The 1,153,433-nt window shown below is 44.6% G+C and overlaps 8 protein-coding genes, 3 long non-coding RNA genes, 1 other non-coding gene and 2 pseudogenes across 40 annotated transcripts; 9 read left to right on the forward strand and 5 right to left on the reverse strand.

Moving 5' to 3' along the window:
- Positions 1–1,630: 1,630 nt before the first annotated feature.
- On the reverse strand, positions 1,631–11,822 carry RPUSD4 (RNA pseudouridine synthase D4). Of its 3 annotated transcripts, none has more exons than XM_012470166.2 (7): positions 11,622–11,822; positions 11,067–11,232; positions 9,699–9,900; positions 5,441–5,534; positions 5,219–5,363; positions 3,992–4,089; positions 1,631–3,141 (listed from the first exon to the last, which is right to left on the reverse strand). In XM_012470166.2, the coding sequence occupies exons 1-7, from the start codon at positions 11,808–11,810 to the stop codon at positions 2,917–2,919; spliced, it is 1,119 nt and encodes a 372-aa protein (XP_012325589.2). In that variant the 5' UTR covers positions 11,811–11,822; the 3' UTR covers positions 1,631–2,916. The 3 variants fall into 3 exon arrangements, with proteins under 3 accessions (XP_012325589.2, XP_012325591.2, XP_012325590.2); XM_012470168.2 differs by lacking the exon at positions 11,622–11,822 and adding an exon at positions 11,477–11,551; XM_012470167.2 differs by lacking the exon at positions 11,622–11,822 and adding an exon at positions 11,467–11,537.
- Positions 11,823–11,895: 73 nt separating this feature from the next.
- On the forward strand, positions 11,896–63,308 carry FAM118B (family with sequence similarity 118 member B). 8 transcript variants are annotated; one of them, XM_012470164.2, is made up of 9 exons: positions 11,896–12,017; positions 29,528–29,597; positions 35,741–35,833; positions 40,546–40,798; positions 50,477–50,704; positions 54,231–54,359; positions 57,107–57,392; positions 62,082–62,138; positions 62,777–63,308. In XM_012470164.2, the coding sequence occupies exons 3-9, from the start codon at positions 35,748–35,750 to the stop codon at positions 62,788–62,790; spliced, it is 1,053 nt and encodes a 350-aa protein (XP_012325587.1). In that variant the 5' UTR covers positions 11,896–12,017; positions 29,528–29,597; positions 35,741–35,747; the 3' UTR covers positions 62,791–63,308. The 8 variants fall into 8 exon arrangements, with proteins under 8 accessions (XP_012325587.1, XP_012325585.1, XP_012325583.1 ...); XM_012470160.3 differs by having other exon boundaries at positions 11,968–12,017; positions 62,079–62,138; XM_064375557.1 differs by lacking the exon at positions 62,082–62,138 and adding an exon at positions 28,655–28,776 and having other exon boundaries at positions 12,003–12,017.
- On the reverse strand, positions 61,207–69,535 carry SRPRA (SRP receptor subunit alpha). The gene is made up of 14 exons (XM_012470159.2): positions 69,328–69,535; positions 68,646–68,729; positions 68,190–68,353; positions 67,816–67,976; positions 67,399–67,558; positions 67,114–67,267; positions 66,819–66,910; positions 66,596–66,714; positions 66,372–66,458; positions 65,907–66,079; positions 65,598–65,811; positions 65,029–65,192; positions 64,839–64,937; positions 61,207–64,692 (listed from the first exon to the last, which is right to left on the reverse strand). The coding sequence occupies exons 1-14, from the start codon at positions 69,442–69,444 to the stop codon at positions 64,564–64,566; spliced, it is 1,917 nt and encodes a 638-aa protein (XP_012325582.1). The 5' UTR covers positions 69,445–69,535; the 3' UTR covers positions 61,207–64,563.
- Positions 69,536–69,779: 244 nt separating this feature from the next.
- Positions 69,780–79,253, forward strand: FOXRED1 (FAD dependent oxidoreductase domain containing 1). Of its 4 annotated transcripts, none has more exons than XM_021671236.2 (11): positions 69,780–69,931; positions 72,319–72,539; positions 73,823–73,933; positions 74,191–74,309; positions 75,759–75,853; positions 76,158–76,259; positions 76,628–76,704; positions 76,881–77,041; positions 77,544–77,673; positions 78,206–78,310; positions 78,564–79,253. In XM_021671236.2, exons 1-11 carry the CDS (start codon positions 69,847–69,849, stop codon positions 78,816–78,818), a joined length of 1,461 nt encoding a protein of 486 aa, XP_021526911.2. In that variant the 5' UTR covers positions 69,780–69,846; the 3' UTR covers positions 78,819–79,253. The 4 variants fall into 4 exon arrangements, with proteins under 4 accessions (XP_021526911.2, XP_064231630.1, XP_064231629.1 ...); XM_064375560.1 differs by having other exon boundaries at positions 69,799–69,931; positions 75,763–75,853; XM_064375559.1 differs by lacking the exon at positions 72,319–72,539 and having other exon boundaries at positions 69,799–69,931.
- Positions 79,254–82,162: 2,909 nt separating this feature from the next.
- LOC135274696 (small nucleolar RNA U13) lies at positions 82,163–82,262 on the forward strand. The gene has a single exon (XR_010342477.1). It is a non-coding gene; the product is annotated as a small nucleolar RNA U13 (small nucleolar RNA).
- A 4,193-nt stretch (positions 82,263–86,455) lies between these two features.
- On the forward strand, positions 86,456–105,055 carry TIRAP (TIR domain containing adaptor protein). Of its 7 annotated transcripts, XR_010342416.1 has the most exons (6): positions 90,821–91,177; positions 92,356–92,934; positions 93,565–94,521; positions 100,152–100,268; positions 104,550–104,733; positions 104,904–105,055. XR_010342416.1 is itself a non-coding variant. In XM_064375566.1 (4 exons), the coding sequence occupies exons 3-4, from the start codon at positions 92,394–92,396 to the stop codon at positions 93,582–93,584; spliced, it is 561 nt and encodes a 186-aa protein (XP_064231636.1). In that variant the 5' UTR covers positions 86,456–90,046; positions 90,677–90,800; positions 92,356–92,393; the 3' UTR covers positions 93,585–95,722. The 7 variants fall into 7 exon arrangements, 5 of the variants coding, with proteins under 5 accessions (XP_064231636.1, XP_064231635.1, XP_064231637.1 ...); XR_010342415.1 differs by lacking the exon at positions 104,904–105,055 and having other exon boundaries at positions 104,550–104,897; XM_064375566.1 differs by lacking the exons at positions 90,821–91,177; positions 100,152–100,268; positions 104,550–104,733; positions 104,904–105,055 and adding exons at positions 86,456–90,046; positions 90,677–90,800 and having other exon boundaries at positions 93,565–95,722.
- On the reverse strand, positions 98,402–105,398 carry LOC105729430 (ubiquitin-like; annotated as a pseudogene).
- On the forward strand, positions 105,142–152,055 carry DCPS (decapping enzyme, scavenger). 2 transcript variants are annotated; one of them, XM_064375562.1, is made up of 6 exons: positions 105,142–105,343; positions 107,543–107,717; positions 137,600–137,745; positions 144,586–144,699; positions 149,588–149,698; positions 151,654–152,055. In XM_064375562.1, exons 1-6 carry the CDS (start codon positions 105,143–105,145, stop codon positions 151,918–151,920), a joined length of 1,014 nt encoding a protein of 337 aa, XP_064231632.1. In that variant the 5' UTR covers position 105,142; the 3' UTR covers positions 151,921–152,055. The 2 variants fall into 2 exon arrangements, with proteins under 2 accessions (XP_064231632.1, XP_064231633.1); XM_064375563.1 differs by lacking the exon at positions 105,142–105,343 and adding an exon at positions 105,443–106,055.
- On the reverse strand, positions 141,860–144,182 carry LOC135274626 (uncharacterized). The gene is made up of 2 exons (XR_010342417.1): positions 143,774–144,182; positions 141,860–143,681 (listed from the first exon to the last, which is right to left on the reverse strand). It is a non-coding gene; the product is annotated as an uncharacterized LOC135274626 (long non-coding RNA).
- Positions 152,056–161,186: 9,131 nt separating the features above from the next.
- On the forward strand, positions 161,187–219,259 carry ST3GAL4 (ST3 beta-galactoside alpha-2,3-sialyltransferase 4). Of its 9 annotated transcripts, none has more exons than XM_064375570.1 (11): positions 161,187–161,264; positions 210,440–210,515; positions 210,788–210,896; positions 211,288–211,368; positions 211,595–211,692; positions 211,918–211,978; positions 212,415–212,510; positions 212,619–212,808; positions 213,580–213,723; positions 218,107–218,250; positions 218,568–219,258. In XM_064375570.1, exons 1-11 carry the CDS (start codon positions 161,262–161,264, stop codon positions 218,652–218,654), a joined length of 1,089 nt encoding a protein of 362 aa, XP_064231640.1. In that variant the 5' UTR covers positions 161,187–161,261; the 3' UTR covers positions 218,655–219,258. The 9 variants fall into 9 exon arrangements, with proteins under 9 accessions (XP_064231640.1, XP_064231642.1, XP_064231643.1 ...); XM_064375572.1 differs by lacking the exon at positions 161,187–161,264 and adding an exon at positions 162,153–162,309 and having other exon boundaries at positions 210,812–210,896; XM_064375573.1 differs by lacking the exon at positions 161,187–161,264 and adding an exon at positions 162,153–162,309 and having other exon boundaries at positions 210,812–210,884.
- Positions 219,260–228,159: 8,900 nt separating this feature from the next.
- Positions 228,160–793,276, reverse strand: KIRREL3 (kirre like nephrin family adhesion molecule 3). Of its 2 annotated transcripts, XM_012470130.3 has the most exons (18): positions 793,222–793,276; positions 790,439–790,856; positions 356,366–356,443; positions 329,887–330,036; positions 324,788–324,937; positions 275,767–275,924; positions 266,860–267,010; positions 260,015–260,120; positions 253,694–253,842; positions 251,808–251,935; positions 249,873–249,999; positions 245,458–245,558; positions 241,764–241,962; positions 240,201–240,236; positions 236,395–236,502; positions 234,209–234,318; positions 230,286–230,372; positions 228,160–229,682 (listed from the first exon to the last, which is right to left on the reverse strand). In XM_012470130.3, exons 2-18 carry the CDS (start codon positions 790,491–790,493, stop codon positions 229,239–229,241), a joined length of 2,337 nt encoding a protein of 778 aa, XP_012325553.1. In that variant the 5' UTR covers positions 790,494–790,856; positions 793,222–793,276; the 3' UTR covers positions 228,160–229,238. The 2 variants fall into 2 exon arrangements, with proteins under 2 accessions (XP_012325553.1, XP_012325555.1); XM_012470132.3 differs by lacking the exon at positions 240,201–240,236.
- Positions 448,425–472,683, forward strand: LOC105729426 (uncharacterized). Its single transcript, XR_001110251.2, has 2 exons — positions 448,425–448,508; positions 472,364–472,683. It is a non-coding gene; the product is annotated as an uncharacterized LOC105729426 (long non-coding RNA).
- Positions 793,277–793,413: 137 nt separating the features above from the next.
- On the forward strand, positions 793,414–794,118 carry LOC105729425 (putative uncharacterized protein KIRREL3-AS3; annotated as a pseudogene).
- A 66,005-nt stretch (positions 794,119–860,123) lies between these two features.
- On the forward strand, positions 860,124–900,155 carry LOC105729738 (uncharacterized). Its single transcript, XR_001110292.2, has 3 exons — positions 860,124–860,239; positions 897,298–897,472; positions 898,142–900,155. It is a non-coding gene; the product is annotated as an uncharacterized LOC105729738 (long non-coding RNA).
- Positions 900,156–1,153,433: the final 253,278 nt, after the last annotated feature.

Here is a 1,153,433-nt window from a genome sequence, read left to right on the forward strand (position 1 = left end):
AATAATTACAAGCAGATGACATGACCTAATATTTGATGTTTCTTACAGTGTGCTTAAATGGTCTCTTAATTTTTAAAAGGCTATTCCATATTTACAAATAAAAGTTATTTCAAACACAAATCCATTTTTAAAATTTCATACTTTTATGGTTGATGAATCAACATACAAGAGCATTTCAGCTTACTCTGCCTAACTATAATCACATGGCCTGCCCACTTCCTGCACCCTTAAAGCTGCAGATCAACTAGGTTGTCTGAGGCTGTTGTCCTGGTCCTTAAGCGCCCCATGAGTCAGACAGGAAAGACAACAGTCCTTTTGTGGGGGATGGAGCCACTGACATCGGCTTCAGAGAGGTCTGGGAAGGTGCAGCAGGGCAGACATCTGCCCCAGTCTCCAATGTGGTAACCCTGTACCCCAGGGCAGCTTAGGAATTCTCAAAAAGTCAACAGCACTAGCTTGGTAGCTCCCAGTTCAGTAACCAACACGAAACCCAGCACTGAAGCGCTAAAGACTCACGAAGAACCACAGAGCAGCATTTGTAGCAAAGCCGGGCAGAAAGAACGGCGCAGCAGTTTCCCAGTCCAGCTCCAGCGTGCCCGCCTAGGGAACAACAGTCCTGCCTCACACTCACTTGTTAGTAAACCACACAGCTAACTTAATTTTCCAGCTAATGAGAGCTCCTTGAGATAAGTGAACATCCCCAGATAACTTCAACCTGGTAAATATTCAGTTTGCCAAATTAAAGACTAGCTTCACATCCTAGAGGAGACCATATTTATATGTAAATGAGAATATGAGAATATAAATCATCTGTCACTTCTCCAAATGTTTCCTGCCTAGCTCCTACTTTTATTCTGCTCTTCTAAGATTATTTTTTTTTGAGATGGAGTCTCCCTCTGTTGCCAGGCTGAAGTGCAGTGACGTGATCTCAGTTCACCGCAACCTCCAACTCCCTGGTTCAAGCAATTCTCCTGCCTCAGCCTCTCAAGTAGCTGGGACTACAGGCACGTGCCACCATGCCCAGCTGATTTTTTTTTTTTTTTGCATTTTTAGTAGAGATGGGATTTCACCATGTTGGCCAGGATGGTCTCGATCTCATCATGATCTGCCTGCCTCAGCCTCCCAAAGTGCTGGGATTACAGGTGTGAGCCACCATGCCTGGCCCTGTTTTTTTTTTGAGGCAGAGTCTCACTCTGTCACTCAGGCTGGAGTGCAGCGGCACAATCATGGCTCACTACAGCCTCAACCTCCTGGGCTCAGGTGATCCTCCTGCCTCAGCCTCCTGGGTAGCTGGGACCACAGGCATGCATGTGCCACCCCGCCTGGCTAATTCTTGTATTTTCTGTAGCAACAGGGCTTCACCATGTTGCCTAAGCTGGTCTTGACTCCTGGGCTCAAGTGATCTGCCCACCTCGGTCTCTCAAAGTACTGGGATTACAGGCATGAGCCACTGCACCCAGCCTTTTCTTCATTCTTGTGGGTATTCCTGTTCATCTGTTTCCCTGAATAAAGTGAATTATCAATATTTCCTAAGTGTCACATTCTTCTTCCTTTTTTTGACTAGCATGGTTTACTAGAAAAAGAAACAGCAGCAAAAATATTTAGTTCTTATATAAACAAAGTCATCTCATCTGTGCTTTCAAAGTTAAATTTATTATGCACAATAACAGGTACCATAGAGACAGGGAAGGGTTAGAAAGTGGCATCATCTACACAGAGGGAACATAAAGGCTGTGCTGGGGTGTACCCCCTAACTGTGCCATCACTCCACCTTTCTTTGTCAGCCTAAAGTAGTGTGAGGTGTATTCGTCTGCAAGAAACAAGGTGGGAGCTAGATGGACCAACTGAGCAGGGAGGCCAAGGTCATTTCCATCTATCCCTAATGGTGTTCAGTACAGCCCTCTCCTTTCTGAGACCCAAGAACAGGAGGTATGCTTCCACAACAGAGATTTTTTTTTTTAATGGCAGCACTCTCCTAACTACACATTTATGGACCAACCAAAGCCATCTCCAAGTCTAGAAAGCATACATACTACATGCAGCTAAAATGCCAACCACGGATCCAGAATTTTCAAGACGGCACCTTTCCTCTAACTTCTGTACCATTCATTAAACATAGATTGTAAACTGCTAGCCTGTAGACCAAATTCAACCTGCAAGTATTACGTGCTTGACTGCCTAAGCGTCTTTAAAAATTCTATTTAGTTGGCAATACACTGGGAGGTTTCACATAAGTATCCAGGTTTGTAGCTTCTCTGAAGAAATAAATGAGAAAATCCATTCCCACATGGCAAGAACAAGCTGGAGCTAACAACTGTTAGTGTGCCACTCCCCATGACTACCTTACACCCAGCCAGCCTCATGTATGCATGTTACCTGCCTGCCATTTACACCTGCTCTCCTTGCTTAGCAAATGTCCCACCTCAACCTCACACTCAACACCCCTTCACAGGTTCCATAATTGGAGTGTAGTAGGGTACCCATGCTATAGCTGGACAATTCCTGGATGCCATATTTGTTAACCACGGGAACCTTCCGGAGAGCTCCAGCGCTTCGCTGCTGGATAAAACAGTTCCTGACCCTAGATTCTGTCAGTTAGTTTTCCTTTCCAGTCACTGCCCCAATTTGCCTGGCCCTGGGCTCTGTTCCATATTGGCAATGAGAGCCTATGGCAGGGAGACGTTCCACAGTGTAGCTAAACTATCAGTGAACAGGCTTTGTTCTCCATTAAAAGCCCTGTAGCAGCTGAGATGCTCCACCTTATCCCACCTGGCTCTTCTGGAGTCTGTTCCAAGTGAGAAGTTAGCAGAGTCTCGTAAACAAAGAACAGATCAGGGTCCAATATATGCTCCCAGATGCCAGGGTGCTCTCACGATCTTCACAGTGCTCCCAGATGCCGGGGTGCTCCCATGGTCTTCACTGTGCTTCACTGTTCTTACTTTGATCCTGATCTGGCATCTCTAAACCCAGGCGGCGTAGGGAACGTACAAAGAAGTGAGGAAGTTTGCAGACCAAGTTAAGTTCCTCCTTCCTGGACCCCAGGGCAGGCAGGATCAGCTGCCGGGCATGCAAGTGAAGGGGGATGTAGCGGGCCTTCGACTGTTCCAGCCCCAGCTTCTTCAGGGTGCCCACAGACAGCTTCTACACAAAGAAAGGACAGACCCTTGACGAACACGCAAGTCAGGAGACTTTCACTTACAGAGAACCAACACTAAGCCCCTGGAAGGCACAGTAATGGAGAGCCTGCTTCAGGGGCATGTCTAAGAAAGGCTCAGAACCTAGGTAAGGCAAAAATGACCACACCAAAGATGTTCGTTTTAGCCAGTGGTTTTTGGCCTACCAGGAGAATGGGCTGTGACTTAAGGATGAAAAGCTTTTCTCCATGGTTCTTTTTCGAGATGAAGTTTCGCTCTGGTTGCCCAGGCTGGAGTGTAATGGCAGGATCTTGGCTCACAGCAACCTCTGCCTCCCAGGTTCAAGTGATTCTCCTGCCTCAGCCTCCCCAGTAGCTGGGATTACAGGCATGCGTCACCACCACGCCCGGCTAATTTTTTCTGTTTTTAGTAGAGACAGGATTTCTCCATGTTGGTCAGGCTGGTCTCGAAAGCCCAGCCTCAGGTAATCCGCCCACCTTGGCCTTCGGAAGTGCTGGGATTTCAGGTGTGAGCCACCACACCAGGCCCCCCATGGTTCTTTAGCAGTAGCAGGAAAGGCTGCATTCAGCCTTCAGAAACACTCCTCCCCTTGCACACAGCCTCCCAACAAAATCAGACTAAACAAATGAAACAGTAAGGTTTTCACTAACAAACCTGCAGTTCCAAGAAGACAGTCACTGACTGCTTCTAAATTTCTCTAAAAGCGAGATAAAGAGCTTGGTACCATGTCTGAAGACGATCAATAGGTTTTGCTGTAACTCATTTCAGATTTTTAGGAAAAGGAAGGCGTAAGTTCTCTCCCGTATCTGTTGCACATTGTGTCAAATTAGTATTACCTGAGGGGCCAACCTGTTCCAGTCTGAGTACTTGTGATCCCCAAGGACTGGACAATCCAATCCAAACGACAAGTGAACTCGAAGCTGATGTTTTATTCCTTAAAAGAGAAAGGGAAAGAAAACTTGTGAGGAGCTACAGAAATAATACCAGTATTGGCAACTGCTTCAAATCGTATTAAATCAAAGTGCAGTAAATTGGCCAAGGCCCGACTATAATAAAGTATAAAGAATAATATAACAAACTATAAGCTACATAGCACCAGACAGCTTAGGAAGTAAACACTGTAAATACTCCAAGTACCCCTCCATACCACAGTTCCCTCTTTCCACCATAGATAACCATTATCACATACCTGGTGTCTACCATTACCCCAACTTTTTAGTAATTTTACTACACAATGACAAGTAGTATCCATTTGCACATTATTTGAATTGTAGTAAAACATACATAAAATGTCCTGTTTTAACCACTGGTATTATAGTAAATGCTAAGTCAGTGGCATTAGGTGTATTCACACTGGTTTTGCAATTCCCACCGTCCGTCTCTAGAACTTTCTCATCTTCCCAAACTGAAACTCTGGACTCATTAAACAATTCCCCATTCATCTCCCCTCCTTTATCCTATCCTAAGATTTTGGCAACCACCATCTACTTTCTGCCTGTATACATCTGACTCTTCTAGGTACCTCACATGCGTGGAGTCACATAAAATATGCCCTTTTGTGCCTGGCTTATTTCACTTAGCATAATGTTTTCAAGGTGCTTCCATGTTGTAGCATATGTCAGAATTTCCCTTTCTTTAGTTCTTTTAAAGCTGAAAATAATATTCTACTGTACATATATGCTACGTTTTGTTTCTCCATTCATCTACCAATGGTCACTGGGATTATCTTCACCTTTTGGTACTGTGAATAATGCTGCTATGAATATGTGTGCAAATATGTGATTATTTTGGGTATATACCCAGAAGTGGAACTGCTGGATCTTCTGGTAATTCTATGCAGAATCATTTTGAGGAAACACTCTGCACAGTTTTAAATAGAGGTATTCAAACTGTTTGTATTCTTTTGTGAGCCACAATCATCCCTGTGGGAGCCCCCAGCCTCAGATTAGCACCAGAAGCACATTCTCACACAAGTCAGCCACTAGCTGCTCAGAACGAGGCCCTGGACAAAAGCTGGTGGCACAGGGTTTTGTGATCGCACTGCGGAAAAGTGACACCCTCACCAGTGATGGGATGGAGCTCCATGAGGGCGGAGGAGAGAGTGCTGCTGAGCACCCGGTACTGAGTTACAGCAACTTGTGCATTCCGGCTGCTCCGCATTTTCACCGTTTTCCCATCTTCCATGCGGTAGCTCGGAGACAATGTCATCTGAAGCCAAAGAAATCAAGATATGATTCCCAAGGAAGAGCAGCAACCCCCATGCCTCAGAGAGGCTGCTCGCCCACCTTGTGGTGTTGCTGCTGGCCTTGGGCCTCCTTCTCCACGATGGGGATGTCCACGACTCCTGCTGAGGGCATGGGGACGCGCACAGTGATGGCCCTGGGGGTGACACAGATCACTGCTTTAGCCAACCAAGCCAGAAAGGAGTTCCTAGATTTGGCTGCTTGGAGGATTTCACACTGGACCTTCTGCACTAATGTGTGATTTCTTTCCACCATAGAAAGCATTGTCGAAGTAACCACTGAGCTAAAGCCAGCCCGATGTGTGACTTCTTATAGTCGAAGGGGCCTGCAAGATTCTCTTGGCGTAATGCTTAGCCTGAGAGCTGATACATTTTACAAGCTTATCTTTTTTACTACTAAAGTCATACATGCGAACTATAGAATATTTGGGGTTAAAAAAAAAAACTATAATAACATGGTCTTTCTAGACTTTAAAAATGGGTATGTACAGTTAAAATTATGATAATATGGTTTTGTATTGTTTTTCTTTTTCAAATGATAAAAGATTGTAGAGTCTGACTGCATGTTAAATGAACAAATGAATAATTGGATAAATGAACCTAATAAAAAATTCAGAGAACTGTTCCTGGCTTATTTGTCACATAGCTAAAACAGGAGGAAACTGTACCCAAAGAAGTTATAGGGGCCGGGTGCAGTGGCTCTCGTCTGTAATCCCAGTACTTTGGAAGGTCGAGGTGGATGGATCACTTGAGGTCAGGAGTTAAGAGACTAACCTGGCCAACGTGGTGAAACCCCAGCTCTACTAAAAATACAAAAAAAAAATTAGCCAGGCGTGATGGTTTACGCCTGTAATCCCAGCTACTTAGAAGGCTGAGGCACAAGAAATGCTTTAACCCAGCAGGTGGAGGTTACAGTGAGCCAAGATCATGCCACTGCACTCCAGCCCTGGGGGCTGGGGCAAGAAAGTCATAGGAACCACAACCACAACTCAGTGACTCATTCCAAATCACTTCTGTTGGTGTTCTCCCTCTCATGATCTCACAGACAGGTAGAAAACTATTTAATCTGTCTGTAAATTTATGCCTCTTTCAGGTCAGTGATGGAAGAGTCCATCTGGGTACCTGGTGGCCTGTTGTATAATCACTAACCAAGGGGTCAAAATCCCACTGAGACACACCGTTTCACAATGTAGACACTCCACTTCAGGTTGGTGGAAGTCTGAGCTACTATCTGGTACATTTTATCATATTTTACAGATTTCGTAGATCCTCTGTGATAAGATTGCCCTTCCTAATGATATGACACTACAATTCAAGTATGTTCAATCAGTAAATATTCGCTGAATATTTACAGTGACAGGACAAAAATCCCCACTCTTGAGGAACTCAGAGTTTAGTAAGAAGATTCAAACAAATAAGCCAGGCTTGGTGGCAGGAGCATGCAGGCCCAGCTACTTGGGAGACTAAGGCAGGAGGACTGCTTGAGGCCAGAAATTTCAGGCTGCAGTGGGCTATGATCACACTTGGGAATGGCCACTGCACTCCAGCCTGGGCCATATAACAAGATCCCGTCTCAAAAAAACAAAAAAAATTGAAACAAATAACTATAATAATTAAGTCTGCTACGAAATTAAGTTAGCAAATGCTAATCAGTTGCCTACCATGTTCTAATTCCACTAATTCCAACTTCTACTTCCTGTATCCAGTATTTACGACTGTCATTAACTGGGCTGCAGCCCACCTTTCCAGCATCATCTCCCACCATCATCCACTCCAAACCGCATGCAAGCCCTCCTCCTTTGTGCATACCACCCCATGATGTAGAACATATTTCCACCTTCCCTATCAAATCCTATTCATTCAGCAAGACCCAACTGATTGATTTCAATTCCTCCATGAACCTGATACTGAGAATGGTTACCAATTTTGAACCTTGGTGTACAATTTTCACAAATAAAATAACATGTATTTTGTAGTCTTAATATTTTGATTGCTTGACTAGATATAATAATATTCTATTTTTTTATTTTTTCAACTTTTACTATGAACTAGGTACTGTGTTAAATATTTCACGTGAATCAATCTCATTTAACTATGTCATAAATCCTATTTTTCCATTTTTCATATGAAAAAAACAAAGCTTACAGAAGTTTAATAACTTGCCCAAGGCCCCATAGTTGGTAAATGACACTGCTGAGATTGAACACAAATCTTTTTGAGGTCTTCGCTGCTGTCCTAAATTTCTCCATTCTCCATAATCTCTTATTATAGTTGTTCTTAAATCTGATTGCACATCAAGTTTTAAAAGACAGGTGCCAATCCCCACAACCACCAGACTTATGAATGAGAACCTCTGTAGGTAGGTCTTAAGCATATAGACTTTTAAAGGGCTCCTTAGATCACAAAGTATCTGCAAAATCTGTAATATAAAAAAGGACTAACATTCAAAATATAAATGAATACTTACAAATCAAATAGAAAATAATAACCCAGGCCAGGCATGGTGGCTCATGCCTATAATCCTAGCACTTTGGGAGGCTGAGGTGGGCAGATCACTTTAGGTCAGGGGTTCAAAACCAGCCTGGACAATAAAGATACAAAAATTGGCTTGGCATGGCATGCACCTGTAATCCCAACTAACCAGGAGGCTGAAACATGAGAATCATTTGAACCCAGGAAGAGGCTGCAGTAAGCTGAGACTGTGCCACTGCCCACCAGCCTGGGTGACAGAGAGAAACTCCATCTCAAAAAAAAAAAAAAAAAAAAAAAAAAAAGAAAAAGAAAAAAATTTATGAACAACCAAATAGAAAAACAGGCAAAAGAAATAGTCTATTCCCAGAAAGGGAAACTCAAATAGCCAATAAACATGTAAATTGACAACCAACATCACTATTATACAGGGAAGTAGAAAATATCTTTTTATTTTAACTTATCACAGTGGCAAACCCTTTAAAAATGCTTTGGCTGATAAGGGGAGGTGGATACTCACCACTGCTGGTGGGAATGTAAACTGATAAAATCTTTGTGGAGAACAATGTGAATACATTAAAATTTTAAATATACACACCATTCAGCCCAGCGATTCAATTTTTAGAAATTTATCCTAAAAATACATTCACATATTCTTTGCAATAGGCTCTGAAAAATGAGAAATTACCTAAATATCCATCCATACAGTCTTATTTCACAGAGCAATTAAAAAGGAGACAGTTCTAAATGTACAACACAAAATGCTCTAAAATATATGACCTGAGTGAAAACTGCAGGGTACAAAACAGTGTGTAAAATACACTGCCATACACTAATATGCTTGTATATGCTCGATAACTCTGGACAAGACGCCAGTCACAGCGATTGCCCCTGGGGAACGGAACTGCACAGATGGGGAGTAGAGGATTTCCTTTTGGCTCATGTATCTTTTTTCTACTAAAAACACTGAGGTAAACCTCTATGTGCTAACATGGAAAGATCCCCAAGACATAGAGTTGAGCAGGGGAAAAAAGTATAATGTAAATGCTACAATGGGATATATATAGAAATATGTATGTACATATCTACACACACACACATACTGTATACACTAGACATGTATGTAAACGCATTGAGTAAGAACCAGAGGAATAAAAACGAAACTGATTACATGGGTTGATACCTCAAGGAAAAAGACTAGAATGGCAGAGTGGGTGGATTCTCCAGGAGTTTTTCACATTATCTTTGTTGTTTGATTATTTTTAGCACAGGAATAAAATCATCTATTACTTGTATAATTAATTGTTTACTTTTTCTTTAGAAACAGGGTCTTACTCTGTCATCCAGGCTGGAGTGCAGTGGTGCGATCATAGCTCATCTTAACCTCAAACTCCTGGGCTCAAATGATCCTCCCCTCTGAGCCTCCCAAGTGGCTGGGACTACAGGTATGTACTACTATACTGGGCTAAGTTTTTACTTTTTATAGAGAAAAGGTGTCACTATGATGCCCAGGCTGATCTCCAACTCCTGGCCTAAAGCGATCCTCCTACCTCTGCCTCTCAAAGTGCTGTGATTATAGGCATGAGCCGCCATGCCCAGCCCATGCTTGTATAATTAATTTTTGATAGTTTTGATGTACACCAGAATTAAGAACCACTGTTCTATCAGACTTAATATTCTAAGCACCAAAGCTGTTTCACATACTTTTTATAAATCTCACAGGTCCTAGAGCATGCCTTCTATTAATGGGAGTTTCTGCTCTTTAATGAATAAATAGATGAAAGAAATGCCTCCACTTATACCACCTCTACTGCCATCAGCAGGCCTCATACCAGTACTTCTTCACCACCTGACGGGTTCTAAACAACTCTTGGACTTGATGTGCCATGTCCTTGTCCCAAGCCAACACCATCACGCCTGTGGTTTCCTTGTCCAGCCGGTGACACAGATGCAAGGGCTCTGCCTTGTGGCCATGAAGCATCTTTGCCAGGATAGGTAGTACATCACTGATGCAGAGCTGGACCCCAGGGCCACCTAAGAAGGAGAAAGCCAGAGGTTTGAGTGGCCAGAAAAAGATCTCACCAAAGAACTACTGGGGAGAAAAGTCCTTAATGGATAAACTGTCAATATTTTCTAGAGCTTTACTACTTAAGTGAGGTCCAGAGACTAGCAACAATGGCATGTCCAGGGAGCTAATTAGAAATGAATATCCAGCTCCCAACCTAGACTACTCAATCAGAATCTGCATTTTACAAGCTGCCCAAGTGATTCATAAGCAAATTAAAGTTTGAGAAGCACCATTCTAGAGCATGTGGCTTTCTTCTCAGACATCCTTTGCAAGACCATGAGGCCCCTGAGAAGGATTAAGTAAGAGTGATTAAGATGATGGGCTTTGGGGTTAGACATTCCTGGGGTTCTACTCTACTCTTCTTACTAACCATTTGACCTTGGACACATTACTTCTCTTTCCCACTTTGCTTTCGTGTTATAAAATGTAAATATCTGGAAAACAACTTCATTGTGGAATGGGAAGGCAAAAGGCTGTTGTAAAAATCAAGGGAGAAAAAATTATAGAAACACTGGGCAATGTCTGATTCAATTCCTTGTCTTTATGAACGACTATCTCCGTATCTCCCCAAAAAGCATTACCTTCTTCTAACTAAAATGGGCCTTCTCCCTCTGCAAAATTCTTTCACAAACGCATTTTTTAAATCAATCTTTCCTGACTCACCTCAGCTGTTCCTGACAACTACATGCGACATTTGTTGAAACATTTGAGTATCCACTAAATTCCAGTCACTCTAGGGTTGTATGTTACAGATACTCCAAAACAAACACACGCGCGCGCCCGCGCGCGCACACACACACACACCCCCTTATTTCTTATGTATCATTTTCTCATTCCCAGTTTTGATGTAAGATAACCTTTAGCCTAGAACCATGTAGCCTTTTCATGTCTCTACAGTGGTCCCTGTGGTCTGCACACAGCGTATTCCACGAATTGCTGTTTATTGTCAGATATTTGGAAGGTGAGGACTCTTATTTATTTATTTCTGTGTCCTGGGTGGCTCCTTATATTGGATAGTAGTCTACAAAGGTTTAATTAATTTGAACGCAAGGCTTCAGAGTGCACCACAAGTTACGTCTGTTTTCCTCGATTGTAGCAGAAAGCAGCTTCCCCTTTCCCACGTGATCCTTACCATGCACAGGGAGACCGTAGGGCTTATTGATGACCACAAGGTTCTTGTCCTGGTGAAGAATTCCTCGGGTTAGTGCCTTAGCAAGCACGTTGGGGTGGACTCGCTGTAGCTGCCGTGTGTACCGCACTAATTCCTGCACTCTCCGATGAACAGGGTTTGTGGACACCTAGGGAGAAAGAAGGAGCGGTGGGGAATATCTGGTGCGGAAGCGGGGAGAAGACCTTCCATAAAGGTCTGGGTGAGAATCTCAGTAGGGAATGACTATCTTTGCATCAGACCCGCGCCTTCCTCGAGCAATTTGAGAGCAGGGGTACGCGTCTGGCTAACCCGCGTACCCACGCAGTGGTTAGGACTGAGCCTGACAGTAACCAAAGACCCAGCTCACGGGAAAACACCGTACCCTTACTGACCCCTCCACTCCGCCTTCTCCCCACTTTCCCATCTTGCGTCCGGGGTATTGACTTACACGCAGTCAGAGGACCCTTCTACCTACTCCCCGTCTGGGAAACCAATGAGCGCACTGCCTTTTGGGAGTTGTGGTCCCTTCGCACTCACCGGCTCCTTCTTTGTGACTTGTTCCTGTTTCTGGGCTCTGAGCTTCTGCGCTAATCTCTGAGCATTTAAGGGCTCAGAGGCAGTGGCAGCGGAACAAAATGGCTTTGAAACGAGAGTGAAGAGACTCCCTAAACTCTGGCCGTTTCCCCGGATCCAGAAGCCCAACACCCTCCCCCTGGGAGCCGCCATCTTGCCAGGAAGGGCGGGGCGAGCCAAGACCACGCGGAGAAGGGATACAGGAGGGAGGCGGGAGTGGGTGGGCTCTGCGGGTCACGTGCGGGGTGGAGCCTGGGCGAGTCACGTGGGGCGGTGCGCGCTCAGTGGGGCGGTGCGCGCTCAGTGCGGCTGCGCCGGCCGGTAGCTGCAGCTGGAGCGGTGGCGTTTGGAGGAGACGCGGTGAGTCTGTAGGGAAGCCGGGCTGGGGCTGGGACATTCCGGTGCCTCAACGCTTTAACGTTTTCCGCTTCCCTGGGAAGCACTGGTCTGAGAAACGCTTCTCCTTTTGGTACACGATCCCACCCAAAAGCTCCTCCCCGTCCCCGCGCCCCTTTAGAAGCGATGTCCCATAAACGCTCTTCCCAGAGCCCTCTTAGGCACCGACGCCGTCCCTCTTAGCCACTCAGTCTCCGGTTATCCGCCAGTCCCCTGCGGGACGCGTCGGGTACCCTCTTGATCGGATGCACGGGTCTCTGTAGCCTCTCCACCCTTCGTCTTCCAACTCCCAGCCTGTTTCACGTTGTAACCTGTCCCCCTCTCCTAAGGATTACGGTCCCTTCGCTTATCTAGGGCCCCCAGCCCCTATTTCCTACTTAGGGAGCAATGTGTTTTTTTCTGTCCTTCCTCAATAATTCATTTCTTGGGGTCTCCTCCCTACCTTCCCTACTCCTCCTAAAAAAAAGGCTGAAAGTATACAGAGCACAGACCTTCACTTTTCCTGTTTCCTTTATTTTTCCTCTCCATAGTTGCAACCAAACCCTTTCTCACGAGATGCGATGTTGGGATTCCCTTGCCCAAACTGCACGCGACTCCCTTTAATTTCACTCAGGGGTGGCTGGGAAGATAAACATCTGTTTAGGATGGTAGCGTTAAAAATAACTTGGGCTACACCTGCCATTTGTTGAGAGGAAGGCTTATGCTGAGTTCAGAAAGAATGTCCTGAAAACTAATGGATCTGTGACGATAGAGGAAACAATTTTTTAAGACTGCTTAGAACGAGGGCTGCCTGAGGAGTTATTAGAGAATAGGTAGTTGAATTAGATTTGGGTTCTACACATCCGAAGGGGATTGGCAGAAGGGAGCCATACCAACAGGAAACTAAAATTGATCAGGTGGAGCTACCCGTAGAAGATTCAAGTTGAAGAAGAGTTTTAACTAGAGGTGATAAGTAGTGGGGAGGCTTTGAAGCTTCTTGTGTAGACAGAGACTCCTTGAAAGTGGAATTCTGAATCTGGCAGTTGAATGCTGGACAGATGGAAAAGGAAAGGATTCATTGATAGTGTGAAAACTAGCTACAATCCGGGTGGTCAGTGATGAGGTCATACTTCATTCAGTGGTCTTTTTCCCCTAACCTGTAACTGTCCTTTAAGTTTGAATGGATTATGAGTTATGCAGGTCAAGGCATACTCTTGGCAGCTACTGTTGATCTGTGAGTCCTTGGAAGACTCTTTTTTTTTTTTTTTTTGAGACGGAGTCTTGCTCTGTCGCCAGGCTGGAGTGCAGTGGCGCAGTCCTGGCTCACTGCAACCTCCGCCTCCTGGGTTCAAGCGATTCTTCCTCCTCAGCCTCCCGAGTAGCTGGGACCACAGGCGCGTGCCACCACGCCCGGCTAATTTTTGTATTTTTAGTGGAGATTGGGTTTCACCATGTTGGCCAGGATGGTCTCGATCTCTTGACCTCGTGATCCACCCGCCTGGGCCTTCCAAAGTGCTGGGATTACAGGCGTGAGCCACCGCGCCCGGCCAGGACTCTTTTTTTAAAATCCACTCACCTGGCACATAGTAAACTCATATCTGTTAGATGGCTGAAGTGCATCATAAATGTGCGCTAGGTGTGTCTGAACATTTTGAATTGTCTTATTTCTGTCATTGTTTAACCTGAATGAAGGTAGAGGCAGATATATTTGTAAAGTGAGAAAGAAGCAAGGCTTGTGTATGTTTCTTGTTATAAGGCAGGTGTAAATGCAGATCAGATATAAATGCAAAGAATTACAGAGGAAGTGGGAAACAACATATGTTTCTCCTGTCATCCCCCCTCCGCCCCCTTCCACACAAATTTACCAGTAGGACAGAGATCTATAAAAGCTGAGAAATTCCACCCTAAAAGAATTATTACTTTCCATGCTCCAGACCTAGGTTCTAATTTCACTAAACAGTTGAACATCACGTGTCGCTTAGATACTTGAAGCTCCCTTTTTCAAGAACCCTGAAATGTTGACATCAAGACTTAAATTCATATCATTACATTAATTAAAAACTTGTTTTGGGTACAGCACATTTATGGTTTTGTGTGGGGGGTAGGAGAACCTGTTTCTACCCTAACCTTATGGCATTCAAGAAACTACACCTGTTCTCGCGGAATTGGCCTTCTGTGGCAGGAAACAAAATGAACCAACTCATATGTCATTGTTAGTGACACAGAGCTTGTGCGCCTGGGTTTCAAGTGAACTCAAAGCACACACTTAGTGACTAAGAATAAAAACGTTGGTCCCTTTCCCCTGGAGAAGGAACTTTTAGGTTTGTCTTGTTGAAATTTTGTAGAGAAATTTAAAGAATTCAAAGTTTTTGTTTGGTTTGACAGTACAGCTTTAGCCAGTGTGGGTACATAAGTTACCACTTCCTTAATGTTTCTCCTGTGAGTTCAGGCACTTGGTGATTTAAAATAGAGTTGTTCTCAGTATAAAGAATTTATGCAATTTCATGTCTTTTTTTTTTTTTTTCTTCAATTTTCAGAGCAATAATCACCCCTCAGATTAACCTCATTGGCTGCCATACTGCCACTGCAAAAAACTCTTTTTTTTTTTTTTAATCTCTATGTTGCCTCCTCCCACTTCCTCATTCAGCTGGTCCTTTTTTAGTCAGTTCACTTTTCCACTTCAGCGCCAATGTCATAGTCCGTTTGTTGAGAACTCCTCTTGTCTAAACTGTTTTCTTAGAACAAGGAAGAAAATTCTATTAGTGATTTCTTCATTCCTGCAGAGTACAGCTCTGTTCAAACATGGCTTATTTACATTGATTTTAATATATCATAATATGTGCCCCCAAAATAACCATATAAAGAAGAACTTGATAATTTCTTTTTAAAGATATTTCCCAGTCTATGCAGGAACAAAAAGGCTGCCTTTGTATTTCACAGGTTTAAACAAGGACTGACTAATAAAGGAACTTATGTTTATCACAAATTTAAGATTAATTAGTGGCATAAAGTTAAGTTACACCTCCTCAAACTATGATTTGCTAGTTGCAGATTAACCAGTGATCCCGTTTCCTTGAAGAGCAGGAAGTACTTCGTTGTTTTATGGTTTTAGAGAGATTAAAGGAGGTAATTAGCAGGAACTCTCAGGAGGTGTCCTGGAAAGTGCAGTCATTGGGAGCCAGGAGGTGTGGACTAGTCCCAGTTCAGCCGCTGTGAACTTGAACAAATAATTTGGGCTTCAGTTTTTTGTCATTTGAAAGATCTTTGCAACTCTAAGTTTCTAGTCTACGAAGATTTTCCACTGATACTTAATTACTTCTCTTTCAGCCCTGATTTGTGGATTTATTTCAGATTTATCTTGAATACATTTAGTATTGACACTAAGAAACTGGATTCTTCTCTTGTCCCCAGAATTTAACTTTATGCTACAGAGCTAATGTTTATATTTGGAGGTTACTTCCTTGAGTGGTGTTGGAATATACCTTAAGATTTCCTAAATGGGGTGGGGCACATGGCTCACACCTTAATCCTACCACTTTGGAAGGCCTAGGTGGGAGGATCTTTTGAGCCCAGGAGTTTGAGATCTCCTGGACAACACAGCAAGACCTCTTCTCTACAGAAAATCACAAAATTAGCTGGGCATGGTGGCGCACCTGTGATCCTAGCTGCCCCTGAGGCTGAGGTGGGAGGATCACTTAAGCCCAGGAAGTCGAGGCTGCAGCTGCAGTGAAACAGTTTCTCAGGCCAGGTGTGATAGCTCACACCTGTAATCCCAGCACTTTGGGAGGCCGGGGTGGGTGGATTGCCTGAGGTCAGGAGTTTGAGACCAGCCTGGCCAACATGGTGAAACCCTGTCTCTACTAAAAATACAAAAATTAGCCGGGCTTGGTGGCACATGCCTGTCATCCCAGCTGTTTGGGAGGCTGAGGTAGGAGAATCTCTTGAACAAGGGAGCTGGAGGTTGCAGTAAGCCGAGATCACGCCATTGCACTCCAGCCTGGGTAGCAGAGTGAGACTCCGTCTCAAAAAACCAAAACAAAACAAAAACCATTTCTCTGCCCTTCCTACCTCATAGTCCCATTTTTTAGAGGCAAGCACTCAATTATTTTCCTCTTTTCCTGTCTTTACATAAGTTGTCAACATCATCAGTATTCTTAAAACACCATATAACAAAACCAGTTTTACCATATAGTTTCTATGCCATTTTTCTGGTCACAAAAACATACCCAACTTCTAAATAAAGACCAAAACATTTCTAATATGAAACACTGAAACAAGTAAAATATTCACCCACTTTTTGGTGAGTCAGTAAGTTGCTGCAGTCATAGTCGTGGTGGGTTAAATCAAGGAATAAATGTGTGCAAAGTGACGATTGTCAGAAGCATCTCCTACCACCATGCTCAGTTCCAAAACAATCACCCATAGGGCAGGCTCACTGAGAGCTTTTGTGCCGCATCAGTTATTGTTGTGCATTTGGATGATTACCATAGACTTTGCAGATTTTTATTGATGGTAATTTATAGTCATTCATGCATTTTCCAGCTCAAGCTCACAGGTGGCTAGAACCTATGCCGGCAGATTAGAGCACAAGGCAGGAGCCAGCCCTAGACAGGACACCATATATCATAAGGTGTGCATACATGCACACACAAACACAGGGACTATATAGACGCAGTAGGTAACCTAATAGACACATCTCTCTGGGACATGGGAGGAAAACAGCATACCTGGAGAAAACCCACACAGACGGTGACCTCAGCCAGGAATCACTTATTTTCTCGTTAATGTTATGAAAAAACGAGGTTGAACAAACAATGTTTTTTGAGGGTCTGCTGTATCTTCTTGTTGCTAAATAGTTGGTTTGTTATTCTTTCTTGGTTTTCCCCTCATGTTTGGTCTGTTGATTTCTTGTTGCGATAGATTAGTATTTAGCTCTTGCATCCCACCACTTTCCTATTTTTCCATGCCCTCTACCACCTAGTATAATTCTATTGTAATTTTTTTGCTAAAACAGGGAGCTTTTATGTACTTGCACCTTTGTCAAATACTGTTCACTGTTGAGCTAGATGATCTATTACAGTGTGTTCCTCCTGGTGTGTAGGTTGGCCTTCACCTGTGTTTTTCAAGTACCTACTGTTAATTTTTCCCCAAATGCTCCAATATATTTGTCACATTCTTACCAGTAACATTTTCTGTGAGCTCAAATGTATAACCTCTGTCTGTTTATTAGAGCCCTGCCTCCTCCTCCTCCTGCCTTTACCGTTGCTCTCAAGAGCAGCTGAGATACTCCTGGAACTGCCCTTTCCTGTACAGGAACTGTATCTTCCTATTTCTGGGCTTATGTCATTTTTTTTTCAAAGCACATACTCCAGTTATTTCTGAGAAGTATTTGAATGACTTTGTTTTGCCCACACACTTGTTTGATAGTTTGGCAGTTATGTAATTCTAAATTGGAAATCATGTTCTCACAGAATGTTGAAGGATTGCTGTACTGTGTTCTGGTGTCTGTAATTGCTCTAGAGACATGGTGATTCAAATCCTTCTTATGTGACTGTATTTGGTTTGTTTTCTCCTCTTCTGGAAGCTTTGAGGATATTCTCTATCCCTGGTGTTCTGCAGTTGTATGATGTTTATTAACACCATGGTGTGGGTTTGTACTCAGCTGTTTTGCTGAGTTCTCATGGACGGTTTGATTCTGGAAATTCATGTCCTCTCATTACGGGATGTTTTCTTATACTATTTCTGTGATTTTTCGCTCAATCTTTAATTTTTCCTTGATACCTTTTTGTAATATCCATTCTTGTTATGTGGATATGGTGGGCTCTGAGGGCCCATTGTAGTGTTTTGGTTTTCTTCCTCTCTGCATGGGCTTCATTTCCTGCTGGTGATATGGGCCTTTGCACCTGTGCCTGTCTGGGTATGTCTTCCCTCAGATATCCAGTGACTTGCTCCCTCACCTCACTTTGGATGAATCCACAGATCTTTGTTTAAATGTCACCTCAGTGAGGAGAGCGCTGGATTGAGAAGTGCAGATCCCCATCTCACTTCCCTGCTTTGTTCTCTCCAGGAGCATCTCCCACCATCTAGCATCCCACATATTTATTTACTTGTCTCCCTCACCACTAAAATAAAAATGCCGTAAGGGCAGGGCTTTTGTTTGTTTTGTTAAGGGCAGGGCTTTTGTTTGTTTTGTTTACCTCTTTAACACCAGCTTCTAAAACAGTTCCCGGCAACGAACAGATGCTTAATAATTTCTTTGAAGAATAAATTAATTCTTTTATCGTAGCATTTCTTCAAATGTCTAATAATTGTGACTGTTCATTTTTGTTTCGTTTTTTGTTATTTTAAGTTCCCAGGATGGGTCTCGTTGGGTGGTAGGCATTACTATAGGGTGATGGGTATATATGGGTTTTGTGTATATGTTTGTACAAATGTATATGTTTGCCAGTATTTCTTTAGCTGACAATGCATTGGTTGCTGGGACAACGATAGGGGCTTGGAGAACCTTTTAGTATGCATCTTTTGACATAATCTGTATTTTCAGTTCTTCTTTGCTCCTGTTGATGTATTTTACTCTAGACCCATTTCAGATTTCAGTTCATTTTTCTCTAAACCTCTGGATTTGGAGGTGGAAAAAATAGATGAAAATAGATAGTGCTCTGGCTTAGCAGGGGGTCAGGAAGAGAATTTGTGCATTAGTTAATAGACTATGCCAATCCACATTTTAGGGTCTGCATTTAAAGCTTGCTTTCCATCTACAAAAATTCATTGAAAAATTGAATGCTTCTCTCCTGCACCTCACATTCTTTGGTTTTATACCTTGAAAAAAGAAAAACTCCTCTGTTGCCATTTTAATAGGGTACTTGGAAAAAGATTGAGAGGTAAACACTTAAGAACAGAAGTTATCATGTTTTATATTTTTAGTGTCACGGAATGCAGCACAGTAATATCACATAAGGAGAAGCACACATTTCTTGTTTTCTTCATTTATTTTTAGAAGCTTATCCTCCAGCTCTCGTTTATTTATCTTTTTTATGTTTTTTGTTTTTTTTTTTTTGAGAGAGAAAGAGAGAGGATCTCTCTTTTTTGCTCAGACTGGAGTGGGCATGATCATGACTCATTACAGCCTCGACCTCCTGGGTTCAAGCAATCCTCTCACCTCAGCCTCCCAAGTAGCTGGAACCACAGGCATGTGCCACCACACCTGGCTAATTTTTTAATTTTTGTAGAGGCAGGGTCTCCCTATTGTTTATATGCCTTAAAAGTCACATTAACAGAGTGTGTAAGAAATGTTGTCTTTTTAGCTCTCTTGCTAAGGAACAGGTTTGAGATCTGTTGCCGGAACTTAGTACTTCACTGCAGTTTTACAGACTCCACAGAAGTCTCGTCCATGGGGCTGGGGTGTGTCTGCCCTCCGTTAACTCTTCCTAGATTCCTGCTCATTCCCAGTGCCTTCCTACCCCCAGACACTAGAAATAGACTGCTTCTTTCTTTGTTGTACTGCAGAAAACAGGCACTACTGTACTTATTAAAATTAACTTTAAAAAAAAAAAAAAAAACCTCAGCCAGGTACAGTGGCTCACGCCTGTAATCCCAGCACTTTGGGAGGCCGAGGAGGGTGGATCATCTGAGGTCAGGCATTTGAGACCAGCCTGACCAACATGGAGAAATCCTGTCACTACAACAAATACAAAATTAGCCCAGTGTGGAGGTGCACGCCTGTAGTCTCAGTTACTCGGGAGGCTGAGATAGGAGAATCGCTTGAACCCGGGAGGCGGAGATTGCAATGAGCCGAGATCATGCTGCACTCCAGCCTGGGCAACAAGAACGAAACTCTGTCAAAAAAAAAAAAACAAAAAACCTCAAGCAGTGCTCAAGCTGCTTGAGTTTTTTTTTTTTTTTTTAAGTTAATTTTAATAAGACATTGAATGAAAGAAGAATTTTTTTTAAAAAAGGAGGAGCTTGCCAGGTGCGGTGGGTCATGCCTGTAATCCTAGCACTTTGAAAGGCCGAGGCAGGCAGATCATGAGGTCAAGAGATGGAGACCATCCTGGCCAATATGGTGAAACCCCTTCTTTACTAAAAGTACAAAAATTAGCTGGGCTGGGCGTGGTGGTACATGCCTGTAGTCCCAGCTACTTGGGAGGTTGAGACAGGAGGAACGCTTGAACCCAGGAAGCAGAGGTTGCAATGACCTGAGATCGTGCCACTGCACTCTAGCCTGGTAATAGAGCGAGACTCTGTCCCTCAAAAAAAGTGGGGGGGACGGTGCTTACATATAAGATTTATGGTTTAAAAGCAGGGGCAGGTGGATCACGAGGTGAAGAGATCGAGACCATCCTGGCCGACATGGTGAAACCCCGTCTCTACTAAAAATACAAAAAAATTAGCTGAGTTTGGTGGCGCACGCCTGTAGTCCCAGCTACTTGGGAAGCTGAGGCAGGAGAATTGCTTGAACCCGGGAGGCGGAGGTTGCAGTGAGCCGAGGTCGTGCCACTGCACTCCAGCCTGGTGCCTGGTGACGGAGTAAGACTCTGTCTCAAAAAATAAATAAATAAATAAATAAATAAGAAAAGCAGGGGCAAACTCTAATGAATGAGGTTTTTAGAATTGATATGAACATGAATCCAGAATGCTCAGACTTATTCCCACAGTTCCTCTTAAAAACTGCTTTTCTCCACTTAAACCCTAATGTCAGCAGTGGTTAGCTCCACGTTGGATGAAGGAGGGCTTCATTTTGCTCTTTCTGCATAATTGTTCTTTACATGTTTCCTGCAGTGATTTGCTACTTTCAAATCTGGGGGAAAGGTGCTCTCTTTTTCTTGAATGAAGTGTCCACCTGCCTCCCCTGGGCCCAGGCTGACAGCTTTCTGGCTGTTCCCTGAAAGTCCTCTTTGGTCTTCCACTGACCTCTTTCACTTCCTTATGAAAGTATGTTTTTAGTCTCCCTAACCCGTTTTCTCTCTCTCTTTTTTAAATACCCTCAATTGTTTTCTCTGGCCACTTTTTTTTTTTTTAAGATTGATGCTTGGCTGGGCTTGGTGGCCCATGCCTGTAATCCCAACACTTTGGGAGGCCAGGGCAAGAGGTTTGCTTGAGGCCTGGAGTTCAAGACCAGCCTGGACAACATAGCAAGACCCCATCTCTACAAAAAAATTTAAAAATTAGCCAGGTGTGGTGGTGCTTGCCTGTAGTCCCAGCTACTCAGGAGGCTGAGATAGGAGGATCCCTTGAGCCCCAGAGTTTGATTCCGCAGTGAACCATGATTGTGCCACCACACTCCATCCTGGGCAACAGAAGAACACTATCTCAAACAAAAAAGACTGATGCTACCTGCTAGGCAAAACAATGTTTTTAGAGCTATTTCTCCTAAGTAGCCTGGGCTTTCTAGTTGTTCTGATGCCTTGTTGTTGTTGTTGTTGTTGTTGTCGTTGTCGTTTTAAGAGCTTTCAGATTCTTATTTCAGATCTAAACAGTGCTTTCAGCTCTCACTTCACCTTCAGATCAAAGAGAATAGTAGGCCGGGTGCAGTGGCTCACACCTGTAATCCTACCACTTTGAGAGGCCGAGGCAGGCTAACATGGTGAAACCCCATCTCTACTAAAAATACAAAAATTAGCCAGACATGGTGGCGTGGTCCTGTAATCCCAGCTACTCAGGAGGCTGAGACTGGAGAATCATTTGAACCTGGGAGGTAGAGGCTGCAGTGAGCTGAGATCAAGCCACTGCACTCCAGCCTGTATGGCAGAATGAGACTGAAAAAGAGAAAAAACAGAGAATATTAATTTTCGGCTAATTTTCATTAGGAAAAAAAGAATATCCTGAAAAGAATATCAGGCTTTTGTTTTTTTTTTTTTTTTTTTTGAGACAGGAGCCTTACACTGTTGCCAGGCTGGAATGCAATGGTGCAATCTCGGCTCACTGCAACCTTCACCTCCCGGGTTCAAGCAATTCTCCTGCCTTAGGCTCTCAAACAGCTGGGATTTCAGGTGCCCACCACCACGCCCGGCTCATTTTTTTGTATTTTTAGTAGAGACAGGGTTTCACTATCTTGGCCAGGCTGATCTTGAACTCCTGACCTCATGATCCACCCTCCTTGGCCTCCCAAAGTGTTGGGATTACAGGCGTGAGCCACCGCTCCTGGCTAAATATCATGCTATTTTATTTTAAGGTTACAGATTTACTTTCTTCCCTTTAGTTCATATTCTCTTGTTTGGGAATGATCCAAATACATTATTCTAAAGTATATGATAGTTTTTTCAAACTCAGTAAATACATATGTTGGTGCTTAAAACAGAGAGAAATAATGGCCTATAAATATTACCACGTAGCTTATTTCTACTATTCAGAGACCTGTATAACCTAGGATAAGGAGCAGGTTGTTGAACTGTTTTTTGGCTTTTAAGTTTGAAACACAGTCTGAAAGTACCCTTCAGTATTGAAGGGTTGCCTGACTGAAACTTAAATGGGTATCTCCTGGGCCAGAAGCACAACTGAGATCTGAACTGCAGGTAGCATTTTGGGAGTCCTTAGCATTTAGTTGGTATTTTAAGGTCTAGGGATGAATAGGGTGGGAAGGGAAGTGAATAGAGGATAGAGCCCTGTGGATCCTTAACATTCAGGAAACAGGGAAGACCTCCCACTGGCAGGGAGGGAAACCAGGAAAAGACGAGAGGGATTTCAGTGTCCAGTGTTTCCAGGAGGCAGAGGAGGATAAACACCAACAATTTCATTGACTTTTGCCATAAGGGTATTTATCTCCCATAAAGCTTTCCTTGATCTTCCTCAAGCACAAGTGCTCATCCCCTTGGTACCTCATCCAGGCATATTAAACTTGGCACAAACGTGTTATAAAGATTTGTTTATAGTTCTGTTTCTCCTAAGGTGTAGACTTCTTAAGGGTGTGGCCCACGGCTTATTCGTTTTTGTGAGACAGCATTGTTTTGGGTCTTAAAAACATGGACACTGACTCTGTGTCTAGCATGTAATAGTCGTGTGACCTTTAACAAGCTGCTTAACATCTGTGTGCTTCTGTTCCATTATTTATGCTGTTTATGAATTTATGATAATTCACAGAAGGGTAAATGTTTGTGAAGCGTAGAAAACAGCGTCTGGCTTACTGTCACTGCTGTGTAGTGTTTGGTGTAGGAGAACTGGATGCAGTAATAAGAATATTCTTACCACAGTGCCTGATGTTTAACAGATATTTGGACATGAAAATTGTAGAATTTTAAAATTCTACAAGCATGTAGAGAGTATAATCATGGCCAGGCCATAGGAAAGCTACAAACGCAAGTGGACTGAGAGTGAAGTGCATGTAGCTTTGTTTTATAAAACAAAGCTATAGACTTTCAACAAAAGTCCTATGTGATCCTGATTTCTCGTTGTTGGAAAGGATAAAACTAAATAAAAGATAAAGACACTCCTCCAAAGCAGGTGAAAATCTTTCCATTTAGGGATAGACAGCTTTAAACAGGTGAGTGGTGGCTGTTAGCCACAGAAGGTTTTTGTTTGGATAAGAAAATACTACAACTTTACCCATTCATCCTCATTTTTGCAGCTCAGAAAATTAGAAATATCAATTGATCCCTGGCTGGGCGCAGAATCCCAGCACTTTGGGAGGCCAAGGCAGGCGGATCCCCTGAGGTCAGGAGTTTGAGACCAGCTTGACCAAAATGGTGAAACCCTATCTCTTTTAAAAATACCAAAAATTAGCCAGCAAAGTTGTGGATGCCTGTAATCCCAGAGATCATACCGCTGCACTCCAGCCTGAGTGACAAGAGCGAAACTCCATCTCAATCAATCAATCAGTCAATATCAGTTGATCCCTTAGACTTTAATTAATGGTAGATACACACTCATTCAATCAGCAAATATTTGAACATTTTCTACACCATATAAATACTTACTGTATAACAGGAACTATGTTACAGGATAGGAATAGGATGATAAATAAATTAGACACTGTACTCATTCTAGAAGGGCTTCTATTCGGGTGGTAGAGGCCAATAATTGCAAGTACTGAGATATACAAACTAGGAACCGAAGTATAAATGAAGAACTTGTAGTAAAGTAAGTGGAAAGTCAGGCTACAGATGGTAACATTTAAATTGAGATGCCAAGGAGGAGGGTGTGGGGAGGCCCTTACAGAATATTGCTCTGAGGAAAGGCTGCAAGCCGTGAACTTGGGGGTGGGGGGGTAGGGCGGTGTTCAAGCTGCTAAAAGAGCCCTGTGAGCCTCAAGAGCCCAGCAAGTAAGGGAGAGGCTGGATGGATGTCCTGTGGATGGTCATGCCAGGTCTTGTAGCCACGATGAGGAGTATATTATTAAACACAGTGAGAAGCCATGGAATGGTTTTAAAACATGACTTAACCCAATTTGTGTTTTGAAATCTCTGTTGCTGCTACATAAGTTTGTCTTTTTTCTCTAATTGTAAAGTATTTTAGATAGATTTAATGTGTAAAATAAGAGAAACTCATTTCTTAGCTCGAAATACTGATGCCTTTGAATCATTTGCCAGAAATAGTTCTTCCCCTAAGAATCAACCCTTAAAAATCAGTTTACAATGTAGACATCAGAGACTTGAGTTATAAAGTGATTTATATATAAAATGTTATGGTGCCAGACAGTGGTCTGGGAACCTTAAGTTGCAATTTTCTTCTGCCTTCTAGAATCAGATTACATTCACTGTTGGGACCACTGGCATATCTGAAAAATGATAGCCTCAGTATTGATTTATTTGTGTATAGTTTTCCCATTTGTTCCATTTAAAAACTATAACGGCTTTTTATGGTCCTTATTAAAAGCAGTTACAGGGTGTTCTTTCATTTGAGTTAGTTCGTTAAATAAATATCTGAATGCCTACTATGTACCAGGCACTGTTCTGTACTCTTGGACTACATCCATAAACTAAACAGACAAAGAATCCCTGTCTTTGCATGCCTTGCATTCCAATGGAGAAGGCAGATAACAAATAATAAATGTAATTAGGGCCGGGTCCAGTGACTCACACCTCTTAATCCCAGCACTTTGGGAGACTGAGGCAGGTGGATTTCTTGGGCCCAGGTGTTAAAGACCAGCCTGAGCAACATGACGAAACCCCATCTCTACAAAATACAAAAAAATTAGCCCGGTATGGCGGCATGCACTTGTAGCACTGGGAGGCTAAGATAGGAGGATTGCTTGAGCCCCGTGGAGGTGAGGGCTGCAGTCAGCCATGATCATGCCACCATGCTCCAGCCTAGGTGACACAGCACGATCCTGTTTCAAAAAAATAAAAATAAAAAAATTAGAGTCATACTACTAATAAACATAATTCATATGTTTTGCTGTGTGCTGTGAAATAAAAAGTAGAACAGCTAACAGGGTGGGGGTATAATTTTAAATAGGACGGTCAGAGTAGCATCATTGCGAAGGTACGATCTGAGTAAAGGCATGGAAACCTGTGCAGATACATAGAGAGAGAACATTCCAGGCAGAAGGAACCATCGGCCCCAAGGTCGGGATGTACCAGGCCTGTTTGAGGAACAGTGTAGAGGCCAGTGTGGCTGGAGGGAGGGAAGGTGAGAATATCTTGGCTTTCTAGGAATGTGTTTCTCCAAGTTCATAAGTCAAAACAAATGAATAATTAGGCAGAGAACTTCCATCTCATGAATGTTCTGCAGATGGTAACCTATAAACACCCAGACTCATGTCTTAACTCAAATTAGGTAATTCCGAAATTAATGCAGATGTTCCTTAAATGCAGTTTATAGGGCAGCTGAACAAACAGAGTCTCTTTTATGTAAATAAGAAACTGAAGACTTTTGCTATTCCAATTTCTAGATCTCTAGATTAGAAGCCAAAAGGCTCTACTTTGCAGCAGAGGATGGCAAAGATGCCAAGTGCACTTGTCTCTAAGAGAGGCAGGGACTGGGTGAAGATCAGGTTTAGGGAGAACTGCCCTTTAAGGGCAGCTTTTCTCAGGTCCCTTGTTTCTTTGGAGCTGAGTAGCACCAAATCCTTTTCAGTTTTTTGTTTGGCGATCCACATTTTCTGTTCTTTGATGCAGATGGAACAAATGCATCAAAGAAATTTTCCATTTGTTCCCTAAGTTTCCAATCTTAAATTTGGCACACTACATTCATAAGGTCCTAATCAATGCCCACTGTAGTAGAATATTGCCAAAGCTGTGTGTATATCACATGTATTTCATGGGTGTAGATCATCAGCATTGTCTTTGTTTCAGATGCACAATACTATTTATAAAGGGCCACACCCAGTTTCTTCAGTGAGATCACCAGAGCTGGTTCCAGTCATACTTACCCATAGCTAATTCTTTTCCATGTTGTTTCTGAATTTTATTTTTTTATAGGTATCCTTTTTAAAAGTATCCTTTTGTAGTTTCTTAAGCTTCCTATTGATTCCTTCCCCAATTTGTCATAGTTGATCAGTTTGAATCCTGTTCTGTGAGTAGCTGTTCATTGTTTCCAGCTTAGTTTTCCATGAGGTTGGCATGAAGTATGATTACTAAAGACCTGTAATCCCAGTGCTTTTTGAGGCCAAGGTGGGCAGGTCATTTGAGGTCAGGTGTTCGAGACCAGCCTGGCCTACATCGTGAAACCCCATCTCTGCTAAAAATACAAAAATTAGCTGGATGGTACATGCCTGTAATCCCAGCTACTCTGGAGGCTGAGGCAGGAGAATTGCTTGAACCCAGGAGATGGAGATTGTAGTGAGCCAAGATTGCACCTCTGCACGCCAGCCTGGGCAACAGAGGTGAGACACTGTCTCAAAAAAAAAGTTGCTAAAGAAAATGTTCAGAAGCATGGATCTTTGACTTTCTGAGGCAAAAAATAATCCACATTCTTCTCACAGCCAAAAAGGAAAATGGTATGAGTTGGTATCACTGTGAGTTAGAGAAGCCCTTGAGAAATTTAGCAGGCCCTTTCTCTCCTTCCTTCAGACAGGACTGCATATATCACCCCCAGATCTACTAGTCTGCTCTCTTCTTCTTTAAAAGGAAATGCAGCTACCTCTTCCAACCTCCAATTCTGTTGCCATTCTAAATAGGAAGGTCAAGAGCCTAGCATTGGCCAGGTGCAGTGGCTCACACCTGTAACCGCAGCACTTTGGGAGATTGAGGTGGGTGGATCACTTGAGCCCGAGAGTTCAAGACCAACCTGGACAACATAGTGAAACCCTGTGTCTACAAAAAAAAAAAAAAAAAAAATACAAGAAATTAGCTGAGCGTGGTGGTATGCACCTGTAGTCCCAGCTACCCAAGAGGCGGAGGTGGGAGGATCACCAAGCCTGGTAGTCGAGGCTGCAGTGAGCCATGATTATGCCTGGGTGATCATGTGAGACCTTGTCCAAGAAAAAAACAAAAGAAAACAAAAAAACCTAGCATTTAGTAGACTTGCATTTATTAACTGTTGAATGACAAATTAAAAGAGAGAAATTGAATGCTCTCAAACCAAGCTTATTCTTAAATCCCTCTTTTGTTTGTACCCTGATAACTGGGTTTTATATATAATTAAGAACCTATGATGGGTGTTTATTCAATTATTTTTAATCCATTATATCTGTGTAAAATATTATACACTTAAATGTAAACTCAAAAGTAATTGTGTAATGATTAATAAAGTGAACTTGAGTGACTTTTTTTGTATCTCTTAATGTTGTAAAACATTTATTTTCCTTTTAATTCTAAAAATAACTGTGGGCCGGGCGCGGTGGCTCATGCCTGTAATCCCAGCACTTTGGGAGGCCGAGGCAGGTGGATCACGAGGTCAAGAGATCGAGACCATCCTGGTCAACATGGTGAAACCCCATCTCTACTAAAAAAAAAAAATACAAAAATTGGCTGGGTGTGGTGGCATGCACCTTTAGTCTCAGCTACTCGGGAGGCTGAGGCAGGAGAATTGCTTGAACCCAGGAGGCTGAGATTGCAGTGAGCGGAGATTGCGCCACTGTACTCCGGCCTGGCGCCTGGCGACAGAGCAAGACTCCGTCTCAAAAAAAAAAAAAAAAACTGTGACACAGGTCTACTTCGTATCTTTCGTATCCTTCTGTTCTTGGTTTTGTTATTGATGGGTTGTGGATTCCATTCTCACAGCCTGGGGACCTCCAAGACATTTCACCTGGTATAGCCAAGTGAATTCACTTAATCACTATGGACATTCAGTTACACTTGAGGGTTTTGAATCGTAAAATTTTTAATTTTCAAAATTCGTTATTTATTTATTTATGAGATGGCTTCTCACCTTGTCACCAGGCTGGAGTGCAGTGGCATGATCATGGCTCACTGCAGCCTTGACTTCCCAGGCTCCAGTGATCCTCCCAACTCAGCCTCCTGAGTAGCTGGAACCACAGGCATGCACTGCCACACCTGGCTAATTTTTGTATTTTTGGTACAGACAGGGTTTTGCCATGTTGCTCAAGCTGGTCTTGAACTCCTCAGCTCAAGCAGTCTACCCACCTGGGCCACCCAAAGTGCTGGGATCATAGGCCTGAACCACTGTGCCCAGCCAAAAAACTTGTTGATTTTCAGTGTTATTTAAGTTAGAAATCCTCAAAGAAGTGAAAAGGGGTGAAAATTAAGTGGGATATACTTACTAAGCATTTTGGTTTTTTTTTTTAGACAGAGTCTCGCTTTGTCGCCCAGGATGGAGTGCAGTGGCGCAATCTCAGATCACTGCAACCTCTGCCTCCCCGGTTCAAGCAGTTCTCCTGCCTCAGCCTCCCGAGTAGCTGGGATTGCAGGTGTGTGCCACGATGCCTGGCTAATTTTTGTGTTTTTGGTAGAGACAGTGTTTTGCCATGTTGGCCAGGCTGATCTTGAACTCCTGAGCTCCAGTGATCCTCCTGCCTCGGCCTTCCAAGGTGCTGTGATTATAGGTGTGAGCCACTGCACCCAGCCCATTTTGATTTATTTATTTATTTTATTATTATTTTTTTGAAACAAGAGTCTTGCTCTGTTACCCAGGCTGGAGTGCAGTGGTACAGTCTCAGCTCACTGCAACTTCCGCCTCCCAGGTTCAAGCAATTCTCCTGCCTTGGCCTCCTGAGTAGCTGGGATTATGGGCGCATGCCACCATGTCCCAGCCTGTTTTGATTTTTATGACAGAAAAGTCTTCCCTTCATTAAGACTTGTCAAATTTGAACTCATAGAGAATATCCTTTATAATGGTGGCATCTTCTGGAATGCTTCAGACTTGGAAAAATCTGCATTTGTACACAGTGTATTGTGTTTACTCTGTTGGTATAAAAGTAAGTTGAGGGTATTTCCCATAGGTAACCCACACTATTTTCATAGTAGAAATTGAATTGTTAAGTACTCCCTAGAGTCCTTAAAGAGTTATCTTGCCTTTAAAGAGTTACTTGATTTCATTTTTAATGAATAACTTCTGCCATTTGTGATGGAATTGTTTGTATGATCATACTACTTGATCTCTGGGAAATATTTGGTATTTTTAAAGTCTCCTTCCTTAGCAACATGTGTCATTATTTTCAGGGTATACCTTCTCAGAAGCTGCACAGGAGGAAAAGCAGTGACAAAGAAAGAAGTTATCATTCTTTGCACGGTAAAATCATCACCTCCAGTCACCAACTTCTAATTCAAATTAGGTTTTTTTTTTTTTGAGACGGAGTTTCACTCTTGTTACCCAGGCTGGAGTGCAATGGTGCGATCTCAGCTCACCGCAACCTCCGCCTCCTGGGTTCAGGCAATTCTCCTGCCTCAGCCTCCTGAGTAGCTGGGATTACAGGCACGCGCCACCATGCCCAGCTAATTTTTTGTATTTTTAGTAGAGACGGGGTTTCACCATGTTGACCAGGATGGTCTCGATCTCTTGACCTCATGATCCACCCGCCTCGGCCCCCCAAAGTGCTGGGATTACAGGCGTGAGCCACCATGCCCAGCCTAAATTGGGTTTTAATTCGTTCATTGTTTCTTCTTGAAACACTTTTGTTCCCTATCTATACACATGCATTACTTTAGCTTTATAATAGAAAATAACCAGCATCTGAGCTCTTGAACCTGGATTACCAGTATGGTTTATTTGGGGGCTTAAGTTAAAGGGCATTCTAGAATTTCGAGTTATTCTTCTCAATCCTTAAGGTCTTTCAGAAACCTTTCCTCTGGTGAGGTCCTTCTCCTTACATTATTCAGATAGGGGTCATTGTTTGCTTGTAAAATGTCAAGAATAAGTGGCATCGGTCTGGCATTTCATCCCTGACTCTGTTAGAGCACATGTTCAGGAAATGAATGTGATATAGATCTTATCTGACAGAAGGGAGAGGGTGTCAGGCATGCTAAGGGATAAAAGTAGGAGCTGATTAAGTTCACCATAGATAAAGGAAATGTTTCAAGACTGGGATCCACAGAGGAATCAGATATTGGCACAGCTAGACATGATTCCTGTCTCTCTCTATGCTGAGATGGAGGAAACAGTGAGCTTGTTTGCTTTATCCACTGATGGGAAAGTCTGCAGTGTACATATGGAACTGAATTCATCAACCACCCAATCAAAGTATTTACTATTTTATTTAATTTGTTAATTATCTAAAAGCTTGTTGAATAGTACTCTTTTGTGGTACTTTACACTGGGTATCTTTTCTTTCCTTCCAAACCTGATAGTTGCTAAAAATTCAGATATGTTGGAATTAGTCCAAGAGCCACAATTAGAAAGGTTTGGTTTCTTCTCAAGTCAGAGGATGATTATTTTGCCTTAAGAAATGAAGTTAACCCTTTTCGTGTTTGTGCTAGATAAATAATCCATTCTTTATTCCAGTCACTGTTTTATTTAAAAGGGGGTGGAGAAAACTTGCTTTGAATACAGCTGATCGTTTTACAGCAATAAACGTACCACTTTCTCGAGCTGGTAATTGTAGATCTTTTATTTCCAGGCAAAATTCTTTTAAATTAGAAATTTTCCTTCCATTTGATTAATTCCATCTGTAAATATACCCACGTGTATTACTCTGAGCTCCTTCTGGCATGTCACTTGTTTGAGTTGAGGACTGTGCACTGGAGACACAGGAGAAACTTAGCTCAGAATGAGGAAGGTGGGCTGGGAGGCCTCACTCTGATTCTCCAGTGAAGGAAAGCCCAGCGCTTGCTATCTTTTTAGCACCAAGATGCTATGAAAACAAGAGCTGCTGGGATTCTTTGATGTTTCCAAGTCCACAGGTCTTCTGCTGTGTACAAACTTAATTTCATTTGGATAACCAGTTCTTTTTCTTGTCCTTTTATCATGTTTTTTCAGGATTTTTTTTCTAGAACATTCACTTTTTTTCTTTTTCCATCCACCAGAGATATAAGCATTTTATTTCCTGCCAAGCTGACAGATTTCGAAGTACAAGTGTTCTATCTCATATGAAGACTTCAGCCTTAGCATTTCTGTTCATGAGATCACTGTTACTTTTCTCAACTTTTACCAAGTATCTGACTTTTATTTTGCTGTACTCTATTGGCCTTGAAGGATTTATCAGTGGCTTAGCAGTAATTGAAGTAATGAAGACACTGCCACAGGTAACTGACTTTGTTTTCTTGTGGCAGAAAAACATTTTCCACTTCTGCTATACATAGCAAGTCCCACAAAAATGAAAACTCGGCTGGGAGTGGTGGCTCACGCCTGTAATCCCAACGCTTTGGGAGGCCGAGGAGGCGGAGGTGGTCAGATCACCGGAGGTCAGCAGTTTGAGACCAGCCTGGCCCAACATGGTGAAACCCTATCTCTATTAAAAATACAAAAATTAGCCAGGCATGCTGGCAGATGCCTGTAATTCCAGCTCCTCAGGACGCTGAGGCAGGAGAATCACTTGAACCCAGGAGGCGGAGGTTGCAGTGAGCCAAGATTGTGTTGTTGCACTCCCGCCTGGTGGACAAGAGTGAGGCTTAGTCTTTAAAAAAAAAAGAAAACCGTGATTACTTAAAAAAAATTAAAATGTGAACTAGTTGATGCGTGTTAAGAAGTTAACTGTGAAGCTCTTTAGCAATAATTGCATATTGTTTAGGGTTAAATTGATTTTTTTTTCTGAAAACAGTACTCTAGAAGGAACAAAACATAGTTTATGCTTATGTGCCACTGGGGTATACATGTGAGATTGTATCACGTGAGGCAGCCTTTAGGCTGAAGAAAAGATGTTTCTCTGTTAGAAAACAGGATGAGTATATGATTGGATATAATGTAGGCATATTCAGGTACTTCTCATTCAGTACCTGAATAAGAAGACCCTAAACATTCTCAGTCAGAAGCAATTGGCTATATTTAATTTTTTAAAGTAATAGGAGATGGAATGGGCCTTCAGAAAAGTTGATTGTAGGTCAGAAAGCTTAATATTCAGGTCTAGACATCATGAATTGACCATCTGGCAGAAATAGAAATCAGCAAAAATGATCTTACATAATTTCCAGGAGAAAATGGTACGACAAATCTAGGCTCTGGTGCATAGGTGATGGTGAGAAGTACATAACAAATAGTGCTTGTCACTGGAGAGAATTTTCCCAGCTTCTCAATATAGTTGACTGCCAAGATTGCATCAGTGGAGTGCCTAGTTAAGAAGCAACTATTAAGGATTACTTCGGACTATTTCAGGTAAATCTGCTTTCTAGAATGCAGGCACTTCCTTTGTTGATAGTTTTGGACTTTAAGTTTTTTTTTTTTTAAAGTCTGAAAAGTTAATACAGGTTTATTATTCCTTATCTGAAATGCTTGTGACCAGAAGGATTTTGGATTTATGGTTTCTTTGGAATATTTGCATTATACTTATTGGTTGAGCATCCATAATCTAAAAATCTGAAATCTGAAATGTTCCAATAAGCAATTCCTGTTTAGCAATAGTGTAGTTAAGAACTTGAACTTGGGAGGCAGAGTTGCCATGTTTTGAATACCAGTACTACTAAGTACCCAATCTTTCTGTGCCTCGGTTTTCTCATCTGTAAAATAAGGTAATAATAGTGCCTCATAAGGTTATGCAGATTAATGAGTTAATATTTATAAATAGTCCATGGCATGTAGTTAAGAGTTTGTAAACTGGTTCAGTAGATGAATTGAGCATTGAATTCTGAAGTCGTCCATTTTCAAAACTCAATAAGCATTAATTTCCCTCTACATTTTATTTTCATCTCTCTCAATACAGTGTTTTTCCTTGGGTGTAATCTGTTTAGATGATGGATTCATAGAACCATGTTTAAGAAAAGAACTTATCCACCTAAGTTTTTTCCTGTGTACTTAAAAATATATATACCCCCAAACTGATGGGTTGTCCTGTGTGTGGCAGAAGTAAGCACATTCTATCAGTAGTTCACCAATCTGGAGCATTGACTTTAGAATAGGAAATGACTTTGCATAAATGAAAACATTATAAAAATATTTTAAAGACAGTTAAAACCTGGCGATTGGTAAGCAAACTGGGAAGTTGCTAGATTGTAATAAGTTATTCAATTAAGGGAAGATGGCTTAATGGTATACCTCATGTGCATCCTACATTTAACAAAATTGTTGCATTGTAGAAAAATTAAGTTTGCATCTTATTTAGGTGTTTCCTATTTGAAGGAAGATTCTGGAGATTCTGATTCTGTAGTTTTGGAGTAGAGCCTGGAAACAAACTTTTTTTTTTTTTTTTAATTAATTGACTTTATTTTCAAGAATATATGTACTTTTAACAGACATCCCAGCCGGGCGCAGTGGCTCACACCTGTAATCCCAGCACTTTGGGAGGCCGAGATGGGCAGATCACGTGAGGTCAAGAGTTTGAGACCAGCCTAACCAATATGGAGAAACCCCATCTCTACTAAAGATACAAATTAGTTGGGCATGGTGGCACATTCCTGTAATCCCAGCTACTCGGGAGGCTGAGGCAGGAGAATCACTTAAACCCAGGAGGCGGAGGTTGTGGTGAGCTGAGATCGCACCATTGCGCTTGAGCCTGGGCAGCAAGAGTGAAACTCTGTCTCAAAAAAAAGTCCCACATGATTGAATTAAGGCAAGATTTACTGAGATAAGTGACTCATCAATCTTCTGAGCCCCAACTTTCTCACCAACAGAATCAAAGATTTGACTAGAAAGATGATCTACTTCCTAACTCACTACTGTGATTTTATTATTTCTATTTCCCTTATGATTATGATATTAAAGAAGAATTCCACTATGTGTGATGGACTGTGGCGTGAGGAAGTGAGCCTTCTGTTTACCACAAAAAATAACTTAATGTTCTAATAAAGGAAAAGGCTTTTTTTGGGCCGGGTGCAGTGGCTTATGCCTGTAATCCAAACATTTTGGGAGGCCAAGGCTGGAGGATTACTTGAGCTCAGGAGTTTGAGACCAGCTGGGCAACATGGCAAAAGCCCCTCTCTACAAAAAATACAAAATTTCACCAGATGTGGTAGTGCGTGCCTGTAGTCCCAGGCACTGGAGAGGCTGAGGTGGGTTAATCGCTTCAGCCTGGGAGGCCGAGGCTGCAGTGAGCCAAGAAGGTGCCATTGTACTTGAGCGTGGACAACAGAGCAAGACCCGGTATCAAAAAAAAAAAAAGGAAAGGGCTTTCTAATAAGACAGTAAACTTCCAATAATTATTAGTAATTCAGTTCTGTATGCTGGCAATGGAATGTACTAAAACACCCCAGATGGTGGTAGTATGTCTTGTCTTCTATATTGTGTGTGTGCTTAAAATATTATTGCTATTTTTAAATTCAGTTTTTAGATTTAGCAAGTTTGCTAAAGTTTTGAGCAATTAAAACTTTATAGGCCGGGCTCGGTGGCTCAAGCCTGTAATCCCAGCACTTTGGGAGGCCGAGGCGGGTGGATCACAAGGTTAAGAGATCGAGACCATCCTGGTCAACATGGTGAAACCCTGTCTCTACTAATACAAAAAGTTAGCTGGGCATGGTGGCGCGTGCCTGTAATCCCAGCTGCTCAGGAGGCTGAGGCAGGAGAATTGGCTGAACCCAGGAGGCGGAGGTTGCGGTGAGCCGAGATCGCGCCATTGCACTCCAGCCTGGGTAACGAGCGAAACTCCGTCTCAAAAAAAAAAAAAAACTTTATAGTATTCATTCTAATCCATGGTAATTATTTACTTTTGCCAGTTATTCCAGCACCCGAACATAATTGACCATTTTTCATACATCTTTGCTGGATAATAGCTTTACCAGTTATCACAGTGGCTTCATTTAAAGTCCACTTCATGTTTAGAGAGACATGCCCCACTGGCTGTGAGGTCACCATTGTCCAACTACAGGGAATGTCTATTATTCAGCAAATTAGTATTGATTGTTCTAGTCTTAACTCAATAATTTCTTCAGCTGAGAGTAAGTGGATAATTGGGGACTATTAACACACTTATCTGTGGGTGGTTTTTATCCCTGAGCCTTCCACAAACTCATCTTATGGGAGAATAGCTGGTATTTCTTAAGTTCTGCAAAGTGATGGCCAGTAATTGACTTGAGTTGACACTGTTTGGTGGGAACCTGGGGGCAGGCCTTCAAAACCAGAAGCAAGATAGTAGTATGGAGCACCAAAGTCCTGTGACTTCTAGGTTACTTCTTTTAGACTAATTTAATTCCTTGTTTGGACTGTTTATTAATTAACAAATTTCTGCTAAGTAGGGGCACCTCCAAAACACCTTTAAGGCTATACAACATTTTTAAATTGTTTAATGTATGTGTTATTTTGAATGGTATACTTTACAGATCTAATTGTGGTCCGTGGTGTTTAATCTATTTTAGAAACTGGATGGCTTCTACAGGGAGCCAGGCCTCTGATATAGACGAGATTTTTGGATTCTTCAATGATGGCGCACCCCCCACCAAAAAGCCCAGGTAAATAAGAGAAAGGAATCAGAGAACAGAGTAAATTACCATTAGTGGGAGAGAAAGAAAAATAGCCAATTTACCCTCTATATCAGTTGTTTTCACTAATCAGTATTGATCTTCATATAAAAAATTAAATTATTTTTATTTTGGATTTCATTTTTATTTTTTATCAAGGTAATACAGGTACATAGTTTTTAAAAATCAGTATTTCAAAGTCCACCCCTCCTCAGAGATAATCACTTTCAACTTTATCTGTTTCTTCTAATGTTGACATCCATGTTTTAAAATAATATATATGTATATATCTTGCTGCTTTTTAGTTTTTCTGTTTTATTGATTTTCGAATATGGAATATAAGGACCGCTTTGCTCTCCTGACTCCTCCCCCTGTGTTGCCACTCCACACACTCTCCCCATGTCCTTGTATGTTTATATAACAGTGTTTGGTTCAATCCACTTTTAATATTTACATTATTATGACTGTATAAATAGTATTCATAGCTGAGCCTAATGAGTAATGGTTATATTTCCTTTGTTGCCCATTTTTTTCACTTGTGATGTTAAAGGTTGTCTTTTTATTTGTTTAATTGCTTGCTTTCAGTGTATTCTCAAATGCTCTGTCAGAAGAATAAATCTCCTAGCTATACTGAAACATACCAGTAACCTGCTAGTTTGTGCCATGGATTCTTGCCTCTGGACACTAGTCTACTCTGGATGCTTGTTCTCCAGGCCTGTTGCATTGCTGATATTTGGTATTTCCCTTTCCCATCATCCTGATAATTTCCTTTACATCTCTCTTGTATCCATCTTCTGTTTGCTGGATCTCATGTCTACTTTTTTGGTGCACTCCTTCATTTTTCTGAAGCATATCCTTGCATAGCCTAAGTAAAGATCCATAGGAGAAAACTTTTTGGACATATTTGAAAATGTCTTTATCATGCACTTACATTTATTTGATGGTTTGATTGAGTATATAATTTTTGGTATCTCATTCATTCTCTGCTAACTTGTAAATATCCCTGCCAAAATAGCCGCTCTGTTGTGATTCCCAATTCTTTGTATTATATGACCTTTTTTCCCTTTTTTTTTTTATTTGGTCCATTAGAAACTTTTAAAGATCATTATTTTATTCACAGTAACACTGGACAGCTCTTTAAAGCTGGCAACTGGTACCTTCACTTTGGAGAAATTGACTTGTATTACTTATTTGATATTTTCCATTACAATATTTTCTTTATTCCATATTTTAAAAAAATACTTGTTACTCAGATGTTAGATTTCTTGGATTAAGTCTTACATGTTTCTTGATTTTTCTCTCCCTTCTCATTTTTTAAAATTTTGCTTTCTCTAGGGTTTTCTCTGTTTTATCTTATGGATTAAGAAATTTCTGTTGTTATATTTTTAATTTATGAAGTCTTTTTGTTTGCCTGTTTGTTTTTCATAGCACTCTTTTTATGTTTCACAGATGCAATTTTTTTTTTTTTTGAGATGGAGTCTTGCTCTGTCACCAGGGTGGAGTGCAATGGTGCCATCTCAGCTGACTGCAACCTCTGCCTCCTGGGTTCAAGTGATTCTTCTGCCTCAGCCTCCTGAGTAGCTGGGATTACAAGGGTATGCCTCCACGCCTGGCTAATTTTTGTATTTTTTTTTTTTTTTTTAAGTAGAGACAGAGTTTCACCATGTTGGCCAGGCTGGTCTCAAACTCCTGACCTCAAGTGATCTTCCTGCCTTGGGCTCCCAAAGTGCTGGGATTACAGGCATGAGCCACCCGACCTGGCTGGCCAATTTTTCAAAATCTATGTGAGGATATCATTGTTTCCTTTTAATTTTTTTTCTCTTTCCCATACTGTCTCTTATTTCCTTTAAATTCCTCTCTACCTGCTAGTTTGTTTGATGTAACTGTTAGTTGGGACCTTTCCTCAAATGTGAGGTGACCCTCATCTGTCTGCCCATTTTTAAGAGAAAACACTAAAAAGCCAGTTGAAGAGGCCAGGCATGGTGGCTCACACCTGTAATCCCACCACGTTGGGAGGCCGAGGCAGGTGGATCAGTTGAGGTCAGAAGTTTGAGACCAGCCTGGCCACCATGGTGAAACCCTGTCCCTACTAAAAATACAAAAATTAGCCGGGCGTGGTGGCACATGCCTGTAGTACCAGCTACTTGGGTTGCTGAGGCAAGAGAATCACTTGAATCCTGGAGTTGGTGGTTGCAGTGAGCCACGATTGCGCCACTGCACTCCAGCCTGGGTGACAAAGCGAGATTCCGTCTCAAAAAAAAAGCTAATTGGAGAATCTGCATGTACATAAATAAGGGGCTTAGTCAGACTCTATGTAGAGTTAAGGAATTCCCACTGAACAGAATCTACAGGTTTTTCATCTCATACTTGCCATTTCCTGAAAGAGAAATCCTCCTCATTTCATGACTGGATGGGGTGTGGTGTACAGGTACAAAGTTGATTCCTAGTGTCTGAAAAGCTTCCTATGGGGAGAGTTGGGGGAAATCTTATATTTTATGTACAGACTTTAACTGAATCCTCACCCTCAGCTGTGTGCAGTGTTCTCAAATACAGTCCTCTGGTCAACCTCTGCAGAAGGGAAACCTCCAGTCTGCTTCAAATTGCAACTCTTAAAGGCTTGTAACTGATTCTCCTGTTTTAGCCCCACCAGCCCCTCTACCTTCAGATGTACCTGAACATTCCCAAAATTCTACCAAGAGAATCGGCTTTTTCATTACAACTTGTAAAATTTTGTTGCCCTTTGACCTCTGTTGTCTGCTGTTATCTTTACCTAGCCTACTTTTTAGGTATGTATACCTACTAAAAAAAAGCAACTGTTATTTATTGTTATAAATAATAACAATAATAAAACACAATTGTTAAATTTTTTTGTTTTTAACTGGAAGTCTTTTTTTTTTTTTTTGGAGACAGGGTCTTGTTCTGTCACCCAAGCTGGAATGCAGTGGCACAAACACAGCTCACTGCAACCTCAGCCTCCTGGGCTCAATCGATTCTCCCATGAACTTAGCCTCCCAAGTAGCTGGGACTACAGACGTGCCTAATGTTCTTTTTCTTTTCTTTTCCCTTTTTCTTTTTTTGTTTTGGTAGAGATGGGGTCTCACTAAGTTGCCTAGGCTGGTCTTGAATTCCTGGGCTCAAGCTCAGCCTCCTAAAGTGCTGAGATTACAGGTGTGAACCACTGTACCTTGCCAAACTGGAGGTCTTAATTACGAAGAATTATAGCTCAAATCTATATGTTATGTAAAAAAATCAGATAGTACAACAGTATAAAATGAAAACTAAAAAAGTCCTTATTCTCCCCATCCCATTTAACTACTATTTATAGATCTTGTGACTCCTAGAAATTTTCTGTGTGCATGTATATTTGTGTATGTGTATTTGTGTATGCTTGACTATCTTGATTGCTCTGAACTGAAACTCATTTTTCATCATTTGCTTCTAATATCTATGTCTTTTCTAGTGGACTGACTTTTCAAGATCAGGGACTCCATTTTGTTCATAGATACGTCACTAGTGACTGCCGTAGTGTCTGTTACATACTGGTTTTTCTTTCCTGCCTCAGCCTCCCAAGTAGCTGGGACTACAGGCACGTGCCACCATGCCCAGCTAATTTTTGTATTTTTAGTAGACATGGGGTTTCACCACATTAGCCAGCCTAGTCTCGAACCCCTGACCTCAAGTGTTCCATCCGCCTTGGCCTCCCAAAGTGCTAGGATTACAGGCACCTGGCCTCGGTTTTTCGTATTTGTTGAGAATGAATGAATGCAGAAGCTTGGAATAGAGAAAGTAATTTTAGAGGCCGTGTCCCCAAAACTAGGTTTCCCAAGTCTTGAAAGTACTATTCCTTTCTTGGGTTATGCCAAAATGCTGATCCTCTCCATTTTATTATTTGGACAAAAAGATTGAGGAAAAGCAGTTTTCGGGAGAGGGGAACATGCATGCCATCAGCAAAAATTAAAGTAAAGGAACATTTGAGCAGGGATAGTCTCCTGAATGAAAAAGAAGGGAACGAAAGCAAAAACTTGCACCCATGCTATCTCACATATGGGCCTCAGAACAGAGAAATCTCTCAATGCTTATCATGGTAAGAAAGGAATGTTTTTCACTTTTTGTCGTGTCTGTTGAATAGTTAACGTCTTTATTTAGGTATTTGGGGCTCCTGTGTTTTCAGAATTCTATTGGCCACTTTTCCTTTTCTCTCTTTTTTTTTTTTTTTTTTTTGCCTGAGGATAGTGTTTACAAAATTTGGAGTTAAATTTTTTATTGTCTTTCTTTCATCTGTTTGACATTTCTCAGTAATAGGAATTTAATTTGTCCTGAGGTTCTTTTCTCTTTTTCTTAGAGTACAAATCAAATGTGTTCTTTTGAAATTTAACATTGGTTTAAAGCATAATTTAGTTGGCAGAACTCAGCTGAGCTGTAATATATTTGGATCTTTTCCTAATATTAGTGGAATTTCTTAGGTTGAGAGAGGGACCATGAAGCAGGAAACTGATTTTAAGATTGGTTTAGAATTCCTAAAATAGATTTATTACTCATTTTTCAGCAAGCACTGACAATATTCTTGTCGTTTTCTTTAGACTGCTTTGGAAAAGTATCAAAAACTGGTATTGGTCATCCCTGCAATTATAAAAGTTAGCTAAAAACTATAACTTTAGTCAGACAGTCTTTCTGTGCGCCTCATGTTTGTTTTGGTTTTTTAGGAAGCTGCTTCCAAGCCTAAAAACTAAGAAGCCTCGAGAACTTGTGCTAGTGATTGGAACAGGCATAAGTGCTGCAGTTGCACCTCAAGTTCCAGCCCTCAAATCCTGGAAGGGGTTAATTCAGGCCTTACTGGATGCTGCCATTGATTTTGATCTTTTAGAAGATGAAGAGAGTAAAAAGTTTCAGAAATGTCTCCATGAAGACAAGAACCTTGTCCATGTTGCCCATGACCTTATCCAGAAACTCTCTCCTGTGAGTACCCTCATATGTGCCATGGTATTTGAGATTTCCTAAAATTTGACTGTCATACCTAGCATGATTTGGCTGTCACAACTAGCATGCCAAATATAACATGGATATTCATTTACAGCTTGTAAGTTTGCATAAGATTTGGCTCTTCTGCACCATGTCTATTTATGGACTCCATTCAGGGTAATTGTCTTAACCCCATTTCACTGTGTATCTATGAGAGGGTACAAATTACCACTGTGTTGAATTTATTTTTTCTACACTCACTACTATAAAAGCTGTGTTCTGTGGCATCCATGCCTTATATGGAACCCCACAAAGATTGGGGATAATATTATTATCTTATGGATGAAACAAAACCAGTTCTTAATGTTCTTTTTAGAGGCAGTAACTCAAAATATTTATAAGGAATTGTACCTTATTTTACCAAACTGAGTTGGATAAAAGGACTCCTTGTCTTGCTTTGTCTTAATTTTTTTTTTTTTTTGAGACAGAGTCTCCCTCTGTTGCCCAGGCTAGAGTTCAATAGCTCAATCTCGTCTCACTGCAACCTCCGTCTCCTGGGTTCAAGCGATTCTCCTGTCTCAGCCTCCTGAGTAGCTGGGATTACAGGTGTGTATCCACCATGCCCAGCTAATTTTTGTATTTTTGTAGAGACAGGCTTTCACCATGTTGGCCAGGTTGGTCTCGAACTCCTGACCTCAAGTGATCTGCCCACCTCAGCCTCACAAAGTGCTGGGATTACAGGCATGAGCCACTTGGCCCAGCCTGTCTTAAAAATTTCTTAAAAATCAGGATTCTGGGCTGGGCATGGTGTGGTGGTGGGCATCTGTAATCCCAGCTGCTTGGGAGGCTGAGGCAGGAGAGTGGCTTGAACCCAGGAGGTGGAGGTTGCAGTGAGCCGAGATCGTGCCACTGCATTGCAGCCTGGGCAATACAGCAAGACTCCATCCTAAAAAAAAAATGAATTAATGGGATTTTAAAGAGTTCATGGAATCTCTACTTCATACCCTTTACAAATATTAAAAATGGATCAAAGACCTAAATATGATATCTAAAACTGTAAAACTCTTAGAAGAAAAAACAGGTTTAAAATTTTATGACTGGATCTGGCAGTGGTTTTTTAGACATGACACCAAAAACGCAAAAAAACTAAAAAAAAAATGTATATAGATAAACTGGACTTATCTAAAGTTAAAAACTGTTAGGCTCAAAGGACACTGTCAAGAAAGTGAACTAGGCATGGTGACTCATGCCTGTAATCCCAGCACTTTGGGAGGCCAAGACAGGACAATTGCTGGAGGCCATGAGTTCTAGACCAGCCTAGACAACATAGTGAGACCCTGTCTCTACCAAAAAAAAAAACGTGAAAGATAGTTCCCAGAATGAGAAAATGTTAGCAAATCACATATCTGATGGGGTATAATATCCAGAATACATAAAGCACTATTGTAACTTAATAAAAAGGTAAATTAATTCGGTTTTTAAATAACAATGTAGTTGAGTAGACATTTCTCCGAAGAAGATACACAAATGGCCAATAAGCGCACCTGTATTTTCTTTTAAGAGTTTTACAGTTTTAGGTATCATATTTAGGTCCATTTTTAATATCTGTAAAGGGTATGAAGTGGAGATTCTATGAACTCTTTAAAACCATTTCACACCCACTAGGATGACTAGAATCAAGAAGACAATAATAAGTGTTCTAAGGATATGGAGAAATTGGAACCCTTGTGGGGATGTAGAGTGATGCAGTTGCTTTGGAAAACAGATTGGCAGATTGGCAGTTCCTCAGAAAGTTAAACAGTGATTATATGACCTAGCAATTGCACTTACAAGTATATACCCAAAAGAATGGAAAGCATATTCATGCAAGAATTGTACACTCATGTTCATAGCACCATTATTCATAGTAGCCAAAAGAGTGAAAACAACTCAAATGTCTAGCTCATGAACGGATAAACAAAATGTCTATCCATACAATGTTAATTGGCCGTAAAAAGGAATGAAGTACTGATCCGTACTACAACATGGATGAACCTTGAAAACATTAAGTGAAAGAAGCCAGACACAAAAGGACATATATGGCATGATTCCATGTATATAAAATGTCCAGAATAGGCAAATCCGTAGAGCAGAAAGTAGATTATTGCTTGACAGGGCTAGAAGAAATTCTTCCCAAACTACTCTAAAAAGTAGAGTAGGAGGGAGTACTTCCACCTCATTGCATGAGGCCAGTTATTATCCTGGTAACAAAACCAAACAAAAGACATCAGAAAAAATGAAAATGACTAAATGCAGTGGTTCACACCTGTAAGCCCAACACTTTGGAAGGATGAGGCACAAGGATTGCTTGAGCCCTGGAGTTTGATACTGAACTGAGCTATAATCATGCTACTGCATTCCAGTCTCGGTGACAGAGCAAGACCCTGTCTCTCTCTAAAAAAAAAAAAAGAAGAAGGCCGGGCGTGGTGGCTCACGCCTGTAATCCCAACACTTTGGGAGGCCGAGGCGGATGGATCATGAGGTCAGACATTCAAGACCAGCCTGGCCAACATAGTGAAACCCTGTCTCTACTAAAAATAAAAATCAGCCAGGAGTGATGGCAGGCACCTGTAATCCTAGCTACTTGAGAGGCTGAGGCAAGGAGAATCACTTGAACCTAGGAGGTGGAGGTTGCAGTAAGCCAAGATTGCACCACTGCACTCCAGCCCAGGCGACAGTATGAGACTCCGTCTCCAAAAAAAAAAGAAAAGAAAACTACATAGCAACCCAGATCTCTTAGGAGCATGGACACAAAAATCCTCAACAAAATACAACCAGACTGAATGCAGTACCCATGAGGAAATCAGAGGCTTCTGGGGAATGACAGGTTGATTTGACATTAGGCCAGGCGCAGTGGCTCACGCCTGTAATCCTAGCACTTTGGGAGGCTGAGGCGGGTGGATCACCCGAGGTCAGGAGTTCGAAACCAGCCTGGCTAACATGGCAAAACCTCATCTCTATCAAAAATACAAAAATTAGACGGGCATGGTGGCACGTGCCTGTAATCCCAGATACCTGAGAAGCTAAGGCAGGAGAATTGCTGGAACCCATGAGGCAGAGACTGCAGTGAGCCAAGATTGCACCACTGCACTCCAGCCTAGACAATAAAGTGAGACTCCATCTCAAAAAAAAAAACTGCTTATCATTATAATACATCGTATCAATAGAATAAAAAGACAAAACCGCGTGATTTTCTCAATAGGTGCAGAAAAAGCATGTTAGTAAAATTCAACACTCTTTTGTAATTAAAAACAAAACACACTCTACAGATGAAGGAATGATAGCAAATAGTAGAAGGAAACTACCTCAACACAATATATATATGAAACTCACAGATAGCATACTTAATGCCGAAAGACTGCATTTTTCCACTAAGATCAGCAACAAAACAAGGCTGTTTGCCCACTCCACTCCTGTTCAACATTGTGCTGGATGTTCCAGACTGGGCAATTAGGCAAGAAGAAAAAGAAATCAAAGGAATCCATATTGGAAACTGCCTCTGTTTGCAGACGAGATGATCTCTTGTCTATGGGAAATCCTAGGTTATCCTCTGTTAGAACTAACAAGTTCAGCAAGGTTGGAGGATCCAGGATCAATACATAAAAATAGTATTTTTATATACTTGCAATGAACAATACTAAAATGAAATATTAAAAATTTTTCCACTTAGCATCAAAAACAATAAAATAGGAATAAATTTAACAAAAGAAGTGCAGAGGCCAGGCGTGGTGGCTCATGCCTATAATCCCAGCACTTTTGAGAGCCTGAGGCAGGCGGATCACCTGAAGTCAGGAGTTTGAGACCAGCCTGGCCAACGTGGTGAAACCCAGTTTCTACTAAAAATACAAAAATTAGCTGGGCGTGTTGGTGGTGGGCGCCTGTAATCTCAGCTACTCTGGAGGCTGAGGCAGGAGAATCACTTGAACCTGGGAGGCAGAGGTTACAGTGAGTCAAGATTGCACCGTTGCACTCCAGCCTGGGCAACAAGAGCAAAACTCTATCTCAAAAAAAAAAAAAAGTGCAGAACTTAAACAGTTTGAAAACTAGGAAACATTTAAAGAAATGAAAGAAAATCTAAATAAATGGAAAGACATGCCGTGTTCATGGATCAGAACTCTTAATATTATTAAGATGGAATACTCTGCAAATTAGTCTACAGATTAAGCACAGTCCCTGGTAGGATCCCAGCTGCTGATTTTGTAGAAATTGACAAACCGATTTAAAATTCATATGGAGCCAGGCACCATGGCATGCACCTGTAGTCCCAGCTACTTGGGAGGCTAAGGCAAGAGGATTGCTGGAGTGTTTGAGGCAAGGAGTTCTGGGCTCCTAGGAGCAGGAGACCACCAGGTTGCTTAAGGAGGGGTGAACCAACCCAGGTTGGAAATGGAGCCAGTCAAAACTTCCATGCTGATCAGTAGTGGGATTGCATCTGTGAATAGCCACTGCACTCCAGCCTGGGCAATGTAGCAAGACCCTGTCTCTAAAAAAAAAAATTAAAACTTCATATGGAATTACAAGGGACCTAGAGAAGCCAAAACAGTCTTGAAAAAGAACAAAGTAGGGAGACACACATTTTTTTGATTTCAAAGCTTACTACAGAGCCACAGTAATTAAGGCAGCATGGCAAAGGATTTTTAGATCTGACACTGAAAGCACAACCAACAGAAGAAAACTAGATAAACTGGACATGATCGGAGTTTGAAACTTAAGTGCTGTAATGGTTGTCATCAAGAAAGTGAAAAGAGAGCCAGGCACAGTGGCTTGCACCTGTAATCTCAACTGCTCGGGTGGCTAAGGTAGGAGGATCACTTGATCCCAGGAGTTTGAGGCTGCAGTCAACTATGATCATGTCATTGTACCTCAGCCCGGGCAACATAGTGAGACCCACATCTCTAGAAAAGAAAAAAGAATGAAATGACAACCCACTGAATGGAAGGAAATAGTTGCAGATCATATCTTACAAAAATCTAGTGCCCAGAATATATAAAAAACTATTACAACTTAATAATAAAAGTGATATATTTGGGAGAATCTTGAACACTAATATTAAGGAATTAATATTTTTTAAGTGAGAAGTGTTGGAGTTATATTTTGTTTTATATGCACTCTTCTAACTTTTGTGTATGTTTGGAAATGTCCATGTTAAAAAATAAAACAATCAAATCTAATAGTATAAACTCATCAGTACTATGGTAGGGTTAACAGGTCCATCTACTGAGCCAGTTTAATATATACCAGGGAAGTGAGATTATAGATTCACTGCAATGAGCTTGGGTTTCAGAATCAGAATCTGTCACTTAAATGCACTGGAACCCTGCACAAATTTTTTAACTTCTTAACATTTGTTTTTGCACCTGTGAAACTGGAATATTACTTCCTTGTGTCACTTTGTGAAGGATGGGTGAGATAATGTATATAAAATGTCTGGCACATAGTAGATGCACTAGAAATGTTAATAATCCTGGGGGGAGGAAACGGAGTTTTTTTCTTTTTTCTTTTTTTAAATAGTGATGTGGTCTCCCTGTGTTGTCCAGGCTGGTGTGGAACTCCTGGGCGCAAGTGATCTTCCTGCCTCAGCTTCCCAAAAACAGATTATAAGCTTGAGCCACCACACTAGTTTTTTGTTTCTTGTTTTTACTAAGTTTCAGGGCAGAAGGAAATGAAAGTCACTGTTTTGGATGAATGGGGAAAGTTCCTTAGTAGCTGTGTGGGAGTTTGGCATTTCCTTTTGACTACTGAACCTCCCTGTTTATGTTTTCATTCCTTTGTCTTTGCTTATAAAGGCTACTGGTGGGAAATTTAGTTCTCGGGTCATCTGCTTTAAGAGAAAAAGACTTTCCAGCCTGTGCAACAAAGTGAGACCCCGTACATCTACAAAAATTTTAAAATTAGCCAAATGTGGTGGTGCAAGCCTGTGGTCCCACCTACATAGGAGGCTGAGGCAGGAGGATCGCTTGAGGCCAGAAGTTTGAGAACAGCCTGGGCAACATAGTGAGACCCTGTCTCTACAAAAAATTTAAAAAGTAGCATGCGTGGTGGTATGCACCTGTAGTCCTAGCCACTGAGGAGACTGAGGCAGGAGATTGCTTGAGCCCAGCAGGTCAAGGCTGCAGTGAGCCATGTTCATGCCACTGTACTCCAGCTTGGTGACAGAGCCAGACCTTGTCTCAAAAAAACAGAAAAACTTTTATTTCTAATCTGAGGACGTCAATACAGTTACATAAGCATATTTCCTTCCTATGTTGATATGTAGGATTTAGTAACATAAATAGGACTAAAAGATATTTAGCTAAAATAATGACTTGGATTTTTTTCCCCCAGGTTTTAACTTTTTGTATTTCTTTTTCTTAGAAGCAAGAAAATGTGTTCCACACCCATGATTATGGAATTGTATACCGAGACCTTTTTAACTGTGTGTGTAATAATTAAACTGGTGTTAAAATATAGTATGTATTGATTGTGTGTGTGAGTCAAAGTACAAAAGAAGTTATAAAGCACAAAAAGGTTTGTAATAAAACCAAGGAAGTTACTGTATTCTTTATTTAATTTTCAACTTAATTTTGCTTTTTTGAATAGGTATTGTTTATACACGTTGCAGAAGTCCAAACACTATTAAAAAGGTGTCTTATATGGAGACCTCCAACTCCCACATAGGTCTTTTATCTTTCTCTTCTCCCAAAACCCACCTTTCATAGGTTACTACTCTTACGAGTTTTGTTTATATAGCCTTCCAGTGTTTCTTTTTGCAGATACATGCAAGGAGGACTATATTTATTCTTATCTTACAACCTCTATCCCCTAGCTCAAAAGATGGCATTCTAGACATACTATTCTGCAATTTGTTTTACTTCACAGTATAGCTTGAAGATTTTTCCATCTCATTCTCCAGTATATGGGTACTCAGCCATACTGGTCTCTTATATATGGATACTTGGCTTGTTTCCAGTCTTCTACTATTATAAATAATAATGCAATGATAACTTTGTATGTGCCATTTCATTTGTTTGAAATTGTATTTGTAGGATACATGGGACTGCTAGATCATAGGGCAAATGGGTTTGTGATTTGGGTAGACATGAAAGGAGCACCATATTTTTTATAACAAATCTAAAGAAGTTCTGGCCTTCAATAGTAGTTATCTTTTTTTTTTTTTTTTTTTTTTTTTTTTTGAGACAGGGTCTTGCTCTGTTGCCCAGGCTGGAGTACAGTGGCACGATCATGGCTCACTGCAGCCTCGACCTCCTGGGCTTAAGCAATCCTCCTACCTCAACCGTCGGAATAACTGGGCCCACAGGCTTGTGTCACAACACTTGGCAGATTTTTAAATTTTTTGGTGTTTTAATTTTTTTTGCAGAGATGGGGTCTTGCTGTGTTACCCAGGCTGGTCTCAAACTCCTGGGCTCAAAAGATCCTCTAGCCTTGGCCTCCCAAAGTGTTGAGATTACAGGCGTGGGCCACCTTGCCCAGAAGTTGACTCTTGAATGTAGTAAAAGTCAGTAACTGGAGTTACAGATTCTTCACTGTTTGCTTCTGATCAGATTGTTCATCCAGTTAAATTGCATTGTCCCTAGTTTGCCTGTACCTAATTAATATGTCATATAATTATTTATAGTTATGATGTAATGAAAATGGACAAAAGCTGAAACCATGACCCATATCCTTAGCCACGTAAACTATAGGGTGTTCCATCTATTTAGCACTTCAAGAGAATCTGTGAACCCACTCACAATAGGGGTACATGGAAAAGCCTGTCTAGTGGTAGATGCAGGAGGAAGGGTGATCGACAAGAGCCCAGAGAAACTATGAGCACGTCCTCACCAGGCAGAAGGACTCTTTTACTTCTGTGCTCATGGTGAAAATACTTTCCATTTATTTATTATTTACTTGATAGGTATGATTAAAGACTTGATAATTTTATAAAATACTTGGACAAATTAGGAAAAGAATTTGGCAAATTGAAACGTTTTCTGAATCTGCTTAGGTGGTTCCATGGAAACAGATCCTTATCTGAACATTTCACTGTTAGAAACATACACAATGGAAGTTTATTTGGCTCAGTTCTGGGAGGTGAGAAGTTCAAGAGAGAGGAGCCACATCTAGCAAAGGCCTTCCTGCTAGGATATAACATGGCAGAAGGTAGTACATGGAGAGAGGGAGGACAGCAAGAGAGGGCCAGACTCACTTTTTTTATTTTTATTTTTTGAGATGGATTCTCGCTCTGTTGCCAGGCTGAAGTGTAGTGGCACAATCTCGACTCACTGCAACCTCTGCCTCCCAGGTTCGAGTGATTGACCTGCCTCAGCCTCCCGAGTAGCTGGGACTACAGGCGCATGCCACCATGCCCAGCTAATTTTTGTAATTTTAGTAGAGACAGAGTTTCACCATGTTGGTCAGGATGGTCTCGATCTCTTGACCCAAAGTGTTGGGATTACAGGTGTGAGCCACTGCGCCCGGCCCAGACTCGCATTTATAACCGATGCACTTAGGATAACAAATCCACTCCCTCAATAATGACAATCAGTTCATGAAGGCACGGCCCTCGTGACCTGATCACCTCTTATTAGGCCCCACCTCCCAACACAGTTCCATTGGGGTTAAGTTTCCAACACATGAACTTGAGGGGACCAATTCAAATCCTCGCAAATGGTATTTCACGGACAGGCTAGGGATCAGATATTTTGAATTCTCTTCATCCCAAGGGCCACTTGTTTTTTTCACTCATAAAGCCAGCTTCCCACCTGAAGTTGGTATTATAGTTCCTCATTAGTACTCAGGGATATTTACATGTATTTAAAATGAATCTGAAAAGCAGTTATTTAAGTAAACCATACATTAGGCAATAGGAGGTCTGGAAAAGTGACTCATACCTATAAATCCAACACTTGGGGAGACTGAGGTGGGAGGATCACTTGAGACCCCAGGAATTCAAGATTCACCTGGGCCACATAGCCAGACCTCACATCTGCAAAACAAACAAGACATGTAGATTCTTAGAACTGATTGGTGTTTGATGCGTTTTAACAGTTGCAAAATACAAATTTTTAATTTAAAAATTGGATTAAATTGTTTATGTTAACCTTTTTTGTATACTGGATAGTCTTTATGATAAACCTGTGAACAAACTGCTGAATTACGGCATGTAGAAGTTAAGCGGTTTTTCCTAAATTCTTAACAGCTGTACAAACCGCCTGGGATTAGAAAAGGAGATGCTGTGTTTCAGTGGCGCTTTCCTAAATAAGGAAAGATGAACAGAAGTGTTGCCTTCTTACCTGGTGCCTAATGAGAGGGTCGTTGTTGCTCTGTTTTATACTCCAGCTTCCCTTGAATACCAACAGTAAATTCACATCCCTTGGCCATGTTTGTTTTCTTCATTCTATAAAAGTGCGCACTTTAGGACGCTTAGGCTTGTTTGCATAAGTGTAGTAGTGTTTGTTGATCACTTGCTCCATGCTAAGCATTGCGCTAAGCAGTTGGCATGTATCATCTCATCTTCCTTGTTACATTCTTATGAGATAGATGATATTTTATCTGTTTTGAATACAAAATATTCTTTAAAAATTTACTACTGTAACTAAAACAAGTGACTTACCAAAGCACTTTGGACTAATTTTCTTTTTTCATATCCCTCCTCAGCGTACCAGTAATGTTCGATCCACATTTTTCAAGGACTGTTTATATGAAGTATTTGATGACTTGGAGTCAAAAATGGAAGATTCTGGAAAACAGCTACTTCAGTCAGTTCTCCACCTGATGGAAAATGGAGCCCTTGTATTAACTACAAATTTTGATAATCTCCTGGAACTGTATGCAGCAGATCAGGGGAAACAACTTGAATCCCTTGACCTTACTGATGAGAAAAAGGTAAAAAGTAAAGCATTGGTCCCTTCTTAAGGCTCGTGGATTATATCTTCATCAGAAAAGCTGTTTTCTAGTTGGTATATTGGTATTTATATAGAGCTAGAAAGGAAAATTTTTTTCCCTGGTTGGATTTTTGGTTTTCTTTTTTCTTTCTTTTTAAAGATCAAATCAATACACAGTAAAATGCATAGAACTTAAAAGTGTTCAGATCTATGACATCTGATAATTTCACCCAGTTTTAAAGCAAGATTAGGGGAAATCATTTGAACTGTAAGATCTCTTCAGCACTTGACAATATTGAGTAGTGTAATATTGATAATACTGATTTAGAGTTCTTAGGATACATTTTTTTTATGGCATCTATTGGAAATGTCTGAAAACTACTTTATACTGATTGGAAGATTAACTTCCAAGCCAAGCGATGGCTGAATTGAGGTTAATGTTTAGTGGAAACCTCTGAAGACTTGTTTTAGCGTAGCCCATACTGTACCTACCATAATAATCGAATTATAGATGTTGATGTGTGTCAGCTAATGAGATGAGTTCTTAAAGTCTTATTTGTCCTATTCTGTGATTTTTGTAATTTTCGTTCTATAATTTGTTTTCCTCAGGAATCTGCCTTTATGTCTGATTTAGAGCCCAGCTAAGTAGAGTTGAAAAGATAAGTGATTTGACCACTGGCATTCAATACCACAGTATTGCCTCTGCCAGAGTGGTAGTTGTAATACGACTCTTGTGGTTTTGCTGACCTTGAAGGCAGTATTTAAAGCAAATTGAATTTAGAGAAAAGTTGCCCCAGGAAGACTAGTTTTCTCTGGCCCAAATGTCTTCTACCTACTCCCTCATGTTCTGTATGGTCAGCTCCTTCTTCATTTATAACTCTCAACTTAGGGATCACCTCCGGAGAGACTTTCTCTGACCATCCTATTTAAATTGGTTGCTTATTTTTTGATCCAGTCTCTTGTCCATTTCCTTTGTAGCACTTAGTATAACTTGCAGTTTTGGGGAGTGTTTTTGCTTTTTTTTCTTCTTTTTTTTTTTGAGACAGAGTCTCACTCTTGTCTCCCAGGCTGGAGTTCAATGATGCGATCTCAGCTCACTGCAACCTCCTCCTCCCGGGTTCAAGCAATTCTCCTACCTCAGCCTCCTGAGTAGATGGGATTACAGGTGCCCGCCACCATGCCTGCCTAATTTTTGTATTTTTAGTAGAGACAGTGTTTCAGCATGTTGGCCAGGTTGGTCTCAAACTTCTGACCTCAAGTGATCAGTCCGCCTCAGCCTCCCAAAGTGCTAGGATTACACCCTGTGCAGTTTTTATCTTAGCTGTTTATCTGTTTTCTGACTGCCTTACCCCATAGGAATAATAACTTCACTTGGACAGGTATCACGTTGGTCTTCCTTACCCTCATAGCTCAAATACAACCCTCATGTCTCAAATATGGTGGATTTAGGTGCTTGGTAAATATTTTTTTTGATTAATAAATGACTGGGCTGAGCACAGCAGCTCAGGCCTCTAATCCCAGCACTTTGGGAAACTGAGATGGCAGGATCACTTGAGCGTAGTTCGAGACCAGCCTGGGCAACATAGCAAGACCCTGTCTCTACAAAAAATTTAAAAATTAGTTGGGCATGGTGGTGTGTGCCTGTAGTCCCAGCTATTCCCAGCTACTTGGGAGGCCGAAGCAGGAGGATCAATTGAGCTGAGGAAGTCAAGGCTACAATGAGCTATGATCATGCTGTTGTACGTCAGCCTGGGTGACAGAGTAAGATCCTGTCTCAAAAATAAATAAATAGGCTGGGCACGGTGGCTTATGCCTGTAATCCCAGCATTTTGGGTGGCTGAGGCAGGTGGATCACTTGAGGTTGAAACCAGCCTGGCCAACATGGTGAAACCCAGTCTCTACTAAAAACACAAAATCTCGCTGGGTGTGGTGGTGCACGCCTGTAGTCCCAGTTACTCGTTACTCGGGAGGCTGAGGCAGGAGAATCACTTGAACCCGGGAGGCAGAGGTTGCAGTGAGCCAAGATTATGCCACTGCACTCCAGCGTGGGTGACAGAGCGAGACTCTATCTAAAAATAAATAAACAAACAAAGAGATAAATGATTGAAATTTTAAAACTAGCAGCTCAAGTAGCTTCTACGCTGTTTGTAATAAAATTTCCAGAGATTATGACCTAGTGTGTTCATGGATATCAGAAGCATAAGGGCCTTTTAAAAGCTGAGGATATCTGTCAGATTTGATGTTTTCCTTCTCATTTCATCCTTGGGCCTCCAGATTTACATTGTATTTTCAGCCCACATTAGGGGCAGTATTGCAGTCTATTGGTTAAAGACATTGACTGGTAGTTAGAATGGGGCCTAGTAACATTCAAATTCTAAATCTCTATGCCCCTTGGCTACTTTCCTAATCCATAGCCTATTTCTTTAAAATGTGATAAGAATAAATGTATGCTCTCTCCAGTCCTTGGGAAAACGGAGCCATGGAATCAGGTGGCTATTGCATTCACTGTCATCTAAATGATTGTTCTTCACTGGCAGCCTTTTAGGTTCCTCAGAGGTGACTGAAATGATTTTTCTGTCACTTATCTATTGCTGTACAAGTAATGGCCCTGAAACTTTGTGGCTTATAATAATAAATATCTTATCTCACCATGATAAAGTACATTAGCAGTTTGAACTGGGCTCAGTGACTCAGCTGGCATTTCTTCTGCTGATTTTTGCAGCCTGTTCACATACCTGCAGACATCTGATGGCCGCACTAGGGCTGAGTGATGTAAGAGGACCATACTTCCATGTCTGTCAGTGCAAGCAGTTGGCCAGGCCATATATGTCCTAGCAGACTAGCCCAGGCTTCTTCAATTTCTTCACATGGCACCTGGATTCTAAAAGTAACACAAGAGAAGTAAGACTTCTTGTGCCAACACTTACCAAGCTTCTGCTTGTGTGTGTTTGCTAGTACCCTATTGGCTAAAAGCAAGCCATGTGGTTAGCCTGGAGTCACTGCAGTGAGGGGCCACACAAGGGCCTGGATGCAGAGGCTTGATTTCCTGAGGCCAACACTGAAGCAGTTGTCCATAGCTCTCATGCATGTCACCAGTGGAAACGGTCCCTGTTGTTTCTGCAAATTATGACAAATTCTAATTTTTGATTGTTACTTTCAAAGAGAAATCACCAAATTTGCTGCTGTCTTTTTTTTTTTTTTTTTTTTTTTTTTTTGTAGAAACAGGGTTTCTCCATGTTGGTCAGGCTGGTCTTGAACTCCCGACCTCAGGTGATCCGCTCACCTCAGCCTCCCAAAGTGCTGGGATTACAGGCATGAGCCACCGCGCCCGGCTGCTACCGTCATTCTTGACAGTCATTCCTGAAGTGGAAACTTAGACTACATCAGGTTTTGCATTCTTGTCCTATATCATGAAGCTGGAGAGTTATATCAGAAGTCTAGTCTTCAAAACAGCCTCTTGCCCATTGTGACCTTTAAACAAGTGATCAGCCCTGCCAAGCTGGTTGGGCTATATGTGTGTTGTGCAGGTCCTAGAGTGGGCTCAGGAGAAGCGGAAGCTGAGCGTGTTGCATATTCATGGAGTCTACACCAACCCTAGTGGCATTGTCCTTCATCCAGCGGGATATCAGAATGTGCTCAGGAACACTGAAGTCATGGTGAGTGGGGCTGATCTTGCTGGTCTCAGGACCTCCTTCCTGGGAAGTCTCTCTAAATATGCCATAGGTCTTAAAGGGGAACATCTTCTTTTCATTAAGTGAAAACAGAAGATCAGGGGCTAGGAGCAATGGCTCATGCCTATAATCCCAGTACTTTTTGGGAGGCCAAGGAGAGAGGATCGCTTGAGGCCAGGAGTTCGAGACCAGCCTGGGCAACATAGCAAGGCTCTGTCTTTACAAAAAATAAAATTAGCTAGGCATCATGGTGTACACTGTCCCAGCTACTTGGGAGGCTGAGGCAGGAGGATCACTTTAGACTAGGAATTTAAGGCTGTAGTGAGCTGTGACGGGAGCCACTGCACTCCAGCTTGGGTGACAGCAAGACCCTGTCTCTGAAAAGGAAAGAAACTGGAAAGTCAGACATTCTTCCTGTGCTTAACTTGTGGGTGCGCATGATGTAGAAGTTCTCTTAAGGTGTTAAACCCTACGATCCTTGTTTGTACTTAATTGACAACCAGCAGATGGCCTGCCATCATTGGCATCATCTTCACATACAAAGGATACATTAGTACCCTTCATTGTCATTTGGATCATTTGGTTTATTTATTTTGTTTTATTTTTCAAAATGGAGTCTTGCTCTGTTGCCCAGGATGGAGTGCAATGGCACAATCTCGGCTTACTGCAAACTCCGCCTCCCAGGTTCAAGCAATTCTCCTGCCTCAGCCTCCCAAGTAGTTGGGATTACAGGCGGGCACCACCATGCCTGGCTAATTTTTGTATTTTTAGTAGACACAAGGTTTAACCATGTTGGCCAGGATGGTCTCTATCTCTTGACCTTGTAATCCGCCCACCTTGGCCTCCCAAAGTGCTGGGATTACAGGTGTGAGCCACCACACCCTGTCCATTTGGTTTATTAATAGCTCTCTCTATGCCAGAAATAATTGAGGCAGCTTCTTACAAACCAACCACTACTAGAGCATACATTCTATTTATTTTTATTTTTAGAGATGGAGTCTCACTCTGTCTCAGCTCACTGCAACCTCTGCCTCCCGGGTTCAAGCAGTTGTCCTGCCTCAGCCTCCTGAGTAGCTGGGACTACAGGCGCATGCCACCATGCCCAGCTAATTTTTTGTTTTTTTAGTAGAGACAGGGTTTCACTGTGTTAGGCAGGATGGTCTCGATCTCCTGATCTTTTGATCTGCCCACCCTGGCCTCCCAAAGTGCTGGGATTACAGGTGTGAACCACCACACCCAGCCTAGAGTATACATTCTAAAGAGATTTTGTATAAATGGCAATGGGCTTATATTGAATTAACCACACTTACTCACATTTATTTTTTGTGATAAGCTTATTGATCTTTTGGGGTGCACATTTTTGACTTGTTCAGATAAACATTTTCAAACCAGAAGTATTCACTAGCCGCCAGTTCTGAGAATCTTGTATGCTATTTTCAGGACTGGGTCACATAGAATAATAGCATCTTTACATGATGAGGCAAAACATAGACCAAGAAAATGTATTATCTAAAGCACAAGGGACTTTTTTTTTTACCCATTCTTCCCAGCATCTGCTGTAACTGCATCCATCTCTGACATTGATACCTTAGGCAAAGTCATTTCTGTGGTGTGTGTGTGTGTGTGTGTGTACACACACACACACACACACATATATACTGATGTTCTAAGTATCAGACACCTTTGCTTGAGCAAATCTGATGATGGAATTATCTTCTCCAGTGATTCATGGTTCAGTTTTTAAGACAAAAAAGGCAAATATGGCCCAGAAATGGAAGGAGTAAGATATATGAAGACCTGCTCTTTGCCTAATGACTTCTGAACACATAAATCTAAAAAACGTAGTCCAGGTGTGATGGCTTATGCCTGTAATCCTAGCACTTTGGGAGGCCAAGGAGGGTGGGTCACTTGAGGTCAGGAGTTCAAGACCAGCCTGGCCAACATGGTGAAACTCCATCTCTACTAAAAATTCAAAAATTAGCTGGGTGTTGTGGCAGGTGCCTGTAATCCCAAGCTACTTGGGAGGCTGAGGCAGGAGAATCACTTGAACCCAGGAGGTGGAGGTTGCAGTGAGCCAAGACCATGGCACTGCACTCCAGCCTGGGTGACAGAGCGAGACTCTGTCTCAAAAATAAAATAAAATAAGTAAACTACTGGTTGGGTGCAGTGACTCACACCTGTAATCCCAGCACTTTGGGAGGCTGAGGCAGATGGATCACTTGAGGTCAGGAGTTCCAGACCAGCCTGGCCGACATGGCGAAACCCCAACTCTACTAAACATACAAAAATTAGCTGGGTATGGTGGTGTATGCCTGTAATCCCAGCTACTCAGGAGGCTGTGGCATGAGAACTGCTTGAACTGGGGAGGTGGAGGTGGAGGTGTAGGTTGCAGTAAGCCAAGATCGCACCACTACACTCCAGCCTAGATGACAGTGAGATTCCATCTCAAAAAATATATAAAAAGCAAAAAATAAACCAGTGGACCAGTACACCAATACCAGTTCTATGAAACCCTGATTAGAGAGCCTACAGAAGAATGGCAGGTAAAGATTAAATTTTAGACCAATCATCATGTTATAGCAATAAGTAAGAGATCACAGATGGGACCTATCAACCCACTTAAGTCTTGGTGAATTGGTCATCACAGTCTGCTCAGTGTAGCACTGACCTTGTTTCAGACCTGCCTTATGTGTATCTTCACAATGTCAATATGTTTTATCTTTTCTTTCAAGAGAGAGATTCAGAAACTCTACGAAAACAAGTCATTTCTTTTCCTGGGCTGTGGCTGGACTGTGGATGACACCACTTTCCAGGCCCTTTTCCTGGAGGCTGTCAAGCATAAATCTGACCTAGAACATTTCATGCTGGTTCGGAGAGGAGATGTAGATGAGTTCAAAAAGCTTCGAGAAAACATGCTGGACAAGGGGATTAAAGTCATCTCCTATGGAAATGACTATGCTGATCTACCAGAATATTTCAAACGACTGACATGTGAGATCTCCACAAGGGGTAGATCAGGTAAGATGCATTTTGAAGCTGAGGGGAATCAGAGAGCAACAGCTCTTCAGCCTTTTGTGTATTTGTAATGGGCAAAAAAGTTCTTGCCAAGATGAGAAATGTAATGACTGATCAACTTGTAAAGGAGGTCACAGTCTTCAGGTTAGACTAAAGTGCCATTTGGATTATCGGAAAAAAAGACAAAAAAGAATGCTCGAGCAGTTCAATATAGACAGGAAGAATGAAGAAAATATAAAGATGTTCAGCCTCACTAGTTATCAATGAAATGCAGTTCAAATTTAGATTAAAAATTGAAAAGAAAGATCACCCAGTTTTGGCTAAGGCTGTGAGAAAATTAATTTATTCTTGGAGTATTTGTGGGATGGTAAAGTGAATACAACTTTTATGACTATAAATTTGGAGTATGTAGCAAAAATTTTCAAATCTTTGACCTAGAAATCCTATCAATACAATTTATCCTAGAAGAAATTTCTTAGAACAAGATAAGTGGATGATTGCACAGTCACACAGTTGTACAAAGATGCATGTGTGGGAATGTAATCTCCATTGAATGTAGTGGCAAAAAATTGGAAGGAACCTAAAGTTAGTAGAGAGATTCTACAGATGTGCCAATATGTATTTAATTGATGAAATACAATGAAGCCATAAAGGGGAAAATGTTTTCATTGCCATTAAAAAATGTCAGAGTCTTATGAGTAAAGGAAGAAAAAGGAAGTTGTAAACACTGTGGTCAGCTACATTCATATAGAATTATAGGTTTATTTTGTTTGGTGCATGTAGAAATATATCTGGAATGCTAAATTAACTGGCTGTCTTTATGTATTAGGAGTTAAGTGTTGATTTGTTTGTTTCTGTGTTGGCATCTTCTATAATGATTATATCTTTATAAATAGAAAACTAACTTTTAGAAATGCTCTCTGGAAATGGGTAATGGTGGTATTCATGTCAGAGGATAGGGGTATCATTCACTTGGTATTTTACCTCCACGTTCTAACAATAAAGAGCAAAATGGTGATTAAAGATTCAGCTGGGCTGGGCGCAGTGGCTCATGCCTGTAATCCCAGCACTTTGGGAGGCTTAGGTGGGCAGATTGCCTGAGCTCAGGAATTCAAGACCAGCCTGGGCAACACTGTGAAACCCCGTCTGTACTAAAATACAAAAAATTGACCAGGTGAGGTGGCTCACGCCTGTAATCTCAGCACTTTGGGAAGCCAAAGTGGGCGGATCACCTGAGGTCAAGATGAGACCAGCCTGGCCAACATGGTGAAACCCCATCTCTACTAAAAATACAAAAAATTAGCAAGGCATGGTGGCACGTGCCTCTAGTCCCAACTACTTTGGAGGCTGAGGCAGGATAATTGCTTGAGCTCAGGAGGCGGAGATTGCAGTGAGCCAAGATCATGCCATTGTACTCCAGCCTCAGCAACGGAGGGAGACTCCGTGTCCTCCCCACCCCCCTCAAAAAAAACAAGATGATCAGTACCTGCAGGCAAATCCCCAGTAACTCCACAAAACACAGACATTTTTGGTATCGGCTAAACTGAAGAATTCTTTTTCAAAACCTCACATTGAATAAAGCCAGGCTCCAGGCTCCAGAGTATGGTTAGTCTGAATCATCCATCCAATTCTGAAAAAACTGCTGTCGTACACAGAATATTTCCTGAAAACTTATGTAAGTATTTTCATTGTCAACCTGAATGCATCTTAGGAGGGCAGAAGTACAGATACTTTGGCCTGGTGTGGTGCCTATTCCCAACACTTTGGGAGCCCCAGATGGGAGGATCACTTGAGGTCAGAAGTTCAAGACCAGTGTCAGCAACATAACGAGACCCTGTCTCCGCAAAAAGTTAGCACACACCTGTAGTCCAGTTGCTTGGGAGGCTAAGGCAGGAGGATCACTTGAGCCTGGGAGTTGGAGTCTGCAGTGAGCTATGATTCCATCACTGCACTACAGTGTGGGCAATAAAGCAAGACCCTGTTTCTAAAATAAATAGCATACAGGTAATTTAATAAACATAAAGTTTTCCTGTCATCCCCAGGAGAAGTGCAAATCAAATCATCCCCAGATTCTTAATCAGATTACTTCAAGTAGAATTCTCCTGCAATGAAAAATTACACAGCTTCTTCCATGGCTATGCTTTGATGGAACAAGATTTTTAAAAGCCATCACTGTGTGAAGAAGCCTCTTTTGTGAAAACTGTTTACTATTCTTTGTTGGAAATGAGTTTTTCTGGCGTCCTGCAGTGTTCTAGACTCTTCTGCTGTTGTTTGCCCACACTTGAGACTTTGAGTAGGCTTTTCTGTTGCACATGTTCTGTTTTCGTTAACAAGAGACACATATCCAAGTTCTGCATATTTCCTTTGATTCTATATTCTGAGGAAAGATGCTAAAATTTAAAACAGCAAAATCTCTCTGGATAACTGTTTCTGTTGCACTAAATCTTAGCAAAACATGTCTTTAGACTGTTGCATTACCTAACAAAGAAGCAGTAAGGTTCCTTCGTGCACTAAGATTGCTCTGAGGAACCTTAACTGCTATTGTGGAATGGCACAGATTCTGTTATTAGCTATGTAGGCTTCCTACCAGAGTAGGAAGGTTTCCCCAGAGTATCTGTCATTAAGGTGTTCTCTGTCTTTAAAAAAAAACCAAGGATTTTCAACATGGCCAGAGTGCTTTATGAGAATGGTCAGGTGAGTTTGTCATGTGAAATGTAGTAGAACAGTTTCAAGTTAAAACCTAATTTCATTTTGAAACAAGTCAAGCTTACCTTTCACCCTTACATAATGTTTTCAGTCTCTGTAGATATAGACTAATAAGAGGTTACAGGTCTGTTTGGCTGTTGTTTTGTTTTGTACACTGAGTGTTTGCTATGTGCCTGGCATCATGCTGTGTACTCACTTTTGCATAGTGGAAATTGTCTTCAAAGGATTCTATAGTATGTAGTTACACATATTTTGGAAAAATTAAGCCATGGAAACAAAGAAAAATAATTATTATAATCCATTACCATACAAGCAGTCGTTTTGCTACCTTTTTTTTTTTTTTTTTAGGCAGTCTGGCTCTGTCACCCAGGCTGGAGTGCAGTGGCACGATCTTGGCTCACTGCAACCTCCGCCTCCTGGGTTCAAGTGATTCTCCCACCTCAGCTTCCCAAATAGCTGGGATTACAGGTGCCAGCCACCACACCTGGCTAATTTTTTATATTTTTAGTAGAGATGGGATTTTGCCACGTTGGCCAGGCTGGTCTTGAACTTCTGACCTCAGGTGATCTGCCTGCCTCGACCTCCCAAAGTGCTGGGATTACAGGCATAAGCCACCCCGCCCAGCCTTTCTTTTTTTTTGAGACAAGGTCTTGCTCTTTCACCCAGGCTGCAGTGCAATGGCACAGTCATGGCTTATCACAGCTTTGACCTCCCCAGGGTCAAGAGATCCTCCCACTTCAGCCTCCCGACTAGCTGAGATTAAAGGCACATAAAATGCCCAGCTAATTTTTGTATTTTTTGTAGAGATGGGGTTTTACCATGTTGCCCAGGCTGGTCTGTCTCCTAAGCTCAAACAACCCTCCTGCCTCAGCCTCCCAAGGTTCTGGGAGTACAGGTGTGAGCCACGGTCCCTGGCCTTGGTACATTTCTGATGTTTTCCCCATGTATTTTCTCATAGTTGTAAACAAAGTATACGGTTTTGGTCCTTTTAACTCAGTAATGGATAGTACATTTTCCACATTTCTATCTTCATAACCACTATTTTAATTTACTTTTATATTCCAGTATGGGTGTTAGTTTATCTAATTATTCCTGTTAGGCCATTTCTGATTTTATTTATTTTTTTTTTTTACCAGTTTTTGTATTGTAAGTAGTGTTGTGAGAATACCATCTGTATCCCTTCAGTTTTTCCAGTAATTTCCTTGGGATGTGTTCTCAGTGTAATCAGGTCAAACATCATGAACATTTCAGTGATTGATAAATATTGCTAAATTGGTTTCTACAAGGGTAATACCAATTTGTATATTTGAGTACCATGCATGTTCATACTCTAATTGACCATATGTCTAGTGATTATTTTCTTTCATGTGTTGTTTTTTTACTTTTTCTGAACTATTATCTATGCCAGTGTTATCCAATAGAATTTTCTACAGTCGTAAGAGTATTGTATAATCTTCACTGTCCAGTGTCATAGCCAGGAGCCACATGAGGCTGTTGCACACTTGAAATGTGGCTAGTGTGACTGAGGAATGGAATTTTTAATTTAATTTGAAACTAAGTAGCTGCATATAGCTAGTGCTACCATGTTTTATACTGTGGGAGTATTCTGCTCCTTTTCACTCTTCTGTTTGAATTTGCTGATTCACATGCCATTTGCCCATCTCTGTTGAGACTGAATTTTTACCTAAACTTGGCTCTCTAGACTGCTTAGGGACAGCAGACACATGTTGCCTATATGGAAAATGTTTTGTCTACACGCAATTGTGTGCACTAAGGAAACTCACTGCTTCCCTGTTAGGTAATGCAAGTCTACAGACTACTCCAGTTTATCCTCTGCCTCCTTATCTTCCCAATGACTGTTTCATTTCTAAATGCCGTCCTTTTCAGTCATACCATACATCCTCATCTCCCTTTAGTTTTCTTTTTGCTATCAATAGTTTTAGCTTTTCAGTCTAATGTCTGATGTTGATGTCCTCTGTTTAGCAGGGATGGTGAGAGAAGGTCAGCTAAATGGCTCATCTGCAGCACACAGTGAAATAAGAGGTATACTGTTTCCTATTCTACTATTTATCACTCTGTAGCAGAGTCTTTCTAGGACTTGGCTAAGACTGTAGAGAATGTTACTTTGGACCTCACATTGCCAAATTTAAAAAAACACCATAGAGAATAATTTTCCTCTCCTACGCATTAAGGATTCTATCTTTTCCTATCTAGTCTATTACAATCTAGTGAAATGATCAGTTAATTTCTTTAAAAAGTGCTGCTGGGTATAGTGGCTCAGGCCTGTAACCCCTGCACTTTGGGAGGCCAAGGTGAGAGGACTGCTTGAGCCCAGGAGTTTGAAACCAGCCTGAGCAACATAGCGAGACACCATTTCGACAAAAAAAATTTTTTTAACTGCCAGGTGTGATGGTGTGTGTCTGTAGTCCCGGCTACTCAGGAGGCTGAGGCAAGAGGATTGCTTGAGCCCAGGAGTTCAAGGCTACAGTGAGCTATGATTGTGCTACTGCACTTCAGCCTAGGTGACAAAAAACAAATAAAATTTTAAATATATTACAAGATTCCTAGAATCTCCTGTCTTGCCTTCTGAAGGGTTAGGATTGACTTAAATATCTGAAGCTTCCGATACATAAACCTGTTTTGTGAAACTTCATTTTGTTCTCTTTTCTTTCTCCCCACAGGCTGTAGTACATGAGCAAGCTAGAGAAATCACCACCGTTAGACCAAGCTGTTAGGCCCTACCATGGACGGTGTTTAACAAGTAAACTTACAAGAAGCCAACACAGCTCCCAGAAAGTACCAACAGCCAGAGGTTGAAGGGTAGGGTAGAAGAGCGGGGGAATGTTCCAGTGTAATCCTTCATGCCACCTGGTTTTTGATATTCTGCTGCCTGTTCAAGAATACAAGTGACAGCAGGACCCAAATGCAGCTCCCGACCCACTCCCCGGGCTGGACATGCTTGTGTCCACACAGCACACTAATGTGATACCTCCACTGACTGGCTACAGCTCTGCATGAAGGACTTGGGGTCTACATGCCATGGAATCACCATGGCTCTTGTTGCAGTTTTGTACTCTATAATTGGTTTTTCAATTAAGCTTAATGGCTTTTTTAAAAACATGACTTGAAGCTCTAGTTTTCTAGATCTTTTACAGTGTACAGTATTTTACGTAACTGAGCTGTATTAAAAGCTTGTTCATTTACTTGCCAGGACCCTAGCTCTGCTTTTAGAGTCATTGTAGAAAACTCTCTTGCATCAGGGTACTAACAAGCTTAATTTTAATAACTCAAATTTTAAAAGTTCCAATCTTTCACCTTGGGGTGGACTGATCTCGTTCTCAGGACAACTGTTTACTTACCTGATTCCCTAGAACATTACTAACTTCCGCTCTATTGTCCTTCTGACCATAAATAAGCCCTGGAACTATAGTTAGTGTGTTGTGGAATTTTAGTTTTGAATCCTGTATAAAAGAACTCCAAGACCTAAAAGGGAATTTATTTATGAAATTTATTTTCTTATATAAATTATGTATTTCTCTGGGCAGACAGCCGTCACCTTATTGCACTAATAGCACATCTGTAATACCAAGCTACAGGACAAGTCTTAACAAGAGGTTTGTATTCTTCAATGTAGCACTTGTCTACCAGGCACTGTAGAGGAGAGTGATGAGGAAAAGCCAGGACTGCTTAGGAAGTGAAGGATGGGAGGGGGAGGGGGGCAACATATACCCTTCTGACAATTGGTTTCCTCCCAGGAAGGGGAACATGCAAAGCTTACTTCTGGATTTTGGGAGTGGGAAGAGTTTGAAGGCCGAGAAACCCAATGCAACCCTGCAGCTCAGCTCCTTTATTTCTGAGGGAAGCAGGGACTCACCTTTTGCTCATTTATAACAAATCACTCCAGCCTAGCAGATGCTTTGGGGTAAACAATAGAATAGCAGTCATCATCAGAATTAGAATTAGCAGCAATTAACAGGCAATACACTGCCACAGTGAGGCGGGTGTCATCCAGGTCCCAGGGACCTGCAGACTGTGTATCCTAGGGAGAGGTGCCATTCAAGACCTGGCACTGGCTCTAGAAGAGTCTCTTAACCTAATGCAGCTGGGACTCATTAGGCTCAGATGGCTCTTGACCACACTATTAGCAAAGCTCTGGTGTTGGGTTCCAACCATTGGTCAAAGCTGTAATGAGACTGAGTCTGTAGGCAGAGTGAAGGGGGTGCCTGAGTAGGAAGGGGGAGACCCACTGGGTGAGGGTCAGTGGGCAATGATTGTAACATGATTAGGCCCTCCTTGCAGATGGCAGCTGTGCTGAATGGGGAGTAGAATGAGAAGGAGCCACAAGCCCCTTCACTCTGCCTTTGCACTACACTGAAGACAAGTTGCTCACGTACTCTAAAGCACATTCTTGATACAGGAAGAAAGGCTTGTGGGGAAAGCGGCGATTTGGTATTGGGCAAGAGCCACGTTAAGCCTTCATGAGGGCAGCCACCACAGCCTTGGCATTGAGACTGCGTAGGTCACAGTAGGTCTGGCCGGTGCCCACAAAGACGATGGGTTTGCTTGTGATGTACGTCATAGAAATAGCAGCTCCCACCTAAGTGGAGAAGGAGGACAGCCAATCAACACGAGCCCACTTTTCACTCACCCTCTTAGGAACAGGAAGCGCTGCAGCCAAGGTTTCCTTGCAGCCTCAGCTCCTTTGTGGAGGATGCCCATTCCACCCTCTAGTCTCATGTTTACCTTGTCATCAATGGTATCAAATTTGGTAAGAACAATGCCATCAATGAGCCGAGGTGTTTGGGCCATAGAATGGTCAGCCAAGGCTCTGTTGAACTTGACCTGGAAAGAAGAAAGGTGATAGAAGTATACGAACCATCTAAATTGACCAAAGCTTATTAGGTTGTAAAGGGAACTTGGCCCACATTCTCACCAGCTGGTCCACGGCTTCATTGCCGACTAAGGCTTCTCCTACAAACAGCACCAAGTCAGGTGTATTGACAGTAATGAGTTTGGCCAGGGCAGTCATCAGAGGGGCATTGTCTTGCATGCGGCCCGCCGTGTCCACCAGCACCACATCAAAGCCTTGGTTACGTGCTAGAGAAAGAAAGTGGTCAACTCTGAACACCTGGACTGCCCCTCTCAAAAAGTCCTAGTTTGGCTCTATTAAGTCTACCTGTTCACGGTCTTGGGCTCTGGATTTGGTTCCAAGGTAATGTGAGAAAAACTTGATTGTATGCTTGGCCATCACCAATCATATTCAGGAAAAGGAAGGCAACAGGATAAAGGTGACCAAATTCAGGTTTCTTTTGTTAGGGCATATTAGCTTTGCCTGCAACTACACATACTACCCAAAAGCAGAGCATGGCAAGTAACTGATCTTTTTCCTGTAATTGAGAAACGAATCTGTAGGAGCACAAGCCTGATCCTCTCCAAGTTCCAAGAGAACCCAAGGAGGAAAAGGGACCCCAAATAAGCCCCCAAACTTCCCGTGCACTGTACCAAAGGCAATGGCTTCCATGGCAATGCCAGCAGCATCCTTGCCATAGCCCTTCTCAAACAACTGCACCATGGTGCGGCCAGCATGCTTCTCAGGAGGGTGTAGGGCACTCAAACGCCGGGTGTGTGTACGCAGCTGCTCCACAGCCCCGGCACGAAATGTGTCACAGGCAGCAATGAGAACACTGAAGCCATTCTCTAACAACCAGAAGGAAATCTGTGAAAAAGAAGTGAGAAAAGTCACCTTAAGCCAGGATTCTGAGACATGAGAAATACAGAAATATCAGTGACAGGCTGGGGAGCTGCACTGACCTTGGCAAGATTAGTAGATTTCCCCACTCCATTAACGCCGCAGAAGGTGACAACATAAGGGCGCTGGCGACGCTGGGCATCCATGATGTCCCGGAGCATGTCTACACGACGCTGTGGCTGCAGAATCTGCACCAGGGACTCCTGTAGGGCTTGCTTTACTGTGGAAGTCACCGCTGAAAGGGGAGGTGGAGAAGGTTGCAGCTGTGAAACCCAAGGAAGGCTCTCAAAAATGCCTAACACCTTTCTGAGCTAAGGGGACTAGGATAATATTAGAATCTTGTCCCAGAAATCCAGAACAGATGCACGTTACAAGGACTAACTCATTTAATCCTCTCAATAACCCTTAAAATCTAGGTTATAGAAGTTAAGGAATTTGCCAAAAGTCACATACCTAGTAAGAATGGAACTCTATGCATTTAACCTCTTGGTACCCATAAGCACTTTCTCGCTTAGGGAGGTACTTACTGCTGAATGTCCCCATCACCTTCCCTTCCAACTTGTTGGCAACAGATTCACAGAGCTGGACAGCAATGTCTGCAGCCACGTTCTTAGCTGAGGAGAGGGGGACAGGTATGTCAGTTCTATGTCAGCAATAACCAATCTTTATGGTACAGGTGAGAAACACTAGGTGTTTCTGCTCTCAACTACCCCATCTGTGAACATGAGTCAGCCCTGTCCTCAGAACTTACCAATGAGATGATCGCGCATCTTGTCCAGCACAGATTCCATGTCTTCCCGACTCAAGCTCTTTGAACCCACAAGGCCCTTCAGCATTCCAAACATGCCACCCAGTGTTCCCTTAGTAGCACTGCAGGGATAGGAGATCATAAATACACATCAAGCCAGTAGGCAGGAGTTGTATCTTACCAGTTCTGCAGATGCATATACCACCCCCACCTGAAATTTCCCTACCTAGGTTTGGTGGAGTTTTGAGCAGCCCCTTCATCATCAGAGCTGCTGCAGTCCAGATCCTGAAGCTGCCCCCCAGGCCCAGTCCCTCGAATCTGGAAGATAGGGGGAAAGGAGATGGGGTCAGCAACACTAAGGTCCCTGAGGAAGAAGTCCACACATTGCTCTATCTCTCACTTGGGGAATCTCCAAGTATAACTTACGCCTCACTCAAACCCAGGTATCACCTCTCCGCTCTTTACTTCCTCCCAATTTCTTATTAAAGATAACCTTCATTTTGACCCCTGTTGCCTCTTACCAAGTTGATGTCCTCAGACAAGGCAGCCTCAGGGGTTCCATTGGTGGTGGGAGTACTGTAATCCAAGACTTCTTTGTTAGCAGAGCCACCCAGTTCCCACACCCGGGGTGCTTTTTTGCCCTTCTCCTTTGGAGCATCTGACTTGGTGGACTTGCTGCAACAGGTTATAAGACAAAGGGTTATGGTGGAGAAGTAGGAAAGGAAACATGAGCCAGAGATCAGAACTCCCTCGCACCCATCGTGTCTAGATAAGGGTATTTTGAGAGTACTGGAGAGAGTGCTCACTTGGACTTCTCCATACCCCTCCCATGCTTCTGAATGAACTCCTCTCGCTTCCTGCGGATCAGCTCCTCTTTGGAAAGTTCTACTCCGTTCTCAGGACCCACTGGAAGACCTGACTTTTCTGCAGGGACTGCTTTGCTGGTAGCCAAAGGACCATCAGAACCTGTTGGAAAAAAACTTACTGAAGAAAAAAAAAGACCAATCCCGACCAATCCCAACCACTAGACAATGGCTATAAGTCTTCCAAATTGTTCAAAGGAGATTTGGACCAAACATCTTAGGGTTCACAAGGCCTGGGGATTATAGGATGGTGATCAGAGTGAGAAGGAGGCAAGCAATGACAGAAGGAAGACCACCTGAGTCCTTAGCACGGTGTTAATGCCCTTCATGCCCCAGTATGTCCAAAGAACTCAAACTCACCTTCCTTCTTGGCTCCCTTTTTTTTGCTATTCTTTGCTTTTTCCTTGGGCTTTTCCCCCCGTGTCTCAATCATGGATCTTGCAGGTTTCTTGGCCTTTTCAGAATCTTCAAATTTCTTCATGGTAGTGGGAGCACGGATCTTACTGCTCTCCTCTGCTTCACTAAACAACAAAACAGAATGGTTTGCCTTTCTACCTCGTGCAGGAGGAAAAATAACAGTCCAGAGAAAGGACTTTCATACCCAAGAGGACAATGAGAACTGGGTAGCAAATTAGGAATGTCTTTTAACACACCCATTTACCACCCTTGAGCAACCTTCAGAAAGTTCATCAAATCATGGAAATAAACTGATTTAGAGAAGGCAGGCCTCTCACCGAAGGAGCTGCAGGAAGTCATTTCGGAAATCAAAAGTGCCATTCAATAAACTTAAAGCACTTTGCTGTTGGATCTCTGTGCGGTACTTGTCCCGAAACAGCCGGTGCACATCATCTATCAATTTGTCTACGTACGTCAGTGTCAGGATCTTTTGAAAACCAACCTGTTTAGGAGAAGAAACAAAGCCAACAGATCTGCTTACATGCCAGCCTAAAATGGAAGGAAGCCAACTCAACCCTGGCTTTCAGAGATAGGTTCAGCCACCTGGCTGGTTTCCCTGTCGTGAGAGGCAGCCAAGCTCCCTGCCTGGGCCCAGTAGCTGCTGTTTCTCCCCATCTACCTTTCTAGTTTACTGAGTTACATCATCATATACACTGGCTGCAATTAATCCGAGTTCTCTTAATCAGGACTATGCTAAGAATGTAATCATTGTCCCTCTACAACACCCCACTTACCACAAACACCAGCTCAAACTGGTTGTCCAGTTTATACTTGAGTGTGAGTGCCTCATGGGTGAAGGAGTTGTTACCTCCCCGCTCCTGGAGAAAGAGTATGTCTCAGTGTTCAGACCATCCCCAGAAAACCCAGGTTTGGGCCCTGGGTTTGGATTACCTTTGGGAAAGAACCATACATTTCCCCCAAATTCAAGTCTGTCCCCAGGACAAGAGGATGCTGGGACACTTCTCTCTGACATTCCACCAGAAAGAAAAGAAGATACCAAGTTGGGGGAAAGAGATGAGAGAGAGGAAGACACATGGAAGCCAAAAGGGCAACAGTCATATAAACAGATTACTAGCGGCTATACACCATTTAGTTTTGTAAAGGTGTTTTCACATCTGTTATTTCACCTAGCCTCGAAACAACAAAAACAAGCTGCTGGGGGTAAACAGAGGGAGAGGAGGGAAATCCCAAAGGCGCCGGAATTCGGCTAGAGTCCAGACACCAGAGGTGGGGGCCGTCACTAAGTTGCAAAGTAGTCTGAAGGGGGCAGGAAAACGAAGTGGAGTCCGGGTTACGCTTGAGTGACCAGTTTGAGGTGGGCGGGGAGGATGGGAAGAGGCGCGGAATAGAGTCCAAGGGACCATGGACCGGGTCAGGGAAGAAGAGCCTGGAGTTCTGATCCCGCGGGGGCGGTACCTGCAGCAGCACAGAACGAATCAACGCGTTAACGGGCCCGGTGCATGAGTCGCTCACGCCCTGGAAGCACCAGAGCACAAGCCCGCCCTTGGAGAAAATGGTGAAGAAGTCGAGCATGGCGGCAGCGGCAGAGGAGCTGGAGCCGGCGCCGGGAACTCAGGCCGCGATCGCCGCCGCTTCCTGCTGCGCCAAGAGCGGGACACGTCACACCAGCGGCCCCGGAAACCGGCTCAACCGCACTTCCGCTCAGAACGCCGGGTGCCCTCCCCATCTCCGCCCGAGGGCGCTCAGGACTGACGTATCACAAAGCCCGCCAATGGTGGGTGGGAGCGGGCCTGGGTGGGGCTCCCGGAGAGGTCACGGGGAGATAGCCACCTATAGCGTTGGGGTGGCGGAGCCCGGAGGCGCCGCTGGCCAATTGGCGCGCTCGTCTGAATGGCGTTTGGCGCGCAGCAGTGACGGCTGGGTTGGTAGCGAGACAGCTGTGCAGCTCTCAGACGGTCCGCGCCTAGAAGGGCCATGCTTCCGAGGGTTTTGTCGTTCGGCGTGCGCCGGGGCCCCTTGACCCGGAGGCCAGGCACGCTCAGAGGAGGCTTTTCTCTGGGTAAAGTTGAGGACGACAGAGGGTATTGTGGATCTGGGGTGCCCCCAACCTCCGGTCGTGTGCCCTTCAGGACACGGAACCGTGCCCCACACTGGCAGTACAGTGGGTCGGCTTGGGGAAGAGGATATAAATGTAGGTTTCAGAGCCTGTAGGGGCTGGGCAGGTGTATGGCTCCCAAGGCGATCCTTCTCAGGTGGCGTGTCCCACATTATTCTACTGCTCGGCTTACAGTCAGACTGATTCATAGGTGGCACAGATGTGCATTAAGTCTTGCCTGCGATGGTGTACTTAGTGCTGTGGCGGTGAAGGAGTGAAGAGAAGACGGGATTCAGTGAATATCCTGGAAGATGGCTAGAGTTTATCTAGAGAGGGAAAATTTCAATAGACAATAGACCAGTTCAAGACTGGATAGAGGCTGGGCACGGTGGCTCACACCTGTAATCCCAGCCCTTTGGGAGATCGAGGCGGGTGGATCACCTGAGGTCAGGAGTTCGCGACCAGCATGGCCAACAGGGTGGAACACCGTCTCTACTAAAAATACAAAAATTAGCTGGGTGTGGTGGTGGGCTCCTGTAATCCCAACTACTCGGGAGGCTGAGGCAGGAGAATCGCTTGAAGCCGGAAGGCGAAGATTACCGTGAGCCAAGATCGCACCATTGCATTCCAGTCTGGGTAACAGCGAAATTCTTGCACTGCTAGCTAGTATAACTGTAGAAGTACATGGAGCAGGTGGGAACTGAGATCAGCTTTGAAGGATGTTTACTGGCTTAAGAAAGGTATGTGTTCCAGTCTATGAAGAACTGAGTGCAGATTAAGAGAAAAATATTGTTCTTATGCAAGGAACTAGCAAAAGCCATCTAAATAGATAGTGTGAGTAGTAACATGAAATGTACTGTGGACAGGTAAGCTAAGGCCAGACCAAAGAAGGATTCCAATGCTGCTGAGGAGAGTTTAAATGAGATATGAAATGGCAAAGGGATTCATTTTTTTTAAGGTACTTACTGAGCGCTTAGAATATGCTAGGTGTTGAGAGAGGCTGGAGATTCAGTGAAGGTAAGCACAGCCTCCCCACTCATGGATTTTAGAGTATGTAGTAACCACAAACTCAAAGTTGCAATTGTGTCCAAGAGATCATGTAGAGTTTGACCTGGTCTAGGGGGTCAAGAAAGGCTTTCTTGAGCAAGGAATTAACTAGGCAAGGAAGTGGACACAGTTTCAAAGCAGAGAGGGCACATGTAGTTTCCCTGTGGTGGGAGGAAATAAGGTGCCATCAAGGAACTCAAGGGGCTAGAGTGCAGGGGAGGACAAGAGGAACAGGAGCCAGATTGTGCAGTACCTTACAGGCCCTGTTTAAGGCTTTGGACTTTGGTCTTTAGAGTAATGGAAACCTGTTGGAGGATTTTAAGCGAGAGCATTTGTGATTAAATTTGTGTTTTGAAAAGAAATTTCTGGCCAGGCGCAGTGGCTCACGCTTGTAATCCCAGCACTTTGGGAGGCTGAGGCGGGCGGATCACAAGGTCAAGAGATCAAGACCATCCTGGCCAACGTGGTGAAACCCTGTCTCTACTAAAAATACAAAAATTAGCCGGGCGTGGTGGTGCGCACCTGTAATCCCAGCTCCTGGAGTGGCTGAGGCAGGAGAATCGCTTGAACCTGGGAGGTGGAGGTTGCAGTGAGCCAAGATTGCACCAGTGCACTCCAGCGTGGCGACAGAGCAAGACTCCGTCCCGAAAAGAAAAGATATTTCTAGCTATATTGTAAAAATGTTTGCAGCAGGGGGTGGGGTCAGTGGGAACAGTTAGGATGCTTTTGCATTTGTCCAGTTGAGAGGTGATAGTGGCTTGGCCTAGGATGATGGTGGCAGAGAAAGAAAGGGGACAGATTGAGGAGTTATTTGGAAGCCAGTCCTCAGGACTTGATTATAGATAGGTTATAAATGTAGGTTGGTGGTGGTGATGGATATTCAGGATAAGGTGCCTCTTAGAGGTGCCATGCTTCAGAGGATACTGTGACTTGGAGTGTGCCAGGGCCTCTTGGTCCAGAGGCCTGGAAGACCCAAGTGGGGATGACAGTGCAGTTGAGTATGTGAGTCGGAATCAGGAGAGGTCTATGCAGGAGGTAAATGTAGAAAATTAATTTTAGGAAGTTGAATCTTGCAGTGCTTGGCACAGTACGTGGAAAGGGAGACTGATGGCATGTGGACCATTCAGAAAACTGGCAACACTATTGGGTGCAAGGTGACCTTATGAGACAGGATGACAATGGGGACTGCCAACTCATATCTGTTTAGCCCACTTTTTCCTATGCCCATCCTCCAACCCCCTCCCCCCGCCCCCACCATGTGAGAAGGAAACATATGGCCCTCTGACCCTAACTACATCCCACAGACTGGGAGGAGAAGTTGTCTGAGATTAAGAAGAAGATCCAGTCAGTGCTTCCTGGAACGCCCTTGCATCCACTGTATGACAGCAGCTACCTGCCCCCTGACCACTCGGATGTGGTGATTGTAGGAGGTGGGGTACTTGGCCTGTCTGTGGCCTATTGGCTGAAGAAGCTGGAGAAGCAGCGAGGCGCTCTTCGGGTGCTGGTGGTGGAACGGGACCTCACGGTGAGGTCTGGGGTAGGGCAGAGTCAGGAGTGGGGCAAAAAAGATAACTCACATTCTATTAAGGACTCTAGGGACAGGGGAAGGAGAGGAGGGGAAAGACCTCAATCTCGGGGGATCCAAAGGGCAGAGATTATGCTTTGGACCTTGTTAAGAAATTGTCCCAGGATCTTCCTCGGTGAAACCAGGAAGCTTGGCAATAAGGTTTGTGCTTTTGAAAGCAGATATCACAATACTGGATTTTTCGAGATCTCACAGCTCTAGTCACGAGAGCCTACACTCAAGCTATAATTGTCTAAATTTTTTTTTTTTTTTTTGAGACAGTCTTGCTCTGTCACCCAGGCTGGAGTGCAGTGGCACGATCTCAACTCACTTCAACTTCCGCCTCTTGCCTCAGCCTCCCAAGTAGCTGAGATTACAGGCACACACCATGATGCCCAGCTATTTTTTGTATTTTTAGTAGAGACAGGGTTTCACCATGTTGCCTAGGCTGGTGTTGAACTCCTGACCTCAAGTGATCTGCCCGCCTCAGCTTCCCAAAGTGCTGGGATAACAGGCATGAGCCACCATGCCCGGCCCTCAAGTTGCTTCTGTTAGGCCCCATTACTTCTGAGGTTTTTGCATTTTATTTTATTTATTTATTTTGAGACAGGGTCTCGCTCTGTTGCCCAGGCTGGAGTGCAGTGCAACCTCCACCTCCCAGGCTCAAGTGGTCCTCCTCTCAAGTAGCTGGGACCACAGGCATGCACCACCATACCTGGATGATTTCGGTATTTTTTGTAGTGATGGGTTTTCGCCATGTTGCCCAGGCTGGTCTCAGATTCCTGAGCTCAAGCAGTCCACCCACCTGGGCCTCCCAAAGTGCTGGGATTACAGGCATGAGCCACCACCTGGCTGGTTTTTGTACTTAGATGTTCCTGTTTGCATTGCCGGCTAGCCACAAGCCTTGCTACTCTACTTCAATCATAACCTTTCATTTTCCAAATGGTAGATCAAATGTTAGTCCCCTGCCCTTGGACTTCCTTCCAGACCATTACCATTTTGTACCACTGTGTCAGCTCTTTCCAGATGACTGACCCTCTCTGCTCTGCACATCTGATTTTAAACACTGTTGTCTTCAAGTTGACTTACACATGGGTCTGTGCACCTCAACTCCTCTTAGATTACAGACTTGCAAATAGGACTCCCCTTAAACTTTAGGTGTGTAGCTCGAATCTTTCATTGCAGTGCTCTATTCACATGTAATAGGGTACTGGTCTACCTCAACTTTTCTTGTTTTTCCACAGTATTCACAGGCCTCCAGTGCACTCTCACTGGGTGGGATTCATCAGCAGTTCTCATTGCCTGAGAACATCCATCTCTCCCTCTTTTCAGCCAGCTTTCTACGGAACATCAATGTAGGTGCAGTGATATTTGGGATGTTGGGGTAATAACCCCTCCTTTAGCCCAGAGGGAGGAGCAGCCCAGCTAGCAAGGTAGCCAGAGAGCCGGAATGGGTCAGGCAATTAGGAATGGGGGCCCTGGCCTTTCTTCCTAGTGGTGGTGCCTCACGGTCTGGGGCACTGAGCCCCAGGAGCTGTGGGAGAAGGAGGCAGGAAAACTCTCCCTGGCATCCTTAAGTCAGCCTCTTTTAAGAGCTTCTCTCTGCACACAGGAGCACCTGGCTGTAGTCGATGCCCCTCCCCTGGACCTCCAGTTCAACCCCTTAGGCTACCTCTGGCTGGCTTCAGAAAAGGATGCTGCAGCCATGGAGAACAACGTGAAAGTGCAGAGGTGGGTGCCTGGAACAGCCTCTCAGCTGCTTTGTGGCCAAAGGTGTTTGGTGACTCCTGTACCAGGTTAGGAACTGAGAAGGTGGAGTTGATAAGACAGATCCCTGCAGTCTAGGAGCTCAGTGTGTCAGGAAGGAAATACACACACACACCTGCAATACCCCGTGGGAGTGCCATACCACGGATGTGGACAAAACACCGCCAGGTGCTTCCTAGTTTATCAGATCATGAAAACCACCTGGAATATATCCCAGACCTAATAAGCCAGAATCTCTAGGGAAGGACCCCACAAGTCTGGGTTTTTAACAAGAACCTTAAGTCAGGAGTTAGCAAACTTTCTGTAAAGGGCCAGATAGTAAATATTTTAGGTTTTGCTGGCCGTACAGTCTTCATTGCAACCACTCTGCTATCACAGAATGAAAGCAGCCATAGACAAAAGTAGAAATGAAAGAGTGTTGCTCATTTACGAAAACAGGCAGCAGGTCAGATTTGGCAACCCCTGCTCTAAATGATTCTCATAATCAAGTGAGGGTGGGCATCTTTGAGATGCAATGTGGCCAGAGGCTTTATTTTTATGTTTATTTAACAAACACCCAAGTCTCACGGTGACATCAATTAATATCCTAAATGCTGTACAGATATTGACTCGTTTAATCATCAGAACATCCCCTCTATACATATGAGGAAACATGAGGCACTAGTTAGTGGTGGCAGCGGGATTTTATTCGAAGCCAGTAGTCTGGCTATGCTGCCTTTGAGGGACAGTGTCCCAGGGGAGATACCTGTGGTCATGAACAGGATTGTGCAAGGAGTGGAGAGGAAGTGGATCTAGGCAGGAGTGGAGGGAACAAGTTACCACCTTGTCATGAAAGTTCATGGAATAGGCTGGGTGCAATGTCTCACGCCTATAATCCCAGCACTTTGGGAGGTCGAGGCAGGTGGATCACCTGAGGTCAGGAGTTCGAGACCAGCCTGGCCAACATGGTGAAACCCCGTCTCTACTAAAAATGCTAAAATTAGCTGGGTGTGGTGGCATGTGCCTGTAATCCCAGCTACTCAGGAAGCTGAGGTAGGAGAATCACTTGAACCTGGGAGGAGGAGGTTGCAGTGAGCCAAGATGGCACCACTGCACACCAGCCTGGGCAACAGAGCCAGACTCAATTAAAAAAAAAAAAGTCATGGAATAGACCAGGATAGGAGGGAGCTCTGTGTGCTGAAGGGAGACAGGGAGATGAAGAGGGTGTAGGGAAGGAAAGATAATCATAAGCTAAAGAGCCTGACTAGGAGGCTTGGTCTTCAGCCAGTCAGCAATGAGGAAAAATAGGACATTTGGGTTAGAGAAGTGGCATGAGTGAGCTGGACTCCCCACTTGTGGAGTTGGGGTTCATACTTCACCCCTCTGCACACTCCACTCTCTACACACATACACCAACCCACACATTTATCTCAGGCAGGAGGGAGCCAAAGTTTGTCTGATGTCTCCTGATCAGCTTCGGAACAAGTTTCCCTGGATAAACACAGAGGGAGTGGCTTTGGCGTCTTATGGTGAGACTTGCTTGCAGAGGGGACAGCTTTTTTCCTGAAGATGGAGACTAAGGGGTGCTACAGGTTGGGAGTCTCACTGTCCCACAGCCAAGCTGAAGGACGAACACTTCCCTCCTGTGTCACGGAGACTGCCCTGGGCCGTGCTAGTTCTCTGTCCTTCAGCAGGCTTTGTCTCTGTGGTTCAGTTGGTCAAGATGACCTTCCCCAGCTTACAAGCCCTAGAGAGGGGTTGGGGGCACAGGAAATACAATCAGAGAGCAGGAGTATTCATCCCTCTTTGTGAGTTCTCTTTTTCTTATCACAGGAATGGAGGACGAAGGTTGGTTTGACCCCTGGTGTCTGCTCCAGGGGCTTCGGCGAAAGGTCCAGTCCATGGGAGTCCTTTTCTGCCAGGGAGAGGTGACACGTGAGTCTGAGCTTGTTTCCTCTAGCGACCGGGGCATAGGCCTCGACTAGGTCTTCCCTTCTCACTCACAGGCTAAGCAAGAGCTGGAGAGGGAAAGGGGTCTCCCCTGAGGGCAGGTCCTAGGCATCCTGACCCAAGCTTCTCACTGAGCGGTCTTATGACTTGTGATCTGCTTGATGATTTCACCTCAGCACTGTCCTATCAGAGTATGGCCAAGCTCATGCCAGTTCCTTCATCTCTGTTCGCTTCAGTATCTGTGGGAAAGCTCCCATCCTTCCAGCTTTCTTTCCTTAAGAAACCAGTGAAATCCCCATTTCCTTCATCCTCGGGGGGCCTCCAAGGCCTATTTTTCATTTTCTTCTCTGCAGGTTTTGTCTCTTCAACTGACCGCATGTTGACCAAAAATCACAAAGAGGTGAAATTGAAAAGGATCTATGAAGTCCACGTAAGTCTCTAGTCTGGAGATGTCCTTACCAAAATGGAGGGATGGGAAAGGTAGTGACTCTCCTTGTTTTGGTCTTCTTTGACCCACTTTCCAGTCTGAGTGAACTAAGGCTCAGGAAGCAGTGCGTCTCTCAGGGTGCCTGGTATGTGGTCCAGGACTTCCTCTGGTGCCTGCAGGTGAAGATGGACAACAGCCTGGAATACCAGCCTGTGGAATGCGCCATAGTGATCAATGCAGCTGGAGCCTGGTCTGCGCAAATCGCAGCGCTGGCTGGTATTGGGAAGGGGCCACCTGACACCCTGCAGGGCACCAAGCTACCTGTGGAGCCGAGGAAAAGGTAACTGCCCTCTGGGCAGCTGAGGAGTTTGGTGAGATAAAGAAAAATGACATCAAAGTTAGATAAGTGCATGTGCGTGCACGCGTGCGCGTGTGTGTGTACGTACGTGTACATACAGGGTTGGGGAGGGTTGCCGGCTGTGTGTGTGTGTGTGTGTGTGTGTGTGTGCGCGTGCATACAGAGTTGGGGAGGGTTGCCGGCCGTGTGTGTGTGTGTGTGTGTGTGTGTGTGTGTGCGCGCGTGCATACAGAGTTGGGGAGGGTTGCCGGCCGTGTGTGTGTGTGTGTGTGTGTGTGTGTGCGTGCATACAGAGTTGGGGAGGGTTGCCGGCCGTGTGTGTGTGTGTGTGTGTGTGTGCGCGCGTGCATACAGAGTTGGGGAGGGTTGCCGGCCGTGTGTGTGTGTGTGTGTGTGTGTGTGTGTGTGTGTGTGTGTATACAAGGTTGGGGAGGGTTGCCAGCCATGCTGTTTTTGCAGTTCATAACCACACCGGTTGTGGCAGGTATGTGTATGTGTGGCACTGCCCCCAGGGACCAGGCCTGGAGAGTCCGCTCGTTGCAGACACTAGTGGAGCCTATTTCCGCCGGGAAGGATTAGGTAGCAACTACCTAGGTGGCCGTAGCCCCACTGAGGTAAGCTAAGTGGGGCGGGACATGCTGGCAAGTAGACATCAAATAATTCACAAAAGACTCAGGCTTTTGGCCAGATGCGGTGGCTCATGCCCGTAATCTCAGCACTTTGGGAGGCCAAGGCGGGTGGATCACCTGAGGTCAGGAGTTTGAGACCAGCCTGGCCAACATGGCAAAACCCTGTCTCCTAAAAATACAAAAATTAGCTGGGCCTGGTGGCAGTGCCAGTGCGTGCCTGTAATCCCAGCTACCCAGAAGGCTGAGGCAGGAGAATCGCCTGAACCCAGGAAACGGCGGTTGCAGTGAGCCGAGATCACACCATTGTACTCCAGCCTGGGCGACGAGTGAAACACCATCTCAAAAACAAATCAGGCTTTTTTGGGGGCTGTATGCTATGTTAACTGATGTTGCAGCCCCCTCCAGATTTGAACTGGGACCATTTCTCCCCATCCCCTACCTACACAGGGATTGTTAAACAAGTCTGGGTCTGTCATGTCTTAGGCAATGTAAGCCTTGTCTCCACCTCTCACCCCAGGAGGAAGAACCGGACCCAGGAAACCTGGAAGTGGACCATGATTTCTTCCAGGACAAGGTGTGGCCCCATTTGGCTCAGAGGGTCCCAGCTTTTGAGACTCTGAAGGTAACTGGCAGGGGCTGGTTTTCCTTTTATTTTTGGACATTGGATGGGACAGGTGACAGTGGAGCATGTTGGTCCCCTTGGACCTGTCCACTGCCTTAATCCCTCCACGTCACAGTTGCTAAAGAATCTGTGGGATCCATATCATCCCATGGACCCCTCAGCAGCGGGTAGAGGGTACTTTGTGCTGACCCCTGATGAGCGGATGAGCATGGCTGCAGCCTTCCTGAGAACCCAGCATTTTCTGCACGTACAGGTTCAGAACGCCTGGGCCGGCTATTACGACTACAACACCTTTGACCAGAATGGTGTGGTGGGCCCCCATCCACTAGTTGTCAACATGTTCTTTGCTACTGGCTTCAGTGGTCATGGGCTCCAGCAGGCCCCTGGTGTGGGACGCGCTGTGGCAGAGATGATACTGGAAGGCCGCTTCCAGACCATCAACCTGGACTCCTTCCTCTTCAGCCGCTTTTACTTAGGAGAGAAGATCCAGGAGGACAACATCATCTGAGCACGTGCGCTCTGCACTGGCCCCACTGGCTTGCATCCTGGCCGTGTTCACAGCCTCCTTTCTTCTTTTTCTGTTCCAGTCTTCCCCAGCACTGTGCCGGGCCTTCTCCCTTTCTCCACTCTCCTCTCAGGCAGGCCATTACACCTACATGGCTGGGCAGGCACAGGCACTGAGGCCCAGGCCAACAGCAAGTGGTGAGCAGGATCCTAGGACTGATCTGTAGCCCATGCTGGTGTCATCCACCAGGGACATCCAGCTGGAGGCCTGGGCACCCTGGCCCAGGACTGACTCCATCCTGGCACTGACCAGAAAACACTGCCTCTGACCCTCAGCAGACAGAGCCCTGGCAGGGGAGTGTTCCGGGGCAGCCTGGTTCAGGTTTATTGGTTGTCTGTTTACCCTATCCATCAATCAATACATGTGATTAACTCCTTCCCTCCAGTCTGCTGTCTCTTCTTTTCATCATACAGCAGGAGCTTTTGAAGTACCCCACTAGCCTTACACCAGATGAGGAGCTTTTTTTTTTTCTGAGAACTCTTGAAAAAAAGCTTTTAAAAAAAAAGCACAAGTCCACCTTTCATTAGTTCAAATTCTTGATGGGTACAGTATCACACAGATTCTGTGTCTGTGGTCTCAGCAGGAAGATTGGGAATTTGACATAAACCATGCCACTGTTTCCATAAACCCAAGTTACTTTTCCCCAGATTACTCTGGTTTTGTTTGGTGTGCCACCAGGAGTCGCTGTGTGGTTCTTTGCTTTGAATACATGAGCACATCTCTTGCCCAAATAGAATTCAGTTTCATCCCAGGCATAAACACTCAATTGTAAGAAGAGCTGTGTGCCCACTTTGGTTCTGGAAACCCCACTTACAGCCACAAAACTGGCCTTGGACCACAGCCTTCTTGTTCCCAGCAAGCCTCCACAGGCTCCAAGATGGTGGACAGAGTCTAGGAGCTTTCTTAGATCCCAGGTGGTAGGTATCTTGCTCTTGTAAGCAAGTGACCCCCATTCCTGAGGTCCTGCAGGGAGTTTGGTTGTAAAGAAGAGGGATGGTTTTGTCCATCTATTCTACCAACATTTATTCAGCCCAACTGTTGGCCAGGCTAAGGGTCTACATGTTGAGATACACCAGCAAGCAAAACATAGTTGTGTCTTTGCTGGAACTTTCACAGCTATGTCCTGCCCCTCCCAGCCCCTCACCCCTAGATCAGATACAGCGTAACCCCCACAGTGCTGACATAAGCACACAACACAGACACCTCACCCAGGGTGGGAGTAGGAGGGCGGCAAGGGTGTTTCTCCATGAAGCTCCTCCATGGAAATTGACCTCAGCTGAACCTAAAGGATGGGCGTTTAGTGAAGTGAATGCAAGGTGGCCAAGGAAGGATCCAGGCTGAGGGCACACCATATGTAAAGGCCCAGAAGCAAGATTAACATTTATACACAATAGGAATACACTGCTCACAGTTCTAGAAGCTGGGAAGTCTAAGATCAAGTCACCAGCAGATTCAATATCTAGTAAAAGCCTGATGTTTGCTTCAAAGATGGTGCTTTCTCACTGCATCCTCACATGGCAGAAAGGGTAAGGCAGCTTCTTTCAACCTCTTCCAAGGACATTTACTTTCAGGAGGGCAGAGTTTTCATGACTTAATCATTTCCCCAAAAGCCCCACCTCTTAACACTATCACATTGGGTGTTAGGGAGGACACAGACATTCAGACCGCAACAGGATTCAATGTGACTTTCTGCCTGGATCATGGAGTACAAGAGGAACCAGAGCCTGGTGAGCCACACGAAGGAGCTTGGACTTTTTTAATTTATTTTTTATTTTTAAAGACGGGGTTTTACCATGTTGATCAGGCTGATCTTGAACTCCTGACCTCAGGTGATCTGCCCGCCTTGGCCTCCAAAGTGCTTGGATTACAGGCGTGAGCCACCACGCCCGGCCAGGAGCTTGGATTTTTATCCTATGGGCAGGGGGCCACTGAGGGGTTTTAAACAGGGGAGCAACACTATCAGATTTTCCTTTTAGAAGAGTTACCAGGATGACCTTGTAGAGAGCAGATGAGGTTGTCAGGGCAGGTGGCAAGCAGGCCACATGGAGGCTGTGGTTGCAGTCCACAAGGCAGAGACACTGGGTACCTGAACCATCATGGCAAGAATCAGATGGATCCCAGAGGGATGCCAGTAACAAGAAGTGGGGCAAGTCAGATGGCCAGATTTCTGGATGGAGGTACTGCCCCTCCCAGAGATGAGGAGCACCAGGGAGGAGCAGAGTGAGGAACAGTGAGTGGTGCAGTCTGGGACGCGGTGAATGAGGGGTTCCTGTAAGGGCATCCCTCCAACAGGGGGTTGGGCTGATTGGCATGGTCCTTTGGAGATGATGTGTGCTGTAGATAGAGATGTGGACATCATGGAACAGATGGCATCACCCCAGAGGTTGGAGTAGGGGGCCAAGGAGGGAAGCTGAAGGGACCCCACTGACATTTAAGAGACAAACCAAAGAAGAGAACGCTGAAGAGATGCCCACAGAGACAGGAGAAAAGCCAGGAGAGTGTGGTGTCATGGAAGCTAAGGAGGCCTTTGTGGGGAAGGATGAAAGGGAGGGAAGAAATGTTGGAGGTGGGCCTTACTAATGACCGGGGAGGAGATGTGGCCCTGGGGTTGGGGTGAGGGGCCAGGCCTAAGGCAGAAGGCAGAAGAGGAAGAAGGCAGTGATGAAAGACAGGAAGGAACTAGCCAGGGATGTGGGGGAGGGACAAGCCAACATCCGGGTTGATCCTGTGAGGTTCCCCTAGGTGCCAGGCAGTAGCTGCCCCTGCCTTCAGCACAGACATCCCAGTCTCAGGGAGAAAAAGAAAAGGCCTTCAAGTGTTCCTTGCCCAGAAGCTGCTTCCTTCCAGACAGCAAGTACTATGTTTACTAACAAGTGCTGAGGACTCCCCTGTCCTCCCACAGGGCTCTACTTCAAGCTGTGGGCAAGCCGTCACCACTGCCTCCGTGCATCTGTCTTCCCCACTGAACTGTGCAGAGCCGGGACCAAGCCTTCTTCATCCCTGTCTGATACCCACCTGTCCCAACGCTTGGCCCATACTTGGTGCAGTCAAGGCCTGTTTATCCGAGTGTCCCTCAAGGGTCCCTCTGTTCCGGCTAGAGCCTGAAGAACCATCTGTGGCCTTGAGGAATTTTTAGCCTAAAGTGGGAGCTAAGCAGCCAGAGCACAGGCTATTTACAATGAAAAGCACTGTGGCCTTTGAGGGAAGGAGGTGGGCAGGGCTGGGGGAGGCAAAGCTTTCCTGAATAAGAGAAAGGCAAAAATGGGCCTTGATCCCTTTGGGCCTTGATCCCTTTGTAGTTCATAAGCATGATGACTGGGTGCTCACGTACATGTGTGAAATGTGCCTCCCTTAAACTTTGTTATGCGTTGGCCTACCAGTGTGATGTGAAAAAAAAGAAAAAGGACACAAACAACAACAACAACAACAACAAAATAGGCCTTGCTAGAAGGAGGGCGCTTTGCAGAGCAGAGTTGGGCAAATGGAAGGCCCTGGGTGGAGGTGCACTTGGTAGAGTCAAAGCAAACTGGACACTTGGGTGTAGGGCCAGGTATCCGATCTACCTTATGTAGACTCATCTAATCTTTGCAAGAGCACCAGCAATCAGAAACCATAATTTGATGAGGAAAGCAAGCCTAGAAAGGTCTGGTGACTTCACCAAGGCCACACAGCTAGTAAGTGATGAGCGCTGGTTGTGAACCCAGGCAGTTGACTCCTGAGCCCTCCCAGGACGGGCAGCTCATCCGCTTTGGCGGGCTGGTGAGAAAAGGAGGAAATCAGATTGGAGGGGAGATCATGAATCTTAGATGACCTAATTTAACTACCTCCACCCTCCAGCATTTCAAACGCGTTTTAGGATAGTGTTTTCCAAACTGGCATGCCCGAGGAGCAAAAAGCCCAGGAAGACATTCACATTCTCGTAGAGTGAAACAATCGTGGGGAATGCTCCCTGTTCGCTTCTCCGGTAGGTGCTTCACAGCGCTCACCAACATCTGAAGAGCTCTAAGAAGTGGGAGGCGAACGCATCTCCCTCTCTTCCACCCAGGACTTCCCAGCATCTTGCCTACACCACGCTGTCTGCAGCGGCTCTGCAGCGTCCCGCAGCGCTGTTCATAACGCCCATGTGGGCTCACTGCCTAGAGGAGCAAAGAAAGCACTTTGGCCTGAGACGGGGCTTCCATCCTCATCCGCATCAACCAGTGTCCGGGCCAGGAGCTGGCGGCCGCAGCGGCCTGGCTTCCCAGCTGCCGCCCCGGGTCTGCCCCTCCTGCATTGCAGCCCCGTGCACCCCTCGCTGTGTGTGACCTCTGGAAAAGTCATTTCAACTCTTCAAGCTTCATGTTTCTCAATTGTATAAAAGAAAAAAGGTATAAGCACCCCCCCCCCCCCGGCAGGGTGTTAGGATAATTAAATGGTTGGAATAGAGTTGTTTTTTTTTTTCCTTCTCCCGCGCTTAAAACAAAACCCAGGCTTCAGGTTGTCACGGTGGGCGCCGGGAAACCCTGGGCACAGGCTCCTCCCGGAGTTGCTGCGGACCGCCCTCACGCAGCTCGCAGAGAGGACGGGCTCCCGGAATCACGCAGAAGCCAGGCTGGCCGGGGCTCGGGCTGCGGGGGACACCGGGGCCGCCCCGTCCCGCGTCTCCCGCAACCGGATAGTGCCCGAGCACCTCCCGAGTCAGGACTGGGCCGGGCGGCGTGGGAGGGGCGGCGCGGCGGGCGGTGCGCGGCGCTTCCGGGGAGCGGGGCCTGCTCGCCGCTCTTCCCCGCGGAGCCCGCGCAGCCCGCATCGCGAAGGGGCCCGCGCGCAGGTGAGCCCGGGCGGGGTCTCGGGGGGACCGGGAGGCGCGGCGGGGCTCTGTGGGGCGGGCAGGGCGGCGCGCGGCCGGCGTAGGCCCGGGAGTCCCGGCCCCACCGAGAACCGCAGGGGTCCGCGCCGCCTCCAGCCCGGCCTTGCCCGGCCGGCGGCACGTCCGCTTCCCTTCTCCTTCACCTTTGTGGAACCCGCAACACGCAAGCGGCGTGAAAGGGCCCTCCGAGGAGGCTGTCACCTTTTCTGTCGCAAAGAAGCTCGCGCGGGCGGCTCCCCTTTGGCTTGCCTCGCCTGGCGGTCAGTGCATGGTGGATATTGTTTCTGCTCACATTCTTCTCTGCTCCGGTCACAGCCTCTGCCTCTACTCTTCCGCTTGTCATTGTGGCAGTGATTCAGCAAGTGCCTACTTTAGTTGGGGTTAGGGACCTATCGAGGCATTACACCACAGTCATTTAACAAGCAGCTACCACAGGCTGGGCAGCCACTGTGCCAAAGACTAGGGTGACTGCGGTGGACCAGAAGGAGCCAGTCCTCTGGTCCCCAGGGAGACAGGTCCGTTAGAATCACAGCACATCCTAGAAGTGCGACCGAGAGGGGGAATCCGGGGAAGTCCCGTTGAAACACAAAACCTAGGGGACACCAGGTCAGGAATGACTCAGAGGGAACCACGTCTAGTTATTTTTTAGACTTAAAGGAGGTGATATGTAAGCACATAAATCGTAAGTGTACAGCTCAACCATTTTCCATAACATGAACATTTCCTGATTCAGAGCAATAAATAAAACATGACTACATCCCTGGCTTCCAACACCATAAAATAGGTTTGCCTGTTTTGGATTTTCCATGAATCATACATCATATACTCTTATGTGTCTGACATCTTACACTAAATATGTTTTGTGATATTCACTCATGTTTTGTTAGCAGTAATTTATTCTTGTTGGTGTGTTAACATTCCACTGTATGGCTAGATCACAATTTGTTTATCCATTCTACTGGACACGGGTTGATGGACAGTTCCTACCATGGGGTCATTTTGTATCTTGCTGCTACAGACAGGCTCCTGTACGTATTTTGGTAAGCCGGCCGGACGCGCGGACGCGGTGGCTCACGCCTGTAATCCCAACACTTTGGGAGGCTGGGGTGGGCAGACCAGCCTGGCCAACATGGTGAAACCCCATCTCTACTAAAAATACAAAATTTAGCTGGGCATGGTGGTGGGCACCAATAGTCCCAGCTACTTGAGAGGCTGAGGCCGGAGAATCGCTTGAACCTGGGAGTTGGAGGTTGCAGTGAGCTGAGATTCCATTGCACTCCAACTTGGGCAACAGACTGAGACTACATTAAAAAAAATATCATCTGTAAGCACTGCTGTTTGAGTATATTCCTAGGACTGAAATTGCTGATGTATGTTCATTTTTAGTCTATGGTGCCAAACAGTTCTCTGAAGTAGTTGTACAGTTTACATGCCCACCAGCAGTGTGCAAGTTCCCATTCCTGCATATTCTTCCCACTACTTCATAGTCTTTTTCACTGTAGCCATTTGGCTGAGTGCCCAGCAGTGATGCACTGAGGTTTTAGTTTGCATTTCTCTGATGACTAATGAACTGTTTTTATATCTGTTGCTCATTTGAATATTATTTTTGTGAAGTGCCTGCTCAATTCTTCTATTCATTTTTCTAATTGTCTTTTTCTTTTACTAGTTCCATTGAGTCCTTGAAATACTTGTGATATAAGACATTTATTGGATGTATATTTTTAAACATTTTCTCCCTCGGGAGATTGCCTTTTCACTCTCCTATTTATGTCTTTTGATGAACAGAAGTTCTTCATTTTAATGTTTTTTATTTTATCATTTTTCCCCTTATAGTTGTATTATTTGAGTCTGGTTTTTTAAAAAAATCTTCCCTAGCAAGAAGACTCAGATAAAAGTAAAATTAAAGTCAGGCACAGTGGCTCACGCCTGTAATCTCAGCACTTTGGGAGGCTGAGATGGGCGGATCACTTGAGGCCAGCAGTTAGAGACCAGCCTGGCCAACAAAGCAAGATCCTGTCTCTACCAACAACAACAACAAAATTAGGTGTGGTGGCTCACGTCTGTAGTCCCAGCTACTCGAGGTTGAGATGGAAGGACTGCTTGAGCCCAGGAGGTCGAGGCTGCAGTGAGCTGTAATCACACCACTGCACTCCAACCTGGTGACAGAGCAAGACGCTGTTTCAAAAAAAAAAAAAAAAAGGTCGGGTGCGGTGGCTCATGCCTGTATGTAATCCCAGCACTTTGGGAGGTTGAGGCAGGCCAATCACTTGAGATCATGAGTTCTAGAGCAGCCTGGCCAACATGGTGAAACCCCTTCTCTACTAAAAATACAAAAATTAGCTGGGTGTGGTGGCAAGCACCTGTAGTCCCAGCTACTCAGGAGGCTGAGGCAGGAGAATCACTTGAACCCGGGAGGCAGAGGTTGCAGTGAGCTGAGATCATGCCACTGCACTCCTGCCTGGGTAATGGAGTGAGAGTCTGTCTGAAAAAAAAAAGAATGTCATGGGTCCTTCCCACAGTCCCAGGTGTGAACACAGCAGCCACCCTAGGTCTGCACCATAGTCTACAAACCTTTTTGAGAACGCTGTATTGTGTCTATCAAGCTATCAATGAATTATATTCAGCAATGAATTATATTATATGTTGGTTTAAGTAACATTGTCCTGCAAACCGTAATGTATCCTACCCAAATGTTTTAGCAAGTGTTTGAGAACAAAACAGGCTTTGAAACCAAAATTCTTTTAAATATAAAGTCAAAGTCAGGTGAACTGTAGTTGGTAATTTATTTAAAGATGTAAAACTGTTTCAAACAATTTAAACCTTTAAATGGACCAGTATTTAGCACTCAACTGAAATCCAGTATCTTCTCCATTCCCTGGCCTGATCTGACCAGAGATAGCGTAGTAGTTTCCTACTCCTGCTGTAACAAATTGCCACAAACTTAATGGCCTCAAACAACACACATGGATTATCCTACCGTTCTCAGATGGATCAGCGAGGCCGTGTTCCTTCTGGAGGCTCCAGGGAAGAACCCATGGATGTACTTTTTCCAGCTTCCTTAGGCCACCTGCACCCCACTGACCCCTGCTTCCCTTGGCACAGCTCCTTCGTCTGCCTCAGATCTTCCTGCCTCCCTCTTGAAAGGAGCTTCTTGGTTACATTTGGCTCACCTGGGTAATCCAGGAATACCTCTTCATCTCAAGGTCCTTAACTTAATCAATGCTACAAAATCCCCTTTTGTCATGGAAGTAACATATTCTCAGTTCCAGGAATTAGGATGTGGGCCTCTTTGGGGGCCACTGTTCTGTCTATCACAGATAATGATTCCTGCTTAACAGAAATCAAATAGGAACTCTAAGAGATACGTATTCTAATCATATGACTTCACGGGCTTCAGTACATTCCCTATATAATAGAAATTGGAGACTAGTTTGATATTGGATATTATATACACTTTGGACTTTTTTTTTTTTTTAGACTGTGTCTTGCCCTGTCTTCCAGGCTGGAGTGCAATGGCACGATCTAGGCTCACTGCAAGCTCCATCTCTTGGATTCAAGCGATTCTCCTGCCTCAGCCTCCCGAGGAGCTGGGATTACACATGTGCACCACAAAACCTAGCTAATTTTTGTTATTTTTAGTACAGACAGGGTTTCACCATGTTGGCCAGGCAGGTCTCAAACTCCTGACCTTGTGATCCACCCACCTCAGCCTCCCAAAGTGCTGGGATTATAGGTGTGAGCCATTGCACCAGGCCCACTTTGGATTTTATACAGCAAAACTCCATAATATTTCCTTTACATGAATTTCTGCATATAATATTGGAAAAGCATTCTAGAAAGCACTAAAGGTATTGTGCTACTGCTTTTCTGAAGAAATTCTTTACTAATTTTATTTTTTTGAAACCAAGTCTCACTCTGTCACCCAGGCTGGCGTGCAGTGGCATGATGTCCCAGGTTCAAGGGATTCTCCTGCCTCAGCCACCTGAGTAGCTAGGATTACAGGTGTGCAACACCACGCCCAGCTAATTTTTGTATTTTTAGTAGAGATGGGGTTTCAACGTGTCAGCCAGGCTGGTCTTAAACTCCTAACCTCAAGTGATCTGCCTGCCTCAGCCTCCCACAGTGCTGGGATTATACCACGCCTGGCTAATTTTCGTATTTTTAGTAGAAACAAGGTTTCAACATATTGGCCAGACTGCTCTGGAACTCCTGAGCTCAAGTGATCTACCCACCTCGGCCTCCCAAAGTACTGAGATTACAGGCATGAGTCACCGCACCCAGCCTCTTTACTAATTTTCTTTCAAGTCTTTGTTCTTACAAAGTGGGTATTTTTGTTATGATTCTACTTTATGAATCTTTTCAAAGCACAAAAAAAGTGACCACACAGCAAATCAGAGAATAGGCAGAGCTAGTGCGTAGAGCTTCCAGTTGAAGACTTGGGTTCATTACCTTACCTGCTTGTCAACCACATCTCAGGATATGATGACAGTTGCCAACTCTTGGAACGATTAACACATGTTTGAATGTGTGACAGTTCCACAGCCCCAGCTATAAAAGAGCTGAAAAGGAACATGGAAGGTGCATGGCGTCTTGGATTCCAGGAAGTATGCAGTGTGTATGGTTACTGGAATTTACCTGCCATCTTGCTCAATTATCCTGTCAAAGGTGCTGTTATTTTTCTCTTTAAATGTTTCCATAATGTTTCTCATGAGGGCTTATACCACCCCACTTCTAGTGGCATATACTGCTGGACAACTGTTCTTCTTAACCAAGCAATGGAAAAGCAAGTTCCCCAAATCAGCATGTGTTGCCAAAGGGGCAAGTCATTTCATAAAATGAGAAACTAAAACTTTTAAATCTACATATATTAAGTATATTAACATATTATGTTAATTTTTAACCTTTAGAATATTCAAGAATCAAAATATGCTCTAGTTTATAAGTGCACCAAGACCAAATAATGAATATTAAAATTACAACAAAATTGAAAAAATATTTAAATAATTCAAAACCAAGTGACATTATGTTTACTATTAGGGGGCAAAAAGGCATCTTTTTTTTTTTTTTTTTTTAAGATGGAGTCTTGCTCTGTCACCCAGGCTGGGGTACAACCTCCGCCTCCCGGGTTCAAGCGATTCTCCTGCCTCAGCCTACTGAGTAGCTGGGATTACAGGTGCATACCACTACACTCAGCAAATTTTTGTATTTTTCATAGAGACAGGATTTCACCATGTTGGTCAGGCTGGTCTCGAACTCATGATCCGCTCGCCTTGGCCTCCCATAGTGCTGGGATTACAGGTGTGAGCCACCGCGCCCAGCCCAAAAGGGCATCTTGAATGGCTTAAATGAATATGTAGGGAGACAGCAACGTCTGACCAGGAAGAGGATTTCAAACACAACACTGTAGAAAGCCCTGTTCCTGTTCTAGCTGCAGCTTCCCACTTAGCCTGTCTGAAATCCCAAGCATATTAGCAAAGAAAAGAAACTCATATACATACTCAGAGTCAACTTCCCACGTCTTTTTGGTGGCTTCGCATTTAGTTGTGTTGCTTTTTCAAATGTCTTCTCTGGTTCCTGTGCCCATTCCAACTCTTTGTTCTGACTCCTTTGCTGCTATGGGTTAGGTTCTACTTCTTTTTTGAACTTTGATACCTGTTCACAAATCCTTAGCATCCCTGGTCTTCTACTCATCAGCTTGGCATACTGGTGTTTAGCATCAGTGAACAAAGCATTAATGTGCAGCATAGAATGGCATTCTTTACATTTTTTTTTTTTTTGAGACGGAGTTTTGTTCTTGTTGCCCAGGCTGGAGTGCAGTGGTGCAATCCCAGCTCACTGCATCCTCTGCCTCCAGGTTCAAGAGATTCTCCTGCTGCAGCCTCCTGAGTAGCTGGGATTATAGGCACCCACCACCAGGCACAGCTAATGTTTGTGTTTTTAGTAGAGACAGCATTATGCCATATTGGCCAGGCTGGGCTTGAACTCCTGACCTCAGGTGATCCACCGCCTCAGCCTCCCAAAGTGCTGGGATTACAGGCATGAGCCACTGTGCCCACCCACATTCTTTAAATTTTGAAACGCTTTATTTCAGTGTGTCTGATAATACTTGTTTCCGTGAGTTCTCAGGTTTGTTTTGATCTCACAGGTCCACCAAGGAGTGAGAAAGCAGCCCTGTGCCAGTTGCTCTGCCAGCCTTTCCCAAGAGAAGTGTCACTAGAATACTACAGCCCCCACAGGCTCTGCTTCATAGAAGCTCGAGGCTGAAAGCGTGTCCACCATCAGAGACATCCTCTGTCACTATGGTGGGAAGAGAACATGGCAGGTTGCCTTTCTAAGGGATTCTTGGGCCTTTGTATGTCCATATAAATTTAGAAGCAGTCTGACAACCTCCCTACCAAAAAACCTAAAAAACAAAAATCTTCTAGACTTTGGAACAGCACTGAACGATTAGTTTGGGGAACATTAACGTTACAATATTAAGTCTTATAAACCATGAACATAATATATCCCTCCAATATCTAGATTATTTTATACACATAGTAGCCCACATTTTCTGAGCATTTATTACATGCCAGGCACCATTAGGACTTTACATAAATTATTTCATTCAATCTTCACAATAATGCTGAGAAGGAGGCTCTAGTATTTCCATTTCATGGATGGAGAAACTGTAGCTTTGCAAGATGGCCAGAGGCCACGGTTAAGAAGAGGTGAGGATCAGGCACTCTGCCTGCAGAGTCTGCAGTCTTCACCACCTTGTGACACGACCTTCCTGAGCTGAGGGCTGCAGGAGCAATAGGTCTATGGATGGAGTTATTCGGGGGGAGGCAGACTTGGAGGAAAAGTCTCCCAAGATTTCCTGCATGTTCTCTCTCTCTACTGTTCAGCTTTTGTCTATCTGGATACATAATTATTTGTCCAAATAGCAACTGTCCTTCTTCTGCCATTTCAGGCCTTACACAGGAAGCCCTTCTAAAGAGTTGCATGCCAGCTGCCCTTCCCCAGATCCCAAATATCCTCCTGGCCAGGTGGAGCAGAGAACAGTCCCTCAGCTGGTCATGCTGAGCTCATACCCTGTAAGTCTGACCACACTACATGGCTCTGGCTTTATCTAGAACCCAGCTCCAATCACAGTCGTGTCTGTCCCTCATCTCATGAGGAATGAAGGACCCATTTAGAGAGGAAGCCTCTATTCAGGCATTGGGAGAGAAACAGAACTTCCCAGAGCTCAACCACAGGGAATGAGAGCAGGGTAAGTGCAGCCTTTGTGATTCTTTCTCTCTGCCCTCTGTAGGATGGCAGCTCCATGAGGTCAAGACTGGGTTTCCTCCCTCCTCGCCCTTTACCAATGCCCGGTCTCAGGGGGCTAGTTGTGAGCCCCACGCTATGGCATCATCGCCCTCCCTCCCAACTCCTGGCTCGCGGCCTAAGAAGCCTCTAGGCAAGATGGCTGGTGAGTGGAACCGGACTCGTGACTGCTGTGTTCCTGAGTGGAGCGCTCAGTCTCCATAGGCGAGGTGGGAGGCCTGCCTGGTCCAAACTCAGAGAGACGCAGGAAGGCTGAGGAGATCTCCTGACTTGACTTCAGGGCCTGGACGCTTTGTGGAGAGTGAGGAGGGGAGGCCTGCGTCAGCTCAGCCAGATCTTTGTCCTTTTGGCTCAGAGGTTTTCCAGACCTGCTCAGCTAACTCTCCTAGCCTGGAAGCCATTGTGCTGAGTGCTTAACACTGTGTCTCTCATTGTCTAAATCTTTGTCCCAGAACCATTTAGAGGAAGAAGCCAAGCAGAGAGAGAAAATGAATCAATCCCCACAACTATCTGTCCTTATCAGAGGCTGGGGAAGCTGAGTTTTCATCTCCTTATGGAGTCCCTACAACATACCCAACACTGCATTATCTCAGTTAACTTTCAGTAACTAAGACAAACCCATTATACAGATGAGCAAATGAAGACATAGACTAATTTGCTGAAGGCCATACAGAAAGTGAGCCACAGGTCCACAGTCAAAGCCATGTCCCTGACTCCAGAGTGTGGGTTCTGAATCGCAAAGCTCTGTGCTCCTCAGCAGTTCTGAGCAGTAGCCTCTTCCCCGTTTAGCAAGAATCTAGGATTTCTTGGGGCCAAACAGATGCCAATCCTTCGTACCCTTTCCTTATCCAGGTAGCCCTTCCTAATCTAAATTCACCTCCCCTCAGTGCTGGAAGTGGGCTTTGGGACTGATGATATCTTTGCTAGCATAACATAGCTGTAACTGTAGACTCCCAGGTGGTTGACTAGTCAGCTCTAGTGGGAAGTTCTGCTTAAGGCGGGCTGGGAGTACCAGATATCAAAGGGCCTGGGAGCAGTACAAAGCCAATTCTCTTAACCAGGCTGGTGGAACACTCCCACACAAGGATTCCAAAGTTCTGACGTGCGTCCAAAACCTTTACCTTTAGAGGGCACTTTTAGGCAAGTCCCAAAGGGTATACAAAAATAGCAGAGCAACAGGTATCTGAGAATAAGATGCTTCCCAGTGCAGGGAGGTGAGCTGCAGTCTGTCCATCCTCCCTCCGAGGTGGGGCTCCTCCTTGTGTGGGCAGTGAGAGGGCACCTGGTAAGAAGACACAGGCCTGAGCAGTGTTTCTCCCCCAGACTGGTTCAGGCAGACCCTGCTGAAGAAGCCCAAGAAGATGCCCGACTCCTCAGAAAGCACGCCCAGCGATGCTTCACAGCCTACCTCACAGGACAGCCCCGTACCCGCAAGCCACAGCTCAGTCACACCTCCCAGCCTGCCACCCTCGCAAGTGAGTGACAGCGGCAGTATTCGCTGGAGCAAAGACTATGACGTCTGCGTGTGCCACAGTGAAGAAGACCTGGTGGCCGCCCAGGACCTGGTCTCCTACCTGGAAGGCAGCACTGCCAGCCTGCGCTGCTTCCTGCAGCTCCGGGATGCAACCCCAGGCGGTGCCATAGTGTCCGAACTGTGCCAGGCACTGAGCAGTAGTCACTGCCGCGTGCTGCTCATCACCCCAGGCTTCCTTCAGGACCCCTGGTGCAAGTACCAGATGCTGCAGGCCCTGACCGATGCCCCAGGGGCCGAGGGCCGAACCATCCCTCTGCTGTTGGGCCTCAGCAGAGCTGCCTACCCACCTGAGCTCCGATTCATGTACTACGTGGATGGCAGGGGCCCTGATGGTGGCTTTCACCAAGTCAAAGAAGCTGTCATGCGTTGTAAGCTACTACAGGAGGGAGAAGGGGAATGGGATTCGGCTAAAGTATCCGATCTACTTTGGCTTTTAGGAGACAGCCCTGTAGCCTAGTAGTTCAGAGTGCAGCCTCTGGAAAAGGCTGTCTGGGTTTGTATCCTGGGCCCTGCACTTATTATTAACCCATAAAAAGTAACCTGGGCAAGTTACTTACCCCCCTGTGCCTTGGTTTCCTCACTGACCACCAGGTTTCCATTGCTATGAAATGAGAACAGTATATAAACTAAGGGTTCAGAACATGGCCTAGCATATGTATTCATAACAGGCAGAGCCTAGCACATATGAGGTCCTCAGTAAGTATTAGCTAGTAGTAGTAACAATAATAGCATTAGGTTTCTCTGAGATCAGGTTTGAGATGTCCACCAAGAGCTGGGAAGGTGCCAGGAGGGGCACTGGTTTAGTAAGTCAAAATGATGCAGAATAATAGGAAAGAAGTGCATTCAAGTGTTTCCAGGGGGTGGGGGGGCGGGTATGCTATTGCAGTAGATTTGGAAGTCTGCTAATGGATAAAAAGTTACAAGAGGCAGGACCTAATGGGAAAAACAGAGATGCTGGGTTTGGGAAGGGTGACAACCCTGTGATTGGTCTCTTTCAGATCTGCAGACACTCAGTTGACACTTTTATATCATGGGACCCCGGAAATTGGAGTAAAGTTGGAAATAGAAAACCCATACAGGGCCTCGGATTCCCATAGATGTGACAAGATGTGTAGGGAGCGAGTCTGCAGCACTCTGCCTGTGACCCTGGGATCAGAGCACCCATCAGGCTTCCATTACTGTGGGCTCCCTAAGAAGACCAGAGAGAGGTTGGGGACTCCCCCAGGAAGGCCGTGAAGCTGGGGACTCCCCCTAGGAAAGCCATGAGGAAGCTGTGGATTCCCCAAGAAGGCCATGAGGAAGCCAGAAATTGAAGGTGGTAGGAGGTGGTGCTGACCAATGATGGCCAGCAGGGCTTGTCTCCTGCCTAACTGGACAGGAAGCCTGGCACACTCTTGATATCCAGTGCCCTGGAACTGGGCACTGGCGTACACTGGTATCGCTCCAAAAGAGGTGACTCACCTGACTGATCAGCAAGAAACCTAGATTTTAGGCCTCACCATGGATGATCTTCCCAGTTGCCTGGGGAAACCCTGGCATGGGCGTCAGGAGAAATAACAGGAATCTAGTCCTTCATACTCACACTACTCTTCCTCGTCCCAGAGACAGCGATTCACTTCAGAAAGCTGTGGGAAAGATGCAGTAAGCACTGCACTGTACTTTTTATTTATTGCCTAAGTGCCTTTAAAGACACAAATCTAGAAGCCATTTTGAATATGGGGATGGCGGGGTAGAGGGAACAAGTGAAGAGATGGGAAGCCAGGGCTCAACACCTTCACCTGAGATCACAAGGCCGTGGATGCTGTGACATCTGGGAGCTTCATCAGGGGTCTGGCTAAAGCTGATATTTTCACAGTCACCATCTTCACCTTTGGACTGGGAGGAATCAACATTTTTCTTCTGACAGATGACTGTGTTCCTTATAGGATGGGCAAGGTTTCATTCATCCGTTCTCAGTAAGTTTGTTGTTGAACTGAAATGAATTTCATTATTTCCCTCATTGTGTACTTTTGTGCCCTCTCTCTCACTTCTCCCTATCATGACCCCTCTTTCGCTGAAAAAAGTTTATTTTTTTATCTCTAGTTCTAGAAAAATTATTTTTTAAATTATATTTTATTATTCACAAAAGGACTAACAAATAATATGTCCACTCATGTGCCTACCACCCAGTTTAAGAAGCAAAACCTTATTATCCCTATAGTGGTCCCTTTGTGCCCTGAATTGCAGTCCCCCCTTCCCCCACCAGACATAACCGGTATTTTGAATCTTGAACTTCTTGCTTTTAGCTTTTCTCTATGCATTTACTACATATGTATGCACCCCGACCAGCATATCGTTTAGTTTTACATGGTTTTATACTTTATGTAAACAGCATTACAATATTTGTATTCTGCAGATTCCTTTCCTTATTCACCAAATGTTTGTGAGATTTATCCATGCGGATGCATAACACACCAGTTATTAATAATCCACTTTCATCCCACTATGTAAATATGCCACCATTTAGTCACACATTCTTCTTCAAATGCCTATTTGTTGTTCCTAGGTTTTTGCTATTAAAAACAATGAGCCTCTGAACTTTTTTGGACATTTCCACGTGCAAGATTTCCAGGATTTAGCCTAGAAAATCCTGCTGGGACCAGGTGTGATGGCTCATGCCTGTAATCCCAGCACTTTGGGAGGCCAAGACGGGTGGATCACTTGAGGTCAGGAGTTCGAGACCAGCCTGGCCAACATGGTGAAACCCTCTACTAAAAATATAAAAATTAGCCAGGCCTGATGGTGCACGCCTGTAATCCCAGCTACTTGGGAGGCTGAGGCAGGAGAATTACTTGAACCTGGGAGGCAGAGGTTGCAGTGAGCTGAAATACCAAACAAGACTCCAACTAAAAAAAAAAAAAAAAAAATCCTGCTGTGTAATAAATATACTGCTGGCTAGTAAAGAATATACATACGTTTTTCTAGAAGATGCCAAAGTTTCTTCCAAATTGGCTGTACCAATTTATGTTCCTACCATTTGTGTTTAAGAGTTCCCACTTTTCATGTTCTTGCTAACACTTAGAATTATCAGATTTTTAAATGTTTGCTAATCTGGTGGGTGAAAACTGGTAACCTATTGTCATTTTTTTTCCTTTACATCATTTTTATGAAAAAAAATATATATATATCTATCAAGCATATACTGAAAGGAAAGTTTGATGAATCCCTATGTGCCCATCAGGTAGCTTCAGCAATGACCAACTGTCAGCTAATATTTTATCAACAATACTCTACCCATATCCCTCATTCCCCCAGATCATTTGAAGCAAATCTCAGAAATTATTTTATTGCTAAATATTTAATTATGCATCTCCAAATTGTAGTTTTTTTTTTTGTTGTTGTTGTTTCGTTGTTTTTTTGAGACGAATTTTTGCTCTTGTTGCCCCGGGTGGAGTACAAGGATGCAATCTTGGCTCATTGCAACCTCTGCCTCCTGGGTTCAAGTGATTTTCCTACCTCAGCCTCCCAAGTAGCTGGGATTATAGGCACCCACCACCATGCTTGGCTAATTTTTTGTATTTTATTTTTTATTTTTTAATTTTTGAGACGGAGTTTTGCTCTTGTTACCCAGGCTGGAGTGCAATGGCACAATCTCGGCTCACCGCAACTTCCGCCTCCTGGGTTCAGGCAATTCTGCTTCAGCCTCCTGAGTGGCTGGGACTACAGGCACGCACCACCATGCCCAAATAATTTTTTGTATTTTTAGTAGAGACGGGGTTTCACCATGTTGACCAGGATGGTCTTGATCTCTTGACCTCGTGATCCACCCGCCTCGGCCTCCCAAAGTGCTGGGATTACAGGCGTGAGCCACCGCGCCCGGCCCAATTTTTTGTATTTTTAGTGGAGACCGGGTTTCACCATGTTGGTCAGGCTGGCTTTGAACTCGTGACCTTGGGTGATCCACCCGCCTCGGCCTCCCAAAGTGCTGGGATTACAGATGTAAATCACCTTGCCTGGCCAATTATTAAGTTTTTAAAAAGTATAACAATAGGCCAGGCATGGTGGTCACACCTGAAATCCCAGCACTTGGGGAGGCCAAGACAGGAGGAACACGAGACCAGGAGTTCAAGACCAATGTAGTAAAACTCCACCTCTACAAAATTATTTATTTTTATGATTTTTTTTTTTTTTTTTTGAGATGGAGTCTCGCTCTGTTGCCCAGGCTGGAGTGCAGTGGTGCCATCTTGGCTCAATGCAACCTCCACCTGCTGGGTTCCAGCAATTCTCCTGCCTCAGCCTCCTGAGTAGCTGGGATTACAGGTGCCTGCCACCATGCCCAGCTAGGTTTTTTTGTATTTTTAGTAGAGATGGGGTTTTGCCATGTTGGCTGGGCTGGTCTTGAACTCCTGACCTCAAGTGATCCATCGCCTTGGCCTCCCAAAGTGCTGGGATTACAGGCATGAGCCACTGCACCCAGCCCAAAAATTTTTTAAAAAATAAGCCATGTGCCTGTAATCCAGGCTACTTGGAAGGCTGAGGTAGGAAACCTGCTTGAGCCCAGAATGTCAGGGCTGCAGTGAGTGTTGTGATTGCACCACTGCACTCTCCACCCTGGATGACACAGCAAGACTGTCTTAGGAAAAAAAAAAGTATGACACAGGAGGCTGAAGCAGGAGAATTTCTTCAACCCAGGAGGCAGAGATTGCAGTGAGCCGAGATTGCGCCACTGCACTCCAGCCTGGCGCCTGGTGACAGAGCAAGACTCTGTCTCAAAAAAAAAAAAAAAAAAAAGTATGACAATTGTATCTATTGAAGAAGTTGTGTTTTTTTCACTTAAAAAAACTTTTTTTTGAGACAGAATCTTGCTCTGTTTCTTGACCAGGCTGGAGTGCAGTGGCAGGATCTTAGCTCACTGCAACCTCTGCCTCCCAGGTTCAAGTGATTTTCCTGCCTAAGCCTCCCAAGTAGCTGGGATTACAGCCGTGTGCCACCACATCCAGCTAATTTTTGCATTTTTAGTAGAGACGGGATTTTACCATGTTGGCCAGGCTGGTCTTGAACTCTTGAACTCAGGTGCTCCACTTGCCTCAGCCTCCCAAAGTGCTGGAATTACAGGTATAAACCACCATCCTTGGCCTAAAATAGTATTTTACCTGTTACTTTGTAGTCTGTGTTTTTCGTGTTTTACTCAGGAATTCCTCTCCTACATCTGTATTTTCTTCTATATTTCTTTTCATAGTTAGGTCTTTAATCCACCTAGATTTCTTGTTTGAGAATAACCATCATTTACGAGTCCCTCCTTACCCTCCCCCCACCGATTACGATGTCACTGCTGTCATATATTGTCAAATGTGGGGGGCTGTTACTGGGTTCTCCAGTCTCCTATCCTTATCTGTTTGTATATCCCTGTGCTGGTGCCACACTGGCTTGCTTACTGATGTTTCTAATAAGCCTTGACCATTTGTAGGACAATTCTTCCTGCTGTCTTATCCATGAAAATCATTTTGACTTTTCTTCTTCTTTTACTCTTCCATATTCCATATAAATTGTTTTTTTTTTTTTTTTTTTTTTAGATGTAGTTTTGCTCTTGTTGCCCAGGCTGGAATGCAATGGCGCCATCTCAGCTCACTGCAACCTCTGCCTCCTGGGTTCAAGCGATTCTCCTGCCTCAGGCACCCGCCACCACGCCCAGCTAATTTTTCATATTTTTAGTAGAGACAGGGTTTTACTATGTTGGTCAGGCTGGTCTCGAACTCCCGGCCTCAGGTGATCCACCCCCTTCGGCCTCCCAAAGTGCTAGGATTACAGGTGTGAACAACGTCGCTAGGCATATAAATTGTTTATTCAACCATCAGGTTCCAGGAAAAAGCCTGATTGTATTTTTATTGGACTTATATAGAATTTATAGATTTTGAAAGAACAGATATTTTTATGAGTCTTCCTATTCATAAAAATAGTATATCTCCATTTATTTATGTATTTAAGTGTATTTCAATAAAGCTTTCTATATTTTCCACATTGGTCAGTTTCATATTTTCTGTTGGTGGTGTAAAAGCTAATTTTACATTCTTATCTATTACTGATATGAAGAATTATAATTTATTGCACATATTGATCTAGTATTAAGCAGCATGCTGAATTATTATTATTATTATTATTTTTGAGACAGAGTCTCGCTGTGTTGTCAAGGCTGGAGTGCAATGGTGCAATACTGGCATACTGCAACCTCCGCCTCCTGGGTTCAAGCGATTCTCCTGCCTCAGCTTCCCAAGTAGCTGGGATTACAGGCATCTGCCACAATGTCTGGCAAAGTTTTGTATTTTTAGTAGAGACGGGGTTTCACCATGCTGGCCAGGCTAGTCTCAAACTCCCAACCTCATGGTCTACCCGCCTTGGCCTCCCAAAGTGCTGGGATTACCGGTGGGAACCACCACGCCCGGCCCTGAATTACTTTTGTTTGCTGCTCCAGTCAACAAAAGGGACACTTTATTGAGGCTCCAGGGGCCTGGGCAGGAGGCTGCCCTTCGAGGAAGGAAGGGCCTCATTTGACCTTCATCTTGGGCGAAGGTTATTGGTGTGGCCACACTTCTTCTTGTGGCAGTTGACAGCACAGGGGTGCAGGTGAGCATAGCACTTGTGGCAGATCATCTTGTCCCAGTTGTATTTCTGGGAGAGCTGGCAGAGAGAAGGCTCAATAATGCCACCTCACAGGCGCAGCACCAGGTGCAGGGTGGACTCTTTCTGGATGTTGTAGTCTGAGACTGCGGCCATCCTCCAGCTGTTTGCTAGCAAATATCAGATGCTGCTGGTCAGGTGGGATACCTTCCTTGTCTTGAATTTTGGCTTTGACATTCTCAATGGTGTCACTGGGCTCAACCTCAAGGGTGATGGTCTTGCCCGTGAGGGTCTTCACAAACACCTGCATATCTGTGTCTGCCGCACGACCACCGCCACCAACCAACTCGGCCGCCTTGCTCTGAATTACTTAATTCTTAATTACTATAAACTTTGCAGGGTCTTGCTCTGCTGCCCAGGCTGGAGTGCAGTGGTGTGATCATGGCTCACCACTGCCTCGACCTCCTGGGCCCAAATGATGATTCTTCTACCTTAACCCCGAGTAGCTGGGACCACAGGTATGTGCCACCACTCCTAATTTTTTTGTACTTTTTATAGAGATGGGGTTTCGCCATGTTGCCCAGGCTGGTCTAATTTTTTTATATTTTTTGCTGAGATGGGGTTTTACCATGTTGCCCACGCTGGTCTAATTTTTTTGTACTTTTCGTTGAGTTGGGGTTTTGGCATGTTGCCCAGGCTGGTCTTGAACTCCTGGGCTCATGCTATCTGCCCACCTGGGCTTCCCAAAGTGCTGGGATTATAGGCGTGAGCCACCACACCTGGCCTGTTGGATTTTCTATAAACAGTGATACAATTTGCAAAACAAAACAAAAACTTTAATTCCTTCTGTGCTTCCTAAGGTATCCAATAAAACAAAGCGACAATAGCAGCCACCCTTGTCTCACTCTTTCCTTAAAAGGTATTGCTTCACACATTTCTCCATTAAATGTGTGTTGTAGGTTTTCTGATACGTAATTTTTTTCTTTTTAAGGGACAAGGTCTCATTCTCCTGCCCAGGCTGGAGTGCAATGGTGCAATCATAGCTCACTGTAATTCCTGCGCTCCAGCGATCCTCCTACCTCAGCCTTCCAAGTGGCTAGGACAACAGGTACATGTACTATGGCTGGCTTTTTTTTTTTTTTTTTTTTTGTAGAGAACAGATTTTGCTACATTGACCAGGCTCAAACTCCTGGCCTCAAGTGGTCCTCCTGCCCTGGCCAAATTGCTGGGATTACAGGCATGAGTTACCATGCTCTGGCTTGGTACATAATTTTAACAGGTTAGAAGTTTCCTGCTTTTTCAGTTGGCCAAGAGTTACTTATCTTGAATAGTTTTAAATTTAATCAAAATAGTTGACATCTATTTGAGAGATAGCATTTTCCCCTTTTTAAAATGGTTAATGTAGTGAATAACATTAGATTTTCTAGCATTAAGCCAGCTTAATGTTCCTTGTAAACTCAACTTGACCGTGATGTATGACTTTTTAAAAAAAAATCACAGGATTCCAGTTTGCTAACATTTTCTTTAGGAATTTCACATCTTCGTTCATACACAGGATTGGCCCTTAATTATCTTATCTTGTATTACCCCTTTCTGGTTATGTTACCAGGGTTATACCAGCTTCATAAAATATTTGAGGAGTGTTTTTTTTTTTTTTTTTTTCCCAAGACAGAGTCTTGATGTGTCGACCAGGCTGAAGTGCAGTGGTGTGATCTTGGCTCACTGCAACCTCCCACGTTCAAGCAATTCTGCCTCAGCCTCCTGTGTAGCTGGTATTATAGGCTCATAGCACCAAGCCTGGCTAATTTTTTTTGTATTTTTAGTTGAGACGGGGTTTTATCATGTTGACCAGGCTGGTCTTGAACTCCTGACCTCAAGTGATCCACCTGCCTCAGCCTCCCAAAGTGCTGGGCAACAGAGCAAGACTCCGTCTCAGAAAAAAAATATAAATTTGTTGGCCCTTTATTGAGCTAGTGGACCTTCAGGGATCCTAGCTCTATGGAAAGTTCTGTATCCTAATTCCATTTTACATAAGCTCAGGTCTTGTCTCTTGAATCGTGTCCTAGATGTCTAGAGATCAGCAATGGCACTTAAAATAGCTTCCATCTTAAAAATCCCTTTACCACTCTATGGATTCAAACTCCCACATCATTTTTGGTTCCTAAAAATTTTACTTTTTTGAGAGCTCAGCAACGTAAGTAAAAGAATGTTTTAAATTTTGCATCCAGAATGTTCAGGTGTTTTGTAGCTGACTTGTATTCAGTTTAGTCTGTCATAATCCCTGAAATGGAAGTGGGAAGTATCCAGTCCTTCTTTAGACTAATAAAGGAAAGATTTAGGAGAATTTTTTTGCGACATGAGTCTCGCGCTGTTATTCAGGCTGAAGTGCAGTGGCGCGATCTTGGCTCACTGCAACCTCCACCTCCCAGGTTCAAGCCATTCTCCTCCCGAGTAGCTGGAATTACAGATGCCTGCCACCATACTCAGCTAATTTTTGTATTTTTAATAGAGATGGGATTTTACCATGATAGCCAGGCTGGTATCAAACTCTTGAACTCAAGTTATCCACTCGCCTAGGCCTCCCAAAGTGCTGGGATTACAGGTGTGAGCCACTGCACCTTGCTTGGGAGAAGTTTTAAGATTTCTAAAAAACTAAATAATTTGAACAGGGCTTTATAATATTGCGTACCCTAATACAGCATTGTCTAGGAGAACTTCCTTTGATAATGAAATGTTCTGCATCTGTGCTAATATGGTAGCCACTAGTCACAAGCGGCTATCAAACACTTGCAAAGTGGCTAGTGTAACTGAGGAACTGAATTTTAAATGTAATTAGTTTTAACTGTGCTGCCATAAAGATTCCTTAAACTCTGAGGTTTAGTATTTAATAGGAACTCTAGTAGCTGAGGCTTCCTATGAGCTCATCTTTTCCTTGAACCAGGCTTTTTTTTTTTTTTTTTTTTTTTGAGATGGAGTTTCACTCTTGTTGCCAAGGCTGGAGTGCAATGGTGCGATCTCGGCTCACCACAAACTCTGCCTCCCAGGTTCAAGCGATTCTCCTGCCTCAGCTCCCAAGTAGCTGGGATTACAGGTATGTGCCACCATGCCCGACTACTATTTGTATTTTTAGTAGAGATGGGGTTTCTACATGTTGCTAAGGCTGGTCTGGAACTCCCAACCTCAGGTGATCTGCCTTCCTCAACCTCCCAAAGTGCTGGGATTACAGGCGTGAGCCACCATGCCTGGCGCATTCTTTTTTTTTTTTTTTTTTTAAGAGACAAGGCCTTGCTGTGTTGCCCAGGCTGGAGTGGAATGGTGTGATTATAGCTCACTGCAGCCTCAAACTCCTGGGCTCAAGTGATCCTCCCACCTCAGCCTCCGGAGTAGCTGGGACTACAAGTGTGAGCGGCCAGGTGGGGCTTGAGCCCGACTTTTTGAAGAGTAGAATTCTGGTTTTATATTTTAATCAAAAATATACCCATATTGATGAATTTTTGCCAATAATGAACACATTTCTCTACAATTTCATTTCAAATGCTTCTTGTTTGTTCATTATATTTTAGCTAAACAGGTCATTCTTATTTTTTTTGAGACTGAGTCTTGCTCCCTGTCACCCAGGGTGAAGTGCAGTAGTGCGATCTTGGCTTATTGCAACCTGCACCTCCTGAGTTCAAGTGATTCTCCTGCCTCAGACTCCCAGGTAGCTGGGATTACAGGTGTTCACCATCACACCCAGCTAATTTTTATTTTTTTAGTAGAGATGGGGTTTCACCATGTTGGTCAGGCTGGTCTTGAACTCCTGACCTCGTGATCCACCCACCTCAGCCTCCCAAAGTGCTGGGATTACAGGTGTGAGCCACCATGCCTGGTCAAGCACATAACTGCTCTAGGGTCTCTGACATCTAATATTTACTCTGCCTGGGCTCTTCATATGGCTGGTTCCTTCTCATCATTCAAGTCTCAGCTTAAATGTCAGTCACCTTTTGAGAGGTCCAAGATCATCTTATCTAAAAGGCTTGACCAGGCATGGTGGCTCACACCTGTAATCCCAGCACTTTGGGAGGTGGGCAGGTCACTTGAGGTCAGGAGTTTGAGAACAGTCTGGCCAACATGGCAAAACCCTGTCTCTAATAAAAATTCAAAAATTAGCCAGGCATGCTAGTGCATGCCTGTAATCCCTGCTACTCAGGAGGTTGAAGCAGGAGAGTCGCTTGAACGAAGCAGGCAAAGGTTGCAGTGAGCCAAGATCGCACCACTGTACTCCAGCCTGGGTGACAGAGTGAGACTCCGTCTCAAAAAGAAAAACAAAAGGGAGGGCTCCTATCCCAGGCTCTTCACACTGTCCAGTTTTGTTCTATTAACAGCACTTAATCATTGTCTTGCTTGTGTCACATACCCCATTTGAATATACATTTTGTGAAAGGAGAGGCTTTCTCTGTCTTGCTCAGAACTGATAGTGACTGGCACATGGAAAATGGAGACCTGGAGAGGTTAAGTGACTTCTTCAAAGTTGCACAGCTAGTCAGTGTTGGGGCCTGACTTCATGGCTCTCAATTCTGGGCTCTTTGCGAAAACATAGCTACTCTACTGAAATTCCCTTCCTAATGGCAAAAAAAGTCCAAAAAAAAAAAAAAAGCCAGGAAATTTTCATAAAATCAGGGTCTTGGAGTCAAGCAGGTTTTGTCATTGCCATTTGTCCTCCAGGATTTTTTTTTAACTAGTCTTGAATACAGTTTATAACCTCTTTTTGTATATTCTCAGGAGGTGAGGAATGGATCCCGGAAACCTGTGGACAGATGACAAATTTTTTTGTTGTTGTTGAAGATAATTATTCCAGATCCTAAGTCTCCCCTAATAATGCTTTCTGCACCACACAAAAAAAGTCTTTCATCCAACTCCTAATCTATATTTCTGGTAGAAAAAATCCAAAAATCAAACTAACACATGGTACACTTTGTTACCGAACAAAAACTGACTGTAAATTGCATCTTGTTGCTAATGTTGAAAATGGCAAAAACTGTCCCACATCCGTTAGATCTGTCGAAAACCTAAACTCAAATCACTGGCAAAAACGTTTCACTGACTGAAACGATGTAAGTACCAACTCGACAAAATTTAGATCTGTCAACACCAGGGAAAAAAGGGCTAACTAGAAACAATGGCCACCAAGCAAACTCTCAACAGCGGAAGTTACCAGTAATAATGTTACATGGCAAAAAAAAAAAAAGAAATGAAACCCTGGGAGACGAATCATACCGCAAATCTTATCCCCAGGGAAGACAGGCAGAAATACAGGCAAACTAGATAGAGAGGAGGGGAATGCCTCCAGCCTGGAAATAAGTGGGTGATGGAAATGGTTCGGGCCCTGTTCGTTTTCCTTTCTTTTCAGCAGAAAAGTGCTAAGTCTACAAAGAAAAAAACCGATCAGGATGAAAATTTATGTAAAGCAATGAAAACGGGGGGAAAATGGAAATGGCTTAAATACTCGGTATAAAAAAAGCGAACAAATTATAAAGTGGGCTCACGGATTTGCGTCAGAAACGTTACTTCCCCAACAACTGGTCAACATTGGTGTAAGTATGATTAAAATGTCAGTATTAAAACAAGGCCTCCAACACTCCCGTGGCCCAAGGGAGTCTTCGGCTACCGCTCCCGAGCGTGGGCCTGGGGGTCCCTATTCCCTGCGCTCGCACCTCTAGCCCGCCGCTTTCGGGACTCTCAGCCTTCTTTTCACTTCCCTCAGGGCCGGGCGGCACCGCCACCAGGCCAAAGGCAGTAACTTGATTGAAAGGAGCGCCCTGAGACAGGTCAGAGGGCTCCGCCATACGCGGCCCGCAGCCACAGGAGCAGGTCCCCAAGCCGGGTATGCCGAGAGTTAACGTCTCAGCCCAGCCAGGAAGCCAGGCTCGGGCGAAGGGCGGGGCTGGGGCGAAGGGCGGGGCTGGCGCGAAGCGCGCAGGCGCACACCGCCTCCTGGGCAGCATGGCGAACGCAGAGCCTCAACCCAGCAAGAGAAAGCGCGAGCTGGACTTGGAGGAGACGCATGCCGCCAGCACAGAGGAAAAGAAGGCAGACGTTGGAAATGGTACCTGTGCTCCTGTCCGCTTACCGTTCTCTGGCTTCAGACTGCAGAAAGTGCTGAGGGAGTCTGCGCGGGACAAAATCATTTTCCTACACGGAAAGGTACCAGGAGGCATCCCTGGGGTGGGACGCGGGAACCAGTGAACCAATCGTCACTTCGGAGGCGGATTTTTTTTTTTTTTTTTTTTTTTTTTTTTTTTTTTTTCGGATCTCGACCGGAAAATACCAATCATCACTCGGGGGAGGCGGAATGCGCCACTAGAATGGCGGTAAAAGGCGGCAAGATTGCCCTTGAAATTAAGGCAATGAACACATCCAGCTCTAATTTTTCTAAGTGTCTCCTTGACTAGAAATATCTACTAGGAGATATTTCAGATTAAAGATTAAAGATCTGTATTGCAGATTAAAGATCACGTGTTACATTTCCCAAGCCATTCATCGTCATCCACTTATGTATACAGGGACTGAGGATCCAGTAAACGTTAGATGTCTTACTCATCCCTGTCCCTGGAAACGACATGAGACTGTACGAGATGTGATCTCTGCCTTACACGACTTCAGCCCTAACAGGAGACAATATATTATAATTGTAATTCAGTTCTACACACGCATTTTCATGCATGCCAGACGCTGAGCTAGGTACTGGGGATGTGGAGATGAAAGTTACCATCCCCGATCTTCAGGACTACGGAATATTTCTGGCGAGACAGATACACACTGCTTGCTCCAACACCAACGTGCTCAGCCGTCTGGCAGGGGCTGAGGAGAGATGGGGACCATTCCAGGAACTAATAAGGAGGCCCAGCCAGGGCAGGTATGGGGGTTCTCCAAAACTACTAGCAGGAACTCTCACCTTTGGGAGGATCAGGGAACCTTGGTCTAGGCTTCCATGCCTCTCTGTGTGTCTTTTATTTTTTTTTTTTTTTTTTTTTTTTTTTTTTGAGACAGAGTCTCTCCTCTTTGTCACCCAGGCTGGAGTGCAGTGGTGCGATCTCAGCTCACTGCAACCTCTGTCTCCTGCGTTCTAGCTATTCTCCCTGGCTCATCCTCCCGAGTAGCTGAGATTACAGGCACCTGCCACCAAGCCCGGCTAATTTTTTATTTTTAGTAGAGACAGAGTTTCGCCATGTCGTCCAATCTGGTCTTGAACTGCTGACTTCAGGTGATTCTAACCCGGCCTTGGCCTTCCTAAGTGCTTGGATTATAGGTGTGAGACACCATGCTGGGGCTTTTTTTTTTTTTTTTTTTTAATTAATGAGAGGTTTTTACATTGCCCAGTCTGGCCTCGAACACGTAGCCTTGCTTCCTCAAGCATCAGGACAATAGGCCTGAGCCACTGAGGCTCCCATTTTTTTTTTTTTTTTTTTTTTTGTTAATATGAGGTTCTGTCTGGTTTTCTCAGCCTAGCTATCTTCAGTGTGCAGCACCTGCTGAAGGTGTTAGCCATGAGAGCCTTCGAGCTAGGAGTCACTTGGGAGACCCAGGTTCTAGTTTCTGTTTCAATGCTGACTCTTCGTGTGACCTTGGGCAAATCACTCAAGATCTCAGTTTTTCATCTTTTCTTCTGAAATGGGGAGAACTTGACAGCGATCTTGTAAGCCTAAAATGGAAGACAATTGAGAAGCCTTGCATTTTGGGGAAGAAAAGTGTGAGAGCCACCACAAGGGTTTGGGTTGATATGCCTTCTCTGGTTGGGCACAGTGGCTCATGTCTGTAATCCCAGCACTTTAGGAGGCGGAGGCGTGCAGATCATTTGAGGTTGGGAGTTCAAGACCAGCCTGGCCAACATGGTGAAACCCCATCTCTACTAAAAATACAAAAATTAGCTGGGTGTGGTGGCTCACACCTGTAATCCCAGTACTTTGGGAGGCTGAAGTGAGTGGACCACCTGAGGTCGGGAGTTTGAGACCAGCCTGACCAACATGGAGAAACCCCGTCTCTACTAAAAATGCAAAATTAGCTGGATCTGGTGGTGCTTTCCTGTAATCCCAGCTCCTTGGGAGGCTGTGGCAGCACAATTGCTTGAATCCAGGGGGCGGAGGTTGCAGTGAGCTGAGATTGCACCATTGCACTTCAGCCTGGGTGACAGAGCAAGACTCCATCTCAAAAAAAAAAAAGAGAGATGCCTTCTATGAGAAAAGAAATGTGAGTGCCATTGGCTAGACTTCCCCAGAGGGAAGACTTCAGAGATGGAAATCCCAAGTACTAGGATTTCAAAGGCCCTGGGAGCTTCTGTTTCTGCTCTCCAGAGTCTCATCATGGCTCTGCCCTTGAGCCCACTGATGATACCTCTGCTCACAGGTGAATGAAGCCTCTGGGGATGGGGCTGGAGAGGATGCTGTTGTGATCCTGGAGAAGACTCCATTTCAGGTGGAACAGGTGGCTCAGCTCCTGACAGGCAGCCCTGAGCTCCAGCTGCAGTTCTCCAACGATATCTACAGCACGTATCACTTGTTCCCTCCAAGACAACTGAATGGTGAGCAAGAGGTGGCCAAGGTGTCTGTATGGAGTGAGAATGGGATGGCGGGAAATTAGGTGGTATGGTGACCAGACTCTCTATCCCCGATTTGCATATTCTAGTACAATAGGGAGATTTCCTCGCTAGGGGACATTTTTGGTTGTCAGAATGTGGGGTGGTGGTGGGGTGTTGCTTCTGGCATCTAGTGGGTAGAGACCAAGAATGCTGCTAAACACCTTCCCATGCACAGGACAGGCTCCCACAGCAAAGTAATGTCAGTAGTGCTGAAATTGAGAAACCTGGCCAGGCGTGGTAGCCCACGCCTGTAATCCCAGCACTTTGGGAGGCCAAGGCGAGCAGATCACCTGAAGTCGGGAGTTTGAGACCAGCCTCTTGACAAACATGGTGAAACCTCATCTCTACTAAAAATACAAAAATTAGCCAGGCGCGGTGGCATGCGCCCATAATCCTAACTACTTGGGAGGCTGAGGCAGGAGAATCGCTTGAACCCAGGAGGTGGAGGTTGCAGTGAGCCAAGACCATGGCACTGTATTCCAGCCTGGGTGACAGAGCATGAAACCCTGTCTCAAAAACAACAACAAAAAAAGAGAAACGTTGTTCTAATGTAGTATGTTTCAGGGAGAGTGTGATTCATGGGATAGAATAATAATTTACTACTTGAATGATAAAAATTGTCAACACTTAAGAAATCCTTACTATTGTGCTAGTCAGCCTTCCAAGTAATCTACATGTATTAACATGGTTAATCCTCAAACAGCCCTCTAGTAAGAGGGCTTTACGGGTGAGGAAACTGGTTTTGAAAGGTTAAGTAACTTGTCCCAAATCACGAAGCCAGTAGGTGGCAGGAAAGCTACGGTTTTTCAATAGACTGGGGTCTCGCTCACCATACTAATTCTGTGGGCCGGCCAGCATGTTGGGTGCTGCAAAAATCAGTCACTTCCCTAAAGGAACCTACTTTGAGGTGGGAGAGACAACTACCGTGATCAAGGGGGATGGGAGAGAAGGGCAGGAACTGGTGGGTTAGAAGGCAGAGATTTGTTTTTCATTGCCAGCATTTCTTAATTTATTAAAAAGAATATTTGATGCCAAAAGCCAGGCATGACATGTGCGTTTTTTCCTCAAGATGGTTAGATTTTGTAGGCAGCTTTGCTAGAAGCATGAAGGAGACTGGTTGACCTTAAAGATTCCTTCCAACTAGCAAATTCTGGACTCTGTTTTACAGCACATGGTGACTTTGTCACATCCTTCTGTCTTCTTGTTTGCCCTCCAGCGTTTAAGAGCAGTCTGGCTTTGCAGATATCCTGGCCCACAGTCTTTTGATAGATATTCTTTTCTGCCCTCCATGAAAGGGTGCTATTGTTGTCCTTTGGAAATATATGTGAACACTTGATGGTGAGACAAGCAAACCTTTCATGACTTAATGCAAAACAGCCTTGTCTTTCGTTGAGCGAAAGCCAGATTAATTGCTGCAAGTTGATGGAAATGGACAGCTGTATTTACTTTCTCAGGCATTGACATTTAAGCAAATGTATTCCTCAGCACAGGGCGGCAGAAGCATGACAGAAGGCACTGTGGCCAAACACAACTTGGCCCCCGCATTACAGGCTCTGGGGCTATTGTTTTACTGCCACACCCTTTCCCTCTCCTTCTGAAATCCCTCTACCCACCCTCCCGACTCTTGGCCAAAATTCAGAAGGTACTGCCTGCAGATCAACCCTGTAGAATTCACAGGCTCTCTTTTTTATTTTCCCAGTACTTCTGTGGCGCTGCACGCAAGTGGAGGTGGTCCCTGCCCGCTCTTTCTATTTCTATTGTTTTGTTCCAAGATAAGCTCTGAAAGAGGCAGTGGGGGTTATGGGCTCACCACAAGTCCTCATTCCCACTTCGAACCCCAGGTGTTTCCACAACCCTTTCCCTAGGGCCACCCCCACCCATGTGGGAGCTTCAGATGTTCATCTTTTCCTGACTTACTCTTTTTATTGTTCACTCTTGTTGCCTAGGCTGAAGTGCAGTGGCATGTTCTCGGCTCACTGCAACCTCCGCCTCATGGGTTCAAGTGATTCTCCTGCCTCAGCCTCCCAAGTAGCTGGGATTACAGGTGCCTGCCACCATGCCCAGCTATTTTTTTTTTTTAGACAGAGTTTCGCTCTTGTTGACCAGGCTGGAGTACAGTGGCGTGTTCTCAGCTCACCATAACCTCTGTCTCCCAGGTTCAAGCGATTCTCCTGCTTCAGCCCCCTGAGTAGCTGGGATTATAGGCACCCACCACCATTCCTGGCTAATTTTATATTTTTGGTAGAGATGGGGTTTCTCCATGTTGATCAGGCTGGTCTTGAACTCCTGACCTCAGGTGATCCACCCACCTAGGCCTTCCAAAGTGCTGGGATTACAGGTGTGAGCCATCACACCTGGCCATGCCCAGCTCATTTTTGTATTTTTAGTAGAGACAGGGTTTCACCATGTTGGCAAGTCTGGTCTCAAACTCCTGACCTCAGGTGATCCACCCACCTCAGCCTCCCAAAGGGCTGGGATTACAGGCGTGAGCCACTGTGCCTGGCCTTCCTGCCCTCTTGGCATATAATTCATCCCTCAGTATCCACTGGGGATTGGTTCCAGGACCCTCCTCAGATACTAAAATCTATGGATTCTCAAGTCCCTGATATAAAATATGCAGTGTTTGCATGTACCCTAAGCACATCCTTCCATATACTTTAAATCATCTCTAGGTTATTTTTATTACCTGCTACAATGTAATGCTATGTAAATAGTCGTTATACCATGTTTTTTAGGTAATAATGACAGGAAAAGTCTGTTTCTGTTCAGTATAGACACAATGTCCTTCTTTTTAAAAATAGTTCTGATCTGCAGTTGGTTGAATCCACAGTTATGGAACCTACAATATGGAAGGCCGACTGTACATGTGGTGCCTTGCGCTCTTGCTTTTCCTACCAGAACTAGGGATGGGGATTTGGAAGTTACAGCAGTTTGCTTCAGGGCCCAGTCGCTCCCTCGTTTAGCTACACACCGTGTCCCTGGGTGATATCCAAGGTCAGGGCTGGCAAACTTTTTCCGTCAAAAACCAAAGAGTAAATATTTTAGGCCTTGTGAAGCACAAATGGTCTCTGTCTCCTTTTCTTCTTTTCTTCCCATCTTCCTCCCTACCCCCCTTTTCTGTCTTTTCTGCCTTCTCCTTCTTTTTCTCAACTCCTGTGAAAATGAAAATATCACTCTTAGTTTGCTGATTGTACAAACCAGAGGCCCTGAGCCATACTTGACCAGCCATAGTTTGTTCACCTCTGTTCCAGATTTTTACCACTCCAAATGTGGTTTGTGAACCAGCAGTATTGGCCCCACCTGGGAGTCTGGTAGAAACAGAATCTCCACGCCATTTCAGACTACAGAATCACTGGAGTCTGCATTTTAGCATAGTTCCCTGGTGAGCCATATGCACGTAAAACTTTGAGAGGCGCTGGCCTTTAAAAAAACACCATCTGTGTTTGTGCCGGTGATGCCCACCTTTATTTCTCCATCTCTGACCTCTCCGAGAACTCCAGGCTCGTGTTGAAATAAACCCTGCCTTGACATCTCCATTTGGAAGTCTCATAGGTGCATTTCAAGAATCCAATGTGCTAATGTACTTAAAAGCACTTAGCACATATTAACTAGTGGCTGCTGTTATTCGTCTCTTGTGCCAGGCCCTGTGCTGTGTACCATAGCTTTAGAGGTGAGGACATCCTTGTCACAGTCCTGTTTGGAGTTGGGGGTGGGGACACAAGTTATGAAAAGAGGGAGGTGAAAAAGAGGAGAGGTTGGTCACTTCCTGGATATAAGGGGCTGAGGTCCTTGAAGTTTGGACCCATGTAACTCACATTAGGCACTTTCAATAAATTAAGAATGAATCCACAAACTGACCTATGTGTACATTTTTTTCCCGTGAGCTGGGCATTCTACGGCCACAAGGTGGCAGCATTGCCAAAATAGTCCTGTGGCCTGCTCCAGCTGTCCCCTTTGTGTGATGGTCAGCCAAGTCAGAGCCTGGGACCTCCCTCTCCAGTCCCAGCCTCAGAATCAACTCAATGCTGCCCACCCCAAGGGCCCTGAATGTGCAGCTCTGCAGCCTCAGCCGTCTGGCCCCCTGCATGGTTGCTCCTTTGGCTGCTGTCTCTGGCTGCTTCTCCAGACCTCCATCCCAGAATACTGTTTGCCTAGGGACGCCCCCACCCCTCGTTTCTGAGCTGGCCGCTCTCCTGGGCACAGTAGAAATCCTGGGCTCAGCTGATTTTTTCTGGTATTTCTCTGGTCACTGGCAACTTTCTTTTTCTCTTCGAGTCTGGAGTTTTTGCAGTCTCCTTATTCATTTATCCCCTCCACATTCTCAGCTGACTGCAAGAGGCTGCTCCTGTGAGCCACTCATCCTGCCAGCCGCAACGCCCACCCAGTGACATAATGGAGAGAGCATGAGCTTTAGGAGTTAGTCATGCTAGGGGCACCCACATTTTCTGGTGGCCTGCACTGGGGCAGCAATGTGCTGTTTCTGAGTTTTAGCACAACCACAGCGCTGAGAACAAGCCTCAGGTCAGACAGACCTGGGTGCGAATCCAGACTTTGCCATTTGCTAACCATGAGGACTTGGGACATTTCTTTTTTTTTTTTTTTTTTTTTTTTTTTGAGACAGACTTTTGCTCTTGTTGCCCAGTCTGGAGTGCAATGGTGCGATCTCGGCTCACCACAACCTCCACCTCCCAGGTTCAAGCAATTCTCATGCCTCAGCCTCCCGAGTAGTTGGGATTACAGGCATGCGTCACCATGCCCAGCTAATTTTGTATTTTTAGTAGAGACAGGGTTTCTCCATGTTGGTCAGTCTGGTCTCAAACTCCCGACCTCAGGTGATCCACCCACTTCAGCCTCCCAAAGTATTGGGATTACAGGCGTGAACCACCGCACACGGCTGGACTTGGGACATTTATTTATTCACTTAACAAATGTGAAGTGTCTGCTATGTGCCAGCTACTCTAGTAGAAGCAAGGTCTGTGTGGGTGAAGATGACAGATGTCTCCCTGTCTTTGCAGTTCTAGTGGGGAAGGCACATAGCAAACAAGAAAGCAGATGTCTGCGTGGCCATGAGCAGGAGAGAGCCTACTGAGAACAGGGCTCCAGGAGGGCTCTCTGCAGTGGAGATCACACCCAGGCTGAGACCTGAAGGATGGGAAGGAGATAGCCATGCAAAGAAGGGAGAATGCTCTGTGCTGAGGAACAGCATGTGTTCTGGGGACGGAAAGAGGAACAGAAATGAGGCTGTTATTTCAGGAGTGATGGGGTGGGATGGTGGATGGGGCGTGTACTACAGATGAAGTTGGGGAAGTAGCTTCAGTTCTTTTCTCTGTTAAATTAGGTTAGAAACTGAACTTACCTCAGTGGGATGGTTATGAAACAGATAAGGAAGTTTTCACAACTGCCTTTAGCCACAGTGAGAGGTAGGTTTCACATTATGATCTATTACACATGGACTAATGGACACTAACAGAAGTGAGACTTTGAACAATACTTGCCCATCCTCTATGGGATGCTTTAGTATTTTCTATCTAGTTTCAGTCTTATTGGTTTATTTTTAAATTTTTAAAAATTATTTATTTACTGATTTTTGAGACAGAATCTCTCTCTGTCACCCAGGCTGGAGTGTAGTGGCGCGATTTCGGCTCACTGCAACCTTTGCCTCCCAGGTTCAAGCGATTCTCCTGCCTCGGCTCTCGAGTAGCTGGGATTATAGGCACCTGCCACCACGCCTGGCTAATTTTTTGTATTTTTAATAGAGACAGGGTTTCACCATGTTGGCCAGGCTGGTCTCAAACTCTTGATCTCAGGTGATCTGCCCGCCTCAGCCTCTCAGAGTGCTGGAGTTACAGGAGTGAGCCACCATGTCCAGCTGCTTTTGTTTTTAAAAATGCTGGTCTTGGTTGGGCGCGGTGGCTCAAGCCTGTAATCCCAGCACTTTGGGAGGCCGAGGCGGGCGGATCACAAGGTCAAGAGATCAAGACCAGCCTGGCCAACATGGTAAAACCCCATCTCTACTAAAAATACAAAAATTAGCTGGACTTGGTGGTGTGCGCCTCTAGTCCCAGCTACTCAGGAGGCTGAGGCAGGAGAATTGCTTGAACCCGGGAGACGGAGGTGCAGTGAGCGGAGATTGTGCCACTGCACTCTAGCCTGGCGCCTGGTGACAGAGTGAGACTCTGTCTCAAAAAAAAAGAAAAAATTGCTGGTCTTAATCCCCTGAATTGACTTCATGGCCACTGTAGTGGGTTAGGACCCATTGAGAAAGGTGTATAGAGCACATGGCACAGTAGCTGGCGTATAGTCTGTATCCACTAAGTGTAATTATGGTGTTGCCTGTTTTTCCACCTTTCAAATTATGTGAGCTTTAAATGGAATAATATATATAATATGGAAAAGTGACTGGCTCTGCCCATGGGTAGGTTTCCCTTCTTCTTCCTATTGCTGTATGGCACATGTGAGGAGCTAGTGGCCTGAAGGCTGGCATCTGAGAGCTTCCTTTGACCCTCCAGGCCAGGCAGGGGTTGCATCTCCTTTCTGCCATAGTTGTCACCCTGCAGCCTGTCAATGGAGCCCTTTCATTGTGGTCTGTTCTCTTTTACCTGGGGAAAAATAGCAGGGAGAGGGGTGTGACTCAGAAATCCAGGCTGCCTCTTAAAAGGCCAGTTGTTTTATCCATGTAAAGCAGGAGGTGGAATCTCAAGTTCAGAAGAGGAGACAGGCGTCTGTGAGTGAGGCCGGGGCGGGGAGCAGAGGAATGGGATCCTGGGAATCGTGTCTCTGGTTGCAGAGAACTCCCAGTACTTTAGCCACAGGCCAGGGTTTTCCGCCCTGTGCTATTTGCAGAGGCAAAACCCAGACCTCCTGAGGGAGGGAGGGAGGGTGGATGAGGACTGGTTTGGAAGGAGCATTTTAAAAGACTAGCCATTCTCAGAAGAGTTTCCTTGGCAGCATTGTTAATGATAGAAAAAACTAGAAACAATCAAATAACAGTAGAGTAGGTAGATAAACCGAGGTATATTCCTATAGTGCCTCTCTACTGCAGTGAAAATGAACTCCAGCTGTCTGCATCAATGAAGGATAAATCTCACCATGTACTGCAAGAAAAGCAAGACAGAGCACACATATGGTGTGATTCCAATGATACGAAGTTGAAAAACAAGCAGAACTAACAGTATACTGCTTAGGGATGCACGCATGTGTAATGAGACTATGAGGACAAAAGGAAATGCTTAACCCCTGAATCAGGGAGGCGATTATCCTTGGTGGGGGAGGGGCAGGACAGAGAGAATGTTAACAGTTCTGGTTATAATCTGTTTCTTAGATTGTGTATTCTGTGCATATGTATTCTTTATCTTTTACTTAGGTCTTCAAGTGGTACATATTTTAGATACACGCACACCCTTGTTTCATATGTACAATGTATTTCCCAGTTGAAAGTTAAGACAAATGGGCAGGTCCTTAGATGGACTAGGAAGATCGTCCCCTGAATTTCAAGGGCTCCATCCTCATTCTGAAGTTTCATTTTCAGTCACTGTTGTGAAAGTGAAAGTTATTTGGTTTCAGCCTCCTACTTCTGGGTTTTGGGCATTAGTGGACTGTTTCTGAAAGCTTCCTTTTCTCTGGGGCATGGGGATGGCTGGGCCAGCCCCTTTTCTCCCCAGAGGATGAGGGAGTCCTATGCTGTGCTAGAAGGTACTCCAGGTTGATTCCAGCCCTGCCAGAATAGGGCAGTACAGGCAGGTCCACGGGACCTGGAGGGGAAGCCCACGCGTACCAGGCCCTGTGGATGTCCTCGGCAGCCCTCCGACAGGAAAGAGTTCTCTGAGTAGTGGCTAACAGGAAATGCCTTGCCAGACAGATCATATCCAGGACACCACCAAAGTGACTTGATCATCTGATACGAGAAATACTGCAGACTTAGGGCATGGGCAAAACCAGAGAAGGTCACTGAATTGCTAAGACTCAGTTTCCCTGAATGAAAAATGAGGAATCAAAAGTAAAAAATAATTAGCCCGGCATGGTAGTGTGCACAACAAAGGAAATAATCAGCAGAATTAACAGACAATCCACAGAATGGGAGGAAATCTTCACAATCTGTACATCTGACAAAGGACTGATACCCAGAATCTACAAAGAACTCAAGTCAGCAAGAAAACAAACAATTCCATCAAAAAGTGGGCTAAGGACATGAATAGACAAGTCTCAAGAGAAGATACACAAATGGCCAGCAAGCATGTGGAAGATGCTCAGCATCACTAATTATCGGGAAATGCAAATCAAAACTGCAATGCAGTACCACCTCACTCCTGCAAGAATGACCATAATCAAAAAATCACAAAATAATGGATGTTGGTGTGGGTGCAGTGAAATGGGAACACTTCTACACTGTTGGTGGGAATGGAAACTAGTTCAACCATTATGGGAAACAGTGTAGAGATTCCTTAAAGAACTAAAAATAGATCTGCCGTTTGATCTAGCAATCCCACTACTAGGTTATCTACCCAGAGTAAAAGAAGTCATTATATGAAAAAGATACTTGGAAATGCATGTCTATAGCAGCACAACTTGCAATTGTAAAAATATAGAGCCAGCCCAAATGTCTGTCAATCAACAAGTGGATAAAGAAAATGTGGTATATATAATACCATGGACTACTACTCAGTCATAAAAAGGAATGAAATAATGGCATTTGCAGCAACCGGGATGGAATTGGAGAATATTATTCCAAGTAAAATAACCCAGGAGTGGGAAACCAAACATTGTATGTTCTCATTCATATGTGGGAGCTAAGTATCAGGACGCTAAGGAGTAAGAATGATACACTGGACTTTGGGGACTTGGGGGGAAAGGGTGGGGGGGTGGCAAGGGATGAAAGACTACACTTGGGTACAGTGCACACTGCTCAGGTGCTGAGTGCATCAGAATCTCAGAAATCACCACTAAGAACTTATTCATGTAAGTTTCTACCTATTCTCCAAAAACCTACTGAAATAAAAAAAATTTAAAAATTGTTCTACCGTGAAGACACATGCACACATATGTTCATTGTAGCACTATTCATGATAACAAAGACATGGAATCAACCTAAATACCCATCAACGGTAGACTGGATAAATAAATGTGGTACATATACACCATGGAATACTATGCAGCCATAAAAAAGAGTGAAATCGTGTCTGCTGCAACTTGGATGGAGCTGGAGGTCATTATCCTTAGCCAACTAAGGCAGGAACAGAACACCAAATATGTGTGTTCTTACTTATAAATGGGTGCTAAACGTTGAGTACATATGGACACAAAGAAGAGAAAATAGCCATTGGGGCCTACTTGTGGGTGAAGGGTGGGAGAAGGGAGAGGATCAAAAAACTACCTACCTGTCCGGTATTATGGTTATTACCTGGGTGATGAAATAGTCTCTACGCCAAACCCCTGTGAGACACAATTTACCTGTATAACAAAGCTGCACATGTACCCCTTAACCTAAAATAAAAGTTAAAAAAATAAGAATATTTCTGAGCCAGATATGGCAGCTCATGCCTGTAATTCTAGTACTTTGGGAGGCCAAGGCAGGCAGATCATTTGAGGTCAGGAGTTTGAGACCAGCCTGGCCAACATGGTGAAACCCTTTCTCTACTAAAAATACAAAAAATTAGCTGGGTGTAGTGGTGCATGCCTGTGGTCCCAGCTACTCAGGAGACTGAAGTTGGAGGATTACTTGAGTTCAGAAGGTCAGCGCTGCAGTGAACCATGACTGTGTCACTACACTCCAACCTGGGTGACAGAGCAAGACTCTGTCTCTCAAAAAAAAAAAAAAAAAGAAAGAAAAGAAAACCAGTAAAACCAGTAAGCAGTGTTTACATGATCGAGGCCATGTTAATATGAATGTTCACCCAGAGTGCTAAGATTTGACTTTTTTCTCCACCTGCCCAGTGTATAATCTCCATGCCACTCAAAGGAGAGTGCTTTGTTTTTTCTTTGTGACAGAATCTCACTCTGTTGTACAGTCTAGGGTACAGTGGCACATCTCGGCTCACTGCAACCTCCACCTCCTGGGTTCAAGAGATCCTCCTGCCTCAGCCTCCCAAGTAGCTGCAATTACAGGCACCTACCACCATCACACCAGACCAATTTTTGTATTTTTAGTAGAGATAGGGTTTCACCATGTTAGCCAGGCTGGTCTCAAACTCCTGACCTCAAGTGATCTGCCCTCTTCAGCCTCTCAAAGTGCTGGGGTGTAGATGTGACTCATGTGCCTGGCTGGAGAGTGCTTTTGATGTCCAGGTCAAGTGGATTCTTTTCTTGCATTCCAACAATTCTTCAACTCATGCTTTTTAGTTTGTTTCATATTTTGAACCACTATTTTATCAGCTTTTACTTTTTCATGGAGTTTTTATTTGCCTCGTTTTTCATTGTGGTTAAAAGAATAATGTACCTTTACTCTGCTCTTGAAATTATCCAGTTTGATAAACATCAAGCTTGTCCATCCCACAGTCGAGGACAGCTGTGAATGTGGCCCAACACAAATTTATAAACTTTCTTAAAACATGAGATTTTTTTGTGATTTCTTTTTTTTGTTTTTTTTTTTTTTTTTTTTAGCTCATCAGTTATTATTAGTGTTAGTATATTTCATGTAAGACATTTGTTCTTCCAGCGTGGCCCATGGAAGCCAAAAGATTGGCCACCCCTACATTACATCACATCTCCTTCCTTGCTGGTAACATTGTTTCCAGAAAGCTCTTTCTTGCTTCTCCAATCTGGACAGGTTATTCTTTAAGCAAGTTATTTAGGTCTCAACCTGAGACTTCCTTTTGCAGCTTTTGTGGGTTAGATGTTTTGTGTATTCTACGTCTTTTTCTTTCTTGTTTTACTCTCTTGATTTGCTGAAGTACATTCCTTTTTTTTCTTGTTTTTTTGAGACAAAGTCTCACTCTGTCGCCTAGGCTGGAGTGCAGTGGCATGATCTCAGCTCACTGCAACTTCCACCTCCCGGGTTCCAGTGATTCTCCTGTCTCAGCCTCCCAAGTAGCTGGGATTACAGGTGTGTGCCACTATGCCCAGCTAATTTTTGTATTTTTAGCAGAGACGGGGTTTCACCGTGATGGCCAGGCTGGTCTCAAACTCCTGACCTCAAATGATCTGTCTACCTTCCAAAAGTGGTGGGATTACAGGCATGAACCACCGCACCTGGCCTCTTTCTTATACTCTGGTAAATTGTCTGCATTTTGTCTTCTAGACCTTCTAGTGAAGGTGTTAATTTGATGGTCGTATTTAAAATTCTCCCCTCTCTGGTTCTCTGATTATTTCATTCTCATACCACTTTGCTTTTGTTTTATATATTGAATCTCTCTGGCACACTAATTAGAATTGCTTCAGAATTATCTCCTGACCCTCAAATTATTTTACTTCCTCTAAGAGCTGGTTGTTTATCTTGGTCATCCTTATTCAGGCTGCTGGTTTCTTTCCATGTCTGGTGATTCACATGAGCTCACTCATATTTTACAGTGAAGCACCAAGCCGATTTCCTAGTGAGCTGATGAAGGTTTCAGTCACTGTCACATTCATAAGTCTGTTTCCACAATAGGCCTCTCTCCTAAATGGGTTGTACTCTGATGCTGTGTGGATGGAGGCAGGACTCATTGCCTGGGAGGCTTTTTGTAAGGTGTGCAGTTTGACTGGCACTTTGGGGGCATCAAGCCTTCCTTTCCCAAAATGAAGAACATGAGATAGATATCCTGTGTGGCCTGCAAAGCCTAAAACAGTTACTGTTGGCCAGGTGCAGTGGCTCACACCTATAAGCCCAGCACTTTAGGAGGCCAAGACAGGCAGATCACCTGAGGTCAGGAGTTTGAGACCAGCCTGGCCATCATGGTGAAACCCCGTCTCTGCTAAAAATACAAAAAATTAGCCAGGTATGCTGGCATGCACCTGTAATCACAGTTACTTGGAGACTGAGGCAAGAGAATTACTTGAACCCAGGAGGCAGGGGTCGCAGTGAGCTGAGATTGCGCCATTGCACTCCAGCCTGCGCAACAAGAGCAGAACTCCATCTCAAAAAAAGTTACTGTCCAGCTTTTTGCAGAAAAGTTTGCCAACCCCTGCTCTAGTCCATTGGCTTAATATTTTTGGAAGCCACGCTTCTGTTTTCACCTGGCGCTATGTGCCTGTCCCTGGGAAGAAGGCATGACAGTGGTGGAGCCGGTCAGTGCAGCTGTTCTGCCGACAGCCCTTTAGTTGATCCCAGTTTTCAGCTTTGTTTCTCCCGCTGTCCTCAGTACATTTTAGTTGTAGCCAGGCTTCCCTCCTTGGTTTCTTTGGTGAGTGTGGTGATCACCTCCCTGGAGGCCATCAAATGCCCCAGGCTGAAGCCTTCTCCAGCATTGTCTCATTCACTTACACGCTGCCTTCTGCTTCCTGATTTAGAGAAACAAATTGCAGTCTCTTGCTAAGTGCTGCCTCCCCACTCTTGTTTTTGTCATTGTTACGGCTTTGTTCCCTTTTGTACTTCATTACTGTCATTGTGGCAGGTTTTTGAAATAGTCTGGGAGCCACCATTAAATAGGAGTTGGGCACCTTCCACATAAGTCTAGATGTGCTGGGTAAGGGCTCCACAGGTGGAGGTACCTTAGACCACAGAGAAGTTGCTGCACTGAGAAGCCACATCTAGAGCGGGTGTTTGTGAGCTGAGACAAAGACTGCAGTTTCTCCCAAACTCTTGTGCACAGAGATTTCTGGATGTTCATGCACAGTGGGTGCAAGTGTAAATTAGACATGGCCACATCCACCAGATTGTAAAACATGGCATCTCCATTTCTAGAATTGTTTCTACTTCTAGGTGCCTGGCTTAGACAAATGCTCATAAACATGCATAAAATGTTCATTACACTGGCTAATTTTTAAATTTTTGTTAGAGACAGGGTCTTGCTATGTTGCTCAGGTATAGTGGCACACGCCTATAGTCCCAGCTACTTGTGAGGCTGAGGCAGGAGGATCGCTTGAGTTCCAGAGGTTGAGGCTGCAGTGAACTGTGATCAGGCCACTACACTCCAGCCTGGGTGACAGAGCAAGACCCTGTCTCCAAAAAAACCCAAAAAAGTAAGAAGTAATACTAGTTGCAAGGTGATTTTTACAGGGAAGAGGATGGGTTAGTAGTTCGTTCACCTTTCCTTTCTCTTTCTCTCCTTCCCTTGGTTCCATCTTAAGAAGTTAAGTTACAAGCCAGGCTGGGGGGTGGAGTTGGGGACTAAAGAAGGAGCCCAGCTGGCCCTCCTAATTAAAAACCCTAAAGCTCTCTTGACAGATCTGCCTGGTTGTGGGATTGACTCCCTTAGCCCAGCACAGGCTGCACCTGGAGGTCTCTGCTCACGCCCTCTAGACAGACTCAGTTCATGGTTGTTGTCTAACAGTGGTTAAAACTTGGTAACTTTGGTGGGCACAGTGGCTCACTCCTGTAATCCCAGCAGTTCAGGAGGCTGAGGCAAGAGGATCACTTGAGGCCAAGAGTTTGATACCAGCCGGGGTAAGATAGTAAGACTCCATCAATGAAAAGGATTAGGGGGTGGATTAGTTGTTTGAATTATTTGACAACATATGCATGTGCTGCTTGAATAAATTTTGAAAAAAAAATTTTTTTTCCTTAATTTTTCTTAATTTTACCTTTAAAAAAATTTTTTAAAAAATGCAATAGAGATGGGGCCTATGTTTCGGCCTCCCAAAGTGCTGGGATTATAGGCATAAGCCACTGCACCTGGCCATAGATGGACTTTTTGTTAGGATAGGAGCTCTTTGAACAGAAAACAAAACAGCAGATCAAAAGAAGAGCCTGGGTTGGGGCTTTTATTGCTTCCTTACCTCATGGCCTAAGGAAGGAATTGATGGGCTCCTTGAGTGGAGCCCATCAATTCATCAAGTACCGTGTAGCCTCAAGCCACGCCTACCCTGACTCTGAATTACCCTGCCTGTCAGGGGCACCCGGTGAGATTCGAGTTAAGAGCGGTGCCTGTGGAGGAGGCACACAGAGCTGGAGGCTGGAATGTACAGAGGATGCTGCTTCCTCCAGGAGAGGCACTGGCCTCCAGGGTGGGGGATGCGGAGAGCGGGAGAGGTGGGCAAGGCCATAGAACGGGTGCACATTGGCAAGGCGTGGCAGTGGGGCTTTGTAAATGGGACAGGTTGTCGGGAGAGTCAGTGAGGCCATGGGAGTCTGTCTTCACTCCTTTGGTGTCCTCCCTTGAGGCAACCTAAAAATGGCAGATGTCTCTTCTTCTCCCCCTGGGTCCTTGAGAACTCCTGACACCAGCGAGCCTAGGGCCCCTTCCAGAGCTTGGAAGGACAGTAGCATAACAGCAAGCAGAAATATTTTGAGATGGAAGGGCCATGCCACCCAAGTCCGATTCTCAAACTAGAAAAATCTGGGCTCTGTACCTTTCTCTTCGCTGTCTGGCTTGCAGCTCCTTCCCTCCCCCACCTCAGCCCGGAGAGCCCGTGGGTGCTTCCTTCCCCGTGCCAACACCTTCTCCCTTCCACCCACCAAGAGCAGAGACCTATTCAAGCCTCCACTCAGACCCGTGGCTTCCTTGAGGGAGGCTGGGAGAAGCCCATTTAGAAATAAATGGATCTCACCAGGGGCGGCTTACACCTGTAATCCCAGCACTTTGGGAGGCTGAGGTGGGTGGGTCACCTGAGGTCAGGAGTTTGAGACCAGCCTAGCCAACATGGCGAAACCCCGTATCTCTACTAATAATAAAAAAATTAGGCGGGTGTGGTGGTACACATCTGTAATCCCAGCTACTCAGGAGGCTGAGGCAGGAGAAGCGCTTGAATCCAGGAGGCGGAGGTTGCAGTGAGCCGAGAGCATGCCATTGCACTCTAGCCTGGGCAACCAGAGCAAAATTCGGTCTCAAAAAAAAAAAGTAATGAATAGATCCTCTCCTGAGGTGAGGAGTTCAAGACCAGCCTGGCCAACACGGTAAAACCCCGTCTCTACTAAAAAAAAAAATACAAAAATTAGCCAGGTGTGGTGGTGGGCGCCTGTAATCCCAGCTACTTGGGAGGCTGAGGCAGGAGAATTTCTCGAACCCCAGAGGTGGAGGTTGCAGTGAGCTGAGATTGCACCACTGCACTCCATCCTGGCCTGGGTGACAGAGTGAGACTCTGTCTCAAAAATAAAAAAAGAAATGAATAGATCCTGGGCTACTAAGATGTAGCCACTACATGAGACTAGTGTTCTCCCTCTGTCTGTCTCTCTCAGATGAGGCAAGCCGCCAAGACTCTGTGGCAATCTTAAGCCTTGAGTCAGCAGGGAAGTCAGTATGCAAAGGCGAATCCCCCACAGGATGGCCGGCTCCACTTTGTCGCTTAACCCGGCTGCAGGCGACAGCCTGGGGCAGCCTGGTTCTGTTGTCTGCTCCTGAGCCTCGCTTCTTGGTGAGTGATAACCCAGAATTCCCCAGTTCTGGACTCCTCTCAGTAGGGATTTGTCCTGTGCTCCTGGCCTTCTGTCGTACCACATGCAGAGTATGGCATGTCCAGTGACATTGATTGAGACTTGGTACCCATGCCCCTTTCAGAGTGAACTAAGGACATGTCTTCAGGCAGGAAGTCGAGAGAGGCCTATTTTAGAGTGTTCGGCCTACAGCTCCTGTTGTGGTCTGGTCTCCTCAACCCCAACATCGTTATTTTGTGTGGAGAAGTCGGGGGCTCGCAGCTCTGGTCAGGCCTGTCATTTCACAGCTCCACAATCTCATTGCATATCAGCTCTTGCTCTTCCTGTTCACGTGGAGCTTTGCGGAGTGCCATTGGCCCCAGAGCCATCCTGAAGTAGCATTTCCCACTCTCTAGCCTTGCATCCAAGGGCCTCTCCTGCCACCCCAGGGCTACATTTGGAGTTACCAAATTTGCTTGTGGGCCAGGAGACCCTGGGGTGTTGCCATCAGCTCCTGTTGCCTCCCTACTCCCTCTGCTTTCTGGACTTCAGAGGACTAGTGAGAGGGAGGAAAAGGGCTGAGAGTTTGTACAAGAAGCCTGTCAGATCCAGGGTCTCGCTAAAGTCAGCGTCTGCCTCTCCTGTGTCTCTAATAGCAACTCTGTGCTTTCCTAGAGACAGGTAATTAGTGGTTAGAGGCCTGCTGTGGAGAGGTTGAAGTTTCCAGTAGGATCCTGACCACACCCTTCAGCGGTGTTTATCCTTGACGTGGAGGTCTCTTCGGGCTTCACTTGAGTACTTCCAGTATCTCTGTAGTGTAGGGCAGAGAACACCCTGCCCTGCTGGGCCTGGGACCAGACGATGACTTAAGATCTGCGGCAGCCAGCCTTCCCTCCACCCTCTGGCGTGGTCTCCCCATGACCATGCAGCTAGGGCTGAGGAGAGTATCGCCCATCCAGGGGACATCCCACAGAGGAGGAAAGAGAAGGCAGATCCAGGACAGCCTCGCACCAGCCTCTCGTTCTTGCAGGCCTTCTCTGGGAGTGCTTTGATTGCACACCTCACCAAGCCCAGTTATCTGACCCATCACTGGCTGGCATGGCGGGTGTGCTTCAGCTCAGAGCATGCATTGCTGTTTCTTCTTCTCAGTGCTCCTGGGCCTGCACATCTGGGTCAAATAAGTTAAGCTGGCTCATCTGAGTGAAGGGGAAGCAAAAGCCGCAGACCGAGCCATAGAAATGACCTCATCCTGTAGAAGCCATCAGCAACGGCTGGAAAGCAGTCTTGTTTGAACATGTGTATGGGAAGGAGAGCAGACTGTCTGTGGTTTGCGTTTTCATGTTTCATGTGCAGCAGCATTTTCCTGGGGATTTGGCTAAGCTAGCTTTGGCAGGGAGCAGAGAGGCAGCTGCTCTTAACTTTCCTCTAGATAGCCCTGCCTCCCACCTCTGAGAGTAGTTGGGTTTTTGTGTCTAGATAGGGGACAAAGGGTGGCTTTATTTATTGGAGAAGGGCTTGCAGCAGATCCTCAGGGTCGTGACGGACAGGTCAGAGCTGTGTTAGTCCGGGGCACACCAGCCTGCTCGTCTGAGCTGCAGTGAGAAGGAACATATGTCTAGAGGGGCACTTTTCAGCTGGAGGCATCACTATTATCATTCTCGCTGCTACAACATCCTGTAGTTGAAGAGCTGCTGCCCTGAACCCCAAACACCTCTACCAGGCCCCTCTTCTGGGACTTCCCCCCTCTTACCTCCCACCTCACAATCTAACACTGCCATACTTGGTGGGGGAGGTGGCAGGGGACAGGATGGTACCACAAATGTGGGTCAAAACAGCTATTGTTTCTAGTTGTGAAGGTCCTCTTCTGTCCCTCTGTGTTCCCCCAGAACCTGCTGTCCCACAGCATTTGGCCACAGTATCCCCTGGTGAGGCTGTCCTCACACAGCTCTCCAGAGCTCAGGGGAGTGGACTCTCCTTCCCTGAGCGCCCCAGGAAGCATCGTGGAGAACACAAGCAGAGCATGAGCAGGATCGTCTCTGCAGGCTCTGGCCACACCCCTCTATCTGTACCTCACTTGCTCTGGCACCTCATTTTGCCCTCTGGTTTCGCTGACAGCTGTTTATGTGTCTCTAGGAAGAATTGGAACTAGTCATCTTTTTCCTATCTGATAGGGCTGCTTTTGGAAAACATGGCCCCAGCACAGGTGTCTTAGGAACAGCCCAAAAGAGGATGGTCCTTTGCGATACAGGAGTATTGCATAGAGGAGCCAGACTGCCTGGGTTCAGATCTCAGCTTTGCCACTATTAATAGCTGTGTGTCCTTGGGCAAACTAATTAACATCTCTGGGCCTCAGTTTTAAGGGGTAGCTTTCTTTTAACATATTTGTTACACAGGCGATCTGTAAATATATATAACTTGATCATCCAGGATTAGTCTCTCTTAACATCTCAGAGTATGTCCTTGCAGACTTTTTTTTTTTTAACCCCAGGTGGAATCTTGCTCTGTTGCCCAGGAGAGTGCAGTGAGGCAGTTTTGACTCAGTACAACCTCTGCCTCCCGATTTCAAACAATTCTCTTGCCTCAGCCTCCCGAGTAGCTGGGACTACAGGCATTCCCACGATGCTCAGCTAATTTTCATATTTTCAGTAGAGTCAGGGTTTCACCATGTTGCCCAGGCTGGTCTCTAACCTGCTGTCCTCTAGTGATCCACCCACCTCGGCCTCCCAAAGTGCTGGAATTACAGGTGTGAGCCACCGCACCCAGCCTGTCCTTTCAGACTTTTCTGCGTGTGCATATGTGTATGCAGTTGCATGTGTACCTACTCTCTTAAAAATAAAATGGGGCCAGGTGCTCACTTGAACCCGGGAGGCGGAGGTTGCAGTGAGCCATGATTGTGCCACTGCACTCCAGCCTAGGCAGCAGAGCGAGACTCAGTCTCCAAATAAAATAAAATAAAATGGAATTATATTATTGTTATTATTATTAGTTTGAGACTGAGTCTCCCTCTGTCATGCAGGCTGGAATGCAGTGGCATGATCTCCACTCACTGCAACCTCTACCTCCTGGGTTCAAGCAATTCTCCTGCCTCAACCTCCTGAGTAGCTGGGATTACAGGTGCACTCAGCCACACCTGGCTAATTTCTGTATTTTTAGTAAAGACGGGGTTTCACCATGTTGGCCAGGCTGGCCTCAAACTCCTGACCTCAGGTTATCCACCCACCTCGGCCCGTCAATGTCCTGGGATTACAGGCATGAGCCACCATGCCTGGCCATAATATATTCTGTTCTACAGACTGTACTGTGAGGTCTAATCAGTGTCAGGTGTTATCTTAGGCATGGCACACACAGTGTACGAAACAGAGTCCGTGCTCTCATGGACCTGATGTTCCATTGGAGTTTATCTTAAAGAACAAGCTAGTATGTCACGTGGCAATAAACAGCAAAGATGGAAAGTAAAGCATCATAAGGATGGAAAGGATGGAAAGTAAAGCATCACGATCAGTGAGATGTTAAGAGAGTATGTACACAAGCAACTGTATACACATACACACTCCTTTTCATAAGGAGACAGGAGGACAGGGACATGGGCTTCTACTTCAGAGGGGACCGTTTCCCCACCTACTTCCTTTTTAGCCTCTGACAATGATATTAAAGGAATATTCTTTGAGAAAAAATCAACCAATTAAGACTACAAAGGCTGGGTGCAGTGGCTCACGCCCATAATCCCAACACATTGGGAGGCCGAGGTGGGTGGATTGCTTGAGTCCAGGAGTTCAAGACCAGTCTGGGTAATGTGGCAAAACCCCATCTCTACAAAAAATACAAAAATTAGCCAGGTGTAGTGGTATGTGCCTACAGTCCCAGCTACCTGGGAGGTTGAGGTGGGAAAATCACTTCAGTCCAGGATGTAGAGACTGCACTCCAGCCTGGGAGACAGAGCCAGATCCTGTCTCCCCAAAAAAAGGGCGGGTGGGGAACAACAAAATTTTGAAACCTAGGACACATAGGGAGGAGCGTAACTGGATCTGAGAGGACACCTGGGCCAGCATTTGCTCAAGTCTCCTTTCCTCTTTCGTATTGAACTTGCTCCTTCTTTGCCCCAGCAGGAGAGTAGAGCCGAAATGTCTGGAGAGGGTGACACACCAGGTGGCCAGGCAAAGTGGCTCACTCATGTAATCCTAACACTTTGGGAGGTGGAGGTGGGCAGATCCCTTGAGTCCAGGAGTTGGAGATCAGCTTGGGCATCAAGGGGACACCCTGTTTCTACAAAAAATACAAAAATTAGCCAGGCATGGTGGTGCGTGCCTGCGGGGTCTCACTTGAGTCTGTGTGGCAGAGGTTGCAGTGAGCCAAGATCACGCCACTGCACGCTAGCCTGGGTGAGAGTGGGACCCTGTCTCGAAAAAAAAAATCACACAGAGGTGACACACCAGGTCTGGAAGAGATTCAGGGTACTGCTGAGAGTGGGGTCAGGGCACTGAGGTGTGGAAGGATGAGTGGATGTTTACACATTCAGCAATTTTCAGTGCTGCCATGATTCCCCCACCCTCATCCAGCTGCTGCCCTTTCTCATCCCCAGAATACTGCCAGCCAGGCTTATAACTCCACACGTGTAATCAGAAGTCACCCATAGAGAATCTGCCCAGCCTGAGAAAAAACCTACAGTTTTGGGGTTCCCTAATGCAAAAGAACAGCCTGACCACCCTAACACGGAGCTCCAGGTGACCACGCCGACACCCACAGAGCTGCCCTTCAGGAGTGAGTGGACAGGCAAAGGTGACCAGACTCTGAGTAAAGCCTCAGCTGGAAAAGAGAAGACAAGAAAAAGAAGGGAAGGAAAATAAACTTGGAGGAGACAGAAACTATGTGGGGAGAAGAAATTCCAAGAACTATAATTAATCTCAGAGAAATTACGCTGCAATATTGAATGTATAAGAACAAGATACTATCAACACGGAATTGTATTAAAGCTCTTAGAAATTAAAAATACAGGAGAAATGGAAATTAAAAAATAGAAGACTAGAAGATGAAGTTGTGAAGAAAACTTCCTTAAAAGTGGAGCAAAAAGACAAAGAGATGGAAATGGAGAAAAGATAGTCAGATGATGAATCCAAGAAGTTAGATATTCAAACAGGTGTTGCAGAAAGAAAAGGCAGAGGAAATGAAGAAAGGTCTTCAAAGGAATCATTCGACAGTTTCCGAGGTCTGAAGAACACTATTTTTGAGGTTGAAAGGGCCCAGCAATTACCTAGCACAATGGATGAAAATAAACCCACTTCGAGATACATCCACACCATCAGGGCATTGGAGGCAGAATAAAACAGGTCACAAAGAACTGGGCATCATGACCTCAGACTCCACAACAACAGCATTCAGATTTTCTTTTTTTTTCGAGACAGAGTCTCACACTGTTGCCCCGGGCCAGAGTGCAGTGGCACCATCTCAGCTCACTGCAACCTCCGCCTCCCGGGTTTAAGTGATTCTCCTGCCTCAGCATCCAAAGTAGCTGGGACTACAGGTGTGTGCCACCACCACACCCAGCCACCAAATTAGTTTTTCTATTCTTCTTAGAGATGAGGTTTAATAGAGGCATGAGCCACCCCCTCCCCAGCCACCCAGCTAATTTTTGTGTTTTTAGTAGAGACAGGGTTTCACCATGTTGGCCAGGATGGTCTCAATTTCTTGACCTCATGAGCCACTGAGCCCGGCCCAGATTTTCTTATTTATTTTTATTTTTTCTAAGCAGAATCTCACTCTGTCACCCGAGCTGGAGTGCAGTGGTGCCATCTTGGCTCACTGCAACCTCTGTCTCCTGGGTTCAAGAGATTCTCCTGCCTCAGACTCCCTAGTAGCTGGGATTACAGTTGCACACCACCACACTCAGCTAATTTTTGTATTTTTGTTAGAGACGGGGTTTCGCCATGTTGGCCAAGCTAGTCTCAAACCCTTGACCTCAGGTGATCGCCCGCCTGGGCCTCTGAAAGTGCTGGGATTATAGGCATTAGCCACCGTGCCCCGCCAGCATTCAGATTTTCTTTCTACCCTAAAATTATTTAACAACAAAAAAATTTTTTTTAGACAGGGTCTCACTTTGTTGCCAGGTTGGAGTCCAATGGTACAATCATAGCTCACTGCAGCCTCAAACTCCCGAGTTCAAGTGATCCTCCCACCTCAGCTTCCGGAGTAGCAGCAACCGGAGGCAGGTGCCACCACATGGGGCTAATCTATTATTTTCTGTAGAGACAGGGACTTGCCACGTAGCCCAGACTGGTCTAAAACTCCTGGGCTCAAGAGATTCTCCCGTTTCAGCCTCCCAAAGAGTTGTGATTATAGGCATGAGCCACCACGCCCAGCCACCAAATTCCTAAGTGTGACAGTAGAATAAATATATTTTCAGATGTTTCAGGTCTCCAAATGTATCTTGCTTGCTCCACGTCTCTGGAAGCAACTTGAGTTTGTGCTTTAGCTCGGTGGTTCTTGATGTGTGGTTCCCGGGCCAGCCACATCAGCATCACCTGGGAACTTCTTAGAAGTGCAAATTCTCTGGCACTACCCCACACCTCCTCAATCAGGTGGTTTTGATGCACGCTGAAGTTTTGTGAGGATTTTCGCTGATAAATGTTCTTTAATTACATTTAACATGTTGAATAAAATGTACTTTTTCATATATATGGAAATATAAGATTCACGGTTTACAAATTTGATGATTCTGTACTTACCAATAGTTACAAGAGACCTTTTTAATCCTCTTATCTGGGAAACAATTTTCAAAATACAATTTGTGTTTTACCTTGAGTGGTAGAAAGTTCAGCTTTAGAAACATAGTGTGTATTTCCATTGTAATGTTATATATGCAAGCTGATGCATGTGTTTTTCAAAGCAAGTATACTTTAATGATTTTAAAAAAATACACATGATGCAAAAAGTTCTTTGACCAAGGAAGGCATTCAAACAATGCTAAATGTATTAAAGTTGCATTTGCTTCTTTTTTTTTTTTTTTTTTTTTTGAGACAGGATCTTGCTCTGTTACCCTGGCTAGAGTGCAGTGGCACGATCACGATCACAGCTCACTGTAGTCTTGAGCTCCCAGGCTCAAGCAATCCTCCCACCACCTCAGCCTCTGGAGTAGCTGGGATTACAGGCATTGTGTTATCATGCCCAGCTACTTTTTGTATTTTTTGTAGAGATAGGGTTTCACCATGTTGCCTAAGCCGGTCTCAAACTCCTGGGCTCAGGCGATCCAAAGTGCTAGTGCTATGATTATAGGCATGAGCCACTGTGCTTGGCCCTAAAGTTGTATCTTTTCTTTTCTTTTTTTTTTTTCGAGGTGGTGTCTCGCTCTGTCACCCAGGCTGGAGTGCAATGGTGTGATCTTGGTTCATTGCAACTTCGACCTCGTGGGTTCAAGCGATTCTTCTGCTTCAACCTCCAGAGTAGCTGGGATTACAGGCACCTGCCACCACACCTAGCTAATTTTTTTGTATTTTTGTAGAGACAGGGTTTCACCATGTTGGCCAGGCTGGTCTTGAACTCCTGACCTCAGGTGATTTGCCTGCCTTGGCCTCCCAAAGTGCTGGGATTACAGGTGTGAGCCACCATGCCCTGCCCTAAAGTCATATTTCTACAGTCATTTATTGTATTCGCATAGCAGATTATAGTAGCAAAATTATTATTTTTTTAGTATAACTTTTAAAATTTATTTTTAACTGACAAATAATAATTGTATATACTGATTTCTGTTTTATGCTGTGGTGGAACTTTGAATACCTATCTGCTGATCTACTTGGTAAATTATTTCAGAGAATTGAAAATATTTTCACAGTTTTCCTAATGAAAATTCTGAGAATTTAATTTATAATAAGAATAATGGCACACTAAAGTTGGAGAATTACTTCTGGGCAGCCAGAAGTTCTGGAAAGACTCATTGTTCATTTGCCTGATGAGTTTTTTTTTTTTTTTTTTAGACAGGGTTTTTCACTCTGTCCCCCAGGCTGGGGAGCAGGGATGAGATCTCTGCTCATCACAACCTCTGCTTCCCAGGCTCAAGGGATCCTCCCACTTCAGCCTCCTGGGTAGCTGGGACTACAGGCATGCACCACCATGCCCAGCTAGTTTTTCTGCATTTTTTTTGTAGAGGTGGGAATCTCACTATGTTGCTCAGACTGGTCACAAACTCATGGTCTCAAGCGATCTGCCTGCCCCGGCCTCCCAAAGGGCTGGAACTATAGACGTGAGCCACTGTGCCTGGCCTGCCTGATAAGTTTAACATATCAAGAGAAGATTTATGTAAACAGGGAAGTGGGTTTGGGGATGAATTAGTGACATGTTTATGGAAAATTAAACAAGTGGCTGGGTGCAGTGGCTTACGCCTGTAATCCCAGCATTTTGGGAGGCTGAGGCAGGCAGATCACTTGAGGTCAGGAGTTCAAGACCAGCCTGGCCAAGATGGCGAAATCCCATCTCTACTAAAAATATAAAAATCAGCGGGGCGTGATGATGGCCACCTGTAATCCCAGCTACTCAGGTTGTTGAGGCATGAGAATCACTGGAACCCAGGAGGCGGAGATTGCAGTAAGCCAAGATCGTGCCATTACACTCCAGCCCAGGGAATAGAGCAAGACTCAGTTTCAAAAAAAAAAAAAAAAGAGAGAGAGAGAAAATTAAACAAATAAAAATGTAATTACTTACTTCATACACCAAAAATTATACTGAAAAGAAAAGATAATCACAGTAAATTTGGCAGCGAGCAGCATTTACATCATCATTGTAGCATCAATGTTGAACACTGATTTATCTAAAATTGTGGTAAAGTTGTACTGGGAGGTTGAGTGTTAGGAAGCATCTGTGTACATGTGTGTGTTTGTGCCTATGTGTACATTTGGTAGAGGGCTGGTAAAAGAGGTAAATCCTCCTCTTCCTTAATGAATAGTCAGTAAGTAATAGTAGAAATGAAAGGTCAAGTAGGAACAAGATATAAAAATATAAGTTAGAGGCCAGGCGCAGTGGCTCACGAAATCTCAGCATTTTGGGAGGCCGAGGTGGGTGGATCACAAGGTCAAGAGATTGAGACCATCCTGGCCAACATGGTGAAACCCTGTTTCTACTAAAAATACAAAAATTAAAGCTGGGCGCAGTAGCATGTGCCTGTAATCCCAGCTACTCGGGAGGTGGAGGAGAATTGCTTGAACCCAGGAGGCGGTGAGTTCGTGCCACTGTACTCCAGCCTGGTGTCAGAGCAAGACTCCATGTCAATAAAGAAAAAAAAAAAAAAAATTTATATATATGTATACACACACACACACACACACACACATAGATACACACACACACATATATAAATAATTTAGAATTCTGGAAGTATATAACCTAAGAGGTGGCCAGAAGAGTTGACAGTGGTACCTTTGAAGGAACTGGAAATCGGGAGCAGGGAGGAACAGAAAATTGTTTTTGAAAACAAGCTTCATTTGACTCTTTGACATATGTGCAAGTATAATTTGAATTAAAAAAAGACAAAAAGACACAATGTTAAAAATCATGACAGGGAGCTCTGTAAGGAGTGTTGGAGGTGCCCTTAATATACTGTGGACATTTTCCAGGGATAGGTTTTTGAGGGTTTACGGTTATCCCAGGCTGTCTTTTGAGAATGCCAGCAGGAGGGTGGGACTGGGGAGTTGGTCAGTTTTCTGGCCACCAGGAAGAGCTCTGGGCAGGGGTGTTGCCTAGTATCGGTATCGTTCATCCTGAGCAGGTGGTGTCCTCAGTCCACTTGCCAGACAGCATGGGGCAGGGAGAGCCTGGCAAGACCACTGGGCCTCATCTGCTGACCTGCAGTGGGCAGATGGGGCTGCTGCTGTGGGGCCCGGCCCTGAGCACCACACGGGGCTGTGGGCCCTTGGGGGCCACTCCAGGCCCTGTACCTCAGTTTCCTCATATGTAAAGTGCAATCGTAATAATACACATTCATGTTGGTCATGAGGAGTAAATGAGTTCATATGCATGGTACGCTTAGAATAGTGTGAAGTGCTGAGGTTCCAAAAGGTATTGACACCTTAAAAAAATTTTCCTACTAAAAAAAATTCTAATCCTGCAGAAAAGTTGTAAGAATAGTACACAGAACTCCCTTATAAAAGCACTTCACCTAACATTTGCTGCATTTGCTTTTTCTCCCTCCACATATGCATAGAATAATGATAACAATGGATATAAAAAAGGGTAAAATGATCAATTTTGGGAAATCTCCCATTCGTATGAGAGTTCTGTGACACAGAGTCCATTATTAAGTTGTGCCACTTGCTTCAGTGGAGGCGCTCCCCGGATCCCAACCCGGGAACTAATCCAACCCCTTTAGTCCTGTCTCTTTAGTGTCCCTTGATCTGGAGCAATTCCTCAGCCTTTCTTTGTCTTTTCTAACTTGGACATTTTTGTAGTGTTATAAAGCCACTTGTTTTGTTGAATGCCCCTGGATTTTGGTTTGCTGATATTTCCTCGTGACTAGACTCAGGTTATGCTTTTTTGGCCAGAATTCCACATGATCAGGAGGCACGTGATGTCAGTGTGCCCAGCAGGGGTGACGGTGACTCCCATGGCCTGGTTGAGGCAGTAGCCAGTAGCCTCTTGCTGCTGTAAAGTGACTTGTGTTCTCTCTGTAATTAATAAGTAATCTATGGGTGATATTTTTGAGACTGTGTATGTGTATCCTGTTTCCCAACATGTTTTCACCTGATGGGATTGTTTATTGAGCGTTGACTCTTGACCAAACTCCTCCTGAAGTTCAGCTGCAGGTCAGCATCTCCGCGGGCATGGAGGTAAATACCAGGGTTCGTGTTTTTGGCTGCCAACGTAAACTTAGCATTGGGAAATATATTGATTTTTATCAAGGAGGTTTTGCTCCATTTGGGACAAAAATGCTCTTCCTGGGTTTAAAGTCTAAAAGGCCAGATTCCTTTATTCATTTGTTCAGTAAGTATTTATTGAGTGCTTACTCTGTGCCAGGCACTATTCTAGGTGCTGGGGACAAAGTTTGTTGTTGTTTTTTTTTTTAACCAGACCAAATCCCTGTTGTGAAGCTGCATACTAGTGGAGGAGTCAGACAGTCAATCCACATGCTGCTGTGGGAGAGTGAGAAGCGAAGAGGAAGCAGGCCAGCAGAGGAGACAGGGCCATGAGGTTAAGGCTGCTGTTTTACCAGGGCTGACCGAGCCTTAGGAGCCAGCCTCAGAGCAGAGGCCTGGATGAAGGAGGCTCGCCTCTACGCATTTCCCAGTGTGATACTGGATGACTCTTTTGAGTCCCAACCCACCCTCTTCACTGACGTATGAAAGTGGGGTTAAAACCACCTATGACCTCAGACCAAACGTGAAAGTCTAGGTTGGTAGTTCTTAGCTGGGTTTTGCGATGTATGAGTGAGTATGAGGACTTCATGGTGGTAAAATGTCCCCGGATGAAGCAAGGAGCAGTGTGGCTCCTTGGGTAGGCGACTGCCTGGCAGTGGGAACAGCCAGTGCCGGCCCAGAGAGGAGCTGGTGGCTGATGTGAGTTAGTGGGTCAGGGAGGAGCCGGCACGGCTGGAGCAGAGGCCCCAGATGGGAGAGAGGGCCAGGGCAAGGTGACCAGCAGCCTTGTGGACCACAGCAGGAAGCACGGGAGCTGTGGAGCAGGGGACGGTTTGAGGGTGGCAGCCCTCACCTCAGTGTGACCCTGACTGGGGCTTCTGGTGGCGATCTGAGGGAAGTCGGGTCTCTAGGGAAAGTGGGGAGCTCGGAGAGTGCTGCAATGGGGTTCCCATCTGGGCAGGCGCACCGCAGGAAAGGCAGGAGGATGGCAGGAAGTGAGCGGTTGGAAAATAAGCGCCTTCTGGGTGCTCTTGTTGCTGAGGGGAGATGGGAGGGGCTGGCTCGGTGAGACGCTGGTTTCCCTGCACCCTGGATGGCTGGGCAGGTCTCACACAGGCCTTGGCAGACCAGGACATGCTCACAGGCCCAGTAGCTTTCTGATCTGGAGCAGCCAGGAGCCCCAGGCTGGGAGCCCGGCTGGGTGACCCTGCCCGCAGAGCCAGGCCACTCTCCAGCACCCACTCTGCCTCTGTGCCCCACCCATCTCGCCCCCACTCTTAGGGAGCTCTACTGCCCAACCCAGGCAACTGAGGCAACAGTGGAGAGAATTAAACTAGGCTTGGTGGAGCGCTCTTCTCTGTGTGAGGCACTTCCTGAATCTTTCCTTCTACTGACTCATTTAATTCTCCCAACACCTGCAAGATAGATGCTGTTATTACCCCAGATTGTAGAGGTCAGGAGACTGAAGCCACGAGGTCAGTCACTTGCCTGAGGTTATGCAGAGCTCATATAGAGCCAGGACTTGCACCCAGGCTGACTGGCTCCAAAATCCCTGGTCAGCAGGCTCCCCTGCAGATGTAGGGATTTCCCTCAGGTCCACTGCAAGGGTCAAGGTGGTACCATTCAATCTACTTCAAGCAGTCTCCTGCCTCTTGAGATCTTGGTGTGCCTGACCGCTAGCCTCTGGCCTATGACCCTGAGCTGTTAGAGAACAGAGTGAGAAGCAAGGAACAGTTTTTTGCTGCTCCTGAGGGTCGTGAGGAGGCCTTCATGCCTCCTTTTCAAGGTCAGGTCCAGGGATTCCCGGGATTGGGTGACATTTATTTAGCACCTCTGGTGATCTAGGTGACATGTTTTATTTAATGTGAACAACTCTGTGAGGCAGATTTGATGGAGCACCCTTTAACAGGTGAGGAAGCCAAGGCTCTAAGACGTTAAGCGCCATGCCCAAGGGTACACAGCCAGTATGGAGAGTCATGTGGCCAGCCCAGGGCCAGCGTCCATGTTTTCCCACTGTGCTGCTGTGCCTCCTGGAGCTGATGGACTGAGACGTTTGATGGGACCGAAGTCCTGTGCCTGGTTTGTCATCTTTGTACATCCCCAGTGGGCTTTGGGAGTACAACTGGGCCCATTAGGCGGCCTATGGTGTCCAGAGCGCTGGCTTTAGGGTAAGAAGGCCTCCGTTCCAGGCTCACCTCTGCTGCATTTCACGGTGTGATACTGGATGACTCTTTTGGTCCCAGCCCACCCTCGTCACTGATGTATGAAAGTGAGGTTAAAACCACCTATGACCTCAGACCAAATGTGAAAGTATAGGTTGGTAGTTCTTAGCTGGGTTTTGCGATGTATGAGTGTGAGGACTTCATGGTGGTAAAATATCCCTGCTGGGTTTTAGCTCTCTTGGGTTTCCCTGGGACAGCCTATCTAAACCTCAGATAAGAAAGTCAGAGGGGAACCATGGGTCTTTTGAGAAAGAGCCAAACTGATTTTGAAATACCATTTTCTTTCCCTACCCCTAAGATCTATGTTTAAACACTATGTGTAAATGTTGGAGTAATGACAAGGATTGTACCAAATGGTATTAAAAATAAGGGAAAGAGTTTAACTAAAACCAGGTGGTATTGGACGCGGACACTAGCATAGAGTTTATTTAGGAAAACTGCAAGATGTCCTTCTAGTTAAAACTGGTTGTCACCTGGGGACAGTTTTTCCTTCCAGGAAAATTTGACAATGTCTGGAGACATTTTGAGTTGTCACAACTTGGGGAGAGTGCTACTAACATCCCAACAGAGGCCAGGGATGCAGCTGAACATCCTTCAATGCATAGGACAGCCCCCGCAACAGAGAATTATCCAGGCCAAAATGTCAGTGCTGCTGAGGTTGAGAAACCCTGGATTAAATATCACGGCACTTATGTGTTTACTGTGTACCAGACATTGTTCAAAGAACTTCACAGGTAATTGACTTGCCTAATCCTCCCAGTCTTATGACACAAGAGCTTTTACTATCCTCATTTGGCAGATGAGGAAGTCGGGGCACCAAGAGGTTAAACAACTGAACCATGCTCCGGGTGAGGCCAAGGTCCCATTCAGAGTAAGGAGCAGGCAGAGCCGGGACTTGAACTCAGACAGTCTGGCTCCAGAGTCTGTGCCTGTAACCACTGCACTGTGCTGCACTGCCTGTTGTTAAGGGGACTACTGGGCTTTAAAACACATTTTCAACTTTGGGTCCAGAAAGCCACATACCTAGAAATTTGGCATGTGAGAAGAGTTAGGGACCTCTCATTCCTGTGCCTGGAAGATGGAGAGGAAGAGCTGGGGTTCGTCTGATGAGGGGCCCAGTGACCCACAAGTGAGACCCTTGTGTTTTCCAGGTTCCAAGTGTGGCTCAGCTCATGAATGCAGTGGCATGAGGCACCCCGTGGGAGTGGATCTGGGGTGCAGAGAACCTCTTGGATTTTGGCTTCCCTCAGGGAATCAGAGCCAGGGCGGGAGTTCTCTCCTTACCATGGTGCCTGTAGCATAGAGAGTGGGAACTGCTTCCCCATCACGGACTGTGCTGTGTCGTTGCAGATGTAAAGACGACCGTGGTTTACCCCGCCACAGAGAAACATCTGCAGAAGTACCTGCGCCAGGACCTCCGCCTGATCCGAGAGACGGGAGATGACTACAGGAACATTACTTTACCCCACCTGGAGTCCCAGAGCCTCAGCATCCAGGTGACTGGCCACGTGTCTCAGGCGTAAAGCACCGCTCCCGTGGCTGGTGTCTCCTCTTACAAGTGTCTATTGGAGTTTTATTAGGGGCCAGGCACTGTGCTAGGCGAGGGGGTGGGGGTATAGTAGAGAGCATGGCAAACAGAATCCCCATCTCGTGAGGCTTACATCCGTGCACAGTCACACAGCGTGTGACCTTACATAGATATCTTAGGATCTATATGCTCTGTGAGATGTTGAGTGCTGTGGAGAGAAATGGACAGGGTAAGTGGGACCAAAAGGCCTGGGGTGGGCAGTTGCTGTTTTATATGGCATGGTCAGAGAAGGCTGGTGGTGAGGGAACCGATGCTGATCTTGGTCCCACCTGATGTGCTTGGGCATGTCATGGAGGCTTTCTGAGGACCTCAAAGTAATCCAGTCCATTGGAAGAATGTGTGTCTGCTCTGCAGTAGCCCTGATCCAGCCTCAGGATGACTGTGCCCTTGCTTCGAGTCCGTGAATGGGTAAAAGACTGATGTTGAGTTAGTCCCACCCAGTCCAGACTCTTACTCTTGGTTTCACTTGCGGCAAACCGGCCTGCAGGAGCTGAGTCTTGGAGTAGAAAGCTCTTCCCTCACCCACTCCCCCCTTGCATTCGTCCAACAGAAGGCAGGACCCCATTGGCCCTGGGAGTTTGGAGCAGGGCCTCCATTCACAAGCTGGCAGTTGTCTGGCCAGGCCAGATGAAAGGCCATTTAGCTCTGAGATCCTGACTCCTCCCTGGGCCTAGGCTCAGCGCCAACTCGAGCCTCTGCCTGAAACTGGCCCCATGTGAGTACTCAGAGTTAAATATGATTGATGCTTATCGATGAGTCAGTTTCTTGCCCACTCACTGACTCTCACACGGTTCCTTCTCTTTATCACTCACTGTTGTTCTCTTTGAGCATTTCTCACTTATTCTCCCTAAGATTCAGGTCACTGTGGTGGAGGGTGTTGTGATGTGGGGAACTCACAGCTACTCCTCCCTGGCCCAGAAGAAGGCAGCGTGTGCTGCGTGTGGGCACTGAGAGGTGAACTGCACTTGAGAGGAGTAGGGAAAGGGAGGCTGGCAGGGCCTGCGGGAACAGCATTTCTTTGGGAGGCTGTGTGCCCCCAGCCCCCTTCCCCAGCCCGGTTCAGCCATGGTCTCCCTGGGCAGCAGTTTGCCTGGGGTGCATGTGGCTCAAGCTGCCTTTTTTTGTTGTTGGCGGTGGTGGTTTTTAAAGTCTCTGCACTTGTTCTGTTTTTCAAGTGGAAAGGAACCATGTCTCCACCTTCTTAGAGTTTCTGCTGTTCAGGATCCTAGGGGAATCTCCTAGAACAGTTGTTCTGTTGTGCTTGTTGTGCAAACTTGAGATCCAAATAAGGAAGCCCTGATATGGTTGGTGTAAGTAGCTGGGATTTCAGGTGCATGCCACCATGCCTGGCTAATTTTTTGTCTTTTTAGTAGAGATAGGGTTTTGCCATGTTGCCCAGGCTGACCTCAAACTCCTGAGCTCAGGGAATCCGCCTGCCTCAGCCTCCCAAAGTGCTAGGATTACAGGTGTGAGCCACCACGCCCGGCTGTGCATCTTCCTTATTGTATACCATTATGCAGTTCCACTCAGAGAAGGGCACAATGAAAACTCCACTACTCTTCCAACTCCTGACTGACAGGTACGTTCATGTATTCCTTCTTGGCTATTTCTAGTTGACAAGCACTCAGCTTAACTGGCAACAGTCATTATGTTTACTGGGCACCGACTGTGGACCTGGTCCTATGCCAGGCTCTGGAGGGTCACCAAGATGATGAAATCTAGACACTGTCTTCACAGTCTAGCAGGGAAAATAGACTTGTAGACAGGCAATTGTGACAATGGGATAAGCACTCTGGTGCCTAGACGAGCTACCGTGGTAATGCAGAGGGACAGTGACCAGCTCAGACAGTTGGGGCTTCACAGGGGGAGGATCCTCCTGTTGGGTCTTGCAGGACAAATAGAAATTTCCCAGGTGCACAAGGGGAGGGAGAGCAAGTCCAGAGGCTCACGGAGCTGGAATCATCTGATGCTGTGGGGGAGCCACAAGGAGTTTGGTGTGACTGGGGCTTGGGCTGCTGAAGGGTCAGAGAAGACAGCACTGAGATGGTAGGCAATGGCCAGGTGGAGGCACATGGACTTGGTCCAGGGGGCCCAGAGTTCCTGAACCTTGCTTATCATCAGGATTGCCTGGGGATTCTTATAAATACCCAGCATGGAGCACTATTCCACATCTGCTGAATCTCACCCTTCAGGGAGTGGAGCTGGGAAATGTTCATTAAAAATATATATATATCTCTAAGATACTTCTAACAAACAACCATCAGATGTGAGAACAGTTGCCATAGGCAGTGAGGGTGCCCGAAATGGTTTTAAGCACGTGGGTAATACGGTCCGATTTGCAGATTAGTTGGTGGAGTGGGGGTGAACATAGAACAGGAAGACTGGAAAAACCAGTATGGGTCTGAACCAAGGAAGGGACAGTGGGAAAGGACTCTGGAGCAATTTAAGAGGTAGGTCTTCACACGGCTGGATGGGGCATCGCAACTGGTTGATATGGAGAGGGGAGGGAAGAGCTTGGGTGATGAGTAGATAGAAGGGTAATTCATGACCCAGTATAGGGGACAGAGACAGAAGAGTAGGTTTGCATGGAAGACAGTGAATTCAGTTTGGAATTTATTGAGCACTTCCTATGCATAGTACCAAAAACTGCTCTAAGCATTTATGTGCATCACACCTCATTTATGTATTTATTTACATATATATATATATATATATATATATTTTTTTTTTTTTTTCTTTGAGACAGAGTTTCGCTCTTGTTACCCAGGCTGGAGTGCAATGGCGCGATCTCGGCTCACCGCAACCTCCGCCTCCTGGGTTCAGGCAATTCTCCTGCCTCAGCCTCCTGAGTAGCTGGGATTACAGGCACGCACCACCATGCCCAGCTAATTTTTTGTATTTTTAGTAGAGACGGGGTTTCACCATATTGACCAGGATGGTCTCGATCTCTTGACCTCGTGATCCACCCGCCTCGGCCTCCCAAAGTGCTGGGATTACAGGTGTGAGCCACCGTGCCCGGCTATATTTTTGAGATGGAGTTTCACTCTTGTCCAAGCTGGAGTGCAATGGTGCGATCTTGACTCACTGAAACCTTCTCCCAGGTTCAAATGATTCTCCTGCCTCCCTCCCGAGTAGCTGGGATTACAGGCACCCGCCACTACATTGGGCTAATTTTTGCATTTTTAGTAGAGACAGGGTTTCACCATGTTGGCCAGGCTGGTCTCGAACTCCTAACCTCAAATGATGTGCCCTCCTCAGCCTCCTCAAGTGCTGGGATTACAGGTGTGAGCCACCGCTCCCGGCCTCACATCTCATTTATTCTTCACAGCAGCCCTTTTGGAGACAGGTATCAAAGCCAGGCAGTCTGGTCTCAGCATCTACGCCCTAAGCTAGAGATACTATCTGGATCTTTACATGTGAGGTAGTTATGACTTCCCAGTGAAAACTGTAGTGGGATGTCTGGATCTGGAGCCTTCGAAATCATCTAGTTACAAATGTCTATTTGTGAGTCACCCAGCTAGACTTCAACCTCAGCCTGGTATCTGGATTCTTAGTCTGTCATCTTAGAATGACGAGACATTGTTTTTAATTTCAGACTCCTGGTTTCCTTGTCTGAAGAATGTAACTAATGGCCCCTCCCTCCTGGGTGTTGTGGAAATTGAGAGAGGGGCTATGTATCATGTGCTTGCTATTATTTCCAGCAGAGAATGGTGCCAGGAGGGTAGCCACCATTCTCTACTCCAGGTAATGGTTCAGAGGAACAGGCAGGGAAGTGTGCAGAGCTGAGACACCCTGGGAGACGTGGCCAGGCCATGAATGGCTGGAGGGGAAGTGCAAGGCAGCAGGCAGAAGCAGAGAGCAGGAGGTGATGAGGAAGGAGCAAGATGTCTCATGGGAGGTCAAAGCGGGAGAGAGGGTACGGAGGGAGCCGCCAGTGTCACCTACTGCAAAGAAGTACAGCCAGGTGAGTTGCAGAATGGTGATGGCATCACCCACTGCCCACCAGTTTATCAGCAGGGATGGCCAAGTCTCTTGGGCATGCTTTCAGATGGTGACACTCCCCATTACATAGCCCTCTGTGTTTGTGTGAATTTTGTTCTTTCAGTTTCATCCCTTTCTTTTCTGAGCCTCTGGCCTTGAGACTTCCTGCGGATGGAGCTCCCTGCCACTCTGTCAGAGGCCTCTCCCAGGAGGCAGGATGTACCCTGGCCCAGGGCACAGGCTCAGGAGCCAGACTCTCAGGGTTGGAAATGGCTGACCCAGCATGAACTTCCTTGCCCTTGCATTCTCCTCACCTGCAAAATGCGGACAATGTCCAGGTGCAGTGTCTCATGCCTGTAATTCCAACACTTTGGGAGGCCAAGGCGGGCAGATCATTTGAGGTCAGAAGTTTGAGACCAGCCTGGCCAACGTGGCAAAAACCCCATCTCTACTAAAAATACAAAAATTGGCTGGGTGCGGTGGCACGTACCTATAATCCCAGCTCCTCAGGAGGCTGAGGCAGGAGAATCGCTTGAACCTGCCAGGTGGAGCTTGCAGTGAGCTGAGATTGCACCACTGCACTCCAGCCTGGGCAATAGAGCAAGACTCTGTCTCAAATAAAAAAGTGGGGGCAATGATAGCAGCCATCTCTTAGGGTTGCCTCGACACTTAGAGCAGTGCCAGGCAGAGTGCAGCTGCTCCCACGGTCATCAGTCCTTCTTGCAGTCACTCGTCCTCGAGCCTCGCTCTTATTTCCTCTCTCACCACCTCCTTTGCTCTCACCGCCTTTCCTTCTTTTCCTGTCCCCAGTCGGTCTCGTAGCCCCTAGCATATCATCCCACCATGTTTGCCACTCACTGGGGCCTCCCTTATGCTGGCTGTGCTGGGCACTTTCATGTGCATGTCCTCTCTGAAAACCTTCACCACGCTTATGTAGGTATCATCAGCCCCATTTTACAAAGGAGGCATCAGTCGCTTACCCAGTAACAGCTGGGAGGTGAAACCAGGTCTCCTTGGGCTCAGAACCCGCTCACTTTCTCTCTCATAACAGTCAGAGGTAGACACACCTTTTCTGTGAGTCAGGGATGGGTTCTGGGGAGGCCTACTTATGGGTACGCTGGGGCTCTCTGTAGGGAATGCCATCTCCCTCCCTCCCCTCCCTTTTTTTCTGCTGGCTTTTTCCTCTGGCAGCACATTCCCGGGAGCTTTCAGGTCAGAGAGGAAACACTTCTGTGCATGTGCTCGTCATGCATTGCTCTGGCCCAGGCACTGCCTGAGGAAGTGACTACCGGGTGTCCTCCAGACCCCTCCCAGGAAGGGGCCCCACTCAGCTTCTGGGAAACAGCCTGTGTTTTGTTGTGAATGGACCACATTGTGACCAGCCTGTGGGTCTTGTCAGAGGTTTGGGGCCCTCCGAGCTGAAATGCCTCCCACAGGTAGGGAGTTGCAGGAGACCTCAAGGCCCAGCTGCCCTCTGCTCCCTCCACGTCCATCCCAGCTGAGAAGCGAGGATGCAGTGCGGTGTGTTCAGCCCTCCAGGCTCAAGGTGTGAGGCTGTGCAGACCCCAAGCCAGTCCCCGTGCCCCTGGCCTTTGGTGACGCTGCCCGTCCAGCACTTCTGGGAGTGGAAAGAGGACTGTGGCTGCCTGGTAGTGTCGGTTCGCTGGCCTCCCCATCCCACTTTGTGTCCGCGGCTTCTTCTCCCACGTCAGTGAGCTGGGAGACTGTTCTGACTGTGAGGAGGAAGGGGCAGTAGTGTGTCCTCAGCCACTCCCCTCTCTGGTTTCCTGGCAGTTTTCTTCCTCGGATGTAGGGCACCGTTCACTGTCCTATGTAAGTTCATGTCCGCAAAGGGCCTGAGAGCTGGGAGGAAGTAGAGAAGAGCTGGGGGTACTGGGGTTTGAGGTTTGTGAGCCCAGGGGCCTTCTCAGCCCAACCTCCTGCAGTCTCCTAACCTCAGGCAGGCCTCCAGGACCGTCTCTGTAAAGTGATGTCTGTAAAGTGATGTCCACACAGGCCTGGGAAGGGTCCTCTGCAGACTACTGACAGCAGCTGATCCAAGGGTGACACAAGGGTCAGGAGCCCTGGGTAGCCCTGAAAGGTTGTGGCGAGGTCGCGGCCTCCATGTCTCCGCATAGCTTTCATTTCTGCTTTGCCATGCGGGGCCTTGTCAGCAGAGACTGCTGATATACTGGCATCTGCACCGGCTCCAGGCGGGCGGAGGTGCTGAGCCCACCGCTGATGAGAATCCCAGCACGGCAGGAAACCCACACACATGGGCTTCTAGAGGCAAAGGCTCTCACTGCCCCGGTGGGTAGCCAGCCCTTCCATAAAAGGAAACCTCAGTGCCCTTAGCCTCCTACCTCTCTTTGCTCCATAGTCCTGAATAGTGAAATAGGATCTGCGGAGGCAGCTCTTCCCCTGAGTCCTGTGGGCAGTGGAGGGGGTCACTGCTATAGAGGGTAGACGCAGCTGGGGCCTGTGAGAGGAAGAGCCTGGCCCCGTCTGAGCTGCAGAGACCCTTGTGATGACTCATGGCTGAGTGCCAGCTGGGGTGGGAAAGGGGGAAATCCCTTCTGGACCCCTAAGAACAGATGCTTGGGGACAGGACAGCCTGGATGTAGATCCTCTGAGCTTAGCGGCCTTTTATGGTTTGGTCCTGTCTCCTGGAGAGGGCAGGGAGTGTACCTAGTGCAGTTTGGGGTATCTCTCAAGGGGTGATGAGTGGAGTGGGTTTTGTGAACCATCTCTCTCCCCATTGTTTCAGTGGGTGTATAACATTCTCGACAAGAAGGCTGAAGTGGACCGGATTGTTTTTGAGAACCCAGATCCCTCTGACGGGTTTGTCCTCATCCCTGACCTCAAGTGGAACCAACAGCAGGTAAAGGTTTCTGGCTGGAATGCCCTGGTCTCTGGCCACCCTGATCCAAGTGCTGGTCCTTCTGATTGCCCTCTTTCTCACGCTGGCCTGAGCTCTCTGTGGGGACCGGGTGCATACCTGTCATACATAAGTGCTTTTGCTTTAATGGGTCGGCTTAAAGCCCTTTCTGGCTCTCCTCCCACCCAAGAGGTAACACAGCGTGACGTTTGCGCCCATGACTACATAGGCCATTCCTTACCAGCGAAGTGGTCTGTGCAGCCACCTGTGCTTCCAGCTGCACCTGGATCCCTCAGGTGGGGTGTTTACATTTTCTCCGTTCTTGACACCAGCAGATCCAGGCAGGCCCATGTTCTGAAGCACTGGCAGGCAGGAACCATGGTGACCAACCCAAGGCATCTCCTCCTCAGCCCGAGCTGTGGAGTAGCTTAGTCCAGACTTCCACTCAGCTCCTCGGTCCCATGCCCTGGCCTCCAAGCACCTCTGCTTCTCCCATCCTTCTAAGGAGCAGGTTTGAGAGGATCCGTCCTCCCTCACAGGTATCCCTTTCAAGTTCCCTATGGCCTTCCTGTCTCTCCCAGACCAGCCCACCACCAGAGTTATCACCTACCACCACCTCTTTTATACCCTGAGAGTATCAGAAACTTTTATACCCTGACAGTGTCAGAAACAAGCAGAGCCACTGTGTTGCAGAGAGTGCTGTTCATACCACAGTCTGGAACCGGGCCGTACGCAGCCTGCAACAGGAGAGGGGCAGTGGCTCATGCCTGTAATCCCAGCACTTTGGGAGCCCAAGGCATGTGGATCACCTGAGGTCGGGAGTTCAAGACCAGCCTGACCAACATGGAGAAACCCCATCTCTATTAAAAATACAAAAATACAAAATTAGCCGGGTGTGATGGTGCATGCCTGTAATCCCAGCTACTCGGGAGGCTGAGGCAGGAGAATTGCTTGAACCTGGGAGGTGGAGGTTGCAGTGAGCTGAGTTCGCACCATTGCACTCCAGCCTGGGCAACAAGAGTGAAACTTCGTCTCAAAAAAAAAACGAAAAAACAAGAGAGGGGCCTGGATAAGCCAAGGCAGGCAGGCAGGCTTGGGCACTGGGAGCAGACACACATCCCCTCTCCTCCACTTTCACCTGGGGTGTACTCCAGGCTCAGATGTGCCGTTCTGCTCTCGGTGGGCCCGTCTGGTTTCTGCATCCCTCACAGGGTGGAGAGACTCTCGTAGAGAAGGTGGCTTGTGGTGGAGCCCGTCTGTCCCTCCGAGGGCTCGCTCCCTCTGCCTCCTCAGTTGTGGCTGCCCATGAGGACTTCGGTTTTGACTTGGGGTAAAGGGGTGGGAGTTTGGCTCAGAGTTACACAGGCATGTGAGCACCACTCATCTCTTGACAGGAGGCTTGTGGGAATTCCCAAATGTGGCCCAAGGGGTGGGAGAGAATTTGAAGGGAATTTCCGAAGTTGCAGCATTGATTGATGATTTCCTAGAGCCAAGTAAGTTCAAATAAGAGGGCTCTCCTCATGTGGGGTGCTGCAGTGAGAGGCTAAGGGGACACCCACATCCCCTCTCCCCTTCCCTGCAGCTTCTCTCTGCCTGTGCCACCTTCAGGCCTTGAGGGAGGGAGCCAGGACTGGCTCTGTAGGCGTCTGAAGAGGTAGGACCTGAAGGCCTACTGACTCAAACTGAGTGGTAGCTCTGCAAACCCCCATCTGTCCTCTGGGGCCGCCCTGCACCTGGAGATCCGGGGGCAAAGCCTGGGTCATAGGAAGTGGGGCCCACCACTAATGAGAATCCCAGCGGGGCTGTGGAGGCGTAGGGTAGGAGGACCTTCTACTGCATGAGACTCTCAAAGACTGAAGAGCTTGCCAGGGGATCACAGTCTTAAGGCCTTGGAAGGACAACAAAAGATAGACTTGTTCATCTCTATCCCCGAAGCCCCGAATGCATTTGAGCCCATGGCAGAGAGCAGAAATCCGTTCTCCTTCTGACTCCAGTGCTGGCAGGCCATGCTTCACCTGCCAGTGAAACCTCCCTCCCTCTGTCCCCTTTAAAACAGGAAAGGCTTTAGGAGCTGCACTCTGGCTGCCAGCCACAGGGCTGGAATTACTTGTCCTCAGTGGTCATGAAAGGGCAAGCTTAAATGTCAGGCTTTGCTTCATAGTGATGCAGGTGTGGTCCTTCTTAACTTTTGCTTAATTCTTTTTTTTTTTTTTGAGACCAAGTCTCACTCCGTTGCCCAGATCGGAGTGCAGTGGCGTGATCTCAGCTCACTGCAACCTCCGCCTCCCGGATTCAAGCGATTCTCATGCCTCAGCAACCTGAATAGCTGGGACTACAGGCGTGAGCCACCACGCCCAGCTTTAATTCTTACTTGACTTTTGATGATGACGTATTTTACTTTGTCAGATCTTTGACTTGTGACAGCACTGAATTTGATAGCTCTCTTGGAATTAGGCAATGCATCCAGGAGAAAGACAGGCCATGTCTGGGCTTCTATTCTTTGTCTTTGGGCCAGGGAAGGGCTGGGGATAGGGAGACACCCTGGTGTTTGCTTTCAGGATCTTTCCTAATCACCTTGAATCTCCTCCTGCCACCGGTCCTGGAAGTTACTGTCTCTAAACTGATGGCCCTGGATTCAAGAGATTATCCATTTCTCCATCCATTCAACAAATATTTATCAGGTGCCTGTTTGCTAGAGACGGTGCCTCTTTAGGAGATTATAACATCCCGTCTTCTGTTCTCTTAAAGGTCACCTGTGTGTTCTTTTGTTTATTTTCTTTTAGGTTTAGTTCATACACGTGGCAAAAATGCACACAGAACAGAGGATGTGCAGTGAAAGTATGTTCCCCCACCCCACAGTCCTTCCTTTCCCTTCCCTAAAACCACTGTCGTTGCTATTTGTCTCTGGTAACCTTTCTATACTGGGTTTATAAACATATGTACATGTGTATATAGATACACATACATTTTCAGTTCATATGATTTAAGTTCTTTGATCTAAAGTTCTCAGACCAGGGAATTCTTCCTTTGAGTCACACTAGAGGTTAAAAGATGGCTCTCCAATGTTCCAGCAATTCTCTTTCTTCCTGGCAGGAAACTATTAGTTTGATTTTACGGTCTTGACTTGTAAAAAGAGACTGATGGTGTCTGTCTGTCTTCCCAGAGTGACGGATGGGCCACCTTCTGGGGTGCCAGCCTGAGGCCCTCTCTTGCCGCTGGTCTAGCTTTTTTCAGATCACTTCCTGAGCCAGGAGGCCCTTTGGCTGCCAGCAGGAAATTTGGGGTCATGTCTAATGAATGGATTATTTTCCCTCCCTTACACAGCCTGTGAACTGACACCTAACACCACGGTCTGACACCCAGCACCAGGCTCCATGCACCTTTCTATGCCAGTGGAGCAGAGAGTTGAGAGTTAGTGTCATGTTTGTGATTTGTCAGCAGACATCACCCAAAACAAATGTTACTATTATTTGGGAGTCCCATGACAATGACACATAGAACAGCTGAAAACACACACACTCAGACATTCATCAGCATGTGCATGTGCGCGTGCACGTGCGCGCGCACACACACACACACACACAAAACCCAAGTTCAAGCACTTTTGTTTCTGAGCTTCTCTTTGGATTCCTAAGTCCAAAGTGAGAGAGTACACAGGAGCAAATTGAGGCCTGGTACATACAGCTCAGCTACACGTGGGAGCTTCCTGTGGGCTCATCTGCAGAAATTCTGAGGCAGAGAACCCAGATTCCTAGAACTCTGGCAGGAAAAATGTTCATGGCATGTAAAGACCATGGCATATTCGGATATCAGGAAGTAATGTAGAAAAGCCCATCCTGAATTTTCAATTTGGGGCCCCAGGGAATTTGGTTGGGTGAGTCATGGTCCTGAAATTATCTCCACAAGGAATCTGGTAGCTGAAACTGCAGGGCAGGGCGCTGCTGGGTTCTCCCTGCACCTGGCCCCTCAGAGCCTTGGTGTCTGGGGCCTGCCTGCGCATGGATGTAATTACCAGGCAAGGCCAGGGTTTAAGTAAGCAGGGGTTTTCTGGGCAAGAGGAAGAGTTCATTTGCCCTCTGGCACAAGATCTTGACTTTGATTCTTTGTACTGTTGTGACCTTCAGGTTTTCATCAGCCAGGCTGTGCTCAGGAAGGACAGCAGGAAGGCGTCCTGTGAGATAGGGGAAGAGAGAAACAGGCTAACTGCCCTGGTGTGTGTGCTGCCGAGCTGGCCCTAGGCTCCCTTCTCAGCCGTCGCACCCCACTCCACCCCTTCACGTGCCTTGACTCCAGACAAATCAAGTTGCTTCCTGTCCCCTTACGTATACATTCTATGCCCTCTGCATTCGTACCCTATACATTGTTGCCGCCAGGCCTTTGCTCTGTTTCCTCTGCCTGAATATCCTTTCTCCAAATTCTACCACTTTTTCTAGACTGATCCTCTGCCTTCTCTTCCAGAAGGCCTTCCTGTGTTGCTCCAGGTAGCTAGAGTCTTTCCTTCCTCCTGTGCTGGGATTATTTTGTGTCTTACAGTAGAGCTACTTACATACATGCGATAAGACTGTAAACTCTTAGAGGGAGAGAGTTGCCCTTGCTCTTCCTTGAATCTCTCGGCTCCCTGCCCCTGGTAGCTCTGGGGAGTGAGTATGTGGAACTCTCACAGGGTATTTCTCTAGCAAGAAGCAGACACAGAAGGCCTGCTCCTCAGACCATCCCACATGCCTGGGATTGCGGCTGCCTGCATTGCCTGGGGGTCAGTCCTGCTGCAGGGTTTCTCCTGGTGCTGCAGGCTTCACGTGGATGCGTCTTGGCTTACGTGAGAACTCCAGGGTTGGCAGCCTCCCCAGGTCTGTTCCCTGCTGAGCCTGGTCTCCCCTCACTCTCTATGCAGCTCGATGACCTCTACTTGATTGCCATCTGCCATCGCCGGGGCATCAGGTCCCTACGTGACCTCACTCCAGAGCACCTGCCGCTGCTCAGGAACATTCTCCACCAGGGGCAGGTGAGTGGCTTCACCATACCACATGGAAGCCCAGAGAAATTAGACTCAGATTCCAGTGTGTTCCTGGGCCCCTTTCCTCACCCTTCCCAGAATCCATCTTGTAGAGACTTCTCTCAGGGACCCCATTAGGCTCTTCAGGTTGAAGAGCAGGGCCCTACATCCCTGGTCCTGCCTGGCACGCCAGCTCTGCTTTCAGCCACATTTCCTCACCCTCACACTCGCCTTCCTCAGCCTTTCTCCACAGGTCCCATCTAGGATGCACTTTCACCCCTCACCCCATAGACTCTGGTCCTTAAGTCCTGGCCCCTCCCACTCAAGGATCACCTGTCTCTCATGACAACCATGACAACCACATCGTGCCAGAGCTGCTTGGAAATATGGGCGCATGACTTCCATATGTGTGCATGCATGTGTCTCCCTGTCTAGACTCAGGACAGACTGAATTCTGTAGCACCTGGTGTTCTGGGATACTTTCTCTCTGGGATATTTGTTGAATTGAATGAAATTATAGGGGCTCTACATAGAGCCCAGGAGCAGGGGAAGATGGGGGAAGAGTGTCTAGAATCTTGGGTGTAGTCCTGGCCTGACATTTGGACCCTAACCAGCTGAGTGGCCTGGGGCAGGTTACTTCACCTCCCTGGACCCCATTATCTAGATGGATCCCTTCTAAATCCACCCTCCTTTGGGGCCAGGTCTCAGTCTTTTTCCCACTCTGAGATGTGATGATCTGCCTGACATGCCAGAGCTAGCAGTCATAACGATGCCCAGCCAGGAGAGAGGTTTGCCCCTCTTTGACCAGTGCCGCTTCGAGGTGTTAATGCAGACCTGGAGGAAAGGCTCTGCCCAGACCCAGCCTCCCCCTGCTGCTGGGCTCCAGTCGATCTTCCCTCTTGCCCATCCATGGCACCACCCCTCTGGCTGCCTTTATCTTTTTGGGGTGGCTTATTCATATCCTGAAGCAGTCTCTGGATATTACAAATGGCACACAATGGTGTCTTTCTCTTAGGGAGATGCTGGGCCAACACTTTGACCTGCCCTAGCAGCTCAGACAGCTCCACCCTGGCAGGCCGGCCCCACTTATTCCAGGAAGCCTTCAGGTGCCTTGGCCCTGGTCTCACCCTGCTGCAGAGGTTCCTGGGGCGAGCTCCAAATGCAGAACACAATTCTGGGGTGTATACTGAGCCCACTGAGGCCCTAGTCTTTTTCTCTTCACCTCTGACCACCTCAGGGATTTGCCCACAATGGAGATGAGAGTCTCCAGTTAATTCTATGCCTTGCAGGCTCCTGAAGGTGGAGGTTGGTAGAAAAAGACCCACCCCTGAGCAAGGTGGAAGAGGGCAAAGGAAGCCAGGGCCGAAGTCAATGCTTTCTTCTTCTGCAGGGAGCCCACTGACACTTGCCTAGGTCTGTGTGGGAGCAGCCCCTCCCACACCCCTTCCCCAGTCCTTGCTCTTTCACCAAGTCCTCAGCATAGCTCCCTCCCTATCTTCATTGTTTCCAACCTCCACGCTGTTCTATGCTAAAAGGGAGAATGAGGCTTCCTCCCACCCACTTCATGATTGATTAAATGCTTCTAAATCATGAAAGATTGTTCCCATAGTCTTGGGAGTCTGGGGCCTGTCTGTAGACACTGGGCCTTCCAAGATTCCCAGCAGCAACTGTTTGAGGAAGTCAGTGTTTTATCCACGTTAGGGTGGGGACGCTGATCGAGGCCGCTCCCCGCTTCTCGTGGGAGAGAGTCTCAGCTTTGCCGCTGTCACCTGTACTTGTGGATTTCCTAGACTAGGAGACAGAGGGAACTGAAGCAGACAGCAGGCAGAGAACTATTTGGAGGGTCTTTATGAGCTGTCCCAGGGCAGCCCGGGATTCATATGGGAGGAGGGTCTAGATGGGGCCATGGTGCCTGCCCCTAGGTAGCACGGTGACTCTTGACCTGCCTGCTCCTATCTCATCAGGAAGTCATCCTGCAGCGCTACCAGATGATGGGAGACCGTCTGCGAGTATACCTGCACTACCTGCCCTCCTACTACCACCTGCACGTGCACTTCACCGCCCTGGGCTTCGAGGCCCCCGGCTCAAGCGTGGAGCGCGCCCACCTGCTGGCCGAAGTCATCGAGAACCTGGAGTGTGACCCCAAGCACTACCAGCGGCGCACGCTCACCTTCGCCCTCAGGACTGATGACCCCCTGCTCAAGCTCTTGCAGGAGGCTCGGCAAAGCTGAATTAACTCGAGAAGAAGAGCACACGTGTGGGACTGGGGGAGGAGTGGGGACAAGATTTTTTATCTCCAAGTGAATTTTCTAAAAATGTGTTTTGTACCGGCTTATTCCTAGTAGTGAATAAAGTAGTGGGCTCACTCAGTGTGGACAGCGTGGCCTGGGAGGCAGACAGATGGTGAGGGAGAGTGGGTGGGCAGAACTGGTGGGAACGCCTTGAGAAAGGTGGAAAGGCTCCAGGTGGTGGTTTCAACCGACGGGTGGGAGCTGACCTGGTTGGGTGCCAAGGGCCTTCTCAAGCCCCTGGGCTCACAGTCCATGGTAGCTTCCTCGTCCCCACTCTGTGCCTCTCCTGTTGGCACTCCTTCCTGTTCTGCTCCTCCCCCTCTCCCCTCCTCCTTCCCCTACCATCCAACTCTTCTTTGAGGAGTCCCCCAAAAAACCAAACTTGAAACCTTTCAGGAAATTATCAATAGAGGTTTCTGATGGCACTTCCTTCCAGCACTGAGGTCACACCTCCTTGTGAGTCAGTTAACCCTGTTGATAAACTTCTTGTTGATGAGGATGGGGGTGTGGTGCCTGGAAGTGGGTGGGTTTTAATAGGAATCAGATGATGCAAGCCTGAAAAGGCTGCCTTGCTCTGTTATTTGGTCAGCGAGTCCCCGGCCTTGAGTTTTTTATCTCAGCAGGAAGACAAAACAGATTCACACGGAGCAGCCAGAAGATCAAGTGCAAAACAGTGAATCAGCAAGGGCAAAGTGATACAGTTGCAGTTGAATACAAAGGCTCGGAGGCGGCTCGGGTTCAAGGCATAATAGAGGCAGATGTTCAGAGGATCTTGAGACCAGGAAGGGACCTCAAAGTGTCAGAGGCTGATGACCAATTAAGGAGCCATTGGGGCTTATCTGGGAAGGGTGACACCTGCAACCACTCAAGCAGAGCAGGAACATGGCTTGTACGTGCAGGCTCACGAGTAAACACATAAGACTCTCTCCAGCACACAGGACCAAGGCGTCCTGCTGCCGGAGGGGCTGGTGTTGGCCACTTTGTCAGAGTAGGGCTGTGGATTTTGTGCCTTGCTTGGGAAGCTCTCAGGTGTGGCAGAATTGCAGGCTCTTAAGTGAAAGCAGGTGGGAAGCATGAGGCACAGTGAGTGGTCCTTACTCCATCCCTTGCCTGAGAACCAGGAAAACTCATTCAGAGTCCAACCCCTTTACTTGCAGGTGGTGGTTTGGGTGCAGCCAACCTGCTTCAGGATCTCAGGGCCTGTTGTGGACCACTGTGGCCCTGGGAAAGACCCCTTAGAAACAGCAGGGGAGTGGAGGGTGTGGTCAGAAAACCTCAGGGACCTGCTGCAGCCTTCAGGGAGTTCAGATGAGGCACAACGAAGCGACTGGCCTCCACTCAGCCACTCTTCCTTGCAGCTCTTTTTTTTTTTTTTTTTTTGAGTCGGAGTCTCGCCCTGTTGCCCAGGCTGGAGTGCAGTGGCGCAGTCTCAGCTCACTGCAACCTCCACCTCCCGGATTCAAGCTATTCTCCTGCCTCAGCCTCCTGAGTAGCTGGGACTACAGGCGTGTGCCATCACGCCTGGCTAATTTTTTGTATTTTTAGTAGAGACAGGGTTTCATTGTGTTAGCCAGAATGGTCTCGATCTCTTGATGTCGTGATCCGCCCGCCTCAGCCTCCCAAAGTGCTGGGATTACAGGCATAAGCCACCGCGCCCAGCTTTTATTTTTATTTTTTTGAGAGAGTCTCACTCCATCACCCCGACTGGAAGTGCATGCAGTGGCTTGATCTTGGTTCACTGCAACCTCTGCCTCCCAGGTTCAGGCAATTCTCCTGCATCAGCCTCCCGAGTAGCTGGGACTACAGGTGCATGCCACCACACCCTGCTAATTTTTGTGTTTTTAGGATGGTCACCAACTCCTGGCCTCAGGTGATCCACCCACCTCGGCCTCCCAAAGTGCTGGGATTCCAGGTGTGAGCCACTGCGCCTGGCCCCCTGCAGCATTTCAACAGTCCCTGGGTTCAGGCGGCGTGCAGTTGCAGCCAAGGAACTTTGAGGTGGTGACCAATGCAGGGAGGTCTGACAGAGAGCCAGCAACATCCATTTCATGACCACCACACATCTGACCGACTCTTTCCCGGGCTAAGCAAATACTTTTGTGGGCAGTGACACTGGCAACTGCTGGGGTCTTGGGGTCAGGAGGCTGGATGGAGGTCTTCTCCCAGAGCAGTGTCCAGCTTGCAGGAATGCTCCCTGGGTCTCAGTTATGCCCATTCCAGGTCCAGGGGAAAGAAGTGACCCGCTTCCCATCTAAAAGCAGATGTGGTCCCGGCAAGCAAACACGGGGCTCCATTTCCAGCACCACAACTGCCTCGGAGCGGAGGGACGCCTCCCTGTGCAGCAGCCCTTCCCTGCGGCCTCAGCGCACACTCTCCTGCCTAGCCCTCAACGGTGCTGCTAGAGGGCCTGGCTCCACAGGCTCCCACTGACCTTGCCGTTCCTTCCCCTCATCCTGTAGTGCCTGGCCCCCTGGAGGAAGGTGCGTAGGAACTTGACACTGGATGAATAAATGTTTGAGGGGCAGGAGATATGGAACAGAGTTCACGTAACGGGACCGATGAGGCTGGAGTCACAGCAGAGGGCAGGCACTCAGGTCTGGAAAGGCAGGGCATGGAGACAGGGACCCGCACTCAGGAAGGCTTCTCGACTCCCCTGAGGGGCTGGCCATTCTGTCTTCTTCCCACTCTGCAGGGAGGGGGCCCTCTGGGATAGCATCCCCTGAATTGTCTCCCTAAGCCTCTCCTTATTTTCACTGTAGTACAGAAGGGGTCTCCTCCCAAAGTCTCACCTCTTAACTTTTCCTGTACATGGAAAGACAAGCCTCTGCTAGGGGCCTGGCAATGGTTTCCCTTCAGAGCCAGCTAGTGTTCTGCTGCTGTAATCGCCAGAAAACCTGTCAGCCACTGCCCTCATGAAGGTCCCTCCCTCTCTCCCTCAATCCAGCCCTCTTTGGGCTTGTCAGCCTCAAGGGCTAGAGTGCCCCAGGTTGGCTGCTTTGCCAAGTCCTCTTAAGACTCCAAAAGCATAGTCTTTTTTTATTTTTTTGAGATGGAGTTTCACTCTTGTTGCCTAGGCTGAAGTGCAATGGTGCAATCTCAGCTCACTGCAACTTCCACCTCCCAGGTTTCAGTGATTCTACTCTATCAGCCTCCTGAGTAGCTGGGATTACAGGCGCCCGCCACTACTCCTGGCTAATTTTTTTTGATATTTTTGGTAGAGATGGGGTTTCACTATATTGGCCAGGCTGGTCTCGAACTCTTGACCTTAGGTGATCCGCCCGCCTTGGCATCTCAAAGTGCTGAGATTACAGGCGTGAGTCACTGCGCCTGGCCATCTCTCTGTCTTTATAGGGTGAACTTTATATCAGACTCCTGGATAACTCAACATGGTAGTTTCGCATATAGTGCCTCTTTTTATTCCTACTTGTGAGTTTGTCTGCTTTGTTTTAGTTATCTCTGTATCCCTGGCCCCTATGATACTACCTAGTTCAGCAAACCAACCTTTTACACAAAGCAACGTTATAACACTACATTCATATAGCAGATCATTTCATGATCCGCATTCTCGCTCCATTTTACAAAGAAATGGGCTCAGGATGTCTTGTCCAGCATTATGGAGTTAAGTTAGTCAGCTCTAGGAAGCAGAGACTTCTGGCCCTTTGTTCACTATTTCCCCAGAACCTCCGGCGGTGACTCACCTATAAGTGCTCCATAAACGTGGCAAATGGAGGACCAGAGCTAGGCTCTGAATGAGGCCTCCTGGATCTCAGGCAGAGGATGGAGAGTAAGGACCACCCCCTCTGCCTCATGCTTCCCTCCTGCTAACACTTAAGAGCCCACCATCCTTCCGTCCTGAGCAAGCCACAATTGCAGCCCTGCCTTGGCAAAATGGCAAATGCCAGCCCCTTGGGCAGCACCACACCTTGGTCCTGTGTGCTGGAGAGAGTGCCTCATGTGTTTAACTGTGTGCCCTCAGAAGCATGCTGTGCCCGGGCTCTGCTGGAGCAGTGCAGATGTCACCCTTCCTAGATAAATCCTGGAGGGCTCCATGACTGGCTTTTAGCCCCAACGCTTGGCCTACATTCTTTCTACCTCGGTTGGAAAAGGAAAGCAGCAGTTGGAGGCATGACTGCTGTTGTTTCTTGGCTTCTCCCCGTTTGCCTCAAAGTTTCCTAATAGAGCAAAATTGCTGAGTGGTCTCTATTTATCAACATGAAACAGAAAAATACCATCTCAGGCTCCACATTCCATGTCCCTGTCGAATACAGATCCCCGAATTGAGAAATAAGAAACAATTACATACAAAGTAATACTTGAACATGTTTCTCTTGTAATACTTCCATATCCAAAACATTTGAATATATTTATTTTATTGATGTAGGTCTGCCAACTCTTCCTTCTCAGAAAAGACTATTTTTATTCCAAACATGTATACATAGGTTAAAATGTACTTTTAAAAATAAGATGGTGATAATTATCAGTAGTTGTTTTTAAAGTAGCCTCGCTTAGCAAAATAAATGTTACCAACCCTAAGTTTGTTCTATTATAACATTGAAATTACATTGAATTCTGAAATCCATGTCAACTTGAAGTTACCAAGTTTTAACCGCCATTAGGAAATAAACAGGAATGGAATCTGTTTCAAGTGTTTCAGTTTCAATTCAATTTAATAAACAGGTTTTGAACATCTACCCAACCCTCTTTTGGGTGTTTTGCAAGCACCTGGAGGCAGAGCTCAAGTGGAGCTTACAATTTAGTGAGGAACACAGGCATTAATTACAACGTAATTACAATGTTAATGAGTGCCTTGAAGTGGAGGGGGCTATGGGGCTTCAGCCCCAAAAAGCTAAACCTGCAGGCTAAAACTTTTCGGTTTTTTAATTATTTCTTTTAATTGGCAAATAGAAATTGTACATATTTACGGTGTACAACGTAATGTTTTGTTATATGTATACACTGTGGAATCACGATATCAGGCTAATTAACATATGCATCACCTCACATATTTATCATTTTGTAATGGTGAGAACATTTAAAATCTCTGTGAGCAATTTTCAAGTATACAGTACATTTTTTTCTTTTCTTTTTTTCTTTTTTTTTTTTGTTTTTTTGAGACGGAGTCTTGCTCCGCTGCTCAGGCTGGAGTGGAATAGTGCGATCTCAACTCACTGCAACCTCCGCCTCCCGGGTTCAAGCCTTGTGCCTCAGTCTCCCGAGTAGCTGGGACTACAGGCACACATCACTACGCCTGGCTAATTTTGTAGTTTTAGTAGAGACAGGGTTTTACCATGTTGTCTAGGCTGGTCTCAAACTCCTGACCTCAAGTGATCTGCCTGCCTCTGCCTCCCAAAGTGCTGGGATTATAGGCGTGAGCCACCTGCCTGGCCCCGTACATCGTTATTAACTATTATTACCATGTTGCACAATACATCTCTGGAACTTCTTCCTCCAGTCCAATTGAAAGTTTGTATCCTTTGACCATTTCCCCATTCCCGCTGGCAACCACTGTTCTACTCTCTGCTTCTGTGAGTTTCACTTTGTTAGGTTTGATACGTCAGATTGGGCAGTGTTTGTCTTCTCATGCTCTATACTGGACCTTGCTCATCATCAGTCCAGTGACAAGCAGAACATAGGCCCAGAAGGGAGACCAGGGCTCAGTGTGGCTGGCACCAAGAGCTGAGCTTCTAGCATGGGCCCACACATACATTTAGGACTCTAGCGGATCTTCCCTTCAGAACCGTGATAAAGAAATGAAAGCCAAGGCCAAAAAAATCTCAGAATGTTTTTTCCTCCTCTGCTTGGGAAGCAGAGTGGTCTGATGGCTCCATAGAATCTGTGCCATAACCAAGTCTGATCTGGGGCAAGTTACATAAATTTTGCTCATGAAATAGGAGTGATAATAAGGCTTCCCCCAGAGAGTTTTTGTGAGGATTAAATGAGAATTTTGTGGGACATAGTAATCACTCAGTAAGTGTTCTGGTCTGAGAGTGACCAAAAGGATGGTACTAGAGATATTTGGGCAAGATATTTGCTATGGCCTGAATGTCTGTGTTACCCTAAAATTCCTATGTGGAAATCCTAATCCCCAAGGCAATGGTAGGACCTTTGGGAGGTGATTAGGCCATGAGGATGGGGAGCCCCAATTAATGGGATTAGTGTCTCATTAAAGAGATCCTAGAGTCACCCCTGGACCCTTCCTCTCACTGTGAGGTGACAGTGAGAAGATGACCTTCTATGAACCAGGAAGCAGGCTGCTGGTGTCTGAATCCTAGGCTTCCTAGCCTACAGAGCTGCCAGAGATTGCAGTAGTTTATAAGCCACCCAGTCTACACTTTGTATAACAGACCAAACAAACTTAAGACAATGTTAAAAATAACTTCCTGATTAAAAGCGCTATGAAATGCTAGACTGTGCATGGCAACCAAGAGGTTTTATTTATTTATTTAGTGACAGAGTTTCACTTTGTCACCCAGGCTGGAGTGCAATGGCTTGATTTCGGCTCACTGCAGCCTCCACCTCCCAGGTTCAAGTGATTCTCCTGCCTCAGCCTCCCAAGTAGTTGGGATTACAGGCGCCCGCTACCACACCTGGCTAATTTTTGTGTTTTTAGTGGAGATAGGGTTTCACCATGTTGGCTAGGCTGGTCTTAAACTCCTGACCTCAGGTGATCCACCCACCTCGGCCTCCCAGAGTGCTGGGATTACAGCTGTGAACCACTGTGCTCTGCCAACCAAGAGGTTTTAAGGAAAAAAGCAAACTATAAACTTCCTGTGGTTAACTGACTGTGGTCCTAAACAGAGGCAGGGGCTGCATACAATGACTTCTCAGGATCTCTTTCAGCCTGCAGGTTCCTGGAATGCATTTCAGCTAACACTATAACAGTGATGTCCCTTGCTACTGAGAACGCTGGGAGCAGCGCAGCTCCATGGTCCAGCCATATAAATCTGATAAAAATAGGAGCTGAAATACCATCCTGGAGCTGCTATTTTAAAAAGCATATGAGATGCTGGATGGGGTATATTTCTTCCTCATACAGCATCTTGCTGTTCCCTCCTCTTGGTGGGCAGGATGCTAATGTGGCACATAGAGAGACATGCTCCTGCTCACACCCACCCCTGCCAGAGAGGATCCGCAGGGCCAGGGCTTCCCAGGTCTGGATGCACCTGCTCCTCCCTCTGCTCCTGAGGCCCCTCTGGTTGCCCCAGCACAGAGGTGTCCTGCCACTTCCACCAAGAAGAAATACAGGAGAGGTAAAGGGAGGCAAAGGAAATAGGAATGGAGGCAGCACTGATGGCTTGGAAGAGGACTCAGACCTGTTGTTCCTCAGGTTACCTTGGCCCCACTTTGGCACAGCTAACATCCAGAAGAAATAGTCCCCACGGGCCAAAGCCCTGCTCACCCCACCTTATTGCCTCTTGTTGAGCCGCTCATAATGTCTTTTAGCTGCACTAAAGGGGTGCCTGGGGTTAAAGAAGCACAAGAAAAGAAAAGAGAAAGGAAAGATGGAAAGAAAAAGAAAAAGAAAGGAAGAGAAAAAGAAGGAAGGAAGGAAGGAGAAGAAAATAAAAGAAAAGAGGAAAAGAAAGGCACCATAATTGCTTCCCTCCTGCCCTCAAAGATGATATGGCTTCTAGGCAGTGAGCTAAGCTTCTGGCTGTGCTGTTAAGAAACTGGAGGGAAAAGATCATGAGTAAGCACATTGTGGCCTAACTGGAGGGGAGCAGAATTACAGTTAGCTTCTGGGCACCTAGTAACCAGGCTTGGGATAAGCTGGGGGAAGGAGCAGGGAGAGGCCTGAATACAGCTTATAGGTTAGAAGAGGCGTGTCACCTGCATAGTGACAACACACACTTGGCTGGGCATGGTGGCTCACACCTATAATCCCAGTACTGTGGGAGGCCGAGGTGGGTGGATCACCTGAGGTCAGGAGTTCAAAATCAGCCTGGCTAACATGGTGAAACCCTGTTTCTACTAAAAATACAAAAATTAGCCAGGCATGGTGGCATGTGCCTGTAGTCCCAGCTACTTGGGAGGCTGAGGCAGGAGAATCTCTTGAACCTGGGAGGTGGAGGTTGCAGTGAGCCAAGATGGCGCCACTGCACTCCCGCCTGGACAACAAGAAGGAAACTCTGTCTCAAAAAGAAAAAAAAAAAAAGCCAGCACACACTTATATATAGCAGGTTATGCTTTCAGAGCAAATTTGAATCCATTGCCTGATTTAATGCCAACAATAGCCCTTTGAATAAGCACAGTTATTTCCATTTTTTTGTTCTAGTAAGAAAACTAAAGCTATTTAGTGGCAGAGGCAGAGTTGGAACTCAAGTGTCCAGGAGCAAATGCTGGTTCTTAGGTTCCATTTTTCTGGTACAGTGACATTTACGTGATTCACAGCAAGAACTGCAAACTATGTTTAGATCTAGTTCATTAAATGGCCAAGTTTAGAGGCTGTGCTGATGTTTGGATCAGTTCTGCCAGATTCACCTAGCTTAATTAAGCTGCTTATTCTCTTTGGGCCAGTTTTCTTATCTGTAGAACAAAGAGGTGATTCCCTCTACCTTCAGTTGCCCAGGGCAGGGAGTTAGTCATTGTGTTCTTTTTTTTTTTTTTTTTTGAGATGGAGATTTGCTCGTTGCCGAGGCTGGAGTACAATGGCACGATCTTGGTTTACTGCAATCTCTGCCTCCCAGGTTTAAGAGATTCTCCTGCCTCAGTCTCCTGAGTAGCTGGGATTACAGGCATGCATCACCATGCCCAGCTCATTTTTGTATTTTTAGTAGAGACAGGGTTTCTCCATGTTAGTCAGGCTGGTCTCCAACTACCGACCTCAGGTCATTTGCCCGCCTCGGCCTCCCAAAGTGCTGGGATTACAGGCGTGAGTCACCACGCCCGGCCCATTATGTTCTTTATATCCGCTTAATTCCAGACCTGGAGATGGCAAGCAACAAATAGTTGCTGAATGAATGTTTGACTGATTAAGCCAAAGGCACCATATTGAAACAAAATTAAATTAGACACGGTGAAATGCCAAACAGCCTCTGCCCATGCAAGGAATGATTGAGGATGGAGCACAGTCACCCGCAGAGGGACAACTGGGAGGCAGACTCTCCTCACTCAGTTTATTTGGAGCAGAACTTCCCGCGTTACCGCTTCTTGACAGATAAGCCCTCCCGCCCGAAGCGGGCTTTGAGCTGGCACTTCTCTGAACCACCTTGCACTTAGTCACATCCTGTCCTGCCTCGTTCTTGAATGGAGTCCATGGTGAGCCTTCTCTATGTCGCTGGATGGTAAGCTTCCTGGGGACAGGGAATGGGTCTGACGCTTTCCTTGGAGCCCCTGGCGTTCCCAACACAGGGCTGTTTATACGTGGGGCTCTGGAAACACTGTGTCGACCTATGAAAGGGACTGGCTTAGGGGGCTGTGGATTGTCCTGCAGGGTGACTTCTGAACTGTTCTTCAGCCTGGGCAGTTCCCAGGTTTATTTAGGGGGATGCCTGGGTCCAAGGAACCAGAGTCAGGGGCCCAGGGGTTTCTTCCTGTAGACAGGATGCCTGGAGCCTTCAATAACAGGAAACGGAGAAGCTTTCTGAGGCCAAGATAGAGTCTGCAAGTGAGGGGTGCAGAGCGAGCAGTTTGGGGGCGGCAGGCCCCGACCAAAGCAGAGGAAGGGCCCAAGTCTGGGCCCAGGGGACTGGCTGCCTTGCGTGCATGGGGGATAAGAAGCATGGGCTCCGGAACAAGGCCCTACCCCCCCGCCTCAGTTTCCCCAGTAAGGGAAGGACACGGTTCTCTTTTCGGGAAAGCACTGAACCCTTTCTTGATTCTCATTGTTCCCAGGAGGGTGCGCGTTGGCTGCGCTGGGCATACCCACCCTCGCGCCACTCACAGGCAGCGCCCGCCCTGGCCCTGCGCTCACCCCATCCGGCCTCCTCTTCCGCTACTAAGTGCCTCTCGCACCCCCGGCGCCCCTGCCTGCCTCCGTCCGGGCCTCGGAGGCGTGCACACCATCCCAAGCCGGCGATCGCGCGGCATCGCCCCCGCCCTTCCCCCTCCTCCACCCCGCCCTTTCTCCCCCTCCCGGTCGCTCCCGGGAGTCGGCTCCGGGGCCGCCGTGTGCGCAAGCGTGTCCAGCCCCTTCCCCGCCCCCCGCCCGGGCCCGGGCCCCCGCCTCCCCTGCAAGCGGACTCGTCCGCTCGCAGGCCGGCCCCGCGCCCGGTACAGGGACCGGGCCGAAAGGAGCCGTCGCGCCAGCGCTGCGCTGCGGGTCGGTGCGCCTAGCGGATCGGAGCTGCGCGCGGAACTGTGCTGCCCCGCCCCGCTCCACCCGCGAGGGTGAGTACGCGGCGGCCGGGCGCGGGGGCCCGCGGGGGAGGCGGGGAGCCGCGGGGTCCTCGGCCGCCTGGCCTCAGCCGGCGCGGCGACTCCGGGAGGGGGTCGGGCCCGGCACGTGGGCGCAGCGCGCGTTGGGGTGGGGCGGCCACAGCCCTGCGGAGCTGCTTTCCGGGGTCCCTTTCCCTGCACCAGATTTTCGCGGGAAGCCGGATCCTCTCCGCTCCTTGGGAGTGAGCAAGCGGGACAGTCCTGCGGAAAGTTTCCGCCCCTACTCCCCAAGCCCTGCGCCGGGGCTGAAGAGGCGGCCTTCACCTCCAGCATCCTCGAGCGATGGTTTCTCCCACAACTACCCCGGTCAGGTCCAGCACATGGGAGCTCGCTGTGCTGGAGGTGACAGGCTTCGCGGTGTCTGCCTGTGTGCAGGAGTCGCAAGGTTGCTGAGCAGAACCCAAAGGTGGAGTTGTCAGTGGGAGGCCGGCCGTGCCCAGGGCCCCAGGGCCACGTTATGGGGGTCATCAGGCCTAGGCCACTGTGCCTCAGAGCTGCACGGGTGGTGAGCAGTGGGGAGGGATGAGTTGCGAGGAGTGGGCTCAGCTGTCTGCTGTGGGTGTCTCCTCGGGGTCCTGGCTGGCAGGGACCTCCCGGGCATCCCAGAACCGCCAACATGTCTGCCAGCACTGACCCTCCATTCCCAGTCTTGGGGGGAGGCTCTGTCTGGGCAGCGTGGGGCCTGACCTACTGTGGCTGCTTCCTCTGTTCCCCAGCCTGGGTCCCGAGGGCCTGGCTTAGGGAACTGCTGCCAGAAGGCTGGGAGTGTAGGCAGTGTTCGGGTGCCCAGCTGTGCCCTGTCTGACCTCATGGCCACCCACAGGCTGGCACCCCCCACAGGCTTCTTGGGGATGCCTGTACTTTCCACCGCCGGAGGGAGGCACCGCGTGGAAGCCAAGCTCAGTCGGACTCATTCTTTGTGAACCTTGGAACAGGCCTGGCACAGGCTGAGTTCTCACAAGAGACACACACCCGTGTCACTCTCTCCTGAGCTGTGCTGGACCTGTCCTGCAGACCCCACCTCCTCTAGGTCCTGGCCCTGGCATCTGCTGGGAGATTTTAAATGAGTTGATATGTACTAAGTGCTTTGAAAGGCGCCTGCACATAGGAAGAGCTGTATAAATGTTCACTAGTAGTCATATTTTCCCCATGCTCTTACTCTCCAAAGCTGCCTGATAATTCTAGAGTGGGTTCCGGGGATGTGCCAGCTATTTGGGGCCTAGAAATGAACTCGGGAGGCTGTTTTGCTTGCTGAGAGCAGGTCTGGGAATGCCCCTTGACCAAGCTGAGGCATCCCAAGTCCTGGGACCATTCCCCACCCTGCTCCTGGCCCATTTCCAGACTGCTCCTGTGCCTGGCCCCATTGCACTGGGTGGGTGATCTTAGGCTGCCCCGTGGGCCCTGGGCTCCTCCAAGACATGGAGAGCTTGCCAGGAGTTGAGGCCCGACCCCCACAGACTCCAAGATGGCAACAGAGGTTGTAACGGTGCAGCTGGAAGGAGAAGTTGGAAAACTGAATTTGAAGTTGCCAGCTTGGACTCTGGGCAGAGTGGGTATCTTTAGCTTGGGAGTGGGTTGCTGTTCAGGGGCTACAGGGCTGCCTTCCCTGTGAATTGATGCCCAGGCTGAGGAGACTCTGGACTGTCTTCCCTTTGGACGCAGTGACTTGCCCCCTGCTTCTCAGGAACAGAGTACTGTGCCTTCTTCTCTGGGTCTCTCTTCAGAGAGACTGCTCTAGGGGTTGTCCCAATGGAGTTGGGAATTCTTCCTCTTGGAATGGCTCAAAGGTTTGCACCATCCATTGCAGGGAAGGGATCCCTCTATCTCGGACTAATACAAATGTTTGCATGCCTGCTGGGTTCCAGACCCTGGGCCTATAGGGAAAGGAGCTGGCTGAGGGCCCTACAGGGGATGAAGAGGGAGCTTGGGCCTCAAGTGGGGTCTGAAGTCCAAGCCTGCAGATTGCCATCAAGGCAGCTACCAGAGCCTAGCCAAGCTCCTGGCCCCTCGGAGATGGACCTTGGATGCTGGAGAGCGGGGCAGTCCGGCAGAGCAGGGTGCGGCACCCCAAGCACACAGCCCCTGTTTCCTACCCCCTCGGCTCAGTCACACTGGGCCGACTGGACACTTCCCTGCAGCCAGCTTCTGTGAGTGGTTTAGCTCCCGCTCTGTGTTCCCCTCGCTCTGGGATCCTCCTTCCTTCTCAAGACCCACGACCTTGACCTGAAGCTTTTGGTTGCTGGGAGGAAATGGTGAGGGCAGGCAGATTTGGGTGACTGTTGTCATTAAACCCCTCTTCTTTGTTGCCGCCTTCCCAGATGTGTTCAGTGCTTCTGTATGAGTGTCCTGAGTGGCCCTGGATGGGCTACTGGCTGACCCTGGCCTCAGAATCACCTCTAACCCCTGCCACATTTGGAGGAGGGAGGTGTCTGAATGAAGTCCTTTATTCTACAGATGGAGGAAGTAGTCAGTGTAGCCTCACGTGGGAGCAGCAGCATGTGATGCCCAGGCCCCAGCCAAGTGCCCATCGGCTTCCAACTGGAGCCCCTGAGCCCTGCAGGGGCTGAACTCCCCCAAAGCATTGCTTGGGTTGTTGCTTTTCGGGGTTAGAGTGAGTGTGAGTGTCCCGAGCTGCGGGTTATCTTTTAGTGTTGGCTGAACCATAACCTGGGACCTATAGGCAGGCCACAGCCCCATCTCTGTCCCCCTGCACCCCACCCTGCCCTGCAGAAAGATGATGTGATCGCCATAGACCGAAGCTCTGGGCTCCACTGCTGGCCCAGCCGGGAGGAGGTTCCTGCTCCTCTGATTGAAGTGAGGTGTGGGTCTGGCTGGGCCTTCAGTTTCCCACCTGGGCCTGGAGAGTGAGGAAGTCCTGGCCGCAGAAACCCAGAAGTGCCTGAGTTGGAGAGTCCTTCTGTCCCACCTGCAGCTCATTCAAGCCTGTGCCTAGGGGTTGCGGTCCTCGGGATCTTTCCTGTTTAGGGGAGGCAGCCTTGAAGAGTGCAGGGGCCAGTTTGGAGAGTGCTAGGGAATGCTGGTCTGCCCCGACGCTACTTATGCTCTGTGTCCTCTGCCAGCTGCAGCATGAACATCTGTCCCGATAATCAAAAGGGCCTCAGCAAATAACAAAAAGATTGCCATTTAGCAGTCAGGCATTTATTAAAAACCTGACCCAATAAACTTAAAAAAAAAAGATGTGCTAGACACTCTACATCACTTCATGTGAGCCTCACACAACCCTGTAATTAAGCCCATTTATAAATGAAGAAATGGAGGATTGAAGGATTAAGTTACTTGGCCAAGGTCACACAGCTCGTAAGCAGCTGAGCTAGAACTCAAATCCAGGCCTGTTTCCAAAACCTTCACTTTTCAGCCCAGTTCTCAACTGCCCTCTGGAGTCTGCCCATTCTGCCCAATGAAGAAAGAGATCCCGGCTTAAAGGTTTTTGTAAAGGGGTTTGCTGAAGGCCATAGTGTATTAGTATCAAAGGTGGAACACAAATCCAGGCCTCTGAGTGCTGTCCTGAACCCCACATTCTGGCCGGGCCCTTTGCCTGAGCTCAGGCTTGCCGCTTTCTCGGTTGGGCAGGGCAGGGCAGGACAGTGTTCTCCTCCCTCCTTCCTTCCTCCTTCCCTCCTTCCCTGCCGGCCCTCCCAGCCCTCCCAACCCCCACCTCTGCTGCTTTCCCTTGGCAATTGCTTCCATCTGGCCTGCCTGCAGCTCCTATTCCTTTGGAAATGCGGCTGCCGCCCACATGGCTGCAAGGCAACCATGGCCACACGTGGGGAAGGGGAGGGGCCTTACGGGGTCTAAGCGCAGGGACTTCGGCCAAGGTGGCTGCTCCCGGCGTCTGGCATCCTGAATCCTGCCAGGCAGAAGCACCTTGGCTGCCTGACCCTCCTTGACGCCTGTCCTGGGCTGACTGAAGGCCAGAGAAGTTCCCAAAGACCCAATTCTCCTTCCAACATGGTGAACTGTTTCGCTCGAAGGGAAGCTCAGCACCAGCAATCCTCCCTATCCCTTACAGGTTGCTCAGGTTGCAAAGAGGGATTCCTGGCAGGAGAGAATTAGGGGCCAGCCGGGGTATATCCTGGGTTCCCACCGGGTTCTAATCATTTGGAGGGAAGTCATACAAGGGACTAGTGAGGGCAGAGGCTGAGGGATCCGCGGAGTTCTGGGCAGGTGAGAGGCAGGTGAGGAGGCAGCTGACTTGGTTCATGACTGTAGGCATGCGCCACCTCACTAGGCTAATTTTTCTATTTTTTGTAGAGATGGGGTTTTGCCATGATGCCCGGGCTGGTCTTGAACTTCTGGGCTCAAGACATCCACCTGCCTTGGCCTCCCAAAGTGCTGGGATTATAGGCGTCAGCCACTGTGCCTGGCCAAGCGTGTCTGCCTTGTTCACTGCTATATATCCTTAATGCCTAGAACGATGCCTAGCAAATAATAAGCACTCGGTAGATTCTTGTGTGATGAGTGATGGAAATGCAGCTCAGGCATGCCGACTTTGGCTTTGCTGCATCTTTACTTTGCTTCCTCCTTCTTCCAGGGCAAAGGGAAAAAGTTTCCTTTTTGCCAGGTGAGCTGTTTGCCAGAGAAGGGTCTGGCCCCAGCTGTGTGCTGCCACCTGGGTGGTCTCTGGTTGGATGCCAGAGAGGCAGGCAGGAGCCCAGGTAGGAGCCCAGGTGGGGTTGGGCAGGAGTTTGTCCCCTGAGGAGGGCGTGCCCCATTCCACCCATCCCAGGGTCAGCTGGCCACATTTCTGTACCTGTCACCTTTCCCTAGTAGCCTTCAAGTCCCTGCAGAGAGGTCCTGACCTCATCTCCAATCCCTATGTTAGTCCTCTCCTTATTTAAGGCCCAAGAAAGGTACCCCTAGGGTGGAACCCTCACTTGGGTGGTGTCTCAGGAGTGACAGCTTTGGAGGAGTGAGGGGTTCACCCACATTTGCCTCCTCCCGAATAGCTCCACTTTTATTCCTTGTACATACTGCGTTTCCACTTACATTTTTTTTTTTTTTGAAACTGGAACAGAGGGTTTCTTGGCTTTAATTTTTTTTTTTTTTTTTGAAAATCCCCATTGAGCTCCAATTGTGACCCTCACGGTTCTCATTTCCTGGTAGCATGCCATGTGTGATCCCACCTCCTCACCTTGGCTCCCGCTGCCACTCGCATGGCTTGGCCATTGTTGGTAATGACCTTGCTAGACTGCAAATGTCCTTCAGCATCAACTGAAGCCCCAGTCCCGGGAAACCTCCCTGACCACCCAGCACCGGCACTTTCTCCCCCTGCATTCTCCACTCCCTGCAGGTCCCACACCTGTGATAGGGAGGGAACACCATGCTGGTGTGAGCCCAGCATGGATCTCAGTAGGGCTCAAGCTGAACCAGAGGCAGGTGGTCCTGGGGGCAGTGCCCCAGGTGGTGGTGTGGAGCTGTGAGATTTGTTTTCGGGGAAGCAGGTTGGAGGCTCTCAGTCCTTCCCTCCATGCATAGCCTTGGGCAGAGCTCGCAGCCTGCCTTTGTAGCCTCCATTTCCTTCTCTGAAAAATTAACATTTCTTTTTTTTGAGACGTTGTCTGGCTCTGTCGCCCAGGCTGGAGTGCAGTGGCTTGATCTTGGCTCACTGCAACCTCCATCTCCTGGGTTCCAGCAATTCTCTGCCTCAGCCTCCCAAGTAGCTGGGATTACAGGTGCCCAACAGCACACCCGGCCAATTTTTGTATTTTTGGTAGAGATGGGGTCTCACCATGTTGGCCAAGCTGGTCTCGAACTCCTGACCTCAAATGATCCACCTGCCTTGGCCTCCCAAAGCGCTGGGATTACAGGTGTGAGCCACAGCGCCCAGCCCAGCCAAGCCAACACTACTTAATGAGGTAACATTTCAGATAACGTCCAGTACCCAGAATCTAACACTCTATAAATGCTGGCTGGTGTGGTTTTCTGGGATTACAGGGTGGGGTCCAGAGACTGAAGAGGGTCTACTTTCTGGCCCAGGGAAGAGGGGCAGGTGACCCACTAGGAGCTGTTCCTGGCATCCTTTGTCCCTGTCCATTTACCAGTTATGTGACCCCAGGCAGGTCTTGCACTCTGGTTCTCAATTAACATCTGTGTTAATTGGGGTAAGAGTATCTGCCACACCTCACAGCCTGGTGATCAGCAAACAAGACAAACATTTTTCAGGCTGGGAGAGGCCTCAGAGATTGGCTGTCATTTTGCAAACGAGGGAACAGAGACTCAGGAAAGTAACTTGCTTGTTCAGGGTCACAGAGCATCTCTCTCCCCACAGGCAGGGAGCAGGTAATTGTGCTGAGCCTCAGGAGTGACCCTTCTCTCTCTTTCTCCAGCCCCTGCCTCGTGCCTGGCCTGTTCAGCTGGTCTGTTCTCCAGGCCCCTAGGACTGGGTGGGCTAAGATGAGTGGTCTAGAAATCCCTCCCCAGCTGGGCTGGACGGAATGAGACGCTGGCTGAGGAGGGGGCGTTGATGGAGTGCAGGAGATTGTCCTCACAGGCAGTGTGGTCCATTCCTCTAGACCTCCTGCCCCCATCTCCTTCGTGTCCCTGTTTGAGCCGTGTTCTTCTTTTTCAGTCCCCTCTGCCTGCCTTCTCTTTCCACCTCTAGATCCCCACCTTCTTCGGTGATCTCTCTGCCTTCGTTTCTGCCTCCCCTGCATTCTCTCCTTGCCCTTGTTTCTCTGTTCTGCCTTTTCACTCCAGTCTCAGCATTCAGGTTGTCCTCACAGTGACACCTAGACTCTGGGGGTGGCTGGGTTGGCTTGCCTGGAGACCGGGGATGTTCGGGAGAACCTTCATTGGGAGCCCATGGGAGCAGGAGTCAGCTCTTCCTGCTGGCAGCTCCAGCATTTTAGAATGAAAATGCCTCTTCCAGGAGTTGAGTTTGGCAAAGAGACAGTGCCTGCCCAAAGTATGCAATACTTTTTATCTTTAGCTCAGCTCCTGAGCCCTCATGCACCTCTTTGGACATCTTCCTGCAAAGGATGGTAGGATCTCATCTTTCTGGGGCCTGAGGCTCTCCAAAGATGGGCTGACTGAGCCTCCCTAGCCTGTGACCTGAACCGTCCACCCTCTCCTCTCTTGAGCTCTTTCCCCAGCGGAACCTGCTCGAATGAGGGGAGTGGGCCAACACAGAGAGATTTCTACTCTCAGACCCCATTGAGGTGAGCACACAGCAGCGTGCTGTGCTTGGGTCTGGATACACTCCCCAGCCTCCCAGGCCCGGCGTGGTGCTGCCCTGTCCCGAGCCCAGAGCTTGCCTCTACTGGCTTTGTGACCCTGGCTTTGCACTGCGGCTTTGTTCTGCCTTAGGGACCAGCTGGTCCCCTTCTGTGCTTCCACACAGTGGAGACTGATCCCTGACCACCCATTCAGCTGCCTGGCGGCCCTGGGGCAAGTGTTTGTCCTCCATCTCCCAAAATGGAGGCGTGTAGGGGCTTCCTGCCCAGAGTCCCAACCCTGCCAAGGCAGAGGGAATGGGGAACAGCTGCGTTGGCTGATTCCGGCTCCATATGGATTTGGTTTGACAACAAAGCTCCCTCTGTGTGTTCCCAAGCCCCTTACATAACCGGGGGCTCTGGGCAGAGGAGGAAAGAAGGAGGAGGTGGAGATGGGGACCAGGGGACACCAGAATGGGATGGCTGGAAAGGACACAGGCACCAGGAGGAGAAGGCAGGAGATGAAGCCAGAGAGGAAGAGAGAGTGGGAACAGGAGGGGGAAGTGCTGGTCTTGATGTCTTAGTTCTGTCTCCTGCCTCCGCTGGTGGCGGGGGTGGGGGGAGGTGGTGGAGTCCAGGCCACGGACCTCTGCATGTGGATGCTTTGTCTTGTTCTCCTTGGACCTTTCCCACCAGTTCTGAATGGGCTGAGGAGGGCTGTGGGACCTGTCTGGGGTGAGGTGAGGTCGGGTGTTGGGCTGGACTTGGGAGGCTGTTCCTTGGCTCCACCCACCCGGTAACTGAATAAATGCCATTAAAAGAAAAATCTGTTTCCTCTCTCACTCCCGGCTTCCATTGCCTTCCCCCAGGCCCCATCCCTGGTTCCAGAACCCCCCTGACCGCTCCTCTTGCGGTGCTCAGGAGGGCAGAATAACTGTAGCCTTTCCCTGTGCCCTGCCACGCTGGTCCCAGGCCCCCTCCCGGCCCACTCATCCAGGGACACAGCCCAGGCCTTGGCCCACCCCCATTAGAGGGTGTGTGGCCCTGAAACGCACTCCCTGCTCCGTGATCAGACACTGTCTTCTGAGCATCACTGACCCTGCAGCTGTCCAAATAGAGCAAGAAGCAAATGTTCTCCTTGGGGCACAGCTGGACTGACAGCCCTGCAGGGCCAGGTGAGCTGCCAGGCCTGGGTGTGCTCTCGGGAGTGGGTGTGGGTATGGGGCACCACGTCCTGAGCCTCGATCCCTTCAGCTCCTCCTGGGCAGAGGGAACAGCCACTCAGGGGTGGCCAGGAGGATAGGGGGTGGGGAGGCCTCTCGGCTCTCCCAGCTTCAGCTGGGGCTGGGACCTTGGGGGACTTGCTCTCTTGGTTGTTCCCAGGCTGTCTCTGGTCTGTGCCTCAGTGTCTGGGTTTCTGGCACCAGGCTTCCTTGGGAAGAGCCTCTGGGTGTGCACCAGCCCTGAGGGTGAGGCTCGTCCCAGGCTGCAGGGGACCGAGGGCCCAGCTCTTCCACCTTGAGAACAAGGATGGTCCCTCAAGGCTGGGAAGAGGAGAAGGTGCTGGCCAGGACCTTAGATTACCCAGGGCATGGGGCTGGGGCATCACAGATGTTGGAGAAGCCAGGGTTCAGGCACTTGGCAGGACCCCTGGCACCACCTTCAGTTAACTTAGTGTCTCTGCCCTAGGGTATCGAATGGGACCCTGGGCTGGCTGATGTGTGCAGAGGTGGGTGCGGGCCATAGCCCAGACTGGCTGAACAAGTTGTAGGCTCTGGAATCCTCTGTCCCCAAGCAGTGACCAGGCCCTGACAGGCCTGAGTGTGGCCCTCCCATCACTCTCCGAGGTATGAGTGCAGATGACCCTGAAATTGCTAAAGCCTCGGGTCTTGAGCCCAGAAAGTGTGAGCAGGATGACAGGGCACCCGGATTTGGGTGCTGGGTGGGCTGAGAGAACAGTCCCTGTCACTGGGACTAGGCACAGGTGCAGAGAGGCTGGGCCAGGCCCAGAGGTTAGTGAGAGTGTGTTGTGTGGGTGCCCAGCCAGGGAGTGTCCTTCAGGGGCAGCAGGCTCTGAAGTACCCTTGGGCATGGCAACAGGCTGCCCCGGGACACTCCCCAGACCTTCTGGGGACATACCTGTGGGGCTCGTAGGTGTGGCTGCGTCTCCTGTTAGAAACGGGACTCTTCCTGGGAGTTGAGTTTGCTGGACAGAGGGTGAGGAGCCAGAGTTTCCCTTTCTTTGGCTTTGGAGGAAGGAGGTCCCTGAGGGCTGGCACAGCCGCTCCCTGCCCCTTGGAGGCTCCAGGCTGCCTGGTGATAGCTCCAGGGACCTGTAGGTTGACAAACAAAGTCTACAGGAGCCAGAGCTGGGGTGGGAGGAACACAGTGGGCCTGAGGGAGGTAGAGCAGCAGCAGCAGCTGAGCCCCTGGCCAGCCCTGAGGAATGGGGGAAGAGAGCGCCCTGGCTGGGGGAGCCCCTCAGACCCCGGAAGCTGTATGTGGGCACTGGGGGTGGGGGATGGGCAGAGCTGGGTTTGTGTGTGTGTGTGTGTGTGTGTGTGTGTGTGGTGTAAGGCCAGGCTTGCGGGTGCCTGAGTACGGACTAGTGTGTTTGTGCTGGAGAAGCCTGTGTAGGTTACTGACATGGGAGGGCCAGTGTGAGCTGTAGGGACTGGAGAGCTGGCACAGGAAGGGGCTATCTGTCCCTCCTGGCTCTGGGTGTGGATGCAACTGTGTCTGTTCCACATTTCCCCACCAGAGCTGGCCCTGGGTTATCTCAGCCACCCAGAGCTTCGACCAGCCCTGCCCCACATTCACACCAGCTCCCTCAGAGGGGCCACTGCGCAGAGACTTAGCTCTGGGCACCTAGAACGGCCCCTTCTCCCCTCATCGTCCCTCCCTCATGGCCCACCTTTACTCTGAGGGGGTGGACTCCCTGCTGGGGACAAGCTGGAGAGGGAGTCTCTTGCAGCCTTCTTTGTTGGTGGGGAAGGGCTGCTGCAGGATGGAGGGCTTGCTTTTCCTGCCCGCCCCTCCCCAACCCTTCACTGAGTCCTCATCGGGGGGCCCTGCCCCACTCTCCCTCCCACGTGCAGGGGCTTCCCCTCTGGCGAGCCTGCCTCACTTCTCCCCTGCTGAGCCCTTTTACCCTGCTGGCTCCTAATGGGACTTCAGGTGTGGACCCTCAGCTGCACAGGTCCAAAAACTTCCTTGTTCATCAAGCACCAGGCTGACCCTGGTGTCCGTCTCAGTGCCCAGCAGATGTTCTGGTGAGGGGAGGCGGGGGTGCAGGGTCTGCTGAGTGAGGGTTCCTACTCGGAGGAGACAGAGGAAAGGGGTTTCTGAGCCCAGATCTTTGCTGCTCTGAGACACTCAGAACCAGAGCGGAGAGGCTGAATTCAGAGGCCGTAGTGTGGGGCAGGGCTGGAATTAGTGGCACCTGTGTGGGGACTCCAGGGCTGAACATTGGCCTGTGCTGTCCTGCTTGGGGATTTGGGGGACTGGGTTTAGATAGAGTCCATCATCTGCATGGGGAGCACTGTTCTGGAAGTGGACTCTTCTCAGGTGTGGGGGGCCTGCCTATGGGGGGCACTGTGGTGGAGATGGAGCGCCGCTCATGACAGGAGGCTGGTGTCTGATCAGGCTGAGGGATCTGTGTGCCAGCCCTTCTGGGAAGGCAGAAAGAGGCGGAACTGGTCAGGGCCTGGGCGCCAACTCCAGGAGGTGCCACACCCAGAAAGAGAGTGGCCTCCTCCCCTCCCCTTCTGCATGCCACCCATCCCAGCAGCACCCCCTGAGGCTGGGCCATGGATGGTTCTGAGTTGAGGGCAGGGCAGAGTGGGAGTGGCAGTGCCTCTGCCTGTCTCCCTGGCCGCGGCAGAGCCTGGGTCACATCTGGACCAGGAGAGGTGAGTGTGATTGTGGTAGTGGTGGGGGCAGTGGCTGAGGACCCCTCTCTTTGCTGGGCTGGGGCAGAGCTTGAATGGAGAGGGGCTGCCTTGTGCCTGAGAGGGGAGGGGCAGGTGTTGCTGGCACCTTCCGGGTCCTGAGTGCCTGCTCTGTTGTGCCCAGCCCCTGCTGAGGCTGTGGACGTTCAAAACCAGGACATGTTTTGAGGCTCAGGACACCTCTGAGGACTTGCTGCTCTTACCCCCACTTAAAAGATGAGGACTCAGAGGCTCTGAGAGGTTAAGTATCTGTTCTGGGTCACCTGGTCAGTTTCTGAGCTCCAGATAGCTCATTCCAAATTTCATGGCTGCACAAAGTGTAGGGATTAAAAGTAGTTCCAGCTGAATTTTAAATCCTGGTTCCACAATTTTTGAGCTGTATTATCTTGGGACACTTAATGTATTCTCTCTGTGCCTCAGTTTCCCTATCTGTAAATGAGAATTAAAGAGTACTCCCCATCAATTGGTTGAAAACATTACTATTATGCATAGGAGGCCAGGCACGGTGGCTCCCGCCTGTAATCCCAGCACTTTGGGAGACCAAGGCGGGTGGATCACTTGAGGTCAGGAGTTGGAGACCAGCCTGGCCAACATGGTGAAACCCTGTCTCTACTAAAAATACAAAAATCAGCTGGACATTATGGCATGCGCCTCTAATCCCAGCTACTTGGGAGGCTGAGCAGGAGAATGGTTTGAACCCAGAAAGTGGAGGTTGCAGTCAGCTGAGATTGCACCACTGTACTCCAACTTGGACCACAGAGTGAGACTCCATCTCAAAAAAAAAAAAGTTTATGTTCAGCAGCTACAGCACAGCCCCAGGGATGATTTAAAAGTGAATCCAGGGCCAGGATGGCTCATGCCTGGAGGCCGAGGTGGGCGGATCACCTGAGGTCAGGAGTTCGTGACTAGCCTGGCCAACATGGCAAAACCCTGTCTCTACTAAAAGAAAACCCCTGTTTCTGCCGTGCCATTGTGCCCGAGTCAGTGCCCTGCTTGCAGTCGGCCTGCAGGCCCTGTGGCTTCTGTTTCTGCTGACCTGTCCAGCCTCACTGTGTCTGGGAAGGCCTTGGGGTCCCCAGTGGGCACTGGGACAGGGGTATTATTCCACTAGGCCTTCTGTGGAACAAGTAGGGAAGGAGTGATGTGCCCCCTGAGGCTCTCCTGGGACCACACAGGTTAGTCCTGTGGGTGACCTCACTTTAGAGAGGGCTGACCAGCTGTCCCAGAATTAGGACGTGGGTGCAGCTGGACCAAAGGTGGCGGGAGCCAGCTCTGCAGAAACCATACCTGCTCATGAGAAGGATATCCTTGTGAGTACAGAGGAAATGGCACAGAGAAAGACACACACCCGAGGTGGCTCTGCCAGCTTCCCCTGGGGTGCTTCTGGCGAAGCCCGGGTCTGTGCACACCCAGGTCTTTGCACTGTGCTGTTTTAACTTGGGAGGAGAGGAGGAAGTCAGCTGCTCTGAATGGTGTTGCTGTTAATCTGTACAGCACTTTTCCTGTAAATTAGGAAAGGGACTGCCCCACTCCCTTTCCCCCACCCCCATCCCCCACCCCATTGGAGAAGCCCTGCACCAGAGCATATGGTTTGGCAAGCAGGGGGAGGGCTGGAGCCCAGCCTCACTTGCCGCCCTGGCCGGGCGGTGATTGCCCAGGGTGCATACTGTGTCTGGTGCTCTGCCCTGCTGTTTCTGTCCTCAGGGTAGGACACATGGAAGGCAAGGAGGGCCGGTCAATGGGAGGCGCAGGTGCTGCGTGTTCTAGGGTCTGAGATCAGCTGCTTCCATTCAGTAATGGTCTTTGGAGCTATGTTGTCTGCTCATGCGACCTCCCTTCCAGATAGTGCCTTTTTCTTTTTCTTCTTCTTTTTTTTTTGGAGACAGAGTTTCACTCTTGTTGCCCAGGCTGGAGTGCAGTAGTGGGATCTCAGCTCACTGCAACCTCTGCCTCCTGTGTTACGCGATTCTCATGCCTCATCCTCTGGAGTAGCTGGGATTATAGTGCGTGCCACAATGCCCAGCTAATTTTTTGTATTTTTAGTAAAGATGGGATTTCCCCATGTTGCCCAGGCTGGTTTTGAACTCCTGACATCAGGTGATCTGCCTTCCTCAGCCTCCCAAGTGAATTGAAGAATAGTGATTGAAGAATAGTGCTGGGATTACAGGTACGAGCTACCACACCAGGCCGATAGTGCCATTTTTTAAAATCTCTGTTTACCCAGTGGAAAACCTAAGACCCAGAAAGGTCGTTCACATTTACAGAAATGATGGTTGGTCCAGAGTTCACGTCCAAGTGTGAGACTTCAACATTTACATTCCTTATTTTTTCTTCTTCCTTTTTTTTTCTTTTAATCAAATTATTAGTTGAAAACGTATCATACTCATCAGTTTAAAAAAGTTACGCAGCACAAACGGAGCATAAGAGAAAGTCACTCTCAGTTTAGCCCTTCCGTCTTAGAGGCAGAAGCTTTGTTTTGTATCCTTCTGAGTATCTTAATATGCATGTAATTCTTTTCTGAAAGTGCATTTGGAGATAAGATCACTGTTTTACACCTGTCTTTTACATTTTAATACTATGCTTTGGAGATCCGTTGATATCAGCATGCCTTGATGTGCATCCTATTTTTCACAGCTGTGTAGTGTTTCATTGTCTGTGTCCTGATTTTTTTAAACAGGTGCCTGTGCATAGATTTCAAGTTTCCGGTTTACGCTGTTAGAAAAAGTGCTGCAGCAAAGATCCTAATAGACAAGTCTCTGTGCAAATATAGGAAACTTTCCTGTGGAATAAACTTCTGGCCATGGAATCCCTGGCATACAGGGTATTTTGATAAATAATGTGACATGTCCTCCCGGAAGGTGGCCTGGTTTTCACTTCCAGCATACATCTGTGAGAGGTCCTGCTTCCCACACTCCCCTAGCATTGTGTTGCTCAGGACCCTTGTTTTTTGCTGTTACTATTTATGAAAAATAGTGTCTCAACCACACTGGAATTTTTAAATGTAGATGACTGTCTTATGTGCCATTTATATTTCTCCACAGTAAAGTATGTATTCATAGCCTTAGCTTATTTTTAAATTATGCTCCTTCATTGTTGGGGTGGGGGGTGGATTTGCATGAGTATGTTATAGGCTACGGGAATTAACTGATATGTTATATATGTACACATTGCAAATGCACTTCTTTTTCATTTTTCTTGTAAGTATGAGCTTGCTCTCTTGCTCTCTGTATCTCATTTAAACTTTATGCGAATGTATTCATCTTTCATTATTTAGCTTCTGAATTTATATTTCTTCGATCACTATTCATTCTTTTTAAATTAATTAATTAATTTTTTTTGAGATGGAGACTTGCTCTGTCACCCAGGCTGGAGTGCAGTGGTGCAATCTTAGCTCACTGCAATCTTTGCCTCCCAGGTTCAAGCAGTTCTCCTGCCTCAGCCTCCCAAGTAGCTGGGACTACAGGTGTGTGTGCACCACCACGCCTGGCTAACTTTTGTATTTTTTTAGTAGAGACCATGTTCGTCTGGCTGGTCTCGAACTCCTGAACTCAAGTGATCCGCCTGCCATGGCTTCCCAAAGAACTGGGATTACAGGTGTGAGGCACTGCACTGGGCCCTCATTCTTTTTTTAAATGAAAATATTTCAAATACATAAAAATTAATATAACAGACCTCCATGTGATAGTCAGATTTATCAAATGGGAACCTTATCCCATATGTTTATTTTTTTTTTTTAAGAGATAAAACATTACACGTATAGAACTAAAGACGTGCCACTATGACCTATTCTTCCCCATGTTCCCAGAATAGAATTCTTGCTTCAAGTTGGATGCACAATGTACTTTATTCTTTCTTCATACACATAAGCACACACTGTTTACAAATATACACACACTTAGCATTGCTTTTGGATTCCTCCTTTATCTTTTTGCAACACTTTAAAAAGTTAATGTTTTCACATTTATCCCAATTGACCCATGTGGTTTGATTTCTTCAGTTGACATGGCTACATGGTATTCAGTTCCATGAAGGTAGCACAGCTTATGTAGCCACCCTCTCCTCACGATAGTTGTTTCCATTTTATATATTATATATATATAACATTATTATATATACTGGAAAAAAATGGAAACACTGCTTAATAAACATTATGTCCTATACAAGGGAGGGTTACTCCGGGCTATGCCTGGAAATGTAATCACCGGATTGTAAGGTATGCACATCTTCAGCATGACTACATATTATGAAGTGCTCTTCTAAACCTTTGTGTCAATTGGTACTCCCACCAGCAATGTGTGAGAAACTATATTTGGTTTTGATCCATATTCCCTGGTTACTAGTGGGCCTGAGCATCTTTTCATATGTCTATTAAGTGCGTTGATTCTGTGAATTGCCTTTTTATGTTCTTTTTTATTCCTTTGATTGTTTTGATGGTTGTTGTGGTAAAATATACAAGCACAATGTTTTTTGACCATCTTAACCTTTTTTATGTGTGTAGTTCTGTGGCATTAAGTACATTTAGAATGTGCTTCCATCCCACCATCCATCTTCAGAATTCATCTTGTCAAACTGAAACATCCTACCCACTAGTCAATAACTCCTCATTTCCATCTCCCCCCGGCCCTTGGCAGCCACCATTCTGCTTTCTGTGTCTCTGAGTTTGATTGCTTTTGAGCACCTCCTGTAAGTGGAATGATACAGTATTTGTCTTTTTGTGACTGGCTTATTTCACTTTGCATAGCGTCTTCAAGGTTAATCCATGTTGCATTGTGTGTCAGAATTTCCTTTCTTTTTCAGGCTGAATAATATTCCGTTGTATGCATAGATCACATTTTGTTCATTCATCCATTGATGGACACTTGGGTTGCTTCCCCATTAGCTGTTGTGAATAATGCTGCTGTGAACATGGCTGTACAAATATCTCTTTGATATCCTGCTTTCAGTTCTTTGGGGTATATACCCAGAAGCAGAGTTGCGGGATCCTATCTTGTCTCTTGTTTTCTCTTTGATTCCATGTTTTTTTCTTTTTGTTTCATAGGACTGTTGATATTATATATTCAAGTATTTGTTGATGTCATGCACTGTGTCTGGCTTGTTCAAAGCCTGAGGTCTTGAGCACCCTGTGCCTGCTGAGTAGTAAAGTAGCTTTGAAAGGGTCTGTTCTGTAGAGGGGACACTGCTTTGGAGATGGCTTAATCAGAAACTTGGGTACTGATTGTAGGAGGTACTGCATGTAGAAAGATGGGAGGTGGGGAGTGCAACTTCCCCAATTTTGCCTTTAACTTCAGATCCTTGGGGTGGGTGCATTGCTTCTCCTGGAATGGAGGGTGCTGGGGAGCAGGACCTGGGTCAGGTCCATGCAGGCACTGGATTTGTCCTTCACTTTGGGCCTGGACTGCTCTCTTGACTCTCTCCTTGTCACACTGGCTTCAGCTTTCTCACCCTGAGAATGGAATTCAAAGCCTCTGCCCCTCCCAGGCAGACACCAGGATATGATTTTCAAATGGTTGGTGTCTTGTGACTGGCAGCTGATAAACGGGTGATACAATGTTTCTATACAGGAGTCTGCAGTGCCAGGAATCTGCAGGGCAGATTGGGGGGTGGGGGTAGCCTGTGGAGCCCAAGGGTGGGAACAGAGAGCCTTCTTTTGCTGTAGGTGGAAGCCTGTCTAGCTCCTTTACCTCTAAGGTAAGACAGCTTGAGAGATGTTTTCACCCTCCCATGCGTGGCCCTGAGGCAGTTAGCCCATCAGTTACTCACTGTGCTCTCTGCCAACTCTAATGAGCCAGGAAGCCTCCCTGTGCCCAGGTGTGCTGTGATCACAGTGTTCAGTGATGAGGTGAGGCTGCAGTGTCCAGCCAGGGACCTCGCCACAGGGGCCGGAGGGCATCTGACCTGCTGTTACTGCTTCTTCCACTCTTGTTCTGGCTATACTGGGGCAATGCCATCTGATGAACAGATCCATTTATTAATTCAACACATTTGTATTGAGAGAGCCTACAGGGTGGTGGGCACTATTGTAGACACAGGTGACACAGCAGCAAGCAAAACAGGAGAAACATCTTTGCAAGCAGGGGAGGGGATCTGCAGTGTTGGGTGTGTGGAGTTGTTGCTGGGAAGTAGAGAAGCTGAGTAAGAGCTGGACAGAGAGGTCAGACACGGTGGCTTACCCCTGTAATCCCAGCACTTTGGGAGGCTGAGGCTAACAGATCACTTGAGGTCACGAGTTCAAGACCAGCCTGGACAATATGGGGGAACCTCGTCCCTACTAAAAATACAGAACTTAGGTGGGTATGGTGGCGCATGACTGAAATCCCAGCTACTTGGGAGGCTGAGGCACAAGAATTGCTTGAACCTGGGAGGTGGAGGTTACAGTGAGCCAAGATCACACCACTGCACCCCAGCCTGAATGACAAAGCAAGACAATGTCTCAAAAAAAAAAAAAAAAAAGCTGGATGAAGAGAGATAGCCAAGCCCCATGTCTAGGGAAAAGTGTTCTGGACTGAGTGAACAGAAAGTAGAAAGCCTCAGAGGAGAGAGCATGCCTAGTTGGCCCTCCATACCTGGCGAGGCTGGTATGTGGGGCAGCCTTCATGGAGAGGAATTAGGCAGGGAGGGAGGAGGTGCTGGCCAGTAGAGTAAATGTGTCTCTGTGGGTCAGAGCAAGGGCCCAGGTTCTCCCTGTGAGTAAGAAGAGGAGCCCATGGAGGTTTTGGAGCTGAGAAGGAGTTTTACAGATGGCTGGTCTGTTCTGGAGACTTGTAATTAGTGGAACATCTGAATCCAAGAGTGTTGCTCAGGTGGATTCCAACCCTGTGGGAGAACTCCCTGGCCTGTAGCCTGCTCTTGCCATACCTAGCGGTTGTATTAATGATGTTAAATGCACAGTCCAGCTTGAGTCCCCTCTAGAACGTGGGCAGCAAACACTAAACTGAGAGGAAACGCTGTGGGTTGGCAGATACCGTGGAGACTCACTCCTGGACAGGCTGTGGAATGTGTGGAAGCAGGTACAGCCCAGGCCTACGCTGAGGTTCAGCAGGGAAGCCAGAGGAGTCCGGGGCCCTGGAGACCTGGCTTACAGTGGAGAGAGTCAGTCCGTGCCAGTGGTGGGATGTGGCTGCAAGAAATGGTCAGATTCACGGAAGTCTGGTGTCCAGCTGGCAGGCGTTAGTGATCCCACGAATACAGCTGTGTGCCTTGAACGTGCACTCCAGAGCTTCCAGAGAGCGCCAGGGCTATGGGGGCTAGAGACTGTGTCTGGTGCGGAAGCGTGGCTGAGAAGGGGCTGGACAGGCTCTTGGTCACTGTGTGGAGCCTTCAAAGGACTTGGACGTGCTGGAGGCTCCCTTCCCCTAATTGCTGTATAGGGCAGGGTGGACATCCAGGGATCTTGGAGTCTAGGGAGCCAGTCTGCACAGGATGGTTTTAGAAGAAGCTGTAGGGTGTGGGGGTTCGGGGTGGACTCTGGACGAAGGAGCCAGAATTCCAGTCCCAGCTCCACTCCTCAGGAGCTGTGCAACTGACCCCTTCCCCACTTTAGTTCCCTGGCTCTACAATGGAAGTAATTATCATGTTGAACTCACCGGGTTGAGATAATATTTAATACTTGCACAACCCTTAAAAGTGTCTAGCACAGTGGTCCTCAACTTTTGGAAATGTCTGGAAACATTTTTTCACACCTGAGGAGTGGGATTTCCTACTGGCGTCTGGTGGGTGGAGGCCAGAGATGCTGCTAAACATTCCATAATACACAAGACAGACCCCGCAACAATGAACTGCCTGGCCCCTAAAGTCAGTGGGGCAGAGACTGCAAGATCCTGATTCCTTTTTCTTTTACTTTTTTTTTTTTTTGGCCACCTGGCTGTCGGTAAGAGATCCTGGTTTTGCGCAAAGTCAGCGTGCAGTATGTTTCATTTGTCAATAGGCCATGCAATACATTGTTATTCATATATTTCTTTTTTTTTGAGATGGAGTTTCACTCTTACTGCCCAGGCTGGAGTGCAATGGTGTGATCTCAGCTCAATGCAACCTCTGCCTCCCAGGTTCAAGTGATTCTCCTGTCTCAGTCTCAGAGTAGCTGGGATTACAGGTGCCCACCACCATGCCCAGCTAATTTTGTGTTTGTTTTTAATAGAGAGGGGTTTTCGCCATATTGGTCAGGCTGATCTCGAACTCCTGACCTCAGGTAATCCACCCACCTTCGCCTCCAAAGTGCTGGGATTACAGGCATGAGCCACTGCGTCTGACCTCGTTATTCACATATTATGACTTGTTTGTCAAATGTATATAGAATATCTGCCACATTCTTGGCAGTTTAATAGAATCCGGAGATATAAAGAAGTTCCTGACCACAGAGGTCATACTCTCATAGGCAAGACAGGAAAACACAGAATTGTATAACACAAAATTACATTATATCATAAAGCATACTCTGTAGTAAGTTGCTCAGATTGGCTCTTGGTAGGAAAACGTCTTCAGTTTCAGAGGTCACAGGATAGTGGCCAATACTTGAAAGCCAGTCACGATAAAAATTGTTACCTGTGTGAAAGAAAATTTTTGAGGCACAATAATATTTTAAAGAATTTATTTGGGTAAGAAGTAACTCATGAATTGGGAAACAGAAAACCAAAAGAGGCTTAGTGGCCCAATGATAAAGTTTCAGAGGCAGGTGTTTGGAGGGTGAATATTAGAAGCAAAAAAAGAATGCATTTGATTTGGTTGCAATTACAAAATTGCTTTGTTTGGTTTACCTTGTTTGAAGTTTCCTAGTCACATAACGCATGTTAGTTGGCTGCTTACGATTGGCTGAAGTTTTTTTTTTTTTTTTTTTTTTTTGAGACGGAGTTTCGCTCTTGTTACCCAGGCTGGAGTGCAATGGCGCGATCTCGGCTCACCGCAACCTCCGCCTCCTGGGTTCAGGCAATTCTCCTGCCTCAGCCTCCTGAGTGGCTGAAGTTTTATCTGTGTCAAACAGAAGCATTTACCAGAAATAACCCCAGTTAAGTTTTGATTATGCTGTCTTTGAAGCAAGGTTAAGGCTGTTGTTAAGGCCTCTTGGTTTTGTTTGCTAAGGAATTTTTTCAGGCCTGGTCTCCAAATCTTGCTTTAATAATTCCTTGCTTTTGGTTATTCTGTTAGCAAGCTGATAGTGTGACTAGATGACACGGCATTACTCTCTGTTACCACCACTGATGTAATCACTGGGACAAAGAATCAGGTAGATGTTGTCATCATCAGTAGGTCGGCTGGGAATCAGAATTCCATGGCCACAGTTAGCAATTACATAGTCAATGTTGCTTTCCTCAAGTTGAATGATCCTCATGGTAATCATTTGATATTTGAGCAGCTGTTGGAAATCATTTAGAACCCTTGAGAGAATACAAGGCACCCGGCGGGGAGGGGGTAAACACAATAATTATCAGGAGAATAATAGCCAAGATTGAAAAATGCCTCTGAGCAAAGATTCCCAGGAGCCAAGACTTAACCAACTGAATGAATCAATGGAGAAGGCAGTGCCTCATGAAAAACTCATGTGTGTCTTTAATGTCTTTTAAATTTTTGGTAAAAATACCTGATTTGTTGACGTAAAAACAACACTTTTTTTTTGAGATCGAGTCTCACTCTGTTGCACAGGCTGGAGTACAGTGGCGTGATCTTGGCTCACTGTAACCTCCACCTCCCAGGTTCAAGTGATTCTCCTGTCTCAACCTCCTGGTAGCTGGGACTACAGGTGTGCACCACCACGCCTGGCTACTTTTTGTATTTTTAGTAGAGATGAGGTTTTACCATGTTGGCCAGGCTGGTCTCAAACTCCTGACCTCAGGTGATCATGCAACTCAGCTTTCCAAAGTGCTGAGATCACAGGTATGAGCCACTGTGCCTGGCCAACAACACCACCGCCCCCTCCCTTTTTTTTTTTTTTGAGACAGAGTCTTGCTCTGTCTTGCCCAGGCTGGAGTGCAGTGGTGTTATCTTGGCTCACTGTAGCCTCCGCCTCCTGGGTGCAAGCGATTCTCCTGTCTCAGCCTCCTGAGAAGCTGGGAATACAGTCATGTGCCATCACACCCGACTAATTTTGTGCTTTTCGTAGAGACGGAGTTTCATCATGTTGGCCAGGCTGGTCTTGGATTCCTGGCCTCAGGTGATCCACCCACCTCAGCCTCCTGAAGTGCTGAGATTATAGGCGTGAGCCACCACACCTGGCCAACACCACCTTTTTACCAGTTAGGGAACAAGCTCTCCCCTTTTGAGCAGTTAAAGTATCAGAACTCTTCTATTGTTCAATACTCCTGAGACCAATTTATTCATCCCAGATTGTACTGCTTAAGATAATTCAAAGTATCATTTAAACTTTTTTCAGAAGTTGGTAAAATGTTAATTGATTTTTATCAATTCAGACACTCTCAACTGAGGGAAAAGGGCCCTTACAGAACTATGAACTCCAGAACCCCTTTATAAGATTGGGTTTGGGATAGGATGATTCTCTTTTGTGAAGGATCACTTAATGTACAAATGACTCTAAGGATTTGTATGGCAATTGAAGAGTCATATCTAATCATTTTAGGTAGAAGATAACCCAAACCACAGATCCAGACTGGCTAGGTGGAACACCTTTCTATATTGTGTTGCTGCATAAGATGAATAATTCAGTGTTATCTATAGAAAGGGTCAAAGTGGATCCTCTTACCCGCCAATTAGGGGTGATATGAATGTTATGGTTTTCTTGGTCACATCTGCATCTGCACAGTGCCATGTTGAATGGTTATGGTTTCAATTGGAGTAGGAACAAAAAACGTTTCTATGAATTTGATAAAATGACTGTATGCCATCATTAAGGATGATTGGTATCTTTCCAAATATGACCTAAGCGTTGATCTGTCCAATAAACAAGTCTATTATTTACTTTACATAGTGGATCTATTGAGGCATACAGTTTGCCTTTAGAGTTTCCATTGAACCAATGTCTAGTTCTAGGAAGTTCTCTGATGATATGGTTGAGGCTTTCACGGTCATGTTCTGATTTTATATATGTGTCATCATATACAGGAGTCTAGTCTTCATAATCTGTGTCAAACCAAAGAATTTGATTACAGAGGGATTCTGGAACACTGCCTAAATTAGGCCCAGTTCCATTAATGTTTTCTATGCATAGAGATAAGTTACCATTAATGATATTAATCGTAGTTGTATATCCCGTCTCCTCTATTGCTTCCTCCCAGTGCTACACTGATTGATCATAAACATCAGTCAGCCTGCCAAGGGAAGGATACTAAACCTTTTCATAATGCCAGTTTCCTGAATTGCTCACTCAAGTGTGTATGGGAGCAGGTTCTAATATTAGTTGTGATTCTTTCCATTTATCTAGAGGATTATGTAGCCAGCAATTTCTTAATAGCGAGAATGGCTTCATGTTGAGCAGGAGGTCTTAGAGGATATTCAGTTTGAGTAATGAAATTCCCTAACAAAAATAAAAGTGTGAACATTTTGTGCTAAAACAAAACAAAAACAAGTCTGAGTCAATGGAAGGGAGTCACATGGATTCTTGTTTCATTGTCTTGGGAAAGCTATTTCATGATACCGTCTACTTTTAAGGAAGGATTTCTCTTGGGCATCCTTAACTTTACTTATATTTTATTGTTACTTTATTTATTTATTTTTTTGAGAGGGAGTTTCACTCTTGTTGCCCAGGCTGGAGTGCAGTGGTGTGATCTCGGCTAACTGCAACCTCCACCTCCCGGGTTCAAGTGATTCTCCTGCCTCAGCCTCCTGAGTAACTGGGATTACAGGCATATGCCACCACGCTTGGCTAATTTTTTGTATGTTTAGTAGAGATGGGGTTTCACCATGTTGGCCAGACTGGTCTCAAACTCCTGACCTCAGGTGATCCACCCACCTCAGCCTCCCCAAGTGCTGAGATTACAGACATGAGCCACCACACCCAGCCAAGTATCCTTAATTTTAAATCACATGTAGGTTGACAAGTCCAAAAGTATAAGAGAGTTTTATTAGTTATGAAACAGGTACCCAAGGTCAAGATCCTGAAGTTTTGCTACAGTGAGAATATTAAGAAGAAACTGGTAAGTCTCTTTTTCAACAGGGCTTAAGGGCAGTAGTTCTCTGTTGTCTTTTACCAAAGACCTAGTCTCTGCTGGGAGCAGTGGCTCCTGCCTGTAATCCTAGCACTTTGGGGGGCCGAAGCAGGCAGATCACCTGAGGTCAGGGATTCCAGACCAGCCTGGCCAACACGGTGAAACTCCGTCTCTACTAAAAATACAAAAATTAACCAGGCATGTTGGCGCATGCTTGTAATCCCAGCTACTTGGGAGGCTGAGGCAGGAGAATCGTTTGAACCAGTGAGGTAGAGGTTGTAGTGTGCCGAAATTGTGCCATTGCACTCCAGCCTGAGCAACAGAGGGAGACTCTGTCCAAAAAAAAAAAAATGGAATCCAGTCTCCAGATTCCAGGTCATGGAAGGCAGGATCATCATCAGTAGGCAGATCACAGAAAGCCTCCTTCACTTGGTGGAATATACTTTGGCATAATACATCAAGGCCTTGCAGTATTGAGTCATATCAGAGCCAACAGTATAGCAGATAAATGAAGTTCTATTATGAAAGACACAAGTTGTTCAGTATTTATTTCATAGTCAGTTTGTGTTTTCCCATAGGGGTTGATGTTATTGCCATAAAGGCCAGCGGTAATTCTTTTGGCCAAGATAATTCAGTTGACTGTGTTAATTTAGCTAATTTTAGTTCTGTGGTACCATTTCTCCATTCAGCCTTTCCAGAAGACTGAGAGTGAAAAGGGCAATGATAGTGCCATTAGGTCTGTAAACTCTTATTTGGTTGATAACCTGTCAAAGTGAATTACCCTAGCACTGGAGATCTCCTCGGCAGGCAGGTGGGATTTCATCTTTCTGGAGCCCGAGGGTCTTCAAAAAAGAGCTGCCCAATGGAGCTTCCCTTGCTGGTGAACTCCACCCTCTTTTCTCCAGAGCTCTTTGCCCCGCAGGTACCTGTAGGGATGGAGGGAGTTGGCCAGAGCAAAGAGGAGATTTTTACTGAGACCTTATCCAGGTGAGCACACAACATCCTTTTGTGCTTGGGCTGATGTGTGCATTTCTCTCTGTTAATGCATACCTGGGAGTGTGCAGATGAGGGTGTGAGAGAGTATATGGCTGTGCATCCTTGCATAGACAAGAACATGGGGTGTACTTGTGAAGGTGCACAACCCCTCCCCAATGCGGGCCTGCCGTGGTGCCTCCCTGCCCCTGGCCCAGAGCATGCCTCTGTTGGCTTTGAGAGCCTGGCTTTGCACTGTGGCTTTATTCTGCCTTGGAGACCAGCTGGTCCCCTGCTGTGGTCTCTCATAGTGGAGAATGATCCCTGCCCACCCATTCAGTTGTCTGGCAGCCCTGGGGCAAGTGTTTGTCCCCCATCTTCCAAACTAGATGTGTGTAGGGGTTCCCTGCCTGGAGTCCGAACCCAGCCAGGGCGGAGGAAATGGGCACCAGTTACCGTTACCCATTCCGGCTCCATATGGATTTGGTTTGACAATAAATCTCCCTCTGTGTGTTCCCAAGCACCTTACATAACCGGGGGCTCTGGGCAGAGGAGGAAAGAAGGAAGAGGTGGAGATGGGGACCACAAGATACTAGGATGGGATGGCTGGAAAGGACACAGGGACCAGGAGGAGAAGGCAGGAGATGAAGGCCAGAGAGGAAGAGAGTGGGAGCTGGTTTTCACCTCCCAGTTCTGCCTCCCACCTCCTGGGGAGGGGAGGGTGGAGTCCAGGCCATGGACCTCTGCGTGTGGATGCTTTGTCTTGTTCTCCTTGGACCTTTCCCACCAGTTCTGAATGGGCTGAGGAGGGCTGTGGGACCTGTCTGGGGTGAGGTGAGGTCGGGTGTTGGTCTGGACTTGGGAGGCTGTTCCTTGGCTCCACCCACCCGGTAACTGAATAAATACCATTAAAAGAAAAATCTGTTTCCTCTCTCACTCCCGGCTTCCATTGCCTTCCCCCAGGCCCCATCCCTGGTTCCAGAACCCCCCTGACCGCTCCTCTTGCGGTGCTCAGGAGGGCAGAATAACTGTAGCCTTTCCCTGTGCCCTGCCACGCTGGTCCCAGGCCCCCTCCCGGCCCACTCATCCAGGGACACAGCCCAGGCCTTGGCCCACCCCCATTAGAGGGTGTGTGGCGCTGAAACGCACTCCCGGCTCCATGATCAGACACTCTCTTCTGAGCATCACTGACCCTGCAGCTGTCCAAATAGAGCAAGAAGCAAATGTTCTCCTTGGGGCACAGCTGGACTGACAGCCCTGCAGGGCCAGGTGAGCTGCCAGGCCTGGGTGTGCTCTCAGGTGTAGGTGTAGGTGAAGGTGAAGGTCTCGATTCCTTCAGCTCCTCCTGGGCAGAGGGAACAGCCTCTCAGGAGCAGCCAGGAGGATTGGGGACCTCTCGGCTCTCCCAGCTTCAGCTGAGGCTGGGACCTTGGGGGACTTGCTCTCTTGGTTGTTCCCAGGCTGTCTCTGGTCTGTGCCTCAGTGTCTGGGTTTCTGGCACCAGGCTTCCTTGGGAAGAGCCTCTGGGTGTGCACCAGCCCTGAGGGTGAGGCTCGTCCCAGGCTGCAGGGGACTGAGGGCTCAGCTCTTCCACCTTGAGAACAGGGATGGTCCCTCAAGGCTGGGAAGAGGAGGAGGTGCTGGCCAGGACCTTAGATTACCCAGGGCATGGGGCTGGGGCATCACAGATGTTGGAGAAGCCAGGGTTCAGGCACTTGGCAGGACCCCTAGCACCACCTTCAGTTAACTTAGTGTCTCTGCCCTAGGGTATCGAATGGGACCCTGGGCTGGCTGATATGTGCAGAGGTGGGTGCGGGCCATTGCCCAGACTGGCTGAACAAGTTGTAGGCTCTGGAATCCTCTGTCCCCAGGCAGTGACCAGGCCCTGAGAGGCCTGAGTGTGGCCCTCCCATCACTTCCCCAGGTATGAGTGCAGATGACCCTGAAATTGCTAAAGCCTTGGGTCTTGAGCCCAGAAAGTGTGAGCAGACTGGCAGGGCACCCGGATTTGGGTGCTGGGTGGGCTGAGAGAACAGTCCCTGTCACTGGGACTAGGCACAGGTGCAGAGAGGCTGGGCCAGGCCCAGAGGTTAGTGAGAGTGTGTTGTGTGGATGCCCAGCCAGGGAGTCTCCTTCAGGGGCAGCAGGCTCTGCAGTACCCTCGGTCACAGCCACAGGCTGCCCTGGGACAATCCCTGGTCCTTCTGGGAACATACCTGTGGGACTCATAGGTGTGGCTGGGTCTCCTGGCAGGAGCTGGTCTCTTCCTGGGAGTTGAGTTTGCTGGACAGAGGGTGAGGAGCCCAGGGTTCCCCTTTCCCTGGCTTTGGAGGAAGGAGGTCCCTGAGGGCTGGCACAGCCACTCCCTGCCCCTTGGAGGCTCCAGGCTGCCTGATGATAGCTCCGGGACCTGTAGGCTGACAAACAAAGTCTACAGGAGCCAGAGCTGGGGTGGGAGGAACACAGTGGGCCTGAGGGAGGTAGAGCAGCAGCAGCAGCTGAGCCCCTGGCCAGCCCTGAGGAATGGGGGAAGAGAGCGCCCTGGCTGGGGGAGCCCCTCAGACCCCGGAAGCTGTATGTGGGCACTGGGGGTGGGGGATGGGCAGAGCTGTGTGTGTGTGTGTGTGTGTGTGTGTGTGTGTGTGTGTGAGGCCAGGCTTGCGGATGCCTGAGTACGGACTAGTGTGTTTGTGCTGGAGAAGCCTGTGTAGGTTACTGACATGGGAGGGCCAGTGTGAGCTGTAGGGACTGGAGAGCTGGCACAGGAAGGGGCTATCTGTCCCTCCTGGCTCTGGGTGTGGATGCAGCTCTGTCTGTTCCACATTTCCCCACCAGAGCTGGCCCTGGGTTATCTCAACCACCTAGAGCTTCGACCAGCCCCGCCCCACATTCACACCAGCTCCCTCAGAGGGGCCACTGCACAGAGACTTAGCTCTGGGCACCTAGAACGGCTCCTTCTCCCCTCATCGTCCTTCCCTCATGGCCCACCTTTACTCTGAGGGGGTGGACTCCCTGCTGGGGACAAGCTGGAGAGGGAGTCTCTTGCAGCCTTCTTTGTTGGTGGGGAAGGGCTGCTGCAGGATGGAGGGCTTGCTTTTCCTGCCCACCCCTCCCCGACCCTTCACTGAGTCCTCATCTGGGGGCCCTGCCCCACTCTCCCTCCCACGTGCAGGGGCTTCCCCTCTGGCGAGCCTGCCTCACTTCTCCCCGGCTGAGCCCTTTTACCCTGCTGGCTCCTAATGGGACTTCAGGTGTGGACCCTCAGCTGCACAGGTCCAAAAACTTCCTTGTTCATCAAGCACCAGGCTGACCCTGGTGTCCGTCTCAGTGCCCAGCAGATGTTCTGGTGAGGGGAGGCGGGGGTGCAGGGTCTGCCGAATGAGGGTTCCTACTCGGAGGAGACAGAGGAAAGGGGTTTCTGAGCCCAGATCTTTGCTGCTCTGAGACACTCAGAACCAGAGCGGAGAGGCTGAATTCAGAGGCCGTAGTGTGGGGCAGGGCTGGAATTAGTGGCACCTGTGTGGGACTCCAGGGCTGAACATTGGCCTGTGCTGTCCTGCTCGGGGATTTGGGGGACCGGGTTTAGATAGAGTCCATCATCTGCATGGGGAGCACTGTTCTGGAAGTGGACTCTGCTCAGGTGTGGGGGGCCTGCCTATGGGGGGCACCATGGTGGAGATGGAGCGCCGCTCATGACAGGAGGCTGGTGTCTGATCAGGCTGAAGGATCCGTGTGCCAGCCCTTCTGGGAAGGCGGAAAGAGGCGGAACTGGTCAGGGCCTGGGCGCCAACTCCAGGAGGTGCCACACCCAGAAAGAGAGTGGCCTCCTCCCCTCCCCTTCTGCATGCCACCCATCCCAGCAGCACCCCCTGAGGCTGGGCCATGGATGGTTCTGAGTTGAGGGCAGGGCAGGGTGGGAGTGGCAGTGCCTCTGCCTGTCTCCCTGGCTGCGGCAGAGCCTGGGTCACATCTGGAGCAGGAGAGGTGAGTGTGATTGTGGTAGTGGTGGGGGCAGTGGCTGAGGACCCCTCTCTTTGCTGGGCTGGGGCAGAGCTTGAATGGAGAGGGGCTGCCTTGTGCCTGAGAAGGGAGGGGCAGGTGTTGCTGGCACCTTCCGGGTCCTGAGTGCCTGCTCTGTTGTGCCCAGCCCCTGCTGAGGCTGTGGACGTTCAAAACCAGTACATGTTTTGAGGCTCAGGACACCTCTGAGGACTTGCTCCTGTTACCCCCACTTAAAAGACGAGGACTCTGAGGCTCTGAGAGGTTAAGTATCTGTTCTGGGTCACCTGGTCAGTTTCTGAGCTCCACACAGCTCATTCCAAATTTCATGGCTGCACAAAGTGTAGGGAATAAAAGTAGTTCCTGCTGCTTGTACTTTAAATCCTGGTTCCACCATTTTTCAGCTGTCTGATCTTAGGACCCTTAATGTATTCTCTTTGTGCCTCAGTGTTCTCTGTAAATGAGAACGAAAGAGTACTGTCTCATCAATTGGTTGAAAACTTCAGTGACATTTTGCACAGCAGCTGCCGCACAGCCGCAGGGATGATTTAAAAGTGAATCCAGGACGGGACGTGGTGGCTCACACCTGTAATTTCAGCACCATGGGAGGTAAGGCAGGAGGATCACTTGAGCCCGGAGTTTGAAGCCACCCCGGGCAACATAGTGAGACCTCGTCTTAAAAAAAAAAGGTGAATCCAGGGGTGTCATGCTTTGTTTCTAATGTCCTCCAGTGACATTCATGACACTCAAACTTAGAATCTTAGCTCTTGGCCTGTCATGTCTACACCATGTGTCCCCATGGCCTCCCTGGCACCCCCTCGCCTTCCTGGCTGTCTGCATCGCATAAAATTTTCTGTGCCTTGCACCCAACAAGCCCAGGGTCTTGGGCACTTCTTTCAGTCTGGAACCTTGTCACCTCCCTGATCTTCCCATGCCCGCCTTTCATGTAGGCCTCAGGTTCACAGCCAGCTCCTCAGAGGCATGGTTCTTACCCTCCAGTGGCCAAGGTGCTGGCTCTCACTCTCTGCCCTCGTGCTCCGTGTTAGCGGTCCTGTGGTTTGTGCCATTGTCCCATTGTCTCCATCATTTCCTGTGTGCCATGTGTCTGTGCCCCCCGAGGATGAACGCCATGAGTCCAGGCTTGTCACCCTGTTTCTGCCGTGCCATAGTGCCTGAGTCAGTGCCCTGCTTGCAATCGGCCTGCAGGCCCTGTGGCTTCTGTTTCTGCTGACCTGTCCAGCCTCACTGTGTCTGGGGAGGCCTTGGGGTCCCCAGCGAGTGCTGGGACAGGAGTATTATTCCACTAGGACTTCTGTGGAACAAGTAGGGAAGGAGTGATGTGCCCCCTGAGGCTCTCCTGGGACCACACAGGTTAGTCCTGTGGGTGACCTCACTTTAGAGAGGGCTGACTAACTGTCCCAGAATTAGGACGTGGGTGCAGCTGGACCAAAGGTGGCGGGAGCCAGCTCTGCAGAAACCATACCTGCTCATGAGAAGGATATCCTTGTGAGTACAGAGGAAATGGCACGGAGAAAGACACACACCCGGGGTGGCTCTGCCAGCTTCCCCTGGGGTGCTTCTGGCGAAGCCCGGGTCTGTGCACACCCAGGTCTTTGCACTGTGCTGTTTTAACTTGGGAGGAGAGGAGGAAGTCAGCTGCTCTGAATGGTGTTGCTGCTAATCTGTACAGCACTTTTCCTGTAAATTAGGAAAGGGACTGCCCCACTCCCTTTCCCCCACCCCCATCCCCCACCCCATTGGAGAAGCCCTGCACCAGAGCATACAGTTTGGCAAGCAGGGGGAGGGCTGGAGCCCAGCCTCACTTGCCGCCCTGGCCGGGCGGTGATTGCCCAGGGTGCATACTGTGTCTGGTGCTCTGCCCTGCTGTTTCTGTCCTCAGGGTAGGACACGTGGAAGGCAAGGAGGGCCGGTCAGTGGGAGGCGCAGGTGCTGCGTGTTCTAGGGTCTGAGATCAGCTGCTTCCATTCAGTAATGGTCTTTGGAGCTATGTTGTCTGCTCATGCGACCTCCCTTCCAGATAGTGCCATCTTTTCCCCATTTACCCAACAGAAAACCTGAGACCTAGAAAGGTAGTTAACACTCAGAAGTTATAGTTGGTCCAAAATTCACATCCAAGTGTGAGACTTCAATATTTATTTCTTATTTTTTTTTCTTCCTCTCTTTTTTAAATCAAATTTTATTTGAAAGGGTACCAGAGTCACCAGCTTTATAAAGATAAGCAAGCCAGATGTGCTGGTTCACGCCGTTAATCTCCGCATTTTGGAAGGCAAAGGCAGGTGTGTCAGTTGAGGCCGGGAGTTTGAATCATCCTGTGCAACATGGTGAGACCCCATCTCTCCAAAATTTCCAAAACTAGCTGGTTGTGGTGGTTTATGCCTGTGGTCCCAGCCCCTGGGGCGGTGCTGGGTAGAAGGGTTGCTTTAGCCTGGGAGATGGCTGCAGTGAGCCGAGATCAGGCCTCTGATCTTCAGTCTGGGCTAGAGAGCAAGATTCTGTCTCAAAAAAAAAAAAAAAAATTAATCAAGGTAAACAGTACAAACGGGAATATGAGCATAAGTCACTCTCATTCCAGACCCCTGGCCCACAGGAATAGCCTTTGTTTTGAGTCCTTTGAGGAATCTATTCATGTACAGACATGTCTGGGTATGCAGGTCACTCTTTTGTGAAAGTGCATTTGGAGATATGGATATCATTGTTTTGTACAAGTCTTTTCAGTTTGGATACTATGGATGTTATGTTTTAGAGACTAGTTGAAATCAGCATGCATAGGTTTGCACCCTCTTTTTCACAGCTGTATGGTGTTTCCTTGTCTGTGCGTAGATTTCATGTTCTTTCCATCTTAAGCTCTTAGAAAAAGTGCTGGTGAAGATCTTGATAGACAAGTCTCTGTGTAAACATAGTAAACTTTGTAGAATAAAGTTCTGGCCATGGGCCAAATTCCCTCCCAGAGGTGACCCTAGTTTTCATTTCCTTGTACATCTGCGAGAACTCAGGCCCCTTGTGTTTTGCTGTTACGATGAGTGAAATACGCTGTCTCCACTACCCTGGAATATATAAATGTAGATGAGCATAGTTTCTTATTTGCTATTCATTTTTCTACATTAAAGTAAATATTCATGTCCTTTGCCTATTTTTGTTTTATTTATTTTCTTTTTCTTTTTTGAGACAGAGTCTGTCTCTGTCTCCCAGGCTGAAGTGAAGTGGTGCAATCCCAGCTTGCTGCAACCTCCACCTCCTGGATCCAGGCGATTCTCCTGCCTTAGCCTCCCAAGTAGCTGGGACTACAGGCACCCACCATCACGCCTGGCTAATTTTTGTATTTTTAGTAGAGGCAGGGGTTTTACCATGTTTGCCAGGCTGGTCTTGAACTCCGGACCTCATATGATCCACTCACTTTGGCCTTCCAGAGTGCTGGGATAACAGGTGTGAGCCACTGCGCCTGGCTCTTTGCCTATTTTTAAATTAGGTTTCTTTTTTTTTTTTTCCTTTCTGATTTGCGTGAACACGTTATAGGCTCAGGGAATTTACTGATATGTTATGTATAGGTTGCAAATGCACTTTAGTTTTCAGTTGTCTTTTTTTTTTTTTCTGAGATGGAGTTTTGCCCTTGTCACCCAGGCTGGAATTCAATAGTGTGATCCTTGCTCACTGCAACCTCCACCTCCCAGGTTCAAGCGATTATTCAGCCTCAGCCTCCCAAGCACCTGGGATTACAGGCGCCTGCCACCACACCCGGCTAATTTTTGCGTTTTTAGTAGAGATGGGGTTTCACCATGTTGGCTAGGCTGGTCTCGAACTCCTGACCTCAGGCAATCTACCTGCCTGGGCCTCCCAAAGTGTTGCGATGACAGGCATGAGCCACCACACCCGGCCTCAGTTGTCTTTTAAGTGTTTAATTTGTCTTCTCTCCACTCCTCCTCTCTCTTGCACTTGCTGTCTGTCTCACTTAAATTTTATGTAGGTGAATATGTTCATCTTTCTTTGTTTAGCTTCTCAATTTATATTTCTACACTATCTCTGTTCATTCCTTTTTTTTAATATGAAAATATTTCTGTAATAGACTTGCATGTGATAATCTACCAGGTTGAACAAATGGGAATATTATCTCTCATGACATTAGATATTTTTTTTCCTTTACGAAATGTAATATTACAAGTATAGAACCAAAGACATGCCCCTGTGACCTCTTTTATTCTTCCTCATCTCCCTGGAATATAATTCTCACTTAAAGTTGGGTATATACCTATGTTTTATTCTTTCATCACATACACAAGCACACACTGTTTATATGCATAAATAGTGTTGTTTTTGGACTCCTACTTTACGTTTGTTTTTGCAACACTTTTTTTAATATGTTTTTATTTTTATTATTTTATTTAATACAGGCCCTTGCTCCGTCACCCAGGCTGGAGTACAGTGGCACTGTCATAGCTCACTGCAACCTCCATCTCCTGAGCCCAGGTGATCCTCCTACCTCAGCCTCCTGAGGAACTGGGATGATGACAGTCCTAAGCCACCAAGTCTGGCTAAGTTGTTTATTTTATTTTTTATTTTAAAAATAAAGATGAGGCCGGGCGCGGTGGCTCAAGCCTGTAATCCCAGCACTTTGGGAGGCCGAGGCGGGTGGATCACAAGGTCAAGAGATTGAGACCATCCTGGTCAACATGGTGAAACCCCGTCTCTACTAACACAAAAAATTAGCTGGGCATGGTGGCGCGTGCCTGTAATCCCAGCTACTCAGGAGGCTGAGGCAGGAGAATTGCCTGAACCCAGGAGGCGGAGGTTGCGGTGAGCTGAGATCGTGCCATTGCACTCCAGCCTGGGTAACAAGAGCGAAACTCCGTCTCAAAAAAATAAATAAATAAAATAAAGATGAAGTCTTACTATGTTGCCCAGGCTGGTTTCAAACTCTTGGGCTCAAGTGATCCTCCTGCCTTGGCCTCCCAAAATGCTGGGATTACAGGCATGGCTTAAAAAGTTAACATTATGCGTTCAAGTTTAACCCAATTAGCCCGTATGGATTGATGTCTTCAGTTCACATGGCTATATAGTATTCAGCTGCATGAATGTAGCACAGTGTATGTAGTCATGGCTGTACTGATGATAGTTGTTTCCAGTTTTACTGCTATTGCAGCACTGCCTAATACATATCCTGGAATGGGTTGTACTTATATACTTTCAAATGGAATTACCAGATTGTAAAATATGCACATCTTCAGCCTTACTAGATATTATGAAGTACTCGTCTAAGCCTTTTTGTCAATTCGTACTTCTACCAGCAATGTGGAAATGATATTTGGTTTTAATCTGTATTCCCTGGTCACCAGTGAGCCTCAGCATCTTTTCCTATGCCCACTAAGTGTTTGGGTTTAATCTGTGAATTGCCTTTTTGTGTTCTTTGCTTTTTTTTATTTTGTATTCCTTTGATTGTTTTGGTCGTTACCATAAAATGTACAAACACAAGGTTATATTGGCCACCTTAACCCTTTTTATGTGTATAGTTCTGTGGCATTAAGTACATTTAGAATGTGCTTCCATCCCACCATCCATCTCCGGAACTCTTTTCATCTTGTCAAACTGAAACAACCTACCTACTAGTCAGCAGCTCATTTCCATCTCCTGCTAGTCCTTGGCAGCCACCGTTCTGCTTTCTGTGTCTATGAGTGAGACTGCTTTGAGTACCTCCCATAAGTGGAATGATATTGGATTGGTCTTTTCAGGACTGGCTTATTTCACTTCGCATAGTACCTTCAAGGTTGATCTATATTGGTAGCAGAATTTCCTCTGTTTTTCAGGCTGAATAATATTCCATTGTATGCAAAGACCACATTTTATTGATCAGTTCATCCACTGATGGACACTTGGGGGGTTGCTTCCACGTTAGCTGTTGTGAAGTGAATGATGCTGCTATGAACATGGGTGTACAGATATCTCTTTGACATCCTGATTTCAGTTCTTTGGGGGACCTACCCAGAAGTGCAGTTGCTTGATCCCATCTTGTCCCTTTGCTTTCTTGTTTTTTTTTTCTTTCTGTTTAATGGGAGTATTGATATATTCAAGTATTTGTTGATTACATGCATTATGCCTGACTCGTTCAAAGTCTGATGTCTTGAGCACTTTGCAACCCTGTGCCTGCTGAGTGATGGAACAGCTCTGAAAAGGTCTGTTCTGGAGTAGGGGTGCTGTTTTGGAGAGCAATTCGTCAGGGGCTTGGGTGCTGACTCTAGGAGGTGCTGTACTTGGAAAGACAGAAATAGAGTGTGACTTCCCCAATGTGGTCTCCTTTCTTTTCCTCACCCCTTCTCTCCCCCTCACCCCAGCAGTGAGCCCTTGAGTCTGGCTCTGTAGGTGGATCTGCATTCAGTGCAGGGCGGAGCCTGGGTGCCAGTGTTCCTCCTTGAGTCCCTGGCTGCTGCAAGGTCCTGTGTAGCATGTGGTATGGACTCAGCAGCCAGCAGGAGAGCTGAGTGTGGTTGGGGTCTTGGTGGGGCCAGTGGCAGTGGATCTCTCTCTTTGTTGGGCTGGGCCAGCGCTTGAATGGAGATGGGCTGCCTCGTGCCTGGGGAGGACAGAACCCAGTGTCACTGACACCTTCTGGGTGCAGAGTTCTTGCTCTGTGTTTGGCCCATACCTAATGTTGTGAACTTGAAATACAGGGATATGTTTTGAGGCTCAGAACACCTGTGATAACTTGGTCATGTTATTCCGTGTGTGTGTGTGTGTGTGTGTGTGTGTGTATTTATTATTATTTTTTAACATCACTGACCTGAAGACATTTACCCATAATTTACAGATGAGGAATCTGAGGCTTTGAGATTGTCAAGGTCACCTTGCCAGTGACTGCAGAGGCTGGATTGGCCCATGGGTCCGATTCCGTACCCCTCTCCACTGGCTCCTGGAGGCCACATGTACCTTGTGCTTCCTGGGGCTTGGTCCTGGGGTTTCATCTCAGGTTGACCTTCTTTAGGAGGAAGTAAGTAAGGAGGAAGGAGAGTTCCTCCGTATTCGGATGTCCTCGAGCCTGCGGCTCTCCTGGAGTTTATTATCTGAGATCAGTCAGGCATGACAACCACTGGTTCCGCAGAAACCACATTTGCCTGGGGATAAAGGGGGTCCTTATGAACTCATCGACAGGCATTTGGCAGAAAGTGTGCTGGCTCTGCCAGCTTCCAGTGTGAGCTTCTAGCAAGCCCCTGGTGCCTTAGATGCCCAGGTCTTTTCAAAATAAGCCTGGCGTGTTTTAACTTGTTGAAACTTTCTGCTCACAGTCATCTTGTTTGCTGATTAATTCAGACCTCCATTCATTTAAATATTTGTCAGTTACTCACCATGTGTCAGGCATTAAATTTAGTGCTGGAGATACTACGACACATAAGTCCCTGCTTACTGAGTGTTCAGTGTAGCTGATACTTACGACAGTGTGGTTTAAGTGCCACAAAGGAAATAAAGCAGCATGATGTGACAGAACTGGATGTGGTGGAGTGAGGAGGCTTCTCTGGACTAAGTGGTCTGAACCCCATGCAGGGAGAAAACCATGGCCGGGAGGAGAGGAGGTCGGAAGAGAGGTCTGGGCTTCGGTCCCAATGACTGATTCCAGATCCCTCAACATTTATAACGTGACTAACTCTTGTTCTTTTTTTTTTTTTGAGAAAGGATTTCCCTCTGTCACCCAGGCTGGAGTGCAGGGGTGTAATCATAGCTCACTGCAGCCTCAATCTCCTGGACTCAGATGGTCCTCCTGTCTCAGCCTCCCAAGTATCTAGGACTACAGGCGTGTGCCACCACACCCGGCTAATGTTATTTTTGTAGAGACGGGCAGGGTCTTCAGTTACATGCCTTGCAAGTAGCAGAGACAGGGTTTAGTCTCAGTAATCAGTGCCTAGGGCACAGGTATTTGGCCAGAGGAGAGAAGGCTCAGGGGAGCCAGTTCCATCTGACCTGCTTGCTAATTCAAACATGGCTGCCCACCTGCGTGGGACCTGGCAAGGTGTGTGAGGGGTAGCTGGGTGGCCCACATGCTTTGCAGGCACTGGGGCAAGATGCTGGGGGTCAGGGAGAGGTTGGGTTTGGGCAGAGTAGAGGTGATCGAGTGGCTGGGGAGGCAATGTCACCTTGAATGTGTTTCCATACCCAGGGGCCAGATGGCCCAGGAGGAGGGGGATGGAGGCACGGGGAGAGAGTGAGGTCTTTTTGACTTGGGTGTGCTTTGACTGGGAGTCAGAATGAGCAGGGCCCCTCCACAGCAGGGCTGAGACATCTCAGCCCTCCTAATTTAGCCTTTCTGAAGTAGAGCCTTGGGAGCTGATCAAGTTTAATAAACTCTCCTGGTGCTTCCAGCAGGCGCTTGAGGGTGGACCCCACTGCCTTCTGGTCATAGGAAGTGTGAACTAGCAGGAATCCTGGAGATTTTCTCGCCAAACAGTGTCCAGTCAAAATAGAATGGGAGCCAGAAATACAAGCCACATGTAATTTTAAATTAATTTTCAAACATTTAAATTTAGCCACAGTTTTAAAAAGTAAAAATCAATAGGTGAAATTTATTTTAATATTTTAACCCAATATAGCCAAAATCTTGGCATTTCAGTGTGGGATGAGTATAATATAATGAAGGAGCTGTTTTATTCTTTTTTTTCTTTTGTAGTAAATCTTTGAACTCCAGTGTGTATTTTCCACTTAAAGCACATGTCATTGTGGACTGGCCCCACTGCAAGTACTCAGTGGCCACCTGGAGCTTCGGTCACCAAGTGGGATGTGGTGGGGCTGGTGCAGTCCACCGTTCTCAAAACAGGCATCTGGGGTCGGGGATGCAGGGCACTGTCTGTGCTGGAGGCAGGAGACTGACTGTGCTGGTGGGAAGCCAGATTCCAGCCCCAGACCCCAGTACCTTTAGCTTCAGATCCTTGGGGTGGGTACATTGCTTCTGCTGGGAGGGAGAAGTGCTCGGGAGCCCCTGATAGGACCTGGGGCAGGCCCACACAGGCGCTGCATTTCTCTTCTATCCTGGGCCTGGCGCTGCTGTCTTGACTCCCACCTCATCACACTGGCTTCAGCTTTCTCACCCTGAGAAGGGAATTCAAAGCCTCTGCCCCTCCCAGGCAGACACCAGGATATGATTTTCTTTTTTCTTTCCTTTTTATTTGAGACAGGATCTTACTCAGGCAGGAGTGTAGTGGCCTGATCTCAGCTCACTGCAGCCTCCACCTCCCAGGCTCAAGTGATCCTCCCACCTCAGCCTCTGAAGTAGTTGGGATGACAGGCGCATGCCACCACACCCGGCTAAATTTTGTATTTTATGTAGAGATGGATTTTCACCATGTTGCCCAGGTTGGTCTTGAACTTCTGAGCTCAAGCAATCTGGTCTCCTTGGTCTCCCAAAGTGCTAGGATTACTGGTGTGAGCCACGGGGCCCTGCCCTGGGTATGATTTTCAAGTGGTTGGTGTCTTGTGACTGGCAGCTATTAATGGGTGATACAGTGTTTCTATACAGGAGTCTGCAGTGCCAGGAATCTGCAGGGGCGGATTGGGGGGTGGGGGAAGCCTGTGGAGCCCGAGGGTGGGAACAGAGAGCCTTCTTTTGCTGTAGGTGGAAGCCTGTCCGGCTCCTTTCCCTCTAAGGTAAGACAGCTTGAGAGATGTTTTCATCTTCCCATGCGTGGCCCTGAGGCAGTTAGCCGATCAGTTACTCACTGTGCTCTCTGCCGACTCTAATGAGCCAAGAAGCCTCCCTGTGCCCAGGCGTGCTGTGATCACAGTGTTCAGTGATGAGGTGAGGCTGCAGTGTCCAGCCAGGGGCCACGCCATAGGGGCCGGAGGGCATCTGACCTGCTGTTACTGCTTCTTCCACTCTTGTTCCGGCTATACTGGGGCAATGCCATCCGACTAACAGATCCATTTATTAATTCAACACATTTGTATTGAGAGCCTACAGGGTGGTGGGCACTATTGTAGGCACAGGTGACACAGCAGCAAGCAAAACAGGAGAAACATCTTTGCAAGCAGGGGAGGGAATCTGCAGTGTTGGGTGTGTGGAGTTGTTGCTGGGAAGTAGAGAAGCTGAGTAAGAGCTGGACAGAGAGAGATAGTCAAGCCCATGTCTAGGGAAAAGCATTCTAGACTGAGTGAACAGAAATCAGACACAAAGCTGAGAGGAAATGCTGTGGGTTGGCAGATACCGTGGAGACTCACTCCTGGACAGGCTGTGGAATGTGTGGAAGCAGGTACAGCCCAGGCCCACGCTGGGGTTCAGCAGGGAAGCCAGAGGAGTTCGGGGCCCTGGAGACCTGGCTTACAGTGGAGCGAGTCAGTCCGTGCCAGTGGTGGGATGTGGCTGCAAGAAATGGTCAGATTCACGGAAGTCTGGTGTCCAGCTGGCAGGCGTTAGTGATCCCACGAATACAGCTGTGTGCTTTGAACTTGCACTCCAGAGCTTCCAGAGAGCGCCAGGGCTGTGGGGGCTAGAGACTGTGTCTGGTGCAGAAGCGTGGCTGAGAAGGGGCTGGACAGGCTCTTGGTCACTGTGTGGAGCCTTCAAAGGACTTGGACGTGCTTGAGACCCCCTTCCCCTAATTGCTGTATAGGGCAGGGTGGACATCCAGGGATCTTGGAGTCTAGGGAGCCAGTCTGCACAGGATGGTTTTAGAAGAAGCTATAGGGTGTGGGGGTTTGGGGTGGGCTCTGGACAAAGGAGCAAGAATTCCAGTCCCAGCTCCACTCCTCAGGAGCTGTGCAACTGACCCCTTCCCCACCTTAGTTCCCTGGCTGTACAATGGAGGTAATTATCATGTTGAACTCACCGGGTTGAGATAATATTTAATATTTGCACAACCCTTAAAAGCGTCTAGCACAGTGGTCCTCAACTTTTGGAAATGTCTGGAAACATTTTTTCACACCTGAGGAGTGGGATTTCCTACTGGTGTCTAGTGGGTGGAGGCCAGAGATGCTGCTAAACATTCCATAATACACACGACAGACCCCGTAGCAATGAACTGTCTGGTCCCCAAAGTCAGTGGGGCAGAGATTGAGGTCAGGTTTCATGTAAAGTAAGCGTGTAGTACATTTCAGTTGTTAATGGGACACGCAACACATCTTTATTCACATGTTATTACTTATTTGTCAGATGTTTATAAAACATCTGCTACATTCTTGGCAGTTTAATAGAATCTGGAGATACAAAGAAGTTCCTGACCACAGAGGTCACTGCCTCACAGGCAAGATATGAAAGCACAGAATTATATAAGACAAAATTACATTATACCATAAAGCATATTGTATAGTACACTTACCCTGGTGGGCTCTTGGTATAAAAAAGTCTCCAGTCTCAGAGGTCACGGGATAGTGGGCAAGACATGAAAACCTCGTATAATATAAAGTGGTGTTACCTTTAAGTGCTGAAATTAAGGCATAACCAGTGTTTCATGGGAACCAAAACATCAGTCATTTAGAAGTATAGGTCAAGCCTGCACACAAGAGGAACCATTTGAGCCAGATGTTGCCAGAATGGGATTGTCCAAGCGAGCAAGATGTGGAGGGTTAAGACGTTATCTTAGTCTGTTTGGTGCTGTTATTACTACCAAGCAGGTAATTTACAAGGAGCAGAAGTTTATTTGACTCACAGTTCTGGAGGCTGGGATGTCCAAGATCTAGAGACCACATCTGATGAGTGCCTTCTTACTGTGGCATCTTAATGGTAGACCGAAGAAGGGCAAGGTGGAGAGAGAGAGCAGGAAGGGGCCTAATTGTCCTTTTATAAGGAACTCACTCCCATAATAATGGCGTTAACCCATGCATGAGAACAGAGCTTCGGGGCTTGCTCTCTCTTAAGAGGCCCCACCTCACAACATTGTTACATTTGGAATCAAGTTCCCAGCACAGGAACTTTGAGGGACACATTCAAACCACAGCATTCTGCCCCAGTTCCCAAAATTTATGTCCTTGTCACATGAAGAATACGTTTGCTTCATACCTATAATCCCAAATTCTTAATTTGTTTCAGCACCATATTAAAAGTCCGAAGTCCACAGTCTCATCTAAGTCAGCTATGGGTAAAACTCAAGGCATGATTCATCCTGAAGCAAATTCCCCTCCGGTCATGGGCTGTGACATCAAGCAAATTGTCTACTTCCAAAGTACGATGGTGGGACAGGCAGAGGACAGACATTCCATTTCCAAAAGGGAGAGATCAGCAAGAAGAAAGGGGCGACTGGTTCAAACAACTCCAAAACCCAGCAGGGGGACAATACTAAATCTCAAGTCTTGACGACAATCGTCTTTGACTCCATGTTCTGCCTTCCAGACACACTCCAGTAGGGACCTGGGCCCCCCAGGCCTCTGGCAGCCCTGTTCCCTGGCTTTGCTGGGCTCAGTCCATGCAGCAGCTCTCACGGATTGGAGTCTCGTGCCTGCAGCTCTCCCAGGTTGCTGTTGCACACTGGTAGCTCTGCAGTTCTGGGTTGTCAGGATGGCCTTACTCCTACAGCTCCACTAGGCTTCCTGGGGACTCTGAGCAGCTCTGACCCCAAGTTCTGCTGGGCATTGCCCTAGGAGGGGCTCCCTGGTGGTGGCTCTGCCCCTGCAACAAGTCTCTGCCTGGGTCCCCTCAGGCTGTCCACAATATCCTTGGGAATCTAGTTGGAGAGAGCCAGGCCCACAGCTCCTGCGTTCTGTACTCCTGTGGCATTAAGACCACGTGGATGCCACCAAGACTCACCACTGGCACCTTCCAGAGTGGTAGGTCACGCTGCACCTGGGTCCATTTGAGCTGTGGCTGGGGAGGCTGAGTAACACTGGGCCCAAATGTGGGAGCAGTGACTTGAGGTGGCCCTGGAGAGTGAGCCACAGGTCCTGAGGGCTCCCAAGACCTGGGTTTTGAAATAGTTCCTTCCCTCAGGTTTTGGCACTCTAGGGCTGTGGTCACAGGGACCTCTGCAGTGCCTTTGGGATCATTCGCATTGTCTTGAATACAGCCTCCAGCTTCATTCTTATTGTACTAATCTCCCTATCAAACTGTGGCTCTGGCCAATATTAATCTCCTTCTCAAGTGTTTCATACTGTTATTCTTAACAAACTGTCAAATGGTAACTCGCCTGCACCCTTGCTTTCCTCTCCTGAAAATTCTTTCATTCTCGACTACAGGGCCAGTCTGAGTCCTTCCCATCTAAGTTCTATTTCACTTTTCGTTATAAATTTATTTTTCTTTTCTTTTCTTTTTTTTTTTTTTGAGATGGAGTCTCACTCTGTTGCCCAGGCTGGAGTTCAATCTCAGTTTACTGCAACCTCTGTCTCCCAGGTTCAAGCCATTCTCCTGCCTCAGCCTCTGTAATAGCTGGGATTACAGGCATATGCCACCATGCCCAGCTAATTTTTTTGTATTTTTAGTAGAGATGAGGTTTCATCATGTCAGCCAGGCTGGTCTCGAACTCCTGACCTCAAATGATCCGCCCGCCTCAGCCTCCCAAAGTGCTAAGATTACAGATGGGAGCCACTGAGTCTTGCGATGCTTTTCATTATGAATTTCATCTTTAAATCATTTCTTTCTTCTCAAGTTTTACTGTATACTGTTAAAAGAGGTCATACAGCACCCCAAATGCTTTGCTGCTTAGATATTTCCTCTATAAATAGCCTAGTTTATCACTCTTAAGTTCTGCCTTCTATACAGTTTTAGGACCTGGACACAATGTAGCCACATTCTTTGCTGCTTTATAACAAAGACGACTGTTATGCCAGTTTCTAGTACCAGGTTCCTCAGTTATGTCTGAGACTTCATCAGAATGGCCTTTACCATCCATATTCCCACCACCATTCTGATCACAACCACTTAGGTAATCTCTAAGAAGTTTCAGACTTTCCCTGTAACTCTTCTAATCCCTCTCTCTCCTTCCCTCCCTCTGTCCCTCCCTGCTCTCTCTTTTCTTCCTTTCCCTCTCCTCTCCTCCTTTCCCCTCCCCTCTCTATTTCTTGGCACCAATTTTCTGTCTTAGTTCGTTTTGTTCTGCTGTAACAGAATACTACAGATTGAGTACATTATAATGAATAGAAGTTTTTTTGGCTCATGGTTCTGGAGGCTGGGAAGTCCAAGATCAAGGAGTTGCTCTGGCAAGGGCCTTCTTGCTGCATCATCCCATTGTGGAAAGTGGAGTGGCAAGACCGAGAGATCAAGAGGGGACCTAACTGGCCTTCTATAAGGAATCCAGTCCCACAATAATGGCATTAACTCATCCATGAGCTCGGAGTCCCATGATCTGAACACCTTTGATTAGGCGACACTGTTGCACTGGGGACCAAGTTGCAGCATGTGAACTTGGGGACACATTCAAACCACAACGGGCACCTTAATAAAGGTGGAAAAGGGATGTGGCAGCTGCAGTGTGGGAGGGAAAAGGTGGCTCCCTTAGTATGCTTGGGAGGAGGGTAAGAGATGCATCTGCAGTTCTTGTGGCCCCAGACTGAAGGGCCCTGGTCTCCTGCTAAGGAGCCTTGGCTTCATGTAAGGGATGCGGAGCTACTGAAGCAACAGGGTGGTTTGATCCATATCATTTCTTAGAAAGATGCCATGTTGGCAGTTTCGAAGAAGGGACGTGAGTGAGGAAACACTTGTGGTGAAGAGACCAGTTAGGAAGCCTGTAACTTGGGGTGGGATCTGGAACCAGGCTGTGGCTCCAGAAGGGGAGCTGGGGGGCTGCACTCTGAAGGATTTCTGAGGGTTTAGACAATGTGACCTTCACACTGTGGCTGAGTTTTGTAAGATCTGACATCCACAGTGCTACCTATGATGCCAGGCCTGGGGTAAGGAGCTTAGCAAGTATTTGCTAGAATGAGCAAATGGGGGTAGAATTGAAAATATTTAGTAACCATGGAGTGGGGGTGAAAGAGGGAGGCGTTGGGAGACTGTGTTGATAATATGGGGATTGGGAGCGAGGAGAGTCCAGCTTTGAACGTCTTCTTCCACTTGAGGAATTTAAGATCATCCAGCTAGAAAATTGGAAATGTTAGGATGGGATGTGGAAGAGAAATTAGCACTGAAAATAAAGAGCTTGAACCATCAGTGTATGAATAGTAGTTAAACCTCTGAAAACGAGTCAACATGTCTGGTGAAAATGTGTGGCGGGGAGAGGCAGAGGTTCAAGGACAGCTTCCCGGAGAATACCAGCATTTAAAGGGTGGGCCCTTGGTGGCTTACACCTGTAATCCCAGCACTTTGGGAGGCTGAGGTGGGCAGATCACTTGAGGTCAGGAGTTCAAGACTAGCTTGGCCAACATGGTGAAACCCTCTACTAAAATATCTACTAAAAACACAAAAATTAGCCAGGCAGGGTGGTGGGTACCTGTATTTCAGCTACTTGGGAGGCACAAGAATCGCTTGCAAGGTGGAGGTTGCAGTGGGATCGTGCCACTGCACTCCAGCCTGGGTGACAGAGGCGGACTGCCTCTCAAAAAAAAAAAGGGTAGGTCCCAGCAGCAGAGCCTCCTGTTTCAGAGGCAGAAGGAACCTGAAGGGTTATAAAGCAGCAAAGAATGTGCCTACATTGTGTCCAGGTCCTTCTTGACCTTGACCTAGAAGCCAAGGAGGAGGCAGGGCCAGCAGCATCAAAGGCCTCCTAGCACAGTAAAGACTGACAATAGACCTTTCTTAGGTTTGGCAGTTAGACAGTCACTGGCCTCAGCAACAGCAATTTCAGAATAAAAATAAGGGTGGAGGGAGTGGCGTAGCGGCGGGGGATAGAGTGGGAAGTGAGGGTGTAGTACAGGTGAAGAAGTTTGATCACTGGAGGGGAATGAGGGAGATGCAGGGAGAGCTTGAGGAGGAGACTGAACAGAGAGAGGCTTGTTGTTTCTTTAGGAAGAGGGAGACTTGAGTATGTTTATAAGTCAGAGAATAGAGAAGGAAGAGGTGGGAGACACAGGGCAAAGAGGGTCATTGATTGCCAACTATTCTGGGGAGGTGAGGAGGTTTTGGTGTCTTGGTGAAGGATTTGGGGGAAGAGAGGAGGTAGGAGAGTCTAGAGGTAGCAAACAGCAGGCAGACAGGGGGCTTCAGGTTTCCCTATGTAACTGAGGACAGTGATGGCCAGGTGTGGTGGCCCATGCCCATAATCCCAGCACTTTAGGATGCCAAGGTGGGTGTATTGCTTGAGGCCAAGAGCTTGAGACCAGCCTGGGCAACATGGAGAAACCCCATCTCTACTAAAAATACAAAACTTAGCCTGGTGTTGTGATGCATGCCTGTAGTCCCAGGTACTCAGAAGGCTGAGGCGTAAGAATCGCTTGAACCTGGGAGGCAGAGGTTGCTGTGAGCTGATGGCACCACTGCACTCCAGCCTGGGCAACAGAGCAAGACTGTCTGGAAAAAAAAAAGAACTGAGGACAGTGAGAGTAAGTGATCGCTTAAGATCACAGAACAAGCAAGTAAACTCCAAGCTTCTGCCCCTCTGGTCTTCCCCATCCCTTCCCTGAATATTAAGCCATATCATTTTTATGGGTCCAGGGGCTCTGAGGGGCTGGGTACCATACTGTGCCCCTGGGGGCATATCTGGCTCTGCCCTTCTTGGTTTGGCAGGTACCTGCTGAGTACTCACCGTGTGTTAGGCTGGGAATGCTGGGGCAGCAGGAGGCATGGTTTCTGCCTCCACTGGGCCTTATTTCTTCACCTTGTCCCCAAGTTCTGCCCTTGGGCAAGTTCTGTGGTAGAAGTGACCAGCTCCCTTAGGTCAGGGACACCTTGGTTCCTAGCAGAGCACCAAGAGAGCAGATGGTCTTCCTCCCTGGGGGCAGCTTTGCCCAGCAGATTGGGTGAGCCGCCCTCCTGGTGAGAGGCTGGTCCCCTTGGACGTGAACGGATTCGATGCCTGCTTTCCCACCCAGGTACTCTACTGTGGCTTTTCTCCTGCCCTTTATGCCCAGAGCTAGACCAGCGATGTGGGGTAGCTGCTGGGAGAAGGCGCCACGTTGTCTTGAGGCAGCCTGGGGCCACTGAGCAATCCTCTTGCTTGGACCCACAGGGGAGGGGGTTAAACCCCTGATTGGGTATAGCGGAACAAGCCCTAAGACTCGCCCAGTCTGCTTAGTGCAGTTTTGGAATGAAGACAAGACAATGTAGAACTTTATTGGGGAAGAGGTAAAAGAAGCGCTAATTGTCTTGCTGTTCCAGACTGGTTAGTGCTGCTCACCATGGAGCCAAAGGTCTTTTTCCTGGAGGACAGGCCTGGAGGGTACCTGAGTATTTGTCTTTCACTTGAGGTGAAATGAGCTCTGTGTAGTGTCGTGTTTCCCACCCAGCCTGCGTTTTAGAATCACAGAGGAGGTGGGTTCTTGGTTTGTTTTACTATTCGCTATTCATGCCTGCGCCCCAGCCCTAACCAATTAAATAAACGTCTTGGAGAGTGGGGCCTAGACTGGCTGAATGTTTTTAAGCTCCTCAGGTCATTTCATTGTGCAGCCAACGCTGTGACCTATGAATAGAAAGGAGGATGAAACTTAAGTGAGATGGAGAGAGGAAGCAGGGAGGGCGAGAGAGGCTGCAGTTCCTAAGATCCTGAAATGTTAGAGCTGAAGGCATCCTGGTTCTGAGCTCTGCAACTCAGAGTAGTCCCAGCCATGCAGCAGGCCCCATGCTAACCACGCAGCTGGTTAGAATGCAGATCCCCACCCGCTCTCTGGCACCCTCTGAGTCACAATGTGCACATCAAGGTTTGAGAAGTGTGCTTCACATCACCCACAGATCATCCAGACCAGTGGTTTTCAACCTTGGCTGTACATTATAATCACCCAGGGGACTTCAGCGAATTCCAGTGCTGGGCTAGATGAATCAGCCCAGAATTCGTGTGTGTGGGACCCAGATACTCATTAAAAAAAAATTTTTTTTTTAAGTACTTTGGGTGAGTCTCCTCTTCAGCCATAATCAAGAACATCAGCCTTGACCAGTGCTTCTCAAACTTGAATGTATATATGAATCTCCAGGGTATCGTGTTCAAATGCAGATGCTGATTTTAAGGGTCTGGAAGGGAGCCAAAGAATCCACTTGTCTGAGAAGGGCTCTGGGATGCCCATGGGACTGATCTGACCTTTTTTGAGCAGTGAGAATATGCTGATTTCTCACTTTGACAGCAAGGAAACTGCAGATCAGAGAGGGAGGGATGATCGTCCACCGTAACCAGCATGCTATGCATTCAGTACTTTCTGATGTACTCTACCGTGTGCCAGGCAGTGTGCTCGATGTGGGATTAGACCTGCAAACAGGACAGATCCAATTCCAACCCTCACAGAGCTTAGATCCCAGTTGAGGAGACAGACAGAAAGCAAACAAGTAAGTAACTAAGCTGATTACAGATGGGAAAAGCTATGAAGCCAAGGAGGGCCATGTGGTAGGGAATGACTCAGAGTTTGCTATGGGATGAAGGGTAGCGAAGGCATTGCCCCTTTCAGAAGAGCTGTTGGGGAAGTTTCTAGGATAACACCTTTAACTGCGGACTTCTGATTACTTTTCTTTCCCGGACAGGGCCAGGCTTCATCCCCTCTGGGGTCTGGGGATGGTGTTTCTGACTCTACTGAGGGAGTCTGACCCTGGTCCCTGCCTGGCTGTCTCCTCTGACTCAAGACTGATTCTTCAGTGCTTATGAGCTCAGAGTGGAGGCTGGGAATGAGCCTGCTGGGGAGCAGGACATTGACTCCATCATGGGACAGGGCTCAGGATCACTGGTTAATGGTTTGTAAAATGGACCAGGCTTCATCCAGATGCTGTCCCCAGCCCCTATGAAAAAAATGGAAGGTTTCCATTGGTGTGCAAATGCTAGTGCTTACCTCTGTTTCCTGACTGACCGTCAAAATCCCCTGGACCGTTTCTGAAAATGCCTGTTCCAGGCCATACTCAGGCTGACCAAGGCGGTCTCCAGGGAAGGGCCCTGGAATGTTTTTAGGAAGTGATCCAAGTGACTCTTCCAATCCAGACCATCAGGAAGCATGGTGTGGATGGAAGAAACTGGCACTTGGCATCTGGTGCCTCTTTGTGTGACTGTGGAAGCCACTGAAATTTCTTCCGCAAGTATTCTGCGGCGTGGCCCTGGCTGAGCTGTTGCCTGTGAGGAAGCCTCTGCTTGTGTGCGGGGGCGAACAGCAGCTCACCCCTTCCCATGCACAGTCGTCACTTTGCTGCCTTCGTTGGAAGCATCTCCCGACTCCTCTTCGACCACCTCTCTTGCCACTCCCAGCTCCCCATGCTCCCCATTCAAGCACCTTCTCTCCCTGCGCTTACCCCATGGCTGGGTGGGGAGGTTTGAGCACCGTTTGCATTTGGTCAGGGTCTAGAAGGGATCAAGGAGGCCTCATGAGGACATGTCGTAGCCCCACCCTCATTCCCAGCCTCTGGCCTGAGCAGACCTGTTTGGCTGCAGATTGATGACGGAGAGGCAGCAGTGGCCAGACCACGGGATGCCTCGGATCGCGGAGAATTGGTGACCTCAGCTGGGTAAAATAGGACTCAAGCCCTCGCACAGTTAGTTGGCTTAACTTTCATGACAGCAGCGGGTTGGGTAGCTATCTGCCTCTTGGAGCTGGCCCTTCGTGGGTCAAAATGCAGACGGGGACGGTGAGAAGAACCACACTAGAGAGTCAGGAGTAGGCCAGCCTGGCTTGGCACCGAGTCTGTGAGGGCTGGACCCTCGGTTTTCCCTTCCATGGCAGGACTCACCTGGATCCCTGATGCTGCCCTTGGAGGAGTTAGGAGGAATCCTGGGAGAGAAAGGTCACTTTCAGGATGACTGCCCCAGGCAGCAGCTTCGTGCTTTCTGGAGGAAGGGAGGGGCGGACAGTGGGTGTGTCCTGCTCTGGTGTCTAGGCAGGAGAGTTTGTGAAGCCGACCAGACAGACACCTGTGACTCCTATCTCCTAGGTGGCCCGAGGCAGCCGGGATGACAGCTCTCCCCAGGAACCCTGCTGCCTGCTGAGAAACATGATCAGCAAGTCCCGTGAGTGTCATCTGAGGGCTCCTCCACCCCAGGAGACAGGCCTCCAGAACCCGTCTGCAGCAGCATCCTGGGACCTCTGGGGGGTTTTGGGGGGACAGACAGCCAGGGGCCCCTCTCTTCATCTTCAAGGACAGTGGGCACAATTAGGGTCAAGCTCTCAGCCAGGGTCAGGAGAAGGCCAGAGAATGCTCCTGGGTTAGGGGTCAGAGGGGCTCAGAAGGTGGCAGGTGAGAAGGTGGACTGGGGCTGTACCTGCCCGTTTCTGCCTCTAGCTCCTCTGTGCATGTGTCCTGCAGGCTGGAAGCTCCTGGCCATGTTGGCTCTGGTCCTGGTTGTCATGGTGTGGTATTCCATCTCCCGGGAAGACAGGTACATTGAGCTGTGAGTTCACTTTCCATGTCCTTCCATTGGTTCTTGTGAGGGACAGGGCTTAGGGATGGAGCATGGAGCATTATGGAGCGGGGGACCTAGTAGGACAGGAAGGTTCCAAGAGCCAGTGCATGACCTCATCCCTTCAGTTGCTGGTACGGAGTGTTTCCATGAGGGTGGATGGGGGTAGGGCATGGGATGACTCACTGGGCCCTCACTCAGGGAGTGCAGGGGCAGGAAGACCTGGATCCTCAAGGACTTGGGTTCCAAGTGGAGCTTAACTTGAGATGATTCCTCCCTGGCACCTTGGGACCTTCATGCCATGGGAGAAAGCTTAGGCTGCCTGGAACATGGGCCCCTGGGTCTGACTGCGGTTCCCGCCTCCTGTTCTTTTTCTCTCCAGTTTTTATTTTCCCACCCCAGAGAAGAAGGAGCCATGCCTCCAGGGTGAGGCAGAGAGGAAGGCCTCTAAGCTCTTTGGCAAGTAAGTACTCAAGGATGAGGCGGGTAGAGCAGGGCATGGAGCGAGCTGGGATTGAGGGGTTCACAGCGTGGGGAGTAGATGGAAGGAGCAGCCGTGTTGGTGGACATGGTTAGGTGAAGCCAGGGAGGGAAGAGAAGGCCATATAATATTAGTCATGGGCCTGACCCTGCTTCTGGCATCAAGATTAATTCCGTTCCATCCCCACCCTGCTTTCACTTCTGCGCAGCTACTCCCGGGATCAGCCCATCTTCCTGCAGCTTAAGGATTATTTCTGGGTCAAGACACCATCTGCCTATGAGCTGCCCTATGGGACCAAGGGGAGTGGTAAGTTCCCACCTGGCTCTGTGGGAACCATGGGCTCGCCCTGGCCACGGGGCTTCCTGTTCTCTGCTGTCCATGGCACCAGTGCCCAAGTTCTGAGCCCGGCTCGGCTACCAGGGCCAGGGGAAGAAGAAGGCAGCCAGAGCTCTGAGGAGCAGTGAAGGGAGGGCAGGCAGCCTTCAGAATGCTAGCTGTCGCCTCAGTCCCTCCACCCGGCTCTTTTTGTAGAGGACCTGCTCCTCCGGGTGCTAGCCATCACCAGCTATTCCGTCCCTGAGAGCATCCAGAGGTAAGGCGGCACTCCCCAGCTCCAGCCTGGGCACCTTCCCCTCTTTCCTGCCCCCGTGTGAAACAGTCATGGCCTGGCACCATCCCAGCCAATTCCCATGGTAGCCTAGCCTGGGCATCTGGGTGCAGAGCAGACAGAGGCTGCTTGAGGGTATTCCAATGGCGAAGCTGGAGTTTTTCACTGATACACCCCCATGCCTTCCCTCCACTATTCTGCCCTCTCCTGTGCTCTGTGCAGTCTCCTCTTCTTTTAAAGCCCAGGACTGTAGAGTCAGCACGACTGTAAGCGGGACCACGCGGTGATGCCTGCTCCACGGGGACCAGGGGCTGAGGGGGCCTAGGAAGTGGTCCTGAGACGGGCCCAGGCAGATCCAGAGCAGTGAGTGTGGGGTGGAGCAGGGTGACTTCTGGGCTTGACACTCCTCTTCTTACGGCAGCCTCAGGTGCCGCCGCTGCGTGGTCGTGGGGAACGGGCACCGGCTGCGGAACAGCTCGCTGGGAGATGCCATCAACAAGTACGATGTGGTCATCAGGTGTGTGTGACTGTCTCTTCCTACTTCTGTTTGGGAACTGGATGTCCAAGCCAGGGACTGTAGACAGGCCCAGGGGCCTCTAGTGATGAATCCTTCCCCAACCCCCAGATTGAACAATGCCCCAGTGGCTGGCTATGAGGGTGACGTGGGCTCCAAGACCACCATGCGTCTCTTCTACCCTGAATCTGCCCACTTCGACCCCAAAGTAGAAAACAACCCCGACACACTCCTCGTCCTGGTAGCTTTCAAGGCAATGGACTTCCACTGGATCGAGACCATCCTCAGCGATAAGAAGCGGGTAAGTGGGAGGACAGGGTGGGGGCTGAGGCTCAGGGCTGGGGACACTGCCTGAGTCAGGACCTCATGCTCTTTGATGTCTACCTGGCAGTTCTAAAGAGCCAGTGTGGGGACAGCATGAACTGGGTTCCCGGCAGTCAGCGCCTTAGGCCACCCTCCAAGGGCAGTGTTCCGATAAGCCGCCCCAGCAACTGGGCACAAAAGCCTGCAGGCGTCAGGTGGCAGCAGCCAAAGGCACCCACACTCCAGGGCTGTCTGCAACAGGAAAGCTGCCCGAGGAGGTGTTTGCCTGTGAGGAACTTGAGAGCTGAGGAACCCTCCAGCAGCCATCTCCAGGCGGGGGGCAGGTTAGAGCAGGGTGGTCTGTGTCCGAACAGATGATCCCCAGAAAGAGTTTACTACATCACTTTGCCATCCGGTCACAGGCTGAACTGTCCCATCTGGCATTTTTGTCAAGTGTTTAGACAGCCTAAAACTTTAGGTCCTTCTACCTGTGTAGATGTTCTTGGAAGTGCCCCAGAGTTTAGACCCTCTGCTCTGTAGACCTGGTTACCTGGCCTCCCGAGGGGGTGCCTTTCCTCTTCTCTTTTCCTGGTCCTCTCCTGGTCTCCCATCTCTGGCACAGACTTCACCTCCCTTTCCTCTCACCTTGTGCACCTGAAGACCTCTGCCATCACTTGGATCCCCTCGCCTGGCTGAGGACCACTGGGTTGGATCTGAGAATTAGGGCTTCACCCGCCTCTGTCTTTCCCTTCTCACCCGATCGTCCTAGGTGCGAAAGGGTTTCTGGAAACAGCCTCCCCTCATCTGGGATGTCAACCCTAAACAGATTCGGATTCTCAACCCCTTCTTCATGGAGATTGCAGCTGACAAACTGCTGAGCCTGCCAATGCAACAGCCACGCAAGATTAAGCAGGTGATGATGGGAAGCCAGGGCTGAGGGCTAGGGTCCTGGGCGGGAAGTGGGAGGGACGCTCCTATGGGCTTAGGAAGCTGTGGAAGGACGGCATAACAGAGACAGCAGTATGCATTTTCCCTCCAGGAATACACCTGTCATTAAAGTCGCTGCCACAAAGGGGAGTGTACACTGTGGAGAAGCAAGGGGAATCTACTAAGTAGGGAGGGATGGGGACGGTCCGAATTGGGTTTAGGGACCGGAGTGAGAGCATGGTTTTGGCAGGCGCTGGTCAGAATTTGTCAGCTGGGGAGTTGCCAGACATCACTGGTCTGATCTGTGGAAAAATTTGAGCCGTGCAGAGTTACTGTTAGATACTTCATCTGTGATCTTATCTTGAAACACTGGTCTGAACGCATTAAACGGTTGGAACTTCAGCCTCTTCTTGCATGTCACGGTTTGGTACGGTGTGTCAATTCAGAAAGCCAATGCAGTTTGCAAGTTAGGGGTTTTTGTTTTGTTTTAGAGATAAGGTCTCACTGTGTCACCCAGGGTGGGGTGCAGTGGTGCAATCATAGCTCACCATAACCTCGAACTTGCAGGCTCAGGTGATCCTTCTGCAGCCTCCTGAGTAGCTGAGACTACAGGTATGCACCATCACACCTGCTAATTTTTAAATTTTTTGTAGCAATGGGGGTCTCCCTGTGTTGGCCAGGCTGGTCCTGAACTACTGGCCTCAAGTGATCCTCCTGTCTCGGCCTCCCAAAATGCTGGGATTACAGGTGTAAGCCACTGTGTCTGACCACAAGTTAGGTGTTTCTTCTTTTTAACCTGAAGTCCTTGAGCCATAGCAAGTTATGGTTTTGCTTGCAGTGCCCTGGCAGTCTTCAGCTGGTAGGCTTTAACCCACTTTGTAGCTTCCCAAGTACTTCCACCCATTTCTTGGAGCCCCTCGGGGAGGCCGTGTGGGATGGTGAGAGACAGGTACCAGCAGACACAGGTAGGGTGCGCTTGGCTGCATTGTGTAGTGTGGGTCTTGGCAGATCACCTGCTCAGAGCCTTGGTTTTCTTACCTGTATGATGGGATAATATCCATAATGACCTTTTAAGGCCATTGTAGGATTTTTAAAAATAATAATGGTGTAAAATACCTATTCTGGAGACCGGTACACAGTGCCTGCTTTTTAAATATTTGCCAGAGTTGAATAAGTGATTTTATTGTTTACCGAACATCTCCTGTTTGAATAACAGGAGGGTACTTTTGTGACTGCTCAATGCCAGGCCCCAAGTCTCCATGCTTGGCGAGGAAGTTGTGCTCCTTCCCCTAAGGGACCTCAGTCTAGCGGAGTAAGAATGCAGGTTGTACTGTGGGGTGATAAAATTCCACAATAGAGAGTTGTTCCCAATGCCGTGGAATCTCAGAGGAAGGGCGGACGCCTGCTGAGAGATGTCTGGGAGGCTCCTCAGAGGAGGTGGTGCTGGAGCCCAGCCTGGGAGGATCAGCAGAGAGCTCGGGAAAGGCATTCCATTTGGCCAGAGCAGGCGGCTCCTCCAGCACTGGACTGTTCCAGTGCAAGTGGAGTTGAAGGGCAACAAGGAGGCGTTTCGTGCCATGTATAGGGTTACAGATGGAAAGGAGGCTGGAGAGGGAGGCAAGAAAGGGCGAGGATCTGAACCCAGCTCCCAGCGGTGGGAAGGGAAAAGGAGGAGATGGACTCAACATTGTATTGAATTGTTTTCTTTTCTTTTTTTGAGACCAAGTCTCACTCTGTCGCCCAGGCTGGAGTGCAGTGGGGTGATCTTGGCTTACTGCAACCTCCGCCTCCCAGGTTCAAGCAATTCTCCTGCCTCAGCCTCCCAAGTAGCTGGAATGACAGGCATGCACCACCACACCTGGCTAAATTTTGTATTTTTAGTAGAGATGGGGTTTTGCCATGTTGGCCAGGCTGGTCTCAAACTCCTGACCTCAGGTGATCCGCCCTCCTCAGCCTCCCAAAGTGCTGGGATTACAGGCGTCAGCCACCGCGCTCAGCCTGTATTAGTTTTCTATTGCTCCCTAACTAATACCAAAAGCTTAGCTGCCTAAAACTATACCCATGTGCTGGCTCATAGTCCTGTAGATCACAACAGCACGGTGTGGCTGGTTCTCTGTTTAGGGTGTCACAAGGCTGAACTCAGTTTGTCAACCAGACAGTTCTCATCTGGAAGCTTGGGGGAAATTTTTTCTTCCTGGCGCATTCTTGTTGTTGAAATAATTTGGTTCCTGTGATTGTAGACCTGAAGCCTCATTTCCTTGCTGGCTGTGAGCTGGAGGTCGGGGGCCACGCTGAGCTCTTGGAGGTGGCCCACATTTCCTGCTGTACAGCCTCCATGTTCAAGCCAGCGATGGCATGATAGATCCTTTTTGTGCTTCAAATCTCTGACTGCCTCCGTTTCTGATCTTGACACCCGGATTTAAAGGTTCAGGTAATTAGGTCAAGCCCAGCAGGACAGCCTCTCCTCTTCTGTTCAACTGTGCCATATAAAGTAATGTAACGTAACTGCATCATATTCACAGGTTCCCCACACATGCGCAAGGGATGAGATTACATGAGGGGCAGGGTCATTGGGGTTCTCTTACAATTCTTCCTTATATATTTTACAAGTGGAATTGAGAGATTTCTGACCAATTCTAGGTTTCCAGCTTGGACAGCTGAGGGGGGATGGTAACATTTAATGCAAGGCTGGGTGCAGTAGCTCACGGCTGTAATCCCAGCATTTTGGGAGGCTGAGGCGGGCGGGTCACCTGAGGTTGGGAGTTCAAGACCAGCCTGACCAACATGGAGAAACCCCGTCTCTACTAAAAAAATACAAAATTAACTGGGCGTGGTGATACATGCCTGTAATCCCAGCTGCTCAGGAGGCTAAGGCAGGAGAATCACTTGAACCCAGGAGGCAGAGGTTATGGTGAGCCAAGATTGTGCCGCTGCACTCCAGCCTGGGCAACAAGAGCAAAACTCTGTCTCCAAAAAACAAAACAAAACAAAAAACAACCATATTTAATACAGAGAGTATGAGGAAGAGGAAGAATTTGGTGAGTGTAAGGAGCCTGTGTCCAGGCAGAGCTGGCTCGAAGGCCATGGAAGTGTGGCTCAGCCCAACCGAATGAGAGAACACACTGGTGGTGAAAACAACAAGGATGAAAAAGAAGGCCCAGGCAGGGAGTGGAAGATGAGAATACAGGAGAGCTTAGAGAGGGAGGAAGCTGGCATGTCGACAGGCCTGATGAGGTCCAGGAATGGCTCCTAAATGGGTGTGGGCAGCTGAAGTTGTGTGCAAAGCACGTTGCTGGAACTGAGGAAGGCGAAGTGGGAGAAGTGAGACTATCAGGCTGCCCATCACTGCAGATGAATTAGGGAGCAAGTGAGGTCCTCAGAGCAGCCAGTAAGGTAGATGGGAAAGGTACTGCTGTCCTGCTTTAAAGAGGAGAGGCCAGGTGCAGTGGCTCATGCTGTAATCCCAGCACTTTGGTAGGCCGAGGTGGGCAGATTGCTTGAACCTAGGAGTTTGAGATCAGCCTGGGCAGCATGGTAAAAACCCATCTTTATAAAAAAATACAGAGAGCACCACCCCCATAAAGGGTCGCACAGCTAGTGCATGTCAAGCCCGCAGGTCTTCTGAACAAGGTCAGGTTCTCCAAGGAGGAGAACTGAACACTTCCCTTCCTTTGAAGGAGTTGCTTAATGCTTTTTTAGGGCTCAGTTTTCTCATCTGTAAAATGGGGCTAATAATAATATCTACCTCCAGGTGTTTTTGCCAGACTGGATGAGATAATGTTTTATAGTAGGTAGGTAAAATACTAAACAGTGTCTGGCACATGTAAGCCTTTAAAAAGTAACTGATGTAATGATAATTGGCATTCTGATTGTTGTTCTTATCTCTAGAGGCCCCAGAAGCATAGAGCTGTACCGTCCAGAATGGCAGCCACTAGCCACATGTGGCTATTTATTGATTTACTTATTTATATTTGATTTTTAGAGATCGGGTCTCACTATGTTGCCCAAGCTGGAGTGCAGCAGCTCTTCACAGATGCATTCCTAGTGCATGACAGCCCAGAACTCCTGGGCTCAAGCAGTCCTCCAACCTCAGCCTCCTGCGTGGCTGGAACACATGCACCACTGCACCCAGCACATGTGGCGACTTAAATTTACAATGTAATAAATTAAAATTTAAGAAAATAAAAAATTAATTTCCTCCGCTGCACTGGCCCCCTTTGCGTGCTCGTTAGCTCGTGGCTTGTCTTGTTGGACAGCGCAGATGGAAAACGTTTCCATGACTGCAGAAAGTTCCACTGCAGAGCGCTGGCAGAGATGATGGTGGGAGGAGCAGGGCGTCCTCTAACACCCTCCCGCCCCTGTTCCTCAGAAGCCCACCACAGGCCTGTTGGCCATCACGCTGGCCCTCCACCTCTGTGACTTGGTGCACATTGCTGGCTTCGGCTACCCAGATGCCTACAACAAGAAGCAGACCATTCACTACTATGAGCAGATCACGCTCAAGTCCATGGCGGTAAGTGCCTGGCTTGTGAGCATGGTGGGGCAGGGGGTGGATGGGTCTAGGGACCAGACAGAGGGATGCTGGGTGAGTGGGAGCAGTGCCGAGACCCAGCAGTGGCTCCTGGAGTCAGAACTAGAACCGAGGCATCTGGACTCCCCGGCCAGCGTCCTCCACGTTCAGCCACACACGTTTTGTCTTCCTTCCAAGAGCCAGCATGGGGAGGGGAGCTCCCAAGGAGTGTGGGGCCATGGGGAGGGGCAGGGAGACTTTCCTGGAAACAGAGAGGTCCCTGGGAGTCCCTCAGTTGAATTCCTTGGCTGTCTCCACAGGGGTCAGGCCATAATGTCTCCCAAGAGGCGCTGGCCATTAAGCGGATGCTGGAGATGGGAGCCGTCAAGAACCTCACGTCCTTCTGACCTGGGCGAGAGCTGTAGCCTGTCGGTTGCCTACTCTGCTGTCTGGGTGACCCCCATCTGTGGCTATGGGGATGCCTGGTGCCAGTATGACCCACTTGGACTCACCCCCTCTTGGGGAGAGAGTCCCGGACCTGGCCAGGTCTGAGATGAGGCCATGCCCCTGGCTGTTCTTACGGAGCCGAGATCCAGTCAGGGTGGGGGAGCTGGGGCCATGGGAGCCCCGCCAGGGCAGGGGGCTTGTTGCTGTGGAACCCCCTCTCTGCCAGCAGCAAGAGATTATTTAATGGGCTATTTAATTAAGGGGTAGGAAGGTGCCGTGGGCTGGTCCCATGCATCCAGGAAAGAGGCCAGTAGAGTATTCTGCCCACTTTTTGTAAAAATCTACAGCTGATGGCCCCATCAAGGCCTAGACCCAGCACCTGCCTCCCAGGAGGGCAGGGGCATCGGGAATGGGTGGGTGCCCTCCAGAGAGGGGCTGCTACCTCCCAGCAGGCATGGGAAGAGCAGTGGTGTGGGGGTTCCACCGAGAATGGAACCTCATCTAGAAAAGAGGTTACAAACCTACCATTAAACTATTTTTCCTAAAACGGAAGCAGTTGTGATTTCCAGTGTCCTTTCAGGTTGGGGAAGGCATGGGGCAGAGTGTGGTAGTGGGCAGGTTTGTTAAACCAGAGCAGGGCATGGTCACTCAGGGAATAATTACTTATTGAGTCCAGTGTTGGGTGCCCAGTCATGCATTACCACCCTGGCATAGTGGGAGAGTGAGGTGGTGCTCACAGCAGCCCTGTCTGCAGACACCCAGCCTGGCACCCTGCATCCTGGTTTACTGCCCTGGGGAGGGAGGGGCTGGAGAATGCCAGATGGGAGTGGCAGAGCCCTCTCCCACCTTCCTTCCTCTCTCCCACACCATTCTTCAGTTACCCAAATCTCATGCTTGAGGGGTATGTGTTTTAAGGACAGGGGTGGGGTCAGACAAAGAAAGCCAAGTTTCCCTTCTCAGATTAACTGGGAACCAGAAAATGGAGTTTATGGGAGGTCTTGCCAGCAGCCCAGGCTGCCAGGATGGGGTGGGCAGTCCTGGAGGGCAGTGTCGAAGGGATTTGGCAAGGCCTATCAGCCAGTTGTCAGGCCAGGAGATGAAACGGTTTCTTTCCTAGGTCTTTAGAATCATAACAATCCTGCCGTTTTCCTGTCTCTCCTGCCTTCGTTCTCCATCTTCCCAGATCCTGCTTAGCTGCCAACTGGGCTTCCTGCCACCCCACAGCTGTTCCTTTACATCTGGAGCCAGGAGGGAGAGTTGGAACTCCCCCCTTGGGGAATGGAACTGGCAGCTGTGTTCCTGGCTTTCTCGGAAAGAGTTGCAGCCTTGAGGTTTTGAGACAAGCCAGGCTGGGATGGGACAGATAAAGAGAGGCAGCAATTTGGGAGGAACAGAGGAAAATGACACTGTTCTCCACAGAGTGTTGGACTGGCCTTGAGGACACCCACCTCATCCCCCAGAACGGGCCCAAGGACCCTCCCAGGGAACAGAAGTCCTGCTCTCTCAGCCTGGCTGCTTCGCTAGGGAAGAGGGGGCTTCTGAAAGCGAGTAGAACCCCAGCATCTGCAGCCCCAAGCCCGCTCCCCTCGACAAGGGCAAGCTTTATCTTGAAGGCTTTGTGCTGGGGAGGGATCTTGCAGACAGCAGGGTTGTGAGTGTGTGGGGCTCTCAACTCTGCTCATCCCTGATGTGTCCCCAGCTGCTGCTCATGCAGAGATGCAAGGGAGTGTCGGTTTCCCCACCCAGGGCCATTGAGAATGGCTGTCTGCACATATGATCCAGCTGGCCTGGACTGAGGTCACCGCTTTTTACTGAACGTGCCTAAACTCAAGCCAGACTCCGGCACACAGGGGTGGGTCAGACCCCTCCAAACTCCACACACACACACACGTAGACATGGGAGCATTTTATATTCTTGGTGGGTTGTGATTCTGTGTGCAGACGGTTCTTCCTGCTCACGTACTGAGAAGACTGTGAGTGTGGGGTGTGTGTACACCCAAATAGGCCATTGTTTTGCTTGAGGGGTTGGGATAGCTTTCTCCAGGGTGTCCCACATCCCACGCAGATTGAGGCAATACTGGCCAAGGGTCTGAGCTGAGAGTGAAGCTTTGATGTGGGGCTGCTGGATGGGGTTCTTTAGTGTTCTGGGAAAGGGACTTTCAGTCTTCAATTAGCCCAACCAATGGGAATGAACTGTCTGCCAGCTGCCTGGGACTGATTAAATCATGCCCTGGAAATGAGGAGGGGAGAGAACAGAGGGCAAGTGTTGGAGGGCAAGTCGGGAGATCGGGGTTCTTCTCCAGCTCCGTCGCCTTATTCTGTAAGCCCGTGGGCCGGTCATTTCTCTGCAACAAGAGGGTGGGTCCAGCCAAGGAGGGCTGCTTATCTCAGAATTACCTAGGGAGACTTGGGAATGCAGATTCCTGGGTCTCACCCAGGCTGCTGGGGACAGGACCTACGAATCTGGAATTTCTCCAAGCACCCAGAACCACTGCTCTAGGAATCTAGACTCAAGGATCATCGCACGCGCCTCTAGACTCTACGGTCTGCGTGTAAAGCCTGCGCTAATCCCCAGTGTCCTTGAGCGGCGTGAATCAGGCGCTCGCGCAGTTTCCTCCCGGGGCGGGCGGGAGAGGGAGGAGCTACTGATCTGGGGCGCCCCGCCCCGGGCAGCGCATGCGCTGTCCGCACAGGCGCCGCGCTGACCTCTGCGGCCGTGGGAACTCGATTGGAATGTCGCAGGGCAGGCAGTTCTTCGCCCAGGTTGCCGGCCTCCGCCCTGGGCCTTTCGGAACGCTGGCTCCGGCGCCTCACCTCTGGCGAGCGCGGCTTATCCCTGGCAAGCTGCCCAAAGCCTTAGCGACGACTCTGGGGAGGCCGGGCGGGCTGGGGGGCCGCGCCCCTGCGAACGCTCGCTGGGCATCGGTCATGCGACCTGCTTTGGATTCACCGCAGAGGCAGGGGGTGTGGTGGGGGTGGGCGTGGGGGCGGAACCGCCTGTGGCTGCAAGGGAGTGGAAAAGCTCTGCCCCATCGAATTTAGACTCTGGAAGTCCACAGAGGGCAAATTGAGGCCCGGAGGGAGAAGGGACTCCCAGCTCCACCACCTTGCTGGGCAGGATAAGGGTCAAGGTCTGTAGCGCAGGAACACATTTAAATGTTACTCTATGTTCACATCACATGGTGTGCCTTAATTTTGGACACTAAAGATTTTATTTACATTTTCAAGGACTTAAATACATTCCGTTGCTTTCCTCCAGAGGCTGCCTAGCCTACGAGGAGTTTGAGCTTGGAAGCAGGTTTTTGTGGGAGGCAGTGAGGTGCGTTCCACACCAAACAGGGACGGTTGGGCCGTGAGTTCAACTCCCTGCTCTGTCGTTTAATTAGGTGAGTCAACCTCTGCTTCTCCAGCTGGAAAATAGTGATTAGGCATGTCTCTCTTTCACAATGAGGTTTTAAGGACCTAATGGGAATATGATCATAAAAACATTTTGTAGACTGTAAAGTATGATATCAGTATTAATTAGAAAACTGCCTTGCATCATGGAAAATGCCAGAGGGTATGAAACAGGTGAGGTATATTTGTAGTGCCAAATACTTGCCCAGGTAGTGAGTAACATGGCTGGTTACAGAAAAGCCTTTGTCTTCAAATCACCCACAAGCTAGGTAGGGGAAAGTAAGACATCCATGAAATGACTCCAACACAGGCTTTGCATAATCAAACCATGAACAGTGTTTAAACTGCTTCTATCAGTGGTTTTCTTTTTTTTTTTTTTTTAGAGTTTTGCTCTTGTCACTCAGGCTAGAATACAATGGCATGATCTCGGCTCAGTACAGCCCCACCACCACCGGTTCAATCGATTCTCCTGCCTGAGTCTCCCGGGTAGCTGTGATTACAGGTGCTCACCATCACACCGAGCTAATTTTTGTATTTTTAGTAGAGATGGGGTTTCACCATGTTGACCAGGCTGGTCTCAAATTGCTGGGATTATAGGTGTGAGCCACTGTGCTCAGCTATTGCTGGTATTCAAGTTGAAGTCGGACACCTTTAGGGATGGAGGTTTCTTGGGAGACACTATCCATTTCAGTTGTACCTAGCATGCCACAGTAGCTTCCTAAACAAAGGTTGAGAAGTGTAACCTGAGTTTGTAAGCGCTATTCTAAACTCTCCAACCTTTTTGAAGTCTTCATTATAGTTTCAGAAAACTGTTAGTTTCCAACATTCCTGTGATTCTGTACCAGATGTGTTTCCAAGAAATCAGACCTTCTTTCTGACTTAAAAGTTTAAGGAGGAGTATGCAGGTGGTGTGGGTGTAGGTGTGTGTCTGTAGTTATAGCCGATTTTCCTGTCCAGTTCTTTCTCATTGAGTCCGTCTCTCTTGTTAGAGATTTTTGGGATCCTGCACCCAATAAATAAGACGAGGAGATGAACTTTAAGTCTCATTAGATGACAGATTTTGGAGAAGCTCAAATGTACGGGAAGGCTCTACTTCCTCACTTAAAGGGACAGAAGATGGTGTGAAGCAGCTGAAGGAGACCACAGTGCTTAGAGGGTTATTACAAAAGGGCTTGGCAAAAATTTTTTAGAGAAAAATGAACTTTGAGAGGCAGGTGCTGTTTTTTTGCCCCATTTTGGGCTCCCAGGGAAGGCTCACAGTTTAAACACCCACCCCCTGAACAGAGACATAGCTTCCTCTCAAGAACCTTGGAAGGTTGGGAGGGTGGAGTTGGGTGGAGAGAATGAGAGCAGCATCAGATGTTGAAACAACCCTAGGGGATTGGAGTTGGAATTGCTGAACTGAGCTAGTCCAGAACCATCTATCATTCTGAGTCTTCCCTAGACTATTTACACACATCACCAACTTTCACACTTAAGGAGTGTCTCCCCGTTTCTTTTCTTACTAAGCATAGAGCTGGTGGAATCTGGTTGGAAATATCCTTCAGGTCTGTGCTGTTTTTCTCAGTGAATCTCTGTTGCACTGATGAAGCCCTTGCATGGCAGGAGAGCTAGAGAAACTTTTTTTTTTTAAATTTTTTAATTTTTGAGACAGAGTCTCGCCCTGTTGCCCAGGCTGGAGTACAGTGCTGAGACCTCAGCTAACTGCAAACTCCACCTCTCGGGTTCAGGCGATTCTCCTGCCTCAGCCTCCGGAGTAACTGGGATTACAGGTGCCTGCCACCACACCCAGCTAATTTTTGTATCTTTAGTAGAGACAGGGTTTCACCATGTTGGCCAGGCTGGTCTGAAATCCCTGACCTCGTGATCCGCCTGCTTCGGCCTCCCAAAGTGCTGGGATTACAGGTATGAGCCACCATACCAGGCCTGAAACTTTTATATTTATATTAAAAGTCAAATAGGACACCATTATCTGAAAATTCTGCCTAAATTCTTGTCTATGTCACTTTATCTCTACTTGCCTACTTTTAGTATTTTTCTGAAGTGCAGTGCCTGTTAATGTCACATATGTACTTCCTAGTCCTTAGGCAGCAGAGAGCCCTTTAATTTCCTTGCAAAGCTGGTGAAGGTGATAACTTTTAGTCCACCTGAACTTTGTCTAATTAAGAGTGTGATCTTCAGGGGGATGAATATCTTCCTATATTCAGCTTCTATCCAGAATAGTACTTTTTCTCTTGCATAATTGGGAATAAATTTCAGATAAGCTCCATTTAATTAAACTCTTTCCAGGAACATCTGGACTTCCTGAGACCTCACTAACCTTCTTTTTGAACATTAGTTGTTTAGATTCACCATAAAGAAGGCAGTTACAAAGAACCATTCTTTGAATGTTCTCAGCATTCCAAAATATTGCCAGGGGCCACAAGGTTAAGGAACAGCAGAAGGAAATGCTATTTCTTGTCTGGTATTCTCCAATCAGGAAACTCAAGGAAGCTCTCTACTCAGGGGTTGAGAATGTCTCAACCCTGTGGGTGGGCTGAGTGGACTGTTTCCGAGAAAAGCACTGGGAACGTGGAGTGGCAGGCAGATATTGGCAAAGGCATACATATAACCAGGGAGGTAGATGACAACTTGATGACGTATCTTGTGAATGGTGTATATTCACAGAAGGCCTTTTAAAGAGAGGCGGGGTGGGGGGAGTAGGAAAACTATAAAGCTTGTAGTAATGAAAGCTTTCAGTGTATGTCAAAGAACTTGCTGTTAGGGAGGATGGGAGGAGGGCCAAGGAAGAATGGCGGTTAGAGAGGGAAAGAATTAATGGTCTTGCAGCAATCATGGACTTGGCCAGGAAAATAATTCCTTATTTCTAGAAAGTAGAGTAGCTTTTATATTTTTTTCATTTTTCTCAGTTTGTGACCTGGTTAGGAACATTGAAACATAAGGAGTTGGGGAAAAGAGAGTTAGAGGCTCACTGGAAATGAGAGGCAGCTATCAGTGAGCCAGTACTTTATCAGTGACTTCCAGAGACTGCTGCTAATTTTGATTTGAAAGCTGCAAATCACTGGTATGTGATTACACTTCCTAAAAACAACTTAGATAAGAGGCTTTCAAAAGACCGCTTGAAAGGGGAAGTAAAATTTAAGATTTAGTTGTCATCGATCTACATCTGAATGTTTGTTTCTTTAGACATGCACAGCAAGGAGCATTTAGAATAAAAATCTATTTGCAAATTAAGATAATCTTTATTTACATACTTATATTTTTATTTTAATAAAAAGTGTGTTTTATAAGGAAAGCTCCCAGAGAAGAAACTAATTTCAGGATTCCCTTTTGTCTTTTTTTTTTTCTTCTGGTGCAAGGACACACCACACACACGATACCTGGGAAGAACTAATCAAACTGTGTGTGTGTGTGTGTGTGTGTGTGTACCATGTGTGTTTATACCTTGTGTGTGTGTATACCATGTGTGTATACCTTGTGTTGTGTGTATACCTTGTGTGTGTATACCGTGTGTGTGTATGTGTGGTATACTGTGTGTGTGTATACCTTGTGTGTATGTGTATGTGTGTGTATGCCTTGTGTATGTGTATACCGTGTGTGTGTATACCTTGTGTGTGCGTATGTGTGTATATGTGTGTGTATACATTGTGTGTGCGTGTATGTGTGTATACGTGTGTGTGTGTATACCTTGTGTGTGTATGTGTGTGTGTATACACCTTGTGGCCCCAAGCAGCATGTACTCCTCTCCAACCAGGAAGTGAGAAACAGAATTTTGGTTGGCTTCTTTCTCCTGTTCTAAGAAGTATCCCAAGGACTGCACCATGTTTATTTCCTTTCCCTGGGTCCTTTCCATTCTGGAAACTTAAAGTTGGTTTCATGGCCTCTTGTTTTATATACTTTGTTTAAAAAGGTTTCACCAGAAATGGATTCGATGTGAGATTTTTGCTCTTCACGTGAAAGTACTTCCTATTCCGTGAAAGTTGAAGAGGTGGTGGAAATAGCCCTGGCCTTTGCAGACTGATCTTGAACCTGAGCATTAGAGACTGGGCTCCCATCCAGGGACTCTGAGCCAATAATGAAGTCTAAAGCTATTGGAAGACTGGATGCTGGCCTTGGTAGACGTGGGGGTGATTCGATACACAGAACAGCTTTGTTTCCCAGGGCGTTGTGGTCTTTCCAGGTCATTTGGGGACTTACGGCAGAGCATGCCAGTCTCACCTTCCTGATGGAGCTGTGCTTGTCCTCGGCTGGCCTGCCCCAGAGTGTATATAGCAGATGGCCTTTACCATCAGCTACTTCCATCCACATTCTAGGATGAATGTGGCCTGGAGTTTTCACTGTAGGGCGGAAACATCGTCATGTGTTTAAATCCCGTTTGTCACTGTTAGCGCTTGACCCTGGGCAAGTTTTTTGGCTTCTTTAAGCCTCAACCCACATCTGTAAAATGGTGATACTTTGTAGAATTGTGAGGCTTAAATAAAATTACAAATGTAGAGCACTCATTGTATTTAATGTGAAATCACCTGTAGGGGAATTCGGGACTTCCCACTGCCTTTGTTTTTTAGCACCTCCCTTCACCAGCTTTTCTGCACCCCCACTCCTTTGTGAGAAGTAAGAAGTGCTGGAGACAGCTGAGGGATGCACACAGCTCAGTCCGGGCTTCTTCTCAATGCCCCAGAGCCCCCACATCCCTCTCATGTTCCCCTCCATGCTCTTGTCTCTCACAAAGATCATCCTTGTGACTTCCTATCCCTTGGGCAATTCTTTGCTGCATTGTGCACTGGAGGGCACTCAGATGGTTGGGCACCAGGCAGCCCAGTGTTTGCGGCTTCCCCATGCGCTCTGCTCAGTCCACATTCTTACCCTGGGAGTGCCGAAGGCACAGGAAGAAGGGCTCATTTTTTACAGAACTCGTTCCTTCCCCATTCTTTTTTCTTCTGTCATAACACTGGCTTCCAGGAAAGAATGGAAGAATGGCACCTCCACCCTATTAGTGCGTGCTCTCTCTCTCTCTGTGTGCGTGCATGTGTGTGTGTGTGTGTGCATGTGTGTGTAGCAGGAACAAGGGGCAGGGTCAGCTGTGTTGAGGACTAAAGGTAGATGGCCTACCCATCTCCAAGATCTTCAAGGTGGGAAGACTTGGATTAATAAGAGAAGTAAATGGACAGATCCTCTAAAGTCATCTTTTCCTTATTCCAGCACACCAAGACATTTTGCATATGGTCTTGGATCCTTGTTCTCTGTCAGCCAAGGGAAAACATATATGGAAAGAAAGAAAACTTGCTGAGATTAGCCTAGAAAGGGCAGGGGCCAGCATCCTGATGTCTGTGCCAGGCCAGCATGGTGCCAGTAGCAGAATGTGGGTTGTGGACGTGCACTTATATTTCTGATCAGTTTTTACTCCCTCGGGATTGGGGGCTGCAAAGGAAGATAACCAGGTCTGGGAAATATGGCAAGGACTGCCAGGGAAGTTTGGAGAAGAAACGTTTAAAAGTGATGAGGAACCCCAACCCACCTTAGGGACAGTCTGGGTTCTTTAAAGTTCCATTTGAATCCCACTCTCTCAATGAGCACTGTAACTTGCCCCTGTTTACCTATCCCATCTGCCATGACCACATCAAGCTTCGCCCAAGTGAGGCCCTTCTTAGAACATTATATGAGTTGTATATTGAAGTGTCAGGGTGCCTGGTGGTCTAGACTCTTTCAAGGGGACCTTGTTCTCTGAACGTCTAGAGAAGGGAACTTTCCCTGAAGAATATTGCTGAGAGGGAAGGTCCAGAACAGCCTGGACAGTGTCTAGTGTGACCACTCTGCCTTTGAGCGATATTAGGCTGAGTCAGGTGCTTGATGAGTCCCCCCACATCCTCTGGATTGGGTCCATCCACAGAGGAGAGGAATAGGCCTGTAGGTTTTATTGCCACCACCACCAGAGCTATCAACTGCCTTCATTGTCTAGGAAGATTGAATCAAAGGAGGGCAGAGAACCTTGGGTTCCCAATGCATTCTGTGAGGTCTTGGGTTCTTCCTGTCGCTCTGTAGGAACGAAAGAACAGAACACACTTGTTGGAGTAGTGGCCCTAACATTTATTCTCAGGTGGTGGCTAGGAGGGGTGAGGTGCAGATATACTTCCTCTTTTCTCGTGGAGCCTTACTGAAGACAAGATCACCATTCCTTGTGTTTATCAGCTGAGAAGGCCAGTCTCGCCATCTTAAAGACCTACCCTCCAGCCCCTTCAAACGTCACACCTCCCAGGAAGCACTCTCTCTATACCTGTTCAGAGAACCCTGACCAGAGAAGCTCACACACTTCTTATCTTAACTCTGATTGTGCTGAGGGGGAGGGAGGAGTACACAAAGCAGGTGGTGGGTGGGGAGGCTGGGGTCGCACAGCCCAGGAGGGGCACGCCGGGCGAGGTGGTCTGTCAGCACAGGCTCCCGCCTCCCTCCCTCCCCCCAGTTTACCAGGCTCTGACGGGGCCAGTCCCACCCCAGAGTTCAGAGGCATCAAGTCCAAGGACAGAACTGCAAGAGTATGGACACAAAACACCAAACAGATTGGGGATGGGCTGCTGGCCAGCCTGGTAAGACAGGGGCTCCTTTAGTGAAGGCCATTTCTGGCTTCTCAGCCTTCAGGGCATGGGCTATGAGCAGCTGTGGGGAGCCGGGGTTTCTGGGGCAGCTCAGTGCTGGGAAGACGTCATCCCCTTCTCCACAGGGCTGTATGGGAGCACAGGCACAGGGATAGGTAGGGCTTGTGGTCACGAGGGGTAGAGCCCACAGAGAGACCAGAGAGTGGATCGCAGTTTCATGAAAGCGAAGTTATAGCTGCCACTTGTGCCTGTGGGCAGAGCAGGTGGTGGAGGGGTCTCCAGGAAAGGGCTGGGGACACGGGCGTCCAGCACTGAGCACAGCACAGTTGGCCCCAGCCTCTGTCCATCTCCCCATCCTCCCGCCTCTGGCACACCGCACCTGTGAACCCAGATTTGTGCTTGATCAGAGCTTGGAAGGAAGGTGGTGGCAGAGGTGCTGGGAGGCTGTCCTGGAGGTGGCCAGTTCTGGGGTCCTCTGCAAAGTACCCCTAGTCCCTGGACAACTGGAACGTGCCCCGCCTTCTTCCCTGGCTTGTCCCCACCCTCGATGTGTGATCCTTAGACGTGAGTCTGCATCCGCCGCTGCAGGGGTCGACTGGGGTCAGAGTTCTGGGACGAGGACTGGGAGTGGTGGGAAGAGGAGGCAGAAGCCTTGCTGGCCTTGTCGAACTGCACGTAGCCGTCCTGCTTGCCGCTGCTGCTGACACTGCTGTCACACTGCGTGTCCAGGAAGGAGCTGCTGTCGCTGAGGGAGCCTCTCTGGAACTCCCGCTCACAAAGCTCGATGGACGAGCTGCCCATGCCGAGTACAAACCGCTGCCCGTAGTCGTAGAGGCGGCCCTGGCCGCTCAGGGTGCTGTAGATGTTGGTGAAGGACATGCCTGTGGGCACACGCTGCTTGCCCGCAGGACGCAGGTCGGGCTGGCAGCTGGAGAGGGAGATGGTCGGGGTCGAGTGGTGCTCTTTGAAGGTGTTGACACTGTAGTAGCCATTGGTGGGGTCCTGGGTGGGCAAGAGGAAGAGGAGCATCACTGGTGGAGCCTCCACTGAGCGTGGCGGGGGTTCCCAGGTTGAGTCTGTCCCCTTGTGCGGGGAGGGAAGCGGGAAAACAGGAGGAAGGGAGCAACCCGGTGGGGAGCAAACTCGGGGGCTGAACAGCTGTGGGGAGGGGCAGGGGCAGAAGGACACTGAACAGGAGATGGTGGAAGGGGAACTGAGGACCCCAGGAGGGGAGGGTCAGCAGGGGTGAGGCCTGAGGGCCGAAGGAGGGAAGCAGAGGCTCTTGACTGGGTTTATGTCAGGGAAATGCAAGGTCATTTGAAAGTCAGACTTTGTTTTTATCCAGAACATGGATGGTTCATTTTGAATCTACATGTGAGGAGGCTGTGGAAGAGAACTGGGGGGACTCAGTTTTAGCTCTCTCAGCCTCCTCAGCATTGGGGTGGGGAGAGCAGGTGCCTTAGGCAGCACGGGCATCTGCCACCAAGCTGGCCTCCTGCCTTCTCTCCTACTTGCTGTTATTTGTTGTATAGATTTGGGGCTTGGGCCATCAGAGCTAAAGACCAGATTCCATGGCTGTGTCTTATAACCCAGGGCCCTTCTTACCTTTAGGTTCTGAAACTCCTTCTCCTCTTCTTTGAGAACCTCCAGCTGTTTCAGGACTGAATCTTGCTGGAATTCACCCCGGTCCATCTGCAACCCAAAAAAGGCTTCTCAGTGGATAGGAGGTGGCTAAACCTTCACTTCCCCCAAGGAAAAGGTGGGATCGTAAACTCACAAGATTGCCCTATATGACCCCCACCACCCCTCACTGCCTGGACCGTTTGAAAGAGTCAGGATGAGATCCTGGACCCCCATCCTAGGAGACAGAGAAGCGGTTGAGGTGGGTGGGTAGGTGAGGTGAGGGGCGGGTAGGTGAGGTGAGGGGCAGGTAGGGGAGGTGAGGGGCACGTATCTGAGGCCACACTTTCCTCGCTTGGGCGAGGGCATCACCAGAGATCTCACATGGCCGATTTAATTCCATTCACTGAATGTTTACTGTAAAATCCCAGCCAGGCACTCTGCTAAGAACCAGGGATCCACAGACTAAGGTATGTTAAGATACAGCTCTGCTCATCAGGGGATGAACTCGTAGATAAATAATTTCAGAATATCAACCACTAGGCATGGCTGGGCTCCTTAGGACAGTGTGCAGGCCTAGTGCAGGCCTTAGGGAGTCACAAGGAATAACCACCTGTGAGATGCTGGCGACATGGGCCACACCTGTTATTCTCTTGAGACGTTCTCTTCCTTAGGGATGCCAAACAGCCTGAGGGCAAGGCTCGATTCCCGCTTGTCTTTGGGCCCCCCTCGTCCGGTTCAGTGCCTCGCATGTTGTGATCACTGACTTTGCATGCTTTTGGGATGGAGTCTCTTAATTGTTTGATTTGCCAATGGCTAGCACAGTGCCTGATGTACAATAGAGCTGTTTCAAATGGTACGTATGTTGAATCAATGGGCAAAGTGGCTTAGCTCTAAATTACTGAAAACATAATTATTAGACTTAAGATGAAAAAGTGAGCCAGGCGTGGTGGCTCACGCCTGTAATCCTAGCACTTTGGGAGGCCGAGGTGGGTGGATCACCTGAGGTCAGGAGTTCCAGACCAGCCTGGTCATCATAGTGAAACACCATCTTTAAAAAAAAGAAAAGAAAAAAGAAAAAGTATACTCCACACACAGTGGACTTATGAATTAATCTGAATAACCACAGTGATGGTTAACCTGTAATACACGAGAGGCTCGCCATGTGTCTCTCTGCTAGTTGCACGGTATGGGGCAGGTTCCCTCCGACTCACTGGGCCGGGATGTTTCTTTTCCCTTGCAGCCTGCTTTCCTCGTTTCTTTTTGGAGCCTCATGGAATCAGCCAAAGTGCTGCCACTCTGCTGCTTCCTCACTAAGGAGGCTGCTTGGTTCATTTTTCCAGTAAATACTCTGGCGCTATCTGGATTGGAGACCTTCTTTCCCATCAGATTCAACTTCTCGGTCTGCCTCTCCTTGCTGATGGGGCTGTCTTGGGGCCAGGAGGTGAAGGGAATGGGAGAATGATGATCTCCTCAAGGAGTGGCTTAGCCCAGAGCCCTCAGCAAGTCCCTTCTGCTCCTACCTGATTACTGAGCCGCCCCCACTCCTGCCTGTGGGTTTGGATTAGGGGATGCGGAGACAGTCTGAGGCAAACAGAATGTCCCAGTGAGAGAGAATTCAAGGTCCCATTCGGGATGAAGGACACACCTGATGAAGCTTAAGTATAGACACGTCATCCCTCCTCAGATGTAGGCTGTGGTTTTCTCCCTCGTAAAATGAAACACTCTACTGTGTTGACAAGGCCGTGTGTTAGACCCCAGGGGAAACAGATGAGTGTGACTCAGAAACACAACCTTTAGCCCTTGAGGCTCTCTGGGATAACTGGGGAAGCTGACATGGAATTGGGGGAATGCGCCATAAAGGAGGCACATACAGTGTGTTTTGGGAGAGCAGAAGGTACACAGCACTGCCAGGGGTGGGGAGGACAAGCCTGGAACATCTTGGAGTTGATTGTTACAGGAGAACGTGAAATTCAACAGACAAAATTAGCAGGTAGAGGGAACAGGCGGTGCACAGGCCTTTGAAGTGTAAAAGACTCGAAGGCCAGGAATCAAGCTCTTTGGCATGTCTGGAAGGCCAGATGCGCTTGGCCAGAAGATGGAGCTGGAGAGGTTTGCAGCTGCCTGGCATGGAAGAGCCCTGCTGACATGCCAGGCAGATGGACTTTGTCCAGCAGACATGAGGAGCCACTGAGGGATTTTACGTGGGCAAGTAATGGGACCAGATTTGCATTTTAGAAGGACTCCTTTTTCAAGGCTCTCAATGGTGAATTGAGAAAAGAGGCAAAGACTAGAAGGCTGAGACCAACGGGGAGGCTGCTAGAATCATCCAGGGGAGCAATGATGAGGCCAGGTGCGGTGGCTCATGCCTGTAATCCCAGCACTTTGGGAGGCAGAGACCGGCGGATCACCTGAGGTCAGGAGTTTGAGACCAGCCTGACCAACATGGAGAAACCCCGTCTCTACTAAAAATACAAAATTAGCCAGGCGTGGTGGCACATGCCTGTAATCCCAGCTACTTGGGAGGCTGAGGCAGGAGAATCGCTTGAACCCAGGAGGCGGAGGTTGCAGTGAGCAGAGATCATGCCATTGTACTCCAGCCTGGGTGACAGAGTGAAATTCCATCTCAAAAAAAAAAAAAAGTGACAGTGGAGGACAGGTGAGGCACACATGTGAGACGCTTTTTGAAACAGAATTGACAGGACCTGGAAATCAGTTGGAGAGAGAAAGCATAGCTGAGGGAAAAGAGAGTTTGATTCAGTAAACATCTGTGAGCCTCTGCCAGGGCCTGTGTAAGGCTCCAAAGACCCCGGGATTAATTCAGCAGCAGCTGCTCAGCCTCTAGCAACATAAACAGCTAATATTTCTTGAGCACTTATCATGTTCCATGGGCTTCAAGCCCTTCTGGGTTTTGCCCACTTCACCCTCACCACAGCCCTGCACACTGTGGCTTTCAGACCCATTTCGTGGATGAGGACACAGGCACCGAGAAGCCCATCTTCTTTATTCCTTGCTCTGCTGCCTCCACTCCGACATGTTACAACCAAGGCAACCAGAAACTTCTAGCATGGTTGCTTAGGTTTCTGCTTGGACGCCTGGGTAGATGATGGCCCGTAAATGGGGATTTGGAAGAGGAGGCGCAGGCTTGATGTTGCTGGAGAAGTGATGAGTGCACTTGCAATCCAGTCCCCAAGGAGGAACCTGTGTTTCTTGCAGACTTTGTTTTGGTGGGGTCGGGGGATGAGGGAGAGGGACATGTATTGAATATAATAGCTATGTGAGTGTGTGTGTGGGATTATATGTTATATAAAAACATATTGTGGCAATTTATGCATATTTCTTTTCTCCTTACTGCAGAGCCAAGCTCTCTGAAGGTTAGACTTTTTTGTTTTGTTTTGAGACAGAGTCTCGCTCTCGACCAGGCTGGAGTGCAATGGCACGACCTCAGCTCACTGCAACCTCCGCTTCTTGGGTTTAAGCAATTCTCCTGCCTCAGCTTCCTGAGTAGCTGGGATTATAGGCACCTGCCACCACACCCAGCTAATTTTTGTATTTTTAGTAGAGATGGGATTTCACCACGTTGGCCAGGCTGGTCTCGAACTCCTGACCTCAGGTGATCCACCCACCTTGGTCTCCCAAAGTGCTGGGATTACAGGCGTGAGCCACTGCACCCGGCCTGGACTGCATCTTAGATGTCTTGGAGTCTCCCAGAACACACGCACAGTATACAGGCACACAATCACATTTGTTGGCTGAGAGTGTGTGCCTCCCCTATTGTGGGATGGGCGGGGGGCATCTTGACTGGTGCTAGGCTTTTTGGAAGCATCTAGGTCATCGAGAAGCCTCTAGTTCCAGGACCTTCTGGGAATGGGGTCACGGGATGGGATGGGGCGTAGCTGCATTCTTACCATCAGCTGCTTAATGGTGGAGTGCTCCTCAGCCTCCCGACCAGAGGCCGGTTCCTTGTGGACAATTTCCACTCGGATATCATTTTTGGCTGATACAACACCTTTGAGATCTGGACATAAAACAGTAAAGTGTGGATGACAGCTTTAGTTGTTACCTTTGAGATATCAAGCTCCCTTGCAGCCCCCTGCCCCCACCCTGCCACCCACTGCGTTTCCCCTCCAGCCCCTGAACTCAGCAGCTTCACCAGCCCCCCACCAGTAGAACCTCTGTATGGAGATGCTGTGGGCGTTTGGGCCTCAGAGGAGGCTGACCTCATGGGCGGCTTGGCTCTGGTCACGTGCACCGTCTTCAGCCATTTGTCCACTTTACTGAGCTGGGTCCTTTCATCCTACTGAATTCTCACCTCCTTCTAGAAGTCTTCTTTCACCTACTCTACCAGGCAGGCTCCCATCCCCCCATTCATAGAACCACAAATCTCAGTGTTGGAAAGGACCTTAAGTTGCCCATGGCCAACCCCCACCCAAAGAGAAACACCCCTGAGGCGGTGGGCAGCTTCTCTGTCCATTCCTCCGTGATGGAAGCTTTACTGCTACTTTTGCAGGAGGCAGCCTGTTTCTAGTTGGAGAGCTCTGTTAGAAAATTCCTGGCCAGGTGCCTTTAATCCCAGCACTTTGGGAGGCCAAGGTGAGCAGATCACGAGGTCAGGAGTTTGAGATCAGCCTGGCCAACATGGTGAAACCCCGTCGATACTAAAAACACAAAAATTAGCTGGGCATGGTGGCGCGTGCCTATAATGCCAGCTACTTGGGAGGCTAAGGCACGAGAATCGCTTGAACCCAGGAGGTAGAGGTTGCAGTGAGCTGAGATTGTGCCACTGCAATCCAGCCTGGGTGACAGGGTGAGTGTCTGTCTCAAAAAAAAAGAAATTCTTGAGGAGCCAGGCACAGTGGCTCACACCTGTAATCCCAGCATTTTGGGAGGCTGAGGTGAGCAGACCACTTGAGGCCAGGAGTTCAAGAGCAGCCTGGACAACATGGTGAAATCCTGTCTCTGCAAAAGATTTGAAAAAACAGCCAGGCATGGTGGCACATGCCTGTAATCCCAGCTACTCAGGAGACTGAGGCTCGAGAATCGCTTGAATCTGGGAGGTGGAGGTTGCAGTGAGCTGAGATAGCGCCACTGCACTCCACCCTTGGCCAAAAGAGAGAGACCCTATCTCAAAAAACAATTCTGTATATAATATATATGCACTCCTATAATTTCCACTGAGAGGGTGGTGATGGAGGTCCTGAGACCACATCATTGTGAGACTGGTCATGAGAGCCAAGGCTGCTTAGCTTGGACTGCAGAAAACGCAGGGGGAAAAGCTTTCTTCAAACGTGAGCAGGCTGCCGAGTGGCAGAGGAGCAGACCCATTCCGGTGATTCATTTCGTGCATTACACTTATATAATGTCAGGGCCGGATGGGGTCATCAGAGTCATATCCTCATTACAAACGAGGAAACAGAGGCCTGGAATCGCTGCGGCTTGCCCAGGGCCATGTGGCAGAAGAAGTGGGACCGGGAGACTGTGTCTCCATTGTCGTCACCTCTTTTCTGCCATCCAGTCTCTCGCACATAACTCCTGGGTACACACAATTATTCAAGCGTGCACAAACACTAGAATTTTATTGCTAATCACTGAAGCCTCTTAAAAGTTTGCTCGAAGCAATTTATTTAATGCTTCCCCCCCACACCGCCCCCCCAACCCCGCAGCTGCATGAGTGACCTGCTTTTCTGGTTAGACTAGCAGTTCTTTAATTTTTATTTATTTATGTTTTGTAGAGACAGGGACTAGCAGCTCTCATAGAGTAAGGATCAAACCACAAACCACTTTTCCCCCTATCTTTCTATACAGTTCCTGATGGAGAGAGCTATGTGTTCAATCCAAAATGCTGGCTGACCGCCCTGCAGATGGAGTTCAGTCTAGTTCAGGCCAACCTCAGCCGAGTGCCCACTCTGCCAGACGCCATGCCAGGCACGGCCTCATATACCCCGATGCATCAGACCCACTCCCTGCCCCAGGAGCTCACAGCACTGTTAGGACCCCTGTTCATTGCACTCCTGCTTACTTGCTCTCCGGGGCAGCCTAAGCCTGGCCTTTTTCTCTGTCCCCCTCCCTGAGATCCCGGATCTCCCTCCCGTACTTCTCTGGGAACGGGCACAGCAGAAGGCCACGATGGTTGCCATAAGGACGAGAAAGGCCACGCCAGCTCCTACGGCCACCCCGATGATGACGGCCATCGGCACAGACTCTGTGGGAGAGAAGTGGACACAGCTGATGAGGGATGGGGAATGGCCCATGGTCCCCTCAGGATCTCACCCTGTTCCTGCGGGCACAGCCCCTGCCACAGAGGCCCCTCCTGGGAAATGCCTCCGTGGGGCCTGGGCAGGCATAGGCCGAGTCCAACAGGGGTCAGCTCTAGCTGGGGCTGCAAAGACCAGGGTGGAAGACACGGGGGCTTGGTGGGTAGAGGAGAGGGCAGAGGGAACTAGGGTAAGGGGCAGAGGAAGGAGAGTGAGGCAGGTAGACACAGAGAAGGGAGGGCCAGGGGACAGGAAGACCGGAGATGAGGGGTGAGGCTGGCACGGTGAGCTCTCTCTGGCATTAAGCAGGAATGCTCTATCACACAGTGGCCGGTGAGTCATCGGCCCTGGCTTTTTTTGAAAAATGACTATGATCACTGCCCTTGTTTATTCGGTATGTTCTCTCCTTCCCTTCCCTTTCTCAGGTGAATAGAGAGGACACCTGGCTCTTAGCATTTCCAGGTCTAAGTGGCTTCCCTGCAGGCCTGCTGGGCATCAGTAGTTGTGGCCCTCAGGTGTCCAGGGGCCAGGGAGCAGGGCTACAGCTCCTCCACTGCCGGCTATCTAAGGAGAGAGGCCCCTTTCCCGCCATCTCCAGGTCTGCAGCTTCTCCTTTGAGGCCAGCCCTCTGAGCAACCTTGCACCCCTCCCGGCAAGAGAGGCCCACACACCAGGCAGTCAAGCCCTCACCCCTGCTGAGACTCTGCAGCCTGTCTCCTGCCCAAGCCGAGTAGGGTAGGGACAGGGAGGGTAAGGAAGGAGTCAGGGGTGATCTTCCAGACAGCCCTGGCCCTTCTACAGCTGCAAGTGGGGCCTGAGCACATGATTTGGGGCCATGAGGGGTCCATTAGGAATAGAACTAGAGAATGCTGGGGCAGGGAGAGCTTGGGGCTCTCACTGAGGTCCAGAGGAGTCAAGTGATTTGGCCAAGGACACACAGCAGCTGCAGAGCCAGGGTCAATCCAGGTCTCCTCTCACTGCCCCCCTGCCCACTCACCCCACTTCCACCCCATCCAGCTCCACTGACTGCACGACACGTGAGAGCCTCCAAATCTCACGTGCTTGGTACAGCCCAGACTGCTGCTGATCTGAGTCCTGGCTCCATCTCTTCTTTTGAGCAACTGACTGCCTCTATTCTATCTGTAGAATGGGGATAGTGGTACCAGCCCCTCTGAGGGCTGTTACAGGCTTGAGCTGGGTGAATGTGGGCAGAGGCCTTGGAGCAGAGCCTGGCACCCAGCCCTGTTGGGTGCTTGCTGCTGTTGTTACCTGGGAAGGGGGTCACTAGCCGTTCACAATCCTTTTTGTTGAGACAGAGTCTTGCTGTGACGCCCAGGTTGGAGTGCAGTGGCACAATCTCGGTTCACTCCCTCCACCTCCTGGGTTCAAGTGATTCTCCTCCCTCAGCCTCCCAAGTAGCTGGGATTACAGGTGCATGCCACCATGCCCGGCTAATTTTTGTACTTTTAGTAGATATGGGGTTTCACCATGTTGGCCAGGCTGGTCTCGAACTCCTGGCCTCAGGTGATCTGTCCACCTCAGCCTCCCAAAGTGCTGGGTTTGCAGGCATGAACCACCGCATCCGACCAGCAGTTCAGTCTTAAAGGCCAGGAAAGTTCCTTCTAAAGACTGAGCCCCTCCCCAGACTACTCTGCATTCATCAGTGGTGGGAGGGGGGCGACTGGGGACAACTAGGTATCAGTTCTGCGCTGTAAGCCTCTTGTGTATTTCTTTAAAGAGAGGAGAAAGGCCTCAAACCCTGGCCTCTGAAGATGCTGCTGGGAGGAGGTTTTGAGGGGTGTGGGAGGGGGCAGCCATTTGCCCTCTGGCCAACCTGGCACCCTGGCTGGCAGTGTTGCTGGTTAAGCTGGTGCACCCCTTTGCCACCCAGGACTTGCACACAAAGCCACTCGTTACCTACCAATTAGTGGCCAGGACAACTGCAGGGGTGACAGGGAGGGGACCAAGAAGATGTGGAGTGGTGGACACTTAGGGATTGAAACGCAAGGTGTCTGGGTTGGTTTGACAGTCAGACTGAGAAAAGGGACTGGGCCTCAGCTGAGCTTGCTTTGACTTGGATGACTCTGTCTGTAGGTTTCAGTTCCATTAAGAAAGGGAAGCTGCTTTGGCAGCTCATTGGCTCTCTACTTTTGAATTTTATTAATTTGGGTCAGTTTCTCCACAGATTCCTAGTTAAGTTTCCTTGGAAAAACACGGGGCTTGTCTCAGTGGAACTCAGAGCCAAAGCATGCCCATGGAAGGCTCCTTAACACCTCTGGGCCTCCGTGCCTCGTCTGCACCCTGGAGAGCCGGGCAGCGGTATCCAAGGTGCCTTCTGATCCTGGCACCCCCAGCCCACGTTTCCATGCACTGCGACGGCTGGAGGAGGGGCGCCATCTTAGCTGGACAGCGGTTCCCAGGCAGGTGGCAGGGGCAGAGCAGGGGGTCCTGTGGGTGTGGGGACAAGTGCCTCAGGGTGGCATCCCTTCCCAGTCCCTGGCCTGCCTGTGTGTATTTCCTCCTTGCCTGGTTTCCTGAGTTCTGGCCTAGGGCGCTGTGCAGGCCCCTCCTCTCTGCACATAGCCTCCCCTGCACGGCCCCTGGAGAGGGACTGGGGGGAGGGGCTGTCCCCGCTCAGCCTCCCCTCCATCCAAGGTGGTGTGCCAGGCACCAGGAGTCAGCCACGGAGGGGAGAAGGTGTCAGGGAGCTCTGGATGAGTGTGAGCAGACACACGTGACATGGGATGGGAGACACCACCCTCAGCCCTAGCATGAACCCGGGGAGAAGGCAGCAGGAGGCTGGCAGCTTTCTGGGTTCCCAGTGTGGGCCTCTGCAAGCAACCTGTGCCCTGGCTTGATGCCAGGAGGGGCAGAGGCAGGGGCATGAGGATTCCACGTGGAGGTCGTTGAGGAGGTGGCACAGGCCAGGGGCCAGCATGGCAGGAGACCCAGGACGGAGGACCACTCATCTTCAGCAGGGTCACAGCCTCGCCTGCTTGTCCCGATTCTCTTTTCTGGTTTTCTGCTTGGGGGTGGGGTCGAGAGCGACTCCACCCAGGGGGCCTGATGACTGCTTTGCTGCCTGCTTTGCTGCGAGTGCCTGGGGAGGGAGGCCTCAGCCTGGGGTGAGATGACACTTCCACCTTCCATGGGGACTGCAGGAGTGAGGGGGGCAGCAAACAGCGAGCATGGATGGCACAGGCCCAGCAGGGGCTGGGGCCTCCAGCATCCTGGGAAGCAGTGGCCAAGCTGGTGATGATGTGGAGAAGCGGGAAAAGTTGGGGAGATACCGGAGGCAGAAGGCAGTCAGGACGGGGTGAATTGACCCCAGAGGCCAGGAACCAGGGCTCCCGAAGAGAAAGGATGGAAGGAATGAAGCAGGGAGGAGTGAGAGCTGGTGTCCTGGAGAGGAAGGAGCTGTGGGCTCCAGTGGCAGGCAGGAGACAGGTCTCTGGGGTCCCTAGGCCCAAGCTGGCTGGGACCCCCTCTCCCCACTGCTCTGACTACACTAAACCCGCACAACGGGGGAGGGCAGAGACGTTAGCGGCCAGTACAGGCCTCCCTACCCCCTGCTGGGTTCCCACCCCAGCTAGCCAAGAAGTCCCTTCCCACCTCCCAGGGCCATTCTCATGGTCTCCTTCCATACCTGCTTCCAGCCCGGCTCCCGACTTCATTTCCGAACCTGTTTGGAAATAAAGCAAGCGTCTACAGCCAGGGCCTGGCTGGCCAGGGTGGGGTGGGACTGGGGATTAGCTGCTTGAGGGGGGCTGGGCCAGGGGCTCCTTTCCCAGTCATGTCTCTGGGACCCCCAATAGATCCAGGCTAGCCCAGCTGAACTTGGAGTTCATACAGACTGACTTAGAGACTCCGGAGGGGCTAGGAACCAGAGAGAGAAGTCACGTCTCAGAGGGGCCTGGGGAGGTTGGGGTGAGAACACTTGGGGGAGGGCTTAGGGGTGGGGGCACCAAGGGGAAGACATGGAGGGTAGGCAGCAGGGGACCAGGAAGGTTTGGGATGATGTGTGGATGATATTATGCAAATTATGTGCAAAGCGTTATGCAAAGCAGCACCTATTAGGGAAGAGGTGTTGGGAGGCACTGTGTGATTTGACCCATAGCTGTGATCCCAGTGTGGTCCACTGAGGTCTGGGGGCCCGGCTGAGGCCACCTGCTTAGCCCAGAATCTCTTGCTGGACCTGACAGCCTGAGGGTGGGTCTTTACCTAAAAGGGTGTCAGAGACTGCCAGGACTGAGGTCTCCTAGGCCCCCGAGGTCCATCCAGACGCCCAGGCCCAGCTGAGCACAAATTCCTGGTCCACCATGGCTTAGCCCCTGCTGACAAATGGGCAAGATCTGCCGCCCCTCTCAGAACCCAGCTGGCTGCTGGCTGTGGTGGAGCTTCCGGAACCACCCCTCTGTGCCCCTCCCAGGCTCCCCATCCTGCTGTCTGTGCCTGAGAGCCCTGAGCAGACGCTGGAGATCTGAGCATCTGTGACCAGGAGCTGGGACATCAGTGCATGGGGGCACAGTGGGGTGAGGCTTCTTCCTCCTCCCTCCTCTCTCTCACCCACCTGGCTGCTCTGCCCAGTGCTGCCCTTGGGGCGCAGGGGTCCATGTGCCTCCTGGGTCTGCAGGTGGTCTGAGCCCAGCCCCCGGCCCTAGGGATCTGGACAAGCGAGTGCAACCCCTTAGCTTTAGCCTGGGTGCGCTCTGGGGGACTTCTGTCTGAGTGACTGGGTGGACTTCTCGTCTTAACTACCTGTGGCCAGGTTCCCAGCACACCCATGCCAGTGTGTCCCATGTTCCACCCAGGCATGACACCTCCCAAAGGGCACTTTGGTGTCAGACCAGGGCCCACGGTGGAGGGCAGGGCACAGAAGCCAGGGCCTCTGGAGGCTGCTGGGCGGCTTGTCACTGTCACCAGCCTGCTCACTGCTGTGGTCACCTCCCACTGAAGCTTTGCCCTCAGGGGCTGCCACTCTGAGCTGTGTTCTTCCCCTTCTTGCTTCCCGGTAGAGGCTGGTGCCCTTTGCTTCAGCGGGGAGCCTGGCCGAGGAGGCTGCTGGCTGGCTAGGCTGTGTGGCCGGCCAGGAAGAGCACCGTGGCTTGTCCTTGGGCCCTGACCCATTTGTAGCCACCAGGGTCCTGCCCTAGGCCAGGAGAGGGCCCCGCTGGCCCTGTCGTTCCCTCACAGCCCTGGCAGCCCTCACCTTGCTCCTTGAGCCGGATGATCTCGGTGTCGGAGCCGAAGCTGTTCCAGGCCGTGCAGTTGTAGATGGTCTGGAAGTCGGCCCGCACGATGTTGCTGATGGTCAGGGTGGAGATGACGCCCTCCTCCGTGCTGACGGTCTCCACTGTGTAGCGCCCGGATGTCCCCGACTCCAGGACATTTTCCTTCCAGGACCAGGCCTGCCCGGGGGGCGCAGAATCAGGAGGAGACCCCACCAGAGGGGCCCAGGACAGGCCCACACCAGAGTCAGTGCCACTGCCCTGCTCATGTTCATGCTCACTGCCACACACGAACGATGTGCACACGGGTATGTATGCATGCACACACACTACGCACCACAGATATGCACTATGCACACATGCCTGTGCACACACGACACACATCACCACACATGTCATGGGTATGTATGCATGCACGCACACCACACACCACAGATATGCACACATGCATGTGCACACACAACACATGTCACTACAGTCATGCACAGCATCCCACACACTGCAAACATGCATGCACACACATGCACACACAACACACAACACACATCACATGTCTATGTCCAGCACCCCACGCATGGCCAACACGTTTACATATACCACACCACACACGCCACAAATGTGTACACACAGCTCTGCATACACACCACAAACGTGCACCCACTACAACACACACACATCACAACATACATATATGACCAACGGGTATACACACAGGTATGTGCACACACACCACACCACAAACATGCATACACAAGTACATGTACCACAACACACATAAACATGCATCACAACACATGCACACACCAGATCACACATTGCAGACATTCTGGCACACATGTGCACATGCCACAACACACATACACACATCACAATACGTACACAGCACACTCCACACTAAAAACATGATACAGACATGTATGTACACATGGCAGACATAACACCACATGTACACACAACACTCATGCCCCCAAACACACATACACAAGCACACACACACCATGATGCACACACCATACACAATACAACACACATTACAAGCATGCTTACACACATGTACATACTACACACACTGCAACACATGAGCACATTTGTCGTACACACACCACCGTGTGTACATACAGGTACTCATATGACATACACGTGCTCACACACAAGTACACACACACACATCAACAGATATACATGTTCACATATGCCATGACACATATACATGGCAACACATTCACAACCACATGTATACACAATCCACAAACACATGTACACACATATACTCTGGGGCATCCTCAGAGGGTCTTTCCATCCCAGAAGAGGGCCTGGGGAGCATCTTTCTGGGCGAAGTAGGTGCCCTGCTGGCCCACGCCCTGTGCCTCCACAAAAGTGTCCCTGGGACTGCGGCTGCCTGGGCGGGTGTGAGTTAGGACAGCAGCCACATGAGTGCGTCTATCTGTGGGACGTTGTATGAGTGTGTGTGAAGTGTCTACAGAGCTGTGTTTGCAATCACCTTTGTCTACCTTAGTTTACAGGGCCTCTGGTTAAGAGTTTTCAGAGTCAGCCACATACACTGTCTGCATCTCATCATGTGAGTGCCTCACACCCCTGGTTCGGTGCTGATGAGAGGGTCTGGGTTTCTCAAGCTTGGTGCTGTGATCATGCTGGACTGACCCGTTCCTGGCTGTGGGGCTGTCCCAGGAACCGCAGGATGTCAGCAGCACCCTGGGCTCTACACACCCCGTGCCAGGAGCATCCTCCAAGTGGTGACAACCAAAATGTCTCCAGGCACTGCCAGATGTCCCCTGGGGCCAGTGAGACCGCTGGCCTAGAATCAGATATTTCTGGAGAGAAGGTGTGAAAATGTCCAAGAGTGAATGGAATATTTCACAATGAGCATGTGTTACATTTATAATTAAAACAATTAGAGAGTAAAGTCAGTGGGGAGGTGTAGGTATTAGTTTCATTTGTGAGTACTTGCAATTTTTTTGTGTGAATCTTTCAGACAGTGAATGAACTGAATGCTTGAGAAAGTGTGTAGCAGCAATAATACTCTAACAGTATCTTAGTTTACAGGATGACAGTTTCAGCTGGTGCAGCCTGGGTGTCTCAGCCCCTGCACGCTGACCTCAGCTGCTCCATGTCTGGGCCAGCCCCACCTCCTTGCACAGCTGCCCTGTGAAAAGGTACAACTGCCCTGTGCACTGGACCCCTGGCAGCCATCTAGCAGGATTTTACCAGACACTGGAAATTACTACAAATATTTTCAGCCCAATAGTGCTATAAAATGCTTAGTTTTCTTTGTTTTTATGCCTGAGATCCCTCCAGTTTCAGATGGATTTGGGTACAAGACTCTGCCCCTGGATCACCTGAGGTCAGGAGTTCAAGACCAGCCTGGCCAACATGGTGAAACCCTGTCTCTACTAAAAATACAAAACAATTAGCTGGGCGTGTTGGTGGGCTCCTGTAATCCCAGTTACTTGGGAGGCTGGGGCAGGAGAATTGCTTGAACCCCGGGGGTGGAGGTTGCAGTAAGCCGATTTGCGCCATTGCACTCCAGCCTGGGCGACAAGAGCGAAACTCCATCTCAAAAAAAAAAAAAAAAAAAAAAAAAAAAAGACTCTGACTCCACCTTAAAACGTTTTTGGTGGGGGGTGGAGACAGGGTCTCACTATGTTGCCCAGGCTGGTCTCAGAGTCCTGGGCTCAACTGACTCACTTATCTCAGCCTTCCAAAGACCTGGAATTACAGATGTGAGGCACTGTGCTCAGCAAGACCCTCTCTTTAAAAAAATGCAAATACTGGCTGGGTGCAGTGGCTCATGCTTGTAATCTCAGCACTTTGGGAGGCTGAGGTGGGACAGTTGATTAAGTCCAGGAGTTTGAGATCAGCCTGACTAACATGGTGAGACCCCGTCTCTACCGAAAATACAAAAATTAGCTGGATGTCGTGGCAAGTGCCTGTAGTCCCAGCTACTCAGGAGGCTGAGGCATGAGAATTGCTTGAACCCGGGAGGTGGAGGTTGCGAGTGGAGATCTCGCCACTGCATTCTAGCCTGGGTGATAGAGCGAGACTCTGTCTCAAAAACAAAACAAAACAAAACAAAAAAACCAAAGATCTGGTAGGGGTGCTGAGGGTGGACTCCTCAGCTGCCTTAGCTGCACTGCAGGGATAAGTGCTTTGAAGCAGGGAGGGAGAACGGAATGGTCACTTTAGAGGGGACAATTGATAGATACCAGGGCAGGTTACCATGGACGGTAAAGGCCATGGAGAGCTGGCAAGGAGGACTCCGGGGGCGCAGAAAGGAATCGCTGTTAACTGTGCTCTAAGATTTCGCTAAAGACTGGCCTGGAGCTCAGGAAAGGGAAGAAGTCGTTTGTCTTTTCTCTCCACTACCCTTGTGTGCCCCGCTCCCCTTAGGATTCGGAATTTGGTCAGAACCTTTCACATCAGAGCTGAGCAGAATGGCAGATGAACCCTGGGAGCACTGCCTATTCCAAGAAGGGAGTCTGCCTGTAATTTCGTCTTCACGATGCTTTTCCGAGGCAGCCAAGGCAGGTATAATTTTTCTCAGCAAGGAAAAGGAGCCTTGGAGGTGTGCACCGCCTGCCTGGCCACCCAGCTATTGGCAGAAGTGACCACCGGGCTGCTGGCCCGGCCCCCGCCCGCCCTCCCAGGAGCACTCACAATGCGATCCGGCGGCGGTGTGCTCCGGATGAAGCATTTGATCTGGCCCTTCTCGCCGTGGAGGGCGTGCTGGGTCTGGGTGCTGGAGATGATGGGGGGTCCTGTTGAGAGACAGCGTCCCATTAGGCACCTGGGAAGGGCAGGTCCCTGCTGGCACCCTCGTGGGTGGGTTCAGAAGTGTATTCATTACTCCAAGTGTTCAGCAAACATTTGCTGAAGGCCTGTATGTGCAAGGTAGAGTGCAAGGTAGAGGACTCAGAGATAAATTAGGCATTCAGTCATAAACCTCTCAAGGGATCATGAGCGAATGCTTCTAAGTCAGAATCCCCAGAAGATATAAATAACTGTAATAAAAGGTGGTGAGTGTTAGTACCACAGGAGCGGTGCAGATAAAGTGCTAACCGACTTCAGAGGAGAGAATAATTCTATCTGGCGGACAGGGAGAGCTTTAGGGAGGAGGTGGTAAGCCTGGAAAGGGGGTGGGGAGGTGTCTGGATAAAGGAAGACTCCCCCGCCTTTGCCAGCTGTACCTCTGCACCAGCTGCAAGCCATTCTTCAGATACCCAGTAGAGGGCGCCCTTGCCTAACAAACGGGAGGTTTTCGGCCGGCCGGGCCAACGGGAAGAAGTGGTTGCTGTCCCTCTCTTAAGAGCGGGAATCACCCTGGAAGGGTGGAATGCATGCACTGGCCTTGTTCACAGCCTTCCTCCCACCTGTGCCTCAGGAGGTCCTACAGTTCATCGCCTTGTCTGCCTCCACGTCCATACCCAGACTGCCCAGGTGAGGCCATGGCTCCCAAACAGACCCCAATATTATATCACGGAGAGTGGCTCATGTTTGTGGGTATCAGGTTGAGGCGCCTGTCTCATTCACCACATTGCACAGCCAAGAGAGTCCACCCGGTGGAGGGGAGCCTGTTCCCCGGCGCCTCCTGTCCGGTTCTGCCTGTAATCTAACCCAAGTCTTTCCTGTGTGATGCCCGCCTGGCTGTGAAAGACGAAAGAAGGAGCAGCTAGTTCCGCCTTTGCTCTGCTGGCTTCCTGGCTGCGCTGGGTGGTTGACGGATGGGGGTAGGGACGGAAGCCGTCATGCTCCCTTTCTAATCCCCGGGGTAACAGTTGAGCCTTAGATGGCAGATACCAGAGGAAAGAGAGCTGGGAGTTACGAATCTGGAGAACAGGCAGAATTATGCTGGGTACAAAACAAAAATTGCTGCAAACATAATTGCTGTTTATTAGCCACCTTAATTAAAGCAGATTTTCTCAGCCAAGCGAGAAAAGGTACTGGAGACACTCTGGTGACTTCTGTTGAGTTTGATAAGGCAAAGGGTTTGGGGCAGCGTGAGGTGGGTGTGGGGGACCCTCCATGCCTTTAAAGGTGGGCTGAGCGCTGCCCTCCTTCCTAAAAATCCCTTAGCTCCAAGAGGCCTAGGACCCAAAGAGATGAGGAGATTGATGGTCTAGGAACTGGATGGTGCTTTGTTTTACTGCTGGACTAAAATGTGATGATACCATAAAACCTTTTCCTTGAGCTTCCCAGGAGCTAGGAATTCCCTGAGGGGTTTTCAGGATTCTAAGAGCCATCATCAAATGCATCTGCTTCTTAGAAGAAAACAAAAAGTAGGATAAAGGGAAATAAGGTGAGGGTTAGTAAGATTTCTCTCCCCTATTTGAGCCAGATCACTGGAGGTTTGTGTCAATTTCTTTCCCAGAGGACTGCTGAGCTGGCCAGAAGTTGTCCAAGGCTGGGACTTGTCTCAATAACAACCTGATCTCATTTGAATGCTTTCATACTGCTAGCTCCCTCTAGCCCATGCCCAGGTCCCATCCACTGGGCTTCACCTTCCCTCCGCCTGCTCTGCAGAAGCAGGGACAGACAGTTTGCCCCCTAGCGAGTCTGGCAGGCTCGTCTCCCAGCTCCTGAACTCATCCCCCAGTCTCCAGGTGTGCGAAGCCACCCTAATCCAGCAGAAATAGACGAGCAGGTTCTTTACTTCCCTCTAAGCCCTCCAGCTTTTCTCTGCCTGGAAACCTCAGGGAGCTTGTGCTGGCAGGGGTGGAGGCGGCGGGGTGGGGACGGATAGAAAGACCTGGAGAGTGCAGATTCAACCTGGGTTAGCGCCAGTGCCCTCCTCGTCCAAGAGAAATGTCCCTCCAGGCCTGTGTTCCCCAGGGGACTTTCTCTCCTCAAGAAATCTCTTTAACTCTCCCTTGGAAATGCCTGAACATCTAAAGTGACAACAGATGTCAGCTCCTCCTTTATCCACCTGCTTTTCCCCAGAAACGCCGATGCTCATTTAACAGCTCCAGGCTTGAGGGCCCTGGAGTGTGCATGTGAGTGTGAGCATCCTGGGCCGGCTGGTCATGGGGCCAGCAGAGCTGAGCCGGCTGCAGGCACGGACAGCCCGACTTCCCAGCGCCCTGGCTGGTGCGGGCTGTGTGGAAGGCCGCTGATTTCACTGGGGCCTGGAGCTCTGAGCCGAGTGTCAGACACCTGCGCTGAAAAGAACAGGCTGTAGCCTGTGTTGCCATGGATATATGGAGGCGCGATCAGATGCTGTTATTTTTAGCCCTGCAGTGCCAATTTATTGGTGGCGTCCTGGGGACATGCAGGAAAGGCAGGAGGGCTCCAAGTTAGGGTTCTGCCAGGACAGGTGGCTGTGAAAGTGCTGGGGTCTGGATAGACTCACCCTCTCTCTGGGGCTGCCACGACTCTGGGGTTAGGTGGGGGGCAGTGTGGGGTGGGGAGCTGGCTAATGGGGACAGCAGAGGGGGACGGCTGAGGAGACACCAAGCTGGTTTTGGTTTTCTAGGGAAGGGGAGAATAGATGGGGTCATCAGCAGGTGGCTTTCTGGGTGGAGAGGAAGCTGAAGCCCACTGGGATAATTTGGAGACCTCAGTGGGCCCCTCCCTAGGGCCCTGCTCTGGGACCAGGGCCCAGAAGCCCTGCAAATGTTGGTGGCTCATTTCCCACAGGGGCCCAGAGCTTCGGGGTTTTGATCTGAGGCAGACTATGGTGGGAACAGGGGCCTCCCAAAGGGCGGTGGGCATGACAGAGGTGAGGGGAGGCTTCGGAAGCAGCAGAGGATTCAGACTGGCAGCTTTGCTTTCTGCCAGTGGCCCAAGCACCTGATAGGCAGGGACGTCAGCATTTGCATCCTCATGCCACGGCCTTCGTGGATCTGGCTTCAGCCAGGTTCCAGCTTCTGCAGGACTATCTCCAGCCATCATCCAGGTCTGATCTGATGCCTTTGTCTCTATGCATTTCATGTGACAGTCATTCATCTACTAACTCCCATTGTGAAAACACTCCCCTGCTGCAATTATTTATTTTACTTTATTTTATTATTTTTTCTGAAATGGAGTCTTACTCTGTTGCCGAGGAGTGCAGTGGTGTGATCTTGGCCCACTGCAACCTCTACTGCCCGGATTCAAGCGATTCTTCTCCCTCAGCCTCCCGAGTAGCTGGGATTACAGGTGCTTGCCACCGTGCCCAGCTAATTTTTGCAGTTTTTCATAGAGACAGGGTTTCACCATGTTGGCCAGGCTGGTCTTGAACTCCTGACCTCATGATCCACCTACCTCAGCCTCCCAAAGTGCTGGGATTACAGGCACTCGCCAGTGGCCAGTTATTTTTATTATCTATAATAAGACATGCTCCCTGTCCTCAAGGGGGCCCCTGAACACATGGCCTTGTGGAGATGGTGACGGGGCTTCCTGTCTGGGTGTCTCACACGCAACAGGAAGAGGCTGATCAGGAGCCGCAGAGATGCGCTCTTAAATTCCCACGAGGCCAGGAGAGGTGGCCCATGCCTATAATCCCAGCACTTTGGGAGGCCGAGGCGGTTGGATGACTTGAGGTCAGGAGTTGGAGACCAGCCTGGCCAACAATGGTGAAACCCTGTCTCTACTAAAAATACAAAAATTAACTGGGCATAGTGGCATGTGCCTGTAGTCCCAGCTACTCAGGAGGGTGAGGTTGCAGTAGCTGAGATCGTGCCTCTGTGTTCCAGTCTGGGCAACAGAGCGAGACTCCATCTCAAAAAAGAAAAAAATTCTCTTGGGCCCAGGTCATGGTGAGTGGATGAAAGGGTAGATACGCTGGCCACCCAGAGACCTCTGATGCTCTTTTTCCTGGCCAGAATAAAATTTATCACCCACCACTCTGAGGGCTGAGACGCCTTTGAAGGTAACAAACAAGGAGAGAGGTGACCAGAAATACCCAGGCCCTTCCTCCCTCTGCCTGGGGCTGACAGGGATTCCAGGAGGTGGACCTAATCGCTGTCTACCCATAGTTGGAGGTGACAGCAAGGCCCAGAGCCAGTGACAGCTCCTTTGGGGCAATGCCTGGTGCTAAGATGGCTAGGGTCCTTCTTCCCTCCCTCAGGCCTGGCTCATCCCAGTGAGGGTCTTACCGTTGACGGTCAGGGTCACCTCTCGCTCCCCGGCTCCCACACGGGGCACCACAGCCCGGCACACGTACTTGCCCGCATCCTCCTGGCGCACGGATTTGAGGGTCAGGGTCTTCTCGTTGCTCAGGACCTAGGAGAATTGGCAGGTTCAGACACGAAGAGCAGGTGGAGGCTGTGCTCCATCTCTGGGAAAGTGGCAGCTGAGAGGCAGACCTGGGGTAACTGACGCGGTCTCCGGCATCTCAGTAGGACACAGGTGGGGAGGAAAGAAGCCAAAAGTTTCCTGGTACAGACAATGCCCGCTGCACAGAGGAGACTCCACCAGCAGAGGGGCCGCCCCGCGTGGCTGAGGATGCTGCATCCCAGGTGCTGCCCTGTGGGCTGGGGGAACGCGGGGCCCGTGTGCGGGAGGAGGGAGATCCCCAGCTGGGGACTTCCAGGCTTTCTCCTATAGAAAGCTCCCTGTACCTGCGGTGGCATCTCCTCTCCCAAGCTAGCCATGGGTGACATGATTCTGTGAGGGCCCCTGAACCTGTTTTTTCAGAGTCATTTTCAGGATCCCTTTGGGACATAGCCTGGAGCGATGGAAATAGGCTCTGGCATGAGCTCGCCTGCTTTTGAATCCCAGCTCCAGCAGGGAACCTGTGTCAGCTCCTTGTCTTCTCGGATGCTCAGTTTCTATGTATGGGGTGTGGTAGGATAATGCAGTGGCTGCCACACAACAGGCCACATAAAGCTCGGTTTCCTTCTGGTCCCCCTGCTTCCCTACCCAAGGCTTTCACTGTCCCTTACTATGTGAGGACATCTGACAATCTTTCCTGCACTAAAGAATACATAGGTCTTTTTTTTTTTTTTTTTTTTTTTTTTTTTTTTTTGAGACGGAGTTTCGCTCTTGTTACCCAGGCTGGAGTGCAATGGCATGATCTCGGCTCACCGCAACCTCCGCCTCCTGGGTTCAGGCAATTCTCCGGCCTCAGCCTCCTGAGTAGCTGGGATTACAGGCACGCGCCACCATGCCCAGCTAATTTTTTTGTATTAGTAGAGACGGGGTTTCACCATGTTGACCGGGATGGTCTCGATCTCTTGACCTCGTGATCCACCCGCCTCGGCCTCCCAAAGTGCTGGGATTACAGGCGTGAGCCACCGCGCCCGGCCTTTTTTTTTTTTTTTTGAGACAGGGTCTTGCTCTGTTGCCCAGGCTGAGTGCAGTGGTGTGATCTCTGCTCACTGCAACCTCCGCCTCCCAGATTCAGGCGATTCTCCTGCCTCAACCTCCGCGTGCCACCACGCCCAGCTATTTTTTGTATTTTAGTAGAGATGGGGTTTCACCATGTTGGTCAGGCTGGTCTGGAACTCCTGACCTCGTGATCTGCCCGCCTCGGCCTCTGAAAGTGCTGGGATTACAGGTGTGAACCACTGCGCCCGGCTGACTACATATGCCTTATAAGCCTAAGTCCAAGGCTGAAAGGTGGCTTTATTTTAGGGAGGTTAAAACAGCCTTTTTTTCTTTTCTTTTTCCTTTTTTTTTTTGAGACAGGGTCTTGTTGCTATGTTGCCCAGGCTGGACTTAAACTCCTGAGCTCATGTGATCCTCCCACTTCAGCATCCCGAGTAGCTGGGACCACAGGTGTGTACCGTTGTGCCTGGTGGCAAAGCAGTTCCAGGGACTTCCCTCCCAGTGCACTGCTGACCACCTACTTTTCTTAAAAGGTTTAGAAGAGGACAAGACTGCAACGGTTGAATGTGCTCAGGGTGAGATGGCCACATGAGGGTGCCTGGGTTTCCCCTCTTCTTTCTGGGGTCTTTCTCTCTGTGGCTCACACTGGAGGCTGACTCCCCCAGTCTAATAGTGAGAGGGGCCTGGACAGCAGTTCCCACATGCCCCACTGTCCCCCACCCCCTGCCAGCGGTGCCCCAAGGTCTGAGCTGCAGACTCACCACGCCGGAGCCCCGCTTCATCCAGACAATGGTCAGGGATGGGTTGCCGGTCCAGGCGCAGCTGAAGATGGCATCAGAGCCCAGATCCACGAGCAAGGATTGGGGTTCTGTGGTCATCCGGGGCCCAACTGCGATGTGAGGAAGAAGGAGACAGGATCAGGTGGGTGGGGAGCTCTGGGACCCTCCTTTTCCCCCCAGACCTCGAGTGGGGAAAGGGAGGCAGCGGGGTACTTGTGCCACCTCAGTCACTTCCATTTTAGTCCTCTGCTTGGGTGGGGTCTGGGATCTGGGAGTGGGACTCAGGAAGTAAGGAGGAGACCCCTCTCCCAAGGCTTAGCCTCTCTCAGACCCATGGAGGTGGTCAGCAGCATGGGGGCTGGGAAGAAGGTGCTGGGGACGAGGTTCTGCCTGGATTCAGCCTCATGGTTCTCTTCCCTTCCCTTTCCCTCTGTCTGGATCCCAGCTGGTGCCAGAAAGTTGGGGAAGCCCTCCATCCCAGTGGCAGGCAGGGGCCCTCCCCCTTCTCTGGAAATCTGGGCCTTTGGGACCTTCATGCCTCTGCCTTCAAGCTAGCTCCCATCTCCTCCAGCCTCAGCCTTCATGACCTGGAATCGAGTGACTGGTGCACCTCTGGGGTGGGATGGGGGCTCTGAGATGCAGGTGATGGAGGCAGGGGTCTCGTGACCCACGCCTCCTCCCCGCGTTTCCACCTGATGCTCTCAGGCCACCCTCCTATTCCAGCCGTCCCAGCCTCTGTGTCACCTCCACTGCGGTAGAGCGGCCCTTGCTTCCACTTCCCACTAAGCATTAAAGTGTGAACACAGGCTCCTCTCCACCTTCCTCAGCAGTCCGGAGCCTCCTGTAGACCAAGCTTGGTCTACACAGTGGGAGCCGTGGGGGGATTCCAGGCCCAGGGTCCGACTGTGGCCAGGCAGGCCTCAGAGTGCTCCTTCCAGGGAGCAGACGGAGCCTGGAACCTGGTGCCAGGAGACCAGGATTAGTTCCTTGATGTAAAAAGCACTTTCTTCGGAGGCTTCCAGGGAGAGGGGGAGGGTCAGATTTGTAGAAGTTTGTAAAAGTGAGTTTAAAACTGTCAGGGGCAGTGCATGAGCTAAGGATGCTTATTGTGAACACATCCAGCCAGCTAGTCCATGGCAATGGGCTGCCTCGCTGCGGGTCCCTGCTGGGCCTCCAGTGAAAAAGAGGGGATGTCCACGAGTCCCCTCAGTGGAAGGCAGTGGAGTGTGTGTGTGGGTGACGGATTTGGTCATTGCCCAGGTTCAGTTCTCATTCGGCCACTTACTGTGTGACCTCAGGCCTCCATCTCCTTATTCAGATGATGGGAATAATAGTATTTACCCATAATGGCCCGCATGCTTGTGTCCCCTCCCCACCAATTCATAAGCTGAGATCCTTGCCTCAGTGGGATGGTGTCAGGAGGAGGTGCTTGGGGGAAGGGTTAGATCATGAGAGTGGAGCCCTCATGATGGGATTAGTGTGCCTGGAAAAAAGGCCCCAAGAGCTTGCTTCTCTCTTTCTGTCTGCTATGGGAGGCCACAGCAAGAAGGCAGCCATCTGCCAGCCAGGAAGAGTGTCCCAACCAGAAACCACTATGCTGGCACGCTGATTTCTGCCATTGAAGCCACCGAGTCTATGGTAGTGTCATAGCAGCCCCAGCCAAGACCTTTACTAACGAGGTCATTACGGGGATCAAAATGAACATGAAACACCACACAAACTAGCTTTTCGCCAAGTGCAAAACATCCTGCACTCATGACACATGAAGCTTATGTTTCGTGCAATGAATCCAGCCCTGGTTTCTCCAGCCCTAAGCTGAAGCTGCCGGGTGCCTGCTCGCCCAGGAAAGCCCGCACCCCTGCACTCACAGTAGACGTCGACCGTGCGGCTGAGGTTGGTGCTGCCCAGGGCGTTGGTCACCTCGCAGGAGACGGGCTCTGAGAAGTATGTGTAGTCCACTGTGGTCCTGTACACCTCTCCGGAGGCCTCCTTGATGATCTGGCCTCGCTTGGCCCACCTGCAACCAAGGCCAGGGGCCGAAGTGGGCCTTAAGTGGCAAGGCCAACCCTCTGGGAGCTGGACGCACCCATCTCATGGGAAAATGAGGCCTGGGGTGGGTGGCAAGGGGGCAGTCCCTTGGGAGTCCCTCAAGGGGAATCTTCACAGAGGGGCTACTTCAAGGTCTCAGGGGGTGTTGGTCTTGCTCCCACCCACGAGGTTGTGAAGGTGGTGGACTTTGGTTTGGGGTGTCACCAGGCAGTCAGTGGCACTCAACAAGTGGGTTATTCCAGAGGGGGTGAGTTGATTACTCGGCTGGTCAGCCCATCTGCTGGCTAGATGATAGAAAATCCAACTATCAGTGGGCACTGGCTGTCCTGATCTGAGCTGGATCATGCGCCCCATTGGAAAAGAAGGAGGTCAAGTCCATGACCTCAGAGGCCAGGGTCAAATGGTGCATGCTCTTACATGTGCACGAGCGTGCGTGCGTGCATGCACACACACACACACATTCTGACAAGGCGAGAAGCTGTAGGAGAGGTAAGACACAGGGGCTCCATCTCCCATCCAGACAGGGTAATACTAATACCCATCAGGAAGAGTGGCATGAGCGAGTGGCCCCGCTGCCCCCTCTTTCCTCTGGGCCAGCTGGCAGCTCTCCTGTCCTGTTCTGCCTCCTGCCTCCATGGGGTACTGCATGGTGCCTCCTCACCCCACAAAGTCCTCCCCGTTTCCCCGGATGGCACATGCTCTTCTTCCTGCCTGAACTCTACCCTTGCAGCCTGGCTTTGCTCCTCTGAGGCAGTGGCTCCATCAGCACTGGCTTGGTGAGGGGAGCTGAGTCAGAAGGTTCTTTTGTCAGCCAATCGGTACCACACCACAGGAGGGCAAGAGGCCTCTGGCTTGGTTTAGATCTGGTTCTGGGACAGTGACACCTGTGTTGGACCAGTGACCCAGCAGCCTGCTGTGTGCAGGCAGCACCAGAGCCCCACAGGGGTGTATGTGTAGACACATGTATGTGCATGCATGTGAATTCATGGCAATGTGTGCATGTGTGCATGTGAGTGTGCATGTGTGGATGTGCGTGTGCATGTATGCATATGTGTGCATGTGTATGTCCATGTGCATGTGTGTGTCCATGTGCATGTGTGCATGTGTGTGCATGTGCATGTGTGTGTCCATATGTGACTGTGTCCACATTTGTGTGTGCATGTATGTGTCCATGTGTGTGTGAATGTGTGCGTGTGAGCGTGTGCATGTGCGAGCATGTTGATGTGTGTGCATGTGTGTGGATGTGTGAGCGTGTGCATGCACGAGAGTGTGCATGTGCGAGAGTGTGCACGTGTATGGATGTGTTAGCGTGTGCATGCGTGACCATGTGGATGTGTGTGTGCACGTGTGAGTGTGTGGATGTGTGTGTGCATCCGTGACTGTGTGGATGTGTGAGCATCTGCACATATGAGTGTGTGCACGTGAGCGTGTGGATGCGTGAGCATGTGCGTGTGAATGTGTGCATGCATGAGCATATGCACGTGTGAGCATGTGCATGTGTGAGCATGTGGATATGTGTGTGGATGTGTGAATGTGGATATGTGAGTGGATGGACGTGTGAGCGTGTACATATATGGATGTGTGTGTGGATGTGTGTGTGGATGTGTGTGCATGTGTGAGTGTGTGGATGTGTGAATGTGTGGATGTGTATGTGTGGATGTGTGAGAGTGTGGACATGTGAGCATGTGGACGTGTGAGCGTGTGGACATGTGAGCGTGTGGACATGTGAGCGTGTGGATGTGTGTGTGCATGTGTGAGCATATAGATGTGTGTTTGTGGACGTGTATGTGTGTGGATGTGTGAGCGTGTGGACGTGTGAGTGTGCGGATGTGTGAGCGTGTGGACGTGTGAGTGTGTGGATTTGTGAGCATGTGGACATGTGAGTGTGTGGATGTGTATGTGTATGTGTGTGCATGTGTGAGCGTGTACATGCGCATAAGCATGTGCAGTTGGGGGCTTCCTTAAGGATCTCTAGGGAGTGAGAGAGCTCCGTCTCCCTGGCTTAATCCTATTCTGGAAAACACTCTTTTTTTGAAACCACGGGAACATTTCTTCAGGCTCCTCCCACTGCAGTTGAAGCGTCTTTCGGGAGTTTGTCTTTCCAGAGCTGCAGAGGCTCCTTGCCTCCAGAGCGTCACACCACAGTCACTGCTCCCTGGACCTGCAGTGTCTCTGCTCCCCTGCCTTCCCTCCCCTTTCTCTCATTCCTGGAGCCTTTCCTGGCACCACAGACGCTGTATCTTGCCCTTCCCTCCATTAGCTTCTTGCCTCCGTCTAGCCCATCCAGCCCCAAGAGACAGCTGCTTCCTGGCATCACACAGAACACCTAGGCTGGCACCACGCAGTTGTTATTGCAAATTAATATTGGGTAATTATTAAGAACACGATTAATAATAACAATTATAGTTTAACAACAGAGCAAACCATAGCTCCCTGAGAGCTTAAGGAGCTTCCCAACAAACCATTATGAGTTATTCATGAGTCGTTTCAATTTCTAACTTTAATTTAATGACCAGACTTAATAGTCAGGCCGGCCCCTGCCTGCGGCAAGTGAATTCAGTTCCAGAAGTGTGTCCAGTCCCCCAGTTCCTTCCACCCTGCTGAGGCGAGGGGGCCAGGTGGTGGGCGCAGCGGGAGGCCAGGTGGAGAGCTGGCTGGGCTGGGAGGGCAGGGAGCCCTGGCTGCTCACAGTTCTGGGTGCCGGGCTGGGGTCGGAGGGTTTGGTCCCAGGTGACCAGGCCAAGCATGCTTCTTCCTCAGGTCTTCCTAGAGAAGATGCAGCTCCCTCCTCTTCTTCCAGGGCCCCTCACCAGGAGCGCCACAGAGGGTGGAAGCCCCACCTGCTTGGTGCCGATTTATCAGCAGAACTGCTGCTGGCTCTGGGTACCGAGTTTCCCCTCACACCCTGTCCTCTCCTCTCAGGGTGAGCGAGTGGGAGAAGAAAGGCTTGGGACACTGTGGGGGCTGGGTCCGCAGGAGCCCAGGCCAGGCCTTTTGGGGAGGTGCCTCTGGACCCCACAGAGCCCCTGGCTCACATGTCTCCCAGCTGGTCTTTCTTCCCATCCTGCGCTGAAAAACACTCGAGGGGTCCCTGCCAAAAACACAGAGGCTCAAACCACTGCATCTAAGCAGCTGCCGAAGGATCGAGGCCAAGAGCCAAAGAGCGAGTCCCTCCGCGCCCTCTTCGCGCCTCTCCTGATTTTGGTGCGGTTTCTTCTTCCCTGTCCTTCCTCTTTGTCTCCTTCCCTCTCCCCACCCACCTCCCACTGACGCACTGTTGCTTCCCCACCTCTCCCAACCCCTCTGAAAATGCAGTCAGCTTAAGCCTCTCCCAATCAATGTCTAATTTGGTCTGAACAAATGTAAGAGGATTAATTATTTATATCACAGAATCAGGGGCCCAGCATGTCACAGCCACCAGGTTGTCCTCAAATAGCCCAAGTTTCATCTCGGGTGGGGGTGCCATGGCCTGCTATCTGCTGGGAACACAGAGAGACCCTCAGAGGAAAGGGCACCAAAGCACTTTGGGCTGCTGGTCCCTAAGATCACCTGCAGTGACACCCCCATGCCACCCAGGCCTCCTTTCCAGGCGCTGGGATGGAGGAGGGCGTTATTGCTAGTTTCAAAGATGACAGCCTTTTAGCGAGAGCAGAGAGGAAGCTATCAAGATGAATGGAAGTAAAGAAACAAAGATTCCTGTAATCTTGTCAGTTAGTTGGGAAAAATCAATGTACTTATGTGATGAGATTTGCTTACGGCTTTTCTTCTTGGATTCCAACATTGCATCTGAACACCTGGCTGCTTGGTGAGACCCCGCTGGAGTGAAGGGGCTGAGTGAGTGTGGGTGGGTGCAGGCGCACACTGCCTCCCATCTCCGTGGCCCCTCTGCCTCCTCCTTTCTCAGGCCACCCCAGCTCTCTCGCATTAACCTGGGGGCTGGAAGCGCTCCCTGAAAGCCTCTGGAGTCCTGGAGGGAGACGACCCTGCAGTGAGGTGTTTTCAGGGCCTTTTGCTAATCAGAAGGCCATGAGGGAAGGTGACCAGTAAGAACCAGTGAGTCTCTGCAGGGCACCCTGCCCTCCCAGCTCCTGCTCGGCACAGGAGGGGCTGACTGTGATACTGTGAACTCCAGGAGAGGATGAAAGGGAGGACCCACAGGCTACCTGTAGCCTAGGGAAGCCTGCATGTTCTCTGCGTGTTTATTTATGAACTTTTTAGCTTGCAAAAACCAACTTCGGAATTACAGAAAAGTTGCAAAATAGTCCCATGAATTGCCACCCTTCTGTCGCCTGGATTTACCCGTTGTTAACATTTTCTCACATGTGCTTTGCGGTGACCTCTCCTCTCCTCACACCTTCTTCTCCCTCCTATCACTGCTGTTCTGCTTTTTTGAGGTTGGTGACCCTGGGAATCAGGCCCAGTACTTGGTTTCCTGGGTGTTTGCTCAACCTGTCCAGGTCAGTAGGCTGGTGTGGGTGGGGGAGACAGGCCTGGTGGTGGAGGGGCCAGGTCCCGGGGCATGCAGCCCTCTGTCTGCCCAGCCCACCTATCACTAGGTCCCCAGGTGACTGGAGCCTGGCAGTGAGGGGAAATGAAAGGTGAAAGTTGAGTGCCCGGGTCTCTGGGGTCCAACAGGCATTCTAAGGACATCTGTGAGGGCGAATAGGGGTGCTTGCCGGGTGGTCTGTGGGTGTGAAGGGCTGCTCTGGGAAACCAGCATGGCAGGTATTTTTGGGTATGTTGTACCTGGTGTTTAGGGACCAGGATCAGAGACCTGGGAGCAGACAGAGAGAAGCTGAGCTTGTACGGAGAAACCCAGGCCTGACAGGTGCAACGTGGAGGCCCAGGCACAGGGAGTCTCATCAGGTTCCTCTCCTGCATCTTCAGTGGCTTCTGAATAGATGCCAGACCCCAGCCAAACCAGACTTCCTCCTGGACCTGGCTGGACCCCATGATTCCGAAGGCACCCTGGAGGTCCTCTGATCTTTCTTCTGACTCTAGTCCAGCAAATGGTTCAACTGGACAGGACCGATAGGTTCATCCTATTTTAATATATCCTTGGGGATAGGGCCTCTGTGCTCTGTCTGGGTTTCTGACTCCAGTGCTGCTTAACTATGCACTCTGCAGGGAGCTCCTCCTCATGCCCAGCCTGAATTGCTGGCTGTCACTGTGGCCCATTTCCTTCCATTCTGCCCACCGGGGGCCACACCGCCTCTTGTCTTCCCTGTTCTCCACTCCCCCAGGCCGGCTTATTTCCTAGGCTGGGGCCATTAGCATCCTTGGCCCCTGCAGATGCTGTAGCTTCATGACCCAGATCAGTGGCAGAGATGACACCCTGGGCTCCACCTCCAAGCCTGGGCTGGTGGAAAGAGGCCGGGCTGAGTCAGGGCCACGGTGAGTTCCATGAGGCATCTAAAAGGAGGTGAGTCTGCCCTTGAGTGCCTCCAAGGTGGCTTAGTCTCCTGGAGTCTTGTGCAGTGACTGTGCCTAGGCAGAAAAGTGCCCAGAGGAGCAGCCCTGTGTATTTATTGGATCAGTCAGACACATTTAAGGAGTATCTGGTTTATGCCATGTGCTGTGCTGCATGCTGAGAGCCATCAACGACTAAATTGTGGTTCCTGCCTTTAAGAAGCTCTGTCACGAGGCAGAAACAAGTGAAAAAAACAGTGATGCTTTTATCCATGTGGTGAGCAAGGGACACGCAGGGCCCATGAGTGTGTGTGACCTTGGATGCTCACTGGACCGGCCCGGGGCCCAGACGTCGTGACCTACCAGCTGAACCTGTGTGATGGGCACGAGGCTGGGATGCAGGTTCTGATCTTGCTGCTTCTCCTGGTTGTTCTGACTGCTTTTCCTGAGCCTTTTTTTCCCGTGTTTGACGTGTGGGATAAGCAGGCTATTAAAGCAGAAGGCGTGAGTCCTGCTGCCTCCAGTGGAAGAGGGCGCGTGCACACACAAGAGGGGAAGGGCCCATCTGGCCAGCAGGCAGTGGGTGCGAGGGGAAGGGGAGAAGGCTACTGGACACCCGCTGTGGACCAGGCACACGCTGCGGCCGTGCTGAGGACCCTAAGTGACATATGTGAGAGGCATGGGGGTGGGGGCCACTGGCCAGGCCAGGCCTCCTCAGCAGTGACTCTCACCTGTACTGGGTGACAGCTGGGTTGGCCTTTGCAGAGCAGTGGAAAGTGACGACGTTGTCCTCCAACACTGGCTGTGGCTCCACGGAGAGGTTGACCAGTGGGGGGTCTGCAGAGAGAGGAGAGTCACTTGTGGACCCGAGAAAGAATGCAGACAGGGAGACCCCGGGTGACATGGAGGGCAGAGCCAGAGACTCCACCACCCAGGGACCCTCAGAGCAGCCACTGCCCTGGTGGTCTCCAGGAAGTCGGGGGCGCCATGGGAGGTGCCTGCTTCAGACAGTCCTGGAGGTGGGATCAGGACACCCCCCCCCACCCCCACCACGGCCACTGTGGACTTGGGGCCTGGCGTTGACACAAACCCAGAGCCAGGAAGCCTCAGGCTTGGGCCCAGGGGTTGCCCATCCTCCAACTTTTGGGCAGAACAAAATACTGCAGGAAGGAGAGGTGGGAAGAGAAGTGCGGGGCAGAGATGGGCATGTGGACACTCAGCCTCACTTCAGTGCGGACTTTGTCTTTGAAATGTCCGTTTATTATCTCTTTTCAGTAAAGGTTCTGGGCATTTGTTAACTTGAAAGCGGCATTTACACCCTTTCATCAGCCTAATCATCTCGGCTCAGTCTTGGCTGGTGGTGCTGGGCCTCAGCTCCCCAGGCCAGGGCTGGCTTTCTCATTTGACAGGATAAGAAGCCAGGCTCTGAAGTGCTAAATGGCGGGAGGGGGAGGAGGCAGAAAGTCAGAGAGAGGAAGAGTCAGGGAGATAGGAACCAGAGACACGGAGACACACAGAGAGACCTGTACAGAAGAGATCGGAGGCCGACAGCAAGACAAGTACCCAAAGACATGGAGACCACAGAGGAAGAGAGATTTTAGGGGTGTGTGTGCATGCATGTGTGTATGTATGCATGTGTGCATGCATGTGTGCATGTGTGCATGTATGTGTGCATGCATGTGTGTATGTGCATATGTATGTGCATGTGTGTATGTAGGGGTGTGTGTGCATATGTGGTGTGTGTATGCGTGTACATGTATATGTGTGCATGTGTGTGAATGCGTGTGTGTATGTGTGTGCATGCATGTGCATGTTCATGTGTGCATGTGAGTGTGTGTGTGCATATGTATGTGCATGTGTGTATGTAGGTGTGTATGTGATATGTGTGCATGTGTGTATGTGTGTGCATGCATGTGTGTACGTGTGTATGTGTGTGTATGTGTGCGTGTGTAGAGAGACAGAGATAAAGAAGTGACAGGGACAGAGCGAGACACAGGCAGAGAGACAGAAAGACACACACATAGACACTGAGAGTGCAGAGAAAGAGTGAGAAAAAGACACCTAGACAAGCAGAGGGCAGAGTGACAGCGTGATGGAGAGACTGACCTGTTCACAGAGACTCAGAATCAGACAAGGATTTCAGAGCAAAAGCAGGAAAGACCGTGAAGACCCAGCACGCAGGGCCTGACAATGACAGGGTGTTGGAGAGAAAGACCGAGTCAAAGAACGAGGAAAAGAGACACGAAGGAGGAGCAGCCTGCAGGATGGAAAGAGGGAAACAGCTCGAGGGGCTGCCGCAGAGAGACAGAGGTGCGAATGGCTTCCATCGCCTGGCCTTGCCTAGCTCAGGGGCAGCTGGCTCGGACTGTCTCCAGAGGCTGCTGTCACCCCCCTGCTGCTGGGCTCCCGGTGGCCCCCAGCCTCCGCACCCCCGGGACATCCACACTTGGAGGGAGGGGAGATGATGAGCCAGTTCTCATCCTTCTTCCCTTTGATGGCCCAGAGGTCTGGCTGAGTTGAGTGGGCAGCCAGGGACCTGGTCCCCATGGACAGGCTGGGCCCTGGGCCACATCTTCTGGGTCAATCCCCACCGACAAGCAGAGCAAATTGCTGGAAAGTCACAGGGACTTTGAGAGGTCCCAGCCCATTTTCAGAAAAAGAATTAAAGAAGCCAGTGTCTCCGAGGCAATGAGGAAAAATGCTGGTCTCTCTGGGTCCCCATGGGGGCACCATAAAGGGAGCAAAGCCCCACCCGGCCCAGTTGGTCTGGGCGCTGGCTGGGACTATGGTGGGGTCCTGAGACGCTCAGAGAGTCATCATACCCTCAGCCTCTCAGCTGCAGACCGAGTCGGCCCTACCCTGGAGTTGGAATCATATAACTGCTCAGCTGCCCTGTGCCTGCTGGTGCCTAAGAGGACCCTACCTTCCCGCCTAGTGCCAGGTACAGGAGCTGGCCTGGGAGATGGCCCCGGGGGCTGTGCTGGTATCTGCAGGCACTAAGGAGAGAACTCCATTTCCTGAGTAGCAGGTGGCTGACTGCCGGGGAGCCTGTTCTCCCACATTTTCCCTGGTTTTGGACGGGGGACCAAAAATCCGGGAAACATCTGCTCCTGGTGCAGCCGGCCTGCCTGCCTTCCGTGGAGAATTACAAGGGAAGTGGTGGGTATTTCGTGATCTCAATCTCAGTTTTAAGGCATAATTCAGGTGGTCACAAAGATGGGGTGACAAGGAATAGCCATGAGAACTCTTCTCCCACCCCCAGAGCCCCACAGCCTCTCCTCGAAGCTGTACCCTAGCTTCCAGGGCAAGGCTGAACCAGGAGTCCCAGCCCTCTTTCCATGCTGGGCTGGCTGGCTGAGCTGGGCATCTGTGGGACCCTATCTAGAGAAGATGGGCACCCAGAAAGGAGCTTGCATCTCGCTGTGGGCTGGAGAAGCAGTGCTGAGGCAGAGGAACTCAGGAATTGCCACCTGGATCCAAACACACGGCCGGCCCATGCCCTCGCATTGTGAAGGCCAACGCTGGGAGGTGGAGTACCCACACCATGTCTGGTTTGGGGAGGTGAGTGCCAGTCCCATAGACTTGAGGGACCCGCCACAGAACTTGGGGGGCTGTTCCAGGAGGCCCTTCCCTCACCTGGGGGTCCTCTCTAAAGTGATGAGATCTGAGAGGCAGGGAGGCAGGTCACACACCTGCTTAGGACCTTCTTGCTGCCGGATGCCCTGTCACACCCCTGCCATGATCGGTTCACCCGTGAGGCCTCCCTCTCTCCTGTACTCCTCCAGCCCCCACAGCATCGTCCTTGGTGATCACCTGCCCTGAAGCCACTCACAAGGTTTCCACACTCACTGGCCTTATCTGCGCCTCCACCCCCAGACCAGAGGTGCCCAAGCTTCTCTCTCCACTTCTCCTGGTGCACAGAATATAAATTTTCAGGAGTCTGCCAAGCTCCAGAGGTATAAATAGTTTATGCCATATCCAACTATTAAACATGATTTTAATCCCACTTGTGATGTCGGCAGCGTAACTTGCGGGAGGGCAGCTTTGATGTAGCTGGTGGAACTGAGATCACATTGAACAGATGTTACAGCTGAGAGTCTGTTAGTGTTTCCATCCGCCCGTGTGCGTGTGCGTGTGTGTGTGTGTGTTTTCAGGGGAAGTATTACATAGAGGAGAGGGTGGGAAAAGAGAGAAACTTCATGACTCAGTGATTTCATAGCACATTCATTTGAAACTTGGCAGCTGGACACAGAGTCCAGATGTGGTGAGGCTTTGGGGGTGTTAAGCTTTCTCTCCCATTACTCAATCTGAGGGCTTTGTCTTCCGTTGGGTAACATACGAAGACCAAGACAAACAAACAACAAATGTGCTTTTGCTGAGTTTGGATGCTTCTTGGTTGACTGAGAAAATGAGCAGGTTCGCAAAGGCAGCTCTGAGGCAGCCCGTGGTGTTCTTAGTAAACAGTTGGAGGCTGACCAAATGAACAAATGAGTAAATGGAGGAGGAGCAGGAGCAGGAGGAGGGGGAAGGAGGGAGGGAGGGGTGGAGAATGTGTGCTTTGCTTAAGCACGTATAAGCACCTTCAGGTTAGGGGAGGTGGGTGCTGGGACAAACAGATGACGATCCCTTGTCTGTTAGGACTGTGGGGACACCTGAGGAGGGTGCCACTCACCTATGGGTGGGTCTGCATCCTGACAGCAGGTGACGGGTGTGGGGCACTCACAACGTGACAGATACCACGCTAGGAGCTTGACAGGAAGGATTTCATTTAATCCTCACTGCAGCCTTAGGAGGTGCATGACTACCTCCACGTACAGACGAGGAAACCAGGCACAAGGAGGTTAACTAACCAGGTCAGTGCCACTCAGTAAGTCGCAGAACCAGAGTTCAAAGCAGGAAGAATGCTGTGGCCTTCATCACTACCCAGTACTGCCTTGGATGAGGCTGATCTGGGAAACTGGGCCGCTGGGCTCCAAGTTTCTCTCTAACCTCATTCTGATGCCTCCTAAGGTGGCTGAGATGTCTTTGGAAAGGAAGCCAGAAAGGGCCCAGAGACCTGGCAAGGCCCAGTGTCCTCCCCAGATGCAGACAGCAGCCTGGTAAACGATCCTCTATGGGCATGAGTGCAGAAGGGCTGTGGTTAGGATGGTGACTTTCCCATTGCCTGGAGAGGTTCTCCTGGGGCGATGGATGGTGGCCTGGAGCAGGAAACACGGCTTCTTCCCACCTCTCCTTGCCAGGACCTACGCAGCTGTCATAGGGGGCCAGCTAGATTGTCACTTTTGTCCAAGTATAGCCTTTTGTATAGGTCTTCTGACCAGGTTGGGGACCAGCTGGGGAAGGAGGGCAGGGGGCTGTGGTGGCCGAAAATCAAATGGCAGCCTGGGAGTAGGAGGCTTGGATGCTCTGTGTCTCTCGACCTCTCCCTTTCCTGATTTGGATTGAGTCTGGACAGAGAGCTCTGATCTGTGGCCTGTCCTAGGGAAAGAAGGGGCCTTGGATGTCATTTGGTTAAATCAGACAGGGAACCAGAGTCCCCAGAGGTGATGTGACAGGTGTGGGCCCAGCCTGCTCATGGATGGTGGAACCATCCTGGACGCTGGACTGCCTGGCCTCGCAGCATCTCACCTCTTCCAGCAGCGGGGCTTACTGCTCAGTGTGGGCTGCTCACCATGCAGGAGGAGGTGGTGCTCAGAGCCAGGACCCAGGCCAGGGTCAGGGGAGGGAAGAGCCCAGGGTCAAAGGTTAAGGAGGCCTTGCCTCACTTTCAGGGCTGGTCTCAGAGGGAGGCCTCCTTGCATTTTGTGTCCTGGGGCCTCCCTCCATCACCCTAGCTCTAAGCTTGGCTGGAGCTCTGCTGCTCTGGCTCCTTGTGAATGAGGACTGCAAGAAGACTCCTTGGGGAGGGGTGTGTTGGGGGTGGTGGTCGGGGGGACAGAGACATTTGTTAATAGCTGATGGCAAGAGAGTGAAGATAAAGTCCCCCTCCCTACCCTACACCTCCCCGCTCGAAGAACTCGGCCTTTGTGTCTGGGTGTCTTGAGCCTGCCTGAGGTTGTTAACCATTTCTTCTGCCCTCTGGAATCTGAATGGTGTCTATCAGGATTCTAGACACTGGGTGGGAACTTCTGCTCTCTGGCTGCAGAGATGAGCTCTCAGCATCCTAAGACCCCATCTCTGGACTCCAGGTCCCTGGAGAGCCACGTGGAGGCCAGAATCCAGAAGCCTTAGATGAATCAGGGCTGGTAGGAAGTGTTTTTAAATGCGCTTGCTTTAAAATGAATAAAAGGCTAAGGAGGACTTGAATGCCAGTCTGCAGCTCCAGCCTTGTAACCCAGAGCCCAGGACAGAAGCAGCCACCAGCTTGCGGTGGCGTTATTCTGGGTGGCAGGAAGGGAATCTCAGAGGAGAGAAGTCCGCTTTTGAGTCCTGACCCTTGAAACCGAACTAATCCGGGACTAATCCAGGAAGGCCACTGGAACAACTTGCTGAGCTCTTCTTGGTTCTGGGGCTGACAGGCACCTTAGGGAGACTTTAGGAGTCTTTGTTAGGTGGTTTTGGGATGCGACGCTGGTGAAGCCTTGAAGCGTCATGCTTGCCAACATTAATCCCAACACAGTCCATTGAAGGCTGGCTGTGCGGGAGCGTGGAGAGGACGTTACCAGGGTGGGCTCCGGAAAGCTATGCTGCCTGCATTTGAAACCTAAGTGGCCTTGGACAAGTTAATCACCCTTTTGGTTCCTCAGTTTCCCACGGTAGGGGCCACAGTCACACCTTCTCCAAACAGTTGTTGTAAAAATTAAATAAGGCTGGGCACAGTGGCTCACGCCTGTAATCCCAGCACTTTGGGAAGCCAAGGTGGGCGGATCACTTGAGGTCAGGAGTTCGAGACTAGCCTGGCCAACATGGTGAAACCCCATCTCTACTAAAAATGTAAAAATTAGCTGGCTATAGTGGTGCACGCCTGTAATCCCAGCTACTCAGGAGGCTGAGGCAGGAGAATCGCTTGACCCTGGACAGCGGAGGTTTCAGTGAGCTGAGATTGCACACTGCATGCCAGCCTGGGCAACAGAGCGAGACTCTGTCTCAAAAGAAAAACCAAAAGATTAAATGAGATAATGGATGTAGATTTCCTTCCTCTTGCATTCTCAATCGACCCTTCCATGAGAGTGGCTGGTGCACCCTCCCCAGAGCACAGCACTGCTTACCCATTCTGGAGCCTGAGGACCCTTCAAATCCTCGCATCTGACCCTCGGCTCTCCACTCAGACTTCCTCCCCAACAGAGGGGCCAGCAGGGGCAGCAGCTGACCGTATTTACTGGTGTGAAAGTTCCACCTTGTATAGATGTTGAAATGTGGCCTGAAGATGTCCTTTGCAAAAGACCCTCATCTGTGAGGTTGCATCCCATGACAATAAGGAAGACAAGATGGTCCTTCCTGCCTGTACCTACAAGCGGGCCGATCCACAGAGCTGCCTGACCCATTTCCTGCCATCAGATGGACTGGGCTATGGGCAGGGTTGCTGGGTGTTTCACCCTGGGCCTGGCAGGGCTGGGTTGAGGGGGTGGGTACTCACGCTGGATGTCAATGGTGACGGAGGTCTCCTTTCCTCCAGGGATGGCTTTGTTGGTGGCACGACACACGATGCTCTGGCCATTCTCCACGTCGCCAGGGGAGATGAAGAGCGTGCTGACGATGCTCTCCCGCTTGCCGTCCCGAAGCAGAGTCTTGGGAGAAGGGGAGAGAGGAGAGAAAGCTCCGTGTCACTTGGCTGCGGTGGCCAGCCTGGGTTGGGGGTGAACAAGCACCAGCGTAGACAGAAGGGGGAGCTGTGGATGGAAGGGTTCAGCTCGGGAGGCCTGGGCTGCCAGTGTCTATGCAGAGCTCAGTTACCCTTGGCTCCCTGGCCTGGCTAAGTGCCGGGCTATAGAAGGAAAAAGGAACTAGACAGTTTTCCATCATGTGTGAAAATTAGCCTGGATTCCTATGCTAAAAGCACAAAAGAAACCAGGCTAGGCTTCATGGAAACCAGGTTTTAGAGAGGTCCCTTGTCGAAATGAACTCACACGTGTTCTGCCTCTGGTGCCTGAGTGAGTCCAGGGTCTGTAGGAAGCAAGGAGATGGTTTGCGAGCAGCAGAGACTGTGGCCCCTGAGGAGGGACAGTCTGCAGGGGGGCGCAGTTTGGGAATGAGAGTTAGGGCAGGAGTGGGTGGGGACATGGGTAGCATCAGTGCCCATCAACCTTTAGATCATTTGCCTATATCATCCCTTCAACTTTTCAAAGCGTTTCACTCCCCGGTCTCCCTAGTCCCTCAATCAGACCACAGATGAGACAGATACCGTTGTCTCCCATTTGATAGGGGAGGAAATAGGTGAGCTAGACAGAGGCCGTGGAGCTTGACCAAATTCACACTACAAGTTGGTCCTGAAATAAGTACTAGGCTCCTACAGGAGGTTGAATAATGTCGTCCCCAAATTCTTGTCTACCTGGAACCTCAGGATATGACCTTACTTGGGAATAGGGTCTTTTTATTTCAGTTAAACAATTAGTAATTAGTTAAGGCTCTTGAGATGAGGTCATACTGGATTCAGAGTGAGACTTAAACCCAGTGACTGGTGTCCTTGGAAGAAGAGAAGACAGTCTGCTGGGCGTGGGGGCTCACGCCTGTAATCCCAGCACTTTGGGAGGCCAAGGTGGGAGGATTGCTTGAGCCTAGGACTTGGAGACCAGCCTGGGCAACATAGGAAGACCCTGTCTTTACAAATAATAATAATAATAATAATAATAATTTAAAAAAAAAGCCAGGTATAGTGGCTTGTGCCTGTAGTCCCAGCTACTTGGGAGGCTGAGGTGAGAGGATCACTTGAGCCCAGCAGGTTGAGACTGCAGTGAGCTGAGGTGGTGCCACTGTACTCCAGCCAGGGCCACAGAGTAAGACCCTGCCAAAGAAGAATAAGAAGAAGGAGAAGGAGAAAGAGGAGAAGGAGAAGAGGAAGAGGAGAAAAGGAGGAGGAGGAGAAGACAGACACAGAGAAGGCCAGGTGAAGGTGAAGGCAGAGACTGGAGGGATGCTGCCACAAGCCAAGGAATGCCAGGAACTGCCAGGAGCTGCCCAGAGCTGGAAGAGGCAAGGAAGGATTTCCCCCAGCAGCCTTTGGAGGGGGCACAGCCCTGCGGGCACCTTGATTTCAGACTTGTTAGCTTTTACAACTGTGAGATAATTGATTTGTGTTGTTTTAAGCACCGAATTGTGGTGCTTTGTAATGGCAGCCCTAGGAAGCAAACCCATCTTAACCTCTGGTCTCCCATTTTCCCAGGTCATTTTTTTTCACTGGGCCACAATGTCATTCCGAAGTTGGTTCCCCATTGTGGCTGCTACCCTCTTCCATCTCCTGTCCCTCTTTGCAGCTACTTCCCCATCACTTTGGGGCCCACTAAGTTAGGTGCACCCTGGGGAGGGTGTGCTGGGTGTGTGGGGTGCGCTTCCACATTGGGATTGGAGTCTTGTCAGTATGCAAAGGCTTCTGGTACTAGGAGGTACTAGGAAAGGACTTCACTACGGGCGCAGTCCTGTTTCTCCCTGACTGGAGCCAGGGAATAGATGAACAGAGCACTTCTCCCTCAAAACCTCCCATAAAGTGACAATGGCAATGTTTCTAATTCTTATGAGGACCCTGGAAGGGAGGCAGCCAAAAGATGGGTGGCTTTGAATAGCCAAAGAGAAACCTGAGTTCCAAGTGAGCCAGGAACTTGCTGGGTGGAGCTAGGATTTGCCCTTAAGGGTGGGTGAACCCTGAGCCATAGCCTCTGCCAGCCCCAGGAGGGGCTGGAGGGTGGGTACTGTGCTCTTGGCAGGACAGGTGGGAACGGTTAGGGCCACAGGAAGATGCCTGTAGGCACCTGGGACCCCACATTCTCTGTCGTTAATTCAGTGTGATTTTTCTCAACTTGGGGCAAACCTCACGGTCTCAGGAGCACAGGGCCAGGGCCTCCATCTAGAACAGCAGGAGGCAAAGCCAGACTGTGACATTCTAGAGAGCCACACGGTGCTGGGACTCTGGGTGCTGGGCCCGGCCCTGGGCAGAGGGGCAGAGGAGAGTGACATGGCCAGACCCAGCAAGCAGAGGGCAGGACCAGTGACACACTGGGTGAGAACCTTCACAGCCTTTGATCCGCCCCGGGGGCCAGCGAAAAAGCAGGTGGAGGAGTGAAGGTGAACCTCAAGCCAAAGCCTGGGCGGGGAGGGAGCAGCAGCCGGCCCCACATGACCACCCTGGCTTGCGCTCTTCCGCAGACCTCACCGTCTATAAATAGCCAAGTGATAACAAGGACAATTTCCTGGATGAAACTAAGACTTTGGGTAGGGTGAGCAGAGGCGGGGAGTTAGTGAGGAGAGGGTCGGTATTGTTCTTCTCTTCTCTACTTTTCTGTTGTGCTAACAAGGGACATTTACATAAGCTTGAATTCTGCCAGGAACCCCTCCAACGGATGGGCTCTGGGCTGTGGGTGCGGTGCAGCGGGAGGGGAGCTAGGGGCCCCAGCTCTAATTAGGCCCTCTGACTGCTCCCCCTCCTCCCTGCACCCAGCGTGCTCCTCTGCCTCGGAATGATGATTAATGACATATTTACTGGGTCTGGGCATGTGCTTTTCCAGGAAATAAAAATTCTGGTTCAAGTAGTTTGTTCCACCTAATTAGAGAAAAAAAGAGATGTGTTCATTAAACAAAAGGAGGGTGAAGGGAAGGCGTGCGCCCCAGCACCACCGCCCCTTCCGGCCTTGGCACCTCCTGGGCTCCTCCCTCTCCGGGACCACAGACCTGGGGCCACGGGTGTCCCAGGGAGGAAAGTTGGGTCTGCCAGCTCCCATACAGGATGATTGCAGGGAGGAAGGCGAGAGGAGCTGAGGGGACCAAGGGGGAAGGCTGGAGGGAGCCCCGCATCGGTGGGGTGCGGGAGGAATCGGAGAGTGGGCAGTCTGGGTCTGCACCCTTGGGTTTCTCTTCTCATTCTTTTCTGATCTCTCCTCTCCTTTCTCATTTATTTTGCTTCATTCCTTTTTAAAAATGAATCTCCCTTAGTCGTCACTTTTCTCATATGCAAATGGAGCCTCTGGACTTTCTGCTTCCTTTTGATAGCTGCTTGGGCTTATGGCCACCAGGATTGAATAAGGGTGCACCAGATAGGTGGAGGATGCACAGGGCTGTTTGCCCCAGATCCTGCATCCAGCCTTGAGACCAGATGCCAGAGGGGTGCCCTTCACAGAGAAGGCCAGGATGAACCTCGGCCACACCCATTAGATACTCTAGGCACCTAAGCTGGGCAGATAGGTGCAGGGTGTGGGGTGAGTGATCAGGGAGGGGTGCCCAGTGGAGGGTGAGGGTCCTGTGCACGTTGGCACTTATCCCTTTCCTGAGTGGGGTCTCCAGAGCTCCTGTTAGCAAGGGCGGTGAAAGGCGAGGCCAGTGGTCCTGGTGGTAGGACTAGAAGGCAAGGGGCTCCAAGTAGACATGGGGCCACTGTGTGTGCTAAGACCACGCAGCCCTCCTGCCTGGCAGGGAGTTGCTCTGAGGAAGGGTTCTCTCTGGTCTCAGCCTGTCCTCTCGCCCCTCCTCTTCCATAATCCATCCTTCCTCCCCTGCTGTGTGGACTTGTGGGCTTTCCAGAAGAAAGAATGTGGTCTCCACTCTGGTGCCAGGCCCTCAGAAGTGCGAGGAATAGAGGAGGAGCGCCTGTCCCCAGATGGCCCAGGACTGGGTCTCCAGTAAGAGACTTGGAAAGACCTTTCCCTGCTCGGTTCCTCTGTAGCCAACACTCCCTGGGAGCCTGCAGTGGGCACCGCCCAAGGCCCCGTCCAGCAGTGTGGCTCGCCCCACACCCTGGGGGCTGTGACAGCGGCGTGCTAAGGTGAAGCATGGCCAGCCTGTGCTGGGGAGGGGCTGCGTGCTTCCTCTCCTGCTCTTCCTGCTGGGGAAGGAGCCTGGTGCCCTCCAGGGATAAGGCTTATCCCTCCCCTACTGGCCCCATGGTGGAGTCGCAGAGAGAATGGTCAACAAGCAACCCAAAAACTTGTAGAGCAGGCCTGGTATTTTATGAAATAGTTGCGTGACTCCTGGGGCAGGGAACTGGGGTTCCTGCCGTGGGACAGGAGCCAATAATAGTAGCTCACATTTATCCAGCCTTTACTCCTGCCCTTGACAGGGTGCTTCCGATGCATAATTCCTTGTAAGTCACTCTGCAACCCTAACAGACTTCCGTGATCATTATCATTGCATTTTGCAGCTGGGGAAACGGAGGCAGAGGTGACATCACTGTGCTATGTTACGGATCCCAGATTTGAATCAGGTCTTCAGGACCATGTGGCCTGCTCAGCTGTGACACTGATGTCTGCACATGGGAAACGGAGATGGCGGGGTGGACCCTGCAGCCGTGTGGATCCAGGGAGGGGGCGACAATCCCAACAGCCGTAACTGTTGCAAGCTTGCTCTGTGCCAGGCATGCTTCTCATTCAAGCCTCACAACCACCCCTTGAAGCGGGTGCTGCTGCTGTTCCCATTGTATGGGAAGGACAGGGAGGCATAGCAAGGTTGGGTCACACAGCCAGAAGGTGGCAGAGCCCAGACCCAAATTCAGGCTGCCAGCTCCTGAGTCCACGGGTGTAACCAGCCATGATGCGACAGCCACTGAAGGTGTCAGACCCGACGGCAGCCAGGGCTGCCCTGTGGGATCTTTTCTGGGGTCCTTGGAGACTGTTTGATTTTGTGTCTGCTCCCAGCTTCTCTCTCTCTCTGCTGCCAATGCCCTGGCCCCTCCTCATATGTAGCCTGTCTGGGGAAGTCAGGAGTGCTGCTGGTCTATGGCAGGACTCCCTGCAGCCCTGGGGGAGGAGGGGGCGGGCTGGGCCCCTGGGAGGGGAAACAGAGGGGTTGGCTCCGACAGCCCCTAGAACCTGCTCTATAGGAACCCCAGATTGTGCACGTTGCTGGGGGCACCCCATGCCATAGGCTTATAGCTTCTCCATGCCCAGCACAGAGTCCTGTGCCTGGGGAAGTTCCACTGACATGTGCTGGCTCCGCTGGTCACCCCTTTAGTCTCTGTGAGGACCACCGGCCGTAATGTGGACAGTTAGGATGGTGGATGACTGTGGTTTAGAGGAGGGGCGCAGGAAATGAAGCCTTGTCTCGGAACACAGGGCCTCTTCCCATGCTCATGTCCAGGGACACATCGAGGGTCTCAGGCCTCTGCTGCTCCCTGGACAAGCTGCAGAGGGGCAGGAGACCATCTGAGATGACTGTCCCCTGAGAAGTCTGTTTCCCTTCCAGAGCGTCTGACCCAACACCTTCATTTTGTGGATGAGGAAACAGAGGCCCAGGGAGTGAGTTGCCTGAGGTTATGCAGTGGAACCTGGAACCCAGGCCTGGAGCTACCCGGTGCTGCCGTTCCCATCACAGGTCAAGGAGCATGGACAGGGGTCCCCACCCTGCTGTGCAGTAGCACAGTGCCGGGCTCTCTGAGGGGCCTTCACGACGTAGACAAGGACAACAGGCTGAGCTCCAGGTGATCCGGGACAGGTCCAGCAGGGTGACCCTGACCTCTCTCTCCAGCTGATGGGGCGTGTCCTCTGCAGCACACTGACCCTGCTGTCAGAGGCCTGGCACTGCCCACTCCACCACTGAGAAGGGCAGTCACTTCCCTATCAGGCCACCGGGTGCTGGGTGCTTTAATCAGCAGCCTTGCAGTGACTTCTTGGCAGGGTGGTCAGTTTGGGACAGAAAGGACACAATTGATATGGGAGCCAGTTCAGGGTGCTTCCAGTCCCTGATATCGAGTGTGAACTGGACACAAGCGCCCCTGTTGGTAGACACAGCCGAGCAAGGGCTGTTGGGTAAGGGATTCTGGGCTGGATTTCAGCCCTCCCTGGCCCCTGAGCCAGGCACCTTGGAGATGGTGGAGCCGGGCTGGCCCAGCTTCAGGGAGGGATGGGACAGGTGCTCAGACGGGAAGGAATGCCCTGTCCTTGGCTTTCACTCTCCTCTGGGCAACCCTCTCCCTGTGTCATAGCTTTGTATTATATAACACGGCAGGGTGGCTCCAGCCCAGGATATAAGCGAGGGCTTTGTCTTCCAAGAGGCAGCCACTCCTCCCTCCCCTGGACTTGTGCCTGAGGGAAAGGGTTTGCCCTGGGTTCTGGCACCAGGTGCTGGGTGCTTTGATCGGCAGGCCTGGAGTGACTTCTTGGCAGGGTGGTCAGTCTGGGACAGGAAGGACACATCCTCAGAGCAGGGACGGGCTTGCCTCACATCCTCCTCGGATTCCCAAGGCCCTGCTTATCTGTCCAGGGCCACTTAGAGGACTGGTGGTGGGTGGGGAGCGGGTCGTGTACTTCACCAAGTCTCTGAGGCCAAGGAGAACCCTCACAGCTGAGGAGAGTGGGTGTTCTGGAGGCTGTACCCCCAGCTGCAGAGCTTGGGGGGCCAGCTTGCCCTGGGAGGAGTTTGGGCAAGAGCAGAGGCCGGGGCTTCAGGAGGCTGTGGTTCCAGGCCTGGCACTGCCCACTCTACTGCTAAGAAGGGCAGTCACTTCCCTATCAGGTCTCAATTTTCTAGCTGCAGACAAAAAAGTTGGCCCAGCTGTCCTGTAAAGCCTGGTTCATCTTAAAGGCTCTGCGGTACGTCAGCCTCACCTGGGACTCTATGCACAGTTTGTTGAGTGGAGTTTGGTGGGCGTTGTTTAAAAATGTACTCGGAATTTTGCTTTTATTCAGGCATAGGGAGGCCAACAGATCAGGAGACAACTGCCAGTGAAAAGACAGTTTGCTACTTATAGTTCCCAGAGGAAGGGGCCTGCCACGTTAGGTAGTGCCCACGTGGAGGTCCCAGAGGCAGTTGGGGCCGGGGTGGGAGGTGTGGGGAGCCTCTGCTGTGGATTGCTTTCATAGGAAGGAATAGGGAGGCAGGGTTAGGATTGGATAGCTTGGATCATTTCCCTGGGCCCTGGGCTGCAGGGCCCTGATGTGTGGCCTGGGGAGATTTAGGGTAGGGGCAGAGTGTCCTGGACTATAGCAGCCTGATAAAAAAAAGGCCGTGGGGCCTGGGCTTGGGGTTGGTTGGTCTGCTTTGATACAAAGCATGCTCGCTATCTCCAGGAATTAGCTTACCCTGCTCCTTGCCTGGGTCTCTGAGGTCCCAGGATGTCAAAGCATCATAAAGCACAGAACATTTTAAAGACACAATTAACACGGAGGCCAGTTCAGGGTGCTTCCAGCCCTTGGGATCGTGTGTGAATTCGAGACACGGCCGGGCAAGGGCTGTTGGGTAAGGGATTCGGGGCTGGATTTCAGCCCTCCCTGGCCCCTGAGCCAGGCACCTTGGAGATGGTGGAGCCTAAACAGTTTCACCCAAAAGCCCTGGAAAGTGGCCAGATTTAGCAAATAAAATACGGATGCTCAGTTAAATTTGAATTTCACATATAGAATGACTTTTTTTTTTTTTGTATAAGTGTGGCCTGCAAATATGTCCCATGCAGTATTTGGAAGGTATTTCTACTAAAAAGTTATTATTTTCCTGAAACTCAAATTTAACTGGGTATCTGTCTTAACCCATTTGGGCTGCTATAACCAGGCACCATAAACTGGGAGGCTTAGAAACCACAGACATTTATTTCTCACTGTTCTGGAGGCTGGGAACCAAGATCCAGGCAGATTTGTTGTCTGTTGAGGGACAGACTCTGGTTCATAGATGCCCTCTTCTCACTGTGTCCTCACGATGTGGAAAGGCAAGGGTCTCCCTCAGGCCTCCTTTCCTAAGGGCACTGATCCCATTTATGAGGCGCCACCCTCATGACCTAGTCACCTCCTAACACTGTCACCTTGGGGGTGAGGATTTCCACATAGGAATGTGGGAGCCGCAAACATCCAGACTGTGCTTGCATCCTGTGTCTTATTTGCACCCCTAGACCCTGGCCACTGTTGTCCCTGAGCCTCCTCAAAGAAAGATGCAGGGAGACAAAGAGTGAGAGAAACAAAAAGGGACAGGGAGACACTCAGGAGAGAGGGACAGTTGCAGAGAGACAGGGGAGCTGGTTCCTTCCCCATCCAGCCCTCACCATCCCCCTCTCAACCTAATCCACCAGGCCTTCCCCACGAGCCTCCACCATCCTCCCTCTACCTAACTCCCAGCCCCCTCCCCATTCAGCCCCCACCATCCCCCTCTCTACCTAACCCCCTCCCTTCCTGGTCCCCTCCCGCCTACCCCTCTGCGCTTAACCCCCTCGCCATCCAGCCCCCCCAGCCCCCTCTCTACTTAACCTCTAACCCTCCTAGTCTCCTCCTCATTCAGCCCCTACTCCTTTTAGCTCCCTCCCTACCTAGCCTCCTCCCCATCAACTCCCTGTCCGCCTAGCCCCCTCCCCACCCACTTTCCTTCAAACCCATCCACAACAACCCGCTGCCCTCCAACCCTCCCCTAGGACCTCACCAGGCCTCACCTTGGAGTAGGTGGCTCCATTGATGACCTCTCCCTTTCGCAACCAGATGATGGAGGCTGCAGGCTTGGCATTGTCTGCATGACAGGTGAGGTTGAGGGGGTCCCCCGCACGCAGGCTGATCACAGGGCCCCCCAGAATGACAGGGTCATCAGGCGGTACTGCGGAGAGAGAAGCACCCAGGTCAGGCCGAGGCCGCCCCCTTAGGCGGGATGGCAGGCCGGGCTGGGAGGATTTTGTGGAGAGATGATGACAAACAATAATTATCATATTTGAATAAAACACATCATCCCCTCGTGTGGTAAGGATGAGAGCAGCCCCGAGCAGTGATCCTGACAGGTCAGTGCGTGCTTGCTGCAGAGGATACTCCCACCCATCTTCGCATCCCTGCTCAGGGCCAGCCGAGAGGGGACGGGGCAAGCAGCCGCAGCCTGCACTCCCAGACCGGGAAGCAGAGCTCTGTGGCCCAGGTCATGTCTGTGGCTTCTTTCTTTTTTAACTTCTTTTTATTATTATTATTTTTTATTTTTTTGAGAAGAAGTCTCTCTCTGTCACCCAAGCTGAAGTGCAGTGGTGCAACCTCAGCTCACTGCAACCTCTATTTCAAGTGAGTCTCCTGCCTCAGCCTCCCGAGTACCTGGGACTATAGGTGCATGCCACCACTCACGGCTGATTTTTGTTTTGTATTTTTAGTAGAGACGGGGTTTCACCATACTGGCCAGGCTAGTCTTCAACTTTTGACCTCCGGTGATCTGCCCACCTCAGCCTCTCAAAGTGCTGGGATCACAGGCCTGAGCCACCATGCCTGGCCAATACTTGGCTAATTTTTGTATTTTTAGTAGAGATGGGGTTTCACCATGTTGGCCAGGCTGGTCTCGAACTCCTGACCTCAGGTGATCCACCCACCTAGGCCTGCCAAAGTGCTGGGTTTACAGGCGAGAGCCAGGGCACCGGGCTCTGTTTTCTTTAAATGAAGCACCGTCACACCTGCTGTCTGAGTTAGTCCTCACAACAGCCTGGCAAGGTCAACATCATGATCACCCCAATGACACAGATCCAAAAGCCGAGTTCCAGCAGGATGAGTGGCTGGCTCAAGATCACACGGTGGCAGAGCCAGGGCTGGAGGCCAGGCCCAGGGAACCCGGGAGCACTAGACCGGCCCCTTCCCTGGCAGGGGGCAGGGGACAGGGCAGCCCTTCAGGGTGGAGCCAGCCCTTGAGAGGGCTGTGCAGATGCTGGCATCTGCTGAGCTCTTCACTCCAGCCCCTTCATCTCCAGAGGCAGCCTGATTCTTTCCTAGCCCAGCCTTCCCCCCGCATTTTGTAGTGTGGTCAGAGACAGATGGCTCGTGTCAAGGGATCCTGAGTGCCAGGGGGAGGGAACATCCACGTCGAAGCGTGGCCTCTGCAGTGCCCAGCACAGAGCCCTGTGCCTGAGGGAAGCCCCACTGACATTTGCTGGCCCCACGGGAGTCACCGCTTTGATTCCCATGAGGACCACAGGCCGAAGGATGGTGGATGATCAGTTTGGAGGGAAGGCCCAGAGAAGTGAAGTGCCTTGCCTTAGGACACAAAGCCTCGTCCCATGCTTGTGCTTGGGGACACGTTGAGGGTCTCAGGCCTCTGCTGCTCCCTGGACAAGCCACAGGAGGGACAGGAGATGAGGCAACTGTCCTCTGAAGAATCCGTTTCCTTTCCCCCAGGAGGGGCTGGGCCCACTGGCTCTGGAGGCTGAGAGAGGCTCAGGGTCTCCGGGCACATCAAGACATGAGTCATGTGGGTACACAGCAAACAGAGAAGGGGTAGTTGGGTGATGGGGGCCTGGGGACCTAACACAAAGGGTCCTCTCTGCCTGCTGGCCAGAGAAAGCCCGCCCTTCTAAGCGGGCTCTGTGCTCGGGGCTCTGGGCTGGAGAAGCTCCGAGCTGGACAGTCACAGCTCCGGGCCTGTCCTGACTCCGCTGGCTCAGCCTTCCAGCCTCGGCCTGTAGAGAGGCTTCCTTCCCCGTCCCAGGGAATCGCCCCATCAGCCCCACTCCTGGTCCACTTTGGCTTCTCCGGAAGCTCCAGGAGGGACGGGAGGCCCCCACGTGGGCCAGGTAAGAAGCCAAGAAGCAAACCTTCAGACCAGCCGCCTTGCCCTCCCTGCCCGGCCTTGGGGGCCTGCGCCTACACTCATAGCCCAGCAGTGCCATTTCCTGAGGGAAAAACAACCTCCCGGGGCTTCTGAGATGTGATCACTGACCCCAGGGGCAGCAAGCCCTGGACTCCACCGAGATCCTGGCTCAGGAACAGAGTTGGCCTCATGCAACCCCGCCTGGCTCTGGGCTCTCGAGCCAGGCCTCCCCAGGAGGCCCAGAGGAAGCAGGCGGGAATGCTCTGAACAGAGAAGATGACCCCCCAGCCATCCACCCACACCCTTTCATTAGTGCCCACTGGCTTCCTTGGGGTGGGCCTGGCCACAGAGCAAAAGGAAGGCGGATTAGGGCTTTCCACTAAGCGGGGGTGGGTGTAACCGCTTGGGAGGAGGGAACTGCGTCTCCACGAGGTGGGTGGGCGCCTTCCAGCGGGAAGAGCCGGCCCCGGAGGTGGCCAGCCTTCCTCCTTCTTTCTTCGAGGCAGCCTCCCCAGCCAGGATGGAGGAGCTCAGGCTCCATGAGCTAGCTGGGGCCCGGAAAAAGAGCGCTGGGGCCAGCCTGGATACCTGGGGCCTCAGCCTTCACAGTGCCTGTGCAAAGTGCCTGCGAGCAGAGGGTGGAGCAGGAAGCTCCTTCTCTCCGGGTGGCTTCAGGTGTCAGCCTGAGAGTGTGAGAGTGCGGAGGATCTGGGAGCTGGCTGCCCTCCAGCACTGACATTTGCTAGGCCTTAAACAGGGGTTTGGAGCCTTGACTGCGTGCTCCTCTGCAGAGGTTTGAAAATCTTACGGCAGGCCACACCCTGACCAGCCAAGTCTCAGTCCCTGGAGGGCACCCCAGGCATTGGGAATCTGGGGAGCTTCCCAGGGGGCCCCATGGCAGGACCAGCTTTCTGGGGTCTAGGCTGAAATGCATGGAGCCTCTGCTTGCTCTGAGTACAGTGCAGCTGCCGCAGAGACCTTCCTGAAAATCCAACACCCAGAGGACAGGCCCTTCCTCCTGGCGGCTGGAGTGTTGTGTTATTGGAATATCGGATTAGAGGGAGTGAGGACGAGGGAGGAGGGAGTGGGGCGTGTTGTGGGAGTGCTCGGGCGCACACACAGCCACACACATACATCCACCCTCAGAATGGGGCCTGATTACATCTTCCCAAATAAGTGGTTATCACTCTGGGTATTCACGTAGCCATGCATTATTGATTGGTCTTCGCCTCACTGCACACCAGATGGGGGTGGGGGCTGGGGTGGGGTGGGGGTTGGTGAGGAGGAAGGATGTTTGGGGGCCAGCAGGCTGAAGAGAAATCAGCAGTCGTTCTTGGCAGCTGTGTCTGATGTGGAAGGGGGCTCCTCATTACCTCCCCATTCAGACTGGCTGGGCCGGGCAGCGGGGAGGGGAGGAAGTTTCGGATCGGCCCTGGCCTGGAGATGCATTATTCATCACCTTCTCGCAGGATTGGTTATTATCCTCAACCACTATAGAGTTTGGGCTTCTAATTTTTAATCACAAGGAAGTTGGAAGCGTTAGCCTTTTGGTGATTAATCCGGAGATAAAAATAGTTGACTGTTTTGCGTTGGGCTTGTTGACAATCAGGAGAAAACGGCATAAACGGTTGGGGCACTGAGGCCTGGGGAGGCCCTGAGCGAACCCCAGGCAGAGTTGGTCCCCAGAGCTGGAAGCTGGCCTGAGAGGCCATAGCGCGGCCTTAGCTGGGGGTGGCTGAGCAACACTCTTGAACCCAGCTAGCTCCTGGGGCTTTGATTATGAAGGAAACACATCATCACGGGCTGCTGCGCTCTTTACACTGTATTCTCCTGTTGGCCAGGACTGGAGCAGGCAATTTCAGTCTCCCTTCCTGCTCTGCCCCTCCCTGCCCAGGCCAGCGGACTTTGCCATGTGTGGGTGGGCAGTGGGGGCACGCGACCCTTTCCCTGTGTGTGGGAGGGAGCCCCCAAGAGCTTTCTCCAACTTCTGCTGCCAAGGACAATGGGGTCTTGGGTGGAGAGGTGGCATGGGGAGAGGGAAACCGAGGCCAGACAGCACAAGAGGCTGACCCAAAGTTACCAGTGAGGGAGGGCAAAGAAGCGTGAGACTGGGCTTGGGACGCACATCCTGGCTCCAGCTGGAGAGGTAAAGCTTTCATCTGTTTTGTGCACTAAGGTTCTCTTTCACCTCTCTAACCTTTTTTTTAAGAGACAGTTTGCCAGGTTGTCCAGCCTAGCCTGAGCAGGCTGGAAAAACTCTTGGTGCCAGGACAAGGACAGCACTGAGGGAGTTTCCTCCAATGTTGACGTGGCCACCCAATTGGGACCCAGGAGTTCTTCAGGTGTTCCATCAGCCTGGATGGTTGGTCTCTGGGCACGGCTGCTCAGTGGCAGCTGGAGGGGTGGGGGACCAGCAGGGCCGCCCTCCTGCTCCCATACTGCGCATAGTGGAGAAGCTCATAGATGCCCAGCCCTTCGGAGAGCAAGACTGGTTCTCATTTAACTCAATGAGCAGCGCGTTCCCCACGAAGCTGGCAGAGTGATCTATCACAAACACGAAGCCCTCCACGGCCTTCCCGCTGAATGAGAGTGGGCCTTGCCTACAAGCACCAGCACCCACGGCCCTTGCTGCCCCGGACCTCAGCCTGTTCCAGCCACTCCTGATTCAGCAGGCCCTGGGCCCACTGCCTCTCTGCTGCTCAGCAAACCCAGCTCCTTCCGGGCCGGACTTGCCCTGCTCCTCTCTGTCTGGACTTCTTTTTTCTGTTCCTTGCCCTGCTGGCTCTTCCTGTCAATGAGGGTGCAGCTTCAGGAGCCCCTCAGTGACTCTCCATTACCCACCCCTGCACTTTCTAGATCACTGGGTTCATTTATTCTCTGTCATCGTCCTAGAAAGGACAACAAAGACCTTATCTGTCTTGGTCGTTGTGATGTTGCTGTACCACATGGTAGGCGCTAAAGAAGTGTTTGTTGAACATTATTTGTTAAATAAAAGACCCTCAGAAGGGGCGTGGAGATGGGGGTAGGGGTGGTTGTCATGGGCATTGGCCTCTGAGGTCAGCATTTTTAATCTTCTGTGTGTGTATATATGTGTGTACATGTGTGTATGTGTATAGATGTTATACATGTGTGCATGTGTATGTGTATATATGTATGTGTGTATATATATGTGTGTATATATGTATGCATGTATATATATGTGTATACACGTGTGTATATACGTTTGTGTGTATATATGTGTATACACGTGTGTATATATGTGTATATGTATGTGCATGTGTGCATGTGTGTTTATGTGTATGTATGTGTACATACACGTTTATATGTATAGGTGTATACACATGTGTATATATGTATATGTGTACATGCATGTATATATATGCATACACATGTGTATCTATGTGTGTGTACGTGTGTATATGTGTATGTGTGTATATATGTGTATACATGGGCATATATATGCATATGTATATACATATATGCATACACGTATACACACATGTATATGTGTGTGTATATGTGTGTGCATGTGTATATATGTATGTATGTGTGTACATATGTGTATGTATATGTGTATGTGTGTATATGTGTATGTATGTGTATGTGTGTATATCTGTATATATACATGTGTATATATGTATATGTGTACACACATGTATAGATGTGTATGTGTACATGTATGTTTATATGTATATACACGTGTATATATGTGTATGTGTGTGTGTATTGGGTAGAGTTGGGAGTGGGCTGGGTGAGTAGTGGAAGGGAGGAGGGCAAAGTGGGGGCCGCTCTGAGGCTGGCTGGGACAGCTGTGTAGGAACTCTGTGTTGCTGTGGCATCAGGGTTGGTGCTCCCTGCCTCTCCTGGTGAGAGGGAAGCATGGCTGAGGAGGGCTTGGCGATGGGAGCTGGTTCTCAGCCTGTTTCTCCATGGCTGCTGTCCTCTGATTTGTCTGGAACGTAGGATGGGGAGAGGGTGGCAGGCGGAGCATGGCAGCCAAGAGCAGTGACTCTTGGCTAAGTGGGGAGGAGGACATTTGTGGGTTCTTTGCTTTTCTTCTGCCAAGGGCCCTCAGTCTGTTCCAGCCACTCTTTACTTAGCAGGCCCTAGCCCCACCTGACAGAGTGTGTGCTAGGAGTTTCAGCACAGACTACAGTGGAGGGAGGATGCCAGGGCTTTGGGGTGCATCTTCCAAAACTTCAGCATCTTCTCCATCTCCACATTCCCCACTGCAGCCCTGCGGTCAGCCTGCCGTGCGCCCTGCCCTCCTGCCTCCCTCCGTCCTGACCTTTCTCTCATCAGCCTCCTCCATGTCACAAGCTGAGGCTGTGATGGCTGAGGGAAGCCAGACACAGCCTGCCATCTTAGAGCTGATGGGAAGACCCTTGTCACTCCAGGCTAGTGCCCAAGATGGACGTGTGTGCAGCCTCGGCACCTCCTGGGAGCTTGTTAGAAAAGCAGACTCTTGTGTTCCACCTCAAACGTCCTGAGTCAGAATGTGCCTTTCAAAAGACCCCAGACAATCCATACACACGTTCAAGCTGGAGGATCGCTGCCCTAAGGGCTCCTAGGTAGAATCATGACAAACTGACAAGTTCTATGAAGGGAAGCCTCGCCGGACAAAAACGTTCGTATGGGGGCCTTTGATCCCTTCGCCGGCTCCCTGCTCCCTCCACCCACCTGGGACAGACCAGAGAAAGGGGAGACTGCTCCCTGCTACTGGCTTTGGTGTTGCACCATCTTGTTTCAGAACAGGTTCCTTTGCGTATGTCATTTCTTTAGCTTGAAATGCTGGTGTTCTCCTGGACCACTGGTCTCCTGGGCCACTCTTATACACCTTTGACACTTAGTTCAGAGGGCACCCTCTCTGAGAAGCCTTTCTAGAATCTCCCAGTTGGGCCAAGTATATAGGGCTTCTGTCTGATCCCTGATCCCATAGCATCTAAGCATCCCTGCCTCACTTGCTGCCACATCCTATGGAAATCTGTGTATGTGTCTCTTCCCTGAACCGTGACTTCCATCTGGATCCCCATCTCCCAGCAGAGTGCCTGCCTGCCGCACAGGGGACAGGGTGGCATATACGTTTTCTGAGATGAACTTGACTTGAGACGATCACTTTACGGGCCATATGTAAAGTTGTGGACAAGTTATATAATCTGACAACCTTGGCCCTCTTATCTGGGAAGTGAGGTAATAAAAATACCTATCTCGCAGGGTTATCAGGAGAATTACTTTATGATATGAAAGATACACAGAGAATGTTGTAAAGGTCTATGCAAATGTTGGTTATTATGTGTAACTTTTAGGAGCAATATTTAGCTTTGTGGCTGTGTGCAAAGTGCTGTGCCAAGGCCCTTTCATTTTATTCTCTATATCCTTTGAGGTGGGGACTATTAAGGTCTTCATTTTATAGGTTAGGAAGCTGAGATTCAGAGAGGGCAAATTACTTGTCAAAGATCACACAGCCATAAGTGGTGAAGTTGGAATTTAGACTCGGGTTTTTTTTTTTTGAGCCTGTAATATGTTCTGTTGGAGTGAGAGCAGCTCCCAGACTGTCTGCAGCTGCAGCAGCCCTCACATTAACTCCTGGCCCTGCAGTTCTGCAAAGCTGGCTCTGCCGGTCCCAGGGGGCATTCAGACCTGGCAGACACTCTCCTCCCTTCCCTCCCCGCAATCTGAGTTTCAGAGGGCCCCAGGAAGCATGAGCCTGGCTCGCAGTTGGTGCCTTAGCGATGTCTGCTAAGGGAAAGGACAAATGATGTCTTCAGCCTTCCTAACTCCTTGCTCCCTTTTTGTGGCTTTTCCTGGTTCTCTGGTTCTGGGCGGCGTGTAATCCCAGTCTCCCATTTCCTCACTTACACACATACGCCATCTAATGGCCACAACGCAGAACTGCAGGATGTAGACACCCTGGGGAGGTGACCTTTTTTTTTTTTTTTTTTTTTTTTAAACCTGGTTTTAGGGGTCAGCTTCCCAGTGCTTGCTGAAAATTCTTTGACAAAATTCGTATTGAGCACATACTATGTGTCAGGCCCTCTCTGAGCACTAGGGACATGAAGCTTCTGCCCTAGTGGAGTTTACCTTCTAGTGGGAGAGACAGACAATAAATGAATAAACAAATACATAATATAAGGTTAGGTGTTGATAAGTACTAAGAAGAAAGTTACACTGTTTGGGGAATAGATACATCCTAAATTGGCCTCCGGGGTTCCCTCCTGGCTTTTCCCTTCCTCTCTGGTTGTTACTTTTTGTTTTCTTCCCACTCCTTAAATGTTGATCTTTGGTAGTTAGCTCTTGCTGGCCATATCTCATTTGACACACTATCAAATGGAAAACCTTCACTTTTCTGTGACCTCAACTCACATCTTTATGCTGATAAATTCCAAAGAAGCATCTTGGGCCAGATCTCTCTCTTGAGCTCGGGACTCATGATCCATCTGTCCACGGGCCTTGGAGGCTCGGCATGTGTGACACTAAACTCACCATCTCTCCCGTGACACCCATCCCTCCCCATATTCCATATTATGGTGAATGGCCCCACTGTCCAGCGACCAAGTCAGAAATGTGGGAGTCAATCTGGACTCCACTCTCCTTTACCCTGCCTTGCTAACCAGCCTGGTTAACCCTATGAGTATCGCTCAGATTTGTCTCTTTCCATTCCCACAGGCTTCCTGGATCAGCCATCATCATTGCATGCTTGGATTATAATACTGCATCTCCCCTCTACGCCCAAGTCCTCTGCGCTTTTCCAGAGTGACTGTTACAAAAGTCTGATTATTCACCCATCCAGTCAACCAGTCACTCACCCACCACGTGCTGAATATCTAGCATTCCTTTGTTTCAAATCCTCTGAAAGTCCCTCATTGCCACCTGAATAGTCTGAACTTTTGGGCCACTGCTGACTCTTCAGCCTCGCTTTTCATCACTTCTTACCTCAATTCCTCTTTGTGGGTAAGAGCCACCTGCAGTTATTGGAGTAAATCGCTCCTCCCCAATTGCCCCTTTCCTTATTATTATTATTTTTTTGAGACTGAGTTTCGCTCTTGTCACTCAGGCTGGAATGCAATGGCGTGATCTCGGCTCACTGCAACCTCTGCCTTACGGGTTCAAGTGATTCCCCTGCCTCAGCCTCCCTGGGATTACAGGGGCCTACCATCATGCCTGGCTAATTTTTTGTATTTTTAGTAGAGACAGGTTTTCGTCATGTTGGTCAGGCTGGTCTTAAACTCCTGACCTCGGGTGATCCACCAGCCTCAGCCTCCCAAAGTGCTGGGATTACAGATGTGAGGCACCACGTCCGGCCTGCCCCTTTCCTTTTGCTTTGCTAACTTGAAGGTTGGGCAGCTTGGGCTCAAATCCTGGGTGCTAGGTTTACTGGCTTGTGGCTATGGGAAAATTGCTTAGCCTCTCTGTGTCTCAGTGTCCTCATTAGTAAAATATGAAATAAAATAACAAAACCAGATTCACTGTATAGTTGTCAGGGTCAAGGAAGATGTAATATGGGAAGACGCTTTATAAAGGGTCTGAGTATGATGTGGCATGTTATTTGTTCTCTAAGCAGACTGGGCTCATTCCTTTGAAAGGTGATAGATGGGCAGGGGAGCTGGGACTTAGAAGTCTGGTGCTCAGTCCCCTTGGAAAAGCAAAGGTCTATGTCTTTTTCCCTGCTCTGCCCTGCTGGGAGCTGGGTGAAGACCCTGTTGCTCCCATGGGTGATTCCATACTGTTCTGCCTGGCTTGGGGTCCCCTCCCTCTGGGCCCCCCACATTCTGTGCCTACTGAGGCACACACGGCTTATGGGCTGCAAAGGCATGTGTGAGCCCCATGTGGAGCAGAGATGAGCTGTCTCAGCTGAGCTCAGCCCAGACTGCTGACTCATAGTCTTGGGGTATATTTTTTTTTATGCAGTATCAAGGCTCAGAACACAATACTCCAAGATCTTGCATCTTAGAAGTTGAGGAAACAGCAGAAGCAAAAAGTTACTCTCTAGGCCGGGCGCGATGGCTCACACCTGTAATTCCAGAACTTTGGGAGGCCAAGGCGGGTGGATCACTTGAGGTCAGAAGTTCAAAACCAGCCTGGCTAAAGCGGTGATACCCCGTTTCTACTAAAAATACAAAAAATTAGCTTGGCGTGATGGCACGTGCCTGTAATCCCAGCTACTTGGGAAGCTGAGGCAGGAGAATCGCTTAAACCCAGGAGGTGGAGGTTGCAGTGAACTGAGATTGTGCCATTGCACTCCAGCTTGAGCAAAAAAAAAAAAAAAAAAAAAAAAAAAAAAGATTACTTTCTAATCCCCTGCCTTCCTGGATGAGGGCTAGCCGTAAAAAATTCTTTGACCCATCTCTCCTGCAACTGGGTCATCAGACCCTCAGAGGGATCCTGCCGTATACCCAGAGGAAAGAAATGGGGCACAAGAACTCCAAGAAGAATGTACAAAGCTTTGTTAAGTTCTTCCAGTTTATTACCATGAGGTCTTACCCCCTTTTTGCCCAATCACATTTCTGCACAACTGCCCATTCTTTATTGAACATAAGCCCACAAATACACAATTTTCCCATGGCGTTGGGGCCTTCATTTCTGAAAGCTCACATAAAACTTTGGTTAAATAAATTTGTTGCACTTTTCTCTTGTTAATCTATCTTTTGTTACAGGGGTGTCAGCTGCAAACCTTGTAATGAATGAGGAAAATATATTACTTTTTCTCCCCTGCAGCAGCAGAAGCTAACTGATGTAACCCAGTAGTCCCCTGCTGTTTGATTCAGAACTGGGCCCACGGCATCAACTCTCTCTCCACTTCCCTCCCATCTGCCTCCCTCCACTATGGCCAGGTGACTATTCCGGAGGCTCAGGCTGCTGCTCACAGTGTTCAATGGCTCCCACTGCTCCAGCACAAAAATCAATTCCTCATCACGGGGGCCTTCCCCAGTTCTCTCCAGTGAGGCCTCATCTCTGCAGCTTTCTTCTGCATGACCGTTCACTCTGCTGCGAGGATAGCCCGCCCTTTTACAACTACGCGCTTTGGCTTGCGAAGTTCCCTCTGCTGGGAATCTCCTTGCCCGAGTCTCAGCTGGCTGGAATCCCAGCCTCTTTCCTATCAGCTGAAAGACCTATCATGTCTTGTTAACTCTTGGTTATTCTTTTTTTATTTTTTATTTCTGAGATGAAGTCTCCCTCTTGTCACCCAGGCTGGAGCGCAGTGGCGCAATCTCGGCTCACTGCAACCTCCGCCTCCCGGGTTCAAGTGATTCTCCTGCCTCAGCCTCCCGAGTGACTGGGACTACAGGCACTTGCCACCACGCCTGGCTAATTTTTTTGTATTTTTGGTAGAGACAGGGTTTCACCATGTTAGTCAGGATGGTCTCGATCTCCTGATCTCGTGCTCTGCCTGCCTCAGCCTCCCAAAGTTCTGGGATTACAGGCGTGAGCCACCATGCCTGGCAACTCTTGGTTATTCTTTAAGACTCAGGCTATTGTCACCTCCTCCAGAAAGTCTTCTCTCAATCTTGGCCCCTGCCTCTCTCGCCTCCAGTCTCTGCACTGCCATAAGACCAAGTGCCCACCTCTGCAGGTACCTGTGGTGATTGGTGCCATTACCGTCTGCTGTTCCCCTGAGGCTGTGAGCTTCTTGAGGGCTGGTCCTTGGCAGATTCTCTCTCTAGTACTTAGTGTCTGGTTCATAGTCAGCACTTAATAAATACTTGTTGCCTGGTGCCTTGCCTGATCTCACTGAATTAGAAGCCCCCCTTCCCACCTGAGCACCTCTTACACTGGCCCTCACAACATCTATATTGCATTGACTTGTGGACCTTTTTCAGGTTCCCTGAAGTTGCAGGGTGGGAGTCTTGACGCCTCTTTGCCTGCCTCTCACCACCTAGTATATTACCTTGGATGCAGTCATAAAGAACCGGCACCAATAATATGCATAATAGTTAACATTGGTATAGGGCTTACCATACAGCAAGAACTCTTCTGGGTCCTTTACAAATATTCTTTAATCCTCACAACTCTATATAAGGTAGATACAATTATGATGCACGTTTTAGAGGTAAGGAACCAGGCACAAAGTAGTTAAGTTAGTTGCCCACCATCACATAGCTAGTAAGCAGCAGAGCTGGGATATGTGTAGCGTTTCCAGACTTAGCAAATCAAAGAACAGGATGCTCTGTTAAATGTAAATTTCAGGTAAATTAAAAAATGGTAGTGTAAGTATGTTTATCTGAAATTCACATTTAACAGGGCATCCTATATTGTATCTGACAATCCTATAGATGTGTTAATTACATATATGTGATGTATTTAATGTAGGTGTGTTTCCTCCTCTTCAGACTCTCCCCACCTCCACTTAGGTCTACATTAAGAAGATGTAGGACAAGGTGTAAATGGGATTTCTTAAGGATATGGCATCCTATATATTTGGTGGCACAATACCACAGACGTGTCTTCTTGGAGGCTGGGGACAGAGGGAAAAGAGGAACAAGCAGCAAGGTGCAGGTTTAGGATGATGGCACGTGGATGGGAGGATGATACGCTGGAGGTAGTTTCAGCTCTGCCCCTTACCTGGGGGTGGAGGGGACCCTGGACTAGCTGCCTTCAGAGGTCCCCTGCAAAGGTTTGCGATACTGGGAAGCCCACTCCTCAGCTGGAGCTCATATTGTTTAGGGGATAAGGGAGGACCTGAAGTCAGAGTGCCTGGCTGGGCTCCTGGCTCCATCACTCACTGGCCACGTGACCATGTGCAAATTACTTCTCTGGGCTGGATGATATTAATGTCATAGATATTATAGTAGCCTTTTTTACAGGGCTGGTGTGCTGTTTAAATGAGTTAATGTAGGAGCTATACAGTGTTTTGTCCCAGGCTTTGGCACTGTAGTAAGAACCCACTATATTTTAGCTCTTAGTGTTATCATTGTTTATTCAATAAGGAACTCCACATGGGAGCAGAGAGCAGCGTACTGCATGTGAAATGGGCTTGCTTCCACCTCTTGTTCTGCTGTGACCTTGTTCCATGCCCAGCTCTGGACTCCCGAGATGGAACGGTCAGTACCTTGCCTCAAAATACCTTCAAACCACTAGAGCGATGACAAGGAGGTCACAGAGCCAAAGATCCCACAGCTGTGCAGGTGTGATGGGTAACCCCACTGCCTTTAGGCAGGAACCCCCAAGGGAGGGAGGGCTGGGCTAGTGGGCCAGGGGCAGGGAGCCATGTGCTGTCAGAGTCAAAGTCAGCAGTGGCTTGGTTCCCTCCTCAAATTAGGAAGGGTGAGTGTCCCGCTGACTTTTGGTTAACCCTGAAAGAGGGTATGAGCATCTCAGGGTGGAGCTGCTTGTGAGGAGATGGACTTTTAATACTGAGCAGGCAGTAAGTCCCAGGCTGTATGAGGAGTGGAGGAAGGGAAGCAGGTGGAGAAGGGAGCCTCTGTGATTTGCATGCAAGCAGACCAGCATGCTGTGCCGGCACCAGGTGATGGAGGGCACTGCAGGCCGCTGTGTGCACAGCAGGGGTGAGAGGGCCTGGGAGACACCAGCAGGGAAGGGACAGTGGGGTGTGGGTGTGCATCAAACTGGAGAGAGGAAGGGGTGAGTAGGGCAGGGGCAGGGAGGCCTGGGTGTGTGTTGGGTGGCTTCCACTCACCCTCTCAGTCCTGCTGTGCAAGAGATTTTCTCCTTTCTCCAGCCCAGCTCCTATGCTGATGGCTGCAGGTCAGGTGAGAGCGCTTCTTAGGTGTGTTTGCAGGAATAACCGGCATGTGCCCCCTTGCAGCGGCTCACAAAGCTCTCCAGCTGGTTTCGACCTTAACCTGATTTGGGGGTTCTTTTGCTCAACACAGCTGGGTTGGTGGGAAAAGCCCATCATGGTCGCCGCCATGGACTTGTATAAATCCATGCTTCATGGTATGGTGGGCCCTTGTAGTAGCCTTATTTTATAGATGGGTAAACTGAGGTACGGACTGGCCAAAACATTTGGGGCAAGTCACACAACTGGCAAGGACTCTGGCTCAGATCCTGCCATCCCAACCACCCGGTCCTAACTGCGGCGCCATAGTCTGCGCTAGCAAGGGGCTCCGTGTTGGTTCACTTCGGTAGCTTTAACAGCATCAAGGCGGCCATCCTGACCCAGCAAAGGGCCAGGCAGGGACTTGCAGTGTCCCCGCTGGTCGCATAAATAGAAAGCAGAACTGATATGGTTGCTTTTGCTATGGGCTCCCCATCCGGCAAATCCACCTCCTCAAGGCGCCTCACGGTTTCAGTTACGACGAAAACGAGGCCAGCTAGAAACCCTGCCTACCGACACCCTGGAGCCTCAGAAGTCTTTACAGAAACAGGGAGGTGCAGGAAGAGGGTCAAAGTCAGCTCATTAAGGGGTTTAACAAACAAGTGTAAGGCATTCCAGTAGCTTTCCTTTGAGATGGCAGATAGGAACGCTGTGTTTTGCAGGATAAAAGCATGCATTGGTTCCACATCTTGGTTACATAGGCCAGCAGGGCAGACAGGAGGAGGCAGTAGAGAGGTGACAGTGAGAGAGAAGGGCACAAATAGGACCAGACAGGCAGAGAGGCAAAGACACAGAGGGGCGAGGGGCGTGGGGTGCAAGTCACCTGCTCAGGAAGATGGATGTGGGGAGAGACACGCACAGTCCTTTGGGACGGAGGACCGTAAAACCGAGTGGCAGCATTCCGAGGAAGGAAACAAGCAGAACACTTGCCCAGGCCTCTTGCCGCAAACACTCATTTCGGGGAATCCCAGAAAATCCCTCAAATATGCCTTTCAACTTTATGCGCATTTACCGGACCCACTGTTTGCCAGAATGCTGAGAGGAAAAAGTCAAAATCTTTTTCCGACTTGAGCCTTTTTTTCCCCCAAAGTATAAGCTTCTACATTTGAAAAAGGGCAATTATTTTTAGAATTCATTAGAAGAAAGTGCTTTAATTCTCATCTACAGTTTGGCCTTATAGTTATTTTTTGAAATCTCTCTTCCTCATTTTTCACATTTGCCCCATTCTGGGGAGGAGGGCCTTGCCTTTATACCCTGTGGGGACAGTCACTGGATGTGAGCTTCCTGTCTTAGTCACAGGCGACTCCAGAGTGGTACTCAGCAGGGAGCTGGCTGCCCCCTCAACCCCGCACTCCGGCACGAGTCCTTCTGTCCTATCCTCAAATGGGTCAAGAGAAACTTGGTGGCACCACAGCTTTCACCATGGGATGGCGCTCACAGGAAGCAGGGTCGGAGGGAAGGAATGACCTCTTCTCCCAGGGTGTCTTCTTTTCACTCCGTCACCATCGAGGTGGGATGGGGCCGGTTTTGGCATTAGAGTGCTCTGTATCAGAGTAAGCCCCTTACTAGAAGAATCTGGTTACTGGGTCGACTGTGTGTGAGCCTCTACTCACTGGGGCAGAGAGGGACTTCTCATCTGGCTCTGATCATCCTACAATTATGTTTGCTAGTGTTGGAGGGGCTGGCTTTGGGGCCACCCAGGCCCCTGCATCTCCAGTCCAAGGTGGGTGATGTCAGGCCGGTGAAGAAAGGGCACAGCCTTTGCTCTCAGATAGAGCTGGGAATGACCCCACAGGGTGACCCTGAACAAGTTTCTCAACCTTCTTGAGCCTCAGTTTCCTCATCTGTAAAGCAGAGCTAATGCGTGCCTCGAATGATGCAGGATTAAAGGAGAAAATGTACTAGGCCCTGGGTCGTGGAGGCAGCCAGTTGGTGAGCACAAAGACAGGCCACTGCTGAAGACCCACTGCCTGCTCTTGTGTTAAGATGAGCTGCTCCCTGGGTTAAGTCAGAGTGTCAAGGAAGCTCAGACCAAATGCCTTTGTGCAGTGGAAGAGAAGCAGCATGGTAGGAGCCACGGCTCCCAGTGACCTGACCTGTGGCCCAGGGAGCTGCAGGGGAGGCTCTGTGTGCTGGAGCCCACAGCCTCCCCCACCCCTGAGCCACACAGGGAGGATTGCTAGGCCCTTCTCTCCTCTGGCCTCTCCTGCTCCCACCTGTTCCCCACAGGGGTCCCCCCGAAATGACAATCTTAATAATCTTAATCATGCTGTCCCTCTGCTTATGGTGTCCCAGACTCCACAGCACCCAGGCCCGACTGCCCTTGCAGCTTCACCCCATCACCCCATCACCCCATGCCTGTCTCCAGCCACAGAGCTCCTCCCCGCAGCCCACAGCCACACAGCCACGGGCCTCGGACCCCAGCTTGGCGGCTCTCTCCTCTGAGACTGCGCTTCCTTCCCTTTCCCGACTTGTGGGCACCTACACGACGTTCAGGCTTTGCTCAAATGTTCCCTCTGACCTCCACTAGACTGTGCTAAAGCATCTGGAGTGCAGCGGCCAGTCTCATCCTGGTGTGCGTCCCAGGGCTCAGCCTGGCACCTTGGCATGGGGCTGAGCTGGATGGAAGCTGTAAATGGATGCCCTGCGTTTGCTGTGCAGAGCCAGCTGCATCGGAATTACTTCTGGCTGGACCCGGGTGCCTGGCTTGATGGGAGCTTCCCAAGGGAAGCAACCCAGTCATGTTCCTCTGTCTCTCCTGTCCCAGCTCAGCCTGCACGGAGCAGGTGATCAAAAGATGAGCACCCATCAATGATGGAAGGGTCAGAAGAGATACCTGCATGAAAGGGGAGTTAGGTGGGCAAAACAAAGCTTCCAGAGGGGATACTTTGGGAAGGGCAGATCTAGAATATATTGATATGCATTGAGTGTCAACTATGTTCTAGAAGCTTCCTGTTGGCCCTGTTGTCACCCTATCTTGGATTCCTGGGCCAATTTTGGGAGATGCTGAGATTTGCAGTCCATAAGGGCATTGCTGGATGCAGATGTTTGAATCACCATGAGTTTGGGCTCAGGACAGCTGGTGTCCACTGGTTTTCCTGAGACCCTGGGCTTGTCCCTTTCCCTCTGCATTCTCCACTCTCCACCTCCCACTGCCCCTCTCCCAGAGACCCATCAGCTAGGCCTAGTGACCCTTGGATCCTTAATCGCCTCTGTTCTTTTGCTGTCTCGCTCTGAGGCTCCCCTTTCCCTTTGATGAGCAACTCACTTGGCATGGAAAGTGTGTTGTTCAGGTGGATCCTTTATTAAGAGACAGGATGGTGTCGGGTTGCAGTGGGTGTGCCTGGATCAGTCCGGGCTAAAATACATGGGTCTCAGCTCTGATCTCCATCCCGGCACTGCACTGGAATCTGGGTGTGTTAGTGCCGCAAACGTCGGGGAAAATGAGACGTGTTGCTCGGGAGCAGCCCATGAGCTGCTCTGAGTGGATGGCGTGAGGTGTCCAGTGTTGATTTGAAGTGAAATGCATGGATGTGTCTTAAAGTCACAGTTGCTCCCATGATGGACACTCATGTTTGTGGCCAGAGGCATAGATAATTCAAATCTGATCTATAATTGAAAATATCATTTGCATGTGGCTTTGGAATACGTGTGTGTGTGTGTGTGTGGTGGGGGTTGGGGAGGCAAGGCAGCTTTACTTTCTGAGTATGTTTATTTTAGACTCCCATTAGCATTAATTTGCATTCACTGGACACCACCACTCGCTCGGGAGAGGTGAGCAGGGCGTTCTCCCCATGAAGCATTCTTTAGCCCGGCCCTGTCTAGGAGGCAGGTTATTGGAAATGGACCATGTAGGTCTGTATTCCGTGGGTGCTCAGAATTCCTGGGGGCTGAGATACGACCTCAGCGAACACGCCACTGGGCCAGGGATACAGAGTTGTGTTTGCAGTGAGACCTGGGATTGACTCCTGGCCTCCCCAGTTCCGGGCGGTGTGGACTTGGATACGTTAATTAGCTCTTTGAGCCTGTGACTTCATCATAAAATAAGAGGGAGAATAATACTGTGAAGGTTAGCGGATGTTCCATGGGATGGCATTTGTGAAGTCCCCAGGACACGGCTCAGTGAATGCACATTCCTGCTCATTTGCTCTTAAAGGTGTAGGGGTACACCAATGCTGGAGGATTCATAGCCCACCTGCCTGGGGGTGGGGGGCGGTTTGGAGGGTGGAGGAGAGTGGACAGCCTGCCGTCCCTTTGGAGAACAAGGTGGGGCTCTGTCTGGATTTTGGGTCTATCCCATAGTGGAAAGGGTCCTGTGTGAAAAGAAGGGAGGGCTTCAGATAATCCTGAAACTGGAATCCCAAAGGAAGCCCTGAGTCTCCAGGCTAGAAAGTGTTCTAGCTGTGCGGGCTCGGGCAAGTTGCACGTCCCGGCGTCAGTGTCTGCATCTGAGAGTGGGCATGGCAGTGAAACCCCCGAGTCAGGAAGGCCGAGGGAAGGCCAGAAGCCTGTTAGCCCGGAACTCTGCTCAGGTGTCCCAATGCAATGTGAGCCCAAGGAGGGTGGGCACGTGCTGGCTCTGAGTGGCTGCTTCCCTGTGTGAAGGTGGAGGGGGACACTTGCTGTCAGAGGAAAGAAAGAGCCTTCTCTTCCTGCAGAGCTGCCTGAGAACTAATTCAAGGCCATGCGACTTTGGCTAACATCTGCATCCTGGATCTCTGCTCCCCTCTGAGTCAGACTGTTGGACTCCTGTGTTGTCTGTCCCCTGAGTCCAGGTCTGGAGCAGGTAAGGAGGCCATATCAGGAGCGCCTGCCCATGTCTGTCCCCAGAGAGAAGACTCAGGAGTTCCAGCATGGCACAGAGCAGTTGAGCAACATGCCCAAAGCAACTAAGGTTACCATTTCTTTGGGTTTCCCACAGCACAGATTTGGAGGTTTTTTAATTTTAATTTTTTATTTTTTTTGACACAGAGCCTTGCTCTGTTGCCCAGGCTGGAGTGCAGTAGCATGATCTCGGCTCACTGCAAACTCCACCTCCAAGGTTCAAGCGATTCTCTTGCCTCAGCCTCCCGAGTAGCTGGGATTACAGGTGCGTGCCACCATGCCTGGCTAATGTTTGTATTTTTAGTGGGGATGGGGTTTTACCATGTTGACCAGGCTGGTCTTGAACTCCTGACCTCAAGTGATCCTCTTGCATTGGCCTCCCAGAGTGCTGGGAATACAGGTGCGAGCCACCACGGCAGGCAGATTTGGAGTATAGATAGAGTGATTTCAGAATCCAAACTTTCATTTTCTCACCTGCCTTTAGTGAGCCAAGGGCCCCATGCTTGCTTGCCTCAGCTTCCTTTGGGTTTATAAAATGGACAAACGGATAACTTTCAGAGGCCACCGAGGGACTGAGAGGATAATCTATATATAGTCTCCACTGAAAGGGGAAGATGGGTTCAGATTGCAGCATGAGGGCGTGAGGTTAGACATCTGGAAGAACTGTTGGTGGAGACACAGCTGGGGAAGAGAGGACAGGCCTCTTTCTCCAGAGCCTGCTCCCCTACCTCCCATCAGGGCCAAGTTGGATGTGAGAAGGTGACATGATTCTAAGGCAGGGGGATGGACCTGGTGGCTTCGCAAAGCCCTGCTCAGCCCCTGTCCACTCAAGCACTTCCTCATTAGTTTTGCTGAAGTTACATCCCTGCTCCCAATTAGCTTCTGTCTGTCCTGTTCTCTGAGAGGTGTTTCTATCTGTAGGGGCCTAGGGGCTAGGGAAGCATGGGCTGGAGTGGGAAGGAGGAGGACGAGGGGATGAGGCTGCTAATTGCCACTGTCAGACAGCATGCCTCGGCTCAGCTGTTGGATGGGAACAGCCACCAGGCCATTTTTATGACTTCCTATCAAACTTTGATAAATTGACTCTGAAAGGGATTTTTCTTCCAAGCAGTTCATGCCTCAGTGGCTGTCAATGGTGAAATATCAAGATGCTGAGGGGCTCTGAGCTGGGCTGTGCAGGGAGCCCTGGCTTCTCACCTGCCCTGACATCCTGCTCTTTCCTCCTCTCAGATGCTCTGGAGAGGGAGAGGGCAGGACTAGATAGAGGCCTCCAGGCAGATGGCAAGGCTGGTCTCCAGAAAAGACAGACCAGGGGAAGAGGGTGGCGGGATTAAGTTAGACACACAGCAGAACTTCCTGGCCCTGGGCTGAGTGACCCAAGAGGCCAGGAACAGCCTCGGTGCTGCAGCTAACCGGCAGGGGGCGAGCGTCAGCACTGTGTGTTGCAGAGCAATTTCCCTGCAGGTATTGACCTGGAGCCTCATAAAGACGCAGTGAGGTAGGTAGGGTCGCAGTCTCCCTCTGTCTCATGGCCTCTCAGGGCAGGCAGCAGCTCTGCTGGACTCCAGAGGAAAAGGCTTGGTGGGGACCAGGGACTCAGTGGGATCAGGAGGAAAGGGCTTGATGAGGACCACGGCATTGAGCCCGATACCTCTCAGGCAGCACGCAGTGAGAGTTGGAACTGAACCTGAACTTGAAATCCAGAGAGGTTTCCCTACAGCCCTCCCCCAACCTACAGCAAGCGGCCCCACCTGGACAAATGCATAGTAACAGGGCAGTTGCTGGCCCCAGAGCTGGCTTATTCCTACTTCTTCCTTCCTTCAAGGATTGTTCTGGGTCCTGGAACCTTTCCTAATTCAGGCTGGGGGCAGGCAGCCCAGCACCACCTCTCTGACCCAAGGCAGGGATTAGGGGGAGGTGAGTGAGGCTCTTGTCTCGGGCACAAACTTTCAGAGTATATCCAAAACCCCAGTAATGGAAATAAATAATATCTTAATGCAAATTTAAAAGTCAAAACAAATGTAAAAATATCCACAATGAGCAAAAGATCACAATTTTAAGTAAAGACAGGATCAGAGAGCTGCAGTTAATTAAGAATTATTTAAGATGGTTGCTTGGCCAAGGGAAATGGTCAAAGATGCTAATTTTCTCAATGGAAAATGAGATAAGCAAAGATGATTACTATTACTGGTGAGTTAGCTTCCATTAAAGCTAGAAAAGTTACATGAAATACACTCTGTTTTTGCTGTAAATAAAATAGTTAAGCTTAACATAATGTTGTGGGTTTTAATACACCTGTTTTTAAATGTTTCAGTATTTTTCCAACTACTTCAATGCTTTGGAAAAAATTTACCACTTAAAAATTACATTATAGAAGTAAATAGGGGAGCGCACGTTTTTCCTTTTGCCACAGGGTCTGAGGCGGCTTGGCTCGGCACTGTTGCTGATCCTATCTTGCCTAATATTTTGATATTTTGTTTATTACAGATTTTTTCACATTCATTTGGATTTTTAAAACTATTGCGTTAAAATGTTATTTATGTAGATTATTGAGTTTTTTGGTACCCTTTACATTTTGTGCCTGAGAACGATGCCTCACTCTGAACTTAGTTTTACTGTGTTCCCAGGGAGGGAAGCTGCCTCTTTCTTGTCCTTGTTGGGAATAAAATGTAGAGGAACCCCTCGGGCCCTGGGACCCACCTGGGGCATGTTCAGGCCTGGAACTGTTTCGGGAAGGTGAGTGCTGGGGAAGGCACGGGCTGCCAAGGAAAGATGGATGGGCTCCCGAGGCCCCACAGATAGAGACGGGCAGCCACTCCTGAGCTCATCCATCAACACCCCTGGGAACGACACTCACCTTTATCAGGCCACAAGGGCCCGGGCCTGAGGGATGCGCATGGCACCGGACGGGGAGAAGCCAGGGGAGCAGAGGCTCCTGCAGTCTCTGACGTGGTGTCTGCAGGGGAGTGAGAGGTTCAGCCAGGGCGGCTAGGGGGCACTGAGTACTTAGCTGGCCCCTCGTAGGCCCTGACCTCCAGGCAAGCCCCAGGGCCTGTTTCTCGGACCCTGGGCTGTGCTGCGGGTTGCGGGGGACTGCAGGAAGTGGGAGAGCAAGCGGAGGCAGATGGAAGAGGACGCTTAGGGCAGGGCCTACAAACTGGCTCTTTCTTGCCTTTCAGGAAGTCCCAGCGGCTTTCCCTTGTTTGCAGAGTGAAGTGTGACTGTCAGCTTGACTTCTGGGCCCTCTGTCACCTGGCCCAGCCTCTCTTGCCTTCTGAGCCCACAGAGGTCCTCCACACGAACCCTCCTCTCTGCGCCCCACCTCCAGGGCCGTCCAGCCTCCCTGCCTGACCCCGGGGTGGTTCTGCTTTCTCCCAGAAGCCTCCCTGCGCTGTGTTCCTCTTCACTGCTCATCCTTGCTGGCCGGGTTTCTGAATGTGGCTGTTGTATGTGTGGACACATTGCTTGGAATGCAGGCCTGAGTTACTCCTTATACGTGGCCTTCCTCCTCTGTCTAGCGCCGCCCCGGCGGCAAATGCCTCAGGAAGGAAGAGACCCTGCTGTGTCCTCCCTGCTGTGACGCCAGGTGTAAGCAGTAACTTGTGGTCACAGTCAGGACCATGGAGGAGGAGGGGCACTCAGAGATTCACCTGCCATCTCTGAGCCCCTGTGGGTGCTCCCTGCCCTCCTCACCGCTCTCCTTGTCAAAGGCAGTGCTATGCACCAGCCTGAGGCACAGGACAGCCGGGCTATAGTCCTGGCACTCAGCAAATGGCAAGTGCATGCTGCCAGGAGCTCAGGCTAAACACCGTGGGGCCGTCCTTGACTTGCCCTTTCTCTCAGGTCCTGATGGCTGTGGGTTCCGCCTTTGAAACATGCACAGATCTCATCCCTTCTCAATATTTGCACTGCTACTATGCAGCACTCCAGCCCCTGGCTGCTTGCATCTGTGCAGCCCAGGCACCAGATGAGTAACCCCAGCCCCTCCTATGTCTGACTGCAGAGAGAACCATCCAGCTAAGCCGGGCTCAGCTTCTTGACCTGCAGACACTGTGAGAACTGAGGCATGATTCTGGTTGTTTTAAGCCGCTGAGCTTGGAGGTGATTTGTTATGCAGAAATAGACAACCAGACATTTTGCAGAACTAGCCAGGCAACTTTCAAAGGTACATTGAGAGGCTCTGTGCTGTTTGCAAAATGCTTTCCTATACACACTCATCTTTCTCTTTACCATAACCCCGAACATTGGTAAGGCGGGCATTCTTAATCCTCACTTTATAGTTGAAGAAACTGAGGGTCAGAGAGGCTAAGTGATTTGGACAAGGGTACACAGCTGAAAAATGAAAGGGCCAGTTTTAGGGCCTAGGAATTCCGATGCTAAGTTCAGTGCCTTCCCCACCACCCCATGGCTGCCATTTCTTCTCTCTCCCTTCACACCCAAGGTGTTAGCCAAGTTTGGAGGGCGGGGTGGGTGTGATGGAGGCAAGGGGAAGGAAGACCACATCCGCAGAGTCTTGGGCGGTAGGGTGGAGGGGCATTCCTGGGAAGGAGGCTAAGTCTGGGGTAGGTCAAGAGACTGAGGGCTACTCTTGGCTTTTTGTATCTGACAAAACCCAAACAGAAGCCCACGGAAAAGCTGGAGGGTCGGCGTGTGGACTCAAGGCCCGGGGCTGTAGGCAGGGAGTCAGTGCTGGGGAAGCCGGGCTCGGCCAGGAGACTGAGACGTCACAAATCAGGAAACTTCTTTCTGGGGCCTCTGGAAGCTGGGGCCAGTTCTTCAGTGCCACAACAGCCCAGAACTGCTTCTTGGAGGCTGATGAGGGTGGGCGGAACCGAGCAATGGAGGAGGAGGCCCACCTTGCTATAAGAAAACGGCCTCCCAGCCTGGGAATCCTGTCAGGTAGTGTGGCCCAGTGCGGAGCCAGAGCGGCTGCAAACGGGACCACACGGGACACAGGGCAGGCAGGACTCTGAATGTGCCTGGGCTTACAGCCTGCTCGACTGTGCATGTGTGTGTGAGAGAGGGAGAGAGTGTGAGAGTGTGTGTGTGACAGAGTGAGTGTATGAGGGTGTGTGTGTGAGGGGTGTGTGTATGCGTGTGTGTGTGTGAGAGGGAGGGAGTGTATGTGTGTGTGAGAGGTGTGTGTATGTGTGTAAGGGTGTGTGTGAGGGGTGTGTGTGAGGTGTGTGGATGTGTGTGTGAATGTGTGAGGGGGTGTATATGTATATATGTGTATGAGTATGGGTGAGAGATGTGTGTTGTGTAAGGGGTGTGTAAGAGGTGTGTGTATGTGTGGGGGTGTGAGTGTGAGAGAGGTGTGTGTATGTGAGAGGGGTGTGTGTGTGTGAGAGGTATGTATGTGTGAATGTGAGGGTGTGTGTATGTATATGAGTGAGGTGTATGTGTGAGAGGAGTGTATGTGTGTGTGAGAGGGATGTGTGTGCATGTATGTGTGTGTGAGAGGCAGGGGTGTGTGTGAGTGTGTGTGAGAGGCAGAGGTGTGTGCATGTATGTGTGTGAGGCAGGGGTGTGTGTATGTATGAGGTGTGTGTGTGAATGTGTGAGGGGGTTGTGTATGTGTATGAGTGTGAGAGAAGTGTATGTGTGTGTGAGGGTGTGTATATATGTGTGAGGGATGTGTGTATGTGTGTGTGAGGGGTGTGTGTGAGAGGCAGGGGTGTGTGCATGTGTGTGTGTGAGGGATGTGTATGTATGTGTGTGTGAGAGGCAGGGGAGTATGTGTGTGTGTGAGGGATGTGTATGTATGTATGTGTGAGAGGCAGGGATGTATGTGTGTGTGTGAGGGATGTGTATGTATGTGTGTGTGAGAAGCAGGTGTGTGTATGTATGTGTGTGTGAGAGGCAGGGGTGTGTGTACATGTGTGTGTGTGAGGGATGTGTATGTATGTGTGTGTGAGAGGCAGGGGTGTGTGTGTGTGAGGGATGTGTGTGTATGTATGTTTGAGAGGCAGGGGTGTGTGTATGTGTGTGTGTGAGAGAGATGGGTCTATGTGTGAGTGTGTGTGAGTGACGGTGTATGAGTGTGAGAGGGTATGAGAGCAAGATGGTGTGTGTGAGAGTGTGTGTGCGTGTGTGTGAGAGAGAGAGAGAGAAAGAGAGTCTCCCTTTTCACCAAAACGTCACCAAGGGGGGTCATTTTCTGTATGCCTAGCATCTCTGTTCTCAGTCACTGGCACACTGCAAGTCAAAGGGAGGCCTTTCTGGTAATTTGAGCATTTCCAGCAAATAACTCTGGTCTCCCAGCACACCAGCCCTCAGTGACCCCAGGACCACATAAGGGCCACGATGTACTCTTCTCAGAGCTGCTAGAGTTCACCTCTGCTCTTCAGCTCAGATTCTAGTTGGGATCTGTTATCACAGGGAACTCTCTCTGGATGGAGATGCTCAGGCCCAGAGAAGTGAGCAGACTCTTCTGATTGCACAGTGGGCTCCTGGCCTTCCCACTTCTGGTAGGCTGCTTGAACTGAGAAGTCGCTGGTTTTACTCACCAGATGAGGAAGCCACACCAGTGCACATGGAAGCATGCCTACTGATGTTTAGCCCCACCACCCAGCATTGGTCCTGAGTGGGAGTTTAGTGTGGTTCTTCCTTCAATTACGAAGCACTTTCTCTGTGCCAAGCCCTAGCCTGAGCTTAATCATTCCAAGATGATTAAGCCATGGTCTCTGATCCCCAGAGAGTTTGCTGGCCCCTGTTGAATACACACAGCCCCTTCCTAACATTCCCAGAGGTCCCGCAGATAAGTGAGTCAGGCATCTGGCTCAGTAAAAAGTGTTCTTCTCCATTTTATGTACAAGGAAGCAGAGGCTCAGAGAGGGCAAGTGACTTGCCCAAATCACACAGCTAGTAAGCCTGCTTATAAGTCTACTGCATCACACTTATCTGGACCAAGCTGGTTGAGTCAAAGGGGGCAGAGTTGGGGTGTGCGTCAAACCCCTAAAGCCGAGGAGGGGAAGAGAAGGGGAGCACAAAGGAGAATTTACCTTCTTCCCCAAAATGATGTCATCAACTGAGACAAAAAGAAAAAAAAAAAAGCCCGTTTTCTCCCTCCAAGTTTCCCTGTCATTAATTTAAATCTAATTTGCTCACAACATTCCTCGGTAAACAGCAGCCTCTTTAATAAGCCAGGCTCTTCCCCCCGACTCTGCAATTGTGTTCCTAATCAGCCAGTGTATCAGGAAAGACCCCTGCTAATTGTTGCAAGGCATCACACTATCCTGTGTGTCAGGTGAGGGATGGCAGCGAGAGATAATTATAATCAGATCTAATTAGTAATTATAACGGATCCTGACTAGAAATTGTTTTCAGTTAAATATTCCCAGAGAGGTGCTAATGGTCTCCGGGGCATGCCGAGTGCCACAGCCAAGAGGGGAAGGACCCCGTGCGGATGAGCAGAGGAGACTCAGAGATGAGAGGAACGATGTGTTCATGTGTCCGTGGGGACAGAGCTGGCCGGGTGTCCCAGTATCCTGCCTTCCCTTGTGCAGCTAAAGTTGAGTCCCCCTCTCACAGGGCCACCTGCGTGGGCCCTCGGTCAAGGCCAGTTCTTCATAGGCTCAGGACCTTGAGGCATGGAAACTTTTGGATCATTAAAGAAGCTGTGTGGGCCAGGTGCAGTGGCTCCGCCTGAAGTCCCAGCACTTTGGGAGGCCGAGGCAGGTGGATCACCTGAGGTCAGGAGTTCGAGACCAGCCTGGCCAATGTGGTGAAACCCAGTCTGTACTAAAAATACAAAAATCAGCCAGGCGTGGTGGCACACGCCTGTAATCCCAGTTACTCAGGAGGCTGAGGCATGAGAATTGCCTGAACCTAGGAGGCAGGGGCTGCAGTGAGCCGAGATTGCGCCACTGCACTACAGCCTGGGCAACAGAGCAAGACTCAGTCTCAAAAAAACAAAACAAAACAAAACAAAACAGCTGTGCCTTGCTCAGGCAGCATGGGATATTTCTGCTGGAATCATCGTTGAATTGAATGGGATTAAAGGCTTTACCTTGGAGTCCCCTGGCTAACAAAAATCAATCAGGTGATCTCCGCCCCACTTTAGCGCCTCCTGCCTCGGGTCTTTCCTTTCTTTTTCATCTCTAGTAAGCGTCTGCAAACTCCCAGTTGCCCTACTTACTTTCTGTTAACCAGGACCTGACTACCCGACACTTCCCTGCCTTCAGATTCATGCCCCATACCCTGCAAGGCTCTGTTCCTGGGACCCTCGAATCAGGTGATGAGCTCTCTTAAACACCCAGGATGGCTCCACACTGCCCACAGCCAAATTCAAACGCTCCAGCATGGCTCAGACCCCTCTCGGTTGTGCTCCATCCTCTTGACTGGGTTGACCTCCAGCTACACTTGCTCAAGGATTGCACGCCAAACATCCCAAACACTCACGTTAGGGGCAGGGTGGGCTTCTATCTCTCTGCGCCTTTGATTTTGTTGTTATGATTATGTTTTCATTTTCCAGCTGCGAAAATCCTATCCAGTCTGTAAGGCCAGTTGCCTTGCTGGGAGCTCGGATGCACACCCCCCCCACCTTTATTCCGAAAGCTCGGACATGCTCAGGCATGTTCCCTTCTCCCCTTCTCACACTGCCTGGCCTTCCCTTAAAGAACCCAGTATGCAAGTGGGGTCTTGTGATTCTAGCCAATAGCAGCCAAGTCTTTCTAGCCAATAGCAGCTGAGTCTTTCTAGCCAATAGCAGCCGAGTAATTCTAACCAATAGCAGCCAAGTCCTGTATGCAAACAAAGGCTTGTAACCTTACCCAGTGGTAGTCCTGCTCTCCCACAACCAATCGAGCTCTTCCACTCCCTACAAAACCCCCCATCTGAGAAGAGTCCACGCGACTTCTCCAGCCTCTCCTGTCGGACTGTAGAACCTCGCCTGGGAGCCTGAATAAATTCCTTAATATTGGATCTTCTTGTGTTGGCCTCAGTTTCTTCCTTTTAAACTCGGCAAGAACAAACCTTACACAGTCTACCAAGGGAGAGTTCAGCAGTTACTTCCCTTGTGAAGTCTTCCCAGATTTTCTGAGTTGAAACACTTTCTCAGTATTGTGCTTATATATCTGAGGGCTTCTATTATCCTGCCTCGGATGGTAGCGAGTTGTTTATATGTCTTCTCTCTCCTTCGGCTGTAAACTCCTCGAGGGCACAGAGGGCATTTTGCTATTTCTGCATCTTCCCAGTGGGTCTGATACAATGCTTTTGCACATCGTAAGCATTTAATAAAGATTTGAAGGGTAAACGAGTGAATGTGTTAATGGGAAGCTTCTACCCACTGACCGCACTATGATTTCAATGTAAACACTTCTGGGAAGCCAACCTCCACTTCCCCAGGTCCAGGCCTTGAACCTGTCTTTATTATTAGATGCTGTTGGGTTGTTGGAGTATGATTAGGTGGAATTTGGCCAGAAGATCCAGGAATCCCAGCCTCCCCAAAGCCACCTGATGTGAGGCTAGTGTGACTGAGGAGTTGTATTTTTAGTCTTATTTAATTTGAATTAATTTAAATAGCCACTGTGGCTAGCGGCTTGGTGCATCTCAGCTGAGAGTCCTTGGAGACACCACTATGTAGGGCAGCTGTAAGGCTTAGACTCAAAGGCTTCTTGGTGTCAGGTGAGCCTGGCCACACGTGACTCACATTAATTTAGTTGAAAAACAGGATATGGCCGGGCGCAGTGGCTCACGCCTGTAATCCCGGCACTTTGGGAGACTAAGGGGAGCGGATCACTTGAGGTCAGGAGTTCGAGACCAGCCTCGCCAATATGGTGAAACCCTATCTCTACAAAAAATACAAAAATTGGCTGGGCATGGTGGTGGGCACTTATAATCCCAGTTACTCGGGAAGCTGAGGCAGGAGAATTGCCTGAACCCAGGAGGCAGAGGTTGCAGTGAGCTGAGATCGCACCACTGCATTCCAGCCTGGACAACAGTATGAGACTCTATCTCAAAAAGGAAAAAAAAAAAAACAGGATATATTTTTACCAAATTCTTATTTTTTTCAGTGCTGATATGAGTATGCTGATCTGGTAACTCTCTGCTAACCAGGGTGGGAGACTTGGGGAAGCTGACCAAGGGAGTGTAATTGACTTCATTCACAGCCTCTTGAATGGCTGCTGCTGATCTGTTGCATTTGTACACCTGTTGCATCTGCATGCGGATCCCAAATGTCAGCCTTTCCCCTTCTGGCGCCCTCTACCCGCTGCCGAGACATCTCCATGCAGCTTTCCTGGCTCTGCCTCTCCCAGCCTCCTCCTCTGGGTTTCATTTCCTTGCTGCAAGTCTTGTGCCGGGCAGGGTTTCTCCAGCTCAAGGACACTACTGGTGGACAACTGGGCCGTCCCACACTTTTCTCTGGAGGTCTGAAGGGTCCAGGAGGACTCGGGGAGGACTGGCTGAGGCTGCAGGCAGGAAGCTGAGTTGAGCAAACCCAGGCAAGCCCGGGAGGTAGCCTGGCTCTGGACCCAGCTTGGATGCCTCAGTTTTAGGTCTAAAGCCTATTCCTTTCATCCATGTTCACATCTTTAAGAGGGAAAGACAGGGCTGCATCGGGAGAGGAGCCAGCGTGGGGCCTGGGGTACAATCTAAGGAGGCTCATCTGGGGAACGAGGGTGCCCAGGAGAGGAAGGCAGAGTGCAGGTCCAGCAGAATCCACCGCAGCCCGTCCTGGGTCCTGTTGATGTGTCACGCATTGTAGGGAGCATTTTCATCCCAGGCGGCGCACAGCATGGCTAGGATTTAAACCCAAGCTGTTCAGCTCCAAGTTCTGGGCTCTTTATGATAGGACACCTATTAGCAGGGAAGGAATACACTGCCCATTCATCTGTGACAAATCAATTAATTTGTCCAAATTCCACTCATGCTTTCAAACTCACCTAAACCCTCCTTAAAGCCTGTGCTCGCTGACTTGCCTGGCACTAGGCACTGCTTGCCTTTGCCTGCCTTTGTCTCCTTTTCCTGATTCTGTTCCTAGTTCAACCCCCACCCACATGGTGAGCTCCCCGAAGGCAGGTCTGTGTCTGGAGCTGGCCAGGTGAGGGGTGGAAAATGTAAATGTCAGTAACACAGATGCATCCAGGCGCCAAGATAAGCACTGGCGAGTGGGGACGGGTGGGCCACATCCTGCCCAAGTGAGCCGCCGTTACGCAATTGTTGGCAAGCAGGCAAACAGGCATAAGCTTACCAGGTCTTTGTAAGAGAAGCCAGAAATCAGAATCTTTTATACAAAAACCTCCAGGATCTTAAATGTGGATGAATGAATGTAATGAATGTAAAAAACTCTACAGATGCTCCGGAAGCTAACTGGATCCACCCGTGAACCTGCCCTGGCCTGCTGGTTGTCAGCTGCTGCGTGTGAATCTGGGTTCAGCCATTCAAATGTTCTCTGCCTACTTGAAAAGAGTCTCACCTTGGGCAGACCTCACGATGCCTAGCACAGGGGATGCGTCCACCCACTGCACTGGACCAGCACACCTGCTAGGGAAGCACAGTTTGAGATGCTCCTGGGACCTGTCCTGGGTGTGCTGCCTACAGCCCCCTCCTCCTCTCCTCCTGGCAAGAGGAGACGGGGCATCTCCTCCTCCTGCCCTGTGCAGTCAGAAGAAGCTGTCCCTTCTGGGCGGGCACACCCCAGAGGGAAAGCAATTCAATTAAGCCCTGGTTCACAGCGAGTGCTAAAAACCTCCCTCCAGAGAACCATTTTCTGCTATAGATTTTTAAGACCAGCAGCTGGAGAATCACTCTTCCTTTTTCTCTTTTGGTGCTGTGTCTCTAGTCAATAAATAAGTGGGAAATAAAGGATTTGCAAGAAAATAGAATGCAGTCAAAAGGTAAATTGTGGGCTTAAAAGCCCCTAAGAGACTGGCACAGACTTGGAAATGTTTTCTAGTTTGACGCCTTTTGCTTCTCTAAGCCCAGCTTCTGGCCCTCGATTTGCATCTCTGAAAGGTGATCTTTAAAACTGATTTCCTTCAGTTGCATTTCATTGGTGTAGAAACTAAGCAGGCTGTTACGTTACAGTAATGACATCAACATTTCACCTACCTTCACCTTAATTATTTTTCTGTCTTGCTGATGGAATCCATTTAATAAGATTTATAGGTGGCAAGGAGGTGGGGTGAGCTGGTGTGCGGCTCAGATAATCAGCCAAGCTGATTTCTCCCTCATTGGGTGTCACTGATATAAAAACATGAACTAAAAGCTTTGCAGCACTTAAGTAATAATAATGTCAGCATTTCACCTGCCTCCCCTTAATTATTTTTCCTCCCTCACTCTTGCCACCTGAACCTGTTTAGATAAGATTGCCACACAGATAGAACCAAGGGCTCTCATTCTCTTAGATAAGCTGCTGTTTTTCTGTGGTTTGGTGTGAAAAGGGAGTGTGGCTGGCAGAAAGGCTCTTTCTCAGATATTCCGGGAGGTGGGGGGATGTCAGAGCCTGTAGATCCTGGGTGGACCAAAGGCAGCAATGGAGTAGGAACAGTGGCTGTTACGGGTGGATGTGGGCGCTCGAGTGGGTACCCTGGCCTGGGAGCAGAGGAGGGACCCTCTCTATACACCTGCTCACTCCCCTGTACGCCCCTAGGGGATCTAGGCAGGGGTGAATGGGTTTCATTTGTTGAGGGGAAGGGGTTCTGATTATGCAGCACTAGGCAAGTCCCCAGTGTGGTATAAAAAACATTTGGGTAGCCCTAGCTTTACAACTAGTTAGCTGGGTGGCCATGGGGAAGGAACCCAACCCTTCTGAGCCATAGTTTCCTAAAAACAAAGAGGTGGGTTGCTATGGACTGAATATTTGTGATGGCCCCCAACTGCGGTTAGTACCTTGAAACCCTAACCTCCATTGTGATGATGTGGGAGGTAATTAGGGTCAGATAGTGGGAGGTAATTAAGTTCATCAGGGCGGAACCCTTCTGATGGAATTAGTGCCCTTAAAAGAGGAAGAGAGGATCTCTCTCTCTGTCTCCTTCTCCCTCTCCCTCTTTCTCTCTTTTTCTCTCACGCTGGCACCTTGAACTCAAACTTCCAGCCTCCAGACACAGTCTGGAGAAATAAACGTGTGTTGTTTAAGCCACCCAGTCTATAGTATTTGTTATAGCAGCCTGAGCTAAGACATCCATCTAGATTATCTTCAATTTTAAACTTAAAACTTTCGGGGCTTTACTGAATGACTCCTTGAGAATGTGATACCTCTCCCCAGAAATGTACACATATATTCTGAATATTGCATCCAACTTTGTAGGTATAAAATGCCCCACACCAAAAAACCTTGGCATCATCTGTGACCCCTCTCTTTCTCTCACACTAGCTGTCCACTATCTCTGCTGCTACTATTCCAGCCTGAGTCCCTCATCTCTTCTCTGTATTACTGCAAGAGTCTCTTAACAGAGGCTCTTGTGTTCCCGTGTCCTCTCACAGTCTCTTCTCAACCTAGCAGCCAGGGTGAGTCTTTTAAAATATCAGTTAGATCCCATCACTCCTCTATTTAGAACGCTTCAGTGAGTGATTTTCTCTTCAAATGGAAATGTGGCTCTAAGATCCATAGCTGACTCCTTCACTTCTATGAGTCTTTGTTTAAAAGTCACCTTCTAGAGGGATAATCTGAATTGACCTATGTCAAATAAAGAGATTGAATTCTTCCTGTAAAAATTTTCCCATAAAGAAAACCCTAGGCCCAGATGGCATCATTGATGAATGCTTTGAAATAATATCAATCCTTTATGAAATCTTCCAGAAAATAGAGGAGGAATAAACACTTCCCCACTCATCCTACGAAACCAGTATTACCTGATACTGAAGTCAGTCAGACATTATAAGAAAAGAGAACTATAGACCATTATTCATCATGACTTTAGGTGAAAATCCTTTAAGATATTAACAAACTGAATCCAGCAACATATTAAAAAAGTATTATATGCCATGACCAAATGGGATTTTTATCTCAGGAATTCAAGGTTGGCTTAACATCTGAAAATCAATTACTGTAATACACTATATTAATAGAATAATAAAACTACATTACCATCTCAATAGATGCAGAAAAAGTATCTTTCTTCACAGACAAAACACTCCTGTATGGAGAAAATCTTAAATTTACAAAGAACTATTAGGTTTGAAAAATGAATTTATCAGCCAGGTGTGGTGAGTGGCTCACACTTGTAATCCCAGCACTTTAGGAGGCCAAGGTGGGTGGATAACTTGAGTTCGAGACCAGCCTGGCCAATGTGATGAAACCCTGTCTCTACTAAAAATACAAAAAATTAGCCAGGTGTGGTGGCAGATACCTGTAATCTCAGCTACTCGGGAGGCAGAGGCAGAAGAATTGCTTGAACCCAGGAGACGGAGGTTACAGTGAGCTGAATCGCACTCCAGCCTGGGCAACAAGAGTAAAACTTCATCTCAAAAAAAAAAAAAAAAAAAAAGAGTTTAGGAAGATCCAAGAGTCATACACAAAAATAAATTGTGTGTGTGTGTGTGTGTGTGTGTGTGTGTGTATAATCTTAGCAATGAACAATCTGACAATGAAATTAAGAAAATTTCATTCATAGTAGCATCAAAAAGAATAAAATACTTAGGGATAAATTTATCAAAGGAAGGACAAGATGTACACTGAAAACTAGAAAACACGGCTGAGAAAAATTGAAGACCTAAAAAAATAAAGAGGCATTCCATATTCGTGGATGGGAATACTCAATATTGTTAAAGTGTCAATTAACCCTAAACTGGTCTATAGCTTTCATACAATTCCTATGAAAATTCCAGCAGCCATTTTTTTGGCAGACGTTGACAGACTAATTTTAAAATTCATTTGAAAATGCAAAGGACCTAAAATAGCTGGAACCATTTTGAAATTTACTGTGGGAAATGATAATCTTTTTAAACGAGTGATGTTGTGACAGTTGGATATCTGTATGCAAAAATGATGAATTTAGGGCCTTCACAAATCACAAAAACTTAAAATAAATTGAGATTAAATATAGAAGCTAAATTTGTGAAACTTTTAGAAAAAAATACAGTAGTAAATCTTTGTGACCTTTGATTAGGCAGAGTTCTTAGAGACAATATAAAAAACACAATCTATAAGGAAAAAATTAACCAATTGCACTTGATTAAAATTAAAAGCTTTTGTGCCTCATAAGACACCATTAAGTAAAGAAAAAACAAGCTATCAACTGAGAGAAAATATTTGCAAAAGTGTATCTTGTAAAGGCCTTATATTTAGGCTATAAAGATCCCTTATAACACAGTAAGACAAGTGATCCAATTTAAAAATGGGCAAAATATTTGAATAGACATTTCACTAAAGAAGATATACAAATGGATAATTATCACACGAAAAGATGCTCAACATCATTATTCATCAGGGGAACACAAATTAAAACCATAATAGAATACCACTTCGAACCTGTAACAGTGTTGGCAAGGATGTAGAGAAACTGGAATGCTCATTTATTGCTGGTGGGAATGGATACAGCACTTTGGAAAACAGTATGGCAGTTTCTTAAAAAGTTGAGCTTAACTTTCCATATTATGTAGCCATTCCACTGCTAGGAATCTACTCATGAAAAATGAAAACATATACTCACACACAGACTTGTTTGTGAATGTTCATAGCAACATATTTTTTTTTTTTGGTGTTTTTAATAGAGAGGGGATTTTGCCATGTTGGCCAAGCTGGTCTTGAACTCCTGGCCTCAAGTGATCCACCCGTCTCGGCCTCCCAAAGTGCTGGGATTACAGGTGTGAGCCACCACGCCTGGCCAGCGACATTCTTTATGATATCCCCAAACTGGAAACAATCTGACTGTCTACCAACTGGCGAATGGATAAGCAGAATGTAGTATATCCATAGGATGGAATACTATTCAGCAGTAAAAAAAATGAACTACAGATACATGCTACAACACAGACAAATCTTAAAGACATTATTCTAAGAGAAAGGGGTTAGACACACAAGGCCACATATGATATGATTCTACTCATACCACATATCCAGAAAAGGCAAATCCAAGAGAGAAGTACTGCACTAGTTACCTGAGACTGGGTGGGAGTGACGATTGTTAAGGGATCGTTTCAGGGTGATGTAAATGTTCTAATACTGGATTGTGGGGGTGGTTTCACAACTCTATAAATATATTAACAATAATAGAGTTGTACACTTAAAATGGATGAATTTAATGATATGTAATGTTTACCTAAATAAAGCTCTTAAAAAATAAGGGGAAAGGAAAAGGCCACTTCCCCATGAGGCCGATTCCAAACTCTCAACTCCACCCTTCCCCCACATAACCCAACCCCTCATATTCTGCTCTACTGTTTTGAATAATATTGATGACATTCTAATATACTATACAATTTTTTTTTTTTTTTTGAGACGGAGTTTCGCTCTTGGTACCCAGGCTGGAGTGCAATGGCGCGATCTTGGCTCACCGCAACCTCCGCCTCCCAGGCTCAGGCAATTCTCCTGCCTCAGCCTCCTGAGTAGCTGGGACTACAGGCACGTGCCACCACGCCCAGCTAATTTTTTGTATTTTTAGTAGAGACGGGGTTTGACCATGTTGGTCAGGCTGGTCTTGATCTCTTGACCTCGTGATCCACCCGCCTCGGCCTCCCAAAGTGCTGGGATTACAGGCGTGAGCCACTGCGCCCGGCTATACAATTTTCTTATTATGTTTGTTGTCCAACTCCCTCTGCTAGAATATGTTTCACGAAGGTAGGAGTTTTAAGTCTGTTTTCACTGCTACTGTATATTCCCAGGGTCTAGAACAGTACCTGGCATGTGGACGGTACATATTTAGATGCTGAAAAATGAAATGAATGGAGAATGCTTGATTAAAGGGCTCCTTCATCTCTAAAATTCTCTAATCAAAGGTTTTCTGAGGGTCTTTCCAGCATCTTCTTGTGTTTCTTAGCAGAACTGTGGCCCAGGCCAAGTCGGTATTGCAAGCTGAGCCCGGACGTGAGACGGGGAAGTCCCAGGGAACCCTGGCTCAACTCAGCGTTGTCTGGAAGAGTAAGAGGACCAGCTCTTCCTTGCCCATGCTTCATGCAGCCTCTAGCTATTTCCTTTCTTTGTTGACCTCAGTTGACCCATCTGTAAAATGAGTCATCTCCAGCAGCCTAGCGACTGCATATGTGTCTGTCTGTGCAACAGAGGTGAAGGGGGCAGTGTGTTTGAGGGTAGGGCAGAGCCTGTCCTTCCTCGGGGTGGCTGTGTGGCCACCAGCCTTCTCCTCCCTTTCTTGCCTGCACCACCGAAGCTGCTGGGTGATATCTCAGCTGCTAACACAGTTTCTGACTTATTTTCATACGAAAACCTCCTCCTTTATATAAACATTTATAAACACCTTGATCGACTTGTGAAAGTGTGAGACTTCTTTTGGAAGCCAGTGTTTTTGGGTTGTGGTATTCAGCTATTTATTTTTGCGAAATGGAGGTTCCTGGGTGACTATGAACCTCACCCTTGGAAAAACCTCCTTCACACAGACGGACAGAACAATTTAGAGGCCCGGAGCAATGGAGAAAGACGCAGCAGGTGCCCCCCCAGAGGACGCGACATTGAATGGGATGGCAAGTGAATGCTGCAGCTCTCGGGGCTCCCCAGGTTCACCTGAGGAGGAGGGGCCAGGAAAGGTTTTTGGAAGCCCTGGGTTTGCTCTTCAAGCCAACTCCCCAGTTCCGTGGGCCCTGGGACAGTGGCACGTTCAAGCAGGGCTCCTGGAGTTCCCAGGGGCTAGAAAGAAACCTGTATGGTAGTCCATGATTTTAGGGGGAGTCAGGCAGCAGAGAGAGTGGAGTTTGCAAAAGAGGAGGGGCATAACTGAGCATAAAGGGCAAAGGTTTCAGAGCCAGAAGTGCCTGCGTTCAGATTCTGCTTCTTTACCTTTCTTGTGTGTGACCTTGGGCAAGTTAATGAGATTCTGTGTCTTCACTTCCTGGTTCATAAAAGGGGACATGGGACCTGACTGGCAGAGGGCAGATGAAGGCAGCAAGTGGGTTCCCCAGCACAGTGCCTGCCATAGAGTGGCAGCTCACCAGCGTCTCACTCGCCCTTCTCTCTTCTCTCCATTCAGAAGCATCTCACGTGCTGTCCTTTCTGGGCATAGAAAGTGTGGCTGAGCTTAGATCTCCTCATTCCTGCCTAGCAGGGCACATGCAGGGTGCAGCTCCTGGAGCTTGGGACCATCAGGACCTCTGAATGGGGGATTTGAAGCTGTGTCTGGTTCCTGTCTTTCCTAGTACCCTGTTCAACTGATCAGAGCTTCTCGTGAGTGAAAGCCAGTCTCCCAGGCATGGGCATCTCACCCCGATGAAGCCCCCAGCATTTTGATCTGACATCATGCCTCCGTTTCTCATCATTTCATGGCACATACCTTCTGCTCCTGCTGGGGGCCCTCACTCACAAGCCCTGCTCTGCCTGGACTGATTCTCACCTTGCTCTTTCACCCGGGTGAACTCGGGCTTGGAATGCCCTCACCCCTCCTTCATATGAAATCACGTCTCTACCGCCCTCCCAGCTTGGCTTCAAGTGGAGTTCCTCCAGGAAGGTAGCTGTGTGGAACACCCACTGCCTGACCTCTCATGTTCTGTCCAAACTCTGAGACATTATTTTAGCTGGTACGTAGGTCATGGGGTTGACTTTAGAAAGGATGCATCAGGTTCTCCATCCTCTTTTTCCCTTTCTTTCCCCTGCCATTCTGTGTGTGTTTGTAAATGTGACATTCTCATGATGGACCCAAATTTTGCCAGCAGTTTGCAGAACGGTAAGGTTTTGAATTAAAGTCAACAGCTTCCAACTATCTGTTAGTTTCCCGCCTTGTGGCATCCGGCCACCACAGAGGCACCAACATGTCTCAACCCTCAAATTGGGCTGGGCGCAGTGGCTCACGCCTGTAACCCCAATACTTTGGGATGCCAAGGTGGGGGGTGGTCACCTGAGGTCAGGAGTTCAAGACCAGCCTAGCCAACATGGTGAAACCCTGTCTCTACTAAAAATACAAAAAATTAGCTGGGTGTGGTGGTGCACGGCTGTAATCTCAGCTACTAGGGAAGCTGAGGCAGGAGAATCACTTGAACCCAGGAGGTAGAAGGTGCAGTGAGCTGAGACTGTACCACTGCACTCCAGCCTGGACTGAATGACAGAGCAAGACTTCATCTCAAAAAAACAAAAACAAAACCAAAAACAAAACAAAAACAAAAACAAAACACCCTCCAAATTAAGAACTTTGGATCTGGGCTAATATTTCACCAGGGGCTGAAACTATCTCTGCAAAGCCTTTGAAAAACTGTGCTCTGGGGACAGCTGGATAGGAAGGGAACATCCTTAAAAGGCTCTGGTTCTCTTCTCTCTGCATCTTCCCCTCTCTTGGGCCAGCCCATGAGCTCACTCAGCTCCAGAACTGGCAAACTTGCTGCCATCATCTCATCTCTGGGGATGAATATATTTCCTCCCTATAGAAACAGGTATGCAAGAAAATTCAGCTTCTGCTTGAATATTCCCAGAGACAGGAAGCTTATTACTTCACTGAACTCTGTTAGTTTTAATTGTTGAGATAAGAAATGTCCTCCCTGGCATTGTTTCTTCCCTCCCTCCTCCCTCCCTCCCTCCCTCCCTCCCTTCCTCCCTCCCTCCCTTCCTTCCTTCCTTCTTTCCTTTCCCTCCCTCCCTCCTTCCTTCCCTTCCTTCCTTTCTTCCTTTCCCTCCCTTTCTCCCTCTCTCCCTCCCTCCCTCCCTCCTTCCTTCTCTTTTTCTTTTTTCTTTTTTTTTTTTTTTGAGATGGAGTCTTGCTCTGTCTCTCCGGCTGGAGTGCAGTGATGTGATCTGGGCTCATTGCTACCTCTGCCTCCCTGATCAAGTGATTCTCCTGCCTCAGCCTCTCGAGTAGCTAGGATTACAGGCGCTGGCCACCATGCCAGGCTAATTTTTGTATCTTTAGTAGAAATGGGGTTTCACCATCTTGGCCAGGCTGGTCTTGAACTCCTGATCTCGTGATCCACATGACTTGGCCTCCCCACAAAGTGCTGGGATTACAGGTGTGAGCCACTGTGCCCAGGTAACCTGGCTCTGTTTCTACCCTCTGGAGCTCTAGAGTAAATCTACCGTGCTTCTTTAGATATTTGGGAGGGACCCTATTCCCTTACATCTTCTCTTTAGTGAGCTGAACCTTCTCATTTTTAAAGTGCTCTGTGTGTGTGTGTGCGCGCGCGCATGTGTTGGAGCAGAACAGGGTTGTGGTTATGCCTCCGTCTCTAGAGCCTGCAGGGATGTTGCCAGATGTGCCATGATGAGAAGAATGGTTTCAAGAGCTACACAGGCCAGACGTGGTGGCTCACGCCTGTAATCCCAGCTACTCGGGAGGCTGAGGCAGGAGAATTGCTTGAACCCTGGAGGCAGAGGTTGCAGTGAGCTGAGATTGTGTCACTGCACTCCAGCCTGGGTGACAGAGCAAGACTCTGTCTCAAAGAAAAAAAAGAGCTACACAAAGAGTGGAGCCCCCAGGCTGACCAGAGAGGCAGTGGACCATCGGTCCCCAAATGCCTCTCTCCACTGGACCTACAACACAGCTTTCATCACAGTAGCAAGATAACAAAGCTGTGGCCATTCCCACTGCTAAGGCAGCACTGCGTCTTTCCTCTGCAGAACACAGACCACAGCTGTCATTCCTGGCTAGTGGGCATTGCGTCCTCTGCTTCTGTGGTGTCTTATCCTGTCCCAAGGCAGTGCGGGCTCCCTTAGGCTCTGGCCCCTGCCCGTCTTCCAGGACCTTTCTTTCTCTCCAGCTTTGGCCTCTGTGAATCTGCATTGGGTTGTTTGACTTCATCTGAAAACTCCCTCTGAGGATGACACCCCTCCCTCACCCCACTGGCTGCCGGGGAAGGCTTCCCTTTCGTGGCCTTTTCCTTTCTCATTTCATGCTGTAATGGAGATTCATTGCCAGTTTTAAATCCATAATTTGCCATGAAACCCTTGTTTTGAGCCCGGGCTGAGGTCAGAACGGAGAAGTAGTGAGTTATTTTTAGCTTTCTGAGGGCTCCCTGAGCAGCTCCAGCTCCAGCTCTGGGCTTCCCCTAGGGTGGACCTCAGACAGCGTCCTGGGCCTGACACCCAGGAGGCCGGGGAAGCTGGAGCCAGGACAGGCGTGAACACTCACGTGGGACTGGCTGGCCTGCCCCTCTCTCAGCTGGCTCTGGCTCTCTTCCCCCTCCATTTCATGAGATGAGAGGGAATCAGTAGAGAAACGGCCTCACGCCGATGAGTCTGTGCTTCCACTATCCCCCTCTGTCCTGGGCCTGACAAGGAGTGAGGGTCAGTACTTCAGGCCTCCAAGAATGTGTGCATTTCCTAACAGTGACTGATTCCCCTGACCGAACATTCTTGTGTCTTTCTATTGTGACGACTCTGATGATTTGGCCATGCTCTGAATCGTGTGTGTAAGTACCCGAGTGCACCAGTGCATTCGTCCTTGAGGTGAAGCTGTCTATGTGTGCATCCATATGATTGGCGCATAAACAGGGAATCTTGTCAATGGCCAGTGGCCAGTGGGGCTTCCTGACTGAGGACCCCAGTAGGGCACCAGGACAGAGGTGGGCTCTTGTCTGTGCTTTTGCAGTGTTGCAGGGATGTTGGAGGAGACACCCAGGCTGGAGGAGCAGCCGTATGAGGGGTAAGTGGGTGAGGGCTTCCTCCAGGCAGCTGCCCCCTGCGTGTTACAGGAAGGTGGCTTAGATTTCACTTGCAGTCCTGGAGCTGATGATTCCATGTTGAATGGCAGACACCCGAGGATCAAGGTCCTGACTTTTGCAAATCTCCACAGTCTGAGCTCACTCTTTGCTGGGCAGTTGAGCTTGCTCAGCATCTCCCAGGGTCACGCTTGGTTACAGCAGTTGGAGGGTATATTCTTGCTCTCAGGAGGAAGGGAAGAGGAACCCAGGGAACAATGCCCTTTGTGCCAGACCCTCAAACCATGAGCAAGTGAGAGAGGGTCACTGGCAACCCATGGCATGGGTTTACACTTCATCTTTCCTGCTACTGGTTCATCAGGGAAAGAGCGAGCCCTGAGAGATTAAGCATCATCAGCCCACATCTCACGTCTGGATGGGGCAGAACTAGGCAGGAGTGAATGTGTCCCAATGCCCCAGTGAGGGCCCTTTGTCCTGCCTGGGCCTGGAGAATTGCCAATGCCTGGGGATGGTGGTGGCACACTCTAGGACTGCCCAGGGCTGCCCCGGAGAGACTGTCTCTTGGTGATGGAGGTGGGGACATGGGGGCCGGGCAAGAGCAGGAGGCTGAGCCCCTTCCATGAGCAGCAGACCCCACGTGGGCTCCTACGAATCTCCCTGCCTTCCCTTGTCCTGGTTTTGAGGGCAAAAGATGCTGGGGGATGTGAGTGGCTGGCCCTGAGGATGGTCATTTGGGATGCCACCCCCCAGCTTTCAGTGGTTAAGTGAGCACTGGATAGGCAGTGTTGGGTTAGGCCCATGGGCCCCTCCAGAAATCGGCCATGGTGGCACCAGCGGGGGTAGGGTGGGGCTGTGCATGCCTTGCATCAGGTCTTCCCCTTCTTGGAGAGGCCCCTGCCTGCCCCTCTCCACAGCCAAGAGGGAAGGGAAAAGATGCGCTGGGTGTGCCTCCCTCCATGAGGGATCCTCACTCCCTCTGGCCTTGGAAGTCATTTAGTGTCTTGAGTCTCCTGCCTCCACCTCATTTCCCACCATGAGAGATGGCCCCAGGCTTGGGGGGAATCTTGACATCCAACCAGGCTGTGATGAGGATGGGAGAGGGGGTGGTGAAAGAGACAGAGGCTATGACTGCTTCTGGCAACATGCAGATTATGGGGGCAGGGCCGGGGCGACCCACACACCTCAACCCAATGGCTGCAAGACCTCCAGGAAGACCCTCTATCTCATCTGGCCCCCAACAGCAACTATTCAGCCTGGCATATGGCATTGAACCCACAGGGCAGACCTCAGGGAGCTGTAATATAGAGGAGAGAGGCTCTATGTCAGCCTCAGACACCCCTGATGGCCCCAGCTCTGCTCACTTTATCACCTGCCCAGCAGGTGAGCCCCAAGTTAAACGGGAGGCTAAGGGGGTGTCAGTGGCCAAAGGGAGAAGGAGGAGGGGAATCTGCTTCTGGCCCAGGAGACATGGGGATGGTCTGGGCTACCAGGAAGGGAGCTGGGAGCGAGTTGTTGGCAGGGTTGGGATGCGTGTAGGGGAGTGAGATGTACAGTAGCTCCAGCGCAGCGCCCATGTGGAACCTCAGGAGATAAGGACGTTTTCTGCTCCTCTCTTCCGTCTCTGGCTTGTTTGCTACCCTTATTCAGGGGTGATTGCAGGGTAATGAATGTGGCAGGAAACAGCCACACAGCACAAATGAGATACAGCACCTAAGACCAGGCCAGGGCCCAGGCAGAACAAGCTTAATAAGCAGATAAGGAAATCAATTCTGCCTCTCTTCCCAGGTGTGCCGCCGGGAGGGGCCTGCAGGAATCTCGTCTTCCTGCCTTGCTTGATGCATGGAAAAGCTTCTCTAGGACACAGAGTCTGATCCCCCGAGAAGCAGGGGTCACTTGCTGGTGTCTCATAACCTTGTGCAATAATGGCAATAATGAAAACAATTATAATACTAGCAGCCAATGCTGCTATGCCTTGCTGCGTAACAGGCCCTATTCTGAGACATGCTTCTCATATATTATCTCATTAAATCCTCTCTACAACCCTGTGAAGGCAGTTATGATTATTTCCTTCATTTTACACACAAAGAAATAGGCGCAGAGTGGTTAAATAACTTGCTCAAGGCCACACCACTGGTAAAGTGACACAGCTAGGTTCCAAGTGCAGGCAATCTGGCTTCTGGAGCCTGGGCGCTTAGCCACAAAACCACATCGTCTCTCTGACACAACACAACACAACACAACACACCACAATACAGCACACAATTGTCACCCGTGTTTGGGGCTTACTATCTGCCAGGCTCTGTTCTCTGTGGTGAGGTTCAGTGTAAACTCCCCCTCAGCGTCTCCCAAGCCTTGCTGTTTCAATTGCCATGAGGAACATTTGCTGAGCGCCCAGTATGTGATTCTAGGCTGTGCTAGGCATGAGGGATCAAAGATGCTCCCAAGAGACCCAGTGGGGGAAACAGACATGAAAATAGTTACTCTCAGCATGGCTTGTTGAGACCTGTGATCAAGGTGCTTACGGAGGCTGAGAGCAATGGCTCACACCTGGAGTCTCAGCACTTTAGGAGGCTGAGACGGGTGGATCGCTTGAGTCCAGGAGTCCAAGACCAGCCTGGGCATCACAGCAAAACCCTGTCTCTAAAAAAAAACAAAAACAAAAACAAAAAACAAAATTTAGCTGTGTGGGGTGGTGCATGCCTGTGGTCTCAGCTACTTGGGAGGCTGAGGTGGGAGGATCACTTGAGCCGGGAAGGTCGAGGCTGCAGTGAGCTGTAATTGTGCCACTGCACTTCAGTCTGGGTGACAGAGCCAGACCCTGTCTCCAAAAAAAAGTGCCTAAGGAAGGCAAAAGTACCACAAGGGGGACAGTCAGGCCATGTGGGCTCCAGAGAAGGCTTCCTGGAGGAGGAGATGTCTAAGCGGAGCACAAGTTAGTCCAGGGAAGGCAGGTAGGTAGGAAGGGCACTCCAGGAAGAAACACAGTGTGAACGAAGGCCCAGAGGCTTGGTGAGTGGAGGGAGATGGCAGCTGCTTGTTAGTGCAGGAGCAGGTTGGTGGTGGGTCTGAGGCTGGAGACACGGCCAGGGGCGGGCCTCGGGGGGACTTGTGTGCCCTGGCAGGGAGCTTGGGCTTCGATCTGTGTGGACACTTTCTCACCCCTGAAGAACCCCTCAGACTGTCCCCTACTGATTTGCCTTTTTATGTCAGGGTGACTATGGATGGGTTTCTCGCAACCAGTTTCTGGAAGAATGGTTTAGAAGGCATCAGCCTCGGGGTCTGTTTCAGCTCTGCCCTCCCTTGCTGGCAGACTCTGAATTATTCACCAGTCTTCTCTGGACCCGTCTCTCCAAAAGATTCCCAGATGGGGAACAGGGGGAGGCTGCCAGTGCGGTGGGCCGAGGAGGCCCTGCAGCTCCCCTGGTAGAGCTGTGGCAAACGGAGCTTGTGGTTTTGGAAATGAACTAGTTAAGGACGCGTCACGGATTGGACCTTATCTGTTTTCCTCTCTCAGTATTTGGGACTTGACATCATTTAAAAAGATTCCCTCTTTATTTGAATTGACTTAGTCTCCCTTTTAAATAATTCATGTTGATTTAGGAAGCTTTATTTCTAACGGGAGCCACGAGACAGTAGAGTTAATATTAGAACAGGCCAGGAGGAAGAGGGAAATGAGGAGGGAGATGGGGAAAAATGCCCCTTTTAATAATTAATCTGATACCAGCGCCCCTCCTCCCACCTCTGATCCCCCCATCCTGCTCTGCTTTTTCCTTTCGTAGCATTTATTACCACCTCACATCCTGCACAGCAACGCAATTTGCTTGTTTAATCTGTGCATCACTTATCAACTCCCCACTCCTGGCTAGAATGCAAACTCCACCAGGGCAAGGATGATTTTCTCTTTAATTTCCTGATGAATCCCACGTGTCTAGACCAGTGCTTGGCATGTAACAGGTGCCGAGTAAACATTTGTTGATCAAATCCTTGGTACTCATTTCCTCCCTGCCCTGGACCTTCCAACACCTTGCTTCCCAAGTTTCCAGGTGGTTGACGAGATCAAGTGTAATGCTACCCTTACAACCCTGACCCTGGGACAGTTTAGATAGTTTTTAACCCTGGGGTTCCTGCAGGTGGAAAAAGGAGCAGTCTGTACGTATATGTGTTCATACACAACTTTAAAATACGGGAGCGGTGGCTCATGCTTGTAATCCCAGCATATTGGGAGGCCAAGACAAGTGAATCGCTTGAGGTCAGGAGTTCGAGACCAGCCTGGGCAACAAGGCTAAAAATATAAAAATTACCCAGGTGTGGTGGCACATGCCTGTAATCCCAGCTACTCCGGAGGCGGAGGCAGGAGAACCCAGGAGGTGGAGGTTGTGGTGAGCTGAGATCGTGCCACTGCAGTCCAGCCTGGTGACAGAGCGCATCCCCCCCAAAAAAAATTGTATGACACTTCACTGTTAGAGATTCAGAGAGAGAGAGAGAGAGAGAGAGAGAGAGTGAGAGAGAGAGACTGTTTGATGTTTACAACAATTCTATGAAACTGATATTTTTAACCCTCTATTTTATAGATGAAGAACCAGGAACTCCATTCATTCAAAAACCCTGCTCTGTACTAAGTACTGGTTATAGAGGCTTGAGCCAAAGAGGCCCGGTTCTAGCCCTAAGGACTTTGCCCAAGGTCACACAATTAGTGAGCAGCAGGAGCGTATTCTACTTTCTGGCCCAGGGTTCTTTCTATTCCATCACAATTCTCTCTGCACAAATGCATGGGGTCCTTTGATGCTCAGACAAGTTGAGTCTTTGGAGAGGGCTGGGTCTATGTGGAAGCTGGCTACAGAGGGGTGGTGCAGGGGTGGGGGTGTCCGTTGCAGGGAGGACTGGAGTTAAAGTCCACAGTCAAGGCCAGGACACCAGCGCTGAACAGGACTTGGAGAGGTCCTATCTCCCAGCCTCAAAGTGGGATGCTGTTTAAACCACCTGAATCAGTTCCCGTCTATGCCTCAGTCACCACGCCAATCTTGGTTCCAGGGAGGGATGGCCCAATTTCCTAAAATAGTTGGTGCAACATGTTGGACTCCTTTCAGTGGAAGTCATGGCCTTTTGAGAGTGAGACAGTTCTCAGCGATCATCTTATTTATCCCCACCTCTCATTTTACAGATGAGGAAACTGAGACCCAGGTTGAGAAAAAGGGCCACCTTCACACAACTGGATCCTGGTAGGATCAAGACCACTGCCTCTAAGTCTAATCTCTGTGAGGCCGTGATTCTCCAGATGTTCTGCGGGCGAAAATATGCCTGTCTTGACCTGGACTGAATCAAGGCATGATCCTTGGCAGCTGGCTGGGCCACAGACAGCACGTGGCCTGCCCAATGATTGACCTGACCTAAAATCCCCAGTCTTTGCCTCTCTCAGCTTTGCAAACTCAATGCCTTCCCCCACCCTTCCCTCCTCATTTCCTAGCTCCCTCCCTCTGCCTCCCGAGGTAGCAAATGCTCAGCTCTGAAGTTGCTCCTTGCCTGATTGCATCTGAGAGCTGGAAACACAACGCTAATTAATGTGTCTGTGACTCTAGGCCTGGCAGCCAGGCCGAGTCCCCATGCCCTCCCCAGGGCCCGGCAGGCTCTGCGAGCTGGCCCTCTGGCTTCATCGGAGCACGCTGCCGGCAGATGCATATTTTAACAATGCACATCTGCTGGCTATATAATCTCTCGTGTTTGCCCTCCTCACTTGGTACTTTGTTGGAAGACCCCCGGGGGCCTCCCTCTGTTCTAGCCAAAGTGTTTGCTTTGCAATTTTGCTGGAATACCATCTGATTCTGCTCTTGAATCTTCCGCAGGTTCTAATCAGGCTCTTACTTTATTTAATTAAAAATCTATCTTAGGCAAATACAGACTAAATTAGGAAGCTCTCTCATTCCTGGAACACAGGGAAGGCAGCCCCCCTTGGGGAAATGGCTGGGACATTTTCCTGGGCTGAGATGTCACAGCAAAGCAGATGGGGTCTTGGTAGGGAAGGCGGCTGGGACAAGGGGCAGAAACACCTCTCACCCATCTGCGGGAACAGCCGCTCTATCTATCCACCTTCCCTAGACCAGGGCTCCCCTTCCAGCTGGCTGGGTCGGCTGCCGCATTGGGGGCCTCCTTGCAGAGCAGTAGGAGCCAGGTGGAGCCCTACAAGACCAGCTGGGGTGGGGACCTGGGAATGTCCCAGGGAGGCAGGGAGGACTGCAGGCAGAGCCCTGGGGAGCACTGAGTTTTAGTTCGCTCAGGATGAATGGTTTTTGTGGAGCTGCCTGAAAGACTGATGGACAAGATGCTGGCTCAGGCTCCCTTTCTGGCTCTCAGGAATTTCACGGAGGGGACCCTACTGGAGTGCCCTGGAAATTTCCTCTGTCCTCCTTCCGCCGATCTTCAGACCTGAATAAAACATCTCCCCCACACAAACCCAGCTCTGTGCCCAGAGGGCGGTGTCAGGCCATGCCACTGGAGAGGAAGGGGGAGCAAATGCCTTTTAGACATGACCTAAGACAAAATTGGGTCTGTTCCGATTGGATCCTGAGGCCCTGCTCTGAGAAGCCTGGCCCCTCACCAGCCGGACAGATGCGATGCTGCTGCTGGCATCTGGGAGCAGGAGACTGGGCAAAGAGCTCGGAGCTGAAAAATCTGGAGTGATTTTGAAGGTTAATTAAGCTGTGTCACCTTCTGTGAGTGCCTCTGCCTCTCTGAGTTTCCATTCTCTCATCTGTAAAACGTTTGAAATAATTTGGACTTTTGATACGCTGGACTCTGCTACCTAATTTAGAGGAGAGAGGAAAGGAAGTGTAATGTCACGTCAGGACTGGGGAAGCCAATACTGCCTTAGGGACGAGTTGTGGCTCCGTTTGTTTTTGGTCCCTGTGAAGTCAGAGGAGGGACAAAGCTCAGGTCCTGTGGTTCCTGCATCCCCCGGCCCCTCTAGAAGGGGTGTGAGTTGGTGGAGGCAGATTCTTTTGAAGATGGAGGGGCTGAGCCATCTCTGAAGATGAAGAACCTACAACTTCGCAAATCGGATCTGGCATTTTGCAATCCTCAAAATCAGAAAAAATATGAGGCCTTAATTCCTCCTCCTCTCCTCCCACAACCCCCACACCACACGGCAGACTCATTCTCGTTTTAGTCACCATCTTGGGAGAAATGGGAACGGCGCTACTGCCTTTAATGCCCCGATTGCTCCTCGGAAGGCCCGCTTCCCGGCCACGGAATCCCAACTTATTTACCCCCCGGAACAGGTTTATTTTCTCATTCCTTTCATCTCAGGCCAGAGGAGCCTCAAAGGTTGAAGGAAGTTTCTGAGGCTGGCCCTGAGTTCCTCCCCCGCATCTCAAGAAGCCAAGCTCTGAGCTTGGTAAGTGGTCCTCCGGGGCCTGTCTGCTGCACTGCTTGGAATAATCTTCCCTGGTGTCTTTGGCCGTGTAGATCTGAAGATAACCTGACACGCTTTTAAATATTTTATCTCTGAGCAGCCGTGTTCCTTAGCGGCCAGGCGAGGAGGCAGCATGCCAGCTGCTGACCCTGTTGTCTAACCTGCACGATAGCTGCTAAGGGATGGGCCCGGGCCTTCCCACCTCTCTCCTGCACATGTGCCTGGCACAGAGTCACGGGTCAAGGGGACAGCGAGGTGGGGCAGGGAGCCATGGCCAACAGCCCATGGGCCAAGCCCTTTGCATCTGTGGGCCTTAGTTTCTCATCTGGGCTAACAGTCCCTGTTCCACCGAGTAATGTCAGGAACCTCGGAGGTCATGTGCAGGAAAGAGCCTGGAGAGCTACCGTGAACTGCTTGACAAATGTGAGCTCTCACGACTTATGTGCAAGGCCTAGATCTCAGCAACCTTGATTCTCAGTAACATTTGGTCAGAGGAGGGAGACTCCAGGACTGAACCCTAAATCAGAACTAGGTGGTTTAAGAGGTCACCGAGCCCATTCCCCTGTCTGCAGGCAGGATGTCCCAGGAACGCTGAGCTCCTGGGAACACAAGATGAAGAAAGACCAAGGGGAAAGGTATGATTTGGAATAAGAACCTGAAATGAAGTTTCCTAGGAAGGACCTGTTAGCCAGGATTCCCAGGGAGCAGCGAGGGGGGGAGAAGACACAGGGGTCATTGGTGTCCACATGTACACTGGAATCATGGGGAGAATTGGGCTGATTCTGCAGGGGAGGTGGACAGACAGGGCTTTGTAAGCACCAGAGTGGGGGTCAGTTCAGAAAGAAGGGACCCACAGCCTGTGCCGCATTCTTCCTGGCACGGAGCCTGGCCTAGATAACGTGTGCAGAGCATGCTTTCTGATGGAACAAATTAGCATGTAGGAGCCCTCATTAGCTGCCTAAGGTGCCATGAAACACGCTGGGGTTGGACTGAGTCCTCTGGTACTGGCTTTCTGCTTTCCTGGGGCAGGAGTCTTCGCTTGTCCCATTTGGTTGGGAAGTGGGGCATGGACATTGTGGAAGCAGCAGAGGCTGGAGCCACTTAGGATGATCCCCAGAGGGGAGTCTCCCCGTGTGTGACCAGAAAGTACCCTCTTAGAGCTGAGCCCTTGGTGCTTCACGTAGTGCCCCTGCCCTGTGTGCAGATGGTTCTTACCCAGGACTGTGAGGCGGGCGGGGCGGGAGCGGATGGCGGCCTGGATGGCCTGGCACTCGTACACTGCGTCGTCTTGCAGCTCTGCCCGCAGAATCTTCAGGTGGTGCTCCCCTGACAGGTGGTTCCCCACCACCAGGTACTGTGGGTAACCTGTGGAGACGACAGGCAGGTCAGGGAGCTGGGGCGGGGTGGAGGGGACACTCATGACAAAGAGGCACAGAGTGAGGGACCCAAGGAGGAGCCTTGGTATAAGTCTGGCAGAACAGGTGATTTCAGTGCAAGGAGCACAAAAGTAAGAGCTTTCCCAGGGCGTTGGCTCTGTGTGTGTGTGTGTGTGTGTGTGTGTGTAAGGGTATTTTGTTTGTTTATTTGTTTTTGAGACAGGGTCTTGCTCTGTCACTTAGGTTGGAGTAGAGTGGCAGCATTATAGTTCACTGCAGCCTCTACCTCCCAGGCTCAAGTGATCCTCCCACCTCAGCCTCCCAAGTAGCTGGGACTACAGGCATGTGCCACTATGTCAGCTAATTTTTTATTTTTTGTAGAGATGGGATCTCATGATGTCACCCTGGTTGATCTTGAATTCCTGGACTTAGGCAGTCCTCCCTCCTCAACCAAAGTTCTGGGATTATAGACATGAGCCACCACACCCGGCTGTGTAAGGGTCTTGTTGATTTCAAGTTTAAGAAAATCAGAGGAGCCACTGTTAGAGAGGAAAGAGGGAGAAGAGATAGAAATGCTGTGTGGACAGGCACCGCTGGGCTATTACTCTGGGAAGTGGTGTGCTCAGCACTGTGGTCTACCAGGAAGACATGCATTTTGATAAGATAGGAGAGAGAGAGTGACAGAGAGACCCAGGCTGAGAATCACAGAGAGAAGGCTTCTGGAGGTGGGGCAGGCCTCCCTCGAGGTGGGCTGGGGACTTGTTCCTGCTCAGAGAGGGATGGAAGGAAAAAGGGAAATATTTAGAAAAGGATCGAGAGTGACTTTACAGAAAGTTTTGTTTCAGGATAGACAGGAGGTAGAAATCTAGGCCCACCCTCCCACTGTCTGGGAACCTCGGGTCACTTTGAGCCACTGTGGCCCCTGTCTAGTCATTCTTCCTGTCCCACCACAAAAACCCCAGGGCCTGGTGAAGCACTTATGAAGCACTCAGGACACTTAAGAATTGGGGGGCCCTTGAACCATGGTTAATGAATAGTAGATAAATAAAAGTTTAAGAATATAAATCATTAATCAGCCTTCCTGCTGCTGTGTAGGGTTGAATATAAATGCCGATTGAAGTCGTGGCTGGCCAGGTTGGACAGATCCTCTCTTTCCAGGGTCTCAGGCCCTAAACCTCCTACTTTCTCCCAATAGGGTCCCCTTTCCATCCACCTCCTCACTGAGCTCTGCCCTGCCCCCAGGCCCTCACTGTGTGGATTTACAACTGGACCCCTATTTCCCGAGCCCTTCATCTCTATCCTGGTCCCCTTCTCTCCTCAGAGGCTGCCCTCAGCTTCTGCTTCCCTCTGGCAGCCTCAGGCTGCTCAGACGGGTGCTGTAGGAGGATGAGACGGGACACATTTGGCCTTTTAAAGAGAAGATGAGGGCTTAAGCAAACGAGAGAGACAGAAACAAAGGCAGGCAGGGAGGCCTGCAAGAGCTCGCCTCAAGTGTTTCAAACAGTCTCTCGGTGTGGGTTAGATGTGTTCCTGAGCTCCCAAGGGCAGCTCTGGCACCAACAGGCAGAATTAACATGGGGGAGGTACTTTAGAATATTCTCAACTATTTGAGGTATCCAACAAGGATCTGGGCTGCTAAAGGTGGTAGTGAGGTTCCCATCACTGGCTGTATTCAAGCAGAGTTTGGATAATCACCTCTCAGGGGTGTTGCAGAGGTGATTTCTACACAGGGTGAAAGATCAGACTAGATCAGCTTGTAGGCCCATCTCACCACCCTAAGTGAAGGGTCTTCTGGAGGTGGGGCAGGTCTCCCTGGAGGTGGGCTGGGGACTTGTTCCTGGTCAGGGGAGGTAGCTGTGATGATCCTCTGCCAGCCTTCCCGGCATGCTCTGGGGTGCTTCCTGTGCAGCTGGGCCTTTCAGACGTGTGTCTTCGTGGTCACCATCCTCATCATGCAATAAAATGGCCCTGTCCTCCCCAGCTGTGCAGGCCTGGCCAGAAAAGCTCACAAGGCCATCAGCTGTACCCTGAGAGCACTGCCTCTCCTCCTGCCCACTCTTCCTGTCTTCTGCTGGGAAGAAGGAGCCCAGGTAAGTTAAGCTGTCTCCCCGCCAGGGCCAGGAGAGGCGCTGGAAATGAGTTCTAGTCCAATCCTCTTCCTGCTGCTGCTGTTTTTGTTGTAGCTGGCTGGGCACCCGCAGCCCCTCCAGCCCAGCCTCTGGATCCTGCTATCCTGTGATTAGTCCCTGGTCTCCTGCAGGCATCTTGGCTGGAGCCTCTGTTTTTGTTGTCTTGCAAGCTATCAGCAGCAGGATTTTGCTCTCATGAGCTGCTGAAAACATCGGTGATGGGTTTGTTTGTATTTGCCTAATTAGGCAGCGAGCTGTGATACTATCCCAAGGACCGGCAGCATCTTTGAAACACAGACTCAGAAGCATGGATTCTGAGAGAGTTCTAGCTCCTTCCACAGTATCATTTCTCCCTCTTGCTACTCCCAAGGGAGGCAAAATTATTTGGAGTCTGGGTTCTACAGTCGAATTGCTAGCTCTGTTGTCTTTGGTGAGTTACTTTAACTTCTTTGTGCCTCATAAACTACTTACTATGTGCCAGTCCCCGTTACATAGGGACTATACTAGTACCTCATAAGGTTGTGGTGAAGGTTAAATAGGATAATCTGGCACACTGTAAGTGGTCTATGAGTGCTCATTTAAACAAAGACAAAGGTAAGTCATAAGGTCAGGTGGCCAAAGAGGTCTTCATCTTTAGAAGGGAGAGCGGACAGTATCTGGGCCCTTTGAGATTAACAGGCAGGCCTCATGCACTGGGATTGGTTACATAGTTGAGTCAATTTCTTTCTCGGTTATGACTTTGTTTACCTGACAAACAAAGGGGAAAATCCTTCTTTTTTCCCTCCAGATCACTTAGATTAATGAGATGATGTCTGAGAAGTATTTGAGCTTCTTAGAAGAAAAATGTTCTATCAATATGAACAAGTGCATTTATAAATCATTTTCTTTGACTGGTTTTTCCGGCTTTGGTGACTAGAAAAACATTTAGGTCTTCAGGGAGGGTATCATTCCTGGTAGATTCAGTGGAGCCACACAGTTACAGTGGGAGAGGGCAGGGGTGCAGCAGGCTGAAATCCCATAACACCAGGCCTCAGTTTCCCTGTAGGAGAGCTTTTGCAGTGTTAAGTGCTCTACAAGTCCTTGCTGAATTGAGTTGAGGGCTGTCATGCCTGCTTCTACATCAGGCAAGCGAGCAGGGTTAACTGAGCATGTAAGTCTCTCTCATGATTGCCATGATGCTATTTTTGGGACAAGTGACAAAATACAGGGCAAGTATTTCATCAGGAGTTTGAGGTCATTGGCTCTGTTTGCAGAGGCCAACTGAGTCAAGCTGGAGAGGACACAGGCCCCGTTTGTCAGAGGCCATTGTCTTGCAGCCCTGAGCAGGCCCCGGTTCTGGATCCCAGAAAGCCATCAATGGCACTGGATGCCAGAGGGTCAGTTATCTGTGCTGGGATGACCACCCTATGCACCTTCCCTGCTGACCTGAGCCTCCTCTTGGCCACGGACCCAACAAGCCCCCAGTCCCCGATGGAAGGCAGACACCCACTGACCAGGACCCCAGACAACCTCCTTAACTAGCGGCAGCGCTCCTCCCAGCTCGGAGCCATCCAGTGCATGAACTATTCTAGTTTGGGAAGGTTATATTCCCCCAGTTTCTCTGGGGTAAAGGCGGTCGGAGTCTCTGAAATTGGCTGGTTCCCGTAACAGTTAAACTTTATGGCAGCACAGTATATTTTGGAGATACTTTTGTGTATTTTATCCATGCTCAGCTGGGCTGCAGTATTCAAATATGTGCCTGCTATTGACCATTGCTATAATGTTTCAATAGACATTTTTGGCAAGACATAACTCACATTTTAAAATATTAATTTCCCAGCCATCATGTTCCTGAGTGCACTTCGATTTTTATTTTCCTACAGCTGTACACCATGCGAGAGGCAAAGTAACTTCTCAGTTGAATAATATTTTTCTCTCCTCCTCCACCCTCAACTTTTCGCAAATCACAGGGGAATGACACCCAAGGGTCCCTCCTTCTGAATTTTACTGTTTATGCCAAGCCTAGCAAACAACCACTGCCTACCCGCAGGAGGGAATAATGATGGCTGAGGGGTGTGTGATCAAGGGGATGAGTCATTCCTTTTTTTTTTCCTCCAGGGAAGACGATGGATTGGAAAAGCTTCTGTTTGGTCTTACCGGGTTGCTATTCACAATAGTTAACAAATGATCTGTGGTCGGCACTGGCCGGTGAGTTCATGTGTCAGCCATCAACAACCACGGGAACCCTCACTGCCCGCCCCAGGGTAACTTTGCTGAACACCAGCCTGCCCATGCTGAACATAGTTTGAAATTTATTTTTAATACTTGCTGTCTTGTCTTCCCATCTCATCATGGCCCCTAAGATCAACCAGGTGTCTTGGTGAGTTTTCAGTTTACTTGGTTCCCTTTAATGGGTGAGAAGCCTAGAAGAACCAGGTTGTGACTTGTATTTCCTTAACAATCATGCCTTAATAAATGGGGGCTACATCTCGGGCCAAGACACAAGAACACTTGATTTCTGAAGACTGGACTTTATGTGAATCATGTTTTGACTTTGGAGTAGATGCTCGAGAGCAATGTTGAGTTAGGCTAGGACCTGCCGAGAGGCGGAGGGTTTGCTTATGGTTCATTATGCACACCAGGGGCCCTCAAAGTCTAGGGATGCTGGGGGGCAGTGCTTGCCTAGCCTGACCTTGCCTGGGGAGTTGCAGTGAAAGCTGGAGATTCGATTCCCAGGCATCTGTGAAGCTGGGTGCTCCCTAGGAGGGTGGATGGGTGAGTAAGGAAGTGACAGCTTCAGACCTGCCCCGGGAGGTCTGGAGGTACTCACTTGAGAGGTCCCTGCCCACACCCAGAGCCAAGCCATCCTTGATCCACAGAACGAAGCCATCGTATTCCGGGATGGCACACAGCAGCGTCACTGGCTGTCCTGACACCACCACCTGGTCCTGGGGCTGCTGGCTGAAGGAATAGACTTGCCCTGGAAAGGAGACAAACACAACAGTCAGTTACCTGCCATACGAGGGCAAGAAGGCTCCCCTCCAGCTATGGAAGCAGAGCAGGCTGGCCCAGGAGACTGAGACTCCCGAAGTACGTGGCTTCTTGCTGTGGGTCCGGTAGAGTTTCCCAATTGGTCTCAGCCCCAGCTCTATTCCTTCCTGTGTGGGGCTGGCTCCCAACTCCAGCCCCTCCACCCGCCAGTCCCTAACACACGGACTGGTCTAGCCACACCCCAGCTCCCCATGGGCCATCTCCCTCCACCTTTGGGACATGCCACTTCCCGTGCATTGGTGAGCTCCTACTTAATGCCACATGCTGGGCACGAGCTTCCACACCGGGGCAGAAACAGGACAGAGACCTCCAGTAAGAAGCGTTCTGTGGTGGCTGCGTGTTAAGAAGGGGGGTGATGGAAAGAGGTGTGCCTTTGGTTAAACCTGAGAATTCAGGAAATCATTTTGCTGTTTCAGTGGCTCCTGGGGTGGGCTGAGGGCCAAGTTCAGAGGGGTGGGTGGTGGTGCAGTGTGGCAGGAGGCGTACTAGAGGGAGCAGGCAGTCCTGTCTCACCATGTCCTCCCTGTCCTTTTCTTTTCTGCAGCAGACCTTACTCCAGCCTCACAATCACTTGGGAAAAAATCATTGTGGACCCCATGTGACCTCAAAATGAGATGGCACAGAACCATCGAAGCAAGTCAATTGACAGTATTTTATTAAGCAAACCCACTCACAATGCTTACAAGATGCCACACTCTGTTTTGAGATTTTAAAATATCAGTTCGTTAATATTCTCATCCTCATAACAACCTAAAAATAGTAGGCACTATTTTTATCCCCATTTTCCAGATGGGGAAATGAGGCACAGGGAGGTGAACAATAGTAACGGGAGCTGTGCTTGTGAATTACTCACCAAGTATTGCGCATGCCCTGACTCTAGTTATCACCGTGGCAACACTGTTAACCCCATTTTACAGGGCCGTGGGAAACGGAGGCTCAGGATTAACTAAACTGCCCAGAGAACTGTCCAGCGAGAGTTAGGGCGGGGGGTGCTGTGAATCCAAGTCTTTCTGGCTCTGAAGACCATGCTCTCCTCTACTAAGCTATGCTATGTGCAGGTCCCCAAGCCTGGTCCTGCAGGGAGTTGCTGATGAGGAGGGGCAACATGATCTGTGTCTCCTGGGAGACCACAGTTGAATGGACAACGGGACATTGACATTCACTGAGCATCTGACCCTCAGGATGAGCAGTGCTTCATACAACCTCTTCTCCTGTAATCCATTTAGTTATACTTCAGGGCAGAAATAGCCCCATTTTACAACAAAGAAACCAGGATCAGAGAGGCACAGTAACCTGCCCAAGGTCACGCAGCCAGTGAGTGGTAGAGCTAGGGTTTGTGCAGGGGTCCATCTGCATTCCAAGCCCACCATTTTTCCCACCCCCTGCTTTACAGATCCAGGCCTAACTGAGACAGAACTGGACCTGGCGTGTCAGCTGCTGCTGCTGTGGCCTCTCCTCCCCAACCTGGGAAAGTCAGGGGCAGCCACAGAGGTCCTGGAGACTGGCTGCTGCCCATTTTGGGGACAAAAAGCTCCAGGCTTGGGTCACACCTAGGACTGAGCTCTCAGCAACAGAGGACCCCAAGAGGGGGACACTTGGTGTATATTAACCCGGGGAGCTGGGATAGCAGCAGAGCTTGGGGTGGAGGCTACCCAGAAGGAGGGGTACAGATTCACAGCAGAGAGATGAAGGCAGGCAGGAAGGTGGCTGAGTTCAGGACCTGACGAGATCTTGGCAGGGTCTCTGAGGAGTCTCATTAAAAATCAAATTGGCCTTGAATTGTGGGAGTAACACTTTTTATTCTGATTTGAGCTTTACAAATTGGATTTCATAGGACATTTTAATCAGCTATATATGGTAGGGTTTTTTTTTTCCCTCTCTGTCTCTTCAAGTTCTCTGTTGTAATTAGACTGTTTCTGGCACCCAAACAGGATAGAAAACGAGGGAAGAGATGAGAGAGGAGAAGGGGAGAGGATGGAGGGACTGGAGAGAGAGTGGAGGAGTGAAGTGAGGAAGTGGGAGAGAAAAGGAGAGGGGGAGGAAGAGGAGGAAGCAGGGGAGGAGGGTGGGGGGAAGCATGAAGCGGGAGGGGGTGGGCAGAAAGGACTCCTTCTCTAGGCTCCTTTCTCTGTACTCTAATGATGATTTCACAGCTCATCCTTTTATCTTGAAGTCTTTCTTGCAAGAAGGACAGAGTCAAGGCAGCTGCAGTAACTGCCAAAGATTGTGCTATCAGAGAGAATTATCAGGTTGTCATCTGGACGTGGAGGGGGTTATAATGAGAATACCTTAAATGGAGCAGTGCCTGAGCCCTCTGAGATGTCCATGGTTAGGAAGCACCCACAGTGGGTAACGGTCCCGGGCTCTCCCCATCTTGCATCCTCCTGGAGGAAGATGCGGGAGGTACTGGGTGAGGGCCCCTGGGAAGGTGGGGCTCAGGAAGCATCTGAGGGCCCAGAGTAAGTTGTGGACTGGTTGGAGCCCCCAGGGGGAGGAGGGGGCTATCACCATGGAAACCGGGCTCTGGAGGAAGGCAGCGCTGGGAGGGGGGCCCACTTGAAGCAGGCCATGGAGAGGGACTCTGAGTGGCCACAGGCTCTGTTGGTGGGTGTCTCAGAGCCAGGGGTGGCAGCAGGCACGAGATCCCCGGAATAACACCTGGGGTTTGCAGGAAAGGAGCCTGATGGGATGGAGCCGAGCAGCAGAGGGCCTTTTGAGGAGGAGGAGCATCTCCCAATGCCATTGGAGCAGGCTTGGAGGTACAGAATCCCATAGGTTGCAGTGAGCCAAGATCCCCACTGCACTTCAGCCTGGGTGACAGAGTGAGACTTGGGCTAAAAAAAAAAAAAAGAAAAGAAAAGACCTTCCTAGAGGGCTCTCCCATTCTGTCTGCTTGGATCTACTTGGCTTTCCTATGGAAAGACTGTTTCTCGGGGAGATGAGTACATAGGATAGTCTCAAAAAACAAATCCACCCAAAGGACATGATTTACAAATTATTATTTTTGGGGATGGGAGACAGTACTCTAATTGACAATTTCCCTTTTCAGTCTAGTTTTAATTTTTGCACATTATATTTAAGTCACTAAAATTACTTTTCTCTTTTAAACCAATGGGTGTTTTTTTTTTTTCCAAATGGATCTTAAACTGAATATCTAGGGTGGATAAAAGTTGAGGTGCTGTGGATGAAGGTGGAGATGGAGGGATGGAACCCACTTTTTTTTTCATCCCTCTGACAGATCTTGAGGCCCCTCCTTCGGGTTCAAGAGCCCCTCAGAGCACAGCTTTTGAGCCATGAATGTAAGTTATTGCCAGAAGAATGCTCCTCACCCATCCCCTCTTTCTTTCTTTCTTTTTTTTTTTTTTTGAGACTGAGTCTCACTCTGTTGCCCAGGCTAGAGTTCAGTGGGGCGATGATGAAGGGTAAAGGCTGCAGTTCCTGGCTTGCAGGACCGGGGTGAATGGATGATGGAGGAGCCATTTGCTGCTCAGGAGGAGAAGCAGGCTTGGGGTGAGGCAGTGAGTTCAGTTATAAATGTGTTGATGGAGAGGGGTCCAGACCCCTCAGGTGGTGCTGTCCCAGACGTAGCTGAGCCCGTGGGTCTGGAGCTGGGAAAGTGGTGTGAGTAACTCACACGGACTGAGAAATCCCTATGGGGTGGGCAGGAGGAAAAGTATTTTCAGGTGTTCTTTTACTTGGTGTTGACCTGAGAATTCACCTCCAAAATGGAAAGTTACAGATGTGACTATCTAAGAGGGACAAGCTTACTCCAGTCTGGGAGAGTTGAGAGGAGCTGTCTTGGGTGAAACATCTAACTCTTGTTGAGGTTTGCACAGATTTTGAACCCTATTGAGATGGCAAGAGATCACCTAGCCTAAGCTCCCTGTAGACTGGAATTGGAAATATAAACAGAGAAGCCAGAAGAATCAGGCGCGGGGTGGGGCGGGGGGAGCAGGGTCTTTTCTCTATTGCCTGTTTCTCCTAGATTTCTACTGGGAGACAGACAAAGAAACACTTTCTATCTCAGCATCGCCATTTGCAGCCATTGGTATCTTGATTTTGATACACACATGAGGAGAAGCTTGCTAGTCTCATGAACATTCTAGAAATTGCACTAGAATTTTACTTGGACTTATAAAAAAGAGGCTGACTACTCTTCCCAGGGCTGGATGAAGGGGTGGAAAGTCCGACACTATGTTCCTCTATGCTCGTTCCTCACCCAGGCTGGGCCAGTGTGGGCAGCCTGTGATTCTCCCCGCCTCACACTTTGTCCCCAGGACACAAAATCCACCAAGGTTGTCCTGGACAGTGAGGATCTTTAATGAAGAGCAATTGGGCTGGCCGAGGCAGGGTGAGTCCAAAGTCGCTATAAATCCTTTGCCTACTGATGATCAGGCTCGTGGCCCCTGCCAGAGCCTGCACTGTGCTCATTAGTGGCAGGGAGAGGGATTCTTCCATCGATCCAGCCAAGGCCTGGATGCCAAGAAGACACCGATAAGTGCTGCTGGAAATACAGGCTCTTCAGTGCCCGTGACGGAGCCCATCCATCCCTGCCTGAGGTCACCTGGAGGTCTAAATGAGACTGGGAAGGGCAGAGCAGAGTGGGTTTGTGGTGGGGGAGTGGAGATGGGAGACACTTGACAGCACGTGAAACAGAAACCCTGGCTGTGGTCTCAAGCCTGTTGCTGGCCAGCCATGAGACCCTGGAGTCCCTTTTCTGAGTCTTTTCTGAGTCTCAGGCTCTTGTGTCTCCTGATTGGAATATGCTCTCACTGAGCCAGCACCTGGGGATGTGTCGGAGCAGCATGGAAGAGAGTGGCACTAAGGGACAAGGATGGAACTATGTCATTAGCCCAAGAGGGAACTGCAGGCTTGGCTATGGGCAGAGATAGTGCCCATCAACCCCTCTTGGGGAGCATCAGCGTGGGCACCACGGGGAAAGTCTGGAGACCAGGCCATGGATTGGCTGACTCCAAGACACCCAGCACCTCTTGCTCCCGTGTCTACAGGGTACTGTATGGACACATGAAGCTTTGTCCTTGCCCTGAGCTCCAGAGCCCAGAAGGTGCCAGTTAATGCTGCCTCTGCTACCTCTTAGCTGTGTGCCCTTGGGCCTGACTCTTTTTTTGTCCAAGGGTCAGATGCCTCATCTGTAAAATGCAGGATTTAAGCCCCTTCCTCCCAGCCCTAATGCTTGATGTTCTAATTTATCCGAAGTCTTATTTCAGGGGCATCCAAAGGTTAAAAATAATAAAACCAAGGTGCAAGGAAGTCAAAGCAAGTCTCTCAAGGACACTTGGACTTTTGGGGGTCAGATCTTTATCCTAAACATTAAAAAAAGTAAACAAAATCATGATTTATGCTGCTGTAGCCTTGTCAGGCAGACATGGTTCTAAAACTTCCACGTGCGTGAGGATCACCTGGGGAACTGGCTAAAAATAGTAGTTTCCTGGGCTCCAACTCAGAGATTCTGGGATAGTGGGTCTGAGCTGGGCCAAGGAATCTGCATTTTAATAGCTTCTGGGTCAACCTTCTGCAAGCAGTTTCTGGGCCACATCTGAAGGGCACTGTTGTGTGCCCACAGCACGGGCTTGTGGGTCTGGGTTATTTCTAGTTCTGACTCGGTCACTGGGTAGCCTTGATCAAGCAGCTCTTTCTCTCAGGGCGCGCATTGGTGTTCCCATTGCACAGTGAAGGCATTTTCACACCTTTTTAAAGTCCATGCAACCCTTTTTGTCAGTAACTTATCACAGGGAACCCCAATGTATAAAATGGTGGAGTCAGAGCTGAGGGAGCACTGGAGAGACTGAGTTTGTGCGATGCTGAAGGATGCCAAAGGCCCTGTGCAGTTTTGATGCTCTTCAGGTGTCCTACAAAGGGCAATGTGGCTATGTCCCACTGACAGTGTGAAAGCAGGCCCACCTGGTGTGCACTGCATGGCTGAAGCATGAGGCACCTTGGTCTTGCTCACTGAGCCTGCGTGGAGAGTCACAGCTCAGACCTGGTGCTCATGGAGGAGTCTTCTCATGGCTGCTGGAGTAATTCCCAACTGGACGCAGCCATCTTGGTGCAATGTCCTGGTTTTCTACCCTCTTGGAGACCGAATACAATCAACTCTTAATTATCTTTATTAATGAAGAGGATCAAGGGTGTGAATAATCTAAAATGATGAACAATCTAAAATAATGAATAATCCTAAGTAACATTCATTTTCGACTTTGGAATGCATTTTGATATTCATATTTGAATATGGATATGTTTGATGTTCTAGGAATTTTTAATGCTTAAAAAACAACCTCAGCCCAAGAATGGGGCTCCCTCTCTGCCTCCTACTGAGCTGGGTGGAGAACTTCACCTCTGGGACCGGCCCAAAGCTAGAGTCAGGTGTACCCCCGCCTTCCCCATCTCCTATCTTTATGGCTTGCACCTTATCTAGGAGGGGATGGGGATATTAACAGATTTTGCTTTTAAAGGACTTTTATTCCCTTTGGACCTCATGCAAATAAGAGCAAAATAAGAAGCTGTGAAATGTTAGCAGAGGACTTCATTAAGCAGACTTGGTGATAGCATTTGCCAAGAATGGGGACAATTTGCCAACAGATAATTGAGCACTGACTATATATGTGTACTAATTAAAAAAGTGATTCTTCTTCTCACTGCCCTGGGATTGTGGGCTGTCTTCTGGTGGGTTTGGGATATTAACCACAACTAACTCCATACAAAGCATTTCATATTCATTATCACGCCTAATCCACCCTCATAGCACCCTGTGGAGTAGGTCCCGTCATCAGCCCCCATGTAGAGACTCGAATATCATGGCTCCAAGCCTGATGTCCCCTGTGAATGTGCCCTCCCAATTCCACCCTCTTCTGCCCTGCCCTGCCTCTCCTGTCACCCATCAAACAGGGGCCCTGTAAGGCCTCAGCTGATCTGCATCAACCAAACAGAACAAAGCAAAACTAACTTGCCATCACTGCCCCAGTCTCCCTGATTGTTGGAGGTGGAGATATTTGTCAAGAAGAGGTTTTGTTCTGGAAGCCCCTCGAGAGGAGGGAGAGGCAGTGTGAGGGCCACCGGGGCACCCAGCCTGGGAGGGGGGATTTTCCACTTTTCCAGCAGGACAGAGCTCCTTAGAAGCAGGTGTAGCCTCGACTCACATCCACCATCCTGAGAGATAGAGAATCTTCCCCATTTTATGGACAAAGACACTCAGAGAGGTTAAGTAACTCATCCAGGGTCACAGGGTGTGGTAGAGCTAGGGTTGGAGCCATTTGAGTCCAGGACTGCCTCTTGCTTTCCCAACAGTAGCGGGTCAGCAGACGGTGTTTGATCTGTGTGCCTTCCTTTTCTGAAAGTAGAGACTGACTGCTGTGCCCCCTACCTGCCCCTGGCTGAGCTCCAAAAACAGCTTTAAAGCTGATGGGAAGCCGATAGGACAGCCCCTGCCTTACCTGAAGACCAGGGAAACCTCTCCCATGGTGCCCTTGGGGCTGAGATCAGCTCTGTCAACAATACTTCAGGGCACAAGTTGTCCTACACCACTTTTAACCCTAACCTTCCGTGGCCCTATTCAGAAGCCCTTTGCAAAGGCCAACCCCTGGCCATAGCTCTCTCTGCTCAGCCCTGGGCTGGGTCAATAATGACTTCCATTCGTTGCCCTGCTGGAGCCTTGGGCCTTTGCCACTGCCACCATGGTGCTGAGCCACTTATTTGTTGTGGATGACCCAAGGAGGACCAGGCGGTGCCTGCTAGTCCCTTCTGCTGGGGCACAGGGTCGGGGGCAGTACATGGCCACAGGATCAGGGGCAGCACATGGGCACGTGGTCCCATTCCTGTCTGCTCCCCAGGACAGCTCTATTTTCCAGCCTGGAGTGCCCCTGGAGATGGCGACAGTGCCTCTAATAAGAGAGTTACTCATAGCTTCACTGGAGAGAAGACAGCAGCCTTCAAACCCCCTCCCCTAAACGCAACAATATTCGGTAGCACTTGGCATCTTGGGGAGAGAATTCATGTCTGTAATTAGTTACTGTATATCACTGTTAGTACTCTGCTCAGAATTTACGGGGCAAATACCATTTAACTGCACAATAACTACAGGTCCTTGCTGCTTATTGGGTAAATTTACTAAGGCTGGAAGAACGGGGCAGGAGGGATTCTGAATGGGAGGTATTGTAACCCCTTGAATCAAACTTTATGAGTTTGGGTTTGGCAGGGAGGCAGCTGCTTGCAGCCAGCTCTCTGCTTTGTTTTGCAGAGTTGGCGGGTAGACTGCTTCCTTCCCTTGATTTATTGCAGGATGATAGGTCTGGGACTGGGGGTGAGACTGCCCGGGGCTACCTGGGGCTATGGAAGGGACTTTCCATAGAGAGTCTTTGGCTGAGAGTCTGCAGCAGGAACCCAGGCTTGTGTCCTGGGGGCTCCATCCAGGACGGTAAATGGGCCCTGTCATTTACTCCCTCCATGGGGCTGCTTTTTGTATCTGGGCCAGTGGGTGGGGAGTGCAGGGAGCTGTCCTTGGTTGGCAGCAGCAAGATAATCACCTAAGCCCTTTCTTCTCTTGCAAGTCCGGTGCTGCTTGGGAAGCAGCCATTCCTGGACACTTGGCCGACATTCCTGGCCTTAATCTGCTTGAGCAGAGTCTGTCTTTGGCCGTGCACTGTCTAAACTCCTCTAACCTATTTAGGCCACGGAGAGGGGAAAAGACACAATAATGAAAAACTCAACGTGCAACATTGCCTTAACGCAATCTAATAAATTACTCGGTACCCGGCTGCCAGCTCAGACTAAGCCCAATATTGCCTGCAGTAATTATTTGGATCAAATGCAGTTTATCTGCTTCATATTTGTGCTTCTGTGCTCGGTGGTAACTTATAAATGTCATCGTGGTGTTTATTTGTTATAATGAAACTTAATGGCATTGGAAGCCAGGAGCAGAGCTGGTGGGGCGGCAGGTTTAAAACAATCTCTTCATCTCAGGAGAAGGAATGAGCCAAGATAACATGAAACTGCCCTATAGGGAAGAGATTTGCAGAGATGGTGTGTCCTCGTGCTGTGTGGTGGACGGGAGTGAGCCAGGAGCTTCGAGCTGGCACCAAGTGGAGCTGTCTTTGCCTCCAGAGACATCTATCTGGAGTGGGGAGACATGGCTGAGCTTCACCCTGCACAGCCCCATCTGTCCTTGCTGCTTTTAGGGGTGGGAGGTGTTCAATCTTTACACAACCTGATGCCTGCCTGGCATAAGAGATGAATAGGGATGGAAATTAGAGCCCCCAGGTGGGGTATGATGGCTCACACCTATAATCCCAGCATTTTGGGAGACGATTGAGGGAAGATTGCTTGAACCCAGGAGTTCGAGATCAGCCTGGACAACATGGTGAGACCCCATCTCAATTTTAAAAAAATAAAATAAAGAACTCCTGGATGACTGCATTATGGAGAACAGACCTTCAGGGAGAGGCTTGGAAGACAGCAGGGTTGGAGAATAAAGGAGGGTATCCTCAGGGCCCAGAGAGAAGGTGGCAGGGCTTTCTTTCCTGGTTCTGGAGGGGCACTGGTGGTAGGAAGCATAGAGCATGAGCAGAACAGGGAAGAGCTGTCAAGGGTTGCAGGGCAGGGCCCCCACTGGCTCTGCAGAAGTCCCTGGGATAAAAATGGGCTGTTTAACATAGAACCCAGGATTTTGGCTTCATACAGTCCTGGACTCTGCCATTTCCTAGCTGTGTGGCTTTGGGCAAGTTATTTCTCTTTCCTAAGTTTTATTTCTTTATGTGGAAAATGGGAGTGATAATAGATACATCTCAAGATTCTGGTGGTGATTAAATGAAGTGATGTGTATAAAGTGATGACCGTGGTGTTTGGCACACAGGATATATGATAAATAAGTGGCTGTGGCAGTGATTGGCACATAGTAGATGTTCAATAAATGCCAAATGTATAAATAAATAAATAATAATGCTTCCCACTTGCGTGCATAACAAAGTCCTCTTCCAAACAGCTGAGCTTGGATTTAGACCTCACAATTGTTCAGGGTTGATCTCCTCATTTTATAGTGTGGAAATGGAGGCCCAGTGAGGTTATGGTAACTTGCCCAAGGCTGCCCAGCTGGTAGATGGAGTGGGTCTTAGTTCTCCCACCTCCCAGGGCAAGGTTGCTGCCACCAGTCAACACTGGACAGCTCCCAATCTGTGCTGGGAGGCTGAGCTCATCCTTCTGATGAGCTGCCTTGCTCCTTGGAGACTAGGCACAGAGCCTGTGATGACCACCCCAGCACAACCTGGAGGCAGAGGCAAGCGGGCCACTTTCTGTCCATTTCATCTTAATACAACATTCAGCATTCACTCATAAAATATTCATTTTCTCTCCTCAGTGACATGCTCATACAAGGCTCCTAACATCATAAATATGGATGAAGATTATTAGTCATTTTTATTTGTTCCACTAACCCCTCCCCTCCTCAACACACCTTTTGTCTTGCTCTCAGCACAAATGGGACAAAATTGGGGGTATTAACCTGTATCTCTGATAATAATGCCTTGTATCTTGTGGTACTTTGAACTTTTTCTTTCAAAGCATCACACAATTGTAATATATACTTTCTCCTTACACTAAATGCATGGAGGAAAGAGGGCTAGCATCATGAGTATGCCCATTTTGCAGATGAGAGAATATAGGTCAAGAGAGATCAAGGTCAAAGCCATATTCTGAGACAGGAACAGAACTAATTTTTAAAAAATGTTATTATTATTTATTTGTTTGACCTCCAGTGAAATGTTCTCTGGGACACAGTGTGTTTGCTTCACACAAATAAATAATCTGTATATCATTTTATAAGTTTATAAAGAGTGTTCATCCATGATACTTTGCAGGTCCTCACAAAGCAGGTATGATTTACTCTTGTTTGACAAAGCTCACACAACCAGTAACTGGCGGATCTGGGCTCTAAAACAGTATTTCCCAAAGTGGATTCCAGGGAGCACTAGTCCTGACACACGCTACAGGTAAAATGTTTTGTGGTCAGATGAGTTTGCGAACTCTGTGAACCATATCTGCTTTGGGCGGCTCACCATGGTCTTTGGTGTATTAGCGTCTCTGGGAAGTTCTGCAGGAGAGATTCTCATTTTGTTAGGTCTCATGTAGCTTCTCCCCACTGTGTCTAATCACGAAGGCTGCATTTGACGGAAGACCTGTTAACATGCTACAGAAATGCCGCCTGTGTGTGTGTGGGATCCCTCCTCCCCTGTGTTTTTGGAGGCAGTGAGGCTTAGAGCGCAGCTGAGAGAGGAGCCTGCAGGGGCGAGGACGGGGTAGGGGGCCCACTGCTGGGTACTACCAGAGCTGAAGCTCCCCCACTCAGGCTGTGTCCTCTCTTTCCCTCTGGGTAGTGCAGAAAATTCACTCAATATTAGGCACAGTCAGCCCAGCCCATATCTGGGGCAGGATCAGAGGGGCCGCCTGAGTGGCCGAGTGGAGGTCTGTGGTCAGTGCATGGTGGGAGATTGGGAGATTCAGGGACAGCAGTCTTTGGACGTGGGGAAAAATCAACAGGGACACACAATGGGGGCTCAGACATGTCTGCCCTGGATGATGATGGGGAAGTCACTCCATCCTCATTGCCCGGACATAAAGCTCCCGAAGCAGGGTGGAAGTAAGAAGGCCGGGCTTTGGTGCTCAGCCGGTTTACTCTAACAACTGTGTGCCTTTAGGTTATGGGTCAATCTGCCTGAGCTTCAGTTTCTTCCTCCTGAGAATGAGGATGACACTGGCCACCTTGTGGCGTGGTGAGGATGAGATGGAGCAAGTGTGAGAAAGTGCCCCCTCGGCCCTTGTCTTTGTGTGTCAGCTCCGTCTCTCTTCTCCTGATATTTTGGAGCGCCTCAGTCAGAACAAATAGCTTTCCGCCTCCGGTGCTCCACGAGCCTGTCATCTGTACCTCCCTTTAGTTCTGCCACCGCCTTGCCTTCTGCCATTTTATTATATGCCTAGCTGCCCATTGGACCTGAAGTTCTCTGCAGGCTGTCACCGACTCTGTCAGTGCCAACTTGACCATCTCGAGTCTTCAGGCCAACCTCCCATTCCCGACATCTGCACCCCTTCTTTTGAGGACTTTCTCTTTAACTGCAAAGGCCACTGTGCCCTCACACAGAGTAGGCCAGACCTGCCGGGAGGCAACACTGCCACCCAGCAACCTTCCACCCATGATGCCCCACAGGAGCTGGTACATAAATAGCCCACCCCTTGGGTGCCCTAGCTCCGAGGTGGTGTTCAATAGCACTTCTCAGAGTTTCTCACTGGGACTGGGCTCTGGCTGCCCACAGTGGTAGCAGGCTTGGGGTCCCCCCTTGCCAGATGCCTCCTTCCCTGTGTCAATTCCCAGCCCTCCTGCTGGCACCTCTGCACCTTCATGAGGAATGACTACACTCAAGCTCCTGCTTAGGGTCTGCTTCCAGGGGAACCTGAACCAAGATAAGGGCATCCTCCACGTATCATTCATCTCTGTGTACACAGTGGGTGCTGATGAATCTCTGAATCCAGCAGAAACAAGCTGTAAGAACAGCACAGGAGTGACTATCAATCAAGGCAATGACGTCAGTGGACTCACCAAGTGGGTGGGCCCTGGGAGCCACGATATAGAATACCTGCTCCCTTCCACATCTGGAAGCATCCACAGCCACACTCTCAGCTCTGTACCTTCCCCCACTGATGTTTGGTCAAACCTTGGCAGGCACAGAGGAGCTGAGGTCTAGGGTCCTTCCTCCATGAGCTGAGAGCCGGTTGGTGTCGTGTTTCGAGATCCTTTCATGAATAATGGTTGAGAAGTGCTGCTCTTTAGTACTAAGAATAGTGGTTATTCCTAGTGCATTTGACTCAGAGGTGGGGACTATTCCATTGCTCTATTTATCCCACACTCAGTACACAGTTACTGAAACTGTCACTGTGTCCTATATTCCATAGGCCATTATGTGTATTTCAAACCATTATATAAATGGACTTGATTTGGCACTTCTGAATGTCATTAAACTCCTCCCATATCAGTAACAACACAGTTTCCATAGAAACAAATACATTTCAGAAGGGAAGGCAAGGGGAAGAAAGCAGATGGAGTTGGGGGGAAAACGCGGCCCCCCGGTTCCTACTTCCAGAGCGCTGGGCCCAGCACTGTGACGTGAGCGCTCCGTGGAGGTGGGGCAAGCTCCTTCAGGTCTTTATTGACTCCTTTGATAAAAGCCCTGGATGATTCATCTCAGCCTGAACCATATTATTCCAGCATACAGCTCTAAAAACTTTATGGCACCGCAAGCCATTAAGCAGTTTCATTTATTCCAACTCCTCTGGGCCTTCCTTCAGACCTTGGGGAGAGGGCTGGGGGAGGGTCTCAGCACTCAAAGAATTCTGTGATGAAGCCTTTGAGGCTGACTGGGGATGGAAGGAAGAAGCAGAGAGAAGAAAGGAGGCCTCCCTGGTGCAGTTGGCATAGTGGAGACTCCAGGATCTTGCCAATGGCTGCCATCCAAGTCACCGGGTCCCCTTGTCATCAATAAAGCTAGAATATGAAAACTGCTGCCTCTTGCGGTGGAAGGGGTGTGGTGTTTGGAGAGCCTGGCTGAGGAGCTGCCCACGGTCTCGGCAGGTTGCAAGTTCCTTGTCTTTGGAGGGATTCAAGCATAGGTTGCAACAGCCTCTTATAATAAAGCATCTCACAGGGCTGAGGCATACCACTTTCTCCAGAATCCATGCTGGACACTCCTCTCCTGGCCTGCAGTGTGATTGGATTCTCCTCTGTTTCCATAGCTACTTATTCATACCCGGTTACTGCAACTGCAGCATTGTATTGTAGTTGCTGACGTGTTTGTCTCTCCCCTGAGGACTGTGGTATCCTTGGGGGCAGGGAATGTGGTTTTACATGCACAGCACCAGGCACAGAGCGGGCACTGGATGCATGGTTGGTGAATAAATGAGCACTCAATACAGCCGTATTCACAGTCTTTACACACATTGGTACTTGATGGGGATATGGAACCATCAGGGGAGGTGTGGACCAGATGACCTTTGGTCCCTTCTGGCTTGGAGAATCTGTAATGACAGGGGTCTAAGCCTGCCTTGACTACACCTGGGATTGGAATCTAGATTTCTCCTACTCCTAAGCCACAGGGTGTACATTAAGAATATTAGTTGGGGCTGGGTGCAGTGGCTCATGCCTATAATCCCAGCACCTTGGGAGGTCAAGGAGGGCTGATCACGAGGTCAGGAGATCGAGACCATCCTGGCCAACATGATGAAACCCCATCTCTACTAAAAGTACCAAAATTAGCCGGGTGTGGTGGCACATGCCTGTAGTCCCAGCTACTTGGGAGGTTGAGGTGGGAGAATCGCTTGAACACAGGAGGCAGAGTTGCAGTGAGCTAAGATCGCGCTACTACACTCCAGCCTGGCAGCAGAGCGAGACTCCGTCTCAATGAAAAGAATATTAGTCACGATGCTAAAAGGAAAACCAGAACCAAAACAGCCACAAAAACAACAGGGTGAAATGTCGGGAAAAATTCACCTCAACTGCATTTTTCCTCAGCACTCACACAACAGTCAGCACAGGAGACTTCTGTGAGCAAACAGGTGGGAGGCTTTCCACACACACTGCATGGCAGACACCAGCTGGGTGTCTTCCAATTCAATTCTGACACTGTCTACCTGGAGATAGCATCAGATCCCACAGGCTGGGGGCTCAGTCCCCAGGACTTCCCATGCACCCCGGCACCTGTTGCAAGTTCAGGATTCCGGAACTTCTGACAGACCAGCTTCAAGTTGGGGGTTCCCATGACCTCCTGTTTGGGTTCGATTAATTTGCTAGAGTGGTTCAGAGAGCTCAGGGAAACATTTATGTTTACAGTTTATTCTAAAGGATATTACAAAGAATACAGATAAGAGGTTGGGGGGAAGGGGCGTGGAGCTTTCGTGCCCTCCCTGGGTATGTCACTCTCCAGGAACCTTCACATGTTTAGCTCAGAAGCTCCAGAAACTCAGTCTTCTTGGGTTTTTATGGAAGCATTCCTTCCCCCAGGGTATGAGGCGGGACTCTCTCAGAGGAGGGTCTTAAGACCCACAATCAGAAAGGTGGTGAAAGATGAGTCCTGCATTGGGGCAGGGGAAAGGAGGGCCTGAGAGAGAACCTGTTTCCCAAGGCCTGCCCTTGAAGCCTAACACACCCAACATTATGACAAAAGACTGTAGCAAGAGCTATGGGAGTAATGAGCCAGGTACCATGGAAATCCCCCCAGCCCGTGCCGCTCTATATAGAAACATGTCTAGATACTTTATAACACTGCAGGCCATGCCCTGGTTTTTGACCACTGATCCCTTACATCAAAAGAATACACATGATCATTTAACAATTAGTCCAGTGCACCATATGGCATGAATGTCTCACAGAGTGAGGCCAGTCAGGTTTGCAGGGTTTCATTTTTGTTTGTTTGTTTGTTTGAGACAGAGTCTCATTCTGTCGCCCAGGATGGAGTGCAGTGGCGCGACCTTGGCTCACTGCAAACTCCGCCTCCTGGGTTCAAGTGATTCTCCTGCCTCGGCCTCTCAAATAGCTGGAACTACAGGTGTGCACCACCACACCTGGCTAATTTTTGTATTTTTAGTAGAGATGGGGTTTCCCCATGTTGGCCAGACTGGTCTCGAACTCCTGACCTCAGGTGATCCACCCGCCTTGGCCTCCCAAACTGCTTGGATTATAGGCATGAGCCACTGTGCCTGGCCTGCAGGATTTCTTTAGATTTGAAGAAAAGGTTCCAAAACAAGGAGTGGTCCCAGGAAATACAGCTTCCCTCTTCCAGGCATTTGGGGATACTGAGCCAAGAGACAATGTCCTCTTTCGGTTTGAGACTCTTTCCAATTGTTAATGTAATATTGAATTTCCTTCATTTTATAACCCATTATTCAATTCTTTACCCTCAGGTATGTTTCCTCATTTTCTCCACTAGCCGTTTATTTTTACCTGCACTTTTCCACCTTTGGAAGGGACATCGGGTTTGGCCACTGTGTGGTCCAGATGGCTGCTGGCAGCACTAGTCCAGCTGGTGGCCCCCCCCCAGTCCATTCCCATTCATATCTGGAAAGGTTACGTAGGTTCCAAACTAGTGGACTATTTTACCACCAGACACCCTAGTTATGTTTATTCTTAGACCCAATTTTGCTAGACGGGGTGAAGGCACCTCCCACCCCCATTAGGGCCCTAGGAATTCTGACATAAGGTTTAAAAACGTAGTGAGAGTTTTTTGCTTAGAAATTATTTCTGCTTCCAGCACTTGTAGTTGCAGCCCTGGTCCCAGGATCACTGCATCAGGTAGGGGAGGAAGAAAAGGTTTTTCTTTAGATGAGTTGGGAAAGAAAGAAAAAAAGTCATTATACCAGTGTACTCCTTCCTTAGCAAGAATTGCATAGTTACCTTGCATCCCTCCCACCTCCGCCTCCCCAGATCAGCCAGAAAAACAGAGGAAAAATCTAGTGGGGACGTTAGTACCACTCACAGTGAGTGTGAGCACACACTCGTGAAGGTACGCAAGCCAGCCCTTCATGCTTTTATCTCCCCATTTTAGACAGACAATGTTTCAATTGCCTGTTCTATTTCTCTATCAAATGCTTACTCTAAGGAGAAGATCTTTTTCCCGATTGCTGGACATTATGGGCTTACAGTGTGTCCCTTGGTCTGGAGAAATGATGGTCACCTGTCCAAATGCATACAATGTCTTCTTTTCTGTTTTTTTTTTTTTTAAATGGCACTCTGAGCACTTCTATCTTCTACTGACTAAGAAAAGCTGACTCCAGAGTCAGTGTCTATTCTAGTCAAGACCCATTTGTAGACCCCCAGCATCAGTCTCACTTGCCAGCTGTGTCTAGAGCCTTCCCACCAAGGAATCTCCCTCATAGTCACTGGTAGTCTCTGTCTTTCTTGCTGGCAGACAGAATAGCTCTCACTGGTGTTATGTGCCCAAGAGGGTACAAAGGGAACATGTCTATTTTCAGCCCATCTCTACACTGCTGCGGTGCCCCCATATCTACCCATTTCATGAGCCCAGGTGGCCACCTCAAGGGAGCGCATGGGGCTATCTCTGTGTCAATTCCAGTCACCTTCTGAACATGGAAGGGAGTTCTTCTGATGGGGACTGACTTGTTCTGCTTTATTGCACCCCTCAAATTTCCATAGGGCTGTGCTCCACGTGGGCATCTCCTTAATATGCCATGTTTCCATTGCCCTTTTGCCTGGCCATATGGCCAGGCCATTGGTCACTGCCCATGAGTCAGTAAAACCCAAACACGAGGTCTTCTACCATTGTTAACTTCTTCCATCACAATTAGAAAAACAACATGCAATTCAGCCTATGTGCAGACCTGGTTTTACCTTCTTTGATCAAAGTAGTAGCCTTCGAAACAGGTTGGTGTCCATTCACACCGGAACTGCTGTCTGTTAACCAAACAGCTCCTCGGCCAATCAAGAGCTGTTCCTAATGCACTGCCCAAGTGTCGATGAAATCCAGCAGCACCTCTCACAGCTCCAGAGTCAGTTCTAGGGGAATAGAAACTCCCTGCTTCACAGTGTCTTGTCCTTGCATTCTGCAGGCAGTATGATCCTCTATAAATCATTTCCATTTTATGAACTCTTCTGAGCACTGCTGTTCCCATTAGAATGTTTCTCTGACATCACTGAAGACAGCACAGGTATTTCAGGTGGGTCCTGCGCACCCACCTCCCAAGACAGGTAACATTGCATAGCAAGGCAGTGAATGCCAAGTGGAAATTCTCTAGTCTGAAGTCCTAGCAGTTGTTGCTGGGAGGTGCTCAGAGGCTTTTGCCATAAGCCCCAGGAAATGCTCCACAGAAATATATTGAACCTCCCCAAGTGTAGGTAAATCTTCTGGGGGCCAAGACAATTGCACATTTCCTGTGTTACTCTGAATGAATCATATCCCTTTCCTGATTCTTGATTTCCTCCTCTCCAGGTGACTTCCAATGTTTCTCTTAAAAGTCAATGATTATCAAATTATCCAGTCTCAGCATCGTGGAGCTACTGACTAGGGGTAGAGAAGGTCACTATCCTCACTTTGCTGTCAATGTCTACTCTATGCAAACACTGTGCTGGGCTCCTGGGATCTAATGGAGACCAAACAGAACCAGCTGACCAGTAGGGGAGACAGATGTCACTAATACAGAACAACTGGGCTCCCAGCTAAACCCCACCCTTAAGCCTGGAACTGCGGCCCTAAGTAAAAACAGGTGACCCTATTTTTCTCCTAAATGTTGCTTTTTTGGCCTGCCACATCCCTATCCTGTGCCCATAAAAAGACTTCAGCAGGCAGAATAACACAAGTGACTGAGCATCGGGGATTCAAGAGGCTTAGTGGTGAGCAGAGCAGCAATTGAGCATCAGAGACTATGGATAGACGAGGCTAACTTCAGACTGTGCGGCTTCAGGGAAAGATAACCATCTTCCTGCACCATCCCCTTTCCATCTCCTCATTCCATCGAGAGCCATTTCCATCGCCCAGTAAAATCCTTCGTATGCACTACCCTTAATCTGTTCATGTGACCTGATTCTTCCTGGACACTGGACAAGAACCTGGGTGCCGAGAGGGCAGGGGCTTAGACATTGCTGTGTGTCACACAGAGCCTGCCACAGAGGAGCGACTGGCCAGTTCCGGCATTCATTCACTCTGGTAACTACACTCGCTTGCTGACATGCTCCCTTTCTCAAGGAGTGACCAGCAAAGCAGCAGGCTGAGTGAAAGGAGTTCCCACCCACAAAGGGGGCCAAGGTCAAGGGAATTAGTAAATAATTGCAATATGAATGTATCTGTACAAACTGAACTCAGAACTCTGAAAGAAAGGATCTGGTTCCACAGGAGCATGTAACACACGGACTGGATCCAGACTGAGGAGGGTGGGGGTCAGAAGAGACTTCACTGGAGCAGAGGCTTGAGCTGTGATTTGAAGGATGAGCAGGCATTACCATGTAAAGGGTTCGGGGATGAGGTGAGTGTGGCAAGCACCCCACGAGGAGGGAGCAGGGTCGACGCAGGCCCTGTGACAAGGGCATTGCTTGAGGAGCAGCAGGAAGGCCCATGTGACAAGAGTGCAGGGTGATCAGGGGGTAGAACGAGGTCAAAGGTAGGTGGGAACCAGATCACATGGCACCTTGTAGAACATGCTAACAATTTGAGTATTTTTTTAAAAACCATTGAAATATTTTCAAGAGGAATGTGACATAGTCAAATTTGCATTTTGAAACACCACTCTGGCTGAAGTGTGGAAAATGACCTGGGCGTGGGGATTGGGCATGATGGACACAGGGAACCTGTCAGGAGAGCCCTGCCGCAATATGGTGAGACAGGCTGGGACAGGGACGAGGGTGGTGGCATGAGACGGAGAGAGGAGGGTGGGCACAGGAGGCGCTCAGGAGATAACATTCCTAGGGCATAGTGAAGATTGGATAAGTGTGAGGGAAAAGGAAGTTTAAAAAGGAACTTTGGCTGGGTGCCGGGGCTAACATCTGTAATCCCAGCACTTTGGGAGGCCCAGGTGGGAGGATCGCTTGAGGCCAGGAGTTTCAGACCAGTCTTGGTAACATAGCGAGACACCGTCTCTATAGAAATTTAAAAAATTAACTGGGCATGGTGGTGCATGCTTGTTCTTCTAGCTACTTGGGAGGCTGGGGTGGAGGATTGTTTGAGCCCAGGAATTTGAGGCTATAGTGAGTCATAATCGTACCACTGCACTCTAGCAGAATGAAACCTTGTTTCAATAAAAACAAAATAGGAACTTGGCAGGGCCTGCAGTATAGGGGTCCACAGTCTAACAGAGGCAGGGATGCTGGTAGGAAAGGTGGCTGGGGGAATGGGCTGAGAAAAAGCTTTGGAATGTTCCCTCAGATCCCGGCTGGAGAATGGAAACGGCAGGTCTCTTGTTCTAAGACTCTGAGAGAATTAAATAACAATCATAAAGTGCCCTGGAAATCTGAGTCTTGCCATAAATAATAAACAGGAACATTATACAAATAATGGGCTTTGCAGCCCCAGTGGAAGAAAACATATCAGTAAGAAAAATGAAGTTAGAAAAACGCACCCCAAAGCCCCAACTAGCAAAATGACGGTATTAGCTAACATCCTGGGGGCTTGGCAGGCAGTGGAGGAATGGGCTCAGGAAAATGACTGTGACCCTTAGCGTGAGCCAGACTGTGCAGCTGCAACAGAGTGAGAGGTGCTGCTGGCAGCAGGGAGACCCGCTCATCCCTGCATCAGGTCCCCAGGCCAAGCACCCTGGCTCCCTGCTTCCCCTCTGCCCTGAAAAAGCACAGCTCATCCTGCAGGCCTGCCGGACTCTTTCCCTGCCACCCCGCATACAGCTGATATGGCCTGAGTTCACCCTTAAGGAGAGATGGGAGAAAGAAACACGGATCCACCTTCAGAGGCTGCCAAGAAAAGCCAGTCCATTGACTTTTTTGTATTGGTTCCTTTGGTGACCAAGACATTTAAAATTATGGGATGGGCTGTGAGAACAGGGTGTAGGCTGGGTGTTGAGAGCCAAGATAGATTTTTGAATCATCACATTTTAGAGACATACAGGTCATCTTATGCAACATGATTCCATTTTGTACATGAGAAGGTTGAGATCTGGGTGTCACACAGCTGGCTCCTCACTCTTAGGTGCCCCTCCCACTACGCATCCTAGCTGTGGGACACCTCTCTTTCTTATCAACTCTGTTAGGGGATAAAGCAGATGCTTCAGACGCACTTTTAAAATTAGTGTGCAAGGGTGTAGAAAGAACAGGCTCTCACGCCATTGTAAAGAACTTTAGCGCTGTCGAAGAAGCCAGATTCCCAACCACTCAAGACTGTGACTCCCCTGTAAGAGGGAGGTGAGGACAGGTGCTGCAGGAAAGGTGCATTGGCACACAGAGCCTGGACTGGGACCATGGTGCTGTTCAGGGGCTGTGGGCCATGCAAGAGGCTGCTAGCTATCTATGGAACCAGCTTTCCCCTTCCTGGGATCTCCAGCTCTTCCCATGGAGAGCTAGAGGTCTCTAGCCAGCAGAAGCTGACTTTATTAATCACTCACAAGTGTTTTGTACTGAAAGATGAAACGGACAGTGTCCAGAGGCATTTCTGCTCTCCCTTGCTCTCTCAAAGCAGTTATCACTGCAATGCTGAAACTCCAGGGAAACCAACACCCACCCTGATGGGCAGCTGGAGAGGGCACCAGTGTGAGGGAGGAGTACCTGCCTGTGCTGGTCCCCCTCAGCCCCAAGGGGATGGCTGAAGGGGAGGTCAGAGCTTGGGTGCCTCTGCTTCTTCCCTTCTTTAAACATCCTCTCCCTCATTTCCCCTTCTTGAGAGTCCTGTGGCCTGCCAGCTTTTCTGATTCCCTAGGAATGGTCTTCTCTGGTCTGTGTCCCTCACTCCAGGTCTTCCCTGATTTTCTCCATATCAACTTGAGTTTTCCCTGTGTTCTGCCCTCTCTTCTCCCTGCCTTGCCACTTCCTCTGTCTTTCCAGCCACCCTGAAAAACAAAATCAAGCTAAAGTGTTAGAGGCTTCCCCTCTGCTCATCTGCTCATGGTCTCAGCCTCCTCTTCCAGAATTCCAAGGGCCCTGGGTGTCTGGAGCCCTGGGCTGTGGTCCTGGCTCTTCCAGCCACTTCCCATGGGCCCCACGCAAGTTGTTGCATACTCCTGGGCCATGCTGAGTTACTGGGTTGCACTATAATCTCTACGGTTGTTGACAGGTGTAACATAGAGGAGGCCTGAGCTCTCTGAGGCAGGCAGTGCCCCTCCCCTGATACATGTGACAGCTTTCTCCTCTGCCTGGGAATAGGATCAGGTCTGGGGAAGCCATATGCTTTGAGAAGGTGAGTGATTTTGGATCTCCAGGAGAGAGAGTTCATAAAGTGAGAGGGCTGGGAAAGGGAGGTGGAAGGCATGTGTGTGTGTGCACACACGTGGGTGTATGAGTGCATGTGTATACATGTGTGCATGTGTGTACATGTATGCATGTGCATGGAGGTATATGTGTGTGTGTGCATGCTCATGTGTGTGTTAGAGATGTGGCTCAGGAACCAGTGAGAGCAGACTGGATCTGCTTAAAGATGTCTTGAGAGCATGGTCTGGCAGTAGGTGGGGTGAGGAAGGACAGCTGGCATGGAAAGAAGGGAAACTAGCCCTGGGGAAGGCCTCCCTCCCCAGCCCTCCTTCCTCTGCTTGCCTGGACCCTGCCTCCCAGGAAGGGGCTGTAGCACTGGAACTGGAAGAAAGCCCAAGAGTCAGCACAAAGGAGACTCCAGGAATCACCCAGAGCAGGGAGACCGTTTTGTGGACCCTTCCACATCCGTCTGCTCTGACCGAGGAGCTCCTTTTTAAGACCCACCTGACACCTGCAGGGGACTTTGTATAGTCCTCCATTGTCACGCAGGAGCCTAGTCAATTACCTAAATGAAAGTTGAGTGACTACTCCCTATGTGCAAGACACTGGGCAAAAGCCCAGGGAGAGGAGAGGAAGGAACAGGAGTCTTTGCCTTCCTGCAGCTGATTCTCTAGGTGGGACTAACAGCACATGAGGAAGCAGTCCAATAAATAATCACACATCATTATAGGTGCCACTCAATACACACACCAGCTACCATCATGAGCACAGGGGCAGGGACAGGGATGTCTGTGTAGTTTAGGTAGGTGGTGAGGCAGGATTTCTTTGTGGAGGTGACACATACACAGAGATGTGCCTATGTATTTTTACTGTGAGCTCATTGAGGGCAGGGAATGTGTCTTATTGTCCTTTTTTTTTTTTTAGATGGAGTCTCACTCTGTCACCCAGGCTGGGGTGCAGTGGCAGGATCTCAGCTCACTGCAACCTCTGCCTCCTGTGTTCAAGTGATTCTCCTCCCTCAACTTCCTGAGTAGCTGGGACTATAGGTGCATGCCACCACTCACGGCTGATTTTTGTTTTGTATTTTTAGTAGAGACGGGGTTCCGCCATGTTGGCCAGGCTGGTCTTGAACTCCTGACTTCAAGTGATCTGCCCGCCTCAGCCTCCCAAAGTGCTGGGATTACAGGCATGAGCCATCGCGCCTGGCTGGTGTCTTACTTTTTAACTCCAGTGCTTAGAACAATGTCTGGCGCTTGTGAGAAATTGGTATTATTTTCATGGTATTCAATGAATGTTTGATGAATAACTGAATGATTGCTCATCAGCAGTTCCTATGTAAAGCACATGTACTTAATCACATGAAGACAATGAGCTCGAAAAAACGTGATATTTTTATGGCTAGTCTGTCTTTACTTCCTCCTTTCTTGCCTGCCCTTTGTTGATTTTTGCTTGTATCTCCTTTTGATGGCTCAGTTGTGTTGAGCCCGCACAGGAGAGAACATACACGCTCACACACATACACTCTCCATATATTACCAACCACCTCCATTCCCGCAAAGACTGCAGATTCTATCCATGAAGCTATTAAGCACTCCCAAATAGAGCAAACCTCTCATTGACTATCATATGCCTCCTTAAATGATCTTTGAATAGCATTTTCTTTTTATCGCTTTGTGTAGTTTAACAGTACCAATTGCGATTACTCTAAGTTATGATAAACCCCAGATCTATAAAGCTCCTGTTCATTCATTATTTTCCTCTTGCTCCTTCTCAAGCTGTTATTTTTTGGAATGTAGTGAGGAGGGAGGAGTGGAGAGAGAAGAAAATAAAAGAACACCAAATTAACAAGAAAACAAATAAAATAGGGAAGCACTTCTCCCTGACAGGCACCCTATTAGATACTGTTAAACAGAACAAATATGCTTTAATACAGCACAAGTAGGTCTTTTATATTTATTCTAATTGGGAAATATAATGATCACCAACTTATCTTTAAGGGAAGAAGCAGATAATTGTTCTAATATCTCACTAATCCCAGCAACTGGGAGAAAAATAATTATTTTTCACTATTTTACCAATTGTTCAATTAATACCAAGGTGTGTTGTGTAGCATGGACAGAGATTTCTATTTTTTTTTTTTTTACATCATACTTTAAGTTCTGGGGTACATGTGCAGATCTTGCAGGACGGTTGCATAGGTGCACACATGCCATGGTGGTTTGCTGCCTCCATCCCCTCCATCCCCTTCATCAGGCATTTCTCCCAATGTCATCCCTCTCCTAGCCCCCCACCCCCTAACAGACCCCAGTGTGTGATGCCCCCCTCCCTGTGTCCATGTGTTCTCATTGTTCAACACCCACTTATGAGTGAGAACATGTGGTGTTTGGTTTTCTGTTCTTGAGATTTCTATTTCTTGATCTGTGTCATGGCTGCTATTCCATTTTAATTATGACTATGTGGGAATTATAATTATTTTGAGAATTGGCATGAGGTAATTATAAATAAAGAACAGCTCCACATGCTTGCTGATGCCCTTTCTTATCTGCAGATGTGTTGGAGTTTGGGCGCATGAGCTTTAGAGAGAGAGAAATGTATAATGTGGTACTTAGGGCAGCAAAGCAGGCTGGAGTGTAAGCAGAGGAGCCTCCTCTCTCCAGGGCCCTCCCTCTCCTTCACCTCTGTCTTCCAGCCCTCCAGAGCCAAAACTGACCCACCTGTGTGTCTTTCTTCTGCCTCACTGACTCACCCTCCTCCTACCCTGTCTCTGAGTTGTTAGTTGAGATTTCTAACTCATCACACATGTTGGCTCAGCTTGTATCCCATCCCCTCATCTCCTCAGCCCACCCAGAAGCTGAGGCCAGACACCTGGAGCTTTGGGTTTCAAATCCAGCCCAGCTCCTGACTTTTTGGCTTCCCCAGTCCCTACAAACCTCTTTCGAGCCTCTCTAATGAGCATTGCCAGCAAGAGAACATGTCTATCCAGCACCACGGACAGAGGCACGCTGTCAGTTCCCACAAATTAGAAGTTACTGCCTAGCAATCTTGTCAAGGCGGTGGTGTTGGGGAGGGAAAGGGAAGCTGAAAAAGAGAAAAGTCAGTAAAGGCAACTGACTGGCAGGACACAGAAAACGCAGCCCCCAACTCTGGCTGTACTCAGCCATGGGGTTCCTACAAATGGGAAGTAGCTTCTTGATGCTGTTGGCTTCTTTCAGACAGGCGGCAAATGGGGGAGGTGATCACTTCCTGTGCTTAATCGTGCTGGCCTAACTCTTGTCAGATTGTCACCATGATGGCTGCTGGCAACAGGCCCACAGCTTGCAAAACCTCAGGCATGGGGAGCACGTGGGGATGTGGGTGTTGTGGTAGGGGTTGGGAGGAGAGCCAGCTGGGGACCTTGGGAAGAGGGCACTGAGACCATGCTATGGTCACACTGTGGGGATAGAGATGGTAGAAGGTGGGAGCTGCCTCCTTGCTGGAATGGGAATGAGGCAAAATGGGCCCTGGGCCCTGGAAGGGGAGGGGTCCAGCTAGTGGCAAGAGTGTCTGGTGTGAGCCAAGCCTTCATTTGTCTGACTTTAATGAATAAATGACATCCCCAGCCATTGTTTATCTACTTTTGAATCCTGACAAACAGTCTGTGGCATCTGATGGAGAGGGTTATTAGCTGCATGGAGACAGATGGCTAGGGATGGAGAGGACTGGTTCTTTATTACAGCAGACCCATAAGTGACAGCACTCCTTCTCCCAGCCTCCATGCCAATGTCAATACACTTCTCAAGCCTTCAGTGGCCCAGTGAAGCCAGTGCAAGAGGAAGGCACAAGGGCCTGTGAGTAGGAGGGAGAGGTAGGGTCAGTGGAGTTAGGAAAGGGGGCAGGTTTCCAAGGGTAAATTCTTTGGGAATAAAGACATTGCCTTATTCTTCTTTAGTATTCTCCTAAGTCCCTGTACAGTGCTGTTTATTCAACAGGCATTCAAGAAACATGAGTGATGAAGGAGGCAGGTAGAGAGGTCTGGATTAGAAATGAGAAGAGGAGCAGATTTAATTGGGCTGGCTGTGGGGTGGGGTGGGGAAGAAATGGTAGGGAAGAGAGAGGAAGAGAAGTGGGGGACACAAAGGGAGAAGGGAAGATTGCATATAAAAAATGCTCCTGTATCAGCACCCTGTGTTTCAGGCATTCACTACACTTCCCCACATTATTGCGCAAATGGCTTCATGAAAACCAAAATAGTCTTCCCACTGTCCCCTTCTGAGAGGTCCCAGGTTCTTATTCCTGGTTCCTCTGTCTTGTGGCTGTAAGTCATAGCTTCCTCCCTTCAGATTACCACTGAGATGATGGAGAAGTTCTCACTCACCTTCATTCATTCTCCGAAACTTGTCCTTGGCCATGTAGCCCAGCACCAGACAGCATCCTCTCTTCTGGAGGCCCAGCTCTGGAAGAAAAGCACGGGTGGGTGAGTTGGGAATGGGAACAGGTCAGGCATCAGGGGAGGCGGCCCCTCTGCAGGGGGTTGTGGAACTTCTTGCTCTTATGAACAGAGATACATTTTGTTTAGCCAACATTTATGCGGAGCTTATTATATTCCAGGCATAATTTTAAGCCCGTAATCCTTCATTTTGATTCTCGTAACAATCCTGTGAAGGATATTTTCCCCATTTTCTATTACCCCTATTTACAGATGTATTAAGTTAGTGGCTTTGGATGAAAGAGCTAGCAGGTGGTGAAGCCAGAGTTTTGAACCTAGACAGTCTGGCTCTGGAGTCCATACTCATAACCATACTTCTGGGTTATTGAGGCCTTTTGTATCTCAGGCTTGGGGACTATGCTCAGATCAACTTGGGACCATGGCCAGACCTGCCAGGGAAATGCAGAATTTATCCAGTGGTGTCTAGGATGGAACAGTGCAACCAGACACAGTGGGCGACCCAAAAGGATGAAGAAGTGATTGTGTGAGTTTAGGACAGCGGGGTGACACAGAACTTAAGATATAAGCAGAAGAACTCTCTCTACCTTTTGGAGAGGGTGCATTTCTGGTGCTAGAGATTCCTGTACCTTTCTATATCAAGGCCCAATTTAGCACCATCATCAAGCACTTACGAAGTGTGGACTTAGAGCACAGGGGTTGAGATGGGTGAGAGACACAGACTCCACAGGGCTTTGCCCCAACTGGAAAAACAAGATGGAATAACACTTCCAGGTAGCAAGTGCAAGAGACAACTTTTTTTTTTTTTTCACAGCATTTTGTAAATCAGTGCCCATTGTATGTGAGCATAAATTGGAGTCCATCTGCCTCACAAGAAGGCAAGCTTTCCTCTGTGGTATTTGTGCTTTAATCCTGATTCGTCTTAAGCACTTTATGGGTTCTGAAGCAATGCCACGCTAAACTTTTTGACCTCCTCTACCCCCAAACAACCCCCTGAGGTGGGCAGAAGAGCCACTGCAACTGATATTATGCAGATGGAAAAACTGAGTTTCGGCCATGTTAAATGACTTCCCATGATTGTTTTAGACCCCCACCCCACCTTGTTGCATAGAAGTCATATAAATGTGACAGCTGCCGTAAACCTGTTAAATAGGTAAGGAGTTCGATTTCTGGAAGAGGGAATGTGACTGCAGCTCCTCCCAGCCCTTGCCAGGATTTCTGGGCTCCTGGCTGCTCCTTCCCTTCGTTTCTCAGAGAAAGAGAATCCCACTGAGTGAGGCTCACAGCACCTTCGCCACGACACCAAATGTCTCTCTGAACCCAGCCAGTCAGTGCCCAGGCTTGAGAGGATAGACAGAGAGGGTCGTTCCTTTCTCCCTCTCCTTCCACTGTCTGCAGCCCAGGTCCACCTGCCAAGCATAGCAGGATGAAAGGGAGCACAGGGCCCACGAGACACAGATAAGTCAAGCTCTGGGGCTCTCGCCCTAGAGAAAAACAAGGCATGGCAGGCGGTGGCAGAATGCCATGACCCAGGGAGGCCGTTGGCTTTGATCTCCTGATTCTTTAAAGGGGTTTATTGACTATCAGTAAAGAGCAGAGAAGCAGATCTGAGGGCGCCGTTTCCAAAGGCACTCACTTCTCTTCCTTCCCCTCCACACTGGTGTCTGAAGGCTCAGCCAAACCGCCCTCACTTCAAACGGCCTTACATCTCGGGCACCCAAATTGACGATGTTAAGTTCCCTCATTCAAGGCCTTGGCCCTTTCTTCAGGGGCTCCTGCTCTGTCGAGGGCCTCGTGGATCAAAGCCCCTTTGATGTTTACTTACTATATTTGTGGATTCTTTCTAACAACCACCTTCAAGAGGCAGGAATGCAGCCTGCCAGGAGGGGGCCAGCGGAAGTACAAGCTGCTAGGAGGTGCTGAGCTCCCTGGAATAATAGCCTCTCGAGGAGGACTGTATTGAAACCTCAACACGCTGACGACAGGCAGAGTTAGCCAGCCCATGACAATTGCAAATGCATTGTTCACCATCAGAATGATACAATTGCTGACGATTCCTATGATATTTGCCATTGACTTCTTTTGCCCATCTAAAGCACATCAGCAGTGGCTTCTAATGAGAAAGGGAGTTTGGGCTCCTGGACTGAGCCTAAACTCAATCCAGGAGCCTGGGAGGGAGCCAGGGGAACACTGAGTAGGAAGGGCAGAAGATGCTGGATGGATTTAGGCCAACGTTCCAGCTGGGCTTCTGGACAGTCACTGAACGCTCAGGCAAACGGAAAGGCAAACAATTCTCCCACAGATTTAGAGAGTGTGAACAATCTGTTGAATCTGGATTATCTTAGTTGGGTACAAAACTCAAGCGACTCAACCTCTCCTATGCCACATACTAGGACAGCCCCCAGGGCGATGGCTTGAGGAGAGGCTGTGTGGCACACGGTTATGATATAATAACTAGGAGTCTCACTGACCATGTTTGATTTTTGCAAATGAGCAGGAAAAGAAGTTTTAAAAAACCTGATTAATAGAAGAAATTGAGAATGAGGCAATTTCTCAATGTATTTGGCTCATTTAATTTGACACGTGTGGGTTAGTCTTAATTATTTAGGCGGCTACATTACAAGGCGCTAATAAGTACACTGCAGAAATTTATTAAGTGCGAGGGTTCTCTGACTGAGCCTTTGCAGAGAAGTGGGGAGGAGCTACTGGGATCTCCACAAGAATGAGCGGGTTAGAGGATGAGTGAAGTGAGAATTAGCTGGCTGTCCATATATGAAAATTTGGGATGTTCTGTGGAGAGATTTGCAGAGCTAAATTAGAGGTCCTTGGGTCCACATGACAAAGCATGCCAGCAGGGAGTGAAGTGGGGGAAGGGAGGAGAGAGGCTGGAAACCCAAGTTGGGAGATGAATATTGACAGAGGTGCTGACCATAGAGAGAACCAGGAGGAAGCAGAAGGCAATCGCTTTGGCTTGGGAGACTCCACCAAGCCAGACTAACTGGGTTATTAGGAGAGAGATGATAGCACATGACAGAAAGAACAGGAATCTGTCTCCTTGTGAGGTAGACCAGCTACCACCAGACTGTCACCTTCCTTGTCCCATAGCACAGAGATGAATGGCAGAGTCAGACCACAGATGCCCATTTTGGAACAGCAAGATGATGGGGTCTTCTCCAAGTAGGCTTTGGGGGTGCTGTCTTTGGCTTTATCAGTAGCAGAACCAATCAGATACTCTAAAGGTGGCCGTGGAAAAATAATTACCATGAAAGGAGTTAGTCCTGGCTTAAGAGGAAAGTTCATAGCAAACAAGTCCAGGGTCACCTGCAGATGCAGCAGAGGAGGGCACTGTCCCTGAACAAGGAAGGTTTAGGAATACTGCCTATGCAAGGAAAAATGGATTGGAGCAGGGTATGTTTTTTTGGGAGAAGAGAAGGTTGTACCCTAGGGAACTCTTGGGCTCCGGACTTTGAACAACAGAAGTGTCAGGACTGTGCCTTCTCCTGCTCTGAGCCCGTAAGACCAAGCACAGTGCCTGACACATGGCAAGTGCTCAGGAAAAGTCTTCTGACTTAATGAAAGAGTGGCTAAAAATATGGGGCAGTGAAGGGTTCCCTCTGACTCAGGTCAGAAGGCAAATAAGCAGGTTTCACTGTAGCACAATGGGTTTAGGTTAGCAGAGGATGGTTGTAGAGTGAATGAAACTTATAACTTGTTGAAATAGAAGGCTAGAGAACATAGTGGGATTTCCTCCTGGGAGAAATAAAAGAGATGGCTTTATAAATGGGATGGGTTTTCTTCCATTTCAGAGGGTGCAGATGCGATGTTTTCTAGCCTTAGCATTCCTTCATTCTTACTAGTGACGTAGTGATTCAGTGGTATTATTTCACATCTGTGGGATATGTATTTTTTAATGATGCTGTCATATTCCCTCTCTCATTAGATGCTCACAGTAAGTAGCTCTGTGACACAGACAAGTCAGAAATTATTTCCTCCATTTTGGCTTCAGAAACCGAGGCTCAGAAGTAAAGTGACAAGTCAAGGCCAACACACTAGCTGGCGATAGTGCCCACGCTGGGATCCAGGGCTGATTTCTGACTTGGCTCTTAGGATAAAGTACGTGGTTGCAGGGCTGCAGATGCTGCAAATCAAGACAGACCAGAGACTAGAGCAGAGATCAGTGGTGTGGGCTGGGATGGTGCTGTGGGTCGAATTGTGTTCCCCTCCCACACCAAATTCATACACTGAAGTTCTAATCCTGGTCCCTCAGGGTGTGACCTTATTTGTGGATAAGAACTTTGCAGAGGTGATCATGTTATAATGAAGTCATTAGGATAGACCTTTATCCAATATGTCTGGTGTCCTTATGAAGAGGGGAATCTTGGGATAGACAAACATACAGGGAGAAGCTGTATAAATCTGAAGACAGACATCTACAAGCCAAAGAGGGTGCCTGGGACTGAGCCTTCCCTCCCAACCCTCAGAAGGAACTAACTCTACTGACTTTGGACCTCCAGCCTCCAGAACTGTGTGACGATATTTTTCTGTTGTTTAAGCCCTGCAGCTGGTAGTGCTCTATAACAGCGGCCCTAGCAAATGAATACACACAGGACAGGGAGAAGTGGATCTTCTCTGAGGCCTGGCAATTTCCACTGGTCATGGTTCTCTGGAACCCACCCCCCAGGGCACAGAGCTGCCTGCAGGGAGCAGCATCATACCTTCCTAAGGAGACCCCAGGTGACTGGGGAGTGGATACTGGAGTGGCTAAGATATGATGGGAGTGGTGGCCACAAGAGACAGTGGGAAAGAGGGAAGGTGGGGAGAGAAGGCTGGTCACATGTCTGCATGCCCAGCACCCAGTGGCAAGCTGGAATGTTGTTAGCATTCCTGCTTTCAGGGTGAGGGCTGTGTTGGCCAGGATAGCACTTGCTAGTTGCCCGGTTGCCCTTTTTAGACACTAATGTGCCCTCAAGTAACTGCAGATAGAGCTGTTGACAATGGACAGGCATCGGCCTCTACTACGTCACCATTTCTGAGGCCATCAAGTGCATCTGGATGGCTGCTTGTAGGAGGCCTTCCTGTCCTGTCCCCAAGTCACAACAGTTCAGTTGTGACTTGGGGACAGGACAGGAAGGCCTCCTACAAGTCACAACTGTTGCCCCGTCACAACAGTTCAGGTGTGCTTGCTGAAGACTAACCTCTTCCTACCTGAAGCTAGAAGTAGACTCAAGCACGTCCCTGGAAGCCTATCAAACAAGAAACAGAATATTACTGGCAGGCAGTTTGGTGTGGCTGTAGCAGAAGAAGAAAGATAAGGCAGGAGAGGTAGCTAGGGACCAGATCCTGGAGCAGCCCTGAGCCTCACCCAGGAGTCTGGGCTCTCTCTGAAAGGAGGTGGCAAGCCACGCAGAATGCTAGGCAGGGGAAAGACAGACCAGACTTACATTTCATAAAGATCCCTTCAGCACTGGTGCAGATGATGGACGGGGGGAGGTGAGCTCAGAGGAGGGAAGCCAGCTGGGAGACCGCTGCCACTCTCCAGGTGGGAGACGGTGGGCTTGCATCTGCGGCTTCCTCCTGCTCTCTGAATACGCCCGGAGATCAGAAAGCAAGGGAATGACCCTGAGTTTTATCCTGACATTCATCTCTGCCACCTTGACATCGAGAGCAGGGGAGGGGCTGAGAAAACAGCTTCCATTCCCCAGTCAGTGCCTGAGACCATCTAGAGGAGACACCAGCTTGACCTGGTTGGAGTCACAGGGAGGCCACGTGGGGCAGGGGAGGCTTCAGAACTAACAGAGCTGGCAGGAGCTGCGCTCCAGCACTTACCAGTGAGCAACTCTCAGGCTTCTCTGAGCTTTAGTTTCCTCATTTATAAACCGTGGATTCTAATAGTAAGACCCTTCTCACACAATTCATATGAAAAGCAAATGAGCTGACACATGTGCAAAAGTGCCCAGAATGAGGTACATTATAAGGGCAAGTTCAATGAAGAGAAACAAAATACCAAAGTGCGGTTTAGAGATCATCAAATTCCACCCCCTCCTTTTTTTTCTTTTTCAGATATGAAGGTGGAGATGCACAGAGGTGGAGTGAGTTTTCCAGGGTGATATAATGAACTATTAGGTAGCATACTTCCCAGGTTAGCATGTGGCCACCAGTAACATGGACTGGAAATGTGAGGCCAGCCAGGAAGACCAGCCAGGTGGCTGCTGTGGGAGAGGCCAAGGGACTAGAGGGCTTGGGAATGGAGAGGAAATGATGTATCAGAGACATTCCAGGAAGAGACAGTGGTGCTAAGTGACGGAGTGGGTCAAGCAGAGGAAGAGGGCAAGGATGACCCCCGTGACTTTTGTTGGACATATTGGACAAAGAGTGATGCCTGTGTCAGAGTGGGGTGATGACAAAGGAAGCTCATTAAGTCACAGGTGATAATTGTACATTTCTGGACTTCCTGTGTTTGAGGTGACGAGGTTCTAAAGTAAAAAGGTCTTGGATGATCATGTGAGAAGGAGTTCCAGGCTGAAGAAATATTTTTAACCAGCTGCATTGACCTCAGAGGGCAAACATTTTCTTGGGGAAACAGCAGTTGGATCCTATGGGAAGACTCTGCTACAAGCATTAACCCTACCCCTTTGCAACCAGGACATATTAATAAATGTGACTGGTATAAAGTCCAATGCACAGACACTCATAGAGAGGCCACTAAGTGCTAGGCACTATGTGCAAGAGAAAAAAAACTGTAGACCAACTTCCTAGCCCAAATACATTATAATCCAGTTGGCTATACAAGGCACATACTTATGAAAAGGTAACTAAAAGTCAGAGACAGGTAATGGTTCAGTAAAGAGAGTCTTGAGGCAGCATGCAGTCATTTCTGCATGCATGGCAATTCTTATTGCAGGAGTCCCAAGGAGGAAAAGAGAGCTACAGGCTGTGGGGTGGTGAGGGAGGCCCTTGCGAACGGCCTTGAAGGCTGGAGAAAATTGTCCCCAGTTTCATCTTTGTTGAGTGTCTGTACCAATGGTCTCTCTCATCGGATACTGTCTATCAAGAGCCACCAGTGGCCATTCTGCCTCGTGATGCCACGCTGATTGCAGAATGCTGGGGTCTCCTATTTGGAAAGTTTTCACCTTGATTCTGCTAAATTGCTTTCTGCACTGGTCCTGCCTACTCCTATTTTCAGCATAATTACTCATATCCCAGGCAATAATGATGTCCATAAATCATGAAAAGATCACAATTGTCTGATCAACTTCTATCATAACGAGGCCTGAAGAGTGGAGTAGCAAAGGTATATTAATCCTGACTAGTGCCTGGCTCTGGCCCTCTAGGACAAGTGATAAATGTTTAATAGCCCAATAATACCTGTTTTATAATTTTTGGATCTCATTGCTTTCTAATTCGAAGTTTATTAAATAACTATAAACTTTACGTTGTTGTAAAGACATAATTGCTATTTCATTGCTTATTTAATATGAGTTAATTATGCTAGAACTAAGTTTTTCCCCATTCATATTAAGTATCAATTAGTTATTTTAAACTATTGATTTGTATTTAATTAACTATGCTATTACATACCAATTAAATTCTTATAAGAGAAATGTGAAACAGCTGTGGTCTTAAATTAAGTTTTTGAAATAATGAATTCCATAACATTTTATGTCAAGTTATTGTCAGTCAGGAAGAGTTGACAATCATTTGTGATAATTCCAAAAAGTTTTTGTGACCCTCCAGCCCATCTCACTAGCTCCTATAGGCAGCAAGGCCCCTCACACACCTGCTGATCACCTGCCGATTAGCAACTTACAGCTTGGTAAGCAGTGGTGCTGCCTAACACTGGGGTAACTCTTTACCAGTCCTGCCTCCTCCAGCCTGCTCCAGCCATGCCATTATTTGGCTGGCATAGCTCTATCCCCCATGCGGCCAAGGCAGGCATTATCAGCAACTCCTTGCCACCAGCTGTGGGGTCTAGAATTATCTGTGCTGCTGTGTCTCAGATCCCGTGTGCCTGCAGGAAATCTACGTGACCACGTGGCCATCTATCCTGTGGCTTCTCCAAATCTCTGCTCACTGGCTTAAGTCTGTACATCTCAGGTGGGAAAAAAAGACAGCAGACATTTGCTGAGCTGCAATGGGAATTTAACTTTTCTCATCTTGTTTCACCCTCACAACACCCTTGTGATCACAGGTGTTATTCTCCTTTTTGTTATTTAGAGAGAGACTGACATTTTCGAGGGGTGAGGAGTTTGTCCTGAGTCCCGCAGCTGGGGAGTGCTGAGGCTTGCCGTACACGTGTCCCCACGTTGGTGCTCGTTGGTGCATTGTGCCGTGCTCCGTCTCCATTCTCTGTGAGATTCAACTCCTTAACAATGAGTCTCAGTCCTTTGGGCTGGCTTTCCGACACCTTGCTAGCTCTTGTCATCTTTTTCTCCTTGGAGGGCTGGGTTCCTCCTCTACCCTTAGACACTGCCTGGGATCTTTCTCTCAACTGATGAACCGCCTGGATTTCTGACGCAGTCACTAGCTTGCTCTGGGGGTACCTGGCCGTCAACATGGAACCCTAAGTTGGCAGAGCTCACCCCACTCCTCAGTACACTGAAACTGGGACAATGGTTACTCCCTTTTGGGGCTGCGTGCAGCCCAGCTTTGCCCTTCTCCCTTGGCCAGTGTCACCCAGGGTCTGCCCACCTGGGAAAAGTTCACGTAGTTGACCATCACAATTAAAATTGCTGTGTCCCGAATGCTTATGCTTCATCAGTCTCCAGGCTAAGCACTTTGCATGCCTCACCTTCTATATTCCTTATCAAAACTCTATAGGGTAAGCGCTGCTATTATTCCTATTTGACAGAAGGGAACCAAGGATCCAAAAGGTTACATAACTTCCTCAAGGTTATACAGCTAGTAAGTGCCGAGATTAGTAAAGCTAATCATGAATGAGATTCTTTGGACTTCCAGTATAATCCCTTTGTGAGAGGGGTCAGGTAGGGGGGAAGTTAAATAATGTTAGTTGAAGAATTTTATGGAAAACAGTTTTATCCCATGTACAAGGATGCCTCAACCCATCTCTGATTTAGGGTGTCTATGCCCATTGAGTTACTTGCTTGGTGGGAGAACAGAGAAACACAGGGTTATGAAGACCATTCCTGTCCCCCCGCCTGCCTTCCACTCACCCTGTGAGGAACAGGGGCTGCCAAAGGCCATATGCCTGAGGGCTGTTAGACTTTTCCTAAGATAAAGTTGGAGGTGGTGACTACTGTTTGAATGGGCCAGATGCTCGACAGCTGTGTGTCCTGTCCCTGGGAAGGCTCAGCCTGGTCCATTCAGTCTGTCATGGCTGGGAGGCCAGGCAGGAAAAGGCATCTCTTTTTTCCTTGTTTCTAGAAGGACCAAGAGTCCCCAAAAGACTAAGACTGAAGGTAATAAGGAGGCAGGCAAAATCCCAGCCTGCCTCCAAGTATCCGTTTCCCCAGCCACTACAGTTCTCTTGAAGCCAAAATCTTTGCAAAGTCAGAGGCCCAAAAAGAGGTTATGCATACAAGATTGATTTGTGTAATTAGTCTTTGCACAGATTAGTGAATGTATGGCTTTGCTGTACAGGTGAGGCTCTGGGAAGTTGAGTGATTTTCCTAAAGTCACACAACCGGGAAATGGAAGACCCAGGCTTAGAACTCAGGCCCATTTGGTGCCAGAGCCCAGGCCTGCTGTGCCCTTCTTCTAGGATGCAGTCCCAGTGTTGTGTACACAGCCCAGCTGACCAGCAGGGACCCCAGTGGGAAGAGGGGATCCCCTCCCAGTAGGTGCTGCGATTGAGTCATGGGAATCACTGCCAGGTGGTCAGGAGTACTGAGAAGCCCTTGTGGGAGTGAGGCTCCTGGAGAGCCCATTTCTCGTGGGCTGGAGAGGCAGGGAGGCGGGGTGAGCTAGGGAAGCGTGGAGAATGCCTGCCTGCTCAGGGTGTGTGGGCAGCAGGGCGGGTCTGCTATTTAGTGATGTACTTACAAATGTTCTTGTCACCTATTTATGGCCCACATAAAACTTGGACCACTGAGGATTAACTGAGAGGGTCCCATAGGGCCACATGCTGACTTTAAAAAATTGATCACTGGAGTCAGGCAGGAATGTCCAGCCCTTTCCCTCAAGCCCCTTACATCCTGCTGAATGAGTAGGGGTGGGGGGAGATGTCTGCTCTCACCTGGCACAAGTGAAGAGGGCAGAGAGAAGGCCAGAGAGAAGGCCAAAATCTCCTGCAGTGGGGACTGTGGGTTTTTAGGAGTGGAGGGGGTGGGCTAAGGTCCAGTGGGCTGGAAAAGCAGTACAGGAGGGAGGCCAGGGGACAGCATGTCCTTGCCCCCAGCTAAGACACAGTCACAGCTGCCTGGTTCACACTCCAGCGGGCATGCCTTGCCTCGAAGGGTGGGTCCTGTTCATCCAGGAATGCTGCGTACCTTTACTGAGTGGAAGGAGGGAGGGTTCTCTGGCTCTCCCTGCTGTCTCTCCTCCCTCACACGTTTCCGGAGCGAGGACTGTCCTCCAGGGCATTGGGAGCTGAGGCCAGTGAGGAGCAGAGGGCCAGGAACTGGTGAGATCTCCTTCCCCTCAGCAGAGTCAAGCCCAGGCAGCTGCCTGCTTCCCCGACCCACCCTAGCCCACACAGCAAGGAGGGAAAGTAGGCGGTGGGTTTAGGAGAGGACCCAGCAGAAAAGGCAGGGAACCCCGCTGTCCTCCCATTACTGAAATCCTGCTTAAGCCTCACACACCCCATTACGACGCTGTATCTTATAATTAAATTGAATCTGCCAGTTACCTCTCAGCACGGCAGCAATTCAAGCCCATTGGAGTCTTTCTTTGTTTATTTTCATTTATTTATTTATTTAGTAATTATTTATCTAGCTACCCAGACAGCTGGATGGAGGCCCTAGCCTACTGTTTCTTTTATCTTCAAAAACAAGAAATCTCAAATATAGTCTCTGCCACTTTCGGTGGAGAGAGGAGAGGAATACGGGGACCACAGGTGACAGTGGATCCCCCCTCTTGCTGGGGAGATATCTCTGGGACACGGTTAAGGTCAAGATTGCAGGGGAAGCTTTGTCTGCTTGGCCTGGGTCCTGCTCCGGATTCTACCCATTCTGTTCTTGTCAAAGATACTTTGTGGAAGGTCCCCACGTTCCAGAAAGCTCCATGGAAGCCTTTTACAGGCCCCAGACAAGGGGCCTCATTCTGAGGGATTAGAACATGGATCACAGAATGTGGAAACCAGGTTAACTGAGTATTATCCGCAACTACCACACCTGCAGAGCTTTGCAGGTGAAGAAGCAAATACATGTACTTCTTTAACCCTCCACATTCACGGAGGACATTGAGGATCAGAGAGGTTCCACAGTCTCTCTTGCTCAAAATCACCCCGCTGCTAATGGCAGAGCTGGGATTTGACCACAACGCTTGGGGTAAAACCAAACTCCCCCACCTCCCTCAGAGCCCCAGATCCAAGCTGGTAGCCCAGCAACAAAAATCAAAGCTCCTTTCTTCTCTTTAATGATAACCTTTCAGCAGCGAGGGGGCAAAGGAGAGCATGATGGCTTTGAGTACGGAATCAACCTCAAACAGATCCAGGGGAGCGGTTCTGAGCCATCAGCCATCACTCAATAAGAACATGAAAGTTTATTTATCACAAGGCCAGCCCAGTGGGAATCTGATTGCTAATAGGAACACCAGGGACTGCACAGACCCCACACATCAATAGCTGAGCCCCAGAGAGGTGACCCCATTTGGGGTTATCTAACCTAGTAGCCCCATCAGAACAAAGGACAAGGGTGGGTGGGATAGTGTGTGCTTACATGTGTGCATGCATTCGGAGAAATGGGAAGGAATTCCAGGAGATGGTTCCTTAGACAGAAATCTCCCTTGAAGAGAAAATGCTGTTTCTGTACCACTTTCACCCTTGCCTACCTACTCCCGCCAACCCATTCATTTGGTTATTCATGAGCTGCTTAATACTTCTTGGAATAGGAATGAGTGGTATCAGAAAATACCTGGGTCCACGCTGGCAATTCCTGGGTCTATTCAGGAACAGTCATGCTTATGAAGTTTTCAGTGTACAGGGGAGGTGTGGATCAGTGTGCCTCTGGGACCTGTTTACCCACATGAACCACTGGGGTTCTTGACTTAGGCTCTGTCAGTCTCTGGAGGGTGGTCATGGCAATGCGGAGGAGGCTGGTGGCCCAGGGCCTGAACTGCAGGAGAATTTATACTTTTTGTGCATCTGGAGAAAGTTCCCTGGCCAGAGGACATAGTGAGGGAGCCTGGTTTAAGAGAAAGAGGACTCTTCAAGCTGAGAAGCCCAGGGAGTAGAAAGCTTTGGACAGTAGGGGCAGCTTCTCTCCTGGCTCCTAAGGCCAAGAGAAGTCAGCCTAGGAAGGTTGGACCATTGACCCCACAGCCCTGGGGCCTTCTCACACAGTAGTGTGGGCGTCCTAACTGCCTCTTGGCTCTTGATCAGAGATGCCCACCTTCAGTTTCCTCAGTGTGTACAATAGAGGGGTCTCGGGCTGCAATGAGGACTGGAGATAATGTATGTAAAATACTTGGATATAAGAGTAAAGAAAGGTGTGTTCCTAAGCCCTGTCTAAATGTACGGAACCAAGGCTGGACACACTGTAAGTCACTATAAATGGTACTTAGTTGTAAAAATAACATAATATATCATTAGAAAGTACAGGGGTATGCCAAGGTCAGGAAAATAATAAAATACTCTAAGATTAGTCTGAGGATTCCAGTTCTGTAGCTTGAACAGAGACTGCTATGATGTTGGCGTTAATACCCACAGCAGCTCAGGGAACAGCTGTGCTCAGCTCTCAGGGAAAGGGGCTGCCTGGCGGCTGTCCAACTGGGGTCGCTGTTCCTTCTATCAGGGATTCTCACACCCCTCTCATGCATCACATTCCATTCAAATTTCAAGAGCCCCCAAGAAACTCCCTCTGTGTGTGGCCTTCTCTATCCCTAGATGGGCACCCCCTCCTCTGGGCAGCCCCCAATCGCCTCATTCATACCGCTTCATTCATTCATACCTTTGCTATGAGACTCCCTATAGATGTGACCATCGTTTCTTCCAGACTGTGAGGTGGAAACCATCTCTGTTAATCTAGTACCTGGCACAGAGCCTGGCACATAGTAGGCACTCAGTGCATATGTATATGTGATGAGTGACTCCACGGACAGGAATGATCTACTTTAATATTCAACAGATTAATATTTGATTTAGCACTGTGTGTCCCTTCCAAATTCTGGGGGCCAAGGTGAAGACTGAGGTCTGAGATATTCTTTACTGGTTTGAGAACAGGACTCTGAGTGGGGCTCCAGCTTGGCCCCTTCCTCCATTTGTTCTTCCTCTAACAGAACCATAAGTCAGCCTCAGGTATGTAGCTAACGTATGTCAGCCTTATGTAGCTAATCTTCCAGTCATTCAGCTTTTCATCTTTGAGTTTGTCCTAATTTCATTCATTCATTCACTCACTCATTCATTCATTCAAGGAGATCTCACTCTGTGTCAGTTCTGGTTGCTACGAATATTGTGATGAACAAGGTAGACAAGAATTTTTCCCTTCCTGAGCTTCCATTTTAGACAGCATCTATTTAGTTTCTTTCCCTTACACATAACTTAGTGGTAGGAAGTCTCCTGTGAGCTTGGGCAAATTATTAAATGTCCCAGGACCTCAGCATCCTCATCTTCAAAATGCTTTCACCAAACCCTATCTCAAGCTGGCAGCGTGCCACCCACCACAGCTTGGCCTTGCATGTGGCTGGTGCTCAGTACTGCCAGTTGGTTTGAATGTGGGCACACATGCATGTATGAGTTCATTCATTTGCTTCCTTCCTTCTCTGGAACTTAGATTTTTGCTGCACACTGAGAGGGTCCTTTATAATCAGCTGAGGAGCAAGGGATTCCTGAGCTGCAAATGAAGCTCTCCCTACTGGAATGCAAAAGGAAGGACAGGGGATGAGCCTTTACTGAGATGCTGCTATCTGCTGGGCACTTTAGACACACACAGTACGCTGTTTAGTCCACACTGTAACTGAGGAGGGAGTTGCTGCTTCCTGTACTTCTCAGATGAGAAGACTGAGGCTCAGAGAGGTTCAAAGGCTCCCGTAGCTGAGGACCTGAGCCTTTCCTGCTGATGGCCACTCAACCTCTGGGGGGGCTCAGTCCACGTGGAAGGAAGAGGGAAATAGAATGTCACAGAGCCCTCTTTCAATAAAGGGCTCAGCAAAATGTTTGTCTTGGCAGTGTTTCATATCGACCCGGTGTGTGGCACATGGATTAAGTATGCAGTTTGGTGGTCTTTAAAGGATGAACATTTTCTCTAGGATCAATAAGCTGAGTGAGTTTGGGTCTGAATTCATCAAAGTATCACCTGAAACAAATTTAGTATCAGGACTTCTGCGCTCAGGTCAGGTTGATGGCAGGGGCAGGGACAAAACCCAGGGAAAAAAGCCAGGTCTCTGGGAATAAGGTCCAGGGCAGCTGTTAGACAAATTTGGGTCTGATAACTCAGAGTAGAGAGGGGGTCCTAGCTGGCAACCAGCACCCTAGAAACTAACTGGGTGCAGTGGTTTACGCTTATAATCTCAACACTCTAGGAGGCCGAGGCAGGTGGATCACCTGAGGTCAGGAGATCGAGACCAGCCTGGCTAATGTGGCGAAACCCCGTCTCTACTAAAAATACAAAAATAAAAAAAAATTAGCTGGGCGTGGTGACAGGTGCCTGTAATCTCAGCTACTCAGGAGGCTGAGGCAGAAGAATGACTTGAACCTGGGAAGCAGAGGTCATAGTGAGCTGCGATTGTGTTACTGCACTCCAGCCTAGGAGACAGAGGAAGACTTCGTTTCAATAAAAAAAGAAAGAAAGAAACTAACTGTCCTTCCTCTGTTCTAGATATCATCCTTGCCTTCAGGGAGAATAGCTGAGTGAGAAGATGAGTGATGACCGTCCAGTTCTAGATTCTTTGAACAAAAAGGCCCTTTGAGTTTAGTCAGTGCCACTCTCACACCCAGTGCTAAAGGATTCTCTCTTTACTTCTTCTACTTGGAGAAGTAGTCACACAGCTTTCCCTTGGATGGTTCTAAAGACAGGGAGTGCATTACTCTGCAAGCTGTGCTTTTCATTTTTGGAGAGTTTAAATAATCTTAGAGTTCTATGTTGAGCTTAAATATTCCCTACTGCCTTGCAACTTTGTCTCATTAGTTCCAAATCTGCACTGTGAGGCAACACAGAATGAAACTAATCCCTCTTTCACTCAACTACTGAGAAGTTTAACAGACAATCTTTTCTTTTCCAAAAGAAACAACCCTTAGGACATTTGGGTCCTGGGATGCTTGCAGCCCAGGAAATGCTCCCTCCCTGCCCCCACCCCGCTTTTCTGCAAATTCAAGACTCAGGCTTAATTCCCTGGTCCTTCCTTGGTATCTTGCAAAGAAAGAGGAGGGCAAAATGGAATTTCACTGGAAGAGAGCCTCGGATCACATGCTAGGAAAGAAAAGGGATGATCCTGGTCTTGGTGTGAACTTCCACATGAGGGTGATTCGGTGCCTATCTGCTAATATGAGCAGGTGTGTGTATGTGCACGCAGGTGGGGATGGGGTGAGAATTTGGGGTGTGGCATGTCCCTGTGGGTGGACACATTGTGAATAGTGAGTATCATGAATGTGTGAGAGCATGTGGAGCACACGGGTAAGTGTGTATGAATGTATACATGCTGCCTGCTTACGTCCAGAGGGATGGATTCAGAATCTGCCTCATACCCATGGAGAGTTCTCCCAGTGGGTATGGAAAACTATTCCTGACCAACAGGCTTCTGGACTTCTGACTCAACACTAGTCCTGCTCCTTCTGTCTCAACAACTGTCCCCTGTCCCTGGAGATGCAAAAGTTCCAGGTTCTCCTATCACACCTAGTCTGGACTTGCTGATTCCAAGATGGAAACGAGACACCACATATTGACCATCTGTGAGAAAGTATCTACCCTGCGAAATGCTTTTCACACACTCTCTCGCTTATCCTCACCATCAAGGTGAGACATCTGTCTGAGGCCACACAGCAGCAGAACCAGATCTGGATCAAACCCAAAGCCCATGCTCTGTTCATGTCTTGCCTCCAAGAAGCCATGACCAAGAAAAGCCTTTGTACCAGAGTTCACCAATGTCTTGGAGAGGCCCTCCCTTCCCGCCAGCCATTGATGGTCCTGGAGGACGAACAGGATCATCTAGAACAAATGACAGTGGTACAGGCCCCAGGGAGTTCCACCAAGTGCCCTTAGGATTTATCCTGTGGGAGGGTGGTTAGCTCTCAAACGCAGGTGAGTATAAAATCCAATTTCTTAAATTGCATCCAGGGCCAGGGGGTGCAAGCTGCTCTGTCAGTTATGACTTCCTTGGGTACCTGAGACTGCAGCTCCTCATTTCTTAAATCCTCCTGCTTATTGTCTGAGCTTTTATCCCTCTGATTTACTTATTAGATTTCTACTGCGTCTTTCCTCTGCAGAGCGCTCAGTGTCCCTGGGAACCACTCTCTAATTTAACCAATAACTTCTCTCATGAATAAGCGGGGTCAGGTTCATGCAGGAAGCCAGTGGAAGAGGAGAACTGGGGAGACAGTGAGAAGAGGGGCAGAAAAAACAGGACGGGGTATAAAGGAGGCAAATGAGCCTGTGGCTTTAGAGTGGGGAGCGCTGAGGGGAATGATGGCATCTGTATCTGGAGTTGCACCTGAATCTGGACAATGCTTACAGGTTACCACTGCTGGTAAGCAACAAGCCCAAATGCCTTCTCTGCTCTTACGACCCGCTGCCTCTCTCCACCTCTGTGCGACGTTTATCTGTTCACATGTCTGCCTGTCTCCTTGAATTGCGAAGTCCTTTAAAGAGGGAGCCATGTTATCTTTTAACACCTGGCACTTGTTACTGTGTCAGGTCCATGGTAGGAATTTAATACATACTTGCTGGAGGGCCCAGTTATGGAGCACAGCTGAAAGCATAAAGATGCACTGGACTCAATTTCAGCCCCCAGAGGACAGCAGTGGGAGAGACAGGGTGTGTATGCAAAGGACAGCCAAAGCCACCATGGCTGGGCTGGCCAGGAAGGTCTTCGTGGAGGAGGCAGGACTAGACTGGGCCACCTAGAATGCTGGGGACTGGTCAGCCAGAGAGCAGGAGGATGTTCTCGGAGGAGGAATGGCTTGAGTCAAGGGTTCAGGCAGCAATGGGCAAGGAGGGCCCTGAGTGTGTCAGGAAGGCAGGATCTGTGCAGGGAAGTCTAGAAAGGTCGGTGGAGGCGTACTGTGGAGGACTTTGAGTGCAGGGGGTAGGGCCTGGAATTGCTTCTCCTGCGATGGAGCCTCTAGCTTGCCCTGGCCCAGCCCCACGTGCTGTCAGGTACATTTATTCACTGCCCTCCTGCAGGAGGGGGCCTGGCAGTTTCTGTGTACCCTGGACAAGCAGGGCCACGTGTGGTCCAGGACTGCTCCGCTCTGCCTTCCCCTCTGATTCAGGAAGGAAGAACTTGCCCTGGACTCTTCATGTCTAAGGCAGCCTCCCCTTCCCACCCCTACCTGGCCCTACCTGTTCCAGGAGTTTCCTGTCTTTTGTTTTTTTTCTCCTACTTCCTTGACATTACAGTCTTCGAGTTGCACTGGAACCTCAATGGCATCCCCTTCCAGTCTCTGCATGTGCTTCATAAATAAGTGAATCTTCTGTGCAGATCCATGGCCTATGGTGAAGTAGGTGCTCATGTGAATGCCAGGTTGTAGCTCTGGAAGGGTTAGACAGCCCTTCTCAGACCATGCCCGCAATGCCAGTTTACAGAACATGGAGGCAGGACAGCAGCTGAGGAATGAAGGGTGGCGGATAAAGTCAGGGCTCCAGGGCTTCGGGGCCTCCCCTCATTGATTAGATTATCAAATATAATTTTGCTACAGTTTGGGGGTTTACAGCTGGTCACATTATATTCATTCTTTTTTTTTGAGACAGAGTCTTGCTCTGTCACCCAGCTGGAGTGCAATGGCACAATCTCAGCTCACTGCAACTTCCGCCTCCCAGGTTCAGGTGATTCTCCCGTCTCAGCCTCCCAAGTACCTGGGATCACAGGCACCTGCCATCATACCTGGCTAATTTTTGTGTTTTTATAGAGACAAGGTTTCACCATGTTGACCAGGCTGGTCTTGAACTCCTGACCTCAGGTGATGTGCCCTTGACAGCTCCCAAAGTGCTGGGATTACAGGCATGAGTCACTGTGCCCGGCCTATATTCAATTTTAAAACTTTCATTGATTTTTAAAATTGAAACTAAAAGTTATAGATCTATTTATGGTATATAAGATGACGTTTTGATAAAAGCATACATTGTGGAATGAATACATCAATTAATTAACATATCCATTACCATACATATGTATCATTTTTTTTGTAGATATGGTGAGAACATTTAAAACCTACTCTCTGAGCAATTTCCAATTATACGATACATTGTTATTAACTATAATCACCATGTCCTTCAATAGATAGGAGTCTCCTCTTGAACCAGGGTCATGTCTCAGAACCAGAGTAGGAGGCGAAGCACCTCACACAAGAGGCTTTGCTGTCCTGACGCGGCAGGGAAGGGAAGGGAAGGCACAAGGGGACGGTGCTGGAAAGGGGCTGGCTATGAACTGAGCACAGGAAAGAGACCATACCCCGCCTCATGGATCCCTGGTTACACAAGGGTAGGTATTCATCGTTCCATTCCACAGATGGGAAAACAGAGACTCCTGGGGCTTAAGCAACCTGTGCAAGGTCACATGGCTATGTGACAGAAGGACTGGAACCTAGATTGTCCCACCGCAAAGCCAGGCTCCTCCCTGCCATCTGGCCCTGGTTTTGTCTGTGTGATTCCTCTGGCCTTACTGGGTGATATTGAGCCAGTCGTGGAGGCTCTCAGGGCTTCTGTCTTCTCATCTCTCAAGCGAGGGTCGTACTCTCAACTAAGCATCCTCTGCGTGGCCTGCCCTCCCCCTCAGGCCAGACCAGGACTGGCCCCTGCCACTGTGCGCTGCAAGGTCGCGCTGCTTGCTAGCGGCCTGAGTTTCACCAGCAGCAACACAGTGGCGCCTTCACCAGCCTTGCTAAGCCCTTGTCTGTGTTTCTGCCTCTGGTGTTTGGCATCAGAACGCATTCCCCTGATGCTGCTGGAAGCAATAATCCAGACACGGTTCGGGGGTTTAGCGGAAATCCTCCGCTACAGAAGAAAGTGAAACCCAGTGAAGCAAGGATTTCAGCAGACGCAAAATCTGCCCATTTACCTTCCCAATCTGGACTACACGGCAGGGACAGCTAAGAAGCAGGCAGATGGTTGGCCTTAGCTACAGGTCAGGTAGGGAAGGGGTGAGGACTGAATGCAGAAGACTGGGGCATCTGCAGGTCTGAAGACCCATGAGGATGGGAGGGGAAGGTCACCAAGTATTTGCAAAAATGTTGAAAGATCAGGATTGACCTTAATTGAGTGCTGACTATTGAAGGCCAGTGTTTCATGCAGCCACACATTTTTCTTCAAGCCTTTGCAACACTGACATACTGAAGAAGTATTATCCTTAATTTTGGTATGAGGCTTAGACAGCCTAAGTGACTTGCCCAAAGCCACACAGTCAGTAAATGGCAGAGCACGGCAGAGCTGCTCATTGCTAACAGAGTGGCACTGCTATCTGTTCTTAATACTCAGATGCTTCCATCTCTCCCCACACCAGTTACCCAACATCATGGAAAAATGTGGACCTGGACATGGGCAGCTGGCTCGCCGGGCCCCATACCTTGCGTGTGCTCCTGGAGTCTCCTCCGTCTACACACCATGGCAGATGTGGTCCTGGACCTTCCTGCTAGCCTCAGCTCACTGTGGGTGGACTCTTTCTGAGCCAAGGGTACTGTGTGGTTACCAGGGAAAGTATGCCCCCCCTCTAGGCCTGCCAGCAGCTCTAGGGCAATAAGCCGTCTTTCTAAAATGAGATTTCCTATTTCAGGGACTCTGAAATCTCCAGTTCTGTCAAACTGCAGGTCTTATCGCCAGCTTGGGTTAGCTGGGATCATGACCGAGGTTGAGCTGGTCACAGACCGCCCCCACTGAACCAGTGATAACACCCTGTTAGGGCCCTCAGCACGTGCACCCAGAGCTTCTCTCTTCATATATTTACATATCAAGATAGAAAATGAATACACAAAGGAGGCTAGCATGAGGAGGACAGGATGCGCTGTGGAGTTAGAGAGACCTGGGTTCAAATCCCACCGTCATCACTTATTAATTGCGCAACCTGGGCAAGTCATTTAACTCCTCTGTGAGCCTGCTCCCGACTTTGTAAAATGCGAAGAATGATCCCACCACTTCAAGGAGCTGCTATGGGGATAAACAAGAACAAGCCTCAGTACAGTGCCTGGCACCCAGCGAGGGCTCCCTAAATGGAGGCTCTGGCTGTCAAGACCCTGGCCCGGGGAAATGCCCGTCTTCTCCATTCAGAAACTGACAGCTGATGGCGGGCCCACGGTGGCCAGGTAGGGACGCTGCCTGTGTGCAGTCCGCTGCTGAGGCTGCTGGTGGCTGCAGGCTTTCAGAAGGCATTACAGGCCATTGTTTTAATCAATACTATATTATTTCCTACGTGGCAACTATCCCCATGTTTATTATGTGTAAATAGGGTTTTTCAATGATGTGAATGTGTTAGCTTAATGTAGCTGACATTCAGCATGCACAATCTGGCGGCTGCCTCTCAGGACTTCCAGGAAAACGAGATGATGTATCCGTCACTAAGCCATCCTTGTGAGCAAAATTTGAGCAGTGGCGGCAGCCAGGTCACCCGACAAATTCTGCAGGCTTGAGCTATGTGCTTGAGCAAGGAAAACAGACAATCAACATAGCTGGGAGCATGCTCTGTAGGCAGTGTGGACTGTTGGCACCCTGGAATTGGGGCATTGGCATTCCCATCTCTTTTCTGCCAGATCTAGATGCTATACAGCTTATTCCAACCCCTCTACACTGTCTGGCCAGCGCCTGTGGATACACTCTTCTGCCTGCCCCTGGAACTTCTCAAGGTTCACCCTCTCTGATTGCAGATCCTCATTCTCCTGGACTCTAGGATGGGCCCCTTCCTTCCCCATACAAAGCCCCAAGTAGTCTGAAAACTCATTTTGTCCACGCTCCTCAGCTCGGCCCAGGCCTGTGGGTATGGCTGAGCCTGGCTGAGAGGCAGGCAGAGGGGAGCAAAGGTGGCCTTTCTGTGTCCCATGTAGGCTTAACTCTCCTCCTCCTGTACCAGGGTGCTCAGAATAACACCACCGATGACACTACCAGCTCTTCTCCAGCGTGTAACTGGACTGAAGCTGAAGCAGGAGGGATGTCATTTAGATCTGGGGCAGAGCTTCCCCACTGTGACACCCTTGAAGTTGCAGGCCAGACACCACTACCACACATGGGTCATTGTCAACAGGCCACAACCCCAGTAATGGGCATTTAACTCAGTAATACCAGGTATCAGACCACAGTGGTTTCATCTGTAGTGCTCTCTGGAGTGCATCATAAAGGAAGTAACCTTTTTTTCTTTTCTTTTCTTTTCTTTTTTTTTTTTTTGAGATGCAGTCTCGCTCTGTTAGCCAGGCTGGAGTGCAATGGTGCGAACTCGGCTCACTGCAATCTCCGCCTCCCAGATTCAAGTGATTATTCTACCTCAGCCTCCCCAGTAGCTGGGATTGCAGGCATCTGCCACCACACCTGGCTAATTTTTGTATTTTTAGTAGAGACGGATTTTCAACACGTCGGCCAGGGTGCTCTCAAACTCCTGAGCTCAAGTGATCTGCCCGCCTCAGCCTCCTAAAGTGCTGGAATTACAGGCCAGGAACTAACCTTTATCAAGATACTTTGTGACGTTTAATCAACGAGATGCGCTCCCATCCCCTGCTTTCTTAACAGAGTTTGGAAGAAGCGGACTGGATAGGAAAACTGCTTAGAGTTTTGGCTTGAGGGTGGCCTCAAGCCAAGTGGCAAAGAGACCCCGAGGGAAGCACCTCTGCGGAACGTGGGAACGAAAGGATGCAGTGCTTAGCACTCCACGCCTTTCTGTTCCTCTGTCCAGAATGCTTGTCACACTCTGGGGGGGCATCTAGCTAAAAGGTACTCTATCAATGTAAATGACTGTTGCTCTCGTTAAGTTCCATCTGTGTGTCTTAAACCTACAGCACGGAACTTGATGGGAGTTGGCCTTCAGCTTCCCTGTGCTGCCTGAGAGATAGGAGGGAGATGTTTTTCTTGGCAAATAAATATGATATCATAAGCCCTGGCACGATTCCAGCCTGAGTAATGGCCGTCTGCCTTCCTAATTCCCTCAGCAGCTTGGAACGGGAACATTATTCTTTACTTCCTTTCTTTAAAAACAAACTCTCTATTGGAGAGCATTACTCAGCCACAGGATCCTTCCCTGGACGCGGCGGCGTTCAGATGATGGGAGGTGAGAGATGAGCTCAGATTACAGCGCACATTAGGGAAAACACAGCAAGACGTTTGGCCCAGAAAAGGCACCTGAGGACCTTGAATTAGAGCGGCCACTCTTTATGTGTCCTTGTTCATGAGGAACATGGAGCTAAAATCAATAAAAGTGACATTGTTTAGCGCTGCATTTCCCTGGTTTAAATCACCGTGGAGTAAGTAGGTAACTAGGTAATCCAACTCGGACTGGATAGTTACCGTCAAGTACAAAGCTGTCTTGCTGAGACCCTCTCACTGAACATGAGCTGACGGAAGGGTCCTGAGGCCTCTCACAGGAGCGCTGCTGCCTCTAAGCACATAACCCTGCCCTGTTTCTGCTTGTCATTAGTTGCTGAATAACAACACTTAGAGGTCTCAGGTATTGTTACTTTCCATTTTTTTAACCTGAGGCTCAGTGAGATTAATTAGGTAACTCACTCAGGACCATAAATTATACCTAGCAGAAGTCAGAGTTGAACTTGGGTCTTTCGGCTTCAAATTCAATGTTTACAATGCCACATCAAGCCTCATCACTTTCTCTGGCCTGTGAGGACTTGGCAGCTGCCACTTGTCCCTGTTGAAGTAGTGGATACAAGGTGGCATCGTGAAGGCACTGGGTCAGGAGCTGGGACGTGGCTTCACATCACTTGGGCACTGGTCTGCTGGGGCTCCTTGGTAGCTAACCATCCAGATGAGGATAACACCTGGCCCAGCTGGCAGGGAGATCTTGAGGCAGGCCTGCGGCAAGGGGCCAGAAAGTACCTGGAGAAGGGCAAGTCACTGTTGGAAGGCTTGGGATGGTGGATTCAGCCAATACACGTCTAAGCATGGGGCACAACTGTACAACTGTAACCCAGCCGGAGTCCCTGCCTCAGGGAGCTGGGAGTCAGTGGGAAAGATGAATCAACAGACAACGACGATGCAGTGTGATGGACGCTCCAGTGGAAAAGTCCAGAGCCCTGTGATGATGTGTAGGGAGAGCCACTCCCCAGATACGCCAGTTCTTGGAAAATGTCCCTTGGGGGCATAACATCCAAGCTGAAACTGGAAGGACAAATAAGAGACAGGGAGATGAAGACCAGGGCTGCAGAGTGTTCCAGGCTGTGGAGGCAGCACGTGCAAAGGCTGGGAGGTCAGAAGGAACACGCTCTGCTCTGGTGATGGCATGTTTGGTCTGGCCTGGAGCAGAGCTGTGAGGCATGAGGCAGGGAGGTAAGCCAGGAGCGCTTTGCGGACCCTGGCTGGGCAGCTTTCCAATCAGGAGCAGTGAGTCATGTAGCCATCACGTCCCAAACCCACGGCCCTCCCCTCGCCCCATCCCTGTAGCCTGCAGTCCTCATAGCGCTCTCCACTCCCTCAGCCTTCCATTGCGTGTGGGAGAGGAGCCAGAAATGCACCTAGACCAAACGAGGAGCGGGCAGCACCAATCCCGGAATCAAAACAATCTGGCTGCGCTGTATCTCGCTGAAGGACTGTAATCGGGGAGATGTTCATTTAACATATTTCTGCCTCTGAATGGCTTTTACTTTTCACTAAATTGAAACAGCAGTACAATATATGAGAATGATTAGGTTGTGTAATACATTCCAGCAAATTTAGATTAGGAATGATTATGACTTAAGTAAAATAGTTGAACACAATTCTTATTGCCATCTATCTTTTCTCTTCTTTTTAGTTTTTGTGGGAGTGATTGAATGCAAGGAATGAATGACTCCAAGGAGAGCTGGGCCCTGGTTCAGGGAGGGCCGGAGGTCTGTCTTTGGAGGGCTTTAGGAAGAAGGGAGAGGTGGATTAGAAGACTCAGATCTAGGGCTCATGGGGAAAGCATTGGGCCATGAGGTAGATTGGGGACAAGTCCCATATTTGCCTGTTTGCTAGCTGTGTGACCTTGGGCAAGTTACTTAAACTCTTTAGTCTTAGTTTCCCATCAGCAAAATGGGCTTTATTGTTCATGTTTATTGCTCATGGAATCATTGTGGGATGCAATGAGATCAGGGATGTGAGAGCAACACTAGCCAAGAGCTCAGCTGGGGAGTCAAAGTTCTGATCGGGGTCTGGCTCAGAGGGGGAGCTAAGGTCCTGATCAAGGTCTGGCTCAGAGGGGGAGTTAAGGTCCTGATCAAGGTCTGGCTCAGATAGGGGGTGAAGGTCCAGATTAAGGTCTGGCTCTACCACTTATTAGAGCTGTGTGGCCTTGCCTTTTGCTACTCAGCTTCTTAAAGCCCCAGTTTCCTAATCCACAAAATGGAAATAAGTGCCCTTGGCCATGAGTATCCTTGAAGAGAGGCTTAAATGGGATTTTTTGCATGTTAAAAGTGCTTTGCAAAATGCAAGTTACCTGGGAGGGCCATGCTGACTGGTAGAGGCGGGAATAGAAATTGGAGACTCCAGCCCAGAATCTGGGGACTCCCCTTCCCTAGAATAGCAACCTGGAGGGGCTTGGGTGGAGCCTTGCTGGGGGCCCTGAGGCAGGGAGGGGAACAAGAGGAGGAATCCTTGCCGAAATTTCCCCTTTGATTCCTAAGGCTTGCAACTGCCTCGGGTACTCCAATCCTCCTCAACCCCTGCTCTATTTCCCCCATAGCATTGAACATGCTGTAACATTCTATATAATTCACCAATTTATTATGCTTTGTTTAGAGTCTGTCTCTCTGGTTCAAAGGTAAGGCCTACAAGGGCAGGGAGCTATTTTATTCCCTGATAAATCCCAAGAACCTAGAGCACAGCTTGACAATTAACACGTGTGCTCAGGAAATATACATCAAATGAATGAATTTATGAGTGGGGCTGGAATTCTGTCTCCTGAGAACAAGTGAGCTCAGGTTGGGAAGAAGGTGGTGGTGGTGGTGGGGCGGCCAGGGGAGACCGAGGGCATCAGTCACTCCAGCAGGGAGCTTGCTGCAGGGAGAAAGAGAGAATAGCAATTTGGGCCATGGAGCCTTGCGCTCATTCTTCAAGGGAGCTGCAAGCCCCCAGGATTTTCCTGGAACCCAGGGCACCCACACACTAGCTGCCTCTCCCAGTCCCTTCCAGCAACCTGAGGAAATGCCTTCCAATCAGAGCAATTACTGCTGCCCTGGAACCGCCGCCTCTCGAGGTGTCTGCCTCCTGCGGCTCTGGCTGAAGACAATATTTCTCTTCTGTTCATCACGACAACAGGGACAACAAATAACACAATGGCAGATGAAGGGCTCTCCAAGCCCTCCAGAGCTGAAGGAGTCCGGGCTGTCGGCAGTGTCTGTGTGCAGGGAAACAGAAGCTGCAGCCTGCGTGGGGTGTGGGGATGCCGTCTGACTCCTCCTGGATGGGGGCACTATGGCTATCTTTGTCCAGGAACTGTGCTGCTCCTGGTCAAGGCAGGGTGGGCTGTGACAGCCGTCCTTTGTCTGCCCACCAGCAGGCAGGAACTCAAGTTCCCATGGGCTTGGGAAACTGAGAGAGAGCTATGCATGTCAGTTGTCTTGTTCAGTTTTTTTCCCTTGGTCTTAACCCAGTAGGTACTCTTGTGTTCAAAGGAGGAAATGGAAACTCAGAGAGGTTGAGTCACTAGTGCACAGTTCACCACACAGCAGTGCTGGGATAAGCCCTCCCATGTTTCTGCACCCAAAGCACATCCTGTTTCTCTGCACTGAGTCATCCGTGTCACAGACACTCCCTATAGGGCATGAGTTCAGCCCCTTACCTCCCAGCCTCAGTTTCCCCACTAGTGCACCAGTCATTGAAGCTTGAGAGGGGTGCCAGTGACTCAACCCACTTTATCCTGCCACCTCACCTGAGCTTGCTGGCCTTTCATCCCTGCCTCCTGGAGCTGGGGCTGGACCTTTCCTAGTGCCCCAGCTGCTGGCTGAGGCTCTGCTCGGCTACTCCTGAACACTCTTCTTTCTCCTGTGCCTCATCCTTAGGAGCAGGGACTCCCTCTGAATACCGGCCAGGGCTACTGCAGCAGAGCATGCCACAGTCCTTTGGAAGCTGATCTCAACATGAGTGTGGATACTCACTCTGGCTTGCATTGTTGAGCATTTGTTGAGCTCAAATGTAAACCCAGGAGCTGGACTCTGAGGTCTGCATACTTAACCATCACACAGGCCTGCCTCTTTCTCATTTGACATGGTCTTTTGACCTTAACTATCTCGGTTATTCTGTTTTGTTAATATCCCCTTTCAAACTGATTTCTAGAACTGAACCCAAAATTCCAGATGTAGCCTGACCAAGCAAAGTCCAGAAGAACATTACCTCCCTCTGTTTTAAAAATTGCTTTGCATTAATGCAGCCTAAGATTATACCCACTTTCCTGGGTCCCCAGCTCCCAGAGTCAACTCCTATGGGGCTCTTCAGCCAGCCCTGTCTGCCGGGCTCGGCCTTAAATCCCTAAGTCTTCCAGAAATTAGCTGCTGTGGGAAACCTTTTGTGTGGCTGAGGTCTGCAACATCCCAGCTGTCCCCACCTCAAGGGCTGTGTCTGCCATGGCTGCACTTGGCCCTGCTGTGGCTTATTGTGGATGCAGCAGACGAAAGAGATCATGGTCTCAGGTAAGTGAGGGGCTGGAAGGAGGAGAAATGGTCTGTGAAGGTCATTGCCACTGCACGGTGAGTGACTGTCCCCATTTCAGCCTCAGTGGGAAAGTGATGGAGGGTGTAATTAGGGCCTGAGCTGTGCCTGTTGGGGCTGCTGCACCAGGCTCAAGGAGGCTGGGGACACAGCCCGTAGTCTCTGTCCTTCTACATACCTTGGTGGCGGGGGCCACCCTTCTCGGGACCACTCCCTCACCGGCCACCCTACCCAGGTCTTCCATCCCTGTTCTCCCCACTCCTCCTCTCATCAGATTTGTCCTAATATGTCTCATTTCACCCATTCTCTTGAGGATTTGCCTTATTAGAAAGTTATTGGGCTGGGTGCAGTGGCTCACACCTGTAATCCCAGCACTTAGGAAGGCTGCCGAGGTGGGTGGAGCACTTGAGCCCAGGAGTTCAAGACCAGCTTGAGTTGCATAGTGAAATTCCATCTCTACTAAAAATACAAAAATTAGCTGGACACGGTGGTGTGCGCCTGTAGTCCCAGCTACTTGGGAGTCTGAGGGAGGAGGATCGCTTGAGCCTGGGAGGCAGAGATTGCAGTGAGTTGTTATTGCACCACTGCACTCCAGCCTGGGTGACAGAGGGAGATCCTGTCTCCCCTACACTGCCACCCCAAAAGTGATCTGATTTGAATGCTATATTAAGGTGTTAACATCTAACAATTGGCTGGATGCTTCTAACCAGCTGTATTCCATGGGTAACAGTTCTTCGCCAGGAGAATCACTTAACTTAAAGGCATACATCACTTAGGGTGAAATCCTGTGTGTTCTGGTGGGAAGTTTTTGCAGGGTTGGCCTCAGCTGGTTATAACAGCGAAGGCGTGACTGCACATGTAACCGGCGCTTCCCAGTGAAGAGGAAATGGCAGCTCAGAGGGCTTTACATCTTGCCCAAGATCTCAGACGTGCTCTTGCTGTCCAGCCTTATGCATCCCAGCCACCTCTGCCTTGCACCTGGACCTCAGGTCAGCTCTGGGGGCCCCATCAGGGTGGTAGTGCTTCTAGAAGGATCTGGCAGTTCAGAGAAAGCGCTCTGTCCTGCAAGCCTGAAGTGGCTGAGGGGCAGGAGAACTCTAAACATCGCTACAATTTCTTCATCACTTGCTATGTCCTAGATAGTAAGTCAGGCTCTTTATGGCTCATATCGAGTTGTTATATATACGAACATGCTCTGCTTTACCAGTGAGGAAACTGAGGCTCAAAAGTTTAAGTGACTTACACTTGGCCACTAGGTAGGAAGTCCTGGCAGGGGAAAAGGTAGCTCTGAGTCAGCAGCTGGGCCCCCTCACCAGCCCTGGAGCCCAAGCAGCACAGGCCTCTCGTGGGGCCAACAGTGCCCACCCCCATCACATCCTTCAGGGTGCAGTGCCAGGGCTGGGGCCGCTTGTCTTTGGACTCTCTAGAGAGGAGTCCCTGGGACAGCTGAGGGCTTGCTCACAGCCCTACGTGGAACATGACATAAAATTCCAGGACCTTTTTTCGAGCCCCTGGGATGGGGGGACTTGTATGTATTGGGTGCCTACGATGTCTCAGGCCTTGTTCTAGATATTTTCCAAAAAGTTACTGTCTTAATCCTCCTAACAGCACTATAACTTAATCCTTATAACAGCACAATACTATAAAGGTAGCATCATTCCCTTTATAAGGATGAGAAATACTGTGTCTGAATCCTTATGATACTACGTCTTACTATACAACACTGTGTCTTAATCCTTATAACAACACAGTCCTATCAAGGTATCATTGCTCCCTTTATATGGATGAGAAAAACAAGGGCAAGGGAAATCTAAAGTCACATAGCTAAGAAGGTGGAAGGAGCTGAGATTTGACAGTTTCCAGGGATTCCAAACTCATGCTCTTTCTCCTACACCCTGTAGCTTCTCCAAGAAGATTGGGGTCTAAAGGGGCAGAGTTTTCTTGAGGAGCTTCTGGTCCAGTGAGGGAGACAGAATACATCAGGATGGAAAGGACCATGGCAAAAAGAACCACACGGTACACCCTGCATGGCTGCTGTGCAGGGAGCAGTGCACCTGGGGCCAGAGGAAAGGGTGGAGGGAGCCAGGGTGGGGAGCCCAGGAGGGATGTCAGGGGAGGTCTTGGGGAAGACGTGAGTTTGGCACCAGTCCCAGGTAAGGCCTTTTTCTGTGTGCTCTAGGAAGAGAAAGCCGCGGTATTGAGCTGGGTGTGGTCAGAGCAGGGAAGGGCTGGGAGCAAGACACTCTCAGCTCAGGCAGAAAAGACCTGTTGAGAGAACAGATGCAGGCTGCCACTCACAGCAGAGGGCTGGGCCTGGCATGCCTTTCTTTCCTGTGAGGGGACTAGGAGCTAGCTGGGGTGGGAGGGCTGAGGGGAGCAAGCCCATGGCCCAGCCATGTTAGGAGGCTTGCACAAAGGGCTTCTCAGCCTGAAGCCTCCAGCTCCCATCCCTTCAGCAGACTTGCAGCTTATCTGAATGGTTCTCCAGTAGGAAAAATGCCAGGGCTTTGGAGTAACAAATGCTGTGGACTTGGCTTCCCATGGAGCCAGGATGCTGTCTTCTGCAGGTCACCCTTTTGTGGACACAGACCATGGGCCAGGAGGCTCTTCAGAGCAGTTCCCCCACGGCTTGTCCGGTAATTGACTGACTCATCGGTCACTGCTTGCATGCTTGGTCATTGTTAACTGGTGACTTAAAATTACCTTTATTTAGCACCGTTACCGGGAGGCTTCAGGGGCACCAGCATTTCCATGCCACCAGCTCTCTCAGGCTGACGGCAGCAAGCAGCCTCGTCACACTGTCCCCAGCTACAAGCCACAGCCCCTTCTTGCTCACTGTGGGGACCAGGGAGGAGGCCTTGTGCTAAGTGGATGCAGTAGGCAGGCCAGTACCTCTCAACCTCTGGGTACAGACAGGCAATGAACACCCCACTGGCCCTGTGGCCTTCTGTCTTGCCTGCTGGTCATTTCTCCATAGCCACGTTGCCCTGTCTGCACAAGACAATCTGGAACGGGGGTCACCCATGAGGGTCTGGCCTGCACCGAGTGGAATGATTTGCAGAACTTGTGTAATTCCTTACTTTTGAGTGAATGTGCATATAAGCCTTAGGGAGAGTGAACATTCATAGCTTTTAGGAGATTCTCAAGAGGATTTGAGAGCCTTAGGAAGCTGGGAAGCCAGATTCTGAGTCATGGTTCTCAGATCACCTCTCCAGGAAGCTGCTCAGATTAGCCCATCCGTTGCCATCACTGCGAGACTCAGGGGATCCGGTGGTACAATACAACTGTCCCCCTCCCCGCACAGGGCAAGGCCAGGTCTGTTCTCTGCTCAGTGGTGGATGCAAGTGAATGCTTACAGACTGACAAATCATAAAGAGAGAACAAAGAGACGACAATTGCAGAAACTCCTGCCTTTCACTTTCTGCTTTACTGCAGAAAAGAAACCACATTCCCAGGATCCCTTCCGTCTGCGCATTGGCACAGTGCATCCTCCTCCCATCTTCCCCCCTCCCTCCCGGTCACAGGTCCTGCCCTGAGATCTGAAGTAAGCTGTGGGACTCATCTACCTGGAGAAGGAGGTGGGCAGAAGAGGATGGCAGGGAAGGATGGAGGAGTTGGCGAAACTAAGAATAAGGTGAAGGGTAGGGCTGGGGCTGGGTGGGAACCACAGGATTCATGGCGTACTGTGTTTTTTTATTTTTATCACGGTCCTTTCCATCCAGATGCATTCCATCTCCCTCATTGGACCAGAAGCTCCTCGAGAAAACTCTACCCTCTTTAGACTCCAATATTCTTGGAGAAGCTACAGGGTGTAAGATAAAGAGCGTGAGCTTGGAATCCCTGGAAACTGTCAAATCTCAGCTCCTCCCACTTTTTTAGCTGTGTAACTTTAGAATTCCCTTGGCCTCATTTTTCTTTCTTTCTTTCCACACAGCATGAGGTCTTCAACTGCTGGAGGGTCTGGGCGGTCATTTATCCTCGCCGGGCCTCAGAGGCCTCATGAGTGGTGTCTTTAAGTGTGCAATGAAGCCACAGCAGAAGCTATGTCTAAGGCCAGCTCTTAAATTCTCTAAGCCATGCTCCTGGCCAACTCTCCTCTGTCCAGCCACAGGTCCGTGTAGAAAAGCAGAGACTCTGAGTAGAACATAGAAGGGGTCATTGTCCTAAAGCTCATATAAAATCCTGAAGCCTCAGTGACAGAACCTGCATTTGGGATCTGCTCGATGTTTTCTGCTAGCGTTTCTGCCACATGCTTCTCAGAGCTTTGCCCCAGTGGGTCTTCGGCCCCTAAGAGGGGGAGTGGGGTCTTTTGGTGAAAGTCACCTTGCAGCTGCCCAGGGCCCTCGGATCCTCAGGGGCCTTCTGGGTTATGAAGTGTGGGGCACCCCTTCCTAAGCATGCCCTGAAGATGGGCACAGAACTGCCCCAGCTGCCATGGCACTGTTTCCATGCAGCTGTGGGATGGTGACAAGGCCTGTGGGCTGTCAGCCCAGCTGAGAGCACTCGAGAGCCACTTCATCGACCTTCTCTTCTCTTTCCAAGGCTCTTAACCCACTTGTGGAGGGGGTGGGGGATGGGGGGCTCAAGAGGGTGAATGTCCACTTTGGGCAGACAAAGGAGCTGCAGTCAGCCTCCTCTCTAGCCTGGCTCCGGAAATCCGGAACTTGGGGCAGTGTGGGAGCTGCCAGGCCCTCAGCAAAGAGCCCAGCAGGCTGCTTGTCTCAGGAGGTTTGTCGCCCAGAACTGGGGGGCCCTGTGTGGCCCCTGTCTTAGCTAATGACTCAGGTCTTGGCCTATTTCTCCCTTCTCAAGTTCTTCCTCATCCATTTGAGCCTCTTTAGTTTACCAAGTGTTTACCTGAGTCATCTCATTTAATTTCACCACAACCAGTAAGGGCTGCATTGTGAGCACCATCTTACTGAGGACTCAGCTGCTGGGACTCAGAGACTGTGTCCTTTGCCTGAGGCCACTCAGCTAGTCAGTGGCAGAGACAGGACTAGAATGAGGTTCTTTTCTCCCAGGGAGACCCGGTGGACACTGGGCATCTGCAGCTGGGCCACACCGCCCCCTTAGGAGTGATGAGGAACAGCAAGAACTGACAAGCCCTGATGGCATACAAAGTCTCCAGGTGATCTACGATGACAGAAGCCAGCCAGGACATCCTTTCCAGAACCTCCTCTAGTTCTGCTGGCATAAGCAGCATCTGATTTTCAAAGGCTTTCTTTGGTGTGTCTGTGGTCATAAATAATTGTAATAAATGATGATTAAGGGTCAGAATTATAGGCTGTGTTTCCTCCTTTAGGAGCAGAGGAAAGCAGTTGAGGTCTCCCAGCAGGTGGGGAGCCCTTGGCCCCTAGGAAGCAGAAAAGTCTCCCAGAATAAAACTATCTGTTCTAGGCTCTGGCGAACCTCACCAAAAGCCCTATAAGCCTGACTGGTGGCTGAGCTCCCTTCTCCATAGGCTGTTCACCAATCTTGAGAGTCACCTGCCATGAAGTCCTAGGAGGTCTGACATCTGGTGTTCATGCCCATGGAGCAACCAACAAGAATGCTCTGCTTACTGACTCGTCCTCAGACGTAATGCAGCACCTGGCATATGGTAGATGCTGAGTACGTTGTCAAACAAACGTAACTGAAAGGAAACCTACAAGATCATCATCTGCAGATAAGCCACAAATTATTAGCTCTATTTTTAGAGGTGGCAGTGAGGCCCAGAGAGGTAAAGTAACATGCCCAATGTCACACAGCCAGTTAGTGGGGGAAGTGCCAGACTCTGGGTCTCCTTTCACTATACCCTCTCCCTTCTGAAGGGGGGAAGGTAGGAATGTGATGACCTTGGCCTCAGGGCCAAGATCTGTTCTTGCCATGTTTCTTAGCTGCATCGAGCTGACAGTGATCTGATGTGGCTGGGTAAAGAAGAGATTGTTTTTCTCTGGGAAGTGACTCTGCTCCCTGACTTCTGTCAGGCACGCAGGAGTGGGTAGGAGTGTCTCTGGGTGGAGCTCTACATTCTGTCTTAGGAGCACAAAGCTCGTCACAGCTCACCTACTCAACTTAGCCCAGCTTTCTTCTTCCAGGAAGGGGGAATGAAAGCCACTATAAATAAGGTGATAAGAACAGAATCAACCATCCATTCTGGTCTTCCAGATGAATTTGATGGTCTCTGGTCCCGGGCAAGAGAGTCAGAACCCGGGCTGCAGTTTCCTGGCCTAGAGGATGAGTGTCTGCACATCCATCTGCCTGTTCCTAGAATCTTTAAAGCAGCAGGAGGAAGCAGGATAGACATTATATGGGTTCTAGTCTCTTTACAAAGTCACTCAGAGGAAAGCAGGGACCTAGGAGAATTCCGGGGCATGGTAGCCAGATAGAGCCCTGAGAAATTCCCTTTATCTACACCAGCCATCACCAAAACCCCTGTGCCTCCGTTCTCTCCCTTTTGAGGGCCGTTCCTGGCACGAGTGACCAAGAACTACCCGCCCAGTCAGAGCCCTTGGCTCTCTGTGGCAGGGGGCCCTCTCTCGCCACGAGCAACCTTGCTGGTCCTGAAGCCTGGGCCAGAGCCCGCCTGTCACTCTGCAGCTCCACCATGTCGGGACACCAAAGGGCAGTGCCAGCAGCCCGCTGCAAGCTGACAAGGCTGAGTTCACATCAGTGTGAGGAGTCGGCAGGACCATCTGAATTAAGTGGCCAAGTTTAGTTTTTAATTAAGTCCCTGTGGTCTTTTAAAAAGGTCACTGACGACACCATCTTCTTTAAGGCCAATATGAACAGACATTCAAAGTCAAAGTTCTGAGATGGGAGCCTTGTAACTTGAAATGTCACAGGAAGAAATTTGGAAATGGGGGAAGAGGAAGCTGGTGGGAAGGACAGCCCTGTCACATTGTTTTGCCGTCAGCTTCACAGTTCCCACTCAGAGCTCCAAACTATTTCAGTCTCAAAGGGCAAGTGGTCCCAAGGTCCTCTCGAGTGCCTTCCCCAGCAGAGGATTGTGGAGCCTCTTGTTTGCTGTGCCAGTGAAAAATGGGGCCCTCGTGGTCCCTGACATGGAATACAAGTTGATAGCAATGGGGCAGAAAGTGGCAACTTACCCTGATTGCTGGGGAGTTAACAAAAATGTATGCAATTAGTCACAATCCTTCTACATCTGTTCCTGTGTTCACTTTTCTACCTACCTTGACCAACACTGTATCGTTTGGAAATACAGTTCTATCTAAAGCAGAGCACAGAAGCCACTTAAGTAGCCCACAACATCCTATGAGAGCAAAGACCTGTGCCTGGTCTACATCCCTAAGAGAAGTAGAGACTTGAGGCAATTTGAGCAGAGTAGGCTCTCCAGAGGAGAAATTTGGACCAGCCAATAGCTAATGAGCAGGTGTAAGAGTATTTTCCTGGAGTTCTTGGTTTATGCCAGTGCCTGGGCAGCAGGACTTTCTGAATGGTGAACCATTCAGTGACTTTGCTACGATCAGAGGGTTTGGAAGTCATCAGTATCTGTGTCACATTTTGTTCATGGTTGCAATAGGCCATATAGGAAGTAGAAAGAATTTTGGATTTAGATTCAGGAAATTTGGGTCTTGGGGCAAAGAGTGCATTTGCCTACCTAATAAACATTCTCCAATTTATTTACCATTACAATACTTTCATTGCTGGTGTGGCAAGTTACCCAAGTTAACCAAATACGGATTTGCTAGCCTCTCTTAAGAAGCTAGAGGTGGTTAATGAGAAATAATCAGAAATCACTGGTGGGCTTCTTTAAAGATGGCTGATTCACCTGGGAGGTACACTTCTTTTGTCCTTTCCTCTTGTTTCTTCTTCCTGCCTGAAATGTGGAGCTGATGACTGGAGCTTCAGCAGCCATTTTATGACCATGAGGTATGACCCAAGAATGGAAGCCAGTGCCTGCACATCCATCTACCCTTTCCTAGAATCTTTAAAGCAGCAGGAGAAGCAGGATAGGGCACCATATGGTTCTAGTCTCTATGTGAGAGAAAAGCAAATCCCTAATTTGCTTTTGCTTACGCCACTGCTACTTTGGATCTCTGCTACATGCAGTTGAATGCCAAACTCATACTCGTGGATTGCCCACTCTGTCATTTACTCCTGGGGGACTTTGGGCAAGTCACTTAATTTGTCTGAACTTTAGTTTCCTTACCTCTGCAGCGGGAATAATAATTCTGGCTTTGCCTTGCAAGCATTAGACCTCTAGGGCTCGCTCTTTGACTTCCTAAAACGTTCTCAACTCCAGTCTGAAGATCACGTGGTTTTTGTGCCTGAGGAGTGGCTGCCTCCTTCCCATTGTTTGGCCAGATAATTTTTCCCCAACTAAGGAATGTGCCTGCCTTCCCACTTCAATGGCTATTATAAAGTCCCCTTGTGGGTTCCCATTTTCTGGAGACACAATAGCTTTTCCCCGTCTTGCCCAGGCCTCACCCCTCCTTGCTGGGCACAGAGACATCTGCTATTTCAAGCCGCTAAAAGGGAAGCTTCAAAGAGCCCCACACTGGCCCCTCTTAGGGCTCTGACTCATATATAAATGTTTCTGGAAATCCTCAAAAGCCTTATTAATCTGTTAAGACATCCCAGAAGCGGGAGTCTGCGCACCCAATTTCCAGGGCTTTTCAGCTGCTTCCATTGTCTCAGCCGCATTGTCCCGGTTCCGTGTCTTGGCCCCTAACGGACTCTCTCTGAGGCAGGCACGCTTTCGGCTGCACCTGCTATTCCATTGCCTGACTCTTTTCTTCTTTTTCTCTGTTCTTTTTAACTCTTAAAATGAAAAGGTGACCAGCTCTTCCTGGGCTGTTTATTCCTCTAGCTCCCCTGTGTGGCAACTTCACCCCCTTTCTCTTTCGGCGTGTGGTTGGATCTGAGTCAGAGACCTAGAGACCTGCATGGAAAATAGGGTCCCACTTACCTTTTCCATCAAATGGAAGCCTCTAGGGGTCTGTCATGCCTCATGCCTAGCCAAGATACCGAGTATCCCCACAAGCCTCTGAAAGGAACCTGCTTACAGCTCCTGCATATAGAAACTCTGAGCATGCTTCTCCAGGAACCCCCATGTCTCTGGTCTATACACTAATGACCCTCTGATGTGTCACCTTCACTGTTGCTGAAGGGCCCTGGAGAAAGAGCCAGAAGGCCAGGGCTCTGTTCCTGGCTTTACCCCAGCCGGTTTCCATTTTCTTAGGGGAATTCCATTTCATCAGGGGACTTGACTTGACAGCTAAGGTCCTGTGGTGGGCAGCTTGCCAATGACTCCTGCCTTCTGGTTTTCAGACCCCTGTGTGCTGCCTTCCCTTGAGTATGGGCTGGACCTGGTGACTTGCTTCTAACCAATAGAACACAGCGAGAGTGATGGGCTATCACCTCAGTGGTTAAGTTATAAAAGATTCGTTTGCGTGTTCTGTCCTGTTGGCTCTCTTTTTCTCTCTGTCTCTTTCTCAGCTGCTTGCTTTGATGAAGAAAGCTGCTATATTGGAGAGGCCTACATGGCAAGAACTGAGTGTGGTCTTTAGCCAATATCCAGTGGGCAACTGAGGCTTTCAATCCAATAGCCTACAGGGAACTGAATCCAACTGACAAGTGTGTGAGTGAGCGTGGAAGCAAACCCTGACCCCGGGTAAGCCTTGAGATGGTAAAGCCCTGGCTTACACCGTGATCGCAGCCTTGAGAGAGACCTTGAAGCAGAGACCCATCTAAGCTGTGCCCAGATTCTTGACCCACATATATTTAGAGATAATATGTCTATTGTCTTAAACTGCTAATTTTAATACAGCAAGAGATAACTAACATAGGTCCTTATTAGCTAAGAAGAAATGTGTTTCCTTGCCTTGTTCCTCTGTATTTAAACTCTAGGTCCTTAAGCCTTTCATAACCACGAGCTAGCCACTTGGGTGGTGATGTGCCCCCCCCCCCCAACTCCAGCACTCAAATCTATGGGCTGTGCAAGTCCCTTCACCCCTACTCCAAACATACACGATCAGAAAAATCTGAAGAAAGGCATAGCTGAAATAGAGCTCCAGTGAGATCATTCCTGGTTTCCACTAGGAATATAAGTAAAATGTAAATTTTTGCCAGAATCCAAGGTATGCAAGGAAGGGCTCCTTATACACCTCTGATAATTCGCTTCCACGACTCATCTTTCAAAGCTTGGCTTAAACTTTCCTCCTCTGGGAAAAAAGCCCCTGACTTCTCCAGTTAGGGTTACTGTTCCCTCTCCCAGTCACCCATCAGTTTTGTCATATCAGAGCCTTCTATTTTAATTATTTGCACGTTCCCTTCTCTTTCCCATGGATCCCTTACCCCAGGAAGGTCAGCATCCAGTGACCTCTTCAGGAAATTACCCAGGATTTCACACCCTTAGTCAGAAGTGAAATTTAAAACCCTTTATCCCCTCTCCTCCCCAGCCCCCCGATGTTCCAGGAAGCCAAAGCGCAGAGCAATCTTTCCAATCTAGGAAGCAATAAAGAAATGTATTTATGAACCAGCCTCTATCTAAGGGAGAGAATTTATGTCTCTTCATGCTCTTGTTGACAATAATAACTGATTGCTGCATCAATGTGATGCAATATAATTTTAAAACCCTCCAGAACAAGGATCAGAAAACAACTGGCAGAGAGACCGAGCGGCAGCCGTGGGCACCTTCGGGTTTGCAGCTCAGCCCTGGGCCTGCTAATGCCCCGAAGCGATGGGAACACAGCTCTGGGAGCACCTGCAATCTCATCTTGTTTCTTTCCAAGCACCGGGGAAGAAAAGCAATTTGTTTGCTCTCATACTCTAAAGATGAACTTCCCATGCTCAATCAAACGTTATTATCCCAATGTAAGTCAATTTACCTTTGAATTTGAAGGTTATTTTCTTCCTAAATGGCTAATTATGGGAGATAGATGGCTGTAAACAGAAGCCTTTTACCTCAGCACTCAGCCAGGTTTTCTCCTTTACAGCACCTGAGAGAACAAGAGAAAGGAAGCCTCCCAGTGTCCCGGCCCCCTCTGCCCTCTGTGCCGCCCCCGCCCATTCTTCTAGAGCATCCTGCGATGCCATCGCCCTCCCCACCTACATTCCTGGACACCTATTTGGAGTTTCATTCCCCTGAATTCCGTCCCCGGCCATGCCCATTTTCTAGGAGTTCCGTTCCCTCGTGCCATCCCCCCTCTTTAAGGACTGGACTAAAGGCGGAGGTCTTGGCCTGAGAGCGGTGCATATGGGATAGCATGAGTTTTAGGAGACAAGGGATCCTGTGTGTGTTTCAGATGAAACAAGGTCACCTGAGGCGGCCTCTTTGATTTCCCTGGCAGTCACAGAAGCGGAAGGCTGCGAGGCAGGGGCTGCGGCCTTTTCCCGTGGCATGATCAACACCTCGCAGGAGCTAATTGAATGGCTGAGTTTGTTTACTGAGAGGAGGAACAGCCCCCTCCTTCCTCACAAAACAAAGTCTTTCCCCAGGAGCAGTGGCAAAGAGGTCAGCCCCGGCAGCATTTCTGTTTGCCTTTTGATGAATGCCTATTCTGGCTGCTCTGAAGAAGGGAGCTCATTGTGTGCTCACTGTCAGAGGTGGCTCCAGCAGGGAGGCCACAGCCCTTGGAGCTTTCAGGGTCTTGGGGTTATGGAGCCTGTGGTGTGTGGGGTTATCTACAGGGACTGAGCTTTCCAGCTCTTCTCCCAGAGGTTTGGCCTCTGGCCTCTGGCCTTCTGCCCTTTCCACCTGGGCCCCAGAAGCTATGGTAATAGCAGCCTGCCTTTGTCCGGTGCCTCGTGGTTGATGCAAGTCTACATACTTTATCTCACTTGGTCCCCACAACCATTCCGTGGTGTTATCCTCACCTGACAGATGAGGGAGAGGCCCAGAGAGGTCAAGTGCTCTGCCTGAGGTTGCACAGCTTAGAAGTGACATAATTGGGACCCTTTGATTGAATGCCCCGATCTCTTCCGTCCGTCATAGTCCGATCACAGAAAAGCAGGCATGTAGCCCCGTGGTTGGAGCCCTGCCCAGCTGTGGACCCGTGTCACTTGAGCCAGGCTTCCAATTTGTGATCCTCACTGGGACCTTGGAACCACGGCCTAGATAAACCCTTCTGCCCCAAGCTTGAGTTTGCTGTTCTGTCGGGGTCGGGAGGACAGGTAAGAGGGGAGGAGTTTTTCATAAACTGCTCTGGCAAAGTTTAAGGCCATGGTAAGGTCAGCTCAGGAGAGCATAGCAGGGCAAGAGGCAGGTAGGCCTGTCCTGCTCAGCCATGGCTATAGAGGTTTTAAGTAATGATATGAGGCCTGACTGAGGCATAGAGACCAATAGGAGACACTCTTTCTCTTAGCTCAGACCAAAGAACCTTGGAACATGCTCCTCCATGTCCACCGACCGTTACCCTTCAGGACGGGGTTCTGCCACACTCCAAAAGAGAATCCACTGGGCATGATGTGGACTGTTATTTAGATGTTCCCCTACAGATTCCCAGAGCTGCCGAGCCCCACACCAGGGCGAGGATGCCAGGACTCCCTGTTTAGCTTAGTACTTTGATTAAAACAATAAATTCCCATTGAATACCGATGAGCAGGCAAGTGGGGGCTCATGCCAGCCTCGGCTCCCTCCTGGCATCATCTCGCAGCAACTGGTTTGGGAGAAATACCTCCCTCCCCTGTGAGGAGAGCCCTCCTTCCCAATGAACGAGGGGGCAGAGACTGTCAGGGAGCCTCAGGAATGAGGGCATCATGGGCAGGACAGGGTCGGACTGGGGCAGCTGCAGATGGCACCGAGGATATGGGGGCCTTGACTCAGCGGGGAGGGCCACAGAAGGGGAGAGAGGGAGTACACAGAGACCTCAGTGGCTGGCCCCAGTCTGGTCCTCACCTCCTGACCCTGACTCTGCAGACACGCTGAACTGGGAGGAACATGCTAGCGTCTCGGCCCCCTGAGCAGCTGTGCTGGTGCCATGCAGCAGTGCCCAGTGCTGCTACATCTGCTCTCTGGCAGCACACGGCTGCATATGTCTCTGGGCCCTGCCTGGTGAGCAGCAGCCACATCCTGGGCAGGTGTGCTGGGGCTGTCCCTTCGCCTGGCCCCGGGATGCTGGCAGCTCTGGGTTGACCAGGGTTTCTGATGGAAAGTGACATATGGGAGAGGCCAGGGAGTGAAGGGAGAACTCACGCTCCCTGATACAAGGCTTTTGCCCATGTCTCCCCAAATAGGCCCCCCTCCTCCCACTGGCCCCGAGACTGGAGATCAACATCACAGTCCCAACTTTTTTTTTTTTTTTTTTTTTTTTGAGACAGAGTCTTGCTTTGTCACCAGGCGCCAGGCTGGACTGCAGTGGTGCAATCTTGGATCACTGCAACCTCCGCCTCCCAGATTCAAGCAATTCTCCTGCCTCAGTCTCCTTAGTAGCTGGGACTACAGGCACGCACCACCACACCCAGCTAATTTTTGTATTTTTTAGTAGAGACAGGGTTTCACCATGTTGGCCAGGATGGTCTTGATCTCTTGACCTTCTGATCTGCCTGTCTAGGCCTCCCAAAGTGCTGGGATTACAGGCGTGAGCCACCGCGCCCGGTCTGCAGTCCCATCTTTAAGGGAACAGAGATCTGTTTTGAGATGGCCAGTCAGCCAAAAAATGTCATGATTCGCATTATCCATTCACTATTTAGTTGACTTCCTTCTTTCCTGCTTTCCTCTCTCCCTATCTTTTTTCCTTCCTCGCTTCTATCCATCCAGTAATATATACTGGTAATCCTTCACATGAGGCCGGATGCTAGGCTGTGGAAATCAAAAGATGAATAAGCAACAGCCCCTGTCCTTGTGCTGTCTCCTGTGGGTGTCTGGTATTATGACCACTGTATTTCTGAACCGAAAACAAGGACACGGAGCTCACAGGGGTGAGTGTACACATGGGAAGGGCCATGGCGACCACCCTGAAGGTCTGAGGCATTCTGTTCCTAAGCCAGGATGAAACCAAGTATTCCATAAATCCTGGCTGCATGGCATTCTTGTCCAGCATCCTTTAGTAAGAACGGTAAGAGCTGCCATTTGTGGAACATGTATCCTGTGCCAGGCTTGCACAAGACAACGTGTATACCGTATCTCATTTAATCTTCACCACAGCCCTACAGAGAAATTCACTGTCCAGACAGGGAAACTGAGGACCAGGCCGTTCACAGTCAGTGGTAGCACAGGCCTTGTTGGCCCGCTCCAATGCCTCTGTTGCCTCTGCGGCTGGAGGGTTCTGATCTGTTGCCTTACAGGTGTGTCCTGTGGGCCACGTGGGGCGGGTGGGTGTCCACAGCACATTGCCTGGAGCCACCGTGCACACAGCACAGGGTTTGAGGCTGCGCAAAACGGTCCACTTCTAAACAAGCGTGTCGGGGCTTTGCCAGGTGTCCGTGTTTTTGGAACATACTAAAAGAGGAGGTCTTCGAAAGAAGGTGACTTAGAGAAGCAATGCTAGACTCACCCTGGAGCTGCAACCTGCTAAGTTCACAGCCCCTCACAGCGGAATTATTTAACCCCCAGAGCCTCCTCTCCTCATGGGGGCAAAAGAGAAATCAGGCTGATGCTATCTCCTTCACAGCAGGACTCAGGAGGAGCAAATGAAACGGCATATGTAAAAGTGCACTGTAAATTGCAAAGTGGCAGATGAGATTATTATTACTGCTTCCTGAACCTCAGCAAAGACCCATAATCACAGGTGATGCATCGAGCATGGCGAGGGGGTGGCCTTTCTTGGTCCTGCCCTTTCTCCTTGGTTCCTCCCACCCTCCTGGCTTTTCTCTTGTACTCCCTGCTCTTCTATCTGCAGCGGGTTGGGGCCCCATGGATAACTATATCGAGGGACCAACTCCTGGGATCCTGCCGAGGTTCATCAGCAGTTGGTGGCTCCTTAGTCTGCCGTGATTCCAGGCAGGTGGAAGGTGCTGCACTTAATGATCAGGGGCCCAGTGGGCAGCTTCATCTTCAGGCGCAGGGAGTGGGAGCACTGGAGCACCCATGGTCTCCAGGTCTCAGGCCACCCAGGTCTGGGATTTGAGGCTCACAGGGAGGAGTCCTGTGGTGACTGCTGTGAGGGAGTGGTGTGGGGGCTCAGGATGGGAGCTGCTTCATGAGACATGATGGATGAGACTCAGGATGCCAGGAGAGGCACAGCCCGCACTCAGCAGCTTAGCGCATGCAAGTAGGAGCTCTGCTCACAGCCTGCGCTGGGCACTTCATTTCCCAGAGACAACCGGCGTGTTTTAATAATGTCTACTTGGGTTAATGAAAGTTGTCGGTTTCACTTAATAAATACATCGCCATTCTTGGCCGTACATATCCGTCATGCTCGGCCTGGAGCCGTGTGTCCCGCCTGAGTTGAGCAGGGATGCTGGGAGAGGGAATGGGATGGGGAAAGCAGGGGGCACATGGCTAGAGAGTGAGATCTGGAGGGCAGGGGACACCGGTCCTCTTGGGAGTGCAGCAGAGGGAGTCCTCTCATTGCGTCTTTTCTCTGGAATTAAATCAGAGGCACAAGGGGCAGAAGGGAACCTCAGAGGTTCCTCCTGTTCATTCTCTGGCTCAGAGAAGGGACACATAGACTGGCCCCTTCGGAAGGGAGGAGTGAGCCATAGTGTGGCCCAGAGGGACGCAGGCTCCGGACGCAGGCCATCTCGGGAAGGAATCCCAGTTGACCACTCATTATCTCTGTGACTAAGTCAGTTATTCAGTCTCCCTGAGCCTCTGTTTTTTCATCTGTAAAATGGAGCTAATAATCACATTTGCTTCATAGAGCCTGTTTGGAGCATTCCAACATAAGCCACGGGAAGTTCCTAGCATAGGCCCAGCATCTAAAGCACTCAAATCAGAGTAAGTAGTATTACTAATTTTAAAATACTGTTTTTATGAAGACACAGTTTAGTATGGTGTTTATGAGTGCAGATCTGGAGCCAGACTTCCTGGGTTTGGATTTTGGGTGTATCACTTACTAGTTATATCATATTGGACAAGTTAATCTTTCTGCGTTTCAGTTTCCAAGTCTGTAAAATACGGGGAAATAATACCTATCTCATGGAGTCGTGAGGACTGAGCAAATTAAGACATGTACATCCTTTGGAACACAGACCCAATAAATGTTAAGAATTATTAAGTTGTTGATTTCACAGGGCCATGGAGGGAAGTCCAGGCTTCCTGGGAACTGCTTTCCACATTCCCCCACCTTAGGGTGGTCACCAGACCATATCCCAGAAGATCCTACACACCCCAGGGGCTGATGCCAGGCCGACACCCTAGGCCTTCCAGGGAGGGAACTGAAGGACTCCACTCAGAGTTTCCAAGCTGCATAACTTGCTTGAAGGTTGGCAGTGAGGGGAGGGACCCAGGGGAGGAAGCATGTTTAACATTCTGGGGCGATTCTCCTTGAACTCTGCAGAGGACTTAAAACGTCCCCAAGTGCCATACATCTACATGCTGGCCTCCTGCACTCTTTTTTTCTTTCTTTAAAAGCTTAGACTGATCAAAGGTGGGAAGGGATTTGCGGGGGTCAAGGGAGGACGCTGGATGGGAAGGGGCTGGTGTGGCCAGGCGGTGCTTCCTGGCTGAAGTAAGCAACTTCTAACCTGCCTATCACATGGCCTGGTATTCCAGGGTTTTTAAATTGCATGCCACATGTTTACCTTATTAAGCAGTTGTTCTATTCCAAGGGGCTCTCTCTGGCAGCCAAGAACCAACCACAGGTCTTGTTGTGGGGCTTAAGAGTAGCCAGGGCTCCCCAGGAGGTCATCAGAGTGGGTGGGGGGGCTTCCACTCCCTAAAGCCAGGGAAATGATGGAGTAGCTGAGCCGATATTGGCCCACCTCCTCCTTGTACAGGAAGAAAAACTGTGGCCAGAGGGGCAAGGCGAGGAAGTCGCCATAATGCATTTGGTGTGGTTTGGGGCAGACAGAACGGGTTTTTATGGCTGGGGCTGCTTTCTAAGGTGAATATGAGAACTCTCGGCTGGGAGAGGATGGGCTGGAGGAGTGGCCAGGAAAGAGATCCACACCTGGCTCAGAGCTGGCTGTTGGTGACCATGACCACCTCCTTCCACTGGAGGGAGCAGCCTCTCCGCAGGTGGGACCGTCCCTCAGGAGCAGGAACTCCGCTCCCGCTGGAGAGAATCAGCGCTCCATGTTCAAAGACCATTATTGCCATTATTAATTGCTCGCTGTTATTATCATGTAAGCATTAAGTGGCTTCCTCTGCCCTTTGAGTTGTAACACTTAGTGCGGCTTCTAGCAAGGACAAAACAAAGCTTTGCTACTGCAAGAGCTTAATCTGGGTCCCTGCTGCTTTGTGGCCTTGTGCAATTAGCCATTTTACAGATGGAGAAACTTAGTCCTCAATGATTTGCTGGAGGGCTGAGTTAACTTAGCCCTGCAGGGTACACAGATGAATAGAGAGGGTTGCTGAGCACCTGCAACCAAGACAGAGTTGTCACCCACTGCAAAGACAAGCATCACCACTGGGTCAGCTCTGCAGCTGCAAGGCTGGGGAAAAGGGACCCACCCAGGCACCAGGGTCACCGCTCAGCTCCATCCCAGCAGGGCCCCGAGGAACCAGCACTTCAGCTCTCTCCAGAGCCTTTCTCACCATCTCAGTGCCTGCCGTGCTGTCTCTTACCAACCCAGGAGGGAGGGCTGGTGGCTGCTGCTCCACCTTCACCCTTTGGACCACCCCACGGGGCGGGACAGGGTGGGTCCAGGTGGAGTCTGAGCTGGGTGCCAATTCCAGGAACACAGCTGGGGCTGGGGGTGGGCGGTGCTGGGCCAGGACAGGTGGGAGAGAAAGGCAGGAGGCAACTGAAGGGGGCGGTCTCAGAAGCCCCCACTGGGAGCCTCCTATCCACCTGGCAGGCGTTTGGAATGACATGCTGAATAACAGCGGCATTTGTGAAATCTAATTAGTGCAGGCCCAACTTCTGACTTCCTGCGCAGGGGCTCCTCCTCCAGCCCCAGGCTATCGAGCTGAATTAAGCTGCCTAAGATCACCTCATTAAATTCACTAACCTTGCTTTTCCACCACGTTTAGCCCCTGGTGCCCTTCCTCTGACTGTGGGAGGTGCGCGTCTGGCATTCCTCCAGTGCGTTCCCAGGCAGGTGTTTTGAGAAATCCCCCTCCTCTTCCCTCCTCTCTCCTCCCCGAACGACTCCCTCAATCACAAACTGCTTTCTTTTGAACTCAATAATCACCCTGGTCTAATCTATCCACAAAATCCTGTGGCTGCTGTAGGAACCCCCTTCCCAGTCCTCCCTGGCTAAGGGATGGTGGTCCCGGAGGCGCTGAAGATTCCTCCTGGAGGCAGAGCGTTGGGCCCGCTGGCAAACTGGTAACTGGCACATGTGACTTGCATTTCCTGGGGCCTAACTGCTGGGCGTGCATTTCTGGAGTGAAGATGGGCAATAGGGATGCCTGGTGAGAGCAATGTTCAGGAGAGGAGGGGAGGGGCTGGGGGAGCAGCTCTGGAGCCCAGCTTGCCGTTAGCCCTGATAAACAAATGACTCCCTATGGATCAGGGCACAGGGTAGGTAGCAGAAACAATCAGGCCAGAGGGGTATTAGTTGCGGAAGAGAAATGTGATGCAATTAGTATGCTAGGAGAATGGAAAACTCGAACCTGGAGACAGGGCTAAAGTTACTGCCCACTCAACTCTGCATGGAATTGTGCTGAACTGAGGAGTGCTGCAGTGCGGGCTGACCACCGCCCAGCCCGGCTTGGGTGTGTGTCCCCGGCTCTGAGGCCGAACCCCAGGAAGAGGGCTGGGGGAAGTTTGGAGGAAGGAGAGGCTCTCCAGCCACACCTGTGCAGCTCCAGGCAGCTTCCCTAATACCTCAGCTTAGCCTCTTGCAGAGAGGGCTAATGCATGTCTTCCCCCCGGGGCTGGTGTCTGGGTTAATTGGACATTGTTTATGTAGCATCTATTATTTATGATTTCCTCTTGTCTCTCCTGAGTGTGACAACCATTGCTAAATGACCAGACTTATTCCTGCTTTGGGACATGTAAGAGGAAGGTCTCCTTCCCAGCCTACCTGAAGTGAGGCTGAAGGCTTCGTGAAAGGTTAAGTGTGTGGGGTGCCTGCTGGGAGAGAGGAGCAGGAGAATGTGCCTGAAGCCAGACCGATTCACACTAAGCTCTGCTCCTTTCTAGGGGGACCTCTGATGCATGCTCACTTGTATAACATCCAGCTGGAACTGGGATCTTGGGTCATCCGGTTCTGGGGGTTCCGAACTTTGGCTGCATATTGGAATTATCTGAGAGCTTGAAGCTGCCTCAGTGGTCTCCCAGGATCATGCAGGTAGAGGCAGAAGCTTCTCACTCAGAGAACTGAGAATGTCATTTTTCACAGAAAAAAATTGACAACCAGAGTTTCCAATTTAATTGTTATGTGGCTGTGGTTACAAGGGTTTGGAGCTCCCCAGATATTCTAATGTGCAGCAAAGGTTGGGGACCACTCGCACTTCCAGCACATTCTTAATGTGTCAGTTTTTTTTCTGTTAATTGTGAACAATAGCAGCTAACATTAATAGAATACTGATGATGTGATAGGCACAGAGATAAGAATTTTATGTAGGTGGCTTCAAGGAATCCTGAGAACAGCCCGATATTGTTGGAAGGGGCAATGATCACCTTCCTTTTACAGATGAAGAAACTGAGGCTCAGTGAGGTTAAGTAAATGAGGCCAAAGTCACACATTGATTCACTTACAAAGTTAGGCCTGACCTGACTGGAAAACCTGTGCTGTTAACTGTTACACAACACTGGATCCCCCTTCAACAGAATGTGAGAATGGTGCTGAGAGGGTGGGGGGCATTTTAATGTCCTATCTGTAAGAGGATTTTTTTTTTTTTGAGACAATTTTTCCCTGTCATCCAGGCTGGAGTGCAGGGACATGACCTTGGCTGATTGCAACCTTCACCTCCCAGGTTCAAGCAATTCTCATGCCTCAGCCTCCCAAGTAGCTGGGATTACAAGTGTGCACCACCACACCTGGCTAATTTTTGTACTTTTAGTGGAGATGGGGTTTCACCATGTTGGCCAGGCTGGTCTTAAACTCCTGGCCTCAAACGATCTGCCCACCTCGGCCTCCCAAAGTGCTGGGATTATAGGCGTGAGCCTCCTTGTCCAGCCTGTAAGAGGATTTTAACAGTCTCCCAAGCAATGCTTCATATTCACAAATGAATATGTTAGGCTCAAGGACAGAAGGGACATACTTAGGATGATAGACTAACATGGCCCAGCCTGCGACCTCAAGGGAATGTGGGATAATGAGAGAGAATGTTTGCATTGAAGGTCTGTGGGCAGAGAGCACTCTACAAATGCCAGGCACTGGTGCTAAATAATTGAATGGCAGAAGGAGCCACCTGTGGATGTCTGAAGTGGGTATTCTCTTCCCTGCAGGTTCCAGGACTGCAGACAGGGTGAGGGAGAGCAGGGGCTTGCTGGAGAGATCCATCCTTTCCTGGGATCTCTTGGAGGGCTTTCCGTCTCTCTTAGAGCAATTTTTTTGTAGACAGTTGAAGCTGCCTCAGTGGTTTCCCAAGATCATTCAGGTAGGGGCAGAAGCTTCTCACTCCGAGAACTGAGTATATCATTTTTCACAGAAGGCTAAGGTGGAGCTTAGACCAAGATGCTCCTGGCCTTAGCAGTTTGACATAGGGGGTTTTGGAAGCTGGAACTTTTCAACATATATCACCGAACTTCAGGAGGAAGCTAGACACAGCTGAAAGCCTCTGAACAACCTGTGCTGATGATTCTTGAAAAAAAGAAACCATTCGCCTTAGGGGCTAAGACTACAGGTGCAAGAGACAGACTGCCCACGTTAAAATCTGGCTCCACTCCTGAGCTGTGTGACTTTGGGAAAGTTCCTTAACTGAAGTCACGAAGACTTCATCTGGGAGATGGGAATAGTCATAGCAAAGGGTCGTGGGGAAAATGAAATGAGATGATACATGTAACGTTCTTGGCTCATAGCGCTTGGTGAATATTAGCTGCTATTACTGCTGTTCCTACCACCGCACCCTCTCCCATCCCTTTCCTTCTCGATTCTATTGACATTTTCAGTGTCTAACTCTTTTTGAAGGATCATGTCTTTTGTAGAATTGGGCTGCTTTCAAACTCCAAGGGTGGTCTTCTTGATTTATCCATCAGTCTGCATTCTCCTTGTTGTCCTTGGTGTGCACACACATACATGGAAGCTATATTCCTCCTTCATATCAGACCTGGAGGACAACAGCCCATCTTCACATTTTCCACTTGCTCAGTTTCCTACCTTTCCCTTTATCCTGAGGTGTCATGAGGGGAATGGCCTGCAGAATCCAAAGGCGGCTATCATGTCGTTTGTCCATGTTTGCGTTCCTGCGCCCTCCCTACAGTTGGCTGCTCTCTGGGCTGCAGGCATGTTGGGTTCAGTGACGCAGACCCTTTTTCTGGCTGCCAAGACCACAGGATCCTTCCAGAGGTTGTCTGCATGTGGGCGCTGCCTCTGCGAGCCACAGCCCCACCAGGCTGATGTTTCCAGAAGAGATTGCACCTAGGCTGTACCCATCAGGCTGGAACACCGGATTTGTAACCAACCATAGGTGCTGCTGTGGCTCTAGGACCTGACGACGCCCTCTGTCCTTCCCTGGTGCCTTTGTCCACATGGATCTTCAGTTCCTTCAACATGCGTGCTTGTTGCCCCTTGGAGCCCACCTCCTCAAGCAAGCCTCCCAGCCCCATCAGCCCCCGTACACTTTCATGTTGCCCATGTGTCTCCTCCACAACTCACGTCACTGATGGACTTACACAGTTGGGTGTGTATTTGGTGGCCTGTCTTCCTCCAACTGGAATATCAGCTCCAAGAGGGCAAGGAGCGTGCCTATTTGTTCACTACAGTATTATATGGACATCCCTGGCATATAATAAATGCTCCCTCAGAATTTCAGTATTATATGGACACCCCTGGCATATAATAAATGCTCCCTCAGAATTTCAGTATTGATGGACACCCCTGGCATAGAATAAATGCTCCCTCAGTATTTGAGTGAATAAATAAATGTGGTGTCAATTTGGATTAATTTTCTTGATCTCATACTTGTGTTCACTACACCTATCATCTGGCTCTGCTACTAACTGCCTCATGAACTTGAAAGTTTTAGGGGCTAGTCTTTTTTAGTACATTCGTTAAAAAAGAGATATTGCTCATATAACATAAAATTTGCCCTTTTAAAATATACGGTTGAGTCGTTTTTAAGTCTATTTACAGCATTTTGTAGGCATGGCCATGACCTAATTTTGGAACATTTTCATCACTCCCAAAATCCACCCCATACCCGTCGGTAGCCAGCCCCCACTTCTGTCCCCCTGTCGGTAACCATGAACCCACTTTCTGTCTCATGGATTTGCCTGTACTGGACACTTGAAATAATTGGAGTCATACAACATGGGGCCTTTTGGGTCTGTCTCCTTTCACTTAATGTTCTCAAGCTTCCATCCGTGTGGCCACATGCGTCAGTGCTTGATTCCTTTGCATGGGTGGATCATGTTCCATGGCGTGGCTATAAGCACATTTTGTCCATCCAGTCGTCATCTGCTAGACATTTGGGTTGTTTCCACTTTTTGGCTATTGTGAATAATGCTGCTATGAACATCTGTGTAAAGTTTTTGTGTGAACATATGTTTTCAGTTCTCTTGGGTAGATACTTAGAAGTAGAATCACTGGGTCATATGGTAACTCTATGTTTAATTTTTGCAGAACTGCCAAACTGCTTTCTGAGGAGTTTTTATTTGATATTTTAAATGAAAGGAGTGGACCAGTTTAGTGCTCACCCCCTTATATTTTAATTTTTGATAAAGAACTCCTTTAGAAACATATTAAAAACCATAGACTCTCCTTCCAGATAAATGCATATGTGTGAATATACATCATTTCAGGGGTCTCAGAGCCATCAGAAACTGGTTATGGATCCCAGTGTTCTGTGATTACAGGCTCACACATGGCAGCATTTGAAGGTTAGATGATTTTCTCAAACACAGAACTCCAGCAACAGTTTTGGCTTTTTCACGTGGATATTGGAAATGGATAATTTGGCTAATGAGTTCTGATCCATGTTCTGATTTGCATCTGGGATCAGAACATTCAGCAGCCATTCAGTTGCCTTAATTTTTTCCACCCACTCTGCAATCATTTGATTGATGTGCAATTACCTCCCCCTGCTTGGACACGCACTTTCCCCTTCTCATGTTTGTCATCCAATGCCTGATAACCTTCATTTTTTCCCATTTGTTTTGTGTGTGTTGGCCACTGTTTGATATAATTATTTTTGTAATCATCTTCTATTAGGTGAAAGAATATTGCAGTAGAGAAAGAAGGAAAAAGAAAATAAATGCCTTCCTGACAAGTTCTAATATTTTATGTTCACAAATAATCTCCCAATATCAGAGCAATAATATTATTTTCTCGATGTGCATTTATTAAAATGTAAAGTAGCTCCATCACATTGGGAACGAAAACCCTTGCATTACCTTGACCAGAAAATATTGCTTATTTATTTCAGATTGCATTTCTGGAATGTTAATACTGTTGCTTCTTTTTTTTCTTTTTCACCCATAGCCTTTATCTAGCAGGGGAGTAAACCTGAAGGTCTGATTTCTAAAAAGGCCTTGCTGAATGCACAGGACCTTAATTTGGTTTTAAGAATTGCTTTTGGCTCTTGATTTACGATGAGGTTCTTTTCTATGTAATTCTTTTGGCTGAAAACTGAATAGAGTTCTCCCTTTGTGGATGGCATTTTGACACCACATTTTAAGACAGGGTACAGATGTACGTGGGGAGTGGGGAAGATTTAGAAAAGAGAAAGGATTAACACGTGGGCTTTAAGGGTTAGAAAAATTCGATCTATTATGGATTTCTCTATGGCATCAATAACACACCCCTTAGATCCCATTTCCTAAGTCAGAATGTTAATTTCCAGGCAGCCCAGTAAAAGAGATACTAGATTGGAAGTCGGAAGCCAGGAGTTCTAATCCTGTTTTTCCCTCTAATTAGCTTTGTGACCGTAGACAATTCACTTCCATTCTTTGGGCTGTTTTCTCAAGTGCAACAGGAAGTGTTGAGTTAAGATGGATTGGTTTTAATCTTAGCTGTGTATTAGAATGCCCAGGAGAGCTTTGAAAACTGCAGTGATACTCAGGCCCTTAGAACAATTAAATCAGAATTTCTCGTGAGGGTGAATGGACCTGGGGATTGGTGTCTTTACTAAAAACTCCCTAGTGGTTCTAGCAACAAGCCAGAGGTGAGGACCCCTGGTGCAGGTGATCTCAGGTGTTTCTCCAGATTTCTGGTTCTCCAGTGTTATGAGCTGGGCAGTGACGTCAGTCCATCCTAGGTTGGTGAGACGTATTTGTAGACAAATGGGCCACAATCGTGGGATTGTGATTCTGTGCTGGGGTTTGAGGTGTTTCTGTTGGGAGACTCTGGGGAGATCCTGAATGGAATTGAATTTCTCTTGGTGTCAGGCCTGGATTGGGGCAGGGAAATCTTCCTTTCTTTGTGGGCCCATGGTGCTGAGAAGATGGATGAGCTGGGGCTGGTAAAATAGCTTTGTTCCTTGGAGAAAGGCATGTAGAGAGATAAAGCAGGCATATTATTTTTAGAGTGGAACTGGGACTGTTTAGCCTAGAAAAGAGGGGACTTGGGGAAGGGCATGATTTGCAGTCTTCAAGAGGCTGAAAGGCTGTCATGTGGAAGAGGGATTGGAGTGATTTGAGATGCTCTGGGGGGCTGAACTCAGGCCAGTGGGTAGAGAGTCAGGGAAAGACATTTTGGTGCATTATGAGGAAGAATTGTAAGGTAGAGCTGTGCACCATATTTCCTGTGCATACTTCTGCCTTAGCACCTGCTTTTGTGACTGTCTTCTTTACACTGAGACAACGTCTTCCTCATCTCTGTATTCTCAGCACCTAATCCAGTTCCTGACACAGTCCTCAATAAGTGCTTATTATCATTTCTCTCATTATTAATTGCTGTCATAAATGACCACTATGCGAAGCACTTTTCTTGCTTAATCTTGTTTAACCCTTCTAATGCTTTAGGAAGTAAGTATATTCATTACCCCACTCTACAGTTAAGGAAACCAGAGCTTTGGGAGGTTAAGGAATGGGCAAAATCACAGCCAGTATGTATGTAGCAGAAGTTGGATGTGAACTCAGATCTGTCTGACTCAAAAACCTGTGTTCCTAACCGTTAGGCGACCCTGCCCACCAGGACCCTGGAGGTATTCAAGCTGAAGATAGACAACCACTTGGGGGACCTAGTTATGCCATGGCAGTCAGTATGGATTGAGTTAGGACAGTCCCAGATGATGATGGAGCCAATAGCTGAGTAGATTTTTAAAGTCTGAGGTCACCCAGTTACTGCTGTATCAGCCTCCTACCCCATGTTCCACCAGTGAGGCGCTGGCCTGGTCTGGAGACAGAGCCTTACTACCTTTGGCTACACGGGCTCTGGGACAGCACTGCTCTCTCAGCAGTTATGATCATTTCCAGGTAATAGGTATTGTGGCCTCCTCTGCTACCTGCCTGCATTTCTCATTAAGCCTTTTGGTCACATGTCTGGGGAGCAGACTTCTTTGTATGCCCTGGGGGACAGGACAGGATGGAGGGAGGAGTCCTGGGTGTGTGTGTGGGGTGTGTGGGCAGGGAGATACATGACTACTTTGGCCATGAAACACTGTGTTAGTGTGTCCATTTGTTTCACACAGACACAATGATTGCATTACCACACGGCTGAGCATACATGGCAGAGGGTGGAAGCAGCTGAGGAAGGAGCGAGTGCTCCAAGGAAATCTTTCATCAAAGTGATGGCATAGCTAAAGGCACAGAAATAACATTACTGAGATGGCCTTGCCCATTAGTGGACGGCTTCAAGGAACGCTGAAATGGTGGCTTGGGAGAACAAATGGGAGAGGAGCTGGAATTGGCAGGAAAAACATGATAAGGAAAGGGTGGGGGAGAAAAATGGTGGGAATGGTGATGCTTTTAAAATGGAGTGCACTGCCTGACGAGTTGTGCATTCTTCTTAAACATAGCCCAAATCAAGTCTTAATATGAAAGAAAATTAAGTCAGATGCAGTCATGACCCTCCTGTTAGCCTGGTTGGGCATAGGCACTTTCCAGAAAACTCTTTCTGGAGGGGTTGGGTGGTGGTTGTAGCATTGGTAAGCACAAAAAAAGGGAGCCAACATTTGAGAATCAAGTGCTTAAAATACATTATCCCATTGGTTTCTGATAATGAACACATAGAGTGGGTGATAGGATTTTTCTTTTACAGATGAGAAGACTGAGGCTCACAGGGTTTTTGTTGTTGTTGTTTTAGAGATAAAGTCTTGCTCTGTCACCCAGGTTGAAGTTTCGTGGTATGATCATGGCACACTGCAGCCTCAAACTTCTGGGCTCAAGTGATCCTCGAGCCTTAGCCTTCCAAGTAGCTGAGACTACAGGTGTGTACCACCATGCTTGGTTATTTTTAATTGTTTTGTAGAGGCAAGGTCTCACTATTTTGCCCAGGCTGGTCTTGAACGCCTGGGCTCAAGTGATCCTCTCGCCTTGGCCTCCCAAAGTGTTGGGATTACAGGTGTGAGCCACTTTGTCTGGCCTCATAGATGTTTTAAAGATTAAATTATAAATGAAAGTGAGCAAATCTTACTTAAACATGACTTAAAAAATTGTGTTTATTTCACCACATCATGTGATCTTCCAGTTTTTCATCAGGATAGGCAGGTCTGAGGTTGGGGACTTATGAATTTGCTTTTGCAACCAGCTTTGTTGAGTCATAAATGAATTTTGGGGGCAGGCCACAGATTCCGGTGGGCTTCTTAGCCTGACTAGGCTGAGGTTTGAGACATGACCCACAGAACAGGAGAAGATGAGTTATTTGCAAGTTGGAAAAGTGCTGTCATCATGAAACAAAATGGATTTGGTTGGTGGGCTTGCCCACACAGTTAGATGGCAGGCCATGAAGAAACATGGTCTCTTCTCTCTTACAACTTTGAGGGGCAGGAGGAGAGAGCTGGGAATTGCTAGATTCACTGCAGAGAAGTTTGGGGCTGTATCTAGGTCATGGGTAAACTGGTAATTGGAAGAGAAAGTCAAGGTTGGACATTCATTTTGATTTTTGTTTTTCAAAATTTACACTCATCTATTTTCAAAAATAATTTGAAGAGACATACTATTTTCTCAGGAAAAGAAAAAGATGCCCTCTAAATAGTTTTCTCGCTTGAATATTACCAGCAAATCGGCCATCAACATTCGATGGAATATTGATGGTTGTAGAGCAAATCATGAATGCTTAATTAGAGCTGCCATTTGCTGAGTTCCAACTAGGCATTTGACTCTGTGTTAGGTACATGCACATATTAGCTTCAGGTAGGTATTTTTATCCCCACTTTTCAGATGAGGAAACTGAGGTTCAGGGAGGTTATCTGATTTGCCCAAAGTCTTACTGTATATAAGTAGCAAAACTAAGATTTGAACTCAGATCTGTGTGACTTCAAAATCAGGTGCTCTTTCTACTCCGTGACCTGCGGCTATGAATATGTGACTCTCAGAGGTAAAAAGTAGAGTTTGGCTCACTAATATGGTTTGGATCTGCATCCCCATCCAAGTCTTATGTTCAGTTGTAATTCTCGATGTTGGAGGTGGGGCCTGGTGGGAGGTGATTGGATCATGTGGTTAGTGTTCTTATGAATGGGTTGGCACCATCCCTTCAGTGCTGTTCTCATGATATTGAGTATGTGAGTTATTGTGCGATCTGGTTGTTTAAAAGTGTGTAGCACCTCCTTCCTCCCCTCTCCTTCTCTGGCTATGTGAGACATCTTGCTCCTCCTATGCTTGCTGCTGTGAGTGTAAGTTTCCTGAGGTCTCAGCTTTGCTAAGGCAGATTTCTAGTTAGGCATTGGTCAGGGTGGTGCTAACCCATCCATTAGAACTCCACCCACTTGGTCCAAACTATGTTAGTGAGCCAAATTCTACTTTTTAGCTCTGAGATTCACGGGTACAGAAACCACCATGTTTCTTGTATTGCCTGTGGAATCAGAAGCCAATGAAACTTCTTTTCTTTATAAAGTACTCAATCTCTTTTTTTTCTTTAGGCCAGGTTGGGGTGCAGTGGCATGATTTTGGCTCACTGCAACCTCTACCTCTTGGGTTCAAGCGATTCTCCTGGCTCAGCCTCCTGAAGTAGCTGAGATTACAGGTATGCACCACCATAGCTGGCTAATTTTTATGTCTTTAGTAGAGACAGGGTTGCATCATGTTGGCCAGGCTGGTCTCGAACTCTTGACTTCAGGTGATCCACCCACCTTGGTCTCCCAAAATGCTAGGATTACAAGCATGAGACACTGTGCCTGGCCTAGTCTCAGGTATTTATTTAAAGCAATGTGCATGAGAACAACCTAATACATTCACCTTACCTCTTCAACACAAAGAGCCTTCCCAGAGCATCTCTGGTAAGGACTGTGACTTGACTCACCCTCTTCTACTGATGGAAGACTTGTTAATTACTCCATGAGGCAGCAGGTCCACTGTTTGATCCTGTATTTGTTCACCAAAGGAATATTTAATACATGTCCTGCTGTGTGTCAGGTACTATTCTAGAACCTGGCAAGTCAGACAAGGGCCTGGTTCTCATGGATCTTGACTTCTAGTTGGAGAAGCAAGCACTTGAAAACAAAGTAAATAAATAAAGAGTTTCAGGTGCTGGCAAATGCATTGGAGATAATGAGACAGTGGTCTAGAGGGTGCCTGGCCATGGGGACCACTTTTGATGGAATGGTCAGTGAAGAATTTGCTAAAGAGATGGCAACTGAGTTGAGATCTGAATGACAAGAATATGCCTTCCAAAGATCTGGGGAAAGGGGATTTAAGGCAGAGGAAATAGGAGACGCCAAAGCGTTGAGGCCAGACTGAGTTTGGCATGTTAAGTGAGCCCAACAGCCTGGAGAGGACAATCAACTGTGGGAGAATGGGAGGAGATGAGCCCAGAGAGGAAGGCGGAAGCCAGATGGTGTGGGGCCCACCTGCCATAGCGAGGGCTTTGGACTTTATCCTAAGTGTGGTGGGATGCCATCGGATGGGTTTGAATGGGAAAATGACATAATCCGATTCACATTTTAAAAAAGATCTTATGTGGAGATTGGATTGCAGGAGGCACTTCTAATTGTTGGAAGGACTGTTCTCTCTCCTATTGATCAAACTTGGTTCTTCAAGTAATGACCCTTGTGAAACTGTCCTCACAGCATTAATGAGAATTACAAACCAGGCTTCAGGAGGATTTGTAGTTAGGCATTGGCCAGGGTGCACTGGTGCACTTTGACCCACTTCCCGGCAGCTGCTGACTGACCAAGAGTCACGCAGCATGCTGACCACCTGCTCCACCATTGTTCCCATGGATAGAATCTCTGACACTGGACTGTTACCCAAGAATTACTTAAGGTATTTTTCGGGTCCTGAATTCTAGTAGAGTGGCTTTTGCCCAACAGTCTGAAGACCCCCCACCCTAGTCAAGAAACTGACACAGTACAGGCAAGAGGTTTCTTCATCTCCCTGTCCCATGACTTCATTCCTCACTGCTTGACCAATCAGTGATCCCCACACTTTAGCCTATCCCCTTAAAAAAATCAAACTCCTTAAAAAACCCACCCTAAATTTCTCGGGGAGGCGGATTTAAGGTTTCCTCTTGTTTGGCTGACATGTGATTATTAAACTCTCTCTCTGCTGCAACTTCCACTGTTTTGCTGTTTGCCCACACAATGGACAATCGAATATGGTGGTCTTATAACACTTGATCAGAAACCAAACAACAAAAACAAGGCGACTTTCTTCCTTCTTCAGATTTTTCCAGTGAGCTATTCTGGTTTCCTTTAGTTCTTTCTAAACTTCCCATGTTCTTTGAATTGATTTTTGGTTTCTAGACCCAAGGTGGATTCTAGACCCACTATGTTGATCATTCTTTTTCAGCGGATCTCTTGCTTGTCCATGTCCTTTATTAAAATGTGGCATCCAGTAACAAACACACTTCCACAGCCAAGGACTCTGAGGGGCTGTGAATTTCAAGGACATCCATTAATGAAGAGTATTAAACTAAGTTTTTGTTGAGTAGGAGTTCTTAATGTGAGGCTCTGGGTCCGTGGAAGGGCCCACATACACCACACACCATTGTCTATGGGGTGTGTGTGCATGTGTGTGCTGTGTATGCATTTCTAGGAAGAGAGTCCATAGCTCTCATTAAAGTCTCAAAGAGAGACCCTCCTTAAAAACCATTGCCCTAGGAAGTTAAATCAAAGGATTTCTCTACTAAGCAGATGTTACAATTAGTCCCTTCCTGATCCTATATTCATTCCCTTGCTTCCTGCTTCAAATGCTTTTATAGGTCTCTTGATCTCTTCTTCCTGCCTCATACCCCACCATAAATTCCTTCTTAGCTTCTTCTCCAAACCCAGAGAAGATAACTTCTGCTTTCTTCTTGGAGCAGAGACTCGTGAGGAAGACTGTACCCAACTGGCTGGATGAGAACATACTGACAAATAGGCCTAGGACCAGAGGCTTGTTTTTTTTCCCCTCTCTTCTCTGGACTCAAGTCTTCAGAACTGACTTGTGTGCCTGACTTGCAGACTTCTTAAGAGCAGGGCACAGAGAGCCTGGAAATGGCTTGAGTGTAAACGAATGCAAAGGGCAAAGTCATCTTAAAAGAATTATTATTCATTTCCCATTGCAGTTAATTTTGGCACCTTCATCAGGGTTTAAATTCTAGTACCATATCATATCAAAGGAAAAAAGTATTTGATGTACGTGTTAATTACTGCTAAGATGTAGCTACTTAAATCAAGGGTTTAATCTTCATTTGACTATTCAGAACAGCTCTGAGTGGGGGTGGGGAGAGCCCCTTTTGATTTGGGTTATTTAAATAGGTGATGAGAACTTCAAGCAAAATGTCTTCCTAATTTCAGTATTTGGATGTCTTGCAATTAGTACCCAGCTAAAGGAGAAATGGGAAAATCAGGTTCCTCTAGGAATTCCCAAGTTCCTGCTTGTTCTGTGAAGTGGAAAAGGTTCTGAATAATATAAATTCATGTGCTCAAAGGCTTAAGAATCTGTAGAGTGATAGCCTAATGGTAAATGATATCTTAAAAGCATGCGAGAGGCTTAAAAAGTAGATCCATGTATAAAATAATATACCGTTATTTAAAAGCACAGATTGTCAGAATGATACTACTCTTAGATATACTCTTGATAAGAACCATCTTGGTTAAATCCCTAATGTGCATTTTTTTATACCACAAAACTATAAAACCCATTGAAACACCACATTATTTACCAAGTGATTAAATCATAGTCATCTATTATAGTTTTACTAGAACATTGTTTTCTTGGAATTCCAAGGCTTTATTGCCTCAGATATGACACTTTACTCCTAATAATACCTATTGATTTTATTATATTACCATATATTTTTAGATTTGTTTTACCGCTTTGCATTAAATTTTAGCCTTAATGTGCTATATAAAATGAGATAGATCATTACGTTTCTCAAACTTTCTGAAGGTAATTATCTTACCTAACATGGATGAAAAATGCTCATTTTTGGCTGCTGACAGCGGTGGGAGTCTTGGGTTAGGGAAGGTACGTCGTGATCTCTGAGACTGCTGGTTGCATTTCTGGACAGTTGAGGTGATAACCCATGGGCTGGGTGAATGCTGGTGGGTGTGGTAATGGGGCATTGCCACAGATTAGAGGAGGTATCTGGTATCTCATTTGTGTCGTTATTTTGCTATCCTTGCTAATCTCTCTTGGGATTTGCGGCTCACACTGGATTTACAAGGTGTTTTGCATACAGTAATTGTTCACTTGCTAAACCAGCCAGTAGAGAACTTGGTGTTCTTAGAGAAAGTTATTGCACCTTTGGGTGCTGTATTAATTATAAAAGGTGTCTTTTAAATGCTAAAAATGGTGACACATTTTATCTAAAGTTGAACTTTGCATCCCCATTCTCTGGATTTGGGGTCATTCTCTTGCCTTGCAGTTTGGAGGGAGGAGAGGAGTTTGTTCTGGCTTGTGAGCCATGGTGCTACCGTTCCTTCTGGAGGAAGGGTAGCTACTGATGAGCCTTCCCTGCAGTAATTGTGTCCCAGCAAGGTCTGACAGGCTGTTATCAAGGCCCTGACAAATAACTCAGCACCTTCATTACAAAAATTAGGCAGGTGTGGTGGTGCACGCCTGTAATCCCAGCTACTTGGGAAGCTGAGGCAGGAGAATCGCTTGAACCCAGGAGGTGGAGGTTGCAATAAGCCGAGGTCATGCCAATGCACTCCAGCTTTGGCAACAAGAGAGAAACTCCGTCTCAAAAAAACTAACAAAAAAACCTCCCAAATTAGATTCTTGACTACTAGAGCTCAAATTTTAAAAGGAGAAAATAATCACACCAGTTACCCTGTTTATAGCTCTAACTATATTTTTTGTAGTGCTAACTATATGCAGAGTTTAATTTGCTTTATCTGTATTAATACTATCATTAGCTATTATGCTAATGATTATTATTGCTAATACTGTCATCAGCTCTATTTTACAATGAAGAAATGGAAGTACCTAGAGGTTAAGTATTTTGCCCAAGGTCACACAGCTAGAGAATGGTAGACCCAGAATTCAAACCCAGGCAATCTGATGCTCAGAATCTAGACTTTTAATCACGCAAATATCATATTTATAATGTACAAAGCATTATCCACTAGTTATTACCTTGATTTTCCCAAGGCACTTTGGATCCACTTTAGACATAAGAAAACAGAAATAGATCATCATTTATCTAAGGTGACAGAGCCCAAACCCGCTAACAGGACAATTTTCTTCCTTGTCAACTCATCTCCATGGGTGGAAGAACCTACCTACATGCATGAGGTTGGGAGGCCAAGGTGTCTCTGCACGTAAACATACTGCCTCCCTGGAAACCATGGCTGTCCCTGGTGGTGTATGAGCAGGACCCTGGAATAGACACATGGATGAAGGAAGCCCCTGAATTCTCCCACATCTCTGAATACCCCTCTAATGTGCTCTTCTCAGCTTGTTGCTCCTTCACTGTAAGTCCCAGTTCTTTAAAGGAAGGGACTATGTTGGTATTCTGTGATGTAGGTGGCTCTGTGTGCTGGTGAGATTTTGTATCCACTGGAATGATCAGAAAACATCTGTGTGAATCTTGTATGATGGAAGAGGAAACCAGGTTAAGAGTGAGCAAGCAGGAAGGTAAAAGGGGCAATAGCTGATGGGCCAGCAAGGATGTGGGGAGGATACCTGTGGTCAGGACCAGGCCGGGTGCAGAGCAGCCCATCTTGCTTTCTTAACAGAAAGCACAAGACCAGTTAAAGCCGGCGAGGAGAGCTAGAAAACAAAGGCATACATTGAAATTCTAGGTTCTCAGGAAAATGAACAACCCACAGAAAAGTCCCTTTCTCTGTGTTGGGGCCCTCTGTTGGATCTGGCAATAAAAGTTATGCCTCTCCCTAACCCTACTCCAGAAGGGGCTGGGAGGTACCTCTTTTTATCCATTGAGAAAGTAACAGTGAGCAGTTCTCTGAATTCAGTGATTTACACGTGAACTGGTCAGAAAGATCCAGCACTCAGACAAGGAGAAAGAAAGAGCTAATCTCCTCTTCCCCTGTGATGACTGTTTTTCCACCTGTGGCTTGGGAAGGACCATCTTTGCTGGTGATGGATGTTGATTTAGTGCTTTGAGATCCCTGGAGGACAGGTCAGGCAACTAACAAGGAAAATGGCATTTTGGGTCAAATCAATAGGAATGAAGAACTAGAACATAGGGAGCCGGGGCCAGGGGGAGGCCAGAATGAAAGATAGGAGGATCAGAGAATGGTGATAAGTTGGTACAGCTGGGATCATCAGTTATTCTCCCCAAACAGATCATTCTTTCCTTCTCTTTTGATTTCCACTAGGAAAAATCAAAACAAAACCTGAGGTCTTTCTTAGAACACAAGGCATGAATCACTCACACCAGAGATGAGAAAAGCACCATCAGGTGCTTAAAATACAATTATAATTGGAAAGACCAAGAATTCGTGGTGCATTTCTAGCAGGTAAGCAAATGTGTGTTTATAATGGTGTGAAAACCCTGGTTTCCCTTTCCCATTCCAGGTGCCTTCCCAATGGGCTTGGAACACTATTCACCTGACGAATTAAGCTCAGCAGAGGCAGGCTGCCTAGGCATGTCGTGTAACTCAGCATTAAGTATCCTATTGATTCACTGAAGTGCTGCCATGGATGTTAATGGAGACAAATATTGTGGCTGTGATTTTTCAAAGGGCTGAGTAATTCCCCAGCATCAATAATGTCTGTCATGATGTAATTCAGGGCGACCTCCAGATGCTTGACTTGAGGCCATCTAAGGAGGGCAGGGCTGATGGAAAGGGCCCTTGGATACTGACCCAGCACTTGGGGAGATAGCCTGCATTTTCTCCAGATCTACCATCAGTAAGGATGGTGGAAATTGGGGTGGGGCAGGGACTGCTGGCAGCATGTCCTAGTCACTCATCACAAGGTCACTGATCATTGGGTGGCATGGGCACCCTTCCTATTATGGAAGCTTGCTGGGCCCTATGAGGTCATACCCTACCGTGTTTCGGGGAATAGGGTGGGTTTTCTCCCCTCTTCAGTGGGAAACACTACATATCCCTGATGATAATGCAGTGAAACAACTCTAATCTTAACAACATCTACCCTCTGTCCTACTTGATCTGAGCATGTGACCACTTCAGTGCATGATTCCAGTGACTGCTTTCAGAGAGGTTACATGCCTTCCTCAAGGTCATTCAGCTGCCTCAAGGTCATGGACATGGATCCAGGTCTCAGGATTTCTTCCCCTGGTCTACTCTCAGTCACTTTTAGGTAAGATCTCTGGAAGCCATTTGAACATATGGCCTGAAGCAAGCGATACTTTCTTCCAAAAGTCTCTGTAAAAATCTCAGGGTTGGTAATTGTAAGGAATCAATTATTCCCAAACAAATCTCATTTCAGTCAAATTCTGCAGGCCACCCAATCTTTCCTATACTCCAATTCATTCTCCATTCTGCTACTTACATTATCTCGAAACAAGACAAATCCAATCTTGTCACTTCCTAGCATGAAGACCTCCATCATCCCTTCTCTGCTGACAGGATAAACTCCTTGCACGATATTCACAATCTCTCCCCCAGCCTGCAGCGTGTGTCCTGCCCCTCCTGTTCCCAGCACTTGAAGCATTGCTGACCACTTTGTGCCCTTTGCCCTCTGAATATTTTATACATGGGATTCATTCCTAGCTGTATTTCAATATAAGCATAAGGGGTGGAGGTGAGAGAATTTCAGGCTGAGGAACTGAAAGAGCCAGGGCACAGAGTATGAAAGGGACCTGTTTGGGAGAGGTGGCTGTAGGACACTGGGGATTCCTGGGGGAGATGAGGAAGGAGTCAGAGGCTGGAGCAGGTAGCCAAGGGCCTTGAAAACCACGTTGAAGCATGGTGACCTGGTCTGTGTTCCCACAGGCAGCCCTTTAGGTCAACCTTATTGCTCAGGCCAGCTTTTGGGTGGTCCTTGCTGGAACAGCCAGTGGCGCCACCTTCACCAAGTCTAGGGTTGTCACCTGGTGATGGGAACAAGCTTCTCCTTAATTAAGAATGTCATGGCAGCCTCCCCGACTCCATGGTGACTGACGCTGCCAGTCCGGCTGCCACGCGGCCGATGTGTCCTATCATGGTACATCATCTCCTAATTAACACGTCTTGTCAGGTCCAGTGGTTGGCTTCAGTAAATATGCCTCAAGCAGCTGTCACTGGGACCCTGCGTGGGGCCTGCAGCCTCATTAGCTCCAGAGAAGGGAGATGTCACTGGCGGCAGGAGGGAGGCAGAGGAATGTTCTTAATAGGGGGTGTTGGCAGGATTAGAGGGATGTCAGATGCTCAGAGAGAACTCACAGACCCCAGCGGAGGGCTTGGATCTGAGCGCCATGGTCCTCTCTCTCTTCCTGGTGTAGTGAGAGGATAGGTGGGTAGCAGTGTGGGCAGGAAAACAGCCCAGGAGTTGGGAGCTCCACATCCTCATTCCATCTCTCCCACCACCTAGCAAGGCTCTGTCTCCTGGTTTGAGAAACAGGAATGATCCCAGCTCTACCAACCCTGAAGCTTGTTGAGTGGTTTTCATGAGCAAATGACCTATACTATTCTGAGGGATTAAAAACCCTAAATATTGCAGAAATCGAGCCAGGGCATGGTTGTAATTTGGGGCTATCAGAGAAAAGTCTTTGCTCAGACAAGACTGGTCCCTCTGAACACACATTGCCCACCCCTCCAAGGCTTCCAGCCTGCTTCTCACCACATTGTCTGAGCACTCATCTTATTAAGACCTCTCACCACCCACCAATCCTGCCAGAGGCTCTCTCTCCAGCCTGGCCTTGCGTTCTCCATGAGAAGGAAAATGAGAACATTCCAGAAGGAGTACTCTCCTTTCTCTCGTTGCTGGAGTACCTCCCAGGCTGTTGGGGCAGGCAGCAGGCTTCACAGTGACTGAGGAGACATACCTTAGCACCTGCCTAAACTTTGTACCTGTGAGAGCACATAGTAGGTGGTTAATGAATGTTTGCTGAGCAGGAAGAACAGTATAGCCTGTTCTCCTAGCTCTCAAAACAATGGTGGGGGACCTCACAGTTTCTTTCAGCAACTTGTTCTATTACCAGCCTTCCTATAGGCCACCTTCTGAGATCCAGCCTGGTCTCCCTGGGCTGTGTGTATCTGCTTCCTGTTTGTCCCCAGCAGAGAAAAGAAACTGTCATTCTCTCTGCCTCTCCCGCAAGACTGATACTGAGCACTCTTATCTCACCCCTTCCCATCTTCCCTATTCATCAGATTTCCTGGATCCCAGCCTGCTACCTGGTGCCAGGGCCTTGCCTCTGCTGCCCGCTCCGCTTGTTCCTCCCGTGCAGGGTCCATCCTGAGGAGAGTCTGAGCAACTGAGGATGTTGTGAAAGCATCTGACAGCAGCAGGGAGGCAGGCTTCCCCAGCCCAGCAGAGGCACCAAACCCACACAATTTGTAAATCTTTGATAATGAGCATTTAAAGGACACGTCCTAGTGAAGGGAGCCAGGAATGACTGGCCATGGAATGCAGGCTGAAGATTTTAATTAAAATGCTTCTGCATTTTTAGTTTTCCTCTTCTCTTGTCTCTTCCAACCACTACCTCGCACCAGCCCCTGCCAGTGATGCACATGTCTTGCTTCTGGACCAGGCCTGTGCAAAAAGTGTGTGTCTTGTATTTCCCTTATTAAGTTGATCTCTTGGGGACTGGGTGCTCTTCTTCAGCTGGGCACACTGTGTGGGTTTGACAGGGGACGTGCGCATGTGGAGAGGCGGACCAGGACTGTGCTGCCTGCAGCCAAGCAGATGTCCTCACCGCAGGAAGCACAGTGGGGCTCTAAGAGGGCTCATGAATGAGTGGCAGCTGCCAGCCTTGTAAGCTTCCTGTAGTGAAGCTCTGGGGGGAGCACTGGGGAGCCAGCTGGGAGACTTCTGGGCCAAAGGGGTGTTTTCTGGGGCCTCTCATGATACTTTTCTCTCCAAATGGCTAAATGGAGTGTGGAGGCAGAGCAGCTGTGAGGGGCTTTGCACTTCTCTCTCTGGGGGTGGAGGGACCGTTGGCTGGATGCCTTTCACGTGCTCCTCCAGATCCATGTCCACTCTGCCCTGTGCCCTGGGAATGTAAGCTGTGTGGATTCCAGCAGCAGACTTCCTTGCCATAGGCTTCAGATTGGGTCTGACTAATGAGGAGGCTTTGGCAGGACATGGGCGGAAGTAGGAAAAGGAGGTTGGACTTCATTTTCGGTGCTTTCTCTGTGGGATCATCTCAGGACTGGTTGTGTCTTTTGACTGAAGTTGTCACAGTGCATTGTCAAGGTGACTTCTCTAAAAGACACTGTCCTTCCTGGTTCTATGAGTCACTCTCTCCCCTCACTGCTGCCACTCTTTCTAACCCCAAGGTACTGTACTATTCCTTCTGTTACTCCCAGAGTACAACCTTGTAAACAAGTCCCCTTATTAAACTCTCCAGGTTCCCCAGTTTGAGTGTTTGTCTGCTTCCTGCCAGGATTTTGACAGAATCACTTGTTCTTTTCCAGTCTGGTTCCTTCACACCAGACACATGGTCAGAGGGATCCTCTTGGCTTCAGGTTATTCCACGGATCCTAGCTCTGATGTGGAAAGCAATATAGTCTAGTGGATGATAAAGGCCCCTACTTCTACATAGATGGACTGGGTTTGGAAAAGTGCTTGTGAATTTGTTTCCCAGGAATGAACCATAGTCTTCGGACCTCTGGCTTTTTAGTTTTCCTCTTCTCTTCTCTCTTCCAACCACCACCTCGCCTCAGCCCCTGCCAGTGATGCACATATCTTGCTTCTGGACCAGGCCTGTGCAAAAAGTGTATGTCTTGTATTTCCCTTGATTAAGTTGCTCTCTCAGGTACTGGGTGCTCTTTTTCAGCTGGGCATGCTGTGTGGGTTTGACAGGGGATGTGTCGAATGGAATAGAAGCCCCCTCGCTGTGTGGGATGAAGTGGGAGTGGGGATTTATTCCTCCCCAACCTGTTTTCATCTGGGCCATGATGTCATTCTCATTTTATAGTTAAGACCACTGTGATTGGGTGACTTGCCCAGAATCTAAGAGGCCTGCTCTCTTCAGCTAATATTTAGCAAAGAATTAAAGCAGGTATTCTGCCAATTGATGGAGATCTCTCCCCCTTTTGTTCCTTGCCCCTTTTGTTATTTGTTCACTATAAAGACCTGGCTTCAAGGGTCTTGTGGGGAAGTGAGTAGGGCCTTGACCTTGGACTGGGAAAACTCAGACACACTGTCTGTCAGTCAAGTTCTTAGGCTTTTTCTTATCCAGCAATGACTTACCTCTTACCTCTGCCTGGAGCTGGCCCCTGAGTAGGGTTTCTGATCTTGGCTTAGCAAACTAATTACCTCCTGTGCCTTAGGGCCCTAAGGTTTTAGAAGAAGCCTCCATTCTCAGCCTAAGAGCGTGTCTTTGACTCCTGATTGACCCTTTTGCCTGATGTGTGGGTTGGTGTTCTGGACCCCAGAGGGTACTGAACTCCAGTTAGAACTGCTACCCATGGCGACTCCACAAGGTGAGCCTGCCCTTCGGACTTGACACTCTGTGCCTGATCACTCCTTCACAGACTTCTTCCTTCTTTCCCACTCCACCTGAGTCAAGGGTCTCGACCAACTGGGAGACAGAGTTCCTTCCTCCTTGACATGTCCTGCCTAAAGTGTCAGCTTCCATTCCTGCCTGGTGTTCCCCACACCAAAATAGGAAACCAACCTTTCTTCTCGTACACAGTGACACAGTAGCTACTTCATGTTTCCTCTTCATTCAGTTGTCTGTGCATTCAGTCCACGTGCATTCATTTGTTCATTTATTCATTCTGCTATGTATTCAGCAACCTCTAGGTGCCACAGTTTGCAAATATCACCTGAATTCATCCTCACAAATCTCTAGCGGATCTCTAGTGTTCGTTGTTATTGCCATTTTACACATGAGGAAACTGAGTCAAAGAGTAACTAAGTGGCTTGAGGAGGGCCACACAGCTGGCAAATATTGGAGCCAGAGTTTGAAGCAGAAAGTATGGCACTTGCCCTTGAACTCTCAAAGCCCAGCACAAGGCGCCTATTCACAGACAGTTGGAATTTGCTCATATGCAGAATCGGAAGATCCTGAGCATATTCCAACTCTCCTCCCCATAAGCCACACTTCCACTAGCTCTGCTCAGGGCAGGGAGGCCCCTGTGTGTGGGAAACAGAGAGCTGGAGAGAGATGAGGAGAGAGCACCCTGAGGGAGAAGTTGGGGCTGGTGGTGCAGGCAGGACCAATTCACCCTGAGGTGATTTGCATCTTTAGCAGGAGTACATGTCACGCTGTCACAGCCTTTTCCTGTATTGACATAATAACAATCCCTTACTTTTGTTAGCACTTTGTAGCTTTCAAAGCACTTTCAAATCCATTAGCTCGTTTTATTCCTACAACAATCTTGCAAAAGGCAGGAATTATTATCCTTATTTTGCAGATGAATAAGCTCTGTGAGGCTATATAACTTCTCCAGCGTCAGGGAGTTTGGATGGGGGCCCAGATCCCTGACTCCTGGTCTTGTGGCTTATGCACCTTGCCTCACTTTTTCCTCATCGTTACTTTTTGATCTTGAGCCATTTGGGGGAAAGGATGGCTTCCCAGACTCTCAGAAAACTCTCATTCCTGGGTTCCAGGCCACCTAAAGTGTGTAAAGCAGTGGTTCTCAAATTTTATTTGGCACCAGGACCACTCAGAAGGCTATCACACAGGCTGCGAGGCCCCACCGCCAGAGTTGCTGATTCAGGAGGTCTGGGAGGGGCCCAGGAACCTGCACTTCCAGTAAGGCTGATGCTGCCAGTGTGCTCTTAGACTTTGAGGACCACAGATATAAGGTGATGCCTATGAGTCTTTAGCTGAATTTCTCTAACCAGGGCTCTTCTTCTGGGCTGCAGAAACCTCAGACACCGAAAGAATTGCCCCTGTGGGTCTCTCCCTGGGGTGAGAAATTTGTATATGTCTTGCTTCACTGACTGTAGTATGATCCAGAGAATGGGAAGAAAACCTCAGGTTTTTTGGTTCATACACACACACAAAAGGAAAATGTCCACACATGAGATTATTAATTCATTGTTCAATTAAGTTATGATCTCTAAAATTATCACAATATTTGGCTTGGAGGAAGGCAGCACTGAATAGCTTGTTACACATAATGTGTGAATAATGTAACTTTATTACTTTTCCCACTCATAAGTAATTGTGACTGACACATTGGCAATAACACAGATTGCCTTCTTACCCTCCCCTCTCCCCATTCTCAGTGCGAGCATTTACTTTCTCGTCTCTATTCTTTTCTTGCTCACTCTTTTCCCTGCCACAAGCCTCCTTTCCTGTGCAGTTTCTTTTCTGTCCTGCCCAAGAGTAGCCCTGGGGAGGGGGCAGTTGAGTGAGGGACTGTGAATACCAGAAAACATGGGTGAGCAGCGTGTCTGTGTCTCCCACTCAACCTGGTGGGAGTCCGGTAGAGCCTGCCTGAACTCTTGTTCACATCATTGCTGCATACTCTCCCTCGCCTCCATTACTTCCAAGTCCTCATATGTCTGCTCAGGCAGGCCAGCTACAGCTCAGATGTCCACTTCACGACAGGTATGAGCTGACCTGGGCATCCATTCTCTGCAGGGAGGCAATTTCTATTGTCGTGTGTGACAGGGTTGATACATCCTGCTGAAGGTAGGGGTCTCTGTGTTTCATTATTTTGTAATCCTTTTCAAGCCTCTGAATCCAGCCTCTGTCTCTAGCTGTTCAGTTCTGGACAAGAGGGCTACTCAGTAGAACCTCTCATTTCTGCCCGTGGTGGTCTGGGCACTGAGGCTACAGAGGGCTGTTGTCAGCACCTTGGACAGCTCCCACTTTTCCCTCCCCTCCCTTCCCCTCCTCTCCCTTCCCCTCCCCTCCTTCCCTTCCGTTACCTTCCCTTTCCCCCTTCTCTTTCTCTCCACGGAACTCCTCCACTATATATTGGCCACTGCTGTAAAAAGTATACTAATGTCTCCTCATCAATTTTTATCTCCCAATGCTCAGATACTTGGAGTCTAAACTTAAAAAATAATGACTGGGTGCAGTGGCTCATGCCTGTAATCCCAGCACTTTGGGAGACCGAGGTGGGCATATCACTTGAGGTCAGGAGTTTGAGACCAACCTGGCCAATATGGTGAAACCCTGTCTCTATTAAAAACACAAAAATTATCTGGGCATGGTAGTGTATGCCTGTAGTCCCAGCTTACTCGGGAGGCTCAGGCAGGAGAATTACTTGAACCTGAGAGGTGAAGGTTGCTCTATCACCACTGCATTTCAGCCTGGACAATAGAGCAAGACCCTTAAAAATAAATAAATACACTGGAAAAAACCCTTCTCTATTAAAATCCAGTTTAAGCACTGCCATGGTTTGGCCATGCCAAGTCTCATGTTAAAATCTGATTCCCCAACACACACCAGCACCTGTTGCGAGGTGAGGACGAGGGGAGGGAACTTAGAGGATGGGTCAATAAGTGCAGCAAACCACTACAGCACATGTATACCTGTGTAACAAACCTGCACGTTCTGCACATGTATTTGTTTGTTTGTTTGTTTGTTTTTAAAGAAGAAATAAAAACAAAAAAAATTGATTCCCAGCGTTAGAGGTGGGGCCTGGTGGGAGGTGTCTGGGTTGTGGGTGTGGATCTGTTATGAATGGCTTGGTGCCATTCTCTGGGAGTGAGTGAGTTCTCACTTTTAGTTCCCACAAGAACTGGTTGTTGAAAAGAGCCTGGCGCCTCCTCTCCCCTTTCCCTCTTGCTTCCTCTCTTGCTCTGCGATCTGCACATGCCAGCTCCATTTCCCCTTTTGCCATGAGTAGAAGGTTCCTGAAGCCCTCACCAAAAGAAAATGCTGGCACAATGCTTCTTGCACACCCTATATAACTGTGAGTCAAATAGATATCTTTTCTTTGCAAATTACCCAGCCTCCAGTATTCCTTTATAACAACGCAAAGGCACTAAGAAAAACACTATCTTGTCTTCCTTTTCCATTATCCATCAGTGTATGTTTTTGTACCAGCAAATATGTTTATTTAGGCTGAACCACAGGTACTGGCAACGTATCTACAGTGTAGACATGAAAAGAAAAGGAAGAACATAACTAATAGAGATTTTGTTCACATGGTTTAGTTATGTTCCCACTGCAATGCTGCAATGTCCCTCTTCATACACCGTTTCTTACCTCCTTCTACCTCTTCAGAAAGTACAGCCTAGTCCACATGAGTGAGACCTGAGTGCACTGGGGCATCATTACCTCCTGCTCTGGGGGTCAGGTTTGGTAATCTTGCTTAGCTTCCTCCAAAGCTCTGGTTGGAAGGGAACATGTTCTCTTTTTCTGAGGTGATCTAGCGTCAAAGGCCAATTTGCATGCAGACCAAGTGTGTTGTCTGTATTGCTCTGTTCACCGGTACTGAAGGCTCTGAGTCGGGTGGAATCAGATGGTACTCTACTTTTCCAGTGAGAGCAGCAAGAGCTACCAGCTGAGCATCTGCCTTGTGCCAGACCCTGTAATCTGTAATTATTTCCATGAATTATTTCATGCAGGCTTTACAATAATTGAATGTGGAAGGTGCCATTGTTCCTCGCATCATACAGCTGGCCAGTGACAGAGCCAGGAGCCTGTGCTTATCATAGTACCATAGTTTGCAGCCTCCAGGCTAACATCTACCCTCTTTCCTGGTACCTAGGACCCTTCTGGACCTGATCAAGGTGTAGCAGCTAGTAGGCTCAGAACAAGTCTCGGTAGAGTTGAGTGGAGGCACCACTTGGGTTGGAGAAGCTGGGAGGGCTTTGCAGAGGAAATGAGGCTTGACTCTTGGGTTCTCAGGGTTTAAGGTTTGCCTTTTTTTCTCAAAAAAGTCTTAAAGGCAATCAGGTCCCCTGTACCTGCTGGGTGCACCTGGCAAAGAGTGCGTTGGGTGGGACACAGTCCTCTCTGACCAAGCCCTCTTTGCACTCCATTTTCCCCTAGCCCAGAATACTTGCTCCCTGCTCAGTAAAGAATTAGATTCCCCCAAATATCCACCCTTGGTCCTAGGCTACAGGTCTGGGCCCTCTTGGAGGCCCTTACTGTTGCTCTTTCCACTAAGCCTTGCTGTCTCTCCTGTCTCCAAGGGGGGGTGGTTGCATTAGGGAAGTATGGGGGGAGGGTATATGCACCCAGGGAAGAAAGCAGCACAGCACCTCTCACAGCCTTGATCTACAGTTGCTCCACTCAGCAAGTGGGGACATTTCCAAGTTCTGGGCTCTTCTTGCCCCTAAACTTCTCCTCAATCAGGAGTAATGCTAGTCTGAGAATGAGCACAAAGAACACTTTTTCTTTTAAGGATTGACCTTTTGCTCAATGAGCAAAATTGAACCTTGAACCCAACAAAAGGATCTGTAGTGAGACAGGGCTGAACAGCTCCACTTCTAGGCAAGCATAGCAAATGTGGGCATTACTTCCTGCAGAAAGGCTTCCCTTCTAAATCCACTCATGGGGCATGTCAGGTGCTTCCCTCAAATGCAGAAGGTAGCCCCTCCTAGTCCAGAGCAAATCACAGTCTCCATGTTTTTCCTCCCTGGTCGCACATAGGTGAGTGATATATAGAGAGGTTAGACCTGAGGGTTATGTCATAGATTAGAGGGAGCAGAGATGCTTCCTCATTAAAAGGGCTGGGCTGGTTGGATGGCTCCAAGGCCCTCAGTGCCTCTGGGCTTCTGAGCCATGGGAGAGTTGAGCAGAAGGCTGAATAGTGGCTGATAGCTTGGAGGAGGAGATATGTAGGGAAGAGAAGGCTGGATGCTGGGATCCCATTGTACACCCCAGCGACGAGCGCCGCTGCCAGCCCAGAGTAACCAGAGATCTTGGGCCAGGTGTCAGACAGGCCTAATCTAAGATGTGGCTTTGACCCCAACTGGATATCTGCTCAAATCATCAAAGCTCTTGGGGCCTCAGCTTCCTCATTTGTAAAATAGGGCTGGGAATACCTGTTCTACCTATCTCAAGAATTGTGTGAATCTGAAGAGGCGATGGGTATAAAAATAGCAGGTAAAGGGCAGAGTGTGTCCCAGGAGTGAGACGCCCTGCCCTTCTCCCTCAAGACATCTTTTGTTTTTCATTCCCAATGTGAAAATAGCAAACCAATCTAAAGAACAACTTGGTTATTTTTAGGTCACAGGAAGGGCCAGCAGGCCTACAGGTAGTGAGAGGGATCAGTGGAGGAAGCGGGGTGATTCCTGTAAGACTTGAATGCCCCTAAGTCAAAATGTGCTGTGAAGACCAGACTCCTTAGAGTGACAGACGTGCGGCTACATCACAACTCTGCCACTTACCAGTTTTAGGATCTTGGGGAAGTCATATATAATTCTGAATTTTAGTTCCTTCATTTATAAAAATGGGAAGGGTAATAGCACTATCCTTAGAATTATAAGATAATGAATACTTATGGCATACCCAGGGCATGGCATGTGCTAAGCATTCTGTAAATGTGGACTGTTATTGTTATTTTCTTCTTGAGCTAGTTGTCTTTGCTTACTATGGAGGAAATACCCATTTCAAAGAATTGTGGGGATAAAATTAAGAGACTTGTAAGCAGCATCTGCTTTTAACAGATGCCCTATAAGTGAGCACCTTCTTCTTTCTCCTTCTGGCACTTGTTCCGTTGAGAGTCTCTCATGCTCAAACCTTGGAATTAGCTCTGTTGAGAAAAGGGCATAAAGCCATTGGGTATATGGCAGCTCTGTGTTGGGCTCATGTTACAGAGATTTGAGTGTCTGCCCCTCATCCTGCCTCCCAGATCTCACTGCTCTCTGAGTCTTACCTTAGCCTCCTGTCTTTCCTGCTGCCCTCCTAGACCCAGCTTACTGCCTGCTCTGCTGCCAGCACCCTTTCCTGTGTCTTGGTATCTACCTGAGACCTGGCCTGATGGGCTAAGCTAGGTCCTTGGCACGACCTCAGAACAGCAGGGGATGCAGCATTAATGCCAAATAGGAGTCCAGATGAGCTGGACTCAAATTTGAACCCTGTTTTAACAACTTACTGTGTAGCCTTAGGCAAGGCATTTAATGCCATTGCATGTCATTGTCACATCATTATGATGAAAGTAACACCTACATCATGGCATTACTGGAGAATAAAAAGAGACAAGTGAGGGATAAAAAGGAGATGTGAAAGTCCCTAGGAGGGTAGGCACCTAATAATCCCAGGCTACCTCCCTTACTCCTCACTCCTCTCATCTCAAAGCCTGCTTGGCGGAGGGATAGAGATCAGGGTGGTGAGTTGCCTCCTCTACAGGATGACTCAGCCCCTACTCCCCTACTCTGCTACTGCCATTGCCTCATCATACTCTGGAAAACCTAGACTAAAGAAGGTTTTTTAGCTGGACCTATTTTTGGAGGTGGAGAATGGAACTTCCTCACTGGTATGCTGAGTTTTGATTTCCATATGGGCTGATTTCAGAGTAACTGGGAAAATTCAGTAATTAGCAGGAGCAGCATTAGTGAATCATGTTGTAATCATCCTCTTCTCACTTCTTCCCTCTTCTGCATGTTCCAAATGCCACTGCCGGCACTGTGTTGCCTTCCGCTGGCCCTTAGCCTCATGTTCCCGCTGCAGACGTCATGCTTCCGGCTTAGCACTATGGGGCAGCCTCTGGGCGCTCTCCTCCTGCCCAAGCCTCTTGCCTATTTGTCCAGAACACTGGCGGGCACACTTAGCTAGCTTTTCCTCTTGCAAATTCAACCTACAGGTTTATTTCAATTCAGAGAAAAAATGACTCATCTAAATCCTGATAAAAACATGGCTAATGCTATCTGGGCTGATGAAATCCTACTTGGAGAATGGAGAACCGAAGAGAAACTTCTGTCTCTAAGCCTGGCTACCTCTGCAGGTTGGTCACTTAAAAAAGGATAAAAATGCAGAGGAGGATTTTTCTTAGTAAAAACTAATCAGTGGCTCCATCCATTTATCCATCTATCCATCTAGTCAACACTTACATAATGTGTACAAGGTGCCGCGCCTAGCACGGGGCTTTGAGGACATACACACCACAGCTGAGAAGACTAGCAAGCAAGCCGGTGACCACTGTTCAGTGGAAAACATGCCAAGAGCACAGTCGGAGCATGAGTCAGTGAGCAGAAGGGGCGGCTTCTCTGAGAAGGACACACTTAAAGATTGAGGAATGGAGAGAATTTAGCTTTGCAGAGTTTGCTTTCATTGGTTCGTATGTGGAACTAAGGATCAACAAACTGAAACCTGTACAGCCTATACTTAAATTTTTATAGAGCACTGTAATGTGCTGGGAATGGGAAGCTCAGAAGAGGAATAATAATGGGCTTTGCTTTGGGGTTTAGCATTGACTTCTCAGAATTTGAGAATTTAGAACATTTAGATAATCCCATTTCCTCTTGACAGAATTTTCCAAAAACATGCCAGAGAGATAGGAATAGAAACACCTTGCTTGTTCTTAAAGAATCTAAAGCTCCACAGTGTTCCTGTTTCATTCCATCACCTCCTGTTGTTGGAAAAATGTACTTCTGTGTCCTCTGGCTGCAACCAAAGTTAGTCCTCTCCTTAGGGTACCCAGAAACTCTTGATGTTTCACCAGCCCTCTTGCTGAACTAAACCCAAGAGTTGTTCTATATTCTACGCTGAGTCCTGCCTAGTCTCACAGAGTCTGCACGAGACATAGAAATCATTACTGCATAAATGTGGAGCTGTATTAACAAAAAGCTGAAGCACTCAGATTAAGGGGCAGCTGTTTTGCCTTAGGCTGTCTAGCATGGATAGCCTTATAGTACATGGATAATTCTTTCTCCTTATCTTCCCCTCACTTATCCTATATGTTCACATCACTGCAGTTATTTGGTGGGCAGTTGTAGTCTTAGATCAGCTTTAGTGAATGGGAGCCCAGCCTGAGGGCTCGAAATTCATTTAGTCATAGGAACCTTGGTGAGAAGGTTGCTGCTATGGGGGGATCACTATATGAAAGGACTTCAGTCTTCAAGAGCAAGCTAATGACCCCAAGTATCACCCTGTCTCCCCATGGCCTCAGTGACAGCAGGCACAAAAATGTCTGGATATTGATTAATTACCTATCTCCTTCTCTAGACTATGTAAGCTCTGTTTTGCCTACCACTGCATCCCCAGGAGCTGGACAGTTCAGTTTAATGATTTTTTTAAATTGAATGAATTAAGATTCACAAGTAATTTGAAAGGAATCTCTCTTTGTTCCACTGGTGTTTCTCAGTCCTGGGATGCATTGCCAAAGTTTCCGTTTCTTCATGACTTGGCCAGCCCTCAGTCATCTCAAAGCCCAGTTAAGAGAAACACTTCAGTGCTAATAGATCTGGAGACTTAAGCTCTGGAGGGCCACCTGTCAGATGAGATTTGCCTTCAAAGGCCACTGGCTCTGACCTTTTGATAACATTAAAAAAAAGAAACCTTACATATTGACTGAATCAGTCCTGTCTCCAGTGAAGATCTAGGCAGCTATTTGTATTTCTGTTTGGATTTTTGGGTCCTTTTCTTTTTCTACTTCTGGGTAAGCATAAAGGGAAAAAGTTCCTTTGCTTGCCCAAACCTCATTTAAAAGTTGTTTGTATTTTTTTTAATGGAACCCAATCCCTTAAGCCTTTAAAAGTAACCTCTACTGAGCTCAATAAACCATTTCCAGAGTGGCAGCTTTTAATCCAGGACAGTTCAGAAGGCAGATGCTAACCAACCACCAATTGCATCCCAGGACAGTTGCTGAAAGTCTCAGGGCTCTGCAAACTGGAGATGTGATCAGCTAATCCTGACCCTATTCTTTTGTCTGCTCTGCTAGCTGGCCTGACTTGTACAATTAGTATTCTCCCTGGTGTTGATTTTGTTCAAATATATTGGGCCCATCAATCACCCAGTTTCCAACTCATCTGTCTGGATCAGTCAATTACAAAGTTATTTTTGAGCCACTAGGATTCTTGTGAAATAGACACAAGAAGGAGCTAAACTCATTTCAGGTTTGACCTCTGCGGCTGAGATCTGAGAAGGCTTAGTTTGCTTACACTTCATGGCCATCCAATCCAATCTGGCTTGTAGAATAGAAAGGCCACTTGCTTAATTGGGAACACTTTAATATAGATATCCATTAACTTATGCTAAATTACAGTAAAACATCTATGGAGGAACTTGATGTGACATCTGCATGAATACTAAATAACTTCATTACGATCAGTACTGTGACAATGAATATGAAATGAACGTGCCCAGAGAAGACAATTAATCTCCCACCTTCCCAAGCCATTACTGTTTTATTTTACCCTGCATTGTACTAAAAAAATATAAGGCATAGAAGCTCTATGATTTTCTATTACTTCCCTTCAGCTGATGAGTGGTCCCTGAGAGTGCCTGTCATTTTTAGAGTGAAGACTGACCCACCCTGAGGAATAGCCATGGGCAGTGGGTATGTGGGGCTCCTGGGGTCCCACTTTGGCTTGGGAAAGGAAGCTGGCTGTCAAGACTAACTGAACACAGCACACACAGATGCGCGCGCATGCACACACACACACATATGCACACTCACACACACACAGAATTAAAAGGCGTCCTCATCCGGAACTAACAAACAGACTGTCAGTTCAGATTAGCAACATCAAAAGCATTCCAATCTGTTCCCTGCATACATTACATGCATAGATCTGAGAGAAGAATTTGGCCTCTGAATTAAGTCAGTTTTTTCCTTCTGGGCTGCTTGTACCTGAAATGTGTGGCGAAGAGGGTCCAGCAGTCAGATTAATATACCTCATAGCACTTAGTCTGAACCTTACAGTGTGGTCTTAAAGAGACACTCTCTCCTATTACTTGCTGCTATTTCATATGGGTTCTTTCTGAATCCAAGATGAACCATGAGACCCTTGGGTTGAAGACTATGCTTAACTCTGTATGAGGGGTTGTTCAGAATGGAGCCATGCATGAAAGGATATTCCAGGGTTCTCCATTCAAGTCGTTTTCCTCCTGTGTCACTGACTTATTGCTGGCTTCTCCTTTCCTTGACCTTCATATGAGAGTCCCTGGATCTCTTCTTAATCTTATGGCTTTCAACACCGATGACTCTGATGTCTCTCAATTTTGTATCCACAGCCTAGACTACCCCCTTAACTCTGGACTCATCTATTCAATTGCCTAGTCCTCCCCTCCACTTGCATGTCTAACAGGTACCTCAAATTTCACATGCTTGGAAAAGAACTCCCGATCTCCTCCCACAAGCCTGCCCCTCTCACGGTCTTCTTCATCTTGGAACAAGATGATAAAATTGTCAGTGGCAATTTTATCCTTCCAGTTACTCAGGCCAGGAAACTTGGAGTGAGTGATCCTAGACTCTTCCCTTCCTTTCACACCCACATCCAATCTGTGAATGTAGCCTGTTGTCTCAAAATATATCATAAACCAACCACCTCTCACCACTTCCTCTGCTACCTTCTTGGCCCAAGCCCCATCACTTGTTGCTCAGATAGTTGCTACAGTCATGGTTCTGGGTTTAGCAGGGTCTCTACTCCAGGCCAAGAGGCTCTCTGAGGAGCCTCTCGGTGGTCACAAAGCTACTTGCCACTCTCGCCAGATCAGGGTGCAGGGTGTCATGAGGAGTTCTGCAGATTCTGGCTACAAAGACCTGAGGTAAAGGGTACCTTTGACATTAGTAACAACAGGAAGGGAGAAAACAGCTATTAACACCTAGACTGTGAGTGAATAACATTCTGGCCCATGGGGTATGTCTCACCAAGACATTTACAGGTCACAGACATTTACAGCACCAGCCTCTTGGCTTCTTATGGGGATACTGACTGCCTCATGTTCCACTGCACCCTTGCAGCTGACTCTATTTCCCTATTACATAGCACAAGTCTTTCTCCCTCTCTGTCTTTATATCCAGAGGCACCAGCATATTTACATAGCATAATAAATGCTATGTAAATATACCATTATATATGAATTTATAGCATGTTTGAGAACTCGGAGTAAATCTAATTCCATCTAGAACCATGTAGTACTCATTGAGGTCCCCATCACAGTCCCCTTGCTTACATGTACACATATTCCATTTCCACTCTTTCTTAGGTCAGGAGAGTGTCAATTCTGCAGCTTCAAGTAGCTGTTAGGGAAGGATCCTCTCTCCATTATATGAAAAGTAGGTGTCTAGTGGAGAAAAGCCTCCTTCTGAAATGCTCAGAAATGTACAGATGTCCTTGGATGCTGCAGATGGAGCCCAGATTCCAGTGGGCCACTGCTGGGTTGTTCACGGAGAGCCAGAGGCTCCTTCGGAAAGGGTGAATCTCCATAACCCATGGGAGGGGAGGAAGCGCCAACAATCTTGTTAGTATATCAAGCAATAGATTTTTGAAAGATGCTTTCCTGCCTTCTGGTCCCAACTTCAAAATCCTTCCTGCACTGGTCTCATTGGGGTTGGTGATTAGTTCTCACTTTACCCTCTTCTGAGACCAGCAAGAGGTTCTGTTTGTGCCAAGTCTCCCTGTAAACACTGTGGTTATGCCCACACTAGGCAATGTCTTCCTGGGAGATAACATTGCATTTACCCCAGGACTCCTACAGGGAACAGGAGGGGAAGAAAATTGCCTCTCTGTGAAAGCACATTACTATGTGGCCTAGCCCAAGCTAGACTCACCAGAAATGTTAACTCTGCCCTGCTCTTTCCATTCCCCACCCCTTTTCCTCTGCCTTTCCCAAACAAACTCATAGTCTATGAAATACAGGTTTGATTTTCTTAGATGACCACCATCTCCAAAAGAACATCTTAGGAGTAGGCCAAGGAGCAAAGAAGAAGCCCCAGAAAGATCAAGAGCATGTTATAGGAAAGGAAAATTGGTTATGGCAGATTGCAGCTATAGGAGGTAATGACACAAAACGGGTAGGCTAGAACCAGAAAGTCACATAGAAAGAGTCTACTGGAGGCAGAGGGGTGGATGAAATAATGTCTTTATGTCCCTTCCAAGGTGATAATTTTGTACGTGCAAAATTCTGAACTGTACATCCAGTTGAACAAAGTATACATTTATCAAGCATCTCCTTTGTATCAGGCTTGAAGTGAGGAATGAAAAGGTGAACAAGCATGGTTTCAGAGTGTAAGGATCCTACAAGGTGAAAGAGTAAAAAAGGCACTTGGGCCTCCCTTCTCCCTCTCTCCCATCCATCCATCTAGTGCAAGGCATATCGTAATAAAAAAGACACACTCTAGGCAGATGTGATGAGCACTAGAATCAGATTGGAAATCTGACTCTACCACTTACTACCTCTGTAATATTGGGCAGAAAATGTAAACATGCATAGCTTCAATTTTCCTGTTTCTATAACGAGAATATTAATGATGTCTATTTCATAGGGTTAACATGGGAATTAAAGAAGATAATGCATATTAAAGTTCTTGGTGCATAGCAGATGCTCAATAAATTAATATTTATTAAACTAATGAATTACAAATAAAGAAAATGTTAGGAAAACACAGAAGGGAGCTCATCAATAGTTGAAGAGATTGGGCTAAAATTTACAGGGAGGATGGTATTTGAGATGGTCTTGAAAGGTGAAGAGGATTTTGACATGTACAGATGGAAGCTATTTCAGACAGAGGGAAAAACATGAGTATTGAAGTGGAAAAGAGGAGGTCATGGTTCAGGGAAGGGTGAGTAGTGGGAAATAGGACTGACGATGTAGGTTGGTGCAGTATCATGGCAAACTTTTATTGCTGCACTGAGGATATGGACTTGATCCTTGGGCAAAAGTACGTTAGTAGGGATTCTTGAGCAAGTCATAACTGTGGTTTAGGAAGATCAATGTGGCAACACAGTGAGTAGGATTGTACTGAAGGTGAATTGGAGATAGGGAGTTTGGAGGCAACAGTAATCTCGGTGAGATTACATGAGGATTTTAACAAAGCTGGTGACAGTAGAAATGGAGGAAACAGTTATTAGGAAGTGGTGACCAACAGGATGCAGACAATGAGGGGAGGCAGAGCAAAGCTGATCCAGAGCATCTGGGGCGAGAGAACTGAGAAGGCCGTGATGTCGACTATAGCTCATGGAACACAGAGAAAAGGCAAGAGTCTTTGGAGGAAGGTAAGCTATGTGCTAGATGGAGAGTAAGGGACCTTGCAGGAAACCATGTGCAGATGCTCAGTCAAGCTGGAGCTATGTGCTTGCAGTCCAGGCCATAGCCCAGAACTGGAGATAAGGAAGTGGCATTAGCCTTATAGGGGTAATAGCTGAAAGTGTGGGGAAGGATGTCACTGAGAAGTGGCTAAAATAACTGTTGGTTTATGGTACTAGCATGGTAGATTGAAGTAGGTCCAGTGAATAGTGGGCTCTGAGAATTGGGGGCTGGAAAATCAAATAGGCAGAAGGACAAAAAGGTGAGTGTTAGCAATAGTAGAGGTAAAATGTGAGGTCAAAGGGTTCAGGTGGACTGGAGCCAGCAAGAGAAGTGGGAAAATCAGAAAGGATGAAAAGACTGAAGACCAAGGGAAAGTCAAAAAGTAGGTCAACAGGGAGTGAGAAAACGAGTGAGGACAGAGAAGAACTTTGACAATTGCAGTTGAATGTTCAGTAGTTCTGAGTTGTGCGTTTTCAGATGCAGATGGGGTGGATGCAGGTCACTTGGGGGAAGACAGCTGGCACCTGAGGAGGCAGATCAGAGGCTTGGGAGGGACTGAAGTCACCAAGGATGAAGCTGGTGATGACATGGGTTGGGGTGGGGGCTGAGAGACTGGTACTAAAATCCTAGAGGAAGATGGAGTCACATCCAGAAAACCTGCAGATGAGTTGAGAAGAATAAAGAGATGTTACAATGGATGGAATTATTGGGGCAAATTGCTGAAATTGAAGTGGGTCTGGGGAAAGCAATGTGCAGCATGAATTTATTGATTTCCTATTGAATGCCTTAAAGAGTTAAAGTTTTACATTAAAGGGTCAAAGAACATCTATGAAATAAATAATAATCTCTAGATGTATAAAGCTAGCGAATATTTTTATTGTTAAAATGTGTGGTGCTGGTCCAATATAGCGTGAGCCTGGTGCCTTTGACCAGCCTTCCGGACAAACAGCAAACATGCCAAGTCCTATAAGGCACCATTGCAGCCCAGGAGAGCTAAGATATATGCCCTGGAAGAGGTGGACTTGGGATGAACCTTGAGGGAGAAGGTGGGACTGAAGGGAGCATTTCAATCAATGGGAGAGTGGATAAGTGAGCAGAGGTGAAGTAAACACAGCATATTCTGAAGCTATTGCAGTAGGGGTGGAAGCTGGGCGTTATGAAGGAAAAAGCTGGAGGAAGATAGAGTGGGACCAGAAAGTGAAGGGTGGCAGACTGACATCGTAACAATTTTAAAGCCAATGAAATATCCCCAATTTGATTTCCCTGCAGTTATGGTCATGGACCAATTATAGTATTTAGTTTTTATGTGGACCTCCAGCGTCTTCCTGTGTGGTCCTCAAATCCTGAATACTTCGCTCCCAGAGCATTTACCACACAGTGCTACTGGTACGACAGCCTTTCTGCCTCCACTGTGAGCCATTTGAGGGCAGAGACCAGACCATCTCAGCAGCCTCTCAGGCTACAGCATACCCTGCACTGTGCAGACTGAGAGCTCTAGAAATATTTATGGCATGAATGAAGCAATTCACGAGTAACAGTTGGGCATAAATCAGAATACGCACTTGAACTGGGCTACAGTGTTCCACCAGAAGACTTCCAGGTCTAAATGGAAGCATCATGGCACAGGTGAAATTCTAGGTTTCTGAAGATAAAAAGGTAAGAAGGACTCTCAAAGCCCTTGTTAATTAAAAACACACATGGCTCTTCAGGGAACATTTCCCTGCCTCCCATTCTCCCTCACTGCACTGAATGGCAGATAAGGTGGTGTCTTCACCTGTGCTTTGGACCACATTTAATTAAATGCCTACATCGCTGCTTCCTCATACACCTTGTTTTATTTCCTTTCCTTCCTTCCATGCTAAAGAGGGCCAGGGCTAATACTAATGCATATGCTGTTAAACCTTTTTAATTAACTTCAACTTCTCCCAGAGATTTATGTTTAAACAGTAAATTTTTTGTTGATACTCAAATACATAGGCGGCACTCGGAATGATGTACGAGTACTCTTGTCCTCAAAATGATTCTTCATGAGTTACCACCAGAGACATTTTCATGAGCCTCTTTTATTAAAATAATAATACTCAGCAAGGCAATAATGCTTTACAGCCGGCAGCTAATTAACCCACCCCACCCCCCAAACAGGTCAGCATTAGCATCTGCAGGTTTGTGATATGATCGCCCGGCGGGTCCCACTTGTACCTTCGAGTCAGCACTGAATCAGTCTGGGTCTGTGCTCCGGCATCTGTGAGTAATGATTTTCATTTAAAACACATCTTTGTTCTTAGACTGTAGCTCAATCTATTATTATCGTTACTTATTTTGTTCTTGCTTAGTGCCTTCCCTGTACTGGGTATCAGTATTTCTGATCTGCACTTGACCTCTTGAAACAGAATTTAACCATGCCTTGAAAAATCCAGTGGATTTAAAACTCTTGTCTAATTGCAAAATCCAATTATTTTTCTGCAAGTCTAAATTTGTGCCCCAAGTATTTTATTTTTTATTTTTATTTTTGAGACAGTCTTTTTCTGTAACCCAGGCTGGAGTGCAGTGGCACACCTCGGCTCACTGGAACATTTATCTCCCAGGGTCAAGTGATTCTCCTGCCTCAGCCTCCCAAGTAGCTGGGATTACAGGCATGCACCACTACACCCAGCTAATTTTTGTATTTTTAGTAGAAACGGGGTTTCACCATGTTGGCCAGACTGGCCTAGAACTTCTGACCTCAAGTTCTACCTGCCTTGGCTTCCCAAAGTGCTGGGATTACAGGCCTGAGCCACCATACAGGGCCACCCTAAATATTTTTAATCATGATCTATGCTGTCAATTGTAATCACAATGTAGCAATTCTTTGCCAACAAAACCAATCTACCTACCGAAGTTCCTGTTCTATTCTTCATGTTGAGAGAATGTTTTCCCCCACAAGCCGATGTAGTTATATTCCATGTTGCACCACGGATGAGCCAATTATTTCAATTTTGGCATCAGATTCAGAAGAGACTTTAATGATCCTCAATGGTATAAACTGAATTTTTATTCCTACAGCAATTTAGTAATGATGATGACAGTTAAGCACTTAGAAAGTATTACTCATCTTCCAACCACTGACAAACAGGAGGCTGGGCACTTTTTATTTTAGGCACTTTTCTAGGCAAGTCCGACGGGGACTTCAGCATGGACAGCATTTCACAATATTTAGGAAGCCCAGGCTCACCCCTGCTACATTGCCAGGGGCTATAGAAAGAAAATCCCCCAGCCCCAGTACCTGTCTGCTGGGGTTTCTAGTTGGAAGTCGGAATAAGCTCCCAAGACTTGCACACCCATTTTAATTAACTCATCTATTCACGCATCCAACAAATATTTAATGAGTTTCTGCTAGGTAAGGAAACCCAGCCCCAGGAGGGGGACTGAAATATATGAGGTATGCCCCTTTCCCTCTAATCAAATTCAACCTCACCCCCCTCACTGGGGTCCAAGTTATTTGAATACTTCATTTATGCATATGTTTACTCCTTTCATTCAGCAAACGTTTATCAGGCACCTTTTAGTGTAAGGTACTCTGCTGGGAGCCCAAAAGTTTACAGAGAAGATCAAGTCTGTCAGCAAATCCCTTTGGTTCTTCCTTAAAAGTAAATTTGGAATCTGGTCTTGCCCCTCCACAGCTACCCCCTGGGCTGAGTCACTTGGACCCTGCACCAGGATGGTGGCCAGAGCCTCCTAATTGGTCTCGCAGCTTCCATCCTTGCCTTCTGCTGTCTAGTTTCAATGGAGCAGTCTAAGTAGTACTTTTAAAAACCTAAGTCAGAGGGAGCCATTCCTCTGTTCAGAACAATGCAGAGCATCCCATCTCACTAACAGTGAAAGCCAAAACCCGCTCTGTGACTCACGATGCCCTCCAGGGTCTGGCCTCCTTGTTATGCTTTGACTTAATCTTCACTCTTCCTTTAGCTCTCTGATACAGGTTTGGATTCATGTCCCCACCCAAATCTCATGTTGAATTGTCATCCCCAGTGTTGGAGGAGAGGCCTGGTGGGAAGTGATTGGACCACGGAGATGGATTTCCCCCTTGCTGTTCTTGTGATGGTGAGTGAGTTCTCATGAGAGCCGGTTGTTTGAAAGTGTGTAGCACCTCCTCCTTCATTCTCTTCTTCCTGTTCTGGCCATATAATACGGACCTACTTCCCCTCTGCCTTCTACCACGATTGTAAGTTTCCTGAGGCCTCCCCAGCTGTGTTTCCTACCTCCGGAGCCGTTAGTCAATTAAATCTCTTTCCTTTTTCCCCTTCTCAGGTAATTCTTTTTAGCAATGCAAGAATGAATAAGTGTGCTTGTCCTGGCCTCTTTGCTGTTCTTGAAATTCACCAGGTGTGCTCCTGCCTTAAGGCCTTTACACAGAGGGAATTGTGTAGTTCCCTCTGCCTGGGATGTCCTGTCCTCTGTCCCTCCCCTACTTCAAGACATTGCTCAGTGGCCACCTTCTTGGGGACCGATCACTTTATTTAAAATGTGCACTCCACCCCTGTAGTACTCCATATCCCTCTCCCTGTTTTGCCTGTCTGTAGAGTGCTTATCTCCAGCTGATATGGTTCATCTTTATTTGTTCATTTCATGTCTCCATCACTAGAATGTCAGCTCCATGAAGGTTTAGATATTTATTTTATTGACTGATGTATCAATGCCTAGCACACAGATATTTAATATTTGTTGAACATGTTATGTATGTAATGAGTGCATGTAATGATTACTACTGTCATAATCTTCAAGAAGCACATGATCAAATAGGAGCTATATCTAAAAATAATGAGCTATATTTTAAGAAAGCTAGAAATAAATATGGTAGCTCAAAGGGTAGAAAATTCATTTTGCCTGGTCGAAGGAGGGGCTAAAATCGGAGTCCTACAACTTCAGGTGTGTCATGTTGGAAAATGTATTAGTCCGTTTTCACTCTGCTGATAAAGACGTACCTGAGACTGGGAAGAAAAAGAGATTTAATTGGATTTACAGTTCCACATGGCGGGGAGGCCTGAGAATCATGATGGGAGGTGAAAGGCAGTTCTTACTGGGTGGTGGCAAGAGAAAAATGAGGAAGATGCAAAAGCAGAAACCGCTGGTAAAACCATCAGATCTTGTGAGACTTATTCACTACCACAAGAACAGTATGGTGGAACCACCCTCGTGATCAAATTATCTCCCACCGGGTCCCTCCCACAACACGTGGGAATTATGGGAGTATAAGTCAAGATGGGAGTTGGTAAGGACAGAGCCAAAACATATCATTCTGCCCCGGACCCTCCAAATCTCATGTTCTCACATTTCAAAACCAATCATGCCTTCCCAACAGTCTCCCAAAGTCTTAACTCATTTCAGCATTAATGCAAAAGTCCACAGTCCAAAGTCTCATCTGAGACAAGGCAAGTCCCTTCCACCTATGAGCCTGTAAAATCAAAAGCAAGCTAGTTACTCCCTAGATACAATGGGGGTACAAGTATTGGATAAATACAGCTGTTCCAAATGGGAGAAATTGGCCAAAACAAAGAGGTAACAGGGCCCATACAAGTCTGAAATCCAGTGGGACAGTCAAATGTTAAAGCTGCAAAATGATCTCCAGGTCTCACATCCGGGTCACACTGATGGAAGAGGTGGGTTCCCATGGTCCTGGGCAGCTCCATTCCTGTGACTTTGCAGGGTGCACCCTCCCTCCCAGCTGCTTTCACAGGCTGGCATTGAGTGTCTGCAGCTTTTCCAGGTGAACGCTGCAAGCTGTTGGTGGATCTACCGTTCTGGGATCTAGAGGTCAATGGCCCTCTTCTCACAGCTCCACTGGGCAGTACCCCAGTAGGGACTCTGTGTGGGGGCTCTGACCCCACATTTATCTTCTGCACTGCCCTAGCAGAGGTCCTCCATGAGCATCCTGCCCTTGCAGCAAACATCTGCCCGGGCATCCAGGCATTTCCATACATCTTCTGAAAGCTAGGTAGAGATTCCCAAACCCCAGTTGTTGACTTCTGTGCAATCTCAGGCTCAACACCACATGGAAGCTGCCAAGGCTTGGGGCTTGCACCCTCTGAAGCTATGTCCCGAGCTCTACATTGGCCCCTTTCAGCCATGGCTGGAGCAGCTGGAATGCAGGGCACCAAGTGCACACAGCACGGGGATCCCGGGCCTGCCCAAGAAACCATTTTCTCCCAGGCCTCAGGCCTGTGATAGGAAGGGCTGCCGTGAAGACCTCTGACATGCCCTAGAGGCATCTTCCCCATTGTTTTGGGGGTTAACATTGGCCTCCTCTTTACTTATGCAAATTTCTGCAGCTGGCTTGCTTGGATTTTTCTTCAGAAAATGGGTTTTTCTTTTCTATCACATTGTCAGGGCTGCAAATTTTTGGAACTTTTATACTTGGCTTCCCTTATAAAATTGATTGCCTTTAGCAGCACTCAAGTCACCTCTGGAATGCTTAGCTGCTTTAAAATGTCTTCTACTGGATACCCTAAATCATCTCTTTCAAGTTCAAAGTTCCACAAATCTCTAGGGCAGGGGCAAAATGCCACCAGTCTCTTTGCTAAAACACAACGAGTCTCCCTTGCTCCAGTTCCCAACAAGTTCGTCGTCTCCATCTGAGACCACCTCAGCCTGGACCTTATTGTCCATATCACTATCAGGTCAAAGCCATTCAACAGATTTCTAGGACGTTCCAAACTTTCCCAAATTTTCCTGTCTTCCTCTGAATCCTCCAAACTGTTCCCACCTCTGCCTGTTAACAAGTTCCAAAGTCACTTCCACATTTTTGGGTATCTTTTCCACAGTGCCCCACTCTACTGGTACCAATTTACTGTGTTAGTCTGTTTTCATACTGCTAATAAAGACATACCCAAGACTGGGAAGAAGAAGAGATTTAATTGGACTTGCAGTTCCACATGGCTGGGAGGCCTCAGAATCATGGCAGGAGGTGAAAGGCACTTCTTACATAGTAGTGGCAAGAGAAAAATGAGGAAGATACAAAAGTGAAAATCCCTGATAAAACCATCAGATCTCATGAGATGTATTAACTACCATGAGAAAAGTATGGGGGAAACCACCCCCATGATTCAAATTATCTCCCACTGGGTCCCTTCCATAACACATAGGAATTACAGGAGTACAATTCAAGATGAGATGTGGGTGGGAACACAGCCAAACTGTATCAGAAAAGAACTGTAATCCATGTTGAAATGAGAAAAGGGTGCCTTGCTATAGGATTCCTCAAATAGACTAAGAAAGTCTTTTGGGAATTAGTGATGGTGCACAGTTTGTGTGTTTCTTTGAAACTTGATACTTATTCCAACTGGGAATCCCTCTCCATCTTCCCAAAATCTCACAAACAAATTCTAGTGATAAACTTCACTCCATATCTCAAACAGGGATTACTTTTGAGAACCATGCATGCCCTTTCCAGATGTCAGTGGAAGGCATCCAGGGGGCAGAGTCAGTACAATTTCTCATGGCTGATTTTGACAGTAGATGTCAGGTTAGTGTTAACCTGGAGCCTAACTGGATCTTGGGGATGAATCTCTTATTTTGGTAGCACTTTAAAATAAGTGGCAGCAGTTCATGCATAATTACTTCTGAATTATCTAGGGGATTTACCAGGTTTGATTATAGATGCGTAATGACTTTACCAAATTTGTGGGTATTAGGGAGATATTAATTCATATGAAACCTCACAATTCATTCATGTGCCATTCGTTTTCATTCCTCTTTTATAATAAGCTAATTAGTTTAAATTATTTGTACTTGTACAAGGTCTTGAAACACATATAAGGAATTATTATACCAGAGAACTCAATAGATGAGGAGTTTTGGAGACAGCATTAATTGTGATGAAGGGTTCATAAAGCAGGGGATGTTCAATTTTCCCATTTGGGGTGGCAGTAACAGGTCTAATCATGACACCTCCATGAAGTCGTGGGAAGTCCCTAATTAATGTTTCTGAATTCCAATATTTAAATGAAGGTGGGGTAAGTAATTATGCCAGCTGGAGAATGGGGCAAAAAGGCGGGTTCAGCCTTGTGCTAACCAAAGAAAAGATGAAATGGTGAGGGCTTGTCAATTCTGGGCTGGGAGGAAGACAGGGACCAGTGTGTCTGATCTGTCTGGAGGATTCCTTTAAAAGAACCCAAGGTTCTGGAGGTCACAGGCAGGCTGGAATTTCAGCCCCTTGGAGTGAAGGGATGGGCTTCTTTGGGTTTAGTTCCAGCATCTGTTAACTCCCCAACCCTTGTTTTTTTGTGTGAAACCAGCACCCTCTGGCCAATGAGCCCAGACTGGGGTCTCTGTGGATTGATGGATATAAATCATCTTCTTTCCTTAGGGAACAAAGAACCAGGACAGGAGAGGAAGCCTGGGCGAAGCCCTCCCAGGGAGCCTACGGTGGTAGGAACAAGAGCTACCATTCCTTGAGCCCATTCTCAATGGTAGGCAAGTGCTAGACACTTTGCTCACACATTTCATCCTCATAACAGACCTATGGTGTAGACAGTATCATTATCTCCACTTCGCAGGTCAGGGGACTGTGGACAAGAGGTCAGGACATTTGCCAAAGCCCTCCACTCAGTCTGTAGGCAGCAGGGCTGGGTCCCTGAGGATGTCTGGTTCTGAAGCCTGGTCCTTGATCTCTGTGCTCCATGGCCTTCTGTAATCCCCGCTGTCTCCCAAACATCAGTGCTGTCATAACACCATCATTCTTACCCTTATCCTTACCAGCCCAAATGGGGAACATGAAGAGTTACTCTTTTTTGAAATCTGAATATCAGATTTTCACTTTCCAGGCAATTCACCAGGACAGAGGCCTTTTAATTTTCCTCCCTGAGATCTTCCTCCATGGACCAATAATGAAGGACCAGCCACCTCACTGGTCCCCTATTGCTAGTAGACAAAACCCTACAAGGATTAATGCAAGAAGAAGTTGCCTTAATGGATTAGACATCAGTTTAATTTACATTTGATTTAAAAAGTCATTCATTCATGCATTCAGCAGACGGTATTTGTTAAATGTCTCCTATACTCTTCATTGGGTTTTGTTGGGTTGCGAGGGTGGGGGAAGGGAAAAAGAGAGCAGGTATAATAAAGCTTATGCCAGACAACTTGTTTATAATTTTCTTGTGAGGAATAGATGTACACACCTGAAAAGTTAAGTAAACAAGAGGATGATGGAATAACTAGGCAAGCGAGGGAGGCAGACAGTGCACGGTCTACAGGGTCCAACAAAGGAGATGATACTGGGGCCGCAGTGGCCGAGGATGATGGCTTTGGAGGGGCGAAGGAGTGACTGACTGGCTCCGTGAAGGATGAGCAGGGTTGGGGTGGCAGAAGAGGCACCAGCTGGACCTGCCCAGAAAACCAAGCCCCTGTGCTACCTCGGTCTGTAAGTAAGCGTTTGACCTTGGGGGGAATCACTCTCTAGCGCCTCACTGTCTTTGCTGTAAGATGTAGATAATGATACCTCATGGGGTTGTCATGAAATTCAAATCGGAAAATGGATAGGAAATGGCTCTGAAAGATGTAAAGAGCAATATAAACGCCAGATACGGAACGAGAAGAAAGCAACGCCAGTAGTGGCATTTTGCAGACTCCAATCACCCAGTACCACATGTGGAGGAGCTCTTTTCAAGGTCACACGGACACTTTGGCAAGACTCTATCTTGGCAGCATTCAGTGTGACATGCCAGGGCAACGAGAAATGGGAGGGGCTGCATGAGACATGGCAAGGCCAAGGTAAAGCCCCAAGGTTCACACACAGTCCGTGGAAAGTGCACGGGGGGACCTGAGAAGGGGGAGAAGGGCAGGGATGCCCCTGACATTTTTTTCATCTCTGGTGCTATCAAACAGAAGATGTCGTCTTTGTTCCTTTATAGCCATTTTTAGTTGCACCAAAAGGGGGTGTTGAAAAATAGAACTTGTAACTGCCTCCATGCAATTCAGGGGAAGATGACACCACTTCTGCCTAGAGGGTGACCCTGGAGCCCAGCACATATCTTACCCTCAGTCACAAACAGCAAGGTCACAGTCCTCCATTCTAGAATCTCATGTCCTTGAATCTTCCTATCATGGGCTTTCAGTTTCAAGGGGAATTTCTACACAGGACACAGGAATTTCTACTTTAAGAATCAGTTTGACTGTCTTTCAGTGTCTACATTCAGTTTCAAAAGGCTGGTGAGCCAGGGCTCATGGTTAGGACACCTGACAGGTGGCAGGAAAGACCTCTCTTGTGGACACTGATTTTATTGCTAAAAGTTGCTAAAGGATGAGCAACTTAGCAGCTAGGACTTTTACCACTTCAGTGATAAAATGAAAAGTCAACCACTAGAAGATGGATCTAGGATACCTAAACTGAAAGAATTTTTTTTTTCCACAGCATATTGCAATGCAATGGTGAAAGGAATTTTAAATAGGCACTTTCTCTTTTTTTCCTACCTCCAGGCATCTGTCTCTGAAATATTGAAGGTGAGGGAGATAACACTGGACTTTCTGGGAAGACCTCTAAGAAAGGGGTTTCCATTGAGAAGAAACCACGGTAACAGTTAGAGGAAGAGCATGTGTAATGTAGGAAATTCTTTTGCTTCAGATAGATGCCCTTTCCTCACCCCAGGGCACAGTAAGCTTAAAGCCATGTCCTGAATCTCTCTGGAGAGGTGTCTAGCCTGGCTCACATCCTGAGCCCTCTCCACCTGGGTAACCATGCAGCTGACATCATGAGAGGTCTGAGTCCCTCAGACTCCTGAAGGTCAATGGATATTGCATATCTTTTTTCGACACTGCTTCAATACTTTTCAATTTTTGTTTTGTTTTCTTTTGTTTTTTTTTTTACAACCTTAAGTGTTTTAAGAATTTGTTTGCTCCTTTAAAGGCTTTGCTTCCCCCTGAATATTATGACTAGCCTAGTAGGTCAGAGGCCAGGAATCTGCAAAGGGCCATTCATTCACCCTAGCTTTTATCCTGGCTTCAACATGATAGCTCAAACCAGATTTTATGTAGGAGGAAGGAAGACACTGAGAGATGTTCCTAGCTGGCACAGGTTGTATTGAACACCGGTCTCACCCCACCGTGGGCAGGCGGTGGTGGAGCGCATCTGTCTGTCTCTGTGTTGGTGGCTGTGATTTGGCAGCTCTGCCAAAGATTTGTAAGATGGAGAAGCAAGTGCAGGGTTGGGGTATGGGGAAAGGGGTAAGAAAGGAGATTAGTCGCTTGAGTCTGGATAATTTTTCTTGATGTCAAAGCCTCACCCAGGAGAGCTCTTGCTGTTGCCTGCTTTTATCTGGAAAACAATGCGAGCAGTATCTCTCAAAATTAGGTCAGGGTTTGCAGAGGCAGGGGCTTGCCAAGGTGCTAACTGCCTGAATCCTCGGTGGGTTTACACAGCTCTCTGCTCTGACAAATGCCTCCTTTGTCTCTCTGTAAAGTCTGCCTCTTTTCTCCTTCACCCCTTCACTCCCCCAAAACAACTGAATTTGGAAGGTTAAAAATCACTTCACTTGTCAACTTGAAAGCTCTCCCTCCCCACTCAAGTTGTTTCTCTTCCTGCCCAGGGAAGGCAGCTACTGTGTGTCACCCTGGGGACTAGAACCACTTTTCAAAGAGCACAGATCTGCTCACAGATCTGCTGTTCTCACAACGCAGTTGTCATCTCGGGAGCAGTGTGTGCCCGTCCACCCTGGGAGAGGCTTATTAAGGCTGTGTCTCAACCATTTCAGAGGGCTGGAGAATTAGGGGGACAGTCCTCGTGGTTTGGTCTCCTTAGGCTTGTCTTGGCTCAGGTTTCTGTGGGGCAACAGTATGAGAAAAATTCTGTCCACTCTACCAAAACGGAAGAAGCAATAGCAGGATAGTGGGGCAGTGACAGTCAGTTCTTCTTTGGTTTTCCAGGACAACGTGGCTTTCTCTTATTTTTCGTTCCTGACACTGTTTTCACTGACTAAGATATCATGGCAATGAAACACTGTTGTCTCTAAATGCGGGGTGGGGCTGAAGAAGGGGAGAGGGGAGGCCTTAGAAGCTAAGTAGAATCCTCTAGAAGTATTTGGAAATGAGGAACTGAGCCAGGAAAGTCCTGTGGATTCTCTAGATTCTGGGACTGTCCGTTATCTATGCTGTGCAAAGGAATAAGAAACTAGAGCTGTCTCGGGAACCAGCCACATCAGATGTTCCCAGGAGCAAGTCTGCAGGTGAGTGAGGTCAGGGAGGCCTTCAGAGTGATGACTCTGAAGTCTGAAAGATGCCTGTTGGTGCTGCCATTCATATCTGTGAGATATAGGGCCGGTTTCTTAACCATGGCCTCCATGATTCAGTTTCTTCATTTGCAAGATGATTTAAATAAGATAATATATTGAAAACCCTTAGTGCCCAATAAGCCTTCAAATATTATAATTGTTTTGTATGTTTTGGCAAGAAAATAGAATATTATTATCATTGGAGTCTCTGGAAAACCTAGGTTTCCAAACCTTTTATCTTAAGTAGATTTTTATAAAATGAGACTTTACATGGAATCTCAACATACAAAATTGGCATAAATGAGGGATAAGGAAGCGGGTGACAGTGGTTGCTGGGTCCTGGGCACTGCCTGCTCAGTCTCTGCACTGATTGTCTTACCCACAGGGGCGGTTTAAATCTTCATGCTTTTACCATCTTATACTGAGGAGGAAGATGAATTTGCACAGATTTCTCCCTGCATAATTTCTCAATATCTTTAGCACAGTTTGGTGATGACTTTTAAGCTTTTACATCATGCACTCATAACCTATCTCTTATGAAAATAAATGAAACTGACCGGGCATGGGGGCTCACGCCTGTGGTTCCAGCACTTTGGGATGCCAAGGTGGGTGCATCACTTGGGGTCAGGAGTTTGAGACTAGCCTGGCTGTTGTGGTGGGACCCCCTCTCTACTAGGAATACAGGGGTTGGTTGGGCATGGTGGTGTGCAGTTGTGGTCCTGGCTACTTGGGAGACTGAGGCATGAGAGTTGCTTAAACCCGGGAGGCTAGGGTTGCAGTGAGCCAAGATCATGCCACTGCATTCCAATCCAGCCTGGGTGATGAGCGAGACTGTATCTCAAAAACAAAAACAAAAACAAAAAAAAATGAAACGATGATTTTCCCTCACACTGAATCATGTTGAATTTTCATTTGTTTATTCCATAAACATGGCAGGCTTTTGAACTTTGTGTTACCTGTATGTTTAATAATGGATCATGCATAATTTCTCAGTAGAATAAAATGAGAATTCTAAACTAAAAAATACATCTCCATGGAATCTCAAGGCTCTGAGGGGCCTAGTTAGAAAACTGCTGGTTTAAAATGTTAGGGAAACAGTGGGCCAGTTCCAAAAAGGTAGAGCCCTGGTGACATCCAGCCAGCTAACATGTTTTAGTAAACAAGCAAACCAACCCGGAAAGACACAGATCAGGAGAAACCTCCACATGTGGCAGGGCACAGGTCTGAGAGGCGAGTGCTGGAGGAACTGATGCCAGAGAGGGATGTGCTCTTTGGAAAAGAAGGGCAGTGTCATTTCTCTTTTCACCCAGAGTGGGGCTGGGACTTAGAAGAACCCAGGGCCTGTAGATGGGTTGGGGGTTAGGTGGAGCAGGGAGACGGAGACAATGACACGGTGACGGTGTGTCCCTAGCCCGAAGAGGACTGAGGTGGCTTGGGAGAGAATGAGACTCAGTTGGCATTTCTGCACAGGGGTTGCGTGGATCTGTGCACTCTGATTGTGTCCATGAAGAAACCTGTGCTGTGTTTAGTCACTGCAATGTTTTTGTAATTCTATGGCTTCCCTCTCTTGTTTCCCCTTAGTTTTCAGGAAAATTCCAATCAGGCTTTACCACTATCTACTGAAAGAGATGAGAAGGTAATTCAACCAGATCAAGACCATCCAGGCTGGCAGAGCACAATTCATGACCAGTCCACAGAGCTCTCCTCTCGGATCCCATCAGTTTCACAGAGAAGATGGTGTTGCCAAAGCCTGAGGCTCACCCCGTCCCTTTGTGTCTGTCACAGCTCTCCCATTTCTGGAGGAATCTAGTTAGCCCCCTCCTCCTCCTTTGAATCCCTTCTCTTTAAGACTCACAGCTTCAATACCCAAATGCCCTCATGTCTGTAATGGTGATGCACAGAATAACAAGGAGTTATTGTCATATAAGAAGAATACGGAAGCTTTAGATGATCCTGAACAATGTGGATATCTACATCGTTTTTGCATGTCAATGGGTATACCCAGCTTTGAGGACAGGTATATTTTTATACCCTTCAAGACTTGGTGTATTTAATTATCTAGGGAAACTCATTACCCCAACTTCCTAAGCCACGTCTAAAGAAAAAGCACAGATGCAGTGACTAAAGGCTTTCTGGCCTCCTTATACTTCATCTCAGGGCTGGAGGTGACTCAGATGTACCTTGCCGTTTTCATGATCCATTGGTGTCTCAGTAATGAATGTTCACCACTGCAGTGCCCTCATTTAGCCTAATAACCTCCGTAAGGTAATATTTGATTTGTGCTAATTATCTGATTAAACAACATAAAGTATTTAACCTATTGATCTTTTATACTTTGCCAGCCCTACCTTGCTGGATATACTTTAATTACTGACTTGGAGAGCTTTCCCAAATGGGATTTGCATCTTGTTAAGACCTTTTCTTTGTCTTTAAGATGCCATGTCAACAGCTTCTCCTGCTTGTTGCCTCTAGACTTTTCTTCTACTTCCTGCTTCTCCAGGAGACCCTGCTTGATTCTGTAAGACTGACATTTGGTTAATCTACTGGAAGTAGAGTCCTTTATGTAACCATGACTCTTACTGCTTATTTTAGAAAGTCAATGACCACATAAACAATCGGACTTGTTACTTTGTCCACCCTGATCTTTGGAGCATGGGAAGTTGTCCAAAGTGACAACCCCATTTTAGGCAGTTGGTCACAGCTGTTGGATGGACCGAACCCTTCTGTCTCACAAGGAGAAGAGGCCAGTGGGCGTCCATCAAGAGAAATCACAGGAAACCATTTAGACTGGCCAATTAGTTAGCTAATTGCTCTAGTCTGAACCACTTCTTAGAAAACTATAGAAAATCATACATTTTTCCTCTTGCCTGCAAGGATATAGTCATGAATGCTAATAATAATTAGCTGCTTTACATGCTGTCTTTTCTTCAAGAATCTCAGACATGCTGAGTTTATTTATTTTTTCTCTTATTTTAAAACTAGATCTACAAAGGCTGAGATAGGTTCTCCATGGGTCCTCACAAAATGAACGTAACAGCTCATATGACTAAGAGAATTCAATGAGAAAGTTCATGTGGAACACTTATCATAATGCCACTGAGTAAGCACTCAAAATATAGGAGTTACTATTAATTATATCATCTAAGAAGCCTGTGACTTGTGGGTTGCCCATGAATTTCTGAATAGCGTCAGACTGGGAGGAAGGCACACTGGTCCAAGTGTCTAGTTACTTTGCCCAGCCCACCTGGTAAAGACTGTCCCACCCTGTGTACCAATGCCCTTTGGTCCCTACTGGCCCATCACACATAGGTCTTGGACAAAAAAGAGTGGTTTGTGGAGGATTAAAGGCCATGAGAAGGTGAACGTTCACCTTCACTCAAGATGCTGCCTGAAGTCAGATCAGAAGCAGAGTCAGAATGGCTCTCTAAACAGTTTCTCAAAGGATGCCTTCTATGGGGTGATGTGCTTGACAACAATGCAAATTCAAGACACATGCCCTAGACAACTGAACTGGAATTTCTATGAGTATAGCCCAGGAGTCTGCAATTAAATCAAGCTCATGGCGTGGTGGCACGTGCCTGTGGTCCCAGCTACTTGGAAGGCTGAGGCGGAAGAATTGCTTGAACCCAGGAGGCGGAGGTTGCAGTGAGCTGAGATTGCACCACTGCACTCCAGCCTGGTGACAGAGCAAGACTCCGTCTCAAAAAAAAAAAAAATCAAGCTCATGGGTGATTCTTATGTTCAATAAAGTTTGAGAACCATGCTACTAAGTGGTGCCTTTAACGGCAACTCAAAAACTTGCAGAAAACATCCAAAGATGGCTGGAGGTGGCCTGGGACTTACTTTATAAGAGCATCTGACAAGCTCCACCCTCCAGGCGGCATTCTGGTGCTGAAAAACACAATAAAAATTTGGGGTTGCTATCAAGCAGGGACAACTGTGCAGCTTGTCGAGTGGCTTGGAGACCTCCTGATAGTCTTGCTAGGATCTGGAGCAGACGGTGGGCACCAGCCAACACCAGGGGATGTGAAGGGCAAAGGGGGCTGTTGGGGGAAGAGAACTGTGAGGCCAGTGGTGCCCGCAGGACTGTTGAAACAGAGCTCCATGCCCTTCTCCATTGCCTCTGTAAATACCCTGGGGAGTCCTTTTACTCCATTCCGGCTTCCTTGTCACTTGTGATGCAGTTGGGATGCTTACTTTCACTTCCAAATGATGTTACCTCAGAGAATGCAAATTCTAATACACATGAGACAGAGACAATCCATGGAAAACATGATGCTTGCTGGGATGTATGCACATGTACACACTGATGTGCATTGCATCATTGCATTTGTTCCAAAGCCAGTAAAAATGATTTTCAGATAATCTGCTGTTTTGGATCATCTGCACCGCTGCTTGCTTCCATTAGCGTGGCTAATTGAGAACTGACTGTGTGTCTTGGACCACTTCCAGGAAGGGAACCCATTGCCTCTATAACACAGGCTCCCCAAGAGAGGCAAGTAAATGGCTGGAAATGTCAGGTTGAATGCCCATTGGATGAGCAAACTTTTAAGGATGACCTGACCATTCTCAGGCCAGAGAAGCAATTTTGTTCAGCATGTCACATTGATTGCCAAGTCAGTAAACCATAAAACTGTCCCACAGCTAGAACACGCACTGACTCTGAGAAAGATGAGGCTTGGTTAGCAAAGGATGAAGCCATTTGAAGACCAATAAAAAATGCAATATGGTTTTCCCTGGGCTGTATATTAACACCATCCTGGAAGCTATAGGGGATAGAGGCTTGGCAAACAGCTATGTTTTGCTTTGACTTTTTGCAAAGTGAGGATGAGATAGAGGCCAATGGGGAGATCATCTGAGGCCAGATGAAAGGCTTGGAAAGAGTAAGTCTTTACAGAAACCTAGTCTCTGAAGAAACCACTGATGTTTATGATGTCTTGGCCAGTGTCTTCTGTCATATAACATCTTGGTGAAATACCCCAAATGGATCTTAAAGCCAAAACATACTAAGAAAAAAGGAAAATAGAAAACACAATGTTGTAACTGCCTTCTGGGTAGCCATGTTTCGGATGGTGTCATTTTTTTCTTGTGACATCCGCTCCCAGATGGCACAGACACTGTCTCTCAGAAAAAATAGCAGCTAGCAGAGGGTCATGCCTCGTGTGGGTTTCTGATAAGTATTGTTTGGTTGTATGTTGTTTATCACAAAGAGAACAGATACTATTGTCAGACAATCTCACCAGCTGTGTTTTGCAAGAAGAATGGGAGAAGTCCTCTACAACTTTTACAATTCTGTGTTCTGTCCTGAATGATGATGAGAGATGAATCACCTGGGCTGAAGGATAATTGAAGGAGGAGGCACAGTCCTCAAGAGGGTCAGAAAGCCTATGTCTAGGGTTAATCTGTGCTCATGGAGTCCTTTCTGTGTGTAACTAATAGCTAGAGGGTCTGCTGATTTCATTTGTGCCCAGTCAACTCCCTGGGCCCACCCCTAATCAAAACCAGAGGACGTAAACTGGGAAGAATTTCCAGGTTGGGTTTCTGAGGACAGCTGTCTATAGCTTCAGATATGCCACTAGGCAAAGTGGTGCTCATCATTGGCTGCACATTAGAATCACCTGGGGGAGCTAGAAAACTATGGCTGTCCAAAGATTCTGATTTAATTGGTTAGGGGTGGGTCCTCAGTATGAATAATTTTAAAAATCACCTAGGAGAGTTTACTTGCAAGCGGGGTTGAGACAGCCTGAGCCAAAGCCTCTTCAGTGGTATGAGGGAAAACAGGAGTTCACAAAGTTGAAGATCAACCTCAGTCTTTGCAACAGTGTTCTTCCTCTTTATAGGATGCCAGGAAATAAATGACTCTGGGAGATGGGGTGTGGGTAGAAAGGAAAGAAGAGAAGGAAGAAAAAAGGAAAGAGCCAAAAAACCCATTGAGAGGAGAGAAATGAGATAAATTTTCCCCTAATAGTTTTTATTCAACCAGGGTCTGAAATGCGCTCAGTCTACCTCATGAAAAGCATGTCACCCAGGCCACACTGGGGTTTCTATTGCCAATCACAGAGGAGTTGGGCAACTATGCAACAGCAGCATTAGAGACCTCCCCAAAAAGGATTACAGGCAGTGGCTCACACCTGTAATCCCAGCACTTTGGGAGGCCAAGGTAGGTGGATCACCTGAGGTCAGGAGTTTGAGACCAGCCTGACCAACATGGAGAAAACTCTGTCTCTATGAAAAATACAAAACTCACCAGGCGTGGTGGCGCACATCTGGAATCCCAGCTACTTGGGAGGCTGAGGCAGGAGAATTGCTTGAACCCGGGAGGGGGCCGTTATGGTGAGCCGAGATTGCGCCATCACACTCTAGTGTGGACAACAAGAACAAAACTCCATCTCAAAAAAAAAAAAAAAAAAGGAAAATGCATTGCTATGACTAAGAGCCCATTACCATAAGAACAGTAAATGACTTTAGGGAGTCTGCCCACTGACCATCAAAGAAACCAGAAAATGGGGCCAGGCCCCTTGGAGAGCACTAGAGGCTTAGGAAAGCTGTGCACTGGTAATGTTAGTGTCTTAGACCCTTCGTGCTGCTGTCACAGAGTACCTGAGAGTAGTCTGCTTATAAAGAACAGAATTTTATTTCTCACAGTTGTAGAGGCTGGGAAGTCCAAGATCAAGGCACTAGCATGTGGTCTGGTGAGGGCTTTTTTACTGTATCCTCATACACAGAAGGTGGAAGGCAAGCTAGAATAAGTTAGTCAAACACTGCATGAAACCTCTTGCATAAGGGCATTAATCCCATTAAAGAGGAAGGAGGTCTCATAGACTCTTAGAGGCTGATTACCTCTTAGAGGCCCCACCTCTCAATAATGGCACATTGGCAACAGCTGAATTTTGGAGGCAATTAGGTTTCAACATGAATTTTGGAGGAGTCAAAAACACTCAATTCCTAGCAATAGGAGATAGCAAAGCACATTGTGTGATATGTCAAGAAAGTCACATGGGGGGCAGAAAAAGAAGAAGAGACCCAGTGGGTCACCCCAGCTTCAAATGGGTTCTCAACATTAGATTTCTAGAGTGTAGGATTTTACTTTTTCTAAAGTCCTTTCTTTCTTTTTTCTTTGCTACATCTCTCTTCTTCTTACTCATATATTTCTACTCAGAACTGGAGCCAGGAATCCGTACTCCCTGTTCACTGTCCCTTCTGGCAGGAATACTGTGGAAGAGCAGATGTCAGTGATACTGCCCATTCTTGGCAAGGGAAGAACCGGCAAGAACAGTGCAGGGCATCTCCACACATGGGATTGATGAGCACGGGGAGTGTGGAGTGTGAGAGGCAGGAGGGGGATGTGGGGGAAGTTTTGATATCATCTCTGGCTTTAACAAGACAAAGCTTTCAATGGTTTATCTCCTACAATTCCTGGTTTTCTCTAAGGTAGTGCTGGTTTCTACTACACAGGGAGAGGGATCCGCTTGTCATAATTAAAACATCTCATGGGGCATATGCTTCTGTGCTCTCCTGGAAAATGTACAAAAGCTGAGGTTGGTAGGTCCTCAGGGAAGTGGCATGTGACATGGCAGGGAGGCCAGCAAGGGGGAGGCACAGCCCCTAGGTCCTTAGATTTCTAGCCTCTGAACACATTGAACCCTGGAGTCAGCTCTAGATTTCATTTGAGTCACACAAGGAGAGTGAGAGACTTGGAGCCTCCCTTTGGAGCTCTCTGGCATTTCATGATCTCTGAGCAAGAAAGGGAATGAGGAATTAGTTTTCACTGAAGTGCCACAGGGCTTGCTTTGACTATAATCATGGGAGAGCCGCCCCAGTCCTGTAAAGCCCTAGAGTTGGGCTAGCAGGGGAAAGCACGAGGTCTGGAGATCGGAAGGAATTTTCCTGAGAATGTGTGTGTCTGTGCTTTTGAGCCTGTATCCCTGGCACAAGGGAAATTTACCAGACTCTGCATGTCATGGGAATTCTGCATGGCAACCTAATAGAGGTTTAGTTTTTCATTAAAATTTCCATTAATACTGGAGCTGTTTAGAGCAAGTTGAGTGGGAATATCCATAATGCACCTCCCATTCTCTATTACCATTCTGAGGATCAGAGTGAGGTTGTAGGCTTTTGCTGGGGCCATTAGCATTTTTTTTTACCTTCATTATGATCATCATCTCAGCACCTATTAAGTAGAGGTACAAAGAGGATCACACAGAACCTATCCTTGTCCTATGTGACAGGCAGGGCAAGAGTAAGAGAGGAGGCATGCCGAGGCAGAGAGTGAAGTCTGGTGAGACCTCATGGACATGGACTTTATTTTTTCCGTATTGAGAAGCACCTCCCTCCTCCCACCTGCCTGCTCTAAATGAGACAGCTCTGTCGTATTGGGCTAGAGCTATCTCAGGGGCAAGGTAGGCATGGATCTTCTGGAGATACTGAAAGGGATGAAGATGTTCAGGCCTCACCTCTTGGGGTCATTTCTATAGCAGAGCTGCCCAGAGGTTCTCCATCCTTACCAGCTCCAATGTGCCCTTCCTGCATGCCAAAGCCAGTTCCCTCTTGGAGATGGCCACTGTTGTTCTCTGGGCTGTGGGGCATCTAGAAAGCTGGTGTCTTTGTTTCAGGGTCCTGGGAGGCTGGTTCAATGACACCTCATAGAGCCACTTTCCTTTCTATCCCTGGCTGCAGCCTGATGGCACTACTTCCTCATTCATGAACCTTTTGTGCCCTTAGACAGTGGTGAGTTCCTTGCACCCACAGGTAGCTGGAGCTCATTCTACAGTGTCCAGAGTGAAAGTCACCAACCTGTCCCCTCCAGGCAGAATGAACTGCACTCTGACTTTGCAGCCTTCGACATATTATTCATGATATGATAATTTTGGAGTGTATTCTTTCACCCCTCACAATGTGCAGACATTCTACTTTATCCAGCTTGTATCCTGTATGCTAAGTACAGGGCAGATCACATAGTAGTTTTATACATTTTTAAAGAAGTTGTAGATTTCTTTCCACCTGCCTGAGGTGAGCTTCAACATGGTTGCTGATGAAACAGCCCATGTATCGAAAAATAGACCTCATTGAAAAGAAAACCCAAACATAGCAAATAGTCTGGGAATGGTGTCTGCAGGATGATGCAGTTGACACATTCTGTTTGTGCCACACATGTGTTTTGTCACTAGACTGCCAGCTCTGAGGGAAAAATTCTACTATAAGAATATTTAAAATGAGATAGAGTACAGTGGCTCTTAGCCAGGTATGTGTTTCACGAGGCATTTCAATGGAACATACTGTCACAGTCTGAATGTTTGTGTTTCTCCAAAATTCACATGTTGAACTCCTCACCCCCAAGGTGATGGTATTAGGAGGTGGGGCATCTGGGAGGTGATTAGGGCATGAGGGTGGAACTCTCATAAACGAAATTAGTGCCCTTGTAAAAAAGGCCCCAGGGAGTTGCCCTCTTCTACCATGTGAAGACAGAGCAAGAAGGTGCCGTCTATGAACCAGGAGGCAGGCCTGGACCAGACATCAGATCTGCCAGCACCTTGATCTTGGACTTCTCCACCTCCAGAATGGTGAGAAATACATTTCTGTTGTTCAGTCTAGGATAGTTTGTTACGGCAGCTGAAATGGACTGAAGCCCACACTGCAGCCCCAGTGGTGAAGAGCATAGACTTTGGAAACATGCCATGTGGGTTTAAGGTCTGCCTGCAACACTTAGCTGTGTGACCTTGGGAAGGTTTCTTAACCTCTGTGTGCATTCATTTTTCATTTGTAAAATGGGAATCATAATAGACCTATCACCTTGTGCCATTGTGAGGATGACATGAGGTAAAAATATGTACAAAGTTTAGAGTAGTTGATACTTACACTGTGTCAGTCTAAAGCATTGTTGCTATTACTGAATCAGAATGCCTGGAGCTATGATCTGGACCTTTTTATTTTGAAAGCGCTGCACAGGAGATTCTGATTTGCATCCATGCTTCAGAACCACTTGCCTACTGGATTGTCTATGTCCCAGAAGTTGAGGAACCATTAAGCAATAATAAATCAGTGCAGCAGGATCTTGGTTCAGCAGGAAGAGCATGGATTCTTGGAATGCAGTTCTCATGTGGCAAGTTATTTCAGGTTTTCTTATCCTCCTCCTCCTTGTATCTCTAACGGACAGCCTTGGGTTTTACCTTCTGTCCAGGCACCAGTTTCTCTTCCTGCAGGGAAGTGAGTGAGCAAGGAAGTGCTTAAGCACCAAGGAAAGGGGAGAAAGAAAAAGTGGGGAAATCCACCAACTGTCTAACCAGTTCCTGAAAAATAGAGGGCCAACTACCATTACAGCTCTTACAGGATTGCTGAGCCTTCTAAGGGTTTACCAAGAATGGACAAATCTAATGATAAGAAAGTTACAGCAAAGTTTATTGAACAATAACCCATTTTCTTCACATAGAAACAATGAAGAAACATTTGTCTCATTTTCGTGGCACGAGGAAAACAGTATCAGTGATTTGTGCTGCCTAGTTGTCAAGTTTTACCAACTTGGCTTATTTTCTTACTGCACGATATGAACACTTAGGGTTAAACACAGCTCTCTTTTTCTCTCTGGTGAGGTTTTTGCTTTTCCAATTTTTATTTGTATTGACTAGCAGGTCCTTTATCAGAAGAATAAAAGACCATGCTCTTGAGGAGCCAGTCACTGAGTTTCTGTGTTGATCAATCAGCATTGCTGGTACAGGTACATTCATTTTGAGTTTGTGATGGATACAGGTTTGCTGAAAGATCCCTGGGGAATGAGAGGGCTTAGCCAACAGTCTCAGGGTCAGCATTTCTTAGTCCTACAAGATTCGAATCCCTGATGTGGATCCAAGGAAAGGCTTGAGTGACTAGGGAGCTTTTTGAACAAGGCACTTTAATTTGCCAAGAACTCTGTATCATTTTGTACAATTTGTTTCAGGGAGAGATATCACTTTAGGTTAAAAAGCAAAGGAAAAAAGCTCCAGACTACTCCGTGATGGAGGACAAAGCATCTCAGTAAATAACTTTGAAAGTCAAGAGTTACAGGAAATAAAAAAAAGAAAACAATCAGAGGATGTGCCACTAATGAATTCAATCGCAGCAAAAGTCCATTTCCATTCGCTTGAATTCTACACAATTTCCAGTTGCAAATATCTTTCAGAAGTACTGTACACACACAGCTGGATATTGAGTTGCTTGACAAACATTTCTGATCAAAACTGCCTGCCTAGAAATGGCTGCTGGAACAACAATAATGTGGTTTTAGAACGAGCTGGGCTGTTTGCACATAGGTGTAGTCTATAAGTTTAATGGAGTTTTGCAGAAGGGAATTGCCTAGAAAATAGTGGGTTTTTAAGGATGAACTTTTGACTCCCAATGCGAGGTGGAGGGAAGATGGGAGAATAGTGAGAGAAGGGCGGTCTCTTCTGTTTTCTCTGGAGCACCATGGCTATAATAACTTCTACTTTGCTGCGGTGGACTCAGCAATCAATGTATTCTACGCTCTGCTCCCAGACATGCTCTCAACTCATGTGGGCTGAGGTGAACGGTCACCCTACCTGGATTCTGAGAGTCTTCTTGGGGCCTCGTTTGGGATAGTTACAGCTTCCATTTTTGAGAAGTGTGTAGGGGGGCACTAATTTAAGAACCAGAAAAGGCCAGTGACATTTAGGGAAATGTCTTCACTTTGGGCAGGAGTGGGATGAGCCTCTGAACGCTGCACATGAGGTCACAGTTCTGGCTGATCTGGGGAGGTTGGTGTTTTCTGATCTTGGGACAAAACAGTTAAAATCCTGGAGCTCTTGCATCCTGGAGAAAAATTTTGTAGCTTCTTTCTCTGGGGCAAGGGGCAAGGCTGTTTGGTCACATTCTTTAGTGATTCACAGCTGGGAATCTTCTGTCTCTGAACAATTTCAGCACCTCATTAGGGGTTGATAGCCGAGCCCGTGTCTTAGTCAGTTTGGGCTATAACAAAACACCATAAACTGGGTGGTTTACAAACAACAGAAATTTAGATCAGGATCAAGGTGATGGAAGGTTTGGTGACTGGTGAGGGCTGGCTTCTTATAGGCAGTACTTTCCCTCTATGTCCTCACACTGTGGAAGGGACAAGGGGTCTTTCTTGGGTATCTTTCATAAAGTCACTAATCCCATTCATGAGCTCCGTTCTCATGACCTAATCACTTCCCAAAGGCCCCACCTCTTAATACCGTTGCCTTGGAGGTGAGGATTTTAGCACATGAATTTGGGGGAACATAACCATTCAGAATGTAACACCCTGGTTATAGAAGAGAGGCGGCCTTTCCTCTCCCCAGATGGCTTCCTTTTCCCCACAGTCCCACTTGCTGTCTAAGCTTAGGGAGCTGCCCCTGGGGATGAGGAGCCCTGTCAACTGCACCCAGAATGATGGCCTTTCCTCCTGTTCTTCCTCATTAGTTTCTTCTTGCTTCTCTAGGATGACAGAGAGGCCCCCCTCTCGGTTTTCACTGTAGCTGAGAGCCAGTGGATAGCGTCCCATTTGCCGTCTCAAATCTATAAAGAGCTGTTGGCAGGCCATTTTTTTCCCCCAAAAAGTTCAATTCCCCTAGGTGGCTCACCTGGGCTTTTAATAAAGTTTGGCTCCATTTTAAACCCGTAGCTCTGAGTGTGCAGCTAACAATCTATTCCTACAGGCATTTGGTTATTGCAGAGTTAAGAAAATTTGAACCGTTCCTTTCCTGCCATGTTGGGGTGCTGTGTACTGAGAGTAAGAGTGTCCAGGATGAGGGACTGCATGTTTCCAATGACACCTGAAGTTTTATTTTCCTGTTATGGCTTTCCATTTCAATTTCAATCCCTTTTTGCCAATTCTTGGTAAAAGCTTTGCAAGTATGGAGCTAATCAAAAGATTTCTACCTTCCAACTTGTCTGCTCTTGTTTTTTTGTTTTGTTTTTTTACTTCTCTGGGATGTGGATCTTTATCTTGTTTGTTTTGGCAGGAATTCCCCTGAGTGACTAGTGTTGGGAGTTGTTAGACCCATTGAACAGATGACAGTAAAAGGGGTCTGTAGATCTGGGATCCTGGCACTGAGCCAAGCTTTCCTTCAGGGTATTTCAAATGCTTGCAAGGTCTTCCCCTTCCCTGAGACATATACCTCTCCTTTGGTTCTCAGGTCTTGGATCATGCCCTCTAGAAAACTTTTTCCCATTTAATCGCATGTATTTTTAACCCAACAACATATTCCCCAATCTTTTGTTAATTCTTGTAGTATCTGTGTATTTAAGGGCTTGATTGTGGGCGGTTAAATTTTTAACTCCTGGTTTGGACTAATGCATCTTTTCCAGTGCATGACTACAGATCTCAGTAGCACACATGGAACACTTGCTAACTCGGTGGTTGACTCATTCAAGCCCTCCCACGAGTCAGATTATCCACTCGCCAGCGAATGTTGGAGGACTCCTGAGCTTAGTTGTGAGCTTTTCTCTCTTCTCCATTTACGTTTTTCTCCCAAGGTATTGCATGAAATTCCAAGGATTTAAATACCATTGCGATACAGATGATTTTTAAAATTATAAATCCAGTCTTGACCTATCCCTTGGGCTAAATATTTGTAGATTCCACTGTCCTCCCAAATCTTTTTTTGGAAGTCTAATAGTTAACCGAAAACCCTAACATGTTCAAAATGGACTTGTAGCCCCCACCCTGCGCATCTGTCTCTCTCCCAGTCTTCAGCATGTCAGTGCATTGCAGCACCATCTACCCCATTGCTCAAGTTCATGCCTCAGTCTCCCCTGACTCTTCCCATTCCTTCTCCCAGCACATTCCACACAACAGCACATCCTGTTGGCTCTTATTTCAAGATGCATCCAGAATCTGTTCACTTCTCTCCACTGCCACCATTCCAGTCCAAGCCTCCATCAACTCTTGTCTGGGCTTCTGTATTAGTCTTCCCAACTAGTCTCCTGCTTCTCTTCTTGCCCCCTAAAATCCACACTCCACATAGAAGGCATAATGATTTAAAAAAATCAGCATTTGACCAAATCTAATGCCTGCTCATAATAAAAACTATCAAATAACTAGTATTAGAAGAGAACTTCATTAACTTAATATAAAGAATGTAAGAAAAACCTAGATTTGGTTGGGTGTGGTGGCTCATGCCTGTAATCCCGGCACTTTGGGAAGCTGAGGCGGGTGGATCACCTGAGGTCAGGAGTTCGAAATCAACCTGGCCAATATGGTAAAACCTCATCTCTACTAAAAATACAAAAATTAGCTGGGCATGCTGGTGTGCACCTGTAATCCCAGCTACTCTGGAGCCTGAGACAGGAGAATTGCTTCAACCCAGGAGGCGTAGGTTGCAGTGAGCAGAGATTGCACCACTGCACTCTAGTCTGGGCAACAGAGTGAGACTCCATCTAAAAAAAAATGGGCAAAAGATCTGAACAGACACTTCACCAAAGAAGATATACAGATAGCAAAGAAACATATCAAAAGATGCTCCATATCATTTGTCATTAGGGAAATGCAAATTAAAACTACGACATACCTCTACACACCTCTTAGAATGGCTAAAATCCAGAAAAGCTGATGATACTGGCAAGGATATGGTGCAACAAAGCTCTCATTCTTTGCTGCTGGGAATGCAAAGTGGTACAGCTACTTTGGAAGATAGTATGAGAGTTTCTTTTTTTCTTTTCTTTCTTTCTTTTTTTGTGAGACGTAGTCTTTCTCTGTCGCCCTGGCTGGAGAACAGTCATGCGATCTCAGCTCACTGCAGCCTCTGCCTCCAGATTCCAGCCACTCTCCTGTCTCAGCCTCCTGGGTAGCTGACATTACAGACACATGCCACCATGCCTGGCTAATTTTTGTATTTTTAGTAGAGACGGGGTTTCACCATGTTGGCCAGGCTGGTCTTGAACTCCTGAACTCAGGTGATCTACCACCTTGGCCTCCTAAAGTGCTGGGATTATAGGCGTGAGCCACTGCACCCGGCTTGAGAGTTTCTTACAATACTAAACATAGTTTTACCACGTGATCAAGTAATTGCACTCCTAGGTATTTACCCAGCTGATTTGAAAACTTATGTGTACACGAAAACCTCCATGAGAAGCTTTATAATATCTTTATTTGCAATCATCAAAACTGGAAGCAACCAAGATGTTCTCCAGTAGGTGAATGGATTAATAAACTTGGGTTTTTAAGTCACAATTAATATTATGCCCTGTGCATAATCACAGAGAAAAACAAGAAAGGTCCAGCCCATTAGGTCAAACATGCTGAGTGCTATGGAATAGCAAAAATCTGTTTCTAAAGACTTGAACAGTAGCTGGACACAAAATATCAGACCATTGGTTTAGTTGAACTTGATTATATGAGACTAGCCTGTAGATAAAGGCCCTAAAGTTGGGAGGTATGTTTAAGAGATAAATGAAACCAGCAGGACAAGGTGGTACTGATGTCAGTTTACTACAAATAAAGTTGTTATAAATCCATATAGTGGGATACTATTTGGCAATAAAAAGAAATGAGCTATCAGGCCACAACACAGATGAATCTTAGATACATATTGCTAAGTGAAAGAAGCCAGTTTGAAAAAAACATACTGTATGATTCCATTTATATGACACTCGAAAAGGCAAAACTATAGAGAGGGTAAAAGAGCAGTAGTCACCAGGGGATTGGGCTGAGAAGACGGTTGAACAGATGAAGCACAGGGGATTTTTATAAGGCCATGAAACTATTCTGTACAATACTGTAATGGTGGTGATGTATAGTAAAAAATATATATTTGGTCTTTGTCCTCAGTTCCCAGCATGGAGCTAGGAGGATACAAAGAATAATAACAACAGTTTTAAGATTACATAGGGAATTTGCTCTCTGGTCAGATACCTGTTAGAGTGTTTCATTTCTTCTATGTCCAGTCAGTTTCTCCCTTACTTGTTAACTACCTAAACTAACAATCTAGTTAATTAACCAACTAGTTCCCTCACTCATATTTGAACTAGTGTTTTAATTGCTTTGCATTAACCTTTTCTTAAGTTTCAAAGTTTTGTAAGCCAGTTTTCAGTAATCTGTCCTTCATCAAATTACAGAAAGTAGCATAACAAATAGGCTTGAGTTTCTTCATCTCCTGGCCCTCCTCCATCTCTGGGGAAAATATTAAAGACAGAAATGGTCCCCTGGTGTACAGCTGGAGCCAGAAAGGAGGAACACAGTTGAGGGCTAGGATAACCAAATGAAAAGCAGAGCTGGGTGTTGGGGAATTGGTTGTATTCCACGAATGCAGACAGCCATACCTGCCAAGACGCAGGGACACAGATGACCAGATAAACTAAGTTCAAGGAAATGAGGCCACACTTGGCTCAGAAGGGCGGCGAGGCTGGTGCGTCAGTGAGAGAGCTGTGCTGTGTGTGCGGAATCTGAGCCGGTTCCATCTGTTATCTGGTCAAGACAGGTGGCTTGCAGGCAGAGTTTGGGCTCAGGCAGGTGGCACCAAGAGGAAAATTTATGGACAGACCTTTAACTCTGGTCACTTTGAAGCCCAGCAGCTCTGGAAATTGGATCCAGATGGATAGTATTTTGATAGCTTCTCCTGACCAAGGAATTTATGCTGATTTTCAGCACTCAAGGGAAGAAGGGAGCACCTAAAGGCAAGGAATTAATAATTGCTTCTTACCACGTTTCCAAAATTCATCTGTGTTTCCACTCACCACCACAGTTGTGGCTGGCACAGGGACTGGGGAAGGAAAAATAAGTGGGAGCTCAGGGCCTCACTCATCACACCTGCGCCTTCTGTGGGATGTCCTAGAGCAGAACAGTGAGGAGCGTGGGGAACAGTCTCCCAATCCAAGAAAAAGTCGGGGTTGGGTCTGTAAGATCTTCCGCCTCTGAGAAATATATCAATCCTTTCCCTGCTCATAGAAGCACTGAAAGAAGCTCTAAACACCACGACAGATTTTCCTCCCTCCACATTTAGGTTTTTCCGTGAGTTAAACTACTGAAAGGGTGGAGGGTTCTCCCTCTGTACAGAGCTCAGTACAGGCCAGGAGGGCCCATCTATGTGAAACCTTCTCTGAAAATGAAGCCACTTCTGGTCATAGCTCTGCTGCTAACTGTGTAATGTGAGTGAACCCCTTAACTTCCTCTGGACCATGATATCTTTACCGGATGTTGGCATGAGACCCAGAGGAAGGCAGGACCCTTTCAAGTTCTCATCTTCAATGCTCCTAGAATCTCAGTTGGAAACCATTTGGCTCTGCTGGAATGCTACAGAAAGAAGGCAAGGGCAATTCTTCTTTTCTGATGAATGTTTTGGGAATTCTGTTGCTTGGAAAATACTTCAAAGACTGTATCTTCTGCCTTTCTGTGAGATTCATCTCTAATTTATGTCACAAGGCGATGGGATTTTGAAGGCATACTAGGTGATCTCCATCCAGGTTTTCATAGCTTTTGCAAGCACTTACTGAGCACCTGCTATGTGCCATACCTTGTGCTAGTAAGTCCCGCTTTCACACTAAGATATCCAGACAAAGGGGTGGCGTAAACAAAGGGCTTGAGCCAGCAAAGATGATCAACAGGATGAAGAATACTGTTGCTCAGTCCCCAGTCAGACAGAGCATCCAGCAACAGCCTGTCCAGCTACTGTCAGAATCCTGACACTGTGGCCCAGAGCCCATCTCCTTTCCTAATTCCAAACAAGAAATCATCCCCTAATACTGACATTCACCAACACCGCTTGCACTTCTTGGGGACCTACAAAAGGAGATTCTTTCCATTTCTCTTCCAAATTTCACAGAAAGGGCATTTGGAGGAGTTAGGTGAGAAGGATGGCAGGGGCTTTGAGTTGTCATCTTTTCTTGAGGGCTAAGAATTTTAACTTCTACTTAAGAGCTGCCCACAGTCAATGGATTCTAAGAATACGATGTGCTTACCCTGCACACTCCCAACAGTCCCTTAGCCTGGGCCAGCCATAAAAACACACTACTGGTGTCTGTGCCATGTGGATGGCTGGAGATGGCATAGTGAGTTTTATTTTTACCTGAAAAGTGGGGAGCCAGCTGTCGTGGTGCAGCTCATGTTAACCAATAAGGACCTGATGGCATCTACCTCTCCTCAAGAGGAGGAAGGGGCACCTGGGTCTACCAGGCCACATCCCAGTTTAGGGTTTATGGAAGACCTTCACCTTGGAGCTTGCTGTTCGCCAGGGCTCACTCCTAGGGCCTCTTAGATCCTGCTGGTTTCATTTATCTTTAAAACATACCATTCCAACATTGGAGCGTTTATATACTAGTCTCGTATAATTAAGTCCAACGGAGCCAATGATCCGACCTTCTATGTTTCCAGCTACTATTCATGTATTTAGAAATGGTTTTCTACATTCCACAGCACTCAGCATGTTTGACCTAATGGGCTGGGTCTTTCTTGCTTTGCTCTGTGATTATGCACCAGGCATGTTATTAATTATGGCTCAATTCTATATTTTAAAAGCCACAACTTTGGACTGAGGTTACAACGAACAACATTTAGCATTGGCTTACCTCTGCTTTCACATGGGAGTGAGAGATGGAGTCGGATAGTAGGGAGTGAAGTTTGCTATGATAGGATTGAAACTTGCAGGCAGCAGTATTAGATAATTTTTCTCTAGTTGGGGATCTGGGGGTAGTGGAGACCAAGAGGTCAATCACCAGCATGCAATGTGGGGACATCCCAGTGCCTACTGTTTTTGCCACTCCCAAGAACAAAGAGCCTGCTTCCTAAATAACTGGGAGCCAACCATGGAGGAAGTAGGGAGTAAAAAGGGATGAACTAACAGGGTCAGCTCATGAAAGATTTTGCAAGCCAAGCATAGGAATTTGAACTTTATTCTGTAGGCAACGGGAAGTCATTTGAAGCAGGGAAATGATCACTTCAGCAGCTGTATGGGTAATGGATTAATGAGGAGAGACTGGAAGCTTGGAGACCACTTAGGAGGCCACAGCAGTAATCCAAGCAGAGAAAAGGAAGCTGTTTAATAGGCAGAATTGAATGAACGTGTTGACTGAAAGACAGAAGGAGAGGGAAGTGTTGATGACTCTGCACTTTTAGTTTGAGAAACTGGAGGGACGATGATGTTAACACCAAGAATAAGAAATCCAGTAGAAGGAAGAAGTTTGAGAAGGGAGAAGGGTGCCAGGTCCTGTTTGGGACATACTGAAATTCAGATGGTTTGGGGACATCCAGGTAGGGTTGTTTGGCCATGTAGGTCTGGAGCTCTGGAGAGAGACCTCATTAGAGATTACAAGCAGGGCTGTCATCAGCATCAGGGTGCTAGTGAATATCACAGACAAATATGAAATCAGCTAGGAAAGAAAGCACAGAACCATCAGCAGTGAAACACTCAGGACCAGGCCGAGGCAGAGAGGTTTCTGGAGGGCAGAGACCGAGAAGATGCTTTCATAGCCTGGAGTGAAGTCTGTCCCATCCGTCCTGTCTCAGTCCGGGCTAGAATTCTCTACTACCCTGGGGCCTCTCAGTCTCCCAGGGCCACTAGGCTGGCTCTGCAGATGGCCATACTGAGGCTGCTCTTACACCAGTGTTTCTCAGACTTGCACCTGTAGATGTTGTATTGTTTGTTTGAGTTGCCGGGAGATGCTGAGAGTCCTCTAAAGAGCCTCCCATCAAAGTCTGTGAATATGTATTCTGAAGGGCCTTTGAGTTCTCAGGTTCAGGAAACTCAGACGTGGCCCTGGACTCCTCTTGCCTGGACTCGAGGTAACTGCCTTGTCCTGCCTAAGCCGAAGATGCATCTGGGCGCCATATGCGACCCAGGGCTTCCCATGGCAGCATGTGGTGCTCTTTTTACTACTGACTGAAACTTTTGATTTTTATTTAGAGCTGATTTTTTTTTTCTTTTGAGAGAGTCTCCCTCTGTCATCTGAGCTGGTGTACAGTGGCTTGACCACAGGTCACTGCAGCCTCCATCTCCCAGGCTCAAGCAATCGTCCTGCTTCAGCCTCCAGGTGTGCACCACCACACCACGCTAAGTTTTCAAAATTTTTTTTTAGAGACAGGGTCTTGCTATGTTGCCAGGGCTGATCTTGAACTCCTGGGCTCAAGTGATCTTCCTGCCTTGGCCTCCATGAGGCAGAGGAAGTGGTAGTGGTCTGAGCTCTCAGATACCTGGTGCTCTGGGAATGTGCCAGATAATTATGGCTATTGTCACTACCAAGCCCTGTCTTGTCATTGGCTTCAGTGGCAGGCCCTGGGACCCAGAGACACATCCCATCTCCAAGCTCCAGCTTCATGGAGCTTCAGAATCAGGCTCTGTTACATCCACTGCAGGGAACTTATCATCTCATTATAAAGGATAAGGCATATTTTTTCAGTATGGTTATATGCGGTAATGAAGCATGCAGAAAACCACACAAGATAGATGGCAGCTTTCACTAGTGAAGCTGAAAACTTGGTTAACTTAATACTCTATTTATTACATTCACTCTCTGAACTTACAGCACCTGATTAATATCTCCCATCTTCTCCCTTGCTATACAATTAAAACTAGTAATATGTGATTGCACATGCTGACTCCAGCACAGATGGGTGTGTGGAGTTGGAGGCTGACATAAGAAGTGGAGAAGAACTGTTCTTCCTGGGTCACGATGGTGGAGTCAGATCCCTTGCAGGTTCGATAAGAGCTGCGCTAAGGGAGGGATCTTACAGAATTAGTTACACTTGAGGAGAAAAGGACCCTTTGTGCATTGCCCAGTCTTACCCTTTGCCATCCCTTCTGGCAAGAGAGTGGTGAAGCCTGCACAGAGAGAGGATATCAGTGGAAGGTGGCCATACATCCTTTAATCAGCAAAAGGAAAGATGGCTGGACTTTACCTCAGTTGCTCGGACGAGAACGTTTGAGGTTGAATTGGATTACAATGATGTAGCTACTCAAAAGCCACTCCCAACTTCCTGCTCCCCTGCCCACCTAGTCCTGAAGAGCTGAGCATTTGGCCAGGTTCTGACCAATGAGATGTAAGGAGAGCTCTGCTGAGGGGTTTCTGGAAAGGATGCTTTGCTTTTTGACAAAATGGCAAGGCACACTATGATGACTTGCTGATGCTGCCCTCTTCCCCTTCTTCCTGAATGTGGATGTGATGCCTGAGTTTTGGCTGCCGTCTTGTGAGCATGAGGATGAAAATGGAACATGCTATGGATGGTGGAGAATCACCAGGGAGATCCTGGATTCATGATTACATCACTCAGCTGGCAGCCCAACCCTGGGTTCATCTACTTCTGGACCTTTTGTTAAACAAACAATATATAGCCTTATGGTTTAAGCCAGTTAGAAGGGTGTTACGTTCTTGCAGCTGAGAAATATGCCTAAATAATCTAAATGGCTCAATTTATTGAGCAGCATGTGCATGTCCTTTGCTAAGTGCTCTGTGTTCATTTTGATCGTTCAAGACATGTTCCCTTTAAAGGAGCTACTATGACCTCCATTTTATAAAGAAGGACATGAGTTTAAGTGTATAAGGTCACGCACCTGTTCCAGGAAATAGCAGAGCTAAGATTTGAATCCAAGTCTTTCCGACTAGAGAGTTATTATTATTAATCATAATATTGTGACTTTATAGACAGTTCACCTCAACATTGAACTCTGGAAATGCATGTTACTTAAAGTCTGGTTGACATAATAGTACTCAATATAAATCAAGAAGATTTTTCCACATGACCCACTAAAATAAGGTGAAATTCAGTCTTGCTGGTGATTGGAAATTGCATACTTTTACCTGCCTCAATCCACTAGAAATAGCCCAGACAAGACTCAGTTATTTACAGCTTGAAATGAGATAAGCTAACCGAACCTGCCCCAGACAACTGAATGGCCAAAGAGTGAAATGTATGTGAAGGGAAAAGGTCCCAGAGAAAGAATTTGAGTTAAAAGACAACCAACCTGAGCCTGTGTGCAGCCAATCTCATTGCTTTTGGGTACAAAGCAGGAAGCCTCCCCTTCTGCGGCATTTGAAGACTAAGAGCAAGGTTAAGATGGCTTTGAAACCTGAGTCTGGTTCTCCCAGAAACCCTTCTGTTGCTTCTCCTCATTAATTAACAATCCAAGTGTACAATTGTTCTCTGAGATGAATTTATCAAAACACATGTGAGCTACTTGAGACTATTCCAATTCCTGGAGGTGCCTAGTCAGTGCTGGCCATGTAACAGATGCTTAGTAAAGATCGGTTGCCTTCGTGACCAGTGAGGGAAATAGAAAAAAAAAGATCTCAAAAAAAAAAAAAAAAAAAGATCTCTTAATGAATATGATTCATCCTTCTAGCCTCAGTGAAGAGGCAAAAAATAGGCTGCTTTCTTGGTAATATGCCAGCCAGTGGTACTAAGTATGCAAGGGACCACTTATTGATCCACTCCCATTAGCCCAATGCTCATCAACTCTTCTACTGGAGATATATATATTTATATATCTAGCCAGCAGCCAACAGAGGGACTTGGCCACATGCTGATTGCTGATTCTCTCTCCCCTCCCATCCTATCGGACCATTATTCAGCAGGAGGTAGAAGAGTCTTCCCTTCCCTCTTACGCCCTTTGGGGCAGGAACTATCTAGAGAGGAGAAAAAAGTCAGGATAAACATATGCAAGGACTGGGGTTTAAACATCCCATGAAGATTAACTTATCTGCAGTAATTGCCTTAACTAGGGGATTTTTAATGCTTTTCAAAGTTTCTTAGAGGAAGAAAAATATGCAGAATAAGTCGTATAGCAGCCAACAGAGGAGATACTCAGAGCAAAAAAAAGGTATCAACCATAAGAAGCCCATAGCTAGGAAATTTTAAGGCACTGATTCTAGGGGATTTAATAAGAATGTAATTTGTATAATTAACCATTCATCAATGTCAATTTCATTAAATGAATGCCAGAAATATTACCTTCAGCAGCACGACCTAACAGGATTGGAATATATTATATGAAAAATGAACACTTAGTGGTTTCCCCCACTGCTCTGTCTGTCACAGCAAGATTTGCAAGGCTGAAAAATAATTTAAAGGGTAGCAAATGAAACTGGCTAAGGCAAATGTGTGCATTTTGGTAACTAACCTCCATCATGATGTATGAGGGTTCATGTCAAAACGTTTTCCTGCAGCAATGACTAAAGGGACTTGTAGCTCCCTCCCAGGTGGCAAAATGTGAGAAATAATGCCAGGAGCTTCCCAAGGGTGCCCCTTGTCACCTGCCTGGATACAGCTTACTCTTTTCCTAGATAGCCTGCCTAGGGTTTAAGACCAAAAGCCGTGGGTTTTCGTGGCCAGAATTTGTAGACCTTCCCTTCACGCCTCCAGAGTAGCCTTACATCCAATCACTTGCCTATCTGTCGAGGAAAAGTGATGATTGATGTGCAGGAGAAAGAAATCATTCTGAGTTTTATTTATGTTATTTCCTACAGTCATCAGGGGAGCACGAAGCTAGAGGTAGGTGGGCTGATGAAATATTTGTAAATAGGACTTATTTCCAAGGTTACTCATGAGGGAGGCAGTTTATGGGGATTTATCCATTTCAGTTCATCATAGGAAAAGTGGAGGACTGGGGGGAGCTATAATAACTTGTCCATGTGTGTGCTCCTGGGAATGTATATACAGACAGACAGACAGACACACACACACAAACACACACATACACACACACACACACACACATACACACACACCAGATCAAGCACACACTGGAGGTCAGTGCTAAAGACTTGCAAATTGTCACCGGAGTTGGCCTGTTGCTTTGTGCATAGTAGGTGATCTATAAATATTTGTTTAATTGAATTTCTCTTAGTGTTAACTCCACTCCCAGTCTCTTCTGGTTCAGGGTTCTATGAGGCTGATAATATTGGATTAGTATTCCTGAGGAATCTGCCTTTCAGAATCCCACGCCTTGAGGGACAAGAAATACTTTGCAAACAAATCAAATGTACATTTAGAAAAATGAAATCATGCAACAGAAAGATTTTTCAGAATTTTTTATCATCAGATTTTACACACAATCCAGAAGGAAGAAAGAACATATTAGTCTGGGAATCAGGAGACCAGATGTCAAGACTGGACTACATCTTTATATTCATTTCCAGATTTAAAGTTTTATGTCATATTTCATTTGATGCAAAGCAATAAGATATTCCTCCCTCATGTAACCATTGGAAAGGTCATATTTAGGACCTGGGTGAAGGAAGAGTGGGCCTCACAGAGCTGCTGTGGAGTGTGTGCCCCGATTCTGTGTAGTGGGTCTGTGGGCTCTGCAGGTCACAAAATCAGTTGCTGACATGCTTCTTAAATGTGTTCCCTCCTATGCATCCCCATAGTCACTCTCTCTTCCTTCTAGGTTAGAGTGGGTGACACTGCACATTACCTATCCTCTCTGAATCACAGTTTCCTCGTCTGCCAAATGAGGATGGTAATATCCTCCTCCCAGGGTTGCTGGGAGGATGGAGTGAGATGAACCTAGTGATACCGAGTAGGTGTGGAATCAATATTTGTTTTCTCCTCCCGCTCCTCTCTTCCAGGTCTTTTTTCCCTCAAATGAGTGATGATCTCTGAGTGCTGAGCTCTTTTGTCCATTTTTTAAGACAGTGGTCCCCAACCTCTTTGGCACCAGGGACAGGTTTCATGGAGGGCAATTTTTCCATGGAACTGGGTAGGGGGTGGTTTCCAGATGAAACTGTTCCACCTCAGATCATCAGGCATTAGCTAGATTCTCATAAGAAGCACACAGTCTAGATCCCTTGCATGCGCAGTTCACACAGGGCTGGCACTCCTAGGAGAATCTAACGCCTCTGCTGATCTGACAGGAGGCAGAGTTCAGCAGCATGCTCACTCACGCACCTCCTGCTGTGCGGCCTGGTTCCTAACAGGCTGTGGACTGGTACTCCAGGGTTGGGGACCCCTGTTCTATGAGGACAGGAAATCTGGTAAAGTAATTCGCCATAAGATGCCATTAAATTACTATGACCTTCTGGGCTCAAGCGATCCTCCCACCTCAGGCTCCCAAGTAGCTAGGACTTCAGGCATGCACCACCATGCCTAGCTAATGTTTTTGATTTTTAGTAGAGATAGGTCTAACCATGTTGCCTAGGCTGGTCTGCACCTCCTGAACTCAAGTGATCCTACCTACAGCCTCAGCCTCTCAAAGTGTTGCAATTACAAGTGTGAGCCACATCACCAGGTTACTTAGTTACTCTTTAGGGGTATTAGTGACATTAAGAAAATACAGCAGGGAGAGATTAATGTTTAAGATTTAAAAAGAAAAAGAATAGAACTCATGATAGAATTTCAGATAGCTTTCCTTTTTAGAGATAAGACTTAATGTCAAGACCTTTGATCCATATTACATGAATACCATGACCTACATTTTCTCACCCCAAAACTGGGACATATGGGGTGATAAGAGTTCTGGGAGCTACTTCCAAGGGCATGAACCAAATCTGGAAGGTACAGTTGAGGTTGTGAAGTACTAGAATGTGTGGATAGTATGATGGTTTGCAAGTAAGTGGGATAGAACATGGGGTCTCTGGACAGCTCCCCAGATGGCTGTGGCCCACAGAGGGAAACACTGTCCCATCCGACTCTGAGAAGTGGGTCTGGGCATCCACTGCTTTCACCGAGGGTCTCTGGGTGACTTTAGGAAAGTCACTAGACCTCTCTAACCCTCTGTTTCTTATCTGCAAAATGGGAAGAGTAAGGGCACCCATTGTGGAGAGCTGCAGGAGGATAAAGGAGATTTGGTACATTGCCTGACATATAGTGAGCGTTCCATCAATGCTCATGATTGGCCAGGGCATTGGTGGCAGAACCATAGGGATCACAGAGACCTCAGGAACATGGGTCTGAAGGTCAGAAGCTGAAAATCAGTGTGCTGATATTATCCTTTTTGTCTATGAGGAGTGAATGTCTCCAATTAGGCTTCATTCAGCAGGCCTGGGAGCCTCCTCTCTCTTCGGATGCAAACTGCTTATAGAGTAGAATCAGGAAGCCGTCTTGAAACCTTGGCCAGGACCCAGACACATGTGGGTCCGCCTGCCGTCCATCTACCAGGGTCACCGAGTCACTCCTGCCCAGGTCCCCTTTCAGGGACTGTCATGGGCTGTAGCCTCAGAGGTCCTTTGCAGGGTGGTGGGACCCAGGGCTCAGGGTTTGGCTGCAGGCTTTTGGGCACCTCCACCTTCATTCTGAAGGCAGCTTAGCGTGGCACTGCCTCTTCTGCTGACAGCTGTGAACCTGCTGCCTGCTCAGTGGGATGGCATCTTGGGAGAGCACCTTGGGCAGGGCTCTCCCTGTGCGGGGCCGATGGGAAGGAGGTGTGTGCAATATGGTGGGAGGAGCGGGCTGGAGGAGGCTGCAAACACAGGTCTGTGCCCCTTCTGGGAAAGCCCCTGAGCTTGCTGGACCCATTTCTGCCCTTCTGAAAGAGGGAGTTGGACTAGATTGGGGCTTTCAACATTGCTGATACTTTGAACAGCTGAATCCTTATCATAGATTAGATGGAAACAAAGAAATGATACATAAAAATACATCGAAGCAAAACTTCCTGGTTAAACTGGCTTCCCTGCATGCCCAAAGTACTCCCAAGGTGCCTCCACAAAGCCTCAGGGCTCTGAGAGTGTTAGGGAAACCATAGGTGTCCACGGTGCCTGCCATGCTATGATTTCATCTGGCTGAAGTGTCACTTCAGGGTTCTGATGAATTTTCCCTACCAGGGCTAGTCAGAATTGACTCACTGATGATCAGAAAAGAGAGAGGACACTCAGAATTAAATTGATTTCTTTGGTCTCCTCCTTTGTCTGCACTTTCTGAGAAGGCATTTATGATGCCAGTGTGACTTATAGTTATCCTGGTAGGTACTGAAGCTTGTAAAGGCCACCTAATCGCTTTGCTTTGGTATTCATTAGTCATTTTACACCTCTAAAGAAGGGAAAGATACAGCAGGTTGCCTGTCTGTGCGGGAGGGGAGGGGTAGTGTTGGCTTGGACCACAGGGTCGGGGGGATGCGAGGATTTGAGGGGCACTTGGGAAGAGGAAGTTGATGGTCTGGTCACTAATGGTCCTCAGCAGGACAGGCTTCTTTGTTCTTGTCTCCCCCTCTCTTTTGTCTTCTTCTCTCTTCCCGTCTTCCTCATTTCTGGCTTCCCTGTTTTGTTCCTTCCTCTTCTCCTCCTCTAATATGGAAGTGACATTAGACACACATTCCTGTAGATGTTGGAATGTGGAAAGGCAGGTTGGAGGAAATACAAAGATGAAGGACATAGTCAATCTTATCAAGGAGCTCATGACCAAGCGTGCAAGGGGACCTCGAAGAAGCCCAGTGTGACGAGGATTGAGAGGTGCGCCCAGGATGTGCCCAGAGCAGAGGAAAGTCCCTCCTCTGCACCGGGGAGTCAAGGGGAGGGTGGCAGGTGCTTGGGGTCACGTGAACACACAATTAAGCAGCAAAACATACACACACAGGGCCTCTCTCACACCCAGCACTGGGCGGATTTTGTGAAGGAGACCTGAGGATAGAAATTCTCTGGGAAGGAGATGGATTAGCTGCCTTACCAGAGGGAGCGGGATTTCTCAGGCACCGCTAACTTCCCACCTCCACGCAAGCTGATGAGACTGGTTCAGAAAAGGGGTCTGCCCCCCGTGCATAATAATAGCAGTGATCATGAATAATCTATAGCTAATGAGATTAAATTAATAATTATTTTAATTATGACATGTTTTCCTCCTCTCTTCCCCTACCAGGGCAGGCTTGGCGCTTCCGAGGATTACAGTCATAATGGTAACAGATAAACCTTAATTAAAACATTCCAAAATACCATGGCTGAGTTAAAGTGCTGTGACACGTTGTTTCCATCTCATTTTGAGCTCTTGCCTGTGACGGCAAATGTCTCCCCACCGTCAGCAGCATCTTGGCCCTTCAGAGCTGTTGCCCACACAGCATTCAGTGATGTTTCCCAGGGTGGCTCCATGCCCCCTGGGGCAGATGGCAGACCCACGGGATCGGGGCCACTCGGGCCTTTTCCTTCGTGCTGGGCTCTTCACATGGCATCCTGCGCCCACTTGATGCTGCATCTGCTTCCCATGTGCACAGCTCACTCCTTTGTTCCACCGGCTCTGTCTCTGTTCCCTTCACCTGCTTCTTCTCAGGCCATGGTAGACCTGAGGAAAGGATTCTCCACTCTGGCTCTGCTGGCTCAGGTGGCCTCTGAGTCCATCAGCAGCTCCTTCCCTCTGGTCCGAGTTACTGGCCGAGGTCTCTGCTTTCTGCCTTCACATTGAGTTTCTCCTCCATAGCCCATCCGCCTGCAGGGGCTTTCTTACGTGTGGCGCAGGTGTGGAGGCAGGTCTCCATGGATTGCATGGCTCTCCCTAGGTCTGCTCCAGACTGGCGGCCTTTTTATGGTGGCTAGCATTCTTTCGTTAATCTAGTCACATATTTTCACTCATTACTAAACATTTATGAACCATTCTAGGCACTGTGCTTGGTGATGAGCTGCAGAGACAGAGGACACCACCCTATTTTATAAGCCTTGTGGGCCCACGGAAGAGAATGGAAGATACACAGACAAAGAGAGTCCTGAGCTGAGTGTTCTGATAGAGTCAGTGCTGGCTGGTGGGTGGGGAGGACGGGGAGGGACTGTGTGTTCCTGTGTATGTGACCCTACACTGAATTATTTTATTTTATTTTATTTTATTTATTTTGAGGCAGAGTCTCATTCTGTGGCACAGGCTGGAGTGCAGTGGCACGATCTTGGCTAACCGCAGCCTCCACCTCCCGGGTTCAAGCAGTTCTCCTGCCTCAGCCTCCTGAGTAGCTGGGATCATAGGTGCCCACCACCACCCCCGGCTAATTTCTGTATTTTTAGTAGATACAGGGTTTCACATGTTGGCCAGGATGGTCTTGAACTCTTGACCTCAAGTGATCCATCTGCCTTGGCCTCCCAAAGTGCTAGGATTACAGCTGTGAGTCACTGTGCCCAGCCCCCACACTGAATTTTGAAACATTAGGAGTTATCCAGATGATAACAGGGGAAGGTCACACTGAGAAGAGACACATTCCGAAGGCCTAACAGAGATGACATCCCTGGAACTGCAATAGAGGAGTGTGGCTGGAAGGCAGGACCATGAGGATGAGAGGCCAGAGGTGAGGCTGCAAGTGTGGTTGTGACCAAGACCACAATACATGTTCAAGGCTCAAGTTCATGAATGGGTGCATCAAAGAGCCACACCCCAGAAAGCAGCTAAGTAATATCTACAACACTGTCAGTAAATGTGCTGAGCCCTGAGCCCTGCCGTATACCAGGCAGGGAGCTAGCTAGTCCTTATTTTTACACCTGGCTTTCTCACCTAAGCAAATTCAGAATCGCCCTAACTTTAATTTGGGTTATTTGCATCACAAAGTCACCTTCAAACTGGCACAGAGAGGGAAAAATTAACACATACCTCCCCAACATAACATCCCCAAATTTACCTAGCCCAGGGTTTTTTTTTTTTAAATTTATATATTTTTAACCATTATACCCAAGAAAGCAGGCAATCTCACCCAGCTGGAAGCTCTCCTGTAAAGTATTCACAAAAATACACACCAAAGCCTCTAATATTCCCATGGCCCTTTGGAGCTGCTAGTTCTGGAGACACTGTGAGGGAAACTGCAGGATTTTCTGAGTTTGGAGGAGGTTTTACTATTTCTGGAGACATTCTTCTGCTACCATCTCTTGCATGCTCAGTTAATAGATTGATAGATTAATTCGTGGATATTTTTCCCCATTGCTTCATTCAACAAATTTACATTACACTCTCCTACGTGCCAGGCATTGTTTTGGATGTTGGGGATACAAAGATCAATGCTCTGAGGCCCCATTCTCAGAGCGCTCAGTCCAATGAGAAACTAGAAAAGTCTGCAGCTAACCACAGGCAAAGAGAGATGGTGAAATGGCCATGGGAGCACACCTTGGAAGAGATGCCCTTGTGAGACGCCGGCTCCATTGCCAGCGAGGGAGAAAGCCCTCCTAGGCCCCCAGCAGCAGAAGAAAGCATCTAGAAAAAGAAAATAAAGGGCTGTAGGCCTATAAAAGATATCCCAGTGCTAGTTAAATTTGAGAGAGAAATCATTTTATTTATGAAAACGTCAAGGGGAAGAAGATGCATAACTTCTTTAAGAATAACTCCTGCCTCTGATAGTATGTCAATATACTGAGAAGTCTAAAATAATTTGGGCTTGAAGACGGATGTAGGTGGAGAGCTTGGCCTTATTGCCAACACCATAAATTAGCAGCACCAAGAGCAGCTTTCTCCCGCCTGTCCCAGTTCTGGTCTCTGGCTACCTCTTCACCCAGCTCTGGCCACAGTGAGATGATCTCTGATGAGTGCATTCAATCACCTGCCTTTTCCATTTGGAACATGATTGCGTGCATGCTGTACATAAGAGATATTGATTGCAAATCAGTTTTTGACTGCAAGACATGACTCTGTGGACGTGTTTGAGAGGGGAAGTAGGGGAAATAAAATTAAAAAGAGAGTAAGAAAACACCTACGGCCCCCAGTTGGAAACTTCTCAAATATTTGAAGCTAACAATGGTTTGGTTGCCTATTTCTTTTTTCTTTTTTTTCTCTAGGAGCTAAATGTCAATATTGCATTTATTGCTGAACAAACTAAAATTATAACAAATGTAATAAAAGGAGAAAGTTAGCTTCAGCTTTCTGCAGAGAATGATTGGCACTTTTGAGCCCTGGACTGGTTGGGCCTTTATCTTAGCTGCGTCAGCTCATAATTAAACAATAAAAGAAGGAATTGTTACTTGCTTTGAATATATAGAGTCAGTTATCTGTAAGGAGGGGGCAGTGTGTATTTTATAAGCTCTGTTGCTGTCCCAGTTCTCTGTAAGGAGGGAAATGTGGATATTTTATAAACTCTCTTGTCTCTGTTAGTGCTGAAAGACTCAGAGATGACATGATAGCTGTCACAAGAAATTTTTGTTTAATAACAATGAACACTAACCACTCAGAGCTCTTTAGGCCCTGAAGAGGAATGGGAAGATGCTGAGGGAGGAGGAAATAAAAGCAAGAAAATGGTAGGACAGGACAATTTTTTTTCTGCTCTCAATCTTGTTTTCGTTTGGCTGACTATAGAGAAGCTATGTAGAAATGTGTGTGTGTGCGCGCGTGCGTGTGTGTGTGTAAGGGGGAGAGGAGAGAGAGAGAAACAGTATTGTAATGATGTGTTGAGCATGAGCTGCCTGATCTTCACCAGGTCATAAACTGGCCGACTGTGATCTTGCAGGAAACGCCAACAATCTAATTGTTGTTTCAGGGACTGGAAAGAATCCTGAAAATAGTTAAGAAAGATGATTTTCCAGTGAGCCAATATTTTCTCCCAGTGACTTCTGTGATTAAGATGTGCTATAGGAATTTGCCCCATCTAGACTTGGAAGAATGAGTCACTTTGGAAGATGAGGCTGACCAGGCCATGGAGGTGCACAGACCCTCTGGGAGCCCAGAGTCCCCAGCCTTGCATCTCATGATCTATCATTTAACATCCCCTTCCAAAGTGCATCCTGGAGATCACAGGGCTAGGCCACTTCTGCTCCTTGCAAGCTCCAAAGAGGAGGTCTCCTATGTGCCAGAGGAGGATGAGTCTTCAGAGTTTCCAGCTGCCTTCCTGTCTCCTGGCTAGATCTTACCTTGACACTCTCAAGTGTAGACATGCCTGATTATTCTATCCAAACCCAGCTGGGAGATGGGAAGAGACATCTTGTTAGCCAATTGCTCTGGTCGCCTGCATTGCAAGGGTCTGGCTTTTACATAGCTTCGCTTCAAGTCAGTGCAACTAGCTACCTGTCTTCCTGTCACTTTTCTCTGGCCACCTGGGTCTCGGCAGAGGCCCTCCTAAGACTGACAGGTTAGCACTGAAGGTATAATCTGCTAGTCAGATTTCACACGGCTGCACAGGGAATAGGTGCCCTTGACAGGTAAGTGAATAAATGTGGGAAGACATTTGCTATTAACTGCAGATGGCAAGCAGCACCTTAGAAAGCTAGTTAGTGAAACAGGGACCCGAGTGTGAAAGCTGATGCTTATTTTAGCCCCCATTTATCTCCCAGCCTCACACGGCCTTCCTCTTGCTCGGACATTCCCTCTTGCGACATCTCCCAAGCCATTGGAGGAGGCCCGAGAAGAAAGCCATGACCCCCATTTGTGTGACTAAGATGTTTTCCCAGCATCAGTCTCTCAATCTCCCCAGTTTCAGCTGACCTGCTTCAGAATGGGAACTTTCCTGGCTTTATCTATAGTACAGACTATGTGTGAGATCACTGGCAGCGAGTGTTCACGTGCCTTAATTCATGTATTTGCTGATAGCTTATACCCCGTCCCTGTATTCTCCATCAGAAACCCATGGCCCAGCAGGGAAATTCTTTGAAGCCCAAATACTTAACCATTTCTTTGGCTCCAGGGAATGCTTGAAAGAAATTAGTTTTAAGTAGGTTTTTGTTTTTATATTTTTATTTTTCATTAGTTTCAAAGCAGTTTTAGGGCAAGCAGAATAATCTCCCTTTCCTCAGTGGATGGATAATGATGGGAAGTCACCCCCCCGCCACCCCGGGATTACTCTGGAAAGGCTCTGGTTGGGAAAATGTTACCTGGTTCTTTGGGGAAGGATGATGGTTTTATGCCTTATGTTTTGGGGTTTTCTGAGTGTCCCCAGGCAACCATCTGTGAGAGCACCTTGGCTTGGAGTTTTTGTCACTGAGAACACTTTCTCTGGACTCAGGTGAATTCTCCAGTTGGCAAGGGAGGAAGTGCAGGTAACTCTGACTAATCCCTGAACCAGCTAAGGACAAGGCCTTAGAAAGTTTCATCTACATGAAGGAAGCTTTTATCCGATGTTGAGGAATCTTTACCACCAGCTGCCGTGGTGAATACAAGTGCAGCTTTATGGTCAACAGGAAGCACTGGGGGATTTTCTATGAAATCCTTGTCATTTCTTTTACGCATTTTCCTAGTAGGTGAGTTGTGCTCTTGCATATGCTCTTCACACTGTGCGAAGTCAGCTCTGTGTGTGGCAAAGAACTTGACTTGGTTTCTAACTTGTTTTTCACTTTCTTTGCTGTGTCTTGATGAACAGAAGTTCTTAACTGGATTAAAGAAACACATATGGTCGCTAAACATATGGTGGGATGTCCAGCCTCATTAATGATCAGGGAAATGCATATCGAGGGCACAAGAGATACCAACCTCATCCACTTGGCTGTTAAGAGTATGGAAGTGTGACAGTCTCAGGTGTTGGAGGGAGTGTGGCTCTGCAGAAGGTTTTGTACAGTGCTGGTGGGAGGGTGAAATTGTACAGCCACTTTGTCATGATCTCATAAAATTGGACATTTAAATGCTCCATCATCCATCAATCCCACTCTTACGAAGTCAGGCAAGAGCAACTCTTGCTCACGTATACCAGAAGACACGTATGAGAACGATCATATCAACACTGTTCATATAAAGCAAAACTTGGGGGCAATACACATGTTCTCTGACAGGAGACTGGGCCAATATGTTGTGGCATGCCTACATAATGGAAACCTCAGTCAAAATGAATGAACAGTAGTCCCACACAACAATATGAATTAGTTTTAGTAATAGAATTCAAGTGAAAAAAAGTCTCAGAAGAATACATATTGCATCATACCGTGTATACAGTTAAAATAAACCCAAACTGAAAATTAGTTTTCTTTCTCTTTTTAAAAACTATATGTAGCAGTAATAAAACTTTATTTGAAAAAAGGGAAAGCAAGTCAACGATGAACATAAGATTCAAGAAAGCGCTTAGTTACTTTGGGCAGAGGAAGAGACAGGAAGCATCACAGATGGATTTTGCTGCTCGAGTTTTCTTGTTTGTTTGGTAATTTAAAGAATATTTATTATAGTATTAAAGAGAAATACATAAATGCAACAATAAAAAATCAGATGACCAGATTTTAAAAAATGGGCAAAGGACTTGAATAGACGGTTCTTCAAAGACGATTTACAAATGGCCAAGAAGCATATGAAAAACTGTTCAACATCACTAATCATCAGAGAAATATCAATCAAAATGATAGTGAGGTATCACCTAACACCCATTAGGATGGCCACTATAGAGAAAAGCCAGAAAATAGCAAATGTTGGTAAGAACGTGGAGAAATTGAAAGCCTTGTGCACTGTTGGTGATGCTGTAACATGGTACAACTGTTGCGAACAACAGAATGAAGGTTTCTTTAAAAATTAAAAATAGAACTACCATACAATGTAGCGATTCTACTTCTGAGTATGCATCCAGAGACATTAAAAGCAGGGTGTGTACACCCATGTTCACAGCCGCACTATTCACAATAAATAGTTAAGAGGTGGAAACAGGCCGGGCGTGGTGGCTCACGCCTGTAATCCCAGCACTTTGGGAGGCCGAGGCAGTGGATCACTGGAGGTCAGGAGTTTGAGACCAGTCTGGCCAACATGGTGAAAACCTACATCTATTAAAAATACATAAATTAGCTGGGTGTGTTGGCGCACACCTGTAGTCCCAGCTACTCAGAAGGCTGAAGCAGGAGGATCACTTGAACCCAGGAGGCAGTGGTTGCAGTGAGTTGAGATCGTGCCATTGCACTCCAGCTTGGGTGACAGAGCGAGACTCTGTCCCAAAAAAAAACAAAAAACAAACCACATACATACAAAACAGGTGGAAACAGCCCAAGTGTTCATCAATGATGAATGGATACACAAAATGCAGTATACACATACGATAGAATATTATTCAGCTTTAAAAAGGAAGGAAATCCTTCCACAGGCTACAACAAAGATGAACCCTGAGAACATTATGCTAAGTGAAATAAGCCCAGCACAAAAGGACAAATATTGTATAACTTCACCTCTATGAGGATCTAAGGTAGTCAGATTCATAAAAAAACCAGAAGGTAGGATGTTGATTACCAGGAACAGGTGACGCCTCCCTTGGTCTACCCCTTTGCAATGTGACTCTGCAGCTCTTCCCACCAAGGGGTAGAGACTGTTTTCCCAGCCCTCGGATCTGAGCTGGCCTGGTGACTTGCTTTGGACAATAGCCTCTGGTGGAAGTGAGGCTATGCTGGTTCTGAGCCAAGGCCTCAAGAAGCTTGCGTGCTCCTGCTTGTGCCCTTGGAAACCTGCTGCTACTGTGTGAACGACCCTGCACTCAGGTGGTGACAGACACATGGCCCAGCCACCTCTGTCACCATGGACAATAGCTGGACAGGCACTACACATGTGAGGCCATCCTAGATCAGCCACCTGCTAGGTGACCCTCCAGGTGACTGCAGATGAAGGAGTGAGTGTAGTTAATTTCAGCTGTACCTGGCCCAGGTTAGCAAAACTGCACAGATCATAGAGACATAATTAATAAGTAATGCTTATGGCTTTTAAGTCATCAAATTTGCCATTGTTTATCATACAGAGATAGCTAACTGATACCCTGAGTATAACTGAGAAAAACCTGTACACAAGTGTGTAGTTGTCTTCAGGGAGCTTACCAGACTAACACACACAAAACAATTTGAGAACAATAAGAGACAGTGTAAAATCAAATGTAAAATTGTGTGACCCACTGTAATGCGGGCCTGCAGCATGGCCACTGAAGAGAACCTCACTGCATGGCAACTCCGCTGGGGTTCCACACCCACTAAATCGTCCTAAGAAGGGCAGCCAGTTTAGGGAAATGGGAAGATTGGCTTGATACTAGTAGAAAAATCAGATCTTTGCTGCAGTTGATGTTTTTGGTTTTGAGTGTGATTGGAACTCAAGGTGAAGAGCAAAGTCATAGGGCCATGAGAGAAGACTGTTTGCAGGCTATGGTCAGAAGACGGGGTGACCGTGGTGTATTACAGAAAGCCATACATGAAAAACTGCCTATCAGGAGATAAAGAATGCATTTGAAAGTCAACAAGGAGAGGAAGAGGCTCTGCCGGCATGTCATAAAGGCATGCAAGTCATGGCAGGGGAACACGTAAGTGTGTTACATCCGTATGCACATGCATGTGAGCACACATGCACGCACAGTCAGAGGAGGCCTTAAATCAGGCTGTTTCTGAAGGGAAAATCTCATTTGTCCACCAGTGATAGCCTATGTAGCTATCATCATTAATGTAAATTGAGGTAGGATTTCCTTCTAGTGATAAAGTCATATCTGGCAGCAGAGAAAAAGTGAGTGGAAATGGACACATTTCCAACTATGCTCTGGCCTGGGCTGCAGCCCTACTCCACTGAACACCTAGATTCACCTTTATAAAACCCAGGATTCTTCGGGCTCAACCTCCTAGTCCTTGCCCCTTCCCCAGATCCCAGCCCTGTCTGCCCACCTTGTCTTCTCCCACCTTCGAAACTTAAGCCGGAAGTCTGGGCAGGCTAGTAGAGGAAGGAGCTGGGGCGAAGGCAGCCACAGGTCGAAGAGGTGGAGGGAGGCGGCACAGTTCACAGTCACATCAGGACAACTTGGAAGTTGAATTGGCAAGTTGCAGAAGGAAATGGGAGCATGGGCTCCATCTCTAAGGGAGCCACATTCATTTTTTTTTCCTTTCAAAGTCCTCAGGCAGTAAAAGAAAATTGCAGGGATGGGGAAATAATGAAAAAGGCTCTTTGTTTTCCCCCCAGTCCGAACTCCTAGCTCATCAAACCTTGGAAACGCTCACTGCAAATGGCTGTTCTTGTTTTATTGCTTATTTATGGGAATCTATTTAAAGTGAATTGCACTTTTCCATTGTATCCTAGTGAGCGTGTGCCGGAGTTGTGTCTCCCCTGGCTGTGGGGCTGTCTGGACTGGGGATTCTGTCTGATTGTGTCAGCATCACGCTCCATGACATTTAAAAGTGGGGAAGGAAAATACTGCAGAGGAAGCAGGGCAAGCGTGGAGAATGATTGCTCAGGCCTCCGTCAGCTCCGGGGGGGTGCAGGGAATGCTGTTCTAGGGCAGGTTTGGGGGTGCTGACCAGGCCTTCACACAAAGAGGAATCTGCGCTTGTGGATGAATGAATGGCGGTGACAAATCAAGCTTTAATCTGGCTCTGCTGTAAGCATTGTGACCTTAGGGCAATTACTGACTTCTATAAATCACCTTTATTTTTACAAAAACTCTACAGAGAGGTGAATACTGTGCTGTTGTTAATAATAATGATGGAATTTATTATATATATGAGAGTGCTTACTTTGTATTGGATAGATGTTCACCAAATGTAAAACTCCCTTATAAGGGCGGCTGGAATGCGGGCTACAGGAGACAGGGAAGTCTCCAGCCTATCCTCATTTTCTTAATCCATGCCTTTTGACTCAAAAAGGACAAAGTCTCCCCACTCCTTTGCTTTGACTGGGAGATGAGATGCAAGGCTTACTTCCTAGAATGCTCTACAGCAAGGGTTAGCAAACTGGCGGAGTCGGGCTGCTGTTCCGGTAACTAAAGCATTGTGAGAACCCATCCCCCACCCCCGTCTGTCTACGAGCCATCTATCCCTGTCTGTCTGCGAGCTGTCTATGACAGCTTTCCTGCTACAGCGGCAGGGCAGGGTAGGTGTGAAAGAGATCGTGGGGCCCACAAAGCCCAAAGTATTTACTTTTTGGCCCTTTACAGAAAAAGTTTGCCAATCCCGGTTCTAATTCATTGGTATTTCGAGGTTCTCTTGTCTGCGTGATCAGAAGGTATGAGCCTCAGAGAAAGGAAGCAGCAACTTGTCCAAAATCACAAAGTTAGTGTCTGAGTTAGAACTGCCGTCAGGTTTCCTGATTCCTGGCCCAGCGCTTTTCCACTGTTTAACCGTACAATTTCACAGAGATCCCCGAGGCCATTAAGATTAGCTTTACAAAAAAAAAAAAAAAAAAGGCTCTAAGTTACGTGGTCCCAGAGCTCCATTTGGTCGGTAAATTTGGCACTACCCCTCCCACACTTCCCAAGGCCCCACCTTCTATACCCCTGCTCACCTCACTGCTGTCTCTCCAGGCTCAGCAAATACTTCTAGAGACACCAATGTGTCCTTGCCCTGAAATCTTTGTGAGTCAGCTGCGTTAACTCCTATACTCTGGGATGACAAGGGCCAATTCCTTGGTGAAGGGCCATCTGCCTGTGTCTGGCTGCCGGCCTGTGAGCTTTCGTGTCTCGGGGGCTCTGCTGTATTGCAAGAGGGAGCTGGGACTGAACTCTTGAGGGGGAGGAGGCAAGGAGAGGGAATTTGATTCCTGGAGAATCTTCCTTTTCCTATGAAGACAAGCAAGCCGATGGCTGGTGTAGAGTCACAGCCCTGGAAAACTTTATTTTTAAATTTATTTTTGGTGGGGAAGGAGTGGGATTAGCTCTCACTCATGGCAACCTTCCCAATTCCCTGGCAATGCTGCCTAAGAAAGCCTGGATGGGCCAAGGGAGGTGGCCCTCACACCTGTAGTCCCAGCACTTTGGGAGGTCGAGGCAGGTGGATCACCTGAGGTCAGGAGTTCCAGACCAGCCTGGTCAACATGGTGAAACCCCATCTCTACTAAAAATACAAAAAAATTAATTGGGTGTGGTGGCGTGTGCCTGTAGTCCCAGGTACTCCAGGGGCTGAGGCATGAGAATCACTTGAACCTGGGTGATGGAGGTCACAGTGAGCCAAGATCATGCTACTACACTCCAGCCTGGGTGACAGAGTGAGACTCTGTCTCAATCAAAAAAAAAAAAAAAAAAAAAAAAAAGAAAGAAAAAAAAAGAAAGCCTGGATGGCCTAATGCTTTCTTCTTGATTAATTTACCCTTCTCCCTTTCTCCGAACCTTCTCTTCCTTCTTGATTCCCTAGCGTGGTAATGGTGACATCATCCATCCAATTTCTTACGCTGTAACTTCTGAGTTGCCCTTAACTCCTGCCTTGCCCCTATCCCCAGCATCTGATCAGATACCACATGCAGCCTGCAAACTCCCACAGCTTTACTCAAGCAAGTGGCCTCTTGCTTCAACTTCTGGCTCCACCATCCAACCCCATCTCCCAGCCTCCAGGCAGGTCCTCACCCCCGCCATTCTCCACATGATCCCCAAACATTGCTGATCAACACACCACAACTGAAATCCAAAGAGGGGCCACAGTACTGACAGGGTGACTCAAGCCATGTCGCATGGCTCATAAGGCCCTTGGCGAGTTGACGTCAGGCTTCCTCTCCCCTGAAGTCACACCGTCTTCCTGCAGGCACCGCCAGTGGACACACACAACACCCTCATTGTCCAAACACACTGGGGCTCTCTGTGGACAAAAGGTGGGAGCTAGACTTTGGAATGAAATTGACCAGCGCTTAGATACAGACACTACTGTACCACTTGCTTTCCGGGCAGATTATCTTCCCTTTCTGAGCCTCAGTTTCTTCATCTGTATTAATGGATACTCCCTAAGAACTGCCCTGAGGATTAAGTGGTATAATGTACTTAAACGGGACAAAAATTGCATTAAATAAGTGCCATCTCCTTCCTTTCCAGCCTTTGCCTGCACAAACCCGCTGTTCCCTTTGCCCAGGATGCTCTGCCCTGTGTCTCTGCCTCCTCTGGGCTGGGGCTTAGCGTGTTCCCCTCAGCCTCTTTGCAAATGAGGCTTAGTCGCTTCCTCTTCCGGTCTCCCAGACCTGTGTTCACCTGGCTCACAGCCCTCCTTAATTACAATTGTAATTGTTTATGTTCTTGTTTATGCAGAAGATGACAGGACTACAAGAAGGCAGGACTTCCTCTATTGCGCTAGGCCCTAGGGCAAATGGCAGCGCAGGGTGGGCACGTAGTCTCTGACTTGGGCAAGCCACTCAACCTCTAGGAACCTGTTTTCTTATCTAGAACACGAGGGTAATAGTTCCCATTTGCCAAAGCTCTTCCCACGGACCCTGACTCAGAGGAGACATTCAGTGAATGCTGGTTCTACTCCACTTTTCTGGTGCTAAATCCTGCGACTATGACACAATTGATGCTCAGTGGCTCTTTGTTGACTGAATGAATACATGAATAGTGATTAGAGATGAGGCCTTTAGGTCCAAAAGAGGTCAGAAGATTTAGACCAACCCTAATAAGCTGAACTCAGGTATAAGTGGCTCTTTCCTTCCAGTCCAAACCACAGATCCTAAATGCTCATCCAGCCTCACTTGCTGGGGACTCAGCTTCTCCTGGGGCCTCCGGGTGGGTCCCGTGATTGCTCTGTTCCCCTCCCTCTTATTGGATATGAATCAATTCCGACACAAGCTACAAACAAGCAGCCCTGCTCTTGACAGGCGTTTGAGGATGTTTGTCGGGGATGAGGGGAGTGGGAGGAAGGGAGAGTGAAGGAAGAAGAGAGGGGAAGTGATGAGCAGCGAGTGCGCGGGGAGGCTCAGAGACTGAGCAAGTGCCAAGAAGGGAAGATGGCAGTGCTGGCGAAGTCTGAACAAATGCAAAGTCAAGCACAATAATAATTTGGGCAAAATGGCAAATGGCACAGCTGAGGAGGAAATAGCATTGTGAATGTAAAAACTCCTAAATGGAGCGCAGATGGGAGGGAAAAGTGTAATCTTCTGGAAAAGCCTCTAATTGTCTGCCCACACTAATAATTTCAGCAAACGCTCCCTCTCTCCCTCCTGCGTATAATTACACCATTCCATCTGTCTATCAGCAGGTTTTTTACTGTGCCTTACTGCTACCACGTTCTCATGCTCACGGAGAGATGAGGGGTTTTTGGAGATTTAAGAATCCTTCTGACACATATCCTGAAGAAAAGACACTCAGGAGAGACAAATCCCTTTCCCAGGCCTGCTAAGACTCTATTTTAAAAAGTCTTATAATCTCTCCAAATGCTATTATGGAGTCCAAAGGAGGCAGGGCCGCGTGGTCCCTCTATCTTGGGTGTTCTCATCTGGCGGCTTGTCTTAGTAGGTCAGCTCTGGAGAGACCACAGGTCAGGGGCTGCAGGGAGAAAGGGGCTGGTGGAGACACTGGCCCGTGTGTCCTGCAGGTAGCAGGCCATGAGAGCATCTGCTCAAGGCTATCCCTTTAGAGTGTCTTAGGTGTCAAGGCCAGGGTTCTGCTGCGTGAGGAAGAGAAGGAATGCAAATGGAAGAGGAAAAGCGAGCGGGAGTGGCGGGGGAGTGTCAGTGGCCATGCATTAGCTCAGCTCAGCTGGCCTGGGGAGCACTGCCCAGAGCTCATGTCCAGGGCTCCGAGTGACTCCAACTGCCATTGGCTTCTCTCCCTGCTCTGGCAGCGAGTCCCAGAGAAGACAGGTGGCCTCGTGTACAGAGCCCAGTAGGAAAGGCGCCAGGCTTCCCGCCCAAGTCACTGTCCTTCATGCAGGAGGTATAGAGCTTCCCATTTGCTTGCTCCATGGGCGGGAGCTGTGATTTTAGAGGGCTGGGAGGTGCTTGCAGGTTCTGCATCAGGAAGTTTTCTTTGCATGTGAAAAATCACACCCCAGCTCTTTTCCCTTTCCTTTCCAATAAGTGGGTCCTAACTAGCTTCTGGGAGGGGTGCCGGGAGAGAGCAGGACAGGTCAAAAAGGGGAATGAAGTCCAATGCCCCTGAGGCTCTTGAAAGCTGAGAGGTGTAGTGGTGACACTGGGTGCCACAAGGTGTGACCTATTCACTAGATGTGGGCCAAGGAAACGTCACACAAAGGCGATTATGACAGAGCCAGAGCCCCTCCACCCAGCTTGTCCTCACACAGCCTGGTATCACAACTGCATCTTCCCCAGCATTGCCGAGTGGATGGGGAGAAGAGTTGATTCACATCACAATTCATTCGACAAATATTGATAGTGTTCCCACAAGGTGCAGAGAAAGCAGTATACAGCACGTTTCCAATTCTCCAGGGCAGCAACCTCTAATAGAAATATAATGTGAGCTGGAGCTGCAATTTTAAATTTTCTGGTAGCCACATTCAACAAGTAAAAAGAAATGTGAAACTTATTTGGATAGTATGTTTTATTTTGACTAATATTTTCAAAGTATTATTAATTCAATATATTATCATAATATTATTTGTTATCTATTTTTACCTTTTTTATGTAATAAGTCTTCAAAATCTGGTATATATTTATATTTCCAGCATACCTTAGTTTGAGCTGGCCATCCTTCAAGTGCTCAGCGCCACATGTGGCTAGTGATGAGTGTATTAGATGGTATAGATATAGCGCTTATTAAGGAGAAAAAAATTGCATGTATAATTATAATATGTGCATTATTATTATTATAGTTCAAGCCTGGAAAGTAATTTGCTAAACACTTTCATATACATTATCTGTGATCTCAGCAATTTTGTGAGATGATTAGTTGTTGATATTTTTTACCAGATAAATAAAAATGAGGCCAGGCATGGTGGCTCATGTGTGTAATCTCAGCACTTCTGGAGGCTAAGGCAGAAGGATGGCTTGAGTTCAGGGGTTTGAGACCAACCTGAGCAACAAAGTGAGACCCCTGTCTTTACAAAAAATAAAAAAATTAATTGAGTGTAGTGGCTCATGTCTGTGGTCCCAGCTACACGGGAGGCTGAGGCAGGAGGATGGCTTGATCTCAGGAGGTGGAGGCTGCAGTGAACTGTTTGTGCTGCTGCACACCACTTAGGTGACAGAGTGAGACCCTGTCCCCCCGCAAAAAAAAGAGGTTCAGAGAACTGAAGTGACTTGTGATTTCAGAGAAGTAACTTGACATCCTGATTTCCTACATTCTGAAACACATACAGGCACACACACATTTTTCTGCGTGATTCAATATGGCGCATTGGAAGAGGCAGCATACCACCTTATTTTCCCCTTCATTACAGCTGCTTTCTTCTTGAGAATCCTTTGAAGAATAGGACTGGAAAACTGTGAGGTCAGCACACTGTGTTCCACATACAATTAGGTTGGTGCAAAAGTAATTGAGGTTTTTGCAATTACTTTTAATGGCAAAGCTGCAATTACTTTTGCATTAGCCTAATATCTCCCTTTACGAACCTCTGATGCTGTTCCCAGATCAGCTGAGGCCCCACCTTTGGCTGATCCTCTGCCTCCTAGCCTTTCTGGTGGACCCCATTCTCAGAAGCCTGGGGAGCGCATCTCAGGAAGCAGCCAGGGCTCTGTCTTTTCTGTGAGACTCATCCTGCTATTCAGCAGGTGAAACCTCTCCTACTGTCATGCCCTCCCAGCCCCACAATGTGCAACAGACCTGACTTCGAAGTGGGCAAATCTCTCTCTGAGATCTTTTTTATAGGCGTGGCATTCACCCCCCCACACTCTCCTCAGCAGTCTTGGGCTAATGAGCTCAGTTCCTTTAAGCTCAGTGCCTTTAAACCCAGCTCCTGCCTGAGCCCTTCTCAGAAACTTATATCCGGCCATGTAGACAAAGCCAGAATTAAGGCCTCCAGATTTATTTCACTTAACGAGAACCCACAAAGCCAGCCCAGCAGCCCATTCATCCCAAAATAGCTTCTGAAAGCCTGAACATACGTCAGTGTCTCTTTGCAGAAACCACACTGCATTGTCATGAAAGGGCCATTTGAACAAGGTAGCTACAATGAAATTATCTCAATGCATTTCAATCGCTTTGCAACATCAAGGTTCATTTCTCACTAACAGTCTCTTTGACAATCAATGAATTGCACGGTTGGTGTGTGTATGTGTGTGTGCATGTATGTGACACCCTTTCATGATGAATTCCTAGATACACCAATGTTACAAGGGATTGGTCTTTGCATCCATCTCTCAGCATAAATCCCCAGCATCAGCGTGACATGTTGAGAAGCACTGAGCCCCCTGGATTCTCTCAGTCTTGGTGGGAGACGGAGTGGGGACTGTGTTCACTATCTTACAAAAGGACATCTAAGAGGAACAGCAGGGAGGAAACTGGGCAGAAACACTCTGAATCAATGGCTCTTTCTTCTTGGTGGCTTGGAGCTTGCAATCTGTCAGCCTGTGTCCCATCATCAAGAAACTGAAGAATCCTTGGAAAGTCATTGGGATGGGTACTTTACAAAGTAGATTCTTTTCTGTTCTGCTTAGAACCTCTCATGGCATGCGACAGAGAAAAGAGGAGCAGAGACCCACAGAACTCCTTTCACCGGAGAAGGGAGCGAGGAAGTCAGGTGGAGGAGTCGGGCTGGGACTTCCCAGGGGAGCACCTGGGCAGATTCCTGGAGCCGTTCTCAGCCTGGGGAGAAACCCTGCCCCTCCTGTTTGCTGGAAGAGTTTGGACAAATCGTTCTCTGCCCTATACCTTAGGTTTTCCATCTATAACGTGGGAAGGCAAACATCCTATGGAAGTGCCATGAGAGATTCTTAGGGGGTTCCTAAAAGGTTCTTTAGGTGCTAGCCAAGACCTGGGGTCTAGATTTGTCATTAACTTGCTGTACAGTCTTGGACAAGTTATTCAACATTTGTTAGGTCTCCTTTCTTTCTTTATAACAGGGTAATAACCTACTTCCCTATTTAACTTGTAAGTAAAGCAGAATGGTTGTGATAGTGGCCCTGGAGCCAAAGATACTTGACTGTCAACCTGAGCTCTGCTCCATCATCTTGGGAAGTCTGCTAAGGTCTCTGTCTCCCATCCAAATCTTTATCTGCAAACAGGGGCAAATCATCTCTACCTTGTAGACTTGTGAGGATTTAATGACAATGCACTTAAAACGCCAAGCAGGGACCTGTCACACAGAATGTACCCTATTGATGGTAGCTGCAGGTATATTATAAGGTTGTACTGAAAAACAAATGAAAGAAAGCAATCTTTCCTTGAAACATGCACAGAACTCCACAAATCTATGACATCATGATGATTACGATTATTGTCACAAATGTCACATCTTCATGTGAAGTTGAGATGAGCATTAGCCACACTGTTCCCATTACTCAATCCCTGGGGCCTCCAATGACAGAGCCTCCCCTGAGAGGCTGATGTCAGGGAGATGTGGAGGAGAGCAGATCTCCACACTCTTGGCTTTCACCAGCTTCCTCTCACCGTGGAGCCCTAAAGCCTCAGCAGACTCGCTGACTTCTTTTCAGAGTAAAGCACAGCAAAACAAAACACGCAGCAGAATGGAGAATACTTGCGTTCTAGAAAGGCCGACAGATTCCCTGTCTCGTCCCACCCTGCACGGACATGGCCCTCTCTGCCCAGTCACCTCCTGATGCACCCCACCGTATCTCTGATCACACTTTAAATGTGCACACTGGGAGGTTGATGCTCAGCAGAGACAGTGTGTGTCTGATCTCACAAGGAGGCCTCTGGTCCCCTGAGGGAAGACCAATGGGACTGGGTGTCATCCTATGCCCAAGTTGTTCCCAGGAGGAGAAAGCCTCTAGGAGGGGAACAAGCCCCCATTCTGCCTCCATTCATTGCAAGGTCAGCCAGCTGCAGACTTCCTTTTGGCTGGGCCCCTGAGGGCAACTGTTGCTTTTTCCTCTTGAGGAGTCTTTTTGTTTTCAGAGTGGCCGGTAGGACGGTTTATGGTGAGTGTGGACCTAAATGAGAAGGGTAAGTAGTAGACGGGGTATTCTCTGGGTTGTGAATTCTGGTCTGGTTGGGGGTGGCTTGGTTGGGGTAGGAGGCACTGTACAGAGCTAGGAGGCCTGGATTCCTTCCAGCTGTGCTGCTTCCTGCCATTTGCTCCATCTGACCTACTTCACAGGCTGGGCTGCCATGGGCGGCTGCTACAGGCTGTGCACAGCACAAGGCCAAGGCTTGCCATTTGCATGGTCTGTGGATGAATGGTGCTCCTGAGAGCTGTTCTCTGCAGCAGCTTTGCTCATGGGGCCCTTGTGAGCAGCAAACAGAATCATGATCATCTTCATCACCATTGGCAGGGCAGCAACTTTACCAATGATTGATCAGGTGTTAGGTGCCAGGCTCTGTGCTAAGTGCTTTACATTTTATGCTCCCCTGCACCCTATAGCAGGTAAGTACTGTTCTTATCTGACCCCCATTTTATAAGTGAGAAGACTGAGGCCAGAGGGATTAAGCAATCGGTCAGAGGTTGGTCAGATTGGGAGTGATGGGGCTGCAGTCCCCATCAGGTCAGCTGGGCTGGCTGACTCTCAAGTTCACACTTAGTCTTCATTCATGATAGAAAAGAGATGTCTGTTTTCCTGAGGCCACGGGCAGGGGAGGCAGGACTCCTAAGCCTGAGCCCTCTGACTGACTGAGTCAGTGCTTCCGTGCCAGAAACCCTGTCTCAGAGGGCAGGAAAGAGAATGAGGAGCCCTTGCAGAATGTGGCTGGATCCTTCTCTCTTGGCTCTGTCATCCTTGTCTTGGGACTTCCTCCCAACACAGGCTGTGAGTCTCACTCAGCGGCCAGTGCTGGCAGAGGTAATGCTGGGGACATCTGCATTCCTTAAGTCCTTCCCCTTTCTCAGAAAGAAAGAAGAAATGGAATTGTCTGTCAGATTGCTTGAACTCACTCTCTGGAATCACTGAGCCCGTCTTTTCAGAGATGTTCCCCGCTCTCTCTTACTTATATACACTCACACAATTAGATTATAACTATATTCACACATAGACACACATGACAATTTGAACTTAGCACCTGCTCTGGCTATGCATGCCCAGAAGGCTGTCACACAGTCCTGCACACATCCACACATTTGCACATGCCCATACAGCTGAGCAACATGGATTTACACAGCACACACATTTGCAGACATATCTGTTCATGTGCATGCATGTGCACAGTTGTTCCACTTAACTGCAGAATCAAGTGTGCACAGCAGCACAGAATGACAGCTGGTAGGGGGAGTGTTTGTCGGGGTGTGGTAGTGCGGGACAGGGGAGGTGGGGTGGGGCCGGGAAGAATTGAGTACTAGCAAAACAGAGGCTTGCAAAGGACTGCAGCAACCAGCCCCAGCTGACTGTAGGGGCTCACAGTCTTGTCACTTAGAAGGTCTGTCTGAGAGACCTTGGTGGAGTGCAGCTTCAGCTTTGGAGGCACAGCTCTGCAGGATTTTTCTCTAGGAGGCTGTCCTATTTGTGTTGTGTGTCCCTGCACACCTGCATATCTGGCTCAGTCTGACTATCCATACACAGACAGGGCTCTATTTTTGGATGTCTTGGTTCTCATGAGTTGCGGCTAAGTGGGGAAGTCTGAGTCTCTCCTGATGCCCAGGCTTCCAGATGCTCCTGGCTGTCTGCGTTAGCTGGTCACTTTTGGCCTCGCTACCTACACCAGTCCAAGGGCTTGATGCAGGAACCACATCAGAATTGGTGACAGAACAAGCTAGGGGGCTCCTAAAGGAAGATACGGGATTCTCAATAGGCCATCACCCAAAAGGAAGAAGTATTCTCCTCCTCCGACCATGCCATGGGATGAAAGCCTCTACCTTTTATGTCTGGCCAGTTTGCTAAAAACTATCAGTCAGCTCTAGGCAGCTCCAGAGCTGTATAATTGGAGTGGGAGGACTCTTGGGTCAAAACTGTATTTGTGGGTGGTAAATTTATAACTTACCCACTGAATATAGCTTTTTATGGCTCAATACATACGTTTGGTTTTCTTAAAAAAAGGTTTTCTTAATTCTAAAGATGTACACATTTATAGTAAGAATACAAACAGTACAAAGATGTCAGTCTTTTTCTACTGGTGCCAAAATTATAAACAGCTTATTTGCATCATTCTGCGATTTTTATATATATCTTTGCGATATGGTATAGATACTGGTTCATTTCAAATCTCATGTTGAAATGTGATCCCTGGTCTTGGAGGTGGGGCCTGGTAGGGGGTGACTGGATCATGAGGGTGGATCCCTTAGGAATGGTTTGGCACTAACCCCTTGGTGATAAGTGAGTTCTTGCTCAGTTAGTTCAGGTAAGATCTGTTTGTTTAAAAGTCTGGGACCTCTCCTTCCCGCTCTCTTGCACCTTTTCTTCCCATGTGATGTGCCTGCTCCTGCTTTACCTTCTGCCATGATTGGAAGCTTCCTGAGGCCTCACCAGAAGCTGAGAAGATACTGACACTATGCTTCCTGTATAGCCTGCAGAACTGTGAGCCAATTAAACCTCTTTTCTTTATAAATTACCAGCCTCAGGTATTTCTTATTGGAATGCAAGGATGGTCTAACACTATGTATGTGCAAGTGCATCTGCATCTGTAATGTATAGCCATGTGTATGTGCATAAATGGAAAATGCACTGTGGTAAATTACAGATGGCCACAAACACTTAGCCACTCCTCTCATAAAGAGGTGGAGTCTACCTCCCCTATTTTAGAACTGCCACGGCATTATGACTTGCCTTGACTACTAAAATGTGGAGGAAGTGATGCTGTGGAACTTCTGGGAAAAACTTTAAGAGATTTGCTGTTTCTGCTTGTAGGCACTTAGAATGCTCCTTTTCAGAATGTGCCTACTATGTTGTGAGAAGCCTACCCCACATGGAGGAAATCGGAGGCAGTGGCCAAAAACATAAGCCGAGCTCCTAGTCAACAGCCAGTGCTGATGACCAGCCACGTGAGTGAACCACTAGGGCCTTCTAGCCCAGTCAAGCCTTCAGATGACTGCAGGCCCCGATGTCACCATATGGAGCAGGTGAACCACTGAACTGAACATCACCATGCCACAGAACCATGAAAGATAGTACATGTTGGGTTTTATTTTCAGTGGCTGTATTTTGGGATGGTTTGTTACATAGAAATAGAGAACTGAAATATGAATATTTATTTGATTCATTTAAATAAATATCTAGCAATTTGCTGATTGGCTATATCGTTTTCTTTTTAATTAATACCATGCTTAATATGCATAGGTAAATGTACAGATATGTGTATAATGAAAAGTGTACTGGGACATGCAAATATCCTTTAAGTACATTTAGGTTTATATCTAGTTATTTGCAAAAATGCAGCAATAGACATCCCGTGCGTGGATATTTGTTCACATGCATAAATATATATCTCTAGGTTAAATTTTTGATAGATATTGCCAAATTATCTTCCAAAGGGACCATGCCACCAATGGTGTGAATGCGGCTGATTCCCTACCTCCTTGTACACAGGGCATGGATATATGATCACACTTTTCATCTTCCCTTGTCTAATACATTTAAAAAATATCATTTATTTTGCTTTTCTTCGATGACAATTGAAGTGGTCCGTCTTTTGATATGTTTATAAGCTATATTTTTCTTTTTCTGTAAATGTCTTTTGCCCATTTTTCTACTGGTTCATAAGAGCTTTTTACTTCATTGGATTTTAATAATTCTTTTTCCTTTTTGAATTGTAAGAACTCTCAGATGACAAGTGAGATAAATTAGCTCTTTATCAGTTATTTCTGCTCTCAATTTTTTTTCCACAGATTATTTTTTGACTTTTTTTTTTTTTTAAGAGACAGGTTCTCACTCTGTCACTCAGGCTGGAGTGCAACGGTGTGATCATATCTCTCTGTAATCTCAACTGCCTAGCCTCAAGCAATCCCCTTGGCTCAGCCTCTCCAGCAGCTGGGACTACAGGTGCATGCCACCATACTTGACTAATTTTTAAATTTTTTGTGGAGATGGGGGCCTTGCCCAGGCTGGCCTTGAACTCCTGGCCTCAGGTGATCCTCCTGCCTCAGACTCTCAAAGTGTTTGGATTGCAGACATGAGACATCTCACTATCTCACTGATGGCTTTTTTTTTTTTTTTTTTTTTGCTTTTGACTTTGCATATACTCACACAGGTATACATGTGACACATTTATTTTTGTCTGATTTTATGGTTTTGTCTTTCATCCAGGTGGAATCTATCTTGCTACAAGGGATGAGGAAGGAATCCTGTCTAATTTTTTCTCCACAAAAGTCTAGCCAGTTGCCCACAGCCTTCATTGAGACTCGATCTATCCCCACCTGCTTCAAGACACTACTTGGTCATATACTATCTGCCTGGATATATATTTGAGCCTTTGTCTATACTCTATATCAGTCCATTGCTTTCTTTGTTCATATGCCATTACTGAAGGCTGCTTCTTAGCCTTCCAGCCTGCGTTTCCTCTGAGACTGCAGTTTGCTCTTGGAGCCAGGGGCTAAGGTACTCAGCTTGTATTGCCAGTCCCGATAGAATGCTTCCATTTAAATTCTAATCTAACTCATTCTTTTCCCCCTGTGGATTCTTCTCAGCACTTTTTTTAGAAGGTCTCCTTTCCCTGGGTCATTTCTCCCAGACAAGAAAAATTTCTTCCCATAATGACTCTTAAGTGCTTCCTCTTAGTCATTGTGATGAGCTTTTTTGGCTTTCCTAGGAACCCTTCCTCTGGGCCAAAACTTCACCCTTCTTGCCTCCTCTGAGAAAGCAGTTCTCTTTTTGTGTGCCATCCCCATGCAGTCATTCTCTTGCCTGTTCGCTGGCTTGCAGTATTACATGGGGTAGTAGGGTCAAGTCAGTGGAGGGTGAAGTAGGCAATTGACGATACTCTCTTCCCCATCCCTGAACCAGGTGACAATCTCCATAGGTCCCAGAGTATCCATGCGCCATTTGATCAGAAAGAAACACACTGAAGAACACCGAATCTTCCTCTTCCACTGACTTTTCCCAAATGAAGGACTCCCTGTCAGGGAGTCAGAAATATTCATGCCGCCTGAAAACTCATCTGCCTGAGCCGCTGCTTTTTCTTGGCAGTTTACAATGTTATATTGCTACCAAAATGGGCAAAATGAGGATGTGAAGTCAAGCATATGAGAAGGCTCAGAAAGTCTGAATAAGCAATACCGGAATAACAATGTCCTCCTTACCAAGGGCGTTTAGCCAGAAAAGTGTTCCTGCTTAGGAATTCTATTTGTTTTTCTCTTGGAAAATGGGGGAGTAGATATATAATTCAGCTGTGAACACCCTATTTTCTTTGTTAAAGGAAACAACTGGAGGGGAAGACTGGAAATAGAGTCCTTTATCTCAGATCTTAAACCCTGGCCCAGGGCACACAAGACCAGGAGTCATCACCATCAGTAACAACAGCTTAATTAACAAGCTGCCATTCCCACGTGGGCTCCAGCAGTGTGGAAGGAAGGAGGTGTGCGGCTCAATGTCCAGGAGAGGCACCAGTGAACTCAAGAGTCAAGAGTGGCGCTCCCAGCTGGGCACGCCTTGCTGATGGACCCAGAGCTCTTCTCCCAATTCTCTGGGGTCTTCAGGGCCCTCACCGCACCTTCAGCGTGACCTCTGCAGAGTTCACCAACCTTCCTCCCTCCGCTCTCCAGCTCCCGTTTCTGTCAAATGCACCAGTCACCACTAAGCCAGGCCTAAGGTCATGGGATCAGCTATGATCTCTCCCTTCCTTTTTCATTATCCTCTCCTCATATCCAAACTGTCATTAGACTTAGTGTTTCCTCCTTCAGGGTGTTTCTTGAATTAGTTTCTTCTCTATCCCACTGTTAACTGTCCTGATCTGTGCTAATCCCACAGTTTCTGCTCCCACACCAGTACAGTCTGTGTTTCCATGGCCAGGTGGATCTTTCTAGAACACCAAGCTCAGCGTATCCCTTCTGATCAACACAGGACAGTAGAGCCTACACTGTGCTGTGCCACTGTGTTATGTTCTGTGCTTGGTTCAGTTAATACTGTCAATGGCCATATAAAGTGCATTTGATTATCCTTAAGCAAAAAGTTTAAGAAATTATTAGATCAATTTCAAGTCCTCTTCCTGGCATTCAAAACTCTCCCCAAAATATGGCTCTGCCTTGACTAGTTGACTTTATCATCTCCTCTATCCCAAGATGACCTCTGGGGTTCCAATCAGTCCTATCTCTTCCCTGGGAGGAGGAGTGGAGGGGCAGCATCCCTGGGCAGAAGATGCAGCAAACGGGAGAGACAGAGTTCACACCCAACTGGCTAAAGTCCAGCCAAACATCAGCTAATGAGCGGTGGTGGCAGTGGTAGGGAGTATGTTGAGCTGTGTCCCAACATTCATATGCCCCAATACTTCAGAATGTGTCTGTATTTGGAGATAGGATCTTTCAAGAGGCAATTAAGTTAAAATAGGTCATTAGGGTGGGTCCTAATCCTGCATGACTGGTGTTCTTATAAAAAGAGAAAATTTGGACACAAACAGGTGCAGAGGGCAGACCATGTGAAGATGAGGGAAGGCAGCCATCTACAAGCAAGGAGAGGCCTCGGGAGACACCAGCTCTACAGACACCCCCATCTCAGACCTCCAGCCTCCAGAACTGTGAGAAAGTTTCTGTTGTTTAAGCCACAAGATAGTGGTATTTTGTTTCAGCGGCCCAGGGAAATAGTTGTCCGAGGGAGCTGGAGAGGTTGGGCACTGGCACACGAGGGTAGGTAATGATGTAAGCTACCTTTATCGAGCATCTTCTGTAGAGCAGGCCCCAGGCTACCCTGCGAACATTCCACATTCATTATCTCTAGTCCTTACACATGCCCTGCCAGGAAGTTACTGTCACAGCCATTTTAGAGATATAAGATTCAAAGCTCGGAGTGGTAGGAAATGTCCCTAGGAGACACACATAATGAGTATCAAGTCTGGCATTGGAATCCCAATTTCCTCCTCACTAAGCCCATGCTCACTCTAGTATTCTGTCCTGCGCCCATCAGCAGATGGGCGTGTCGGTGGACCCCAGACCTGTCCACAGGCAGCAGGGCCCTGACCACCAGGTGGCTTCTCTGAGCGGTGCCTTGTCTTAAGGGGGCGTGTTCACCAAACTCGAGGTCAGAACACAGGACTTCACAAAGCTGAGGAGAGGAGGAAGACAGCTAGCTCAGTGTGGCAGCCCATTCTTCCCGTTGAGCCCTCTCCTCTTCCTGTTTAAGTTCAGCATGGTCCTGGAAGTACCTGAGTGGGAAGTAGCTTTAGCTTCCTGAGACCATGCAATAGTATTCAAGTAACCCTTCAGGGTATGCTGATATTCCTAATGAAATGAGAATGCAGTCTTTAAAGCTTCAGTTAAACGTGTATGCAGATGGGAGCTTGCAGGACCATTTTGCTAAATGATGCACCATGTAAATAACCATCAACCACCATATCTACTAGGGCAGGCGCTCCTGTGTTCTCAGCTGGGGTCTCCCCCTCATCCCACTTGGACTCAGAGTCCCTGGTGCCCCGAGGGAAAGCAAGCAAATCGGCCTCACTTATAACTGAGTGTCTCAAATAAAGGTTTGTTTTAGGTTAAATAAGAAAAGTGATTCCAAGTCAAACAGATCACAACTGATTATTAAGAACAGAACTACTGCAGTTTGACAACTGCTACAAAAACGAATCTTATTTGGGAGTTGCTAAACCTCAATAAATACCACCTTAATAATTAATTAAACTTTAATTAATACATGACAGTCATCTCAACCTGATAGGTCTTTTCAGTGTGCAGGGTGTGATGGGGATGGTGGCTGCTGGGATGGCCAAGGGAAGCTAGGTTTCAGGCATCCCCTCTTTGGGGCAAGGAGAACTAAGTTCACTTTCCCCCAAGAAAAATCTGTGGTCTACACGAATCAACCTAAGCACTGAATCATCAAACACTCTGAGTATTCAGGTTACCAACAGTGACTGCAGGGGAATCTAAAGTGCTTTTGGATCCTTAGCAAAAAGTCTTTGCTCCATTTTTTTATGGATCTAGTGGGTGGAAGAAGGAATGGAGTTACTGCAACATGACAATCTCCGTCCTGTCTGATGTGCGAGCACATAACCGCTCAAGTTTAAGGAGAATTCTGGATATAATTTATTATATGAACCTGTAATCCCAGCACTTTAGGAGGCCGAGGCAAATGGATCATCTGAGGTCAGGAGTTCGAGACCAGCTTTGCCAACACGGTGAAACCCCCCGCCTCTACTAAAAATACAAAAATTAGCCGGGGTGAGAGGTGGGTGGCTCACACCTGCAATCCCAGCTACTTGGGAAGCTGAGGCCTGAGAATCACTTGAACTCAGGAGGCGGAGGTTGCAGTGAGCTGAGATCTAGCCACTGCACTCCAGCCTGGGCAACAGTGAGACTCCATCTCAAAACAAAAACAAAAACAAAAAAACACCAAAACCCAAAAAATAAATTATTTTATGAGTAGTTTCCAAATAGTCAACAGAATTAGTACCATGTTAGCTGTAAAATGAAACAAAAAAGACTTCTGTCCAGTTCTCTAGAAATTCTAGTTTAGTAGGAATGAGCTAAAAGGTCTGATTTAGTAAGGCGAGAATTTAGTAGGCTCAGGAATCTGTATTTTTAATCAGTCACCACTGTGCGAGGATGCTGTGCCAGCAAAGGGCTTCTTCAAGCCATGAAGCGTCTCTCCAGCGATCCTGATGCATGGCCGGCGGTGGAAGCCACTTCATTATAAAAAGCAGAACATCCTTAAGAACAGGATATTCCAGGGACACAAAAGAGCCCACACTCCTTTGGAAACACCTCCTCTGGAGTCCAGGAGGGCCACTCCACAGTGCTGACCTACTGTTTCTTAGCACGGTGGTCCCGGCCTTCTGCCGTCAGCCAGCCACGCCCCACTCCCATTGGTCCTCTTCCGACATGAAAGATGCCAGGAAAGGGACGAGCAAAGCAGCGCTGCGGCTTTTCTACTCTAGTAGCATTTTCTTTCTGTGTCTCTGGTGAGTCAGAGTTTGTTTGAATGTGAATTATCTGCAATCACGAAAGTGACGATACAGCTGGCTGCCGGGCCTGGAGGAAATGTGTGCTGCAGATAAGGGTGAGAGTGTGTGTGTGTGTGTGTGTGTGTGTGTGTGTGCGCGCGCGCGCATGTACATTGGGGACCTGGGGTTGTCACTTATCAGAGCAATTCCTAAGGCGTCCTCTCTGAGTGAGGCACGGTCTGGGAGGGCTGAGCCCCTCGAGCCCTCTGCGGGGACGGTGCTGTGCTGGAGAAAGGCCATGCCTCTCCAGTCTGCGGCACCCCTGCTGCCTGCTCCACCTCGCCAGCCTTTGGGTTCTGGTCAATCTTGGCTTGGCCCCTTTTCCTAATGTGGGAGAAAAGAAAATGGAGGTCTATGTTGCCACCTCACTCTCCGGGTGCGGACACCTTTCCCTCAGAGCCAGGGCGCAGGCAGGTGAGGGTCACGTGCTGCGGCTTCTGACCACTCATTGTGTGAGTCTCAAGCGGAGGGAAAGGGGGTAAGGACCTTTATGTTTGGGACTGTGGACTTCTGAGGTTGGCGACAACCTGAAAGCTCCCAGTAGAGAAAAGTGTGTAGAGACAGTGTTTTTGGCCATGACCCATTTTTGTCATCTTTGTTCTTCCTACAAAATGAAAAATAGTCCAGAGGCCATTCAAATCCCCACACCAGTCACTCAAGGGAAGCCACAGTTTGGGTTTCTCAAGGGTTTTTGGTCATTTACTAGACATTTATTGAGTGCCTTTTAAGCTCTGGCATGGTGCTAGGTATTAGGTGCTAGGTGCTAGGTGCTGGGTGCTGGGTGCTAGGTTCCTGGTCTCAGGGAGCTCATTCTCTCATGGGAGTGTGGCAGACAGGTAAACAGCTATAACAAAGTGTGAGAAACCTGAAATTGAGGAAGCCTAGGGGCTGTGGAAGCCCATGTTGCTGATTTCTGACCAAGACGGGAGGAGTGGGGGCTGTGAGGACAAATGGTCTGAGAAAGCCGTTTAGGGGAGCTGAGGTCTGGACTGATGCTGGGATGTGCAGAAAGGGAGAAAGGACGCTCCATGCAGAGGTCACAGCCCGTGCAAAGGCTTGGAAGCCACAAAGAGCCTCGTGCATTTAGGAAGTAGGAGACAATGGGCAGGGCAGCATCACTGAAGCAAAGTGGGTGGGCCAAGTTGGGGAGAGGATGAGGGCACGACTAGCGGCAGGGCCCCAGATGTGAAGCGCCTCTTATGCCATTCTTAGAAATTTGGAAGTCCTCATGAAGGTAAAGGGGAGCTCCAGGATATAGGAAATCAGGCAGGAGGCCGTGGCAGAGACCTAGGTAAGAAACGATGAAGGCCTGGGCCAGGGCTGTGCTGGCTGGGGTGGTGAGGAGGGAAAGATTCCAGGCTTATTAGGAAGTAGATGCAACAGGCCCTGGTAACTGATGGGAACATACATTCTGCAGAGGGTGACAGACATTCAACAACTAATAACACAATGAACTATGCAATTACCATGGTGATAAGTGTGCTGAGGGAGAGTGGAGGGTGTGGGATTCTGTACGGGAATCTGACCTGGCCAGGAGTGGGCGAGAACTCCTTGAAGAGGTGATGTTTGGCCTGAGGCTGAAGGGTGAGTAGGAAATATCCAGGTGAGGTGACGAGGAGGGAGCAGGGAACAGCATCTGAAAATAGGGTGCAGGAGGAGCATGGTGCTTGGAGCACCTAAAAGACCAATCTGGCTAGACGGGCTGGGTCAACTAAGGACTGCAGACCAAATCTGGTTCCCTGCCTGTTTTTGTAAAGGAAGTTTTATTGGAACACAGCCACGCCTTCTGCATTCGTATTGGGTATGGAAGCTTTTGTGTCACATAGGGCCAGGACTGGGGAGGGGAAAGGAAGGTGCCCAGGGTGCAACACTGAAGGAGACCCTCCCTCCCAGGCTGGTGCACAAGCCGCAGCCCTAACAGTCAGTGCCTCCTTCAATTTTGTACCTGGGGCACTTTACCTGCCTTACATGGCTCTGGCTTCTCTGCCACACTACGATGACAGAATCAATTGAGGAGTTGCAGCAGAGACCTTCTGGTAGCAAAGCTTAAGACATTTACTCTCTGGTTCTTAGTTGAAGTTTGTAGACCCCTGGGCTAGAGCTGCATAAAGAGGGGAGCACGTGGCCCAGGCCAAACCCTGATGCTGTTGCAGCTCTGGCCACAGCCCATTAGCATTCAACTAGACATGAAGAAGGCACCCGTGTTAACGCCTGCGATTCTCTGTGGGAGAGCAGGTGTGATGGAGTCGGGGAGATGTGATGGGGGCATTTGGGAACATGCTCATTCTGTGTCTTGGGTGAATGGCATGTGCTGGAGAGTTTCCACTCTGGGAGGCAGCCCTCAACACATGATGGGTGTGGCGCTGGTGGGGATAAATGCCCCCATTTCCTCTCTTCTCCACGGGGAGAATGCCATGTCCCAGAGTTGCACGGTGGGCTGCCTGCCGGTCCCACACAGTGGTATCTACATGATGATGAATGCTTTATTGGCATCTTTCCTTCCTTTCCCACTCACTTCCTCCCTCTCCTACCAGTGTTTCCTGGGATCACCTCCTGAAACGAACGACTTGCATTTGAATCCTTGTCTCTGGGTCTACTTTGAGGGAAGACATGGGATATCCCTGAGCTGCCTGATTTGGGGGCACATGTACCAACTCCCACTATAGAGAAGGAGGTCCCTTCTGGGTGATCAGCAGAGTTTTACTTACATGAACTTTCCTCCTGCTTCCCCCACTCCAGGCACCCCAGGCTTCAGGCCAAAGGGTGAAGACTTGAGCTTCATCTTTTTCTCAGATTCTAAACTCACACTCCACCTTTCTGTGTGGCTGCACGGTTGGGGGCTCCACACTCCTAATGATTAGGTTCTTGTGCAAGCCTATGACACTTTCACCCCGTGACAACGTCCAGACAACTGATAGAGTCTCTGTTTTGTCATCTGATAATTGTTTCTTTCCTTTTCAAGGAAACTGTAGAGTAAGAAATCGGTTGAGAAAAATGGTCTTGAGCTACTCACCCTATCCCCATCTGTTTTGTGGGGTGGGGAAAGCTATTCAGCATTTTCAGGTTCCTTCCTTTCAGATTTTCCCAAAGATCTCAGTGCACAACCAGGGCCAGTCTGGGCCAGTTGATGTGCTTCCGCTCTGCCCTAGCCAGCCTCTGAGGGGGTCTCCAAATTAAAATGCAAGTTTTAAGTCAGTGCTCTCCTTTCCTGGGGATTGTTGACAGCTCAAGACCACATGGGCTCATCACTGTGATCTTAAGGAAAGAAATGATCAGGGCAAATGGCTCCAAATGGAGATGAAAAAGCTTTTACAGTGACAGGGAAGAAATATTGCAGGCTGCTTGAGAAAATGCAGTTTGGGAATATAGGGGAACACAGGCCATTTTGCAAATCAAAAACAAGAGGAAAAGGGACTACAGCACGTGAAACATACAAAAGAGAAGAGCAAAATGAGATCAGAAATAAGGAGAGGGCAGGCAAAAGGAGGAAAGAGAACTCGGGGGAGGCAAACATCAGAGAGAACACACAAGAGCGAGAGGGAAGACAGAGCATGTTTAAACACCATCCACGATGAACATGGTGGCGGAGGGGCCAGTGTTCCAGCGTCAAGTGTGCAGAAAAGCCCTTGGTGCTCCTCTGAAGAATACAAGAGCAATCTGCAGTGTTATTGACTAGTAGAAAAATGGCTCCTCTCTGACTCAGCACAGGACGCAATTTATCTTCGGAGAGTACCCTCCATCCACCCGATGTTAGTTCTTAGGCACCAGGTTGGGCAGGAGAAGGGCAGAGGAAGAGGTGTGGGGAAAAGAGGCAGATAGGGAGGTGAGGGGGAATGTGGGAGGTGATGAGAAAGAAGAAAGGAGATGGAGAGAGGGAGAGTGAGACAGGAGGGGAGAAGGAGGAACAGACAGGAGGGAGCTATGAAAGAAAGAGAAAGGTTAGGATGAAGATGTGGGAGGGAGAGCGAGGGGAAGGAAAAAGGGGAAGGGAGGGAGCTGGAGAGCAAGATTTTGAAACTCTTAAACTAAGAAAAGCAAAGCAGCTAATATGTATGGAGCACCTGCTAGGTGTCATGCATTGAGCTAGGTGTCATTTCATTATCTTATTTGATCTCACGCTAACACCACGTTGGTGTTATCTCCCTCATTTTTATAGGTGAGGAATGGGGACTCTGAGAATTTCAACAGCTTTGCCCAGAACCACAGCACTGAGGTGGTAGGGAGGTTAGGATTGGAGCTCTGAACCAAAGGCAGTTTCAGATGACACAGGTCAGCCACATCCCAGGGAAACAGGCAGGGACTGACTTTTATGGATGTCTAACTCCCATCTGTGTGATACTGATTGAGCACAGAAGATTCTTGGGACATTCACTGTGGCCTGTGAAAACCTGGGCCTCCAAACACTAGGGGGAGCTACCTCTCCAGAAGAAACAGCCAAATTCATCTAAAAACCGGCCATATCAGTCAAAGAAGATATTTGCTAGTCTGAGCGTGAGTCTGAGTATGTGTGTGGGGTGTGGTGAGGGAGGAGGACAACAGCTGATTCATACCAGCTGATTTCCATTTTATTGTGGACCTCATCTAGATGGGATCCACCCATTATTTGCAGTGGGTGCCTGTTTTGCTTCCTTTTCCTGGCTTGTGGCTGCGGACTTGTTTGCTCTGATTACCTGGGAAGGCAGGGATGACCCTAGGGCAGGCATAGAGCCCAGCACATCACAGATGGTTGGACGCATTTTTGACAGACGAATGACCAGTGGGAGGAAGAACAGGTGCCTGAATCGGAAGGGATCTGGAAGAAGCATTCGATTCTTCCTCACCCAGTTCAGATCACTATTTCAAACGTTGCTTTAAAACAAAGAACGCTTGGAAGGCGGATCACGTGATCCCTCGTGGGCGGATCACGAGGTCAAGAGATCAAGATCATCCTGGTCCACATGGTGAAACCCCGTCTGTACTAAAAAATACAAAAATTAGGTGAGCGTGGTGGAGCGCGCCTGTAGTCCCAGTTACTCAGGAGGCTGAGGCAGGAGAATTGCTTGAACTCAGGAGGCGGAGGTTGTAGTACGCCGAGATTGTACCACTGCACTCCAGCCTGGTGCCTGGCACAGAGCAACACTGTGTCTCAAAAAAAAAAAAAAAAAAAAAAAAAGGAACTTTCTTTGCTTTTCTTAGACCTTCATGCTGGCCCTCACCTTCAGGGCTGTCCTCCCTGGAAGTCAGCTGTTGAACCCACTGGTATCCTTTTGGGAGGGTGAGGTTGGGAGTTAGGAGGGAAGCTAATTATTCTATGGTTTCCTGGATGTGCTAACAATAAAGGCTCCCTTCCAAGGCTGTCATGTCATTTAGTGAAATAGTGGATATGTGGTTATAGTTTATAAGCTGAAGTACTTTGACAGTGGTCACTGCTCTGAAGGTCCCACTGTTAAAAGTGGCTGTGTGAACCAGCAGTGATAGAATGTTCCAGCAGTTGGCTATACCTTATCCTAGATCTATCGACTTAGATGCTCTGGAAGTCCTCACGGGGAACTGCTCTACGTGGACTCTGCTCAGGCAGGTTGGTGTGGTCAGGCTTGGGAACGGCTGTCCCCACACACCTTCTCCTCCGTCCTGACTCGTCTTTGTCCTCCTGCTGGCCAGTCACCCCCACCTAGTGGTTCTCCTCTGTTTTAGCGAGTTCAGGGTCATTGCCAAACTAAGAAGTCAGTTTTCATCAATGCTATTCTTCATGTTCAGCCACAACATAAAACACTTTATTGCAATTACGAATAGCAAAGTTATTTTCTGCCGAGCCTCAGCATCTGAACTTAATGGCATGCTGTAATGCCACCCTGAGCTGATGTGTGGCATATTTAATATCCATCTTTCTTAGAAATAACAGTGTTCAGAAATTAGAAGGGACTTTAGCAGTGAAATAATTAATGTGGATAACCATCATAAACGGCACAAATGGAACAAATACAGATGGTAGTGAGCCGTGATTGCTAATATGCTAACCTGTTGTGACAGAACTTTACATTTTTTCATTGGGAGGTTCATGGATAGAAGTTAAAATGTCCCTTTCTTCATGACAAGAGCCTTGTCCTTCTGGGTCAGAGATTCAGTGATCTCCTACCTGGGCAAGGTAGCATTACAGCAGTTTGGGCTGAGAGCCAGGCTAGCATCCCGGCTCTGGGCTCTCTCACACCTTTCCATCTCCTGTAGCCACGTTTCTGCCGTCTGCCTCAGGATCAGGCAGGCGGGGCCCACCCAGAACTGCAGCCAGACACCCACCTCTTCTGTGCTGTGGCTCTGAGGGAGGGGCAGTGGCTCCCTGGCTGGGCTCACTCATTGGGAAGTAGCTCTTTGAAGATCCTAGCTGCATGCAGGTGCAAGTTGCAGAACCCAACTCCAAGAGGCTTCACGGAAATGAAAAATTGCCATAGAAAGATGACTCACCAAATCACAGACACTAAGCTATTGAGACAAATATAAGGAGGGGGTGTTTAGGGGCTCTGGAAGCACTTGGCTGTGCCTGCTTTTGGCCCTGCTGGCCTTTAAGATTGGTAACGGAAGGGCCATCCAAGCTTCTCTAGATGAGTCAGAGGTTCTCAGAGAAACGCTGAATGGTGAACTGGGGAAGGAAGGTGGATGGGATCTAGCCTTAACTTGTTAAGGATAAGTGCTGTGCTTTACATATATTTTTTTTACTCTTAATAACTATCATCTGCCATGGGCATGGTTAAGCTAATGTTTAAGATGAGGAACCTGAGAATTAGACAGTAAGTGATTTGTCAACTTCACCAGGGGCAGGGAAGCTATAGGCAGAGCTGCTGGGGATTGGGGGCACACCACCCCTGCCGGGAGCCCCACTGATATGATACCAGGGGGCTTCACTGAGTCTTTCTGCCCCTGGGAAGCCAAGTCCTCCTCTGTGATGCTGAATCACAGCCCCCTTCTCCCACTCAAGGGTATCGATCCAAACGTTTGTCCCCTTTCCCTCCAGGGTCATCATTCCTCCTTCATTTAATCCTCTTACAAGTATGCTGTAATATCTCAACTTTTTAAAATGGAGAACGCTTTCTCGTGTTTGTTTTCCTCCTGCTATAGCTCCTTTGCTGGGTTCTCTTTTACAGAACTTAAAAAAGCTGTCTCTCACTGTCTCTTTCATCTAGACGGATGCATTTCCCTTCCTTCATTCTGACGCTCTGTAACCCACTTATTCTGGGTTTGTCTCAAATCTAAAAGTATGGGACTAAAACAGCTTCTTCCTAAATTGCCATTGACTCCATGTTGCCGAATCCAGTGATCAACCCCTTGTTGACACAATTGGCCAGCTCTTCTGTTTGAATACCTTCTTCTCTTAGCCTCTGGGAGAGCAATCTCTTATAGGTCTACTCTTATAGCTATTCCTTCTCCATCTCCTTTGCTAGTTCCTCCCCATCTCTATGATTCCCAAATGGAGGATCTCAGGGCTCCTCTGGGCTGTCTACATTCACTGCATAGGTGATCTCACTTATTCCCATGGCTTTCATTCCACCTGCATGCTGAAGTCTACCTCCTTGTCAGACATTTCCATTTGAACATCTGGGTTTCTAAAATGTAACTTATCCACAGCCAACTCATGCCCTCACCACCCAGCCCCTCCCACCTGATCCTGCCAAAATCATCCCTATCTCAGCCAATGGCAACTTTATCCTTCCTTTTGTGACTTCTAAGGCCACAACTTTAGAAATCATCCCTGATGCCTCTCTCTGTCTAACGCTTCTCATTCAATCTTTTGTCCAGAAAATGACCACTTCTCACAACCTCTGCTGCCCCCACCCTGGTCCAAGCCAACATCATCTTGTACCTGATGAGTCTCCTGAGAGATATTCTGCTTCCCTGCTTCAGCCTCTTCTCAACCCAGTGGCCAGAGCCATCTTTATACAACATTGCAATGTAAGTTGGATCTGATGGCTCCTCTGTCCAAATTTTTGATGGCTCAGGGTCAGGGTCTGGTCCCTCTGCTTTTCTGATCTCAGTTCCTACCCATACCCACTTGACTCATCTGCTTCAGCTGAACTGACCTCCTTCCCATTTCTCAAGCCAACCTGCAGGCTCCCTCTTCAGCATCTTGGTCCTTACCATTTTCCCCGCCTGCTATCCCTCTTAACTTTGTCTTATGTTTCTTCACTGAACTTATTGCCTGACACAGCATATATTTATTTACAAATTGTCTGAGCTCCCACTTGAATGTAAACTCTTTGAGGGCAGGGACTTAATCTGTTTTGTCCACTACTGTATCTCCAGTGCTCAGAATAGTAGATGCCAAATAAATATTTGCTGAGGGGATGAATTTAGACCTGGTGAGACTCTGCAGTCCTTGCCTTTCCAACCAGCCCTCATGGCAGTGTTTGCATGCAGAAGGTGCCGTGTTTCCATGGTGGGGCTGTATCTGCCTGGCTCCCTTGTGATATGAAGTTCTAAATCCCAGTGAGATCCCAGATCCCTCAAAGAAGGATTTTACCACTCTAGTTAAAAATCAGGCCTGGAGGAAATACGCCGGATTGCAGGATGCATCTAAGGAAACAAAAGCATTAGGTGGGTGAAAAATTGCAAAAAACAGAATTATTTTCAACTTAGATCTGAGGGGTTTAAATTAGTGTTCACTCCTATGTCCAGTGTAGGTAAAGACATTCACTGCCCAAACACAGACACTCTTGAGAGCGAATTATAATAGTTATGTTAGGACCGCAGGCACAAGCCAAGACTGTCCTGGGCAAACCAGTTATGATCACCCTCATGAGAGAGGAAGGAATTGGCTTGTGGCTGGAACAGGGAACACACAGATGACGCTGCAGGGCTGCAGTTGAAGAGGATGCCTGGGAGAAGGTGGGAGAAGATAGAGAGGGGACCTGAAGGAGATGAGCGGCCAGGAAAGAACAGAAGAGAGTGGGAAGATCTGGAGTCATATGTGAAAGGGCGGGGGCATGGGGGAGGAACAGTCTGAGAGAAAGGTCTATTTCATGTGCCTGAGAGAAGAGAGAGAGAAACTGGGATTCCTAGGGAAGAAGCTAATTGGGCACCAGCTGAGCTGGCAAGGGAGGGGGCCCTGAAATGAGAACAATTTTGGCTGGGAGCCAAAGTGCTTTCTGAGACAGATTGAATGAGAAACAACATGGCGATTTGGAAAGAATTAGAGACTAGATTGACTTAGTCCCAAATTCTGGCGTTCGTTCACTCTGGCTGTGGGGATGACACTGATTGTGCTTAGCCTGAGTTTCCACAAGACAACACCTTCCTTAAAGAATCATGAGGAAGAAATAAGATAACACATGCAAGACATCTAGCACAGTATGTGGCACAGAGTAGGTGCTTCCCTGGTAATAGCAAAGAACCCTGCTCAAGAGGACAGAGATTGAAGGCCAAGGCTTTATTTTGGATTTGCAGAAAAGTCAGGTGATGAGCTTGAGAGCCCATAAGTGCACTCTCCCCCGGGGTCTGGCAAGGAGCCTTGACACTGAAGGACAGACGATAACAGGGTGTGCTGGGGGGACAGCTGCAGCCATGGTTTCCACTTCCATCCTTGTCTTCTGTCTGTAACTCTACCTCATATGCCTCATGCTCCTGCCAAATGGTTCCTCAAGCACCTGCTGTCACTTCTTTCCTCCATCTCAATCTATCTGCCTAAAAATATTCTCTTTCCAGTCTTCAGCCCTTGGCTGACACTTGAATATGGCAGACTCATTCCAGCCCCCAGGGGTCTGGACTAGCTGTTCCCTCTGCCCAAAAGGCTCTTCTCTGGGCCATCTACATGATTCACTCCCTCACTTCCTACAGGAAGTCTCATTCACCTTTTGGAGATTATTTTCCCTACTGAAATTTCAAGGCTTTTTTCCAACATTTCTTATATTTATTTATTTATTCCTGATTTATGTTTTCTCTTTAGCTCTTCTGACTATCTAACTCACACTCTATCAGGGGTTGGCAAACGATGGCCCTTGGGGCAAAATTCAGTCCACTCTCTGTTTTTGTAAATAAAGTTTTATTAGAACACAGACATGCTTATTCATTTATGTATTGTCTATGACTGCTTTCATGCCACAGTGGCAAAGTTGAGTAGTTGCAAAAGAGACCACAAGATCTATAAAGACTAGAATATTTACTGATTAGTGACTAGCCTTTTCCAGGAAAAAATTGCTAAGCTATGCTCTATCTCATGTATATCATGTTCCTTTTGTCTTCCCCACTAGAATGTAAGCTCCGTGTGGGCAAGGATTTTTGTCTGTCTTCTAAATGATTACATTCTCCCTTATCTGGGAAAACATGAACTACTCAGTACATATCTGTTGGATAAATGAATGGATGTTGAAAATTCTATTCATTGGCAAAGTCCAACTCAAATATCACCTTTTCAGGAAGCACTCCTTTGCATCATAGTGATTTCTGCACAAAATCTCATTTCTCTTACTAGAAGGTAAGCCTCAAGCATCACCCCTATCATGAAACCATCCTTTGTCTCCCATGATGGAATTGACCTTTCTCCATCTATTCTTACCGTCTTCTGTGGCTGCACATAGTGTACAGTAGGTATTGTGGTATTTGACACATGTTGGACTCTCCATTTGACTGAGATTAAGTGGGCAGGGACTGTGGTTTATTCGTCTCTGTCCCAGGCATCTTTCTCAGAGCCTGCAGCCCTGGCACATTGCAGGTACTTAGCAAACAGAGCTGGATTTCCCCATTGAAACCTCCACAACCCTCCTAGCAGAGACAGACACACATTTAGTAGGGGCTAAATTATGTTTGTGGAGTAGAATGAAAGGCAAAGGGAACAGTGCTGAGCCAGAGAACACAGCATTGGTGGGAGCTGTGGAGAGGAAGCCAGAAATAGGCAAAGAAGGGAGGAGACAGGCTCTGTTTCATTTCACTCTGGCATAAAGAGGTAACAATTTAAAAAAATCAACTCTCCTCGGCCCCCAGACACACATGCTCTGTGGCATCATTAAGCAGCTGGTGCCAACATTTACCTCACACCTCCCTTAGTCGGCAAAAAACCATTTCTTAAACTCTTCTCCTCCTGCTTTTAAAATAAAGACCTTAGAGGATCTCAACTTCAGAAAATATAACATTTTCTACTCCTCCTCTATACTGTAAGATTTTTGAGAGCAGTGACTGTGTCATTTCTTTATATTTCTAGTATCTAGACCATGATTACATAATAATAGATGCACAATTAATTTTCATTGAATTACATAAATATGATATGATACAATATGAAAAGAGAAGGGAAAAAGGAAAGATGGAAGAAAAAGACTTGCACAGATGCTTGTTGTGACTCAGAACTTGGGAAGAAGTCCAACAATCAACAAAATACTCAAAATACTTTAAATGAAGGTAAAAACCATCATTGTTTTCTCTCCGCCTAGGGATTTTAGGAATTTTCTTTTATTCAAGAACATAATTGCAGAAAACTAGACCAATAATCTGATTGCTTTCAGAAGCTCCGTGGTGATTAAAGAGGTGTAGGCTGCTCCAAGTCCACACTTGAAAAGAGAAATGCTGAGGCTGTTCCATTTGAGCCTTTGTGTCTTGCTTGGCTCTTTGTCAAAACCAAGTCTCCTTCTGGAGATAGAGATGCACATCACCACCTTCCCCAGTGTTTCCACTTGACCTAAGATACAATGTGGGGAAGAACATCACCCCTGTTTCACCCTTCAGAGGCAGGTCGCTTCTGTCATGGCAAGGAGAAGACTGGTTTCTATGTGAGATTTCTTATTCCTGTCTCCTGGAGGTTGGTTCATTTTCTTTGAAACACCTGTGCTGTAACATGCTACCCTGATCCTAAGGCAGGCCCCAAGTAGTACACACACAGATCCATGCACACCCACACACATGCACAAGCAGACTTATTGTCATAGCTCATATCTCTTATGGACAAGATGCAGAGTGAGTGAGCCAGCAGATGGACACCCTGGAGGTTCTGAGCCATGTCACTCCCTATCAGCCCTCTCCAAATAGCCAGGCAGGATCTGGGAGGGGCTGCCCTTGAGGTGGGTGGGCTCCATGAATTTCCAGCTGGAGCAACACCTTTCTGTCCCCGAGGGATGAAGAAGTTTCTTCTGCTGCTCTGTAGATATGTCATGTTGAGATTGAATCCAGATGTAGTTTTAACTGTCTTCCTTCTTGAATCTTCCCTCTCCCCTTTTGAATTCAATGAGGCATCTTTTGAATGCTGAGATTGGGAAGCAAGACTGAGACCTGCTTATGGACCAAGGGTTCTTACTATTAGATAAGGGTTAGAGTTATTAGACTTGGTTATGGGCCAAGGGTTCTTACTAATAGATTTTGAATAACCATAAAAACAACTTTCCTGCATTCCTCTTTATCATAGATCAACTGGTCAATTCACTTAATAAGTATTTATTGTACCTTGACTTCATGTCAGGTAATGTGCTAGGTGCAGAAGTAGATATTTTTCTTTCTGTTTTTCAGATGAAGAGACTGAGGTTCAGAGAGGTGAGGGGCTTAGGTGGAAAGTGGCCAAGTCAGGAATCAAAGGTCTGTCTTCTGGTGCCTGGTCAATGGAGTTTTAACCAATGTGGGTATTAGGTGAGAGGAGGCTGGGAGAGGGCAGGACATTAGGGGTTATTTCCTAAGCCTGTGGGTAACCACTGAGGCAGCAGGCCAGAAAGGCACGTGACCCAGTGTGATGTATGGGAGAGGACAGCGTGGGGCCTTGTATGCCATGAAGAATTAATCTCAAGGAGATACTAGTGAGCTCCAGAGACTTAGCATCAGTGCCAAGAGATCAAAGATATGATATCTCTGGCTGAGTGCGCTACGAGGAACCATCAAAGCAAAACAAAAGGGTTCATTTCAGTGTCCTGTGCATTAGTGGCCTGACTTGCTGACTCTGGGCACAAAGGAATCCATCATGGTTTGGAAACGATGCTAACACCCGGCTGGGCATTTTTTTCTTGACATCTCCGTACATCTCATTGTTGCCTGTCCATAAACAAAAACGTTATCGTGCCCATGGGTTTTCCCCTGCTCATCCCTAGGCTGGCTGTCCCCATTTTCTTCTGAGTGTGTGTGTGTGCTCGGTAGCTTTCCTGCCTTCCTCAGATGATGGCTGTGGAGGCTGTTCTTGTCTGGAGGGAGGCCTGCCAGGATATGCTGCTGCAGGCTGGACCCTGAGACCACCCTGCCCTCACTGCTGGAGTGGATATGCAGGGCTGGTGGCGCTCTGTGCCCTGGGTCCAACCTGCACAAATGCAGGACCAGGGACTGCAGAGAGCATGGTGGGGGGCATCAGGATTGGCCACCAACTCACTGAGGAACTTTGGTCAAGTTGCTTCACCTTGAGGAGTCCCAGTTTCCTTGTCTGTAAATCAGGCAGCTGGTCTGTGTCAGGAACTTTCGCCCCAGCTTCTCTGATGATGAAAGTTTTCTAATCAAATCATAAGAACCCAAACAGAGGAGATGCCCTATAAATACTTCTTGAATGAATCAAAGCAAATCTATAAAGATAAGCATGGAAATGTTTGGACTGCAATGAATAGGGCTCTGGAGAATGCCCCTCGGAGTGCCCTCCCTCCATTCTAAGCCCTGGCACCCCAGTGTGGGTCTCTAAGTCCCTTCTGTGGAACCCTAAGGCTCCATTGAACCTAGTGTGACAACCACAAATATGGACTTTCTTGCTTCTTAAAGCTCTGACATTCAGTGATTCTAGGGGAGCCATTAAGTCTCAAATCCCTCACAAATCAATGAAACATCTCTGACATATTTTCCAGAATGTTTTCTCAGAAATTTCCCTATGATTCCCTGGACTTCTCTGGGGCTATCCTGCTGGCTTTATGAAGCAGTCTGAACTGCTCAGGATGCCTCTTTTTTCATCTTTTTAGATGGAGTCCCTCTGTTGTCCAGGTTAGACTGCGGTGGCATGACCTCAGTTCACTGCAACCTCCACCTCCCAGGTTCAAGCAATTCTCCTGCTTCAGCCTCCTGAGTAGCTGGGATTATATGCATGCACCACTACGCCTGGCTGAATTTTGTATTTTTAGTAGAGACGGGGTTTCACCATGTTGGCCAGGCTGATCTTGAACTCCTGACCCCAAGTGATCCGACCGCCTCAGCCTCCCAAAGTGCTGGGATTGCAGGTGTAAGCCACCGTGCCCAGCCACAGGATGCCTCTATGAGAGGCTCCAGCCTACCTTTCTAGCTGTTTCTATCCCTTCCTATCATTTCCCTTCTCCTAGCGAAACTCCGTATTGGACCACACACCACTGTGAGCATGCCATGCGTTCTTGTGTCCTGCGTCTGTGGTTTTGCCATTCCCTACTTTTCCTCCAAAACTCCTATTCATCCTTTAAGACTTGGCTGTGATGTCCCGGCTCTTGAATGGTTCTACCCGTCACTTGCTCACACAGGGAGGTCAGCTGCTTCTTTCTCTGAGCCACTGTACCCTCTGGGACACGTCTCCAACACAGATCTCTGCATGGCCTGCATTGGCTCATTTAGATATGTTCATCTTCCCTGGCAGGTGGAGTGCCCCTGAAAGGCGGAGACTTTGCTCTGAATTCCCAGTGATTAGCACACAGCCTGATCCATAAAAACCACTCTATCTGTGTTTGTGAAATTACAGCAAGGGCTATTGTGCATTTGGATGTGGCCCCACAAGAGGCAGCTTCTGTGGCTGCTCTCTGTGGAGGCTGGCTGGCCACTCTCCCTGCATGCAGTAGGCTGGTGTCACCACCACAGGCCCCTTCTCAGAAGCTCAGCTGCCTCTCCTTCCTCACCTCCCAGCCCCCTCGGCAAGTGTTCCCCACCAGAAACATCTTTTTGGTGGCCTCAACCTGAGAAGGAAGTCTACAGAGCTTACAGATCTTAAACTTAAATGAATAAACAATTCACAGTGGTCCCCTGGCTTAGGCTGAGTCTCAACTTGAAGGACTTGGCATCCACGGTAAGTCTGGAGACCTGAAGGTGGGAGGCTCTCAGCCGTCTCCCGCAGCCACACCCTGCACCCTGCCCTGCTGGCTGGCATTTCCCCGCAACATGGCTCTCATCCCCCCGACCCTCAGGGGGTCTGGCCCTCCCTCCCTGGGTGAGCTGCGTTTTTATGGTCCTCCTCCTTCTAATCTCTCTGCCTGCCTCACAAAGTGGAGAATTCGATTTTCTTCCCAAAGAAAATCAGATTTGACTTAGCTCCATCCATTTTCACAATTGCTACTGAAACGCTAACAGTCTCTGTGAGAACAAAAGAACCAAACGAGGGACTTTCAGTGGGGGAATGAGCATGCGGACACAACTGTGCCGGAGCAAGACTCCCTTCTAGACCTGGCAGAGACCTCTGCAGGTGGCAGCATGGGGATGGGAAGCCCTGGGTCCCCAGAGTCCAGCGATGAAGAGATCTGGAGGGAAGGAATTCACTTGAAGTAGGGCTGCCCTGGGGGGGTGGAGGGGTGAGCATTTCTCCTGCAGCCCCACCCCAGCCACTCTGAGAGAAGCAGGACAACACTGCCCGGGAGCCTCCTGACACACCTGGCCCGACACTGGGACAAAGACAATCCATTATGTGACTGGGATATGAGAGTCACAGAGGGGCTGGGTGTAGCCAGGTAAAGAGGCTGGAAGACCACAAATGGACAAGGTGTGGCTGTCACAACTGGGGTGGCTGGCCCCGTGAAATAATTGGGACAACATGAGGGGCAGGGTCAGAGGTCAGGACCTCTAACTAGCTCTGTAGTCTTGAATGAGTCACTTGAAGCCCCCGAGCCTCAGCTTTCCCATCTGCAGACCAGGGAGAACTATCATCTGCCTGGTGGTGTGTCCTGGGGCTCAGTGTTCTCCTGTGGCACGCTCCACATACCTCTACTGCACATGAGAGTGCGTGTCCCACCTCCCACCGTGTTAAAGCGCGTTGAGCACGGGTGTGCTTTCCCATGGGATTGTAGGCTTCCAGAGCAGGAAGGGGTGCATCTTACTCACTGCTTTATTCCCAGGGCCAAGCACCCTGCCTGGCCCCTGTGGAGCTCAGGGTGCCCGGTCGCCTGAGTGAGATGATGTAGGTTAGACTGCTTGCCACTGGCTACACACAGGAATCAGCTTCCAGGCTGAAGTGGGGCCAGTGTAGGGCCCACTTTGGCTCTTTGTATAGGGAGGGGAAAGGAGTCAGGAGAAGCCCCGAGGACTTGTCAGTGGAGTGAAGCCTGTTAAGCTTCAAGCGGGAGGATCCTGTTCGGTAAGTAACTTGGTCCCCTGCGACAAGATTCTGGCCTCCCTTCTGTGTTGACTTCATGGCCTCTCTTCTTTCCTGCATTAATTCAAGTGGGGTAGGCCTGAGCGTGCTTCCCTGAATTCACTGCATCCCGCAGAGGCTGCCCCATTCTCGAGGTGCCATCTGTAATCGGAAAGCAGAGGCTAGCTCCAAAGCTTTCAGGACGGAGGGAGGAGAGTGGTGGCTGAGCAGCGGGCTGTCCTGTTGCTGCAGAGACCTTGAGGAGGAGGCTTTTGGGGCAGGCATGCCTGCTGCAGGCTCAGGGTGGACGCTGGGGAGGGGCAGGAAACACAACTGGGCCTTCTTCCCTCATCTCTAGCAGAATGGCTGCCTCCTTAGTCCAGGCTGAGCCCCATGGAATGTGTGGGAAGAGCAAAAAGATGAAGAGTGAATCTATGAGGTCATGAAGGAGGACAGACGCAGTGGAATGTGGCTCAGCCTTTCTTGGGAAGTAGACGTCTAAGAACCAAGAGCACTGGTTTAACAACAAATCTAATTCTTCGAGGGAAAAGAGGTAGTGCATGGATAAAACATGGAAAGATGTAAAAGCAGAAGTGGAAGTGGAGCCTGGTGAGGAACAAAAGGTGTCACAAGGGTCATTTTAGTGACATATTGCAGGAGAGACAGGAAGTCAAAATTGGGGCCATTCTTGTAGATGGCCCAGATCCCTCCAGAACCACAGGGGGAGTCAAAGGGTCAATAGGTGCTTCTCCTTTGCAGCCTCAGGGAGTGATTACCTGCAATATGACATGGGATTGTCCCTGTAAAAAACAAGGCTGGCGGGCAAGACAGGGGCCAGGTTCCTGGCATTCTGCTGCTGGAGCACGGAGGAAGTGCTGGCCAGGAGCTTGCAGGTTTGTGTGAACCTGGGGGGTCCTCCGTGGACATTCATGGGGCCCAGGGCACTCCCTTGGACAGGAGAAAAGCCCATAATCCCGGCTCCTGCTATTTTATGAGCTTGGGAGGTTCCTGTGGCCGGCCAGAAGCACAAGGGAGGGAACCCTAATCACAGTCACTAAGAGCGTGCTGTGTTTGCTGCTTTTAACTGTTTCCAAATCCTTCACGTTCATAGGCTCATCTGCTCCTGAACCAATCCTTTGAGGCATCTGGCAGACACTTTTCTGCCCTCCCCTTCCTTGACATTTCTGTGACATTTGGCTCTGTGACAACTTCCTTCTTCTGGAAATGCTCTTTTGTTGTCTTCTTCCTGGGACACCCTCCTCCGGAGTTTCCATTCCTTCTCAGTCCCCGTCCTGACTCTCCTTCCTGTCCCCAGCCACTTAAATGTCAATGTCTCTAGGTTCTATCCTCAGTTGTGTTCTCACTCAGAATTCCCCCGCTCAGAGTAGACTCATGACTCGCAGAGACATTTCCATCTTGTCTCCACCTAGCCCTTGGCCCTGGTCCTAGCCCCGCAGAGCCTGCTGCCCACTACACCTGTCCACATGGGGGCAGTGTCGAGTGTAACACATCCAAACCAATCACTTGTCTTCTCCTCCCTCTTCTCATCATCTCTGCACCACCAACATCCCCTAATTGTCCACCAGAAATCAGGGAGCCATTCTGGCCTCTCCCCTCTCCCCACTCTACACATCCGGTCAGTCATGCATTCCTCTAAACCTGACTTCTGCAGATATCTTCAGTCTGTGCCCATCCTCACAGCTTTGAGCTCTTTCCATACTTCATAAGTTTGCTTAGACTGGTAGGTCTCAACCATGGGTGATTTTTGTCTTCCCCACATAGGGGATATTTGGTAATGTCCAGAGATAATTTCTGATGGTCACAACCAAGTGGTTGCTACTAGCGTCAAGTGGGGAGAGCCCAGGGATGCAGCTGAACACAGCACAATGCACCAGGAGGCCCTCGCAACCAAGAACCAAAATGGTGACAGTCCCCAGGTAAAGAAAACCTGCGGTACTTTTCTACCTGGTGTCTCTGACAATCAGGTTCCCCTTCAAGCCACTCTCTTTGCTGCCTCCTGTGAGAATTCTTAGCTTACAGATGAATCTGTCTGCATTTCTCCATTTCCCAACTTCTCAACGTAGTTTACAAAGCCCCCTAAGATCTGACCCTGCCCACCTCTCCAGACCCACTTTCCATTTCTCCTCTAACTTCACGATCCAGATCCAGCAGTACTAGATAATCTGTGTTAAATCATGCTCTTTCACGCCTCTGGACCTCTGCCTATGTATCTAATGACCCTATCCCAGGGTCCGCTCTGCTGTGTCCACTGTTTGCATATGGTCAGAGCTTACTTAGTCCTTCTAGACTCAGCCCAAATATCACTTCCTGGACAAAGCCTTCTCTTGGCTGTGCTTCTACCACAACTTGTATGTATTCGCATGTCTACCTCTCACGTTGAAGTTTCTGCAATCTTCTTGAGGTCACAGATGTGATTTTATTTATCTTTTCAGACCCAATGCCTAGTACCATGTCTGCTGAGTGAATGCACATAGGAAGAAAGCTTTGCCAAAATTTGCACACCTTGTTGCTGGAACACTAGGACTGGCATTTAGGTCTTCGGACTTCCAAGCTACGCTCACCTCATCAGACCTGTTGCCTCTAAGTAGGCCAGTTGTAGGTCCTGAGCTACTTGATCCATCTAGCTCTCAGAAAAGAACAAGAAACTAATCACACGTGGCGGCTGCTGCCTCCCTAAGTGCTTCCATTTATTCACAAGCTGAAAGACAAGAGCATGGCCCCCCCAGCATATGCTGGATCAAAAGCAAGGAACAAAAAGGATTGCAAAAGAAAGATGCTGGAAACAGTAGCTACTTTGATGCAGGCAGCTCTTTGAGAAAGCAACTGAGGACTGTGCCCCCAGCAGCGAGGAGTGAGCCAAGTCACTGCCAGAGGGTGAGAAAATCACTGCAGGAAGGGTGGGGCCTCACTAGCTTCTCTGCCCATTTCCAGTGAGTGCCAGGAATGGGGGAGGGGTGTCTCATTAATCTCACCTCCTTGCTGCCCTGCCTGGGGTCTTTACAATCTGCTCCATTTGGAGACTAAGGATTCCTACAGGAATGGCAATCTGAGCCAGAGATTTAAGGAGGTTTATAAGTAATGGCTAAAGCGATAGAGTAATTAATAGGAAACTATTATTAACAATACAATGATTTCATAATGATGCCATGGTTTACAATATAAATGTATACATAATTTGATAAATTATTGTATTGAGCCCAGGGATGCAGGAAGGCCCAAATCCTGTCCTTGAAATAGCCACCCCTTCTCATGAGGACCCCTGAGAAAATATAAGCACACAAAGAAAGGAAAGCAAAGCAATCCTTCATTGTTAGCTGGGCTTGTGATCAAAACCCTAGAGCTCTCTGGTCAGCTGGACTAGATGACGTTTTCTACTAAGCAAGTTATGACTAACAGCTTCATAGCCACAGCTGATCTAATACGCCTGCTAGCCTTAGGGACCATCTCTGAGTTGGTGGCCATCTAAGGAAACATGGAGAGAAGACACTTTGAGGAAAGTGACCTTGTAATGCTGAGACGAAGCTTGTGCCCAAAAAGACTCCGAGGGAGAATGTGAGATCTATCCCCACAGCACTGTAGAATGGAAAAGGCCAGTGGGAACCCCTTATCTTACCAGAAAACTAAGCAAAAGAGAGAATAGCAAGAGGCTGGACTGAAGTTAAAGAATAACGCTTAAGTGTTTTGTTTGGGACCCAAGGGCTTGCCCTCCCATTGTATTCACAGGTACCGCAAAAGACTGGTGAAATGCATTGTGGAAGAAGGAAGATTGGTTTTCATTGTGAATATTGAAGAAATGAGTCCTGGGGTTCTGAAGGCAGCTTGAGATATTTTGAGCATTTCACCTCTGAAGTAAGAGTGCAGTCCTCCAATTCAAAAGTGTAATTTCTAGTCCCTTTGTTGAAAAGTCAGTTAGGAAACTTTACAGTTTCACTTTTGGCTTTGGGCTGAACTTTTCAGAGCCTTTAAGGCAAGGTGGGAAAGTATTTTTAGAGATGGTAATGAGGCCTGGGGGCTATGCACACAGCTGGAGCTCAGCAGGCATCTCAGAGGAGAAAGAAGGATAAGGACCTGAGTCACGGCCAAGGCCCCTCTCCGAATGGCTTCTCATCCCGCAGATCCACAAGAGAGGTGCATGGTAAGCTCAGGACACCTGAGACACCTTCGATCTCTTCCCCAGCCCTCTCTCTGTCCCTTGAAGGTATGCAATGTGCTGGGCAGATGAAGCCAGTTTGCATCTTAGGAAGGGTCTGGATTGTTTTTCTTCTTTCTCTGAGCTGTCACTGGCTATAAAAGTGATCATTGATATTCAGCCATTATACTTGTATAATCATTAATATTCTTAAAAGGCTCTTGGAAACACATTTATACAAGGCTACATGATCAGTTCCTACATTTACTTTCAATTTAAATAACAGTTTTAGCCAGGATTTTGATGTGCCTGCTTACTTTAATTACTGTTCTGCCCCTTTCTGTGTCTTGACACAGTGTCATTTAATATTTTATGAATTTTCCTTAGCCCTTTTTCCCCCTTATATGTGTGATTCTAAGGGGTTACTGCTTTTTTTTTTTTTTAAACTTGTAGTTTTAACTTTTCTGAGACTCGCTGTAAACAAGATGTGGCATGCCTATGGATTCTCTTCCCCCGGTGATAATGGGAGGGAATAGATAAACCAGCAGACAGCTGCTTTACCCAGATGGCACCAGGATGCCAGGGGGTTCTGGCCCTGCTGCAGGTGCAGAGTGACAGGCCAGCAGCTTCAGGTGAGGTGGGATGCAGCCCAGAAGAGATCAGTGTCTGCTTCTCAAGGTGTGGTCCGCCAGCATGAGGATCACCTGGGAGCCCCACCCCAGAATTACTGAGGCAGAAGCTGCGTTAGAACAAGATCCCCAGGTGGTCTGTTTGAACACTGGAGTTTGGGAAGCACTGCACTAATGGAAATCAATCAGTGGATTTGAAGAAAATTGGTTTCGCTGAGAAAATCGGTTTCTCAGTGGTTGTCTCCCAAGTCCCAGGCTTTCAACTGAAAAAAATCTTGACTTTTGGGATCTATGGCAGGTTGTTGGGGTCATTCATAAATAAGTGCTATACTTTAAATACTGTGTTCATTATCTGCCCCCAAGATTTCCCCCTCTGTTTTTTTTTCAGTAATCCATTTGTTTACTTAAGAAATATTTATTTAGTATTCTATATGATAGGAATTACAGAAAGTGATAAATGAGACCGTGTGATATGGGCAGTAACAGAGTGTGTCAAAGTGCTCAGGAATCACAGTGGTGGCGACTGATGAGCAGGTCGGAGAAGTTTTCAATGGAGGGGTACTTTCGGAACGATTCTTGAAGGATGCATAGGAGTTAGGGCTGGTTGGGAAGGACAGTGTCGATTGTGGCAGGATGGGGTTTGCGGTTGGAATGGTGCTGTCTTCTGGTCCAACTGTGCGTGGCTCTGGCCAAGGGCAGGGCCCACGTGCACTGCCTGCAGCAAGCATAGCAGTTTGGCAGGGAGGCTCATAACGAGGCATTTACTCACCCTCAGAAAGCAAGGGCTTTTCTATGGGACCGTGGTTGGCTGCTGCCCGACAGAGGAACATGCACTGGAATTTGGGGCTGGGAGGTTGCACGCAAACTCAGTTCTACCAATTTTTAATTGGGGCCTTTGATGACACCTTTTACGTGTCTGTAAAAGTTGTAAAATGTGCTTCTGTAAGGATCAGATGAGATAAAACCCATGACAGAAACTGGCAGTCAGTAGTGACATGAGCTGGGTCTGAACGTGAATCTAAGGTTGATGAGTACGGGAAGGAATAATAGCAAAGACAAGGAGAAGAACAAGCCCAGGTGAGCATCTCTGGGATCCTAGAACAACAGAGACCGATGCAGGACCAACTGGGGAGAGAACGAGAGCTTCCACTGGCCTCATTTCCCGCCTCCTCCACCTACTCTTTGTCGACACTTAATATAGAAACTAGGCCTGTAACTGGCGACAGATCAATACTTCCACTAAAGAATAAAACCTCTCATGGGGCAGGCCAGACCAGGGATATGATCTCAGTAATGTGCATCGGGGAATTGGGGCTTATTGGAGAAGGTGGCTTTGGAGGTAACAGGCAGCTGTCAGGCCCCTGACAGGGAAAGAAGTGGATATCAAAACCTGTAACTCAGGTTTAAGGACAGATATTATTTCCTCGTCTCTTTCTGTAGGAACTGAAGTAAATTGCCCTTTAGGCAGAACCAAACCAAAGAGGAGACATAAACTCATTTTGAGTGAACAAATCCATCTAAAAATTACTTTCCCATTGCTTTTTTTTTTCCTCAGATATGGCATTTATCATGGGTAATAGATGAATGGATAATCTTAATTTAATGGCAAAAATGGCAGGGGGGAAATCCATCCTGATACTGAAGGTACAAAATAAACACCCCAGCATTTACAGACCCCCACCTTCCAGGCATTGGCAATCAGCGAGGGTCTGGGTTTATTCTCCAGCCATCACTGCATTTATTAATCCTCAGTTAGCCCTGCCTTAGCTTGAGAGTTTTCATGAAACTGCCTAGCATAGTGCCTAGCAGCGTACATGTTGAATACATTTATTGGTTTCTTTCTTTCTATAGCTATTGCTGCTGGCTACCTTGTATTTGTGTGGATTTGGTCACAAGAGGGATTGTCTAGGGAGAGCAGATGGTCTGGTTTACTTTCAATTGTAGTCACAGCAATAATAGCACCATTTATGGGGCAATATACTATGTGCCAGAGATTTTATACACCTTTCCTCATTTAGTACTCCAGTGAATCTTATGAAATGGGCACGATCATCTCCATTTAGCAGATAAGCAAACCGAGGCTCTGAGAAGTGATATTATTTGACAAATCATAAAAGCTAAAATACAGATGCCAGAGCTGGGATTTGACGAGAGGTTCCCTGCGACGTTGTCAACCTAAGCTGTTTTTTGGTGTTCATATCACTTTCTAAACAGAACTGGAGAACCGGAAGGACCCTCAGAGATCATCTGGGCCAGTGGTTCTCACCTGGGGGCGATTTTCATCCCCAGGGGACGTTTGAGAACATCTGAAGATATTTTTGGTTGTTACAACTAAGTAGAGGAGTAGGGGCACCTGCTCCTGTCCTCTAGTGAGGAGGCCGGGATGCTGCTAACCACTCTACAATGCACAGGCCAGCCCCCATGACAAGGATTATCCTACCCAAAATGCCAGTTAGGCTGAGGTTGAGAAACCCTGGTCTAGACCAATCTCCTGATTTTACAGGTAAGAAAACCGGGATGTGTTAAAGCTCATGCTAATTTCCTTGAGACAGAGGCTGCTGGGAATCACCATACAGCCCCCACAGTCCTTCCTGACCCTGTGCTGCCCAGGAAAAAGAGCTCAAAGGGAGTGCCCCAGGCTGGCTGTCGCAAGCATGATGTGGAAAGGTCCTACCTAGTTTTTCAGAGAGCCAACAATTGGTGACATCAGAAAACTTTATTCTCAGGAGCAGTACCCTTATTTAGATTTAGAGGGAAAAACAAACAGCTAAAGTTTTCTCAAATAGTAAGTTTCCCAATTTGCTCTAGTTGGCGATTTTCTAATGCAGATTCAGTGGAATCTGGGTGAGAGGGTGCTGAGTGGGGATGTGCTTGCCAAGGGGAAAATGAATGTGTCCCCTGATTGGAGGCTGGCTTGCTAGAAGGGGGTGGGGAGGAGCAGGGATGGGGCCTGGGGCTCAGGAAGGAGGCAGGGAGGAGCAGGTATGCACCTTCAGGGCAGAGAGGGTGCTGGCAGATCCCAGCTCCAAAGCACAGAGAGGTCTCCGGCCACAGTGGGCAGGGAGAGGGCAGAGCAGGGAGTGAACTGCCCCCCACGCCCGTCTCACCTGCATCACTGCCCAGGCAGTCTCCACTGTCTCCTCCGGGGGCCTAAGGAAGGAGTGGAGGGGAGAGACAAAGGTCTCCTGGGTCACACTGTCCCGTGGATTCTGGGGAAGAATCTGGGCAAATCTGCATTAGCTCCGAGTCTCAGTTTCTTTCCCTGCTGGTACGATGATGGCAGTAACACCCATGGTGGATAAAGTGAGAAACTCTCAGGACACACAGCACATGCCTGCTTCTTCCCCAGCTTGGAATCCTCCAGTGGAGGGGGGCACTTTTAGATACAATGAGCTGGAGGAGGCTCTTTTCGGTTTCTTAATTCTAAATGTTTAATTATTATAGAGTACCTGTGATGTTTTGATAGAGGTATACAATGTGTAATGGTCAAATCAGGAGAACTGGTATCCATCAACTCTATAATTTATTATTTCTTTGTGTTAGAAACATTCTAATTCCACTCTTTTAGTTATTTAAAAATATACAATACAATACTGTTAACTGCAGTCACCCTGTGGTACTACTGAATACTAGATCTTATTCTTCTATTTAACTGTATTTTTGTTCTCATTAACCATCTCACTTTATCTCCCCCTTCCCACCACCTTTGCCAGCGTCTGGTCACCATCATTCTCCTTAGTGAGGGTTGCTGTTTGCAGAATGTTGGTCAGGGCAGGAGAATGTAAATACATGGGTATGCCTAGACCTTCTGGATGTGCCAGCTGCCAAGCATGTGCCACTAGCATCTAAGCCCAGTAACAAAATCCAACACATTTTCATTCTTAGGGGAGAAGCCTCCAACAGCCCCTGTTGCCCCCTCCACCCCTGTCTTGCCTTATCTGGTCCTTTGCTTTTCCTTTGAGCAGGTGAACTCTCTCTTGCTTCCTTACCCCCAGAGTCCCGCTGGAAGTAGGTTTCACAGAAGGTCCCGGGCTGGCCTCACCTGACATTCTTTGTGTGTACCTCCCTTGGGTTCTCAGTGTCAAAGGCAGGACTGTATCTGACGCGGGGTTTGCACAGAGCACTAATGGAGTCCTTTAGTATTCAGACCTAGTTTTCTACTTTTTTTCCCCCTAAGAGTGCAGCATTGTGGTTCAATATTTGCTGGGTGCTAATTAATAGCACTTAATCTGTAAATCTGGAGCTGGTTTCTCATCTGCTGAGAAATGGGGTTACCATAGCCACCCCATGTTTGTCTCCTTCTCTCCTTTTCCCTTCCCAGAAATGTCCTTTTGTGTTTTCCTCAACCCTAGCAGGGCTCAGGACAAGAAGGCTAAAAGCACCCAGAGAGATTCGCTGCTGCATTAGCAGGCAGCTACCTGAAAGAACAGTTTATGAAGAAAGAGAAGAAATGGACTTCCACCCACCTCGGAGACCTGATCTTGTGTCAGACAAGACAATCCTCACAGGCAGATGGGTCTCTTATTCTTCCACACAGGGTCCTAAACAAAGCACCTTCAGTGATCAAACTATGGTTTTCTGACTGCCTACTATGTGCCAGGTGCTCAGATACATGTTTTATCTAATTCTCATAAACTATAACAATCTTGAAAGGCAGGTATATATGATCTCTATGGCACGAATGAAGAAACTGGCATTCAGAGAGACCAAGTAACTCGCTCAAGGCTACACAGCTAGAAATGAGCAGAATGGAAACTCCAATCCAGACTGATCTGGCTCCAAAGCCAAACTCTTTCCCCCATTTCCATGCTATTGTTGAAGACGTGAATTCCACTGATGTGAATTTCTAGCCTTCTGCATATGGCTTGCCCACAGAGCATTAGGTGATACTTACAGTATTAATTTGACCACATTTTGGCATGGCTGGGGGCTTCTCTGTAAATCGTTTCATCTTCCTCTGCATAACGCACTTGTGTAGGAGGCTGGGTAGACATGACTAAATTACTTTCATTTTACAGATGGAGACACTGAGGCCCTGAGACATGAAGGGATCTGGGTAAAGTGAAACAGCTGTTGAGTAGCATTTGCTCCATTGGTCAGTGGGCTGGGTGCAGGTAGCACCACGTGCCCCACCTGAGTCTTAAGGAATGATAATATCCGGGTAGCTGGTGCTGACAGTGGCCTATTCATACTCTTCCTGAAGGTATCCCACCTGGCTTTGTATGACAGCATGTTAGCAACGTCTGTAATTTGGGCAGGAGTGAGAAGAAAGAAACCACAGTTAAGGTGTGTGTGTGGGTGCTCTGCAGGCAAACCAGCCCACAAGGGATGCTCTGGTCACCAGTGCAGATGATGGCAAACACCTACAGGAGAATCATAGACAACACTGCAAATCAGGCAGCATGTATTGGATTTTAAAAACCTCAGGGAGTTTTGGGTCAGCAAATAAAATGTGCTCCATTTTGCCAGAGCTGAGGGGATCGGGCAAGAAGAAGCACTTAGAATTTTGACACTGCACTTTGATCAGTTTGAAGGGTTTAATATTATAGAAATATTTCATTGTTTCAGCAGAGACAAGGAAATCTAATCATCCATCCAGCTACACTCTGAATTTGTCTTGACTCGCTGGAGGGGGTGTGTGTGGGGAGGGAGGGGACAGAGAAAGAAAGGAAGAAAGAAGGAAGCAGTTGATTTAAAATGCGGTTTAACCTGAGGTAATTTGGGCCATTAGTTCAAATTGTGTTTTTTCTTACCTCCGTTTTTTATTTAAGTCATTGCTCTGTTTTCAAGATATTGTTTTTTAAAGGTGGCATCTAATTATGTTTTCTCTCCACATTCATTTTGAGCAGGTAATAAAGGCTATTGTGATTAATGGAAGAAAATGCAGATGGGGCTGAATTGAAGCAACAGTATAAAATATGATTTTATAAATAGAATTGAAAGAAATTAAAGTGCTCCATTGCTAAACTCAGTGGAGATGGTATTCATTCCATGTTTGGTGCTGCAGTGGTGGTCTGGAACTTGTCTGGAGAAAAGTCTTTCTGAATATACCAAACCAGGCTTCAGTGGTCGCTAGGTCCTCTGACTTGGGGGTGACACAAAGCCCCCACCCACAGATCCCTCTCCTACCCAGGGGACATGTTGCTTATATTTGTGATGTATTCCTATGGGGAAAGCATTGCACTATTCCAGCATCCCCTTTTATTTTGGGAGGGAAGGCTAATAAGACACTAATCCCTTAGCTGGACTGTGGTTCCAAGGAGGAGGGGCCAGTAGACACCCTACTAGGGCATCCCATGAAGAAACTGGTGTTCAGAGAGACCAAGTAACTTGCTCAAGGCCACACAGCTAGAAATGAGCAGAATGGAAACTCCAGTCTAGACTGGTCTGGCTCCAAAGCCAAACTCTTCCCCTGGTTCCACGGTGTTGTTGAAGATGTGAATTCCACTGATGTGAATTTCTAGCCTCCTGCATATGGTTTGCCCACAGAGAATTAGGTGATACTGATAGTATTAATTCGACCACATTTTGACATGGTTGGGGGGCTTCTCTGTAAATCATTTCATCTTCCTCTGCATAACACCCTTGTGTAGGGACACAGGGGATAGGGCTAGGCACAGGGAACACAAGCATTGCTGGGCTAAAATATATCCTTTTCTTGTTGGGAGCAGAGAGGGTAATCCTTGTTAGATTTACATTAAAATGAGGTCATGCTTCTTGGAAAAAGCTACTCACTGAGAGAGAAGATATCCATTGTTCCATGAGAGTTCCCCATGGTGGAATGAGTGACACGGTTCTTGGAAATATCAGATACTGCTTACTTTGGGACTGAGTGAGAGTAGGAAGGTGGCAGAACAGGGAAAAGATTTCACCACAAGGAGCTCATTCCTGCAGACCCTGAATGGAAAACCAACTCCTGGCATTATATAACACAGGCCAACTCTCTCTCCTTAACAACAGAAAGAGGCAATTCAGGTCAAAGACAGACTCTCCTTTCCCATGCAGAGGGCTCTTTTCACTTCGCTAATTTCTTTGTGCTTTACCTTCTGTTCTCCATTTCCGCTTTCCCCACCCCATTGGAGGACAGATCCAAGTTTTCATACAGATGCCCATAATGCTGCTCACCCATCACCTACCTGTGCAATGGATATTAATATGCATATAATTTGAATGATACAGTCTTTATGGTCTTTCAGTTCCCTCACTTAATATTTTTGTGTTTTTTTATAGTCTGTTGCTCCCGTGAGGCCAGCACAATGACTCTTGCAGGACTCTGTAATCTATAAGGAGCCAGATACTGAACTCGACACTTCAGAATCCCATGCTCATATGTTGAGGGTGACAAGGAACCATTTCTTTCATCTAACCAGAGTGCAACAAATCCATCATGATCTTCAAAGAAAATACCCGAGAGTCCACAACAGGGGCCATAGGATGAATGAGAACTTTTAGTACACAGGAGAGTTTAAAAGGCAGATAGGGAAATATGAGTTGAAAAGGGATACTTGGTAACAAATCAGACTCTTGTGCATAGAAAGGAGAGACCCCTAAGGGGAGAGCATGTGAAAATTTCAGATTGTGGGGCTTTGCTCTTGGAGATTGTAATTCAGTAGGTCCGGGTTAGAAGTCCAGAATCTGCTCCTTAGGCAATTCTAATGCAGCTGACATTTGGGAACCACTGAGGTCTTGGATGGCTCCCAAATGAAGAAACTGAAGCCTAGGAAAATTCAATGGCTCATCCAATGCTATACAGCTGGGTAAGAGGGGGAGAATGAGACCACCATTCCATTGCCCTTTCCATTAACCTTAATTCCACCACTTAGCATTGCACTAGTAGAGGACCTCTGTTGTTCTGGGGGTACCAGGAGGTTGAATGGAGGACGCTAGTGCTAAGAAGGGAGAACTATTTAGAACACATGTGAAACTCTATTTACACCAAGCTTTAAATTGAACTTCCCATTTCCCAGTTTCAGCTTCCAGAATGCAACCTTAATCTAGTTCATTTGCATAAGCTTTAAAATAAGCCTTTAGAACAAATGTAAATGGATCTTCAAAGAACAATATTATGATGGGTTCAGTGTAAATGACTCAAAAACATATGGATGGCATTTCCTGAGGATTTCCCAGAGAGTCTTGCTGTCTGTCTGTATGCAAGGGAAGTTTATTATCAAAGCAAAATGGGGGGTTGGGAGAAGTGTGGTATTCTGGGAAGGATAGTGTATCCTAACCTGTCTGTGGTTCTAATTTATTTTCATGCCTCAGTGAGCTGGACTGATAACATGGAATGGCCAACACGAAGCAGAATTCAGTCTCTTCATCAGGGTGATCTTGACTCACAGAAGCAGCTCACACCCCAGGTCACAGGACACAGAACATAGATCTCAGAACTGGAAAGAACAAAAGATTTTTTCATAAAGCTCCCCTCACCATGGGGATGAGGAAATCAAGGTTCAGAGAGGACAAGTAACTTGTCCAGGTCACATAGCCAGTTCATGGTTGAATTGGGACTTCAGCCTAGGTATGTCTAACTCCAAATTTTATTTTCTCTCTAATATATCACCTAGCAGCTAAGAAATCAGCAGAGAGTGGGTTTTAGAACCAGGCAAGCAAACACAGCTTCAGGGTGAGGTCAGGCAGCTAGAACTTTATTGATCAACAACTTTGCCACATCAGTGGCACATTGGTTGCTGGGCAACATGGCTCCTCTCTGAAGAGGCAAGAAGGAGATTCTGAAGATGATGGATCTGCATTAAGTAAAACCCAATAACCAGGCACTTTCAGGTCAAAAACTTGGTTTGCTGTGGTTTGGAGTTTCTAGGTCAGCCGCCCAGAGGCTGTCCTTATAAGCTAATGCTCAGCTTATCTGAGATGAGGCCATCAGTAAGGACCTCCTCAGAGAGAAGAGACAGGAAAACCAATTTAAGATCCCCTTAGACAAGGCAGATGGAGATATGGGCTTGTTTTCTGCCCAATGCTAGTATTGTATCTTATCTTACAGCTAGGCTAAAATCAGAGGAGTTGGCTAAAAAAAAAAAAAAAACAAAAACCCAGCACGAAGAGATGACTTGGGGATGGGAGGTGGGTGCTGCTAAACTGGGCAAGTCATTTAGTACCATGGGCCTCAGTTTCCCTATTCAGAGAATGGAGAGCCTCAACTAGCTTCATGTTAATCTATTGACATTCTGGCTGGCTGTAATAATCACCTGCAATGTTTGTTAACTCAGAGACTCTGAGTCTCCAATTTCAGCTATTCTGATTTAGGAGGTTTGACATGATACTCAACAATCATTTCATCCATGCTATCAGAGATATTTACTGCATGTCCAGGAGATGTTCTGGGCTCTGTGTTAGGTACTGGGAATATAATTGTGAATGCATAATGAATGCAAAGCGCTATAAAAGGCAAATGGGTTATTTAAATCTTTAAAGAAGAATTCTTGTCGGATGAATGGCCGTGTAATATTACATACATGGGATTTAGTCAGAATCGGATTTGAATCTTTACTTTTCTACTTACTAGCTATGTGACCTTATTTATGCAATTTACTTAACCTCTTTGATCTTGTCTATAATATGGGGATATGATCATGATGCCCACTTCATAAGATGGTTGATGACTGCATGAGATAATCTGGCTGAACTGCTCAGCACAGTTCCTGGAACATAGCCAAGGCTCACCAATGGCGAATACACACAGATTCCTGGGGTTGTAGGAGCTTGTAGGAGTGTGCGTGGTATGTATATGAGTGTGTGTGAGACCCACAGCGTGCATGCATGTACAGTGTATACGTTTCTCAGAATAAATTTAGTGATGAGGGAGACTACTTCTGTATTTCTGCTTGGCTTCATCAGGATGGCCTCATGGGAGAGGTGACATTAGATTTGGGCCTTAGCAATGGGCAGAATTTTGATAAGCAGAAATGAAGAGGAGCAGAAAGTGTTCCAGAAAGTGGGGTACTAGCCAAGGGGCAGAGGGCCCCTGAAGGCAGAGCTGTGCTTGGGAAAGTGGTGGACAGGCCATTTGTGGGAGGCTGGTCAATGGCATAAGGGCCTTGGGTGCCAGTCAAGGGACAAAATGGACATTGGTTTGTCTTTGAAACACACAACCTGTTGTTTTTCTGGGTGACAAGACTTTGATAAGCATTTGTTGAATTAATGACTGAGGTGTTGAGCAGGGGAACAGCCTTTTCTGGGAAGTTCACCTGGAGGAGGTGTGCCGACTAGAGAGGATGAAAGGGAGGCTGGAGGCATGGAGGTCAGGACAGCCGTACTGTCCCAGACATGCAGAATGGGCTGCTGGACTAGAGGGGGATGAGGAAATGGAGAGACAGGGCAGGTGCAAAATATATCTTGATGGAAGCAGCACCAAGTCATGGAGACTGATCAGGAAGCAGGTTTGGAAAGAAGCAGCAGAGACCTCAATTTTCAAAGTGTGTATCTGAAAGAATATTGGAACAGACAGGGCCACTAAATGAGGCTGAGGAGAAGCACTCAGAGCCTTTCCAGGCTAAGCCAGGGCTCCCTGTTCTGTGCCCCAAGGTGCTGGCAATAGTATCTCGTGGAAACTAGTATGTGACGAACAGTACTCGTGTTACCATCCTTTATAATGCTCATGCCAATGTCAATGTTTTGAACGTTGCCTTCCCTGCTAGAATATAGGTTTCATGAGGCAGGTGCTGTGTCTGCCCTGTTGCCTGCTCTGTCCCTGACACATAAAATTGTGTCTGCCACGTAGTAAGTGCTAAAAAATTTAAAAGGTGGGAAAGTAGCTGAGAACTGGTTTACTGAGGACAGAAGTTGACTCACTTTGAGACACATCAGGTTGGAGGTGATGGGAACTGTCTTGGGGTAAATGTCCACTGGGTAGTTGCATATTCTGGACAGAGGTCCAGTTTTAAGAGGGAGACCCTGGTCACCAGCGGGCACGTCCTTCCATGCCAGATATCACCTCCCTGTGGCCCTTCCCTTGACAGGATCTCATGGGACTTCCCTCCAAATCCACCTCTACTCTCCCGGCCACACATACTGGTTTCTCCACCAAAGGCTCTGAATTTGAGCTGTGATGATGTCTCTGTGATACAGGATAGCCTCTTTTGCCTAAATAAAACCACTCTGAAATTGCAGGCTTTCAAATGAATCTTTGTAGTACACCCTATGGCAATTCAAAAGGGTGGAGGGAGGGGGAGAAGTCTGAACAATTGCTTAGCTCATTAAAAACAGCATTTGGTTCACATTTCAACATCTGAAAAAAAGACAAAATGGAATTTTACAATGTGGTCACATGAGCTAAGACTTGTGAAGCAAGATCAAGACAGAAAAAAAAAAAAGAAACAAAACCCATACAAAACCCCTAGATAAGTGGTTGCATTACTGTGAGTGCTTGGTACACCCACTTCCGGTGGCTCTTTGTTTCCCCTGTAAATTCAAAGATACTGGTGTGAAAGCCAAAACAGGAGATCCAGGAGAAAAGAAAAAAGGTATCCAGGTAGTCTCAAGTGGTCTAACCCCTGAGCTCCATCCACTCCCTCGATACCCTAGAGTGAGAGCTTAGCCTGCAGTGGCTCTCTGGATTCTTCTGGTCATTCCTTGCTTGAAATGTGGGTTTCCATAACTTCACAGTTACCTCCAAGATACAGACTGCATGTGTTCCAAGGAAAAGAACATCGGAAAGTTTCAGAGGCCGGGCTTGGTGTTGGGCATTTATCATGGTACAAGTCCCTCCCTGCCTTACTCCTGAAAGGGACATACCAGTGGTCGCTGTGACTAGCTGGAGCCTGCTTAGCCTCTTTGTAGCAGCTGAAGCTGTTGGCCACTCTGCCATTCCTGAAGGGTTTCTATCTCTCTTTCCTCTGTCACGTCACTGTTTTCTTTTGCTTTCTCTCTTGCCACTCCATCCACTTTTTGTTAGCTTTCTTTGTAGACTTCTATCCACCCTTCAAATGGTCGTGGTCCCTGAGGGTCCGTAGAGATTTTCTTAATTTTGCCTACATAGCTTCTTCTCTTTCACCTATCCAGCAATTTTTAAAAGAAATTTCTATGTGCCAGACACTGTCCTGGGCATTTGGGGATATGAACATGAATGATGGGCCCTTGCCTTTAATCAACCTGAGGTTTATGAAAGAAGAAAGTATGTAAAACAAATACAACAAAGTGTGATATGTATTGTGCAAGGTGTCACGGAAGTGCAGAGGAGAGTGGGATTAACTGCCGAGGATTTCAGCATCAGCTTTCAACAGGAGGTGGCAAGAAATCAAGACTCCCTAATTCATCTCTCTGGCCATGACCTCCCCTGTCTTCTAAGTGCCACACTTAAGTTTCTGATGACTTGACAGACATCTCTACTAGCATATCCTGCACATACATCAGACTCACAATTTTCAAAATGAAAACCCCAACCTCCTTGCACTGACATTGCCAGCCACCCAAGTCACCCAAGCCAGAAACCAGAGCCTGATCCTGAACCCCGCTCTCCCTCTCTCACCTAACCACACCCTGATGATTGTATGTCTATGAACGTTCTGACCTGCCTCCTTCTACATGACCCTGAAGTCTGCTCAAGTTCAGGCCCCTGTTATCTTTAACCTGGAGTATTACAAGTATTACAACTGTTTGATCCCAAACCCCATTGTGCTTTGGAGTAACCCAGGGAGCTTATCTCACACACACATCCTGCAGTCCCGCGCTAGAGATTCTGGTTCAGGAGGTCCAGAGGAACAGCCTCAGGTGGCCCCAAGGGGAGAGACTTGTGGAGCACACTGAGGATAGACAGTGCCTCTCTGCCTTTAGCATGCTCTGTTCTCATTAGTGCTGGCTGCTTCCAGGGTATATTTTGAAGCACAGACATGCTCCTGCCATGCCTTGGCTTAAAAACCTCCGGTGGTTCTGAACATCTTAACAAGACATCGAAGACCTTTCCTAAAATGACTGGAATCCCCTCAGCTATGTAGTTAACTTGTTTTCCTTCTTCATCAAATGAGCAAGTTGGCCTCATAACATCGAGCTGGGTGCTTAGTTTCACCCCAGGCCAGCAGGCTCATACCTCTAGTCTGCCCTGACAAGTTGTCACCTTCAGTAAACAACACAATCAGAGTATACTTCCAAAGGTTGTTGTGTGAGGATTACACAACATCCTGGGAATAGAGCTCTTTGCTCAGCATCCAGCATAGCGTAAGGTCTCCAGACTGAAAGCTAGTATTGTCGTCTCATGCTCTTCCCCATTATGTCCTCGACACCTCAATTATCTCAGACCATTTACCATTCCCTGATGAAGTCAGGCAATCTCATTGCCACTATCTGGGACTGTCTTTCCTTAATTGGAAAACTCTTATGTTACCTCTGCAAAGCAGTGCTCTCTGTGGTTGTGGCTCTGCCCACAGAAAAGGCTCTGTATATCCCTCTTTTGCGGTGTAAGGGACCTGGTATAACTGGGAGTGCATCTCCCTTGAGTTCCTTGAGACTAGAAACTGTTTTATTTATTTTGGAATCTCCAAACCTAGCAAAGTGCCTGCCACAGAGTGGGCACTCAGTGCCCGTGAATGAAGGAATGGGGCGAGGGAATGACTATGTGCAGAGAGTCGTGACAGAACCCCTGTTCCCTTCTTCTGCTTTGCAAAGCTGTCCTTTGTAGAGGGACAAAGGACAGTGGCCCTTGTCGCTAACAGACCTTGCTCCTTACGGGTCAATGGGATGACTCCCCCCTAGAAAGGCATTGCGGTCTTTCTTTTCCTATCCCAGAAGTCCTAGATGTGGCCTCCCCAAGTGACTTTCTGCTCTACTCTTTCTCAGTCTCCAGTTGACCCGTGCCTAGCACTGTGGCTCCTGTAAAGGGCTGCTCCTTGAATAACTGCCTCCCTAGTGACTGATTTATCTGCTCCTTGAATGTGAAGAGGTTGACCTTTTGAGGTGAAAAGGGCCAGTCACTGAAAAGCTGAATTACTTTTATGTTATTCTCATTCCAGTGACTTCAGAGGTGGCCCAGGGCCCATCATTTGGGGGCAAGATGCTTGCCCCAAACAGAGACAATCTCACTGTTTCAGCGGCCACTTCCTTTTACTCCCTTGCCCAGGCTTCAGCGGCAGAAGACAGTGTAAGCCCCAGGAAGCTGTGAAAGCAATAAAAGAACTAAATGTTTTCTAGGTCACCGCCTGATCAAGTCCCCGCTTAAACAATAATCTTGCCATTGCATCTGCAAAACCCCAGACTCAGGCCCCAAAGGTTATTTCATCAATAATTCTTGAGCTTGCCTACAGCAAGAATTATTCCCAGCAGGCGTTTCAGGCCATCTCTAAACAGGCTCTGTGGAGGGGAGGCCTGGCTCCATTCAAGGGCTTAGGCAGGGACCATTAATATTGTTGAAGGGCAAGTGTGGGGCAGGAAGGGAGGGATCTGTGTGCTATGGCAGGAAAGAAGAGGCCTCTTTGGGAAGGGGGCAGGGGCAGGAAGGCCAAGGCTGATTTGGCCTTGGTCTGGCAAGGGAAGCTGCGTTTCGTGTTAACAAATAAGGGTTAAACCAGGCCAAGTGTGCCATCGAGCGCTGTGATAAAAGCCTCTCTGACCACCAAAACTGTGCAGGGGATCCTTTTGTCATCTGTAGGCTTCAGTCTACCCAGTCCCTAGCTACTGTGTTGTTGGAACGGGTTTCTTTGATTTACTCCGTGTATTTACCAAGCAATTTGCAAGACCAAGTAATTACTTCTCAGTTCCTTGACTCATAGGTGGGAGAGCCGCTTAGGTCCTCTTTTGTGACCTCCATCCAGCCTTCCTGGGCCTTCTCAGACTCCTGTTCTATCAGCTTTTCATCTCCTTTCCGCCAGTCCCCAGGTGGCAGGGGTTGCAACCACCTCCTCCAGAGAGCCTGGGCCTCTGCCCAGTCACTTCTCTGAGCCATGAACTTTTTGCTATTGGGCTTTCCATCTCACACTCCAAGCTGATGGCTACGGCACCTTGTCCTCCCTGCTTTGGAGTCCGTGATTAATTCCCTCCCTTCCTTTCTACTGTTTTCATGGAGGTATTTATAGACCGTGATTGTGTTCCCTCTGAGTCGGATCCTTTCTCAACTATATAAATTTGACTCTCTCGCTATCTCCTGATATGACATATCTGCTAATCCCTAGAACACTTGTTGGTATTTGTGTATTGCTTGGATTTTCTACACCTTTTCTAAATTGCTCTGACTTACATGGTTCAAGTTATCCCATTCCTCAGTGCTCAATAAAAAGAGCCTCATCTCCCCATCCTTGCCAGTTTGCTCCTGGGGACATCAGCTGCTGAGAACCAGAAAGATCGTATGAGCGGAGAAGAGGTTAACAGATGGCTCATAATTATATTACAAGAACATCTCCAAAGGAAATAGGATCATTTTTCAAGTGACTTCTTTACCAAACTCTCCTGTTTCAATTCGTTCTCCCCACCCCAGTGAAAAGTCCCTCTTTTTTTTTTTAAAGTCAACAATTCTTCCTAAAAGAAAATTAAAAAGTCCACCCAGTCTTTACAGGAGAAAGGAGACACATATTCAGGGGTGGAGGTGAGGGAGGTGAAAGTGACTGTGGTGATCATTTTCATAACTCAACCCTCAACTTGTTCCGGCTGCCTGCTGAAGCTGGGAAGTCCAGAATTAGATTCATCAGCTCTGAGGACCACAAAAGACCTTAGAGATTGTGGTCTAACCTCATTTTTCTATGTGAAGAAACTGAGTCAGGGCTGTGTAGAGAAACAAGTGCATGTTTTGATGTCACTCATTCTGGCTTTTGAGGTCTGCTCATCTGTTTACTAGAAATGAGTGGTTCTTGAAGTTTCCTGACTTTACTGAACCTCAGTTTAGTTTCCTCATCTGTAAAATGTAGGCTGTGCTACTTTTCTGGAGGCTTTTCGTAGATATTGAAAATAATGGATGGAATAAATAAGTACCTTGCACATAGTAGGCACAGAATACACAATCATTGCTACTGAGTCACAGAACAATGAAGCCACCTGCCCAAAGCCATTTTGTCAAAGTTGGGGCCAGAACTTGATGCCTTTATTTCTCAGTTCAGGACTCCTACTATGGTACCTCCTCCTCAGTATCCACTCCATTGAACACGTTCCTGCTCCTTGAAGGTGGCATGAGAACGTTCTCAACCATGGCACTCTGGCTGTAAATATGCTCAATGCTCCTACATGTGAAGGAGGAGCTCAATGCTCAAAGCCCACAGTGAAGCTTCAAGTGAGGTTAGCCAGAGAGGAACATTCTTACCTTCTTTAGAACAGAAGGGACTGGAGAGATTTGGCTGAGAAACTTAAGAATGTTGTATGGGAACGTTCTTAAGTCTCAGGCTAGAATGGAAAAGCTTCTATAGAACTTTTCACTGGGAAATAATCAGTCTGTGTTGCTAGTCATTCTGCTGGGTGATTTACAAATGCTGTCTAATTTACTGCTTCTCCAGGCCCTGGTTCCCTGATACCAGAAAGTAGGTGCAATGTTTTTTATTTTATAGGTGAGGAAGCTGAGACCTAGCTATATTACATGGGTTGTTCAAGCTAACAAATGGTAGTGCAAGCATTTGAACTCAGGTCCTCAGTGACTGATGCTCATATATCCTTTCCATTTTCATGAGTGCTAATAAAACACATGATGGTTATCACTCTAGAGATGGCTTTGATTTACAGGGCACCTCTCCCTAAGGTGCTAAACACATTTATAGATTTTTATAAATCCAATTAAGTTTATTATCTTAATATGATCTTGTCTAATTTTTCCATATGGATGTGTACACATGTGATTTGGACAGAAAAATCAATTTAGATAATTTGGACCAAATGTATTTTATCTTATGTCAATGCTGTGGACTTTACCACAGAATTGATGAAACTTCATGTCAACAGTATAGACACACTGTTGGAATGCATCTCATATCGCCATAGGACTCAGGCTGGGTGAACTTCCCTCTCAGCTCATTCAATCTGCTTCCCTAGGTCTAAAAGGAAGCAAACTGTCTTATTCTGAAAGGTCTTCAAGGACAACCTTCATGGATGCACCATCTCCTTGTCTCATAATTCTTCACAGCCAGAAAGTTCTTATGCCTAAGCAGAATGTCTATTGCTTTGAGTGAACCACTTCTCCTTCTGTTTCATTCTTGCTTGCTATGGAGAACAGCTGGAAAGGTTTCAACATCTCTGTTATGAACTTGAAAGCTGTTTTAAAAACACTGCGCAAGTTTCTCTTCTGCTAGTCAAATAAACTTGCTTCTTTTAGCATTCATCACAGGGAGAGACAATTTTCTACACATCCAACCATTTGTTAAGAGAGCTACAATACTTTTGGAATGTGAGATCTTAGGGAGTGAGAGTGACCACTGGTTAAAAAGCTGTACAAAGTAATTATCACAATATTTGCTGCAAGTGAATCCTCACTAAATATTCTTTCTGAGCAAAAAAAGAAAAGAAAAAAAAAGAAAAGAAAACAGTGAGAACAATTGCTAGATCCTGGAGTCTATCTGAATACAAGAAGGAAAAACCAAAGAGAAGGAAAAATGAGAGTCAAATGAAAGAGGCTAAATAGGGAAAAAAGTCCATGCTCCGAAATTTATATTTATCTGTAAGCCAAGGTAGCAGAATATTATAGTAAGAATGTGGAGTTTATTTTTTTATTTTTTATTTTTATATTTTTAGAGATGGGGTCTTGCTATTATGACCAGGCTGGTCTCAAACTCCTGGCCTCAAGCGATCCTCCCATCTTGGCCTCCCAAAGTGCTGGGATTACAGGCGTGAGCCACCATGCCAAGCCTAGAATGTGGAGTTTAGAGTAAGAAAGAACTGGCTTCAAATTCCAGCTCTGCCTCTGTGTGTGACTTTGATGGAGTTACTTCATTTCCTTGTGTCTCAGTTTTTTCTTTGCAAAATAGGAACAATGATGATACCTATTACTGAGTTATGAAGACCGGGTAAGCTAATGTATTTAAAAGATTTCTCAGGCTCAGTGGAGGAAGGATGGCAGGGGTGGTGTTGCTTGAAAGATAGTGGCTTCTGTTATTCTCTTAAACCAGTAGTTGTCTGTGGGTCTTGGCTTTTGAAACTATCTTTAGGAACTTCCTCACTCTTTGGATTTTGCAGATTCCTTTCCTGAGAGTTGAAATGATGGCTTTAAAAAATGTCAGGATTAGTTAGGCATTTTTGAGTTCAAGGGATCCTAGATGCTAACTGGATGATGAGTTAATTATGTAGCTCTGGAATTAACGTTATCATTACAGTGCTAATAATAATAATTGCATAATAGCATTATTCTTACAGCAGAATAAGACCACTGAGTGTTGTTCTTGAAAACTGATGCAGCACTAGAGAATACTTAACTCTCTCAAGTTTCGGTACAATTTCTAAGGATCTATAGTGTATCATTGGCATTCTAATGGCTACTCTTCCCCTACCACCCACTGCCTCCCAGGATTCACAACGGAAAGAATGCAAATTCAATTTCTCCTGACAAAGAAATCTAAATTCATGGATTTTCCTAGCTGTACCCTTGAAGGAGAACTTTCCTAAAGTGAAGAGCATGGAAAAAAAAAAAATAGGTTCTGCATGTTTCCTTGGGAATTTCAGGAGGAAATGGAGTTGGAAAGATGGTGTTGGAGGCGCTGAGATGTTGATGGAGAAAAGCTCTCTTCTTTCTGTAAGCCATGTGCCCTTTGTTGAAAGAAGTGGTAGCAAGCTGCCATGAACCCAGTTTTCTGAGCTCTTCTAGAATATTTGTGACAATAGTGCTTTGTTTTAGCTGAGAAACCTTGGAGTTTTCATGTGACCCATGGGTACAAAGGTGATGACGGAGACATGAGCCTTTACAAATAGTCTACCTTCCTCAAGTCACCATTTAGGGACATGGGGTGAATGAACTTGAGGACCAGCACCCATCCAACAAAACCTGCTCTAGGAAAGACAGGAGAATCAAATAGCCAAAAAGTTTCCCAGGGCGTGAAGTCTTAGTAGATGTTTGTTTGCCCATTCCCCACACCAGAAGGGACCTGACTCAGAGCAGCCAGAGCATCTGGGGCTGCCTCAGAGGGGCTCCATGATGTTCTCTCCAATCCACAACCAGCCAGACCTCCCAGAACCAGACAGGAGGGTGCTTTAGTTACTCTGAGGAGCCACGAGGTAGACGGCACCCTTCCCTAGATTACTGAGGAAAAACAACAAGCAAAAAACACAATTGAAAAAGAGCCTGTTACATTGCATGGTGACTTTTAAAATAAGATGAAATAAAAGACAATTGTGGGGGACAAGAGTCTTCTCTCCAATCTCCAACTGTCCAGATGGAATGTGTGTGTTGATTCGTTGACTCAATAACAACTCAGTGTTCTAATTTCTTGGACAGTGAAGACCTAGTTCAGATTATATTAAGATCTAGGGAAGGGTGACAAATGGAGTATTGCTCTATAAAGCAGAGAACTGAGAACATGAGCACTGGATCTGAGCTCCTGCCTCCCATCCCCAGTTCTCCGTATGATGCTGGGTAAATCTCATCACCACCTGTCTCCTTATCTAGAAAATGGGAATCATCACATCTGTTCCCTCATGAGGCTCCATGCCTCTTCATCACATGCTTAGAGATGATTAGATAGAAGGGTCCACAGATAGTATTAGTCTTAACTATAATGGTCTTAATAAATATGAATGCTGCCCAAGAAGGGAGTGTGTGGTGTTGGAAGGGTTTATGTGTCTTCTGTTTCAGACTGAGACTGGGAAATGAGGGCGAAGAGCTTACTTTGTCACTATTTATCATTCTTAGTTAACAATGTAAGATATATGATGGCTGCTAAACAATTTGGTGGCAGAACATCATAAATGAAGCCTGTTTTCCCTGGAAACTGCATAACCATTTGAATTAATTTAATTTGAAATATCAAATTAAATTAAACTGTAGAATAATCCCCAAGGGAGAGCATATTTCATTTGCAATGTCTTTTGATAGAGTAGTTCCTGCCAAAAGTTTTGCTTTGCATCTGGCTACAGATCTAAATTTATTGCATTAGCTTTGAGAAGACTTTTAATAGAAAGTGAGATTAAAAGAAAACTTGATGGAAAATAAAGATGTTCACTGCTGAGAACAGCATTCCTCAGAATGTACCTCTCTAACTTTATGCTCTCTATATCTCTGTCTCTGGTCTTCAATTCAGACCATGTAATTAGGCTGGATGCCTGGTTGAAGGGCTTTCTTTTGATAATGCTAATTAACATGCACAGAAAATATCAGAACAAAATGGGCAAAGTCTACTTGGTTTAAGGCCTACAAACTGCATGTCTTTGCCAGATACTGGTGAAGGGGATGGTCTGCAAAGCAAAGAATAGAGAAAAGAGATAAATAAAAGAGATCACTTTTAAAGTCACCAGAGGTTTCGTGTACGCTCAGTGGTGTTAGGTGGCTGTGCTGTCTTCTTTCTGAATTGTCTTCTCCCTTCTCCTTCTTAATAATCTCTTTTCCAAGTGCAGGTCTTGATGAAAGCTTTGGGTCTACAGGTTGGAAGGACAGAAGCTGATGGTTAATCCAACAGTTTCCTAAAATATAGGTCACCCCAAATCTCATCGCTTAGGAAATGACTGGTCTCTTTTTCCATGGCTAGACATTGACGAAAATTGTACTTAGCAGCTGCCTGAAAGCTGATGCAGTGGGAATAATTTATTTCTTCTTCCTGGTGAGCAAATACACAGCAGGAGAGGCGGATGTAAAGGAAAGGTGTTTGCTTGAAACAAACAAGGCTGGCCCTTTAAGAAAGGGTTGTATGAGTTTAAATTGGGCCCAAAGAACCCAGATAAGAGTATCTTAATCAAATAAAAAAAGCATTAGGCTTTAATCTCCAGCACTTTAGTCACCTCCTAGTTTGTTTTAAATCTTGATTGGAAGAATTATCCTGACAAGAAAATTAGTCGTAAGTCAATAAGTCTGTGGCCCAAAGACAGGGCATTAAGTAACCAGAGGGGAAAAAATTTATTCCTGTCCAAGACCGTTGCCTGCCCTCCTGTAGCCACAGACACAGGCCTGCAGGCAGTTGCCTCTTGATCCCTTGCACCAGGCTGGGTGGAGAAGTTCATTATGATTTTAGCCATGAAGCCCTGAAGTACAGGTAATCATATTTAAAAAGATAAGGAACAAGACAGAAAAAGAACTCAGCTTCATGAAGAAATTCTAATTTTCAGCAGTCATGGGTGAAAAATCAATACTACTCTCTGATACAAAATGAGAACTGAACTTGATAAAGCTACCTCTTCCTCCTGCTCTGTTTAAAAAAGACACACATCAAAAAGTTAAAAAAAAAAAAAAAGAAAAAGAAAAAAACAAGAAGAGAATGACTTGCAATAGGGAAAGGTCTGCATGCTGGCAGTCTCAACTTCCCTGAATGCCTGTGCAACCCCGCCCCCATTCTTGTTGCCAGAGAGCCCTCCCCTGGCAGCAATCTAATTGCATCTCTCCTTGTCAGAATGTGCCTTCCTGCCAGCTTTAAGCAACTCTTTCCATGCCCCTTCTTTGCACTTTTTCCACCCCCTCACCACTACCCTGAATGCGTGCTCGCCATCTGCCATTCAGGCAGAGAGCGAGAGAGAGGGAGAGAGAAAAGAGACAGAGAGAGAGGGAGAGAGAAAAGAGAGAGAGAGAGAGAAGACTGAGCCGAGCACCCAGCACCTAATTTTGGAACCTCACTCAGGAATTTTAGTCACATCTAGGTATTTTCTTGATATAAGAAAAGGTATCATTAATTGACTAGCAATGGAATAGGAGCTCTTTTATACTTTATTATCCATTTAGAGTGGCAGCTTTAGACATATTGGGAGATTTCTGTTTTAATCACCGATTATGTATTTGGCCAATAAAGCTCATATTGTTAACATTAATATCTACATATTTATAACTCGATGAAGCCAGACATAATTAAGTAGAAATGTTCAAATTAACAATGATGATAATCACTCAAAATTAGATTCTCGTGATGTCTTCCAGCAGATGACTCCACCCCCAACACTGCCATGAGAATCGTATGTGCTGAGATGTTATTATGCCCACTCTTCAAAATGGTCTGTCAAATTTAACAAATTGTAAACAGAATAATAATGGATGTCTTCATTGTGTTGTATTGAATGTCAGCTGTATTCTAGAAACTCCAGTGTTGGAGGAATTCTTGCAGAGAAAGGGGCTTTCAGGAGGGCTTGAGGACAAGGCCCATGCCAGTATGGCAGGTCCCTTGGAAGCGTGTCTTCTGGACGATCAGGCCAACAGTTGACCAAGATCAGGACAGATGCATTGTCGGTCTAGTCTCCTGGAATGCCAGTGGCATTATCTCACATCCCCGGAAGAGAGTGGAGCCATCTGCTCATCTTGGCTTCAGTAGTTACATGCAACAGGTTCCCCAAGGAGGAGACATGTGGCTCTGAAGTCAGCAGGGGAGACAGGGAAGGAGTAAAGCCTTTCTGTTTGGTCAAGCTGACATCTGCCCTCCATTCCACCTCCACTCCCAACGTGCCAGCATAGTTTTCCCCCTTCCTTTGCTTTGAGCAGTGTATACTCTGAATTCCATTTGGAGTATATCCCTGTGTCCCTGCCAAATTCACTGGTGGGGAAAATTGGTCGTATTGTGGGTAAGCTGACTTGGGACTGAAGTCCATTTCTAGAAGGCGCCACCTGCATTCAAGACATTGGTTTCTTTGAATGCCTGGCCAGACATATCCACTGAGACTCAGGGGTCTGTCTTCCAACAAATGCAGCTCCAATTCTCACATTTTTATATGCCATGTTACACACATCATTTCTGAACCTCTCAGAAGCCCATGCATTTCTGAGCATTGGCAATCAAGCATAAAGTTCTGGGGCAAGCTGTGAAATCTCTGAAATGAAAATCAATTCCATCTCCATTTCATGGAGACTAATGTGGCATTTACAACATAAACAATCACTTCTGTTAGGGAGGAAAATTAAAAGCTGTGCTACATAAAGGCACAATGTTTAAAGTTCTGGTGGAAATGAGCACTTGGCTTTGAGATGATTACAAAGGGAATTGGAAAAAGAAAATAAAAAGAAAAAGAAAAAGAGAAGAGAAGAAAAGAAAAACCCAGCCCCAACAATTCAGAAGTGCAGAGGTTTCATAACACAAATTTGCTATGAATGAAGTCACTGGCCTCAGCTCAGACCTCTGGGAGAAAAAGAAAAACTTTGGGCAGTTCCTAAGCCATATGGGAAAGGTGTTTCAAGAGCCCATAAAAGTCACATCTATTTCCTTTCCTGATGCTGTTAGGAGACACAGACAAACTTCTATGGGAAAGGGTGTGAGACCTAAAGGATAGGCATGGGGCTCAGCTGTTTAGGGTCCCCTCAAAGTACAGGTCTTTTGAGTCCTTGATCTGGTGACATTTTTCATTATATCAACCTGAATTTCCTGTTGCTCACAAGTGTCTATGTGCAGAATAACAAGATTTACAGATTGAAATAAAAATTAAAGGCAAGAAAAAAAAAGAGTCTACTGTTTTTATAAAAGCCTGGAAATTAGCTCACATTTACCATTAGCTAACTAAAGAACTCTAGTCAAGGATCTCAACCTCTGAAGACTTAGTTTCCCCATCTGTAAACTGAGATGCTAGACCATGTGATTTCCAAAGGGGGCTGTCCCTAAAATTTTATCCTTCTCTTATTCTGTATGGGATGACAACCAACCATTCAACTGGTATCATTTGCAAGGGCGGTGGGGAAAAGCATAAGTTGTGGCCAATCCGGAGGTGCTCATTTGCATAGTGACTGATTCCCTAATTAGCCAGAAAGACTTCCAGTGTCGCCATACAGGATCACACCAGGGTTCCTGCTGTGATCTTGCTTAGTTGAGCTCTCCGATTTGGCTACTAAGACTCTCAAAGTACTAGCCAGCCACTAACTGACTTTTTGATAAAGCTGCCCAGGCAATTAAGAGCAGTAACATAAAGGAATCTTTCTCAATTAGCTATTTTTAGAGTGGGCTAGAAATGTTATCTTGCAGCCTTTTAGAATTTTTTATAACAGTACTATGTTGGTTGTATTACCAGTGTCACATGTGTATTTTTCATTCTATTTTTGTTCTACGCTGAATAATGTGTAGTAATACTATTTTGAGGGGTAGTTATTTGCAAACCATTTGAAGAGAAGTCAGATGAATTTCTGATAAAGGCAGTCCTCATTAATTCCAATCTGAACACGGGACAGCCCAAGGAAGGTAAGGCTTGTATACAACTATGTCAGCCAATCATCTCATCAGACATCTTAATTTGCCTTGATCAAAGAAGCAATTTGTGAGACAGTCCCTCCCCTCTCCCCACCAAAGTGCTAATCACCTTTTCAAGGTAGAAGATAGATGGGAAACACTGCACAAATTGCTTGCCATCACCCCAAAATGCTAATCACTTACGAACGTCTAAATTATGACTTGAGACCTTGCATGATAAGGTAAAAGAAAAACGGTGTCAGTGCATACAGAACTATTATTTACCAGTGTCAAAAATAACTATCACATTTGCATAACTGTGGTGCTAGATGACAATTTCTCTCTCAAAACTGCTTCTGTAGCAAAAAAAGCTTTGACCGATAAGAAGTGTGGCACGCTGTTATTTTTTTAACCCTTACCAAATGGAATGAGACCTCTTGGAATTACATGTTTGAGCACTGATTGGGAAACAGGAGCTACCCAGGAAAAACAATCTGAAATGCTTTCTTTGATTATATTTCCTCTGGGTGCATCGGGTGCTGTCTTGTGTAAGCCAATGGCCTCTAAAGTGGGTCATGTACACCCCAGGGAGTTACTTGACCCTTCTGCATGCAGGAAGAAACTATTTTATTTCTTAATTCTGTAATGTCTATTTTGTGAGTATGTTCTTTTTTTAATGCATGTCATATATTAGAACTAGTGCACATGTATATAATTTACAGAGAAATGCATACATTCTAGAGGTATGCTCACAGTTTTTACTGATGGATGTTAGTGATGAAAGAAAAATCTGTGGAGATCATTAGACAATACATAGCATGGTGTTGGCCAGGAAGACGGCCCGCTTCTAAGGAGAGGTTTCTACAGGGATGAGCTCATTAGCTGTATCTACAATTACATTGTTAGAGAAGGTACTTCCGTGACATAAATAAGCCTGCTTATGAGCACTGGACATAAGTATATCTAACATCTTGTACCCCTTTCTATTCAGACAATAATGAAATTTACTTTCCTACAGTTACAAATATAGTCTCTCAAAGTGAAGAATCACAGATTCAATTCTTTTTGGGGTAGGAAAATACACTGGAATAAGAGATACATCAGAGAAGAAGGGCCAAGATGGAGAAGCAGCAGGAAATAATACTAGTTTAACAAGCCTGAGTACCTAGACTTCCTGTGTTAACAGAGGCATCCCATGCCAACCCCCCAATTCAACCCCAGGACTCGCTACATAAACAGAAAGACTCTGAGATTGCCCAGGCAACTGGTTTTGATCTAGCACAGTTTTCTTCTTATCCCCACTGGCCTTCTGCTCTTGTCTCCCATTCATTCAGTCACAAATATTTACTGGGTGTTTAGGATGTGCCAGACATAGTTCTGGCAATCTTGAGATTTTCTTTTCCTCCCTCTTTGTCTGGGGGTCATCCATAGGTCTCCATGCAGGAATTTTGAAAGACTGCAAACTCATGATTCCTATTCTTCATTGCTGCCCTACTGAGAAACCTAGATCATCAAATGTGTTTCAAACAGAACTCTAGCAGTGGGAGTAGAGATGAGAAATCACAGAGAGAGAAGCCTTCTATGTGGAGCCTAACTGCTGTCTCACTCCAGAGTGTTTCACCTAGCTTGCTCTTTCAGTTTGCATTTCTAGGGAACATCAAGAAGTACCCCATTCATTTCTGAGAAGCTCCTTCATGGCCGATCTTGAGCTTGTTGCTGGAGCGATCCAGAGAAGCACCGAAGAGTCAGTTCCCATTCTCACTGGGCTTGCACAAGAGTTAGAGGAATTAAATACACACCTAAGACTATACAGAAGCACTATCGCAGAGCAGAATGTGGGTAAGTGGGAGAGTTCTATTCAGATCTGTAGGAGTTGAGAGGCTGTTGTGATAACTGGAAGCAGTCTAGATTTTGAAGTCAGACTGTTATGATTCCAGTCTTAGCTCCATCACATATCAGCTATGTGACCTTGGACAAACCGCTTCTCTATCTGAGTCTGTTCACTTATTGATAGAATGGGAATAATAATACCTATTGATAAGATTATTTTAAGGATTCAGTGAAACAACAGATGTAGAAAAACACTTTGTAGGCTGGAAAGTGCCATGCACATTTTAGGAATTTTCATGAATGGAGGGAAATCTTTCTGGTCTGGAGTGATTAGGGGAGGCTTTATTCTGTTATCCACTGACACCTTCCAGGAGAGATACCGTTAAACATAAATGAAAGAGGGACGCTGAAGCCCAGTTGCTCCGTGCATTCCTTGCTGCTGGAGCATGGAGGATATATGGAAAGGGTGTGGAGGTGGCCTACTTCCTCCTACCCACTTCTTCTCAAGAATCTACTAGGACTTGGAATATCTGTCTTGACCATTCGGAGAAGAATGGAAACACTGGGCAGATATGGGGTTGGAAGGGACTTGGGACCCTGTAATACCCAATGGGAGAGGAATGGTGGTCAGGTTTTCAGGAGCCTGCACTCTGCCCAAGCAAAGGGATTCACAGACCTCCCTGGGGGCTCACCAGAGGGGACTGTGATGAATTGGCTTCTCAGGAGTTTCCTACTCACTGGGGCCTGTGATGCACGGCAACTTGCCTGCTGGTCCCCAGCAAAGGGCAGTGTCCAGAATCCGTTCCTCCTGCCTCATCCCTGAGGAGGAGCAAGACAATCCCAGTCCCAGTCCTGCTCCTTTCTCCTTCAATGCACAGTTGACAGTTGACAGTGCAATGTAAATGCTGGGAAGTGTCAAGATTAGTAAACAGGAAGAGGATTTAGAAAGTAAATGCTTGCCTAACTCATAGGGCAGATTATATGGTTACATTGGTATTACTTTGAGACATAGATACTCTTTCTTCTGAGGAATCTTGTAGAAATGTGATTACAGTGTAGTTTCTGTATATCACCAGATCTTCTGAAGTAGACCAGTGGACCCCACTCAGCCCCTGGAGGCTAGAGGAGAGTTATGAGCTGTACTTGTTTGTCTTGGTTTTATCTTCATTCCTATGAACTCTCTCAGGGAGAAGTCTCCCTGGGAAGCAGCTCCCTGCTTTAATCTCATTTTCTGGTATCTAGTTGTGAATTTCCTATAACTAAATATAGTCTGGGTTGGACGTGGTGGCTCACGCCTGTAATCCCAGCACTTTGGGAGGCTGAGACGGGTATATCACCTGAGGTCAGGAGTTCGAGACTAGCCTGGCCAACATGGCAAAAACTCGTCTCTACTAAAAATACAAAAATTAGCTGGGCATGGTGGTGTGCAACTGTAATCTCAGCTACTTGGGAGGTTGAGGCATGAGAATCACTGAACCTGGGAGGCAGAGGTTGCAGCGAGCTGAGATTATGCCACTGCACGCCAGCCTGGGTAACAAAGTGAGATGTCATAAGTAAAGAAATAAATAAATGAAGTCTGGTTTCCTGGTTGTTCACCTTGGCTTACTCATCTTTTCTTTTTCAGATGCCCCAGTGAGTTTCCTGGCAGCTCTCACTGAGCCAATAACAACTGGATCTCAATCTCCAAAACAATTCTACCAGGTCAGGTTAGGTACCCAAAACAGATGTGCAGCATTCAATAGAACTAGTGCCCATGGAGACAAAAATTCCTACCTAGGTCTTCTTTAAAATGCATTCTTCTACTCTTCTTTAGCTACTGTCAAATATTAGTAAAAAATATAACTGCTCAGAAAAGGCACTTCATTCCCCAGCTTCCCTTGCAGCTAGGTGATCAAGTCTTGGCCAATGAGATGTGAGCAGAAGGGCTGTGTAAAACCTCTGGATGAAGCCTTTCCCTCGTTTCTCCCCCACGCTGTTGACCAGAATCTGGTCACAACAATGGGAGCTGGAGCAACCCTTGTGGACTCAGAGATGGAAGTCAGGCTCTTCTGTCTACCTCCTGAATGCTTGTGACAAAGCAATAAGCTGTTTTCTGGTTTCAACACTGTTAAGGTGAGCCTTTGTCACATGGCCCTCAATGGAGACCTTTGCTCTGGAGATCTTCTTCGGTGGGAGACCTGAGAGTGTAGACTCATGTCGCAGACTCTTTTGTTAACCTGCCTGGCAGGCTATCTGTGGCGAAATGCCAAGTGGGATCTCGAGCTAAACTCTATGGAATTTGGGTCTGTCTTTTGCGACAGCCTCTCCAACTCACACTTGGCCCTGAATTTCTCCTTTGTTTCATTTCCCTTTGGTTTTGGCTGACCGCTGTGGGACTGTACTCTCATGGGTCACCCATACTCAGGGTTCCTGGGATTCAGCTTTGAGAGCTCAACTAGGTAGGTGGAGAGCAGCTATGTCCAGGAGTATTGCTCCAATTTCCAAACACATTCCTGTCCTAGTCTGGCATAGAGGGAAGAGTGCAGGGCTGGGTTTGAGAGCTGATTCTGGCTCTGTCCTCAACTGGCTATGTGATTTTGAACAACTCCTCTTCTCCCTGGACAAAATGAGGGGACTAGATGAGATGATTCCTGGAACATCTCCCAAAGTTAGCATTCTGTGATGTGACAGTTCCATGACCAGCCTCATGGCTGAGGTGCCACCTTCGACACATGAAGCAAGGGTCCACATCTGTGCCAAGGGCTGGGTAGGGCAGTGCCCCTCACTTTCACCATCTGCTCAGCACCCAACAGTGCTCTGGTCCAGAAGGAGAGGAGCAGGGGGAGGGCATGAGGGTGCAGTGGGTGGGAGGTGTTACAAAGGTGACAGATGTTGGGGTCGTTCTTTTGAGAAGTCTAGTCTTTCTGGGGCCACAGGACACCCAAACACATAGAATCTGTGGGAACAAGTTACCCATGAAATATGCCTAGGCTGAGGGACCAAGGCCTGGTGAGAGTAGGCGGGAGGTGGGCAATGGCCAGTGAGGCCAACGTGGGTTTGAAGCCTGTCCTCCCTATACTTGCTGTATGACCTTCAATGAGGTCCCACACTTTTGAGCCTTCCTTTTCTCACTTGTGAAACAGGGACGATAGAACACAGCCCCCTCAAATGTAGGGAAAAGCTTGTCTGCAAAGCACCTGACACACAGTAGTTACTGAGTAAATTCTAGCTTTCTAGCTGCCCTGGTGCCCTCTCTCCTTTCCTACTTTGAAAACAGCAGCCTGTCTGATTAAGTGTCCTGCTTAGTTTTCAGATGACATTCCCACTCTCTTACCTTCTGCCCCTGAATTTTTCCTGTCTTTTCCTGTATCTTTTTTCCCCTACAACTCTGCGTCCCCCTCCCCATCCACAGCAAAGTTCTCCCATCATTCCTTCTTTGTAGAGGGCAAGGAAAGGTGGGGTTATACAGATGCCCAGTGATATTTCAGAAGCGCTAATTAAGGGAAAGATTATACATGCCGTTTGAGTTTTAAAAGAGATTCAGATCAGAATGAATGAAATGCGAACTTTTCCCCTGTCTAACCCACTCACCCACATACCCTGGGGCAAAATGAAACATAACTCAGTTTTTCCCTGAAAGGCATAAGACAGCAGGTCACTCTGGTCAACGGGCCCACGGCAGCACCCACTGTCTTGGCAAATGTCCTTTCCATCAGGCGCCCTGCCTCTCACCACCTCTTTCTTAGCTAGATATAGATGGGAAAAAATGACAGCATTGTGCTGACTCCTGCGTCAAATGGAAGCTACACATTTCTGTCCTACAGATAGGTGGCAGTGTGGATTCGGGGCTGTGTGGTTCACAATCGACTCTGCAGAGAAACACTGTTTCCTGCAGCAGTGAGGATCTTTTGTCACGCGTGTCTCTGATGCGCATCCTCCTTCTTTGCTGCACCCACCGCTGCCTCCTGAGGTTCCTGGCAGCTCTCACTGCACCAATAACAGCTGGATCTCAATTCCCAAAACAATTCCCTGCTCATTCTATGAGTTACAGTTTAGTTAATCTTTGGTTAGCACATGGACATGTGGGCACGCACAAACTCTCTCTCGGTGTAGGCTCTGAATGCTGGTTTTATGTTATTGCACACGCGAGTGGAATATACTGCCCAGCTTCACAGGGCCTGTGTTGTCAGCCTCTGGGGCCCTATAAACATGGCTGTTTTCACAGTCTAACTTCTGAACTCAAAGGGCAGCTCTCCTTTGGACTAGGGTTTGGCAGGAGTCCTCTACTCTCGGCCTGGATCCTCTTCAATGAACCATCTATGTGTCACTTATGTCACTGTCTCAGCTCTTTTTTTTCAAGTGCAAGGGTTATTTGCTAATTTGCTATATTTTGGAGACTTCTGAGGGTACAAATAGTATACAGGTGAAAAAGTAAACAATACCAGCTTAGAGAATATAAAGCAAGCAATCATGACCTTCCTAGAGATGGACAGGAGACCATTTACTGGAGATCAGAGAGTAACAAAGAGTTTCTGGAATCTTTAAGCCATCTGTGGCTGCAGAATGGTAACTGAGAAGCCCCTGATCGTCACTGAATACCCTGGCCCAACTATACCCCATGGCTCTGCCGGTTCTTTTTATTGACTAAATAAATAAATCCTTATCTGCCAAATGGAGACCATGACAATGAACAACCTTCTTGGGTTGAAATAAGAAGAATCTTGTCAAAATTGTTTTCAAATTTATCTACAGATGAGAGTCAAACCCTCACCCAGATCCCACAGAGCTAAGCCTCTGCATTATTTTTTCACTCACTAGCCAGTATCATTCCTGGCCACAGGCACTGCAGAGGTTAATGAGACAGCAATGAAGAGTCCTCTGCCAATGCTTGCACCTGGCCGATCCTCCTGAGGATTGAAGTGTGTGTGTGGGGAGGCATCTAAAACAAAACCGGCAACCCACTGCCATGGCTGCTCAACCAACCCTCCCAGAGCATATGGCTTTTAATCTTCCTTATTATAGGTGTTCATAATGCTTTATCTCAACGGGGCTGTGGCTCCTGCATTTAGCTGTGGAATAAACAATGTTCTGATAATTGCTGGGTCACCATTATTTACTACTACAGTTATTTTTATTTAAGAAAGTCCCTTTCCTTTGGGCTCCAGTAAGAAGGCAATACTATAATTTTCTTCACTGTCTCCCTTTAATGAGGTTGAAGGCCAGGCAAAGGGAGTCAGGCAGTTTTCGAAGAAGCATCCCAGCAACAAAGCTGACCTCAGCCAGGAGAGTTAAACATAACTCACTCCTTAGGCGGATTAATTGTTCCTAGCTCCTGCAGCCTAGCTGAAAGGTGAGGAAATGATTACAGCCAGGCACTCTAACTAGGTTCAAGCTCATCATTTCTTTTTCTAGTTAAATCCTTCCCCCTCACCCGCAATTTGTTACCTGGGCAAGGAGGCCCCTCCCTTCCCCTCCAGCCCCGTAAAGCAGTGCTCTATAATTTCCACTGTTACAGAATCCATCATCAGCAACCTGAACTTGGCCGTGCAGGGAGAATGATCTTAGTTGAGGAAATTCACCTCCTTCCTTTACTGTTTACTTCCAAATTCCCATAACTTACTGCTTTTGTCAGCCCTCCTGGGATGGCATCTAGAGTCGTTTCATTTCTAATGTTGTGAGTGGGCTGAAACAATTCTCTTAGGATGCCCACACTAACAGGAGTCTGCCTCTCTTTCCTCTTCCCTTCTCTTCCTCTAGTCCTCCTGGCCCTCAGTTGGCTGAGAACAGCAGGAGCCCATAACAGACAGCATGTCATCCATTCCTGACAGCCTTGGTGCTGTAATACAGGCCTGCCAAACCCATTACGGTAATGACAGCGTTGCAGAATTAGAACGCTCACTCCTACATGGAGAAGAAAAAAACTTGGGGAGAGAGGGGCAGAGTTGGAATCTTCTGCTATTTTGCTTTTTGTCTCTTTTCTCCTCCCTCGATGTGGCATTGCCCCTTTTCCTTCTTTTTTATTCTATTAAAAAGGTAAGTGAGCTCACAACCATATGTTGCTAACTCAGCGAACAAGTTATCAGGGCAGGTGATGGTATCGCCTGGGTCTTGGTGAACCATCCAAAAGAAGTTATTGTGCCTCAGGCTGGCACCAGTAGTGTCATTCCGTTACCATTTCCCCAAATGGGGTGTGTACATATGGAAGTTCTTTTCTGGGGCTTTGATAATCTCAATAGGCACTTATAGAATTGACTTTCTGCCTTGGGCTGGGTGAGGGCGGTGTTGCAAAACTTTATGATCATCTTTCTAACTGGGGATCATAAAGTGCTGTTGATAATTGTGATAGTTAAAGTGATTTGCTTACAGTAATTAGTTCCTAGGGCTCCCTTGTGGAAGTAAGAGGAAGAGATTGCTCTGTCTTGCATTTGGGCAAAGTGAGGCACAGAAAGCCGGAGTCTATTATAAAGTGCTAGTCTTGTTTGACCACAGGAGCCTGGTCTAGGCACATAGATTGGAGGTTCTGCATTGAGGAGGGGGTACTTGTAGCTCTTCGTGGGCAAGAGGGCATTCAACATGAGAAGTACAGGGCTGATTTAATGCAACAAAGAGCTATGCCTAGCCCAGAGAGCCCCAGAGCTCCTGCTGAGTGTGAAAGCATATCAGTGAAAAGGCTGGGAGACAAAAGGACCAGCAGTTTACACTAAGACACAAGAAGAGAGCAAGCCTGGAAATCAGCCTCCCACCCAGTGCTTTTCCTACCAGACATTCAACCCAAGGGTCAGACGAGCTGTTGGAAAGGCGGAGGGCATTTTCTACCAAACCCAACAGGAGGGAGCTGGTAGCACGCTTGGGATAAGAGGCAGAACTCACGTCAGTGGTAATCAAGCTATAGACACCCGAGGGAGACCCTCCACCCCAAGCTCTTGCCTTAGTTGTGGTTATCGAGTTGGCTTCTGGGACAGACACTCGCAGGGACTCCTAAAGCCAGGAAGGTGACTGATTCCAGGGCAGCAGGGAACAGCGGAAAGAGCCCTGAGCCTTAGTTTTGAACCCTGGCCCTGTTGCTTGTTGGCTTTTAAAATGACATACACTGTATAGGCCACTGTGGGGACTGAATATGTAAAACACTTTGCCCAGAGCTCAGGCCATTGTAGTGCTGATACATGTTAGTTTCCTTCCTTTTACTCTTTTAAGAAACTCCCTTAGACATTTGATCAGTCAGAAGATATCTATTGAGAATCTACCATATGTTCAGCCTGGTGCTAGAGAAGGCTGAAAGAGGAAACTTGCCAAAAGAACCTAGTGAAATAATGGACATTGAAACACTGCATAGAATTCTCTGCAAGAATTTGTTGATGCTATGTGGCTGACAATTTGATTGGTGAGATAAGGTTCAGGCATAAGAAATTGCCAGAAGCCAGTGCAAGGCAAGAGATAATCAAATGCTAAACTGTCTGGTAGGAACGATAATTTCTCTAATGTCCCCATCAGCTACAATAGGGTGAAGTCCAAATAATATTCATGACATCCAAAGCCCTATGTTCTGTTTCTCAAATGTCTCTCAATCCTCAAAATTTTATTATTCCTCTTATCAGCCTTTATTGGCAACTGTCATTCATTCATTTCATCTATCTAGCCATCCATCCATCCATCCATCCATCCATCCATCCATCCATCCACTTATCCCACAAATACTGAGTGCTCATTATATGTAGGCACTGCATGTCCCACATCTGGAAATGCCTGTGAATCAGGCAGGCAGGCCAAGGATCTCATGAACTTGGTTTATGAGATCCTTAGTTTAGTGTGTGTAGAAGAGATAGACAATATAAAGACTAGACATACACAAGACAGATTCAAACAGTCAGACGTGCAAGGGAGAAAGAAAAACAGGGGCATGAGCTAGAGAGGGACTAGTAGCGGGTTAGAGGACTCCTTTGGTTGGAGTAGTCAGGATGGGACTCTTGGAGGATGTGACCTTTGGGCTAAGACCTGCAGAGGAGAGCCTATCCCTCAAAATGAGAAAGAGAGTTCCAAACAGCTGAAACAGCAAGTGCAAAGGCCCTAAGGTGAGAATGAGCCAAGTGCCTTCAGGAACAGAAGGAAGGTTGCAGTGGCTGAGCTTCATGGTCCTGGAGGAAGGTGGTATGGCAGGATGTCTGCACAGAGGGTAGAGACCAGACATAGAGCTCCATGGAGCACGAGAGCCATGGTAAGGAGGTGAGTTTGCTTCCCACGTGCGTGGGAGCCAGTGCGGTGTTTTAAGCAGAGAAGTAACATGATCTGCTTTGTGTCTCAACATCTTTTTACATGATCACGACTTGTAGTTTCCCAAATGCACATTTCCGCAGCGCATCCGTGCCTCTGCATAGGCTGTCCCCTGGGGTATCCTTTCCACATCTTGTTTACCTGTCAGACTCCTCAGGGCCTTTGAGCTCTAACTCAGGTATCTTTTCCTCTGTGAGTCTTCCCCTCTTTCCACAGGTCTCATCTCTGCCAGTCACTGCTTTCCCTTGCTCATATGCTTCCGACACATCTCTAATATGGCATGCGGCATAATACATTGCCATTACCTGCTTATGTGTCCTCTCTAGCGAGAAGCCTGCAACATGGTAGGGGCTAATAGATTTGATAAGGGCCGGTAGTCAGGGTAGGCTCTATGGAAGCAAATCTTGAAGGATGGATAGAATTTTGATGATAAAGAGAGGCCAGAGTCTCACAAATCCTGCAATATCTATACAAGTCACCATGAGACATTATTGGATAGATATTGCCATCAAGAAGAGGAGCCCACCCCCTGTGAAAACCATGCACCCCTCTCTTCTCTCTCACAGTTAATGAGAATGATAGGTATTGATTTGCATATGATATTCATGCATTTTGCATATTTTCATTTACCACTGAATGCATGGACAGATTTCTCAATCTTCTCTTTCAAGCCTTCCTTCCTTCATTTAGCAACTTTTAATTAAATGACTCTTGAATATCCTGCACAATGCTAGGCCCTGTGAAGGACAAGCAAGCAGACATTTGTCCTTGGTGAGCTCACTCCTTACAGCTTCCAGGGGCAAGGCAGAGGGTGCAGCTGGGGTTCTGGAATCAGGTAATATGGATATGGGTCTGAATATTGGCTCTGATGAGGTGTAGAATTTTGAGCAACCTGCTCAACCTCTCTGAGCCTTGATTTCCTCATTTATAAGATGGAAGTAATAATATATACCCAGTGGGGTTGGCTTGGCCGAGTGTTGGGCACGTTGCTAGAGCTCTGTGGATATTAGCTATCGATTATGATTGTTTTTCCCAGATCCCTGTATGGGAGGGTATGCAGATCCCATTAAAATATCCTGGTTGGACTCTGTGTAGGTGTGTGAAGCCTCTTTTCTTCCCCAATTCCAAGTCTTCTGAGTCCAGCTAAACTACAGCTCAACTTGGAACAGGCACTGATCAGGCCAGTGGGAAGCCTGAGTTGGGTGGGGGGACTGAGGGAGCCTCCCTGCCTCGTGCTTGTCAAGGCCCCACCTTCCCTTGCTTCTTCAGTTGTAAGCAGAATCTACCCGTTCCCCTCCTTTCTCTTGTCTTGCCTTAAATATGCCCCAGAGAGATCATAAATTGATTCTCCCCCTGACCTACAGATACCCGCAAAAGTCTTCTGGTTGGCCCCCAAGGCTTCTGCCCTGTCCCTGCCAGTCAGTCACTGTTCCTGTCTCTGCAGTCGCAGCAGCACTGAGGGTCAGTGAGTGGGTTGAGAGAGCTCAGACAGGATGTATGGTGTGATTCATTTGCACCAGGGGATTCTGAATAGATAATAATTGTCTGCAAATGGCAATTAACAGAATCTTTTTAAAAATGCCTTGATGGCTATAAAACGGAAGGCGAAGCACATCATGCCTCTCGTTGCAAGTAATTATGGAGGCAGCCTGTTATGCATAGGTTTTGAGTGACTTGATATTTCCACTCAGACACTCGGCACAGAGACACTCCCTCAACTTTCAGTCTGTGACCCTCAGACTTCATCCTCAAAGACGGCATTTGAAGAAGACTCACTTTGACTTATTCCTGAAGCCCTTTCCTTGACTTCATATGGAGCCCAGAACAGGGAAGGGAATTGAAAACCAGCACCCTCTGAAGATGAAAGGTGCAGAAAGAGGAACGAGCATTTACTTATTTATTTTCTTTTGAGATAGAGTCTTGCTCTGTCACCCAGGCTGGAGTGCAGAGGCGCGATCTTGGCTCACTGCAACCTCTGCCTTCCAGGTTCAAGTGATTTTCCTGCCTCAGCCTCCTGAGTAGCTGGGATTACAGGTATGCACCACCACACCCAGCTAATTTTTGTATTTTTAGTAGAGATGGAGTTTTGCCACGTTGACCAGGCTGGTCTTGAACTCCTGACCTCAGGGTGAGGCTTGCCTTGGCATCCCAAAGTGCTGGGATTACAGGCATGAACCACCGCGCCAGGCCAGAATGAGCATTTATTAAAGAGTGTTGTATACCAAGTTTTGTGTTAGCTGCTTTTACAATCATTGTCTCAGTCCATCCCTAAATAGCTAGGCAAGGAAGGGAATTTCATTCCCTTACTTTTTTTTTTTTTTAAACAGATGAGGTAACTGAGGCTTAGCATGGTTAAATGACCTGCTTGAGGCCAGTTAACAGACATGAGATTTGAACTTTGAAGTACCTACTTACAGATCCTATATTCCTTTCCACTCTACGATGCTCCCTGCACTGTTCCCTGTCTGGGATCTCCTTCATAATACTTAAAGCTGTGATAATCCATTTATCTAATAATTTATTTGCATTTTTTCCCTCTGTCATATAGATTGGTGCAAAAATAATCACAATTTGTGCATTAAAAGTAACAGTAAAACCTGCAATTACTTTTACACTAACCGAAATAGATTTATCAGGGCAGGGAGGCACTGTCTTTCACACTCAGCACTTTATTACCAGTGCTTCTCCCAATCACTATCCATGGGCAGTTAATAAATATTTGCTGAATGAATGATCGCCTTCCTCTGGTGGTAATGAATCGTTGCAAGTGTCTAATACAAGGTTATCTGATGATCAGCCAACATCTTTATTAAAAAACGTTTCCATGGCTGGGTGCAGTGGTTCATACCTGTAATCCCAGCACTTTGGGAGGCTGAGGGAGGCAGATCATGAGGTCAGGCGATCGAGACCATCCTGGCTAACATGGTGAAATCTTGTCTCTACTAAAAATAAAAAAAATAACCTGTGCATGGTGGCACATGCCTGTAATCCCAGCTACTCGGGAGACTGAGGCAGGAGAATCACTTGAACTCAGGAGGCGGAGGTTGCAGTGAGCTGAGATCGCACCAACTGGGTGACAGAGTGAGACTTTCTCTCAAAATAAATAAATAAATAAAAAGAACGTTTTCATGTGAAGCCATAGATTCGACGCGGGCTAATTCAGGTAGGCATGGATGGTATCTATGGCAGAAATCTACCTTGAAGTAGAGATCGGAAGCTCATCTCTGCAATTCCTTTGTTGACAGGCTGAGCATGAGCAATAGAAGACGGCATCCTCTTGCACTGGTTAGATCCTCATGCCCTCATGCAGTCCAGCTTTCCTAAATGCCTCCTCTCCTCCTGCTTTCTGTCCAGGGTAGAGGGGAGGAGGCACTCTCGGGAAACCATGACCTTTCCACCTGTCACAGCACTAGAACACTAAGAGATGCCAGCCGATTCTGGGGGCGGAAGAACCAGTGAGGCTCTCATTGATGGCTTAGCTCTGGTCGGTTCTAGATTCCTAAACCTGAGCAGGTTTACATGGTTTTGCTGAATTCTCCAGGTGTTAGTTGGGAGGGAGGATGCACCACAAATCAGAAACAACAAACAGTGCTAAGATTTGGGCAGGGGAATTGAGGAAGAATGTCAATTTTTTTCTGGTCACTGTAAGAGCAGATCCTTAAGCTCCAGGCTGCTAAGACCGATTCTGGGACAGAGAACAGCAAGCAACATGCATGCAGGTGAAACGCCAGGCTCAGCGGCACCACACCATGAGGGATGGCTTACAATTTGAGGAGGAGGTTTGGGAGGAGGATGCTTCAGCTGCTTGGCTTCTAACAGCTTTTGACAACTCTGGTATTCTGACAACCTGAAATGGCATGTGTGTGACTTGTGTGTTTCACCTCTGGAGTCAGTCAATGTGGCTCACAGAGTGGGAAGGGCAGGTGAGCAGAATCAAGGTGGGTAGGAAAGAGCAAAGGCAAGTGACAGGTTGCTAACTCATGTTTGTCAAAAAGCATCTCTCCTGTTACTCATGCCCACCCCCTCACTGCCTCAGCCTTGGAAGCTCTGGAGAGGCCACAGACCACCAGGGAAGTCACTACAGCCTCTGGAGGTGCAGTCCTGATGCCTTCTGCTTCCTCCTGCCCTGAGGGGTTTCTTCCTCTGCTTCCTTGGTTTAGAACCTTTTCCTCTAATGCCGGCACCATGCCTACTGTATCTGGATCTTCATAATTTGGCCAGAAACCTGCTTGGCCAACAAGCTCCCCAGTGATCCTTACAGACATCAGGACTCAGGTCTTGGGGTTCTGCCATCTGGACTAAGGTAGGGGTAAGCAAGCTATGGAAACATTTAGTGACATCAGCGATCTTGTGAAAGCCACTAAAGGTACCATCGTTCTCCAAAGAGTTTCTAAAGGAAAATACTGTGTGTTATTGACCAGAGCCATTAGCTCCTAAAATGCTGGGAATGAGGGAATCTTCAAAATCAATGCACTTTACTCCCTTGATTTTGTAGGTCTGTGATGATGGATTGTTTGTGTCGACTTGACTGGGACATGGTGCCCAGATATTTGGTCAAACATTCTGGACGTTTCTGTGAAGGTGTTTTTGTGATGACGCTAACAATCTTGAATCAGGGGACTGAGTGAAGCAATACAGTGTGAGTGGGCCTTGTCCCATCACTTCAGGGCCAGCGTGGAATGAAAGGCTGACCTCGCCCGAGCAAGAAGGAACTCCCCCTCAGACAACGTCTTGACTTGAATTGCAATGTGGACTCCTTCCTGGGCCTCAGGTCTGACAGCCCACCCTGTGGATTTTGGATTTACCAGTCTCCATCATTGAGTGAGCCAGTCCCTTAAAAGAAATCTTTCTTTCTCTATATATCACTTCCTGTTGGTTCTGTTTCTCTGGAGAATCCTGATTAATTCAAAGCAGAAGAGTGCTAGAACTAGGTCTAGATCCTAGATCACAGCAATGTGGGAATAAAGAATAATTCACAGTTTTCCTTATGGGAAGCACACCAGCTTCTGCCATAAGAAGGACATCAAGCTGTGTATGTGTGTGTGTGTGTGTGTTTTCCTGTGAGCTCCTTGGAAGCTAGGGCCCATATATCTTATTTATGTCTATTATCCCAGCCCCAACTACTGAATCTGGCAGATAGTGTTTAGTAAGTGACGCACAGATGAAAAGTAAAACAACAACACAACAACAACGTGATTCCAAATTATTTGAATGCTTCTGGGACTTCTAAAGGTGCAAGTAGCAGAACTCACCCCAAGGAGGTGAGGAGGTTGTCCAGTTGTTCACTCTCTGCTCTTTTTTACTGTTGAAAATCTTATCAGATAGGAACAAGGCCAGAGAGAGTTAGTGTCTCTCGCTGGAGAAAAGAAGTGATGGGGTCCCTGGGGTAAAGTGAGTGAACATCAAGGGTTGAAGAAAAGCGGGGAGGAGAAACACCTTTGGGTGGCTGCCACTCTGTTGGATACTTGCATGTAAGGGCTTGTATTTAATCTTGATGTCAACATAAAGAAGTAGATTGTAAAGCTTTTTGTTTTTTAAATAAATGAATTGGGATAGGAAGTAGAGAAGAGGGTTAGGGACAAGGGCTCTAAAGCCTAACTCTAACCCTGCAAGAAAATAGGCCCTAGGAAGAAAGCCCTCATTGCAGAAGAAGGAAGAAAGAACTCTGAGTCCATGCTGGAGGCCACCTCAGCCCCCTCTAGCAGGTGCCTAGAGCTTGTACACTGCTTCCCCGTGGCAGGAAAGTGGGGCCTCCTTGGCCTTTGACTTTGTTCTCAGATACACAAACAGCTATGGGTGAGGTCTGGTTTGACTTCAGTGGAGTTTTGCTTTGGTCATCAGTGCCCTGGGCTCCCTGGACCCAGGGCAGCATGCCTGCCTTCACGCAGGCCTAGAGCAGTGTGCATGTGCAGTGTGTGAACTGCAGGTTTGGGCTGCGTACTCTGTACCCCAACACTGCATTTATATGACCTATGCCTTCCCCAGGGCAGAGGAGGAAAGGGGCACCCATCAAGTTCTCTCGGATCCAGCTGAAAAAACTCTCCTTTGGACAACCGAGCTTGTGGGCTGGGTTGGTTTCTCCAGGGTAGGGCTCTCTTGGAGACAGAGACAGAGATGCTGACCCATCTTCCGAACCAGTTGTATCTGCATCCTAAATGGAAACCAAGCTGACAGCCTGGCTCCTGCTGAGCCCAGCTTCATATTCCCTCAAGCTTCTATTTTTAAAGTTGCTGCTCCTGCTTCTGTCTGCTCTATAATAAGCCTTGGACATTGCCTATAAGCTGCTCCACCCCACAGCACTCCAGGATGAACCCCTGCTGTACCTGAGAACTCCTAGATGCAGTCTGTCTTAATAAAATAATAACAGACGTTCCCAATATGCAACTGGCAGGCAGTTGTCTGCTAGGCTTTAGTTTTCCTGAGCATTGGGGCAAATACCCAACAAATACCGAACTCTCCAGGTCCCAGAACAGTTCCCCCTTCTTAGACTTCATTGCCTTTCACCTCCTGGTTTATCTGTAAAAGAATATGCAAGCCATGGGAGGCAAGCATGAGGAGCTGTGTGCCAGATGTGCTCACTTAAGGAGCTGATCGATTTAAAAAATTCAGATAGATGTGTTGGAAGCTGGTTCCCGACAGCAAAAAGAAATTCTCCCCAGTCCCACTGAGTTAAACAACAAGCTGTGTATTTTTCCTGCCAGGATGGACACTTCCAATAAAGCAAACTGTGTGGATGCGATGCAGGCTGGTAAATCCTTGAAGGGCCCATCTTGAATCCGCATGAGACAAATATAAGTCTCAGGACAGTAACACTCTCCTTTCATCCCTGTGACGACAGGTTTGGCTTTATTTGTGCCCCTCTTTTCCAGCTCCCTCAATTCATCTTTCTAAATGAGTCTGAACTCTCTTCCTAATTGAGGCCCAGTTCAGGGCCTGCCTGGTTGATTTGCTGCTGGGACCTTAGGGCCTATTAGCATTCCTGGTGCATAGTAGGTGCTCAAGAAATACTTCCTGAGAAAAGAATGCCTTTGATGTACCTCATACTGGGTATTATCTTATGTATATGCTGTTTCAATTTTTATTTTTTAGCCTAACACCGATCTTAGAGGTGGAGGTGCTGTTATTTGCATTTTATAGACAAGGGAATTGAGCAGGGGTGTGGAGCTGGGGCTTGAATTCTCATCTTCTTAATCCAAGTGTGGGCTTTTCCACATATCACACTGGCAATGTCCCTGCTCTTCTTGCCTGAAGAACTCTGGGAAAGGGGCTGCCTTGAGATCCCTGACTCCTATGGCCTGGGGGAAGTACAATGGCCGAGGCTGATGGACAATAGCCCTTTCTATAAGCTGGGGCTCCTGGATCTGGGGCCACACTCCTGAGGCAGCAGAGTAGGAGCCTAGGGAAGCTCCCCCAGAGGGAGGTCAGGCCAGGCCTGGGGACTGTGGGGTGACCTTCACTGCAGGGGATCCCTGAGTTTCTGCCAGCTCTGCCAGGAGCCCTGACCTCTAAGAAGCTGGTCCAGGCTGGTTAGCAGGTGGCTTCCCTCCTGTGGCTGCTTCAGGGGCAGCCTTGCCCTCTCCTAGGCTCCATTCATGCTCTCGGAACAGGGAGGAGCTGGAGTACTTGGAAGGGAATGTGTGCTTCAGGTGGAATGTGCTGGGGTGCCATGGAGGGAGCACTAGCCTGAGAGTCAAAACACTGGGCTTCAGGTCTGTCTTACGCAAGTGATGAAACCTCGCTGAACGACAGTTTCCCATTGGCAAATGCGCTGATGCCTCCTTCTCAGGGTGGTTGTAAGAATCAAATGAAATGATATACAAGTGCCATGAAGATACATCTTAGCCGAGATATGGTGCTGCAGGGCACAGGCTACAGACAGATCTCTAGTACGTGTCAGAGCCATCTGTATGGTTAATGCAGGTCCCTTAAGAGAAATTGGATCCTTCTCCAGCCTTAGGCCCTAGCGTGACTCAAAAACTTGCAGAAACACTTTAGTTGAACAAGTCTCTGGGACAAACCAAGGATTTGAGGGTCACAGAAGTCAACTGTTAAAACTTTGTGGTAATCCAAAGAGAACAGAGGGATTGCTTATGACACATCAACACATTCTTCTTTCACCAAATCCTCTCCCTGCTGTTCTTTCCCATGGGGAGGGAGCATCTGCAGAGGAGCCCTGAGAGATGGGGGCTCATACCCAGCCAGCAGTGCCCCAGCTTTCATGGCCCTGCCTGGGGTAGTCCAATTGGAGTGGAGGAGAGCGGTGCCCATGGGAGGCCTCCAAAAATCTTGAAAGTTTGGATTTGCAATCACAGATGCCCCATGTGGCTTCTTGAGAGATGTCAGCACTGCCATCTGTGAGCTGTGCTGAACCTCCAATGTCAGGAAAGAAACTGTCTCCTTTCTACAGGGTCCTGGAACAGCATAACCAGTAGGACTGTAGTATGGAAATGCCCAGGGCCATGGCCACCAAACTGGACCTGCCTCATACAGTGGAGTATATTGCTTGCTAATTGCTGGATTGCAATGTCTGGGGATTTTTTTTGATTATCATGACCAGAGGGATGCAATTGCATGCAATGAGTGGAGGCCATAGAGGCTGCAAACATACTACAATGCACAGCATGGTTCGCCACAATCAGGAATTTTCTGGTCCCAAATGTCAATACTGCTGAGGCGAAGAAACCAACATGTGCAAAACACTGGGCCTGGCAGGTCTAGGGAACAGTCATAATTCAGGTGTGAAGCAGGAGCATAGAGTTAATGAAGGCAATGGCAAAAGATGAGGCTGGAAATATAGGTTGGAGCCAGAGAGAGAAGGGTCTTGGACACCAAATGATGAGGTTTTACTCAAAAAACAATAAAGCATTCTGGGGTTAGTTAAAAGGCCAGAGCAAAGCTGACTCCCAGCACACTGCTCTTTCCATCCTATCATTCGGCCTCTTTCTCGACCATGTGTTAGGCAAGACAAGAATGATTCATGGCGAACAGAACTAGCAGCCCAAAGCAAGTCACTTTTTACCACCTACAGGATAAAATCAGACCCCACATAAAACCACGTAGATATTTCTATCGCTGGTTTACCATCTGCGTCTTTGAAGAGGGGCTAAATCAGTGTGAACATCTTTTCATGTCCATAAATATACTTCCTCATCAGGCTGTAACTATTTCTCTCTAGATCAGCCTTCTCGTTAGAGTGTGGGCTCCTTGAAGACAAGAACCATGTTGAATCATCCTTGTATCCCTGGTACCTTCCAAGATGACAGAAACACTGAGTCTATCAAGCAGGATGGCTGAAGAAATGAAGCAATAGGAAGGAGCTGACCAGCCTGCTGCGTGGTTGAAAGGACTCAAAAGGGCTTCCCACTGCTCTCTTTTTCTGGTATGTGAGAAAAATATCTCCCAGCTCACCCGGTTCCCAGCCATGCTCTCCCAGTGGGCCACTCAGCAACATTCAGCCCTTCATTCCTCTGTGACCCAGTACAGGGCTATTCTCTCTCCCTGAAATCCGTTGTCTCCCTTCCTCCCTTTTCTGCTTGTCCCACCCAAGCAACACAATTCTTTTCTTCTATATTCCCAGAAAATCATGCTCATTGTAGAAAAAAGAAACAAAAGACTATAGACAATCTAAAAGAGCAAGATGAAAATTATGCAGCCCCCTGACCCCCCCACCCAGAGATAAATCCATTTAACATTTCAGTGGATATCCTGCACCCTTTCTAGGGTTGTATATTCATGAGCTTCATATGCACATATTTCTTCTTTTTAATTAAAATGGGATCCCATTTTACATGTTGTTCTGTATCTTGCTTCTTCACTTAAAAATATTTTGGAAACTAGTGCAAGAGGAGGCCAGGGGATTTGTCTTGAAGTTGTGTTTGCATAGCAATCACCCATTTTTATGGAGACTGCATCTTTGAAGAGGGGCTAAATCAGTGGGAGCATCTTTCCACGTCCGTAAATATACTTCCACACCATAGCATTTAATGCCTGCAAGCTATGCAACTGTGAGGTTGTGCTATAATGTATTAAACCAATCCTCAATTGTTGGAATTTGTATTATTTTTATATTTTTACTATAACAACAGTGTTGCGGTAAATACCCTTTTACTGAAATCTTTGCACACATCCCAAATTTTTCCTTCGTTTGAATTTCTAGAATAGAAATTGCTGGAATGAAAAAAATGCGCATGTTACAGCTTTTGAAGCGTGTGATCACATGGCTCTCCAGAAAGGTGGTACCAACATCCATTCCCACTGGCGATGTACGGAGAGTGCTATGTTAGCTTTTTGTGAACAAAAGCTATCATGCAGGGCCCATGTAAATACCAAGATAAGCTATTTCCATTCCATTCAAGGACCCATTTATACAAGTCCAGCATGGAAAAGCTGTCATTCTTATTTTATAGCCTACCACATAAATGTACTCAGTTTTGGTAAGATGAGCTCTGAAGTTGTTTACCTGTTTCTGAACACATACACAAGGTAATACGTGTAAAAGCACCTAGCACAGAACTTGGAACACAGCAGAAACTCAGCAAATGCCTCCCATGCCCAGAATTGCTGCTGTGCTTATATCCCTATCATCCTTTATCTGGATGGCTGTCTCCAGACTCCTGTCTTGGAAACTCATAAGCCAATCTACATACCTGCTAGGGTAAATGATCAAAAATGTAAGGTGGAGCATGTCCCTCTCTTGCTTGGACATCTTCAGGTGCTCCCCATTGCCCATACATGGAAGTCTGGACTCCTTGGTAAGGCTTGGAAGGGTCCTTACATGCCCTTAGATCTCACAGCTTTATCCCCTACAGATCTCACCTCTCCCAGCTCACCCAGGTCCCAGCCATGCTCTCCCAGTGAGCCACCCAGCAGGATTCAGCCCTTCATTCCTCTGACCCAGCACAGCGCTATTCTCTCTCCCTGGAACCTGTTGTCTCTCTTCCTCCCATGTTTATTTGCAGAATTGCCTCCTGGGAAACAATTTCATATGTTGACAGCCTTTTCTACTTGCTCCACCCAAGCAACACAATCCTTTTATTCTATATTCCCGTAAAATCTTGCCCAGTCATTATAACATATCTCTCATCACACTGTAATTATTGTTTTTATGTGTATGTCTCCAGCTAGGCTGTTTAGAATCAGAACCTTTTAAAATTTATGTCCATAGTCTCAACATCTGGCATCAATCTTAGCATACAGTAGGTGTTTAATAAATGCTTCTCACATGAATGAACAAAATTATAATATCCTTCCTCTCTTCCTTCCACTTATCTAGCCATTGCAGGGCTCTGTCCACAGTAGTTACTATTGGTTACTACCAAGGCATCATTATGATGCCTTCTCCTTTTCCAATTCCTGTTTCAGGTTTTATGACCTGATACACATAATACTCTTGTCTTAGGATCAAGCAGAGTCAACTGAACCAAGTGCTTTGCTACCATCTGACCTTTAGAGAGAGACACAGAGCTGGCAGGGAAGGAGAGAAGGTAGGTGAGTCACCAGAGGCAGAGAACACAGGAGCGACTTGCGGGGAAAGCTGGGCTGAGTCTGGCTCTGTGGCATCAACAGGGAGCCCCACGCTGTGTCTGGAAGGGAGGACTGAACTTCACAGGGAGAAGCAGGAGGCACAAGGCGCAGTGCAGGACGAGACAGAAAGAGAGCAGGAGAGGGGAGATGTACATGGAAGCACAGGGAGAGACAGGCGGGGAGAAATTCAGGCTTAATGAAAGGAAATAAGAAAAGGCTGCAGAAGAAAGAAGATAAGGAAGCAACAGAAACCCGAGCTAGCGTGGGCGTGTGGACTGCAATTGTGTAACAGCAGCCTATCTTCTGGCTAGTCCACGAGAGGAGTGTGGCGCAGGAGACAGCCTTAGCTTTTTACTCAACGTAATTAATGACATTGTGGCTTTAAATAAAAACCAGCTATTCGTGGGGAAGCCTGACAGGGTTTCTTTTAACTTAATGTTTGCTGAACCATCCCTTCTATCTCACTTACCTGATGTGGAACATATGCTGGGATCAGAATGACAGAGAATAAATCACCAGATTTGCTTGACTTCTTTGAAAAATGAATTTGGGGGCTGAGATTTCTCATCAGTATATATCTTCCCTGAGCAGCCTCCTGACAGAACATCAAGCTTAGGGGATGTCCCGTGCAAAGGTAAATGAGTACCCAGAGGTGCCCAGATGCCCACATCTGGCAACAGATCCATCTCCTCGATACATAGGCCAGGCCACTTGTGCTAGGCTGGCAGGTGTATCCAGGGCAGGGTGTGAAAGCCTCCTGCAATCTCAGGAATAGGATACAATTGTGGTCATTACATGAAATCAACAAATATATACTGAGCTTTTAATATGCAACAGAAACACCGCACAGCAGGGAGGCTTCCCAGCTTTGCCTCTGGCAACCGCAAACATGGCTAAGTCTTTTCATCTATAAAATGGGACGAAGTTGCCTTATGGCTTAGTTTGTTATGAGTTTAAATCTGTCATAGATGCTAAACAAAAGTGTATGTTTTCTCCCTGGATACACCTAGCAGCTGCAAGAGCTCAGTTTCAGGCCTCTGGGCTGAAACTGAGGCAGGGGCCAGGAAGCATTTTTAGCTCTGGAAACTTTGATGAGGGTGAAAAGGGTGGGTGTAGATGTGGATATGGTGTGGGTGTGAGTGGGGATGATGTTTTCTGGGCTCTCAGTCTCTGTCTGCTAGACTCTCTAACTTGGCTCCTGACCTTTCACTTTAATATCTGTGTGATGTTGGACAAATAATTTAATCTCTCTGGGCACTGGTTTCCTGGTCTCTACAATAGGGAGATGAGTTCAATAGAATACCTTAAAAATTTTTTCTTAACATTCCTTTTCAGGTTACAAAAGTCACGAATACTCATTAAAGAAAGCTTAGAAAATACATACAAAGATGTGAACAAGATAATTTAAAACACCCATTATTCTACCATCCAGAGGAGTCCACTGTTAGTATTTTGGTGTATTCTGCTTTCTCTGTGCATGGTGTATTAGGGAGTGAAGTCATACTGTGTATACAATTTTGTATCATGCTCCCTCTCTTTAATGTTAAATTATCATAAGCATTTTATCTGTGTCATTAGAAAATTATTTGGATCTCATTTTTAAGGTTCCTCCTGACACTAAAATTCTATGAAGAATGGGGCTCATCTACTTTGCTATTAAAAACATTTATTCTCTTACAGCGGCAAAAATCACATTGTGGAAGGTGCCCTTGAATGGTGCCTCTCAACTCCCTTCGGCCCACGCATCCTGCAAGGACACCAAGGCTCACCTGGCTCACCCACTTTGATTTACCATCTTAGCTCTCAAGAACAAAAGGAATGATGATGCTTTTAAAAAAATGGAATACCATCAAAAATGACCTGATTCATTGGTAGAAATAGGGGCCACCTATATGATAGATTTTCAAAGATGGGGTTGCTAAAAGTTTCCTTAAACCTTCTTTTCTCTTCTCCCTTGGCTATGAGTATTTAAAATTCCCTTTAAAACAGGACCTTTTGTTACAAAGTTAAGATTTTAAATAAAAATGATTTGGGGAAAGTTAACACATTGACTAAAATTCACACTAGGATTAAAGCAGAGACAATGTGATGTGCTCAGCATACACCTTCCTGCTCCTGGGCTCACAGAAAGACTAGCATTGCTCAGCCTTACTAGAAATTAGGGTCAGGCCATGAGACTGAGTTCTGGCCATTGGCATCTGGGTAGAGGGAATACAAGCAATTTTCAGGCTTGGGGCTTAAAAAAATCCTGCGTAATCTTTCAGACCTCTCTTCCCTCTTGTCCCTACTCTGGAGGCCACGAGTTCAAAATGATAAAGCTAAAGGTTGAAGAGGGCTGCCCACGCTGTCTTGGAATCTGATAGGAATAAGAAATAATGCTTTGTTGTCCTAAGCTGAGATTTTTTTGAGGTTTATTTGTTCCTGCAGCTTTGCCTAGCTTATTCAGACTAATACAAAGATATAAATAACTGATAGCAGTTTCCTTTGTGAGACTAGTTTTGGGTATTAGAGAAGATGAGGGAGAAAGTACAGGTTCTTGAACTCAGCTGGGAGGAAATTCAGTTTGGAGGGGAGGCAGGGGTGGCACTAGCTGATTTAGCACCATTTGTATTAATTCAGAAAAGAAATCCCTAGGTTAACAATTCTATATGCTATACATGTGCACTGAAGTTGAACAGTAAGTAAATGGATGACAGATGGTGGGAGCCAGGTATTTCACTGCTGGAGTGGGAGGTTACAGATAAGCAAAAAGAGAAGTGATCTGATTCACCACATGGTAATGAATCAGAGTTGGAGTATGAAATGTAAGTATGAACTTACATTTAGCTTAATACAGATACAGATGGTTACATATGGAAATATTTATAGCTATGTATATGTGAGGGCCAATATACACACAGATATTTCACAGCTATATCTCCTGTGAATCCTACTGGCAACAACATTCCAGTAGCAACAAGCACACCTAACACCCAGAGTTTGGTTTCTAATACCATTCTATAATTAAAAAAACCGAGGCTCCTTGAAGAAATGGCCAGTTCTAGCACTGGATCAGGAAATGTACAGGATGAACCATCTTGTCGTGCCAGAAAATAAGGAAGTGCTCTGTGCTAGCTTCCTAGAGATGTCATAACAAATAACTACAACCGGATGGCTAAAGGCAACAGAAATTTATTCTCTCACAGTTCCAGAGAATGCATCTTTAAAAATTAAGGTGTCTGCAGGGCCATGCTTCCCCTGAAACCTGGAGTACAGAATCCTTCCTTGCATTGTCCTGTTTTCTGGTGTTTTTTTTTTTTTTTGTATTCCTTGGCATTACTCGGCTTGTAGATGTGAACCTGCAAGCTCTGCCTCTGTGGTGACATGGCCCTCTTCTCGTGTGCCTCTCTCCTCTTCTTCTGAGGACATGGGTCACACTGGATTAAGGGCTTACCTTACTCCAGTATGACTTCATCCTAACTAGTGACATCTGCAATATCTCTACTTCAAAATAAGGATATATTCTGTGGTATTGGGTGTTAGGATTTCAATACATTATATTTGAGGAGGAAGACACAATTCAATGCATAAGATATTCTCTTCCAAAAAAGCCACACTAATGAGGGTATGTCAAAGGGACACAGAAGCCAACTGAAAGAGCTCCCATAGGCCAAAGATGGCACGCTTCGAGCAACAAAATAGTGTCGGATTATAACCCAAAGCACAAGTCCGTACTGATGCAGATGAATGACTGAACGAACATACACAGAAATTAATAAATGGAGAATACACAGACTCCAGTGCAGAAGAATTCCAAATAATTCATGTACATGCCTTGCTCTCAAGGAAGTAGAGTATAGCTTCCTGTTCCTTAAGTACGGGCTGCACATAGTGACTTCCTCCTATAGAATACAGTGTGAAAGTGAGAAAAAAGAGAAGCTTTGCAGTGGAGGAAACTGACAAACACTATCTCAGCCAGGTGAGCAAGGTCTGTGGCAACAGTGATGCGCCATGTTGAGAGCACACACCCTTGATAGGATGTGATGGAAACAGCACTTGCCTCTGTGGTATTCCCCCTCGACCTCAATGTAACCTTGAAAGGAGCAGCAAACAAAACCCAATTGAGGGACATTCTGCAAGATACCTGACCAGTACTCCTCAAAACTGCAAAGGTTATAAAAAACAAACAGAATCTGAGAAACTGTCACAGCCAAGTGGAAGTTAAGGAGACAAGACTAATAAATGCAATGTGGTATCCTGGATGGGCTCCTGGGACGAAAAAGGACATTATGTAAAAACTAAGGAAATGTAAATGAAGTATGGACTTTAGTTCATAATAACGTATTGATACTGGTCCATTAATTGTAACAAATGTACCATCCTAATGCAAGATGTTAACAATAGAGAAAACTGGGCGAGGGGTATATGGGAACCCTCTGTACTATTTTGCAACTTTTATGTATGTCAAATCTAAAACTGCTCTCAAATAAAAAGAGCTTTTAAAAGGGCACTGCTAGAATAATAATAATAAGTGAACATAGCCTCATGCTAGTGTACATGACTTGGTTAGAGGCTAGTAGCCTGGGAGTCAGTCTCTACTTATGTCCTCAACCCTTGTGCAGTGAACAACCTGTACAAGCTTGGTAGTCTTAAAGTCAGACTTACCCTCTATCACTGTTTCACTTAGAGCTTGTCCTGAATCTGACCATAGTACTAATTGGTGGTAGAAATAAAAGCATAGTCAATTGCATCATAAATAGACTACAGAGGATAATCTATGACTGTTGAGGAGAAACTTCATGATCACCAGTGGTCAATGAGTTCATTCTCCTATCCAGGTGCTAACCAGGCCTGACCCTGCTTAGCTTCTGAGATGAGATGAGATTTGGTGCATTCAGGGTAGTATGACCATAGACAATGAATTTATTCTCAAGAAGAACTGCTTTCAAAGCCCAGAGAGTTACAGCTCTGATTTCCTACCTGTGTGGAGGTAGAAAAGCCCAGTGTGTTAAGGGGGATAGTGTTCTTATGGAGAAAGTGTCCTCAAATCACATTTTGCCTGCACAGATGATGTAGGAGAGAATCTTACACTAAACTCTACTGAATCCTCATGGGGCAAGGGAACGTGGCAGGTGAGGGCGGGAGGGTGATGGAAAGGAGGGGGATTCCTCCGGAGTTTTGTCCTCAGAGAGTTGTTTTTCATTATTTACATGTGGTCCGGTGACAGCAAGCCAGGTGTCTCCTTATGGAAATATCTTAATATAACAGAAACAAGCATTTTGAGTTATGCATGACAAGTCTGACATTAATTTTCTGCTTTTCAGTCTTACAAAGAAATGTACCAGTATGTTTCTTTCCAAGACTGCCCCCACCTCCTGCATGGTCAGAGCCTCACTTGTCCCTTCCTTGTCCATCACATGGCCTGTGATATGAAGTGTTCCAGGGGAGTGGGAGGGGCTTCTCAAGAAACCATCTTTCTAAGGGGCAAGAGAGCCCAGATGTTACCATCTGATGCAATGTAAGGGTTATGTCATGTCCCTCCAAAATATAAAACAACACTGCTGATTAAAAAGCCTACAGAAGGCCAGGCACAGTGGCTCACGCCTATAATGCCAGCACTTTGGGAGGCTGTGGCGGGTGGATCACAGGGTCAGATCAAGACCATCCTGGCCAACATGGTGAAACCTGTCTCTACTAAAATACAAAAAATTAGGCAGGCGTGGTGGTGCGCACCTTTAATCCCAGCTACTCAGGAGGCTGAGGCAGAGGAATCGCTTGAGCCCGGGAGGCAGAGATTGCAGTGAGTCGAGATTGCGCCACAAAAGCCTACAGAATACAGGTTAAGCTAAAATGTGGATTAGAAAGCAATTTGGCAATGTGTACCAGCAGTCAAAAAATGTTCATGCCCTCTCGTGCAGTAAGTGATGCCACTTTTGTCAACCTGTTCCAAGAAAATAATCCTAAACACTAAAAAATCTGTAAGGGTAATAGCATAAACAGCTTAAATGTTCAACAATTGAGAAATGGTTAAATAAATCATGGTTCACAGACTTGATGGAATATTATGGAATCATTAGAATGATCATTTATGAGAATTATATAATATGAAAATTGCATATGATAACTATGCTAAGTGAAAACAGGGGAAGGTACAAATATAAGTAAAGATAACTACTACCATGTTAAAATATTCATAAGAAAAAGACTCAAAGGAAATTCGCCAAAATGCTAATAGTGTTTGTATTAGACTGGTGGGATTTGAGTTAATTCTTTTTCTTTTCTCTAGTTTCCAAATTTTCTAGAATGTGGCAATCTTACATTATAATAACAATATATTTTTAAAAATGTGTCAAGTCCTGTCCCCTGATGCAATTAATAGTAGACCAGCAATCCATTTTATTTGTAGAAAAACATAATAATGGTCAGCAATAATAAAAATAACCTTAATAAAAATTAATAGCATTAAAAGTAACATAGACCGGAAAAAAAAGGGTAATGGTTTCCTAACAGAGACATGTTGACTTCCTCCAGGATCAGGTCTGGGAACCTTTTTCTTATTAAAGTGACTGAAGCTTTGTCTATTAGGCTGGTTGAGGAAAATAGGCCCACTCTAGGCCTGCATGCTGCTCACAGATGTCCTGCCACTGGGCTCCTTAGGCTGAAGCTGTGAAGCACGAGCTGACCTGGTCTGGGCATCTCTGCTGGTCTGCTTGGAGGGCACTCTGGATGAAGCTCTTATTTGGTTTCCTAATGGGGATGAAGCTGCTGGCCAGGCAGGCAGTTGAGATGCAGGAAGGGAGGACAGGGAATAGAGATGGTCTTTTCTAATGAGCAGCAGGAGCTGTTATTCCTGCGAGTGGGGGTCAGAAGGGAGAGGCAGTGGCTGTCTTCACATTCCCTTATCTGTAGTTAGAGAAAATCTTAGCTGGTAGAGCAATGGGTTCTGGCTTTTACCTGCATTAATGACAAGAAAAGGGCCAGCACAGGGGGCTAGGAGTGTGGGCTGAATATAATGTTAGTTCAGCCAGAGGGCCACTCCTAAGAGGGAACACCTGATGGAATGAATGACAGAATGATGAAGTGATAGAGCCAATCAATCAACCCCCACATGGATAGGTTTTCTCATCCCCTATTACACGTATTTTCAGGACTCCGATTTGCAAGACATGGACCAGAAAAAAACAGCCTGCTTTATGTGTGGGGAGTTTGCACAATTAATACTCTAATATTCAAAGGGCCAGCAATTTGGTGGTATTTATTATTCACATAATTTAAATCCTTGCCAAATGCTAAAAACAATATAGTTCCTTCCACCCAAATCAACATAAACACATCCCAAACACACAGCAGAACTTTCTTAATATTGTTTTTCTTGCCAAAGCTAAAGAAGGGAGACTCAACTTTTCATGCAAACTTCTGGCATCTTCTTTTCATGTTTTTCACCAGAGGAAAAAAAGTCTGGTTCTTTTTTCCTGGAAAGATAAATTTTTAATGAATGTAAATGTTCTTTCAGTTCCTCAGTTTGGTGGAAGGGATGGTACATCTTGGACAGCCAGTCTCAGGAATATAATTGACTTGCTTCTTGTTATTTCTTTTCCCTTTCATTACCCAGTGAAGCACAAATGCTCTCAGCTTGTGCCTTTGTTTCTGAGCTCGTCATACCCTCAGCCAGCAGATACAGCTTGCCTTAGAAGGGAGCAATCCTGATGAATTGGCCTCACTGCATTGTCTTCTAACAATGGAAATAGGTCTACTCTGACATATCTGCTCTTCACCCTGCTTCTTCTTGGCATTCATTAAGTTTGTTTTTATCGAGTATCTGCTATGTGCCAGGCACTATGCTATTTAATCCTCACAACTCTATGATGTAGCTTCTATGATCGTCATTGTCCCCATTTTACAGGCGGGGAAGCTGAAGCACAGAGAGGTCAAGTCAACGGACCCAGCTGATCCATGATCAACTTGGCAGCCTGGCTCCAGAGCCCGTACTCTCAGCCATGACAATATTCTTCCTCCCATAGCATCTAATATCTGCTAGACGTTGTGTGCAAAAGGAGTGGGTGATGGAGTTGGGGTTAGGACAAATGTACAATCTGGAAGGAAATCATTTCTAACCATCTCTTTTTTATTCCTATGGATGTCGCCCCCCAGGGCTGCTCTCCAAGAACCAGTTCTTTTGCATACATCCTGATCTCATTCGGCTTCCGCTTTCACTTGCTGAGATATGGTTTTTCTCACTGTGCTACTCAGAGAGCGTATGCAAATTGCATTTGACATTTCTGCAGGGTCTGTGGCCCTTGGTTTTGCGACTGAGACAGGGCTGTGCTCCTTCCCTTGCCTCCTCTGTCCATTTTCTAACAAGAGCTCTGCAGACTGGCAAACACTCCTGTCAAAGAATTCCAGGGGAACAGTGCAGCCACTTCTCAGGGTATCCACCCGGAGAGAAGCCTGCAGCATTAAGCTAACCTCTGAGAGGGCTGCTTTAAGAACGGAGGAGGGACCTATGTTCTGCCAGGCTGTGCTGCAGTTGCTATGTCTTGGGTTAAAAGTCTGCTTAGCCTCACCAGACCCATCATCACCAGTTCTCCACATTATAGACCACAAAGGCCTTGCAATTGCTATCAAAGGAACTGATTGTTTTGATCTGGAGGCAGTCAGAGTTCAATCTGGAGTCATCCAGGCAGCTGCACGTTATATTATCTGCATCATAGGGCGAGGAGAGAGAAATAATAGACTTTTCTGTAGATTTCAGTTCCCAAATCATGACCTCCATGTGTAGAAAATCAGCATTGTAAATAATCATTATCATCAAAGAGTGTCATGTATTAAGGCACCTACTGGAGTGTAAGTCTGGCCACCTGGTCAAACAAATCCCTGTCAAGATTTTTTTGACCCAATGGTGGGGCGGGTTGTGCCCTTCCTTCCTGCTCCCATAAGGTCCTCCGAATAGCCCTGTTGCTGCATGGATGATGCCGTAACACAGGTGTCTGCCTATGTGACCATGAGCTCTTCAGGGGTATGGACTCCTCTTCACCTTTGCTTCCCCAGTGCCTAGCAGCCCTGGCATACGATAGGCACTTAATACAGGTGTGCTAAATGTTGATGACTCTCATTTCCACCACCCAACCCACCACTGTGGCATTCATCTTTTCTTCTTCCTTTCTCCTAAATTTAGTATCTCTCATGATCAAAGCCAGCCCTCACCATGGGCAGTGCCCCATCTCCTTCTCCTTCTCAAGGACTCCCTCCCTCCATCCATCCCTCAGTCCCTTTCTTTCTTGCATGTGAAGCTCTTTCTTCCTTCCCTGGACCAGTCCCACAAAGCAGAAAGTGAGTAAACCCACATTCAATTTTCCCTCACTCCTGAAATATCCCCTGGACCTCACACCCTGTTCTGGCTTCCATTCCATTTCTCTCTATCCCTTCCTAGAAAAATTGGAAAAAGTTGTCTGTACACATTGGTTCCACTTCACTTCTCTCATTCACTTGTGAGTCCACTCTTTCTGGCTTTTACTCTATGGTTCCAAAAATGTTTTCCCTTGTTAAGACTCTTGCCAACCTCTCAAACTGCCAAATCTTGAGATCCCTTCTGTCTTCATCTCCCTTGAGTTCTAGGAAGCATTCCACCACAGTGGCCTAGTCCCAACTTCTCCAAATTCATTTGTCTTCAATATGTACCATGCACTCTGTGGTTTTCTGCCCACACTTCTCTTCCAGCCTCTTTTCAGTCTTCCTGTTAGCTTCTTCCTCTTTCCCACTCCCTAAATATGGATTCCCATCCTTGTCCTTTCTCTTTCTAGGCTGTACTCCCTTTCATAATCTCATCAATTCCAAAAAATCTGCTAAAAATTCCCATATTTATACCTTCAGCCTAAACCTTTATATTTTATGCAACTGCTGACTGGACACACTTTCTTGGATGTCTCATAGGACCTCAAAATGACCCAGTCCTGAATGTCGTGATGTCTCATTGCTGTCCGCAGACGATGTCCTCTTCTAGTCTTCTCTATCTTAGTAACTAAAACCCCTGTCTACTTAGTTGCTCAAGCAGGAAACCTGAGTGTCATCCCTGACTCCCCTCACCCACTCTATTTGGAGCGGTCCTCCCACGACCCACAGGTGTGCTCACTTGTTTCTTGTCCACTTGCCTCTCTTCCTGCAATCTGAGGTCGCCAAACATTGCACTGGGCTTTAAAGCATACACTGATCGATTAGCCAGACTCACATGCTCTGTTGGATGAATGAATGGATAAAGACTGGTTGGAGGAGAAGAGGAAAGGCCCAGAGCCTTGGATTCCCAGTCAAAAGCATAACCTTCCAGTCTTCATGGCAAGAGGCTCTCCCCTGGTTAGCTTGGTGACATTGGTTGTCGAAGTTGACCTTCCTAACACGCAGTTTCTTGATCTATAAAACAAGACTAGTAACACTTAACTCATGATGTTATCGTAAGGATTCAATAGCATAATACCTAGCATATAGTTAGTGCTCAATTCATGTTTAACAACAACAGCAAAAAACTTGTTAGACAACCACCCAACCATGTGATCGATTTTTCCCCCCTATTGTTTTGACCTGTGTGGCACACAGCTTGAGGTGAACGTAAACAACATAACCAGGAGTCATTGCCAGTGAGGCAGAGGAAAGAGTGATTTCCAACCCTAATCACAGACGTGGGAAGAGCCTTGCTGCGTGGGCAGAGACTGGAGCTCAGCTCTGCGGAGCGGCCATGTCTGCGTGGGTGGGGGCGCTCTTCCTCCGCCTCTGTCCTGCATCCACCACCGGCAGGGCTTTGCCACTGTCTCCTGTTCCCGCTCCCAGGGGGGAAAATGATGGATGGAAACGTCATAAACAAGAACAATGCCTATTGTGCTCTGCTTAGAAATGGCCTGTGTTCTTTTAAAAAAATATGAATAAAAAATATACTGAGTGAACTGGGTGGTGTGGAGGATTTGCCGATGAGAATGCAAATGAGCATGATGTCACTTCTTAGCTTTGGGAGGAAAAATTGAGTGATCCTTGAAATGGTCTTTTTTTACTGTTAGGACAGGAAGGAGAAAACCATCTTTGGTAACAAAAGTTCAGAAATTGCCTCCTGAGTGCTGCTGCCTGATTCAGAAGAAAGGTCTGTGTTTAGGAAACCTCTTATTGAGGAAGGAGTACCTTTTGGGGGCCTGTACCAGCAATTTAGTGGTATTTGTTGACCTGATGAGATGGGAAGTAGTTGAGGTATTAAATCGTAAAGGGAGGGCAGGTGGGTGTTATAATAATAGAAAATCCCATTTCATCGTCCCTGGCCAGGGCTTCATGCAGCCAGCTACCCGCTTCCCCAGCTTCTGCTTGCAGGAGCTTCATCTGGGCCTCAGCTTATGGGGAATGAAAGCCCAGCCACTCCTGATGGTGATGGCATTTGCAGAAAATTGTACATATCATGCAGATGCATCTCCTTTTCTTGCCCTTCATTCAAAAGAAATGAATTCACTGGGCGCTTATGAAAATAAATGACTGATGGAAAGAGGCTGAAGCCAAGTCTTTTGTAGGCAAAGGGATCTGAGGGCCGTTTCCAAGCCAATAGCCAGGGGTCAGCTATCCAGGCCGCCGGGTCCAGGGGTCTAGATTCCTGGGGCCCAGGCCAGGTGTGAATGAGTCTCAGCCCAGTGAAGGAGGGAGAGGGAACAGATAGAGATGGCCAGACCTTGCCTTCTTTGATTTCTAGACGACTTCCTTTCCCTGTAGAAACCTTTTAGCAGGTAGAGGGACACTTGTGGGGCTGTAGGGGTGGTTTCTCAGAGTGTGAGGTGTGGGAATGTGGTTGTAGCATTGATTCACACTTCCGGTCTGGAGTCAAAACAGTTTAAAGGGAGCAGGCGGGGCCTGGGGGAGGGAGGCGGGGCTGCTTTCAGAGAAAAACAGGTGAAATTCATTGGCGGTGCCCTTCTCCTCTTCCTCTTTGCCACTCTTCCGCAATTCCTGGTGCCTGCCGACCTTCCCAACCCAGCCTCTGTTTTGAGGGAGACTTGCTCTTAGCTGGCTAGTAAAGGAATTGAGCCGGCAGAATGTTAAGGATCGAAGGGCAGCGAGATGTAAATAAACCCAGCTCTGAGGATAGGTGGGCCAGGAATCCAATCCCTGTTCTGTCATTCATTAGCTGGCAGACCACTGTGAGTCACTGAACCTCAGAGCTTTCTAATCTGAAGAATGGGCATCATCACGGCCACCTCATGAGTGGAATTGGCAAAGTTGTAGTCATTTAACACTTAAAAAAACTTTATGAGATAGGAACTGTTATTATTGTTATTTTTCAGTTGAGAAAATGGTGGTGAGGAGAAGTTAAATAATTTGCCCCAAGTCACACAACTTGCAAGCGATAGAGCCTAGGCTGAAACCAGGCAGTGTAGTGCCAAAACTTGTGTACGTAACTACTGGACTCCACTAGATTGTCAAGTTGAATCTTTACCTGCCTAATTGCCCAGCAATTCTTCAGGTATAAATCCTATTGCCTCCACCAGAAAACATATACAAGGCAGTTCATAACAGCATTGTTTATAACAGATCCCAAATTAGATACAACTCAATTACCCATTAATAGGAGAACAGATAAATTATGGTATATGCACACAATGCTATTAACAATGGTTACCAGCAACAACACGGATAAATCTTAGAACATGATACGGAGTGGAAAAAGCAAATTGCAGAATGCTATGTAAAGTCTTAATCCAGTTTTATAAAGCTCAAGAGCAAGCAGAATTAATATACATGTGTGATGAAGCTACCAGTAACAACACAAACGTAAAATGAACAAGGAAGAACAGTGGTTATTTGTGGGTATGGAGAAGGATGACACAGGAGTGGGGTGGACAAGCTCTGATTCTTCTATTGGGGGGTTAGCAGCTGGCCATTTCCTTGTTAAGCTTACATCCCTGCTGTACATGTTCCTTTGGGCCTTTCAAATATTACACAATAAAATTACAGTGTTCACTATCTTACATATATTAACTGATGCCTTTTTAGCTCCCCGCCCCCACCCACCTCCAATAATGTCTTGTAAGGCTTATTGCAAAGCAGCAGAGGACAAGATAATGACCTTTTTAGTGAAACAACATGGGCATGTAAAAGTTGCTGGAAATTCCTTTAGACTCTGGAAGAAAGCCACAGTGCACGGGGCTTTCTTTTTTGTATTCATGGGGGCCATGGGTCTTATTTTAGTTTTGCTAATGCAATAAAGTTGGAATTGTGATAAGTGCCTGCAATCTGGGTAGAGGGAGCAGTCAGGCTGAGGAGGGGTTACTTTTGTTCTTTCAAAGGGCTCTTAGTTCCCTTGGATGTGAATGCTCAAAGGTCCAAGGAGTTAGCCAGAGAGGGAAGGAGAAAGAGAGCAGGAGAGAGCTCCTGCAGAAGATGCATGGCCACGGCAGATGCTGGGTGGACAACTCAGGTCACTGGCAGCGACTCACACAAAGGAACCAGGGCAAGGCGAGAGCAAGTCCTTCCTGAGAGGGAGCAGTTGAGAGAAGAGGGTGGAATTCGAGAGACTAAACTATTTCACCCAAAATGACTGAGAATTAACTAAGGAAAATGTGTAAAGGATTGCACTGGACCGAGGTTACTGGAGTGGACCAGAAGCCTGCTCATGCTCATGAGACACTCCGATAAGGAACAGGCAGTGTGAAGAACTCGAGTTCCTCTGCATATCTGAGCTCCACTGTGAATAAATTTGCAATCCAAATACACATGTTGCTTCTCTTCATTCTCCCCCAGTACCTAGATTTTAATAGGCACCTATTGAAAATCTGAAAAGTGATATAAAGGCCTGAAAGAATGCATTTCTAATAGTTGAATTTCCAACACTGGTGATAGACTGAGAGATGACGAGGGAGAGAGCAGGGCTGAATTAAAGAATTTAAAGGATAAAGCACTGAAAATATTATAGTATGCTTTCTTATGTCATTTAAACATAAAAGTGTTTCTAAGACGTAAAATAGTGGTAAGAAAGTCCAACAGAATTCAGATCTTTCTCATGATGGCTGGGATTAATTTTTAAAATGTTAAGTATCAAATTTTACTCAAAAGATGTTTAGTTATCTTTAGGAGTTACCTTGTCTATCTACTGGATAATTTAGTCCTCATAAAGCATGCCAGCCTGGGTCATGGTTTCCTGCAGAGTGTTTTCTGCTTTCCCTCTGTGAAGGCTGGTTCAGTGGAGTGGTCTCAAGAGGACATGGGTTTTTTAGGCAGGAGACCAGATTCTAGCCCCTGCTCTGGGCACTTTGTGTAACTTTGGGTGTTTCATATAATCACTCTGAGCCTTAGTCTCCTTATCTATAAAATAAGGATAGTAAAAGCTCCCTCACTGGGTGGTAACACAGAACATATGTGAGAATACAGGGAGTATGTCAAATAATATTGATTTTTATTACACAAATATTTTAACCTGGGTACTTTAAGAAAGTTAATTACAACCAAATGCTGGTGAGGAACAATAGGAGCATCCCTGGAATGAATGCAAAGTGATACAGCCACTTGGGAGACACTTTGGTATCTTCTTACAAAACTAAAGTGTCTTTTTTTTTTTTTAATACAGAGTTTTACTCTTGTTGCCCAGGCTGGAGTGCAATGGCATGATCTTGGCTCACTGTAACTTCTGCCTCCCAGGTTCAAGCATTTTCCTGCCTCAGTATCCTGAGGAACTGGAATTACAAGCACCTGCCACCACGCCCAGCTAATTTTTGTATTTTTAGTAGAGACAGGGTTTCACTATGTTGTTCAGGCTGGTCTTGAACTCCTGACCTTGTGATCCCCCTACCTCGGCCTCCCAAAGTGCTGGGATTACAGGCATTTTGTGAACCACCATGCCTGGCCACTAAACAGTCTTACCATGGGATCCAACAATCATGCTGCTAGGTATTTATCCAAAGGAGTTTAGAACTTAGGTCCACCTAACAACTTGCATGTGAATGTTTATAACAGCATCATTCATAATTGCCCCAAAATGGAAGTAACTTAGATGTCTTTCAATGGGCAGATGGATAAACTGTGGTACCTCCATCCAGTGAAATTTCATTCAGTGACAAAAAGAAATGAGCCACCAAGCCACAAAAATACATGGAGAATTTAAATGCACATTGCTAAGTAAAAGAAGTCAGTCTGAAAAGGCTAAATACTGTGTGATGTCAATTATATAATATTCTGCAAAAGGCAGACAGAAAAAACTTCAGTGTTTGCCAGGGGTTGGGCCGGAGGAGGAGGAGGGAGATGAATTGTGGAGCACAGGTGCTTGCTAGGGCACTGAAACTTCTGTATGATCGTGTAATGGTGGATGCATGTCATCATACATTCGTCCAAACCCATACAGGGTACAGCACAATGAACTCTAATGTAAACTAGGGACTTCAATTCATAACAATGTATCTATATTGTTTTACCAATGGTAACAGATACACCACACAAATGTAACTTCAAGTGATCACAATGTCTCTATCTTGGCTTACCAATAGTAACAGATATAGTACACTAATGCAAGATGTTAATAATAGGTGAAATTTAGGGCGTAATAGGTGAAATTTAGGGCAGGGGTTGGGAAGGATAGGAAATATGTAGAAATTTTATTTTTATTTTATTTTCGAGATGGAGTCTCGGACTGTTACCCAGGCTGGAGTGCAATGGCGAGATCTCTGCTCACTGCAACCTCTGCCTCCCAGGCTCAGTGATTCTCCCACCTCAGCCTCCTGAGTAGGTGGAAATACAGGAATGCGCCACCATGCTTGGCTTATAATTTTTTTGTTTTTTGTTTTATTCTGTATTTTTAGTAGAGATGGGGTTTCACCATATTGGCCAGCCTGGTCTTGAACTCCTGACCCCAGGTGATCCACCCAGGCCTCCCAAAGTGCCAGGATTACACGTGTGAGCCACCACTCCTGGCCAGAAATATGTAGAAATTATTTGCACTTTCTGTTCAACATTTCTGTAAACCTAAAAATGCTAAAAGAAATGAAGTCTTTTAATTAAAAAGAATTAATTACAGAGCTGCTTCAACCACCAGCTCTTCTTTCCCACTGTGCACCCCAAGAGCATCAAGTCTTTGGAGGGGGCATGTGAGATACCCCATGCCGCCCAGCCTCTGTACTGCCTGGCTCGTCCTCACCCTGGATAAAGGCTCCTTCAGGCATTGGGAAAAACATGAAGCAGAAATGAGAGTACATTTTTCATGTTGAACTAGCACCTTGTCTGGTTATTTTGCTATTCATACAGTCAGTAATAAGCCACTCCACTGTCATATCTTCATTTAATTTTTTATTTAGACTAGCCCTTCACTGGGATAATTTTGTATCCACAGGGTCCATGGGTCTTATTTTAGTTTTGCTAATGCAATAAAGTGGAATCCTGAACATTCTTTTCAGTCTCTAGCGGTCATGAGGGGAAGAAGAGAGGGGAAAAAAAGGCAAGACACAAAATAAGATCGGACTGATTGTATTTTAAAATGGTGAACAAAAAAACCAAGGACTTGGCGAACAGGATAAAAAGAGAGGGACTCAATCCATGTTAGTTCCCTGGCTTGCTGGTCCCAGACTGGGCTGACCCAGGGCATCAGGGCCGGGGAATGTCTTGGATGGAAGACTCTCATTCTGCTGGTCCTGTCCTGCAGCGTTGGGCATGGAGGATGGCTGGAGGGCACCCACAGTTGTGGGTAACTGGCCTTCACCTTAAATAGAGCAAGTTGCTTGAATGGTGTCATTTGAAAAGCCTCCAGTGTCTCTGCTGCTGACACTTGAAATTCCCCTCCTTCCGCATGTCAAGTGCCTACCTAACAGGTAAGGGTAATTGAGCACTAGAAATGTTTGCACAAGCGCCCTCTTGCGTTAAGCATTGCCCCCACCCCTGCTTTTTATATTCCTTTTCTTTTTGCAACAGGATCTTGCTCTGTTGCACAGGCTGGAGCGCAGTGGCATGATCTTAGATCACTGCAGCCTCAACCTCCCAGGCTGAAGCTATCCTCCCACCTCAGCCTCCTGAGTAGCTGGGACTACAGGCATGTGCCACCGTATCTAGCTTATTTTTTCCACACCCTACTTTTAAAAAATGTTGGTGCTCCAAACAGAGTTGCACCTTAGGTAGAGTACGTGAAAATCTGGGATTGTCGGCAGAGCCCTGGGACTTGGGAAAAGGCCTGAATGATTGGGGTTGTGAACTAGCACAGAGCAGGAAGTGGGGGAAGAAACCAGGGGGACTGCCTCTGGGGCAGGGGTCATATCAGGGCTGGGGACAGAAAGGCTGATCCTGTAAAGATTCTCTGTACACTATTGGGGGAGCTGTCTGTTGCTGGAGGGAAGAAGAAGCATCATTCAGACCCCCCACAGACCACATTTGGGGCCACTGGAGTTAGCAAACCAGAGTTCTGGGGATGTGGCACTGAATTTAGGGACCGTGTTACTATTCAGGGAATATGAGAATATGGGACCAGTTTGAATTTAGATCCCACCTCTGCCACTTATTGGCCTCTCTGAGACTCCATTTCTGATCTATAAAATAGACTAATAACAACATTGTTTCACAGAGCTGTGGTGCGCAACAGATGCGCCCAATTCTCATCGTAAAACCTGGCACAGAGAAACATCCCGGATGCGGATAGTTTTGGTGGCACGGCTGTTATTGGTTGGAAGAATCTGCTGGTCAGTGTCGGGGGCCTTCCATCTTCTGCTTGCAGAAGCCCCATTCCTCTGTTACTGGGAAGCTAAACTGTCTACACCTTCCTCCGCTGCTGATCCCCAGAAGAAGCTCTGAGGGGCACTCCAGTTTTATTAGTGGCTTACCATGGCGCTTAGTCCCAATCTACTCGACAGCCTGTGACAGCTGGGGCTGTGTGATGGGGCTTCTGATGGGGCCCTGGCAGGGTGAGTCTCAGCATCCAAGCACAATCAGCACTGGGTTGATGTATATGAGGAAAGCACAGAATCATATGGTTGAAAAGAACTGTAATTGTAATGGAAATTCAAATCACTCCACGGAACCTGTTTTCTGCATTCGTATTTTGTCCTCGTAAATCAGAAGCACCAGGAGCAATTTATTTCTAAACATCAACAATACAGAATGCAAAGAAAAATGAAATGATTGCATTCTGACTTGCTCAAAACAATTCATCTGCATGTACATGCTGATCCTGAGGGCCTATGGACACTGCAAAGTAACACATGGGCTGTTTGTGCTTTTGCTAACTCCTGTTGTGTGTTCCTGGAGAGGAGGAGGAAGGCTCATATCTTGGGGCTAGGTGTATTTCTGCTCCCCACTGTGAGAGTCTGATGACTGTGGAAGTGACGGCTCATTGCACCCACCACGGCCAGGTGGAGAGGAAAGATGTTCCTGTGCTTGGGGCTCTGGGCAGCATCTGTGCAACCTCCTTCTGCTTCCCTGATTCATGAGCCCCCAAGGGTGGCCCGGAGAGGCCCCAGGTGGCCTTCCCTCCCTGAGATCCTGGGTGCACAGCTCCTTCCTCTCTCGGAATGTGCTGATTCTTCCTTTTCTTTCCTAGATTTCTCCCTTGCCAGGACCCTCGCTTTTTGCCCCCTGGGGTTCCTGACCTGCTGGCTGATGTTCAGGGCGCCTCCTGTGATTCTTGTCCAGGGTTTGAGTGTCTAGTGGGTGACAGAAATGAATGCTCTAGACCCCAGCAAGGCAGAGGTAACCAAAGTATTAGGAAAACACATGTTGGAAGTGATTTTCCATTTGATGTTTCATTAAAAGAATTATCATTAGGAAAAGCAAAACGTTGGAGGGTTTCCTTATACTGGCTTTTTGGATTAGCATAATTTTTAAGTACATTTAGCCTGGGGCTCGGGGGGAGTATGAGGGAACCCATAATATTTTTAACATGTAGAGCCTGTAAATTTCCCACTGTGGTCCTGCCCTTCCAGGTTCTTCCAGGTTTTTTTGATTTCTAAGGTTCTAATGGATTGGAGACCGCTTATTTGGGGTTAGCATAAGGGGTCTCTTTGAGAAACTGTATGGAGCAGCATTAGCCTAGGAAACACTTTTTGATTGAAGACGCAAACTGCTATAAAAAGAAAGAACATGGGTTGGGGGTCTAAAGCTGGGTTCAAGTTTGTAGTGGCTCTGTGATTTTAATCATGCTGTGCCTCAGTTTCTGCATCTGCAAAATGAAGAGTACAATGGGCCTACCACAGAGGAGCACATGCAGGGACTTACACAAAAGTACTTATGAACTACCAGGTGTGCGTGTGTGCATCTGTGTGCATGTATCTGTGTGTGTGTGTGTATCTCTGTGCATGTACATGTGTGTATCTCTCTCTGTGTGCATGTGTGTATCTGTGTGTGCATGTGCATATCTGTGTGTACATGTGTGAATCTCTATGTGCATGTACACATGTGTATCTGCGTGCATGTGCATGTGTGTATCTGTGTTTGGATGTGTGTATCTCTGTGTGCATGTGCATGTATCTGTGTGTGCATGTTTGCATCTCTGTGTGTGCATGTGTGTATCTGTACTTGCATGTACATGTATCTGTGTGTGTGCATGTGTGTATCTGTGTGCATGCAAGTGTGTATCTGTATCTGTGTTTGCATGTGTATATCTGTGTTTGCATATGCATGTGTGTATCTGTGTGTGTGCATGTGTTATCTGTGTATCTGTGTGCACATGTGGGTGTGTGTATCTGTGTGTGTGCATGTGCCTGTATCTGTGTGTGCATGTGTGCATCTGTGTATTTCTGTGCCTGTACATGTGTGTATCTGCACGTGTGGGTGTAACTGTGTGTGCATGTGCATGTGTGTATATGCGTGTATCTGTGTGCATGTGTGCAGCTGTGTATTTGTGTGTGCATGTGCATGTGTGTATCTGTGTGTGTGTACATGTGTGTGTATGTGTATAACAAGGGGTAGGAAAAAGTATTACATTAACACTGTCTCCCAAATTTCTCCTAAGTGTGAATTTTGTTGGAAAAATAAGATAAGTGCTTGGGGAAAGAAGATGAGACTCCTAGGAATTTGAGCCCACATGGAACTCACCATTCTGTAGAAAACTCGGGGAGGATCTGGTGTCATTCCTTAGAGTAGGGAGGCAGGAAGAAGGAATGTGTGGAGCAGGAGGAGATGGGAGAGCCAGAGAGATGGCAGAACGTTTTCTGCCTCCCTGGAAACCCCTCTACCCCCAATTTTTATTAACTTCCAGTAGAATAATGGAAGGCTTGCTCTGAGTGATTTCTTATGGAAACACTAAAAGGAGCTAAGTCTGCTTTCCAGGGGTTGGGGAAGTAACTGGGCAAATACACCAAAGAGCCCAGGAGCCTGGCTGGGATGGTGAGATGCTGGATCTCAGGAAAGGTGTCAGCAAGTGCTGTCAACTCCAGCTGCTTGCTAGAATCATCTGAAGAGTTAAATGACACTCCTCAGTTCAATCAATCAGGATCTCTGTGGTAGGGGGCTCTGAGCATTGGTGTTATTTTGTGAACCAAAGTTGAGAACCATTCCTGACACTGTCGCAGGCCACCTGTAACCAGATCTCCAGAGGCTGGGCCCCACTGCATCTAGGATGCATCAGTTATGACCTTGGGTCTGGCATCACCAAGAATGTCCTGGCGATCTCAGGGAAGTAACCTAGACCAGCTGAAGACTAATTAACTTCTGCCATTTAGAATCAGACTCTGTGAGACAAAGTGCCTGCGACCTGGCCTCCCTGGGCCTTGGAGCAGCCCCGTGTCTTCATCTGAGCACTCAGCCACTTGCTTGAGCTCCTGCTCTGCCTTCTAGTCTGGGGAAAGACAGGTTCTCACAATAAAGCAGGGGCTTGCGTTGTGATCACCTGGGTCAGAGGAGCTTGGAGACTGGAGGCTACAGAAACAGCCTCATTAGGGCGTTAGCATAAGTGGTGCAGAAGGCAGGTAGGGAGGTCTCCAGGGAAGGATTGCTCCCTTGATTAAGATTCAACTGCAGTGAAATATCAGCAACCTTACACCTCTTGTATGTACCATTAAAAAAGTGCAAGGATTCTCAAATATCTCAAATGCCCTTCTCTCCTCCCTTTTCTGCCTGCAAACAGCATTTGATAGTGCAGCCTTCAGGATTACCTCAGGAATAATGAGCTCCAGGCACCCTTTCAGCTGCATTAGTGAGGGAAATGCAACACCCTGTCCCTGGCACACAAACAGGCCCCCGCTACAGCCAGGTGTGCATTCCAGGCTTTCTGGTTCAACCCCGGGACAATGAGGGAGCAAACTAGAAGCCCAGGTATCACTTTACAGTGGATTTAGCAGTGATACGGGATAATGGGATGGCGGAGAGGAATGGCTGCATTCTGGGCCACAGCTGTGGAAAGCTCTGGTTAATAGGATGTCTGCTTGCTGTTGGAGGTTGTTGAGGGACAGGGACATTTAGGAGTGAGGACGCGGGGTACACTGCTTTAGCAGCTGATATTTGTGGTGCATGCATGCCCACATACCTGACATTTGCAAAAATTCAGTCCCATTGGGCTTTCTGATTTTTAGAAAAACTCTGATTAACTTGCGTGCTTGAAAAAGATGTAGATTTATGGTTACCTAAATGTATTCTGCATAATTGGGAATTAATGAGAAGCTCGACCCCTTTTACATTTCAATTTTTGTGAAAAGTAATTCCTAAATATACTAGCTTTCTTTCCTATCCTAAGAATTACAGTTAATTGATGATTTTTGGGTCTTTGGGGACATCAGACCGATAACGTCATTTTTCATTAATTAATTTACTCAAATGTTTGAGTTTCCACTTTAAGTCAACACCGTGTGAGCTGCTGGAATAATGTTGCCATAGGTACAGTCCTGGATGGGGATGAGGTAGCCCCTGAATACAAATCTCAAGACAAATTCCATCATGCAGAATATTTCTGTGGGGATAACCATCCCCAAATCTCTCACATGTGGAAGTCAGAGAAGAGAACAATTCTACCCATATATGAGCCATATTAGCACCAGAATACAGTGCAAAGAGCACACGGTTTGCATGAGAGGCCCTGGGTTCAAATCCTTGCTCTGCCACTCACCAGCTGTGTGACCTTGGCTGGGCACTTTCTCTCCTGGCCCATTTCTTCATTGTGAGATGGAACCATAACACCTACCTTAGAAAGTGGGAAAAGAATACGTGACAAACATCCCAGTGGCCAGCATAGCTCCTGGCCTGTAATAGATTCTTAGTTAATATTTGTTTGAAATACAAAGTTGTGCTGGGAGTGGTGGTGCATCTGTAGTCCTAACTACTTGGAGGCTGAGGCAGGAGGATCACGTGAGCCCACGAGTTTAAGGTTGCAGTAAGCTCCAACCTGAGCTACAGAGTGAGATGCTCTCTCTTAAAAAAATAAAAACTGAATTATTCTCCTAAAATCTAAGAAACACAGAAGATTTCATCTCACTGTCTCCAAATACCCCCAAATCAGTTGGTTAAAACCTGATTAATTGCTATTCCATAGGTAAATGATGCTGCCAAACAGTCATTTGTGGCTGTGAGGAAGAATATCCAGGACAGTAGACATTCAGAAATTCAGTTTTAACGTTACAGGTCACGGCTGCGTTTACCAGGTGCCTTAACCATCTGCTTGTGGTTTTTCTTCCTTTTGTTGTGTTGGCCCTACCCCACCTGGAGAAGTTAACCGAAGAGGAGTAAGAGATCCTCCAGCTGGAGCGGGCCATGGTCAAGGCAGGTGGGGGCAGAAACAAAGGAAGAGCAGACCAGCGAGTTGGTGTTAGTGCTAGGCAGCTTGTGGAGAAAAGCCTTCTCTATACTGAAGGTCTTAGAATAAGGTGATTGTTCAATGCCATTAATTATAACGCTGATGAGAAAAATACATCACTTCCCAGCTGGGTCCACGGTCTATGTGGAGTCGTTCTCCCCATGTCTGCGTGGATTTTCTCTGTGTGCAGCTTCCTCCTACATCCCAAAGCTGTGCATGTGAGGTGACATGGTGTGTCTACATGGCCTCAGTGTGAGTGATTGTGTGCAGGTGAGTGGCCCTGTGACGGGAGGGCGTTCTGCCCAGGGCTGGCTCCCACCTGGCACCCTGAACCACCGGGACAAGCACTGGCCACTGCAACCCTGAATTGGAATAACTGGATAAGTAATTATCCTACTTGCTTTTATTAATCTTTCTTAAATGTATGTAATAGATCATTTTTAAATGTTTAACATTACAAGTATTTTGGTCTTTGTTTAGAAGTTCTGTGATATTTCTGTGACCAGAAATATGCCATAGGAACTTAGCTCTTATTTATATCAATTAGCCTGTGGGAAAACTGGCTTTGTGATATGGTGTTTTGCTCAAGGTTGTAGTTTCCAAGAGCCTATCAACGATGTTAAGTGAAGACTTACTGTGTAAGGGAGCTGTATTCCCTGGAAACTTCCTACATGGGTATTACGGAGTTAGCTAATTGATTTCTCCATTCACGTGAAAATTAAGTGCCAGCCCAGATAAGACTCCAGGTGCTTGAGGAACTGAGAAGAGACTGAGGGGGCACACCTGGCTTCTGCAGTGCCCAGTCTGAGGGGTCCAGGCCTAACTGATTAAATGCGACATATGCTCCAGCAGTGGCAGGCTCATGGCTCAGGGGACTTCATAAGAAGGTGTGAGACATCCATGCTGTTTAGAGGGAGGTGGAAAGGCCATACAGGGGTGAACATAACTGAGCTGGGCCCTGAAAATGAGAAGCAGAGATCACTAGGCACAGAATTGGAGAAGTGGTGTTGGCAGTAGAGGAAACCACGTGTGTAAAAGCAGCGAGGTATGAGAGGTGCCTTGGAGAGGTGCCTAGTCCCATGAGGATTGGGTGTCAACAGAGGATTGGAGCTAGGAAACTCTTACCTTCTCCTAAGGAAAATAATACATATATTCTCCCAATCATATATATATATGTATCACTATATATAAATACATTTATATTTATTATTGTATGTATAAATAAATTCCATTGTTAGTGGTATTAATAAAATGTAAAAATTATAGTATTTGGCTACTATAGAATCAGATTAAGATTAGCTGGAGAAAATGACCTCTTAATGAAAGGCAGGCTACCACCCCAGAATGACTGAGCTAACTTTCCTCCCATACTTCCCTCCAGCAATTGCTGGCTGTTACCTGCGCTATCCCCCACACTGCCCCGGCCCTCCCAGCTCAGTACATGGGGTTTCTACCTCTTTTCTAACCTGCTTGTTTTATGTTCAATTTCTTTCAGTTATCAACTAGATACACTCAAGGGTAAGAGCTCCATAGGGACTTGGGATGCTGATGCCACACATGCAACATCTATATCTGCTGCCAAGGCAATGGGTAATAACGTCACATGGGAAGAGGGCCCTTTGTGGTCAGACATAGCTGAGTGGTACCTTGAAGAGTTTTCCACACCAAAGAGGGAAGACAAGTGGCATTTTGCGGTTATGCATGTGTCTACGTGTACCTATATGTGTCATCTGTGTTTGTAAGTATATGGGCATGCATGTTTGCTTTGGAGTATGCGTGTGTGTTTCAGACACTCTGGCTGTATTTCAGTGAGGGCACATGAGGTACCATTTATATCCCAGTCAATAGCCAACAACATGCTAGGAAATAAACCTGATGAAACCAAAAACCTGTGACCATTGAGGTCTTAATCTGTGAAGGAAATTACAGTTTAGGAATGTGTGATTTCTCAACTTGCTGTCAAGAATCTCTGAGTTTTGTGAAGTGCAAAAGTCTGAAGATGACCTTTTCCTGGCAGAGGCGAGAGTGGAGAAGCCTATTATAGAGGATAAGCCAATTTACTTTGTACAAATAAGTGGCAATTTTCTTCCTAAAATACATAAGGGTGGAAGGGAAATGTGTAGAAACTGAAAGATTCTCTCCTATGGCAAATCTCCTCTTGTTTGTGAAAAGTAAAAGATAGCAACCCACTTAGGGCCTTATGGGAAGATGTCAGCAGAAGTGAGTCTGAGTCCTCCGCTGAACTTTACCTTGAAAAATATTTCTGAAACTGGTTTTTGGTTGGGGAGGAGGAGGAAGTAAGTATATGAGTAAATATCTCTTGGCAAAAACATTTTAGTGGAAGGAGAAAGGAACTATGAAATATACCTCCCTGCTTTGTCATTTCTTTTCGTTTAAAAAATTCATGAGCATTTGTAGGCTGAAAGTAACTGAAAATTGTAGATCACAACCTTTTTTTCCAAGCAGGGGCTCACAACCTGAGAATGTTCAGATCCCTAAGAGTGGATAAACTATGTCGGGTTCAGGATTTCATCAGGTTTTCAAAGGCACTGCCGATACAAAGGTGGTCAAAGCTCACATTCTTGTGACTTGTTCCAAATTTTTTGGCTGGGGGTTAAGATCAGAGGGTGAAAGAGGTTGGGTCCACAATCATTTTTGATTGTGGGAAAGGGTTATGAGAGATTAAGATTCAGAAAAGTTGGCTTATTTAAGGAGCATAGTTCATAAGGTCTGAGGAGTTTTAGCAGGTGTGTGGTAACCTGCAACGAAGGAGTTATATATGTGTGCATGTATGTATTTATACATTAATGTATTAAGGTAGCATCTTTGTATTCAGATTAATCCCTTCACAAATTAATACATGAAACAATGCAGTGATAACAAGTGTTCTAAAAACTATAGAGGACTTGTTTATGAAATTAAGGCTCATACTGAAGGTCGGGAGAAGGGCTACCATTCATTAGCAAGCATTGATACGGAGAGGGAAAGAAGATTAACCTGTTACAAGTCAGACTGGGTGGAGGAGATTTAATTACTCAGCTGTTCTTCTCATGCTCCTCAAAGGTCCCAGCATACCTCTTTAGAGTTTCCCCCATCAGCCTCAGCCCATCTCATCTGGTTTTGTTCTGAACCCCAAGGTTGAGTCAGATGTGATGTCCCATCACAGGAAAAGAAACCTTGAGCTGATTGCAGACTGTCTCTATGTTGTCAGCCATTAATTAATGAATAAGTTAAACAATGATTTCTCACCCTGTCATCTTGTCACCTGAAGAACATTTATTTCCGGGGTGATTGCTAAACTCCACATACAAAGTATATAGTAGATATTAGGTATTTATTTACTATGGATGTAAATGAAAGAAAGAGAAGGGAAAGAGAGAGAGGGAGGAAGAGAAGAAATGAAGAAAAACTAAGGGAGGAAGGAGTTCTTGATAGTCTCTGTCGTTCATGGTTTTCCTGCTCAGCTGCTTCATCTAAGCCCCCACTCAGCCCTCAGCAGACCAGAGAGTCAAACCCAACCCAGTGGGCCTGGGGAGGTGCCAGCATCCCCTCCACCTTCTCCAAGTGGCCTGTCCCTTGATTGTCCTCTGAATATGCCAATGCCCCCAAAACCTCCCTCAATGACATCAACAAATTTTAAAAATCCACACCAAATCCGTCACCTGTCAAATTAAATACCTGAATAGTCACCAGCCTGGCAGTTGTACAAACATCCAGACCTTGAATCCCAATTTGAGTTTAAACTGCAAAAAGACAAAGAGAGAGGCTGGAGACTGAATAAGATGAAAGGCCAGCTAAGATCTTCAGGGAAAGCTATTGTCTTGATTTTTCAGCCTTGAAGAGCCTCATGGAGGTAATAAAACCATGAATAACATTCTCCCTCTTGTGCTCACAACAACAATATGACTACTAATAGTGATGCTAATAAAAAGAACATATTGCCTTCAAATGCCATCCTTTGCCCCCATTGCCCCCAGTAGCCTTGGGGCCCTGGGCCGGCAGTCACCTCCTCTTACATATCTCTATCTGTTAACTAGGTGGGTTGGCAGGAGAATTAGTCCTCTTCAGTCCTAAGATTCTATAATTCCATGACAGGGAGCTCAAAAAGTTTGAGTAATTATAAAAGTCTTTCCTTTGGCCAGATATGACAGCTTCATGTAGTAGTTACTCTTGACAGGATTTTCAGTGACACTACCTGAGTTGAACTCCTAGGTGTACCATGTGTTGGCTGTGTCTCCGACTCCTAATCTATCAGTTAGGGATAATATGAGCATTACTAGGTAAGGATTGGATATTAACCACATTGTATAATTATTTATTTATTATACTTTAAGTTCTGGGATACATGTGCAGAATGTGCAAGTTTATTACTTAGGTATACATATGCCATGGTGGTTTGCTGCACCCATCAACCCGTCATCTAGGTTTTATGCATTAGGTGTTTGTCCTAACGCTCTCCCTCCCCTTGCCCCCGACCCCCAACAGGCCCCAGTGTGTGATGTTCTCCTCCCTGTGTCCATGTGTTCTCATTGTTCAACTCCCACTTATGAATGAGAACTTGTGGTGTTTGATTTTCTGTTCCTGTGTTTAGTTTGCTAAGAATAATGGTTTCCAGTTTCATCCATGTCCCTGCAAAAGGCATGAACTCATCCTTTTTTATGGCTGCATAGTATTCCATGGTGTGTATGTGCCACATAGCCATGCTGTATTTTTCAAAGGGGATGAAACTGAAACTTTGCAAGGATAACTACCTTTTCCAAGTTCCCAAGCATGTTTGGGAGTAGGATGTGATCTGGGAAGGGAGATGGGCTGACTGCCCCAGACCCCACCTCCTGCTAGAGTTTTATTTTCTCTGATCCCCACTGATGAAATCCTATACTTCTAACAAAGAAATGTCATACTGAAATTTTAGAATGGAGCACAAGAAACTGGCAGGTCACTAAGATGAATTATGGGCACATTTCCATGTGGTGGGAAAGATGGTAGGAGAAAGGACAGACCTGGGGAATGAAAGTCTGCCATGTACACACGTTCTAACCTGCCCTTGGCTTCTAGTGGTTGAGACCTCATTAGGTATGTGTTTAACCATTCATGTCTATTAAAATTTAAAAATGTGTTTCAATATAAAAATATAAAAAGGAACTCCAAATCTCCCAGTGATAAATGCACCGTGATAGGGAACACAGGTTTCATCCATTCATAGACACACGGAACCTCGTGCAGGTACACAGTTACGCCGTGTTCTTTCCTATCTCCGTATCTTTAAACTTGTCACTGCCCCTGCCTGGAGTGCTTTTCTCCTTATCATTCACCTGGATTTTGCAAAATGGTCCTTTAACCCATTTCTAGGAGGCTTTGAGATTATTCTACATGTCTACTCTGCTGTGGGTGGAGAGCCCTTTAATGGGTGCTGCTGATGGCTGTCACTGACTCACTGTTTACTTACTACCAGGCGCTCTGTTAGGCACTTCACGTATATTGTCTCAAATAATTGTCCTCATAGGAAAGTGATGAAAGGAAACTCAAGTTGTGTGAGTAATATGCCCAAGGACTTGGGCTGTAGCCTTTTTATCTGTATCCTTCTGTGCCTGGCATGGTGTTTTTTCCCCAAATGCACATTTGTGTGAGGCTTGGCACTGGATACATGTGGAATGAATGAATGTCTGAACTGGTGTGGATTAGGAGGAAGGTGAGCAAAGATGTTGCACTGCAAATGGTAGATGCTCTCCCAGCTAGCTGCAAGGCTGCAGATACTGACCTGAGGATGAGGAGCAATTGCATGTGGTTTGAAGAATGGGCCCCCCACCTCTCGAGGCTGGAAGGATAAAGGAAAAAAGGATCCATGGGGTAAGAGTTCCCTGCAGGAAAGTCATTAGCAAAAGACAATACTTATTTGAAAATTAAATGTCTTCACTTTCTTTTCCAGGAGGCTCCATGACCTGTTTTTGGTAAGCTGCTATGGGGGGGTGCAGCTTTCAAGGAGTCATTTCAGCAACTTAGTCCTTGCTCCAGGGCTAACTCCCCCTCCTCTGCCCAATGCAGTGGGAGGGCTCTGCTCCCCCTGCAGAGGGGAGTTATTAAGGCCTTAAGATAAAGGCAGTTTTTCATGGGGTCTGTTTTTTTCCCAGTGACCTCCTGAGGCAGTAGACTTCACAGGCTCACTGCAGGGCTGTACAAGAAGGTATTTTATGTTCTTAGCCTTATAAATCAATTTTAATTGTAACAACAGAAAAATCAGTGACAAAATGGAGCCAAATGGTCTGGGGCCCTTTTCTGTGCTTTTTAACCATCTCAAATTAAATGCTGAATTGTAATTTGGGGTCTGAGTTTTGTCATGCAAACGAAGAAAAACAACTTGCTTTCCAATTTCCACATGCAAATATAGAGTGAATTGTTGAGACAGAGAATATATTTTGCCATCTCAGTGCTTCTAGAAAAGATAAGGGGCTCTTGCAAAAAGTTCTACAATTTGTCAGCTGGCAGCTTATTAAATACCCAAAACGAATGTTTATATAGCATGAGAAGGCCATTGTCCAGGTCGGGAGGTTCCAGAATGGACTGATTCTGCTTTATTCATAACTGTTTGCAAAATCTCTTGTTATTTTCTTCTGCCCCGCCCCCCACCAAAACAAATGCAACTCTTCTGTTTTCTTTGCCTTAGGAAGAAAAACAGGCAAGGAGCCAGCCCTGTGTCCAGGCCTCTAATAATAAACCCGCATGCATGGCTGCTTGTTCAGCAGTCATGAGCAACCCTACAATAACAGAGTCTCACAACATGGAGACTTTGGCTTCAGCAGAACCTTCATTAAGGGGTGGCAGAGCAGAGGAGGGTCACCCAATCTTGAAAACAAGCTCTGACTCACATGCCCTAGGAGCAAATGAAATTGGACAGGAGTCTGAAGAGACGATGAAATCTCCTCTGTGCTCTAGGAGGGGCGTTATAAAGCCACAGGTCTTGTTATCAGGAGGGACCCTAATTCAATCCAGTGACCATTTATTTAGGTGCACACTAAGTGCAATGTATGTTGGGTGACACACAAGACAGACAAGAAACTGACCATGCCCCCAAAGGATCTTAGAATCCAACAGGGAGATAGGGGAGACAGGTACTTGAGTAACTGCAGTGCCAGGTACACTAATAAGGGTTATAAGTAACGGCACAAGCAAAGAAGGGAGAGGCAACAAGTACAAATTAAACAGCCTCAGTCCTTTGTCTTTAGACTAGTAACTATTTGAGAGCTTTGTTTAACTAATTAATTAATTCAATCGCTCTATGCTAACTGGAGAGGTTAGAGGACTCACAGAGGTCACTAGCTGCTTAGAGGTTAGGGACACAGTGCCTAAGGTCCTGCCCGGTACAGGGCTTTGCTATCATCCCTGCCTCTAGAGAAGAGATTTGCCCTCTCCAAGATGTAAGTGTCCAGTTAGGGCAGGATTAGAGACAAAATCCTCCTGATACTGTCTCCTGTCTCCTTGCATCTCCCTCCTTCCCTTCCCCACCCAACCTCCAGAATCTTTTCTCACATCCAGTTAACTTGAGATGGTCTGAATTTTGGCAAACGAGGTTTTTCCCGGGCTCTGGGGGTCTAGGAGTGAAAAAGTTATCTCTGTGATGACATGTCATTCGCCTCAGCTTGTTTCATGGTTCGAAGTAGATATCTCTCATTCTTAATGATAGCCCCATTTGGTTTGGGAAGGGCAGTGTGTTGAGTCACCGACCACGAAGGGCACTGGAACAGCGAAGTGAGGGATGACGGGGAGGGGGAGCTCTGTCAGCCCCTTGCTCACGCTGGACTAAAAGCATGTAATTCCCAACTTCTGTAAGCTTGGAAAGTTATCATTTGAAAGTTGTTGCTGTAGAGTGCCTTGACAGTCTAACAATACAAAATAAATCTTCTATTTACGCCTCTCCAGCAAGCGAGGATTCGAGGAATATGCAGCAACAGCGGAAAACAGCGATAAGTTCCCTGTTATGTTGTTGAAACTTACAGCATCTTCGCATTGCCCTGATTACCATATATTAGCTTTCTGCAGACCCATGAGGACTTTCTGGGAGGCCTTCTTTCTGGTCAGCACTTTAAAGATATTTTATGTAAACCCCCAAGTCCCTTTGGATCCCTCCAGAATCTCTGATTTCCACATGTTTCCAAGCTGTAACATGTTCCTCTTGTTAGGTTAAGTAGCTTGCAAACATCCTGTAAATGGGAGTATGGAACTGCAAGGAAAAACAATAAGGCCAGAGATTGTCTCTGTGCTCAGGCCCTACACCTGGGCATCCCTAGCATTTTAGAGGCTGCTTGCAGCCAGAGGTGTTTGTGTTGAGGAGGGAAATTGCTTCCCAAGGAAAGGCGCAAGAATGGCTAATAAAATGGGCATCTGTTTGGAGGAGTAACGGAAAGAGATGAAGACCTCATGGACTACTGGGTCTGAAACACCAAATTAATTAGGGAGGCTGAGGAACAGAGAGCAATTTCCAGCTTTGGTTGCAGTCCTGGCTGCAACCCTGAGAATGTGATGGCTTTTCTGGAGGTTGTCTTAAGCCCCTGACGCCCCTGGCTCTCTCCCTGACAGCTGTGGGTGTATGTGCACGTTGGAGTGCGTGCGGGGAAGAGGTGGTATGTTAATGCGCCATACATCCTGTCCAACAAACCCCCATCTACTTCATTCTCTTTTCCATCCAGGCTGTCTGTCTTCCCTGACTACACCCCTGGGCACCCGGTGGCCCTGCTGAGGGCCAAATGGGAGTGTTTACATCCCCTTCTAAGCTCCTGGAGCAGCCAGCTAGCAACTCCGTGTTTTGTTGCCCAATGTGAGGGTTCACAATTGCCCCTTTTCTCCTGCTGAGAATTCTTCTGTTTTCCAGGAGGTGTCCCTAGTACCCTTCCCCACCTCTTTCATCCTCTTTATTCAGAGAGAACTTTGACCCAGAACTGAATGACTGTTATGGAGCTACAAGGTCCTTGTCTGAATTCTCCGTGTGGTTGCTGGCCTGTAAGCTCGAAGAGGATAGGGGGCTGTGTCCCTAGAACCCTGCAAAGTATCTAGCATGTAGAGTATTCTCAAAGCTGCTGACAAACTGGACAAATGTATGAGAATAGGAACCAGTGCATTGGACAGGGACGGTGTCAGCTACAGCTGACCCTTCCCTCACAGCATCCAACATTAGCAATGAATTTTTTTTTTTTTTTGAGATGGCATTTTGCTCTTGTAGATCAGGCTGAAGTGCAATGGTGGCATGATCTTGGCTTATTGCAACCTCCGCCTCCTGGTTTCAAGAGATTCTCCTGCCTCAGCCTTTCGAGTAGCTGGGATTGATTACAGGCACTGCTACCTCCTCCACATCTAGCTAATTTTTGTATTTTTAGTAGAGACAGAGTTTCACTATGTTGACCAGGCTGGTCTCGAACTCCTGACCTCAGGTAATCCACCTGCCTCAGCCTTCCAAAGTGCTGGGATTACAGGCATGAGCCACCATGCTCAGCCAGCAATGAACTTCTAAGAGAAATCAGACCAAACCCTCAAACACTAATTTACAGTCAAGAGATGATTTCTGAATCCAGCCCTTCCCCTCCCCTAGCACTGGTATTGACATACTGCAGACCTTCTATTGTTGATGGTAAATATGAGCAGGTTAAGGCACTTTTCAAGACTAGAGAATCTTCAAACTCAATTTACATAAGAACCATTTATCCTGATGACCAGACAGAATAGATTCTGCCCATTAAGGAAACTGTTTACTGTTTGCTTCTAAATCCATTCTTTCTATTGCAATAATAAGAAAAAGAGGGTCAAAGGATCATTGCTCTCCTTACTTTGGAATTTTCGGGCCCTAAGGATGGTGCTATGTATATGGCAGGCACTCATTACTGTTGTTTTATAGCTGTGGCTGGTGGTGATGATGGGAACAACTTGGGGGAAATGAAGTATGCTCTCAGGATTTATTCACATTCGATGATAGCACTTCTTGAACTCCAACACCACTCCACAATGAATATTGTTCAGTGAACAGAATGGTGCACCCTGAGCATCTTTCCCGAGAAAGGCAAGACAGCTGCACATGAGCCAATCCTGCATCTCCAGTACTCTGCACAGTGTCTGACACACAGTAGACACTTCACAAATGCTAACAACAATTTGACAACTAGATTCCAAGCTGTAGATTTCAGATGCAAGGCAATGGTTAGTAACTAGGCCTTCTTAGTCTGCCCCGACTTTGGGCCTCTGTCTACACAGCACCATGCTGGGCGTCAAGATTCTTTCGTTGGGATGAGTAGCTGTGTCACTCTTTCAGTGAGACCAAGGCTCGGGCAATCAAGCAATGCATTTCCATCAACTCTACAATGATCCAGTTTCTGGGTTGGGCTCTGTTCTTCCACTTCCCATTTACTTGCCCAAGAACATGACTCCATCTAAAGGAAGTGGCCTGTGGGAATCGGTGCATCTCTACAGTGACTGGAAAGCTGGGCTCTCATTGAAGGGTGTTGGGCTGCAGCTCACAGCCCAGGTGAGACCACACTGCAGAACATAATGTGCAGATCAAGGCAATAATGCTTGTGTCTCCATTTCATTAGCCACAGCTCACTATGTGTCAAATCCTGTTTTCCCCAGTTTAGACTCAGAAACTGACTTCCATCATTGAAATAGGGCTCATGTCTCCTTGAAATAATTGCAAGACTTTAGGGAGGTGGAAGAAATTTAGTGAAAATAATTCAGCAACTAGTTTGAGCTGAAAATAACTTGATTCAAGGACTGTGCCCTCAGACACTTGGGATGCATGAAGATGAAGGCAGTTGCAGTCTTGTTTTCCTTTGTGACTGGGGCATTAATAAGGCTTTGGGATTCACTTCAAAATCATTAAAAACATGTTCATTAGTCCAAAGCACCTTTCCCACCTGTGTGTGAAACAAATGAATTGGTGGGACCTTGGATCCTCGTGGTTTGCTGCTTCTGGGGTGGTCCCTCACTAAGCTCCTTATCACACATTTGCACTGCCAAGATGATATTTTTGGTTAGAAAGTTATAAATATTCTGGAGCAAAGTATTACCTTGAGATTTTGTCCACCGGACATCCACTTCACTGAATGGAAATTCTGCCCAAAGAATTACTGAAGAGTGAATTCCCTTGTTTATTTAGAGCTTGATAGCTTCACAACTCTTTTGACTAACATTAACCATTTAGTTGTTAGGACTCAGGAGCACAGATAATTGCTATTGAGGTTCACAGATGTGATGAATTTCAAGCAAAGAGGTCTCAAATATGAATAAGTGAATAGTGTCCTTAAAGCTTCTTATTTAGAATCTGCAAAGTGATGAAACAAAGGGAAAAAGGGTGGGATTCCCCAAAACTATAAAAACCCTAGAAGAAAATCTGGGTAATACCATTCAGAGCATAGGCACAGGCGAAAGTTTCATGATGAAAATGCTGAAAGCAATTGCAATGACAGCAAAAATTGACAAATGGGATCTAATTAAACTAAAGAGCTTCTGCACAGCAAAAGAAACTATCATCAGAGTAAACAGACAACCTACAGAATGGGAGAAAATTTTTGCAATCTGTTCAACTGACAAAGGTCTAATATTCAGAGTCTACAAGGAACTTAAATTTACAAGAAAAAAACAACCCAATTAAAAAGTGGGCAAAGGACATGAACAGACACTTCTCAAAAGAAGATATATATGTAGCCAACAAATATATGAAAAAAGTTTAACATCATTGATCATTAGATAAATGGAAAATAAAAACCAAAATGACATACCATCTCATGCCAGTCAGAATGGCAATTATTAAAAAGTCAAAAAACAACACATGCTGGCGAGTGTGTGGAGAAAAAGAAATGCTTTTACATTGTTGGTGGGAATGTAAATTAGTTCAACCATTGTGTAAATTAATTCAACTGCTGTGGTCTCAAAGATCTCCAGGCAGAAATACCATTTGACCCAGCAATCCCATTACTAGGTATATACCCAAAGGAATATAAATCATTGTATTATAAAGATATATGCACCACATATGTTCATTGCAGCATTATTCACAATAGAAAAGACATGGAATCAACCGAAATGCCCATCAGTGATAGACTTGGTAAAGAAAATGTGGTACCTACACACCATGGAATACTATGCAGCCATAAAAAGGAACGATATCATGTCCTTTGCAGGAACATAGATGGAGTCGGAAGCCATTATCCTCTGTAAACTAACACAGGAACAGAAAACCAAACACAGCATGTTCTCACTTCTAAGTGGGAGCTGAACAGTGAGAACACGTGGACACTGGGAGGGAAACAACACACACTGGGGCCTGTTGGGGGTGGGAGTCGGGGGAGGGAGAGTACAAGAAGAATAGCTAATGGATGCTGGGCTTAATACCTGAGTGATAGGTTGATCTGTGCAGCAAACTACCATGGCACACATTTTCCTATGTAACAAACCTGCACATCCTGCACATGTACCCCGAAACTGAAAAGTTGAGAGAAAAAGAAGAAAAATGTACGCTAAATTTAGAGGATTCATCACTGATATGCAAAACACCTAAACCTGTTGATTCATTCTTTTGACTATAAAACTATAAGAAAAAGAAAGTCTCTTATGGTGTTGGCTTACTTAAAAACAGATAACAAAGATACGGGCTTGCAGTTTTGTCTTTATTCTCTAGGACTATGAGAAGCAATTAGCATTTACAAGTTCATTTCCATAATAACCTTTAGCACACGATATTTCTGGATTAAGGATGGGGCATCAAGAGATGATTTGGGTCTACTGAGATTCCACATGGAAGGAAGGGACAAGCCTATTGAACCAGACAGATCCTGATTCTGTTCTTAGCTCTCACTTCTCTCAAGGTGTGACCTAAGGCACACAACCAACTTCTCTAAACCTTCAGCTTATTTCTCTGTAACGCGGGGAAGGTTAACACCTATTTTGTGAGGTTGTGGAGGGCATGATGGGACAATTTTTTGAAAGCACACAGTACCTGGCACGTAGTAGCATTTCATAAATGTGAGCTATTATTTTTATTATGAGGTATATTCCTTGTTCTCTTTTCCCTTTGAGGCAGCTCTTATTGACTATTCATAAGCAAAAACCACACAATGGCAGAGTTTTAACTAGCTTAAGTAAAGTTCTTACAGACCCAGAGCTGAGTTCATCCACTATAGATGAAGAGGAATTAGTGTGTCTTTTGAATATTAATGAATAAATAACCTCTTTCCTTGTTATTTATTTGTATTCAAAATGCCATTGCTAGTTCTAGTGATAATTATTGAATTGTCAACATTTGTAGAAAAACAGCCCATACAGTATAAAGATAATTGCTCTAGTGGAGTCTTAAGAAAGAGTTAGTTTTGTATAAATATGGGATGCCAGTAATTATCACTAGTGCTACATGTTAAAATTAGAAAGTAGGTAAATAACAAATAAGAGCAGTATTTATTCATTATAATTCAAATGCATGTCAGCTCAATTATACTAAAATTGCATAGACAATAGGCAAACTGTTTTTCTCCTTTTAGGGGAAGGCTTCTTTCTGAGTTTATGTTTCCTGAAGTTGAGTGAAGAGTCCACTGTTTGACAAGCCAACAGTATTATAATGGGCAATATTATTTAGGAGTTGGCTGATGGCAGGTTTGATCTCTCCGTGCTTGGATTCACTGCCTCAATTCTGAATTAAGTATGTTGCAACTGCTTAGAATTTTAAAGATAGAGACGTACTGTGGAGAAATAAAGTCCTGGCTATGTTTCCATTTTATAATCTCTCAGGCTGAATTTTGAGGCCAGACCTGAGTACAAATCTCTAACCCAGGAGTCCCCCACTTGCTCACAAAGTTCCAGGGATACTGCTTAATCTCCTCCTTTCCACCAACCTGCTCCACACCCCAGCAGGAAGGTCCGTGACTACATGAAAGCAAAATCTTAGGCTCTTCTTTGTGCCAAAGCCTGCTCTCCATGTTGTTACAGACTGAAGCCACTCTGAAAGCCACGGGAGGCTGCCCACAATCAATAATTGTTCAGGAAACAAACGCAGAGAAGAGAAATAAGTGAGTTATTGAAAAGGTACCCAGAAATGGCGTTAGCACAGCACTGCTTCTAATTGTGGACTCAGCACCTCAGAGGAACAGCTGAGCGGAGCCTTGTTAAACAAATGTAGATATCATGGACGTTTAAAGGAAATGTTACTTTAGGGAAGGAAAAACCTGTTGCATTAAAAATAGAGCTACAGTGAAGAACATGTACTTGTGGGTTTGCAGCGAGAAAAGGAACAACTGAGGAAAAGCCAACACTATTAAAATTAATAGGAAAGAGAAAAAAAAATTAAGCAGCTGGGCCATGGATAAATAGCAAAAAAGCCAAGTGTATTAAACAGCTCATCTAAGACCAGAGCAGGCAGAGGGGATAAACAGCTCACCCTGTTGAGGATGTTTACTTTTGCATCTGTCAACTGAAAAGGAAGGAAATGAGGATTTGCCTGAGTCAGAATGGGTTTCCAGGGAAAGAGGAGGCAGCGTACTGTAAGTGGTGGTGGTGACGATGGCAGCCAGTCAACAAAAGTCGATGGTGACTTAGCTGGCATGCTGGCCAAGGGATGCGAGTGACTGAGGGCTTCAACTTCCTCATTTTGGGGAACAGAAGGGGCTGGTTTAGCGATGCCCTCAGGCTTCTACCTTCCCACTCCTCCTACCAACAAGGCATTAGCATCCCCAGTCCTCTCCTGTCATATGGTTGGAACCCCTGCTCAGTACTCCGTCTTCCATGCCCAGAAGGGGATCCTTGCTTTCCCATCCTTCCTGCCTATGTGGCTGCAAAATGACACTGTAAAATGACATGCAGAAGAGCAATCAGACCCAGAAGAGCAATAACAGATCCCGGAGGGGTCAGGGAGCTCCACGAAGCCTCCCTAACTTGTTCATGTCCTGACACACCAGCTAATGATAGTATTTGTAGGGCAGCTGGAATAAACAGTGATGGACCCATATCTAGAGGCAGCTCTGGCACTCTGGCTGCCCCAACCCCACCCTGATCTGAAGGCTGAGGGAGTCATTATGTGGACCCACTACAACCCATGGGTGGGAAGCTCCAGAGCTTGGCACTCCTTCTGCTTGGCTCTGACTGAGCAACTCAGCTCTCGAATCAGAGGCTTCAGCAGGAGGAGAGGCTCAAATGAGCTCAAGCTGATTAAGGAAGGGGCCGTGCTCCACGGAAGTACAGATCAATCTTGATTAGAGTATTAGGAACCTTTTGAGGATGCCTCAACTTAGCAGACAACTGGCATGGCGGCTCACTCAGGGGGGCAAGAGCATCTGTCAAAGATCAGTTTGTGCGGTGCGTCTAAGTGTCTAAGGCCATGGACACTGCACAGCCAAGAAAGCAGTCAGCTGCGTGCAAGATGAAGTGTTTTCATAGAGCGGAGAAGGAAAGGCACAGATTGTAGGATAGCTCTTTGCAATTGCTTCTGACTCATCAATAAGGGAAACAATGACTTAGGAATGGGAAGAGTGAAGAAAGTAAGTGCTTTTAGGAAGGCAGTGTGGCAGAATAGAAGAGGCTCAATAAGCTTTCAAGTAATGCAAAAGGAACTTTAGTCCCGCCTCTTCCATTTACTAGCTGTGTGACTTCAGGCACCTTCCCCAACCTCTTTGAGCCTGTTTCCTCACTACTTATAATAATATCTCTTTTATGGAGTTGTTGCATATATTAAATAAAAACATATACAAAACACTAGAATGCTATACAGTTTCAATAAAATGTTAACCATTCCTCTTTACTATGTATGCTGTTTAAAGCAGAAATTGCATACTAGTAGTGCATGTGTGTGTGTGTGTGTGTGTGTGTGTGTTGGAAGGAGGGTGCATTAGACTTAACCAAAGGCTTAGAAAATACTACAGAAAGACACATCCTTATTGATTGACAGGTATTCTCCTGCAAACACTCTTGTCTTCTCCCCATTGTGTAGACTCTGAAAAGTTATTGTAATTGTTGATTTCAGGTCAGTCTCTACCTGTAGCCCTTTGCTTGGTCTCTGGTTTTCAAATTCTGTAGAAATGTTCACAGCTGTTTGGCTTCCTTAGACATGAGACATGTATTAGATGGCAATGGCCTGGGGCATATCCCCTACACTCCTGTCCTGGTCCAATGCCTAGTTTGTGGGGAACACTCAATAAATTTAGTTGAACTGAAATGAACCTGGTTGGTGGGCCAGGCTGCTGGGGTGGAGGCAGCTGGGGAGGAAGGTGGCAGCCATGTGCATGTTGGAGACATGTCAGTAGCTTTAGGTATTTGGACCCCAAGCAGCCCAGTGAAAAAAGGGTAGAGATTCAAGACCCAGACAGATGACATCAACAGAGGGTGGCAAAGAATCTGGGTCTTTAGCATGCTGGGGCAGCCTGAGTAATAGGCTGGTCAGCCAGGCTCAGCCATGCCCCTAAGGGCTTCTCGCAGAAGGCACTGTTCTGTCCCCAGCTGAGAGGCACTAAGGCTTTCCCAGCAGAGGTCCAGCCCTACCAGAACTGCTCAGGGGAATGCACGGAAGGAGGACAACGGAAGCAACTACCTGACATCACTCTGCCTTGCTTGTCAAGACAAAACAACATGAATATTAATTTCTCAGGCATAATGAGGTGTGGAGGAGCGGGAGTGGGCAGGTCCATTGTGTGGGAGGCTGCTCCTTCCTGCCATTTGTCACTGGCAGAAGTGATAGATGGTTCTTCCAGGCAGCCTCCCAATTAGATAGATGCAGCCACACCAATTAAGAGCATGTCAGCCATCTCTCTGCAGGTACGATGACATGAGGTGCTTTGGGCGGGACTCAGGCCAGACTCAGCAGGACCGACTAGAGGAGGTAGGAACGCTCACATACACATCGGTGAGCAGAGGCTACAGGCATGACTGAGGCCAACCCCTAGGCCTGTTAAGAGGAAGGCACCTGCAGATAATCTGTCAACGTACTTACAGCCTTTTGCCAGACTCACAACCAATAACTAACAATTCTCTGTAAGACAGTGGCTCTTGAAATTTGGTGAGCATCAGAATTACCCAGGGAGAGTGTTAAGAATACCACTCTCCCCACCCACCCCAAACATTCAGAGTTGGACTTTCCATACTTGATCAGGGTCCAGGACACCTTCGTTCCATTTGATCATGGCTAATTAGGTTATTCATTTAATGAACAGCTCATTCAGGTAGTCTTCGGAAATTTGAAGTGCTTTCAACAACTTTCATTTGTTCTCTCATTTGTTCATGCAAGATTTTTAGGGCACTTATCAGGTGTCAGACACTATTCTAAGTCCTGGGGGTACACCAATGAACAAAGCAGACAAAAATCCCTGCCCCATTCATTTTGTTCACGTGAATACTTTCTTCATGAGAAGGATTTCAGCTAGCACATAGTTTAGAGAGACTGCTGCAGAAGGAGGAGTTTCAGGGTTAACCTGGGGTTGCAAGACCTGCTCCTGAACTTTCTGAATGAAGCTTTGTAGCAAACCTTTTTTAAAGAAGTAACCAAGAAGGTCTGAAGATAAAGTAAGCCAACCTTGTCCTGCAGGAAAAGATACATGCATAGAAGGCCTATGCAGCTAGTGCTAATGGCAGCTTCCATGAAGATTTCAAGTGGAATAATTGTATAAGGTGTGGATTCTGACTCAGAGGAGTTCACAGTCTATCTTGGGGAAAAAAATAAAACCCAAGAACAGAGAAGAATAAAAACACATTGTAAGAGGTATAGGATTTGGTTGAAGGAGGGAGCAGAAAAACTTTAAGCAGCTGGGGCAGGCTTCACAGCAGGCAGATGGTGGGGTATTGATCCGGGCCTGGAAGGACGGATGGGAGGGTCTGGATAGTGGGAGCTGTGGTGGGAGAGAATGCCATCCGGGAGGACAAGGCACAAGCAGAGCCTTGGCGAGCAGAGCAGCAGGCTGGAGGCAGGACGCAGAGGCCAGGGCTGGAGCTGAGGCCAAACAGCCCTGGGTTTGAAGCTTCCTTTTGTCAGTCACTGGCTGTTATCACTGTGGACAGGATACTTATCTCACTTTTCCAGATGTGGAAACTATGGGTAAGAGAGGTTGACAGCTACCTTGAGTTTTCGTGAGGATTAAAAGTTGTATATCTCAAGGACCTGGCAATCCCCCGAGGTGCTGGATGGGTGTGTTTCAAGCTTACTAGGCCTGAGATAGCATGGGCACACAAAATGTTTTTAAAGAACTCCAAAACATTCCCTCTTTATCTCTCTTGGGACTGCAAGGGTTGATGCACTGGAATGATTTGTGGCTTCACTATGAATGGAGTCCCCTTATCACAGAGTTCATTATCCAAAGGCTTTAGTGGATATGAGAAATGTTGTTTCTTCAATTCTCAGGGACAGATAAGCAAGCAATCTTAGAGGGGTTTTCCTAGACAAGGCTTCTCTCCCTTTTGTTAGGGCTGAAGAAGCTGGCAAAGGGACACCCCCAGTAGTGCTTCTCACCACTGTAAAGCTGATAGAATATTAGATTTTCATGGGTCAATGGAGAGGCACTATATATATATATATATTTACTTCCAGCCAACATCCCTGCCTTTGGAAAGGGCTTATCTGACCACTTTTTGATATTCTTGCTTTTTAACCTGGGACCCTGTAGTTTTCAGGGGAAGTGGCATTTGATATGTGTGACCTTGGCAAAAATTATTGAACTATCAGGGTCCTTAGCTCCCTCATTTATAAAAGGGGAGACATCATTATTCCCATGTTAGAGGATGAGGTAGGCAGAATAATGCACCCCCATTCAAAGACATCCATGAATGTGTGAATGTGTGAATGTGTTATGTTACATGGCAATTGGGAATTAAGTTGCAGATGGAATTGAGGTTGCTAATCAGCTGAAAATGAGATAAGGAGCGTATCCTGGGTCATCTCGGTGGCCCAATATAATCACAAGAGTTCTTATAAGTGGAGGAGAGGGACAGCAGAGTTCAGGTCAGAATGATGCAGGTTGCAAAAGATCCCACTGGCCCTAGTTGTCTTGGAAGATGACGTTGGGGACATATGCCAAGTAATCCAGGCAGCTTCCAGAAGATGGAAGAGGCACGGAAGCAAAGAGTTTCCAGAAGGAAGACAGCCCTACTTGATTTCATCCTAGTGAAATGCATTTTGGACTTCTGGCCTCCAGAACTGTAAGATAGTCAATTTGTGTTGTTGTGAGTCACCATATTTGTGGTAAGTTGTTAAAGCAACAATGGGAAGCAAATACATAGAGTTAAAGAGAGAATGACTTATTACAATGCCTTCCTGATCTGCAACCTTGGGCAAGCCCCTGATGTCTCTGTCCCTCAATTTTCTTAAGTATAACATGGGGATGATAAGAATAGCTATCTTATGGAATTGCATCATACACATAAAGTGTTGGAATGCTGAGACACAGTAAGGGCCCTGGAAGTGTTGGCTAATGGTATTACTTTTATATAATTACTATTATATAAAGCACATAACTGGTCATGTAGTATGTTCTCAAAGATAACTGTGGTTATTATTTGTTGTATGGGAAGGAGAAGGAGCCTTGGTTAGTGCTCTAGAACTTCCCCTAATTTCAGTAGCTCCACTTACAATGTAGACACATATCACAAATTTCAAGAGGCCCTGCCCTTTTAGGCTTTGTCTAGTTCCTGTTTTAATAGGAATGTATATGTTTCCCTAGGAAAGATGGTCTGACCCTGGGGACTTTTTGCAACTCATATATTGAGGTTGTCCTTTTACTGTTGTACAACAAACTACCCCAGAATGTAGTGGATTTAAATAACCACCGTTTTATTATGTGTTAGAAATTCAGGCAGGGCTTTGTTGAGTGGTTCTTCCGCTCTGCGTAGTATCAACTAAAGTCATTCACAGTTATTCAGCTGGTCTGAGTGGGAGGGATGGGGAGGAAGCTGATGTGTGGGTTGGGCTGGCCAGAAAAGCCAGGGTCTGGCCAGCATTGTTCTCTCTCCATGGCCTCTCCAAGTGGCTCACTTGGACTTCTTCAGAACAGGGCTTCTAGTAAGTTTCCAGAGACTCACACCTGAGCCAGGAAACTCACACAGTGTTATATCCACTGTATACTATATGTCAAAGCAGCCAGAGATCCCATCTGGATTCAGTGGGATCCAATGACTCCACCTCTTAAAGGGAGGAATGTCAAGGAATTTGTGTCTCCAATCCACCATCCATCTTTAGTATCCGCTAGAGAGAACTCAGGGAGTGAAAACCAGACAACATGTAAGATATTAAACTGCCCATCTGAGGCAACTCAGCAAACCCTGAGCCCGTGGGCCTGCCTCATACTAACCATTCTGGATTCGACTAACATTGATTATCTACCATTTAGAAAGACTGGTGCTAGGTGCTTTCATATTCTTGATGTCTTGCTGCTTTGAAAAGAAAGCATTATATTTCAGCTAAGGGATAAACCAAAGCCTGGAGGACAAGTGGAGGTGCAATTGGAAGTTGCTCATCTAAACTCCAGGGCCTTTGCTTTTCATTACAGGCCCATCTAACCTGGGCTTTATGCCTCCAGTTTTCTGACTCTAGGCAGACAGAATGGCCTCAGCAGGAATGCAGCTGTGTTAGACATCTGTGTCCTGGGATACCCTGGGGCACTTTGAATCCTGGTCAGAATGGACCCTAAATGAGCTCATGTTTCTAAAGTGGTCTGAGATCCTCAGAGAGCAGACTCCATTTAACTTCAGAGCCTGGATGGTCTCATTGTTGGGTCCCTGCAGTGGGGGACATGCTTTGTCAGTGCCAGCACCAAGCTGGGGCCTCGGCTAAATAGGGGAAATCAGCTTCCAGGCTTCTTTGCCATCTTTTCAGCCACAATAAATTAATCTTCAGATAGATAGAACACAACAAAAGAAGGGGTGGGGGAGAAACCACGACCAATTTGACAAAGCTGAAAGGAAAACAAGCTTTCTGCTGCTATGGTGCTCCAGGTGAAGTAGGGGGCTCAAGCTGAAAGGTGGGTCTGGAGGAGCAGACCAGGCGCCGTGGTGCCGAGCACACTCCAGGAGGCTGGGACAGGTGGGCAGGGACCAGGTGAAGAGCCAGGGGGTGTCTGGCTGGAGCTACCTGTAGATTTTTCTGGATTCGTTAGCATCTCTCAAAATAAGATCAACTTGATGCTGATTAAAGCTGAAAAATCCCAAAAGCCTAGCATGCTGACTGTCTGACTCTAGGGCCCCTGAACAAATTGTTTTCCCTTTTCATGCTGATCCTTGTGAACTCTTTGGCTCAGCATGGCTCGCCCATGGGGACAGGGCTGGAAATGGAAGCACAGGTTTCCTCTTGGCACCTAGCTGTCAGAGCTGTCCCCAAGCATCCCAGCAGGGATGACAAAACAGCATTCTCATTCTGCAAGCTGATGTCTGCATATGCAAATGGACTGAAGAGCTCTCAGCCTTGAATCCTATTCAGAAAAGGTTTACAGAGTGCCTACCTGTGCCAGGTGCATTCACAGAAATGGTTTCATTTCGTACTCACAACAGCTCTGTGAAGCAGCTAGGTATTATTTGCCTAAGATTTGTTACGAGGGCGCTCAAGTTCAGGGAGGGTAAACAACTTGCCTAAAGTCAAACATCTAGCTGTGGGTATCTGAGGCAGGTCTCAGTCAATCCAGAAAGTTTATTTAAGGATGCATGCACAGAAGGTAGGTCTGTGCCTTTCTCCAAAGATGATTTTGAGGGCTTCAGTATTGAAAAGGGAAAGGGAGGATGTTAGGAAAAGAGGAAGAAATTTTTAAAAGGTGTGGGTAAATAAGAGACAAATGGTTGCATTCTTCTGAGTCATTGATCAGCCTTTTGCTGAATACACAATTTATATGTGACGGGGGTAAAGGAATAGTCATTTATGCCTTGCTGTAGCTCAGTAAATCTACATTTTTACATCAGAGGAAGCAATCAGATATGCATTTATCTCAGGTGAGCAGAGGGATGACTTAGGGTTCTGTCCTTTGTCCTGAACCTGTGAAGATAAGCTACTGATTTACACTGTCAGGGGTAAAATTCAACAGAACCATTTTAGGGTAAAGATCTTGGGGGCCAAAAGGAATTTCCTAGTGGAAAAATTGTGAGGGAGCTATGTAGCTTTTAAAAATCACTGTAGTTATCTTATTTAGAAATAAAATGGGAGGCAGCTTTGACTGATGCAGGTCCCAGTTTGAATTTTCCCTTTGTCTTAGTGATTTGGGGGTCCTGAGATTTATATTCCCTTCATAGTGATTTCCAATTGTAAATATGGGCTCCTAAGTCCCAGTCTAGGGCACTTTCCACCATCTAGTAGCTACAGGTAATGTGGCTGTATGTAGATCAACAAAAATGAAGAGCTTGGGCACAAAATGCCCCTTGGAATTATGCTTCGAGTCTGCACACTTGACCTAGAACAGAAATCTTAAACTTTGACAGCCTAGTGACTCTATGGCCCACTTCTCAGAATAATGTTTTAAAATATGAATATAAAACAAACTACCTAGGATCACAAAAGTAAGTTATTACATTGAAATACAATTATAAAAATATTAAAAACAAATTGTGGTATGGTAATGTACTGTCTTCTTTATTAATACAATGAATAATGAGATCTAGCAAAGGCTTAATAACTACTGTAATTTCAAGTAGTGATGAGCATAAATAACATTTCGAGATTTCTGCAAAAACATTAACATGATCTGAATATACCTGAGATTTTAATTGGTGACAAAAATCACAGACAACTGCTGTTGCCACTGGGTTTGTTGTCTATGTTTACAAGGAAAGGGAATACTACATTCCTGTTAGAAGGTGGGAAAATAAAATGATTTTTTTTCACTATCCGGATTCATTGGTCCCTTTGATTCTCTCGGGTCAAGCGCTTTACATATTTTTACACATTTAATCCCCACAACAACACAATGAGGTAAGTACTTTTACTATCCTCATTTCACAGAAAAAAAAGAAAAAAACTGGGCATGGAGTGATTAAGTAACTTGCCCAAGGTCACACAAGGCCACTGAGTTGATATGGTTAATCAGTTTGTCCTTCTCTCTCCAAAAGGAGATTCCACAACCCTCTTGAGAAATATCATGCCAAGGAGAATCTTCCTTTTGGATTTTTCCCAGTTGTGTTCAGCCTTTTCTAGTCACTCCCCCTCCTGCAGAATTTTTCCAGTCCTGGTCCCTCCTCTCGGCCTGGTTAGCTCCTAGTCACCCATCAGATGCCCCCTTCCCAAGGAAACCTTCCTTGAATAATTCCCTGCCCCATTACATTTGCCCCCAGCTCTGGGATGTCTTCCCCATGGTATTTGTGAAACCACTGTCTGTGTGGTCATTAACACCTGCTTCTCTTGCTAGATAGTGCATGCATGGGGCAGAACTCTGCCTGGTTTTGATCACCTTTATATCCCTACCACCTAACTGTATGTCTGGAAAAATGTAGATGCTCAGTAACTGCTTGCAGATTGAATAAATGGAGAATAAATGAATTACTAGTCGCAGAGATAAAACTGATTTCCTCATCATGATTACCGACTTCCTTGATTCCCCTTGTCCCATATTACCATGTAGCCAATCATCAGCTATTCTTTTATTGCTGTTTATTAAATGGGTCCCTTTGTCTCTCTGGCCTTCTTCTTTCTCTCCTGTGAACCTTTTCCAATTTTTTCAAACTGCTTTCAACTTCCTCTCGGCCTGCTTTGAACTTCCACGTTCTGCGTGGAAGTTATTTCTGCTTTGAACTTTCATGGCTAAGATGTTTTGGGAAATAACGTGTTGGAGATGTTGAGAGGCATGACTCCACACAGAAGCTGGCTCTTCTCCAAAGTTCTGTGTTCTGGTCTGCTGTGGAAGCCTATGGGGTTTCAACCTGATAGCACCATTTCTACTCACCTCTAGGAACGTAGCTGTAAGACAGGACACAAATGTTTAGACTGGCAACAAATGGGTATCTATCATGATGCTTAAAGTGCTCTCCCCAAAACAAATGTTGTCATTAGGACATTTAATTTCTGACTCTAGAGTTTCTGCTGCAGAGGGAAGACTTTCTTCCTCGTCTTCTTTGGTGCAATGTTGAAAATGAGACAGGGTAGCGGTAGTCATCCCCTTCCCTTTTCAGACTGCTGGGATTATGGTGGGCAGAGGGTTTTTCTTGGTCTGTTTTTGGAGTGCTCCCCGCCCAAGCTGCCTCTAATTTAGTCTGTATTTTTCTGTTTTGCTGCTTGGTATTTAGATAAATAATAGAGAAAAACAAAATGACATCCACCTCTCAGAGCCCCCAAATATTAAGAACCGATATGGAAGTCTTCCCAGATTCAGATCTTTTATTACATTTTTGGGAGCCATTTAGATCACCTTAGAGAATGATAATATCGCCTTATCTAGGGGTGAGAAAAACAAGAATGCACTTTAGAGGATATTCATTTGAAGCAGTTTTGAAAATAATTCTAAAGGATTTCTAAAGCCATATAAATGTATGTCTGCACCATTACATAGGAGGCCATATCCCAAGGTGACTGCCTTAAAGTTGATAAGAATCATTTGGGTGTATAAGTTTAGGTGTGTCACTTACTTTGACTTGCACCTGCGTAAGTGAAAGGGGTTTCAGGTGTGGGAAGGATAACCTCAAATGACAGGCGGCAGAGGTGGGCAATTTTCCTCCTGTCTTTATCTTAACTACTCTGAAAGAGGAGAGGGCACTGCCTCGTCATCTGATTGCCACTAGATAACGTTCCAATAAATTACACAATGGTAAAAGTATTGGGTTTTGTAATTAGAATGACTCGGATTCAATCTTAGCTGATTTGTGATCTTGGGAGCAGTGTGACTTATCTTCTCTGACATAGTTTCTCATCTGTAAAATGGGGATAATATGACTTATCTCAAAGGATTATTATGAGCATTAAATAAGATAAAGTATGCAGAGCATTTAGTAAAGTGCATGACATATGGTAAATATTTAATGGCAGTACTTTTAAAAAGAAGTAATTCATCTGATTCTTCATCACCCATGTTGTTTACTACTCAATTTACTGAGTGCTTTAACATGCCTGGTCCCAGTTAATCCCAACATCTAGCCCATAGAGGGCACACTCTTTTCCCTATTCTGAGCTGAGAAGCAGTGCTAGTAAGGTGATGTGACCTGCTTGAGGTGGCCTAGGTAGTGGTAGGGAGGAGAGGTTTGAAAGGCAGGTCTTCTGGCCTCATTTGGGGTGACTTTCCCTACATCATGCCATGCTCTCTCCTGCAAAGTCATCTTGGAAGTCATTGAATAAGGGGATCTGGACTTCTTAGAATGTGGCAGTATAAAGTAACATGGAATTCTAAAAATGAATGTGGTTGTCCAATGTGATTGGTAAGTAGCAGGGTGAGGGTAGGGGGAGGCAAGCCAGGTGTCAAAGCAGCAAACTTGAAGGGAGCACCCTGCTGGGTACAGATCTGCCCTCACCAGGCCCAAGAATGGTGCCTCCTTAGGTCTGTATCCCTGTCCTAGTGTTGCACAGAGGCTCTTCAGTCATGCTTAAGAATGCCTGGATCAATGGTAGCTTCTGGAAAGAGTGCAGAACCTTTAAAAATGCCAGCTTTGAAATGCATCCCTATCCAGGTGTTCTGAGAGTTTTTATTTAGACTGAGTAGTTTCGTTCCTCCGAAAGTGGTGCCTGGGACCAGGACTTAAATGCATGTGGTGGATTGGGAGGTGATCCCAGGAAGCAGATCTGAAGGAGAGGGAACAGTGAGATGGGGAACCAGGAGAAGCCAGCAGGAGAGACGTTATTGAGGCCACTGCTGTGATTCCTCTGGACCTCTTAGGAAGTCTACAGAAAGCCTCTCAAATCTATCCCTGAAGGACAGGTGGCTGAGGGCTTGTCTATCCCTGCAAATGTTCCCTGAGCAGCAACTTTTGGACACGTGGGGAATACTTTTATGAAGGCTGAGGGGACTTCCCTGGTGCTGGCAAAGGCTCCAAGGTGGGAAATAGCAAGATGGAAGCAGAAGGAGGAGAACCTGTGCTCTGGGGGAGTGTCCAGCTCAGTTTAAGCTAAAATCAGAGGTGGATCAACAGGATGTGTCACAGGTGCTAATGGCAAAGCCAAGACAGTTTTTCTTCATCTCATAAAAGGTAAAGGGTAAAAGTTACAAGACAAGGAAATAGATGCAAAAAAGAATAAATTTGTGTGTACACCATTCATGAATCAATAACTTTTGCTAATCACTCCTAGTTGATTAAAAGTATCTTTTTGACCAAGATTTGCCCACTAGATTACATAGGCATTAAGCATCCAGCTCAGAGGTAGAGTAAGCTACCTCTGTGATTTCAAGGGCTTCGGGGTGGTCTTGTGCCCCAAACTACCTTCTTACCTGCCCTGGAGTTACTTCAAATCCTTGGTTCATAGATTGATTCTTTGCATTGGGAAACCTACTTCTTAATGTTCATATGTTCATTTACATTGTTATTCATCAAGAAATAGTTAGTGAGAACCTACTGGGTGCCAGGGACCAAGCACAGGAACTATAGTATGGTCAAAATAGGAAGAGAAGTGATAAGAATGGGTACCTTTGAAGAGCATGCAGTATACACAGGAAACCAGGAAATACACATGCAAAACGCTTTATCATTAAAAGGAAAACCCTGATTAGATGCTAAGATAGTGTAACAGAGTCAGACAAGTGCAGTGGGAATGTATAAGGAGGGTTCCAGAAGGCTGGATTTGCCAACAAAGCCTGTTGGAGGAAATGAGTTTTGTCCTGAGCCTGGAAAGATGTGCATAGTCTTTCCACAGTTATTTCTCTAATCACACAAGCACTCTGCCTCTTTTTCTTTTTTTCTTCCAGACTAAATCTTTCAAGGTACAAAAAAATTAACTCCAAGAGTATGGCATTAATAGCCATGCTATGATCTTAAACCTCTGGTTGCCTTGCAAAAGGAAAAAAAAAAATCCTGTTACTGCTGGAAATCACATCGCTGGCTTGCCTGGAATTTGTTCATGAATGAACAACCCTTGCTAATCATTCTGGTCGATATTTATCATAGGTACATTTTACAAGATGAATTCTGTCACCAGTGCTGCCAGCTTCTCACCAAGTCCCACCAGCAGCTGCAAATATTCATTAATAATATTTTGTTTGGGTTCCCACTTGCCACTTTCCATCCTCCTGCTTCATAAGTATGAACAGCATCATTACCAAGTGGCGCCCACAGAATGGAACACAAAGGCAACTTGGAAATTTTAATGAAAACAGATGTTGAGAAAGACCATTATCCCATGCACGCTACAATAAATAGCATTAACATTTCTAAGTGACAGGCCTCTGAATTGGACTGCAAGGAGCTCACATTTACAATTAAATGAGGGACTTATCCTTTTGCATCCCTGGATTCTACAGGTGGCTTGGTGACAGTCATCTCTTAGTGTTTCGATTTTAGTGCGGCTGTTAAGAGCCAGCTAAGCAGGGATTGGACAGGCAGGCACTTAGGAAGGTGTTAGTGCCAGATGCATTCATTGTCTAACTGCCTGGATGCAAAACTAACTTAGCATAGCAGCTGAATGTAAAAGCTCTTGAAATGATTTCTTCTCAAACAGTGCACTCCCTGTGCCAAGGAGGGACACCGTTGTTTATGTCACTAATGACTACATCCTGGGCCTCCATGCATTTTGTAACTCCTGTTCCTTTATTAGAGCAATCAGAAAAAAGATCACATAATTACCAAGACGTTGCTTTATGGGCAAGAAGTATGGCCACATATGCCTTCATAGATGTGAATAATACCACCCTGGGTATTATTATCACCTGGATTTCACAGATGCTAAACCCCAGCACAGTGGTTAGGAGCACGGACTGTGGATCATATGAAATTGGGGTTGAAGCCTGGCACTGCTACTTACTAGCTATTGGGTCTCAAGTAAATTGTTTATTTTGTATGGGCCTCACTGTCTGCACCTGTAAAACAAGGACAGTTATATTTACTTTCAGGATGTTGGGTGAGTATCAAACACCTGGCATGACACTCACTGGTAGCTGTTGGCTTAGGCTCAATTTCGAGATCACTATTATCCCCCCTATTCACTGGTGTAAGATCACCTTTACCAAGGTAATGTTCTAAGGGGAGGTGATGGCCAGAGAAATGTTGGACTCAATACATTAAGTCAGGGCACAGCCGTTTTGGAGGCTATGCTCAATATTTGTTAAGTCAATCTCTCTCTCTTTCTCTCTCTCTCTCTCTCTGTCTTTCTTTACCCAAGCACTTTTCTTTTGAATAGCCATCTCAGGCATCAGGTAAACCTTGCCCTGACTAAAAGAATTATTTGAACCACTTTCTTCAAGCAATTAGGTACATTTAATTCTAAGAGGACCAAAACACCTTAGAAGCAATAAGTGGAAACTCCTTATTTGATCCCATGATTTCAGAATGTGTCCCCGAATGACTTTTGCCTCAAATTTAGAAGTTGAAAAGGGTTACATGTAAGACAAAATATGTATTTTATAGTTTTTTTGAAGTATACTTGGCTTGTAGTATTTCCTGAGGGGATCCTAATACCTTCCTATTAAAGCACCAACTCGAAGTTGTAAATTTAGAGAAACAATTTGAGGTGAGAGTTTGACATGGGAGATGGCCAAGGGACTAATGACAAGTTCATACTCTTGGCCGAGCATTTGAAATGTCTCATTATTTGTAAAACATTGGTTAGAAATTGCCTTCCTGGCACATAAGTGGTTGACACACAGATATTAACGCATCTAATCCTCTAAACTGTACAGATAATTTGCTCCTTAAGTCTTTGTATTTAATTGGCTTTATACTATTTCAATATGGAAACTGAAAAATTCAATGTTTTTTCCTTATCAAGTATTTCTGCATTTACACTTTTGAGATGAGGAAAAGGAGCCACATGTCCCAGATTCCACAGCAAGAGGGAGTCCAAATGGGACAATAGGGTCAAGTTATTCTCACACTTGACAGCACGCAAGGATGATCCTAGGTGTGCACACCATGTGAACAGACATTCCTCCCTTTAGCTCAGTGCTGTATTAAATGTGCATAAGGAGCATCTACTAATGTAAGGCCAAGGGGTCAGTGTGTGCTTGCTTTGAAAGTGAATCTCTCACCATGATCACATGCCAGGGAGATAAATGTGATGGAGAAAATAAACAAACAAACATGTGAAAGTTATAATAATTTTAAAATGAACCTGTTCCTATAAGGAGATCCCTGGAAATGCTTATTCATAAAGGCAATCTCCTCCCTTTCCCAGAGCTGAGATTATCCTGAGGAAAGCTTGAAATGGGACTATATTTCAAGACAGCAGGTTCTTCTTGCTTTATGGGCACATTCAAAACCACTCAGAGCTGGTGCTGTGTATCTCATTATGGCAGAACCAGATCAGTTGATAAGCTTGTGGTGCCATAATATGACTGTTGCAAATGTATGCTCCTGAAGGGTCTTCCTTGGAAGGGCTCTGCTCTCAGAAATGGCCTTGGGCTCACACACTGGGAATGTTTTCATCAGCGGATGTGGATTCTGAAAGAGTCATGCAGCAACCGGAAAAATAGAAAACCTGCTCCTTTTTGGTCTGGACTCCCTTCTTGTGCTTCGATTCTTCAAGGATCTAATAGTGTTTGTTTCGTGTTTCTGTTTGGTGTGCAGAAGGCATATTCCCTTTAACATGGATTTGTTCGAGTAGACTTCACTGTGGTGCACAGATCAAGCTATGTTAAAATAATGTTAAAGGTCTGCATTGAAGCAATCTGAAGCAGAGAATTCCGCGTTTCAGGCTGCCACACCACCTTTAAATCAACTGAATGTGTCCGTGTGCGGCTGTCCATAGACTCTTCTCACTGCTGTTATCCTCATAATAGGATCATTCAGGTTCTCTTATCTGATCTCCTAGATGCTCGTCTCCAACTATTTCAAACAGAAGTGATTTGTCACCCAGCACCACCCTTCTTCCTACAAAAGGCACAAGGATGAAGCAAGCTTGCTTTCAAAGGGGACCCAGTTTTCCCTATCCTCAGTTAAGTATTTTATTTACAGAGCTAATGAGCCCTTAGAAGCATGAAACAGGCACACCCACAAATTACAAAAAGGCACACACAAGTGCAAGTTAAAATCATTTATAGCAGACTGGATTCACTGGTGGCTCTCAGACCAGTGTGCCCGCTGCAGGTCTGTGCAGCCATGTCCCTGTTGACAGAGATGCATTTGATCACCTCCACCTGCACACCATTTTCTGAATTAGCCAAGTGTGTGTGTCTCTTTATTCACTCATCTGTGGCTCCCACTTAATTGGCACCCTATGAATATCAGCAGCCCTCCCTTTGGAGAACCGGGGAATGGGAGTCACAAAAGTGTTTCCTCATGATGAAACATGCAAATTGGAATTTCCTTATGAAGACAGTTGGTGATGTGCTAACATGTACAATGAATGTACACCCTCACACCTTTAGCCCCCGAGCACAGCATGACTCCAGGTAGACAGACAGGCTGCAGACACACAGAGCTCCCTGTCGCTGTTCAGCAAACCCTGATTTCAAATCACACATCGCCCATCGTCCTGAGGGTCACATTTCTCTTTGCTCACTGTTTTTGCAGGTCTGATTAAGTCTTATATTCCTGAAAATGAGGTTTAGCTTATATGTGACTCCAGATTTATGGGGAAGAATTAACACCCTGCTGCTCCCTGGAGCTTTATTCCCTTGCAAGTCTACGTTTTGTTTCAGCCCAAGTCAGCCACATCTTTTCTTGAAACTTTTGTTGCCCTCAGCGTCCGTGTCTCCAAATGCATCGACCCAAATGTACCAGTGTTTGGGAGAAAGTTTGTCTTCTATTTATTTAATATTTTTTTTTCCACTTTATAATTATGTACCAGGAATGGCCAAAATATCACCAAAATGTAATCTACCACAGTACCTAAAGAATTTAAGTTGCAGTTTGAGGTGCACCTCTAATTCCTGGAGGCACCTGTTAGTGCTTTGTGATCACAGCACAGTATCTCTATTTTGCAAGCTGAGAGGTGAGGTTGTCATAGGTCATTTGACCCAGAATTTGGTGGTCCTTTTATTAATTTTTAGGATTTACTTTCTACACAACTGCAGCCACCAGAATGAGTCAGAGCTAAGCTGAAACTGTTAATCGGTATCTTGGTTAACATCTTCCAATATGGGCCTCAGAGAAAAGTCTTACTCATAGATACAATGTGGAAGTTATTTGCCTTTTCAGAAGACCCAAGAATCCTTTCTATTAGACTCTGGCTCCTGGTGGGAAAGAGAAAAAACTGATGACAATGGAGACCGTCTCAGCTGCTCACTATTAAGGAAAAATTAGAAATCAGATCACTCAAGAGCACTATGAATGCCATGACAAAAATTATTTTGAGATGCGATTGGTTTGAAATTCTGATGTCTAAGAGTCTTGCCCTGTTGGATTTGTAAAGAAGAGAATTCTCAGAATAGGAATCTCAGCACATTCTTGAAGGCCTTCCTCACCGGCACACCCCATGCTAGGCTACACAGAATGGCACTGCCAAAGCACTCTCATCTGTGCTGCTGGCCCTGCGGCCCCATCCTGTGCCACCATTCCAGACATACAAGGGATGCACCACAGCCGGCACATAATTAGAGCTCACAGCAAACAAATCATTGCTTTTTTGTCAGTGTTCCTCCTACTGACCATGCTCAGAGCATGGCAGCAGCAAACACAGGACAACAAACAGGTATCAGGCAGAAAAACCCAGGTGCCTCCAGGAGTGTGTTTTGGAGTGGTTTCCCTGCTATTTTCCTACTTTCCAGAATGTAATTTTGTTTGAAATCTTCTGTTTCTACCATCATGGAGTTTCCCAGCCAAAGTTCTGTGATTAATCCTCAGGGAGTTGAATTCTCCTGAGGATTTATCTTGAATAATGTCACCCATAGAGAAAAAAATTCAAAACAAAGAATAGCTGCTTTAGGCTCTCTATGTCCCAGGTTTTAGGAATAATTTTCTCCTGTAAACATAATTGACATGCCCAAGAAGGTATATAGCATTTGCTCAGGCTTAAGAAGGTTCTTTGAACCCTCGTGGACTCTAAGATGTGGCTAAAGAATAAATAGGCTGGTAGAAACTTTAACAGTGTATGATGTCCTGAACTTGAATGTAGGAAAAGAATTACATTAAAACCAAAAGTCAGCCAGAAAAGCAAAGCAAAGCAGACAGAAAGATTCAAGCTCCTTGCAAATCCAAAGATGGACTTCCCTATCAAATTTTAAACAGATACAGCTAAAATTTAATAAATGCCCACTATGTGTTTGATCCTACATGTGCTGAGTATTGGAGGCAGAATAAGAATTCTGATGTGGTCCCTATCTCCAAGGAATTTATAATATCATCAGTGTGAACAGAGACATACAAAGTGCTACAGGGGCTCAGAGGGGGACACAGATTCTGCATGAAGGAGTGTACCTAGGAGATGGGTATTGAAGGGTAGTATTCTAAAGAATATAACCCCCTAAATATGTCTGGCTTCTGCCAGTACCTTTGCTAGTGTCTCTAGTGCCTTCCTTTGCCTAGGAGATCTGGTTCACACATGGATAGTCTAGTGATATGATTTAGGGTGGGGGGCTTTGGGTCATGAGGCACCAGTGCACTGGAGACTGAGCTCAACCTTATGGATAATCAATCAATCAAGCTTGCCTTTGTAGTGGGGCCCCAGTAACAACTCTGAACATGGAGGCTCAAGTGAGCTGCCCCATCTTTGGTGGTACTTGGTATAAATTGCTATACATTGATATCAGGAAAGTAACACACCCTGCCTCCAGGGGAAGAAGACAAACAAAGCTCTGCATTCTGTGGTTCTCCAGCCTCTTCCCTGTGTTCTTCTTCCTGTAGCTTATTTTAATCCTTTCCCCGCAATAAACCTGAAGTGTGCGTATGATAGCTTTCAGTCAGTTCTGTAAGTACTTCTCAAAAATTATCCAACCTGACAGTGGCTTGGGGACCCTTTTGCCCTTGCACCTGATGTCAGAAGTAATGTGGTCTCTTGAGGGACCTATTCATTCTAATGGTTCAGTTGGCGTAACTCACCCAAGGATGAATAGGAGTTTATAAGGGAGAGGAGAAAGGTGCCACGGGAAAACTACTCAATCTGATGCCTTTAAGGTTCCTCCCTGATATAAATCCTGACTCCAACAAAGCCTTGATAAATAGCCTTTGTGCTCTTACCAGGATTCTAAAGTATATGATAAGGATCTGAGCCAAGCAGATACACAGAAGATGAACAGAGTACCTGAACTTAAGTTAAACCAAACAGTTCGAAATGTCTTTACTGTACTGACAATCTGGTTCCTAGAGGGTGAAGTTCTTTTTCTTTTTCTTATCTACCAAATGAAAGAATATGGTAGCCAGAATGCCAACTTTTTGTTGTGTATATGACTTGTGGAGAGAAGAGAAAATGTTGAGAAACTTATCTTTAACTCCTCATTGCAAAATGAGTCAATAAAAGACTTATTTCCTAGTGTACAAGGTGGACGTTATTCAGGGAGATGAAGCATGCAAGTGTTGCATGGTGATATTTAACATAGGGCTGCCTTCTCCAGGAAGCTTTCCCTGAACCTGGTGGTCATGGAAACCTCGCAGATGTTCTCATGACACCTTGTGAATGACTCTGCTGGAGCTCTTCTTACAGAACAGCAAACTTATTTGTGGGCTACTTTCTAACAGAACCCAAGACCCCTAATGGTTGAGTCAGTGTGGTTCTCATTTTGGTATTTTCAGTCCCTCAGTCATTTGTGGGCCTGACCCATTGAAGGTATTTGGTAAATATTTTGTCGTTGTTGTTGTTGTTGAATGAATGAACTAAACAATAGCTTCAGAGTAGTGTGATTTAGAGAGGAAAGAATAAAACTTTTGGATTAAAAAGGCAAATAGGTTCAAATCTAAGCTTGGTCTTTAACAAAGTGTGAGGCCTTGGGTAAATGATAACCTCATTTAAAATCCAGTTTATTCAACTGTGAAATGGGTTTCATATAACCAGCCTTAGAACCCTTAGGGAAACAACACATGTAGAAACACTTGCTCCGTGTCTGACAGCTAGTAATTGTTCAACACAAATTAATCTCCTTTCTTTTTCCTTGAGTACAAAAAAGAAAACTATCAAATTTAGCTGAGATAATATTTTAAAACGCTGAATTCAAAACTATGAACTTGTTAGATAAGGACATGGCCAGACTCAGAGTGGGAATAAAAACCTGGGGAATTGGTGGGTAGGAGCCTCTATCATGAGATTACTTCCACAATAATTACAAGGGAATCAGATTTTGTCTAGGATACAGGTCCAGATTTGAAAGAACTCCCCTTCCCACCTCTTCCAACCCTAGCTACATCTAGGGACTTAGTCTGCTGTGAGAGTGTCACAGCAACACAGGGAATAATGACTCTCTTTCCTCTGAACTGAAGCATAGGTAGGCTAACTAAAAGTAATTTTACAAACGATGTCAGTGGTCTGGCAACAGTACCTCAGTGACAAACTATTGTGATTAAAGGTGATGTTGTCAAAGCATCACACTACCTCTCACACCGGAAGCTTTGTTTATTTCACACGGGACAGCAACTTGCTATCCATTTCTAATAGCTCACAGTCTATGTCCAGGCATACATCCTATCTCTCTACACTCCTAAAGCCCCAAAGAACTGCCATTTACAGAAGTACATCTAGGACATAATCTGTAGTTAAATGCACAGTTGATTTATCATTATCTTGGGTTATTTGGAAATCACATTATTTATGTTACTAATCCTGTCCCCAGACCTCCAAGTCATTGCCCAGCATCCCTCTAACAAATAATAATAACAAAAAAGAATCTCCCTCAACATTATATTTGGACATCATCTGTCTGAAAGGTAATAAGATACAGCAACTACAATGATTGAAATGAAGGGAAAGGATTGTTAATATAATAGAGGTTTCTACTGGGCATGCTTTAAATCAATGTGCAAAAGCAATTTAAACGATCCATCCTGTCATCGTGTTTAAAATACATTGATTTGTCTCTTCCTTTTTCCCCCTTGTGGTTTTTATCTCTTAGGTTATTTTTCCCCTTCCTGTGAATTTGGATAGCAAGCCAAAGGAAAAGAAACTTCAACAAGAAGACTGGCTCAAATCACTCTAGGGCCAGACTGCCCCTTTGATAACATTTCTAATAAATCACAGGGAAAAACAAATCTCTGCCATAGTGCCACATTTGACAAATTGAAATTAAATTTTGCCAACTCTGGAGAAACCAAGATAACCTGTTTTGATATTTCCTCCCCGTTAATAGTTAACAGGTAAGAGGGAACATTTGAGGTTTCCTTTATTTAAAGCATCTCCCTCTGATCAAGTGTGATTCTCAAAACCCTGAGTCCATATTCGACATGGAGTATGAGTTCAGGGGCTAACAATAAATATGGATATTTTTGCATATAGATGTATATATATATTTTTTTTCTTTAATTCTGAAATTATTATCTTGGAGAGTGGTAAATGGAATTTTTTGCTAGCAGGGAATTTTCAGTGTTATCAGCTGTCAGGTTGGAAAAATGTATGGCAGTAAAAAAGGGGGGAAATATATGATCCATAAATAAAGAAAAACGGGACTTGTTTGGCATTATAAAGTTTTAATGCCTCTAGGTAGCAAAGGCGCCAAACAAATTCCCTTCCTTTAAATCTTCTTATGCTCACTTCAGATTGTGTCTCCCACATTCCTGCTCCCAAGCCTGTAAACGGGGCTGTGACTGGAGAGACCTGCACACCAAGGAGGAAGAGGTGCTGCATGGTGCGCCTCCATGGGAGGACTTGGCTTTTCTTCTGTACGGGTCAGGGTGAAGAATACCTCAAGCCTCTAATCAGCAGTGAGCCATGAAAAAGTTTTTCACGGAAACAACTTTCATGGAGAATGCCTTTGTGCCCATATTTCTAGAAATTTCCTTATGCTGCTGAAAAGTAATGATCAAGATTATCAACATTTATTGATCATGTACGATAGGCCACAGTCAAGGTCGGGTGCAGCAATCCTGGAATGAAGTCACCTGCCTTCATTGTCTTTTGGGGGAGAAAGATAAGACACCCTATGAGACCGCCGAAATAGTCTAGAATAGTGTTTACATGCAACACGTGGATGAGGAATATTAGTTGAATAAATGAATATGAACGTAAGGTTATCATTAATTAACTCTAAGAATGGAAAGGGCATTGAAAGTTTTGTTTTGTTTTGTTTGGGGGGCTGGAGGAAAAGGGGTTGGATGTGTAACAATGAAGGAAGTGACTCCTGATCAGGGAGGAGAGGAGGAAACGCCACATCAGTTCCAGAAAACTGTTCTTCAACATCACTTTATATTACATACATTTTATTTTTAATGAGAGGTTTGCTTTGGGTAAAAAGATAATGATGAGTCAGCATATTACAGGCAAACAATCCAGGCCATTGTGTGAAGGTCTTTGCTCTGGTGGAAACGTGTTATCTCCCTGAAACATCCAGGCGGGTTCCTCTGCTGTCACTGTACAATTTGCATGCTTTGGTAATGTTTTATGTATTATGCTACTTACACGCTAAAATGTACATGCACGCTTCTGCAAATTTAGGTAAATTATGAATAAATTAAATCTTATCTAAATAAACAAGTGTCTTTTTGAACCAAATGCAAGCTGTCATGAATATTTAAGTGGACAAGGATGAATCCTCTTCCTGCTGCACTTCTTACACAGTGCATTCTATACTCCTGATTTCAGGAAGCAAAGTGTACACAGCTAGAGAAACTAAATCGACTCCTCATTAGGGACACGAACGTCGAGAAATCTGGCCTGGCAGAGCGATACATTAAAAAAATAAGATCCATTATGGATATTGAGTTATATGGGTGTCTACTGACCCTGATAATCTCTGCCTTTTCACACTATATTGGAGACAAAGAGTTTGAGGACGGAGTTATTATTTGATCTTTCTCTTAGTGGAAAGAGGTGACTCATACATATTTCAACTCTAGAACCTAAGGAAATCCTTGTTGGTTTATATACGATTTCTGTAGGAAGCTCATGAGCAGAAGGATTGGCTCATTGAAAATCTAAATTTTCAAGAACATTCGGTACCAGGGTCAAGTCTAAGGATCTCAGTTAATGTTTTCAGGCAGCATCTCCATAGTCTTATTTTCCATTACTCACAGGATCTGAGAATCTGAGTTGAAAGGTGGGGATGGAGTTAGAAACTAATAAACAGGGAAGTTTTACAAACTTCCTCCAAAAGGCCACACTTTCCCACCTATGCACATCAATCCCCCTTTATCCACGGTTTCACTCTCTGATTTCAGTTCTCTCACAACTGTGGACTAAAAATATACGTGGGAAATTCTGGAAACAAAAAAATTCCTGAGTTTTAAATCGCATGCCATTCTGGGTAGCATGATAAAAGCTTGTGCAGAACAGTTCCATCCTGCTCAGAACCTGAATCATCCCTCTGTGCAATTTCTCCAGGCTGTCTATGCTATTTGCCTGTAAGTCACTTGGTAGCCCTCTGGGTTTTCAGATTGAATTTCATAGTATCACAGCAACTGTGATCAAGTAACTTTTATTTTACTTAATAATGGCCCCAAAGAGCAAGATTAGTGATGCTGGCAATTTGGAGACGCCAAAGAGAAGCTGTAAAGTGCTTTAAGTGAAAGGTGAAAGTTCTCAACTTAAGAAAAGAAAAAATTATATGCTGAGGTTGCTAAGATCTATAGTAAGAATGAATCTTCTATTCGTGAAGCTATCAACAGTATTTTGTTATTCTTCCATTTTGTTATTGTTGTTCATCTCTTACTGTGCCTCACTTACAAATTAAGTTTTATCATAGGTATGTAACAGTCCTAGGGAGTAACCTTGCTTCCCTTTTTTCTTCTGCTGTAATCATGCAGGAAAGAACATAGTATATATAGGGTTTGGGACTATCTGTGGTTTCAGGCATCCCCTGGGGATCATGAAACATATCCCCTGCACATAACAGGGTCTACTTTCCTCTTGTATATTCTGTTCCTTCTGTCTAGAGGGCCTTCATCCACTTTGTCTGAAATGACTACAGCTTTCTGGCTTCAAGACTTGGGTTTTCTCCTTCATGAAGCCTTGTCTGAGCTCCCCAGGCAGAGCGAGGCATGTTAACCTACTTGGAAGCGAGGGCAAGGCCTATGTCTGCTTCTTCACCACATATCCCCAGCAGCTAGCACAATGCCAGGTATGTAGAAGGCGTTCAAAATAAATCCCTCCTAAAAAAAAAAAAATCTCTCCTGTGGTGTCTGAGCTTATTGAGTAAATCTCTCTATGGCACTATAAGATTGCTGTAATTTGTTATTTGTTTTCAGGTTAGTCTGGCCCAGTGGACAGCTATGCCCTCAAAGCCAGAGAGCCATCTTATTGATCTTATATTCCCAGGACCAATTGCCATAAGTATTTGATAAATGTTTGTTTATTGAAAGAAAGAAAGTTATATCCATTACATTGCAATTAATTGCAGCAACCAAACTGAGACTTATTAGTTCCTGTGCACCCTACAATATCACCTTTGTCATAGTCAGTGTCTAGGAATTCTCTTTCATTATTGTTGACAGTGGTCTTCTGAAACTCAACAGACCCCAAAAGTTTTAGTCATACTTACCGGCCCGATAGTTGTCTTTTTTCTACTTAAATCCTTCAGGAAAAGACAAAGGCTTCATGTATGGTCAAGGCGGGCCACTGGGTTGAAGTAAGGAATCACAGTAACAGTCCTAGGGAGTAACCTTCCTTCCCTTTTTTCTTCCCCAGCTCTGGATCAGCCCTAAGCAAGCCCTGACCCAGGTGAGGATGGGGTAGGGTGAGGAGTGGCTATGTGTCCACTGAGCTCTGCAGCAGAGAAGAGGCAGCAGTGAAGAGGCACGACAGGGGAGAGAAGAGAGCGCCTTCAGAGGAGATGGTGGGGAGGAAAGGGGAGCTGCTGAGCCTGCCTGTGTGGGGCTGCTGTTTGGAGGGCCGGTTCTGTCAGGAGCTCTATCCGGGCTCTGCACTCAGGATAACAGATGGAGACAGCACATCGATGTCAGGTCCAGTCTGCCCCTTTCCACATGGATGTCCCTGCTCAATCAGCCATGTATGAACTTCTAAGGAACTTCTATGAACTTGCTTTAGAATGTAACTCTCTTTGCCATGAAAATACCTCCCTTTGTATTAAGTCTAAATCTCTCAGGATTCTGTGATATAATCCTCTTCTATCTACCGTGTTCTAAGTGGAGAGGGTTGACACCTGGCCCCTTCCTTCTCACCATACACATATATCCATGCAAGACCATGACCGTATTGGGGTTCATCCTCTTCTTTGTCAGACTAAGTCCCCCAATATCCTCCATGGGTCACCTTCACTTGGGATCTCATCCTGGGAACACAATGCTCATATGGGACAGGCGGTCCTGGCTCTGAAGAGCTTCAGGGTAAGACCTGGCTTGGCCTACTACATGTGTTGGTTTATAAAATGACACGGAAGACCTCATTCCCACTAGAGGTGATGTGGAGGTGATGGAGCCACAATTAGGGGGCTGTGATGGGCAGGTTAATGTTGTTGGTAACGAGGACACATTTATTCACAGAAAGTGGACTGCCACCTGCCAAATTGCCAGTGTCCCTTTGAACCCTGTCATAGACAGAACACTGGGCAGACCATGAATTTGACTCAATATCATATCTTTTCAGTCAGACTGAGAGCTGGCCTCTCCATTGGAGAGAATATGGGTCAAGTTCAGAAGGACCAAGCATCACAGATTATTATTTTTTTCTTTTTGTAAATGCAGGGCCTTTACTTGGTGCCGTGAGGAACTTTCGAGTTCTGAGTTCATCTGATCCCTGGACTCCCTGCCTAACTGCACACAATCCAAAGTCAAACTGAGGGGCTGGCCCACATTTCTATATAACAGCATCCTCGTTCTCGCCTGCCCTTTAGGACAATATCCTGCATGATCAGAGCAGCAAGGGATGACACAGAGCAGCTCTCCGGGAGGAAGATATGGTCTCTGAGCAAGACAAAAACAAGAAAAAAAAAACACTAATGGAAAACCCACTGATGCAGTTCAAACTGTGTCCCCATCAGTATGAAAGGCAGGTTTGCAGTGCTGGAGACAGGCTTTGATCTTGCCTCGAAGTCAAAGGCAATCTGGAAGATCTCCAAGTGTAAAGGTGCATGAGAAATGCTTCCAGAGAGAGAGATTTCACGGGAGGTTGGAGTGGGTGAGCTCACTCACTCTGCCATACATCCTACTGGGGAGAAACTCCATCCCTAAAGTCCTGCTTTCAATTTTGATCTGTTCAGCCTAGTCAGTTGTGCAATCAACACGAAGTGTGCCTAAGTGATAATTGGAGTCCTGATGGCTAGTGAGTGGGACTGTCAGAGGCATTTGAACCAGAGCAACTCCATCTTGAATAGGGGCTGGATAAAGTAAGGCTAACTTCTTTAGCTTTATTTAGCCTTAAAATAATTTTCTCAGTAAGTTAATCACAGAATGAGATAAGAGGTCAGCATGAGATACGAGTCATGAAGACTTTGCTGATAAAACAGTGTGCAGTAAAAAATCTGGCTAAAGCCCACCAAAATCAAGATAGCGATGAGACTGACCTCTGATCATCCTCTCTATTACACTCCCACCAGTGTTATGACAGTTCATAAATGCCGTGGCAACATCAGAAAGTTACCCTATATGGCCTCAAAGGGGAGGTATGAATAATCCATCCCTTGATTAGCATATAATCAAGAAATGGGCAACCAGCAGGCTGCTCTGTCTATGGAGTGGCCAGTCTTTTACTCCCTTATTTTCTTAATAAACTTGCTTTCACTTTACGCTATGGACTCGCCCTGAATTCTTTCTTGTATGAGATCCAAAAACCCTCTTTTGGGGTCTGGATGGGGACCCCTTTCCAGAAACATCTTCCTGGCAACCCAGATGGGACAATAGTGGGGAAATCCCCGAAAGGCTAACTTTGTGTAAGTGGTAGGGTCTGGTAACATCTTTCTTGTGACCACAGAAGGGACAATAGCGAGGAAACCCCTGACCCAAATGCTAACTTTAAGTAAATGGTGGCATCCAGTAACATCTTTCTGGTGACCACAGAAGGGACAATACTAAGGAAACCCCTGACCCAAAGGCTAGCCTTGGGTAAGTGGTGAGGTCCAGTAACATCTTTGGGGCACACCACCTCCTCTACTGAGGAGACCCTCAACCCAAAGGAAATAGGCCACAGCACTGATTGGACTTTGGGTAAGTGGTGGAGTACTCAGATAAAGGATGGGATTGGGTTAGGCACCCAACGTAGAAGAGTTGGAGTTTCTCCTAAGACAGAGACAGTTGAAGGCTCTTCTCAATTAAAGGCAACAACACTCGACCAAACTTGGGTTCGAGGCCCAACTTAGGAAGGTTAGAGTCCTCCTTAGGATTTAGGGAGTTAGAGGCCCCTCTTGGTAAAGTCACTCTCAGCTAAGAATGGGTTTGGCACTATGGGATGTTAACTGCTATTCTCTTTGGATTATTTTACCTTGCCCTCTTTGCTGAAGGCTATAGGTGACAGAATGAGGCATGTACAGGATCTTAGGAAATGGGGAGCTTTTTCTTCCCTAAAAAGGGAAACTTGAGAGCTAATGGGACTGCTGGAGGAGATCCCTTTGCTGTGAACAAGCAGTGGCCTGAAATTTTCAGTGTTGTTGCAATGGGTGGGTCTTACTCTGGCCTCCCTGAGCTCTTTGCCTTCCCCATTCTGCTGAAAATAATGCCTTTCTCTCTCTCTCTCTTTTCTACCTTTTCTGACCATCTTGTCCAGAGACCACAAGTTGAAACTTCTAGTCAGAGCGTGGATTAACGATGATGGGGCCCAACTGGGAGCAATTTTGGGGCTTGCCAGTTTGATATTGCGTGCTAAGCAGAGTGGCTAATACCTATGTTTTGTCACATGTATTTTGCTCTGGCCAAAATGGAAAAAAATAATTTTCTTTTGTGTTGCAGCTGGGTGCCCAGGGCTATGGTGCAGCAAGCTGGGTCACTAGGGCTGCTTAGGGAAAGGGAACCCAGAAGCCTGGCATGCTGGCAAAAGGGCAAGAATTTCTTACCAGTCAGACTTCTGGCCTCTCTCTCTCTTTGTGCTAACTGGTTCAATGAATGATTAAAAATCACTGTTTATCTCCTCTGTACAAAGTTTGATTAATGAGAAAGAGGATTTATGAGGCTAATTTTAATCTATAGTGAATCCTGTGTGCTGTGTGTGTCTTTTTCTACTGTTCTGTCATAAAGAGGGGTACCTTAGGGTAGAATGAGGGCCTAGGACCCCATAAGCCTGCTGTTCAAGATGGCCCAGCAAACTGGTCAGCCATGTTCTTGGAAGCTTGACCTTGTTACCATGTGGCCATGCTTTCTCTTTTCAGAATGGCAGCCTGGGTTCAGGGTTCAATTCCCAGCCTAGGGAATAAGTTATTCTTGATTTAATATCTGTTTGGCCTTTACCATTTGTTGATTCTCTTCCCTTCCATGAACTGCCTTAAAGTTTCCTTTCTCTGAGCACAGAAATGTTGGCTGTTTGGCATGGCTAAAGTTGGATACAAAAAGATTTAAAGAACTTTTTAAAAGAGTGCTCTAGTTAAAAGTCAGCTTAATTAAAAGCAGATATTCAGGTTCTAAGAGCCTCTAGTTTCTTGGGAAACACATAGGAGGCACCACAGACCTCATTTTGGGGAAGACACATACATAAAAACAAAAGGCCTCTGTTTTCCTCATGGAACCCCAGGAATTAGAAGTGGATAGCTTCCTCTCAAATAAGGTTCTGTTCTGTTTCGCACTGTGTTATCTGACGGTTTTAACTTTTGGGGGTGTCAGAAATTACTTTGCATTATGAGAGAGCTTTTGTGAGTAGTAACTAGGTAGGAAACTTATTTTTGGAAATGGGCTGATTCCATCTTTTTGGGATTCAGGATCTGGTATAAAAATGGGACCCTTAGGAAGATGAGGCAGGAGAATTGCCTGAACCCAGGAGGCGGAGGTTGCGGTGAGCTGAGATCGCGCCATTGCACTCCAGCCTGGGTAACGAGAGCGAAACTCCGTCTCAAAAAAAAAAAAAAAAAAAAAAATGGGACCCTTAATTTCTGTAGATCTGTTTTTCTTTTTAGCAGTGCCTGTTTATCAGGCTCTAGAAACATAATGCTTTAAAGAGAAACTTAAAAACTGGCAAATGAAAAATTTTACAACTACTGGGTCTTCTTCTGCCTGTCTGTGTATTTATATGTTATGTGTGCAATGTTTATATATGAAAGAATTTTAATTAATTGGTTTAAAAATAATACAAGTTTAAATCAAATATTTTAAAAGAAAAATAAAACTGGAAACTTGCCATGCCTTTTAGTTCATGGGACTTTAACAGTCTTGGGAAAGTAAAAATAGCTTTAAAGATTATTGATAAAATAAAGAAATTTGGTCTTCTGTCTGGTGTCCTAGGCTCCACACCTAGTACATAATTAAAATCCCTTACTTACCACAGTTTTTACCAAAAGCAAAAGTCACTAAGAGTTAACATTGTGACATGTATTTGAGACTACCAAAAAAAACCCAAAAACCAAAAAACAAAAAAACGGTTTCACATGCAAGATGTGTAAAGAAAGTAAAAATCATTTTTGGTAAAAGATTATAAGAAGGTGTGAGAATATGGATTTCTTACCTAAGTTTAGAGAGTTAAAGAACTGTTTTAAGTTAGATAAGATAAAACTGAACATTTGAACAAATTGTGAAAGATTTGTAAAAAATTAATCTTATAAAAAAATTCTTTGTGTGTGAACATATTGGCTAAAGTTAAGGGGGTACTATATAGTTAAACATTTGAATAAAGACATACTGAATTTTTCTTAGAGCAAAAACCTGCTTATAATCTGCTCTGTAACGATAGTTATAAAGGGTTATAAAAGGTTTATTAAAATCTTACCTTATGGTCAGGGATTAAAATTGGGTAGATTTATCTATAAGGTTTTATTAAGAATTGGGTTTAACAATAATAGTATAGCAATGCCAGGGTGAAATTTGGCTTATTTGGTACAAAAATCATACAGGAAGCATTGTCAAATATGAAACAGTGTTTGGCTTTCTTTGGGCTGTATTTGTGTAAATACCTTACCAGTATGTGTTCCAAAATTATGTGAAACTCCTATAATTCTGATAGGACTTAGTGTAGATTATCAGTAATAATCATAATTGTTACATAAAATCATTGTATGCCACAGAGGTAACCAAATTTCTTTGTCAATCAGGCTTTTGACTGTGGCTGTCCTAACATTTTGTCATCCACAGACAGTTGTCTTCTTTTAATCCTCTCCAAAAGGTGGCTTATAATCAATATAGGACCTTAACAGGTACTCTTAAATGCAAGTTTCTGATAACTTGGGAGACTGACATTAGAATAGAGGAACAAACTTTCAGGATGCATGGAGAGCTGAAATGTTCACAAACATCAAGCAGAATAGGAGTTAACTGCATGGACTAAACTAATAGTAAACCAAGTCTCAAGTAATCTTTTTTTAACTTTTTGTTTAAAATATTGCTAATCCTTTGCTTTGTCTTTCAGAGTTAAGAAAACTTTTCTGTTGAGCTATTTACAGCTTGTAGCAATTGAGTAAAGAACATTCCTGTAAACAAAATTTGGAGCATATTTATTTCCTTCTACCTGATTTCTCCAGAATTTGGAAATTAGTTGTATTCTTAACTTATGGCAATATAGTTATTTGCATAAGTGCAATAAAAATCTATTTTCTTTTGTAACAGGATACAATCGGATAAACTGATTATTTTACCAAGGCTTTGGGAATAGCACACTTTCCTTTAAGGAATCAAACTTGACTTATAGACCCGATAAAAGCCCCTTGGGAAACTGGCCTCATACCTTGTCTACACAGCCTCTGTACAGGGTTCCTGACCTGTGATAAGTGAAGAATGTCAATTTCTGACAGGTCCAGGAGTCCAATTATCTTGGGACCTCAAAAGGAGAGGAATTTACTCACATCATAGGTATTTGATGGTACAAACCCACAGCAGGGCTCGGCTTTTAAAAAGCCTTATCTGAGATTACTTATGGAACAGAGTTTCATCAAAGCCAATTTTAAAAAGCCTATGTCAAATATTCTTGCTGCACTTTATACAAATAATCAGGTCAAGTATAATAAAGCAAATCAGTCTTACCATGATTTGTGTTTAGTAAAAATGGAAAACTTGAGACAGAAAAATTATGCTTTAAGAATTATGGTATACCTGTTATTAAATTCCAATCTCATCAGTTGTTTTTACGTTTTTTTTTTTTTTTTCTGTGCAACGTAGGCTGACCCTGCTTATTCCTGTAAACCAATCAGTGACCTCTGGCTGCTGCTCAGAAGAAACAAGAGGGCTGGGTAACGTAAAAATCTGGACCAATATTCTAATCCTGGGTATGTATTGGAATCATCTAGCAACTCTGTATCAATTAGTTCCAACAGTTGCCCAGTTCATGGAAAGCCTTCTAATTTAGTTTACATGGAGTAAGTTTGCTTATTTTGTTATATTGCTGTTGGATTCTTTGTGTAGGAATGCAGAAGCAGCTTACTCAACGTTTTCTTAAATTGAACACTTATTAATCTTCCAGATATCATCTTTTGTCAGAACTCAAGGGTTACAAATGGCCCTTGACATACCAATGCTTTCTTACTGAGCTCCTCTCTACACTGAATATGAGATCTTCATAGTTAGGCAAAAAAATATAATCACCTCTATTCAGCATGAAGAACCTACAGAAGATGGATCTTCATCCCTCTACAACCCTTAGGATTAAGAGGGGGGAAACGTCAGAAGTATTTGAACCAGAGCAACTCCATCTTTGAATAGGGGCTGGGTAAAATAAGACTAAGACCTGACGGGCTGCATTCCCAGTAAGTTAAGACATTCTTAATCACAGAGTGAGATAGGAGGTAGACACAAGATCCAAGTCATGAAGACCTTGCTGATAAAACTTGCAGTAAAGAAGCCGGCTAAATCCCACCAAAACCAAAATGGCCAAGAGAGTGGCCTCTGGTCATCCTCACTGCTACACTCCCACCAGCTCCATGACAGTTTACAAATGCCATGGCAAAGTCAGAAAGTCACCCTATATAGTCTTAAAAGGGGAGGCACAAAGAATCCACCCTTTGTTTAGCATATCATCAGAAATAATCATAAAAATGGGCACCCAGCAGCCCTTGGGGCTGCTCTACCTATGGAGTAGCCATTCTTTTATTCCTTTACTTTCTTAATAAACTTGCTTTCACTTTACCTTATGGACTCACCCTGAATTCTTTCTTATGTGAGAGCCAAGAACCCTCTCTGGATCAGGGCCCCTTTCCACTAACAGGACCATGCAGTTTGGTAAAGGAATGGGGTCCCGATGGCCACCTGCTCAGGTAGAGGCTTTCTATTTCTCCTGTCCCTGCTGACCAGAAATCAGGTGCAGAAGGAGAAAGGCTTGGGAAACCCAGAGATGTCTAGTCACAGACATTTGACCAAAGGGAGGGAGGGAGAACAAGCACTTGATGGTGATGGTGGGGCACTACTGAGAAGGGAAAAATACTGAAGGTGAAGGGAGTGTGAAGTGGGCAGCACCCAGGAAGTATAGGTGCAGCTTTTCCAATGGGTGCCCCTGTTGAGGATGGAGGTGCCCGGACGCATGATCGCCATGGTGCAGGCAGCAGTGAGGTCCATTCATTTTCAGGAGACTGACAGCACACCAGCAGCCTGTCTCAGAACTTTACTTAATAAATCAAAGCTGACAACTCTTCCCAAAATGATATGAAAACGCTCTTGAGTGTCCATGACCTGCATACATTGTATTCATTTCACTTTCTGAAATAGGAGGTGAATCATAATCACAAACAATGCATTTTTGTCAGGTATCAACAGTACATCTTTCTTTAGCCACCAAAGAGGGGGTCCCTGTAATCTGGCACCGCCTGGGCGTGGGGTGAAGGAGTCAGAGTGAAACAGCGAACAACGTGGAGACAACAGCTCCCATCTGCAGGGCACTTTGGAATTTCCAAAGAGATTTCACCTACATGATCTCTTTTGAACACTGTGACTACCCTATCAATGGATTTTATTAACTCGCCTTTACACAAGGGCAAGTGCAGGTGGAGAGGGCGTGGCTGGTACTCTGTGCACGCCACAGCGCTTGTGGTGGGCAGCTCTGTGCAGCGGGAAAGGCTTGCCCTCAGCCACTTTGCCTCAGGGTTCTGAGGCAAAGAGGGTTCCCTGTTCCTTCCACAGGGTTTCCTCTTCCTTCCACCAGGGACCATGAGCTAATCATAAAAACCAGTAAGGGTCAAGGTGCAAGAGTGAGTGGTTGCCATCTTTGCTGTCAACAGAGAAGGACTTTGCCAGGAACTTCAAAAGGCAGTGCTCCAGCCACCGTTTATTACCAAAATAAAAAGAAGGACTCAACTGGTTGAAACATCAGACTTGGGAGCCTCACCTGTGAGGGGGCTCAGCTGTGCAGGGGACCTGAGGATAATAGATTAGGACCCTGAAGTACTCTGCCTGGGGGAAACCTTCATCCACTTCACTAGGAGATCCCACTTCCACAGCCAGGCCAAAGTAGCATTAGAACAAAAGACTAACAGACACAGGACAGGCCCAAGCCACACACATACTGCAAAAGAAACCTTAACTCCAATCGAGTGAGTGGCAGAGCAGCACCAGCTGTTGAAAGTTCAGCCAATTAATATGGTCAGCCCACCTGGGTCTCACTAAATACTCTCCGAAGGTGATAGGGCCTTGACCTGTCCCTGGTAGGGCTGGGTAGGAGAAGAATTCTGTACAAAGAAGGCTTTGATCTCTAATCATTCTGCCAATGTCCAATTACACAAAGGACCTGACTGGCATTGAGTGAGTGTGTATTGTACTTTAAGGTGATGTAGCGAGTTGTACCTTAAGAGCCATATTTTGGCTGAGTGCTGGTGGTTCACAGGAAAAAGTCCAGGACCAGAGGTCAGAGCATCACCTGTACACTATTGGCCTTTGGCTGAGTGCTGGTGGTTCACAGGAAAAAGTCCAGGACCAGAGGTCAGAGCATCACCTGTACACTATTGGCCCTGAAAAGGCTATTCAGGCATTTAAGGTGCATGTGTGACTGAGTCCATGCAGGGAAGGTACATCTCTTGATGGCTGCTTTCTCAGCAATATCACTTTAGTGCCACACATGCAAATATTTATATGTAAATGAAAGGATGTGATTTATTGTTGAAACTCCTGAGGGGGATGCTATGGGAGTCACTCTGAGGCAATATCTACTCCCCGAGTCTCAAGCCACACAGCCTATTTCAGAGAGAAAGACCATCTCGAATGTCCTCTCTGCCTGGCCCTGGGAACCACATCCTGAACCCCCACCAACACCCAGGTGCCTTTATTCAGGCCACCTTCTCTCTTTCCCAGTGTGGTTTTCTGTCTTTCCTGGACTGCAGGATGCAAACTGTGGACTCAGGCTCCCAGTGAGAGTGATTAAGACATCCTGGCAGAGAGGCAAGTTCTTTATTTGCCCATTTTTGATCGGACAGCATAAAGCTGGATCATTTCTCTGAGCTCCCTTGGGGCCATCAAAGTCTACACGGGCAGATGGAGCATATAAACAGGCCAGGCAACTCACTAGCTGCTGTAAAGCAGACGATGGCCTCTCCACCTCAGGGAGAGTGGGGCGGGTGGAAGTCAGGCACAGAGGCCTTTGCACCTGCCGCCTCCTTGCCCGACCCCACTGGCTTTCTATTTGCCACTCTTCTGTGAGCACAACTCTTCTGGAATTTTGGAGAAACCGGAGGGGATAAAAGGAGTACAATAACCCTTGGGCTTGGTTGGATTCAGAAGATCATGGCTGTAATCTTAGCTCTACTATTTATTACTTATCTAGCCTAAGACCAATCATCTCATCTCTCTTAAGCCTATCTGCATAATAAAATGTTATTCATACGAGTTTGCATGGTAGGAAAGGAGAAAACTGACTACTTCTGAGCACCAACTATGTGCTGCATATATATATACCTTTCCTTGGCAGCTTTTATATATATATATATATATATATAGCACATCTTTGGTGCTACACATATATACTCAGAAGTATATACACACACACACACACATACCTTTATATACATATACCTCTCTCTCTCTCTCTCTCTCTCTCTCCCTCTCTCTCTCTCTCTCTATATATATATATATATATATGTGTATATATATATATATATATGTATATATAGCGTCTGGAGACAATCAGTCCTCTGGGAAGGTCACCCAGCATTGTGACTCCAAAGGTTGAGATATCTCCACTTTAATATGATGAGAGCTGGGAGTATCATGAAGAGGTGAGCAAAGAAAGCACCTGATAAGTTCTAAATCCCTATACAAATTTAAGACATTACATCTGAGCCGAAAACATCTGTTGTAATTTAATCGCACTAATTTTCAAAGGAGAAACTGAGGCATGGGGTCAAGGCACTGTACCAAAGGTCCCCCAGCAATGGCAGGACCTGAGCCCTGGGCTCTTTCTTTGCTCTCAGCTTCTTGCCCAGCTCTGGGAGGCAGGCGGACTCCCTGAGCAGAGGCTGCGCCATCCTTGGCTGGACTGGAACCAAGACGCTCTCTCAGAGAACCTCCAGGGAGCAGAAGCTCTTTCCAGGTCATTTGCCAAGTTCCTCGGGGTGTTACTTCTCTGGGGAAACTTGTTATTCCTTCCTAGAGTCACGAAAAGCTCACAAGAAGAACTTCATGTAACTCAAGTTTTTTTGTGTAGTGCAAGTTTTTTTGTGTTGTTGCTGTCTTTTTTTTTTAATGGGAAAAATACTTCCTTTTTCCAAATGCTATCAATTTCAATCAAATTGTGTATATTGCAGAACCAAAAAGGCTGTTTAAATCGGTGTTTTTTTTTCTTTCAATGTCTCTCAATCCTTCCACTCAGCTTCTCGAAGAATTAAGATCTGATCTTTTCAAATGTAAATTAAGCAATTTACAAAATATGTATTTTGGCATATAGGCAACTTGGCTTTCCAAAGAAACTGGGGTTTTATTGATTCTGTGAACTGCCATGGAGCTATCTTGTGGCCATAATTTGAGTCTCTAATATGAGACTGTTTTCATTTATAACAAGAAGTACATTCTGCTTTTATCTAACTTCACTCTCTGTTTCTGCATTTTTAAATGGGTAAAAGAAGTGATGTCAGTTTTAATATGCTTTTCATGAGTTTAGTTTCTCAAATGTTATTTTTATCATTTTGTCAATTTTACTTATTACTGAAACAATATTTGATGCCACAAAAGAAATTGAAATATGAAAAACATCCACCCACAGCTTCCCCAGCCTAAGACAGCTCTTCATATTCACCGATGCTCTCGCCAAGCTTTTGACACCCTGCATATGCTTTTATGGCGTTATAACAATTCTGAAAAAGTAATTCTCAAAACAAGTTTCACACAAACTTAAAAAACAAAACTTTCTTGACCTCCTTTCAAGATCTCCAGCTCAGTTTTGCATCAAACTTTTCTGTATGTTTCATTCTAAGTAAATGACAGGAACTTTGCATTTCAGAGATTAAGAAAACATTTCTCAGTCTTTACTTAATGATATGAATAGTGGGGCAGAAAATATTAATAAATACATGGCAACTGATCTTCAAGGCTAATTATCCAACCCTTTGCATCAACAAATAGAGCACATGAATCCTCTCATACAAGTCCCCTTTAAAGTATTCAGAGAAAAGGGTTCTCCAGTCTCAGTTGTGGATTTTTTTTTTTTTTTTAGTAAAAACATAGCTCCTGCTAACATACGGCCTAAATTCTTCCAGTAGTAAGTTTCTGCTGTTTGTGTGTGTGTGGTTTTTTTAGTTCTCTATTTTTCTCCTTAATAGTTGATACTTCTTTTTAAAAACTGTATTAAAACACACTATTATTTAAACTATTTTAATGGTACAGTTCAGTGGCATTAAGTGCATTGTACATTCACACTGTTATGCAACCATCACTACCATCCATCTCCAGAAAGTCTGTACCCATTAAATCCTAACTCCTCGTCCCCATTACCTCCAGCCCCTGACAACCACCCTTCTACTTTCTGGCTCTATGAATTTCACTACTCTAGGGACATCATATAAGTAGAATCATACAACATTTGTTCTTCTGTGTCTGGTTTATTTCACTTAGATTGTCTTCCAGGTTCATCCGTGTTGTATAGCACATGCCAGAATTTCTTCCTTTTTGAAGCTGAATAATATTCCACTGTAAATATAGACCACATTTTGTTTATTCATTCATCCATTGGTAGACATTTGAGTCATTGGTAGACATTTGAGTTGCTTCCATCTTTGACTATTGTCAATAATGTTGCTGTGAACATGGGTGTATGAATATGTGTTTAAACCTCTACTTTCAATTCCTTTGAGTATATACCTGGAAGTGAGATTTCTGGTTCATATGGTAATTCTATGTTTACTTTTTTGAGGAACCTCCATATTGTTTTCAACAGTGGCTGCACCATTTTACATTCTTACCAACAGTGCACAAAGGGTCAAATTCATCCTCTGCAGTCATTTCTATCTCTTTCTCTCTACTTGGAATAACTAGCCACAGCCCTCGTTATAGTCCTCCACAGATACAGATTCATCCTTGTCTCTAAGTCGTGACTGTGGTACAGATGTGGAGTCTGAGGCACAGAGATGTTCATCACGAGGGCCCAGAGTAGGGAGGAGGCAGTAGTCATCCAGAGGGCAGTCTGGCTCAGGAGCCTGGACACTTCATCATTATCATGGCGTTAGATCTGCTCTCAGAGAAACTGCTCTTAGGCCCTCTCACAGCCTTATATACATGGTTTGGGTTTGTGTCCCCGCCCAAATCTCACATCAAATTGTAATCCGCTATGTTGGAGGAGGGGCCTGGTGGGAGGCGATTGGATCACATGGGCAGATTCCTCCTTGCTGTTCTTGTGATAGTAAGTCAGTTCTCAGGAGATAGGCTTGTTTAAAAGTGAGGAGCCCTAGGCTCCTGCACCTTCTTGCTCTTCCTCCTTCTCCAGCCATGTAAAACTTGCCAGCTTCCCCATCACCTTCTACCATGATTTTAAGTTTCATGAGGACTCCCCAGCTGTGCTTCCTGGACAGCCTGCAGAATTGTGAGTCAATTAAGCCTTGTTTCTTTCATAAATTACCCAGTCTCTGTCAGTTCCTCATAGCAATGTGAGAATGGACTAACATAGGTATTTTTAAAATTTGCTGTTTTCAACTCATAACTGCTGCATGAAAAGTAGCATTACGCCTCATCACATGTGAGACTCAGTGAGAGGTAAGACTCTGGTGGCCAGATGGCGCAGGCTTGCCCATCAGCTCCATCAACAGCCTTTCCAATCCTGAGGGGTTACCCTCCTTAGCTTCCCTGGCTGTGAGTTTGGGTGAGATCTAATGCCAGACTTGACATGACCAGCTCATACCTCTAGGAGATGGTCCGTGCTCTCTTCCCTCCCATAACCATCTCTATGCCCTCTGAGCTCCTCCATCAGGGTTTCCCTGGACCTGGTTTAGGCTGTGGGTGGGCAGGAGGAGGCAGGGCCTGTGGACCCAGCAGGGGCCATATAGGGAGATTTGGAAGCAACAAAAGGTGTTTTTGCCCTCAAATTTCTCTAAAAGGACACTGGAGAGCCCCATCTTCCTCTGCCTTAAGCCTAGTATTTCTCAAAGCTGGTTCCTGGGATGAAAGTCCTTTAAAGGCACTTCACAAAAAGGGTTCCAGTGCTAAGTAAGTTTGGGGAACACTTTGTGGGCTATGTGTCTCTTCAGAGTCATATGCACTTTGATAGGACAAAGGCTTTAGGAAATTCTGCAGTCATGAAACCCGTTTAACTCTATTTAAGCCACAGTTATCCACCAAGATCTTCGTTAAAATGCAAACACCTCATCAGAGTGGGAACTAACCAAAGATAACAATCTGTCTGCCTCGCAACTTTGCTTCTGCATGGGAATGTAGGAACTGGGAACAAGTGAAGACAAGATGGCCTTTACATTTTTTTTCTCACATTATTTAATTAAACTACTTGATCTTTCTAAGTCTTCATGTTTTAAAGTATGATTTTAACATAAAAATAACACTTGTTCATGATAGAATAATCAGAAGAGTATAAAATAAAAATGGAAAATAACTCATCTCAGCAGCCAGAAATAATCACTATCAGCATATTGAGTATTTTCTGATGACATTTTTCTAAGTATATATGTATATATATTCACACACATATTTTATATTTTTATAAAATGGTGAGCTTGCCAGGGACACCATTTTATATTTTGATTTTTTTTCTCACCTAACATTATAGCATGAGCATCCAGTTTAACTGAGTGAAACTGCCTCCTGAAGGTGTGTGGGAAAGAAGGCACTCACATTTACATGCACCTACGAGGTGGGAGAGCATCTGCATTGAGGCCACCTGTTATTCTCATATCATCTTTATGGTACACATATTGCCCCCTCCATACACTGAAGGACATGAAGCCCAGTGGAGTCAGGGGGTAGAGGGCACACGATCAATGCTCCCCCCACTCCCCTGACATCTCTTCTAGAGTCCTGGGTGCCCAGCCCACCCACCTGTGTGCCTTGCTCCAATGGTCTCCACCTGTGACTATGCACTATTGCCCTTGGGCCCACCCAGATGCTTCACCCTCCTATTTGCCCCACCTTGCAGAGAATGGGAAGTGCTTGGGAGTTTATTTAGCCAACGATTGCTGTAAGAGGATGAATATTTGCTCAGAAAGTCCGATACACTCTAAGCTGTATGTTACATCCTAGAGCTTCCCAGCAGGATCAAGCTGAGACTGGGATTTTACTTTCACACTTTTGTTTGACATCTTCCCTGTCTCTGTTCTGCTTCCCTTTCTTCTTCCTGTTTCTCCTGGAGCATCTGCCCAGGAATCCTTGCTCAGGGTCTGCCTCTGGGGATTTGACCTGAGACTGGTATTTCCTTCATGGTTATATGTCTTGAAGCGGATGCAGCATTTCCAGGACTCGAACTTAGGTCTTCCAGACCTCAGAGTCAACAGTTTTTCTATCACAGACCCTTCCTTGCCTAATTCCAAAGGAGGCAGCAGACATGTGTGGGAGGAAAGTCTTCAGGCTGTTGGGGGGTGAGGCTGGGCCCTCCAGCTGCCTGGGATGTGAATGGAAGGAGGATTGCAGGTGACTGTGTGCAGCAGGAGGCTCATGAAGGACGAGAAGCATGCTCCTATCCTCTGTATACACACACCTTGGGGAAATTCACCGTGTTGTGCCTCAGCCTTTCCCCAGACAGCCACAGGGCACAGAGCACATGCTGCAGATGAAAGAAGCAATGGACATACCACTCTAATATGCTGGCCCCCAGCCAGGTCCCCACTTACCATGTGAACCACCCTGCCAAATGTGCCAGGAGCTTCCTGTACAAAGACCAGAGAAATATGACTGCGGGCTCATGCTGAGAAGCAATTCGGTCCATTTCAACCATCATGTCATGGCAGTGGAATACACAAATATAGACTAGACTTGTCCAGGGGAGCTTTTCTCTCATTAACCTTGAAGGACGACATGCATTGCCGTTGACGGCTGCTCTAGAGCCTGTGATTATGAGAGGCTAGTTTCGATGAAGCAATAGGACTTAAACAGCAGACATTAGTGCTGCAGATGCATTTTTCCTCTTAATACACTAAAGATCCATCATAAATGCTGAGAAGGGGGTGTGTGGGAGGGTCAGGAAGGCTGGGATGATGTGGCAAGGTACATATGCTTGCCACTGGGTGCTGTTTGTCTTCAGCAAAAGAGATCAGTTTTTCAGTTCTGACCTCCTAAGAAGTTAGCAATCTCTCTCTCTCTCTCTCTCTCTCTCTCTCTCTCTCTCCATACACACCCATACACACCCCTCCCACGTGAGTTCTCATCTGTCATTCACAAGGCAGGCTTATATTTTGGCTTTGATCTCATAGGAGGTCAGCAGCAGTGACTGTGTGGTGTGTGGTTTTCTGCATGGGTTCTGTGACAGAAGAGAGACAGAAACGCTTGTGATAAAAGATGTGCAAACAGGTCTCTGCAGAGACAGCTGATAAGCAGTGTCTCCTGCAAATGATGCAAAGGGAAAGACTGTCCTCAAAGCCATCTCAGTCATAGTGCTATTTATGGCTGAAGCGGCAGAACACTCTTCACCTGGATGTCAGATTGCTACAAGGGACTGTGGATTTTCCTAGGAAAAAGAGTAATTCGGGAAAGAAGCATGGTTTAAACAAGGCTGAAGTTCTTCTCCTGGCTGGGGCTTTTAGGACAGAAATGGCAGCCGCTGAGGGACGAGGACTCCAGCTATGTACAGGGCTCCTGGTTTCCCACAAATTGACTCCACGTGCTGCTGAGATAGAAACACTCTCTTAAAGAAGTTCTGCAAGGATAACTGTTGACCTTTGCTGAGTGACCTTGCAGTAGAGCCTTACAAAGGAGACTTCACACTATACCAAAGAGAAAGGAGCCCTGTCCTTGGTTCTAAGGATGGGAAGAGGAGAGGAACACAGGCTGTCTGTGGGTGAAAAGTAGTAATGATAATAAAAGCAAATATGAATATGTAAGCTTATTTAATCCTCACAACGAGCCCAGGAGGGAGCTTCTGTCATTATTCCCATTTCTACTGAGGAGGAAACTGACACACGGTAACTTATTCAAGGTCACTGAGCAACATTTATCTGAGCTTGGATTGGAGCCAAGGCAATCTGGTTCCAGGGGCCACATTTCTAATCATGGTGCTACACAAGCCATTCTGTAAACAAAGAGACAACTGGACAGGACAATGGATAGCAACCTCAAAGGACGGGAGGAAGCCAGGCTAAGAGGAGGGGGAAGAGGGGACCCCCAAAGTATATCTGAGCTGCAAAAGCTCATTCATAATCTAATGAGAGAAACCACACACATAAACACTCATGGAAAAGGCTTATAACTCTGACAAAAACATACATAAATTAAACTGACATTAAAGGTAAAACTACAACTCAATTGGGGAAGGAACATAGTTGTGGAAAAATGTTTCTGCTCCAGGTGCATTGCAACTTATTGGAAGAGGAAGTGACCTCCAAATGAACCAAGTTTGAAGAGAGGAAGGAGGATGAACCAAGAGTCCAGGAAGCAGCTGGGTTGCTTGTTATAGCACCAACCTTAACCTGAGTCTTGCTGTTTCTGTTTTTGGCCATGCCAACATATCACTCCTTCCTACCTCACCCTCCTTTTTATCTCTGTCTATCTCAGTTGAAAGCCAATCTTTTCTTTTTGGAATTTTCTTCATAATTAAGTTCTTTCCTGCTCTGATTTACCTTTAGAGCTATAATTAACTCTGACAACATACTGTTGTATGAGAAGCATAACCTGAAATGGGACAGACAATTTTTGACCAATTGCTTAAGCAGCAGGAATTCAGGAAGAGAGTAAGGAGGATAAAGAGAGAAAGACGGGGGATGATACTGAAATTAATTTCAATACAACAAACAGGTAATGAGCATTTGTGATGTGCCAGTTGCTGGTGCTTGGTGCTGGGAATACAAAAGACAAGTTCTCCAACACCAAGCTGTGAGCTCCCAGAGGGTAGGAACTGACACATAAATGTGTAATGACATGACTATCTGATTAAATTTAATAAAAGCATGGGCAATGGGACTAGGAGAATAGAGAAGGTTGCCTTTATTTATGTTTCAAGCAGAAGAGCTGGGAAAGTTACAGAAGTGATATTTAAGAGCCTCAGGTGTTAGAATGGAATTTGCTGGATGACGAAGGGAAGAAGAGCATTCCAGGCAGAGGGAAGACTTTGAGCAAAGGAAGGCAAGTGCATTAGTGATTGCTTCGTGGAGGTAGAGGGGCAAGGCAACTAAAGACCTTGGATCCAGGGCTCAAGAGTTGGGACCTACCTTATAAACAACATGAGTTGTTGAAGGTTTCTAGACAGAAGAATGGCTTGGGAGGCTGTGCATTTGAGAGACTTCCCCCTTCAGCTGCAGGGTAGAGAATGGATGGCAGGCCAGTGAGGAGGCTCCTGCCTGGTCCAAAGGAGAGAGGCTGAGACTCTTGGAATCTCCAAGGAGCGGGCAGAGGTACAAACACAGGAAAGCACCCATGGACATGTTGAAAGTTTAGTGATCATATACTTCATTCTTCTTGCAGTTTCAGAAATTCTACCTCCTTCGTACTGCTCTAGGCATGTGCCACGTCCTCTACAAAGCCTTTCCTGGTGCTTCCAGAGGCAAACAAGTTCTCCCTCCTTTGTGCTCTCCTGCTCTATGTGTGTGGCTTTTCTCTCTGGGTTCTCTGGATTTATATTAATTTGTGTACTGGTTTTGTCTGTTCTCACATGAGTAAGGAAAAGGGCAGAGCTCTGGAAGTTTGAAAACTTGTTTTGTACTAAGGATGTAGTTCTCGATTGCTGCATTTCCCTGGGCAAATTGATTTACCTCTTTGAAGGCTTGGTTTCATCATTTCTGGGAATGTATCATTTAGGCTGCAGGCAGAAAAACAGCACTTATGCAGGTGACTGCAAGGGAGAGTGAGGCAGCCCAGAGTTTAGTAACAGTAGGCAGCCAATCCTGGGCTGGAGGCACAAAGGAAGGGGGTGGTATTTCCTGAACTCAGGAATCGAGACCACCCAGTGGAAACTGGGACCACTCAGAAGACTTAACTACTATTTTAGAAGCCACATGGGGCAGAGATAGAGGGATGCAGTACCCTGCTTCTCCCGTCCTCTACCCTCTAACCCCTTGATGGTGCCTTCCGTTGGCTGAGCCTACGTGGTAGCCAGTTGGCCAGGAAGTCTGGGAGGTGGAGTTCGTAGGGAAGGGTTGGGGAATGGATCTGAGTGTACCAACTGGCAAATGGCCAATATAGGAAATTCACAAAAAGTCTCTGTCTCTACTTATTTCATAGGATATCAGTGAGAATCAAATGAAATTATATATGTGAAAGCCCTTTGTGAATTACAGAGAGCTATGCAAACGTATGCTCGTATCTTAACATTTTATCTGGCAGTCCAAAAAATCCACATTTAGCTGTTTTGAATTCACTGCTGACCTGGATCTGAAGTGGAGTGTGGACTGACTGCTTCCCTAGGGATAGCCATGGGGTGTTTAAGTCCAAAAGCCTGCCAGGGATGTCTGGGGGCACATGGACTGTACCGTGTGACACAAAATCTTTCTGTAGAAGATGAGCTCCCAGGCACCTGTCTCTAAACCTTTACCATCAGACTAGTTGAGTGCACATGGGCACAGCTCGTAGGCACCTGGGCATGGAAAAGGACCTCTCCAGCCCTGCCCTTCTTGGGAGTGAGCAGTGAGCAGCCCTGAGGAATAAAGCCATAGCCAAGTGAAGGAGGTTCCATGCTGTCCAGGTGATGGAGGAAGGAAATGAGAAAGACACTGGAGAGTTTCCTGAGCTGAGCTCTTTCCCTCACATCATGCGGGGCACTCTACACGTGTTGTTTTGCTCCTGATTATAGAGGAGATGCTTGGGTAATAGGGCTGATGCAGTTGAACCCTTTAGTTTCTTCAGTCCCATTAACCCACATTCACCCAAATGGATTATCAGCCAGTGCCATTAAGACATCCTGTCAGAACCATCCCACGTCATTTGCAGAGTGAAGTGAATATCAATAAAATTGTAATGAGTAATTTTCCCAGCTTCACTGACTCTTACTGGAAATGAAGCCAGCCTTCTGCTGTGGGTATTGACAAAAACTCTGTTCCTCCTGGGAGCTGCTTTTTTTCCACTGGGTAAATCTGAATCCATCTGAGCAGAGACCAGGTATGCTAGTTTAACATTCATGGGCACATGGGAAGGAGGCTTGGCATGGGGACTCTAGCCCCTGTCCCTTCTGGGCAGTGAGCAGCCTTGATGAATGAAGAGGTTCACTGCTCTCCATGCTGCATCGACAGAATGAACGTTGCACCAGGAGGCAGGGCAGCTGGCTTCCCCAGCCACTATCGACTACTCCCACCATCCACCCTAACTTCATCAGGCCTCATTATCCCATCTATAACACCATCGGTCCCTTCCAGTTCTGGAATCCTATGATGCTGAGAGACAGAACAGCCACAGAGAAATCAATCTGCCAGAGAGTGATGCATTTGACAGTATAGACCCTCGAGGCCTGGTCTACATTGTCAGGCATTTGAGAAGCAGACAGAATGGGAGCTTTGCTGGCAGTTTCTTGCTGTGGCTTTCTGACCACAGAGGGCCTGAGCATCACACCTGCTCCACGGTCGTGACAGCCAGCACTGGGATACCAGAGCTGTGAGTGACAAGGTGTTAATTCAAGTCTTAGGAAGTGTGATGGTTAGGGACTGGCCCACCCTTCCCTGTTCTCTGCTTCCTGTCTGAAGGGCTGTCATCACCTCCTGCTGACGACTGGCTGTTGGTGACTTGCTGCCTGCTTCCCCCACATGAAAGGTGTGGAACACAGCACTAAGGTGTTTCTGCAGCACCTGGGCTGCTGGTTTGGAGTGTGCTCCTGTGGGGGAAGACGGGAGGATTGCTCAGTTGCTGTTCTGTGCTAGGATTCCAGCCCTCTCTTCCCGGCTGCCCAGGAAAAGACAGCGCAGGCCGAGTGGGGTTCCAGAAGTGTGAGTGTGTGGGGAGATGTGCGTGGATGCATGGGGGTGAGTGTGTTTTTGAGTGCATGTGTGTATGTGTGCGTGTGTGTAGCAGTGTAGTAGTGGGAGACAGAGGAACGGAATCAGTGAAACTCAGATCTTTAAAGTCACTTGAAGTTGGGTTTTCAGGGGGGATTTTCCAGGCTTCTGGGGGACCCCAAGTAGCTGCTCTGCCTCCCTCCCATTGCCAAAGCTCACACAACAGGTAGGCTACAGGTCTTTCCTGGCTGCCAAAGCTTTCCTAGAACCAGGGGGCCAACAGCAAGTTATGTGGGAACTCCTGTTACCTAGCTACACCATGTGTTAACCCAGTGCTAACCAGGTTGATTCAGATGACACGGGTGGGGAAGTGGGTACTAGTTTCCTCTCCCCCTCACCTGCTGGGCATCCTCCTAAAAGATGAACACTTGGGCAGGCGTGGTGGCTCACACCTGTAATCTCAGCACTTTGCAAGTTTGAAGTGGGTGGATCACCTGAGGTCAGGAGTTCGCGACCAGCCTGGCCAACGTGGTGAAACTCTGTCTCTACTAAAAATACAAAAATTAGCCAGGCATGCTGGCAGATGACTGTAATCCCAGCTACTTGGGAGGCTGAGGCAGGAGAATCACTTGAACCGGGGAGGCAGAGGTTGCAGTGAGCTGAGATCAAGTCACTGAACTCCAGCCTGGGCGACAAGAGTAGACTTCATTTAAGAAAAAAAAAAAAAAAAAGATGAACACTTGGCTGAAGAGAGGGTCTGACCAGACAATTTATACTGCAAAGTGTTGAGCATGATGAAATTTAGAAAAGCCCTTCCTTGTCTATTTTTCATGTGAAGTGGTGAGAGGGTATAGTTATTATTCTCATTTTAGGGATAAGGAAACTGAACCTCGCAAGGAACTTGGAGTGCCGAAGTTCAAACCCAGCACCTCAGTCCATCCCAGAATCTCTGCCTCTTACATGAGGGGACAGTGGCTTCCAAAATAATTCCAAGGTGCTGATAAAGAAGCATTTCCCCTCCTCTTTCCTCTGTGAAACTTGAGGCAGTCTGGTGTGGGACCAGGAGGGCTGCATGGTTTGTAGTATGCCTGCCTGGCCATGGTGACATGTGACAGTCACACTGTAGAGGTGAGGGCAGTGGCACAGTTCTGGAATTCTTATTTCCTGGAAGGTGCCTTGCCCCACTCCTTTTAGCAGCAAATATAAGACTCGAGCTATGTGTTTGAACTAGTCTTGGGTAGACTCCATTTCACAGACTCCAGTCTGAATTAAGCATTAACCTGCTTGATCTTTTTCCATAAGTAGTAAACTACAGTGAATTGCACTATGTGCTTCACATGTATTTGTCTCTCATTATAAACCCATGCATTTGGTATAGAATTATCCTTGTTTACAGATGAGAAAACTGAGGAATAGAAGGGAAATAAATTGCCTTGAATGCATGCCTCTAAAGCTGATGGAGCTAGGATTCAAATCCAGACCACATGAGCTCCTTTGGATCTTCCCTCTCCATCTCGCATATACCACACCATCCTTCCCATGCAGCACATCCACCATCTTCTGCTCACCTGCCTGTTTTCCTACTGGCCTCAGATGTGAACAGAGTACATGTACTATTCATGGTTCCACCGCCAGATCAAGCAGAAAGCTCCTCCTCGCCCCTCCCTACAAGCACCTGTGCATGAACCCACCCATACTTGGGGTTCTTGTGATAAGGATCAGGGAATTATGTGACTCACCTCCAGGCACCAAGGTGCCTCCAGCTGGACCAGTTTCCTGGATCCCAAGGCCTCTTTCTCTTCTGCCCCCAGGCCACATTGCTAAATATATCCCTGTATGAACCCATTTACCATCTGTAGCTAAAATGCCTCTTGACTGTTCCGAGCCAAGATTAGAAGTCTGTCTAAACGTCAATGATTATTTCATCGGCTAAAAGCAAATTGACCAAGCTTACCCTCCCTGCAGACTAAGAAGGCTCTCAGTCTATTTGTAGCTCAGTCTGATGTGCAAGAGGCGGCTGCTCTGAGTCCAGGCTGCCTGCTGCTTTCTGTACCAATAGAGTTTGCTGGGCGGGTCATTGATGTGTTTAGTCTGGGATCAGCAGATACTGTGGTGTAAGTCAGGTAGGCTTCTTAAAGCAGACTCAGGTTATCAAAGTAACAATGCCCTGGTGCCTGCACACCCTGCAGGGCCACCACAGCAGAATCCCGTGGGGTGAGGAGTTCAGGTGGGTAAGTCCCTCATGGAGGTCCTGCACACTGGATTCAGCAATGGATGTCCTGAACGCCCACAAGGAAGAGGCTGAACTGAACATGGTCTTTGAGAAACGTGCAGAAACATGACCAATCGTATATGACCCTGAAGGGATTGACAAAGTCTCTGTTTCTGTCTATTGATGAAGTTAAGGAATGAGAGCAGGGACTTGAGTGGGAGAAAAATGCACAAAGAAGTACAGAAAAGAAGTTTTCCTTTCCAAAAAACTTCAGCAGAATTTTTTTTTTTTTTAAGGTGAGAGCCAGGGAAAAAGACTTGTACATGTTTCAGAACATAGTTTTACTTTCTTTTTTTAATTTTAACTTGGTTTTTCTTTGTGATCCCAAGCTTCTCACCACCACGGAGTTTCCGGCTGCCTCCTCTGCACTAAATAATACAGTAGCCAGCCCAGTACACACAACCCATTGCTGGGCAGGAGGCTCCCAATACACAGGGAAGGGATTGTTCATTTCATACATCATTTAAAGCCTGCTGCAATGATTTACCAGTGTCAGCCTGTCTTTGGAGCACAGAAGGAGAAGAAAGAGAAATATGTTTGCTTCCATTGTGTATCTGGACCTGGATCCTAGGAGGGTGATGGGGGAGGGAGGTTGATTGGGTTTTCCTAAACACTATGGAGAAGCCAAAGTTAGGAAGAAAAGGAGAGGAAAGTGGTTGATATCTTGCAGGGAGCTACTGCTTCCCTTTCCACCTGACCTGGCCAGGCAGGGAGGGCTGCCTCCCCACAGCCTGTGTATAGTCTCCTTGTTCCCAGGTCCTCACACTTAGATCCATCCTGCACCCCTATAAAAGTGATCTTCTCAAAACCACTCAGTTATCATGCTACGAAGGACCTAACACCTTTCCCCAGGGAAAATGGACTCCCTCCATCCCAGTGATAGTGATATAGGAGGGGGACAGGGAAGTGCAGGAATAAGGGCAGGGTCCCTGGCGAGGGCCCCACCCTCAGGCCTGTGCCCACGGACCTAAGTGAGGACAGCCACTCCTGTTGTCGTGCCCAAATGTTGCATTTTCCAAGACCACTCTAGCCTGCCATGGCCCCTATCCTGTGCCTATAAACAAACACTCAGACACCCTAGTAGGCACACACAGAAGTGGCTGGGTGTCAGGAGGAACACACCAGCAGAAGAACACATTGGCAGACACTGGCAGGCCATCGAGGGTAGAACGAGAATGATGCAGTCGCCGAGGCAGAGAATTTGGTCACAGGAGAGTCTGACCACTGGGTGGCCGGACTCCAGGGGAAGACCACCTCTCCACTCCATTCTCCTTGTGGCCTCCTCATCCACCTTGCTGAGAACTACCTCCCCTCAATAAACCTTGCACTCATCCTGAAACCCACATGTGATGTCATTTTTCCAGTACACTAAGGCAAGAACCCGAGATACAGAAAGCCCTCTGTCCTTGCGATAAGGCAGAGGGTCTAATTCAGCTGATTAACAAGCTGCCTGCAGATGGCAAAACTGAAAAAGCACACTGTGTCACACACCCACTGGGGCTTCAGGAGCTGTAAACACTCAACCCTACATGCTGCCTTGGGGTCGGAGGCCAAAAATGCTCCCCATGACTTGCCAGTGTGCCTGCTCCCGCTAGGGGTTTGAGCAGCAGGGCACTGACGAGGTGAGCCACACCCGTGTGGCACGGCCTTCAGTGGGGATAAGGGAACTCTCCTGTTTAAATAGCAGGTCTTCGGGACCTGTGCCTGGACTCTCCTCTCATCACCTGGACTCCAGGGGTTCTGGGTGCCTCGAGGTTGTACACACGGCCTGCCTTAGCCATGAGGCTTCCCATCTGGCTGTTCTCCAGCTTGGAATGCTCTTTCTCTTCTCTCCCATTTCCAAAACTCTTTCAAGGACCAACCTAACACCCACTCCATCTGTTACTCTTTCTGTAAGGAAACCAGCCCTTTCTGATGAGTCACTTCCCCAAACCTCCACAGCACTTCAAGTCGGCAATGACTGGGATTAGATACTAGATAATACTAGTATTAGTTAATAACACTAACACACATCATGGAATGACTACTGAGTGCCATGCCCCATCGTGATGTGCTGTTAATATTTCCAGGTAAAAGAAATGAAGGCACAGCCTCTCTTGGGTACCTATTTAAAGCTACATTCAGCTAGGATCTAAGTTGGCTACAATCTGAACCCAGACTTTCTGCCTTTTTTTTATGAGCCTTTAGCCACTATTTTTACTGCCGCTCAGTCCAGTGTTACGTCTAAGGTAATTGATTTTTAGGTTTGAGTTTAGTTCTGCAATAAAACTGTGGACTCCCCACGGATGCCACACATCTTATATATCTGTATCCCCTGCAGCACCTAACCTCAGAGCTAGACATGCAATAGGCATTCAATATAAACTTGATCATTCATTGATTGGCCAGACAGCTCCCAGACTTGGGCACTTCTCTCTCTTCCCATTACGGAAATGTTGGAGTAATACAGCTGTCAGGGAAGACTGGGGGCAGGGTCGGGGGAGGGTGAAGTATGAGTGGAAGAGCATAACCAGTTTCTCTTTAGGAGAGTCTCGTATTGGACTACTTCACATTAGTCAGATGTCTATTAAGCATATGCTATGGCATACCAGACACATGGAGGATGAGAGAAAAGGATAAACATTCCTGTTACGAAGGTGGCAATGCTCAGGTTGGAAGAAGCCGCAACAGATGGTTGAGCAGGGCAGCCCTTGACAACGGCATGGCTGTGTGGTACAGAGTGTGGGTAAGGGCATTAGGAGACCCCATAGATCAATCTTGGTCATCAGTAAGGCTGGAGAGGGCTCAGGAGAAGGTGCAGCCAGTGGAAATTTGAGGGAGGGCCCCATTGCCCTGGGTGGAAAGACAAGGAGGGCTGAAAGAAGGAAATTTCCCCTGATTCACGGCCTTCCCTCTTTGGTGACTGTGTAATGGTGTGGCTGGGATTTGTTTAGCCTTTTCTGCTACTCCTGACAACTACTAAGCTCTGATGCTTGCTCAGTCTTTCTTACAGGTTGGTCAGGAGGGTAAAGTGTAAGAGTGTCATCTACTATAAGCCTGGATTCCACCCACAGGTAGGGGCCTATCATTATTTATTATTGTCTTTGATGCAGTTAGTGCTCTTTCTTATCCTCTTAGCAGCATTGAACTCTATTGGCGGTCTGCTTGGGGCTGCTATAACTGAATTCCATACACTGAGTGGCTAATAAACAACAGAGATTTACTTCTCATGCTTCTGGAGGCTGGGAAGTCCAAGGTCAAGGCACTGGCAGGTTAGGTGTCTGGAGAGGGTTCCTGCTTCATAGACAGCTCCCTTCTGGCTGTATCCTCACTTGCGGGAGGGGCAAGAGAGCTCCCTGAGGTTTCTTTTATAAACACACTAATCCCATTCCTGAGGGCTCCACCCTCATGACCTAATCACCTCCCAAAGGCCCCATGTCCTAATACCCCTAATACCATCACCTTGGAGTCTAGGTTTCAACATATGAATTTTGGGGGGGTATAAACATTCAGTCCATTGCATCTACATAGAAAAAGCTGTTTGTGGTGAACATGGGTGACCCTCTGCCTGAGGGTTTTTTTTTTTTCCTAGCAGAATCCCTGGGTAGTTAATGCTTCAAATGCAGCCCTCAGCCAATGCCAGAGGGAGGTCGGGGGATGAACACCCGGCTTCCTTGCCCCTGGGTGGGGATGGCTTTGCGGGCTGTTCTATACATGATGAGGCCTGGCTGCCATACTTGTGACTTGCTGGATAAGGAACCCGTTGCTAGCTACCTTCCCTCCCTGTCTCCCTTCCCTCCCTGTCTCCCTTCCCTCCCTGTCTCCCTTCCCTCCCTGTCTCCCTTCCCTCCCTGTCTCCCTTCCCTCCCTGTCTCCCTTCCCTTCCTGTCTCCCTTCCCTCCCTGTCTCCCTTCCCTCCCTGTCTCCCTTCCCTTCCTGTCTCCCTTCCCTCCCTGTCTCCCTTCCCTTCCTGTCTCCCTTCCCACTTGACTGCAGTGTCTCCAGGGATCCCCCCTGACATGAACTACTGGCACTGGGATTGCAGGGTCTATTTCTGGGGGACTGAAAGTAGGACATGGTAGTCTTTAATAATTGAAGTGATATGCATATTTGGTGAATAGATGAATTCCTTTAATTGCACACGTGAGTCCAGCTCAAGTCTAGTAAACCAGGTGGACCTGTTCCCAGCGTCTAGACCCAGCCCTGCCATGTCGTCTGTGTTCACAGGGAGCTGGCTGCATCCACCTCATGGTGCTCTGATCACAGTGTTTAACTTACCCGCCCCTTACTTCACCCCACTCCCAACTAGGATTGTAAAGTCCTGGAAAGTTGGGGCCTTGCCACACTGAGTCTTTGCTGTAAGACCCTCACACAGAATAAGTGTTCGGTTTCTAATTGGATCCAGTTAAGCAGGAGAAAACACTCCTCTGTGCAAAGGCAAGCTAGTGCCTTTCTCTGGCTTCCAAAGTGGTGAAATTCAGTTCCCAAAGCCACAGTGGTTCCCTAGAACCTCGTAATGGCTTCATTATTTATCCTGTTGTACCAACCCTGAATGACCTTTCACATGGTCTCACAAATGTCCTTTCCACAATTCATTTCAAATGCCCCTAAGCAGTCCTCTAATCTTGAGTAAAGTTCATCAGGTCCATGTGCAGCCAGTACTTCCTTTGAAACAGAAGCCCATGAGCACTGTGATGAATGACCAGGACTGAGTGTGGGCAAGTGTGGGGCACAGGGGGCTATGTCCTGGGGCAGGGGCTTCTGTCCATGGTCTAAAGCCACAGCCTGTCTGTCCCAGGCTCATATTCTGCCAGGGACCACATTGAACACCCTTCTCAAGATGCCAGGGCTGCCCATGCCATGTCCTCCACAGCCGATCTGTAAGACAGCTGGGATTGTCATGGACAGCAATATGAAAGGCAGTGCAGAAGCCAGGCTGGATTCCAATGCTGTGGCTGGCTGGAGGCCCCATCCTATCAAGTGGCTCCCCATGCATGTCTGAACCAAAGAGCTAAACAGGAGCTGGAGAGCTCTCCTTGAAGGTTCCATCCCTGGCCTTTAGAGATGGAAGTCTCGTGAAAGGCAAGTCCCTGTGAGAGGTAAATGACTCAGTAGAATAGAGTTTCCTGGCCTGGACCCCATAGTGGCCCCTCCTGACTCCACCATGCCCTCACCATGCCAGGCTTGGCAGGCCCCAAATTGGACAGACAGAAGCTACCTCCAAGCTTTTGTCCAGTTCCACTCATGGCTGCTATCTATTTGCACAGCTCATCTGGGAAGGCAGCAGTGATATTGTGAGCAGGAGTCCAAGGGGCCATGAGGCATACCCAGCTCTGGCCATTACAGAGGAGAACAGCCACCCGAGCACAGATCCTGCACTGCCGTTCCCCACTTCCAGTGTAGATGTGGGCCCTTCTGCATGTGGCAAGACCTGGCAGTGTGATCCCTGCACAGGAATTTTCTGCCTACCTTAGAGAGAGACTGGACCAAAACTGTTCTACTTGGCCTCAAGAGGCTTGGAGCTCATTGCTCCAGACAAGTAGGTCTGCCAAGTCCTGGAAGCTGGCTCGGTGTGGGCTCTGGAGCCAGGGGCAGACATCAAGAGCATCCATGGAGCCTCTTTTGATGAAAGGAACAGATGATGCCTAATACAGCCCAAAAGGAATCTTCTGGATCAATTCATCCCTCTAAGAGCTGTGTACTGCCACTCAAAGCATGCTGAGGACACTGCCGTCTGCTCTGACACCTGGGTTTGACTTGTGTGTTCTTTGGAAGGAAGAATAAGCAAAAACAGGTGACTTCTCCTCACCACTCAGAAAGAACTTCTAAGTCTGAGTGGGGAGGGACATGCAGGACCACCTTTGAGAGAAAATCAAGAAGGAGGCCCTCAGCACAAATGGCAGGCATGCTTGGTTGTTTAGGTCCTATTTCATGCTACATTATGCTGTGTGACTTTGGGTATGTCACTTACCCTCTCTGAACCTTCAAAAGCCTTATATTTGTGCAAAGTTCTTCCACACTTCACAGAGTTTGGAAAACCATAGGAAAGGAAGGAAGAAAAACTTTTATCCAAGAGCAGGCACAAGGCTTCTGAATAAAACTGAAAATAGTCATTCTCTTGGACTCTTTCAGGAGAGCTGAGTTACCTTGTAGCTCTACTATGATAAAACCCAGATTATTAGAGGGAAAAAGAGCCTTTGTGATCATTTGCACTAACCTCTCCCTTGAAGAAGCAGGAATTACCCTTGTGGCATTTGTTTGAGCACCTCTATGATAATGGGCAGAAAGGAACTTGTCTTTCTTGGATCTGAAGCAGGGAGGGGAGGAGTGATCAGAGGAGACCTGAGTCTGGCAGAGACAGAGAGCCATGTGTCCCTAGAACCAAAACCAGCTCTACTTTCATCCAACATGTTTCATCGAGGGCCTGAACACTGGAGACACCAGTGAACAAAGAATCTCCCAGTGCCTGCCTTCATGGAGCTTACATCTGTAGGACATCCCGCCATCAGGGAGTGGAAGAGGAGGTGTAGTCTGGAGTGACTCTGGATATCCTCCTATTTGACCACAATTTCCTGGACTTTGCACTTAATGCAGACAGTGGCTATGAGGTAGGAAATCAGCATGACTTGTTTTCACAGCACTGGTCACAGCCTGGGTTGTCATCTTGCTGATTGGAGCAGGATCTGGTAGAAACAAGGTACAGTGAACAAGCTGGCCAAAACCAGCAGACAGTGATGAAAGTGACCCCTAGTCATCCTCTCTGCTTATTAACATAAATGATATTTCTACTAGTGTCATGACACTTTACAAATGCCACATCAATATGCCATGGCAGTGACCTGAAAATTTTCCTATATGGTTCCAGGAACTCCCTGCTCCTTTTCTAGAAAGTTCTAAATACACCACCTCTTAATTTGCATGTAAATAAAAGAGGGTATAAATACAGCTGTCAACAGCCCATATGCTGCTACTCTGGGCTCGGGCACGGGGCTTAAGGGGTATCCCTGCTCAGCAAGGACCCGCTTCTCTGCTGCTGCTGTACATTGCCGCTTCAATAAAGTTGCAAACTGATTTATCTCACCACCATCTCCCCAGTGGATTATTTCCTGGGTGAAGCCAAGAACCCTCCTGGACTAAGCCCCAATTTAGGGGCTCACTTCACCTGCATCATTTATATCAAACAGCCCCTCTAGGGGATATCAGGCCTTATTATCTTTGAAAAAATGCTCCAGAGTGTCTAGCTTTTCTTTCTCTGTTTCCCTTCTATCCCACCCACCCTGGTCTTGTTTTCATCTTTGTCAGTGTGGGTACTTTCCTGCTCTATGCTGCCAGAATGGTGCTGCATATGAATGAGACAGTAAATTAGATACTGATCAACTCTCCATTTCCTTAGTGTGTTGAATAATACCCCACGACAACTGGGGCTTGAAAGGTAACCCAGCTCTGGGAGCAGGCCTCCCGGGCATCTAAGTGATGGCCACTGTTCACCAGCTGTGCCACTTTACTATGCAGCCTGAGGTCAAGTCCTCCTCCCATAGTCACTTGGACAGAAAATTAAAGCGGCCTGCTCCCTCAATGGTTACACATTCTGGCATGGAAATTAACAAATTCCCCCAGAATCCATAAAAGATACATCTTTGTTCAGCCAAAGAACTTTGATATAAATTGTAGCTTTTTAGGACGGCTTTGTCAAAAGTGTAATATATCATGGAATAGCGAATACAAGTTCAAAAGTACATATAATAATATAATTAAGATAGCTTGACAAGAATGTATTTTAAAAGTATAAAATACCTGCAGGTATAATAGCTTCATAAAGTCTGTCAGATTTACTTCTGCTGTGAAGAAATTTAAAATGTTTTACTTTAATGTGATGCAAATGAAGGCTGAGGTATGCATATAACACAGTCCTTAAAAAATAGGTAGTGGGAAAAGAATAAAAGTCAGATTCAGGCCAAACAAGACATTCAACTTTGCAGGTGACTGGATAATAGATCAAGCAAACAGATTGGGGAGCGATGCTGGGCTGTTTGTAGAAAACACCAATTTCACATTCTCCTCCCTTGTTGGCTGCAGGAAAGTATGTGTTTTTATTCAAAATTAATGATTCCCTTTGTGCATTTTTCTCTTTGCTCAAAAGAGTCAAGCATAATTCTTGTTTAAAGCAAAAGCAATTTTCATATAATTACCAGCTCATGAAAAATTATTTTTCAATGTATTTAAAGCTAAGGAGAGGAGTGGGTGGGTCAACACTCTGCACACAGGTGCCCAGAACAGCTCCATGTCCACAAAGACGAGCCTCCTCCAGGTGACCAGGAGTCCAGGCATCTGTCCAGCTTCATTCAAACACTGAGCAATAGTATCCCTCACTTGGGTGAGTGGGTGCTTGGACAAAAATGCTTTTTCAGGCAAAGAAGCAGTAACTATCTACCTAGTGTACAAGAACACCAAAGTATGGAATTATAAGGTTAATGCAATCAGCAAGGCCACATATTCCACTTCTAACTTCCCTTTGAAAATAATGTTTTCTAAGAATTCTATCTCTCCAGCTGATGGTTTGCACCATCAAGACAAACCCAATAATGTCCACATCTTTGCATCTCCCCCCGCTGTGCAGATCTGAGGTACTAAGGTGATACAAGGGCACCTATCCTCAACCATTACTGAAATGAAACCCTCTGGCCTGATAGCATTTGCCAAGTCTTCATTTTTTTCTCATTTTCTCATCTTCCACTGGCATTAGATAGAAAGGACTCTGAATTAACTGGCTACCTGGTCTCAGGAACTCTCCTAAACTCCTCCAGCCTTGATCATGGTTTACAGTGGGGTCAAAAGTCCTTTCCTTTGAGACACAGCAGAAAATTCTGATATTTCAGCTCTCTAACCATGCTTATGAGAGTAGGTGCTTGCCAAAGTGAAAAAGTTAAAGAACGGAGTGGGGAAAGCCTTGTGACAAAAGGCACCTCTTATTCAGGATAAAAATTAGAAGTTCAAGTCATGAAACAGTGTAGTTTAAAAATCAACACTGCTAGTGCCTGCGCTGCTGATGACTGCACCCGGAGGAATTTTCAAAGTAAATGTACTTTTCACCATTATCTAACTCATTTGCATTCTGCTCCATTTGGATTCTGAAACTCGACTAGACGCTTTATTTTCAGGATAGGTCTGCATGATGGCAAACAAACAGTTTGGGAAGGAATTAGCCATATGGGCCCAGGCATTATTTTCTTAATGTGGGAACTGGGTCAACCCTACAAAATGTTTCCTCAAATACTTAAGCTGGCACATTTTCCTTTCAAGAGGGGTGGCTTTCAGAATTAAGCATCCCAGTTGTCTTTGCGTGGAATGGTGGCTTCACAGCTTTCAGCCCCCAGAGTCCCATGAAACACCAAAGGCGAAGCAACATCAGACACTGCCCTGTCCAGCCTCCTCATCTTTTGACTAAGACATAGAAGTCCAGAGGGGTGAAGAGATCTGGGCAAGGTCATACAGCCAAGGACCGAGTCCATGTCATGCTTCCCTGTGTCTCACTGCCTCTAAATTGGCAGAGGTCTGTGTCTGCCCCTTCCTTTTCCTCCCTATGTCTAAGAACACTCCCTGTCCTGTAGGGGACTCCTCATCTCCATTTCTGGGCCACATTCCACTCCCTCAACCTTATGTGATTTTAGAGGTGGCAAATGTATGTCAATCAATCAATCAATCAACCAATCAACTACGAACCAACCAACAAACCAGTCAACCAATATAGTCGTCAGCACACCCTCCATGTATGACCTTGTGTCCAAAGCATAGGCTATTGGCTCATTTTCTCTTTGTCCTTTTTTTGTTCTTCAGAACTAGGGACAAAGTGAAAAAAAAAAAAAAAACACTGAGAAGACCCCCTGAAACCATTCTTTTCCCCTAGTGACAAAAGGGAGACATAATGTGGGGAATGACACTGTCAGGGGTGTCACAAGTGAAGGATAACAATATATGAAACAGACCTTTTAAGGGCAACCCATTATTTTTGTAATTTGTTTAAACAAAACCGAGTGACTCTTTAAACTCTAATTCGCATCTTGGAAATGCAACGCTGCTATCTTTCGTTTCTCTCTCTGGAGTCGTGGTAATAATTTTAATGCCAGCAGAAGGCATTAGACATTAGAGGTGAGCAAGGCAGAGGAGTCTGGCTTTTATCAGATAATTAAGATGCTACCAAAGTCAAACCTTTATCAACATTAGACTAAAAATAAGCTCCTTCCATCCAGTGGCCTTTATACCAAGCATTCAAAGTGACAGTGCTCTGGATAAGGGTTTGCTTTTAAAAATGGTTCATTGTTTTTCAACTTTTATTGGCAATCCATTCTCATTATGCCTGATGCATTTGTCTTCATAATATGTACTTCGCAACTACAATATCAAAGAGTTTGTATCTACATAATAAAAATGATCTATAGAATAGTACAGGGAAAACATAATAACACAGTGTGATCATTAATGAAATGAATACTTTGAGGGAAAACATGGCATCCCATGAGAGAACTTGTCCCTATATCATAAGATGCTAGAAACAGGCAAAGGCTGGAGGTGAAACTGAAATTGAATCTCGGGTTCCCTGGAGGTAGGGAGTACAGCACGGCACTGCTTGACTTTGGTGATGGGAGGGGCATAGGAGGGGTATCAGAGGTGACCTAGTGTTGGAAATAATGACTTCAAAGGGCATTTGTCTTCTATCAGCTCTTCAGAACTTTCTGGCCCCAATACTACTAGCTCAACAGACAACTGAAATGAAGCTCAGGTCTTTTCTCTCAAGAGTAAGCATTGGCAACTTCTCTTCATGGACCAAGATTAGCTGCAGCTGACCTGCAGAGGTGCTGTTCATGAAGAAACAGATCTGCTGAAGGCAAGGATCTCTAGACTCAGTTTCTCAGCCTGAAGGCATTGACTAGAGAAAGGAAAAATGTGGAGAGGGAGATAGCAATGTGGTAAAAAAGGATGCTTGGTGCCCATGTGGATAATTTCATCCAACAGTACACCCAGGGAGAAAGAAGCCACATAGCTGACAAGTGGGGACGCGCTGTGTCATCTCTGCTCATTGTTGCACCTGAAGCACCTATCCTAGTGCTTGGCTGGCAGTACACACTCATAAATGTGTGTGTGTGTGTGTGTGTGTGTAAGCTGGAGTCTCACTCTGTTGCCCAGGCTGGAGTGTAGTGGTGCGATCTCAGCTTGCTGCAACCTCCACCTCCCAGGTTCAAGCAATTCTCCTGCCCCAGCCTCCCTAGTAGCTGGGATTACAGGTGTCCACCACCACACCCCACTAATTTTTTGTATTTTCAGTAAAGACTAGATTTCACCATGTTGGCCAGGCTCCTAACCTCAAGAAGTCTGTCCACTTCGGCCTCCCAAAGTGCTAGGACTACAGGCACTAGCTACTGCGCCCGGCCATAAGTATGTTTTTATGAATACAAAAAGAATGTCTTCTTTATAGAGCCAAAATTTTCACAATTGATAACACTTACAGTAGATTGCAGAAACCTATAAGGCAGACTATCACAAAAAACTATCATTTTGAACTCACAAAAAGGAGTTATATTACTGGGTACCCAGGAAAAGGAACAACAGATAGGGAAGGGGTGCGAGCTGCTCAGGTTTGCATAAAAACAAAGGTTGGTTGTGGCGCTTGGCCAAGGCAGGGCTGGGGACCCCTTGCCGGGCGACAAGGAGACCTGACAGATGTTCCAAATGGAAAAGAGGAAGCCAAGCAGACGTTCAGCTCTGTTAAGAGACCATTGATTGGGAAGGAGCACTGTTACGCTTCTTAGCTGACAGCCAGTGGCACAAATCCACTGGTGAGAAGAGTTCACTTCCCCAGCCAGTCAGCCCGCCAAGAGCTGCATTACATCTGGAACTGGGCTCAGATAGAAAAAGTGGGTTCTGTATATACATGCATTTTCCAAATATTGTGGCTTCTGTACATTCAAGTCAAATGCAAGTCAGGTTGGGCAGGGTTTGGTCAGTAAAGGGGCAGAGGAAGTAGATCCCTTGGTCTCTGAAACCCAAGCAGTCTGCAGCGAGAATCTGCAATCCTGAAATGGAAAGTATCTCCCTCCTCCACTCACTTCCCTCCTCAACTTCCCATCCACACCTATATGGATACAAGGTCTACTTCCAAAAATAAGTAAATTATATTTAGAGCTAAAATAATTCCAGAATCAATCGATGTAGATGAATGCATTTTTGACTTGGCTTTCTTGAAAAGTTATCCGATTTATCAACTTTATTTGGCTAGCATAACTGGTGTGTGTGCAAGTATAATTTTGAACAAGGAGAGAACTTAGTTGAATTGTAACTAAAATATCTCTGGGCACAGGATGGTGTATAAAAACACAGGCATGACAGAAACAATGTAACAGAGAAAGTGACATAGAGTAGTATACAATAACAGAAGGATCTTGAATCCATCATCCACGTTTTTTGTGCATGGGAAAGCAGAATATTATTATAATGGGTGCAAAAACAGTTGTAGCGTGTTAAGGCTGGATTTTTCCCTAGAGACATAGTCCAAGCTTCTCATTTCACCAATGATAGGACCTAGAATCAAAGATGTGGAGGTGACTTGTCCAAGGTCTTAGAGGTGGGATTAAAACCTGGTTACTCCAGGCTTCTAAGTCAGTGCTTGTCCATTCTACCATATGGTCTTTCATTCACAGAGAGATAGGCAGGTAAGTATATTGATGGAAGACAGATAAATACTTATTCTCCAGGTAGTGTCAGCTTTTAGACACAATTATTCTGTCTTCAGATTGAAAATCCCATAGGCACATCAAAAACTCCCTGTAGAACATTTAAATTTTACTGCAGAGTTAAAAACTGTGGAGAGTTAAAAGTCCCCTGCAGCTATTAAAATAGTGTGTAGTGAGAACAGTTGTATTACAGGTGACTAATGGGGTCTCACCACCTCCCACCCCCGTTATATATATATATACTGTTGCATTTCTAAGCAAGATGTCCAGTATTGTTACTCCTGGGGGAGGGAGCAATTGCTAACTACTTTTTTTTTTCAGAACTGCACTAAAACTTTCTTTTGTAAGAAAAACGAGAGAAAAAAAATCGATAGAGCATGAAAGGACATGAAAAATGCATTTTAACCCATATATACATTTTTTCTAACAGTGCAATTTTTTTAAAGCTCTCTACAAAAAGTCAATGTGATTCTCAAGGAAAAAAAATGCAACACAACCCTGAATTTGGGAGCAAAAGCAAAAAAAAGAAAAAAAATCAAGAACAATGAAGTTCTAAAGATTTGACCTAGTAATTTGAGGCACAGATGAAAAAGCGTGTAAGCTCTGGCCACCTCTGGGATTGGCAGGTCAAAGGGTACATTAAATGTGATGGGAAACACATTCTGTTTTTGGATAGTTCAGCATATATCCATATTAAAGCTTTTAAGCCTCCCAACTCAGTGAAATTACTCCTAGAAACCAAGTGTCCCCTTGTGGACCTTGCTGCACTTCTTATTCCTTCCTCAAAGAGAAATGGCATGGCAAAGAATGTGAGACATCCCTTACAGGGCTCAGGTGAAAAGGAAAGGGGAACAAAGAGTACAGGTTAAATGCAATATTAAAGACGATCTCTCTCCTAATCAGTGTATCTTTCTTCCTTGCAGCTAAGCAATCTTTGTCAATTACAGGGCATTACTCTGCAGGCCAACTGGCAATTACAATGGCATCTTTCTTCCCATACTGACAGCAAAAGGAGGAAATAGTCTGAGTCCAGCTAAATGTAAAGAAGGAAACTGGAGCTTATCGCAGAGGTAATGTACAGGGAACATATAACCAGGATGCAGATGCCATATGCAGCTGTTATGCAAAGAAGCTCCTGCTCTTGAAGCTGATGTGTTTATTTAGACTGGTGCTAAAGCTGAGTTAATGCCAATTTCCAGAAAGGATTAATATACACTAACGTGAAATTATTGAACCGTCACACACATCTGGAAATGCATGTTTCAACCATTTCTTTTTTGTGGCTGCCAGCTGTACTAGAGAAGCAGCTGATGAGGTTGCAGTTGCTCCTGGGGCCCAGCTGATTTGATGCAATGCCGTTAGGATAACTATAGGTCCTTCTGATCAAGGCCATGGTCCTTTCTTCTCTCTGACCCTTTTACCACTCCTCTTTATTTTGGTCTCACAGTGAGTTTCTCACCTTCGTTTTCAAGTCCAGGCTGCAATCTCTTCCATTTCTCTCAATTCTCTCTCCTCCGAATGAGGCCTCCCAAAAGAGTGCAGAGCTAGCCTTTATATTTGGGGTTCAGTCATTTAACCTTTGCACATTTCTGAGTGAGTCGTCGGAGAGAATCATCCTTTGGCCGAGAAACGACTTAGAGGAATGGCAAAGGACATCTCAAGGACTTCAACTGATCTCATGACTGAGAACCTTCTGTCTCCAGAGACATACGACATCATGCCTCTTACTGAGTGGTTAGCCTGCTTGTGTGCTCCCATTTCGGAACAGACCATTCCCCCACCACCCCTCTGCCATCTCAGTTATTCAAGAAGGAAGTCATAGTATTGACTGGGAAGTCTTGTGCCTATGGAAACCCCTTGAGACAGAAAAACTAAAGGCATGAGGTATTGTGAAAGCAATTTGGCCACTCTACTACTCTCTATCCTTTCTCTGTGCCTATCCTTTCTTGGCTGAATGGATTAGCTGATACAGATGTGCAAATTATTCTTAAGTATCCTGGAAAGGCTTTGCCTATTTGACCTTGACTGCGACTGTAAGGGTTTGCTCATCAATAATTACAAAGATCCTGGCATCTAAAAGTACCTTCTTAATATCAACCACAAAAGCAATTTCTAGTTGAAGATTCTGCTGGGGGCTCTTCGACAGCTGTTTTCTTTGACCCACTCACCCCTACCTTTTGCTTCTTAGATATCCAACTGTTCAGAAGGATCCCACTGAGAGAACATCAGTCAAATCATCCCTTCGTCTCTGGTTCCGAAGTACCCTGCAATCATTTGTGCTTTCCTCCAAAATACCTCTTTCACTGCCACATCAGAAGAGCTCTTTAAAAGCTAACAAGAACCAATATTTTAGATTCTACTGCTAGGCATTTCAGCTCAAGTCACTTTATTGTAAAATTAGATGTCATTGTGAAAAGCATGGATATAAATATAAGAGCAAAAGGCCCTTTTCTTAATGTGGAAACCAAGGTAACAATATCCTATTTTTCCTTGTTGTCAAAAAGTTGTGTGTGTGGTTTTTTTTTGATAGCTCAGCCAATATAATGCACTGCATATTTACACTTAGCATTAAATAACTATTATGCAAAAGTACTCCACAGTAAAATCTAAGTATATTTATGGAAAGCTAAATTATATTGCCAAGCTTATTTTAGACCAAGGAAGCCCCTGGGAAGGGATATTGTGTATTTTAAAGAGTAAATGTAAACTATTAAATAGAAAGAGCCTTTGTGGAATGTAACACATTCTACCTAGGTAAATCACAGAGCAATTACACAGTAAACTTTTCTTTGATGAAGCACTGAAGTGATGACATGTAATTACTTTTCCAATGCTGTACTGTGTGTTTATCAAAATGTTAATGCAAGCATAATAACAGGCTGTATGTTTGTGCTGAGAATGTCAGAGCCATCCAGCTGTCAATCACATCTGAAAATAAAATCGCAAATAAGCAGGCAGCTTGATAACAGGAATGACAGCCAATACTCACTCCGCTGACAAGTACTTTGCTCCCCTCTACCAATCACAGTGTCACTGTAATGTACCTAATAGGAGGAGTATATCTTTTATAAGCTGGGATGAAACCAAGAGGCATAAATAGGCTGAACTTTGCGTGCAGCTCCCCCTCCACCTCTCTGTGTTCTGCTAATGGGGTCTGTCTTTGGGGGCCAGTAGACCCCATTCCCTCTTTCCATGTTCCTTTGGATCAGTGCCCTTGTTAAAGTCTGCAGAGCCCACAAACGGGCTTGCATTGTGGAAACTCGATTCAGACCAGGCCTCCCAGCCAATGGGCCTGGTTTAATCAGTCAGCAGCAAGCCCTGAGATACTTTCCTTGGTCACAGTCACTGAGATGGGAAGTCCCAGCCCAGATCTGAGCTGGTTTTTCTTAAAGCTCTTAGTGCAATTTTAAAAAATCATTTTTTTTTTTTTGAGAGAGAGTCTTTCTCTGTCATCCAGGCTGGAGTGCAGTGGTGCAGTCTTGGCTCACTGCAACCTCCACCTCATGGGTTCAAGCAGTTCTCCGGCCTCAGCATCCTGAGTGGCTGGGATTACAGGCACCTGCCACCATGCTCGATTGATTTTTCTATTTTTAGTAGAGATGGGATTTCACCACGTTGGCCAGGTTGATCTCAAACTCCTGGCCTCAAGTGATCTGCCTGCCTCGGCCTCCCAAAATGCTGGGATTATAGATCTGAGCCACTGAGCTTAGCCAATGCAAGTTTAAAAAACCAAAATAACAGGTGTCTGATTTTAAAGGACAAGTGCCAAGACTGCAGGGAATCGGGCTGCACTAATTAGTGCTTGCAGGGATACAAGGCCCATTTGAGAGCCCTCCTGTGCATGCATGTATGGGTACATATGGGGGCGGGGGGTCAAGCCCTAAATAAGCCCCTGATTGGTCAGGCTATTTTCCATGATCATTTCCTGGTACTCTGGAACATCTAGGAAATGAGCACTTTGGTCCTTCCTGGAAACTTTGTTCACACTGACTCCTGCCCTCTTGACTTTCTCTGAGAACACTTTTCACTGAAGGATCCTTTCAAATGTATCTAAAAATTGCCAACCACTTGTTAAAGTGTGAGCAGGTGCATACATCTCCTTCTCCTTTAGATTAATGATTGCAGATATTCTCTTTAGTATGGGGCACATTTTAGAATTTTACCTTGTTGTGTGCAGCAGGTCAGAAGGGTGGGCCTTAGTCCATCACTGAACCTCCTCTTTCTATCCTTACTGTTACAAAGTTCACTTCCTTGGTTAACTGAACTCACAGCACGAATCATACCTACCTATTTGCATGCTGCTGTTATACAATGTGGAGATGGTTTGTCCACCCTGTCCTATGCAATTATAACCAGGAGAAATGCTCTGGCTCCTGGTACAAAGAGATACTCTGGAGGTATCCCAGTAGAATGCAGGATGGTGGGAAGAATTATGTCCCTCAACCCTCTGCTCTGCAGTAATCTTATTTCCATTATTTTTCATGCTTTCTGGTGATGCCAACAGCTGTTGCAAAGGCAAGAGCCAATGTTTGACATTTCTGGCTGCCTAAAGTATAGCAAAGAGCTGCTTTCATCCCCCTTTTGTGACTGCAATGACTGGAAGAAAATTTTTGATCCCATACTTGGATTGGCTAATGGTGCATTTTGAGTGGCAGCCTTCCACTTCTGCAGAAACTGTAAAACTCAGCCAAACCTGGAAACATTTGAAATTTCTGGGTTCAAGAACCATGGTTTCAGAGACCCTCACCTACATGAATGCCACTTTTTGGACATTCAGTGACTGTGTAGTAGAGACAACAAGGGATGAGTGTTTAGATAGACCCTGTAGCTCTGCCTGCTGAGCCTGTCTGCCAACACAATGGATGTGCATGATTCTTTTATTGTAGCAAATATCATTGTAGTAAAAAGTAATACATCTCCTCATTTAAGTGACAGCAGGTAGGGTTTGTTACTTTAATTCACTTTGTCTTTCTCTTCTGAAAATGAATTGAGTCAGATATTGAATCTGGGGCCTAAGTTCTTGGCAGCTGAGCAGGAGATAGGAGGATCATCATCTGCTATAGAGAGTTCTTGAGAAGCCAGGAACACTTAAGAGGAAACCGAGGCAACTTGGAGAGGCAAAGCAGGTCACCAGAGGTGGTGGGAGAGGGATCTTCAAGCCACACAGCAGTTAAAGACTTTTACAGCCTCTTCCCAACAAATACTCACTGTCTCAAGTCCTGTGACCTCCCTCTCCTGCATCCCTCTCTACCTACGTTCCATGCACACAGGGCTTTGCATTATTTCCAAAGTTCATGGTCACTGTTACAATTTCCATGACCTTACTCATGCTGGCACCTCTGCTTGAAATGTCCTTAACTCATTTTCTTCACCTGGAAAAAATCCAAACTTTTGATGAAGTTTCACTGAAGTCACTTTCTGCGGTGGAGAATGCTCCAGGAAGAATGCATTGCTCTACTTCAGCACTCCCATGAAGTAAGAAAACCTCTATTTTAGCATTTACTTCCCTACACATAGATTTTTTTCATTCCCATCACACCATGACGATCTGGACAAGCGTTAGTCTCAAAGCTTATGTTTGGTACTGTTATATAGATTTCTAAAAGGTACTTAAAAATGCTTGTTGTTTGAAATTAAAGATCCAATATTACAAAGTGCATTATATGAAAAAATGGCCATCCTATATTGTCCAGAGTCAAAATTGAAATGGAGAGGTGACGATATAGGTTTCGAATCGATACAGAGAACTTTCTGATCACTGGAGCAGTTAATAATGGAAGCCTCTCAAAGTCATGAGCTTCCTGTTCCTGCAGGTATTAAAGTGGAGGATGACTGGCCACCCAGGGAGATTGACAAGTGACTGAAATGATCCTTATGATGCTTTTCAACCTTAACACTCTATGTGGCATTGGGCCTATATGGATAAGTAAACAAAACTGTTCAAGTCTATTAATTAGAAAAAGTTCTCTAGTACCATGGTTCTCAGTATGTATAAGATTCACTTACAAAACTTGTTAAAAGGCTGGGTCCGCCCCCGGAAATTCTGTTCAGTAACATGGAGGTGGTCACTGAGAATCCCTCCAGAAGACTCTGTCGGAAGCAGCTCTAGGATTGCCAGTGGGGAAGCATGGTTCTAGAGTGTGCCAATCAACAGGCCTCCCTAAACCCTCTGTTACTCAGCACATGTTTACTCATGTTGACATGAAGTCAGTCCAACCTGCAGGTTTGTCCCAATACATGGGCATCAAAAGGTTTATAATTTAGGCTCAAAGTTCAAGCACAGAGAGAACTGCAAGTCTACAAAGCCTGACTGTCAGGATGAGGGGTTATCTCTGGGAAAATAGCTTGGAGAGGTCTGAGGAAGGCTGGCCAGGTTCATGACAGACATATCATAAGGTGATGCAAGGTCTTGCCTCTCTAAAGTCAAAGACAACATAGCACACCATGGGGTAAAATAACAAATGCAAAGCAAGCAAGGATCATGACCCAGGAAACGAATTAGTCAATTCACCAAATGACAGGTTTTGAGGCATCTTCCAGAGAAACGAGATAAGGAGATTTGCCAAGATTGTAGAAGTGCTCAAAAACAATTATGTCATCTCTCAGTGGAGGCTAATGAAGTGGAAAAGCACAGCAGCCATCTTTCAGCACAGAGCTGCAGTGGTGAGCAGATATCAGAAATGCAACCAATGGTCACTTGGCAATGGAACGGCTTCCAATTAGACAGTCAACACGTGACGGAGTCTGCAGAATTCATCAGTTGGAGTTGAAAACTTAATGTTGAGTGAAAAGGCAACAGATTAAGAGGTTAGTATATTGTATTTTAAACATAAAGATTCTTCCACAAATCCAAGTTAATAGAGAATGCCCTTGGATTCCAATTAGACAGTGGTGGGAAATAGGGTTGCTTCAAAGACTGCTGAGGCCTTGAATATGGAAGACAAATACGATGCCCATAGATGACCATGGGTACTATATTCTTCATTCTTGGACAACTACTTACTTTTTCATTTTTACATTTCAACATTGAGAAAGATCTCAGATGTAGAGCTGTGTGAAGTCAAGATCTTTCAAGTGTAACTGGATCCCCAAATTTGAACACAGTGGGAAGCATAAGAAATCCCAGTATGGTGCCATCTTCTACGGCATCCATGCTGGCTTCATAAACATCCCAGAGAAAGACAGCAACATGAAAACATAGAGTATGTTCTCAAAACGGACACTTGGAGAAATGTTCAGGCATATGCTTATGAAATGTATTTGGTTTCTTAGGAAAGACAGCTTAAGTACAGAAAACCTTGGAATCCCAGCATCCCTAAGATCTATTTAAGTTTTGTTTGCATTGTTTGTGAATACGATGATCATGTTAATCACCATTGTCAACCTCATAGTTATCATCATCAAAATTCTTCTCCCAACTGAGAAAAAGCCAGCAATGCTGAATCTGCCTAATTTTTTTTCTTGCAGGTAATTCTTTCATGGTTACTGGGAGTCCCTTCTTTTCTGAATAAGAGAGTATCACTTAGCTGAAGGACAGAGCAGAGGGCAGCAAGCTGGCTCCCAAGCTATCTCAGGTTGTATGCCTCAGGCATGCCTCACTGTGCTGTCTAATTCTAGGGCACTTTGGGCTTTGAAAAGAGGTTTCACTTTTCTATTTGGCAACAAATGTTTCATCTGAAAAAATGTGAGGCTCACAGGTAAGCATGATTTTCCTACTGTCTACATTAACTGATTATGGGTTATTGAACCTAATCAGTATAGATAAGGAATGTGACTAAGAAAGAGTTTTCTTCCTTCCCACATTTAATGTGTTATTTTGCGTTCGCTTCTGCTCTTCCCTGGCTCAACGTCCTGACTCTTTTCCACGCTGTTCTATTCTCTGTGCTTTGACACTCCCTGCCAGCATCACATTCCTGATTAGTCCTAGTGAAGATGCTACGTGGTTTTGACCTACGAATACTTACAAATGGCGGTGTAAACCCAGCTCTGATAATGCAAAGGGTGGAGAAATGTCTCAGTGTTGGGATATAGCCCCCGAAGTATACAAATCCTAAGCATAGCTCCCTGTATGATGATAATGGACTCACTAATATCTATTTCCAGCAGCCCTACACTGCCTCTTCAGAATCTCTCCTGAGGCTAAAGTGCATGGATATTTCATTGACTGGCTTCATTTGTACTGCCTCAGCCCCCTCTGTATTTCCTACCAGTGCTAATAAAAAAGTATGGCTTATCAGACAAGAAGTGGGCTCACTAATTCTTGTCTGGATTTAACTTTGCTCACCAAAGATAAACTTTATTTTTAAACTGAAGGTCTTCTGCCTGAAAACACAGCCATGTTTTGTGCTACATTCCAAAACAGGTGTTGGATAATTCAGTAATTAGCATGCACATCTAACTTCATGCAGCCTCTGTTGATCTCTCAATTATAGTTAGCTGGGTCCTCTGAAGTTTTCTGTAGTTAATTAGAGCATTATTGAACAGTTGGGCTGGAGAGCCAAGCTCTGCAATCAGTTGACAGCTTGGTCCTATGAACTAAGCACTGGGCTGGTCCTTGACTGGGGAATGCCAGTCTGCAGGGTGACCCAGTGCCAGAACGGGTTAGATTGTCTTTTGAATAACAGCTGGATGGAGGCCTCTTTTATGAGCTGAGAATAATGGTCATTCCTTATTCTGTCCCACTCTTGACAGGAAAATTCACATTCCAATGGTGATCAGTTTCAGAAATGTCTCCTCAGGGGAAAAAGGAAACTTTCAACATTCGAGAAAAACGGATAATGGTTCTGAGCAGGCTCCAGAAAGTAAAAATCTAAGGTGAACACGTGAGTTACTGCTCAGTCTCTGTATTCCATATAGTTTCACCTTGAATACCCTCCCAGAAGAATTCAGGAAAAGCACAGGGGGATAGCAGAAGGGTGCATGAAGGGATCCATGCGAGGTACACTGCACACCAAATTCTAGAAGGCAATTTGGAAATGGTTGCTTCTGAATAATTGAGGTATCATGTCATCTGCAGCATCCGACTCTGCCTGTCCAAAGCTCCTGATAATTGCCCAGGTTCCATTTTGAATGCAGCCCATGAGTATTAGAGCAAGCATGCATTCATCACTTTAAGACCAAAAGACAAGCATGTCTTGTCAGTGGAATGGTGGGAAGGTGCTTTGGGGACTGGAGGCTAAGGAACAAGAAGCATTACTGATTATCGTCATGGTCAGTGTGATTTCCAAGGAGGATTCTCCCCCCTGCCCAAATTTAGCTTCTGTGCTGTTCTTTTTCCAAATTTATGAATTCAGAAGGGTCACTGCTCTCTCCTCAGCAACCAGTGAGGCATGTTATTCTGTAACCCACCCCTCACTGCAGGGATCTGGGCTAGCTTACTGAGTAGGTTTTCATTTCCCAACCTCTCCTCTCTCCCACCCCCACCAACCAAGGGTCCCCAATGTGTCCAAGAATGTAAAGGCAACAGATTGACACACATGACTGAAATAATGTTTAGATTTAACTAAATGTTGGAAATGGAATCAGTACAGTGAAAAGAAGGCTGCGTTCGGCAGGATCTCATTTCTACTCAACCACTGAGTAACCTATGTAAGTCACATTACTTTTCTCCATCACATTTGAAAAATGAAGATAGGCATCACCTTCAGAATCAGTTAACCAGAGGTGAGGTCACCTATCTCCATGAGGTTAGAATGAGACAGCACAGCATGGGAGAGACAGGGTGGGAACAGGGGTCAGAAGGTAGAAACTTGATTTCTACCTCTCGTCTTTGCTCAGTGAGTAAGTGGTCTTGGGCAAATCTTCCATCAATGTAGGTATCAATTCCTTTAACCATAAACAGGAATCCTAATAGGACCTATGCCATGCACCCACAGTACCAAGGGGAGGACTGACAGTAAAAACTCCTCTGTGAGAGTACTTTGGAATCTGCAAAGTGTGATATAAACAAACCTCCAGCACATACTGGAGTGAGGCAGGTGTGTGATCAAGTGGGCTGAATTGATTGCCAGGAAGCTAGGGAGAAAATTCTGAGAGTTTGGGACACTAGACAGCAGCCACGAAGGCTGACATCAGACAATTTACAATTCAGAGCTCTCTGGGGCCTAGAGGAGTCTTTGAAGTGAGGGAGCTCAGTTCAGCTCTTCCACCTCAATCCCACTCTGCTGTGCTATGAATTTAAAGGGCCTGTGCCAGATTCTTACTAGGCTGCCTACAAATCAGAGAAGAGCATAGTAGGGTGAAACAAAAGTTCTAGGACTTCTGTCTTGATCACCACCCTCCACTGCTCTTTCCTTCATTAATCGTTGTTTCTACAGGCTAGACCAGAGGCCCTGAATCAGGTCCTAGACTTTGCTAAGTCCCACTTGTCTTAGGATGTTTTGCTAAGACTCTCATGAGGTCCTCCCATTCCAAGATGTATCATTTCAGGATTCCATGGTTTCCAACCAGAAGTTCATGAAACAGACAGATGCCAAATGAGGTTTACTAAGTGTCCTTCAGCTCAATTCAATAAACATTGAGGACTGGCTACGGGCAAGACAACAGACCAGGCTCTAAAGCAGTAGTAGCACTGAACCATTTCATTGCTGACTGTGATTAGAGTTGATGAAGCCCATTTGTGGGTTTATCAATGTATATACACCTGGATTGCTGGGGCTGTTGCTTTCTCATGTGGGTATTCCTAACACTCCTATGTGGTGGGCAGGGAAGGCCTTATCATTCCCATTTTATGGCGTAATCCACAGTCCACAGAGGTTAATATCCCATGCTTTGGTAAATGGTGAAGCCAAGACTTACCCAAGGGGTGTGCCTCTGTTGTAACAGATTTATTGAAATATGATTACACACAATAAATAACCTTATTAAAGTAGTATACAAGGTGAGGGGTTCTGCCATGTGTACACTCATGAAACCATCACCAAGATCAGGACAGCAAACACGCCCGTCACCCCCAACAAGATTGTCTCTTGCCCCTTGGTGATCCCTCCTTCTTCCCTCCCTCTCCTTATTCTCCCTCTGCCCCTCAAGTGCCCAAGGATTTGATTTTTGTCTCTAAAGACTAGTTTGCCTTTTTAAAAAATACTTTATGTAAATAAAATCACACAGTGTGAACTTTTCCTCTGGCTTCTTTCACCTGGCATAATTACTTTGAGATTCATCATCATTATGCGTGAATCAGGAGTCCACTTTTTACTGCTGAGGAATATCCCATTGTGTGGTGACATCATGATTTGTTTCGGTTTGATGTCCAGTGATTTTTTAAAAATTGTTCTTCTTGGAAAAAAAAAAAGGAAAAGAAAAAAGGTCAATTCCCTCTTCTCCTCCCACAACTCTAAATGATTACCACTCAAGTCCTGTTTCTCAAATATTTCCTGATTAAATGGACAAACATATTGCAGGCTGCATCAGGGCTTCTGTGCATAGCTTTGGGAAGAATCATTTGAGTAGGTTTTATTGGAACCTGCACATTGAGACGACAGCTTCTTTGCTTGTAGACAAGGAGAACTCACAAAGGCATAAACAATAGAGAACTTTGGAAAAATTATGAGAGCAATTTAATAGTGGATAATTAGATATCTTTTGCAGGGTGTTAGGGAAATTAAATTAGCTTTTTTTTTTTTTAAATCAAGGTTTGTAGGGATCACTTCATAAAAAATATCTCAGTGACTGATTATTTTTCTAATATTCCTCGCCTTTCTTCCTTGCATATCTAAGGAAGTGGCACTTTTAGCCCTTAGCTGCGGCAGTCAATCATAGCCTCTAATTGCATTCACTGCATAAATTGTCAGTGTCATGAATAATAAAATTAGTTTAAATGAACCCCCAGCCACAATCACAAATAACTATCTGGTGGAGGATCCTGTGTCCTTTCATTCTAGGGGGATGGGTCAATGCAATCTCTGTAGTTAAATTCTTGAATTAAAATGAAGATAAAATGATTGGGGAGGTGGGGATAGAGCTGAAGGGTGAAAGTGGGAAGAGAATGGTTTGTGGCTTCCAGCAGGTTCATGAAAGAGAACTGGCCTTCTTCCTAAGCAGCCTTCGGAGACTGCCTCATACCTAAGACAGTTTGATGACGTGTGTGTATGTGTTATGTGTATGTGTTATGTGTGTGTCACTCAGCCCTGACCAACAACAATAGCCAAGAAAGGGCTTATACGGGCCATGCCAGAGTCTAGAGGGGAGAGCTTGAGGTCCAGAGGCTGAGCAGTCCTGCATGCTCCTGTGGTGGCTTGATGTGACTTATTATCCAGCAACCCCCATCTATTTCTGAAAACTCCACATGCTGGTCTGGCACTCTAATTGTCCAAGCTACTGCTCAATTTGTAACCAGATCTCATCAAGAACTTTGCCATTTAATGGCAACTAAATCCATCTAGTTTCCTGATCCCTAACTGTGGGCAGAGCCACCTGGAGGGGTGCTGTGGGAGACCCGTGGCCACACATCCTGGCAAAGGGAGTTCATTTCGATGGCCAAGCAACTTCTATCAGCTTCCCACTTCCTTTACAGGCCCTGCCCAAATACTCTGCCTTCTGTAGACTCTACTGAAGCCACTCAGGTGAGTGAGAGAGCAGACGACTGCAAACCTGAGTGCCCCTCAGTCCCAGCACCACAGTGGACTGCCTGTGCCTGGTGCGGCCTCAGCATCCTCCTGACCACTGTCATCAGCGTTGTTTCAATGTGGGTCACGTGATTGTCCAAAACACAATCCCTTCTTTCAACCTGAGGCCCAGCTCCCCAACATGTTAATTCCCAGGCTGATTCAGTGCCCTTGGTCCCCCACTTGGCTCATTACATTTCTGAGCCCACTCTGCTGGCTTTATTTAATGAGGTTTATTGTTTGTGCTTAGTAACTTTCAAAGGCTCATCACCCTCTTTGAGTTTGTCCTTAGATCTTCAGTCTGCCAAAGAGGTGGGCTTTTGAAGCAACCTTTATTAATTCAGTACCTAGCTTCTGCATTTAACGGCACATGGGTTTGAAGTGTACATAAGCCACAGTGGAAACATCTGAGAAGTGTCCCAAGATACTGCAAATTATAAAGGGTGATTAGGAAATAGCATGGCTCTCTATCTTCTCATGCCTTAGAACTTTATTCCTTATATCAAAAAGATCCTGGGATATCAAAATATCACTGTCTGACTCTGATAATGACTTCCCAGAGTTTCAGACATTGGTGGAACAAAGATATAACTTTAATTATCAGCAGCTCCACTTAAAAAAGTCTTCAGCTATTGTAAAGGACAAGGAGCTGGAAGGAAGGGCAGAAGAGGAGGCAAGAGGTGAGCTGGTGTCCTATTAAAGACCTGAAAAATGGTTGTCTTTGACAGGGCCCCACGGTCCCTGCCATGGATGGATTCCTTGGAAAGAGATACATGGGGTGCTCTGACCGTCAGTCTGTCCTGCTAGCACTACCACTGTCAGGGAGCAAACGGCAGGAGCCAGTCTCAGGGAAGCCAGTGGCCTGACAATTAAGGCAAATGCACAGACTTCAGAAATCACACCAAAGCAATTTGGCTTCTAAGATCCAGCCCTGAATGGCTGACTCAAACGAAGTTGGTTGGCAGGGTCTGCGATCCCTGGAAGTGGGCATAGCTGGGGTCAGACTGGAGTGACAGCAGCAGTGGACACAATCCAGGGCCCCTCAGAGAAGTCTGTCATTTATTCGAAAGGGACAGAGGAGTGTGGTTCTTGAGACATCTAGCCCAGGGAAAGAAATCTTGCCTAAGAGTACATATGAATATCTGCAAAAAACAGAGTTGAGATTTGATATCCTTTAAGAAGTCTAAGAATTCTAGGCCATTGCCAGCATTGAGAATGGTTGGCTCCCTTCCCCTACCTTCCATGAGAAACTGGAGACAGAGCGCTGGACTCAGGTGTCCGAATTCTGGTCCCGGCTCTATCAGTGTCTCTGTGCAACTGGAGAGAGGTCACACAGAGCTCCCTTGGCCTCAATGGCTTCTTAGTGATCTTCCAATAATTTTTAGCAGCAGAAACTTTCCTTTCCTAATGAAATTTTACATGGATCAATATTTAAAATAGATAAGAGGGGCTGCCCTGCCTGAGGGTGGTCCCTGCCTGCTCTGTTTCCTTCATCCCCTCCCTACCCTCCTGCTCAGCAGAAGCTGAGGGGCTCCAGGGGACCCCAGCCCTCCTCAAGACCCAACATGGAAACAGAGCCTTCAACTGTCTTTCTCACTGCTTGTGGTTAGTAAATTTTATGACTCAATTTTAATCTGTACCATTTAGGATATGCTCAGGAGGGGCCCTGAGAGGCACAAGTGGCAAGCTATTTTTCTTGAAAAATCAGCTATCATTTATCCTTAAGGAGGAAAAAAAAAACAACCCTGAGAAAATGATTTTCTTTTCACAACCTTATTACAAATGCTGAGCACAGATAGAAGTAAGGCCCGGCTCTGTGCATGTGTGCGTGCATGTGCATGTGTGTGTATGTGTGTGTATGTGTTATGTCTGTGTTTCTGGTGGGCAGGTGTGGCTGGAGGCACAATCCCTTTTGCTCTGGTTGATTTCATCTACAGTAGCCAAGTAGAGAGAAACTACAACATGACCTGACTTCCATGACCCCAGCACTATGGCCATGACAGCCTCCAGGTGGGAGAGGGGTCTAGCCTCATTGACATTTCCATGGTAGTGCATACTGCCCTTGAGATCTTACTCAAGAAAGGACAAAAGAGAGGCTCAGGTAGAGCTCATCCTAGTGGACAAACCTGCTCCTAGACACGGCACTGATTGACATCCTTGCTGCAGAATCATGCTGGGATAGGGCTGAGTATTCTAATTGCCTGCGGGATAGGATTTCACTATATCCCTGCACAGCTGTTTTCATGCTGGGGTTGGATTTTAACGCTATTGTAATTTCTCCTATTGTTTGGTATTCTGGCATTCACTTTAAAGAAGTATAGGAGAACAGTGTTCTCGGGAGAAAATTTCAGCATTTAGGATTCATACAAGTAAATGGATGGACTACCCACGCTTCCCTCACTTCCGTCAAACAACTCAGTTATAAACACCTTTTCAAAAAGCTCTTCTCCTGTAATTTCATTTCTTTTTAAAATAGTGATGGGGTTATGTCTGATTCCCCCAGAACATCCATCATGCATTTATTTTATCCAGTTCAGTGCCAGGCGGCAATTAGCAAAGGTAACACTAATTAGGTTTTACAATGTAATACGTGTCCTTCTAAACTTAAGTCATAGCATTTTAAGCTTCTAATGATTGCAAGGTCATTTTGCTATTCTTCATAATAGCAGGGATGCTAATGAGTGCATTTGGTATGCATGGGGATGCCCCTGTTTCCTCCTGGGGCTTATTAGCATTTATTGGGGACACTTCACTTAATTTGTTGCTGAGCCCATGCCCTAAACGGAAACACTGAACAGCCACCTGAAGACCTAGAAGTTTCAGACTCTGTGGAATCAGCCCTATGGAAGGCCTAGCTATCTGGATCACCGTGAGCTGATCATTTGTTTTCCTCTGCACTTAGAAGGTCTGTGTCCACTCTGTCCAATCTCCTTAGCTGGCCAATCTCCCCCTCCCACCTCCAAATGTGCTTAAATGTGCTCCTTTCCGCTAAGAAAAATGTTATCCTATTAAACGATGCATGTTATAAATACCTTAACATTCATAGTTTCGTGTTTTAATCTTGCTGCTATCATTTTCTGGGCATGTTTACTGAAATCAGTTTTCTATTTCTTAGACTGTAAGTTCTCAGGAGGCAGATTAAAAACACATAAGATGGTCTCTGTAAAATGTCTTTCCCAGAGCTGCGTGCGACTCGGTATTTCATGTGGGTTTTAGATGTGGCTGTAGATAATGAGATGGCGGTATGACAGTGTTGAGACTCAAGCAGCCTCAGCAGGCTCTCCCCTGGTGCAGCTGGAAAACATGACAAAATACATTTCCACTGCTGACACGTCCACCTCATCCTGTTGGGGCGGCCCCCCAGGGTGGTGTGGTTTTGAGAGCCATTGTTGGGACTCAGACTTCCTGCCTTCCTCTTAAAGAAACATAAGAAAGTGATGAATTGAGGGAAATATATGCAAAGTAGAGAAAGCTAGGCATGTCTTAATTTCATTTATTTGTTATGTAAGTTTCTATTGACTTGAAGCTATGGTCCAGGTATTGTGTTAGGTGTAGGGGTATTTTGGTGAGCAAGGCAGATATCACCCCTGCCTCTTGAGAGTACAGTCCAGGGTGGGGAGTCCACAGCAGGCAGTGAATGCTTTGAGTGCTTCTTATTTCAAATTGTGGGAAGTGCTGGGTGTGGTACCTCATGCCTATAATCCTAACAGTTTGGGAAGCCAAGGTCAGCAGAACCCTTGAGCCCAGGAGTTTGAGACCAGCCTGGGCAATGAGACCTCATCTCTACAAAAAAAAAAAAAAAAAAAAAAAAAATCTAGGTGTGGTGGTGCATACACCTGTAGTCTCAGCTACTCAGGAGTCAGGAGGCCAAGGTAGGATCCCTGGAGCTCAAGGGGTTGAAGCTTCAGTGAGCCACGATTATGCCACTGAACTCCAGCCTGAGCAACAGAGAGAGAGAGAGCATGTCTCAAAATCAATCAATAGATCAACTGTGTTAAATAAAATAAAGAGGTTCCAGATGCTATGAAGGAATAGTGGGCCTGATCTATTCACTGGGGATCAAGAGACTCCTTCAGGAAGTGATATTTCTGCTGAGCTCTGACAGATGAGTAGAAATGACTAGACACACCGTGGAGGGAACGCCATTCTGGGAAGAGAGAGGCATGCAGGAGGGTCCGAGGCAGGAAACAGTCAGGAGCTCTAAGAACAGAGGGGAAGCGGGGTTGGAACACGGGCAGGTCTGCAGCCATCTCATAGAGCTCCTTGCCTACAGCATTTTAAGCAGGACAGGGATGTGATCAGTAACCCCTCATCCCCCGTCATAGACATTTTCTTGACCAGTGGTCAGGGAAGAGCACTTGAGTTTCTTAGGTGCTAATCTGGTAGTTATTTTACCCACCCAGAAGGGGAGATAAGATCATTCACAGCGTGTTCTTTCCTCTCTGGGGATTTTCAGGGGAAGCACTCTGCAAGAGTCACAGGATTAGCCTATGAAAGACCAGCCTTTAAAATAAGGAGCTTCCAGGAACGGAGATTCTCAGTTCTCAAAATGTTGCCTCCTGTGACCATTCCTAGTGCCTCCAGATGGCTGCTTCCCCTCAAGGAGCTTCCTTCTTGTGAAAGGAAGAAGGCCAGGTGCAGTGGCTCAAGCCTGTAATCCCAGCACTTTGAGAGGCCGAGACAGGAGGATCACTTGAGGTAAGGAGTCCAACACCAGCCTGGGCAACATGATAAAATCTTGTCTCTATTAAAAATACAAAAATTAGCCAGGCATGATGGTGGGCACCAGTAATCTCAGCTACTTGGGAGGCTGAGACAAAAGAATTGCTTGAACCCAGGAGGTGGAGGGTGCACCACCTTACTCCAGCCTGGGTGACAGAATGAGACTCTGTCTCAAAAGAAAAAAAAAAAGGAAAAAAGAAAGAAGAAAAGGAGAGAAGGAAGGCAGAGAAGGCACGAGGGAAGAGATGAGAGGAAGAAAGGAACTTCCAAAGCAATGCTCTGGGACAAACCCTTGGGATTTTCCTGCCATCCCTTTAAGGGAACTGAAAGCCAGAACCTGAGAGACAGACATGAGTTCCAGGTCTTAGATCCAGCAAGGGACAGCAGGGTTGCTATTCTTCTGGTTACTGAGGGCTCCCGTGCATACAATACTGCATTCCCCAGCCTCTGAAGCTGGTGGGGGTTGGACCTTCACAGGGTCGCTTTCCTAACTTCCCCTTTACTGCTGTCCTGAGCCTGATTCAGAACTCATGCTGTCAGGAACCTCAGTGACCACATGACCCAGCTGCCCCTAGTGGGTGGCTGCCTCGGACCCCAGGCAATAAACATTCCTCGCAGCACTCACTTAATATGACATAAAGAGAAGAAACTTCAGTGGCGTTGTCACTAGAGCGAATGGCACATTCTCATAGCCAGATAATGCAGAAATAAAGTGCATTTGTAATAGACAACAAAAGGATTATCCCCCATTCATTTCAAAGCACCCTTCATCCCACTCAGGGATTACATTTCTCTTTACTTATCTTGCAAATAGTCTTTTTTATTCTTGTTTTCACTGAAGAGCACATGTATAGCTTATAGCAAATAAAAAGCTAGACCTTTTAAAGGCAAGGCCTTCATTAATCAGGGAGAAGTCATCCTCTAGGACTCTGTGAGCCCTCTAATCCACTGCTAGGCAGTTGGATACCTAAGAAACTAACCCCCTACCATCTGAGACAGAACTCTGCTACTCTGCAAGGATGAGCATGGTCCATGAGAAATAGCGGCATCTCCCAGCAAACCTGAGCAGGTCAGGGGCTTCTCTAACTCCTCTCCACATTCGACTTTGGCCTCTGAGACGCTCTTCATGGCTCTCCTGTATGTCCTCTCCAGGTGCCCACGCCCTTTCCAGAGCTATGGACAGGCATGCTTTCATCAGACTTCTGATCTTTACTCAGAATGAGAAAAACTTCAAAATTTGAGAAGCATAAGAACTGAGGGTGTCCTGGTGAATGCCCTAGATGTAAATGTCCTAGAAAGCTGTGTGGAGAATGTGAGGCCTGGCCATGGGCTTCAGTGCCCACCATGCAGACACAGGAGACAGAGGGAATGGCTGGGACTTTAAGTCTTTTGAGGGCTGTTGCTCTGCTCAGACGCCCAGGTGAGGGGTGCCGTGGCCACAGCAAGCACTCTGGCAGCCTCTGACACATGGGGATTCATTCTTACCATATGTCCCAACTCTAGAACTATGTAACTGCCCAGGTCTTACCCAAGCACCTGTCTCCTCTTTCATAGCTTCACGCTTACCCTCAATCACATATCATCATTTGCTCCACACGCAGTGAGGACCTTAATAGGCATTGCCATTTCTTTTGCTTGATATTTCTGGTTCCTTTCTTTTGTTACTCTAAGACTTTGCAGCATCAAAGGATTCTAAGAAGAGGCCAGGGAAAGAGCAGGCCCTCCAAATGCCAACAATCCCTAGTGAGCAGCTTTAGCCTCTGTCTTCCCTGCTTTTCCTCCTATTCAAGTTATTCAAATAAGAAAGCTCATCTCAAGAATACAGGCTACAAACAACTCCACAATTAAGACAAACCCTCCTGGTCACCTTGAGTCAGAGGAGCACACAAGGTCCCATGGGAAAGGGCAGCAATTTGGCCCCAGGACACCAGGTTGTCGGCAGAGCCTGCTGAATGTTTTCCCAGGCTGGTGGGGAATCTCATGAGGAGGAGGTCAATCTTGGAATATGGCGGGAGATGACACAATTTAGGACAGGCTTCCCTTTAAGGTATTCCACTTTGTAGAAAATGGAAAGCCTTCCCCCAGCATTCTCTTATTCTGGGAAAAAAGAGTGAATGTGTAATTTAACTGTACCCCAGAACAGTCCATCATGAACTTGGACCTTTGTCACTCACCTGTCCACCCCACCTAACCCCACCCCCAAAGGGTAGAACATGAAACCAGCTCCCACAGAGGGTTAAAGGCACAGCCTCCCCCTGTTTGTATATAACAGACCATTAGGGTATTTTTATTTCTTCTCTCTCCGTGTTGCACAATACCACATCAAAAATACATTTGCAGCAAAGCTTATTTTCTGAAGATAGATAATTTGGTTAAATCTCTTCTACTTTGATTTCATCTCCAGTTTCGGACGAGCAGCAGTACAACGTGCAGCAGCAAAAGCCCATTTTATTCTCATGAAAAAGAATTTAATGACCCTCTGATATAAAATTGATCCTCTGATAAGATGGTACTTGTGTGTTACTTTGACAAAAATGTTTAAGTCTGCACATATCCACTGATGTATGACACCTCAAGTTGCTGCTGAAACTGCAGAGGACACATCATTCTGCCTCTACGCGGGAAGGGGGAGTGGGTGGGAGCTTGGACTGTCCATGCTGATCTAACACTCTTGTGTCACTGAATTCCTACAGAATCTTAGGAGTCATTGTATGGCCCGGAGCTCACATGGGTTGGGAAGTTTGGGCAACTGCCTTGTAGAATCAAGCATTTCATTTCAGGCATTCCTGGGTGGTGTTTGCCCTGGTTCTAGTCTCTGATGCCACAGCCGCCTATCTTGTGGACAGGTGGAAGTCAAGAGTTAGGATCAAAGTGATTAGTAACAAGGACAATGAAACACTACTTTATGCCAATTAGGTTAGCAAGAATTAGAAAACTGAAGAATACCAAGGACTGGAAAGCATGTGGAGAAACTGAAATCCCCATGAACCAGAGTTGAGAGTATAAACTGGTTAGGTATTTTAGAATATTCCTGGCAGTACTTAATGAAATTGTGCAGGCATATATCCTAAGGCACAGAAATCTTGTCTGGTGGTGTGAATGCTAGGATTCTCACACAGTGGGAAATTAGAAGCAACCTAGAGATGCATCAAAACAGAATGGATAATGAAATTTTGTGAATGCAGCAATTAGAAACAATGTACTGGGCAGATATCTAACAATATGAACAATTCCTAAAAGCAGTGTTAGGTGAAACAGAAACAGAATTATATCTGTAGCACAATGTCCTTTAGGTAAATTAAAATCATGCATAGAGACAACACCCTGTACTTTACATATGTTTCTGAAGACCTTTATCAAGTGTAGAATAGTTTCCTCTACCTGTGGGTAAAGGAAGAGAAACAGAAGTGAGGACCAGAGATGAAGATGGAAAATATTAAAAAAGAGAGTTTTTCTTAGATGGGTTGTGATGTGCCATAAGCTGAGAAATATGACTAACCCAAGTCTTAGCAGCTTATATTCAATTTAAAAAAATAGCACATAACTCAGAACATGGAATAAATGCCAATGTAAATGGTGATTTTGATGGCTGCAATCCAGGCCCCCTTTCCCAGCTGTCCTCTAAACCTCCTTTATCCTCTTGAACAATCAGAGGGAGATACTGTAAGATGAAATTTAAAAGCAGTAGGGGAGGGGGAGTCTCTCGCACTCCTGAGGTCCCTTTGACTATAGATAATAAAGGCAAACAGAAGGTGGAAGGCCAATTAGAGTCAATTACACACTAACTGACTCACAAGGATGGGAAAAAAACCCAGGAGATGCACTACAATCTTGTAAAAGGGAGATTTCCTGTATATATGTTTCTCATTTGGGGAGTGCATTGACTTTTTGACTTGTGTATAATGATCACCCAGAGAGGCTGATCAAAACAGGAGCCTGCCTGAATTCTTTATAGCCTTTCACTCCTTGTAGACATGAAGATAGCTAAGAAAAAGTGAATGGAGGTCATCAGAGTCATTTGCACTTGTAAAATGTGACCCAGCAACTATTAAACACAAAATCTCTGATAATAGCAGTAAAAGAAAAGAAGTGTCACCTATCCTAACTGACAAAGGAAAGGAAGGAGGGAGGTGAAGGTCAGATGCAGGACACTGATTAGCTTCCTCTTCTTAGAATTAAAATGGTGCCCTCTTTTCTCCTTCCATGGAACCAATCTGAAACAAATACAAGGAAGGCAAAACTTCCTCAAATCTGGATCACCACTCATCCTTGGAAGGCCGTTCCATTCTCACCAACTGGCATATCTGACCAGGCAAATCTAGGACTGAGGTTCTGGAAACAGATGCAGTGAAAGGTGCTATCAAGTGAAAGTGCTGAGTAGGAAGCTTGGTTAGCTAGGCCTAGTGAAGCAGCTTCTCCTGTTCTGTAACAACTGGATCCACCATGTAGTTTACAAGGGATCCCCAAACATGGCCCAAAATGTGTCATTGAGGCCTAGTGGCTGAGCTTTTAGGACGGAAAAAGTAAGCAAGTGGAGACTCTGGAAGAGCTCATAGACACAGAACATTTTCCTGCAGCTTTGCTGGTGCTTAAATCTTCTACAAAGCCAAAACCACTCTTTAGTTCAGCAAATTTGCTATGAGGGGAAGTAACAAATAGTCATATCAATTGCATGGCAGCAGTTGTTTTGTAAAAAAAATAACTAGTTGATGGGTCACTTTGCTCTCCAAAGCAATTGCTTTGCACAATGGAGACACCAAATGTGAGTGTGTCTGTTCCTATGTGTGTAAACACACAGCTCTCATGTGCCAAATTTATAGCCAGTCACCTACTACTGGAACATCAGCACTTCGGTTTTGGATCACTTGCATTCTTCAAACCAAAGACCCCTTCACCACCAATGATCAAGGGAAAAGTGATTCAGATGGGACTGAGAGATGCTGTAAGTCTTCCTTGACTGCAAGCCGTTCTGGCTTGTGAGAACTTCAGAGAAGCATAGCAATAGAAATAACAAAAACAAAAAAGAAAGCCTGCATGTTTATTGATAACAACCTGATAGGAATACATATTCATTCTCCAATTGCCTTTCCTTCTACAAAGAGTTAAACAAAAAAGTAATTAAACAATGATTTCTTTGTGAGTGCTGGACTTCTGAGGCTTGTTTTCTCTGTTGGAAAAAAAAATAGATTTAAGATAATGGCCCTATTCTCCTCAGAATAAATTAAGCTCAGAGATAAAGAATTCCATTACTAATGCCTTTCAGCAAAGCCCAGGCATCTTTTAAAGTCAAACTTTAAAGTAAAATGTGCCGTGATCTTGTTGAAATCTTTCCTGTAATGATATTTAAGTGATGGGCAAAGGTATCAATGGTTCAGGCAAAGTATTGATTGTATATCTTCAGGGCTGCTGAGCTCTTTCAGAATATTCTGTTTGAGGGAATGCATTGCACTTATTTAAAGACATTTTCAAAACAGCTTCATGTTAACCTGAGTAACTGATTTTTTTTGTGTGTGAAACTGTAGGAAAAAAAGGGCAAGTTGGAAGGGAAGGATAGAAAGATAGGAACCTGAATGACACTCAAGTTAGAAATCAATGGCAAAGACCAACAGTGAGAGTCTGGGATATTGGCTATAACCAGCACATAGGTCCTGCTCAAGTTAAGGATTCTTTTCAGTGTTTAGCTCTCACCATTTTTCTTTTTTGCTGAAGTACTGACATAGGACTCATCTTCACCCTTGTGGTAAGAAGTTGTCCCTTCTCCCTTGGAATTCAGGGGTTTTCTTGAAGAAGAGATAGTTAGTTGCTAGTCTGGAAAATCTGCAGAGTCTCAGCAAATCCAGCTCTATTCTCTCCTGAAGAGAATGTGAAGAGTCAGAGGGAGCGCAGGAACAATTCAGTGAGCAACGACGGAGGATACTGTCTACAGAAAGCATGGGTGATTGCTTGGGACTGTGGTGGTCCTTTTGGGAACCTCTTGGTGGTGCTGAAAGCTCTTGACAACCCATTCAATCACCTGAATCACTATCCATTTACTTGGATGTCTAAAGTCATCACATAAGATGTCCACATACAGATGATGATCCCTGAACATGGGTTTGTAATTACCATTCATCTCTCCTACATGACTGTATGTGTTTTAAGGACAGAGTTTAAAAATCATCCCTTCCTCACTTGATAGTCTGAATAATATTCATGCTTCTGGAGGCCAGTCAATACAAACTCCTTCAAAAACTGGTTTTTGTTCTTGAAACAAAGAAACAACCAATGAGTTTGCCTGGAACTAATCCATCCTAGAGTTCGCAGCTAAAGTGACACCAGTTGTTTGCCAGGTGGCTTCAGGCACACCCCAATTATAGCATGAAATGTCTCAAGGGTCATAGGGCAGGGCCCTGCCTCTCCATTCTTCTCTTCTACAGGACAATGACTAACACCCCCAGGTGTTAGTCGGATTCTGCACTCAGATTCTGCAAAGCCCATCCTGGCTCCTGTGTGTCACCGTTCAGTTGGAAGGACCTACGAGCCTTGTTCCCATGGTCTCAGCATCCTGGAGCAGGCCCAGGGCTTTGGGGCTACTTGGCTTAACAGCTGGTTCACCAAAAGGTGGTGTCATTGATGCCAGCAAGGAAACACTCACTGTGGGAAGGGCTCTAGATATCCTACAAAATAAATCCAGTTCCTGGTCAGGTGGCACACACTTTAGTGTCTTTGTTACAGAGGAAGAGGATCCCATTGCTTAACATTTCTGGCTTATACTTACTCTGATTCTTCGGAATCAATCTATTTGCAATATGTATATGGACACACCTGTATGCAAGTATTTATGGAATATATAGTTGCTTTATGACTTTAAAATGTATGTTTCTTATGACACTAGGTTAAAGTTTTTAAAAGGGAATGTGACAGAATGCACTCTTAAGTATATCCCCCCAATATAGTGCATTTGTTTAACAAGCATTTGTTTGGTCCTTGCTGTGTGTCAGGCAAGGCGCTAATCCCTGTGGATACAGAGAAGTGAGAGGCAAAGCTCCTCTCCTCCAGATCCCACAATCTATTGAGGCAGATGAATGAGAAAACCTACAAAGTATGTTAGGAAGCAGACAGGATGCTGGGCAAACACTGGGACGCAGCTCCTTTCCAATATTCTGGATGGAAAAACCTGGTTTTACAGGGCTATTATCATGGAAGAGATGCAATTTTGTATTCTGTTCTCCTCCTACTTATGTTTTAATCACATTTCCTTCTGAAGCTACATGGTTGCACCCTCATGTCTCAGAAACGCTTTTCTTTAAATAAACAGAGATCCAGATAGCAAAATGCTACCATCCAATGTCTTTGTCTATATTTATTTCATTACTTCATCCGAATAACGCTTTTTTTTTTTTTTTTTTAAAAAGGAAGCCCAGGGTCTTATGGCCTTGCGAAATAAGCAAAAAATAGTATCATTTACTCAGCAGCATATTGTCCTCTGCCTATTGTTTTCCTGCTTGTCTAATTATTTAGAAAAGAATAGCTGTGGTAAAGCACTCTCTCATTGTCAAATATGCTTTTGATTTAAGAAATTATTATGGAAAAATGCTGGAAGCCTTGTAGTCATCTTTGCTATATTTAGAGGGAAAATAACATCCCTCTACAATTACCATTTGGTATGAGGTTTAGGCACTCACATTTTTCTTTTCTTTTTTTAAGCTAATTTCTTCCTCTTTCTCTGGGTTAACAACGCAGGGATCATAGTCGCACAATTATTAAAAAGAGGCCACTTAAATTCAACCCTCTATGGATACAGTGTCTGTGGCAGTGTTTAATTAGAGATTAAAATTGAGGAATTGAATAATTGAGGTTGCTAATGAATTTGAAAACTCAGCAAAGCAAGGAGAGCTGAGCGTTTTTCTGACTTTGCTTTTCTTTCTCTAACCCTTTTCTCATTTCCTACTATTATCACATTTCTGGCCGTGACTGTTGAGTTTATTACTACCCATAACCCTGGCCTAAGTGGAAACAAAAAGGCTGTAGCCTCTTTGCTGAGCTCCCGGAGACATTTGGTCTATTGGATTTATGATATGTTCAGAAGCTTGCAATTGCAGGAGGCTGACAATGATGAAAATGAGATATGTTGGGCCACCAACGCTTTCTGTAATCACCTTAATAGGTCAACATAACAATGGATGTTGCCCGCAGAAAAAAATAAGAAGATGGTCCTAAATCAAAGAAAATGTAATATATTAGAAGTCCTATTGCTACCCCCTCTAGGAGACTGGATTATTTGGGTACCTTGCTTGGTAGGCTTGCATTAGCTTCACGTGCCCCAAAATGAAAGTAATCCCTTAGTTCACCCTGGAACAGAATCAGCCCTTTAGAAGTTGACCCTATAATAGCCATCCCCTTGGGAGATAGCACATCTCAACTCCGGCCTAGAGATAATTCTCAAGAACGGATTTCTGTGTTGGGAGGAGGCCAGATTACAAGACCCTGAAGGTCCTTGTCAACTCTAAATTGCTATGATTTTATGAAGATGTCATAGAGCAAACTGCCTCACTCTAAGAGGACCGTCCCCTTTGAAGTCTCTTTTTAGCACACAGGTAAAGTTTTTGGGACTATTTTTGTCATTTGGACACTGTACTTCAGACGATATATTCCAAGTTTCATTTAGCACAACATCTAGGTGGTTTAAATCAACATTCAAGGCAAATGTCTGTATTTCATGGCCCGAGGCCCCCAAACTCATGATTATTTGCCATTTTGCTGTTGCTCGTTAAATTGGGTCTTCTTGTTTACTGCATCTCCGACTCCAATCAGACCGATCACTAGTGGGGATAGTGCAGCTGGTAAAAGGAACTAGCTCCAAAGCAGCATTAACATAGTAGATATTCGGTCACAAAATCTTTCACGAATTAGTGGTCGTTCCTAATAACATTTCCTTAAAACTTTTTAGCCACACTTCTTAGCTCAGCTGCTGATGGCTTCCTACTAATGACTTTAAATATATGTTTTTGACAGCAGGAAAATAAATAATCTGTCTAACAAGGCTGTTCTTATACCAAGAACAATCTGTCTCCTGCTACAGTTTAGCACAGCTATAGCTTGGGTGTAGGGGGTCAAAGGAGGAAGTATGCATAATGTACATATTTAATCTTGTCTCTTCTATTTTTACCCTATGTTCACTCAATATTTGTAGCATTCTCTTTGTGTCTGTAAGCATCAGTGATATTCCTCGGAGACATTAAGACCCAGAGGAGGGAAACTGTGAAAATGTTTTTTGACGATATCTAGGACAACTCCAAGTATAGCTAAGTATATAATAAATAATTGACTATCTATGATGGGAGTGATGCTGCTGCTGATGATGATACAGAAATAGTGTGTAACAAAAGTTCATCTTCAGATGAGTATTTGTGGCAATGCTTCAGAGGGGAAGTAACTTTCAAGAGACTGGATCATTCCCTGGTTTGGCAAAAAGGGCAACATTATGGTTGGTGTCTGTGAAGAGAGCTGTGTGTCATCAGCAGAAGGTTCTGATACCACACAGCTCAGCTTGTAGAGGTGGAACTGGGCTTGATTCAATGGCTTCTCTCCTTGAAGGCAGGACTTGGCTTGCTTCCAGTAAATCACCTTCCACGGCTAGGGGAGGATGGGTAATACTTTTTAGTGAAGGAGATGCTTCCACAGAGGGCTGCAAGCTGAGGAGCTGCACCAGGTATACAGGCTTCCTGGGAATTTATGGGAAACTTCTAACCTTCAACTGTCTTGTTTTCTCATTTACACAATGCTATCATGGGGTAAAACCCTTAAATAATTACAATGCATCAACTTGGCAGAGGGCTACACATTAGGTAGGCCTTTCCATAACGCCTTTCTCATTAAGATTCTAAGCCTGTAAGGAAATTTGTGGCATTTACTGTTCATTGCTCAGAGGTCAGAGGTGGGGAGAGGGATCTTTCTTTTTAGGCTGTATTGAACCTGTCCCACTTGTGACCTGCAAGAGCATTGGTGACCTGCACACTGGCTTGGTGTGTGATTCGTGTCCTAAATGGCATCTCTCCATTCTCGAACCTGTCTGACCGTGAACCCTTAACAGAATACCAGAGACATATGTGAGATGGAGTTGTTGGGCCCCACCACAGTCTGACAACCCTATCCGCCACTGCCAATCTGGGCAGATGGCTAAAGAGCACCCCGGGAGAGCCTGCAGTGGGGACATGACTCCCCAGAGTGCTTCAGGGGTTACTTTGTCCACACCCAGCCATGCAAAATTCCTGGTGCAGCAGAGCTAAGTGAGGATGCACGAAGGAGATGAAACAGGCTGACAGGCAGAGCCATTCTGTTTGGGGTTTGTCTACAAAATTGTCAGTTCAGGTCTCCAGGTCAAAAATCATTTTATCTGCTGAAGCAGATGCTTTGTAGAACAAAATGCCAGGCTGACTTGAAGGCTGGGAGGTGTGCAGAGCCCCAGGCTCTGATCACACTGCAGCGGGTTCCAGCTCATCTTGCCCCTCCCTGAATTCCCTCACTCAGAGACAGGCTCTCTTTTCTCTCTGTACATTCCAATTCCTTGGAAGACTTCCTGACCGCTGACCACTCAAAAAGCAAGATGTTCAAAGACATGGCTCCTAGTCTCAGCAATCCGAGCCTCCCTCCTTGTGTGACTGCAGAGCCACTTTTCATTGTTTGCCTTCTTAAAGAGAAGCATTAAAAGGTAGGAAGGTATTGGACAGAACTGGAATCATCAGTCTTATCAAGAGAGGGAAACTGAGGCTTAGGGCAAGGGAGTATTAGCAGCAAGGTTACTCCCAAAGAGACGTGTTACAGCCCCTACCAGATGGCAAGAACCTTGAACATTATTTTACTGCTGCTTCTGCCCAGTAACTTTAATCTCACTCCAGCAGAGAAGTGGATAGGAACTCCCCTGCCATGAAAAACAGCGTTTGGTTTGTTTGTTTTTTCCTTCAGATCTCATTTCCTTTCACTGTTTTTTAGCATGTATGGGAGGGAACATTATATTCACCAGGAATCAGGACTAGCACTAAACACAGAAGATGCCAACTGCACGAATTATAAGACAAGTTAGACCCTGAAAGTCTGCACTGCTCTTGGATCCCTAGTGCCCACAGTGCAAGGCTGCCTGTGGCTTCTTCCTGGGATGTCTGCTCTGCCTCCTGAGCTATGGCTTTACCTTTCTGAGGTCCATGAAGGGAAGTCAGAGTGGCTTGGCTGAGCCCCACATTTTGTTTTTCTGTGTAATTCTATGTAATAAAGAAAAAGCTTGAAGAAAGGTTCATTGTTTAGATATCAAAAGAGTAGAGGGAAGCAGACCTAGGAAGGAATCCTTAGTTTTCTTGTGTTATACAAGGACACTGCCCTCATGCATGTTAACCCGTTCCTCATGGACCCACCACACCATAAATTGATCAAGCAACAAAGGGTCCCACTGTCACCATGATCGGAATATCTGAATTTTGAATTATAGACTTGGTTAAAATATGAAACGACCTCTCTTTCATTTGGAAATGTCCCTTGAACTCTCTGTAGACCCCCGCTGATTGAATAAAATGAGTGCACCTGAGCACCACGTGCCTCCCAAGTCCACTATGAAGATGCCCTGAACACTGTATGGAACCTAGACGAGGGAGGGGTCTGTATTTTATCAGATCATGATCTGTGTCGAATATAGTTATGAGTATTTTCATCAAAGAATATCATCGTTTCCCCAGCACTTTGTGATGGCTGCCACAGAGAGGAAATTGAAAGGCAGGGTCATTTCCAATGGCACACAACACGGTGAGCTGTAAGTAAAAGATGTTTTGCAGATGCCAGGCCAGGCAAGGAGCCTTTTGCTGGAAGGACAGGTTGAAAAGCATATGAGAACTTCAGGAACCACATTTTTTAAAGGATTGAAATTTTTCTGCCATTTGCTCAAAAAGCATTCTGAGTACCAACTATGGCAAGGCTTGGAGCTAAAGTCTAGAGCTATAAAGATAAATGCATCTTTTCCCTTAGTCTAATGGGATGGACAGGCTTTGTGGACAGGAAATGAGACTGAAGTGACAGAGATGGACATGAAGCCAGCAGGATCCAGCCCCTGCCGCCTTGCAACCTCATCTCCTCCCACTCTCCCCTCTGGCTCATTTTGCTCCAAGCACACTGAACTTTTGAGTTTCCCAATTAAGTCCAGGCCCTTTCCTCCTGAGGGTCTTAGCATCTGCTCCCCCACTGCATGGAATGCTCTTCCTCTGGGATCTGAGTGACTTGCTCCTCACTTTCTTCAGCTATTTACTCATACGTTGCTTTTTCAGCAGAGGCTTTCTTGACCACCTCGTGTGAAATCACAACTGCCACCCATAAGACACGCCCAAATTCTTCCCTGCTTTCTTTTCCTCCATAGCCCTTATCAGTACCTAACACATAAAATCTCTTATTTATGCTGTTTATGATCCTGCACCCTCCCATCAGAATGTAAGTTCTATGAAGGCAGAGATCTGTTTCGTTTACTGCCATATTTTCAGTGCCTGGGCACATAATAGACACTTGATAAATATTTATTAAATAAATAAATCTAGGTGGACATTTCAATTGGTCACTTTGAAATTCATAGACTCCCCAAGGCTAAGAGATCTTTATGATCATTTCGTCCACCCAAAGCAGGGACTCTGAAGCCAGACTGCTTGGGTTCAATACTGGCCTCCATCACTTACCAGCTGTGTGACCTTGGATAAGTCACTTTAACCTCTCTGTGCTTCGGTTTTCTCCTGTGCAATGTGGGGACAATGATAGTGATTTCCTCACAGCGTTGTTGTAAAGGTTAATTATAATTATTATATAAAATACTTGAAACAGGGAAGGGCATAGGGTAAATGTTCTAGAATCATTGGCTATTACTATTAGTATTATTAAGAAAACTGAAGGTTACAAAAGATAAGTGATTTGCTCAAAATCACAAATTCATTCATTTAACAAATATTTAAGGGCTTCCTATATGCCAGAAACTGGGGATTCTACAACAGATTGAATATAATAGTTTCTGCTTTTATGGAACCTGTAGTCTAGATAGGAAGATAAATGTTGAACAAAGACTCAGGCAAATACATGCGATCATTCTTCGCTGTTCAAGGAGGACTGGTTCTTGGATCCTCTCGGGCATCACAATATGTGGATGCTCAAGTCCCTGATATAAAGTGGTGTAGCATTTGCATATAACCTAAGCACATCCCCCCATACACTTTAAATATCTAGATTACTTATAATACACAACAAAACTATATGCTACGTAGTTATTTATATTTGTTGTATTAAAGTTGTTATGTTAAATTTGTGTTATTTTTTATTGTTGATTTTATTTTTCAAATATTATCTATTCACAGTTGGTTGAATCAACTCTGAAGGTGCAGAACCCATGTGATACAGGAGGCCAACTATAATTGCAATCTGAATAACCACTGTGAAGACAGAGGTCACCATGACCATGAAGTGTGGGAGACTTAATTTCTCCCCTCAGGCAGGGAAGGAATGGGGTTGGAGAAGGAGTTCATGGGTGGTATGGCACTAAAACCCAGGCTCCAGTCTGGGACTCTTTACATTATAAGTGTGTGGCCCTGGGATCAAGTGTGGACTTCTTCACTAGACTTAGAGTTCCTCAAAGCAAGAGAGCAGAGACACATTGCACTCATCTTTGCATACCTATATCTCCACCTCAGGTATGGTGCCCAGCTCCCGGGGTGCCCACAGAGTGAGAGCTGTGCCTGTTCCTTCAGCATGTGGTAAGCACCAACTCTCAGGGCATGGCTCTGAGGATGAGAGTGTTTTGAGTTGAGATATACAGCCCCCATGATACACCTCATGGGTAATTAACAACAGAGAAAGGGCTCCGCTGAATGGAGTTGCAATAGTACCTGTCTCTGGTGTCCTCCACTCTTTCATCAGACCAGGAGTCTTTTGGGAAGCCTACCAGAGAAGGAAGAAATGTTCCTTGCTCTCCATAACCCCAGGAGAGGCAGGATCTTGACCTCAGAGATGACCTTTTGCCATCATTGTCTCAGCATTCATGGAAACCGTTGTGCAAGAGGCTGAAGCACCGCCATTATAAAAAACTTGGTTAAAATATGGATTAATCCCTGGGAGGGTGTTATGCAAGATTCAGATCTATGGTCTGTGATATGGATAGGATATATTTTTTTATTGCAATAATAAGTTTCTCAACTCCTAATGGACCCTGTATTAACTGAAGATGGCAGGGAGGGAGGGATGGAAAGCGGGCAATTTGTTAAGGTTGCAGAGCAGCAGTTCCAGGGTTGTAAAAGATAAAACATTCAGAGTCATTAAAATTAGCCTAAATTGTCTATCTGAACTCAAAGCAACAAACCTAAATTGGCCCTGAGTCTATCACCAGCTATTTTTTTCTTTACAGTGTTTTAATTCTCTTGGACTAGACATACAGCTCAATCTTCTACTCCCAGAAAGACCAGGGTTTTGAAAAGACCAACTGCAGGCCTTCCTGAAGGAGGTGGACTTTGAGTGCACAAGAAGTGGAAGGGGCAGCCTTTGACGGATACATAGTCCTTTATAGAAAGACTCTCACGTGCAAGAAGAGGCAGCCCAGGTACACTGGACTGGCTGAGGAGAAGGGATCACTGGTGAGGGTGGGGGTCTTAAGGGATTTTTGGGGTTGGGACCTAGTGGGTAAAAAAGATGTTGAAGCTTCTGATTAGGATTTTGTAGTTGCCTGTATGAGCCACGGGGCATAACAAGGATTTGAGAACTACAGTCAGACTCATGAGTCAGTGGGCAGTTCCAGTGAAGAGTCTGGCTACTTACTATCTGCTAAGAGCTTACTAAGGCCCAGGTTCCATGTTGAAGGATTTTCATAAACGAACTCATTAAATTCTTACAAGAATCCCAAGAGGTAAATAATAGTATCTCCATCATATGGATGAGGAAATCGGGCAAGTTTCTCCACGCCTCTAAGACTCCACATCACATAACCAATAAGGCAGCTGGACTAGGGTTCAAACCCCAACAAACAAACCTACATGAATGTGTTAACCGGAAGATGCCCCTCTTTGTTCTGATGAAATGAAGTCAACTCCCACATGTCAGGCTCTATTCAGCTGCTAAGGGCAACATTTCTGATGGCAGGGATTTCCAGGTATCCTTGCTCTCAGATGATGTCAGCAGGAGGAAAGCCCAGCAGTGATGCTGGACTAGACCTCTGGGTGTAGCAGTGAGCAAGACCAAAAGAAAGATGCTCTGATTTCTGGGAGGAAGGAAAAGTGGTCTTTATAACACCCTGTGCACCTGCCCTGGGCCACAGGAACTCCCGCATTTTATCTTCTGTGGAGGAGAAAGTCACCATGAACAGAAAGAGTTGGCATGGAAGGGAGTGGGAGGGAAGCAAGAAGCAGCTCCAAGCTTCAACGGGTGACACAGAGAGAAAGAGAGAGTGGTGCTGGCGATGACAAAGATGACAGCATATTTCTAGACATGGCCTCTCCAAGAAGGAGACATGGGAAGAAAAGAAGCCAGCAAGCAAAATGCAGCCACCATGCTGAGACTCTTCTTTGAAAATGGCATTGTTGTCAAACTTAGAAAACAGTTTCCTGCCCTGAATAAAACACCTACATTTGTCTAATTAGGAAAACCTAAGGGAGATTTTGCAGACAGAGGGAAGCCGCCAGTGCATCTGCTGGTGAAGTCTCCATATGGCCCAATCCAATGTGTACTCTGCTGCAGAGATGGAGCAGCGTTCTAGTATCAAAGCTGCCCAGCCATTAAATTACCTTCATAGCCTCGCTGGCCAAGGACCACCAAGGCGGGAAAGCTCAGCCAAGATTTCTGCCGTGCCTTCAGGAAGTGGGCAGGGGCAGGAGGTGATGGGGGAGAGGAGGACAGTCAGGAAGGACTTCCTCTTCTGGACTCCAGTGGATGGTGGGATGTGTCCATAAGAACAGCACCTGGGGCCATTCAGTAGATACTGGGAAGGAAGCCCTGCAGAGTGGCTGCCAGCACACATACTCTTGGAGAGGCCCAAATCATCCTTCAGAACCCTGGCATGAGCCAGGCCTTATCTGGAGGCCTAGATGACATGAATCAAGCCTCTGGCAAGGACAGTGCAGTGACCAACGTCTTTTCAGAAGGCCAAGGTGGGATGAAAGCACAAGCTGTCAATAGCATAGTCACCTCCCTGGAGACATGCAGATGTCCTGCACCTCCAAGCAACCTAAGCTGGCCTAGAGTAGCTCTGATCACCTGCAAGTGCTGCCCACATATGCCCTGAGCTGGTCCTCCCTCAGCTCCCGCTCCTGTCTTCACCACCCTGGGCCCTGCTCTCACCTTCTGTGGTATTTCTTCACTTCTCTCCACGCTAATAACCCCTTTCCATCTCACATTCCTCCAGCTGGTTCAGCACTTCTGATGGCTCCAGCCCTAAGCACCCCTCACACCAGGCATCAACCAAGAACACATCGCACTGTCACCTACAAAACAAGCAACCCACGGTGAGCTGTGAGATAGAAATAACTCATCTTGTCTATTCATTTGGAATAAGATCCTGATGAACAGGAGAGAGAGGAGAGCTTCACCTTCCTTCAAGAGGCCATGCTGGGTAACAATAGGACTCCTGCCCCTGCTGTTCATTATGTTTCTGAGATCTTTGTTTCAAATGTGAGGCAATACAGAACATCCTGCTGTATCAGCCTAATTATCAGCCTACTTACCAGCCTCTCCCTCCATTCCTGCTGGCATGGCAGGTGAAGCGTAGCCAAGAGGAGTTTGGTGTGATAATGGAAGCTAGTGATGAACTTTCTTGGCCAGTCCTGGCCATTCGTGATCACAATTACCAATGACGTTTTATCATGATGACAGAGGAGGGCATGTGGAGTGGTGACACTTGGGGTGCACCTGTCAGTCTAAGTAGTCAAGAGAGGAAATGCCTTAAGGAACCATCAGATCCCTTGAAGAGACTCAGCTGAACACATGTAGTTACCATAAGTGGCTGTTAGGTGGGTGAAATGTAGAATGTTCCTCTGGCCTTAACTACCCAAAGATGAGAATGCCGTTGTTCTGTGACACTGGGAACTGAGGCTGGACAGCTGAGCACACATCACCCATCTTCCAGTGTCCTTTTTCCATGAGATAGTTAGGGTCAATAGTGATTGCAGGTGACACCAGGTTTTTCAAATACGGTTGGGGAAGGTGTTCATTTCCCAAAATCCATTTCATTTCTCTTTTATTGAATAGCAGCAGTATTATTTAGGGAAATGACAAGCTCACTGGATGAACCCAATTGTTCTCCAGGCTATTTAACCCCTTCATCACTATTCAGTTCAGAATTGGGCTAGTGACCTTTTTTAGACCAATGAGGTGCAAGAGAGGATTGCTGAAGGGTGTCTGACCAAGTATCTCATTATTAAGAGAGAGGATGGAAAGTCACACGGTTTCTCCCACTGACTGTAAATGCAATGCCTTTCCCAGCTTGCAGCTGGCAGCTATCTGATGGCCATGAAGGAGGCCAGCCTGGGAAAAAGGCAGTCCATGAAGAGGAAGTAGCTAAGACAAAGATGGAAAAAGAGACCTATTGCTGACATCGAGCAGTACCTAACTCTGACCTTCTGGTTATGCTAGTCAACAAAATTGCTTATTGCTTTAGTCAATTGGAGTCAGTTTCTTTTATAAGAAGCCCAAAGAATGCTTTCTGTAAGAAACTGTGCCTCCTCTCAAGTCTACTTGGAAAGAGACTACTATATAAGAGCTGAGTGAAGTAGCTTTGAAGTGGCCTGGCAGAGTAGAGTGCAGGTGGAGTCTGGGGACTGCACAGCAGAGGAGGAGTCTGTGTGGTTGACACTTCATCCGCGTACTTCAAAGGAATCTCATTGCTAGGCAGCACATCTGTCCATACTCATGAACAATAGGTTGCCCTCTTCACCTCGAGGACGAGTCAGCAGCACTACAGCAGACTGTATTTTGTTCCTGTTTTCTAGGCCAGCATTGACTTTTGCTTGGCTTTGTGACTTGCTTTGGCCAATGGAATATGAGTAAATGTGATGCCACATTTGAGCAGGTGCTTTGAATGCAAGTGTCTGATTTGGCTTGGCCAATTCCTGCCCTCTGTCATGAGAAAAGAATGTCTCAGATAGGTGTTATTCCTGTAACCAAGGCCCCCCCCTCCAAAAAGGCACGTGGAGTAAGGCCACAGCTGACTCACAGACTGCTTTTGACATGAATGAGGGAGAAACATTTCCTGTACTAGACTACTGGGATCCTAACATATAAGTATATACAAAGCAGTACTTTATTCTTAGGACTCTCTAGAGTGATTTGGAAGATAAAGAATGATGAGACATGGTTTCCATTCTCAGAGAGTTTACAAACACAGTAAGCACTAGAAAGAGTTATAGAGAGTACACAATTCTGGGATACCTTGCACATACAGATGGTGGGGCCCACTAGAATTCAGAGGAAAGGAGTATACTAGCTGGGATGGCCTACAAGAATGGGAGAATGGGTGAGACCGGGACGGTAGTGGATAGAGTTAACAGTTGTCACATCCTGAGCTGGAGATTTGCAGCTCACCTTGTCAGTTGGTCTCACGAAAAGAAGGGCATCGAGAATGCCTGGGTAGCAGACACCACTTTTTCTTCTGTCTGCCGGAGGCAAAGATGCTGAGACTTTCACTTTCATGTTTGAATGAAAATATCTTAGTATACAAATTATCACTTTACAATTAATTATGCAGAGCAAGTAATACACGTGAGACCTCAATATTATGACAGCTTGGAAATTTACTGTTTTCGAACTTAACATGCAACAAGTCTTGCCAAATGTACATTGAAAAGTAGCACAAGATTAGACAATTAACATTTTAATTTTGTATATTCATGGCACATCTGTGGGTCAGTGTAAACATCACAAACAACTCTGCAGATGATGTCAAGTTGACACCCCCCTAAGACGCTGACCTTAAAAACCAACGCTCCTTAATTAGGCCTTTGCTTCCCCTTCTGCCTTTGGGGAGAAGAGATTGTTATGAAAAAGATACGATTACACCATATTGGAGTTCACCAGGCATCTCAAATGGTTTGGGTTTGATAAAAAACAGCAGATTTCATTGCTGGAAACTTCCCTCCAGAATCTGTAAGCACCATGTGGATATCAAGGGGAATTTCGTCAGTATGTTTCTGATTCCTTTACACTTAAATCATTAAAAGATTTTTGAGGGTTTTTGAAGTCCAATAATTCTCCTGAGCCATTCTTCCCCAACCCCCCCAGCATATTTTTTATTTCTTTTCATTAAAATTAGGAAATTGAATTTCAGCTCTGGATTTTTTTTTTTTAAAGGCAGCTGCTTGTAAATGATGGTGGCTAAGGATTAAATCTCCATTTCTAAACATTTGTCCCGAGATCCATTAAACTGATGAACATTTGTCTATCCTCATTGGGCCCAGATCTCAGACAGGAGAGACATGGCCAACTGTGATGGGAGAAATGGACTCAGGCATCACAGGCTTCCCTTGCCTCTCTGTAGAATCTAGTGTCGTCCAAGCAAGACAGTATCGTTGACTCTCATGAAGAGGGTGGAACTGTAGTGTTGGAAGCTGAATGAGTGCTAAAGCTGAATGAGCACTCATCCAAGTCTTCTGCCCTCATCAGGCCAAGGCCCACCTTTGTATTTTCAAAATCTCTTTATAAGTTCTCTCCTGGTAGCTGTTTTAGTCAGATTGTAGTCAACCCATTCCTTGTTACTCCTGCTATAAGGTGATCTTACCCTTAGGTAAGAGCATTTCACATTCTCTCATTCTCTTAACAGATCTGAACCTAATTTTGAAATGGGTCACATAACCATTTGCAAATGTAAAAAAACAATGCTTTACAAAGGTTCCAGTCTGAATATAGGCTCCATGACAGCAGGGCCTCATCTGCTCTCTTCATGTAACTTCCCCTAGACATAGAACCATGTCCAGCATGTAATACATGATGCATGATATTTGTTGAATGAATGAGTGAATGAAATTCTAATCATATGTAAAACATATTCAACTTTTCACAGTGCTTCCACACCTAGTGATTAATAACATTCTAATGACACCCTGAGTGAGTAGCAAAGGTAGAGTGATCCTTAGTTTATTTATAAAGCAGGCGAGCTCAGATACGGAGTGAGAAACTTAAGATCTTATGGCTGGTCAGTGGTAAACCTGGAGTAGGTTTCAGATCACCTGATTCTCAGAATGTGCCGTTTTCATATAGACCAATGCTTCTGAAGGTTGAGTTAGGCATACATCAGAGTCACCCAAAGGATTTATTAAAACACAAATTGCTGAGCCCCACCCTCAAAATGTCACTTCAGCAGGCCTAGCGTGGGCCGCCAGAATCTGCATTTTTTATTTTTTGAGATGGAGTCTTGCTTTGTCACCAGGCTGGAGTGCAGTGGTGTGATCTCCGCTCACTGCAACCTCTGCCTCCCAGGTTCAAGCGATTCTCCTGCCTCAGCCTCCTGAGTAGCTGGGACTACAGGCACCCACCACAACGCCCAGCTAATTTTTTGATTTTTAGTAGAAACGGGGTTTCACCATGTTGGCCAGGATGATCTTGATCTCTTGACCTTGTGATCAGCCCGCCTCTGCCTCCCAAAGTGCTGGGATTATAGGTGTTAGCCACTGTGCCCAGCCAGAATCTGCATTTTTACAAGTTCCCAGATGATGTCAGTATTGCTGGCCCTAGGACCACACCATGAGACCCACTCAGAAAGGCCTTATTTTACTAACTGCAAAATAAAGGAATATGAGAGAGAAAGACCTTCTTAACATCCTCTGAGACTATGTTTAGAGTATCAAACTCAACTGATATGTACAGAAAGCCAGGCTGTATGGTTTAAATGCAGAAGCCTTTGCTATCCATTAAAAAGTAAACTAACAAAAAACCTACTAATGTAGATCGTCAGACAGGAAGTTCCAACTTGGGGATATTCTAACTTAGAATGAATGTTAGTTGGAGTTTTTCTGAGTATGAATTTAGATTTCAAACAGAGATCTTGGAGCTGGAAAAAGCATTAGTTATGTGGTCCAACCTTCTCCTATATACACCTGCAGAAAGAAAAGGGTGGGTTAGAAAAGTGATGTACCTAGTCCAGTGTCCCAGGCTCTCCTCATGCCTGATTCTTCACCTGTAAGGCATAATCAAAGGGGGGCAGGATGCCCCCCAGCTTGGTTCTCCTGCAGCTGCTTCTACAGGGATGGTTGGTCACCCTATACCTGCAAAATTATTTTAACTTGTACACCAATGTTCATCGTAGCAGTATTCACAATAACCAAAAAGTAGAAGCCACTCGAGTGTCTAACAGATGAATGCATACACAAAATATGATATAGTCATACAATGGAGTATCATTCAGCCATAAAAAGGAATAACGTTCTGATACACAGTATGGTAAAGATACACCTTGAAAATATTATGCTAAATAAAATCAACCAGACACAAAAGGACAGATATTATATGATTCCACTTACATGAAGTGTCTAGAATAGGGAAATTCATAAAAATAAAAAATAGATTAGAGGTTTTCAGGGTTGAGAGGGAAGGAATTGGGAGTTATTGCTTAATGTTTACAGAATTTCTGTTTAGCGTGATGAAAAAGTTCTGGAAATAAATAGTGGTGATGGTAGCACAGCAATGCCAATGTAATCAATGCCACTAAACCGTGTCAAATTTCATGTTGTATATATTTTACCACAATAAAACTTTTTTTTAAAAAAAAAAACAAGGAAAGCCGAGTGAGGTGGCTCACGCCTCTAATTCCAGCACTTTGGGAGGCCGAGGCAGGTGGATCACCTGAGGTTGGGAGTTCGAGACCAGCCTGACCAACATGGAGAAACCCCGTCTCTACTAAAATTATAAAATTAGCCGGGCATGGTGGTGCATGCCTGTAATCTCAGCTACTCTGGAGGCTGAGGCAGGAGAATCGCTTGAACCCAGGAAGCGGAGGTTATGGTGAGCTGAGATCACACCATTACACTCCAGCCTGGGCAACAAGACCAAAACTCCGTCTCAAAAAAAAAAAACAGAAAAAAAAAAGGAAAAACCTGCAACAAAAAACTTTCCAAACCACTTAGCATCTCCACACCTATCCTACCTCCTTTAGAGCACTGCTCAGTTGCAGGCTATGAGAGGACTAATGATCACCTGGTACAATCTGGTTTCTAGCATGAGGTGCTTCTACATGTACTAGAAACCATATACAAATACCACATACTAGAAACCATGTACTAGAAACCACGCGCACTAGAAACCAATAGTGAGGTGGTTGCCACTATTTCCGTTGGCAACCAAAACTTTTCTGCCACTCCACTCGTTGTGTAACCTTAGGATGGACTTCAGAATCGAGGTGGTCGTTTAGAACGGGATGGTAAAAGCAGTAGCATTTCCGTTCCTTTCTCCACGCACACTCTGGTAATTGTTGATTTCTATTTCACTCGGTGCATAATGACACATCTTACAGTGACAGAGCAGAATTTAGATGCTGTGACTCATCTCTCCAAGCTGGATTTCCATAAGACTCCACACTGGTCTCTCGCATATTTATGGCTGTCTGAGAAACTGGTTCTGTGCATTCTCAGAAATATGAGGTTGGCCCATAATGATATGCACACCTCTCAGAGGGAAGACAGAGACTCACGGTATGGTAGTTGAAGGACACATGACTTGAGGGAGATGGATGTTCCTGAGGCAAAAGAAATGTTCATCGTCCACAAGCTCATCATGATGCTTCCCTCCCATGTGCATATCCAGTTGGGCCTCAGTAACATCCCCAGATGCTGGGTAGATGCAGTGAATTGCAAGTAAGCAAATAAACATGATTTAATAGTAGAAGAGAAGACTTTGCCACACCATGGTACCTCCCCCTGCATTTATTTTGGCAATTTGGTGCTGAATATTTACAACAGTGCTTTAGACCATCCAAGTAGCGTAAGGAGTGAAGTCTTTGTAAACTAAGCTGCATGTTCTCTGACAGGGTGATGAGCAAGCTTGTGGTAGAGGGCAGTTACCTGATTTTAATTAACTAGCTGAATTATTATGTTTTTGCATAAACATTTTTCACCATCATCCACTAATGACATATGTTAGGTACATTTACACAGAGAACTAAAATGATATACTTTCTGTCTCCTAGGAGTTTACAATCTAAGAAAATTATTAAAAATACATAGAAATGCTATTCCATTCTTCATCCCTATGCCTTGGCAGACATTATTAATCAAGCACAGTGCCCCTTTTCAAAATCTTTTCCTGCACTGGATGCCAGGCAGCCATGGCTAATCAATTGCAGGGTGTGCCAAATCTTCCTGCTCTCTGCATATTATAAACAATGGGGAACCAGCTGCCAAGACATTCCTATGACACCAGATAGGGGATATATAGTTACATATATTGCAACAATGTAACAATATTGCACAGACCCAAGGAAATATGATTTTATAGCATCATATGTTATAAAATATGATGTATTGTTACATCATATTATATTATTATATGTATTATATATGATATATATATGCATTATTATATTGTATGTAATATGATGTATTGTTACAGATCCAAGGAAATATGATTTTATAACATCAACTTAGATTTTCACACCTTCCAAGTGATAAATACATGTGTAATTTGTAGAATTAAGGCATAGGGGCTTTGTGGGTTCTGATAAGCTTGACTTCTCAGTGTGGATGCTCCCATGTTGTGGGTGAGATTGAGCGCTGTGGTAGGTATAGCCATCACTAATGTTTTTGCCCCTAAGACAGGAGCATGCTGGGCCCCTTGGTTAAACACTGATCACAGCCACATACTCTCCTCACTTCCTCCTTTCTGTAGTTCCAGTTGAGTAATTAAAATCACTTCTGTTAAACTAGCGTGGTTGGTTCAATAAGCCAAGGGCAAGTTTACGGATCTGGAGGATGGAAACTACTTTAAACCTTGGCAGTTCTGGCTGTGGTGAGGAATAACAATTAGAATAATTGATAACCAGGTCCTTGATATCCAGTCACCACCCAAGGCCTGCCACACATCAGAGGCAAGCCCGATTCTCTGGCTGGAGTAGATAACAGAGCTGGAGTTGGGCTATTCTGGTTGCTTAAGCTGCAGTGGCCAAGGACGTTCTTCACTTTAGTGATGCCAGTTGTGCAGAAGCTTTTGAACTCACACAGCCAGTTGAGGTCCTTGTGGTCTGGAGAGAAACCTTTCCCTGATATGTGCATGAGCATAGTCTAAATAGGTGTGCACGACTTTCAGATTACATGCAAAGAAATTTTAGAGCTTAAGAGTTCCAAAGAGGATAGACAGGATTTGCTGGAGCAGGCCTGGGGTAATATAGAATATTCCAGTAACTATAGTGTAACTGTACTACTACAGTAATAAGAGTAACAATATAGTTACTAAACAATAGTAAGATTACTTAAGCAGTAACAATGCTACTACTATCACTAATCATGTGTCATTTATTAAACAACTACTACATACCTAATATCTTGCTAAATGTGTTTATAATGATAGCATTTAATTTTATCATTTAATTTTTTCATTTAATCTTCGTATCAATCCCATGAAGTACTTGTCATTCTTCTTATTATATAGATGAAAGCTTTTAAAGCTGAAGTAATTTTCCCAAAGTCAAACAGACAGGAAGTGGCTTGGTTAAGAATCTGCCCTATAAGTACCGCGCGCTAACCGATTGCGCCACTGGAGCTCCAGGAATATTATGCAGCCATCAAAAACGATGAGTTCGTGTCCTTTGTAGGGACATGGATGAACCTGGAAACCATCATTCTCAGCAAACTGACACAAGAACATAAAATCAAACACCGCATGTTCTCACTCATAGGTGGGTGTTGAACAATGAGAACACATGGACACAGGGAGGGGAGCACTACACACTGGAGTCTGTTGGGGGGAAATAGGGGAGGAGACAGCAGGGGGTGGGGAGTGGGGGAGAGATATCATGGGGAGAAATGCCAGATATAGGTGAAGGGGAGGAAGGCAGCAAATCACACTGCCACGTGTGTACCTATGCAACAATCTTGCATGTTCTTCACATGTACCCCAAAACCTAAAATACAATAAAAAAAAGAGAATCTGCCCCCAAAATTCACACACTCCTAACTACCATGCCTTATTGCCTTTGCATGATCTGATATGCTCTCCCACGGCTGACTCTACCTAAAATGCCTCTCTTTTTTATATCACATAAGATGCATCTTTAGATCCCAAGAGATCTATTGATTGGACAAAGATAAATGCTTGGCACCATAATCATGCTATCAAATCACTGAACCAGTGAACAAAATGTGGAGTTAAATCTCTCTCAATGCAAAGATCCTCACTGCACTGTGGAATTTAGTCCACTTGATCTGGTTTTGGGATTCCAGTTAAAGAAATCTTCATGTGAAGAGATACTACTGGTGCTCACTTTTTCTTGTCAGGCAGTGTCAGGGCTGTTTGCCTAAAGGATAAATTCAGATATTTTATTTTCTGCACATAACTTCCTATTTTCCTGATCTTCCTTGGCTATTTCTCAGGATATGGTTTTTTTTTTTTTTTTTTTTGGACAGAGTCTCACTCTGTCATCAGGCTGGAGTGCAGTGGCATGATCTCAGCTCACTGCAACCTCTACCTGCTGGGTTCAAGCAATTCTCCTGCCTCAGCCTCCTGAGTAGCTGGGACTACAGGTGTGCACCACCATGCCCAGCTAATTTTTTGTATTTTTAGTAGAGACGGGGTTTCACCATGTTGGTCAGGATGGTCTCGATCTCTTGACCTTGTGATCTGCCCACCTCAGCTTCCTAAAGTGCTGGGATTAGAAGTGTGATCCACTGCACCCAGCCCAGGATATGTTTTAACACAGGTATGCCAAAATCCACAGAATATGCATTTTTCTCAGCACCACATCGCACTTACTCTAAAATTGACCACATCATTGGAAGCAAATCACTCCTTAGCAAATGCAAAAGAACAGAAATCATAACAGTCTATCAGACCACAGTGCAATCAGATTAGAACTCAGGATCAAGAAACACACTCACATCTGCACAACCACTTGGAAACTGAACAACTTGCTTCTGAGCATCCACTGGATAAACAATGAAATGAAGGAAGGCAGAAATAAAGATGTTCTTCGAAACCAATCAGAATGAAGACACAACTTACCAGAATCTCTGGGACACCTTTAAAGCAGTGTTGAGAGGGAAATTTATAGCAATAAATGCCCACATGAGAAACAAGGAAAGATCTAAAATTGACACTCTATAATCAAAACTGAAAGAGCTAGAGGAGCAAAATCAAAAAAACTCAAAAGCTACCAGAAGACAAGAAATAACTAAGATCAGAGCTGAACTGAAGGAGAGAGAGACACAAAAAACCCTTCAAAAAATCAATAAATCTAGGAGCTGGTTTTTTGAAAACATCAACAAAATAGACCACTGGCCAGACTAATAAAAAAGAAAAGAGAGAAGAATCAAATAGATGCAATAAAAAAAGCCAAAGGGGATATCACCACTGATCCCACAGAAATACAAACTATCATCAGAGATTACTACAAACAGCTCTATGCACATGAACCAGTAAGGAAGAAATGGATAAATTCCTAGACACTTGTACTCTACCAAGACTAAACCAGGAGGAAGTTGAAACCCTGAATAGACCAAGAACAAGGGCTGAGTTGAGGCAGCAATCAATAGCCTACCAACCAAAAAAAGTCCAGATTCAGACAGGTTCACAGCCGAATTCTACCAGATGTACAAAGAGGAGCTGGTTCCATTTCTTCTGAAACTATATCAAACAATATAAAAAGAGAGAATCCTCCCTAACTCATTTTATGAGATCAATATCATCCTGATACCAAAACCAGGTGGAGACTCAACCAAAAAAGAAAACTTCAGGCCAATATCCATGATGAACATTGACACAGATATCTTCAATAAAATACTGGCAAACCGAATGCAACAGCACATCAAAAAGCTTATTCATCACGATCAAGTAGGCTTCATCCCAGGGATGCAAGGCTGGTTCAACATACGCAAGTCCATAAATGTAATCCATCACATAAACGGAAACAAAGACAAAAACCATATGATTATCTCCATAGATGCAGAGAAGGCCTTCAACAAAATTCAACAGCCATTCATGCTAAAAACTCTCAATAAACTAGGTATGGATGGAACATATCATAAAATGATAAAAGCTATATATGACAAATCTACAGCCAATATCATACTGAATGGGCAAAAGCTGGAAGAATTCCCTTTGAAATCAGGCACTAGACAAGGATGCCCTCTCTCGTCACTCCTATTCAATATAGTATTGGAAGTTCTAGCCAGAGCAATCAGGCAAAAAAAAAAAAAAAAAAGAAATAAAGTGTATTCAGTTAGGAAAGGAGGAAGTCAAACTGTCTCTATTTGCAGATGACATGATTGTATATTCTTCTCAAACAAATAAGCAACTTCAGCAAAGTCTCAGGATACAAAATCAATGTGCAGAAATCACAAGCATTCCTATATACCACTAACAGACAGAGAACCAAATCAAGAGCGAACTCCCATTCACAATTGCTACAAAGAGAGTAAAATAACTAGGAATACAACTAACAAAGGATGTAAAGGACCTCTTCAAAGAGAACTACAAACCACTGCTCAATGAAATAAGAGAGGATACAAACAGATGGAAAAACATGCCATGCTCATGGTTAGGAAGAATCAACATTGTGAAAATGGCCATACCACCCAAATTAATTTATAGATTCAACACTATCCCCATCAAGCTACCAATGACCTTCTTCACAGAACTGGAAAAAAAAAAACCACTTTAAACTTCATGTGGAATCACAAGAGAGCCCACATAGCCAAGACAATCCTAAGCAAAAAGAACAAAGCCAGAGGCATCACACTGCCAGACTTCAAACTATACTACAAGGCTACAGTAATCAAAACAGCATGGTACTGGTACCAAAACAGAGACATAGACCAATGGAACAGAACAGAGGCCTCAGAAGCAATAGCACACATCTACAACCATCTGATCTTTGGCAAACCTGACAAAAATAAGTAATGGGGAAAGGACTCCATGTTTAATAAATGGTGTTGCCAAAACTGGCTAGCAATGTGCAGAAAGCAGAAACTGGACCCTTTCCTGTCACCTTACACTAAAATTAACTCCAGATGGATTAAAGATTTAAACATAAAACCTAACACTATAAAAACACTAGAAGAAAACGTAGGCAAAACTATCTAGGACATAGGCATAGGCAAGGACTTCATGACTAAAACACCAAAAGCAATGGCAACAAAAGCCAAGATAGACAAATGGGATCTAATTATACTCCAGAGCTTCTGTACAGCAAAAGAAACCATCATTAAAGTGAACTGGCAACCAAGAGAATGGGAAAAAATTTTTGCAGTCTACCCATCTGACAAAGGGCTAATATCCAGAATCTACAAAGAACTAAAACAGATATACGAGAAAAAACAAACAACCCCATTCAAAAGTGGGTGAAGGATATGAACAGACACTTTTCAAAAGAAGACATATATGAGGCCAACAAACATGAAAAATGCTCATCATCAATGTTCATTAGAGAAATGCAAATCAAAACCACATGGAGATACCATCCCATGCCAGTTAGAATGGCAATCATTAAAAAATCTGGAGACAACAGATGCTGGAGAGGATGTGGAGAAATAGGAACACTTTTGCACTGTTGGTGGGAGTATAAATTAGTTCAGGCATTGTGGAAGACAGTGTGGCGATTTCTCAAGGGTCTAGAAATAAAAATTCCATTTGACCCAACAATCCTATTACTGGGTATATACCCAAAGAACAATAATAAATCATTCTACTATAAAGACACATGCACATGTATGTTTATTGCAGCCCTGTTTACAATAGCAAATACCTGGAACCAATCCAAATGCCCATCAATGATAGACTGGACAAAGAAAATGTGGCACATATACACCATGGAATACTACACAGACATAAAAAATGATGAGTTCGCATCCTTTGTAGGAACTTGGATGAATCTGGAAACCATCATTCTCAGCAAACTGACACAAGAACAGAAAACCAAACACCGCGTGTTCTCACTTACCACATGTTCACATAGGCGGGTGTTGAACAATGAGAACACGTGGACTCAGGGAGAGGAGCATCACACACTGGGGGCAGTTGGATGGGGGGCTAGGGGAGGGACAACGGGGGAGAGGAAGGGTAGGGAGGGATAACATGGGGAGAAATGCCAGATATAGTATGCACCTATGCAACAACCCTGCATGACCTGCACATGTACCCTAGAACCTAAAGTAAAATAAATAAAAATAAAAATTAAAAAAAAACAACAACAGTTATGCCCTTTGACCTCATTTTAACCTTCCTCTTTGGTCTCTCTACTTTCTCCCTATCCTACAGACCCCTGTGCAGTTACTTTTTTCCCCAACCAGCTTAGACCCCATGGTCCATCACTTCAACCTTGTACTTACACACTTGTCCTAACATCCTACCTTCCTAGAAAACCCCGCACCTAGATCACTTTATAATTTGCCTTCTCTGTGCCTAATTCCAGGATGCTAAGAGTTGCTAGACAAAATTACCTCAACACTCAGATTGGCCTCTGCGATGGTTAATGTGAGGTGTCAACTTGACTGAATTAAGGGATACTCAGATAGCTGGTAGAGCATTATTTCTCGATGTGTCTGTGTGAGTTTCTGGAAGAGACTGGCATTTGCATTTTTCTCACCCCCTGTAGGCACAGAGCATCAAATCAGCTAAGAGCCTGGACAGAACCAAAAGGCAGGGGAAAAGCACGTGCTCTCTCCCTCTCTCCTGGAGGTAGGGCACCCTTCTTCTCCTGCCCTTGGACAGGACATCAGCACTGTAGGTTCTCCAACCTTTGGACTCTGGGGCTTGCACCACGGGCTCCCCCAGATCTCAGGCCTTCAGAGAGTTACACCATTGGCTTCCCTGGTTCTGATGCCCTTTGGCATGGACTGAGCCATATTACTGTCTTTCCTGGGTCTCTAGCTTGCAGACGGTTTATCGTGGGGTTTCTCAGCCTCCATAATTGTGTGAGCCAATTCCCCTGATAAATCCCCTCTTGCATCTATCTATCTATCTATCTATCTATAATCTATCATCTATCTATTTCTATCATCTGTTGGTTCTGTTTCTCCAGTGAACCCTGGCTAACACAGCCCCTCTCGTCATATATGATCTCCCACCTCAACTAGCCCCTTCATGCTGCCTCCAGTCCCTCTGTGCCTCTGGGATCAGACCATCCATTCTCCATGAAGGCTGAATCAAACCTTCTCTACTTTATAAACTTTACTACTGCATCTCCTCACCCTCACTCTCAGTAGACGGCCTCTTCTTGCTTCTCATAGGTAGCACAAGTCAACAGATAAGTATTTCCTCTGTGTCCATCTCCAAACTCATCCTGGTGTGCCTAGTCTGTACCCACTCTTCCACCTTCCCTGCCCTTACATGAGAAACACGTGTTCTCTCCCACACAAGACAAATCCCTCCATCCTCCATCAGCGCTGCAAACCCCTTTCCCTACCACTTCTAGGGACCTTGTTCTGTCAAGTTTACTATCTCCCCTTCTTAGATCAGTAGGGAAAGTCTCTAAATTATGTGCAAGTCTCTCCCACTGTAAAAATAATAATAATAAAAAAACCCAGCAGCAGCAGTAACAACAACAATTCCCTTCACTCCACTTTCCTCTGCAGCAACTGCCCTATTTTCTCTTATTCACTACCAAACCTCTTGAAAGAGTTCCTTGCATTCACCTGACTCATTTCTTACCCACTCTTCCCACAACCTGCAGTGTTCTGGGTCTACCCAGACAGTTCTCTCTGAGGTTGTGAAGGGTCTCACAGCTCTGAGGCCACCAGGCTCTTCTCTGGATGTTTCTGCTCAGCTTGCCTTATGGACCTTCTTATTTTGCCTACTTTTTTTTTGTTTGTTTGTTTTGAGACACAGTCTCACACTGTTGCCCCGGCTGGAGTGCAGTGGCACAATCTTGGGTCACTGCAACCTCCACCTCCCGGGTTCAAGTGATTCTCCTGCTTCAACCTCCCTAGTAGCTGAGATTACAGGCACCTGCCACCACACCCGGCTAATTTTTTGTATTTTAGTAGAGGCAGGGTTTTACTGTGTTGCCCAGGCTGGTACTGAGCGCAGGCAATCCACCCACTCAGGCAATCCTAGCACTCCCAAAGAGCTAGGATTATAGCTGTAAGCCACCACACCTGACCTGCCTACTTCTTAAGTGATGGTGTATCTTGAGACTTCTGCCCAGATCCTTTCTGTAATCGTAGAACAGGTTTCTCTACTGAGCTCCAGTCCTACATACCCGAATATTTACTGGATATCTCTACTTAGAGGCTCCATAAGTAATTTCAGCTCAAATATGTCCAAAATGGAATTCACTGGCTTTCCCCTCAACCTTCTTCTCTTCACATGATCCTAATGTGGCTCACGCACTTGTTCAAGCCAGAGGCTAGAGGATCATCCATGGCTTCTCCATTTCCCTTAGCCCCTGTGAACAACCAGTAATTTTTAAAAATCTTACTCCTAAGTATTGTTCATTTCTCTATTCCCAGCACTTGTCATAGTGCCTTGTAGACACTTGTTAAGCAGAGATCTTATGGTAGGTAGCCCAGGCAGCTCTTGATTCTGTCCCCTGGGTTCCTTCCCCTTTTCCCTAGCTCAGCCCACCATCATCTCTGACCTGGATGCATCCATGCAATTGGTTTTCCTGCCTTCAGTTCCCCCTGCTAGTTCACTCACTCTCCACAATGCAGAGAGTGATCTTTCAAAGCACAAATGAGGTCTCATTCTCCTCTGTACACCCTTCAGAAAGCTGTCTCCCAGCACCTAGCATAGTACCAGTTCTTATTAAGTACTCAAAAAATATGTGTTCAGTGAAAAAATAATTGGCATCTGAAATAAAGAGGATTTCCAGGCACATGGGAAGTCTAATGCCCATTAATCCTGTGCTGTTATTGTATTTGCCCATTTGCAACAAGGAATATCTTTGGCTTCACACTCCGGACCCACAGACTGCGCTTCACCTGCTGCTGACTCCCTCCCAGAAAGCAGCCCCAGAGTAGCCTTGATTTAAAGGGAGGGCTGTTGGGGGATTTGGAAGAAGTGTTAAAGAAGAAGGAGCAGCTTTGCTCTGTTAAAACCCCTGCCTTTCCAAGCAAATATGGCTGCTCCTGAGCTCACCCTGGCTTCTGTCATTGCTCAGCTAAGGTGATTAACTGGATGCCTGCTGTGTTCCCATGCCTGCCCCATTAACACCCTCACCCCAACCCTCTTGGTTAGCATCTCTGATGTTGAGAATGGAAGTTGTTATTGGCATGATTCACTCCCCAACAGCATGGGTACTTGGTGTGACTGTGGCTCTGTGTATGTGTGTGTGCACGTGTGTGTGTGTGTATGTGTGTCTGTATGTGTGTGTGTGTTCCAGTGGAGGAGGTTGGGAAAAAAAATCCTAGGAGTTGTGCCCTTAGGGCAAAGGGAAAAAGAGTGCTCACACCCTTGTCCTAGAGAGAGATGCACACTTTTGCACAGCTTCCTCCTCATCATAAAAAGGTGGGGGGTGTTGGTCACAGGATTGTGCAAGGCCCTGCAAGGGTTTGGCTAGTGCACCTGCTCTGCTGTGTCTCTGCCTGCCACATACAATTGCAATCCACTGGTAACAGAAAGATTCCCTTCCCTTCCCCAGGCTGTTGGTGCTGTGGGATCTAGCATGTATGTGTCTCGACAGGATGAGAGAGCAGGCACACACATGAGGCAGCCTGATGGCAGAAGACCCTGCTCTTCTCCAGGATGTATATTAGTAGGGGGCAGTGAGGGAGGAGCCTGGCAATGAAGAAAGGATGGGGCAGTGATCAAGAAATCTTCGTGGCTGCCTTATGACACAGGCCTGGAGTCACAGAGGCTGCCTGAGGCCGGTTGGGGGGATTTATGAACTAAATGGAACAGGCTGTCAGGTTCGAGCTGAGCTCAGCATGAGGGCTGAGCAGAAGAGCAGATGTCAGGAACTGGGAGCTTGGCCAGCCCTGCCCTCTCCTCCTTGGCAGTATGTCTTTCTGTTGCCAATGGTCACCAGCCATCCAACTTCATTCTCCACTGGGTCCATACTGCCAGCATCCCAGAGCCACTTCCAGGGACTGGGTTAAGGTGAGAACATTGTAGTTGCCTCTGCTGTCTCCTCCCACCCTAGGCAGCATGGCTGACTGCAGCAGCCTCCCTACCAGGGCAGGAACCTGGCTTCTCCATCCTCTCTTGCCATTGCATGTCCCCAGGCACTCCTTCCTACTTTATCTGTGATAGTCAGAGAACAGGGCTTTCTGCCAGGTTGACATCAACAGCAAACAGACACCCCCGGATCTGAGAAATCCGTGTCCAGAAACATACCCCATCCTATGTACTGCAGTGACTCAGTCATGGGCAGAGACACCTGGCTCTCTTCCCCTGACGTTCTTCATATGACTCTAATCACCATGCACCTCTGCCTCGAACTCCTCACCCACACAGTCTCTTTTGGGCTCAGCCCACCACTCCAGGAATGGAGGAGATGATTAGGAATCAGAACATTGGAAGTGCACACTGCCTAGCAACAATGGATAGGTGGGTGGCAGGCAAAAACTTGGGGCTTGGCACACTCGGGTTTGAACTCTGGATAGACCATCTATTTGGTCTGTGACCTCTGTGCAGCAATTTAGTTCCTTCTTCTGTAATACATGGAAAACAGGATCTAGCCAGTGGGCTGTGAGAATGAAAGTTAACATTAAGCATTCTTAACACAGTGCCCCACATGACCATCGACTGCAGTTATCCTCATTTGAATATTTCCCTGTCATGTGGTAATCAGTGCCTCCCTTTGGAGCCATGCACTTTCCTCCTTGGCCTCGGCCGAGGTAGGTCACAGCTCTGAGAGGCTGCAGAAAGGCTTCTCAGAGGAGCTGGTACTATGAGGGGTGACTCGGTTGGGCTCCTGTCTCTATATGCATCCCTTGCCTTCGCAGAAGCCTCTCACCTGCACCCTTCCCCCAGTGACTTGCTGCCAGAGCTCCGCCTGGAAGTGTGACGGAAGCCGCCTGGCATGAGCCTGAAAGGAACTGCAAATCTCCAATGAGCGTTTTCCCCTGCTCTGCGGTTGGAATGCAGTGCACGGCCAAGCAGCATGGAAACCTCTGATGTTTGGGTGGCTTCTGAATACTAAAGAGGGTGAGGAAAAAATGAAAGAAAAAGGAGAAAGATGTCTTGGTCAGAAGTTTTTCTAATCACTATGGATTTTTCCCCTGTTTTAGTGGATTTGAGAGTGGGTGTAGGAAAAGGAAGAGAAAAAATCAGAAGCAGATTATTACCTGAGCAGCTCTTCCTTTTCATCCTGAGCCATGACAGCAGCTCGCTGCCTGCCCTATCGGCATGCTAATGGCCGAGGCATGATGCAGACAAAATATTGACAATTGAGCTGAGATTATAGGTTATTTGGATCTTGAAAGGTAGAACCAATTAAAATAAAGCTTTCCACTCACTGGCTAAATAAGCTTCTGGAATAAAAGAATCTACCTTTCTCTCCATTGTCCAGAATGTACTGAAGACAGTTTAGATGGGGTCACCCAAATGGCTGAAATGAAAAGCTCCCAACTGCCCCACGTGGCACCTGGGGAGTAAACACACACACATGCACATGCACACACACACACATGTGCACGCCCACCCCCACACATGCACATGCTCACACACGCACACACACACATGCATATGCGCACACACACATGAATATGCACACACATGCACACGTGCACACATACTGTACACTTGGTACACTGTGGCTACTCAGTGCATATTTGTTGAGTTTATGATTGTGTGTGTATACACTCATATTTATTTGTCCTACCTAGTTATATATACACTATTCTATAATTCTTTCAACTTTGCAATGCTAGGCATGAGCTCTGCCAGGCTTCTATGAGTTTCTACCAGGCTTACATTTTTGTTTCTCTCTTTATCATAACAATACTATATTATTTTAATAAATACAAAAATGAAAAACTCCTTTGACCACTCTGTCTTTAGTCTACTTTTACAGAAAATGTGGACATTGCAGAAAATTTTACAGAAATGTGGCTTTTTACTAAGCCACCTAACAAAAGAGTAGAAAAGTTACCATGATTTCTAGTGCTTCTCCCCTCTTCCCCCTGCCCTCCACCTTCTGAACCTTCAGCGGCATTCACAGAAGAACCAAGCCTAAGAATGTGCTCTGATATCCACCTGGGGCTCTCCCACATTCTCAAAATCTCAAGAATAGCCCTTCTTAGAAGGTGTGGCCTGGGAATGTGGAGAGACAGCATCATCCAGACAGGGCTGTCCTGGCAGGAGTTCCTGCACATCCACCTTGCAATTTACTTAGGCTTTGCCACTTTGGGGATCTATGGTGTCTTGCAAGGAGTTCAAAATCTAATGTGTTGAAATCACACACAAAAATCATTGCAATAAATGGTACAGTCCATGTATTTTTAAAAAGATCCCAGAAAAGAGAAATTCACTCTGCATGGGAGTTTCACTGGCCTTGAGGTTGTGCAGGAGTTTGCTAGGTAGAGAAGAGATGGGTAGATCCCATTAGTGGGAAGATCAGGAGCAATGCTCAGATATCTGGATGTGCACCCAGTGTTTAGGGAATGGTGGATGTGGGGCTAGAGGAGGGGTAGGGAAGCATGATTGGAAATGAGGTGGAAAAGTTGACTGGGGCCAGATGTCCTTGGGCCTTGAAATGCTTCCTACTTCATCCTTTAGGCAATGGGCAATGATTCCAGGACACAGGTCCAGAGGCTGGGATTACCCTGATCAGGGCTGGCTTTAGAAACGCAGCTCTGAAGTTAGTGTAGGGAATGAACTAGAGAAAAGAAGTCCCACAGGCTGACACTGTCATGAGCTGGAGACTGGAGCCTGAAGCCTGGGTCCCCAACATGGCGGCAAAAGTCAGGGAAAAGGCAGGACTGGGCTATTTCAGAAGTACTAGCCATGCTTGGGGGAGGGCAAGGTCCCAGTTAATGCAAGAGACCCTTGCCTGCATGACTGGGTGGAAGAGGGTATGTTTTAATGGCCATAAGGAATAGAGCAGAAGTAGAGTTTCATTTTGTTTTTTCTTTTTAATGTTGGTTTGTTTTGCTGATTGGTTTGGAGGCAGAAAAGGCCACTAAGGAGAGGGAAAAATTACATTTAGGTAGTGGTGCTTATGAGCTATGGGGATGGTGGTATCTAGTTTATTTCTCTGAGCTTAGGTTAAAGGTTAAGGCCAAGCTATGGGCTTGGGAGTCATGAGCAAACCTATGATTGATCAAACTATGAGAAAGAATGGATGAAATAAGTCAACATGGACAGAAACAGGGATAAAAAGCAAAGAGAGAGAGAGAAAAAAAATCAGAGATAGAAAGACAGGGTTCAAGTTCAGATGTACATACCCATTAGGAGCTTCTCAAGGACATGGGCAGGGAGCTGGGTTTACAGAGTGGGGAGGACACATCCACCAACTGTGACAGAGTGTGATCAGAGGGAGGAGAAAAGGCACAAGAGGGAAAGTCATCTTGCAAGCTAATGGGGAATAGAATTTTAAGGAGGACAGAGAGGTCAAAGTCTCCAGGAAGTCAATGGACATGATGTGGTCACAGCGTAGGGCTGAGTCCCAGAGTCTCCTCCCAGGTCTGAAATGTAGCTAATGATCTGAATGCAATCCAGACAGGGAGTCCAGGCAGGGAGGGTACAGCCTTGTGGATGCTGAGGGTGTGGACAGGAAGAGCGGTGGAGAGTCACAGTGAAGGAGAGAGGCCTTTTGTGTAATGATAGAAGGAGGTCAGTTCCACACATGCTGCCATCTGGAATGCAGCATTTTCTGACTTGCCTAAAATGATCAAAGCAAAACCTAGGAGACAGAAAACAAATAAAAATAAGGCAATCAAAAACAAAAGCCAAATAAGACCATGTGAAAGCAAACAGAGCCTCCTCAAGCCAGAGAGGCCCCTGACCCAGTTTTGCCTCAGCAAAACTGACCCAGAGCTCCATCCAGGAAGTAGGCCTAGAAACCAAAAATCCAGCCTGCCTGGAGTCCCCTTGGGTATGAAAGTTCCTGGAGAATCTATTCATGGCTTCCAATTTCCATTCATCAGGCTGCACATTTGCCTAAGAGCGATTCCATGCTAAACATAACTCAGCCCAGAAAAATGCTCCTCTGTGCTTTCTTTCCACTGCTGAATTTCAGCTTGGCTTAAGTAGCACCATGTGACATAACACAAAGGGTGAAATGAGAGCTCATAATTGCATCAGAGGGCTGTAAGGGAGCCACCCCACCCCCACCTCACCGACTCCTAACTATACTTGAGGGAGGAGGAAGGAGGGGTGTATAATTTGTTCATTTCTTACATTTTATGGAACACTTCACTTTGCTTTCAGCATAATTATTGTTGTACTTTTTGCTGATTCCCGTTTGCTGTGCTTAAAAAAAACTCTTCACTCCCCCCGCACACTTTTCTTAATGCATTAAAATTAATAACTCGTAACAGTGACCTAATTTGCTTTAAGTATTGTAACTCAGGGTTGCTGTATGTGTGTGTGTGTGTTTTTCTTTCCAGATCTGCTAAACCCTTGACATGTTACTGTGGTAACAGGAGCAACTTGGTAAGTTCATGAATGAACCTCATTGTGTTCTCCCAAGAAAGCCCTCTCTCCCACCATTCTTCGCAATGTTTGGAGCTTACCCTTGCCTTTTGTGCCTATATTCAAGGCATTGGAATTGGGCTGCTCCACACTGTCTCCAAATCCATGCTCAATCCCCACCGTCTTACTGCTCTTCTGCGGAGGTAGCAGCCAGTCTGCCCTTACCTTTCCTAAATGCTCTACGGCTCTGCATCAGAAGGGTTCCCCTTCCCTAGGAAAATATATTTTCTTGGTTTAAATCTTCTGCCCTTCCCTGCCATGCCTGTCTGGGCCTTCAGCTAAGGAAGTCAGCTGAGGATAGGAAGTGGGTCACTGGATTGCTTCATCCCTTGGCCATCATCTCAGTCCAAGCCACCAGCTACTTCCCAAATTGTCTCCCTGCATTCCACCTGCTTCCCCAACCCCCTCCATACCCAGTGCAGTCAGAGGGGTCTTACTAAACCAGGTATCTGGTTGTGTTACTGTCCTGCTCAGTGCTCCCAGGATTATGTCCTTGCCCCTGCACACAGCTGACTGGGCTCTTCAGGATCTGCAGATGGGGAGCTGCACTTTGCTCATGGCCCATTGCCTCCTCTGCACGTGCCCCTCCTAGCTATCCTGAACAACCTGGAGTTGCCCGGCTATGCCACAGTCTTTTTTCCAGGCTTTCCCATTTGGTTCCCTCTGCCAGAATTCCCCTATTCATCTCCCACTCTCACACAGGATAAGTGTAGAGAGCATCTTCTCCCAGAAAGCTTTGGACAGTTGGATACCCTACCTGTGAGCTCCCACAGCCCTCTGTGCTCATCCCAACATGGAACTTATGTGCACCACCTCTGTTCGTCTGCTGGTCTTGCTGGCCTCCCCGGTAAGCTCTTCAAGGAAAAGGCCTGTTTCCTGGGCACTGTTGTATCTCTACAGTAAATCCCATGTGCCAGACACTGTGATGATACACAGTGTCTGGCACATGGGATTTACTGAAATCAAGATGAGATGAATGGATAGACTGGAATCTATTACTTGCCTTTTCTCCCTCCCTCCCTCCCTCCATTCCTCCCTCCCTCCCTCTCTCCCTACATTTCTTCTTTCCTTCCTTTCTCCATACCCTACCGTCCCTTCCTGTCAATCACTCCACAAGCATTCGCTGCTGGTTATATGAAAGGGAAGGAAAATAAAAAGATGGACTTTGCTATCCTCCAGGAACCCATAGCATTGTGGCATCCAGACTTTGGGACAATCTTAAGTTCTTCTGAAGACTCCCCTAAGTAAAACCTCTTAGCTAGCCATCCTAGAGAATGAAGTTGTTTTATGTCCAAATCGACTTTCTAGCATCAGGCACAAGAATGAGGATCCCAAGACCTGGTTGTCTAAATAATTCAAATATGGAATAGAGGCAGATACCCATATTCATTCTTTCTTACAGCATCCAATGGAAGATTATCACCAGTTTACAGGCAGTAGCAATGAGGCCAGAAAGGTGGATTCGATCCCCTTATGGCAAAGAGAAAAGATAGTAACAAATGATGCTAGTAGCCGAGGCCTGCCAGCACCCTGGGGACCCCATGACATGTGCTGCCTTCTCACCCCGATGGGAGTAGATGGACCAGGCATACTCATACCAAGGAGGGTATAAGGATTTTATTTCCACAGCTACTTGGAGAAGAAAATTCATCATCAACCACAGAAGACAGAAAGAAAAGAAGAGAAAGAATAAGAATGTATCAAGGAGGCTTGGTATTGATTTTGAAATCCTGGCTGACAAGAAAATGATTTGAGTCCATTTCCATTTTGTGGCTGAAGCCTGGTGCATTCTCTGCCTCTGCTTGACCTCCCAGAGCAGAGTTCATCAAGAATCCCCTCTGCTGACACTCTAATCCTGATTCTCAAACAGCCTCTTGCCTGTTTGTCTCTGACAAGCAAGGACATGCACATGAAAGGAGCAGTGTGGCTTTCTGGGTCTCTTCTGGAAGGCGGGAGGAAGCTATTTCAAGGCTGATTTCAAATAATACATTTTAAAAGTCTGCTTAGCCTCTCACAGGTATGACCATCAACATTAGTATCCTTATGGAGGTTTCAGCCCACGCAGAAAGGGCAAGGCTCAATGCATTCAACCCAACAAGCAGCAGGTCCCTGCCTTGGACACCAAAAGAAGGGGCCACTATTTCAAGACTGATTTCAAATAGTACATCTTAAAAGCCTGGTTAGCCTCACACAGGTATGACAATCAACATTAGTATCCTTATGGAGGTCTTCGGCCCACAGAGAAAGGGCAAGGCTCAATGCATTCAACCCAACAAGCAATAGTCCCTGCCTTGGATGGTCTCTGTTACAGCCACCCTCAGCAGGCTCTTCCTGCCAGGAACTGTGCACCTGCTGTGAGTCCTGGCTCTCCCATGGCCAGAATCCTAAGTAAGGGCAAAAGGTCTATGCATTTAATTTACTTGTAAGCGAACAGCTTCTATGTGTTAGAAAAGAATAAACTCAACCTACAAAATTGTAATTGCTTGAGATTTCACCTCCTGGCCATGTTTCTCTTCCTATGGAGTTATTAAAACCCACACAATATGGTCTAATAATTTATTAATAGTCAACATAAATAGATAACAGCTCACATAGCCATAATAGCCAATGCATGTTAAATAATGAGGGATTATTTAAAAGGCACTTCGCTGGAGAGAAGGAGTCATGGTAGTTAGAATCTGCAATTACTGCTGCAGTTGGAGATAAGCTCATGTACACAACACTTTCTTGGCTGTTCAGCTGGCTGCCTCGTGTCCCTATTACTCCATCTGCATTTGGAAGGGGTGGGGTATCAGTCAGTCCCTGCTTAATGTAAAAAGACATCCTAATTAATTGGAAGGGAACAAACCATTTTTTCACAGGACAAAGTAAAAAATGCTGTGCAGTTCAATTTCTCTGAAAGGAGCTCAACAATACTCTATCTCCTGTCCCACTGTCAAAGTCCGTATCATCAAACTTGGGCATGTCTTTCTCAGGGCAGTTTCTCTGTCCTTACTCCTTGGAAAATGAGTGAGTGAGCCTAAGCTCATTGCATCCTAAAGAGGGACTCCCTGGTCCCTTCTGTCATTCTAGTCCCAATTTGTAAGCCCTTCCTCCTTCGAGTCATCATGTTATCTGCCTTTGGGGAACCTTCTCTATACTCTTCGCATGTTTTAAAGAATTTCAATTTCAATATCAGATGCTTGGCAACAAGATTGAAAGAAAGGCAGAAGGAAAATTGTTTTCATTTGTAGATGATTCGTATATAAAAAATCCCAAGGAATCTACAAAAAAATTACTAGAACTAATAAATGAGGTCAGCAAGGTCACAAGATCAATACACAAAAATTAATTTGGTTTCTACAAACAGGCAATAACCCAAAAATGAAATTAAGAAATCAATTCTATTTACAGTAGCATAAATAGTACACAATAATTAAATTCTAGAAATAAGTTTAACAAAAGAAGTGAAATACTTGTAAACTTCTCACCAAGAAAAGGAAAAAAAAAAAACCACTGAGAGAAATTAGAGAAGTTCTAAATAAATGGAAAGACATTCAATTTTAATGGCTAAAAAAACCCCCAAAAATGTTAAGATGACAATTCTTCCCAAATTATCTTTAGTTTCAACACAATTTCTATTAAAATCTCAACAGGCTTTTTTCTCCCCTAAAATTGACAATCAAATCCTAAGATTTATATGAAAATGCAAAGGACCAAAAAAGCAAAAAAAAAAAAAAAAAAAAAAAAAAAAAATTGCAAAAGAACAAGGTTGAAGTATTTACATTTCCTGGTTTTAAAACATACTACTGAGCTACAGTAATCCACACAATGTGGTGCTGACAAAACTATAGACATATGAACATACAGATCAATTAAACAGAATTGAGAGCCCAGAATTAAGCTCTTATATTTATGGAAAATAGATTTTTTTTTAAAGAAGGTACCAAGATAATTCAATGGAAGAATAGTCTTTTCAACAAAAGCTTCTGAAACAACTAGATATTCACAGGCAAACACATGAATTTAGACCATGGTCTCATACCACATGGACAAGTTGACCCCAAATTGATATTGACATAAACGTAGAAGTTAAAAATATAAAAGTTTTCAAAAAAATATAATAGAAAACCATTGTGACCTTGGGTTTTTTGATAAACACCAAAAGCACAATCCATAAAATAACATGAAGAATGTGAACTTCATGAAAATTTAAAACTCTGCATTTAAAAAGACAATATTAAGAAAATGAAAAGAGGAGCTACATGCTGAGAGAAAATTCTGTAAGTCATATGCTTGATAAATAACTTGTATCTAGAATGTGTAGGAAACTCTTAAAATATAAAAATAAGAAAGCAAATAATGCAATTAAAAATGAACAAAAGTAAAGAGAATTAGAAAACAGGTTAGAATGGGAGAAGCCATTTGCAAAAGTCATATCTGACAAAGAACTGATACCCAAAATATGCAAAGAACTCTTAAAACTCAACAATAAGAACATGACAACTTGATTTTAAAAATGAGCAAAAGACACCATGAAAGAGATATAAGCATGTCAAATATGCATATGAAAAAATGCTTAACATTATGTGTCATGAGGATATTTCAAATTAAAACAACAGTAAGATACCACTACACACTTATTATAATGGCCAAAATCTAAAACACACTGACAAGAGCAAATGCTGGCAAGAATGTGGAGCAATAGGTCCTCTCATTCACTGCTGCTGGGAAGGCAACATGGCACAGCCACTTGGAAGATAGTGTGGCAGTTTTTTTTTTTTTAAACTAAACATACTCTTACCATATGGTCCAGCAGTTATGCTCCTTGGTATTTATCCAAATGAATTAAAAATGTAGTTCCACACAAAACCTGCACACAGATGTTTATGGTATTTTCATTCACAACTGCCAAAACTTGGAAGCAACCAAGATGACCTTCAGTAGGTGGATGGAAAAATAAACTGTGGTTCATCCAGACAATTGAAATATTATTCAGTGCTAAAAAGAAATGAGCTATTAAGCCATAAATGACACAGAAGAAACTTAAATGCTTTTACCGAGTGGAAGAAGTCAATCTGAAAAGACTACATATCATATGATTCCAACTAGATGACATTCTGGAAAAGACAACATTTTAGAAATAACACAAAGATTTGTGGTTGCCAGGGGTTGCGGGGAGGAAGAGATGAATAGTAGGGCACAGAGGATTTTTGGGGCAGAGAACGTATTCTGTTTGATACTGCAGTGGTAGATGCACGTCATGATACACGTGTTCAAACCCACAGAATGTACAGAAGAGTGAATTTTAGCGTTAATTATAAACTTTGGGTGGAAATGATGTGTCAATATAGGTCCATCAATTGTAACAAACGAACCACCACTCTGGCTGGTGTGAGGTGCCAATAATGGGGGAGGCTGTGCCATTTTCAGGAGCAGGGTTATATATGGGATCTCTGTACTTTTGTTCAATCTTTTGTGAGCCTAAAGCTGCTCTAAAAATTAAATCCACTTTTTCAAATATGGGCACAAAATCTTCAAAAGACGTTTCACCAAAGAAGTCATACAAATAGCACATAAAAAACTGCTTAACATCATTAGTCATTAGGGAAATACAAATTAAAACCACAATGAGATACTGCTACATATCCACTAGAATGGCTATAATTAAAAAGACAGAAATAACAGGTGTTGGTAAGAATGTAAATAAACTGGAACCCTCAATACATGGCTGAAAGAAATGTTAAATGTTACAGCCATTTTGGAAGATAGTTTGGTAGTCTCTTAAAATGTTAAACACAAATTTACCGTATGATCCAGCAATTCCACTCCAAGATATCTGCCCAAGAGAAATGAAGACATATGTCCACATGAATACATGTACACAAATGTTCATGGCAGCATTATTCATAATAGCAACAAAGTGAAAAAAAATCTAAATGCCTATCAACTGGTAAAGGATATACAAAATGTGGTACATCCATATAATAAAATACTATTCGGAAAAAAAAATGGCAAATGCATATTGATGGATGTTATAACACAGATGCACCTCAGAAACATGCTAAGTGAAAGCAACCAGATACAAAAGACCACAGACTGTAAAATCCACGGATGTGGGATGTCCAGAAAAGACAAATCTCTAGCAATAGAGTGTAGAATTGTAGTTGCCCACAGCAGGGGGTGGGAATGCAGATGGTCTGCAAATGGGCATGAGGGATCATTTGGGGGAGATGGAATTATTCTAAAACTAGACTGTAGTAATGTTGGAACAACTGTGTAGATTTACTAAAATTCATTCAATTGTAAAGTTAAGCATTAAATGTGATGGTATGTAAATTATACCTCAACAAAGCTGTTAAGGAATAGCAGATGCTTATTAAGGTTATCAGGAGGGTACACAAATGGGGAGGGCACACACTAAGAACACTACCTATGATTAATTTAACATAACCCCATGACTAGTGAATGTGTCTTTCAGGAATACCTCCTGCTGTTGGTGTATTTATCTAGGACATAGCCTCACACTTACATCAAACAGAGACAATTGAAGCCACCAAGTTCAATCCAAGCATCATCTCACTGGCAGAATAAAACAGGATAACCTCCAGCTTGGTCAGAAAGAGGATATGACCCCTCAACTAGTACTGAAACAACCACTGCCTTCCGAATGCCTACCATTTATCTCAGTGTGGGTTAAAAAGCCTAAACAATATAGTTATCACTTGCCAGTTGACTGGCCTCTCCTTTGAACGAGGGCTTGGATAAGGATAATAACTTACTTTTGTAAAGCACTTACAAAATGCCTTAACATAGGCTAGCTCATCTATTCCCACAGCAGCGCTATCAGCAGATGTGGCAGGCACTCTTGCTTGACAGGCCCTGTCATTATTCCAGCTCCGGTCAAGGACACGTGAGCATGTATTTGCTGGAGGAGCTTTGGGGAAAGCTTTTGCCTTTCTGATACAATGAGATAGATACTCTGTCCCTTCCTCTTTTCCCTCCTCTGTGCCTGAAACAAAGATGATACAAAAACAAACAAACAAACAAACCAAAAAACATCAGTCATGTTGGGACCACCTGGGGAGCAGCAGGCAGAAAAGGCCCAGAGAACCCCAAAGAGTCACAGAGATGCTGCTTCTGACATGGGTAAGCTGCTGGACCAACTCTGGCAGCATCTCCCTAGAAGCCGTGTTAAGAGAAACGAATGAATCCCTACTTGTTTGTACCATTGTGGTTGGGTTTTCTGTTTGTCGTTGTCAAGACTATACCTACCTGGCAAAGTAGAAATTGGTAGTCACGCTTCACAGATGCAAAACTTGTAAGTCTTTGAAAAACTCTGCAATTCATCAAACCAAGGTCAAAATGCCAGCAACTTGCACTCAGGGTTCTGAATTTAATAATAGAGTTAACAACAGCCACAACCACAAAAGTCACCTATTGGGCACCAAGTGGTGTCAAGGCTCTGATGCCACTGGACGCTTGACTGGCATATTTTCTCTAATTCTTACAACTCTGCAGGCTGAGTGTTACTATCTCTATTTTATGGCGGGGCACATTAAGGCAAGAAAGATCAAGTAAATTGCTCAAAATCACATAGGGAGTAAGTGGTAGAGCCACCATTCTAAACTGGCATGTGTCTTGCCTGCTACGAAGAAAGTTTAAAGGAATAAAACATACTTCCTAGGATTAGGCAACCAGCTACCCTAGGTCTCCACTGATTAAAAACATTATGTGTAGGAAATGAGCCGGATGATCGCTAGTGGGAGTCAGGTTAGCTAGCCAAACTCATTATGTTTGCTTGTGTATTGCAACTGTCATACTTGAAACTGTAACGTAAAGAAAGTTTCTAGATACAATTGTCTTTTCACTGTTTACAACCACTTTTGTATCTTATAGAAATAAAATAGAAAACTCACCCTGATTACAGGATGTACGGTGCCTAGGAAAATCTCTACAGGAGATGTGAGATAGAGTTGTTTTCCAGAGAGAGGGGTAACAATTAAAACACCACTTTTTGTCAACAGCAGACAGCAGCTTGGGACCCAGAACGAGCATGAAGAGACAGAAGTCTCTAGGTAGAGGGTAAAGACCAGCCTAGGCACCTGCCAGGGGAAAGGCTTCATTGTGAGAAGGAAGCTCCTAGCTGAGCCCCACCGGGCACACACAGGATACACCCCCAGCGATGCCTATTGTTGTCAATCTATGGATAGTATTGGTAGTTTCTAGCATACTTGAGCTGTTGTGGGGGTCTGTGCATGTTGGATTGGACTTAGATGAGGGTGGTAAAAACCAGTTCAGAGAAATTTGTAGATGTTAGTTGCAGACTGCTGTCTCTTCACCAGAAGTAATCTCTCCCTTCTGAGATGGGCAGCAACGTCATTTATCTCCATCAGGCCCAATGGGTTGCTCAACCTTCAAGTGCTTAATTAGTTTTTCTTTCTGGATTCTCTGTCCCTCCCACCACAACAATGATAAATAATTGATTCACTTAAACAAGGGGCATCCAGAACTGGTGGAGAAGTCTTTTCAAGGGATCATGGAACTCTGTGCTCGGGAGAAGGCAGGCCTCAGATTCTCTCAGGTCGGGCTCTAGATGGTGCTGCTGAGAGGCTACCTTATTTTCACAGGTTCCAAAGCTAGCAGGGACTCTCCTGCTACCTCAACTGGTGTTGCTAAGAGAAGGGCTGCTCCTCTGGCAGGCTGCAGACATCGCTTCGATTTGTGAGGTGAGACAAAAAGGAGAGGTGAACTAGAAGGATCACACTGGTACTTTTGTGAGAAGCAAGTGTCTCCCCTTCCCTCGGACAGGGTTGTTTAGACCCAAACTTGCCCTGGGTCCTCCCAAATGCTGCTATTTCCCTCTCTATGACTGAGTCAGCATTTCTACTTCATATGAAACTGATACTATGGCAAATCTTATCACCGTGAAAGTGATGAATCTTCCCTGCCCAGTTATTATCCTGTGTTTCTCAGAGGTGTGTCTTCTTTCCCAAGGTCACTCTGGGCAACTTGAGTGAGCCACAGTGTCATACAGGGGCCTAGGGACAGTCATGAGGAGAAACTCAGTAGAAATAAAAATCTGAGTAGACTTTACCTCCTCTGACTTCTCACCACCTCCTCTATCCTACTCTGCCAACCTTCAGACTGTTCAAGCTAGAGGCTTTCCCAGAGTCCTTCTCTAGGGATAAAATAGACTCATTTAGCTCATTGAACAGATCATCAAATGCCCACTCCCCCAAGAAAAGGAGCAGTTTGAACCACAGCCACTTCTCTCAAAGGATTGTCAAACATGCAATAAACCAGTGTTCTCCTATCAAAAGCATCATAACTCATTTAACATTGAGGATATATTTTAAGAAATATATCCTTTTTTTCTAGATTAGAAAAACAATACTTGTTTCTTTTTCTTTTTATTTCAGCAGGGTTCCAGATAATAAAAAGATTTATAATTAGGCCAGTAGATTTACTTTTGCTATGCCACCCTAGATTATGAAAAAGTATAATTATATGCAATTAAAAAATGAACAGTATTTCTTACCCGAGTGAAGCTTTAAAAGTCATTATGAATCCATTAGCTCAGCAGACCTTGTAAATGGCCTTCACTACTCTGGACTGCATTTAAATCTACAACAGAGAGAAGTAACTTTTTCCCCTTTCCATAGTGTGTGTGTGTCTGTGTGTGCGTGCATTTTCACCCTCCTCAGCCATGCCAGGAAGTGGCCAGACATTCATTTTATATTCGAAGGCCATGTTCTTAGTATTGCACTTGACCACAGAGCTCATAATGCTTTAGAAGCCTCCACCTAGAAAACTAAGGAATGACCTCAGAATTCTTCTACTTAGCCTTGTCTCTACCTCTTTACTCCCTCAGGCAGTAATTCTTTTTTCTTTTCTTTCTTTCTTTTTTTTTTTTTTTCAGTGTAACAGTATCAGATGAGCCAAGACTGTCATGAAACTATTTGGATACTGTACTCTGGTTCCCTCATCTCCTCCAGCCACATCAGCCTAAATTGTCCTAGTGAGTTCCCTTATGTCCGGGTAACTGTAGATTTGGTTTTTGCTATTATTAGTTGTCTCATTTATCCAGATAATTACCTAGTTTGATGGAAGCTTAATCTGTTGACTACCAGAAAACAACGCATACAGGAGAATTGATCTAGATAATTCACACACAATTCATGATTTTATTTCAATTGAGCCTTCATGTGCGACAAGAACTGGTAATTATTGAAAATTTCATCTGCATAAAAATAATGGATCTTACCCACAAGTCCATTTCCTCTTGTCTCTCAGTGTTAGAGTTACCCTCAGCATCATTCTTGGTGGTGGCCCAGCAGTTACAGTAAAAACAAACAAACAAACACACGAAAAAAAAAACCTGACACTGTCTTTTATTTAACTGGCCAAGATTGCCACCTGAGCTCTCTGGTCTCACTGTATTTGCCTGATGATGTTTGAGCCTTCTCCGTAGCAGCTGAAAGTCTGCTAATAATCAGAATCACTTGGGAAGCAATTAAAAGTATATAGAGATAACTCCTAACCCAGACTTACTGATCAGAAATTCTAGGAGTGGAGCCCAGGAATCTGCATTTTAAAATCACTCACCGGTGATTCTTAGGCAGCCAGCCTTGAATGGTGCATGAACTGACATTGACATCACTGCAGCCTAGACAATGGGTACAGTCAGGTGAATAAGAGAGATGGTCTTTGGTCATTTTTCTACTCTTACTGCATCGTTCTATCTTAGTCTTATGATTCAAGCCTGGATGAATAAGGATCCCCGGAGCAGAACAAGATACCTCCAGTTCTCAAAGTCTTCCCAGAGTGGGCTGGGTGAAGGGGGCTATGTCCAAGTCAGGGGCCGTGCCCTGGGGAGGATGGTAGGGGTCTATCTCAGTGTAACTGTAGCTGCTCAGTGGGCTCAAACTTTCCCTCTTATTTTCTAGTTTTTAGGTGTTCTGGTTCTGTTGTGCCCCTTATTCAATGCAAGCCATCAACAAATTCCTTAAAAATAAAACACTGCAACACTGTAAATGCAAGACATTGAGACAATGAGTATGCCATCCTAAAAAGAACAAAGAACCAGGGTTCAGAAGAACTGGACTTTCATACCAGGGCTGCCATTTTCCAGTGGCGTGGCCTTGCAGAAGTCACTTCAGTTTTCCAGACTTTGGCTAGGCCAAAGAATGATACCTTTCCAAGTATTGTGGAATACAGCATACTCCCATGAAGCCCTGCATATGTTCTCTCAGTGGTTGATATTTTGCAGTCTACATCACTAAGCAGCTTCATAGCTGTAATTAAGGTATTAATCTTTCTGAGCCTTAGTTTACTCATTAATAAAAATGGAATAATTGTATTCTCAGCCATATAATTGAATACGAATTAAGTGCATCTCCCCTAGCACCATGCCTGGCACTTGGTAAACACTGAGTTTACTGATGTTATCATTATCATCATCATTATGAAAAACATACTTTCTCATGTTCTAAAGGGCCTAATTCATACTGGCCACCGTATCACTCTGACAAGGTAAAAAAGTGACCTCAGAGACCTGGGTAGCAAAGGATCAAGGCATAACCCTAGTCATGGATTCAGAGAACAGAAGCTGGCCCTTCTGTGGAAACCCCTGCTGCCCAGGTCCATGTTGTCCCTGGCTCTCCCAGCTGGAGGGGGTCACTCAAGCACCCTGGAGTGACGGCCAGACAGGACAGCAACTGCATTTATCCTGGAAGTCATGTGCCATGTGCTGGACAGGGTTTTGAGTTGCATTTTAATGAATAAAGTCCTTTAGTGCAATGCAACCTCAGGAGTCTCAACATGCTGTCCTTCTCCCCTGCACTCTTTGCGTGGCCACTCCAAGAGTAGACATGCTCCCTCAAGGTTCTCCCTTGAACCCTGGAGCTTGCCAAGAGCAATCACCCCATCCAGGGATTTTGCTTTCCATGCAATCTCCCTTTTCCTTCTTTCTCTGAGAATCTCAAAGCCAAGTTGTTTGTAAACTCCCCCACACCCCCAAATGACTCTGTTGCAAGGCTCAGCTCATTAACATGCAGGCAGTAAAGTACATCAGGAACTCTGATTTGTCATATTAAGGAGGCTATATGGCTGTGGAGAGGAACATTAAAAGATTTTATTCTAAGACATTCTCTCCAACCCTCTCCCACTGCAGACAGAATCCCTTGGGACAAGCCTCTGCTTCAGTGCTCTCGATTGCGCAGATTTCTGATGAATATTCTCATCAGTGCCACAGGCCTGGGTGCTGCTCCTGCTCCACTGCGCCCTGCTCTTTGGGGTCTCAGGATTGCTTTTTGAGATGTTTCTGAGACTTGAGCAGCTCCCATGGTAAAACCATCACCGTCATTCTTTCCTCTCACCCACTCACTTACAGTTAAAGCCCCATTCCAGGGAGAAGTGGAGGGAGATTTCATCTCTACTATGGAGCGCCTTACTCCTGGAACTAATCACAGCATTTCTCTACCCTCCTCAGAACAATCTGATGCCATTATCACTGACATCATCAAAAGAGGTCCCCTTTATAGATTGCATTGTACAAATAGAATTGCCTAGATGTGCCGAATTTGCCCATTAGGAGTGTACAAGCATATTTACACAATGCCACAGAGCATGGGTGAAGGATGAGCCCAGGATAAGATTAAATCAGCAGACTGAAAGATAAATGAACAGTAATGCTTTAATATCGAATACTTCTCAGAGCATAAGTGCCATCTGGGGCAGAAGGCAAAGAAAGGGCATGACTGCAGGGTCACTAGGGCAAGAATGACTGATGTGAAAGGTCAAGGGCAGGCGTTGCCTCCAGGCCACCTCCCGAAGTGAAAGGAAGGCTGCCACATTCCCCTATGCCCCCTGAGTTTCAGAGATACCCCATTTGAATGATAGAAAACAAAGTGAGGAAATGATCAATCTCAAGGTTTGGAAGGTGAGGGGGACATAGTATCATATGACTTGGTCTAGGTGGAGACTTCTTAATTTAGATATTGATGCAGCTCAGGACATATCAAAATATGTCACCTTAGCATTTGACAAAACAGCAGAGGCAGGAAGGTTGCTCTCACCTTTACCTTACCTTTCTCCCCTGAAGCAGGTGGTAAGGTTCACATTTCGGGTGCCCTCCATACCCGGAAGAAGGGAACATCCTATCTCTGAAGATACCAGGTCACACAGAAGAATCTCAATAGATGGGCCTTGCTAAGTCCCCCACCTTACCATCACCAGATTACACCCTGTGGTCCTCTTATTACATCTCTCCACCACTGTCCATTCCTCATCAAGCCTAAGCATAGAAATGCACAGGTTTCCCTGTATCTTTGGGTCTTCGTTTCCGTAAGGAGGCTCTTGTGTCATGTAAGACTTGCATTCCATACGTGTGTGCTTTTTTCTTGTTAGTCTGTCTTCTGTTATAGGAGCCTCTGCCATGATCCCAGGGATAGGTGAGGAAAGAAATCTTTCCTCCTTCACAGTATCAAGTGCCAGGCCAGGGCACTTTGTCCAGGGTTCACTGTGAAAAAAGATTAAGGTCCAAGGATGGCAGGAGGAAGGTGAGAGGATGAAACCAAATACTCTTGGAGGGCATGGAGCTTGGTTGTCACTGAGAACTTCCAGAAGAGACAGAGCTCAATGCAGAGTGCCAGTAACTATCATGCCTTCCTGTCCCAGTGGGCTGACTCCAGACAAAACACAGCTGAGGTCCGTACTCTGAGACTTCCACTGGGCAGGGAAGCCCAAGTGAGGCTCCCTGCACCTCTGCCACCTTCCCCCACACCTGCATTTGCAAACCTGGGGTAGTGACACCAGCCTCCCGCAGCTCCTCTCTCAGTCTAGGCTGGAGCCGACTTGGAGAGAATTGAATTCCCTTCTCTGTTGCTCCTGGGGCTGCTAATTCATGGCTGCATTAGCTTTCATTTGGGTAACAGCATGGGGGATTGTCAGATATTGGCTCTGACCAGATTTAATCTGCAGGCTGTGTTCTGCCCTCTTTCCAGTTGCCTTTCATTCAGGACCCTAATGAAGAGGTTTATCTGATTGGTTTACCGGAGTCCTATGTGGAGTGAATAGCTTCAGCCTTTGCGCTTCCACCTCTGCTGTCCACTCCAATCAAGAACCGGGGCCCTCGCAACTCTCTCAGTTCTGAAACAAATTAAATCTCAGTGACAGACTCTATCTGCCTCGAGTTCTCCATTATACTTCGCTTTAGGTTTGCTTTGGCAATGACAAAACTGCTTTGACACGTTTGCAGATTCTCAGGCCCGTGTTCTCAGCCCCCTAACCCCACCTCTTTGCTGTCCAGTGTGATTTTTGTAATGACAAAACCATCGCGATCCTTCTCAGGCATCCCAGCATCTATAGCTTTTCAGCTACATATCAGCAATATTCAGACACAAGTGCCGCTCTAACAGGCTGTTGGAGGCAGAGGCAGATGCAGGAGAATGCCAGAGACGGGGGAGTGGTTTCCTCACCTTCCTTCCAGCAGTTCACTCCTTCAGAGACAAGTCATTCTCTCCCTTGTGTCTAGGAGGTCCCTAGAAGAATGTGGCCTGGGGCCCTTCAGTACCATTTAAATCTGTGCTTGCGATTTAGCAAATCTTTAGATTTGTTCCCTCAGGCTGTGGGGAAACAGATCTCAGTTTTCCCCTGATGTCTTCGGGGAAAGCTGCTAACCTACCTTCACCCTAATCACCTGCCTCATTAGACTCACAACAGACAGATGTTTCCTCCTCCTTGTGAGCTCCTAACTTAAGCCTTTCTCACCTAAGTTTCCTTATAATGGCAGGAAAAGAGGGGAAGAGAACCCCAGGTAGGCCATCAATCATCCTGACATTGACAACAATAAGCATGTTGATGGTTATAAAGTCTGCGTTTTCCAAGCTTCTGTTAGTGCATTAAGAGTTGCCATGTTGGAATTGATAATTGCAATGATATTGGTGTTGTATTCATCACTTGAGGTCTATTAAGGTCCCTTTTAATTCTAAAATTCTGTTCATTCATTGGCTTCTTCATTCATTCATCAAACACATATTGAGCACCTGCCATGTATCAGAGTTTTTGGTCAGAGTTCCCTGGATGGAAGTCCTGTGATGACTTCTGCTCCATCTGAGCCCCCTTAAAATCTCAGAGACTGAGCTGGGTGTTTTAGAAATTCAGGTAATCACAAATCCTGAACAGAATAGCTGAGATTTCTGAGCTGGAACCCAGCATCCTAGAACTAAGGCTCAAGCCCCTTGTGAGAACAAGAACCCTAAGCTTAGATGCCAGAATTCAAGTTGCAGTTTTTTGCCTTGAAATGACCCTGAAGCCCCTAAAACTGCAAAATGAGTGGCCATGCCCCAGACTGTGGCCTCCAGGCTCTGCCATTAGCCAGCCACCCTTGTCATCTGGAAGGGAAGATTTGGTTGATACAAAATGCCACCATACTGGGAGTTGCAAGACCTGGGCTATGATCTGGTTTGGAATTCATGCATTGGGTCACCTTACTAAAACCACCATGGCCTCAGCTTCATCGTTAATAAAATGCTATTTGACTTTATTTATACATAGTCGAAAAAGGGTTAATAGAAATGTCCATAAAATCTGCAGACTAGGCTAGATGTTCAGTAAGGTGATTTTCCACTCTAAAACTCTATAAATTAATTGATTCATTTATTTAACATATCTTGAGAACATGTTTTATGTCAGTTACTATGATAACAGCTCATAAAATATCTCCCAAACTATAACAGGAAGGACATTACTTAGATAATAAGATTAAATGGTTGCAAATAATTCAATGCTTGGATATCCTAATAACAGGTGTGATAATAATCATTACTCTTTTTCATTTTGTACTTATTATATACCAGGCAACGGAGTAAATGTTTTAAACAGGTTTTGTTGCAATTTATCTTCACAAAACAATATAAGTAGATGCCATTGTACGTTGTTCAACCAATATTTATTGTATAACTAGGGTGTGGTGGGTCTTCAACTAGGTATTTGGTATCACCATACAGATACTAAATCTGTAGGCACTGAGTGGTTAAATAACTTCCCAGGCACACTGCTTGCAAATGGCAGAAAGAACCAGAAATATTATTTGCCAGGCTCTAGAGCCCAAGTTCCTGACTGCTAACTTTCATGCCTACCTCAGCTTGGTTTTATGGTCTTCATAATGTCAGCCAAAGCCAGTGTTTTCTGAATCAATAACTCCCTCCCTCCCAGTGTCCTTTTCCAACTTAGTTTCTCCCATTCATGAGCAAACCATCTCCACGGCAGTACCCTCCACTATGAAATAGTTATTTGTATTCTCCAGGCTTCACTAGTTCTTATTTTCAATTGCCAGCTGAACACTGCTATTTTCTTCTTGTCTTCCACTCTTTGCTCTCTCCTTCACCTCTCCTATAACTCTGCAAAAGATCTGTGAATTGTCTAAGCTGAAGGACTCTACCATGATCTGATTCCAGAGAAGCAAACTGTGAACACTTTTGAAAACATTAGCTACACATTATGGAGCTCGGAGCAGAAGTAGAGACCTGGAATTCAAGACCAACGTTCAACGAAGCTGGAAGGGTGCCTGTCTCGGCGGATTTAGAAACTGGACAGCTCCTTCCTATCTTGAAACCACATTTGATTTGACAGCGTAGCTAAAAGGAAAAGCACGAATAGTAACTGAGTTGAGTTTTACGTGCACACAGAACGTAAAAACACAGCTTTAAGACAAAGAGCTTTAAGTCAGATTTTCACATATCATGTGGGAGACCATGCGGCAAACAATAGAGAGATGGGATAGCTGCTGCAGACTGAGATGGGATTAAAAAGGGACCCCGTCGCTTTTCACTTACCTAAAGCAATCTGGAAATGTTAGTGTCATAATGCATAGCAACACCTTAGGGAGTTCTCCAAAACAATGACTGGCTGTTCAGACTAATCAGACATTGGTATACCCTTTGACCCTGGTCTAGATGGGAAACTCTCAGAATTTGTGTGGTTGTTCATGTTGTCAGGGGCCACTATGCTGGAATGGAAAGTGAATCATGATTGTGAAGCCATGAGATACTACTTCATAAAGCATGGTGTTGGGCTCTTTAAGAGTTAACTCAGATATCCCAATTGCTGCTTGGCTACCCCAAAACTCCAACACAGCTCATTATTTCATAAGGGATGTTAAATACAAATTGTTCATTAAAATACATATTATTGGATGTTAAACTACCGTGTAATTGATTTTCTATCCATTGCCTAGTGGTTAACCCTCAATAAATGCTTTTTGTAATCAACTTGAAGTATAATATCTACCACGCTTGATGTCTTTCTCCTTTGATTTAATAAGAAACCAATTCTATATTATTGAAATTGTACTTGATAATGAAAAAGTTGGTCAAATTTCAAGAATAGCATTAAAAAAACACCTCTTTTGCTTGAACCTGTCTGACTTTTTATAGAGGGATCTCAGTACAATGGAGAATTCAGGGGAGCCTAGGTATTAGCAATTCCAACCATGGGGTATTAGCTAAGGTCCAAGAGAGTCAAATACTATGCTCAGAGCTAGAAGAACAATGGGGTAGACTAGAAATACCACGCCAGGACTCTGGTTCATAGTGCAATGCCTGGAGAGCTAGCATAGCTCTTCCCCACAGACCTATGCTAGCTCTTAAGAGATCAAGAGCTAGTATAGCTCTGTAGATCTTTTCAAGATCTCTTAAGAGGCCAAGAAAACTATTAGGGATTTCAGGCTTCCCAAAAAACATAAAAAGCAATTAAGCATTTAAAAGATCTATGGGACTCAGTTTCCTTATTCAGAGCTTGTCTAGTGCTCTTTTCTACTTTCTTCAAAGCCCTGCTAGAATTCCCACCTCCTCAGGAAGTCTGCCTTTACTGGCTGGAAACACAAGGTGACTGACCCCAGCCATAGGATAAGCAAAGTGGTACAATGGTTTGTTCAACTCCAGCAAGGCAGACAGCTGGACATGGGGAGGAGTTCAGAAGCCAGGGAAAGAGATGTGAGCTGATCCTCAAAGCCTCTGAAGTTTCCATATAATCCCCAACCCTCCAGCCTCCAAAACATAATCCCATATACATATACCACATAATATGCTGGGCTAGGAGAAGAATGCATGAGGGAAAATATGTAGTGCTCCTAGAAAAGTACCAGGCACAGAGCAAGTGTTTAAAATGTTAGCCATTCTTGGGTTTTTATATTAATGGTTATTATTCCACAACATGATTTTTAATTTGCTTAAATAATCTCCTGACTAATGGACATTGAAAAGAATATTATATAGTTATTTATTCATTCATTTATTGCCTCAAATTTCTAAACATGAATTTGCTGGGTCTATAGGTATAATTTCTGGTGAACTTTTAATACATGGAACTCACTCTCTCTCTAGAAGTGCTATACAGAAGCAGTGCATGAGATCACTGTGGGTGGGTGATCTAACCATGTGGTTACCATGGGCTAGGAATCTTTGTGAGGTGGATCTTCTCTCAGGGGAAGGTAGAAAGAAGTAGCAGAATGATCCTTCATTGGAATTTCTCTAAAGAGACTTTATGTGATTTGTAGGCTTTGGACTCTTGCATCCCTTCTAGTTCTGAAATGCTCTGATTCGGACCCTTCTGGAACACAGCGATGCTGATCCACATGCCACTCCCTGTGGAGGCACACAAAGATGCACTTCCGTCTGGAAGCACGAAAGGCTGCTAAGCTTTTTGCCTGGATGCTCTCACCCTTGGATATCAGAGGCTGAGCATCTCTCTATTCAACCATCGACAAAAGGGAGAGATTGCCTGAGCAGCATGCTGTTGTTAGACAAATTGGAATCCTCTTCTAGAAAGGCATTCTCTTCTGCATAGTGAGTGGGAAGCCTGCTGTATCTAGGACACGTTCCTAAAATAAAATTCACTGGTCACCGACTGACTCAGTGTAGGAGCCTTCATTCTCCAAGGGAGAAGGGCTGCTAAGAATGGCAGGAACCACCCACAGATGGTCTGGGTACCAGTTGCATCAACAGATGCATACACAACACAGCTCTTTCCTCTAAAGCATCCAGCCAAGCTCACATCGAGTTCTCCACTGTGTACATTAAAACCAAAATAAATAATCCAAGAAAATCTGGACGTCTGTGTGTTTAGGGTCCAAGATGAATTAAGCAATAGACCCAAAAGGAATGTAAGACATTTGACCACTGTTTTCTTCTTCTTCTTTTTTTTTTTTTCAAATGGAAACCTAAGCCTTAGATAACTTTCCAGATTTAAAATATGCAAGAACAGCTGGGCGCAGTGGCTCATGCCTGTAATCCCAGCACTTTGGGAGGCCGAGGCAGGCAGATCTCGAGGTTAGGAGATCGAGACCATCCTGGCCAACATGGTGAAACCCTGTCTCTACTAAAAATACAAAAAATTAGCTGGGTGCCTGTAGTCCCAGCTACTCAGGAGGCTGAGGCAGGAGAATCACTTGAACCCAGAAGGCGGAGGTTGCAGTGAGCCAAGATTGTGCCACTGCACTCTAGCCTGGTGACAGAGTGAGACTCTGTCTCAAAAAACAAAAACCAAAAGAAAAAACAAACAAAAAACATGCAAAGACACCCAATGTCCACAACACCAAGGCTGACCTTTATGGGCAGGTGGTAAAGATCTTTAAGAATCTGGCCCCATTTACCTAACTCATTCTATGTCTCGAAAATGTTACAGCTCATCTGGGCTGGTGTCCTCTCTATAGCCAGCCTTCTCTCATTGTTCATTCTTGTTTTTGACTTCAGGTCCCTACTCATGCCTGGTGCATTACAAAAGACATTTTTCTTCCCCATATAGAAAGATATGTCCTCCTTAAGGTGGATGTCTTCACAACTAGTGCAGATGGAGGCTTCTCCCTTTCCTCTCCAATTGCACATCACACAGATGAAGGTGGAGGTGGAGAGCCACCTGTCTGCTTGCCTAGCCTAGGAATTCTGGAAAGCTAGAACAGCTTCTTAGGAGTCCTATTTTCATAGAGCACCAAAGCTCCTCATTAGAAAAATGATGAAGATTTAGACTGAAAGGTCCTTTGAGGAAAAAAAGATTAACCCTCCCAAATAAAGGGGAGTTTCTAAGAACAACCCAGTTAGAGAGATTATTTCTGCCCCAAGAGGGCAAAGAACTTACTCAGAGGTAGGACAAAGATCAAAGACATGTATTCTGTTAAGATAAAAACAGTATCCGGATGTGGACAGCAAACAGAAATTTCCCCAAGTTCTTAACCTAGTCACATCTGCCAAGCCCCTTTGCCATGTATGGTCACATAATCCCTGGCTCTGGAGGTTCGGATGTGCATATCTTTGAGGAGAGGTTATCATCTCTCTGCCTGCTATGCGTGGTAAGGCACACATCGTGAGTATAGCTTCAGAAAAGAACCCATGCACCTTTTGCTTTAAGACAAAACAGAAGAAACAGAAAAGGCCTATCAATCTAGATACCTGAGATTGAAAAGAGAGGCAAGCACATCCATTGAGATGCTCTGAGTATTTGATAATAAACTCTCATATTTTTACATTTTCTCTAACTAGAACATACGCTTTAGAGGGGTAGAAACCATGTCTTACATTTTCCAGTTTATTGCCCACAGCATCTGGCTCACTGAAGAATACACAGTAGATGCTCAGTAATATCTCACTGATCAGTGTGAGAAGGAGGTATCAGGAAGAGATTATGGGGTTATCTACTGCTGAAGGTGTTTGTATTCTGCTTAGGAATGAGACAGAGTAGCAGATAATCCTGAATAGGAAGAATTTCTTGTGTCAGGGGACACCAGGATATGAGGCTGAGGCCCCAGTGAGGAACACATGCCTACCTCCTCCTTCTCTTCATGGAATGAGTAATGGAACTGGCAGTGTCAGACATTACGCCAAGATAGATGTGGCAATCATTTTGTTGGTATATGAGACGCTAGAGCCAAGGTAACCAGAAAGAGAATCAAGCCTTTGAGTGACAGAAGCAAAAGCAGGAGCCACCAATCCATGGGTCCAACTAGTCTCGCAAAGAGGCGGAGGAATTGGTCAGATGCTCCCTGGAAAACCTTTCCGCTTTACTGAAATCTGTAATGATGAACTTATCTCAGGGGAACAAGCAGTTGACCAAGGAAAAGGGAAAGAAGAATGGAAATTATGCTTTAAAAAAGTCCATAGTGAGCTAGAGTTCAAAATTACCTAGGAGAAATAGATATGTATTAGTCCTAAGAATCTGTCCAGAAAAGGACAGAAAAAAGAGAGGACTTAGAGGAAAAATGAGGGTTTAAGAATAAATAGAGTTTTGGCCAGGCACAGTGGCTCATGCTTGTAATCCCAGCACTTTGGGAGGCCAAGGCCAGAGGATCACCTGAGGTCAGGAGTTCAAGACCAGCCTGGCCAACATGGCGAAACCCTGTGTCTACTAAAAATACAAAAATTAGCTGGGTGTGGTGGTGCATGCCTGTAATCCCAGCTACTTGGGAGGCTGAGGCAGGAGAATTGCTTGAACCTGGGAGGCGGAGGTTGCAGTGAGCCGAGATCATAGCACTGCTCTCCAGCCTGGGAGACAGAGAGAGATTCTATCTTGAAAAAAAAAAAAAGAACTAGAGTTTTGTTTATCTTTTTATAATAAACATGCTGATAATTCCAAAGAGGATAGCCTGCAAAAAAGATCATGAATGCAAATGTGATCAAACACACACACACACACACACACACACACACACACACACACAGATAGAGAGACAGAGAGAGAGAGAGAATGACCCAGTATATGAGAACAAGACAAAAAGGCTGATTGCTAACAGAAAATAATCAAATCGTTATCCAATTTTTTGCAAAAGAGTAATTCTTGCACGTTTAAAGCACAGACTAGCAGGAAAGAGTTTTCGTGATTTCTGCCTCTCAGAGGTCTCTCAAACAGCTTTTCTGATATACTGTTTTTATATAAATTCTGCAGTGACTTTTCCCTGGTGTTATTAGTTGTTTGGGTTTTTCTCTGCCTGCCATAGTCTTATTTATGTTACCCTGATTTAGATCTTTTCTTTTCCCCTTTCTTTCTTTGCTGAGGCTGGGTTTCACAGGGCAGTCTGCTGAGTGGCACACTGACAGGACACACATCTGCCAGAGGTGTGAGCTTGTGTGTGCATGTGCAAAGGTGTGTGTGACCACGTGTGTATGCATGTGTACATGTGGGGTCTAATTTCTCACCAGGGGCTGTGAAGGTCTCTGCCACTCCATATGGTTCCTCAAGATTTCCAAATGAGTAGGGTGGGGGTGGTATTGAGGTACTGAAGTCATAACTTATAGGTAGGTACTGGAGGATGTAGAGTTAGTCACTGCCTGGACTCAAGTTAGGATTATAGAGGAATTCTGGGAAGCTTTTATCAGGGCTCTTTAAAAAAAAAAAAGCCCTGCCTCAGAGTTGACATTTTATTTTATAGTCACATTAGAGTTGAGTTCAGACTTATTTTGTGCTATTATAGCTGATTGATTATTTATCACTTCAATGGAGAATTTATTGATTTACTTAATATTCATTGCCGATAAGATGAAAGATCTATAAATTACAAATCATCTGGGGCTTTAGAAATGCTTAATTATGCCCTGCCTTTCTTGTTCCTCCTGTCTATCTCCCTCCTCCCCACCCCCTCATTCTCCTTCCAGCCTTTATCCAGGCTGGGCAGAGCAGATGGCCCAGAAAGCGCAAACCCAGCTTGTCTGTGATGGAGGTGAGAGCATCTTCCCAAACCTTACAAGATGGCTTGATTCACAACACTATATTTCAACCTAGGAAGAGCCCTTAGAGGTCATCTAGTTGAATCTCACAGGCAGTTCATTTTAACAGTAGTCATATATTGAGTTCCCACCATGGTATAGGCTTCATCTCTGTAGATGGCCTGGCTTACCCTTGAACAACTTTATCAGAAAGTTTTTCTCATAGAAGGCAGAAATTTATCTCCTGGAGTGCTCACCTATCATCATACAGTAAGCAGCAGCTCTTAGGTAATGAAAGCAGGAAGAAGAGGTACCCAAAACACACTATGTAGGCAGCAGCTCTGTCTTTCTCATTCCCTTTCCTTGGCACACCTGAGCAGTGGTTAATACAGATGTGTTAAATATGTCCTAGCTCAGCTAAGGCTGAGAGGCTGGCCAAAGCAAGCAGGGAGAACTGACCCTCTCTCTACACTGGTCTTGCTCTGATGACATCTGTGCCCTGAAGGCCACATCTGCCTGAGGGGGTACTGCTGCAGGAGTGTGGCTTTTCACTGTAGGCTTCCTATTGCAGTCTGTTTCAAGCATGAATTAGGGGAAGGGGCCAGCAGGATAATGCGGTAATGAAGGAGATGGAAAAGTGAAAAGCGAGTTGCTTTAACCCTGAAATAAAGTATTTCTCTAGCAAATGGCAATGACTTGAAAGCAATTGACAGAAAGCTGGCTTAATACTTGTTCTGGAGATACTTACAGCTGCCCGTGGTTTTTAATTAATGCACTGGGCTCACTAACAAAGGGGAGGAGGTTGGAGAGCATTAACAGATTTACTCACCCAAGCCAAGGAAAGTGCTTTGGAAGAGATGCCCTGGTTGCCTGTGGGCCACACTCTGTCTATCCCTCCCTTTCCTGCATGGCAAGGCATGAAGGTGGTCTGATGAGGACTCCTGGGGGAAGGTGGTTTGTCCTCCAGTTTGGGTGGGCCAGGGAGACTTCCTTGCTACATTCAATCCCACTCCACCCCAATCCATTACTTCCTTCCATCATATGCTCCCTCACCCTACACCTATTTAAGTAGCTACTGTACACAGACCAGGCATAGTGTGTGAAATAAAGAACTACATTTATACCAAAGGCTTGAGCTAGGTACTTTAATGGGATACAAAAGCAAACATGATGCTGGTCCTCAGAAAACTTAGCTCTGGTGAGAGAGAAGCATTCAGGGCTGATACTCTGAATGGCGGTGCTGGGTTCTTAGTGCTGGTTTCCGTTTGGCACCACTGATGTCCCCATTCTTAAGTATTTTTAATATTACCCTGGAAACATGAATTGAATAATCACACAACAAAATGCAAAATGTTAAACATTCTATAAAAGAAGAGACAGGGAACTATGGGGCCATGTTGCCATCAGGGACACATTGCTGGGCTCTCAGGGTTGTTCTCTGTCACTGAGTGCCACATATGCCCACCTGCTTGCAAGTCCTGCACCCCATTCCTACCAGCTTCCAAGACTTAGCTGCCTCTCTACTTCAGTCATTCATCTGTCTTGTTCATTTATTCACTCACTCACTCATTCATTCATTCACTCATTCTGTGTTGTTCATTCATTCACTCATTCATTCATTCACTCATTCACTTACTCAACCAATGAGCACTTGCAGAAGGCCAGGTATCAAGCCGTGCATGGGAACACGATGCTTTCTCCCCTTCCCAATGCCTCCTAGACTTTTCCCAGAGACTGTGATCAGCTCTCCTCCTCACTCCTTCCCATGGAGGGATCTTTCTCTTTTGGTTAGCGAATCTGATGTCAGAGTCATTCCATCTGACAAAGTCTCTCCTCGTCTGAAACTCCCTGTCGTCTCATATCTTCATCAGTCCATTTCCACATGTCTAAGCATTTTAATGGCATATGGTTCCAGGGGGATCCTCCAAATGAGAGAAAATTAGCAACTGTGCTTATTGGGCTAAAGAAAACGACTGGAGGGGAAGTTTTCTTTAGAAATACCCATAAGAAGCAGCAGCCCAAGGAGATGTGACTACAATAAAAATGATGATTTTTGTTAGGAGTGGTAGTGGGGGTGGATTATCAATCGCATTTTCCTTCCCCTGGAATTCGTCACAGTCATTAATTTGTTTAATTTATTTTTGCCTCTTCCCTAGTGAAGCAACCCAATCCACTGTCTGCCTACCCATCAGAACAAATTACAGTTTGAAAATATCCGAGTGCTTCAGTTTTCCATTAAATATAATAAGAAATCACAATGCACTGTTCTGGCCTGGTGACTCCTCGCCAAGGATCTACAAGCACTTTTTACAACTGCTGCCAGGCAATTCTAGTTGTCACCCTTGGTGACACAGAGGCAGGAAAGCAGGTCCAGGATCACCGGGCCCTGTATTAATTTGCACTCGTGTGCACACCTCTTGGGTCATGTTCTTAATCTGCTTCACATGCACATGATCTGATTCACAGCACAGTTCCAGAGTCTTCATACAGGAGCCACATTTCCTGCTTCTCTGATGTCTCCCCACAGTGCCTCGGTTAACCCCACTGTTAACTGAGGCCAGTGACTGCTATCGACTGATGAATTAACAGAACTCAGCCCCGTGAGGACACAGCTGGCTCCTGGTTTGTGGAAGCTGGCCTTCTAACTTCCAGCCTCTGCTACACATCACGAGGCTCAAATGCTCATCTTTCTTCTTCCTCTGACTCTCTGGCTATTCCCTTATAATCAGCCATTGCTGCTCAGGTCGTGAAAACTGCTCACGACTGCAGATCAGTCTGTCCTAAGGAATATTGCTAATTGATGATTACATTTCATTTTCAGGATGTTATCTTACTTGGGCAGATTGGAAATTGAAATGTCCAGGGGTTACACATATGGTATATATGGCTCTTTCAAATCAGAGATTAATTGTCGAGTATTAATATTTAATTTTTTATTGCAAAAGCTTGTCAAAGGTTGCCAAAGGAAGGTGAGAGTTCAGACCCATCCTACCTGGTGTTCAGCGTACTCAAGTACAGAGCCTCTAACACTGCTAGCTCTATAATTCCTGAGTCAAAGAAGGAGCAGTCTAGTGAGTTGGATTATGGTAGTCTAGTGGGTTCTTGGATGGGAGAAGTTTCTAAGATGCAGGAGGCAGGGTTGGACCTATTTCAGGGAGCAGGTGACCTGTCAAGTCAGTGCTGACTTTTGCCTGGACAGGAGAAAGCTCTGAGGCCAGGTCACTTAGACCTCTGTGTACACAGGCAGAGAACCAGGTTGGTGTCAACAGAACTAGATGTCTGAAGACCTAGGTTTGGTGCCAGCTTTATCATTCACCAACAAATCATCTCAAGGAACTTCTGATTTCTCTTCTGTAAAATGGTCAGGGTGCCATCTATCCCAAGGGGGGCTGTGCCATTCAGTCATAATATTGTTCAATTGTGTGTTACTCTGCAGTTTTCAAGGCACATTCAAGAATGGGGGTCTTTTATCATCTTGAAGGCCTTACACCTTCTGATGATCTCACATGGATTGAAACTGTAGCTTTGTTAGGCTGCAACAAAGGATTGCTAAAAGAGTTAAAGGAGACAATGTATGTACAGCACAGTGCCTGGCACTCAACAAATGTTAACTGATTTATTCTAGTAGTTGGAGGTTAAAAAATAATAATAAAAGGACATCTGGGAATGTGACTATGAAAGAATAATTGTGTGATTGTGACCATTAATTGAGCACAGACTGAACACTGGAAACATGGAGATGTCCCCAGAGGAACCCAGATCTTAAATGAGTTACATAGAATTACCCTCCTTCTGATATTGGCCAAGTGTCTATAAGAGGCTCCTCCTCCTAACCAGGCCCAGGGGTTCCCTTTCTCATCAGCCACAGTGAGCAATGAGGTCTAACAGAGACCCACATTCAAGATCCTGAGACTGGCCAGCCTGACATTCAGCCACACTCAGCACTTGGGTCAGCCCCATCCCTACTCGGGTGTGTTCCCTCACTCTTGCATTCTAACCAGGGGTATGCCTGCCTCTTTCACTAAATTTGATGGTATAAAATGGACTTCATTTGTGAATTCATCTATAGTGCCTAGCACAGTATCTTTCACACATAGTTTTCTGCTCAATCATGATAACATGTGCCCATAAATGCATTCAAACAAGCAAACTCTCCCTAGCAAAGGGTGGTTAAGATGGTTTTGGGGATTCTTCCTCTAAATTAGAGCATTTCTCCTACCTTTTAATACCTTCTTAGATTTCTGTATCCCTTCTTTCTCCTCAGCATGCCCCTTGTGATAGTTAATTTTGTGTATTAACTCAGCTGGGTTATAAAAATGGCCAGATATTTAGTCACATGTTATTCTGGGTGTGTCTATGAGGATGTTTTTGGATGAGATTAGCATTTTAATCAGTAGATGAAATGAAGAAGACTGCTTTCCTCAATAGAGATGTGCCCTATTCAATCAGTGGAAGGCTTGAATAAAAAAAGAAAAGACGGACCTCTTTCTCTCTCTCTCCTGAATAAGAGAGCACTCCTCCTATCTGACAGCCTTGAGCTGGGACACCAGTCTTTCCCTGCTTACAAACTCTCACTGAAACATTGGCTCTTCTGCCAGCTTGTGGAGTAGAACTGCTCTCCTGGGTCTCCAGCTTTCCAACTGCAGATCTGGATATTTCTCAGCCTCCATACTCACGTAGGCCAATTTTTAAGCAGGAATTCTCTTTCTTATCTATGTATCTATCTACCTAGTTTATCTGTCTATTATCTATCTAGTATAAAGACACACACACACACACACACACACTACTGGTTCTATTTTTTTCTGGAAACCCCTGACTCTTACACCCCTAAATGTTGTTGTTGTTTTGGCCAGGGTTCTGCCTTAGCATTTTCTGCTTACTTTGCATGCTGTACTTCAATACTCTCACTCCCATGTTGCCCATCACCACACTTACATTGGAAAATTCCAAACATTTGTCATCATGCCAGATCCCTCTTGAACTCCAAGATACAATCTCATATATTCTACCATCATCTTGATATTCCTCCTTGGATATCTCAATGTTCTCCCAAATCATTCTGTCCAAAGGAGATGGTAGCACTCTCTACACAAGCCTGCCTTTCCTCCACTGCTCTAGATTTCAGAGCTTGCTCTACCTTTCACTCATTACTCAACCTGCAGGCCACCTATTTTATACTCTCTGGATCCCATTAGTGCTCAAGGATGTAGACTCTCTGCCTCTGAGACCCGTTTCACAGCTAACCCCTCCCCTTGGCAGCCATTAATACTGCTATGGACCGTGCAGGCCATTAGCACCTCTATAGACCGTGCATCACCATTGCTTGTACTCACTGTATGTGTTAGTATAGGCTTTTCTATGCTGGATTCTGTGTTCCTTCTTGGCAGGAATCCTCACTGATCCACTGTTTTTTCTTTTTTTAATCCCTCAGTTCTCAGCAATGTACTTAGCAAATATCAGATACTTAGCGCATGGCTGATATCTGAATAAATGATTGAATGAATGAATGGCTTCCCTTGGAAGTCCATGGGGTGCAGGGAAGAAGGCAGAGCATACGATGAGAACTTGGCCTGATGCAGGAGACAAGAAACAGAAGTAGAAGTCAATTTGTTTGCCACAAATAAATAAAAGGCAAATTCTCCTTGATTAAATTTGAAATGAGGAAAACAGAAACAAGCATTTATCTTAAGAGCAGCGTGGCTTAATATCCTAACCACCCACCATGGGATAGGACAAACTCTGTTATAGAAGGTTTTTGTTTGTTTTTGGGTTTGTTTGTCATTTTCAGAAATCCAGCCGAGGACACTGAGGCAAACCTAGTTTTTCTAAAGAGGCCCTAGGTTATATTTAAAGTTCTCTCAGTGCTCACTGCCTGAGATCTTAAGGCTTTGATCCAAAGGACCAGCACAGAGCAAAACTCCTGAAGCTCAGTGAATCTAACTCATCAAGATGGATCTGATTTGAATTGCGGTTCTAGGCAGCCACTAGTAGTCCACAGACAAGACTGCTGAGTTGGCTGATGGGTGGAGACAGCACAGCTTCGGATACCCAGCAAAATGCCAGACAGAAAGCTGACAACCAAGCAAAAAATTCAGATTTCGTGGATCCTACTTTTGAAGAACTCCACCCGTCTCTTTTCTTTCAACTATTTATCAACGTATTTTTTTCACCTACAGGCACACCTTGTTGTATTGTGCTTTGCTTTACTGTGCTTCGCAGACTCTGCATTTTTTAAACGTTGAAGGTTTGTGGCAACCCTGTGTCCAGCAAGTCGATTGAAAGCATTTTTCCAACAGCATATGTTCACTTTATGTCTCTGGGTGTCACATTATGGTCATTATCCCAATATTTCAAATATGTTCATTATGGTGATCTATGATCAGCAATTTTTGATGTTACACTGGTAATTGTTTTGGGTTGCCAGAAACATACCATATGAGATGGTGAACTTAATAAGTGTTGCGTATGTTCTGACTGCTCCACTAACCAGCCATTTCCCATCTTTCTCCCTCTCCTCAGGCCTCCCTATTCCCTGAGACACACCAATATTGAAATTAGGCCAATTAATAACCCTACAAAGCCTTCTAACTGTTCAAGTGAAAGAGTAACACATCTCTCCCTTTAAATCAAAAGCTAGAAACAATAGAGCTTAGTGAGGAAATCTTGTCAAAAGCTGAGATAGGCCTAAAGCTAGGCCTCTTTTGCCGAATAGTCAGCCAAGTTGTAAATGCAATGGAAAAGCTCTTGAAGGAAATTAAAAGTGCTATTCCAGTGAATACATAAATGACAAGAAAGCAAAACAGCCTTATTGCTGATGTAGAGAAACTTTTGGTGGTCTGTATAGAAGAAAAACCAACCACGACATTCTCTTAAGCCAACACCTAATACAGAGCAAGGCCCTAACTGTCTTCAATTCTATGAAGGCTGACAAAGGTGAGGAAGTTGCAGAAGAAATGTTAGAAGCTAGCAGAGGTTGGCCTATGAGGTTTAAGGAAAGAAACAATCTCCGTAACATAAAAGTTTAAGATGAAGCAACAAGTGCTGATGTAGAAGCTGTAGCAAGTTATGCAGAAGATCTAGCTAAGATGTTTGATAAAGGTGTCTACACGAAACAGCAGACTTTCACTGTAGATGAAACAGCCTTGTATTGGAAGAGGACACCAGCTAGGACTCTCACAGCTAGAGAATAGAAGTCAAGGCCTGGCTTCAAAGTTTCAAAGGACAGGCTATCCCTCTTGTTATGGGCTAACATAACTGGTGGCTTTAAGTTAAAGCCAATGCTCATTTATCATTTTAAAACGCCTAAGATCTTTATGAATGATGCTAAATCTACTTTGCCTGTGCAGAACAACAAAGCCTGAAGGACAGCACATCTGTTTACAGATTGGTTTACTGAATATTTTATGTCCACTGTTGAGAACTACTGCTCAGAAAAGAAGATTCCTTTCAAAATATTACTGTTCATTGACACTTTACCTAGTCACCCAAGGGCTGTGATGGAAATATACAAGATTAATGTTGTTTTCATGCCTGCTAACACAACATCCATTCTGATTTCTATTTCAAGTCAAGAAGTAATTTTGACTTTCAAGTGTCATTATTTAAAAATACATTTTGTTGAGACTCTAGCTGCCATAGATGGTGATTACGTGAATGGATCTGGGCAAAGTAATTGAAAACTTACTGAAAAGGGTTGACCTTTCTAGATGCCATTAAGAACATTTGTGATTCATGGGAGGAGGTCAAAATATCAGTATTAATAGGAGTTTGGAAGAAGTTGATTCCAATCCTCATGGATGACTTTGAGGAGTTCAAGATTTCAGTGGAGGAAGTAACTGTAGATGTGGTGGAAATAGTAAGAGAACTAAAATTTGAAGTGAAGCCTGAAATATGACAATTGCTGCAAGCTTACAAGACTTTAATGGATGAAGAGTTGCTTCTTATGGATGAGCAAAGAAAGTGGTTTCTTGAGTTGGAATCTACTCTCAATGCAGGAGCTATAAACAACATTGACCACCAAAGACTTAGAATATCCAGTAAACTTAGGTGAAGCAGCAGGAGGGTTTGAGAGGATTGAGTCAGCTTTTGAAAGAAGTTCTACAGGGGTAAAATGCTATCAAACAGCATAACATGATACAGAGAAATATTTCATGAAAGGAAGATTCAAATTGATGTGGCAAACTTCATTGTTGTCTTATTTTAAGAAATTGCCACAGCCACTCCAACCTTCAGCAACCACCACCCTGATCAGTCAGCAGCCATCAACACTAAGGCAAAACCCTCCACCAGCAAAGAGACTATAACTCGCTAAAGGCTCAGATAGCAATAAAGATTTTGTAAATTAAGGTCAGTAAATTGCTTTTTAGACATAATAATATTAAACACTTAATAGACTATGGTATAGTGTAAACATAACTTTCATATGCACCAGGAAACAACAACAACAAAAAATGTGTGATTTCCTTTATTGCAACACTCACTTTCTTGCAGTGATCCGGAACTAAATTTGCAACATCTCTGAGGTATTCCTGTGTTTGGAAAGATCTAGCCAAATAAAAAATAGGCTTTTATTCCCTAAATTGCTGAGAGCACTGATAAAATACTGGAGAAGAGAGGAACAGCTGTGGGAGAGATCTAGCCTTCTAACACTGAGTTTTCTGAAATAAAGGAAATGTTAGCTTTCTCCCTTGCCATCCTTCATGAAACAGAACACACACACACACACACACACACACACACACACACACACACACACACACACTGTACATACCCCACATCCTTGAAAGTTTGGAAGCACTGCTGCTTGCAAATGGGCCCATTAAAAGCAGATAAATCAATTGGAAATGCATAAAAATGTCTCATTTATCATAAGACACGTTGGACAGGGTTTTGAGTTTTACATACATTTATTTTAGAAATTTGTTGATCTGTGCAACATTTCTGAACAAAATGCTTTGCGATGAACCATCCTCTCCACTTGAATCTATATGGAAAGCAATTAAGTTCAAACCCCAAAGACAAAACGTGATAAACACAGCAGGAATGCTATTGATTTGGCATTTTGCAACTGCCTTCTTCCTTTTGGATATCATCTCCATATACCCCAAAAGGCCTCCTACACCTCCTACACCTCCTACACTTATGAGATGTGTTTCTTATGTCCTCAGCCAAGGCAACTTCCCCGACTACTCCCTGAGGACTACAAACAATAAGTTACTTCAACATGTCTGGAAGTGATTAACCTGAAAGGGGTTAAAAGTGGTGCCTCTGGAGCGAATGACTTTCCTCAGCCCAGCTAGGATATGACTCCAATGCTAAAGATTTGCACATGTCCCATCTCCCCATCTGCACTTGTCCATAATGGAAAAGGGATGTGTATTTGAGTGAGGAGAGGTACAAGAAAAATGAGAAAGCCACTCAGTTGTGTCCATATTATACTTTCAAATTCCCTCAGTGATGGGGGCCTGTCTCATGAATTTTTTCATTCTCCACCTCTAGCAATTGGTGGACAACTATGGGGTTTGAGAAAGAGAAGAACTTCATCTGTGCACAAGGCCTGGCTCAGTAGTTTGTTCATAAATATTCAATGAACAGCTATTGAATGACTAAATCTGTACATACAAAGCAGAGGATTCCAGCCCAGCTGATAGACTATTTCAGGCATATTCATAATCTGGGGTGAAAGCAACATGTCTCTTCCATCATGAAGAGTGATACTGATTAGCATGGTCAGATTGGCGTCCAGTGTTCAGCATCTACAGACACAGGCTGGGTAGCAGGTGGGCAACACCCTCTTCTCCCCTATAGATGGATAGTTTTAGCTCTTCAGTGAGAGCAATTGTCAGTGTGACAGACTCTAGTAGAAGTTTAGGTAGTCTGCGCTTTATTCCATGTTGGGTAAACCCTCCTAGAACTCCTCCTCTAAAGAAGAGAAGTCAGAATGTAAGATCAGGAATTCTCTTAGAAACACTACAATAGTCTCTCCTCAGTATTTCTGTGCAAATGCCCAGGGATACACCCAGCAACCTCACCCCCAGAGGGCAGGACAACAGCTTGTGCTATAAACTCCTGCAAACAGGATTTATTAGAACAGAATCAAGTGACAGACTCGGAACCAAGGCAGCACAGATGAAGAAGACCCTGAGGTTCTGTGCAGATGTTGACTTTTATCAAGGTCAACACTGAGATTTATTGACCCAAGTGGTAAATATTGATGGAGGCTCAGAAGGTCAATATTTGCCCCAAGGCAAATAAATCTTCCCAACGACCCCCAAACAGAAATCTGTATAGAGTAGACTCAGTTCCAAAATGAATTAGCTGTGACATAGATTAAGATACTATTTCATTAGATTGTCTAGGGCATTGGAAAGCAATAGTAATACTAAGCACTTCATGTTCAAAGTAGTTTCCAAACATTCATTAAAGTGCACCACCCTCCAGCAGATGCATAAAAGTGTTGTACTCCCGACTCAACAGATGGGTCACTAGAGCCAAGAAAAGGTTAAGTATTTTACCTAGGCCACAGAAAAAGCGGCTCAAGAACAGAACTATAAAGTGGAGATAAGGGAGAGTTAGGGGTTCTGGGGATGAGCAAAGGTCGACAGATCAGTGCCTTAATGAATATTCCTGGTCAAATTAATAAGTACACTTGGTTCATTACTTCCATTTAGTTAATTTATATCCCATTGTTCACAAATCTACTTGGGCTGGTCAATTGTATTACTTATTTACAGAGATGCTTTTAGGTATTTATCCATGATAAACTCTACCTTTGAACATCAGTACTCAACTCTTAAGAAGTGAAGAGTGTTAGTGGTCACTGGGAAAGGACAGATTGGTTTATTCAGGTATTTGTATGGTTATTATCATCACATTCCAATTCTCATAGAATACCTCTTCTCAGTACCAAGATGCTGTTACTGAGAAACCAGTATCCTGGAACCCTATCGTGAAAGACTAACACATGTGTTATTGGCATTTGAGTTCATAGATCCCATGATCCCTGCTTTTGTATTGCCTCAAAACAGAACTTTAAATACTATAAAATTTTGGTTATCTTTGCTGATGGAGAGGTCAGAGCCATGGATAATTGAAACACCAGCCAATAGAAGATCATTAAATATTATTTCCTTCTGACTTTGGAGTGCATCATTTTCCCATGTCTTATGCTGGCCTCATTATTTTTCTCTGTAGAGTTAACATCAGAAAATAGTGAGAGCATCTAGAACATCAGCGATGACAGCCAGACAGGTGACAGAACTCGAGGTGTGTGGGTATCGAGTCAGCAGCTTTGATGTTGTGCTCATATAATACACAGGTGGGTGCTTGAATGGACTGGCCTCAACTTGTAGAATTCAGAGTTTTCAAAGTTACTTCAATCTACTTTAAATCTGTTGGAAGGAACAAATAGAATCTTGAGTGTGACCATTTGGTTCACTTGAAAAGGAAACAATTTGACTTGAAGAGATGTAAATGGTTAGCTGATGCCAGGGTCTGAAAAAAGAATTTAGGAGTTTTGACCCCAAGCTGCTTAGGTACCTCATTATTTTATCCTGCAGTAGGATTTTGGAATGGTAGCTCTTACCCAGGGACGTAAGTGATACCAATATCATTTGATACTGTTACAAAGGGTAATTTGACTGACAATATGGAACAGACAAATGAAAGTGTTTACAGGGTTTAATATTTAATAACGTAAAATGAAAAAATCGGCAAAAGCAGGCTGGAGATGAAAAGATCTGTATCGAGTTGGAATTTTTGCTGATTGTCAGAGCAGCATGCGTCTCCTGGGGACCTGAATAAGCAAGCTGCTGTTCTGCAGAAATTGTTATCTTGGGTGTATTGATTGAGTGCGCACCACTCAAGCTGTCAGTTTCTCCCTCCTATCCTCACTTTATCTTTCACATCGTGGTATCCTCCTCAACCCTCACACGCTGCCTGACCTTCATACTTTAGGCCTCAGAACTATGGTGAACTCTCGAAGGAGACCGAGGTGGTGTGCCTGGCGTGTTAGTGCTGTCTGTGAGTAGCACCTCCGTGACTCTTCTCTAGGGCACACTAATGGACTCATTCTGCAGGTGGCTGGGTGCTTTGAGTCTAGAGACATGCCACTGGCCCTTCTCTTAACTAGCATGGACCGGATACCAAAAGACTTGCTCTGTGGACACGTACTTAACCTATATATGCTTCGGTTTTCTCATCTGTAAAATGAGAAGAATGCTTACCTTGCAGAACTGTCAGAAATATTAAGTGAGATAATAAACCTAAAACAATCAGCACACTTTCTGACACAGAGCTGTCCTCAGTAAACAGGACAACTGTTATTCATTAATGTAGTTCACAGAAATCTGTAAATTAAATAAGGAATTGTTTAGATTGCAGAAGACCTAGCCCTAAACTCAGAATCCCAGAATTCTTGAGCGAGAAGGGCATTTGAGAGGTGATCTCATCCATCTACCTGCCTTCTCCATCAGTCCGGAGAACTGACAATCTCTTTACTTTTAAAAGGCCATTAGAAATGATTCTGAAACTTTCTCTAACCCGGAGCTCAATGTTTGTACAACCTGACAATAGCTTGAGTAGCTCAAACACCTCTGACACCGGGAGCAGAGACTGAAACCCTTCCTCCAGCTCTTCCTCTTTGTGGGTAACATTATTCTGTTTCTTTTAGCTTTTCTTCAGCAATTTTACTTTCCTCGGTGCTCCCTCACCATGCCCACACATCTCTCCAAAGAGCACTGCAAGTTCTAGCTGCCCCTGGAACCTTAGAGAGCAGGAGAGCACTGTGCTAACAAGGACAAAGTCAACAGGTTGCTTCCCACCAGGGAATAGCTTCCCACGGGGAAGATCTGCCCTGTGGCCTCCAAACTGCAGCCTTTCACTTCAGGAGCTATCTTGTGATAATAATGATGATCACACCTAACCTTCAGGGTGCCCTTTTCTATATTTGAAAAATCTCCGCATCTTAGTTGATCTTCACAGCAACCCCGAGAAATGCCACCACTGGACTTGTTACATCCATCTCAGAGACAAAGAAGCAACTGCAGAGAAATGGCCAGGATCGCTTTCTCAGAATGAGGCACTGTCCACTCAAACCCAAGCCTTCTGAAAGCAAGCCCTGGGCTCTTTTCTTCACATTATACAGCAAATGCAAATGACAGTGGTTCTCAGCTGGGGGCAATTTTGTCCCACTCCCTCCCTGGGTATACTTGGAAATGTACGGAGATATTTTTGCTTGTCACAACTGGGGAGGGGTGGGTTCTAGAGGCATATACTGGGAAGAGGTCAAAGATGTTGTTAAACCTCTTACAATGCACAAGACAGCTCTCACAGCAAAGAATTACCCTGCCCAAAATATCAGTAGTGCCAAGGTTGAGAAATCTTGTCTTAGAATTACGGTAAGAGGACAAACAACAGAATTCAGCCACCTGACTCCCAGCCCAGCCCTGTTTTCCTGCCTATCCTACTAGGCCAACCTGCTTCCCCCAAAAAACCCTCACAGACATTTGCAAAGGACTTTGGGATACGCAGAAGAAAGTTAATAGCTAAATGTAGAGTTGTTGGATTTTGTGAAGCTGCTGGTAAAGTTATTTTCATTTTGCTTTTTAAATTAGTTTGGGAGTTGGTGTTCTTCTTTACATAATTACAAGCTGACAAACATGCTTCTGTATTTTTTTTTAATTAACAGATATTTGTATTCAAGTTCTCCAAATTACATGCCACAGCTTGCATATTACAGGACAGCTGCCATGCTCCAGATGTAGGCAATAACCAGAACATGGTAATGGCAAAATGCAAAAGAAAGAAAGGGGGAAGAAAAGAAGGAAAAGTTAATGTATCAGGACAGAGAAGAGCAATTTCAGTCAATGGGTTTGGATTTTTTTACAGAGATGAATACCTTAGATTCGCCCAAATTTTCAGCTCAGTTTGAACATTTGAGATGAAGCCGTCTGGGTCATTCATTGCTGCCATCAAAGGCTCACCAGTGCCTTGTAAAAGCAGATTACAGATGAAATGGGGCACATATAAATGCTAACAGCGTGCTGGAGAAACTATTCAAATTGCTCCTGTTTACAAGTGCCCTATTAAATGTGCTCAGCTCCTCCTGAAGAAAGCTGTTCTAAGCCGGGTAAACTACTATATTTATTTAGCCCATTTATAACACGGCACCCCCTTTTGGTCACTCAATCCCAGTCGCAGGCTCTCTTGGGTATCCACGCATCAGGAACTGTACACAATAGGGCTCTGCAGTGGGAAAGGGGCAGGGCAATAGATGAAAGTCCCAGTCCCATGCCTGCCAACAAGCTTACTGTGTGACTCTAGAAAAGGGATTGTACCTCTGAGACTCAGTTCCCTCATCTGTAAAAAAGGGGGTGTGACTGGAAAACCCCTGACGTCTTTTTGCCTCTCACAGGTTATGAGTGGGCATATTTTTTAGTATCTCTGCAGATATGGGAAAACCCTGCCTCTTCTTGCATAGATGTCCAAAGTAACATTTCAGGCTGGGCATCTGAGGTTTGCGCCTGAGCAGGTGCATTGCACAGTCATCTTCTGCTCAAGACAGAAGAGGGCGCTCAAGGGCCAATCAAACCACTTCTAAACTTCAGAAACAGTCCTGGGGCAAAAGAGTCAGTAGATACTGCAGTCAAGGGGTGATTCATTTCTTTTACTGATCCAATAAACACTGGATGTCTGCCATGGACACAGGGAATGAAGAGAGAGATAGATGTTCTATCTTTAGGAATGCCAGTCTTCCAAGAAGAGAGTTGTCTACTGGGGAAAATGCCTGGGCAATTCCCTGCATCGTGGCAGGTGTGAAGATGGAGATAAGTATGGGGTGCTATGGGAACTCAGAGGAGGGAAAAAGCCACTGACAAGATGACACCAGCAGAGTCTGGAAGAATGAGCAGGTGTGAACCAGGGAAAGAGGCAGTAAGAACGTCTCCTCAGGGCAGAGGCTGTGGGTAGTGTTGGTGCATGATGTGTTCAGAGCCAGCCAAGCAATCCTACAGAATACAAGCAATGTCCACATGGCACAGTCTACCCAAGTGAATAAGTCAGGAAAGACCTGTAGGTAGTGAAAAAGGCTCAGGTGAACTGTGATGGTAGCCATGATGCTTTTCCACGCCCTTGATGACACATACTCATGTGAATAGTTTTGCAGTGGCTCACTTTTGTAAATCCCTTCAAAGCTGGAGATCGTGACTTCCAGGATTCTTCCACTGAATGAAAGAAAAAGGTAGCAGGAGAGCCTTTCCCTTCTCTTCTCCCTTCTCTCTACTCTAGACTGCATGGAAATGCAAAATGCTGGAGTCCAAACACATACATAAAATAATTTTGAAGGGCTGGTGCTTCCAGCAAAACCATTGAGGGAAAACAAAGGAAGTTTTGTGTGAATGTGATTAGTGTATGACTCTGAGTTAAGACAACACATTAAGAAAGAAAATCCAGCTAAAATTAGTCTTCTCCTTCCCAAGTCACAGCCAAGTTGCCTTAGGTTGTCACCTAGGGATGAAACAGGAAAATACAGCCTCTCCACCACTGCCCCTGCCCCTGCCCCTGCAGGGTTATAGAATACATTTGAAAAAGTCTTTCTTCTTTCAGTTTTTTGCTCTTCACAGCTCTGCTAATTCCACTTAAGATACTCTTTTTTTTTCCATATTTTTACCCATTTCCTTTGGTTTCCTTTTTTCCCCTTAATTTGAGTTTTCTCAGGAATTTCTCTCCTTTTCCTTCTTTCCATTTCTTTTTTCCTCACATTCTCTTGTTTATTAAGCACTACTCTTTATTAAACACTACATTAAATACAAATAGGTAAGTATAAAGCTAAGTGATAGCTGTATCAATAAACAGAAGACCATAGGTGGGTGTGTAGCAACATTAGACATAAAGTAACCAGTACCATTAGTCTTTAAAACCCATACAGTGCCCTGTCAACCCCGCAGAGGGTCCAGAAAAATGTCATGAATTGTACCAGCATATTGCCATCTAAGGAAATCTGATTTCTATTAAGTATGAAATCACAGAACACATTTGCTTTTACCTTTGTGTATTGTTACTGAATTGCTAATGAATTTACTAATGTTGTGATGGGATTATTTTCTGTTATATGTAAAATGATAAACATATAGCATTTCAACCACATCCCTAGTTAAGTAAAATTTTGTGAATTGGTAAAGGAATCCCATTTAATTTAGAGCATTGCTTCCATGAGAACAAGGTTTTCTGAGTTCCAAATAAGTGATATCTAAGGACCCATAGAAACACTTGCAAATTAGGATCTGATGAGGCTCACCTGCTGCCGAGTATCTACGCAGCAATAGAATCACAAACAGAAGCACATGGAGGTGCTTCGGCCTCTCCCACTCACCAGGGAGCTTACAGTAGCTGTGAGGTGCGGGGGTAGTTTTAGGATTTATCACATATTGAGTAAACATTGCTTTTCCATTTTCCTTTTATTTATCGTTCCCCCACTCCCAACAAAACAGCATTTGCCTTCCTTGCCGTCGATTGTCATTTCCCTCTAAGAAGCAGATTCTTATTTAGGTGGTTTTTGACTATTTATGAGTACAAAGTATTATCTACATTTCTGGTGACATAAATTCTAGAAACAAAATGGAATAAACATTATGAAAAGGGTAATGTTTTGGAGGTTAAACTACAGTGAAAAATCATCAAGATATGCTTCTGATTCTTGAATGAATAGAGGTGACAGAGGCAACTCATTCAGTGCCCCAGTTTTCCCAGGTATAACCTGAGAATAATGATCTTTATCTAAAAGATTGTAATCATTACAAATTGCTTGGAGATTCTGAAGAGATAACAGCTAGGTATGATAATGAGAGATGAAGAAACCACTGTGAGCTGGACAGGCTTTTTATGTTCTGTTCAGGGTGTTGTCTTCCCAGATTGTCATTTGACCTTTGACATCATTGAGTCCTTCCGAGTTTGGCACCCGTAAAAATATTATTGCATTACCTTAACTCAGCAACCCTACAGGAGACGGAGTTCCTGTAGTAAGAGCACTGAAAGGAACCATGGAAATGAAAAGATTACCAGTCTGATTCCTTGCTTTGTGCCTCACCTAAGATGTTATTAGGGAAGGAACTTGTCATAAATCATCTGTCACTCAAATTAGCAAAGGGCATTGAAGGCAGTCCTCTGTGTCTTTCCTATAGTCCATTCAAAAAGTTTGCAGAGAAGAGTCAGGAAAATCCTAATTATTTTGATTCACTGGCATAGATTTTCCAAATAAGCCAGTTCTGGGTGACTTGGGCTGAGTGCTTGGTACAGAAATGATGACAAGCAGCTGCACTCAAAGAGATAAGAGCAATGTCAGAAAAGTCCAGTCAGTCCAGGATAGACAGATTAGTGATTGACAATTTAAATGGCCCTTTATCCAATTCATGACTATAAACCCACTGCTGCAGAGGTGACGCAGAAACTCATCTGATTTCTCTTGTTTGGAAAGTTGAGATCTCCAGATGAGTTAGAAGGCATGATGCTAATGCCTTTTTCACTAAAAAATATCACAGGGTAAAATGAACTTGTACATTTTCCCTAGACCTGGTGCCTATGCAGGAAGTTCTGCTAAAGAGAGAGAGGACTGTGTACACACATTTCTGCACGCACTGATCTCCCTCAGGAATCAGGGTAAAAGTCCCCAGATGTGTCTGGGTGGATATTTGCTATATCTTTTGGCTTCCTAGATTTAGAGTAAAGTATTCTCTCTCTGAGTCCTTGTGAGAAACAAGGGCTTCTTCCCACTCTATGCAGAAGCTGACAAATTCCATTCTTAGCTTTTCCAGCCTCCCTTGCAGCTAGAGTGCAGGCCATGATTCCGTCACTGCTAATCTGACTCACTTTCCAGGTCTAGCCACAGCAATTAGTGATGCTGAGAAAAGAGTAGGCCCGTATCCCTTCTAGCAGAGCTGGCAGCTGTGGAAAGATCAATACAGCTGTGTTGCTGGAGGAGCAGGAATTCTGACCATGTTCTGGGATATTATTTAGGCTGCCACAGAGCCTGGCTCCTCCGCTTTTCTGGCAATTCTGTGTCATGCCTAATATTCTTTTCCATTTATATGAGCCAGTTGGCTTCTGTTGCTTACCGTTAAAGACCCTGCCTGAGGCCGTGCCTATATTTGCTTGTGTGTATGCCACATACACACACCTTCTCTTCCTTCCCTATATATTCTTCTTTCCTTACCTCAACCAATGTTATGGTGCACCTAGCTAAAAACAACTGCAGCGGAATAAAGGGGAATAAAAGCCCTTTTTTCATTTCCTCCATCATGCACATATAAAGTGACAGAAAAGAATGAACAATGTGCTGCTCTGATTGAGTTGATAGCCTTAAATTCTACTCACCCTTTCACTCAAGCAGGACGCCAGCCAAAGTCAATGGGAATTGTATTTGTATAACTAAAGATATTGCGGAACCCAGAGAGACTGGAGAACAATTTAGCAAGACAACTTATTCCACTGCCAACTCTAAGGTTTGAAAAAAGAAAAAAAGAAATTGAGTCCCGAGGCCAATCTGCATGAGCATGTTAGTCACGGGTATCTGAATAACAGGCCAAATAGCCCCTGGCATACAATTCTGCTCATTTTTATGGTGAGGGAGTCTTCTTAGGGCTTCTATATCACCAAGATTATCAGTCCTATATTGCCAAGTTCAAGCTGACCCAAAAAAGTGTTGACTGAGCCTCAGGGGCCACCACTCAGTTGCATAGAGAGCTGCCTAAAGCATGCATTCCTTCTCTGTGTGAAGGCCAGGGATCTACAGGGGTCAGTGGAGTCAAGTCATGAGGGGACAAGGTCAGCTACTTAGAAGTGATGAATTCTGGCTGCTGCTGAAATCATTGTTCAGAGCTTAGGTCTAGACCCATTTCTGTTACAAAGCATCATGGTGATCCTAAGAAAGTCATTTCACCTCTCTGAATCTCAATTCACTTGTCTGAAAATGGAGCTATCAAAACTACTCTAGCGTAGCAGAAATGGCATGAAGTTAGGAGACAGATAACTCAAGTTCAGGAACTTGTTTTGTTATTTACAAGCTTTATGATCTTGGACAAACAACTCAACAGCATTTTTATTTCAATGTCTATAAAACAAGAATAATAATACTTTTTACAGAGTTTGGAAGAATTAAGAGTGATGACATACACAAAGTGTGCACTACACTGCCTGGCAATGAGGGGCTCAATAAATGCTAGTCTTATTCATTCAACCATTTATCAAATATTTATTGTTGCTCCCACTGTGCCAGGTACTATCGAAAGTGCTGGGAATACAGCAATTTATGTGACAGATTTGTCCTTCCCTTGTGGTCCTTGAATTTTCTCTCCCTACCAGAAGAGTGAGATCATGTTCCAAGGGCGAAACTAGGGCTCCTGGTCTCTTTGGTTGTCCTGTGTGCTCCCTGAGGGCGGGTGCCACATCTTAACTCTGCTTTCTGTGCATGGGAGGTGCTCACTGTGTGCTGGGGGTTGAATTCAGTTACGTACAATGCAAAATGTGGCAGATGCCGTCTCCATAAGTAGAAAATTTTAAGCGCTTTATGCAAAGTGCTTCCACAGACTTGACCATCTCTTTGCGTCTCAAATGTTTGCTCCTCTTTTCTATAGTGCTCATCACCATCTTTCCTTTCCTGTCTAGACCTCTCTGACTTCATTATCTCTGTGCTATAGTCAAATAATTTTTTCAATAACAGTCATGCATCACTCAACAGAGACATGTTCTGAGGAATAGATTGTTAGGCGACTTTGTCTTTGTGCAAGGATCATAGAATACACTTACACCAACCTAGATGGTATAGTCTATTACACACCTAGGCTACATGGTATATATAGCCTGTTGTTCCCAGGCTACAAACCTGGGCAACACGTTACTATACTATTTACTGTAAACAGCTTAACACAATGGCTAGTGTTTGTGCATCTAAACATAGAAAAGTTACATTAGCAAAACAATATTATATTTTCTTTTTCTTTTCTTTTTTTTTTTTTGTTTTTGAGACCAGTTTTGGCTGTATCACCCAAGCTGGAGTGCCGTGGCACCGTCTCAGTTCACTGCAACCTCCGCCTCCTGGGCTCAAGCCATCCTCCCACCTCAGCCTCCCGAGTAGCTGAGACTACAGGTTCATGTTACCATGCCTGGCTAATTTTTGTATTTTTTTGTAAAGACAGGGTTTCACCATGTTGCCTAGGCTAGTCTTGAACTCCTGAGCTCAAGCAATCTGCCTGCCTCTGCCTCCAAAGTGCTGGGATTACAGGCGTGAGCCACTGCACCCAGCCTGAAAACACTATTATAATCCTATAAGACCACCGTCACATAGCAGTCTGTCCTTGACCAACAGTCACGCAACATCTAATTGTACTGTAGTTCTTCAGCTGAGTGGTAAGAATGTGAAAATCCTGGAGGTCGCCTTAGTTGAGCCTTTCTTCCAATTTAGCAATCTCCTTTATGTCATCTCAGATGCACTATTATCCAGCCTTCCTATTAAGACAGTTGTGAATGGAGGGCTGGCTGCCCACGAGGGCCACCTGCTTCATGTTCTTGAAGCTTTCATTCTTGCAAGGTTCTCTTTCCTCCCCTCCTGAAATTTCCTTAAACAAGTATTTGTTGACCACTTACTGTGTGCCAGAACCATATTCACAACTAGGGGTACAGAAGTGGGACTGCCAGTATTTCTACCCTCCAGAAGCTGCTAGTCCAGTAGATGGTTTGTTGATTATAATTCTGCTCTCTCAACCACATAAAAGAGGCTTATTTTGTAACTGAGGACAGTTATACTGTTCTCTTCTAAGCCAGTTTTCTTTAAGTATGGTCCATGGACCACTGGAATGAGAATCACCTGGGATGTTAGTTCAACTGCAATTTTCTGGGCCTTCCTGGAATTAATTAGACTCTACAAATCTAGGGACTAGAGTAGCTAGAATCTCTAGTTTTAAAAAAGTACCCCAGTTGATTCTCATGCACAATAAGCCTGAAGAACTCCTAAATCCTTTTCTGCCTAAATAATGCTAAGTTTGCTAATTTCCTCCAACCTTCCTCATATTACGTAATTCCCAGGTTTTTCTTTTTCCTTCCTTCCCTCCATTCTTCCCACCTTCCTTCCTCCCTCCCCCATCTCCCCTCCCTCCCTCTTTTCTTTCTTTTTCTTTCTTTCTTTTCCTTTCTTTCTTTTTCTTTTTCTTCCTCCCTCCCTCCCTCTGTCCCTTCCTTCCCCATCTCCAAGCCTTCTCTATATGCCCCAGTTTGTAAATGGCTAAGGTGTGGCTCTCAAGGCAGAGCAAACCCATTCCAGATGTGGTCACATCAGCAGAGGGTGCCATGGGGGTGTTAGCATCTTCCATATGAACACATTGCTTTCTACAGAGGATGCTGAGAAGCACATTATTTGTAACCACGCCACATTGCTAGCTCATATTGAGATTTCAATAAGGTAACAATCCTCCAATTAAGACTCTGCAATATACCTGACAGAGGAAGATTTGTTTATCAAATTTGTGAATAACACAACATCACAAAGGAGAGACATATTATGAAAGTATAATAGCATATTTTTTTTCTTAAATGAGATGTTAGCATGACTCTCTTTTAGCAAGCCCAAGGTAGCTTCCAGAGACCACGGATTATTTTCTGAGTGTTTATGAACCATTGAGTTAATCTCCCACACATTTTTTATTCTGGAGATTCATATGATGTTTACCTGTCCACTGTTTCTGAATCCACTGTCATTTCTAATTTTACCTTTTTAAAAAAGTGTGATATTCTTCCAGACTCTCTGATTTTTCAGTATTTCTTGACTATTATTCACCCAGAATGGTACCAGGATCATATTTTCAAATGGTTTCAGTGTTCTGGAAAGTTAATTTTGTTGAATCTAGTGATCAGATTTGTTTTAAACATATCAAAAGCATCATCATCATCATTATAATGGTAGCTAATATTTATTTTTCTGTGTCAGATAATATGCTGGACTTGCAGCGTGTCATTTCATCTACCCAACAAGTCTATGACATACATACTCTTGACATATCTATATTATAGAAAGGTAAAGGAGAGGGGAGATTACCACTGGCATAAGGTTATTACTACATGGTGGAGCTAGCACTTCATCCTTGATCTAGGTGACTCGGAATCACCACCTTATGTGATCTCTTACAGTCACATCCCCATCTCAGGTTTTAATTCTTTCTCAATTCAGCTGGCCGTCCCTCAACTACGAACAGCATGATAGAAAAGAGGGTACCAAGGGAGCCGGGAAGAAGTCCTCTGTAACTGGTAAATATCCTGCTGCATTTCCCAAGGAGGACTGCGCTGCCCTTTTCATTCTTCCTCTTTCCTTTCTTTTCCTTTTCTCTTTTTCTGCAGGCTTCAGCTCCTTCCGGGTCTTCGTGTCACCCGGCACCTTTGTTACAGGCTCCTGTGCCTCTTTTGTCCTCTTTTTCCGCCAGGTGTCCCGCCTGCTGTCCTTTGTACCTTTTTTTCAATCCCGAGCTCCTTGGAGAGTTGTCTGTGCAGCCACGTTGGTTTCTTTAGATGCTGCCGCCCTTTCCTTCTTCATCAGGATCATTCGTTTGGCACTGTCAAAACACTGAGGCTGCCACCTTTCTTCAGCCACCTTTCCTTTTTATCACCCAGCTTTTCATATTGTTCTTTTCTACTGCCTCCAATGATCTTCCTGATCCTCTAGGATCAGTGTCCGGCCATGCCCAGTGTCCTGTTTTTATTATGAATTCCTAGGATTAGCATCCACTTTCTTTCAAGATACCCATTATAATAATTCAATCATTCCTGTATTCTTTCAACAAGCATTTATCGAAAGCCTATTATACACCTGTCTATTTCACTAGGTTTATACCTTGTTGGCACAATGCCCGGCACAGTGGGTGTTCGATAAATGTTTGTTGAAAAACTGAAAATTAGTTAGACTTGAGCCCAGAGTGACAGAGTCCCCTTATTGATTTTTCCCCAACCTTCTGAGCGATCAAACTGCTTGTAAGGCAATTAAGAAGTAGGTCAAGAACACTGTTTCAGCAGGACCAGCCTTCCTACCAATGTCTGGAGAGCTGAAGTTGTCCACCCCGGCTGGAACTGGCTCCTGTGCCTGATGCATGGTTGATACTCTGGATAAGGAAAGAGCACCCGTTTTCTGTGTACCACAGATCATCTGCTGTACTTGCAGCAATCACTTAATCTGCCCAACAAATCAGCTGAATTGAGAAAGAACTAAAACCTGAGATACGGGATATGACAGTAAGAAATCACCTGTCTCCTTCTTCCCGGTGTCCTCACTCAGTTTCTGTGCACAATATGTCCCACTCTCCATTGAGTGGATTTCTGTATTACAGCTCTGCTGCCAGTCTACTGACAGCCACCGTTTCCAGCACGCCAACCCACCAAAAGTGGCTCCTTCCAACCCTGTGGCCACAAGTCCCAGGGATAATGGTCACAGCACGTTGTGGTGTTAGATTTTTGCGCTACTTAAATTTATGATGATCCAGGGCACACAGGTAATCAATCATGCGATTCTTTCATTGTTGCTTCTGCCCCTCCTCTTCTCCAACATTTTCTTTGAAAGGTGACCCTGCTCCACCTCCTCTACCAACATTCTTCCTCTGTCACATCATCATCCCCTATGGTGGGCGTGTTCTTCACCCTTCCCTCCACACTTCAGTCAATTAGGTTTCCTCCATTCTTAAATGCGTAACCTCTGTAATCAACCTGCATTCTTTTCTTTGTAAACCCCAACCCCTGGCAGCAATTATGTCCTAAAGGAAAGTCCCCTGGCAACTTCAAACAGGTTGTTTCCTTTATCATCCAATATGTTCCTGTATTTACATGCCCTGGCCAGGAATCTTCCTGACGTCCGGGTCTACACCCAGTGCATTCAGCCACTGGTGCTCCTTGTTTCTGGCTACACCCAGCTCCTTGGTTCTGGCCACACCTAGCTCCTTTGGGCTCCCTAAGTGGGCTGCATTCTCCCAGGCTTCCCAGGCTTTAGCACACGCTACCCTCTCTTCTCCCCACCCTACTCTTTGCCGATTTTTCTTAGCCAGCGTCCACTCTGCCTTGGGGCTTTGCTTCATGGTGGAAGCTTCTCTGAGCTCTCTCTCCCCGAGGTGAGCTAGGCATCCCTAGTGTCTGCTCCCACAGGAACAACTCTATGTGAATGGCCCCTGGGTCCCCACCTCTCTGCCCTCTGGTTGCTTGTTCTCTTACCTGGCTTCCCTGCTACGCTCTGTGCCCCTGAATACATTGGGGGTACACCTGCCTTTCTGAAAGTTTGGCAGGTTTCCCAGTGTGTACTGAGAAAACAATAAGGGTTGCCAGAAGTGGGAAACATGATTTCAAGGGCGAGAATGGCGAATGTACAACTCTCCATCAAAACTGAACTCCCAAACACAGTGAAAAGCACAAACTCTCAGACAAACAGCTATTAAGGACATAGAGTCCAAATTCACCCGGAACAAAAGACCCGTCTGTAACCATTATTTATCACTCAGCAAACACTCTCTTTGTATGCCATTGTCAATGCTCCACAGACAACGTCTGCCTTTGGGCAGAGGGGAGAGAGAGAAAGGGTGAGAGAAATGAATAGAAATGAGAGTATGAGTTTCGCTTTATTTATTTATTTTACATATAAATCGGCTAATCTGTTTAACATTCATATTAAAGTTGTAATCACCTTTGCACACATTAAAATACAAACTAGCACAAGTAATAGGCCTTAAGAACAACATTACAATAGCTATTAACATATAACAGCTACCTTATCAACTTACAACATCCCTATAAAATAATAACTGCATCCAGGATTGATTTGCGGGAAATTCATTCTCCCAGAGCACTGAAGCCTGACTCGAAGTCTGGGGAAGGTGAGAATCTGGTTGTTCTTTAGCTGGCGCAGAGAGGTGGCTCTTGGAGAGTGAAGGGAACCAGAGGCAGAAATAGAGGCTTGAGCTTTCATTATGGCTCTATTATCCACTGGAGAGATGACCTGGGGAAAATGTCTACACCTCACTGAGACTCAGTTTCCTCGTCTGCAAAATAGAAATAAGGATGTTTCCATCACAGCGTCTCTGTGAAAAATTAAATGAAGTCCTAGAAAAGTACCTGGCCTTTGTAGCAGGTTCTTAAGAAATGTCAGCATCTTTTCAAGACAGCCAGGTGCTCTTAGAGGGAGCAGGGGCTGGACCAGAAGGATGCCACTGAGAACATAATATTGTATCTTTCTCATTCATTCCTTTACTCACTTACTAAACAATTGTTGAGCACTGTCAGAGATGATATGAAAAATTTTAAAACATTAGAGTTTCTCTCCTTGTGGCACTTACCATTGATTTGGGAAAATATCAAGTAAAGAGCAAGCTGGACAAGACTGAACATATGAAAGGATAGAATATACACATTATATCCAGGAAGAAGGAAGGGCGGAGTGACTATGAGTGGGAAACAGGAAATCGCCGCATGAAGAGTTAACATTTGTGCCAAGCCTTGAAATACGAAGCATATTTCAGTAAATGATGAGGAAAAGGATATTTTAGGCTGAGGAAACAGCATAAGCAAGGATACAAAGGCATGGCATATCCAGGGAACAGCAAATATTCTTTTTCTGGTAGAAGCCTGGAGAACAGAGAGGAATGGAGAGGAAGATGGTTGCTGGAAAGATAGTTGGTGCCAGATAGAATGAATTAATAGAAGAAATGTAGGGGACCTTCAATGCTGCGTGAGGATGGAGGTGTCAGATACTAAGTGAAGGTGTCGGGGCTTTGTTTTACAGGCAAAGGGTAGCCAGTGAACTTGCTGAGAAGGGGAGGAGTAAATTTTGTACCCTATGAAGATACAAGGAGTAATGAAAGACAATGGTGAAGGGTGACTGTGGGAAAAATTGAGGAACTTGACAGGGTGCTATAATAGTTTAGGAGAACATGAGTAGGTCAATGGAAGAGAAAATGGAAAGGTGATATAGATATATGTGAAAGGCAATAGAGATTAAAATGTGTCATGACAAGAGAACTAACTGGATATGGGAGATAAGAAAGAGGCTGGTGATTTGGCCTCCACACGAGGTGCTGGGAATATACGATGCCCTTTACAGAGATTGGGACCCCAGTCAGGGAGAAAATAATGATTTAGTTTTTAGAATGTTGTATTAAAAGTGATCCTGGGCTACACAAGAGTGCATCATCAGTCAGGAAACTGAACGACTCATAAGTATATTTTCATTGTTACTTTCAGAATTAGCCACCAGAATGGGTGCTAGGAGTGCAAACTTGGAAAGTACCAAGATTCAGTTAAGACACAATAAAATAATTCTGAGATGACTCAGGAATGTTGATCCTCAGTACTTAGCAATGAGAGATGGTATACTTAGATCTCTTTACCATGGACTGTCATTCATCCAATTTAAATTGCGACAAGGTACTATTCTTCCATGATTGGCCTGAAAACCTTGACACTGAGTTCTAGATACTTGAAGCCTAATACCACAAATGTACCTCTCCGGAAAACCTGTCACATGAATTTTTAGACAAAAGGAGGAAAGCATGGCCCATTGGACCACAGCAAGACCTTCTGATTTTTGCAAGCCATTCTGTTTTATTTGTTGTTAGTGTTCAGCCTAGGACCTAGGCAGGCTACAGATGTTACTGCTGATGGCTGCAGGGGCCAGTATCAAGTGATTTCTTATGAGACCCTGGAAAAGGAGGGCTGATGGCCATTGGGCCCGCTGAGAGCACATTCCTAATCACCATTATTCTGTAGGAAAATTCTCAGGAGGTGTTATATGTGCTCTAACTTAGGATTCCAGGCAGAAAACAATCCAGTACCTTCCTAAGTCACTGAGGAAGAGCTATACACACTGTCCCTGTCTCACTGAAATGAGATCTGTCAATCCGCCACTACCACCCGACTCTATGAAGCAAAGGCAAAGACGTATTTCTTCATCTGAGAAAACATCTTGCCTTTTACGGCACTGTTAAAACCACACATCTGGCTGTCTGAGGAGGTCTCAGCCACACATGCTCAGGGGACTTTTATCAATGTACACTTTTCTTTGGAGTAGGCTCCTGATCTTGGTGCCTGGGGAACTGGGGAAGGCTTCAGTTTCTACCCTAGAGTGCCCTCTCTCCAAGCTGCCTCCCAGCCCTGGGCCTTGGGTTTCTGTTGACAGTGCCTGGAGGAGCCATCTGAGCTTCTGCTCCACACACTCCCTTGCTTGGGGGCTCTGCCGGGATGACAGCCTTTAAACGCCTCATTAATATTCAAATCTATTCAAGTCATTTCAATTTGAATTCTATGCATATTATCTGATAGAACAAATGCAAATATATACAAATTCATCCATATGAAGAAATAAATAGGGGAAGCTCTGCATAATGGGATTATAATCATTCTCAGGCTTGTCTCTTTCTTTTAATTCCCAGGAGCTCAGAGCTCTGGAGCCAGCCTAGATGCTCCCACCTGGAACTGTTTAACAGTAACCAAACCTTTCCTGGACACAGTTTCTTCAAGGACTGAACATTCGAGAATCCTATTTAAAGATGTTACCATTGTCCACTGATTGCTTCTCTCTCTGGGCTTGTGACGTACAGTTGCAGGAGATTTGTAAGGTGGGTGTGGGCGTGGGGTTGGCCTCAGAGACCCATCTTTAGACTCAGGGGCTGACCCCAGCCTGGGCACATTGGCTTTCAGGCCTAACAGCCTCAAGCCCTCTATGGAGTCTTGATGCATCTGGTGGGAAGACAGTGGGGAGGGGACTAAGCTCCCCAATTTCTCAAATCTTCTCAAACCTGAGGGAGACTTCATAAAGCCCTTAAAATACATTAACTGAATCTCAACACCTGAGCAGCACTGAGTGGCATCTCACGTTATCATCGAATCTCTCCTTTGCAGCAGGACTGAGTGGCATCTAATATTATCATTGTATCTCTCCTTTGCAGCAAGACACACAAGCTGATCCTGGAGCTGCCACTTCTCCTTTACTTTCACTGTTTCTACCCATTCCCCCAGCTCAAAGCCTCCAAGCATGACTCTTTTCTAGCCAGATCCTCAGCCAAACGCCAGAAACATAATGCCGTATGGAGGCAAGGAAGGAAAAATCAAAGTTCAGGCAGTGACTCTCCTATCCTACAGCAAATCAAACATAGACAGACGTAGGACCCAGTCATCCTTTCTTTCACACTGTTGTCGTTGCTCATCTGTATTTCATTTCAATTACTCCAAAGACAGGAGGAAGCCAGGGTGTATGGTATGTTAAAGGAGAGTCCTCACTCTCTAGACCAATGAAGCCAAAGTAAATTGCTATTAAGAATCATTTAGTGAGGTTTGAAAACAGCATCGAATAGATGCGCCCCCTAATCTCCCCCCATGGGACCCAGTGATAGTTGCATCTAGTAGTGACTCCATTGATTAGGTAAGCATAATTTGTGCCAAGGCATAGTATAATACTATAATAACCATTTCATACTAAGCACCTATTATTTGATAATCACAAAGTACTTTATAGATACACGTGGAAGAAGGTCATTTTCTCTAACATTTTCCCTATCTACAGATACAGAGGCTGAGGCGCAGATTTCTCACACAGAAGTAGGATAGCAATGCCTATATTTTCTTCTGAAAGGGAAGGCTCATCTAACTTCTGTCTTTGGTCCTGGTGGTAGACAGAATAATGGCCCCCAAAGATACCCATGTCCTAATCCCTTTACAGGGCAAAAGAGATTTTGTAGACGTGATTAAGTTAAAGTCTTGAGAAAGGGAAATTTTCCTAAATTATCCTTTGTGGTCTGATATAATCACATGGTTCCTTATGAAGGAGAAACAGGAGGATCAGAGTCAGTAGTAGGTGAGGTGAGGATGGAAACGAGAGGTTGGAGTGAAGGGAGGAAGGGGCCATGAGCCAAGGAGTTCAGGTGCTCTGCCTCTAAAAGCCAGAAGAGGCCAGGAAATGGATTTCCCCTATAGCCTCCAGAAAGAAACAGCCCTGCAGCACCCGGACTCTAGCCCGTGTGACCCACTCTAGACCTCTGACCTCCAGAAACTAAGGTAGTACATCTGTGTTGTTTTAAGCCACCATGTTTGTGGTAACATGTTAGCAGCAGTAATGGGAAACAAAGATACTCCATACATAGCCTTTCGCAACTGAGGTTCCTCCTCTGAACCACAGAACCCTGAGAATAATGTGATTAACTGTTTTTACTCCTCCCAAGAATAGTACATATCTAGTATCATTTTAGGAAATAATTTAATTCATTGCATACAATGGATGCCTTTTATGTCATTAGAGGTTAATTCTCTCCATGAGCCACATTGGGAAAACTTGCATGGCCAGAAAGCCACATGGCACCTTGCCCTGAAAAGAGACTGAGGATGCCCACCAGAACTATTCCGACCTTTGGTACCAGCTCAGTCCATCTGGAGACACTGACCCAGAGGACCGCAAGTATCTCACCTCTGAAGAGTGCCCTTCATAGAGTTTCAAAGCCCTCACACAAAGGTGTTCTCTCCGTAGATTCACAACAACTTCATGAATTGAGGAGGGAAAGCCTCCTTCCCTCTTCCATACCAGGGGCATGCCCAGAGCCATGCACCAGGTAAGTGACAGAGCCTGTAGCCTCCCAGCCTCTGGTCTAGGGCTTCTGTCATGTGCTTGGAGGATGAGGAGTTGTGATGAGTGCTCTAGGCCTTCAAGAAGGTCTTTTTTGACTGACAGGGGGTGGACGACACTTTATGGCAGATGCAGTGCAGGGGGGTCATGGCCAATGGACGCAGTAAAAGGTTGCCCTGGGAAAAGCTTCCAGGCCATTCTCTTAGCTGCTGCCAGGCACTAAGTCCTTACTATAATGGAGCTATTATGTTCTTTTTGTTATGCCTCGTTTAGAAGAGAGGGCCTCAGTCAAGAGCAGTTTTTCTCCCAGCCTCTGTACAGAGATGCTTATGCCATAATTGGAATCAACCATCACTTTTTACCAATAACTTTTTCCAAGCTCCCTGCACGAAATGCTCTCCTGCCTCTCTATGAGGTACTCACCCCACCACGCTCCATGTGAGCACACAGGAAGTGCCCCCAGGAGCCTCCTCTGCCAAGAACCCTCTAAGCACACACACTCGTTGGGGGCAGGAACCCAGGAAGGAGACCTGGAGGAGGGAGATGGAAGAACCCTGGGATGCTTGGAGTTTAACTTCTGGGTTTTCATTTTAACTTTCCCACCCACTACCTGTGTAACCTTAGAGAGGCCACTTAAAAGAATCTGGTCTTATTTTCCTTACTTTTTAAAGGGAGGCTAAGAGTTGATTCAGGGAGGAAGACCATAATTAATGTGAAAGTGTTTTGAAACTGTAAAGTACTATATAAATGCAAGGAAGGATTAAATTATTATCACCTTTTCCCTAAGGAGGACTTGGTACTCATAGGTACTTTAGTTGTAAAAGGCAATAAAAATGATAAATAGAGCACATTCTCTGATAAAACACTTTCATGGGTTGGCAAGTGAAATGCCGGGCACAGAAAGGTAGGAGTTGTCCAGAATTCCTGACACATTATGCTCTTTTCCTGTGTAAGAAATACTGGTTGTGTCTGACTTTGTGCCAAAGTCCAACGAACCCACTGCACAGTGGATGGAGGTGAGCAGGACCCAGCCCTGGCCATCGGGAAGCTCACAATATGGAGGGGAAGGCGGACCAGAAACAATCCACATTGATACATTGTAGTAAGAGCCACAAGAGGCTTCCAGAGGGGGCTGTGGAAGAAGGGAGGAAGGGCATTTAAATTAGATGGTGGGGAGGGAGGTCAAGGAAACTTCTACCAGGAGGCAAAAGGAGCTGAGTCCTTAGGGTAGAAGTTATCTGGACTAACGTCGAGGAGAGGAGATGGCCACTCTAGAGGGACAGGACACACAAAGAAGCAGAGCACATTTGGACAATGTCAGTGGCTCCGTGTGGCTGGAGTGAAGAGCCATATGAGAGGTGGGGAGACTTCCATTCGGAGAACCTTTGTCCTGAAGGTGCTGGGATGCTGCCAAAGGAACATGCACCCAAGAGAAGACAGCGAACGCTGTGCAAAGCTGGTGATTTCGTTAACGCCATGGCTGAGCTACTGACATATTTCAGTGATGGATGGAAACTTCAAAACCTTCTTGAGTACAAGGCATGTGCCTTCATGACCCTGACTGGATGGGAAAGAGTTAAAGCTGTTGTTTCTGGACCCTATATAGCCTTGTGATCTCCTCTCGCACACACATTACTTAGTGTTTCTGTTTCTCTGTCTCTCCTTTTTGGCCTGTACATCTATCACCTGTGCCTCTCTCCCTTCCTCTGCCGTCACTCCAGTACGCAGCCATCTGGGGAAGCACACGGGGTGTACACAGCATCTACAGTGGGATGAGGGGGCCTTAAAATCTGTGGCCGGCTCTCCCCAAACCCCTCTCGGTTGCTGGGTTCATCAGCTCATGCATTTGGTTTCCCATTGGTGATTTGGGTTGAAGAAAGAGGCCCAGATGCCTAGCGATGAGAACATTCTTTTTAATGAATTGAAAAATAAAATAACAGTAAGCAGCTAGCAGATCCCAGTTCGCAATGAAGTGAATATCAATATTTGTGGTCGTATTGACCTTGAAGATTTTTTTTTAAAAAACAGACCAAGAATTCTCGGGGTGCATTATTATATACATTCTGAATCTCTTCACTGTACAAAGCAGAAAATCTATCCTTTATGGAAAAGAGCACCTCTGGTGTACAGCATTGACTTTAAAATAAACTTTCTAAAGTGTAGGTAGAAGAAAATCTATGGCTACTCTTAGAAACATTCTTCCCTGTCAACATAGATTATGACATTGCTTTCCTGGGTTCCACTGGATTGGGAAAGGAATGAAAGCCTTGCTGAGAGGAAGGGCTCTTGACTTCTTTCCAGCTAGGAGAGGAAGGCAATGATGTCAGTGATGGATTGGCAAAGCTGCTGTGTTCCACATCATAGGTATGACCTTATCATAAGTTTGGTTTCCTAAGCTCAGGATGGATCCTGATTCCTGATGTAACATGAAAACATGAGAGGCAGCTCCCCTGAGTCACCCTAAATTCTCTGATTAGAAAGCAGCTTTCAACTCCCTTGTGCACTTACCATCAGCAGTGTCCACATGGAGGTGAAAACGAGGGGACACCGTAACCAAGCAAGACTCAGCCTTGATGGCCTGTGCTCAAAGCTGAGCAGGCCTCAAGAGCAGCTGGTGGGCTCCATGTAACACAGGCTGCTGGGTCAAAGTCCTTCTGATGTAGAAGGTCTGGGCTAGGGACCGAAAATGGGGATTTCTAACAATCTCCACGTTGACCTGCAGACCACACTTGGAGAACCACTGTGTTAGAGAATCTATGAACTCAAATAACCCAGGAACCGTAGAAAGACCCTAATACTTTCTTGGTGTGTGAGATAATTACCTGTCAGGAACACATAAAGGGAGTCCATACCTAGAATGAGGGGGATATACTGACCCACAAAGATTCCTTTTCCATTACAATTGTGAGTGAGCAAATCTAGCAGGGTCTATAGTATGCAATTAACAGGACTAAGACAATTTAGCTAAAAAGATACAACAGGCCATGTGTTTTCAAACCTTCCTTGGCATGAATACAGTGGTATGGATCTTAGAATATCTGTTGATAATAAGAGTGAAAGGTAGGTTTCCTGTTATTTCCACAGACAAACAGGAGAGGTAAGTGTTCAGATATTCTGGTCGGTATGTCTTGATTCTGACCAGTTCCAGTATTCAGTTGTTTTCACCTATATAGTATGGATTTCTCTCTGCAAAAACCTCTGCCCTAATCTGATGAAGAGAATACCCAAAGCAAAGCTCATGCCCAGAGAAAGGAGCATCAGTGTGGATTTGGAGCCCTGGCATCAGCTGCCAAAGCTCTGTTGATATGATGGCATGTCCCACTGAGGGGCTCAGACTGCAGAGTAAAAAGAAGGCATTTGAAGTATTCTATGCGGAGGTCTATCTGCCTTGCATTCCTCCTCTATATTGCTCTGATTCGATCTAAAGGAGCTTTGAAAACTTCAAAGAACTTTCATGTTTGGCTAGTTTATTGTGAGTATCTCTCTTAAACCAATATCACAACTTTAAGCATGGCCTGGGTAGATATGTGCCATCTTCTGAAATGATTTCTGACACGAGGTAAGTTGTACCAGCCGAGGCCAAAGTGAAAAGATTCATAGGCTGTACGGCACTCAGGCTCTCCTACATTCTAAGAGTCTTTTTCATTTCCCCCTAATGACCATTATTAATTATTTCAGAGACATAGTCTCCTGATATTTTTACTATTCTAAACTCGACAAAAAAGGAGGGTTTTGAAGTCCCGGAATGCCTTTTGGAATGCAGAGTAGCTCCGTTCTTCCAGCATACAGCTACCATGAGGCTAAACTCTCCCTAAACAGAATGGGATTTATTTATTTATTTTTTAATCCACTGACGGGAAGTTAGGTGGTGATGGGTTCTTTCAGGAAATCAGCATTTGGCTTTCAAAATGTTAAGCAACACTGGAAGTGGGTTGTGGAGGCAGAGAGCAGCCACTAGCCATGAAGGAAAGCTTCTCAAATTCTTACTCAGCTTTTGTATTGGGGAAGAGGTTTTCTTCCATTTTTATCAGCTCTTCTTCCCAAATCCTACAAGCTATGAAGAAGGGGACCCACTGGCCAGGGCAGGGCTTTCTGTGGCTTGCTGATAGTCACACAGCTGTCAAGGCACCAGTATTTCCAACATCCTTACTGAAGAATTTCAGAAAATAGTATTTCAGAAACATTGGTGCCTCAACAGCCGTGTGGAGGGCACAGCTGTGCACAGGCCTGGCGATGGCTCCCGAATGGAGTGGCAGCAAGGGCTTTAAGGCATCTGCACACCGGTGTTTGATTGGTGGGTCTGTGACTCTCCAGTCGGATGACCTTTAGGCAAGTTACCGAATCTAAGCCTCAGTAGTTTTCATCAGCAAATGGGTCTAACGATCCCCACTTTATTAGATTGCTATAAGGATGTAATAAGGGAATGCAGGCAAAGCTCAGTAGAGGACCTGGCCATAGGCCTCAATACCTTCTCCCCGTGGCTGGTCCCAATTCAGCAATCACAAGGCTTTGGGGGTAGAGAAACATGCTGAGACCATTCTAGGTTTTGATTTTTTTTTTTTCACCACTCCCCTCCCTCCCCGGCTCAGCTTTCTATGAAGGGATCCCAAAACACGAACGAAGCTGTTGGTGAAAGTAGAAAGGGAGCAAGTGGCCAAACCAAGGAGTCCGGAGGCAGCAGGGTCAAGGCCACACACCCCATTTGTATAACATCTTTTAATTGGAGGAGCTCAGTCCCTATTATTTTTAGTAAATTCCCAAACTATGCAGCTCCACTTTTCCTCTTTGACCCACATAGCATCAACCCCACAGTTTGAAATAAGGTTTTGCAAAACTTATGCAAAAAGTTTTCTTTTCTACAAGAGATGCTCCAGAAGTCACCTGCCATTTGCTAGTAGAACTATCTGTAAAATGAAGACAGTAATCTTGCCTTCAGCCTGACTCCACTACCCAGAAAGACAGACACTATGGGGACAAAGGGGGCAGTGGCAGCTCACCCTGCTGCAGAGAGAGCAGCAAGGGACTCTAATGGTGAGTCAGGTGAGGGAAGCTGCTCAGGTCTGAGCACACAGCGTAGAAAATCCCTCCAGCAAACAAAACCGAATGACAGACCAATGGCAACCTAAACAGCCAACTCTACCAACCACTCACGCTGCGCAGACAAGGCAAGGGAGTGGATGGTTCCAATGGTGGCCGCACCTTTCCTTCATTCTGTTCCCGCTGTCTTAGTTCATGCTGCCTATGGACCAACTCTGGGATTTCACTCACATCTCATCATAATTATCAAGCGGCAAAAAGGGTGGGCCACCATCCCCTTGGAGGGATTCCAGGGTTTCCCCGGGGTCCCTCCTGCAGCATGAAGGCTATTGTTTCCAGGGCCTGTCGCCAGGATCCGGTTATCTTGCCTGGATGTTCAAACAGCCATGGCTCGTGGTGGTTTTTTCCTAACGGTGTGGTTGGAAATTAGTAATTCTGTCCAGAGGTGAAAACAGTAGCACCTCCACAGCCTGCCCAGGAGATCAGGAATAATGAAGCCTCATTTTAGCATCTGTTTGGTTTGCTTTTTCAGCATTCGCAGGGAATGGCAGCAGAAATATTGGCTCCCTGACCATGGAAGGGTGGAATCACTCCTCGTGGAAGGGAAGACACCTGGAGCGGGGCAGCGGGCACAGGCCTGGAGGCGGCTCTAGGGAGAGGTAGGGGCTCCGGGCTGGCGGCCCCCAAGCTGGGGAAGGCTCACCTTCACACACAGGGGGCACACGGCATCCCTGCTGCAGGGAAACCCACACGGTGGGCTGAGCTTCCTCATTCCCTCTCTTTGTAGCTCTCTCAAGCTCCTCTGAGCATTTTCAATTGTATTCCCTTAGGGGCTGCCACCCTTCATCGGGATCCCCCACAAAACTCCACCCTCACATCCTGCTGAATCAGGAGAGAGGAACCCGCCTCCTGCGGGAGCTGCAGCCATCTGAAACGCTGCCCTCACCACCCAGAGGCCAGGAGGAGAGGCCACCCATCCCTCCCCTCCCTTCCCAGCCCCCGGCGGCCACTAGGCTTCCCTTTCCCAGTCCTAATGGGCCTCCTAGCTCGGCTCGCTCTGGGCGGGCTCAGGGCTTTGCAAGCGCTGCTGCTGCCACCATCAGGCTGACTGAAGCACTGCAGCCTTCGCTTGGCGTCAGGGCGCAAAACACTGCCCCAGCTCCTGGCACCAGCTCCAAAAGAACAGCTCCTCTGTGCCTCCGCCATTGCCCCTCACTCAGGTGCAGCTTCCTGTGTAAGAAAAAGGCTTCAGAGGCCACCTCGCTGAAGAAACGGAACTCTCTGTGAATGTGGGGTGGACCTCAGCGTCCTCCAGCAAGGTGAAGGAAAGTGCAGGTCCTAGGATACAGGGAACGCAGCCACTGGGGGATTAATGGTGGTTTTGCTTTCTTTGCCACAAGGTCAGTGAAGCAGGGAAGGGAGCGAGTCACTCTTCCTGCCACACCCTGATGGACATGCTAAGCTTCCTGCGCGATGAACCAACAGGGCCCCAGTGTTACTCTGAAGCTGTCATTGCTCCCAGCATTGCCAAGGGTGACAGGTGGACTGTCACACTGCACCAGAGCCGAGTCACCTGTGACATTTGCAGGTGACTGACAGAAATGGGCACTGACATGCATTAAAGAACAGAAGGACGCGATGGTTTCTTGTTGAAGCTGAGCAGTGGGTGGCTTGTCAGAGGACCTTTCTCTTGGCTGTGTCTCTGGTGACCCAATGGGCATTCGAGGCCTTTCAAAAAGGAACAACTTCCTACTGGGCACGCCCACACTTCACATAGTCGGGTTCTTCTGCCTCCTGCGGGGGGACCCTCTCAGCATCTCTGCATGTGCTGATGTTACAAGCACTGCTGTCTTCTCCTCTCATTATCCTTAGTTTCATTCCAACATTTCCACACTTATTCACAGCCTTCTATGTGCCCAGTAGTGTGCTAGACACCAGGGGTGATAAAAGACATGAATTTTAATCGATCAATTAAGAGAGCAAAGTCCCTGCCTTTGCTTCCTTTCTTTTTATTTTATTTTATTTTTGTCAGAACAGCCACAGAAGGAGCTACCCAAGCGGTATGTCCTTGATTACTCTTCAGCCCAATAGGCTGCCCTATTATTTCCTCCAGAAACTTTGTACCCCAAGGTAAAGCTGAATGCTAGAAAGATAAAGAAACTGCCTCAGAAAGAGTCTGGAAAAAAAAATCGAGCTACAATGCTGCATCCTTATTCAAAGGTCAGATCTGGGATTCAGTTCCATGATTTTCATAGGAAACTCCCTAAAATCCTTTTCTATGCCTAGACACTGGGGATTGCCACCAATTATGAGACTATGACTTGTCTTATGATACTACAGCTTAGGATAGTCTCCTGCACACTTTAGTGTTGATGTGGAACAGCTGGATCTACCAGCACCTGGAGGAGCATCAAGGCACATGAAGAAGTGAACCAGACTGAAAATGACTTCAGTCAAGCAAAGTAACCTCCCCCGGGATATGACAGCAATAATATCCACTTCTCATTACTTCTGCTTATGAAATGAGGTAGTGCTTGTGAAAGCCACCCTGCAACTTGTGAAGCTTTATACAAATGCTAGTTATCCTCACCATCATCATCATAAGAACATAATTATTGTCACAACTACCCACACCATCAACAACCAAAAGAATTTGCCAGGCACTTACAAGAAAATGTGCTGGCAAGGAGCAAATAGAATGCATCAACTACCCCCTAGAAATGTGTCATCTAAAATAAATAGATTGTTGCTAAGAGATAATATTCAGAGAATCTTAGAGTTGGAGAGATTTTGGACGTCATCTAGTCTACTCTCTAACCCACTTCTTAGGAATTGACTCCCACATTCCTGGTGGCCTCAATTCCACTGTGAATCAGAACACTCTCAGCAATGTGAGACTGTTCAATGGGCCAGCCTTAGACACAAGACTTACATATCCGCCATCATGGAAATAACACTGTCTATTTCTTGCAGAACAATTGGGGTTTTGCTTCACCATTGAGCTTGTCCTGCTAGCCTCCACCAGTTTCTGAAGAGAACAGGTCAAAGTGTGGAACACACAGGTAGATTTGATGACATTCTCTACTCTTAAATGAAAGGGTACTCAGTGGCAGAGCCTTGTAAAACATTTCCAACATCTTCTGAGTAGAATCATGTAACTTGTAACCTTGGTTTCCCTAAAGCTGGTATAACTTAGCTTCCTCTTGAGAACAAGAAAGACATCATCAGCAGAAGGTCCCTAGGTTTCTGTGCTCACCTCTTCCGTGTCATTTCCCCTCCTGGTAAGCACTCATCTTCAATGTTAGGCTGCCTCTGTCTCTGACTGGCCTTCCAGGGGACCCATAAACCAGCAAATCCCATTCCTCAATGCACTCCGTCTGCTCAAGTCCAGTGTGCAGCCAGCAGTCCTGCCTCTGTGTGTCTCCATGATCTTTTTTCTTCTCTTCCACATTCTTTAGCTAATGCATCACTCTGGCATATCTGCCTATTATCCTTCTCTGTCTCTTCTCTGGAATGTAGACCAACCATTAAGGTCAGTCCCCCCATACTTACTTTCTTGCTCACTTCACCCACAAGCTCTAAAGATGATAAAGTATATTTCCATTCAATTCCACATTCTTTAGCCCCATGTGAAACACAAGAAAGACCAAGAAGTAAAAATAACATGTTGATCCCTAAATCCATGATACAGAGAGGACCACAGACCCATAGGCTACTAGCAATGTTTCTCAAGTGTTTACTTAATTCTCTCAATCCATCCTCAAAATATGGATAATGGTACCCATGGCCATGCACAAGTTGACCCTTCCCTTCCCAAGCTTCCTCTCCCACTTCCCTAACACAATAGCATTCTAGCCACTTACACTGCCCATGGTTTCTGAACACATCACATTCTGTTCTGCTTTCATGCATTTGCATACACTGTAAGGTATGTAAGAGGCTGGAAATCTCTTTTCATGCTTCATTTAGAGAACTCTTGAGCATCCTATAATGTTAAGCACGATGTCACCTCCTCTGTGCAACCTTTTCTGATGCTTTGCTGATCCACCTGTTCTCAGAACACTCTGACAGCTCTGAGCCCATCATATTGTAACCTTAATCGAAGTGTCTGCTCCCCAACCAGACTAAGAGCTCTGGGGCAGAAATATGGTCTTCATTATCTTTGCATCAAAAGCCCCAGCACAGTGCCTACCCCATAGGAGGCCCACCGTGAGTGCTGGCTGAGTGGCCAAGGGCTGAGCCTCAGTGTCATAAAATGGTATTTGATCACAAAGGAAGGAGCAGTAAATTTCACCCACCGAGACACCATACTACGTGGAGCCCCTGCAGAAAAATGTGGAATAGTCACAGTAATGTTTGTTTGTTATTGCTGCGACTCTTGGCATCAGATTTCAAATTCCAGTTGTCCAGGCATAAGTTAAAAAGAATTTGAACTTGTAACAATCATCCAGTGAATACAGGCCAAGTGAGCAGACCATCTAGATAATTCAGCATGATATGCACACATCCTTTCTGATACTGACATACATAGGCCATCCATTGCAGTTTTAGTTTCAGTTATCAAAAAAAAACAAAAAACAAAAAACAAAAAACAAAAACCAAACAAACAAAAAACCCGGCCTCGGATAAATCTACTTTGCTTTTCCTATGAAGGCAACTGAAGAGTAGGGTGAGAGCATCCCTTCCACTTGAGGAAAGCGGTTGACTTGTAAATTCTGGAGACATCACACTGATTTAACATTAAGTAGCGTGTGTGTGTGTGATTAGTAGGGGGTCAGTAGGGCGTGGAAAGGCTTCCAGATGCCAGGATAAACCTGTCCAGGGGATGCAGGCAGGGGTCTATGTTTGACTGCTCCCTTTGTGGTTATTTCCAAGGAGGAGAAGGATGACTTCCACTTTCCACCCTTCACGCCCCAACAGAACAGCTCTGGACAGAGCAGATTCACCCATACTGGCCACTATTTCTATGGCCTTAACTTGTTACCAAGTATGCCAAGGAATAGCTGACATTTACTTAATGTTCACAGTGGTGTTGACTGTGTACTGACTGAAACATTGTATGCTTACGGAAGACATTTGTTTCCAAGCAGCTTATGCTAAATTGCAGTGATATAAAGGAAACACTTATCCAATATTGACATTTACCAACTTCTAGAAGTGTACAGCCAGAATACTCATTTTTACACTGGGAAAGGAGAAAAAGAATTAAAAAGCATAATGGTCCTAGTTCTTTCAGTGGGTTAGAGGCTACGAGTGAATGAAAGTTAATGTGCAGTGTGGGGGGTGGGGGAGTTCAAGGTGGAGAAGGTCCTCCACCTTCTTGTGACGCTTGGTTCTGTGGCACAGCACGCTTTCTGAGAGGACTGAAGCCCTTCCGTGCTTCATGATAAAGCTTTGGCAGATGGCAGGACATAGCATCCCTTCCCGGCTGTGAGAGATGTGTTCTGATGATCTATAAGGTATCTATATTCTTACTTGACATGCATTTCTAACTGGGTAAATTCTGGCTTTCTCTTGGGAAAAGAAAATGGCATGCAATGATGTACGGAACAGTGCTGTGTCTCAATGCAGTTGATTCTCACATCATTCCTCTAACTGGAAATAAAATCCTGCTCTACTTGGAGTACAGGATGAAGCAATTACAACCTGGGCACAATATACTGGCTGGCTTTGCTGCTGACTCCCTTTTGAATAGCTATGATGAAATATGAAATCCAAGGGAACAGTTAGTCCCCAGAGCAGCAGCTCCCACCAGCCCTGCTCCAAGAATGCTGGGGTGTCCGCTGGCCTTGAGGCAAGACTGGAGCTCCAATCACTGCTGCAAGCACCACCATTAAAGTCAGGATCACTGCGGTGGGGGAGTTCAAGTGTGCATTCCAGTATGCTCATGATCTTACTGACCCTCTCCACTGATGAATATGAGCACTCCTTTTCGCAGGCACAGGACAAGTTCAGTGCCTCTTTGTTTCTTGATGGACCCCAATAAAAAAAAACGCTTGCACTGTTTTTTCACCTAAAGGTCATCTCAGCATCTTACAAGGATAAGGAGTGTAGCTGCAAAATAATGCCTATGCCCTTCTAGCCCCTTTACCCTCCCCCATCTACAGCAAGACCCTAAAACCAGTGCTTTTGGCCCTCCCCCTCACTCCTCCATTATGGGCAATTTTCTTTTCCTTGGCCATGTTTCCAAAACAGTTTATCTTTTTATCTCCTTGGAAGAAAAGTACTCCACAAATCAAAGGTATCATTAGTATTGTTATTATTTTGCTATTGAAATCTCTTCAATTCACTCTGGATTATTCATGTGCTTTTTTGGGTCTGCAATATAATGCTGCCTAAGTCACCCCCACTGGGCTGAACAAAACAGAAAAATTGCATCTTCAGGCCTAATCTCCTGCTCCACCCCATCTCCTGCTGGCCCTGGCTTCCACCAACACAGGCACACATCAGGCAGGGCTGCTCCTTGGTATCATGCCTAGCTTGCCACTGCCTGTTCCAAGCCAAATCCTCCTCTGTACACCCAAGGAGGGGGGCATGATATCTTTTTAGAGCAATGTGAAGGCCTTGACCCCACCCCTTCCAGTACTCCCCTAGGGAGTTTCTTTTCCATCCTCAATAGGTCTGGCTGGCAAGTGAGGACTCCTTACTGGGACACAGACACGCAACCACCCCCATACCCAACAGTCATGTCCCAGTTCCCCCACCCGAATGTTTGTTAAAGAAGTGGTCCCACACCCTTGGCTGCTGGCGCATTGACCTTCCAGGACAAAAGAACTGATTCTTCTTCCTCTAGACAAGACGTCATCCCATCCCACTTGGGGTGCTTTACTTCCCTCATCTTTTGTTTTATGACATTTCTGGGTAAGTGTTTCCAAAGTTGCTGTTTACTCCCTACTTAGTTTCCTGATTCCTTCTCTGCCTCTGCCCCCTGTGATCCCTCCATTCTTTAGGCCACCTCTGATGTATTCAGGCTGTCTTCTGATGCCTCCCCAGCACTGCCCCTCCCAAGGGAACTCCTTGCTAGTTCAAGCCACTTGCAGTGGCTCCTCCCCTTTCATGCTTCTTGTCATCCCCATGGCTCTCTTCACCCTGGCCGGCTCCCTCCACTCACTCTGTTTTATCCTTCTGTCTACTAGACACTCTTCTATTCCCTAGGAGATTCAGATCACCATGACCCTCTGCCCTCTGATAGCTACTGACAGCCCCTTTTGGTGTTTACAGCCAGGCAGGAGAGCCACTGGGCTGCTTATATTCTTCCCAATAGGGAGATGGCGCTTCAAATGTATCCTTAGCCCAGAGATGCCGTTAATTGGTAAATGCAAGTTTTCACTTTACCCCAGTGCAGGACAGTGTGCATGGGAAGCCAGGAGATCTGGGTTCAGCAGAATTAGAACCTTCAGAACTGCAAAATCCCAAGGCAGGACAGGATGCTCTTGGAATGCCAGAGCAAAATGCCAGAGTGGGGGAGAGGACAAGAACAAGTGTCTGTTGTAGAAGGCGCCAAGTTCTTACCACTGCGTCTCCCCTGTCTCAGAAGTGGAGATCGGAGATCCCCCTGGAGGCAGGGAGTCATCAGTCCTCTAGGACCTTATTCCCTCCAAGCTACCTAAGATGTGCATGTGCAGCCTGAATGGGATAGGGCTTGAAAATTAAGGAGGGCACAGAAGGAAATAGTTGTGGGTGAACTGAAACGATAAAGGGAAAAATATATAGCAAGTTCTAAGTTTATGGATGACAAGAGAATTGATTATTTTTCACCCAGGGGCAGAACATGCCTTTTCTCAGCAGGAGGCAAATTGTGCTGTGACATTATCCCTCTCTGAACGATGCATGACCATCCTGACAGCTGAGGGAAGAGGCATCCCCAGCAAGGGACAAACTCACCAGCAGTACACACTGGCAGCTCTCCATCCCCTTGTTGGGAGCCAGGCCCAGGGACGCTGGCAGGAGTGGAATCGGGAGGAATGTTATTTAGCCTTACTACTGCCACCTTAAGAAAGATAAAGAAATACTTAATTTCAATCTACATGAAAAGCCCAAACTTTCAAAGAATAGGGACCTAGAATATTACTGATATTAATTATACATTGATTTCTGCTCTCTCTCTCTCTCTAAAGGGTTATGAAAAAAAGTATAGGTAAATAAATATTTGACAAATTAGGAAGAAAAGGATGGCTGGAGTGGACTTTAAGAGTTTACCTGTGTCTTGAGAGCACTGCTTGGAGCACCTTCTCTGCATGGGGACAAAGATACAGGGCACATGGAGCTTGGGAATCGTGTTCCCAGAAACTCCTAAGAGAGCTACGCAGATTCCTACTGTGAGAGGTGTTGTATAGCAGATGACCATGCCATTGGAGTGCCAGGTAAGGCCCTAAAAAGAACCCTGGACATTTGTTTTCTCTGAGGGAAAGGCCATCCCCTGAGTCTCTTCGCATTTCCTGGAAGAGGCATCCCAGCATGTAGGAGGCAGAGGTCAAGCAGGTGGCTCTGTGAGGGTGCCAGGTGGGGGTGTAACCTCAGACCTCAGTCAGGGGATCACAGTGGAAGCCACTGTGGGCTAGACCTCCCATGACCCGTGAGAAGTGGCTGCGTTCTATCCAATACGTTGATGAATGCATGACACTGGGTAGAAGCGGAGCACAGAACATGAGCTAAGCATATATGTGAAGATGGTCAAATAGAATCCTCTGGGGAATTCCTAATGCTCAGAACAACATCCACATAAACAAATGTCCACAGATCAATGCAAAAGATAACCATATCACATTGCAGTGAAGTCCATAAAACACCTTCCCACTTGATGGTTTGATCTCTTAATTCCTGTAGTCAGACGCTGTCTATTCAAGAAACACACAATGTCCAGGGATGCAGGGTATCTGACCAGCCATGTCCACTTGGGTCTCCTAACCTTTGTTTAGACCTGTTTTCCAGCCTCTGGACCAGGTATGTACCATTTGGTAGGGTGGGTGGTGACGGCCAAGCTCAGAACACTCCAGGAGCACAAGGCGTTAGGAAGTGCATGATGCTATGGTTTCTTCCTAGCGCTCTCAGGATTCAGGGTAGATAAAACAAGAGCATTTAACTTCCATGGGTAAATATTTAAAGAGTGACATGAAGCAGTCAAGAAACAGCTCCAGACCAAGAAAGAAATAAGCACAGCAGAAGATGTACTCTGTAATGATTCAGACAGCCAGGGAAGTACTTAGACACCTAGAGCCTTCTTATGCCAATCTAGGTAAGTATCATGGATCAAGCTTCTAAATGCACAAAACACTGATTAAAACATGCACTGGTCCCATGCAAATGTGAGTTTGTGTGTTTGTTGGGGGTTGGTTGGAAGATTCTCTCCTTCTCTCAGGGATTCTGTATAAAAACTTCCTGAGCGAACTGGTAAGAAGCAAAGAAGAAAGGGAGTGTGTGTGTGTGTGTGTGTGTGTGTGTGCGCGCGCGCGTGTGCTCATAAGCAAGCACACACACATCTAAGAAAGAGGGTAATCTTACAAAATGGTAATATAACTGAACCTGTCTCTATACCAGTGTTCTGAGATAGTTCTTATTCATTCAGCCTGAAAACTCTGGGGAAGGCAATTTATCTTCCTGCTGCTGTAGGGAGCCCTGGTGAGAAGCACACAACCATATGAATACATGAGTTTATATGTGCATGTGTGTGTGTACATACATTATCATTATACACAGACATGAGTATGCACATACAAATATGAAGAAGGGGCCCTTTGCTTTCATCAGGGGGGCCGGAAGCAAAGTTTGAAAGGCACAGATAAGGAGAAAATCTGCAGTGACCACAAGTACCAGTGGAAGAGCAGAAGAAGGAAGCCAGGTTTTTGCTTACATTTGGCTTCTCCCCGACAGGGGAAGAAAAGGAAACATGCTGTTTGCTTGCAAAGCTAGCCACCCATGGCGGTGCTTTGCTTTCTTGAAAACTTTTACCCTTCATTTAATCAACAGATGGATGTGCTCTGTTGTGGATTTTTTCTGAGTCTTGTGCCTCTAAGAGCTGTGTTGGCTGGCACAAATGCAGCCTCAGATGGCAGAGGTGCATTGGCATTCCAAAACAGTGGGAAGGAACCCATGTACTTGCCCCTTCAAACTCAATTCCACAGGTGACTTTGGATGCCTTTGGCTAAATAGGCACTCACAATTCCTCTCCCGAATTCCTCTCTCCTTCTTCCGCCACTACCAGCCCCAGGGCTCCCAGTGGCAGGGAGCCTAGAGGTGGCAAAGTTATTTCTGGAGAGTCCACCCGCTTCTCTGCCCCTGCTAGGCTGCAGAAAGCAAACAGTCAGCACCCGGGGCGAAATTTCATTTTATACCCTGAAATTCAGTGCTGTGTAGGATTCAGAATTCAACCTAATTTGGAGAACTGGATGCCATTCAATGAAACTCTTTACAAGCTTTTCCCAACCACTGCAAATTACCCCCCACAATACATTCTGTAATTGCAACTCCTTTTTCAACTGTGCAAACCACACACATTATTCGCTTTTGAATACACTTGTGCAAGTCAGACCCTATTCAAGCTGAAATATCCACCTAAACCAAGCTCTCCCTCCCTGCCATCTCCTTCCCTGGCCTGGGTCTGAAGGAGAGAAGGTGCCCACAAGTTCAGAGTGGCACAAACACAGAGATACTTCCTAATTAACATACCAGAAGCATAAAGGACTCATTTGCATTGGAGAGTTTGAGCTGGATATTGACAAGTGAGAGGAGAAAGTCATTCCCCTCCCCTCCCATACCCCTTCTTTCCAAAGGAAAATAAACAGTACCATTCTGTTGCATTTGCAAAGGCAAAGAGGCAATGCCAGGGCATCTCAGCCCGACACCGAGAGGCGCATCCATCAGTCCGAGTTCCCGAAGCCTGCCCACATTCCTGCCCACAGCCTCCCTAGCCCTGACAACCCAGCCGACTTTTTTTGCAACTCCAGCAGCGCAGGGGTCCTACCTTGACTGAAAAGGAAGAAGCAGACGAAGAGCAGATCGAGCTGGGAAGGTTTCATTCCTTAGCGCAGCGAAGGAAAGCCGGCGGGGTAACTTGGGTGTGCAGTTAGTTTCTCTTCCTTGGCGGCTCACGGTGCTCAGCCTCCGCGGGTCCTCTCGGGTTCGCGCCTACCATCTGTCCATCCGTGGGTCCCTCCGGGTGGCTTCGCTCTCTTTGTGCCTCTGGGTATCTGCAGCCAGCTGACACAAACTGCCTGTTTTTAGCTGCCTCGGGAAGCCGGGATTGTCAGCAATGTCCCCACTCGGAGCAGATCCATTCTCTGGCTCTTGGCATCCCAGGCACACGGCTTCCTCAGGCGGGCTCCTCCCACAGTGAGCGAGCAAGCTAGTGACGAGTGACAGAAGGACTCCTTTCACTGAAGCTGAGGCGAGGGGAGAGGGAGGGGAGACAGGTCATAATTAAAGAGGAAACACTTGGAAAAAGGAGATCTATGCAAAACGGAAAGTGAGGGGAAAGGCTGTGTTCTTTCTTTTCCCTAAATGGGGAAAAATCCAGCTTTTGTCACCATTATTGACCAAAAGGCATCTTGAGCTTGGAGCGGAGCTGTGACTTTTTGTCCACACGATGTCCTGTTTAACAGTGAAGTTAAGGATGACTATGTGCATGCATGTGCAGGAAAACATGCATGCCTTTCCTTTGCACAGGAACTGGAAACTGGGCTGAAAGGGAACTAGGAAGGGGTGTGTGTGTGTGCATGTTTCCCTAGGAAGGACTTGGCCAATGTGTGCAGCGGGAGGCTTGGAGTTGGAGGAGAGATGCTTTGCATTTTTGAGAGTTTCCTGTGGGTGGGGGTGGGGGGGGTAGGTAATAAAACCTGAACATTTGGGTCTTGGTTTGCTTTGCACTGCTCCTGGAAGACAAAATGCAGGAACTACAGGGAAGGCAAGTAGATTTGTGACACACACCCATTTATTATTATTATCCTGGTTTGTGCATTTCCTAACGAGGACAGGGGAGCAGCCTGTCTTTGCGTTAAGAGCCTCTCCTCTAATGAGCGCTCCATCACTCTGAGCCTGTCTTTTCTCCAAGAGGTGCTGTGAATCCAATTGCGAAGGAGAGGCCAAGGTCATAGGCAACTGCCTCCTAAGGACCTTCAAGTCTTTTACCTGTCATGAAATTCACTCTTCACACTCAAATCAAACTCGATTTCCTCCAGGATATCAACATGAATTTCTCTGGGTCTATTTACTTAATAGACATTTAGGCATGCTTGGTATAAGCAGGCCATGGAGGGAAGAAAAATCATAGGCACAGACCATGCCTTCAGAAGCTTATAATCTGGTGTACAAGCAGAGTATACACACAAGATACAAACTCTAAGGACAAAACATAGCAACACAGAAAAATATTCAGCGTTATGCAGTGTGAGAAGGGTAGGTAGCGAGAGAGGAGAGGAAATGAAAGACGCTCCCCCTACACGTGCCATTCAGCATTCAATTTTAAAATCAGTCATTACTGTCTTCAGCCCCTGGACCTTGGGGAGGTCTTTTGGGAAACTGTTAGCCTTTCCTCCTTCAGTAGCACACCTTTTGAGGACTTTGCTGACTACAAGACACATTCCAATTCCAAGTCTCCATGTGGATGTTAACTTTAAAAAATTATCCCTTGGTATTTGTGAACAAGAAAGAAAGAAGCAGGGGCATAGAGAAGTGTGCTGGTAGGAGCTGACACCTGGTAGTTGACATCAAAGATCTACAAATGAGTAGGTGTCTGCTTTGTTGACTTTTCTATTCTTCACTTAATAGTTTATTTAACTGCGTCCCTTAGAGGCTGTTAAACATATCAAAGGGAAATTTGTAAGCAAGCTTTGGGGGGAGAAAAAGAAATGCTGAGCTACAGAAAGTAAGAAGAGGTAAAAGAGGCAACCCATTAGCTAAATTAACAAACAAGGTACCAAAGCAGTGTCAGCTCAGCCTGAGTCCATTAGCCCGGTGTAACAGATCATGCAACAAACGGAGGAGGCAAATCAGAAACACACACAGGAGATGAAGAATCATTTTAAATAATGTATGTCAAACAACACATTAAGACTGAAAATAGCGCTTGGTATAGCGCTGTCACCTTTGCAGTAGCTTTCCATTAAGCCTATGGGGTTGTTGGGGAGAAATTTCAGGTGTCTGCGTGTCATTATGGCAGTGAATAAGATAAAGATTAGCATGCAGATTCTTTATCAAATGTAGCAACATTTGATGTTTTAACTAAAGATTTATCCTTTAAGCTGTTGTTTAATTTTGAGTGCTAATTCCTTATGGCCCAGGGCCCAGATTTGCTTAATTCAGCCCCCAAGGGAACTATTACAAAACCAGGGTCACAAGGCTAGTGAAGTGTGCAATACACAATCATCAGGTACACGTACAGGCGTGTGCACTCCACACTCGCACTCACTCTTCCAAAGAAGAGGGGGGCCTGGGAGATCCAGGTTGGAAGGATCTTGTTTCGCTCTCCCATTGGTTCCCTAAACTGGCCTCATGGCCCCCTTACTGGCTCCAGGCACCCCCCGCACCCCCACCACCCAGCCAGCTGGACCTGTTCCCCTCTCTACTCCCCTCCACTCCCTCCCTGCAACCTCCGGTCTCCGGCAGAAAAAAAAAAAAAAAAAAAAAGCTTGGATTAAGTGATGAGCTGCCTGCCTCTAAAAGGACCAGGAGGCATCTCAAGCCTGAGTGCCGGAAAACCCACGGCAATCTTCGGCAGCCACCACGTGGGGCAGAGAACGCGAGCAGTACCTGCAGGACCCACAGCCGGTCGGGCTCTGGCGCCAGCCCCGACGGCGGCCCCGCCATCTCCGCCTGGCCGCCCGCGGCCTCACCTCCTCCGGGGGCTCGGTTAGCCTCCTGGCGCTGCGAGGCGGCCTGCGCGCGGTTCGCTCCCGAGGAGGGAGGAGGAGGGAGGCGGCGAGGAGCCGACGGCTCCACCTGATGGAGAAGCGCGGAGAGTCCCTAGACCTCGGAGTGCGAGGCAAGGGGGGCGAAGAGGGAGGCCGCCGCCCCTGCTGGAAGCCTTCGCGTCTGGGGTCGGCGCGCGGGGCACGGCTCTCTGGGGACAGTCGGTGGAGGCAGCAGCCCTATAGAGACAGGCGAAAGCCAAGCAACTTGGAAAACAGCCCGAATTCTAGTTTTCTGCACATCCAGTCTCCAGGTCTCTCGCTCTCACCGTGCAAGCCGGTGGGATGCCAGCAGGTGGCATCCTCTCCAGCGTTTCTTCACCAGGCGTGGAGCCCGGAGGCCGAATCCATCAGTCCCCAGCCCCTCTCCAAGCCTCCAATGCCAAGTGCTGTGTCCTGTGAGCCCCCGGCCCCTTTCCCCACCTCCACCGGGCAGGCGAGCAGGAGCTGGGTGGCCCAGACCTGCGCCGAGGCAGGAGCCTGCAGAGGATGCCTGCCAGCCCCAGGTTCTGGGGCTGGCTGGCCAAAAAGTGACGGGAGAGCAAGGTTCTCCGCAACAGCTTCCAAGCCCTGCTCTCCTAGCAAGCTGTCCCCAGGGTTTTCTGAGATCTGGGACAAAGAGAGTGAAGTGCAAGGTTCTGGGTCCCGGTGCAGCAGTGAGGGGTATGGCTGTTCAGTGCTCTGAGCAGGCTGGGTTCAAGCACTAAGCAGACCTCAGCTCACCGCCACTTTCTCCTGACCTTCCCCGTGGCTGTCAGCCCAATGTCTGTAACATGTATCATTCCCTGAGTTTGTGCAAAGGCCTGTTTTGGATACTTAAAGACATGTGGAATAACTATGAGAATTCCTGTTCTTGGAAAGTTTGTCCTCTAGTTGGCAAGAGGAATATACAGGTGTGTATATGGGAAAAAAATCATAAAACATTTCATTGGCATTTAAATCAGAGAAATTGCCCTGGAGGGCATCTGTCTGGGCCTTTCCTTTCCATTAGAGATGTATCCTTCTAGGTTAGCTTGTTTGGGGCTCTGCAGGAAAGCTGCAAGTTCAGGCGACAGTCTAGGGCCCCCACTTTGGCCCAGTGTCCCCACTGTCCTGACCTTCTCCATCTCCCCCACTGCCCATGCTGGCCAGACTCCCAGTCACAGCTATTCTGTGTTCATGAGACATCATTATCACTAAGGAGAGAGAGCAGCACTTTTAAGAGATGGGCAGTCATCATGTACAGAGAATTTCCTGTTTAATGCCTCTTCACAGTATTTGTTGCAGAGATACATTAGAAACCACATTCCTTTTTGTTTTTCATACCCTGCCAGTACTGGTTAAACCTCTTTTGTCCAGGGATTTAACACATTTTGAACAGCCTCCTACTGGGAGTTCAGGGTAACCTGACTCTCCAGTCATAGGTAAGTTAATAAGGACTCCAAGCTACGTACACTTTCAGAGACCAAATGGTCTTCACAGGTCCTCGCTGGGTGGCAGCCTTTATGACCTGGGCAGTCACAGTCTTCTAGCCTATTTCTTTTTCATTCATCTGAACCAGATTTCTTGCTTACTTCCGTATAGGTGGATTACAAGACCTTAACCCCTGTTCCCTGCAGTTGGTCTTTCCATTGTAGAGGGAAAGGGCTCAGAGAACCAGATATTCAGCCTTTAGAAGAATCTCCCAGCTTAGAGAACCAGATATTCAGCCTTTAGAAGAATCTCCCAAAGGGCAGGTGTCTGTCCCCCTGATTCATTGAGGATCAGTCCTCGTGGAGGGAGTCTGGTGAGCCTTTTGATGTGGCGCTGGCCTGGCCGCTGCTAACCATTGTATCCCCTTATTGAACCTGGGCACACCTTTCTTCATCTATTAAATGACTGGTGTGAGCCAGTGGATCTCCAGAAAACCTCAGAATCCCCAAATCCCATTGTCTTGTGTTCCAGAGGCCACACCTTTCATCATGGAGACATTTGGAAGTGCTCTTTAATGCCATCAGTGTTAGGACAGATTATATCAAGTGGTGGGTCACCATCCCCAAGAAAATAAGAGAGCAAGCAACAACCCTGAGATCCGTGTGAGCCTCTCTGCTGTCATTGGTTCTGATTTTTCCTCACACTGCTTCGTGTTCATTCTGCTCAGTCTGAGTGCCCTCAGTCTTTCCCCAACTTACTGAACTCATGTCTTTCCCTTGTCTCCTTGTTTTCCCCAGGACCATGCCCCACATCCAGACTTGGTTCTGGGCTCCAGGACAGACTTCCTTCAACATACATTCTACAACCATGTTGGATGCAAAATGCAAACATTTTTAAAAAGTGAGGGAATGATGATGCCAGAATGGATAACTGGAAAAGACTTCCTTTAAAGGGAATGAGGACAAAGATGCCTTGTACTTCTTCTGTGTTAATGCGAATCACACTTTACTGTAAAATGTGTCTAATCATGTAGTTTTTCTGATACCTTGGCAGCCCCGTGAAGGTAGTAGGCACAGTGCCTCTCTCGTTCACAGCCGTGTCCACAGCTCTTACCCAGGTCGGCAGTCGGTTCTCACTACATACTGTTGAATGAGTGGTAAAGTTTTACCTAATGCCCCACATCCTATTTCCTGTTTTCTGAATCCAATTGAACTTATTCTTCCCTCTGTTATTAAACCATTGTCAAACATCTGGCATGTGCCTGCCACTGCTCTGGCTGTATTTTATGAGGATGGGTAATGAATTGAGCCTATATATAGTTTGCAAAATGTGGAACACACTTTAAGAAGCATGGCACTAAAGAAATGAAAGATATTTTTATCTCTTTAGCATCATTCTGCACAAGGATACGATTCTCTAGCAGCACTGTTGAAGAACAATAGACCTGTTTAGCCTTGACACAGTCGTGCATGCAGGGCACTGGGTATTCAATTCACATGGGAGCTGCATTATCTATCTCAGCAAAGACCTGGAGAGTGTGTAATTTACAGGGAAGAAAAGATATAAGAAATATTATGAAAGGAGATGGCAGTGCTCTATGCCTTGCGTCATTGCTGGCTGGGTGCATAGGCCAGGACCTTCCACCAAGCTCTGTGGATGGCACCAAAGGTAAGCTTCAGCTTCCCTCTTCAGGGTTTGGAACAGTTCTTGTGTCATTTTGGAATATGCCATGTGCTCTTTTTGTGTATATGAAAAGGCTAGTTATGTGGAAATTATTGAAAGACAAAGTGAAATTCCAGTTACATGACTCATTTGTGATATTCAAAGTCTTAGAAATTATACTGCATTTATTCTTTTTCTCCATTCTTCTTTTTCATGCCCCTCCCTGAGCCATCCCCCACACCCCCCACCTATGTTATAAACTAGTCAACTTTTATAGCAGTCAAGGGAGTGGAAGGTCTCACTCAAAGTTCCGTTAGGCTTTCTTCTTAGATGACAAACTTTACTTTTCTTCTTGTTTATTACATACAGTATTCCTTTTTCCTTCCCATCTTTATATAATGCAATTACATATATTAGCATATTAGATATAAGTTATATATATAACAAAGTTACATAAGTTCATGTATATATGAAACTTTGGGTACACACCCAAAAATCTTTTCTATTACCATGCTAGCCATGTGCCTCTTACCCAAATATTCCAAATTACTCAGCCTAGACCAGATTTTCATAATCTCTATCTGAATTTAGAGTATGTTCAACTCACTGCCTAGTCTACAGACTAACAAAGGCCCTCTCCGCTGCCTAACCTACTGTTCTACCATGTACATGCATTCCAAATGCAGTTCTGTCATATCATCCCTTGCTTAAAAATGTAGATAGTTTCTGTCCTAATCTGCTCATACTGCCATAACAAAATATTATAGGCTGATGGCTTAAAGAACAGAAATTCATTTTCTCACAGTTCTGGAGGCTGGGAGTCTATATCAGGATGCCAGCGTGGCTAAGTTCTAGTGAGGGCTCTCTCCCTGGCTTGCGGATGGCTGCCTTCCCTCTGTGTCCTCACATGGCCTGGCAAGTGTGAGACGTCTCTCTGTCCTCGCCTCCTGAGGACACCAATCCTACTGGATTAGGACCCCACCATTATGACCACATTTAACCTTAATCACCTCCTAAAAGCCCTAGCTCCAAATACAGTCACATTGGAGGTTAGAGCTTTAACTTATGACTTTTAGGGGGATATAACTCATTTCATAGTAGTCACCAAGATAGAGCATAAACTTGTTATCATGATATAGAGGGAGTGTCAAAGCAGCATAGCTTTCCTTTCTCATTGCCAGTTCCCTCCTTCACAGCCTGAGCCTTAGTCTTGCCAAATTCCTCTTTATTGATTAGAGATGGCAGACACTGTTACTTTTTCATACCTAATGCTTGTTTCCTCATCCTAGTGTATCTTTCTCCCTTAATGCATCTTTTTGTCTAATAAATTCGTACTCATTGCTCAAGAATCAGCTGGAAAGTCATCCATGAGAAGTTTGCTTCAATTCTTCCTCCTCTCAGTCAAAAATGAATAGCTTATTCATCTAGGTTTCCACAGTATTCTTATAAACTCTTAATATATAACTGTCAGTATTCTATTTATTTACATGTTTACCTTCCAAACTAGATATGAGATTTTCAAGGCCAAGGATCATTTTTTGAAATTTAGTTTTGCTTATTTCAGACTGTATATGGCCTAATGCCTGGCATATAGTAATTGCTTGCTAATGGTGTTTAAATAAAGTAAAATTCAGCAAAAACTCCTGGTGTTCTTCTTGTGACCATCCAATCCCAAGTTGGAACTTTTCTTTCTTCATCATCTGATGCCTTTAGATCCAGCTAGATCTAGGAAATCTCATATCCATCTTCCGGATATGCAGCTGAAGGGCTGGAGAGAAGGATTTCTGACTATACATTTGGAACCCGACCCATGTTCAGGCAAATATGGGTAGTGGTGCCATCAATCTGTATAAATCACAAGAGCCTAACACTGGCTCTTATGTTAAAAAATGACAACAAACAAATGAGAAACCTGACTTATTCATATTTCTTAACCGCATAATCCCAAATCAGCTGAGAAGCTATCACACTCTATAACAATTATGCAGACATAGGTTCAAAGTAAATGAGGGAAGCCAACATTAATTTTTTCCACACTCAGTCCAATTTGAATTGAGTTGATGGTTCAGTGTTTTTCTGAGGTCTCTGTCTCTTCTTTGTCTTTTTCAGCTGCTGTCTGCCTGAGATTGGGAGCAGGCAGAGGCAGAGATTCCTCCTTCATCTTGTTTTGTTGTGCTTGCTCTTACTGGCACAACAAAATTGTTTTCTTTTTTTTTTTTGATCATATAAAAATAGAGGATGTAGCATAATACAGTCGTTCCCAACAAGGAGTGCCTGGGCCAGCAGCATCACATCCCCTGAGAATTGCACACTTTTAGGCACCACCCTGGGACCTCTTGAATCAAAACCTCTGAGGTGGGGCCCGGATACCTGTTTTCTAACAAAACTTCTAGATAATTCTGATGCATAGTACATTTAAGAATAGAACCACCATGGGCCATGAATCGACCCCAACAATAACCAAGGTATGGCCAATAATGTTCCATCTATTTCCCTGCTTCCTTCTATCTCACTGGATTATTCTGAAGCAAATTCAGAATACTTTCATCCGTAAGTATTTCCACATGCAATAAGAGCTTTAATATGGATGGAAATAATACTTTATCATACACATTTGTTAGATATCTGATTTATTCTTAGACATTCATCCTTAGAATACTCAACAGCTTTAATATGGTAGTTTTGGGTCAAAAAAGACAGTTTGACTGGATAATAGTGAAAAAGAATCTCTCTTTTGGAGGATTAAGAGTTTGCTATTTTAAAAAGAATGAGTTTGATCATTATTAAAAGATGAATCTGACAGTCTTAAGTCTGTTCAGGTAGCTATAATGGAATATTATGAGCTGGGTGGCTTAAAAAACAGAAATTTATTTCTTAGTGTGCTGGAGGCTGGAAGTCCAAGATCAAAGTGCCTGCAGATCCAGTGTCCAGGGAGGGTTTCCTGGTTTGCAAATGACCATCTCTATCCTCACGTTGCAGAGAGCAGAAAGAGGAAGCTTTCCTGTCTGTTCTCATAAGGGCACTAATCCTATTTGTAAGACTCTACCTTCATGACCTCTTTACCTCCCAAAGACTCCACTTCCAGATACCATCCCACTGGGGTTTAGGCTTTCAACACATACAATTTGGGGGAAAACAAACATCCAGTCCATAACATGGGAAAGAAAAATGAATCCACAAGAAGCAAGTCCCCATTGAGACCCTGGCAAAATAATACATGTCTTCACCTGGAACGAGACAACTCCTTATCATTTATAAAAGTATTGCACTGTCTCCTATGCATAGAGTATGTGATCTGATTGTTTCCCCAGAAATGTAATAGATTCAGAATCTATCTATACTCTTCTGCCTGATCTTCCTTCTGATCCATTTGCATTTGTATAAAAATTGGCTAGAGTTAAAATGCAACCTATGTCCTTGACCTAATCTTACCTGAAGAATCCAGGGGTAAACCTATGACCCTTTTCTCATAAGCTGAGTGTGCAGAGATTACAAGGTAACCAGTTAGGCTCATCACAGGCCTATGTCATTCCCTGGTCTGCTCACGTCCTATTATACTCCACAAGTACTTACTATACTCTGAGAAACTAAAGAGAATATTTGCTCTCTTCTTTAGATGTCTGTGGCAAAAACTGACACTTGCACAGAGCATGATTTGATAGCAATATCTGCAAAGTGTCAGAAATGGGAGGGGATCGATACAGTTAATTTACTTGGAATAATTCATGGCCTAACTGGAGTTTTCAGTGAGGGCAGACAAATTCCACACTAAACTAACTCACCCACCTGGATGGGGAGGACAGTGAATCCATCTTTTGAATGAGATGTAAAACTGAGTTTCTCGCTTTCATTAATGACCCCCTTGGTCCTTCCTTTCTTGAGAAGAGGTGTTCATTCAGTCAGCCATGTTTCAAAATGGAGGATGGATGCTACTGACTGACAGCTTCCTTGCTTTCCCCCGATGATTGCTATTGCAATCTGCCCTGATATTTGGGTATGTTGCTTGCTCAGAGGCTGTCAGTTTGGAGCTACATTCCACCTCAAGAAGAAAGACAAGTGTAGAATGTTTTTCTGTGCTGGAGAGTGATGGTGATTTTTCTTTCCTTTTAAGGCTAAACCAACAGAAAGCCCGTTTTTCATAGGATGGGAAGTTAGAAATAAGGAAGAAATGGATATGACAACAAGGGATTCCCCTTGCTGGATGGTTTAGTGAGGTCACTGAGTCCCTTTGTGATAAATATTCCAGAGGCATCTGGGTGAAATTGCTCCACTGTGATTGCTCAACTTCCCATCTCATTGATCTGGCCAGTGTGTAAGATGATTTGAACTAGAGTTTTTCATGTGGTAGCAATAATAACCCATGAGTTGTGAGTTTTTGAGAGAGAATCCATAGGAGTGTTTCTCCCTCATTAAGATACAATCATCTCTGGTAAATGCCTGGTCCAGGCACTGTGTTGACCTGGGGCAGGCAGAGGATAGGAACTTGAGATCCCAGTCAAGGCAGCTAAGGAGCTTGGGGAGTAGGCAGGTAATTATAAGGCACTTTCAAATAATTATGCTATTACTTCCTAATTAAGAACTGCCACTTTCCACTTTAACTACCTGAAATTCAGAGATCACCTAGCAATGGACCCTCTACTGAGCTTTGGCCTGCTCCCCGAGGAAGAGGAAAAAGGCACACAGTCAGAAAATACAGGGCTCTTGAGGGAGCCAGAAAAGTCCCCAGAGAGTAACCTGAAATGGTCAGAAGGTGAATCTCCCTTCTCTTCATCAGTCAAACGTTTTACCTCTCTGTACCTCATTTGAATTTGAATTATCTACAGAATGAGGGAAAGAATGCTTCTCTCCCTGGCTCGCTTGTCAGTAGGCTGGTAAACAAATCAAAATATAAATCTCCGTGAACATGTTTTATCATCTGTTAAAATAGGGGAATTGATCAACAAACATTTGTTGAATTCTTACTTTCTCAAGGCACTGTGGAGCATATGGAAGGTTTAAGATGTATAGTCCTTTGACCTCAAGTACCTTCCAACCCAGTTGAAGACAAAACACAGAGGCATTGATTGTTGGATTCAGCCAGCCATTTATTGATTCATTCAAATGTTCATGCTACAAATATCTATCGAGCACCCACTTTGTGTAAGGCACTTTATATAGGCACTTGCAACTCAGAGATGAAAAAGATATACATTCTGTCCTGAAAGGATCTGTTATGGTCCGGTGAGATAGAAAGCACAATAGTATAAGCTTTTCAGGGAAACTAAAAGTGATCCAGCGACACAGATATTCTGAAAAGGAAGCATTTTCTGTGTTTGGACAGAAGAATTTTACCAAGGGCCTCAGAGCAGCAGGAACAGGATTTAAATCTGACATTACTCCCAGTTAAATTAGAGACCCTGATACCCACTGCCCCTGGTTCTCCATTTCATGTTCCACCTTCCAGAACAGAAGTACTAAAACCCCGTGGGAGAAGCATCATTGTGGCAATAGAGGAGAAGATTAATTCCTAATTTTGATTTCCTTTGAACCATTTTTACTTGACTGAGTCAAACTTGCTATGGAAGATGATTCATTACTATCTATTTTAAATCATGATCAGGAAGCATAATGACACCCCAAAATGACAGAGGATGTGTTTCCAATGGAGAAATCTTAATTTTTAAAACTTTCTTTTTGAATAATTTGGTTCTTTCTTTTAGAACATAAGGGAAAGAAAATACTTAAAAAATAGTTTAAAAATTCACTACTGGTGATGGGATTCATATATTACTTATGTAAGCAAAAACTAAAAAAGGCAATCTCATTTTTTTAAAAAAATCAACTATTACAAAAGCATACTGAGTAAAATGTGAACACCTTCTTTCACTCACCCTCATTCCAAATCCACGCCCAGGGGTAACCACTACCAGCAGTTCGGTGTGGACATTCCTAGTCTTTTGTTATGTATTTAGATTCATATATAAGAAGGAGTTTCTATATGCATATGCATAAATAGGATCACACATAGTATGTATTATTCTGTAATTACATCCTCTTCAAATTTAGCATATCTTGCAGGTTTTTCTAATGATAGTCTGCTTAAATGTGCCTGAAGGAAACAGAAATTGAAGTCTTCATTTCCTTTTGTACTCTGCTTTCCGAAGGTAGACTTGCTTCTTTCATCCATCCACCTCTGATCCAGCCTCCCAATAAAGCAGTAATTGCTGTTCAGGTCATGGAAAGGGGGCAGAAGGGAAAAGGTGAGGGTGCAGAAAATAATATGAGCCACAGTGAACCTCCAGCCTCACCCAAATAAAGGGAATGCAAACAAAACAAACATTAATTCTTGAAACTTTTAGGTAAACAATGATTAGTTGGCCTCAGATAGTAAAGCAATTCTGACCTCAAACTAATCATGATCAAGCTCACATTTGTTGGTCATTGTCTATGTGAGAAAATGTGTGAGTGCTTTAATGGTATGCTGTCCATTACTGTCCCTTGACTAACCAAAGAATGGAAGAAAGGGAGGAAGGAGGGGAGGAAGGAGGGAGGGATGGAATGGGGAGGCAGGAGGGAGGGATGGAGGAAGGAAAGAGGAAGGAAAGAAGGAAGGAAGAGGAAGGAAGGAAGTAGGAAAGAAGGAAGGAAGAAGGGAAGGAAGGAAGAGAGGAAGGAAAGGGAATAAGGAAGGAAGGAGTTTTAAGGTGCTCTTCTTATGAAGAGGTTGTAGGTTCCAGGTGCACATAAACAAGGCAGAAAACAGTTTATTCTGTATTTATGGTATGATCATCTGATGTATATTAGGTAACCACTCCATACTCGAATTATTCCACTCTGGAGTGAGATGGTCTTTGAGGAAGCGTACTTTATTTGGTTTCAGACCCAGTGAATCAGATACCTTGCCATCCACTGTGTCCTTATCTACTATTTACCTTCCCATCTTCCAAAACATAAGTGATAAAATTATACAGGAGAACTGTCATTTCTGAATCGGAGAAGATTCTCAAATGTACAAGATGTTTTGATGCAGTTGTAGGAACAATAAAGTCTTTGATGACGATTCACTCAGTCCTGGGAAAACACAAGAAAATCACTACTCAGGGCTTCTCTGGAGACCATCATAGGGAGTGTGCTTATGGAGCCACTCATCACGTGGAAGAGTTTAACGCAGGTCTGGAGCAAAAGCCTTGGTGGCCATGTCAGTCTGATTCTTAGAGTAAAATAAGGCATGCTCAGATGAGATTCCAAATAACATTTCATAAGGTGACTCTTCATAGATATGTGGGCAGGGTTAGAGTGGGTGTCGAGGCACTCAGGGACAAGGAACAATCATAAGCCCTGAAGTAGTGAGGGAGGAATGAGTGTTATTGGAGCCTGTTGAGACTGTGGCCACTGGGGAAGGGCACCTGCCAGGAGCTACAGTCCTAGAGGGACAGGATGCAGCCAATGCCAGAACCCCACACTGAAGCAGGAAGGGAGCAGCCGGAGAAATACTCCTGCGTCTCCCTCCTCCTGCATTCCCATCTCGTTTGGTGACTGATGGCTGAGCCCAACTGGAAATCAGACAGAAAAGGAATCTGGAGTGAATTCCACAGGATCAGCACCTCAGGACACAGAGCAAAGTGGAGAAGATCAGATAATAAATTTTGGCATTGGTAGTGCTTGTGCGATGGTGGGGTGGATACAGAGAATAACCATCATTTCAGCTTAATAGAGATTCAGACTAGAGATGAAAACAGATCAGGAAAGGAGACCCTGGCAGAACTTCATTAGGCTCAGAATTAAAACAAAAGAGTAAAGAAAGTGTTGTCCATGTTGCCTTCGTGTCCTTAGGGCTTAAAGGATGGAGAGTAAAGTACCAGTCACTGAACTTGCAGAGTCCTGATATTTTGGGTGTTGACACCATCATAGACTCCATGGACTGGGAGAGAATTCCGGAGTTCATCCTGCTGCCTCTAGGAGGGCACTGATAGACTATTCCCGGGAGACGGGAGGTCTCAGTCTTTTTATTCACACCATTTTATGAGCTGTGAGTTTTGATTCATTATTCACCATGCAAGCAAATTGAAAAAAAATCATTTAAATTATAAATACTTGGACATTTACCGTGGGACACAAAATTTTAGACTTTGTCCTGGATATAAGCAAGATATGCTCCTTGCTTTTCTGAAGTTTATATTCTGCTGAATGAGGTAGATATGTGTAAAGCAAATTATAATTTAAACTGAGATGTGATTAGTGTTCTAATGCAGATAAATACAGTGTATTATGGGAGAATAAAAAAATGGGAAGTTACTCTTGACTGTAATATTAAGGAAATTAGAGTGATATTTTAGTTGGGTCTTAAAGAAGTGGGGGCAAAGAGGTGGGCAAAAAGGTGGAGAGGCACAGTGCATGTGTGGGAGGATGGGGATGGCCCTGCAATGGCTGGGGTACAGAGGGAGTGACTGTGGGTGAGATATAGACTGGAAAAGTCTACTGGGGTTGAACCATAAGATACTGAATATCAACACTAAGGTATTTGGGACTGAAATTGCAGTTTCCTATTCAATACTCATTCCCTTCTTCATTCTTACTAACAGAACACCATCCCTGTTTTTTCAGTGGCCTCATGTTCATTTAAAATGATGAACTTCCCCAGCTACCCTTGCAGGTAGATACAGGAGCATGATGTGACCTAATTCTTACCTACAACCTGTATGCAGGCGTCTACTAGATATGGTTTCTGGGAAAGCTGTAGTATGACTGATATAAAGGGACTCAACTAGCCCATGCCTTTTGTTCTTTGTTCCTCTTTCCATCTTCCTATCCAGAATGCAAATCCAAGGCCTAGAGGTAGAGCAGACATCCTGTGACCTTGAAATAAAGGTTAGTGATTGGGAGGGCAGGAAAGGAATGAGAAAAAACCTAATTCCTGATGATGTACTGTAACGGCAGTATCCATCCCAAAAGCCCTACCCTCAGACTTCTTAGGTGAGAAAAGTAAGGCCCAATTTTTCCAGCCTCTGTAGTCATATTTCTTCTGCTACATGAAGCTGCATATACGAGTTCAGTGCTTGAGTGCTTGAGTTTATGCTATAGGATAAGGGAACCACTGAAGCCTGAGAAGTAACAGTGTAGACCTGGTGTCCCGGGCTTCACCTGTAGTTCAGCTCTATCCCTAGACGTAATAAGTAAAGACCTGGTGTTAGGTGGTTTGGTTGCTTTGAGTTCACCTCCGTCCTAGGATAGCTAGGTAACTCAAGGTGATTCACTTAGCTTTTCTGGGAACTGCATCCTTATTTAGGATCATCTAGCTCCATGGTTTCCTGACTGGGGCAACATAGGAAGATGGTAGGTGGAAATTTGGAGGCTGCCTGCGGAGGTGAGAGCTCAGAGCAGGAAAGGCAGTGATGTGGTTATTATGCTTGGATAGGCAGAAGGTGGTGGGATCTCGAATCAGGGGTGTAGAAATGCAGCAAAAGGAGTTAGTTGTGAAGTCACTGGGTCTCCCAGATTGACTGGGTGGGGGCTGTGCTGTATAGAGAAGTAGTAGCTGACTGACCCAAAAAGTGAATAACATACAAAGAATATAAAAAGACTGAGTATTCTTCAGTATTACAAAGGTTTTGAATAGATTTTTGGAGATGTAGAATTTGTAAGTGGCTTTATTTAACACTCTTAGGAAGCCATAGGCATAGAAGCCAATGACAATAAAAATAACTTGAATTCATGTTAACACTTTCCCCTCAAGAACTCCAAGCATGTTTGTATAGTTGCTGCAAGTTTATCATTGCAATGCCCTTGCACAGTGAAGAAGGGAGGCATGTGTCATCTCTTCCCATTAGCCTGACGGAGAAACTGCCATCTGAAGGGGCAGGGATCTGCTCAAAGTGTGAAGGTGAGCCGGGGGCAGAGCTGGCACTAGGAATTAAGCCAGCCTCACCCCTGACCTGGTGCTCCTCGAGGCCTGTGAGACATGAGAAAACCTAGGATTTGGGAGCTCCCTCCCACAACACATTCATAGTTCCAGAGTGCATGCTCTAACAAATGATCTGTTTACCTTTTTTTATGTCACTTGACATGTTATGTTTCTCTCTGGAGTAAGGTCTGGAGGCACTGGGGAAGGAATGTCTTACTCAAAGCATCAAAGTTTAGATGGAAAAAAACAGCAAAGTTGCCCAGCCTCAGTTTCCCACACTGATGAGGTGTTGCAAGGCCACTGTGATCCCTGACGGTGTTTTTTTCCTTAGCTTGCTTTTTCAGTTTGCTTACCTGCCAACTTTGCCTGTTCTGAGACTTCAGGTCTCTATTCCTGTTTTTCTTTTTTTTTTTTGTAACCTACATTTCAATTCAGTCCAATCTCGGACACAATTCCTTTCCCAGATCTCTTCTATAAACAATGGTGCATAACTGGTATATTTTGATCCCAAAATGGCATCCGAAAGCATTCTGCAATGCCGCCAAGCCAGCACTTTCGGAAGCATCTGACGATATTAATTTCAGTCTATTTCCTGAGGTTTGCAGGAAACTAAAATGAAGAAAGCACTGTGGCAAAAAATTAAAGCTTCATGGAAAAAAAAAAAAAGGAAGATTGACAGGAAACAAGGCTTCAATAGGACAGCTTGCGCTGAGTAGTGCTGTCCTCCTTTCTGCATATCAACATATGCGTAGGGAAAAATAGCTCTCTCCTACTTGGAGCACTGAGATTGGGCAGGGGCCTTGCCTACACGCTGTAGGTAACAACTGGGGTAAGTATACACAAGACACTGAACCTCGGGTCCTTTAGACGGGCTTGAAAATTATCCCTGGTGGCCAGACTTTTTCAGAACAACAAAGTTACTTTCAATTTTTGTCTAATTTTTAAAAATCTAAGAATTCAATCCGATCCGTTTTTTTGTTTATTTTTTGTTTTTTTTTTGTAAAATCCATGATTTTATGCTACTTGATTTCTCCACATTCCCTGTTTTTTATACATTTGAATCTGGTATTTCAAATTCAGGCCTTTGGGAAAGACATTCCTTCTAAATCTTCCATGTGCAATGATAACTCAAAGCAAATTCTACCCCCAAACACACTGTCTTTCAGAATATCTTTCTTTGTCTGGTTTTCTCTTATTCTGATGATCCGTGTCCCCGGTTTTCTTGGCGGTTTCCTGCACAGCGGGAGCCTTCCCTTGCTGGACTCCTTCGAGGGTCTCTTCCTGTTTCTCACCAGTAGGTGGACACAGTCCTGCTCAGCACTGCAAGGTTTCTAGCATTTTGACTGATAGGCTCTGCAGTCTTAGGAAGCTCCAGGAAGAATGAACAAGTGAGTCATCGGTCGGTTACCCCAAAGAGTACGAAGATGGAAGGTGGGGAGGGACAAGTGCTGTATCTTCCAAAGAAAAAATACTTCAGTGCTTACCTCCACTGTGACGTGCATTTTTGAAAGGAGAGCCTATTCCCTCCTGTCTTCCGCAGCTGTCTTTGCTTGTTGGCGACGACACGTGCAAGAAGGAGATGGCAAAACCTGGAGGCAAATTTGCAGGTCCGCAAATCTGTGGCTATGACGGGACACCTGGGATTTTAGGGAAAGACTAAGGAATCATTGTGGACCATGCAAGGGGCATTGGACCCTACAAGGCTGGAGCTTCTGAGGGGCCGCACTGTCGAGCAGGCGAATTCGTAAAGCTATGTAGTCAGGGAATCTGGGAAAGGAGGAATGCGGAAGGTGCCCAGGCTGGGACGAAGTGAGACACAACACGGCCTTGAGCTCTTCTCTGCCCAAGTGTTTTACAGCCTGAGACTTTCCCTTCTTCCTTTCCTTTTCAAATCTGTAAGTGCAAGACATGCCCCAGTGCAGCCACGGATAGTGTTAATCTTGTTATGATTTGTTGTTATTGAGATGAGGTGAGAGATGAGGTGGTGAGAAAACAGTTCTACCTCACTCCTTGCTGTAAGTTTTAATAGAGACAGGGATTTAAATTCAGCACACACTCATGCCTGCAGTGGTCTTTTTTTTTTTTTTTTTTTTTTTTTAATTTTATTCTTTTTGAGAAGGAGTTTCTCTCTTTGCCCAAGCTGGAGTGCAGTGGTGCAGTCTTGGCTTACTGCAACCTCTGCCTCCTGGGTTCAAGAGATTCTCCTGCCTCAGCCTCCCAAGTAGTTGGGATTACAGGTACCTGCCACCACACCTGGCTAATTTTTGTATTTTTAGTAGAGATAAGGTTTTACCATGCTGGCCAGACTGGTCTTGAACTCCTGACCTCAAGTGATCTACCCGCCTTCACTGTCCAAACTGCTGGGATTACAGATGTGAGCCACAGCACCTGTCCACAGTGGCCCTTTTAAGGACACAATTGTTATCTCTTTCAAATATCCCAATACCCATATGGGGTCTCTGACTATTATGATCCCCTCAAAATGGACAAAAAACAGAGGCTGGGAGAGGGAGTGCTTTGTCCAGGCCCAGGGTAATGGAGTGGGGAGTGGCCCCTGGAATGGAGTCTTAAGAAAGTGCTAACTGTAAATCATTCTGCAAACTTTGCTTGTTCTACAGACCAGAAGCCGGGATGCATGGTAAGAAATAACAATGGCAATTGGGCCCACTGAGTGAGTAATAGGGTTAGAACAAGACTTTGGAAAAGACTCCTGGATCCCTGTAGCCTTTGTTCCTCTCTGATATGGGCCCAGATTGTGTCACGGTGGTAATCTGGATCCTGGCACTGCCTTAGAAAGGCTTGGTGACGTGCCAGACACAAGGCAAGGGCACGGGCGGCCCCCAGCAGTGCGTTCAGAGGAAAGGAGGTAGTGGACGAGTGGCTGAATTGAGGAGTGCATATTTTGGAGGGGGAGATTTCCTCTGGGACTTCTGAAACATTAAAATTCTGACGAGTTAGATGAAGGTGTACCAGGGTCCCGTGGACCCGTCCCACCTTCCTGCTCAAGCCCTGGGACATTTAGTAGTCCTGGCTTGATGGTTATTGGCACAGATGTTAAAGGCCATTGCGGGGAAAATGGAAAGCTTTTTCTGGGCTAAAAAGTAAATTTGGGTTTGGCCTATTGATCTGAGCACAATAGACAGTTTTCGTAATTTGGATGTTTATGTTATCAGACACACAAAGGTGTTTGCTCAATCACAAATACAGTAAATGCAATTTGCTAGGGTGTGAGTGGCAGACATGAGCCAGAGAGAGGCGACAGTGGATGAAAATGTAGGCTGAGCATTTGGAGAAGTATCTCTCAAGATTCTGAACACCTTGTGACTATAGTTAATAACAGTGCATTGTACACTTAAAAACTGCCAAGAGAATTGATTTTAAGCATTCTCACCACAAAAGTGACTATATGTGAGATAATTAATGCATGTGTTAATTAGCTTAATTGAGTCATTCCACAATGGAAATACATTTCAAAGCATCCTGTTGTATACCTTAAATGGATACAATTTTTGTCAATTCAAAAACAAATATTTAAAAAGAGTCCAATTATTCTTCATATTTTAATCAGTTCTAAAGAAACTGACATTATAATAGAAGTATCATGAGAAAGAAAAGATAAAATCTCAGTGAAAAATGAACTTTCCAAAAAATATAAACAGAATATAGTCATCTTGAGAATATGTGTGTGTGTGTGTGTGTGTGTGTGTGTATATATATATATATAGTCATATAAGTTGATGTATACTTTAGAAAAGTTTAAAATCCAAAAAATTATCTAAGAAAGTAACTGAAAATAAGATAACTACCTGAAATATTGATGTATCCTAATATTTTCCTATGCAAAATTTTCAATGGCTAAGGTCAAAGAAAAATTAGTTTGCTTTCTATCATGAATATTTACTCATACCACTAAATATTCTTCCATGTGGGGAAAAAAGGGATTCAGAACACCTGACCAAAAAGCTGGTGCTTTACAACTTGCTTTTCCAGAGCAGATTTGGACCACGATGTCTTCTGCTTTGACAAACAGTTCAGAATCATGGCTTCCATAAATAGTTTTGATATTGCTTTCTCTCATCAGTGAGCCTAGGGGACCTTGCTCATTTGAATGGGTTGTTCTTGGTTTTAGATGCTCTGGGAAATTGCATTTGTGAACCTTCCTTGGCATGTCCTAATGCAATCTGGGGGCAGAATGAAAGCCTGGGATGGCAAGTCTCACCAACTGACTGTGATTGGATTGTCTAGGCTTTGTGATCTGCTTCTGTAAGTTGTTCCTATTTGTGACCCAGGAAAAATCATTTTAAAAGCTGAAATCTTTTGAAGTAACCAGGGACTGCTTTTTTTCTCTTCTCATTTCAGGCATGCTGAGTTTTAGTTCAGAGTGGTTGCATGGGGACCGCTACATCATGAATCTGGAAACCCTGTATCTTTAAGGATTCGTTCACAGATTTCCTAAAAGTAAAAGAGAAATGGAAAAGGTAAAAACTTGATGTTTTCCAAATGCTTGACCTTTGGAGCATATGCTAGTGCTGCACGTTCTATGGGACGATTTCCATAGCATTTTCTCCTTACTTTATATTAGTCCTTAATGCCGTTCTCCGACTTCCTAATTCTCAGTCTATTCACACCCATCCACTGACTGACAATTCCGATGTGAGCTCCAAACTTCCGTTCTTTCTCTTTTTTTGTCATCACATGTCCCTGTTATATAATAGGAAGACACCAGCCACCATCTTGCACAGAGTCTGGAATCTAAGACCACACCATGAAAGGGAGAAGTCAGTGGCTGAAGGAGTCACTTCATGATTGGGAATTACAAATAATCTAGACCTGCACCACCCAATGCTGTAGTTACTACCCATATGTGGCTATTTAAGTTGAAATTCACTGGAATTAAATAAAATAAAAAATACAATTCCTCAGTCACAGTGGTCATATGTCAAGTGCTTAACAGCCGAATGTGGCTAACGGCTACTGTATTAGACAGTGCAGATTTCATAGACCATTTTATAGGCCGTGTCTATCAGCACAGAAAGTGCTACAAGACAGTGCTGATGTGTCTCTTTACACAGTCAGGTTTAAGCTGACACTGCATGGGGTAATGGCCGACAATCAGGGTTTGTTCCTTCTGAATAATAGTTGGAGAAATGGTCAATCCTTGATTTGATAATAATACTGATTTAAAGGGAGTAAGCCAGCGATAACTTCTTCACAAAATTAATGGTGTTTGTATCTAGGTCTCTAAGCCCTGATGAAAGAATCTGAGATTAAGAAACTTAAGTCTATTAGGAAACAAATGAACAGGCAACCATCTACCATGACTACTGTGAAAACTGAACTGTGTCTCCCTAAGCATTTCTATGTTAGAGCCGTAACCCCCAATGTGGCTGGATTTGGAGATAGGGCCAGTGAGAAGGTGATAAAAGTTACATGTGAGTTACATGACATCACAGTGGTGGAAGCCCGACCCAATAGGACTGGTGCTATTCGAAGAGGAAGAGACACCAGAGCTCTCCCTCTCCCAGTTTGCACCAAGGAGGAGGTCACGTGAGCACACAGTGAGGAGCCGGAGGACCATCTGCAAGCAGGAAGAGAGCCTTCGCTAGAACCCACCATGCTGGCACCTGATATTGGGCTTCAAGCTTCCAGAACTGAGAAAATACATTTCTGTTGCTTAAGTCACCCAGTTTGTGTCATTTTATCATGGCAGTCTGAGCAAACTAATATGATAAACTTGTATTAGGGTAGCTGTTGCTAATAATGGCTGGCATTTGTAAAGCACTTTGCAAGGTGATTTTATATCTCTGATTTACTTCTCACAAAATCCCTGGAGGCTGGTATTAATGTTGTGATTTTACAGATGAGGAAAAAGACTCCTAAGAACTCTCTGATAATCAGTGACCAAATCAAGATTGGAAATCAGGGCTTCTGTGCCCTACTCCTGTGCTCTAACTACTCTGCCAAATTGTTTTAGAGATCTCCCGTGGCTGCCCAACACAGACTGCACCTGTGCAACGCTGCACATGAGAGCAAATCCATAGCTGCTCTCACATTTGAGTCCAAATAATCAAAGGTTCAGGAACATGGAAATCAATACCACATAGTTAATTAGGAATCTTTTCCAGAATATCAAAATTACTTGTCTACAAATGCATTTTTAAATATAAGTGTAAAATTGACAAAAAACATGAACAATAAATCTACAGACAAGGAAGTTCAAATAGCCAATAATTATTTTTAAATGTGCAAACTTCTTAGTAAAAAAGAAAGAGAGGTCATTTTTACAATTATCTAATTAGGAAAAAAGTTTAAAATCTTGTAATATCAAGCACTGAGGAGGAATTATCATAAACTAGGGAAAGGACTATAAATTAATTCAGCCTCTTTGGAGAACAGTTTGTCAATATCTAGTAAAGCTGAAGATATACACATCCTACCTTCCAGGAATTGACTTCTAGATGTATATCCTAGAGAAAATGTTTGTTTTTGTACACAAACAGATATGATCAAAGATATTCATTGTAGTCTTCTTATTTTTTTTTTTTCTCCTGGGATCAAGCGAACCTCCCACCATGGGCTCCCAAAGTGCTGGATTTCAGGCGTGAGCCACTGTGTCCAGTCTACAGTAATAATTTTTAATTAAAAAATTTACATAAAATATGCATCCTACACACATCCTTTTTGGTGTTCAGAGTTCTTAATCATATTAATCCCTTTTGGAATTTCTTTCTGTATTTCTCTAAGGAATTCAATTTAAAGGGCCTGTATATGATAGGAATGATTACAGCCTTTAACAGGCATATTCACAAATCACTCTGCAAAGTCTGAAGACTACATTTCAAGCCAATATATTGAAACTCCCAAGACTCTTTTTTTTTTTCTTTTCTTATTTTAAAAGTAACAGGTATTCTGGAATCCTGGCATGGAGTTGGAAAAAAAATACTAGCTAATTTTGAAATTGGAACTTTTTTGTGACTCAGACATTGCTGACCCCTAATAAGGAGGGAATACACTTGTAAATTTTCTTTTTTTTAGAAGAAAGAGAGAAAGAAAAAAGAAAAAAAAAAGAATGAAAGAGAGGAAGAAAAAGGAAGAGAAAGAGGGAGAGAGAATGGGAGTATTGCTTTATTGCCCAGGGTAGAATGCAGTCTAAAAATGGGAATTGAAAACCTCTTTTATGCCAATAATTGTGCTTAACAATAGAGAAAGCAGCCAACCAATATTTCATTTAAACCTATGAAATGCTATGCAATTACTGATGAGTGATTTACTTCCAATTATATAGTCACTTTTAGAATAGGTGTGATATGATACTGATAAGAATGTATGTTTTGTGTATTTGAAGTGGAGAGTTCTATAAATGTTTATTAAGTTTACTTGTTCTGGGTCTGAGTTCAAGTCCTGGATATCCTTGTTAATTTTCTGTCTCGTTGATCAATCTAATATTGACAATGTGATGTTACAGTCTCCCACTATTATTGTGTGGGAGTCTAAGTCTCTATAAGTCATTAAGAACTTGTCTTATGTATCTGGGTGCTCCTGTATTGGGTGCATATATATTTAGGATCATTAGCTCTTCTTGTTGCATTGATCCTTTTACCATTATGTCAACTCCTGCTTTCTATTTATTTATTTATTTTTGCTCTCCGTTTGGTTGGTAAATCTTCATCCATCCCTTTATTTTGAGTCTTTGTGTATCGTTGCATGTGAGATGGGTCTGGATGCAGCATACCGATGGGTTTTGGCTTTTTCCTGTCTGTATCTTTTGACTGGGGGATGTAGTAGATTTAAATTTAAGATTAATAATAATATATGTGAGTTTAATACTGCCATTTGATGCTAGCTGGCTGTTTTGCGCATTAGTTGATGTAAATTCTTCATTATGTTAATGCTTTTTACTTTTTAATATATTTTTGGAAAGGCTGATACTGGTTGTTCCTTTATATGTGTAGTGCTTCTTTCAGAAGCTCTTGTAAAGTAGGCCTGGTGGTGGTGAAATCTCTAAGTACTTGCTTGTTCATGGAAGATTTTATTTTTCCTTCGCTTATGAAGCTTAATTTGGCTGGATATGAAATTCTGGGTTGAAAGTTCTTTTCTTTAAGGATGTTGAATATTGGCTCCCACTCTTTTCTGGCTTGTAGAGCTTCTGCTGAGAGATCTGCTGTAAGTCTGATAGGCTTCCCTTTGTGGGTAACCTGACCTTTCTCTCTGGCTGCCCTTAGAATTTTCTCCTTCATTTCAACCCTAATGAATCTGACGATTATGTGCCTTGGGGTTGGTCTTCTTGAAGAATATCTTTGTGGTGTTCTCTGTATTAACTGGAGTTGAATATTGTCCTGCCTTACTAGGTTGGGAAAGTTTTCCTGAATAATATCCTGAAGAGTATTTTCCAACTTGGATTCATTCTCTTCGTCACATTCAGGTACACCTATCAAACGTAGATTAGGTCTTTTCACATAGTCCCATATTTCTTGGAGGCTTTGCTCATTCCTTTTTATCCTTTTATCTCTAATCTTGTCTTCTTATTTTATTTCATTAAGTTGGTCTTCGACCTCTGATATCCTTTCTTCTGCTCGATCAATTTGACTGTTAAAACTTGTGCTTACTTCGTGAAGTTCTCATATTGTGTTTTTCAGCTCCATCAATTCACTTATATTCCTCTCTAAATTATCTATTCTCGTTAGCATTTTGTCAAACCTTTTTTCAAAGTTCTTAGTTTCTTTGCATTGGGTTAGAACAAGTTATTTTAATTCACAGAAGTTTCTTAACATCCACCTTCTGAAGCCTACTTCTGTTAATGGAATGCACTCATTCTCCATCAGGCCTTGTTCCATTGCTGATGAGGAAACTGTGATCCCCTGTAGAGGGAGAGGCATTCTGATTTTGGGTATTCTCTACCTTTTTAGGCTGGTTTCTTCCCTTCATTATAAATTTATCCATCTGTCATCTTTGTAATTACTGACTTTCTAATTAGGTCTCTGAGCGGACGTCCAACTTGTTGATTCCCAGCGCCGGAATCTGAGCAACCCACTGCACTGGCCAAAACAGTAGTGTTAAGATTGATGGTGCTCTTCTGCCCGGGAATCTCCGTCTGGCTCCTGGGGATCTCCGCCACGCCGGCCACAAGAGTCGCGCTGGTGACCCGTGGGGCTCCTCTGCTGGCAATCTCCTGGTCTGTGAACAACAAAAATTCGTCTGAAAGTGTGGCTTTCTTAGTAGTCTTCTTAGTAATCACACACACACACAAAAAAAAACTGGAAGCAAGCTAAATGTCTATCAATAAGGTAATGGGTAAAATATAGTCTATTCATATAAAGAAATATTTTCTAGTAGTTAAAATTAATGGATTTAACTGCATCCATATAGATACATCTCAAAAACACATTGAGTGAAAAGGGCAAGTTACAAAAAAACAATGTATTCTTAAAAATTATTTAGGAACCAGTTGATGCTATGTATTGTTTGTGAATACATAAGTAGTAAAAACATAATCATAAATATAAAGAAAATTTACCTTCAAGGCAATGATTACCTTTGACGAGGGAGCAAAAGAAATGATAAGAGGGAATTGCGAAGTTCTACTTTTTTTTTTTTTTTTGAGACGGAGTTTCACTCTTGTTACCCAGGCTGGAGTGCAATGGTGCAATCTCGGCTCACCGCAACCTCCGCCTCCTGGGTTCAGGCAATTCTCCTGACTCAGCCTCCTGAGTAGCTGGGATTACAGGCACGCGCCACCACGCCCAGCTAATTTTTTGTATTTTTAGTAGAGACGGGGTTTCACCATGTTGACCAGGATGGTCTCGATCTCTTGACCTCGTGATCCACCCGCCTCGGCCTCCCAAAGTGCTGGGATTACAGGCCTAAGCCATCGCGCCCGGCCTTTTTTTTTTTTTTTGAGACAGAATCTAGCTCTGTTGACCAGGCTGGAGTGCAGTGGTGCAATCTCGGTTCCCTGCAACCTCCACCTCCCAGGTTCAAGCGATTCTCCTGCCTCAGTCTCCCAAGTAGCTGGGACTACAGGCGTGCACCACCACACCCTGATGATTTTTGTATATTTAGTAGAGATGACTGGGCTTCACCATACTGGCCACTCTGGTCTCAAACTCCTGACCTTGTGATTTGCCTGCCTCGGCCTCTCCAAGTGTTGGGATTACAGGCATGAGTCACAGCGCCTGGCCTATCTGTGACTTTTTACTTCAGATTTTTTCCTAAAGCAGATAGGGACAAACAGTTAATGTGTTAAATCTGAGTGTCATGTGGGCACATGCTAAATTATTTTCTGTATTTTCATGTGCATATGAAATTTTTATAATTTAAAAACTCAAAACATTTTACAAGATCAGTATTCTCCTGACCATTCACTCTCAGCCCTCACAGCCCCTGTCTAGGTATTTATATTCTCCAGAGCAAACAAGTGAGGGCAAAAAGAGGCACTCAGAGAAAATGCCTTCTGAAGGAGCCCCAGCAAGTTAAAGGTAGATTGGAGTGTAGCAGCTTAGCCAGGATCAGGCACTGTGCCTACCCTCTATGCCAGAGAGAGATACAGCATAGGGCCTGAGGCCCTAATTTACAATAGTGGGGAAGGGTCAGGAGCAGCTGCCTTCAGCTCTGCCTGTCTTCACCCTAGATTCTCGAGAAGTCACCACACCTGCCTTATGACTTGGCTCTAACACTCACGTAACATCTTGAGAAATCCAAAACTTAAAACTATTTTTTAAAAGCAATTAATGTGAGACTCAGGTAATTTTTTTTTCTTGGGTCTACATAAAGCTTAGCTTTGCTAAAAGTGGTTTGTTTGTTTTGCAGGGATAACAAGAATAAAAAATTTAATTAGTGTTTCATGAGTCACCCAGCTGACATACACCACTTCCTTTCAAAAACAAACAATTGAGACACCTTCACCATTCAACACCTTCCCTTTCCCTGCTGCCTCGCTTTTCCCCACTCTGAATTGAACGTTCTCCTAGACTTTCAGAAAGTTTGTGTGGTATGTTCAACATTTACATCATCTTCCTATGTGTTTTCTAGATACTTCTTGGACATCAGCTGACTTAACCATTGAGGGAATAAATGAACATCTATTGAGCACCTGTTATGTGCTGATACTCACTCACTGCTTGTTTCATTTGGCTTTACTGGATTCTTATAACTATCCTTTAAAATGGGTGTGATCATTAATATTACCTTCATTGCAGAGCTAAGAAAACTAACACTCAGAAAGAATATGTAACCTGTTAACTCTACCAGGTGGAGTCAGGGTTTAAAAGCTGCACTGGGACTCAGAGTCCTGGGTTCTGATTCTGGATCTGCCACTCATCAGTACGACCCTATGTGGATCACTTACCTGTCAGAGCTTGAGTTTTCTCATCCCTGAAATGAAGGGGTAGGACTAGATGATATCTAAGTTTCTTCCTAATTTTATGGTATTTTCTGTAGCAACTGTATTATACAAAAAGAACAGAAGAGACCACTTATTTTACCATCTATATTTTCCTGCTCTCTTTGGACAATGCCTTAAGAAATGAGTTTACCAAAAGAAAAAAGATCAGTGAGCCAAAAGCGTCCTCCTTAACCAAATGTACCATTAAGCCATGATTTCTCTGGGCAGAACTCATATCTGGCTCTCTGTTCTGTGAAATACTGATACATCTGGCAATCAACCTGTATTATTATTACAATTACTGAATGTTTAGTAAGCACAAAGAATTAGAAGCTGAAAAAAACCCTGTGCCCATTAAAAAGTTGAAAAGCAATGCCTCACGCTGCATCCACTTGCATTACTTTGAAAGCCTGTTAATTCAGAGATGAAGGGACCTGCTTGCTATTCATAGCATGGGGGTGTCAATGTTTTTCTTTCTCACTATTTGCCCACAGTGTCAAGTTTATGTCAGGTACCTGGAGCTGGGTAATTCAGGACGTGGGGCAAGTAAACTTTGGACATGAAGACAGACATCTATTTACTCCAGTGGTAACTCTGGCTTTCGTGAGACTAAAAGGGTTGAAATTGAGCTGTATCCCAAAAAAGAAGTACAATTTGGAGATTGTCTCAGAAGGGGTGTGTGTGTGTGTGTGTGTGTGTGTGTGTGTGTGTGTGTGTGTGTAAGACGGGCAGCAAATCAAAACCCAGGTGGGTCTCTTCTGTTCTTTTTGTACAATACAGTTGCCACAGAAAATATCATAAAATTAGGAAGAATTCATTGAAAGGCAGTGTAGTAAAGATTCTGGCTTTACACTACTTGGATGAAATTCTGGCTCTGTCAACTATCAGCTTTTGGCAAATCATTTAATCTCTAAACTTTAGTTTCCTCATCTATGGTATCTGCTTCACGGGGTTGTCATGAAGACTAAATAAGAAAATTCCTGTTAAGTTTTTCATCACACAGTGCTCAATAAATGTGCATTATTACCAGCATGGGTTAGGGATCACAGACATGGCTTTCAGAAGGAGCTACCAAACACGGGACATTTGGACATGGGAAGGACGTTTCCAGGGCACTGGCAGAATGCAACTGAATTCAGAGGGAAGCAGGAGAACGGTTTGGAGGTCATTGCAGTGATCTTGGTATGAGGTAATTGGGTCATCGCTTAGAATGATGTTAATGAGAATAAAAGGAAAGGGCAAATGTGATAGACATTTCAGTGTTTAAACATTTAGTGAATAAAGAGGACACAAGAGAGAAATGAGCCCAAAATGACTTCTGGTTGTTGGACTTGACCTACTATAATCGGGGCATCATTGAATAAATGGAGGAACTGGTTTCAGAGGAAAGACCCATCTGAGGTTTATTCCTTCATGTTGAAGGTAGGGCAGACCATCTCAGTGGAATTTTCCAGGTGACTATCAGAATTATTGATCCACTAAAGAGAATAAACTGCGTTTACTCTTTGAAGTTTTCTGCATTTGTGTGCTACTTAACATTTTCCCATCTTCTACCTCCTGTAGTATTGTTGATTTAATTTTTATTTTAATTCAACTTAAAATGATTTATTTGCTTGCATCTATGCAATAATATCTGTGAAATCTTGGGCTTTATATGCTAGTTATATTTCGTCTCAGACACATTAAAATAAAATCTTAACTGTTAAAATACAAATATTCATCTGTATACCTCCTAAAATCATTCCCAGTACTATCATTATCATACATGCATTTTGTGAGACAGGAATAAAAATAAAAATTAGACCCATATAGAGCACTTATTTTATCATAGAAATAGAATAGTGAAATGATCAGGAAACTAAAGTGAGAGGGAAAAAGTGGCCTGAGAATTACAAAGCAAGAAAGAATAGGTGAGCCAGGATGGAATGATGTCATGCACATAGTTTAGGGGCAGAACAAGATGGAGTGTGTGAGAATGTTTCAAAGAACGGGTGGTAAAAATGCCATTGCCTAGAAGAATGAATTTTCAAAAAGCCATAGTATCTAGAATTAGATAACCAAGGTGGTAGCGGGGTCAGATTCTGAATATATGTTGAAAGTAAGCCCACATGCATGATTTACTGATGAATTCGTTGTGGGGCATAATCAAGAGAGAAGAGATAAGAATACCCCTGCGTTTCGGGCCTGAACAATGAAAATATTTTAGCTGTGATTAATTGAGATGTGGAAGATTATAGTTGGTCTAAGTTTGGGGTATGGGGGAAGATCAGGAATTCCACTTTGGACATGACAAGTTTGAGGTGTATATTAGTGTTCCCATAAAGGATTCAGAGAAGACAGGAGGATAAATAGGTCTGGAGTTCAGGGCTCAGGATCAACAAAGAGATACAATTTGGGAACCATCAACATATAGATTATAACTAAACTCACAATACTAAATGTTTTTATTGTATCAGAATAAACTTGTTTATGCTCTGGCAATGAATCCCCCTCAAATTTTAGTGGTCTATAATTTCAAAATCATTTGTTCTTGTTTATGCTGTATATCTACCTGATTTGACTAGAGCTCTGCCCCACTTTCCTTACTCCAGGACCCAGGCAGATAAGACAGGGAGAGGAAGAGAACTCGGGAGGGTTTGCTTTGGAATGAAATTCTACTTTAGAAGAGACACATGCCACTTTTGCTCACAAATCATAACAAAACTAGCCACATGGTCTTAGCCAAGTATAAGAGGTGTTGGGAGGTACCAGAAGCATGACCCAACCATGTACTTGGAAGCCAAAGGGGCAGACACATTGGAGTACTGGGCAGTAGTAGTCACCACGGTCACCAAGGGAGAAGGCAAGGTGGCCAAAGGGTAGTCTTGGGGCATTTCCACATTCAGAAGTTGAGGAAGTGAGAAGGAAGCAGCTGAGATGGAAGGAAAATGAGAATTTAGCTCCTTGGAAGTCAAATGAAGCTTTTGTCACTTGGATTGAGAAACTTCAAAAAATGAAAAGGATTGGTAGGGGTGAGTAAATTCATCAAATCCTACAAAGTGAGATAAAGCAGAAAGAAGAGAGAAAGGAGCCCAGGAGTTAGATGAAGAATAAGGCGTATTCAGTACCTTACACCAAATCAAAACAGCTGGGAGGCCGTGAACACAGGGATTAAGAGCTCCAGCTTTCAAAGGACAATGACCCAGGTTGCAGCCCCAGTTATTAACTTGCATCATCTTTGGTGCATCCCCCAATCTCAGTTTCCACATTTGAAAATGGGTCTGCTGTGAAGATGAATGTTAGAAGCATTCAAGTGGTAGCTGGCATCACCATGCCTGTGGAAGCCACTTTGGAAAGCTGTGTGATAGTATCGGTGAAAGCTGACAATATGATTTACCTCTGATCCAGTAATTACAACCATATATAGGCACCCAACAGACCTGTGAACATATTTCACCAAAATGCATGCTCTAGAATGTTAATGGCAGCACTACTTACAGGAACCCCAAACAGGAAGCAAGTGAAATGCCAACAGCAGCCCTGATAAGTGAATTGTAGTACGGCCATGCAGTGAGACTGCACAGCAGTGGGAGTGAATGATGTAACACACAACAGCATGCATAGACCTCACCATGTCATGCTGAGTGAGAGACATTTAAAGAGGACATTCCGCATGATTCTATTTACATAAACGACAAAAACAGTCCAAACCGTTTTAATAGAAGTTAGGATAGTTGTTACCCTTGGGAGGAGAAGGGCCAGTTCTTGGAAAAGGAAGGAGATGGACTTGTGAGGTGCTAATGAACAGTTGTATTCAACTTGGAAAAATTGATTAAGCCACATATTATACTTATGATATGTGCATTTTTCACTAAAATGATAATTTTTTTTGAAGAGAAAAAAGAATCAGATGTATTTTAGCCTCTAAGTAAAGCACAGTGTCTTTACTTTGTTTGTGGAGACACCTGATCCCACTTGTTTTTTAATTACCAATTGCTGCCTCTCCTGCCAAAATGGCTGGTTCTAGCCACGAGAGTAAATATTTGCATAAATAGGATGCATATCATTTTGGTGTGATTGGCAGTTTAATTAGGTACATGTCCTTTCACTGCCATTGTAATTAGATTGGTGAAGAATCCAGAAATTCCAGGTCGTTATATTTGTCTCTTGATTGCTGGATTTTTAAACAAGTATTTATTATTCTTATGAATATCTTGGCATGGGGGAAGCCATGCTTTCACTGCAGAACAAAGTTAATCTCAGTATGTTAACCAGGAAATACACATGCTAAACAAAGAAGTAAAATGGGGAAAAAATTGCCCCCTAAACTCCTTGCCTTTTCCACTGAGTGTCAGTCAGGAGCAAAATAGGGCTCCTGGAACATTAAAACGAGCCTTGAATTTAAGCGTGCCAGCAAAAAGCAAATGAAAGTCCTTGCCAATTTTACAAGGCAATCTCCATTTCCCTATTGCTTGCTTTTTTCTCCTTGTTTTACTGCAGCTAGTTTAATGTGGTGCTGTAACTCTAGTAGGAATGAACACAAACCAGATTCAATGCTCATCCAACACGAGTGAATGTAGGTGCTGATGAAATATTGAGGGGCCATGTAGTTTATGCCCCTGTTTCTGGGCAGGATTGATACACCATCACCACTCAGGAAGCCAATCACCTGAATCCGATGGCAGTATCATGGTGAGGGTTTCCTCTCTTCCTTTGCTCATCCTGACCTTTCTGGATTCAGCCTAGATGATCTCAACTAGTTAATTTTAGTTTGGCATACATAGGAATTAGGCAATGTCTTTTTTTTAAATTATTTTTTTCTTAGATATTTTTACTTAATTTAGAGTAAGTAATTAGAATCTCATTTTCTCCTAGAATGAACTAGAAGGTGTTTGGGTATATGTATGTGTGTTTTTGAAATTTCTTTGCAGATTTCAACTCAAACCTACACACTTTAAAAATACATGGTTTTTAGATATTAGTCACAATATATTACTTCCAATGCAAAAGCAAAATATAGTAAGCCTTACATACTAAATTAGATCATCTTTTAGAGAAGACAACATGTGGATAAACTTTTATCACTAATTCTTAGCTATTATCTATTCCATCCTTACCTAATTCTGATCTGATCTTAGATTGCTAGAATGCTCCTTACTAAATTATCCTTTGTACTGACTCAGAGAAAAAGGCAAGCAATTTCATTCATTGAACATTTACCGAGTGCTTACTATATATCAGGCACTATCATCTAGGCTGAATCCAGAAAGGTCAGATGAGCAAAGGAAGAGAGCAAAGCCTGAATCCAGAAAGGTCAGATGAGCAAAGGAAGAGAGCAAAGCCTTGTCATGATACTGCCATCAGATTCAGGTGACTGGCTTCCTGAGTGGTGACGGTCAAGCAATCCTGCCCAGAAATGGGGACATAAACCACATGGCCCCTCAATATTTCATCAGCATCAACATTCACTCTTGTTGGATGAGACTAGAGATGGGGAAATGCATAAGGAACTGTGTATCTTAAAGGGGCTCAAATTTAGACAAAAGGACAAATATATAAGAGCAGAATGTTAGGGAATAAAAATATATATAGACATTAATAATAAAGGGGACGGGGGATTAACTTTAAAGGTAGTGGGATTCCTAAAGAAGGAATGTCTGAATTTGTTTTTTAAGGGTGAAGCAGCATTTTCCTAGTGGGCTTCTAGACAGTAAAGATACAATGACCATAGGTACAAATACTTGAAACAGCCTAGCACATTCTGGGAACTGAATGTAGAGGTCTGATAGATAGAGGCAAAATAAATATACTTTGGCAGAAATCATGGACCTTATGGTGAAGGGACAAATATGAAGGTTTCTATGTTGGTCGTGTGATTGGCTCACTCTGGCAGCAGTGTGGAGGAAGGACTGAGGGTGTGCCTGGAGGTAGAAATGCTATTCCTTTAGAGTAGGAAGAATAATCGAAAGGTTTTTACATTAGTTTAAGCTAGCTGTAATGAGAATTTGGACAAAAATGTGAGGATGTTTGGAAATGAGAGAACAATTTGAGAGACACTTGGAAGAAGGACCAGCAATACTTGGTGAAGAGACAGCCTTAGTTTAACAATCTATCTTCCAGCTCACTTCACAATCTTCGCAGTATTTCGTTGGCTTCTCTTCATCTGTGATTCCCAATCACACAGCAATGCTACCCAGAAAGTGAAAGCTCCCAGCCCACTCTCTTTCAAACCTAGAAGGTTTCTCAGGCATTTGTTAGAAGGCGAGTAGAACAACCTGGAATCTTTCTCTCCATATGCTCTTTGAGCTTTGGCTGGCAGCTGCTAACTAGGTGTAGCATCATTTAAATAATTTTTCTTAAGAACATCTTGAGCTCATGATCTAATTTACTTTACAGAATACCATTTATACACCTAAAGACATTAGAATAGAAACTCTACAAAATATATTTTTGTAAAACAGGAAACAGAGCATTTCATGAACAGATATTAATGGGCTTATTTATATTTCAATCACAAAAGCAAACACTACTGAAAAATCCATTTTAGGGTCTAGCAGTTAGGACTCTTTGAGTTGCAAATAACAGAATAGCTCACTTGAACTGGATTAGGCCCCAAAGGGAATTTATTAGCCTGTGTAGCAAAGATAGAGGCATGGCTTCATCTGGGCAAACAATGCTGTCAGACACAGTCTCTGCTTTCTGGCTCTCTCTTCCATGCTGGCTTCATTCTTAGCCTCCATCCACTGGTCACAAGTAGCCAATAGTTCCATCCCTACACATATACCTGGTTTAATTTCCAAGATAAGAAAAGAATCAAGCAGATTTGATAGTCTGGAGAAAATAGAGGAGATTCCCCAGACAATATGGGCTGTGGACAGGTTGTTTCCCAGAAAAAATTCTGCATACTGGTAGCAGAAGGGAAAATGAATGACAAGCAGGTAAAGACACAAAATATCTACCCTACTAGAAAGTTTAAAAACTCTGAGAGGAGCATGAGATTCTATGTTTACTGAGTCCGCCACTTCATTTGTAATTTACTCAGCAGTTAGCTCAATGGTGGGTGCATGACACCCATGCTCGTTAAATATTTGTTCAATGAATGAATAAAAAAATGAATGAGTGAATACAATATGCATTTCATGTCAGAACTGCCACCCAATTTTCTGAATCTGAGAGATGTAATTACATGCATGACTTATGGCTCTGCCCATCCCTCGTATGTTTCACAGCACTACCATAGAATGATTACACTGTACCTTAGATGTCTGACCCATCTGCATCTCCTCTACTAGACTAGAAACCCTATGAGGGCAGGGTTGTGTTACTCCTTTTTGAGTCTTATGGACCTAGCATAGCACTGGCACAGTCTGTCCTTAGTAATTATCTATTGCACACATCATGCATGAAAAAATAATCAATTGAGAGGTGGCTCACTTGAGTTCTTCGAAATACAACAGTTTCTCTCCCACCTCATTGCCTGCACTAAATCAACATAGCCTATAACAGTGATTTCCAAACTTGCTGGTACTTTATAATCACCTGAAGATCTTTCAAAAGAAAGTCTAAAGCCCAGGACATACCCCAGACCAATTAAATCACAATATTTGGGGGACCAGCACTACTAATTTTTGAACCTCTGCAGGTGACCCCATGTAGAGACAATTTGGGAAGCACCACTCTATAGGCTTATCAGAAACTCAGTAACGTAGAAAGGATATTATGATTACCTTTACTGGTGGGCATTACAGGTAGTGGTAAGGCTTGTGATTCTGCATTTTCTGGAAGCTCCTGGGTGTTGCTGCTGCTGCTGCTGCTGTTTGTGTGTCAATGGTCCTCAAAGTGCATCTCTGGACTGGCATCACCTAGGGAGCTTGTTTTAAATGCACATTTTCAGGCCACACTCCAGATTTACTGAATCAGAAGCTCTGGCCATGAGGCTGAGCAATCTGTGTTTGAATAAGTCTCCAATGTGATTCTGATGCAAGCTCAATTTTTTACTCTACAAAAATTAGCCAGGCAGGGTGTGCACACCTGTACTTCTAGCCACTTGGGTGGCTGACGTGGGAGGATCACTTGAGCCTAGGGAGTCAAGGCTTCAGTGAGCACTGATCATGCCACTGTACTCCAGCTTGGGCAACAGAGTGCGATCATGTCTTTGCTCTGTCTCAGAACCACCTGATGGGCTTGTTGAAAATGCAGACCAACTGAATCAGAATCTATGGTGACTGAGTGCCTGTGTGTTTGAGGGTGATTTGAGGAAAATAAATATCTACATTTCACTAAGAAAACACTCCAGGTCATATTGGTGGACAGTTAGGTTTGAGAAGCACTATTCTTCAATGTCCCTTAGAATCATCTGGGTTGAAATCAATCATTGCAAAATGTTCCATTTGTAGTCAGCTGTCCAGTGAGTATTTTGATTAACTGAGAGAACTTCATTTTTTTGCTTCCTCCCCCACTCCTTACATCCCCAACCAGCTGGGTCATTCTGGACTTCAGATAACACTTGCCATTAGCAGAATGTCATTGAGCTGAATTTCATTATGTCCTGACACATTTGCCCTACAAGTCTGTGATGTTCTGTGGCTCATTTTTATGCTAAATTAGTGCTCATTTACCTGAGCTATTGATAGCTTTTCCTTTTGCATTATCTTTTTCCTTTACCATCTTGAATAACCCCTCTCTCATATGTACCTGAGCTTCATGGGTTTGCAGTCACATTATGCTTAGAATAGTTCGCTTACAAGGCATCCAGTTGGGGCACATCATAATGAAGGCAGAGACAGCATCAGAAAGATAAAGATTTAAAAATTTGATAATACTCAGTGTTGGTGAAGTTATAGGGAAACTGGCATTCTTATGTACCACCAAAAGTCTAAATTGGCATAGCTTATTTGGAAGGCAATTGGGTGATAGCTATCCATTCTTTTTTAAAATTACATACTATTTGTTTCAGCGAAGTTATTTCTGGGAGTTTGTCCTGCAGAAGTACTTATATAATTTACAAAGATGTAGGGAGAAGAATGTTCATTGCACCATTATTGATAATGGCACAAGACTGGAAGCTACTATAATATTTATCGTAAGAAGAGTGGTTAGATAGATGGTGTTGTGTAATGGAATATGTTAACTAAGAGAAGTAGCTATACAAGTACTGAAAGGCTGAAAGGCTGGGCCCTGCATGACAGAATGTAGCCTCTTCAACAGGCTGAGGTTTTTTGTTTTGTTTTGTTTTGTTTTGAGATGCAGTCTCACTATGTAGTCGGGCTGGAGTAAAGTAGCACAATCTCAGCTCACTGCAATCTCCATCTCCTGGGTTCAAGGAATTCCCTTGCCTCACCCTCCCAAGTAGCTGAGACCACAGGTGCGTGCCACCATGCCCGGCTAATTTTTTGTATTTTAGTAGAGACAGGGTTTCACCATGTTGGCCAGGATGGTCTTGATCCCTTGACCTTGTGATCCTCCTACCTCCCAAAGTGCTGGGATTACAGGCATGAGCCACTGTGCCTGGCCAAGGCTGAGTTTTTTTTTTTTTTTTTTTTTGAGATGGAGTTTCGCTCTTGTTCCCCAGGCTGGAGTGCAATGGCGCGATCTTGGCTCACCGCAACCTCCGCCTCCTGGGTTCAGGCAATTCTCCTGCTTCAGCCTCCTGAGTAGCTGGGATTACAGGCACATGCCACCATGCCCAGCTAATTTTTGTATTTTTTTAGTAGAGACGGGGTTTCACCATGTTGACCAGGATGGTCTCAATCTCTTGACCTCGTGATCCACCCGCCTCGGCCTCCCAAAGTGCTGGGATTACAGGCATGAAAGGCTGAGTTTTTATATGGCAGCTCAATGCTCCCAGAGAGAGTGTTGAGTGAACAAGGTAGATGCTTCATGGTCTTTTATGACTTAGATTTGGAAGACACAGCATCACTTCTACACTATTCCATGGGTTGAAGCAGTATAAGCCTACTCAGATTCAAGGGGAGGGAAATAAACTCTGCCTTTCAGAGACAGAAATGTCAAGAATTTGTGTCCTTCTTCTATACCTGCTACACAGTGCTTACCTCTAGGGAGTAGGAGGTGGAGGAAGAAGATTTTGCTTTTCATTTTATACCTTTCTATATTATTTGTTTTATTTTAAAATTGCCTGCATTGGTTTTGAGATTACAAGAGAGATAAAATAAGAAGGAAATAATTGGAGGAAAGGAGAGGCCAGGGGTAGATTTGCAAGTGGAGGAACAGATGAAAACAAAGAAGAAAGGCAGATAGACCTGGCAGTGGGTGGTGGAGGAGATAGATATGGGATTGATACATGTGGAGGGTAGTGGCAATTTGGTTTTGTGCTTGTGTTGGGCACACCTGGGAAGTATTCTATCTACCACTGACCCCATTGTCTATGTATTCTGCCTTTTGGAAATGCTGCTCATCCTTTAAGGAATGACTGGAATGCCATCTCCTTGGTGCAACCTTCTCAGTCCTCTCGTAGCCTGAGAAGTCCCACCCTACTCAGTATTTTCATTGCATTTGTGTGAGTAGACCTGCATAGAGCTTGTGCCTAGAGCTGTGCTAGCTTGGCTCTTTCAGTTATTTGAGTGTTCTTCTCTCCCTCTCCAGAAACTGTCCTTAATGGCTGACATAATGTTACATCAATTTTCTACATTTTCACAGTGCCTAACACTATGTCTTACAGTGGGCAGTGGTATTTTGTAAAATATTTTTTAAATTGAAAAACTCTTTATTTAACAAACATTTATACTGTACTTAGAACATGCTATGTAATGTCCTTAAATATTGGTTCATTTAATTTATTCTCTCATAACAACCCTAAAAGGCAGGTACTATCATAACCTGCCATTTTACAGAGGACAAAATTGGTGCATAGAGAGGTCAAGGGACAAGGTCATAAACCTAGTAAATGGCAGAGCTTATAGTCAACCCCAGACACTCAGCTCTAGTGTTCGTATCACTGCTCTTTCCTTCATCAGGACACAATGCAGCATATTTCTTTTTATTATTATTATACTTTATGTTTTGGGATATATGTGCAGAACTTGCAGGTTTGTTACATAAGTATACACGTGCCTTGGTGGTTTGCTAATGCGGCATATTTCTAAGTTCTCACATCTGCAAGTCAAGAAGAACGTTTCATTATATTTTGTAAAATGTACCAGCAACTGATCAGAAGTGAGATTCCAGGTATAAACCACTGTCTGGATGGACATTGAGTAAAATATGTAGAACAGCATTTGAGTTACTTGATTACAGCTTTAGTATTTAACTTTCTCTTTCTCTTCATTGACTGCAATCTAGACGAGGTAAGACCTCCCAGGCAGTGTGGAAAGATCCCAAAACATGATCAATGCCTAAGAAGGTCTACATAGAGAACATTAGAGAAATGTCTGGAGAAACCACTAAAAGAAGGGAACAGAGATTCGGGAAAGAGCTAGGATGTGGGTAGGAAGTAACTTGAAAAAAATATTCATAGGTATTGTATGAATCAGTCTTGTGGTTGAAAACTCCAAAATAATGAGGCCACACATATTTTTACCAACCTATCTTCCAAAAGATGGCAGAGCTACTTTTATACAAAGAAAGAGCAGAAGTAGTCAATTTCCTTGTTTGTTATCATGGCTGGTATTAAAATAGAGCAGGGACCTTGGACAAGCTACTATTTGACAAAGTGTTACAAAGTTGGAAGGAAATAGGGGAGTCAGATAGTTTCATCAGGCCTACTTCTACTTTATTTGGAAGGGGGTTTAATATAGAGGTAGGGATTGGCATGAAGGTTAAGTCAAACATAGAAGTGCTCTGTGTCAAGTTTTAGTTCACTTTGCTGTGAGGTCACACAGATAGATAATGAAAATACAGGAGTGTCGAGTATTAGTCCTCTTGCTTGCTTATTGCTTTTTATTATCTGAACTGACTCGGTGCTAATTTCTAACATTCAACATTTATGGACTTCCAGGAACTCATAAATGTCACATCAGGCTGCCTCTTGGTGAATTTTTAATCAAGGGGGAGAATTTCAGCTACAAATAGACCAAGAATCAAGAGGCCTGCTATTGATCGGTCAAAGTGGCACTTATGAACCTGAGGTTGCAGCCGTTTGGATTAAAGGATTCTGGGCTTTCTACGGCCCCAGAGACATCATTTTCCATCAGGTCTGGGTTAGTATCAGATATCCCCTCAGTTATTGAATAGTGGCAAATAATATGAAGTCTACTAAATGCTCGTACTGATAGATATAAATATGAGAAGAAAAGCCAAATGTCTGGCTCAAGCCAAATATCATCTAGGCCAGAAATCCTCTGGATGTTACACTCCAATCCCCAAGCAACTGTTCTCATTCTTCTTTCCTTAGGGCAGAATGCCTCCTTGGGTTGGGGTCAAGGTCCAGATACTCTGGCTATTCTGTGCTGGAGAGGGGCTGACCTCTAAATCCGAGGCCTTGAATCGTCCCTGCAGAGATACAGAGCGGTGCTTGTTATGTCAGGGATCACTCAGCCCAGTGAATGATGTCTCTCACTAATGCCAAGCCATGAATCATTGGTCTGTGGTACTGTAAAATTAACATGCACCACTATAAATAACTCATCTGTAATGGGCTGTCATTGATGGCTTTTTGGAAAGGTTTGACTCAGGAGTAAGGGTTTTAATGACTGTAATTGAAATTAGATGAAAAGCATCAGTATTGGGCTTTTATTCTGACCCATGCGAGGACAAATTCCATCATATGTCAAAACAATTATGCTGTGTCAAACCTGAGGGACAGGATGCCGCAGCACTTCTCCTCAGCACCTTGGACTGCTGTCTCTTGAGATGTCACCTGGTGAGTGACAGGGCACATGCGATTCACTCCTCAGTGCTGTTTCTTCACAAAGGGCTCTGCTGTAATAGAGATGGGCATTGCTGGAAAAGCAACCCCACCCCAACTCCCAGATGAGAGCTATTATCAGCAGGAAGGGCCATTATTATTAATAACAAGTACAGTCCTTTGTATAGAGGAATATGGTTTACAAACCTTTTTCACTTCCATGATTGCATTTAATCTTTACCAAGGCCCCAGAGGTAGGTCAGATGCTACTGCTATTATCATCCTCAGATGTATGAAGGGATGGAGGCTCAGAGAGCTAGGTGACTTGCCCAAGGTCACATAGCTAGTGAGTGATGAAGTAGGAACCAGGAACCTCTGATCTAAAGCCTTTCCACCCCCCAGTACCCCCTAATGATGGCCTCATGGTTGGTGTCAAACGTCTTTCTCCTCCTGTCCCACCAGCATGCTTCTGGCTTCTGTAAAACACCTCATCCTAGGTGATTCTGGAAGGCCTTGCTTCTTCATCATTAACAGGAAAATCAGAACAGTTGAGGGGAAAAGTAAACGTAGTATATTTTTCGCTGACTGACTCCAATGCTAAACAGCTTCTTCTAATACAATTTGAGTCATGAGTGGAGGGTCCAAGCAAATCGGTGAAGAGTTTTTGAAACAGGCTGGAGTGCTTCAGTTCTCTTTTCATTTTGCTTCTGATGTAATAGAGCACTTCAAGAGTTTCATTTTAGGGGATGCTGAGTATTAGGAGGGGGTTGAACTGTCACAAGAAAAGTCCCAGGATCAGGGAGCAAGGCCTTCAGGGACACTCCTTCAAAGCCCAGCCCCTTCCACTTTCCCTAAAATCAGAGGCAGCTTTACACAGAGATTTTCCAGCTGCCTGCCTGTGTCCCAGGAAGGCTGGTGCTGAAGTCACTTCCAGGCCCTTCAGCCTTGTGGTGGCTGTTGCTTGCCTTGCTCTCAGGAGACGGACAACCTTAGAAGCAGGAGAAAGCATATGCTTCAGCCATTGTCTTCTGAACCCCTGGGCCCCAGACAATTAATTGGAGGAGCTGAGCCCACGTGTGTCTCCAGCCCTAACATCTCCCCAATAGACCCTGTGCCTCACTGGTGGAGATTTGCAAATGAACACACAGCATACCTTTGTTCATACAGCATGTCACCATTCCCCACCTGGAGACAGCTCTGTAATCCTCCTGTGCAAAAATAACAAGTCCCACTTAGGATTGTGTACATGGTCTAATTACACGTAACAAAACATCTCGTCTCAGGAGAGAAGGAGTGTTTGGTAGTAAATTAAGAGATGCAAAAGCCACTGTGAGCCATGCTGATTAATCCAGCTCTCTAGCAATGGGGAGGAATCCTTGAGAAATGGGTTTGCAGTTGGATGATAATTATATGCCCACTATGGGGGCTTTTCATGTACACTAGTTTTTGTGTGAAGTGGAGGGAATGTGACTGGGATGGAGACTGCAGAGCTGATTCATTCAGTGCTGTGTTGACGGAATGGAAATTGCTCCAGAAAACACTAATTCTTATTAAATAGGTAAAACACCAGGGAGCCCACCTGCACTGGCTCGAGATGCCTCATGCTCCCGTTTCAGATGGGACTGCATCTGTGCACATTGAAGCCTTTATCCAACTTTGCCCATAACAATTATGGATTTATTTGACTTTCTTTACCTCTTTCAGTACCAAGCTCACAGAGCCACTCTGAGCTCCAGTCTATGGGGACCTTATCGATTAAAGGGAAGACAGAACAAACACTTTAGAGAAACAGAGAAAAACATGCTTACAACTAATTACAACTATAAAAATAGATGATGTGTGTCAGGTGGGGGGAGGGGTACATGCATGGGCACATACATAAAGCTTTATGGTTAATACCCAGTGCTTAAGCTTTTAAACAAGACACGTGTTTGAATTTTTGACTTTGCCACTTCCTAGCAGCCACCTGACTCTCTGGGCTTTAGCTTTCTAATCTGCAATATGGGATTAGCAATTATTTCTCCCCTTCCTACCTTGGGAGTTGCTGTGGAGATTAAATAGGAAAAGTGATGTGAAAATGCCTTCCAAACTGGAAAACCCTCTACAAATGTCACTTTCCCTAATATTAACACAATGTCTAGCACATAGCAAGTGTCTAAAAAATATGCTAGTTGATAGATTGGTAGACAGATGCTATGGGGTGAGAATGGAGTTATTTGAAACATTTGGAAAATTCAAGGGAGATTTGCTATAAATCATTCATTTTGAACAGAATTTTTAAATGGGAAGGAGGGATGGAGCCTTGCAAGGAAGAGCAGAGAAATACTCCTGACTATAAAGATCTAAGTGAGAAGAGCATATTTTATTGGTTATAATCTGAGTAGAAAAGAAGTTGAAGGAAATTAGGTAAAGGATGGAGAAAAGGAGGATTAATGGAAGGCTGAGAGGTCAGTGGTTAGATGCTGGGGTAGAGTGTGTCCTTGAGAAAATACCTAATTGCAGGGAGATCTACACAAAGATGGGCATCCACACAAAATTATGGGCATCCATGCAAAAAGATGGGCATCCATGCAAAAAGATGGGCATCCATGCAAAAAGATGAGCATCCATGCAAAAAGATGGGCATCCATGCAAAAAGATGAGCATCCCTGTAAAAATATGACATCCATGCAAAAAGAGCATCCATACAAAGATGGGTATCCATGCAAAAAGATGGGCACCCACGCAAAAAGATGGGCATCCATGCAAAAAGATAGGCATCCATGCAAAGATGGGTATTCAGGCAAGGCAAGAGAAATGCAGGTTGGAGTTGGGGAACAGAATAGGCAGAATAAAGACATGTGAAGCTCAGGACAGAATCTTGAATTCTAGTGCTTCCAACATCTTTTGTGGTGGTGACAATTGGGGATTGGTAGATAGGGTATGGTATGGGAATAGATAGGATGATCAGGAACTTGATCTCTGTTGTTGCCAAATAAAGTGCTCGTTGGAGAGTCCCATCCCAATAAAGCATTCCAGCACCTTAGGAAATGAAGTGGTTCAAGGATCTCAGTCTAAAGCAATAAAATCCCCAGGGAGCCGAAAACAGCCTGTGAACTTTCCAGGGGTGCTGTACTCCCCCCACCCCACAACCCTTACTTTTAACATATACCTTCTACAGAGTCTGTAATTCATAAGGGCAAGAAAGAAAATACATTTTTACTATAATAGAGAGAACTTCTGTGAGAATGGAACCATGTTTTGAATGTTTTAATATACAGAAATTGACACCCATCTACTTCCTATTCAAAAACCCTCTCTCTGGAATAGCATAACAATGCTTTCTCCTCTATATTTTCCTTGCATGCTGCCACGAACTGCTGTTGTGAAGCAAATCCTTCTGTTGAAATCTTTTATTTTTACCTCCCCCCACCACTTTGTAAATCTCTTTCTTTCTCTAAAATATTAAAGTGTGGTAAAAGCTGCTAAGTGACTAAGAAATGGACCCTTCTGAGTCAATAGATCTGCCCCCCTATATATCTTTGAGTCATAGCTGCTAACATTTCTTGACACAATTTGGCTTTTCTTTTGATTTTTTTTTTCTCTCCTGGTAGCAAGGCTTACAAAAATTTCAAAGTGTTTAGGGGTGGGAGGTTTCAAGCCACCCTTACCATCATCAAGAGCTCCTGACAAGTAGCACAAGAATATGAAATAATATGTTAATTTCTTGGCACAGCTTGGATACCCCTTTCCTCCTACTGACAAATCATTTTGGGGGGCTATAAACACTGGGCTACAAAACCTTAAAGAGTTCCAAGTAGCCATTTCCATGTGGTGACCACCCACTCCCTGCATGTTCACATCATGGTACAGAGAAGACAGTGGAAATTCAAATCTGCATCCTATACTTGCTAGCTGAGATCTTTGAAAAAGTCACTTTACCTCTCTGAACCTCAATTACTCATCTGTGAGATGGAATAAAAATATAGAACCCAGAGGACCATTGTGAGCTAAAGTGTGATAATACGTGTATGCTTAGCACTCAAGGGTCTTTTATTAGGTATGAATTCATTTTTCTCTGCTTTCATTGAAAGCATCTCTCTTCCTCTCTCTCTCTTTCATTTTCTCTCTCTCTGCACAGGCATATATCATCTTTGGATGGATACATAAGAAACTGACAACAGTGGTTGCTTCTAGAGAGGCTGTAATCTGATATAGAAAGACAATTTTACTTTTCACTGTACAACTTGCATACTATTCAAAATCTTTGCTACAATCACGTATTGCTTAAAAATATTAAGCAAAATGTGCACATTTAGAAATTCTGAGTTACAAACTCTTGGTCCCTTTTTATCAGTGTCTTTCCTTCCTTTCAGTTTGGATGTTTCATATTGAACAGGCAAAGAAAGAAAATCCTGTATGTGTTGGTTTCTGTTTTGACATGCCTAATATTCACTGTAGGACTTAACTTGTAGAAGGCATCCAAATTTAAGAAGCACTGGGAAATAGATGGACTTTAAGTAATGAAGGTTTGGACAACTGAATAGCCATTTGGGAAAAGATAAAAATGGATTCATATCTCACATCCTCGCCCAGAATAACCTCCAAATGCATCAGAGATTTAAATGTTAAAATAAATGAAACCATGAATGTACTAAAGAAAACATGGGTGGATTACTTTATGTCCTAGAAGAAAACATGGATGTATTACTTTATGTGTATGGAGAAAGCTTTTCTAATCCCGACTCAAAATCCAGATTTAATATATGAAAAGATTGACAGATTTCATTCTATTAAAAAATGAAAACTTTTGCATGGCAAAAACATCACAAATTCAAAAGACAGGTAACTAACTTGGAAAAAGTATATGCAACAGACATTACAGAGAAAGGGCTAATATTCCTCTAATACATAAAGAACATTAAAAAATGGATAGATGAAAGTCTAAAAACCTGAAAGAAACATGAGCAAAATAAATAGACGCTTTACAGGAAAATATTATGCAAATGGCTTTTAAACATACAAAAAATTACTCAAACTTATTTCTAATATGGGAAATAAAAAACAAAATTACACTTAATATACTATTTTTCACCTATTAGATCGGCAGAATTCTAAAGGTTGTCAACACACACTTTCAGTGAGACTATTGGGTAACAGGTACTTTCATAAATTGCTGGAGAGAGAGTAAAATAATTGGTCTCCATGTGGTATATCTAGGAAAACTATGCATTTACTCTTTGGCTTAGCAATTCTTGTTGGGATTTCCTCGGAGATACATTTCCACAAACATGAACCACTAGTGATAAGGTAATTTTTTGAGATGTTATTTATTGTAACAAAATGTTGGAATTGTTGTTGTCCTTCTGTAGTAGGTAAGCTGGATAATCTGTGGTACATCCACATGATACAGTGCACACAATGTGAAAAAGAATAAAGCAGCACTCTATGAACTGATATGAAATGATTTCTAGGATACATTGTTAAGGGCAAGAAGCAAGATGTGAAAGAATGCATATAGTATGTTACCCTTTTTGTAAGAAAAAAAGAAGCAAAAACAAACAAACAAAACAAAACCCAAAAAAAAAAAAAAAAAACCCTGCAAAACCATGTACTTCTTTGCTTATTCTTGCAAAAAGAAATGTAGGATGCATGAAGTGGAATCTGATGAAAATGGTTGCCTATTTGGGGTGTATGGGAAAAGGGTGGCATGGTTAGGGATGATATTGAGACTTCTTTGAGTATACCTTTTAATATAACTTTGACATATAAATCATATAAATGTTTTATATACCATATGTTAAAATAAAATTAAATCAAATCAGTGAGGGTGAGTACAAAGCAAATCTTAAAGCTGAATATAAAATGAAACAAAGGAAGCCAACTACATATCAAATTGACAACCTAACTGTACAGAAAGTAAATAAGTAATTCAAAAACTTTTGAATGCAGCATTCTGACTGTACATTCTTAGTGGGTGATATTCTAAAAAAAAGATCTGTAACAGCATCTTAAACTTATTTAGTCAGCTTGTTGTTGGTAGTTGTTTTGGTACAGTAATCCCCAAACTATTTTGAATATGTTGTAGGACTGAGCCAATGAGTTAAATATATTGATGGTGTTAGAAACCAGGGAGAAGGAGTATGCAAACATAGGACAGGGTAAGATGAGGAAGAATCCTGTGATGTTTAATTCCAATGAAAGGAATCAGTCTAAACTCAGATGTGTTCACTGAAATGTCCTAGAAGAAATAAACTCCGGTAGCAATCAGCTCACTTAACACCCAGAATTGGTTTCTTGTTTTTATTGGCTTAAAACAACAATAAACATGTATTACCCTCATAGTCTCTGTGAATCAGATATTTGGGAGTGGCATACATGGACAGTTCTGGCCCAGGGTTTCTTGTGATGGCATCTGAAGGCTGACCTATGGCTAGCTGGATCTACTTCCAAGGTGGCTCATTCCAACGGCTGGCAAGATGGTGCAGGTTGCTGCCCAGAGGCCAGTGTCTCCTAACATGCCCTTCTCCACAGGCTACTTGAGTGCCCTCACAGCATGGCAGCTGGCATCCCCTCACTGAGTGAGCAATCCAAGAGAGGATAAGGCTGAAACTAGGGTGTCTTTTATGACCTAGCCCCACAGTGTCACACTGTCACTTCCACAGTATTCTGTCAATCGCACAGAACAGCCTTGATTCAAGGAGACGGGACCAGATGAGGGTAAGAACAGCAGGCAGCAATGATCATTTCAGTTGAGAGATAAAGGCTGAATAAAGCGGCTAGTCAAGTGAAGAGAGTGCAAGAAGAACACTTCTTATAAGTCATGGGACAAAACTTTGAAATAAGTTTATCTGAATAGGGAGTAAAGATGAGGCCTGATTTGTGGCAGTCCTTGCAAGTTTTGTTAAGAATCTTAGTTTTTAATAAAGCCGATAAACCATCAAAGTGTTTACATTTTAGTAAGATCACTTTGGTTATTACATGGAGGGTGGGCTGAAGGAACAAAGACAAGGAACAGGAATGGCAGTAAGGAAACCGAGAGACTATTGACATGATCCTGACGAGATATAGCAACTTAGACTATGGCGGTGGCAATACAGGTGAGAAAAATGGGCAAGTCCTGAGAGACTTAGGAGACAAACACATATGACCCATTTTTTGGATGTATGGATAACACATTAGAGACGAATCAAGGCTGGCTGTGAGGTTTTGGACTTGTGCACATGAAAGGAACAGCAGGTTTGGGGATTAGAAAAAGTGTATTTAACATGTTGAATTTGTAGTGCTTACACATGTGGAAATGTCCAGTAGGCAGAATGGTTACCAGAATACCCAGATATTAGTTTCTAAATACCATTCCCTACTAAAAGAAACCAACACTTCTTAGAGACAGGGCTAAATACAGGTCTATAGCATGGAACATCTTCTTGTACTAGAAAGCAAAGGAGAGCTGAAAGATGGATAGCAGCTTATCCAAAAGAGTCATGAGCTGGATTGAAGGGGTCCTCACTAGTTAAACTCGAGACAATGTGAGCATCAAAAAGAATAATGATGGTATAGAGCATAACACAATAAACGGGTTCAAGGTGATACTAAAAAAATAAAATTTAATTTAACATTTTTAAAAGTGGTGAAATCCAAGTAAGATCTGTAGTCTAGTTCATCATGTTGTGTCAGAGTCGATTTCCTGGCTTTGATAGTATAATATGAAAGGCGTTATTATCCTTGGGGGAAGATAGGTTTAGGGTACACTGGATCTCTCTGTAATATTTTTGCAACTTCTTGTGGGCTTATAATTATTTCAAGGTAAAAAGTTAACAACAACAAAAAAAGCTATATGTGTGTGTGTGTTGAGGGTGGTATTCTTCATGGAAAAATTTCAGCCTGTACTTGTAGAAGAAATGTTAGAATTAGAAGAGGTATCATTTGCAACAACCATTGCAGTAATTGATTCAGGCAAAGGTCATTAACACATAACAAAATCCACTGGGTGAATGCTGTTAGAGAATGAGATATTCCTATGGTCTCACTCCCTAGATTATTCACTACCTACGAAGGGTAAAGGAACATTTATGGTGGAGAAATCTGGCTAACATCACCCTAACCGAGTAACAGAAGGAAATGGCTGCCTCGATAGCTCTTGCTCCTGAACTTTTGACACCACTGTAGGATTATTATCAATATTGACACAAAATGGCATTTTGAACTTCCTGATATGCTGGGATGAAAAGTGTCCACCACCACCTAGGTAGTATTTATGCCAAACATGTCTAATCTGAATTCAATAATGAAGAAACAAGCGTACAAATTTAGATTATAGGACATTCTACCAGACAACTAGCCTGAACTCCAAAACTATCAGCCATGAAAGTTAAAATAAAATAAAATGAAATAATAAAGGTAAGTAACAGGCCATTCTAGATTGAATAGAGTAAGGAGACTAAAGAAAATGACATGCAGTAGATGATTTTTTACTGGATTCTGGATTGGAAAAGAAGTTATAAAGAACATTATTAAGACAGTTAGAAAAATGTATATATAGACAGTATTTTAGATAATATTGTATTAATATATTTGGACGTAAATATCTTGGTAATGCAAAAAACATCATGCTTGTGTAGGATAATACCCTAGTTGTTAGAAAATTTAAGATATCTGTAACTCATTTTCAAACTGTTTAGCAAAATATTGAATTGAGGGAGACACACACACACACAGAGAACACAAACAAATCAAAACGTTAGCAATCAAGGGGAAAGAAAAATGAGTTTTCACCATGTTTTCAACCTTCTGCAGGTTTAAAAATTTTCAAAATAAAAACTTAGGGAAAATACAATAAACCGGCATTAGTTCATTCACAAATTATGTCGTTATCCTGTATCTAAATTGAAATTCCTTTCCTTTCAGCCCGTCCCTTTCCACACATCTCAGCATGATATAGCAAGAGTTGCCTGGGGCCTCATGGCCCAGTGGGGCCCAGGCCTCCAACAAATCTGCAGAGAAGTGTTGCAGCCTGCTGCCACCTCTGGACTCTGCTGCTGCACCAGCAGGGACCATTCGTGGAAGCTGTTTGGCTCATCACTGAACCTAAAAGAGTGTCTGGGGAGCTGCAGGGCCTTAGTGGCCTAAGGCTTCACAAGCCCTTCTGCTTAGACAGTTAATGCCTGAGACTAAAATCTGGGGTAACGGGACAGATTTCTGTTTAACAGCAAAAGCTGCCCCAACCTTCCTTATAAAATGAAGACTGCAGATAGCGTTGGCTGTTTCCAGGAGAAAGGTGTACCAACCACTTTTTTTTTTTTTTTGAGACCAAGTCCTGCTTTGTCACCCAGACTGGAGTGCAGTGGTATTATCTTAGCTCACTACAACCTCCACCTCCCAGGTTTGAGCAATTCTCCTATCTCAGCCTCCTGAGTAGCTAGAATTACAGGCATGTGCCACCATGTCCAGCTAATTTTTGTATTTTTAGTAGAGATGGGGTTTCAGTATGTTGGTCAGGCTGGTCTCGAGCTCCTGACCTCAAGCAATCCAACTGCCTTGGTCTCCCAAAGTGCTGGGATTACAGGCATGAGCCACTATGCCTGCCCCACTTTTGGATGGGTCCACTATTGCTGTGGAATATTCAAATAACCAGCTGTGACCATCTAACCAAGCAACAAACCAACCAATAAATGCATCCACTCATTCAATACATATGTACTGGGTTGTTTGCTTTGTACTGTGTATTGGAGCTGCAAAGATAAGGCACAGTCCATTCTACTAAAGAGTGGATTGTATAGCTGGGGAACACAGACTACAGATTATTGGTAAATGCATGATGGCAATTTTCATATTATAGCACTGAGGTAGTGCACCTAACCTAAATTAGAAGGGGGAAGGCATGAGAGAAAACTTCTTAGAGAAAAAGAATATTTTCTTTCACTTTTAAAAGTATTTCCTTTTGTCCCCAAGTTAAAAAAGGAACTCAGGTCCATAGTAGGGAGGGGTGAAAAATGGTTCTAAATGTTTTATCAGGCTTCTTTCTTTTTCTATCTCTGCAATTGGGCTAAGGTGACCAGCTCATCCTCATTTGCCTGGGACTTGCCTAGGTTTAGCATTGAAAGTCTCACATCCCAGAAAATCCTTAGTCCTGGCCAAACTGGGACCGTGGGTCACCCTATGACCCTCCCACCGTACCGTAGAATCTTTTTTATGAAGAATCACATATGAAGAAAGAATTGGATAACATGCTCGCTGTGAGAATTCTAAAGTGGATGAAGAGAAATGAGAAGGGGAAAAAAAGCCAACCCATTTCTTCATTTTCCATACAAATCAGATAGTGAGCCAGCATGGTGACTGGAGGGCTTGCTTCTCCTGCCCATCGTACCCTGATGCTGCATTCCCTTCCTCCTGGAATGTTCTCCCCTTTTCGTGTGTCCAGATCCTGCCTGTTCAAGCCTAGTTGGAACCTTTCCCGACTGTTCTAGCTGAAATTATCACCTCCACCCCCTACCCCATGAAATGTGAACACTTATTGTCTATGTGTTCTTGTGGTACATGGCAACTCTTAGCTTAGAGTTGAGAAGAGCCGTAGAGAACTCAAAAGGAGTTCAGAGATTTATTTATTCATTTATGACTTCATTCATTCTTTCATTTGTTTATAACTGGTTCTTAGAAAATTTAAGATATCTAACTCATTTTCAAATGGTTTAGTAAAAATATTCCATTGAGGGAGATGCACACACAAACACAGAGAGAAACAGAGAGAGAACACAAACAGATCAAAACATTAGCAATCAAGGGGAAAGAAAGATGAGTTTTCACCTATTTTCAACTTTCTGCAGGTTTAACAATCTTCAAAATAAAAACTTAGGGAAAATGCAATGAACTGACATTAGTTTGCCCATAAATTATGTCGTTATCCTGAGTCAAATTGGAATGCCTTCCCTTTCATCTCATCCCTTTCCCCACATTTTAGCATGATATAACAAGAGTTGCCTGGGACCTCATGGCCCAGTGGGGCCTAGGCCTCAAACAAGTCTGCAGAACAGTCTTGCCGCCTGCTGCCACCTGGGCACTGGAGATTTCCAAAATGAATCAGGTCCTGTCCTTGAGGAGCCCCTGCCTATTAAGGAGGTGGTCGAATACATGAGCAAATACAGCACATGGCAGAATGTGTTGGATGGAGGCTGAGCACCGGTGAGCAGTCATTACTGAAGCATGTAGTGAGAGCGTTAGATACCATGCTATGTGCTAAAAGGATACAAAGACCTTCAAGATGTTACAGTTAGTGTAGGGTCAGCAGCAGATCTGAAAACACATGATTTTAATACCATATGGTAAGTGCTACAGAAAACATTAGCCTAGGGTCTCTGAGGATGCAGACAAGGAATATTGGGCAAAGTAGGGGACTGAGTCAGGACCATGGGGATTGAGGATGTGGCATCTGAGCTGACTGGTTGGAGGTCTGGAAAAAAGATGATAAGGGCAATAGGCACAGGGAGGGATTGGCAGATTAGGACAAATTTAGCAGAGCAAGTCAGTGGGTCTTCGTGACTGATTATAAGCGCAGGGAAAATCTTTTGCCTTCTTGTGTTGTGTCTTCTGGGATGTCTCATACAGTACGATGCACATGGTAGGTGTTTAGCATATAGCTGTTGATTGAGTTAGCTGAGACATTAGGCAGAGTCTGAAAACTCCCCAGACTGAGAAATGGTATTTAAATCGTGTGTGTTTGTGCGTAAGAATTATAAAATGGAGCAAATTTTAGGAAATGCTGTAATGCTGCTGTGGACTCTGCTTGAAAAGTAGTTACGGCATGAAGAAAAGCAAGAGGGCCCAGTAGAAGAAACCTTTCTCTTTATGTCTTTGTCCTGTTTCTTCATTATCTATAAGTCCTATCCTCATTCATTCAGAACTGATTGAGAAGTAAAATAATTAAAATATGTAAGTGTCCTATCTCCCCATCCCTTCTCACTATCTCAACATATGCATACGCGCGTGCACACACACACACACACACACACAGATTGTTTTTTCCTTGAGATGGAGTCTCATTCTCTAGACTAAGCTGGAGCGCAATGGTGCCATCTTGGCTCACTGCAACCTCCATCTTCCGGGCTCAAGCAATTCTCGAGACTCAGCCTCCCGAGTAACTGGGACTAAAGGCGCACACCACGACGCTTGACTAATTTTTTGTATTTTAGTAGAAACGGGGTTTTAACATGTTGCCCAGGGTGGTCTTGAACTCCTGAGCTCAGGTGATCTATCCGCCTTGGCCTCCCAAAGTGCTGGGATTACAGGCATGAGCCACTGCACCCAGCCACACACACAGATTTGTTTATTTTGTCTTCTGTGGTGAGTTAACATATACCCTCTATAGTCAAAATATAAATTTACATGGTTGGGGGTGGTGTGGACCTTTACACATGGGCTTTAATAAATACACTTTGATGTTGGCCCAGGGTCAAATCATCATTTGCCTGGATTTAAAGAGGAGACACAGGACATTGCTGGATTCAGATGAACAGCTCCAATCTCCAGTCTCTCGCCTCTCTCCTTGAATTGCTAGGAGAGGTGGGAAGATGGAGCACAGAGAAAAGTTCCCCTTCTGCATTTGCATCTGTGCCGGAGACTTCCCAAAGCACTTCTCAATCTGTTCTCTCCTGTGTGTGCCTCTTACACACCTGCCTGCCGGGTGCCGCTGCAGCGTCAGCGGCTCCAGTGGCTGGCCCGCTATAGATGCACCCGGCACAGCAGCTCTGGTTCCTCAGAGGTCCCGTGGCCAAAGGCAGGAAGAGAAAAGTCAAGGTTAGAGGAGAGGACAGAAGATTGGCTCTGGATGCTCCAGCAGAAATTGGGTGTCGGGGGCGGGAGGCACAACTGCTTTTGTCTGGTTGTTTTGGCTTCTACTTGGAGAAACGCAAATTCTTCAGTTGTCAATGTTGTTACTGTAATATTTACATCTTAGGATATGGTGGCTAGGACTCAAGTGCTATCTAGGAATCAAAGGAGGCCAAGTCCCTTCTTTTCAGCCCCTGAGTCATCGATGCTTTCCACTACACCCTTAGTCATAAGTGCCATCTATAACACACATGGTGTGTTAATAGCTATTGAACTCTGCCAGTGTGGGGGTACTAGGCTATGCACCCTATATGTATTTCGGTATTTCATTTAATTACAGCAGCATTGTAAGGCAGGTGTTGCTATCCTTGCTTTACAGTTGAGGAAATCCAAATCCTCAAGACCAGTAAGTAACACAGTCAGGATTTCATCCCAGGGTGACCCAGCTGCAAAGCCTCTGCGGTGCTGTCTCCCCTGAGGTGTAGGATCCTACGTTAGCATTGGGCTGTGTGGGGTTGCCCTTTGTAGAACAGGCCTATCTTCAGACTCTATTAGGTCATAAATTGGTTGAGAGTACAGACCATACCTTATAATAGTTTTATGACACAGTCTCATTTCCTGTGAAAAACAGAGCTAATCTTTTCATTTATTCTCTAATGAGTCAAACCAAATAATGTCCATGTGAGCCTCTGAAATATGGGGGAGAAAGTGGGACTAGGGCCTCAGGCATGAAGAAGAGCCCATGCGGCTCCCCTGGAAGCCCGCCCCCTGTCTTCTCAATGCCCTATTAGAGCTCGCTCAGTTCTTCCGCAGATTCCTCCTGGTGTTGGGTGCTGGATAAACAGTCTCTCAAATTTCTTACATGTTACGAGGCATTGCAGATGACTCTGTGTAATCAAATATGCCATTCCACATCTCATTTGTAATTTCACAATTTAGCTCTCTGCACCATTTACGCACATATAGAGCCTCTAGAGAAATCCTTGTTTTTTCGCAAAAGCTTTTATATGTGAGTTTTGTGCTGATTTTGGTCTTTGCTCTATCTAATAAGATTCTCGCAAAGTTTTCTCACCACAAAAGGTTTTATAACGTTTAAGGAACCATGGAAATAAACCCCGGCCTATTACAAATCAAGGTAGGCCAAGGAAGTGTCAGGTAAGAGGCCCAGATTAGAAGCCGAATGTTCTTTTCCTCCTGTGTCTATTCCTTTTGTGTTTGATTTGAATGGGTCACTGAAGAATGCTCTGACTGCTTTACAATTATTCAGTACGTGGCAATTTACAAAGCACATCTTCATGCATTGTATTTGGTTTGAGTTTCACAACTACCTTTGTAAGTGGGCCAGAGTGACTATTATTATGCCCATGTTACAGATGAGGAAACTGAGGATTGGAGAGGTTAAGTGACTTGCCTAATCCACTTAGCTAATGACAGATATTCATTAATTAATCAACTGCAAGCCTAAAATACAGACTTTCCAATTACAAGTCCAGTATCTTGTCTCCCTTCTAATCCAGTCTGCCTTCCTAGTGGCAATATTTTGTAGCTGCTGAGCTGAGATTTCTGAGAGGAGACTGCAATGTCTAAATTCTACTGCCCGTTTAGTTCTGGAATCCATCCACTTCTCTTTACCCCCAGTGCCACTCCCCCAGTGCCAGCCACTGCCGTCTCTCACTTGAGTCACTGCCAGAGTCCTATGTTGGTTTCCCTGCTTCTGGTCTCACCTCGCTCTGGTCCAATCTTCATATTGCAGTGTAAATGACTTTTGTAAGTAAAAAAGAAAAATTATCGGATGCTCCTTTGCTTAAAACACTTTGATTGCTCCCATGATTTTTAGGAAAGCATCCAAACTTCCTCACGTGGTCTCCAGTGGTCTGCATGAAGTGATGCTGCTTACTTTTCTACTCCCCGCTCCTGTCACCCACAGCCTCAGAATCCAGGTGTCATCCGCTTCCCACCTCCAAACTCTCTCATCTTGGGATCTTTGTTCCCTTCTTATTATGGCTCATTGTCATCTTCCCTCTGCTTCATTTAATTTTCTCTGATCATGTTTAATAATTTTAGAGCAGTTTGCAACCAGCTCCCCCAAAAAACTTATTTATAATTTATAATTATCATCAGTAGTAGTAACGTCTATTTTTGCAGCATGACTTAGGGTTTATAAAATGTCAATGTTAGTTCTAATGATTAGCATAATAACTGTGGTGGGCAGGGATCTGATGTATAAATGGAGGCACCGAGCCTCGAGTATGTTAAGGAGCTGGCCCACCTTCATGTCATGGGTAAGTATTAAACCTAGCATTGGGAATCAAGTCTTGAGAATCTAGTTCACGCAATATCATGCAAGCTGTCTGCATTGTTTATCAGCTTCCATAAAGCATTTTCGGGTAGATACTATAAGGTGACGTGGAAAACTGGGCTGCATTTCATGGATTAGAAAGATTTACATGAGAAGTGTTCCCAGGCAGAAGAATGAGAAGCACAAAGAAAGGGTGAGAAACAACGCCCTGGAATAGCCAGCACAAGGGCTCATTAACCTCTTCCAAACAATCTCTCATCTCTCCCAGCTCCCTGCTGACCAGAAATAAGTCAGAGGGGAATTTGCGTGGTAAACTTTCACCTACAGGGACCTGATCTCTGGAGAGAGAGAGAGGAAAAAAAAAAACACATTACCACTGTGGACAGAGTTTGCTTTCTGTGTTGAGTCATGGGGGCAGCTCTTCTTTCTTGGAATAACTAGGAATCGCACTCCTGGGGAAAATATGATGTCCCTAGCAGTGCTGCTTAAATGACATGAATGCCAAGGGCAATGTAGCTCCTGTTAAAATTTCTAACTTCCTAATGGCCCTTCCCACCTCACTTAGCATTCATTTATCACACTCTCATGATATTCACTCAGTAATAAATAATAATAATAAAATAATGTGCTGTGGCAGGGTTAGGGAAGATTGGGACATAGTCCTACAGGTTAACAGTAAACCATTTTAAAAGAGGAGGAAAACTACCCAAGCGGGTCTAATGGCAGAAGCATTGAGTGAAGACCTCAAAGTAGTCAAGAACTCGGCAGATTCTCAGCAGTTTAGAGGATGGAAGTCACAGGACTTAAAAGTTGGTTGACCTGGCAGAGGATGAGGGAGGGATGAGAGCCAGTGGTCCCCAGGGGTTTGGCAGAGCAGCTGCATGGGCCACGGAGCCGTTTCACAAGGCGGGGGATGAAAAAGTGAGTTCTTTCTTTTCTTCTAGCTCTCCTTTCTTCTCTTTATTCTTTCAGGCTTGCTGATGGGTGCAGCTGAGAACATGTTGAATTTGATGTGTCTGTGGATATTTGAGTCTGGAACTTTGAAGATGAGTTTGGTCTGGAGATGTAGTCTGGGGATATCTCAGCACACAGATGAGCACTGAAACAATGGAGAGGATGATATCACCTGGAGAGAGCCTGGTGTGGGAAGAGTCTTCCCTGAGGTGGCCGAAGGATGTATTTCTCACTCCAAAGACTGAAAAAGAGACGAGAAACTGAAGTTACAGGGTTTTGTCATTGGGAGGGCAGTAGAGTGCGTCAAAAAGTGAAGCAAGGACAAACCAAAGAACAGCTGGGAAGATCTGGAAGAGAAAGGGTGGGTGAAGTGGCTAGGTGAAGGGGGAAAAGGTTATGCAAGGGGCAAAAAACTGGGAGGACTGAGTGGCTTTGCATATTGTCCTTAAGGAAGCTACAGATTCAAGAGGCCCTTTCACATGACCTCTGATGTGTGCTTGGAAGGTGGTAGTGAGCACTTTGAAAAGCAGTGCCAGGCTGGGTGCTATTATTCCTAGTGTTACCAGGTGATCCTTGTGAGGCCAGTATACATGGAAAAGGTCTTCAGATCTGTGCTTTGTTGAGCACAGGTGTCCTGCCTTAGTTTCCCCAAGGTCATCAATTTTTTTTTTTTTGAGACGGAGTTTCGCTCTTGTTACCCCAGGCTGGAGTGCAATGGCGCGATCTCGGCTCACCGCAACCTCCGCCTCCTGGGTTCAAGCAATTCTCCTGCCTCAGCCTCCTGAGTAGCTGGGATTACAGGCACGCGCCACCGTGCCCAGCTAATTTTTTTGTATTTTTAGTAGAGACGGGGTTTCACCATGTTGACTAGGATGGTCTCGATCTCTTGACCTCGTGATCCACCAGCCTCGACCTCCCAAAGGTCATCAGTTTTTTTCTTTCTTTTTCTTTCTTTCTTTTCTTTTTTTTTTTTTTAGAGACAGTGTCTTACTTTGTTGCCAAGGCTGGCTTCAAACTCCTGACTTCAAGAGATTTCCCAGACCCACCCTTCCAGAATGCTGGGATTACAGGTGTGAGCCACTGTGCCTAGCAGGTCATCAGTCTTTGGGATGCTGTTGACAAAGCCATTTGATGATATCAAAGAGGGAATGAAGCCTCAGGTTTTCAGGCAGAACTCTCCACAGGTTTAGCATCCAGTGAAGAATCACCTGTTTATAACCTTTGTAAAGTCAATGATGCTTCTTGGAAACAAGTCCATTCTCATATACATCATGACGTTGCATGGCTGAGTCATTTGTCAGAGTGCTGTGGCTTCAAATATACCTTCAAGTCTTAGACACATGACCTTTTCAGGTGCAGGAATCAGCAATTCTAAAAGTCACAGGTCTTCCATCCAAGGTCCTAGTTGCCTTCTATATCCTGCTCTAAGAAACACACTTCCAAATTTCAGTTGCTTAACCCCAAATACGTTTATTTGCTGAGGACATCAAGGCGAAGGTATGGTCTGTGAACCAGCAGCATTGGCATTACTTGGGAGCTTGTTAGAATTCAGAATCTCAGACCCACCCCAGACCTACTGAATCAGAATTACATTTTAACAAGATCTCCAAGTGGTGTGTAAGCACATTAAAATTTGAGAAGCACTGCCCTAGATTACCAATGTATCCTTGATGGTTCTCATTGCAGAGGGATAAAAGGAAATCAGACACAATGCGATAGAAATAGGGAAAAACAAACAGAGGCAGTCCAACCTGCTGGCAAATCTTGAATTATGCCAAACTACGTAAAGATTATGACTGAAATTTCAGCATTCGAGTGCCCAGGGCATGAGCTATTGGAGGCAGCCTTGGCTCATGACCAGTGCATTGTTCACTCAGATGGTCTTTGTCTTTCTATGCCTGGTTACCTTGGGGACAGACGCCAGGGCAGGCTGATTTCCACTTCTTTAGCTTGCCTCTTTGCCATTACTGCCTGGGCGTGCAGGTGGCAAGAAGAGGAACTAATCGAGTGCATCTGATTATAAACGGAAAATACAGCACAGTTTTCCCCCCATGTGGCACCCCAAAGAGTTAACATTAAGGGGGTGATTACTGGCCCTTTATTATTTTCCTTTTGGTAAATCTGTTTTTTTTTGCACCCCCACACCTATGTTCAAGGTTAATTCTGTGTTATTTTCTCCCTGCAGGCCTGTGCTGAGTGCCACAGGGAACAGCATTTAGCAACATCAAGCAGGAGAGGCAGAGAAAGCAGCAATACCTCCACATATGACTTGGAAATTGGCTCAGTCTCATGGCAGGAGATGTGTGTTTTTATGGTGTTAAGTGTGAAGGAGTGAAAGCAGCCAGTGATCAGGAGCGCCAACGCAGCTCCTTCCCAGGAGCCTTCCCGGCTGCTTCCCCTCTGTGGGAGATGTGCTGGAAGGAGTACTAAGAGGAGAGATTCTTTGCTTTAGTAGGGTGGCAGCTTTGGGAAAGAGACATGCGAGTGAGTGTGCAGAGAGCTTGGGCTAAGTGCAAGAGATAAGTGGGATGCATCATGTCTTAGAGGCAATCAAGCAGGAAAGGATGGAGTGGCAAGTGCTTCAACCCTCCAGCCCCTCCTTCCAGGACAGAGCCATTTTAGAGACCCACACTTTTACCCCATAGACTGCTGAAGCCAGAAACAGCCCAGCACTTAAGAGGGGAGTGGACAATTAAATCACCAATCTGGGCAGTATCTTCTCAGCCTAAACCATTATTCCCTCCTTTCTTTTAACAAAGACTCCTAGCTTCCCACCTAGTCTCCACTTTCTTCCTAACTGAATGTTGACTTCTTCCACCTGGGGAACAAGATATCAAGGAAAAAGTGCGGCTTGCTTGCCTCCCTTGCAAGTGGGCCTGGTCCATCCATCAGAGGTAAACAGAGGTCATCAGGTGGGACTTTCAGGCAAGCCCTTCAATGGAGCTGACTCAGCTGGGGGCACTTTTTCTCTTCCTCCTTCTTTCTGCCTTATATGTGGACATCTATTTGGATCTTGAGGCAAATTTGATGACAGAATCACATCCTAGCAGTAACAAAGCAGACATTTAGGAAGACACTGGTACCCAACGAGTACTATATCTGCCTATTACTGGACTTCTGTGTAAGAAGCCACTTGTTGGAGTTTTCGGTACATGCAGGGAACTCCATTCTAAGTGCTGTATCTCTCCTGCATGCTGCCTGTATTAGGTAGGGAAAGTAAATTTATCTGCTGTAACAAACAACTTCCAAATCTTAGTAGCTAACCCAACAAAAGTTTGTTACTCATGTTGAGACAAATGCAGACCTAACAGGTTGGCTGGCAGCCTCCCTGGGACCAAGGGACATGTGGTTCTTTTGTCTGTGGCTCTGCTGGACCATATGCCCTTCACATCCTCTGTGTGGCAGCAGCTGGGGAAAGTGAGAAGGACTAGCACATGAGCGGTTTTATGGACTATGCCCTGACGAGGCACAGCCAGCATTCACTGAGATTTCATTGGCTAGAATTCAGTCACATGGCCACAGAGGGTGCTGGGAAGGGTAGTTTGGGCATATGCTCAGGAGGAAAAGGAAATTAGTTTTGGTGAATACTTCATAGCTTGCCAATCACACCTAAAAAAAAAAAAGAAAGAAGGAAAGGAAAATAAAGGAAGAAAAAAGTAAGGAAGGAAGAAAAGAAGGAAAAAAGGAAAAAGGAAACAGAAAGAAACGAGAAATAAAAGGAAAGAAAAAAGAGAATAGGCCAGTAAATGCTCAATTGTTCTGTAGAGGTAATTAAAACATGTTTCCTGAGGCACAGAATATGTCAATTGGTATAAGAATGGAATCAATGAATATAATTGATTCCAAATGGATTTATGTGTTATCCAGTGTTCCTTTCCTTCAAAAGGGTCTTGTTCAGCACCTCCATGTACAGAACACTGTGGTTACAGTTCATTGGGGATGAGGGGATAACTCGTTGTGGAAGCCAGTGTGGATTCACAGCCCCAGCAGGCCAGACTGATGAAGGCTATTCTGCTCCATAAGGCTAGTGGCTCAGGAGCTAGATAGATGTATGCCAGAATCTGGGTTATTTGTTGTAACCAACCCCATGGCTGACCTTGGAGAGGCAACTCCCCTTTTTTGGGCTCTGGTTTCTCTATTTCCTGATTTATAAAGTAGGAATAATAATAACTGCCCTATGCGTGTCCCTGTCTTGTTAGGAGTAAGTAATGTAATAAGCTCTTGGCCCAGAGTAGAAGCTCAGTAATTGCCAGCTGTTGTTTTCACCTACTTCAGCCTTCTCTTTGTTGGCTCTTTGTTGTCTATGGAGCAAAACTTCACAGCTTAGTGAATGAGACTGTTCTCTCTCTGGCTCATACCTCTATTTCCAGCCTCATCTCCCACCACATTGTTCGTTTCCTCTGTAGTTCTGCTTCACACTGAACTTCTGTTCCCTTGACCTGCCAGGCCCTTCTGACCTGCCAAGCCAGTTCTGCAACTTGACACCTCTATTATTGTTTCTCCCTTTACTTCTTTTTTTTTTTTTTTTTTTGAGACGGAGTCTCGCTCTTGTTACCCAGGCTGGAGTGCAATGGCGCGATCTCGGCTCACCGCAACCTCCGCCTCCTGGGTTCAGGCAATTCTCCTGCCTCAGCCTCCTGAGTAGCTGGGATTACAGGCACGCGCCACCGTGCCCAGCTAATTTTTTTTTGTATTAATAGAGACGGGGTTTCACAATGTTGACCAGGATGGTCTCGATCTCTCGACCTCGTGATCCACCCGCCTCGGCCTCCCAAAGTGCTGGGATTACAGGCTTGAGCCACCGCGCCCGGCCTCTCCCTTTACTTCTAATGTGGGGTCTCTCATTCTTGGCACTACTGCTGACGGTTTGGGCCAGGTCTTTGTTGGGGAACTGCTCTGTGCATTGCAGGATGTTTGGCAGCATCTCTAACCTCTATCCACTAGAAGCCAGTAGCACTCTCCTGCCCAGTCATGACCACCAAAAATGTCTCCAGACATTACCAAATGCCCCTGGGGACACAATCACTGCCTGTTGAGGACCCCGGTTCTAATGTCTTGCACTCCCTCGTGTGGAAGGAGTGCTAAGAGGAGAGATACTTTGCTTCAGCAGGAGGGCAGCTTTGGGAAAGTGACTCTTACTTAAATCCCTACCTATAATGTCAGTCCCTACTGTAAAAATTCCCCTATCTTCTCCAGAAATAATCAAATATTAATCACCTTGTCCTCTGTGCCCTCATGGCACTTCATTTGTTTTGTGCGTTAGCGTTTACTTCTTTTATTCTCATTTATCTGTCCACTAGACTTGCTACTATCTTGCTCATCTCTTTATCCTCAGCATCTAGCTCGGTGTCCAGATGCTTTTTTAAAATCACAAAGTAAGTTAAAACATTTTTAAAGTTAAATGAATAAATTAATGACTGCTGAGTAAATAAATGCCTTCTCAAAAGTCAGATTGCTGTTTAAGATTAATTTGAACAGTGAAACTACTGTCTGGTTAAACTTAAAGCTGAAAGTGCGAGTGCTGCTGAGTGCTTAGGTGGGTTCAAGGAACCACGGAACTCAGGAGGTGTACTTTGTCCATAACGCCTGGATTCCAGGAGTCGATGGACAGAAGCTCGGCAACTTAGAAAGGAGGAAGGGGTGGGATGACCATGGGATTGAAAAAGACATAGAGATCTGTTAGGAAATCTGGGGAAACTTCAACTGCTTTGGGTAAAGAAAGCGCAAGTGTATGAAATGGTGAAGCAGATGTGAGGCAAGGTCCAAATGAACCGCTTGGGGCAGAGCTAATAAGGGTGTTCAAAGAAGGGGGTCCAATCACTGCTAGAGAAGGAAGGGCTTCTGGTCAGAGTCCTGCTCCCTCTTTGGCCACATATATTACCATGACAACACACTCCCTGAACGGGCTCTAGTCCAGCCCAGCTGGCCTCCTTGCTGTTTCTCCACACCTGCTGTGCTCCCACCTCAGGGCCTTTATGCAAAAAGGCCTGGTCTTGTGCCTAACTTGCTCCCTCATGTTATTGAGGTTTCTGCTCAGATCTCAAGCTGTCTGACCACCAGATCTACAATATTATCCCTCTGTACCCCTTACCCAGATTCATTTTCACTAATAGCATTAAATATTTATCTGCTTGTGATTCACCTCCTAACTGAATGTGAGTTACATGAGGACAGAGATATTTTTTTCACCGCTGTATCTTTGATGCCTGAAGCAGTGCCTGGCACACAGTAAGTGCTCGACACATAGTTGCTGAATGAATAAATAGATGCATGAATGGAGGGAGTTTGACTTAGCTGGCCTTGAAAGGGTGGAAGAAGAGGTGGGTGTGGAGCTAGCCAGTGAGTGGAGATGGAAGAGGCTGCAGACTTGGGGCCCCTCCCAGTGGCGGCCCCTACTCCTTTCTTCTCACGGTGTGCAGGAGAGCCAGGATACCTGCCTCAAAAGCTGGCAGGCAGAAGGGAGGGCAGAAGGATTCACATTTGGCCTGCTACTTCTGCTAAGGCAGAGGTGTTAGAAAAGATAATTGCAAAATATCAAGTGCCATGGAAACATTTATTAATACCAGGGGCTGGTGCTTCGATGGAGCCGGAGGCTTGCTCTGGCTCCAATGAACAGCCAGCAGTTCTGAAGCTCATCCAAAGCACTTGGTTTCTTGGACCCAAAATCACAATGCTCAGTACACAATGATTTAGTGCCTTCTGTCAGAGCTTCTCAGAGCATGTCACCAGCAGTCACCCTGCCCACGTCCTCGGGAGGAGGTGGCACTGAGCAGCGGGTGCGCGGTCCAGTTTGTTTGTGACTAATGTGTTTTTGGAAGCTTGTACCCCCTCTTCAGCTACGCAGTTTTCCTTTTGCTTTGCATGTTTCTGAGCTGTCGTTTGTTCTTCACAGCCAGGAATAATAACTTCTCTCTAACCTCCAGCATCAAAGACCTGCTCCCCAGCCAGCTGTTTTAGAGGCTCATAGCCTCAATGGGGATTGGAAGGAGGGTATGGGCTGCAGCTGTAGGGACATTCTGTCTCTGTGCCTACAGGAGGAATCTCTGAGTGGTAGCTTCCCCAAACCCATGACTCAGCAAGGGACAGAGCAAGAAGAAGGGGACAGGGAGACATACTGCGAGTCAGTTTGCTCCTGGGTGGTGCTATGTGGGATCCACACACACTTAATCCACTTCTGAGCAGGCTGAGCTTCTCTGAGTGGAATGGCAGAGGGGCTGGTACGTGGGAGACAGAGCTGGGTAGGTGATGCCATGGGATGCCAGAAATAGGAACCACTCAGGACAGCGGTGAGTCACACCGGCCTCTCACATTTTTTTCTAAGGAAGGAGGGAAGACAAGTTCATAGAGACTCTGTACTCGGAAAGCAGAAATTTCTAAATATCTTAGCCATTCTCCAAGGATGCTGGTTTCTCTTAAGGTAATCCCTGTGTTTTCTTGCTTTGATGGTTCAAGAGTGAGCAAATCTGTTGTCTTTCATGAAAATATTTTAGAGTTCCAGAATGGGTATGCCTTTCCTCCCTCATAGCCATTTTTATTTTCTTTCTTTCTTTTTTTTTGAGACGGAGTTTTGCTCTTGTTACCCAGGCTGGAGTGCAAAGGCGCGATCTCGGCTCACCGCAACCTCCGCCTCCTAGGTTCAAGCAATTCTCCTGCCTCAGCCTCCTGAGCAGCTAGGACTATAGGTGCTTGCCACCATGCCCAGATAATTTTTTTTTGTATTTTTAGTAGAGACGGGGTTTCACCTTGTTGACCAGGATGGTCTCGATCTCTTGACCTCGTGATCCACCCGCCTTGGCCTCCCAAAGTGCTGGGATTATAGGCGTGAGTCACTGCGCCTGGCTATTTTCAAAAATTCTCTTAATCACATTTCATTTTCTCCAGCTGACTTTATTGTAAGAATACAGTCTATAACACATAACATACAAACAATGTATATCCCAGTGCTGTGTGCCTGTGCTGGCTGAGTGGTAGCACTGTTAATAATTCTTTTTTTCATCTCGGTTTTAATTTTAGAGGCCAAAATTGGATGTTTATGTTATTAGTAAGGCTTCCGGTCAGTAGTATCCTATTAGCAGTGAAGTGTTAGGAAAGTCAAGTTATAAGTGAATTTTTGACTGAGCAGGGAGTCGACGCCCCTAACTCTTGTATTGTTCAAGGGCAATTGTGGTTACTTTTGCTTTTTCTTTCAGGATACCCTCAATGTTCATAATAACCAGAATTTATCTTTCAAAAAATTAGGCAGCTTTAGAAACAGAAGCCTGTGATATGATTTGTCTTATACCTTGCCCCATTTATTTTTATTTTTATTTTATTTTTATAGATTTAGAGGCTACAAGTGCAGTTTCCTTGCATGGATATGTTGGGTGGATATGGGTTTTCCTTGTGTGGATATGGGCTTTTAGTGCAACCATCACCCAAATAGTATACATTTTACCCAATAGGCAATTTTTCATCCCTCACTCCCCTCTGGCCTCAAATCCATTCTAAGCATATGCGAACCATCTCTCTAGTTCATGCAGGGCTGGATAGCTATATGGCCACAAAGCTTGGCAGAAGAACTCCAAAACTTCTCTTTGATTTGCTTTGGCTCCTGACTAGGTTGCATCACCTGCAGGGGCATTAGCCTCTGCCCTGTCCATATTTGTTGGGCATTCAGCCATGAGCAGAGGAGCTGGAAGCTGTTGCTCAGTGAACAGTGGAATCAGGTACAGGGAACTGAGACCCCTCGTTGACTGGGACTGATTTAGGTGAGCAGCTGCTCTTGCCAGGGGCCACTGGGCATGCTTGCCATGGGCCAGTGCTGGCTGGGAGGTGGCATCATTATAATTCTTTTCATCATCTTAGTTTAAATTTTAGAGGCCCAAGGTGGGCGGTGGAGGGAGGAAAGACTGAAGACAATGAGGGCACGTGAAAGCTTGGGAGGTGGATTATCTGCCTTGCCCAGTGCTTCGCCCTATTCTCAGTCCGCCCCCATCTTCTTTATTCCCAGGCTGGCTCCTTCCGGCCTGAAGACAATTCCCCTGTCCCACTGCCTCACCCTCTCTACCTGCTCCCAAACTCGTCTCCTGCTATGCCTTTTGATGACTTCTCCTTAGTTGCCACGAAGAAGTGCTCATATCAGCAAACAGATGGCGGCTGAGGCATGTAGCATAAAATATATTTATCAAGGCAAACAGCTGTAGCCCATTTCATTCGGCAGAATTCTATTAAAAGTTCTCCAGAGCTACAAGCCGCTCTGAGATGGCAACCTGAACGCAGCCCAGGGAGCGGCGGCTTTGTGCCGCTCTCCTCCCACCCTGCTCCTTTCTTCGCGAGGCCAAAGAGAAAGCGGCCAGTCTCTGTATTCTTCCTTACAGACTTCAATTAAAATGCCACAATTGCATTGGCAGCCTTGACTGTCCGGCCTCCTTGGGCCGGTGGGGGCCCTTCTTAAGTGCTTCTGCTTTCCAAGCAGGCAATAATGACTCCCAGCTGCACCATTACAATTACTGGGCACTGTTTGGGCCAAGTGGCTGCTCTCTGGGCAAACTTTCTCATTGATCTGGGCTCTTTATTTCCTCTTTGAGGGGTGGGACTAGATTAAAGGAGCACATTCAAGTATCTTTAGGATCCGGACAGGTGTGAAATGTCCAGGTATGTGAAACTCTGGTTTGAGACCCACCAAGACTCAACATTTGCTAACATTCCATTAAGAGCCAATATTCTGTAATAACTATTAAGAGACACTTGGGGGTAGGGCTGAACTCCAGAGAAGGCAAATGGATATCAATTGGTGGTCTATATGAAATTACCACCTTTTGCATTTTTTTAGAGGGGTAATGAAGGAGACGATTGGTGACCTTGGACGTTCTGCCAATCATTGTGGGAAGTATCCATCATCTTGAGAAATCATGTCTTTTAGTGGGGCAGAAATAGGGGCTCTGGTACCAGACTGGGTTCAAAGTCTCACTCTGCTCCTTGACAGAGGTGCAACCTCTCATAGGTCGTTTAACTATGCCTCAGTTTTACCTCAGGTAGGTTATTTAACTGCACCCAAGTTACAATTTAGTTTCACCAATTTTGAAATGGCAGTAAAAGTAGTACTTTTTTTTACAGAGCTTATATGAGGATTAAACTGATAAATCTGAATAATTAATCTAGAATTATGCCTATTATAGAGTAAGTACTCAATAAATGCTAATTGTTATTTATGGAGATGACCTTCCAGCTTTTTTGTGTTGGCACAAAATTGGACAAGTGTTCAAGGAGTGGTTCTGTGGAGCTAATATTTACAAATCCCTGGCAACAGTGGTGAGGCTTAGCTCATCTCTTCCACCAAACACATCATTGTAGGGCTTCATCCTTCACCACCCAGATTTTAGCTGGCAGCCAAGACTGCACACTGGCAATTCCTCGCATAGATGATACACTTTTACATGCATAATCTAATTAGATTCCTTGGAGGGAAAGAGGCAAGTAATGCCTTCCTCATTTGACAAAGGCAGAAGTACAAGTTCAAAGAGGTTATATAATTTGCTCAAAGTCACCCAGCCCGTGAGTATTAGAGTCAGCATCTGAGTCTATGACATCTAATTCTCTTGACAGTTGTCTCTCCACGTTATGGGACTACTTTTATACACTTGCTCATGATGTGGTTAGTTAACATGTTATAACCAGAATAGCTCTGTTGAGTTGCAGGGTTCCCTAAACTTACCTAAAGCATCACTTTGGTGCTTGTTTCGAACTCGGATTTCTGGGCCCCAATACAAGTCTACTGAATCAGGATTTCCAAAAGACTCAGTAATATGCATGTTTACCAAGCTCTCCAGGTGTTTCTTATGATCAGGAATGTCTAGAAAACTCTGGGCCAGAGAATTCTGCCCAGAAAACTCACCAATCATCTTTGCACCTTGTCAGATATTAGAATAGCTATACAGAACCATCTGGTAAGGACATGAGAGGAAGTGGGAAGAGTATGGCTAGCTGGAAGGACTAAAAGAACAAACAAAGCAAAGTCCATGGCTTGTTAATTTAATTTGCAACATTGGTATTGCATTCTTATTTACAAGCAAGGTGGCTTATTAGGTCTTGCATGATGGGTCAGAAGTATCATCTCAGAAAATGAAAGACACTTATCAGAGCCAAACAGCATTTAGTGGTCTAAAACAACTAATGTGCTCACTTGCCTGCCCTACTTCCAAGAAAAGGTTCTGACAAAAGGTGAGGTTGTTATCTTGCAACATCTGTTAGATTGTGTTCAGTTGAACATTGCAATGAGCTTTAAGCTACTTTGTGATCAATGAGTCTTTTGGGAACATCCACAGAATACAGAACAATATGCCAAGAGCTGAGGGTACAGAGTAAAGGCTATGCCTGACCTCAAGAAGCCTTCAGTTCAGTAGGTGAGAAAATAATTGAAATATGTCATTGAAAGATGTAATGCAGGGCAATTATAATCTCATAATAATAGCACTCTGGGTAATGGTGGCTTATTGACATTTTGCGTGGGAGAAACAAAGGTCCCCTTTGAGTTTCACACTCGGTGTTAGCCTACCAGTAGTACTTTCCAGCTTCTGCTCTTTTGCTCCTGATTTGTTTAGTTGGCATGCTACTCTCTCATTTGCTACCTTCCCTCATGAACATTCCACCAAGATGTTAAGGCTTAAATTAAATCCCACCGTAACAAAATGATTTCTTTCAGTACAACAGGACCTGCCCATCCTGAGAATCATCCAGTGGTTCCTCCCTCACGGCCCCATGTTTTGCACTAGCTTGTTTTCCGTATTCTTTCTCTGTCACCTTGCCAGACTTTACATTTGTAGAAGCCTGGAGCTGGAATTACTGAAGTTTCACCAGCAGATTTTAGCACAGAACCCCACTCACAGCAGGTGCTAGATGATCACATAGTTTGTCGGTAGCCTATCTGCAGATGACACAGGTATGATGAGCCCAAACCTCTGATCCTTGAAGCTGCTATGTGTTAGCTGGACATTTTCGATTGTACCAAATGGAAATCAAATTCAAATCATTTCAAGTAATAACAGGGATTTCATGGCTCACATAACTGCAAAATCTGTGGGGGTAGTTTTGCTAGCTTTAGGCACAGGTAGATCAGGTTTATAAATGTTGTTGGGAGTCTATTTATCTCCATTTCTTAGCTCTGCGTTTGTCGAGGTTGATTTGATTCTTGTGTGGACTCTTTACATGTGGGGGCAGAGATGGTTCCTAGTGTTGCTGGGCTTATGTTCTACCTGATTAATAATCTCAGAGGAAAGAGAGAGTCTCTGTCCTTTTCCTGACAAAATTCCAAGGCCTGCCCTTCACTGTGACCTGATTAGCTACTTCCAAACCCAAAGGTGATGGCTCATTAGGCTCCATTGGAACCAGAAGAAATCAGAGTGGGGAGAGGTGTATACTCTTAAACAGAAATGAGGGAAATGGATGCTGAGCAGGCAAGAACAACATATCTGACCCGGAGTTATTTAGCTTTTCATGGAAAAACATTCCACAACCAAACCACTTTCTTTAACACTGATATAATCTCTGATGCTAAACAGGCATTGTAAAAAATGCATGCATTAATCATAAGATGAACCAATCCTGCAGCATGTAAAAAGCTCAGTGCACCTTGTCTTCTCTATAAAATACACACCTCAGATCACAACCCATGCAAACTTATCCTAAAGAAGTAATTCCAGATGCATACCAAGAGTCAAGGCTGTTAAATGCAGCAATATTTAAATAGAGATAGCAATGAAATATTGGAAATAACATAAATATCCCAAATAGAGAAATGGTTAAATACCTTATAGTTTTTTGCTATTAAAAGTGCTGTTCCTAAAATGTACTTGATATAGAAAAATGTTCAGGAAATTATGATACAATATTCCACAAAAATGCCAAGATGCAAAAGTATTTATATTTGACGATCCCAGATTTGTGCGAATATACACAGTTTCACTAAAGGCTGGAAGGAAATACTTTGAGGTGTTAAGAGTTCTTTGAATGATAAAATTGCCAGTGAATTTTTTCTTCCTTTATACTTTTCTGTTTCCCATTTTTTTGCTCAAGAACCGTATTATTTCATGATGAAAAAAACACATTTAATATTTTTAAATGTATGCTTAAGTGTCAGGGCAATGGGAAACATATCCCATTGGATTTATGGTGATTGCAAAGTGGGAGAACCCATTCTATCTGGGGCAGAGGCCAGAATACACAGAGAAGAGCTTTTTGGCTTGCTCTGTCCCAGGCTAGGCAAGAGGGCACCACTGGCTTCTACTTCTCACGGGCCAGGGTTCCTGTTATTTCCATATGGGTGGTTTCTTCATTTGCTGCTCACTCAGGCTTCCAGGGAGATGTCCACCCCCTTCCTTATTTACTAAATGGGGGAGGCAGAGCGGGAGGAAGACGGAGAGAGAGAAGAGAGAGTGCCGAAATCTTTCCCCCCAAAGGACTGCAATAAAGGAGCATATGTATCAACTAAAAAAATTCCTTGGCAACAAAAGCTTTTTAATTGAACACAGTCTCTTCAGCCAACTTATGTAAATTCTATCCCAATTTTGGGCATCTATTTTGAGCACAGAGAGAAGCGGTATGAATCTTGCCCTAAAATTGTGCTCAACAGAAGGGGTGACGCCATATGGATGCCATGTTATGGGAGCCTGTCACCTGCTAACTGAGATGAGAAATTACAGGTTATAATCCCCTTCCTGCCGTCTGAGGATCCCAGGTGGGCTGGGAGAGCTTTGGGTATCAGATTCTGTGTGATCCCTTGATACTTGCCTGGGGCCTTCCCACAAGTGTCTGGGAGGTCACAGGGTGAAGGATAAGAGAAACAATGCCTCTAGATGGGGTGGTGGCGGGGTGGGGGGTGGAAAGTGCTTGCTTCTACCCCCAAAGGAGCTGGATTTTCTTCTCCTCAGCTTAAGTGGGAATCTGGCTAATCTTATAAAACTGTTACCAGCTGAGAGTCAGTGAGTGGCCCTTTGGTGACTAGACCAACCTTGAGAAGTGGCCTCATGTGGAAGTTGGGAACTGGGAGGAGGGTGATGCACCGATTGCATTGTACCTATTAGTGGAAAAGATGGAGAAAGAGATCCAGAGGGGACTGTGAGCCCACTCCGAGTATTCTCCTCCACGGGGAGTTTTGAGTGCAACCCACCCCTCCCTCTGTGGCTTAGGGAAATGATGAGTTTTGGGACCTGCAGGAGGTTGGCTACAAGTCAGATAGCAAAATATGGGTAGTAGGAACTGCACGTTGCCTGGTTTTAGTCTGTAAGTAGTGTCTAATAAATGTGGAGATTTTCTCTGGAAAGGCATTTATCATAGATAAAATGATTGCTTAATATGATGTGGGAAAAACCATGTGGACACATGTCACATTTATTTTTCTATGCCTAATTTGTTTTCCCCCAAAGTCACTCCAAATCACAGGCATAATCCCAGGCCAATTCAATTTCAGGTGTATATTCTTTCTCTCCCCTCGCTTCTTAAGTAGGTTTAAAAACTTTATTGGCTACCTAACTACATAGGTGTGTCCACCGTTGATGGGCTAACTTTGGATGGTCTGAATTGTAGTCTGCACAAAAATGGTGTATGTACCATTGCCTTTCTAATAAGCTCTTACAGGATCTCACCCTGTGTCCCCAGTGCCCGGTAGAGGACCTGGAACAGAATTGCTAGTAAGAAATGTTATTCAATAAATAGACACATACTCAGTTTCCACTGGTCCTGTCCACTTTTGCTTGGAGAAATAAAGCATGCAAAAGACCAATAGGACTATCACTGAGAAGTGTTGTATCCAAGAGTTAAAGTAACAAGATAGAAGTAAAACAGTTCTTTGTCTAAGGTCAACTGAGAATATGAAGGTTATTTGTTTCACCAAAATTCCCTAGTTTTTTCTCTATAAAATGAGGATGCTTGTCATATGGCAAGTGATTAATAGCTCACTAGTTATAAATCTCTAGATTTGTTAGAAACTACCTACAGATTAAAGACACCAATGTGCCCAGTGATCTGGCTGCTTTTCCTTTGCTTGGCTGTCTTCCATGAACCAACTCACCTGGTCCATGGAAAATATTGTTCTTTCTCCCTTACTTCCTCCTTCCATTCTTCTTTTCTTTTTTCCTTTTACCATAAATATTTATACCACACTTATCACATTATAGGCACCATGATAGTCACTTGGGATAAAAAAGGGAAGAAGGCGTGCCTGACTTCAAGGAGTTTACATTCTAAAGAAGGAAGCAAACAACCAAATCGATAGTTACACTAGACCGAGATGCACTTACATGGACGTATGCAGGGTACGGTGGGAATACAGAAGTAAGATGGCTAAGTTGGATTGTGAACTCCCAAAAATAGTAAATGAGGTTCTAAGATGGCTGATAAGACTGCATGTACATGTATGAGAGAGAGACAGAGAGAGAGGTGGAGGAGAGTAATAATTTATACAATACATTATTTGTGAAAGGTAACTGACTAGAGAAACCATCTATGATACTTCAAAGTTATTTTGACAAACAACTGAAGAAATACATGTGAAGCACTTATCATAATGGCTGGCTAATAAAAATTCCAAAAATAGTGGTTTTGGTGGTGGCCATAGTAGTATCACTATTGTGTCTCATACACATCAATGAACATTTAAGAATATCTATTATAGATTAGGTACTGTATTAGGCCCTACAGAAACATACGGTCTAGTAAAGAATCTGAATATACAAATAAGTCTTTAGCCGATAGAACATTATATGTGAAAACAGAAATACGGAAAAGTAAAGAAATGGTACAGAAAAGAGAATGCTTAAAATCTCAAATGCTCATTGATGATAGACTGGACAGGGAAAATGTGGCACATATACACCATGGAAAACTATGCAGCCATAAAAACAATCAGTTCGTGTCCTTTGTAGGGACATGGATGAACCTGGAAACCATCGTTCTCAGCCAACTGACACAAGAACAGAAAATCAAACACTGCATGTTCTCACTCATAGGCGGCTGTTGAACAATGAGAACACATGGACATAGGGAGGGGAGCATCACACACTGGGGTCTGTGTTGGGGGGAGCTAGGGGAGAGACAGAGAGGGATGGGGAGTTGGGGAGGGATAACATGGGGAGAAATGCCAGATATAGGTGATGAGGAGGAAGGCAGCAAACCACATTGCCATGTATGTACCTATGCAACAATGCTGCATGTTCTTCACATGTACCCCAGAACCTAAAACGCCATATATATATTTATGTGAAGAACATGCAGGATTGTTGCATATAGTGTTTATATATATATACATATAAATGTTTGGGATAGTCTGAAAAGGGTTTTAAAGGATGAATAGGAGTTTGCTATATGGACAAAGAGAAGTAGGGAAGGGCATGGTAGGTGAAGGAATTAATAAACATGGCATATCCAGGGGATTGTCAGAGAAGATGTGCAGCAGCAGTAGTTGAGGATGAAAAGCCTGTCAGCAATGGGATAACATTTTTAACAAATTACCCTACAGCAAGAAGCCACTGGCTGCGTATTTCTATTATCAAACTCATCCAACTGTATTGCAAGTTGTCTACATTTGTCTTCCCTTCAGGAATGTGAGCTACTTGAATGAAGAAATGTTTATTATTTTTTTCACCAGCTAGTGCCTAGCATATGCTGTGTACTCAATATTTGTTGAATGATGAATCAATTAAAATGAATTTCTAAGAGAAATTCCAGACTTTCTCGAGGCGATGTATGCCTGGCATTTCAGAGGTCTGGGTACTCCTCCCAGGAGTATTCACTGGAGTATGTTGAGTGGCTATTCTCCATGTCTGAGGAGAAGGAGACCAGGGTGAGATGTGTTAGCTGCAGTGGAGAGACTGACCTTTTAATGTCAAAGTCATCAAGAAGACTTTATGGGATGCCAAAAATGGGGTAGTTGAGGGTGGCCAAGGGATCATTTTCTCAGTGTTATTTTTTCATGGTCAAAGACAATGTATTAGGGTTCTCTAGAGGGACAGAACGAATAGGATATATGTATATGTGAAAGAGAGTTTATTAAGAAGAACTGACTCACATGATCACAAGGTGAAGTCCCACGATAAGGTGTCTGCAAGCTGAGGTGCAAGGAAACCAGTATTGATTTAGAAGCCAGCCCAAGTCCCAAAACCTCAAAAGTAGAGAAGCCGACGGTGCAGCCTTCAGTCTGTGGCGGAAGGTCTGAGAGCACCCGGCAAGCCACTGGCGTAAGTCCATGAGTCCAAAAGCCAAGGAACCTGGAGTCTGATGTTTGACATCCAGCACAGGAGAAGGATGAAGGCCGGAGGACTCTGCGAGTCTGCCCCTTCCACCTTCTGCTTGCTTTTTCTAGCCACGCTGGCAGCTGATTGAATGGTGTCCATTTACGTCAAGAGTGGGTCTGTCTCTTCCGGTCCACTGACTCAAATGTTAATCTCCTTTGGCAACACCCAGAAACACCCAGATACACCCAGAAACAATACTTTGCATCCTTCGATCCGATAAAGTTGACAATATTAACTATCACAGACAATTTTGCTGAAAGTGTTACTTTGGGGATGAATTCTAATCGGGAAGGCTCTGCTAGGAGACAAAATACAGGGGTCTCAGGAAAAATGGTTTTTCAGTAGATAAACACGAGGTTGGAACAACATGGGACAGGCTTTTAGTCTAAGGGACCAGCTTTGATGTCTAGTTGCCTTGGTAAGCACAAAGGCAGGCTCAGAGGGTGGGCATCTCCCCTGCCTCTCAAGCAGCAGGTCAGTTGAGCTCACCTATCACCTTGGGAAGTGGGAAATTAAATGACTGCTCTTCTCACAGTACAGGGCAGGTTTCTATCCTCTGGGAAAAGTCTCTGTGAAAGCCCATGGATTCTGCCCTAAGCTCCTCGAGGGCTAGAAGGAAATAGGCCACCACTGTCCACTGTTATATCTTCAATGCCTAGTACATTTCCCGACGCTTTGTAAGTGCTCCCTACATATTCATTGGATTGAATAAACAAAAATAACAACTAATACTTTTATACAGCTTACTAGGTACCAGACACTGTTGCAGGGCTTTTGCAGGTATTAATTTATTTAATCTCCACTACAGACCTATCAGGTATGTACTGCTGTGAATAGAAGAAATGCTGATGATGCGATGGTAGACAGAACAGTCTGAGCATCGTCCTAGCCCAGTCACAATCGTGGTGCCGGCAAACAGGGACTTTCTCTTCAGTCAATAAAGGGCGGCCTATGGTAGACGTGAGATTTTGATGGTAGCTCCCTGACTCTAACCATAAGTAAGGAGGGTTATCTGATGACTCTCCATGATCTAGTCCAGACAGAGAAAAGTTTATGACAATGCTATTTGCAGCTGCAGCAAAGCCAATTCCTCTGTGAGTGATCACTGATGCAAGTCACGCTTGCTGTGCATGATCACATCGATTGTAAACATGCTGCTTTCCTTGAAAGTGAAGCCCTCTCTGAGCGGAGCTGTGGGGCTGAGTGTGTGCAGAAGCCCCTGGGGAGGGCAGGTCACCCTAGACAGTTAATGCAGACACAGCTGCTATCCCCAGCGGAGAATGGTCTCTTAGTAGCAATTGCTGGGTCCACAGTCGAACCAATGTTTTGCAGTGTAGCTGCTGGGAGGGGTCAGTTCTCTTAAGTCTTTCCTTTTCCAAGATAATCTCCTCACTGAGGAGCAGAGAAGAGCTGGCCTCTGAGCAAGGTGCTGGGGAAAAGTGTAGATTCCATGTCCTGTACCTGCTTCCCTCTCCCCAGGAGACTGTGGAACTTGGGGAGGCTTGAACCACTGTGTTTGACACGAATATTTTCTCCCTAGCTGACCTCACAACCGTGACTTCACCTTGGTGGACAGCAGCAACATACTCATAGCTGCTGATAATAAAAACTCAGGGAGGGAAGCAGAGATGTGTGTTATTTGATAGAATGGGCAATTCAAGACCAATTTGGTTTTGGCATGCATTAACTGTCTCATTTCTCATATGTAACACAGACGTTTAGAGATGGATGGGACCATACAGATGATTCATTCCAAAATCTTTATTTTACAGTGGGGAAAAGCAAGGGTTGGAAAAGAATTGATTAAATAATGCCATTTTATTGGGTAGTAGCTGACTCCCAGTCCATTGCTTATTCCAGTAAACAAAATTGTTTCCCAGTTATAAACAGCTATGTCTACAAAAATAAACAAATGTTTCAGGGAATCACTGCCATACATGATCAAGTTGAAGAAAGTTTTCTGAATTCTTCAGCCAGCAGAAACCAAGTCTGAGTTTTCTTGTGGAGAAGATCACTTTGCCTTGGGTTTGCCATTTGAGCAGAGACCAGCTAGTAAGTTGTATCTCTGGTCTGCAGAGCTGTGTCTGGCACAGAAAATGAGAAGGGTTTTGAAGCCAGCTAAGGACAGGTTTGTATTCTAGTTCTGCCTTTTTCTTGTCTACTGTGCAACTCCAGGCAAGCAAGTTCACTTTTCTGAGCTCAGTCTCTTCTTCGGAAAAAGTCAATGATGTATGCTATGTACCTGTTCCCTCTGTCTTGTTGACAATGGCCATGTGCCAGGCACAAGATGCTGAGGTCTGTTGTCTCTATGTAATGTCTCACTGCATCTTCATAGTTTTTTAAACGAGGCAGCAGTTCATAATATAATGTCTATTTTACAGGAGAGGAGAGCCTGAGGTTTCAAGAACTCAAGGTTCAGCGCTAGGTCTTAAAGGAAGATTTTGTTTTAGCTTTGACGCTCTCCTGCTAGGCACAGAGAATCCTGAGCAGAATGACAAGACCTGTTTGAGTAACTCATGTTCTGATCAGAGAGACAGACATGTCAGCAAGAGGTTACAACACAGTGTGCTCACATTCTTCAGGACTTGGGAAGGAGAGCACTTGCTCCAGAATTGAAGGCAAGGGAAGTCTTCCAGGAGTAGGTGGCGTCTCTGCTGACCTGAAGGGTGAGGAAAAAGTGTCCAGTTGCCGAAGGTATTATATTGATATTCTAGAGATAATATATCTTTTAAAGACGTAGAGGTGTAGACTAGTTTGAAACAGATTGAGGACCTACAGATAATTGTGTGTGACTAGAGTGGGGTTGGGGTGAGTGTGTGAGGAGAATTAGTCAGGAGTCTGACCACAAAGTGCCACACATACCATGTGAGGGAGGAATTTGGACCCTAAAACACTGGGGATCTGGGAACAGTCTCAGTAGGGAGTGACATCATCAGATGTGAGTTTTGGAAAGATCACTACCTATCTCACAAGATTACTGTAGGAATAGTACAGCCTAATGTAAAACTGTTTCAGATTGTGGCTGAGCAAGAAGCCAAATAACATACAAGGCAGCTAATTAACAGTGTTTTTCAAACCCCTCCCTAGATGTTTCCACCTTAGCTACCTTGCATTCCTTCCTGAGCTCATCACAGACCACAGACACTAAGCCGAGTCTGAGTGCTGTTGTGGAAGTCCCAGGCTGGCAAGGAACAGAGCAGGAGGATGGGAAACCACAGGGTAGAACGTTGCATCTCCGCAGCTCCTCCTCTTCTGGCTTAGAGGAACCTGAGTGCACTGACTAGAGGGCAAGGGCATCCTGCTCCTGGACTCTTATCCACCCTGCAGGGAACAACCTCATTGGCCTACTTGTTGCAGGAGCATCTGCATCTCTGCTTAATTGAATTCTCATCTTTTTAAAAATATATTTTTGTGTGGTTGCCTAGAGGCATTCAGATAATGGGTGCATTTTTAATAGACCCAATAAGTAAATAACTGTTACTTTCTCCTCAAGAAATCCAGGGGGACTATAGTTCTATTGCGGCTTTGAAAACAATCATAACAGAAATTGGACTCGGAGACATTCTTGTACAGACTCTCTGGGTGATTCTCATTGCTGTTCTCAGGACAGATGAGACCCATCTGTCACCAGACAAAAGTATGAGTCAGCTCGGGAGTGTGCGGCACTGGGACAGCTGCCCTACCACAGACACCTGAGGGTTCACATGCTGGCAGCTAACCCCCTCTAGTGTTGACTAGAATAGACTATTTGTAGCTATGTGGGAATAGACTTGCACATTGAGGCGGTAAATCTGTGAGTGGGTGCCCCACCCCACACCCCACTTTCTGCATCTCAGGCCCACAGGACTGAGACCGATGGTTTAGGGTTTCTAATTTTGTGTTCCATACTGACTCCACGACCCTTTCGGTAGCCTTCCCCGATTGCTCCCCCATAACCAAAGCCTCCCTCATTCTGTGCTGTGCTCTCAGCCTGGACTGCCCTCCCCACGTCTCCCTGAGGTACGACACTCGCCCTTTTTGCCACACTCCGTCCGTGCCACTCTTTCTGCCTGAAATGCCCTCCCCTACTTCCACTCTAATTCTTCACATTTCTGATCAGGTTTTACCACCTCTTTCCCTCCTCAACTACAAGTTCTTCTCTGCAAATCTTGCAGCACTCAAGCACCAACGCCTTGCATTTGGGATATGCCACTTCCTGCGTTTACTTAGCTCTTTATGGCTACAGAAGCTCTTGCAGGGGCAGAATGTTGACTGGCATCTTGCATCTAGCAGATAGCCCCACCTTGTTTATCCCAGAAAGCTGATGGACTGCAGCAATCATCATTTAACCCTTGCATAGGAGCAGGTTAGACATAAGGTAGCTTCTCTGCCTGCCCTCCTCACCCTCCTCAGCTGCTTGTCTGTCACACCAAACCAGAATCTTCTCTGACAACTTTCCAAAAAATTCTGGGTTACCAGCACTGCCAAACCCAGTGTGAATTCTATGCCTGGGACTGAAGTATTCCAGCCTAGTTCCAAACTTAGTTTGAATTTGTGGTGAGCATGCAATTTAAGTGACATAAAGTGTGGTTGTTTGAGAGCTATGTCCTGTGCTTGTGTATTGCTTTTTTTTTTTTTTTTTTTTTTTTTTTTTTTTTTTTTTTGAGACGGAGTTTCGCTCTCATTACCCAGGCTGGAGTGCAATGGCGCGATCTCGGCTCACCGCAACCTCCGCCTCCTGGGTTCAGGCAATTCTCCTGCCTCAGCCTCCTGGGTAGCTGGGATTACAGGCACGCGCCACCACGCCCAGCTAATTTTTTGTATTAGTAGAGACGGGGTTTCACCATGTTGACCAGGATGGTCTCGATCTCTTGACCTCGTGATCCACCTGCCTCGGCCTCCCAAAGTGCTGGGATTACAGGCTTGAGCCACTGCGCCCGGCGTGTATTGCTTTTTTTGTTGAGACGGTCTTGCTCTGTTGCCAGGCACCAGGCTGGAGTGCAGTGGTGCGATCTCGGCTCACTGCAACCTCCACCTCCCGGGTTCAAGCAATTCTCCTGTCTCAGCCTCTTGAGTAGCTGGGACCACAGGCACGTGCCACCACGCCCAACTAATTTTTGTATTTTTTTAGTAGGGACAGGATTTTATGCTGTATCCAGCCACATTTTTCCTCAGAAAAAGAGAGGAGGTGAGCTTGGCCCTAGTAAACAGCAAAGCTATCATTAGAGAGAAACTCTCCAAGCCTGGCCTCTCATTTGATTGCTTGGATCCATTTTACGGATTTGCCCACTAAGGCAGCCGTGCCATGATTGCATTTTAGGAGGACCACAGAAGTCAGGAAACTCAGCTTCTGAACTAGCCAGACTATCACCTTTACAGTCTGCACCCTGAACTTTTATCCCTCCTGTTTTGCTAATGGAAATAGGTTAATTCAAAGTCACAAGAGTAACACTTTGAAGTGGAGCGTTGCTTGAGATGACAATTGTAGACTTTAGTTTCTAATTAACCCTAATGGAGCCCTTCTTCCTGGGAAGATGTAGAGCAGCCCTTCTGTAACTCTCCATTCAAACCTCTGCAAATACTATCAGCTATTGTTAAAGCAGATCTCAGCAAGTTTCTTTGGAGCCTTATGCATCATATGTGCTCTCCTTCCCTTCCTCTCTCCTTCTACCTATAGTCTTGATTCCACTTTAACTACCCCTAATTCCTTCTTGCCCAGATTTAACAATGTCCCTCTTAACCCCTCTCTCAGAGAACAGAAGTTAGTAGAGGGAATGTCGGAGGGTCCCACTGCCTGCAGAGCCTCTTCAGCTGAATCCCAAAGGAAGCTCAGCAGCTGATGGGGAAGTGATTTATAATCCTAAACACAGTTCTTTCACTGTTGGTTCTGGCTTCCTGCATCACAAATTGCTTTGCATATTAGCATCACATTGATGACATTCAAAACAGGTGCAACTGCCTATAGAACAGCTGCCACGGCCCACTGAAAGCTTCAAGCCGAGACCCAAGGTGCATGAACCCTCCTTCTGATAAGCTTCAGAGCAGGTAAAATCATCATTAAAGGAAAATTGACTTGTAAGTACGTGCAAGATTGTAGTTATTGCATATAACCAGAAAGAAAAGCGAGGAGGCAGCAGCCAAGGGAATCTTCTTTAAAAATGTCTTCAACAGAACAACAGAAAAGAAATTGCCATCTCAAGAGAGTGTTATGACACAGCTTTAAGATGCCGAGAGAGCAGACTGTTTGTATTTTCCTGGAATAGAGGGGGGTCACAGCCTGGAGCTGGGGCCTGGGAGGCAGCATGGTATGAAAGGCCAGAGAGCACAGGGTGTAAGGTCCTACTTGAGAAAAAATGGATCAAGAGGTTGTATTTGGGATTAAAAACAACAACAACAACAAAAAAAAAAAAAAAAAAAAACAAAGAAGCCTGGGAACATCAGATTTGGAGCCAGCCTAGCTAACACTGGACCCCAATATGTCACCCCTGATAATTTTGACCCTAAAGGATAATTTCTAAGATTTATTCCATTTAAAACAAAGTGACCTACAAATTTTCATTAAAAAACCGCTGGAACTCAGAAGGAAGGTAAAACTTAAGGTGGCCCTGCTCTGACTTCCACATGCAATTCTGGTTTCTACTTTTATCCCTATACTACCATTTTCTGAGTACACTTACAAGATGCCAGGGGGCCGCATGTATGACTTAATCTTCAGCAGAATCACATCTGGTAGGTATAAATGTCATCTAACAAATGAGTAAACAAATAACTAACAAATGAGTAAACTGAGGATCAGGGCAATTGTTACCTGTCCCAAATCACACAGCTTGAAAGAGGCAAAATCAGGATTTAAACACCAGCTCCCAACCCTAAAGGGCTTTAACCCTCTTTTTTCAGAGTATCATGTAATTTATTTCACGGCCATAACAAAGCAAGAGAATGAGGGCATAGATAAAGCCTCCTGCACAATCCCCTTCTTCCTATGGCCTGTATACAAATAGCAAAGTGATACTGCAAAAATGTTGGGAAGGCCAGGTATGATAGCTCACACCTATAATCCTAGCACTTTGGGAGGCTGAGGCAGGGAGATCACCTGAGGTCAGGAGTTGGAGGCCAGCCTAGTCAATATGGTGAAACCCCATCTCTACAAAAAATACAAAAATTAGCCAGAAGTGGTCGTGGGCACCTGTAATCCTAGCAACTCAGGAGGCTGAGGCAGGAGAATTGCTTGAACCCAGGGGGCAGAGGTTGCAATAAGCCAAGATCATACCACTTCATTCCAGCCTGGGTGACAGAGCGAGACTCCATCTCAAAAAAAAAAAGATGAGAAATAAGTAATAAGCAGATGTTCTCTTAGCACAACTTCCTAAGGCATACTTTTTCAGATTTTGACAGTGTTATTGATGGGTAATTGACACAATAAAGGGCATGTGTGTAAACCAGTGAGTAAGATATCGGTTAGTTGGTATGGTCTTTTGATAGACTGAGCAGGGCAGTCCCTCTTCCCAGCACCGTGGCTCTGCGGGATTTAAATCCAATTGCTCAGCTATAGCCACACATTCATTGCTACATGAGCTGGTCTTGCCCATGGTTAGGAAAGGGGCTGGGGTGGAGAATTCTGCAGAAATAAAGCCCCGACGTGTGGGGACAGACTCAAATCGGCTTAACCCAGGTTCGTGTCATTCCTGACTGTCCTCTCATCTTTCTTGGTGAGTCAAGGAATCTTAGAGGTGGGAGGAACTGCAGGGCTCGCCTGGCCCAGGCTCTTTATTTTATAGTTGAGGAAGTTAAGACCCAAAAAGATGAAGAGAATAATTGCTAATGATAAAGAGATTATGACCCGGTGCTGACCTGAGGCCGCATCTTTCAGTGACCACCTCCTCACATGTCTATACTGCAAAGCTTTGTCCTAGGTTGTTTCTCTGGAGGGTGTGGATGAGTGGGGGAAAGGGGTCACTTCTCTTCAAGAGAAGAGTACCTCTGTAGAGTTCTTGCCCATCTTCCTGCCCCCAGCCCAGCCTTTGTAGCAATGGTGTAGAGGCATCTTGCTAGGGGGACTGTGTCAAGGTATCAACAAGGTTCTGCAGGCAAGGAGCTGTAGCAAAGCAGATCATAGGAAACGGAGAAGCCAGGGCATCCCTACATAGCCAGGAACTGCCAGAATGAGGGAGAACAGCTCAAGCTATTGACTGATATCTGCATTCTAGCCTACTATATGCACCAGGCCATGGGCTTGGTGTCACGGGGGTATTCAGACATGAAGAAATGTACAGTATATGGCAGACAGAGGCTCAGAGATCTTACTGCACATGAGAGACAACAAAACATCTACACAGAAGAAAGAAAACTGACCTCTTGCAGTGAGGGGGCCATTGCTCCCTGTGGACTGGGGTCCTCAGGGTAGCATGAGGGAAAGGCGAGTTTAGGAAGATCTCTGTAGGGATAGCACCTTCATCATCAGAAAAAAAGGCTGGTCTGGCCTAGTCTGGAACTGTCTCTAGTCCCACACTTGTACAGCTGTCACTAGAGAAATTAGTGTTCACCTGACCTCCACTTTAGACAAAGACTTTCCCCTTCTACTCTACCAAGACTCCCGTTGGGCTCCATGGCACTGCAGGATCAATTTTCCTCTGCTTCTGTGTCTCCGAGTACCATCCTAATAATCACATCTTGCAATGTTTTGGGGTTTCAAGTCTCTTCAGCACCCATTGCCACAGTTTTTCCCCATTACTTGTGAGGTGCATGGGGGCAGTGTCATCATTATTATAACAGTGGAGGACATTCAGTTTAGGAACCCTGACTACCAGAAGACAGAGCTGGCTTTACGGATCCTTGCATGAGATCACACCACCTCTTTGCTTCCTTCCTCTGTGCTGATTGCAGCTGCACCTTCCATGATGTGAGACCAGCTGAAACGTGGGTCAGGCCCTTAGGTGACAGGTTAGCTGGAGTGACAGACCTGGCATGGAGACTACGGACCATGTGAGGGGCCTCTCGTGTCAGGCAGCTGTCCCAGCACAAGCAGCTGCCAAAGCCCATGTGCAGATATGAGGGTGTCTGGGAGAGCATTTAGGATTTTAATCAAGGAGCCAAAGTGCATTTGCTTTTTCATTAATCCCCATATTAATTAGTGTCATTCGCAGAAAGGGCCTCATGCATACTTGCGTCCGCTGGAGCCTCAATTGGCAATCCTGGGAGGCTGTGACACAGCCTCATTCCTGCAGGCTGAGTCTGCCCTGCGTAGGAAAAAAATGTAATTTTGTTTCAAAACCTGAGGGAGGTCTCAAGGTCTCACTAATGGAGACAAAACCAAGAAAAAAAACAACAACAAAAAAACACACAAAAAGTACGGCCTACAAGGTTCCTTCCCCTGACAAGGGCCTTAGCCCAATGGCGGTAATTACCCAGATTAGAAGTTGTACTTTAAAAATCCTCTTTCCCATGTGCCCCCATCTCCCTTCCCAGTCCCCCTCATGGCTCCTGTGCACCTTCCTGACAGATAAATACCTGGAATCCCCTCATTCATGCCTCACTGTGGCTTCTTGGCACTCAACCAATTCAGCTTCCATATCTCCCCTGGAATATTCTCCTGTCTCCCTTCCCCAGGGGCTGATGAAGCATTTCCAAGGGAGACTTCCAAGGGAGAAGAGCAAGGTAAAAATTTGGGGGCGGGGGGAGCAGTTCTAAGAGTAACAGCTAAATGAAAAGAATAACATTAATATTGTTTGCTTATTAAGGGCAGGCTGCAGGCCTCACTGTTTTCAGCACTTCACCTGTGCTAACACATTTAGGTAATGTTATCGTTCTTATTTTAGAAATGAGGAAACTGAGTCACGGAGAAGTTAAGCAATCTGCCTGAGGACACTCGGGTCAATGCAGTCTCATTCCACCATTTGGGCGATAGGGCCGACATCTGACTCGAAAGGCCACGTTCGCGACCACTCGGCTGTCCTGGCACATTGGTGTGACTTGTCCCCTCCTAGACTGTGCTTATGCCATCTCTTGTCCTGTTTCTGGATGTTTCCTGACCCTTCAACATTTCCTCCTTGGCCCATGGCTTTCATCATCCTGGCAGGTGGCAGGGCCTTCCCCTTTGACCCCCTCTTTCCTTCGCAGGAATCAGCATTTCAACCTTTGCCTTTCCTAGTCCCTGAACATCAAAACTCAATTCCATATCTCTCCACTACATGCCCTGCTACAAGTGTAGACGTCATGGCTGTCAAGCCAGAATCCCAGCAGCCTCCCCACTGGAAGTCCCAGTGGTGAGGTGTGGTAGGGTGGGAGCTGAGTGGGCAGAGTTTCATCCGCAGGACCATGTGCCCACCGTCTTCCACCATGTGGTTCACGGAAGAGAATGTTTATTTCACTCCTAAAAGCCAATGTGAAAATGTGGTCACAGAATACTATGAGTTAACCTAACCTAGTGTTAATGTTAATAATAGACCCCTCCCAAATAATGCCTGGCTTTAGCAGAGACCTTTTGTTTCATGAGTTAGGTCAAGGGGATGTTTCATCTGTAAATTTCAGATACTGCATAAACCCATAGGGTGTGATGTTCATGGTTATGGGGTGTCTGGGAGATCCTGAATATCATGCCACCCTCAGTGAAGCTGGTGCAGTGGCTCTCTCATTTTAACTCTGAATGGGCAGAAGGAACATGTGTGTGTGTGTGTGTGTGTGTGTGTATGTGTGTGTGTAAGAGGTGGGCAGATGGGGCTGACCAGCTCTTTTCTGCCTGCTCACAGCATGCTGTAGCTTCAGTCTCCGTTCTAGGTTCTCATGCTTCCTGGGGTGGGCGGCTCTGGGTACACATTTGTTTATCCATCTTTCTCCTCCACCCGAAGCAACTTCCTGTAGGCCACCTGAACTCCACCTCTCCAACTTGTCAAAGAAGGAAGCTGCAACCATGTAATTATGACATCCTGGGGGTAATTTTAACTATAAGTCATTATTCTCAAACAGCCGATGCAATCCCCGTTTGCCAGCACAAAGAGATGATTCTCACTTGCCTGAACTCACTGTCAAACACGCCAGGAGAAATAAAAAGGTGCTAATGCAATATAGCCCAGAAATAGAAAATAAGATTAGAGGCGTCGCTTGAGATTTCAGGCTGTTGGGCGGGGGAAATAGCACAGGGTTTAGTTACTAGCAGAACTGTCAGACAGAAAGCCTCCGAGGTCATTAATACCGGAACCTTCATTAAGGCAAGTGGATAAAATTAAAGGGTGTTTTGTGAAGATTTAATTTTTCCTGGAGGTTTGCAGTCTCTGAAGGACGTCTGGGGCTGGCTCTGAGGCCAAGGTGGCGGGCCCTGGAGTCGGGAATCAGGATGTTGGAGTTCTCACTCTTTGTTGTCTTCTCAGTGGGTCCGCTGAGAACAGGCTGCATGAGGGGAGCCTGTGCAGGGCTGAGCTGCTGCATTAGGGAACTGCATCTCTGCATCCCCAAGCCATGTCCTTTGAAACAGCACGGAGGCTCCTGCACAGCTGGAACAAGCATAGCTCAGCCCTAGTATGGGTGGGGCGGGATAGAAGAAAGGCTGTCTGGATAGGGCATCTTTGTGAGTTCTGAAGACCACCCAGAGACTCAGGACCTCCCAGTGGTATTGGTGGAAACGTAGAACTAGGCCTGGCTTTATGCAAAGCCGAGAAGGAGGCAATGGTAGTCTTTGGTGACTTCTCATGGAGCTTTTAAAGGTCCTGTCTTACCTCTTGTGGCCTTCCCTCATCCTGTTCTAGGAGTGCCTTTTGTCAGCTTGTTGTCATAAGAAATCTAATAAATAAATTCCCTCTATCTTGTTAAATGATCAAGATTCAAAGGTATTAAAAGTCCTTCCAGGAATGTTTATGGATGTAGAAAGACATTTCAGAAGCTGAAAAGGACTTAATGGAATATGCTTTAATATGAAATGCAGACATTGTGCTTGGTCAATGAGGAGGCTACATGGGAACTGGCCTTTCCCCTGTACTCCTTCCTTTTTTTATTATTATACTTAAATTCTGGGGTACATGTGCAGAATGTGCAGGTTTGTTGCATAGGTATACACGTGCCATGGTGGTTTAGATATTTCTCCTAATGTTATCCCTCCCCTTTTCCCCAACACCTGACAGGCCCCAGTGTGTGACGCTCCCCTCCCTGTGTTCATGTGTTCTCATTGTTCAACTCCCACTTATGCGTGAGAACATGCAGTGTTTGGTTTTCTATTCCTGTGTTAGTTTGCTGAGAATGATGGTTTCCAGCTTTATCCATTGTCTCTGCAAAGGACATGAACACATTCTTTTTTATGGCTGTGTAGTATTCCATAGTGTATATGTGCCACATTTGCTTTATCCAGTCTACCATTGATGGGCATTTGGATTGGTTCCATGTCTTTGCTATTGTGAATAGTGCTGCAGTAAACATACATGTGCATGTGTCTTTATAGTAGAATGATTTATAATCCTGGGTATATACCCAGTAATGGGATTGCTGGGTCAAATGGCATTTCTAGTTCTAGATCATTGAGGAATTGCCACACTGTCTTTCATAATGGTTGAACTAATTTGCACTCCCACCAACAGTGTAAAAGTGTTCCTATTTCTCCATATCCTCTCCAACTTCTGTTATCTCCTGAATTATTAATGATAGCTATTCTAACTAGCATGAGATGATATCTCAGTGTGGTTTGAGAGGATCTCCCAGAATAGTGCTCGAGCTCTGCTAAGGGACAGACTGCCTACTCAAGTAGGTCCCTGTTCATGCCTCCTGACTGGGAGACACCTCCCAGCAGGGGTCAACAAACACCTCATACAGCGGAGCTCCAACTGGCATCTGGCAGGTGCTCCTCTGGGACAAACCTTTTAGGGGAAGGAACAGGCAGCAATCTTTGCTGTTCTGCAGCCTCCGCTGGTGATATCCAAGCAAACAGGGTCTGGAGTGACCTCCTCTGTACTCCTAATTCTATTGTGTAGGGTCACAAATCAGGGCATCGGGGTAGGTCTTGACTTTGCTCTGGGATGCCAAGTAAGATGCTCTTCCTTCCTTGGGTATTCCATCATTCTCAGGAAAGACCGGATGGTGATAATGTGCCTGTTCTCTCACCCTAGGTGGGGGGTGAAGATGGTGATAGAGTGTGTTGAGGTTCTTGATGGAAAGCAAGGAGTCACGTTTTCCTTGTGTGTTGATGGAAATGAGTTCTCTATGGTGTCTCAGTGTTCCAGGACCTTTTGGGGGGCTTCATTGTAGCCAAATAAATCCAAACAAGAAGTCCTCTCTGGGCTTCTTCATGTGGGGCCTAGGAGAAGATGTGCTTTGATTTTGCACAGATGGAGAAATGGAAGTCTAGAGAGGGGCTGGGACTTTTCCAGGGTCCTAAGTTGGGATGGGAAGGAGTCTCCTGTAGGTGATTTTCCAGCTAATCAGTCAAGACCACCAGTTAAGACCACTCAGTCCTAACTGGGATCCATCATGACATCTGGGCTAGGATTTTAGTAGTTTAAAAAATGTCTGGTCAAATGAAGAGCTTGTCATCTGACTTTTATGGAAACCCAGCACTCATGGATATGGTGTCCAAAGCTATATGATTCCATAACTGCAGCAAGGGGCTCACTTGGGAGCATGTTAGAATGCAGAATCCTAGGCCCTATCCCACACTTGTGGAATTGGACTCTGAATTTCAATATGTGAATACTCCAGGTAATGTTTACATTACAGCTTGAGAAGCACCCTAAAGTCATGAATTGGTCGTAAAGGAGATGGATTCCAGGCTGGGGGGACATTGGGCGCCAGCTAAATTCCATGGAGGGGGAGTAACAACCCCTGTATTGCTTACTCACCTCGGTGCTTGGAAGATCAAATGACACAACAAATGGGAAAGCGCACGGAGGAGCACATAGTGCTTGGAAAACGCACAGCGTTTTCATGCTCATTGGCAGCTGGCCGGGCCCCACCCCGTTAGCCAGGGAGTCCTCTTCATCTACACAGCCAAAATTAATCTATTTCTCTGCTCTGGCGCCTCTAGTCTTTTTGAAACAACATCAATTTTGGTTGCTTTCATCCAAACTGCAAAGAGTATTTGAATTCACATTACTGCCTTTAGTGAGAGTCTCTTTTTTTACCTCCTTTTTTTTTTTGACACACATTTGCTGCGGTGCCTGGGACCCAGTGCAGAGGAGATTAGCTCTGTGTTCAGCCACTGGCCATGCCTCTGAGGAGCAGAGCTTTCTGTTTATCTCTTAGAAGCAGATGCTTTGGATTTTATCCCTGGGGGAATTTATCAGGGTGCCCTGAATTCATTCATTCATTCACTCTCATATTCCTCTCCACCCTGAATACACACACACACACACCCCTCCCCCACACCCCTCTACACATCAGCCATGTCTGTATATTTGGGAGAATATTTGTCATTTAGAGCCATTTTGGGATTATCTGTAGGTTAGTACTCTTCCCTCTAAGCACATTTTTAGCTTGGGTTTCTTTAACCCATCAGTGGCAGCCTGTCTTGGCCCCACTCCTCATATCTAGCCAATGCATATGGATTTCTTCCAGTCCCAGCAGCTCTTTCATTTGACCTGGCATTTTCACAGCAACAGTAGGGTTTTCATATTCTTTCATACAGGTGCCTATGCTAGGATGACTTGTAGTACTCAAAGAGAGAGAGTCATTGCCCATTTGTTCAGAGGGTTCACTTTCCTTTTTTTTCAAGCATGAGTACACATGGGCATGCAATTACAAATGCACAGCTCTCACCGTGAGCACATTGTACATGCATGGTTAAGTAATTGATTTATATGGTGATTGATTTATGTTTTTGTCTCCATGAATTGCTGTATGTTTAGTGAGCAAGGTATAAGTAGTCACACAAGTATATGAATCCATGCATGCGTTAATATGTGTTCATTCAGTACATATTAAACACTAACGTGTTCAAGTGTTGTGTGACTTTTCTTTCAAGGGCTCTTACAGTCTTCTAAAAGGGAGGAGATACTACCATGCAACTTTCATACAAAGTTGAGCTTTTTTCCTCCCAAGATGGTGTATTAGAGGCTTTTGGTATGCCTCAGTCACTTGGAAATAGCAAGATAGTACATAAAGATCAACCATGTAGGCTTTAATTCAAGACAGAAAATGAGAATCCACTGGAATCGTGAAGGACATCTTGGACCCCAGGGAGGAGAACGCTGGCAAACTGCCCCCAAGACAGTGTCTGGCTGATAAAAGTGAAGCCCTAGTACATGAGAGAGGCAAAGAGCCTCTGTCTTGACTCACCTTTTTACTGAGAATCCAAATAACCCATGCTAAGTGGCAGAGAGGAGGGTGGCACTTTGTTTCTTCCACGCTCTGGAACTAACTTGGAGAGAGGCTTCGAAATGCTGTGAGGGAAAGACACTGGGAAAAGCTGCAGGCATTCTCCAGACCGGGACTGAGAGCAGGATGCCATTTTTAATCTAGGAACATAACAAGTCAGTAATTATTTGGTGACCTAGCAGCGTGACCATGCAGGCATTTTAGTCTCGGGCCAGAGATTGGAGCACCTGTTCTTGTGCAGGATAGGAGCCTCCACAGCCAGACTGTAAAGGTACTTCAGCAGTAGGTGCTGGAGTTGTCCTCTTCTCCCATAGGAAGCTAGGGGTGGGAGGAGAGCTACCACAGCTGCAGTTTCTCCTGGGTGGTGCAACTTGCAGCCAGGGCCAGTTCAGCGACGTGGAACCAATCTGCATATGCCATTGCTAGGTGCCCCAGACTGCTCCCCCAAAATCATGCTGCATGGGGCCCTCTCCACCTTACCCATTAGGCATATCTTCAGGCATTTGGAGCACTCACTTGCTTGGACCAGCAGGCTGAGTCACCTCACCCTTCCTGGGCATAGATCATTGTGCAGCGGGGCTCCCTCTGCCTCATGCCCAGGCAGATCTCCAGACATTTGAAGCACCCTCTCACCTAGATCAGCAGCCTGACTCAACCTACATTTCTTGTGTGGAGATCTTGGTATGGGGTGGTGGTTCCCTCTTGGCTCTACATTCAAGCAGATTTCTGGACATTTGAAACACCTGCTTGACTGAATCAGCAGCCTGAGTCACTCCACTCCTCCTGTGCAGAGATGTTGGTGCAGGGGCCCTCTGTGCTTCATGTCCAGGCAGATCTCCAGGCATCTGTATCACCCATTCTTACGGAGTTTAGGCTGCCCCCATCTCCATACAGAGACCTTGGTGCGAGGAGGTTTCTCAGCTCCATGCATAGGTACACGTTTAGGCACTTGGTGGTCACCCACTGGATTCTCCCTGGTGCTTGTGCCTGCCATCAGGGCACCTGATGTAGGTGGACCTTCCCAGTCTGTCCCTGTCTTGTATGGCCCATTTCTTACCTGGGGGCTCAGACCACTGTGCATTCCATGAATCAGCCCAGAGGCAACAGGGCTCTTCTGTCAGAAAACAAGAATGAAGTATATCCCCAGCCATAGTGGCCATAGCAGACTCATACATATAAGTGCCATATGTTGTCTTATAGGTTAAATGGCATAGCCCAATATGAAACCTGTCAAAAGAAATACGTAGGGCTATAAAAGCAAAGCCAAGAGACCCTACCCAGCGTTCTCTACAGTCACACCCCCTAGGAGGGGGGAAAATGAAAGAGAAGGAAAAAAATAATATTATAGGGAAAGAAAGGAAAAAATTCTACCTGCACAAAAATAATTACAAAAATTAGAAGCACCAGCAGCTGCAGATGAGAAGAAGCCAGTGAAAGAATTTGGGCATCATGAAAATTCTGAATATAGTAACACCACCAAAGGATCACACTATCTATCTCTCCAGCAATAGTCCCAGACCAAATGGAAACTTAGAAATGACAGATAAAGGATTTAAAGTGAGATTGCAAGAAGACTCAATGAGATCCAAGACAAAGTTCGAAATCAACACAAAGAAACTTCCAAAGCAATCCAAGATGTGAAAGAAGAGATAAACATATTGAAAAATCAATCAGAGCTTCTGGAATAGAAAAACTCAAGGAACTTTGGAATACAATTTAAAGCTTTATCAATAGACAGGACTAAGCAGAAGAAAGAATTTCAGACCTTGAAGACCAGTCTTTTGAACTAACTCCACTGGACAAAAATAAAGAAAAAAAGATTTTTTTTAAAATCTTTTTTTTAAAATTTATTTTACTTTTGGTGCATACTATATCTGGCATTTCTCCCCATATTATCCCTCCCCACTCTCCCCTCCATCCCCTCCCTCCCCACCCCTCATTGTCTCTCCTCTACCCCCACCAACTGTCCCCTGTGTGTGATGCTCCTCTCCCTGAGTCCACGTGTTTTCATTGTTCAACACCCACCCATGAGTGAGAACATACGGTGCTTGACTCTCTGTTCTTGGGTCAGTTTGCTGAGAATGATGGTTTCCAGATTCATCAAAGTCCCTACAAAGGACACAAACTCATGGTTTTTTGTGGCTGCATAGTATTCCATGGCGTATATGTACTATATTTTCTTTGTCCAGTCTATCATTGATGGGCATTTGGGTTGGTTCCAGGTCTTTGCTATTGCACACAGGGCTGCAAAGAACATACGTGTGCATGTGTCTTTATAGTAGAATGATTTATAGTTCTTTGGGTATATACCCAATAGTGGGATTGCTGGGTCAAATGGAATTTCTATTTCTAGATCCTTGAGAAATCAACACACTGTCTTCCACAATAGCTGAACTAATTTACACTCCCACCAACTGTGTAAAAGTGTTCCTGTTTCTCTACATCCTCTTCAGCATCTGTTGTCTCCAGATATTTTAATGATCACCATTCTAACTGGCGTGAGATGATATCTCAGTGTGGTTTTGATTTGCATTTCTCTAATGACCAGTGATGATGAGCATTTTTTCATATGTATGTTGGCCTCATATATGTCCTCTTTTGAAAAGTGTCTGTTCATATCCTTTGCCCACTTTTGAATGGGGTTGTTTGTTTTTTTCTTGTATATCTGTTTTAGTTCTTTGTAGATTCTGGATATTAGCCCTTTGTCAGAAGGGTAGATTGCAAAAATTTTTTTCCCATTATGTTGGTTGTCAATTCACTCTAATGATGGTTTCTTTTGTTGTACAGAAGCTCTGGAGTTTAATTAGATCCCATTGTTTATCCTGGCTTTTATTTCCATTGCTTTTGGTATTTTAGTCATGAAGTCCTTGCCTATGCCTATGTCCTGTATGGTTTTGCCTACGTTTTCTTCTAGTGTTTTTATGGTGTTAGGTTTTATGTTTAAATCTTTGATCCATCTGGAGTTAATTTTAGTGTAAGGTGACAGGTAGGGGTCCAGTTTCTGCTTTCTGCACATTGCTAGCCAGTTTTCCCAACACCATTTATTAAACATGGAGTCCTTTCCCCATTGCTTGTTTTTACTGGGTTTGTCAAAGATCAGATAGTTGTAGATGTGTGGTGTTGCTTTTGAGGTCTCTGTTTTGTTCCATTGGTGTATGTCTCTGTTTTGGTACCAGTACCATGCTGTTTTGATTACTGTAGCCTTGTAGTATAGTTTGATGTCTGGCAGTGTGATGCCTCTGGCTTTGTTCTTTTGCTTAGGATTGTCTTGGCTATGCAGGGTCTTTTGTGATTCCATATGAAGCTTAAAGTGTTTTTTTCCAGTTCTGTGAAGAAGGTCATTGGTAGCTTGATGGGGATAGCATTGAATCTATAAATTACTTTGGGCAGTATGGCCATTTTCACAATATTGATTCTTCCTAACCATGAGCATGGAATGTTTCTCCATCTGTTTGTGTCCTCTCTTATTTCATTGAGCAGTGGTTTGTAGTTCTCCTTGAAGAGGTCCTTTACATCCTTTGTTAGTTGTATTCCTAGGTATTTTATTCTCTTTGTAGCAATTGTGAATGGGAATTCGCTCTTGATTTAGCTTTCTGTTTGTCTGTTATTGGTATATAGGAATGATTTTGATTTTTGCACATTGATTTTGTATCCTGAGACTTGGCCGAAGTTGCTTATCAGTTTGAGAAGATTTTGGGCTGAGATGATGGGGTCTTCTAGATATACAATCATGTCATCTGCAAATAGAGACAGTTTGACTTCCTCCTTTCCTAATAGAATACGCTTTATTTCTTTTTCTTGCCTGATTGTTCTGGCTAGAACTTCCAATACCATGTTGAATAGGAGTGGTGAGAGAGGGCATCCTTGTCTAGTGCCTGATTTCAAAGGGAATTCTTCCAGCTTTTGCCCGTTCAGTATGATATTGGCTGTAGGTGGCTGTAGGTTTGTCAAATATAGCTTTTATCATTTTATGATATGTTCCATCAATACCTAGTTTATTGAGAGTTTTTAGCGTGAAGGGCTGTGGAATTTTATCAAAGGCCTTCTCTGCATCTATTGAGATAATCATGTGGTTTTTGTGTTTGGTTCTGTTTATGTGATGGATTACATTTATGGATTTGCATATGTTGAACCAGCCTTGCATCCCCGGGATGAAGCCTACTTGGTCGTGATGGATAAGCTTCTTGATGTGCTGTTGCAATCTGTTTGCCAGTATTTTATTGAAGATTTTTGCGTCAATGTTCATCATGGATATTGGCCTGAAGTTTTCTTTTTTAGTTCAGTCTCCGCCTGGTTTTGGTATCAGGATGATGTTGATCTCATAAAATGAGTTAGGGAGGATTCCCTACTTTTGTATTGTTTGATACAGTTTCAGAAGGAATGGAACCAGTTCCTCTTTGTACATCTGGTAGAATTTGGCTGTGAACCCGTCTGGACATGGACTTTTTTTGGTTGGTAGGCTATTGATTGCTGCCTCTACTTCAGCCCTTGTTATTGGTCTATTCAGGATTTCAGCTTCCTTCTGGTTTAGTTTTGGTACAGTACAAGTGTCTAGGAATTTATCCATTTCTTTCTGGTTTACTGGTTTATGTGAGTGGAGCTATTTGTAGTAATCTCTGTTGGTAGTTTGTATTTCTGTGGGATCAGTGGTGATATCCCCTTTATTGTTTTTTATTGCATCTATTTGATTCTTTTCCCTTTTCTTTTTTATTAATCTGGCTAGCGATCTGTCTATTTTGTTCATCTTTTCAAAAAACCAGCTCCTGGATTTATTGATTTTTTGAAGCGTTTTCTTGTGTCTCTATCTCCTTCAGTTCTGCTCTGATCTTAGTTATCTATTGTCTTCTGCTAGCTTTTGAGATTTTTGATCTTGCTCCTCTAGTTCTTTCAATTTTGATGATAGAGTGTCGACTTTAGATCTTTCCTTGTTTCTCATGTGGGCATTTATTGCTATAAATTTCCCTCTCAATACTGCTTTAAAGGTGTCCCAGAGATTCTGGTAAGTTGTGTCTTCATTCTGGTTGGTTTCAAAGAACATCTTTATTTCTGCCTTCATTTCATTGTTTATCCAGTCAACATACAGAAGCAAGTTGTTCAGTTTCCAAGTGGTTGTGCGGGTTTGAGTGTGTTTCTTGATCCTGAGTTCTAGTCTGATTGCGCTGTGGCCTGAGAGATTGTTTGTTATGATTTCTGTTCTTTTGTATTTGCTAAGGAGTGATTTGTTCCCAATGATGTGGTAAAATTAAGTGCAATGTGGTGCTGAGAAAAATGTATGTTCTGTGGATTTGGGATGTAGTGTTCTGTATGCGTCTATTGGATCCTCTTGGTCCAACTCTACATTCAAGTACTGGATATCCTTGTTAATTTTCTGTCTCATTGATCTAATATTGACAGTGAAGTATTGAAGTCTCCCACTATTATTGTGTGGGAGTCTAAATCTCGTTTTAGGTCATTAAGAACTTGCTTTATGTATCTGGGTGCTCCTGTGTTGGGGGGCATATATATTTAGGATAGTTACCTCTTCCTGTTGGATTGATCCTTTTACCAGTATGTAATGTCCTTCTTTGTCTCTTTTGATCTTTGTTGGTTTGAAGTCCATTTTATCAGAGACTAAGATTGCAACCCCTGCTTTTTTTTGTTCTCCATTTGCTGGTAAATCTTCTTTCATCCCTTTATTTTGAGTCTATGTGTGTCTTTGTATGTGAGATGGGTTTCTTGAATACAGCACACTGATGGGTTCTGACTTTTTATCCAGTTTGCCAGTCTGTGTCTTTTAATTGGGGCATTTAGACCATATACATTTAATGTTAATATTGTTATGTGTGAATTTGATCCTGCCATTTTGTTACTGGCTGGTTTTCTTTCTCATTAGTTGACTCATTTTCTTCATTGCAGTTTTGGTCTTTGCCAACTGGTTTGCTTTTGCAGTGACTGGTACTTGTTCCTTTCCATGCTTAGTGTTTCTTTCAGGAGCTCTTGTAGGGCAGGTCTGGTGGTGACAAAATCTCTCAATAATTGCTTGTCCATAAAGGATTTTATTTCTCCTTTACTTATGAAGCTTAATTTGCCTGGATATGAGATTCTGGGTTGAACATTCTTTTCTTTAAGGATATTGAATATTGGCCCCCACTCTCTTCTGGCTTGTAGGGTTTCTGCCAAGAGATCTGCTGTGAGTCTGATTGGCTTCCCTCTGTGGGTGATCTGACCTTTCTCTCTGGCTGACCTTAGCATTTTTTCCTTCATTTTGACCCTGGTGAATCTGACTATTTGCCTTGGGGTTGCTCTTCTTGAGGAATATCTTTGTGGAGTTCTCTGTATTTCTTGAATTTGAAATTTGGACTGCCTTGCTAGGCTTGGGAAGTTCTCCTGGATAATATCCTGGAGTGTGTTTTCTAGCTTGGATTCATTCTCCCCATCATATTCAGGTACACCGATCAAGCATAGATTAGGTTTTTTCACATAATCCCATGTTTCTTGGAGGCTTTGTTCATTTATTTTCACTCTTTTTTCTCTTGTATTGCCTTCTCTTTTTATTTCATTGAGTTGATCTTCAATCTCTGATATCCTTTCTTCTGCTTGATTGATTCGGCCATTAAAACTTGTGTTTGCTTCACATAGTTCTCTTGCTGTGTTTTTCAACTCCATCAAGTCGTTTATGTTCTTCTCTAAGCTGGGTATTCTAGTTAGTATTTCGTCTAACCTTTTTTCAGGGTTTTTGGTTTCTTTGCATTGAGTTAGAACGTGTTCCTTTAGCTCTGAAAAGTTTGTTATTATCCACCTTCTGAATCGTGTTTCCGTCAATTCTTTGCATTCCTTCTCAGTCAAGTTGTGATCCTGTGTTGTTGAGCAGTTGTGATCCCTTGAAGGAGAAGAGGTGTTCTGATCTTTGATGGTTTCACCTTTTTTGCTCTGGATTTTTCCCATCTTTGTGGATTTACCTGACTGTGATGTCAAAGAGCTGCTTGATGAGGTCGCTTGTCTGCCTGTGGGGGCACTACTGGGTTTCTAGGGACTCCTTCAGGTTACTAGGGAAGCTTCCTGTGTCTTTTTTGTTTATGCTGGGAGATTAGGCCTGCCTTTTCCGCTGACCTGTAGGTGCTGCTGGGTTGTCAAGAACGCCGTCCCGTTGCTACGTAGGCTTCCTGTGTTTTTTGTTAAAACATGCAGCCGAGTCCAACCCCTCTAGTGGTGGGTTGTGCCCTTCCTCTACTGGGCTGGATCATTCAGGGTTCATCTCAGACTGTGGCACTGGCTATGCAACCCACTAAAGTTAGAGCTTCAGCCTTCTGGGGTTTGTGGGGGAGGGTAGGGACCCACCTAGCTACACGCGGCAGTCTCCCCCTTTCAGCTTTCTCTATCTCCAGTCCTTGGGTAGGGGAGGCCCAGCTGCTCCTGCTTACAGCTCTCTCTCTCTCCGGGTGGGGGGAGGGGGTGATAGCTCAGTCTGCAGACTCTTATTCAACTCCACACTTGTAATTCCTGGCGCTTGACTGGCAAAGATCCCCTGTTCTGTGTATTGCTGAGGCTTTGGGGGAAGCACTGTATATGGACCAGAGAGCCAGAGGTGAAGCCTCCGACTCACTGGTCAGATGCACTTTCTGGATGAAGCAGCACCCCTCCCCACCTTGGTCTGCCCTGAGTGGGCTTTGCCCACCCTTGGACCAGACCCGTTGAAATGCACCTGGTACCTTGGTTGGAGCTAGGAGATCTCTGGGTTTCTGTGTCTCTCTTGCTGAGTGTTGTGCATGGGAGTTGTGTCTAATCTGCCATCTTGGATCCTCTCCCTCAGAAAAAAAGATTTTTTTAAACAAAATCTTTGAGAGAGAAAGAGAATAAGCAAATAACCTTGAAAACATATTTGAGGAAATAATTCAAGAAAATTTCCCTAATTTTGCTAGAGAGAGGAAATCCAGAGAAGACCTATGAGACACAATACAAAATGAACATCACTAAGGCATATAGCCACTAGGTTAATGCTAAACCAAAAAATCTGAAAGGCAACTAGAGATAAAAGTCAGATCACATACAAAAGGAACCCCAGCAGGATAACAGTTTACTTCTCAACAGAAACTTCGGAAGTCAGGAGAGATGGAAGGCCTATTTTTAATATTCTAAAGAAAAGAAATTCCAATCAAGAATTTTATATCCTGCCAAACTAACCTTCATAAGCACAGGAGAAATAAAAGCATATTCAGAGAAGCAAGTGCTAAGGGATTTTGTTACCACTAGACTAACAAGAGATCCCTAAGGGGGTTCCCTAAACATAAAAAGGAACTAAATCTGCTACCACAAAGGCACACTTAGTGCATAGCCTGCAGACCTTATAAAGCAACCACACAATAGAAACTACAAAACAATCAGATAACAACTTCATGATAGAATCAAAACCTCACATATCAGCATTAACCTTGAATGTAAATGGTCTAAACACCCGACTCAAAAGTCAAAGAGTTGCAAGTTGGCTAAAAATCAAGACTCATCCATCTGCTGTCTTCGGGAAAGCCATCTCACAAGTAGTGACACCCACAGGCTCAAAGTAAGGTTTGAAGAAAGCTCTATCATGCAAAAAGAAAACAAAAAATAGCACGGGTCTGTTCTTATATCATATAAAACAGACTTAAAAGCAACCACAGTGAAAAAGGACAGTGAGATCGTGGCCCATAATAATAAATGGTTCAATTCAACAAGAAGATGTAACTATTCCAAATATATATGTACCCAACATTGGAGCACCCAGATTTATTTTTTAAAAGTACAAAAACCTGGTTCTTTTAAAAGGTAAATAAAACTGATAGACCATTAGCATGATTAACCAAGGAAAGAAGAGAGAAGAACCAAATAAGCTCAATTAGAAATGAAATAAAGGATATTACTACTGATAACAGAGAAATACAAAAGATTATTCAAGGCTACTATGAGCGTCTTTATGTGCATAAACTAGAAAACCTAGAGGAGATGGATAAATTCCTGGAAACATACAATCCTCCTAGATTAAACCAGGAAGATGTAGAATCTCTGAACAGACCGATAACAAGCAGCAATATTGAAATGGTAATTGAAAAACTGCCAACAAAAGAAGTCCAGGACAAGATGGATTCACAGTTAAATTCTATCAGACATTCAAAGAAGAATTAGTACCAATACTATTGACACTATTCCACAGGATAGAGAAACCCAGGGAAGAACATAGCAAAAAAAGAAAACTACAGACCAATATCTCTGAAAAACATACATGCAAAAATCTTCAACAAAATACCAGCTAACTTAATCCAATAGCATATCAAAAAAGACAATCCACCACGATCAAGTGGGTTTCATACCAGGGATGCAGGGATGGTTTAGCATTTGCAAGTGAATAAATATGATATACCATATAAACAGAATTAAAAACAAAAATCACATGATTATCTCAATAGATGCAAAAAAAAAAAAAAAAAGAATCTGACAAATCAGCATAGAAGGGACATATCTTAAGGTAATAAAAGACATCTATGACAAACCCACAGTCAACATTATACTGAACAGAAAAAAGTTGAAAGCATTCCACCTGAGAGCTGGAACAAGACAAGGATGCTCACTTTCACCATTCTATTCAACATACTACTGTAAGTCTTAGCCACAGCAATCAGACAAGAGAATAAAATAAAGGGCATCCAAATCAGTAAAGAAAAAGTCAAATTGTCACTGTTTTGCTGATGATATGATTGTATACTTAGAAAATCCTAAAGACTCATCCATAAAGCTTCTAGAACTGGTAAATGAATTCAGCAAAGTTTCAGGATACAAAATTAATATACATAAATCAGTAGCTCTGCTGTACCTCAGTAATAACCAACCTGAGAATCAAATCAAGAACTCAACTCCTTTTATAATAGCTGCAAATATATATATATATATATATGGAATATACCTGACTAAGAAGGTGAAAGACCTCTAGAAGGAATATTACAAAACACTGCTGAAAGAAATCATAGATAACACAAACAAATGGAAACACATCCCATGCTCATGGATAGATAGAATTAATACTGCGAAAAGGACCATACTGCCAAAAGCAATCTACAAATTCAATGCAATTCCCATCACAATACCACCATCATTCTTCACATCACCAGAAAAAAAATCCTAAAATTTATATGGAACCAAAAAGGATCCTGCATAGCCAAAGCAAGGCTAAAAAAAAGAACAAAATCTGGAGGCATCACATTACCAGACTCCAAACTCTACTATAAGGCCATAGTCACCAAAACAGCATGATACTGGTATAGAAATAGGCACATAGACCAAAGGAACAGAATAGAGAACCCAGAAATAAATCCAAACACTTACAGTCAACTGATCTTTGACAAAGCAAATAAAAACATAAAGTAGGGAAAGGACACCGTATTCAACAAATGGTACTCGGATAACTGGAAAGCAGCATATAGAAGAATAAAACTCACCTTATACAATAATCAGCTCAAGCTGGATCAAAGACTTAAATCTAAGACCTGAACCCATAAAAATTCTAGAAGATAACATCAGAAAAACCCTTCTAGACATTGGCTTAGGTAAAGACTTCATGACCAAGGACACAAAAGCAAATGCAATAACAACAAATATAAACAGATGGGACTTAATTAAACTAAAAAGCTTCTGCACAGCAAAAACATCAACAGATTTAACAGACAACCAAAAGAGTGGGAGAAAATCTTCACAAACTATACACTCAGCAAAGGACTAATTTTCAGAATCTACAAAGAACTCAAGTAAATTAGCAAAAAGAAAACAACCCTGTGAAAAAGTAGATGAAGGACATAAATACACAAGTTTCAAAAGAAGATATGCAAATGGCCAAGAAGCATATGGAAAATTCTCAACATCACTAATTAAAAGGGAAATGCAAACCAAAACTACAATGCAACACCATTTCACTCCTGCAATAATGGCCGTAATAAAAAAATTAAAAAATAAAAGATGTTGGTGTGGATGTGGTGAAAAGGAAACACTTTTACACTGTTGGTGGCAAAGTAAACTAGTATAACCACTATGGAAAACAGTGTGGAGATTCCTTAAAGAACTAAAACTAGATCTATCATTTGATCCAGCAAACTTACTACTAGGTATCTACCCAGAGAAAAAGAAGTCATTATATGAAAAAGATACTTGCACATGCATGTTTATAGCAGCACAATTTGCAATTGCAAAAATATGGAACCAGCCCTAAGGCCCATCAATCAAAGTGTGGATGAAGAAAATGTGGTACATATGTGTAACACACACACACACACACACACACAACCATGGAATACTACTCAGCCATAAAAAGGAACAAAATAATGGCATTCACAGCAACATGGATGGAATTAAAGACTATTATTTTAAGTGAAGTAACTCAGGAATGGAAAACCAAATATTGTATGTTCTCACTCATAATTGGAAGCTAAGCTATGAGGATGGGAAGACATAAGAATGACATGATGGACTTTGGGGACTTCAGGGAAAGGGTGGGTTGGGGGTAAGGAATAAAAGACTACATACTGGGTACAGTATACACTGTGTGGGTGATGGGTGCACCAAAATCTCAGAAATCACCACTAAATAACTTATTCATGCAACCAAACACCACCTGTTCCCCCAAAACTATTGAAATGAAAAATAAATTTAAAAAACCTCCTAGACCTACAAAAGGACTTAGATAACCACACAATAATAGCAGGAGACTTCAACATCCTGCTGACAGCATTAGACAGATTATTGAGCCAAAAAACTAACAAAGAAATTCTAGACTTAAACTTGACACTTGACCAGTTGAATGTTATTGACACCTACAGAATACTCCACCCATCAACCACAGAATATATATTCCTCTCATCTGCACACAGAACATACTGCAAGGTTGACCACATGCTTGGCCATAAAGCAGTCTCAATAAATAAAAAAAAAATCACACCAACTCTACTCTTGCACCACAGTGGAATAAAAATAGAAACCAATACCAAGAATATCTTTCAAAACTGTACAATTATCTGGAAATTAAATAACTTGCTCCTGAATGACTTTTGAGTAAACAATGAAATTAAGACAGAAATTTAAAAAATGTATTTGAAATAAATAAAAACAGAGACACAACATATCAAAATCTCTGGGATGCAGTAAAAGTAGTTGAGAGGAAAGTTTATAGCACTAAATGCCTACTTCAAAAAGCTAGAAAAATCTCAAATTAACAATCTAACATCACACCCAGAGAAACTAGAAAAACAAGAACAAACTAACCCCAAAGCTAGTAAAGAAAATTAATAAAACCAAAAGTTTTTTTTCTGTTGTTTGTTTGTGTTTTGTAAAGATAAACCAAACCACTAGACCAATAGTTGGATTAACAAAGAAAAAAGGCGAAAAGATCCAAATAAGCACAACTGGAAATATAAAGGTGATATTACAACTGATCCCACAGACATACTAAAGATTCTCAGAGAATATGATGAACATCTCTAAGCGCATAGACTAAAAAATCTAGAGGAAATTAATATATTCCTGGAAACACTCATTCTCCCAAGATTGAATTAGTAATAAATGAAAACATTGAACAGATTAACATGGAGTTCCAAAACTGAAGCAATATTTAAAAACCTACCAAGGAAAAGTCTTGGATCAGATGGATTCATATCCTAATTCTACGAGACATAGAAGGAAGAGCTAATACGAATTCTACTACAACTATTCCAAAAAATTGAGGAGGAGGTACTCCACCCTAATTATTTCTATGAAGCTAATAACACCTTGTTACCCAAACCTGGAAAAGTCACAACAAAAAAGAAAACTACAAAATCTCTGCTGAACATAGATGCAGATATCCTCAACAAAATACTAGCAAACTGAATTCGACTGCATACCAAGAAGTTAATTTACCATGATCAAGTAGGCTTTATTCCTGGTATGCAAGTTCAGTTTAATATATGTAAATTGATACGTGTGATTCGGTAAATAAAGAGAATTAAAAACAAAAATCATATGATCATCTCAATAGACATGGAAAAAACTATCAATAAGATCCAGCATCCTTCATGATAAAAATCATCAAGAAATGAGGCATTGAAAGAACATACCTCACAATAATAAGAGCCATCAATGACAAACCCACAGCCAACATCATACTAAATGGGCAAAAACTGGAAGCATTCCCCTTGAGAACTGGAACAAGACAAGGATGCCCACTTTACCACTCCTATTCAACATAGTACTGGAAGTGCTAACCAGAGCACTCAGGCAAAAGAAGAGATAAAAGGCATCCAAATAAGAAAAGAAGAAGTCAAACTATCTCTGCTCATAGATGATATAATCCTATACCTAGAAAATCCTAAAGACTCTGCCAAAAACCTCCAGGAAATAATAAATGACATCAGTAAAGTTTCAGTTTACAAAATCAATGTACAAAAATCAGTAACATTTCTATATGCCAATAACATTCAAGCTGAAAGCCAAATTAAGAAGGCAATCTCATTTACAATAGCCACACAAAAAATAAAGTACCTAGAAATGTAACAAATCAAGGAGATAAAATATCCATAACACTGCTGAAATAAGTCATAGATGACACAGACAAATGGAAAAACATTCCATGTTCATGAATAGGAAGAATTAGTATCATTAAAATGGACATCCTGCCCAAAGCAATATACAAATGCAATTCTATTCCTGTCAAACTACTGATGTTGTTTTTCACAGAACTAGAAAAAAACTATCCTAAAATTCATATGGAGCCAAAAAAGAGCCTGAATAGTCAAAGCAATCCTAAGCAAAAAGAACAAAGCCAGAGGCATCACGTTATTCTACTTCAAACTTTACTGTAAAGCTACAGTAACCAAAACAGCATGATACTGGTACAAAAACAGACCCATGGCCCAGTGAAACTGAATAGGATAGAGAACCTGGAAATAAAGCCACACGCTCACAACAATCTGTTGTTGAAAAAATAAAACAGTAAGATAAAGGGCTCTCTATTCAATAAATGGTGCTGGGATAGCTGGCTAGGCATATATAGAAGAATGAAACTGGACCCTTACTTTCCATCATCTACAAAAATCAACACATGATGGAATAAAGATTTAAATGTAAGAGCTCAAACTATGAGAATCCGAGAAGAAAACCTAGGAAACACCATTCTGGACATTGGCCTTGGGAAACAATTTATGACTAAGTCCTCAAAAGTAATTTCAAACTAAAACAAAATTGATAAGTGGTACCCAATTAAACAAAAGAACTTTTGAACAGCAAGAGAAACTATTAACAGAATAAACATACAACCTAAAGAAAGAGAGAAAATACTTGCAAATTATGCATCTGACAAAGGTCTAACATCCTGAATCTATAAGGAACTTAAACAATTCAACAAGCAAAAAAAAAAAAAAAAAAAAAAAAAAACCAATAACATCATAGAAAAATGGGCAAATTATATGAACAGACATGTCTCAAAAGAAGACATAAAAGTGGCTAACAAACATATTAAAAAATGCTCTACATCACTAATCATCAGAGGGATACAAATCAAAATCATAATGAAATATTATTTCATACCAGTCAGAATGGCTATTATTGAAAAGTCAAGGCCAGGTGCATTGGCTCATGCCTGTAAGTCCAGCACTTTGGGAGGAAGAGGCAGGAAGGTCACTTAAGCCTAGAAGTTCAAGACCAGCCTGGGCAACGTGATGAGACTCCATCTTTAAAAAAAAAAAATTGATAAAAATTGACCAAAAAAAAAAAATAGCCAAGTGTGGTGGCACATACCTACAGTCCAAGCTACACAGGAGGCTGAGACAGGAAACTTACTTGATTCCAGGAGGTCAAGGTTGCAGTGAGCCATGTTCATGCCACTGCACTCAGCCTGGGTGACAGAAGAAGATCTATCTCAAAAAATGATCCACAAACAACAGATTATGGTAAGGCTGTGGAGAAAAGGGAATGCTTATACACTGTTGGTGGGAATGTAAATTAGTTCAGCCATGGTGCAAAGCAGTTTGGAGATTTCTCAAGGAACTTCAAACAGAACTACCATTTGACCCAGCAATCCCATTACTGAGTATACATCCAAAAGAAAACAATTATTTATACCAAAAATAAACATGCACTTATATGTTCATCACCCCACTATTCACAATAGCAAAGTCATGAAATCAACCTAGGTGCCAATCGATGATGCATTGGACAAAGAAAATGTGGTGCATATATACCATGGAATACTATGCAGCCATAAAAAATGAAATCATGTCCTTTGCAGCAACATGGATGCAGCTGGAGGCTATTATCCTAAGTGAATTAATGCAGGAACAGAAAACCAAATATGCATTTTCTCCCTTATAAGAAGGAGCTAAACATTGGGTACCCATGGATATAAATATGGCAACAACAGAAACTGGGGACTATGAGAAGGGGGAGGGCAAGATGGGCAAAAAGTTGAAAGACTAACTACTATGCACAGTACCTGGGTAATGGGATCATTTTTACACCAAACATCAGCATCAGTCAATATGTCCAGGTAACAAACCTGCACATGTACTCACTGAATCTAAAATGAAAGTTGAAAAAACAAGAAAATGATTAGGGTCAGGAAAGGAATAGATAAAATGAGAGCAGAGGGATATAACCTTGATTCCAGCTGGAGATCAGGGATGGCTCCTAGGAGGAGAAGGAATTTGAGCAAAGGATTTGCACCTGTGGAAATGGACACAGCTTTCCAGGTTGAGTAAACCCAAGGGACAATCACACATAATTGGAAACAGTGATATACAGTAAATGACAAGCAATTCAGTCTGGCCAAAACACCTGGACTGGGTGAAGGGAGGGTAAGAGGTGTGATCTGTCTATGTTAGATTGTGAGGAACTCTGAGTGCAAATTAAGGAAGCTTAAATTTTGGACCTGGTGAAACAGGAGACAGAAAGTTTTTGAGACAGATGAGTAAGATAAAGTAGTGCTTTTAGAAGATCACTTTGATAGGGATCTATAAAACAAACGTAGAGAGATGTAGAAGAGTAGAGGCATCAAAAGCAGTTAAGAGGCTATTACAGTAATCCAGATGATGAATAATGAGCGTGTGAATTAGGGTGGTGGCAGAGGTAGCTAAAAGAAATATGAATGACCCAACATTGATGAAGCTCAAAAAGGGAAAGATGATGTTGAAGGGTTGGGACTTGATATGATGGAGATGTCATAACACACACAAGGAACACAGACTGGAAAGCTTATTTCTTTTTTGATTGGTCTAAATGATGAAAGGTGAGTTTAGTTTGGCATGCATTGAGTTTAAAGTACTGGTGGGAGCACATAGATGGAAAATTTCAGCAAATAATTGAACATTTGGCAGTGGCACTCGGGACTGATTTCAGAGCTGAAGTTGATAATCATATTTATAGAGGGGCTAATGGAAGCCTTATAAGTGAATGTTTAGTTGTGGGGAAAGATACAGAGGAAGGATTAAAGGGCAAAAGGCTGGTGGAGTTAAACTTCTATATTCAGGACAAAGGAAAAGAGAGAGGAGAACAAGGAAGTAGAAACACATCTGTGTATTGTCTCCAGTTAGCCTGAGCATGGACACGAACACACACACACACACACACAAATTTAGACGAAAATGCACACATATTAAGATTACTGGTATATTCAATTACACATAGTTGGAAGAAAACCGAAGAGAGTTAGTGTCTCAGTAACCAAGGTGGGGTGAGGAGAGGATGATTGATAGTGTCAAACACAGGTAGAAGAGCAATACATGAAGAGAAACAGCTGGTTTTGTGCATGAAGGTTTGTTTACATGGGCACAAGCATGTGCATGCCTGTAGGTGTTTATCTGAGTGTTTTGAGGGGGAAGGTATTATATAAGTAGGGACTAGAAAAGAAATGGGATGAAGTTGTCAATCAGGTGACAGCAATAAGCAGAATCATCATATATCAGAACAAATAGATATCCAACAAAATGTTTTCTTGTTATTTTGATTCCTTAAACCCTGAACTTGGATTCTGAACCTTGATTTGATTCTGTGTGGTATATTTAGCTAATCTTGCTTCATTTTAGGCCTCTAGTCTTTCAAAAAGTGTGGAATTACTAGGTGACTTGCTTTGCCCCAGTTCTTTCTCATGTCAGTGAGAGCCTTTTAGTAATTAGCCTCTTGATTATGAAATGCATTTTGAGCAAAAGGCTGGTGAGAATAGTTAGCTTGGGTGGGGTTGGCGCTTTATTATCCATTCGAATTGTTCTTTTTAAATAGGATGGACTGGGTTCTGCTTATTTTTCTGGGTTAGGAATCTCCTTACCTAAATATAGTCAAATACACAACTCATATTGAATGTGGAGAGGATTTCATTTGGGACAAGAAACCAAGGCAAAGAATCCTCATTAGCAACAAATAGGAGAATGAACTTAATTCTTCATAGTGTCTCATCATTTTTCTCCATTATATTCCATTTGATTTCATTTCTCTTTCAGGCTCTCATTTCCTTAAAGTTTAGTTAACATTATACTCTCAGAACCAAATCCCAGTGAGGAATGGCTCAGGGGATGTAACTCCAGTCAATACTTAAATGCCACTCCTCCAAAGACGATGAGACAGACAGAGGAGATGATTTGGACTATATGCTGATCATGCACATTTTATTCCCATAATTATTATTTTTCATTTAATAGTTACTGATTGAGGCACACTCCTCTGTGTCTGTAAGAGTCCTCTCTTCCTCCCATTTTTCCTCCTTCCCCTTCCCTTCCCTCCCTCCCCTCACCTTGCCTGCTTTCCTGACTTCCTTCTTTAATTATAAAACAACATGTTAAAGATTCTGGTCTTGAAATCTCATTCCAGTTCATAAAAAAAACTAAATTCAAAGAATCTTGATTTTTTTTCCCCTCTTCAAGGACTTTGTCATGAATTCTTAGCTGATTTCCCTTGTGGCATACCCTGGTCACATGATTGTGTGTGTGTGTGTGTGTGTCTGTGTGTAAGGGATGAAAACAGACCTGTCTTTATGGAACAGGTACAGTATTTCACAGCCAGCTGGCTAGTAATGGAATTCTTCTATCAAAAGCTACTTTTCTGGATCTTGAACAGATTAGCAGATGCACATTCTACACTGAATGCTGATAAGACCAAACCACACACATTTGTGTATCTGTAGATGGTGTGCACATTCACATACACAAGTTTTTATTAAAATGCACACACATCTGTATTACTGCTATATTCACTTCTATATCGTTGAAAATCCTTCCTTTTGAAGGTTCAAAAGATAGCCAGGCAGGAGTTATTTTATAGAATGGAAGTAATATCTAAGGTGCCAAACAATAGTAAGGAAATTAGAAGTCAAGGACTATCTTCCAAATGGAGAAGAAGCTCCATCAACCATGGAAGGAAATTATGGTCATGCTTGCCATCCTGCTCCTTTGGGTATCCAGGTATCCTCTATCAAGAGCACGTGTTTCCCTAGGCCTAGAATGAGACTTTCTTCCATCACTGTAGCCCACTCCATTCTCCAACATAACTCTTTGGCAGCTTAAACTTCAATTATGACTGTAATAATTTGGTTGTGTGGCTATTTCCACCACCTCCTGCCCACTTTGGAAAGGTGTATTTTCAGAAGTTAGGTCCTGGCAGCAGCTTCCTTGAACCATCCGTGTTCAGAGGTGAGGGCTGATTTAGCACTTTCCTGGCTGGACAGTTCCTGGCTCAAGCCTCTGACTTTGCCTTCCCTGCCCTTCCACTCCCTTTCTCTGGGAAGGCTCTAGCCTCAGATGCAAGGATCCCAGTGGCTACAGAGGCCAGTGAATGAGCAATGAGCCTGCTGCAGAGCCTTAACTTCTCATTCTCTCTTCCTCCAGACCAATTAGCCCTTCCACTGCCCCATAGTGAAAAAAAAAAAAAATGGTGCACCTGACCTTGGCATTATGGGAAAGCCCCTGAGGTGTAGATATTAAGTACATATAAAATTTCCTCTTTTAGCATTGTCATGTACTTTTCACAAACATTCATCTCGGGACTTCCCAGAAGACAGACCCACCCCCAATTTTCCTGTCTCTTCTTGTTTCGGTCACTGCTCTCTTACCTTGTCTTCCTTCTCTTCCCAGGATGAAGGGGAGGATTGGGGTCTTGAACAATGAAAGGACAACATGACTGCCAAAAGAATCCATTGTGACTGTAGGCATATTTTCCATCCTTATCCTGCAGGCTTCCTGTCTGTTGTTGGCCCCTGACCAATTTTGCTCCTGGGAAGTCTGAGATGAAACATGATTTGTATAAAATGATGCTCAATCTCACTTATCATCAGGGAAATGTGAGTCAAAACCACAATAAAATATCACCTCATGCTTGTTAGGATGGCTGTTATCAAGTAAACAAGAAAGAAGTGTTGGTGAGTGTAAGAAGAAAAGAACATATTTGCACACTGTTGGTGGGAATATAAGTTGGTAAAGCCATTATAAAAAGAAATATGAAGGATTCTCAAAAAAAATAAAACTGTCAAATGATCCATCAATCCCTATTCTGGACACATACTCAAAGGATATAAAATCAGTATTTCAAAGAGATATCTGCACCCCATATTCATTGCATCATTATTTATAATAGCCAAGATATGGGAGCAATTGAAGTGTCCATCAACAAATGAATAGATAAAGAAATCATGGTACATATATACCATAGAATATTATTCAGACATAAAAAGGAAGGAATTCTTGTCATTTTTGAAGACATTAATGAACCCAGAGGACATCATACTAAGTGAAATAAGCCAGACACAGAAAGGCAAAAACCACAAGATCTCACTCACATGTGGAATCTAAAAAAGTCAAATTCACAGAAGCAGAGAGTAGAATAGTGGTTGTCAGGGTCTTGGGAAAATTGGGAAGATGTTGGTCAAAGGATACAAACTTTAAGTTATAAGATGAACAAGTCCTGGGTCTCTACTATACAGCATGGGTGATGATGGATGTGTTAATTAATTTGATTGTGGCATTCATTACACAATGTATATGTATATCAAATCATCATATTGCACACCTTGGATACATTCAATCTTTATTTATCAATTAAATATTTCAAATTGTTTTTTTAAAAGGAAGGCAAAATGGGCCAAAAGGAGAAACTCCTTTGTGTAGAGTTGATGTCCAGGGTGGAATTTCTAAATTTTTTCTTTAACCTAGAGTCTCTTTTATACTTTTGACTTGCTCATTATTCATAACAGATCTCAGGAACATTCATCACACTGCCTATTGCTAAAAACTCAAACAAATTATTGTTATATGAACAACCCAAGTTAATGCAGTCATTAATGAAAGAACAGAGTTGTCATTAAAAGAGGTCATTTCTATTTTCCCTTGTAATAGTCAGATCATAGCCAGTCACATCTTTAGGGAGGATGAAAATAGGCTGGAGTTCCTTCAGCAAACAGGATGCTGTAGAATAAAATATTCTACATGAGAATAGTTGAAGAAATTGGAATGTCTGGTGCCACCATGTTTATTATGAAGTGTTGAACAGGCTGGTCTTTGGATTAGAGATTGGACTCACTCTCTGTGGCCCTATGGGCAGAGCAGTTTGGGGTGGGCAGGAAGGAAGAGCATCTTAAAGTGACAGATTTAGGCTCAGTGTAAGGAAGGTTTCTAAGAGTTGGAGCTGCTCAGAGGTGAAATATCAGAAACGTGTCCTTCAGGAGCAGTGTCTGAAGCCAGGCCACATGGCCAATAGGGAGAGATAAGTGGGCTGGGTGGCCCTCAGTGCTTTGCTTCCAGTCCTGGGAGTCTTACTGAAATAGCTAATGAGCACTCAACCCAAAGAAGAGACACATGGTTGCCATGTCTTTCCGGGCTCATCTTGCTTATCACAAGTGAGGGCCAAAGCTGGGACTGATATTCCCTGATGTTTCAGGCCCACAGGCAACTAATTCCCAAATCTTTTCTGAGAAAAACACAGAGGGACTGTTTGCCAGACTGCTGGACCAGAATGAGGAAAAAGAAGATACGGCCTAACGGAGAAGTCAGAAAAGCTTCACTTTTCATTAGCTCCACATTCCAAAGTGAGAAATCAATGTGCCTAGCTGCAATTCAAAGCAATTAGTCTTTGTTCTCACACATTCTCAAAGAATGACTTAAAGAAGCCCAAATAAATATTTTCAGAAAAGAGAGTAAATTTGTATTACTTAACCCAAGGAATGCAAACAAGTGTGATTAAAGTGAATACCCATAAATAAAGTAAATACATTACTTAGGAAATGAATTAATTAGTATTTAATTACTATCAATTACTAAAATCACTACAGAATAACTTGTAGAATGGATTGAATCTCTGGCTCCTATTAATAATTTCTATTGCTAATTGTATGCACTTGTATTTTCTTTTCTTTGGGTGCATCTTAGCAGAGCTAATAGGAGGAAGCAACAGCACAGTGAACAATGACAGGGACACTTTTTTTTCTTTGTTCAGTAAAAAACCAACAATCTGCCTGGTTGTCAAAAGCCAAAGCAGGTGAGGAAGGGACACAGGTAGGAAGGTTGTCCTCGTGACACAGGGTGACTCTAGACATTCCCTGGTGAGGGGAAGCAGCTGATGTTTGTGGCAGAGCCCTAAGGTGAGGGGTGTGTGCGTGTGTGTGTGTGTGTGTGTGTGTGTGTAGGGAGGATAAAGGTGGGGACTGGAAGGCTCAATGCCTGAGCTCACTTCCAGCATGCTCTGCAGATCGCATATGTAGACTGGCAGCCGGGCATCTCTACCCTCTTGTCTTGCCAGGTGAGAGAATAGGTTTGACATTTACCTGGAGGACAGAGTACGTCATTTGCTGCCTTGCAGGTGGAGAGAACACATCTGACATCATGCTCCCTAACAGGCAACACACTAGCCAGTGCGAGAAACAGATCCATGCAAATGACAGGCTGAGGGTGAAGAGTACCTTTCCTGGGACCCACTCTTGCTTGCTCACCAGCATTCTCATTTTCCTGTTTATGCACCATCTCCTTTTCCCTTCCCTTACCTCTCTTCCTCTCCCTCATGGACACAGACTCTCAAGCCAGACTTCCCAGGTTTGATTCCAAGCTTCCTCACCTGTAAGACCTTAGGCAAATTACTTATCCTCTGTGAGTCTCAATTTCCTTACCTGTGAAATGGGGAGAATGACAGTACCTACCTCTTGTGATTCTGCTGAGAGCTCAGATCAGTGGGTGACACATAGCAATCTCTGCTTTATTCATTTTCTTGGTATTACCACCACAGATTTCTCTGAGGTGTAGTTGAGGGGGTACATATGATGTGGAGATAAACTAGCTGGGAGGATGGATGGAGTGATTAGGGAGGGAAACGAAGTTGAAGAGGAGGAATTGGTCCTTAAAGCAGTTGTTTCGTTTATTAGTTAGGGTTCTCCAGAGAAATGGCATAGGAGGTTTATTGTGAGGGGTTGGCTCACATGATTTTGGAGACTGAGAAGTCCCATGATCTGTTATCTGCAAACTGAGTCCCATGAAAGCCAGTGGTGTAGTTCAGTCGAAGCCTGAAGGCCAGAGAACCAGGAGTGTCACTGTCGGAGGGCAGGATAAGACGATCACCCCAGCTGAAGGAGAGAGAGCAAACTGACCTTGCTTTTGCTTTTCTGTACTACTCAAGCCCTTTAAGGCATGGATAATGCCCACCCACATTAGTGGGGGCAGATCTTCTTTGCTCAGTTTACTTATTTAAACGCTAATCTCTTCTGGAAACACTGTCACAGATATACCCAGAGATAATATTTTTCCACTTATCTTGGCACTCTTTAGCCTAGTCAACACATAAGGAACATGAAAAAAAATAAATAAAACCCATAAAAGGAGAGTAAATGGTGGTTGCTAGGGCTTGGGGCTTGGGGAAAATGGAGAGAAGTAGGTTAAAGGGCATGTACCTTCAGCTATAAGATGAGTAAATTCTGAGGATCTTATATATAGCACGGAGACCATAGTTAATAATACAATACTATTTACTTGAAATTTGTTAAGCAAGTAGCTCCTAAGTGTCTTATATGCGTGCATGCACACACACACACACACACACACACACACACAAGGGTAACTATCTGTGGTGATGGATGTATTGATTAATTTGATTGTGGTAATAATTACACAACATATATGTGTATCAACTCATCATGTTGTACACTTTGAATATATACAAATTTTATGTGTCAAATATACCTCAGTAAAGCTGGACATTTTAAAAACAAGAAAGCTAAGAGAGAGACCAGGAGGAGTGAAAAGAGGTCTGCCATTGTTTGACACCGGTCCTGAATTCATCTTATCATCCTGATGCATCCATTCCTGACTTTCGGGTAACCATCAGTCTGTTAATTATCCTAGCTTAATTCCAGTGTTTTCATTATAAAAAAGAATAATATAAATGTTTGCTTCTTGGCATTGCTGCTGGGCCTACGACTGGATGTTTTTGAGCCACTCACTGTAGTGCGAGGTGCAAAGGTTAGGCTGAATAAATAATAACTGGTGTAATTGGCAATAAAATTAAAAAGCTGACACATAACATTAACCACTGCACTCTGTTGGTGTGAAGATAACATGGACTCTTGCATAGGGGCAGGTAACAGAGCATGTCTCTGTCCTGGCCCTCTGTCTTTACTCACCTTCTCCATGCCTTCCTGGGATGCTATTTTTAGGCTCTTCCTTTTCAGAAAGTGTCAGGACCTAAGCCTGACGGCTCCATGGATCAGATCCTTTCCACAAACTCACCTGCTCTTGACCATCTGGCTGGGCTGTAGTTATTGTTGTCACAGCTGAGCTGTGGTCACTCACCTCTGCTGCCATGGCCTTAGCACTGGTTCAGAATGAGGTTAGCATCCAGGTGAGCACGTACAATGACTAAGGAGGAATGCCACCTCTTCAGGTCAACTTAACCTTCACCTACAACTGGCAAATGCAAGGCTGAAGAAGATGTTGGCTGCCTTCGAGAAACTCAGCATTTTGAGCACCCCATCATCATTGGACAATTCTGCCCTAGACCAAAAACCAGAGTTATCAACACTGGGAAATATCTTTTAAAAGTCTCTTTGTCCCAGATGGCTGTTATGTCACCTTCTGGAGGCACTCGACAGTGATTCCATTGAGGCTGATCTCTTGCCAAGGGAGTGAATGATGCTAATCTTTTGAATGTCTTCTGTGTTCCATGTTATTTTAGTCCTCATTGTAAGCTCATTCATTTTTTTATTCATTCATTCATTTAATGTTCATGAGGTCCAGAATGCATAACAGTAGAGAAGACTCATTCTCTGCCTCTAAAGGTACAATTGAGTAGGCACTAAAATACAGTGTGATATATACTGTGAGCTTTTTAGAAGAGAGTAAAAGGAAGTGAAAGTTCAGGGAGGCTTCTAAGAGAAAGCAACCCTTACACAGAGGTTTTTGTGTCAATTATAACTCAATAAAGTTGGACCAAAAAGAAAAAAAGAAAGAAAAATGCTAAGGGAGAGACCAGGAAGAGTGGATTGAGGTCTGCCATTGCTTGACACCAGTGTTGAATTCATTTTATCATTATGATAAATCTATTCCTCACCTTCTGGGTAACCATCAGCCTGTTAATTATCCTAGCTTAATCTCAGGATTCTTGTTAAAAAAAAAAGAATAATATAATACTTGCTTCACAGCATTGACATGGCGGCTGCAGCAGGAATGTTTTTTAGCCACCCACTGTAGTGCTAAGGGAAAGGGGGACCATGATAAGGAAAAGTGATAATCAGAGACAAGTGAATTACAGCCTAAGCTCCCACAGTGAAGGAGTGACTTTTTCCAAGTGAGATTTGAACAAGGGTCTGTGTGAATCTAAGGACATGAATTGTTTGACCACATCAAGCTCTCTTTTTTTCCTTCCCATCTTTCCTTGAAGTAAAATCTCCCATCCTTTTGTGTTTCTTTCTCCTAAGTTTTTCTGCAACCATAAGCACCTGTGGCAAAGGGTGAGGGGGTCCGACTGCCTGGGTTGGACTCTTGACTCTGCATTTATCTGGTGTGTAACTCCGGATGGATTGCTAAACCTTCCTGAATGTAAAATGGAATACCTGCCTCAGAGCTGTGTGAGGATTAAAAGGAAAGAAAAAAAGGAAAGAAAGCTATTGTTTGTAGAGAGCTTAGCATAGCGCCTGGTACATAGTAATTATTCAATAGATGATAGATAATATCGTTACTGTGGATGCTAAGCTTCATTTTTTTGTCTCAGTTGATTGTTATTAAGCCAGGCTAATGTGTTGCCTGATGAGGCATTGGCCTAAGTTGTATTTGCATTTCAGATGGAGATACCTAAAGCCCAAAATTTATACCTCCCCTAAGAGAGCTGCCATCTTTCTCCCTGTCCTGAGCAGGAACAAAGACTGAACAAACTCTTGCAGTGGGGTGGGTGGCAGGGGATATTTCCAAGCTTTACAGAAAGAAAACGGTGATGCCTATGTACATGTAAGTGATTTGCCACCTGTGCAAAGGTCTGCAAGATAGCCCTAGGGGAAGAGTTCCTGAGAAACTAAGCTCAAGTCTGCACCCCTCATCTCCCTTCTGTGCTGACTCAGGAAGAAAATAAGCCCCAGCAGGAAACTCATCCTTTGAAATGTCAGAGTGCAGAAGGTAAGGGCAAGGTGCCCTAAAGCATCCAAATGGCATCACCTGCCTCAAGAACTTATCCAAGCCCTCATCCTGACACTGGGGAGGCTGAGTTACCTCTGCAGGTGCCCCCCGCAAGTGTGAGACAAGCAGCAGTCATTAGTTTTCATTTGCTGAAATCAGCAACTTAATCCTAACTTAACCAGAGCCTGAATCGCCCCCTTCCCAGGCAAAGGCCTTCCCTGGGTATGATTGAATTTCACACGGTGCAATAAAACAAAGGGTTTCTGCTGAATCAGGCGCCAGACTCATGGGCCTGTAAATCTCCCCCTTGCTCTTCAGGTCGGGGATGTTATCTCCACCCCAGCCATCCCTGTAATGGCGCCTGCAGTTTCCACAACCTCTCCTGCTAAGGAGATGACCCTAGGGAACACATTCTCTCCAAGTCGAAACTAGCATGGCCCTGAGTCCTCATGCAGGAAACTGGTGGGAGTGAGGAGTTCATGTTTAGGCACGCTCTCCAGATTGCCAGACCTGGGTAGTTTCAAAATATGCCCAGGTGCTCGTTGTTGCATGTTCGTTCATTCGTGGGGCTGAGAAGAGAGAAAGCGGAAACCGGACCAACTCGGGGAATTCCAGTCCAGGTGTTCCCAGAGACCCAGGCCATGAATAGGAGAGCAAGGATTGTACAATCAATTCTCCAGAGACCTTTAGCTTAGCAGAGTGTGTTCAATAAAGGCTGTTGGTTAGGATAAAGCAGAGAGCTAATCAGCTGAGGGAGATTTCCTTTAAGTGGGAGTTTTCGGAATCTGGTGTTTAGCAAGTGTCAGGCTTGGGAAGAGGCAAGATGGACAAGCGCTCAGACCCCGAATCACTGCTTCTTGCCCAGTTTGACTTAGTAGATAGCACACACAAAAGCCAGTTACTCCCGTCTCTTGAGATGTCTGACTTTGTATTAGTAGTTCTCTGGTGAGCTCCAGTTAGGGGTTAGCTGAGGGTTGGGGCCCAGGACCCAGCACTAGAGGTCCTGCCCTGCCTCTGACTATGGCTCATGGTGAGCTCACCTGAATCTCAATCTCCTTTCCTGTGAACTAGGGGATGGGGGTGAATTACTTGACTATGTTCTCTCTAAGGCCTCCCCCAGTTAAAATGTTTATCTCACCTCTAGGAGGCAGAGAGCTTGGGGTATTTTGGAAGCAAGGAGTGAAAATTATGTCCTGTTCTTGAATACGGGGGCCAATTCAAATGGAGCATCTTTTTGTCCCTATCTGTAAGCTGGCCCAGGAAAGCTGCCAGGTGCTTTTGGTGGAGCAGCCAGAAACAGCTCTCCAAAGCCCTCTGACAGAGACTGTGGCAGCAGAAGTGACGAGTGACAGGTCTTTTCTCTGAATGAGCACAACCCTCTGTGGACACCTGATTCCACTCCTACCTCACTGTCTGTGTTCAGTGATGGCTAAAGGCAAGAGCTCTTTGGGCAGAGAACCAGCTTCCAACCTTAGCATTGGCAAACCGTGTAACCCTGGGACACTCAGTTCCTGCCTCATGGATCTGTTCGGAGTTAGGACATAATATCTGTGAAGCAGGAAGGTCAGTGCCCAGAGCTCGCTCTATGAAGATCAGCCCCAACAGGGAGAGGGCGATGTCATGGCTTCTGTTAGGTGGTAAACTTCTAAGGGGCAGGGTCTTTATCCTGTTAAACTCTGCATCCCCTGCTGGACCACATAGTTGGCCCAGACTTGCTCAACACAAACCAATGGATGGATAAGTGAACAAACATAGTTGGCTCATGGCCATGAGTTTCTGGCACCTGTATCAAGATAGAGATGACTTGTAGGAGAAGCACCTCTGAAAAACGCCTTTCTCCAAGAAAAGCTGCTCCAGAAGCTCCATTATGCTTCTAAAACAGGGATCCCCAAACCCCTGGGACTATGGACTGGTACTGGTCTGTGGCCTGTTAGGAACCAGGCTGCATCGCAGGACAGGAGTGGCAGGTGGGCAAGCAGTGAAGCTTCATCTGAATTTACAGCAGGTCCCTATCACCTCCATTCCTGCCTGAGCTCTGCCTCCTTTCAGATCAATTGGGACATTAGATTCTTATAGGAGCGCGAATCCAATTGTAGACCATGCAACCCAGGGATCTAGGTGGCTTGCTCCTTATAAGAATCTAATGCCCAATGATCTGTCACTGTGTTCCATCACCCCCAGCTGAGACCGTCTAGTTGCAGGAAAATCAGCTCAGGGCGCCCACTGATTCTGTTATGATGAGTTGTATAATTATCTTATTATATACTATAATGTAACAATAATATAAATAAAGTGCACAATAAATGTAATGCATTTGAATCATCCTGAAACAACTGCCCCCCGCCACCACCTGCCACACCAGTCCATAGAAAAATTGTCCTCCACAAAAATGGTCCCTGGTGCTGAAAAGGTTAAGGACAGTTGCTCTAAAATGAGGCTAACTCTTCCAAAATTCTACTAATCTACCTGGAAACTCCTCAGTTCTTGCAATGCCCCACTAGACAGTCAGGGGAAAGGACAACAACCTTCCTGGCACGTTCCAAGTGGACTCTTGGTGCCAACAATCTGCCATCCCCTGACAAGGAGCCTTTTGCCATGAAAGAGTCTCTAACACCTCTGGAAATTTCTAAGTCCTGTACAGCAAAGCCAGAACTCAGAATACATCTCTCAGACGTATTTCCTCTGGGGCCAGTGCAGTGACATGAAGCCTGTGTTCCTAAGATGTGCTGCTCTGGTGGTGAGTTTTCCAGGTTGTTGAGGACCTGAGGCCCCACTCTCCACACACACACTGTGGGCCCTGATTCATCTCTTCTGAAAGCCCAGGACGGGAGGCTCCCCAGGGTTCTTTCACAGGGACCCTCTCTGTTCAGCGTGTGTCTCTTCCCGTAAGTCCCCACTCACCCTCACCTTCAAGGCCATCCTATGCATTTCCAGTGGACGCTTGGAGGGTTTACAGGGTGCCTTGGCCCCCAGGCTGTGAAGGCTGTCACGTGGCAGCTCCAGAAGTAATTGTGAAGGCGGAATGGGCAGCGGGAGGACCATCAGCCAGCCCAGGACTGAGGCATCTCTCCTGTGACCCACCTAGGGGCCTGTCAGAAATAGAAATAATTTTAATGAAAAGGCAGAGTCCTCAGTCCTTCTAATCCTGACCAAGCAAAATGGAGGGGAGATTTTCATAAGAGCAAAGCGGCCCTGAGGGGTGGGAGTGGAGGAAATTTAGGAAGAAAAAAATTCTGGTGTGTGTTAACAGTTTGTTTCTCCTTCTTCCTTTCTCTCTTTCAAGTGACAGCAGGGATAAAGACAGAGGTACTTTATATTCCTGGAAGTCAAACAGGCAGCCATTTATCAGAGATGGGACCAGCTTGTGACAAAAATGGAAAAGCATAGAAATGTCATAGAAGCATATCTTCCAACTAGGTGCGGTGGCTTATGCCTTTAATCCCAGCACTTTGGGGAGGCCAAGTTGGGAGGATTGCTTCAGCCCAGAAGTTCGAGACAAGCCTGGGTAACATAGCAAGACCTCATCTCAAAAAAAAAAAGCGCGTCTTTAGTGCCCTCCTGCTTCCTTGTTTTGCTCCTTCATCCTTCCACAGAGCTCAAATCGTCTGTTTCTCCACTTGGTGCCCCTTCCCTTTCCCTGAGCATTAAAAACCAATGACTGTGAACTTCTTTAGGCCAGGACTTTTCCTTGTTCTGGCATCCCCAGAAGCAAGCACAATGCCCGCCTGGCAGCTGCTGCTTTTACAATATTTGTTAAAGGAATGAAAACCTCTTCCCAAAGCTCCCTATCATACCTCGATGTAGAGAAGTGATAACAGCTGAGAGCTTTGCCTCTTCTCCTGGGACATCAGTTTTTTAAAAACACATCAAAGCGACATGGAAGAAGTTCAATTATATTCAATGGTAGAGTTCCAGACAGTATTTGATCCTTTCCTTTGAGCAAAGGACCTTCTCCATCCCTAAAACCAAATCACAGAAACCTGTGGCCCATCAGGGCCATTGGAAATGGGTGAGTGTAGCCCTTTGCATTTGCAAAGAACGGCTGTCAATTTTAATGTATTCATGGCCTTCTCCCGAAGGAGGAGGGTGCAAACCCTACTCTCTGTTCTATGCTCCCTGAAATCATTGCATTTAAATGCAGATTGGGAGCCTTCCTTCCTCTAAGTGGTCACAGAGAAGACTGAGCAAAGTTGAAATGATAATTTTCCTTAAGAAGAAAGAGAACAGTTTGGTTCATTTCCCCATGGCACTGACTGTCATTTCGTCATTTCTCTTTACTGTAGCACTCCTCTCTTTCTGTCTGCCTCCCCACCCCTTAGGTGGCCTTTCTCATCCCCGGTCACCCCAGTTTTTGCATCGATAGGCTCCTTTAATTATGCAAATCTCCCAACCTGCTAGTATCTTCCTAGTTTAAATGGAAAAAATCCAGCCCCAAGTCTATCTCCTTCTTCCTATTATTTCTCCACCAGATCCAGGCCCTTTTATATTGAACCCGAGGAAAGATGAAAGGCCACATTGCTGGGAAATTAACAGGAGGGGGCCTATATCTTTAAAAAGAAGACCTTTCCCAACTTTTGATTTTCAGGAGACATTTGAAAATCTCTCCGTTCTGAATAGCTGACTAAGGCAAAGAAAACCTCTCCCAGAACAAAGCCAGAACTTGGCTCTGGTGGCCTGAGAATCTGAACCCTCATGGGTCTATTCCCGACTCTTTCATGATCTTGTCCTGGAGAAGGAACCGGCTGGCTTCTAGTGTCCGTTCCTACAATATTTAGGGGCTAGTTGAGCAGTTTGGCCCCAAGTCCACCAGGAAGTAATGAGGAAATGAGAATTGTGAAGCAAGCCATTGACTTGCCTCTTCTATACAAAGCTCACTGGAGGTTACGATGTGGGAACTGGACAGGCATCCAAGATCAGAGTCAGATTAGAGTCCCTTTTATAACTGTGCCTGCTGCCAACTGCTACCCATGGGAGGGAGATAGTTCATTTCCTGGGAAATGCTAACAAAGGGCCTGCCCTGAAGCCCCTCCCAAAACAAAGTCCTTCGCTATTAGATCTTTCTCCCAAGTTGTAAGGCATCTAACTCCCTCAGGAGGAAAGAGGTCAGGGATCTGAGAATGCACAAAAATAAACCCCTTCACATTCTTATCTTCCTCCCTTTCAGTGGCTTCAGACTCTTGCTTGGGAGCATGACACTGAAAACAGAAATAGCTTCAAGAAGACTTCAGATAAGTTCGTGGAGAATAGAGCCAAAAATGATCACTAAAAGGGAAGTCAGAACGATTCAGAGCTCCATCTTTAGACAGGTCAGTAGAAAAAACTCTGAAATGTGGGGGTCAGGATGCTGGGATTCTAGTTCCAGTTTACCCATTGGTTGATTTTATGATCTTAACAAGCTACTTTACTTCTCTGGGTCTTAGTTTCTGCATCTCTGAAATGAATGGTCTGATCTATATATATTTTTTTAATCTGTCCAACACTGATATTCTCGGTCTCTGAAATGCGTGTGTGTGTCCAAGTGTGTGTGTACACACAACAGTGAATTGTCGTCCAATTCTCTTTCCCGCCCCCCCCCAAAAAAAATAAGGCCTGGGTAATCTAGGGACTGGACAAGGGCTTGTTCTCTGCATGTCTGACCTTGCTGCAAACGTCTTCTTTCTCTTCTTCTCTCTTTAGCTGTAAACCCAACCACCAGATTTATGAAACAAAAACAGGGGAAAGAAGATGCTCTGAAATGCTTATTTAGACAGTGCCAACATATCAAAAGAACAGTTGACACAAATGGGGTATCTAGTTACCATAGATCTTATGAAGCTCATTCAAAGAATGTAATGAAAAAAAATCAAATAATGAATCATTCAGGGAGATGCAAAGGATGGTTCCCATTCTTATTCTTTTGTTCTCCTTTGTATTTCAGAAGAGAAAAATAGATGGGAAATTAGAGCAAGAAGTTGGGGGATATTTCAGAAAGCAAAAGGGGCAATGATGAGAAGGATGCAAAAAAGATCCAAGGTTAGGAGAAGAGCAGAAACAGAGGATAAGTATGTCTAACAAAATAAAATGTTGATGAATATAACACAGGTGCAGAGTTTTCTGGGGATGCATCTTTAAAACAATGATGGGAAGGGAAAAGAGAGGGTAGCGTGTTGGGTGGAAGGATGTATCAGGGTCAAGCTTTCCTGCTTCACTGTCTTGCTGAAGGCACAAAGACCTGAGTTCTGGACTGGAGAAGCATCAGTGTGATTCAACAGGGCACCTGAGTGTTCCCAGGACCCTGCTGGAGCCATCCATTCTTCTCTGTGCCACAACCTCGGCTCAGGGGCCAGTTCTGCCTCCTCAATCCGGGATCGACCTGTGCTTAATGCTTGATTCATCAAACCCCCACTACCCAGACATCCCTTTTCCAAAGTGCTTTGCCAGACATCTGCAATGCTTTTCTTTTGGCTAACTCTGTTCTGGCATCAGTTTTTGTCTTCACAGCATGCTGTGGTAGAAGGGGTCTGGGGCATGGATCATACTGATGTGCCCTTGACTCAAATCCCTATTGGCTGTTTGATTCTAGGCAAGGTAGTTTCTTCCTTGATAAAGTAAGGCTGATAATAATATTATCTGCCCTGAAGTCTTGTTGTAAGGATTAAGTGAGATCACAAATGTAGAAGGGTTTAATATAGAGAGGTACTTAGAAAACCTGGGTGGCATTCTCTCCCCAAGCCAGATCTAGCTACAGAGATAAGGAAGTAGCAAGAAGCACTAGGAAGATAAGAAATGTGTCTAAATATGCTGGTATCCAGAGCTCCCCATTCTGGTCACCAGTGTGCTAATGGCTTTCCGTAGGATTCAGATGCATAATCTCTGAGTGCGTCTGATTATGCGTGTGTGATATGAGAAGATTAAAGGCAACTTCCCTAAAGTAGTGGGAGGCTTCTTGATGAAAGTTTTAAAGCTCTGTGAGCCCTCAGGTATATTTTCTGATCTTAAAAAAGGAGTTGTTTCCCAGGAGAATGAGAATAGCTATCCCAAAGTTGCAGTGGTCTCTAACCTCCCTGGAACCCAGGCATCAGGGACAGACACCATGCTGACAGAATGCATATCCCAGTCAGCATCCATCCTCCCCTTCCAAAGGCTGTCACTACCTGTTTCCACTCTCTTCGTCAGAGATGACAGGTTGGAGCAGGAGAGAGAGGCATAGGCAGATATCATAGCATTTCTAACTTTTGTCTTTTACCCTTTTCCAGGTGGGAGTCAGTACATTGACGACTTCCAAAGCAGTCTTAGGTTAGAAAGCTGTGCCTTTCGTGTATCTCCTGCAGGGATCTCCTGAGTCTGACCTGGGCTCAGGAAAAGCCAGATCAGGAAGCCAAAGAAGGGCAGAAGTCCAGCATTTGTTCAGGGTGTCTTTCCTTCCTAGGCAGAGTAGTCCTTTTCCCCAAGAGGTGGTAGGAAAGAAAAAGTTCGTGTAGAACACAAAACTTAGCAGTGCATTTTATGGGATGTCTTATATTGTTTGCTTTACTTTTGTTCTCTTTTTTTGAAGACTGGATTATTTATTGTCTTCAGATAAATTGTAAACATATCAAAACTCATGTTCTATAGTTAGCCTGACTCACCACTACTTGATGATTACTTCTCATTGTGGGAATGTGCATTTTATCTTTTCTCTCCTCCTTTCAAAATCTGCATAGAACTCATTTTCTTCCACCAGCAAAACTTCCTAAATAATTTAGGATGGCTACCATTCCTCTATATTGTTCCATCTCCTTAGCACGTCTTTACATTGTTAGGCTATAATAATGAGTTCTATTAATACATATAGATGTTTTATACACACACACATATGTATTCCTTTTATACACTGATACCTCATTGTATTGTATGTGTTTGCCTGTCCATTAAACCATACATAGAGCCATTCCTAGCAGGGTGTGAGAGGCCTGGGAAATCACCCCATGATTTTTTTATAGGTAAAATCTGATTAGACAACAGTGACCCCTTCATCAAGGGAGCCTTGAGAGCAAACAGCAGAAAAGCAGTCATCTGCCAACATCTTGTTGAAAAAAGACATTATAAAAGAATAACAAGTTTAAGGGATGCCAGGAGGGACAGGGTTGCTGCTGCAGCTTGTAGCCTACTTGCTAGTTGACCCTTCCTCTTCTCTATGGGGAAGTACTGTGGGAGCCAGAAAGTGCCAAGTCCTGCCCATTGCTCACGTTGGCTTTTCTGGGATGGATTTGATAATAAGTTCTTTGTGATGAGGGATGGCAGCCACTGGGGCCTGGGAATGTAAGCACACACCAAGTATTACCTATAGACTATAACCAGGAAAATGCAACTATTTTTCTGCACAATTTGTAGAATTTCTTTGGCTATTTCTAGATTTTTTTTCTCATATTTGAAAAGAGTTGTGAACATAAGTTAGTAAGTAAATAAATAAAACCTCTGTAATTACGCTTATCTAAGGTGGATTCCGGGTCTTACTCTTTCTAACCATATGACTTCAATCTAGTTGCTTCACCTTTCTGACACTTTGGGCAAAATGAGTTTAAACAGTGCCCATTTTGAGGGGTTGTTGAGAGAATTATGTATAACCTATAAAAGTGTATAGCACACCCTTGCTGTATAGTAAATGCTCAATGATGGCTATTGGTATTAATATCCCCCCACTGTACATTATCCACGGGATCCATCAGCGGTATTGATGACCTACTATCACACTGACATATTAATGACAGTAAGAAATGCGGACGTCACTGGTATTAAAACTGTGGCCCACCGTGAGTCCTTGCCCTTGCCCTCATTGTGTTGCTTTCCCCCTGATTCCTCTACAAGCGTTCTCTATGCTCCTGCGTCCCTCTAGCTACCTTCCGTGAAGCTGAACCTGGCCTGGTCTTAAAGAGCGAAGACCTGAACCCTGGAGCCCCTTGAGGAGCCAGAACAAGGAATCCCCATATCTTTCTTAGACCTTGTTTATTTTATCCATGACACCTACTCATTCACATATTGTGGGATTTCCCCATTGTCTCTCTCATATTTAAAAGTCATATATAACATGAATCAAAATAAGATTACAGGGACAGTCAATAAAAAACTGTGTGGAGAACAAGGGACCGGTGAGGGCACTCTGGTTCTCCAGGCTGTCCCACTGGCCATGCTGCTTACATCCTATCTTGTACCCACAGCAGTGAGTAAATTGGATTGCTGAGTGAGAAAAAAAAAATGACATATTTCCCTTGTAGTGGAAGAACCTAAAAGGCTTTTTTCTGATTTTCAGATTCAGGTCACACAGCCCAAAACTCTTCTTATCTGCTTTCATTATATATATATTTAACATCTTATGATGAGGTTTGATCTTCTCAAAGGCTTTGATTTAATAGTCTTTGCACTTCCTGGTGTACAAGTTCATCATTTTCTATCAGAAGATGTCTTGATGCCTCACATGGACTTTAGAATGAAAATGTTATTTTCACCCTCAACCCATAATGGGTTTTTCATCATTGACATTATTATTATTATTATTATTTTATATTTTGACAGAGAGACAGGGGGGAACGCCTCTCCCCGCCCAGCTGGGCCCTGTGGGCTCCCCTCTGCAACCCTAAGGCAGGAGGCCAAGGGCGGCGGGGAGTCGTGCTTCACCTCCGCCCCTCGTTTGACCCATGGACTCATTAATGGAAGAACCGAGGCAAGCAAGTTCACGGGAAGAAGTGCGCCCTCCCAACTGGAGGCCATCAGCTGCCCACGCGGGAACATCTTGGGGTGCCAGCTGCATCTCTGCAGGGTCGCCAGCCATTTCTAGGACATATGTTTGTCCTTGTGGTATTTGGGCTGGAGGACTCCAACAGAGATCAAGTGTGGAGAGCAGTTCCACAGTCTCAAAAAGAAAACCGTGGAAGTCTTGCTCTCATAGAAGTCATGACAGCAATCCTTTAAAGAAGCCCATACATCCCAAATGTATTTGTGGCATTAACGAAAAAAGACCACAATAGTCTTCTACTGAGGTGTGGCAGTGGGATTTCAGCAGCAATTTCCGACTATACTCCAGCTCTCACACATAGAGATATGTTGCCCTATTTTCTTCTCTAATTGCTTTACATATGTATATTGCTTTATTTCCTGACCTTAGAGTGCTAGATTCCCGAGAAGAAAAACTGTATCTCCTATTTTCCCAGTATGTCAATTTTGCTGAGAACAACTTGATGTGCACAGTTGGGATTTAATCCATATTTGTCAGTGAGATCTTAGAGAATCAAGGAAAACGATTCCTTCAGTTCTGTGACTTTCTCTGAGGTTTGTATGGATACACTTCCATTGTTGAGATTCAATGCATGCGAAATAGGCATCAGAGCTTTTTTTTACCTGCCTCACCGGGGACTGGGAGGTTGCATGAGCTAATGTCTAGGAAGAACTCAGCGCAGTTCTCTCTCTGTCTCTCTCTCTCTCTCACACACACACAGACACGCGCGCGCGCGCGCGCACACACACACACACACACACACACAGGAGCGGGAGGTTTATTCCTATCTCTCGGGCTTGCTAAAATGGAAGTTTCACAAGCTCCCTGGCACTTTATTTTGGAAATAGTGTGAGAATGTGCTCCTTGCCCTTCTTTGCGCTTTTAGCTTTCAATTCTATTGTCCGAATTCAGAAAGTAGGGGTCAGAAATAATGAAGAGAAGGTTAACCAGAGTTCATTGAATCTCAGATAATTAAGAGACCCAAGTACAAGGAATTATTCATCTCTCTGGTCTCCATCAAATGCCAGGCTATGTGTTTTTCTGCAAGCCTTCTGGTATAATTGGCTAAGCAGGGATAGCTGTCTTCTTAACCTGCAACAACTGCCCCCAAACAGAGGCTGATTCAGTTGTGGTAATGGGAGAAAGCTAATGGCCAGGCAAGTCTACTCCTCTGACAGCCACGGGCTCTTTGGGCATATGTCTTGAGGCCTGAACCTTATCTCTCATCTTCAAACACAGGCTCACATTTGGGTGAGGCACCTAAACCTTCAGCTTGATTTTTCAAACCATGAGTATGTATGATCAATGATGGGGTCACTGGGAGACACATACCTGATTGATTGATCAGGCTGCTTGTTTCTCCAGATCTTTTTCTGACTTGGAGTTCAGACCTGACTTGACATTTAAAGAAGGTCAAGAGCATAGGTTTGCCAACTCACATGCTTGTAAAGCACATATCATTCAGCATAATGACACGCATAGTTCAGTTCCCCCTCCCAGTGTGTGTGTGCGCGTGCACGTGCATGTGTGTGGACGCATGCCCATGTGAACATGTGATTGATTGATTGCTGGTTTTGAAGCTACACAATGCTATGGCCTTTTATCCCAGCCTATATTTCATAGCACATTCCAGCTGTTCAGAGCCACAACTTGAAAAGATGTGCTGATTGAAATGCTGACTGTACACTAGACATGCAGTCAGCCCCGTACAATAACAAAGAAAAGGGCCCCTCCCTGCTTTTCCCACTGCTGTTATTTTTCCCAAAACTGTTTCTTTCCTTCCAGAGAAAAGGGAAATGTGCAGAGAAGTAATTAATAATTATGTATGTGCTGGAGTATAGGAGAACAGTCAAAAAGAATTTTCAAGTCCCAAAGTTGTCTAATAAAAACTGCCCAACAACGTCATAATTTTTGGAGGAAGTTAAATTTTTATTGAGTTTGGTGATTAGAAGAATTTGCTAAAAGCAAGTGCTCTTAATCATTACACTGTCACTTTGCAAAATAATTGCGGAATTAGGAATAATTATACTCTAAAGAAGGAAAATGAAACAATTTGCCGTATGATCTTTTAAAATAGAATTATGATTCAGGTTTTTTTCCATAAACTGAAAAGAAGAAAGGTATGAACTTGTGGGTGAGGTAATAACCTGGCGTCTTGGAAACATAGATTTAAAGCTTCAAGTGCTCAATGCTGGGACTTGACCTACTCAGTAGTGGGTAGCTATACTTGAGATAATAGGTGGGATTTTATGTGCAGCAATGTGCAGCATGAGGATGCAGGGGACTGGAATGGGCTGCCAGGTCTTTCAGTGAGTGCTAAGGCATCCACCAAGGATCACGAATGTGAACAGGATAATGAATCACCGTCTAATTACTCTTCTGAAAAAACTTCCGTATCTCTGCCAATTGAATCACACTATAACCAGTCCCAGGCAATTCAAGATGACAAGTTCCATTTAGAACAGTGCTGGGAGTCATTCTGAGGGTCCCTGTGTATAGACATAAAAAGTTCCATTTGTTCTTACACTCTGAAAATGACAGAACAAATATTATGGGGATTATGCCTGGGAAAAAAAAATTCTATCTCTAGATATTCCTGCCACCTTGGAGAGAAAATCAGCAACTTTTAGAATCTTGGATCCATTCCACTCACACTAGGATGTTGTTTCTAGAAATCTCCCTAAAGAAGTATGGTACTGATTCTTGGTGGTAAAGTGGAGAGGCTTAGAGCTGAAATCTGGTCAATAGAAGACTGAGGGTTAAAAGTGGACAGTCAGCCCATTGAATGAAGGCCTAGCAGGAAATAGACAAAAAATACAGGCATTAAGGGAATAATAGCTGAATAGTAATAATAATACATTATGTCAACAGCGGTGACAAAGGAAACACTCATTGTATTTATAGAGCTAAATAAACGACAGATCTAGGTCCCACGTTTTGACTCTGAACAACCTTCTCGGTTGGATTTTGCTTCTGCCTAAGGATTATTTTGGAAAGAGCTATTATTATCCATGATTTATCACGCTGCACTAGGGGGAACTTGTACTTTCCACGGAGACGATTATTGAATTCTCATTGGAGGCTTTTAAAGGAGCCAGGACATGTTCTGAGGGTTCAGGTGGGAAAGGTGTGCCAGTAGGGAGCTGAAGTCTGGCATCATGGGATGAGTGTGCTGTTGACCACCTCTGTGCCCAGATGTCTCAGATGCTTTCTCATTAGATGCACCGTTCAGTCTCCTGGTTTTTATAATAGGACTAGGGAGAGGAATTCACATTTATGGGAGTCCATGCAAGAAGTCCCTCAGACAGGTGCCTGTCACCCCCAAGCAGTCACTGGTTGTAGCCCGTTCTGAAACGTCATTGAAATGACGTTTCAAAGCTATGGCCTAGAAAGAGAGTCTGGGCAGAATTCTGCAAGCACATCCTTTATTTGAGTAAGTATTCCTTCAAGAAGCCCAGTTATGCAGCTGTGTTTGGGTGGAGGTCATCAGAGGTTTTAAAAAAATAGAGAAGTCATGGTTAATATTAGAAAAGAGCTCTGAAAATCTGGAGGAATGAAAATGCATTACTAGTTCTAAGCAACAACTGTGAAAATAAACAATGATAAAAATCGTATTAAATCTAAAGAATTACATTAATAGATAATAACAAGTAGAAGAGCTAATAGCTAGCCATTAATACAGGCCAATTTATTATTTAAAACGTTTATTAAGATTTAACAATAGTCAAATAATTTTTTTGTGTAACAGTTATTAAACTGAAGCTCTGCATATATTAATCAACTGATATTTATCATTCAGAATGTATCTCATTATAATCAAAAGGTTGTGTGTATATGCTTCCAAAACAAACTGGGAGATTTAAAATGAACTGTAGTCCATTTTTGCAAAATGTGGATGTGTAAAGATTATTATGTTTGCCAGCTGGGTAGCCAGACAGCGAATTGGACTTGTCTAATTAGGAACAATTGCTGATAAATCAATTCTTTCCTTTTATAGGACAATTAGAATTTGTGTGTATATGTGATTGTGTTTTAAATTCTAATTTGATTTTGCACATTGTTCTGCAACCAAGTTAATTCTTTGAAGCCCTTTTAAATGGTACAAATTTTCCATAAAATATAAATAGATTTATTACTGTTTTATTATCATGCAAATAATCCAAGATCCATCCATTCACATAATTCAGGCATTAACTGTGTATAATTACTCATATGAAGCCTTCAATCTGGCTTACTATACTGAACCCCAAATATGACTTTAAATTGCTTGCCTACTATTTTCCTCTGTTATTTTTCTCCCTCTCTTTTCATCTTTGCCTATTAAAATTCTTCCTAGTCTTTAAGCATAGCTCAAAGATCACTTCTCTGATTTCACTCATTTATATGTGATCTTTCTAACACTTGCATCTTCACTTTTCTCTCTCTTGTGTCTAGCGTAGTGCTTTGCACTGGGACATCAAAACAATATATTTTTATTATTTTTTTTTTATTTTTTGAGACAGAGTCTTGCTCTGTTGTCCAGGCTGGAGTGCAGTGGCATGATCTCAGCTCACTGCAACATCTGCCTCTAGGGTTCAAGTGATTCTCCTGCTTCAGCCTCCCAACTAGCTGGAATTACAGATGCACACCACCATGCCCAGATAATTTTTGTATTTTTAGTGGAGACGGAGTTTTACCATGTTGGCTAGGCTGGTCTTGAAATCCTAACCTCAAGTGATCCTCCTGCCTCAGTTTCCCAAAGTGCTGGGATTACAAGCATGAGCCACCACACCCAGCTACAAATTTTTTTTTTAATAAATAGGTTTCCTGAGTAGAGAAGTGCCTAGTCTCCCTATTCTGACTGACACCACAGCTCCTGGAATAGACATATGGAAAGAAGATGGACACTGAAGGAAAATGAAATCCACGTGTGGCCAAATGAACTCAAGGAAGTGCAATTTACTTACAAGGAGAGGGAGAATGTACTGCAGGTCCTAGAATAATGTTGTTTCTCTCAATATCATTTTGTTATAATGTTGATGAGAAAAAAATCCATCCTGTGTGGAGTTGGCACATTTTCCCCATGTCTGCAAGGGTTTTCTCTGGGTACTTTGATTCCCACATCCCAGAGATGTGACTGATAGCCTCATTGGCATGTTTACATGGTCTCAGCGTGTGTGTGTATGTGTGTGTGTGTGTCTCATGTGTATGTATATGTGTCTCATGCGTGTGTGTGTCTGTGTGTGTGTGTGTGTACATGCGCACCCCGCCATGGGAGAACATTCTGTCCAGGGCTGGCCCCCACCTGGTGCCTTAGACTGGAATAGGCGGGTTGGGAAATGAATGAATGAATGAATGAATACAATGATTATAAAATAAAAAATTATAAAGTTTGTGATATTAATACAAATACACGACAATAAAAAGATGCCATGTGAAAGTGCTATGTTTCTGATTGTTTTGGAACTGCATGGTGGTAGGAGGTTCTCTGACAATTTTCACTTTGCAAACATTTATTCCTGAACTTAACTCACCACCACTATGACTACTGACACTCGCTGATTCACCAAAAGGTGGGTATTTACATATCTTACTTGTTTGTGTTAATCTTTCTGAAATGTGTAGGTCACATGTATTTCAGTGTTTACTATTAGAAGTGTTTTGGGTCTTTATTTAGAAGTTTGGTGATGTTTTAGTGACCAGAAATATGCTGTAGGAACTTTGCTCTTGTTTATATCAATTGGTCTACAGTAAAATTGGTTTTGTTAGATGGTGTTTTGCCTAAAGTTGTAGTTTCCAAGAACTTATCGACAAAGTTAAGTGAGGAATTGCTGTAGTAGTCATCATCTTTCTTCCCAAAGTCTGTGATTTGATTGGCCATAATTGCCTGGGGGAAGTATTTTTACTTTTTGGTTTGCAAATCTTAATCTTCAACAATTAAGCAGGAAAACATCTGCCACCCACAGTATGGGGCAGCAAGGTTTCCATCTGGTGGATGAAGTATGGGGCCTCTCTGCTCATGCGTGCTCAGCAGAGACAGCAGTGGGTGACAACCTCTGGGCTGTGCAGTCGGGTCAGGAGACCTGAGAGAGCCTGCTGCCCCTCTGAACAATTACACTCACATACCACATGCTGTACCTTGTCCAATTAGTCTGCAAGGGAGCAGAGATCCAGGGCTTGAATTGTTCTAAGGGCCTATTTGTGTCCAGTGTGGGGAGCAGTTTTAAATATGGTTTCAGGGTTACAGAACCTTGAATTCTACGTGACTGGTTTTGGTGCTCCTCACAGGTCCGAACAGCCAAAGGTGTCAAGGAAGAGAAATGCACGTTGGATTTCAGCTCTACCTCCCGGTCAGTTTTACCTATGAATCACCTTTTGGGGATCAGAGGAATCTGTCATTGTCTGATCAGACAGTGTCACTGGCTCCTCCAGTGAAATCTCTGTTGTAAGAATTTAGATACCTATCGATGAGCAATTTGATCAGTTTCCTTTAGTTTATACCACGCTGGCAGAGAATAACATACATTGGATTCAACCTCCTAAACTCAGTAAATACAACTTGACCACTTACAACTATATAAAGATGTCCCCAATATAATGAAACATACAGATGATGTCAAATCACTTAGATTTTATCTCTAAAATACTTCTCTCTGACATGTTTTCGCCCCGACCGCTTAGCTGTCACCTCTTTGGTTCAGGACAGATGACTTCTTGCTGAGGTTAATAAGATAATCTTTGCTTGGTTTCTTCGCTTCTTAGCTTTCCCCACTCCAATGTAGTCTTTCCATTTTGTTAGAATTTTCTTCCTGAAGTTCTGATCAGCTCTCCCAGTTACCTCCAACGACTCTGCTGTGGTTTTCATGCTCTTACACGCCATGGTTCATCCTCTATCTCTGACTTTATTTCCCCCGTGTCGACTGCAAACATTTTACGAGATAATCTGACGGAGCCAACCCACTGTTCCATACTCTTGGCCTTGTGCCTCTCCTGATTAGTGTTAGCCTTGCTACATGGAATTCTCATGCCTGAGTATCAATAACACAACATATGAGCCATCCTTTAAGGCCCATCTCAAACCATGCCTCCCCCGACACCTCTCCAGAATCTTACTAACTAGGATATTTGCTGTTTCTACTCAGTTCCTATAACATATTGAACGTCACTCAATCTGTCCTAGAGCTGTTTGTGTATTCATTTTAGTTCTGTAGTCCAGTGTTTCCCAGAGTGTTTTCCTGGAACACTAGGGCTATGAGATACTATGCTAGCAGAGTTCAATAATTAAACAAATTTGCAAAGTGCTGTAGTAATTTTTCTCTTCTTGGAGCTTTGCAAGACATATCAGCATTGCAACGGTTATGAGAACCTGGATAGTGAAAAAACCTGTATACTTGTGTTTAGTCTGAAGCTTCTGAAATTTATTTGTTCACAAAACATCTTTTTAATGTAACACCTATTAACTAGTATTCCATGGAAATTACTCATTGTGGCGAATCTTTTCTGGTGCATTATAAAGTTCTTTGAGAGTAGGGAATCTCTTTTATCTTTGACTCTCTGATAGTGTCTACCAAAGTCCTCGTATTTAACAGGTGCTCAATAAATGTAAGGTGAAGTAAGTTTTATTGGCACCATGAACTATTTGGGGTACCTAGGAACATAATTTATCATTCTGATTTTATAAATTTTTTGTGTGTCAACCTGAGCAAGTCATTTTTTATTTCTTTCTTTAATTCTATGGCCTATTTTTCTATTTATAAGGTAGTTATGCAGTTATAATAATTATGGCATACCGATAAAAGGCATGAGAAGGGTTGGGTGCAAAGGAGTAATAAAGGTGCTAAGTAAAATGTCACATGGTATATCACATTTCCCTGAGATGATCTTATTTTTGTCTTGTCTAGTTTAGTGATAATTTCAGATGCTATTGTTTACAGCGCAACTATAATGTGCCAGATACCACACTGAGCATTTTACACATATTATCTCATTTTGTCTTTGTAAAAACCCCAAGAGGTAAGCATTATCATTCTTATTTTTTAAATAAGGAAACTGAGACTTCAGTACAAGGCACAGGGTCCTAGACTTGGTAAGGAATAAAGCTGTTTCTGTAGGCAGAGCCACTTTCTTCACCGCCGTGCTAGGCTCACTTGTAAGGAGGATCTCGGGGTCTGGTGGGCGTCTCTTTTCTTTCCCCGTTCTTCACTGTCCCTGCTCAGTTGGAACGTATTTCTCACCTGATTACTAATGGACAGCCTGTCGGTGTAGGCACCCTTCAGCCTTAAACTGTTTGGGTAACCGAAGCTTCTCTTCTCATTCCATTCGTTGACTACGTGGTGAGGTTGTGGGGAAGGCGGAGGAAAACAGATCTGGAGAGGAAGGCTGTGCAATGCACTGAATGTGTGTGTTTCCCCAGATTCATGTGCTGAAACCTAACGTTCAGTTGAATGGTATTAGGAAGTGAGGTCTTTCGGAGGATAAGGGAGGCTCTGCACTCATGAATGAGGTTAGTGCCCTGATAAAACAGTCCCAAAAACTCATTCTACATGTGAGGACCCTGTGAGAAGGCACCAGCTGTGAACCAGTAAGTGGGCCCTCACCAGACACCAAATCTGCCAGCGCTTCGATCTTTGCCTTCCAGCCTCCAGAAGTGTGAGAATTAAATTTCTGTTGTTTATAAGCTACCCAGTCTATGGTACTTTGTTATATCAGCCTGAATAAATGAAGGCAGCCTATATCCTGGGCTTTTGTTATTTAAACATAGTTGAAATATAAACCCTCCCCTGAAAAATAGTCTGAAATATTCAAATTTACACACCAGGTAGATCCAGTGTGTAATGGATGTGATGTCTGAAATTTATACAGTTTTGGGGGAAACTGTATAAATCTTTAAAAAATGTAAAATTATAAACATAAAATCTGTTATGGAGCATAGGAATAGATTCTTGCAAGAGGCACTGAAGTTCACTGAAGTCTAAGATTTAGTAGCTTCTGATTATAGTCCCCTCTGTCTGCCCCAAATATAAAGTCCTACACTGCAGACTCTGCAAGTTTTAAAAAGTAGACGACACTTTGGTTGTCCATAGTGAATTTAGTGTTCTTATGTAAACAGACTTTGAGAAGTACATTGACCATTTACAAAGTGAATGGTCAATGAATGGCAATCAACTTGGTGCCCTGAAGAGATGCTGAGTGAAAATTGGGTCATTTGCCAGATTAGGTCATCTCTCTGCTAAGAATAGTGCAAAGTCGCTTTAGACATGGGTGGACACTTGTCTAAGTTAGGACGTAAGGAAAAGATGCTATAACTATATTAAGAATTGATAGCCTTATGTTAGCCTCTCATATTTGTAATTATGACATCTGGTATCATAATTAGAAATGCAGAGGCTTGACTTTACATGGTCCTTACAGAGCAGTTTGCTGTTTCAGGACAGAGGCAGTGGGTCTGGCTTTCCATGACCCACCTGCAGGTACACTCTTGTGGAAGATGACCTCATGCCTATAGGAGCTCTGTGGCCTATTTGTGGAGCATTTCTGAAATGTCATGCTGTGACCTCTCAGAGTTTTCCTTCTAAGCCATTTACATCGATGCTCATCCAGTAAGCAGGATACCCATTACAGGACACTCCAACTCTCATTTTGAGAATGTTCCAGTGGCAATGTCCTCCAGGGATGCCTCAAAAGCAGATTATCTGCCCATATTTGAAGTTTTGCCCAACCTCCTTCTAAATATCCATGACCTTCAGAAAAGTCAAGGAAATGTTACAGAAGGTGGATCAGATGCAATTGGAGGGTGCAAACAACTGTTCCCACTCCGGAGGGCATCACTGCGATTTTGCTATACTTTGTTCATTTCACTCCCTCCACCAGAGTTTTCTTAAAGTGTGAGTCTCCCAGGCTTGGCATGTATTCTGTGGACCTTTATTCCTACATGTAGGATTGATTTAATATTAAAAGAGGGGAGATAGAAAGATTGACATCAAGATTGTAGGCTCATAAAACATTCAACAAAACTTGGAGGTTGTCTGATTCACCTTTCATTTTACTTTATTTTTAAAAATTTTATTTGATTGCTTTTATGCTAAAAAGATGTAAGTTCAATCTGGCCATATTTTGGAAAGTCAGAAAATGGAGAAAATCAAAAGAATATCATTCATCATCCTAATGTCCTATTACAGCCAATATTATCAATTACCATATGCATATTTTACCTACTTGTAATGGTAGCAATGAGACAGCGTTGTTCACTTTTATTTTTGTTTTAAAACTTAACAAGACAGATGAGGTCACTGAGGCCCTAGATCACACAACAGTGTAATATCCACTCAATGGATATACAATGGATAATACTTTGATATTAACCACAAATATGCATTTCACTTTCTTTTATTTCTCTCCTGGGACTCCCTCTCTTGAGCTCACTCAGTGGAGAGGCTCTGGAATAAGACTCCCTGGATTTGACCACTCACCCACTCCCAAATGGTGTGCCATGAGGCAAGTTACTTAAACTAAGGCTGACTCTGATTCCTCATCTGTAGTATAGGGTTGTGTCAGAATCAATCAGTACAATGAAAGTAAATACACCCACACTGGACTCATCCTTTGTGGAAGATGACCTCATGCCTGTAGGAGCTCTGTGGCCTATTTGTGGAGCATCCCTTTTTCCCATGGCCTCTGGCTTGAGCAGTCAGTCAATAGGGAGCTCTGGCAGGTGATGGAAGGAGGAAGAAGAATGAGGTCAGGGAGTTAATATCCTGGGCTCTCTTCTTGCCAAGTACTCTGGAGCTGGTTGTGTCTCCTGATTAGAGATCACTGCTTCTTTCAAGGCAGCCAACTCTAAAGAGTCTTTCTCACCAGGCTTAATAACTGCTTCTTCCCTTCCTTGTTCCTTGCGGCCTAGGGGTGCTATCAGCTTAACTGCAATTAAGCCCCAGCTTAGGGTACTGTCCCTTGTGGCTCCCCCAACACCCACACAGTGTAAACAGTCCCTTTGTTATAAACCCTCCTAGAATGTTTCTATTTTGAGTATACCATCTGTTTCCTGTTGGGACCCTAACTGATACAACATGTTAGTGTTACTTCATCGCCTTTTCAATGAAAAATGAAAGTACAGGTTTTAAAAGACAAAAAAAATTAAGATAGTCTATTTAACTCTTGCATGATCTGGTATGAAAACTGGTAAGAAAACAAAGCTGGGCCTGCCGAGAGCAGGATGCAAATAGCCACCACGGTGCTTCCCATGTTCCGGATAAAAGTCTAGGGACTTGGAATGTGTCATACTATTCGTCTACATGGAAGGTCTGCAAGGTAGATAGTAATGTTGAGGGACTTTTCCTTAGTTCAGATAAAGGCGGGGTCCTTGTCACATGGCCACAAGAATTTAGGCTCACAGACAATTTGAAGAGTGAGAAAAAGGGAATTTATTGGGCAAAAAGGAAAAAAAAGGGAAACAGAGACTCTTAGTGAGCAAGAGCATGTGCTTCCTGCCAGTAGGTTTCCCGCCTTGCCAACTGAATTCCAGGTACCACCCAGGAAGAGGAAGGGCCAGGATCCTCCCTGCTGCAAATGGTGCATTCATCTGTGACTCCACCAGGGTGAGCACTGCTCAGGGTGCACAGGTTGGTTGGAGTTTTGCGAGGGAGCTTTTCCCACCTGGCTGTCTCAGTGATAGGGTTTACATTTTGGAGGTGAGAAAAATTAAAATGTAAGGAAACTTATTAAGTCAGCAAGGGATAGGTCTGACTTCTGAGCCCAAGACTGTGCTTTGCACCACTATACCAGTAGTTCTCAAAATGTGGTCCAGGCCAGCAACATTAACTTCATCTGAGAAAGTGTTAGAAATGCAAATTTGGGGGCCCTACCCCAGACTGACTGGATCATAAACTTTGGGCTTGGGGTTCAGTAGTTTGTGTTTCAGCAGTTCCTCCAGGTGATTTGGAGGCATGCTTAAGTAAGAACAAATATACCAGTCAGTGGTTTAATGGTTCCCCATTCTCTACTGGGTTTGTTCTGAGGTCATTTTGAGAGCTGGGAATTATACTCAGGAAGCCACATGTTGATAAGATGATACAAGTAACCACTATCGTATAGTCCCTAAAAATTTACAAAATGCTTTCATACCCATTACCTCCTTTGAGGCAGTGAATTCCATAGAGAAGTGAATGGGACTCTTCTAAACTGTATGGACTGGAAAACCAGTTCTGTTACCTTGAAAGTTAGTTATTTAATCTGTAAACTTCAGCTTGAATCTTCATCTGTAAAGTGAGGATCATCACAGTGGGTGCCTACTAGGATTGCTGGGAGGATTAGATAAGAAACTCACATGCAACACAATGCTTGACACATAATAAACACCCAATCAATGCTGCTATTATTTTCATAAAAGTCTTGAGAAATGGGGATTATTAAATGTGAGAAAACACCTGCTCAGGCATGTTGACCTGTCTAAAGTGGAGCTGGGAGTCAAAATCAACTCTTCTGAATTTAAGCCCTCTTTCTTTTTTCATACCCCTTCCGAAGCTGCCTTGAAACTCTAGTTCTTGCAATACCCTAGTCAACTGATGGATGATGACTCTGAAAGATTATATGCCCAAGGAATATTTGAGGCCTCAACTATGTCTTCAGCCCATATGAGTAGCATTCCCCTGGCAGTCTGCAGCCAGATCCTGAGCCCCCAGTTCCACCCACCAGACACTCCTAGGTGTCTGGTGAGCCTCAAAGCATCCTTTCTGAGGTTTGCCCTTTCCCCCGTCCTGCTCTGCTCTCTGTGGTGACTTCTCATATCCCAGGCACATTTTCTCCTGGAGAAATAGAGAGCTATGAGCAAATGGTCACAGAGGAAATGGTTCACTTGGCCTCTTCAGTCCCAGAGACTTCTAAAACTATTGAGAAGGGGGCCAAACAGAAATAGAAAAGTTAATAACTTCCTTATTTGAAAGCCAAACCTTTATAAACCTATCATGTGTGCTTTTCGTCATGGAGGATTAACAGCCTGACAAGGTTGAACTTTGAAAGAAAAGCTATTTGTGACTTATGGGGGAGCTAGGGAAAAAAATAAAGTCTTGACTTTTCAAAAACAAAACAAAACAAAACAAAGAATGCCCAAGCAAACCCAAACACGTTAATTTTTCTCAGGCCTGTAACTCAGAAAGGGCACTTTAGCTTTGGTTGAAACTTTGCAAATGACTCTCCTCTGAGTCAAAGTGAGATGGGAGCAAGTGGCCTCCTCCAAAGAATTGGTCCGGTAATGTTTATAAGAGTTGGAAATAAAGGTCCACAGGGGAATTGTTCTCAAAGCCTAAAATGATGGAGCTATTCCTAGCAATTCCTTCCTTTATTTCCAATATCCCAAGGCAATTATGGTAGCATTTTACCAAATCTGACCAACCTCCTTTCAAATTCCCAATGGTTTACATAAGAGTTTGGAATTGAGCTTACTTTTATAGGGGTTTCAAAGCAAGTTAATAACATAAATAAGGCTTTAGGAAGTGGTGTTAAGGACAGGAACGCCTTTGACATTAGAGTTTGTGTTCCAGAATTTATTAGCTGTGCACCTCTGGACAGATTACTTCTTGAAATCTCAGTTGCCTCCTTTGTAAAGTGGGATAATTACAATGCATTGTTGTTAAGCTCATGTGGAACAGTCTGATCTGATAAAAGTTATTTCCTTTACTACTTATAAAAACAAGCGTTTAAAGTTGGTTTGGAATCAACAGTGAAATGCTGGGTACATAGCATTATTTATGTGAAAGCAAGTCCCTCAGGAGCTCCATTCAACAACAGTTTTTAAAACCTAGATTTCATTGTTAATCATACTTAAACTATTTTTATCCAACAGAACTACTTTATTATATATGTTCAGATTTTAAAGTTTCATAAATTCAGATTTTAGAGAATGTGAAATTCCTTTTCTACTTCCTCTGGTCTAAAATAATGAGATTTCTTTTTGTATCTAGTATTTTTGTCTTCTTGGGGCCTCCCAAGGTGCTGGAAGAGGGAGCGACATGAATTTAATGTATCACCATCATTATCAGCATTTCTGGTGTTATTATTTGGCAAGATGAAGTTATTGTTTCTGGCCCTGTGAACTTTACAACAGGAGGGGCAGATCTTGGAAGAATCAAACCTGAGTGGTCAGATGGGCGCAGCTAACAGCACACAAGGGCACAGGGAGGATTTTGCAAGGTAGGCAAAAAGAAGAGATTTGTGGTCAGAGTAGTTGGTTTGGATGGAGTTTGTTAGGCTAAAAATTAATTAGGGTTCTAGAGGAGATGGGTGACATTAGAACGGGTATTCCTATTTTACAGAAATGACTCACCAATGAGAAAAGACAAAGAACATCAGTAGAAAACCTGAATCGTTTATTATAGTGTTATGTCTACAATTTATGGTCAGAGTCAGTTTGACTCTGGTCTTTACAGAGAAAATAATGCTTGATAACTCTGAATCCAAACTGAGGGAGGAAATGTAGTAAGTAGCAGGGAAATAGTGGTGGGGCATAGGGAAATTGTAAGTGAGGTTTTAAACTTAATGGTGCTCCAAACAGTCAAATATTATAACTAGTGTGTTTTTATCCAAAGTGCTTGAAGCAGTTTCATAAATTTCCTAGCACCTCATCATTTCGGCACAGTTTCTAAATTTTGTTATTTTTAAGTGCTTGAGATACCTGGAAGAGAAACTGAGCTCTCCAGGTAGTGGCTTTGTATTTTTCAAACCTCAGACTACATTTCATTAGTGGGTCACAAAATCACGATATGTGTTTGCCTAGACTATTTTTTTGTATTGTTTATTTGGGACATTTTTTATGTTTTATTTGTTATTTGATATCAACATCATTTTTGAAATGTTGTATTTTTACTTCATCATCTACTATACAAGTATTATTTTATGAAATTTCAATTTGCTTATATACATACAGTTTCACACATGTATGTATTGTGGGTGTACACCAGAATGTAATGTAAAATATATTTCTTACCATAGGTCATAGTAAAAACAAGTTTGACTTTTTTTGTTCAAAGAATACTTAAACATTAATTTCTTAGTGGTTTGAATAAATAGTTCTAATTTTTAAAACAGATTGTATTATTTAATTTAAACAGTGCCACTACAAATTCATTTACACTCTTATTATGTGTACCTGGCCCAGCCCAATGCTGTGCAGCCGGAATAAGAACCACCTGGGGAATGTTTCTAAAGCCTATATTTTAAGGCTCTACCTAGCTCAGTAGGTCTGGGGTGATTTCCAGGAATCTGTATTTTAAAGTACCTCAGGTGATTCTGACGTATCGCTTGGGTAGTGCATCACCAGTGCAGGAAACAATTTCTTTGATTGCTGGGGGTTGGGGTGGTAAAGTAAGGATTTTCCTGGTGCCCTTCCAATTTTTTTTTTTTAAAGTTGATTTGAGAATGTCCAAGTTAATAAGCTTCAACTCTAAAAGTGACACCATTTACAGATAAATGAAGCAAAAGTTGAAGAGAAGGGTTCAGTTTTAGGACCAAGGACTTGAGGCCAAGGACTCCAATTATGAACGGGGAACTTTGCAAACCTGCCTACACTCTCTACCCTTTGATAAATCTTTTCATGTTTTACTTTAGCCAAGATGTTTCCAGTTAGTTTGCGTTTTGAGTGATTTATATTTTTTCATAAGTTTCATGGGAGAGAAAGATAGATGATGGAAGGGAAACAGGAAAGGGTACAGTTTGTGCAGACAGTGTGGTGCAAATAAATTTGAGAAGCATTGTAAAAAAATGCCAAAAATCATCATCCAGGCTGTAAATGACAAACTGTGATCCTTCTGTATTTCTAAATCTACATCTGTTAAAATGGTTTCTTACTGAAGCCTAACATTGGCTATCATGGGCTTTCATTTAGTTTTCTTTTTCCTTTCTCCTCCCTTGCTTCTTTCCTCCCTCGCTTCTTCCTTCCCCCACCTTCCCTCCTTCCTTCCTTCCTTCCTTCCCTCCCTCCCTCACCCCTCTCTGTCTCTCTCTCTTTTTTTGTTTCCATCTTTATGATAAGGTCACCAAAACATTTCAAAATAACAATACTAATTACATATCTAGTCAATGTCTGCATTGATAGAAGAAAATCAATAATCTTAATAATATTTCTACTTGCTGCTAATCTGCAGTGAATTTTTATTAGGCGTCTGCTTTGGATTATATACTGTTCTTAAGACGTGGTGGTAAATTAGATGGTCTCTGCCTGCATGGCACTTACTGTCTAAGGGGAGGAGACTAATAAGACAGTCAAGATAGCAGCAGATACTGGTGACCACTTTGAAGATGACAAAATAGGATAATGCAATCGAGTGCTGGGGAGTCATTAGGGAAACCTTATGGCTGAGGGTGATGTCATAGTGAGGACAACACCACAAATGAGGACTGAGCAGAAGGACCTGTGTAAAAGCAGCTGTCACATTAGTCAGTCTTCCTACTTCCTTCTTCTACTTATCCAGTAAACACTTGCAGTGTGTAATAGCCGGCATGGTCTAGCTGTTCAGGCAACTTTCAACACGGCAGGGTGAGCAGGCATTAAATAAATAGTCATTTGAACACTCTTGCAAATACCGTGGTGAGATGTGGATGGTGCGCTTAGAGGTTAGAATTCCAGGAACCCAGTTGACACTGAAGGATCAGGGAGATTTCAAATGAAGTTAAGAGTTTAACAAATGAGTAAGTGGATTTTAGGTAATGGGTGCCAGATTTCTCACTGTCAGAGAAAAAAGTTGCCGATAAGTAACTTTTTTAAGTCAAAGAAAGCTAGAATAAACTCCGTGGTGCTGGATTCATGCCAGGAACAAGAGACAGTATTAACTCATGTTTATATATAGACACATATATGTATGCACACACACCTACAGATAGATACAGATATGTGTGCATACATGAATTAGTTTTTTTATATAGGTTCTAGCTCAATTTGCTGAGATGGTCTAGAAGCATTGACACTCCAGTAGCAAGGAGCACAGCCAGTATCCAAATCTTGGTTTCTATTAATATATATCATTCTCCAATAAAAAGAACTAGGGCTCCTTGGAGACATGTCTGCTGATAGGGCTGGGGCAAGATGAGCCTGGAGTGTAATGTAGTGCCAGAAAGCCTGAAAGTGCTAAAAGATTTAAAAAGAAAGAAAGGAAGAAAAGAACAAAGGGAAGGAGGGCAGAAGGAAAGAAGAAAACTAGAGACATGTTAAAAGGACATAGGGGTCAATCTGAAAGAACTTCCAATGGCTAAAATTGAAACAGTCTGAGCAAGAAATAAATAACGTAGTGTTGAATTGTAAGTCAAAGTCTAAAAAAATAAATATGGAAGTCCATATTGATATAAATAAATAAAAGGTGGGGAAGGGCCAAATCTTACAGAAGCATTCCAAATAATGTATGTAGACACCCTCTTCAGGAGATGGAGCTTAAATCCCCTCCTCTTGTGGCTTGAACCTAGTGATTGCCTTCTAAAGCATAGAATATGAGCATGGAACAGCTGTAACTTTACAGTGGAGAAAGTGGGAAGGCAATACCTTAACCACGTAAGTGATCACCGTTAACATCGTCAATGATAAGTCATGCTGAGACCACATGTATTGGTCTATTCTCACTCTGCTGGTAAAGACATACCTGAGAGTGGGTAATTTATAATGGAAAGAAATTTAATGGACTCACAGTTCCACATGGGTGGGGACACATCACAATCATGGCAGAAGGTGAATGAGGAGCAAAGTTATGTTTTACATTGTGGCAGGCAAGACAGCTTGTGTAAGGGAACTGCCCTTTATAAAACCATCAGAACCCATGAGACTTATTCCCTGTCACCAGAACAGCATGGGAAAGACCCACCCCCATGATTCCATTACCTTCTACAGGGTCCCTCCCACTACATGTGGGAATTATGGGAGATACAATTCAAGATGAGATTTGGGTGGGGACACAACCAAACCATGTCACCACGTATCCCCAGATATGTGATGAGAGGGCACTTCTCTTGTGATATTCATTCCCCAAACCCATAACTCTAGTCTAATAGTGTGGAAAATATCAGACAAATCCAAACTGAGGGACATTCTATAAAATACCTCACTAGTACTTTTAAGAATTGTCAGGGTTATGAAAAACAAAAAAAGACTGAGAAACTGTTCCAGATTGAAAGAGACTAAGGAAACAGGACAACTAAATGCAATGTGGTATCTTCAAACAGAAATAGAATATGGATGGAAAAACTGGTGAAATAGGAAAGAAATCTATGGCTTAGTTAATAGTGGGAGACAAAAAGAAAACAAGAAAAAAACCCCAAAAGATTAAGAACGAGAAGCATCTTAGGAAGGATGGATAATACCCATATTTCCTTTCAAAGGGAAACTGACCTCCAGAGGATACTTGCAAGTTGTTAGGGGACTGAACCACTCTTATATTCCATTTACCCATGGAATATGCTAGCTTTTGGAACAGAGATCAGGAGGAGGCAGGCTGCTCCTCAGAATACTCAGGGGGCCTCTGAGCTTGCTTTGTAAAAGTGTAAGATAAATCCCTAGGCCAAGCTCAGACTGTCACCAAGCTACATGGGGAAGGACATGAAGTTTTAATGCTTCTGAGCAGTGTGTGACAGTGTGTATCCGGAAATGAGGAGTTCTGGGCTGACTGGCTGCTGTGTCCAGCCCTGCTGGGTCTTTCCTATTCAATACCTTCCTGCATACACAGACACCACAGGGCTGTACATATTTGCAAATAAATAGCCTAATGTTATTTAGCCCTTCCTGTTTGTCTGTTCATTTCTCTCTTTGCAAATAAGCAAATAGCTCCTACAGGGCAGGAAAAGTGTACTCACAGCCTTGGGACCTCCTTTGATGTACAGAAACTGGTGTCTGTGAAGTTCCTGACCACACCTACAGACTTGGCTTCAGCAAGTTGACCACCAGGTAGATTTTTCTAAGATCAATGTTTTTTCTCTGTGGGTTTATTAAAATACAAAAAGGATTTGAGTACATTATGTTATTTATATTTAATAGTACATTGGAGAAATTGGACTTAAAAAATACAAGAGCCTTGTTTAGGGTCACAGAAGGAGTCTACAAATGAGTAAGGAGCAAATTTCCTGAATGCTTAATCCACTCTTTCTCCAAATCCCTACTACACCTTTCTTTGCATTTGTAGGTGAGGATTATCCATCTTTCCTGGGGGTTTCTGTGACTTGCTTTTCCCAGCGGCTTTTCAAAGACACATGTTCAGTAGAAAGAGATTATATGTTTCAGGTCCACAGCCTAATGGTGGTGCTCCTTGGGTGTCAAATGTTATTAGAGGCAACAATAATAATAATGACAATGATGGTGCTGGTGGTGGTAATGATGATGGTGATAATGGAGCCCACAGAACTTTGTTACAAAACCATTGCTGTTATTATTATCACATTTGCTGCAGCAGAAAAAATGATTTCAAGTGCTGTAGCCCAGGAAGAATTTCGTTCCCTTCCCACTTTGAGGGGCCAGAGAGAAGCCTAACAAAAAGATGTTGAAAGCAACCCCTCCATGTGGTCCCACATCACAACACAGGCTGCAGCGCTCTAAAAGGAAGTCATCTCAGCAAGTTGTCACTGTCATCATGTCTCCATGGCCAGTGTAGCACTTGATCATTTGCAAAGCTCTTAAGGCTACAGGGCAGAAATGAAGGAAGGGGCAAAGGGAATGGCCATATTCAGGAAAAGCTGGAGGTGCAAGACTCCAGATGGAGATCCAACAATACTTGTAGAGTTTTCAGCAATAACTACATCTTCCCTTCCTGCCTGTTTCTTGAGGGTACTCTATTATTCTGTGATAACAAGAACTCCCCTAAATCTCACTCATGCTATAGGTCCACTCTGTGCCCTTAGGGGACTCTGCTCCATTTCATCTTCACCCCCAGATCTGGGCTGATGGGAGGTCGGTCCACCATCTGGAACCTCTGTAAATGAAGGGGTAGAGAGATGAGAAGACACCAAGAAGTGTGCACTGGCTCATAAACATTTTCATCATCTGCAGCTGACACATGTTACTTCTGCATGCGTGGTACTGGCTGCTGTACCTGTCTTCAGTGGTAGGGAAGTGCTGTCTCCACTATGGCAGATGGAGAGAAGAACAGTAAATATCCCCTTATCCTGTGTAAGACAGGTAGCACAATAGGCAAGCTGGGGTGCAGATACTGCATGTTGAATTGGCACCCAGTCCTAGAACCTTTCTACTTAGCCTCCTTTTCTACAGAGTCTGGAAAACTAAACAATTGACTTCCCAGCTTATCATGTACCACAGGTCGCCAAACTCAGGTTCTGGGGAAATAAGACGTAGGCAGCAATATGATAGGTGGGCATCTCTTGCTTAAGAAAGACAAAGGCTCAGGAAGAGAAGATTTCTTTCTTGTCTGTTTGTTTTTGTAGGAAACATGGATGCCACACCTGAAAGGCAGTAGCCATTTCAGTAACCACCTGAGGCAAGATCAGAAAAAATCTTAAAGAATTGCAGAGATGCTGACCTTGATAACTTCAAGCTGCTGAATCAAGGTCAATACCCATTTTTCTCTAGATTTCTTGTAATGAGACACAAAGAAACCCGTTTGTTTTGTTACTTGCAATAAACTGTATTTCTAACTGTTACAGAAGCAGGAAGAACTGGAGATCACAAGGCTTGCATTGAGCAGATTAGAAAATTGAGACCTAAGAAGTTACATGACATACCCAAGGCTCCCAGAAAATTTAGCAGACATGCTGGTCTAGGGATCAGAAATTTGTGATTCTTTCATGGCACTTGTTTTTTGTTTTTCTTTTTCTGGGTCCAAACCAACTCTGCCATAACACTGACAGACATATATTATGTAATTTTTGCATTAATCCTCCCATCCCTAATCTCTGTAGCCCATCATAACCCTCCCCTCACACCAGAACCTTTCCAATCAGGTTGAAAAAAATCCATCTACAGAAGAAACACCAAGCCAGCAATGGCTACCTTCCCATCAGACAAATGTGATCAGTCTGAGACAGGATGTGTCATATCCTCCGGGAAGTTTTCCACTTTCAAATTACCACTAGAATGTCAAGGGCAAGAAGAAAAGCCATCTGAAGTCAGCGTGCCGAGGTGCAGCTCTGCCATGACAGTGCATGCAATATAGTAGGGAATCATAATTGATTTCTAATGACAGAGAACATTTAACCCAGCCGTGCGCAAAGAGAGGAACGGAACGAGGAGAAGAAAAGAAGCTGAGCTCCAACTCCCACTTAAAAACTTCTTGAAGTCTAAATTAATTTGGTCCTATCTCACTTACGGGGAAAGTATCTATTTCACTTGCAGCTAAAGTGAGCGTTTGCTTAACCTCTTGGGGGATAGGCTATAGCTGCACGTAGACCTTTGCAAGCAGTGGCACGGTTATCCAATTTCCCTCTAATTGCTCTAACAAGGATGAATTAGGACCTTCATCAGCAGGACTGAGTGATCAGTTTAGAGTCAGCCATGGGCGGTGAAGCTGGTTATTAAACAAAACTACAGTGTTAACTCCTAATAATACACAGTGAGGGCAAATTAAGCTGAAGACAAATATGCCACACTGGTGACACTGGAGAATATGTTCCCTCGACTTTATATTTTAAAGTGATGCTATTATTGGTACCATCTAAGTTCATTTCTAAGGCATAATAGGGAAGTAAATGTTCACTTGGACTTTCTATGTAGTTAAAAAGAAACCATCTGACAAGGGAACACGGTATACTGTTTCAATGCCCACTCGGACTCGGCTCCACTTTGAGATACATTAATTATTCCAATAACATCGCGTTAGGAGAATGGACAGAAAGCCTGGACAACACTGTTATCCCCTGATAATTGTTGCTGGCTGAGGAGGACCGTGGCTACCACTGACTTTGTTGTCTTTGCTCGAGATGTCACTGTGCTTATCCAAGGTAGCATAAAATACAACACTTCTATTTCCACCCAGTTTATCTCCAGCCACACTACCCTGTCACTGACTCCCTTTCGCAAGTATAAGTTACAGCAGACATGCTGACTCGGGAAAGACAGGGCTATTAAAAATGCAATTTGAGTTAAATAAATTGATCATATATCATGAGAGTGGAGGAGGAGAGAAAGAACTATTTTCAGATCTCATCAAAACCTCAGAAGCCTATTCTGGTAGAACCTTGTTAATTTGCACTAAGGGCTAGGATCGACTTGACTAATTACTGAGCAGTGAGCAGCCTGGATTAGAGGCAATGGGAGCAAACACAATTTAGAGAGTTGGGATTGCGCATCAAACAAATGGACTTTATTTTACAATTAAAAACCTACTTGAACACTGCCTGGACTGAAATCCAATAGCGGAATAAGTGCTTTTGCAATAACACTTTCCACAGTGTGGTCTGGTGACAAGCACGGCGCCTTTGAAAGCCAGCGTCTCTGCGCTCGAAACTTGGCCCAAGCATTGAATCCCTGCTGACCTTCCAAAAATGACGTCCCCCTTTTGGGGCCCTTCTCTTTTACTCTTTGAAGAAGAGCAAGTGGATGCAAGCCTTTCCTTCTTTCTACTTGCTCTACGGTCATCAAGAGCAAACGTAGGGAGAACATTTCGAATTTAGCTAAGTTGAGTATATGCAGAAGCTCATCCTCAGAGCATCTATTTTCTTTCCCTCTTTTTATTTTTTATAGTCCCAGGGAAATCAGGATTATAGTTGTTTGTCTGTTTCAGACACACCTGCTGGTCCTTCACCACCTGAACCCACAATCGGGCATTTGGACGCGGCAGTGAGTCCTGCCACTGAGGCAGCTCTCGCACGGCCGGCAGAGGATTAGCACTTCAAGTGGGAAGAATCAGCAGGAAAGGATGAATATCTTAAGTAGCAAAGATCTTGTTTTCATCTTCAGAACTCCAGTAATAAAGGCCAGTGGCAATGCTCTCAATAGTACCAATGTCTTGAAATGATTGCTTTGCCCAAAAGCTTTTCAGGCAGGTTTCGGCATTGGCTGTCTGCTTTCTCCTCCACCTGCTTGCCCCATTTTTGTATACCCACCGGCTAGGGGAACATCAAGAGCTAGGCTGTGTCACATACACTGCCACTTACTGGGCCCTGCTCGTTTGATGGTGTGTTGAGCTCTCAAACTCCAGGAGTGTGCTGGGCCAAGGACAGGGAGTGAGCACCATGGTTAAGCTTCCTGGGAGTGGGTGCCACCCCCTCTGACTTTCCTGGATACCTATTTAAGCACCATGGGAAGCTGTCAGGTGGCAAGGGTGTGGTAAATAGAATAAAGTTATGCATCCACATGACTTTGCGGTGTAAAGTATGTATTCGCTCTCTACTGAGTTCGGGCTTGGTTATGTGCCATGCTTTGCCCAGTGGCATGGGATGTGACATGGGACAGGCTTTCAGTGTACTTGGTGGTGTGGCCTGATCTCTTGCTTTCCTGCTATTCACACAGGAAGAGCCTGTTCCAGGTAGCTGCTGCTTCTTTATTCTAGGTTGAAAGATCTGTGGAGCAGACCCGAACTCAGCCCAAGTGAGGAAAGTCACTGTTGCACTTGTGAGCCAGTGAAGCTTTCAGTGTATTTGTTATAGACCATTAGAACCACAAACCAACAACCAAAACACCTGACTAATACAGGAGGATGCCAAATAAATCGGATATATAAACCCTGCACTCAAACAACTTGCACATGAGCTGGGGACATAAAGCCAATACATTCGATGGAAAAATATGAGATAAAACATAATAAGTGCCCCAAGAAAAGTAATATTAATGAAAGTTTCCTTCCAGTGTGAGAGTGGGGATGAGGGGGAGGGAGGAGCAAAAGAGAAGGCTTCATGGTGGGTGTGGCATTTGAGCTGGATCTTGAAGCTCTGTGGATATTGAAGTTCTCATGGAGGGACGAAAACACATGAAAAGCAAGGAATGCATGTACTTATAGTTTTAGCTACTCAACAGGCTGAGGCGAGAGGATGGCCTGACTCCAGGAGTTCAAGACCGGCCTGGGAAACATAGGGAGACTCTATTTCTACAAAAAATGAACAACAAAAAAAGCCAGGCATGGTGGCATCTGCCTGTAGTCCCAGCTACTCTGGAGGCTGAGGTGGGAGGATCACTTAAGCCCAGAAGTTCAGGACTGCAGTGAACTATGATCGCACCACTGCACTCCAGCACGAGTGACAGAGTGAGACACTGTCCTTAAAAAAAAAAGAAAGAAAGAGGAAGAAAGAAAAAAAAAAGAAAGACAAGGTAGCATCTCTGGTGCTCTGGTGGAGGGAAGAGCATGCATGCAGGGAAAGTCAGTAAGTGTAAGGGGTACGGAATCCCTGAGAAGGACAGTGACTGCCATATCCATTTTGACAACCTCAAAAGGCAATGGTCAGTCTATAGCTTTCTATTCATGGATGTATCCCTCCCTTGCCATTCAGATTTCCTAAATTATTTCCTGAATTTGGGCCTGAATCTTGTTGAATTGGAGAAGTGGGACAGACACGGAATGCTTTTGAAACCTAACCATTATATCTTTAAAGAGAAGCACATTTCTCCCTTCCACTTTGTTCAGTGTATAGAATATGAAATTCATCTCCAAAAGCCCCAGAGATGACTCTATCGACTGTCCTTTAAATAGAATTAAAATTGACTCAAGACATATCTGAGAATCTATTGAATTACATTGTCCGCAATTGAGCTGCCGCTGGTCTTGCAGGAGGAAATTAAACAGACGAGGAGAGAAATGAACTGGACAGACTGCCACTGGATGCTGAGGTTTCTTGGAGAGGGCACGAAAGGAACAGGTTGTGTCAAATGTGAAACTTGTATCACACCGTGTGACTTTAGCTGATCCGCTGAACTGATGGGGCCAGATAATTCTCTTTATTTATGTGAGGAAACACAGCATTCGTGGTTTTGTTTTCTTCCCCTCTGACTTCAGGAAGGTATGGAGTTTCTAATGGAAATTCTAATATTCTATTTGTGTCGTTGCACACTTACCATGTGCTATCTCTTATGCAAGGACTGGAGGCAAAGTAAGCCCGAGTTGCTCTCCATTATCATTCATTTATTTCTTCCTCCAATCGGCATCTTTTCTTACACCCTCCCACTTACCACCAACAGAAATTTCTCCAGCACTGTACTCCTGGTCAGTGCTGGCCACTATTCTAGGCTTTGGAGTTGCTGGCACATCAAATGCCCCGTCTTAGAAGAGCTCAGCCTCCAGAGTCAGACGCAGGCCTGAGCTTGCATGCTCTGAACTTTCTTACAGAGTAGTGATGGATTTTAGCCCTTGAATTGAGTCCAACCTGTTCCTTCCAGAGACTTACAGCATAGTGAAGAGGTGACAAGCCTGCCCCAAAAATCCTTTGCCACAAGAATGGTGACTCTCCTCTGAGACAAGATGAGGACTGTAGAGTCCTTATACTTTATTGCCATGTAGACAACAAACAACTTTCTTTTTATAGCTACTATTGTTACAATTAGAAGCAATAGTAGTAGTCACAGAAAACAAAGATTGATATGGGGGTTTCAGGGTGGAATGGGGGCAGTTTTAGCCTGTGAAAGAGCAACTGTGGACTCTCTGGGTTTGTTTTTATTTGTAGAAAGAGGGTAGGCTTTACCAGGGTGGCTCAGTTTAAACTCTCTGCACACCACAACACTCACAGACTTTTCTTCTGAATTTGTTAATTCAATTCAACAAATATTTATGGAATGCTTCCCATGAGCCAGACACTGTTTCAGGCATTGGGCATTAAATAGCGAACAAATCTGTGATCACAACCTTTGCTGTCATGAAGCTTATGGCAGCAACTGACAGATACTAAGCAAACGATTGATTAAATAGATTGTTAATTACAACTCTAATAAGTGCTGTGACGCTCTGACTTATGCAAGAACAGGTAGAAATTCATATAGTGTCTGCATTTTGTGCATTTGACATTCCAAAAAGAACCCAACTTAGGTAATAGGGCTGTTTCCCATGAACAGGATTTTGTTGGCATCACGCTTCCTTGGAAGAGGCTCTAACATTAACTTTTTAGATTAGGTAGGTTTCATTGCAGGAGTATGTATATTGGCGTGACCTGGTTTTTCTAGGTCTGAGACGTTTCTCAGGACATAGAACTTTAAGTGCTAAAGCTGGGACAGTCCCCAGAAAACTGAGACAGTTGGTCACCCTAGCATGGTGTGTGTGCTTGTGCATGCATATGTGTTCATGCATACAATGAGAAGTCTCATGCATACACTGGGAAGTGGTCAAACAAAGCTTACTTTCAGCTATAAATGTCTCTGCTTCCTTATAAGTATTGGAAGAGTCTGTGTATTCAGTAGGCTGGTTGGGAGAGCGTTTCTGTAGCTTTTAGTGTGTAAGCTTGAGGGTTGGGTATGGTCTGCATCCACGGTGGATGAGTGTGGTATCCAGTGCTTGTGACATAAAACACAGCCCCTCCCCATCATTTTCTATGAATTGCGATTGAACGTAATTTCTATGGGAGCTTTGAGCCTGATGCTAAACAGTTTAGCTGCCTTTATGCCATACTAATCTACTGTACTTGATTGCAAATGGGCTGCCATTAGCCTTGTTGTTAGAGCTGGAAAATCTGTGTAATTGCTTAGTAATTTTTTTAAACTTCTGAATGGCGTGTATGCATGTGTGGCTGTTCAGCGCCCATCTATCTATAGGCCATCTAATGGGTTCCAATGGGAGCGTGCACAGCATACCTCCAGCCTGGCGACTTGCAAACTCATCAGTGCTTCAGGCGTGAGTGGCATTTTAAAGGACCTTTACCATCAGCAGAATTAGCATGCACTATCTCTCTGGAGCCTGTTAGCTTTCCGATACTGACCCCCATGGTGAAAAACAAACACATGCAATTTATTCGGAAAAAATGTCTTCAGGGCATCTGTGCTACTCTTAGTTTTGTTCTACAGGACAGATACTATTTTGTTTTCATCAAGTCGCCAAATGGCAGTGGCCAAAACTAATATAGGTCCTGCATCCAGGAGGATAAGAATCACTGCAGCACTGATCTGCCATCTCTGCCAGGGCACTTAACAATAGTCCTTGGGCTTCTGTCACCCAGCTTCTGCAGATTTGGTCCTCTGCTGATGTCCTCCTGCATGTGATCACAAATCTATAGCTGGTTCCAACTGACGAGTAATGAATATAATTTGTCAAGATCAAACACTGCAGAAGTTTTTAAAAAACAAATTATTTCAGAGAATGCTAAGGCCAGGAGTGGGGACTAGGCTTTACTGGCTGGGACTTTCTGGTACTACTTAGAACATCACTCAAATTCCATTTTTTTCCAGTCGGGCACTGTGGCTCATGTCTGTAATTCCAATACTTTGGGAGGCTGAGGTGGGAGGATCACTTGAGCCCAGGAGTTGGAAACTGGCCCGGACAACATAGTGGGATCCAGTATCTACAAAAATAAAAAAGAAATTAGCTGGACATAGTGGCATGCACTTGTGGTCCCAGCTATTGGAGAGGCTGAGGTGGAAGGTTCACGTGAGCCCAGGAGGTCAAGGTTCAGACGTGGTGTGTGTGCAGTGAGCTGTGATTGCTCTCCTGCACTCGAGCCTCTACAATACAGTGAGATCCTGTCTCAAAAAAAAAAAAAATCACTTTATCCTGCCAACTCACAATGCATCTTCCTCCTCTGAATTCCGAAAGTGATTATACTGCTTATTGAGACTATTTTCATATATCCCCTTGTGTCAACTCTTTTTAACTACTGGAATCTATGCCACACCCCAGAGCCAGAGTGATTCTAAAACTGCTTATCACCTGCCCCACTCTCAGTCTTCTCAACACTAGGGTCATCCTATCTATTACAGACCTGGCCATGATGCATGTCAGTTTCATTTCTAACTTTTCATTCTGTTATTCACACTTCCTTGAGTGATAAAATGATGGAGGTGAGGGGACTTATCAGATGGCAAATGTTTAAACTGTATTGGAATCCCTTACTTACCCTGGGACAAATTCTTTACAGAACATATTTTCCCTACAACTTTCTATGACATTAAAAAATATGTTACCACCAAGCTATGATTGTATAGAATCTTTGTTATCCCAGAATTCATTAGTATACTAATCAAGATGGGACTTACACATGATATCTTTGAGATTTTTGCACAAATTCTAGCAAAACACTCTTTCCTGGTTTAGTATGTTTAAATGCATTTTATCAATAATTTTATTTCTTTTCCCCTCCAAATCCATGTGCCCCATCTGGCCTTTAGTGGAGGGAAACAGAGCTAAGATTACAATGCATCCAGATTTATATCCAAATACAATCTAGTTGCATTTGGAGCCCCAGAGAGTCAGTCAAGGCTATTATTGGCTGCCAGGATTTTTAGAAAATACATAAATCTCCCTTTGTGCCATAAATACATTTCTTCATTCAGAGCTCAGAGAGAGACCTCATTATACCACATCCTGAGAGAGGGGGAGGCACATCTCATTCCGAGTGACAGGTGACACGTTCTCTAGAAACATTCAAAAAGATTGCAAGCTAAATAATTCCCTTCTCATTTTTAACCATGGCTGAAATAATTGCAGCTGTGCAAATGATGCTCCATAACCTGGAACATGGGAATTTGGTTATGTCTAAAGTGCAGGTTGACTTTGGGACCAAACTGACTTCAGTGGCATAGGCCTTTGACAACATGCCCCTGTTTGCAAATGACCTACTGATTCATGGATGAAAGTTTGCTTAGGAGTAAATGAGAGCAAGATTCATAAAACTAAAATTATTCAGTATAGAGGTTTTCAACTATCAGCTGCATATTAGAACCACCTGGGAAACTTTAAAAACGACTGAAAAGTTTGGGCCTCAACCCCACCGGTTGTGTTTTAATTGGACTAAGGTGGGCCTTGCATTGGTGTTTGTTATGTGCTCCTTGAGTGACTTTAATGAGTGTCTATGCTTGAGAACCAGTGATTTAGCAGAGTGACTCTCAAATTTATCATGTATGAGCATTATCTGGGGGTTTGGTAAAACACAGGTGGCTGGACCCAGCCCCTGGAGATTTTGACCACGCATATATATAGTGGAGTCTGAGAATTTGTGTTTCTGGCAGGTTTCTGAGTGATGCTACTGCTGCAGATCTAGGGGCCATACTTTGAGAACCATTGATGTGATGGGATGGGATTTTAAGGCGTCATTCTGGTGCACATTTGGGCTGAATTATAAATTAACTTGATAATTCCCTGCTTTCCACTTCACGTCAACCTGTTCTACTAGTAATGATGCTAATCAAATAGTCATTTCCTAAAAATGGACCTTCTGGAACATGTCTTCCCACTCTAAATATCAAAACAAAATCTCAATCTTCCAAATGTCTCTATTTGGTTATGAGTTGGAGAATGAAGATGGCAAATCCTTTGCTTTTGGGAAAATGTAGTTCTCCTCTTTTATGAGAACATGAGGTTCTCATAAAAGATGATAATGCTAAAATGCCAAAAACGTTCTTTCTGTCTTACCTAGAGCTGAAGGGATATCCTTGGAGAAGAAGATAATTTTCAAAGACCTGAGGTCAATTCTTTTTGATCCTTCAGAAGACCTTAGCATCAAGCATTTAATAAGTTGAAAGAAATCTTTCTAAAATATAAAGTCTTCTAAGTCAGGATCTTCCTCGTCTTACATGGTGTTTGCCCTCTCTACCTGTTCCCATTCAGGGATCTGTGTATCAGAGTCATGACAGTCAGGGGAGTTGTTTCATTTGTTAGGGACTCTTAATATCCTTTTAAAGTCCCTCTAGCACTCTTTAATGTTGCCCAGCAGCAGGGCCCTCCAATAATAGACATCCTTTAGCTCAGAATCATAGCTCTGATCAATGTTGTAATGTTTTCAGTAACTGGAGTCCAGGGGCTATGACTCAGGGATATTTTGGAATAAAGTAGGACTCCCTCTACCTCTGCCTACCAAAAGAAATTAAATAGGAAGAGATAAACCTGCATTTGAAAACAATTATAGGATATCTAGGAACTGATTCTCAGTTTAAAGCACATTGATTATTTTTGCATTTCTTGACCTACTTTGCATTGGAGTCACAAAAATCATAGCAGAGAGGGCATGTTCTTTGATACTGAAGTTGTGTTTCTTATGGTCATCTCTGGCACTCTCCCACATCCATTCGAGGGGCAGGAAGGTGGACTTGAAATAACTGGGTAGCCTCATTTGGGGCTGAACGACTCATAGCTAAAATCAGATTGATGGTTAGTCACCGACCATCATGAGGGGTGCATAGGCACCAGGAAGAATCTCAGGTCATTGATTTTGTACTCCATGTACATCTTTAGAGCAGTGACAGAGGCACAGGCTGCTATGGCCAGTACCGTCCCTAGATGCAGGTGAGACAGACCTCTGTTGGGCTCCACACTCCAGAGAAACACTCTTTTTTTTTTCTTTTCTATTTCTGGTATTTATTTATTTATTGTTTACAATTTGCCTTTCAATAGTTTTGGGGGCACAGGTGATTTTTGGTTACACGGATAAGTTCTTTAGTGGTGATTTCTGAGATTTTAGTGCACCCATCACCTAAGCAGTATACACCATGCACAATATATAGTCAGCAGAGAGGTTCTCAATTATCTCTCACCCCATTCCCAACCTCACCCCATTCCCAACCTCACCCCTACAAATCCCCAAAGTCCATTATATCATTCTTATGTCTTTGTGTCCTCATAGCTTAGCTCCCACTTAGAAGTGAGAACATAAGATGTTTGGTATTTTGGTATATAACTCATTTGGTATATAACTCATTTGGTATATAACTCATTCCTGAGTTACGTCACTTACAAGAACAGTCTCTAATTCCATCCATGTTGCTGTGAATGCCATTATTTCATTTCTTTTTATGGCTGAGTAGTAGTCCATGGTGTATATAAGCCATATTTTCTTTATCTACTTATTGGTTTGTGGGTACTTAGGTTGGTTCCATGTCTTTGCAATTGCGAATAGCACTTCTTAACCATCATTGTACATTGAATTCACCTGGGGATTTTGTTAAAAATGTAGGTTCTGAATCTCTTGGGTGATGTGAATGATGCTAATCTACGGACTACTTTTTGAGGAGGTAGTGAGTCCTGCTTCTCTCTGTGGAGCAAGGAGTCCATGGGGCCAAGGGACTCGGCATACCCTGAGCCTGTACCCCTCTTTGTAGATTATTCTATGAGTACCAATGATTCAAAACATCCCTACTCAGATATCTTTCAGCCCACTTACTGCATCTGAAAGGGCCTCTTCCTCGGTGTGTCTTTTGGGCATGTACTGTGCCACCGATCTGCACACCACTAGGCCTGCAGATGACCAAGGAAGGCTTTAGGCAGTGGGTGTGAATGGAGCTTTGGTGTGCAGACTAGGGGAGCCATAGACTTGTGAATGAGGTGCTTCGTGAGGATCAAAGCCAGAGGTGAAAAGAGAAGGGGTACAGGCTAGGTGCCAGTTCTCCCTTAGTGCCACATGGCAATAGTGGACTCAGAGAAGTCCCACAATTCGAAGTTCAAATCTGACATTTCAGGTCACTGTAAATTATGTTTATTAAGGTAGCAGAGAGAAACAGATTTTAACTGCTTATTATTTTTAAAGCTTTTAAATATTGAGACATTATATGTGGTTATCTTCTTGTGTAGAGCTCCAGAATACTTAGGGCAAGTCTATTTCTGGCTGGTATTGTGTATGTGTGTGTGTGTGTGTAAAGTTGACATATATCCAACTGGTATTTTCCAATTCAAGAAAATAAAGTAAATCCAACTGGTATTTTCTAACCTGCACACATATCTCACATTCATTTGTAAAATGTAAGCGCTTTTTATTTTTTCCTTCTTCAAAATTATCCTTCTTAATTGGTCTTTAAGGCTCTTATCCAAGTCACTGGCTCAAGATAACAGACTTTCTTCGTTCTGCTGAAGCTCATTCTTTATTAGCTTTGTTTATTTAATATTAGGAAATTTGATTCATATGTAGGCACAACACAAACCCAAGTTAAAACAACTGCAAAGGGAAGAGTAAATCCAGATCCTTCTGTTTTTTTTCAGGGATATATAGAGAGAGACAGAGAGAGGGAGAGAGACGATTGAAGGTTAAAGAACCACTGTACTCCGGTTATCTGTGTTTGCAATGCTAAGCAAGTGTGCATAGCAAACGAAGAAGAGCTGACAAACTATTATGACCACAGCAGAGGAAAGACCAGGCAGAGAACAGCTGGGAAATACCAGCGGGTCATGTTGAGATATATCCCACATACTTAGGAATACATCTTGTTCATCCTTGGTGCACAGATCTACTTGTGACCATTTTAAACAGGTTTGTTTATTCTCTTGTCACCAAAAGTTAAGCTAGGAAGCAAATTACAATCACCACATCAGCAACCGATTTAGTTTCTCGTAAGTATGGTAGAATTCTTGTTTACATAAGAATTCAGCAAGTCAGTAAAACAACAATATTTAATTATTGTGTGATGATGATCAGCCTTAGCTGTGTTCTCACCATGTATTAGGTATTTGACATGCATTACATCATTTGATCCAGACGATCACGTAGAGGCAGGTGATATTTGTTCACTCTGAATGAAACAGGCTGGGAGAGGTAGACTACCTTCAGGGAGAAGCCTCTCTTTTTTGAGTTTAGAGAATTCTAAATATTATGTGGTTCATAATTTTGCCACTGTAAATTGTTGAGTTTCTTGAGGAAAGGAAAGACTGTGTCTTCTTCTACTTTCATATCCTGAAGACTGTGTAAGGCTCAATAAATACTTGCTGAATTAAATTGAATTGAGAGTAGGCTTTTCTCTACTTTTTCCCTCTGGGCTGACAGAGCTAATGCTTCTTCTAAATTCCTCTGAGATCTTTCTTTCTAAAGGCAGGTCCCAGGAGGGAATCAATGACTCTGGTCCCTGTGGGGAACTGATGATTTCCTAAGGATTTCTAGTACTGAGAGCTGCCCATGCTTCATTGGCATTCTGTTGTGTATTATGCGAGTTTATGCTAAGGGAGAGGTCTTGTCAAAGGCAAATAAAGCCTAAATGGAAGATAAGCAGATTTCTTAAAAAACCTCTCTTGCAATGGCTATACCATAGATTATAATTGCCCAAGTGTGAAATACCTACTGCCACTCTCCTCTACCTAAATATAGCTGGTTTCTGCTTTTTCTAGTATGTGTCCTTACAGCTACAGCTGTGTGAGATACAGAGCATCACCATCACAAAATTTGCAATTTATTTAAGATGTGCCAAAAAAAAAAAAAAGAACAAAAACAAGCTGATGGTTATCATAGAGTGGTTGTGTAAAGATTTCATGAGCTCAAGTATCAGAAACTGTCTAGCTTAATGTCAGGCTTATAGAAAACATCATTTAATATCTAACTGCAAGTGTTCATTAATCAGAAAGGTTGCTAGCCACTACCAATTAGCATAGCCGTGTCAATGCACACCCATGATCATGAGCCCTGGATTTTACCAGAGTCTCAGGTCTTTGCTAGTTTATTCATATTACTTGGTTTCAATGGTTACTAAGACAGGACTAGTTAGCAATTTAAATCTTTTATTGATGTAGTTCAGCTTAGCATCAAGACATGCAAAAAGGTTACTATTAATCTAGAATATTTGTAATCCATACACTGTCATTCTGAATGATTTAGGTTTCTTTTACCATCACCATTACCTCCCACACTGCTTGATATAGAACCATCTGACAATTTCAGGCCAAAACAGCTTAGGATAGATTCCAATATATTAAAATAAAATCTGGCTTCAAGATTCTGTTCTTCCATGTTTTAGCTGTGTGATTCTTGTTGAGCCTGATCTTTAGTTTTCTCATCAAAAAATGAGAAGAATAAACAGGATCGAGCCCATAGAATTGTTTAAAGAGGACATAAATAAAATGTACTGGGTGAGAAGGCATTTTGTAAACTTTGGTAAAGGTGTTAAAGACAGTGTCAACTTATTTTTGTAAATGCCATTTGACAGAAACTACTATGCTTTTAAAGGACCTTGCGATTGTTGAAGAGGTTCCAATGAAACACATGCTCCTACTTTCAGTTCTTGAGTTTGGGTCAGAAATTCATCTGATCTAAAGTTTATTTGAGGTCTTGAATACTCAGCCAATTTCTGTCACTAATTGGTTGATATCCCTGTGCTAAGAAGTTTCACACTTTCATAACATTCCTGGCAGGATGAAGTCTCTGAATCTGATCAGAATCATTTAGAGAATGTACACACAAAAATGTAAATTGCTTCCAGTGTTTAAAAAAACCCTCGCATTTATTCAAACCTTTGAAGTGACTATTTCTAATAAAAGATGATTCCCTTGGGAAAGCGTGAAGTTTGAGAGTTTAGTTTTGTTTGAATTACTTGTATACAGATATCCCTATGGGCGAAACAGAAAATAGCTATTTTCCTGCTTGTTATTAGAGGGGAAGAGAGTATATTTTCCACAAATCAAAAATAACTGATTACATAGAAGAACACTTTTTTTTTCGGGTTTGGTTAGCTCTGTAGCTTCTTAACAACTCTCTGCCATTACTTAGCTAGTCTGTTTAACGTCTACCTCCTTAAGCTTCTGGACGGCAGGGGCTACACATCCTCTGGGTTATAAAATCTTGAAGGATTTAGGTTCAGTACAAGATATCCTGTGGTTGCTCCATAAGTATTTATTGATGACAATGACAATAGTTACGATGGCACCAATTAAATGGCATTATTAAGAATGAGAAGAATGAAATTAGGCTAAGTGTGTGACATTGGAAGGAGAACTGGTACTAGAATACTTTGCTCATTTATCTAAAAACTAAGGCAAAGTATTCTACAAAGAGGGTATGAGGTTTGTTTAGCTGAGATTGTCAATCAGTGAGGCTCAAGTTCATTAGATAATCGCTTCTGCTGAATTCTGTGTAGAACCAAGCTCATTGAGGAATGAGCTGTACAAGTGAGTATTTTGAGTTTAGGAGTTCAATGAATATTTCTTGAATGAATGAATTATTGAACAAACGATCAGTGTTGTCCATGTTTTGTCTTTTCTTTTCCATTATTCAGTCACCTGCAAAATAATCCATCAATTATTGAATCACAGAAAAACACTGACATATGTTGTGTACTTTGTTTGTACAAATGTGTACGTCTCCCAACCGAACCACACAGGTGACTTCCTAGTGACAGGTCTCTGGGTAGCCTGTGGGGACATATGAGCATACATGTTACATTCTCCTATGCAAGTCACTCTTGGAGATATAGGCAGAATATAATTGACAGAGAGACAAGGTCATGAGACTACAGTTGAAAAGAAATCCTTCAGCTTAGGGTAACAAGGTGAAAGACAGTCTAGGTGAAAATGGATGTTTAAGGAGTGCAAGGAAATGTGACCAGATATGAGCAAGATAGGAAAATAATTGCCCCATTACTTAAAAATCGATGCTGACCTCTTTCAGGAGGTCAGTGTTACCTGAGACTGCTCCTCTGACCTCTGAGCCATTGTTTCACAACAGAAAGTCTAACTCCAACCATCCAAGTCTAACTTTACATCTGCTGCAGATGTAAAGAAATGAAAATGGCAAATAACTAGCAAGTCATTCTCTTGTCTCTGGGAAAGGAAGGCTGGTGTGTTCTTCAGTTTAGGTTTAAATTATGCCCACGATGGAGACTGTTTTGGAGAACCAAATGACATTTAAAGGACATCCAAGGTCATATGTAAATTTCCAGCTGGATTCTGCACAGTTTCTATTGACTCTTTGCATCCTCCCCTCTTTGGTCTCATGAATCAATCCCTTTCCTCCTGGCATTGGTGTACTTGGCATGTCTCCGATAGTCATCATTCAACAAGCTGCCACACACACACCCTTTCTTAGTCTTCCCTTGGAAGCCAGCTCTTCAATCCTCGGCGATTGTAGAGAGCAGAGCATTCCCTGAGGATTGGCAAAATGACTTCTGGCAAAGTTCGTGTCTCAGTTTGCCCCAATCCGGTAGAAGCTTTATTGATTGTTTTTTCCTTATAAAGCACTTTGCAATTATTGAGTGAAAACAAAATCAAACAAACTATAACCAAACCCCCAAATAGCTGCATTGCTGCAACTGCTATTATGACAGCACTTTAAGAAAAAGGCACCTGAACCCTGGTGACTATTTACCTTTTGAAGTTTCTGTGCTTAGAAGGAACATTTTCCTTCAATGTTAATAATTAAAGTAAATTCCAAGTGCATAATACAGGCTCTTCAAATAAGCATATGCAGAGAGGGTTTTTAAAAAGTTTTCTTGATGACTTAGTTTTTTTTTCTCTTTCCCTTTTTAGTATTCTATGGAGCACTCTAATCTTTGTACTACAAAACAGTTCTCTTTAAGATTCAGAACGTGCCAACAGTTGGATAAGATGTAATAAAGTCCCCTGTTGTAATAGTACCCTGCTGATACAGGCACAGATCTAAAAGGAATGGCAAAGAATTAAAGTCTTCTGGCTGGAGAAGGTTTGCATTCTTTCCCAGAAGTTGAATCCAGTATCAGGGACCTATTGCAGGTCATTACTGTCTCTAAACGGAAGAGCAAGTTCTAAGGTTCATTGTGTAGGCGAAGGAGCAGGGAGTTAGTAAGACACACTGAACATAATTTCAGCTATGCTGATTAAACATCTGATCTTGTTGTCATTGTTGTGATTATTGGTTGATTAAAATATTTTATTATGTTTTTATCAACTAATAATTACAGAAAAAGAAAACATGAAAGAAAGATTTAAAGCCCCAGCCCTACCTTTTTCTTCTGAGAAAGAGAATGATGAGAAAATTGGTTATGGGCTGCCATCTTGGTGCTACAATATGTGTTAGCCCCACTGTGCTGATTGGGTTTCGAGGTTAGTATTCTGTGGCTCTCTTCTTCCTTGTCCTTTCATCCTCAGGTTGGAGAATGGAAGGGACAGCCATCGAGTTCTTTTCTGAGGTTCAACTACACAGATTAAATTCGGTTCAACAACTTTTCATCCAAACTAGGTTCTTCTTCTAATATTATCTACTTCTGTCAAGAAAATCCTTTCCTTTCTGGTACCCACATATGAAATTGTGGCATTATCCTCAAGGTTTCATTTCTTCCTGTGTGCTAATTTATTAAGGCCCGTCAGTTCCTCACATTTCTTCTTTCTTTTCTATTGTTACTCTTCTCCTTCTCCTTCAGAGTTTCATGCTAGGATTATCAAGACAGTTTCCTAACATTTTTTTTTTCTCATTTTGAGTTTCTCCTCCTCTAGTTCATCCTGAACGCTGCTACCGGCCCCCATTTCTTTCTGCTCTGTGGGCCATTTCCCCAATGGTAGACTTTAGACGGTTTTCTTTAACCCATACTATGGATTTTCGGTGTTCTTTTTGTGGTAGAATACTTGTAAACAAAATATTGATAGAGAACCCAAATAAATTTTTAAAATGCAGAATTGTTCTATTTAGGGAGTTCTGAGAGAGAAATCTGGGATTCCTGCTAAGGAATTCCTTTTAGCAGCTTCTACCCTCTGCTGCCTCAGTGTTCACTGAATCCTTGCAGATCCCAGTCATTCAAGATGACACAGTGTGAGAACCACTGCCCAGAGAGGGGTCAGCAAACTTTTCATAAAGGGCAGATAGTAAATATTTTAGGCTTTGTAAGTTACATACACACACTGCCTCACAGTTCAACAACCCATTAAAAATGTAAGAACCATTGTTAGCTCATGGTCTATATAAAAACATGCCATTAAGAACCCACCTGCAGAGCCCCACAGAGGTGTTTCCTAACCTGATATTACTGAGACAGAGGATGATCTTAAACTCCTTATGGCACAAGGGGCCTTCCACAATCTGCCCCTGAATTCCCACCACTGAATCTATGAAAGGCAGGTGAGTAGGGTGCTTCTAAGCACAGGCTCTGGAAAGACTGCCTGTTTTTCACTTACTACCTTTGGACAAGTTAGATAGACTCTCTGTGCCTCAGTGTTCTAATCTGCAAGATGGAGTTAGTACAGATAATAGAGGCCTCTGAGGAGTATTGTGAAAATCAAGTTATTGCACATAGAGTGATCAGAGCAATGCCTGGGAAATCAATATTTGATACAAACTAGCCAGTAAAGTCCTATTGCACTTCCGTCTCACCAAACTTTTCAGGAATATTGGCCTTACTCACCCAAGAACCTTTCTCATATTACTTGCCTTCTTTCTCTCTTCTCTCCACCTTATGTATTCTAGAGCCATAAACAGGTAACCTCGACCTCACCCACCTGGTTAGTAGTTAGAAGCGTGTACTACACTGATATCCAAGAACAGACAATCAGTCTCTCAGAGGTGGTTCTTACTGTGATATTACTGCTGAAGTGGCCTTTGCAAGCAATGGCAACATGATAAAGAGCAAAGGCTAAGAATTTGGACCTCAATGTGAAAGGGAAATGTGCATACCTTTCTGGGATAGGCACCTGCAGAAGTGGGACAGTGCCGCTACTAGTGGTTAAATATGTGTGCTGGGTGGGAAGGGTCTCACATACAGACCATATAGACCTGTAGCAAGATGGTAAAACAGGCTCCTCCTGGCTCAATCTTCCCTGAGGCCCGATAAGCTTGAGGAACATAGGCCAGAGCCCAGCAGCTCCGCCTCAGGAGGGAGTGCTAGACCACCTGCCCGGGAGCAGCCAAGAAAGACTGTGAAACTGCTTCTTCCATAGGAAGGGATTACCCACATCCAGCCCATAGGAGCAGCTGAGGTTGAGAAGCTAGGAGGGAGTTTTTAGAGTAAGGAAGCATCTCTCTTTCTTCTTACTTTATAGCAGATTGAGAAAGGCTTTGAGGGGACTGCTCAGACAGCCTGTCGGGAGCCCTCTAGAACTTGGGAAATGTAGGACTGGTGTTTTGTTTCTGCCTGAGGAAGACTAATGTTGCTGGTCATCTGGTGCCATCACAAAGAGGCTGTTAGGAATGACTCCCTTATTCCCTCCCCTCAAAGCAAGGTACTTCCCAGGGCCCAAATGTCAATGCCATAGCAGGAGCTGGCCTGGGGATGTTTAAAGAAAATTTTGCTTGGAGGGAGCAAACCCCCCACAGAGGGAGCTGGCTGGGCTGGGTTTCTGAAAGGAAAGTCCTAGGTTGACCTGGAGAGTATGGATTTTGCTCATATCAAGAAAGATGCATCAGGGGTCTCAGCAGGAGATACTTTTTTAAACAAAGTACAACAAACAGTGAACAAGCTAGCCATCATACATCCGCTACTCAGAGGGTGTTCACGTCCAGATTACAGCTGGACCTTCCACGAGACATTGTGTCTTTCCCTCCTGATTTCCTCTCACCTTGGGCAGAGAGTGGGATATAGGAAAAGGAGAGCAGGATAGGGAAATCACACCCATGGCCCAGGCTTTGCCCCTAAAGGAAGCCAGACTTGGCCCTAAGGGGAATTCTTAAGTTGAATGAAATATGGCATTTCCATGATGACAGTGGACTGAGTATTTTAATTACGACATTGAGACTGCTTTTGTGATTAAAAGGAGCCTAGACAGCTTTTAGACTTTCTTGAAATTTTATCCCAGGGTTGGAAAAGATTAATCCATAGTGATTATTTTAGGGACTGAAGAAACAGCACCTTTACTCTTTTGGTCGCACATTATCAAATCAGTTTATTCAACAAAATAGGTAATACAATGTTGATTAATGTTGTATTATACATATGAGACTGTCTTTCAAGTAATATAAAGGTTACTGTCACTAAAAGACAAATTCAGCTAAAATTATACGTGTGTGTGTGTGTGTGTGTGTGTGTGCATACATGCCTATATGTATGTGTGGGGTGAAAGAGAGACAAATAAATGGGTTCCAGAATCAGAAACGTCTTCCTGGCTCTTTTGCCCTGCTAATATCTTAACCATTCTGAGCCTCGGTTGGTTTCCTCATCTGTGAAATGGGCATAATACTAATGTCTATTTCATAAGAGTCTAAGCATTTGATAAGGAACTGGTTACACAGTAAGCACTCAACAAACACGCGGTTATTATGATTATTCACTTCTCATCCTCTTCTCCTCAATCTCCACATCTTTCAATCGGGCGTCATGCTTTCTCTCTCACCACCACCCCAATTGACATCTACGCTAGAGGAAACAGCACGGACCCAAGTTGTCTTTTTATTCTCTAAAACCCTTAGAACACTGAGTACCCAATAAACATGTACCCAATGAGTGATGTAAAGATGAATTGAGCACAGGTTCTGCTCTAAAGGGCTCATTACTAAGTTAAAAATAACAATAATAAATCAGAGTGGCAACTGCCATAGGAAGCATCGATAAAGTCTGTGTTCAGAGGGGTGACAGTCCATGCAGCTCTGATTAGATTGTGAGGTGGTGAATTCCAGATTCACCATTGACTGCCACAGGAATAACCCTTCATTCATTCATTTAACAAGTATCTGAATACCGTGTTTGTGTCTGCAGTCTTCTACTCACTGGTTACAATTGAACAAGTCAAACACGGGCTGCTTCTTGGGATCTTGAGGGTTCCTTGTTCAGAGAGGTGGGTTAGAGCCTCAGGCTGGGAGAACACATGGCAACAATGTGAGCCATATCTTCATGGTGAAGTTCACGCTTCTTGGGCATGCTGGGGTCACCTAGGAGAAGGCAGAAAGGGCTCAAGGCTTGAGCCAGTCTCAGGAGGACCCATCAAATGATCAGCAGCCTCTACTGGCCTGCAGGATGTAAAACAGCCCTAGGTCAAGGTCATCTCACCAGGAAAGCCTAAATTCACCTGGCATTAAAGGTAAGCAAGGAAGGGCAGGTTTCTACCCACAGCAAATTCTGTGACCATTTTCCAAGGAAGCTGTTGCTCCTTCTATTCTTCCTTTGTTTCCTCTAGGAGATATTTAGCATTCTTTCTAAAAGTGCTGATGATGACCAGTGAGGCCTCAGAGCTGGGTGTCTGGGCTGTCGATGTGCAAGCCATCTGTCTGTCAAACTGTCAGCCCTTGTGAAGGAACTGTGGGGTCCACCTAGGCCAGATCAAAGGGCTCTGTGTGCACAGTGGCCTCTCTGGAGTTGGGGGGAAGGGGAGAAAATGTGGAACAGATGACCATGATAACTGTAACTTTCCTTCCTGACCTGTCAAATGGCCCATCACCTTTCCCTGTTTAACTCTATCTCTCAGTCTCAGAAACATGAATGACTCAAGTCACATCAGTTTTCTCTGCAGTTCATCTGCTGCTACCTTGCCATATGTCTTCAAGTTTAAAACTTTTCTTCCTTGAGGAAGAAAATAGTTTTTAGGTCAAGCCTTCAGGTATTTGTAATGATACCAGGCTATTGACCTTGAGGCGTAATGCAAACCTTTCTTTTTGGTGCCAAGCTGGCTTGATAGATAATCATTTTTATGCCATTTATATGTGTTTTAGAGAAATGTGTGTTTATTGACTGTTCCCTGAGAAGAGAATATCAGGCAAAATTTTTGTTTAAGAGATGCATTATCCTTCACAGATTGACATCCGCATTTGGAAACAAAAAGAAACGGAGACTTTTTAAAAAGTGCTGTAAGGCAGCAATGGGAATGCTTGCATTTCTAGACTCAAAAAATTCCCTGATACCTTCCCAGCTGGAAAGGGACCCAGGGAGGTAGAGAGTCCCTTGGTCTGGGAGTCAGAGACCTGGGTTCTTTCCCCATATTTTCCCTTAACTGAGGGACTTTGATTCAGAGCACTTGAATAAGACATTTGACATTATGGGAAACAAGGAGGATGATTAATTGAATTCTAAGTTTTCTTACTGTATTGGGCTATCTTTGCATCACTGTAAAAAAATACCTGAGACTGGAAAATTTATAAGAAAAGGGGTTTAATTGGCTCATGGTTCCACAGGCTGTATGAGAAACATAGTGGCATCAGCTTCTGGGGAAGCCTCTGGAAGCTTCCAATCATGATGGAAGGTCAAGCTGTGGAAGGGAGATTGTAAGTCACATGGTGAAAGCAGGGGAAAGAGAGGGAGAGGTGCTACACACTTTTAAAGGACCAGATGTCAGAATAACTCTCTCCCTATCACCAGGACAGTACCAAGAGAGATGGAGCTAAACTATTTATGAGAAATCTGCTCCCATGATTTAGTTACCTCCCACCAGACCCCACCTCCAACATTGGGGATTACATTTCAATATGAGCTTTGGGTGGCAACATACATCTAAACTAGATCATGCTACCCCTGGTACCTCTCAAATCTCATATCTTGCTCACATTTCAAAATACGATCATGCCTTCCTAATAACCCCTCAGTCTTAACTCATTCCAGCATTAACTCAAAAGTCCATAGTTTGAAGTCTCATCTGAGACAAGGAAAACCCTTTCCACCTATGAGCCTGTAAAATCAAAAACAAATTAGTTACTTAAGATACAACGTTGAGTACAAGCATTGGGTAAACATTCCGGTTCCAAAAGGAAGAAGTCAACCAAAAATAGAGGCTACAGGCCCCATGCAAATCCAGAATCCAGCAGGGCAGTCATTAAATCTTAAAGCTCCAAAAATAATCTCCTTTGAATTCATATCCCATATCCAGGGCTCACTGATGCAAGGGTTGGGTTCCCAAGGCCATGAGCAGCTCTGCCCCGGTGGCTTTGCAGGGTTCAGCCTCAGAGGCTGCTTGCACAGGTTTTTGAGTGCTTGTGGTTTTTCCACACTGAGGGGACAAGCTGCTGGTGAATCTACCAACTGGAGTCTGGAGGACAGTGGCCTTCTTCTCATAGTTCCATGAGGCAGTGACCCAGTGGGGACTCTGTGTGTGGGTTCCAAGCCCTTATTTCCCTTCCACACTGCCCTAGGAGAGATTCTCTGTGAGAGTTGTGCCACTGCAGCAGGCTTCTGCCTGGACACCCAGGCGTTTCCATAAGCTTCATTCACTCTTGCACTCTGTGTACCCACAGGCTTAACACCATGTAGAAGAAACCAAGGCTTGTGGCTTGTACCCTCTGGAGCTGTGGCCCAAGCCATACCCGGAGTACTCTGAGCCACTGCTGAAGGTGGACTGGCTGGAAGGCAGGGAGCCATGTTCCAAGGCTGCTCAGGGCAGCTGGGCCCTAGGTCTGGCCCCTGAAACCATTCTGTCTCTGAAATGCCTTCAAGTCATTTTCCCATTGTCTTGGCTATCAGCACTTTCTTTCCTTTTAGTTATGCAGATTTCCATATCAAGTGGTTTCTCAGAAGCCCACTTGAATTCTTCTCCTGAAAATGGGCTTTCCTTTTCTGCTACATGGCTAGGCTGCAAAATTTCCAAACTTTTATGCTCCGTTTCCCATTTAAATATGAGTTTTAGCTTAAAGTCATTTCTTTGCTCCCACATATAAGTATAGGTGATAGAAGCAGCCAGCTTGCATGTTGATTGCTTTGCTGCTTAGAAATTTATTCTGCTAGATACCCTAACTAATCACTTTTAAGTTCAAAGTTCCACAGAGTCCTAGGGCAGGAGCACAGTGCAGCCAAGTTTTGTCATGAGAACCCCACCCTCAGATCCAATCACCTCCCACCAGGCCCCGCCTCCAACATTGGGAATTACATTTCAATATGAGGTTTGGGTGGGGATACACATTCAAACTATATCACCTCCATTCTAAAGCTCTTCAGCCACCCTAAGCAATGCTTAGCACCTTTCTTCTCTAAATTCTAAGGACTATAGAACTGATAGTTTGAAAAATTCAACTTATTAGTTTTAGTCTATCCTACCTTATTCTCTGTTTCTTTTGTTTATTCATATGTTTATTTATGTGCTTATTCATTCATTAAGTTTTTTATTCATTTGTGCAACGAAGATTTCAAATATTTGTTTTTTGATCAAATAATGGAGGCAGCCATAGAAGGGCTGCTGTAAGATCAGAAATTCAGGCAAATTTCCTGCTTTTCTCTGAAAGCTGCTTTAAGAGTGCAGCCCTTAGGTAACGGACACACATCTTATAGCCTTCAATGAAGCCCTACATCTATAACATTTTATCCAAGTACCTGCCTGTTTTAGGTAGTAAAGGGTACTAAAGTAGAGACTGCTTAAGTAACAAAAAATGAAACTCTCCACAAATTGCCAGTTACTTAGTAGCCAAAGTTGCCAAAATAAATATCTAATAGGTCATACTGAGAAGAAGCTAGTAAGACTCAGGCCCACTCTTGAATAAGAGTATTTGCTTCAACTGAGATTTGACTAAAGTGAAAACAATTCTTTAAGATCCTTTCAAAGGTAATAGACTTGAATTGAGGACGAGGCAATGAATTGTGAGAACAGAGAGAGAAAAGGCACTATTACCTTTTTCACAATCTGGTGAAATTTGATGAATGCTGGACAGGTCAGAAGGACCCAGATGGAAAAGTTCATTCAGGTCCAGAACATTTGCTGTGGCCTCGGTGTACAAGGGAACAATGCTGTCCCAAAGTGAATGCGAGGGAGGGAATGGTGCTGCCAGAATTTCGAGGCAAAAAAATGATTTAATTATTAGTATAGAAATGAAAACCTTGGGAGACAAGAATAAATAATACGGGTATTTATTTACCAGAGAGGAAGCGACGTGATTTGGCATTGCAGGAAGCACCCTAAAGTGAAAGTGTATCTGCCTCTAACTCTCTGGGTTGCAGGGTCCTCATAAATTAGAAAAAGTACAAATACTGGCCGGGCGCAGTGACTCACGCCTGTAATCCCAGCACTTTGGAAGGCTGAGGCAGGCAGATCACCTGAGGTCAGGAGTTCAAGACCAGCCTGACCAACATGGAGAAATCCTGTCTCTACTAAAAATACAAAAATTAGCAGGGTGTGGTGGCACATGCCTGTAATCCCAGCTACTCTGGAGGCTGAGACAGGGGAATCGTTTGAAACTAACTGGGAGGCGGAGGTCGCAGTGAGCCGAGATCACACCATTGTACTCCAGCCTGGGCAACAAGGGTGAAACTCCTCCTCATAAAAATAAAAAAAGCACACATGCCTACAATGTGGTAGGTGATATACACTATTACAAGAGGCAATGGTGGGGACTGTATTGGATTGAGAGACTGAAAAATGCGTGCCACTTCTGAAGACATTCAAATATATTTCAAATAAATTCTGGAGCCAGTTTCATTTTTAGCACTGGTCATTCATTACTTTACAACCTTTTGACTAAATTTATCTGTTTAAGAAACCTTTATGTCTAGAGTTTCCCTAATTTTCTAGCATTAAAAATCTATTAAATTCCTCTAAATTTAACAAGGTGTGGTTTGTTGCCATATTGCTGAAAATAATGCACTGATCAGAGTCAGTATTTATGGAACTTAAACAACTTCCCGGCAGTAGCCTTTCCCAGGAAAGTCATTCTTCAGCCGCAGCACTTTCTGTTTTTGCTAAATGACCCCCAGGAAGATGCGACGAAGATGCTAGGTAGAGAGGCAGTCACTGAACACTCACTCTCAGTGGGTATTTGCTTGCCTCTGTTGTCCAGAAGCCTGGCTTTGAGCTTTAGCCTGTGGTCCGCTTTTCTCGTGGTAGCCTCATTGTCAGCTAATGTTTCACAAATGGAGGATTTCCTTTCTTTCCTTCCTCCCTGCCATCTCCTTTCTGGATGAACATGTGCCTTTTAGCTCAGCCCTGAACATCCCTCTGAGAACTCAGCAGCGTCTCAGACTAGGTTCAGTGAACTGCCTTCGGTGTGGACCCACCTTTGCTGTCATGGCCAAGGTTCTGCCACTACTCTAGGCCTACGATGAGATTTAAAGCTTCCCTGGCTTTTATGCTTGGCAGGGCTGCTCACATTCTCCACAACGTACGAACCATCTTTCTTCCTGCCATTTCTTACTCGGGTCTGGAAGGCACAGGTATGAGGAGGTAGGCTCCTACTTGTAACACTTAGGTGTTTGAATTTGCTAGATACCCAGAACTGCCAGTATAAGGTCTTTGAGCTAAGGTTTTTTTTTGTTTGTTTTTCGTTTTTTTCTCTTTGTAAGAACACCAGGCGCCTGGACAGCTCTTCAGCAAATAAATATTTTCTTCAGATTCCACTGGTAAGCATAAATGCCGCATTCTTCACCTCTGGATACAAGAGGCCCTTTTCTGTAGTCTTTCTAGCAGGGCCTCAGATCTTTCGTTTTTGGTTTGGATATCAGCCAAAACATCTCACTTTACCTTTTTTTTTTCCTTCTGAAAAGCTAAAGAATTTTGGGGGAAAGGCCTAGCATTTTAACCTTCTCCCTACCCACTCTTGTTTTTCTGAAGTCTGGAGGTGAGGTGGCTGAATAATTGAAAACACCCACAAAGCATCTTCATCTTCCCAGCAGGCAGAAAACAGAACGTGGGCACAGCCTGAAACCGTGTTGGGGTCCTGCCAGGCTGGGGGGCACTGATTGAGAGTCTGGGCCCCTTCAATGAAGCCAGGTGCCTTGTTACATATGAGGTCTCATTTGCATCTTTAGATGTCACATCAGTCCTTGTTTGGGTAATCTTTCCTGTTTAAAGGATTTCTGGCCCTAATTGTTGAACTGCTCTTTGAGGAATGTAATATTTTACAGTTTGGGGTGGGTTTTCTCTGGAGGTGGGATTGATGGGAAAGTGGAATCTACATAATTTAATATCGGCCCTGCAATCACTAGCTGCTCCTTGAAAATATATTACTTCATTTTCAAGATGTAGCTGCATGCTTCTTGGGGGAAGCCCACTCACAAAGTCTAAGAACCCATTCACAGGTGTGTAGCTAGCAGCCAGGGCGCTCAGGTTTGGCCCATGGGAAAATCTTTGGGTAGGACTCTAGATAATTTTCTCAACCTGTAAAATGGACATCTGTATCTTCATCAACTAATGTTTGGAAGAATATTCTAGGATAGCATTGTTCTGAGACTGCTCTGCCTGCCTGTGTACATACACGTGTGTGTGCACACATTCACGCGCACATATACACACAACTGATTCAGGAACAAAGTAATTTTGCATTGAAGAACTTGTAACATGTTTACATCAACACCAGATACAGAACTCAAAGAACAGTTGGGCAGAGGCTTGTAGGCTACACAGTTCCCACTGCAGTGGTAGTTGTTACAACTAGAATTTCTGACTTTGATTCAGAAACTGGGAACAGTTCTCTTCTTCTTCATTGTGAGCCACACTGCATGAGAGGTTCTTCAGTTTTTCTGCTTAACCCATTTGACAGATAAAAAAATGGAAGCCCAGATAATCAGAAGGCTAAATTTCAAAGTAAAGCCGGGAGAATTGGCTTTTCTAGTTGGATTTTATCCTAAAAACTGGTAAGTCTGAGCTTAGATGAAGTTATAAACACAAGAAAATTCTTATTAAATGTGCTTTTGGCTTGATAGAAATGAAAGCACATTAGAAACCACTTATCTAGCCACTTTTTTATAAATTAAAAATTGGAATCTTAGAGAAGTTTGCCGGCATCCTTCTTATCATTATCCTTCTCTAATAATTTCTTTATTAGTACCCTCATACCCCATTACCAGGTTCTCAGTGCTTCAAGTCTGTCTAGGGAAAAGCCATCTTAAAAACTCAAAGAATAAAATCATGTCCTTAGCAGTGACATGGACAAAGCTAGAGGCCACTATTCTAAGAGAATAAACTAAGAAACAGAAAACCAAATACTGCGTGTTTTCACTTACAAGTGGGAGTTGAACAATGGACACACATAGGTGTAAAGATGGAAGCAGTAGACACTGAGGACTCCAAAAGTGGGGAGGGTGGGAGGGAAGTGAGAGTTGAAAAATTACGTTGTTCAGTATTTGGGTAATAGGTACACTAGAAGCCCAATCTTCACCAGTGTTCCATACTCATGTAACAAACAAGCAGACCCACTCCCTGAATCCAAAATAAAATAAATAAATAATTAATAATTAATTTAGAACCCTCTGAAACTTACCAAAGTTTTAGAGACTTAGGATGTTTCTCCCCTCAAAGAATTTTTTTTTATTCAGAAAAATCAATAAGTAAAGGAGAAAATTTCTTAATGAAGGATATTTAATTTTCACATGAAATTTTGATTTCAATAAGGGGATATGTTCAAAAAGAGGGATTTTTTTAGGTGTCTTGAATATCGCAATTACTTTTTCATAAAAGACAAGTTGCAGTGACTCAATTTAATAATATTAGTAATATTGGCTGAGGTGGATGGATATCCTGAGGTCAGTAGTTTGAGACCAGCCTGGCCAACATGGTGAAACCCCATCTCTACTAAAAATATAAAAATTAGCTGGGCATGGTGGTATGTGCCTATAATCCCAGCTACTTGGGAGGATGAGAAAGGAGAATCACTTAAACCTAGGAGGCAGAGGTTGCGGTGAGCTGAGATGATGCCACTGCACTCCAGCCTGGGCAGCAGAGCGAGACTCCGTCTCAAAATAATAATAATAATAGTAATGTCAACTATTATAACAATGAATATCACTTATTGGACATTGACTGTGGCCTAGCATTCATGCTTTAAATGTTTAAATTCGTTTTATACATCATAACAGTGAGATCCTATGAATTAAGTATTTTAATTATTCATGCTTAAAGATAGATCAGGAAACCAAGGCATGAAGCTAGTAAGAGGCATATATTGTGTGCCTGCTCTGTGCCAAGTTCTGTTCTGCTAGACACGACGGTTATGAGGATGACTTAGGTGGATCCCATGTCCTCATGGAGCTCATTGTCCAGTAGTGGAGAGTGAGGCCAGGAAAAATAAATTGTTTGTGGTGAACTGACCCCATCCTGGGGCCCTGGAGGATTCCAGAAGATTAGAGTAAGGAGAATCCTGAATGCACTTGTTCTCCCTTCAGGTGCTATTTACTAAAGAGTGGATACAGGACACACTCAAATTCCAGGAGAGGCTGGAGGGGACACTCAACTGCATTGCCACCTGTGTGGCTAAGGGAGCTGGGTAAGGCAGTGCTGTGGAGGGCAATTCACCTGCAGTACTCTTCTTCTTATCCCGCCATTGCCTCTGCTCTACCTCTAATCCTGTCCTTAGTTTACAGGCTTTCTAAACAATTCTTTGCCTTCAATCTGGCCATTCATGATATTATGAAGAGACTAGGTTGCTGAGGGCTAGGGACTTTCGTGTCTTAAGACTAGCTTCTTTCCATTCCTTGCAAGAGGGGACAAAGTGTATGTGTGTGTATGTAACTTTAGAACAGGCTCCATCAAATAATAACCTAGTCATGGACGTTTCCATAAGTGATTCCAGCTGCCTTCTCCATTGGCCTCACTGGGAGCTCTTGAGGGCACTGGGATCCAAGGCATCTTGGCTTTTTTTTTTCTGTTACTACTGCTTTGAGGTTTGTGCTGTTTCAATTTGCTGCCTTCTGGAAACTTTCCAGAGGTGCAGAGTCTCCATTTATCATAATTTTGCATTTTGTTATTTATATTAAGAAGCCTTTGGGTATGAGCAGATGCAGATTAGCATTCATTATGCCTGCAATCTAATGCATCAACATTTTTAAGAGTTGGTTGCAAATAATTTTCTTTGCACCAATATCAACAGGTAAGGACCAAGGGGAGTGCCCTATAGCTACAGACAATCCTTTTCTTTGGTTTCACTTCTTCCCTTCTGAGACCAGCCTAGTATTGCTAAAGACATTCTAAAGAGACATATTTACCAGTCCTGTAGATTTCTACAGATCTTTAGCTACGCAGAAAGAACAGTTCCCTCTTCTCAGTGCTGTATTTCTTCTGCCCCTTTAAAATGGCCAACTTTGACAATACCTGATACTATAAAGCGATCAACAAACTTGATATTAGGAGTAGCAATTTCTTCAGAGAGGAGATTCAGTAAGTATATAGAAATCATGGCAAGGCTTAGCGATGCCTCAGAGTTCTTATTCTATTATCAGAGACACTGTGAGGTAAGATTAGTGAAATAATAAATTCATCAAAAAGTATTTAGGGAGTACCTACTCTGTGATAGACGTTATAACTGTACAAAAACGTATAAAGCATGTTTCCTAATTTCAGAGAGACTAAAATCAACTTGGATAATGCAAGATATATGCTGTGCAAAAGCAATCTAAGGCAGTGCCAGCTTGATGTTTTGTAGAAATGAGAAATAGTGGAGTGGGCAAGGAAGTTTGAGCTATGCCTGGAGGGATGAATTGGTTTTTATGTGTGTGGAAGGAGGAGAAAGTCTTTTCAAATAAAAGGAACACTGTGTGTATATCTTTGACTTCTCACACATTACTAATTAATTTATAGGTTGTCAATTAAATTTCTGCAATGCTACTCAACCCATTATCACACTTCTAGTTGTATGATTTGTTTTAATTTTTTCCCTGAGCTCAGACCCCTAGTATGTTCCAGGCAAGGTGGGAAAAACTTAGATAGAAAACCTCAATTATCCTGTCTTGAAAAAAACAGGGAACGGAATTCAGGGCATTTGCAGCAGCCAGAATTGAGGAGTAGGGGGATTCCTGAAAGGAGAGAGCCAGACAGGGGGAGCCTCACATTCCACGTATAAACAAGTATCTGAGTCACCTCTGAACTGTGCATTCAAGGAGCATACTTTAAGCACCCCGGCTATGGCATAAATAAAAGAACAGAGTTATCAGTTACCTCCCACCAAAAAAATTGATTGAGCTTTGGGTTTGAGTCCAGTTAAGATAATTGGTTACTAAAATAAAAAATGTAAAACTCTTTGTGGAAACATAACTGATCTACAGTCTTAACAATGCATTGCACACAGTGTTTAGAATACAATTCAAATTTACAGACATGGGACAAAAAGGAAAATGTGACAACCTGTATTCAATAGAAGGGGCAATAAATGGGGAATGAATCAGATACTGGATTTAGGAGATAAAGAGTTAAAGCTGCTATTATGACTATGTTCAGTAATGTAAAGGAAAATAAACTCATAGCAAATTAATGAGTAGAAAATTTCAGCAGAGAAAGAGAAATTATAAAGAGAAATAGAATTAAAATTTTAGAATAAAAACACCGTAAAGTAAAATTTTAGAATAAAAAATTTTACAGGTAAGCTTAACAGCATATTGACTATGACAAGAGAAAGAAGAAAGTGCTAGTATATTTAAAGATAGAGCAACAAAAATTATCCAGTTGAAAAAACTAGAGAAAAAATGGTTTTAAAAGGAAAAAAAAAGTCCCAGAGACCTGTGGAGCAATAGCAAAATTCTAGCATATACGTAATTAGAATCTCAGGAGAGGAGAAAGTGAGCGCAGCAGAAATACTATTTGAATAAACTAAGACTAAAACATTTTCAAGTTTGGTAAAAACATAAATTCACAGATTTAAGAAGCTCTGAAAACTCTAAGGCGGATAAAGATCCCCCAAAAACCACACCTAGCACATTAATTCGAACTGTTAAAAACAAAAGGTTAAGATAATTTTCAAAGCAATGAGAGAAAAGTTACAAAATACTTAGAGAAACATTGTGAAATGACTACAAATTTTCTTTAAAGTGCTGAAGGGAAAACATGCCAACCAGAATTTATTTTAACAATATCCTTCTAAAATGAAGACAAAATAAAGATTGTTTATAGATAAACAAAACCGAAGAGAGTTTATCATGAGCAGATATATGTGACAAGAAATACTAAATGAGGTTGTTAAGGCCGACAGAAAACTATCTTAGATATAAATCTGGATTTTCAAGAAGGTACAAAGGGGGCCGGGCGGGCGCAGTGGCTCACACCTGTAATCCCAGCACTTTGGGAGGCCGAGGCGGGTGGATCACCAGGTCGGGAGTTCGAGACCAGCCTGATCAACATAGTGAAACCCCATCTTTACTAAAAATACAAAAATTAGCTGGGCGTGGTGGTGCACGCCTGTAATCCCATCTACTTAGGAGGCTGAGGCAGGAAAATTGCCTGAACCTGGGAGGCAGAGGTTGCAGTGAGCCAAGATTGTGCCACTACACTCCAGTCTGGACGACAGAGTGAGATTTCATCTCAAAAAAAAAAAAAAAAGAAGAAGATACAAAGGGCATAGAAAATGGTAAGTACAGGAGGAAATATACAAGTTTGATTTTTAATCTAAATTTTAAAAATACATATCACTAAGCAAAAATTATAATACTGTATTGTGGAGTTTATAATGTATGGGTATGTAGTACATATGGCAATCAAAGCCCAAAAAAAACAGAGAGTTGTAAATAGATTCATGTAATTGATGAGTTCTTACATATTATATAACATGGTTCAATATTAAATCTAACTATGCTATTAATAATTAAAGACATATATTGTAATCTCTACCAACTACTATAAAATGAAGAGGTATAACCAAAAGAGCTTATGGACAAATAAAAATTGAATTTTAAAGTGAAAATAAATTTCAAAAAGTCTGGAAAGGAAAAAGGGAGAAAAAAGAAACAGAGGTATGAACAGGAATAATAATAACAAAGTGATAGATTGAAATCTAACATTAATATTTATATTAAGTGTAAATGGACTTTAAACACTCCAATTTAAAGGTAGAGATTATAACAATGAATTTAAAAAGTAAGACACAACTATATGCTATCTACTAGAGATACACTTTAAATGTCAAGATAGAGATAATTTGAAGAAAAACGATTGAAAAAGGTGTAACATACAAAGAATCGGCATAAGAAAGTTAGTGGCTATATTAATATCAAATAAAAAAGACCTTAAGATAGAATATTACCAGAGATGAAACAGCACATTTCATAAGGACAAGAGGATGGATTCATGCGTAACATAATACATAACAACAGTAAAGGGTTATGCACCTAATAATAGAGCTTTAAAATAGATGAATATAATATTGATCAAATTAAAAGGAGATGTAGAGAAGTTCACAATTTTATATCACAATGTCAACATTCTTTTCTCAGTTATTGCTAGAATTACTTGACCAAAAAAAATCTACTAAAGATATAGAATTGTCTCAACAACACAATAAATTATTGTGATCAAATTAATATTCTTAGACTACTTTACCTAACAACTACGTATAGCATTTTTTTTAAGTGCACATGGTGTGTTCCCCAAGTTAGACCATATGTTGGGTCATAAATCAAGTCTCAGTAGCTTAAAAGTATTGAAATCATGCAGAGCATACTCTCTGATTACAAAGGAATTAGATTATAAATAAATAAGATATATAGAAAACTTATATATGTGGAAATTAACAAACAGATTTCTAAATAATCTATTGTCAAGAAATCACAGAGAACATTGGAAAATATAACAATGATATTAAAATACAATATATTAAACTTTGTGGCTAAAGCAATATCTAGAAGATAATTTATGACATTAAAATGCCTCTATAGAAAAAGAAGGAAGGTATAATATTAATGACCTAATATTGCACCATAAGAAGTTAAAAAAAGAAGAGCAAAGTAAACCCAAAATAAGTAGAAGGAAGGAAATAATGGATAAGAGCAGAAATCAATGAAAAAGAAAACTGACAAACAGAAAATTAATAAAGGTCAAAGTTTGTTGTATGAATAAAATCAAGAAAATGGATACACTTTAAGCTAGACTTATGAAAAAGGAAAGAGAAAGAAGACAAATTACCAAGATCAAAAATAAGAGTGGATATCACCATAGTTTTATATATAAAGTTGATCCTTATAGAACATGAGGACTGCCATGCACAGTTGAAAATTCACATGGTGTAAGTTTTGACTTCCCCAAAACGCAGCTACTAATAGCCTACTTTTGACCAGAAGCCTTACTGATAACATAAACAGTAGATTAGACTGGGCAATATAGTGAGACCCTGTCTAGAAAAATAGCTGGATGTGGTGGTCTGCTTTAGTCCTAGCGACTGGAGAGGCTGGGATGGGAGGATTGCTTGAGCCCAGGAGTTCAGGTTACAGTGAACTATGATCTCACCCCTGAGCTCCAGCCTGGGCAACAGAGTACTTTTGAAAAACAAAAATAAACAGTTGATTAATATACATTTTGTATGTTATATGTAGTACACATTGTATTCTTTCAATAAAGTAACCTAGAGAAAAAAAATGTTATTAAGAAAATGATATGGAAGAGACAATATATTTACTATTTATTTTTTAAATTTTTATATTTTTATTTTAATTTAGGTTCTGGGATACATGTTCAGAACGTTCAGGTTTGTTGCTTAGGTATACAGGTGCCATGGTGATTTGCTGAACCTATCATCCCATCATCTAGGTTTTAAGCCTCACATGCATTAAGTATTTGTTCTAACGCTCTCTCTCCCCTTGCCTTTCACCCTCCAACAGACCCCAGTGTGTGATATTTTCCTTCCTGTGTCCATGTGTTCTCATTGTTCTACTCCCACTTATGAGTGAGAACATGCAATGTTTGGTTTTCTATTCCTGTGTTAGTTTGCTAAGAATGATGACGTCCAGCTTCATCCATGTCCCTGCAAAGGACATGAACTCATTCTTTTTTATGGCTGCATAGTATTTCATGGTGTATAAGTGCCACATTTTCTTCATCCAGTCTAACATTGATGGGCATTTGGGTTAGTTCCAAATCTTTGCTATTGTAAATATTGCTTCGATAAACATACATGCGCATGTGTCTTTATAGTAGAATGATTTATAATCCTTTGGGTATGTACACAGTAAGGGATTGCTGGGTCAAATAGTATTTTCTGGTTATCCCTGAGGAATCACCACACTGCCTTCTACAATGGTCGAACTAATTTACACTCCCAACAACAGTGTAAAAGCATTCCTATTTCTTCACAGCTTTGCCAGCATCTGTTGTTTCCTGACTTTTAATAATCGCCATTCTAACTGGTGTGAGATGGTATCTCATTGCGGTTTTGATTTGCACTCCTCTAATTACCAGTGGTGATGAGATTTTTATCATGTTTGTCGGCTGTATAAATGTCTTTTTTTGAGAAGTGTCTGTTCATATCCTTCGCCCACTTTTTGATGGGGTTTATATTTTTCTTGTAAATTTCTTTAATTTCCTCGTGTATTCTAGATGTTAGACTTTTGTCAGATGGGTAGCTTGCAAAAACTTTCTCCCATTCTGTAGGTTGCCTGTTCACTCTGATGATAGTTTCTTTTGCTCTACAGAAGCTCTTTAGTTTGATTAAATCCCATTTGTCACTTTTGGCTTTTGTTGCAATTACTTTTGGTGTTTTAGTCATGAAGTCTCTGCCCATGTCTATGTCTTGAATGATATTGCCTATGTTTTCTTCTAGGGTTTTTATATTTTTGGGTTTCACATTTAAGTCTTTAATTCATCTTGAGTTAATTTTTATATAAGGTGTAAGGAAGAGGTCCAGTTTCTGTTTTCTGCATATGGTTAACCAGTTTTCCCAGCACCATTTATTAAATAGGGAATTCTTTCCTCAATATTTACTATTTATCAAGTGGAAGTGGATTATCATAAAGGTCTTCATCCTCATTGTCTTCACGTTGAGTAGGCTGAAGAGGAAACAGAAAAAGGAGAGGAGTTGGTCTTGTTGTTACAGGGGTAGCAGAGGCAGAAGAAAATCCATTCTATAGTATAAGAGGGTGTAAGAGGATCCAGACAGTTCAACTATGAGTTCTCAAGGGTCAACTGTGCGTGTATGTATGTGTGTGTGTGTGTGTGTGTGTGTGTATATATATATATATACATATATAAATAAATATGTACAAATATACGGAAATATACAACTACAATATATAAATATACATATAAATATATATAAAGTGTATATACACACATATATATTACATATACACACATACAAAATAAAGAAATATTATTAAAAACTTAAGGTCACTTAATTTAACAGCTTAGGTGAAAAAATAAATATTTTGGAAAATGCAGTTGCCAATGCTAACACAAGATGAAATAGAAAAACATAATAATCCTTTATCTATTACAGAAATTATATTTATCATGCCACAAATAGAACTCCAGACTCAGATTGTTTCACTGATAACTTTTTTCAACATCTAAGGAAAAAGATAATACCAGTTTTCATGAACTCCTTTAGGAAATAAACAGTAACTTTAAAGAGTATCTATTTACTCTCTGTGCTATGAATGTCACACATATTCTCCAAATGTTCCTCTGAGAGAGGTCATATTTCATCCCTACTTTGTCAATGAGAACATAGGCTTCTGGAGGTTCACAAAAGTGCCTCAGTTTGCGTAGTTATTAAATGGAACAGCCTAAACTTGATCTCGAGGAACCTGACTCTCAATTGCACTCAACATAGGTGCCATACTGTTTCTCCTATTTGTTCACCATTGAGCTTTCTATAATACATATGGGTAGGCTAAGAGCGTATATTCATTGTCTGAATGAACATTGGGCCCAGGGGTAATATTTTGGTAAGGAAATATTTATTCTCATGACTTATAAAACAAGAAGACAGTATGCCAAGAATGTCATACTTAACAAGAACCTTGGATTGTCTCTCATTGATAACTCTTGTTTCTTGGCATTTTAAAGCAATTTCTAGACCAGGCTTTTTTGTTTCTTGTACCTTATATGCTCTTTGCACTCCACTGGCTTAACCAAAGGCTATAAAGATGTCTCCTATGCTTCCAGGATCATCTGACCCCACATGTTTCCTGCATCCTCACTTCATCTGCTCATGTTGGGAAGGCTGCACTTAAGATCCTGTTATTTGGAGTTTGATCATGGGCAGGACTTGTGATGTCACCTGTTAATGGTAGGTGTCCCTACTAAAATATTTAATCTTCATGGTTTAAGGTAAGAATGTCATGAGATGTAGCTCTTTACCAATTTGGTAAAGATAAGATTAGAAAACGCCGGTTATTAGAATAACAGATATTCTTACGTGTTATTGCTTCAAAATCTGTTTCTGGGAATCTCTTGCTCTTCCTGTGGGCCTTAAAAGTTCCCGCTACAACTCATTTACTCTGTGTTTATGCTACAGCAATAGAGGTGCCAAGTGTCCACGAAATGGAAAAGCTGAAAAGTTGATGAGCTAAGCATGATGTTACTGAAAATGGAAAAATTGTAGAGTCCTGACTCAAAAAATATATTTAATTACTTAGTTACTTAAACATTGAAAAGAGACCGTATCTTAAAGGAAATGTTACTTGAGAGTGGTTTTCAAGGATTTCCACTTTGTGTAAAAAAAAAATTTATTTTTGGAAAGTGGCAAGTAATGCTTTTAATTTTAAAAACATTTTATTGAGGAATAATGTATGTATCATGAAATTTGTCTAATTTAAGTGAACAATTATTTTTTGTAAATTTATCCATTTGTGCAATGATGAACGCAATCCAGTTTTAGAACAGTTTCATTGCCCTGGTAAGATTCCCCATGCCCATTTATAGTAAATTCCCATTTTCACCCTAGCCCCAGGTAACCACTGATCTACTTTCTGTCTCTATAGATTCATCTATTCTGGAAAATTAATGTAAATGGAATCATACAGCATGTGGTCCTTTCTGTCTAGTTCCTTTCATTTAGCATCATGTTTTTGAGGTTCATCTGTGTTGTAGCATGTATCACTATTCATTCCTTTTTCTATCACTGAATAAAATTCCACACTACAAACACATTTTATCCATTTACCGGTTGATATTTAGTTTTTTTCCATATTTGGCTATTATGAATAATTTCTTACACTACAGTTTAACTTGTTTGGTTCCCAGTCTCAAAGCCCAATGGAGCTCAAATATAAATTTAAATGTATGACTATGCACTAAATTTCAACAAGTGATTTATCAGAAGTGAAAATGTCTTCTACAATCAACACACATATATTGAGTATTTGTTATGTACTAAACACTATTTGATATTGTGGAGAATATGGTTAAGATAGAGATGGTTCCTATTCAAATGGAGCTTCTGTTCTATTTGAGGGAGACAGAGCAAGGCAGAGAGAGGGGAGAGAGAGAGAGAAAGAGAGAGAAAGGAAGGAAGGAAGGAAGGAAGGAAGGAAAGGAGGAAGGGAAAGAAAGAGAAAAGGGGAAAAGGAGTAATGACAAGTGTTATGGAGATAATGAAATTAATTAAAATTAATAAGTAAGTAGGTGATTACTTTAGATTTCGTGGCCAAGAAGGGCTCTTTGAAGAAAGATATTTGAGCTAAAGTCTGGATAATATAAAGCAGGATGGATTGAGGGGTCATGGTGGTATGGGCAGAGGAAAGAGTGTAAAGGCCCTAGAGCAAGAATGAGCTTGCCATGCTTGAAGAAAAGTAAGAAGGCTAGCAAGGCTGCAGTGTAATGGCAAAGGGACAAGAATTAATAGTAAGAGGCAAAATGAGAGAGGCAGGTGGGGTCCAAATCACACAGTTTTGTAAGGCAGCATTAGAAATTTGGGTTATATCTAAATTCAAAGGGAGATCATTGAAGGATTTTGGGCAAGAGAGAGCCATCATATTCTTTAGGTTTAAAATTTTATCTCTGCCTTCTAAGTGCAGAGAATGGACTACAGGAGGCAAGAGTAGAACCAAGACCGGTTTAGTGTTACTGCGGTAGTCCCTGGGAGTGATGAGTGCGGATCAGATAAGGTGGAGGCAGTAGAGTTTGAGATGAGATTTAGAAGTAGAGTAGCCAGAACTTGCGTCTAACAGCATGGGTGGGTGGATTTAGTGAATGAAATAAAGACAGGCTGGGTGCGGTGGTGGCTCACGCCTGTAATCCCAGCACTTTGGGAGGCTGAGGTGGGCAGATCACGAGGTCAGGAGATAGAAACCACCCTGGCCAACATGGTGAAACCCCATCTCTACTAAAAGTACAAAAAAATCAGCCGGGTATGATGGTGCACGCCTGTAGTCCCAGCTACTTGGGAGGCTGAGGCAGGAGAATTGCTTGAACCCAGGGGCGGAGATTGCAGTGAGCTGAAATTGCGCCACTGCACTACAGCCTGGGAGATAATATGCAGTCTTAAGGCTTGACAAATTCACAGGAGGGCAGTGCCATTTATTTCGATGTGGGAGTCGGGGAGACTGAGATGAGTAGCAGATTTCTGTAAGGGGAAGGATAACAGGCACTGAATCAAGTTCTGTTTGGTCAGTTTGTGTTTAACATGGTTGTTAGACATCCCTGTGGGGATATTAGGTAGGAAGTTGAAATATACATGTGGACTTGGAGGGAGGGGTCAGGGTGGAAGATGTGGCTTTGAGAATCACTGGTGGATAGGGAGTATTAACACTGAACAGGATGATCTCCAGGGAGAGCTGGTAGATGATAAGAGAGAAGCAGGAGCAAGAGGCATCCTGACTCTTCAATATTTGGATTTAGGGGGCTTTCCGTTACTCAAGGGAGTCCACTGATTAAAAATCATAAAATTTTACCATTATTCTCCATGGTCCTGGTAATAACACTATTCTCTTAGAAAAATCGGGTATAATTGGATTCATTCTTTTACGGTTTGGGACAATTGATCATTTATGTCACTGGTGGGGAGAAGGTGATTGGGGTTCTCCCTCAGGCTCTGTGATGGTCTCAAATGAGGAAGATCGGTGCCTCCATGTCCCAACCTAAGCCATGGTCACAGCAGCAGAATTACCTGTATTATCTGCTGAAACAATGACATCGGAAACAAGAGATGGTCCTGCCTCACCTTGTGAGGCTTTTTGTAACTATTGACTTGAAAATCTACTGTCATCATTATTTAATTTGTCTGTTGCTTTATTCATTCTTTCTTTTGATTCTCTTATATTTAGGTTTTTTGTTGTTATGGTGAACTACACATAACATTTATCATTTTTAAGTGTAGAGTTTGCTGGCATTATGTACATTCATGGGGTTCTGTAACCATCATCAACATTGACAAGAACTTTTCTATCTGCCTAAACTGAAACTCTGTACCCATTAAACACTTATTTCCCACCCCCACTTCCATGACAGCCAACATTCTACTTTCTGCCTCCGTGAATTTGACCTCGTATAAAAGGAATTATACAGTATTTGTCCTTTGGTGACTGACTTATTTTACCAGCATAATGTCTTCAAGGTACATCCATGTAGCAGCATGTGTCAGAATTTCCTTCCTTTTGTTTCCATTCATATAACAAAGCCTGTATATTACGGCAGTTAAGTGCAAGTGGTTTACAGCCAAAATGTTGGGCTTGAAGCCTGTTCTGCCTTTTATTAGCTATGTGACCTTGAGCATGTCACTCAGGCCTTAATCTCTCCTCTGTAAAATAGATTTTATAATAGCAGTAACTTCTAAAGTTTGTTGGAGGATTGAGTAGGTTAATACATGCAAGGAGCATGGACCCCGAAACACAAGAAAAAAACAAAGTTATTGTGACTATTTATCAAACATTAAGAATAAAATAAGAATTAAATAGGAATACTCCCTTCAGGAAGCTTATAGATGGAGAAAGAAAATACACTGGAAAAAGGAAATATATCGTGTTTGGAAATAGCCATAAGGCAAAGAAGAATTTGGTAAGAACATAAAAGGTGTATATAGGAAGGGAAATATGACTTTGTGGAGGAGTAAATCACGACCACCTTCAGGGCTAGAGAAGCTTCATTTAAAATCTGACTTTTGAGCTTTTAACGAAGGAAAGTAGGGAAAGATTCCGAGCGGAGGGAGTGTGTGAAATAATAAGAAATACAGATGTGTCTCTGCTCCCAGTTTCTGACATGGAGCTCCTGAAAACCCTGGCAGATAGAGGCACTGGAAGTGTCTTTTGTTCTAATATTTGGTCTCTGACCCTGCTTTCTGACACAGAGCTCCTAAGATTTTGTAATTTCCTGAGTAATAGGAACATATGACACAGAGCTACTAAATCCCTTAGAATTTCCTGGGTGATAGGAAGCATTTTTTGTCCTAATGAGATCTAATCTTTTGTTCTAATGAGACTTGTGGTGGGCTCCTGGATAGCCGCAGGGTGACGGTTGCCAGGGAAATTGATTAGAGGGTTGGAAATTTGAGTCCTACCTGCACCCGAGACCTCCAAAAAGGAAAGAGAAACTGGAAAGGGACTTCATCACCAATGACCAATGATGTAATTGATCATGGCTAATTCAACGAGGTCTCCATAAAAACTCAAAAGGACCAGATTCAAGAATTTCTGTGTAGTTGAACATGTGGAGGTTTCTGGAGGGTGGTGAGCCCTAGAGAGGGTGTGGAAGCTTTGTGCCCATTTCCCCACACTTTGCCCTATGTTCCCCTTTGGCTAGCCACTCATCTGTATCCTTTGTAATATCTTTGTAATACACCAGTAAACATGTTTCCCTGAGTTCAATGAGCTGACTCAGCAATTAATCAAAACCCAAGGGGAGGGTCATGGGAACCCCTGATTCAATAGCTGGTTGGTCAGAAGTGTAGGTGACAAGCTGGGCATGGTCATGTGTCTGTAGTGCCAGCTATTTGGAAGGCTGAGGTGGGAGGATCACTTGAGCCCCAGAGTTTGACATTAGCCTGGACAACATAGCAAGATCCTGTCTCTAAAAAAAAAAAAGTATATATAACAAGATACTGCTTGTGATTGGCATCTAAAGTGGGAGGCTGTCTTGGGCAACTGAGCCTTCAGTCTATGGAATCTGACTCTAACTCCAGGTACATAGTGTCAGAATCAAAACTGAATTAGATGACAACCGTTAGTGTCCACAGATTTAATCAGTGTGGTAAAAACCCACACACGTTTTGGTGACCAGAGGTGAAATATTCTGTGTTGAGTGTGAACGTAAAAGGAAAAACAAAAAACAGTTTTCTTCCTGTTATACAGAATAACACAAATAGAAAGCACCATGGCAAGAAACCAGAAAGTGTATCAGTCAGGGTCCTGGTAGGAATTCATACTCGCAGTCAGGATAATTAAGGAAAGCTCGAAGTTGTGGTGTGGTCAGGGTTAAGGGAAGCCAGCAAGGGATAGCCAGGGTTGAGAGAAGTCAACAAGGAATAGCCAACCAGTACTTTGGGGTGAGTAACAGTGTGGAGTCAGCACCCCGAGACTGAGGGGCATGGGGAGGGAGCCCTTACTGAAACTCAGAGAGAGGAGCTGTAGCAAGAAGACTGCCTCACAAGCACTGTGACTTTCTGTAAACGGATGACCTTATCAATAGCAACTCTGACCTAGAATCTGCTCACATGTGTTTTTTTTTTTGTTTTTTTTTTTTTGAGACGAAATTTGTTTCTTGTTGCCCAGGCTGTAGTGCAGCGGCACGATCTTGGCTCACTGCAACCTCCACCTCCTCGTTTCAAGCGATTCTCCTGCCTCAGCCTCCTGAGTAGCTGGGATTCCAGGCAAGCACCACCACGCCTGGCAAATTTTGTATTTTTAGTAAAGATGGAGTTTCTTCAAGTTGGTCAGGCTGGTCTTGAAATCTTGACTTCAGGTGATCTGCCTGCCTAGGTCTCCCAAAATGCTGGGATTACAGGTGTGAGCCACCACTCCTGGCCCTCCTTTTCTTTTCTTTTCTTTTTCTTTCTTTCTTTTTTTTTTTTTTTTTACTAGGGTCTTGCTCTGTTGTTCAGACTGGAGTGCAGTGGTGTGAACATGGCTCACTGCCGTCTTGACCTCCTGGGCTCAGGTGATCCTCCCTCTTCAGTCTCTCAAGTAACCTGGACCACAGGCATGTGCCACTACCTCAGGCTAATTTTCTGATTTTTCTTAGGGATAGAGTTTCCCTTTGTTGCTCAGGCTGGTCTCAAACTCCTGGGCTCAAGTGACCTCCCATTTTGGCCTTTCAAGGTGCTGGGATTACAGGTGTGAGTCACCATGCCAGCCTCATACATTCTTTATATACTCTGCAATACAAACAGGTGATGTCCTCAATTCCTCCTGTGTATGACTAAGCCTTCCAGGGTCAGGCCTCATACTTCTCTGTCTGGGATCTAACTCCTGCTGTGGCCCTGGAGGCAATGTGGGTGGTGGAAGTTGGAGGGAAAGATTCTTTAGGAAAATCAGTATTGCCTTGTGAAGTAATTGCCTCATTTAAGTCACTAAAATATTTTATGCAGGGGAAGGCAGGTACTATCAGATAAGGGTGGAAATGAGAAGTTCAGAGGGATTTGTAGATTCAGAGTTCCCAGACTCTTCTGATTTATCTGCCAAACGTCCCCATCTCATGTCATGGGATTCCACTCCTTTTCCACCAATGCCTTTACCTTGACAGAAGACACCTGGCAAGTTTTGATGTTAAATTGCCATTGTGACTTTGCTCAGCCATATCTACCCAGCAACTACAGGGATGAAATGTGTGTTCAAAGGTGTCATGAAGCCTTTTTGAGTTTTCACCCAGGTACTAATCTGGAAGTGGAAGGACTTCAATATATCCTTCTCCCTATAGGCTACATCGCTGTCAGAGGCAGTGTCATCCAATCCCACAGCTTTAGAATCACTATTGCCATTACAGCCCCATAGCTCCTTGACTGCTACCTGTTTTACGCCACCACAGGTATTAGTTTGAGTTATCCTAATGTCACTGAAAGTCAGATAATCAGTTTCTGTTTCCCTCTTACAAGATTAGCCTGTGCTCCTCAAATTCATCCCCTGAATCACAGTTGAGGGTTGGTTTCTTGGAGCCACGACTGGCACCTGTTACCATATCAACCAGAGTCCCAGCAGAGACTAGATGAGTACAAATTATTCAAACTATGTAGTTGAAGAGAATTTACAAAAGGAATTGTCTATAAAATGGGTGGTCAGGAAACCTGACAAGGGATGGTCTAGAGTTCCAGGTGTTGCCTGAAGGGCAAGGAGAGGGATTAGTTACTAGAACATGAAATTCATGTTCTAGTAACACAGAACACAGAGAGGGCTTACAGGAAAGGCGTCCTGACAGCATCTGTGGCATGTAGTAGAGGAACATATACAAACCTATATAAACTTTCCTCCAGCTTTCTGATCTCTTATTTGTGCTTTCCAATAACCAAACCCAGTTAGAAGCCAGAGAGCAAGAAAGCCTCCACAGGTCAGCTTCCTGGTGCAGCAGGGTGGAGAAGGTAGAAAGTACATTTGGAAAATATTGCACAAAAATGAAAAGGGAAAATATTCATCAGAGCCAAATATCTTGTCTGACTAGCAAAGGAAGTTGGTGAAGAGAGTACTGGAAGATAAGATTGGAAAAGTAATTTGGGACTCAGCACACGGAACAATGCCAAGAACTTGTACCCTCTACTCCTGCTTTTGGTAGGTAATGGGCATAGATGACTTTTGAAATGGCATCATGAGAGATGAGATGTGCCTTTGAAAGATTAATATGACAGCACCATGGAGGATGGATTAGAGTGTTAACAAACCAGGTAGGGGCTGTTGTTGAGGTCCATGATAGTAGCCTAGACAAGAATCGGTGGGGCCCTATGCGAAGTTATAGAGAACAGATGATAGGAAATTAAAGGCAGAATTGACAAGCATTGGAAACTAATTGGTTGCAAAGGACAACAAAAGAAAAAGATTCCTAGAGGACTCTGATACATACTCCAAAAAAGAGGGGCTTGAAACTTCTCTGATCTGTGCAGTGTGCCAACTCAGCTGGCTATTAGCAGTCTCATTAGGAAGAAAACTGAAGTCTTTGCTAGGGAAAGTTAATACAGTTTGATGGGAAATTTCTAGCAGCCTAATTTGATTTTCCTATCACAATGTTAAGATATTAAAGAAAACGATTAATAATAGAGAATCCTATAATGTGAAAGAAATCTCAGCTTAGAGGAAACATTCACACAAGGATATTAATCCCTTGATGTGGAGATGACATCTTTTCTAGAACTGAGTGAACATATTCAAACATGGGCTATTAATATTTGACATGCCAATTGAAACACTTGCAACCTGTACTCTGAATGTGCTACTCTGAATATTATAGTTCCTACACATTTTCTAGTTTAGAAGGGCCACATGTTCACTGACATTTACTAGATCCCTAGCTAGGTCTTTCAGTTTTAGAAGCTAATGGGCTTTTGAGAACAAAACTTTCTTCTTTATCTACACTACTGATGTTGAAAAATGACAATTGCAATGACAATAATGACAATGATAAAAATTAGTGAATGCTTCTTGACTCCTTATTACATGTCAGGCACTATGCTAAGGGCTTTCTAGTTTAATTTTCATACATCACTCTAATGTAAGTATTATTATCAGTGTAATATTACATAAGAAAAAGTCAAGGCACAGAGAAATTCATTAGTTACTCAAGGTCACACAGCTAACAAGTAGTGAAGCCCAGTGAACAACCCAAGAGCTGGAACTTTATTCCGTGCTACTCTGATGGCAGCAGCATACCCTCAAAGGTTTCTCTTGAGGTCAAGGTATGAAGCCAGAGAGTAGTGACTGAGGAAGCCTGCCTGAGCAGGCCAGGCATGGTGGCTCAAGCCTGTAATCCTAGCACTTTGGGAGGCTGGAGCAAAAGGATCCCTTGAGCCTAGGAGTTTGCATCCAGCCTGGGCAACATACAGTGATATCCCGTCTCTACAAGAAATTAAAAATAAATTATCCAAGCATAGTGGCATCTACCTGCAGTCCCAGCTACTCAGGAGGCTGAGGTGGGAGGATCGCTTGAGCCCAGTAGGTCGAGGCTGCAGAGAGCTGTGTTTACACCACTGCACTCCAGTCTGGGCATCAGCACAAAACCCTGTCTCAAAAAAAAAAAAAAAAAAAGAAAGAAAAAAGGAATGGTGAACTTAGGTAAAGGGAGGCAGCCAACTGGTAGAGGGAGTTGGGGAAAGAGGAAATATTCTGGTTGCAGTCTCCTAATGCCCTGTGGACCTTTGCTCAGTTCTTCCATTGGCTGAACTCAACTAGAAGCTAAAGAGGAAAAGGCCCCATTGATACAGGCCAAACAAGTTGACTTTTGGCAGCACAAAGCCTCTTGGGCAACATCCCAAGCCTTCCTGAGACTTGGATGAGTTTCTGGAGAGGTGTGATCTTCTGACACTTTTTTCTTTTAAAGTGCTTTGCCACTATCTCTAAACCATAGATATTCAGAAATGAAATTTAGCACTTCTGCTGGTTCCTCTCTTAAAGAAGCCACTCCTACAAAAACATTAGGGTACAAGATAAAAATAAATATTCTATTAGATAAATATGTTCTTGTAGGTATCTGCATTTATTTCATTCAGTCCCTAGGCCCCAGGTGTTCCCGCACCCTGCTTGGTCCCCCTCCCCCTACTTTAGTGTCTGCTTCCTCTTTTATTCAGTGCAATCTAATTTTCTTTGGCTATAAAACTTGGATTCACATTACTGACAAGCAGCTCAGCAGATCAAAAGTCCATCTGTTGTCATGATCCACTCTCTTCATTTTTTCTGGTTACTTATGGGCAGTAGCGTACATATATAGGAAGTTAGTGTTTGGTATTTCTATTACACCAGGACTGAAGGCAATGTGGTTGACTAGAGGGTATGATTTAATGGATGAAGCAATACTCATTGTTTCCAGATATTGCCTCAGTCTTGGAGAGGCAGCATAGAATAGTAGAATATGGAATGTAGAGTGAAAAGGCCTAAGTTTAAGCCCCAAGCCAACCACTTACTAGTTATTGTCCCATAGAATAAGCTACTTAAACTTGAGCAAACCAGCAAACCATAATTCACGTTCCACTTAGTATTTTAAGACACTTCACCATCAGTCTTTTTATTTTTTTTAGCACATTTTGCAAACAGAGATATGGACTGCCTTTGTTCTAGACTCTTTTAAAATGATGTTTGTAGAACAAACATGTCTTGGAAAGAAAGGCAGGTTAATTCCTGTCCAGTGTAATAAAGGTAATGTATATCTTCAAAGCAAAGAGCAAGCATGCTCAATATCCACTATAGAAGTCTTGACTTCCCTATAATTAGGGTTATTATTCTGGAAAGTAACTTATCGTATGTTCAGGAGTCATCCTTAGGGAACTGGGGTTATGGGAACTGAAGACAAAGTGATGTCACTCTAGCCATGGGTATTGCTGTGGATAATAAACTTTCATCTTTGAACCAGGGGTTTTTTGTCTTCTGGCAGCATTCATGAGGCTGTGGCAGGCTAGCTTATAGGATAAAAACTGTGTCACTTAACTTTTCAATAATGAACACCCAGCTTCTAGGAATGTCATGAGAGATTGTAACAGAGAGAGCAGTGAACCAGGAGTCAGCATAGCTGGCTGTGATATTAGTGGTGTGGCTTCGGACAAGTCATATAACCTTGCTAAACCTAAGTTTATTTTCCGTGAATGTGGGGACAATAAAACATGCCATACCTGCCTCAGAAGTATGTCTGTGAGAGTCAAATACAATAATACCTAGGCAAGAACTTTGAATAGTGATGAATGATAGACTGGACAAAGAAAATGTGGTACATATATGTCATGGAATACTACACAGCCATAGAAAATGGTGAGTTTGTGTCCTTTGTAGGGACTTGGATGAATCTGGAAACCATCATTCTCAGCAAACTGACACGAGAACAGAAAAGCAAACACCACATGTTCTCACTCATAGATGGGTGTTGAACAATGAGAACACATGGACATAGGGAGGGGAGCATCACACACTGGGGGCAGTTGGCGGGGGTGGGGAGGGTGAGGAGGGATAACATGGGGAGAAATGCTGGATATAGTATACACCTAAAGTAAAATAAAAAAAAGAAGATACTCTATTATATTTTTAAAAATGGTAGTCTCCCTACCATACTTATCAAAGGACCATGATCTTTATAGGCATAGTAGCATGTACCTGTAATTCTAGCTACTTAGAAGGCAGAGGTGGGAGGATCCCTTAAGCCCAGAAGCTCAAAGCTATAGTGTGTGATAATTGTGCATGTGAATAGACACTGCATTCCAGTCTGGACAACATAGTGAGACCTCATCTCATCAGAAGAGTGTCCAAAGGAGGATGATCTTTTTAGTATAGATTTTGGGAAGGACCACACTAGCCATATAGTGGGCACTAGTGAGTATGGCCAATTAACTCTATGTTCATTTAACAATCTGAACTAATGACTTCGAAGAACAAATGTAAGCGAACTGCACAGGACACTTAAAAATGAACAAAAGGGATTTTTGTGATTTAATTGATTATAGTTCCTAATGAGAGAGGAAAGTGAGTAGACATCAGGCTCTAAGAGTGAAATGCCACGATGCTCAGGACCAAGTTGAATGCATATTACTTAGAAGGTCAAAACTTTATCAATTTTGAGTGAAGATCTGCTGTATCTTCACTCATACCACTTCAATATCCCATTGATCAAGCCACTGACCAAAGAGCGATCCCAGGAAATTTTTTTTAGAAGCAGGTTTAGAATAGAGAGAACAATTCTATACAATGAGAAATTAATTGGGAGAGTATAGATAATCGAACCACACCTGTACTATACCAATTAATTTTTCAATATATTGTCATGACCAAAAGAAAGTCAGTTTCTTTGTCCCCTATAGCCAAGAAGAGAGTGTATGCTTCTCTTTCTTAGTGGGCATAGTAGTAGCATGAGCTCGTAGCCCCTTAGTTTTTTGCTTGTGCTTTCCATTGCTCAAGCAGACCAACTTTCTTGATCACATAGAGCATACCTTATATTGTGCTTGTAATTTCTCAAATGACTTGTGCAACATTGGGAATATCACAGGTGCTATTCAATTGGAGGGAATTGCTTAAAAGGAAAACTGCTAAGAAAGCGGAAACTCTTCTTAAGCTCCAATGGAAAGATGGCAGTGAGCTGTGCTAGAGAAGGTGCTGGAGAAATACAAAGGGATCAGAGTGATCACAGGAGTGTAGGCTCTGGCTGCAGTCCACATTGAGTAATTGCATCCTGTCTCTTGAAAGCCCCCTGCAGTTCCAATCAGATATGCTACTCAGCTTCATTTCTTTTCTGTCTGTGCTCTGATAAATAAAGGCTGCATGCAAAGATTGGGTGAAAGGACCAGGAAGCTGAGTAACTGTGACAGAGAGCCTCAATGTTTCCCTATAACTCTCTCCATCCTCACACTTGAATGACATGTCTTAAGTCTCATTCGCATCTTCAGAGAGGTTGCTTGCATTATCTTCTGGAGAAACGGCATAAAAGTGAGAATAAAAGCAGAGGTAAATATTCATGAAGAAATCCAGTTTTTGTTTCAACAGTATCCTCCCTTGCAAGCAAGAATATCTAATGAACTGTGAGCCACAGAGATAGATATTAGGTTTTGGAAACTCAGGGCCTCCCACCAATTGACTTTTGCCTAAATTATTTAGGTATTTCATCTAGTTCTGGTCACAATGCTGCTCTCAAAGAGATGGAGGAGAGGAGGTGAGGAGACGGAATCCCCCCACCCTCATAACATCCCCCATTATACTCAGGTCCATTAAAAGCAAGCTCCTCAATGATTTCCTCTTCTTGGCCCATAATGAAGTCAAATTGACTCTGATCGTCATCAATAATTAATGAGGCCAATGGTGCTCTGCATCTCCAGGCCATTTGGCAGATGGCACTGTCGATTTACTATTGTGCCTGCTATTCTGGAAGCTTCTCAAAGTGGTTTATGTTATAAAATCTAGTTACAAAGAGCTTTACACTTCAGGCATTCTCTGGGTTTTGACATTCTATGTGTTATTTTTTTCTTCCTGTGACTACGGCAGAAGAGGAATAACCAAGTTATACTGTCAGAGTTCATATTCCCCCTCAACTGCAAGATGGGCAAAATAAGAAAACATATATGTATTTACAGCCAATGAGAAAATACACTGGTTAAGATAAATGGCATTGTAGGAAGGTATAAAGCACCTAGTGACCCAATACCAAAAAGAAAGATTTATTTTGAAAGCTGAGACATGTCCAAGGAGCAGTATTCAACCAAAATTTGAGAGCTTACAAGCTTAAAGAATTCTTTTTGCAGTCCAAGCTAAGATAAATGGCTCAGGTATTAGTGAGAGCTGAGTGAGCCTAGGTGAAAGTTTGAAGTAAAAATAACACACCAGGAGTGGTACGTATATATTACCTATTAGATGACCTTAAGGAAAATGCCCATGGAAACTTCTATTGTCAACAGGGCTGGGATTCTGTCATAGGACTTTTCTTTGACTTTCCTTACATTAATTCAGTGTCAAAGAAAGAAGATCAGGTGAGGTGGGGTGCCCAGTGGAATATACCTAACATGCAGTCATAGCAAAATAAATGTGCCCTGAATGTAAAGAAGACCTAGGATAATTTCCAGGTTCATACTATAAACCAGTGTTCCCTTTCCAAAGGTCTTCCAGAAAATTAAAGCTTGGTAAACCCCATATTCACCAGAGTATATTACCTGAGGTTATTCTCTTGTTTGAAGCCATTCTTCTGGTTAAGAAACAGGAGTCTGGGGCTAAAATGGTTTCTTAGAATATAAGCGTATTTTCGTTCAGAGGCTTTAAAAAAATATCTACCAGGGATAGAGTTCCAGAAAAGGTAGGTCTAAGAATGAGCTTTCCTCTGCACAGATCCTGTCTCTGGGGAACAGGATAAATTATGGAGTCTGAGAAATTTCTCTTTATCTTCAGAGCACTTACTTAACTTTACCAATAGCTAGCTTCCCATAAAGTAATTGAATTACACATTAAGTCATAGCTTCATAGGAGACCTACTTTGTGACCATAATTTTACATTGCAATTTCTTCTGATTCAGGCTAGTGTCTGGAAGGTTTAAAATGCTTAACCTTTCTTTTTAGAAAGATATTTTTGTGTACTTATGTTGAAGCAGGAACTCTCAGTATACTTCACCTAGCACAGAAATGGTCCCAGATATGCAAATCATGGGACCAGTATGGTTGGATCGTGAGGATTGACGTCTTTAAGTACTTAAAAATATAAAAAAGTATGAGAGAGCTTTCTCCAGTGTTTCTGGGAAGATTGGGGGCTTGGTGTGGACCACCCAGTGTTTGGATGGAAGTTACATATTTGAAAAGAGCAATGAGCACATCAAAGTACAGCTGTTGCACAGAAAGGCATTGTTTTTAATAAACATCGCCTCCTCCTTGACTACCACCAGGTGCCATATTCTACCCAGGTTACACTTACTTTGCCCAAGTCCTTGATATGTTGGCTCTGCCAACCCTGCACTGTTAAAACAACTGCTAAACCTCCCTCAATGGTAACTGAGCATGTCTCCTTCAAGGACAAGTAGGAATGAATTACTATAGACCTTAGCTATCAAATGACTGAGAGAAGACATTAGAAAGTTCACATGAATTATGAATGTGGACACCTCCTTCTTCCTCTGTCTTCTACTGTATGGGGCTCCATCTTTATACTCACCAACATGAAATCCTGGTCCCATTTTCTACACAAAGAGATGAAAATGAAGGCAGTAGGATTAGACATGATCTCCTAGAAATAAAATAACTCACATGGTTTTTGGTCTCTTACAGGTTTTCTGTCCCTACATTTACGAATCATCTGAGAAGAAGGCATTGCTATTGGTAAGAAAGGACTGAGAAGATACACAAAGTCATTGTTCGTACCTGTAATCTTTATTTAAAATTGCATTGTGTGTGTGTGTGTATTTTTTAATTATGAAAGTGTTACTTAGTCATTGTTGAAAACTCTTTTTTTTTTTTTCCGAGTCAGGGTCTTGCTCTGTTGCCCAGGCTGGCGTGCAGTGACACAATCATAGCTCACTACAGCTTTGAACGCCTGGGCTCAAGAAATCCTCTGTCCTCAGCCTCCTGAGTAGCTGGGACCACAGGCACATGCTACCACATCTGACTAATTTTTAAACTCACTATATTGTCTATAATGGTCTTAAGCTCCTGGCTTCAAGCAATCCTCCTGCCTTGGCCTCCCAAAGAGTTGGGATTACAGACATCAGCTACCACGCCCAGTCAAAAACTCTTAAAAGATAAAAATATTAGAATCAACCATAACCCTCCAATTCAGAAGTGAGAGATATCAAAATTTTTAAATAATTCTATTTTGAAATTTTAGTATTTTGGATACTAAATACATAGACAGCATAAATAATTGGACTTCTACTAAAGAGACCGTTTTGTATCGTGCTTTTAAAACAATAACATAGCAGAAGCCTTTTGTTAGGCGATTCAAACTCATTAACAAGGCAATTTTTAAGAGCTACATAGAAGGTATTTCATTATAGGGAGGCACATGTTTTATTCAATGCTTGTAATTTTGAGAGGTAGAAAATATGGCTATTGTTGAAATGAAACAGTTGGAGATGAGCCAGAGCATAAGAATGGGAGGAATTCAATTCGATATATTTGACAACAACACATGTTGAGCATCTCTAATCTGAATATCTGAAATCTGAAAGGTCCCCAAATCTAAGACTTTTTAGAGCACCAACGTGGAGACCAAAGCCTGCTGCTGTTTGTCGCTGTTGTTAAAGCCAACACAGACACCGGGTGATGCTACTGTGCTGTTCTGTTACCTTGAACACATTATTTTTTTCCTGTAATCATAGGATGTCATTTTTTTTATTGTTAACTACTTATGTGTGAATAAGTATAAGAAAAGGATTGCTTATCAGAAACATATAAATTCAAAGTAAGAAATTATGGTGATGCCAAACAACCACAGATTGTCCACATGGGTGGCTGAGATAGTGACACCTTTGCTTTCTGATGGTTCAGTATGCACAGACTTTGTTTCATGCATGAAAGTATTAAAAGTATTATATGAAATTATATGCAGTCCTATGTATAACGTATATATGAAACATCAATGAGTTTTGAGTTTGAGCTTGGGGTCCATCCCCTATATCTCGTTATGTATATGCAAATATTCTAAAATTTGAAAATACTGTTAATCTGAAACACTCCTGGTCCCAAGCATTTCAGATTAAACATACACAATCTATTTTTTAACTGCCATGTGCAAGGTCATCTGTTGATTCTGGAGTCACAGGATGAATAAACATATATCTTGTTGCCAAAGGAGATTTCATTAGTAATAATAAGTGCCTTATTTTCTATCACAGTTTATAGTTATATTAACCTTTGCCACATACTGTTCATTTGATCTTCACTAAGATATGAGTAGAGCTTATGATGCCCATTTTACAGATGAGGCTCACAGAATTTAATGACATGTAATTAGCTCCTAAGAAACGCAACAGCCAAGCAATTTTGTCACCCTGTGCCCTTTGCTTTCCCCAGCACTGACTTCCTGGCAGAGCTCTTGGTCCCACTCCTGCTTTTTACCTGCCTTTCATCATCTGCTGCCTCTGGCCAATGGGTTACTATGAGGAGGACTAGCTAGTCTCCTGTTTCCTTTGCTCTTCATTCATATCAATCTTCACCACATCCTCAGAATGTTGTTCTTTCTGAGAATAGACTTCAGACCCTGTAAGAATAGCCTATGGGCCACCACCTTTGGCACTTTGGGAGGTCAAGGTGATCGATCACTTGAGGCCAGGAATTTGAGATTCGCCTGGCCAACATGGCAAAAACCTGTCTCTACTAACCTGTCTCTACTAAAAATACAAAAAATTAGCTGGATGTGGTGGTGTGCCTATGTAGTCCCAGGTGCTTGGGAGGCTGAGGCAGGACAATGGCTTGAACTTGGGAGGCAGAGGTTGCAGTGAGCCAATATCGCCACTGCACTCCAGTCTGGATGACAGACCGAGACTCTGTCTCGGGGGAAAAAAAGAATAGACTTTGAGATATTTAAAAAGAACAGGGACCAAGGCTGTGAAGGAAAGTCTTTCAAAGGAGGGAAGGAAAGAAGATGGCACAAAGGAAGGAGGGAAAGGAAAGTGAGAACCAAGGTAGCTAAATGAGAAAGATGAAAGCATTGAAGAAAAGAGAAGGAAGAGACTGGTGAGGTGGAGCGGTGGTTGGGATAATGGGAAAGAGGAGGAAGCCTCCTTTAAGCCACAGCAGCATTCTGAGCTTTGGGTTATTTTGTTGTTGTGTTTCAATGGGCTTTGGCTCTTTTTCTGTTTCTCTTTCACTGCATTAGTGACACCATTCAGATAGGATAGACAAAAAAATTAAAAAATGGTAATAGTCAATTTAGGGGGAAAAGAGAAACCACACACATGGGGGAAAAGAATCACCAGACGCCAGGACAAAGAGGCACTTACCTTTTCACAGGGGTCTCTCTGCCAGCTGGTACAGAGGAGCTGACACAGCTCTGCTCAGAGGGTAGGCACAGTGCAGCGGGAGAGGGGGCTGGACAGGAAGACTGAGGAAGGGGCCAGAAATGGGGCTTGAGAGAGGATGAGGGTAAAGCAGCAAACAGGACTGGAGAGGTCTAATTACTACCGTGGAGGATGTCTGTCTTCTACGACCTATGGGGCAGGCGCGGAGCAGCCACATGTTAGAGGTGGCATCATGGAGCTCGAAAGATTGAAAGTCCCTAGACTTGTGCAGGATGAATTTCTTATCTGAATTCTTGGTGGTTGCCACTGACTTCTCCTCCCCTGCAGACTTTGTTATTATTACTGTCATCACCTTTTTGTCTCCACTGCTAGAGACTTTCGTTGCCAGCTGAGTAATCTTATTTATCCCTCAAGATGCCCCATGCCCAAGAGGGCTCGGATGCGCATTGCTTGATGTCAAAGTCTGGCTCTTTAGAAATAAATGAACAAAGCATAGAACAGAATTCCTAGTTTTATTTTTGGATATTTTTATAATTTATAGACATGCAATATTATTAATCCTACTGGTTAAATATATTATCAATGTATTCATGATAATGATGATGATGATAGTTTACATTTATCAGCATTTTGAATATCTTGGCAACTGTCAGAATTTACAGACATTATTGCATTTACTTTTCACAATTATCCTAGAGGTGGATAATTGTTACCATCATTTCATAAATGTGTAAATAGAGTTCTGAACAGGATAACTTGACCTAGTTACTAGCCAAGATTAAAAGCCATCAGAATGTATTGAGCAGAATCAAGACATGATGTAACATATTTTTAAAAAGGATCACTTTGGCTGCTGTGTGCACTGTGGAGGACAGGAACAGAAACCCAGAGGTCATTTAGGAGGTGGGAAGTGATGGTGGCTTGGACCAAGGTGAGAACAGGATAGCTGATGAAAAGCAGTTACAGTCTCAACAATTTCATGGCAAATAAACAAAAGTTTTGAGAGATTGGTTATGAAGTGTAAGAGAAAGAAAGAAGTCATGAATGAAGTGATGGCTTTGGCCTGAGCAAAGAATAAGCTGCTATTAACTGAAATGAGAATAACTGTGAGAGGGGCATCTTTGAGAAGGAAGATCAGGCTTTCAGTCTGGGGCTAAGTTTGTAATGTCTTCTGAGTATCCAGGGTGTGGAGTTAAAGGTAAATGTCTGGGTTGACTGTATACACTTGGGAGTCACTCACGTGCATATAACATTTAAAGCCATGCTAGTGGATGAGATCATCAAGGGAATGATTATAGATAAAGAATCTATCCAGATAGGAAATTATTACAGATAGAGAGAGCTAAGATTCAGACACTCAAATATTTAGAGTTTGGAGAGTTGAGGAGGAACCAGAAAAATGACCAAGAAAGATCCATCAGTGAGAATCAAAACCAAAAATGTTATTTTGAGTACTAGGAGGCAAGTGAAGAAGGTGTATCAAGGGGGAAGAAGTGATTCACGCTATCAAATGCTGCCAATAGATCAAATAAAATGAAGACAAAAAAATGACCAAAAATAAGAAACTGGATTTGGTCACATGCTGATCATTGTTCACCTTGATGAGAGCAGATTTACTGGAGGTGGACAGAGTGAAAGCCAGACTGGGAAGTGTTCAAGAAGGAATACGAGAAGAGAAATTGGAGACAGTACCTATAGACAATACTTCCAGAGACTTTAGTTGTAAAGGGGTGCAGAACAAAGGGTCATTATGTTAAGGAGATGCAGGTATAATTTAAAGATACATGTTTTTTAAATGTAAAAATTCCAGTATGTTTAAATGGAAACAGGAATGGTGCAGGAAACAAGGAATGATGCTTTGTGAGAGTGGAACTTCCACAGTGATATCCTTGAGGATGGAGAAGTGATGAGATCCGGTACCCAGGGTGAGGGGTTAGTTTCGGCTAACAGCATGCCCTGTTCATCAGTGGTTAACATAAGGGAGGGCAGAATAAGGGCTCAGATGTGAGCAGATACAGGTTTATGAAAGTTCTCTGAGACTTCTTACAGCACTGAAAGCCAGGTCATCAGTCAAGAGTAAGAAAGACGATGGGGTAGTTGGAAATTTGAGAGGAGGAGAGAAGATATAAAGAGTTAACCTATTAATGTTTCTGTTGATTATTTTTTGTTTTCCATGTGTGACATCGTATGATAGGAAAAAAAAACATCAAACTGACTGTTTTCTCCTGCTGTATTCTCACTACAATACTCTCAATACTTTACTTCTGTGATGCGTATTCCTTCTTCTCCACCCCCACATGCCAAGCAATTCTCTGGCAGACACCAGCAGGGTGTCCTAAATTTAATTCAATTCTGACACTGTCTATCTGGAATTACAGTCAGATCTCAGGGATCAAGGACTCAGTCCCACAAGACTGTCCTCTATTTCAGATACCAGTGGCAAGTCTGGGCCTCTGAACTTCTGACCAACTGGAGATGAATTGTGGGCTCCTCTAAGCCCCTTTTCTGGTTCAACCATTAGTTGGAATGGCTCACAAAACTCAGGAAGTACTTCACTTATGTTTACCTGTTTATTTTTAAAAGATCTTACAAAGGATACAATTAAACAGCCAGATGGAAAAGATGCACAGGGGTAAAAGGGCAGCAGCACAGAGCACAGAGCTTCCAGACCCTCTCTTGGGGCACACCACCCTCCCAGCACTTCCAATTGTTCAGCAACCTGGAAGCTCTCCAAACCCCATTCTTTTGGGTCTTTATGGAGGCTTCATTATGTAGGCATGATTGATTATATCATTGGCCTTTGGTGATCAGTTCAACCTTCAGCTCTTCTCCCCTCCAGGAGTTGGGGTGGGGTGGGAGGTGGGACTGAACTTTCCCATGGCAACCAGCCCCCATCCTGAGGCTATCCAGTATCATTAGCATACAGAAAGACAGTTATCACTTCAGCGATGCCAAGGGTTTTAGGAACTGCATGCCAGGAAATGAGAGGAAGACCAAAATACATGTTTCTTATTATAAAACATGATATCACAGACACTGGTTATTTTGTGGCATGAAATATACCATGGAAAATAAGCATGAAGATCTTTTCTTTTGAGTCAGATGCATTTGGATTTTTTTCCCAATGGTAAGCATATGTAGTTGACATATTGTGTTGCCTTTCACTGCATGCCACTGGCTCCATATAGGGCCCAAGTGTGAAGCCTGTGAGTTTGATTGCACTGCAGGAGGGCCCCCTAAAGCTACTGCTGCAAAATGCTCCTAGGGCAAAGGCTCTTCAGGGTCCAGGTGTGAGAATTGTGTAGCATTTTCTTGGTCCTTGAGCTTTTTTTTTTTTTTTTTTTTTTGGTTCTGGATTGAATTGGGCATTTCATTTCTGGGATTCCTGTGGATTTCACAATGGTGAGTGTGAAGCACGGCTTAAACAAAGATGTAAAAGGCTGTAGGGAAAAAGGAAAACTGAGAACAGAAATGCATTGCAAGGAGATGCTGCTGGGAGCAGCTATAACTGTATTTTGAAGTGCCACTTATTTTAATTGAAGGGCAATAGGATAATGATATTGTGCAATAATGGTGCACCTTTGTATGAGACCTTTGGAGACCTCCCCAGGCATGATGTAATGTGGCCCCACATAGCTAGAAGAAAGAGCCAGGTATAGCTGCCTTATTCTGCAAAACAAATGAAACTGGGTCTACCTCTTAGAGAATGTTCTGAAAGAACCATTTCTCTAGACCCCAGATGTAGCAGTGCAAATAAGAGGGACCATCTGGAGAAAACTGCTGTTGGGTGACTCTTCAGGCAATCCAGGGCAAAAGTAGTCAGGGGAGCAGTCAGTTATGCATGTAAATTTATCCTAAGATAAATAGATTAAAAGGGTAGGGAGGTGTCAGCTATCCAGGCAAGTAAAGGTTCTTCTGAAGGCAACATAGAACAAGGGACTCACACCAAGAATGCAGCATAGAAACAGAACCGTAGGACTTTCAGTATGCAAGAGACCTTTAAGATGATCTAGGTTCGGTCTAGTGCATTCCCCTTTTCGCTCTTTGAAGTCTATTTCTAAGGCAAAGTTTCCTCTAGCTATGGACTCCTTGGATATACTTCGTCAGGACAAGAAAGAGCCAACTAGGATTGGAGTAGACAAATTGATACGGATAATTGGATGGATGTGCTCAGGGAAGGGGTGAATTGATACAGATAATTGGATAGATGTGCTTAGGCAAGTAGGTAGGTGGATCCTCAAAGTCCAGCGGTGTAAAATAGAACTCTTCCCTGACATGGTGAATTCAAGACTATCAAGGGCAAAATAATTTCCTCTCTGAAACCAGTGCTTCTCAAATATTAATCTGCATGTGAATTACTTGAGGGTTTTGTTGAAATGCAGATTCTGATTTACTGGGTCTGGAGTGGGCCCCTTTTTTAGTTCAATCACACAGGTTACCATGGTACTGCTGGTTTGGAGACCACACTCTTAGGGGCCAGAATAGAGGTAATTGCTCATCTCTCCATTTTTGTGTTAAATTCATTTACACCCTCACTGATTGTTTGGTTTTTATAGTATCTTCTTTCAAGGAGAATTCATTTGCATGAGGTATTTTTAGCTACAGGGGTTCTCTGGATGAAGCACAAGTGAATGTTTCTCTTTCCTGAGGAACAACCATAGCTGGGAGGGGCATCCTCAGTGGTGGATGTGAAGCCATTTACTAGTTGCCACCTACTGGTTGCATGACCTTGTATGACCTTGGGCAGGTAACAACCTCTCTGGCCTCAGGTCCTTCATGGATGAGAATCAGATGTATATTCCCTGCTCCATTTACTTTACAGGGTGGTAGTGATTATGTAAGATAATAGATGTAAAGTGACTTCCTAGAGTAAAAATGTGTTCTCATCGTCCTGTTATTTATGCCCAATATCCAAAGTCTACACCCCTCTTTGACTGACAGCACTTGGTAGATTTGTACTGTATGATAGGGATGTTAGGCATAACGGTTATCCTGTGCTCTGGAATACTTGCATACTTCCTTAATTTGACTCATTCTTGCTTTGGAGGGGGTGAGGCATGTCTCCTCTCTATCCTAATCGCGGCTGTTTCTGACCCTTCTGAGATGGCAACGTCCCAGCCATCAGGACCCAGATCCCACATTAAAGGAGAGGACTGTGATTGTGTTGAATCATAATTATTGCACACACTCTCATTTTCAAGTCCTAAAAAGCAGTTGGATGTTTTACACATGCGTTTTTCTAGTTACTTCAAAATACTGAAGATGATTCGCGTTTCAGAGATGAGGCAGCAGGAGCCTCAGAGAGTTTATGTAACTGGTTCAAGGTCTCACAGTTGATCTACACTTCTGCAGAATTTCAAGTGTTGGTATGTCTGACTTCAAAGCCTGCCTTGATTTCATCATGAGAAGCTATCGTCCCTCTTCTTGTCCAAGGATTCTAGCAGTGGAGTTCTCATGAAGAACCTTAACCCGAAGCCTTGCTTCAGATGGCCCTGTGGCAAGACAGTGAGAGAGTGCTGGAGGGAAGGTGGCCTGGCTGCCTGACGACATGTGCCATATTTGAAGTTGTTCACTTCCATGTCACAGGGCCTGGATATGGGAATAAGAGAGCAGGGTCTGGCTTTTTCTGAGCGAGAAGTTATCAGTGACAGCAGGAGATCAGTCTCTCCTACGGGGACGGTGCCCAGCTGCCACTAACAAAGGAGAGGAACGGCACTATCAGGAAAGGGAGAGGTGACCTCCACTGATGTACTGAATAGAAAGAGACTGGAGAACAACTCAAGAGGAAGAGTTTAGGGAAACACATGTAAATTGGATTCCCTAGGGAAGGCCAGAGCGGTCAGTGGTAGTCTGGGGTATTTATCTTCCCAACAGCGGTTTCCATCCTTGTCATGATATCTGTATTTGTTAGTCACACTGCATTTGTCTTGCTCCTGCAGGCTTGCTTTGTGGGGTGTGTTTTATTCACAACAATCCTCACAAGTGTTATTTCTATGATTTATTGCCCTTTGGTGTTTATCTTCCTTTCCCAGTTTTACCTTTCTTCAACCATTGTCTAACATTTTAGAGTTTGACTTTCTGTATTTCTATAAGAAGAAATTTGTCTTCTTTTCATATTTATTTTACCATTTGTTTTGTTCTCCCATCATCTTGTGCTCTGAGAATTTCTCTCTCTTATTTTGAAAATATGTCTCAGAATATGGTCTTTTTCTTTTCCCTACTTGCCCTTTATTTGCTTAATATTTTATATCTTTTCTGTGTTTTGCTCCTAGCCTGAAGCTGGAGCTTTCTGAAGGGGCATTCTCTGGGGTGGAAGAAGCCTTGGCTGTTTCCAGCAGACACGGATTTGGTGCAAGCTGCTTTGTATCTCCACGCGCCTTAATTTTTCAATCCATACAAATGGGGGATATTAAAAGCCCAAGAGATATACTGTGATCTCTGCTTTGTCTCAGAATAGCTCTGAGAGTTGCCAAGAATGAATATTTAGTTTGAAGACAGCAAAAGGGACATTCTTTCTAAGGATATAGTCCGTTTTTCATTTCTCTTATCAGCATTAAAGGGAGGGCAGGTCTACTTGAGTCATGTTTCTGTAATTTTCTTTTTGACACATCTAGACTGCTACAGGTTCCTCAGCAGCCGCAACAGTTATAACATCAGCATTTTGCAGCTTTTAATGAATATGCAAATATATGTGTCAGAATCACCTTTTTATCAAACATAATGATAATCCCAATTAATGGACATTAACATTTGAATAGCTACATTATAGCTTACTAGGCACATTCATAGGTCTTTTCTCCTTTGATGCTCGCAGTAATCATGTGAGTTAGGATTATTATCCCATTTACTAGGGTGAAACTGAGACTCAAGGAGATTAAGTAACAGCTAGGAAGTGGCTGAGCCAGAAGCTGAACCGATTTTTTCTAATTCCCAGTTTTGTGTGCTTTCCCGGTATCATATTGCATCCACATTTATTTTTGTCTATAGTATTGAATATACTTTTGCAAATTACTTCTCATTCCTTGGGCTTTCTTATATGGACTTCCTTGTCTGGTTTCACTTAGCCTAATTTTTTTCTTCTATCTGCCCTCATCAGTCTCTCCCTCTAGGCTAGCAACTGTCACAAATGCGTGCTGGAATGGGTGGGTTGTGGTGGCTGCTGCTTTCTGACATCATTAATTTCCAATCTCTTTTCACACTCTCCACTGTAGAAAATGCTTCATCCTTTCCTGATCATCTCGGGTTGTCTCTGATGGCTGAGTGCAGGGAAGTTTCCAAGGAGAAGGTTAATAAAACATTCCCTTCTAAAACCAACCCCTTCCATGCCCAACGACTAGCTCCTAAAAGTTCAGCCTGACTTTATGGTGATAGTAGCTGCTCCGATCCAGCCTCCCTTTCTGCTCTGCGCCTTTAAGATTTCTCTGGGCTGGGACCTGAGCTTTCATAGGGATTGGTACTCTAAGAGACACCCTGCTGGTGTTTAATAAATATCAAACTGCTGCCCTGATATTTCTGAGCAATTGGAAGAGCCTGCGTGCTGTGATCAGACAGTTCTATCCTGGGTACGTTTTTAACACTTGACCTTCCTCTGGGGACAGCTGTTAGGGGACTTCCGTCATCACGCCAACTGGGGCAGTAATGTTCAAACTCCTAACACATCTGCCTAAATCTCTTGTCATTTCAGAGTAAACCTTGGCTGTGACTATCTCAGGCTGCTTTTGTTTCTCCTAGTCACATGCTACAGCAAGCTCACAGGTTCACTGGTGCTCTGATGTGGCAGCTCACCACCCTCCTGGCTCACATCCCTCCCCACTGACCTCACAGCCCAGTCTTCCTGAGGTGACTTGTGCAGCAATTTGCAGAGGAACTGTTGCATGACTTTCCCTTCTCCTTTCTTCTTGTGTACTCTCTCTGTACACCTTTTGTTCCCTCACCATGGCTTACTTTTTCTAATAAAGGGGAGAGAGATAGAAATAAATGTATGCTGAGCAAATAAAAACATATCCACATTTAATGTGCTTCCACTTACACCTACTAAAATTTTCTTCATGACATTCATCTTCCAAAGATATTGTTTTGCTGTCTTGCTCCAAGAGTCAGTGCCATATATTTTTCCTTGTGTCATCTGTCATCTCCATCTACTCACTATCCATCTCCAAGTCCAATTCAAAATTGTCTCCTACATGCACAGGGCTTTCCATAGAAATGCTCTTCCTAGCATTTATCTTTAGGCCAAAATACTTCTAAGCTTCAACTCTATTCTCTCTTCTTGCCTTCCTTTTTTCCCCTTAGTTCCATTTATACACTTAGAATTTCCACGGTCTTATATATCAAAGTTTATCATGAATGTAAAAATGCTTTGTAAACTGCTGAATTCTGTATAAATATGTAGGATTATAAAACAATATATTATTATATTCAAGGTACTTTGACCAGAAAATACTTTCTCCTTGTCACAGCCTGGCTGCAAAATATTACTCAAGAAAGATTCAGAGGACAGTTACATGTTCCTAATATGAGAAGGGGTTCATAGCCATCAAATTAGGTTGTAGATCATAATTGGATTATTATTGAGACTTTGCTGGCCTGTTTTGTAAAGGAGTAATATTGCCTTCACTAATTGCCCCAAATAATGGCCTCTTGGGTCCATCTTTTGCAATGTGACTTTACCACTCTTCTCATCAAGGGGTGAGAAGAATTTGCCATTCCTTGAATCTGAACTAGCCTTTGTGACTTACTTCAGCTCATGGAATATGGTGAAAATGATGGTATGCTATAACTGAGTCTGTGTCTCAGGAAGTCTTCCATTCATTTTCTAGCTTCTCAACCTTCACTGTTATAAGATGCCTGCAGTAGCCTGAGAGCAAGTCTGAGCTATCTTGCTGGAGCATGAGATACCAGTCTGCAGGCAGCTGACACTCATACATGTGAGAGTACCCAGTGGAAATCAGCTGAATCACATAAGTGAGCTTAGCTGAGACCCAAAGAATTACCCACCTGACCATGTATATTAGTCAGATTCTATAAATAGTATATATATATGTATATATAATACACACAGATACATACAAAAGTGGTGTGGAGTTGAGAGAGAGAGAGAGAGAGATTTTGAGGAATTGTCTCACCCCTTTATAGGGGCTGGTAAATTTGAAATCTGCAGGGTGGTCCAGAAAGTGGGAAATTCAGGCAGGGTTTCCATGTTGCAGTCTTGAAACAGAAGTCCTTCTTTTTTGGAAAACCTCAGTCTTTGCTCTTAAGGCCTTCAACTGATTGAATGAGGCCCACCTGCATTATGGAGGGTCTTCTCCTTTACTTAAAAGCTACAGATTGTAGATTTTAATCGTGTCTAAAAAATACCTTCATAGTGACATCGAGACTGTTGTTGACTAAAAACTGGGCAACGTAGCCTAGCCAAGTTAGTGCATAAAATTAACCATCACTCCATGTACTTGTGAACAGTGAAAAAGTTTATGTGTAAGTGCTGGAATTTGTTATATTGCATTACTGTGACAAAAGATATACTAAGCTAAAACACCTCCTTACTTTTTATGATCTTACTTGATTCTCTATAAAAGGCTGATCCCCACTGACAGGTGAGGTGCAGAGTTCAGTATCAGGCTACACCCCTACCTGTGTTTAATCTGCTAGAACTCAGACATGCTAAAACTGACTCAGGGTGGGAGCTAATACTTGCTTATTTTACTCTCTAGCAGAGAGGCCTGGTATCTGGAAGAATGTCACTATGAACTCCCAGCCCAGCAGACAATGTGGGAGCCGTCAGCCTAGTTCAATCATATTTCCTCTTTCATTGCCTTTCTGAGTGCGAGAGCATGGCAGCAGTATCTTTTTGATCCGCAGTACCTGATACCTCCAAATTTTTTTTCAGTTTCCATCACAATTACCTTCTACACAAGACTGTTATCATTTACTCCTTATTATAACTGTTCTATTTCAGTTATAATATTCAAGAACTATTTCCAAGGCATAGTTGCATTTTAAACCTTCTCTCTAATCTGTATGGAAAAATTTTATTCTTTACAAAAAATGCTCAGGCAATATAGCTCAGTGAGGGAGATCCTTTTATAAATGTAAGGGGAAAGGAGGCCTTCCTTGAACCCTGGAATCACCCTCTCCTATGTGCAAGCCATGAAGGGCAACTGCCTTTTGGCAATGTAATCTCAGTGATCACAGGGATGGTCATGTCACACTGTAAGCTGTGTGCAGGGCTCCCTCCTGTTGTTTATAATCTGAACATCATCTCCTCTTTTTGAGTTACTGAAATGAGTTCAACAGGAATGCTCAAAAGTCATCTTCCCTAGGAAGTTTTATCTAATTTTTCCCAGAGAATAAATCACTTATTTTGAACTGTTGAGGAAAGCTTATTTAATTATATTTATCCCTGATTATTCTGTCTTGAGTTGTAGTTATTTGCATTGTGGCTGGTCTTCCACTGGATGGTGAGCAAGTTAGGTGCAAGGATCCTTTCCCTCCCTCTCCTCTTTTTTCCTTCCCTATTCATATAAAAGAGAAAAATCTTCTCCTGGTGCTGAGCTTGGCCTTAGGAATAAAGATACAATAGAGTCCTGAGTTTAAGGAGTTTGATTATTTTTGGAATAAGCCTTGTACATGGGAAAGTCTAATGCAATGTAATGAAGGTAATGGCAGATATTGATTTGAGTTTTATCAGCTATGATAGCAAAATACTTCACCGCTGTGTTGGGGTTTACCGCAGGAAAGAAAAGAATATATCCTTTACACCATTGTAAAGCTTTTTCTTTTTCTTTAATTCTAACCAATAGCTTTTTCTTTTTCTTTAATTCTAACCAATAACTTTTTCAAATTAAAAAAACAAAAAAAACAAATCTTTCTCCTTCAGACGTGTAGTGGAGGTCAACCGTCTTTTCTGAAGTTTGTCTCACCTCTCTTATGGAACTGCCATGAAACCCCATCCGTGGGCAACGCTGCTGTTGGATCCCACTAATCACAGGGACGGTCATGTAACCCAAGCGGGGCCAGTTAGAATATTTCTCAAGGCCTTCTTTTGAAATGAATTCAAGGAAAGAGATTATCTTACACTCTGACTGTAAAGATGAGAAGATGTAAGTCCTATAATTACCAGTGGCCTTGAGTTCAGCCTCATGGAGAAACGCAGCATGAAGAAGTGAAGGTAAACATTCACAAAGAAGCTAGTGAGAACAAGCACCGGGTCAGCATTCAGTCTTTGGCATGTTCTATCTGTGGTCTTATCATGTGCCACAACCTTCCCCATAATGCCTAGGCTTGTTATGTTGAATTCCTTGGGGAACACAAAACTTCGACTTATTCAAGCTCTGACTCAACAATTTCACTCCCACCCTATCAATACCTTACTTTCCAAGAGCACACACCTCACACCTTGAGTATCAGAGACTTGCACTTTTTTTTCAACTGAAAATGTGAAAGGAATGAGTATTTTATATCTTCTTTTTTTGCAGACTTGAGTTGTATCAAGGCTTGGATTTAATGGCATATTATGGAGTCTGTGATAGAACATCATCTGGTTGTTCAATAGTTCGTAAAACGGTGGAATAGGAGCAGGAACATTCTTGGATTTGGTTTGTGGAACATGAGAGAATTAGGCTTTGTAGCTTAGGAGGTAAGATCCTGAGAGCAGAGAAGCAGACACATCAATATATTTGATTATCAATCAACAGAGAAAGGACAGACCAGGACATTCTTAGTTGACATTAAGGAGAGGGGAAAATGAGAAAGCAGATCTTAAAAAAAAAAAAATAACAAAAACGTAAGTTTAAACTATGATACAGCAGCGCCTTGAGTCAATTTCTGTAGTTTAACTGCCATTTCTTCTTCAGAATCATGAAGTAATTTACAATAACTTAGGTGTCCTAGTTTGAGCATTAGATGTGATACATTTGAATTTATAATTGCATAAATATTTTATTATTATCATCTCTAACCTCACAAAATTATTGAATTCTTACTATTTGCTTAATTCTATTTCATGTATGGTCATATATAAAGAAATACAGGACATGGATTTTGCTGCCATATTTTTTCTAATATTGTTGGAAAGACCAGACATTCACTAAAAAAGATACAAAGAAATTTGCAAGGCAACTTAAACTATATAGCAAAGAGATGCTATCTGCAAAGGTATTGAGAATGCTGGTTCAGGGAAGCTAATGGAGATGAAATTTGAAGAGTAGAGCTTTGCTAGTCAAAATACAAGAACACTGGGTCAAGAAAGAATGAAAAGGGAATTTAAAAAATATTTTGAAATGAACAAAAATAAAAACATACCTGAAGAAAAAAAAATTTTAATTCACAAGAGTTGTTGGTTAGGATGAAAAAAACAAATAAAGAATAAGCTTTATAATAGTGTATTTTTTCCTTTCCTGTAGTAAACCTGAATACAGAGAGATAAAGCACTTTGCTATAATAGCTGACAACAGTCAAATCAATATCTACCATAGCCCTAATCACTTTGCATTAGAATTTCCAATGTACAAGACTCTTCCCATCAACAACTGAACTCCTTAAACTCAGAACTCTATTATATCTTTATTCCTGAGGCCAAGTCTAGCACCAGCATACAGGAGAAAGTTTTTCTCTAATATATGAATAGGGAAGGAAAAGGGAGGAGAGAGAGGGAAGGGATCCTTGCAGCCACTTGCTCACCATCCAGTGGAAGACCAAGCATGATGTAAACAACTACAACTTAGGATAGAATAATCAGAGATAAATAGAATTAAACAATCCTTCCTCAACAGTACAGAAGAAGTAATATATTCTGCTGGGAAAAAATTAGATAAAATGTCACAGAGAAGATGACTTTTGAGCATTCCCACAGAACTCATTTCAGTAACTCAAAAAGGTGGGTGGATCACGAGTTCAGAAGATCAAGACCATCCTGGCCAACATGGTGAAACCCCATCTCTACTAAAAATATAAAAGTTAGCTAGGTGGACTGTACCTGCTAGAATTTCCTCCAGTGGCCTTGCTTCTGCCTGAATTCTGTGGGCAGGCACAATCCTGTTTCCCCAGGAAGCACACAGACAACCGATTAGGTCTGACCCAGCATGGATATGGCTTGTTTGCCAAATGCAGCTCCTCCTGCCTAAGGGAGCCCAGTGGACCAGAACATCCAAAAAGAGAAATGCAGGTATGGAGACAGTAATTGGTGGGGGCTTCTCCAAGACCCAAGAGTGGACTAGAATTGAAGCCAGTTGACCAAACCCACCTTATAACACAATCAAACCCCCAAGGGCATCAACGAAGATAAAAGAAAAAAGAAAAAAACTCATCCAAAGGGCATTAGCTTCAAAGACTGAATAAACCTTATTCCACACAGATCAGAAAGAGACAGTGAAAAAAATATAGCAGCCCAAAAAAGTCAGCATGTCTTCTTACCTTCAAATGACCACACTAGTTCCCCAGTGGTGGTTCTTAACAAGACTGAAATGGCTGAATTAACAAACAGAAATCAGAATATGGATAGGAATAAAGATAACCAAGATTTAGGAAATAGCTGAAACCCAATCCAAGAATTCTAAGAAATGCAATAAAATGACACAGGAGATGAATGATGAAATGACCATTTTAAGAAATAATCAAACTTTGCCGAAAAATTCACTTTAAAAATTTTAAAAATACAATCATAAGTATTAACAGCAGAATCAACCAAACCGAGGGAAAAATCTCAGAGCTCAAAGACCTGCTCTTTGAAATAACTTAGTCAAATGGAGATAATGAAAAAACATTAAAAATGAATGAACAAAACCTCTGAGAAATATACGAGTATGTAAAGAGACCAATCTATGACTCATTGGTGTCCCTGAAAGCAATCAACTTGGAAAACATATTTTAGGATATTGTCCATGAAAATTCCCCCAACCTTGCTAGAGAGGACATTTAAATTCAGAAAATGCAGAGAACTCCTGCGAAGTACTACATTAGAAGACCATTCTCCAGACACACAGTCATAGGATTCTTCAAGGTAGAAATAAAAAGAAAAATAATAATAGTAATAATAATAATATTAAAGTTAAAGGCAGCTAGAGAGAAGGAGCAGGTCACCCACAAAGGAAACCCCATTAGGCTAACAGTGGTCCTTTCAGCGGAAACCACACAAGCCAGAAGAGATGGTGGCCTATACTCAGCACTCTTAAATAAAAGAATTTTCAACCAAGTTCATATCTAGCTAATCTAAGCTTCATAAGCAAAGGAGAAATAAAATCCTTCTCAAATAAGAAAATGCTAACGGATTTTATTTTAACCATGAGACCTGCCTTATAAGAGGTCCTAAGGCAAGTGCTAAACATGGAAAGGAAAGGCTGCTACTGGCTACTACAGAAACACACTTAAGTACATAGACCAGTTTGACATTATAAAGCAACTACATGAACAAGTTTACATAGTAACCAGCTAACTACATGATGACAGGAAGAAATCTGCATATATCATGCTAACTTTGAATGTAAAAGGGCTAAATGCCCCAATTAAAAGACATAGAGTGGCAACTTGGTAAAAAGCAAGACCCAATGATAGGCTGTCTTCAAGAGATCCATCTCAAATGCAATGACACCCATAGGCTCAAAGTAAAGGAGTCAAGAAAAATCTACCAAGCAAATGGAAAACATTAAAAAGTGAGGTTGCTATTCTAATTTCAGAAAAGAAACAGACTTTAAACCAACAAAGGTTAAAAAAAATGCAAAGAAATTTATTATATAATGGTTAAGGGTTCAATTCAACAAGAAGACCTAACTATCCTAAATATATGTGCACTGAAAACAGGAGAACCTACATTCATAAAGCAAGTTCTTAAAGACCTACAAAGAGACTTAAATAATCACATAATAATAGCAGGAGACTTCAATACCCCACTGTCAGTACTAGATAGATCATCAAGGCAAGAAACTGACAAAGACATTTAGGACCTGAACTCGATACTTGACCAGAAGGACCTAATAGACATCTATGGAACACTCCACCCAAAGATGACAGAATATACATTCTTCTCATCTGCCAATGACACATACTATAAAACTGACCACACAACTGGACATAAAACAATCCTCAGCAAATTAAAAAAATGACATCATACCAAACATACTCTTAGATCACTATGCAACAAAAATTAAAATCAATACTAAGAAACTCACTCGAAACTATATAATTGCATGGAAATTAAACAATCTGCTCCTGAATGACTTTTGGTAAATAATTGAATTCAGGCAGAAATCAAGACATTCTTTGAAACTAATGAGAACAAAGATAAAACATACAAGAAGCACTTGGACACAGCTAAGGCAGTGTTAAAAGGGAAGTTTATAGCACTAAACGCCAACATCAAAAAATTAGAAAGATCTCAAATTAACAAGCTAACAACACAACTATAGGACATGGAGAAACAAGAGCAAATCAATTCCAAAGTTAGCTGAAGACGAGAAATAACCAAAATCAGAGCTAAAATGAAAGCAATTAAGATGCAAAAAAAAAGCAAAAATCACTGAATTCAGGAGTTGCTTTTTTTGAAATAATAAGATAGACCATTAGCTAGACTAATGACGAAAAAAGGATAGAAGAGCCAAATAAACACAAGAAATGACAAAAAGGACATTACCACTGACCCCACAGAAATGCAAAAAACACTCATAGACTACTATGAACATCTTTAAGCACACAGGCTAGAAAACCTAGAGTAAATTTGTAAATTCCTGGAAACATACAATCTTCTGATTGAACCAGGAAGAAACTGAATTCTTGAACAGACCAGTAACGACTTCAGAAGTTGAATCTGTCACAAGAAGCCTACCAACCAGAAAAAGCCCAGGACTAGATAGATTCACAGCTGAATTCTACCAGTTGTATAAAAATGGCTAAAACCGAGGAGGGACTCCCCCTAACCTGTTCTACGAGGCCAGCATCATCCTGATACCAAAACCTGGCAGAGACACAACAACGACAACGACAAATTTCAGGTCAGTATCCCTGATGAATATTGATGCAAAAATCCTCAACAAAATACTAGCAAACCAAATCCAGCACTACAATCACATAGGCTAGGCTTTATTCCTGGGATGCAAGTTTGGTTCAACATATGGAAATCAATAAATGTGATTCACCATATAAACAGAACTAGAAACAAAACCAACAACACACACTGGGGTCTACTTGAGGGTGGAGGTTGTGAGGATGGAGAGGATTGAAAAACTTCCCATTAGGTGCTATATTATTTATTGAATGATGAAACAATCTGTATGCCAACCCCCAAGACATGCAATTTACCTATGTAACAAACCTGTGCATGTAACCCTGGACCTGAAATAGTAAAAATATCTTTAAAAAGAGAAATTAAAGAATGAAGCCCCTGATTTCTACCCTTCATTTTCCCCTTTTATGATGTTATCAGACCCCAATGTTGTCTTTTCATTCATCCAGTTCTATTCTACCCACTTCTAGATTGCTACTACCCAGTTGACCAGAGAGCAGGCTGAGCCTTGCCCAAGCCCTTCTCGTTTTTGATGCAATATCCATCATTCATTTGCTTAACATATTTCCTTTCTTCCTGCCTTCCTGCCTTCCTTCCTTCCTTCCTTCCTTCCTTCCTTCCTTCCTTCCTTCCTTCCTTCCTTCCTTCCTTCCTTCCTTTCTTCCTTCCTCTCTTTCTTTCTCTCTCTCTCTCTTTCTGTCTTTCTCTCTTTCTTCTCTTTCTCTCTTTTTCTTTCTCCCACATGTCCACAAAAGAATGGCACAAAAATGAACCTGAGCTTTGGAGTTAGATATCTGCATTTAAATATCGGCTCACTGTGGATTAGGAACCTACTCTCTCGGTTGGTGCTCTGGGAACCAGGACTGGACAAAGGAGGTGAGTGCATGGGCTCTTGGCTGTTGCTGTTTAAACCAAAAGGAATTGAAATCGCATCACGAATTAAAGTGGGCTTTGAATCAAATGAGGAGAATAACATGAGAAATTTATAAGAGACTGGCAAACAAGTCCAATGTGAAGATTCACAGCAGGCATCCTCAAGCCAGACAGGACAAAGCAGTGCAGAGAGTAAGTAGGAAGAGGTACGAAGAGATGTGACTTGATTACTCTATAAACAAAGAGAGCTTTTTCAAGGGCTGCTGTGGCCACCTCAAGTTGGGGACTGGGACCTTTCTGAAAACTATGTCTATTCTTGGACAGATCACTTCAGCCTCTATCTGCCTTCATATCTGCAAAATGAAGGTTATGCTGCCTACCTCACAGACTCAAATGGAGTTAGCTGGCACATAGTAGGTATTAAAATAAATAAAAGAACTACCCTCAAGCAAGTCTGCATGGCTCTACTTTGCTCATTTGAGAAACTTCCTGCACATGCAGCAGGCTGAAGATAATCTCCCTGAGAAGCCCAGAACTTCATAATGGCCTGAATCTGCCCACTGCCACCGCTGATATTTTTCAAGTAGTTGGGCACAGGTTCCCGCTCCAAATCTCTTCTGTCCTTTCAGGACTTTCCTTTTATATTTCCTTCTTAAACTTTTCACCCTCATTAAATTAAGCTCTGGTTTTTGGCAAAACCTTATTCCTGGGGGAATTCTTTAAAAGTCCCATGTTGAGTTAAAATAAAATATTTCTTCTGCAAGTACTGTGGCAGCAGACCTTGTCTGTGTTGAAAGACCTGGAGTCCACACAGCCTTACGTAGCCCATGGACGCTTCAGTTTGATATCTCAAATTATCCTTTCACTGAAAGCACCGGGGAGGCTGGATTGTAACTAGTAGGTTCTTTTAGATTTGCTTTACTTCTTGGATAAAAACGGCTCATTATAAATCCATTCCTTATTGTACATTTGAAGACAAGAGAAGGAGATTATTCTTCCCAAACCAAAGCCTCGCCTTTCCTTTCAGTCACCTGAGCTTTCTGATGTCCTGTCCTGTATCTCCACCAGCGCCTGCCAGAGCTGAGAGAAAGAGCTGTCTTGAGGATAACGATGCCATGTGCTTTCAAACAAGCCTGTCCTAATACCTATCACTTTGGCCTTTCTTCTTGTTTCTTTAATAACTGTGATTGGACCACTATATTGGCTAAGACTGGCTTTTGTTATTTAGTGTATTTTCATAACACTCACACATCTTGTGGCAAGTGGACATTACCAATGAATTTTTACTGTAACAATGCTTTACTGGGTCATAAAGTCAGTGAGAAGTTATACAACTGCCAAGAATTGTGAGGAAATTTGAAACTAGCTATCTTTGTTGTGCATTGGAATGATGTTGGATGAGAGGCTGGATATCTATGTGCTGTGACTCCGCTTCCTACCAACTCTTTTGATCCCTGTTGGTATCTGCTCAAACCTAAATTACCTTTAGTCCATTCTGAGACTCCAGGAGTATTTTTCGGGAGCCATGAATATTATATGCAGGTTGAAACGCCAAGTTTATTCGCTTAAATATATATTTATTTATTCATGTACTCAAAAGTTTCTCAAGCACTAGCGTTTGCTTGATCCAGTGTTAAGGATATAATAACAAATACCTCTCAGTTTATTAGAGAAATGAAACTGAATTTTAATATAATGTGTGACAATAAAAGTTTCTGTGGAACACACTGAATATAGCACAATAGTCTGGAAAAAAAAGCCGTGGGCAGGGATAAGAAACATTTTCATAGAGAAGGTGATTTCCGAGTTGTGTTTTGGGAATGAATAGGAGTTTGGGACATGGCATGTAGGTGATCTGTGGTTGAGATGCCTGATAGCTAGAATCAGGTACCTGGCCTTCGATGTAATACATCAAAGATTCTCAATCTTGAATGTGCATCTAAATAAGTCATTTGGGGATCTTGTTAAAATGTAGATTCTGATTCTGTGGGTCTGGGATAGGGCTTAAAACTCTGTCTTTCAATAAATTGCTGATTAAAGAACCACACTTTTATATGTCTCTAAAGTTTTTTTTAATAACTAAAAACATTGTCATTAATTTCAAACACACAGCTGAGCATAGTGGTGTGTGCCTATAGTCTCAGCTACTTGGGAGGCTGACTCTTGAGTCCAAAAGAGTTTGAGGCTTCAGTGAGCTATGATTGTTGTGCCACTGTGTTCCATTCTAGGAAACAGAGCAAGACTTAGTCTCTTTTTAAAAAAATAACAAAATAAAATCCATCTGACAGTTAAAAGCAAATTCAAACTTACATAAAAATTGCAAGAAATAGTACTTTTGCTCAAGCCCAAATACACCAGTTGTTTATATTTTGCCCTACTTGACTTATCATTTTTTCTCTACATATTTATATACAATTTTTTTCTGAACTATTTAGAAGTAAGTTGGTGACATTTGCCCCTCTAGCTTTAAGTTCTACAGTTTTGTTTCCTAAGAGTAAGGATAGTTTTTATCACAATCAGGAAATTTAACATCAATATTAAGTAACAATTATTTAATCCACAGGCCATAGTCTCATGTCAATTGTTCTAATAATGCCTTTTATAGCAATTTATCCTCTTTGATCTAGAAACCAAATCAAGGTCATGCATTACATTTGGTTGTCTCTCTTGAGTCTCTTATATTTTAGACCAATTGCTCAGCTGTTACTGTCTTTCTTGACTTTGACAATTTTGAATAGTTCAGGGCAGTTATTTTGTAGAATGTCCCTTAGTTTGAGATTGCCAATTTTTTTTTTTTTTTTAATTTCGGGTAGGTATTTTTGGCAGGGATATCACAGAGGTGAGGTTGTGTCACAGACCAGTAAGAGTCTGGTGAATGTAGGGCTGGCTATACACTGGAAGCCAGGCAGACTGGCTGCCAGTATCTCAACCAAGAATTGCCTCCTCTGCCAGAAGCTTTGTGCTACCTACCACATGGCTTGGACCATTGGCCCACCCTGCCTGGGGAAGACACACTGGATCTTGGATTCACTTTGAAACCTGAAACAACAGGTCTTAGTTAAGTTCCAGGCTTGCCTTTGCATCTTGCCCTCATGTTATGACTGTTCTTCCTTTCTCAGGTGGCCTATTTCTCCTTCTTCTTTCTTCTTTTCTTCTTCTTCTTTTTTTTTTTTTTTGAGATCACGTCTCTCTCTGTCGCCAGGCTGGAGTGCAGTAGTGCGATCTCAGCTCACTGAAACCTCCGCCTCCTGGGTTAAAGCGATTCTCCTGCTTCAGCCTCCTGAGTAGCTGGGACTACAGGTGTGTGCCACCACACCCAGCTAATTTTTGTATTTTTAGTAGAGACAGGGTTTCACCATGTCAGCCAGGACAGTCTCAGTCTCTTGATCTCGTGATCCACCTGCCTCAGCCTCCCAAAGTGCTGGGATTACAGGCATGAGCCACCGCACCTGGCCCCTGGCTTCTTTTTATGTGGCCTACAGTTCTAGTGGTCAGGCTCTGTCTCCATCTCTAGCATCCTCTCTTAAAAGTCTTGTCCTGGCCATGTTATTAGGATGGGAACTATGGAAGACTGGATGCCGGAAAAGCCTGGCCACTTCAGGTTCCTCCAATGGTTGTGTTCCTCTTCTCTCTAATTCTTCATTTCTGCTGTTTCTTTTTATTTCTGTCTAGAATTCCCTTTTCAATTCATCCCACCCCTGCCAACTTCTTTATAAAGCTATTTCATTCCCCAAATCACCCATGAGTAATTCCTTTGCTTACTAAAGTTTGAGAAGCTCTGCATAGATATCAGGATCAAGAAATGCAGTCTTGGTTGGGCACAGTGGCTCATGCCCTTAATCCCAGCGCTTTGGGAGACTGAGGCAGGTGGATCACCTGAGGTCAGGAGTTCGAGACCAGCCTGGCCAACATAGTGAGACCCCCATCTCTACTAAAAATACAAAAATTATCCTGGTGTGATGACGGGCACCTGTAATCCCAGCTACTCTAGAGGCTGAGGCAGGAGAATTACTTGAACCTGGGAGGGGGAGATTGCAGTGAGCCGATATAGCACCATTGCACTCCAGTCTGGGCAACAAGAGCGAAACTCCATGTTGAAGAAGACTGTGGTATCATGCAGAACTGCTACAGGACAACCAGATGCAGGACTGGGAAGCTGCAGTGTGTGCACAGTTAGAATCAAAGGCTCCATGTCTGACGGATTAGCTTTCTGGCTATGGGAACTTGACAAGATATTTTACCTGTCTAAGCTTCAGTTGTCTCATAATTAAAATAGGAATAGGAGACATATAAAAGTGTGGTTCTTCAAATCAGCAAAAATGTTCACCAGCCAGCTGGTGAACATTTTTAGCTACATTTAGCTCCCTTTACCTATTTTATAGGGTTTTTGAGAAGAACAACTGAGATAATGCAGGTCACTGATTTACAGACTATCTGTATTAGAATGGAAATTGCAGAAACAATGACTTGGTGCTGAATCAGGGAACTCATATTCCTCTTGCCTATGGACAGGATCAGTCTCAGAGGCTGGGCTAGGGCTGAACCTGCAGATGGTGGCAAAGTGGCCCTAGCTTCACTGGTCAGGAATATTTAGGGCCCAGGAAATAACTTTGGGGCCCAGGAAACAACCCTTATGAAACTATCAAAGCCTTGGTAGCAGGGGGATTGGAGCTGGACAGGTCACATTCCAGGACAAGAGTGCTTATGTGGCTCCTATCCTCGGGAACAGTATTTGGGACCAGAGGTTCAGGGGGTAACAAAAGCAATACTTCAACAAGACTTTTAATGAAAATCAATAACTATGTCAATCTGTTGTGAGAGTAAACTTCCTGCAGTGCCTAAAAAGAAGTGCAAAGGAAAAACAATTCTGATCAAAGCCTGAATTCCTTTGTCGCAGGCATTTTATCTGCAACTTACCCAAAGGCATTTTGTAAAACAGCAGCAGTTTCTGAAAGGAAGATGTGTTAATAGGATACGGTTTGGGTGTCATCAGCTCGTTCCCAGAATGGTTTTCGCATCAAGACAGACATCAAAATGGAGAGTAGGGATGAATTCACTCACATGCTGGCATGATGGAGAAAAGGAGAAAATCAAATGTTTTAGTGGCCTGGATACTACAACTCTTGACTTGAGCATTTTTAGCTCCATTTAGCTCTCTCAAACTAATGAGGTTATAAAATCCTTCTGCAAGACTGACACCATTAGTGGGTACAGTTCTGTTCTGCCTTGAAGCTCGAAAGTGTAACAACTAGCACATATTTACTGAGTGTCTACTATATGCCAACACTGTGCTAGGCTTGAAAGGGGATTGGAAGTTTATGTAAAATTAGTCCCTCAGTGCACGTTAGTAACAAGAGCAGCTTCTGCTTGGAACATCTACCTTAGGCTATTTCAAATTGTCATCTCATTTGGCCTAGGGTAGATAATTCTTATCTCCTTTTAATAATAGAAAACTGAGGCACAAGAAAGTAAAAAAAATTTGTTCAGGGTCATTCAACAAATAGCTGAGCTGATATTCTCTTGCTTTTTTACTATACTATGCTACTATATATTTTTATACTATATAAAAATGTTTTTATTTCATATTCATCATACACTCAAAATTAGTTTTTTTTCAGTTTGGAGTCAGTCCATTTAAGGAATGGAGAAACTGAGGCTGGCACATATTCTCAATAACTCTAGAGAACCTGTTATTGAGGAGACCTCAGGTGCTTTGATGGCCAGAATGCCTTCTTCCCATTAACCCTTGGCATTGTTTTGTTTGTTTTGCAGGATGAACTGTGCACTTTCTGGACATCTATGTCCTGCACAGATGGTGTCTGGAGTGTTAGTGTGACTCCTCTCAGGTACAGTTTGGAGTAGGACAGTGTCATCACTCATTCTAGGTGGCCCACCTCCTGCCAGAGTTCCTCGAGGTGCTGGAAGCAAAGCAGCTGAACACTGCCAGAGAGAGCCTGTCTGCCTCACTGTGAAGTGGATGGAAATCCCAGTAGGATGGGAAACAGACTGCTGGGAGATTGATGTCTGCTATTCGCCCTTGCACGGAGAGGAATGGACACCCTGCTATCGCTCCCTCCTTCCTGCTCCCTGATGAGTGTGGTTGGCTGTTTGGGGTGGCATTGAAGGAGTGTGTCTGGGTTGATTCAATGAGGGACATGGCTCTGAGATGGAACATTTCTGTCCAGAAGGGACGAGAGAGGCATGCCAAGGAGTTGTGGTGGAGACATAGTGCTGTCCAATGAATTTATCACTGAGCATCTTGTTCCCATTCCCTAGAAAAAGAAATAGAAAGAAAAAAATAAAAAAGCTAAATACCAGGCAAAGAGAGTTAATCTGTGTCCACAGCATTTTGAAATAATAAAATCAGAGCAGGCTCACTGGATACCATCCATTTCCATTTCACGCTCTCAGAGTCTGAAGACAGACCGATGAGTTTGGCTGGCAGAGCTCTTTCTTTCTTTGGCTAGCTCCCTGACTTAGTTCTTCATGCTGGAATGATGGGAAGAAGTCTGAAGGGCCGGAAGTTTGATATAGGAAAATAGCACACCAGCATTAGGGGTTCACATCCTTCCTCTGGCATTGAGCAAATCCACTCAGGAAATTTCAGCATCCCTTTTCTCTGTTCTGTTTTTATTACATCCTTCCAGATGGGCTGGAAGGGCACCATCTCCAAGGGCACTGCCACAGAGAGCTTCTTGTTCTGATTATTCCACTGAGTCATAACGGACAGACTGTCAGGGGGAGCATGACCTGTGTGTGAGTGGCTCACTCTCTTCTCAGGCACAGCTTGCCCTGGTGCCCAGGCTTGCCCAAAATCCCTGAGCCTGCTGCTCTGGGGTGCACTCAAGTTCCCTGATCTTCTGGGATGGAGGGAAAAGGCAGGTCAGGGATAACCTGGTTGCCTTATAAGATCCAGACAACTTTGGTTCCACATCCCAAGGAGAAAACGAATAATAATAATAAAAAAATGACATCCAAATCCTCTTTAATCAAAGCATTTGAAAGGACCTGACATGCAGTCATTGTGCTCCAAATTTATTACTACAACAAAACCCAGGAAATACTAATGAAATAGCAATCTGCTAGAACACAATGAGCTATTTATGGAAATGCAACTCGACAGTGCAAGGAGAATACAATAGGATCTGAGGTTGGGGGAAGGACTCTTATACTTTAGGGTTTTCCATTGCCCTATCATTATCATCAGGTCCAGAGCAACAGCAATAACAATAGTCTTTGGGAACAGACTCTCTGTTCAGGCCCTTGCAAAGGACACCAAGCCTTAATGTAGGCTTTGCTATCAGTAGCTGCTGTCTCTGGCCTCTGAAGCCATGTGTGCATTTAGGAAAGGGATAGGGGAGAAAGTGCTTATGATTACCATTAGCTGAGGAGTTACCATGAAGCCATATTTATAAATTTTATTTTAGTCAATGCTCATGGTATTTTCATAGTCCTAATTTTGCAGATGATGCAATTTAATCTCAAAAGTAATAAGTAATTTTTACCCAAAACCTCACAACTTGCAGCTGGACAGGAATTTGATTCTGGCCAGTCTAACTTCAAAGCTTATGCACTTATCTTTCCCCCACAGACCATGCAATGACTTCAGTTCATGATTTTTGGACCCCTTTCAATAAGTGAATGAAAGATTTCTTGTGAATAGCATCCTGTCTCCTACCTCTTGTGCTGTGGGCCGACAAAGGAAATCCGTTCCTTCAAATCTCCTCACATGCTGAGGTTCTTTCTATGTGAAGGACAGGGTTAATTAATTAATTAAATAATTAAACAAGTATTATTGAGTACCTACTATTTGCCATGCACTGTGTCAGATGCAAAAGAAGTATGTAAAAGAAGGCACGTAAAGTCCTATTCTGGAAAGGAAATAACAGGTAAAAAGGGCACTAATAAAGAAGAATAAAAATAATTACAGTGTGAGCAGTGCTCCTTAAAATAACTGAAAGGAAACAGGGTACTGGGGTAGATAATCATGAGAGCAGGAAAAACGATTTTTTAATTGAATGCTCAGGAAGCTAAATCCAGGTCTGTAGGATGAGAAGCTGTCAAGCAGTTGCAAAATATGGGAGAAGAAATACTAGGCAGAAGAAATATCCATGGCAAAGTCCCTGAGGTGGGAGTGGGCTTGCATATTTAAGCTGGGAAAGAAGGACCAAGAAGCTGGGGCAGGGTGAACCAGAGGGAGAGTTGCACAGACTAGACAAAGCAGGGTAGCTCCCGCATGTCTTGTTGACCATGTTATAGAGTTTGGAATTGGTTGTTCTAAGTGCATTAGGAAACAATGTAAGGATTTACAGAAGGAAAGTGATACATGCTGATTAAATTTTGACAATTACATTTTAATAGGAAAACATGTCTGTGTTCAAAAATTTAAAAAATGAGTTTTTATGATGTAACATAATTTTATGGTGTCTCCTTATCTCTGTCCTTCAGCCACCCATCTCCCCTATCAAGTTGGTGTATATCCTTCTGTATATATTCTATATACATATATATATATCTTGGATTAAATATGGATTTATTGAATTAACAGTCATACATACCATTCTTCATCTTGTCACCCTTTTTTCTCTCATTTTATATTTTGTAGATGATTATATATCAGGACATATGGAATCATGCCATTTATTTAACAGCTGTTGATTGGTCAGCATAACATGGTGGTTAAGAACATAGGCTCTGGAGGCAGACTGCCTGAGTTCAAATCCTGTTTTGTATGACCTTGGGCAACTCAGCTTCTCTATACCTTGATTGACACATCTAGTAATGGTATGATGAAATCGCCTCCCTCATAGGATTGTTATGAGAATTAAATAAGTCAATATATGTAAAACATGGAGAACAGTATCTGGTACACATGGTGTGAATAGGCTTCTGCATGTGGCACATATGGTGTGAATAGGCTCCTGCAATTGGCACACATGGTGTGAATTGGCTCCTGCATGTGGCACATGTGGTGTGAATAGGCTCCTGCATATGGCACATGTGGTGTGAATGGGCTTCTGCATGTGGTACATGTGGTGTGAATAGGCTCCTGTCTGTGGTACATGTGGTGTGAATAAGTTCCTGCCTGTGGCATACGTGATATGAATAGGCTCCTGCATGTGGAACATGTGATATAAATAGGCTCCTGCATGTGGTGCATGTGGTATGAATAAGCTCCTGTATATGGCACATGTGGTGTGAATAGGTTCCTGCATGTGGTGCATGTGGTGTGAATAGGCTCCTGTTTGTGGAACATGTGGTGTAAATAGGCTCTTGTATGTAGGATATGTGGTGTGAATAAGCTCCTGCCTGTGGCACACATGGTGTGAACAGGCTCCTGCATGTGGAACATGTGTTGTGAATAGGGTCCTGCATGTGGCCTATGTGGATAGGCTCCTGCATTTGGCACATATGGTGTGAATAGGCTCCTGCATGTGGTACATGTGGTGTGAATAGGCTCCAGAGTATGGCACATGTGGTGTGAATAGGCTCCTGTATGTGAAACATGTGGTGTGAATAGACTCCTGCATGTGGCTCACCTGGTATGAATAGACTCCTGCATGTGGCATATGTGATGTCAATAGATTCCTGCCATTATGAGCGTACCATAAATTAACCAGTCCACTGTTGATAATATCAATCATTCCCAGTATTTCCTCCTATATATGCGACAGTGAAATATCTTTTTAGGTATGTCATTTCACTCATGTGTGAGCATGTCTGTATAATAAATATTTAGGAATGAAATCATTGGGTCAATAAGTGATATCTCTAATTTTGATAGATGTTATTAAATTCCTTTTTATAGACTATTTTTCAGTTACAAGTTCACCTACTATGCATCATCAAACTTTTATATTTGCCAACTAGATAGGTAAATAATATCTAATTATAATTTTATTGTCTGTTTCCTTTAATTTGATTGAGTCTACGCACTTTTTTTTTAATATTAAGAGTTATTGCACTCCTTTTTCATAAGTTCTCTGCTCAGGTCCTTTGCCCATTTCCTTTTATGTTGTTGCTCTTTTTAACTGTGTTCATGCAGTGGGTAAGGATGTGGTTTCTGGAAGAGACTCTCTGGCTAGAATAATGTTTTGCCTCTTACTATTTGTATGACCCTGGACAGGTTAATTAATCCCTCTGTGTGTCAGTTTCCTCTGATAACCTAGTATTTATGTTATATGGTTATTGTAATGCTTAAGTGAATTATGAGAGACTGCAATATTCAAACAGACAATGGCCAAATTATAAATAAAAATAGAACTCTGACCCACAGTCTGCAATGATGAGACCAAGCAGCCCAGACACATTCTTTGTAGCAACTGGTCCTGATTGGAAGTCGAAGCAAACATTAGAAAAGAGATCAAGTACTGATTACATCTGGGCCCCAAATCAGTACTTGACTGCCTCCCTAACTTTTGCTTTGACTTCCAGCCAGGACCAACCAGAAAAAGACAACAATGTTTCCCTAGCCAATAACATAGGTGCCCTGTTCCAGTTAGCCTGCTACCAGCTTGCCCACACCAACAATCTCCAAGTAGGACATGCCTGAAGCCTTCCCTAGTTTTCTCTACAAAGGTTTCCCTCTGCCTACATCTGTCTCTGCTAAACACCAGCAATGGTGGTTGACTACCTCACTATAGCTACCTTTGAATAAATTGCTTACTGTTTTAGTGGTCTTAATTTATTTCTGCAATTGGTCTACATAAAATTCTGAGAAGAGAATTTGGTATGTAGTCAACATAAACATCTAATACCATGGTGTTGGTGGTTGTGGTGTGTAGTGTTATGAATAATTTTTCTCAGTGTGTCTTCCTTCCTCAAATGTAAGCTCCTGGAGGGAAAAGACTGTTGCTAATACATTTTGAAATTTTCCACAGAGCCTAAATGATGCCTTAAAGCAGAATGAATCATTCCTGAATGTCAAACAAGCCTAGGAGTTCAGAGGCTACTAATCATATTGCAGTTTCAAACTTTAAGTTCATATATTGACCACAAGGAAAATTAGATAGAGACGGGGCCATTGGCTCCATTTATGTTGGAGTAGGGACAAAAAATAGATAAAAAGCGTTGAAAGATAGTAAAGTATTATAAATCCAGATGTGTGAGCTGTGTGATTGTTAGCAAATAAGAAGTATCTTTAGGCTCCTCCTATGTAAATTGGGGTAATGCTAACTGCAAAGAGGTGTGAGATATGCATGAATGACATTACAAACAAGTCCCCTATAGGGTTAGTTTTTGGTGAGTATTTGTTAAGTCATCTGCATTTATATAATATCTTGCTCTTTGCCAAACACTTATCTGTCTGTGAACTCATTTATTAACCACAGTATACTGTAAAGGTAGGTAGAACCAGAATTGTTATTCCCATTTAACATGTTAGAAAACTAAGGTTCTCAGCCATTAAGGACATTGCCCAAGGTTGCAAGGCTAGTGTGTAAAGATGGAGCCAAGTGTTAATCTCAGGATTTTGATTCCAATTTTTATGTTTAGTCCTCGAAACTCTACTGCTTCATGGATCCTCTTTGTGTATTTGTACCTCTTTTGGATACTTTTTTTTAAGAAAAATGAAAGTTTCCTGTGCATCTAAGACCCTCCTGGGGAAAATCTAAAGTTCAAAGAGCCAGAAGCTATATGTCTCTGCATCTTTGCCATCACTTCCATGGGGGCCAAAATCCACCAAGTGGAAGGAGGGCTGCAGAGCCTGTCCGTGACTACCACACTCCATTCCCTGCCCATTTGATTCACCCCTGCTCACTGTTGCCATTTCCCCCCAGGCCCTTGGCTACTGCAAGAAACAGCAGATGTGACCATCTAGTTCACGCCACTGATTAAATGGAATTTATGTTTCAAATTTGGAAATAGATGCCTTCTTTCCAAGGCACAACAGCTATCCAAAATCAGGCAACTGAGCTCATTGAGTTTTCAAAGACTCTTCTTTGACCGTACACTCCTCATTGCATTCCAAGCAGCCATTATTGAACATGTACTATGTTAAGGGCAAAGAGACTATATGTCTCTGCCAAATCACCCCCGTAAATATTTCCTGAGCACTCACAAAGTGTAAGGCCGTGTGCTGTGTTCGTGTATGGGGAGTATGAGGAGAAATGGCTGAGGCATTGAGAATACAAAGAAAATGGCACCCTTGATTAAAAAGTGAACCTAATGAAAAGTGAGACACTGGGATATAGCAGAGCAAGAAAGGTTAGGAGAAGTTAAGAAATGACTGAGATCCTAAATCTCCATCCATGCATTCAGAACTTTAACAGAAATGCAGCCCACACCATTTTCACAACCCCTTAACTTATACTGCTTCTGCTTGCCTTTGAATGGTCTTTAAGGACCATTCTATCTTGGGAAGCTCAGTTGTAGAGAGCTCAGAGATTCCAGAATCCTGTCATCCCACACCCTCACCATCACATCTATAGCTTACACTAGACTCCAGACTAATTTTTAAAAATAATTTCAACTCCCCTTCCCCAGTTATTCTGCCTGCAGCTTATTAGAACCACCCATTTTGGCCCTTAATCATATGTAACCATGAGTCTCCTCATTATACCACTGGCTGGTGTGAACATAGACCCATTTCTTTCGGGTATCCACACTCTGCAATAAGACTTACTGTGTTAACTCAACTTATGGGATAAGAGAAGAACTTGGGGGTCCCCTCCTCTCCTGCCATCCTCAAGGGATGTGGTACTGCTTCATGCTATTTGCTTTTGTGAATATCTGCAGGGCTTTAAATAGAGTCCCGTGGGAATAACTCCTTTGAAAGCGAAGTTGAAAGCACTTAACTCAGCCAGAACTTGGTATGCATCAAAGGTATGTATCTGCACAGCAGGCGCTGTCCTGTTAGTCCTGCTCTGGTCAGAATTCACCACAAATGTCCTTTCATTAAGTGGTTGTTAAAAGCCTTATTTTTGAAACACAGGAGGAAAAAAGAATATAAAGAAGAAAGGAAAAAAAGGAGTCTGAAAGTTTTCTTCAGAGGCTTCATAATTCTAAACTTATAGGAGTGCTTCTCCTAAAATTATGGGAATGTGAGGACAAGGAAGAAGTTAAGCAAGGTAATTATTATAGTTCTTAATACTATCTCTGAAGAAATATAACTTTGTTAGAATCCTTATTATTCCTGTTCTTAGCTATATAACTTTGGATAAGTACTTAGACATCTTTGAGCCTCAATTTTGTAATCTATTAAGCAAAGGTAATAACTGTACCTTCTTGCAAAGGTTTACTGAGTGAATTCAATGTAATGAGCAGTGTAAAGAACCCAAGAGTAGGTTTGTAGGTTTACAGACACAGTAAACTCTTCTTAAATGTTAGTCGCTTCTCCTCCTCCTTCTCCTCGTCATCATCGTCATCATCGTCACTGCTGTCATCATTCCATTCATTTTGTGAACACATGATTAGTTTTCTTTGTCAGTCACTGTGGTTGGCTCTATCAGGGTATAGATATGAATCCAATGTGGTTCCCACCTTTGGGGAAGTTCAAATCTAAAAGGGAGGATAAAAATCATACAAAAATAGCATTAATACAAGATAGGAAATGAGAGTGCAGTATGGAGAAGGTATGAAGTGCAAAGAGAGAGCAGAGCAAGATACGATTATTTTCAGCTGGCAGCAGGGTAAGAGGTGTGTATTAAGGGAAGTTTTGGTGGAAGGGAGGAGTGTTTTGTTTGGGTCTTGTTGGATAGATAGGATTTGAAGTAGCAAAGAAAAAAAAAAGGCACTCCATGGGGAGGACATGGCACAATCTAAGCCATGAAAATTCAGAACAAATTGAAGGAAAATCAAGGAATTCAGTTTGTATGGAGCATAGGTTGTTTAAAGAGAAAAGAAAAGTGGGACAGAATAGAGAGGCAGATTGCGAACAGAATAGAGAGGCAGAACAGAGAGGCAGATTGAGAAGCGCTGTAATTATATTTAATAAACACATTGTCCTCAAAGAGTCTCAGAATTCTTCGTAGGCACTCAGAAGGATTGAAGCCAGAGACCCAACCATCCAGTCTGCTCTCTGGATTCTGGGGAGAGCTATCTTCTGCGGCCCTTAGATGTGGAATCATGACCGACCCCTATGCTAAAGCTCTGCAGGGCTAGTGGAGCTAGAACTCTTTTGAGGAGCTGTTCAGGTGTCTCAGAGGCTGCTGAAGAGATGTCATCTGTTCTCCTCTGCTGAAATGTAGAGTCATATCCCAAGTAGGCATCCAGTCACCCTGCTTCTCTTTTCTAATCCTCTTTTCTTTGTTTATATAAGACAATATAAGACTTAATGCTTGTGAAGAAAATCAGGGTGCTTGCCATTGACTTTTAGGATGGAATGTGGTAATGGGAACAAGAGTAAAGTGTTTTGAATGCCTGTTATGTGACAACCCTTACCTTAGTGGTTTTCTTATACTAAAGTCACTTGATTTTCACGATTCCCCCAATATACAATATGTACCAATTTTTTGCAGATGATAAAAAGGATGTTCAGAAAAGTGAACTCCTGAATTTCCCAAAGTCTAGTGGCCAAAAAGTGACAGAGGATAGTTTCATACGTAAACCTGCCTGGTTACGAAGCATAAGCCTAGTCCGCTTGAAAGTCTATCGCTGGGTCCTTTGAGGAGTTATCGAGTTTTTTTTGAACTAAAATGAATTACTTAATCGTCAAAGGATAGCCCTGGTAAGAGGTGGGCAATATTTCTTCATTCTTTTCCAGCTTATAGCTCCTTAACAACTTTACCCGGGGGCAGCAATTATGTTTGATTTGTTTTCCATTATATATTTAGTATCTAGCATGTTCTCCATAAATATTAAATAGAATAAATAAATCCTAGTCTCAATCCAGCCTTTGTAACTCTAGGAGGCAGTGTGGTACACTAGTCAGTTCATTGACTTTTGACTTACCAAAGTCCAAAGATCTGACTTTACTGCTGTTTACCATGTGCACTTGAGACATTTTAAGTCTCCCAGAGCTTTGATACTCTGTTCTGTAAAATAAAACACCTAATCTGTTGCAGCTACTATTCAGAATTGTAGTGTGAGGGTTAAATGAGATAATTTCATTGAATAAATGTTTTCCAAGCTCTTGCTTTGCACGATAAGGCATGGACAATGACTACAAATAATAAGCCTGTGAAGAAAACTATTTTTATACAAATAAAAGTCAAAGGGCTGTTATTATATACAAGGCATCATCAGCTTAATATCAAGAAGACGTCACCCCTGAGACCTGCAGAGTTCCCTACTGATTTTTTTTTCCTCCCTGTTGAAAAATTGAGCACATTCTTTTTCTCATGACAGTTCATCTAAATCAAGTTGTCAGGAAGGTGTAATTTCTTCTAGGTGTGCGTATGAAAATAGATAGGCTGCTTTTTCCTTGGGGTCATTAGCACTTACCTATTTTCTGGATCCCTGGTTTGCTGAAAGCAACAATGGATGACACTCACAATCAGAATGACCGTCTGAACGTGTTTTCTGGTGCTAGCACAGTGGTCCCTTGGCTTCCCCTGGAATGCTTAGTAACTTTATCATAAGCCCATAACTCTTTTTTTTTCTCTTGGATATGCCCATATTTTTATTTCTAAGATGGAGACATCTCTGAAAGTCAGCAGTAAACCCCAACTCAGAGATTAGGTGAAATTTAGATCAAAATTTCAGAATTAGAAGACAATTTAGTAATCATTTCGTTTTGCAGATTAGGAACCCCAGATCCATCCATTCATCCATCCATCCATTTATTTACTCATTAATTCAACCCATATTAATAATCCTCTGCTAAATGCCACATACTGGGATTAAGATATTAAATGAGTTGGGGGTTCTTAATTACCACACCTTGATGGTATTTTATTATCCTTATAACCACAACAAGAAGAACAATTTTTTTTATGTGTGTGTATGCTACACGATCCAGAGGGGTGCTTTCTCACGCATTATTTTATTTAATTCTCATAAGTATATATTAAGTATGTTTTATTATTTCTATTTACAGAGGATAAATCAGAAGCTTAGGGAGATTAAGCAACACATCAAAGATCACATAATTAGTAACTGAGTTATCATGGCAACCCCGCTCTAACTCCAAATCCACACTTTTGACATTATACAGGGAAGTTCCAATAGTCAGAGAAGTGGAATGATTGCTCATGAGAACATAGGAGAGCTATTACAAGAGCCAAGTCTTATGAATCAAGTTACTGTGTGTGTAAATGTGAATATGTGTATTTATGAGTGTTTTTTTTCTAAACTCTGCTAATTTCAATCAGTTAAGGATTTTGCACTTGGTGTCTGTGCTAAGTCAATAATTTTTTTTTCTTTAAATAACCTTTTAAACTATTCAAATTGTTCCTTTAGTGTGGGGAAGGAAAGTTTGAAATACATGGAGTTTATGATGCAGAACTTCTAAATATTTCTATAGGGAAATCATGTAGGGCTAGAAAACTACCTGAAGACTTATAGAGGACAAATGTGATGACATCTTTGAAAAACAATTATCCTGAAAATTGCAGTTCCATCAATACCTGGGCAATGATAAGGCAAATCATTAATCTATCAATTTACAATCTCTCAGGAAAGCATAAGATACTTTATAAAAAAGTCATCTAGATCAGTGATTCTCAACTTGAATATACTTATGAATCATCAGGATCTTATAAACGTAGATTTTTATTCAGTAGGTCTGAGATCAGGCTTGAGAGTCTGCATTTCTAAGATGTTTCCAGAGGATGCTTACTCTATCCATGAACTTGGAAAAGTGAGTCTTCTAGGCCCATATGGTTTCCTATTATGGCTCTCAGATGAAGTAGACAAAGATTTTAGTCTCAAAAAGGTTTTATATTGTGTCGAATATGATATTTTCAACTATAGGTTTAAAATTTATTATCTTGATTGTTGATCGAATCATCCTTTACAAGACCATTCCAGAGAGGTAGTTATTGTCAAGCAGACCAGAGGCACATTTCAAGTGGCATTTCAGAGAGAGGTCCTAGCTGATAGTCTAATCATTGCAGGTCTCAAGTACAAATGTGAAAATAATCCTACCATGCACCTGATTGCAAAGAAAAAAAAAGATTAAAAATAAGCTTGACAAGTTAAAATTGTAGGACAACTGAAAAGAGGTATAAAGTAGTACAGTCAAGGCCAGAAACCAAAATATAAATGTAAGGTACGATAAGCCTGGGACATATCAGAGGGAAGACCTGAAGTACACAACCACTTACAAGCTACAGATGAATCAGCAATAAGGTGCTACAGTGGGAGGGAAATAGGAGTGCCAAGGTACTGTAAAATTTTAAAGTATTCTTTCCGTGAGAGCTTGCCTTATGTTATCAGGATTTTACTTATGACGTTTTATTTTATTTTATTTTATTGAGACAGAGTCTTACTCTGTTGCCCAGGCTGGAGTGCAGTGGCGCCATCTCAGTGCATTGCAACCTCCTCCTGGGCTCAAGTGATTCTTGTCTCAGCCTCCCGAGTAGCTGCGATTACAGAGGTGCAACCACGCCAGATAATTTTTGTATGTTTTTAGTAGAGATGAGGTTTCACCATGTTTGCCAGGCGGGTCTCGAACTCCTGGCCTCATGTGATCCACCCACCTCGGCCTTGCAAAGTGCTGGGAGCCACGGCACTCCGCCAAGTATGACATTAAAGGAAGATGTAGAGATTTTAAAAGTAGCAACCTCATATATCTTTGGGTCAGAGAAATTTCCTCTCTCCCTGAAAAGTCCTTCACTGTACCCTCTTTGCTCAGATGGTTTATTTTTTTCTTCTGTTATTTACATTATATAAAACTGAGCTGTACTAAGATCCCTACCCAACAGGAGGTGCTGTTAAACGTATTGGTGTACTTGCAGCATACACACCTATGAAATCCAAGTTATATTAAAATAGTAAGTTTCCTACTTTGCCAACACAGTTTCAGATGTAATGTGTAGAGTCTACTAAAAAATAACTGGTGTTTATAGAGTTACCTTATTACAAGAGACTCACAAAGTTGGATCAATGTCTCCAAAGGAATGAGTCTGGGAGCAAATCCTTTCCTGCCTATAGACTAACACTTGACATTCATTTAGGACTTTTGGGCTGAAATGCATCAGTGAATAGAGGTACATTGGACATCTGGGAATTCATATGAAAAGCAAAAATTCAGGAATGAGTTTAGGGCCTTTCCTAGTGCTTCTCGTTTTAAGTTAATTTTATTGTTCTGGCTTGTTATTGGAATGTGCTCTCTGAGCAGTGAATGACCTTGTAGGTAAGAGCTTAGTGGTTGAGTTGATTGACTTGATTTTAGACAGCAGGCATTGACTTCTTTCTGTTTCTTCCCATACGGCTGGACGTTCTTTTGGGTTCCATACTGGTCTAAAATTTCCCTCCATGGATAAAATTAGCTGTGTAGTAGGGGTATCAGTCATGCAAGTAAGTATATTCATTCACTGAAGAAAATTCATTCATTCAGTCAGTCATTTGAAAAAAAATCTGCTGGGTTTTTGCTCTTCAGTTGGAAGAACATATGTTTCTATCCATGTATCTTTAACATCTTGCTTTCTCCCTTCCCACTCAGCCAAGAAGGAAGCAGCATTTTTCGTTCTCAAGGGGAAACACAAACACCCAAAGGCGAATCTGTCTAAGGCGGCCATATCAGGCCCAGAAGTAGGTCCAGGTAACTGGCTGCTTCAGACTTGCAAATGTTTTCAGTTTCTAGAAGAGAGTGGGTGTGTGGAGAAAGTGGGTGAATAGATATATGGGCATTTTTATTGATCTCTAATAAGTCAGCTACTGTGCTAGAAGCTTGTACTTTTCTTTCTTCCCTTAGTATTCTTAAGATCCATGAGAATATCCTCGTTCTTATTCTCATTTTATTGATAAGAATGATGAGACCTAGAGAAGCTACAAATTATCTAAGCTCATATAATGACAAAACTTAGATACACAGATGGTCTCATTTACCCCTCCCTCCCTCCCTTCCTTCCTTCCTTCATTCCTTCCTTCCTCTTTTCCCCATTTTCCTTAGATTGAGTTCTATTATATGACAGACTGTCTTAAATGGTGTGAACAGAAAAGTGATTATGGCAGGTATCCTGCCCTTCAGGAATGTCGTGATAGAGAAGCATTACTGCACTATTTCAGGTGCCACCCTAGAAATATGCAGGCACCACAGCGCGTTCTCCCAGCCTTGCTGTGTGCTATTCTCTGGCTGCTCTGGCTCTGCTCTCTAGAAGACCTCCCTTTGCCCCTTCAGGCCCAGGATGATAGTGGCTTCTCAATGTTGCTAGTTCCTGGATTTCTCACCAACCTTTGTTTGTTTGTCTGCTTCCTCCACTCACACCTCTGTGAATAGCCCTTCCACTAAATTCCTTTCAGGTAAATCTTTTTACATGTGCCATCTGTTTTTGCTGGGGACCCTGACTGACCTACCCATTGACCTTCAATGTTGACTAAGGTATTTGTATGATAATATGTACAAACATGTTATACATGCCATCCTTATAGTTTTAGTAAAACTAGAGAATCAAGAGAAATGTATTATTGAAAACACATGAAACTGAAAGCCAAATGAAATAAACCTTTAAAATATACTTAAATATGGTGCACTAGGTTGCTTGCCTAAACTACATTGCAGTTGTTGGGGGTTACTAATAGCCATGGGGGGAGTTCCTTGTGTTTGGCATAATTCTATCACCATGTGCAGTGTGGTGACTCAATTCTCCTACCAGATCTCTCTGATCAAATTACTGGGAAATCTTTATTCCTATAGTGAATATTGAGGTCATTTGACCTTCACTTTGAAAGAAAGCATTACTTATGTATTTAGCCAGCCTCTGTTCTCTCATTTGCTTTCAGTATTAAAGAAGTACAACTTGTCACTATCACTATTGTAAACATGAACACAATCCCAAGTGCTTTAATTTCCTGGCCATACTCTATCATACAAAGGTGACCATCCCGATGACCCAGAATATGGTTTTATTAATTTTTATACTATCAGAAATAAAAACATAAATCCAAAATATCTCTAAATGATTAGATTATGTCTGAGGACCCTCAGGGGCCAAGACCTTAGGACACATGGAAAGCCATGAAAGATCAATAAATGGGACTTAGAGGATCAGATTTATACACGGTGTGGAGGGAGAGGAGATGGGGGCTGGGGGATAGGCAGGAAAACGTCCAGTCCAAGGCTTGTTTCCGTGCATCTCAGATGTAATTTTAAGATGTGGTGGAGGAAAAACAGTAAGACTTCATTCTTCATCCTGTTTCCCTACCACCTCACCCCAAATTAATCAGGTGACACTTTCCGTTTTCTTCCTGAGTGAGGAGGAATGCTGCAGACAAGGAAGCAGGAAGTTGGGGCTGGATATTAGGCAACACTGTGGAGTAGACGAGACTGAATTCTTCAGAAATGGAAAACAATAGACCAAAAGTTATAGATCTATATCTCTATATATAACCATATATATAAAACACTATATAACAATATCTAAATGGAGAGAGAGAGAGAGAGAGAGAGATTCATCAGCAAGGCAGCAAGAACACCCCACAAGGTTTAGAAAGCTGATCTGGCTCTGCTACTAACGTTAACTTCTTGGGTGAATTTCAACAAAGCATTTCAACTTTGAGGACTCCTTTCTCTGATTTATAAAACTGGGAAAGAGGATAGAACTAGGCCATCTTTGAGATATAGCTGTAGTAATATTATTCAAGTTCTAGTGAAAAAAAAAAAATAAATAAAGATCAGATGGGTTTTTGCATGTGAGCAAATGTGCATGTATATCAGGAAGTTCCCCCTAAAAATTAACCTTTGAATTGATTCCCAAAATACCAGAGCTTACTGTGGATTTCAGTATTCTGAGCCCTGTCATGGCTCTTCTCCCCAGGTGCCCCTTTACTTGGCTGCAGGGTAAAAGCGTTTTAGAAGGAAGGGAGGGACTCAGGTTGGCAGAAGAAGTCAAAATGCTCTGAGCCTGGAAGTAGCTCTCTGAGCAGCAGAATCTTCCAGCATCCACTTTCTGAGGTGACCCCGAGAGGAGAGGAAGCTCTGGGTGCATTCCCATCTTCTTAATTGCTGACTGATTGGGGTGACCATGCTGGAAAGGGAAACTAATTTTCCCTACTTCCTCTTCTAGAAAGGAGAGGACATTTTCTGTCTCTCCTAACACCAGAGAAATGTTGGAGAATTTACTTCCCACCCTTCTGTCTACTCCTTTTCTCCCACGGGGGTAGAAATAGTTAAGCCCAATGTTCCAAGTCTGAGGTCAACAGGACATATTTGCTATTGTATTGAGTTACATACCTGGAAAGTAGCGGTCAGTTCAGCAGTGTCCTCCCTGATTGTGGCCTTTCTGTAGGCTTAGGTGCGTGTACTTTCATTTCCTCTCTCTGTGCAGACACACCTGGACAAGGTGCTGATATAGTGTAGGAAGTAGGATGCTTCATTTTGACTTAAACATCAACAACCAAAAAGCTGGGTTTTACCGTTAGCCAAAGCCTTGCATTTTGGGCCGGGAGGGTAATTTCCCAGAAAAATAAGAGGGTTGTTCAGTTTTCAGTTTGCTGGTGATCTCTGTGTGTCTCTGGAAGGAAAGAGGAGAAAGATAGGAAGGTCCAAGCATGTGTCATTGTCAGCAGTGTCTGGATCAATCCCACCTCTGACTCCCCATCTGTCAGACACTGTTGCTACCATAGTGGACTGAGTGCACCTCCAAACTCAGTGTGCAGTTCCCTGGATGCATAGACCCCTGCAAGATTTGTCTCAGCCCTGTGCCCTGGCCATCAGCACGACTTTGTGTTGACTGGTGCTACAGAGCTTGGACTGGCTGAACATTGCTAGCTGTCTGCTGCCACCTCTTCTTGGAAGAAAGAAATCTATTATTGCTGTATCTGATCTGCTCCCGGATGGAGAGCTAGCAATTACTATTCACCAGGTGGCTCTAAGCTTTTTCTTTGCTTTTAGGGGCAGAAGCAACTGACTGGAGCATTAAGCTCATTAAAACTACCCCATATGGTATGAACATGTCGTGGGTCTTTTTCTACCTGCTTCCAGGAGGCGAACATCTCACCCAACAGTAGTGCTCAGATGAGATTAACTAGTTCTGTGGCCCTACATAGGTGTTGCCCTGGACTCAGCACATTCTGACTACAGCTGCAGACCTGGGGTGTGTAGTCAGTTTCCCAGTCACATTCATGGTACCCTGTGCCTGCTAGTAGGAAGGGATTCACCTGTGCTTCTCCAGATTAGCAAACCAACCCGAGGGATGTGTGAGTGAGGTACTGAGTCTGGTTTCTCATGGTTTTAAGGCTTTCTTTTTATATAACCTGACTTACTTATATACATATAAATCCAGGGTATCCTAAAATATCCCACCATGCTGTCTGCCAGGTACAGAGACCCCGTCTCAGTTACATTCCTTCATGTGTCAAGTCCCTGACTCTTCAGAACTTTGGTCTCCAAGGTCTTCCTACAGCCCCTATTCAGGTTGATTTTTTTGTTTGTTTTTCTCAACTTTCTTCTTCCCCCTCTCTCCAATTACAGTATCAGAGATAATCATTATTAGCATGAGAAATCTGGTTTCCACATTTTTCCTGTGTGAAAATTCATTGATATGTCTCTCTTTCATGCATCTATCCATTATTAGCTTGTCTATCTATTTCTATCTAACTATCTACACACATACACAGTCAAACATCTGTCCACATTTCAAAGTCTCCAGTTTATCTTTTGATGAGTTTAGGCCTCTGCAAAGTGAAGGCCAGATATGCTTCTAAGTGCATAGCTATAAAATGCCAACCCTCCTCCCAGTTGGGAGAATTGAGACCCGTGATGAAAGCTGTTGGGTCTGCCCTGCCCTCTCTGTGTGCCTGGTACTGTGCTTGTCACTCCACCTGACTCCTCTCACCTACTTCCTCATGAGCCTGTGACAGAGCTGCTAGTATCATTTCTGCTATGTAGTGGGGAACAATAAGGCTTGGAGCCACTTGCCTGAGTTCACACACCTGGGCAGCTGCTAGGCAGTGGCTCAAACCCTGCATGTCCAACCCCATGGCTTGTGCTCTCCAGCACAATTACTTACTACATCCCCACTCTATTGTCATTCTCTGTTAGGAACCTAGTTTTTATTTCATTTTGTTATATTTCTTATTCTTAGGGCAAGGAGCTCTAGTATCTCATTTTTGATCCCTCTAAGCTTAATGGTAGAGCTTAGAACTAATACTTATCTGTGGCAAACAGTTTCTTATGTATTAGGAGAAAAACAAAACATAAATAAAAACAAAAAATAAAGAAAAATCCACCTTAAATATATACTGGCTTGCACAAAAGTCATCTACTTGAACCTAAATCACAAAAATCTTATTTTTTTTCTTTTACCGATGTAATTGTCACATATGTTCATTATGAATTTATAATGAGGGCCCAGAACAGATGGTGCAGACTTAAAATGACATACACTGTGAGTCCTGCTTCCTGTGATGGGCGGGGCTGCTCCTGCCCTCCCCTGGGAAGGACTCTGTGTGTATGCTCTGGTGGGGAGGAGAGGATGTCTGCCGAGAGGCCCCTGAGGCCTGTCTGGCCTGCTGAGGGGCCGGGCAGGAGGCTGCTGGGCACAGGCCACATTTAGCTAGATCTTGGAGTGGAAGTTTGGAGCTGATCCATGTACCTTTTCCAACTTTTTTGGTGTCCTAAGAAACACTCTAATGCTTCAGAGTCAGAGCCAGAAGATTTATTTGGCCCAGAGTGAGCTCAGGCAGAGTTGTAGAGGTGACAGGCGGGGCTTGAGCCTGGTATCCATGAGCCCCTTACCCTTCTTCTAGTGAAATAGGTCTGCTCTGCCTTTTATGCCTGGGGCTGGTGGCTGGGGAGGGGTCACTTACATCAGTGATTGGGTGTATTAATTCATGCTGATCATATTTATGGAGCAGGGTGTCTGTCACATGTTGACATATATGCTATGTTATTTTATCTGCACTCTTTCAAATTATGCATATTTGTATATATTTTGAATCTCATTCCAAGTGACATAAGATTTGAATGGAGGCCCATTTGCTTGCAAAGCCCATGCATTGTCTAATAGAGTCTCTTGCTAGTGTTACATTTTGTTAAAGAATAAACTTGTGATCTTCTTCTCCGAGAATATTAATGATTTTCAGGAGACTTAAAAAAAAAGTTAAATTGAGGCAAGAATCCTTAAGATAAGCTCTATCTTCTTAGCATTTTTTTAAGCGTGCAATACAGTATTAATAGCTGTAGGCACAATGTCGCATAGCAGACCTCTAGAACTTAAGTGAAAGTCTGAGATGAGACAAGTGAAAATTGGTTGGTGGAACTTCAATTTTGAGAACCGAGGGTTGGCTCTGGGTGGGGACTATTCAGATGATAATCCTCCAGTCACATCAGAAACACTATGCCTACACTTAAGGATAAGTTTGTGTTAATCCTTCTGCACACCCCTTCTGCGTGAGAACCAGAGAAACCTTGCAGAGATCCCTTGTCCTAGGAGAAGTCCTGGTCTACTGTGGGGAAATGAAAATACATTATGATTTTTCCATGTTCTCACCAAAATATTCAGGTACTATGTGTGCAGGCTGGTGGAAGGGAACAAAAGCACAGGGAGTGCGCTGTAACCACAAAGGTCATGTACTTGGGCTCCCTTTAAAACTGAAGCTCCAGCCAGGCGCGGTGGTTCACACCTGTAATCCCAGCACTTTGGGAGGCTGAAGTGGGCAGATCCCCTGAGATCAGGAGTTCGAGACCAGCCTGGCCGATGTGGTGAAACCCATCTCTACTAAAAATACAAAAATTAGCCAGGCATGATGGTTCACACCTGTAATCCCAGCTACTTTGGAGGCTGAGGCACAAGAACCACTTGAACCCAGGAGGCGGAGGTTGAGGGAGCTGAGTTAACGGCACTGCATTCCAGCTTGGGTGACAGAGTAAGACTTGGTCTCAAAAACAAAACAAAACAAGAAAAAAAAAAAAACCTGAAGGTCCTTTTGCAGGTGGTAATTTTAAAAAATCTGACAGATGAACTAACATTATTTCTCCCACCTGCCAGTAACATGTGCTATGAAAGGAGGAGAGGCAACTATTAAATTGTGTCTGCTTGCTGGCGAGGTTGTATTCATTGATTTAAAGCATAAATCATAGAACTTTTATTTATGTAAGATGTGCCTCATAGACTTCAAATTATAAGGCTCTATCATATTATTGATAATTAAATAACATTTGGTCCCTGTTATACTCATAGGCTTTTGGAAGAGTTTGCAACAACATAAACTTTCCTGGGCAGAGGCAGTTATGGACTATATAGCATCTGTAACAGCAGAGCTGTACTGCAATGTGGGTCTACACTCTAGGCAGTGGACTGGGGATCCAGAACCATGGGTTCTAGTGGGTGTTGCATTTGCGTCACAGCAGCTAAGTTGCCACCATCTCAGGCTGTTCTTCATCAGCTAAATGAATATTGTGAACTAAGTGCTTCTTACTTCAGAGAAATGTTGTAAGATCAAATGAGGGAGCACGGTCAAAAGCCTTTGGTAAATTTTAAAGTGCTTTACAAATGTCTGTGGTTTCTAGAATATCATATTAATACAGGGTTTCTCAACCTTGGCACTATTGATATTTTGGGCCAGATAATTCTGTTCGGGGAAGGAAGGCTGTCCTGAGAATTATAGAATTCTGAACAGCTTCTCTATCCTTAACCCTTAACTGTCCTTCACTAGATGCCAGTAGCACCCTCAGTTGTGACAACCAAAGATATTTCCAGACATTGAAAGGTGTCCCCTTAGGGGGGCAAAATCACCCCCAGCTGAGACCTACCATGTCACTATGATGCAGCTTCCTCATCCTGGAATTTATTAAGAAAAGAGGTGATGTTTAAGGAGATCAGATTCTTAGTTCCTGTTTTCCACAGGAGGTTTTAAGAGCAGCTTGACAAGGCTTTCATTCAGAGAAAGAAACCATGGACTGAAGAGACTCATTTAAATTATAATTTGTTGAGTATTAACTATGAATTCATCCACATGAAAAGTGATCACCACTATGTTGAAATGCCAGGGGATCTAGGCACAGTGGCTCAGGTCTGTAATCCAAGCTCTTTGTGATTATATAATACATATGCTACATAATGTTATAGTCATATAGTTATAATTACATAACTTCTGACTTGAGACCAGGAGTTCAAGACCAGCCTGGGGAACATAGTGGGAACCTGTCTCCATAAAAAGAAGAAAAAAACTGGCTGGGCACCATGGCATATGCCTATAGTCCTAACTGCTTGGAAGGCTGAGGCAGGAGGATTGAGTTCAAGGCTGCAGTGAGCTATGATTATTCTACTGTACTTCAGCCTGGACTATAATGCAAGAAGACTCTGTCTCTTAAAAAAAGACAGCAACAACAACAACAACAACAAAAGCCCAATGGAAGGAGGAATGATGTTCACCTTCAGGAACAAGGCAGTTGTCCAAATGGAAGCCAGGGAAGTTGGCAAGTAAAATTCTAGTGATAAAAAAAATCCAGCCCAGAGTAGATGGGAGAAAAGAATGTCTTAGCAGAAACAATGCAAAACAAGTTAAGAACTTACCAGGCCTTGTCATGTTTTTTAATCACTAAGCAATGAGGTAATTAAGAAAAGCTCAATACAAAAAATAATGCAGAATTATGAGCTCAAAGCAGATTCTTAAATTTTCAAAATCTATGTGGCAGGCAGGTAAGCCTACTGCATTCATAAAAGTGACCACTGAGAACGGCTTTTATGATGTGAACAGTCTCCCAGGGTCTTGGATTGTTGTGCCAGATGGTGCAAACAGGTTTGGTTGAGTGGAGTAGAGCAGAGGGGAAAGCTGGGGTGATACCATCACAGGATCAGGGTTTTGCATCAGTCTCCCTCAATTAACATTGACCTTCGATTCTTTGCTTAAACTCCCTGAGCTTTGGCGTCCTCATATGTAGAGTGGGAGGAATAAGCTTAATGATACCTTTGAATATAAAGATGATTCTCCTGAGCCACCATCTATAGATGTACCCAAAGTGTCTAGTTAAGAAATGGGATGCAGTGACAGCATTAGCTCGTGCTATGACTACTCTCAGTACTAGTACTAATAATAATGGCCAACATTTACTAAACTCATATTGTTTGCTAGAAAATTTACTAAGTCTTTTGCATGAGTTATATTCTTTCTTAGTTCCACAGAACAATTTTACAAGATGATCACCCATAATAATTTTCCAGATGAAGAAACTGAGGCTTAGAAAAAAGTTTCTTGATCAAGATTATATGTGTCCAAAGCAGTGGAACTGGAATTGGAAGGTGAGCTCCTGGTCCCTACAGCCCACCCTCTTATCAAGCATGTCAGCAAGAGCTTGGCACTTGCCATCTCCAGCACAGCTTCTTATTTGTATGTATGTTCATTCTTCATTCATCCTCTTTAAAACAGACTTTGGCTTTAGATGTTATTCTTATGCCTGAAGAATAATTTATATATTAATAGAAAAGAAAAGGGGATAGAGGGATTGATTTTCTCTGAAGCACCTGTAGCTATGTGGTCCAGAAAGGGCATTGGCATGTGTGTTGCCTGAGTCAAGCTATCTTTTCTGAGTACTCTGCACCTCTCTTCCTTATCTGCAACCTTCTGCTGAATAGCACCATCTATTGCATTGCCTCCAACCCTTCAATATCTTGCTAGGGCTTTGTCGCTTTCTCTCCTTCCCCCAAACCCATTTCTAAGAAGAGATGTGATCAGCTTATTCACGTCAGAGCAGGAAAGTCAATGGAAGCTTACCGTGCACTCTTCTGAGGTGCATTTGAAGTTTTCAAAGAATTTCAAGTCAAATAATTTACTTTAAGCATTAATAGCCCAGTAAACTATGTATTTCATGAGTAATAATGCCTTGGAGAGCTTTCCATGTGTTCTGTTCACCATGTTGGTCCTAAGATCATCCTGCAGTTATGAAAAAAAACATGCTGAATGGTACCCCTATGAAGTGAGCTGAATATTGTGGTATCAATATTACTGAATTTAGGGAAAAAATAAGGATTTTTGTTGTTAGTTAAATTTAGTGGATCACCAATTATCCTTCTATTCTCCTGAGTTTGGGACCATTTTAGGGTAGATACTGAGGTCAGAGATGAAATTTTAAAACTTTCTCTATTTGGAGAGGAAATAGTTTGGAGACTGAAGCTTTAGACTTACTGCCAAGGGCACTAACTTCACTACAGAAACAGACAGACTTATGGTCCTTTTACTCCCTCTCATTGGCCCCGGCTGTTGCATAGGGGTATGAAAGAGAGCAAATGCAATGAGGGGTAGAGAGAGAAGCCAGGTGCATTTTTCTAGTGTAAGACATAGAAACAGAAAGCCAGAGAAGTAATACGGCTTCTTTAACACCAAAGACTTCTGGTCACCTGAGCTCCTAATTTTACAAGATGCTTGCATATAATGTACATACTAACTATAAACCAGTATTTTCCATGTGCCTTCCTGTGAATGACTGTAAAATCAAAGTAGGAATGACTACAGTAAAACCAGTTTGAATAAGCCTGGGCTTTCTTTTTCTAGGATTTCTCTGAGCCAATAATGCATAAATGTACACTGTAAGTGGTCAAGATTGTTCACCACTCGGACTTCACCAAACATATGTGCCTTTTCTTTTCTCCTGGGACATCAAACACACCTTGATAAATTCTGTCTCAAGCTAACTGTGGAGGAGGGGGTTATTTGCTAAATTAGTAAGTCATTCAAAGAACACTGGAACTTTGCTAATGGAAAGGAAGTCCTGAAAAAATTAGCTAAGTTGTCCTCATTTAGCTTGAGAGAAAGACAGAAACTGACACATTTTGTTGTGGCATTTGTTATATCAAAAGATATTTGTATAAGTGCATGCAATGTAGAGTTTTTTTAATAGCTTTTGAACCAAACATATTTGTAAAGTATGTATGTGTATGTATATATACACATTTATACACATAAACATATGGGTGTGAGTACACATACACAAGTGTGTAATGTATGCATGTATATGTGTGTGTTGTGCATGTATACACACACCATATATACATGTGTATATAAACATACCATATAATGCATAAATATACAATAGAAGTGGTTGAAGTCGTTCACTACTCAGACTTTACCAAACATATATGCTTTTTTATTCTCCGGGACATCAAACACACCTAGATAAATTCTGTCTCAAGCTAACTGTGGAGGAGGGGGTTATTCTCTAAAGTAGTAAACCATTCAAAGAGGACTAGAACTATGCTAATGGATATATATCATATATATATGTGGTATGTATATGCACACAGATGCACACACATATATATATATACACACAGCACACTACATACACTACACACACACACACATACATATATATATAGTTTCCTGATTATGAAGTGATAATTTTTATTTTATGCTTACTTTGTTCTAGCTGATATTCTATGTAAATTTCAGTTTTTCCCTCCTGTGACTTGGGACACTTTTACTAATTTGATGAACCTCCATATAATCTTGGTATATGGAAGTAAATCAATGATCTAGTCATATAAACTAGATCATTGATTCTCTTTACCAAGAGAAAGAACCTGCTTTTATGTTAATATTGGCAACAGCTCTTTTGAAAAGAATTGCATTTTATTTTGTGCTGTTTAGTAGGAGAGCTGAATTCCCCGTCCCCTTGGTTCTAAACTCCAATGGAATGTTAAGATAACTGGCTCTGGGACAATGTCTAGGCCCTGCTCAAAGGTTCAGGGGCTGACCAGGAGGGAATTGAACCCTGGTGAATTCTCCAAGAGCCCTGAGGTTATCACAGCCTCCTATGACAGTTGCCTCAAGTCAGAGATCAGCATCCTTCATAATTGATTTTTCTCCAGTTACAAAACTTTCTGTTCTTGCACAAAGTTTTTCCCCATGAAGCTTGTGTGTCTTTTTAGGTGGACATGTGAGAGATTGGGAGAGGTGATGATCTAGAAAGAGATGACTACATATCCTGGTTATCCTTCCAAGTATCATTTAAATGGTTCTTCTTATTATAGTGCTTGTACTTGAGGACAGTGTCACACTTCCACGGCAATGTAGTTGCAGCTGTGATGGCACTTCCATTATAAACCCCTGTTTTCAGGTGCTCATGACAGCCTTGGATGAAAATCACTCTTTGGGCTGAAATTTCTCATATCCGTTCTCACCTCAGAGGTGAAATTCTTGTTTTGAATGTCTGGCAGAAAGCTCTGTATCTGTGACTGTGTAAATCCTCTCAAATGACCCATGGGAGTGGAAGAAGAGGGGCTAGGAATTTAATAGGAATGAGATCTAGGGTGTTTAGAGTCCTCATTGGCATGGTATTTGGGAATTGAGACCCCACAATCACTTTGTGGACCCTGCTCTGGAGTGACCATGTGATTCTGGAAGTGACCCTATTCCTCTGATTCCTGGGTATTGGAAAGACTTTATTAATTCTAGAAGCAAGTCAGTGAAATAATTCTGCAGGGAAAGAATGATTCTCACCGTATCCATCTAGGTGCACTATGTGGAAGTAGACAGTGGTCTATGGCTACAGTCTGGCTTCACCATCATTTCCATTTCTCCATGCCATCATTTATTCAGACTTTACAGCCTGGAATCCCTTTCCTGCCATATTCTACCATAGCTTTAACCCACTTCATGTGCCACCTTCTCTGTGAAGCTCCTTACTTCTCTTCTCCATTGAATTTCTTCTTCCTTGCTATTCTGATAGCATGTTATTTGGACTACTTACGTAGCACTCATTTGCTTTTATCTCCTAGCATCCCAATTTATATGTCTTCTGCTATGCCTCACTCTGCTACTAGCTTGAAAGCTTCCTGAGGATAAGGACTCTTGAACTTCTGTAGACACTGCGATACCTTGTGTATGTTGAGTGTTCAATAAATGCTTGTTAGACCAGTTCACTTCATGATCACCGCTTATTGAGCATCGGCTACATGCCTAGCGCTCTTCGAAGCAATAGAACTACTTTTTGAGATTTTGAACCAAAAAGATTAATAGATGTGGTTCTTGCCCTCCACAAACATGCAATTTTGGATGTGTAGCAAGGCTGCAGACAAATAAACCCATATTCAAAATATAAAGCCAGCAGACCAATATAAGACCTGGTGAGAGAGTTTCAACACCAGACTGCTATGGACAATACTGGTTTGAGTGGGAGACGGCACATGTGCATTGCCAAGTGGACAATGGTTGAGGAAAAGAACCCACAGGAAACTCTCTGCCCTGGATCTCTCTGCTTCATAAAGGTAATGGGAAGCTTTATAAAAAAGCTATCAACAGAGGTTAAACCAAACTGTTTTCTGTGGTGGTTTTCAAATTGTTCTTGAAATAACTAAATCGTCATTAGATCTATGGTAAACGTTAGCACTTTAGCAGCAATTTACTTGGGGAGAACGTATATTCTTTAAAATGGGCAGGCTACACTGTGCCCTTGTTCATGTAAGATTATTGAAAATAAAGATAACTTGAAATACAAAGTGTGTCTTAAAGTGAGGTTTTAAAATATCTTTCCTGCCCCATTTTCAGCATGTCTATTATTAATGTCTCCGCAATGATTGATTTCGACTGTTCCTTATCTCTTCTTGTGTCTCTGTTGTATTGAATTTGAGGTTTGTTCTGCTGAGGAGACCCAGCCTGCCAGGGAGGATGTGGGAGAAGGATCAGAGCCAGCACTTGCTCCTTTAATTCTGTCTGCCTTGTCGCTACCTAAAATGACACTAGGAGCCAGCTCGTGGATAAGCCCTTGTAAGTTCTTGCCCCTATGCAATTACTGCATTTGTTACCTTATTACTGAACAAGCTATCTCTTTGGATAGAGTGCCCCTTCAGTCAATTTCCAAATGGATTTGAATATTGGAAGATCTTCTCAGCTCCTGTGATTAAATCCAACTCAGGATTTAAAAGCAGGCATTTTGCTCATTGGGATAATTAACTAAAGCTTATCCCACTTTATCCCAAATCCCTGTTGACCTATTTTAGGTGTAATGTTTTAAGAGTTGTGATCCAGAGGTAGAAATGGAGTCAATCAGCAGCATCTTGCCACCCTCTCAGTCCTGGCTTCCCCTCCCGAAATTTCCTCCTTGTTAGCCTGACTATCCCACCTGGAAGTTAAACTGAGTTCAATGCTCTTTTTTTAGAAAGTCCGCCAGATGCAAGCTTGGCACTAGGACTCTAGTGGAGAGGAGCACTGGGACTGAGTGAATCAGAGAGGCTCTGGCTCACCTTGAAGATACTGAATGCTCCCATCCACACGACCTTGAAAATGTTTGGTGTGCATGCTCAAAGCAGTACAAGAAAAATTTCCCATTCTCTAGCAGTGCTAGCCATTGCCATCCTGAAAGCTTTCCCTCTCTCTTCTCTGCACTTTCCTGCCGCCCCCACTACAGCCAGATGCACGTGAACACATGCACACACATGCTTGCACAGAGCCAGGGGAGGGGAAGGAAAAGGAATAACAAAGGAATCCAGCAAGGAGGTCTGAACACTCAGTTAAAACAAAGCCTGTCCACTCTGCTCTCTATTCTTCCCTTAACTCCAGAAGGAAAAACAAAACAAGCAAATGACCCAACTAATTTTACAATTGTGTAATAAGGCAAAATAGCATTGAAATGGTCAGGAAGAGTTGCTTTTTATGTAAAAAAGTTTCACCGTTGCACAGAAGGCACACCTTCTTTTCCTTCCTTCCCACTCTTTTGACCTCTGCCGTTATCTCTAGATTTATCAACAATACTAGATGGCTTTTTCACATCAGTAAGCACCATCCAAAATATAACAATCAGAAAGAATCAGAGTAAATAAATCAATGTCCACAAACAAATGACCAATTTTGGCAAGTACAATTTATTCATAAAAGCTACGGTTCACTGGGGATTCTCTTGTCTTGCATCCACAATGCCCTTGCTTCAGATGCCAGCCTGGTGAGTGCCAGGTGGCAGCCAGGAAGGGAAGACATGCATTGTTCCATCCCAGTTGCTTTGTTCCTCTAATGCCTCTGGTTTCCCTCTTTTTAATCTCAGAGGCATGAGAAATTCTATACGATTGTTATCCTAACTAATTGAAAATAGAAATTAAAGTTGAGTTGGTTTTTTTTTTTTTTTTTTTGGAGGGCATAGTGAAAAGGAAGACTCTTGGTTCTGTCAATAGGCTCACGAGCTCTGAGAATTTCCGATGCCTTCTGATCGTGCGTATCATTGCTCTTCAGAGGTCATGATTATGCTTCGGCAGAAACCATCTCAGCAGAAAGACTCCATGTTTCAGCTCTGTATTCTGCCTAGGATTATTTGCATATTTTTCCCAGCAGGATCCTGTGTTTCCCGTTTCTAGTCGACACGACAGATCTTTTGTTTCAGATCCCTCTCTTATTGTTCAGTTTACGTTTACACTAATAAGGATTTATTTTCTTCTCTTTATGAAAGCCTGTTTACGTCCAGGGTGGGAGGCGAGGCTAAATATGGTGCTTTCCCATTAGGAACATGAGAAAGGTGAAGAGGAAGAAAGAGAAGAAAGACAGAGATTATAGCCCATAGTTTGGGTGGGAGAAAAGGACAGGAAATATGGAAAGAAAACATTCTTTTACTCGTAAACAAGAGCTCCTGGACCTGAAAACACAGTATAAATAATTCTGCTGACAATAATTAATTAACAATAATAGTTTGCACTCAGAGCTCAGCTTTCATCGGGCAACCTCAGAGCACTTCACAAACCACACTTAATTAAGCCTGCGGCCCCCCGCGGAAGGTAAGCAGGTATTAATAGCACCCTTTTTCTAGTGCTGACACAAAGGCATGGTGGAGTTCTGTGGCTTGCAGTGACTTGTTATTCTGAAATTGCCACTCAGTGGGGAAAAAAGGAGGCTTCAGTTAGTTTACTGGCATCCACATTTGTGTCACTGAAGTGGCAGCCATGACCTGCCTGAGTGACCAGTGTGTACAGCTGGCAATTAGTTGCCAACCTCACACAAAGCCCACTGTGCCTGCAGTCCATGCCTCTCTTCCTCTTCTAGGCTGACTGGCTGGCTCATAGCCTCTTCTTATCTGACTGGAACAAGGAAAATCTTGTCTTCCTGTTCCCAGAGCAAGCTGGGATGAACTCTCCTGCACAGACAGTGTTTAATTTGTGATGGTTGATGAGGTTAGTCACCTTGCTCTTTACCGTTGTGTTCTCCTGGCCAGACTTACTTTCTGCTGGTACCTTGTCATCTGGGGCTGATAGAGAGGGATCTGGGAAGAACAGAAGAGAGATGCTCGTGTCTGCCTGGGTGGTGCTGCCATTGTCCTTTCCTGCTCATCCTCTGGTTGACCCTCTGTTCTCCTGCTGTCCAGGTGACAGCTGCTGCTACACCCCCACCCTCCCACCCCTCAATCCCCCCAGCTGGAACGGAGGAAAGATTAGCTCTCCTTGCATCTTGTGCCAGGGTTGTGTGGTGGATTAGGCTGGCAGAGAGACCTGAATAGCTTCATCTTCTGGAGCAGGAGAATCTTCTTCAAGGTCACCTTGTGACATGCACATGCTCCTGAATTGCTCAGGGAAACCACCTTCCGTGTCCACTCAGATCTCAGCTTGACACCAGTACTCTAGGTTCTGACTTAAACAAGTGATTCGCAGACCTTTCTAGTATTGACACTGCTTTTTATATCAAACATTTTGCAGAACACACCCCTTGTCAATTCCCTCACAATAAAATTTTATGTTATTATTAATCCTTTTAATACATATGCTGTAGGGAAATGCATGATGGCAAACAGCTATTATAAATTCAGTAATGATTTCATATAGAAACTTCTTTTATAACAACATATAATACACTTGAAAATAAAATAAGTGTGGCTTATTCACAAAGCACTATTTTTTTTTCAGGCAAGAGACAACACTTAATGAACACTCAAATTTGAAATCGCTTGCAGTAACTCATATCATTCAAGGACACTTGGCACATGAGTTATAAAGTTTTGGTTTATAGTGCATAATCATATAAAAGTTGGGGTGACCAAGCCTGTGAGGATTTCCTGAAGTGCACCTAACTCAGACCAAGTGGCTGAATTTCTACTGCCAGGTGTGTGCCTGTCCTTTCGGTAGAGAAGCATAAAAGCCATGGCATTCACACAGTCCATCTGGGAAAATGCCTTGAACCCTCTTCTGTAGGTTTCTGTTTACCTCTCATTACTCTTGGATTTCTTTTGAATGTCTTTTTTTCTGCAAATATCAAAGTGTTTTGCTAAAAGTGACCATATATGGATTGCAAAATCCGCGCTAAACAGGACGTGCCCATGGTGGGTCCACAGGGAATCAGAGATGGCTCTAAATATGCTCATTACTTGAATTAGAATTCTTCTTTCCTTATACCATCAAGGTCTAGGAGGCCAACAAAGAGAGGCAAGGAGAATTCAGGGCTGAGGGAAATCATTAAAATGACAACAGATTGTTGTACAGACCAAGAATAGCTTGATGCCACTCATGGCTAGCATTTATTGGGCTCCTGCTATGCCAGTATATTTACAGAGACTCGATAACAAGATACATGAAAAATGTAGATATGACTACTGTTGTTGCCGTCTGTTTCCTTCACTAGATTTCATGAAAGGTGGCTGTCTTTATTCCTGTTGTTGAGAAAACACAAGCTCACTGTGATGTGTGACTTGCTCAGGGTCACGAAGCTGGTAAGTGGCAAAGCTGGAGTCAAATGCAAGTTCAGGTCAAGATCAGAAGTGTAGATTCTGGCTCGTGTATCTGTTAGGAGGTGCAGTTTTTTTAAGAGGGTGTAGAAAAGCATAAATTGCTGCACACAGTGCGGGCTGTCAGCCTCTGGTGTTCCTCCCAGTAGACAGCTGGGTGCCCTCTGTGTGGTACGGTGTTAACCCACTGCAGGGCTCTGCTACCCAAAAGAGGAGGGATGGCCGATAATTTCCACAGAGATGGTGCTATGTGGAGGAATCAGAGATTCTAGTCTTTGCTGTAAAGGAAATATCTGTGAACCCAGAGCCAGGAGTTTTTAGTTCCAGATATATCAGTGTTTGACTTTTTGTAAGTGGTGCAATTTCTCCAACTCTCACTTTCTCTTTCTGTAAGTTAATGTTTCATTCATACATCAACTAATTTTTTGAGTTCCAACTTTGAACTATCTGCAGTGTTGGGTGGTATTCTTGACACTTTAAGAACTCAGTGTATTGATAGATTAATAAAAAAGTTAGTAACGATTCAATGTAACATGTAGAGTAGCAAAGACTTGGAAAAATTGCTGTGGGTGCCTAGTGAAATCAAAGAAGACTTCACAGAAGAGGTGACATTTGAATCAGGTCTTGAAGACCACCAACCAGACAGGAGATTGAACTTCATTTTACTGCTCTCTGTGTGTGTGTGTGTGTGTGTGTGTGTTTGTGTGGTGTTTCTACTATGTACCAGCTACTATGCAGGGCTTGGGGTACATAATTGAATAAGATAAAACTCCTGTTCCTGAAATGCTCAGTCTTATTGGGGAGAGAGGCAACTACAATATGCAACAAAATATTGAATAAGTACACACAGGAAGACCACCAGGGGAGGGGGAGAATTTCAAGCACAGAGAGCAGGTTGTGCCAAGATGATAAATCCTGAAAGGATCCAGCACGTCCCAGCACAGTGTTTATGGATACACATGCAGATGAGGAGGCTGGAAAACAATGCAAAGGGCACCTGTAGAGGGTCACACAGGCTTAGTTAAAAGTTTGAATTTTAATCTGAAGAAAATGGAGAACTTTAATCAGAGAAACAGGCTAAATAAGAGACTTTATTTCTTGCTTTTGTTGGGGAGGGAAGGCGGGTAGTGAGAGGTGGAAAGAAAGATCCCTCTGAAACTGGAAATGATAGCTGGGGGGAGAAGGTGGCAGAAGGGAGGTATCCACACAGGTGGTCTCGCAAGGCAGCGGCAGGTGGGCTGACAGGGCAGAGGGAGAAGAGCTGCCCTTGGAAATGGCTCTGAATTAGAAGAGGCAACTTACAGATGGAAGAGGGCTGGGGTGAAAGGAGGACTCAGGGGTAATTTATGACTTCCCATCTTGGAAGACTGGGTAGATTAAGTATGGGATGTAGTTTTCTAAAAATCAGCACTACAGCTAGAGGGAAGATCTGATGGAGAGATCCTGAGTTCACATCTGGACATTCTCAGTAACGTGCTGTTGGATACTCAGGTGTACGTCCCCTCGGTCAGGTGCAGTCATGACCAGAACTCAGCAGAGAGAAGAAGCTGGGGGTTTGAACTTTGTAATTATAAGCATACGGGTGCAACTGCTACTATGGGAATGAGGAGAAAGGAGGGCCAAGGATAAACCCCTGGGAAAAGGGAACATTTGGTGGTTACACTGAAGCAGGTAAATGTTAAGGAGATCAAGGAGAAAAGCCAGAGAGCTATGAGGAAGATCAGGGATGATTAAGATCCTGGAGGTTGAGAGAGGATGGGAGGTGGGCAAGGCAGCAGCACTGTGGAGCAGGATGGAGAGGGACAATGACTCATTTGGTTGGCAATTAGGGGACCCTGGGGACTCAGGAAGGATACACACCTCTTACATAAGCTTTGTGAGGCTGCTCTTGGGCCAGTGAGACAAAGCATGTAAAGGCAATAGACTGCGAAATGCTAGACAGTGTCACAGATGAGTTCCCTGCCTGTATTTTTTCTTTCCCCTTCTTCACCTCTCACATACTCCCAAACACTATTTGCAGCTGCCAACCTGTATTGCCTATGCCGCACCCTGCAATTGTGCTGCTGCCTTTCTTCATTTCTTGTTTGTGCTGTTCTGTGTGCCAAGAAGCCTTGCCAACCACACCCTGTGCTTTCTGCCTCTTCCTTCTCCTTTGGGACTCATTTTGAAGATGTCCTCCTCCAGGAAGCCCTGATTCTGTGCACTGGAGATCACCCTCCTCTCCTGACCTCATATACTCAGGGCTGGCTAAATTGCTCCTCTTCCGTTCTTCCGTAACTCATCATAATTCCACATTTATCATCTGTTAACTGTTTATAGCATGTCCATTAGGATGTCCATTATCTGTGTTCTCTTTTGAGCAGGGGGTTTGTTTCATTTCCCAGAATCCCCATATTCTAGCTCCATGTCAGACACTTAATTGGGCCTTAATAAATAGCTGTTGAACATGAATGAACAAATAAGATGCAGACACCCAGGCATTGTTTTCCTTTTGTAGAAATCAGAGCACTTAATCACTGAAGAATAGTCTTTGACCGTTCACCTAAGAAGTGAAGCAGTCAGTGGGGAGCTGTGACCAGACTGGTTGACAGCACTAATTAAAACATCCAGCCCATGTGTATGCAAATCCAGAAACAGCATGTTAGGGAAGTTAACTCCTGATCTAAACTCATCCCCAGAGCTTTTCCCTGAGCCCAGCTGTTTAGAAGCAATCAGCAGCATGGCCATTTGATAAAATTATTTCTGTTTGGTGAGGGTGGGTGGGCATGCAAGTGTGTGGAGCCAGGGCAAACAGGGCCGGAGCTGATGGGAAGTCAAATTGTAAAGGCTTAGGAATGAAAGCACAGTGAAAATAATCCCTAGGGACCTCATCAAGTTTGGGGTTAGAGAGCATACACAAGGAAAGAAATACCTGATTGGTGTATTTCCCTGAGACTACCTGACTTCAATGTTCAATACAGCATCTGGCCACAGACCCAAATTCAGAGGCACAAACCTTAGACAAATGATCTCAGCAGCCTTTGGCCTTCTGGAGTTGGTGCTTAAGTCCTTCTAGTCACCGGGTTTGAGAGACAGCGAAACTATAAGTTTATTTGGCAGAGAGAGTCGTCTTCTAAGAATCTGAAATGCTATTCAGAGGAAACATGGTAGTTGAGCAATAGAGAGGGATATTTGGGTTCTTACCCCAGCTCTGTTGCAAACTGGCCATGTGAGCTTGTGCAAATCACTTCACTTCTTTGAGTGTTTGTCTCCTCATCTTTAAAATTAGGAATTTTGGAGAAATAGATCACCAGGATTCCTTCTTCTTCTAGGGCAATAAAATGCTATTCTCCCAGTTTAATAGATTAGGAGACATGCTAAGTCCGTGTTCATTCATAGAGGGTGAACCACGATCTGGAAATAGCTATAAGTGTGCTGTCTCCCAGCTCACTGTTTGGACCACTCTCTTCCTTACACTCACTCCTGGTTTTGTCATGTTCGTACATTCCCAATGTGTTATTTATTTTGCTTGGTCTGTGTTATCTTTGTCTCCTGGCCTTTGAAACTCTCCTTTCCATGATCTGCCTTTCAGCAATGCTGCTGGGCAATTGTGAGCATCCTAGACCTTTCACAGAATAGGTACAGAGAGCAAAAAAAGAAAAATAGAAATTTGGTACATTCATGCCAATGCACCCTCGTGAAGCTCACACAGTTCTCTGCAGCTGCACACAAACTCAGCCAGGATTACTGTCTAAAGAGTCTCCCTCCAGTGTCTGCAATAATATTCTATCATAGCATCAGACCTGGAGGAGTTCACCTTTCGACGCATGCATTCTGGGACTGCTGTCTTCGGGCTGATTCAGCCAATGGGGATGGCCCTGGAAGACGCCAGGACCAGCTCTGTGTGCTGTTGGCAGTGGTGACACACCATTCTTTTTAGCTATGAAGGAGGTGGCTAGAGTTTTCAGATAACTGTACAGAACTGAAATCCCTCCTGCTCATGGAGGAGCAATGCACTAAACTGATAACTCTTGAAGCAGGGCCTGAATTTTACCTGGGTTTCTTTCCAGATTTTCAATTGCTATTCTTCTAACAATTCATCCTTCATTATCTTTAATCAAGAGCATCAGCGGGGACTCAGTAAGTCATGGGAATATATGAGTTTTATTCAATAGCCTCAATTTATTCAACAAATACGTATGAAGTGCCTACTATGCACCAGCCTTTCTGCTCCAGGCCATGAGTACAAAAATGAATCGGCCATCAACTCTGGCATTCAAGATTCTGAGTCCAGGAAGAGAGAGAATTAAAAAAATAAGAGAATTTGTCATCAGAACACATTCTGGAGTCGGAACCTGCTATTGGAGCCAAGGAAGAACATGGCCAACTGTCCTTTGGGAAAGTGGGCAAGTTTCTTATCAGAGGAGTTTTTAAAAATGGAGAGTGGGGAAGGTCGCTAAAGGTAGGAGAGGATTGCCCAGGCAAAGTACACATCTGAAAGGTGTGGCTGCTGGGAGAAGCTTGCAGTAGCTGAGCACAGGGTGTGAGGCAGGAAGAGGCAGGAGATGAGGCATTATGCAAGTTCATAAGGGAAGGAGAAGGGTCACCAAGGTTGCATGTTCCACATGATGCTAGGGCATTCCTCATACCTCGTCTCATTTGATCCTGTCAGACGCCCAGGGCTCCGACCCTTCTCTACCACTCAAATGTTATGCACAAAGCCTAGGACAATTTGCTAAACAAGGCTAACCTTTTAAAAATCATAGTGAAATGGGTATAATGATATCCTTCTTGCAGAGCTGGTATAAAGGTTAAACCCAGAAACATGAGAGATTTCCATTTCTGGCTGTTAAAGTGGAGCCTTGTAAATGTGCTGGTTCTGACCAACCAACTCCTCTCCTTGGAGGTCTGCATTGTGAGAGTTGAGCAGAGATAGAAGTGGAGAGAAAAGAGTGTTCTTTCCTCAATACTCAGAAAGTCACATGTACATAAAAGATGCCCTAGAAGGCTGAGGTGGAGCAGTGTGCAACATTCAGGTGCCCTGCCGAAGTAGGGACCTGCTGCTGCGGGGAGAGTGGCCCACTGCAGGGAGAAGGGCAGCTAACGCAAGCGTTGAGTCTTGTTTCAGGCGTAATATCAATTACTTTAAAGTTTTATAGCAAAATCACAGCAAAAAATAATAATAGTATTAGTATCATCTACTGTTTGCTGAACTTTGGCAAGACACAAGATGCTAAATCAGACTTTACTATGTGACTTATTTATTTTCTATATGTTCAGTTTAATCCTCACAAAGGCCTTATGAGGTAGGTATTTTTGATTCCCATTTTATAGATGAGGAAATTGAGCCACAAAATGATCAAGTCCTGGAGTCATTCAGTTCATTAAATACAAAGCAAGGATTCAGGATGCACAGGCTGGTGAGTTTTGGAGGAGAAACTCAAGAGTGTAGACCTTACTTCAAAAAGGAATAAGGGGCCTTAATTTTATCTCTTCCAGGGAAGAGTCTGGACTCCTGAAGTCTTCCCTGCTTGCAGTGGTAGTAGAATGGTCCATAATGGACTGGACATAACATATCAGCCCCGTGGAGAGGAGATAACTTTCTAAAAATAGTCACAGGGCAAAATAACACAGAAAAACATAATAAAGAGGCTACAGGGGGAAGCCCTGCTCTGCTAACCTCCCTGAGAGCTTGCTGATAACTATGTATTACCACTCAGAATCACAAGCAATAATTACTAGGCAGGAATTGAGACTGAAAGGTGAGATGAGAGTGGTTGGAGCTGCTTTGCTTCCCTCTTTCAGGGTTAATGTCATGAACAGGGGATGATGGATTCCTTTGGACACAGAGGAGGAGATAAATTTTGAAATTCCAGATGTCCTGTGCCCCTGATTGTAGAAAAATCTCAAGCAACTCTATCCAATACTAAAACTGTCATATTCTAAGGTTCTGACAAAATGACCAAAGCAGGGTATTAGAATGAATAATTCTGATTTCTCTGCTGCCTCATTAGGACAGAGGTATTGTGGGGGCTTCAGTCCCAGAACCTCAGCTCTCCTGCTGCAACCTCATGAAAGGACTCTATTCCACCTTGGATGCTTGGTGAATAATTTCATTTTAACTTTTGTTTTTCATTTTTTGATTTGGCTCTTATTGCCCCAACTTCACTGTTTCATTTCACAGCTACTACTATTTTGGGTTTGTGAAGTCATTTCTATTCTTAAGTGAGGAAGTGTGGTCAGACAGTGAGAGACCACAGTCAGGAGCTCCAGCAATGCCTCAAGCTGAGGCGGCACACAAAGACAGATCCAATCCCCCACTTTGCTTTCCAGGAGGCAACTGAACTGTGTGTCTATAGAGGGTATCCCAGGGGACAGGGAGGCCTTTGTGCTGAGCTTTGGGGGCCACTGATCAGTTTCATTGGGTTGTGAATAGGCACATCTGGACACACCAAGCCTTCTCCCCAGTGCTCCATGTGTAAATGGGGAATGAGAGTACAGAGACAGAGTGGAGGCCCTCCCTCCGGTTCTGAGATCACCGAAATTCAGATACAGGATGTCTCTGCTGCATCAGGACCAAGTGGGCCTGTAAACCTTTCCAGCCTCCTGGCCTAGTTCAGGGATTGGCCTTGCCTGGAGAGAATGGAGGATTCCCTTGTACCTTAGAAATGATGCTCAGCTGCCATCTCACCCAGCGACACATCCATCCCTACCCCAGGTTTTGAGGACACAACCAAGGCACCTGTCAAGCTGACTCACCTCCTTCTCTCCCTGTATCAGCTATAATTGAGAAAATGCTTTCCTGTCTTAAAAATGTATGAACACAGAAGATGAATGGAGGCTGAGAGCTAAATCCACTATTACTATTCTATTAGAACCTGCTGTTTATTTTCCACGGAAACTAAATAATGGATCTAAACTGTTTGCTATTACTTTAAGGAGCTGTTGATACATCATAGAAATCTTTGAAAACATTCTCTTTAGCTTCACAGTTCTACTTCAAATACAGCCATTTTCTATCCTCTACCCTCTCCCTTATTATTATTATTATTATTAGTAAAATCTTTGCAAGGGAAAGGAACCTTGCTTGGCCATGAGTTTCAAAAAGGTTTTTCTTTACCTTGACTGAGCTGGAGTATTGCCAATAATGTCAGGCCGTGAACTCCACAGACACCTGCCCTATTCCTAATCCTGATGACTTTGGTGCTCTTCTAGCACTTTTTACTTCCTTAACATCTTTCCTTAGATGTGTGAGCACTGAGAAGAGAAGAAGATTAGCCAAGGTTATGTAGGAATCTGACAACAGAGTTAAAACTATCACCATGTCATAATTTTGCTGCTGGACAATGAAACCAAGTATTGATATTCCAAAGGAAAGGAGAAATTAAATTCATTAAAGGTCCATTACCTAATTGCTTAATTACACAATTTTGCTGCTACTAAGGAACTTCCTAATCATTTGTTCCAACTCCAGCTTATTGCTGGTGAAGAAAGTAAGATTAGAAAGGAATTCAAGTGCCTGTTTAGCTTAAGGTCATCTGGGTAGGTGATGATAGGACCAAGTGCACACTCACACATCCCATTTGAGGGTTTTTGTCTCCCCTCTATTTGTACTCATGATTTCTACAGGAAACAGGAGGATTTAATCGGCTTACTTGATTATTTGGGTTATACATCTATTAAGCAATTGCTGTGCAAATTCCAATCCAGTGAAACAGATTGTACTGGTTCTAATGACTATGGCACATTAAGAAGGCATGGTCCCTGGCTCCTGAAGCTCAGCATGTGAGATGCCACCAGGGCACACCCTTGTCTCTCCTTCTCTCCAAAGCAGCAATTCTTAGTCATGAGCTCCTGTTCCAGCTACCAGAAGACATTTTTTTAAAAATACACCCTCCACCTTTGGCTGCTGGGTAAGAATTTCCATGGGGAGTCCTAAAGCACACTCTGCACAGCTTCCACTGGGGACTTTGAAGAAGCCCATTGTTAAGACTCACAGTTCTGGCCAGGCGTGGTGGCTCACGCCTGTAATCCCAGCACTTTGTGAGGCCAAGGCAGGTGGATCACCTGAGGTCAGAAGTTTGAGACCAGCCTGGACAACATGGTGAAACCCTGTCTCTACAGAAAATACAAAAATTAGCCAGATATGGTGGTGCACACCTGTAATCACAGCAACTTGGGAGGCTGAGGCATGAGAATTGCTTGAACCTGGGAGGTAGAGATTTCAGTGAGCCAAGATCACACCACTGCACTCCAGCCTGAGCAACAGAGGGAGACTCTATATATTAAAAAAAAAAAAAAAATTAGCGTTCTAAAACCTCCTGATGGTTGACAGTGATGTTGTAGGAAGGAATGGAGTCTGGATAGAGGAAGGGAGGAGGGTGGGAGTGAGTGAATTTCTCTTATAGTCTGGAGGAAATCCCCAAGGCAGAAGAAAGACTCACTGTACTCACTTTTCTAAACTAACCTAGAAAATACCCCAGATAATACATCTGTAAGGATGTAGAACCACCAAGCTTATATGAAACATCATCCCTTGCTGCCAACTTAAGTTTTTGGACCTCAGGGCTTCCAGGAGAAATAACAGGTGAAGCCCAGCCATGAGGTGCTTGAGTATTTCCAAAACCATGAGGCATAATGATGTGATCAATGTCAAAAGGCAAAACATAAAGCATCCTCCTCTATTCTCTATTTCTCATCCTGGGCCTCACATAAGAAGATCCCTCTGAGTGAGAGAAAGCCCTGGGCCTTGCAGGGATCGTCTGCATGAGTCAAAGGTTAGCTCGAGTTTCTAATCTCTAGGATAAAAAGCTCTCCCACGGAGAAAGCAAATTTCACCTAATTTGCTCCTGGGTTTGTCCACAGGTCAGCAGTCAGCTGTTACAAGACTCCAATCCAGCTCCTGGATAGCTAGAGGCAGGCAAGCTTCTCTCCTGAAAGTCTAATCGTATGGTGTGTTCAAGCTCTGATCTGTAGGAATACAGGCAAGAGGAGACCAGAGGCATCCCTGAGCAAATGCTTGGTTTGTAAACATCTAAGGTCTGCATCCTCAGCCAGGCATCCTTGCTAGTGATCCTCTCTGTCCCTGGATTGGGCCTCACAGAAGGAGTGAGAGGGAGAAGGGAGGCACAGGGGTACTGCAGCCGAAGGAAGCTATGGAAGCATATGGACATAGAGAGTGTTTCCAGCCATCATCAGGTTTCAGCTGTGAATCAGCAGTTCTTCCTGTGCTCAGTGGGGAAGGGCCTCCTTCTATGAGAAATAGAAAGCAGCTGGGTTTCTGAGCGGGATTTTGCTGAAGGCCATGGATCCCTGGAGGGATCTGGAAAGTCTGAGCTGGGGCTTCCTCTGGAGAAAATAGCAATAGCTAAACAACCACAGCCTCATTTGCAGGGCAAGGGATTGTCTTGTGACATAAAAATTGGTGGGCCATAGACCGTGATTGACAACCAGACACACACTGATCACCTTGCTTTAGATAGAATTTAAAACGCTTCATGTGGGGCATATGTTTTCCAGTTTGCTCCAGTGGCCAGTTTACTATTATATTATACCCAGCTGTGTTCAATGTTTGTCTTATTGCCTGGGTCCTACTGTCAATTTGGAGTGTTTGACCCCTTTACTACATTTGTGATTCTGCACAGTAACTCTAGGGCAGGCATTACTATTCCCCCTTTCCAGTTGAAGAAGCTGAGCCTGGCAGAGAATACTTGATTTGGTTGAGGTTACAAAACTGCTAAGCCTCAGAGGGCAGGACTCAAACCTTTGACTGGCAAATGAAAAAAGCATTTACCTTTTCAGTATACATAAAATATAGGCTCTCTGGAATCTGTGGCTCACCTCACCCCATCTCCCAATCTCTGTCCACTGACCCTCTTGTACACAGACAACATACATACCTGCTCTGATGGCATCATTAGGTCTGGAGCTCCACTGGTACCTTTGTCTTTCTCCTCCTTTGACCTTAAGATGACTCAGGAACTAAGGGGGAAGATTTGCCTTTCCCTGATAATTAGCGATGTTGCATATTGTTTCATCTGTAAGCCATTTGTCTGTCTTCTTTGAAGAGATGCTTGTTGGGTTCCTTTGCCCATCTTTTAATTGGGCTATTTATTTTTTTGCTATTGAGTTGTAGGAGTTTCTTCAAGATCGTTAAAACAGAGTAGAATAGTGGTTTTCAGGACTAGGGGAGGGAAAATAAGGGGTTGCTGTGAATGGATATAAAGTTGTAGATATGTAAGATGAATACATTCTAGGTTGTTCTGTGATATTGTGCCCAAACTTAACAATAGTAAATTGTGCACATAGAAACTTGTTAAGAGAGTAGGTCTCAAGTTAAGTGTTCTTACCACAATTTCAAAAACAGGAAGGGAGAAGAAGAATGAAATCAATAGAGGGTGATGGTATTAATATTACGTTTATTTTCTAGGATCCTCAGACAAGGTAGCAAAACCTGAAATTGTTTGGATTGGAATCTACACAGTCCTTACCTGTCTCAATCTTGTTACTGAAGATTGAACCAGCCCTCGTGTCAAAAATTTGTCCTGGAAAAAAAACAGAGCTGCATGTGCAGGAAATTAAATAATAGCTCAATTTACATTTAAGTTTAGGCAGTCGCCATGTGAGGATCTGTAAGTTCTGGGGATGCTGTTGATGGTTTTAAAATCCTCCTCAATGTCGAAATTCACATGTCTTCCCTTTGGAGCCCACATCACCGTGATCTGTGTCAAGCAGGCTAAGCCACCTGGCAGCAGGTAACATGCGTTTCTGGCTGTTGGAAATTGCTGGGTTTGCCATCCACTGAGAAAAAGCTGTTGGGCCCAAATTACTTTCTGCGCAAGTTTGAATGAGTGACCCTGTCATCCTGACCCTTCAGGCTGACATAGCTCAAAGGTTTAACCTTCCTCATCATCCCTGCAAAGTGTTTTCTGTGATGAAAGAAGAAAACGTGTTGACTTTCCTTTGAGAATCATTCTTTTTCCATATTGAAGACTGGGGGTGATTTTCTGGATGGCAGTGAAGCATGGGAAGGTTTAATAGCCACCAGGATGAGGTCGGTCGGGTACCAGGAAAGGTTTGCCGAGGAACCGTGTCTGATCTGGAAGAGGGTGTTGCCCTCTCTCATCTCGATGGTTGAATTCACTTTGAGGGGCTTATGCATGGTGACATTAGTTAGGAATGTAACTTCACAAACAGATTTTCTGTTCATCCCATTGACAAATTACACATCTAAACCAGCCTTGATTTTCTTCTGTGCAGCCTTAAGACTCCGATGTGGGGCCACTCCCTTTCAACTGCGTGCTTTGGTAATTCTGGTGGTGAGAATGAAAGCAGCAATCAGCAGCTCCGAGTGGCTGAGGTGTCGCCGCTGCTGGCCTTCTGGGTGTTTCACAGCTTGTCCTTCCTGCTTGACCCAGGCCTCACTGAAGATTCTTTTTAGAAACTCTGGCTGTGCCAAGGAGAGGGGCTGATTCAGGTATGGACTGAGCGTCAAGGAGGGTTGGGCCGGGTGGGGGATATACCATCAAGAACAGTGGTGGGAAAAAGGTCCACCTGAAAGGAGAATTGGATGTGAAAATGAAGACCAGGAACCAGGAACAGGTTGGCACCAAGGGTTGACCTGAGGATGGGGCTGGATTTGAATGACAAGCCATGGTCAAAAATAAAAATGTATATTTATTTGAGATTTAGAACCCAAAAAGTAAGACTGATGAGAAAGCACGGTGATTGAGTGGAGGGTAATGGAAGGATGTGTTTGTTTGGCGCCTAGTGATCCATGGTTTAGTTGTAGCTGCTATTCATGTGATGTGGCTTCTACTGCTTCTCTCTCTATGCCTTTTCTCCCTCCTCTAGCCATACTGAGTGTCTTTCAGCCTCTCAACCACTCTGCCTCTCACCATCTGCTTTTCACATTCTCTGTTCTCTCTATCGAGAACATTCTAACCCCAACCTCATCAAGTGGCTAATGATTGACTCTTCACTTCAGACACTAGTCTAAATACCACTTCCTGCAGGAAGCCCTCCCTGACCACCGTTTCCTCCTTAGTTCCTGCTCCATGCTTTCTCCATGTGCCCTCACAGCTGCTGTACTTACCTGTTCCAGCATTTATCACTCCTCTTCTCAATTGCTTATTCACTGTTATTCTTCCCCATAGACTGGAAAGGCCAAGAAAGCAGGTGTCATGTCTATATTGCTATTCCTGTGGTCCCCAATACCTGGCAAAGCATATACACCCTCAGCAAACAGACAATAAAATGTCATTTATTCTTATGAGGCAGTTTCATTCCCCTTTCCTGAAGAGAAAGTTAAACATGCTTTCTGACAAGAAAGATCAAGGTCAGCACTGTAAATGATCATTTTATTGCCCAAATGAGTGAGTTTTGTTTCCTGGACAGTCTGGAAGTCCCTGGAGGCTAGAACCTCTGTGTTCTAACTCACCTTTCTCTCTGTCTCCATAGGCTATTTCCTTGCACAGAGTCCCTCAGCACAGTACTGGACTTACGGTAGGTGCTCAATAAAAAAGCATTACCCGACTGCAACAGTTAGCTATCAGAGAGGAGGGAGTATTTCTCTTTTACAAGATAAAACAATTTGCTTCAAACTTGTCTGGGTGTTTGAGATCAGACAAGACTCCTTTTTAAAATGGGAAAATGGGACTGTACTAGGTCTTGGCCTCTTTCTTTGCCTACAGAAGATGAAGGAGGCATTTCATTCAGTTGGAGACGCTGTCTGCAGCAAATAACCCTTGGGATCTGAAAGGGATTATTTGGCCACTGGAGGGCTCTTACATTTTTCCATGTAATGCAATTGAAACCTATTCAGAATGACTGAATAATTAACGCCACACTGTACAAAGTGTACACCCCTGTTCCTATCACAATTTTTTAAAATGCAGAATTTCAGGAAGACCAGACTTAATTTACTGTGTGTTTTGCTTTTTCGACAAAAACATGAGATGAATAATTTCCCCACATCATTGCTTTACATTTCCCCATAAATAGGGCATCTGTTAACATGGATTATTATGGATGCAATGCTAACATGATTAGGCTCAAATGCTCACCCAAAAAGCTATTTTTTTTAAATGGATGACTCATGAAAAAACTAGAACAAAATTAAGGAAGAAAAAATATTAAGAATAAATTTGACGAGGGCTAGAAATTATGAGCATTTCAGAGTCAGAAGATGGTACCATTTGTTCAACAATGTTTATCATGGGCCTACTGGGTGTTGAGCACTGCACTAAGTACTGGGTAAACAAATGACAATAATAATAGTAGTAGTGATGGCAGCCTAGCCTACTAAGGGCCAGGACTTGGTCTTGTTCACCACTAAACCTAGAACTTTATTTATTTATTATTTTTTTGAGATGGAGTCTCCCTCTGTTGCTCAGGCTGAAGTGCAGTGGTGCCATCTTGGTTCACTGCAACCTTCGCCTCCCTGGTTCAAATGATTCTCCTGCCTCAGCCTCCTGAGTAACTGGAATTACAGGCATGCACCATCATGCCCAGCTAATTTTTTTGTATTTTTAGTAGAAATGGGGTTTCATCATGTTGGCCAGGCTGGTCTCGAACCCCTGACATCAGGTGATCCACCTGCCTCGGCCTCCCAAAGTGCTGGGATTACAGGCATGAGCCACCATGCCTGGCCAACCTAGAACTTTAAATCAGAGCCTGACATGCAGTAGATATGCAGTAATATGAAATACATAAGCAGTGTTTACTGAACCCCTTCCGTATGCTTTGGTTATAAGAAATTTACATGTGTGTTATTATTGCTAATCTTCTCAAAAATATTTTAAACTTAGTAATAATACTATCCTTATTTTACAAATGAAGAAACTAGGACCAAGTGGAATTAATTAGTTTGCTCGAGGTCACTAGAGATAGAATTAATACCCAACTTTATCTGATATTAAGTCTGAAAAACATATGTGCTTCCAGGGGCAGGGAGAGGTTGGTTAATGGATGCAAAATTACAGTTAGATGGGAGGAAAATGTTCTAATGTTCTATAGCACTGTAGGGTGACTGTAGTTAACCATAGGCTATTATAGATTTTCAAATAGCTAGAAGAACAAATTCCAAATGTTCTTAACACAAACAAATGATAAATGTATGAGGTGATGTGTATGCCCATTAATCTGATTTGATCATTGCACTCTGTATACATGTATCGAAATATCACTCTGTGCCCCGTAATATGTATAATTACCAAGTGTCAATTAGAAATAAACAATAAAAATTGTTTTAAAAAATATTTAAAAAATTTTAAAATAAAATACATGTGTTTAATCATTAAGCTACACTCTGTAAAGACAATGTTTCTGCAATCTGGGCATTCTCAACTACTGCCAGGAATAAATGTGCAAGCAAGTAGCCAAAATAAAGTAATATAATTGGAGAAAGACACTTCTGTTGTATCACTTGTCTGCCTAAAGAATTCTGGAAAGGCTTCATGTCAGAGTTAAAATTGGATTTGGTTGGTGAAGATGATGTGAAGAAGAGCTGCAGCTCATCACCAAAGACCCATTGCATGGGGGAGACGTAAACCTTGGTGGTCATGGGCTTTTCAGGATCATTTGTTACAACCTGTCTTATTTTGACTGCTGCACCATGATGACTTTGAACTTCTTTCATGTGGAATAAAGAGTAATTATATGTACTTTTTACTTTTTTGAAGTTATATATATATATATATATATACACACACACATATTAAAAAGTGCACAAAACTGACACAAGAACAGAAAAACACCGCATGTTCTCACTCATAGGTGGGTGTTGAACAATGAGAACACATGGACACAGGGAGGGAAGCACTACACACTGGGGTCTGTTGGGGGGAAATAAGGGAGGGACAGCGGGGGGTGGGGAGTTGGGGAGAGATAGCATGGGGAGAAATGCCAGATATAGGTGAAGGGGAGGAAGGCAGCAAATCACACTGCCACATATGCACCTATGCAACAATCTTGCATGTTCTTCACATGTACCCCAAAACCTAAAATGCAATAAAAAAAATTAAAAAAAATAAAAATTGCACATATAGAAAAGTATACAGCTCAATGAATTTTCATAAACTTAACATATCCACTCACATAGATTAAAAACCAGAATTGTAACCTACATCTCAGTAGCCCCTCTTGTGTTCCTATATTAGTTAGGAATGCTCTAAAAAAATATCAAAACCGGGGTGGCTTAAAACAACAGGAGTTAATTATCTACCAGTTCTGGAGGCAGAGGGTAAAATGAAGGTGTTATCGAGGTAGGTTCCTTCTGGGGTACCGAGGGAGGGTCTTTTCTGTGCCTCTCTTCTGGTTTCCTGTGATTTTCAATAATTCTTGGCATTGCTTGATTGTGGATGCGTCACTCCTGTCTTTGCCTCCGTCTTCACTGGTCTTCCCTCTGTGTGGCTTAGATCACCCTCTCCTTTCTCTTCTAAGAGATTTAGGGCCCACCCTAAATCCAGAATCATCTCATCTTTAGATCATTAACTTAATTGCATCCTTAGAAACCGTATTTCCTAATAAGCTCACATTCACAAATATTGAGAAATTTAACCCACCACAGACCCCTTCTAATTACCACCTTCTTCAAGGGTAATGCTGCCCCACTTCACCTGTTTTCTACTTCATACAAATTATACAGTTTGTACTATTTTGCATTTGGCTTTTCTTCCCTCAAAATCATATTTGTGAGATTCATTTATATTGTTGCATATAGCTCTAGAAAATTTATTATCATTGCCATATAGTACTGTGTGGCTATAACACAATTTATTCCTAACGCATCTATTACGCGGCTATGGGCATTTAGGAAGTTTTCAGTTTGGTGCTACTACAAATAGTGCTGTTCTGAAGAGCTTGGTACATCTTTTTTTTAAGTGAGCTTGTGCATGGATTTATGTTGGGTATCTATTCAAAGAGAAAGTGTAAGGTCAGAGGGTATTCATATGAGCAGCTTTGGGGGAACTGCCAGACAGTGCTCCAACGTGAATATATAAGACACTGGAAGGTTTTTAACAGAGGAGCAGCATGATCTGACTTATGTATTTAAAAGATCACTGGCTGCAGAGATACAATGGCACAGAGGTTTAGCTTCAACATAACATTCACAAAGGAAAGTAGTAGCATACAAATCTAAAAGAAAGCTGAGGTCAGAGTGTGGAGGGTTTTCTAACTCTTAGCCTAGAAGTGTGGGTTCTTTTCTTAGGAAAAAAAGATAGTTTTTCAAAGTGTAAGAATGAGGTGATTAGATTTATGCCTTAGGAAGACGGATGGGAGCCAGTTAGGAGAAGAAATTATACCTTGAGGGAGATGTTGAGTACATGATCCCAGGAGTGTGGTGAGAGGGATGCAGAGGGAGAAGAAGGGAAAATGGGGAGTGGAGCCAGCCATCCTGGCAGCTCCCCAAGTGTGTTGTGACGGAGCAAAGGAGGAGCCAGTGGTGATTTTCAGTTCTAAAACCTCTTTGGATTTTTTTCTTTTTTTGAAACAGAGTCTTGTTCCATTGTCCAGGCTGGAGTGCAGTGGCAGAGTCATGGCTTACTGCAGCCTCGACCTCTTGGGCTTAAGCTGTCTTGTCACCTCAGCTTCCTAAGTAGCTGAGATGCCAGGCGTGTGCTGCTATACCTGGTTAATTTTTATTTTATTTATTTTTTGTAGAGATGCAGCTCAGTATATTGCCCAGGCTGGTCTTGAACTATTAGACTCAAGTGATCCTCCTGTCCTGGCCTCCCAAAATGCTGGGATCATAGTCATGAGCCGCAATACCTAGCTACAACCTCTTTGGAACATTTGTCCATGGTGAAATTGAGAGAAGACTCAACTTGCTATTCTTATGCCAACATGCTGAGTGTGGCATGGCTGAGGTTTTAACATATGCTGTTGTGGCCATATTTACCAAAGAGTTTCCCTCTGGAGCAATATGGAGCTCTGTGCCACCAACATGTCCATCTGTCGGCATTGCATAGAGAGCCCTGCAGTGTCCTGGAAATGTGCTGTCACCTCTGGATTTCTAAATATTAGGAAGAAGCTAAAAAATAATCTGGATTCATTTGACTAACATTTACTAAGAATCTACTGTAACAAGATCTCAGCAAAGTTTAATTTGCTGGGATTTTGTTAATTCCCTTAACAAAAACATGTTAAGAGAATCGAGGAGGTTCAGAGAAGGAAACACTTGATCTGACTGTTGGTGTCAGTGGGGAGGATGGTGGAGAACAGCTCAACTGGGTTTTGATAGGTAAGTAGGCGTTCTTAGAAGGAGAAAAGGCTGGAAGATTGAGGCTGGAGAGGGGCTGTGGACAAAGGGCAGAAGGAAGAAAATCATTCCCAGTATAGGAAACAGCATGTGTGGATATTACAGAATGAAAAAATAGTATCTGAAAGGTGTGGTGCTCTTACTGTGTGCTAAGCATGGTGCTAATTAAATTTAGAGTTACTCATTGGATCTTCCCCACAACCCATCAAAGCAGGTATACTTATAGTTTCTTTGTAGAGATGAAAAAGTGGAGGCCTAAAAAGTTCAAGCTACTCAACCCAAGGACACACAGTTCCTGGAAGACCGAGCAAGATTCTAACACTAGGGCTGAGGCCTCCAGCCACTGTGAGCTCCTCTGCTCTAAGAAGGTGGGTAGAATTGGCGTGGACACTAATGTGGGCAGCTTGAAGCTTGCTCACAATGAAATCAGGGCAGGTAAATGCTTCATCCTTAGCCATGATGGCTGCAGCAGATTGTTTTCCAAAATCCTCTTACAGCCCATGCCTAGAGAAATAGAAATGCCACTTTAAGACTTTTAGAAATGCTGGTGATATTTACCTATGTTGATACATCAGAATAAAAATAGCCCCTCGTGACCTCCTCATTTAACCCCTTCTCTTTAACTCAGCATCTCTCAATTTTGCCTCTGCTTCATTTTCCCCCCTTTGAAGATGCGTCAGGTCTCAAGTTCAGCTTAATTCAACTGCTAGATGTATTATTCATTTCTACGCTTTAATGATGTGATAAGGTTTCTGGAAATAGGAAAAGGCTCATTAAACTGTCATTTGAATATAGATCACACCTAAATTCTAAGGAAGACAAAGTCTGCCAGCAAGGGATGCATCTTTTTTCCCAGCACAGCTCTCTATAAACTGGGAAGGCAGAAAGAAGCATTTCAAAGACGAGATCCCCCGGATTAGTACGTATTCTTGATTTATTCTGTAATTAATGATAACTCACAAACAGAATGAGGAATTCAGAGAGACAGGGGATGAACACTGGCCAAATGAAGAAGGGATATGGGATGTCAAACACGGTGAGGTGTGTGTTTTGTTCCTGTCTGTGATCACTGGTTTGATCAGGCAGGCTCTGTTTGAGGTAGAGGAGTATATAGGGATTATAATTTGACTCGCATGGTTTAGAACAGAACATCATCCCTGCCTGCAGAAATTGATTTGAAAATACAACATCTTGCTTGCAGATTTCCTTCTCTGTTTGCCTTCAGGTTTGAGAAGATGCTAGAAAATGCAGATGTGCAAGGGAGGGATTCAGCACCAGATGCTGGAGAATCTGGCAATACGCCCACCTATTTCTCCAATTCTCAATCCATAGATGAATGACCTGAACATACTAAGAGTTAGCCTCTTTGTACATTGCAATATTAACATGTTGCATGTGTAGACCAGGGTCTGGAGCATGTGTTAAAAACTCACACATACCAGACCCTGGTCTACACATGCAACATACATTTTCTCATTTATTTCTTACCACAACTCTTTAAGATACAACAGAGTTGCCCTTAGATTCAAACAACAGAGGACCCCACCTGCACTCTGCTCCTGCGGACCTGTGTGGCCTGCCTCCTGCTGTGTTCTTTTCCAAGGGTTTGAAGGGTATGAAGCTGCTTCATGGAGCCAAGAGGACATACCCACCATATCTGGCATCCTGGAGTTCCCTTTTCTAATATCCCCAAGTCCAATCCAGGTTCTGAGCAGGTCTCTTACCTGGGTTCAACCTGATGGCAGACTGTGTTCATAGCATGATTTTAGGTTCATAGCATGATTTTAGGTCCTTAGGCCAAGGGCTGGCCATCTGTGTGACTTATGGACAGAGAATTTCATGTGAGCTGGACTGTGAGCATGGGCTTGCATGACTTGTGATGTGGGATGGAGCTGGGGTCGGGAGAGAAGGGGAGGACAGTTAGCTGTGGGCAAAAGCCTGGGGTGCTTTCCCTACACCATCACATTTTGAGAGGAACTCCATGGGGTCCAAGAATGCCGAACTCAAACCTTATGATTCCAGACCGTTTTTAAATGTATATTTGTCAAGGTGGGAAGATAGACATTGCTTTATTTAGTGGTTTGTTGGCTTGATTTCTACTTTTGAGTGTTTTGACATGTGATGCATGGGCTGCCATTTTATTCTTTCTCTAGGCCCTGAAAATATTGAGGGTGGACCTGATGTAGAGATATTAATACCTGTATTTTATATATGGGAGAACAGGGAGTTTGGTCACTTGCTAGTAAGTGCTAAAGTCAGAATTGAAATTCAGGCAGTCATATTCCAGGGTCTACACTATCCATCAGTATCTGGTACTTCCTCTTATGGGGGACACCATGGGGAGGTGTCCGTTCAAGTCAGATATTCTCATGATGACATTAGAGCAATTAGACAAACATGGGCCAGCTTTGGTGAGCAACCTTTCTCTCCTGTTATGTTCTTAGGAGAAGTGGAATGGGACCCCGTGGCCTCTGATAGGATGAGTGGACTGTGTCTGTGAGTGGAAGCTGGGGAGAGAAACCAGAGGCACTGGGAATAAGAAAAGCTGTTTGAAACACCTTATCAGTAACCCTGTCCAATGTGTTTAATTTGAATTTAATCAGGAGGAAATAGATCAAACGAATGAGACAACTCTAAAGTGGAGGATGTGCTAAACAGTATCCTAAAACAGACCTCAAGATTCTTGCTTCCTCCTCCCTGTGCAGTCTGCTTCCCTTGAGTGTGGGCAGAGCCAGTGAAGGATGGGATAGATAGTCAGTCCCTTGAGTATGTTACATACATGGTAAAAGTGAAAGGGTTTTATAAACGTAATTAAAGCCTCTAAACAGTTTACTTTAGGTAATCAGCTGGAAAGATATCTGGGGTGACCTGACTCATTCAGTAAGAGTCCTAAGTAAGGGTTTAGCCCTTTCCCTGGGAGTGAAGCAACAGCAGGACAGTCTCTTTTTGACCTTGAAGAAGCAAACTGCTGTGTCATGGAAAGGACCACATGGCAGGGAACAGTGGGTGGCCTTTAGAAGCTGACAGTCTCAGATCTACACCTGCAAGGAGCTGAACACTTCTAACAACAAGTGAGCTTGGGTGAAGATCCTTACTTAGCCTTAGATGAGAAGGTAGCCCCAGCTAACACCTTGATTTCAGCCTAGTGAAGCCCTGAGCAGAGGACCCAGCTGACCCAGGCCCATACTCCCCACCCGTGGAAACTGCCTGTGGTGAGATATTTGTGCTATTTTAAGCTGTTAAATTTAGGGTAATATGTTTTACAGCAACAGGAGACTAATACATTCTTCTGTAAAACAACTGGTTGAGACTCTTCAAAAAATCATTATCATAAAAAACAACAAACATAAATGTAGGAGGAGGATTTTAGTTTGAGGGTGTTTAAAAAGCAAACATTGGCAGATACCTGAGGTCATAGCTGCGTCCTGGGTCACAGAGACTAGGGAGGACCCCAAGGACTCCGTCAAGTGTATATAGCAGCAGCAAAATCAAAGGATGACCCTCCTCTGGGGCCCCCTGTCCTCAGCACATTCCAGGAAGCTGTGCCCTGACCCACAGGAACTCGTGGGGATGAGAGGATGCCCAGGCCTGTGCTGCTGGAGCTGGCAGTGTGAGCTGTAGGCAGGGATGGGGAGGGATAATCCCTGTGATCAGTGGTGGTTAAGCTGACCAGGAACACCCATTTAACCCTTTTTTTCTTTTTGCTTTCATTTTTATAAAGGAAAAGAGAACCTATCAGATAGGCAGCCCCATGCTCATTGATTCTTTATGCTGTGTTGTTTTGTTTTGTTGTGTAAATTGTATAATTTTTAAATATCTTAGTTTTTTAAAAAGAAAAAAATACAAACAAATCTTGTTATGGCTTTAAGAAGGGGTTAGTGGATCTTTCGGGGTCACTCTGCCGTGGGGATTAAACAGCTGTTTCACAAACAGTTTTATTTAAAAAGATAAAAAACAAAAACAAAAACAAAAAAAATCAAAAAGTCAAAAAATAATAAATTTCATTTTAACCTTGAAAACAAAAAAGAAAACAAATAACAACAAAGAACATCAACACCACCACAGCCCCTCTGGGCCAGCAATGGTCTATGAAGGTTTCTCAGACTGAGTTTGGGAAACTTAATGTTTGTTTTCTTTCCTTTTGAGTTGAGAATCTTTTTTCTGGCAGAGATCTCTGCCCTGTATTTTGAGCTGAGAGTAGGCACCATGGCTTTAGCCCTGAACGACATCTCACTGTAGATAGGGATAGTTACATGAAAATAATCGCACTGTCTCTTAGCTCCAGAGAAATGCCCTCTATCTCCCGGCAGCGGCTGGAGGACCAGGACTTAATGGACGTTGTGGGTCATAAAAATGAACGTTAATGGCCCGCACCCAGCCTCCTCTCCTACAGCTCTGAAGGTTTGGGGGTGGTGGCATGAACAGCTTTGACAAATTTATAGTTTTAGAACAACCCATTTGGACAAGGATGATACTATTGCAAGGAGGAATTTGTGCTCAGTAGGCCCTAGGTAAAGTTTGTCTGGAGACTCCAGCTCCCTGACATATACAAACCTACTCCCTGCCTAGCCGATTGGGTCTTTGAATGAAGAAAAAAATTCCTGAAAATCGAATTCACATTAAGACATGAGTGATCCTGATACAGGATTTTGGCATTTAAAAAAGACAACTGGGTGATTCCAATGCTTAACCCACGTGAAAATATTTCTAAGTGCAGAAATTTAGTCTTTGTGGTACCTTGATATTGGAAGTCAATTTTAAGATCCCTGGAGAGATCTAATTATTGTATTTACAGGGATGGTCTATTAGATGAATTGCCAAACACTCACTCATTTGTGTGTACACACATACATACACTCAAAACACACACATACACGCACACATGCACACTCATTTGTGTGTACACACATACATACACTCAAAACACACACATACACACACAGAAAACGTGAGAGGGCTGTGTGGCAAACACATTAATTGAGACAGTGAGATATCCAAATAGACCACAGTGGTAAGGATGCATTTAGAAGGGTAACTGGAGTCAAGGTGAAAAAGGAAGGGGTGAGCAGGAGGAATTTAGGGTGGAAAGGTTCAGGATGCCAAGTAGCCAGGCTCAAAGCTGGTGTCTTAATCAAGGTCATAGTTGGCAGGTGCTGAAATCGAAGTAGCAGGAGGGACGAACAATGAGAGAGAGAGTCCCCCTCCCATTACGGCCAGACAGGACAGTGGGTCCTGATAGGCCTCGCTGTTGTGCTGGCGGAGGGAGAGGAAAGGGATGAGGACTGCTCCAGATGACGGTGAAGAAGATGATGATGGTGGTGGTACAGATCACATTGAGTAAGCACTTACTATGGACCATGCCCCGTAAGGAGTATTGTTTTGGGTGAGCTCACATCAACAGCTCTGTAAGATAGACACTATTAACGCCTCCAATTTCCAGGTGAGAAACAAGTTCCGAGCGGTGAAGCAATTTGTTCAAGATCCCATAGCTCACCAGTGACAGCAACAGGGCCTGAGCCCAGGCTGATGAGCCAAGAGCCAGGTCTGAAAAAATGGAGTGATCCTTCTGGCTGTGAGATTCCAAACGTGGCAGGTCTTCAGGGTTTCCTTCTGATTTGTAGTCCTGCAGCCCACACCACAGGGGCCATGGTAAATATAAGGAAAATACCGAGCCTCCTAATGGATGTGAAGGCTTTTGAAAATGTCTTCATGTCCCTCCTAAATGAGGAGTGCCTGCTTCTCATGCTGCTTCAGAACTTCTTTATCTTTTAACCGTTTTTCCCTTCAAATTTAACTCTGCTGCCTTTTGCACTGAGGATTACCTAAAGGCCAAGTTTGACATTCTTAATCCAGCCATTTCTGAGTTATCTGGGAACAGAAAAGGTACAGGGATAAAGGCTTAAAGTGTTAACTCTGGGAGTGCCAGAGGGAGTTGAGATGGGCAGTGTCCTTCCCTGAGTATTCTGCAAGGCTCAGACCCGTGGGATGCCCCCACGAGCTTGGCTGTATTAAAGATCCTTTTAGATCCCTGAGCCCCTTGTTTGTTTGGCCTGTTTTTAGAGCTGCCTACAGATAAACTACATAGCCACTGAAACTGCTGGGAAGATATCATTTCCCAAAAAGAGCTTAGCTGGAGAGACAGGACCCATAACAAGGTATTGACTTGATGGAACCTAAGCTGTCAAAGGAAATCAACAGGAGTCTATTTTGCAAGTGCCTACTATGAGACCAGTGAAGTAAGTACTGCACCAGGAACAAGTTGCAATATTCTGTGGAAATCATCCAAACCGGAAGGAATTTGTATCAGTTTAGCTGCTATGGCAGAGCATCTACAATGCATCAGACATGAAGTTCTGTGCTGACTGGTAAATCCACAATGAACAAAATACGTCGTTTCCTGCCCTCATGGAATTAATACTTCAGACTATTTATATGAAAGTAGGCCACATTTGCTTTTCAATTTTATTCTGAATAGCAATGGAAAATAACAAGGAGGCACAGCAGAAATGCATTCTTCACCTGGATTAAAAGATCATACGAGATTCTCACACATTATTCATAGGCATGACTGGGACACTGGCAGTGGAGCATTGCAATCAAACACACACACACACACACACACCTTACCTCATGCGTGCTCTTTGTTTAGAATTAGAGGAAAGAACAGTTTGCAGTTTCTAGAGTTTTAAGAAAGAGAAAATATAGGGCAAACTCCTCCCTATTGAGGATCTTACAATCAGTTTCAAAAAGTTCTCACATGTGAGACAGCTCGAGAACAATTCAAAACAATATATAGTCAAGTTCTCCTATTATTCAATCCACTTCCATCAAATTTAAACATAGCTTCTGCCTCCTTAAAGGAGCAGACTGCTTCTAAGAACTTGGCATTAATTACTGGGATGCAGATGGGTACAAATAGATGCTGCCAACTATAAATGAGTCTTATCCATTCAATACATTAGGTCTCATCCGGAATATGTTATATGTCCTGAAAGTAATAAAAGTGCATTTAAAAAAAAATTCGACACTTTCACATTTTTATTTTAAAATTTATCTGAATTGCCTGAATTCACTCAGCCATCCAAAAGTCTACTATGTTCAAGGCACAGTTGTGGTCCCTGGGGATAACACAGTGAACATTATAGTTCCACATGGCACCTGTCCTCAGGGAGCTTACATTCTAATGCATGATCTGAAAACAGGTTAAAAAATACACAAATTAATAATTGCAATCTGTGAGAAGTCTATGAAAAATACAGAGAATTGTGAAAGGGATATGCTTTAGATAGGGCAGTTAGGGAAGGCTTAGGGATGCATAAGCGTCAGCAGCATTGCAGCCAGCCTAGAGAGAGAGAGAGAGAAAGGCCAATCTGATAAAGGTGATGACCATGAAGGTGGAGTGTGTGGGAAACAGATTCAAGGCATATTATGAATTTCCTGTTCCGATGGTTGATGGGGAAGAAAGACAAGAGGAATCAAAGATAACTATATTGTTTTTTATTTTTTTATATATTTTTTTAACTTGAGTAAATGAGTGGATGACATACTTATTGTAACATGAGGGGAGAAGAAGATAAATAAAGAAAAAATATATTTGCCCATATGATGTTCAGAGGATGAGGGGCTTTATATGTGATGGTTTCTGTTTTCTTAATATAAGGTGAACGGCATGGTAAAAATTTTTGTTGAAAAGTTTTGAAAACCACCATCTTCTTCTTCAGCTGTCCCCCACCCCCAGATATTTTTTTGGCTTACAGATTCTCATTGAGTAGCCACTTTTCCAATTTGCTCTTCTTGGCATTTTAACTTCTCCTTCCCTTCTCAGCACTTCTGCCATCTCTTCCTGCTCTGGGTGTCATTTAGCTCCGAAAACTCAGACATTGGAGTGTAGCAGACTCACTGAGTCCTCCCAAGATGGAGATTGTACTGAAATCCAGACCCAAGGGGTCTACAAAATGAGTATGTTCATTTTTTTTTTTGCATCACTGACTGTCTCCTATTTTAAGGCATCCAGATTGCTTTGGGGGAATGTAAATCAGGGCTTTCTTCCATTGCCAGTTTAACAACCCTATGATGTTAATTGCCTCTTTCTTCATAGTATCAACTCTTCTCCCCATATCTCAGAAAAATTACATAACCCTTCAAACACAGTTCAGGAGGACTTCCCCATCCACCTAGGCAGAATGCAACTATATCATGCTAGAGTTTGTATGTGTCTGTATATATACATAATAAGGTAAAGAGGGAACTAACATTCTAAAAAGAAATATAATTCTATCATTATATACTCTATTATTACATATTCTATTATCGAATATATTCTATTATCATAGAATTATGTACTATAATTTCTGTAACTGTAATTATAGAAGTGTAATTTCCTACCATTAATTGCAAAATGGGAGACCCATCAGGTAGAAGGTTGGAGGAACTCCAGTTTCAGCAGTTTGTGTTTAGAGTAGAAACATAAAGGAGGATGACACATGGTGATAGAAGCCAGCTTAGGAGAAATAAGACTTACTAATCTGCTTTATTCAGCAACACATATCTCAAATGTTCACTAAACACTTATTATGTGTTCTATATCCTACTTTATGTTCTTGACACTGGAAATTTTTTAAATGAATAAGAACTGATTATAATAGAAGAGCAAGTAGAGCTCAACCCAAAGTGTGATGGGAACTTGGATGCAGGAGAGACAGCTGTACAGCTATCAGGGAGGCGTGTGGAGGTATGGGCAGTGCAGACGGTGGTCAGAGAAGGTATTCATAGAAGAGATGATATTTAAGCCATACTCAGTAATATTAGTGGCCATTGCATAGGGCATATAGGTGAGAAAGAGGATGGAGACTGGAAAGAAATAAGAGATGAGGCAGAAAAAACATCAGTGATTTATCGACCTGGAGAGGTGCTCTGCTCTGCATTTCATAAATAACTTCTATAAAAGACCTCATAAACCTATGTTTACAAGTGTTTGGCCACTCTGGATATTATATCTCTACACAACTCACTCTTTAGTCTTTATTTGCTTGGAAGTTCTCTTTCAAAAACATGTTCTATAATGTTTAATTGAACTTTTGATCACAACTTCAGACAAAAAACCATTTCCTCTGCCAAGGCTGACCCCTGACCCTGGCACTGTCCTCCTAATCAATTAGCACTGTATGTTGTGCATATGCCAACACATGGGATATTCATGAAGTATACCAATTAATTTTTGCATTGCTATAAAGAAGTACCTGAAGCCAGATAATTTATAAAGAAAAGAGGTTTAATTGGTTCACGGTTCCATAGGCTGTACAGGAAGCATAGTGGCTGGTCAACTATAGGAAATAAGGTAAAGGGAGAAGTAATATTATAAAAAGAAATATAATTATATACTCTAATTTATGTAATTATAATTATAGGACTGTAATTATTTCCTACCATTAACTGCAAAATATGAGACCCATCAAGTAGAAGGATGTAAGAACTCCAGTTTCGGCAGGGAGGCCTCAGGAAACTTACAATCATGGTGGAAGACAAAAAGGAAGCAGACTTGTCTTGCATGGGCAGAATAGGAGGAAGAGAGACGGGGGAGGTGCCACACACTTTTAAACAACCGGATCTTGTGAGAACTCTATCATGAGAATAGCACCGAAGGAATGGTACAAAACCATTAGGAACCACCCCCTCGATTCAATCACCTCCCGCCAGGCTCCACCTCTAGCATGCGGGATTGCATTTCAGTATGAGATTTGGGTGGGGACACAGATCCAACCATATTACAAGGTGTGGTGGTGACGGAGAATTGGAGTTAGGAGAGAGGGACAGCATAATCCAGAATTAAAAAAACAGTAATCTGTCTTAGTCCTCAAATTCCTTAAAATCTCATTAATGGAAAAACATGCTAACTTGAGGTGACTGAAAAGCACTTTAAAAATTATCTTCAGGCGACTGTGCATTCTTAACATCCCAACTGAGTGTAAAGTGGAAGAAGGAAATTACTGTCTGCATCTGCACGGGTACCTTAGGAAGGCTTGCTGAGCTGGCGTTTGATGCATTCTGTGTTTCTGTGGGGGTGCAAGGAAGGAGCAAGGCGGTCCAGGCAGGGAGAGGAAGAGAAGGTGCCTGGCAGAAGGACCAATGCCTAGTGAAAATGCCGGGGAAGCGCACTAGACTCAAGAAGTCCTTGGATGCTGAGTGCCTGGCACGGCTGAGAAACTGGTGCCCATTTGTCCGCCCGACTCAGAATCAACATTCATAGAAAGATTAAAATTTTTTTAAAAAGGACTTCGTTTCTTTGGCAAACCAGTAACAGGCTTTGGGATTTTGCTTTAGACATTTTGAATAATCCTATTAGCAGCTTAGAAAAACAGGGTTATTTTAATGACAGAGTATATATATCTACATATTTCCCATCCACCAGTGTCTGAAGGAGATTATCCACACTAGCTGAAGTCTACCCTCTTTGCAGGGTTTATCCCTGTCACCAGGTTTAGAGAGGCAGGAGGGAGAAAGAGCTGCTCAGCTACTCTTCCAGCACTGAGTGTGCTGGACAATTGCATCTTTTGCCCACTTGCCAATGGTATTTAGACTAGTTCTCATCCATGTCAAGTTGGTCCAAGCCCAGGAGGGCAGCATGGTGCATAAACCCATGTTTATGTCTCCTGTCTTGCCATGGCATTTCACCCACAAAACAGGATTAACAATAATATTCAAGATATGAGGTTGTCTCAAAAATTAAACAAAGCGACATAAGTTGAAGCACCAGGTTAGGGACCTAGATCACCAGTTCTGGTGGTTATTCATGCTAGTCTGATGTCTCTGATGTTTGAGGGCCTACTTTGTAGTTATGTTTTTCAAATCAGCTTCCTTGACTTGAACCAGGTAGGGTTTATTTTCTGGTTTACCCACTGGGGAGTAGAGAGTGTAAAAGCAGACCTGCTCTTGTGTTATTTTCCAGCATGAGGATCTAACCAGTGAGGATCATGGTCCAGCAATATCATATTGGTATGAGAATATACATAATTTTTTAATGAGGATGAGTTGTATCGTTTTTCAAGACAGAAATTGCTACATGGTTGGATTTTCTTAGCAATCCTTTTTATGCCACCTAACCACTTTTTTACCTGAACTTCAAGAACTGCCTGAACTGTGGACAAGAGGAACATAGATGTTTACATGAGAAATAGGCCTGGATTTCTTCCAGTGCCTTCCTATCTCTTTGATGTTGTTACTTGCAGGTATCAGACTTGCATTCTGCCAGGAACATTTCTTCTGTATACTGTAATGACTCATACAATAATGAACAAGACTTGGCAAATGCTGGGTCCTGATACCTGAGCCAACAGAGAACATCCACATCAGGGACGCCAACAGTCAGAAGGCCTGACTAGGAACTCCATTTAGAATTTGCAAACAAAAAAGTCATTAGCTACCAAAATCTCTTTTGATTCTAGCAAAGGGCAGATCTGGTCTGTTTCTTAGATGTATTTTTCTTTACTGATCATTTATGTTCCTATTATGAATTTTTATTTCAATTGATAAGAGAAGTAAGACATTTTTTGAGAGGTAATTCATCAAGGAAATCTATGGAGAGGCATGTATAGATGCTTTCTTTATTCTTATAAAAAGTATGATACTGTGAAAATAAAGCTATAAGTGCACTTTCATTTAATAATCAGATGAGGTTAGTTTATTTTGGGAAGGGGTGGAGGAAGAAAAGGGGCAATGCAAATAGAGGCGTATAGAGGCATACGCAGAGTAGATGTCGCTTACGTGTTGGTCAAATTAATAAACAGTGGGAGGAAACGAATCAGAGATCTGTAGAGGGAGGGGAAGAGTGACCGTCATGCAGAAGGGAAGGAATGAGAGAATCATGGAGTCCATAAAGGAGAAGGAGGAAGATGCACACGGAGATGGTAGATGCACCTGGGAGAAGCTGATGGGAGTCATGCACAGCTTCTCCCCTTGTAGTTTCAGAGGGCTGTTGCCTGTTGAAATGTTAATGGATGAACTATTTTTTAAAACTCTTTCAAATGTGTTAATCTTTACATCAAGTCTCCTGTAAATTGGATAACCATAGCAACCCAACACAGGGTAAATTGTTCCTGGTGGGTAGCAGCCCATGATGGTGGCTAGAGGGTCAAGGAAATCCATGAAAAAGTCAGATGCCCCTGGGTCAGAGATCCCCAGCCCAGGCTGAGGAAATTACCTGTGTACCTAAGAGGCAAGTCTGTGGTTCGGCCAGAGAGTGGCCTCCAGGCTGGAGAGAACGGGGTTGGGTGCAGAGCAGGACCACACCAGGGAAGGGCCTCTCTGTTCCTGCACATTCCCCATCTGGCCAGCCTCAGGGTTTAGCTGCACTCCAATGCACAGGGCAATGTAACAGAAGAGTAAGCAACAGCATTTGTTATTTCCTCCCAGGCAGAAAACAAACAGCAACAAGAATAACAGAAGATTCAACACAGAAGCAGCCTACAAAATGCAGGCTGTAACCTCGATGGTATTGATTGAGTGCACCTGTCTGTCTTCATTTTAAACTGTGAGCTTGATTGCTGGCAAGTTTATAGAATTATGGGTTTAATTGGATGCCTGTGTTTTACTAGATGTAAGTGAAATTTATGGCTGTGGGGTTTGTGGTGCCAAGGTTTACCTCAGTCATTGCCTCCCAGCTGAGAGGGCCAAGATTCCTGCAGCCAATTGGAGCGAGCTCTGGGGCTTGCGTGCAAGGGAGGCACCTCCGGGCCTGCTTGCAGACTGGGGTTACATGAAGAGCAGACAGACCAGGTGACAGGAGCCAGGAGCTCTCGCTGCATCATGGGCCTCCCTTACTCTCTGACCTCATCGAATGCTAAAAGGAACGAGTAACAGGCATCCTGGAGAAATTATTGATATTTAGTTAGATCCCCTAGTGCTGGCAATGCACAGAGACTGGCTCAGTCAGATGGCTGCCATGCTATTTTCTGCACACTGCTGCCATAAAGAGTTTAGGAAGGTTCTTATGAGAGAGGCTGAGGGCTTTGGGAAGATGGAGAGGTGTCATGAAATGCTTAAATCCTTTGAACCTAGGGGCTCAGGGTACTCATCACCTGGTATTTAATAATGTGTGATATAGATTTAAATTATTGTTTCATTTTTTGAAGGGTGAGTGCTCTTAATAACTCATCTGGCCTCACAGAAGCTCTTCATTCATTGAGCACATTGTTTGCTGAGTACCTAATATGTGCCATTCCTGGGGCTCTTAAGTGATAGTAGAAAAAATTCTTCTAATTTTTAAATTTTACAGATAAGAAAACGGAAGCCCCGAAAATTTATTTTCTTCACTCTGGTCACACACAGATCTCCTGGTATATTCGGAACTAGAACTGAGATACCTGATTCCCATTCAGAAGGAACCTGGTCAGCTGGTTGGTGGGTTAAAGAGTTAAAACAGGGAACACCAACGAAGAAACCTCCACTGAGTAAGGGAGCTGCCTTGGACTTCTATTTGGCTGCTTAGAACACTTAGATGCTCATTTTCTAGTTTTATTGATCAAATTAAATTGATTTAGTTTTACTCATCAAATTAAGTGACCTCCAGAAAAGAGAGATTATAAATCACATGGTCAGTTTCTTCTAACCAAAGACAATAGGACACTGCCTGATAAGACTCAGTCCCAATTCTCTATTATAGAAACACATTGCTTGCTTATGAAGTTGGCTTGGGATGAGGCCAACTCTGGGTGGGGCCCAGATTAAGGTAGCAAAGATACTATTATAAAACAATTTCACATGGCAAAAACAGTAAACATTTAAACTATTACCTACATGCTAGGTACGGTGGGCAGCACTTTGCTTATACTATTTCATTTAATTCTTAAAAGTACCCATTTTATAGATGTGAAAATCGAGGCTTAGAGAGATTAGTTTTCCCAGGGGATACAACTTCCAAATGGGCTGAACTAGGACTCTAAACTGCTTTATTATGACAACAGTACCCATGCCTTTAATCACTACACACTCCTATAGAGTATTTAGAGGTATGTTGCGATAGACACCATTGTTTTACAAACAATGTTGACAAAATGTTTTAAAATAATTTAAATTTTTCAAACACTGGTCTATCAGGTAAGTGAATAAGTGCATAATAGAAGATGAGATAATGCTGAAAAGTTAGAGTGAATGGGACATGGAAGAAACTGACAGTCAGTTCAAAACGTTGGGTTTGATTGATTCAGTGAGAGTAGAGAGCCTTTGAAAGCTGTTGAGCAGAAAAGCGCTATGATGACAGCTGCACTGTATGTGCTATTGACATCCAGGTAGAGGGCTAGTGAGAGAATTCAGTAGGAGTAAGAGTGCCAAGGCAAAGTTTATGAACTTGGTGATTTATTGCACGAAGGAGTGTGTGGTCTCAAACACAGCAATCAGCGAGTTATGGTAATCAGCTTGGTTTGGAGGCCCAGGTTTCGATATTGGGTCTTAAATATGTGTGCAGTTTATGAAGATATCTGGGAGCACTCCGGCAATTCCAGAATGGAGATCCAGGCAAAGTCGGCAGAGGCTGAAAATATGTATTTGCATGTAAATTTGCATAAAGGTGCCAATTTTCAGGGGCTTAGAAAAGGCAAAGGATCTAATGGAACCAGATGATAAAAGACCTCTGGGGTCTTATTTTGAGAAAACAGGAATTACAAAGGGAGAGAAGAAAGCAAGAGAACAAAAGATAGATCCATGTGGGATAAAATTTCATGAGAAAGAGGATAGTGAAAGATTTTAGATTCTTTCTTTTTTTTTTTTTTGAGGCAGAATTTTGCTGTTGTTACCCAGACTGGAGTGCAATGGTGTGATCTCAGCTCACTGCAACCTCCGCCTCCTGGGTTCAAGCAATTCTCCTACCTCAGCCTCCCGAGTAGCTGGGATTACAGGTGCGCACCACCATACCCAGTTAATTTTTGTACTTTTAGTAGAGATGGATTTTCACCTTTTTGACCACGATGGTCTCGATCTCTTGACCCAATCTCTTGAGCTTGTGATCCACCCACCTGGGCCTCCCAAAGTGCTGGGATTATAGGCGCGAGCCACCGCGAGATTTTAGATTCTTTAGAAAAGTCTGGGAATGAGGGCTAAGAAACAATTGTTAGCTTATTGATGTAGAGATCACTGGCATCCTTGGGAGAACCATTTTGAGAGATCAATAAGAGGAAGCTATCTTGCAAAAAGTTAATAGACAGTTAGGATATGAATGCAGTTTTCTTCACTGAGGGGACGCACAACTTTGTTGAGGGGATAGGTAGCAGTTTAAAAATAACAAGAGATAGACTAGCTGGAGAGCAGAAATAAATTTTATTTGATAGGTAAAGAGAGATAGAAATATGTTTGCAAATAAGGCAAAAATAGCTAGAGCAGAGAGAATGGCTAAAGCTATGAGACAAAGGGTGGGGAGGGTTGATACAACAAGATCTTTGTCAAAGGAGAAAGTGGTAGGAAAACAACCTAGGTGGTTAGATTGATTTTAAGAGGAGTCAAAGGCTGCTTCTGTTTAGAAGGTTTGAATGAGAGATTGAGTGAAGAATGGCATTCTAGGCTCATGGCAGGTCAAGAACATAGTTTTCAGAATCATCTGGGAGTGAGATGAGTAAGATGAGATGGGTGAGAGAATGGGTGGGTTGGATGGGTGAGGAAATAGAAACATTGCAGGCAACTACCAGGGAAAATGAAATGTGGGGTTGATATGAGATAAGGAGGTGATGAGACTCAGATACGATGGAAAAGCCAGCTGAGTTTAATTAAAATCACTTGTTAACCTTTTAACAAAAATTAAACATGTTTTCATGTAATTCCCTAGTTGCAATTTCATAGCCTTGAAGGGTGAATAGAAAAAGCAAAGGGTAGTTTACAAAGGTTGAGAACTATCAAGGAGAAAATGTCACGGAAAATGAGACATTGGAAGGTGGTGATGAAATGACTCCATATAACATTAAGGTGAATAGGAAGAGGGATGAGCTACGAATGGAGTTACCAGAGAATAAGGAATGGCATGGTAACTGGAATTTGTGGCTAGGAAAGAAAACCAGTTCAGTAGAAGTGACAGTGAAGGAGAAGTCAAGAATAAGAAGAGAGAAATCATCAAAAAAAATGGTTGCATGTTCAAGACCCTGAGCGGTGGTGGTGATGATGTGTGGCTGTGATGGGAGATAGATTAGCTAGTCTCTGAAGGTGCTAGAGAGTTATGAGATCTTCAGAATAAACATTGGCATATAGGTTCAGGGAAAGATGGCAGAAGCCTAATGGGATTCACTGGTTGATATCAAGGAAGAAGCTGTGAGTGTCCTGGAGCTAGGTTGATGGTGAAGACATTATGGTTTGGGCTTCAAATATTAGCAGATGTCTGGGGATGGAGAAGGACACTGTTTTGGATGCTGCAGTGTGCACAAACTGACCCCTTCTGATTCTGGGTGTCCAGGGTGGGGTGGTAGAGTGGAGAAATAGAGTTTATTAAGAAAGATCTCAGAGGAAGACATTATGTGTAATAGTTACAAGCATGGGTTCTTGATAAGACTAGCTGGTTTCTATCCTGGTTCTGTCACTTCCCAGCTGAGTGGCCATGAATAAGCTATTCAGTCACTCTATGCCTCAGTCTCCTCATCTCTAAAGTAGAAATAATGATGAATTCACCTCATGGAATTGCTGTGATGATTAATTAAAATAATTATTAAAAGATAGTAGCATAAAACCCACTATATGGTATGTACACAGTGAAAAATAACTCACTGATGCTTCTGATTCTTCTTCTATTTCTTCTTCTTCTATCTATACTTCTTCTTCCTCTTATTCAAAAGAGTATATGGAAAGGAAGTGGTGTTATCAAGGAGAAAAGTAGTTTTCAATTTATGTGGTCATGTGGGAAGGACTACTTAAAGAGGGTATCAAAGATGTAAGGGATTTTGTCTATAATAGAATTGGGGTTCCAAGGTTCATCCTGGTGATTCAGCTCCTCAGGAGAGCAGGATCCTTCAAGTGGTAGGGTGTACAATTATTTGGGGAGGTGACCAGGGGCTGGAAAAGGAGGAAAGAATTTCTGCTGGGCTATTAAGAGTGAATCTTGCAGTAAAGGAAATATGGGGTTGGGAGGACAGAGGAAGAAACATTTTTGATCAGATCATTTCCCCCTATTTTTGGTTTTGATTTGCCTTGTAATCAGTTAAAAACATGCTTTGCTATCTTCTGACAAGAATAGTAATCTGTAGCATTGCTTTGGAAAATTTTAAGTTTTGAATGCAGATAGTTTTTGCTGTAGTTTTACCAATGAATATAAAATTCAATGGAAATCTTCCGTTTTATTAATCACAGTAATTTCTAAAAGTTTTTAAAAATTGTTATTAATTTGAAAAAATGTATGTATTAGTGTTTACATTCCTAATAAACCCTCTGCCTTGTAAAATGACAGATACCAAAGAAGAGAGCTTGGCTGAGAAAGGCATACTCAAGGAAAAGGCTCTGAAGGAGGTAGGAGAAAGAGATTCTGAGAGATCAAAGAGATACATGAGTGATAAATGTAGGTTTCTCTGACAAACAGAACTTGGGGGTGGGGGAAGAAAGATTTTTAAAAGCACTTTAACAAAAACTTTGTTATGAAAGTTTTAAAATTTCCTGGATGGTCAGAAAAATATTTCAATGAATAACAATGTATTCACCATCTAGATTTGACAACTATCAATGTTTTGTTAAATTAGTTCAATCTACCTATCTGACTATCTTTACCCACATTTATTTGGCTATTTAAAAGTAAGTTAAAGATATCATGGTGCTTCATCCCTAAATTCTTCAGCATGCATCTCCAAAAACTATCATGGACAGTTTCAGTTACTTTTTCTGCTTAACAAATCTTGATCCACAATATCTGGAATTTCGGCCAGGAGTATTCACATGTCTGGGGGCTGAAATTATATTGGTGGTTCTGGGCAAATAACCCCAGGATGACTCAAACTTTGGGTTTAGTTGAGCCTGTGGACTGGAATAGCCAAATATTGCCCCTCCCCATGGCTTGGGCATCTCACATCATTGTCCTTGGGTTCAGAGTGGGAGCCTCTTGAGAAAGGGACTTTCAGAGAAGGGTATTCTAGGAGTACCAGATGGAACCTGCGTGGACTTTTCTGGTATCACCTTGGAAGCCTTGTATCATCAGTTCCACTGAACCCTGACAGTCAAAAGTAGGTATAAACACAGATCCCTCCCTAAGGTGACTGTGAAAGAATTTGTAGCTATATTTAAAAATCACCACAAAACAGTCTTCTATATAACTCAATTCCATTATCATCTAACAAAAGTACTTTCTGAATTTCATCTAGTATCAATTATCTCCCAATTATCTCAAAAATGTCTTTAATATTTAAATTTTATTTTCAAAACTAGGTTTTAATAAAGGACAATGCATTAAAATTATTATTCTGTTTCTTAGTTAAAGGACAGTTTCTTAAGAGTCTTCTGGTATAATATGCAATATGACATAATTCTCCATTTGCCAAAGTGTGGACTCTCAGCAAAAGTCTAAACAACTTGTTAGTATTTGCAGGGACAAATTTGCAGTGGGCTTTTGTTTTGGATGCCACAAGTATGCTCAGAGTAGCCTCAAATCAAACTGATTACATTTGGATCATTCATTCATTCAATAATAACTAATTGAGATCATATTATATTACAGGCACTGTGCTAGATGCTACCCATGAACAAGACAAAAGTAATATGGAGAAAAAAGAAACAAAATCCTTGCACTCAATCAACCTTCACTCAGGCAGGGTAGACAGAAACTCAGTAGGCACTTATAATACAGCGGGATACCTGATATCATGGAGGGAATTAGTAGGAGTCATGGGAGCAGGGAGATAATAGGTCCTCAGTTGTGAGGAGTCAGTTTAGATATGTCTGTTGTTAACTCACAAGGCAAGTGCTATAACAGGAACAAGCACATTGAGTGACCCATTTTCCATCAAATAAAATTCAAGTGACTTAGCATATTTTGTTTTATCTCTCCTTTCTTCACTCTTCTTTTCTAATTATCTTTTTATGTCAAAAAGTGTGACCCTGTGTCCTGAGTCTTGGTTCTTTTGGGTCGTTTTCTGGCCTAGGCCATTGCCCCAGTTGGCTCATTTATACACTATATTTCAAAAGTTTAGACTTATCACTATTACATATATAGGCTTATTCCTGGGCCCACACACAAAGTCTACAAATTTTCCTCCCCATCTTTTTGTTTGCCTCCCCTCGGGTTTTTCCTGTGGAAGTTGGAAAGCTGATGGGCTCCCCGCCCCCGACTCTGCCATTTTGGACAACATCACTGCTGCTCACTAGGGAAGCAATAAAGCCTGGCTCATTTGCATGAATCTCTGCAGTGGCTCTTCTGACCCCAGGGCTGTTAGAAGTACTCATTAGATCCTCTTTAATTAAATATGTAACACACATCATGCCATCGAGCATAGAAAAAAAAAAAGATAGAAAAATAGAAATCTAACAACGATTCCTGCTTCTAATTAAAAGCAGGCTGTTTTTGCCTCAGAGCAAGCTGGGGACAGTGCTTTCATCCTGGGCACAGCCGTGGAACCCCTGGTGCCAAAGCCCAGGGGGCAGGGACGTGAAACTTTGGATGCACCAAGGGGGCTGAGCTTTGTTGGGTGACACAGCCTCTCCCTTCTCAGTGGGTGGGATCTAATTTCAGCTCCTGAAATGTGATTCAAGGTGAGGACAAGCTTTCATTTCCTTTCATTCCACTTTTGAAATGCCCTTCGATTGAATACCATATAGTGGTATTGTAGGTAAACAGAATGTGAACACAGTGGGATGGTCTTACCAACCAAAACCTCATAAAAGCTCCAAGAAAATGAGCCGCATGCATCAGTCGGTTATATGTGATGCTGGTAGGAAGTGAAGGGGCAGATTGGCATGGAGGCAAAGAGGCAGTCTCCTAGAGAGACTTTGTTATATGTAGAGCTGAAGGTAGAAAATAACATCCATTAGTAGGAGACTTCTTCATTCAACTTCTCATAATCTTGGTTCTTAGACACCCCTTAAATTTTCCTTCTCCTCTCTCCTAATCTCTCTCATCTGCACTACACCCTTGCCAATTCTCTTTCTTCTAGTGAACCTCAGAACCTCTCCACCCCTGCACTGGAGCTGCTTTTATTATTACATCTGAATCTTGAAACAGCTTCCTCATGCTCAGCTGAGTCAGAATGTCTCTTTCTTACTTACGTTTTTGATAGTGATGGCTCCTGAATTTTTATAGTGGAAGGATAACTTTGTTGTTGGAAGGGAGGCATGACAAGAAAGTTGAATAAAACGAAACTTATCCTGAATCTACATATGCATTGCAAGCCACTTTTGATTGTTTGATTTTTGTTTGTTTGTTTGTTTATTTGAGATATCCTTGAATGAATGATGGATATTTCCATCTTAGGGACTCTCTCAGATAAATTTGGATTTCTAGATCATTTGCAAGACTTATTTGAAGTAAAAAGGAATTTTCCTTTTTAGCCCTGCTATTCTCCTTGATTTTTCATTCCAGTTGTCATCCAATGTGGTGTCCTAATGGCCATCAGTGAAAGCAAGGAAAGAGGAAATTCAGGGTATTTATTGGTCAGATTTTTCTCCCAGTTCTTTGGGCACAGGAGCTGTTACATCTGTCAAGATCCCTCAACTGCAAGCACATTCATGTAGCAAACAGTTCTTATACACTGTTTTATGTCAGGCCCTATTTCAAATGCTGGGAACACAGCAGCAGACAGAAGAGACAATGTCCTTCCTCTCATGGAGTTTACATTTCAGTGTGGAGAGTCAGATAATGCAAACATCCAAATATATGAAATGTCAGGTACTAAAAATGCTGATGAAGTGGGGAAAGGCAGGTAAAGGGATGAGAAGTAATAGAGTTTCTAGTTTACACAGAATGGTGGAGAAGCACTCTCTGTTGCATGCGTATTTGAGCAAGGACTTGTGTGAAGTGAGAGAGTGAACTATTGGGGTGTCTGGGGAGAGAAGTGAAGAAGAGAATTAAATAATAGCAATAATATTAAAAACAAAACCTTATAATTTGTAGTTGCTATATAATAAAGTAAATTTTGTTGTGTTGTATGCTGTTTAATATAAAACCTGACCACCAGCTCTGCTTAAAATTAACTAACTCCCTATAAAACCTGCCTTGTCTATTTTCCCCACATTCCTAGCAAAGTTCCCAGGCATCTCAAGACCCCTGTTTTTCTTGCTGACCAGTTGCAAGGTCACAGGGCAAGATAACACCCAAAGAATGTACAATGCATTTCTCAAAATGCTATTTTTCAAATGTAACATATATCACAAGACATGTTGCAAATTGATTAACTGTTCTTTGTTCTGACTTCTATAAACCTGTTAGCTGCTATGTAATCCTGAATATATAAAAGTACCCCATTTTTTTTTCTCCAGGGCTCAGACTTGGGATGCTAATCCTCTGAGTCAGTGGCCACTTTAATAAAATCCTCCTGTTTCACCCATTGGTCTCTCTGGTCTCCTGGATATTCTGTAACAAAAGAGTGCCAGAAGGAATGGACAGCACATTCAAAGGCACTGAGGCCGGAGCTTGGAGTATTTGAGGTTATCAAGGAGGCTACTGTAACTGGAATAGAGGGAGTCAATAGGAGAGGCTATCAGATTCTTCCAGTTAATTCTAAAGCATCGAAGCCATTTTTTTAAACTTGCGACTGCTTGGAACCACACTTATGTCTTCCTTCTAATTTGGGAAGATTTTCATTGGAGAAAGGAGATGATTGTCTACTGTCTGTCATATTCCTAGTTTGGTGGTAGTTTAAAAAATCAGTGTACGAAACTGTGATCTCAGACTACAGGAAGGAAGTCCTTCAGGGGTGCCGTGTTTATCCAATCCAAGCAGGGAAATGAGAGACATCAAACAGACAATGCTCTTGCTATTTTGAATCTTGAAAGACAGGAGTCAGACACAGGCAAGGAAGAGGACAAGTCAGGAATAACAGAGATTTTAAACTTTCTCTGTAATGTAGGTAGAGGGGTATGGATTTGGATAGAAAAGCCTGGAGTTGATTTTAGGCACAGGGAAAATAGCCAAAGTAGAACCAAGAGGCTTTATAGTTCAAAAGAAAACAGACAATAGCTAAGTAAACAAATTGGAGTAGAGATTTGAAGAATGGGATCAAGGGCATAACTTACGTGTTAGAATTGGGAAAATTACTACTTCTCCTGGTCTTGAGAGGAGAAAGGACTCATAGGAGAAATATGCAAGTGATATGAAATATGGAAGAAATATGGAAGAAACAAGAAATATGGAAGCTCCAGTTCAGGTCTCTCCCCTACACTTAAGACTTTTGTGTCTAGATTCATATATCTAACTGCCTCCTCAGTCTATCCACTTGACTGCATAATAGAGCCCTCAAAATTATTACATCCAGAACCGAACAACTACAAATCTTCTCCAACCACTTTCAGATCTGTTTCACCTTCAGTTTCTCTATCTCAGAAGAGAAGATAGAGAAGTTGCTTAAGCCATCCTTAATTCTTCTTTTTTCAACACCTTATCAGCAATTCTGTTGGCTCTACTGTAAACACATATCCAGAATCCAGCTACTTCTTAGTCCTTTATAGCTACCGCCTGGTCCAAGCCATCATCTCTCACCTGACTTACTGTTATTACCTCTTGACCGGTCTCCCTGCTTTTACACTTGCCTTCTCATCTCCAGACTCTACTCGAACTGAGCAACCAGAATCGTCCTTTAAAAATTAGTATCAGATCATGTCACCCCTTTCTCAAAATTCTGGAGTGGCTTCTCATTTCCATCAGGGTAAAAGCCCAGGTCCTTACAATTGCTGAAAGACTCTACATGATCTGCCTTCTCTATATTCCTCTTATCTTTCTGAATTCGTTTACCACCATTCTCCACTTTGCTTATTTTCCTACAGTCACACTGGCTCCTTGTTGATTATTAAAGACACCAGGCATCCTTTTATCACAGGGCCTTTGCTCTTTTCCTTTCCAATGTCTGAATGCTCTTGCCTTAGATAGCTACCTAGTTAATTCTATCACCTGGCTGCTTAAATTTCTTCTTCTCAATAGGCCTATAAAACTCCCATTTTAATGCCTATTCTTTCCTGCCCCCAGGGACTCCCCATGCCTTTTAGTTTTTACCATAGTACTTATCATCATTTAACATATATGTTGGTAATTTATTATGTTTAGTTTTTATCCCCTTGTCAGAATGTAAACTTTTTATGGGCATGTGATTTCGTTAATTTTTCAAAAAATTTTAATTTACAAATATATCCTGAACACTTAGAAGAGTTTAGGTATCTTATCAAATGAATTGGATGAATGGATGATAGAGAATCCTCAGCAACTTATGCTGGGTGGACTTAATTTTTCTGGTAAAATATGAGGCAAGGTGATGTGCTAAAAGTCAGTTGACAGCTGATGAATTCTTATTTTAAAAGGTTTTGGAACTAGCTCTAAGTAAACAGGCAGGAAGTCATTCAGGAGGAAATAAAAAGATAAATAGATTAAAGGTCAGCTTTTCTTTAGAAAGATGCAAATGTATCATGATGCCAATATGCATGATTATAATTTTATCTTCAGAAATATAGTCCATCTAATCTGCAGTGAGCTAATTAGTGGCCCCCAAAAGACATGTCCATATCCGAATCCCCAAAACTGGTGAACATTACTTTATATAGCAAAAGATGTGATTAAGTTAGCAATCTTGAAAGGAGGAACTTATCATGCATTATCTGAGTAGACCCTAAATTCAGTCACATGCATCCTTCTAATAGAGAGGCAAAGTGAGTTCAAATTTTGAGATAAACATACAGAAAACAAACCAACAGAATGAAACACATACACAGAGGAGAAGGCAATATGAAGATGGAGGCAAAGATTAAAGTAATGTGTCCACACACCAAGAAATGCCAAGTATTGATGGCAGCTACCAAAAGCTAAGAGAGAGGTATGGAACAGATTCTTCCCCAGAGACTTCTAAAGGGACGTGGTCCTGCCAACCACTTTATTTCAGACTTCTGGCCTCCAGAAGTGGGAGATAATGTATTTCTGTTGGTTTAAGCAACCCAGTTTGTGGTGATTGGTTACAGCAGTCCTAGGACTACAGTACAGATTTTGGAAGTGGGGAGTGTGGTCCTGCTGTAACAAATATCTAAAAATTTGAAAGTTGCTTTGGAATTGGATAATGGCTATAGGCTGGAGAAATTTTGAGGTGCATGATAGAAAAAGCCTAAATGGTCTTGAAGAGACAATTGGGAGAAATATGGTGATTATCTGTTAAAGGCTCAGAAAAAAGTTGGGAGCACTGTCGAGAAAGCTTCTATAGTCTTAGGGAATATCTATATCTGTCTATATCTATCTATCTATATAATGTTGTTATAAATATGAACACTAAAAGCATTCTGGTAAGGGATTAGTAGAAAATAAGAAACACGTAATTGGAAACTGGAGAAAAGGAATCCTTGTTATATAGTGACAGAAAACTTGGCTGAATTATATCTTACAGTTACGTGAAAAGCAGAACTTGCAAGTGATAAACTTAAGTTTTAGCTAAAAACATTTTCAAAGAAAGTGTTGAAAGTACAGCCTGGTTTCTTTGTGTTGCTTATAGTGAAATGTGAGAGAAAAGAGATGAATCAAGGAAAGAACTGGTAAGCACAAGGAATCAGCACTTGATGATTAGGAAAATTTTCAATATATCAAGATTGAAGAAGATGCTAAAATTAGGAGATTCACTGTTAGGAAAGGGTGCCCTGGAAGGATAAGAGTGTGGTAGGACAATCTTTTCGTGAAGATAATTGGTATATAATAAATAGATCCACTCAACCATTTTAGTAGAAGCAAGGAATAAGGATGGAATTTTACAAGAAAGATCTGTGAAGAACCCTCTTTTTTAATGATGTAAACTCCCATTGCATACTTGGAAAACCCACAAGGTTTTTGAGAATGTTATGTCAGCAGAAGCACTGCCAGTTTGGGCCAACAGGGAAAGAGACATGATAAGATGAATGGAGGCTGTCAGATTCCTAAAATGTAGACTCCCAAAATTTACACACAATACAGAAATTGGGATTATTAAACAAAGGGTAGATTTTTTCCAAGTTTAGGGATAGCTAAATGAGTGTAACAAAACTTCAAGAACATGAACTGTAGGACACTAGGAAAGATAAATAAAATGTCTTGCTAGGGGTCCAATCAGGTTGAAGAAGCAACTGGCTCCATGAGTATATAATGGTTTAGTGGGATAAAGTGACAGAAATTCTCAATAAAGTCAAAGAGCACATTAACTAGGAGACAGGCTATGGGAGAAATAGAAATATAGAAAATTGGGATAAAAAAGATTTATTAAATATTGAGGTTTTATTTTTTACTTTTTTCCAAGATGGCAGAATAGAGGTTTTGTCAGTATGTGTCACCAATTTGGAAATATTAATAGCAAAATAGTGTGTAGGGATTCACATTGTGAACTATAATCCAAGAAGAAACATAGGAGTTCAACAGAAAAACACAAGAAAACTTCAGATACTGGAAAAAAGAAGGTGGGCACAGCCTTTGTGGTGAGCTCTGGCTGAAAACCATGTGTGAATCCCTAGTGGGGAGAGGGAGAGAGTTTCCACAATACATATTCCTACTGGGTAATCAAGCAATTTAAGTCACAGGGGAGTACCTTGGCCCGTCTAAGGCTTCAGTTTAACTTGGTGGGATGCTCGGAGACTGTGAAAAGGAAAGGCACTGTGAAGTGTCCCACGTATGCTCCCAGATGTGGGCTCCTACAGAAGGAAGCCATTCCTGATTCTAGCTTATAGCCAGCTGCATGGAAACCTGCCAGCTAGCGGGGGTGGCAACCAATGGTTTGTAGCATCTCGAGCTAGGGATTGTGATCTGAACATGAGCAGGGGAGGAGCCCTAAAGGCCAGAGTGGACAGTACAGTATGGCATAGGCTCCAGTCATGGGAACTGGAGTTGGGTGTTCTTCTTCAAGAGCAGAATAGGTGTGGTTTTGACCTAGGTGGCATAGTTTGTGGCCTGGGGTGGTTTTGCTGACTGAAGGCAAACTACAGGTGACTTGGCTAACTGTCTTGACTTCCTGCCAGAGTTGGGTATAGCAGCAGTTGTCTTGCTTCTTGCTGGGGCATTTCTCTGGGGCTCAGAGGACTGCTCCTTGACTCGGGTCAGGGCTGGCACTTGTGCCCATGACTGAAGTGGTGCATGCAGGCTTCACTACTGCAGCCCTGCTCAGATTCACCACTTCTAGCCTCAGAGGCAGAGCATGGGACCCAGACCACTTAGCATTCTACCATCCAACCCATTGCCTGGGACACCCAAATACCAAAATGGATCTAACATATTTATAGCAAACATTCTATGCAACAATCACATTCTTCTGAACAGTACAGAGAACCTTCTCCAAGATAGACCATAATTTTAAAAATTGAAATTATATCAAGTATCTTCTCAAACTATAGTGAAATAAAATTAGAAATCAATACCAAGAAAGACTTTCAAAATTATAAAAATGCATGTATTAAACAATATGCTCCTGAAAGATCTTTGGGTCAATGATGAAATTAAGATGAAATTTTTTTAAAAATTGAAATTGCTGAAAATGAAAACACAATGTATCAAAGCCTCTGGGATACAACAAAAGTAGTGCTAAGACGGAAATATATAGTGTTAGGTACCTACATACAAAAATATAGAAAAATTCCAAATTAACAACCTATGTCACACCTTGAGGAAGTAGAAAAATAAAAACAACACAAACCCAAAGGTAGCAGAAGAAAAATGATAACAAATATCAGAGTAGAAGTAAATAAAACTGAGACCAAAAAAAATATAAAAAAATAAAGGAGCAACAAAACAGAAAGTTTCCTTGAAAAGATAAGAAAAATTAAGAAACTGCTAGCCTGAATAACCAAAAGGAGAGAAGATCCAAATAAACATAATAAAAAATGAAAAGGGAAATATTACAACCACAAAAGACTACTATGAACACTATTTGCTCACTACTGAGAAACCTAAAGGAACTGGATAAATTCCTGAAAACATACAACCTGCCAGCATTGATACAGAATGAATTGGAAATTCTGAACAGACCAATAATGGGTAGCAACATCAAGTCAGTAATTAATAAATCTCTCAACGACAATAACAAAAAACAACCATGACTGTGTAGATTCAAATTCTACCAAATGAACAAAGAAGAACTAATACCAAGCCTCCTGAAACTGTTTAAAAAAGTCAAGATGGAGAGAATTCTCCCTTACTCATTTTATAAAGCCATTATCATCCCGGTTTCTCACTTGCAACACTGTTATCCAACATAATACTGAAAGTTCTAGTCATAGCAATCAGGATAGAGAAATAAATAAAAGTCATCCAAATTGTAAAAGAATAAGTTAAATTACCTCGTTCACTGACAATAAAATCTCATACCAAAGCCATAAGAACATACAAAAAAAGTAAAAAACAAGAATTCTGATGAACATAGTTGCAAAAAGTCTCAACAAAATACTAGCAAACTATCTAGTAGCACATCAAAAAGATAATACACCATGATTAATTGGGTTTTACTTCAGGAATGCAAAGATGGTTCAACATGCAGAAATCAATAAATGTGATTCAGCACATAGAGTTAAGGTCAAAAGCTATTTGATCATCTAAACAGATGCAGAAAAATCATTATATAAAATTTAGCACCCCTTCATAATAAAAACCTTCAAGAAACTAGGGATAGAAGGGACATACCTCAAAATAATAAAGGCCAAACAGCAAATCTACAGTCAATATTATATTAAATATGGAAAAGTTGGAATCAATCCCCCTAAGAACTAGAACATGACAAAGATGCCCACTTTCACCACTCTTTTCAACATAGTATTGGAAGTTCTAGCCAGAGCAATCAAGTTATAAAAAGAAATAAAAGACATTCAAATTGGAAAGTAGAAAGTAAAATTAATTTTTCCTGAAAATGTAATCTTATACTTAGAAAACCCTAAAGACTCCTCTTTTAGATTTGATAAATGAATTCAGTAAGTTATCTGGATACAAAATTAATATGCAAAAATGTATAACAGGTCTATATACCAATAACAATCAAGTGGAGAACCAAATCAAAATGGCCATTCCATTTACAATAACTACAAAAAACCCCTAAGAACGTATTTAACCAAGGAGGTGAATGTTCCGCATGAGAAAAACTATAAAACACTGGTTTAAAAGAGGTGTGAATGACACAAACAAATGGTAAAACATCTCATGCTCATGGATTGGAAGAATTAACAGTGTTAAAATGACCATACTTCCAAAAGCAATCTACAGATTCATTGCAATCCCTATCAAAATATCAATGTTATTTTTCACAGAATTAGAAAAAACAATCCTAAAATTCATATGGAACCAAAAAAGGAGCCCAAATAGCCAAAGCAATCCTAAGCAAAAAGAACAAAGCTAGGGGCATCTCATTATCTGACCTCAAATTACTCTACAAGGCTCTAGCAACCACAACAACATGGTACTGGTACAAAATCAGACACATAGGTCTGTGGAACAGAATAGAGAACCTATAAATAAAGCCACATATCTACAGACAATTGATACTTAACAAAGTCAGCAAAAACATACACTGGGGAAAGGACAACCTGAAGCTACAAATATACTAAAGAAAACCTAGGGAAAACTCTACTAGATATTGGTCTAGGCAAATAATTCATGATTAAGACTCAAAGGCACAAGCAACAAAAACAAAAATAGACAAAAGGAACTTTGTACTACAAAGTTGCATGGCAAAAGAAATAATCAACAGAGTTCACAGACAATTGACAGAATAGGAGAAAATATTTGCAAATTAAACATTGAACAGGTGACTGGTATTCAGAATTTACAAGGAACTCAAATAACAACAATCACAAAGATCACCCAATTAAAAAGTGGGCAAAGGATGTGAATAGTTGTTTTTTCAGAAGAAGACATAGACATGGGCAATGTGCATATAAAGACAGTGCTCAACCTGACTAACTGCCAGAGAAATGCAGATTAAAACCACAATGAGATATCCTTTTACACAAATAAGAATGACTATTATTAAAAAGTCAATAATATAAAAGATGTTGATGAGGATGCAGAGAAAATATAATACTTATACACTGTTGTGGAAATGCAAATTAGTACAACTTCTATGGAAAATTTTTTTTCCATAGAAGAGATTTTTTCAAAGAATTAAAAGTAGAACTACCATTCAATTCAGTAATCTCGCCACTGGAAATCTTACCCAAAGAAAAAGAAACCATTTTATTAAAAAGATACCTGCTGTACTTGTATATTCATTATAGCGCTACTCACAATAGCAAAGACATAGAATCAACCTAAGGGTCCCTCAATAGATGAGTGGATTAAAAATGTGGTATATGTACACAACGAAATATTATTCGGCAGTAAAAAGAATGAAATCACGTCTTTTGCAGCAACATGGATGGAACTGGAGGCTGTATCTTAAGTAAAACAACTCGGAAACAGAAAGTTGAATACCACATGTTCACAATTATAAGTGAGAGCTTAATAATGTGTGCATATGGAAAAAGAGTATTGACTAGTAGACACCAGAGACTTGGAAATATGAGAGCATAGAAGGGGTATGAGGGATGAGAAATTACTTAATGAGTGAAATGTACCTGTGTGATGGCAACACTAAAAATTCAGACTTCACCACTACATGTATATCCATGTCAACAAATTGCATTTGTACCCCTTACATTTACAAATTTAAAAACGCATGATTATATTTGCTTTTTATAGCCTCATATGTCAACATGTCCTAATAGGCACCAATGAAGAAAGAAATATGTTCTAATAACATATTCTTAAGCTTTGCTTACAAAGGTGCTTTTCTGTAAAACACTTCCATTCACTGAAAGAAAATAGCTTATGATACATCTTGAAGAAAGCATGCTGACATTTGCCTTTTATAGCTGGACATGTCAGCTAGTACTAATAGCAATGGAGAAAGAAACATGTTCTAGTAACATATTCTCAGGATTTGCTTACAAAAATTATTGAGGGCCAAGAGTTTCTAGCAATTATAACATACAGTGGCTGATCAACCTGTGGATAGTTGAAGCATAATAGAGGTGAAGATCATTTAAAGGGATGAGGCTGAATGATTGAGAGATTAGAATACATGAGAAATAAATAAGGTTTTCAAAAATGAAGGTGACTTTTGGATAGCATACAAATGCCATAGTTGATTGGATAAGGATGTGAATATCCTGCATATATATCAGGGTGCTATACTCAAAGATTTGGAGCTTAAACCAAGATAGGTTAAATTTCATTCTGTAGATGCAGAGATTCTGAGATAGAGAAAAACATACTATGTAGATAACCTTTTTAGGATCTGACTGTATTTAGATCTCTTGACTTCATGATGTACTCTTATAACCTTATAATCTCTCTTTTTTATTATGATAGTTGGTGGGGTTTTTTTGTGTGTGTAACTTAAGAAAAACTCTAATTAATATTATTAAGTCCATCCTCAAAGCTTCAGAATCACTCTATTTTTTAAATCTCTTTTGACATTAGTTTAGGTGTTAATGCTCACCCCTCATGTTAAAATATGAATTGGCTACATTATTATTTTTCAATTCAATTTCATTTTAATTATATAGACCTAACAGAGTTATGATATAATTTCATTGTCCCAAATAGCTTGATCTTTATAATGGCCAATGATTTTTCATTTTATAATATTATTTTAAAAATTTAATTAAAATATGTATATATTTTAATGCTTTCTATTTTTAAATACATTATACAAACAGAAGAGTCTAAATAAAACACATACACACACATATCATTTATATACATATATAGAGTTATATGCAATTTAAGGGATATTTATAAAGCAGAACCCACTAACCATCAGCATAATTAAGAATGCATCATTGTCAGTTCCCTAGAATTCATTCCTGTGGATCTCAAACTCAATCTTGCTGCCTCTCCCCAGAGTTAAAATAATACTTTTTGATTTTTGTGATAATCATCTCTTCTTTTTTATTTTTTACTAATTTCATCTGTGTATGTATTCTGATATTGTTTGGCTGTGTCCACACCCAAATCTCATCTTGAATTGTAGCTCCCATAATTCCCACATGTTGTTGGAGGGGCCAGGTGGGAGATAATTGAATCATGGGGGCAGTTTCTTCATACTGTTCTCATGGTATTGAGTAAGTGTCATGAGATCTGATGAATTTAAAAGGGGTTTCCCCTTTCACTTGGCTCTCATTCTCTCTTGTCTGTTCCCATGTAAGACATACCTTTTGCCATAATTGTGAGGCCTCCCCAGTCACTTGGAACTGTGAATTCATTAAACCTCTTTTTCTTTATAAATTACCCAGTCTTGATATGTCTTTAACAGAAGCTTGAATACAGACTAATACAGTAAATTTGTACTGGTAGAGTGAAGTGCTGCTGTAAAGATACCCAAAAATGTGGAAGTGACTTTGAAACTGGGTAACAAGCAAAGGTTGAAACAGTTTGGAGGGCTCACAAGAAGACAGGAAAACATGGGACAGTTTGGAACTTCCTAGAAACTTGTTGAATGGTGTTAACCAAAATGCTGATAATGGGCCAGGCACAGTGGCCCACACCTGTAATCTTAGCACTTTGTGAGGCCAAGGCAGGTGGATTGCCTAAGCTCAGGAGTTCAAGACAACTCTGGTCAACATGGTGAAACACTATCGCTACTAAAATAGAAAATATTAGCCAGGCGTAGTGGTGGGCACCTGTAGTCCCAGCTACTTGGGAGGCTAAGGCATGAGAATTACTTGAGCCCAGGAGGTGGAGGTTACAGTGAGCCAAGACCCCACCACTGCACTCCAGCCTGGGGGACAGAGCGAGACAATGAAATCTGGGCTGAGGTGGTCTCAGAAGATAGAGATGAGAAATTTTTGGGGAATTGGAGTAAAGGTGACTCTTGCTATGTTTTAGCAAAGAGACTGGTGGCATTTTGCCCCTGCGCTAGAGATTTGTGAAACTTTGAACTTGAGGGAAATGATTTAGAGTATATGGCAGAAAAAAATTCTAAGCAGCAAAGCATTCAAGAGATGACTTGGGTGATATTAAAAGCATTCAGTTTTAAAAGGGAAACAGAGCATAAAAGTTTGGAAAAATTTGCACTATGACAATGTGATAGAAAAGAAAAACCCATGTTCTAAGGAGAAATTCAAGCCAGCTTGAATTTCATAAGTAACAGGAGCCAAATATTAATCCAAGACAATGGGAAAAATGTCTCCAGGGCATGTCAGAGACATTTGTAGCAGCTCCTCCCACCACAGGCCTAGGAAGGAAAAATGTTTCCTGGGCCAAGACCAGGACCCTCTGCTGTGTGCAGCCTAGGGACTTGGTTCCCTCCATCCCAGCCACTCTAGCCATGGCAAAGAGGGGCCAAGGTACAGCTCAGGCCATGACTACAGATAGTGCAAGCCCCAAGCTTTGGCAGCTTCCACATGATGTTGAGCCTGCAGGTGAACAGAAGTCAAGAATTGAGGTTTGGGAACCTCCACCTAGATTTCAGAGGATATATGAAAATGCCTAGATGTCCAGGCAGATGTTTGCTGCAGATGCAGGGCCCTCATGGAGAATTTTTGCTAGGGCAGTGCAGAAGGGAAAGTGAGGTTGAAGCTCCCACACAGAATCCCTTCTGGGGTGCTGCCTAGTGGAACTGTAAGAAGAGGGTCACCATCTTCCAGACCCCAGAATTGTAGATCCACTGACAGCTTATATTATGCACCTGGAAAGGCTGCAGACACTCAACACCAGACAGTGGGGTGGAAAGCAGCTGGGAGGGTGGCTGTACCCTGCAAAGTCACAAGGGTGGAGCTGCCCAAGACCATGGGAACCCACCTTTTGTATCGGTGTGACCTGGACGTGAGACCTGGAGTCAAAGGAGATCATTTTGTAGCTTTAAGATTTGACTGCCCTACTGGATTTTGGATTGCATGGGGCATGTAGTCTCTTTGTTTTGGCCAATTTCTCTCATTTGGAATGGGTGTATTTATCCAATGGCTGTACCCCCATTGTATCTAGGAAACAATTAACTTGTTTTCAATTTTACAGGCTCATTGGTAGAAGGGACTTGTCTTGTCTCAGATAAGACTTTGGACTGTGGAATTTTGAGTTAATGCTGATACGAGTTAAGACTTTGGGGGACTGTTGGGAAGGCATGATTGGTTTTGAAATGTGAGGACATGATATTTTGGAGGGGCTGGGGCAGAATAATACGGTTTGGCTGTGTCCCCAACCAGATCTCATCTTGAATTGTAGCTCCCATAATTCCCACATGTTGTGGGAGGGACCCAGTGGAAGATGGTTGAATCATGGGGGCAGTTCCCCCATACTGTCATTGTGGTAGTGAATAAGTCTTATAAAATCTGGAACTTTTATAAGGGGTTTCCCTATTTGCTTTGCTCTCATATTCTCTTGCCTGCTGCCATGTAAGAAGATGTGCCTTTCACTTTCTGCCATGATTGTGAGGCCTCCCCAGCAACGTGGAACTATAAGTCCATTAAACCTCTTTTTCTTTATAAATTATCCAGTCTTGGGTACGTCTTTATCAGCAGTGTGAAAACAGACTAACACATATTCTAAACAAGATATTTTAATTTTTGAAAATTTAAAATAGACTATAGTAGGGAACCAGCCCCACATCACATCTGTGGGTACCCCGAGTTCGATGGCAACAAAGGAACGAGAAAAAGACAGATTAAGAAAGAAAGTGGGACCAATGGCCATCATTTATTACTGGAGGGGACAGTGAAGACCCCAAGCTCTGATCTCTCACACCATTTATTGGTTACAATCACTTTGATCTATAGGGTAGGGGTGGAGTGATGGTGAGGAGAGGGTGATGGTTGAGTGAATCAGTGAGCTGGAAGTGAATCAGTGAGCCAGAACTGGTGTGTCATTCTAAAGGCTGATAACAGTCTTAGAATGGTTTGGGAGTTTCACAAAACAAGAACATGAGGTTATCTTTAGCTTATTATCTATGTGCAGCTGGTGGAACGTGGACCTTACAAGAAGCCTACAAGTCTGGCTAAGTCATAGTGCTACAAAGGGGTTTTACATCCTTGAGTACAAGGCTTATGGTAACAGAGCCTAGGTTACCCTGCACCGGAGTATGAGGCATGGCGAAGTTTGCCTCCCAGAGGCCTCCTCCTGCAGTTTGCTGCAGTTTGTTGTTCCTTGTTTATATGTTACTCAAAACCAATTTATGTAGGCACTCTGTAAGTCCCTTCTCCTTTGCTGCTTCTTCCAACAGACTATACCTGTACTGAATATTTTCCCTGTTATTACTTCTTAGTTCAGTGTTATGTTCACTATTCATTCCTGTTGATACATATAATTGTAGATCATTCCTTTCTCTAGGCTAACTGTAAGCATCACCTCTTCCATGACATCTTCCCAATCCCTGTGTCACATCCTTTGTGTCCTTTGACAGAACATTTTGTTTTTCAGGAATTCCTATATTCTGCTTTGTAATATAATTTTACATCTTTTCTTGTATTTACTCTTGGTTTATTAGTCCTTCGAAGGCAAAGTGTTTGTTTCAGATTTCTTTGCATCTTCAATAGCACTAGACCTAAAGAATATATGTAATTTATGCTTTTAGAATAACTTATTAAATACATGATGTTCAGAACTACAGTATATATTTGAATAGCAGACCCTTTATTACATATTCCCCAAAGCCCAGCTAGTTTAGTAATAAATACTCATCTCATCTCTTTCTCTTCAGAGTAGGCCATTGCTTAGTGCTTGACTTCAATTATGTTCTCAATAGCATTTTTTAATATTTCAAAAGCTGTGTTTTGCATTTGCTAACCTGCATTTGTCTAACATTGAAATCATCACTCAAAAGAAAACAACTGGGCAAACAAAGTGTAAGGAGATGAAGTAGTAATCAGAGTCAGAGCTTTTAATTCTATGCTTCTTGGGCCAAATAAAGATAACGAGGGGGAATCCAGTAATAATGGCATGAAGAGTAAGAAACAGCTTTTGAGAGCTTGTGTGGAGATGAATGTTTACTTGAATCCCTGTTGGAAGGAACAAAATGGTTCTCATGGCTTAAACTCTCAGAGCTCCAGAACGGAAGATTTTCTGAAATACCTCCTCTAGAAGATGTCTTTGCCTTATCTGAGCCAAAGAGCAAACATATCTGGGAAAGCTGAAGTGAATTCCCTTAAGCTCCAAGCATACAGAGCTAAACACAACTTCCTTCTGAAAAGGAAATGAAGTGTTTTATTTCTTTATTTATTAGATTTGTTACTAACTGTACCCTGTGCCAGAGACCTCAAGGCAGAAAAGCTTATTGTAAAATAATAGAGATAATTAAATTTTATATTATGAAACAGCAATCAATGCAGCAAAACTAGTATCTAGTCCATTGGGGATATTCAAACTAAAGAGGTGGGTTCTGCATGATGTCCTAAGGCCAAACACTATTGCTATCTCTATTTCTCTCTCCCCTCCCCATCCATTAATATTTATTAAGAATTGTGATTGCTGGGCACTTCACATATTGTTTTTCCTACAAAGTAAGACTGGAGTTTAATTATATAAGCAACAGAGGGTAACCTCTCCTGGAAAATGTTTTGCGTATTGACCCAACAAGAACCTCAAGAGCATATACCATCGCCCTAAGACAAATTTGCAAAATTGGTTAATTTTGTCCTCATAAAGTTTTTACCTAATGGTGCTGCTGTTTTCCTCTTGAAATTTTCTTCCTCAGAGCTCCCAGTGTAGAAATTATAGTTCTACTCACACATGTGGAATTCCACATAGAACTAACTTCCCACATCTCATTCCAGCATTCTCCTAAAACCCTACTTTTCTCTTAAACTTTATTTGGTTAGTGGTATGGCACTTGCATTTTTTTTCTAGTAAATATATTTTCAAAGGGGTTTTCCACAGGAATAATAACGTAGAGATTAAAAATAGAGTTTAGTGTGTAGAAGACTAGAGTTTAAATACTAGTTTTCTCACTTATTGGCCATATGACTTTGGGAAGGTTTCTTAGTTTCTTTTATATTTACTTCCCTTTTTCACCTAGAAAATAAAACTACTCAGTCATAAAGAGGAACGAATTAATGGTATTCACAGCAACCTGGATGAGATTGGAGACTATTATTCTAAGTGACATAATTTAGGATTAGAAAACCAAACATTGTATGGTCTCGCTCATAAGTAGGAGCGAAGCTATGAGGATGCAAAGATGGAAGAATGATACACTGGACTTTGGGGACTCAGGTGGAAAGAGTGGGAAGGGGGTGAAGGATAAAAGACTGCAAATTGGGTGCAGTATATACTTCTCGGGTGATAGGTGCATCAAAATCTCACAGATCACCACTACAGAACTTACTTATGCAACCAAACACCACCTGTTCCCCAATAACCTATGAAAATTAAAAAATAAAAAAATGAAAGTATAATTTCACCTTTCTTTGGAAACAAAACTAAACTAATAACTTGTTTTGGGGGCATGAAAAAGTTGTTCTTACAGGAAAGACAAAGCAGATCCTACCAGAGACAATAGGCATTCATTTCAGAGACAGAGACTGAGGCCTGCAGTCAGATGTATACGCTTCCAAAAAAAGTAATTACAATGTACAGCAGACTCATGAGCCAATAGCTGTCTTACTGTCACTGTAGCAATGTATCAATAGAGAGGAAGCTTATGGTGACTTTTAGAACATCCATAAAAATCCTCACCAATTTTCAAACCACTCAATTCTTTGACAGTTGAGATTCTAATGGGGCTTTGGACTTAACACGATAGCTATGAACTTTAAGGTACAACTCTGTAGAAGATGAGGAAAAGGAGGCACAAAGAAGCTAGTAGCTTGGTGAAGAACATGTAACTAGTAAATGGTGGAAATTTGAATCCCATGCAAAGCTATTTGATCTATGATGAGCTTCACAAAACGAATTAGGGTTGTTTGACTTTTGGCATCTATCTGCAGAGACTCAGTTCGACAGTGTAGAAATCCAGTTTGAGACTGTAGATACTCGGGAGAATGAATTAAGTGAAATTTTAAGTAACAATGGCATTCATTTAAGGAAAGAATGTATTTCTTCATCTTCTTAAGTACTTGTAAGTGGGCTGGAGAGATTTGACTCTAAAGTTTTCTATTTGAATCACTTTAACATGTTCAACTCTTTTCATTATCAGTTAACTCATTGGTGGTACATCTTTCTGTCTGTACTTCAATCCCTGGGTAGTAAATATAGTATCTTCAAAAGGGCTACCTAAAGGGCTGGATTATCTTCCAATAGAAGACTAAGCCAAGATGTTTGCAAAAGCAGCATCCTGTGGTACTCAGAGCAATATAGCAGTTATAGGGAATCCTATTACGGGCTCAAAAGGACAAGACATAGGAGCAGCACAGTGCCAATGGCAAGTGACCCAGAAATGGCCAGCACATATATAACAGGGCAAGCTGCACCTGTGTTACCAAATACTCAGAGTATTACCTGTTTCATTTGTTTTACAAGAAAAAAAAAGTATGGTTAAAAGACAACTAGAAAATGCCTTTATTGAATCTGAAACTGTGATAAGAGACTGAACACATAGACTTTATAAAACATATTTCTTTCCTCTCTTCCCTGTGATCATAACAAGCAAGGGGACTTAAAATAATAAAATAAATTACAAAGTATAATGAGTACACCTATTGCAATAGTGGAAAGAGCAAAAGATTTGGAGCTAAACTTAGAGTGAATTGTGGATCTGCCTCTTAGCAGTTATGAGACCTCAGTCTTCTTAAATTAAAAAAGGGCAAAAGAGTCCTCATTTATTATTGTTGTTACTAGGATTAGATGTAATGTACATAAAAAAGTGGCTGAAGCACAGAAGAAACTCAGCTATTCATAACTGTATCGTTATTTTATTCTTACTAAAAGGAAAATATGAAAAATAATCTGCTGACTGAGAATAAGGAAAAAATTGTTTTTCTGGATCACAGTTCATTATAAAAGAATGATGTTCTTTGAGCAAATGGTGGAGGACATTGCTCAAAACCTGGAACAATGTGAAAACACACATCAATGTGATAAGAATAAACTAAACACACATTTTAAGAAAAAGCAGAGAGGCGGGCTTTGATTAAACTGCAAAATTAGATCACAAAGGTGATCTAATTGAAAGGGAAGGAGAACAGTGCCACATATTAAGATACACATATCTGTAGAAATCTGTCAAAGATTGGAAGCATGAGGTCTGATATTTGAACGTGAGATAAAAGCAGAACTGAATAGAAATGTAACAATGGCAGAGGGTGCTGCAGACTCTAGACCCAGCATATCTTAAACATAGTACAAAACTTCTCAGGGAAAGATACTGACCTACCAGGATATTTTGAATTGTCTGGGCAGCTCTTGAGAATCTGAAACGTCTAAAAGTGGAGCAACTTCTCATAATCATAACATAAAATGCTCTTATTTTACATTTTAAATGAAAAAGAAAGTCACGAGAAGGAAATTGTTGAACTGATTTAATTCTACTCTTTGAGACAAAACTGGTTGCTGTCATGAGAGCAGCAGGGACCCTGGAGAGAGTAACCCTGCGGTAGACTGAAGGCCTAGACTTGACTTCAGAACAGCAAACTTAAAATAATTAGAATATGCGTGTAAGTGTGTAATTCCAAGGAAAGAGACTTGAACGGTAACATGGCTTAAGAGAGACAAAAAAGTAGAAAAACTCAGGGAAAAAATTACACATAATCAGAAATTGTTCTAATGACAAAGCAAAATGATTTAAATATAAACAAACTGATATAACTACAACTTGAGCACCTATTATAAAAGGACTTGCATTAAATATGGAAGGAGGAGAATAAACACAAAGTAGAAATACAGAAGAACAGCATGAGTCCTTAGAAACAGTGTTCAGTAGTCAAAGTGTTAAGACAAGACAAAGATCTGAGAAAGATGCCTTAAAAAGCATAAGGAGATTTGAGAGATTTGTGCAGAGCAAGACATCGAACAAGGAAGCTGTCTTAGCCTGGGTTTCCCAGAGAGCAAAGCTTGGGACAAAGGCTTGCATGCAGGTAATATTTTTGGAATTGATCCCAAGGAACAGGCACTAGGCACAGTGAATGTGAAATAGGGAAGGAGAAAAAACCATATAGAGATGCATTAAAGAGTTGATCACTGTTAAGAGACCCCATGGCGGCTACTGAAGAGGCTTTAGAGTGGATCTCATGTCTGTCTGACCTAGACATAAAATTGGGATGTGTTATTCATCTGTTCCCATCCTTCCGTGATAAAGGATGGCACCCTGGGTATTCATTCCCCTGTACTTCCTGGTGTGTGGCTGGTTGAGAACCAAGCTGTATTCTCTGGTTGTCACAGTAGACACTAAGCAAGAAGGATGGAACGTAGCACACAGGTACAGTGATGCAGGTTGATGCAAGCCTTCTTGGAGCTGCTTGCTGCAGCTGTGACTGGAGTAAGAGATGGGACCTAGAACACCTGAAGCTTTGTCTAACAGGTGCGTGATAAAGAAGTGCAGTTACCTGCTTGACGATATTGCAATGCACACAGAGAGCAGAGTGGGAAAGTAAAACAGCTCAGCCACAACTTCTACATGAAGGGAAAAAAAGCATGAAGCTAAAAAGGATAGACCGGGCATAACTGAGGGAGGGAGGATTGAAGCCATTGAAAAATGTCTGACTGCTGGTCCCAGCTTCTTTTACAAAGACACATTAAAATAAGACACACTGAAAACTAAAATGAAGAGAAAAATGATAAAAAGCAAAATATGAAATAAGGTGTGTAGAAAGTGCAGTATTTATAGAAGCACATCAATTTCTGTTAAAAGGAGACATTTACATACATGCATGCATGTATGTGTGTATATATACATATACATATGCATATGTCTGACTTACATATGCTTTACTGTATGACCTTGGAACAGTTATTTTGCCCTCTCAGTGCCACCTGTCCCAAGAGATGCTCCTGCCTGATGCTCACTGCTACATCCCCAACACCTAGAAGTGAGCCTAGCACACAGCAGGTGCTTAGTAATACTTGTTAAATAGATAAATTAGAACTTGACTGAAACACAGCATTTATAGGAAACTTTAAAATAATCTTGAATACATTAACAACTTTAATATAACCAATTTGAAATCATGAATATATTGAACTTTGTATACCCAGAGAATATATATTATTTCCAAATTGTGTAAGTATAAAAATTGATTATATTCTACTTATAAATAAAATTGTTACATCAGAAATTGAGCAAAAAATTTTTGTTTCAGTCACAATATAATACATTGCAAATTAGTAATCAAAGTTTAAAAAACAAACAGAAATAAAATCCAGCAATTTGATAGTTTAAAACATTTTTTTAAAAAAGCATATTAGAACAAAAAAATTACAATTACAGTAATAGGCTATTTTAAAAATAATAGAAATAAAACAACCATTACTTATTATTGTAGTGTCATGCAGCCAAAGTTATTCTCAGAGGCAATAATCTTAAAAGCTCTCATTATTAAAATAATAATAAAATAAAGGAATTTAGTAATCAGTGGAATAAGTTACAAAAGCAACCACAGACTAAACCAAAGGAAACAGAGAACATGTAATAATTACAAAGATAGATATTTAATGAATCCAAAAGCAAAAGAATATAATTTCTCAGTAAATCCAAGAATTATTTCTTTGAACACAACAGTAATACAGTAATATTAATGAAAAAGGCAAAAAGTAAATCCAATCAAGATAAAAACAGAAAGCAAAAATATTTTTTTAAATAAGGATATTTTTTAAATAAAGCAGATAATTTTTTTGTAGTCTACACACAAGCTATTTTAAATAATTTTAAAACTCCACTAGGTGAATAATTGCCTAGGGGAAGAAAGTCAATACCCAAAATTAAGTTAAGGACAAGTAGAAATTTTGATTTAACCAAAAACAGAAAATAAATGATCAAAAAGTATCTTTCAGTGGCAGACCCATGATCAAATAATTTTACTGTTAAAATTTCAAAGAGCAGATAATTCCCATGCTACGTAAACTGATCTAAAGCTTTGAAAATGACAGAGTGGTATTCACTTCATTTTCTTCAGCTTGAAGCCACAAAAGACCTATACAAGAAAACCCCTGCCTGCAAGGGGAAATAAAAAAAGACAAAACTACAAATGATTTGTCTGAGAAACATTAATGGAAAACTCTTAAACTATTAGCAAATCAAATCCAATAGTATCTTCAAATAATCATTCACCATGACCAACGAGGATTTGTCCTCAGATTGAAAAGCTGGTTTATTATCAGGGGATAAATGATTATAATAGACAGTATCACTTAGCCCCGTACAAAAAAATCCCCATAATAATCTGAAAAGACTCTAAAATGTTCAATATCGATCAATATACTACCTAATTTCTTTCTTTCTTTTTCTTTTTCTTTTTTTTAAGAAAAAACAAAACAAAATACAAACATTGAGGAAACAAGTTTTAAAAGATTAATCCTTCAACTGCAAAAGGGTATCTTTTGAAAATCAACACCTAACCTCATACTTCATAGTGAAACATTAGAGCCAATCTATAAAAAACACTCATGTTCACTGTCTTCTTTGTCTAATAGGTTATTATTTAGCCCCATTCTTTTATAATAAAATAAGGAGAAGAAGAGAGGTGAAGAAAGGAGAGGAAAACAGTAATACCAATAAAGCTGATAAAAGAATGAATCATATTCAAGTTACTTTGTGTAAACAAATTATATCCAGAGTGTAGGAAAGAATGGTAAAAACAATTAAGAAACCAATAATAATGCCCATTGAGAACTGGAGTCATGCCAGAGGCTGCTTGAGATAGACAAATGCTGTCTAATTATTTAATACAGAGAAAAGATGAATTTCAAACTACAGACTAGGATTATTGACAGTAATCCCTGGAAATAAAATATATATATACACACATATATGAGTGCTTAGCATAGGAGACAACTGAATTGAATTTAAATTTTATAAGATTACCATGAATTTTTAGATTGTTAAGAAATTAAGTTATACCAAATTCAAGTCATTAAAAAAATACAGAATTAAAAAGATAGTTAATAAAATAACACTTTAGATTTTAGTTCATTTTCACTTGTCACTAGAATTTTAGCATAATTTATTTTGATATCCTTTTGGATATCAATATAAAAATATATAGTATATGCAATATAATGTTGATGTCTTTTTGAATAATATGGCAAGTATGGTCTAGGGATGTAGGGTTTGGGTTGGTTGAGTAACCATATCCAAACCAAGCTGTGCATGGTTGAAGCAGCAGAAGAGTTATAAGTTTGGGAGCCAGATAACCTATGTTACCATGCTAGTTATATTTGTGAACCTTTGACAAGTTGCATCATTGTTGCCATACCTCAGTTTCCTCGTCTTTCAGTGTGGATAGTTATGATAGATGGAAATAAGAAAGATGAATGTGAGCTCGTGGAAACTGTCTGAGACAGTGTCTGGTGTGCAGCAACACATGCCAGGAAAGCTTCTGTTGTCTTCATGGTTATCTTAGGAGACTTGAACAGAAGACCGTAGTGGCTTGTCAAAAGAGTCTGCTGCTGTCTGTGTTGTTCACCATTATTTGTAAAATCGCAGAAAATGTTTAAAAAGAGGGTTCTAATCCCAGCACTTTGGGAGGCCGAGGCGGGTGGATCACTAGGTCAAGAGATCGAGACCACCCTGGTCAACATGGTGAAACCCCGTCTCTACTAAAAATACAAAAAATTGCGTGGTGGCGCGTGCCTGTAATCCCAGCTACTTAGGAGGCTGAGGCAGGAGAATTGCCTGAACCCAGGAGGCGGAGGTTGCGGTGGGCGGAGGTTGCGGTGAGCCGAGATCGCGCCATTGCACTCCAGCCTGGGTAAGAAGAGCGAAACTCCGTCTCAAAAAAAAAATTAAATAAATAAAAATAAAAATAAAAATAAAAATAAAAATAAAAATAAAAAGAGGGTTCTGATTCAGATAAATCAAAGCAGGAATGAATCAAATTCTGAATAAGAGAATTAAAACTCTAAAAGGTCTTGACCAGTTGTACAAATAGCACAGGATGAAGTTTAAATATATATGTACATTTTTAAAAAATACATTTGTTTAATGAGCTCCATTAAATGCAGAGTAGGGGAAATACAGCTTAACAGCTATCCATCGGTGGAAAAGAAAGAATACATACATTTAGATGACTTTAACGGTGGGATAAAGCTGACAGTGTGATGTGGCTCCTAAAATGTGGGTTGTACTAATAGTTGTAGACAGAAAGTGGAAGCTACTCCTACGGTGCTCTGTGCTTGTTAGACAAAATTTGGAGCTTTTTATTCTAAGTCTTAGGCACCAAGGAAAACAGTTAGAGTTGGAGAATTAGAACAGTAAAGGCTGCAAAATAATGTTGAGGAAATTATAAAGTAAAGCAATAGGGTTATCTTTAAGAATCTGAAATGTTCCCATGTGAAAGGGGAAATAGACATCCTCTTCTGTCTTCAGGAGGTAGGACCATGTACAAAGAAAGGCAGTTCAAAAGAGGAAAAAGGATGTTCATCTCAGTAGAGAGATTAGGGAAAGAATGAGAAGGAACTGACATTTCATTTGTTGAGCTCATATTATGTGCAATGCAATCTATTATACAGTTTTATACTCATTTACACTTTACTTTCCAATAGTTAATGTTCTCCAAATACACTATTGTTATTCTTCTAGTAAAATCCCAGAAAGTATTTTACAGGGAGTCCCATGGAAGATAAGCCTCTATGGGCTCTTCAAATACTAACAGTCAATGATTTGCTAGCTAGCAGTTTATGATTTGCCAGGGAATGAAGCTGGGACAAAGGCTGGGATATCTCTCAAGGCTCCTTAACATAATATGATTGTAATCATGCAGAACAAGGAGAAGCAAAACATTTTCTTTTTTCTAGCAAATTAAAACTCTACTCCCTATTTAATATAAATAAAAATTTAATCTGCTTAGCTCTTGAAAAAGGATCATATATTTAGTGATTTGTGTTTAACTGGAGCTCACATCAAATTCAATATTATTTTCACAGGTTAAGTTAGCATAGTTGGCAGTCTGAGGCTGGGCCTAAGCACAAAATAGCCAATGAAGAGTTGGAGAACATCATTAATTAATTCAGATTATCTTTATCTGTGGTCTAAAATAGCTAGACATCGAGGTATTCTTGGGTTTATGGTCTACTTTGACTATATGTAACATGAAAAAACAATTAAGAACATCATAATAGACAATTGCCATTTTGCCTTCTAGCAGAGCACAATGATTATTTCTTAAGATAATCACTTTTTGTTTAACAAAATATCTTGATTAGACTCAGCTTCTAAAGAAGACAATGAAATGGAAAAAAAAAAAGTTAATTACATTGCATGAAAGGTAACACTTATCTGAGAAAACAAGATGTAAGAAGAGTGGACATTTGAGAAAAAGAGACAGGTATAAGCAACTTAAGTTCAGGCATATATGAGATTAGGTTCATAAAGAATTGATGGGCATTGAGAATTTTCTGGTGGCAGGGATGGCTAAGGCAAGTTTAGAAACATATATGTCTAATGCACTTTTAAAATTACGTCTGTTTAGTGCTGCAATGTAATAGCTATTGGTGATACTGAACTGCCTTGTGAGGACAGAGATTTAGGAAATAAAGGGATAAGGGGCTGTGTTGATGTATGAGTTATCACTGGGCAACAAGAAGAGGACAGTCCTGAAAGAAGAGATGTAAGTTCAATGGGAATAGTTAATTAAAAAGTACCGATAACCATGAGAAGGTACATTTCAGATGTGTGCAAAAATCTCAGAGAGGATATTGGACTTCTTATTAAAGATGAGAGTATTGGTTGAAGTTAATTTCATGTAAGTCTCAAAGGACAGATGACCTCAGCTGACATATAGATTGACTATATAATTGCCTCAATTCTCTTCTTTCACTCTGCCTTTGTAAAAATATCTTGAAAGTCAAGCTTGTGGAACAATTACAGACACGTTCTTGTTATTCATAAGGCTCAGGCTTTTTCTTGTTTTCAGTGAAAGCCCAAATCTACTGTTTCATGTTGAAAGTAGAAAAGATAATACGCCTATCGGATGCATTTTTCCATCCAAATGAACTTACTGGATTTGACCCTTGTATACCATGAGATTGTTTGGAACTGGTTTCATAAATTGGAAATGTTTTAATTTTTAATATAGTCCCATTATTTAAAAGCTAGAGTGATTCACAACACACTGTTATAAAAAGCCAAAGCAAGATTCATGCTGCTACCCCAAAGATTTCCCTGAGGTTTCTAATTGGTAGTTAAATACAGTTTCTAAAACCAAAATCAGGTAGAAATCCTACAGAAAAGTGGTCTCACAACTTCCCATGGGCCAGGCCCTCTGATTCCTCCTTGCCTCCCATCTGGCAATCTCCAACTTCAGCAGCTAGACCATATATCCGTAAACTAACTTCCTGTATTTTCTTTATTGATCTAGTACAACGGCATAGAAATATGTTTCCAAATTAAAGGAAAGATGGAATTGAGCCTTAGAATAGTTTCTGCTTTACTAGATTCTGAACTATTTTCTCCCTCAAGTTATTTGAATGTGAGCCGAGGTGTGAACAAGGCAGGAGTGAGAATCAATAATTAAGCCTGTTCTCTTTATACCCAATATGCTGGGAAATCCATTTCTTTTTCTCAGTCTGATTATTATTTAGCATTTTTCCAATATCCTCCAGCCAGGTCTCCAAAGAAGTAAAATAAAACTGCAGTAAAATGAAACAAAAACACAGATAAGAACAATTCACTTTATTGTCTTGAAGAGGTCAGGTCCTGGGGGAGGAGGCTGGTGCAGCATAAAAGGAGAGGCACTTTGTTCTGTTTTCTTAGGATGTGAAATGTCTTACTCTATCCCATGGGGCCACTGTCTTGTGTGACTGCTGAAAAAAAACTGCTGAAGCAACCACCTCCATAGAGATGTCTATTCCAGTTTCTCCAGTCTTCCTTGCACATCCATAATTTCCTCCAGAAATGGTGAGTATTTCTACCTTGGTTGACTAGAAAAGGTGATAAACAAATTAGAAATGCTTGTCATAACAAAGTCTGCAAGTTGAACTCTGAGACTACGTCACAAAACCTTGCTGACAAACTTTCCAAGGAATCGGTTAAGGATGATGCAACAGTGTTCTCAAAAACAAAAGGCAGATCATGACCTGAGAAAGATGTGATGTTTCTTATACCCTCGTGGCTGGGCGATGAGATATACCTGGAGCTCAGATCTGAGTCTGCTGGTCTCAAGCTGATTGCCTTAATGCAGTGTGGGGAAGTTGGTCCCAGCTGAAGACAAACCCTACTTTCAATGTTTCTCTTTTCATTATTTCTCCCAAGAAGATTGCAAATCACCAGAAAAGATAAAGCCTCCCACAATGACTTCCTGGCCCCTGATCTTGTTCCACTACAGCTACAGGTATTTAATGGCTCTGTATTGGCGGCCAAGCATGGATAGATATTTTGTTCCAAGAAGAAATGGGGCCATTCTTATGTAATCCAGCTGTCAGTTGAGGTCATGTTATCCTTTGGGACTGAGTAATGTCCTTGTAAAGCTTTTCACACTTGATACTTAAATCCCCTAAAACCTCCTTGCCCTGTGGTTTTTCTTTCTTGTCTCTCATTATGTCTTTATCTACCTGAAATTTGGCTTCCAGCCTATAAAAAGTAAGCCACCAGCATCCTGCATGGTTTAATACTAGATGGTTTTCTCTTAGCTCTCTAGTGAACTTTCCTGGCTCTTCTTAACACCCCAGCCATCACTCAACCTATGTTGTTTACTCCTTCTCCCATTAAAACTCATATAATTGAGATGTCTGTTCACAGTCTTTCTTCTTATTCTATTGTGGAAAGTAAGAAAGTTCCTCTTCAAAGTTTCCTTTCTTGTTAAAGAAAAAATCGTTTAAGTGTTCAATGCTAATAACTCTTTGTTAAGCCCTATCCTGTGTAGCTGTTAAATATGCTTATAGGCACGTAGTACATTCTATGTCCTTGTACTTTAACCAAAATATCGGTGCTGGATGTGCTCACAAGCATATCCCAACTTGCAGCGTATGCCTCTTCCTTATTTGGACTTCCTTTTTGTTCTCCATTGCTTTTACCTGTTTAAAAAAGTTTTAAGTTATTAGCCAATAGGGTTTTCGTTTAAATAGTAAGGTCTGGCTCCAACCAACAAAGATCAAACACAGCAGTAAGAACAACCCCAAATGCCTAAGGGATAAATATGTCTACTTTTCCTTTGTTTGTTGTACTCTTGTGGCAAAATGGCTGGTGAGGGTACCCTTCCTGCAGGAAATAAAAATTGCTTTGCTAAAAAACCCTTTGTCTCAGTGCTTATTTTTCTTTGTGGCACCAAGCATCTGCTTCCAACATCTATCCATTTTCAGAATGATCTCTTTTATTTCCACTTCATTTACTGATTGATTTACTTATTTAACGGTAGCCTCTGTGTGAGAGAACAGGAGCTCCTCCTTTCACATCAGGCTTGGGCTTCTGACTGGCATTGCCACCTAATCCATTCCTAAAACTTAACCTGTTCCAATCAAACTCCTCATATTTTTCAGCATCTATTTCAATACTACCTAGCACAGTTAGGGTCATCACAAGTTGCCATTGTTCAGTTTTGATATTGTAAAATATCTTAGACTCTTTCTTTTCTCATCAGGCCAAGGATAGGCTAGCAAAAAACCTGGCAATGTCTCTTTTGCAATAATTTTCACACTCCCTTCCTGTCCACTCTTAATGACAATTTCCTAATTAAGGATTTTTGGGTCTCATCTGAACTGTTTAGAGAGCTTTCCAATTGATCTCTTAATTTTGAGTCCTCTGGACCTTCTTATAATTTGTTCTTCACACTGCCACAAAATTTGCCTGAAAAATGTTCTGAGCACACTATTTGCCCATTCCAAGCCTTTACTGTTCACAGTCATACTCACAAGAAAAATCAGGCTTCTCATCCTGTCATTCATACCAGACCTTCACTGACAACCTTCATCCCATTCTTTCCCTGCAGCCAGGTCAACTACTGACTCGTTCCCAAAATCATTCTACCTTCTTTGACTTCTGTGCTGTAGCTCACTGCTACCTCTGTCTGAACTCTGTTCTTGCTTCTAATTGTTCAACTCAATCAACTTTTCCCAACAAAGCTCTACATCTTCCCGATTAGAAATCATCTCTTCTTTTTATAAAAAGCTATACATTTTATTATTATGTCTGATACAGCATATACTAAAACCTATATTATAGTATTTTTTATTTCACAGAACACTTTCAAATTTACAAAATTTGAGTCTGCCATTTCATGGATTATATCTTTCTCACTCTTCTGTGACTCTCTATGAAGGTCAGAGATTTTTGATTATTTGCAATTGTATCCCCTAGATTTTTTAACAGCCTATCTTTTATGAAGTAGGTGGCAGTAATTCATTGTGGGTTAGTAGAAGTTTTAACTCTTTTTTTTAATCAATGTTTCTTTTGCATAGCTCAATGCTTCGATTATTGTTTGCTACTTCTAATTTTTCTCTTGTTACTTATGCCTCAAAATATGAGACATATTTCATTTTTGTGGGCCAAATATGAATATAGGACTTTTGTATATGATGAGCATTAGTATTAAAAATATGACAATTATTATAGATACTGGATAATTTTTTTAAACAGGTTGGTTAGAAAAGTAATACTAATTCAGTCATTTAAATAGACTGCATACCATGCAAACCAATAGTAATGATTTATAATAGTAATGCATGTTAAATTAACTTTGTTATACATTTTACGTGATATAATTTTCTTGATTGCACTGCTAAAATATTTATATGTATTTAATTGTTTCAATTTTTACATGGTTGTCTACACAGAATTTAAAAAGAGATAGATGAATTTTTTCTTAGCATGAACTACAGTACTGTTAGTTTTACCAGAGGTATAAATAAGAGATGTAATCACTAAAGAGATTGTCATTTCACTTAAAAAAGTAAATATATGGTGAAATTAACTTTTTTGTGAGTTCTATGAATTTTAACATCTGTATAGATTTAAGTAACTACCTCTACAATCAGGATACAAAACAGTTACATCAATTAAAAAGCAAAATTCCTTGTGCTGTCTTTTTGTAATCTTCCTTCTTCCCTTGGCAATCACTTACCTATTTTCAGTCCCTATAGTTTTGCCTTTTCTAGGGTACCATCTAAATGGAATCATACAGTATACAATCTTTTGAAGCTAGATCTTTTCACTTAGGTTCATCAAACTCTGTGTGTTGATAGTCACTTCCTTTATATTTCTGAGAATTATTCCATCATAAGTTATTATTTAATTATATAAATTATTCACCCATTGAAGGACATTTGAGTTATTTCCAGTTTCTAGCAATTATGAATAAACTACTATAAACAGTTACGTACAGGTTGATTGTAAATGTGTGAACATAAGTTTTAATATTTTTAAGAGCTAAATACACTGTGTTTTTATCCTTAAACAATTAGTGTAATTGGCAAGTCATACAGTAATTCTAAATTTATAAGAAGCTGTGAAACTTTCCCATTTTGCATACCCATCAACATATATGAGACTTCTCATTGTTCTGCATCCTCACCGATACTGTTCTTAAAATTATTTATTCTAATGAATGTGTATTAGCATTGCATCATAGTTTTAATTTGTCTACTGATGTTGAGCAACTATTAATGTTCTTCTTCTTCATTCACATATCTTCTTTGGTGAAGTGCCTGATCAAATCTTTTGCCCAATTTTTAAAACTAGGTTTTTGAAAAATTAGTACCCTGATGTTTTGAGTACTACTGTAGCTTTGTGGGTTGGTTGTTTGTTTGTTTGAGATGGAGTCTCTCTCTGTCACCTAGGCTGGAGGGCAATGGTGTAATCTCGGCTCACCACAATTTCCGCCTCTCAAGTTCGAGGGAATGTCCTGCCTCAGCCTCCGGAGTAGCTGGCATTACAGGCACCTTCCACCACACCCGGCTAATTTTTGTATTTTTAGTAGAGATGAAGTTTCAGCATGTTGGTCAGGCTGATCTCAAACTCCTGACCTCATGATCTGCCTGCCTCGGACTCCCAAAGTGCTGGGATTATAGGTGTCAGCTGCTGTGCCTAGCCAGCTTTGTAGCATATTTTGCATTAGATAGTGTGATGTTTCCATCTTTGTTCTTTTTGCCTAATTGCTCTGGTTAGGACTACCAGTATTGATGTTGAATATAAGTAGCAAGAGTAGGCTTTCTTATTTTGTTCCTAATCTTATAAAAAAATGTTTTCAGCTTTTCATCATAGATGTTGATTTGTCATATATTGCCTTTATTGTGCTTAGGTACATTCCTTCTATACCTAATTTGTTGAATTTTTATCATAAAAGGATGTTGAGTTTTGTCACACTTTTTCTGCATCTATTGAGATGATCATAGGGTTTTTGTCCATTCTGTTGCTAATGTGATGTATCACATATATAAATTCATGTATTTTAAACCATTCTTACATCCCTGGGATAAATTTCATTTGATCTTGGAGAATGATTGTTTTAATGTGACATTGAATTTGGTTTGCTCATATTTTGTTGAGGATTTTTGCATCTATGTTCAGGAATATTGGCTTGTTCTTTTCTTATAGTGTCCTTTTTTGACTTTGATATCAGGGTGTCATTTGCCTTGTGAAATGAGTTTAGAAGTGTTTCTTCTTTAATTTTTGGGAGCATTTGAAAAAATGTATATTATTTCTTCTTTAAATGTTTGGTAGAATTCAGCAATGAAGACCTCAAATCATGAGCTTTCCAGGGAGATTTCTAAATGCTAATTGAATCTCTTTACTTATTATTCGTTATTACATCAACTGTGACATACATTTTGAGAATTTAAAATGTGAAAATTAGTCTGTTATACACATTCAAATATTTAAAATTTCGATTGTTTTTCCTAATTCTTAAAATGCCAAGTTTCTCTCTAACAGTATTTCCCCTTTTCTTGAATATTCTTTAATAGTTCTTTGAGTTGTCAATTAGTAATGAATTCTCTTGGTTTTCTTTCATCCTAGAATTTGACTTTGCCTTTATGTCTGGATAGAAATAGAACAACTGAATATAGAATTATGGGTTGACAGTTCTTTGCTTTCAGCACTTAAAACACATTGTTCCATTATTTTTTGGTCTCAATGATTTTTCATGAAAAATATGCAATCATTTGAATTTACTGCAGTCAGTTAAAGGTTTTCCCTTACATGTAACATGTTGGTTTTATCCAGTTGTTTTTCAGAATTTTTACTGGTTTTTTATTTCAGCACTTTGATTGCAACATATCCAGGCATGCATTTCTCTAAGGGTATCCTGTTGGTAGTTTTCTGGGCTTCTTTTACTTCCAATTTGTCTTTCAACAAATTTTAAAAAGTGTTCAGACATTACTTTCTAAAACATCTTTTTTTGTACCAAATCCTTTCTTCTCATCTTCTGGAACTCTGATAACATATGTGTTAGCTCTTTTTATATTGTCTTACAGGTACCTAAGGCTTTGTTTCTTAAAAACAAAATCACTCCATTTTTTAACACTTGTACAGATTGGAAAATTTCTAATCACTCTATTGTCAAGTTCCCTTACTCTTTTAGCTGTAGGTTCCATTCTCCTCTTAAGTACACCCACTGAATTGTGTCTAATTATTACATTTTTCAACTCTAAAATTTTTACTTTATTCTATTTTATAACTTCTATTTATTTTCTGCTAAAACTTTCCAGCATTTAGATTGTTTCAATAGTATTTAATTTTACTTTGTCATGGTTATAAAAAATACTTTAAAGCTTTTATCAGATACTTTCAACAGCTGGTTCAAATTATCTGATAGAATATGGTTGGTTTCTGCTATTGTCTTTTCCTTTAAGAATTGTTAGATTTTCCTGGTTCTTTGTATGTTGTGTGATTTTTGTATTGGATACTAGATGTTTGTAAAATTATGTTAGGCAACTCCATAAGTCTTTTGCAAGTCTTATGGAGATTGTGCTTTTGGTTTCTATTTTTTATCCATCAAGTCATCTGGTTAGGTGCAAATCAAAAATTCAGTCTTACTTTCCATGGACTACAGTTCTATGTCAGTTCTGTTTTCAAAGGCTTTGGAGTGCTATTTGTATCTGTACGGTATTTGTACCTTCCAAGAGCAATCTGTAATCTGAGCAGTGGCCTAATCCATAGTTCAGGTTTATTGAGAGCCTACTCAGACACACTTAGGGGCATATCCTTGCATGAGCAGGTTGAGATTAATCCAGGAGTTTCTCTTTTTCAAGGTTTGTACTCTCTGCTATCTCACTCACATTCTTTGGCAACCAGGCATTTCAAAATCTGACACTTCAGTCTCTCTGTTCTTTGCTAATCACTTTGCATAATTGGGTCAGCCTCCAGGGCCGAGTGGTGGGCGAACAGTGAGAGGGAAAAAAGCAACGTAAATTTCCTACATACTCTTTGGACCAAGTTTCTCTGATCAGAAAGAATGATCCTCTTGCCTTGCAGTTTTAAGGTCAGGTCCAACTGCTGTAGTACTACAGTGACTGATGTGGAATAGTTGCACTTTGGGAGTGAAGACGGGTTGGAAAAAGAGAAGAAAACAAGACCAGAGTTTATCCTACTTTCTCCGTTTGGTAGGGGACCACCTGTTTCTTCAGAGATCAAAATAAGAGTACTTTTAGAGCTATTTCTGTGTAGACATGGTACACAACTCTGGGATTTATGCTGCCTTTGACTGAACAATGGGTGATATGGAAGGAAAAACAATCTAGGAAACTCACTACTAAATCTATTGGACTGTTGGACTTAAAGTTCTGGATTTTTATTTTGTCCAATGAATGCGCTGCCATTTACTTTTTAGAGTCTTTAGATAGCTTCTTGATGCATTCTATTCAGTAATTTTTTTATTGTCCTTTAAGTTCTGGGGTACTGGGGTACATGTGCAGATCTTGCAGGGTTGTTACCTAGGTACATACATGGCAAGGTGGTTTACTGCCTCCATTCCTCCATCATCTATATTTTATTTGGCATTTCTCCCCATGTTATCCCTCCCCACCCTCCCCATCCCCCACTGTCCCTCCCCCATCCCCCCCATTGACCCTAGTGTGTGATACTCCCCTCCTTGTGTCCACATGTTTTCATTGTTCAACACTCACCTATGAGTGAGAACATATGGTGTTTGATTTTCTGTTTTGTGTCAGTTTGCTGAGAATGATGGTTTCCAACTACTCAGTACTTTTTGTTGCATTGAGTTGGGGAGATAGAATGAAGTGTGTCTGCTCTATCTTAACCAGAACTGGAACTTGTCTATAGAGTGGCTTTGGAAATAATCATGACATGTGTAAACTCACTATTAGTAGGAGCATACATTTTTCAAAACTATGTGTTATAGGACAACCGGCAAATCAGTTTCTAAAACAAAACAAACAGATTGGGAAAAAAGCAAATAAAACATTAAAAAGTAAATTATCTGGAGTATTTATTGGAGAAATCTTGGAAGAGACTGAACATTTATATATCCTCATTAGGATTTGGTGAAATGAAACAAGCAGAAGAAAAATATTCTAGAACATATATCCAGGGTATAGGTTATGCCTGTACTCTGAGAATATCCCTGTAGTAGTCTGTTTTCACACTACTGATAAAGACATACCTGAGATCGAGAAGAAAGAGAGGTTTAACTGGACTTACACTTTTCTCATTTAAGTAGTTCAAGGCAATTAACTAGAGCCTCAAGCCAAGGCTTCATGGTTCTTAAACTGGTGATAGTGAGTCATGAGTGACCTTATTGTTGTAAATACTTATAAAAACTTCTAAATTATTCTCTGATGTAATAAGCTGAAAACATAACAAGCCAAAATGTTAGGCCAGAGCACCTCAACTGGTTAATTACAATATCCAACTTATGTATTAAAGGAATGTGGGTCCTAGAATTTTCTACCCTCTTCCTTCTCTGCTTTGGAAGACATCCACTTATGCTCATTCTCAAGTATGCCTTGCCTTGTATCAAGCCATTGGAAAAGATTTCCTCCTTATGTAAAGGTAAAGACTGCTTGACTAAATTGGCAGGTGGAAAATTTGTTGTTAAAATGATACTCCATGAAATATGTTTTTCTATTAGCTTCTTCCTAATCAATTCAAACCAAGCTTTTTCAAAGAGAAATGGTGGAAGTTAATGGAATTAGTCACCACTATTTATATCTATGAGGCAATACTGACTGTTACGAAGAATGGTGTACAGATAGAGCCACAGCTATGAGAAATATTGTGTTACTATTATCACAAGTCTCTAGTTATTTCTGCCATGTGGAATTCTTCATTTGGGAAATTCATGAGTTCTTTGCTTTTTGAGGCATCCATATTTTGGCTAGATGACTCTGGAGAAGATATGAAAAAAAATCATTTTATGGATGAATAGTTGAACAAAATGAGCCCTAACCTCATGTTCAACCCTGCTATTCTGTTACTTAAATAGCTTTGTAAACTTAGCCACATGGATTTGTTATATTTAAATTCTTGCAAGGATGTTCTATAAATTAAGAATAAAGTTCATTTTATGCAGTACGAAGGACAGAGCAGAATTAATAAAACTCTAGGAATTGTATTTTTATAATTTTATATATAACTTAAGAGTGCATTATATATGAAATAGCTTCTCCTAAATGGTATTAGTACACAATTATTTTTCTCAATATAACAAGATGCCAGTCTACCATTGTGTTTGGAGTATTGATGTTTAGGCCTTCATTGTTTTTATTATTTCAGTTGTATTCGTTTAACCTAGTCTCTGCCCTTTCCACTCTGTATTAGTCTATTCTTACACTGCTATAAAGATACTACCTGAGACCAGGTAATTTATAAAGGAAAGAAGTTTAATTTACTCACAGTTCCACAGAGTTGGGGAGGCCTTTGGAAACTTACAATTACAGCAAAATGTGAAGGAGAAGCAAGCTTGGACTTTCTCACTTGGAGGCAGGAGAGAGAGAAGTTCAAGGAGTAAAGGGAGAAGAGTCCCTTATAAAACCACCAGATCTTGTGATAACTCACTCAGTATCATGAGAACAGCATGGGAGAAACTGCCTCCATGATCCCATCATCTCCCACCAGGTCCATCCCTTGACATGTGGCGATTATGCAGATTAAAATTAGAGATCAGATTTTGGGTGGGAACAGAGAACCAAATCATATCATTCTGCCCAAATCTCATGTCCTCACGTTTCAAAGCACAATCATGCCTTTCCAACAGACCACCAAAGTCTTAACTCATTCCAGCATTAACCCAAAAGTCCAAGTCCAAAGTCTCATCTGATACAAGGCAAGTCCCTTCTGCCTATGAGCTAGTTAAATAAAAAAAAAAGTTTGTTCCTTCCAAGATACATTAGGGGTACAGGCATTGGGTAAATACACCCGTTCCAAGTGGGATGAATTGGCCAAAACAAAGGGGCTACAGGTCCCATGCAAGTCCGAAATGCAGCAGGGCAGTCATTAAATCTTAAAGCTCTAAAATGATCTCCTTTGACTCCATGTACCACATCGAGGTCATGCTGATGCAAGAGGCAGGTTCCTACAGTCTTGGGCAGCTCTGCCCCTGTGTCTTTGCAGGAGACAGTCCTCCTTCTTGTTGCTTTCACAGGCTGGTGTTGAGTGTCTGGGGCTTTTCCAGGCCCATAGTGCAAGCTGTTGGTGAATCTAACTTTCTGGGGTCTAGAGGATGGTGGCCTTCTCATAGATCCACTAGGCAGTGCCCCATGGGGAATGTGTGGAGACTTCAACCCCACATTTCCCTTCCACACTGCCCTAGCAGAGGTTCTGCATGAGGGACCCGCCCCTGCAGCACACCTCTTCCTGGACATCCAGGCATTTCCATATATTCTTTGAAATCTAGGCAGAGGTTCCCAAACCTCAGTTCTTGACTTCTGTGCACCCACAGACTCAATAGCACGTGGAAGCTTCCAAGGCTTGGGGCTTGCATCCTCTGAAGCCATGGCCTGACCTGCACTTTGGCCCCTTTTAGCCATGGCTGGAATGCACGGCACCAAGTTCATAGGCTGCACACAGAAGTGGGGCCCTGGACCAGGCCTAGGAAACCATTTTTTTCCTTCTAGGCCTCTGGACCTGTGATGAGAGGGGCTGCCATGAAGGTTTCTGACATGCCCGGGAGACATTTTCCCTATTTTCTCAGTGATTAACATTGGGTTCTTCATTAATTATGCAAATTCCTGCAGCCAACTTGCTTTTCTCCTTGGAAAATGGGTTGCTCTTTTCTATCGTGTTGTCAGTTTGCAAATTTTTAAAACTTTCAGGCTCCGCTTTCTCTTGAACTCTTTTCTGCTTAGAATTTTTTTCCACCAGATACCCTAAATCATCTCTCAAGTTCAAAGTGCCACATGTCTCTAGGGCAGGGGCAAAAAGCTTCCAGTGTCTTTGCTAAAGCATAGCAAGAGTCAGCTTTGCTCCAGTTTCCAACAAGTTCCTCATCTCCATCTGGCACCACATTAGCCTGGACTTTATTGTCCATAACACAATCAGCATTTTGGTCAAAGCCACTCAACAATGCTCTAGGAAGTTCCTAACTTCCCCACATCTTACTGTCTTCTGGGCCCTCCAAGCCTCTAGGAAGTTCCAAACTTTCCCACATTTTCCTATATTCTTCTGAGCCCTCCAAACTCAGAAGAACCAAAGTTAACCAGTTCCAAAGTCACTTCCACAGTTTTGGTTATCTTTACTGCAACACCCCACTCTACTGGTACAAATTGACTGTATTAGTCTGTTTTCACACTGCTAATAAAGACATACCTGAGACTGGGTAATTTACAAAGGAAATAGGTTTAATGGACTCATAGTTACAAATGGCTGGGGAAGGCAAAGGAGAAGCAACGGCATGTCTTATATGGCAGCAGGCAAGATAAAGCATGGGCAAGGAAACTCTCCTTTATAAAACCAACAGATCTTGTGAGATTTATTCACTATCATGAACATAGCACAGGAGAGACCTGTCCCCATGATTCAGTTACCTTCCACCAGGTTCTCCCATGACATTTGGAAATTATGAGAGCTACAATTCTAGATGAGATTTGGGTGGAGACATAGCCAAACCATATCAGAACACATACACAGATAAAATTAGAAAAAAAGAAAAGAAAGAGATAATTGCCATAAAAAACTTAATTTTCATTGCTATATAGCATTCCATTATATAAACATAACACAATTTATTTATTCTACCTTGATGGACATTTGAATTGTTTCCATTTGGATACTATTACAAATAAAACTCCTGTGAATTTTCCTGTACAAGGTTTCATTTGCATAGGTAGTAAGTTATGTCTTTAGTAAACATCTTTGTCCATTGGGCTGCTGTGACAAAAATATCATAAACTAGGTGGCTTATAAACAACAGAAATTTATTTATCACAGTCCTGGAACCTGAGAAGTCCAATTTGAAGATGCCAGCAGATTCAGTGTCTGGAGACGGTCCACAGTGGCACAGTTCATATATGTCTGCCTTCTTGATATAATTTCACCTGGTGGAATGGGTGAGGGAGTTCTCTAGCATTTCTTTCAAAAGGGACTACCCTTTTAAAATCCCTTTCATGTAGATTCCACCCTCATGACCTAATCACCTCCCAAAGATCTTACATCCAAAGTCATCAGGGATTTGGTTTAACGTATGACTTTTGAGGGAATACATCTTCAGTATACAGTGGCAAATAATGCCAAACTGGTATTGAAAGTAATTCTGTCAATTTGTATTCCCACTGAGGAAGATGAAAATTCTAGTTGCTCTATATCTTTGCCAATGTTAGATATTGGTAATATGCTTTGTTTTGTTTTATTATAATAATTTTAATGCATATGGGGGTGTTTTAGTAATAGCTTATTGTTTTAATTATTAATGAGATGGCAGACCTTTACACAATTTTATTGGACATTTTGCTAATGTATTTTTTGAAATATTTAAGTTCTTTATCATTTTTCATTTAAATGTTTTTTCTTTTTGATACATATGAGTTTTTATTTATATAATATGATTCAGTGTGAATATTTTGTTTTACTTTTTACTTATTTAATGATGTTTTCTGAAGAACAGAACTTCTTAATTCTGATTAGCATATAATAAGACAATTACAATTTATCAATTTTGTATTTATGACTAGTACTTTTGTGTACTGAGAAAATTTTTTAGGTCCTAAGTTCCTTATTGTACTATAGAAGTCAAAGGTTTACAATCCACTTGAAATTTATTTTTGCAAATAAAGTGACATTAGATTCATTTTTTTTCTTATAGATATCTGATTGAATAACTACTTCCTAAAGAGTCAGTTCTTTTCTAATGATCTGCAGTACTAGCATTATCATAAATTAGATGTGGCTCTGAAATCAGACACTAATGTTCAATGTATCTATTAGTCTATATGTGTGCCAACATTACACTCGTTTAAAACTACTGCAGTCTTAATATCTGATACAGTAGGTCTTGCTGTATTATTCTTCTTAAGATTACCTTTTTTTGCATTTCCAAGTGAATTTTAGAATTGGCTTAAACATTTCTACAAAATAACCTATGGGGATTTTTATTAGAATAATAATTGATACATAAATCAATGTGGTAGAATTGATGTCCTTATAATATTTGATCTACCAAATCTTGAATATAGTGCATGCCTAGACTTTTTTAGGTATTCTTTAATGTCTTTTAATAATATTTTGTATTTTTCTATGAAGGGATATTGAGCATATTTTGTTACAGTCATGTGCTGCGTAAGGTTTAGGTCAATGATTGACCACATATACAATAGTGGGCTCATAAGATCAGAATACTGCATTTTTACTGTACATTTTATATGTTTAGATGCACAAATATTTACCATTGTGTTACAGTTGCTACAGTGTTCAGTATAGTAACATGCTGTACAGGTTTGCAGCCTAGAGGAGTAATAGCCACTACCGCACAGCCGAGGTGTGTAGCAGGCAACACCATCTAGGTCTGTGTCAGTATACTCTGTGATGTTTACATAACAAAAGAATCACCTGATGCATTTCTCAGAACATAATCTCATCATCAAACAACACATGACTATGTATGTATTCTTGTGTTTTCCAATGCTATGGCATTATATTATCCAAAAGAGTTACTTTAAAATTAACAGGCCAATAATATTGAAAATAAATAGAAGAAAATATGGCAAATAAATATGAGCTGAAACAAAAGGCTTGGAGACCAATATGAATATGTAAAAAAAAAGAATTTAAGGAAATTTTCATTAAAAACTAAGAATGACATTACATACTGGTAAAATTCACTACAGGAGAGTAAGACATATTAATCATAATTACATATGGACTTTCCCATATAATCTCTAAATATATTAAAACACAGCTACCAGAACCAAAATGGGAAAAAAAAACCCCGAAGCTAAAATTTTAGATGGAGTCTGAACATACCCTGTTCATAAACTGATGCAACAAATGGGAAAAACATAAGCAGTGAATTAAGCACATAAACAAATGTATTAATTTCAAGCAACTATACATAGAATTCTATACTTAATAGATAGAAAGGATACTTTCTTTTTCCCCGAAGTACATATGCAATAATTATAAAAGTGAACCATGAATTAGAACTTATGAGAAATATAAGGAATTCCAAATGTTGCATGCATACAAAAGATCTCCTCCAAAGATAGTGCAATAAAATTTAAAACTAGCAACAAAAGGAGGAGCTTTAAATATCTGTGAGTTTATACTTCAACTTCTGGGTGAATCGTAGTAACAAAGGCTGAATTTACTCTCCCACCTGAAGTAACTAAAGAAATGAGTAAGGTATTTAAAACAAATGTTCTAAAAACATTGAACATCAGGTGACAAAGAGCAATGATCCCTTAGAGGTGGGAAACAACTGAGGTGAGTGTTATGATTGTCCCAGCTTCCTAACTGGGCCACGTTTCCAAGAGGTATCACCAGGTGTAGTCCAAGAGTCTCCTTGGGTTGTGGAGATAAATACGGGATTCCAAAGATGCCGTGGAAGTAAGAGAGATAGTGATAAAAATGTTCCAAATATGATATAAACTATAAACCCACAGATCTAAGAAGCTCACGAATCCCCAAGCACAAGAAACATAAAAGAAACTACAGTGAGATGCATAAAAATCAATTTGCTTAAAATCAGTGATAAAGAGAAAATCTTACAAGTAGCCAGAGGAAAAAAAGACACATTATGTATAGATTAACAAAAAAGATAGCATATTTCTCATGGGAAACAATGTAAACTAGACAGTGGAACATCTTTAAAGTGCTAAAAATAAAAACAAAAGAAAACAGAAACCAAAAAACTCTGTTAATTCAGAATTCTTCACTGTAAGGTATTATCTTTTCATAATTAAGGTAAGATAAAGACATTTTCAGATATATAAAAGCTGAAAGAGCTCATCACCAGCAGACCTACATAATAAGAAATGATAAAGGAAGAAAAATGACACTGAGTAGTAATATGGACCTATAAAAAAGAATAAATAATTTGAAAGTGGTAATTCTGAAGTTAAATATAAAGATACTTTTCTAATTTAAGTCTCTTTAAAAGATAATTGATTGTTTAAAGAATGTAACAATGTATTATGAGCTTTCTCACATACGTATAAGTAAAACATATGACAACAATAGCATAATAGTAGGGGATAGAAATGGGATCACATAGGTGTAAGTTTCTTATACTAGATATGAAGTATATTGCTTGAAGGTAGAATCTGACAAGTTAAAAATGTGTATCAGAAACACTAAATGTAATAGGAGAAAGGACTGTAGTTAGTAAGCAAACTAAGGGAAATCATAAAAATATATTCAATTAATACAAAACAATGCAGAAATGAAGAATAAAAGAGAACTAAAAAAACAGATTAGAAAAATAGAAAACAAACAGCAAGATGATAGGTTTAAACTCAACCATCTATATCAAATTAAGTGTACATAGTTGAAACACCCCAATGAAAGGTAGAGATTGTTATGTTGAGTAAGAAAACGATACCTAGCAACAGTTGACCCCTGAACAACATGTCTTTGAACTTCATGGATCCATTTATACATAGATTTTCCTTTGCTCTGCCACCCTTGAAACAGCAAGACCAGCCCATCCTCTTTCTCTTCAGCCTTTTGTCTCTGGCATACCTGAAACAGAGAGACCAAGCTGTCCTCCTCCTCCTCCTCCTGCTCTTCCTCCTCCTCCTCCTCCTCAGCCTACTTAACATGAAGACAAGGATAAAGATGTCTATGCTGATCTACTTTCACTTAATGAATAGTAAGTGTATTTTCTCTTCCTTATGATTTTCCCAATAACATTTTTTTCTAGTTTGCTTTATTGTAAAAATATAGTATGTCATACATACAACACAGAAAATATGTGTTAATCAGCTGTTCATGTTATCAGTAAGGTTTTGATCAACAGTAGGCTATTAGTTAAGTTTTGGGATAGTCAAAAGTTATACACAAATTTTTGACTGCATGGGAGTTGGCACCCTTAATACCCACATTGTTCAAGGGTCAATTGTATAGGCTATCAAGAAATCCACTTTAAATGTAAAGACACAGTAAGTTAAAAATGAAAGCATGAGAAAGGTAATCACATTAACACTAATCAAAAGAGAGCTGGATTGACTATTTTAATAACTAACAAAGTAGATTTTTATAACAAAATTATTACCTTACATGAAGGAGGTCATTGCATAATGATAAAGATAATGATAAAGGGTAGATTTCTCAGAGAACACAATCCTAATCTTTTTTTTTTTTTTTTTGCCTACTAACACTTATAAAATCCATGAAGCAAAACTAATGAAAAATGGTAAAAAATAACAATTTTACTTGAATATTTCCACATCCCTTCTCAATAAGTGACAGAACAAGCAAGCAATAAATAAGAAAGGAAGACTACCTATAGAAAACTTAAATAACAGGTTACCGACAAAGGGAAGCCTATCAGACTTACAGCAGATCTCTCAGCACAAACCCTACAAGCCAGAAAAGAGTGGGGGCCAATATTCAACATCCTTAAAGAAAAGAACTTTCAACCCAGAATTTCATATCCAGCCAAACTAAGCTTTACAGATGAAGGAAAGATAAAATCTTTTGCGAACAAGCAAGTACTTAGAGATTTCACCACCACTAGGCCTGCTTTACAAGAGCTTCTGAAAGAAGCACTATACATATAAAGGAACAACCAGTATCAGCCTTTCCAAAAATATATCAAAAAGTAAAAAGCATCAACATAATGAAGAATTTACACCAACTAATGGGCAAAACAGCCAGCTAGCATCAAATGGCAGTATTATGAAACTCATACATATTATTATTCAAATTGGATAAAAAGCCAAAACCCATCGGTATGCTGCATCCAGACCCATCTCACATGCAATGATACACAAAGACTCAAAACAAAGGGATGGAGGAAGATTTACCAACCAAACAGAGAGCAAAAATAAATAAATAAATAAAAAGCAGGAGTTGCAATTTTCGCCTCTGATAAAATAGACTTTAAAGCAACAAAGATCAAAAGAGGCGAAGAAGGACATTACATAATGGTAAAAGGATCAATGCAACAAGAAGAGCTACCGACCCTAAATATATATGCACCCAATACAGGAGCACCCAGATACATAAGACAAGCTACTTATAAAGAGACTTAGACTCCCACACAATAATAGTGGGAGACTGTAATCTCACATTGCCAATATTAGACAGATCAAAGAGACAGAAAATTAACAAGGATATCCAGGACTTGAACTCAGACCCGGAACAAGTAAATTTAATAAAAATTTATAGAACCCTCCACTTCAAATACACAAAACATACATTCTTATCAGTACCACAGCACACCTATTCCAAAAGTGACTGCCTAATTGGAATTAAATCACTCCTCAGAAATTGCATAGCATTTCATAGGTTTAAATGAAATATTGGTTGGCTGCTTGTTTGTTATTTTCTTCCCTTATTCCTTCCTGTCTCCATTGTTAAGCATAACTATTGGCATAAAAGAGGTTTTCAATACCCATTTCTAGACTGCATTCTAGCCTGGGCAATAAAGCAATACTCCTGTTCTCTCTCCCTCTTTCTCTTCCTTTTTCTTCCTCTCCTTCATTCTTTTTCTTTCTTTCTTTCTCTCTTTCTTTCTTCCAAAAAAAAAAGAAAACTTAAATAACACTATCAACCAGCTTGACTTAATTGACACTCATAGAACAATTCTCCCCGCAAAATCATAGCCAGCCTTTTCCTTAGACATAGAATATTAACCACAATAGACCATATTCTAGCCTGTCAACAAAGTATGGCCTACAGGCCATATTTGGCTCTTCTTCCTCTTCATTTTTTTTTTTGTAAATGAAGTTTTATAAGAATACAACCATGCCTATTGGTTATGTATTGTCTATGGCCACCATGGCAGAGTTGAATATTTGTGACAGAGGGCATATAATGAATTATGTGCTGTCTAACCCTTTATAGAGAAAGTTTGTTGACCTCTGCTTTAGGCCAGAGAGAAAGTCTCAACATCAAAAGCATGATTCATAAAAAAATAATTGATAAATGTGACTTCATCAAAACTAAGACCTTAGGCTCCTTACATGAAACTATTAGGATAATGAAAAGACAAGCCACAGACTGGGAGAAAGTCCTGGCAAACATGTTTGATAAAGGACTTATAGCCATGAGTTGTGAAAGGCACTCAAACTCAATAATAAAAACAGTTAACCATAAAATGGGTAAAAGATATATGAATGACAAGAACATGAAAAAAGGATGAACATCACCATTTATTAGGGAAATGCAAAATAAAAGCATTAGCATATCGTCACAATCTCAGAATAATGAAAATTAAAGACTGAACATATCAAATACTGGTAGGGATGTGTAATAATTGGAATACTTATAGGTTGCTGACAGAAATAAAACAAAGTATAAAGACTTTGAAAAAGAATTTGGCAGTTTCTTTAAAAAAGGTAAACATACACCCACCATTCACCCCATTTGATATGGTTTGGATCTGTGTGCTCACCCAAATCTCATGTCGAATTGTAATCCTCAGTGTTGGAGGTGAGATCTGGTGGGAAGGTGACTGGATCATGGGGACAGTTTCTCATGAATGGTCTAACACCATCGGCTTGGTGCTATTCTCATAATGGTGAGTGAGTTCTCACTAAATCTGGTTGTTAAAAGCATGCGGCACCTCTCTTCTCTCTCTCTTCCTCCTGTTCTGGCCACGTAAGACATGCTTGTTTCTCCTTCACCCTCCACTATCTTTGTAAGTTTTCTAAGGCCTCTCCAGAAGCCAAATATATTTCAGCATCATGCTTCCTGGACAGCCTGCAGAATTGTGAGTCAAGTAAACCACTTCTCTTCATAAATCACCCAGTCTCAGGTATTTCTTTATAGCAATGTAAGAAAGAAATAATATACCAGTCTTTAATGCTATTGATATATGCAGCAAAAATAAAAAGGAATATCTAAACAAAGACGGATATGCAAATATCCATAGAAGCTTTATTTATAATTTCACCAAACTGAAAACAACTGAAATATGTATTAATAGGTTAATGGATAAATTGTGCTATATCCATGCAATGGAATATTACTCAGCAATAAGAATGAATGACTGATACATGCAGTTGCATGGATAACTCTCAAAATACTTATGCCTAGTGAAAAAATACCATCAAAAAAAGATTACACACTGATTCCACATATGTAAAATTTTAGAAAACATAAACTAAGATATGGTGACTAACACAGACCAATGATTGTGTAGAGCTGGTGGAAGTGTGGAAAGGGAGGAAACCATTACAAAGGGCACAAAAAAGTGTTTGGAATTGATAGATAGCTTATCATCTTCCTTGAGAGAAAATATACAGAGTTCAACAATGAAGTCATTACATAGCAGGCTGGCCAAACCGAACACCAAAGTAGTCCTGAACATACATGGTGGTTGTTTGCGTATATGCCTCTGTATAATGCTAGTTCTTTTATCTGGAATGATTAGCATCTGTACCCCAATCATTGCATGTGAAAAGGTAACGTATTTTTACAAAATTGAGACTGAATACTGAATCTGTTATTTTTAGCTTATTTAAATATCAAGTTTTTTCTCTCTTAGCATGTCAAATATGACTTTTATTTCATTGTTAATATTATGATCCACTTTTAAAGTTGTTTAAGAGCTTATGTTTTCTGAGGTTTTGCATCCTCACAATCTCTAGTACAATAAAAGTAGTCCATTAATATTTACTGAATAAATGGAGGAATTAATGTATAAGTGAAAACTTCAAGGTGGATAGTATGTAAGTGTCTGGCATAAATTTTATGCAATGTCATAATTTCAATGGGAAATCTAATTAAATACCCTTTAAGATATCTTTTATCTCTAAAATACTAAGTTTATTTGAGAATTTTGAATTTATTTTGTTATTAATTTTAATGAAAATTATATCGAGTCCATGTTTATTATTAACATTCTATTATCTTGTTATTCTATTGATAGTTAAAACATATTCTCCTAGTGAGTTCCCCATTTGTCCTTATACAGAGTGTCCCAAGAAACATTTGGGAGAGGCGGAGTGTCCATGAAAATAAAGTGATGCATGGAATAGTTTTTCTTATAAAAAGCATTTTAAAATATATATGTATGAAAAAATATTAAGAACATTTGTATTCTATTTGTTTTACTGTGCAATAGTCTGCCTTTTAAGAAATGAGGTGCTATCATGAAGAATGTCAAGATGTTACATGATTGATCACCTGATGCATGAGTAAATGACATTCAGTTTGTGCATTGATGCATAGGCAGCATTTACAAACTAACTATCATATTGATGTATGTGGTCTATTTTGTCTTTACTGGTCTATCTTATATATCTTGTCTATTTTTTTGAATGTGTATTGTGACATTTTATTATGTTGTTTACTCTTGTTTTTAATAAAATATTTTATCTCTCTAATTTGGATTTTTTCTATTACAAAATAAAAACTACACATAAATCAAATTGTTATGACTTCTCACTGTAATTAAGTAATATGTGATGCTATTTCTTGCTGTCTACTTTCATTCATTTGCACATTATATCTTATGATCTTTTGTTGGTGTTACATCAATACATTTTAATTTTTAATCAATTCGGTGTTCAAAAGTTTGGGAAGTGCTGACTTGGTCAAATAATTATTTGTGTGACTATTTGATTAATGTTTCCATCTCTCTCAAGAAAATAAGTTTCTAAACAGAGTGATGCCTATTTTTTCCTCCCTGTTACATATCTAGTACCTAGCTCAGTTTCTGAAACATGCAAGCATGAAAATAAAACTGTGTATTGATAGCCATACAATTAGGTAAGTTAGCAAGGATTCCCATTATGCATGAAGCCTCATAGGGGACTTCAGGAAACAACTCCTTCTGCTTTCACTGGCATGTTATTACCACTAGGCCTGAGTTGTTCCAATTTCAGCCAGCCATTTATCTGTCTATTCTATATGGAATTACCTATTCTCACTAATTTAATATGTTATCTCTTTTTCTGCCTTGGTCTTTATAGCAAACCTTTCTTTCCTGGAGAGGAAATGTTTGATTTACCTGGTTGTGTAAAAACTATTTTAGTGGCTTGTGGAATTTAAAGTCACTATTAATGTAGCCTATTCCTATATTTTAAAATGTCATATTATCTTTCTAGAATATTTAAACTTACATTTAAATTGAACATGTCTTTAAGCATTGCCATACAGAAGTTATTGTACAACTTTTAAGTACAGATGAGTGAGATTTGAGCCCACATACATTGGTACTTTCATTTGTCCTTTTATTGGTGAGAACTTCTGCCATATTCTATTCATTGGTAGTGAGTCACTAAGTTCAGTCCGCATTCAAGGGGAGGGGAATTAGTCTCTACTTTTTGAAGTATGCAGTGTAAACGAATTTGTGGACTTAGGTATTTTAAAGCCACCACAGAGACACTCACAAAAATTAATATTCTTATATATAATACTCCAATTCTAAAATAAGTACAGAATACTATAAGAATGGAACAGTCATATAACAAGAAAGAAAACTCCTAAAAATTAAGATAAAAATTGATAATATGATTGCTGAAATATATACATAGAATCTAATTATGAAAACCAATAATTTTGGAAAACCAAGAATATGGATACAGATCATCAATAATGAAGATTCAACATTCATCCAATAGAAATTGCAAAACAGAAAAAAAGGATTAGCAGTTACCAACAAAGAAGAAAGAGGAGGTAGAACAGAAGAGATAGAAGAGGAGGAAGAACGAAAAAGGAATGAAAAGAGAGAAAAGAAGGAAAAGACAAGAAAGAAAATATTTTTCTAGATCCATAAGCTGAGTTTTCATCAGCAACCCAAAGTGCTAAAGATAATACGACAAATGGCTTCTAAAATTTGAATTAAAATGACCAAATGAAAATACCACTGTGAGAAAAACTTCCTATGGAATGGGAAATAAATATTTATAAGACATGTGAGGACAAACAATTTTTATCTTTCACAAGGGTAGGATTAGGAAATAAACATTGCATGTTAGAACAAAAGAATTGATGACTTTGGTCAAAAGTCTCCAGAGGAAAAAAGGCAACTGAGACTTCCCTTTTTACTCATGCAGACTAGATAGCTTAGACCATCCCTCCCACTGAAAACAACCTAAAAAATCTGGGAGAAAAATCTGTTTGAAGCATTGGATTTAACAAGGCAGCAAAGACGTATTAAGCCAAAAATCCTTAATAAGAAAATTTAGGGAGGGAGCTTTTAACCTTAGGGACATCATGGATTCAGAAAAAATTGTGTGGCAGAGCTGTTAGTGGATTCAAATGACCTGGGAACAGATACAGATGCTTTGCAATTTACAATGGTTTGACAACAAAATTTTGACTTCACAATGATGGAAAAGTATATGCATTCAGTAGAAATAGTACTTTGAATACCTGTACAACCATTCTGTTTTCCCTTTCAGTACAGTATTCAGTTAATTACATGAGATACTCACCACTATATTATAAAATAGGCTTTGTTTCAAATAATTTTACTTATTTATATGCTAATGTAAGTGTTACGAGTACCTGTAAGTTAGGCAGGGCTGAGGTATGATGTCTGATAGGTGAGGTGGTATTAAATGCATTTTTGATTGGCAATATTTTAAATTTACAGTGGGTTTATTGGGTTGTAACCCCATGGTAAGTTGATGAGCATCTCTACTGGAGTTCACCATCTGCAAGCACAGGAGCTTTGACAAAGAGAGCCCTTATGCTTTTGATTGAGACTTGGAACGGTGATATGCTAGGATTAAGGGTAAATTCTAAATGAATAAACCTTTGCCTGGACCGATGCCTAGCTTTTAATAAAATATATCTCTTGTTGGATTATAGCGGTTTGGAATTGTTATTTCCCTAATTAGTTGTCAGAAGAAAATGTTCTGAGCAAAGATATTATTATTCTAGAATGCAAATATCTCTGATTTTTATAGACAATGCTCAATATACAATCAAATATAATCAGAAATGTCAGAACACAATTATAAAACAAGGGAAACAATAGACAATTTAAAAAATACAAGGGATCAAGTTAATGAAATTATCAGGCAAAAACTTTGTAATGAAAATGCTTAATATGTTGAAAGAAGTAAAATCTAATATAAAAATTTCAGGCAAGAACTGAAATATACAAAAAGGAATTACAATGATGTTCTAGAACTGAATAATCAATAACTGAAATTAAACTCAATAAATGTATATTTTAAAGCAGATTTAATTCAGCGAAGTTTTTCAATCTGTCCCATTCACTAAGTTCCCTTCTTTTGGAACTCCAAATACATACATTATAGACTTTTTTTTCATCATAGCCTTATATCTCTTATTGTTTTTTCTTGTGTTTCAATTTTAATACTTTCTTCTGATCTGTCTTCTGGTTTATTCATTCTCTCTTCCACTGTATCTAATATGCTTTAAAATGATCAATATTTGTGTGATGGGAAGTCAGTGATGCTGAAAGGAATGAAAATTATTGATATTGGTCAATATGAGAGTGAATCTAAATAAATATTTATTTTAGAAAATAATAAGTTAATGTCTAAGGAAGTCACATACACATTTAGAATAAAAAGATATGAAAACAGTAGAAAATAGGCAGATATTAGAAGAGTGTTAAATGTTCTAAGGTTCTAACATTAGCCAAGAAGAGGTAAAATTATTAATTCACATTAGGCTTTTGATATATCATGAACACATGATGTAATTTCTAGCATAACCACTGAAAGAGCAGTAAAATAATGTGTGGCTATTAAAATAATAAAGAGAAATGAAATGCTAAAAAATAGTTAATGTAGAAAAAAACCTAAATTTAATCTAAGTAATTTATTTTAAAAAGAAATAATATACAAAATAAGAGAGAAAACAGAATAGGTGAAACAAATTTAAAAATGTATAATGGTTTATTTAAGGCCAAATATTTCATTAACATCAAAGATAAAATAACTAAATATTCTAAAAGACAGTGATTGTTACCTAATTAAAAGTAAAACAACCTAAACGGATACCTCTCCAGAGCAGTTATACTAGATTAAAAACAGTAACAACAACAGCATCAACTGCTAAAAGAAACATAGCTCAAGTGTAAAAGCACACAAAGACTGAAAATAAAAGGTGTTTATATATATATTATATAAATATATATATATATATATGTATTACATCAAACACTAACCAAGCAAAAGTTGGTATAATCATATGTTAACAAGGCAGAATATTTTAAAGGAAATAAATTTTCTAAAGATAAATAGAAACATTTTATTATAGAGAATTGTAATTATAGAGAATTATGTTAATTATTAAAACATTTAATTATAAAGAATTCTTTCTTTTCCTCCTTTAAAAAAAATAAATAAAATGGAGGTTTTTGTTTTGTTTTGTTTTGTTTTTTAATTTGTAAAGAAAGATAGCCAATGTCTATGCAGACTGAAAATCTCATGGGAGGACTGAATCTAATGTCAGATACTTAGATAAGTGTTTCATACAAGAAGATTTGAAATTTTCACTATAATGATGTTTCCTGAAGGTGTTTTTATACATGATATTTTAGCACTTTAATTAATTCTTTCTGTTCTCAAATTGAAATCTAGAATTCTCTTATCTTTAAAAGCCCCGAGGACCACATTGGCTTGCTACCTCAACAGCATTATCATTCAGGGTGCTTGAAGTTCCTTATTACATTGCTATGATGTTTAGATAGCCCCCTCTGGCACTGAGAGTAGGGCAAGCAAGTTACATCCTCGCGTTTTCTTCTTGTGTTAATTTTTGACCAATTTGTTCCCAGGAGGAAGCTGTACTTTCTTAAATTCTATTTTTAATTGAAAATTCCACTGATATAACTGTATATTCACATATAATTGTAAGAAAGTAATACAGAGAGATTCCAGGCACCCTTTGCCTATTTTTTTTCCCGTAAGAACATCTTGCAAAATTATAGTATAGCCAGGATATAGACGTGTGTGTGTGTGTGTGTGTATGTCTATATCCTGGCTATACTATAATTTTGTGTATATACACACACAAAATTTGGGGCAAATTTGTGAGTATACACACACACATACACACACACACACACACACATATTTATAGCCAGGATATATACATGTATATATTTTTTGAGATGGAGTCTCACTCTGTTGCCCAGACTGGAGTGCAACAGAGTGCTATGGTATAGCCAGGATATAGACATGTGTGTGTGTGTGTGTGTGTGTGTGTATGTCTATATCCTGGCTATGCTATAATTTTGTGTGTATACACACACAAAATTTGGGGCAAATTTGTGAGTATACACACACACACACACACACACACACACACACACACATTTATAGCCAGGATATATACATGTATATATTTTTTGAGACGGAGTCTCACTCTGTTGCCCAGACTGGAGTGCAGTGGCATGATCTTGGCTCAGTGCAACCTCTGACTCCTAGGTTCAAGTGATTTTCCTGCCTCAGCCTCCTGAGTAGCTGGGATTCCAGGCAGTCATTACCATGCCCGGCTAATTTTTGTATTTTCAGTAGAGATGAGGTTTCACCATGTTGTGTTGGCCAGGCTGGTCTCAAATTCCTGACCTCAAGTGATCCATCAACCTTGGCCTCCCAAAGTGCTGGGATTATAGGCATGAGCCAACAAGGTTACTGACATTAATACAATCCATTGGTCTTATTTCAGATTTCCCATTTTCCTTGTACTCATGTGTTTGTGTGTGTGTATGTATGTGCCTGTGTATTTGGTTCTATACAATTGTAACACCTATAAGTGCATGTATCCAACACCATAATCATTTTGGTTAGCTTGGATTGCTATAGCAAAGACCATGAACTGGGTAGTTTAAACAACTAATATGTGTTTCTCATGGTTCTGAAGGCTGAAAGTCCAAAATCAAACTAATGATGGATTTGGTGTTTGGTTGTGACCCTCTTCCTGGTGGCACGATGGCCATTGTTTTGCTGTATTGTATATGGTGGAGAGAAAAAGAGCTCTGGTCTCTTCTTCTAAGGCACTAATCCTATCACGGGGACTCCTCTTTCAAGACCTCATCTCAACTGAATTACTTCCCAAAGGCCCTACCTCCAAATACCATTCTCATTGGAGATAAGGGTTTCAACATATTAATTTGAGGGGAGGCAATTAAACATGATGTCCATAAAAACAATAAAGATTAAAAACTGCTCTATCAATCCAAGAATGCCCTTTTATAACCATCCACCTGCTTCCCATCCCTATCTCTAACCTCTGGCAACCACAACTATATTCTCCATGTCCAATTTTATTTTTTATTTCAAAAAGTGATAGGAATTATTCAATGTAACACTTGGATATTGGCTTTCTCCCCTCAACATAATTCTCTAGATATTTATCTATGTTGTGTGTATCAACAGTTGGTTACTCTAATTTCATGGAACAATATTCCATGGTGCGTATATACCACAGTTTGTTTAACTGTTCACCCACTAAATGACATCTAGGCTATTTCTAGTTTTTAGTTACTGTGAATAAAGCTGGTATGTACAGTTAGTTATGTATAGGTTTTTGTGTGAAAATGTTTTCATTTCTCTGGGATAAATATTCAAGAAACTAATTGCTAGGCCATATAGTAATTGCATGTTTAATTTCATAAGAAACAGCCAAAATATTTTCTAGCGTGGGTGTACCATTTTATATTCTCATCAGCAAAATATGAATGATCTTATTTCTCTTCAAACCTATCAGCATTCGGTGTTGTCATATTTTTGTTTCAGCCATTCTGATGGGTATACAGTGATATCTCATTCTGGTTTTAATTTACATTTCCCTGATGGCTAACAGGTAAAACATCTTTCAATGTGTTATTTGCCATCTCTATATCCTTCTCAGTGAAATGTGTCTTCCTGTCTTTTGCTGATTTTCTAATTGGAATTTTTAAATTCAGAGTTTTGAGAGTTAAAAAAATATATTCTAGATATTACTCCTTTTTTGAGTATTTGGTTTACAAATATTTTCTTTCAGTTTCTCACTCATCTTTATATATATATATATATATATATGATTTATATAATATATATAAATTATAAATTATATATATTATATATAATTTATATTATATATATAATTGCATTTTAGGTTTTGGGGTACATGTGAAGAACATGCAGGATTGCTGCATAGGTACATACATGGCAATGTGGTTTGCTGCCTTCCTCCCCATCACCTATATCTGACATTTCTCCCCATATCATCCCTCCCCAACTCCCACCCTCGCGCTGTTCCTGCCCTTGTTCCCCTCAACAGACCTCAGTGTGTGATGCTCCCCTCTGTGTGTCCATGTGTTCTTATTGTTCACCACCCACCTATGAATGAGAACATGCAGTGTTTGATTTTCTGTTCTTATGTCAGTTTGCTGAGAATGATGGTTTCCAGGTTCATCCATGTCCCTACAAAGGACATGAACTCATCGTTTTTTATGGATGCATAGTATTCCATGGTGTATATGTGCCACATTTTCCCTGTCCAGTCTATCATCGATGGGCATTTAGGTTAGTTCCAAGTCTTTGCTATTGTAAACAGTGCTGCAATGAACATTTGTGTGCATGTGTCCTTTTAATAGAACCATTTATAATCCTTTGGATATATACCCTCACTCCTCTTTTAAAACTTTTCACATGAGTGATTGCAGAACAAAAGTTTTAATTTTGACGAGGTTTAAATGATTGTTTTTTCCTTTTACTGATTGTAATTTTGATGTCATGGCTAAGAACTCTTTGCTGACCCCTGGATCCTGAAGATTTTCTCTTATTTTTTTTTCTAAGCTTTTATAGTTTTATTTTTTACATTTAAGTTACATCATTTGAATGAATTTTTATCTGAAAAATATTGTTTTTCTTTCATTGTAGGCCCATCTCTGTATAAATTCAATTGGAAAACATGGCAATATGCATCTCTGATTTTCAAATGAACAAGTTCATAAATACAAAAATTAAAGGCATAACAAGAAAATAACATGTTTTATGTCCTTTGATACCATTCTTTCTTCTGTGCCAGTTGCCAGAAATACTAACTACTTATGATTTTCTTTCTAAAATCTTCACTTTCTTTAACATGTATGTCACTCTGAGTTCTGTGTTCCTGAGGAAGTGTTCCATGATCACCTCTCCTAAAGCATCTTCTCTAATGATCCATGGCATTTATTTGTACAGTTAGTTTTACAGTAACTATATTCTAGTATTTTTCTGCTTCTTTTAATGCATTATATTCTCTTCTTCAGCAGGGCCTTTACATATACTGTTTCTTAAAATCCTTCCTCTGTACTCATCAACTGGTTGCCCCTTCCCTATCCTTCAGTTTTTCAGTTCAAATGTTATTTTTATAGCATGAATTAAGTTCCCTAATCTTAACCTTTCATAGAAATGGTATTTAGTATAGTTGCTAATTAGGATTTATTTGTGTGAGCATTTGACTTTTCCACTAGACTATACCACTAGACTATATGAGGAAGGTGCTATTTGCTTTTGGTCACCCTTGTATGTTTTAGTTATAACACAATGCCTGGCTTGATTGAGGTTCAATAAATGCATCTTGAAAACAAAAATAAGTGAATTTTTGATTTGTAAATTTCAAAAAGCAGGGGCTGTAACTCACAACTTAACTGCATTGAACCTAAATGCCAGAGAGACTTAATGCTTGAGTTCCATAGAAGAAAGCCCAGTATTTAATTTATCTACACATGAAAGTGTTTAGGAGAATAGCAATATCTACCCAGATAATTGTTATTGGGAAGAGAGAGAAAGGTGGTACAGAAAACATTTCTTGAAACAGTCATGTAACTAGAGTTAAATAGCGATCATAATTTAAACAATCAGAGTAATTACTTGAATTCTTTATTTCCATTTAAATGTAGAGTTATTGTTAACAAAATCTCTTACTATATTTTTTATACATTAAAAAAATTCATTACGAAATGTAGGTATGGGCAGGCAAAGAGGCTATTAGTGGTCAAATTTGTTCCAGAGCACTTTATAAAGACTAAACATAATTGTGCTGGCCTATTTATGAGTTAAAAATATACAGTATCTTGTTTGGCCCATTTTTTGTTTTACACTCTCCTGGGAGCCCAGTGGAACTGTGGTTCATTTTTAGCTCCCTCCCTGGCTCCGTATTTTCCATCCTCCCAGGCTGGATGGGAGTGAAAGTCACTTTGCTATTGTCAGCTGCATTGGAGCAGGTGAATCTCTCTGTCCCAGAAGCAGGGAAGGTAAAAGCCCCATATAGAGGACTTTCCATTCTTAGCTAAAGCGAGTTGCTTTGGCCTCAGGGGCTAATCAAGTATTATAAACACTGATTAAATAAGGTAGGTCACTCCCATCACCACTTTCCAGAGAGGGAAATGGAGGCACCACACCTGGGAATGACATTTGCAGACTCAGGAAGACAATTTGTGGTTGCTTAATTCCTTTGCTTTGCAAATGCCAGCGGAGAGCACTGGAGAAGTTAGGCATAGTTTGAATACTATTCAAACAGGTCACATTTGGAGGCTGAGGTGTCTCATTAAAACTTCCTGTTACTGCTGTATATCCCTACGCTGTATATCCAAATCCATGACAGAGGTGCTGTACATCTCCTGTCTTAACATCTAATAGTCCTTGCCAGATGGAATGAAAAAGTTGATTATACGCAGCTTTGCCAATGTCTCTTGACAGGAAAGAGCAAAAAAAAAAAAAAAAAAAAAAAAAAAAACTTCCTGAACAAATGAAATGTCAGTCAAAGCTCTAACATATTAAAGCAAGATATGCTATATTATTTTCCTAGATTAGAGATTAACTGCTTTCTAATTAGTTGAGAAGATGTATAATATTTTAGCATGACTGGGTTTAAGATTCAGGAATATTCTTTAATCCAGTTTTGTTGTTGTTGTTGTTATTTTTTCACTCAGGTGCCTGGTTCCTTGTAAAGTGAATATTATCATTAAACTAGGATCATGGCTTTTCAGAAAGCCACGGCTTTGGGAATTGGAAGAGGGGTAGAACTCAGAATTTCTTCTTTCTTTCTTAATGAGCTGCAGTCTATAAAGTGTTAAAACAGGCCAAGATTTGAAGGGGAAAAAAAAGAGTTTGAGCTATTCACATCTTGACAGTCACCCACCCCCACCCTTGCTCTGAGCTCAGGTTTGCCTCAGAGGGATGTTTCAAAGAAATTGGGTTGTGTGGCAGTGTGGGTGGGAGGCAGGGAGGAAAAGGAGGATTTTAGAATTAAATAAGACTTTTGAAATGGGTTGCAAATTTTCATTGCAGGGAATGTGTCATTAGAAATCACTGGAATTGGTGCAATTTCTATCACATTGGTGTTTACAGCTTTCAGTGGTTTTTCTTGATGGTTGGATGGGGGTGGTTGGATGGGGATCTCTCCAACATCTACCCATTGACTCATGGGATCTTAAAGGAGACACATGTTTCTAACTCTTGCTGCGGGGAGAAACTATAAAACTGTAGTCCAGAGACCTTCAAATGGCTTCCAGTATCTTCTTTAGTATAGAAGTTTAGAGCTAAATGTTACCTTATGGATTTTCCTAGATGCTTGCCCCTAAAAATGTAACTGGAGGAGCAGCAACATTGCTGTAACTGAGGAGCTTGCTAGGCATGTAGAATCCGCACCCCAGACATCCTGAATCTGACCCTACCTTTTTAAGAAGATCTTCAAGTGATTCATAAGTGCATTAAAGTTTGAAAGGCATTGCTCTAGATGAAACCCCTGATTATATAGATTAGGAAACTGTGGGCCTGATCTGGGGCATTATTAGTTCTTATTAAAGAACCACAAATTAAAGCCTACTCTTCTGCTTTCTCCGGCCATATTGCTCTTCCCCATATGACACTGCCCCTCTTAAACCTTGAATTCAGTGTTAATTGTGTATACATGATCACTAGCGAAAAAGCAACTAATCCTTCGTTCACATAACGAGATACTGTGACTGGGTTTCTGTGATCTCCGATATTATTGCAAAAACAACTAGCACCGTGTCTGTGTATGTAGTGGGTGCACAATGAATGCTATAATAATATTAATATTATTAGTACTGAGGGTTATTAGTGTTATATGCATGGTAAAAGTAAGAGAAAATGGTGAATTCTTTTTAGGGAAAGTATCTTATCCGCTTATCCACCCAAGCAACTTCAAGAACAGACCAGGAAAAGATGAAAGGAAGCTGCTATGGTGGGACCTGGGTTTATTTTCACTTAGATTCCTGCCAGAGGCTAGGAGGTGATCAGCTAGTGACTTAATGCTGCTCGTAACCATGAAGATTATCTTTACCTGGCTCCATGGCACTGATAAAGTAAAAAGATGAGGAGTCATTTAGACACATCACCAATGTCTTTCACGCCTTTGGGCAGAATCTAGTCTTCTGCTAATTGCGGGTGCAGTCATTCTGGATAAATGGAAGACAACTCATTCCTGGCCAGCAATCTGTCTTCTCATTTTTTACTCCCTGTCCTTCTACCCTATCTTTCTTTCTCTACCTTCAATATTTGTTGAGTAGTTATCATTTGCTAAGCTCCACAATAAATACTGGCAAAATGTATAATGCTTGGCTTCTGCCCTCAGAAAGATCCTACTGTAGCAAGAAGAACAGACAAATGTAGAAGTGCCATGAGATGAGAGCTATGAGGGAATATAAACAAACACCATGAGAGAATAAGAGAAGGTCTGTTGAAGAGTAAAACTAAGTGAGCACCAATAATAGCTGCACATTGTGACGATATGTTACATATCTGTGTTATTGAGTCTTTCAAGGGGTAGGTGATAGGAAAGTCTCCTTTCAGGTAGTAATTTTGAGTTAAGCCTTGCCCATGGAGGCTTAGTATCACCAGTTGGCAGAATGAAGAAGGGTCCTCTTTAGTAGAAGGACTAGCATAAGCAAAGATGGGACACAATGGAAGTGTGTCCACAGAATAACAAATAGGTTTGTTAAATCATGGTGTATACAGAGGAGAATAGCAGAGGATGATATTGGAAAGGTAGGTGGAGGTTTAGTTTTGAATAGACCTGAATGTCCTACCAAATAGTCTGACCTCTATCTAATTCATAGCCACATTTTAAGTAGTGCAGTAACACAAATGTATTTGAGTTCTAGACATATATCTCTGGCATTTTGGTTGTGAGGAAAGTTGGAGATAGGAACAACCAGCTTATAATACCATTAACATAGTTCAAGCAAGGGTTGCAAGCCCTCGTGCCAGGGCAGGTACAGAAGAAGCAGATATGTTATGCAAAAAATCTCTTCTCATCCCTTCTTTGTCTCTCCCTGGGCAGGGCAGAGAATGAGCTGCTTTGCCTAAGATCTAGACTTGGGGGTTAAACAAGTCACCTGTGGTAGAACCTCCTTTGTTCACACATATTTAAATACAAGAAAAGATGTAAAGAAAAAGAAATTAATTATATACTTAGTTATACTTGGAATTTCATCACCAATTACAACCTTGGTACTTTTCCCTACTTGGATTGTAAGTCAGAAATAATTTGCATGTTTTTCCAAATCCTATCACCTAGATTCCTACATCAGAACAGCAGCAACTTGCTGATGTTCTTTCCATCTGGCAGGTGACTGGGCTCAGCCTTTGACAACTGTAATGGAGTCCATGGGATTTCTTTGCAAGAAGCTGGACGCCTTCTCTCTTTCACTTCTGGGTGTGGGATGCTTTCACTTCCGGGTGTGGGATGCCAGATCCAAGGCCTGGTGAGTGTGACGAGTGGCAGAAATGGGCATGTCTATTGTACAAGATGTTAAAATTACTTATTTTGTGGTCAGTTCTTTTTGAGGGGGGGAAGGGGCATAAATGATGTGTAACAAGGAAATAGTAGGAATTTGCTATTTGGTATTCCTTCCCTGTGGAGGGGAGACCTAGGACAGTCCTAACTGAGCTGTGTCATGGGTTCCACACACAGACATGGGTCACCACCACTCTACTAACTGCACATGGAGCAGTGTTTCACTTCAAAGGACTGAACCACTGTTATATCTTTTCTTTTCTTTTCTTTTCTTTCTTTTCTTTTCTTTTCTTTCTTTTCTTTTTTTTTGAGATGAAGTCTCACTCTGTCTCCCAGTCCGGAGTGTAATGGCACGATCTTGGCTCATTGCAACCTCCACCTCCCAGGTTCAGGCAATTCTCCTGACTCAGCCTCCTGAGTAGCTGGGATCACAGGTGTATGCCACCATGCCCAGCTAATTTTTGTAATTTTAGTAGAGACGAGGTTTCACCGTGTTGGTCAGACTGGTCTCGAACTCCTGACCTCATGATCCACCCTCCTCGGCCTCCCAAAGTGCCGGGATTACAGGCGTGAGCCGCCGTGCCTGGCCCCACTGTTATATCTTATTCCTAAATCACAAGGTTTAAATAGCAGTGCCGTGTTTAATTAGCGCCAGAGTAAGATTTCTGCTTTGAGACAGAACAACCTCCGAAATGGATCCTTTCATTTCTGAAAGGTATGTCATAAAGCAAAGGTAGAGTAAATTAGAATTAGAGATCTGAATTCTAGGATTTTAGGAAGGACTTCTACAACTATACAGAAAAACTAATTGATTGCTAGTAGAAGTCACACTGGGGCTGGTTTAATAAATGCATGTGTTTTATGGGTTTTTGTTTGTTTTGGGTTTTGAGATGGAGTCTAGCTTATTGCCCAGGCTGGAGTGAGGTGGCGCGATCTCGGCTCTCTGCAACCTCCACCTCCCAGGTTCAAGCAATTCTGCCTCAGCCTTCTGAGTAGCTGGGATTACAGGCACCCGCTGCTACGCCCAGCTAATTTTTGTGTTTTCAGTAGAGACAGTATTTCACTGTGTTGGCTAGGCTGGTCTGGAACTCCTGACCTTGTGATCTGCCTGCCTCGGCCTCCCAAAGTGCTGGGATTGCAAGCATGAGTCACCATGTCTGGCTGTGCTTTATGTTTCAAATACAATTTTTAAAGTGATCAGAAAGTTTATTTTCTTAAGTAGTGTTAACATATCTCCTTTAATTGAGTGTCTGGGAAGCTGTGGCATAGCAAGTGGGCATGTAGTCTTTGAAAGCAGACAAATGATTTTTCAAATTTTTATTCCTCCATTCATTAGCTCTTTAATCTTGAACATTTTACTTAGCTGTTCTAAATGCCCATTTCTCATCTTTAACCTGAAAATAATAAAACCCAACCAATTGGAGAGTTATAATAATTCAATGAGATAATGTAAGGTGTCTGTACCGTAAGAGTGTGAACAATTCATTTTCTTTGAACTTTTCCCCCACAGAATAAAATGTGCTTCTTTTCAGACACATCAAATTGATGTAATTTGATCTCTTGTCAGTAGGAATTGCCTTTACATTTTTTTATTTTTAAATTAGCATACAATCAGTCGAATCTTTTGGGGGTATATTATTCTATGAATGTTGCCATATTTATAGATTGATATAACCACAGAATGCATAACAGTTACATCTCCTCCAAAAGACTCCTGCGTGCTATTAGTTTGTAGCCTTCTCATACCCCTAATTCTTGGCAAATACTAATATACCCTCTGTCATTATAGACTTGTCTTCCTGAGATTACCATATAAATGGAATTATGCACTGTATAAACTTTTGCGACTAGCTTCTTTCATGTCATATAATGTCTATAAGATTCATCAAAGTTGCATGTGTCAATAGTTTGTTTCTTTCAATTGCTGAATGGTATTCCACTGTATGGATGTGTCACAGTTTGCTTTTCTATTCACTCATTAAAAGACACTTGAATTGCTTCCCAATTTTGCAACTGTGAATAGAGCTGCTATGAACATTTGATATACTGGTTTTTGTATGAATACAAGTTTTTATATCTCTAAGTTAAATACCCAGGAACAGAATTTCTGGGTCATATGGTAAATATCTGTTTAGCTTTATAAAGCCTGACAAGCTATTTGTGTTCCCGCTAGTCACATATGCTCTGTCTCCTAACTGGCACTTAACATTATCAGGATGTTTTATTTTAGCCATTCTAATAGGCCTGTAGAGGTGTCTCACATGGTTTTAATTTGCATTTTCCTAATGACTAGTGATATTGATTATGTTTTCCTGGGTTTCTTCACTTAATTTTTAACTGTATATACCCTCTTTTAAGTAAATGGTCTGTTCAAGATTTCTTTTTTTTTTTTTTGGTCCATTTTTAAATTGGGTTGGTTGCTTTTTTTGAAATTGTATTACCTGTTAATTTGACAGTTAACATCTTTACCTATTGAGTCTTCTAGTCCATGAGCACTGCATGTCTCTCCATTTAGTTCGTTCTTTTATTTCTTGTATCAGAATTTTATAGTGTTCAACCTGAAAATACAGTATAAGTTTTGTTAGTTTTATAACTATTTTGTGTTTTTTAAAGCTATTGAAGACTGTTTTTTTAATTTCTGAAATTTCATTGCCACTATATAGAAATATAATTTACTTTTGTATGTTGACTTTGCTGAACTCATTTATTCTTTCTTGAAGCTCTTTTGCTGTTTTTTTTTGAGACTTTCCTACATAGAAAATTATGTCATCTGTGAGTAGGGATAGTTTTAGTTTTTTTCCAGCTTCTCCTAAAGTGTTATCTGTCTAAGGTTCATGACCACTTCTTGGTTTTATACTACTGTTGTCTACACTGAGGGAGAGGGGAAGAAAAATGTGAAATTCTCTGCCAGTTTCTTCGTACTTTAAATTTGTATCTTCTTCCCCAACCCTCTGGCTATTTTTCACCACTAAGAGTCCTCAAATAGATGCTCCATCCATTCTGCACAGGTTTTATAGCTACATTCAACAGGAGAGACCATGTGAATTGTGCTTACCCATTTTATCTCAAACCAAAACCAAAGATTGATTTGGGATCTTTTTTCTCCAGTAGTTAGGGTATATTTGTTTTCTCCATCCATATTGTTTTTCATTTCTGAGCCTTAAGTTCCTTTTCTGAACTTACTCTTGGATAGATAGCCAGGGTTGTGAGCATGAGGCATGTCAGTGGGAGAGAGTAAAACCAAGTGGATATTGAACACTGAGCTTTGGTTTCCTTAGTGCTGTGCTCTAAAAAATTGATTTAAATGAGTCTGGACACAGGACAAGAGAAAACTTTAACTAGGCTTATGTTCAGATTATTTCAAATTAGTGAGTTAATGAACCCCTTAAACCACAGAAATTATCTGTGTCAATTTACAAAACAGGAAATCAATGAATGCTTTCCTTGGTTGGCTCGTGTGATTGTTGGCAATTCTGTGACGTTTGCATTTTAAAATGCGAGTGTGTGTGTGTGTGTTGTCAGCGTGGGTGATGGGTTGCAGTGAGAGGTGGCTTGGGGACCCAGTCAACGAAAGGAAAGAAATAAGGAAAGTGGAGATGAAAGCTCTGGAGAGCTTGTTTTGACTATTTTTAACGGTTTTATTGAGTTTCATATCTTGCTCTGGAATTATCATGTAACCTTTGGCTGCCTGGAAACACCTTTCACAGTGATCTGTCTGATGAGGTTAAATTAACCTAATCCCATGAAAACTGCCTGTTAGCTTCCTGCTGTTTCAGAATAAATTTGGAAGAAAAGTCATCCCCAGCTTTAAGTTGCTGTCCTTCGTCGCAGTGCATCCGCTGTTTCAGTAGCGATGCAAACCAAAACGTTTCAGGCTTCATTTTAATATTAATACTCCTTTCTATTCTCTCACTTCTGCTACAAGAGGCTCTAAGAGCTAGTCTGCAACACTGCCATCTGGTGGCTCCAAAGCTACATGGCTGAAAAAATCCAAAATCTTGCTGTTTTCTAGTTTTTTTATTTTTGCAAGCCATTTCTTCTGCTGCTTTCAGTTGACTTAGGATGAATTTATAGCAGATTTGTGCACCATTTTATGCCTCTGCTCAAGCCATTTTCTTCTTCCTGGTTGCACATGCTCAGAGGCGTCCGAGGTCAAGAAGAAAGGAAACAGAGGCATTTGGAAAGCAACAGTGTTTCTGATGAGAAACTAAGAATTATACAGAGAATATGGTGCTACTGGGGTGCATCCGATGTGAATGTAGCTGCATGAAGTTTCTTTGTCTTCTTGGGTGATTTCAGGAGTTTTTAGTCTTCACACAGACAACAGATACCATGTTTGAACTGGGAGATCTTTTTGCATTTACAGTTCTGGGTTTTAGAATCATTGGTAGAGAAAATGACTTCCACATCAAAATTTCCCCTGCTCAGTCCCATCCCTCAGCCCCTTCTCCTGTCTTAGCTCCTAAAAGTGCTTTGTTGTTTCATGTGTAATGATTTTTTTCCTCTAAACAAATCTGGAATGTTTGACTATTCCCTGAAATTTTTAGTATTCTAGTTGAAAATGCCAAAATGAACACTAGCTGCTTCAGTAATCCTGATGGGAACATAAGTTCATAAGGAACAGGAATCTGTGCTGTGTTTTTATTTTACTACTGTTGGCATCTCATCTCTCTTCCCCAAGTTACTCACCTTAGAAATTCCTTTTTCATTTTTTTCCAATTTCTCATTAATGTGATGTGTGTATATTTTTGTATGTACGTATACATGTGTGGGTGGGGTGTATGTATGTGTATTACATATTCTCTTTACTAAACTTAAATTTCTGCATAAATAAGAAAAAAAAGAGGCATATCTGCCTTTCAGGAGTGACTATATTTCTGCAAGATTTTTAACTATGCCTGCAGGTTGATGTCCCCACCCCCCAGAATCTTGTCAATTAGAGCATTCACTGCAAGATCTGAAGACTCGGTAGCAAAAGCATCAGCATTGCTGCCTACCTTTCTCTCCTTCATCATTTGTCCCGTAGTTGTCAGCCAAGTTCAACCTATTTGAGAGTTGTCACAAAATCTGGCTAGAAGCTCAGAAATTAGTGTTAATACAGCAGCCTCTTCACTGTAAGCAATGAAAGGAGACTGATTATTGGGCAACAGAAGAGATACAGTGAAGATGAAATGGCACCAAATTATCTATATGCTGTATGACCAACCTCTGGACAATTGAATATCAAAGTGATTTATTATTACACATGAACTTAGAAATATTTAAGGACAGATACTAAAACTATTTCATATCCTCCCCCAACCCCGCTGCCATCCAAAATCTTAAGAACTTGGAAATTGCATACTAGTTCACTCAAAAACATACGTAGAGACTTAATGATCAGTTGGAACCCAAATTCCAACTTTATTACAGGCAAATTCATGAAAAGTCTATAATTATCTGGATCACTGATAATAGTTGTATCAGGAATACAGGAGTAAAAGAAAAGTTAAGGTTTCCTGACAATCCAAAATTATGCCAAAGATCCCATTTACTAAAACTTAAATTTTAGTTCTTCATTAATAGATGAATTTCTTATACCCATTGTCAATCTACATAAACGGCTTAATTTTTGTAGAATTATCTAAATAAGTTTGGCTAAAACCACATTAGAGATACAAAGTTTGGCAGTGAAAATTCTGCTTTAGGCAAACAAGCTGACAACATTAGGGCGTTACAGACAACAATTTTGGAATAACAGACAAAAATAAAATCAAGAAGTCAACGTTTCAGTGGCCTGGGACATTTTGTATAGGAGTCAGTAGCCTCATCAATCACAATACTTCTAAGTATCCTAGGGTGTTACAGCAACCAATAAAACATTAACTTAACCCCAGAATCTGGATTATATTCTTTGTCCTCTGTTTGAAAGGCAGTGAATATATATGATATAGTTTAGGACGATTTCCATAACAAAATGTTGAAAATATTAAAGATACATAACAGTGAAACCCTCTGCTTTATAGAAATCAGACATATCACTCATGTATTTCTGGTACTAGAATGGACCTGCTAAAGAGTCCCAGTCATTATAAGTGTATAGGCAAAAGGGTTTGACAGTAGCTTGAACATTCTGGAAAAATTGAATGTGAGTAGAACTGAAGGTAGGAGAAGAATATTAATTTTGTTGAGGAGATTCTTAGTACAGAATTTGGGATAGAAAGGAAGTAATGAAAAGGAGGAGTGAAGAAAGGAGAGAAATTAAAAACAAATTTATTTATTCATATGCCATATTATTAATGAAACAAATTTTACTGAATATCCCACAACAAAAACAAAAACAAATATTGGTCTCTGAGATAGTTCTAGCATCCAAATTTCTTGGCCAATCTCACAAGTAAATATCTTATTTTAAAGAAAATCAAGAGTCAATGAACAAAAAGTATAAATCCAAAATGTGGGGGGAGCAATTTAGAACATTTTTAAACCCTTGTTACTCAAATTATAGTCTATGGACCAGTAGCATCCAACTTCATTTAGGTGCTTGCTTCAAAATGCACTTCCAGGAATTATCAACATGTGACTTGTGCAGTTACACAAGTCTTATACTCAGAAAGGCTCTGAGCTTGGTTTAATGTGTTGTTTTTGCAATCTAGAAATTCTTAATTTTTGAGGAAGGGGAATACTTTGCACTGGACTCCACATATTATGTAGATCCTGTGAAGTCTCTTGGGCTCCATGTCTGAGCTGCTGAACAAGAATCTGCATTTTATCAAGATCTTTAGGTGATCTCCCTGTGGCCTAAAATTTAAGAAACATTATTTTCAATCATAAAGAACAATTTTAATAAGTAGTATATTTTTCTTTTGTATCACGTGTGTCATTCATGTGTTTTATTGTTCATTGCTCCTGCTTCAAACCAGTGGAGGATTCACTTACGTAACCTACTCTACAGATAACCTTCATTGTTGGTGTTTTGTACAACTGCTGATAAATGTGTGTGTTTTCTTACAGGTTTCTCCTTCATGAAACAAAGAGTGAGCACCATTTTCAGTTCAAAATGTGAGTAACAGAATGAAGTCAGAAAATCAGTTAAAATTGGAAGAAAAGGAAGAAATAAGAGGAAACTAAGGAAAGAAGGCCAAAGAAGTGAAAAAGTGATATTGAAAGAGTGAGACTGTTAAGATTGTTGTATCATAAAGAATTTGTCTGGTCTTTGTCTTGGGATCCTGGAATAGAGCTTTTAAAATCTTTGGGATTTCCTAAGCATTAAACATGTCTTTGTTTTTCATGAACATCTTGGATCACACCTGAGTGGGGGACAATGAGGTGATTCACAGTAGGCCCAATGATAGCTTCAGGAAGGGGGCTGGTCACCAGAAAGGACAGCCATGTGATTAGAAGTTTGGGATTTGAGTTGGCTCAATATCTAGGGAGATGGTAGGGACTGGAGATGAAGTTCAATTGCATGTCCAGTGGTGCAAGAAATCAGTCCTATGTAATAAACCCAATAAAAACTCTGGACATTGAGGCTCAAGTGGAGCTTTCTGGTGGTGTGAACACACTGATGTAACAACAGGGTGGCAGACTCTGATTTCACAAGAAGGTACAGAAGCTCTGCATTTGGGACCCTCCCTAGTCTTCACCCTGCATGTCTGTTTATTAAGCTGTTCCTGATTTGCATCTTTAATAATAATAAAAATGAAATAATAAGTCCAGCACTTTCCTAAGTTTTGTCAGTTATTCTAGCAAATTATCAAACATGAAGGGATCTTGGAAACCCTGAAATTTGTAACCAATAGTTCAGAAATACTGGAGATCTCAAAAATATGGATGGCATCTGAAATGGAGATAGTCTTACTCAGAACCGTGCTCTTCAGCGTGTGGGGTCTGCATTAACTACAGGTGGTTAGTGCTAGAAGTAAATTGTAGTCCCCAGTGGATAGCCAGATATTTGGCATTAGAACAAAGATGAAAAGGTAAATGCAAGATGTTGACCCTGTTTTGTGTTTCCACTGAGATTAAGTCCCTGGTCATATAGATGCACACTGAACTGCAATAAGTCATTCCAAAGTGATGACTTGGGATGTATAAGCTAAGCTTGCAGTAAGCAAAGCCTGTACTCTGCTATATACACATAAAGCTCATAGCCTGTACAGGAGACTCACAAAGAAGATGCCTGTTCATTCTCAAAGCAAGCTCCCAAAGCTCCTAAAGACAAGGGTCCGGGAGAGGCAATGGAAGAGAGCGGGAAGGGGGGAAAACATATTACTTCTACAGCTGGGAAGTTCTAGCATCACAAACATGGAGCTAATGATCTATGAACCCTTGCTACCTCAAAATCAGAAGTCCTTAATCTCTTTGGACGCATAAATGGACTGTATAATAAAAGCTGTAGACTCTTACTTCATAAAAATTCAGATACAAATGAAAGTTTGCTTATAATTTCATCAGGTTTGCTGGCCTTCTGAAACCCATTCATGGTTATCTGCTCCAGTGACTCAACGTAAGAGCCCCTGTGTTATGTAATAGCATGAATTGGTGAATTCAGTGGTGCCTGAATTCGAAATGCTAACTGACCCACTTTTTTGTTATTTAGACTTGCATATATTGCCTAACTTCTCACTTTGTACCCTTCATAATTTTTGTGAAAGTCACATTTGACTTAAATAGAAATCCCATAAGTGGCAGCTGTTATTTTATTCCTGAAAACCTATCTGCTAATAATATGCATGTGTGTTAGTGGATTTATTTTTTCTCTTCCTTAAAAATATATATACAATAAACATGTATAATATATATGTGCTTAATTACATAGAGAAGTGCTCATTGTTAAATAAATAAATTTGTGGAAAAGAAAATGGGGCCAGATGCAGTGGCTCACACTTGTAGTCCCAGTGCTCTGAGAGCTCAAGGCAGGAGGAGCACCTGAGGCTGGGAGTTAGAGACAAGCCTGGGAAACATAGCAAGATTCCATCTCTATAAAAATAAAAATAAAAAAAATTAGCCAGGCATGGTAGTGCATGCCTATAGTCCTAGCTACTTAGGAGGCTGATGCAGGAGGATCACTTGAAAGGTTACAGTGAGCAATGATCATGCCAGGAGTTCCAGGTTGCGATGAGCTATGATCATGCCAAATCAAAAAAGAAAGTAAAAATTCCATGAACTTCCATCATCCATAGAAATCCAGTGTGAAATCTATAATCTGTTTTCAATCAATCATCAGACATTTCATGTGTCAATAATATTGGTTTATATCATCATTTAAATATTTGCATAATATTGCATTGATTTAATTCCATTATTTTTGAAGCCAAGCTCCTGTTGATATTGGTTTTCAGATTTTAATTATTCTAAATAATGCTGTAATAAATCCCCCTAATACATATGCCTTTAAAAAGTAGTCTTTTTCTTAGAAAACGTTTCTGTAGGTAAAATTTCTTATTCAAACAATGAGCACATTTTGTACTTTGAAACCTCACCGAATGCACTTTTGAAAAGTTTAATCAGGGTACATTAGTAATAACAGGGCACAGAAACAAATGTATGGCTAAATCCTAACAACATAATACACTGTAAATCTTTCCAATCTTTAGCAAAACGATAGATTGAAAAAAATGTTTCTCTTTATCTACATTTCTTTGATTAACTAGTGATTTTGGATCCTTAGCATTGTTTTTTTAACTATATTACCTGTTTGTATCTTTTGTTCCTTTTTTTATTTTTGTCTTGGGAGGAAGGGAGCTTATTTTTATTTTTTGTCTCCTCTCCCCCAGAGATAATTAGGTATTGGGCATTAAAATTTTTGTCTGGCAAAAACAGTTTTGTTTTTCAAATTTCCACTTGCTTTTCAAATTTGCTTATGATTATATTTTTTGACATACAAGTTAAAAAAAGATGTCATCTATGATCAGATTTTAAAGTGCAGTTTCCATATTTTATGTCAGTGATAGAAAATATGTGGTTTTTCAAGAGAACACTATAGGAATGTTAATTTACACAGTATAAAATATTTTTAATTCACATCAATAACCTAATAATGATTTTTAAATGTCTAGTCTTGATGTAAGATACTCCTAAATGGAGGATATTGATTACCATCAAAGACTTTCCAAAACTCCCAAACTTTGGACTTGCAGTCTCTTAGAAGGCAGGTTAGTTATTAAAGATAGAACAAAATCTTAAATAAAATGAACTGTTCTAAAATGTTGGTTTACCACCTGGCAATTAAGTGACGTGTGGAATATCACCTCTCTGAGTCTAGATCTATTAAATACGTTAAAATCATACTCATTATCTAATCATAACATTAATTACTCAAATATTTGTTTAAAATGTTCAATTTGTTGTGTTTTCGAAAATTTTATAATCACTTTAGTTTCCTTCCTCCCTCCCTTCTTCTCTTCCTTCCGTCTTTCCTTTTCTTGTATCTTTCTGTAATCATATTGCACTTTTTATAGCTTGATTTTAAACAAAATTTTCTGAAATATTTAATTTCTACAAAAAATGCTTTGATAAATGCACAAGCTTAAAAAATGACTGCCGACACATAAATATTAAATTACCAGTACTTTGAAGGTCTGAATGCACTTTCTAACCCATTCGTACATCTTCTGCCTCCCCCACCTCCCAATAATTAAAATGTTGCAATCCTGGAATTTGTTTTACTTTTTTCTGATTTTCTTTATATTTTAATTGATGTACATGTTTCTGAAGTGTATAAAATGAAATTATATTGAATGTATTATCTCCATTTAAAAAAAATCCATGTTGCTTTATATTTCTGAGATTCACCATATATCTGGAGTTGATTCATATTTGTTGCTTGTATAATATTCCACTATATAAATGTACTGAAATTCAGTTATACATTTTTTAAAGCATTTCTATCATCTTTATGTGTCTTTTGGTGCACAAATGCCTGAATATGACTAGAATTGGAATTCAGGCCTTCTAGACAAAGCAAAATTGTTTCTTAAAATCTTCAATTGTTTTCTAAAATCATCACTACCCTGTCAGAGTGTATTATTATTATTTCCCACTATTATTATTATTGTAAGACAGGGTCTCCTTCTGTCACCCAGGCTGAAGTGCAGTGGAGTGATCACAGCTCACTGCAGCCTTTACCTCCCAGGCTCAGTCAATCTTCTTGCCTTAATCTCCCGAGTAGTCAGGCATGAGCCACCATACCTGGCTAATATTTTTCATTTGTTGTAGAGATGGTGGAGTATCCCACTATGTGCCCAGGCTTGTCTACAACTCCTGAGCTCAAGCGATTCCTCTACCTCAGCCTGCCACAATGGTAAGATTACAGGCGTGAGCCACTGTGCCAGGCTTATTTCCTATTCTTCCCATCACTTTGAAGAGTCAGACTTTCTAATTTTTGCCTATTTCGTGACTGTCAAATGCCATTGTATTATGATTTTAACTTACATGTACCTCTTTGTTAGCCATGTTAAATATATTTTCTTATGTTTGTGGCCAATCATTTTTTTTTCTCTGAAATAATTCAAACCCTTTGTCAACTTTTAATTTGGTTCCCTTTTTTATTGATTTCTATCATTCTGTACTTATTCTTTATACTAAACTATGTCAAATATTACAAAAATCTACAAATATAAGCTTCTTATTTCTGATTTGTCTATTCATTTTCTTTAGAGACCACAATGTGTATGATACTTAATCTAACTAAGATAAAATATTGTGTATGATGAGGCCTAAGGAATCAATTTTGTTTCTTCAAATGAAAAATTAATTGCTCTAAAATCATTGATTTAAAATTCTTTCCTTTCTTCGCTAATTGGTAATGTCAGTTCTGACATATATCAGTTTTCCATTTATATGCAGGTTGCTTTTTGGGCTCTCATTCTGTTCTTTTTACCTATTGATCTATAACTGTACTGTTTTACCACATTTTCTAAGTGTTGATACCTGGTAGAAAACGTCCTCCCAAATTATCTGATAGATTCAGAAGCGTCTTAGTTATTTTTGAACTTTTGCTCTACCAAAAAAAAATTCAGAAGCACCTTTAGTTACAAAGAAAATCACAAACTTAATAGGATTTTCATCTGAATTAAATTATTCTGTGGGTGCAGGGAGAACTGACAGTTTTACAATGCATCTGCTGTTCCACAAAAACAGAATACTTCTACATTTATTCAGGTTTTCTTTAATTTCTTTCAATAAATACATAGGGGATATAAATTGTGTATACATAAAGGTTTGCACACATTTTGTTAGTTTTATACCAGGAGTACTTTATATTTTTGGTTTCAGCAGTAATGACATCTTTTAAAAATTGTATAATCTATGTATTTAAGTCTAGTATAATAAATGAAAATGAGTTGTGTATAAGAAGCAGACAGCTTGGAAAACTATTATTATTTAAAATACTATTGCCTTTCTTTTTTTAATATATTTTTTATTTTTTCAATATCAAGAATCTTATCGGTCAATGATAATCAGTTGTATTTCGTTCCTCACAATTCTCTCTCTCTCTCTCTTTTTTTTCTGGACCCTCTAACTAGAAAGAACAAGAAAGAGAATTCTGTTTGTATTTCTTATTTTAAAGAAAATGCTTTCCAAGTTTTATCATTAAACATGGTCTTGGCTTCATTCCTCCATCTATCATCTTTTTCTTTGGTTGATGACACTAGGAAGGTTAAAAAGTTCCTTTGAATTTCTAATTTCCCAAGATATTTTATAATTAAATGATGGTTATTTTGATAAATTGTATTATTCTATTGAGTTGATCCTTCGTTATTGTTATAAAAAACATTAGTTGATTTTCTGATTATAAACTATCTTTGAATTTCCACAAAAAGCCAATTAAGTCATTTATTTTATAAGCCTTTACTGTACAGCTTCTCGGTTGCTAATATTTTGTTTGGGATTTTCGCTTCTATATTTACAAGTAAAATTGTCATATAATTTTCCTTTCTCATATTTTCCTTATGTGTTTGCAGTGCTGTATTAAAGATGGTATTATAAAAATATTTTGAGTGTTGTCTGTTTTTATCTACTTTGGTAGAAATTGAGTAAAATTGGAATTATTGTTTTCAGATATTTTGATAGAACCCATTTGTAAGACTTTCTGACCTTGGTATTACTTTGGGGCAAAGCATAATATTAACATAAAGATAATAATTATATATTTTAAATATTGTGAATGGCTACTATATATGTGGCTGTGTTCTAACTTTTATTTCTAATATTGTTTATTTGAATCTTCTCTTTTTTGTGTGTGTGGTCAGTCTAGCCAGTGATTGGTCGTTTTTTCAGTCTTTTAAATGAACTCACTTTGGGCCTTTATGTTTTTTCCTCTAGTTAGCAATTTCTTCCCATATTTTTTTCTTACTTTCTTTCTTTTATTATGTTATTCTTTTTTAAATGTCTGAATTTGGATATTTAATTTGTCTAAAAATAATTTCTTCTCCTCTAGCCTAAGGATTTAATAATGTATATTTTGGCGTCAGATCACAAGCATCTTGGTGATTGTGCTGCGTTAAATAGTAAATAATATCTTATTGCCATTGTGTTTTTGTCATTGATGCCTATTTATAAGAAATTTTAAATTTCCAAATTAATATTATTTTTCCAATTACCAATTTCTAATTTTTGCTATTAACTTCCATTTCCATCGTACTATACGAATTCCCATTTTTTGATTTGTTGAGTTTTGATTTATGGCTCTTTATGTGGTCAATATTTGTAAATGTTTCATGTATGCTTAAAAAGAAACTACAAGCTTCAATTGTTGACTAGTACTTTATAAATGTACACTAGACAAGATTGACAATTTTATTGCTCAGAATACTTTATTCTCACACATTTTCCTCTATCAACTACTAAGAAGGACATTAAGATTTTCCACAATAATGGATGTTTCATTACTTTTCCCCTCAAATTTTGTTAATATTTGCTTCAGACTTCCTCATACAGAGCTATTAGTGTCACAGAAGTTTCAAATTGTATCATAGTTGAAAATAGATCATTATGAGCTGACTATATTTCTTGCTAGAAATACTTTGCCTGAAAGTCTATTTTTTCCTGATATTAACATAGCTACACCAGTTTTGCTTTCTAAAATTTAAATTCCTTTAATTTAATTTAATTTAATTTTATTTTATTTTGAGACAGGATCTTGCTCTTTTGCCCAGGCTGGAGTGCAGTGGAATGATCACAACTCACTGCAGTCTTGACCTTCTGTGCTCAAGCAATCCTCCTGCCTCAGCATCTCAAGTAGGTAGGACTATAGGCATGTGTCACTATGCCTGGCTAATTGTTGTTTTTTTTTTTCTTTTTTTTTTTTTTTGGTAGAGATGGGGTCTCATTATATTACCCAGGTTGGCCTCAAGCTCCTGGGTTCAAGCAATCCTCCTGCCTTGGCCTCCCAAAGTGCTGGGATTACAAACATGAGTTGCTTTTTTCATCTTTTTGGCAAATGTTTCAATTTTTAACCCTGAAGTATCTTTATGTTTTAAGTGTATCTCTTATTAAGAACACAGAGCTAGATTTCATATTTTTGTTCATCCTAACAATCCCCATTTTTAACTGGAAAAGTAATAAATTTGTATTTACTGTAATTACTGATTTTTTTATAATATTATATTATCTCATTTTCTTTTTTCTTATATTAATTGTATTTCCTTATTTTCCTGTTTTTTTTTTTTAGTCTTATTAATTAAATGTGATAGTAGCCAAACTTCAAGATAGTCTTACTTCTTGGCATTCTCCTCCCTGTGTAAGCCCTTCCCACATTGTACCATTTTTAGTTTTTTAGTTATGTGATCGGTAGAATATGGCTGACATGATGGTATGTCATTTCCAAGAGTTGGTTATAAAAGGCATTGCAAGTTCCATCTTGTTGCTTTTTCTCTCATGCACTGAAAAGCCACTCTGAGGAAACCAACTGCCTGTCACCTTGTGAGCATTCACATGGAGAGGTCCATGTGGCAAGGAACTAAGGTCCCTGTCCAACAGTCAGCAAGCAACTGAGGCTCTTTGCCAACAGCCAGGTGAGTAATTCTGGAAGCAGATCTCCCAACCCAAGTCAAGACTTCAGATTACTACAACCACAAAACACATCTCATAAGAAATACAGAGCCAGAACCACACAACTAAGCCACTCCTAAATCCCTGATCCTGATCTATATTAATTCCTAATTTATTATCTTATGATTTCTATAACTGTAAGATAGTTTAGTTATAACTGTAAGATAATAAATGTTTGTTGTTTTAAGCTTAGTTTTGGTGCTAATTTGTTATATAATAGATAACTAACACAGTGTGTCTGTGTGTATATATATGTGTGTGTATAAATATAAATATAAATTTTTTCCTTTATATTTCAAGATTTTTACCCTATCCACAAGTTTAGAAACTGCATAATTTGTATAATTATGTCTTAATCCAACAAATAATTTTAGTCTTTATCCAACAAATTATAAAAGTCAGTATTTTAATAACTCTAATAAGTTTAAAAAACTTTGTAACACTTTTTGCTTACTCTCTTTTTTTACTGTTATTTTTATTAAATAATATATTCTCTCAATACATTTTAAATCCAACAGATTACAAATTATTACTACTGTCTTTTTAAATTCATTCATATTTGTTTAGATTTAACCACCTATTTACTAATTTATTTGTTAATCTCTATTTTTTTTCATTTCAGATCTTCTATCTGGAATCAATTTACTTATTCCATATCAAAACCTTTAGAAATGTCTTCATATATGGTCTGTTTGTATAGTGTTCTCTACTTGGCTTACCTGAAAATACTTTTATTTGATTGTTGATTTGATTTTTTAATTGCAATGTATCACACCCACATAAAACTGAAAATAACAGAGGTGCCCAGTTTGAAAAAAATTTAAGCCATGAACATACCAATGGATGGTAATCTAAATCAAGAAATTAGGGGATTATAGCCTTCTAGAGCCTTCCTTCATGATCCTTCATCTAAACTAGCCCTGCAAAGTTAGTAACTATGCTACATTCTAAAACCATAGATTAATTTTGCCTTAATACATCATAACTCTATAGTATGTAATAATTTATACCTGACTTCTTTTCCTTAAAGATGTGTATGTGAGATTTATCATGTGTTACATGTTAATGTAGTTTGTTTTGTCATTGTACAATATGTTATTGTTTTTGTCTATCACCATCCACAAACATTTGAGTAATTTCAGTATTTGTCTATTACAAAGAATACTTCCATGAACTTTGTTGTATATTTCTTTTGGCATGCATATATATCTGTTTCTTTGTAATCAAATAGAAGTATTGGTTCATAGACATTTACGACAGATACTGCCAACACTTTTCCAAAGTTCTTGTAGCAATTCTCCTTCTAGTTTTTCCACATCCTTGGATTTGGAATTGTCTACATTTTGTACCTGAGCCATTCTGGAGACTGTGTAGTCACCTTGTGGTTTTAATTGGCATTTCTTTGGCTAATAGAATAAAATTCATTTTACATCTTCTTTGGCTGTTTGGATATTCTGTTTTGGGAAATGTTTATTCAAGACTTTTGCCCATTTTTCTTTTGAGTTGTCTGCACTTTTATATTAAAATGTAGAAGTCTTAAATATTCTAGATGTAAGTCCTTTATTGTACAAACACCTTCTCCCGTTCTATGGCTTACCTTTTCACACTCTTAACGATGTCTTTTGTTGAGAAAAATTTCCTAACTTGAATATACTATAAGGAATCAATTGTACTTTTTATGGTTGGTGATTATGATTGTATGCATTATCAAAGAAATCTTTGCCCACCACAAGTCCGTGAGGATATGTCTTTTTTTTCCTAAAATATTTATTGTTTTATCTTTAATCTTTAGAGCTATGACCTATATGGAATTTTTTTTTTACATAGTGTGAGGTAGGGGTAAAGGGATTTTTAAAAATATGGATATCCATTTGATCTAACACACTTTTTTTGAAATTTTTTATTGTGTTTCTTTGAACATGGTTTAATTATTCATTTATTTTGATCTTTTAAAATTTCTCTTAATGTTTTATAGTTTTTATTGTATAGTCTTGCACATCTTTCATTAGACATTTGAAATTTTTATGCTACTCTAAATAATTCAGTTTAAGTTTTCATTTACATTTCTTTGTACTTGTACAAAAAAATAGATTTTAGTTTGTTGATTTTGTCCAGATATCTTGCTATATTC

Source organism: Aotus nancymaae, unplaced genomic scaffold, assembly GCF_030222135.1.
Source record: "Aotus nancymaae isolate 86718 unplaced genomic scaffold, 86718_ANA_hifiasm-v0.15.2.pri h1tg000012l, whole genome shotgun sequence".
NCBI lineage: Eukaryota > Metazoa > Chordata > Mammalia > Primates > Aotidae > Aotus > Aotus nancymaae.

Bases quoted from the DNA above. Each gene is read 5' to 3' on its own strand.
- RPUSD4 (XM_012470166.2), bottom strand. From the start codon at position 11,810: ATGGCGGCTCCCAGGGGGAGGGTGTTGGGCTTCTGGATCCGGGGAAAC. The intron at 11,233-11,621 runs GTGAGTGCGAAG...CTTTCTCCCTAG, and splicing joins AAGTCACAAAGAAGGAGCCG to GTGTCCACAAACCCTGTTCA. The intron at 4,090-5,218 runs GTGAGGGTGTCA...TTCTCTTTTAAG, and splicing joins GGAGCTCCATCCCATCACTG to GAATAAAACATCAGCTTCGA.
- FAM118B (XM_012470162.2), top strand. From the start codon at position 35,748: ATGGCTTCTACAGGGAGCCAGGCCTCTGATATAGACGAGATTTTTGGA. The intron at 35,834-40,545 runs GTAAATAAGAGA...TTGGTTTTTTAG, and splicing joins CCCCCCACCAAAAAGCCCAG to GAAGCTGCTTCCAAGCCTAA. The intron at 50,705-54,230 runs GTAAAAAGTAAA...TGTGTTGTGCAG, and splicing joins ACCTTACTGATGAGAAAAAG to GTCCTAGAGTGGGCTCAGGA.
- SRPRA (XM_012470159.2), bottom strand. From the start codon at position 69,444: ATGCTCGACTTCTTCACCATTTTCTCCAAGGGCGGGCTTGTGCTCTGG. The intron at 68,354-68,645 runs GTAAGTGGGGTG...TCTCCTAAACAG, and splicing joins AGTTTGAGCTGGTGTTTGTG to GTTGGTTTTCAAAAGATCCT. The intron at 65,812-65,906 runs GTCAGTGCAGCT...TCTTTTTCACAG, and splicing joins AATCTACTAATCTTGCCAAG to ATTTCCTTCTGGTTGTTAGA.
- FOXRED1 (XM_021671236.2), top strand. From the start codon at position 69,847: ATGCTTCCGAGGGTTTTGTCGTTCGGCGTGCGCCGGGGCCCCTTGACC. The intron at 77,042-77,543 runs GTAACTGCCCTC...CGGTTGTGGCAG, and splicing joins CCTGTGGAGCCGAGGAAAAG to GTATGTGTATGTGTGGCACT. The intron at 77,674-78,205 runs GTAAGCTAAGTG...CTCTCACCCCAG, and splicing joins GTGGCCGTAGCCCCACTGAG to GAGGAAGAACCGGACCCAGG.
- TIRAP (XM_012470153.2), top strand. From the start codon at position 91,111: ATGGCATCATCGCCCTCCCTCCCAACTCCTGGCTCGCGGCCTAAGAAG. The intron at 91,178-92,355 runs GTGAGTGGAACC...TTTCTCCCCCAG, and splicing joins GCCTCTAGGCAAGATGGCTG to ACTGGTTCAGGCAGACCCTG. The intron at 92,935-93,564 runs GTAAGCTACTAC...GGTCTCTTTCAG, and splicing joins CAAAGAAGCTGTCATGCGTT to ATCTGCAGACACTCAGTTGA.
- DCPS (XM_064375562.1), top strand. From the start codon at position 105,143: ATGGCGAACGCAGAGCCTCAACCCAGCAAGAGAAAGCGCGAGCTGGAC. The intron at 105,344-107,542 runs GTACCAGGAGGC...CTCTGCTCACAG, and splicing joins TCATTTTCCTACACGGAAAG to GTGAATGAAGCCTCTGGGGA. The intron at 107,718-137,599 runs GTGAGCAAGAGG...GTGTCGTTGCAG, and splicing joins CCCTCCAAGACAACTGAATG to ATGTAAAGACGACCGTGGTT.
- ST3GAL4 (XM_064375570.1), top strand. The intron at 210,897-211,287 runs GTGAGTTCACTT...TTTTCTCTCCAG, and splicing joins GAAGACAGGTACATTGAGCT to TTTTTATTTTCCCACCCCAG. The intron at 211,979-212,414 runs GTAAGGCGGCAC...TTCTTACGGCAG, and splicing joins GTCCCTGAGAGCATCCAGAG to CCTCAGGTGCCGCCGCTGCG.
- KIRREL3 (XM_012470130.3), bottom strand. From the start codon at position 790,493: ATGAAACCTTCCCAGCTCGATCTGCTCTTCGTCTGCTTCTTCCTTTTC. The intron at 236,503-240,200 runs GTATGGAAGGAG...TCTCTCCCACAG, and splicing joins GGGAGCCGGGCTGGAAGCAG to AGTCTGTGCCGATGGCCGTC. The intron at 229,683-230,285 runs GTAAGAAGGGCC...TTGCCCACCCAG, and splicing joins AGGAGTTTCAGAACCTAAAG to GACCCCACCAATGGCTACTA.